Below are 1,018,433 nucleotides of genomic sequence, written 5' to 3' on the forward strand. Positions count from 1 at the left end.
TACTACAGGCTCCAGGAGAAAGCATGGCTTGTCAAGACTCTGAGTTTAGACTTCTAGCCTCCCAAATTGTGAGTCAATAAATTCTTGCTGTTAAGTCAATCAGTGTGTGGTATTTGTCACAGGAGCCCTGGCAAGATAAGACGGGGCATCACCTCCTCCATACAACAGAGATCCTGTTACAATATCTACTCTGGGAGGGTTCAGGGTGATTGTCCCATTTCACAGCTGGGGAGCCTAAGGCATGATGAGATGAACCTAGGGGCCTTGCTTTTGTACAGCTGGTTCACACTTTAATGCCTTGTTGCTTTCTTGGCAGCAGAAAGGAAATATTTAAAATAATATCTCCTGCCTATAGAAGTGACATTGGTTTAATATGAAAATTTGGAAAATATAAAAAGTTGAGAGATGATTTTAAAAAATACTCTGTGAATTCTACCTTGTAGGGCCAATCCTGCCCATGTTCATGAGGTTGTATAAATGGGACAAGACCATTTGAACTCCCTGGACCTGTTGTTGCTGCTGTGTCTGCCTGATGTCACCCTCAACTGTAACATGGTTGGATTTTACTACAACACCCTCCCCTCAAATGCTTATAACTATACTGTTAACTGAAAAAGACAGATTGCAAAATTTATATATAGTGTGACCTCAGTTGGGTAGAAACATGCATAAAAATTGAGAGAAGCAATAGATAATTATGTTAAAAGTGGTATTAGCCCACAGAAGCGCCTGCGTGGGTGAGGACAGCTTTTTAGGGGGATGATAGATTTTCAGCACCACAGAAACCCTTCCTCACAGGCAATTTCCTCATCTGTCGAAGAAGAACATTCTCCTGTTTCTACTCCCAGAATAAGGAAAGGGGCAGTGATCCCTTCATAAGTTGGGGACATAAATCCCAAATCTCTGGAGGCAGTTTTCTTCCTTCATTGCCTTTCCCCTGTGCCTACCGGTGAAGCAGCAGTTGCTGCAGACTCCTATTTTGTATTCGAGGCTGGCAGTGAGTTTCCCAGCTATCCTCTTGGGAACGTGATTCTATTCTCTACATAGAAGCAAGGATACAATTAAAGCTACGCATCAGAGAACAATCAAGGGAATGAAGAACTCTGTGTCACTGTGAAGAGGATGCCATTGAAAGGGCAGTTTCTGCAGCAGTGTTTCCTTACTGTTACCACAAACACAGGAATGGCTCCTGGAGCCTCTTCCCAGGCAGGCGGAATCTGGCTCACCCATGAGAGATGGAGATGTACAGACCAATATATTTTTCTCTCTTGGTGGCCTGGTCCAGTGTCTAATGTAAACCCTGCCTGTGAAGGTATCAGCCCATGTCTGTTTTCCTTGATGAAGACAGAAGACATTGGCACATGGATCTCCACCTGAGAACCTTCTGAAGTTTGGTGCTTGGTTTCTTCTAAAGCATCCACATCAAGGCTTGGGTAGTAGAATGATACCAGTTTGCTGCCTAAGAAAGTACCGCAAACTGGGTGTCTTTACACAGGAGACGTTTATTCTCTCACAGCACTGGAGGCTAGAAGTCAGAAATCGAGGTGTCTGCAGGGTTGGTTCCTTCTGGAGGCTCTGAGGGACAATCTGTTCCATGCCTCTCTTCTAACTTCTGGTGCTTGCAGCAATCTTCAGTGTTCCTTGCCCCTTAGACATATCACTCCAATCTCCGCCAACTTCACATGGCCTTCTCCTCTCCATTTGTCTGTGTTTGCATGTCCTCTCCTCTTGTAAGAACACTCAGTGATTGGAATTAAGGTCCACCCTAATCCAGTATGACCTCATCTTAACTTACAAGTCTACATCTGAAAAGACCCTGTTTCCAAATGAGGTCACATTCTGAGGTTCTGGATGGACATGGATTTTGGGGGCACACTACTCAACCCAGTGCATCAGGTTAAGAAACTTTGAGTCTAATGGTACATTTAAATCATTTAATTTGACAAACATCTGTTTGAGCACCTACTATGTGCCAAGCAGGAAAGAAATAAGCAAAAGGAACACAAACCATACCAGTCGTCATTAACAGGTGCTACATCAGAGTGTGTTTAAGGGTCACAAGTCTTCTTTTTGTTTTTAAAGTGAGCTGTGAAGTCAGATAGACCTGGGTTGAATCTGTTTTCTGCTACTTACTGCTTATGTTACCCAGGGCAAGTCACTCACCTACCTGAGTATCAGTTTTCTTTTATATAAAATTGGGATAATAATATCCATTTCAGAAGTTGTAAGTGAATGAAATCATTTAAGCAAAGCACAGTTCCTAATAAGTGGAAGGTGCTCTATAAATTTTGCTCCTTCGCTCAGGTTTCATAATAATTGGACAATGGGGACATCAGAGATATTGGGTGTAGTATGCAATTGTTTTTTCTTCTAAAAAAGCACTTTTTATATGCATTGCTCACTTTATGGATTAGCTATAATTTCAATTGTTCTCCCACAAACTCAGCTCATGACCTATCATTTAATGTGCTAGCATTCATTCATTTACCCAAAAAGTATTCTTAAGTAGCTTTTATAGCACAGTCACTGTATGCTCAGGGAATAAAAATCATCTTTAATAAAAACTCAGTTCAGACATGACCAGGAAGGGAAATCTACTGGGAAGAAAATTCTACATGGAAGGAGTTTCCAGGACAGCTGAAGAAGAACTCAGAGAAGCTCAGCTGCCAGCAGAGACACTTTTCAAATGCTGGCCAGAAAACACCCGCAACAAACGCCTGACTACAGAAGAATCTTGGGAACCTGGTCTTGCCTCTCATTCTTGAATTGCATTTATTCTGGGAACCAAGCAGAGTGCTGTGTCAATCTGGTATGAGGGAGGCAGAATTATAAATAGGATATGTGCTGGAAATAGGAAATAAGATGAAAGATGGCATTTTGAGCTCTTATGGCTTTCTCTTCCTTAAGCAAAGGCAGAAAAGCTATCCTGTTTTGGTGGAGGCAAAAATTCAGGAACTTTAGTTCGAAGAGAATTGGAGGGGAGGGAGGAAGTGGAAAGGATGAAAGTGGGGAAAATTGGAGAGGTGGGAAGAATTGACTTAGATGTGAACAGAGGAGTAGGAAGGTAAGCTGGCTCCCCAGGCAGATGAGATGAAACCAAAGAGAAAAACCCAGTGTTAGGACAAAGAGAAGATTTTACCTAGCTGGAGAGGAACTTGAAATAGCAAGATGGTGATAGCGCATGGCTAGAAAGAAAGATTGGGTAGGCAAAGACTTATAAAGCTTAAGTAACACAAACAGAATTAGGTGGGGAGGTTGATGTGATTGTGAGATAAAAAGACCAGGCCTGATCAGTAGCATTCCCAGAGAGCTAGCTCCTTTTGTCCTTTTCTCCAAAGCAAACCTTGAGAAGGTATCTCCAAAGGTATTGCTGACTACATAATTGGATGTCCTTCCATCAGGTGTGGTTAAAGGTGTTCTAGCCATGGTGGAGGAAGGCTGCCATGGGAAAAAGTCTTGGAGTTGAAGGTGGGTTCTAGTCCCAGCTTTGCCAGCAACTAGACATATGACTGCAATAAGTCATCTGATCAACTGACCTCTTGGGCTGGATTTGAATATTGAATGCCACAAACTACTCTTTTGGTTCCTTTCTATTTGTTTCCCTTCTCTGGGCTTCATTTTCTTTATCCATACAATGACAGGTATTAGATGCCATGTCTAAAAATCTGCCTGTTCTAATATTCTATGTTTTAATGACTGGATGATTACTTAGGGTAAGAGAAAATAGTGATCCTCCAGTTAAACTTTCTACAATAGGAAACAACTCTCATAGAGGTCATCCAGTTTAGATGTTAAATGAATTGACAGCAATAAATCCTGGTCTAGCCAGAGTATGGCTCCTTTTTTTTTTTTTTCTTTATTGCAGAAAATCAGGCTTGCTTCCATTTCTCTCTATTGCAGGGCTGCAAAGTTTGGATCTCTGCTGCTTGGGTGGAGTGCTCTAGCAGTGTTAGGCCAGAACTCTGGTTGCCCATATAAGAAAGTTTTCAGCAGCTTCCCACCCAGGCTAAGAAGGGAAGGGGATCTATAGATGACATAGAATGAAGGCTCCTCAAGGAGACCCTGAGGGAAATGTTAGCCCTCTGCCAAAGAGAGGAGATGTACCTAGTTATCTTGGAAGTAGAAGGTGTTGAATTGCAGGTATGGTTCTGTTTCATTTCCCCACTGAGATCAGTCTTTCTGAGTCCAAAACAAGGAGTAAGAGAAGTCATAGGTAAGACTACACCCAAGTATTGCTGTTCAGGAGTGTTGACCAAACTCAAGAGCAGCCACATGCTGTTCAAACTTGTGTTCTTTTATATCACAAATTACATTATCAATTAATGCAATAATTGGCCCCTGAGATATACTAAGGATATTTCATTGGCCAGAGTTTCCTTGAGATACTTATACAGATTCTCTAAGTTACCTTCGACTCTGCCCTCATGCTCACCTCTTCCCCACAATCCAAATGGGTTGTATGCAATACCTCATTCCATTAGAGGGATAATGTTGAATTTCATCAGAACTTTATTATCTTGCCCACATGTGTGGGTGGGTGGGGAGTAATCCTCACATAACTCAGGTAATTTGTCCAGAGATATTACTGATTTTGCCAAACATTATACAATTCCAGTATTAGGTATGGATCCAGGGACTGGGTCGCTTCCACAGCTGTGGAAGTCCTGGCCGAGGAGACGGGAGAGTCACTGTTACATCAAGGATGTAAACAGCACACTCCACATCTGGGGATGAATGTGGGTCTTGGTTAGAAACTGGGGCCATCACCAGCAGGTAGAGTGTCTCCTTGGCTGTGGGCATTTGGTCACATGTGAGAAAGTGTGGTGTTTTGGCAAACTAATTGATTACCATCGCCCCGTATGAGGCAAATCCTATCATAAGGACTGTTTGTTGGTGGGGTCAGACTGCCTGTTGTTTAAGATTAGAGATTTATTTGAGTTAGGGCCTTGGTCCTCAAGGTGTGGTGCTGGACAGGAGCCTCAGCATCCCCTAGAAGCTTCTCAGAAAAGCTGAATCTCAGGCCCCACATCAGACCTACCAGATCAAAACTGCATTGGACAAGATTCTCAGGTGATTTGTAGGTACATTAAAGTTTAAGAAGCACTGGCTTAGGGTCCTCCTTTTAAAAAGACTGTAAATGTCTCTTCTAGAGGGTTACCAAAGGCAAGTCATTTACACTGTTAGGAGAACAGCTTAATCAGATAACTTCTCATTTAGTCTTAGCTAAAATAAACCAGTATGGGAATGTTGATTGAAAGGGAGAGAAAATTACCAAATCCCCAGTCCCTGACTTTTACTGTAACCTCAGCCCTTACCACAGAGATCTGGCACATAGTAGGTCTCAACACATTTTTGTTGTTATTTGGCTGAATAACTGAGTCACAACAATAAAGAATATAAGCATTTGTGGTTTTCCCTCTTTGCCTTATGCCTGTGGGTGGTAGGCAGAACAATGCACCCCACTCCCCTCCATGTCCATGAACTAATCCCTGGAACCTGTGAATATGTTATCTGACATGGCAAAGGGTAATTAAGGTTGCAGATAGAATTAAGTTTGTTAATCAGCTGACATTAAGATAAAGAGATTGTCCTGGGCTGAGTTGGCTCAGTGATCACAGGAGTCCCTAAAAGTAGAGGAGGGAAGCAAAGAGAAGGTCAGAGGCAGAGAAGGAGACTTGAGAAGGGCATGCTCTGCCCTTCCTGATTTTGAAGAGGGAGGAAGAGGGTCCTGAGCTAAGATATGGGGTGTGTGTGTGTGTGTGTGCGTGTGCACGCATCTAGAAGCTAAAAATGCAAGGAAGTTAATTCTCCCCTGGAACCTCCAGAAAGGAACACAGCCCTGCCAACACCTTGATTTTAGCTAAGTGAGACTCATGTTGGATTTCTGACCTACAGAACTGTAGGATAATAAATACGTGTTGTTTTAAGCCACTGAGTTTGTGGCAATTTGTTACAGAAGCAGTAAAATTCTAATACACCAAGGAAAAGTTAGTTCACTCTTTTTGTATGAAACACAGACAAAACAAAAAAACTCTAGTTGGTCTATCTAAATATTTTTTTCTTTTTTTGAAATATCCTTTAGACTTTAGATACACAAGCTTGAGTTACTCCTATGTCCCTGTTCATGGAATATCATCTATCCATGGAAAGACCCTCTTTCTTAAAAAAAAAAAAAAGTTTATTTTAGCCTTTATCTGACATTCCCAACCCCATTGCCCTTCTTCCTCAGTCATTCACTCTACCAGATTTAATATAGTAGTCCTTCCAATCCGTCTGATAGATATATATTTAAATATATGAACGCCTTTGCAAAATACACGAAGCTGTTTTATGTGAGTGTTTAATACATAAATGGAATTGTGCTATAAATCTCTTTCTCTTTCTTATTTTTTTCTCAACTCTGTTTTTGAGCTCAATCTGCATTGCTATAGAAATCTAGTTCCTTATTCTGTTGTATACACACACTGTGTTTTACTCACACATTCTCTACAGGCAGACACCTCGGTAACCCCCTTCAGTGCGGCAGTGAACCTCCTCAGGCATGTCTCCTTGTGTTCCTTAGGGAGAAGTTTCCCAAGTGTGTCCCCAGGAGTGGGCTCTTAAGGTACTGGATTGTCCCTCAGAATGGCTGCACCAGCCATGGGTGACAGTCCTGTTTCCCCATCTTCTTGCCAACACTTGGTAATAAATATATGACCCAAAAAACACACATAGCTATGGGAAGCAGCTAGCTATGAAAGGAATAATGATTTAGTGGAAACCATGCTGTGAATGTAAAGTGGGCAGGGAAAGTCAGAGAATAATTCTTGGAGGATGAGAGTCTTACAAGAAGTGACAGATGTGGCTTGGGAAGGTGGAAGTCTCCAGTGCAGGGCTCAATGTGGCTGATCACAGATAAGCAGGCATTATGTCCGGAGAGATCTTTCTTTTGACTATAGCTGTCTGGCACTCAGTCCAGTTTGTTTCACCTCTTCCCCTCCTCCCACCCAAGGAAAGAGGTCTTCTTGGAACTTCCCTGGGGGGTTGAGGGTCTTTCTTGACTCTCAGCTTAACTCCCTGTTTGCCACTTTGCAAATTTGTACAATCTGATGAGTTTTGACAGATACATAGCCCTAGGAAACCCCCACTGTACTCAACATATAGAACTTTTCCTTCATCCTCCAAAGTTTCCTCATGCACATTTGCAGTCCAACTTTTCCTCTGACTCTACTGCCAGGGAACCACCTATCTGCTTTCTGTCATCATAGAGAAGCCTGCATTTTTTAGAAGTTTATGTAAATAGAATTATATACTATATACTCTTTTTGGTCTGCTTTTTACCACTCAGTGTAATTATTTTGAGATTAATCCACGCTATTGGTGTATTAGTAACTTGTTCCTTTTTATTGTTGAGTAGTATTCCATTGTATGGATATATGGCATTTTGTTTTGTCACTTGTTGATGGCCATTTGGTTTGTTTTCTGTTTTGGGGTATTATGATTAAAGCTACTGTGAGTAGTCATGTACCAGCTTTTATGTGGACATGTGCTTTTTTTTTTTTTTTTGCCTTTTTAAACTTCTGCTTTACTTCCACTCATATTTCAACGGCTAAATCAAGTCACAAGACGTGTGCTTTTAATTCTCCAGGTGTGGAGTGGTCAGATCATATGACAGGTGTATGTTTAAAGAAACTGCCACAGTTTTTTCCATATCTTTTGCTCATTTTAAAATTGTGTCGTTTGTTCCGGGGACGAGTTTGAACCCTGTATCGTGGGATTGAGAACAACTTCTTGACCAAAAAGGGGATGCGAAATGAAACGAAATAAAGCTTCAGTGGCTGAGAGATTTCAAATGGAGTTGAGAGGTCACTCTGGTGGACATTCTTACGCACTATATAGATAACACTTTTTAGGTTTTAATGTATTGGAATAGCTAGAAGTAAATACCTGAAACTACCAAACTCCAACCCGGTAGCCTTGACTCCTGAAGATGATTGTATAGCAATGTGGCTTACAAGGGGTGACAGTGTGCTTGTGATGGATGAGTAGAAAAATGGGGACAAAAACTAAATGAAAAATAGGGTGGGATGGGGGGGATGATTTGGGTATTCTTTTTTACTTTCATTTCTTATTCTTACTCTGATTCTTTCTGGTGTAAGGAAAACGTTCAAAAATAAATTGGGGTGATGAAGGCACAACTATATGATGGTACTGTGAACAGTTGATTGTACACTATAGATGATTATATGGTATGTGAATATAGATCAATAAAACCAAACTTAATTTAAAAAATTGTGTTGTTTGTATTCTTATTATTGAGCTGTAAGAGTTCATTTTATTTGTTGTTTGTTATTATTTTATTTTATGTTCTTTTATTAGAGAAATTGTAGGTTAACCAAAAAGTCATGCATAAAACAGAGTTTCGGTATAATACCCTGTTATCAACACGTTGCACTAGTGTGGTCCATTTGCTACAATTCATGAAGGGACACTTTTATAATTGTACTATTAACTATAGTCCATTGTTTACAATAGGGTTCACTACTTGTATTGTAGAGTCCTATGTTTTGTTTTTTTTTTTAATTTTTATTCTGATAACATATACAGCCTAAAATTTCTGTATTTTGGATAAAATTCCTTTCCCAGATATTTGTGACAGAAATACTTTCTCCCATTCTGTGTCTTAACTTTTAAAATTTTAAACCATGTCTTTCAAAGAGAAAAATTAAAAATTTTATTAAGTCCAATATATCAACTTTTTCTTTTATCATTTGTGCTTTTTGTATACTACCTAAGAATTCTCTGCCTACCCCAAAGTTGCAATGATTTTCTCCTATGTTTTCTTCTAGAAGTTTTATAGTTTTAGATTTTATATTGCTTATGCATACTCTTAATCTCCCTCTTTGATCTCTGGAATCTTTGGGTACTGGTATCTCTTTTTTGACCTGAAGTAGGAACAAATCTTAAGACCTAGCCGGAGTCCCTTGAATACATCATCAATCTTTTGGGCTCACAGCCGCATAAACAAATGGAAGAAAATTTCAAAATTCCACTAAATGGTTCTCCCCAGTTAGATATTGTAATTTAGAATATGGCTAGTTGTGCCAACTGGAGCCTAAAAGGTATTCATACCCTTCAGAAGAAAATTGGTGGGGATGACAGAAGCTGATTTGGGAAGAGGAAGTGTGGGTAAGGGTGTTCTTACTCAAGAACATGGGGAGCAAAAGGGTATCTGGTGGAAGCAAGGTATCTATCCTGGTATAATGAGCCAAGTTCTAGGGACTCAAGCAGAAACTGAAAAATATGATTACATGCCTGATGTCAGGCAGAGGAGCACGAAGAGAGGTGTGACCTTGGCACCCAGGGAAAAGTCCCCTAGAGAAGGGTAAGAAGACCCTTTTCTCCACTTCATATAGACCTATGATGATTTTAACCAGTGATAATGCTGGAGAGCTTGGGCCACCATGGGAGTTTGCAGCTCTGAGAGTTCTAAGAGCCACCAGCCTCAGCACAGACATCAGCGTGGTCAAAGAAAAGAGGAGCTGGGACAGAGCTGAAAAAAAGACAGAGGTTCTTGAGTGTATGAGAGACTCCCCTTGGGAACTCTCAGGAATGCAGAAGCCAGAAGTTATGGCCTAAATCTCAGTTATTGCTAGTAATAGAAAATGAGACCCAAGCAAACTTTAGGTACAGTTACAGCGGAAATGACTAGATCAAGAGAGTTCTACTGATTACCTATGGCCATGAAGAAAGATGATGGACAGAAGACAGACAAGGCATAGTCTATGAATGTGGGGGCAACCAAAGTCAAGGTCTGCAAAGGTAGGGAGTTAAACCAACTCCCCTCCCTAGGAGGGTATTCCAGTTTGCTAATGCTGCCGAAATGCAAAATACCAGAAATGGATTGGCTTTCATAAAGGAGGTTTATTTGGTTACAAAGTTACAGGCCTAAGTGTCCAAGGTAAGGCATCAACAATAGAGTACCCTCACTGAAGGATGGCTAATGGCATCTGGAAAACCTCTGTTAGCTGGGAAGTCACATGACTGGCTTCTGCTTTCTCCCAGGTTGCGTTTCAAAATGGCGTTCTCCAAAATGTCTCTAGGCTTAGCTTCCCAAGGCAAACTCTGGGCTAGTATCTCCAAAGGATCAGCAAAAGTCTGCTTTCAACAGCTGTCTCCAAAACGTCTCTCTCGGCTGCAGCTCGTTCCTGGTTCCTTCTCCCAGGATATTTCTCTCTAAACACCTGGGGGTCCTAACTTAGCATATCCCTGGGCAAACTGTGGGCTCCACCTCTTACCTGAATGTCCTTTTGTCTGCTCTCCAAGCACTTCTAAGCATCAGAGTCACCAAGTATCTGGGCCTATTTGGTGCTTTTTAAAGTACTCCAGTAAACTAACCAAGACCCAGGCTGAATGGGCAGGGCCACACCTCCAGGGGAATAATCTAATCAAAGGTATTACCCGCAGTTGAGTGGGTCACATCTTCATGGAAACAAACTAATCCAAAGATTCCAACCTAATCAACATCAATACATCTGCCCCCACAAGACTTCATTAAAGAACATGGCGGTTTGGGGGACGTTATACATCCAAACCGGCACAGAGGGTCATGCATTTAGATCTGTCTCATTGATTATTATCCTTAGTGCTTCTCTGTAGATGTTGGCTTCTCTGAAAGGGTAACAAGGTTTTGGTGATATTAAAGATGCATTTGGGTGTCAAATTATCATCTCACAGATTATTTAGAAATTGCAAGGGAAAAATGTACTTTATAATCTAGACATCTGGCATTTACAGGTGATCAAGTTAGCATCATGAATAGCTGGAAATATGATATTATATGCCCCCTGCTGCAAACATTATGAAGTACACAGCATTCCTATGAAGTATTCTTTCCCAAAGTGTTAAACCTGGTCTAATCAAGATTCTAGGCCAATAGAAATATAATGTGAGTCAGATATGTCATTTAAAATTTTCTAGTAGCCATTTTAAAAAATAAAAAGAAAAGGTAAAATTAGATTTAGTAATATATTTTATATAACCTAAAATATAAAAAATGTACATTTCAACATGTAATTAATATAAAAATTATTAATGGGATTTTTACATTCTTTTGTTTATACTAAGTTTTGAAAATCCTGTCTGTGTTTTACACTTAAAGCACATCTCAGTTCAGACTAATCATATTTCTAGTGCTCAGTCACATGTGGCTGGTGGCTGTCATACTGGACAGTGAAATTCTAGACAACTTTGAAATGCAGGAGATAGATGAACAATTAAAGGCCCCAAGAGGAAGCAATTAGATAGATCCAAATCAGGAAATTCTGGACTCTTAACAAAGTAATGCCCTTAAAAATGATGGGATTATGGTTTTTTGTTCCCTTACAAAAGAAGTCACAATTTGCATTCTTGGAACACTGGGGAAATTTGATATTTTGGAATTTTTGTTAATTTCCTTAGGTGTGATAATGTTATTGTGGTTAAATAGGACAATGCCCTTATTCTTAGGAGATAAGTACTTGGGGATGTTGTGCCATGATGTCTATAACTTATTTTCAAATGGTCAGAACAATAAAAAACAAAACACAAAACATACATACACAACATAGTATTCATTGTTTTATTCTTGCAATTTTTCTGTGTGTTTGAGAAATGGGGGTGAGAGGAAGAAGATGGCCAGGACACCTCAGAAAATGCCTAAATTCTACCCCCAAAAAGGGAACATGGAATTCCCTCTCATCCTCACACAGTTCCTGAGGAGAATATAGGCAAAGGGAGCACTGACAAAGGAAAGTAACTCTTTATTGTTTGCTGAGCTCCTGTTTGAAAGCTAAGTGCCTCTCTCTGGCCTTGGCCAGATGCTTACTTCTCCTAAGCATAAATTCAAATTTGGGGACCCTTTTCATATGACAAGACCCTAAAGAGATGAACGTACTGCAGCAAGCACGAGAGAAGAAAACTGAGAGTCAGGTGCCCTGTTCAGCACTGTGGTGGGAAGAGGAAGAAAGGAGAGTGGCAGAGAGAGTGACCCCACTCAGCGTCCTAAGATCTCTCTATTGGATTGGTGAGACCTCCTCCTGAGGTGCAGAAGTGAGGGAGCAGGGGGATGGGAAGAAGACGTGCGTTCCTTCAGAGGCAAAGGGTGGATGGATTGAGGCCCTCAGAAAGTTGATATTCTCAAGGCCACCCCCCACCCCTGTAGGTATCTCCAGCACCATGAGTTGGAGTTGCTAAAAGAAGTTTCAATTTGGAGAGGTGGGTAGTGGGAAAAGCAGCATTGCAGCTGTCTTCGCTGAAGCTGTATCCAGCAAAAATGACTACAATCGAAAGAGGAAGTTATGGTAGATTGAGTTATGTACCACAGAGAAAAAACTTCTTAATCTTAATCTCATCCCTGTGGTGTGAACTCATTGTAAATAGGACCTTTTGAAGATGGGTTATTTTTAGTTTAGGTGTGACCAAATTAATCAGCCAGGGTGGGTGCTAATCCTATTATTAGAAGCCTTATAAAGAGAATGCCACAGGGAGAAGCCAGAAGCTAGAAGTCACAGGAACTGGGCACCCAGAAGAGAAAGGAAAGGACTTTGCCAGTTACAGGAAAGTCAAGGATTTCCAGACCACCAGAGTGCTAACAATCTTGGGAGAAAGCAAGCCTTCCAGCCTCTGAAATCGTGAACCAATAAATTCCCATTGTTTAAGTCAACCCATTGAGTGGTATTTTTCATAGCAGCCTGGGAAACTAAGACAGAGGTGTTATGAGTTAAAATGTTTAGGAGCTTGGAGGGAAAATTACAAGCACCAGTGATGACTTTTATTAAGGGCCAAAGAATCCTAGGATATAAAGCTAGTAAAAGAAGCACAATTTATCTGAAGGAACTGTCTACTCTTGGCCCTTCCTAAAATGCCTTCTTTCCTTCTCTTTAACTTGTTTTTCATTACCTGACAAAAATAGTGGTTCAGGCCATTGGTGTAATTCAGGCTTTCTAATTGTCTCTAATGGAGACATTAACTGAGTTCTCTTTGGCATAATTTATTTGCATTATTGCCCAACTTAGCCACTTCTGTAAACATTTTTTAATAGGGATGAATTCAGGGAAAGGACAAGTGCAGTAGGTGAGATTTGGGGGGAAGGAAACAGGAATAAGTAATCTCTGGAAACCAAACATGGAACACCTAATTTACAACTTATCTGGGTGCTGGATGACAGTCTCATGTTGAGTCATCTTCAACTTTGCTTGCAGCTCCCCCCAAACTCTGATCTTTTGCCAATTTCCTGAAGTAATCAAAGCATCCTTTGCTCACACTGAAAACTACTTCTTTTGATGCCTCGCTGTGTCTTTTCTTAAGTGTTTAGAAAAAAGGCTATGTCTTTAGTTGAAATAGTAGCTTGTTTCAGAGGCCTATTGACTTACTTTGTCTGATCAGATACCTTTGCAGTTTTTACCCTCTCTGCAATTAGTCCAGCCTATGTTCCAATCACCACCCTTCACAAAGAGCTAGCATCCTGGGACTTGGCATGGTGAGGGAGTGAGGCAGTTGTAAACAGAAGTTTTCAGAACAGACTCTGTTCCTCCTGGATTCTCATGCACTGCCCTAGGGGAATGTGGCTTCCCTCACCTTCAGCTATTGAGAATCCCTGTTTTTATTGAGAAATATTACTGATGTGGAGGCAGAAAAAGTCTGACATCCACTGCTCTGTTCTCATCTTGACCTGGGACTACGGGCTCAGGCTCACCTTCGGCACTGCCCTGAACCTCACTGATAACTGGAACAGGGACTCAACTTCTCTTCCACCTTGGATTTTCCCATTTGGAAATATGGACCAGGTACAGGGGCAGTGAAGCCGACCTACATACACATTTCAGTGTGTCCCGGACATCTCCCGACTGCCCGTATCTGCATCTTGGTGCCTGAGGATCTTATCTGGAACCCTGGAAGGTCACTAGGCCCAGACATACATGGTAATTCAGAAGTGCTAGCAAATTAACAGCCCACCCTCCAGGAGTACCCTTCCACCAACAAATGATTGGAGATGATGTATAAATACCCCAGCAACCTATCCCTTGGGTGGGATAATTCTAAGGTGTGTATTTTATACTGCTTCCCAGAGTTTCCCTGAGGGATAAAGCTACAGTTGTCCACTGTGTAGCTGGCTTAATAATTCACTTTTTATTGGCTGTCTTCCCCTCCCTGACTCACTTCCTCACTCTCTTACTGGTATTTCCTTGGATTATATCCCAAATAAACTACTGGCTGTCAAATCCTTGTTTCAAGGTCAGCTTCTAGAGGACCCCAAACTGAGATGGTTCTCCAATATAAGTTATTAGCATCATTAAACACAGATTGCTGGAGAGCTGCTAAACAGACAGACACATTCACCTCTTATCCCTCCCTCTTCTTCCAAGCCCACCTCCCATCCGAGGCAGTGGAGCCTGTGCCTCGAGATTGGCAGGATGTATAAACTCTGCTCTGTGTAGAGCCTGGCATTGTAAAAACACTTTTGCAGGCATTAGGGAGTCTCCTTACTGTGATGGGAGTTGTTGAATGAAGGAATACTGATTGCTATGGACATAGAGAGGATCAGATGCTGTACTGATAGTGGGTGAGAGGAGCGCTTCTTACTTAAGAGTGACTCTAAAGCTGTTTTCCATAGTGTTCTGGGGGATGTTAATGGATAGGAACCCCACAATAAAGTTTCTCTGGTCAGATATTTGGGAATTGCTGGGTTAAGCAGAAACCATTTTATGGCAGGACTTCTCAGGACTTTTATTAAGACAGTGTGCACTGTGGTTCCCTGAGAGAGAGATCACACATACAGTGTTTCCCAAACCTTTCTGACTACAGAAACTTTTGAAAGAACAGCTTCTAATGCCCCATAGAAAACAGTTTGGGAAGTGAGGGCAGAAAGACTTATATGTTCCTTCTCACAAATGTATGTCTTTCAGTCATGAATGTTTTGAAATATGTTCTGACCTCCATCCTGGTTGTTGAAATGTTTTCCTTCTCTCTTCGCTGCAAAGCTAGACTTTAGTAGGGCCGTTACTCCTTTTTATACATAAGGCACTGCCAAAATCATAAGACCCAGCAATTGCCTGGCACTTGGCAGCCTCCAAACTCCTTTCCTACACATTAATCCTCCAACAACCCTGAAGGTAGGTTTTATAGATCCTTATTTAATAAATGAGGGGTTTGCCCAGGATCAGTTGGTAGTTCCACAGGAATTTGGAATTTAAAGTCAGCAACACAAACTAGGGACTTTTTTTTCCCTCTATATGACCCTAACTTTGAGTAAAGATTTAGTTAACCTAGTAGACTTTTCTCAGACTTTGGGGTTTGGAAAGGTCATTGGGTCAGGCCATGAAAGAGGAAGAAAACACATCGATTCTCAGAGTGTGGCATACGTGGGCTTCTTCCAGATGGTTCAGGGCTGGGTCCGTGGCACCACAGAGGGTAGACGGCATCCTGGCTAAGAGTAGAACTTCCAAAGCAAACTCTGGATTGGGATCCTTGCCTCACCATTTGGTAGCTGTGTGACTTTGGGTGAGTTACTTAATAATCTGAATCTCTATTTCCTCATCTGCCAAACAGAGACAAGAATATCTTTCTCATGGGGTTGCTATGAGGATAAAATCAGCTAATGTACCTAAAATACTTTACAAAGAAGTTGCCTGGCATATAATAGGAATGAAAAAAAATAAAGGATACCCATTATTAGTAGAATAGTATCCATGACTTTCATTTTGGGTGTGAATTAATAATTTAACAAAAACTAGACATCATTTTGTTGGTATCTTACAAGGAGTGTTATTTTCTAATGACTTCTGGTAATAATTTTGTTGTTAAATCAGATAAGTCTTTGCAATTTTTTTTTTCCAACTAAATAGTCCAACACTCTCTTGTACCCCATCCCCCACCCCCTGGAAAAAAGGGAAAATAACAAATTGAGAACTTATGAAACCACAACCCAGTAACCTTAGCATTTCTCATTTCAGCTTTTCTTGGAATAATTTGATAAACAGCTTGTGCTGTAGTTTTAGATGGCATTGGGATATCCCTCTTCTGTCCTGACTCCTAAGCCCCTGAACATGATTTGTATTTCCCTATTTTAAGCCAGTGCAGATTTATGAGATTTTAAATACCAGAGTTGAAGTTATTGGAGGTTTAAAGGGATTAAGCAGGTCTGGCAACACCTGGAAATGCATAGGCTGTTAAAAGATTTATCAGTATTTCCATGTTAAAACCCACTTTTCAAGGATTGTCATGGCCTGGGTCTGAATCTGTTTATTTTGAGCAGAGGAGAAATTTTAAGATTTCTCTTTGTTGGAAAAAAATATCCATCCTATTGCATCTTGCTTTGTTTATCAGGGTGTGCCTCTGCCCATTCACCTCCCCTTCTTTTATGTCTACCGAGATCCATCTTCTCTGGGGTTTCTCTTCTCTCTGTTCCCTTCCTCTCTCCAGTGGTTGACCCTTTTACGTTCCTCCATGTTCACATATTCACAAACTCAGCCTCTGACCCAGAAACTTAACAGCTGCTGGAGGGAGTCTGACACTTCCCTGCCTTTGGCTCCTTGCTTAGGGGAGCCAAAGGACTCCCCTGTCGGGGGAGGCTGTAGTGGGTGATAGCGTGGGTGGGATCACCTCATGCCGCTGGGTGGCGGATCCCTGTGTTTACACCAGAGGGAGCAAGGACTCTGTAGCTGAGAGGGGCTTGCAGGAGTCCGGAGTTTCCAAATAAAGTGCCTGCCCATGCAAGGCAAAGCGTTCACAATTCCTAGGCTATTAGGTTGAGGAGAAGCTGCATGGAGCGACCTTGAAAATAGATTCGGGGTACAGAGTGGGCAAACACGCTTTGTCATATTCTGATAATGCTGGGAAGAGCCAGCAGTCTTCTCATTGCCAATAATTATTCTCATCAGCTTCCCCGACTTGCCTCTCAGGTTTCTTCCAAGTCCCAGCTCTTCCCACCCTGCCAAATCAGTGTGGGTGTAGGGAACACGAACTCATTTTAATATCAACCCTCAGCAGACATCACTGGGAAGGAAATCAGAGAAGCCATTCCAAAGTCAAGTAAAAATAACTTTTTTGAGTACCTACCCTATGATTCCATTTATATGAAACCCCAGAAAAGACAAATCTAATCTATGGTGACAGAAAGCAAGTTGAAGGTTCCCTGGAGCCAAGGCAGGGCCAAATTGACCAAGACGGGGTGTAGCAGAAAATTTGGGGATGCTGGGAGTGTTCTGTATCTTGATTTTGGTGATGGTTGCACAGGCACATAAATTTGTAAAAATGCTTTAAAATGTGCAATTAAAATGTGTTTAAACTATATCTTGATTAAAAAAATGTATCTGCTGTGCATATATACTGCTTTTTCTCTACATTAGTACCTAGATGATGGAGAGCTGAATATAAATCTTAGAACTCCCCAATCCTTGGATCCATGGCATGTATAGTACAAAGCAGTAGATAAACACCTAATCAGTTATAATTGACTTCCAAATCCTTTCTGTGCATTTACAGTCCCTGAGTACGATCTGATCTGACTGACGGGGGCAGGAGGGACAAGCAGCCAAGAAATGTAGTAGGGGAGCCAGATTAAACAAGTACCACAGAGAGACAACAAAAGGGTGATTGACCACACAGATTATCAATAAAGAAGTGTTAATTTTGTAACGTGACCTGTGTGCTGTATAAAAGTGCAAAAGGGATTGGTGAGGCAGAACAGATGCTCATTAGAAATCAAACCAACCACACTGAATGGTTCTGGCATCTGGATATCAAGAGGTCTTCACCAACTCTATCTTTTCCATATCTCTAATTAAATTTTTGATATTACTTAATTCAGGCACAGTGCCCTATTCATTCTGACATCCAAATATCCATTTTAAATTGGCCAGGCTCACCCAGAGCATGATGTAAATGGATCAAGAGACAGAGTTAGGATTTAGGGCCTTGAGTTTTAAACCCTGCTGTGTGATCTTCTGGAAAATCACTTTGTTTGTTTGTTTATTTATTTGTTCATTTATTCAATGAATTTATCGAGCACCTAATATAAACTAGGCAGTTTGCAAGGCACTGGGGATAAACCGTCTAGGCTTCACGTTCTTCATTTGTAAAATGCTTGTTCTGGGATCCCCGCGCCATCCTGACCCACTGTCCCAACAGTGGTATGGGTAGTGACGTGTTCAGGCTCTGAGACCCTCAATGTTGTGGCTCAACGATAAGGCTTCTTAGGAGGCGTAACAGAGAAAAGATGCCTCAGCTTCTTTGGTCTGTGTCTTTCCAAAGGGTGGCTCCAGGCCATTAAAGAATTTTTGCCATAAAATTTTCCATAGAAATGAAACAAGCATTTTAATTTTGTTTGTAGGAAAACTGTACTTTAAAACCTTCTAAGGCAGTTTTAAAATTAATTCTTTATTGCTTCAAGGCACAAACTCATATATAGTTATAATTTGTTAGCTTTTGGTCTAGCATAGTGTGGGAGGTCAAAGCTTTTGTCAAGCCTTTCTCCCTGATTTGCTGTGTTCCCTGTTGAAGGCTTCCACCCCCTCCCTGAGCAAAATGTAGAAGTTAGATACAAAATTGCTTCTCTTTTGGAAGTCTTCCTCATACTTTAAGTACACAAGATCTATGGGCTCTTTTCCCTTACGGACCATCAGACCAACTTTCAGAAAAGAGTCTGTTCTAGCTTGCTAATGCTGCCGGAATGCAAACACCAGAGATGGATTGGCTTTTATAAAAGGGGGTTTATTTGGTTACACAGTTATAGTCTTAAGGCCATAAAGTGTCCAAGGTAACACATTAGCAATCAGGTACCTTCACTAGAGGATGGCCAATGGTGTCCAGAAAACCTCTGTTAGCTGGGAAGGTATATGGCTGGTGTCTGCTCCAAAGTTCTGGTTTCAGAATGGCTTTCTCCCAGGACGTTCCTCTCTAGGCTGCAGTTCCTCAAAAATGTCACTCTTAGTTGCACTTGGGATATTTGTCATCTCTCAGCTTCTCCGGAGCAAGAGTCTGCTTTCAATGGCTGTCCTCAAACTGTCTCTCATCTGCAGCTCCTGTGCTTTCTTCAAAGTGTCCCTCTTGGCTGTAGCTCCTCTTCAAAATGTCACTCACAGCCGCACTGAGTTCCCTCTGCCTGTCAGCTCATTTATATGGCTCCACTGATCAAGGCCCACCCTGAATGGGTGGGGCCACACCTCCATGGAAATATCAGAGTTATCACCTACAGTTGGGTGGGGCGCATTTCCATGCAAATGTAATCAGCACCAAAATAACTGCCCCACAAGATTGCATCAAAGAATGTGGCTTTTTCTGGGGGACATAATACATTCAAACCGACACAGAGTCCAATTCAAAGAAAAGAGTGGGATTCAAATTCTACTTTGTCCATTTATAACGTGAGACCCAGGGAAAGTTCCCTAATCTCTCTGTGCCTCAGCTTCTTCATCTGGAAATGTGGATAACAATGTCTATTTTGAGATGTTGTGAGGTTTCAATAAGATAATGCCTATAAAATACCATGGTGCCTAGCATGGTGGCTAACCAGTGGTAGAAGATAAATGGTGTTTGTTACAAAGCCTAGCAGAGATGAGGGATTGGAACTGAAAAGAAAAAAAAATCCACCATACAGCGAGAAGTAGTCTGTTGATTCCTAGAACGGAGGAACCAGGACTTTCAGCCTTTGTCCAGTAGTCACTACTATGGAGGGATAAGGCCTTCAGATTATTAAACTCAAGCACATACTATCTATCTGGGAGAAGCTTAGAAATTCTAAGAGGGGATATAAATCGTCTATATGCCCTTGACTCAAGAATGGGAGGTCTGTTCTCTTTAATCCAGCATTCAGCTATAGGAGGAATGTATATGGAACACTGATGGGGAAAAAAGTCATGCCACAGCCAGCTGTGATGGCCACATCAGCAGACGCCACAGTCAGATTACCTCCACATCCCTCCAGGGAAGATTGGCATCTCTTGGCCTGTTCTAAAAAAGCCTCTGTTCCACCCAATAAGTCCAAATCAATGTGTGACAAAGAAAGTTGAAAACCTGACGATAGAGCATGTCTGCTGTTCCAAGAATAACAGACAACAGGATCAGCCTGTGATTAAAGTTGGCTGGAATTCATAGTTGGCCAGAACAGTGACCACATTCATGAACCAAATTTCTGCTTACTCTCTTGTCCCACAGTCCTTTATCTTCCCTCCACATAGACGGCCAACTGTGCTATGAGATTTGTGGTGTTAGCACCTGAAACTGTTGGATAGACTTGATTACTGCATAATAAAATCTAAGACAAATGACTTGAAAATATATTTAAAGGATGCAAACCTATCTGTAATTACTAAAAGCCCAAAGTAAAAATCTACTAGTTGTAGAGCTCCACGTAGGCAGACCATCTCTGTTTTTTTCACTGCTTTATATCCAGTGTCAAACACAGAGCTTCTTGGGTGACCAACCATCTGGTTTACCCAAACTCTCCTGGTTTTAGCACTGAAGACTCCTGCATCTCAGGAAATCTCTGGCTGTCAGAGAAACCAGGATGGTCGGTCAGCCTAGGCTTGGCACGCAATGGGTGCTCAGTAATTTTTTTTTTTTTTTTTTGTCAAACAAAAGAGGTAAATTAAATGAACAGAAGTGTAAGTGGAATTGTAATGCAATAAATTGGATTGGAATAACTGCTGTGGATAGGAGTTAACCTCTAACAGATACTGATTTGAGGTTCAATTGAATGAAACCAACATACTAGTTTGATGAAAAACCCAGTGTGGGGCTTTTTATACCTCCTCATTTCTGTCTCTTCTTTGAACCTCAGTTTATACACCTGGGCCATTAGACAACAACAGGCTGCAGTTTCATTACTGCATTGTGAATGGGCAGCATTTCTAAAGTCTATTTTCTGATTTGGTAACTTTCCCATGCCATCTACATAGAAACCGGGTTTTTAAATATTATCCAAAATACACTCCTGGGAAGAGAGGAGCCATTTTCCAATCAAAGTAATTCAACAATCCTTTATTGAGAGACTGCTCTGGGCACTGTGCTGGGTGCTGCAGGGCATTCAAAATGAGTGAAATAGGATCCTTGCCCTTAGCAACTTTGGAGGGGGGGGGTATGTGTGAATAAACATACATGCATATTTATTACATGAAGCAGATCTGATACATTCCATTTTAATGATTTTAATTGTGCCTAATGTGACTATGTGAGAGAGGGAGATTCATTTTGAGATAATTATGGAAGGCATTCTTAAGGGAGGTGGGATTTAAGGTAGGATTGAGGGGTGTAGAGCATTTCAAAGGCTGTCTATGAGGTGGGGAGAGAGTGAGCTTCCAGGTAGGTGGAAGAGTATGGCTGTGGCAAGTGGTTTCATTAGACAACTCATTACACAAACCTGACTACAGAGCCTTAACTAATGGAGGCATATTATTCTCACATAACAAGAACTCTAAGCTGATGCAGCAGCTCCAAGTTGTCATAAATGTCCTAGTCTCCTTTTATCTCTCGGCTCCACCATCCTTAGCTTATGAGTTTGTTACCATAAGTTTCCAAGATGGCTATTCTACCTTGAGCCTCACGTTTGTAGACCAGGCAGGAAAAAGAAGAAAGAAAGAAGGGCAGGAAAGAAAGGATAGAAGTTAAAAAAAAGGAAGGGAGAAGAGGAAAAGGCAGGGGCTTCATGGGGAGGGCAAAAACTTTCCCCCAATCCTCAGCAGACTGTTGTTTGAGTCATGTCTCATGACATGAAAGGGGTTGCATGCCCACCCCTTGCTGCAAAGGAGTCCGGGAAGGTGAGCATTTTAACTGGACACATTGACCGCCTGAATAATATTGCAGTTCTGTTAGTAATGAAGAGGAGGTGAATGTATTTTGGGTAAGTAACCAGCAGAGTCTGGCTTTTGAGCAGAAGCCTAGAAAGGGGTAGAGGGCAGGGATTGCTGTATGATATGTATGTATGATAGTAGAATCCCATGTCTGGAACATAATATGTATATGTATGTGTGTATGGGAGGGGGGCAGGGTAAAATGGGGTCGGGCAAGAAATAATCTGAAGAAGATAAGATTGGAAAAATAGACATGAGCCAAATGCAGGAGACATGTGGCCCTTACCTGGATCTTCAATTTCTCACAGGCATTCCAGAACAGCTTAAATGTTTCACATTTCATGGGATGGCAGTCATCCTTTAATCCCAGCCTGATTTTCCTCCTTAGATACATATTATCGGCACCTTGCATAGAAGTACAAGAGACATCACTTTCAAAACTTACCTTGATATCAATATCAAAAGGTGATGGAAACACTTAAACCATTTTCTTGCCCTAAAGTCACCCATTGTCCACATTTAAATTTTATATTATTTTTATTATTATTATTATTTTTAATCACCTCCTTTAATTCCTTTGGGCACATTAACATATCAACCTCTTCATCACAAAATACTTGTGATTTTAGTATTGCTAAATACTGATCAGAAATACATATGCATATACAGAAATATATAATACTAATCAGAAAGATACATATATATTTCTTATATACATACATATTTCTGATCAGTATTAAACAATATTAAAATACAATAAATGCTAAAACACACACACAATACATACATACACATATATCCCATCTGTGGCTGAGTCTTTTTGAGAGTCAGATTTGATTTCTTTTATATCTTGGGGCAATTTTGCTTTGGTCACTCTCAGTGGTAAGTGGGGTGCATCGGAATGTTCCTTAGTCTGCACGTGAGTGCTCCATCTCTTCAGGATAGGTGAAGGCTGACAGGGAACAAGGACTTGGAGTCATTGAGGGCAACCTCCTTAGGATCTGTAGAAAATCCATGTCACCTTACCCGCTGCAGATTTCTTCATCCAGGCAGGTTTTGTGGTCACCACATTCTTCCCCCAAAGACAGGATGAGAGGGAATGGACTTTAACTGCAGCAGGAATGATTAAGAGTAGAAGTCAGGAAGAACTTTGGGACTGTCATAACTGTATATCAAGCAAGGCCAAGACCAGGGGATGTTTTGGCATTCCCTTGGAATTGTTAAAAGAACAGGACAGATTACTTCCCATGCTCACTTTAAACAGAAAATAGTGTGACAAAGGAAACAGCTTTCTGTTAGAAATTTCCTGTACAGTATGGCTGAGGGCTGGGAATCAAGATTGGAAGCCCAAGTATCTTCCACCAGCTTCCTCTACATAGACCAACCCTCAGGATGCTAGCTGCTCTCTGCATCAGGGAAGGCCACTTACACTTCCAGTTTCTGAGGGAAGCTGATAGTCTTCCAGCTTCGGAATTTTCTATCCCTTTCAGCTGTGTCTTTTCCCTCAGCCTTCAACTATGCAGAGCTTTCTCTATTTTGCAAAACAAAACAAAAACCCCCAAACATTTGAAGACTTGACCATTTGGTCTAGCTACTGTCATTTTTTTTTTCCTTACTACCAAAACTTCATGAGCAAATGATTCGGCTCCGCTACTTCCATTCCCTCAGCAGACATTCACTCCAGTCCTGCCTCCTAAAGTAAGTTCTACCCTCCTCTTTGCTCCCTCACCCCCTACTCTCTCCTGTAATCAGGCTCCACCCTCCTATTCTCACTCCTGAAGGTCTGTCCTTACCTACCACTTACCCAAATCCTGTCTCCACATCTCAGTGCTCACTCCTCCTCACTTCCCTGTGGCATCGGAAGCTTTTGAGCTCTTGCTTCCAAACATCCTCTCCTCGCTGAGCTCCACAGCCTACCTCCTGTGACTCATCTGTCTCTCTGGCCCATCTTCTTTTTCAATAATTGGCTTCACTTTCCCACCTTGCCTGGGCAGGCCAGTTGGCACACTGTTGTAGAAATTCAAGATGCAGTGCTATCTTGGCTAGGATGGCTTTAGAAGGAAAGGGGGCAAGTGAACATTTCAAAGGAAAACACTGACTGTGCCTAATGACAGAGTGGATTAGGAAGGAGAGGAGAGAGAAGGAGCCAAACAAGTCTCCTAGGGATCTAGTTTGTGAAACGAGTGATGAAGACAGGAAAGTCGGGAAGAGGTGCTCATTTGAAGGCAAATTTCATTTGAGGAGAAAGCAGAACATAGACGTGGACAACAGGCCCAAAGAGCAAAGTTAATGGAAATAGATAGAAAACCTTTTATCTCATTTTCTCTCACAGCTTCAGCCAGCTCCTAGCTCCTTAATCGATATGTCCAGCTCCGGAGCCCTCTCCCAGCCTTATGCTTACGGTTCTAATTGCCGATTGGGTGTTACTACCTAGACGCCCATCACCACTTAGGACACTTCAGGTAAGAGAAGAAATGCGTCACAGGGAAACAGAATGGAAAACTGGCAGAGGTAGTCATGAGTTCTGGGATCTGCTATGTGACTTGAGTAAGTCACTTTATTCTCTAGTTTCCAGTTTTTGTTTTTTCTTTATTGATGAAATTAGGGGTTAGTTGAAGTAATTATCTTACATAATCACATTCCCATCTTTCCCCAGACTGGCTCCTTCTTTGGCTATTTGTTTTTCTTTGTTAATCGTGCCAACATTCTTTCAGTTACCTAGTGCCCAGAAGGCATCTTGGACTCTTGCTCACCACGCCTCTCTTTCCTGCCTGCAGCTGCTCCACTCCATGCATATGCTATAAACACGTTATTGCCTCCAGCAGCTTTCCATTTCAGTTTCACAGCCCCAATCCTCATAGCTTAGCACCTCACTCCTAGACTATTCCTATGGACTCCAACTCCTTCGAGCCTTCTGTCCCGTCCCTCCTTAAATCTCCAGAGGCTCTCCATCGTCTAAAGTGGTGGTCTTCAAAGAAGGGTGGAGAGAAGGGGGTGTCTGTCAAGATTATTTAAGAGCTTTTTTTGAATCCTTGAAAGATACTTGAACATCTCTCTTCCATCAGCCACTCAGACATTCTTAGGCATCATGTGAAAATGTCTCCCCAGGTGATGATTTTCCACCATCTCTCTCTCTCAACTGTAAAGAAGTACATCCACGTTATGAAAATTTAAATATCATATATATATATTTTATAGGCCATAAAAGTCCCATATAATCTTTTCAAGATAACCTCTATTAACAATTTTGGGTTAGGTCCCCAAGATTTTTTTCTGTGCATATGTTAACATTGTAATAATAATAATGTTTATTATTTATACATACAAAATCATGTTAATGTTATATATATTTTTTTTGTCTGAGCAACATTCCTTGGACTTTATAGCTTTACCTTGTTATTGTTTTTAAAAAATTGTTTTTTAAACAGCATTATTGAGGAATAAATAACATTTGATAAAATGCTTATATTTAAAGTGTACAATTTGAAATTTTGACATAGCATATAGCCATGAAACCATCACTGCGATCAAGAACATATCCACCACCTCCAAAAGTTTTGGTGTTCCTCTTTGTAATCCCTCCTTTTCTGTCCCATCCTAGTCCCCCATTCCAGTCATCTCCAGACAACTACTGATCTACTTTCTGTCAGTATAGATTAGTTTGCATTTCCCAGAATTTTATATAAATAGAGTAATTTAGTATGTACTCTTTTTTTTCTCCTTTCACTCAGCATGATTATCTTGAAATCCATTCATTTTGTTGGTATATCAATAATTCATTACTTTTTATTACTGAGTAGTATTCCATTGTGTGGATATATCAAAATTTATTTAATCACTCACTTACTAATGTATTTTTAGTTCTTTCCTGTTTTAGGCTGTTACAAACAAAGCTGCTATGAACACTTGTGTACAGTCTTTGTGCTGACATATGCTTTTACTTCTCTTGGATAAACACCTAGGAGTGGAATGCCTGGGTTATATGGTAGGTGCACATAAAGTACTTGTGTAGAGCATATATAAAAAACTTTCAAACTGTTTTCTGTAGTAGTTGTACCATTTTATATTTCCACCAGAAGTTTAGGAGAGTTCCAATTGTTCCACATCTTCACCAGCACTTGATATGGTCAGTCTTTTCAATTTTAGACATTCTAATAGGTCATGCTGTGTCATTGTGGTTTTAGTTTGCATTCCCTTAAGGACTAATGATGTTGAGCATCTTTTCAATTGTTTATTTGCCATCCATATATGAGTATCTATTCAAATCTTTTGCCCAATTTTTAAAAGTTGAATTGGGATTGTATTATAGCTAAAGATCAATTTTGGGGAAATAGATGTCTTAAGAATTTTGAGTCTTCTAATCCATGAATACAGCATATCTCTCCATTTACTTATGAAGATTTGAAAGTTCTTTATATATTCTGTACACAAGTTTTTTTTATCAGTTATGTGATTGAAAATATTTTCTCCCATTCTGTGTCTTGACTTTCCATTCTCTTAATAATGCCTTTTGAAGAGCAGAACTTTAAAATTTTGATGAAGTCCAATTTATCATTTTTTTCTTTTAGGGATTATGCTTCTGGTGTCATATCTTAGAAATCTTTGCCTACTCTAAGGTCACAAAGATTTTTTTCAGCGTCTTTCAGAATTTTTATAGTTTTAGGTTTTACCTTTAGGTCTATGATCCATGTTGAGTTAATTTTTGGATTTGAAGGGAGATACGGCTCAAAGTTCATTTGTTTTTTTGTTTTTTTTGCCTATGGATATCATGGTGGGCAGAATAATGGCCCCCCAAAGATGTTCATGTCCTTGTCCCCAGAACCTGTGAATATGTTAGGATACATAGCAAAAGGGAATGAAGGTTGAAGATGGAATTAAGTTTACTAATCCAGCTGATTTAAAATAAGGAGATTATCCTGCTTTATCTGGGTGGGCCAATGTAATCACAAGAGTTCTTAAAAGTGGTGGATGGAAACCGAAGAGAGAACCAGAGAGATGGCAGCATGGGAAGGACTTGGTCCAATGTTGCTGGCTTTGAAGATGGAGGAAAGGGGACACAAGCCAATGAATGGTAAGGAAATGGTTTCTACACTGGAACCTCCAGAAGGAATGCAGTCCTGATAATAGCTTGATTTTAAGCTCGGGTAGACCCATTTCAGACTTCTGACCTCCAGAATTGTGAGATAATAAATTTGGGTTGTTTTCAGGCACTAAGTTTGTAGTTATTTGTTATAGTGGCCATAGAAAACTAATACATATATCCAGTTATTCAAGCACCATTTGTAAAAATTATCCTTTCTGCACTTAATTGTTTTTGGTCTTTATTGAAAATCAGTAGAACATTACATGTGTGGATCTGTCTCTGGACTCTATTCCAGTCCATCAATCTATTTGTCTATCTTTATGCCAATACTATACTGCCTTGGCTTTATAAACAATCTTGAAATTGGGTATTGTTAGCCTTCCAACTTACTTCTTCTCCTCCTCCTCCTCCTCCTCCTTCTTTTTAGTTGTTTTGGCTTTGTAAGTTACTTTGCATTAAATCAGCTTGTCAATTTCTACCAAAAAGCCTGCTGGAATTTTGATTGGGATTGTATTATAGCTATAGACCAATTTTTGGGAAATAGATGTCTTAAGAATTTTGAGTCTTCTGATCCATGAATGCAGCATCTCTCTCCATTTACTTAGATTTTCTTTAATTTCTTTCAGTGTGTATTGTGTTTTGTAGATATGGATAGGTCTTGCTTATCTTTTTTCAGATTTATGCTTCATTTTTCATATTTTCCATGCTAATATAAATAGTGATGTTTTAAAATTTCAATTTCCAATTGTTCATCACTAGTGTATAGAAGTACACGTTATTTTTGTATATTGATCTTATATCCTGAAATCTTGCTAAACTCATTTATTAATTCTACAATCTTTTTGGAAGATTTCATAGAATTTTCTAAGTAGACAATTATATCACCTGTGAATTAAGACAGCTTTAATTCTTCCTCTCCAATTTGGATACATTTAACTTCTTTTCTTTGCCTTATTGAACTGGCCAGAAACCGGTACAATGTTGCATAGAAGTCTTGGGAATGGGCATCCTTGACTTGTTCCTAGTTTTAGCAGGGGAGCATTCAATCTTTCACCACTAAGTATGTTAAGCTGTATGTAGTTTTTGGAAGATGTCCTTTATCAAGTTGAGGAAGTTCTTTCTATTCCTAGTTTGCTATGAGTTTTGATCATAAATGAATATTGGATTTCATCAAATGCTTTTTCTGCATCTATTGAGATGTTCATATGGTTTTTCCTTTTTAATATGGTATATTGATAGATTTTCTAGTGTTAACTCAACTTTGCATCCTTGGGATAAATCCTAATTGGTCATGATGCATTATTTTTATATATATATAAAATTGGATTCGATTTGCTAAAGTTTCATTAAGAATTTTGCACCTATGTTCATAAGGGATATTGGTCTGTGTTTTTTTTTCTTCTTATATTGTCTTTATTTAGTTTTGGCATCAGAGTAATGGTGACCTCATAGAAAGGGTTGGGAAGTATTCCTTTCTCTTCATATTTTTGGAAGAGTTTTATGGAAATGGTATTTTTCTTCCTTAAATGTTTCATAGACTTCACCAGTGAAGGCATATGCACCTTAGAGTGTCTTTGTGGGAATGTTTTGATATATAAATTTAATTTTCAAATAGATATAGAGCTATTTAAGTTGTTAATTTTTGTGTGAGCTTTAGTAGTTTGTGTCTTTTAAGGACTTCGTCCTTTTCATCTTTGTCAAATTTATTGACATAAAGTTGCTCGAATTCCCTTACTTTTCTTTTGATACCTATAGAATCTGTATTGATGTCACTACTCATTCTTGCTGATAGTAATCTGTGTCTTCTGTCTCATCTCCTGATCTTTTCAATAACCCACTTTTGGTTTCCTTGATTTTCTTGTTGGTTTATCTGTTATTTATTTCATTGCTTTCTGCTTTGATCTTTCTCTCTCTCATTTCCTTTCTTCTGCTTAGTTTGGGTTTTGCAAGCTCTTCTTTTTCTATTTCCCTAAGGAATAACTGAAGGTCATTGGTTTGAGACATTCTTTTAAAAAATAAGCATTTAATACCATAAATAGGCATTTTAATACTATAAATTTCCCTCTAAGTACTGCTTTAGTTGCATCCCACACAATTGTATATGATGTCCTTTCATTTTTATTCACTTCAAAATTCCTTCTAATATCCCTTTAGATTTCTTACTTGACCATGGATTAGAAGTGTGTTAGTCTCCAAATACTTGGATATTTCCAGTTTTTTTTGTTATTGATTTCTAATTTAATTCTATTTTGTTCAGAGAGCATACTTTGTATGGTTTTTTTAAAAAAACAATGAGGTATAATTTCCATACCACTTTGTATGATTTTAATCCTTTTAAGTTTACTGAGACTTGTTTTATGGCCTAGAAAATGTTTTATTTTGATAAATGTTCCATGTGTACTTGAAAGGCCTTTGATTTCTGCTGTTTTTGAGTGGAGTAGTCTATAAATGTTACTTTGGTCAAGTTGGTTTGATAGCTTTGTTCAAGTCTTCTATATCCTTACTAATGATCTCTTTTACTATCAAATTTTGAGACAAATATTAAAATCTCTGATTATAAATATGAATTTGTCCATTTATCCAAAAAATTCATGTATTTTGAAGCTCTCTTATTAGATACATAAATGTTTAGGATTTTTTATGTCCACTTTATCACTATGGAATGTTTGTCTTTATCCCTGGTAATATTCTTTGCTTCAAAATTTTCTGTTTGCTATTAATGCAGCCATGAACATTAAAATTTTAATAGGAATTGCCAAATTTCTTCTCAAAAAGGTCCGTGTCATTACATAAGGTTTTACCACCATTCTGGTCCATATCCATTGAGATTTTGATCTGAACCATTCTCTAAATATGCAAATGTTTCTTCTGAATCTGAGATGAGATAATGCTCCTGCCAGTTCTATGATTCTCCAAATGCACAATGGTGGCAGTTAATAGCAGGTCTACCATCCTGTGTCTATGCATGTTTGTGTATGACAGGGGTTGGGCATAGGGTGAAGAGATAGGCAAGATTTAGAAGAGACAAATTAGAAATACTTTCATTGGTAGATAAGAGGGCATCTTGCTGCTTTAAGCCAGTTGAAGATATCAGGACCAGATGAATTACATCTTATAGCAGTGAATTTGTGATCTCAGAAGCACCATTAATAATCTTTAAGAAATAGAGTCTAAGAAAATGTGCCCAAGATTGGAGACAGGCAACTGTACTTATTTTTGTTTCTAATGGGTGAAAAAAGAAACCAACTGTGACATTCAGTAAGGAAAGTGATGATTACAGGGACCCAGAAAGGGTTCACTAAAAACTAATTTAACTAATTTTATTTGTTGTTGGGTTACCCAGTTGATAGAGCTGGAAAGATCCCAGGTGCTTTGGCCTCATGAGATAACTGGTACCAAGTAGGTTGCCAGAGACAAACAGACCCAGGAGATTCTGGCTGGTGGGTAGCAGGCCATCAACTTTAGACCAGCTCCTGGTTTTCCCGTTCGTGTGTTTTAACACATTAGGTCAAGCCACAGACTCTCCATCTGTCTGGGTGAGCCAGCAGCAAACACTCCCCAACACACCACATTAAGTATTCAGGTCTAAAGACCCTCTATTTTGTAGGCTCTGCAGTCACTAGGACTATAAACAGAATACTGGCTAATTATTGTTTAATTATTGCTTAAAAACCAATTGGCACAATACAATCACTGCATTAATTACCCCATACAGCATCTGCTTTCTTTTTTCCTGTCATTCCCATTTCTCCCCAGCCCCTCTCCCATTTTAATTGAAATTCAGCTCGCTGTAACACCTCCTTTCTCCTGGCCAACTGGATCTCCCCATTCACACGAGGGAGAACAAAACAGAGAAGGCCCCGGGGATTAGGAAGTTTTGATAGCTGTCCAAGAGGAGCTCTGAGATCCGCGCCAAGTACCGAGGCAGGACAGAGGCAAATAAGAGACGTAAGAGTGGCAGGAGGGAGGGAGAGAGAGGCAGGGAGACATTGTAAGAGGGAATGAACTGGACAAAGAGTCGTAGAGAGGAAAAGAGATGTTTAAAGGGGCGCTGAAAAAAGGAAAAAGAGGAGAAAAGCTAGAAAAAAAGAGCGTGAGGGGGGAAAGGGCAAACGAGGAAAAGGCGAGAGCCTCAGGAGGGGAGGGAGACAGGAGAGAGCTTGTCAGGAAGGAGGCGATGGAAGTCCAGCTTCTAGGGATAGGTCAGTCCAGCTGGGGGACCGGTCTGAAGAGGAGGCGGGCGGGCGGGCAGTTTGGGGATTCCTCCCGAACACCTGGGAGAGAAGCGGAGGGGAGGAGGTGACCGCCCCACTGCGAGCGCAGATAGCGTGAGCCGAAAGGCAGCGAGCTCGGTGCTGAGCGGCCGCAGAGGCCCTTCCGCGAGTCCCGCGTGCGCCCGGCTGCCCCGGACTCGCTCGGCGGCCCCGCCCCTCCTCGGACGCCTCCCGGCCGGGGCTTTTCCTGCGGGGCTCAGGAAGCCGGCCTAGCACAGCCACGAACAATAGCTCGGGGCTTGGCTCTCGGCTCCCGGCTGCCGGAGAGGCCGGTGCGGGGTCGCAGGGAAGGGAGGCGTCCGCGCCGCGTGGGGGCCCGGAGAGAGACCCCGGCCGGGACCGGAGCTTCAGTTCAATTCGGTGCTGCCTGGGTCATTGTTGGTCCGCTCTGAGGAAGCCGGAGCCGGGGGGAGGAGCTGGGGAGGCGGCGGCGGCGGCGGAGGGAGCCAGAGGGGGAGCCAGAGAGCGAGGGAGGGAGGTAGAAAGCGAGCGAGCGAGGGAGGAGGTAGAGAGACAGGGAGGGTGGGAGGGAGGAGGAAAAATAAAGAGGAGAGAGCCGAGCAGGGCTGAACAATAGAGACAGGCAGAGGAGCGAGGAGAGCCAGCTGCCGCTGTTAGGGGAAAGCGGGCGCCGAGGCAGCCCAAACCCCGGTTCCCGGCCCCGGCCACACAGCAGGCGGCCAGCGCCCCCAGGGAAGGGGTACCATGGGGGAGCCGGCGGCAGGCGCCCCCAGCCCGCCGCGCGCCTCCGCCTGAGGGAAGCTAGGCGTCTTCTGTCCTAACCCCGCCGCCTCAGCAGCCCGCCCTCGAAGCCCGGAGTCCGCCAGGTTTGCGGCCGTGGCCGCTGCGCTCCGCGCCCTCCATCCGGAGCAGCCCTCGGCCTCAGGCTTCCCCAGCCCCGGGCTGCCCGCGTACGCCCTCTCCCAGTCATGAACCCCCCAGAGGGGGCAGCGGAGGAAGGAGGAGCAGCCGACTCGGACGTGGACGCCTTTTTCCGGACAGGTAAGCTGGCCAGGAGGCGAGGGGCCAGGGGTGAGGGCTACTGTCTTGGACGCGGCATCTCGGACAAGTTTGGGTAAGGAGGGCTGTTGCTGGGCTGTGCGTGTTGGGGGTGCAGTCCCCTCTCGTCGTCTGGGTTGGAGTTGCGGAGGTTCTTGTTGTTATGGCAATGCTGGTTGCATTTTCGGGATGGGGTGGGGGCTGGGAGCTCGGCGCCCCTCGGCGTTCACCCCAGTGGCAGGAGTCTGTGTTGGGGAGGCGGGAGGCGGTTCCCTCGGGCCGCCTTCTCCCGGAGCGCGGGGATGGGGCGATGTTGGATCACTTTGCAGCTCGCCGCTCAAGCTACCGGCGTCCCCGGCCCTTCTCTCGTCTCCTCCCTCCCCCCAGCGCCTGTCAGCGGGGCTCCGGGTCGCCCAGGACTGGCACTCCTCTTCGGGGCAAGGGATTGGGGCCCTGATTTGCGAAGAGGGGCAGTACGGACCGGGAGAGGGGCAGGCTGCAGACTGATAGGACCCCGGCGGAGGAGAACGGTCGTGCCGGGTGAATGTGGGGGGGACAGCGTTTCAGACTTGAGAGCTCCGGAGGGCTGTGGGCGCCTCGGACCTCTAGTTGCCACCCCATTCTCCAATTCTGGGAACGGATGAGCTTTTCATAAGAATCACTCATTCCTGGAAGTGTGAGTTAGCGTCCCCCTCACACACACCCACTTAATTCTTCGCTTGCCTGTGGTGTGTAGAGCCCTGAAATCTGTTTTTACAGCTCCTTGCAGCCCCTGCCACCTCCCATTCCCCAGGTCTGTAGCTCCTTCTGTTCCCTGGCTACACAGCTCCTCCCCCAGAACAGATACAGACTACCCTCATCTCCCACCACCTGTGGACCTGCTTCTCTGATAGCCAGGGATTCTCCATTTCTCCTTACCTGTGGCTTCCACCACTTCCCTGTGTGTAGCTCCCCATTTCCCATATGTTTGGAACCATTTTGTCTGGACTCTTTGTCCCAAGGAGTCCAACAAGTTATGAGGGCCCCATACATCTGCCCTGTCTTTTAGAAAGTTGGATTAGAGGACATGAACTGGTGGGGTCAGGGGTCAGGTTAGCTCCGAGGCTTGCTGCATCCATCTGTTTCCTAAACCCATTTGCCTTGCCCTGGAGGTCATCTCTAGGGAAGGGGATGGGGATGCTTTGTTGGGGAGACTTGTTGGCTTTGGAAATCAAGACCTGATTGACCCATACGTTCATTCTCTAGTAGTTCTAGGGAGGAGAGAGCAGGAGGACAGAAACGGATGCCAGGGCCTGGAGAAAGCACGAGAACCCCTGTCATCCTGTCCTACCTCCCAGGGCTCAGCCATTCCTCGGTTCCTCTTCCCTTTAACCCAGACTTGGATTCTATATACATACCCACATCCACTTGCTCGCTCTCTCACACACATGCACTTAGACAAGCTTACCAGGACCCAAAGCACGGGTTCTAAAGAGGTGCCTAACTTCATAACCTGAAGTTTGTACTAGAGGAGAGGTTCTGGGGTTAAGCGATACACCAAGTGGGTCCCTGCCCAGCCCACGTCTCACCTCCCATCTGGAATAAGAGGATGCTTTTTCTTAGCTCTGGGGGACAACTCTTGAAGTGTGAGCTTTTCCATCTTCCCTTTCAGACCCCATTTTCATCTTTTGGTGCCTACCCTTCCTTCTCTTTTCCTACGTAGAAACACTAGTTCCTGTCCATTCTCTGTCCCAGGCCCTGGGAGCAGAGCTCTGTTTCTGGAGGTTTGCTAATTTCTGACAAATGAATTCACACAGCATTAATAGTGTTAATGGCCTATAATGGTCCAATGTGTTACTTTTCCCAGAGCCTTTCAAAACACAGTGTGGCTTACTTTATCTATCCCTGGCTCAGATAACAGAGTGAACAGCAGACTGAGGTCAGTCTTCAGTGATACTCCTTTTGAGGGTATTCTTCTTCTTTGCGCAGCCCTGTTGAGGGGAGGCTACATCTGAAGTGCACTAAAAATAAGAGAAAAGTTAATTCCTTAATGCATATGGCTGCCTGTGGCTGGCTTTAGGATCACCACTCACCCTGTGTAACCCTCTCTGCTCTGCTTCTTGATCCTCACTCCCTTCACTGACCAGTCTCTATCCTAGGCCCTTGCTGGGGATTCTTAAGCCAGGAGAAGGCGGCATTTCTGAACCTTCTCCATCCTGATTCCTCATCTCTATGGAACACCTTGTAGGGTGCATAGACTATAGATTTATTCAATTGAATAACTGAGAAACCTTCAAACAAATTTTCAAAGTCCCTAGCACTAGGGTTACCCCCTTCTTTCCAGTGGGAAATCTTGCATGCATAAAGACCAGGCTGGCAATTGCTTTTTCAGAACCCTGACGTACAGTGTCTCTAATCAGGCATGTTTCAAATAATTCTGTCAGTTTGGTTTCTTACTTGTCCTCTTCTTGGTGTTTCAGTTCTTTTGACAGAACTGATTAAGCCAGAGTCCCTAAATCTCACTTGCCTGCATTCACGTGGACCCAGACATATCCATCTCAGTCTACTGTTCTTATGGATTGTTAAATTCCGGATTGTGTACCTGGAAATTCCCTCTTCCTATCTGGGAAGATGTGTGACACTGATTTTTATTGATCACTGGTTATGAGGCAGATGAGGGAAGATGTGGGAACTCAGAACTGGAAGTAGAAACAAATTGGCCAGTTAATCAACAGGCTGTGATGAATGCTCCTACTAGGAGCTTTCTGTGGTCCAGGGTGTTGTGGAATACAGAAGAAATATTCAAAGTGGTCCTGGCTCACAAAGAACTTTTAAAAGAAGATTGACACAGCTTAATTAGAGATTAATTAGTTGTTAAATGTTATGGTGCTATACTGTAAAAAAAGTCCATACAACTACAGAGGAGATAGAGCATAGGGAGGTCCTTGAAGGGTGGATGGAAAGTGGGAAGAACATGGGAGGCTGGGTCATTGAAGAGCTTGGCTAACAGAGTGGAAGGTGTAGATTAGTGAGGGATGGGAAAGAGTGTTGGGTAAGTAGGGCAGGGCCAGATAGGGAGAGTCTTGAAAGCCCAAGAGAGGGGTTTGGATTTGACTCAGGGATGTAAGGAGTCATTATAGGTTCTTGAGCAGTAGTACATCATGAAAAAATTGGTGTTTGGAAAGGTTAATCTGGGGGTAATATGACTGATGAAGTGGAGAAGAGAAAAGAGTCTTGGAAGTCAGGGAGATGCAAAAATGGTCCAGAGCTAAGGGAGTCTGGTCTGGGTTGGTGGCAGAGAGAATGAGGAGTCAGAGATGACTCTGAGAGACGTTTTTAAGATAGAAATGTGGGGATTTGTTGACAAACTAGTTATATAGGGAAAAGAAAATGAAGCCCATGAGGAAACTGAAGTAACTAGGTTGAGAGCTAGGAGACTGACTGTGTCCCGACTGACCTGGTTTGGTTGAGGACAGGAGCTGATTTTACAGAGCAGTTAATGACAATTAGCTTCAGACATGGAGAAATGGAGGCAATTGTGGGACACCCAGGTGGAGTTCTGTTGTCAGTAGTTGGAAGTGTGGGATTCAAGACAGGAGCATGGGCAGCAGCTTAGGGCTGGTGATGTTGATTTGGAAGCCTTCTATGTCACGGCCAAATGCAGCTGAAGCTTTGCGAGTGTTTCAGCTCTCTAAGGAGGAAGAAAGGGTAGGGTTAAAGTCAGAATTTGGGGGATAAACTCTTATCTAGGAAGTGGCAACAAAGGAGACTTGATCCTGGAGCACCCAGGGAGTCAGCGTGGGTTCTGATGTGCCGAAGGCTGTAGGCAGGTTGAGCAGGAGTGCTGCGCAAGAGTCACTGGGTATGATAAAAAAGAAGGCCACTGCAAGCTCTTGGGAGCAGTCTTAGAAGACGGATTCAATGATAGAGATTTGGGGTGGTAAGAATCAGTTACTTGCAGAGTTTATCAGTGAAAGATAAGAGGGAGTTGAGTGCTAGCCAGAAGGGATGCTAGCAATGAGAAAAGTTTAGTTTTTTTTCAGGGAGACAAAACTGGTTTAAAAATAAAAGAGAGAACTTGTGAAGAGGAAAATTGAAGTTGCTTGATTGTTGAGTCAGGTACCTGAAGAGGTGAGACAAGAGTAGGTTCCCTAACAAAAGTAAGGTCTTAGTTTTAGTGAGCAAAGGAGAAACCACTTTCTTTGACTGAAAGGAAGAAAAGTAAGAGGATAAATGAGAGGTTGATATATAAATATCTTCTATTGCTGTCATCCTGTTAGCTTTAATCCTGTGAGTCCAGACATTTTCAGCTGGAGTGTTTGCTGTTACCTAGACTTCAGCCAGCCTCAAACTCAACTCTGAATTTCTTTCCTACTACCCAAGCAGGCTCTTCCTCTTGATTTCCGTAATTATGTAAGTGGCATCTACACTCTCCCAGTCATGACGTTTAAAGCCTTAGCATTATCTGTAAGGAATCTCTCTTCTCTAACAACCCTTGCTGAATAACCTTTCATATTTAGTCCTTCCTGTTCATTCTCAAGACCCTTCTTCTGGGCCAGATCCCATTATGCTTCCCGTGGGCTCCTTTAGTGGCTTTCATTCTCATCCCTTGGAATCCACTCCATCACCCTCACTCCAGATTGGCACCTGCAAGCAGATTGTACTTTCTAAAGCATTACTTTGATCACATCACTCTGTGGTTAATGAACCAACAGTGACTCTCTAGTGCCTTCAGGGTCAAGCCCACACTTCTCAGCTCAGCTACAATCAAGCCAGCTTCTCACTGCCCAAGGGCATCTTGACTCACACTGTGCTTGAATCATCCATCCCTGCACCCTCACTCTCCAAATCCAACTCATGCTTCAGGACTTGGGCTTCACACATATATATATATGTTTTTCACAGCTCACAATGACCAACTTTCACCACTGACTTCCTAAATACTCAGTGTCAATACTCATTTTCTCACTTTATCAAGGGAATTGTATTGTTATTTGATCTTTTCACTCAGGTAGAGTTTGTCTCCCCATTGAAGTTTTTTGTTCCTTGGAGGAAGGAAAAAGATCTTTTAAAAAGCTTGTAATTCATCAAAACAAAACAAAACAAAAGACCTGATCCCCGGTATAAATAAGCCAAATGTGGCAAAATATAAACCTTTGTTCATTCTAGGTGTTGGTATATTGGTGTCCACTTTATGACTCTTTAAACTTTTCTCTCAGATAATATCCCCATCCTACCCCTTAGACAGGGAAACTGAAATTGTCTTCACTTCCAGATCATAGGGAACGGGGATTGTGGACCAACATCCTATGTTTGTGTGCAATTCTTTGAGTAAATATCACCACCCAGTCTGTGCATTGCCAGTTACCTAAAAAGGGAGAGGTCCCTTGCCTCCTCAGTTCTGTTTTGTGGCAAAGGAAAAACAATTCTTTTTGACATTATACTTTGTGCTCCAGAATGTAAACATGATGTTGAATGCAATGCTTCTTGTCCCTTCTTGATTCTTCTTCACTTCTACCTGGAAATGAATTCCAACTGGACAAAACTAGGATCTGGGCTTTTGATCACACCATTTTCCAGGAACTTCTGGGGGTATTAAGAGAATTTGTGATTTTTGGAGAGGGAGTGTTGTTAATGTTTCTAATATTGTAGTTATACAGGTTATCTCTACATTGATACATATTAGAACATATCAGTGACATCCAGACCCACATCAGTAAGATACGGAAGCTTTGATTCATCCTTGTGCCATGATGCCAATTGTCAATAGCTGTTATTGCAACATTCTGTCCAATTTTATTTGATAATCCTTTGGGAGATGAAGTGTTGGAATAAACTGAAGCTATAGAGAGAAATTAGGTGAAAGTTAAGAAAAATCTTCCTGACTGTAACTATTAATAAAACACTGGAACAGGTAAAGTAGGAACCCTTCTTGGATGTTGGAAAATGAACACTTACTTTTCCAAGTTATTTCTGTTTCTGGAACTTGGAAGTTTATTTTTGGGGGTAGGCAGCATGGTATAGCCCAGTGGTTCTCAACTGGGGACAATTTTGCACCTTGGGACATTTGGCAAAGTCTGGGGACATTTTTTGGTTGTCACAAGTTGGAGGTGGTGGTGCTACTGGCATCATATGGGTAGAGACCAGAGATGCTGATATCCTACAATGCACAAGACAAAAAAGAATTATCTGGCCTGAAATGTCAATAATGCGGAGCTCCAGAAACCCTGGTATAGTCAAAAGATCATGAGCTTTGGAGCACATAGGTTCAGCACTAACTAGGGGTAGATTGTTGGGTAAATTACTTAATCTCTTTGATCTTTAGGCTGCAAATGGGACTAATAATGCTTTTTTTCACAGGTTGAGAGGATTAAATAGGAAAATAATGTGTACAGAGCATCGAGCAGTTTTTCACACAGTAGGAGCACAAGAGATCCTAGTAATGCCTGTTGTTCCTGCTGTTTTAATTATTAAATGAATGTGATGGCACAGAGATGGGGGAATTTCTGAAAGGGGGGCTGTAGAAAGGCTTTTGGCACAGGGTAGGAAATGGTGCCAGGGAGACTGCATGATAAAGTGCAAGGTGGAATCAGGATTGTTTGGATCTCAGCTCTTTTATTCATTCATTTAGTTGTTTGTTTGACAAATATTTATCAAGTGCCTACTAAAGCCACATACTGTATTATAGAAGTGGATAAAAGCATTAAAATAAAGAATATAGAGGAGGAAGGAAAATGGATATAAATACACCCCCGTGGGGAGCACTTGGATTTAAAGAATGGGAAGAGTAGAGAAAGTCTGTGAACGAGGCTGAGATGGTCAGACCAGAGAGCAGAGAACACACCCCTTTGCCCTCTACTCATCTGAATTACTTGGGCAAGTGACTTTAATGTCTTTGTAAAATGAAGATCATAGGTCCCCCTCTTAGGGCTGTTGAGAGACTCACATAAGATACTGTATGTGAAAGGTCTTTATAAATTGTACATTGCCATCCAAATACATGTAGATAGTTCCTTCCAAATTGAGCATTCTGTTACTTTAAGTACTTCTTCTGACAAGTATTATCTTATTTAATCTGACCTGCATGGGGCCTTTTCAGTCAAGAAAAAGACGCAGTCTTTCTCATTTTGGTTTCCTAAGGGGACAGGATGGGACACCTTCCTTAGAACAGATCCGGGCACTCCTGTTCTGTCCACATTTTCTGCAAAAATATTAAAAAGCCACCCTCCTGCTCTAGGCCTTGGGCCACATGGCCTGATGCCATTGGAGGAGCCTAGTGAGAATGGAGTTTTGCACTGCCGAGCCTCAGATGGGTGCAGTGAGTTATTCCCTTCCTGTCTGCGTGCAGTTCAGACTTCTCCTGCCACTCCTTTGTGCTTGAATGATTGGCAGTGCAATAACTAGGAAATGATTGACAGTCACAGAGCTGTTGGATCAATACAGCTGCTTGAAATTGTGTCTGCTGATGAGTAAGGGAACAGAAAGGAGGACAGAGGAATTAATTTCAGGATTTAAAGAAGAAACTCTTGGAGAATTAGCTTTGTTACCTTCCCTTTTGCCACAATGGCATTATTAGAAGGGAGCTGGACCCTAGCTAGGAAATATGGATATAAGGAATGCACAACTAGGAAAGTGAAAAATGGTAGATGAGCTGTGCACTCAAGGAAGTCATTCTTCTTGAGCTGGGACTTGAAGGGTGGGTAGGATTTGGATGGGAAATCCTGTTGCGATCCCAGGTTGTGGAAATGGTGTTAGAAAGATGAGGAGTGACATCTGTGGCATATTTGGGAGGACGGTAAGTCTTCCAGTTTATGTGAAGCAGAGGGAGCAGGTTCAAGATCAATGGGAGATAAGACTCGAAAGGGGGTAGGGGCCAGGTTGATTGCTTCAGTCATCATTTACTGGACTCCTAGGTCATAAAGGGCTTTGAATAGCAGGCCAAGGAGTTTGGTCTATCTGTAGTTGGCTTTGGAGAACCACTAAAAATTTCTGAATGGAGCAGTGACATGATCAGGAAAATAAGCCTGGCAGCCCTCTGGAGAGTCTGTTGGAGTTGGGGAAGGGTCTGGAAGCAAGGGATGGATTAGGAGACCACTGTGAGAGGTTAGGAGAGTCTGAACTTGAACTTGAGTGGAAATGGAGAGGAGGGGATGGATATGAGGGACCTGGTGGAGGACTTGGAGACTTGGGTGAAGAGGTGTTAAGGAACAGGTAGGAATCAAAGATTACTCCAAAATTTAGAGCCTGGAAGATGGGAGAAGGAAGTGTCCTTAGTGAAAATCAAGAGTTATAGAAGAGGAGGAGCAGCTGTGGGGAGGCAGCAGGAGCAGGAGGATATGGAGAATTTGGGTTGAGACATGTTGCATTTCAGGTGTCAGTGATATAGCTAAGGGAGGTGTTGAGTCAGAAGGCATATAAGGAAGGGAGACTGGCACTTTGAAGGAAGGCCAGAGCTGGAAATATAGATTTGGGAGGTATCTGTAAGACTGTAAGGCCGGAGCTGTCAGAATAAATGAGATATTAAACGAAAAGTATAGAGAGACTTAACGGCAGGGGGCCAAGGACAGAGCTGTAGATTGAAGTGAATGGTTGGAGGAGAACCAGGAGAGGGCAGTGCTTGAAGATAAATAGTTGAACATTAGGGTCTAATGCTGCAAAGAGGTTGAGGGAGATGAGGACTGAACAAACACCATTGGTTCTGGAAGCTAGGAGATCTTTGGGAACCTTTCAGTCATGTATGGGAGGTGGAATTCAAATTGCAAGGGGAATGGGGAGTGAGTGGATGGTAAGGAAGTGGTGGGAGTGCATATAGATGATTCTTTGGAAAGGTTTGGCTGTGAAAGGAAGGTTAAAAATAGTAAGGTAGTTGGATATGGGTAGCAAAGTTGAGGGGAGGCTTTTTTTAGGGTAGGGAAGATAATGTGAATATCTAGGAGTGGGGAAGAGGGATAAGGCAGGCTTGAGGAAGAGAATGAATATTTAAAAAGGAGAGCGGGCAATTGATGGAAGAAGATCCTGAATGAGCTTGGAGGGGTGGATCTCAAGGTCAACTGAGGGAGGGGAGGCGTCAGCAGAGAAGCAGAGGAGGATGCTTCTTTCTTGGAGATTGGGGGTAAGGCAGAACTCAGTAAGCTTAGCTGGTTGGCAGGGGTATCTGCTGAGGGCACAGAAAGCCTTATCGACAGCCCTGGTAGAGAGAGCATCATCTGGCTTGAAGACTCAGAGGCTAGAGGTGTCATGCCTGGGGAGCTGTGAAATGGGTGGATAGGTTGGTGTGGTCCTAGGAGGCCCTTGGGCTGAGAATCCTGGAAGCAAGGCTGGAGATCCCAGTTAGAGATCCCAGTTAGCAATCCTTTTAGAAGTGCTGGTGGCTTCCTTTTGCAGGCTAAGGTGGATTTGCTTCTGGTTATATAGGATCTGCAGAATCAACCCCTGTATACCTAGTGTGAGGCAGAAAGTGTGCAGGAAGCAAGGAGGGTGAGGGGACTCAGACAAGAAGGTGGCAGGCAGCCTCCTGGGGAGGGAGCTGTGCCTGACCATCAGATACCATGTCTACCAGGGAATTTCCAGAGTTTCTTTAATGCCTTTAGAAGCCCTAGGAAGAAAGTAGGAGCAGAGTAGGGATCAGGGAAGAACCTCTTCTCCATTCTTTGCCATGAAGAGGAACCCCTCACACAGGAGGGAAGATACCAGTGAGCACATCCTTTCCTTTGGTGTCAAAACACACTCTCTACCCCTAGTTTTAGAGGCAAACCCAAGAACTGTCATGCAATGAAAAACCCACCTTCATTGGAGGTTCCCCAGGAATTTCACGTGGCGGTGGGGAGGTGGGGTCTGGGGGCTGTTATTACCAAAAGGTGGGCTGTGGAGGGCTGGGCTTATCTTCCCTAGAGCAGAAGAAGATGGGGAGTTTCTTTAGGTGTGACACAGTTCCAGAATCACAGAATTTTAAAGCAGAATGGGAACTCACTAGCTGTATGAGCTTGTGCAGGTGGAACCTCTTTACACTTCAGTTTTCTCATCTGTGAAAGGGGTAAAAAATATCTTTACCTCTCAGTATTGCTTAAAATAATGTTTGTGTGTATGTATATGTATGTGAGTGTATAATGTAGCTATAGTACATTGTAATAGTTATATTTATATTGTAAATTGTAATAGTAATAGAAATGGGGCTATATGACTATATTGCTATAATATTAACTATATTTATATATTAACTATACTATATTAACTATATTACTATAATATATATTTTGTTTTAGTTTCTCAGCTGCAAAATAAAGACCATATAGTGGATTGGCTTAAACAATGGGGATTTATTTTTTGAGGCCAAGAGAAGTACAAAATAGAAGTGTCAGCAAAGGAATGCTTTCTCCCAGAAGATTGTGGCATTCTGGAGCTGGCTGCTGATGATCCTTGGTTCCTGGCTTTTAGGTCACATTGCAGGGCACATGGCAGCCACTCCTGGCTTCTCTCTCTGGGTCCCATTGACTTCCAGCTTCTGGTGACTCCCCGTGGCTGCTCTCTGTCTGACTTTCACTCTGATTATGTAGGACTCCAGTAGTCTGGATTAAAACCCAACCTGATTTAGTTGGGCCACACCTTAATAAGAGTATCATATTAAATAAATCTTATTTACAATGGGTCCACACCCACCAGGATGAGGACAGAGATCGAGAACATGTCCAAATCGGGGTACCCAGTTTAGTCTACCACATATTTATAGTATGTTTATATTACAAGTATGATTGTTACATATTTTATTACATATATATTATGATTATATTACCTTTATTTTCCAAATCATGAAAATTATGAGGCTTCATCTGTCTTTCTTTCTCTCTCTCCCCCCATCTTTTTCTCTTTCTCCCCCTCCTTCCATCCCTCCCTCCCTTTCCTTATCTTCCTTTCTCTTCTCCCTCCCTCCCTCTCTCTCCTCTCTTTCTCTCTTCTTCTCTCCCTCTCTGTCTTTGTCTGTCTATCTCTTTCTTTTTTGTTAACAGTGCAGAGATAGGAGGGACGTGATTTTTAAGTTTGCAATTACAATTATTTGAGGGACTGGGGATGTGGCTGAAATCCTGGCTTTTTACACTCTTACCCTGCAGTCCAGGGACAATGGGTGTCTTTGAAGGGGAGAGCACAGTACTGAGTTGGCAGCTGGACAGTGGGCCTTGAAGGAGACCCCGGAGACTGGCAGATGGTTAATTGGATGTGACAAAAGGGGGCTAGGAGGAGGGGCCTGGGGCTCCTGGGGGATTCGTGTCTCTGATTACTTAGTGTCAGAAAGGAGGTTGAGGGGATCAGGACTCCAGGAGTAGTTGGGAAAAAAGACTGGCAGGTCTCCACATCGGCTGTGTGGTGATAGAATAAAGAGAGCCAGTAGGAGTAATGCCATAGCTTTGATGGAGGGAAGTGCAAGATTTTAAGTCTCTTCTCGGTGCCCCAGTGCTTTGGCACATACATGTTCAGATACTTGGACACAAAGAGAATGCTTAACCAAATATTACACTAGTATAATTTTCTAGTCATTCTTCATGTTCCCAATCACAGAGTTTTAACAGTTAAATATCATTACTTTTCACGATAACTGTACAAAGAACTGATCAATTTCAGCAGGGTGCTAGATTTCAGTGAGTGGATCTCTTAATCCATTCCTGCATTATTCATTTATTAAAGTGTCAAACACCAGTTGTGCACCCACTAAATGCCAGGCACTGGGCAGTCAAAGAAATTAGAAATAATCCTTTCCCAGAAGGAGGTAACAAGCCAGTGGGGTTGCCTGACATGTACACATGATTGCAGTGTATTTTAAGTGCCATAAAGAGGTTTGCACGATGTGCAATAGACTATAGAGAAAGGATGGATAACCTCATCTGGATGGGTTGGGGGAGGATTTATCAAAGAGGGGATATGTGGGCTGAAATGGATAAGGAGTGGTGAAAATTAAGACAATGAGTGCAGGTCATTGTTCAAGAGTTTGATAATAAAAGTAAGGAGCAATATAAAATGGTAATTGAAAGGATATTCTGAAGGTACTGATAAGTGTTCTGTTTCTTGGTCATAGGTGTATTCTATCTGTGAAATTTCAGTGAGCTGTACATTTATGGGTGCAATTTTATAACTTTATGCATGTGTATATTTTTGAAAGGTTTTTGTGTTTTTGTTTTTTTAGAGAGTGAAAAATCCTTGCATGTTTGAAAAAGTCCTAGGAGGAAAAGTGGCTAGACACTGAAGGTGTTAGAAGGTAATACATGTGTTGGGTGGAGTACCTGATAGGCACCAGCTTCCTCAAAAGTCAGAAAGGGATGAGATCCCTGGAGGGGGTACCTTTTCCTCTGTGGCTTGGGGAAAAGACCAGGGAGCTTTTAGGTTTGATGCTGTAGCTGTTAATAAGCTGACCTCAGGCTTCTTAACGAATAGGGCCAAGGTATTCTGCCAGGGCTGAGGAATACTAGGCGCCTGAGGAGAGAGGAGATAGAATGGATCCATTCTCTGGAGAATGAATGAGAATGGTGTGAAAGAATCATCTGTAAGGTTGAGTTCAGAGTGGGCCGGATACGCAGGGTTCTGCCTCTTGCCCAGCCATAGAGGCTCTGGAGTGGGGTGAAAACGGTAGACTCCTGAGTTCTTGGGTGGTGACTTGGATGAGAAGTGTGGGGTGGGCATGAGATGAGCACCAGACTTGTGTGTGGACACTGGTGTCTCCCCAGAATTTTACTGATATCGATGGCTGTCAGGCCTTTTGGGGATCCCACCTTAGAAAATATGTATGTCTGGGTTCTCCAAGTAGGTGTACACACCTTTAGCTTCGGACTTTCTGTATTCTCTACACGCAGTTTGGTGCCTTTCAGGTGATACTTGTTTGATTAGTATCAGTTGGCTGGATTTTTTCTATTTTAGAGAGCTACTTAGTAGTGTGTAGGCCATTTGTGAGTTTTTTAAATAATGAAACCCTGTAATAAGGAAGTGAATCATTTTTGTGGACAGGCAATTTTACCTTTAAAAAAAGATCCATGAAATCAGTACTGACTGTGAAATATTGCTGTATGTTCAGTCTGGACTAATTAGAGGGAACCCCTTTTGCCACTTGCATACAAATATTCATATATTTCATAGGCACTGGAAAAGTAAAGATGTGACCTCCCTTTATATATAAGGTTAAGACATACAAATTGATTAATCAATATTGTGTGTCTGCCATGTTCCCAGTATTATACCGGTCACAAAGGGGGATACTAAAGATGGGTAACACATGTTCTTTGTCCTTGAAGAGTTCATGGTCTTGTTGGGTTGGGGGACTGTTATAGGTAAAAAATGGCTAATTAGAGATCAATCAGAGAGAGAGTTTCACTCATTCATTGATTCATTTAACATGTATTTATCGAGTGTCTGTAAGTTACAGGTTAATTTAATGGTAAAACAAGGTTTCATTTAAAGAGATTCAATTTTAGATGTACCTTCACAGGATATTTGTTTTTATATTGAAGTTATTTCCTTGTTATAAAAGTAATGCTGGCCCACTGTATAGCATTTGGAAACTATGATGAAATATAAAGAATAGAAAAGCCACTGTAATACCATCACATGGAGAGAACCTGTTAATTAATTATGAGATATTTCCTTCTTTTTTTTTTTTTCCTGATGTGTACTTTATCCCTTGATCTATGGTTTGTGTTTTGATCATTGAATTAAGGTGTAAAACAAATTTTGGGGGTTGAGATTTTCTTAAATGAAGCCATTTTTCCCAATTAACTTAAATGCTCTGTTAATGATACACAGTGTGCACATAACTTATGAGCAGAGTAAGACAGTCATAAGTCAATTAATCTTCATACGGGGATGATGTCGGGAGACAGAGGACTTGCTGGCTGTTTGGAGGGGTAAAGGCATTAACATTTTAACTGTTGTAAAACCACTTAAACAAAACTGAAGTATAAAATATATGGTCAAAAGTGTGAAAATACCTTTTCTCCCTCCTCTTCCCCATGGGATAAATTCAACAAATATATGTACCTGTTGCATATATAAACACATGTTTATAAAAATGTATGGATTTCTTTCTTATTTTATTTAACAAAAATAGAATCATGCTATACCTGTTATTCTGCAATTTGCTTTTATCACTTTGTAATCATGGACATTTTCCCATGTCAGCACATACAGATCTATCTCATTTGTTTTAAGAGTAGTGTTACATTCTGTTGTGCGGATGGACAATATTTTACTTAACCTTCTCTTAATGATGGGCATTTATAACTCAGCTTTACTGTGGACTACTGTTAGTTCTGGGACATTATGTGGTCCAAAGAGTAACAAGAAGGGTCACTGATGATTTGATCCTTTTGAAAGGTTGTAGGACAACTGTAGGTTTTTATCCTCAGGAGAGAGAGAGCATAGCCAGTTCCTGTTCTCTGAAGGGTAAGTTTCTGTGTAATGTTTAAGAACACTTTTGTTAGTGACATTTAAATAAATGGTAATGGCCACTCTTGGTCTCTTGCTGTGTGCTTTTAAGTGACTTAGGAGCCAGATTTGCAGTCACCATTAACCAAAAAAGCCGCGTGATTTCTGTGGGCTTGAGTGTAATGTAAATCCAATACCACATTTAGGTATGGAAGTGTTTTAGGGTGTGTGCACAAAAGCCACAGTCTGTGTTTGGCCAGAAGAATCCAAGGATGTGATTCAGGAAATCTTGGTTTCCAATTCTACCCACCACTAATTAGCTCTGTGACTTGGCCAAGCCAGTTAACATGTCTGTTTTTACAGATGGGACCTCTTTCCTCATTTGTAAAAGGGGTAAACATACATACCTCATAGGAGTAGTCTGACATAAAATGAGACAATAGAAAGAAAATGCTTTGGAAAAGCAAAATTGCTGTCTAAATGAAAAAGGTTTTTGTCAGTTGCCTTTCTCTGGGGTATCCCTTATTTTTGAGTGTGGTTGAAAGCTGAGATAGGGGACTTGGAGGGGAGTGACAGCCATACTGTGCTTGAGGACTGTACATTTTTCCACGTCTGGTAGGAAGTTGGCAGCACTAGGGATGGAGTGAAATGTTTCATGATATATTCCATTTGATTTTGTAAAAGAGATGTGTGTCTGCGAGTGGAAGAAAGACTCATCTAATTGCCCAGAATGGTTGAGGTTTTCGTTCTGATGGGCAAGCAAGAGTATAGTTCAGTTTCTTATTATTACTCAGATGTGCAAAGAAAACATAGCTTTTAAATTTTCCTAAAATGGAGCTAATCTTTCTTGTGAGCCCCTGCTCCACTTTTGCTAGCATACAGTATATAAATGTTTTCTTGGATTTGTCCCTTTTGGGTGACTGTTTCTTTCAGGAAAATTGCTCAGTCACTCAGTCTTTCTTCTGCCCCCCACTCCTCTTCACAAGGTGCTTGTGTGAACTTGTGATGGAGTGGTGGGGGAGGGGAGGTGTGTGGTGCTTTGCTGCTTGGGGACTGGTCTGCTTTGTTCTGGTCCCTATACTGGTATGTGCCAAGGTATGGCTAGACCTGTCTTGCTTTTGGGGGTATTGTGCTGATACCCAGAACTAAAATTCACATCCTAACTATTGGCCTACGGGGTTGAAGTCTTGCCTCCTGCAACCTCTTAGTCCTGACCAAGGCCATTGCTTGGTTGCTGACTCTGAGCATCGCTGAGTACCGTCACCAGAGAATGAAGACATTTGTGGATCCTGAACTCACATAGTGCCAATTGTGAGAAGATAGAAGCTCTGCACCAGGCTCATCTAACTAGACACTCAACTTGGCCAGTGCTGTGTTTTCCTTGCCTCACCACCATCTTCTCACTTCTACACCATGTTGACTGTGGTGCATGACTGAGTGGTGGGCACTGGCCTAGAGGCTTGCAGCATCCTCAGGAGTGGCCGTAGGGTACTCAATGCCTTCACACTTGTTGGGATACTTCTAAAGTTGCCCTTCCCAAAGCTTGGTTCGGCCTCGAAGTGGGACTCTAGTAGGGTCTGAGATCTGGTATCTGATCTGCTAGATTGAATTTTCCCGATGTTCCCCTGAAGCTTGAGAGAGAGGACTTTCCCTCCTTCCCTGTGGCAGGAACTCCCTTATGTCATTTCCTGAGTACTTTTTACCTCTGGTTTAAAGTAGCCACAATGGTCAACCCACCCAGACTGGATCTTGATATGTTAATGGGAACTTGAGAATTCAAGCTGCATGCTAAAAAAATCCAATCCTGGATGTCAATAGCTGAACGTTGACATGTTCCCTTTATCTGCTGCTCTAACTATCTCAGAATTCTCTGAGGCAAATTAAGTCTTCTGGCAGAATAAGTGGGTGTGTAAATACATTTAAGGACACGCAAAAGACAAAAGGACATTATATTTTTAAAAGTATTACCCTAGTTAAAACAATAATTTTGAGGGAAAAAAATCTGTCTAGAAGTGGAGCTTCAAAGACTTGCTTTCATTGGTATTACAGCTGTATATGTGTGTGTGTTTATGTGGATGTAAACGTGCAAGGGTATGACTTTGTTTAGTGATCCCTTGTTGCATATCCTGTGCTGTGGTTCAGAGGCGAGTTTGTCTTCAAGGAGCTCCCAGTCTTATGAGGGCGATGGAGCAGAAATAGATTACATAAATATTCATACAGAGCTGCACTGTTGAATCATACTTTCTGAGAGGTTGCATTTCAGTTTGCTAACTATGACTAATGTGTGAGGTAGGGGCCTTTAGTGGGTTTGTTTTCCCTCTTAACTTGGCTAGGGCCTGTTTTCCAAGTTTCTTCAGCTTTCTAAATTCACTAGTTCCAGTCAGTTTTGCTTTTTCTAAGTACAGCTTAATTCCTTTAGCATCAGTCTAAGTATTTGTGAACATATATTCTGTAGAAAACACCAGTAAATAAGATTAATTTAAATCAAGAATTAAGAAGCAGAAACCAAGTCCAATTTAGGGCTGCTTCTTTGCTTCTTCTGTGGTGGAGTTGTTTGTTCGCTGTTGTTTTTAACCTACTCTTTTAACCTCTTTTAACACAGGGCAACTTTTGTGTTTTATAGGACTGTTCTCATTCCAAGATTCTAGGGCTCAAACAGCCCTAGTTAACTATGAGCAGTGTTTCTAGGATGACTGGGGAAAATGGGAACTCTATTCCCTGTAATCGTGGCAGAAACTGGGAAACGGGCAAACCAGGCAGGCCAGGCTAGGCCAGTACAGAGCAATAATCAAGAAGCCGGCGAGCAGTGGTGCAGATGGATGGGTTCAAGTGGAAAGAGCAGTGGGCTGGGTGTCAGGAGAGCAGCGTTGTTATTGCTGAGCTTGGGCAAGTACTTTTCTCTCTGTGGCAAATGAGAGTTGAACTAGGCAGCTGCAAATGTGTCTTCCATCTATAACATTCTGAGCTAAATGGGCAACAATTGGGTAACAGGAATGAGGGAGGGGGTTGGGGGATAGAAACCAAGTGGTTAAGTGATCACAGGACCTTTTATGCCCTGGGTCTCTGAAGACTTTCCATCCTTCTGGGGTTTTTTGTCTCTCCAGCTCGGGACTACTTGGCCAGAACTCATAGGTGACCCAGGGGCTTTGCTTGGTGAAGAGGGACTTTAAACCCCTTGGGGGAGAATCATCCTAACTTTTAGTACGTGGCCTCAAGCTATTTTGAACCTTAGAATCTTTTGAAAGGAGGGCTGTTTCTGGGATTGTTGGGCCTGTGTTGAAAGGCCTACACTTCTTCAGCTTGTTCCTTTGACTCCTAAGTCAGTACTTAGGGACTTGCCTAAACTTCCTAAATGAATGATAAAGTATCAGGGACTGCCACTCTGCCGATTCTCCCAAGGCATGGGGATGACTAACTTTTTTGATCTGTCAACCCCTGTCCTTGAACTTTTCTTCTTTTGAGTCAGAGAAGATGTTGAAAATCAATCCAAAGGCTTCTTTTCCTAGGACATTTGCAAACCCAGTCCAGCCCATCATCTCAAAAGGAGAAATGGGCAAACTGCTGTCTTGACTTTCTCCTACATTTCCTTCTGCCTAGAACTCCAACTCCTTTCTCCTACATTTTACAGCCCTCCAGAGAACTCATCTGATAGAAGGAAACATATTAGTTGTTTAAAAAGGACCTGAAAGCATTCCAGGCATATGACATGACTATGCTAGCGGATAGCTGGGACACAAACAGGGGGGTGATGAAGCCTAGCTTGGCAGATGTAGTGGTCATAGAATAGCAGATGCTTGAAGGTGTCTGGAAGAAGGTGTTTGGAAGATGAGCTCATTATTCAGAGTTGCATGGTGGAGAAGGGCATTCCTGGCAGAGGAGCACATGGGCAAAGGCAGGTGGGCAAACATGGAGAATTACAGGATTGTAGGGTGAGAGAGAAGATTGGAAAAGCATGTGAAATCTTGGTTTTAAGGTTGTTTGATGTGGGGGTAAAGATGAGGTTGAAGTCCCAGGTAACCTCTGAATTTCTGGCTTGAGTTGTGGGTAAAGTGTGATGGTGCGTTCATCAGGCCTGGCACCATGGGGATCATATAGTGAAGATTTCACAAGCTACTGTAGCTTTCTGCTAAATGGGTTTAACACTGCTCTATTCTTCAAACTCTTTAAATAGTTTAAATATAAAACATAAGAAAACAGAGTGATTGGTGATCAGACAATTATATAGCTGAACACTTCCCCGTGAGGTGGCATGCATGCATGCCTGAGTGTGCAAGTATGTGCTTGTGTGTGTGCATTTAATGGTGCTCATGCTTTGGATGCAAGTGTGTGTGCCAAGTTCTTGACACAGTATCATTTTTCAGCATTAAAATTCCCGTCACCTCCCAGAAGTGCTCCCTTTAGGATCCATTTCTGCTTGGCTCAGGATAAGCAAACATTCCAGTGGGATTGATTGCTTGTGTCAAATTAATTTTTTTCCCTTCCCAGGGAGTGTCAGCTATGTTCAAAATGGGAAATCCCCAAATGCAAAGCTTAGATAGAGGGGTAAAGTCAGACTGGGTTCAAGAATTGGCCTAGGTAACCTACAGAGCCTGCACCTGGGTACTCAAGCTAATCTTGTCAGCATGCTTTGTGACTATTTCTGGGCAACAGAAAAGCCCAAGGCTGGGGAGAGGTGGCTGCATGTGAGAAGCTTGGGTCTTGTCAGCATCACTGTAGTGTTGCTCTGTGCCCCATGCACTTGCAACTGCTTTATTTAAAAGGTTGCAGAAGTCTCTGGAAGCAAATGGAGACCATGCTGAATACCCTCCTTCTCCACCTGGCTGCTGTGCAAGCTTCAGAGAGCTCTGGGGTAGTTTTCCCTTCAGCTCCAGTCCTGGTCATCTGCCTGGCTTTGGTGGACTCTCAGAATGTGCCTTTCAGGCCTTTCCCTAGTAGGTAGCTCCTAGCTTCTTGGTACTCACTCAGCCAGTCTTACCATATTGTATCTGACTCTAGACAACAGACCAGAGACCTTCAGACTGTCTTTCCCACAGTTGGAACCATTGGCCAACTGACCTATGCACCCCAGGGTAGTCTAGATTTTTCTTTCAATGGATGAACTAATTTGTATTTTGGCGGTAGAAGTTTTGTGAGATGTGTGATAAAATTTCCGTATGAATGGTTATATATTCTTTTCCCATATTTTGGATTTCTGGAAGTTTGATTAGCATTTATTAACTTTAAGTTCAACCTTGTGGTTATGATTATCAGTAATTCCAACCTAAGGTTCTCTGAGTTTATGGTCTATAGTCTAGCTGGATATCAATCTTTCATTAGTGGGGGTTATAGCAGATATCTTAGCCCAGTCAGTAAACTGTTAACCTTCACGACCTTCAGAACTTTAAGAAGAAGGCTGGTGAATTACTCATCATAGAGGGTAAAATGCTGAACTTCCTTAACGGCTGGTGTACCAATTCCTCCTCCTCTTCTTCTTCTTCTTCTTCTTCTTTTTTTTTTTTTTGGTTTGGATTCCATTTGCCAAAAACTTTTACATAAATTGACAACAAAAATGGTTTTTAGCATTTCCCAACAGATTCTGTAATGCATCACTTTTAGCAGAGGGCACACATCAGAGTTGGTTATATAATTTAATTCTCTGTAATTCTCATAGAATCTGATTATTATGTCTGGTTTTGAGCAAGGACAACTGGACCACTGGAAGGGTGCAGGGTTCACAGAAGTCTGCTGTTAGCCAGAATGTTTCCCTCTCCCTGCTCCTGATGCCATCCAACATGTCTTTTGAATCTAAAAAGAGGTCATCTAATTTCTTCTCTCTACCCTGGCCCAATTTCTAAGCTCTTAGAGCCATTCAATCTGTTCTAGCTAGTTTGTTTTGAAGTATATTTTTGATTCATTATGCATAGAGGTAATTCTCTGACTGAGACGTTGTTTCTGACCACCCGAATTACTCCATCTAGCATTTCCTAGGTGTTGAATAAATGTGTTTGTGCTTTTCCCCTTGGGTTTTGGTTTTCCCCATGAGAAAAATGAAGGCAACTTCCCATATGTGGTCCTCTCCTACAGACCCATGGCTGAATGTATGATCATGTGCTGCCTTAGGTTTCCAGAGGCCCTGGAGCCACAGAACTCAGACCTGACTACAGAGGTGACATCATCAGATACAACCCTAAATCTCTTTAACATAGAGCAGAAGAACAATCCTTTAGGATTCTGTTGAGCACTCTGGTGGGTGCCATTTTTTCCATGCCTTTGGTTCTGTACCCAAGTACATGCCTTATTCATTCCTTCTAGGACCCTGGAGCTTTGTTCTCTGGGGCTTTCCCATTTCTGGGATGTTAGACTCAATTTGATCTTCTGTATATCACCTTGAATATAAGAACCTTGTGACTTCCTGGAGAGCCTCTGTATAGGTTAAGAATAAAGGAGGTAAATTTATCTCTTCAGTTGTCAGGACTCTTAACCCTATGTTTTTTTTATCCTCCCTTTCAGGGTTGCTTAACTTTTTACCTGCCCCTTGCCTTGCAGGTCATATGTCTGCTCTTGTTGGGACTGTCCTTTCCAGACATTGCTAATTCTTATAGGAAATTCAGATGTGTTTGTCTTTTTCTTTTTTTTCTAACTGAAAAAAATATGTTCAGTGGAAGTGGAAGTCTACCCTTCTTTGGCAGTCAGTAGGGCCTTTGCACAGTTTCTGGGTGGCTTGTGGTGCAGTTCCTGGCTGCGGAGCCAGTGTTTCTGAGGGGCGAGTCCTCATCCTGGCGTTGGGAGCCCTGCTGCGAAGGGAATGTCCTCATCCTGGCGTTGGGAGCCCTGCTGCGAGGGGAATGTCCTCATCCTGGCCTTGGGAGCCCTGCTGCGAGGGGAATGTCCTCATCCTGGCCTTGGGAGCCCTGCTGCTGCCCTCAGGTCTGCGCCATCGTCCTCTGTGATCTCGGGCAGCCATTGCAACTCTCTGGGTCTGAGTTTCTTCACTGTAAAGTGAAAGCGTTGAAATGAATGATGGTTAAGATTCCTTCAATCTCTAAGTCAGTTTTGAAAGTCTGTGTGGTTTCCTTGAGACTGTGCTTAGGAGAAGGTACTCCTTCGCCTATCTAAAACTTTGAGAAAATGCCGCTCCAATAACAATTGTCTTATGTCAGATATGACACATAAAATTTGGAGTAAACTGCTGCCATCATCTGTCCCTAGCCATTAGAAATCCAGCAACAACAAACCCTCTTTCTTACAAGTTTCAGGGTGAGCTATGTAGGGTAAATTCTGAGCTGGTTACAGTATCCTTAGTTCCTACTTTTATATGACCCACCACATATTTATGGGCTTCCCAAGAAAGTACAGTCAACAATTTTGGGGTAGCCATAATCTATATATAACAACTATTCTTCAACATGACTTGTTTCCTCTCCTGGTCTGTAAAAGGGATTTTTGAAAGGAGGAAAGTTTTGTTTGAATTTTCTCAGAACCTTTAAGTTCTTTAAATTGAATAGTTGGCAAGTCTTTTTCTCCAGAGATATCCATCTTGGCTGGTCCTGCCAGATCTTTTTCCTCCCTATTAGAGGGAGTTTTAACTTCCATTGATTTATAACTACCACATTTGGCGTGATGAAGAGCTGGTGGGGAGGACTGTCCTCAGATACTGCTATTTTTTTCTGCAGACTAAGCCTCCAGGTCCAGAGCCTGTTCTTTTTCTTAGAGCCTATTCCCTATCCCACCCCGTTTTCTGTCACTCTGCCTTCAGGTAGATTAAGTTATTTCAGACGTTGGGCAGAGAGTGAGAAACTGGGATTGAGGAAAATGAAGCAAGTTTGTAAGGTCAAGAAATTCTAAGAATTTATAGACTGACCAAGTCAGACCCGGAGAGCGTTGCCCAGGCCCAAAGCCGGAATGGACAGCAGAAGACCAGGGACCAGGAAGGTAGCTAAAGACCAAGAAGATGAAATCATCGGTCTGTCTGTCAAGGAAGGCAGTAAAAGATCCATTCAGCATCTAGGGCTTCTGCAGAAGCTGAAGGGGCAGAATGAGGGAGGGGAAACAGATGTGAGTTCTTATTGGCTGGGGAATCTCTTTGCTCCCCCCACCCCCACCCTGCATATGCTTGTGGCAGCTCCCAAGTGGAAGGAGCCTGGGACCAGTTGGTAGATCCCGTTGAGATCTCCTGGCTGTGGCATAGTTCTTGATGTTATACCTCTCTGTTGGATCAGGTCATCACATGAGACTCTTGTTTCCACTTCACATGGACCCTTGTCCATTCCTTAGGGAATAAAGTGTCCAAGTTTATTCCCTAAGTCTGTGATGTCAATATAAAAGTTCAAATGATCTGGCTATATTAAGAAAGTGAGACAGACATTGGGCATCTAGACTCCCACAGAACATTATCCTTTAGACCTAGAGGGCCTTTATATGTGCAATTTCTCCCCTTCTGTTTATGACAACAGAGTGACAAGTGTGCCTTTGTCTCTCTCTCTCTTCTGGTTTGTGTCACTTCTTTGTGTTCCTGAGTTCTTGGGCTGGGTGACCTTGTTTTGATGGGTGGGCCAGATGCTCTTTCTGAGCATAAGTAAAACAGGTCTTAAACTGAAGAGGCCCCTTTATCTTAGTGCTTTTATTCTGTAACGGTGAGAGGCCCTTATTGTTTTTTGACCCAAACTCTCCTCCCAGTTACCTTTTACTTCCTCCTCACCCTTGAAAGTTTTGAAACCTCACATCTCCCTGTGGTACCCCAGAGCATCAGCCTTCCTTGTCTGTTGCCTGGCTCACTACTGCAGGCTTCATAGCCTTGATCTGAAATTGGATTTTGCTGGAAATTCTTTCTAGAATTGATCCACCCCAATTAAATTAGTGCGCTTCCCTCTAATATCTGTCTTTGCACCCTTCATTCATGGATTTAACATTTCCTTCGACCTTTTCCAAATTGGGCCATTTACTCTCCAGGCTGAAGATGAAAGGGTCTAGATTTATTATTATTATTTTTTTAACATCCAGGTTAAAGTTGGAATTTTGGAAATTGCTTTTTTAAATGTAATGTGAGAAACATTACTCTGCATCAATTGTTGATGTATACCTGGTTGAGTTCAGCTCTGATTCCACCAGGTAGGTGTTCCACGTAATCTTCTTCCTTGTGTCTGCCTTTTAGAGATTTTCATTATTTTAAAAAAAGGGGATGTGTAGTGCAGAGGTATTTAATGTAGTTCATGGCATCTTAATGCCTCAGTAATTTTTCTATGACACCCTTAGGCCAAAAGAAATAGTAGGTCTGTTTATTCAGTAGTTAGATCCAAACAACCTAATAAGTACTTATGTCCTAATAATGTAGTAGCTGTTTGAAAAGAATAATACATATACATTGAAAGAAAAAATATTTTTATTTCATTCTTAAACAAGTACAATTACTGGCAAATGAGACATATGTTATCTGTTGGGCACTGGAGAGCTCCTCAGGCCTTGGAATCAGAAGGGCTACTGCCACCCTTATACCCTGCTCCCTATTAATTTTTGTGCTATTCTTGCTTGCTAATCACAGCAACTGCCCCAAACCCAGCTTTGCAAAGATATGATGACACAGAAAGAAATGAAGTAAGATCCAGTGTTGAAATGGAAGAATCTTATGTTAGTATTTTTTTCTTAAATTTTTAATCTTGAAATAATTTTACACATAGGACAGTTGCAAAAATACTACAAAGCTTATGCAGAGAACTCCAACATACCCCCCTCCACCAGATACCCAGATCCACCAATTTATAGATAGATATATCCGCCAATTTATAGATAGATATTTTGCTATATTTGCTGTATCTATCCATCTGTCTACCAATCTACCTATCTATTTGTCTATCAGTTTTCTAAACATTTCAGAGTAGGTTTTATGCATCATGTTCCTTGAACACATAATACTGCCATGTACATTTCCTAAGAACAAGGTTATTCACTATGTAACCACCTGAAGTACAGTTACCAAGTTAAGGAACTTTTTAACATTGATATAAAGCTTTTAGTCTATATCCCAGTTTTTTTTTCCTATGTCTCAATAATGTCCTTTTGGGCCTTTTATCCTCCATTATTAGATCTAGTAGAGGTTCATGTACTGTATTTAACTGTCATTGTCTCTTTAGTTGGCTCCACCTTTTAGAAAATTCTGGACTTATATATACAGCCTAAACCTTCCTATCTCACCCACTCCCAAGCAGTCCATTCAGTGGTATAAATCACATTCGCAATGTTTTGCTATCCTCACCATCATCCATTACCAGAACTTCCCCATCACTCCAAACAGAAGCCCTATGCCGTTAAGCATTAACTCCCCATTCTCCTTCCTCCACCCTGTAACCTGTACTCTACTTTCTGTCTCTATATGTTTGCATATCCTAGCTATTTCATTTAAGTGTAATCATGCAATATCTGTCCCTTTGTGTCTGATTTATTTTGCTCAAGATGATATCTTTAAGGTTCATCCATGTAGTGACTGTATCAGAACTTCATTCCTTTTTAGGGCTGAGTAATATTCCATTGCATACCACATTTTGTTTATCCATTCATCTGCTGATGGATGTTTGGGTTTCTTCTGCCTTTTGGCTATTGTGAATAATACCAGTATGAGCACTGGGGTACAAATATCTGTTTGAGTCCCTGCTTTCAGTTCTTTTGGGTATATACCTAGAAGTGGGATTGCTGGGTCATATAGTAATTCTGTGTTTTCCACAGTGGCTCTACCATTTTATATTCCCATCAGCAATATATGAGGGTTACTATTTCTCTGAATCCTCAGCACTTATTTTCTGTTTTTTTAAATAATAGCCATTCTAGTGGGTGTGAGGTGGTATCTCATTGTGGTTTTGGTTTGCATTCCCCGAATTGCTAAAAGTGAACATCTTTCGTGTGCTTATTGGCCATTTGTATACAGGCATACCTCAGAGATATTGGTGGGTTCAGTTCCAGACCACTACAATAAAGTGAGTATTGTAACAAAGTAAGTTACATGAATTTTTGGTTTCCTCGCGCATATAAAAGTTATGTTTACACTATAGTGTAGTCTATTAAGTGCATATTTAGTGTGGAATAATAATGAAAAAGTTTGAAATATTGTGAGAGTTATTGAAATGTGACACAGAGACACCAAGTGAGCACATACTGTTGGAAAAATGGTGCTGATAGACTTTCTCGATGCAGAATTGCCACAGACCTTCAATTTGTAAAAAAAAAAAAAATGCAATATCTGTGAAGCACAATAAAGTGAAGTGAAATAAAATGAAGTATGACTGTATCTTCTTGGGAGAAATGTCTATTCAAGTCCTTTGCCCATTTTAAAATAGATTTGTTTGACCTTTTGTTGTTGAGTTGTAAGGTTTCTTTGTATATTCTAGATATTAAAATCTTTTCAGACATATGGTTTCCGAATATTTTGAGTAAGGCATCTTCCTTTCCCATGGGCCCACTGACTTAACCCACAGCCAATGGGCAACCCCCAAGGGCATTGCAAGAGCTGGGACAACCCAGATACCTGGATTGGGGATGGGTAAGAGTCTTGCCCCTGCTGTCAACTGTTTAAGATGCCAGCTTGGGATAGGGATGGCTGCCGTCATGCCCTGCCTCAAGACATTGTAGGGTGTTCCTGACCTGACTTTCCCCATGCCTGTGTCCCTCCTTCCCCCAAGCGGTAGGAACAGAGAGGCTGGGCAAGGCTCAGGGCCCATGGTGTGGGGGATTGGGTGGCCGAGACCCATCCTGGGGTGGTGGCAGGAGGCAGACTGTGCATGATCCTGGACCCCCAGTCCCCAGCACATGCTCCATTGTTCCATCGGACTTCATTTATGAAACCCAAATTTGAAGTTTAAATTATTAAGAATTTCAAGATGGTGGCCACAGAACATTAACCCCAAGCGTGGGGGGCCCTCTGAGTGTGGGATGCTGTGTGACCATGCTGGTTGCACACCCCTTAAGCTGGTCTTGCTGATAGTGAGGGTCGCTAAGGGTGGGGAACCAAGTAAGCAGACATGACCAACTGAACACACATGCCCACGCTGCCTGCACTTGAGATGCCCCAAGATGATTGGAAAAGACTCTGCTGGTGGATTTTGTGTATGTGTCTTTTCTCTAGAGAAGGCCTGTGACCCTTGGGGAGGCAGGTGCAATAGAGAATTCTACCTTGCTACTGATCAAACTGCACTCCCGGTGGTTAGGGAACACACTAAATGGTTTACTAGCTGCATTTACCTCTTTGGTGATATTTGTAGTCAATTTGTATTGAATGCACACCATGTATCAGGCATCATATTACTATGCTTTTTTTTAAAAATGCAATTTTTTTGAGATACATTCCCTTAACGTACAGTCCTTCAAAGTGTATAATCAGTTGTTCACAGTATCATCATATAGTTGTGCATTTACCACCAAAATCAATCTTTGAACATTTTCGTTACTCCAAAAGATAAAACAAAAATTAAAATAAAAAAGAACATCCAAAACATTCCATTCCCCTCCTCCTCTCATTGTTTTTTTTAATAATTCGATTTTATTGAGATATATTCACATGCCATGCAGTCATACAAAGCGTACAATCAATTGTTCACAGTACCACCATATAGTTGTGCATCCATCACCAAAATTAATTTTTGAACATTTTCATTGCCACGCACTCAAAAGTAATAAGAATAAAAATTAAAGTGAAAAAGAACAATTAAAGTAAAAAAGAATACGGGTGGCTTTCTTTTTCTCCCTCATTTTTCTACTCATTCATCCATACACTGGACAAAGGAGAGTGTGGTCCACATGGCTTTCCCAATCACATTGTCACCCCTCATAAGCTACATTGTTATACAATCGTCTTCAAGATTCAAGGGTTCTGGGTTATAGTTTGATAGTTTCAGGTATTTACTGCTAGCTATTCCAATTCATTAGAACCTAAAAAGAGTTGTTTATACTGTGTGTAAGAGTGCCCACCAGAGTGACCTCTCAGCTCCTTTTGGAATCTCTCAGCCACTGAAATTTATTTCATTTCATTTCACATCCCGCTTTTGGTCAAGAAGATGTTCTTCATCCCATGATGACAGGTCCAGATTCCTCCCTGGGAGTCCACATTGCCAGGGGTATTTACACCCCTGGGTGTCAGGTCCCATGTAGTGGGGAGGGCAGTGATTTCATCTGCCAAGTTGGCTTAGCTAAAGAGAGAGGGCCACATCTGAGCAACAAAGAGGCATTCAGGAGGAGACACGTAGGCACAATTATAAGCAGGCCCAGCCTCTCCTTTGGGCAAGTCCTGTGACTGAGGGCTCAGCCCATCAAACCACCAGTCCCCAATGTCTGTGAGCACATTAGCAACCATCGAGGTGGGGAAGCCCAACACCCCATGCATTTACCCCCAGCAATGTTCACATTAGTGGTAGCATATAATATTTCTCTTTTTGTGCCTGGCTTATTTCGCTCAGCATTGTGTCTTCAAGGTTCATCCAAGTTGTCATATGTTTCACAACATCATTCCTTCTTAGTGCTGCATAGTATTCCATTGTGTATATATACCACATTTTATTTATCCACTCATCTGTTGAAGGACATTTGGGTTGTTTCCATCTCTTGGCAATTGTGAATAATGCTGCTATGAACATTGGTGTGCAGATATCAGTTCGCATCACTGCTTTCAGATCTTCTGGGTACATATTACTATGCTGTAGTAACTCATTTTTCTTAGACTAACCCTGTTTTGCAGAGGAGGAAACAGGTTAAATGATTGGCTTCAAATCACATGGCATATAGGTTAGCCAAGTTTGACCCCAGGTGGTGAGGTGCAGGGATCCCCTCTGAACCACGGTGACATTCTCCTTCTGAGTATCGTCCAGATTTTGTTCATTATAATGGTGCTTAAGTATGTCTTTATTTCCTAATTCAAAATAAAACTGTTTGCTTGGTTCTGTATGCATTTCCACACAGGGACATTTATTTTTAATTTGAAAATTTCCTTCAAGATGAAATCATCTCTCAATTTTCTAAATATGTTTTCAAGAGATACGTGTGGCTACATCTTTTTAAATCCTCAAGTTTCTTCATCTCATCACACTTTTCAACATGGATGTTTCAGTAATAGTCAGGAGCCAATAGTGAAGGTCTGTTAATCCCCCTGTGTTCTGGGTCCCACCTCTGCTCACTGTCAACAGGTGATCAGGTGGCAGAAATATGCCAAGTCCCCTCATGTCACGCAGTGTGGCCGAGGAAAATGGGTAGGCAGCTTTCTGGGGTGCAGGTGCTCATTGTAAAGAAGTAGACTGTTTAGAACAACAGAAGAGCAGTTATGTTACTTTCTAAGATCTTGCTACTTGTAGGGTGGATGGTGAACCAGCAGCATAGACATCACTTGGGAGCTTGTTGGAAATTCAGAATCTCAGTTCCGCCAGATTGCTGAATAAGATTCCGCCATGTTAAAAAGAGCCGCAGGTAATTCATTAGCACATTACAGTATTGAAAAGTACTATTTTAAGCTTCTATGTGTATGCTTATTTTGTTTATTTAATATTAATATGGAGAAAGGACATCCTTTTTCACTCAGGTTAAACATTCTCCCTTGGACTTACGTAGCTTTGGGTACATAGATAAACCCCTTGGGCCTTGGTTTTTCTTCTGTCAAATGAAGAAGTTAAACCAGAAAATCTCTGAGGTCTATCCTGGTTCTGTGGTTTTAGTAAAAACCCAGAAACAATAGAGCTTTGTAATAATTTATTGTTTCTACTTAAAGGCACCTTTGGGCATTTTCACATTTTTAGCACTGTCTGCTCTATCTTGTACCCAAATGCTAAAACTCAGTCTTCCCCAGAATGCTTGCGTCGGAGCCACTTGGGGGGCATTGTTAAAATGCAGGTTCCTGGTCCCCAGCTCAGACTTCCTCCTGAGTCTCTAGGGGTGAGTCCCAAATATCTACATCTTTAATATCTGTGTTAGAGTGTAAGTATTAACACTTTGCTGCTACTTTTCTAAAAGGTCTCTGTGGTTCTCTAATTACTTTGTCTTGTTTTTTAATGTCACACATTTCCTTGCATTGGAAAAATTCAGGCACAATGGAAGAAAGGAAGACATTGGGAAAGGGAGCTGCTTTTGGAGAGGCGAGACATTGAGTTTGTGGTGAGAGCAGGCGATTAAAGGCAGTTGTCCAGAAGACATTGGGGACTGAAGTGTACAGTAGAGAACAGAGTTGAGCCATGGATTTGGGAATACCTCATGTAGGATTGGGAACCTGTCATCTCAGAGCATGGAGGGATGTAAAGGAAAAAGAAAGAGGTTCTTTAAATATAAGAAGGCGTTTCTAAATAAGCCAGCAGTTATCTCAGTGAGTGATAAGCTGCAGTGCATGAAGGATGTGTGGAGATAACTGCATGAAAGATGTAAGGGTGTGACTTTGAGGAGTATGGACAGGACTTCAAGGACTGCTCAGAGTTAAGAGTATGGGAGAGAAAGAAGGAGCTGATGAGACCTCCAAGGAGGACTTAGAGAGCAGGAGGAGAGAGAAGAGCATGGAGGTAGGTGGTCAATAGGGTCAAATACCAGAGGATGAGGGGTAGAAGACCAGAGGAAGGCCAACCAGTCTGTCTCCAGAAGTCCCCATGTGTTTGGAGTGAGGGTTCAGTATCTGTAACGGTGTTATGTCAGCTGGATTAGATGTAATTTAAGAGGGCACTGGGAAGAGAAGCAGAGGCAGGGCCTGTGATTGGGATGCTGTTGGCACTTTTGCAGAGTTGGAGAGCCCCTGAGTCACTTTGATGGTGGGCTTGTCTGGGGTGCAGAGGTGGTGAGCCTGGCCTCCTCCTGGGGAGGGCATTTACCCTGGTACCCATACAGTGCTTATGTGGTAGAGCCTATGCAGTTGCCAGCTTGGGAAGGAAGTGATGTGGGCATGATAGGGGAAGATGGTTGGTAAAGACACAAACATTCTTGGCCAGTTGGCAAACATTAGAAGCAGCAAGCTGGAGGCAAACAGATGTCAGTATTGAAAACAAGATGTTTGGACATTTTGGAAGCAAGAAAGCCCTTCTTTCAGACTACTTCCAGAAGGGATTGGTAATTTTCTTCCTCACTTGAACTTTGTCGCTTACTTAACATAATTCAAACACACTGTAGCTATATTTGGCAGATGGTCAGCTCCTTCAGGGAGCTCACATCATGGACACCATCAGGCCAATTTAACAAGCATTTCTTGAGGGCATGCCATATGTAAAGCACTGACTTTGGTGTGGCGAAGATAGAAAAAGACTGGGCCGACCCTTCGGGTGTCGTAATATAATGGGATTTACATACACAACGCTAATAAAGGCATATTTATATTCTCTGTAACAGAGACACAGAGTTTTCTGGATTATGGTGTTTTCCGGTTACTTCAGTTATCAAGTGAGCTAGTGAGAAGTAATTGGGGATTTTTTTTTTTTTAACGGCCAAAATAATAGACACTCCAGTGCTGTCAGCAAGACACAGAAGGTGGTTTTGGAACAAGTGGTAGAAGTCAGTTCATTTGACCCAAGTTTGTTAAATGACTGGTGTATGACAGGTCGTGTGTGAAGGATTGAGGGTACAGAGATAAATTAAATGCAGTTTTTGCCCCGGGGAGCTCAGAGTCTAGCAGGGGGAGACAGTCAAGGAAGCAGATAATTACAGCTCATCCTGACATAGTCTGCATCCTGGCATGCTAAGGAAGCCTAGATGAGGAATCAGACTCAGGAGGTGATTTTGATGAAGCCTTAGAGAACAAGTGGGAGTTTAAATTGCTGAGAGATGGTGAGAGACATCTTATTTTTTACAGAAGTAAACGAGATGATGTGGTTCCACTCTGGCAGCTCTTTAGAGCCAGAACAGGTGTTTTTGGTATTTAGAGATATGCGAGGGGCTCCTGGCTCTTGATGCCGTCTCCTCTGTACTCTTCTTCCACAACTTCTCACTTCATCCTGTTTCTCTTTTTTCAAAGAGGATGAAGCAGAAAGGTCTGAGGCAGGAAGAAAATTAATCATAATGATGACCCATTTGTGTTGTGAAGCCCCCTTTGCACACACTGCCCACCCAAGGGTGGGGGAAGATCTAAAGGTTTTTGAGAGAGTATTCAAAAGCATCTTCGTGACCTGTGCGTGAGCTGTGATTAGCTGGGCACTGAGGAAAAGAATGTGGTTTTGTATATTAGGACTGCCTTTTGATTTGGAGTCTGGAATCTTAAAGGTGGCTGTCTGTATCTGGTAATGACCAGCCTTGCTGAATTGTGGATGGTGGAAAGGCAGGCACATAAACATGTCCTGTGATTTGTTCTTAGTCTTTTCCTTTTCACCTTATGGATAAGAAAACATCCTTATTTTTCAAAGATGCATATTGTAATATTTATGGGTGAAATATCATGATGTCTGTAATTCACTTTAATTCAGCAAAAATGATGACATATATGACAAGTTGAAGTAATTGTTAAATCTAGGTTATGGGTATATGGGGACTAATTATATCATTCTTTTTGATTTTCTGTATGATTAAAACATTTCATAATAAAATGTTAAAAAATCAATGAAAAGAGTACAGCCTCTGGAGCCAGACTTCCTGGACCCAAATTCTGGCTTAACCTCTTTGTGCCGATTTCTCTTTGTTAAAATGGGGATGATGAAGTTGCCTATAGTATATGATTGTGTGAAGAATGAATTGTATAACAAATAAAATGCTTAGATCAATGTCTGGTTCATAAATACTAACTTTTATTGTTGTTGTTATTATTAAAGAGGAACGCATCAAGAAGTTGAAGTGGTAAGCTTAGACTGGGCCAGACTGAGCGGACATAACTTGTCTAGTTGCCAGATAAAGGCATCCAAGAGGTCACCCTCCAGCTTGTGGTGAGTGTGAGGGAAACTGGTTGGAGCTATGTTTGCTGGGGTTGTAGGATCCCTGATAACACTCTTTTCCCTGGGAAGGTGGCCTGGGTGTCGTCAGGGAGCGGCTTGTGAGCAGGAAGGCAATGCAGGTGGAAGGATCAAGTGAGTGGAAGAACAAAGAAGAAAATGCTGAGTCCTCAGGTTGGTTGGTGAAGCATGTTAGACAATGACATGAACATTGTGTTTTTCATCTGCTCTCAGAGGTTTTTAATTGTTGTGATGATTTTGTCTTTTCAAGTGGATCAAGAAATTTTGCAGGTAGGCATGAAGAGGGCTACAGATAAAAAAAGACAAATCAGCTTCTATCTGGGAATTCAGCTGCACCAGAGAAAGTCCTGAATATGTTGAGTTGCATAGGTGTAGAGATTTTAAAGGTGAGACAAGTAGTTCAAAAACAAGGTTAGGTAGAAAATGGGTTCGTCAGGTGTACCAGTGAGGGTCTTGGCGGGAACAGAAGGCACAGTCATGCTGGGTAATTGTAGGAAGTTTTAATGAAAGGTCTTTTTACAAGGGTGTGGGCAGGAGCTAGTAATGGACAGGTTAGTTTCCCTAGAGTTGAAGTAGTGAGGGAAGGGAGTGGTACCAGAACTTGGAGGCAGGTTGTCTGCATGCAGAGGGCACCTTTATAAGGAGCTGTGACCTTAGGCCAAGGGATAGCCAGTGCCCATCCTGGGGGAGGGAGCAGGGGAAAATATCCCAGTCTCACTTTCCTGTTCTCCCTTATCTCCTGCTGAAGCCTCCAGTGGCTGAACTCGGCAGGATGCCGGAGGTCCAGGGAGCCGTGATGCAATCCATGCAGTACACAGAGCAGGCTGGAGAAGGATGGAGGGTGTACCCAGGGTGGAGACAGATGGAGGGCGGATCTAGAGGGACAACTAGAAGACATCCAGTCCACCAGGAGAATATGAGTCTTTTAGGAAACACAAGAAAGTTTTTTTCAACCTCACTCTGAGTTTTGGTATCTATAACTTCCCCATTGCTAATATAGGAGCAAGGTGGTCTCTGTGCTCTACATAAGCACCAATAGCTTTACACAAACACCATTGCAGTTCCTAAAGATGCAGTGTTAATTGCAGTGTATAGGCTGGAAACAGAATTTACACCTTCTAAATAGGAGATCCAGAAGAACCTTAGAGTAAATTTGGTCTAATTGCTACACATGATAAAATTGAGTTCCCAAGAGGCTAAGTGATTAGTCCACAACTTCTTAGTGGCAGGGCCAGAAAGAGGATACTCATGTCCTGACTTTTGGTAAAATAATCCTTCCTTGAGGCCCTAATCCTACTTTCTGGCCTCAGACATGAAATTGGTGCCATTCCTCTCTACCTCCCCTGACCTTGACTCTGCCTGCTACCCCTCTCCACCCCCACCCCTTTGTGAGGGGAAATGACTGCTACAATAGTGGCCTCCAAGTATGCTTTGCGCATAGTCTGCTCCCTAAGCAGAGTTCATGTAACAGAAGAGCTCACAGCCAAATCCAGGGGCTCAGATCAATGGTTTATTGAATTAATTTAAAATGATATAGCAAAAATCTAGAGGAAAGAGATGGGATAGATTAGTACACTAAGATAGGATACAAGTGAGTGGAAAGACCACATACCTGGCTTCTGTGTTACTCATGGTCACATGTCCTGTCTCTCTCTCTCTCTGGCATGTCAGCCTTTGCTGCTGATAATGTGGTCATGAGAATCAGAATTGAGGGTGAGCAAGAGGGTATAGCAGGCAGAAGGTGCCTGTGGCCAACACGTATTTGTCTTTTTGGAGAGACACTGGGGTAGCTCACCAGTTAGCCTGATGAACAACTATGGAATTTATGTGTATAATTCGGGCAGAGAACTCGTGGGACCTAAATGGGTGACACCAGTGAATAAGTAGACATGATTATTAAGTGTCTGCTTGGTCCTTTTCTCTCTTTTTAGCTTCTTTTCAGAGCATGCATACTCTGCTTATTTTATTTATGTCTATCATATCTCATGAGTTACTTGTTTACTTATTGTCTGTGCTTAAGTTTCCTCTGAATTTTGTTTGTTTCTCTTGTTTTCTGTGTAACAGAATTGAATATTCTTAAATAACAGAGCAGACACATATTACTCCCTCTGTGTATTTAGTCTGAATGTTTATTTATATTTTTCTATCTCAGTTTCTAAGCTTTGGAGATAAATAAGCATCTGAGGACACTCTTTTTCCTTTCAAGGAAAAAGGAGCCAGGAAACACTTAAGTAACTTTTTCCCTGCTGGAATTACCCCCATTTGCCCATCTTCATGGACCTCCAAAATTGGATCATGCATTATCTCCAATTGCCTATGAGATGTGAAGACACAATTTAAGAAGCTCTTTACATAGTCCCCTAACTACCCACCTGCCTCTTGATATACTGCATATGACTTCTCAGGACCTGCGCAGTAAGCTCAGCTGGTTGGCAGTGGCTTCCAAGAGGCCAAACCATGGGGCTGATATCTGTAGAGCCCAGCTAGTGTTGCATAGGGGAAAACATGACCTCCCTTTTACAGGTGGTGCCTCCTTTACACTGTGGGCACCTATTGTGAAAATCCCTTCACAAGAGGGTAGGATGAGAAAGACTGGATAACTTAAGCAGATTCTAGTTTGACTTGAAGTGGTGGCTAGGGGCATGATCTTCCTTCATGAAGGAAACCACCCGTCTCTTATCTGTGGAACTAAAGGGCACTCGCCCTTGTCAGCCTCCACCCATTGTAACCTGCCTTTCTATAGGTAGCCTCAGTGACATAGCAGCAGGTTGTAGTACTGAAGTGTCAACACCACTTGTGAAATTAGGATTAAAACTAAAATGTTTGGTCTGCACAGTGACAGCAGTGACATCTCCAACTATACTTACCTTCTGAGTCCCTGGAAGGCTGTTTTGTTGAGTGTGCCATAGAGTGAGAATTAACCTTTAGAGTTTATCTATAGTCTATCCCTCTCTCTATCCAACACACTCAATATTTATGTTTAGCCCAGAGACTCAAATATGAGGCAGCTAGAGCAAAAACCCCTTCCCTGCCTGCCTCCGTCCCAAACTAACAGTTCATTTTCATCTGAACATCAAGATGTTTATGTTTGCAGATGGTAGACAAGCCTGGTAGATTTTAAGTACTGTCTATTGATTTAGACCCTTTGCCACAGAGTTGAATAATGCTTATTGACAGAAGCATTTGGGAAATATTTTTACAGAAGGAAAAAAAATCATGAAGCTTGAAGGAGTTGGGGAGGGATGAAGAGGAGCCTCGTTGACTGGTGGTCTGAGGAGGGAACACTGTGGCATTTTCCATTGGATGTTGAGGAAGCAGTGTGATTTGTGATGTGGAAAGGGCCCCCAGACCCTGAGCAGCGCCTGTGTTTAGACTGGAGACCTGAGCTGGGAAGTGGGAACCTGACCTTTTGTTTTGTCTTTTAGCACATGGAAGTATGAATAATAACAAGGACAATAATCATACCTAGGATTTATTGAGCACCTTCCATGTGCTTGGCATGAAATTGGGCATTTTCACAAATGTCTCATTTAATCTTTAACATAAGCTCACTGGTCTCTGTTTTTAAGGTAAAGAAGCAGAGATTCAGAGAGGCTAGGAACTTGCCTAAAATCATACAGCAATTAAGTGGCAGAACTAGTATTTGAACCAAGATTGTCTATATGTCTACTTCCATAATATGTGTTCTTTCCATTTTATCACCCTGGGAGAAGATAAACTCAAGGAGACCTAGTAGAAGGAGAAGGAAGAGAAAGGAAGAAATATTAAGGGAATACAATTAAAATGTCAAAGAGACTGGGAATTTCTCAGAGCTGAGTCTACACATGTGTTCCTCTATTTAGTTCAGCCTAGGGTCAGTGCTGGAGAGAAGCTCACAAAATCTGCTGCTCCTCTTCTACTTGTAGCAAAGAAAAGGGCATGCTTGAGGGAAAGCAGGCAGCAGTTTGGGCTAGCAGTTGTGTAGGACAAAAATAGAAGATGGAGCTAAAGAGGTAAATTGGTGATAAGGTGAGAGATTCCTTGATTGTGGCACAGGGAGCCATTGAGTATTTTTGGCAAGGGAATGGCACGGTAGGGCTTCTTTGCTTTAGGAAAGTTAATTTTTTAGCAGTGTTTAGGATGGCTTGTAGTGTGGGGTAGTTAAGTGTAGAAACTGCATGCTGTTGAAGTTCAGAGGGGAGGTTAGCTTTATCTCAAGGAAGTTACGGAATGGTTTGTAGGAAAGGTAATATTTGACTTAGGCCTGGAAGGGGGAGTTTTGAAAGTCAGTGATGGCGGATTAGGGCGTCCCAAGAGGAAAGGCTGGAGAGCCTCTCTTGTCAGGCTGCTGTGCAGATGGTCTTGGCTGGCAGGCATGTATTTAAATATCACCTTGCTTCAGAAAAGTATTAAAGCAGTTTATAAGACATTTGCAATACAACAAAAAAGGAGGTGAAGAGATAGGGAAGAAGGGAAATTATGGTAGGAAAAATGATGAAGGTAGGATTGAGGTTAGTACAAAATTTGTAGTCCTCAAGGTCTGTCCTGAGCACCAAGTTTATCATCCATGTAAGGGGTCCAAGAAGCAGACAGGTATGTAGTTACCAGGTCTTTGAAGAACCTGCTGGAGCTCTTTCTTTACTGACATAAGAACATGCCATGCTTAGTAGAAACTCCAAGACTTTGCTCCTATTGGAACCTTTGCTTGAATATCCTTTCCCAACCTAGCCATGGTCTTTTCATAATCTACCCACTTTGAAAGGCTCCAGCATTGTGGGGACAAAGGACACACTTCTGCCTGATGTCTGTGACATCAGTCTGTTCCTATCTCTGATCTTCTTGAATATGTTTCAATGACTTGCCATCACAAACCTTTCATTTTTGCCATTTCACATGCTAGGTGTTTTCTCCTCAGCTAGACAGATAATAAGCTCCTTGAGGACAGCTGGGAATTTTTTGTATGTCTTAGTGCCTAACCTAGTGTTGTTTATACAGTAGAAGCTAAGTAAATATAAGCTTGACATTTCCTTCCTCTGGTATCTTGCCTCGTGTCTGTTTCAGCGGGTCTTTGGAGTACAGGATAGTGAATGAAGCTCTCGACACGATCAAGAGGTGTTGGTTTTAGGATAGATCTGTCATTGACTTGGATCTGTCTCTTCCCTCTGCTAGGTCTCAGTTTTTCCACCTGTAAAATGAGAGGATTGCACTGAATGATTGCCATGGTCCCTTCTAGATGTATAATTGTGTGATTGAAGTTGCATTAATTAGGGTTATTTTCTGACTTGTTTTACCCTCTCCACAGTACTTCTTTTTTGTGTCTGTGCTGATATCTGCCATCAGAGTGTTTCTTTTTATTTAAAAACTCTGGATTCAGGAAGGCCGTGAATGGTATCCAAGAAGGGGAGGAAGGCAGCCTTGCGCCTGGTTGGATGTTGAGGGGGTTGGTGTTCTTGCCTGCTTAGGTGTGCTGCGATTCTTGGTGCTCTGAGCCCATTCGGGTGCTGCCTGGTGGTCACTTCTTTAATAATGTTGTCTCTTGCAGGGTGCCAAGTTAGCTAGAAAGTCCCTCATAATGAGAGCAACCACTGATTGAGCACTTTTAAAATGTCATCTCTAGTCCTCCCAACAACTCTGAAAGGTAGTAATTACTCCCATTTATAGCTGAGAAAACAGGCTCAGAGCAACTAAGTAATTTTCCAGAACTTGATAAAACTAGGATCTCACCTACATCTGTCTGGCCTTAACGCTTGGGCTCTTCCCATCAACATTGCCTTGCAACTCTGTTAAACCCAGAGGAAGAGAAGGGAGGACATCCATGCCACAACCAGGTAAAATGTGTCTTCCACACACCAAATCTTGAAGCAGAGGGGTTCCTAAAAGACCATGTGAAGGTCTCTTCTAGCCAAAAGATTCTGAGATTGGAGGAAAAAGGCATATTTCTATGCCAGGCTCCAAGTTACTTTCTTCCAAGGACTAAAGCTGCAAGTTCTTCCATGGGCTGTTAAGATACCAGGGAAGGAGAAAAGGGTATTGGCAGGGATCAGTTTGGTGGAAGAGGAGCTGTTCCTTTTTAAGTAGTGGATGCCAGTTTTCTAAATACAGCCCAGCAACATGTTACACCTCCTTCTGCAAGTCCTTGTAAAGAGAGCATCTCAATACACCCTTCTTCCTGGACTTTCATCAGAGATTGTTCTGTTCAAATCTGCTTCCTGAATCTGTTCTGTCTGTCTGTCTCTTTGTCTCTACCTCTGTCTCTGTGTCTCCCACCCCACCAACTCTCCCCAGTCAATGCTTGAAAAGTGGTCTCTTCTTGTTAGTGAAAATAAATGCCTACATCTATGCTTACCTGGTCAATCAATACCATTGATGAGGTACCTACTGCTTATGAATTCCTGTTCTATTTGTTAAAGAATCATGAAATAAAATTGAAGATGGGGTTCGTGACCTGGGGGAATTTTGTCCATAGTGGGAACATAGAGGTGACAGTTAAGGCCCCCAAACAAGAAACTGGAAATAACAGAAATGAGGCTGCCTCTGAGGGTTAAGGTAGTATGTCCATCAATATGTCCTGTATGGATGTAGATGTTCTGCAGATGTGTGAGAGATAAGACAAGACTCCATCAGCATGACTAAAATGAATAATCTTTGGGATGCTGGGCTGGAATGTGACGGTAGCTTAGTAATCTGAAACCTAATAATTGTGCCTGGGCAGTTCTGAAAGGCAAGTTAGAGGCAGAAGCTGGTCATGCCCATTCAAGCCCTGGCCACACACCAGGGCTCTGTGGTTACCTCGTAAGTCTAACCCTAATCTTGAGGTAGATACATCAGTCCATCATGGTCTGTTGCCATTTAGCCATGAATTTTTCTGCATACTCCCCTAGCTTCGATTATTTGCTTATGAAGCAACTTTCTGATGATGGCCTTGGTATAGCAACCTATAATGATCATGCTGACCTGAGCAATCCAGGTACTGTGACAATTGTATTTTGTTGTTTGTTAATCAATAAATGGAGCTTCTGGCATATAGATCAGCCTTGTGAGCTTGGTTAATGAGTCTTCATCCAACAATGGATCTGCTCTCAAAAGTACTGATAAAATCTAGTTTCAGAATGCACACCCTTTACCTTGGTGTATCCATTAATGACAGTGTCATCTTGTGGAGTCTCTTGGAAGCAGTTAATGGATCATTCCTGGTAAGACTCCAGGCTTACTGCCTGTTTTCACACAAACTTTACCCAAGAATAGTCAGCAACAACATTGGCACATGGAAATAACTGCACAATTTATAAAACAACATACAAAGGATCTAAGCAAATACTGCATGAGAATATAAAATAGAGACAACTGAGAGCCAAGAGGTTGTAGAACAGAGGGAGCTAGTATTAGTCATCAAAAGACCATTAAAAGCTATATTTAGATTGAAGAGAAAATCAAGGAAGTAATAGATCTACTGTTTAGAAAGATGTTAGTACCAGCTAACATTTATTGAGTACTTATTAGGCATCAGCTCCTGGACTAAGCTCTTTATACACATAACCTCAGTTGATTCTAGAACTGCCCTTTGAAGTAGGCAATCATTATAGTCATTTTACAAATGAAAAATTGAAATCTGAGTTCCCTCCACTAGTAATTAATAGAGCCAGCAACTGAACCTGTACACATAGCCACATATTAGAACAAGCCATGACTAGTGCCTCAACACAACAAAAACAGAACTCTTTTGTTTCTTCTGCCTTCTCCAGCAAGACAATGACCTCAAGCTTAAAATGATGGAGTAAAATATAAGATCCTGTGTTGTTGTGGGATGACAATGGAGAGTTGTTTTGCCCTTAGTTTTGAAGGAATCAATGCTCTTCGATAAGTAGAGTTTGCCCTGCTGTAGATGCTGTGTTGCATGGCCTTTTAATGTGACTATATACAGCTATTCATGATGGAGGCAGCAGGAGAAGCAGAACAGGTGGTTGGGATGGGTTACAGAGGACACAGTGGAGCCAGGTAGACTATGCTAGACTTGTTCAGGTTTGCATTTCTAAAGTCAGATCTCTGCTATCTGCCAAAGATAGAGAGGCAATAACAAAAGTTAATTCAAGGAATTAAATCTAATCATGTACTCTTTGGTTGTTTTCTTGGTTCATGGCATCAGATTCACTTTCCTATGAATGTCTACCCCAGGTTTATAAACCTGAAGTTGCATTTAATGAATGGGCACTGCAGGTGAGGGAAGAGGGGCTGGCCTGTGGTGGGCCTGGCTGGTTAGATTTTAACCAAATTAAATGGACAGTCTTCCTGATAGTCTAGCCAGAAGAGTTTTATGTGAGTTGAATCTGGATTTGTTCCTATTTTCCAGGTCTATATAGGTTCTGGAGCCCCCAGTCACTAGGTCCAGGGAACAGAGCCCAGAATTCATCTTATCTGGGAAGAGGAGACTAAGAAGCTGTCATGTGGTGGATAGATCTCATCACACTGAAACCAAGTCACCTCTTCTACATCAACACATTGAACCTGAAAAGACCTTCCTATCATTTCTCTGGATCAGCATTTCTTTCTCCTGCCTGGAACAGTGTAGACCTGTAGAGGAGCTCACTCTTAACTCTCTCCTACAGATTATTTATAAGAATGTTATACAGTTCTAGTGTTGATCCCTTAGGAACCCCACTTTTTATTTTATAATTTGGAGAAGTATCAGTTTATCCTCTCATTTTGTTTCTGGTCTCCAAGGCAGTTCTTGAAGAAGTGTTCTCCCTATCTTACTGTTACTCAGTTTAAAGAAGTTTTTAATGTAGTACCTTGTAAATAGTTTTGTGGCAATTTATGTAAATTACATCTACAGATTCTCTTTAATTCATTTTCATATATATTCCTTCCAGACTTCCAAATTACGTGCTTTGCTCTTACAGGAGCCATTCTTTCTTTCTCTGACGGGTCATGCCAGCTCACATGCTTAGTAGTCCTGTTTTTAATGTATATTCTGCCAGTTTTTCTAGTATGAAAATGAGAATTCTCCCTGGACCCTTTCTTATGAATGGAGGCTCTGTGGGCAGTCTGCCAGTTCTAGGGCACAAGTGACTTTGTAATAAGAGGTTACACATTTTGGCCAGCAGGTCCACAATTTCACCCTTGAATTCCTTTAGGACTCCCAGGTGGATGCCATATGGTCCTGGTGATTTATTTACACCTCATTTGTCAGTCAGGTTGCTGGGCACTTTCTGCAGTTTCAACCCTGACCTCTCTCATGTCCATTTCAGAGGGCACGTTGGGAAGGACCTCTCCCCAACCCCTTCTTCTCCAAAGACTGGGACACCTTCCCCTAAAAAGAGTCTATGCAAGGAAGTTATTCTGAGTCTCTGCTGTGCTCTTTCATTTCTGAGGGCACCTCTTGTACCAGGAGCATCACCAACTGGTCCCACTGTCCTCCATTTCATGCTCTTCCTTTGGTGGATCAAAATGATATTTGCGATTGGCCTTGGCATCTGTCAGTTTTATTTTTGGCCTGATTAATTTCCTGGGTTGTTGTTCCATTTTTACATGCTATTTCTTCCTCCACGACCTCTTTGAAATTTCTACCTAGTCACAAAGGGATGCTTTCCTCTTTGAGGGTCTGCTATTTTGGGCCCTGGCCTCACCGTATCTATCCTGGGATTCTAATACTGTACAGTATTTTAAAGTAGCCTCCAGATTTATGTGGACTTGGGCCTTCATAATCTCTTCTTTTCAATATTCTCTCAACAATGTTTCTCTCTCTGAAATTTGGCATTTGGGGTTTAGGGTACAGCTTGAGAAAGGACTTGGAGGCAGGAGTGGGACAGCTGGAGAGGGAAGTATGGTGGGTTCTTCCTGAGAGGCCCCTTGGAGATGCAGACGGGAAGCTGAGCACGCTGTCTAGGATCCCGGAAGCCCAGTTCCTGAGGTTTGTGCTCTGAGGCAGGGTCTACCCCCAGCATTTCCCATGGCTGCCAGCTTTGTGAATGTGCTTGTTCTCCCTGCAGAGTGGCCTCTGTCTGGGGCATTCTTCCATCCCCCAACTCCCAAAGGGCCACGAAATTGATTGACATGAGCATACTGGCCTGACTCACTTCCTGAGGTTGAAGCCAGAATCTCTGCAGCACAGAGTGAGAGAATGGGCTGAAGTTGCAGCAGGAGCAACTGATTTCAGACACAAGGGAGAATTTTCAGGGAGCCCAAATGGGAGGCTTAAGGGGAAGGTGGAACCTCTTTGGAGATATTTTAGAATATCTGTCTATGTGAGTGGTTGATGCAGATACAGTTGGAGCGGGAGCCGTGAGAGACAGGACTTCCTGAAGCTTCTAGGCTGAAGCTGCCGGTGATCAGAATCACTCCTCTGCTCCAGCAGCAAGTGCCTGACCAGGGTTGTTAAGCTAATTGTTAAATTAGAGTGGCTGGGGAAGCAAATTGCTTCATGATGGGGTTTCTCTGACTGTGTCCAAGGCTGATGTCATCCAACCTTGCGCCTCCTTGGTGGGGGTGGGGAAGACAGTGGGCAGGCCTGGCACAGCCTCAATGAACCTTCATCAGCTGCAGCAGGCCCCTGCTCCTTTGAGAAGCCCACCACCTCCGTGGGGGTAATTCACTGCCAGGTTCGTGGTGCTTTTGATTACTGTTCCCAATTCCTGAGCCTTACAAAGGTAATATTTTGGATCATCTTTTCTAGAGTCTATGAACTCAGATACCTACAGGGGCATAAAAGCAGGTGATGAGTGGCAGCCTAGGGAGCATTAGGGTTGTGGTGGCAAACTGGAGAGTGTGTGCCCCATCTTAGGGGCAGCCAGTACTCAGCTCCAGCTGATTGACGCCATGTGGGAATGTGGGCCCCCCCGTTGCCACATCTGCCAGTGCTTCCAAAGGCTGAAAAATATGCATTTTCTTTTTCAAATAGCTTGATTTTTAAATGTTGACAACTAATCCAAGTTAAAAGACATTGTCTTGCTTAAACAATGCATCTGTGGGATGAATTTGGCCTGCAGGCCTCCAGTTTGCAACTTCTGATTCTGGCCTGAACACCATGTTTTACAGATGAGGAAACTGAGATCAAGAAAAGTTAAGCCTCTGGCCCAAGATTACAGGGATTTAGTAATGGAGTCACAGTTACTACCTCAGGACTCTTCCTCCTGGCTGGTACTCTCTCACTTCTTGGTGTTGGTTTGGAACCAGGCATTCTCTGTGCTGGGGAAGGCTGGGCAGAGGAGAAGACTGGGGTGGACATGATTGTGTGATGCCTCATGACATTTGATTGCTTCTCTGCTTTTGTGAGTTGCTGGTGCTTAGGAGCCCTGAGTTGGTGGGGTAGCTGGGGGAATTCAGGAGGCTTTTGCAGATAGGAGCAATACTTAAGGGGCAGGGGTTGGGGCTTTAGGCTGCCCTTTATTTTGGAACTCCTGAGAAGTTAAAGCCTGCCACACTCCCACCCATGCCTGCACTCATTCACTCTTTCCCACAGGGACCAACTTCACTTGCCCATGGATGCTGCATACATATGCTGACATGCAGAGGCACAGGTGAACCATGCGCACCCAACTCCCAAAGCCCTGTCCTCCCTGTCACTCAGGTGAACCCCTTGGGATTATTCGCGACTGTCCCCACTCTTCCTCTGGAATGCCTCGGCTCTATTCCCACCCTGTCAATCTTGCTGCCATTTTCCCAGCTCGGAACTTTTGTGATACCACATTGGGGCTATTGCAATAGGCTTTACGCTTGCCTGCTTCCAATTCATTCTCCCCATACCTGTTTGATAAATCTTCCAAACCCAAAAGCTTTGACCTTGGCATGCTCCTGCTCAAGGCATGCTCCTGCTTAACTATTCAGTTAAAGGTATTATTATTCAAGAATCATCAGGCTCATAACTTTAGTTCCAGTTATACCTTGAACTGCCTGGTGACTGTGCCTCTGCCCCTGTTTCTCCATTCTTTAATAGCCCTTCTTTTATGATTGCTGTATCTACTTTGTACCGTAGGTTTTTGTTTTCTTGTGTTGGCTGCCTTCCTCAATTACCTGCTCTTTGAAGGCAGTACCTGGGCTTGACTCATCCTGCGCCATACCTGGCCCAAGAGACACTCACATGGAATCAATGAATATTAACCTCAGTGGAACAGCTGCCTGGACTTGGGCTCCACATTAATTAGTTAATTGATAATGTGCATATTTGAATATTTATTGGGACTTAGATTGTTGTGGGGATTCAGTGGTGAAAGCACTTGTAGGCCCTCATGGAACCTGCAATTTAACAAGAGAGAGGCTGGTTAAGAGCCATTGAAGTATGTGTGGTAAGGACTGTGATAGAGCAGGTACAGGGAGCTATTGGGGCACAAAGCTGGGACAACCAACAGTCTGGTTATCCAGGAGGGCTTCCTGGAAGAAGATGTCTCACTTGAGATGAGAAAGATGTATAGGACCTGACTCAAGTAGATGGTTTATTGTAATGAAACTGTTTTAAATCTCAGTTTAAAAATCTCTTTTCATATGCATTCACTCATAAGCTCTTATAGAAACACTGTCTGAGAACCAGGTTTTCTGAAGTGATCTGTAACCAAGGCAATTGTTAACCGTTGTAGATTGCTAGGGACTGGGACAAGGGTTGTTGATTGTATTCAAATTTTAAGCAACACCCAAGCCAACATCTGTGGATGAAGGAGGGAAAGAAAAGCTTTCTCTTTTTTCTTTAAGAGCTGGGTTGGAAATTATTCTCTTCTAATTGGGAAAAGATAATCATATACTTTCGTGCTGTCAGGGTGGAGATTCAGCTACTCGCCCATTCTGTTTTTATTTGTTGCTTGTTTGTTTTTTTGGCTTCAGCTGTGTGGATACAGGGACAGGAAAGCTAGAAGCAGGAAATAGCTAGGATGTTTCTTTGATCTTCCTGATGGTTTTTCTCCTTGAGTCAGGAACAAGATTGTAGTAGCAGACATGGTCTGCAGCTGTGTGGGAAGCAAAAGGGTTTTTACTTCCAGAGGAGTCAGAGGTATCAGGAACTGTGTGCAAGTCAGGAGAATTGACACGAGAGAGAGGAGGCCATGAAGAAGACCCTGTACAAGAGAAGGAGCAAATGGGTCAAAAATCATTATTGTGATGGAATAATGAGAACGGTTATGAATTAAACCTAGGTGTTTCTTTGAAAGGGCTACTTTTGGGCTTAATGCTTGTGGTCTGCTCTTTTATTTATTATGTTTTATCTTTAAAAGTATTGGAAAATTGCTAATTTCTTTTTGAAGACACCTAACATTTAGAACCCAGAGTCCAAAGTGTTTGCTGCCACCTGGCGGTATAGTATATCACCTGTGGGATTAAGAGTTGATTGGGGAATACATTGATTGAAAATTGATTCTGCAGCTTAAAGATGAAATTATAGCATATTAGAGTTGTTATGGCTATTAAAGGTTACACAGCTTTTCTTCTAATGAAATCTGGCGTCTTTTTCTATAAAATCTTTTACTTGAACACTTCCTTTGCCAGGAAGCTGATGTACCTCCTGTCAGTCCTGACAATGGAACTATTCCTGTTGGCATTCATTCTTAGACATTAGGATGTTTCTTCTTTTTATTTATTTTTTAACGGGAAAAAAATCACTTCTACTTTCTTGTCCTAGCTCTTATGTCTGGAAAAACCCCAACAACTGGTCTGCTTCCCTATAACTTCTTGTTATGAGGTTAAACAGTCTCAGTATCCTCAGTGGTTAATCATGCATCATGATTTTCAGAATCTCCAGAGCTGTTTCTTTCCTCTGGTTGTGTTCTACTTTGTCAGAATTGAATCCAACCCAGGGCTGCAGACTTGATCAGTTTAGTGACCCTGGCACTTGCAGGTTCTCTGGGCACCAAACTGGTCATGCATCCTGTAAAGTGAGATTTGGCTTTTTGCAGTCTTTTTACAAGGATGACTTCTCTCAGATTTGTGGTAACAAAAAGCCCAAGAATTTGTGCACCACTTATTTTTGAACTTCTTTTTCTTCTTCTTTTTTGAAGCTAAAAGAAAGATTTTACTTGAAAAGAGTTTAATTACACAAGTTCAACATAAGTACATTCTGAATCACAGATGTTACAGGTAGGGCTAAAGTACTCTTTGACTTCATCCCAACTTAGTCTCTCTCAGGAGGTAGATCCTGTTATCAGGAATTAGAGCCCCTTCCAGAGCTTTCTATGCATTTACAGAGATAGGTATATATCAATAGAAATTTGTAAATTTGGATGTATGTCTGAGGCTAGCATGTCATACTTTACATATCATTTTGCTATTTTTTTCATGCAACAATATGTCTTGGAAATCTTCTATGTAGTATTTCTCGGTATGGATATACCATCATTTTCTTAGAAATTCCTCTGTTGTTGTTTCTGTGTTTTTTGTTGTTTCCACTGTTATAAAGAGTGCTGCAGTGAGCTTTTGTGTACAAGCACACCTTCTTATACACATGACCAAGTGTTTTTCTAGGGGGTACAAAGGACTAGAATTGCTTGGTGGGTGATATGTACATTTTCATTTTAATGTCAAACTCTCAGACTTAAAAGTTGTTCTTGTTAATTTTGACCTAGCTTTCAAATCTGATGAGATACTTTTACATATTGATTTTGGTCATCTATTATATTTTTAACCCCACTGTGCCAGTTTTGTGCCATCTGCCCTTATTATAAGCATATCTTTGATCTCTTCATATAAGGAAATAATTTTCTTTTAAAGTCAAGCATGGTGCTCAAGGGAAGAGCACTGTGGCACCACCTGAGACCTGGATCCCAGCTAAACCTCGCAGTTTTCTCCTAATAAACACTCTTTGGACCCTACAGTTTATCTGTAGCAAGCCTACCCGACCATACTCTCATCCCATTCATTTTCTCCCATCTTATCAAAGAGTGTACTGTGGTGTACCATTGTCAAAAGCCTAGGAGAAATCTACACAAAGCTCCTATGACATTCTCTTGACCACCCGCTCTAGTTGGCCTGTCGTGGAGGGAAATGAGGCTTAGCTAAGAGGACAGACACATCATCCCAGGGCGAATGTCATTTAAAATAGATGCCAGTAGCATTTTAATGAGTAGCATTTCTTTAATTAAATTCACTTTTATTGAAATATATTCACATACCGTACAGTCATCCATGATGTACAATCAGCTGTTCACAGTACCATCATATAGTTATGCATTCATCACCACAATCAATTTCCAAACATTTTCCTTACACCAGAAAGAATCAGAATCAGAATAATAAATAAAAGTAAAAAAAAAAAAAAACAACACCCAAATCATCCCCCCCATCCCACCCTATTTTTCATTTAGTTTTTGTCCCCATTTTTCTACTCTTCCATCCATACGCTAGATAAAGGGAGTGTGATCCACAAGGCTTTCACAATCGCACTGTCACCCCTTGTAAGCTACATTGTTATACAATCATCTTCAGGCGTCCAGACTACTGAGTTGGAGTTTGATAGTTTTGGGTATTTACTTCTAGCTATTCCAATACATTAAAACCTAAGAGGTGTTATCCCTATATTGCATAAGAATGTCCACCAGAGTGACCTGTCGACTCCATGTGAAATCTCTTAGCCACTGGAACTTTATTTCGTTTCATTTTGCATCCTCCTTTTGGTCAAGAAGATGGTCCCAATCCCACAATGCCAGGTCCAGATTCATCCCCGGGAGTCATATCCTGCGCTGCCAGGGAGATTTGCACCCCTACAGGTCCCACGTAGGGGGGAGGGCAGTGAGATCACCTGCCAAGGTGGCTTAGCTAGAGAGAGAGGGCCACATCTGAGCCACAGAGGCACTCAGGAGAAGACTCTTGGCACAGTTATATGCAAGTTTAGCCTCTCCTTTGCAGTAACGAGCTTCATAAGGGCAAGTTCCATGATAGAGGGCTCGGAACATCAAACCACCAGTCCTCAATGTTTATGACAACATCAGCATCAGTCCAGGTGAGGAAGTCCAACACTTCTGCATTTTCCCCCAGCTCCTCGGGGGGCCCTGTAAATATATTTTTATTCAATGAGCAGCATTTTTATGTACCTTCATGTCAGAGTGCATTCAGTTTCATAGATATCAGGAAAAAACAAGTTGTCAGTTCCCAAATTACCCTTCTTACCTACATTTTCCCAACCTGGTTAGTCTCCCAGGGAGACTGTGTCTGATGGCTGAGACACAGCTGTCGTAACTGCAAGCACAGTGCTTAGGGTTATATTTTCCAATGTTATCCAGGCTAATTTTTACTGCCTGACACACCCCTTTGTATTCATACCTACATGTGCGTATATGTGCTGACACATAGCCATCCACACATGTTTTCTCTGTCTACTATTCATTGTACAAGGACATTCTCTTTATTGGTTCCAAGTCACAGGCCTTACTGGTTTACTCTTCATTATCCATGAGAAGGATGGGAACGATGGGGGCAGATAATTTCTAACTCACTTTATCTGCTTTTGAAATTCATGACATGACATGCCACAGATGACACTCAGAATGGTCAGGATGGTGGTAACAGAGGCCTTGCATGATGGAGGCAGTGTGTCTCTCTCTGAATACTCCGGGACAGGTGTCCAAGTGCAGTGCTGCATCTGCACAGGGTGCAGTGCCCGGAGTTCCCCTGCTATCCACTCTGGGTTTGGGGAGTACCACTGCCGCCTGTAGCTGGCCAGGCTTGGACTTTCAGGCTTGGACTTTTCTTTGAGGGAAAGATCCTGTGTGCCTTCATTTCTAGAGCAACCAGAATGGAAAACATAACCTCAAGTATCTATGATGTAATCTCCAAGGGAAAAGTTGCTTCAGCTTTTTCTTACTATAAGTAGAAATTCTGTTTCCTTTTTTTTCCTTCAGTGAGCCTGAGCTATCAAAAGCTTCTGGCAAAGCTACAGCCAAGTAGATCTTCTCCAAAATCACACAGCCGGCTTTATTTGGGGGACAGGATGGTGGTGCTGGTTCTGCTTCAGGAAAGGAAAGTAGAAGAAACAACAAACACTCTTTTAACTCCTGAAGTTTCTTTGTTTCTTTTTCCTTTGGGAATAAACAAATCAAAGCTAAAAACCATGGTGATAAATGTAGAAGGGAATAAGTGAAATAAAATGAGTGACTTGTTCCCTGTTTAGATTCTTCAGTTGTCCCTTTATTCTGGCCACAGCACCACGCTAGGCACTTGGCAGGCAGGAGCGGGAAGGGGTATAAAGATGAACAAATGGTGATCTCTGTCCACATGAGTTTGCGCATCTAGTGAAGACAGTCTGCAGACAGCAGGGATACCTTGACCTGACCAGGGTTTTTCTTGAAAGAGTTAGAGTAATCCTTGGGTAAATAAAGCACTTTTAGGAAGAAGAGTCCTTCTTTTGTTTTCTGTAAGTCATGCAGAGTTTATTTATTCTTCACATGCAGGTTGATAAACAGAATCTTGGGGTCAAGGTTTCTGTCTGTTGCTTGGTTCAAGTTAAACAGACCCACCCTAGGCAAACCTGCATTCCCCTCCAAGAGTCATCCCTTCCTTCCTGTGCTTGGTGACCTCCTTTCTTGGACATGGCCACCTCCACCCCCTCATTTTCCTTGAGTTCTAGCAGGCAGAAACTCTATTCCTGTGAGCTTCAGTGTTCTGTTCCTTTGTGTATTTTTCAGGCATAATCCAGTGTGTGATATCTAGTAAATGCTTGTTGGATGAGTGAAAACTTCCTTTCATCTATTCCTCATTCACTTATTCATTTGTTCACTCATGCAACACATATTTATGGAGTGCCTTCTCTATGCCAAGCACTGGGAATACAGCAATGAACAGGAACCTGGTGGGAGAGACAGCCATATAGCCAACTGGAATATACGATGGCACTGAGGAAGTACAGGGTGTGATGGGGGCATATGCAGAGATACCTAGTCAACTTAGGGAGTCAGGGAGGGCTGCCTGAAGGAAGAAATATCTACACCAGGAGCTGGAGAGTTAGCACAGATAGCTAGATGATGGCAGGGCAGGGTGGGAAACAATGTTCCAAAGCTTGGGAAAAGCGTATGTCATGGTCCAGAGGAAATAGATAGCTTAGCATGGAGAGTGAATGCTCAACACATAATAATGATAATGATAATCATAAATACATATGTAGTACTTACTGTGTGACAGGTACTATTCTAAGCCCTTTATATTTATTAATTTATTTAAATGCTATTGTTAGCATCCTCATTTTCCAGATAAGGAAACAGAGGCACAAAGAGGTTAAGTAATTTGATCAGTCTCACACATCTGGTAGGTGGTAGAATTGGGATATGAAGGCAGTTAGTTCCAGAGTCTTGATGGTGATAAAATATTTAAATATATTTGGGTTGAGGGGATGGGGGAGGACATTGATTTCCAGTGGGAATCTTGGCAGGGTGATGGATGTGGGTAGGCCCTGGTGGCATCAGTTGGTTTGGAAAATGTCTGGTTAAGACCAACAGAGCTGCCGGGAGAACCTAACTGGTGAGTCTACCTTAGTCTGACATATGAAGAGACCATTCCTTGCCTTAGTAGATGCCTTTGGTGTATCTTGTTATCCGTGAATGGATGACAAGGGAGGATATCCCCAAACACCCCAATGAGAATGGACTCCATCCCCAGCTGGGGAGGAGAAGAGAAAAGATTTAAAGACTGAAAAACCTCTCATGCTGATGGGCCACTGTGTGTGATTGTTTGGGCTACAGGTGATGAGGGATGGGTGAGGAAGAAGGAGGTTTGGGCTGATTGCCGACTCGACCCCTAGAAATAGGGCCTGTAAAAGGGGTCAAGATATCAGTTCTGCTTCTCTCATCCCAATTTGGAAATGGGTTGTCCAAACCCAAGTTTTCAAGTGCCCACGCAGGTGATGTGCAGCCTCTCCCCGTGGTATGTCTTGGTGGCTGGGCCTTGGCTTCTGCCTTTTGAATTCCTATCCCCCCTCCTAAGGCTCCACCATGACCACTTTCTCTCAACCCCTGAGGTTGCCATAGTTGGACTTGGCATGGGGGCGGGGGGCGGTATCCTTGGCAGCCTCCTCACTGCACACAAGTTGTACATCAGTGTTTGGAAAAGTTAATGTGTTCAAGATGAGCTCCATACAATCTTAGCATGTCTGTCTCTCTCTCACCAGCTGAAAGAAAAGAAGCATTCTTAGACAATTACTCCCCAAGGGAGCCTGAGGACTGGCTTTGTTTATTGAGTGTTTTTAGTTACAACATGTGAAGTTCTGGGATTTTTTTCTGTTTTTGGTTGGGGAATAGGGAAGACAAGTGAATTCTCAATTAACAGGGCATTTGGATGTTTCAAAATTGTGAAAGCTGTGTTCTTATGTGGGGACACTTGCTGAATCCTCAGGATGTGGAATTCAGTAAGATGTGACAGATGGAACCCAGGCTCAGAGCTTGCCGTAGTCCTGCATTGCACCCAGATGTTCAGTATTCCATCTGCAGCTGTTTGGAATCACATCTTCTGTTAGGGGCCTCTTCGCTTTCCTCAGTATCTCTACACTGTCTTCTGATAGACAAACCACTTAATGACGCAAAGTGAGCTTTTACCTTTTTTCACCCTCACTCCTCTCTTGCCATCTTCAGCTCCTCCAAACTGAAGTATAACACTCACTCTAAGGAGAGATGGGAGATTTTAAAGCGTAAGTGTCAGCCCATTTTACAAGGGCAGGATGGCAGACTTGAAAGCATGTGTGGCAAGGCTCATCCCCCTGTGCCTTTGGCAGAGATCACTAATTAATCATGCTACTCTTTCCCCATCCATCCTGCTTGTGTCCTCAGGAACTTCAACACCAAGCTCTGGACAGTCACTGCCCTGCAGAATTGGAATTTGAGTGGAAACGTAGTTGTTTCAGTTGCCGTTGCTGGCCAAAGTCCAGCAAGGTGTCTAAGTGAGGGATAAATGAATGGCGTGGGAAGTGTTGAGATTCTAACTGAATTCTCATGAAATTCATGAGCGACTATTCAGACTTTTGTGATAAGTAAGGGTTGTGGAGCAAAGTGAGGGATTAATAGTATTTTCTTAGACCTATAGATGGAACTTCATTTGCAGTCACTTAAGTGTGTAAGTCTGGACAGTTGATAATTTATGACCCGTGGGTTCTCTGGGGACCACCTCATATTCCGGATTCTGAGTGGGGAGGTGGAGAAGAAATTTCTTTCCTGCCCTAAGGGAGCACCCCATTTCCCAGAAAAGGATCTGAGCTTCTACTTCAGTCAGACTGAATACTTAAATGCTTTCAAAATTACCTGAGTAATAAATGCTTATGGATAAAAATTTTAATGACATAAACATTTATAAAATACAGTTCTATAACCACCTTCCCCATTCCTCAGGGATAAGTACTGTTAACAGTTTGAACTCTTTTTCTGTGCACATTCAAATACACACTCATAGTTTGTGTGCATCTATCTATAGATCTGTATCTATTTGCACAAAAAATGGGATCATACAAAGTATTTCAAATTATTTTGCAGGTCTACTGCCCAATAATATATCATGCACATCATGTCACTGTATATAAAACTGCTTGTCCTTTTTAATGGCTTCAAAGTATAACCGTCTGTATCATTATTTATCTTACCAGTCCCTTATTGTTGGACATTTAAATAACCTCCAGTTTTTTTTTTGCTATTGCAGAAAACACTATAATATATGTGTGAGTGCAGGTATTGCTGTGAGAGTCTTAGAAGTAGACTGTGGTTAATGATAAGCACTTTGGAAATGTTGATGGGCACTATCAAATCTATTTCTAAAAGTGTTATATCAGTTTACTCACCTATACATATATTTGCCATTCTGATAGGTAAAAAGTGGTATGGTGTTATTGCTTTAATTTGCATTTCCCTGATCTCTAGTAAAGGTCAGCATCTTTTTATTTTTATCAATCATTTGTATTTCTTCTTCTGTGAATTGCCTGTTCATATTCTTGACCCATTTTTTAAATTAAGTTCAACTTTTTCTTATTGATTTTTAGAAGCTCTTTGTGAATTAGGGATAGTAACCCTTTGTATGATGTATTGTTACAAACATGGCAAATATTTGTCTCCTGTTTTTATCTCTTAACATGGTTTATGTTTTTGTAATTTTGTTAATTCTTTTATTTTCTTGCCATGAGGACTTTTAAAGAAACCCCACAAATATAATGCATTCACTTTGTTCAAAAATCCATACGATGTAAAAAGGTTTTTATCTGAGCCCTATGCCTGCCTACCTGGCCCCTTCTTCCCATAGATAACCATCAGTTTTACTTTTTTGTGAATCCTTCCATTGTTTCTTTTTGTAAATATAAGCAAATCTGAAACCTTACTTATCAAAAGCAAGTATACTAAATATACTGTAATATACCTAGTATTTTTACCAAACAATATATTCTGAAGACTTTTTCACAGAATGCCTCATCTTTCTTTTTTTTTTTTTTTACATTAGAACAAGTCTTTTACTCATTTATTTATTTATTCATTCACTTTTTCAACACATTTTAATATTTGAGCACCTGCTAAGTGCCAGGCATTCGGTTTACAAAGGGAATAAGAAACAGCTCTACCTGCCCTCTTGGAACTTAAAGACAGAGTAAAAAATAGTAACTAATTAAGTAATTAATAAAAAAGTGTACAAAGGCAGGGGTCCCGACCTAGTGTTTGTCTATCCTGAGAGAATAATGTTTAAGCTGAGAATGAAAGAGTCAGCCAGGCCTGGAAGGAAGGGAAGGTCCTGTTCAAAGCTGAGCTGAATCAAGGGACAGAGAAAGGCCAGTGTGGCTGCAGCTGAGAGGCAAGAGGAGGAGAATGGCAGGAGATAAAGCTGTTGGAGGAGGATTTGGGACTTTTAGGGCAATGGACAATGGTTGAAGCGTTTTAAGTATAGGACTAACATGATCATAGTTGGATTTACTAGATACACACACATGCTTGCACACCCCCCACAATGGTGGCAGGGCAGGGAATGGGTTGGGGTGGGACCATAGTAGACAGAGGAAATAATGTCCATAGCAGGGTTATTCATAAGAGCAAAAAGCTGGAGACAACCACCATGTCTACTAGGAGCAGAATCATTAGATTTTCATATATTCACACAATGAAATCTTACAGCAGTGAAAATGCTGCATAATATTCCAATGCATGGGTATACTGTATGTAGTTCAGTGGGTCTCAGATTTTTTTTTTTTGCTTATGGATGTCCTAAAAGAATATTAAACAGCTCTATAGCTTCTCACACATTTAGACATTTAACATTTTTTTTTTGCCATAAGTTTAAATTGCTGCAAAATGTATTTTCTATCATGTTGATATTGTATACAGGCTTTAAATATATTTTCTTCAAAATCTTGGAGCTGCAGATTTATATGAATTGGCAAAGGCAGCTCTCATTGTCAAAGCCAGCAGCCAAATCAGATATATTTCCTTCCTGCCAGAGAAAATCTGACTGCTTTTTAAAATTTGGCTCAAGCACGTTAATTAAGTATCCTGTATGACAACCCCGGGTCTTTAGAATTCTAATTCTAAGCTAGGTAGATATCTAAGATAAATAGAAGTGGACTGAGACTGGCCACGTATTTGTCTTCTAGATGAAGTAAGGCAGAATTCCTTTTAGTATTTCCTTGGTGATCTCATCCGGTCCTGTGGTTTTAACTGCCTTCCATACACTAATACCTGTTTTTGTTATCTGTTACTCTGTACCAAACCACCCCAAACTTAGGGGTTTAGAACAACGATGTATCATTTTTCGCTATAATTAAGGGTTGAACAGGCAGTTCTTCTGCTTTGTATGGTGTCAGCTGGGATGGCTGGAGGCTCCAAAGTGGCCTCACCTCCCAGGGGCAGTTGGTGCTGCTTGGGACTGGGACTAGCTGAGGGTCTGTGCCATCCTTGGTTCTCCTGCATGTGGCCTTTCCAGGTAGCTTGGTCTTCTCACAGGACAACAGCTGGGTTATAAGAACAGTTTGATTTATTCTTGACTCCATCATTTTTAAAAAAATTCAGTTTTATTGCAATATATTCACATACCATACAATCATCCATGGTGTACAATCAGCTGTTCACAGTGCCATCATATAGTTGTGCATTCATCACCCCAATCTATTTTTGAACATTTTCCTTATACCAGAAAGAATCAGAATCAGAATAAAAAATAAAAATAAAAAAGAACACCCAAATCATCCCCCCCTCCCACCCTAGTTTTCATTTAGTTTTTGTCCCCATTTATCTATTCTTCCATCCATAAACTGGTTAAAGGGAGTGCAATCCACAAGGTTTTCACAATCACACTGTCACCCCTTGTAATCTACATTGTTATACAATTGTCTTCAGGAGCCAAGGCTACTGGGTTGGAGTTTGGTAGTTTCAGGTATTTACTTCTAGCTGTTCCAATACATTAAAACCTAAAAAAGTGTTATCTATATAGTGCGTAAGAATGTCCACCAGAGTGACCTCTCAACTCCGTTTGAAATCTGTCAGCCACTGAAGCTTTATTTCATTTCATTTTGCATCCTCCTTTTGGTCAAGAAGATGGTCTCAATCGCATGATGCTGGGTCCAGATTCATCCCCGGGAGGCATATCCTGCATTGCCAGGGAGATTTACACCCCTGGGTTGATGCCATCATTTTAAAGTAATGTTTAAAAAGTTAGGTGACAGAACCTAATGGTCAAAATTCAAAAGATGTAAAAGGATATACAGTGAAAAGTGTCCCTTTCAACTGCTGTCGTCCAGCCACCTATTTCCTAAGGTGATTTATGTATCCTTCCAGAGATTTAAAAAATTCATATACAAGCCAATATATTGAGTCTAATGTCTTGCTTAGTAAAACCTTCCTACCCTAAGACTGTAAATTTTTTTTCTTGAAGTTTTATTGTTTTTGTTTTTGTTTTTTTCCTTCAGAGATCTTTATTTTCTGTCTAATATGGAGCCAGAATTGATGTACTTTTAGGGAAGCCAAATCATTGGAGTTCACTATATGGAAACTCCTCTAAGGGATTCCATAGTATCCCATGCCCTCAGTGCTGAGGGTTTTCCCCATGGTTCACATGGGTATCGCCAAAGGATTTTTCATTATTGAATCTTTCTTGCAACTTTCCAGCCACTATTTGAAGGAGGAAATCAGATGAATTGAGGCAGTTGGGTTTCTTTTTTTCCTTTTGAGGGAGGGAGGTCACCAGAAAAATAAGATCTAGGAATCTGCCCTCTCCTGAAAGGGTAGCTAGAGAAGCTTGGGGTCCTTGGAGTGATGACTTGTCCCTAACTTGGAACTTCATAAGGGCCTCTCTGCTTAAACTGTCCTCAATGGCAAAGTTGACATTTTTTTTTAAACTGGTTTATTTGTCCATTTAAGTCCCATGAATGAAGAATTTCAACCTGACCTGAACTTTGTTTCCTTTTGTAGGAGAGTGCTCTAACCTTTTTTAGGCCCCTGCAATGCATCATTACATTGCTTGGCATTTTATAAATATTATTTCATTTATTCCTTATTTAGATTGTTCAAGTTTTATGATATCAATCTTATCTTCATATAAAAGATAAACTGAGATTCAGGGAAGTTAAATCATTTGTGCAAAATTATTCAGCTAGAAGTTTTGAAATTTGAATCCATTTGGTCTGTTTCCAGAGCTCTGGCCTTTTCCTAGCACCTGGAAGGCTTACAAATTAACATAACAGCATAAACAAGATTATGAAGAGCTATTTACAGAATTTATGGGCATCAACTATTTTTAAGACCATAGGTAGAATTCATTTGTCAAAAAGTAAGGTGATTAAGGTGGATTGAATTATACACTCCAGTTTGGACATGTTCTTGGTATGCTTTCTGGTGGGTGTAGACCCATTGTAAGTAAGATCTCTTCAAGATGTTACTTCAGTTAAGGTGTGGCCCCACTGAATCAGGTTGGGCTTTGATCTGGATTATTGGAGTCCTGTATGAGCAGAGTGAAAGTCAGACAGAGCGAGAAGCCACAGGAAGCAGCCAGAAGCTGTAAGTCAATGGAACAAGAAGAGAAAGGAGAAGATGCCACCACATGCATTCCCATGTGACAGAAAAGCCAAGTGTGCTGGTTTGTATGTATTATGTCCCCCAAATTGCCATGTTCTTTGATGCAGTCTTGTGGGGGCAGATGTATTAGTGTTGATTAGGTTGGAACCTATTGATTGAGTGTTTCCATGGAGATGTGACTCAATCAACTGGGCAAGACCTTTGATTGGATAATTTCCATGGAGGTGTTATCCCACCCATTCAGAGTGGGTCTTAGTTAAATCACTGGAGCCATATAAAAGAGCTGACACACAGAAGGAACTCAGTAGAACTGCAGCTTAGAGAAACATTTTGAAGGTGGCCATTGAAAGCTGATGCTGACATTTTGGAGAACACCATTTTGAAACGCAACGTGGGAGCAAGCAGATGCCAGCCATGTGCCTTCCCAGCTAACAGAGGTTTTCCATATGCCAATGGCCTTTCTCCAGTGAAGGTACCCTGTTGTTGATGCCTTACCTTGGACATTTTATGGCCTTAAAACTGTAACTTTGTAACCAAATAACCCCCTTTTATAAAAGCCAATCCATTTCTGGTATTTTGCATTCTGGCAGCATTAGCAAACTATAAGACCAAGGAACCCCAAAGATTGCTGGCCAGCCAGAAGATACTGACCCTGGGAGGAAGCAAACGTATAGCCTCTGATACCATGAGCCAGTAATTCCTGTTGTTAAGCCAACTCATTGTATGGTATTTGTTCTAGCAGCTTGGAAACTAAAGCAGTGATCCTGTAACCCATTCTTTTCTGTTTGCAAATAACAGCAAAGGAAGAGAGAATTCAAATGGACTAGTGTACAGCAAATCCCATTATCCAGCCTGGTGGTGGAGGAGTCAGGGCAATCAGGTTAGTCAAATATTCTGATTTAATAGTGGGTTACCCTTTAGGACATACACAAATTATAAGTTTCTCCCCCCCCCCCCCCAAAAAAAAACAAAAAACCAGAATGTAGGGAAAAAACTTTAGTTCTAGGTATGTGGTAACCATAGTTTAGTAATTATTTGATGATACAGTGGGCTCTTTTTGATTTTGCTGAACTTCGTTCATATTTATTATTATCAACCTGAGTCATCATGGTGCAGTGCCTGTTTTTACTGGGAGTTGTGTTTAGGGGGACTACTTGTAAAAGTTTTCAGATGATATGAAGAAGAGAGAGAAGGGTGTGGATAAAAAGAGAAGAGAGAGAATGCACCATAGGCTGGTTGAGGTATGAAGTTTCAGATGTAGCAGTTGACAACTTAAGTTTTCCTAGATTTCTGAAGGTAAGTTCTGGGGATTGAGAGATGTGAGGAATATTTAAAAGAAACATATGCAAACCTTGGAGGTAGAGTGGGGCGGAGAACAGTAGGCTTGAAGTAGCCTTAGGTCACGGAGTCACACTGTCTCTTTTGAGGGGTCAGGAAAATGAGTTTGCCCTGAATAGAAGTGGACGGGGCAACCATGTAACCAGCTGAAAGGGAAACACAGGGGCAGAAATGAACTCTCTGGATTACCTAGGCCTTTTTGGTCAGGTTCTGAGGTTGTCTTTCCAACTGTTTATTAGCTTTTTAAAATTTGTTTTCCTTCAAGAAGAGCTACTTTATAACTTAGGTGCTTTGGGAAGGCAACCAGTCTGGTGTTGTGTTCTGAGTAGAAATGGAAGGACAGGGGAGCAATTAGGGAGGGTGGACATATCCCCTGCCTCTGCAAATTGCCTTCCTCAGGCTGACCTGACAGACCAATGCCTATAAAGGCTTTGGGAAGAGAGAGTAATGGACATTCCTCCTTACCTCCAAATATTCCTCCCCATAACTGCTTACCTAATGCCTGAATTTCCATGAGCCTTCCTTTGACCTAAGGGGTTATCTTTTGCCAAAAATGTAAATATTCCCCAAGGGCTTAAATATTAAGCTTTCATCATGAATACTTTAGAGGGGATGAAGTTATTATAATACTTTTCAAGAGGGAATGAGGCACAGGACGGGTGAGCTTTGGTAAGGCAGAGAAAAGGGGAAGAATCTGGCTCTTGGACATGGGCTGGAGGTGAGGGTGTACAGTGCTGTGGTTTGAATTCAGGGCAACAGGGGGGTTCTATTGACTTGTGGGGGAATTATAAATTCCCAGAGGGCTGGGGTAAGGGAGGTACTGAATGAAGAGCAGTTGCTCCCAGTTGAGCCAAGTCTCCTGCAGGCTGGGGCCTCCCTTGGCCCCGGGAGAGTTAAAGATCTCAGTGGAGGTTGGAGGTGGGCAAGGATGAAAGCGACACGAAAGCCAGAGCAAGGCAGGCTAATTAGCTTCCGCCTTTCGTTTCCGCTGCCTGGCCTGATATTTGAGGTGACATGTAAAGCCATTGTACAGGTGTGTGGTGGAACTGCGGCAGAATGAACACTTTATGGAACCTGTGGAGAGATGAGGCTGCTTTCTCAGCTTCTTGGCTATCAGCTTCTCCACCCCTTCCCATAGGGGCCTGCATGTGGGGTGTGTCACTGAGCCTTGAGAGGAGGAGGAGACCTCCCTTTACCTTCCAGGACCCCCTGGTCTAATGAGGGACTCAGAATCCCCCTCCCTTCTGGATTCCTAGGAGTGTGGGAAGATGGGGTGCACTCTAGAATTCAACCAAAATAGTTCAGTGAAGTTGGTGCTGAGTGTAAGAGAGGAGAGCAGGCAGATAGATTACCATTTCAGAATCACCTGGGGAGCTTGTTAAAAATGCAGGCCTCTGGGAGTGAGGCCTAGCTATCTGCATGGATAACCAACTCTCTAAGGTGATTCTGCTGCCCATTAAAGTTTGAGAACCTTTGCAATAGAGAATGAGTGTGGTTAGCTGGAGAAGCCCTCCCAGGAGAGGCAGACTTGAATTTCAGTTTTTAGTGATGCTTGTCTTCAATGCTGTCCTTAGGTGTGACACGAAGGAACCTCTTCACCTGGGAACACCAGTTCTCATGAGAGAGAGACTATGGGAGTCCATCCCACCCCATGGATGGTATCACTGAGAATGTGTTGCCACAGGCTTTGCTTCACCATTTGGGTGCTAATCGCCAAGGGGACAGAAGTGATGTAGGAGGTGGCTGAGGATGGTGTCTGCTGGAGTGTTTGATGCATGTTGCAACTGAAGAACAGCTTGCAGGGCAAAATGGCAGCCTGGGGGAGCCCACTTCCTGGGGTGGGGTGGGGGAGAATGCCATGGGTTCACCCTGCTTCACAGACACCAGCCACTGTGCTGTCTTCCTTCTTCAGAGAGCTCCATGTGTCCAAGGAGCAGGCCAGTGCTGCCGAGGGAGCCGTGGTCACTTGGTACCAGAGAGATGAGTAAGGAAGATTTGGGACATGGTTGGTTCTCTCCTCCCTCAGTGCTGCTTGCCTTCTGCTCCATACACTTGTGCTGGCTTTATCTGATTGGGAACACAGTGTTTTCATGTTAGGGTGGGTGGAGGGAGGGAGAAAGAACAGTGCCAAGGAAAGAAGAAGGAATGGCAAAGAGATGTATGCTATGATGCTGGTGATCACCCAGACAGGCATTGGCCCTATGGAGGGGATGGGATATTTCTGTCCAGGAGATGCTGCTTGTCCCTGGAGAACACATCTCTGCAACCGACTGTGTGGACTGGAGGGAGCAGGCCAGTGGGAATGGCTGTGCTTGCTTCGACCATGATGAAAGAATGAGCCACCATGGGAGTGTTATTTAAGAAACAGCAACAAAAACCTTTTAACAAGGCCTTGTCCTGGCCAAATCCCCGACCTTTCTAATTGCATTGCCGCTAAATGGCCACTCTGACAGTCTCCTGGGACATTGCATTCAACTTCTAGAGAGGCTACATTTAAAATGAGGCTTATGTGGCTCTGTGGGAGTTGGAGAAAGGAGCATTGGTAGGCTGAAGAGCTTCAAGGATCCTAACTTGATGGGTGGAAGCTGATCCTGAATAAAATCCCAGGCTGAATGGGTTCCCCCTGGGCCTGACCCAGTGGGCATTGCTTATGTTCTCAGATTAGGGTTGCTCATAGTGGGAGATCTGCTTGCATCAGATCTTTAACAGTCTTTATTCCCTTTCTCTCCTTGAAAATGAGGCTGTGTGGAATGCTTTGCCCTTGATTACTAGCGGGAGGGGAACAGGGCTAGCTCTTTGTACAGGCTTGAGAGTGGGGCATGGGATATTAGTCTTAGAGCCCTTTATTTTACGTTGTGTCCTCATGGTCACCCAGGCTTTCTGCTTCATAGTCAGATGCTCTTCCCTAAGTCCCTTGCCATGCTGGGGGCTGTGTATGCAACCCTCTCATTTCAGATTTTTCCCAAGTTGTGTTAGAAAAAGTCACCCCTCAGCATTCTTATTGGAGATGTTCTCCCTTGGCAGCCACAAGTCAGGAACCAAAGAAAAAGACTAAAGGCTGTTTGCTAGCCAATACATAGCCACACTCAGGCCATCTACTCAGCTGTGCACGTCAGCACTGCCCTGGAGGGGCCTCCCTGAGGATGCCTGCTTGGGACCTGCCACATTTCCCAGGTCCTGCCCCACTGGGAGGGCTTCCATGTCTCACGGAAAGATGTAGCATTTCCCTAGGGAATAATCCAGAGCCCTAGAAATTCTTTTTGGAAGGAGACAGATGGCATGCATTTGTTTCTCAGCTCTGCCACCTACCAGTCATTTGACCCTAAGTGAGTTATTTAACCTTTTGGAACATGGGTTTTCTCCTCTGTAGATTGAGGAAATTGATACTCATCCTACAGACCTCATATAGTTGTTAAGAGGCTCAAAGGAGATGATGGATGTGAAAGTGCTTGGTGATCTAAAAGCAGTGGACACGTGAGCAATGGATTCTTGTTATTCATGAAGGGGATACTGCGGGTCAGCACACTTCTCTCTGGAGAGAGGAGGAAGGGTTTGCATTCTTGCATTAACTACATGCTGGAGTCTTGTCCATTTAAGGTAATAACAAAATAATACTAACAAAGCCTGAGAGGTAACTTTCTGGGTAGTGGTGCCTCTGCTCAGTCCCATGATTGTTTAAGGAGGAAATGTGATGGTGGTGGTGGTGCTGGTGGAGGGGCAAGCGGGTGGAGGTGGTAGCTCCGCTCCCGTTCTCCCTCCTCCTCCCTGACCTCTGGACATGCCTCTTGCCCATTCTGAGTTCTGCTAGAAATCTGCAGCCTGCCTTATCTTGGAGGCCTGGGCCCCAAGGAAGAGCTGAAGCGGAAGCCCTGCTTCTGCCAGCTGCCCAATGGGTTGCCAATATTTCTATTAGGACAGTCATAGGGGATTGCTGGAGTGGGCTGGGTGTGTGATGAATGTGCATGAGGCTGCTGGTTAGTTTTTAGGCTTAGATAACAAGATTTTTCCGGACCTGGGTATCCTTGGGCTTCGCATTTGTGAGCAGGACTCCAGACACCAGGAGCACAGCCTTACTGCATGGGTAATCAGTTCCCTGTTAGATGGTTTCTCAGCAGGGCAAGGACAGCCTGCCCTGTCCTCCTTGCACAGGCCTTACACCATGCCCAGGGGCTGAGGCCATGGTCCACTCCTCTCCCTGCCATAAAATCAGAATTGGATGGGGTACACAGACTTGCTTGTTCATTTAGTAAATCCTTGAGCGCTTGCAGAGTTCAAGGCACTGCTTGAAAGGTAATTTGGGGGGACACAAAGATGATTAGAAAGCAGATTCTGCCCTCATGGAGTTTATGTTCAAGTCATGGAGAAGAGTCATATACACAGGGGAAAGTGAAAGAAAAAAATGAAATATATAGGAGGGAAGATCAGGGAAGGCTGGCCAGATTCTGTGGCTTTTGAGTTAGACCTTGGAAAAATTAGGAGGGTTTGACTCTGCTGAGATGGGGGAGTAAGGAGGGCATGCTCTTAGCAGGAAGAGCAGGAGTAAAGGGCACGGAGGCGGGAAACCATGGGATGCTGGATGTGTGGGGAACTGAGAATCTAGCAAGAGGGAGAGGGGCTGGAAGGAAGGGGGAACGAATGCTTGAGCACTGCTGTCTACCATATGTACCAAAAATGTTATATTCTTCCCTTTCCTTTGAGCCTTATTGTACCTTTGCGAGGCAGATGCTATTCTCTCCTGTTTACAGAGGAAGCTGAGGCTTAGGGAGTTGAAGTAACTTGATCAAGCCCAGGCAACTAGTAAGTGTTAGAGTCACAATGTGAACCCATGTCTGACCCAGAGACCATGCACTTTCCACTGTAACAGAGGATCCATGAAGGGAAGTGGGAAAAAAGGGTCTGTGGTCTTTCTCTGGTCACGTGGCATAGCAGTCTTGGGTGGAAGGGTGGTGGCTGTGGTTCCTGCAGGGTCAGGCAGCAGAGCTCCAGGTTTTCTGGGCTGGCCCCAGAGTCCAGGATGGCAGGGCCTCTGGCTTTCTACTCCCATCCTAGGGGAAGAGCCACTGGCCTCTGGCTTGGGAGGCAGGGGAAGGCAGGATGGTGGGAGATTCTGGGATGTGATTTTCAAGACATGGCTTTGACTATAGATTTTCTTTCCAAAGACCACGTCAAACCTTGCCTTTTTGCAAAAGCCTACCCTGACTCCCCCTTCCCTGCTTCTCTGACCTCCCCATGGGTCCATGCAGGCTCAGTCTGCACACGGCTTGTTCTGCACTTGTTCCTTTGTTGCTGTGAAACAGGCTTCTGGCACAGTCAGCCTCTGTGTGGGAGGACTGGTGGCTGTCTTCGCAGGCAGGCATTTGCTTAGAGCAGACTGCGTATGAGCCCAGCGTCAAGTGATTCCGGCCTCCTCGAGTTGGCGGTGGTGGGACAAGGCGCTGCTGAGGGGACTGGCTGTGAAGGATGAGTTCAGGGTGGGATGACGGACCGCTTCTGGGACCAGTGGTATCTCTGGTATCTCCGCTTGCTCCGGCTGCTGGATCGAGGTATTCTGGCATGTGCATGTGCTTGAGTGTTGAGTATGTGAGTGTGTGTGTATGTGAGAGCAAGAGAGACAGGGAGATATACACATATAGACACAGACAAGTGCACAGAGAGACAGGAAGCACGGACACCCAGACAGACACAGCAGAGAGAGAAGGGAGCAGAGAAGGGAGTGGGAAGCAAGTAGAGAGAGAAGAAAGAATGAAAAAGAGGAGAGTAGAAAGCCCATGGGAAGTAACAAAAGACTGTTTCCCGAGGACGTTTGTGACCCAGCTGGGAATTGGGCTCACAGGTCCATTTGGGGAATATCTGTATTATAGGATCCTGTCAAGCTCAGTAAATGTCATCAAAGACAAGTTAAGCTCTGTCTTGCAGGGCTCTTGATAGAACACCCTGAGAAGCATGTCAGGAAGAGCAAACCTTGCAGCAAGAGGCTGGGGGCAAACAGATGTAGGCTCGATTCTCAGCTCTACCCCTTTCCAGAGTGGTGACCTTAGGCTGATTATGTGAGCCTTCTGGGCTTGTTTCCCCAGCATTAAAATGGGCATGGCCAGGCCTATCTGCTGGGGGTCTTGTGGCATTATGATTTAATTCATCCATGTAAAACACATGGCATCATGTCAGGTGCATAGTAGGTGCTTAGTGCACATTAATTTCCTCCCTATACTTCAGGGTCATGGAGCTATAGTACCTGTGCTGAGGACAGCTCCCTTTGTGGATTATCTGTAGATAGAGCTGGCACAGAATTTATGTACTGGGAGTATTTGTGGACAGGGAGGTGAAAGTCAGTTTTATTCCTCAGGTTAATTTGACTTGAATATATTACATCATCAGGTATTAATGTGATTAAAATCTTCTGATCAAGTGAAACAAATCCAGACGCTCCATTGTAAGACGAAACCTCTATGGAGTTTGTTTAGTGATTGATTTTTAAAAATGTTATTTTTAAAAGCTTTGGTTCCTTTAAGAAGTTCTGGCAAGAATTAAATGAAATCCCTAGTGGAAAAAGATGGTCCCAGGGAAGCCTTGCCACACACCCCAAGCAAAGTGTGTTCATCTCTATGGGGAACAGTCTCAAGTGTCCCAGGAGGTCAGTACAAGGTGGAAGCAGAGACCTGCAAAGAGCAGGTATACCAGAGCCCTTATCGGGGAGAAATCAAAGATGGAGGAAACCAGGCCAGCACACAAGGAAAGCAGGCTCTTTCTAGCTCTAGACACAGGCCAGTGGGAGCCCAGACTTGAGATGAGATGAGGGTGTTAAGAACGGAGCCAGAACTTCATACCTGTCCAGATCATAGCTGGGGAGGGGTAGGGGGAGTAGACTACCAGGTGTGAAACCACCTTACGTGTATGAACTCTGACAAATTATTTAACCTCTCTGTGCCTCCTTTCCTTTTTTTGGAAAAAGAGTTGATGATGATGATAGTAGCTCCAACTCAGAGGGTTGCTGTAGGGGTTAAGTGAGAAGCTACAAGTGAAATTCTTGTTCCAGTGCCTGGCATGAAGAAAGTGACCCTTACATTTTAGTTTTCATTACGAAGACAGCTGATTCTCACTCTCCTACAAACAGCCTGGGGAAAAGAGGAACAGGTGGTATGCAATAACTAGAAGCTGGGAAGAGTCTAATTAAGAATTGTTAGAGGCTTAGAGACAATTTATACTTTTGTGAATTAAAACAAGATTCAAACTAATATAATCCATATGATGCCAATTATATGAAGAAACTAAATGTTAATGTATAAGCTATACTAAATTTTTAATTTTTTAAAGAAAATGCATGAATTGCAAACCTAGGTTCAAATTCTGGCTCCATCACTTTCTGAGTGACCTTTGAATAAATAATTTAACCTCAAACTGACTCTCAATTGATTAAGCTGAAGAATGAGGATAATAATAATAGTAATACCTACAAGCATAGAATTTTGGGGAAATTCAGTGTGTTAGTGCATGCAAACATGTCAGACATTCTTGGAAATGTCAGGCTAACAAATTTATGGATTGATGGATTAAGCTGTCCTCCTGTATAGTAAAAAAAAAAAAAAAGTTGTTTTTCAGAATGGTGTATTCTTTCACACATATTTTATCACTACATGTGGCTATAATTTAAAGTTTATGGTCTTTCATAAGTAGTGTCTCCAGGGTTTTTCTTAATCAGAGCTTTAGATTAGCAGTTCCTGACTTTGTAGGGCCTCTGATTTTCAGGCTCTTGGGTTTTGGGTGTGAATTATGTTGCCAAGTTCTGGTTAATTGGGTTATTCCAATATTACATACGTACATACCCACATCCATGTTTAAGCAAAATTTTTGGATATAGCAACTTCCCTCTAGTAACTAATGTCAGTTAACATTACGTAGTAAATTATATGCTTTAAAGTGGCATGCTAGACGGAGAAAGTTGATGGAAGGTACTTGACTGATATTTAATGAATGAGTGATAAACTTGCTATTTTGAGCAGTGAATAAAATTCTTTTAGATCTTTCTTAGTATAACAGTATTTAGCCCCCATTGTCTGTTTTAGGATTTTTGTCTTTTTCACCATCATCATTGCTATGCCTCCTATCATACTGAAAGTAGCAAGCCTCAAAAAAGTGAGGAGGAAATAAGAAATAAGAAGTGGAGTATGATGAGTTAAGGCCAGGAAATTGAAATATTCAACAAGCTGTGTCCCAGCCTGATTCATTTGCTTGGGTATAACTGGGGAATAAATGGATCTGTGATTTGACACACTAGGAAAAGAGAGGAAAACATTAGAATGTATCATGGAGAGGAAATAAACTTTACAAAGAAATAGCAGTCTATGCTTGTTAATTGCAGATTATTCTTTTGTCACCCCCATCACATCATTGTTCAGTTAAGGGTAATGATTTAAAAAATAAAATGTACTGATTTTTTAGTACTGTTCTTAACAATGTATAAGGATTTATAGGATAATGAATTGCCGGCTTGCTCAGATATTATTTTGATGATTTATTCTCAATAATAACAGATGCTGTTTTTACATCTGTTTGTTACCAGGCATTTGTCAACTCTGCTGATTGTGTTCTGTGCTTACAGGCAGTGACTAAGGAAATATTCCTTGTAATGGGGGCTTGCCTTCATAGAGAGCTTGTATAAAGAAGTATGAGTTGTATATAAAGAAGAGAAGCAATGTTGCTTTTTGCTGTTGTTGGGTTGTGGTGTATCCATAGGAACCTAACAATTTTTTTTTTGGTTGTGAAACAGGCAGAATGAAAAACTCTTAGACCATCTTAGAACATCCACTCCTGGTAGTGCATAAGATGATTTTAGGTGACTTACAGATGACACTTCAGTTTCTCTTTCCAGTCGTCTGTGTTGCCAAGTCTGTTGAGACACTCTGTTCAGCCCGATGCCTGCTTCTGCTGGGCGGTCTACAGACAACCCCACTGCATCCAGATACATCCTCTCCTTTGCCCTTCCCATCCCTCAGCTCTTTCCTCTCATTCACACCTCCCACCTTCCTTTAACCCTGCCAGCAGCTCTGCCCTGCCTTGATCTGCCCTGCCTTAATCTCTGGCCCCAGATCTCTGCCTCTTTTAGTCTCCCAATTCCCTCATTCATGCCTTCCTCTGACTCCCCCTCTCAGTCCCTCATACCCCTTTAAAGGCACAGCCTCCTGTTCCTTGTAACTCCATTCCCCGGCATTCCTCTGTTCCTCTCCAACCCCGTCCTCAGGCTTGCATCCCTTTGCTTCTAAGCCCGAGACTACTTTTCCCTCTTAGCCCCATCTTGTGCTAAGCCCGGTGGATCTTGGGTCTCCGGCCCTGGGTCTACCCCTCCCTGACACCTCTGCCCTCTATCTCTGGGCCCTTTTCCTTTTAGGAGCAACAGTCTTCTTCTGCTCCTGCCTTTTTTATTCACCTTGCCACTAATCCCAATCCACCAGTTTTTAAAATATAATTTAAGTAAAGATGGGAATTGATTTGAAGCAATATCAAGGAAATAACAGTATAGAAGGAGAAAGGTGGCTATGGTAGAAATGGTGCTGGAAGTACCAAAATGACTGACGTCTAGAAAACTTAAGTGATATGTTGAATTTATGATGTAGGTCTTTTAGAAGCTGCTGATCTTTTCTTGGGAGCTCTGTCTGTATCCCTGTAGCTACCAGAAATATTTTAGATTGTGGATCAGAAGCCAACTGGGTCTCAACCCAGGATGTACACTAGAATCACTAAGGAGCTCTTAGAAAACACCACCCAGTCCCTCCCCCAACACCAGGTCCATTATATCAGAATCTCTGGAAAGGGACTGGGGCATTCATTGATAATTTTTTGGAGCTCTGCTGGTGATTCTAATGGCAGCCAGGGTTGAGAATTGCTAGTTGCCATTCTTTAATGTGGAGACCAGCAACAAAGACAAAATGACTTTTGAGCAAAACAACAAAGTAAATGAGAAAGTCAGTTACTATTTGAGAAAAATAACTACAGAAGTAAACACAGGAATGTATTAAAGAACAAAATTTTAAAGGACATGGTCCTGCAGTAATAAATCATGCAACTTTTTCAGAAACTTTAGCCACAACCTTTTTCTATCACTACCTAACTAAACTTTGAGTTTTCTTCATATTCTGAGGAAAAAATTTTACGTGTGAGCCCCAAGATTGGCCCCAGATTTCTTTGGTTTGTTGTTATCCATTCTGACTGCCTTGGCCTTTGGAGATAAGGATCCAGGTTTGTCACTGTCAATGTCAAAAACCTCCAGGGAGGTAGCTGGCACCCAGGAAAGCTGGCAGTGAATCGTAGAATTGCAACCATTGGTCTGAGATTTAGGATCATTTCACCAGTTTCTGAACAGGAATATGAGTGAGGCAGGGGTGACACAGGAGCAAGAGGCAGGAGCCAGACTGAGGCAGGAGCGTAGTCCTGGGTGGGCTGCAGTTCTATCCAGGTCTCCTAAACTGCAATCGAGACCAGGCATTCAAGCAGGTACCCTCTGGTGTAAAATGTGTCAAGTTCAGGGCAAAATGAAAACAACAACAAACAAACCAACCTGTCTTTACTTGCTTAGTATAACTACTATTGTATAACTACAGTAGTTGGCACTGCCATATCCTGCTAGAATTCAGGAAAGAGATCCCTTTCTCCCTTTAGGACAGAGGGAGGTATGGGAATAAGGTCCTGAAGCTTTTATGGTGCTGGGCTCTATTTTAGCCAGGGATCTACTTGTGTTTTCCACTAAAGTTCATCTCTCTCTGACCAGTTGTTCTCTGTTGCCTCGACCTTCAAAACTCCCGAAGATTCTAGTTCAAGGATTGATTCTGCCCAGGGACAGTGAAAGGACAAGAAGAAGCTGGACCTCAAGGCAGCCTGATCTTTGTTCTTTCTCCTCTTTGGTCTCACCTTTACCAGGCTTGCAGCCAGCCCTCTTCCTGGCCCCTGGTTTCCATCATGGCTAGATGCCCTGTCTTTGGCTTGCTGGCCACTTCTCAGTTCTGACCCCTGACTGGGCCAGGCTTGTCTCTGTTTAGGACCATCTGCTTATGCCTAGTCCCTGGCCTGGCATCACTCTGGATTACCCACCTTGGCATGGCACACCCTGCTCTTGTTAACTATTGCATATGTATGTCGAGTTAGGGCTAATGGTCCCAGCATGACACATGGCTGCTTTGTGCCAACCTTTCCTCTTGTGGTCATTGGGAAAAGAAGAGAAAAGCACATAGCACGTGTATGAAAAGTGCACTGTATGAGCCTCCCGTGTTGGGGTTTTTCTAATCAGGAGTTTATGTGGCAATCACCTTCCAGTGTGAGATGAATATTCATACATTTATATATATATAAAGTACTTGAATTTAGCTTTTTAAGCCCCAAATATATATATATCCATTATGGTTATTCAGTTGGCCTTTGGCACAAGATTACTTTCCTAAAGGGACCAGGCCTCTGTCCAATATACAGTTTGAATACAGCACCACTTAAAACACCATCACAGAACAATTCCCCATTGCTTCATTCCGGAGCCTTCCAAGCAAATTTTGTAATTTCCTGGGCTTCCTCCTGAAATGCCTGAAGCCTCCCCTTCTTACAGTGAATCCTTCCCTCTCCAAACTTTTTTTTAAAATTCATTTTTATTGAGATATATTCACATACCATACGATCATCCACAGTGTACAATCAGTTGTTCACAGTACCATTATATAGTTGTGCATCCATCACTACAATCAATTTTTGAACATTTTCATTACTCCAAAAAAAAAAATAAGAATGAAAATTGAAGTAGAAAAGAACAGCCAAAACACCCCATCCCCCCTATTATTCATTTAATTTTTGTCCCCATTTTTCTACTCATCTGTCCATACACTGGATAAAGGGAGTGTAAGCCACAAGCTTTTCACAATCACAAGGTTACACCGTGTAAGCTACATAGTTATACAGTTTCTTTAAGATTCAAGGCTACTGGGTTGCAGTTCGTTTCAGGTATTTCCTTCTAGCTATTGTAATAAACTAAAAACTACAAAAGAATATCTATATAATGCATTAGAATAGCCTCCAGAATGACCTCTTGATTCCATTTGAGATCTCTCAGCCCTTAAAACTTTGTTTCATTTTTCTTCCCTCCTTTGGTTAAGAAGACTTTCTAAATCCCACGGTGCTGGGTCCAGGCTCATCCCTAGGAGTCATGTCCAATGTTGCCAGGGAGGTTTACACTCCTGGGAGTCATGTCCCACATAGTGGGGAGGGCAGTGACTTTACCTGCTGAGCTGGCTTAGAGAGAGAGGCCGCATCTGAGCAATGAAAACTTCTCCAAACTTTTTAACCTCTATTTTTATCATACCTGGTTTTATCATAATCCTGGTTTTGTCATACCTGGTTCTGTTCAGAGACATGTGGGCACTTAGATGCAGGGTCAGTGAGCTGTGGTTGACCCTGTGCTCCAATGGGTAGTAACAGGATGTACCTCATGGGGTGGTTGGGACATTAAAGGGGTTAATATGTGTGAAGAGCTTAGAGCAGTGTCTGATGGGAGTAAGTGCCTACTAAGTGTGTGCTTTTGCTCCCAGATTTCTGCAGCTTTTAGGGACTTTGCTGCTTCTGGGGGTCCTTTCAGTCCTTTGAGAATGGAGCTTCCTGGAGGGCAGACCCTTTGTCTTCCCTATCCCTTTGTATTCTCACCTAGACAGCTAGTTCAGGGCTGTATCCTAATAGGGAACCTAATAGATAATTTTGGCTACCAGCAGCCTGTCTAAACTCTCCAGGGAACACAGGAAAGGTACTGATTATCATAGCATTGTTAAGGAGGAGAAAAGAGAACTGCAACATTTGACATTTCCAAATATCTTAACCCCTTTGACCCTCATTATGTCTCTCTGAGATAGGTTGCATAGTTTACCTATGCACAGGTAGGAAATGACTCAGAGAGGTTAACTACTTTGCTAAAGTCATGGGGCTGCTAAGGGAGAAGTTAATTTCCAGGACCCCCTGCTTCTATCTGGAATGAGTTTTGTCCTGTACCATCTGCCATACAGGTGGGGAGACCCCCTTCTTTCTCTCTCTCCAGCGTGCGTGTTGAACTGGGTTGTCTGCCCACCTGCCCTGTCAGCAGATATTGGAGTATATCACTGGGGTGTCTTGTGTGTGGTATGAGATCACTATACAAGATGTATCTAGGCCAGGTCCTAGGGGAAGGACACTGATAGCTTCTCTGTAAGGTCCCAGTATGGTGTTTCAATCCAGTAGGGTGGAGGTTACTGTGATGTGAGAACAATGAAGCAGCACTTCCCTGGGCATTGCATGGCCTCCTGGGGCCTGTTTTCCTGTTGTGATATATTCAGTGACAGCTGAGAGCCAAGGGGCAGTGGGGCAGCTGTGTCCTGGATGGTCAGAAAGTCAACTGGATTGCTCTTTACCTTCTGGAAGGAGGTGGTTTGTTATAAAAAAAATTGTCAAAGCAATGAATGTTGTAATTTTTAGTAGTAGTGGTGGTAATAATAGTATGTACTAATGGTCAAGGCACAACAGGGAGCAGTTAGGGGTAGGAGGTAAGGCCCCTGTCCCCAGGAAGCATACAATTCAAGCTCCTGAAAGGCTCCAGAAAGACCAAGAACCGTCAGTAACCTCTGAGTCTCTGTTGATTTCTCTGTCAAAGATGATGGCTTTTAAGGAGGATCCCTTCTAGCTCTAACGTTCCATGGTTCTGTGTGGACAATGCCTACAATAACTACAAAATACATACCTACAATCTATCTTTGTGATGCCACAAGGTATTATTTGATGTTGAATTGCTAAATGAATGCTCTGCCTTCACAAAAGGAGAAATAATTGGGTCTGAATGGAGGAAGAAATGATCATTCATTCAACAGATATATTTTGAGGACCTGTTATGTGCTATGCCCGTTTCCTGGTTCTGGGATTGCAGAAGATGTTCTTGACTTCATGAAGCTTTATAGTCTAGTGGAGGAAATGGACAATAACAACTATGCAATAAATAACATAATGTCAGGTAGAATAAAAAAAGAATCAAATAAAGCTTCAGTAGTACTTAATTATGAGGAGAAGGAAAGAATGGATTTCAGATAGGGGGACAGACAGTGGGAATAAAAGCATGGGAGTTGGAGAGTACCAAACATGCTTGGGGAACAATGACTGAAACAGCCTGTCTGGAGTATCTGTGTGATAAGAGTTAAGGATGGAAAGATAGATTGGGCTACCTGGTGAAGACCTTGATAGGTCTTGCCTATCAAGTTAAGGGCTTGACCTTGTATGCAAATAATAGCAGGGCAGCAGTATCCTATAAAAAAAATATATGTACTGAGCAATACCCACGAACCTGACAGTAGCCCTGGGAAATACAAAAAGCAAAACAAAACAAAAAAAAATGTAACATGGTCTAAGGAGAGACTTAGATGCATAAAAAGTGCTTTACAAAAAAAAAAAAAATTGGGTGATCTAATTACCTAGGTTCCACATAGGATAACAGAGAGCAGAATTACTAACTATCTGGGGGTGTTGGAGAAATAAGTCTTCTCAGAGGATCTGATAGTTCAGCTGGGTGGTGTAGGATTAGTAGGAATTTGCTAGGTGAAGAAGGTGGGGGCAGGCAGTCTCGTCATTAAAGCAGGGACAGAGGCACAAAGAGGGTCGAAGGGGCTGGGCTAAAGAAGAGTGAGAAGTTCACTGAGTCAGGAAGGTAAGTACACGAAAGGAGAGGGAGAAGAGATGGATCTGGAAATGTAGGCTGTGTAGGCAGTGAGGAGCCACCAGGGACTTCTGAACACAAGAGTCTGGGGCTCTTTTTTAAAGATGAATCTGGATGAACAACAAGGACCAGAAGGAAAAAAAAAAAAACTTGAAGTGAGGGGATAGCAGGTAAATGGAAAGGAAGAAAGGGACGGATGTATAGGATAATGTCAGGGAGAGTAATAAGAATTCTTAATCTTTATATCCAAGGATGATTGAAGCTTCCATGCTTAGTTTTGATTGGCGGGATAATAATGGTTATACCAAAAGTCTGAAAAGCAGAGTTTGGTTGGGGGTCTGAATAAAGGGATTAGAAACTTTAAGCTTTAGATGATCGCAAAATGCCCAATTCTTTCATGCAATTGAATTATGTCTCCATTTCTATAGAGAAGTTAGGGTTGGAGATTTTGAGTCATCTGCTTAGAATTGATGGTGAAACTAATCTTAGTTCAGAGTGGACAGTATAATAGGAAGAGAGGAGGAGACTTGTGTAGACTGACTTTAGAAAATGAGGACATGGAGAAACAGGATCAAAGAGATGGGAGGGTGTGCCCAGGGATGGTAGGAGAAACAGGACACAATAAATTCATGGGATCAGAGGAGAAGGGATGATGAGGGTTCCACATCTGCAGGGAGATGGGGCAATATTGAGGGATTTGGTGACAGAAGACATCGGTGACTGCTTCAGCGGCACTGATGAGGAGAAACCAGATTGCAGTGGGAGGAGGTGGTGAAGATGAGGCAGCAGCAAGCACATATTGTTTGTTTGAGGAATATGTCTACAAATGAAGGATAAAAATAGAATGGTGGTTGGTAGGATGTTAGAGTCATGTGATGATTTTCTTAAAGAAAGGAGACCTGAATGAGTTTGAGGCTGGGGAGTGGGATGGGCAGTGACAGAAAGAAGTTTGAAAATTTATACACAATGGATTTATTAATCCATTCAATGAAAATTCATTTAGCACCAACAGGATTCCAAGTACTGTGCTATTTGCTGGGGATACAGCACGAATAAGGCATGAAGTCGTGAAGTTTACATTCTAGTGAGTGAGGCAGACAATACAAAGTCAAGCAACAGTTGGATTTATAATAACACCTTGTGATAAGTGCTGTGAAGCATGGCAATGACCTGGAGTAGGTAGGAACAGGTTGAATAAAGAATGCAGATGGAAGTGGTAGACCAGAGGAGCGGGGAACTCTTCCTCTGTTGGCAGGAAGGGAGAAGGGGGTGGTTAGAAAGCTATTCTTAAAGAGGAAAAAGGAAAAGTGAAGGAGTGCAGTTCAGCTGGCTGTGAACAGGCAATGTCATGGGCTGAGTGGGATAGTTTAAGACACTGGAAAGTCATTACTTGCTTCACTCAAATCTCCCAACAACCCTGCGATGTAAGGGTGTTATTCTCATAGCATACATAAGATAACTGGGGACTCAGAGAGGACCCATAACTAGAAAATACAGGATGAAAGGGGAGGTCTGTTACTTGAATCCTCCACCACTGAACACGTTTCCAAAGACTCAGCCCAGAGGGGTCTGTCAGTAAGGAGTGGAGGAACCACAGGCTTGTCAGTGTAATCGAGAGATCAGTCCCTCCTCTCTCCTCTTACACAAATCTTTATGTTGGGCCCTGTGGGAAACCTTTGGAGAGGAGATTACATGGGTGCATGGAATTCATTAAAGACTGAAATGAAGCAAACAATACATGTTTATTTGGAAGCACATTGACCTTGTGGGTGTTTGATTCTTTTATGATTTGTCTATAGAGTGAGGGAAAGGGCATTCAGGGTGAGAGAAAAGGTAATGCAAACACTCTAGAGATTCAAGGGAAAGGTGTAATCAGAGAGGGCTGGAACTTGATCAGATAAAAAGTCATAAGATGATATTGGGTCAATATCAGTGGTAAGTGAAGAAGAGGTTTTATTTCTTAGTCTCTTTGTCTCTGTAATTGTTTCCCCAGCAAAAAATAAAGGAAAGTCAGAGTTGGAAAGAGACCTTTCATTTTAGAGATGAGAAAACTGAGGCCAAAAGAAGTGATTTGACTTTACAAAGTCATACAACTAGTTATTGGTTGAGCCTAGATGTGAAGCCAGGACAGAAAACTCCAATTGAAGTATCTTTTCATTATACTCCCCTGTTGTTTATCTTTCAACCCAGTTCTGCCCTTTTTAGCATGCCCAGCAGCTCTGATGCTGTCATTGTAGGAGTAAGAATGGGCAGATTGGAGAATTCATGGGTTTGAGGGGTCAGTGTCTAGTTGGGGTTTGGCTCATTAAGGCTCCAGGCAAAATTTCTAAGAAGCCCAAAAAGCAAGATTATGTTTCTGTCTCCATCCTACCTTATTGCTATCGTGAAAAATAAGCCGAGTGGAGTTGGAAGTGGCACCTCCTGGCTCTCACAGTCTATTGCAGAATTGTGCTCTAAGGAACCCAGCCCAGGGCGAAGGCAGAGGAGTGTCTTCTGTATAAACCCAGGCTAGAAGGAAGAATTGGCATGGGGCTTTTAATCTACATTCATGCTAAATGAAATCTGTTAGATGGGATAATGAGCTCCATATTTTATAGACTATTTTAAGCCTGTCTCAAAATAAAGTACAGGGCTTGGGGTGGAGGAAGGACTTAAGTTTTGGAGACAAAATGCCATGGCTTACTCATCAGTGTTGTTATTTTAATGATCCCAACCCCAGTACAAGTCCTTCAGTGACACTGTAATGAAAAGCACATTTTTTCTGCTGGGAGTTTTAGGATGAACACAGCCAAATTCTTCGAAACATAATTAAGGTTACAAACTTGCATCCACAGACCTTTCACCCAGGGGGCTCAGTTAGGGACAATGTGGTTGGAAAGCAGTTGAAATTATAGAGTCATTTCTTCTGCCAATCTCTGCCCCACCACAGCTTCTTTTCTAGGCCTTCCCTCCCTGTCTCTCCCCTCTCCCCTTTAACCACTGCCTCATCCCTGGGAAGAAATAAACCAACACATAAATAAATAAGAACGGTGGTGTTTACTCCTTCCTTGCCACAGTGAGTGAATCTCCGACAGATGCTGCTCTTTTGCAAGAGGCTGGACTGGGTTGGCAGAGCTAGGACACATGTAGCAGGATGGGCAGCCAAGGGCCAACAGATTAGGAATCTAAATGTGGGGTTCTGGGGGTGGGTGGGTGAACAGTGTTACCAGTAGGTGTGGGAGGAGGTGGGGAATGCTCTTCCCATTATAGGTTGGAAAATCTAGCTCATAGGAGGGTCTGGGGGCACTAAGAAAGGAAGGTGACCCCTTCTGCTGTGTTTGGATATGATGGGTTGAGGGCTCTCAGTTTGGGTCTCCTTTGCCTTGACAAGCTTTCTGAACCTTGAAGACCAATGTTAAGAAAGTTGGCATGGCCAGTCTTATTCTCTGGCCTCATTTTCCCCCTTTTGATCACATTTTGAATACCTGGAATATCTAAGATGGTGGGAGCTCCTAGTGCATATACTCCACATTCTCTCTCTCTGTTTGGCCAGTTGCAGTCCAATCTTAGCTTTGTAGTAAGGCTATTGTTAGAAGGAACAAAGGAGAGGGACTAGGATGTTTGCCCTCTGGCTGCCTTGGCCCCATACTTTTCCTCTGGGCATGATTCTGGGATAGACCAGGATGGGACCCAGCTGGGCATTCTGGGTGGCTTCTTAGGGATTATATTACTGCAACCATCACTCTTCTCACTGCCTTCATCACTAAAGGGGAAATTGTCATGTTAATAATATCTCCTTCAGGAAGATTATTAATTAGTACATTCTTGGTTCATTCAACTAACAAGTGTTTAAACACCTCTCTGAGCCTCAGCTTGCTCATTTGGAGAATTAGAATAATAATCTATCTGTGGTAGTCATTATTGCCATTTAATAAATACTTCCAAGCTCTATACCTTCTGGCACATTGTACTTCCCAATACCTTTGAAGTTAAATATGGCTATGTGACTTGCTTTAGCCAATGAGATGTGGGCAGAAGTCAGGTGTTATATTTCCAAATGGAAGCTTTAAAAGCCAATATGCAATTTATATCATTCTCTTGCCACTGTTTCATTGATGGTAGAAACTGTGTTTGGAGACAGCCTCCACAAGCCTGGAACCCCAAGTGGCTATCATGAGCATAGCCCTTAGCTGAACCATGTTGGACTTCTAGTGTTAGTAAGAAATAATCATCTTTTCTGTTAAGCTACTGAGATTTTGGGGTTTCTTGTATCCATGGTCTACAAAGCCTGTCTTTACTGTTACATACTACCTCATAAGGCTTTGTGGGAAATTAACAAAACTGAAATATCTATGTATAGTGTGTAGTAGGCACTCAATAAACCACTCTGAAGATCATTTAGGATGCTTTTGAATGCAGGTATATGAATTCAAACTCAAAAAGGCTTAAACGATAAATACACTTCTCCTCCTCTCCCTCCTCCTCCTCCTCCTAGGTCCTCCTACTTCTCCTTCTGCTTCTCTTAACAAGAAGTCAAGAGGTTGGGCAGTTTAATCAGAGGTTCAGCATTACCACCAGATTCTTTCTTGTTTTGTCTGCTTGGTTCATTAGACTTCTCGTATCTGTGGATAACTGCATTTCCTCAGGTTTGGAAAATTCTCAGCCATTTTCTCTGTTCTTATTCTTCTCTCCTTTTGGCATACAAATTGATTGTAGGTTGAAATTTCTCACTGTATCTTATATATCTCTTATTGTTGTCTCTATATTCTTCATAATTCTTTTTCTCCATGTTGCATTCTAGGTAGTTTCCTCTTATCTTCCTGTTTATTAATTCCTGTTCACATGTGTCGAATCTGTTCATCAATGTCTTAATTTCAATTATTGTATTTTTCAGTGCTAGAAACCCTTTTTGATTAATTTTCAAATCACTTTTTTAAAAATTTTTCAGTTTCATACCAAAACTTTCAAGCTTGTCTTTTATTTGTTTGAATATAGTAAGCTAATTTTATAGTTTCTGTTGGATAATTCCAATATCTTATGTCTTTGTGGGTCTTTTTTCTCTAGTCTATTATTTCTAATGGTTCTTGCTCATGATCTCTTTTATTCTGGAGTGTCTGATTATCTTTGATTGTGTCCTGGTCATATTTTTGGAAACAGTTTTTTGGGAATAATTCGAATCCTAGAATGATAACTTTCTCCTGTAATTATTTTCATTTGTCTTGCCAGGTCCCTGGGGGTACTACAAGTCTAGTTCTCCCTTAACCCAAGTTGAATGCTTCAAGTTCCTTGGACCCAGGTTACAGGCAGCTTTGAGTATGCATGAGAGCTGGTTTATTTCTGGGTTACTTTTACCTTGAGTGTGAAGCCTTCCCAAAAGGGTAGCACCCAGCCTAGAGGGGTTTATTGCTTATCAGAATACCCTCCTTGGACAGGCCCTGAACTTGGACTTCCGTTCCCCTCACCACTCCTGACTGCCAAAAGCACGGCTTAGTTTTTCTGCTGTTTCTTAGAGATTGATGGTAAAATCTTCTTTGTGTTCTTGGCTTACCTCTTTGGATTGTGTTAACTCCTAGGTTTTTGCTTAGCAATTTTGCTGCCTTGTTAGCTCTTGAATGCTTTAAAGAAGATTAAAAACAAAAACAAAAACAGTTGTCCTCAGCAGGAAGGTTGGTGCTAATCACCTAACCTGCCATTAGAAGAAATGGAGATCTCAGATCCTCAATTGTCTGCTTCCTTCCATTCTACCATCCTTGTGGACCCAAGACTGTGGACACAACTCAATATGTCACAGGCGGAACTGACAACAACTGAAAAAGCCCATTTCTTCTTGCTTGCATTCCCATAAGTCTCTGTAAGAGCAAGAAAACCTTTCCCATATGTCCTTCAGGAGATTTTTCCTCTTGTCTCAAAGGACATAATTCCACTACAATTCATAAACAAGTCACTGGAAAGGGATTGTAATTTCCATGTTTGAGATAATGTAATCAGTATTTAACATATCAGATTGGAAAGGTCCCCACTTGATTCCTAAACAAAAACCCAGGTTCTGTAAGCAAGAAAGAAGGGGGAAATGCCCACTGAGTAGTCAACCAACTTTGTCTGTTAAGCTGTGTTCTCAGCCTCAGGTTAAGGATTGAGAAGTGTAGTCATGGTACTTGCCCTGTTTGGGGACATACCTGTTCTGAATGATTCAGGAAAATATATAGCCAAACTTTAACAGAAAGGATTCAAAAATTTATAGGAGTCACGTTCCTTGAAAACACATTATAACTTAAAAGTTAAAAAATTTTGCATATTCTGGGACCCAAATTTAATAAATTTATTTAATAAAAAATAAAAAAATTTCTGCAGTAGAAAGAATGCCCTTATTGAAAATTTATTCAGAAAACTTGATCACATTACAAAATTATTTCCTTTATAAATGCCTATTATATAAATACTAATGCGTGTGATGGATTCATATGGCTGCATTGGTTGAGGTGGGTCTTTTCAAGTGTTCCTGGCAGAGGTTGGCTACAGCTTCCAGCAAAAGGTTCATTTTAAGGTTTATGAATCCTCCCATATCCCAAGAACTTGAGTGTCACTTCCCCAGCAGGGCTGGAGGGTTCTCTTTGGTCTGGGATATTTCCCCCTTGGCACATGGGAGCAGGGGGACATTGAAGGGGAGGTATGAGTGTACCAAATACAGTCTTTCCTGAGGGCTGGCTTATTCTCTGCCATTCAGAAGCCTTCCCTTTAGGACAAGGGGCTCTAGAGGGAGGAAAATTTCTACCCCTATCCCTGACTGTCCCCTTCACAGTATCTACTTAGGGAAAAAAAGTCCAGTCCCTTCCAGGTTCAGGATTCATCTTTCCTCCCTCTCTTTGCCATATCTCATGTCTATGGCTTGACTTTGTCTTAGAAGTTCCCCTTATCAGTCCATCAGTTTCCATAGGTTGCTAGCTTTGAAAGCCTCTCAAAGAAGATACCCAAAGAAGGTGTACCAAGCAGATTGGAAGTGTACATGAGGTGATATTTTTGGTCATGGCAGTTTAGTATAGCTGGGTTTGGGGGAGGGTAAGGACAAGTGGCTTGAAAGTGAGTTGCAAGTACACTTAGGTGTCTCTGCCCCCTTTTATCCCCTATATGCCATTTCATCCTTAAACACCACCAGTAAAAGCTATTGATTTGCGTGACCACACTCTTTTAAAAACCAAAGAACAATCCAAAACTTAATAAAGCTTAGAACTGTCAAGTCCAAGGGCCAGGATTATTTTGCGCTGGTTGATTTTCTTTTCATTATGGTGAATGGTTAAGTGTGAAGAGGCTTTGGAATCGAATGGCCTGGTTTGGCTCACAACTTTACTACTTACTACTATTTGTTTATTGGGCATGTCACCCAGTCTCTGTAGGCCTTGGTTTCCTCACCTATAAGATAACTGACAGTGTCAGTATTAGGGTTATTGTACAGATTAAGTGATGTTACGCATGTTAAATTCTCAAAATTTGTTAGCTGTTAGTGCTTAGTAATCCATATTGCTTGAAGTCTAATTTTTGGATGAAAAGAGGATGGTGGAATGATCAGGAAGGGGCATGGGCCCTAGAAGCAGTGGAAGGCAGTTTTTGATGAGACAAAATGTACATGTGAGATGTCTGGGCTTTGACAGAGTTCATTCAGAAGATGGTAGGGGAGGGGAGGGAGCCAAAAGACCAACTTCCTCATATTTTAAAGTTTGGCCTAAGGCCCTGGAGGAAAACTTCAGCCTTAGGTTGCTCTGTGTACTTGATTGTGACTGGGAAGTGTTTTCTGCCGGAGTGGAACCACCAGCAGCTCCTTCTAAGACCCTACCCCCTCACCTTGAGGTTTCTTGCCTGGTGGCTGAACTGGGCTGCCTCTGAGAGGGGTTGGCAGAGCCCTGGGTAGTTCCCTATGTCTCCTGCTGACTTAGCCAGCCAGGCTCTAGGTGCTTCCTGCCTCACTAGAGTTTCTTCTCCATTATGCAGATGAAGGGCTTAAATGACCCAGCCTAGAATAATGGATGCATTAATTGACAGGCATTAGATGACTACAGCATTGATAAATCTTCAGGCCCTGGGCAGCAAATGCTAAAATCCATTCTTATCGACCTTTTTAGGAGAGAAGGATCCAAGAGCAGTGGTGAATGTCTGTGTGCTCTAAAACTGAGAGGAGTGAGGGCCTGAAGCAGTGAGGTCCTCTGAGTGTCTGGAAGGGAAGAAAGTAGGCTCTGGGCTGAAACATTTAAAGGAGGAGGATTATAGAAACAGGGCTTCTTTCTTTAAATAGGAAAGGTGGCTGTTCTTTCTCACAACCTCAGAGGGACAAGGGATGAGTCCTGAAGCAGCAGATTGGAAAAGAGGTTATGTTAGAGTAGCTTTAGTTTATTCTGTGGCCACTGTGGGCATTTTGACATATCTTGGCATTTTATCCAAGAGACAAGCATTGGTGCCCGTTTGTTTGATGGATTTGAATGGGAGGAAGGGGAAAATGGGTTTTGGAGGGACCACGTGCTCTCTTTCCCAGATGTTCATCTCCAGCCAACCACATGGATTCGTGACTGGTCCCTGCACAGAGGAGCGCTGTGCAGAAGTTAAAGGAGCTCATAACTGCCCTTATGAAGAGGGACATTCTCTTGATCCTGGTGTAGTGAGGACTCCAGGGAACTCATGCTGTTTGACACTTGGAGTGTTGGGTTTTGAGAACCCTGGAGCCAGCATCCTGGGTCAGATGCTGGTATTTTCACACAGGGCACCTCAGGCATCCTCCAGCAATGGTGGCAGCCTTCAGGAGAGGAAGAACAAGGCAGATGTGGCTGATAGAATGCTTTGTGGACACAGGTGAGCACAGACAAGATGTGAGTGAGGCTCTTGGACATAATGGAATGAGACTTTTCAGGGGCTCAGATGCTACCTGAGAAAGAAAGTCAGGCCAAAGGCTATGAACTTTGAATTGCCTCTGTTAATGGGGACTTCTTGTCTGGTGAGGTCTAGGAAACTCAAGGAAAAAACATCTTGACACTGAGTATTTGTTAATTTCACAGATATTTAATGAATACCCACTCTGTGCAGGCACTATTATGAGAATGAATAAGACAGGCAGAATTTTTGCCCTCATGGAACGTACAATGGAAAAGATTACTTAGTTGGAAAATGCCAGCGGGCAGAGAAGAGGAAGAGAAGAATTACAGCTGTGCACTGGCCTTGAAAAACCTTGAAGTATGGGTAGGAGCTGGATTTGTGGAGATGGTGGCGGGCAAAAGAGGGAAGGCGCAGACTGGGAAGGTTTGGGGGATTTAGGAAATAGGGTCGTGTGAAGGGGATTTGGGATAATGAGAGAGAAAGCTGGAATGGTTGGTTGGGTAAAACTTTATGTTCCATGCCAGAGACTTGGGATTTTATTTAGTAGTCTATGGAAGCCAATGGGAGATTCTAAGCAAAGAAAAGTAACTTGATCAATTCTTTCCTGTCCCCGGCTGAAGTCGCTTAGCAGCATTGGTGTTAGGCAGGGCTTCAGGCTGTGATTGTTTCAATATGTTCTCTTCCTGGCCTTCTCATGGGAGCAGTCATAATTTTATTTTTACCCACGTTTCTGTTTTGGGTGTGTGTCAGATTAGCAGCTTTGTGCCTCCAGTTGGAAGGGAGCTTCTGTTCAAAGTGCTGTACGGGTGGGGTCCTTCCGCCAGTGTCCAAGCCCTGCTGCCCCTCCTGGGTGTCGACCTTGGCGGTAGAGGGTGTGCCACTTGATTTAATGCCGTTTGCTTCCCCTTCTTTGTCAGCACCAGCATGGTGCTTCTGAATGACCAGGATTCCTGAAGGGAGGTTGAGATCAAGGGGGCAGTTTGTGGTTTGGGTGTTAGATAGGGGCAGCAACTAATAAATGAGTGGTCAGTTATCTTGGGAATGTAGGTCTTTGTTTTAACCAGATTTACTTCCATTTGGTCATAAATACCAGCAGCTTCATAAATTTAAATCGGTTCCCAGAAACATACCCTGGTTCCAGGAACATTTTTCATTGTGGAAGCAGGATTGTCAACAAGGATGGGGATGCATTTTTAAAGATAAGATCTATTTACCGGGATACTGGCTACAAAGAAACTGCTTCGGTGTCTTAAAACTTCTCTTCTGTATTCAAGTGAAGGGTGTAGTGCAGATTTTTCTTACAATGACAGTGATGCTTTAGAATATTGTTATGGTGCTATTAGCTTACTTGGCCCGGACACTATATTTGGGAGGCCAAAGGCTGTGGCCCAGCTCTCTTCCCTCTGTTAGATAGATAACTTCTCTGGCCATGGTTAGATACCACATCTTCTGCTCCAGCTGGTAGTCTCTCAGTGGCTTTTTATTAGTCATTTAAGGACCAGCAAAAGTAGTGCATACAGATAATAAAAATCTAGCTGCTTCTACTGGAAAAAGAACCCAGAGAAGATGGCCTTTTGATAATGGTTGTATTGTAATTTAGTTTTACTTTTTCCTTGACACTGATTAAGTACTTCCTACATGCCAGGAACTGTCTCAGGTGCTTATCCCAACCCTTACAACAGTGTAGTTCCTGTTTTACAGATAAGGAAACTGAGGTCCAAAGGAGTTAAGAGCTTTGTTAAAATCATTCAGTTTGTATAATGGTAAGCCAGGATTGTAACCTAGGGTTTTTTTGTGTTTTTTTTTTTTTTTTGTTGTTGTTGTTTTAATCCTAAATCTCATGCTCTTTGCATTCCTCCATCTGGAGACTATGATGAGAATACCCGTTCCCTGGACATTGAGAAGCAGAGTCAGATGTTAGACTGTTCAGTAACATCTTGGGGTCATCTCTCGCCACCAGAGTATGTTTGACTGTGACCTCAGGCCTCTTCTTGCTTTGTGGCAGTTTCCTCTATCCCATTTGGTGTCCAAGTTAACATTTCTGCATCACCAAGGGGACCCTTGGAGGCCTCTCTTGCTCTACCTCTCAACCTCCAACCCCCTGCCGAATTGGGGAAGCGACAGATGGAAGATCAAGTGGCAGATGGAAGATCAGATTTCAGACATTAGAAGCTTCCTTCTGATCTGCAACAACTCAGAGGGAGAGCAGCAGGGACTGGCTGGTGTGTGGACAAGTATTTTCTGTTGACGTGCTGCCCTGAGCTGGGGACCATACTGGGAATTTCTTTTATGGAAAAGAAAAAACAGTGGTGGTTTTTCTTGAGCATGTGGGGAGAGATGAATCAGCAAATTATTTAATAATTAAATAACTAAAATATTTACTAACAGTCATCTCTGGGAAGCCAAAATTGGTGTGGTTTGAAAGGTGCTAAGAAAGTGCTGCCTGCTCAGTTCCTCGCTGACCCTGGAAGTGCCTTCTTGCCTAGAACAGTTCATTCATGCCTTTGCGGTAATGTCTTTTGGTAGGTCTTTTTATGAGTGATAGAAGAATGCAGCCAGCACCCTTGTGTTTTTTCCTTCTTTCTGCAAGGAGTACAGGAACATCAAGTCTGTATGTGTGTGTGTGTGTGTGTGTGTGTGTGTGTAATGGGGTGGGTGGCATCTAGAGTGAATGGAATGACTCAGATTTGGTAGGATTTATTCTGAGATGGCTTCTTGGAGGAGAGAAGCACTTAACTTGGTATGGTGGCAGAGAGGGCTGTTGGCACCATTCTTTCAGGAACTGTGGATTGGGGCACTCACCAAGTTATTGAGCATCAGTTTTTTGTTTCTCAGATAATGCAATTAGCTCTAGTAGTACATGGTGCAAAGCCATCATTAACTTATAAACGTTTTAAATTACTTTTCAGAAGCCCTTTTTGCTTTGGTATAGTATATCTTACTCACTGTGCCAGGGATTTAAGAATTTTAGAAATGACATTTAATTAATGTAAAAGGTAGAATCCCTTTGGTTTTCAAGCTGCCCTGGGAATCCACTCATTCTCCCCTTCCAGACCCATCCTGCTGCCTCTCAAGCATTATCCGGGGCTGGCATGGTGTGGCAGGAGGGCAGGGGAAGTTGCCTTCCATGAGGGTGAGTGTGAACTTCCTAGGCCCATGAAACATTCCATGGGGAAGCAGAGCATGCTTGCATCTGTACGAGGAGCCCCATTTCAGAGAGGCTGAGTGGTGGGCTCTCTCCTGCTGGGCCAGGACAGAGGGACCACAGATGGCAGACAGCTCTGGCTGCCACTTGATGGGGGCTGCAGCTGCAGCGGAGAGGAAAGGGGTGACCTAGACTATGCTCCCTGTGAAGAAAACAGGGAACGCTTTTCTTAGACTCTAGGGGAACTAACAACTGAGTGAGATTCTGCCATCCTGAATAGACCCTCTGTCTGTGGGAGAGGGTTTTTCGAGGAGACTGTAAAGATGTATGTAAATGTGAATAGTTTAAAATTGCAACACACACATACATATACAGAAACCCTCTGCCGCTGATATAGGTCCTGGGTATTACATCTATGTATGAGAGTAATTGGAAACATTCACTTAAGCAACATGTAACTTAGGAGTGAAACCTAAATAAATAGTTATTAAGCCCTAATAAGAGTAAGCAAATTTCTCGTATTTCTATAAGAAATACTTCTTATTTGAATATTTATTATTTACTGGGTTAGACCTAGGCACTGGAAATATATCTTCTCATTAATTGTCACAACATTCCTGGGAGATAGTTATAATCTTTACAGTTTATAAAGCACATCCATCATCTCATTTTATTCTTCTAGCAATGTATATTTCCCCACTTTTCAAGTGGAAAAAGGCTAGATAAGTGACTGTCTTGAGGTCGTATATCCATGCAATAGTGACACTGGAACTTGAACTCAGTTCTTTTAATTCCACCTCCTGTGTTCTTGTCGCCATTCTACAATGCCCTGGTCTCTTTTTCCCCTTCTCTGTTGTTCTACAGATTATTCCTCTGGGATTCTGTGTCTGGGGAGGTATCTGAGCAGGGTGAGTTTTAAGAGTGTATATATGCTTGAGAGATGTGAGGTGAGAGGGAGCAGGAGTGGAGACTGAATGGCAGGGCCCCAGGGGACATGTCAGCAGCAGTGCAACTGTGGCACAGATGAGCTCGAGCTAGCTCCGAATCCTCATTAGGAGGGAGTTGAAAAGGAAAAACTCCCACACTGGAGAAGAATGAGGATGTTCCCAGCGTATTCACATCCGTGAGAGGACTGATGATGTGAAGACTCGATGATAAATGGACAGAAGTTTTCAGACCCAAAAAGATATTAAAATAAATATTTAATTGGAACAAATTATGTTGTGAATCATTAAGACAAACAAATCTCATGAATAAGGTTTCGGTTATTTCTCTGAATCTCAATGAAATATTTATTGAAGAAAATGAAGTCAGCTTACTGCTTTGCATGACTAAATGCCATTACAGGCTTCCAACACAAGTGTCTTCAGGACCCATTCTGGATCATGAGAATGGGAAAGAGTCGGGAATACCTCCAAGCTGAACACAGCATGAGCAGAGATCAGGCCTCTTAATTAGATCTGCTAAAGCAGTCTAAGAAGATTGGGGATAAAAAGGGGATTTAATTTTTTGGTCATTTAATGCTGATTTGGAAGGTTCTGGGGGTAGATTTTGATTTGGGGAATGGGGAATATGGGTTTCAGGGTAACTCCCTGGAATTGTCAGATTGTAAACCCTGAGGTATCTATGATGATGTCTAGAACTTAGAACTCTCTGTAGGTTACACAGAGGCATCCTGACACCATTCCCGGGGTGCTGTCAGTGTGCTTTGTCAGTGCCGACAATGGGTTCATTGGTGGCATAAGTGGAACGACTCACCGATGCCTGTGGGGTTTGGGAGAACATTATTGATTCCCCTGGTGTCATCTAGGGCAGTAAAGGATGTTTGTCCATTTCCCCAGAGGGCAGCTTCATCTCACTGACTTCCTTAGCTGTGGCATCCCCTAAGAGTTGTCAGAGTAAAGCTGGCTATTTCAGAAGATGAATTTTAAGAGGCTGAACCAAAATACAGCAAGTGTGGATACCCAGGGCAATGAGGGTGCCCAGGATTTCTATCTTCATCAGTTGGTTTTGGTACAGCTGTACCCCTGATGGGTCCATGCCTCTGACTCTTGGGCTCATGGTCTTTGGCAGCAGATCCTGTGTGAGCCACATGATGGCTGTTTCCACGAGTGGTCTTGTTGTCCAAAGTCAGTCTTGCTGCTGCAGTTTCATTTTGGTTTTCTTTTGCTGTGCTCAGGTGGCTTATGTCAGTCTTTATGGATGAAATATGACTATTCCTCCCTTCTATGGTCAGGGAGAAAGCTTAGCCAGTATGTTGGGGGAGGTTGTAGCTGACTTAGGATTGATGTTTTGTTCTCCTTGGCCTTAAGCTTCCTATTTTCTAAATCAAGGGTTTGATGAACAGGACTGACATGGAAGAGGAACTCCCACTGCTGACATAATTCTTGAAGTCAGTTGTTAAGTATGTGCTGAGCATAAGCCATGTACCCCACAATGTGTTGGATGCTGTAGAAGATAAAGAAATGCCAACAGAGAGAGACTTTTTTGAATAAACTTACAACATGGAGAGAAAAAAATTAAACATTATGTATCATCTCTATAAAGTTACATATATTGTATATGTCAAATAATTCAATATATCTTCAGCATATATTTACTCAGCACCTTCTCTTAGCAGACCATAAAGTACATCAGAAATGCTTTTAGCCTGAAACTGCTTAAAAAGACATGTTCATAATTATATTGTAAAGCGGAGCATAATGTGAGTTCCAGGAAAATGCTATCTGTAAGAGACTGTATTTGATATAGGATATAAACAGTACTTGCATTAATAGATCAGATGATAGAGCCACTAGGCAGAGATTTTTACTGTTTATGTTATATCCCTGGAAGTTAGCACAGTGCTTAGTACAAGGTAGGTCCTCAATAAATAAATGTTGAATAAATGATTGAATTTGAATGAATGAATGAATGAATGAATCTTGCTAGGCTGGAGTGATCAGAGAAAGGCTCATGGAAGAAGTTCAGCTTGTGTTAGATATTTAAAACAGGATAGAATTTGGGTAGCAGTAGGGAGATCATTTCAGATTTTTCAGTGAGATCACTGCTGCCTCCACAGCACTCTGGTATTTATTTTTCTTTCATGTTTGTAAAATATTGCACAAGTCACTCATGAGCACTCAGCTATTACTGACCTCCTTTATCAGACCATTAGCGAAAGGTTGACTCTGGGGCCCATGGCACCCGGTTGTATGATAAAGTGAAAAAAAATGGTGATTTATTTCTCTTTGGAGCATCTTTATACTTTGTGGATGCCTTTGGAGCCCTGTAGAAAGAGGCTGTGGATTGGAATTGTCCATAAGGCCATTAATTATTGAATTAGCTTTGTTGTAAAACAGAGGAGCTGCTTATAGCTGTCACCTCTTGAAGATGCAGAGTGCATTAGTATTAGTTCAAGTGCTAGTAATCACAGACAGACCTGTTAGCAGATTCTCAGGGAAGAATACAGGACACTGTCAGCACACACTGCCGCAGGGAAGATGGGCAGTTAGTGGCTTCAGACGTCATATAGCATCGTTCTCCTTTTGGTCTCCTGAGTGCTTTCTGTTGGGCAATCAGAGATTTTAGTCATGATTCTAAAAACAAGTCCTAGCCAGAGAATTCTGAGCCTTTAGCTTGCCAGATGATGAAAGTGAGGGATGCCGGAGAGTTTGGCTGCGCTGGTTGTGATGGAAGTTTTGCAGGTGGTTGTGCTAAACAGAAAGACAAAAAAATTCCTTGGTGCCCTGGGGTGGGGTGTGGATGTATCAGTGCAACCTGTGGTGCTGCTATAGGCTCTGGGCTGCTCTGCTGCTGCTTTTTCATCCTTCAGCAGGCTCTGTGGGCTGGATGTGCAGTCCTGTCCCTTGTCTAGGGTCCACAAGGCCAGGCTCAGGAGCCTTCTCGGTGGGCCTCTTTATAATGATGTGCTTGGAAGCGTGACTTGTGAGTGTAGGTGGTTAAAGCTTGGAGAGGGTCTGTGTTTAGCATTGTAGGGACAAAGAGGCCATTCCGTGACTTTTAAACCCTAACTGTGTTGCAGACTTCAAAGGGTGTGTAACTGTATGTCAGAGTCTGGAATATAGAAAAAGAGACAAAGTCTCTGTACCAAAAACAACAGAAACAAGATGCTTTACAATTTCCAAAATACATTCACCTCAGTTATCTCATTTGAAATTCACAAAAGCCTCTGAGATAGGTAGGGCAAAGATTATCATCACACTTTTACAGATGAGGAAACTGAAACTTAACCAGGGAAAGAGATGTACCCAAGGTTGCCCAGCTAGCAAAGAGAAGCCAAACTGTGAATCTGGGATCTCTGATGGCGAGTCTCCAGCTTTGTTCTGTTATTTCATGTTGTCAGTTCCTAATCATGAGAAAAGACAGATACATATGATGTAACTCAAAGATGCTAATATTGTGATGATGGTGTCTGAAGGGGAAGAGGGGCACATGGTTGGAGATGGTGTGATGAGAGTTCCAGGGCAGATGACCTTGAACTGTCATGTTAAGGAGAGGGAGCCGTGATGGTGGGCAGAGGGCTGCGTGTGGTGTACCTGGCAATGCTGGCAGGCATCGCAATTCAGGCCCACTCGTAATTATTCCTGGGCACGCAGGAGAGGCTGGGGATTAGTCAAGAGCCCTGAGGGCCTGAATAATTGAAGTCCATAGGAAACGCAAACACCTCATTTTAAACTATAACATAAACCCCCTTTCCTAGAAATGCTTTCAACATAACTGCTTACAGAAAGCAAAATGACTTTCTCCTCCTCCTTGCCCCCGATTGCCCTGTGAGCAGGAAAATACTTAGCAGCAGAGAGGAGGAGATTCAAGAGCTTGGATAACCCACAATTAGAGCTGTTAGCTCCTCTGGTTAATTAGGACCAGGCTGAACTGACCAGATGCTTCCTCAGACACATCAAGCAGAGGTGGCCCCACATTTTAAAGGTCCCACTTGGTTGGGGTGATGACTCCAAGTAAGACAGATGTGGGGGAAAAAGAGATGACTACCAGCTCATACCAAAAATCTCAACACCTCACCAACACTGCCTTCCAACTCCAGGTTGTCCTTTAGTAGCATCTCTTCTACCTTCTTGTCTTAAGTCAATGTTCAGAATAGAAATGTTTTAAAAGAAGATCATGGTTTTGGGAATCTCTGGCTGAAATTTTAGGAGAGACTTCCTTCCCTTTGCCAGGCCTCAAATTAATGATTTTATTCTTTTCTTGTAAGTCATGAGTGAAAAATTCCAAACTTGAAAAGGCAGACATCATTCAGAAGGACTTTTCAGCAAGGTTCCTTTATGTTTTATTCAAAATTATGTTAAGGAGTAATTTGACGTTACTCAAACTGCTTTCTCAGTCACTATTGGTGAGGTTTATCTCCTTCAACCATTTCACTGTTCAAAAGTCTGAGCAATTATTTGAGGACCTCTACCTCTCCCTACCACTGTTCCATCTTAAGAGAGGTAGGAAATACAGGTGGACAACTGAGGAGGTCTGTCACCTGTCGACTCCTTCTCTCCTTTGAGGTGATTTGCATCCCCCAAGATGATAGACAGTGGTGACATCCAATCATAACTTCCCATTTCTAATTTTGGGCCCAAATCCAGGTTTTCCTAAGAGAGTTAACACAAAGTTGGATGCTTGCAAGAATGTCTGTTGATATAACACAAGACGTAAAGACTATCCCCTTGTTATAACATTATCCTGTGGAAATGGAATAATGGCTCAAGTCCTGCTGTGCCATAATCTCCAAGTGATAGTTTCAAGTCCAAATGTTCACAGATGAAGGAAATGTTGTCACATGGCAAAAGGCCAAGAAAGCCCCTGTCCCACATCTGCAGAATTGTTCACGAGTCCTTGACACATTCCACTCCTCAATAATTTCCATTGATTGTGAACATATGGGCACAGTACTCTTTAAGTCATAGTATAGTGACTTGGATTTGGACTTTATCCAAGCAAAATGAAAGAAGAGGCTGTTGTTCATGTGGCTTAGCTACAATACCCCTGGTTCAACAATGACAAGAGTCCAAGGCTGCCAGGATGGGTGCTTTTATGGCAGCAGTTTAGAGACCACAATTCACAAGTTTCAAATTGGTTACAGATTTGTGGGCTAGACTTGCCTTGTCTTTAATTTTCAACTCTATGGCCTCTCCATATTGCATCAACTTGTTAAGTATCTGATAAGATCTTCCCATTTCGATTTGATCCAGGTTAGGATAATCTATCCATTTAGGAAGATTATCTAATTTACTTTAAATAGGTGGTTCTGAGAGTGACGCCCCTGGACTTTAAAAGGTCCCTGACACATTATACAGAGTGATTTTTCTAATCCTTCTCCACTTTTGTGAGGTTTCTTTTGGCCTCACATTCCGATATATACTCATGTTTCTAAACTAGGCCATTTTGCTATTCCATATTACAACTTTCCAATCTGACTCCAAACTCTGCTCTTCTAAGAAGTTTGCCTTATTTGACTCTATCCTTTTTTGATTTCGGGGTTCTAGGTTAGTAGGATCTTATTTATGGATGAGTTCTTAGAATCCATTTAGTCTGAGTTTCTGCTTGAGGCAGAAATTGCCTCTAGATAATCTCTAAGTGATGGTTATCCATATTTTCAGAGACCTATGGTGTTTGTGACTCCTCAAGACAACTAATTTTATTGTTGGCAGACCTAATTGTTAGTAAATTATTTTATGTAATTGACATCCGGCTTTCTTTAACTTATACATGTTAATCTTAGTTCAGCTCTCTGGAGTAATACAGACCTATATATAATTTCATTTCTACTTGACGCTCTTCAGATAATTGAGGACAACAGTTATTATTACCACACAGTCTATTTGACAGTGCTTTATACTTTTCAATGCACCTTCATTTGATATTGGTTGAATGAATCCTTGTGTCTCAGTTGTTTTCTTTTACACTTCATTTACTTTATTACTCTTATTACACAGTTTTCTAGGCTAAACATCTCCATTATTTTATGTCCCATAAGAACTTACGCCTTTGATGTGTACAATATGTTTCAAATTACTCAATTATTTCCTTCCTGCATCCATGTTTTCTCTTGATTAATATTTATTAAGTACTTTTGTGGGTGACAGGTCTATGGTAGGTGCTAGGAAAACAACAATGAATAAGACCAAGTCCCTGCCCTCAAGAAGCACTTACTGTCACGTTCAAACTTTTTAAAAGTTGTTTCATTATGTCTATAGTCAAATTTATGAATGGAATAAGATCAGTTGATGAAAAGAAAATCATACTGGACTGTTGAAACATAGATGCTTTCAACTAATGTAATGTTGGTTTAACTGGTGGCTACTTTTCACTCCCTTTCTACTTGTATATTAAAAGATGTTTGTCCCTGAAAAAGTTTCTTCAGGTGTTCAAACAAAAACTTTGTACATGAATGTTCATAACAGCAGTACTCACATAGCCAAAAGGTGGAAACAACACTGCTGGTTTGGACCTGTTATGTACCCCAGAAAAACCTATGTTCTTTTAATCCAGTCCTGAGGGGGCAGACCTCTTGTTGGGCAGGACCTTTTGATTACATTGTTTCCATGGAGATGTGACCCCAGCCATTCAAGGTGGTCGTAATCCGCTTGCTGAAGTCCTTTAAGGGAGAGACATTTTGGAGAGAGCTCAGATCCAAAAGAAGCTTAAGAGAGAAATGCCCAGAGATGTTTGGGGAGAGAGAACCATTTTGAAACCCTAGCCCAGCAGAGAAGAACCAGCGGACGTCGGCATGTGCCTTCCCATGTGACAGAGGAACGCTGGATGCCCAGCAGCCTTTCCTCAGAGAAGGTATCCTCTGTTGTTGTTGGTGCCTTAATTTGAACATTTTTCATGGTCTTAGAATTGTAACTTGTAACCTAATAAATCTCCATTGTTAAAAGTCAGTCCATTTCTGGCATATTGCATTTTAGCAGCTTTGGCAAACTGAAACACACACCCATGCCCATCAACTGATGAATGAATAAACAAATGTGACATATCCATGCAATTCATCCTTAAAAAGGAATGGAGTACTGATACATGCTACAACATGGATGAACCTTGAAAACATATGCTAAGTGAAAGAAGCCAGGCATGAAAGACCATATATCGTATAGTTACTTTTATGAGAAATATCCAGAGTCAGCAAATCCCTAGAGACAGATAACAGATTAGTGGTTGCCAGTGGCTGGTGGGAGGGAGGTATGGAGAGTGACTGCTTCCTTTTGGAGTGATGAAAAACTTCTGGAACTAGATGGTGGTAATGGTTGCGTAATGTGAATATAAATGTCAATAATGGTACATTTTATGTTATGTTATTTTACCGCAGTAAAAAAAGAAAAGGTGCATTTCTTACAAAGTTTATTTAGATAACCACCCCTGATGAGGACAGAAGTCTGAAGTGAAATAAACTTTGGGGCTGAGACTTCCATTCTCAGCCCAATCCCATTCTACTGATTGGCCGCTCAAAGGTGGTAGTTATTACTGTTGCCTCATCCAGACAGAGGTGGTCCCTCTGAGTTGACAATACAGGGAAGCAGGAAAACCAAATGAAAATTTAAACCAAATGACTAGAAGAATAGATGGTCTCTTGGGATAGAATAAGACTACAGATAGAATCCAGAAAAACCTTGGTTTAGGCCAAAAAAAAAAAAAAAAAAAAAAATCTGGAGAAGGCAGTGAGCTTGGTGAAGAGGAGCATTGTGATCCAAGACTGTTTCATGTGAGCAGCACTGGTAAGGGACTGAGGTGTCCACATGCTTCCTACTGCATGCACCGTCTTCAACTTGTCCTGAAGGGTCCTGGGGTCTAGAGTCACCTCATGGGTCTGACTCTCACGTGCTTGTTCCCTATCCAGTCTTCTACTCCTCATGTGCTAACTGCCCAGTCCACTTGGTTAGACCCCTGCACAGGGACAGAAGCAGCTTTCCAATCCAGAAAAGTCATCAAATTATCCTCAGTCATTTGCATTTGACATAGAGAATCAAGCCAGGAAACTGAGAGATAGAGAACTGTGGATAGTAACTTGGGTGATGGTGCTGATGAGCAGAACTTATCCAGCCTTATCCAGAGTGCTGTCATGAGGGAGTTCCTAAGAAAGTCCCTAAAATTCAATCACTGTGCTCAGGCAGCTTTTGTTCTAGTGAGGGAATCAAGCCATAATCAGGAGCAGTAGCTGAACAGTGTCCCAGTGTCGTAGCGGTGTGGAAGGCCACTTAGATAGGCTTTCCTTGACTCTTTTTTTTTTTTTTTTTTTTTTAAATCTTCATTTTATTGAGATATATTCACATACCACGCAGTCATACAAAACAAATCGTACTTTCGATTGTTCACAGTACCATTACATAGTGGTACATTCATCACCCAAATCAATACCTGACACCTTCATTAGCACACACACAAAAATAACAAGAATAACAATTAGAGTGAAAAAGAGCAATTGAAGTAAAAAAGAACACTGGGTACCCTTGTCTGTTTGTTTCCTTCCCCTATTTTTCTGCTCATCCATCCATAAACTAGACAAAGTGGAGTGTGGTCCTTATGGCTTTCCCAATCCCATTGTTACCCCTCATAAGCTACATTTTTATACAACTGTCTTCGAGATTCATGGGTTCTGGGTTGTAGTTTGATAGTTTCAGGTATCCACCACCAGCTACCCCAATTCTTTAGAACCTAAAAAGGGTTGTCTAAAGTGTGCATAAGAGTGCCCACCAGAGTGACCTCTCGGCTCCTTTTGGAATCTCTCTGCCACTGAAGCTTATTTCATTTCCTTTCACATCCCCCTTTTGGTCAAGAAGATGTTCTCCGTCCCACGATGCCAGGTCTACATTCCTCCCCGGGAGTCATATTCCACGTTGCCAGGGAGATTCACTCCCCTGGGTGTCTGATCCCACGTAGGGGGGAGGGCAGTGATTTCACCTTTCAAGTTGGCTTAGCCAGAGAGAGAGGGCCACATCTGAGCAACAAAGAGGCATTCAGGAGGAGGCTCTTAGGCACCACCATAGGGAGGCCTAGCCTCTCCTTTGCAGCAACTGTCTTCCCAAGGGTAAAACCTGTGGTAGAGGGCTCAACCCATCAAACCACCAGTCCCCTATGTCTGTGGTCATGTTAGCAACCATGGAGGTGGGGTAGGCGAATACCCCTGCATTCTCCACAGGCTCCTCAAGGGGGCACTACATCTTTTTTTTTCCTTGTTTTTTCTTTCTTTTTTTTTTTTTTTAACTTTCCCTTCTTTTTTAAATCAACTGTATGAAAAAACAGTTAAAAAGAAAACAAACATACAATAAAAGAACATTTCAAAGAGACCATAACAAGGGAGTAAGAAAAAGACAACTAACCTAAAATAACTGCTTAACTTCCAACATGTTCCTACTTTACCCCAAGAAAGTTACCTAATATAGCAACATTTCTGTGAACTTGCTCCTACTACAACCATCAGAAATTAACAGACCATAGTCATTTCTGGGCATCCCCAGAACGTTAAATAGCTTATCTGTTCTTCCTGGATTATTGTTCCCCCTTCCTTAATTGCTCTCTATTGCTAGTTCCCCTACATTCTACATTATAAGCCATTTGTTTTACATTTTTTAAAGTTCACATTAGTGGTAGCATATAATATTTCTCTTTTTGTGCCTGGCTTATTTCGCTCAGCATTATGTCTTCAAGGTTCATCCATGTTGTCATATGTTTCACTAGATCGTTCCTTCTTACTGCCGTGTAGTATTCCATCGTGTGTATATACCACATTTTATTTATCCACTCATCTGTTGAAGGACATTTGGGTTGTTTCCATCTCTTGGCAATTGTGAATAATGCTGCTATGAACATTGGCATGCAGATATCTGTTCGTGTCACTGCTTTCCGACCTTCTGGGTATATACCGAGAAGTGCAATTGCTGGATCGAATGGTAACTCTATATCTAGTTTTCTAAGGAATTGCCAGACTGACTTCCAGAGTGGCTGAACCATTATACAGTCCCACCAACAGTGAATAAGAGTTCCAATTTCTCCACATCCCCTCCAGCATTTGTAGTTTCCTGTTTGTTTAATGGCAGCCATTCTAACCGGTGTTAGATGGTATCTCATTGTGGTCTTAATTTGCATCTCTCTAATAGCTAGTGAAGCTGAACATTTTTTCATGTGTTTCTTGGCCATTTGTATTTCCTCTTCAGAGAACTGTCTTTTCATATCTTTTGCCCATTTTATAATTGGGCCGACTGTACTATTGTCATTGAGTTGTAGGATTTCTTTATATATGCAAGATATCAGTCTTTTGTCAGATACATGGTTTCCAAAAATTTTTTCCCATTGAGTTGGCTGCCTCTTTACCTTTTTGAGAAATTCCTTTGAGGTGCAGAAACTTCTAAGCTTGAGGAGTTCCCATTTATCTATTTTCTCTTTTGTTGCTTGTGCTTTGGGTGTAAAGTCTAGGAAGTGGCCGCCTAATACAAGGTCTTGAAGATGTTTTCCTACATTATCTTCTAGGAGTTTTATGGTACTTTCTTTTATATTGAGATCTTTGGTCCATTTTGAGTTAATTTTTGTGTAGGGGGTGAGGTAGGGGTCCTCTTTCATTCTTTTGGATATGGATATCCAACTCTCCCAGCCCCATTTGTTGAAAAGACCATTATGACTCAGTTCAGTGACTTTGGGGGCCTTATCAAAGATCAGTCAGCCATAGATCTGAGGGTCTATCTCCAAATTCTCAATTCGATTCCATTGATCTATATGTCTATCTTTGTGCCAGTACCATGCTGTTTTGGCAACTGTGGCTTTATAATAAGCTTCAAAGTCAGGGAGTGTAAGTCCTCCCACTTTGTTTTTCTTTTTTAGAGTGTCTTTAGCAATTCGAGGCATCTTTCCTTTCCAAATAAATTTGATAACTAGCTTTTCCAAGTCTGCAAAGTAGGTTGTTGCAATTTTGATTGGGATTGCATTGAATCTGTAGATGAGTTTGTGTAGAATTGACATCTTAATGACATTTAGTCTTCCTATCCATGAACATGGAATATTTTTCCATCTTTTAAGGTCCCCTTCTATTTCTTTTAGTAGAGTTATGTAGTTTTCTTTGTATAGGTCTTTTACATCTTTGGTTAAGTTTATTCCTAGGTACTTGATTTTTTTAGTTGCTATTGAAAATGGTATCTTTTTCTTGAGTGTCTCTTCAGTTTGTTCATTTCTAGCATATAGAAACATTACTGACTTATGTGCATTAACCTTGTATCCCGCTACTTTGCTAAATTTGTTTATTAGCTCTAGTAGCTGTATCGTCGATTTCTCAGGGTTTTCTAGATATAAGATCATATCATCTGCAAACAATGACAGTTTTACTTCTTCTTTTCCAATTTGGATGCCTTTTATTTCTTTGTCTTGCCGGATTGCCCTGGCTAGCACTTCCAGCACAATGTTGAATAACAGTGGTGACAGCGGGCATCCTTGTCTTGTTCCTGATCTTAGGGGGAAGGCTTTCAGTCTCTCACCATTGAGTACTATGCTGGCTGTGGGTTTTTCATATATGCTCTTTATCATGTTGAGGAAGTTTCCTTCAATTCCTACCTTTTGAAGTGTTTTTATCAAAAGGGGATGTTGGATTTTGTCAAATGCTTTTTCAACATCTATTGAGATGATCAATTGATTTTTCCCTTTTGACTTGTTAATGTGTTGTAATACATTGATTGATTTTCTTATGTTGAACCATCCTTGCATGCCTGGAATAAACCCCACTTGGTCATGGTGTATGATTTTTTTAATGTGTCTTTGGATTCAATTTGCAAGTATTTTGTTGAGGATTTTTGCATCTATATTCATTAGGGAGATTGGCCGGTAGTTTTCCTTTTTTGTAGCATCTTTGCCTGGTTTTGGTATTAGATTGATGTTAGCTTCATAAAATGAGTTAGGTAGTGTTCCATTTTCTTCAATGTTTTGAAAGAGTTTGAGTAAGATTGGTGTCAGTTCTTTCTGGAAAGTTTGGTAGAATTCCCCTGTGAAGCCATCTGGCCCTGGGCATTTATTTGTGGGAAGATTTTTGATGACTGATTGGATCTCTTTGCTTGTGATGGGTTTGTTGAGGTCTTCTATTTCTTCTCTGGTCAGTCTAGGTTGTTCATATGTTTTCAGGAAATTGTCCATTTCCTCTACATTATCCAGTTTGTTGCCATACAGTTGTTCATAATATCCTCTTATAATTTTTTTTAATTTCTTCAGGATCTGCAGTTATGTCACCTTTTTCATTCATTATTTTGTTTATATGGGTCTTCTCTCTTTTTGATTTTGTCAGTCTAGCTAGGGGCTTGTTAATCTTGTTGGTCTTCTCAAAGAACCAACTTTTGGTGATATTTATCCTCTCTATTGTTTTTTTGTTCTCTATGTCATTTATTTCTGCTTTAATCCTTGTTATTTCTTTTCTTCTACTTGGTTTAGGATTGGTTTGCTGTTCATTTTCTAGCTTCTTCAGTTGATCCATTAGTTCTTTGATTTTGGCTCTTTCTTCCTTTTTAATATATGCGTTTAGTGCTATAAATTTCCCCCTTAGCACTGCTTTTGCTGCATCCCATAGGTTTTGGTATGTTGTGTTCTCATTTTCATTCATCTCTATATATTTAGCAATTTCTCTTGCTATTTCTTCGTTAACCCACTGATTGTTTAGGAGTGTGTTGTTTAACCTCCAGGTATTTGTGAATTTTCTAAGTCTCTGATGGTTATTGACTTCTAATTGTATTCCATTGTGGTCAGAGAATGTGCTTTGAATAATTTCAATCTTTTTAAATTTATTGAGGCTTGTTTTATGTCCTAGCATATGATCTATTCTGGAGAAAGTTCCGTGAGCACTAGAAAAGTATGTGTATCCTGGTGATTTGGGATGTAATGTCCTGTATATGTCTGTTAAATCTAATTCATTTATCAGATTGTTTAGGTTTTCAATTTCCTTATTGGTCTTCTGTCTGGTTGATCTATCTATAGGAGAGAGTGATATGTTGAAGTCTCCCACAATTATTGTGGAAACATCAATTGCTTCCTTTAGTTTTGCCAGTGTTTCTGTCATGTATTTTGTGGCACCTTGATTGGGTGCATAGATATTTACGATTGTTATTTCTTCTTGCTGAATTGCCCCTTTTATTAGTACATAGTGGCCTTCTTTGTCTCTCAAAACATCCCTGCATTTGAAGTCTATTTTATCTGAGATTAATATTGCTACACCTGCTTTCTTTTGGCTGTAGCTTGCATGAAATATTTTTTTCCATCCTTTCACTTTCAGTTTCTTTGTGTCCCTGTGTCTAAGATGAGTCTCTTGTATGCAACATATTGATGGTTCATTTTTTTTGATCCATTCTGCAAATCTATATCTTTTAATTGGGGAGTTTAATCCATTTACATTCAACGTTATAACCGTGAAGGCATTTATTGAATCAGCCATCTTATCCTTTGGTTTATGTTTGTCATATTTTTCCCTTCTGTCTATTAATATCCTTTATTGTACCCATACCGAATCTCTTTAGTACTGAACCTTTCTCCAAGTCTCTCTGTCCTGTCTCTGTTTCTCTGTCTGTAGGGCTCCCTTTAGTATCTCCAGTAGGGCAGGTCTCTTGTTAGCAAATTCTCTCAGCATTTGTTTGTCTGTGACAAATTTAAGCTCTCCCTCAAATTTGAAGGAGAGCTTTGCTGGATAAAGTATTCTTGGCTGGAAATTTTTCTCACTCAGAATTTTAAATATATCGTGCCACTGCCTTCTCGCCTCCGTGGTGGCTGCTGAGTAGTCACTACTTAGTCTTATGCTGTTTCCTTTGTATGTGGTGAATTGCTTTTCTCTTGCTGCTTTCAGAACTTGCTCCTTCTCTTCTGTGTTTGACAGTGTGATCAGTATATGTCTCGGAGTGGGTTTATTTGGATTTATTCTATTTGGAGTTCGCTGAGCATTTATGATTTGTGTATTTATGTTGTTTAGAAGATTTGGGAAGTTTTCCCCAACAATTTCTTTCAATACTCTTCCTAGACCTTTACCCCTTTCTTCCCCTTCTGGGACACCAATGAGTCTTACATTCGGACATTTCATATTATCTATCATATCCCTGAGGTCCATTTCGATTTTTTCCATTTTTTTCCCCATTCTTTCTTTTATGCTTTCATTTTCCATTCTGTCATCTTCCAGGTCACTGATTCGTTGTTCAACTTCCTCTAGTCTTGTACTATGAGTGTCCAGAATCTTTTTAATTTGGTCAACAGTTTCTTTAATTTCCATAAGATCATCCATTTTTTTATTTAGTCTTGCAATGTCTTCTTTATGCTCTTCTAGGGTCTTCTTGATTTCCTTTGTCTCCCGTACTATGGTCTCATTGTTCATCTTTAGTTCTTTGAGTAGCTGCTCTAGGTGCTGTGTCTCTTCGGATCTTTTGATTTGGGTGCTTGGGCTTGGGTTATCCATATCGTCTGGTTTTTTCATATGCTTTATAATTTTCTGTTGTTTTTGGCCTCGTGACATTTGCTGAACTTGATAGGGTTCTTTTAGGATTTGTAGACCAATTGAAGTCCTTATCTCTAATTTATCAGATCTACAGCTTCGTGGAGTACACTTTCTCTAACTAACCAGCAGGTGGCGTCCATGAGCCACCTGTTCTCCACAAGCCAGTTCTCCCCTGCTTAGCCTTTTTGGTGAGTGGGGGAGTGAGTCTTGTGGGGTCCAATTGGTGTACCAAGCTTGCGTGTGTAGTTGGTGTTGCCTGCCCTGTATATGGGGCGTGTTTCTGGGCAGTCAGAGGGGGGGGGTGGCCCTAACAATCAAATCTCCCTGGTGATCCTAGAGTTTTAAAGCTGCTGCAATAGTCTAATCCTTCAGTTCAGTCCTGCCACAGTTTGTCTCTGCCACTGACCCACAAGTCCTTGCTATTGGCGTATGGCTCCTGAGACTTGCAAGTGGGCCCCTCTTCCAGGCCGTGCACCCCGGGTCCTCTGTTGAGGGATGACTGTGCTATGTCACAGGTGAGTGACGTCCCCCCAGGGCAGTTCTGGGCTGCTGGTCTGTGTAGGGAGGCTCCCAGTCTGCTGAAATGATGGCTGAATGGGGCTTTGTTAATTCACACTGCTCCACCTTCCCAACTCTGGGACAATCAGCTGAGGTTGCAGGGAAGGCTAACGTCCACGCCCAGTTTTGTGGTATGTGCCTGTTATTTGAAGCACTTCCGTCACACTGGGTTGTCTGGGGCAGCTCTGGGCTATGGGGCTGGCGATGGGCAGGAGTGTTTCCTGTCCACCAGGATGATGGCTGTGAGCGGACACCCCCCTTTTCTTGGGAAGTTGTGGTGTTTAGTGAATTTTCTCAGCCACTGGATTATTGCCTTTTGTCTCAGAGCTCTCTTAGTTCTGCACTTGAGTTGACCTGCCCAAATCGCAAGTCTTTGAAGCTTTGTGTATTGGGCTTCTTAGAGTAATTGTTTTAGAAAAAGAAAAAAGGATTAAAAAAAAAAAAAAAAAAAAAAAAAACGGGCCCTCCTCAGAGATCTAATGGGTTATTGAAATGCTAAGAGACAAAGCAACCAGGGCCATTAAGGAAAGGTCCACAGGGCAGAGAGATCAGCTTTTCTTCGGGATTTGCATTTGTACCTCAGGGCCCTTCCCCTTTCTATGTTCACCAGAACTCCAAAAATCCTCCGCTTTTATTTTGGAGTTTTTCGTGTTGTTTTTTTTCTATGCCTGCCTCCTCTCTGCTGGGCTGGCTGCTCTCAGATTCTCTGGTGTCTGGTCTCCGTCTATCTATGGTTGGAGTTTGGATCAGCAGAATGAGTTTCCGATAAGGGCTGCCACTGCAGTTCTCCCTTCTTCTTCCCGGAGCTGACAGCCCCTCCTCCCACGGGACTGAGCCTGGCAGGGAGGGGCGCGGGTCCCCTGGCCGCAAAAACTTACAGATTTTGCTGATCTCAGGAGTTCCACGTTTTCATGAGTGTTGTATGAAGTATGCCCAAAGTCAGATTGCTCTGTGGTGTCCAGTCCATGCAGTTCCTGGCTTTCTACCTACTTTCCTGGAGGAGTAACTAAAACATACAGCTCACCAGTCTGCCATCTTGCCCCGCCTCTCTCCTTGACTCTTCACATACCCAAAGGGCCCCATGCTTCTTCCTAACTCTGTCCTTCGCTCCGCTAGAGAGCAGAACACTTTTCATCACTGCTGCGCTGCCCTGCCATAAGTCCTATGTGTTGTGAGACTCAGCTCAGGGTCCATCCACACCAGTCCATAGTGACTTCTCCTCTAAACTCTACCCTGAATTCACACACTTGGGCAGTGGCACCGAGAGGGAGCAGCTGGTAGGGAGAAGGAAGGTGGTGGTGAGTGGAGGTGGGGGGATGAAAGAGAGAAGGTAGAGTTTGGCCTTCTTTTCTAAGAAAAGACCAGAGGCTGTAGTGATCACTTCACCTTCAGCCATCCATTCAGTCTTGCCACCCTGACCCTATGAGTGGAACTGTTCTCTCTTCCATTTTCACTCTCTTGAAGCCTTTCTTAGGACTTGCTTTCCTTTCCAAGGGAGAGGCCATTTGATGTTTGTTTTAACCTCATTTTATCTGAAAGAGATTGGGTGGGTGTGATGGTTAGGTTCATGTGTCAACTTGGCCAGGTGATAGTACCCAGCCATCTGGTCAAGCAAACACTGGCCTAACAATTGCTGCGAGGATGTTTGTGGCTGGTTAATAAACCAACAGGCTGGTTTATTAAATCATCAGTCAATTGACTGCAGCTGTGACTGATGACTCACTGAAGGGCAAGTCTTCCACAATGAGAGAATGCAATTGGCTGGATTTAATCCAATTAATCAGCTGAAGACTTACAAGCGAGACAGATGGAGGACCTTTACTTCTTCTTCGGTTGCCCAGCGAAGTGTTTCCTGAGGAGTTTGTCGAAGTTGCTGGTTCGTTTCCTGAGGAGTCCATAGGACATCTTCCCTGGAGTTGACAGTTTGCTGACTGCTCTACAGAATTTGGACTTGTGCATACCCACAGTTGTGTGAGTCACTTTTATAAATTTTATAGTCATAGGCACCTCTCATTGATTCTGTTTCCCTAGAGAACCCCAACTTATAGTGGGTAAAGTGAGAAAGCAGATGTCAGCCAGCATTCCATGTGATTCACCCAAGGATCCTGTCCCCTTGAAGGAAGCCGGTTGATTATCTTTGTGACTTCTAGAATGTCTAGCTCAGTAACTGGATTAGAATATGTGCTTTATACATGTGTGCTGATTGTTGATAATTGAGTAACATTTGCCAAGCCATATAAAAACAAATGAAACAAGTAATAACTCACCTATCTATTTACAGATGAAGTTTTGCCATTCAGGATGTAGGAATAACCTTTCAGAAGCAAAGAAAATAGCTTTCACCAAGCCCATCCATAATGAGACCAGAACTTATTGACTTATAATTGTTGGTAAATTAAAGTTTCTGATTGAGCTATCTTGAGTATATCTTTTTTTCCCCTTTGGTATTCCCTAGAACGGAGGTTAGAGGGAGGGGCTCTGTTCTGCTGATGCTCTAGTGATGTTTACTAATGAAGGAGAAGGTAGTGAAATCCCTGGATATTTAGTATAGGGGAAGACAGCTCTCTGGTGTCAGTGTGATCTGTAAGGGTTATGTGGTTTACTCTGTTCAAGAAGTAAAATTGTTAGAATTAAAAAAAAAAAAAGAGCTGCTTAAAGACTGAAGTTAGGTATCTGGAGACATACCTGGAACACCTTGTTCCCCAGTGATACTTTAAGGAGGAGTCTTTACCAATAATACCAAGTGATGGTGAGGATGTGGAGCACCTGGAACTCTCTTTGCTGATGGGAGTATTTATTGATACAATCGCTTTGAAAAAATATTTGGTGGTATCTATCATGTATATCCCATGACCCCACAATTCTACACCTGTATATGCCCAGCAGTGAGGAGTGTTTATGTTCAAGAAAACATATACAAGATTGATCACTGCAGCTTTACTTGTAGCAGTCTCAAACTGAAAACAACCAAAATTCCACCAACAGTACAATGAATAAATACATTGTTGTATATTGATGCAATGGGATGCTATACAGCAATGAGAAAGAACAAACTATGGGTACACTAACAACATAGAGGAATATCTCAAGCAGAATATTGGGCAAAAGAAGTCAGATGACAGAGAATGAAGATGTAGTTACAAAGCCCCCTTGAGAGTCTGGGGGAAAATGTGGAAATACTAAATTTCCTCACCTGGGGAATTAATGATATTCTCACAAGCATTGGGAGCTACTAAATTAGAAGGCCAAGCCCTCAATCTTGCCCTTATGAAGTTTGTTACTACAAGGGAGAGGCTAAGCCTATTTAAAATTGTGCCTGAGAGTTACCCCCCAGAGAACATCTTTTTTTTGCTCAAGATGTGGCCTGTCTAAGCCAGCTCTGCAGATAAACTCACTGCTCTCCCCACTATGTGGGATTTGACTCCCAGGGGTGTGGATCTCCCTGGCAATGTGGGACATGACTTGCGGGGATGAGCTTGGCCCTGGCATTGTAGAATTGAGAGAGCCTTTTTGGACCAAAGGGGGAAGTGAAATGAAGCAAAATAAAGTTTCAGTGGCTGAGAGATCTCAAATAGAGTTGAAAGGTCATTCTGGAGGTTATTTTTATGCATTGTATAAATATCCCTTTTTAGCTTTTAGTGTATTGGAATAGCGAGAAGGAAATATCTCAAACTGTAGACCTGTAGCCCAGTAGCCTTGATTCTTGAAGACGAGTGTATAATTATATAGCTTATACTGTGTGCGTGATTATGAAAAGTTTGTGGCTCCCACCTCCTTTATACAGTGTATGGACAGATGAATGGAAAAATGAGGACAAAAAGAAAATGAAAAATAGGGAGGGTGGGATGTTTTCACATTCTCTTTCACTTTAACTTTTATTCTTATTCTTTTTTGTGTATGGTAATGAAAATGCTCAAAAATTGAATGCGGTGATGAATGCAAAACTATATAATGATGCCGTGAACAACTGATTGCACACCCGGGATGATTGTATGGTATATGAATATATCTCAATAAAATTGAATTAAAAAAAAGAAGCCAGATGAGAAGGAATGCCTCTTATATTATTCCATTTATATGAAGTTCAGGAATAAGCAAAACTAACCTATGGTCATAGAGAACAGAATAATAGTTATTTTTGAGTGGAAGGGGACATGAGGCAGCCTTCTGGGTAGTAATAAATGTTCTCTCTTGATCTGGGTGATGGTTACATTAGTGTACACAGATGCAGAGATTCATTGAGCTTTTCCCTTTAGATTTGCAAACTATACTGTATGCAAGATATACCTTAATTAAAAAGGAAAGAAAAAGGAAAAAGAATTCTTAAGTGTGAAACTGAGTAATCTGCCCCAGACCCTGGTATCTTCTGTTTGTCTATAGTTTAACAGACAATGTGTTTGTGACTCTTGCTGCTGAAGCTTCTTGTGAATTTTAGCTTCTTATACTTGCTCTCAGCCTGCTCTGGAAAGAGCTTGAGTCTGGAAGTTAGCAGGCCTCTGCTACGGTCTCCCAGTCCCTACTTGCCAGCTGTTTACTTATGGGTAAGTTCACCAGGGAGTGCCTGAAATAGGCATCTTAATCCATTCTCCACCTTCAACTCACAGGGTTTGGTGAACACAACGTTAGGTGCAAGATGTCAAAGAGTTTTGGAAAAAATCAAAAGGTCCACCCAATTACCAGAAATTATTACTGTGCTTGAAGTTGGTGAAATCAATAGCAGTTACTGATTTGAATATAAGGTGCTGCTATCAAAGACCGTGCTGCGATTTCAAACAATTGGGCAGTGATTTATGAATCATTTTGGAACTAAGCTTAGGGCCAGCGATGGCAGCTGTGACATCAGGGTATGGTAGCACATGAGGATCACTCGCGTGCAGGGAAACGATGATTACAGAAGCAGGCACCATTGGGCAGCCTTTAGGGTCTAGGCAACACACTGCTTAGCATCAGCTGTTCAGGGTGATGGTTCTTTTTGAGGTGAAACCCTTGGACCAATGTGGCCAAGTGGACGATGCTCTGCTTAGACAGTCCAGGTCTAGTTTTGGTTCTTCTGCCAACTGGCTGTGTGATATGAGGCAATTGTTTCAGCTTCCCTGGGCCTTAGTTTTTCCATCTGTAGAATGGGAGACTGGATAATGTCTTTCAGCTTTAATTTCCTGTGTGTCTTCCCTGCACAGCTAATTCTTGATTATTTCTGGGCATGCATTATATGGTAAATTAAAAGTCCCCGACTAGCTTCTTCTTTCCATCCAGATGTTCTCTACTACTCTTAGTCATAAATGCAAATTTTATTCTTGAACAAATAGATCCTTATGAAGGCAACTCTGCTGCCAAAAATTGTATCCCAACAATCTGGAACCTGTCCATTATTCTGGATTATTGATTATCCATTATTTTGATTGCCCAGTATCTCTTTCACCCGCAGATGACTGAGTGTCGCATAATTACACAACCATCTCCCTGTCCCTGCAGCCCTCCCTCTACCCGGTTGGAGCCCCAGCCTGACATTCCTTGATGAGTAAAGCTGTGCATTGTTAATGCTCGGTTTTTGGCCACGTTTTCTGATGGGCTGTGAGGGCAGCTTGTTCCAGCACTTCTAGAGTCCAGGGTCTGGCATCTGAGCTTGTGAGAAATCTGGTGCAAGGAGGAGAAAACAGGGACGAGCCAGCCGCCAACACTGGGGGAGGTGAGCTACAAGGCACCGCATGACTGGGCTCCCTGCCTGGCCTGAGCTTTTAAAGGCTGAATGAAAATGCAGGGCCAGCTTGGGCAGAGGTCTTATTTTGCATGTGGCAGGACTTTGGGAAGGAAGGGGAGGGGTAGTGGGGCTGGGCAAGTGTGGCTTTGTGGTATCTGGGAAGGAATTGGGCTCTAGTAGCTCAGAGAAGGGGGAAAAGATATGTACTTTTATTTTTTCTGTTGCTCTGCAACTGGTTCTGCGGGGTTCTCTTTCTCTGCTTCTAGCCTATGTTCTGAATTCTTCCGTGGGAGTTCTGTGGGGCAGGGGCAGAGGGCGAGGCCAGCCTTGGCCTCTGAAGATATCATTTCTCCCCCAGCAGACCCCACGTCTTTGGAGAACTGATTCCTGCTTCCTGCTTCCAGAGTGTCCAAAGTCTTTCTGAAGCATATCCATTCTCCGATCTGTGCCCCCTCCCCACTGCCTCTTACTTAGAGTGGGAGGCTGGTTTCTGAAGCACCTGGTAGATGACATGACTGACTGATATCAAATGAGGGGGTAATCCCTTCAAAGGGGGCTCCCCGAGGGAACTGATTCCACGGATGCCACTTACTCTCTGCATTCTGGGAATTGTTTTCCAATCTGATTATATAGGATTTTTTTTTGTTTTTTGTTTTAAACTAAATGGTGACAAAACTTCATTCTTTGAATACTAATTTAATTTTTGTAAACAGCCCAGCTTCATTTGGAACCAAATCTGGGGAAGAGAAAACCAAATCTGGGCAAGCTGAGTGATAGTTTTTAATTTTTTAAAAAAGCAAGGTTTGCCTATAGAGTAAATGACACAATTTGCTTGTTGTTTTTTTGTTTTTGTTTTTGTTTTTTTTTTTTTTTTTGGTTGTTATTATTTTTGTTTGAGGAGACCGATAATGTCTTTTAGCATCTCCTGGGGTAAACACTGAGCCCCAGGGGGCTGCCACGAAGAACAGACCTCATTCTGTGTTCAGTTGAGGTGGGCCCATGGATCTGTGGGAGGCCCAGGGCATTTCCTGTGCCTCTGTTTGCATGTTGACTCCTGTGCCTTATCCGGGGTGGATGAATTTGGGGCTTTTACCATGTCCTCTATAGACCTAAGTTCAGATGTTGCTGGAGGAGGGGGAATTGAAATGAGAGTTCTGCATCAGGGAGGGCTGCCTGACATAGAGAGAGCTTACCCTTAGTCAGTGGAGGGGATAGGATAATGTTTTCCTAGTGTAACTCAATGGCCTTTTATCCAGTTGTCTTAAAGAGCTATTCTTCAGTAGAGTTGACAGGTGTCAGAAGGCTGGGGTCTGTGCTGTGAGCTCCCCTCTGGGGACATTCTGGTTCCCAGGGACCCAGGTTGTTTCTCGGGACTCTGGGGATGGGGATACCCAGTGAACGATGAACAGCCACAGTATTTCCTTGGTGGGGAGGGGTCCTAGATGAGGGACTAGTGTCAGGAGGCCTTCCAAACACACCAGCCCAGCTGCTCAGCTCAGCGTCAACATGGGGACGAGCAGAGAGTGTCAGGCTGGGAAACGGAGGAAATAACATGGACAGAGCATTTCCTATATATCTTCTCATGTAATTGTCACAACAGTCCTGTGGGATGGACACGACAATTCCCATTTTTACAAACAACAAAACAGAGGCACAGAATAGTGCAGCCTCTTGCCCTGATCTTCCCCTTTTCAGGGGCCTCACACCTTGTTCAGTCTTTGCATTCAGCACTTGATTATTTGCCCACTCCTAGACCTTTCCCAAATTGGTCTGGGATAGTGCCCAGGCTTTGGTATTTTTTTTTTTTTTATGTTTTCTATTTTTAATTTATTTTATAAATGAAAAGATATGATATAACATAAGCTTTTTTTTTAAATCTTCATTTTATTGAGATATATTCACATACCATGCAGTCATACAAAACAAATTGTACATTTGATTGTTCACAGTACCATCACATAGTTGTACATTCATCACCTAAATCAATCCCTGACACCTTCATTAGCACACACACAAAAGTACCAAGAATAATAATTAAAGTGAAAAAGAGCAATTAAAGTAAAAAAGAACACTGGGTACCTTTGTCTGTCTGTTTGTTTGTTTATTTCCTTCCCCTATTTTTCTACTCATCCATCCATAAACTAGACAAAGGGGAGTGTGGTCCTTATGGCTTTCCCAATCCCATTGTCACCCCTCATAAGCTACATTTTTATACAATTGTCTTCGAGATTCGTGGGTTCTGTGTTGTAGTTTGATATTTTCAGGTATCTACCACCAGCTACCCCAATTCTTTAGAACCTAAAAAGGGTTGTCTAAATTGTGCGTAAGGGTGCCCACCAGAGTGACCTCTCGGCTCCTTTTGGAATCTCTCTGCCACTGAAGCTTATTTCATTTCCTTTCACATCCCCCTTTTGGTCAAGAAGATGTTCTGCATCCCACGATGCCTGGTCTACATTCCTCCCCGGGAGTCATATTCCACGTTGCCAGGGAGATTCACTCCCTTGGGTGTCTGATCCCATGTAGGGGGGAGGGTGGTATTATTTAAAAGCTCCCCCCCACCCTCCCCACCCCCCCACAGATGATTCTCATGTGCAGCAAGGGCTGAGAACTGCTGGCCTAGATTGTGGGCTTGTCTTTTCCTTTTTGTTTTTGTTTTTGTTTTTGTTTTTGTTTTTGTTTTTGTATTTCCAGGGTCTGTAGCAGCGGTTCTCAAACTTGAATGTGCATCAGAGTCACCTATAGGGCTTGTTAAAATACAGATTGCTGGGATCCAACCCCAGAGGTTTTGAGTCAGCAGGTCTGGGATAGACCCAAGAACTTACATTTCTAACAAGTTCCCGGGGGTGGCTGATGCTGTTGGTCCTAATCCCACACTGTAAGGATTCCTGACTCCGTAGTACAATAGTAGGCACTCAGTTAATGCAGAACACCCAGTGAGAGTGGAATGAGGATTTGAACTCTGGCCTGCCAGGTAGCAAAACCTCCCCTCTTACTGTGATACTAGGCTGACACTTGGGGAGCCTAGGAAGAAAAGTGGGGTTAGTGGAAGTCTACTTAATCTCTGGGAGGAGGGTAGAGTTTGTTGGTCTTTAGAGTATCCCCACAGGGAGAGACAATACCAATTTCCTAACAGGAAACTCGCTGGCTGTTAGAGGCCCAGAGATTCTGGGTCAAGGTTCAAAGCAGCCATGAGATCCTGGAGTCCTAATGGAGGGCACAGATTCCTAGTGCAGGGTGTGACCTGGGAAAAGATGGTCACGGATATGCACTTCCTGGAGTGTTTGTTAAAAAGCTGTGATGCTGCTTTAAAATTAAACCTTGTTTGTGCTGCACAGGAAATGCAGGAGACATTCATGGTGAAAATGTGGCTTAGTGATGTCAGAGGTGGGAGAGCGAGGTCCTGAGCCATCTCGGATGAGTTGGGGGAAGAGTTGGTGGGGTGGAGCAGCTGTGAGAGTTTGGGCAACTGGAAGGAGAGTAGGCAGAGAGAGGGCCAGGCTGGCACACACACACACAAGGACATGGGGCATTTGGATTCTCATTCTGGAGGGACGTGCTTGAATACCTGGAGACTTGAGTCACCTGGTTTTGCACAATGGTGAATAAAAAAATTGAACAAACCAAAAAACTTCTAAAATAAGTACCCTTTGTGTGCACAACACTGTTCTTAATCTTCAAGAGTAGGGAGAGAGCCCCACTGGATGTGGTGGTTGGGGAAGGATGAGCCCAGCTGGTCTGGCAGAGTGAGCACACGTGAGATGTTCAGTGGTAACGGCGGGAGCAGAGGCATGGGGTGGGATTCTTGATGAGCATGGCGCTCAGTCTGGGAGCTGTGGAGAACTTGTATGGAGGAACAGTTCGGATGTGAATGCAAAGGAGAAATGACTGTAGGATACCTTGTCCTGGATTGCTGTTCCATCTTTCAGAGTGTGAGAGCCGGGATTGTGGGGGACAACTGGGGACTGCCATCAGCACACAGGCCTCCTGGCCTCGGAGATGCTGGCATCAACCTCTTCTTAAAAGAGTTTTTCCGAGGAATCCTCACAGGCACATTTCCATTTTATTTTTACCCTTTCCATGGATTTTAGAGGTCAGAAGAAGGGGAGGAGAGCCCTCCCTTCTTAGAGATGGGAAGTGTGAGGTCTAGAGAAGGGAAAGGGCTAACAATGACCCTCTGGGTTTGTGTTAGAGGTAGAGTGATGACAGTCGGCCTCAGCAGCAGTTGTGAATGCAATTGTTTGGTAGATTGAGTCGTGTCCTCCACAAAGACACATTTAAGTCCTAACCCCTAGTCTTGTGGGTGTGAACACATTTGTAAATAGGACCTTGGAAGATTCTATTTGGATGAGGCCAAATTGAATCAGGCTAAACTGAATTAATCCGATATGGCTGAGATCCTTATAAGCAGAGGAAATTCGGATGCAGTCACCATATCATTATGGAGGCAGAGGTGCATTTAGAAGCCAGGGAACCCCAAGAATTGTGGCAAGCTTGAACACTACAGGGTCCAGGAAGAAGCATGGCCTGGTGAAACCTTGATGTAGGACTTCTACCCTCCACATCTGTGAGACGAAAAAAGGGTGACTGAGTCAGGTTATAAGAAAGCTGCTGAGGTCACAAAGGATTCACTTAAGTTCTTCTTTCCCACCATCTTTTCTTTTTTATGTACATCTCCCCCCTTTTATGAAGTTCCTGGGGCCTATTGGTTCTCCTTGTATATGAATCAGTCTCCAACATGAACTGGGGTTCTTGTATGGGCAGAGCTTTCCACTGAGTGCTGAAGGGGAGTGGTGGGGACAGAGAGAAGAGTCAGGGTCCTGATGTGTGACTCTTAGTCATGGCTTAGATACTTAGAGAGCTGTTGGCTTTTTGGGAGAGAGCATGGTCCTCACCTCCATGGCTCTTCTGCTGGGGGTTGGGGGAAGCGGGCAGTGTGGGATGAAAGACATTAATGTCAGAGAGCCCAAAAGTTGGGAGCATTGTGTTCTCTGATATTGTTCATGTATGTATCATGGTACATACAGTACAGATACAAGAGGATAGAGTCAGTCATAAAGACTTGACAAGGTACAGCTAGGGCAAGGGAAGGGTCAGGGAAGATGCTGGAGGGCCTGCAGTGGGAGGGATTGGGGAAGATGACTGGAGGAGAAAAGGCCCTTCCTGGCTGAGAAGATGAACCCTCCTCTTGAGTTCTGTCTACGGGGCCCAAAACCTTTCCCTTTGACATCCTAAGGTGATGTAGTCCATGTGTGAGAGCATCTCCTCAGATACAAAGGACCAGAGGAATGAGGAGGCAAAGGGACTCTGAGGTTGATGACACTTTAGTTTCTCTGGAGAAAACATTTTGAATGGGTGTTTGTTGTTAATCTTAGATCGTATGTGTTGAGTAAGTGAAGCTGCCTTTGTCTGTTGTGGCTTTCATGGCTTGATCCTTTGGAGTGACACTCTGGTCAACATTTTAATGCATTAACTTCCTTTATTTCTTCTGCAATTTATTATGCTTCTGCTATGTGCTGGGCCCTGTAGTTTAGAGGCTCTTCTGAAGCACTTCTTCCTGCTTTTCTGTGGACTGCTAGACAGTGGTCCCCCTGCCTTGTTAGAGACAAGGTTGCTGAGTGCAGAGAGGAGACGGGGAAGAGGCCTAGACACAGTGAGGTGGGATGTGAGAGTGGTCAGAGATGCTGTAGGAAAATCAGGACAGGTGGGGTTCCCTCACTCAAGGGTTTCACGAAAGGTGTGGGCATTGACATGAAATCTGTTGAACACTGAGCAGAACCCTGGGGTTTGGACGTTAAGAGATCATAGGTCATCTTAGAGGGAACCATTTCAGGAGAAGGGTGGGGGTAGAGGAAAAGTATGGCTGGACAACAAGGGAGAATTTCTGCATCATCTGGAAGTTCTTCCTAGTTTCTGATTTCAGTTTCTCTCAGTGCACCCTGAGTCCTCTTATTTTGCCTCCCTGGAGGGGGAGATGGCTTTCTTGTCATACTTGATGCCTTCTGGAAATGCCCTATCCCCCTGACCACTTCACCCCAAACTCCCATATGGGTAATTCCAGACGGCAGGGTATGATTGAGCTCTTCTGCGACCCCTCTCATCTGGTGATGGGGGCTGATGCCTGGTGAAGATGTAAAACTTGCCCTTCTAGTTCCCTTTACCCCTCTGGTCTCAGACTCTTTTCAACAGCTCACCCAAATAGCGTCAGTGATTCCAGTTCCAGTGCCTGCCATCCACACTCATGTTCCCTCAGGTAGCACACTCTTGATACTTTTGATTGGTAACAACTCTTTTCTTCATAGGAGAAGTTGTGTTTTAAAAGATGCATGTTAAACTAAAGAAATGAATCTATAATAGTAGAATTTCAACTGCCACTGACAGGCAGATGGAGGTGATATATTGGAGGCTCTGGGATGCATTCCCAGATGAACAGTTTTCAGAAATGAGCAGTTATAATCTACATCTGATTTATACCTGTCAGACCTTACCTTCAAGATAGAATTCAGTTTGAGGTGCCCCAAACCCAACCTTAGGGGAAACATGCTCAACATTTGGCAGTGGAAGGGTTTAATGATTTATTTATTTTTTGTGCTATCTCAGAGTATATAACTAACTAGGCCTACTGGGCAGATGTTAATGGACAAATTTTGTATCAATGAGAATTGAACAGTAATGGAAAGGACTGCTTGAGGTGGGAGGGGAAGGGAACTGACATTTAACTGACACCATCTGTATGCCCTACACTATGCCAATCACTTGACACATTGTCTTATTTACTCTTCAGAGAGGTTGCCCATTTTCACTAAGATCTTTCTGACTCCAAAGTCTTATCTCTTGTGTTACACTAAGATACTTGGTGAAGTTCCCTGTGATTCCCTGACAAATGCTGGATGACTCCTCACTAGAACTCAGCTGGGATTCCTGTTTTGAGAGGGAAGTGGCCTTAATTCTTTTAGGTTTGAGCCTGTTGGAAGACCCCACTTGCTCTGTTGTTGGGAATAATTAAGATTTGGCCCTTGATTAGTTCTAGTTCCATTCTCCTTGTGACTTTTCTTATCAGGACATATAGTTCTCAACCCACAAAGCAGCTGTCCTGCCTTCCCTAGGGGCCTAAGGAGCAGGAAAGGGGCTCATCTCACTGTGGGTGATGGGTGCTCCCCATCAGATTTCCTTTTCCTGAGTTTGTGATGCTTGATTATTTCATTTCAATATCCTAGAGGAACCTTAGGGTCTAAAATGGAACTGATCAGCCTCATTACCCCCCTCTCCCAAAATTTTATTTTTTGCTGGGTTTCTCCAGTTCTGAACATGGTACCATCATTCTCTTTGTTTGATTCTTGGAGTTAACTTTGATTCCCTCCTTGTGATGGTTAAGTTCATATGTCATCTTAGCCAGGTTAGAGTGTCCAGTTTGGTCAAGCAAGCAGTGGCCTGATTGTTACTATGAGGATATTTTGTGATTTTAAATCATTAGTCAGTTGATTGCATCTGTGGGTGATTATGTCTACAGTCAACAAAGGAGATTGATTTCAGCAATGAGAGAAGTCTCATTCAATCATCTGAAGTCCTTAAAAAGAGAACTGATGATTTCAGCACTCAGAAAGAAGAATCTCTATCTCTACTTCAGCCAGCCAGCTTCTCCTGGGAAATTTATTGAAACCTTCAGCAGAGTTCCCAGTTTACAGTGTGCCCCTATGGAATTCAGACTTGCCAATACCCACAGTCGTCTGAGCCAATTCCTATAATTTTTACATACACACACACACACACACACACACACACACACACACACCCTGTTGGTTCTGTTTCTCTGTTGCTCCTGACTAAATCTACCCCTTCTCCAGCTCCCTAGTCACCAGGACTTATCTGTCCATGCTTTGAAACACCCACGAAACTAGCCCTTCCTTTCCAAACGTTTTGCTGCCGCCTAGTTCAGACTCTTCATCCCACACTCATCAGTCCCTTCCCTGGCTCTCTGTGTGCTGCTGGTTTCCTTTGATTAAACTTCTGTTTTAAATTCGTCTTTCCCCTGCTCCAAAACTGTTGATGGTTTTTCATAGATGTCTGGCTAGGGTTTGGACTCCTCAATCCACCCTCCAAGGCTTCCCACCAGTACACTCTTATAAGGAAAGTGACCTTCCATGGAGCATATGATCTGCATTTTCTCCTGTGGCTGATATTTTTCCTGTTCCAAATGCTCTTACCTCTCTTCTCTCCGTTCTCCCATCCTCTCCCTGAATGCTTTAAGGCCCAGATCCAATCCCCTTCCTCCACGGAATCTCCTCTGTCCACCGAGTCCACAGTAGCAGTTCTCCCATTTAATCTGTTCTGTGGTATGTTTTTATACTCCTTCTTTGGTGCTTTTTGTAGCATTTCACTAATTATTAATTTTCACATTTTATCTCCCTAGTTGCAAATTAATTCAGAGCAAGGACTGTTTTATACACTGTTTTTTTTTTTTTGTTTGTTTGTTTTTTTTTTTTTGTAGCACTTAACACAATGCAGGATGTTGGTGGGTGGTGAATCATTAGTGACTGCCTGGTTCTTTCTTTCTTTCTGCTGGCCACACCTTCCTTTCAGTCACAGCCCAGCCCTTACCCCCCCAGAAGCTTCCCTTGTGAATCTTGGCAATTTTTCAGCACGTCGGTATCTTTGGCCACGCTGCTTCCCCAGTCCTCAGTGGTACCCGTTTTCCATCCAAATCTTGGCCATCTTAGAGGGGCAGTGTGGTCCAGTGGAAGGTGTACAGGCTTTAGGGCCAGATAGATCTGGGTTGAATCTCAGTTCTGCTACTTACTAGCTATTGGCTTTAAGCAAGTTACTCAGCCTCCCTAAAACTTGGTTTTTTACAACTCTAAAAATGGGGGAAATACTCTTTAAATTTCATAATAGTAAAATTTGAAGGTACATAATAGTCCCTCAATACACATTAGTCCTCCTCCCCTACTTCATCCCTCAAAATCTACCTCTTCCATGTGGCCCTTCCTGAGTATTCTACTTGATACTCAATTCTGCTCTCATTGAAATCCTGAAACGTTTATAATGTCAGACTCAGGACATGCCAGAACTGGAAGGATTGGTTAGTTCAAGTCTCTTGTTTTAGAGATCAAGAAACTGAGGCCAGAGATGTCGAGTGACCTGCTGTAGGCATCCCAGAGCTGGTGAGTGGCAGAGCTGGGTCTGGTGCTTAGATCTCCTGTCCCAGGCAGTTGTCAGCACTGTGCTGTCCTCGCTGTCCCCAAGCCAGCACATGCACTCCTTCAGCTCGGGGACTGTCTCCACCCCCACAGCATCCTGCACAGTGCTGAATGAATGCAGAGGAGGTGCTTATAAATACTTGTTGATCCACTGTTTCTCTGTGTGTGTTTTATTCCCCTGGTAGACTGTTGTATTCCTCCAGGCAGGAAACATACCAGACTTCATGCTACTCTTTGTCCCTTTTTGGTATTCAGTACAGACCTGGTTATAATCACTGAAGGTTAATTTCAGGCCCAAGAACAAGGGATTTTGCAGCTGGACAGGAGGTCCTCTAACTGGTTTCCTGGGCTGTCCCCGATATTTGGACTACCTGGTGAGCATAATCTTTGGCGTATCCATTTGCAAGTGGCTCCGTGGGGCAGAGTGCTGTGTGTGTAGTCCTGGTGCTCTCTGCCCGCCACTTTGCCTCCCACTCTGTCCTCCTCCAGCCTCCCCCTGTTTCCATCTCCGCCCCTCCACCTACCCCTAGTGCAAAGCTGCTCTCCCTGCTCTGGCTAAGAATAAATCATCATGGTTGCATAGCAACAAGTTTGGTTTCCTTTACTCCGCCTTCTCCTCCCACAGAAGTGCCTCATATCTAAATTTAAGGTAGCATGTCAGGAGATGCCATTCCCTGTCAAATGCCCCTGAACCCCAGTGTTGTCCCCCCTATAGCTGTTAGCTTTATGAGAACAGGAGCAGTGACCATTTGGTTCACTTTTCTATACCCAGCACCTAGTACGTAGGTGCTCAATAAATATTTATCAGATAATGAATGAATGAATATTATTCTCAGAATCCCTACAATTGAGAGGTGCTTCTGGGAATTAGAAATGTTATTTATTATGGACTCTGGGATGACACATAACTTACCTTTCTGTCTCCCTCCTCCCTTTCCCCAGCCACCTAAGCAGCTGATGCAGTGTTAGAAGGTACATATTTCTCCATGTCTCATAGGCATGTGGATGGTGACTATGTTTTCCTCTCTCTCTCTTCTGGGAACGGGTGATTCCATCTGTCCACACAGTTATTGAGCACGGTGAGAGGAACCAGTTGGATGGGGCATCAGGATCCCTTCCGTGGAGAGCTTGTAGCCTGATGGATGGATTACTCGTTTTGGTGACAGGGGTGTGAGATTTTGCTTTCAGGGGGAGAGGAACCTCTGGGCTTTGAGTCACAGAGTTCTAGGCTGTGAGCATGTGACCCAGAGTGGATCTCTTTTTTAGCCCATGGGATGTTAAGAACTGTATGAAAAAAATCACAGAGAACCTCTGAGTGCCAGAAACAGGGGTGCCCAGAGAGTCCGATTTTCCATTTCCCCTTTAGTGGAGAGACAGAAGCAGACCAGGAAATGCACACAAATTCTAGTGATGGGATGCTGTTGCCATTGATGGGCAGTGGGCAGGGAAGGAAGACAGGGAGAGTGTCTGGGTTTTGGGGTAAGAGGGAATGCTCTCCCTGGGCTTATTGTATTTCCTTCTCCCCTCTTTTTCTAGCTTAAAAACCGTGTTGGATTTCATAACTGACTTCCCGACTTCCCTGTGTTTGTCTCCTTCCAAACATCCCCATATAGCATCCCAAATTGACTCAGTGTCAGTCCCAAGGAGGAATGGAAGGTTCAGGGGCCAGAGGGAGAATGGCAAGTTCAGCCTCTCCTCTGAGGTTGGAAGAGGAGGTCTGGGCGAGGCCCCACTGTTCAGCCAGAAATAGCAGCAGCAGCAGCAGCAGCAGCTAGGGGGGCCACCAGAGGTTGAAGCTGGGGCAGCCCAGGCACATTTTCCCTGTAGGGAACTCAGAGCTTTCCTAAACTGCTTCCCGTCCCCTCCACGTGGACACTAGACACTGCCTGATCCTGTGGGTCACTGTGCCTGCCCTTCAAGGCCTGCACACTGCTCCCTCCTTCTGTTCCTCCCCCCAGCCCCACTTCCCTCTTGCTCTTCTTCATTATTTCAACAGCAGCATCTATTTGCTAGGCTCGCTCTCTCTTTTTTAATCATTTTACTTTTTTTTTTTTTTAATGCAGTTTTACTGAGATATAGTCACACACCATACAACCCATCATATGGTGAGTAATCACCTGCTCACTGTAACATCACATAGTTGTGCATACATCCTCATGATCAATTTTAGAATATTTTCATTACTCCAGAGAAGAAATAAAAATAAAAACAAAAACCCGAATCCCCCCCATACCCGGTATCCCCTGCTATTAATGACCCATAGTATTGGTGTGGTACATTTGTTACTGTTGATGAAAGAGTATTAAAATAGTACTGTTAACTATAGTCCATAGTTTACAATAGGTGCATTTCCCCCATATAGCCCTTCATTATTAACTACTTGTCACAGTGTCGTATATTTGCTCTAGTTCATGAAGGAACTTTTTTATATTCAAGTCCTGCACATGGCTTCCTCCTTCTGTTCCTCCTCACCCCCACCCCCCTTCAGTTCCCTCTCGCTGTTCTTCATTATTACAACAGCAGCATCTATTCACTAGACTTTTTACATGCCAGTCACTCTGTACTGTGTTCTCGAGCCTCAGTCCTCTGAAAGTCGGAGATAGCATCCTGGATTCATGGACTGCCAGAAAAACAATTGAAGAGCAAACATTAAATAAACACAGAATACATGAGATAATGTGTTCCCTTCCTGTATGAGTTGAGGCCAGTGGTATTTGTGGGACCTTCTGGGTGTGTGTTCGAGAAAGCCCAAGAGTTTTCTGCTTGAAAAAGGTGAGAATGGGGGAGCCAGTGTTCCAGGGCATAAGCAAGCCCTCCTCTCATCTGCTAGAGCTTGTGGCTAGACCTTGGGAGAAGATGCAGAACATCTTGGCCTGTCTCCTCAGGACTCTCTACGTTTTCCCAGACTCATTCTCAACTGTTGATTAATCCATTGATTGATCAATTGATTGATAGATTCATTCAACAGATATTTAGAGAACATCTAAGTACCAATTTAGATGGGAGGATATACTAAGTCAGTGGTTTTTCATTCTAGCTGCACACTGGACTCATTTGGGGAACTTTAAAAGCACTGAGGCTCAGACCTCACCCTAGACCAATTACATCAGAAAAATCTCTGGGTATGGGATGTAGGCATCAGTATTTTTTAAAGTTTCCCAGGTGTCCACTGTGCAGCCAGGGTGGAAAGTCACTGGTCTAAATGTCACCCCAACCCCCATTTCCTTCTTAGCACACTGTCACTCATTGCCCTTCTTTTGGTCATAGCTGCTGTTACCATCTGTGTGACATGCCTGAAGATGTCACTTGCAATCACTGAGACATAGCCAGCATGCTGCTCAGTTCACACAAATGCTTATTGAACAGCTATCAAGTGCCCAATATTAGAAAGACACAGTGATGGGACTGAGAGTATATTAGTATAAACACTCCATGTCCTTGAATGTTTATCTGGTTGGCCAGAAGCCAGCTTTTCTGACAAATGGGATTTTCTGCCGTTTGTCCTGTTTCCTCCCTTGGAGTAAGAGGATCACTGTCTATATCTGGTGAGTTTCAGTTAAATGGAGATTAAGCAGGCTGTGAGAAAGACACAGAGATGGATGGAAGGCAGGCAAATTGGGAAAGATGCTATAAGGACAAAATAGTTTAGTCAGGTAGGTATTCAAGAATACACTATCAAGTTGTCTAAATAGTGAGAAGGTAAAGGTAAATAATATGCCTGTTAATAATATGCAAGGATTTGAACCCTTATGAAGCACTTTGTTCTCTGCTGGGCACAGCGGACATGACTCTGGTACTCAAAGAACATGCTGTGGAGCTGGGGAAGTAAAATCAATGTGCAAAAAAATAGAGTTGTTAAGTGCTCAGTTGCGTTTACCTGACCATAAGGCTACTGGGAGCTTGGAGGGAGGTACTGCTAGAGCAGTGCTCCCTAAAGTATGGTCAGTGGACCCGCTCTGCTCCCCGAGCTGTTCACTGTCAATCTGTAATGAGAAGTACAGAAATTGAAGGAAATAACTTAGAAACTTTTATAGCAGTTTATCAGAGTAATTTTGTGTCCACTGACTCTAAAAAAATGGGGCTTATATTTTACTTTTAAAATTGTATTTCTCAATTAAGACTTGTTATTGTATTTTATGAAAGTACTCATCTGTAACAGGTTAGAATAAAAAGGAAAACAAAACAAAGTAAACCCAAACTGATTCTCCACCACAGATGACTGGAGTGGCTGTAAATCTGAGGTCTCATGACCAGCTGGAGAAGTTCCAGAAAGTTGGAAGAGGCAAATGTTCTATCCGATATTGAAAAGGGAATAAGAGTGTGTCCTGGAAGCCTCAGACCTTACTCATGCATGAGTCTCTAAACCATGAGTTGTTGGTGGATGCTGGAAGTATACTATATACTTTATATGAATTATTTCAATGACTTGTCCCACATTCCTATATGATAATAGGGCTTGTCACCGTCTCTATTTTACAGAGACTCTAAGAGGGCAAATAATGTGCACAGGGTCCCACAGCTGGTGAGTGGTGGGCCTGCATTTTGACCGTAGAGCCTGACAGTTCCCGACCCTCATTTCTAACCCATGCAGCTCCCCAGGTGTTTGGGAGCATGGATGCAGGCTCTGCCCTTCCAGGTGTTCCAGAGTAGAAAGGAAGAGAAGGGCAGATCCTGCAGATTCAGATGATGGAGCTTGGAGTTGTCCTTATAGGAAGGTGTCCTACCTCCTGGGGAAAGGCAGGGTGTGGACTTTTATCTGGCAGTTCCTGCTCTCTGTTCTCCTCTATGATCACTTCCAGAGGTATTTGGGTAAGTGAACTCACCCTAGGTTGGGCCTTTATTAGACTTTGAATTATTCTGTCAGCAGCTTTTGCCAATGACATCTCAACCATCCATTTAAAAACATATTTTTATTTTGAAATAGTTATAGATCCAAGGAAGTTGTAAAAAAGTGCACAGGGAGTTCCCATGCACCCATCACCCACCCTTAGCCACTGGTGACATCTTTCATAAATATAGTGCAGTGTTAATATAGGTACAACCCACAGACTCACCCATCCATTTTTGTTCCCAGATTCTGGGTTTGTTTCTGGGTGCTACATTTTAAGAGAAACATCAAAAAGCTGTAAAATATGTGGAGGAGGGAGAGGGTAACTGGTCTGGAAGCCAGGTCATACCCAAAATGTTCTGAGGGCATAGTGGAGTCTTGCATGTAGATGCTATTTAGCTCTCCAGACTTAGTACTTAAAGCAGTTTGAGGCACATAGTTGGCCCTCAGCAAATGCTTTTTTTTTTTTTTTTTTTTTTTTTGTGTTAGGCAACAGTTGCTTAGTCTTTTTTTTTATCTTCATTTTATTGAGATATATTCACATACCACGCAGTCATACAAAACAAATCGTACTTTCGATTGTTTACAGTACCATTACATAGTTGTACATTCATCACCTAAATCAATCCCTGACACCTTCATTAGCACACACACAAAAATAACAAGAATAATAATTAGAGTGAAAAAGAGCAATTGAAGTAAAAAAGAACACTGGGTACCTTTGTCTGTTTGTTTCCTTCCCCTATTTTTCTACTCATCCATCCATAAACTAGACAAAGTGGAGTGTGGTCCTTGTGGCTTTCCCAATCCCATTGTCACCCCTCATAAGCTACAAGCAAATGCTTTTTGAATTGAATGTTTGATTCAGAGCAGAAAATGTGTGTACAAGCATCATAGCTGTCTTCCATATTGCTATACTTCCATTCTATCCCCCCATTGCTCTTAAGAGCAGAGCTAGGATTATTGAGTGGGGGAAAGACATAGGGGAAACATTCTGGCTGAATTTGTGGGAGAACTTAATCAAGACTGGGAATAATGAAACAGACAAGTCGTTGACTCCCCAATACTGGAAGTGTTTAATACTGGAAGTAGTAGACTATCAGGAATGCAGTGGAAATGATCCCTGCTATTTTAAAATACTCAGACAAATGGTTTTAGTGGACATCTTTTCCAGTTTCTTGTTTCTGAAGCCTTAAGAATATGCCATCATGGACAGAAATAGGACAGTTGGAAAGAGGGTCTTTTTTATGGGTAGGGGCTATTCATGCAGTTTGAGGTAATAGCAAAACAGCTTCATGGAAGAACGCCTGAAGATTCTGAAAAGACTTTATTTGCCTTTAAATGGAAAGTCAGCCAAATATAAAACCTCTTTTCTGAGCTTCTCTGTGTAACCTATGGAATTGGCCCAGGGGAGTATCTGGAGTTAATCTGCAAATCATACATTCATCTTGCAGCATTTGGCAACATCAGTTCCAGAGAAAACTCTGGAAGCTGGATTCTACCTCCAGGTGACATGTTTTTGTCATGTTAATCACTTGTTCAAATTAAGGAGAGGATTATTGAAATTTCTATTCCAGGAAATGAAGTAGGCACTGAGCTAATCAGATTTCTTCCAGGTGAAAAAGGAAAAAAAATAGGTCAAGGTTCTTAAATCAGGTCACCTGAGCAGGTTTTTATGTATTAATATATGATTATCCTGTAAGGTATGAATTTAAATGATTTATGTTTTTATTGCTTTCCAGCTGGAAAGGAAGACTTAAACTCTTCGTTGTCATATATTTTAAAAAGCTCACCCAAAGAAAAGCCATCTTTTTTTAAGGTGGGATGTAGGGAAAGGGAGTTAGGAAAAAACTAACACCTATTTGTTGCCTTCTGTTTGCCAGGAACTTTACGTATACTATTTCACTCATTTACACCATGTTCCTTATGAAAATGGCTATTTTATGGCCAAGGCATCTGAAGCTCAGAACAGATAAGTAACTTGCTCTGGGAAACAGCTAGTGAGAAATAGAGCTGGGATTCAAAGACAGGTCTGTTGGACTCCAAAGCCAGTGCTCTCTATGCTGCTTAGTGTTGGCAACATGCCCTCTCTAGCAGAATCCAAACCTATTGTGTCCACGAACGGATTTTAGAACTAGTATCTTATATGTCTCAAACCCACGAGTGTCATTCTGTGTCTGCAGGAAAGCTTGCCCAGGTGGCAGATGTTTCCACCATTGCTGTTGACCTTTGTATAACAGAGTCAGAATGAGGCATTCAAACCCTGCTACACATAACCACAAATTGTTCCCAGTCCTGGCTCCTGCCCAATGCCCCCTAACTCCTCCCAGTGCCTCTGTGATGCAGGATCCTAAAGGGGCCCAATGTCTAATAATCCTAGCCTAATTTTTTCAAGTCTTGGGACTGTGTTCTCAGTCTCTTAAGCAGGCTTTGAGAGAAGTCAGGAGACTGCATAATACAGGGGACAGAGCACTGTGCCTGCATATGCTGTCCTTGCTGGTCACTTACCAGCCGTGTGGCTTTCAAGAGCTCCTTAGCCGTTCGAGCCTCAGTTCTTCAACCAACAAAAAAGGGACAGTAATAACCTTCTCTGTTTTGTTTTCTAGGGTTAGCATGAGCCTCAGATGATATTAGTATCTAGAAGACGTTGTAAAGCATGGAGTGTTATGTAAACGTAGGTCTGGGGGATGAAGGAGAATGATCCCTTTCCCTGGAAAGCTTTCTTTCTTAGGGGGTGAAAGTTAGTGTACACTTCAGAGTAGGAAAGCATCTGCTGTTTCTGGCCAGCTAGGCTCCATTTCACTAGAGGTAGACTTGGTCTGTGTGGCTCCTCCTTTTTTCTGAAGAGCATGGCTGTGTTTTTTGGCTTGGGTTATTGAGATAATTCTTCCCTATCTTCCCTTTCCAATGAGAGTGAGGTGCTTAGAACAGAACTACAAGCTGCTGGCGGAAGCCTTCCAAAGTTTATGGTTTGATTGTGTTCTCCTCTGCTTAATTTGCATGCTTGTTATGTAAATATTAGGGTTTATAATTTTCATTAGAGGGTGTTAGCCAAGAAGAATTGTATTTCTAAAACCACTTGTATTACCCTGAGAAAGAAAAGTAAAAGTACCAAACAAAATTTAACAATTTTGATGTCCTAAAAGCTTCCAATGAAGACTGTTAAGCCTCTAATCTGTATTTGTTCAATAAATAAGCCAGTGGGTTCAAATTCTTTCTGAAAGTGGGATATATGTCCTAAACAAATTTAAAAAATACATTTTCTTTTAGAACCAGTGAATTGTCAGTCAGTGAACACACATGAGTAACCAGCGTCCAGCTCAAGAAACAGAATCTTACCACTACCCGGAACACCTGTGTCCCAGGGCCCCCTTCTGTTCACAAGCCCCTCTTCTCTAGGGCAAACTGTATTGTAACTTTCAGCACCATACATTGATTTGCCTGCTTTGAAACTTTATTTAAATGGAATCTTACAGTATGTATTATTTTGTGTCTGTCCACTTTCGTTCAACAGTATGTTTATGCGATCGGTCCATGTTGTGTGTAGCAATTGTACGTCATTCTCATTGCTATGTTGTATTCTATTACATAAATATACCACAACTTATTTATCCATTTTACAATTAGGTATTTGGGCTGTTTCCACTTTGGGTCTATTACAAATAAAGCTGTTATGAACACTCTCGTGTATGTCTATTGATAAATATATGTGCCCAGTTCTGTGGAGTGTATATCTAAGAGAGGAATATGAGCCTGTAGGCATGAGTATGTTCAGCTTAAGTCGATACTGTGCCTGAATACTGCTACACAATTTCCCAAAGTTCCCCCACTTTCTCCACCAGCAAGTAGCAGACTTCCAGTCGCTCCACATCTTTGCCAATAATTGGAATTGTCCTTTCCATTTTAGCCATTCTGATAGGTGTGTGGTAGTGCCACATTGTGGTTTTAATTTGCATTTCCCTGATGACTAATGAAGTTAAGAACCTATTTGTATGTTTACTATTGGCCATTTGGATAATTTTTTGGAAAAGTGGTTCTTCAAGTATTTTTCCCAGTCTGTGTTATTGAATTATCTGTCTTTCTCTTAATGAGTTGTAGGCATTCTTGTATTTATTCTGGAAATGAGTCCTTTGTTGAATATATGTATTGTGAATATCTTCTTCCAGTCTGTGGCTTTTATGGGGTATATTTTGATGAACCTATGTTGTTCATTTTAATGTAGTCTTATTTATACTTTTTTCTCTTTTATAGTTAGTGCTCTCTGTATCCTGTTTAAGAAATCTTTGTCTATCCTAAGGTATTTACTAAAAGCTTCATTGTTTTACTTTTTACAGTTAGATTGGCCCACTTGAAAGTGCTTTTTGTGTACAGTGGGGAGAGACTTTTTCCCTGTTTTGCCATCTAATTGACCTAGAGTCATTTGTTGAAAACTCCATCCTTTATCGCACTATACATTAATTGAGGGACATATATGTGTGTGGGTCTGTTTCCATGCATTAAAATTTGGAGGGGCCACCAACTGACTACTACTACCTAAGTTTGATTGTACTGAATAAGTGGCTTGACTCTTGGCACTTTTATGAATGACTAAGAGATCCTGGGCAGGATCAGAGGTCCAGAAAATGTCTGAATATAAAATCCACTGACTCACAGACTGTATATATATTTTTTTTATTAAATTCAGTTTTATTGAAATACATTCACACACCGTACAATCATCCATGATATACAATCCACTGTCCACAGTATGATAACATAGTTATGCGTTCATCACCACAATCTATCTCTGAACATTTTTGTTACATCAGAAAGAACCAGAACAAGAATAAAAAATAAAAGTGAAAAAAGAACACCCAAATCATCCCCCCATCCCACCCCATTTGTCCTTTAGTTTTTATCCCCATTCCTCCACTCATCCATGCACTAGATAAAGGGGGTGTGATCCACAAGGTCTTCACAATCACACTGTCACCCCTTGTAATCTACATTATTATATAATTGTCTTCAGGAGTCCAGACTGCTGGGTTGGAGTTTGGTAGTTTCAGGTATTTACTTTTAGCTATTCCAATACATTAAAGCCTAAGAGGTGTTATCTATATAGTGCATAAGAATGTCCACCAGAGTGACCTCTCGACTCCATTTGGAATCTCTCAGCCACTGAAACCATTTCGTCTCATTTTGCATCCCCCTTTTGGTCAAGAAGATACTCTCAGTCCCACGATGCCGGGTCCACATTCATCCCCGGGAGTCATACTCTGCGTTGCCAGGGAGATTTACACCCCTGGGAGGCGGGTCCCACGTAGGGGGGAAGGCAGCGAGTTCACCTGTTGAGATGGCTCAGTTAGAGAGAGAGAGGGCCACATCTGAGCAACAAAGAGGTACTCAGGGGGAGACTCTTAGGCACCATTACATACAAGTTTAGACTCTCCTTTGTGGTAATGAGCTTCATAAGGGCAAGTCCCATGCTCGAGGGCTCAGCACATCAAACCGCCAGTCCCAATGTTTGTGACAACATCAACACCAGTCTAGGTGAGGATGTCCAACACATCCGCACCTTCCCCCAGATCCTCGGGGCTGGGGAGGGAGAGGCTGTAAATATATTTTTTATTATCTGCCCAAATTACTCTAGGATGTGTCACTATTTCACTCCAGCCTATACTAACCTACCGTATCTCACTTCCTATTCAAAGTTCCATGCAATTGTGGTGTTTGAACAAATCGACTGTGGAGTTGTACCGTTTAGAAAATTTAGATCCTGTACCAAATAGATATCTATTCCCTTGTCACATACTGTATTTTGATATGCTTCTCTAAATAAATAATTTAATAGAATCACAGTATATACTGGTTATTCTCTCTTTTAGAAAATGGATCTATCATAAGAGATGGAATTTAAAGAACACAATACCTCGTTTCAATTTAAATACGTTTTTTCTCAAGCTTCAACTGAAATTGGTTATTGCTTTGTCTATGCTAATTCTTTTTACAATAAGAGAAAGCTTTCTCTGAAAACAGGCTTGGCTGGTGCCCACTTGTTGGGGTTCTTAACACTGGCCTGATCTGAGTGCTCAAGAATTAGACACTCAGAGTCTTAAATTGCTTGCTTTTTTATAAAAAAGAGCAGTTGTAGGTTTTCAGAAAAGTCAGGCAGCAAGTACAGAGTTCCCATATACCCCCCTCTCACACATACCATTTTCCCTATTATTAACATTTTGAATTGCTTGCTTATTTTAATTATTCTGTGGAGGGCCTTTTGTTTGTGTCCAACTACAACCAGAAATCTTTCAGGTTTTCTAAGATCATAAGGCAGCTGGGCTTGAGATGCTGCTAAGATGGAGTTTCCTTAGATGGATAAGGATCCCTTTTCCAAGAGCCCCACCCAACTTTAACTATGGAGGACATTGACTCTCTCACCAAACCCTAATCCATCCAGATAATACAGCTCCTTTCCATCAATGATGCCCAGAGTGGTGGATGAAGTAGAGTCCTCCTTCCTAGGAGACATGGATCTGGTCAAGGCACCTTTAAGGTCAGATCAATGGAAAATGAACAATGGAAACATTGTCCAGCAAACAAACCTCATTGGAGCAATGCCTTCTTTGTAAGTTTCCATTTATTCAACAAGTACAATTGAGCACCTTCTCTGTACCAGCACTTAAGGTCTGTTCTTGGCCCTTATAAACCATAGTTTACTTCTGAGTGTTAAATGAGAATCTCTCCTTAAACTTGCCAATGCTTGATTGCCTGGCCTCAGCTCTTGCCCATCCCTGTTCTCTTCTATGGCCAGACTTAGCTAAGTATTTTATGACGAATCTCACCTTCCTGTTCTAGACTTGTGCCCCTCGTTGCACCTCTGTTGTGACTTGAATTAATCCACATCCTATTGACCAGGATGATTTCAACTTGGATGTCAGGTTTTGCATCATAATAACATGCTTAAACTGGGCATAGGCTGAAGCCCTGGTTGCCCTACCCAAGTTTTTAAGTATCTTGAGATGCTGCCCTAGTGTTCCAGGGTAAGCTCAGGACAGAGAAGTGTCCTTGACAAAAATTAATCTTTTTCCCTTACATTCACATGTAGGGGTTGGTAACAAACAATATAATGGTGACACGAAGTTTGGACTGTGGTATAATGTCTGCATTATTGTCATGTCTGATTTCAGTCAGGAAGGAGTTCTGGTAACCATAAGTCTTTGCTCCTTTAGAGGATGCATAGCTTTGATTTTCTTCCTTCCACCCATTTGTTCTGTTTGAATGGCTAGAGATTTTATTTTAGGCATTTTAACTTCTGTTCTTTAAAAATAAGCATTTTAAAAAGGTTTCTCTGTTTTGTTTATAAAATATTTTTATTAATCTCTGCACTTTAAAAGTCATTGTATATAATAGAATCACAGACTTTCAGAGCTCAGAGATTATTAACTATCATTAGTTCAATCTTGCGGCTAAATAATATTGTGAGTTTTCTCTCCCTGGAAATATTTTTAAATGTCTTTTACAATCACAAGAAATCAGAGCTGGAAGAGAACTGCGAACTGTGATAAGCCAGTAATCTCATTCTACAGATGAGAAAACTGAGTCCTGAAAGGCAAGTGGCGCGATCACATGGGATTGTGGTTTGGCAAGGATAAAATCCCGGGTCTCATGACCCCAAGTCTAGCAATCTTTGCTTGTGTAGACAAAGCTGCTTCTCACTTCCAACTTTGCTTCCCAATTAGTACTCAAAGCCAGCCAGGAGTTTCTCATAGAACCCGTGAATGTGCTTGTCATAAAATATTAATCAGTCCCAGGATTTAGGGTAGCTCCTGCCCATGGCTACCTTGGGCAGGAGCCACAAATCCCCCTGAGTGTGGGCTGGGATACACAGTTTTGTTAATAAAACCTTTCCACACCAAGCATGAGTCAGATTCAATATATGAATACCATCAAGGAGTTACACACAGAGGGAGTTTAATTTTAGTTCAAACAGATCAACCATTTGCGTCCCCTTCAGAAATAAAGGAGGTGGAAGTTATGTCTTTCAAATTACATTGATTGCCAAAAAGGGAAAATAATCTGGAGGAGGGTCGTTTTCCTTGTGGACTGCTGTCCTATGTAACAGCTATGTCTGGTAAATTCTCCCCTTTGCCGTAGTTGCATTCAAGAAGTTCCATGTCCACCCCTTTCCCCTCAGCGCAGGGTGCTCCTGCGCTGGTCTTCTCTCTGAAGACTGTTGCTCAGAGCTGGTCTACCCCAGGCAGCGATGGCTGTGGTGAGGAGCCTGTGGGAGCTTCCTGGGACTGTGTTCAGAGCATTGCTTAAGGAGAAGGGAAACCAAATGAGTCAGCCGCCCCCTGTTCCTTGGAGCTCCCCTTCTTCTGTTCATATTTCTCTGAGGAAGGCCTAAGGCAAGAAATGGAGATGTGCCTTGTTGGCTTCAAAATGATTCCACCTCCACACTCTGGGCTTGCTCTGCCCCTCCTTGTCACCCGCATCCCTCCCGCTGCTCTTTGAGGTCCCAGGCAGGGTTTCTTGTGGCCAAATGAGGAGGATTGGGAAGGTGGGGGCTGGGGGGTGTTACAGCTCTTTCTTGGGTTTTGTGGCTGGTGACTGAAAGGAGCCTGATGGAAGAGACAGACCACCCCTCCTGGGAAACTTGTGGTCTAACAGGGGAAACTATAATCACCAGGTCTTGTAGCTTCTGGTGTAAAGCTGTGCCTGAGCTGAGGTTTGTTTTCTTACCTCGTGGTTGCCAGGTCCAGTCTTAGGGAAGAGTTGCATTGGGAAGAAGCTAGCTCTGAACTGAGGTGGTGATTCTGTCCTCTCTGGACAGACCATTGTCCATAAAAGGTGTTCATGTCTTGATTTGCAAAGCCCTCCTGAGCTCCCATTAGCCTGTTTAGGGATTTTTGTCTGAAGGGGAACTCCATTCCTGGAATTCACTGAAAGCTCCTCCTGACATGCCCTCTGCGACTTGTCATGTTGATGGGAAGGGAGGATTGGAGGCCAGCCAGGGTGCCCCTCCCCAAGCCATGCTGGGATGGCTGTATTGATTGCAGTCTGACTGAAGGTTACAGCGATAGATGGGGATTCACTTGGCTTTCACAAGGCTGCTGATAGTGGAGGAATAAAACTTGCCCTGGAGCTTGTCTTCTTAACTGGGCCCCCAGCCAGGGCTTCCTTGCCAACCCTGCCCTCCCACCCCCCCACACTCACTCCCCCAGTTCTTCATGCACACCCAACCAGATCTGGCTTCCCTAAAGACTATTGAGCCAGACTTCCCCAATTGCTTAGAAATCCCTGTTGGGTCCTTTTTGTCTGGACTTGAGCCCTACAGGATCAGGTGTACATCCATAAATGGTTGCCTTCACGACCTTATCACTGACCAAGCCTGCCTTCTGCAGCAAGGCTCATTTTCTTGTCAGATGGGCTCTCTTCAGTCCCCTGGAAATTCCACACCTTTACCCAGACGATCGCCACGCTGATCAGCATGTCTTCTGATCTCACCTCCACCTGCTCAAATCCAGTCCTTCTTTCAGTACACGGCTCATGCCTTACCTCCTTGACCATTAGTATACACAGGTCTTATTCTTTTTGAATTCTGAACCACTTTTAAAGTCATGTGTTAACATTTTGCCTTCTCTGCAAATCTAGCTGTGCACGAGCCCATTTCTCTAATGTGTGCCAAGCCCCACTGAGGGCAGGAACTGCTGTAACCTTCAGGCAGTGCTGCAGGGGAAACGAGCACATGCTGCTTCTTGGGTGAATGGGGAGAGGTGATCACTGGATAATGAACTCTTTCCTGATAATTTAATATTATTTCCTTCTGCACTGGATGTTGAAGCACCCATTTTATTTTATTTTATTTTATTTTTTTTATCATCATTTTATTGAGATATATTCACATACCACGCAGTCATACAAAACAAATCGTACTTTCGATTGTTTACAGTACCATTACATAGTTGTACATTCATCACCTAAATCAATCCCTGACACCTTCATTAGCACACACACAAAAATAACAAGAATAATAATTAGAGTGAAAAAGAGCAATTGAAGTAAAAAAGAACACTGGGTACCTTTGTCTGTTTGTTTCCTTCCCCTATTTTTCTGCTCATCCATCCATAAACTAGACAAAGTGGAGTGTGGTCCTTATGGCTTTCCCAATCCCATTGTCACCCCTCATAAGCTACATTTTTATACAACTGTCTTCGAGATTCATGGGTTCTGGGTTGTAGTTTGATAGTTTCAGGTATCCACCACCAGCTACCCCAATTCTTTAGAACCTAAAAAGGGTTGTCTAAAGTGTGTGTAAGAGTGCCCACCAGAGTGACCTCTTGGCTCGTTTTGGAATCTCTCTGCCACTGAAGCTTATTTCATTTCCTTTCACATCCCCCTTTTGGTCAAGAAGATGTTCTCCGTCCCACGATGCCGGGTCTACATTCCTCCCCGGGAGTCATATTCCACGTTGCCAGGGAGATTCACTCCCCTGGAAGCACCCATTTTAAAGTGAGGTGTGCAGATGTTTTGGGGAGGTGGAGGCATGGGCCTCAGAAAAATTTTCAACAGACAGATTTCAAGAGCCAGATTGAGATGGAGCAGGTGCTAGAGGCAGAAACAAAACCAAACCAAAGTGAACAAGAAATTTGACACACCTTGAACACCTTGTACTTCGAAGTGCATTTAAGGTATATATATATGTGAGAAATTCTGGGGAAACAAATGTTTGGACAATTGTGTGTTTATGTGTCTCTGTGTGTTCAGTACTAGGATTAACAGTCAGGTTCTAATCATGATAAGAAACCTGTACTTGTCACCCATGATGCAATTTTGACAAGTACTGTGCGGAGGCAAGTTCACCGTTGGAAGCCCCTGGTCACCTTGATGGAGGTAGCCCATTAAACCCTTGGAGCATCTTGAGCGTCATGGGAAGTCAGAAGGCTGCCTTTGGGCAGAGCCATCCCTCCGAGGGGCAGGGTGGGGAAATCACAACAGGCAGGATCTCTGGGATCTCACATTTTTATGAAGAAGATATCTGCTTAAAATGATCATAAGGAGTAGAAGAGGCATGTGTTGGGAAGAAGGCATGGAGAAGGGTGGCGGGGAGTGTGCTTTGTTGATTTTGTGGAAACATGGATGGGATGTGGGCTTGCTTTAGTGTGAGTGGAGGGAGAGGAAGAGAGAAAATGCTAAAAGACCCAAGTTGGTTTTTGCAGTGAGTGCTGTGTAAGAGAACTGCCTTCTTTTTCTGGGCCAACAGCAGCTCTGGCTATCTGTCCCCAAAGGGCATCCCATTAAGTGGAGGGTAGGACAAGAGACAGTTCTGCCCTTGAGGAATTTCTGTAGGCACCGTTGCCGACCTTTTCTTCCTTCTCCTTGTCAGCATCAGAGGTAGTGAGGTAATGGGATGCACCCTAGGAACCTGTCCCAGTCACTGAGCTGCTTCTCCTTTTCATAGGTTTACAAGGTTGATATGGACACCAAGGAAAAACACTTGGTACACTTTAAAATGGTGTATGATATTGTATTTTGCAGTCTTCCCCAGAGCTGAACAGGAAGATAGGTGTAATCTTAATTCTTAGAAGGCCTCGGAGGCTCACTGACTGTGTGAGAAGTAATGTAGATACTGACAAAGTTGACATTCAAATAAATCGACACTCCAGGTGTTAAAGGGCGATGATTATACTTTGTGGTGAATGCTAGTATTTGCAGTCATTGTGAGGAATCAGTCCTGTTTACCAAGACTCAATTAACACAGTATATTATTGTTATTACTTTTGGATAGCTCCAGAAATTCTTTTGGGTGGGGGCGAATGATATCACAGTAATTGGAATTGAAACAACCTGTAAACTGTACTTAATAACATATGATCTGAGATCACCTGGCCAGCTCTACTCTGTCCCAGCTCTGCCCTCATTCCTCCTTCCTCTCTCTGGCCCCTTCCCCTCCTTAGCACTTCCCTTTCTTCTTTTCTTCCTTCCTTTGGTTTCCAACTTTACACTTTAACCTAGTGGTTTAGAGTAGGTCCTCATGGGTCATTTGCATCTATAGCACAGAAACATGTGAATCTCACATAGCCTCATGTACTTCACTGAAAATGTCCTATATTATCACAGACTTTGCTTTTTGAAGCAAGAGCCATTTGCATACCCCAAAGAATGAAATGCATTTCATTCCCAGGCCTGTGGGTACCCATATAAATGGCTTACAGGACCACCTATCATCTCCTTCCTTTAGCTTCAAGCTGCTTCTAAAGACCAGAACCACAGATATAAATCCTGCCTGACTTCCTCCCCATTTCTGGGGAGTCCCCATGGGCTGACAGTCAGAAAATAGCTGAAAGATAAGAAATTGGATTGAGAGATTGTTTTATTTTAGAATCAAATGAAGAGTTTAAGGTTTGGTGTTCAACTTTTGGAACTGTAATCTGCTCCCTCTAATCATCTCTAAAAGTTGATGCAGAAGAACACTGTCTAATGTAAAACTGCCCGTAGTGCTAGATAATTTTGCACACTGCCAGGCACACCTCTCAAATGTGACAGCTGCATGTGTTTCTGCCTTTAGGAAGGACAGGCAATTTCCAAAGAGGGGGCTGGGAGAAGGAAAAATTCAATGCCTTCTTTGTAGGCTTCTTCTTGTTGAATTTTGCTCCACAGGTTGGAGGACAAATTCCTGTCCTCCTATCTAGGCCTTAAAAGTCTTGGTGGAGTGGACATTTGCTGGAGCCTGTGGAGAGTAGTAAACAGAGAGCTCACTGCCTTACCTGGTTAAGAGAGGCAGGAGATAGAGCCAGTGTGAAGGTGTGGGAGTTGGAAGGATGTTGGAACTCAGCTCCTCATGGCCCTTCACCTTGAGATTCACAAAGGAAGAAAGAGATGTGTCCTTACTGAAAGGTAAGAGTTTATATTTATCTGAACTCAGAATATTATAGTCTGTTTTTATGCCAATATCATATTTCCATAATGTATGTAAATTATATTTGAAATCTCATGAATCTATGCTCTGAAGCAAAGCCAAATACCCAGTCTGACTCCTGAGCTGATACCTTCAGAACTGGAATAATACTTAGTGCCCTGTGAAGGGGCCATTATCAGACTTATATGTGATGGAGAAGATTGTCTAGAAACTATAGAGGCACTGACTACAATTTTGTCCTTTTTCTCCTTAGCAAACAGAATCTTTTTCCTGCACATGGAAGCCCTTCTTCACTGCAGGTCATTACAAGGGAAGCGAAAAAGCCTGACTTCCAAATGTCATGAAATAAAACGTGTGACTAAATGATAATGAGGATGACTGAATGCATCTTTTTGTGTGGGAAGTGTCCGCGCATATTAAACAATCCTTCCTGAGTGAGAGGGGGTCCACGATGGAGGTAATACCAGTACCTCCTTCTCGTGCTCCAAATCTCCAATTCCTGCTGCTTCTGCTTCTGAAACGGCAGCATCCCCAGTAGGACTACACAGGAAACAAATGCAAACAATCTGAAGTCCATCCAGCTGTATTCAAAACGCTGACTTCATAGATGTTTGAAGATTAGAAACGAATAAAAAGAGCAGTATGTTCTCCTGGTGTGCTACCACGAGGGCCTGAAAGTGTAAATTGTCCAGAGGATTTTATGTGAGCTTCAGTCATTGGTCCGGAAGACACTCTTGGCAAACCTCTTGAGAGCAAGGATGTGAACAGGGCACTTGAAATGATCCACGAAGAGCGAGCAGCTACTGCAGGGCTTGCCAATGGATGGTTGGTCACTCACACAAGGACGGTATTGTGGGTAATGTGATAATTTTGTTGAGCCATCTTGTGTTTTCAGAAGCATTCAAAATAGAAGAACAGCCATGCTTGGAGAATGTGAAGTCTTACAGAGAAGGAATAGTAAAGAATTTGCTTTGATAAAACACCTTGCAAGTAATGTGAAAACACTTTGGAGAAAAATGTCCTCATCTATTGCATCCCATAGTCATGTCTCTTGTAGCTTAAATCTGTTAGTGACATTAAATATATTTTTGTTGGTGTTCTTCATAGATATTTATAAGCTGGATGTACTCCAGAAAATACAGAGGAGAGAAAAATAGGTTCTAAAGTACATAATAGGTTCTAGAATTAGAGCTGCATAAAGAAATAAGGAGAAATGATATAAAGATATAAGAAGAAATGTATAAGTATTACCACAGGACACTGAACTATTTTAAGACCTTTACTTGGAGATTGGGAAAAACTGGGTATGTCAATAAAAAAGACATAGAGAGATTGTAGAAAAACTAGATAGCATAGACTAGCAATGTTCTTTGGGGAGTTTGAAACAAAATAAGTTTACTCAAGAAAAATTAATATCTTTTAAAGGATTCTAAAGTGTAGTTTCATACTTTAGAAAGATAACCCAGTTCTGGGAGCCCTGTGTTCCAATCCAGACAGTGGTAGAGTTCTGGACCTATTCTAAGAAGGTATCAAGATACTTTCAGAGGATTTCTGACTGAAGAAATCATACCAATGATTGTCCTGACAAGCCTGGTCCCTTTAAAGCTAGAAATAACCACTCCTGGGCTGGGTACCTCCTGGCCACGCACCTCCTATTTCTCACCTACAGCCTTGCTCTGGGCCAACTTCCAAGCTCTGTTCTCCTCTTCCTGAGCTTCCCTGTATGTAGCCTTTCTCGTGGCCCACCTGACCTATTTTTAAATGCCTAAGGATTTGCTTCCACCTCTACCTGACCAAACCTTGGCCAAGCTCTGTTTTCTTAGTTGCAACAGTTGCCTGCTGCATGGGCCCATCACAGCTTTCTTCATAGCCCCTGCTGAATCACACACAGTCCAGCTGGAACCCAGCCTCTTCAGTGGTCATTGTGACCAGCAACAAACACTGTCTTTTTGCGGTCACTGCAGAGTTCGCACGTAAATTTACAAAGTCAGTCCCTGTAGTGCTCGGATTGGACAGTGACCTTGGTTGGCTGAGACATCCCTTTACCTCTGTTTCAGATGAACTTGGCTGGCATTTAAAATCTCAGTCCACTTCTTCCAACTTGTACAGAGGAAAGTAAAGTGGAAGAGTTTATCAAGAAATGGAGAAGAAACACATTGTTGGCCATTACTGCTGCATGAATCTTTGATTCAGGGCTCAAAGATGGCAGTATAGTATAGTGCAGATGGCACTGCTGCTACATTTGCTGGCGAGCAGCATATTTTAAGCCTTCACTGTTGGAAAAATATTTTTAAATGCAGACTCAAAAAATATTCAGGTATTTGCTTCTAGGATAGCACCAGAAATTCTGTCCTACAGATGTGTCCTTTAGCCTGAGTAGAGGACACAGCACAGTCTTCTGTGTCTCTTGTTCCAAAAACTCTTCCATCTTCTGGAAGCTACGACTTGAAATACTTGGAAATTACTAACCTGTAGAAAACTTTTCTTAATTTGAACAAGCTCTCAGTTTGCAGAAGGCTGTGGAAATATCAGAATAAAGCATCAAAAGCAGCAGTAACTCCAAAGGTTGTTAACTAAGGGGAAAACCTGAAAAATAAAGTTTCATGTGCCAAAAACTGTATTTGACTTGTTTGGGTTTTTATTTTCCATCCTTGTTTTCTATTATATTTCTCTTATAAAATTAAGTGGTCTTTTCTATCTGCTTCCTTGGAGGAAGGCCAAGTAGAGAAATTAGGATGTCTTTCTTTATTTGAGTAATATACAAAAAGTAGTGTGGTGTGGTGGAAAAGAGCTCAGTTCCAGTTCTTTTGTTTTCTGCTAACCCTGGGTAACCTTTGCCTTGTCATTGGCACTGTTTTGGGCCTTTTTCAATTAGTAAAATAAAGGTACTCCCTAGGTTACCCTTCTGATTCTAAAATCTGTTAACTCTGTATTGTCACAAACTGAGGAGCACGAGTTCAGAGCAAATGGAAACTTATAACTCCATATGTAACAATGTTCGAAACTTTAAATGCAAGAATATGCAATTACTTTGTCATCTTTGCCTTAATATATTATACTTTAAAATTCTAAACTCTAAAATCTTCAGAATTTTTAGAAATCTTTAGAAAAATAAATTTGTTATGGAAAATAAATGTCACTGCTTGTCTAAAACCCTTTAGGGCCCCTCATTGCCTATAGTGATGGTTCTCTACCCTGGCCACTCGTTTCCATCACCCAAAGAGAACTTTGAAATATACCAAAGCCTGTTTTTTCTCCACCCTCACCTTCTGGTCCTCCAGAATTCTGAGTCTGATGTGAGGCCTGAGGACCCGTATTTTAAGAGCCAAGGTTGAAAGCCACTGGCCTGCAAAATAAAATTCATTTCTCAAGGTGGGTGTATAAGTCCTCCCACCCTTGGCTCTGACCTGCTCACCCTTCGTGCCTGTGGTCCCTCAAAGCTGCCATCCTGTTTCACACTTCCACACCTTTGCACACCTGCTATTAGGGTCTAGATTGCCATTGCCCCACGAGGCCAGTGTTTCTTGAACCTATTCCTGCAGTGTATGTTTTTTTATTAGCATAGCTCCTGTGGTGCTTCATAATGGTCTGCTTTGCAGTCATCTTGCTGTATTGTGACTATTTTATCTATAATTGTGTTGTACATATTTCTAATCATAAATTTAATCATCTCTCTCTCATGCTTAAAACCTCCAGTGTCTTCCCATTGCGTTAAGAATAACATCCAGACCTCTTACCTCGGTCTAGGAGGCCCTACGTAATCTGAACCTACCTCTTTCTCAAACCTCTTCTCCTACCACTTCCCACTTGTTCACTTCACTCCAGCCTTACCCGCCTTAACCAGATCAAGCACTTTCTCATCCCAGGGCCTTTACACATGCTGTTCCTTCTGCCCGGAATGTCTCCCCTCATCCTCTCCTTTGCCTTAGCTCAAATGTCATCTCCTCAGAGTGGTCTTTTCTGACCACTCTAGCTGAAATAGCACACCCCCCCCCCCACACACACACATCATGCTCTATCTACTGCTTTTATGTTCTTTATAAGACTTGCACTTTCTGAGGCTGTATTATTATTATGTACATATGATTATTGCAAGCCTCCCATCCCTAGAGGGTAGACTTTGTCTGTCTGATAGGGAGTCAGTAAATACTGAGTGGGTGAATGTTACTTGTCTCCCCTATAAGATAATTATAGGCCTAGTACAGTGACTGGAGATAAAGTCCAGTAAGTGTTTGATGAATGAATGGTTGAATATCATAGATGTTTCTTCTTAGTAAGATGACCAAAGATCTCTGAACAATACTAACAAAAATTAGTCTGACATACATTTCCATTTTTCTTAATTTCTGGCTTTAAAAAATTAGAGGAAACAAATATATTTTTCTTTTTACAAGAATGTAAACGGAGTTTTTTGCCTAGAATCCCCAAAATTAAACTGATATCATTGATCTGAACTAATATGAGGGGAAAATAGATGTTTCTTGAAAGTCTAAATTCAGGGACTTTCTAATTAGGCCACTGGACAAGTGATGAGAGAGTGAAGTCTGAGACCTTGAGGGGTCCTATGTTTCTCTTTCCTCTAGCTCTTTCCCTGCGGTTGACCCTCACCCCCCACCCCCTTCTGTAAGCCTTTGTGAAATCACTGAGAGGGGACTCTGCTTGCTGTTGGTATTGGTGATGGTTGTAATTTCTTCTACCCAGTGTATCTCTTGCCCTGTCATATGCATGGGTAGAAAATAATTGGAAAGGTTGTTAGGAACCTTTTGGGAGCAAACATGGAGCAACATTGCACTCTCTAGAGAACACAGGGGATGTGTCAGGTATAATCTGAGGAGAAAGGTGTAGCAAGCCTGTTTTTCTATCTGTAAAATGAAGTGGTTGAGCTAGACAGTCTCCAGGGACTCCTCTGATTCCAACCTGCTCAGTCTCTAACAATTTGTAAGCATTTTGTTATTGAAATGATCAACATCCATGTTATATGCAAAAGCTAATCAATTAGCCTTCTTTTCATAAAGTTCTTTCGTAAATTCATATGCCAAGTGCATATGCATATGTCTCTCTTTGGTTTGTGGGTCACCACAGAGTGAATTGAGGTAGTAAATTACCATTGCAGAGAAGTCTGGTTGGTACACTATAGAGTTTCATTGTTCTATATAGTAGCCACTAGCCACATGCGTCTATTTAAATTTAAATTAGTTAAAATTCAATTAAATTGAAATTTAGATTCTCAGTTGTACTAGCCACATTTTAGGAGATCAATGGCCACTTGTGGCCACTGGGTACTGTATTGGGTAGTACACTTATGCTCATTTCCATCTTCACAGAAAGTTCTATTGGGTAGCACTGCTGTGGAGGGCACCCCTGCCAAGGATGGGAGATGTGTAGTTTCCAAAGGTGCTATGGCTGGTAGAGAGGACAGAACAACTGCAGGGAGTTCCTGTCTGCCTGAGGACATTGCCATTCACCTCAAGAAATGGAGTGGGAACAAGAGGTGATGAGATGATAGCGAAAAGCCCTTAGAAAAGTTGAAGTGTTACACGAATATAAGGCATGATGATTGAGTGAATGCATTAGATACCAAGGCAACTTGGCCCTGGCCCCTCCTTGACTTCCATCCCTCCAGGCCAATCAAAGTGAAGTTGGATTTGAAACACTGGGATTTGGTTGCCATTGGCAACTGAGTCTCTGCCTTGTCTAAGCCTTGGGAACCTGGGTTTATGGAGAATGTGAGAAGGGAGGGGCAAAGAGAGCAAGGAGAGTCGGGCTTGCTTTTAGGGAGCTTCCAGGGTGTTAGTGAAAGGGATGAGGGGTGGGGATGGGGGTTGGAGGGTAGCTTGAATCAGGACTCAGCCAGATTTGAAAAATAGGGAAAGCTCCCTGGGGAGAAGCTTAAAAGCCATCTTCTTTCTTAGGTGAAGATGGAGCTCATAGAAAAGGTGACTCCTTGACTACCTCTGTTTCCTGGTCTGGCATTCTCTCTGCTTTCTCAAATGTCTTTTCATTATGGTCTTAATTTCTGTCATGACAACATGTGGGCTTCAGTTGGATAGGGGTTGATACATACGGACAGTCTACAACTATCACTGCAGTGGAATCCCAGGGGATTGATGGAGGGACGATGTGTCTATTTTTTTTGGGGGGGTGGGTAGTGCCCTATATCTTCCTGGTGCCTTGTGTTCAGTGAAATGCTGCTGGAATCAATGGTATTGATGGGGATTTAGTTCTGTACTTCAGTTTCCCATTTCACTATAGAAAGTGAGGGCATATGTATGAGAGAAATGGAGGGGTTTTGAACAACACTAGGCTAACTTTCCAGGCAGTAGGGGATCAGGGAAGGCAAGAGATGGGGGACATTTCTCTCTGGGACTCTGGGTTGGCATGCATGTAGGAGCAGAGCCATGCTGGTGTGGGCCTAAGGAAATGAGGATTGGAGAGCTTTTCTTCCATTTAAGAAACTGGAGAAGGAAGCGAGAATACTTTGAAGAGGAAATAAATTCCATTGTGAGGCAGAGAGGAGGAATGACTTGATTAAAACTATCCAAAAGCATTTCAGTAATTCCTTTCTCAGAAAATACCTTGAGAAAGTCTTAGTTAACTGACTTTCTCAGATGTACTTGGGGTGGACAATAAAAACAAAAGTGAAAACAATCAAACAAAAAACTGACATGGGGCCCTAGTCTTTCACTCTGGTCCCTTACTGACCACATCAAGCTTCAAGATGTGCCTTTATCCCAAGGAAACTTTAGGTCTTTCTTGGTATATCACAAATTTTTCTCTGATGGGATCTTTTTTTCCTGAATGTGAATGGAGGGTGGTGAACCATTGGGAAGGAATTTTACATTTAGTCAACAAGCACCTTGGGCCAAATGCCATACTGGGCACTTTGTATCTGTTATGTCACTTTAGTTTTCATAGCAACCACATAATCTATGCATGCAAAATCCCAGTTTTACAGATTAAGAAACTGAGGCACAGAGATGTGAAATGTCTTGCCCAGGGTCACACAGCTGGTGAGAAAGTGGTGGTGCTGGGACTAGAACCTCAGATCTGACTTTAGTGCCAGATCTAAAGTCAGATCTGAATGTCTTGAATGTCTGACTAAGGAGTTTGGAATTATGTTAGAAGACAACAGGGAGTTGTTGACTGGGACCTCTAGCTTGATATTTGAGAGAAGACATTTTCTTCTTGAGTTACACAGAAAAGTCGTAGATCAATAAAGGCAAGCTCTAAACCTCTCCCATTTTTATGGCCCTCGTGAAGCCCTTGGGCTTGGCTCTTCTTTATTCATTTGAAGCTGTACGTGCTGTCTGGCTCCAGTCTTAGGGTTTTTTGTAGCTTGCAGAGACCCAGGGCTTGAGCACCACGAGCTACCTTGCCTGTGATGTACTTTACAATCTTCTGCAGTTCCTATATTCTCGATACCACCCCTATTCTCAGATGTTGTGGTTTTGTGTTTTGGAGTAATCCTCTGTAAGGTGATTTGGGAAATTGGATCCCAAACCACTTTTCTCCATGCTGCCCGTTTATTCACACTTCTGCCCACCCAGCCACATGCTGTGGTGCCCAGCTCGACTGCATACCTCATGTTCTGCCTTGTGTTACCACTGTTTTGGAGTTTGCCTTATTGACATCTGCATTCTGTGAATTCATTGAGTGTAGAGTCCTCAGCTTACATATCTATGAATATTCCATACCTGACAGAACAGTACTGGCCTGTAGGAAACACTGCATAAATATATACAGAATGAAAGTAATTATCAGGAAGAACCTCCTGAGAGGAGTCCTTCCTAGGGGTGGCTTAGAACCACCCCTAGGACAGGAGGGTGGGCATTGCTGAGGGGAGTAGGTGAAGCAGAGGGAAGGTGTATCAGTTATCCATTGCTGTGTAACAAAGTACTTCAAAGCTTAGTGGCTTAAAGTGACCACTGTTTATTTGCCCCCAATTCTATGGGTCACCAGTTTGGCTTGGGATCAGGTAGGCAGTTCTGCTGCTGCTTTCACCTGGGGTCACTCATCTAGCTACTGTCATTTGGCAGCTTGAGAGGGGCTGGATGGGTTAAGATGGTTTCACTCATAGGTCTGGTGGTTCATGCTGGTTATCAGCTAGTTGCCTCCAGTCTTTCAGAAGACTGGACTGAACTTCTTTACATGATAGCAGAAGTGTTCCAAGAGGACAAGAGCAGTAGCTGCAAGATATCTTGAAATTGAGCCTTACAAGTTGCACAGCAACTCTTCTATTGTATTCTATTGGTCAAAAGAAGTTGCAAGCCAGCAAAGATATAAGAGGGGGGGAAATAGACTCCACCTCTTGATGGAAGGAGAGGCAGAGTCACGGTGCAAAGGAGTGTGCACACATGGACGGGATGATTTGATGTGGCCTTCTTTGACAATCTACCACAGAATGACTTCTGATTTTCTGATCCTCCCCTCAGTTTGAACTACATGTTCCCTGCCTATAGAGATCAATTAGTTTGGATTCTCAGACAGATGGTTTAATAACTGTAAGCAGCTGCCATCAGAGTCCCTGTATAAAATTGTCTTCCTGGGGGTTCTAGGAAAGTTCTTCATGGGTGTCCCCCAAACCTCACACTACTCCCACAGGTATTTGGACACTGGTGAGGAGGGCAGCCTGGTAGAGTGGAAAAAGCGTGGGTTTGGGAGTTGGAACACCTGGGTTCAGCTAGTTCAGCTTTAGTAATGACTGGTGATTTGGCTTTGGGTAGTTTACTTGAATTTTATTTTCCTCATCCATAAAGTGGGTATATCTGTTTTGTGTGACTGATATGAGAAGTCATTCATTCAACAGTGGGAGATGATGTTCCAGGAATAATTAGAATCCACTCCAAGGGCAGCATGAGCTCAGGCCCCTCATTCAGATCTTCTATTCATTGAGTGCATCCTGCACCCTGCCTGCCTCTTCCCACCCCCATCCCCCAGTTTCCTTTCACTTTACCTTGGCATGCTGGCCAAATATGTCTTGGGTTTCCATAGGTCTTCCTGTCTTACTCTGTCATGATTGCTGTGAGCGGGGAAGGTCAGGGTGGGTCCACCTTGTTAACCCTGCAGAGAAGTTTAAGAAAACCAGGTAGAAAGTCTGCTCTAAAAGACAAGAAATTCTGCTGGAGTGCTGAATGGAATGGCCAGAAATGATGCCCAGAGAATCTGGTCACTTCTGCAGGACAAGGGTATAGAGTTTGGATCCAGAAGACCTGGGTCCTGGACCCAGTGCCTCTACATGCTAGCTCTTTTAATCTCTCTGAGCCTAACTTTCCTTATTTGTAGATTGGGGATCAGAATTTTGTTTTGTAAGTTTGTTGAGAATAGGAGAGAAAAATTGCAAAGAGCCTAGCAGAGTTCCTGGAACATAATAGAAACACAATAAATGTTAGCTTTGTGATTATTCTCAACACTGTGCATCTCTGCTGCCTGCGTTCTGGGGCTGTGCTGCCCACTCAGCTGCTGAAGCAGGAAGTGATGGAGTGAGACCATCCCATGGACTGCTGATGGGTACAGGGTTTCTGTTTAAGGTGAAAAAAAATGTTTTGGAACTTGTTAGAGGTGATGGTTGTACAATATTGTGATTAAACTAAATGTCTCTGCATAGTACACTTTACGTGATTAATTTGCTGTCATATTAATTTTACCTAAATAAAAAATACATACATGAAAACCTCTGAATGAATAAATGGTAAGAATTGGAAGGAAAAAAAACACAACAAAACCATTCCACTCTTCAAATGACCACCTCCTGGGAAATGACAGCTGTGTTTCTGAAAAGTTGTGTGTCACGTGAATTTTTATAAATTGAATTCTACTTCCTCATTGACTGATCTGATCATCGATCTTAGTCTAAGAGTTTCTTGGAAAGCATACGCAATGGGAATGAGCAAAGCTGCCACAATCAGCTTCCACCCCCATTGTCACGCTAGCCAGGAAACTGGGCTTAGAGAGATGAAGTAAATAAGTTGCCCAGGGTCACACAATTAGTAAGTGACAGGGCTGGGGAACCCACGCTGTCTGATCCCGATGAAAACAGCAAGAAGACTAGACAGAAATACACAAAAATATTACAGTTAATGTATGGGGGTAGGGTGGAGTTGAAACATTAGGTCATTTTATTTCCTATTTCTACTTTTCTTCATTTTCCAATTTTCTATAATGAACATGTATGGCTTTTTATAATTGTTAAAATTAATTTCATAAAGAAAAAGTAAATTTAAGAAGAGAAAGGTTGGGAGAGCAGAGCCTAAGTGGTGGCCTGTGTCTTATCAGGTGTGTCAGAATGGAAGTGAATGTAGTAGACAAAGGGCAGACAGGATTGGTAGTAGAAGCTGACCATCTCTTAGGCTTTGAGGATAGAACTACCTTGAGGAAGGGATATTAGGCTGATCTGAAGTTTTTAGGCTGGTGGGGGTTATGGGGGCCCACAAACCTTTGCAGTGAAGTTTCCTCCACTACTGTTGCTTTTTTCCTTGGACTCCTGGCCTAGTGATAATTGAGGGGGTGGGGTGGGGTGGGGATGTGGTATGCAGGAGGGAATGGACCAAGATTTCCTCTTCTTTTGAATGGCCACATCTCAGGGCCAACTGGAGAGACCAGGGCAAGACCTCAGAAATCCCGAGGAGGGCAGGGATGAAGGTTCACTCTAGCAGTGCTTTGGAAGAAAGTATGCAAACCTTGTTATTGATACTGTGAAATGCAAAATACCATACCATTCATCACTGGCATGGAGTTCTTGATATTTGGGCAGACTTTCTGCTGCAGTGAGTTGGAAACTTTTAAAAGTATAGCATTTGTCTACTTTATGCACAAGGCTTATTTGCTTATCAGTTGCTGCCAAACTCCCCTCAGGTTTGGTTATTTCTCCTGGGCCCCTCCACCAGAAACTCCCAAGGCAGGCTCCCTTCTTGGAGCCAGCTGTACCGCTCCTCCGCTCCCAGGTTGTCAGGCCATTGGGCAAAGTGCCCAGAAGTGTGGAATAGCAACTGTCTCCCCAGAGAAGGGTACAATTGCAGGATTCCCCCTCGAGCCCCTGTGCATGTGGCCTGGTGCTGAACCTGTGCCAGCTCCCCTCCCCCTGCAGAGCGGGCCTGACCTGGCCAGACCTCCGGTCAACAGAGCACATCCAGAGAAGGGAAGCTTTTCCACCCGATGAAGGAGGGCTACCGGCAGCCTGCAGGCATGTGGAAGGTTCCCAGCTGGCGGGCTCCGGGGACACAGGCATGTGTATGAACAGCGAATGTTGCTGAGGTCTGTTCCACAGCTCAGGCTCTTTGCTTTGGCTGCCTGATCACATGAGGAAGAGGTGGGGTGAGTCACACCCCTCCCTGCCCCCCATTTCACCTGATGATCAAGAGGTTCATGGTATCTCATGGGGAATGGAGGTATGGACACTTGTTAAACATTCTCACCCCTAATCATCTTTGTGGATCCCCATCTGAGACAAATGGAAAAGACATAGACCTTGCCTTTAATATGTGTCCGACAGTAACCCTATGGACATTGAATGCACCTATTTATTTGAGGAATACATCAGTGACTACCTGCCAACTTGTCTGCCTAATCCTCACCATGTGCCTTGAAAGAGAGGTGCAGGCTCTGCTCTTCCCATTGCAGGGTATGGAAAGGCAGATAGTGGGACTTTGAGCCAGGGTCCAGGGAGGGACACGAAGCATGTGTAGTTGGAAACCAGAGGTCGGCCTTGGCCTCTGAGGGTAGATGGGTTTGTGGTCAAAGACTCACCCACAAGACTCTGGAGCCTGGAGGATTCTCAGCTTCCCCTGTATGTCAAACCTCTTCTTCCTACCTTGGTTTCAACTTTGTAATCCTTGGCAGGGAAGATGTTTGGAGGATGGCTTTGTTGTTTGAGCTAGTCACCATCTTCAGAATTGAGAAAGTAGTCATAGCATTTAAATCACAAAGGGGCTTCCTTTTCTGCCTGATCGGGCCTATGTAGAGAACTTGTGTTGTCCTCCCAAGGGAAGGGGACAGTTGGCAGGACCACTACCCTATGGCCCTAAGCCAGTTTAGCTTTTGTTGTCATGGAAACAAATGTTGAGGGTGAGGCAATCTGTGGGGCCTTGCAGCTGGGAGACGCAGCCTGGCTTGTGTGTGCAGCCAGGGGAGGCTTCAGTTCTGTGCTTGCTGGGTTCCCTGTACTGTCTACAATGAGGTCCGTGGAATAACAACATGCCAAGTTCTCTGCCCTCAAGATGCTTACAGAATGTTAGGGACATAAGACGCATGTGGAGGATCTGAGTGCCCAGCATAGAGTGTGCACACTGAGGGTCCAGACCTGCTCTCCAGGGCCCCCACAGATGTGGCAGACCTGCTCACATCTTTTAGATTTCAGCCTCTATTCTCTAGCTCCCTGCTTTCTGCCCCTATGTGAATATCGTGTTCAACATGTCTAAAATCGAACTCAGCCTCTCCCCCCAAGATACATTGCCCTTCTTTCTCAAGACTTAAAACCTTGAGTTTCTTCCTAATTCTCTCCCATGGCTGCCTCATCATAGTCTTCTGATCCAGTAGCCCATTTATAACCTCTTGCCTGCATCCCTTCCTTTGCACCGATTCTCCTTTTTACCTTTTGCCTAGGTGCCTTCCAAAACCTCCTGGTTAACCGCTCCTTCCTAGCTCCACCAGCTCAAACTTCTTTGAACAGCAAAATGTCTTTGGTTGCTTTCTACCTTCTAGAGCGGTGATTTAATCCAGGATTATGTCAGGATCATCTGGGAGAAGTTGGAATGGGGTGATAGGAGTTTACCAGGGAACCCATCCTGAGAAACCCTCCCTCCTCTACCATATTATTGGGTCAAGGGACCATTTTTATTACTCAGTAATCTCCATGTATATTGCCCACATTTTGATGCATTTATGGTGGCTTGTAAAATCCTGAGCTGGCTTCTCTCTGCTACCCAACTGTGGCCCCAGCCCTTGTGCCCACCATCTGGCTGTTGTGTGCCCAGGGATTCTGACTCAATGAGATATTATCTGGAACCAAATATCCCTAAGAAGATAAAGCAGCTGCTGGTGACAAAAGTCAGGGCATACATTGTCAAGTCAAAGGTAGTTGACCAGAATGGTGGAAGGGGTGAGCACAAGAAGCCAGGAGACCTGGTTCCAACCCAAGCTTGACCACCAACTCTATCACCTTGAGTACGAGTCACTTTCCCAGTCTAGTCTCAGTTTCTTCAGATGCAAAGTAAGGACCTCTCCAGTTCTGTGAGCTGCTCTTCTGGATTATTCATGCTGCTGCTCCCCTCTATTTTCAAGACAATTTGGGAGATTATTATATTTTGTAGCCTTATATCAGTTCTCTCTTCATCTCATGCCAAAGAGGGATCTTGGGTCCTTGGTTAAAAGGAATTATAAAATATTGGCATAAGGAGGCCCTTGGAAATCATCTGATTCAACCACCTACCTGATGGGCATCCCTTATATTCATAAAGCAAAGGAGACAGCAGATTGATTTCCTGTCAGACTCCCAGGGTAGAGAGTCCTGTTGGGTCCCAAGGGCTCAGAGCACTTAGTAAAGATCATGTGACCTTCCCTGAGATGAGGCTGAGGCTGAATCTCTCTTATTAGAGGTGGACAGATATCCCTGAGTGGGCACCACTGTGTGTTAATGGGCTTCCTTAGTTCTTTCTCCCTTCCTTTCCATGGGAGCTAGGAGTGTGAGGGCTCTCTGCTCTGTGCAGGATGGAGACGACTTCTTCTCGGAGAAGTCCGGCTACCTCCCATACACGTAAGACAAGGCCATTGCTTGGTGAGTGTAGACTCACGAAAAACCTTCTGTTGCCTCCCTGCAGCATTTTTTAAAAATTAAATTCAGTTTTATTGAAATATATTCACATACCATACAATCATCCATGGTGTACTATCAGCTGTTCACAGTACCATCCTATAGTTATGCATTCATCACCCCGATCTATTTTTGAACATTTTCCTTGCATCAGAAAGAATCAAAATAAGAATAAAAAGTAAAAGTAAAAAAGAACACCCAAATCACTCCCCCCATCCCACCCCGTTTTTCATTTAGCTTTTATCCACATTTTTCTACTCATCCATCCATACACTGGATAAAGGGAGTGTGATCCACAAGGTTTTCACAATCACACTGTCACCCCTTGTAAGCTATATTGTTATACAATCATCTTCAAGAGTCCAGGCTACTGGGTTGGAGTTTGATAGTTTCAGGTATTTACTTCTAGCTATTCCAATACGTTAAAAACCTAAAAAGTGTTATCTATATAGTGCGTAAGAATGTCCACCAGAGTGATCTCTCGACTCCATTTGAAATCGGTCAGCCACTGAAGCTTTATTTCATTTCATCTCGCTTCCCCCTTTTGGTCAAGAAGATGTTCTCAATTCCATGATGCTGGGTCCAGGTTCATCCCCGGGAGTCATTGTCAGGGAGATTTACACCCCTGGGAGTCAGGTCCCATGTAGGGGGGAGGGCAGCCAAGGTGGATTAGTTAGAGAGGGCCACATCCAAACAACAAAGAAGCACTTAAGGGGAGACTCTTAGGCACAATTATATGCAGGTTTAGACTCCTTGCAGCATTTTAAACCCTGTGATATCCAGGGTAACCTTGACCCAACCTGTAGTCTAGTAAAAACATGAGGAATAACAGGTAATTGGGAGCAATATTAGGGAGTTAAGTGTCCCCAAAGAGTATAAGCTTGGGAGGGGCTCAAAAGAAGTAGTGAGAAGATGATGCTGAAGGGCCAACAAGCGGTGGGTTTGAAGTGTGATGAAGATAATTGTATTTCAGTGGCCAGTAGCCCAGAAGTTTCTTCTTATCTTCCCCAGTTTTCCTAGAGTTTCCTAAGCTCCATATATCAGAGACAGTCCAAAGCTAATCAGTAAATCACTATGTAATAGGTGAACTTAACCCCAGCTGCTTGGTCCAAGCCAGCGTTTCTTAAAGGGTAGTGTGGACCGCTTGCATCTGAATCACCTGGCGGCTTTTTAACAAGGTTATCCCTGGGCTCCACCCAGACTTACAGGTCTAAGCAGTGGCATCTAACCCATTGGCATGTTGAGATAAAAGACAAACACACGTGTCATAGTCCTCTTATTGGGTCTGCAATATACCTCTTTATTAAAAGGGTGATGTTTAAACAACACTAAGCAAGCAGTAAAGAGATGATAATTCTTCCAGTGCAAATATTTGAAAGAGACAAATGCCCAAGACACATAGCTGTATCTTCTTTATTAATCCATTGCTTCTCCTTTATCAGTTTTCCCCTAATTGTAATCATATACACAAACCTTGATCAGGATGATGCTGAGGTTGAGTCTGAGCTGGCTGGGATGGGTTTGGGGCACCAGCCTTTCTTGGATTCATAGCTGTGGTTCTTCTCAGCTGCTGACCTTGCCTTTGGCCCCTTTGCCGGGGCTGTTCAGTTTCTCCTCTGCCTAGGGAGGCTGCAGTGGCTTTAGGAAAGAGTAAGCATAGCCCTGGCTTTCTCTCCTAGTGCTCCTGAGTAGATCCAGAACCGCATCTCCAGTCCTTGAAGGCCACAGAGTTTTCCGTGACCTGGGAAGTGTAACCTCTCTGGTTCCCCAGAGTTTCTCTATCAGTTTACTCTTGTGCTTCAGCATTTTCTTCCCACAACTTTCATCAAGAAAAGTGGAATAATCCCCTTGCCTTTTCCTAACCTAGAAAAAGAAGGGGGTGGATACTCAGGGAGGTGGCAAGAGAGTCCTTGCTGGATTTTCAAAGAGTTGCAACTTGGACTTTTGGCTCCACCTCTTACAAGCTATGTGATCTTCGGGAGGTCATACGAACTCTCCACAAATCAGTCTCCTCCTCTATAAAATGGCAAGAGAAGATGACCTGTCATGTGGGCTGATGCGACATTCAATACAATAACATGAGAAAGCTCTAGCTCAGTGCCCCTCACATTTTACTTACTCAGTATCGCTGTCCTTCCACTCCCCTCCCTGGTTCACTGCTCCCACCAGCCTTCTTTCGTCAAGTGCACTTCATTCTCTCCTTTCCTCCTTCTCAGTTCTGCTTGGTCCCCTTACCCATGTTTGCATATTCACCTGTCTCTCACCTTACTTGTTATAATGAACAACATTATCCTCCTTTTTTTAAATAGATGATTTTATTGCATCTTTAAGAATCACAAATAGGTCTGGCATCTTGTTTCCATTGCTGCACGGTTCTTAAATCTTATTCAGTAGCCTGCTGAACTGTTCCTTTTTCAGTGACATAGGTACCACCCAAAATTTCTCTTATATCCTTACTTTTAATTATTGTGCCTTGTTGAATCAAAGCAGCTGAATATGATACAAGTTCAATGTCATTTCTTTCAAGAATTAACTCATCTTTCTGGACTTGAGATACTGAACAAGCAACACCTGGCCTCATCCAAACCCTGCAGAAGTATTTTTCAGCCAAGAAATTTCAGATTTCAACCAGAGACCCACTCTCCTGAATAACAATGTTGATGGGGAAGCGAGCACACACAGACCTCATCTTTAACGGAAGTCCAGTGTATCACCCTTGATCATGTTCTATACATGACTGCAGACAGTGCGAACTGTAGCCAGCTCCTTTCCAGTTCCCCACCATATGTCAACCCGAAGCCTCTTCTTTTTCTTCCCAAGTGGACTGGGTTCTACATTGATATGATTGAAGTCCCTCCACAACATTCCTCGGGGGCCCGTCACAAAAACTGTGTGTCCCTTCAGCATGATGTCGACGTTTTCTAGAATGTTGACAGTCTGGTTGTAGAGAATGGTCTTCATACATAGACCATCCTCACTCTTTATCTATGTCCGAACCTTATAAATAGTTTATGTCTAAAAATTCATTAATAAATCAGACGTCAGAAGTAGACTTGCACTTTTCTAAAAAGCCGTATTTATGCATAACGGTTAAACATTCCCAGGCTAGACCCAAAATAACTCAACCCACCTGCATATCATACATTTGCAGTGAAAAAAAAAAGTAGAGAACAATGTTGTTTTAATAGTAAGCATAGCAGAAACCACGGCAAAGAGGAGTCATATTTTACTTTTTCTGGAAAGTTGCTCATGATCAAAAGCAGGTTAAATTAGAAGATGAGGAAGTGGGAGGTAGACGCTTTTGTAGAGGCTCTGACGTTGATTTGAGCTGCTTTAAAGGGCTTTAGAGTTGCTGGCTCTAGTTTTTTATTAGCTCAAATTTTTACTTCAAAATGCATGACTTTTCCTTCTTCCTAATGCAGGTGTAAATCCCTGGCACTTATCTTACACTTATCAGCCATGATGAGGATTATTTTTGGCTCAAAAATGGAACAAAGCAGGAAGGTGAAAGAAGAGAGGAAGGGGAAGGAAAGCTTTTCCTGAGGTGCTTTGGAAAGAATTGGAATAGAGAAGAGAGGCAGATGGGCCTAGGATGGATATGAATGTGCTGTGAAAACACTGTTTAAAGTGGAGAGAGGTTCCTATGAGACATATAGCATCTTTCCTCTGACAGGAAGAAAGGAAGAAGTAGAAAAGTGAAACTGAGTCAGCGATAGGTGGGATAATGTTCTAAATACAGGGTATATGACCTTGTGGCATATCGGGGAAGAGTATCTTGTTATCATCCTAAGTTTGGATGTTTCCGCATGAGGTCTTTGTATCTCAGGAGTGCCTTTATAGTGACTATATCTTTTTGCAGTAGGCAAAATCAATCTGATGAAAATTATACACAAGATAAAATTATCCTAAGGGAATGAAATTCAGATGTGGATTCTGGAAGGTGTTAATTGGCCAGAAGTCAAAACAATAAGGTGGCAAATATTTGGGGGCTAGAGAGAGAACTTTAGGGTAGTGTATTAGTTATCTATTGCTGTGTAATGAATTTCTTTAAAACGTAATGGCTTAAAACAGCATATTGGTATTGTCTCACAATTTCTGTGTGTTAGAAATCTGGACACCACCTGGCAGGGTCTTCTGCTTCATAAGATGTTGTCCAGGACTGGGGTCTCATTTGAAGACTCCACAGAGAAAGGATTTACTCTCAAGCCTACTTAAATGGGTGTTGGCAGTTCCTCAATTTCTTATTGGCTGTTGGTTGGAGACCACTCTTGGTTCTTTGCCATGTGATGCTCTCCAACATGGAAGCTGGTTTCATCCAAGCCAAGAGGGTCTGCTAGCAAGATGGAAATCAGTCTTATGTATCCTAATCACAAAAGTGACATCTCTTCACCTTTGCCTTATTCTGTTGGTTAGAAATAAGTTAGTAGGCCAGTCTACACTGGAGGATAGGGGATTATATGAGGGTGTAAAAATTAGAAGGCAGGGATCACTGGGGGCTGTCTTAGAGGCTGCTTGACATTGAAAGGACCTAGGGGCTTGAGAAGTCTGGTTGAACAGTTCCATCTGGTTCCATCTAGTAGCTATTAGTCCACATCACAATCAGCTTCCACTCCAAAAAGATGTGCTTTCTGCCTAGGTTCCTTGTGCTGCTCATCCATTCTGACCAAAAAAATCACCTTTACATTAAAGATTTTCAAACTGAATATAAAACACATAAGAAGAAAACTAAAGTGATGAGAAAAAAAAGCAGAAAGTTCAAAGTGTTGAGTATTTATATATTTATACAGAGCATCTTTGTTTTTCAGTGTTCATTATTTTAATACATGAATAATAAACAAATTCTTTGTTCCAGGAACTCTATTGGGCAGGGTCAAAGATGAACAAAACCTGACCTGATCCAGGATCTTACTACCCTGTGGGTCAAGAGGGACATGAACAGATTAGAATATAGTGATGAATGCTATAATCAATACATGCATGAGTTTTGGGAATGGAGGAAGGGGTAATTAGCTATGCTTGGGGAAATTATGGAATGTGACACTTAGCTGCTTCTTAAAGATGAAATGGCATTCTCAGGTAGAAAGGGAGTAAGGGTATTCCAGTCTAAGGAAACAGATTTAGAGGCATGGAGGCTGGGAAGAGCCTAGTGTAAGCACTTGGGCTCTTGAGTCAGGTGGAATTCTGGGTTTGAATCCCAAACTCCACCACGTAGTAGCTCTGTGACCTTGGGATAATCACTTAACCTCCCTGTGTCTTTGTGTCTTCATTTATAAAATAAGAAGACTAATACTGCCATAAGTTGTGAGGATGGGATGAGTTAATATGGGTGAAGAGTTTAGAAGGCTATAAGTAGTATATAATTCTCAGGTATCATAATTATTTCTAAAATGCAAATCTTTTGTCATTGCTTTGAGTTAAGTTCCTCAAAGATTCTGCAGTAAGTCTGTGGAGTAAATTCACAGCTCCTCAGCATGAGCTGTTATAAGGCCCCTGGCGATCTAGGCCCTGCCTAGCTCCCCAACCTCTCTTTTGGTATTCCAGCCTCCAGAAGGACAGCAGTGCTCGTCTCCTTCTTAAATCATTCCCACTTCCTCTCCACTATGGAAAAACTTGTGCACATTTTTGAAGACACACATCAGTTTTCAACTCTTCTTCAAAACCTTCCCTGACCCTCCCGGCCTCACTTCTACAGCCCTATCATATAGATCTCAGTTGCAGCACTTATGTTTATATTCCATTTTTTTATTTGTCTGCCATAATAGACCAGAGACACCTTGAAGTATTCTCTACATATTCCACCACCCCCCCCAATTTTGTACCCTTAGCCCTCAGTACATACTAGGCATCCAGTAAATGGTTGTTGAATGAATAAATGAACAAATAGTGAAGTCTTGTACATCTGAAACATAGAATTTGTGGCAGATGGGTGGGGGATGAGCCTGAAAGGGATGATTCTGAAGAGCAGATCTTCATGAATGCATTTAAATCATGATGATTAGCTACTTGGGTAAGCTACCAATCTTATTCATTTTCCCATTTATGGAGTTTTATGAAATACTTCAACAAGCTACCAAAACTTGTCCCATGCTTAAGACCAAAGTTTGTCCTAAGGATCCCTGTTATTCTATGCTCTTCGAATTTTTCTCCATTCCTAGTTGGGCTTCATTTCTTCCCTGCCAGCTCTAATCAAAGCTCCTAATTATGGGGTTTCTGTGCTGGGTCATTGTGATCTCCCTAGAGTGAGGGTCTACACTCGGTGGAAGGTCTGTCTGATGTTGACTCTTGCGTGACTAGTAGCTGCTCCTGTGTTTGTTCCTTACTGTTCCTCTGGCCAGAGTGCCCACCATGGGACTTCCTGGGCTCAGGCAAACCAGGCTCACAGACAGCACCAGCTGCCCTCTGCATTGTTCTCGGATCCTACAAGGCAGGTCAGAGGAGGGGAGAAGAGGAAAAGGAACATCCAAGAAAGACCAAAGGCAGACCCCGACTCCCCATCCTCCACCTCCCGGCACTCAGGAGTAGTAATGTCCCTCTCCCGCTATCAGCTTCCCTGTTGTCTTTTCATTTTCAAGTCTGTTTGTGTACTCATTTTGACCTGGTTTGTAAGCATGTTCAGGCCACAGGCAGCTGTTGGGTGGTGCTGGTAGCAGGGAGATGGAGGCAGGTTTTTGGGATTTGCCCCAGGTCAAGGGAACTGCTTTCGGAGCCAGGTTAGGAGAGGCAGAGACAAAGTTTCATGTCCTCGTTAGAGTTACACTTAGGTGGTGACTTAGACTGGAGTTACCTAGCTCATAGTCCTAGCTTATCTACCATGGCTGCCTCATTAGAGGAAAAAGGTAGGTTCAGTGGAGGATATCCACAAGACCCCAAGGGGCAGCTCCTAAAGAGAAGGCACAGCACTCCCTTGAGCTGTAGCAATGCTGTTGGAATAACGCTGCCTCCCAAGGGTGGCCCTTGAGTGCAGCACTCGTTTGGATAATTTGCGACGCTGGTCTGTTGAGGACCTTCACCACAGTGGTCGGTGTGTGGATTCTGGAGCCAGACTTGCTCGGTGCAGATGCTGGTTCTGTTACTTCCCTTCTCTGTTTCTCAGTGTTTCCAGTTATAAAATGGGGTAATAACTGCCATAAACTCCATAGAGTTTTCGGGAGGTTTAAATGAGTTATTATTTGTAAGGTGATTAGAAGCGTACCTAGCAAATGAGTAATAAATATTATTTTAAAAGTCACTATGTGATTGTTTTTTGTGGTGGGTTCTGGAGGGACAGAGCTTGACTTATACATCACGGAGTCCACGTAGTGCTCAGCCAAAGCCTTCACAAGTAGGTGCCAGTTATTTACTGAATGAAATGCTGGAGTTTTGAGACCTCTGATAACTCCCTGCAGTTTATGTGTTCCTTAGGCAGGGACTGAGGCTAATAAACTTGTTCTTTTTTCCCTAGGAATATAAACCTTCTTACAGTTCCCTGGAGACTCATTCCCACTGTCCAAATTTTGACCATTAAGTAACTAATTCCTTTGATGTAAGATGTTGCCCTTGCGAGGCCACCTCCAAGCCTGAGTGTATTTTGACAGAGGTGACAATGGAGAAAGCATGGGGACAGTTATTCTTCTGAGGCTAGTGGGGCGTGTGTGTGTGTGTGTGTGTGTGTAGGGCAGAAGAGGGGAATGATGCCGAAAGAGATGGCTGATCATTTATTTTAAAGATGGTCCTTGCCAATTTGGCAGCATTTCCCAGATCTCACCTTGGTCCTGGCGGTGGAAGGGGATTCTTTCTGAACGACACAGCAATTAGGAAATGGAGTTGCATGGATTGTGCTGTCTTTAAAGACAAATTCCTGCTTCCAGAATGGGGAACAGTGACACTTTATCACTGTCCTCTCTCTACCCTATAAAGAAGTAAATGTCTTATATTTTGAGATACTCAAGTAACCCTCCTGTTAAGCTCTACCCTCAAGAACAGAGTGAGAGGGAGGCAGGTCTCCCAAGTCAGACCTGCTGAATTTGATATCTAAATAAAGACCTTTGTGGTGCTCTGGTCACCCTTCCAGAAGCCAGGAGATGTGTGGGGAAGGAAAGGCTGGGGTCTTCAGCAGCTTCATTGGCAAAAGTTCCCAAGCCTGGGGTGTGAAAGGGTATCTTCACACAGGTTTCTGATCCCCTGGAGATTCGGGTGCTGGAGGTTGGGGGCAGAAAGGAGAGAGCCTTGAAGAATTGACCATGAATGACAGAGTAATAAGCTAGGAGAAACCCAGTTGTTTCTGAAGATATCTTTAGCAAGTTGCATAGGGATTGATGAATAGTGAAGTATAAATGGATTAATTGGAGTGCTAAGTTGGAGAAAAAGAAAAGAAATGGGCCAATTAAGTCTACATCATGGGGGTAGATTTCTATTGTAAGTGATTATTAGAGAATTACAAGGTGGGAAGAGTTCTTAAGAATTATATTTGAAGGGAGGAGAACTAAATGAGTTTCATGAAGGTTGAAGGGTATTTAGGATGTTGAAGCAGAAGAATATTGGGGAAGAGTCCCCAATATAGACATTTTCATCTGGTTCCTATTCTCCAAATGGTAGATGGATTAGTGTTTCGCAGCGCTTACTGTAAACAAAATCACCCAGTGAAGTAAAGAAAAACCCATGCCTGGGCCTCACTCCAGAACAGTTCATGAGAATCTTTGAGCAAGCGTCTGGGCATCATATTTTCATTGCAGCCAGGGTTGAGCCCACAATGTTTAGAACTTCTAGTGTACTTGGGAATCACCTGGAGCACTTGTTTAAAATGCAGCTTCCAGGACCCTACATCCAGGGACTCCAATTCAGTTGGTCTGGGTTGGGATCAAAAACATGCATGTTTTACAGGTTTCCTAGATGATTGTGATTCTGTGGTAGAGATACTAGATTGGAGGATGGGGACATTCAAGAAGGCAAGGAAACAGCCATGAGGGGCCAGTGGCGGTAGAGGAGAAAAACTCTGTAGAGCAAAAGACATTTCTGAAAAGATTTCCCTTCCAAGCAAAAGCTGCTGTAGTTAGTATCATTATCCTCTTAGCATGGCTAGTTCTGACAGAAATTGGTGTCTAGCATTTGAATTAGTCACTTAATTACATTTACCTTCAGCTTTCTTGGCTTGTGTTGGCATAGGTTGTGGGCCCTGTAATCAAGGATGAGACAGAAGGAAGGACTGTGGACAGGGAAAATGAGAGAAGCTGGAGCACGTGTTTTGGTGGAGAGAATGTATACTCAATTACCCAGTGTCAAGAACTGTGAAGGGTCTGAGATCTTACCTTACTTACAAGCTAAGTTAGCTTACCATAGTTTCATGGATACTGTCAGAAGATAGGAGATTTCTAGGTCAGAGATAAAGGTCTTAACTTCTCACAGCAGATCAGGCAACATGAGTGAGCTTCAGCATTTTGTGTAGGTACCTTTTACCCCCAACTCCCACAGGTGCAATTCAGAGGGGTCCAAGTGGATGCCAAGCTTGCAGAGGGTTTGCATAACAGCTCAGGACCCCCGAGCTTAGGAAACACTAGTTTTTCAAAGGTGCTGCAAGAAAATCTGCCCAAACTTTGTCCCAGAGGGAGACATAATCTTTATTAAACTGGTCAGCAAACAAATCTTCCCTCTGCCGCAGAGGGAGATAATATCTCTATCTTCCAAAGCTATTTGCTTTGCAATATCAACAGTTGATATTGTCTTATGGTGTTAGCTCATGTCCTCAGAGTGTGCAAGGGATTCCAGAAGTTTAAAAAGTGGAACATGAAGGCAAGAGGTATAATGCTCCATCCTATGACTACCCTGTTCTTGACTCTGGAAAAGTCATACATGCAAGATTGTATAGAATACAACATGCAAGCCCAAACAAACATTTAAATAGCACTTCACAGTTCACAAAGTACTTTCCCAGATGACTTCATTTTAGTTTATAATTATTTCCCCCATTTTCTCTGCATAGGCATTGAGGTAATGCACGAAATAAGACTAATCAGAGCCAGGTCCCACTTACTCCAGGAAGCAACTTTTGAATAGGATTGGAAGGTAGTGAAGGGCTGGGATATAGAAGAGAAGGGAAGGGAGAAGCAGAGGGCATTTGGGTGGGCAAGGCATTTGTGTGAAAGCCCAGAAGCTGAAACAAAAATATTTTGGTTGTGGATGGTCCTCCCAACGTCTCCTCTGAACCCTTCCAGGGCCTCTGACTTTCTCCTTAGTGGAGTTGTATGTCTGAGCATTGTTATTTCTCCTCAAGACCCCATCTGGCCCTCTTGCCACCATCACCAACCTTGACTTTCTTCTGTTGGGCAGGTTACTTGGAGCATAGTCCTCCATAGGGAACTGGAGAAAGACCAGATGACCTCCAAAGACTGTAAGGACATTGACAAGGTGTTTTATTTATCTGTTACTGACCCCCAAAATAGTGGCATAAAACAACAAACCTTTTATTATGCTCACGATTTTGTGGGTCAAGAATTTAGGCAGAGCACTGTAAGGATGGCTTATCTCTGCTCCAGAATGCCTGGGGCCTCAGCTGGGGTGGCTCCAGCAGTTGGAGATAACTGGGACAGCTGCACAGGGGCCAGCTGGGGCCATATGTCTGGAGTTTCAGTTCTGCCTATAGCTAGAGTCCTCACTTTTTTTTTTTCTACATTGTATCTGCTAGGGCTGGAATGTCTAAGATGGTTTATTTACACTGTGTCTGATGCCTGTGCTGGAACAGTGGGGGCTGGCCAGGCATTTTTCCCTCTTCCTGGGGTCTCTCCACATGGCTAGGTTGAGCTTTCTCACAGCATGGTGGTCTCAGACTAATCAGACTTCCTTCATGGTGGTTGGCTTTCCCCAGGGTGAGGAGGCTGCAAATCTTTTAATCTAGCTTCAGAAGTCCCAGAATGTTCCTTCCATTGCATCTATTGGTCAAACAAGACACTAAAACCAGCCCAGATTCAAGAGAAGGGGAATTAGCCTCTTATTGGAAGGACTAGCAAACAATTTGTGGCCATCTTTAATCTACCACACTAGTTCTGGGCAGAGCAAATCCGTATCTCCAATAAAGGAGCCTGAGAAGCTGTGTGTTATTGTCATCAGGAAACTTTGGGAAATACTGGTAATGAGAGGTGGCTGTTAAACTAGAAATTCTGTTTGTGTTTAATTAATTGTATGTGTACAGAACTTCATGTTCTTCAGGAAATTGCCAACATGTGTTCTTTTATTCTTTATTGACCTGACCTAGAATCTATTTGATATTTGATCTAATTTTACCTCCTCCATGCTGGTTCTGGCTCTGTCTGCCTCAGATCATCCTCCCAGCTTCTGCCCTGCCCTGTTTTGCAGGTGCCTGCCCCTGCAGGCTGCATTCTCCAAGTTCCATGGCAACTGGCTCTTGGCCGAGTCTGGCAAATGGCTGGCAGGAGCAGGAGATTGAAGGTTGGGGAAATTGGGAAGCTGGGATTTCTTTCCCCTCCTTCTATGACTCCCACATTTTATGAATGAGGGAAAGGAGACTCAGCTTCCTTGGTTTCAGCTTCCGTTGGGTGACTCTGGCTCCTGGTGGTGCCTCTCTGCTACTGCTAATCTCTGGGTTTCCTCTCCATCCTATTTGGCTTCTTAGCTCTTTTATTACCTTGGTAACCAATTTCCTGCATTGAATTCTGTTTTTAATTCTTAGAGTGACTTGTTTTTCCGGTTGGACCCTGAGTGATAAATTCTTTTAATATTTTTTCCTAATTTAGCTAACCGTTTACACCTCTCTACTCCGAAGCTCACTCCCACCAACTCCTGTCTACAAATAGAATCCAATTTAACATTCATTCTGGAATTTCTTTAAAGTGCAATTTCTGGCATTTCCAAAAGGAAGACAGAAAACTAAATGAGAAAATAGCAGTCTTTCATCATCCTACCTGCCAGAGATAAACCCTCTTTAACCTTTTGGCATGTTTCCTTCCAGGTATTATTTTTCTTTTTTATTTAATATATTTCCCCAATATTTTTATACATTTTTTACAGAGTTGAGCTTACACGGTATTTCTGTGTTTACAGCCTATCTCTCTTAGCTTGACATTTTATCATAAGCATTTTCCCATTTCTTTAGAATTCTTCATAAACATCACTTTTTATTTGAGAAAGGAACCAAACAGAATTAGGGAAGATTCTGACTTATGAAATTCTGTGCTCCAAAAAGAAGGTGCTGTGTTTTGCCTCTAGATTTCTCAGACTAGTTGTTCTTCAGGCATTTACTGAGTACTTACAACATCTGTGGCATAGAGGGATAAATGAGAGAAGAAATGAAGTGAGGGCAGACCTGGTTAGGGAGCCGAGAGGACACATTGGAGGCAAGTAGAGAGCAATAGAACATAAAAAATGATCAATTGCTATGTGGAGTACTCCAGCCTATCAGTGTAATAAAAGAGCAGAAGTGATTGATATGAGCTGGACCCGTCCCCCCAAATCTCTTCCTGTGACATGATCTGAACAGTGAGTGGACTTTACTGGTTCTGTAATCACAGGCAAGTTACTAGCCTCTTTAGGCCCCAGTTTCTTGGTGGTAATGATTAGCACTACCTACTCTATGGAATGAAATGCAGTATTCAAAAGAATTACCATCTTATTTCTTCCCACCAGGATTAAAAATTTCCTCCATGTGAGCATGAAAGTAAATAATCTTCACGTAAGCATTAGCTATGAATTGTCACCAGTAGTTAAAACTATTTTCTTGTTACTCAAAGTGTAAATGGCCTGCCCTACAAGGATAGGAGAAGTTAGTGTTTGAGTTGATTTTGGAGCAGTTATCTCACAATGCAGCTGAACCTAAAGGGCACTGAACCCTCCCTAGTGCCACTTGCATATCAGGTACTGCCAGAGCTCACAAAAGTGGGTCGTTGTAGCTTCTCAGATTGGCCCTGTTCCTTTTCTAGGTGGGCCCTTATTGCAGCTCCATGGGAAGGGGTTGCATGTTGGAGAGAGATGTCATATGTTGGCTGAGGACTCTGAGCTGGTGAACCTTTGAATGTTAGGGAGAGAAGGTGGTGATGGTAGAGATGGGGACTTGGGGGAATGACACATATGAGAACAAGTGTATGTGACTGTTGCAAATATTGCAGATTAGTGCACATGTCTGTAGGCCTAAATATCTCTGGAATCTACTTGCAACGTTGACATTATTACTACAAAAGGGCCTTGGGGAGAATAATTAGTGAGGAGGTTAAGACTTAGAGAGAAACCACATACACACACTGGGAAGGGGTGAAGGCACTTTTACAATTAATTAACTTCTCTCTTAGAGCATAGCCAACCGGTGAGGGTTTACCAGACTTCACAGTGCCTCTTTCTTCCTCAAGACTACCTCAGCTGTCTGTGCCTTGGGATGCTACCTGCTATAAACTGACAGGGCTGCTCAGTTCCCCTGTTGTAAGGATCAAAGAGTTGGAACATGAAGGAGTGCTTTGCCAGTTTGTGTGTGGAGGAGCTTTCCAGGGGAGGGAGCCTGGACTTTCTGAGAGACATTTACAGCACATCCTCCTGAGGCTCCCCTGTGGGTACAGGGAGGGAGGATGGAAGAAATCTTTTCCTCTTCCTCCCCAAGGACCATATAGAGCCACCTGTCTTGTCCATTCTACCATGAAAGGGAAAGGTCTTAAAATACTGAGCCTCAATGAATCACTGCCGCCGGATGCGTTCTTACCTAACTCTGAATTGGCTCTACGTGAGCCCCTATCTTTGTCTCCACTCTCATCTACCTCTTGGCTCCATTGTTTGGGTAACAATAAGGAGCTGAGTTTAGCAGCTGAGCGTGGGGTGCTTTGTCCATGCTTCTGTACAGAAGGACAGCACCGAAGCCTGCAAAGGCCTGCCTACCTGCCAGAAATCTAATTTCAGACACTCGCATCAAACTCACCTGCATTTCAGTGCACTTCTATAATCGTTCTGGTTCTTATTAAAAGCGCTCTTTTGCCTTGGGAGGAGGCAGAGCTCCACAGAGCCAAGAGTGGGGGAACCAGGAGTCTTCCTTTCAGGGTCAGCTTTTTCCTCAGAGCCTGGAACTCTGCCCCCCAACCCCCACTTCCCTCCACTGCCCACTCTGAATTGTGAGAATAAATGGGAAATGGTTGGAGTTTCCCAGGACTCTGCTTGTCTTAACGGAGAAGCCATAGAATTGCCCCTCAGTGATGTCTGCACAAAGCACGTGGTGCCACTCATTTAATTCCCGGCCCATATGAGGTTGTCAGTCGCAGACTGAGAGAAGCTGCAGGGGGGGATCCTTCCCAGGTCATGGCTCAGGTAGAGCTTGTCTTAAAGACCAGCTGGGTATGCGAAGGGCTCTGAAAATGTGAGGTGCTCTTCCGGCCAGGGGTATTGCTTTTGTTATTAGTGATAATACTGATAATAATGAAACTGCTGCTGCCATTTCCTAGATTGGAGTTCACAGACAGAAGACCAGAGGGAGGGCTGGGTGGGGGTAGGGCAGCAGTGACAGCAGGATTTTTCTATAAGCTCACATCAAAGAAATTCCTCAGGAGCATATTCCCTTAGAACTTTTTTTGTGGCTGCATTGAAGTTGATCTTTCTTTTCATTTCTGAGGGCAAAAATATTCCTTTCTCCTTAACTATTTTTTTCCTGAATCATCTCATTTTCTTAATCATCTAAATATATACATATATATCTAAAAACATAAATATATGCCAACAAAAATAAAGCATACATACTTTATAATCCTGCTTTTTTTTTTTATTAAATTCAGTTTTATTGAAATACATTCACACACCATACAATCATCCATGATATACAATCCACTGTCCACAGTATGATAACATAGCTATGCGTTCATCACCACAATCTATCTCTGAACATTTTCCTTACATCAGAAAGAACCAGAACAAGAATAAAAAATAAAAGTGAAAAAAGAACACCCAAATCATCCCCCCATCCCACCCCATTTGTCCTTTAGTTTTTATCCCCATTCCTCCACTCATCCACACACTAGATAAAGGGGGTGTGATCCACGAGGTCTTCACAATCACACTGTCACCTCCTGTAATCTACATTATTATATAATTGTCTTCAGGAGTCCAGACTGCTGGGTTGGAGTTTGGTAGTTTCAGGTATTTACTTCTAGCTATTCCAGTACATTAAAGCCTAAGAGGTGTTATCTATATAGTGCATAAGAATGTCCACCAGAGTGACCTCTCGACTCCATTTGGAATCTCTCAGCCACTGAAACTATTTCGTCTCATTTTGCATCCCCCTTTTGGTCAAGAAGATACTCTCAGTCCCACGATGCCGGGTCCACATTCATCCCCGGGAGTCATACTCTGCGTTGCCAGGGAGATTTACACCCCTGGGAGTCGGGTCCCACGTAGAGGGGAGGGCAGCAAGTTCACCTGTCGAGATGGCTCAGTTAGAGAGAGAGGGCCACATCTGAGCAACAAAGAGGTACTCAGGGGGAGACTCTTAGGCACCATTACATACAAGTTTAGACTCTCCTTTGTGGTAATGAGCTTCATAAGGGCAAGTCCCATGCTTGAGGGCTCAGCACATCAAACCGCCAGTCCCAATGTTTGTGACAACATCAACACCAGTCCAGGTGAGGATGTCCAACACATCTGCACCTTCCCCCAGATCCTCGGGGCTGGGGAGGGGGAGGCTGTAAATATATTTTTTATTATCTGCCCAAATATAATCTGCTTTTTAAAACCTAAAACACATTGCTTGTAAACATCTTTTAATACCATTACATTTCTACAAATTATTTTTAATTGTTAAATAGTATTTGTCTTATGGAAGCATCTTGATACTAGCTAACATGTATTGAATGATTTCTGTATATAAAGCACTGTGCTAATTAACAATAGTAGGAGCAAGGTGCTATCATTATGCCTGTTTTACAGGTGAGGAAATGGAGACTTGAAGTATTTAAGTAATCTTAAAAAGTCACAGAGTTCTTGAGTGACAGAGCCAAGATTTCACCCAAGCAGTCTGATTTCAGACCCCATACACCTAACAACTGCACTATACTATGCTACCGAAATTTATTTAACTACTGGATATTTTGGATTTGTAAATTTAAAATAAAAACTACAAACCCTTGTGATTTAATCTTTGCCTACATCTGTGATGATTTCCTTGCATTATATCATTCTGCTTTCTTTGAGAAACATGATATTCTGCAGGCTCATAACATGTGAAACTTTTAAATTTGTATTCTGTCATAATTTTCTGTTTGGTTTCCTGAATATCTATTTGGTTTCCTGAACATCCATGACAATGGTAGAAGATGCCCTTTGTCTTCAGATGCTTTCTGTAATCAAGACTAGCCCTCTTGCTCATCAAGCTCTTGCCTCCTCTGGCCTCTGGAAATGAGCCCCACGTGCTGTTTGTAAACAAACACCCAGAATGCACTCTCCACCTCCCCTCTTGTTTGATCCCATCCTGCTTGTCTCCTTGATTCTAGATTCTGCCAAATTATACCCTGACATTGTCTCCACCTCTGGCCCTCCAGCTGTGGTTGACATCTCTCCTGAATGTTCTCTGCCCAGCTCACCTCCAGCCCCAGCATTTCTTGTGGACATAGTGAAGATAGTCCATTTTAAATCACATTTCCAAAAAACCCTAACTTTGCCCCAGCCCTGTGGCAAGTACTGGACAGGGCCAGGGCTTGTCCTTTGCCCTGACCCTGGCTTCTGCACTGTGTGCATAGGATGGAATTTATCAGGAGTCTTTCTATCTTTTCTCTTGCTCTTCAGCTATCTAGGAATGCTCCTTCCATCTGCCAGCTAATTTTCCTCTTTGCATCTTCAAAGATGCTCCCTGCCTGTTTTTCCCCCACCTCTACCTTCAGCTACTCGGGACTATTCCCTGTCAGAGTGCTACCTATGGCTCTTCTGGTTTATATTCACTGACTCAGGTGACAGTTCCATGGATTCATTCTGTGCTCCCAAATTCAGCCCTACAGGCACCCTACATTTTCTAAAAAACAATGCCAGATTTATACAGACACGGAGAAATGGGCCTATAATAATGAGGTATTACATTTTTTAGCCATATTTCTGATTGTGGAATTAAAGGCTTTGTGCCTGCATGGAGGGAGGGGATAGACCTTGGAGGGGCAAGGAGAACTTTCTCTTGCTTACCCCTAAGGGTAAATGTAACATTGGGAAGACGGAACGTAGTGCTAAGAAGAGCACGCATGGACCTTGGACAAGACTGGGGTTGATTCCACATTCCTTACCTCAATATAAAATTTATGTGACCACATTCAAGTTCCTTAATTCTTTTAAGCCTGATTTCCTCATCTGAAACGGGCATAATACTCACTTCATAAGTTTGCTGTGAAGATTAGGTTTCTAGAAAATGTATGTTAAGCCCATTGGCTTTTCCAACTTGCCACACAGCAAGTGTTTTTAATGTTTTTCTTTTCTTCTTCCCTTATTAAAGGCTTTTGAGGTGGGAGGGATCAAAGAAAGAATTTGTATTCTCACTGTTCCAAAAGCTTCCCTAGGGGGATGACAAGCTAGGAGTTGCCTGGCTGTGCTATTGGATACATCTCCGAAGGGTAGGGGGAGAACAGCCCAAAGACAGAAGTTGTGTATGCTGTCCTCTGGACTAAGAGTTCTTTTTCTGGGCACATGAGTGGGCCTTTCTTGGGGGTGGGGGAGGTGAAGGGAGAGGTAGTGGTAGTGGTGTCTATTAAGCTCCTATAATTGCATGGAAATTTTGTGGATTTATGTATATGTGAACTTTTCTCAACAAAGGTCCATGTCTTTCGTCTTAATCAAAGGAGTTGTTAACCCCAGAATGGGTTAGGAACCACTGCTCTAGAGGCTCCTTTGGCTCCTGCATCTTATTCTTTTACCAGCAGTAGCTGTGGCCCACAGTAGACAGGAAAGAGGGGGCCATGGCAGGATCTGGGAATGGATTGTTGGGGCCTCAGCTAGACTCAGGAAGCACATGGAAGCCAGAGGTCAGGGACAAGGCAGGGGATAGACTTGAGGGAGTGGTCTAGAGCATAGGGAAAGGCTTGAAAGACCAAAGGCAGAGAGACTTTGAAGCAGAGGCCAGACTCCTGCACTGATTCCTGAAATAGGGTCCCAAGGTGGACTGTTGACAGCACAGTGCATGCCTAGCATTCACTCTTGCTGCTCCTGCTTCCATTCTGGGCTCTCTTCCCATTTCCCTTCTCCTTTGCTTTCCTGCACTCAAAGTCCTGCCTATCAGAGGTTGAGAGCCCATTCTCCTCTTTTCATACAACCCAACCCATCCCACCCCAATGCCTCAGATATGACTCCTTGGACTCTTACATTCTAAGGGGTTTCTGGATTTGTGCTGAATGGCCCCAGTGCTACCCTCCCTAGGATCTGTGGAATCCTATTTGGGTACCCAGAAGGGTGACTGAATGTTTTCTTTTATCTACTCTGGAGAGGGCAAAAAGAAATGAAAAGATAGATGTTTTGCATTCATTCAAACAACTTTTATTAAGAACTGAGAACTATGCTATATGCTGGGGAAATAAAATTGGACTAGACACAGTCCTTTTTTCTTAAGGAGCTAAGGGTCTTGTGTGGAAGTTAGAACAGTGGTCTGGCAATGGCAATGCAGTGATATAACTGCTCTGTTTTAGGAGTACTTGGCAAACTGAGTAGTGATGAATCTATGCAGCAACATGCAGCAGGGATGTAATCAGAGAAGTGTTAGAGAACTTCAAGGTTGGTCTAGGCTGTTTAGGGGGATGGGGTGAGCCCTTTCTGTTTGAGAGTGCAGAAGATCAATAACTGCCTTGTACCATCCCTCTTGGGAAGGCATGAAAATTCTTTTGATTTGTGAATGTTTGTGTGGCACAACGAAATACTTATATCCCCAGCTTTCATTTCCTCTGTGATACATATGACACAATTCTGACCATTGACAGGTAAGCACAAGTCAATGGGAAGATTTTCTCTTCCTTAATAAATGATGAAGCCATCTGTAGTGGCTTGGAGATGTGGACCCCAGAAGAAAATGTTCTTAAAACCCATTGTAAATAGGACAGTGATAAGTTTACTTCAGTTAAGTTGTGGCCCAACTGAATCAGGATGGGTCTTTATCCTATTACTGGAGTCCTTTCTATGCAGAATGAGATTCAGACACAGAGAGAAAGCCATGGAAATAAGCCAAAAGTCAACAGGACCCAGAGAGCATCTGGTAACCAGATGCTTCCAAGTGACAGAAAAGCCAAGGACCAAGGATCACCAGAAAGTCACAGTCTTTTGGGAAAAAGCATTGTCTTGATGATGCCTTAATTTTGGACTTCTAATGCCAAAACTGTGAGCCAGTAAATTCCTGTTGTTTAAGACAACCCATTGCATGGTGTTTGTTCTATCAGCCAGGAAACTAAAACACCATCCAAAGACAAAGCTGTTTGCCCTTTACTTTTCTTCCTTCCTGGAATGAAGATATGATTCCTAGAGATACTGTAGCCATCCTGGGACCAAAAGACAAAATCCACATGCAAAGATGGTGAACAAGAAGTTAGTCACCACTGAGGCAGCCCTGCACTGCCAGCTCCAAATTTTGTGTTGCCTGAATCAAATAAGCAGTTTACATCTTTGAGCCATTGTAGTAGAGTTTTCTGTTTCTCTCAGACAAACATAATCCTAACTAATGCAGGATCTTGAGGTCTGAAAAGTCCCAGATGAATTGGGCTCAGAGGGTGGTGGAGACACTGCGTGGCCTCATCCATCCCATCGTAGTTGGGACAACAATGGTTTTCCTTGACTCTGGCTGGCTGAGTTCCTGGTCGCTCCAGTGTCTTGGCACTTCCCCTTCAGGACTGGAGCTTTGTGTGTATTTTCTTTTTTAACAGACATTTCTAGTTTCTCAGCACCTTTCCTTTGCTGAAGAAGAATCCTTTGGAAAAGCAGGGATTTAAAATGCCATCCTCATAAAAGCATTTGCCAGAGTCCTTGTATATGGAGGCTCTGGTTTAGTCAGGCTCAGCCCTTGGAGCTGTGTGACTAGGAGCTGCTTGGAAATGAGGCCCAGTTAGCAGGGTGGGGCCAGGTGATGGGGCAGAGTGGGAAGCCTTTCTTGTTATATTGTATCACTTCCACCCCCCTCCCCATTTCCCACTTCCCTTCACTTGCAAGGGAAATCCTAGCAGCTTCAGAGCTAGTACAAGTTGGAAGTGGCACCCAGTGTGTTTGGTGTGTTTCATCTATATGGAACTGATTTGGAAAATTTAAATTAGAAAAAAATGCAGCATGAAGATCTGGAATGTTGCCCTGCCCTGTGGGGAGAGGTGGCAGCCACTCTACCCTATTTTCTTAATGAGAAATTGGGTAGCCTAATTTTCTTGGAACCTCTAGAAGCTGTTTTTCCTCCTACTCTTCCTGGTCCACCCCCCCCCCCCCTTTTTCCCTTTTCTTTTGGGCTTCATTTTTGCAGGTCTGTCAACCTGTCCACTCTTCCCAAGCTTCCTCTTCCACTGAGGGCATTTGTTTGCCTCATCTGTGATTATTTCTTACAACACCAGATACAACTGCAGTCCTTCCCTCATACTTTTGCTTCACGATCTTTTACCTAAGACACACTTCTTTGCCTCTTTGGTAGGGGACAAAGTGCTATTCCCTTAATTCCTGAGGATTTTCTGGACTCTCTGGAGCTCCTCAATGCTGCTGTGGCCATGCTGGTTGTCTGGCTGGCTGCTTCTCATTTCCAGTGTGTTGTGCCAGCTGGCAGTCTGGGCCAACAGCACTCTCCACTCTTAGCTTTGCTTGTTTTCTTTACTCCCTGACTTGTTCTGGTGGTGTCTTGAGTTCTATTAATGTTTTATATGCTGCCCCCAGGAACCTTGGTTTCATTACTCTGGGGAAATTTCCCACCCTCCCTTCTCCTCACTGCAGAGCTCTGGGGCTGGAGAGATCATTTTGTTTCCCAGAAACCTGGTGTCATCTGTCATCAAGCATCCAATTAGCTGAGGCTTTGTGCAGCAGTTTGTGTGTGTGTGTGTGTTGGGGGGTGGGGGTGGGGGTACCAACATCCTCCCTGACCAGGGAAAGAATGCTCTGGGGGACAATGACAGGGTGGCTCGTTATCCCTGAGCTCAGTGTCAGCCTTCTCATTAACCCATTCTCCTGGGCTTTTCATTAGAGCCTCTGGCCAGGAAAGGTTCTGTGTGATTGTGCCCATTTGGCAGGGCTGGAAATGGAGACCAATGGGAGTAGGAGGCTTGTTCAGGGTTAAGGGTAGAGCCAAACTAAAGCTGATAACCTTGTTTTCTGACCACTGGTGCAGTGACTAGCCTCTTCTGTCTTCCTCAGAGGGCTGCTGTGAGCCCACTGTGAGCAGCTGCTGGAGGAGGGAGGTTCCACATTACCCAGGTCGCTACTTCTGTTGCTTTATACGCATTGACTTAGTTCTAGCTGGGATAATGTTCCCAAAGCGGGATGAAAAAAAAAGAAAAAACTGACAATAGTAACAATAACTAACAATGACCTTCTCGGTCCCAGCCACTTGGAGAGATGCTTTCCATCCTTCCAACAGCCTAGCAAATAAGTGGAGAGTGTCCCCACATTACAGATGAGGATTCTGAGGCTCAGAGAAGTTACATGGCTTGCCTTCCAAACACAGCTAATAAATGGCAATGGCTCTTCCTCTGTTATACTCAGAGTCCTGCTCTATCTAATTGCAACCTCTTCAGAAACCCCTATGGACACTCTGTCCTAAGTGTTTTTCTGATCCCTGGTTGCACTACAGTCTATTGGTCAACCTTAGGATCCTTTAATAATGAAAGTTATTGTTTGCTCTTATACTTTTATGAGTCTTTCAGTTCAGTTCTGGCAAACACCATTTCTTAGACATGCTGAATATAAATCTAAATTTAGACACCGAAGTCTGTATTTTTAAAAATCTTAACCAAATCTGTTAACCAGCCAGGTTTGAGAACAGTGGCTCTGGGCCACAAATAAAAACACTAATTTCTTTATTTTTCACATGGGGATTATTCTTCGCGCATGGAATGAGTACTTAAAAAGGAAAAAGCGAATGCAGACTGACTGTGCCTAACCACTCCCTAAACTTCTGTACTCTTTATTCCAAATATCAGATGGCTTTTTCTAATCTAATTAAGATGCACTTTGATTCAGGAAGGTAAATCTTTTGCAGTTGATCAAAGAAAAAGTTCCGGTCAATTACCTTTGGCTTTGGAATCCATCATGTGATTTTATCTTCTGTTTGGAATGTCTGGGCTATGGCATTAGTGTGCTAACTCTGCATTTATTTATTGATTTCTAATAATCTCTTTCAGAATTTACCCCACGGGGCCTGTGATGCCTCCCCCATCCCTTAGGTGGAAGACCTTTCTCTCTATGGCAGTTCTCCATACTGCCCCAGAATTTAACTCCTTCCCCACCTAAAACCAGGGTTGTCCTACCTAATTATTCCTTACTAGTTTATTAGGAGAATTCCTTGTGGGGTTGACAGAAGCTTGATCCATGTTTAGGGAGATCTGTTTTTCCTTACTCCTTTGTGTCTTTGTAACCTTTACCTTTGCTTTTGTAAATTTTGGTTTGTGAAGCCTGCAATCAGGGGGCTGTTTCCTTCTAATAATAAGTGTATTATTTCAACAAAACACTATCAGGACACAGTGTTGCCTTGCCATATTGGTCCAAATAGGAAGATGTAGTCAGTGGTGTGTTGGTAAATGTTTCAAAGGAAGAAATAATGTCCTGATTGTAGCATTTGCTTACATCCATTGTGTAAATACTCCTATCATGGCAGAATTCAAGCTACCAGCCTGTTTAACAACCAGCTGGCAAAAATATTGAAAATTGCAGTGGACTCTAGGGAGCCAGAACAAGCAAGCTCCGGCCTACTACCCGGTGTAGTTAACTGTTTAAGGGATCATTCCAATCAGTTATGTTGTTTCACACAAATGAAAATCATTATTGCAGTTCCTACCTGGCTGTTGTGTGACCTTGGACAGCTTATTTCACTTCTGTGAGCCTCAGTTTCCACATCTGTGAAATGCAGATAATGATATCTCATGAGAAAGTATGTGAGGATTAAATGAGGTAATTACCATAACAGGCCTGGCTTATGTTAGGCATGAAGCAAACAATTCCTACATATGGAGATGTAAAATTGAGAACAGTGGAGGAGTTTTGAACTTTGGAAGCCATCTAAAGGGAAACACCTGTTGGTGGTTGGTGATGTGGTAGAAGTGTGGCTGGGTGAGAGATAAGGCCAAGGATTTAGATTTGGGAATCAGAGAAATAGTAATAGCATCTTATGTTCATATCTCTAAAATTTATCCAGTACTGTAACATGTTCGTCAAGGAAATAGGTGAACTCTTTTAGGAGGAAGAGTGGGCAGCCTGGCTAACCACAGGTAGCTGGTATCCAAGTCCTTCTAGGTTTTCCCACCTTTGTGTTTATTGTTCTCTTTCTCTTTAAAGTTTTCCTGCAGTTTTTTGTACCAAAATTGCTGGCATATCCTTAGTGCTTTTAAAAGAGAACATATCTATCCTTCACTGAATACAATAAAATTGAACCTAAGATTTGGAATGGAGATAGAAAGCAATTTATTCACTGTCTTTACAGTTTGTCTCCCTGATATTTCACCAAAAATTATGTTAACTGTGGCAGTGTTCTGTGCTTGTGGGACAGCATAGGTTGACTTCTGTAATAACCTGCAAATGTCAGGGATAATATAATAGAAGCTTATTTGTTGCTCATGACACAGTCCACAATCCAGGATCCAGGCTCCTTCCATCTGTCTTTGTCATCTTTAGGGCCTTGGAGTCCTCTCGGAATCTCTGTATCCAGCTGGCAGAGGAGGGGCAGAGTGTGGAGGATGCATATGTGGGATAATTTCTTGGACCAGGCCTGGAAGTGACATATAACACTTCTACCCACATTCCATGGCAGAGTTATGTGCTCCAGAAGAGGGAATGGGCTCATTGACCACCTGGCCAATATTAGCCACACCCTGACATGGGTTGACGGAAATAGTTGCTACCGTGGATAGAGGTCAGTCTGTGTCACCACAGAAGGCTTCTTGTGTTTAGCCCCTAGCGTTTTCTGTGTAGTAAGGCACATCAGGAAGTACACTTTCCCTCCCACAGGTTGAAAGGGATTTCATCTAAGTTGGATGTACAGTGTTACATGAGTTCCCAGAACTTTTCAGGTCTGGAGTGTTTTGCTGAGTGCACCAGCTGGTTTCAAGTCAACACTTGAAATTGGTAATAATATTTGATGTTGTGTTTATAATTGCCATGTTGTTAACAGTCAATGGGGTGGAGAATTTCATGGGACTTTTCTTTTCAATTTTGCTACTTGATGTTGTCTGAAATGCTTCAGATGGTCTTTTATAGGTTGGTTTAGTTGCTTGTTTGCTTGAAGAAAACTGATTTCCCACCTCAAACCTTATGATGATGTTGATACAACAAGATTGGGAGTGGCACTTTGAAGTGGTTGGCAGAATGTCTGGCTGAGAGCTGAGGGACTGTTGGGCCAGCCTGGAAGAGGTGAACAGTCAGCAGTAAAATGCATGGGATCCAACAGAGCATTACAAAACTGAGTCTCCTTCAGGCCAGCATCATCATCCAGTGTGGGGTGGGGTGCAGGGAGGTATCACCAGAGTCCGCAAGTGGTGGGAGACACTCAGGGTCAGACAAGTCTGGGAGACACTGCTGGACCATCAGTACATTCTTGGCATGCCTCCGGGCAGTGTGACTGGGGTACAGGGACTAAGAAATCCATAACTCTAGCCCCTGCCAAGAGTGGGGCATGGCAAACATGGACAAGTCCCTAAGTAGTCCAGTGGGGTTTTGGAGGCTAATGCTAGTTGCCAGGTGCTAACTTCAAGGCTCTGTAGGAAACTGAGGCAGAAGCTCAGTGGTATGGCTATACTGTGATTCCATAGGAATTCCGGGATTGGAGGCCCATTGTAGGCACATTGAATACTAGGTCCAAGGCTGCACCAAATAAAGGTAAATTCCAGCCCTGGAGGAATTGAAGTTCCTGATGTGCCTTGACCAGATGACTCAGGATCTAGATGACACAGATCCGTATGGCCTGAGGTTTTTTGCACAGGTTTTGGAATAGGATAGAAATGGATTCAAATTCATCCTTTATCTTTTGCTAGCTCTGTGATTTTGGGTAAATCTTTTAATTCCTCTAATCCTCAGTTTTCATCCATAAAATGTGGGAAATAACATCTACCCTATGTACAGGGTAGTTGTGAGAATTAACCCAAATTCATAGGGAACCTGCATCTGGATAGTAACCTTTAATAAATGGTAGCAAATGTCAACTACAAAATCCCACAAAACACATCAGAAACCAGACTACATCCAAGCAGGGCTTGGACAGACAGGAGCTGGAACTTGGGCTCTGTAATGCAACGCACCTCTTCATGTACTTGATTTACGGAGACTATGTTTTGTGAGGTAAGCTATTGCCAAGTGGGCAGTGGGGCCTTGGTTATGCCTGCTGGTTCCACCAGCTGGGCTTTCCATAGACATGGTTAATTGTGAGGGTGGACATATGCCTTCCCCCAGTTATGTGTCTTTAAAATGGAAAAACTAGGGCTATTAAGTCAGCCCACATTCTTGCTACACAGTTTCTTTGGCATTTTCTTCTCAGCTTGAGGGTCTGCCCTTTCTTCTGCCAGCCTGGAACATAATTATCACACCTTGTCTTCTAACACGTATGTAACCAGAATCACTAAGATCCCTCCTGCCAGCCTGGAACATAATTATCACACATTGTCTTCTAACACATATGTAACCAGAATCACAAAGATCCCTAAAAGGGTATGAGGGGTTTTTTCCTGCTCTGGCACTCAACCTCTAATGTCTGGAAGGTTGAACATAAATTTGGCCTTGAGCTTCAAAGGGTTGTGAAGTCCCCAGTGCTGCCTATGCCTTGGGAAGCAGTTGCCCTTCACTTTAAGACAAGTGGGATGAATTCTGAATGGAAAGGGACTTCTTCAGGAAGTTACTTTTAAAGGCCTTATACAGAAAAGTTAAAGGAAAGGCAGGTAACTGGACTAAAGCCAGCAGGAGGTGAGTTTGTGAACAATGATGATAGAGGAGGGTTTTGGTTCTCTGCTTAGGGCAGACAGTTTATCAATAAGGGAGATGGAGTAGGCAAGGATGCAGACCTGTTACTCTTCTTCCACTGTCTCCAGCCAGGAGAATGTTTTTCAAACTAGAAAATGCAAAATAGATTACTCATAGTAAGAACTGATGACTGAGAAAGTTGAGGGGATAGTAAAAGCTCCAAGCTACATCACCAACCATAGCCGTAATGACTGCCATGGACTTTTCTACCTACTATGCTCCTGGCTTTCTGCTAGGGGCTTTACATACATTCTCTGTCTCTGAAGTTTTTGCTATTTAGCTCCATTTTATGTATAAGGCCACAAGGCACAGAGTTTAAACACCTTGCCTGGGTTCCTAGAGCAAGGAGGAATAGAACCCAGATCCGGTTGTCCTGTCTACCTCCCCACATAGCCTCGAGAATCCCCTGTGTCTCAGGCCTGGGGGAGCTGCATCCTGGAATGCTGAAGGAACTTGCTTGTGTGATCACAGAGCCATGGTCAGAAATCACTAGAAGATCAGAGAGTGAGTGGAGACTGAAAAGTGTCTATACTTAAACAGATAGGAATGGGTGGATTCTGGAAACTAGATTTATAAGTTTGATCTTACAAATTGGCACAATTCTAGAATCCTAGTTTTTGCTCTAATTGGCTGTTTGAATTTGAGCAAATCATATAACCCTTTTGTATTCAGTTACTTTATCTATAAAGTGTGTGCTTGTGTTACATCATCTCTAAGTTTCCTCCTGGTTCAAAGCAGTTCATCCTAATAAGTTCCTTTAATGTATTCTGGTAGTTTTAGTGTTTCAGCCCCTATCTTCATTGGATTAACTCATTTTCTTTCTCTCTCAAGCACCTCAGCTTGTTAGGTTCACCTCTTTCACCCACTAGTCAGATAACTATGCAAATTACGGAAACCTTCTGTGCCTGTTTTCTCCTCTGTAAAATGCAGATCTTTCACACACATATACTTATTTCACAGGGTAGTTTTAGGGTTAAATGAAATAATACATATAAAACATTTATCCCTGTGCCTAGAATACAGAAGTACCCAGTAAACGTTAGTCTCCATATTTCTGTTTCATCAATTCTAAAATGCTCCATTTTTTTTCTTCACATTTTAACATCACTAATCAGGTTGCCTCTTATAGTTTATGGTGTGTAATAGTTTAATTGGCAGCATTTTTTCTTTCTTAACGGTGCATAAACTAATGACACATTTTTATGGTTAATTAAATATGGTATTTCCCCAGCATGAGTCTCACCCTTGAGGTTCTTCCTTCCCCTCTGGGGTGGCACCTTCTCTAACTTCTTATCTTGCAGGCCTTTAGCTCGTCTACAACAAAGCTGAATTAGCAGCTGGGGAGGGAACAACCTCAGCAGACATCTTGCCTGGCTTGTTCGTTTTTATTGGTATTGAAAATGAAGGCCAGAGCAGGGAAGAGACTTCAAAATAGTCACAGGGGTAACTCGGGTCTTCAGATTCCTAATCCAGTGCTCTTTCCCATGTCGGAAACATCGTTAACATGGAACAACATCACAATTATGACTCAGTTGCTCTTTAGTTGCCTAGGCTCTGGTCAGACAGTGACCACTTCCAAATCTACATATGGATTCTGATGGGATTATTTTAATCTTAGAGCCTCAAAGCAAAAATGACTAAACTGTTAACTTCTTTTCCCATTTGTACAAACGGAATCAAAATGTTTTAGAGTGGAGGACAAATTTTCTGTAGGAACTATAATGTTTTCACCTTTGCAATAGTCTCAATTTGCAAGGTATGTTATCTGGAGATAGCTTATTTCTTCCCAGTTATTATAATTTTAGGAGCTGACAGCACATGGATGATTGTGTCTTAAATTGTGATCTCTGTTTCTGCATGTTGGCGGCACCCAGATATGTACAGCTGAGTGCAGGAGAAATCAATCATGTAGTCCAGACACTATTAATTCACTCGTTTACCCCATCATCTAGCACTTACTGACACCTGCTACCTACCAGTTACCAGGTACATATATAATCTCCATTAATTCTCACTATAGCCTTATGAGGTTGGTGTTACTTATATTTTGCAGATGGGAAAACTGAAAAGCAGTGATGCTAAATAACATTTTTTTTTTAGTTTGACATTGATGAATTCTCCTGATGAAAACAGAGTTAGGGAATTCCAAAGCAAGCAAGAACTTTACTGCTATAAGAAAAATGTCTTAAAAATGAAATAGCAATGTGAATTATCTTACACTAGAAGATGTAAGCAAAGTAGAAATGCACCTATAGTCTATAAAAAATAAATCAAATATTCATTGAGTATCTATTTGGCTCTAAATATTAATTGTATCTGTCATTGCTTACTTGAGCCAGTAGGACTCTGACTCAGTAGTTGTTTTTCTTGTCTTATAAGGACCAGGTACCTGGTCCTTTTCTCCCCTCTGTAAGCAGCTTTTTTTTTTTTTTTTGGTCTCATTTTAATGAATGAATGTTACATTAGAAATATATTTTTATTGGAGCCTTTACATCAAGAAATTTCTACAATTCACTTTTTTATTGGCAGAAATTTTCTTAAGCAGATTCTTATTCCAGAATTTCAAAAAGAGTAGAACAATTGCAAATCTATTTGCTAGGGGATTTTTCCTTGACAGAAATGCTCACACAATCTTTTGGGTGATGTCGCACTGTGCCAAATGTTGGGCTGTGGGCTTCAAATGCCATTGGGCAGGTTGGCTTCTTGCTATAGCATGACAACCTCATTTCAGGTACCAGATCTCAGCTTTCTTTGGTTTGATTGGTCATTATGAAGTAAGCATACATTCAAGTTTTCAAATTGTTTCTTGAAAATGTTGCATCTCCCAGCTTTGTGAAGCTGCTATCCCATTGGGGAAACTTTGGAGGTCCCTTTTCATTTAGGCTTCCAGACCTTCTGGCACAGATACTTCCCAAAGTAGCTAAGGCTCAAAGGTGTCTACGTGAGACTTGGGAGTTAATGATAGGCAGCATCTTTGGTTCCCATTGGAAAATTTGATCAAGTTTTGAAAAATAATAATAATCATACTTTTTAAACAAAAGTACAAGGAAGGAACAGAAGCCATCTGACCCTTCCCTAGGCCTGTGGACTTAGACCAAGGAAGGCCATTTCGGTGCCTTTTCAGGATGGCAGATCTATGTTTCATGACCTTTGAGTCCTTGCTGGCTGAGTCACTTGCTGACTCGTGGCTTTCCTTCACTCATTCAGGGATTGGTTATGGATTATGGAGAGCATTCCCAGTATGATCTAAAGGAGCACACAGATCCTGCCCCCAGGGAACTTAACCATTTTTAGGAAATCTATCTATCAGAATCAGTGCCACTAACAGGAGTTTCTGTGATGATGGAAATGTTTTGTATCTGTGCTCTCCATATGATCACCACTAGTCATAAGTGGCTAATGAGCACATGAAGTGTGACTGAGGAATTGAAACTCTTGGCTTTTGTATGGGACACTACAGCTCTAAGCCCTCATCTGTCCATCCTTGCTTGCATCATAGCACATGTGCATCTAGAGAAGGAGATGTAAGGAAAAGATGCTGTGCTCTGGGAGGCTGGTGATGATGTGGAGTTTGGAGGCTCTGGCCCTATTCCTGTAATGGCAATTCATTTTTCTATGTATTATAGAGGTTGCAAAGATGCACTCAGTTGTCAGAAGAGAAGGAGGTTAGCAGAGGTGACAGGATTCTAGTGGGACCAGCATTTCATGAAGAACTAAGAATTTCTTCCAGGTTTAATTCATCTGAGTGCCCTAGTGGGTGTGCAGAGACAATTACTTATATATAAATTCAGAGAACTGCCTTGTGTTATCCTGACACAGACTTCACCCCACTTTGGGAACCATGTCACCTGTGTTTCCTGAATGGTTATGGGAGCACAGCCACACAGTTACCTGGCATCTAACCCCCATCTGTCTCATAGACTAATGCCTACCAATAATGTGCCTGAGATACCAGAGAAGTACAGGGAGGGGTGGGGTGGGGCATTAGATGACCCTGGATTTCTCTGGCCAAGATATGGAGGCTGCCTCTCCCCTGAGTTTGGTGTGATGGTGGTGGAGGTGGGGGTAGGGTTTAGCTAGAGCCTAAAAGCACAGGCTTGCCTCAAGATGACATGGGGCTGGGGACATTCAGCCTTTTGTTCTACCCCTATGAATTCTTTCCTTCAAATAAATCTACAATTTTTGCTTTTGGTATCCAGAATGTTTACTGATTGCCTTCACCCTCTTAACTTTGGGCAAAGATACATTCTAGGTCATGGACAATTATAATGTTTGTCTACTTTATTGTAACAGATTAAACAATATTTCTCCATCATATAGTCTCCTTTAGCTATTCTTTTAAATAAAATTTTGGATTCATTTTCCTCTTACTTTTTATCCTTGTAAGTGGTAACTAAAAATTCCAGCATAAGTGGATAATACTGTGCCCAGACAGCAAGCTCTTCTCTTCTAGCCAGTTCTGTGGCCACCCTATCACAGATCTCCCATGCCATTCATTCCTAGATGTTCTTCTTGATCCTCTGTAAAAGGTGATAGTTCTGAAAGTCATGATCAGGATTGTTGGCTACAGTGGTCACTCAGGGAAGCAATCAGCCCAGTCCCCAGAGTGGCACAGGACAGTATTCCAGGGCCATTGTCCCTGAGGGGTTGAAGCTCATCCTCATCCCACCAAAGCTTTCCACAAGTTCTTCTCTTCATAGGACTCTGTCTAGATAGAGCAAGTCACATGAATTGTGGCCCTACCCTGTGTGGGTGTCTTTTAGTAAGAGAGATGGCAAATGCGAAAATTAGAGGAAGCATTCAAAAAGCCTAGAAATCGTACTGACTTATCCATGGCTTTGCATGAAATTCTAGAGGATTGAATTCATGTGCTGAATAGTGGGGTACTCATGGCCCAAGTCAGGAAAAGCTTTTCTGGGCTTTGCAATGATGGGGGATATTTCTGAAATGTCGGGTCACATAGTGAAGGATTTGGATATAAAGTGTCGTAGTTCTAGGGGACAAGTTGGAAAAACTCAGGAGGAAGAAAGTGAAGATGAGAAAAGAGCTTTTCCATTAAAAAAAAAAGGGGTGGGGGGAGAAGCCACCAGCTATGTCAGCAACTTTGGTGGTCTTTGGGAGGATTCTCTAAAGAATACTAGGATAAAATAGAAGGAGGTGATCTGGAGTTTGTACTTTCAGGCTGCCCAAACCAGGCTTTCTTCTAACTTTGCTCTCTGCAGAGATCTGGCATCATCAGAAAGTAGGTGGAAATGGCCGGAAGAAAGGAGGCCTCTAGGGCAGCCCACCTGGCTGTGAAAGGTTGTGTGCCTTTGGGCCCACGCTGGCCGAGAGGTTGATGCTAAAGAAATGGACGGATAAAGGCAGTAGGGATGGGACCCAGGATGCCAATGGACTCAAACCTGGGACCACAATTGGATGGTCTTCAAGAACAGGAGGAGGTCTTAGGGACAAGTATTTTAGAGTGCCTTCTCAGAAAGGCATAAAACCCATGCTTGCTTTCAGGTAAAGGTTATAATACAAGGCATTATAGTTAATAGCTTGCTTTTGTATAGGGCTTTGCTATTTGCAAAATGCTTTCCCTTGATTTATTTAATCCTGATATGGGATAGTATTGAAATATCCACTTGAGGAAATTGAGGACACAGAGGATAAGGGGCTTTCCCAAAGTTCTAAGTTGACATGAGTTGAACCCAGATCATCTGACTCCAAGTCTGGCATTCTTTCTGCCACTCTGTGGGACCCAGGAACCCCATGAGTGGCACAGACAAGAAGCATTGGGAGAATACATGCCACCAAGAGGTAAGAGTCCTCATCACATAGTAGTTAAGGACTCCAAACATTCAGCTGGAATACAGGTACAATAAGATGTTAGACTGGAGGTAACTGGGATTAATTCTCACTAGCCTGCTGTTGGAGGGGAGCTTCCAGCTGCCCTCTCCCAAATCCATGAGCTGTGTCTTTTACCTGTGAGCCTACCATGGGACAGGGGCAGGAACCTCAGTCCCGGCTTTACAGGACCTGATGAGGAGGCTGCCTAAACCCTTCCACCTCCACTGAACTGAAAAGCTTAGGACCACCTCTGGCAGTAGAAAGCTCATGACCCTTGTGTCTGTTCTGGGAAGGCTTCCTGGAGGAAGAAGGATTGGCAGCTCAGGTCATACCCCTTCTAGAGCCCTACTGCCCCTCAAGCACACCGAGCAAATTACAGCACATGCAAAGAATTTGAAAGAGAGAAAGATGACGATAGGCGTGAAGTTTAAGACAATAAAGGGCAGAGGATTATAAAATCCAGAGAAGAGAAAGCAGAGAGGTGATTTAACATAGATTTGAGTTTTGGATATTTCTTCATATGGTTTTCACACAGTTTTACAACTTTATAAATTTGTTAATACATGTTCATGGTGGAAAGTTTGAAAACTATAGAAAAGTATAAAGAAGAAACTGAAATATACCCCTTAATTCCACAATCCAAAAATACATTATATACCTATTTGGGATCATACCAAATTGCTCTTTCTTTAAGTCAAAAAAAAACAGTTGAGTGTCAGCAATTTCATTTGGTTCAACTTAACATGTAGTACATCTGTTACTAGAAACCTAATTTTTACTTTACATATTGTGAGTTTTCTTCCATGTTACTAAAATTTACTGAAAAATAAGATTTTTTTAATGGCTACATGATATTCCATTTATAGCTATCTCTAATTTATGTCACCATTTCCATTGTGTTGGGAAATTTTGGCTGCTTGCAGTTTGGAACCATAATAAAAAGTGCTGCTTGAAACCTCTTGTCCTCAGATATTTCTCATTTTCCCTTAGCTCCTTAGGATAGATATCCAGAAAGGGAATTGCTAAGTCATTGATTATGCATGATATATTATTCGTGATTCATATTGCCAAATTGCTTTCCCAAAAGGTGGTAGCAATTTTACTTGTACCAGCAGAGATTTGGGTGAGGAGGGAGGGGGTGGGACGACATTGAACTCTTCACAGCCTGAGGATTATTACCTTTTCAAACTCTTTGCCAGTTTAACAGATTTTAAAAAATGTTCTCTCATTGTTTCAACTAATTTGCATTTCCTTGATTACTAATTTTGTGACTGCCTTTTCTTATGTTTATTAGCCATTTTCTTTTTTGAAATGCATATTTATATTCTTTGCCTGTTTTCAAATAGGGAATACTGTTAATCCATTCTCTGTCATATTTGTTGTAAATGTTTCCCAGCTTGTCATTTGTCTTTTTAATTTTGTTTATAAGCTGGTGTATAATTGGAAGTGTACATAGATGAAACTTTTCTGATTTCTTTCAGTGCTTTTTTGCCTAGCAAGCTCTTTCTCTTCAGGGATCAGTTAAATACTCACTCATATTTTCTCTTAAGGTTTTTTATATGTCATTTTTAAAAAAAGATTTGAGTTTCTAACCTGTCTGAAATTTATTTTGGTGTATGATTAAAAGTTGGGAGAATTAACTTGAATTTTCCTTTCCAAATAGTCAATTTTCCCCATGCCTTTTATTGAATAATTCACCTTTCCCCCATTGGTTTAGATTCTTCCCTTATTTATCAGGTTCTTAAATGGGTTAGGGCTGTGCATCAGGCTCCACTCATTTGTATGTTAATTCTGTGTCATTTTCCATATTTGAATAATTGTAGTTTTAAAGTATATCTATTTTAATATCTGGTAGGGCAAGCTTAACCTATTATCTTTTTCAAAAAATCATACTTACTTTCATCAGTTTATTCTTCTAGATGAAAGATTAGTTGAAAATTCTTTTGGCACATGGTAGGCACTTAGAGATTCAATCAACAGGTATCTGTTATGATATGTGGCTTTTAAATCCAGAAACATGTTGGTTTTATTTGAGTTTTATTTTTACATGTGTCTTCTTTAATGTCTTGCATTGTTGAGATAAACCTAATTTGGTCACATGGCAAATCTTTAAATGACATTTAATGACAAATGGAACTTTCTTTTCACAGCTCATTTGGACTTCAGTTCTTTTAGCCTCAGACAAATTTATCTGTGATAAATAGTAGCTGCTTTTTATTTGCCACAGAATCACACCACAGAGTGAACAGCTGCATAACACAGTTGCTCTAAACTTTAAGTAAGTTTGCTTTTCAAAGACGTTTGCAGATGGTATAATGACAATCTAATTATTAAACTTTTTAGGAGCATGAATATTTTACAAAGATACTGTATGTAAAGGGTTAACATACAAAAGAAGGGGTTTTTCTCTTCTTCGATTATTCCAAGAATAAATAAGAAAAATTGGAAAATATTTAAAAATCAGCCATAATCCCATTGTGTACAAGTATGCATATGGTTTTATGCACACACACACACATTCCAATATACATACCATTAGGGTCAGGTTGTATATATTGTTTTATAATCTACTTTTCCTACCTAATAATATACCATGAACTTTCTCATAGCATTAGTTATCTTTTTACAGTGTCATATTTAATGACTGCTTTGAGTGGATACATATACCATGGTTTATTTAACCAATTCCCTGTGGTTAAACATTTAGGTTGTTTCTGATTTTTCAGAAGTGTAAGGCTCTGATAAACATCTTTACTCCCTGACTAAACGTTTATTCTAGTTTTAGCATGTAAGCTGTTGTTCCGGTTTGCTAATACTGCTATTATGCAAAATACTAGAAATAGCTTTTATAAAGGGGGTTTATTGGGTTACAAATTTACAGTTCTATGGCCGTAAAAGTGTCCAAACTAAGACATCAAAAACAGGGTACCTTCACTGAAGAATGCAGATGGCGTCTGAAAAATCTCTGTCAGCTGGGAAGGTATGTGGCTGGCGTCTGCTTCAGGGTTCTGGTTTCAAAATGGCTTTCTCCACAATGTCTCTGTTCTTGTCTCTCTTAGCTTCTCCAGAGCAAACTCTGGGCTAGAATCTCCAAAGCATCAGTTCCCAAGCATCTCTCTAAATGTCTCTGTCAGTTCTCTTGAGGCATTTTGTCCTCTCTTAGCTTCTCTGGAGCAAACCATGGGGCCAGCGTCTCAGAGTGTCAGCAAGCATCTGGGCCTTGGCTTGGCGCATCCCAGGGTGTTTTCATCTCTCTGCTCTCTGTGTGAGCTCCCTTTAAGGGACTCCAGTAAACTAATCAAGACCTACCCTGAATGGGTGGGGTAAAATCTCCTATCTAACAAGTTTAGTAATTAGATTGTTGTTGTACCATCTGCAAACATTCAATCAAGAGGTCACACCCTAATCAAAAAGATTAATAACTCTGCCCCCACAAGATTGCATTAAAGAATATGGCTTTTTTGGGGGACATAACATATCCAAACCAGCATAGCTGTGTTTTGAGCACATATGTACATTCATCCACGGACAAGGCACCCTCAAGGCTCCCTGTTAATGGCAGTGACTCCCCTTTTCCTTGGGAAAAAGCGGAGATTAGATATCCCAGACTCCTGGAAGTTTTATGATCAGATTACTGGAGGAAATTCTAAGTGTTGAAGAATGAATGAGAAAATAGTTTTAGAACATTTGGACCAGAGAATCTTAGCAACTTGGGGCCATTTATTCCACACATAGCAGGTGGATTTTAGGGTGAGACTCACTTGGATTGTATTTACTACTTCCCCGTGCCTCAGCAACCTACCTCCGTGACCTTTGACAACCTAACCTCTCTAGTCAACTCCCCTGCTCACTACAGCCTCCTCACTAAGGGCCAACCAAGGAAAATACCTACAGGGCTTGCAATCTCCTCAGTCCTCCTGTCCTTTCTTCCAGCAGGGGGCTTTGGCTCCCCATGAGACTCAAGATTACCTACAGCATCAGATATTGGTGCTACCTCATCCCAGATGGTGGCCTTGCTTTCAGACTACATTTTCAGTTGGGACGCTTCTCAGAAAGCCGTCTGAACCTGTATACCTTTTCTGGAACCCAGTCTCATATGGGCAGTGAGATGAGGAACTGGGGAGAAGGAAAGAGCCTGCCAGCTACAGGCACCAGCACATACACACTTGAAGGGATGAGGGGTGGGCTGCCCATGACCACAGCCCTCTAGACACTGGAGGGGGCAAGCTCTCCATCAGCCGAGCAGCCAGTATCCACTTGAGAACAAGAGGCTTTCCTTTATATCTGGAGAACCTGGCTAAGGGAGGAGAAGTGGTAGGAGTGCTCCCAAGTAGCCCATATTGGGTAGGGAAGGGAAACAGTAGAAATTCAGAGGAACCCCGCAGATGGGTACGCGCAGTGCAAGCTTACAGGTGTGTAGTGGGAAGGTGAGCAGACAGTTTTTAGCTGCAGTTTCCTGAATTTGCTCCATTCACTTACTCGTTCACTCTCTCACTTGTTCATTGACATAATCATCACTTATTATGGAGCACTACTATGTACCAGGCACCGTGCTGAGGAGACCAAGATGAACAGAGAAGCGGGAAGGAGTATTATGTTTACTCAGCATCAGCTCTGTGCCCAATGCCTTCAAATAGGTTTTCTTCCTTGATCATCACAGCAGCCTGTGAGGTAGGTTTTCTCATCTAAGGTGAGGAAACAGAGACCCAAAGAGGATAAGTAATTTGCCTAAGGGCACACAGCCTTTAAGTGCTGTCTGACTTAGTTCTGTCTGGACCCAAAGCCTGTGCTTTTCTCAGGGATGTGAGCTGCCTCTCACGATGTGCCTGGCCTGGAAGCGCTCACTAGCTAATGCAAAAGAGGGCTTTTAAAGCAAATACAGGTGAAGCATGCCCTATTGTGGCTTCCTGACTAGGAACACTTGAGAACTCCCTTATCTCACCATGTTCCAGGCTCTAGGATACCTTGTTAAATAAATTTGCATATGCCTCACTGACTCTAATTTGCAGATGCCTCACTGACCAGAGAGAGTTGTGGATCCAGGAGCAGTTGTGGATCAAGTTGTCATCCAACTGCTGGCAGGAGTGAGGGCAGGGGCATCTTTACTTTGGAGGGCTTCTAGGAAAGGCACTGCCTAGACATTTATAAAACTCATTTTAACCTTAGTTTTGGCAGCCCTCAGCAGCTCACTAACCAGAGAACCACCTCTGATAAAGAAATTCTTAGAGCACAGGATCTTGGACACAGCCTTCACTTCCTGCCATCAGCCTCAGCTTCCTTTTATCTAAGCTAAGGGATCTAAATCATTTCATTGTTCTTTCTCTGCCAGCCCAACACAGTATTGGGTCCCAGCTAAACCATGAGTGTTAGAAAGTGGGCCATGAGTGAGGCAGATGCTGGGGTGACAGGAACTAGTGGTTAGAACCCAAATCGTGGGGTCTCATTTGACCAGTGATTCCTAACCATTTAGAGAGCCACAGACCTCTTCAAAAATCTCACGAAAACTGTGGTCTTTTGTAGATGCTCTTCTCAGAAAAATGGACACATGAGGACATATATGCAACCATTTGAATATGTCTTCCAGGGGCTCATGGTTCTCCCCACTGTACACATTTTGGGGACAGGGTTAGGAGGCCTGGTTTAGTTTACCATGTGCTCTTGGAATGGGTGGCTTGATCTGTCCCCTGGTGAGCAGAGTTGAGGGTTGCCTAGGCAACCATCTGCAGACACCTCCCAGAAGAATTGTAGATTCATCAGATATTCACATCACCCCTGATTTCCTACCTACCGCCTGACTTTGTTATACTTCTTTGTAAAGAAATAGCAGAAATTATGAGACTTTCTCCTGATCCTGGTCATTTCCAAGCTTGCTTTGCTGGGTTCACAGGGGAAGCTTTGTTTTTCCTCTGTGACTCTGAAGAGGGTCTGTGTCATGGGCAGTAACCCACTATGCCTTGCTATTCTCCTCGCTCCCCTCAACCCCTAGAAAGACTTCTGTGCTCACTGCTGTCCTGTCCAATCTAGGATCTTGCTGATGATCTTATAGCCCTTTGTCTCTTCCCTGCTTACTGCCCTTTCACCTTTTAGACACTTTCCATAGACCTTTGGTATTTTCTGAGTATTCCATCTCCCCCATGTGCACCTCTACCATTGCATTTCTTACATGATACTGAAATTACGTGTTGATGTGTTTTTGATTCTCCTTCTAAACTAAAAGTCCCTTAAGATCAGGGATCTATCTTGTTTATCTTTGTATCTGCAGTGATTGGAACTTTCCCTGACACGTAGTAGGTGCCCAATAAATATTTATTAATTTTTATTGAGTATGGTAGTGTTTAGATACCTGAGGCAATAACTTAAGGAGAAAGCCAAAAATTGCTTCAAAGTCAAGGGATCTTTCCATGGCCAACCCATCCACCTTAAATGTGGTTAGCCAGTGAATCCAAAAACCTAAACATAGTATTGAGAAATGTGGAGAGCAAATGCCTTCACATTTCCTTGAAGATGTATGCATTTGTATGTATGGCTATGTGCACAGGCATTTCTTTCTTGGTTATTGCAATTATTTGCAAACAATACCAAAACAAGTCTTTTTATTCTTTCCAGTGATCTTTGCCCCTTTGGCACATTTGTTTATCTCTTCTGCACCGCTTCTGCACATTTTAAGAATCTCCCTGATATATCTTAACAACTCTTTCATCTCTACCTCTTTCTCATTTGATTTACCAATCCTGGGACAGGCTGGACAGTAGACAGTCTGAGTAGCAGCTACACAGTAGCTCAGGACCAAGGACAGCAGCACACATGTTCTTGGAAGGGGAAGAGAGCCTTTAATATCTGTAAGTAGATTCAGAGATGTGATCAGTGATATGACCTTTCATTGTGGCCCTTCTCACCTTTCAGGCCTTACCTGCATTTCTGTAAACCTGGCCCCAGTCATTCCATGTGGACCTGGGTCAGGTCTGTGCCCAGTATGTCCCTCTGGTATTGCTTCCGCTATTGGGCGTCTCGGGTAGGAATGGCACAGCTGTGGGATCAGAAAGAATGGAGGTGGGAGCAGGGAGAAGTCCTGGACTGTGGGTGAGAGGCACTGCTCCGGGAGCTGCCCATGAGGGTCTCCTGCTCTGAGCTCTGCAGTCAGCCACTGCTGCTTTACTGTCACCCACATTTGAATTTCAAGCCATGGAGTGGAGGGATAGGGGAGAGGCATTGGGGGTGGGGTGGGTGGGTGGGTGCTGGTGCATTTCATATTTGGATGCCCTCCAGAGTGCGTTCCATAATGACAGAGCCAAAAGCTGGCTTTTGAAATCACCAATTTCATCTTTAACTAAAGTCATTATACTCTGATTAAATTGAGCACTATTGATATGCACAGTGGGGAAGAGGGAGGGGGATTGAGAGTGAGGATCCTAAGAATTGAGTCTTTTATGTGTCTGAACCTGCATAGCACACACCTTCTGCCTCTGAGCATCTCTGTAACTCTGTGTATATTGTGATAGCAAATATACTGCTGGTGTTCAACAGTTGATTCATGTTCATCACTGATGGGCTCATGTTCTGTGTTATTTTGAGGACCTATCCAGGAGCAGTGCTCATTGTAAACTAAAAGACAATATATCCACTACCATCACGACCACCTGTGACTAAAAGCAGTTTAAATAGCATGTCAGTAAGGAAAGAATCATTTTAAAAAGGGGGTGAGTGGGTGGGAGGGGGATATGATCACTTCATAAATGGCTTTTTGTGTGTGTGCATCTGGATTACACTGAGCAGTGTCAACTTTTCTGGGGAGGGAGAGTGAGTGAGTCTCTGTATTGCAGCTGAGGTCTCAGCCCAAGCTAATATTAAATCTTGTGAAGAATAAACAGAAACGGTTTGCTCATTAGCTGATCTTAGAGAAGTGTTACTCACATGTTTAAAGTGCTAATTATTAGTGATCTTTAATGAAGCTAATTTAGTGTTGGCAAGTGTTACAGATTTCTGCTCTTCAAAAGTAGCCCATGAGCTAGGCGATTATATCTTCTGTTGAATTTAGAAAGTTAGTATTGAAATTAGGCTCAATTAGAGTTCTTGGGAAAGAGTGGGAAAGGGGGAAAGATGGAGATGGAGAAATAGACACAGAGAGGAACCCAGGGGGAAGAGCACAGCATTACTAAGCACCTTTTGTGGGGAAGGCAACATGGTACTGTGGATGTGTAAGACTTGTCACTAGGTCATTCATTAAGCACCAGCTGTGTTGCCAGGCCCTGGAAATACTGAGATAAGCACCCAGTCCCTACCATCAAGGAGCTTAGAGTCCAATGAGGGAGCTTGAGGTGGTGGTGGACAAGGACATGGCAATGAGGCTTGTGCCATGGGATGCATAGAGGAGAAACCAGCATAGGTGGGTGGTGGTGGAGGAGATAGGGAAGGCACCCAGGGGAGGTACATAGCCAACCACATAAAGTGCAGGGCAGAAAATGATCATTACAAAGAGCGAAGTCCAAATGCAGAGCTGTTAGCACTGAGAAAAGGTAGAAAGTGCTTCTCTCTAGTGTCAAGATGGCCCAACCTGGTTTTAATCTCAAATCCCTGGCCGCTGCCTCACCTTTCCTGAGGCCTGGTCAGTTTGCTTAGAAAAGCTTGGTTTTCAGTAATTCTCAAAAGAGGAGCCCTTGTTTCCCCACCCTGCCCCCGCTCCTTGAATTCAGGTTAGCTGAGGCTTGGTGTCCTTCACGTAGAAGTCCCATGGCCTAGTGCCAGGCAGGAGAAGTCTGCCCTACTGTCTGCCCTCTGTGGCTGCTGCCCCAAGAGGGAGAATGCTGCTCGGCCACGTTGGCATGTGTCGGTGTCCGTGGTGAGTGACAGCCATGGGGAAGCAGCCTCACTGTGGGCGAGGGGCTCTGGGGTTGGGAAGGGCATGTGTGGGTCTCCATACTGAATTGTGTGTTCTTGTGCTGACATAAAACTGCCCAGTCTTTTCCTCTACCAGATTTATTCCTTCCTATTGGCACACTTCCTGCCTCACTGGTGGTTGTTTTAACGAGAGCTCCGAAGAACATATTTATAGACGCTGGAGGAGTTTTCCAACAGGCAGTTTCCTCAATAGCTCATTAGCATCTGTAGAGAGGAGAGGAGAACATTCACCTCCATCTCTGCATGCCTGTGTGTGTCTCTGTGTGTGTTTCTTTCCAGCTCTTTATCTCTTGCTCTCACCATTTTTCCTTATCGTTTTCTCCTGTTCTTGTCACTCTCTCTCCTTCTCTTGTGTTAATGTAGAAAAGAGAGGAGGAGGGAAGAGAGGGCGAGGTAAATGGAGGCAAGGTCATTGCCACTACCCACTAATCGGTTCCCTACATCTCCAGTTGCACTGACAGTGTCTTCTCCCAAGGGCTTTGCCTATCCATTCCCTGCACAGAAGGGACCATGTCCTTAAGCCTCTTCCCTTTATGATTCAGTTCCATATGGGATCATTCAGATCTTCAGTGGGATCTTACACAGACAAACTACCTATCTGCTACTGGCCTGGCAGGCTCCCAGGAGGTGACGCACAAACAGACATTCTTCCTGCCTCTCTTAGAACTTAGGGAGAAGAACAAATGGGAAAAATTCCAGTGCTGCTACCCCTACATTCACCCTCTGGCCTCAGCAGGGGGACCATGGGTCCCACCCTCCCCCAGTTCACACCAGAGCATAATGTGAACCATGGGGAGGTGTGGAGTTCAGAGCCTGCTGGGTCCAGCTCTGTTCTGGAGCTGCAGCCTCCCTCTGGGACCAGCCAGTCTCCACACAGCTCCCCTCTGTGGTAGCAGAGCCCTGGCAGCCGCTCAGGCACAGTGAGCCTCTGAAGGCATTCCTGTGGGGTCTTTGCTGATGCCTTCCCAGGCGTTCACCCACTGAGGTATCGGGTTCAGTCCGCTCACTGAGCCACCCACGTCTCCATGGTCCCTGCCCCCTTCCCGTTACTCCCTAACTTTGCTTTTCCCTTCAGCCATAAACTCCCTCATCTCTGACCCCATCTTCTCTGCTTTGGCAAATGCTGCTTGCCACCAGAGAGAAAGCCTTTTGCATTCCACTGCACTATTCCTTGACCCTTATTCAAAGCCTGGTTCGAAGATCATCTCCTCTGGGGAGCCTGCCCTACTCCTACTCTCTGACTTTTTAACACCTGTGTGTGCCCAGTTTCCAATCAGTATTTTTTGAGCCCCATTTTTGTGCTGGGTGATGGGGTAGAGTGACAAATAAGACGTGGTCCTTATCCTCAATAAGTCAGGTTCAGTTAACGAGGAATAAAATGAAAATACATAAATGCCATTCAGGTGTGATAGAGTAGAAGGTACAGCCTGGTGGATAGCTCAACTTGATGGGGAAGTTGGGAAAACTGCACAGAAGAAATGCTAAGTCAGAGAAAGATTTATGAGGTAGAATCTATAGAAATGAATGGCTGAATTGATGTTGGGGATGAAGGAGGGAGAGAAGTTTAGGATGCCTCCTGGGTTTCTTTTTGGGTAATACAGTGGATGGTGGTACCAATAGTCAGGATATGGAATGGCCAAGTTGGGGACAGGGTGGGGCGTTCTTTGTCAGAATCTTAAGTTATTTTTTTATACAGAGCCTGGGAACTTCTTGGTATCAGGGAAAATGGGCATTGAGTATTTTATTAGGCTAGAAACTCTCAGAGGACTGAAATTGGGTCTCTCCTCCAAGGGAGAGAATTGCCTGATGTGAGCTCTGTGTTCTCATTAGATGTAGTGCTCCCCAAAGGGGGCTATCTCTCCTTCTCCTGTTGCTCCTCTAATGTTGTCCAGTTCACTGGCACAGGGCTTTGTACCTGTGGGTGGAGGTGCAGGTGGGATTAAGGAGACTGGCTCCTTCTGTCCTCCAGGGGCCATCTCAGAGATGGCATCTTGGTCTATAAATATGATCAGTGACAGTATTTATGGTACTGAGAAGCAGTTACAGAAGGCAGGGATCTGAGAGTTGGGTGGCTAGGAAGATTTGTTGCAAAATTAAAATGTTTGATGTGTGAGAGAGTGGTTTAAACTACTGAAATTCTGAGCCACTTGGACATGTATTCACAAACATGCCTGACGCTGATTCTGTCAGATCAAAAAAAAAAAACAAGATGTGGTCCAATCTGACTTCCTTGGAGGGGGAAGTTATCTGTCTTCTGGAGAGCCTTTTTATTCCAGGGCTGAATTTGAGTAATGGCAGGATCTCTGGAATCCCTGGGCAGCAGTGAGGGGTTTTCCTGTGTCTCATGCATGTGTGTATCAAGCTGGGGGTGTATATGATGAGTAGCTCTAAATCTGATTTTAGAGGTCCTGTTTAGGCTAGTGTTCAAGGATGCTTTTATGTAGCTCTTCCTCTGAGGCAACTTTGGAATAGAAAGGCATCCTTTAGTATACTGCTTCCCAAAATTTAATGTGCATATGAATCCCCTGGATTTCTTGTTAAAGCAGAATTTGTTCTGTAGGTCTGGGGCGGGTCCTGAGATTCTGCATTTCTAGCAAGTTCCAAAGCTCACCTTAAGAAGCCTTTCCTTTGAGCCCTTTGCATTCTGTGCAAGTGAGGTCCTATCTCTGATAATAGCTCAGTGTCCTTATTTGCATATGTGTCTTTTTCTGCCTAGAAGCCCCCTGGAGATCAGGGTCTATTTTGTATTTTTCCTAGTATTACCAAGAGTTGGCATAAAGCCTAGCACATAGGAGCTGCTCACAAAAGAATTGATGAAATAACCCTGGGAATAGGAAACTGTCCAAATTACACCCAAACCAGTGTTTGGCCACATTTTGCCCTGAGTTTTTAGAACTCGAAAATGTAAGCCAAATCTCATTTGTGCATCATCAGGGTCAGCAACTCGTGTCACCTTTGTGAGGCTGCCATGCTGGACACCACAGGGATAAAGAGGAAGGAGGAGGCAGAGACCCGAGTGCTGGGAAATTTACCATCCAGTTGGTGAAACAGAGTTCAGGCCAACTTGAAGCAACTTGAGAACACTTACACAGTAACTTCTAAATAAGTGAAAATTAAGGGTTTGTGACTGAGCACAAAGGGACATACAGAGCAATCCATGGTACCTGGCAGTTTGTACCTCCAAATGCTCGATAAATGCTCACTCAGTTGTTTCCTTCTTCACTTGTTGAAACCGGGATTGCTCTCTGAAGGAGGTGAGCATAGAGCTACTTTGGCACAGGCACCCAGCTGCCCTGGGGCATTTACTACCATCCCAAAGACACAAAACCATGGATAGGACCCATGACACAAGGACCAGTCTTTCTCTTGCCACCTGGGGCCATGCAGAGGCTGAAAGCAGGTGTGAGGATGGTTGGCATTTTCCACCGTGGGAAATGGTGGCTAGGAAAATGTGAAGAGGAACAGGCAGCAGCAACATAAGCATAACACATTTGGAGCAAGGAGTTGGCAAATGTGGGACTTGGAGAAGACCCATGCTGGAGAATCCTGGGGAGATGGTGGTGGTAATTTTTACTTCCCTAATAGATGCAGAGCATTTTAACTTTGCTAATTAATGGAACAGCAGGCTTGTAATTCTGACAGCAGCAGGACACAAACGGGGTGGGATTAGCACCAAATGCCAGTGAAGTGTGCCTTTGTCCTTAACACAAAGCAAAACACCCACATTGGGTCAGGTTTGTGAGGGTGCCCTCTGGTGTTTTTTTTTGTTTGTTTGTTTGTTTGTTTTTTCCAAAGTATTTCCTGCAATAACTCGAAAGGGTTACAGGTTTGCTTCTTCTCAGGCAATAGCAAGGGTTCCACTCTTTCAACAGACTTTTCTTTTAAAGGGGGAATCTGGTCTAAGATTGGTTTGGAGTTTGTAGTCTAATAGTGCTATCAAATACACCATGTACCAAAGCTGTCATTTGATTCTCCAAGGCGTGTATGTCCCTCCTTCCCCCAAAATTCTTCTATTATTCTTCTTCCAATCTCTAAGGTGATTCCAGGAAAAGAATGGGGTGGGAGGCCAGGGAAGAGTTGTGTCATCATCCCAAGGTGCAGTGAATATTGCTAGGGAATTTGTTCCCAAATACTTCCTCTAAAGCATATTGATGGGATAATCTGAGCGTTTTAAAGGTCAATAAATATGAAGAAAAGATTCAGCAAGTCTCAGAGCATTAGAATTGGATGGTATCTTGGAGACCACACAATCCTGTGCTACTTAGTGTGACAGATGATGTCATTGACCCTAAGCAAATCACTTAATGCCGGGTTAACATTTCATTCATTTATTTATACTTTCATCAAGTGTGTATTGAGGTTTACTATGCATCTACTGAGATGTGTACCTGTTAGTAAAACCATGTTGCTATTTCATGGGTCCTGTTTGAGTTAGCGTTAAATGGACTTACCCTTTATTATATATTCCAACAGCTGGCTTCACAAGGACCGTTGGGGAATTGATACATAGGATCTTCAGCCAGTGCAAATAGGTTTTCTATGCAAGGTCGACAACTTCTGAGCTGCTCGGCTAATTAGTTTAGCTGCACTTGGCTTTACATAATACATACATTGTTGAAAAATTACTTGTAATTCAGTTTTTGGCAAATGAAAAACTAACTCAAACCCACTAAAGGGAACTTTAATTTAGAGAGACACTGGAGCGCAGCCTTTTATAATGTGAACGATCTTGTTGTTGGAAGTGATTATCCCCTCATTAACGGTTTCGTAAATCTGGACTTGGGGTTTTCTTATGTTGGGCACACAACCTGGCAGAGAACACAGCAGTGGTCTGGACTGGATGGGGTAGGACTCTGGCCTGGGAAGAGGAAACCCAAGGCAGCAGCCCAACCCAAGATACCAATGTTTACTCGAGCACTTGTTGCCAGCTGCGTGGACAAGCTGCATGCCACCTCTAAGGACCTGGACTGCAGAGGGGAGCAGTGTTTCACTTTGCTAATGCTGCCGTTATGCAAAATACCAGAAATGGATTGACTTTTATAAAGGGGGTTTATTGGTTAGAAATTTATAGTCTGAAGGCCATGAAAATGTCCAAATTAAGGCATCAACACAAGTATACCTTCACGAAGGAAGGCCAATGGCATCCAGAAAACCTGTTAGCTGGGAAGGCACATGGCTGGTGTCTGCTGATCCTGGGTTGTGTTCCAGCTCCTCTTTCAGTTCCTGTGAATTCTTCAAAATGTTGCTCTTGGGCTTTTTGTCCTATCTTAGCTTCTCCGGTGCAAACTCTGGGCTAGCATCTCCAAAACATTAGCAGGTCTGCTTTCAGCAGCCGTCTCCAAATTGTTTCTCTCAGCTGCTCTTCAAAATGTCACTCTCAGCTACTCTGGGTCCTTCTGTTTGTGAGCTCATTTATAGGACTCCAGTGATTAAATCAAGACCCACCCTAAATGGGTGGGTCTTTATCTCCATGGAAATAATTCAATCAAAGTTTTACTCCACAATTGATTGAGTCATATCTCCATGGAAACAATCAAAGGATTCCAACCTAATCAACACTAATATGTCTGCCCCCACAAGACTGCATCAAAGAACATGGCATTTTGGGGGACATAATACATCCAAACCCGCACAAGAAGGATGAGTGGGGTGTATCCGTGATGGGGAGAAGGAGGGAGAAGAGGAGAATCTTTTGCTTCCATAATAGCAAATTTGAAATTCTTCCTTAAGGTCAAGGGGACTGGATGGAATTAGTACTCACCTGTATGCTTTAAAACAGTAAGGGAGGAGGGGAAGGAAAGTGGGAAAAATAGGACAGGAGTTTAGGAGAGAAGAGGGTTATGTGGACTCATGTTAAGATAGTAAAATCTCTTTAGTTTGGGCTTTGTTATTTTTGGACTTGTAAATAATCTGGAAGAAGACAAGGCTGAAGTTGAATTTTTCACAATTAAAGATTTTTTTTTTCTGTAGAAATTGATAGTATGCATAGTGATGTGGAGGGGAATGTTTTAAAACTGATGTATAAAAAGAATTATCTCAATTACTTTTGGTATGGGAGCATCATTTACACAAACAATTCATTTATTAGATAAAGATAGTACTTATCTAGTCAGAAGCCCAATAGGTCTCTTCCTTGCCAAGAAAGCTGAAAGGTCTCTTTATTGCATGAGGGTGAAGAAAAAAACTATGAATCTATTTATAAATTCTTTAATAATTTACATTGAGCCTGATTAGTTTCTACTGGTGAGATTTAATTGTTTTTCTATTTTGGAAGATAAGGTCAGAACATAAAGATCTGAAGAAACAAAGGATAGAAAGTACAAAACAATGCTTATGGTCTTTGAAATCAGAGCTTTCTTTTCTTATGGTGTTATTTTATTTTTCTTCTACTGCTCGCAGTCTTCTCGAAGTGAGCCTTGGAGCTCAGGTACTATGGGTCAATTTAAAAAGAGGAGTAGCTGATGAATAAAAAGGCTTGCCATCTTCATTTAGTGAAATGTGGAAAAAGAAGAAATAGGTGAAATAATCAGAAATGCCTTAGTAATTTGTTTTGGGTTAGGATGTGACCTCTGACTGTAGAAATTCACATGCCAGCGACACATCTCTCTTCCTCCTTGGCTGGGTATGCAGAGGGCTCATTTGCCTTCCCCCAGGACTGGGTTGGTGCCCAAATTCCCAGGAGGGCCTTTTAAAAGAGCTAATATTCCAGGATGGAGGCAGCTCAGTGGGACTGTCCTTCCCAGCCTCTTACTGTTTTTTGTAGATTGTCAGATTTGGACCCCAAGAGAAGAGATGGAGAGTAAGCCATGGGAGGGAGCACAAATTAGAGAGTGGTGTCCATAGTCTCTGGTTGTGTCCCACTGAGCCAACATAGAACCACTTGTGTTCCAGGGGTAATACACAGCAGAGACCCCATTACAGCCAGGAAGGCCTGTGAGTGTGGGCTGGTTATCCCTGAGAGTCCATGTGGGATGCTCTGGTTAAATGACAGGGGTGTAGAGGGCTGGCTGGGGTTTTGTGTGTGTGGAAGCGGGTCCTCACTTCCCACACATCTCACACTGGGCTGGGTTGTCCTTTGCCTCCAGAGGCTACTGTTTCCTCCAGGAACATCTTTATTTCCCATTTTATGTGCTCTCCAGGCCTCTGTCACCAGCCCCCCTAACAGGAATTCATCTAGACACCAGAAAGGAGTTTCCAACTGAGAAGCAAGATTAGGCATAGAACGAAGGGGGTATGCATTTCCTTCCTGAATTGGTGTCTCTTTATACCTCCTGTCCACTATGAACTGATGATAATGACATTGGGAGGAGGAAGGAAGGTGAAGGAGGGCATTTCTCTCATCAAATTTGCTTCTGACTTTGGAATTTTTGTGGATTACTTTTCCTATTTGTAAAATGAAGGCTAACGGTCACTATGTCACTTACAGGAAAGGAAAAATAATTATTTAGGTTATTGTAGTTCATCTTGACATTAGCTCATTCGACAGATACCTTCTATTTACCATGTATGAGACACTGTGCTAGGCACTAGGGGTACAAAAATAATTTTTTTAAAAAGCCCCATCTTTAAGTTGCTCACAGCGACAGGGCATGGTTGTTCCCTCAGGGCGTGGAGCTTTGTGTATGTGGGAGTAACTTGAACTGTCCTTTCCTTGGAGGGGACCAGGAGGCCCCAAATGTTGGTCACTCCAGTGGTCTGGCACCATGCCGGCGTGTCCTTTCCGCTGTGGACCGTCCCCTGTTCCATTGGGTTCAGCTGTAGGGCCTGAACAAAGCATAACTTTCTGACCGATGGTGGGTTGGAAGACGGAGAGATGGACCCAAGGATTCGCCATCTGATCTGTTTCACCCTGATTCCTTCTGTTTCATTGTCCCACAGGGTCTTTTCGGAATGATGGTTTGAAAGCTTCTGATGTCCTTCCCATCCTAAAGGAAAAAGTGGCCTTCGTGTCTGGTGAGTCTCTGTGGAACTTTCCTTTGTAATAGACCTAGAGGAATTGTTTATGTGTGTGTGTATGTGTGTGTGTACATTCGTGTGCAAATATGTTTGCATGCATGCACTTACTTCTTTGTGTGTTTGTATGAAAGAAGTAGGGGGTGGAAGTGATGCTCGGAGCAGCTACTCCGTCTCCTGAGGCAGACAGAAAGAGACAGGAGCGCTTTGGTCCCAGCCGGCTGTTCTGGAGGGCTTTTAAACCACAAGTGGATTCTCAGTCACTCCCACACACCTCACCCCACGTCCTGCTATGCCATGTCCCACCCTCCCAGGCCCATCAGGCCCAGCAGGAGCCACTGAGACCCCTGTGAGAGATTCTCTAGCTGGAAGAGTGTCCACTTCGCACATTTGTTTGGGTTCATCTCTGAGTGGGTCGTGGACGAAAGATGAAAACATTTTCATCTGGCTCTTCCTCCTTCCTGGCAAAGGGAACTCAACTGAGGGTTTGTGTTTCCTTTTTGGTTTTGGGGTTTTTTTCTGGATAGTAATTTCCAAATATTTATTCCCGACTTCTCTCTCCCACCCATGTCGTGCACCTGGACCTCTTAGCATCTAATTCAGGGATAAGCAAACAATACCTGCTGGCCAATCACCTGTTTTTGTAAATAAAGTTTTATTGGAATACAGCCATGCCCATTTGTGAAGGTAATGTATTCATTTCCTGTTGCCATTGTAACAAACTACCATGGACTTCAAACAACAGATATTTACTCTCTCATGATTCTGGAAGCCAGAAGTCCGAAATCACCGGGCTGACAGCAAGGTGTTGCCAGAGCTGTGCTCCTTCGGGGGGCTGTAGGGGAGTATCCGTTCTTGCCTCTTCCAGCTTCTGGTGGCTGCTGGCCTTCCTTGGCCTGTGGCCACATTGCTCCAAGCTCTACCTCTGTGGTCACATTGCCTTCTTCTGTTTTTCAAATCACTCTCTGCCTCCCTCTTATAAGGACCCTTGTGATTGCATTTTGGGCCCACTTGGTAGTCCAGGATAATCTCCCCATCTCCAGATTCTTAACTGAATCACATTTGCAAAGTCTTTGCCATATAAGGTAACATTTACAGATTCCAGGGTTAGCACCTGATATCTTTGGGAGCTAATTTTCAGCCTACCATACGCGTTGTCAGAGGTTGTTTACTAGCTACAACGGCAGGGTTGAGTAGTTGAGGCAGAGACCAGAGGGCCTACAAGCCTAAAATATTTACTTTCTGGCCCTTTAAGAAAGAGTTTGGTGGACTCCTGATGCATCTGAAGCCAAAGACCAGCCAGAGCCCTTAAGGCAGTTGTTCTCAAACTATAAGCTACAGAGAGTCACTCTGGGTGCCAGTTCTAGGGCTCAACTGCAGGCCTCCTGGATAGGAATCTCTGGTGGGCCCTGGGGTGGGCATAGGGTAATGTTCTTGTGAGTGAGAAAGGATCACATTGTTCAGTGCTGTCTGTGGTGGTTTGGAGCTGTATGTTCCCCAGAAAAAACATGTTCTTAAACTTAATCCATTCCTGAGGGTGTGAACCCATTGTAAGGAGGACTTTGTGATAAGGTGACTTCAGTTAAGGTGTGGCCCACATGGAAGGTCTTACTCCTATTACTGGGGTCCTTTATAAGCAGAATGAAATTCAGACAGCGAGAGAGAGAAAGCCACAGGAAGCAAAAGCTGAAATTCAGTGGAAACCAGAAGAGAACAGGCCAGGAGAGGCCTCCATGTCCATTGTTCATTGCCATGTAACAGAGGAGCCAAGGACCAAGAATCACCAGTAGCCTGCCCCAGAAAGCTACAGTCTTCTAGGAGACATCATCATCTTGATGATGCCTTGATTTGGACTTTTTCCTAGCCTCGAAACTGTGAGCCATTAAATTTCCGTTGTTTAAGCCATACTTTTGCAAGGTGTTTGCTTGAGCAGCCCAGGAAATTAAAACAGATTTTGGTACTGGGAGTGGGGTGCTGCTACTGCAAATACCAAATTTTGGAAATGGCTTTGAAATTGGGTAATGGGTAGAGGCAGGAAGAATTGTAAGCCAAGATTTCTTTGAAGAGACTGTTGGTAGAATTATGGACATTAAAGATAGTTCCCGTTATGTCTTAAAAGGAAATGATAAATGTGTTACTAGATACTGGAGGAAAGGTGATCCTTGTTTTAGAGTGGAAGAGAACTTGGTGAAATTGAGTTCCAATGTCCGATGGAAGGTAGAACTTGAAAGCAATGAACCTGATGTTTAGCTGAGATTTCCAAGCTGTGTGGGAAGTGCAGCCTGATTTCTCCTTGCAGCTTATAGTAAAATGTGAGAAAAAAGAGATAATCTGAAAACAACTCTTGAGCAAAAAGAAACCAGAAATAGATGCTTTTGAAAATTCTGAGCCTATCCAGACAGTGTGCTCTGAGACTGGGGCCAGAAATGGCTCAATTGTGGACCTCCCTGAGCTTCCAGAAATCAAGTCCCTGGAGAATAGGGCTCCCTGTGAGGGTTTAACTGAACATGGAACCAGTCAGCAATTTCAATGGAAGTTAGGGTTAGAAATGCGGTTGTGCAGGAAGGCTCTGTGGAAAGTCCTGTTGTCTGATGGTGTGAACTACATGCAAAGCTGAAAAGTTTTTAGTGAAATTTGTACGAAAGGAACCACTGCCAGTCTGGACTGAAAAGGACAGAGAAGGGCAAATTGAAGGAAGAATCACTTCAAAAGCAGAACTATAGAAGCTGAGGCCTGGACTGAAGAGGTCTCCTCCGGCCAAGAGAGCAGGCCCACCCATGTGTGTGGAAAGGGCAGGTCTGCCTCTGTGCTTACAGGGAGCAGGCCTTCTGCTGCATTGTCCAGGAACAGTGCTGCCACCCCACTGCTAGGAGATGGTGGGGCCTGTGCCCCCACCTTCATGGAGAGCCTGGCTGCCACCCCGCTACTCGGAGGCCCGTGACCCCGAGTTTGCAGAGTGGCTGACCACCCTCCATATGCTTGGGGAGTGTGGAGCCTTCACCTCTGTTTTCAGGGAGAGCATGGTCACTGTGCAAGCACTTGGAAGGGGCGGGGCTGCCACTCCATAAGGCCCAGAGGACCAAACATTGATTCATAGATGATTCTCAGACTTTGAGATCTAATGGAGTTTGCCCTGCTGGGTTTCACAATTGTTTGGGATCCATGACCCCTATTTCCCTTCCAATTTCTCCCTATTGGAATGGGAGTACTTATCCCATGTCTGTCCCTCTTTTGTATGTGGGAAGCAGATAACTTGTTTTCTGGGTTTCACAGGTCCACAGACAGGGGAATTGAGCTGCAGAACAGACCCCACCTTTAACCAATTTTGATGAGACTTTGTACTTAGCATTATTACTGAAATGCCTGCAGGATTTTGAGATGTTGTGATGGGATGTTTTTTGCATGTGGAAAGAACATATCTTTGGGGGACCCAGAGGGTGGCGTGTGGTGGTTTGGTATGTACCCCAGAAAAACAGGGTCTTAAACTTAATCCATTCCTGTAGGTGTGAACTCATTGTAAGGAGGATTTTGTGATAAGGTGACTTCAGTTAAGGTGTGACCCACCTCAGTCAGGAAGGGTCTTGATCCTATTACTGGAATCCTTTATAAGCAGAATGAAATTCAGGACAAATATAGAGACAGAGGGAGCACTTAGAAGCTAAGGGGCTACCTTGTGCATTGCCATGTGACAAGGGAGCCCAGGACCAAGGATCACTGGTAGCCCGCCCCAGAATACCGCCGTGTTCTGGGAGAAAGCATCACCATGATGATGCCTTGATTTTGACTTTTTCTTGACCTCAAAACTATGCACTATTAAGTTCCCATTATTTAAGCCATCCCTTTGCATGGTGTTTGCTTGAGCAGCCCAGGAAACTAAAACAGTGTCCAAGTGTGTACATCTCATGGACTGAACCTTTGTTTCTGGATAATTTTAACTATCTATAAGGAGTAGTGGTGAAGTCACAAGAAAAAAAAAACCAAGTATAGTTCCACAGTGCAGGAGTTCACTCCACTGACACTGCTGACCTGGGCTGATGGGCGACGGCCAAAATGGAGAGAAGGGAAAGAGGGGAAGTAAGGGGAATGGGAAAGTGAGCAGGAATGGTTTCCCACTTGATCATAGGGAAGGCTGAGAAACTGATGATTCAGAGGGTAGGGGTAGGAGGTGAGGGCAGAGCATCCTATGGGAGTGTGTACAAGTCTTTTATAATATAAAGTGCACTACTACTAATTATTACTGTGACTACTAGTAGTGAAAGCATTTTATTATTGAAGTTGCTGTTAAGCAGGAGTGAGTGGGAAGCTACCTTTCTGCACTGGTGTTAGGTACTTGCATATCTTGCTGGGTGGTGCCACTGTCACTGAAGATACTGCAGCATATCTTATTGAACAACCCCTTGGCAGGATCATGTAGCAGGAATTTCAGTTTGAGTAGAGGCTTAGATAAGGAAACCTGCAAGGTCCTTGTAAACTTGAAATCTCCGTGCTTGCTGAGTATGTGGGAAGACCTTGTGTAGAAGTCCAAAGGCCACTGGTTATTGCCAGTCCTCTGACTTCCGCTGCTCCTCCATAGCCTGGGCTCCCAGAATATGACCCACAGCCCTCTGGGGAACCTGATCTCCTTCCTGTACTTGTGTCCTCCAGGAAGTCTTCCTGGATTTAATGTATATCCTCTGAGCACAGTCCTGTTCATATCAGTTCAGGGCATATGGCACACAGTACACTCTGACATGGGGACCCTCGCTTTATGATTGTTTATGGTTTTATTGTTGTTGTTGTGTGTGCATGTGTTTTTATGTGAATTCAGAGCCCTGAGGCAGGGCCCAGTCAGACCTAGAAAAGACCTTCCTAAGGGGTGGCTGGTTGTCCTAGAATGGAGCACATAGAAGCAACATGCAGGGAGGCCAGTAGTCAGAGATGAGGCAGATAGAAGCTTCCTGGAGGAAGACAAAAGAGGTTTGGGGAGGGGGCGGGGTGTGCAGCTCACTTCCAGGTGCCCAGCAGCTTGGGCAAGCCTCATTTATCTGCATGTGGAGCCAAGAGCTTCCAGGCTTAGGAAACATTGCCCTCCCCTGCCTGGGAAGGAGGCTGAGATCTCCAGGGAGATGATGGAGGGCTGCATCTTAAAAAAACAAAAGCAGACAACAATAAAAAGAAAACCCTTGGATCCTGAGGGTCTTTTTTGTTGTTGTTGTTTTAAAAGTGAAAACATAAAAAGCAAATAACATAAAGGAACCCAGAATTAAATAATGCAATGGAATGGTTTCATTTCTTTCTGAGAAGAAAGCACTGCAAAGAAGGTGGAGCAGAGAAACAAACTGTTAGTAGTGCTGCCCTCCCCGGCTTGCACCCCCAGCTTTGGCAAGGTGAGAGGAAATCCACGTTGCCGTGGGAATGTTCATTTGGATGAATCCAGTGCAGCCCAGTGACTTCTGCATGTGTGTGTATATGTGTGTGTGTGTGTGTGTGTGATGGGAGCTGTGGCTGTCCCTCAGTGAACCTCAGTTGTCCAGGCCTGCCCTATCCTGTTCCACTATTCACCACTTGCAGCTCCCCTGTACCCTCTCTCCTCTTTCCTTTGTGCTGCTTTTATGCGGCCTTCTTGTGCAGGTTCCATTTCATCCCTGTTATCTTCGTGTACAGCCTGCTTTCGGCCACCTCCTGATGATCCTTCTCTCCCTCCTCTTATCCCACCAACCTCATTTTCCTTTGTGCCCCAGGAAAGCTCCATGCCACTGGGACACAATCTTTTGTACCCGGGACCTATGTCTCTCAAAGTATATTCCATAGGACAGCAGTCCTGAAGATGATCCTCAAAAAGGAAACAGAGGTTCTACTCTCATATGCATTGGGAAATGCTGTGTATTATGGCCATGCACCTGGAAATTTGCAATGCCTATTAAAGCACATTAACATTTTAAGGCTCTGAGAAGTCCTGCAGTAAAGAATCCTGTTTATCTTTGATTAATCTGGAATTTCACAAGCTAAAAAATAACTTCAATCCCGTAAAAAATTATGTGTCCATTGATTGTATACTTTAGATGGATTGTATGTGTGAATATATCTCAATAAAATGTATTGAACAATCACGTGTATGTATCCATTAACGCCTTATAGAACTATTGTTACATGGACCAAACACAAAGTTTGGTCCATGTAACACAAAGACTTATTTCTCTTGTCTCCCCTTTCCCTCAACTCCCTTAATCTGCTACCCCAATTGAAGCCTGACTCCCCTTGAAAAAGGTGAGCACCATTTCTTTCCATCTCTCTGAGGGAAGCCTTAACTTCTCCCACTTTTGACCTTTCCTTCTCTCCCCAGCTTTGCATTGCCCTGTATTGACAGAAGGGGAACCGTTGCCATTTCTAGACCATCAAACTGCTCCCTTCCTTCTCTTTATTTTCCACTTTCCTATCACCAAAGCCTTGCCCAAGTAGGCATACAGCAAGTGTTCATTAAACAAGTGAATGGCTGTATCACCTTTTCAAAACATAGCTACATTTGCCTCTCACCCTCTTAAGATTCACTTCCATAATGCACATTGACTTGAGCAGGGTGTTCACTTCCTTATCTCTGCCCATCATCTGTAATTTCAGCATTCGTATAATTATCGATCAAACTCTATAGCATCCATTTAATTGTCAGCCAAATCCCACAACCTAATGGCTCCTCATCTCCCTGGCACCCAAGTTCTCAAAACCCCTACCATGGTTGTGTATATCTTGACCCTTGATATGCCTCTTTATGGCCTTAGCTTTTGACCCTTTCTGACGTTCTCCTGTCAGTTAGGGGAGGATGGGTAACAGGAACAAAACACATGCCTTTCCCTCTTCTTGGGGCTCATAGCCCAACAGGGCATTTCTCACCTTCACTGGGAACCTCCTGTTACACCATGCCTTTGTCTCATTCTGGCTTTGCTCAAGTTAGAGCCATGCATAGATACCATAGCCAGACCTTCAGTGGAGCTTGGATTATGCCCCAACACCGGCCACCTACCCCTAAACCCACCTTACACACATTCCTTCTGTCCATTTTCTAGGAAAGCTCTCCAATGACAGATCCACTTCTCTCTCTTCAGCACCCAAGCCTATCCTGATCTTTGACAGGTGATCTCATCTTCTTCTAGTTCATGTAAGGAGCAGTGTCCCTCAGGCAGGCTGAACAACAACTTCTCTGTAACTTAACCTCTCTTTCCACCTCCCTTTTCGCATTCTGCCAGCCTGCAGAAGAGAAGGATTCAGCCCTGCTTACCAGTGTCCATCCCGAGGCCCACTCTATCCATTGTCCCCACTCTCTTTCTCTATACTTGTTCCTCCTCTTCTTCCTACAGACTTCCAAGGTGCCCTCCTTTTTGAAAAGTATGTGGCTTGATCCTGCTTCCCCCTCTTCACTCCTTGTCCACACTTCCTGAAGGGAGGGGATTGAACTTGCTCCCAGGTTTTCTCTCCTCATTACTCTCTCCCCTACCATCTGGAACCTTCTCCAGCCATCTGGAAACTTCTCAGCCATGATTCTGATACTGTTCTCTCCAAGGTCAGTACTGGCTCTGCCTGGGAAGGGACAGTGCCAGTCAGCCTTTGCTAGTCAGAGCAGCCTTGGCTACCGACGTTCGCAAGGTTCCACTCTTAAGGTGTCCATGGAAGGTCAGGAAGAAAACCAACAGCTGTGGTTAAAAAACATCCAAAAATGAGTATCTGTAGGATGGAGAAGATTGAGAGTGAGAGAGGACGTCTCAGCTTTTGGGAAGCCTTCCACTTAATCCCTGTGCTTCACGCAAGGAAGGGAATGTTGAGGGCAGTTGGGAGATGGGGACCATTTCAAGGCAGACCAGATGGGTCGTCAGTACAAAGAGCCAGGACCAGAAGTGTGGAAGGTCAGGGGCCAGGGGCCCAACTCTATGGTACATCTATACAAATCTGCCCTTGTAGGGGCAGGGACAGTCACACGTTTCTTCACCAGGGCCAGATCTTCCATCAGTGGCCCTGATTGTGTTTGATCCTTTCCTCCTTCCTGCATTCTTACTTCCTCCTCAAGGGTATCCTGGAATTGATTGGGTTTTGTTTGTCAATCCTTCCTTCTGTCTATGTCTTCCCCACAATCAAAGGAGAACATTACTCATTAATTCAAATTTGGGTGGGGGCCCTGCGTGGGAGATTCTGCCCTCCCTTGTTCTGAGGACTGATCTCTAAGCTTTTTCCAGGATCAGTGATGGCCATGCAGATCCCTCTTCCCTCAAGCATTAGATTCCCTGTGATCCCTGCTCTGTGGGATATGGGACAACTGCCTGAGATGAGGGCTGGGGAGCCTGTCATCATGAGATAGAGACAGCCTGTAAGGACATGATTACTACACCTTAGCTTGGTCTCCATCAAACCCTCCTGAGATACTCTGCCCTGCTTACCCTTTAATGAATACATTTTTAAATCATATAACAGATAGTGAATAGAATAGTTTGGAAGATAGAGAAAAGAAAAACCAATCATCTCAAATCCCAGCTTTCTAACGACAGCAATTGTCATTTTAATATATTCCTTCCAGCTTTTTACGTGATAGTTAGAAAACATTTGTAATCATAGTATGTGCAAATGCATTTGTAGTGATTAAGATCTTGAACATCCTTATTCAGATAAAGATTCATGTGCTCCTCCAGCAGGAGTGGCAGGTGGCACCGCAGGCAGGCAGGCAGGGCTAGATTTTTGACCGTGTAGAAAATGCTTAATGTCTTTTTCTATGAGCCTAAAAACCTCCCAGCAGTGCTGTTCCCAAATGGATGCTTTAAGGGCTTCTCCCCATGGTAGTCAGTTAATCACCAGCACTCCCACCTCACAGAGACCTGCAAAGAGAAGTGAATCAGAGGTTAAATTTCCAAAAAAACAGTACTTTCAACCGGCTTCTTTTTTCAATAAGAACAGTTATCACCATCTGCATTAACATCTGACGTTTGTAGAAAGCTTTACTTTTCAAAGTGCTTCCCCAGGTACCATCTCATCAGTCCCTCTACCAACCCTGTAATGTGGTCACTGTAAGTTTTATCCCCATTTTACAGAAGAGAATTCAGAAGTCCACTGACCTGCTCAAGGTCACACGATATCTGCACCAAAATCTCATGTCCTTTTCCTTTCTCTGGACACCATATTCTGCCTGTTTCATCCAGTGCTCAAGCAGAATTCTTTTTCCTCTGGGGCAGACTTTCTGGCTAATTTATGCTAGTTTTATAATAAAGTTGGTTTTAATCTGGCTTTTAAGAGATTACAATATGTAACTATTTTAATATTTGATCTATACTACTGATATCAGAAGGAATTGTAACCATTTCTAAAAATATGTTTTAAACTAATTTGTCATCTTCAAATACTCTAATAATGATTATGATTTCTCCTTTTCATTCCCCTCTTTTAGATAAAAGAATTTTATCTACCCTCAAAATTCTTTTTCTTAAACTCCCTCTTCCTTCCCTGCAGGGGGCCGTGATAAGCGAGGTGGACCCATCCTGACCTTCCCTGCTCGCAGCAATCATGACAGAATAAGACAGGAAGACCTGCGGAAACTCGTGACGTATTTGGCCAGTGTGCCAAGGTAAAGTGGAGGGAAATGTCCCGCACCAGGGGAGGGAGCTGGGCTGATGCAAGTGAGTGGGAATGAGCTTTGATCCCTGCCAGGGGCTGGGCGCTTTCTGCCCTTGGAGTGGATTCTAATTATTCCTGGAACATCATCACCCATTGTTCGCCTCATTCCCATCATTCTCATTGTTTCTGCTGGGATTCATACGTATGGTGTGGGAGCCAAAAGTGGGAACTGTGGGCAGAGGTGAAGGTCCCAGGCTTAGAGGAGCAGTTCTGGGCCTGGACCAGGAGATAGTGTGGCCTGGGGAGGACAGAGGAGAACTATTTTATCTTGGGGAAATAGGAACTCCTGGCTCGTATAGTGGATTGTTTTCAAAATCTCCAGCTTGTGAGGATGTTCATGGCTTTTGGAGTCTGGGGCAAATAACTCCACTTGTATTCGGCTAGAGATAGCCCTTGACCCAGTCTGGCTCATGTGTTCTCAACAGGGATGATATTGCCCCCGCATGGATAGAAATTATTTCTTGGGGAATGAAAATCTTACTCTTTTATGTATAAAACCCAAGTATCATACAATATATAAACAGATATACAGTGTATCCATGATATTAAAATTTCATTGGGGAGGTGATTAAAGGGAATCCTGCCTAAAAAAGACTCCTTTGGAAGGGTGGGGAGTGGCAATGATATAAGAAGTTTGAGAAACTCTGGTCTAGGTGGTGCTGGCTGCAGAGGTAGGTGATAGGAAGGAAACATGCCCAGGACATGTTTTATGTCTTTTGAGAAAGGAGAGACCAGGCCTTTTAATAGTCAGAATCATAGGACATGACAGTCAAAAGAGCCCTTAGAGGTATTCCAGGCAAATATGTTTAACATTCTGCTTGGAAAACAGGGCTGATGTGGGACGTGAGTTGCTCACAAGGGGGTCCCTCGTAGAGCTGGCCTAGAACTCAGCCTTCCGGCTCCTGCTCCAGTGCTCTCTGCATCCTCCTTCTTGACCTGAGAGGACTGTGCTCCTTGACGTTGGTGGGACTGGAGCTTGAGACGTGTTTGTTGTGGCAAATAGAAGTGGTATCTTAGGCTTTCAGAATCTACATCTTGTCTCTGTGCATTTTATACTAGAATTAGTAAATTAGAGAGAGGAGCTGTAAATTCAGCTGTGCCTTTGCTGGGAGACCTTGGATAATTTCCGAATGTGCTGATTACTTAAAGCAGGTGTTGAGTGAGGCAAGCAGTACATTTCAAAGAGCTATGGGGAGACAAATGTAAAGAGATTGGGGGATGGTGATGGGCAAGTGGTTAAGGGGATTTTAAGAGCAGTCACCAAATGCTTGGAAAGGATGCTGAATGGAATTGGGAATCCCAAAGAGCTCCAAGCAGAAGACTGAACAAATAGAAGTCAGATAGCATCTATTTTTTTTTTTTTTTTTCTTTATGATATCCACTGGGGACCAGAAAAAAGACAGAAGTTCTAAAGCTCCAGTGTAAAGGATTCAGGTTATATCCAAAGAACTTCTAAATTCTAAGTGTGTGAGGCATTAGACTGAAGAATAGAATACAAGATTTTTATTCTAGAGGTCTTTATGCAGAAGAAATATCCCCATCTTTCTCAGAGGCAAGGAGAGGTGTCAAATGACCTATGATTGATCTAGGTAATTTAGCAATTTAACCATCTAGAGGCTAAACAGTTTTTGTAAGTGCCCTTCTCAAGTACCCTCCTGTGGTGGTTTGGAGCTGTAGGTACCTCAGAAAAACATGTTCTTAAACTTAATCCATTTCTGAGGGTGTGAACTCATTTTAAGTAGGATCTTTTGATAAGGTTACTTCAGTTAAGGTGTGGCCTACCTCAGTCAGGTTGTGTCTTAATCCTATTACTGGGGTCCTTTATAAACAGAATGAAATTCAGACAGATGGATAGAAAGCCACAGGAAGCAAGAAGCTGACATTCAATGGAACTTGGAAGAGAAGGAAAAGGCCGCCATGTGCATTGCCATGTGACAGAGGATCCCAGGACAAAGGGTCACTGGCAGCCAGCCCCAGAACACCAGTCTTCTAGGAGAAAGCGTCACTTTGATGATGCCTTGATTTGCACTTTTTCCCAGCCTCAACACTGTGAGCTAATAAATTCCCGTTGTTTAAGCCAGCCCATTGCATAGGCCCATTGCATGGTATTTGCTTGAGCAGTCAAAGGAAATTAAAACAACTACTAACAGGTGTAAAGTAGGTATTTTCTAAAGCAATTTACAAGAGAAATCTTCACTAGGACCCATAATTGAATCTCTGTTCTTTTAGTGCCAGAAGACATTGGGATTCCAGGAGATAGAGAGGATATGTTTTTCTTTCTGGAATGTTCACCACACGCCTGCAGCTAATGCATGTTCATCTTCTCTTTAGAATAGAAGGGGAAAGAGTTGGAAGAAAACCTTTCTTCATTCTGACTTGTTAAGCAAAGATTGGGACAAAATAGATTGGAAGCAATTAGAAAAATAAAAGATTTCTAATGGAATGAAGGGAAATGAAGCCCAAAAGGGAAAGTCATGAAAAAGAAAGAGAAAGAGTTCGTTGTTCTTGAAGGGGTGTACTAGATGCTGGCCCTCTGCTGTGCAGAGGGTGGTCACAAGCATTGCCTCCTGTGCTCCCAAGAACAGAGAAGGTTATTCACTGGTGCAGGCAGGTGGGGAGGGAAGAATATGGTTGCCACCTCAGTGAGAAGAATTGTTCCCTGATGCTGGCTGCTTCCTCCCTCCTGCAGAGCCTGCGTTCCAGGAGTGGGAGTAGCTGGCGGACTGCAGAGCCTGCCAACTGCTCATGCCCACTGGTCTCTTCCTAATTTCACTGGCTACAGGTTCATAACTATTAACTGTTGGAAACAAATCTGGAACAATTCTGTTCTAAAGATGAAGAAGTTTGGGCAGAGAGTGTTTTCCAGTCTTATGCTTAGCAATGACTTTGGAATAGAAGGGAAATTAGGAAAATGAACAGCTGCTTTAGGTGGATGATACTGATGAAAAGAAATGATTTATTCTGGATCATGTCCCAGGATACTAAAAGGACAGATTCCTGTTGGAGATGTACTGTGCTCCACAGACTGGTGTGATCGAGTTTGTAGATGATGCTCGGCATTCACCTGTTCACCCATTTGTTCATTCTTTAGCCATTGTTTAGATCTTCTATATGCCAGATAGATTGAGGGTTCATGGTGAGTAGGAACAGAAATTTTGAGAAAATGTGGGTATATCTGCCAAACGAGTTACAGTAAAGGACAGCCTGGGCTGTGAGCTTGCTGGTAGATGGGAGATGACCCAGGCAGCAGAACAAGAAGGTGATTAAAGAGGATCCTGGAATCTAGCATACCAGTGAGTTTGATAGCCATTCTAGAATAGCTGATTAAACAGATGGTTGTGATAATTTAGGAATGAATGGAAAGAATAGTCTCACTCTCCCTTCTGCAAGCCAGCCCACGTTTGGGCCACCACATTCAACTCTGCAACATTCACTTCTGCCAGCCACATTTTAAGAACTGTGTTTACCAGTTAGAATACTGCCACGGGAGGGTGATCAGCACACAGGGGGATCTATAAACCATATCTCTGCAGTGGAAAGAACGAAGGATGTTTGCTGGCAGGAGTAAAGACTGAGGAGAAATGTGGTTTCTGATTTCAGGTGTCAGGAGAGCTTCCTCCAAGAGGGAACAGGCTTGGTGTTTGTTGTATTGATGAGTAGAAGTTAGAGAGCTCCGGACAGGAAGTGAAGCATCTTCCTGTGTGGGAGCTGTCCAGCAGCAGTGCTGCTGCCTCTGGAGAAAGTGAGCTTCCTGCCGCTGGAGACTGGATGACCCCTCCTCTGTTAGGGATGCTGTAGAAAGAATTCCTCCATTGGATTGGAGACTGTATTAACTAATTTCAAGAACATTTCCTGCCCTATGTTTTTGTGATACTGGGAAAAAATACATATCATAAAATCCAAGACCCCCAAATAGAGTATTAACCACCCCCACCGATCTCCCCAAATAAGTAAGACTTTGAATTTTACTTTAGATATTGTTTAATTGACTACATCTTGAATCCTAAGAGAACTTCTTCCCTGTACCCTTGGACTATGGGTAGGATTTTCGGGCATCAACTGAGGCCACATATCCTGGCCATGATGTTTTGGAACAATGCCTAGGTCCTACTCTTTGGGGTCCATCGCTGTCTTCCTACTGCTTTGCTCCTGGTGAATTTGGGCATCCATCCTTTGGCTTCTCTCCAGGCTTTCTGTAATCTTGTTCTGAGGAATCATAACTCTCGAGGTAGGAAGAGACATTAAAAGTCATCTAATTCAACTTCCTAACAGTTCCATTCACTCAATTTAACAAATACTTATTGAGCTGCTATTATGAGATAGCATTCTCATGCTATCTTTCCTATCGACAATCCTACATTTATCTAGCTTTTTTGTCTTTCTGATCTGCTATCTGCTTGCAGTTACTTGTACAGGAAAAGAGTGGAAGGGAAATATTCAGAAATGATCTGTTGATGAATGTCCCTAGAAATTGAGTGACAGGACAGAAAATCCAGCCTGGGAGTAAACAAAGCCCACAATGTGGATAATCTACCCAGTGATTATTGAGAATTGACCATATGGTTGAAATGGGAATTTCTAAGTACTATATCTAGTAAAGAAATTCCAGGTCAGTTTTATTGCACTGAATTCTCCTTCTTTGTCATCATTGTTATCTTGCTTTGTCATGATCTTCTTTCTGCTGCACCATTTGGAAGCCTCTTTGATGTGTCTGCCACTTAAGTCTGCTCTTACCAGCGTGCAGAGATGCTGAGTGTTCCGTGAAGGAACACAGTTGTCACATTGGTGGGGAAAGATGACAAGAAATTAGGATGGGTTATTCTGTAATGTCAATCAAACCAAGGTGCCAATATTCTTGGCTTATTATTTGATAACAATTTCTCTCATTCTCCTGATTTCAGCAAAAGATTAATTGGGCTGTAGCCAACACTGTCTTTGTGTAACATCACCAAAAATTAGGAATAAGCAAAGAGAACCAGAAAGACCGTTAAAAGAAGAGGAGGTAAAACCGCAAGGGTTTCCTCCCACTACTTCAGCATGAGAGAGCCTGAACTATCCAGACTGTCATCATCCGAGGTGTTTGGTTGTATTGTGGAAGCTCTGTCCTGTGTTCTGGGATCATCAATTAAAGGAGGATGCGGGGAGTGGGGGAGGAAGCAACATGATGGGAGGCCCCCGAAACAGGACCAATGAGAGCATTGTTATAGTTTATATTTTCCAAAATTTATATCCTTTAAGATCCATTTTTAATTCCTTTCATTGCTTATATATGGAAGGTTTATCATTTCTGTTGCAGTTTTCCACATGCTACACAAATTTCTCAGCAATAGCAGGTAAGTGTCCCCATTATTGGCTGTATGTGACAAAGCCCCAAAGAGCAAGTAGTGTTCTGCCCCTCTGCTAGGGAACAAAAAGTCACAATAGTAACTATCGTTGTATGTGAGCACCTTCCTTAGAGCTGTGCAGACCTTTACAGCACAGGGTGGGAAGACAGTCGGTAGAACATGACCTCTGCCCTTGACCCTAGCTGTGGCTCCTCCCCAACCCTTTGCTTCTTGCCTCCCTCCAAAATAACCACCATCCTGACTTCTGCATTTATTTTTCTCTTGCTATTTTTGTATAGTTTACTACATATGTTTCCATAAACAGTATATTGTTATTTTTGCTTGTTTTTGACCTTTGTAAAAATGGTATCTTGTGTACATATGTTGCTTTCTGTGTCTAGCTTTTTTTTGCATCCAACATGGATGAATCTTCAAACATAATTTTGAGTGAAAAAGAAGCATAATTTTTGACTCTGAGGACTCATAACCAAATTATTAAAGTGCCTTTTGAGAAATTTCTCTTAGTTGAAATGAGGAAAATTGATTATCGTTACTTTTCTCAGTGCTTTAGAACAGACATTTTTGTTAATATCAACACTAAAGAATGAGTGAGATTCCTTTCAGTTTATTAATGATCAGTATTAAAGAAGATAAAGGATGTAAAGTCTTTAAGCAGTGGCAGGCACACAGCAGATTCAAGCCATGTTAGTTCGTGTCTCCTTCCAAGATCCGTGTGGTCTTGAGTCGGGCATATGCAGAGATTCGGACAGCACCCTGGATGAGTGCTCTGGGCGATCACCATGCTGAGCATCCAGCTTCCTTACTGACGGGCAAGGAGGAGGATTCAAAAGGGAGATGTTCTCTAGGGATTAAGAGGATTTGATAAAGTACAAGGGGAAGGGGTCATCCAGGCAGAGGGAAGACTGAGAGAAGGTGGGGAAGACCAGCGAGTGTTCAGGTTAAGTTCCAGAAACTCTGAGTGGTAGGAACATGGGAGAGTGGAAGGGGGTGGGGTAGAAAGGCATGCCAAGCGTCCCATAGGCCCAGTTAAAAGTTTTACTGATAGGCAATAAAAAGCTGTTAAAGAGATTTTTCTGCAGGAGAATGACAATTAAAATTGCATTTTACAAGATCCACTCTCCAGCTGAGTGGAGGAGGGAATGGAGGAGAAGCCTAGAAAATGAGGAAGTAGTTGCAATAATGAAGGTTAAAGATAGTAATAATAGTTAGCATTTATTGATCACTTACTAAGTTCCAGTTCCAGTTCATTTACTAATGCATGTAAGTATTTTACATGCATTAAGATAATCCTTATAGCAGCTTGAGATAGGTACTATTATTATTCCCATTTCACAGATGAGGAAATTCAAAAAGGTTAGGTAAATGGCCTTTGGTCACCCAACCAGTATGATTTGGATCCAGATTGTCTAGCTCCAGAGCCTGAGCTTTTATCCACCAAAGAGATGAGGCCTGAGTAAAGGAAATGGCACATGGTGATGAAGCACAGAGGACAGATTTGGAAGATTAAAGATAGACTCTGAAGAGTGCACTAAGGATTGGTATGGAACACGGGGACAGTGGAAGAAGGTGGTAAGGAGATGAAGGCACAGGCGGGCGTGATCACGATGGGCAGGGATGACTTGTGCATGAAACCTGTTCTCTTTGGAACCTGAGTGTGAAGGTGGCTGCAGATGAGAAATTCAGGTGGCAGCTGACTCAAAACTGGGCTTCTGCTGGCCGAGGCTATGGACATGCTTCCACCCCCAGGTGTTTGTTCTAAGTTTTAGACAAGTAAACTCTGCTCATTTATGCTCATCTGTAGATGGTAGTCAACTGTGATTTAGTTAACAAATTAAGATGGAGTGAAAAAAACAAAACACTTGCTACCACAGAAACTACTTAAAGAGACAAGTGAAAGACTGTCAGCAGGGGCCCCAAATGCAGAGCCTGTGTTGGTGGGAGTGGTCTCTACTGTATTCCAGCGATGGTCCCATTCAGTTTCCTTGGGGTCCAAGATGTTTCCCTCACTCAGCTGCCTTCCTAGTTCTGTCTTTTGCATTGCTCCAGTGTCAGAAGCACAATTCTAGAATTAGTTAGTGGTCAGCTCATACACGTTTACAGGTTGGGTCACTTGCATGACCACTGTGCTCCTTTGCAGGGCCTCCGACTCTTCCTGCCTAGTCCTGGTGGGGCTGAGGGGCTGGAGGAGCTCATGGAAACACTGTGCAAAGGAACAGATTGTGGGGAGGGGGCGAGGAGCACAGCCACAATGCTCCAAATGCGTAGAGATGAGCACTTGTGACTCCCTGAAGAACAATAAACGGGGCAGTCTGAGGCGGAAACCATTCGGTTATGAAGTCACTATGAGAAGCAGCCCTGGTTGTTTCAGGAACCAGTAAATGCCTTTAGGTGATAAATCAAGCATTCGGCTTTGGACAGAGGGATTCCTGATGGAGAGGGGGTGTTCCTCCTCCTTCATATGTGTCTTCAGTTTGTATCCTTGGAAGGGACTATGGGCATTGCTATCGACTTTAGTGGGAGAACAATTGCAGAATAGTAGAGAAGGAAAGACTAGGTCCAAGGACGTTATGTGGGGACTCCAGCCCAGGAAGGATGAACTCAACAACCTGCCCCTCTGGGAAAGCCTGACATGTGCATGCTTCCTGACAAATTTCCTCACCTTTAAAACAGGCATAAAGATAATAGCAAACAGAATGGTAGTGAGGATTACATGACACAACACAGAAGGGGCTGATGACAAATGGCAGGTTTTTTCCCTCGCTTTGCTTGAAAGTAGGGACCTTGTTTTGTCATTTGTTCTTCATTGTCCCTAGCACTGGCTAGCGTGACATTTAAGATTAGGATTAGAGCTGGTAGTAATAATAATAGCAGTAGGGTCCATAATTCTTAGTAGGCTCATAATAAATATTGAATGAAGATGTATGCAAAGTCTTGGCCCAGTTTTTGGTTAAGTATAAAAAGTGTTTATTGTAGAAAATAAGTGCAGAAAAATATAAAGAATGTGAAAAAAAAATACTTGTAACTACCATCTGGAGATATAGCAATTAATATATTGTCATATTTCCTTCTAGTTTTTTTTCTTAAAAAAGCAGATTTTGAAAAAGCATAATTGAATCATATTGTTTATTTACTTTTGCTTCTTGCATTTTTTCTCTTAGCATTATACCATAAGAATGTTTTTATAACATTAAAAACTTTTAATGCATAATAGTGTGTCTTGAGATATACCATATTTTAATGAATCCTATCATTAGACATCTTAGTCATTTCCAAAGCTTCACTGTGATAAGTAACCCTCATTAAGCATTTTTGGGTATAAACCTCTGTCTACCTTTTAGATGGTTTCTGTGGGATAGATTTGTGGCGATCCTGAATAATTTTTTTTTTTTAAAAGCTGGTAAACTATTGCCAAATTGCTTTCCAAATTTCTCGATTTATACTCCTATCTGTGTCATGGCTTAGACTTCCAATTCTTTACATGTCCTCCAAATTTATTTGTCAATCATTGCCCAGGTCCCATGCAGACGTTGTTATCACCACCTTCAAGAAATCCTAACTCGGGGTCATATATTAATTATGCACCTAAATGTGATCCTGGCTTTGAAAAGAGTAAAGGAATTGGTCACTGGACTTGCCCTTTGAGGTCTTCCAGGCTAGGATTCTTTTTATTTTCCTTAACTGATAGGCCCCTTAATGGAGACTACACATTGATGTTCTGATCTGATATGAAACCCAGGAAGAGCTTACTTGCTTTTGCCCTTGGTGAACCTTTAGCTTTGTCTCTGGAAGTGTTTCAGCTCCTTTGCTAGTGGTATCTGACGTAGCTTAAAGTGGTTGTTGACCTTCTCTGTGCTCGTCTGAACTGGGGTACTTAACCCATCTTCCACCTAGAAATTTACCCCTCCTTTGGAGTTTGTCTCTGGTCAACAATGTTGAGTGAGCCTCTGAAGCTTAGAAGTGGTCATTTAATTTCTTTTTTAGGCTCCTAGAGTCTGTGGGTCACCAACAGATGATTAGGAAGCTGAAGTTTCTGGTGCCACCTTGCTTAGCTAAACTTCAACATGTCAGGCAAAATACGTTCCAGCACATTCCCATTTTTCTGAAATTTATGTTAGGGAATCAGGATGATTTAAATTTAGCTGAGATTCGTTTGGCTGGAATGTTGGAAATGAGGGTGTTCTCTGAATATAGATGCTGGAGAGACAGCCTAGCATTGGGGAAGAAAGATATGTTTTTCAATTCGGTGGGTTCCAGATTTGGGGCTTTTTCTCCCTCCTCCATTAAATGATCATCTTTAGCATGTTTTATGTTTATCTCATTGGTTACCTCTCATGGGTCAGGTCTTATCATGTGCCCCTCACTGGTGTTGGGGGGTGTGTGTGTTTTTAGGCATATGCTGGATACTAACTTCATGTATGACACTTAGGTTTGTAGAGAGACTGTCTCTTACATATATACTTCCAGCAATTTTGGTATGCTGCCACCAAGTGGGGGATTCCCTCAGCTCAGCTGCCCAAAAAGACATAGGTGGGTTTTGTCAGAGGTTGTAAAGATAATGTTCTACTCTGTCCTCATTAAGCCTTGCATTTTCCAGGCTTTACTTTTTAAAATTTTTATAAAAACATTGACATTTAAGCAACCACTAAGCAACAATAATTTTTCCTCAGCTACAAGATGGGTTTAATATAAACTTTCTCAGAAGACTGTAGTAAATATTAAATGAAATAATGTTGGTAAAAATATTTAACTTATGTATGCAACAGTTGTTAGTTAAAACTGGGACTTTTATAAAGCTGTTATTTTGGAGAAAAAAAATTAAACAAATGCCTAAATAATATGTTATGTCTACACCAATTCTTAACTTTCTTTCATAAAATCAAATCTTTCTTTAGCATTAAACAAAATCCTTCCTATTGGTTTGTCTTCAGTCTTAGGTAGCTTTCAGGTGACAGGGCTCCTAGCACACTTGTCTCGAAAATTCCATGGTCTCCCCACCATTTTCATCTGCCACAAACATTGAAAATTAAATCCTTAATTTGTCTTTTTAAACCTTCTCTTTCAGGCACCATTTTCTCTCTCATAAGGAAAATGAGAACAAGAAAAACATCACTACCTAGGGCTTTTTGTTGCTGAGAGTATAAGCCTGGGGGATACATTCACCCATTGCAAAAAAATTTCTGCACCAGTTTGCCACTATAGCATTTACTAAAATAACAATAAGTCTCCCCTTTGCCTGCTCCATTCTATCACCTCTTCTTGGATTGCTTCAGATGAAAAAATAAATTTAGAATTTCTTTCTTAAAATTCCATCATCACCTAAGCAGAACAGATAATTTGAGCAAAATTTGAAAAAGTTTTCTGAATCTAGAAAACTCATCTTCTAGTGATGATCACCCCTGTCTCTTCTATGGTTTCAGATTTCCCATAAGGCTTTCTCCCTGATAGATTATAAACCTCTTCAGGGCCAGATGTCAGGTCTTGTTTCTTGTTCCAGAGTTTGCAGAGCAGTACCTTGCAAATTGGCTGGATTCAAATAGACCAGGAGCTCCCCAAGGAAAAGGGCAGTGCCTTAGCCCCCAGACTCCCTAAGGCCCATGCCTGCATCTCTCGCTTTTAGACCTGAACACACCGAGGCCAGACCCAGGTCTCCTTCTTCAGGATGTTCTCTTTCCTCTGTAAGCATCTGTACCTACATGGTGCCCAGGCTGGGGGAGGGTGGACTGGCTCTGAGGCAAAGAAGCAGAGCCCTTTGCCGGAGGAGCATGTGAGGTAACCTGTCGTGGGCTCTCCCACCAAGTAGGTGTATTCCTGTTTCTAAATTGAGCAAGCCCCATTTCTCCCAGAACCCAGACAGGAGCCATGGTGACTCAGCTGGAGCGAATGTTTTTCTGGATTACGGATGGAATCCAAATGCATGTCCTTATGTCCCTGGTCCCTCTTTTCCTTTTCTCTCAGAGCCTCCCTCCTCAAAAACTCTGAAATGGAGGCATTTTTCTCCCTCTCATCTTTCAGACCATTCCGTCCAGAGCTGGAATTTTATCTGTTCCTATCGCTAGTAATTCATGTGCCAGGTTTTGCACAGAGACTATTCTTGGCCTAGTGCCCGAAGCGAAGTCTGAACTTAGTCTGTGGCATGCTCCACCCTCTCTCCCTGCCCAGGAAGAGAATGTCCTCTGATCTTCAGACCCATCCTGTGTTAGCCCACAGGCTATTTTCCTCTGCCAGGAAATTCAGGTTTCAGAACTCATATTATGAAAAGAAACTCCCTATTTTGGACTTGGAGGAAGGCTGTAACCACTCCTCACTCTTACCCAGCCCTGACAGGAATGGAGTATCCCATTAGGGCTAATGCAGATTGGTCCAGATTTAGTTTAGGTGCCTGTGGAGGCAGGGAACAATTGTTGAGTTCTGATATACATGCATAACTTTGAGAAATGCTCAAATAACCCATTGGCTTTTTCAAGCTACCACTAAACTTGCAGACTAACAAGAGGGCACCCAGTTCTTTCCATCAGGAAGGCTCGCAGTCTTGTTGAGGTTCCAGAGTACAAAAACTGAGTGTTTCCAAGGCAGCATTCAAACAGGTGCACCAGTTAAATGGTATTAATCAGAGACAGTTTATTGGAGATAAAATTTGACCTAGATTTTAAAGGAAGTATCTGGATAGATTCTGGAGCATAAAACAGGAAGGGATTGTAGAGGTTAGCCAGGCCAGCCCCTTCACTGTAAGCAGGCAGGATGCAGTTGTCATGATGAGCCCAGGGCCACCCGGCTGGCTGGTGGTGTGACCAGGGTCAGGGCACCAGTCCTGGGGTTCTGCAACCCTGCCCTGCCCCCTGACACGGACAGAGCCTGTGGGAGACACTCCCAACAGAAGGTGGCCCCAAAGCAGCAGGCACGGGGCAGTGCCTTGGCCCCCAGACCTCCCTGGCCTCACAGGAGCTTCCTGAGCCATTGAGTTGCTGTGGGTGGGGCGGGCTATTTTATGTCGTTCTGATTTTGAGCAAAGACCCAGAGCCCCTTGGTACTGACCCTTCCTGTTTAGTTTCACGTTCCAAACACGTCCAGCCCCTCCCTCAGGTTTCCTCTGTCTGACTCGCCCAGACCGCCGTTGCTGTTCCCAGGCTCCCACTAGTGCGCAAGCCGTGACAGGGTTTTTCCTCTCTGTGAACTCTGAGGACCTCGGTCCCCTTTGCCAGAGGGAACTCACCCCCCCACAGCTGCCGGGTGTCAGGGGAAGGCAGGCGGGCTGCAGGGCCAGGGCAGCAAAGCTCCTCTGCTCCTAAAGCCCAGTGTGGGCACGGCCTGTGGATGGCTTCGTTTGGGGGTGTGAAGGGTGATTGAGGGTGTCTGTATTGGTGGGTGTTATTTGTGCACGTGTCTGTGTGAGGCAGGCAAATGGCACTGGGCTTTCAAGAAAGTGAATGTTACTGGAGGAAGAGGGGGAGGAGGAAGGACGGGAGTTATGCGCGGGTTTTGACCGAAAGCTGTTTCCTGAGGAAACGTGTGGTTTATTAATGACGATTCCACCTGCCCTGCCAGGAAACCAGGGCTCAGCTGGAGAGGGGGATCCTGTCAGGGAGGTGGAAAAGATAGAGTGGTGTTGGTGACAGGGATTGGGGCGAACCAATGAGGGCTCTGCCCTGCCTCCTGGCAAGCTTCGGCTCACGCAGCTGCACTGTCACCAACTCCCTTGGGTCTCATCAGCGCTTTTCTTTCTCCCCATTTTTGAAAAGCTCCGTGTGTCTTACAATTGGGGTGACTCAGGCGCTGTGGTTAGATAGGTATTTGGAATTTGGACTCAATCTTTGGTCTACTTCTCATAGATAATATGAGCAGTAATTATAGCGACACTTTTTTTTTTTAAGTTGAAAGATGAATTATTTTTCACACAGCTGACTGGGGAGGGGGTGGAGTAGATGAAGGCCAGAGGAGATTGGCTCCAGGGGCTGTTAAGGAGGGTTAGATAGGGTGTGGGGGCTGTTTGGAAGGTTGTAGGTCTCTTTCCCTCTGCTGCTTTAGTTTCCATTTGGTTTTTGCCTCACACTCTGAAGACTCCAGAGGGAAGGGATGAACAATTCTGTGAGGGAGGGTGGGAAATAGGACAGGAGGATGGCTATCCTGAAATGAGTATGTCTATTTCTATTCACCGTCTCCTGAACCTCCTCCCGCCTTCCCTCTCTGGCCAATCAGCCCCAGATTCCCAGGAACAATTACTCTAGTCCTTTCTCCAGGTGTTTCAGAGCTCTTCTCTTGGCTGAGAGTAGCACCTTCCAAGTGGCCTGCCCCTACTCCAGTCTGATCTAGAAAGCAGGTCTCTTCCTTTTGTGAATGGAAGTTGTGTTTCAGAGCCTGTGGGATTGTAAGAGGACCTGGCTTATTAGCAGACACATCCGAGTTTAGGCAGCTAAAACAGGCTAGCCCCGCCAAGGTCTGCACTTTCCACCCCCAACCTCCCATTGTGGTCCTGCTGGCTCCCACACTATTTGCAGAACTCTCTTGGATGTTCCCTTTAGTCTGTGGCTCAGAATGGCAAGTCTTTGTTTTTTTCTGAGTGGACTTGATTTTTAGACAGTGTTTTGTTATAAAGGCAACATCAAAGAGCAATTAGATAGAGGACACCAGGAATGTGCAAATGTCCTGCTGTGTCATTTTAGGCCACTGGACTTGTTGCTTTATGGCCATGCCTGGGAATACTTGATTGTAGTCTTGGGGCTTGAGTCTGTGATACTTAATACTTCACCATACCCTGTCCAGGGGAAAAAGGAGAATCAGCTACATCCCTGCCACATCATTTGCAATCAGAGTTTTTCGTAAGCTGTTGCATTTTGGTAGAATTAGATAGCATACTTTAAAGAAGTGGAAAATGCCAACCTTCCTCATTTTCCCTGCAGTGGGAGGTTTCTCTGGGACTCTGGGGGCAGGAGTGGGGTTTGCATCTGGTAAACTGAAGGTGGGGTACTGACAAGGGGGAGTTTCTAGACCTGGAAATGGGCAAGCATATTTCTACACCCTTCACTTTAGGCAAATGGTTCTAAACTGTGGATGCACACCAGGGGAATTTTTTTTTTTTGAATCTGCAGATTTTATTGAGATATATTCTCATACCATATATTCTATCCAAAGTGTACAATCAGTGTCTCTCAGTATCATCACTTAGTTGTGCAATCATCATCACATTCAATTTTAGACAATTTTCTTTGCTCCAAAGAGAAAAATAACAGACACAATAAAAGGAAAACCCAAAATATCCCGTATCCCTTATTCTCTCCTGTTATGGATCCCTAGTATTAATGTGGTACACCTTTTACTGTTGATGAAAGAATGTTAAGGTATTACTGTTAAATATAGTCCATAGCTTGCAATAGGTAATTTTTCCTCATATACCACTCTATTAATGTTTGTACAAGTGTCATACATTTGTAGTGTTAATCGGTGACATAAATAACTTTAAACAACCCCTTTCAACCAAATTCACCTACGCAATATGGCATTATTACCTATAATCCCAATAACGAGCTACCATCACCTCTATCTATTCCCAAACATTTAAATTCAACCTCATTAACAATTCTGTACCTATTAAGCAGCTGCTTCCCCTTATTCTAGCTTCTGTCTGTTTCAATGTACCCTATATTCTACATTTTAAGACTCCGAGTTTACATATTCTAGTTAGTTCATATTAGAGAAATCATACAATTTCTTTCCTTTTGTGTCTGTCTTAGTTCACTCAGCCTTATGTCCTCAAGATTCGTCCTTGTTGTCGCATGTTCAGGACCTTGTTCCTTCTTACTGCGGCATAATATTCCATTGTATGTATATGTCACGTTTTTTAATCCACTCATCTGTTGATGGACACTTGAATTGTTACCGTCTTTTGGCAATTGTGAATAATGCCACTATGAACATTGGTGTGCGGTTGTCTGTTCATGTCCCTGCCTTCAGATCTTCCGGGTACATACTGAGTAGCAGAATTGCTGGGTCATAGGACAACTCAATATTTAGTTTTCTTAGGAATCACCAAACTGTATTCCACATTGGCTGTACCATTTTACATTCCCACCAGCAGTGAATAAGTGTTCCTATTTCTTCATGAACATTTGTAGTTTCCTGTTTGTTTCAGAGCGACCATTCTTATGGGTGGAAGAAGATATCTCATTTGGTTTTGATCTGCATTTCCCTGATAGCTAATGAAGATGAACATCTTTTCATGTGCCTTTTAGCCATTTGTATTTCCTCTTTGGAAAAACGTCTATTCATATCTTTTGCCCATTTCATAATTGGGTTGTTTGTCTTTTTATTGTTGAGTTGAAAGATTTCTTTATATATACTGGATATCAAACCCTTATCAGATATATGGTTACCAATATTCTTTCCCATTGAGTTGGCTACCTCTTCACCTTTTTGACAAAGTCCATTGAAGCACAAAAGTGTTCAGTCTTGAGGAGTTCCCATTTATCTATTTATTCTTTTGTTACTTGTACTTTGGGTGTACAAAGGTCTAAGAAGCTACCTCCTATCACTAGGTCTTGAAGATGTTTCCCTATATTTTCTAATAGGAGTTTTATAGTACTGGCTCTTATATTTAGGTTTGTATCCACTTTGAGTTAATTTTTGTATAGGGTGTGAGGTAGGGGTCCTCCTTCATTCCTTGGATATGGATATCCAGTTCTCCCAGCCCCATTTATTGAAGAGACTGTTATGTCCCAGTTCATTGGATTTGGGGGCCTTGTCAAAAATCAATTGGCCATAGATCTGAGGGTCTATTTCTCAACTCTCAATTCTATTCCATTGGTCAATATGTCTATCTTTGTGCCAGTACCATGCTGTTTTGACCACTGTGGCTTTATAATAAGATTTAAAGTCAGGAAGTGTAAGTCCTCCTACTTTGTTATTCTTTTTTAGGATGTTTTTGGCAATTCAAGTCCCCTTTCCCTCCCAAGAAAATTTGATAACTAACTTTTCCAAGTCTGCAAATTAGGTTGTTGGAATTTTGATTGGTATTGCATTGAATCTGTAGATCAATTTAGGTAGAAATGACATTTAACAGCATTTAGCCTTACTATCCATGAACATGGAATGTCTTTCCACCTATTTAGATCTTCTTTGATTTCTTTAAGCAATGTTTTGTAATTTTCTGTGTACAGGTCCTTTACATCTTTTGTTAAGTTTATTCCTAGATAGCTGATTCTTTTAGTTGCTATTGTGAATGGAATTTTTTTCGTAATTTGCCTTCTCAGTTAGGTCATCACTAGTGTATAGGAACACTACTGATTCTTGTGTGTTAATCTTGTATCCCGCCACTTTGCTAAATTTTTTTATTAGCTCAAGTAGCTTTGTCATAGATTTCTCAGGATATTCCAAATATAGGATCATGTCATCTGCAAATAAAATGTGAGTTTTACTTCTTCCTTTCTGATTTGAATACCTTTTATTTCTTTTTCTTACCCAACTGCTCTAGCTAGAACTTCTAGCACAATGTTGAATAACAGTGGTGACAGTGGACATCCTTGTCTCATTCCTGATCTTCAGGGGGAGGCTTTCATTCTCTTACCATTGAGTATGATGCTGGCTGTGAGTTTTTCATATATGCCCTTTATCATACTGAGGAAGTTTCCTTCGATTCTTACCTTTTGAAGTGTTTTTATCAAGAAAGGATTCTGAATTTTGTCGAATGCCTTTTTAGAATCAATCAAGATGATCATGTGATTTTTCCCTTTCAATTTGTTAATTTATTGTATTATACTGATTGATTATTTTGTGTTGAACCACCCTTGCATGCCTGGAATAAGCCCCACTTGGTTGTGGTGTATAATTCTTTTAATATGCTATTGGATTTGATTTGCAAGTATTTTGTTGAGAATTTTTGCATCTGTATTCATTATAGAGATTAGTCTGTAGTTTTCCTTTCTTTGTAGTATCTTTATCAGGTTTTGGTATTAGAGTGATGTTAGCTTCTTAGAATGAGTTAGGTAGTATTCCCTTTTCTTCAGTATTTTGGAAGAGTTTGAGGAGGAATGGTATTAGTTCTTCTTGGAATGTTTGGTAAAATTCCCCATTGAAGCCATCTGCCCTGGGCTTTTCTTTGTAGGAGGTTTTTGATGACTGATTGAATCTCTTTGTTTGTGATTGGTTTGATGAGGTCTTCTCTTTCTTTTTGAGTCAGTGTAGGTTGTTCGTGTGTTTCTAGGAAATTGTCCACTTCATCTAAGTTATTGAGTTTATTGGTGTACAGTTGTTTGTAGTATCCTCTTATGATGTTTTTTATTTCTTTGGGGTCCATGGTAATGACCCCCACCAAGGGAATTTTTGAAAACAGTTGAATCCAACCCAAGACTAGTTAATTCAGAATTCCTGTACTTTACAGAGGAGAATTGAGGCTTAAATTTAGAATAAAATATCACCTTTGCCTCTTGTCCCTATCATTGTGGGTCAGAGGAGAGAAAGCAAAAGATGTGTTGTTAAAAGGGTAGAATGGACACAAACTCTTTGGAATAAACAAAACCTGGAAAAAAGGACAGTGTGTCTTTCAGTAAAGAAGTGACTTCTGGATGAATCAACATGGATCTGAGGAGGCCTTGATGGCAGCTGAATCCAACTTGACAGAAGGCCAACCAATGGTGAATAGTCACCAGTGACCCTGAGAGAGAGGTACATGGTGGGCCAAGGGAGCTCACCCACCTCTCCGTGCTCTTATCTCCTGCCTTTTGGACAGTCTCCAGGAGACCTCCGCTATTACAAAGGATGTTTGAGAAGTGTCATGGACCATACATCTATTCACAATGCAAAATTCCCTAGCAAACGGCTTGCTTTCTGTATAAGGCATTGCCTCTCCCAGGGTTCTTTTTACTACATCTGATTATACCAATTAGAAAGCGTAAAGCAGGTGCTAATGTGTCTTTAACACTTTTGCTTAACACCTGCTGATTTCTGGTTGTTTAAGAAACAGGGTGTGGTCTGGTCTGGGGCATCAGTTGAGAGCTACTGACTCTATGAGAATATCAATAAGGAGCTGAAAGCAGGTTAATACAGATGGGGTCGTGGGCAAATGTTTGAAACGAAATCCTGGTCCTACAACCAGAGGCTTTCTGTTGCGCCTGAAAATGGCATGGGAATTCAGACACATGGGTCAGAGGAATTGTTTTCTTCTCACAACTCCAACGACTTGTCTTCTCAAATTCTGAGCTGAGAGTTCAGCTCACATAGAGAAATGAGGGAAACACAGTTACAGCACAGTTCTGGAAACAAGCATGAAGTGGGTGTCTTATTTGGGGCTTCTTTTCTTTCTTCCCTTTTCTAGTTTCTGTCTCCTCATGGTGAAGTGTTTCCAGGCTTTACAGGCTGCCCAGTCACTGTGGGTAAGACTTCTCCAGACCATTCCACGTCACCTTGCATTGTGAACCCTGCTGCCATCTGTAAGACCAGAGCTGTGTGTGGCAGGGATGGGCTGCCCTCTTTAAACAAGGAGTCTTTAATTTGCCTTGCTCCTTCTGTCACCCACTCCTCAGGGACAAGTCTAGCCCTCTACCCCGATGTTCAGTTGGTCACCTTCCCTGGACAACTCGGTGAACAGGTCTGATGTGAAGGTTAATTTTGCTCCATCACTGCCTAAACACTGGACCTTCATGGGCCCCCACATTTAGATCCTGACACCCACCACAATGCTGCTGGGATATTAGCGTCCCCCATTCCGGACCCCACAACTAGTGCCAAGTGACCCAGCCCGCAGCAGCACTTGTTAAGGAGATAGCAGATACCCTGTTGCTTCCTTAATGGGTCTGCTGGAGTGGTGCTCATTGTGGCTCTTTGCTCCCCAACCTGGGATCAGAATGGATTGATGTTATATTTATTCCAGCAGCTGTTTCAAGTGCTGATCTGCCAGGCATTTGTATAAATGGGGTAAGTCTCAGGAGTCAGGGAAAACAGGGTCAGGCCATCTCTCCACTTGGAGCAAGTGGAAGCCACAAACAGGATGGACCTCACTCCTGGGGTAGGGCTTAAGCACTCAACACAGGATACCCTAGGCCTCTAGGCTGGATTGTGTGATGTCTGCTTCTACAAGGGAGGATTTTCTTTCTTTCAGTTCCAGAGTGCTCTTGTCTTAATGAAAGACCTGGAACAGGGAAGTTGACACCTGGATGTCCAGCTCAGATGGCCAAGACATCCACCAAACTGTGTGACTCTGAGCAAGTCACTTTCTTCCTCTGGAACAAGCTGCCCTCAACTCAAAAATGAGGGGTTTAGCATGAATAATAATTAAGGTTTCTTCAAGCTCAAGCATTTTGTGCATCTGTGAGGCAAGATGGCCTAGTGGTTTCATGCACAAATGCTGGAATCAGATATAGATCCGAATCCTGATTTTACCCTTTTCTGGTGACTTTGAGCAAGTTACTCAACCTCTCTGAGCCTCAGTTTCCTTAACTATAGGATGGGATAATAATAGAAGCTACTTATAAGTTTGATGTGAGGAATAAATAATGCATATAAATTGCTTAGCACAGAGCTTCATGAGCTCAGTAAAAGTTAGCTTTTATCATTAAATGTGTATGTCACATTTTTTTTTTGCCAAAAAGAGCTACTCCAGTTTCCGTAGTTTTACTCTCATTTTATATTTCTCACCGACTTGAGGTCTTGAGGTCCTCAAGATTTAGAGATCCAGTCCAGATCTGGCTGCTTTTTGCTTCCTTACTGAACCTCCCTTCCTCTGTTTCCTCCTTGTAGTGAAGGAGCAGTCAGCCTATAGGCTCTTTTCTGCTTCGGGACCTTTGCATAATCTGTTTCCTTTGCTTGGATGATTCTTTCCACAATGTTCCCTTAACTAGCTCCTGCTCATAGTTTAGGTCTCTCCTGAAATGTCAGCTCCTCATAGTGGTGCATTCTGACCATCCAATCTGTTCTTTAGACATCACAATTTGCATTTATTCTATTTACCTAGCTATTTTTTTGTGTCCACCTCTCACTGTAGAATATAACCTTCAGGTTTCTGTTTTGTGCACATTTTTATCTCTAGTGCCCAGCACTGGGCCAGCCAAAAAGTAGGTTCTCTTAAATATTTGCTGGATGAATAAATTAACTAATGAATGGATGGTGTTGAACATTTATATGACACCATATTATATATGAAGCACCTTCATAACTAGGCTCTCATTTTGAAGCCATGTATATCTCTGTGAAGGAAACAGAGATTGATCAGATTATCTTAGGCCTTAGGAAGTGTATAGTCAATAGAGGAGATAATATATGCCTGTCAATCCATGTATTTGTTCATTCATTCACCATCCACTTTCTCCCAGAAAGTGGGCTAAGTGCCAGGGATTCAAAAGTAGACGGCATAGTTTCTGCTCTCAAGGCATAGTTTCTAGTCTATTGAGGGAGACAGGTAAACATAAGACAAGTGCCATGTAAGGTCAGCACAGGGTTATGGCAACACATAGGAAAAGGCCTCTTATCCCAGCAGGGATGGGATAGGGTAGGATGGGGACTTCTTGGAAGAAATGGCATGTGCATTGAGCTTTGAAATGGAAGTAGATGTTAGGCTGGTAAACAAAGGGTTGGGGTGGGCAAACACAAAGGCATAGAGATATGAGATGGCAAAGCTTAATGCAAAATCTAAAGTAATAAGTGGATTAAGAAAAACATGGATATTATGTTGTCTGTTTTAGTGGAAGGGAAATTATTGTGACAAAGGAGATCAGGAAAAACGTCAGGGAGAAGGTGGCATTTGAGTTCAACCCTGTGGTCAGGTGACAATGGGAGGCACTGGGGTGGTTCACTGATATGTGCAGGATAGAATCCAGAGGGAAGGTCTGAGCCTTGCTTGGACAGGGACCTGGGGAATTGCAGTGAAATACAGGGAGGAATTGAGGGAGCAGCACTTGGGAGGCTGGTTGGAGAGGAACCTAGGGGGAAGTCATGGCCTGGGGTTGTCACTGACGTGCGCTTTGCCCTGGGGACATTGGTACCCTTATCCTTACCCCTCAAGCTAAGGTCAGTGAGTCTTCCGATGTGTGAAAAAGCAGCTAAGACAGAGGAGGAAAATCCAAAGGCCAACAGACGGATAGGTCATACAAATGTGGATGAGCCAGGAGTGATGTGAAGAATGGATAGTTTAAGCCTCTGTGATCTCTGCAAGGCATGGGAGGCCACCATGGGTGAAACAGGTCTGCGTAACATGCCTATTCATTTATTTCTTACCCACCTACCTAGCCACCAAGGCCCTCACATGTGCCAGCTCTCCAGGATCCATCTGATGTGGAGCCAGCTCTCGTATAGTTCACAGCACGGGGGACCGAGAGACTAACTTTGGGGGCATCAGATGTGGGCCAGACCTAAGTGGCTCCTAGAACAACACTCAGGACCTGTCCAGAAGCTTTTAGATGAGATTACCAGGTGTGCTCCACAGTGATTTCATAGCAGTTTAGAAGTAGAGAGGGAAGTCCAGGAAAGCAGATCTCCAGCAGGCGTCTGACTGAGCACACACAGCTCCATTGGGAGGGCAGCTGCCAAGCCCTCCAGGGACTCCTTGGACTAAGAGAGGTGGAGCTCAATCTTGGCACAAAGAAGCAAAGAAATTCACTCCAAAGACAGAAATTCTCCCAAGCCTGTCTTCCTATGTTTGCAATAAATTACTCCATTTGAGAGAGCATGAAGCTTTGGAGAGAGAAACTGGTAACGTTTTTGACAGGCTCCCATACAGCATAGCTGTTGGTAGCTGTTGGCTCATCTTGCAAACATTGTTGTTCTTTCTGATATAGTTGTGTGTTACCTGCTATTTATTTATGCATATCCTAAGCTGATTTATCCAAAGTGAATCTTTATCTTAAAACTCTCATAAACCACACTCATACAAGTCTAAGTGCTCTTCTTGCATCACCTGGGCATATTCCTAGGTCTCATCCCAGACAACTTTCATTAGGATATCTGGAAGGGGTCCTGGAAATCAGCATTTTAAAACAAGCATCCTAGGTGATAACAAAAGTTTGAGAAGCATTGCCATGGAGAGGTGAAAATGATTTTTCATGATAGTGCAGGCTTGCTGAGTGAAAACAGCCCCAGTGACATTTAATGAACAAAAGAGTAAATGATCTAGAACTGAGTACAAGAAACAGCTGATCAATCATCCGGTCATTCAGTATTCATTAATGACTTCTGGGCCCCAGAGCCCTGGAGAGTCCATGAAACAGTTCACAGCTCAGTTTGAAGGGACCATAATTTATCATAAAGGGTGAGAAGCTGCTCGAGGGGGCTCAGGTCTCAAACCCCTGACTGTAAGCTGATAGGGAAGGGTGGGGGTAGGGAGAATGGAGCAGTGTCTGTTTTCTCTCTCTGAAGTAGGGGATGTTGGCAATTGGGAGGGGACACTTAGTCTCCTTTCCCTTCTCTAGCAAACTTAAAGGCCTGCTGCTCAAACTTCACCTTTTTATGCTCCCATTTTCACCATACACAATGCAAAATTCTGCCCTTTAAAATTTGATACAGGTTAATAAATATCTTTTAAAATATAAATAACCTAAAGGGGGAAGGGGGCCTACCTGTTTGTTATATTCTAGTGTGAATTGGTTTACTCAAACTGCTCTGACTACACTGAGTGAGAAAAGTGGTCTGAGAGTAGGAGCCTTGGGAGACAAGAGTAGGCTGGGGAGCCACTGTGGAGCTTGGTGTGCAGACCCCGTCTGTTTCAGAGTGGCGAAGGGACCCGAGGATGGGAGTGCACCAAAAGCAAGCTCTGAAGCCTTTGACTTTTGCTTCTAATCACCCCAGAGATCAACTGAGTAGTCTGTTTCCCTGCTCCAACCAGTTCCTGCCCTATCACTTCACTGAAACTGCCCTGACAGATGGGGGCATGGCCTCTTAGTTGATAAATCCGATAGTTCTGATGTCAATTAATGACCTACCTCTCTGTAGCATTTGAACTGTGGTTCCTCCTTGAGATCCTCTTTTCCCTTATTTCTTTGATTTCCCTCCTCTCCTGGTTTTCTCTAATCTCTTTGTATTTTCCCCTCAGGCTCATCTGCTTTCTTCTCTCATCTCTTAAAACATTGATATTCTCATCAGTTCTATCCTTGATTCAGAAAATGGTTCTTCTCATTGTACTCATTTCCACTGGGTGATCTTCCCAATGGAGCTGTGTATGCTCAGTCAGACACCTGCTGGAGATCTGCTTTCCTGGGCTTCCCTCTCTACTTCTAAACTGCTATGAAATCACTGTGGAGCACACCTGGTAGTCTCATCTAAAAGCTTCTGTGCACATCACCCGCCAACCATATATGGATATATTCATTCTGCAAATGTTTATTAAATACCTATCATGTGCCAGGCACTGCATGATTCCCAAATAAAAATTTCCAGCCAGATTTCTTATAATCTCCAGACTATTTATCGAATTGCCATCAGAATTTCATATAGGGATGAAACATACAATTTATATTTACATTATTATTCACAATATTATAATAAAAATAAGAACTCTCTGAGGCTGGGTTTCCTGAGACTGGGATTCAGGAAATGATTGATTTATTAAGATGCTTTGTTAAGAGCATGCTCTTCAACAAAAAAACATGTAAGGAAGTAAGAGAAGCAGCATAGGGAAGGCAGAAGGACTGGACAAAGATATGGTCTGATAAAGTCTATCTGTAGGATAGACTGGGGGAACAGGGAGGCTCTGTAGCATAATTTCACTCCAGAGTTGTCCTGCTTTGAGGCAAAGGCCCAAGCTTTGCTATTCCTGAATAAGAGAGTCATTGGCCACCCCTAGGGTTTCTCTTAGAGAAGTGGCTCCCATTAGCCAAAGCCAAGTCTGCAAAGAAGCTTGCACATGTAAGCTGTTAGCTGCAACACTCTGGAGAGTTGGAGGGTGGGAGGGCTCACTGGTCAATGAAGGGGACCTGGAAGGGACACCAACAGCATTTCCTACAGCAGCTAGGACTTAATTAGTATCTACTATGGGTTGTATTTTGGCTGTCGTGAAAGTGTACAAATACCTGTTTAAGTCCCTGTTTTCATTTATCTTGGGTATATACATACTATGCATATTAACTAACTTAACCTTTAAAACAACTCTATGATGTAGTTACTATTACTATTCTTATTTTATAGTGAGGGGACTGAGGCACAGAAAGGTTGGAAGTAACTTGCCCATATCCAAAAAATGGGAAATAAGTTTTGGTGAGGATGTGGAGAAATTGGAACCTCATGCATTGCTGGTGGGAATGTAAAATGGTGCAGCCTCTGGTTTGGTGGTCCTCAAAAAGTTAAACAGAATTACTATATAATCTGGCAATTCTACATGTATGTATATACCCAAGATTAATGAAAACAGGGACTTGAACAGGTATTTGTACACTTTTCACAATAGCCAAAAGGTGGAAACAAGTGTCCATCAACAAATGAATGGATAAACAAAATATGGTATATCCATAAAATGGTATATTACTCAGCTATAAAAAGGAACAAAGTTCTGATACATGCACAACATGGATGAGCCTTGAAAACATGCTAAATGAAATATACCACACAGACCCAAAAGAGCAAATAATGTGTGATTCCACTTATTTTAAATGTTTAGACTAGCCAAATTCATAGAAACAGAAAATAGATTAGAGTTTATTGGGGGCTGGGGGAATGGGAGAATGTGGAATTAATTCTTAAGGGATACAAATTTCTGTTTGTGATGACGGAAAAGTTGTAGAAACAGAACCTGGCGATGATTGCACAACATTGTGAATGGTGCGCCACTGAATTGTACACTTAAAAATGTTGAAAAGGGCATATTTTTATGTTATATGTCTTTTTACCACAATAAGTTAGAAAAAAAAAAAAGGACAAAGGAAGAAGAAAAAAGGAAAAAAATGTAAGTTGCCCGAGATTCCACAATAAGGAAATGATGGAGCGAGGTTTCAGAGCTAGGAAATTTAGTTCTAGTTTCCATATCCTTAACTGTTACCATTTTATATATATATATATATAAAACATATATATATATATATATATATATATATATAAAACATATATATATATATATAAAACATATATATATATAAAACATATATATATATATAAAACATATATATATATATAAAACATATATATATATATAAAACATATATATATATATATATATATAGCCACTACTTCCTCAACATAGTGTGTCTTAATACATTCCATGCAATGTATTAGGCAATGTATAATGTGAAATAAATACAAAAATCCCTGCCATCATTGAGGTTACTTTCAATGAAGGAAGATGGACAATAAATAAGTCAGTAGAATATATGATCCAGCTGGTAAGAGTCAAGGGGAAAAGTAAAATCAAGGAAGGGGGACCCAAGGGTCTACCTCAATTTAATCGTGTTTTAAATGGGGATAATAAAACCTAGCTTATATGGTTATTGTGAGGATAAAATGAAATAATCTGTTTCTATGCCACAGTCCCTGGCATAGAATAAGTTTACATGGTAAAAAGTTATTTTCCCTCCTCCAGCTATGTCCCTTACTTAAAACCAAATATAAAACCTAACTTGGGAGAATAGGCTATTTTCACAGAAAAATACCAATTAGATTAGCCTTTGGCATTTAGTCCCTCTTTCCACATCTCCTGAGTTGGTGAGAACATCATAGAGAATATTAGTACCTGATCTCTACTTTTAGTTGTCGGAAATTATTACTACTATAAGCAGATTGATAGTGTGTAATCTGCTACTGACCACTGCATTTAGATGCAGCAATAGTTAAACTCCAGTTCCTGGTGGTAATACTGAATATTTGTTGTTAGGGATGCAGATTTCTCATGTAAGCATAATTATATTATCTGTATTGGAGCTTGAGGAGCAGGTAAGCAAGGAAGATGATCATTTCTAAGGAAAGCTTAAGACTCACATTAAAAGGTACTTTGTACTTCATACCCACTGGAATGGCTATTATGAAAAGGAAAAACAGAAAATAACAAGTGTTGGCAAAAATGCAGAGAAAAAGGAACCTTTGTTCATTGTTGGTGGGAATGTAAAATGTTGCAGTTGCTGTGGAAAACAGTTTGGCGGTACCTCAGAAAGTTAAGTACAGAATTGCTGTTTGACTCTGCAATCCCAATTCTGGATATATACTCAAAAGAACTGAAAGCAGTGACTTGAACAGATTTTGTACTCCCATGTTCATAGCAGTATTATTCACAGTAGCCAAAAATTGGAAGCAACCCAAGTGTCCATCAGCATATGAATGGATAAATAAAAGATGGTATATACATATGATGGGATATTTATTATTCAGCTGTGAAAAAAGAATGAAATTTGAATACATGTGATGACATGGATGAACCTTACAGACATCATGTTGGGTAAAACAGGGCAGATGCAAAAGGACAGAAAATGTATGATCTTACTTATGTGAAATAACTGAAATTGCAGATTTATAGAGACAGAAAGAATAATGCAGCTTGGGAAGTTAATGCTTAATGGGTATAGAGTTTCTTTTGGGGGGGGTGAAGGTAGCACAACATTGTGAATATAATTAATACCATTGATTGTATCCTTGAAAGTGGTTAAGATGGGAGATTTTATATTATATATATGATACAATAATTTTTTTTAAAAAGCACTTAAAAAAGAGTTGTCTGACCTAAGTGGGCACACAACAAATGTTCTCTTTATAAGAAAAGCCTTTAAACTCCAAGAGAAAAATGGAGAAAAGAACTAATCAGGTAATTCACAGAAGAAATATTTAGGCCGATAAGCTATGGTTAGTGTTCCAGTTTGTTAAAGTTGCTGGGATGCAAAATGTCAGAAATGGATTGGCTTTTATAAAGGGGATTTATTAGGTTGCAAATTTACAGTTCTAAGGCCATAAAAGTGTCCAAACTAAGGCATAAACAGAGGATACCTTCACTGAAGGAAGGTCGATGGTGTCCAGGACACCACTGTCAGCTGGAAAGGTATGTGGTTGGTGTCTTCTGGTTCTTTGCTCCCAGGTTCTGGTTTCAAAATGGCTTTCTCCAAAATGTCTCTGGGTTTCTGTCTCTCTTAGCTTCTCTCTTTCAGCTCCTGTGAATCCGTGCTTGTTCTCCCAGGGCATTTCTCTCCAAGCCTCTGGGTCTGTGTCAGCTCTTAGCTTCTCCTGGGGGCAAACTCTGGATTACATATCTTAGCTTCTCTCCAAAATGTCTCTTTCAGCTTCTCTGGGCTCCTTCTCTCTGTGAGCTCTCTTAGAGGACTCAGTGATCTAATTAAGACCCACCCTGACTGGGTGGGGTCACATCTCCATGGAAATAATAAAAATGTCCTACCCAAAAGGATTGGATTAAAAGATCATGGCTCTTCTGAGATCCATAACAGCTTCGAACCGGCAAAATTAGTAATCAAAGAAATGCAAATTTAAATATAAAACAATATTTTCCCCAGAAAATCAGCAAAATTTTCAAAATTTAAAAATTTGATGACCGTGCTGGTGAGGATACAGTCAGAAGGTACTCTTTCATATATTGCTGGTGGACATGTGAACTGATACTTTTCTATAAAGCAATGATGGGAATGATTAAATAAGTTATGGTATATGGTTCAGATGGACTGTTATGTACCATTAAATATTACAGTTTCAAAGAGATTTTAAATGTGACAAAAACTTTAAATATGTTACAGTAAAAAGTAGAACACTATGCAGTATGAAACTATACGCACAAAAAAGACTTGAAGGAAATAGGCCAGATTATTATTTAAAAAAAAAAAAAACCCAGATCTTACCATTAGCATCTCTTATATAAATCTTTGAATATTTCAACTTTTCTGTAATTGGTGGGCATTACTCATAATGGGAAAGAAATCCCGTAATTTAAGAAAAAGTCACATATCTTGAAGACAGTAGGGCAGAGAAAATTACTTTATGGGAGACCCTAGCCCCTTGTTGATTTGATAAATGTCAGAGAAGGAGAAGAGGCAACTCCTGCCCTCTGGGTTGCAGGATTTGAGGCAGAAGCAAAAGTCTCAGCCTTCCCCCTATGCTGAGGCTGATCCTTTGTATTGAACACTGGAAAACAAGTAAACGACCTTATGCTTGAGGGACTTAGTCGCAGGAGCTGTGGTCTCTTCTCCTGGTCTCAACATTCTCACCACTGGTTGAGATTTTAGAAGGAAGCCTGAAAAGGGGTTTCAGTTTCCTTCTGTGGCCTAAATCCTTACCTCCAGTAGCTGTGAGCGATGGATATGTTGTGGTGCACATCTGTGGGTCATGTAATGTGCACAGTAGTTCAAACATGCACAATCTAGGAAATTGGAAATTAAGCTAAAGACCTCAAGGAAATACTATACAAGTGTTTATATAAAAAGAGGTAAAGCATGAATTGACCTAAGTCTATTTTGTGTTATAATATAAACTAAAACAAGAAGAAGAAAGACCCTTATCTACCAAAACACTGACTTTCTTCCAAACTGAGATGTTATAACTATTTTGACCTTCCTTTTTTTTCCTCATTCTGTTCTCAGGAGTTATAGTCAAAGTCCAAGTGTTTAAACAAACATTAATAAACTTTGCTACCTGCTAAGTTATACAGCAACATCTTGATTCACTTAGCTTTATTCTTTCTTGGTTTTCAAAAAGGTCACTGTCACTTAAATTGACCTTGATTTTAAGAGCAGCTCCCCTGCTTTAAAATACTGAAACGTGGCTTTATACACCCTGAGTTTTTAAATGGAAGTTCATGAGACAACTAGATCCCACCCTTGGCTATCTCTGAGGAATCTCCATGACTCAGTGCCCTGATTTTTTTTTTAAGTTGACATACGTTTTGAACTATAAGAATTATAACTTAAATACTGCATTGGCAAATATGTTATTAATACTTTTATACCATCTCTAATTAATTGGTAGGATCAGTGTTCAGCCTTTTATTGGAAAAGATTCTTTGGCTCAGCCTGGGTCAGTGGTAGAGCGTGCCAGTGTCTGCCACTGATGTGGGCACAGGGAAGGACAGTTCTTGTGCCAAGGACTTTTCGTCTCAGATTTAAGCGCCACCAGGGCTCCCATCTTCAGAGAGCTTGTATTCAAACGAGGATAACATGAGTCTTCCTAGGAACAAGAAAGGGAGACAAAAATGAAAAGAAAAATCAAATATAATTATGAATATTCAAACAGTAAGCATCCCAGTAAGTGCAAATGACCATAGGGAAAGCCAAGTTGTTTGCTAAGTGCTGGGAGAAGGCAGAATGCAGGATCATTGGTCAGATGGGAGTAATCTAGAAAGGTTTTCCGAGGCAGTGTATTTTGTGTTGGAAAGTGGGTGGAGACCTGGCATGAAGTTGGAAGGGCAGCCCAGGTCAAGGGGAATGCAGGTTTCTGGATGCTTTTTAACTGCATGCTCCAAAGTCTCAGCTGCCTGGAGTGACTGTGCCTGGCCTCTGACCTCCCCACAGTGAGGACGTGTGCAAACGTGGCTTCACCGTCATCATCGACATGCGGGGCTCCAAGTGGGACCTCATCAAGCCCCTTCTCAAGACGCTGCAGGAAGCCTTTCCAGCCGAGATCCATGTGGCCCTCATCATCAAACCCGATAACTTCTGGCAGAAGCAGAAGACCAACTTTGGCAGCTCCAAATTTATCTTTGAGGTGAGTCAGTCTTCTGTCTTGGCACCTCCTTTCCCTTCCCCTTCTGCCACCCACATCCCTCTCACTTCCCCTTCTCTGTCTAAACCTGCACTACACAGCATGTCCAGGGCTATTTCAGGAGTCCTTGGCCACCAAGGCTTTATCAAGCAGAGTTTGGAGAGGAATAAGTAGGTCAAGAAATTGTCCGAAATGCACAGTGTCTTTGGGCACTCCTCTTTACTGTTGGCAGTGTGTAAATTAGAACAACTGTTTCTAGGGGGTAACTTTGCAATTTGTATCAAAAGCCTTAAAAAGAAGTTTATATCCATTGATCTAGTCATTCTTCTAAGAAAATATTCTTCAAGCAAAAACTATACAAAACAGAAAGGTAGAAATCTAATTATAATTATACTCAAAAAATTCTACAAGAATGTTTATTTCATTGTTCCTTTACAATAGCAAATATATATATATTGGTTGTATCCTAATATACCCATTAATTTGGGATTGGTGACATCAATACACAAATACTATGAGGCATTAAAAATCATCTTTAGAAAAACAGTGTCATGGGAAAATGCTCATGACATATTGTTAAGTTTAAAAAGGTAAGATATAAAACAGTATGGGAAACATAATATCAAATTTGTTTTCTTTATTGCATATATGGGGAAGAAGACTGGAGACACATGACGATATTAGCAGTGGTTTATTTAAGATGGCTGAATTATGGGTGATTTTTTTCTTCATATTTTTCTGTTTTCTTTTAAGAGTTATGTATTACTTTTATGACACATGACGATATTAGCAGTGGTTTATTTAAGATGGCTGAATTATGGGTGATTTTTTTCTTCATATTTTTCTGTTTTCTTTTAAGAGTTATGTATTACTTTTATAATTGGAGTAAACATGCTATTTTTAAAGTAAATTTTCCAGAAGGCATATGTATCCCCTGAGACTTTAATAGCAACACATCAGATTAAATTTAAGACTTAAATTTCTTTGTTCCAGCCAAAATTTTAAGCTGTTCCCCTTCCTCAGAATTCTGGTCCTCATCTGTGAGGGGCGACAACTTTGCCTGTGGCATGTGTGTGTGTGTGTGTGTGTGTGTGCGTGCGTGTGTGCGCGCGCGCGCTTGTTGTAGAAGCAGTGTTGCTTTTAACCTTTTGGCAACTTCCTATTTCAGACTCTTGTCCCCCAGGGTCCAGAAGTGCCTTCACATGCGAGGTTGGCCCCATTTGGCAGCAATTTGAGCACGATGACCTGAACAAGGCCATTCTCATTCTGTAAATAACATAAGAAATTTGGCTTGGTAAAAAACAATTAACTAGCATACTCTCCCAAATGCTAGGAGTCCTACAGGGAAATAGGTTTTATATTTTTAGTTTGTTTATACAGAGGCAATGACAACAGGCCTATGAATTTATAAGCTGAAGAGACTGAAAACAATTTTTCCAGTAAGTCTTGAAACTTTGCTTCAGCATAGCTGCCATACAGTTCCCACCTCCCTGCACCCCTCTTCTTTTCACCCAGAGTTGAGCAAGCTTGTCTCTGCCTCTTAAACAAAAAGTGCAGGAGAGAGAGCTGGGGATCTCCCACTCAGAAGAATATTTATAAAGCAGTATCTTGAAAACAGCAACCTAAATACTGGTACAGACAGGTTCCTCACTGGTACAGTGATAAGTGTTACAGGCATGAGAGTACAGGCTTGTTCAATAGCAGCTATGTAATGAATAATTGGTGAGTATAATCATAGAAGACTTCCTGGAAGTGGCAAACTTTCAGCCAAATTTGAGGAAGTGGCAAACTTTCAGCCAAATTTGAAGGGGAAGGTGCTCTAGAACAGTGCTTCTCCAACTTTAACATGAACTAGAATCCCCTGGGGATGTTGTTAAAATGCAGATTCTGATTCAGTAGGTCTGGGGTGGGGCCATTTCTAACAAGCCTTCTGCTGGGGTTGACACTGCTTGTCCAAGGGCCATACTTTGAGAAGCAAGGATCTAGAGTAGCAGAGGTTTGTAACTCTGACTGCACATTACAATTATCTGAGGATGTTTTTAAAAATACCTGTGGCTGAATGCTACTCTATTCAGTCAATGTCTAGGGATGGGGGTTTGAGTATCAACGTCTTTGTAAGCTCCCCAGGGATTCTAATGAGCAGTTAAGTGTTTGGGATCCACTGTTCCATACCACCCTCCTTTCTGTGACAGCTTCTTCCAGTGTCTTAGGAAGGGATGGAGGGAAAACACAAGGCAGAGAGAGTTCAAATGATACGTGGCCTTCAGATCCTATCACGGTGACTGCTAACTGGGAATGAGTGCATACTTTGTGACAGGCACCCTAAATGCTTGATGCACATTGACTCATCAAATCCCAGCCTATGAGAAAGGTATTATCATCCCCTTATACAGATGAGGAGACTGAAGCTCTGAGAGCTTCAACAGCTTTCTCTGGTCACATGATTAGTAAATATAGGGCTAACACATGAACCCAAGTATTTCTTTTCTTAGACTTGTTCAGGGGAGAGAAGAGAAGCCTGAAGCTCTATAGGAAGGAACGAACATTTATTGATAAGCTTGGGTGGCTGCCTGGAAATGCTCTGCTTTCTGAGACCAACATCCCACACTCTGCTCTCCAAAAGCCTGTTGGGGCTCACAGAGAAAACTGAGGGCCCAGACCCCCCAGCCCTACTCTGTTCACTGCACCCCGGAGGGACTTCAGCTCATACAGAGAGCTTCGGGGCTGGGTTGGGGCCAGTCTCAAAGACCCACAACCACTGACCCACATTGCTTAATCCAATCTTGATATCCTGGGTACATGGGCCTGTTTTTTCCCCCTCATATTCTCTTTATTAAAATTTTTTTGAATTAGCAAAGTTGTAGGTTTGCAGAAAAATCATGCAAAAATAGAGTTTCATATACTCCTCCCTACTCACACACAGTTTTCCCTACTATTAACACTTGATTTTATGGGATACCTTGTTATAGTTGATGAAATGATGTTATTGTGATTATACTATTAACTAGTTTATATTAGGATCCATTGTGTTGTCTAGTTCTATGGTTTTTCAAAATTTTTATTCTAGTAACATATATACAACCTAAAATTTCCCATTTTAACCACTTTCAAATATACAATTCAGTGATTTTAATTACATTCACAATGTTGCCCTACCATTACCACCGTCCATTACAAAAACTTTTCCATCACCCCAAACGGAAACGCTGTACCAATTAATCATTAGGTTTTAAAGCAATAGAAAACTGAATCCCAGGCACTGGGTCTCCCAGATTTTTGTCCCAGCTTCTCCTGCTTCTTACATCCGAAGCCCTCTTGCAGTGAACTTGAGGGTAGGGAGGAGGGAAGATGTGGAGAGCAGGGATTCAAGACAACCTTTGCTTGAATGGTATATGGTGGGCTGATGGGGAGATGCTTTTCAAACCAGCCAGTCTGTTGAAACTGCTGACCCTGATGACTTGTGGCTTGTGACCACTGGGCCCCAGTGCTCTCCCACTCGCCTTTTCCTAGGCAAGCCTCCACTTGACTTATCCTCCTTCCTGCTTATGTCTGCTCTATTCCTCTCCCTACTTTCCCTGGCCTTGCTGAGTCTCCCTCTCTGTGCCTGTCCCTCCCAGACGAGCATGGTGTCCGTGGAGGGCCTGGCGAAGCTGGTGGACCCCTCCCAGCTGACGGAGGAGTTTGATGGCTCGCTGGACTACAACCATGAGGAGTGGATCGAGCTGCGGCTCTCCCTGGAGGAGTTCTTCAACAGCGCTGTGCACCTGCTCTCACGCCTTGAGGACCTGCAGGAGATGCTGGCCCGGAAGGAGTTCCCCGTGGATGTGGAGGGCTCGAGGCGGCTCATCGATGAGCACACGCAGCTCAAGAAGAAGGTGCTGAAGGCCCCCGTGGAGGAGCTAGACCGGGAGGGGCAGCGGCTGCTGCAGTGCATCCGCTGCAGCGACGGCTTCTCAGGGCGCAACTGCATCCCGGGCAGTGCTGACTTCCAGAGCCTGGTGCCCAAGATCACCAGCCTCCTGGACAAGTTGCACTCCACACGGCAGCACCTGCACCAGATGTGGCATGTACGCAAGCTCAAGCTAGACCAGTGTTTCCAGCTGCGGCTCTTCGAGCAGGATGCCGAGAAGGTAGGGAGGGTGCTATTAGATCTTGGGTCTGGAATGACAGAACTGACATCCAGTTAATCCAGCCCTTTTCTGTTTCTAAGTCCAGGGCTCTTCTTGCCTTACCAATTCTTTCTGAATGTATTTCTTTAGCTGCTGAGCACTTTCTTGAGTAAGGCACCATTTTTCCAGCAGTGAAATTTTGTGGCTTTCTCCTTATCAGAGAAGATATGAGGAAGCGAAAAGAAAAATGTCATATAGTGCCTCTTTGTAGAGGGCATAAAATTATCTTCTCTAGATTCTTTCCAAGCTAAAGAGAGTTTACTATTATATAAGCTTTAAGAAGAGTGAAGGAGGCACTCCTCCTATCAGTTTTCTGGATATAGCTTATATTTAAATGCATAATACTATTCTTAGGAATACCATGACATCTCTCAGTAACCTGTGAGTTTTACAAATAGCATCTGATATGGTAGCCTTGTGGTTTTTAAAAGCCCATATTGAAAATGTCTCTGGCATTTTAAGTGATGAAATCAGGGTATAAAACTCTCTCTATAATTATGAGCCCAATTTGTATGAGAGTGCCAGAGAATCTATAACTGGAAGAAAATTCAGCATACTGTTAATAGTTTTCATTTCTGGGGGCCAAGTTCACAGTTGATTTTAATTTTTCTGTATAAACTTTTCTGTGGTTTCCAATCTTTCACAATTTACAATCAGAAGAAAATTAATATATGTGATTTTTAAAGAATGCGTATCCTTTTTCTGCAACGTTTGAACTCATTACTTAAGCCAAGTTTTAGAAGAGACATGTAAGGTGGTTTTGGAGGTGACCTTTGGAGCTGTGAGGGTTCCCCTGACCTGCCTTAGGGCTCTTTGCCCAGTGACCCTGCGGCCTGGAGATGACCCTGTCTTGGTCTGCTCCAGGAGGGGCAGCTTGGGCTGCAGGATCCCAGCTGCTCACTGAGTGATGAGACACCAGGTCAGGGGCCAGCTGCTCTGTGAAGCCAGAGGCAGTGCTTTCACTCCTGTGGCCAGTGTTGGAAAGGGCTACAACCTTAAACAGAGTGCTATGTTTAATTTTAAAAGAAAGCCTATGTAAGCCCCAGAGGGCCTCAGATGGGGAAGGCTGTCCTTCCCCGAGCCAGCCAAGTTCCAATCAATCTGGCAGTAATTGCTGCCATACCTAAGAGTCTCTCAGTTCATGCTCACACAAATCATAGGAGACATTATTATTCCTATTTTGCAGTTGAGGAGAAACTCAGAGAGGTAAAGGGGCTTGTGTAAGATCACACTGCTGGTTAGACAAAGCCAATATTTTAGTGTGTTTCCAAAGCTCACCCAAGCTCTTATCCAATAATCCTACTCCTCCTCTGTTCCCAAGAGCTTCCTCCTGCTACCACTGGAACACTACCCATTAACCCCCAGGTCCCTTGGCCCATGCTCCAATGACCCTAGAGAAAACCTAAAATCCCACCTGTCTTAGTTTCCCATCTGCTAGAACACATACTGTATAATGGGTTGGCTTAAACAACAGCAATTTATTGGTTCACTGTTTTGAGGTTGGGAGAAGTCCAAAATTGAGGTCTCAGCAAGGCAATGCTTTTCTCCCCAAAGGCAGTGATGTTCTGGGGCTGACTGCCAGCAGTCCTAGGGTCCTTGGCTTTTCTGTCACATAGCAATGCACATGGCAGTGTCTTCTTTCTCCTCTGGGTTTCATTGACTTCCAGCTTCTGGCTGCGCCCTGCAGCTTCTTGCTCTCTCTCTGACTTTCAGTTTATAAAGGAATCCAGTAACCTTGGTTAAAGCCCAACCTGATTCAGTTGGCCACATTTTAACTAAAATTTACGTATTTCCAAAGGTCCTAATAATAGTGGGTTCACAACCACAGGAATGGATTAAGACTAAGAATACGTTTTTCTGGGGTACATAATCCAACCTACCATATCACCTTCTAATGCTCACTCCGCAGTAGGAGCTCATAGCTTGTCTGTGCTATGGACCCATTTGGTCTGGTGAAGCCTATGGACCCCATCTCAGAATAATATTTATAAATGCGTAAGATAATATACTATGTGCTTTATGAACATGTTAAATAACAAGATCTCCTTGAGGTCCAATAATCACCATAATTTTGAAGTAGTAATGAGCACGAGCAGTGTTTCGAGGCAACAACCCTGATGTGATATGAACATGTGTGTGTTTCTTTTGGCCTCTAACACTAATGTAGCTTGTTGCCTACATTAATAATGGAAGGGATTGCTATGCTCAGTAGGAGGTTGTTTTCCCCATCCAAGTACATGATCCCTTAATTCTGTCCATGGACCCTAAGTTTAGAACCTCTGTTCTCTGGTGTGCTTATACATTAAAAAGAAGTGTGTGTACAAGTGTGTTTATAGAGGGGTGTGGGAGAGAAGAGAATATTAACAAAAAAAAGAGGATGTTGGGAAAAGAGCAGCCCAGGCATATTTTGATATTGAGTCAGTGGTGAAGAAATGCTGCTCGGGCTTGACCCTGCCACCACAGAAACTGTGCTGGTTGTAGGGCAGGGGAGAAAAGCATCCCTTTTAAGTTGCTTCAAGATTAATTTGAAATATCTGTGCAGAGCTAAAGGCCTGCATGCTTGACTTATTTGGTATTTTTGAAAGGGGGCGAGGAGGGAAATGGTGTGGGGTAAGGGCTGTGTGTGTGCAGATCCACATCTAAACAAGGGCCTAAGGAAATAGTTACTGTTTGAGCCACGGCTTAGCCTCCTTGCTGGTGGAAGTCTTGTCAGAGGCCTCTAATTCCAGATCTGGGAAGCTCTTGGCAATCTGAGGAGTCTGGTGATCGCCTAGCTTCTATTTTTGTAAAAGAGGTAGGCACAGAGTCTCCCCTCTGGCCCTGTGGAGTGACAGCTTGTTTCCCGGGGCTTGAATAATGGGCTGGCCCTTCCCATTTACCAACTAGCTTATGGATGAAGCCACCTCTCACCATCTACCCCTGACCCCTATGCTGACCCCCTGCATTCCCCATCTGGGGATGGTGGTGAGGGAACTGTTCTCTCTCCCAAGTAAACATTTAGGGAGGAGGGACTCTGTTCTGAGGATATTTCATAAAGGAGGCCACCCATTCACTTAATAAACTTCTGTTGAACAGCCGTCATGACCCCAAAGCAAGTCACTTGGACAAAGAAGGGAGGGCTAGACTTTGTGTCCTGGAGCAGCTCACGGTCTGATGGAGGAGGTGTAAGACACGCAAACTCCTGTTTAGTGTCTGCTGTGTGTGTTGCACTAGCCTTGGCACAGCCTCTGTACTTGGAGACTTTTCAGGGAAGAGGGAATATTGCATCTCTGGGATGGAGGGAAAGTCTTGATGAGCGATTTGTGGGAAGGCCGGATAATTCAAAGATGATTCGAGTAATGCACAATGCATCCTGTTGGAAGATGAGCTGTGCTGCCTCGGCCCAGTGCCCTCTGTTACAAAACTAATGGGCCGATCCTCTACTGTGTTCACAGGCTGCAGGCTGGGGCGCTTCTTATTAGCTTGGCACAGATCACCACTCGCTGTACAGCCCTGATCCCAGCCAGCCACCCCTCCAGTTGCTGCAGACCCTGTGTGAGGAAGGTGTTTGCCCTGCAGTGGCCTCCCATCACCAAAGAGAGGGGATGAACTTCTTCCCTATTAGGAGCCCTTGTGTGATTTTAGAGGTGATTGAGTTTGCTAAGCTGCTCAAAGCATATACCATGAAATGTGTTGGCTTTAACTATGGGAATTTATTAGCTTACAAGCTTACAGATTTGAGGCTGTGAAAATGTCCAAATCAAGACATCATCAGGGCAATGCTTTCTTCCCAAAGACTGGCTGCTGGTGATCCTGGACCCTCTGTCACATGGCAAGGCACATGGTGGCATCTGCTGGTCTCTCCCTTCTCTTAAATGGGTTTTGTTGCTTTCAGCTTCTTGCTTCTGTGGTTTTCTCTGTCTCTCTGTATTCATCCCATTCATAAAGGACCCCAGTAAAAGGATTAAGACCCACCCTGGGCCACACCTTAACTGAAGTAACCTAATCAAAAGGTCCTACTTACAATAGATTTACACCCACAGGAATGGATTAACTTTAAGAACATGTCTTTTCTGGGGTATAAATCGTCAGACCACCACAGGTGCCTTCTATTCTGCCCACCTCCTCCATGATGAATGCATCTCATCCAGGTGAGACTCTCTCATTTGTTTCAAGTGCTCAGAGGACCCTGTGGTCTCAGTGGCTGCCGCTGCCTGCTCTAAGCATGTCCCCTGTGGGAAAGTTCTCCCTGGAGAACCTAAATTTTAAATGCCTTCCTGCGTATTCATTCTTACACAATAAAATTCTATTGACAGCCATGGGTGCCATGTCCATCCTGAAAGGGAGCTGGGGTTAGTGAGGGTTGGGTTTGTCCTGGTGTGGCACTTACCAGTCACAAGACCTTGGACACATCTTTAACCTATGACCCCTGATTATGTTTCCAACAAAACAAAGATAAGGAAGTTGGGCTAGGTCAGTGTCTTTCAACTTTTTTTCTTTCCAAACTGTTCTCATGTGCAGTACTCTCCCTTCATGGAAGCCTCTTTCAGCAGAAAAGTGAGAAGTGAGGTGGTCAGGGAGGTGTGTGGAGATGGCAGTGGTGATAGAGAACAAATTTTAAGGAAATCTATGAGGATCTACAGAGTAGTTTGAAACCTCCCTCCCCTATAATCCACATGAGCCTACTATTACCCCTCCTTTGAGTCTCATTAAACTGCATAATACCATACCACTTTATAGCTAAAAGTTCTATAATGTTTTTTGCCGTTTGCTATTCATTCTCCTCCTCTCTTCTCTTCTCTTTTTGGGGTTGTTACCTTAGATGATTATGGAAAATAAGAAATTCCTCTCAGCAAATAAAATAATCTCTTGAGTTATTTTCCTGCTTAAAAAACAAAACAAACAAAACAAACAAACACAGAACCCATCTGCTGCCCCGGGTTGTTGCAAGAATTAAATGGGATAATGAATGTGCAAGTGCTGGCCCAGCATAGCTGCTCTTTAGATGCCTGTGTCCCTTCTTCCTCCCCTGCACAATTTCAGCCATACGGGGCCTGCTGAGGCCATGTGAAGTGTCACTGATGCTATCTTCCAAATGAACTTGTTCCAAATATTCAATTATCCCTAATGGAACAAAATTAAGAATTTGATTTTTGAGAGACATGTGAAAGCATAATATAGATTCATGGGGGCCCAAAGGTCATCAGGCTCTGTGATGCCCCTGGGCAAGGCACATGGGTGAGTGCTCAGTCAAGTTGGGGTCATACCTGATGGTGCTGGGTGAGGGGAGCTTCCATGGGGAAAGGTGTCTGGGAAAACAATCTCTTTCCTTGAAGCAGACACAGAGGAAAATGATGCTACCCCAGTGTTCTAGGGGAGGTGAGCACCTCTCCCAGGCTATTTCTATGTTTGAGATACTTGTCACCTTCTGCTTTGCATTATAGCTAACAGGGTATTTATTTTGTTCCTTTGCAAATTTAGGGCTTTTGGAGAAGTCAAGGACACACTCACTGGCCGTCTCTAGACCCTTGCATATCCCCCTCCTTTTCACCACTTTTGTTTGTGTGCAGGTGTTTGTTATGTTTCTACTGTTGTTTGTTTGCATGCAGGTGTTATGTTTCTATTTTATTTTGCAAAAAGATTGGTGGTGGGGGTGCATTAAATCTTAATCAGCCCCAGCAGCTTGCTAGGCCATGAAGGCTACTCATCGGCAGAGCTCCAACTTAACCACCCCACCACCACCCCGCCCTGGAGTATATAAAAGCTTGGCACTCAGTCTGTGCAGGTGTCCCTCATCTCCAACAGGAAGAGAGGCATGCAGAGCTGCCAAGCAGTTGGCCTCCCTGGGGGACCAGCCACACTAGCCCCTCATCTGTGACGCAAAGAGAGGCATGTGAAGCTGCCATCCACTGACCTCGACCCGAGGAACTGGCTAAGGTGTGATCTTTTCCCTTGTTCTTTTGGACCTTTGCACTGTACAAGCAATACAGTGGTCATTTGCTGGGAATCTCTGTTGTGCCTGAGCCTGTATTCCCACAACGCATCGTATAGCAACTCACTCCACAGGGGCCAGAAACACTTTCTGCAGTCCATACAAGGCATATGTCTATGCATTTTGATATTCTTGGAGATCCGTGCAAATGAAATAGTTTGCTTTCAAATTTCTCATCATGAGAAAATATTTATGTGGCATCACTCACTGAAGGAATTTGTGGTACAGTGCTGAAAGTTATGTGCTTACTGTGTTTTTGAGGTTTGGAAGTCCTGCTAACCACATTAGCAATTCAGGACATCCTTAGGCTGCCCCATCACTGGATAAAATATCCACTGCTCTTTCCTGCCCCCTCCCTGCAACGTAGAAATAGTTCTGATCACTCCCCAAGGCCCAAAGCAGGACCTAAAGTCTCTTCCTTCCAGGGGTGATCAGAACCAGTGGGGCCAATTTTGGAGAAATTCTGCTGCCTCTCCTTCCATGCTGGACACTGGCCCACTCTTCTCTTTACTTTCCCACAACTGCCAACCCCCACAACCACATGAGCCAGCAGTAAGCAAGCATGACTCCACAGTAATTTGTCAAACTGAAGTGCTATTGTAATAATTATAATATGTAATAATTTTTTGGATGTCAGTTTTCAAAGTTTTCTCACACCCATGACCTTAGAGGTTTTCTGGTCCAGCCCTTCCTTTAATCCAGAGCAGAGACCCACCCAGAGTCATCCAGTTAGCATTTCATTCTTTGGCTCTCCCATTTACCTTGTGTGATAGGTCAGTCGAGCATGTATATGATCATTATTTTACCAGTGGGAAAGCTATGCCTTGGTGAGGTTGAGAGGTTTGCCTGGGACAGAGCCAGTCAGCAGCAAAGCTAGGACCAGAAGGTAGGCCCCTGCTCTGAGGCTGGTGCTCCTCCTTTTCCCCCCAACACAAACATTTACATGCACACACACAGATGCACAACACACATACACAGAGACACACACATGCACAGACACAAACACACATGCATGCACACACACACAAAGCCTCTCTTGATGAGGCTCCTTGCCCCATGGGAGAGACCTCAGGGCACATGCCAGTGACCTAGAAGGTGGCTAAAGAGGTTGTGGAGAAATGGAAGTCAAGGGTCACCTGATGTGTGTCCTCACCATGTACAGTGGTAAAAGGACAAGTGCTACCAGACCTCCACGGGGGTGTGCCGGCAAGTATCTGTGTGACTTGGTTGCCTGAGCCCTTGGTGTTGGGGTGTGAATCCTCAAAGAGCTGCCACCTCCCGGGCAGCCAGAAAGGCAAGGGGTTACTGGTTGGTTTGTAATTTCCTGCTTTTTTTTTTTTTTTTTTTTTTCTTGGGAGAAAGCCTCCTGGTGCTGTCTGCTTCCTCCCTCCCCCTCCTAGTGAGATCTAACCCACCATACCCCTCCACCTCCTGTTGACTGGGCTCCGGCAAGGAAGTGTGTCTGTATCCCGCCCCCTGACACAGAACACGGTGTCCTGTATTATTTCCAGTCTGCTGGTTCTGGGAATCTGTACTTACTTTTTCTCATTTCCTCCTTGAACATTAGAAACATTGGATTCCGAAAATAATCCAAGTCACAATGTTCTGTAGGCTGCATGTGTAAGTACGTTTTCTCCCAAAGTGTCTTTCTCCTTCTTACATCCTTACTCCCTCTCCTTTCTTCCTTCTCCTGCATTTTCAGTCCCAGTTGTGTCCTACACTTAACAGGCCTGCCAGAGTAGAGTGGATGTGGAGAACAAGTTGGGGGGAAGTAGTTTGGCAGGAATGCTCAGGCATGGGAGGCTTGGCTCCCTTCCAGGTTCCTCTCTAAAAGGGCGGGAAGGTGCTAGGCACGTGAGCGGGAAGGACTTGTATGTGGGTTGTCTCTGTGTGTGGCTTCTACTTAGGAATGGACCCCATAGAACTATGGAACCTGTAGTGACTCCGGAGTTAGAATGTAGAACTTGGATACTTGTTAATAGTACTTTCCAGAATCCAAGTTGTCACTCTGATTCTGTCTGCAGCAGTTTAGGTGAACTAGAGAAAGAAAGAGTCCTGATCACAGATAAGATGTGGGTGAGGCACAGAACAGTAATTGAGAAACATTAATTGACTCATTCGTTCATTCATCAGCAGACACTGAATGTGTACCATGTGCCAGCTTCTCTGTCTTACCCCAGGCATTGGATGGGGGAGTAGTTTAAGGAAGTGTGGCGAGACCAGGCTCAGCACTGATGTGATTCTTAATACTTTGTAAGAAAAAGATGGCTTAGAAATAGTAACCGTGTAGTGTATAGAACCCGAATGAGTTAAGATATCAAGTTCTTTATAGATTATTGGGCTGGGGTAGGATTCAGGTCAAATGCGTACTGGAGAAAGAGGAGAGAGGTGATCCAGAAACAAAGAAAACACATCAACTCTGCCCCAGTAGGGTAAGTAGAGGAAGATGTCCTAAGTACACTTTTTGAAGAAAAACAGACATTCAGGTACAATTTATAAAGTGAAAACAAATTGAGTCTCTGTTTTGGGAGAAGGAGGACTTTTTCAAGGTTGCTTTTTGGGCATTTTGCTATCTTTGAAGAGCCTATTTTCCCTCTCTTTTCTTTACCTTCTACCCTATTCCCCTTTACCTCCTACTGGATTTCTCATTTGTGACCTTGCTTTTCCATGCCCTTGCTTTTCCTTCTCTAGCCTGTACTTATCTCACCCTTTTTGGTGTGTATCCATTATTTCTGAACCTGCTGCTCTGCCTCCTTTTTGCATTCCTGCTTCTTTCCTTGGCAGGAGCTAAGGAAGAGCTCCATGTGTGCTGCAGGCCTTCCATGGAGTACAGAGAGAGCACAGGCCAGAGGACCCAGCAAAGGCTTCCAGAGAGAGCACAGGCTTTGTCCTTAGGGAGATCTGGGTTTGAATCCCAGCTAAGCCACTTGTTTGCTGGGTGATGATGCTTACCCTCTTTGTGCATAAGGGTCTTTATCTGTAAAATGTAGATTTTAATCTGCCTTGGGATTGATGTTTGGATTGAAGAAAATGTATATAAAGCATCTAGTGTCATACCTGGCACCTAGTAGATACTCCACAAATGGTAGGTTTGTTGAAACATACTTGAGCTGGGCCATTTAGATAAGAAAGATGTGTGGGGAGCCTTTCTTGTGGGGCATAGAAAGCGAAGGCCTTACCTGTAAGAAGGATGCCTGAGTAGACAGTGGACAACATGTGGCCCCAGAGTGTGGAGGTGAAGTAGGGTCACGGAGCCTGGAAAATTCAGGACAGGATCTTGAGAAGGAACCAGTCCATGGGTATTTGAACAAGGCCTGCTGCTGTCAGAGGAAAAGGGACACATGACCAGGCCTGCAGGATCTTAAAACACAGTTACTTAAGAGCAAGCCAACTAAACAAGTACCAGGCATTGTGCTAGGGACGGATAATTGAAAGATGGATTGGATTCAGGCCTTACAATGTTGGAGCCAAGGACAGTGGAAAACAGACTTTGCCTAGGGTATAGGAGCCAGTCACTGTTATGGGAACACAGATGAGGAAACCCTTAGTCAGGGTTGGGGGTAGGGACAGGGAAGAGTGTGGGCAAAGGCACTGCAGCCTCAAAGTGCAGCGCGGGCTCTGAGAACATCCACTGTCCAGTGTGGCTGGAGCTCAGGCTCCATGGGCAGGAGTGCAGAAGGGTGGCATCCATGCCATGTTGGTCATCAGTCACCAGGCAGGAGTCAGAGCACACAAGAGGGTCAGAAATCTAGTCACCCCACTCCGTGAATAACCAGGGGACCATGAGGAAAATTGGATTCCACAGTCTGATTCAGGTTCTGCCAGGACCATCTTAGAATCTTGGAGTCTTTAATCAGAGGTTCTAATCCCTTAACTGGGGCAGATTTCTCTTCTTCAGCCTCCCTGGCTGACATGCATTCTTCCTGACTTTTCTACTTTGCTAAGCTGCTCAAAGCAGATATCATGAAATGCATTGCTTTGACCATGGCAATTTACTTGCTTACAAGCTTACAGTTTTGAAGCTGTGAAAATGTCCAAATCTAGGCATCATCAAGAAAGTGCTTTCTTCCTGAAGACTGGCTACTGGTGATACTGGACTCCTCTGTCACACGACAAGGCATATGGTGGTATCTGCTGGTGTCTCCCTTCTCTTCTAGGTTTCATTGCTTTCAACTTCTTGCTTACATGGCTTTCTCTCTCTTTGTCTGAATTTCATTCTCTTGTAAAGGACACTGGTAAGAGGATTAAGACCCACCCTGAAGGAATTTGTTGTACCTCAACTTAAGAAGCCTCACCAAAAGGTCCTAGTTATAATGGGTCCACACCCACAGGAATGGATTAACTTTAAGAACATACTTCTCTGGGGTACATGCAGCTTCAAACTACCACACCAGGGATGAGAAAGCCACAGCTTTGTGAGGCAGCCTATTTCATTGTTACGAAGTCCAGTTGTTGGGAAGCCCTCCTACTTGGCCAGAATCTGCCTTCCTAGAGCTTTCACTGTGTTGTCCCAGCTCTAACCTCTGGGGTCCCCAAGAGCTAGTCTATTCCTTCTCTCACAGGACAACCCTCCAATCACATGGAGATAGTCCTCATGGACCTGGACCGCCCTCGTCTTTTCTGCTCCAGATGAACTCCTATCAGTTCTGTCAGCCTATTTATTTGCATTTAATGTGGGCTCTCGACCCGTCACTGTGGCAGGCCTGGCACCAGTCTTTCAAATATGAGAGAGAGTGGGAAAGGGTCTGCAGCTCTTGTTCCCACCTCTACAAGTGAGGAAAAAAAGAGAGATTTTGTGTATGTAGATGCACATGCTTTTTGCAGTTCAAGTTTGTCAGTCTGAAACTGCAAGGTGTGCGAACTCAGAGAATTATGTTCTGTCCTTCAAAAAGAGAGAGGCACCATCTCATTTGTAAATGCAGGAAGTTGTCTTCTTGCATTTAAGCACAAAGAGACTTTTCCAGTATGAAAGTGTTGAGTTACTAGGTTTCAAGTGCCCAGAGTTAGGTGTGCCCAGATCAGTAGTATTCACTGTTCTTCAGGGAAATGCCCAACTCAGGGACATCTGCTGTTTCAGCCTCATCCATGTCCCATGACTCTTCCTGATTTCCAAGCAGAGCCAAATCCTAGTAGTTTTATCTTGAAGAGAGTCAGAACCCCCATGTGTTCTGGTTTGCTAATGCTGCCAGAATGCAAAATACCTGGAATGGATTGGTTTTTATAAAGGGGGTTTATTTGGTTACAAATTTACAGTCTGAAGACCATTAAATTTTCCAAATTAAGGCATCAACAAGTATACCTTCACCAAAGGAAGGCCAATGGGATCCAGAAAAGCTCTGTTAGCTGGGAAAGCATGTGGCTGGCGTCTCCTGATCCGGGATTGTGTTCCAGCTCCTCTTCCAGCTTCTGTGTGTTCTTCAAAATGTTGCTCTTGGGGCATTTGTCTTCTCTTAGCTTCTCTGGAGCAAAGTGTCAGCAAAAGTCTGCTTTCAAAGGCCATCTCCAAAATGTCTCTCTAAGCTGCAGCACCAAGCTCCTTCTGACTCTAAGCTCTTTATAGGACTCCAGTGATTAAATCAAGACCCATGCTAAATGGATAGGGCCACACCTCCATGGAAATACTTGGAGAGAGTCAAAAACCCCATGATAAAAATACAAAGAATGTTAATTCATTTGGAGAAAATCTGCCTTTATCTGGAATTCCAGAAGCATTCTTTTGCTTTTTTGCAGGGGTGATCTAGCCCCTCCTCAGGAAGTCTTTTCTAGAATAAAAAAGTTCCTGCTGTACAGACAATTGCTGGTATGGTGAGAGAAGTTTTCTTTGACTTTTTTTTCCTTGGTATAGAGCAAAGAGGGCTGTTTGGTTTTCTCCATGCAGATCAAGATGGACTAGCTGGTCCCACCTCAAAGTGGCACTTGTTCTGCCTTAGGTCATTTCTCTGGGGAGCTGACCCTTGTCATGAGGTGTCAAGAGGAGATACAAACCAGAAGAGCCTTGAATGGGGAGTAAGACCTGGACTTGGGCATTCAGCTGTCATCACTCAGGATGTCCTCTTCTGTGCTTTGCAAAGCCCCATCTTCTCACACCTTTGTTTATACCAATGTCCCTCTCACTTGGAATGGCTGTTCCACCGTCTCTGCCTAATGAAATCCTACCCTTGTTGAAGGTCCAGTGCAAATGCTATTCTCCCCGGTCTTCCCTATTGGAGGTGGTTTTTTCTTTCCTCGGAGTATCTTCCTATAACCCTTATCCATCCTACCTTGTATTTAGCTAAATGCTCAAAGGCCTTATTTTCCAATTATATTTCACATTTCAGGAGGTCAAGGCCAATGTCTTAGATAACTCTGTGTTCCCCAGAGACGCACAGTCAGTGCCCAGCGAATAGTGGATCTAGGTACAGTCTGTACTCATGAGGCTGCCTGATGGAATACTTTTGTGAGCACCATGAGCTGGCACAAGAGCACCACCTACTGCTTAGTGGTTTCAAGGGACACTATTCTAATACTGTTTCTGTTAAATAACTGGGGTTTTAGCAAGTTTCATCTCTCAATGGAGAGAGATTTGGAGACAGGGAAACCAGTTCTGGGATTTTGATACTAAACCAAGTGTGAGCAGATGAGAGCCTGGTCCAGTGAGGTAATAATGGGTATGAAAAAGGGAGAACCAAACTCTGTAGACACTAAAGAAAGGAGCATGGACCAGGTGACTGACAGGATGTCCGGGAAGGAGAGGAGTTAAGATAACTTTAGGACCTTCCTGTTAGGATGACAGCAATAGGACAAGAGTGGAAAGAAATCCCAAAAACATTTTGAAAGAAGGGTAAATGACTGAATGGCATTAAAGATTTAATTTTTTTTTTAAGGAATGATTTTTTCTTTAAGTGAGAAAAATGGTGAAGGTTACTAAATATGTTAACATTAGTTATCTGGTTATTGTATTTCTGCCCTACTCTTAGGAACAACAGGCACTGTCTAAATACAGGAAGCCACATTAATCCTCTGAAAAGACTGTTTTATTAAGGTATCGCTTACATAGAGTAAATTGCACAATCTTAAGGGTATGGCATGATGAACTTTTATATATGTATATATCTGTGTATCAACAGCCTTTGAGGAATGATTGGGCTTTTCCTTCAGTAACTTACTTCCTGAGCTCCTGCGGGGTATGCTGTGCCAGGTGGGGTCTGGAAGCTGGAAATCTGACCAAGCATCTTCTCCTGGATATGCCCCTCAGCACAGCTCCCCTAGTGGCCGCTCACCTACCCAGGCCACGTCGCTCAGGCCGCTGTTGGAAGAAGGGAGAAGAGGCAAAAAGGGATGCCTGGCCCCCTTCCTCAGCTAGCACAGACCCTTCCAGCACACCACACCCTGCTTCTCTCAGAGAGGGGCTCCAGAAGGGAGGGTCCCTTCATATTTAGCTCACATGGGGTTTTTGTCCCAGATGTTCAAGTGACTGATACAGTCAATTTTAGGATGTGTAGGAGGACTGGCTGAGAACATCCAACACACACTTCATTTTTGCAGTAACAATAATAGTTACCATTTATTGAGTGTATCCTGTATGTCAGGAACAAGCATTAGCTCGTCTAAATTAACTTGCCAAGGTCCAGACTTCAGTTTATGCCTAAATTTAGCTCTGGGATAAAACTGGGCACTATTTTCTCAACTTGGATTAAATATAGGGGTTTGACCTCTTCAATTCTACATTTTGGGCAGTGAATAGAGCACATTTCCCCACTCTGTTCCTGAAAATATTTTATCAGCATCTGTGGTTCAGATGGAAGGAATTCGGTCATTCAGAGTCAATATCCCGGGGCTGCCTGGGCTGACTTCTGGCTGGGTTGGTCCTGTTTCTCGTCTGTTCTCGTCTGTTTGACTTGCTGGCTCTTGGATGGCCATTCCTTCCCCATAGAGGGGTAATGTGTGTGTTGCCAGTGCTGCAGGGAATTGGGTTCATCTAGGCAAACAGGCTGGAAATAAAATGCAAAAAAATCCCTTTTTACATACTGAAAATATTTATATTAATAATGGACTTGGTGAGATGTTTAACTACATCACTTAGCATGAGGAGAGCAAGAGCAAAAAGAGTGGCCTTTTATGGCTAGCATAAGTATTTGCTTCTCTAGGCAGAGCTGAGCTGCCACTCATCTGTCAAGGATAGTATATCACTTAGCATGCAGTTTTGCAGCCTGATTTTCTCTAATCAAAAAGCAACTACTTTTTGTTACTGCCAGCCTCTCTCGGAACCCAGAGGAAGTGGAAAGGAATTAACACGTATTCAGCATCTACTGTGTCATGCCTGTGCTCAGCACCTTTTATACACTATCTTCTTTATCCTCTCTGACCCAGACAATGAAGGGTCTGTAAGAGAAAGGTGGGGAGGGAAAGAGAAGGAGGGGGAATGGAGGAAGATAATCACCAGTTAGAGAGCAGTCTGTAAAGTGCTAGTTGATTTTGTTTTGTGGGATCAGGGCCGGCATGAACTCCTCTCTGTAGTGAGATAAATGCCGATGTATCTGGGGGCCTCAATGTAGATACCCAGTCAGTGGTTTAAAGCAAATTTGACCTTCATTGGTTCCTGTTCTAGTTTGCTAATGTTGCCGGAATGCAAAACACCAGAGATGGATTGGCTTTTATAAAAGGGGATTTATTTGGTTATGCAGTTACAGTCTTAAGGCCATGAAGTGTCCAAGGTAACACATCAGCAATTGGGTACCTTCACCGGAGGATGCCAGTGGTGTCCAGAAAACCTCTGTTAGCTGGGAAGGAACGTGGCTGGCATCTGCTCCAAAGTTCTGGTTTCAAAATGTCTTTCTCCCAGGACGTTCCTCTCTAGGTTGCAGTTCCTCAAAAATGTCACTCTTAGTTGCACTTGGGATATTTGTCCTCTGTCAGCTTCTCCAGAGCAAGAGTCTGCTTTCAACAGCCATCTTCAGACTGTCTCTCATCTGCAGCTCCTGTGCTTTCTTCAAAGTGTCCCTCTTGGCTGTAGCTCCTCTTCAAAATGTCACTCACAGCTGCACTGAGTTCCCTCTACCCATCAGCTCATTTATATGGCTCCACTGATCAAGGCCCACCCTGAATGGGTGGGGCCACGCCTCCGTGGAAATATCTCATCAGAGTTATCACCTACAGTTGGGTGGGGCACATTTCTATGCAGACAACCTAATCCAAACCTTCCGACTTAATCCCCACTAATATGTCTGCCCCACAAGACTGCATCAAAGAATATGGCTTTTCCTGGGGGACACAGTACATTCAAACCAGCACATTTCCCTACTGCCACTGGTTCCTTTGTTTTGCATCCTTTGCCCCTTTGTGACCTGGCCCCTCCCTATCTCCTATTATCCCTTCTCCCTACATCTCACTTCATGCTCTAGTAATGATCAGCGATTTGTACCTCTCTCTAGTCCGTGTTGTTTTAAGCTTCCAGGCCTTTGCTCAAATTGTTTCCTCCAGTGAGAATGTGCTTCCCATTCACACTGTCTTCACCTGACTAAATTCCAGTGTCCTTCAGGGCTCCCCTCAGTGGGGCCGCCTTCGGAAGCCACCCATGCCTTTCCCTGCCTCTGCCTCTGTGAAATTGGACTGAGTGTTCCTCTCTGTCAGCCTACGTGTACACTTTCATGGTCCCTTACACGTGTTATTAGCAGAATATTGAAACTTTATCTGCTTGTCTCCCTCACCACACTGTGACTCCAGTTCTTTATCATTAGTCTCTAATCCCATGTCTGGAATATAGTGGGTTCCCAGTAATGGAATTAAATATTTTACTAAACATAAGCATGTATCTATCAGGTTGCGTTTAGCTAAAAGATACAGAAAACTGGACTCAAACTGGCTTAAATATCAAGAAAGTGTATTTTACACTTTTAAAGTAGATATTCAGAGACAATGTGAGCCTCAAGATTACTTAATCAGTGCAGTGTCTTGTGATCTCATTGCTCTTCCAGGAGCTTCATCCCAAGGCTGTTTCCCCTCGTGTTATAAGATAGCTGCCAGCAGTAACCGGAGCAGCATGCTTCATTTCTTCACCAGTGGGAGAGAGACTGGGTTCTCTTTCCCAGAAGCCCCAAGAAATTCTCTTCTCAATCTCATTGATTCAAATTGGCTTAGACCTACCCATGCCTGAACCAGTGACTAACAAGGAGAATGAAATTATGACTGGCTTCAACAAATGATCTGATTTGGAATGGCTATTGTGGTGTCAGTGTCCAATATGCCACCTAGAGGAAACTCTTAGTATCTATTGTATCCCATTTCTCTCTCCTTTCCTCTGAGACTCTAATTATGCTTGCTAGATCTGCACTGTCCAATAGAGTAGTCTCTAGCCACATGGGTCTAATTCAGCTTAAATTTAAATTAACAATAAATAAAATTAAAATTTCAGTTTCTCATTGAACACTACAAGTGTTCAATGGCCTCCTATAGCCAGTGACTGTTATGTTGGACAGCACAGATATTCAGAGAAAGTTTTATTGGACAGCACTTTTAGCTAGGTTCTACATTTCTTCTGCTCTGTTTTGTTTTTTATATTTGTTTTTCTCTCTGTGCTTCAGCATGATTTTTTTCTATTGACTTGTTCTCAAGTTCATTCATCCTGTATTCTTTATCCAGTGTACTGTTAAAGCCAGACAATGAGTTCTTAAGTTTAGATATTATATTTTGAAGTTCTAGAATGTCTATGTGAGTCTTTTTATAGATTCTAGTTCTATGTTGCATTGCTCCATCTTTTCATCCATTTTTTCCCTTCCCCCCTATTTTCTATAAGTTGTTAATCATAGTTATTTTGAAGGTCTTGTCTGATAACTCATGGCTGGATCATTTCTGGGTCTTCTTCTATTGACTATTTTCTGTTTCAATCATCAGCCACTTTCCCCTGCTTCTTCATATATCTAGTATTTTTTATTGTATGCTGGATATTATAGATGATACATTGTAGAGGCTCTTGATTATGTTATCTTCCTGTAAACATTAAGTCTTACTCTGGCATGCAGTTAAATTATCAGCATATCACCTTGATCCTGTTTGGCCTTGATTCAGCTTTACAACAGGTTTATTTCTGTTTTTTTTCCATTAATCCTAGGGTATAGCCCTTACTCATAGGATATGGTTCTTACTCCTACAACCTGATCTTTCTGGGGTCTATATGAATGCCCAGGGTGTTCATCAGAGTATTTTCACTCTGTTTGAATTAGAACTCCAGCATTCCTCCAGTATTGTGTGACCTCTAAAATCTCTACTTAGCTCCCAGCACCATCTACCTCCTACAGATATTATCTACTAGATTTTCTGGCATCTTGCCCTGGAAATGCACAGCTTAGTATTTGGCTAAGGAGTTGAAGGAAGTTTTAATGTAGAGCTTTTGGGGCTTCTTCTCTGCAACTCCTTTCTCTCTAATACCTCATCGCCCAAATCCCAGCCACCTCACCAGTCCTGAACTACAGTCTCTGTTTTTTCTACCCAGCGAGATGAAGCTCTCTGCTCAGCTCCCATTTTCCTGCTCCCACATTTCAGAGAAAGTTGGAGTAAACATAGGATTTATGTTATGTGTCTCCCTTTCTTAAAGGATAATTTGTCTGTATTGGTTGCTTACTAATGCCTTCAAACAGCTTATAGATGGTAGGGTTAAATCTGATACCACATACCCCATTATGGCAGATCCATAAGTCTCCACATGAACATACTAAATTAAAATGCAAGTACCTCAGGAGATCTCAGATGGTGGCATACAAAGTAGTGGAAGCTAGTTAGTCCCCCTGGAACAACTAATAAACAACCAGGAACAACTAGTAAATAATTTGGAATAACTGTGGGGGGACAAACGTGACCATCCACTCATCATACACCAACCTGAATTGGGAGGAATGCCCGAGATCGCAGTATAACATCTGTAAGTAAAAACTGCAGATTCAAGCCAGGAGCCCCCTCCCCCCATGGCCCGAGCTGCATGGGTGACGACTGACCTTGGAGATCCAGCGGGTGGCTATGGACTGGCCCTGAAGGGGCTTTCCTGTCCCTGTTTTGGCTCAGTGGAGAAAGCCTCAGCCATTTTCAGTTCCCAGCGCTCTGACCCAGACAAGGGTAGAGATAGCACAGGCAGAGAGAGACCATTTAAATGCTAATGACCTCTCCCTAGGGGGTCTGTCTTCTCTAAGAGGAAAGACGTGGGGCCCAGCTCTACTACCCGCCTTCCATTCAGAACCAGACCCCAGAGCCTGGGGGAAAACAGCCACGGGCCAAACCTCCTTACACCAATCTGGAGTTACAGGCTGACAGGCGCCACCTGCTGGGCAGAAAAGCACAGTGACCTGAGGCCTCAAAGGATACACCAATTTTCTAAGACACACCCTCAGGGAAACCAGATACTGAATAGTTCTTCCTTCTGGGACCAGAGCCCGTTTTGGTCTGGGAAAAACCTGACTGGGGTAATTAAGGAAGCCATGCCTAGACAACAGAAAACTACAACCTATACTAGGAGAAACCAAGTTGTGGCCCAGTCAGAGGAATAAACTTACACTTCAACTGAGATACAGGAATTTAAACAACTAATACTAAGTCAATTCAAAAAGTTTAGGGAAGATATGGCAAAAGAGATATACTGTATAATGAAAACACTGGGTGTACATAAAGTAGAAATTGAAGTTCAAAAAACCAACTGGCAGAATCTATGGAAATGAAAGGCACAACACAAGAGATGAAAGACACAATGGAAACATACAACAGCAGATCTCAAGAGGCAGAAGAAAACACTCAGGAACTGGAGAACAAGGCACTGAAAGCCTACACACAAAAGAATAGATAGAGAAAAGAATGGAAAAATATGAGCAATGTCTCCAGGAACTTAAGGACAAAATGAGAAGCAAGAATGTACATGTCATTGGTGTCCCAGAAGGAGAAGAGAAGGGAAAAGGGGCAGAAGCAATAATAGGAAATAATCAATGAAAATTTCCCATCTCTTATGAAAGACATAAATTTACGAATCCAAGAAGTGCAGCATACCCCGAACAGAATAGATCTGAATAGGCCTGTGCCAAGACACTTAATAATCAGATTATCAAACGTCAAAGATGAGAGAATCCTGAAAGCAGCAAGAGAAAAGCGATCCATCACATGCAAAGGAAGCTTGATAAGACTATGTGTGGATTTCTCAGTAGAAACCATGGAGGCAACAAAAAAGTGGGGTGATGTATTTAAGACGCTGAAAGAGAAAAGCCACCAACCCAAAAATCCTGTATCTGTCAAAACTATCCTTCAGATATGAGGGAGAGCTTAAAATATTCTCTGACAAACAGACAATAACAGAGTTTGTGAACAAGATACCTGTTCTACAGGAAACACTAAAGGAAGCACTGCAGACAGAAAGGAAAAGACAGGAGTGAGAGATCTGGACAGCAATTTGGGGAGATAGTAGCACAGCAGTGTAAGTACACTGAACAAAGATCTGTGAGTATGGTTGAATGAGGAAGGTTGGGACCATGTGGGACACCAGAACAAAAGACAAAGGATAAAGGCTAGGACTGTGTAACTCAGGGAAACCTAGGGTGCTCAACGATTGTAATAAAAGGTACAAACATGTTTTTACATGAGGTAGAACAAATAAATGTCAACCTTGCAAGGTGTTAAAAATAGGGTGGGATTGGGGGGAAAATACAATCAATGCGAACTAGAGACTATAATTAATGGAAACATTGTATTATGCTTCCTTTAATATAACAAAGGCAATATACCAAAGCTAAATGCATATGGTGGTGGGGGGCATAGGGGAAGGGTATGGGACTCCTGGCATTGGTGATGTTGTCTGACTCTTTATTCTACTTTAGGTTAATGCTACCTTTCCTTTTGTTGCTTTCTAGTTGTCATGTTTTGTTTTGTGTGTGTGTGTGTGTGTGTTTTTTTCTCTCTCTCTTTCTCTTTTTCTTTTGTCTCTCTGCCTTCTTTGACTTCTCCTCCTTCTTTGTGGAAGAAATGGAGATGTCCTTATATAGATAGTGCTGAATACATAAATAGTGACTATACAGGGAACCAATGATTGTTTAGGACAGAATGTATGGTGTGTGAACAAAACTGTCTTAAAAGAAATGGGTAGATGAAGAAACCTTGAGGGTACTATATTGAGTGAAATAAGACAGACACATAAAGGCAAATATTGCAGAGTCTCACTGATATGAACTAATTATAATATGTAAACTCATGGACATGAAATATAAGTTACCAGGATATAGAATGAGGCTAAAGAATGGGGAGTGGTTGCTTATTATGAGCAGAATGTTCAACTAGGGTGAACTTTAATGTTTGGAAATGGACAGGGATGACGGTAGCATGTTGTGAGAATAACTAACAGTGCTGAAAGGTGTGTGAATGTGGTGGAAAGGGTAAGCTCAGAGTCACGTATGTCACCAGAAGGAAAGTTGGAGGTTAAAAGATGGGAATGTATAAAACAGTGAATCTTGTGGTGGACAATGTCCGTGATTAACTATACAAATATTAGAAATCTCTCTCACGAAGTAGAACAAATGTATGACACTATAAGTAGAAGCTAACAATAGAGAGGCATTTAGGAAAAATATATATACCTACTGCAAACTATATACTACAGTTAGTAGTATTTTAACACTCTTTCATCAACAGTAACAAATGTACTATACCAAAACTATGAATCAATAATGGAGGGGGGAGGTAGTTAGGGGTATGGGAGGATCTGAGTTTCCTTTTTTTGTCTTTATTTCTTTTCTGGAGTGATGAAAATGTTGTAAAAATGGAAAAAAAAATTAATTGTGATGGATGCACAGCTGTATGATGGTACTGTGGGCAATTGATTATACACTTTGGATCTTTGGATAGTTGTGTGGTATATGAACAATCTCAATTAATATATATATATATTATATATATATATATAATAATTGATAATAATACATATATATATATGCAAGTACCTCATAATTATCTAGAGACTTCTGACTAAATCAGAATCTCAAGGGAAGGGCCCAGGAAACTTTATATTTTACAGCATTTCAAGTAGTTCTGATTTCAGACTAGATGTGGGAACTACTTTGGAGACCTTAAGAGGCGTGAATTTAGAGTAGTGGGAAGTCATTGGGGGTTCAGGTGGTCAAAGAAGGCATCATGGGAGAGGTGAGACTTCAAATGTATTTTGAAACATGGAGAAAAATTGCATATTTGAGTATGGAGCATTTCATGGGGAAAAGATGTGAGCACAAATATGGGGATGAAAATGAGTATGGTATGATACATTTACAGGGCAGTGAATAAAACATTATGGCTGGAAAAGATGTTTTGTATAGGACAGTCGTGTGAAATAATATGGAAAAGCAGGTTTGGGCTAATCTAGGGAGGCCTTGGATTTCAGGCTAAGGAGATTGGATTTTGTGTTGTAAGTAAAAGATAATAGCATTGGGTGTTTTTTTGACTGAGGGAATGACATGGTAAAGGCAATATAGTGGAGCTGTGAATCTGGTGGAGCAGATGTCGTGGTGTAAGAGAGAGAATGGAGTCAGGGAGACCAGTAAAGAAGTAATTAGTACTCTAGGCAGGAGGGGCTGAGGATTGAGTAGCAGCTGCAATGAAAAGTGAAGGGAATACTCCACAGTTATTTGAGGAAAGAAATAACAAGATGGGCTCTGGGTACAGGGTTAAGAAGTGGGATATCAGGAGAAAATAATAGTTTTGAGGGAAACGGCACAGTGGTTTGAGATGTTTTGAAGACATCAAGGCACCATGTGTTTATAGTAAGTCAGTGGGCACTGTGTGACTGGGAATGGTCTGAAATTTAGGTGTACATTTGAGAGACAAATTAATAGTTGCTTAAAAGCGGGGACTTTGGAGTGACACAGATCTATATTTGAGTCCTCGATATGATACCCTGGCTGTGTGTCCTTGACCAAGTTACTTTATCTCTCTGAATCTGTTTCTTTAAATAGAAAAGGGGGTTGATTGTGGTATTTTTTACCTTATATGGCTGTTAAGAAGATTGAGATAATGTGTGTAAAGCTCATTGTACAGAGACTGGCATGTATTTATTCTTGTCAGTGCATCTGAGAAGTTACGGTTAGAGGGTATCCTGGAACAGAAGAAATTGCATGGAATTTAGGATTAGATGGACACTAGATACTAAATTTATCTCCATCACTTAAAAGCTGTGTGATCTTAACGAAATTTGCTTCACCTCTTCTTACTAAGATTTTACCATATTTAAAGTAGAATTAGCAATACCTGCTTTGTAGAATTATTCTAAGGACTACATGGGATCAGCCATGGAGGTACTTGGCTCAGGGCTTGGCACATGAAATGGAAATACTGTTAGTGTTGGTGAAGTTAAGAGTGTGGTTGAATTTTCAGATGGGCAGAGCAGAGGGCTGAGGTCCAGGTCTTTGGACTGTCCCAGTGAAGACATAAAAGGAAACCACAAAGGGGCCATTAGAGAAGGCAAGTTTGGATAAATAAGTGTAGGATTGGCAATCTTTCAAAATTTGAGTGTTCCTATTGTTCTTGTCATGCTTAAACTAGAAAAAAAGAATGTGTCAAAAAAATGTGTCAAGGAAGAGAGTGTGAGTTGTGTGAAAGCACTGTTCTCCTGAGAAGTTCTGGCGTTGGGCAGAGACTTGTGAGAGGGGACGGAGAAGCACGTCCTGTCTGCAGCCAGGTGGCGTGCCGCTGAAAGTGACCTGGTGTAGAGGGTCAGAGACGGTAGTTTTCACAAAGGAGGACATCATATCCTATGGTGAGATCAAAGAGAAGGAGAACTGATGGAATATGGAACTTAGAAACTAAGAAATGACTGGATTTCATTGTGGGTACAGACTCAAGAAGTAATAAAGGCAGACCATATTATAAGGGGTTAAGGAGGAAGTGGGTGGAGGGGAAATACAGGCAGCAGGGGTTGAACACACTTCTGTGGATTGACTCATTGAAGCTCTGAGCATGTTGTAAGGTGCACATTAGGGTTAAGAGCATCAACACTGGAACTAGACTGCCTGGCTTTGAATCTCGGCTCTGCCATTTACTAGCTGCGTGGTTTGGGGCTAGTTAATTAATCCTTCTGTGCCTTAGTTACCTAATCTGTAAAATGGAAATAATAATATTGGGGAGATAATTATGGGGTTAAGTGCTTAGAACAGTGGCTGGCATACAATGACCATTTGACAAATGTTAGCTGTTATTGTCCTTGTCATTATTATTATTGTTATTGGGAGAGATTGAAAATGAGAAAGGAGGATGGAGAGAAGAAAGACAAGGAGAGGCACAGTACTGTTGAGCATATAGTTTGGCTCTGAAATATGCATACAACACCTACGAGGGAGTCTTCTTAGGCTCTACTAAATATTCAGACTTAAGAGACTACCAGGGGCCACATTGGGCACTCACCTACTCTGAAGGGTATAAGATGGGAACCAGAGCTGCCAGCAGGAGAGTGGGAGGCTTTCCTCTCTTGCAGAAGTCCCGGCAGCAGTCCAGCTCGGCAGTCCAGCTTGGGTGCAAGGAGGCAGATCCACTTTAGGAAGCTGCTGGGGCTGCCGTTGCTTAAAAATTTCAGACCTCTTGTAACAACTCCATTGGAAAAGCTTCCAGAGTCCCTACCGTGGACATGCCAGTTACAAAAGTTCCCACAATGAGGTAAACTCAAGGTATGGTATCCCCATCATGTGTTTTAGGTCATTTATAGTTCCTCCTAAACCAGATGCAATTTACCAGTCAGTGGGCATTTGTGCCATAAGCTACCTGATATAGTAACATGTTGACACATACCACCTTTATCTGTTTCCAAGGAAACAGAACTGGGACATTAACTGAAGATCAGATTATCATGCAGAGGGGGAAAGGATTTTGTTAACCCTTCGCTCAGAGTGGGACATTTGGCTGCTTTACATGGAAACCTGCACTGTTCTAAAATATGAGCAACACGTTACAATGTTGGATTTGGTATTTAAGGAATTCGGGGTTGGAAGGTGTAATAAATATGCTTGGGATTGAGAAGATGTCTGTGGGTCAGAGACAGCCTGGGTCAGTGAAATTGCTTGGCATCCTGGCTGATTACTGAAGATATAGTGGGGATATCTCCCAGGTAACCAGGCTGAGCTCTCCTCCCTAGAGCAGGCTGAATTTATGGTGAAATAAAAAAATGGCTTCATTTTTACACAAAATAAAGAAGTATGCTAGCTGTCATGCCCAAAGCCTAAAGGAAAACAAGCAGAGCCCAGAGCACCTTCTCCCCTTCGGTAGGTATTAATTGACACCCACAGCCTAACAGGCACATGTCCCAAATGCCTCCCTTGTCTGTAGACATCAGCGTGACGATGAGCTCTTCAGAATCAACTGGCAGGTCTTGCAGGACACAGAAGAGGTGAAAAGTCAAACTCCCTTCAGTGAGGAATTCTAGGAACCTGGAAACAGATTGACGTTTCGGGGTCCTTTCTTTTTCCTCTCTCCTCACTTTGCTTTGGAAAAGCAGGAAAGCTTAGTCCTAGAAGAATGGATCATGGAAAACCAGGGTTAAAGTGTCTTATGGATCCTGGGCCAGAACACACACATGGGGCCCGTGTGCTGCCATGTTTGCACAAGAATATGTGCCCCAGGGTCAGTCTGAGTCAGGTGAAAGCAGAATTGGAAAGTGGGGGACATTTGCCTTTGGTTCCCACCCACCTCCCTTTTTAGGGCCTCTCTCCTTCCTCCTAGGGCTCCTCCTCCACCTCATCGTAGGATCTCATCCTGGGTCATACTCACAAAGGGCCTTACTTTCTAACTGAGCTGTTTCTGTATCCAAGATAAACTAATTCCAGGAGGGACTGCAGGGCTAATTGTATTTTAGTAGGAGTATCTCCTGAGTGAAAAATTAGCCAAAGGGACCAAGTCTCTAACAGTGAAAGGGTTGGGGTGGTGGCAGAGAGCCTGGGGAAGGGGGAAGGGAGGCAGAAGTGAGATCCCTGGTCAGGCTGCAGGAGATCGCAGGAAGCAGCAGTTCCCTCAGGGAGAATCTTGAGAGGGGACTCGGTCTCTGGGTTCTGTGTGGGGGGCGAGACACCCACAGGCCCAGGGTGTGAGTGAGGGTAGAGGCAGGGGGAGGGTGGAGGGGTTCCTCTGGGCTGAGTCTGTGCAGCTCTGTGAGGGTGCTCTGGGGGGTACACCTCCAGATGGGGCAGGCTGTGGTTGTGTTTGTGTATGAGCTACAGGTATGCTTCCCATTAACCCACAGTGATTTTCCATTAGGATGACTCTACTGCAGTTTAAATCTACAACCTTTGGTTTTGCACTCTCAGTTAAGACATTTGGGAAATATATGTGGTAGAATATGTTCATTACATGGACTTTTAAGAATCCGTCATGTATGGAGCACCTAACAAAGTATTTTCATATTCATCATCTTATTTGACTCTCCTTGTTGCCTTCAGGTTTAAATAGTGTAAATTATGATTCCCATTTTACTGATGAAGAAATAGATTCAGACTAATGATGTAACTTGCCCAGGTTTATATAGCAGAGTCTGTGCTGGAACCCAAGGCCTCTGATTTGAATTCTCTGTTCTTTCCACTCTGACACACATAAAATTTTATTTTGGAATTGACTGCACACCAAGTTTCCCAGACATAACAAAGTTCCCCTGCAAGGAGATTGTTATTGCTGCTGGGACATAAGCTTTTATGGTTGGGTCACTGCAGTGTACAAGGAGGTGTAAGAGGCAAACTTAATATTGGAATGTGCATATTTAGGCAAAGAATATCCAGTGGTCATCTTCTGTCTTCTTAATCAGCTCATCAGAGCTGAATATAAACAACTTTAATACCAATATCTATAATTAGAGACTGTATAAAATACTAACAATAAATGGTAAAGTGGTTTGAAAGTTAGAACTCTAAATCAGATGCCACTGCTAAAATTGGCAAATGAAGGAAAATAAATACAAGATCCTTATTTAATATCTTTGCACTATGAAATAATTTATGCTTCATTAAAAACAGAAAAGAGAACAAATAGACAAATGGGATCTCCTCAAAATTAAACACTTTTGTACATCAAAGGACTTTGTCAGAAAAGTAAAAAGGCAACCTACACAATGGGAGATGATATTTGGAAACCACATATCAGATAAGGCTTTAATATCCCGAATATATAAAGGAATCCTGCATCTCAATAACAGAAAGACAAACAATCCAATTAAAAAATGGGCAAAAGACATGAACAGACATTTTTCTGCAGAGAAAATACAAATGGCTCAAAAGCATATGAAAAAATGCTCAACTTCACTGGCTATTAAGGAAATGCAAATCAAAACCACAATGAGATATCATCTCACACCTACCAGAATGGCCATCATCCAAAAAACAGAAAATGACAAGTGCTGGAGAGGATGTGGAGAAAGAGGCACACTTCTTCATTGTTGGTGGGAATGTAGAATGGTGCAACCACTCTGGAAGACAGTATGGAGGTTCCTCAGGAAGCTAAATATAGATTTGCCATATGACCCAGCTATTCCATTGCTGGGTATATACTCAGAGGAACTGAAACTTAAGACACAAACAGACATTTGTAAACCAATGTTTATTGCAGCATTATTCACAATTGCCAAGAGATGGAAACAGCCCAAATGTCCATCAAAGGACGAGTGGATAAACAAACTGTGGTATATACACATGATGGAATATTATGCAGCTGTAAGACAGAACAAAGACATGGATCATGTAATAATGTGGATGAACCTTGAGGACATTATGTTGAGTGAAGTTAGCCAGAAACAAAAGGACAGATTCTGTATGGACTCACTAATATGAACAGACATTAATGAACAAACTTTGGGAGTTAAAAGCTGACAACACAGGTGACCAGGAGATAGAAAGAGAGCAGAGATCAGCCATTTGATGCTGAAGGACTACAGAATGTTTAGGATTGATTTCATAGATCCAGAAATAGATAGCATAATATTGTGTGATGGTAGCACAGTATTGTAAGTACACTGAACATAGATGTCTGTGAGTAAAGCTCAAAGAGGTGGAATAGGAGAACGTATGACACCAGAGGTAAAGATAGATGATAAAGACTGGGACTGTATAACGTGGCAGAAACTGGAGTGGCCAAAGACTGTTACTAAATCTACAAATATAAAAATGTTTTTGCATGTGGGAAAGCAAATGAATGTCAACCATGTAGAAATTTGAAAAACGGATGGTATTCAGGAAAAAACATAATCAAAGCAAACTGGAGTCTATGGTCAACAGTAACATTGTAATATACCTCCATTAAATGTAACAAAGGCAATATGCCAATGCTAAATGTATATGAGAAGGGGATATAGGGGAGTAATATGGGATTCTTGGTAGTGGTGTTATTTGCTGTCCTTAGTAGTGTATTGTATTGTATGACATGTTATTTTTCTTTTTATCATTTTTTCTTATTGCTAAAAAAAAAACAAAACAATTTTTCTTGTAGTAATCAGTATGTTCAAATGCTGATTGTGGTGATAAATGTACAACTTTATGATGATACCATGTGGATAAATGTATGGTATGTGAATATAACTCTATAAAATTGTAGGAAAATATATATATAGGAGTAAAAGTGTTGGAGAAAACTTGGTGAGAGGGATGATGCCTCACCAATATGGACTAACTACAATGTGTAAACTCAGAATTGAATCTTAGAACATAGCCTAACGGGGACACAATAATTGTAATAGTCCCCAGATTGTAAGCTCTTACAGCAGTTAACTCTATCCCTGAATTGTAAGGCCTATCTCTAAACTTTTAGATGCTGATCCCCTAGCGTATGTTGTCACAAACATTGGGACTGGCAGTTTGATGTGCTGAGCCCTCGAGCATGGGACTTGCCCTTATGAAGCTCATTACCACAAAGGAAAGTCTAAAGTTGTATGTAATGGTGCCTAAGAGTCTCCCCCTGAGTACCTCTTTGTTGCTCAGATGTGGCCCTCTCTCTCTCTAACTGAGCCATCTCGACAGGTGAACTCGCTGCCCTCCCCCCTACGTGGGACCCAACTCCCAGGGTTGTAAATCTCCCTGGCAACGCAGAGTATGACTCCCGGGGATGAATGTGGACCCGGCATCGTGGGACTGAGAGTATCTTCTTGACCAAAAGGAGGATGCAAAATGAGACAAAATGGTTTCAGTGGCTGAGAGATTCCAAATGGAGTCAAGAGGTCACTCTGGTGGACATTCTTATGCACTATATAGATAACACCTCTTAGGCTTTAATGTATTGGAATAGCTAGAAGTAAATACCTGAAACTACCAAACTCCAACCCAGCAGTCTGAAGACAATTATATAATAATGTGGATTACAAGGGGTGACAGTGTGATTGTGAAGACCTTGTGGATCACACCCCCTTTATCTAGTGTATGGATGAGTGGAGGAATGGGGATAAAAACTAAAGGACAAATGGGGTGGGATGGGGGGATGATTTGGGTGTTCTTTTTCACTTTTATTTTTTATTCTTGTTCTGGTTCTTTCTGATGTAAGGAAAATGTTCAGAGATAGACTGTGGTGATGAATGCATAACTATGTTATCATACTGTGGACAGTGGATTGTATATCATGGATGATTGTATGGTGTATGAATGTATTTCAATAAAACTGAATTTAATAAAAAAAAACAGAAAAGAACAATAATAACCTTTTAGCTAGCCAATCTTTAAAAGAAAAAGGGAAAAAAAATTGGTTTATTTTCCTAATTTGCATTTAAATAGAATTCCTTTACCTTTAAAATTTATTAAGAACCAGATTTGTATAATTTCCTGAATTTTGGGCAGCATAAAAAAATTATTTCTCTTAGTTAAAAACAAAACATGAAAAAAAACAAAAACAAAAACAAGTAGCTTACATGCAACATCTATCTCCTTAATGAGACACTTCCAAACAAAGAGATATGATTTCATTGTTTAGACATGAACTTTCCACTTGGAAGAATTTTGTTATGTTATATTTTCTTGAAGTCACCATTTGTAGCTTCTCATGACAGAAGGGGAGAGAAAGACACGGTGGAAATATTTTCTTTAGTATTTTTTTTTTCTTTAGATCTTTGGGTCAGTCTAGTTGAAGTATCTTTCAGAGAGCCAAATATAAATAGATGGAATTATAATATGTTCTAGTTGGAAGGGAGCTTAGAAGGGGTCGACTTGTCTAGAGATTAGCAACCCCAGAGCCTGTGGTCAACTTGCTCATTCATTCATGCATTCATTCAATAAGTATTTACTGAGAGAAGTGGAGCTGTTTGAATCAGCCATTTCCAGGCACCTGCACTTCAGCTCCTAGGGCAGGCAGTGGAGCAGAGAGGTGGAGGCTGGGTATTGGAGAGTGAATGGCCCCATGTGAGGGACATCATCTTACCTCAGCTGGAGCACCACAACACTTTGGCAGCTGCTCTTTGGTGAGTAAGTGCCCTGTTGAGCTCAGACAGAAGAGATCCTACAGCTATGTGAGCAGGGGGCAGGGCAGTGTCCCAGGAGCCTGATGCAATAGGCATTCAGTCATTGTGGCACTGGGTAGAATAAATGAATGCTAGACCTTGGACTTCACTTCTCTGAACCTGTTCCCCATCTGTAAAGTGGTTTAAAGATAACTTGTGGCACTGTTCTGAGGATGATGTGTGTGAATGAACATTATGAACTCTAGAGCATCAGGCAAACGTCAGGGCTGAGGACTAAGAAGCTGCCTTTCATTGCCTATAAAACCATGGCAGTTTTCTTACTGACATTGTTATATTCAAAAAGTTGGAAATTAAATTGTAGCAATGAAGATACTTTCTGATCAGGAGACTCAATAAAAATATTTTTAAAATTTTAAATGAAAGAAAAATGCATTCCATAAGTTTCTAAATTGTGTCTAATGTAAACCAGGATGCTTACCTCCATTCTGGAAGCCACTATCCTTTACAGATGAGAAGCTCAGAAATGAAGTGCCTTGCCTCTGTTCTCATAGGGAGTTAGTGACAAAGCCAGACTTGGAATCAGCCTAGTCCTCATCCGTTGCTGTGTGTGTGCTCGCTCTCTCTGTAGTCAGTTCCACTGCAACAGTGGATGCCTGTGATCCTTGCAGATAGCCAGGCTCAGAAGGCTGGGGATTATTTACAAGTAGGCAGCAGGTTCAGGCCCAGAAAAGAATTTTAATTGTCCCTTAGGAAAGAGCCATCTGGGAGAGACCCTACTTCTTAATATCAGGTTCCAGAGCAGGTTGTCTTCTCTCTGCCCAAGACATGTGCTGTCTCTTTTGAGTGCTACCTCCAGCACAAGCTAAACTTTCCCAGAATGCCTGTGGCCACCAGAGTAGCAGCTTCTATGTTGTAAATGTGGAACATGGAATCAGGCGGAATGGCATGGGTACAGACCTCATTCTGTGAGAAAGCTGCTGTAATGAGGTACACTATTCCTCCAGCACTCTTGACTCGGGCCTTTTAACTCACTTTTGTTATTGCTTTCAGCCCTGATTGACCTGCATTCAGCTCTTTGATCTGTAGTCTAGCAGAGACCTGGTGCCGAGCATTCTAATCGTACTGGTGCTAGCTCATAACTCAGCTGTTTATTTGCATATCTAAATAATCGGTTAATATAAAATACAGGGAAGGCCACTTCTCAGCCACTGGGATATCCAAGAAAGTATATGGAGTAAAAACTTTTCATCACAAGTTCCAAGGACTTCAGGCATTTCAGATTTTCATTAACTTTATTGATTCTTTTGTCAATAAGTGAAAGAGATGAGAAATTATTTTTAAATGGGGTTTGGAGGCGGAATTTTAAAGATCAGAAGTTACAGAATGAGATTCATCTAAACTCCTGGGATGCCTGTCTTCTTCCTCCCTTGTCCTTAATAATAATTTTTTAAAGAAGTAGCAGTAGCTTTGCTGAGTACCTGCAAAGTGGACTCGCTATGGCTGGTGGGTGTGGGTTAGTGCACACAACACAAACATTGCCTGGCTTCCATGGGGCCCCCAGTCTGAAAAAATCCTCCAATATTCGAAAGTGAAGAATGACACTTTCATTGTTTCTTTATTAACTGTGCAGATAGAGGGAAGGAACAGTAACTTGGGTAATTCAAAAGAGAATAATCTAAATCATACATGTTTGCCTTTGGAAGGTGATGTTTTTATACTTTAGTTTGCATAATGACAGCCCTGATGGCTCTCTCCGGACCTCCAGACACATAAACCTATTTGCCCACAGGACACCTCTCCTTGAAACTCTCGTACACCTTGCAAACTCAGCACACCTGAAATGGAACTCTCTGCCTCCCCACCTGGCACCCAGGCTTATTACCTTCCTCTTCAGGTATCACCTGTGACAGTACCTTTTTGTTACAAGGCTCCAGGGTGCCGTGCCAGATAACTGGCTGTTCACTTTAGCTCTTCCTCGCCTTCCCTTCCCCAAACACTCACTACATCTCCAATTCTGCTCCTAGTAGCTCTCAAATCTGCCCACTTCTCAGTCTCCATGCTGCTCCCCTATTCCAGGTCTTCAGGTTCTCACCGTTGCTTGCCAGGTTACTGTAACAGCCTCAACCAGTCTGTCTGCACTGTCTCACCCTATGCACAGATGCATAGTCCACATCTGGACTATGAGAGCTCACACCACTTCACTGCTCAATTTAAAACCCTCTACTGACAACTCCTCACTCCAACAGTATAGTGTCAAAGTTTCCTGAAGTCTAGTGTACGGACGGGGCTCTCCATGATGGGCCCATCCCATTGACCTCCCCAGCTACATCTCCTCAACCTTGGGCTCCAGAATTACTGCTGAGGGGCTTTCCGTGCTCTGGACACCCTGGGCTGTCCAACAGTTCTGCCCCTTTGCCCCCGCCCCTTTTGTCTGGAGCACACATCCCACTCTTCTGCACTTGGCTAATTCCTACCTGAGTCAAGGCTCAGCTCAGGTGTCGCCTTCTCTGGGAAGCCTACCCTGCTCTTGCCCCTCCCCACCGCATCAAGGGCAGGTGAAGTGTGAAGTACCCTCTTCTGTGCCCCCTCAGAATCCCCTATTGGCCTTCTATCCTAGCCTGTAATCAAGTTGTATGCTGAGTGGTATTAAACTTGTGTCTGAGTCCATGTCTGCTGTCCATACTGGCCTTTAAGCCACTTTAACTTCAAGAACCACATTTTAGTTATTTTGCTTCTCTGTTGCCTCAGATGATTCCTGACACACAGTAGAGGTCCCATAGATGTTGGTTGAATGAAACTGAAAAAAAAGTCAATTCACTCTTCTGTTTAGAGGGAAATAAAGGAATAAGGCTGCAGTTCTGCCACCAGGAAAGCTGGTAGGATGGTTACAGCTCCTCAGCCTGCTCCTGTGCTCAGCTCCTTCCTGCTGCGCTCTCCATCTGGGCCCTAGCCTTTAGCCCTTCCCAAACTATAGAGTGTCAACCCAAATAGAGCAGTCCTCTTTCCAAATATGCTGTGTCACATATTTCCTGGATGCATCATTTGACTGCTCTGGGCAGAAAATTGCAGAAAATCCAATTTAAATGGCTCAAATAATAAAGAGGATTTCTTGGCTCTGGTACTGAGGAAGTCCAGAGGTAGGCTGGAGATCAGGAAAGGCTCAATCAGGGCTCTGCCTGTTTTCTGCAGTTGCCTTGGCTCCATGCTTCTCTGCCCATTGGCTTTGCCCTCAGGCTGCCAGCATAATGGCTGCAGCAATTTGAGGCTCCGGGCCGCATGTGACAATTTTTCAACATAAGAGAAGCAGTATCTAAAGAATTGGGATTCTTTTTTCCTAGATGCTTCTAGCAAAGTTTCTTCATGTTTTAGTGTACTGAATTGGATCATATTCCCACTTCTGAGCCAGTACCATTGGCTTAGGCCTGGGGTCCTGAGGAGTAACCCTTAGTGTAATCAGGCCTTTCCTGGAGCTGGGGTTCCCGTCAGCTCCCTTTTGGAGCATGCAGGCCCCCAGGAACCTAAATGAAAACCAGGGCTAGGGGAGGAAGATTTCTTCATGTCCTCTGTGCTATCACCAGCACTATTCACTCTACCCTTACATTCTCCTCTTCTGGTTCTCAATGGGTTAGAGCAGAATCCCTGGAATTCTGTGAGGTTGTAGTGTTACAAGAAAAGTTGATTCAATTCAAGTCAGCTCAACAAATGTGTGTGTGTTGGGCAGTATCTACGCAGGACAGGGGCATGTAAGGATGAATGCCACAGCCTTGTTCCAGGCTGGGCCCAACTGCTTCCTGTTTATTGCCACAACCTGGCCTGTTGCCTCCAGTAAGGGTTTCTCTCCTTTACTGATGCAGTGGGGAATGGATGAAACCTCACAACTTGTCAGCACCTGTCCCTAAAGCAAACATGGGGCCTTATTGGGGTTCTATAAAAGTTTAGAGTAATAAGCAGCTTCCTTTTGCATCTCCCTGAACCCTCTTGCATCTTCCTGAACTCCTTGCCCATTTTCTCTTTTTCCTCCAGGCTCTTTAGAGAAACAGAGGCTGATGGTGGGTCCTTATACTAAAAGTGAGGGCTTTTCTGAGAAGCCAGGCTGTGGCTTCATTGACTCTAGGAAGCATGCCTGGCTCTCACTGGACAGGGGAGGAGGGCTTTCTGTTCCCCCAGCAGCTCTGAAACTTTTGCCCGGTTGTATCTGTGCCTGTTCTGATTACTCTGCACTTTCTCGTCCCCCTAGATGTTTGACTGGATAAGCCACAACAAGGAGTTATTCCTCCAGAGCCACACGGAGATCGGAGTCAGCTACCAGCATGCCCTGGACCTCCAGACGCAGCACAATCACTTTGCCATGAACTCCATGGTGAGCTGGGGGCTGTTCTCAGCCTCTGGTGCTGGAGAGTGAGGCGGGGAGGGAGCTGAGAGAATGGCACGGAGGGGGCTGAAACTGACTTCCAGCCTGAGTAAGAACAAGGAACTTGGAACGTAGGGACTCTTTCACGTTCGTTTGCTGGGATAGGCAAGTGTGCGGGACGGGTGGCCCTTGGCTGTTCCTGCAGCAGTGTATGATCCTCTGTCTGCCATTGGACCCTGTTTGACACTGTGAAAGGGAATGTGCTGGAGTCGTAGGAGACATTAGCTCAGTGCGTGACTAGAAGAAGGGAGAGTCACCAGTTCCAGTCCACTGGCATAACCAACATTTTTGGTCCCCAGCTATCTGAGTCACCTGGCTGGGATGGAGAGAGGCCTCAACTGTGGAAGTTGGAAATGGTTGAGTGAATTGGGGATGTTTAGACTGAAGAAGAGAAGCCTTAAGGGACCCATGATTACTGCCTTCTAATACTTGCCAGGCTGTCTTAGACAGAGGAGAGTAGAATTGCTTTATGTTATTCCGGGAGGTGGAACTCTCCAGGGGAGGCAGTTTGAAGGAGAGGCAGGACATGGCCCAGTGAGGTGGAATGCGGTGGGAGTGAGTGAGCTCCCATGATGGGGAGTGTTCAAGCCTATGCTGAATGGCCCCTTTTAGGAGTCAGAGAGAGATATTTGCTGACTGTCTGTCCACAGAAAATTTATTTTACCTCTTTGTGCTTTAGCGAATTTATCTATAAAATGGAAATAATGATAATATCTACCTTATAAGGTTGTTCTGGGAATTAAATGAGTTAATATTTGTAAAGCAATTGGTACAGTGACTGGCACGTAGTTCCCAGTCAATAGTGGTATTACGACAATGACAATGATGATGATGATGATGTAGGAGTCTAGTCCTGATGGCCCCTGTGATCCCTTGTAAACTAAGTTTGCAATATTATTTTTTCTTTGTGGTTGCCCCAAGACTTTATTTCAAAATCCTGTCTACTCCTTGAACCCACTGGATTCCAGGCACCTGCAGCCTGAGAATGTCTCACCATATCTCTGGCTTTCCCCTCTGCCAGCTCTTCTGGTCTGGAAAAATAGCTCTACCATTTCCCTTCTGCCCATATATCTATAAACCAAACCCACCTTGTCATTTCAGCTTGTCTTTTATTCTAAGGTGCTGTTGGGCTCCAGAGAAGTCTTTGATCTCCCAGGTTGAGGATATATTGATTTTTCTTCACGGTGAACTGGAGTTCACATGAATGTTGGGGTTTTATTTTGGTGGGAGAGACATTGATTGATTCTGTGCACACACTTGGAATCATTTTTCAATTTCCAGTTATTGAATACATACTATGTACCACGTGCTTTACAAAGGTTATTTCTAATCCTGCCAACAACCTGCAAAGCTAGGTATTGTTAAGCCTTTTGTTTTAAAATTTTTTATTGAGGCATAATTTACCTATGTTAAAATACAGTTGCACCTCAGGTGCAAAATTTGATGAGTTTTGATAAATGCATGCACTTATGTAACCACCAATCTAATCAAGATACAGAAAATGTTCTATCACCCAAGAAAATTCCCTCTTGCCCACTTCCAGTCAATTGCCAACACCTACTACTAACCTCTGTTCTGATTTCTATCATAGATGACTTTTGCCTATTCTTGAATTTCTTATAAATGTACTATTTAGTATGTACTCTTTCATGTCTGATTCTTTCACATTATCAAGATTCATCCATGTTGTATGTATCTGCAGTTTGTTCTTTCTTTTATTACTGAGTAGTATTCTATTTTCTGAGTATACCACAATTTGTCCATTTTCCTGTTGATAAATTATTGGGTTTTTACAATTTGGGACAATTACGAATTGTTGCTATGAATATTCCTGAACAATTTTCTGTGGAAATGTTTTATTTCTCTTGGGTAAATATCTGGGATTGAAATTGATAGGTCTTAGGATAGGTGTGTGTTTAATTTATAAGAACCTGCCAACCAGTCTTCCAAGGTGGTTGTACTACTTAATACTCCTGCTAGCTGTGCGTGTGCATTCCAGTTACTCCACATCCTCCCCAACATTTGGTACTGTTAGGCTTTTTTTTTTTTTCACCCCAGGCAATTTTTTTTGTTGTTGAGATTGTTCACATACCATACAATTATCCAAGGATCCCAAGTGCACAATCAGTTGCCCACGGTACCATCATACAGCTCTGCATCTATCACCACAATTAATTGTTTTGAATTTTTAGAACATTTTCATTACTCCAGAAAGAAATAAAGACAGAAAAAAAGGAAACTCAGATCCTCCCATACCCCTAACCACCACCCCCCCTCCATTATTGATTCATAGTATTGGTATAGTACATTTGTTACTGTTGATGAAAGAATGTTAAAATACTTTTAAGTGTAGTATATAGTTTGCAATAGGTATTTTTTCATATGCCCCTCTTATTAACTTCTAGTTATAGTGTCATATATTTGTTCTAGTTCATGAAAGAGATTTCTAATATTTGTATAGTTAGTTATGGACATTGCCCACTGCAGGATTCACTGTTTTATACATTCCCATTTTTTAACTTCCAACTTTCCTTCTGGTGACATACGTGACTCTGAGCTTACCCTTTCCACCACATTCACACACCTTTCAGCACTGTTAGTTATTCTCACAACATGCTACCATCATCCCTGTTCATTTCCAAACATTAAAGTTCACCCTAGTTGAACATTCTGTTCATAATAAGCAACCACTCCCCATTCTTCAGCCTCGTTCTATATCCTGGTAACTTATATTTCATGTCTATGAGTTTACATACTATAATTAGTTCATATCAATAAAACTCTGCAATATTTGCCTTTATGTGTCTGTCTTATTTCAGTCAATATAGTGCCCTCAAGGTTTCTTCATAAACCCATTTTTTTTAAAGATGATTTTGTTCACACACCATACATTTCATCCTAAGTAAACAATCGATGGTTCCCTGCATAGTCACATATTTATGTATTTACCACCATCACCACTATCTATATAAGGACATCTCCATTTCTTCCACAAAGAAGGAGGAAGAGTCAAAGAAGGTAGAGAGACGAAGGAAAAAGAAAAAAGAAAGAGAAGAAAAATAAAAAAAAAAAATCTTGACAGCTAGGAAGCAACAAAAGGAAAGATAGCATTAAACTAAAGTAGAATAAAGAGTCAGACAACATCACTAATGCCAAGAATTCCGTACCCCTCCCTTATGTCCCCTTCTTGTATGCATTTAGCTTTGGTATATTTCCTTTGTTACAGTAAAGGAAGCATAATACAATGTTTCTGTTAAATATAGTCTCTAGTTTGCATTGATTGTATTTTTCCCCCAATACCACCCTATTTTTAACACCTTGCAAGGTTGACATTTGTTTGTTCTCCCGCATGTAAAAACATATTTGTACATTTTATCACAATTGTTAAGCATTCTAAGTTTCGCTGAGTCATACAGTCCCAGTAATTATCTTTCCTTTTTCCTTCTGGTGTCCCACATGCTCCTGACCTTCCTCTTTCAATCATACTCACAGTCATCTTTGTTCAGTGTACTTACATTGCTGTGCTACCATCACCCAAAATTGTGTTCCTAACCTCTCACTCCTGTCTTTTCCTATCTGTCTGTAGTGCTCCCTTTAGTATTTCCTGTAGAGCAGGTATCTCGTTCACAAACTGTCATTGTCTGTTTGTCAGAGAATATTTTAAACTCTCCCTCATATTTGAAGGACAGTTTTGCCAGATATGGGATTCTTGGTTGGAGAATTTTTCTCTTTCAGTATCGTAAATATATCACACCACTTCCTTCTTGCCTCTTTGGTTTCTACTGAGAAATCTGCACATAGTCTTATCAAGCTTCCTTTGTATGTTATGGATCGCTTTTCTCTTGCTGCTTTCAGGATTCTCCCTTTATCTTTGACATTTGATAATCTGATTATTAAGTGTCTTGGCATCAGCCTATTCAGATCTATTCTGTTTGGGGTGCTCTGCGCTTCTTGGATCTGTAATTTTATGTCTTTCATAAGAGATGGGAAATTTTCGTTGATTATTTCCTCTTTTATTGCTTCTACCCCTTTTCCCTTCTCTTCTCTTTCTGGGACACCCATGACATGTACATGCATGTGTTTCGTGTTGTCATTGAATTCCCTGAGACGTTGCTCATATTTTTCCATTCTTTTCCCTATCTGTTCTTTTGTGTGTAGGATTTCAGATGTCTTGTTCTCCAGTTCCTGAGTGCTTTGTTCTGCCTCTTGAGATCTGCTGTTGTATGTCCCCATTGTGTCCTTCATCTCTTGTGTTGTGCCTTTCATTTCCATAGATTCTGCCAGGTGGTTTTACAAACTTCTGTTTTCTACCTTATGTTCGCCTAGTGTTTTCATTATATTTTTCATCTCTTTTGCCATATCTTCCCTAAACTTTTTGAATTTATTTAGCATTAGTTGTTTAAATTCCTGTATCTCAGTTGAAGTGTAAGTTTGTTCCTTTGACTGGGCCATAACTTCCTTTTTCTTAGTGTAGGTTGTGGTTTTCTGTTGTCTAGGCATCCGGTTTCCTTGGTTACCCCAATCAGGTTTTCCTAGACTAGAATGGGCTCAGATCTCAGAAGTGAGCAAGATTCAGTATCAGGTTTCCCTGAGGGTGTATCTTAGAAGATTGACACACACTGTGAGGCCTCTAGCTGTTGTGCTTTCCCTAACCTGCCCAGCAGGTGGCATCTGTCAGCCTGTTGCTCCTGAGTGGTGTAAGGAGGTATGGCCCGATTTGTTTCTGTTTTGGCTGTTTTCCCCCAGCGTCTCTGGTTCTGAATGGGAGGCCAGTAGTAGGGCTGGGCACCACCTCCTTCCTCTTAGGGAAGATACACCCCCTAGGGAGTGGTCATCAGCATTTAAATAGGTTCTTCTTTTTCTCTCTGATTCTGCTGTCTTCACCTTTGTCTGGGTCAGAGCACTGTCAACTAAAAATGGCTGCAGCTTTCTTCACTGAGCCGCTCAGGTTGAGAGAGAAAAGAACAGAAAGCCCCCCTTCAGGGCCAGTCCACGGCACCTCCAGTTTCACCCGCTGGCCAGGGATGGCACCTGGTCCTCTGAGCTCCCCCTCCCAGGACAGAGAAGTCCTCTGGCTCCTTAAGGTCAGTCATCACTAAAAGCCTCTGTCTGCTTGTTGGGGATTTGTAGCTTATATTGAGCAGTCCACATTTGTTAATTAAAACCCCAGTTGGAGCTGGACTGAGGTATATTAACTTGTTCAGAGAGAGCTGCTCTCTATCACAGTTTTGCAGTTTGGGCTGCCGAGGGGGGAGGGGACTCCTGGCTTGGGTCCGCAGTTTTTACTTACAGATTTTATGCTGCAATCTCAGGCATTCCTCCCAATCCAGGTTGGTGTATGATGTGTGGACAGTCATGGTTGTCTCCCAGCAGTTATTCCAGATTATTTACTAGTTGTTCCTAGTTGTTTATTAGTTGTTCCAGGGGGTCTAACTAACTTCCCCTCCTCTCTATGCTGCCATCTTCTTCCTCTAGGCTGGTGCTGTTAGGCTTTTAAATTGCAGGCATTCTCATGAGCATATGGTGGCATCTCATTCTGGTTTTAATTTGTATTTCCCTGAACACTAATGAAGTTGAGATATTACATGCTTTTTGGCTATTCATGTATCTTCTTTTGTGATGTATCTGTTCAAATCTTTTCCCCTTTTTTATTGAACTGGTTTTCTTATTATTGATTTTTAATTCTTTATATATTCCGCATGTAAATCCTTGCCTGTCCTTGTACTAGTAACACACTGTATTGATTGTTGTAACTTTACAGCAAATTTTGAAATCAGATAGTGTTAGTCTTTTACCTTTGTTCTTTTTTAAAGACTGTTTTGTCTGTGTTAGAACCTTTTCAATTACTATATAAAAAGTCTTTTGGCATTTAATTGGACCACACTGAATTTGTGGATTAATTTGGGGAGAATTATATCATAACTATTTTGAGGCTTAAAATTCATGATCATAGTGTATATTTTCCATTCAGTCTTCTTTGATTTATCTCAATAATGTTTTATAGTTTTCAGTGAACACATCTTACATGTCTTTGGTTCAGTTTATTCTTAAATATTTTGTTTTTCTGAGGCTGTTGTACATGATATTTTAAAATTTAATTTTCTACTGCTGCTAATATATAGAAATTCAATATACTTTTGCACAATAGACTTATATCCTGCAAACTTGCTAAATTCACTTTTTAGTTTCAGTACTATTTTTTTAGTAGATTCCTTAGGATTTCTATATAAAAAATCACCTTGTGTATATAGACAATTTTACTTTTCATTCCGTATTTGTGCCTTTTTTTTTTTTTTTGCCTTTTTGCCCTACTAGAATCTCTAATATGGTATTGAACGGATGTGAGAAAAGTGGACATCCTTATGTTGTTTCTGATATTAGAGGAAAATCATTCATTTATTCACTACTATTAAGTGTGATGTTAACTGTAGATTTTTTATAGAGGTCCTGTATCAAATTGAGGAAATGTCTTTCTATTCCTAGTTTGCTGAAAGGTTTTAGTAATGATTGGATAGTGAATTTTTCAGATGTTTTTCTGCATCAATTGAGGTGATTGTATGTTTTTATTCTTTCCTTTTGAACCTGGCTAATTATACTGATTGCTTTTCAGATACTAAACCAACCTTGCATTCCTGGGATACACACACACACACAGACACTCACACACACCCAGTCATGATATGTATTTCTGGAGTCAGTTTGCCAATTTTCTATTAAGAATTTTTGCATCTATGTTCATGATGTATATTGGTCTTTAATTTTCTTGTAATGAATATCGTCAGGTTTTAGTGTCAGGGTATAGTGGCCTCACAAAATGACTTAGAAAGTTTTCCCTCCTTTTCTGTTCTCTGAAAGAGTTGTGTAGGATTGATACTATTTCTTCTTTCAAAGTCTGATAGAACTCACCAGTGAAACCATCTGGGCCTGTAGTTTTCTTTGTGGGAAGGTTTATTTTTAAAACAACAAATTGAATCTAGTAAATAGCAAGTTATTCAGGTTTTCTAATTATTTTTAAGTTAGTTCTGATAAGTTTTGTTTTCCAAGGTGTCAAATTTTTTTGGCCTAAAGTTGTTCATCATGTTCATCATGTTCCCTCATTATTCTCTTCATATATATAGGAACTTTAGAAGTTACACTTTTTCATTCCTGATATTGTTGACTTGTATTTTCTCTTTTATTTTTGATCAGCCTGGTCAAGGGATTATCTTTTACTTCTTCTAAGAACTGAGAAAGAATAAGTGCATTGGCAAAAGTCAAATAATTGATTTGTGAGTAGTCCAGATTCTCAACTCTCAGCCAAATGACCTACAGTTTAATTAAATTTTAAAAATGACCCACAAAATGTGGTCAGTTGATTTTTGACCAAGGTCCAGAGGCAATTCAAGGGAGAAAGGATAGTCTTTTCAACATATGATGTTGGCACAGTTGGATCGTCAAATGCGAAAACTAACCTTGAACTATACCTTACATAGTTTCTACAAATGCGAAAACTAACCTTGAACTATACCTTACATAGTTTATACAAAATTTAACTCAAAATAGATCATAGATCTAAACATAAAACATGAAAGTTATAAAGCTTTTAGAAGAAAACATAGAAAATCTTTTTGACCTTGGTTTAGGCAAAAAGTTCTTAGATATACCAAAAGTATGCTCTATAAAAGAAAAACTTGATAAATTCATATTCATCAAAATTTTAAAATTTGGTCTGCAGAATTCATGATAAAGTCAACAGAAAGACAAACTAAACTGAGAGAATGTATTTGCAAATCACATATCTGACAAAGGACATATCCAGAATATTGAAGGAACTTTCAAAACTCAACAATAAAAAACAACCTAATTTTTAAAAATGGGAAAAAGATTTGCTCAGATATCCACCAAAGAAGAAATATGGGTAGCAAATATACACATGAAAAAATTCTCAATATCTTTAGATAGCAGGGATATGCAAATTCAAACCACAATGAGATACCACTACATGCCTATTAGAATGGTTGAAATTAAAACAAACAATAACCTAGCTATGCCAAATGCCAGTGAGTATGCAGAGCAACTAGTACCCCCATATTTCTGGTGGGAATGCAAAATGGTACAATAACTCTGGAAAATTGTTTGGCAAGGTTCTTATAAAGTTAAGCATTGATTTATCGTAGGACTCAGCAATCCCATTCTTAGATATTGACCCTAGAGTCATGAAAACTTATGTTCACACAAAAAAACTATACACAGATGTTTACAGCAGCTCTATTGCTAATCTCTCCAAACTGGAAACAACTCAGATATGCTTCAGTGGGTGAATGGATACATAAACTGCAATACATCCATATAATGGAATGCTACTCAGCAATAAAAAGGAACAAAGTATTGATATATTCAACAATTTGGATGAATCTCAGAGGTATTATGCTGATTGAAAGAAGGCAGTTCCAGAAGGTTACATTTTTTTGAATTCCATTTATATGATATTCTGGGAAAGGAAAAACTTTAGGGACAGAAAATAGATCAATGGTTGCCAGGGGTTTGTAGTGGGAGGAAAGTTTGACTACTACGCAGACGCACTAGGGAATTTTTTTGTGGTATTGGAGCTATTCTGAATCCTGAATGTGATGAAGTTTACACAAATCTATACATGTGTTAGAACTCATAAAATTTATACCAAAACATGTTAATTTATGTAAATTTTAAAATAGTTTGCATTCATGAATACATTAAAATGGTCCAAGTTTATGATTCAAAAATTTTTTTAAAGAAATTGAGTAATATCTATATGCCAGCAGTCATCAAATTTTCCTGTAAAAATTCAGAAGTAAATATTTTAGGCTTTTTAGACTACATGATCTCTGTCACAACTTGGCTGTTGTAGGGTGGCAACAGTCATAAGCAATATGTAAATGAATGGGTATAGCTGTGTCCCCAGAAACTTTTTTTTACAAAAACAGGGGCAGGAAGGATTTTGTCAGAGGGTCATATTTTGCTGACCCTTGCTATCTGTATAACATTGTGCTAAATACTGTCATTGTTCTAAAACATCTCATGGTCTATTACAGTGGTTCTCAAAGTGTGGTCCTCAGGCCAGCAGCATCAGCTTGACTTGTTAGGGTTTGTTAGAAATGGAGATTCTTAGACCTTACCCCAGTCTAATTGAATCAGAAACTCTGGGATTCAGGCCCAGAAATGTGTAATTTAACAGGCCCTCCAGGTCATTCTGATGTACACTAACATTTGAAAACCACTGGTCTACTAGAAAGACAACTTACATATACAAAACATACATAGCAATTCTCTTCTGTATCAATCATCACGATCATCCTTACCCTTGTTAACCTTTACTGAGCACTTGGTATATGCCAGGCCCTGTTTTAAGTGCCCTAAGTAGTAACATAATGCTTTATATGCATTATTTCATTAACTCTTCCAACAACCTTATGAAGTAGGTTTATTATTATTTTCCACATTTTAAGATGTGGGAACTGAGGCTCAGAGAGATGAAGAAACATGCAAGAAGTGCTGTGTGCTTTCAGAGAAGGGAGTCATGTGGGGAGACTTCATCAGAAGATGAGCCCTGAAGGGGTGTAGGGTTTGGCCAGTCGGGGTGGACTTGCCAGACAGAAGAAAGGCTCTGAGATAGAAATGAACATGGTGTGCTTGGGAGCCAGTGAAAAGATTGTCTAGGGAGAATAGTCGGCTTGGCTGTGGCAGCCAAAGATTTTGATCGACAGAAACCAGAGAGTCCTGAGGCAACCACCCTAACTCTGTCCTGGAGAAAACCAATCCTAATAAAAGAGCAAATCTCAGGGAAGGGTTGCCCTACTTTCTAACTCTACTCCTAAGGCTCTTCTCTGAGGAGAACCTTGCCTGTGTACCAGAGGGCAATTGGCTTGGCCCTTTCAGGAGAGCAAATAGGGATCAAGACAGAGCAGGGGAGGAAAGGATGTTTACCTAGGGTCTCCTATCTGAGGAGGCAAGTGACAGTCTCCATTAGGGCAGTCAGCAGGAAGGTGGAAGATCACAGGCTACACATCTTCCTTGGCTACCTTGCTTGCTCCGACTGCTTCCTTATCCTTCCTCAAGTCTCCTTGTCCTCCAGAACCATGAGATCCTCTTGCCCATTTGACTGTGCCTCTAGTGTCATTCCTAACCAAATTGTTGACTACTCAACCTCTTGCTGTCTGATGGTACTTCTTGCCTCACTCCTGCAAAACCATTCTTCCCCTGCAACACCGTCTCTCTCTCACCTTGTATGAATTTCTTCCATCCCTGCCCACTCTTGCTCATTGAAGACAGTAAAGTTAGAGGATTCAGAACCAGCAGTCTTGGGATGGGACCTGTGAGGGTAAGGGAGCTTCCATAGGAATACTCATAAACTGGGGCAGAAGGAAGAATAGGAGCTTGTTGAGATTAAAAAAAAATAAAAAAGTGGGGCAAGTGTTGGAAAAACAGATATGAAAGATCACAGAGACCAAGGAGAAAGAGAACTTCACTTTCTAGCATGCCATTTTACATATGTACACACCTACTTCATTTTTTTTCGAATTTTTTTATTGTGAACTTTAACATATATGCATTGCAACAATGATAACTTTCAATGTATGATTTCACAAGTAGTTAGCAAATATCAAAGAATGTCGTGGGTCACAGTCCACAACTTCAGCCATTTCCATTATTGTAAAATATAACATAAATACAGAAAGGTGTCATCTCTCGATGCACACAGCTCAACAAGCAGTCATATAGTTAACTTCAAAAATTGTTATGGGTTCAAGTTCCACAATTTCAAGTCTTTCCTTATTATGCAGTACAAGGTATATACAAAAAGGTAAAGACCTTCAAGGCACAATTTAACGAGCAGTTATAGAGCAAATCCTGAGGGATGTTATAGTCTGTTCCACCATGTCATTTACCTCCTTCCAGCCATCCCAACACCCCAGCATCATATATATATATATATATATATATATATATATATATATATATATATATATAAAATTATATAAAGTTTCAGTGTTCGTAGACCTTTGTTAAATCTTATCTTGTTTGTTGCTACCCCTTCCTCTCACTTAATCTCTTTATCCATCTTCAGGGGTGTCTAGGCACTGAGCACTCTAACTTGTTCATCTTGAAAGGGGGTGTCAATAGCAGGGGGAAGGGGGCCACATCTGTTAGTTGATCTTAAAGAGGCTATTGCTTCTGGGTTTTAGGACTTGTTTCACACTTGCTTTAAATCACCTGCTCATTCTGAAATCTTGATCTCATTCCATAATTGCATTTACTGTTCAAGTGACTTTTCTTCCCAGAGGCTTTGAGCAGCATCAAGAAACAGCCTTGGGTGTTGTTAAAAGGCCAGAGGTGTAAGCAGGGGAGAAGGCAAGAAGAAGAACCATGCAGTTGGATGAGTAGAAAAAGAATAGGTAAGGGAAAAGAAGAGGTACAGAGGAGAAAAGGAGTAGAAAACAATCCATGAAGTAGTTCACGGAGGCAGGAGACATGTCAGGGTTCATGCAAGGTCTTTGGGCCAGCAGGAGTTACTGAACTGCCAAATGGATGATCTATTTAAAAGAACACAATATGGGCCATTTATGTATCACCTATTCATGTAAAAAACAATCATTGAACCTGTGTCTTGCACTGGAGTTAATATGATGAAGAAAAAGTAGTTTTGACCTCAAGTTAGTGTCTAGTTGGGGAATAAGAATCCAGACAATCACGGTATATGTTAGTATGTGCAGTGATAGAGCTATGCTCAGTTAGTTAGGAACTTCAAAATCTCAGTGGTTTAAAACAACAGAGGTTTCTTTCTTGCTCCTGTCACATGCCCGTTACTGGTTGGTGGGACCTCTGCCCAGCACTGTTTCTCAGGGACCTTGGCTGATGGCACAGCTGCTGTCTCAGATGTTGCCAGTTGCATCACCAGACAGAGCATGTAGCCAAGCACATATAGACTCTGAAATCCTCCACCTGGAAGTGACATGTATTTTATTGGCCAGCGCCTGTCACACAGCCACATCTAACTTCAAGTGGGTGAGGAAGTACAGTACTACCTGTGTTGGGGAGGAGAGAGCAGGGTATCTGTGGACAGCCCTAATGACTAGCCATTGGGGGATGTAAGGTAGAGATGAACATCATGAAATTTACATTGAAAGGTAACTCTGGCAGCGGAATAGAAGGTCACAGACCAGGCAGGGAAATCATCAACGTTGATTGTGTTATCAGTTTTGGCTACAAGACAGTCTTCATCTAAGTATAAAGACTCATTCCCTTCCAAATAGTCTCCTACAATTATGTCTCATCCCTGGCTCACTTTAGTCCCCTAGGAGCAAAGCAATTGATCATAGGTGATTAAGAACATGAACTCATAACTAGTCAACTTTGATTATCTGTGTGCCTTGTGGATTTCCACTGGTGAATTTTGAAAATTCTGTGCCTGAATCTTGTCACCCAACTGCCTAAGGCAGACAAACTCATTTTAATAAGAAGCAAAGACACACATAATTAGGAAGGCAAGTCTGCCACCAAGCTCCTGGAAACAATGAACTACAAAGCTAAATAGAAAAGGCCTTTGGCTTTGAATTATCTGCACCAAGGCTCTTCTCTGTTAATATGGATAACTGAGAATTAATGGCACATCAAAAGCCTCTCTTCTGATGAATTTGCTTCTGAAGTCTCCATTTTTAGGGCATCAATGAGGGAGGAAATTTACTGAAGGGAAGCATCTTCTGGACCTGGGAGAGAAGGAAGAAAAGATTTAATATACGACAGCCAGTCCTAATCCCCTGCTGCTGTGGATGTGTGCAGTGCCCAGAGGCCTGTTTAGCCTGATGAGGCTGGATCCCCTCTCTGGCTACAGGGCCAGGAAAGGGAAATCCCAGGGTTGTTTTATCAAATTGCCTGAGCTTTATAAACACAGCTCAGTGTCTTGGTTAAGCAGGAAATTTACAGTTTTGTTATTAAAATGAACTTCCTGCAAAGAGGGATGTTAGCATCCCAAACAGGTGAAAGGAGGGATTACAGACCTCTTTTCCCTGGCCTCAGTGTGATAAATGTTGCTGCCAAGAAACAAAGGAATGCAGTGGCCACTGCCCCAGCCCAGTGAGTAGAGGAATGATCATTTACTCAGGGAAGTGGGAATGTGGATTGTTCTATAAATTCCCCCAAGGCAATGCTATTCCTGTTTCTGGAAATAAATACACACATATACATCCATACATACATCTGTACATGTAAATTTACATGTAGCATGCTTGGTTTCTTGTGTATGGAATCCTGTTTTACCATTGAACTTATCTTTCATGGAGTTCATGGAACTTCTTGAAAATCTAATGAAGATTGTGGGTCCTCTCCCCAGAAAAATATGTGCATGAACACAATTTTTAATACAATTTCAGGGGATTTAAGGGAATCCTAAAGCCTATTGATCAGCTCCCCAGTTTAAGGTCTCAGGAATCTCATGACTTCTTTACTCACTTATTTAACAAAAAATTCAAGGATCAGACTTTGTACTGGACGTTGGGCATATGGTGTTGACAAAACAGAGATGGTCATGTCCCATCAAGGTTCCAGGGGACAGATAGATGCTAAATATATAATCTTGCAAATAAATATATAATTGCAAACTTATCAGCCTTATGTTGGAAGAGTAAGAAGTGCTACGACAGAGCATAACAAAAGGGACCAGATTTAGATAGGTTGGGGTGGGTCAAATACATTTTCAGTCAACAGTCAGCATTGACTAAACTCCCATTGTTCCTTCTTTGATAGTAATTAAAGATCTGTGAATTCTACAATGTACAAAAGAATTTATAATTTAAAGAAGCCCTAGGTACATTGTTTTATAAATGAAAATTGTCAACTTATAACGTACCCATTTTGTAAGTTTGTTTCCATGTGTCTAGTTTTTATACAATGCTTAGAAACCAGCTGAGGTGACCAGTAGCAAGAAATAATTGCATATTTTTAAATCATGGAAGAAAAATAAGTATCCTAAATTTTATCTATGAGTTGGTACCAACAATGACCATCAATTATTAGCACACCAACAGTGTGGGAATGATTCCCTACAGAGAATGGTAAATGAGCAACCCTAAAAAAAGGTTAAAATTGGTTGATCTTTGTTTTTTGTCATCATGTTTTTTTGCAAATCATACTGGGGAACTCCTGTTGTTTTGATCTTCAAAAAATTATTATAATTATAATAACATAACTACTAAACCCAGTAGGAAAACAGTCTCTGGATTCTTACATTGTTTCAGAAAGCCAGGTTTCCTGAGCTCTCTGGGGCCCTACTCTTTCTTAATTCTGCTTTCTGTTATGAAAGCCTTTCTTAAATTCCCCTTCACCTGAGTGGGGCCTTCTCCTTTGATGGGTGTGTGGGCAGATGGAAGTGGGGTCAGATTGTGCTATATAACAGAAGAGTCATGCAGCCTTTGATATCATTCTTCATGAAAAAGGCAGTCACAGGAGTACATGCACACATAGCAAAATGTTATTTACAATTTTAATTAGCAGTTACTTTGGTAAAAACATAAACTGCTAATGGTATCAGTTTAGCATTTTAAAATATGAAATGATATTCATTTTCTATTATTACAACTGTGAAGAGCCACATTAGTGGTAACAACGTGCAGCTGGGCAGTAGGATTCCTTTCTGCTGCGGCATGTTTGATAACTGTTTTAATCCTATTAATTCTCTCACCAGAAGCATATATTGCCACTTGATTTTGGGCAAATCAGATCAATTTCAGCAAAGCCTGGGATGCTGTCTCTTTGTTGTAAGAGAAGGTTTCAAATGGTAGCAACAAAGAAAAGTCATATCTGCTGCAAGAGAAATAAAGATTTTGAAGCAGGTGGTCTCTCAACTACAGTCTGAGACACCTTGCTCTGGGGTCTTCAGTCACCTTTAATTCTTGGTAGCATCAGAACCATGATCTTGCAGCACTCCTCCACCCCAAACAGGCAGCACTTCCTAGAATGATAGCATTGTTAGATTTTGATGTAAAAACACACACACTTGCAATTGTGATGTTTAAGTAGCCAATGTTTGACCTTGCCATAGCTACAAAGCTCATTATGTATGCATAGAACCTGTTAAAAAAAGAAGAGAGCAATCTTATCTGAGATGCATTAGTCTTTTTAATACACTTTTTTTTTTCCCCTCAAAGAATCATGTAGGAAGCTTGTTAAAAATGCAGATTTCTTTGTGGCTTCCACCCTAGTCCTGAGAAATCATAATCTCTGTGATGGGACTCTAGGTATCTGCATTTAAACAAGTTCCCCAGGTGATTTCATATGTACATTAAAACTAAAGAACTGCTGTTCTGTGGAGATACATATGTATAAAAGAGTCACACCCTCAAATAACAGCACAAGTTAAGAAACATAGTCCACTTCCAGCATGGCAGTGTGAGGATCTCTGTGGACCTGCTCCACAGTGAAACTTGTGAAAATTATTTTTGATATAGCCATGTAATGTCTTTGGAAATGGACCAGTGGGCATACAGCAAATGAAGAAACCTTTATTCAAGAAAATCTGTTAAAACTTCCTAAGAACAGTGAGTCTGTGGTATTTGAAGCAAGACCCACTCCTTCACTACTCCACTAAGGCTCAATTGTTGGAAACTCCACTCCAGACTGGTGTAGACAAGAACACAGGGTTCCCTCTCCCCTTGTTATGGTGCCCGCGAGTTAAAGTACGAGACAGCCAAACAGAATTTAAAGAGCCTTTATTAGCCGGCCGGCAACTGCTTACTGTCACTCCGTGCAGGGAGTTCAGTAAGCAGCCCCGACCTGTGTGTGCTGGTGCCTTATATAGACAGAAACCACATCCTGGAAATGCAAGCAAGCTATTTTAACAGAAGCAGAGTTGGCAGTTAGCTATTGGCTACAAAAGACAATTTAGCAAGGTTGGCATTTAGAAATCTTACAAGAAGTTTCACTTGGTTGCAAAAAGTTTCACTTGGAAATGGTGCAATTGTTGATTGTTATAACGGTTATGCTTGGCTGATGCGTGCAACCGCAAGTTTCACTCCCTAAAATGGTACAGTTTCACTTCCTTCCTCTCAGGGCTTAATGCTTACACAACATTTTTTACTTTGCAGTCATTGCCGGTTGAGGGGGAGGGGACCCTCCTGTTACAGATTAAGGGGAGGGAGCTCACTTCACCCTTAGCTTCTAATTGGAGGGCTATTTTCCCAGAAGTGACAAGACATCAGCATTTATCATCCTGTCCCCAGTTACTTGCTGTTGAAGCTAAGTTCTGGGTTAGTGTGGCAAACAGGTGGTGGCTCCCTTCTTATACCCAGCCTCCACTTGTGGGACAGAGGCTCTGCCTTGTGTGCAGCACTGCTAAAAACACTGCACCCATGATGGCCCATGCCCTGGTTCATAAAGTGAAGATTCCATGTGGGGAGAGTCAAGCCAAGAAGACCTGAAGCTACTGTCCCCCCACTCCTCTGAATCTTCACTCCTAAAGCAGGGGTGTCATTCAGAGAAGTGTGGTATTGTCTCCATCCCCTGCTCCAGAATGTGGAGTCAGAGATTTTTCCCAGGAGTAGAAACAGACCATAAAACAGAGAGCTCCAGATCTCTTTCCAAAGGATCTGGCTTCATTTGCAACAGAGAGTGGAGAAGTTTAAGCCTAAGAGTGCTCTCAAAAATGCCTTTAGGGAGAGTGTGGTGAAGGGCAATTGGAAGGAGATTGGAAGATTCACTAGAGATATAGTCTAAACCATAGGCTAGCTAGCTTGCTGGAGAGAACCAGGGAAAGAGACAGCTGGGAGGAGCTCTCCTGGGACCAAAACAAATCTCAAACACTGACCTCAGCAACTATCCCTTGAAAGGAGCCCACTTTGATTGGATCAGTCTGTGGAGCAATTTATGCTCCAGGGTGTTGTTGAAAACAATAGAGCAATCAACCAGCAATCACTAGAATTTAGCAGTTGGGAGTAGTCAAGGAAAGAGAAAGTCAAAGAGAATCCTACCATCCAAGGGTTACTGTGGGAATTCCCAAGGCTGTGCACCCTGAGTAGCAACATTAGAGGCTTCACAATGCAGGCAAGCGGGGTGGTGGAGCATGGGGAAAGTGGGAGGGATGAAATAGACTTCACTAAAATAATCCAGCTTGTCACTAAACAGATGATCAAATAACAGTAAAAGCCCTGGAGGGGGGTGGGAGGACCGGTACACAGAATTGCTACATTATCTAAAATTTCCAGTTTCCGACAAAAGTTATGAGACACACAAAGAATCTTACCACTTTTATTCTACATTGTACTGGAGGTTCTAGCCAGGGCAATCATGCAAGAAAAGAAATAAAAGGCATCTAGACTGGAAAGGAAGAAGTAAAATTTACCTTATTTGCAGGTAACATAATCTTGTATATGGAAAATCCTAAGGCATTCACTAAAATCTGTTAGAACTAATAAATGAGCTCAACAAGGTTGCCTGATACAAAATCAATATATAAAAATCAATTGTATTTCTATGCATTTTCAATGAACTATCTGAAAATGAAATTAAAATAATTCCATTTACAATAGCATCCCAAAGAATAAAATACCTAGGAATAAACCAACGATGTGAAAGATTTGAACCCTGAAAACTATAAAACATTGCTAAAAAAACTAAAGAGCTAAATAAATGGCAAGACCTCCTACGTTCACAGATTGGAAGACTTAATATTATTAAGATGACAATATTACCCAAAGCTGTCTACAGAGTCAGTGCAATCCCTATCAAAATCCCAATGGCCATGAAACCAAGGTGCCACACTAATGCAAAATGTTAATAATGGGGACAGGTTTATGGGAATTCTTTATCTTCGGAATGATTTTTCTGTAAACCTACAACTTCTTTAAAAATAAAAAAATCCCAATGGCCTTTTTCAAAGAAATGGGAAATCCAGTCCTCAAATTCATATGAAATTACAAGGGGCTCTGAATAACCAAAACCATCTTTGAAAAGACCAAAGTTGCAAGACTTATATTTCCTGATTTCAAAACTTAATCAAGGCAATAGTAATCAAAATAGTGTGATACTGGCATAAGGACAGACATATAAATCACTGAAATAGAATTCAGAGTCCAGAAATAAACTGATGTGTGTATATGGGAAAAGAACAGTGTTTTTGACAAATGGTAGTGGAACAATTGATAGCCACATGCAGAAGAATGAAGTTGGACCTGTACAGCACACATTATACAAAAATTACTCAAAATATATCAAAGACCTAAGTGTATGTGCTGAAAATATAACACTCTTAGAAAAACACAGAGGTAAATCTTCATAACATTGTATTGCAATAGACTCTTAGATATGACATCAAAAGCACAAGCAACAACACCAAAAATAGATAAATTTTGGGCTTCGTCAAAATTAGAAACCTTTGTGCTATACAGGACACTTTCAATAAAGTGAAAAGACAATCGACAGAATGGGGGGAAATACTTGAAAATCACGTATCTGATAAAGAACTTGTATCTAGAATATATAAAGAACTCTTACAATTTAATAATAAAAAGATCAATAACCAGTGAAAAAATGGGCAAAGGAACTTAATAGACATTTTTCCTAAGAAGACATACACAAAAGGACAATAAATACATGAAAAGATGCTCAACATCATTGGTCATCACGGAAATGTAAATCAAATCCATAATGAGATACCCCTTTATACCCACTAGGATGGCTGTACTCAACAAGTCACATCATAACAAATGTTGGTGAGGATGTGGAGAAGTTGGAACCCTCATACACTGCAGGTGGGAGTATAAAAGGGTCCAGCCACTTTGGAAAACAGTCTGGCTGTTGCTGAAACAGTTAAGGGTAAAGTTTCCATATGACCCAGAAATTCCATTCCCAGGTGTGTTTCTGTGTGTGTGTGTGTGTGTGTGTGTGTGTGTGTTCAAGAGAAATGAAAGCATAAGTGAGCACAGAAACTTACGCAAACAGCATTATATTATTATGTATTATAATATATATTCTTAAAACAGAATTATTCATAATAACCAAAAGGTGAAAATAATCCAAATGACCATTAACTAATGAACAGATAAAATGTGGAATATGCTTACAATAAAATATTATTTGGCCATAAAGGGAATGAAATATTGATACCTGTCACAACGTGGATGAACCTTCAAAACATTATGCTAAGTGAAAGAAGTCATTCACTAAAGACCATACATTATACAATTTAATTTGTATGAAAAGTCCAAAATAGGCAAAGCTGTAGAGATAGAAAGTAGACTAGTTGTTGTTTAGTTCTGGGAGGATGGGGAATAAGGGAGTGAGAGCTAAGGGGTACAGGATTTCTTTCTGAAGTTAAAAAAAATGTTTTCAAATGGACTGTGGTGATGGTTGCACAAATCTATATACTGCATACTAATACAATAAAAACCATTGAATTGTACACTGCAAATGGGTAAATTTTATGGTTTGTGAATTATATCTCAATAAATCTGTTAAAGGACAGAGAGAAGAGTAGGTTTTTGTAAGTGCCCCCCCCCACTAATTTTAAGCTGTAACTTTTAGTGGTTAAAAAGAGTGACCATGACAGAGTGTGGCACCACCCCTGATGGCGTTAGCAAAGCTGAGATAGACGGATCCTTATGCACCACTGGCATTCACTCATTTGTGTGCTAAGGAAACATTTGGTGGTTGTATTCTCTGTGCCCTTTGCTAGCACTGAGAACATCAAGATTCACAAGACACAAAGCAGTCTTCAGGGAGCTTGCAATTTAACCATCCTCAAATATATGTACCTAATGCAAAGAGAACTTCGGCACACTAGAATATAAGTTTCTGAGGGCAAGGCTTTGTCTATTTCATTTGCAGCTGTATCCCCAGGACCTTTAACAATGTGTGCCACCTAGTAGGTATCTAATAAATGCTTGTTGAATGAATAAGGATATTAACTTTGCCACAGCATCTGCCTCTAGCCTTGAGCAGAGTTTGGGCAGCAAGGACTCAGAATTGGTAAGGCAGGACTTTTACTTTTGAGGAAGCCTGATAGGGTATGACTTCAGAAGAGGCTGAACAACCACTGATCAGAAGGTAAATGAGAGCAATAGTTTCTCTCAGGGGAGGTCTCTGGGAACCAGGATGCTTACAAGTTCCCCAGGTGATACACACTAAAGTCCAGGAGCCACTGGACTGGATGGTCTTTCAAGTTCCATCTGACCCTAAGGGTCTTTGCTTCTGAGATTCTAGTCCTAAAGATGGAAGTAAGTCCACTAAAGTGTCCCTCCCTTTCAAGAATAAATGTGTTCCAGTGTTTGATATTAACATGGGGGTCCCTAAGGCAAATCTTTAGGGAAACCTGTGCTGGATGTATTACCAGCCAGACATATTCTTTCTAATCAAGTTTAATGGATGCAGTGTTTGTATCTTTACAGTCAGCCTTGTGGGTGGAATCTCCTCAGTCTCCTCTTTCTTCCAAGTCAGTAGGAGAACTGGATTTTATTTTCTGATCAGCTCAGTATCCTTTTATGACCTTTGCTCTTGACATGTCTTGGTTTGCCAGAGCTGCTAACACAAATACCACAAACTAGTTTTGGCTTAACAACAGGAATTTATTGGCTCATGGTTTTGAGGCTAGAAGTCATCCCAAATCAAGATTTCAGCAAGATTTGCTTTCTCCCAGAGTCTGTAGCATTCTGGTACTGGCTGCCGGCAATCCTTGGGGTTCCTTGGCTTGTATCTCTGCCTCCCGTCACATGGCAATGTCCTCTCCTTTCTAGCATTGTGACTTCTGGGTTTTCTTTATAAGGCCTTCTCTAATCTAGATTAAGGCTATTCCTGCTTCAGTTGGGCACATCTTAACTAAAAATAACATCCTCAGAAGATCCTATATATAAATGTGTTCACACACACAGGAAAGCAGATTAAGAACACATTTTTGCTGGCGTACATAACTCAATTTACCACAGCACCATTGTCAATGTTAGCTTTGTCCCAAGAGGGAGAGAGGAGTGTGTTTTGAACTCAGCCCTCTTGAAGCTGGTACATGAGTATAAGGCAGCAGTCCTCCACCCTGCCCATCTTTTATAATCACCTGAGGAGCTTTTAAAAATACCACATCTGTGCCTCCTTCCCTAAATTCTGATGTAACTGTACCAGAATGGGGCTCAGGAAATCTGTACAATTTTAAGCTCCCAGGTTGAGAATCACTGGTCCAGGGTGAAGAAAATAAGCCAACTGACATTAGCCCTAGAGTCAAACTCGAAAGCTACCAAATAATTAGCTTTGGAATTGGAGGGTGAGGACTTCTCCAATGTTAGGACTATCCAGGGACAAAGAGTGTCTTTCTTTTGCTCCCTACCCCTTGATCTCCACCCCCAACCTTGCTAGATGCTCCATTTACCTTTGCCCACTGGTCTCTAATCAGCTATGTTTGGAAATTGGCTCCTATTCAAACAAGAAACATAGGGAAGCTCCTTGCTTAGGCAAAGGCTTTCTCAGTATCACTTTAGTGTACAGTGCTGGTTCCCCTTATCCATTGCCCAGTCACCTGGCCTGGCTCCCTTCTGAAAGGCTTCTCTGAGCTGACTCTCAGGGCTTGGCTGACTACCCACATTTCTGACTCATGGCTGGCTCTGACTGTTCAGACTTCTCTCCTGAGCATTCACCCATATCAGGGCCCCAGATTTGCCTCCTCTTCCCCCTCACTCCTGGTTCTCTGCCAACAGCCCTAGAACTTCTTTTTTCACTTCAGTCCATGCTATCTGGGACCTTATGTCTTCATGTTCCTTGCCCTTAGATTATTTGCTGTGCCCTCTCAGCGTTTACCCCTAAACCTGGTATCTCAGTTTACCTACACACTTGTGCATGTGCAAACACACACACACACACACAACCATTACCTACCATCTGCCAGGTCTGTGGCTGCCAAGGAGTTAATTTGTCTGAAATTCAGCCAAGGCTGACTCATTCTTCTTCTTTGAGGTCTCCTGAAGCCTAATGAAAGGCATGAAATGGTCTGTAAAACCTAGTGCATCCAATGACATAATGTACACGAAAGGGTTTTAACAGTAAAGCACAACACAAGTATGAAGTATTGATACTAACAGGCAGCAGCAATACTGCATATGCCATTCTGGGGCATGGGTGGTAGCCAGCCAGCAGTGCCAGATGAAGGACCAGAATGACCAAGAACAAACAGGCAAGACTTTTGGAATCAGGGAATTCAAGACCTAAGAGATCATGACCAAGTGGGCAGGACCAAGGTGGGGAGGAGATACAAAAAGCAGAGGTCAGAGCTCAGGACAAAGCCAGAGACCAGGAAAGAAAGGAAGCCCTTTCACTCTACCTTAAAAATATGCCTAAAATTTGGCCACTTCTCCTCAACACCATGGCCACCACCCTGGTCCAGGATGCCATCACCTCCTGCTCAGGCTGTTGCAATAGCTCCTACCTGGTCCTTCTGCTTCCACCCGTGCTCTCCCACAGTCCAGTCTCAACACAACGGCCTGAGTGATCCTGCTGAAATGCGAGGTACATTACACCATGTGTCTCCCCTGCTCAAAATGCTTTAACGGCTTCCTATCCAGAGCTCTTAGGATAAAATCTCAAGTCCCGTAGCAGGGTTTACTAGTCTCCACATAGTCTGGCCCCCAGTTGCACCTCAGATCTTAGCCCTTACCACTTACTCATTTGCTGTATTCACCCTGGGCTTCTTGACATTTCTTAAACCCATGAAGGTCATTCCGGACTCATGACCTTTGCCCCAGCTCTTGCCTCTCCTGGAGCCTCTTCCTCCAGATAGCCAAGTGGTTCACTCTCAGTGCCTTCCAGAATAAACTTAGGTGTCTGCCCTCAGGGAAGCCAGCCCTGACTTCTCTGTATAAAGTAGCTTTCCCCAATCCCATCATGCTCAATCCTTGTCCCTGCTGTGTGGGTTATACAGCACTTATTTCTCTAGTAGATATTAATTTATTGCCATGCTTCTATTAAAATGTATATTCCATGGGTTTAGAAATGTCTGTCTTGCTCCCTGCTTGAACAGGGCCTAACATTGTTGAATGAATGAATGGTTGAATAGATGCATGGGATAATAGATTTAAGACTCCAACCTGGGCTGTTCTGGGAATTCCATGGGCAATGAAGGGCTCCAGTGGGGAAACTTCAGAGAGAGAGAAATTTTTACTGAATTCTCTCCCCAGCAGCCCTATTTTTCTGGGATATGATTTTTAGAATCTTTGGGAGAAATTCCTCTTCATCATCTCCCCTCTCCCTTGAGGGGCACCCTTGGCCATCCCACTCTCTTGCACATTTGTGGCTGGGTGGGAAAGAACATGGGTGCTAGGTGCTAACTGTGGCTCTATATTTCGTTCCTAGCTGTAGGATCTTAGGCAAGTGATTTAAATTTCTCCGAGCCTTACCACCTTATCTGTAAATGGGGGATGATATTGCCTTTGCCAGAGCTGTGGTTAAGGAGGAAATATGATCATGCATTTAGGCACAACATGTGGCATGAGGTCAGGCTTGGCATAAGAATGCCAGCTACTATTGTTATTCATGTCAGGTGTGCTAGAAGAAATGGTTCTTGTTCCTGGCAGCTCTTCAGAGTTCCCTACTACAGAGCTTCTCAAACTTTAATTTGCAAATAAATGAATCACCTGGAGGAATCTTGTTACAATACGGGTTCTGATTTAGAAGGTCAGGGAGGGACTGGAGATTCTGCATTTCTTATCACCTCTTAGGTGATGCTGATGCCACAACCCAAGCTTTGAGTAGCAAGACCCAAAAGAGAGAGCTGGGGGATAAAATACTGGCGAATAGATTTTCCTGAAGCTTCATAGCCTCTGATTTCAACCTTAAAGTCAGCTTAACATTACTCCATTCTAACCCAAAGCTGGTACACTGAGTTGATTCCAGCTCTATCCCTCCCCCCCCGCAACACACACACACTTCAATTCTGCAACAACTCCTCACACAAAGACACTCACCAACCCAAGGAAGTTTCCCTTGTTGCTGAGCAAGAAAAGGGAGAGGGGCTTTTCTGTTTTCTTAAACTTACTTCTGGGTTTTCTGTGGCCCTCGGACATATGGACAGGCACTTGAATTCACGGCTGCTTAATGGTTGTAAAGCATTTGCTTGAGGAAACATTGCCACAGCAAGCCTGGCAGGAGGGACAGAGGGATTCACAGTTCATGGCCATTGTTATCTTTGCTGAGCGTCAGGTCTGCTCCATTCTCCTTTCCTCTCTGTCCGACAGTGACAGATGGTTTCCACATGGTTTGACCTACTGTTCGGCCAGACCTGATCAGATAGTCATCCATCAGCTGCCCTGTTTGGTCCCCCAGAGGGCACCCTGTGGTTTGTGGGAGGCAGAAGTAGGGGGTTTCATTTAGAGATTATCACATCTCATAGCTATTGTAGTATAGTTTCAAGCATGGACAGTTCTTATTCCAGATGTTACTGTCCCAGTGGCCATATGTTTTGAGGTAGAATCAGCAGGTTTACATGGTAATTTTAAACTAATTAATCATAAGCTGATAGTTTAACAACTTCAGGACCCAAAGTGGATTTTGTACTAGTAAAAATGTAAAGAATACGTATGGTGTCATTAAGCTGGGAAAAGGAGGTGAGGCTCAGCTTTTTCATTACTTTGGCACGATCTCTTTATTTTCCCACTGACGCTGAATGTTACTGACAAAGCCTCTGAAACCTGTGTGGGAAAATCTCCAAATACTTCTCATGACTCTCTTTGACTAACAAAATAAAAACAAATTAATATAAGCTGCAGGACATGAAAAGAGTTAGTAATAAGCAGAGGGAATCAGAACTGGATTCTAGTTCCAATTCTGCCTCTCTCTTTGTGACTTTGAATAAGCCTCTTGATTGATTTAACGGATGTTTTAAGCACCTGCTAGGTGGGTTCAAGAAATGTCTGGGTTAATTTTTTTTTCTAACTGTAAAATGAGATTTTTACATGAACTTGGCTTCTAAAAATCTTGAAATAAAGCACATTTTACATTCCTTTCCTTATAAAAGCTGTAGTTGTTCATTAAAACTTGTCCATTTCACTTTATATAAACTGTACTTCAATTTTTCTTTTTTTAAAAAGCTTTTCCAGAGTGAAAAGATGGGGCAATTTGAGTAATTATAGCTTTCATGGAGTGTGATCTGGTCAAATGTCCTAAAATTTAAAATACATGTACCCTTTAACTGAGCAACCCCTAGCATTACTTGTAGTGGTGAAACAAAACCTAAACCTAGGAATAATCTCTGTGCCTCAATAAAAATAATTAGTTCAATAAAAATATAAAGTTAAACATAAATTTCCCTTAAGTTTCATCACCCATAAATTTCTGATATCTTGATGTACTATATTAACTTCAGTGGGAGATGAGTCCTATGTATAGTTTTAGAAACAATTTTTTCCTGATTGTGAAAAAGAAAAAACTCACGATTATTTTTTTAAAAACTCTTCTCTATACACAAGAAAATTGAGTTGAGATTAAAGACTTAACTTTCCTACCACCATGCATATCTAGTATGTAATAGGCATTCAATAACATTTAGATGTGTTTCCCTGGCATGCAGAATGTTTTTCTTGTTTGACGCTATATATATATCTTTTATTTAGCTTTTGATTTAACATTATTTGATTTTCATTTGACCCAAATGCCTTGACTGAGTACCTTGGCCCTTAACTGATCGTTTGCCTGGACTGTCTGGTGGCCCTCTCTTGACTTGTAGATTTGGAGGGTTAAGGTTTAGAGGGCTTGTTGAGGACTGAGCATCTTTAGGGAAAGTGGCCCCTAAGAGGTGGTTGTGCCTCATCGCATGTGATGATCAGACATGCATGTCAACTTTTGTTCTAATAATCAAAAAGCTGTAGCCCAATAAACTGGAATGGAATTGAGACTATGGGTGTGGCTAACACATCCCAAGCTATTGGAGCTGTCTTGAGAAGGCTGGCCCAGGAAATGGAAACGCTTATGTTTCCATGTTATGGTATGGAAGGATACTATGTTGCAAGAACATGGCTCAAAAAGCAAGTGACTGGCTGGTTCTGAATTTTCTGAGCTCTGTAGATCAAGGAAAGGCCTGTAGATAATTCAGGACTCCAGACCCTTAACTGCTAGGGGAAAGGACGTCCATCAGCAGGGGATGTGTGGGATGTAGAGCAGTGGCCTGACAAGCAGGTGGGGCAGCTGCTATGGCCAATGGTCTGGGGCACATGTGGCAGGCTCCTGTGGAAAGGGACTCTTCCCCAGGAATGGTAAGTGATGTTGCAGCTGCTCTCTGTGAAACATCTTGAGACTTTGGAGCACTCATTTAGCCTTGTTGGAATATATTTCTTTTCTTTTTCTTATACTTTTTACTAAAACTTTGACTTGGCTTCTTCATTTGGAGGGTTAATACCAGTCTGCTGTGGCTAGATGAAGGAAAAGATACGACATTTATTGAGTTATCAGTTATATCAGAGGCAATTGGCTAGATGCCTTATGTTATCTCTTGTAATCCACAGGAGTGTCTGATTCAGGGTGGAGTGAAGTGAATGGGATTCAAATAATGCACACAACTGGCAATGATGTGCTCTTACAACCAGCTCCTGACACAGAGTTTAGGATTACCAAAATGATAGCTTGCATCAAATGATTATTTCTAGAAGAACCAATACCTCTTTCAGAATATTCAATATAAGAAACCCCATGTAAAGAGAAAATTTAGCTGGGTTTTAAAATAGTAAGTTATTATCCTGCAAGCATTGTTGCATGTTTTTGTACCCAGAAGGGTCAGCTAAGAACCAGGTTCAAAAAGAGAGGCCTTGGCAGAGCTGAAAACTTTCATCAAGATTCCACTGGAGTTCTTTCTGGAGAATGAATCTGCCCGGTCAATTTCAGTTAATCTCCACTGGAGACCAGAAGCCTCAGGAGAGGAGGCCATTTATCCTGTGATCATCAGTTAATGTGAAAACATAATTTTGTAGGTAATAAAAGTGGGGGAAGGGTGCAAATATAGAGGAATTTTAGGTTAGCCAGATTTAGCTGGAATTTAATTAATTTTCCCCATTTGTCACCAAAACTATGGGAGGCGAGGCGTTTTGGGGAGGTGAGGTGGGGCAGATAAGGCAACAGACCATTGTGCAGGTAGCTTGAATTCAGCAGAGTAGATCATGTTGACATCGTGGGCTATGAGAGAATAATAATAATAAAAGCACTGCATGTATGGGTGGGGATTTAAAGGTAGTAAAGTAGTTTTGAGGTAAGAATTTAAGAAGGTACACATCAAGCCAGAATTGCTAATCATGTCATTACCTTCTGGCTAGGGAAGCTGGTGGGCAGCTCAGCTCAGGATAAAGGATGGAGGAGGAGGGGGAGGAGGGCAGCTGGCCATGGCCTTCACCACACTGTGGAGCAGAGAGCAGGGCTGGGCTCAGGGGCTGAGGTCCAGGGATAGCCGGGGCTGGGCTGTGTGTTCATGCAGGGCAGGTAGCCCTGCTCTCCCCAGAATGCTCCCTGCCCCCTGGTCTCCTGCCACACACGCTTCCCCTTGCCAAACCTTTAGCACATAGCCGCCTGAGCAGTCTTTTAAAAGCATAAATCAGATCATGTCACTGTTTTGTTTAAAACCTTCACAAGGCACGTGGGCACTTGAAATCTTAGAGTTACCTTTATTTCTTCAGTTTATGCCCCACCTCATCCATGGGAGAAGGCAGTGGGGGGCGGATAGATTAAGTCAGTTTTTTCCCCTGGCACTGAATATAAGACATAAGAAAACTATGGTTTCCTGATTTCTCTCTACACTCATTCTGGGTACTCTCTACATCTAGAAGCCTGGGTTATAGAACTGACATGACTTACTCAGAAATAGAATATCTGAGGTCATTTAGTTCAATGCCCTCATTTTACAGATGAGGAAATGAAGGCACAGAACAGTCTGGTGACATCCAAAGTTTATGCCAAAGCTGGAACCAGAACCCATGTCTCCTGGCCCGGTGGCTTTGGTGCCCTTGACTGATGATAAGCTCTGCAGATGGCAGGGCATTTAAGGCTGACAGGGAAGGATGGCAGAGGCAGGCAGCCGGTGGGGTTGGAAGAGATGGAGGGGACAGCTGGTAGGAAATGGAAATGTCACAGAGTCAAAACACCCCTCCTGCTGAACACATCCCTGGGAAAACATAACTCCCAAATGCTCCTTAACAGAGTTATACACAGTGACAGAGAACCACGGATGCATTGACTGAAGGCCATGATATTTCATTTATGCCTAATGACTAAGCACCCCTGTTTATTCAAACTCTTAATCTAGTTCTTTAACCTCACTATTTCAAGTCATTTGCAACTTTCTCTGCCATTCCTTTCTTCTCACTTGGTTTGCAACTGTCCTCAGGGGCAATTGCAGTTTATAAACTATCTGCCCATTTGTCTCAAGTTCTAGGGTGAAGGAAAATGAAGACGAACTTGGGCAATGTGACTTGCCTGTGGCATTTTGAAATACTGAAAAGAGGTAGCTGAAAAGAACAATGAGCAAATTCAACTGTCCTTCTTGTACTCAGGGGCAATTGCAGTTTGTAAACTGTCTGCCCATTTGTCTCAGGTTCTAGGGTGAAGGAAAATGAAGATGAACTTGGGCAATGTGACTTGCCTGCGGTATTCTGAAATACTGAAAAGGGGTAGCTGAGAAGAACAATGAGCAAATTCATGGGTCAACATTGTATTTATCCCTTTTTTGTGAAGGATACTGTCTCTGCTTCTTCTATGAAGCATAATTGTTTGTTAGTTTTAGTAAGGCATTTCTTTTCCCACTGATACAGAAACATAAAAGTGCATTTACAGTGCCTGCCTCCAGAATGTGAAATGTAAACTCTGGTCTCTTTTTTGTTAGTTTTTCTTTTTTTTTTTTTAATTTTAATTTATGATCATAGACTTAACAGTCGAAGGAGACCTTGGAAGACCTCCAGCCTCGCCACCCACCCCCTTCCATGCAGGAAGCCCCTTTCAAACAGCCCTGCCGGTTGTTTGGACCCCTTCCTTCTGAATCCCACAGTGAGTTGCTTCTCCCTCTGTGGAGGCACTTGCTTCATTTTGCTTTAAATTATAGTTATTTGGGGACTTGTCTTAAGTCTCAGCTCTAAGCCCCTGAGGGCAGGGGATGGGGGGGCAGGAATCCTGTCTCATTCTTCTTCGATCTCCCACAGCCCCCGGCACAGAGCCTGGCCCCCTCTCCATAAATATTTGAATGAGTGACAGGGTGTAAACAGTCTCCAGAGGCAACCACAGTTGATAGCTAGAAAGTTCTTCCTGAAAGTGTACGGAAATATGCCTCCCTGTGTCCCCTGGGTGGGCAGAGAATAGAAGCATGTGGTGACGACAAGGAGCTGGGCATCCGTGGGATGGGCCAGGGGGCTTTTGAGGCAGGTAGCGCCCTGTTCTTACTGCTGTTCTTGCTTCCCATGGGCTTCCCAGATTCCTCACCTCTCCGTAGGACAACTCGGGGGTATGTTCTATGGTCTCTCAGAGGGTGCCCAGAGGGGTTGAACCGCATTTGCTCATAGCAACAGCCCACTAATTAGCATACCCTTTATTCATTTTCCTCCCATTCCTGTTTCACTCCCCCCAGTCTCTTGCTGTGCTTCCTTGGATCGTGCCCCAAATAAACTGCTTGCCCCCAAATCCTTGTCTCGGGGTCTCTTTTGTAGGACCCCAAACCAAGACAATGACAGAAGCAGGGAATTTGGAGAGTGTGTTGGGTGTGTGTGTGTGTGTGTGTGTGTGTTTGTGTGTCTAAATATTATTTCCTTGGAAGAGAGAACTATTAAAAACAGAACATGCCCTTTTTCCCTCTTCCTCCCCCTCTGTTTTTGTGTGTAGAGTTGGTTATCTGTCAGTTCTAGAAATAGAGTTTAATTTTAAGTAGAATTTGTGTCCTAACTCAGAGAGTAGACTTGATAATGGTTTCTGAATCTTTGAAGGATAGTTATTTTCAAAATAACCAGAGTCAGTAATATTGTAGCTCCATTAAGGAAATGCACTACTCCAGAAGGAACTCAGGCCAGGGTAAACACAGGGATTACACATAGGGTCATTAGACATCGGGATGGATTTGTGTTCAAGTATTTCACTTAACCTTTTAAACTTCCATAGGGACCTTTTAAATTGAGAAGCCTTATCTGCCTGGCCTGGGTTTGGGATGGAGGGCTTGGAGATTGGTGACAGCTAAGAGGAATGAACAAGAGGAAAAATAAAGAGCCTTCCTTAAATTCCACCTGGTATTAATGAACTACCCCTGAGCTAACAGAATCATAAGAGAATGCCGTGGCTGAAGAATATTTATTATCATTGGAGAAGATTTGTAACAAAGAACAAAGGTGTATAAGCAACCTGCCTCCTTAGTCTTTCTTAAGGCAGACATTTGTGTAATTCAGAAAAGCTCCCTGTGGGTGCCACATTACTTGATTATTTTGACATCTCAGACAATTAATAGGAGGTAGCAGTTAAAAATAACCATGATCACTCCTGTCTTATGTCTGTGGGGTTTTTCTTTTGTCTTGGAGGGCTTTTTCCTGGAGGGCTTCCTGCTGGCCTAGTAGGAAACAACACACATGTTCATGAATTTTTAATTGGCAAGCGAAGATGGGAATGGATGTACACAAAATACCAGCTGAAGGGAGTCAGCGGGAGCCAGGAGACTTTGGAAGGTCTTATTTGAGGCAACCACAAATAAATGCCTTTTGGGTTAGATGGGGAAGTGTTCTTAAGTTAAGTAGGGGTGAAAAAGGGCTCCATGGATTTTATTTTTACCATGGAAAAATGTGGTAGCTTTGAATGTTCCCTTTTTATTAAATTCTGTTGACCAGTGCCCCAGCTCTTTCTGGGTAGGAGTGTGGTACAACAGGTGCTGCTTGGAGGTGGGAAGATGTGGAGTTATCGTGGGTCCTTTGCCCACTCTGGTCTATTACTGCTCTGTGGTAGGTGGTAGTAATGCCCGGTGTCCAGCTCTTTCCTAAGTAAGAGAGGTGCATTTGCCTCCTCCAGCTTTTGCCCTAGTCTGAGCCATGGCTTCTAGATAGCAACTCTTGAAGTACTGTTCTGTCTCCTGGAATGACCTCATAGGATGGTTATGAGAATCAAATAAAATAATCCATGCAAGGTGACTGGTGCTCTAATAGCTGGCACTAAGACAATGCTGGTTCCACAGAATGAAAAGGCTCCATTACTGTGCTTGCTATCTGCATAGATTTTACATCACAGAGACAGATCTCGCTCAGGCCAAGAACATACACACTAGTCTGGCCTACACCAGCCTTTCCCAGTCTTTTGGCTTTGTGTAGCCCTTTTTCCCAAACACTCACCCTCCCCTCAAATGCTTAGCAGATATCTTTCCAGCCTCTGCCCCACTAAGCACTGACTCTCCTTTGCGCCACAGAATGCCTACGTCAACATCAACCGCATCATGTCGGTGGCTTCCCGTCTCTCTGAGGCTGGCCACTATGCCTCACAGCAAATCAAGCAGATTTCCACGCAGCTGGACCAGGAGTGGAAGAGCTTTGCCGCTGCCCTGGACGAACGCAGCACCATCCTCGCCATGTCCGCGGTGTTCCACCAGAAGGCCGAGCAGGTGAGGCCCAGATCTGTTGTGGCTGCCAGTGGTGGGAAGGGTAGAAAGGTAGGGGGAGGGCAGAGCTGGAGTCTGCACACTGCTCTGCAGAAAGCCCCCTCTCTTTCTCCTGAAACACTGAAGACCCTGCTGAGTAGTTGCAACAATAATCCCCTTTCCACCACTTCATGGCCCCTATGTACACAAGGAACACTGGTACTCTTGGTGGCTTTTCTTATCATCCACCCAAGAGGGGTCCCAAAGCCTGTTTACATTCTGCTTGGTAGCTTATTGTGGTGTGTGTTGTTTGCTTAGTTTGCATTCCCAGAGCACAGACCAAAGGGGTGAAAGTAAAGTGATCATGGAGTGCTGAAAGCATGGAAAACCTAATTTTAGATTAAGCATTTGCTATGGGTAATAATAATGTAATAATCATATAATGGATAGAAATAATAATCAATTGTTGTCATTTACTGAATGGCCAGGCATTGGCTAGTGACATTACTAATCCATTTTACAGAGAGGAGCACTGAAGCTCAGAGAGATTAATGACCTAGTAGTATCTTGGAACTCGCTTGTAGAGGCTCCTGGAGAGCTGATAGTTATATTTTCAGGGAATTTTTTAGTTCGTTATTAAACACAGCCATGATATAAAACCAAATTATGTAAATTTTAAATTAAATGTTGTATTAAAAACAAAGGCAATAAATACTCACATCTCATCATTTCCTGATTATTTTACTAGATTTTACTATTATCTGTTTTCTTGAGGTTGTTTATATCTGTTTGTCTGTATGGTGAGAATACCATACAAGTGTCCACATTCAGTGATCGTGCATTGTTAGTTTCAAATCGACCTTGTGGGGGTTTTATACCATGGAAATCAGCAGATGCTCCAAATCAGGGCTTGCTTTGTTGCTTTATTGGTTTTCTAGAGTCTTAAGAAAGTAATGGAGAAAATGTTTAAAAAATGCAGACTAAAGTTAAAAATGTTTTGTGTCTGTAGCTTATACATTGTGAATAACACACAAATTTGAGGAAATATTCTTCCAGTATTCAAAAACTCTTATTTGAATTAGCAAAGAAATCACTCACATCATTGATGAATGAGTGATGTTCTGACATAACTCTTGTGCTGTTTTTCACTTTTGTCTTGTTCCTTAATGTAAATGAAAATATCCGCCAGCATTCATGTCAAAACTCTTTGCATTTGTCTTTTGCAACCATTGATTAGCTGTGGACACAAGAGTTCGACAAAAATCAACAAAAGCATCCTGTGAGAAGCAGTTGGCTGTATGGAACTTGCAATAAAGAGAAATGTGTATTATGTTATTATCTGTAAATTGTATGCTACACATCCTTGATATCAGTAAAAATTTTAATACACATATACATAGATGCCTATACATATACACATGTGCCAGTTGTCAAACATTTACTAATGTGCCACTGCTGAGATGACACAATTAGTTGTGGGCAGCTGGGATTTTAGCCCAGGTGTTTCTCACCGTAAAGCCTGTGGTCTAATCTCTAACCTTCTTTCTCTGTATAGCAGTTTAGGTAACTGGGATAATGGAGAGTCAGGCACAAGATCATAGCTCCAATCTCTCTCCCTGTTACCAACTCTACTATGGAAGGCAACATGGGTAATCAAGAGTAGACTTTGAGGCCAGGCAGGTGTGGTTTCTAAGTCCAGACTCACCATTCATTACTCTTGGGGAAGTCACCTCACCTTTCTGAGCTCGTTTCCTCATCTCTAATGTTGGGATATCATAAATCTCACAGGCTGTTGTTAGGATCAGAGATGGAGCATGTAAGGCACATGGTGTGCTTACTATATGTGGGTGTTTGTTCAACATACTTTCCTGGTATCTTTGTTTTTACTCCATCTGTGTTTATTTCTACTTGGAACCTTTTCAAAGGCTGAAATGTTTGTGTTACAGGTCAAAAGTCAAGCACAGCCTCACACATTGAGAGGAATCTAGCCATGTCTTTTGTTTGTTTGTTTTGGAGAATGATGGTGGTATTGATTGATGGTGATTGGCTTATTCATAGGAAAATGAGAATTTGATGTCTAACCTTCTGTTCTCTCTTCAATCCTGTCACTTGCATTATTTGTTCAGATTTATCAAGATTGGCAAGGAAGACTCAAAGCCTCCCTCTCTGGATCCCGTTCTGTCTTTCTCTCTTTGGACTGACCATTTTGTGGGGTCTGCTACAGGACTCCTTCAGAGAGTATTGCATAAAAATACCAAAGGCCTCAAAGACGCACCCCCCCCACCCCCCGATTGGCAAATGAATGTCACGTTGCTTTTAGCCTCCTCTCTAACATGGGTATTGTTGGGGTATAGAAGCTTCTGAGATGTCAGCAAGTAATGCAATCTGATACTGGATGCACCCAGCACTTTCCCAGATTTGTTAAGAGATGGCCTAATGTGATAGAAACATATGAATGAAAAATCAATCACAACAGCCAACAGACCGGGGACTGAAAGCTGATAGTGACACCAAGATTAGAACTCAAGCAGTTGCAGAAGAGAAAGCTGTGCCAGGACTGAGATTAACTGGAGAGGTCAACTTTTATTTGGTGTTTCCCAACTTGTATTGGTTTGGATCAAAGGCAGTTTTGTTTGTATCCATTTTTTTTAATGTGGTTTCTTCATGTATTACTAGTCCTTCAGGGAAACTCATAAGCTATGCTTCTTTTTAGCTGGGGGAAAAAAAACCCTCATTCAAGGCTACTTTTTTAATGCATTTATTTAGGCAGTTCTTTATTGTCCTCCTATGGGCTGTTATAGGCAATGGTATAAAAAGGTATTTAGGCAATTAATTTAAATGGAGCTGTGCACTCAGGCGAGAGGAATCACAGACAGAACCATTCCAGACTGTTGGGTGAAGAATTATTTGCAATTTAAGGGTGTATTTTTCCACCCAATAAACCTGAGTGATTTCAGTTAGCTCACCCTTTGAGCACGGAGACCCACAGTCTTCCACAGTTGTTAATTTTAATTTTTAAATAATTTGATGTCTGTCAAGATCCGTATCTATATGTCACATCCTGGGAGCCACTGCCACTGCAGACACAGCTCAGTCTGATCCTCCAGGCTATTGCTTCCTGCTCCTACCCTGAAGGAGGGTGACCCAACAGTGGGAGTCCTGTGGAGCATTCATCTCCATCCCCTGTGAGAATGGGTCTCTACAAGGTCCCTGGGATTTCTGGTGGTCCTCTTGAGGTGTTCTCTGTTCCTCTTCACAGCTCATTGTACACATGCATATCCATTAGAGCTTCTTGCCCTGTACATGCCCACAGGCATATGCAAGTGACTGCATGTGATGAAATTAGATGTTTCCACACCTGTACTTTATAGTCAATGTGTGGGTATAACCTGCTGAACAACCAGATGACTCTCATCTCCTGTAGTACCACAACAGTAGTTTTTGTTTGTGGAAACTACCTTTTAAAACAGGTGCTTGGGTATGACTTCTTACTTGGGGTTAGGGTTTGTAGAATTAAAGAAAAGATTTCTATCCTCTGCAGTGGTCTCAGTTGGCTTCCAGTGGCCCTGATGTTTCTTCCCAAAGTTTCTGCCCCTCTTCACTCTACATAGCCCACACATTACCCATCCTGGTACCTCCACACTGATCTACCTGGCATTTCCTTCCAGTTCCTGTCAGGAGTGGACGCCTGGTGCAAGATGTGCAGCGAAGGTGGCCTGCCATCTGAGATGCAGGACCTGGAGCTGGCGATCCACCACCACCAGTCCTTGTATGAGCAGGTGACCCAAGCCTACACGGAGGTGAGAACCACACAGGGCAACCAGGTGTCATGGGTGTGTATGCATATGGGTAGGTGACGAGAGCACTGGCCTGTACATTGCAAAATATCTTGGGTTGGACCAAGAAGAAGAACAGCTATTATTCTCCCTTTAGAGATGTCTTTAGGATCCTTGACCTATGAATGATGGTCTTTCCAGCCAGAAACAGGCAAAATAGGGCCATCAGCAGGCACCACTTGGGCACGTGTGTGTATGTGTGTGCATGTGTGCTTGCACACACATACACACACAGCCCCGTGTAGAAGATTGGATTTTCTCCTTTGGGGGAGGAATCAAAGAAAGCAAAGCAATGCACCTCTGGAGTTTTCTTTCTGGTTGGTGACTGGGTGTGTACATACTAGCTCTAGCTCCCATCTTATGAAGCAGCTTATCAAAAAATACTCTGCTAATTTCCTCACTAGAAGGTCCAGAGGAAAACACATAGGGTAGAAGTAAGTGCATGAGTGAGAAGCTGCCATGGATGTTAAGGACAAACTAAAAGGGTCTTCTGCTAAGCAATTGAAGGCTGGGAGAATGGTGCAAAATTAAGAAGGGGGAAAGATTCTTGATGTTTCTTTCAAAGTAAGAGAAAGGGGCATATAGGTGTGTCTGTGTGGGCATACCCAAGTAAAGAGGTTTGCTAACTGGGCATGCTTTCTAAGGAAGGGTGGCTGAGGGATGAACAACTGAAGGTGAGATGGGCTGATTAAGGGGGAAGCTTGAGTTGCACAAGGAGGGGAAAGTGGATTAGCATCTGGGCCGCAAGTTTCCTCTACCTGGGGTATTTGTTAAAGATGCACATTCCTGGGTTTCACCCCAAATGGAATAAAAATTTCGAGAAGTAAGGCTAAAAGCCTGCATTTTTATAAATACTACTCCAGGTGAGTTTGTACATTGAAGACTAAGAACCATGGCTTCTGGGTAAAAGCAAAGGCTTTGGCCATAGTGAAAACTGGGTTTGAATCCTGGCTTCCCTACCCACCAGCTGTGTGATCTCATGCAACTTACTCAACCACTCTGAGTCTCAGTTTGCTCTTCTGTGAAATGATAGTGATAACACCTACATCTTAAGGTATTTTTTAAGATTATAAAGATGATGCATGGAATGCATTTGGCCCAGTACCTAATAGTAATAAGTGCTGACAAATGGTAATAGGTTTTGTCATAATAACAGGCGTAGAAGAGAGCTTGTGAGATCTCATTAGCTCTGATCCAAACTGCCCAAGGCTTTCTGTCTTGTACTGAAATTGTCCCTCTGCCCATGAGTCAGGAATCTCTAAATTTACTTCTTGTAAGATAGAAAAATTGAAGTAAAAATGAGGTTAATATTATACTTAACGTGTTTCACATTCTGGGGTGTGGGTATAATTACATACACATTATTTCTCCCAATTTATTTTCAGGCCCTAGCATTGTGGGATTTATAGATTCCTTCCTAGCCCACTTCAGAGGTCAGTGGGTTGTCCTTAGCTCATGCAGGAATGGAGACGGAGGCAGAGGACTGGAACTCATGTTCTCTTGGCTTTCTAGGGATTGGCCCTCCGCCTCTAACCACCCTGCCCTGGACAGAGCATTTGCTCAGAATTCCCTGGGTCTGGCCATAGGCTATTTGTTGTAGTCACATCTCTGGAGGGCATTACCTCTGTGTTATTTGTGGCACTACTCTTATGGCTCCTTGACAATAAATCATGGGGGCAGGGTGGTGTCCACAGTCTAAGGATCCCTCTCTTACTTTGCATATTCTGGAAAGATGGGAATATTATGCTTTTCAGTAGGGATAAAAAGGGGGGTTATAGAGAGGAAGAGCAAAAGGAGGATAAAAAGAAAAGAGAAAATTGTAGGGAAATAAAGATGAGAGAAATAATAATGATGATGAAGATAAAAATTGCTAACCAGTATTACATGCCAGGCCTGATTCTAACTGCTCTGCATTTTATTAACTCATTTAATCCTCACCATAGCTCTAGGAGGTAAATACTGTTATTATCTATGTTTTATGGACAAGAAAACTGAAGCCCAAGAGGTTTTATAATTTGCCTCTGGTCACGCATCTAAAGTTGGGAATCATGTAGAGGAAGGTGAAGGGCGGAGACATTTATGGTGGCGACTTATTTTCAGTTTCATTTCTGAAATTGTTTCTTCCTGATCTAGTCAGTGAGTCTGTTAAAATATTTATCAAGTGCTTACTGTGTGCTAGGCACTGCTCTAGGCATTGGGGAGAGAGTGATGAACAAGACAGAGTCACTGACCTCAAGAGACTAAAATTCAGGAGGGGAGGAAGGGCGGGGCAAGATGGCAGACTGGTGAGCTGTATGTTTTAGTTACTCCTCCAGGAAAGTAGGTAAAAAGCCAGGAACTGCGTGGACTGGACACCACAGAGCAATCTGTCTTTGGGCATACTTCATACAACACTCATGAAAACGTGGAACTGCTGAGATCAGCGAAATCTGTAAGTTTTTGCGGCCAGGGGACCCGCGCCCCTCCCTGCCAGGCTCAGTCCCGGGGGAGGAGGGGCTGTCAGCTCCGGGAAGGAGAAGGCAGAATTGCAGTGGCTGCTCTTATGGGAAACTCATTCTACTGATTCAAACTCCAACCATAGATAGACTGAGACCAGACACCAGAGACTCTGAGAGCAGCCAGCCCAGCAGAGAGGAGACAGACATAGAAAAAAAACAACACGAAAAACTCCAAAATAAAAGCAGAGGATTTTTCGAGTTCTGGTGAACACAGAAAGGGGAAGGGCGGAGATCAGGCCTTGAGGCGCATATGCAAATCCCGAAGCAAGGCTGATCTCTCTGCCCTGTCCACCTTTCCTTAATGGCCCTGGTTGCTTTGTCTATTAGCATTTCAATAACCCATTAGATCTCTGAGGAGGGCCGTTTTTTTTTCTTTTTTTTTTTTTTTTAAATCCTTTTTGCTTTTTCTAAAACAATTACTCTAAGAAGCTCAATACAGAAAGCTTCAAAGAATTGAAATTTGGGAAGGTCAAGTCAAGAGCAGAACTAAGAGAGCTCTGAGACAAAAGGCAATATTCCAGTGGCTGAGAAAATTCACTAAACAACACAACTTCCCAAGAAAAGGGGGGTGTCCGCTCACAGCCACCATCCTGGTGGACAGGAAACACTCCTGCCCATCGCCAGCCCCATAGCCCAGAGCTGCCCCAGACAACCCAGTGTGACGGAAGTGCTTCAAATAACAGGCACACACCACAAAACTGGGCGTGGACATTAGCCTTCCCTGCAACCTCAGCTGAATGTCCCAGAGCTGGGAAGGGGGAGCAGTGTGAATTAACAGAGCCCCATTCAGCCATCATTTGAGCAGACTGGGAGCCTCCCAACACAGCCCAGCAGCCCAGAACTGCCCTGGGGGGACGGCACTCACCTGTGACATAGCACAGTCATCCCTCAACAGAGGACCCGGGGTGCACAGCCTGGAAGAGGGGCCCACTTGCAAGTCTCAGGAGCCATACGCCAATACCAAAGACTTGTGGGTCAGTGGCAGAGACAAACTGTGGCAGGACTGAACTGAAGGATTAGACTATTGCAGCAGCTTTAAAACTCTAGGATCATCAGGGAGATTTGATTGTTAGGGCCACCCCCCCTCCCCGACTGCCCAGAAACACGCCCCACATACAGGGCAGGCAACACCAACTACACACGCAAGCTTGGTACACCAATTGGGCCCCACAAGACTCACTCCCCCACTCACCAAAAAGGCTAAGCAGGGGAGATCTGGCTTGTGGAGAACAGGTGGCTCGTGGACGCCACCTGCTGGTTAGTTAGAGAAAGTGTACTCCACGAAGCTGTAGATCTGATAAATTAGAGATAAGGACTTCAACTGGTCTACAAACCCTAAAAGAACCCTATCAAGTTCAGCAAATGCCACGAGGCCAAAAACAACAGAAAATTATAAAGCATATGAAAAAACCAGACGATATGGATAACCCAAGCCCAAGCACCCAAATCAAAAGACCAGAAGAGACACACCACCTAGAGCAGCTACTCAAAGAACTAAAGATGAACAATGAGACCCTAGTACGGGATATGAAGGAAATCAAGAAGACCCTAGAAGAGCATAAAGAAGACATTGCAAGACTAAATAAAAAAATGGATGATCTTATGGAAATTAAAGAAACTGTTGACCAAATTAAAAAGATTCTGGACACTCATAGTACAAGACTAGAGGAAGTTGAACAACGAATCAGTGACCTGGAAGATGACAGAATGGAAAATGAAAGCATAAAAGAAAGAATGGGGAAAAAAATTGAAAAACTCGAAATGGACCTCAGGGATATGATAGATAATATGAAACGTCCGAATATAAGACTCATTGGTGTCCCAGAAGGGGAAGAAAAGGGTAAAGGTCTAGGAAGAGTATTCAAAGAAATTGTTGGGGAAAACTTCCCAAATCTTCTAAACAACATAAATACACAAATCATAAATGCTCAGCGAACTCCAAATAGAATAAATCCAAAAAAACCCACTCCGAGACATATACTGATCACACTGTCAAACATAGAAGAGAAGGAGCAAGTTCTGAAAGCAGCAAGAGAAAAGCAATTCACCACATACAAAGGAAACAGCATAAGACTAAGTAGTGATTACTCAGCAGCCACCATGGAGGCAAGAAGGCAGTGGCATGATATATTTAAAATTCTGAGTGAGAGGAATTTCCAGCCAAGAATACTTTATCCAGCAAAGCTCTCCTTCAAATTTGAGGGAGAGCTTAAATTTTTCACAGACAAAGAAATGCTGAGAGAATTTGCTAACAAGAGACCTGCCCTACTAGAGATACTAAAGGGAGCCCTACAGACAGAGAAACAAAGACAGGACAGAGAGACCTGGAGAAAGGTTCAGTACTAAAGAGATTCGGTATGGGTACAATAAAGGATATTAATAGAGAGAGGGAAAAATATGGCAAACATAATCCAAAGGATAAGATGGCCGATTCAAGAAATGCCTTCACGGTTATAACGTTGAATGTAAATGGATTAAACTCCCCAATTAAAAGATATAGATTCGCAGAATGGATCAAAAAAAATGAACCATCAATATGTTGCATACAAGAGGCTCATCTTAGACACAGGGACACAAAGAAACTGAAAGTGAAAGGATGGAAAAAAATATTTCATGCAAGCTACAGCCAAAAGAAAGCAGGTGTAGCAATATTAATCTCAGATAAAATAGACTTCAAATGCAGGGATGTTTTGAGAGACAAAGAAGGCCACTACATACTAATAAAAGGGGCAATTCAGCAAGAAGAAATAACAATCGTAAATGTCTATGCACCCAATCAAGGTGCCACAAAATACATGAGAGAAACACTGACAAAACTAAAGGAAGCAATTGATGTTTCCACAATAATTGTGGGAGACTTCAACACATCACTCTCTCCTACAGATAGATCAACCAGACAGAAGACCAATAAGGAAATTGAAAACCTAAACAATCTGATAAATGAATTAGATTTAACAGACATCTACAGGACATTACATCCCAAATCACCAGGATACACATACTTTTCTAGTGCTCACGGAACTTTCTCCAGAATAGATCATATGCTGGGACATAAAACAAGCCTCAATAAATTTAAAAAGATTGAAATTATTCAAAGCACATTCTCTGACCACAATGGAATACAATTAGAAGTCAATAACCATCAGAGACTTAGAAAATTCACAAATACCTGGAGGTTAAACAACACACTCCTAAACAATCAGTGGGTTAAAGAAGAAATAGCAAGAGAAATTGCTAAATATATAGAGACGAATGAAAATGAGAACACAACATACCAAAACCTATGGGATGCAGCAAAAGCAGTGCTAAGGGGGAAATTTATAGCACTAAACGCATATATTAAAAAGGAAGAAAGAGCCAAAATCAAAGAACTAATGGATCAACTGAAGAAGCTAGAAAATGAACAGCAAACCAATCCTAAACCAAGTACAAGAAAAGAAATAACAAGGATTAAAGCAGAAATAAATGACATAGAGAACAAAAAAACAATAGAAAGGATAAATATCACCAAAAGTTGGTTCTTTGAGAAGATCAACAAGATTGACAAGCCCCTAGCTAGACTGACAAAATCAAAAAGAGAGAAGACCCATATAAACAAAATAATGAATGAAAAAGATAACATAACTGCAGATCCTGAAGAAATTAAAAAAATTATAAGAGGATATTATGAACAACTGTATGGCAACAAACTGGATAATGTAGAAGAAATGGACAATTTCCTGGAAACATATGAACAACCTAGACTGACCAGAGAAGAAATAGAAGACCTCAACCAACCCATCACAAGCAAAGAGATCCAATCAGTCATCAAAAATCTTCCCACAAATAAATGCCCAGGGCCAGATGGCTTCACAGGGGAATTCTACCAAACTTTCCAGAAAGAACTGACACCAATCTTACTCAAACTCTTTCAAAACATTGAAAAAAATGGAACACTACCTAACTCATTTTATGAAGCTAACATCAATCTAATACCAAAACCAGGCAAAGATGCTACAAAAAAGGAAAACTACCGGCCAATCTCCCTAATGAATATAGATGCAAAAATCCTCAACAAAATACTTGCAAATCGAATCCAAAGACACATTAAAAAAATCATACACCATGACCAAGTGGGGTTCATTCCAGGCATGCAAGGATGGTTCAACATAAGAAAAACAATCAATGTATTACAACACATTAAAAACTCGAAAGGGAAAAATCAATTGATCATCTCAATAGATGCTGAAAAAGCATTTGACAAAATCCAACATCCCTTTTTGATAAAAACACTTCAAAAGGTAGGAATTGAAGGAAACTTCCTCAACATGATAAAGAGCATATATGAAAAACCCACAGCCAGCATAGTACTCAATGGTGAGAGACTGAAAGCCTTCCCTCTAAGATCAGGAACAAGACAAGGATGCCCGCTGTCACCACTGTTATTCAACATTGTCCTGGAAGTGCTAGCCAGGGCAATCCGGCAAGACAAAGAAATAAAAGGCATCCAAATTGGAAAAGAAGAAGTAAAACTGTCATTGTTTGCAGATGATATGATCTTATATCTAGAAAACCCTGAGAAATCGACAATACACCTACTAGAGCTAATAAACAAATTTAGCAAAGTAGCAGGATACAAGATTAATGCACATAAGTCAGTAATGTTTCTATATGCTAGAAATGAACAAACTGAAGAGACACTCAAGAAAAAGATACCATTTCAATAGCAACTAAAAAAATCAAGTACCTAGGAATAAACTTAACCAAAGATGTAAAAGACCTATACAAAGAAAACTACATAACTCTACTAAAAGAAATAGAAGGGGACCTTAAAAGATGGAAAAATATTCCATGTTCATGGATAGGAAGGCTAAATGTCATTAAGATGTCAATTCTACCCAAACTCATCTACAGATTCAATGCAATCCCAATCAAAATTCCAACAACCTACTTTGCAGACTTGGAAAAGCTAGTTATCAAATTTATTTGGAAAGGGAAGATGCCTCGAATTGCTAAAGACACTCTAAAAAAGAAAAACGAAGTGGGAGGACTTACACTCCCTGACTTTGAAGCTTATTATAAAGCCACAGTTGCCAAAACAGCATGGTACTGGCACAAAGATAGACATATAGATCAATGGAATCGAATTGAGAATTCAGAGATAGACCCTCAGATTTATGGCCGACTGATCTTTGATAAGGCCCCCAAAGTCACCGAACTGAGCCATAATGGTCTTTTCAACAAATGGGGCTGGGAGAGTTGGATATCCATATCCAAAAGAATGAAAGAGGACCCCTACCTCACCCCCTACACAAAAATTAACTCAAAATGGACCAAAGATCTCAATATAAAAGAAAGTACCATAAAACTCCTAGAAGATAATGTAGGAAAACATCTTCAAGACCTTGTATTAGGAGGCCACTTCCTAGACTTTACACCCAAAGCACAAGCAACAAAAGAGAAAATAGATAAATGGGAACTCCTCAAGCTTAGAAGTTTCTGCACCTCAAAGGAATTTCTCAAAAAGGTAAAGAGGCAGCCAACTCAATGGGAAAAAATTTTTGGAAACCATGTATCTGACAAAAGACTGATATCTTGCATATACAAAGAAATCCTACAACTCAATGACAATAGTACAGACAGCCCAATTATAAAATGGGCAAAAGATATGAAAAGACAGTTCTCTGAAGAGGAAATACAAATGGCCAAGAAACACATGAAAAAATGTTCAGCTTCACTAGCTATTAGAGAGATGCAAATTAAGACCACAATGAGATACCATCTAACACCGGTTAGAATGGCTGCCATTAAACAAACAGGAAACTACAAATGCTGGAGGGGATGTGGAGAAATTGGAACTCTTATTCATTGTTGGTGGGACTGTATAATGGTTCAGCCACTCTGGAAGTCAGTCTGGCAGTTCCTTAGAAAACTAGATATAGAGCTACCATTCGATCCAGCGATTGCACTTCTCGGTATATACCCGGAATATCGGAAAGCAGTGACACGAACAGATATCTGCACGCCAATGTTCATAGCAGCATTATTCACAATTGCCAAGAGATGGAAACAACCCAAATGTCCTTCAACGGATGAGTGGATAAATAAAATGTGGTATATACACACGATGGAATACTACGCGGCAGTAAGAAGTAACGATCTGGTGAAACATATGACAACATGGATGAACCTTGAAGACATAATGCTGAGCGAAATAAGCCAGGCACAAAAAGAGAAATATTATATGCTACCACTAATGTGAACTTTGAAAAATGTAAAACAAATGGTTTAGAATGTAGAATGTAGGGGAACTAGCAGTAGAGAGCAATTAAGGAAGGGGGAACAATAATCCAAGAAGAACAGATAGGCTATTTAGCGTTCTGGGGATGCCCAGAAATGACTGTGGTCTGTTGGTTTCTGATGGATGTAGTAGGAACAAGTTCACTGAAATGTTGCTATATTAGGTAACTTTCTTGGGGTAAAGTAGGAACATGTTGGAAGTTAAGCAGTTATCTTAGGTTAGTTGTCTTTTTCTTACTCCCTTGTTATGGTCTCTTTGAAATGTTCTTTTATTGTATGTTTGTTTTCTTTTTAACTTTTTTTTTCATACAGTTGATTCAAAAAAGAAGGGAAAGTTAAAAAAAAAAAAAAAGAAAAGAAAAAAAGAAAAAAGACAAACAAGGAAAAAAAAAAAAAAAAAGATGTAGTGCCCCCTTGAGGAGCCTGTGGAGAATGCAGGGGTATTTGCCTACCCCACCTTCATGGTTGCTAACATGACCACAGACATAGGGGACTGGTGGTTTGATGGGTTGAGCCCTCTACCATAAGTTTTACCCTTGGGAAGACGGTTGCTGCAAAGGAGAGGCTAGGCCTCCCTGTATTTGTGCCTAAGAGTCTCCTCCTGAATGCCTCTTTGTTGCTCAGATGTGGCCCTCTCTCTCTGGCTAAGCCAACTTGAAAGGTGAAATCACTGCCCTCCCCCCTACGTGGGATCAGACACCCAGGGAAGTGAATCTCCCTGGCAACGTGGAATATGACTCCCGGGGAGGAATGTAGACCCGGCATCGTGGGATGGAGAACATCTTCTTGACCAAAAGGGGGATGTGAAAGGAAATGAAATAAGCTTCAGTGGCAGAGAGATTCCAAAACGAGCCGAGAGATCACTCTGGTGGGCACTCTTACGCACACTTTAGACAACCTTTTTTAGGTTCTAAAGAATTGGGGTAGCTGGTGGTGGATACCTGAAACTATTAAACTACAACCCAGAACCCATGAATCTCGAAGACAGTTGTATAAAAATGTAGCTTATGAGGGGTGACAGTGGGATTGGGAATGCCATAAGAACCAAACTCCACTTTGTCTAGTTTATGGATGGATGTGTAGAAAAGTAGGGGAAGCAAACAAACAGACAAAGGTACCCAGTGTTCTTTTTTACTTCAATTGCTCTTTTTCACTATAATTATTATTCTTGTTATTTTTGTGTGTGTGCTAATGAAGGTGTCAGGGATTGATTTAGGTGATGAATGTACAACTATGTAATGGTACTGTAAACAATCGAAAGTACGATTTGTTTTGTATGACTGCGTGGTATGTGAATATATCTCAATAAAATGATGATTAAAAAAAAAAAAAAAAAAAAAAAAAAAATTCAGGAGGGGAGAAAACACCGATTCAAGAGTCTCATGCATAACTGGCTGGTCCTCCAGCAACTCCTCTTCCCCAGGAATCCAGGATGTTCTGCCCTCTCCTTGGCTGTGGGCTGGGCACCATAGCAGCTCTGCCTGGCTTGCATGTTCCTTAGTTGACAGGGGTCTGGGGAGGACTGTCAGGGGTTGGGGAGGACTGTCATTCTCAGCCTAATCAGGGACCCCCAGACATGCTTTTCTCTAAACCCTCCCTGGGAAGCTGCTTGCCACTCCTTTGAAATGGGGCCTCTCAGGGCTTTCCCTGGCTCAGGCCTGGAGCAGAGCTTCTTTCCTTCCTGCAGGTCAGCCAGGATGGCAAAGCGCTGCTGGATGTGCTGCAGCGCCCCCTGAGTCCTGGAAACTCTGAGTCCCTCACAGCCACAGCCAATTACTCCAAGGCGGTGCACCAGGTGCTGGACGTGGTGCACGAGGTGCTGCACCACCAGCGGCGGCTCGAAAGCATCTGGCAGCACCGCAAGGTGCGGCTCCACCAGCGGCTGCAGCTCTGCGTCTTCCAGCAGGATGTACAGCAGGTAACAGGCTCTGCTTCCCCCGCCCGTCCTCCATCCCAGCCAGGGAGAATGAGCTAGAGTCCCTCACCTAGATGATCAGGGCTGATCTGCACCCCACCCCAAATAAACTGGACTTGTTAATAGCATGCTTCTTGCCTAAGCAGGGTTGTAGACTGGGCCTTCTTACCAGTGGTATTGGAAATGGAGACTCAGTCTCAGGAAGAGCAATTCTTTGCAGTCAAATGGCATGTTTTTCTTTGGGGGAGAGCTTGACCCTCAGTCAGACAGTGAGATTGCTAGATGATTTAGGGGTTGAGGGGTTCTCTGAGCACCTTCAGGATTGTGTGCCACCATAAAGTGAGCTCACTTGTCAATCAGGGGTGCAGGTGACCTGCCAGAATGGGGCTGGGGGAATGGAGGTGGGGGAAAAGCCTTTTAGAGCATTCCTAGACAAGGTTGGACTTGGGAAACCATATTTAAAACATGGGCTGTTGTTCACTGTATATTCCTTGATTAGTGGTTATTTCTGGCTTTTTCTGCCTTTTTGCATCATTATACCAGTTATGGCTTTTTCTTTTACCATAAATAATAAAGAAATGGTTATGTTTCTGACCATAAAAGTACAGTCTTGCCATGAATGCCCTTTCAGATTAAATAAGCTCATTCTTTTTCCCCCACACTTTCTCTGTCTCCTGGGGGACCCCTGGGAGCTTTGCTCCAAGGACCGATATGCCAGGAGGGAGTTGCTGGTGGATACTAGGAACTGAGGTCAAGACTTCAACTTGTCTCCCTCTTGGGTCATCCCTGGAGGCAGGAGTGAGGGGCACTCCTGCTCAAATACCTTCCACACCACAGACTTCCAGGACTATACATGTAAAACAACATTTCATACTCCTTCCATTCTTCTGTGGTATTCACCAGGTACAATTCAAGTGTATCAGAATATATGTGGAATATTGAGAGCCACTGTTCGTGTCTTGGGGAGTGTCTGCTGCCTTCTCGGCTGTTGTTGGGAGAAGCCCCTGGTGCTGGCTCCGGTGTGCCGTGAGGTAGACAGGCAGGGTGGAGGGGGAGAGGGACACCTGATCTCCGGGTGGGGGGCTCAGTGTTGTCAATGCCAGCAGTGGGTGGGCTTCAGGCACTTTCCTCCTCCCTGGGCTGCCTAGGACTCCCTGGTAGTGCCCCCTCCTGACTGGAGCGGCGATTGAGTCATCAGAAGTGACACTTCAGCCTCAGGAGAGACGGGAACTGTTTATGTGCTGGTCCTGGCTCTGAAACTCTTGTGGGAGCCTGCTGGGAATGGAGAAGCAAATGAATCAGTTGCTTTCTCTTGCCATCTGGAGCCGTCCAGATAAATATATCATCCCTGAGCACAGGAAAGCACAGGAGAGCCCAGGAGTCTGGCTGCGATTGAGACAGAGTGAGGTGCCAGCCTCTGAAGGCACAAAAGAGGGGCATTACTATTTCAGCAAACTCTCAGTGACTTGAGGAAATGATCCGGGTGGTGGGTTACTCAGCCTCCTTTGCATGCTGTTAGCCCTACTGCTGTTTTTATGGCCATTGCTGTAGTTCATTAATACTGTACTAGGATGAGCACTGGAGAGGTGTGGAGGGGCTGCAAGGGGGGCAGGTGAAAGGCTTTCTCAAGAGGAGGTTGACATTCCAGACTGAACCATCTGGGAACTGCTGTTATCAGGCATTTCTTTGGGCACCATGACATCTAAACTAAAGTTAAGAAAAAAGTATAAAGAAATGATTGTCTTTGGCTATTCTACATCATGTTCTTAAAAAATAAGAGCATTTCTGGGGTTAAGACTTATCAGTTCATCTCAACTGTACGGATCATGTTGGCATGGAGCAAAAACAAGCAGGAGATTAGATATGTGATGGGGTTTGGATTTTCCTTGAAAACTGAATTTCCCAGTCTGATTAATTCCATTGTTCTTTTTAGGATATGTAGAATATGACTTCTTCAGGGAACACTGTTCACTTACCATGCACTTGACACTGGGATAGGTTCAAAGAATAATGTGGAAACATGAGGGCTGCTGAACTTGGTGATAGGCCTCAATTTTTCAGTGGACACCCAAACAACCATTAGTGCCAGACAGATGTCACAGCTGGTCAGTGCTGGCCCAACACACTTGAGGGTTAGAGGGAGAACTTAGTCTTGGTCTCCAGCAACTCCCATCCATGAACCTGTCCCAGGCTCATGTTTGTATGTATATAATTCCTTTCATCTTTGTGTTGCATTATAGTATTTTATATTCCATTCCTCATCTCATCTATTCCTCCTTTCAGTATCCCCCACAGCTTGGTTGTCTGGCATGAAGCTGGGTTCCCTTTATATTGCTGAGTTGAACTGAAGTTATCTCTGTAGGACCCCCAGTTTCTGCTTCTATAAAGTGAACACCACTTAACTCTCCCTCCCAGCCTATCCATTAGTTGCTGGTGAATAGTTGGAGTCTGCCTGCAGGAATTGTGATGAGAAAGTCTGGAGGTTCCCAGATGTTTACAGTTCAGGCAGAGACGACACAATGACATAGCCTCAGTGTTCACAAAGTATCGTGGCTTGTCCTCTACAAGGGGCCCAGCACAGCACTAGGTTATGGCAAGATGCCTGGTTAGTTAGAATGGCACAAGACATACACATTTGAAAATGTGAAGACTAATTCTGAAGCACACCAACTAGTGTGCAGGGCAATAGAGCATTGATGGAACAGATACAGGCAGAGGCATGAGCAGAAGTCAGAGTTGGTGTCTTGATTCCACCCTGGAATCTGGATCCAGAGCTGTTTACTCAGTAGCCTAAGTGGGAGTGAGCCTCAGTGGCTGGGGCAATACCAATTGAAGTCAGATAGCCTGAGTTTACATCCTGCTCTGATACATCCTGGCTGTGTGACTTTGGGCAAGTCTCTTCACCTTGTGGTGCTTCAGTTTCTTCACCTCTAAAACATGAATGATGATTGTAGCACCTATCTCATAGGACTGAATGAGAACACAAATAGGGTGCTTGGTAAATCCTCAGTGTTTAGCAAATAACTAACAAGGCAGCTTAGCTGCATCCTTTTTGAGTTGTACTCGGGCGCCCCCTGGTGCTTGTGCTGTTGAGGGACTCCAGCATGATCTTGTACCAACAGCAACTGTTTTGTGGGCCTGTGACTTCCATTTCATTCCATTATAAAATCTCAGAGCTATCAAGGATCTGAAAGGGCATCTAGTTAACCTACAATACAGGTAAGGAAAATTGAGGTCCGGGGATGTAAAGTGACTTGGCCATAACCACACAGCTAGTGTATGGTAGTGCCAGGACCAGAAGCTAGGTCTTCTGACTCCCAGTCCAGAAAGGCCACACAAGAGTGGAACCAGGGAAATAGAGAAAGAGAATGAGGAGACAGGCAAGGCGGCACATGACAGACAGACAGACACATACACACACTTCAAAATAAGAGGGAGGGAGGGAGAGGGAGAGGAACAGGCAGTGCAAGGAGAGAAAAGGACAGAAAGAGAACAGAGAAACAGACATGAGTGGGATGGGAGGAGAAAGAGGAAGCTGGGGAAACAGAAGAGAAACAGCCCTTGGCTCCTGGTAGGGAAGGGAGAAAGGGAGAGGGAGTAGGGGAGAGCGGGAGGGAAAGCTAGCACCTCTGCTTGTCTGATTCCTTGCCCCATTGCCAGCCTTCACCCCAGTAGGAATAATTTGTCCTTTAAGCATCCAGAACCAGAGTAAAGCAGAAAGATAGAAACCAAAGATAGACAACAGTGGAAAAGAGATTCCATTTAAACATCTGCAGCCAGATTTGGCCTGATACTTCATCCCTCTGTATTCTCTTTTCACTGCTGGGCTGAAGGACAATGGAAATTAATATCTAAGGGTAAAACTGGAATTTCAATTCATTGAGCAGAAGAAAGGGCAAGGCTACCATAATACTGCTTTGGAATAATTATTAGGACTATTATTTTTACAGCTAAAGGCAAGACAGGTCTGAGCAGTAGCCAAAAAAATACTCCACTGTCTTATTCTCCCCTAACTCCTGGCTTCCTATGTACGTAAAGGGACTACTTCCAAGCCCAGATAGGCCTAGCTTTGTGGTGAGAAGAACAAAGAGTAATTAAATTCTTGATCTTTCTGGGAGATGCAAATTCCATTGCATTTTTAGTTAGAGTAACTGTTTCAGAGTGTCCTGCTCAGGCCATCTCTACCTCCCTTTCTTCCTTTCCCCTCATTTGGGTCTTTTTTGCCAGAATTAGTCTATAAAGTGTTTTGGAACACCTACTGGGTGAAAGGCCCTGTGCTAGGAGTTTGAGGTCTCTGCCCTCCAGAGAAGACGTATACACCTAAGGATATATTAACGACACACAGCTGTCCATGCTCAGGGCCAAAGAAGCAAAACCACAATGAGCTGGTGGAGTCAGAGCAGGGACAGTTCCCTGTGACTGGAGTGAGATTTGTCCTGGGTTAGAGCATTAACATAGGAGATGGAAGGGTGGTGTTCCTGGGAAAGGCCACAAAGCAGAGAAGTAAGTTTTAGCCAGAGCCCAGAGAAGAGGGAGTCACTCTCTGTCCTGGCAGCAGTAGTGACAGAGAAGACTGGTAGGGGGTTGGGAGTGGTCTTGGTCGGGGCAGTGGTTGCAGTGACATGTTTGAGGGTCCTCTGCCTTCCTTTAAAAACAATGTCTTGACCACAGTAGTCGGGTAAGGTGAGCTAGTGAGAGGCAGTGATGGCAGAATTTATCTGGCTCAGGGGCTTTCCATTCTGAATGAATGTATTAATATTAAAGCCCATATTTCCTGTACTGCAAATGAATCTAACCTACTTCTCTCAGTTTCTCTGGCGCCTTCTATGGGACATTATAGCTTTTACTATGTTAGCTCTTACCTGCCAAAGAATGTCTGAAAGGGATTTAAGAGTAATTTTTTTTAACTCCAGATATTCAATCTTTTACTGGCTATAGTGACTATAGCTCCTTAATCATACTAAACTATTTTTGGCATTGTATAATCCAACTGACAGCTTTGTATAATAAAAGTGAGCACTTTGGATTACATACAGAATGATTAGTTATTAAAAAAAAAGAAAAAGTGACCAGAATGATGATGGGTCTAGGAACTAAGTCCTCCTAAAAGAAGGGAGGATTAAAGGGTCTAAGAAGGAAGATGCTTGGGCATATTGTACACCCCTTTAGATCAGGGAATGCATGCAAGGGGACCATCTTCAAAATTAGACTGGTTACTTGGTGGGTGTATTGTGGAGAGGATTTAAGCATCAGAGGGATGGTTGGAGTCCAACTCTGAGATTTCATTACTGTGGTTAAATGTGCCTATCAAAGCTCTGGTGTTCTAATCCCTTCACATGCATTTTCTTATTTAATTTTCCCAACACTGTGAGGCAGGTGATACTTGGGTCTCCATTTTACCGATGAGGAAATTGAGGTGTAGAGAGGTTAATCAACTTGCCCAAGATCTCAGTTAAGGTTTTGTGATGATGATAATCCAGTCATTCAGATTGTATTCAATCAGATGTTTGTGCATGGTGAATGGCCAGGAAGAGATCGGGGTTGAGGCTGAGCTGAATTGTAGGAGAGAGGGAAGCAGTCCTGCTTGTTAGGGTTGCTTTCTGGTTGAAGTGAAGATAGGGAAACATTCCAAGGGCCTCTTTGGTGTCACGGGTCTTAGAAGTAGCATTCCATCCCTCTCACGGTAGTAGGAGGCTGGTACTGAAGGGTCTGGAGTTCCAGTCCTGTCCATTTATTCCCTAGCCTCTGCAGTCGGTGAAGGAGTTTAGTACCTCTGGGATGCTCAGCTCCTTCCTGCCTGGGAATTTCATGGATTTCTCATACCCCTCTGCTTCCGGCATGAAGACCAGTCCCAGTCTTCCCCTCAGCCTCAGCTCTGTTGGGAAGGACAGGTGTGGGGCTGACGGGGGGGGGGGGCGGTGGGAGGGGGAGTGGGGAGTGGGATGGAGGAAGGGAGAAAACGGAGCTAAGGAGGACTTAGGGTCTCTTAGCCAGCGTCCACCAGCGTGGGATCTGTCAGGGGAAAGGAGCTCACCTGCTAATGAGTTTCAGCTGAGCCCTCTCAGAAATCGGGTGGCTTCTCCGGGCGTAGTAAGACATTCATTTTGATCATGCTTGTTCCAAAGAGCAGACAGAAAATGAGTTGCTGGTAATTGGGCATTTCCAGTGGTGCCTGCCTGTGCTTCCTTTGCAGCCTGATGGGGAGCTGAGTGGTACTGGCATATTATGAGCTGTTACCCTTCGGAACTAATGTTCAGTGTGCTTTACGAAGAGACAAAATAATAATTTGATTGACTGTGGTGTGTTGTGTCTTTTACAGACCAAAACATGTTGCAGACACCTGATGGCATGTAAGCAAACTCTCCTTCGTTCACCTCAAAATAATGGCTTTCTAACTCGTGGAGGGCAGAGGAGTTGAGGGGTGTGTGTGTGTGTGATTCTTCGGTTTACTTAAAACATCACCTCTTGCTTCTTTTACTGTGGATAAAATTATGACACAAAATTAATAACCTATTACATAAATATGATTTATCAGAGAGAGCCTCACAAAGGAATCTGAGGGTTAGGATTCTGATTCTACTTGTGTTTTCAAAGCTTCTCCATTTCCTTTAATGGTGTTTACCCTTAATCATACAAAGAAGTTCTCAAATCAGATTCGTTGAGTTCATTACTCAGCAAATGCTCTTTGAGAATACAGCAATGAGCAAAACAAAGCACCTGCCCTATGGAGCTTATATTCAGGGGATAGAGGTAAAACATCATCAAAAACAAATAAATTATTTTCACTTCAGCAGCACATGTACTAAAATTGGAACAATACAGAGAAGATTAACACGATGACATGCAAATTTGCAAAGCATTCCATATTTAAAACAAACAAACGAATACATAATACAATAATAGTGATAGCTGGCAGCATCTGAGCAGGGAGCTGCATGAATAAGCCGTGGGAATATGTTTAGGGAGAGGTCCCTGGCACCTGGAATGGAACCTGCAAAGTCCCTGAGAACAGAACCAACGAGGTACAGTCACAGAAATAGGAGAGAGGGCCAGTGTGGGTGAATAGAGAGTGAAGGAGATGGGCTAAGAAGTGGGCTTGAAGAAATGGGCTGGGTCCACAGCATGGAAGACCTTTTGGCCAAGGAGGGAATTTGGACTTTCTAAGTGAGATGGTAAACAATCGTAAGGTCTTAATAAGGGGAACGTTGTGATCCTATTTACATTAAAAAGTAGGTGTGGCCACTGTGTGGCGATAGAGGGGATGGCAAGAGTAGAAGGAGGGAGACTGTTTAGTGTCTACTCTGGTAAATGAAAAAAGATGGTGCTTGGACTCAGGTGGTGGTGTGGTGGAAATCAAGTGTGAGAAAGAGTAAATAAGACTCTTGGTAGGGCTAAGATGTTAGGTGAACTGTAGTATTTTTTGCTGAGGATGGGAAAAACCAGGAGAGGAGGCAGGGTGAAGGTGCTGAAGGAAATCAAGATTTCTGCTTTTAACATGTGAAGTTTGAGATGCCCAATTAGATATCGACTTGGAGAGGAACAGTAGGCAGTTGTATAGGTAAGTTTAGATCTCAGGAGAGAAATTGGGGCTGGAACTGTGAATATAGAAATTATCAGCATATTGGTGGTATTTAGAGCCATGGAGTTGGATAAGATCAGCTAGTAAGTAAGAGAAAATAGAAAGAAGGGGCTCTGGTATATTCCAAAATTTAGAGATTTGGCAGGTAAGGAGGATTCAGAAAAGAAGACTGGAAGGGAGATCAGTGAGCCAGGAGGAAGTCCCCATAAGCATAGTGTCCAAGGAGCTGATGAGGAAATGTTTCTTAAGTGGGGCCGAGCAAGGTAGTCATCTACACAGGGCAGGAGAGCTGCAGTGGCCCAGGGATGCCAGAGCTCTGACGGGCTGAGGATGGCTTTCCGTGGGCAGGTCCTCCTGGAAAGATGGTCCAGTGCAGGGTGAGGAGAGAGTCCTTGTCAATGGGCAACCTGCTGGAGCTGCCCAAGCAGGGTGAGCAGAGCTTCTATATAAGAGGGTGGCTGGGCATAGGGTATAGAGACTGAATGGGTTAGGGAGGTCCCCATGTGAGACCCGGGCTGCAGTATGCAGAGGGTAGAGTGAGAAGGGCATCCATGGAAGGAGTGGGAGGTCACTTTAGAGGGCCAGAGCCCCAACAGGGTAAGGAGGGTGACTGCACAGGGGGAGAGTCAAAGGAGATTTATTATGAAGTGCTTCTGGGTCAATCCCTGTGGAGGGAAGGGAAAGAATCAGGATTGGACAGAAAGCAAAGTCCAGCTGCAATGTCATCTCAAGGGTATCTTCAGCCAACCCTGACCATTCAGAGCTGTCCTAAGTTGGGGAGAGAGGACTGGTCCTTTCTATACTGGCGTCTGTCAGTCATTGTATGCAGGCCCCCTAGAATGGGGAAAAGCAGCTCTCTCTACCCAAGGGTAATTCCCAAAGGAGACTGGCAGCTGAGGGCTGTCTGCCAGGGGCACTCCCAGCATTTGTGGTAAAAGTTCTTTTATTCCTGAAAGGGGGGCTGGATGGCACATCATGGCATCCACAACATACATGGCCTCAAGTATCTTCCCCAAATGCTTATAAATTGCAAAGAGAACAACAGTAACTTTTACAGTGAAGGTTGGTAGATACCACCTTAATCAGGAGGTGATTGATCAAAATTAACATCACCAGTATGGGACAAACTGAGCTTGTATCCCACTTGATAGGAAGCAATAGGGAGACCCCACTTGTGTGATATTCCTGCCAAAGTTACATAATCTGATTCTAATGTTGAGGAAACATAAGACAAACCCCAATTGAGGGACATTATACAAAGTAATAGGCCTGTGATCATTAAAAGTATCACATGTGGAAGTCAAGGCAGCATCTTATAAGTCAAGAGGATGGGTTTTCATCCCAGCTCTGCCCCTAACCATCCATGGGTGTGTACCTTCCCCTTCCCCTCACTGCCTCAAATGAGGATGCTGTATTAGACCATCTATTTCATCTAGCTAGAACTATTCCAGATTGAAGGGAACTAAAGAGACATGACAATTAAGTGCAGCATGTGCATCTGAACTGCATTCTTTTGTTCTAAAGGTCATTGTTGGGACAGTTGGCAAAACTTGAATGGGGTCTGGGAGTTACATGGTAGTCTTGCAGCCAGAACAATGTGGATTTGAATCCTGGCTCATTACCTGCCAGCTGTGTGAGCTCAAGCATGTTAAACTCTCTGAGCATCATTTTCTTCATCCAAACATGGGGATAATAACTCTCACCTCCCAGGACTGTGGTGAGGATTCATTCAAATAACATAGATGAGCTGATGTGCTCTGTGCCCTGGTCTAGTGCTTGACAAAGAGTAGACCCTCTACAGATTCTAATTTCCTTCTTTGTCACCAGAATCTCATGTGCCAAGGAGGGAAGCTGCTGTATTCTCCAAATAATGCAATCATGAAATAGTTAGGGAGATTGTCTAACCCAGCATCCCCATTTGAGGCAGTGAGTTCCAGAGATGGGGAGGCACACATCCGGGATCACAGCTGATTGGGGGCAGAACTGAGATGAAAGTTGTTCCAGTTTGCTAATGCTGCCATTATGCAAAATACCAGAAATGGATTGGCTTTTATAAAGGGGGTTTATTTGGTTACAAATTATAGCCCTAAGGCCATGAAAGTGTCCCAGATAAAGGTATCAACAATAGGGTACCTTCACTGAAGAACACTGATGGAGTCTGGAAAACCTCTGTCATCTGGGAAGGCACAGGCACATGGCTAGTGTCTGCTCCGACGTTCTGGTTTCAAAACAGCTCTCCCAGGACGTTTCGCTCTAGGTGTCTGGGGGTGCTTCCTTAGTTTCTCCCAGGCAAACTCTCGGCTAGCAAAAGTCTATTTTCTATGGCCATCTCCAAAATGTCTCTCTTGGCTGCAGCACCGAGCTCCTTCTGTCTGAGCTCTTATAGGGCTCCAGTAAACTAATCAAGACCTGCGCTGAGTGGGTGGGGCCACCCCTCCATGGAAATATCTAATCAGAGTTATCATCTATAGTTGGGTGGGTCACATCTCCATGGAAACAACCTAATCCAAATATCCCACAAGATTGGATTAAAACATGTCTTTTGGAGGGGCACAAGAAATCCAAACCAGCACAAAAGTCCAAGTTTCTCTTGACCACTAGGATGGTGTCTGTGACTTATGATGATGATGATGATAAAATGTGATGGTGCCACATTTTAATGATACTTCACAAATCTCAAACATTTTAGAGCTTAGACTTATAACTTTGTCCTAAAGATGGCTGTCTCCAGTGGAGGGGTCTCCTGCACTTGGCAGGATGATCCTGAAGGTTTCTTCTAGCACTAAGATTCTGTCATAGTGTTGCGGAACAGAAAGCAACTAGGCCCTTAATTTTCTCCCATTAACTCTATTGCATTCATGGCCACTGTTTGTAGGATATCAGTAGCTGTCTTCATAAGGACTTTTTCCCATCTCCTTAGCAGCTAGAAAGGACTGTCTCCTATGAAAGAGCTCTGTCTTGATTGTATGCTGATTGGAATAAACACAATTAGATGAGGAAGAAAGGGGGTGATTAGGGAATTATGCATAATCGGCTCACAAATCAGGTTCAGGATGTATCTCTCTTGGAAAAGGCTGTTGTGGGAAAGAACTAATTTCTGGTTGAAAGTTGGGCCATGAGAAAGGAGAAAAAGCTTTACAAACTGTTTACAAGACGGCCTGCCTGCTGTAGAGGCAAGGAGTCCCAACGACAGGGCGAAGATCAGACCTCTCCCTGAACTGGCTGGTTCAACTTCTCCCAAGCCGAGTAGGGCAGGAGCTGCAGCCATGTTTGCATCTGGCAGCTCACGGCTATGAACATTGACTGAGTGTCTCCTATGTGTGAGGTGCCAGCAGAGATGCTGTGTGGTCAGGGAGAGAGGTAAGGGCAGGAGACAGTGGTGAAAACTCTCATTCCTTTCATTCCCGTAGGAACTACATACCAGGTTGCACAGTGGAGAGGGAGGGACAGAGAGAGAACTTTGAATGCAGACTGTGAGTGATGCTAAGACAGTTAAGTTACAAGGGGAGGATGGAGCTGGAGACATTCACTTCAAAGGAGCCTGTTGTAGGGATCCATTCAAGTTGAGTTCAGTTCAATTAAACAAACATTTATTTAGAAACTACTCTGTGATAAGTACCTGGGATTACAGATTACTGTACCTGCTCTCAAGGAGGTTGGAGTCTAGTGGGGGAAAAAGGTTTGTGAGCAATAATCATGGTATGAATAAGATCAGAGAAGAGTGATACACACCCCAGCCAGGGTGGGTCGGTAAAGAGTGAAGCCTTTCCAAACTCAATGATTTTGAGGGGAAGCTTAAAGAATGAGTAAGTGATAGCTTGGGAAGTGTGTACAGGAAGGAACGGGATATGGGTACTTCAAGTGAAGGTAACAATGGTGAGAGCAAAATCCAGGTGGCAGAAGGAGCTTGTTGGGTGCTGCGGGGTGAGGCAGCAACTTATGGAGGAAGTGTTGGAGAAGGGGGCAGGGCCTGGCCACAAAGGACTTTGTGTGTTCAGTTAAGGAGCCCTCCAAGAACTTTACCACATTGAAAATCCCCTTTGAAAATGCATGGGTTAATTTCATTTAAGTCTAAGGTTGCATTTTTGAATGGACTTGGTGTCCCTAAGTTTTTATTATTATTATTAGGATCCAGCTAGTTTGAAAATTTAGAATTTATTTTTAAACCTTAGGGTATAAAATACTTCTTTGAAACTAAAGGCACATGTGCCAGTTTGAATGTATTGTGTCCCCCAAACGCCATTATCTTTGATGTAATCTTGTGTGGACAGACGTTATCAGTGTTGATTAGATTTCTTTTGAGTGTTTCTTTGGAGATGTGCCCCACCCAGCTGTGGGTGATGACTCTAATTGGATAATTTCCATGGAGTGTTGGCCCGCCCATTGGGTGGGCCTTGATTAGTGGAGCCATATAAATGAGCTGATGGGCAGAGGGACTCAGTGCAGCTGTGAGTGATGTTTTGAAGAGGAGCTATAGCCAAGAGGGACATTTTGAAGAAAGCACAGGAGCTGCAGATGAAACATTTTGAAGATGGCTGTTGAAAGCAGACTCTTGCTCCAGAGAAGCTAAGAGAGGACAAATACCCCAAGAGCAACTAATAGCGACATTTTTGAGAAACTGCAGCCTAGAGAGGAACGTCCTGGGAGAAAGCCATTTTGAAACCAGAACTTTGGAGCGGACGCCAGCCACGTGCCTTCCCAGCTAACAGAGGTTTTCCGGACACCATTGGCCATCCTCCAGTGAAGGTACCCGATTGCTGATGTGTTACCTTGGGCACTTTATGACCTTAAGACCGTAACTGTGTGACCAAATAAACCCCCTTTTATAAAAACCAATCCATCTCTAGTGTTTTGCATTCTGGCAGCATTAGCAAACTAGAACAGCACATCTTGCCGAAATCAGATTGACAAGTACCACTGGGTCCTACTTCCCACTCAATTTTAGGGACACAACTGTCACTTTCCAAAGGCACAGTGTGTGAGGATGGAAATAAAATACTTAAGAAAAATCTGTCATCTCTGTGCAACCCGTCTTGTAACTCACTTGCTTCTGTATTGGTAACTAGTTCCACCTTCCACCCAGTTATTCAAGCCACTCCCCTGGGGATCAGACATGACGCTTGTCTCTCCGTCACCCCTCACCCCCATGTCTAATCACCAAATCCCGTCAATTCTCTCCCTAAATATTATTTCCATATGTCTCTCCATGGACACTGCTATTGTCTGAGTCCCATCACCTCTTACAGGGATTTCTTTCTGCAGTGGCCTCCTGTTTTCCCATTTCTACTTTTGCCTTCCTCCTCCAATTGACTCTTCATAAAGAATCAGAGCAATTGTTTTTAAATGCAATCTTTCTCCTCCTTAAAACCCTTCAGTGGCTGTTAGGATGGACGCTGGAATCTTTAACATGGCACATCAGGGCTCAGCACCGTCTGGTTCTTGCCTTTTCTGGACCTGTTTCCTGGCATCCTTCTACTTACTCTCCACTGAAGCTATGCTGGTCTCTTCAAGTACTAACATCGTTAAGTCCTCCTGTCCCTGAGGTGTTAGCTAACCCTCGCCTTTTCAGAGAGGCCTTCCCTGAGTCCCCAGTTAGGGCGCACCTGACTGTTGGCACTTTTCACCATCATAATTCATCATGACTGGTGTGACTTTGTGTTTAGTGACTGTTATCTCCATAGACTGAGTTCCTGGGGTCAGGGCCACATTACTGCTGCACCCCCAGAGCTGCTCTAGTACCTGGCACTAGGGAACAATAAAGTCTATAAATACGTGGTTGATTGTGTGAATATTCAGACCACACACGTTTCCCTGCTGCCCAAGGACTCCTCAGACAAAACGAAAAGGATAAAATCTCCAGTGTTGGGAACACTTAAATACCAATTCAAAGCCATCAATAGGTATAAGTAACTATCATCCTGTACTATCCTGACTATAATTGGTAGTTGAGTATGTTAAATATAATCTCACAAATGAAAGAAACAAAAGGGGAGGAAGTGAATAGGTGGTGCTTCAGTAGATGCTTGCAGTTAGATAGGGTCCAGGGTTTGGCTAGAAACTCAGTTTATTCTTCAGCCGGTGGTGTTCAGATTCTGAGGGCTCATATTAACTGGACTCAACAGAAATTGGTGGATATGCAGATTCCAATGCTGCATATTAATATACGGTGTGTAATGTCATTGTCAGATAAATCAGAAGTACCCTTCTCTGCTGTGCGAAGTTTACACAGGAAGCTGGATTGCATTCCCAGAGTTGGGGGGTTATGGAGTCAGGGTCAAGGGATCATGTGGTCGAAATCTGTGCATCAAGCAATGATAGCTCTAAATGACTGACTGAAACAAAAGAATCAGAAATTGACATTTTTATTGATACATCATATATTAAGTTTATCTATTCTTGGGTACTTTTTCAATTTTTATGTGTTATTAAATAATTTTGTTCACTTCCTTAATTATTTGTTTTTCTGTTTGTTAAATTGACTCCCACAGTCCCTGAATCCTTTTTGAGACTGCAAATGTTTTCCTCCACGGATTCAATTCTAATGACAGAAGATGGGCTAAATGGTGGAAATATAATTATCACAGAGCAATATAAGTGAGGTTTAAACTACTTTAAAGCTTCTCAAATATGAAATAAATATGTTTTAGGAGGTAAAGGCGTAGCTAATTAAGTACATTGTGTCACTACCTGAAAATGAATTGGCATTTTTAAAAAAGCAAAGTAATTTAAAAAGAAAACAAATTGCTTTTTAAAAAATAAGTTTAGGGGTTGTGAAATCACCCCCAGGGAGTGCAAAAGCTAAATATTTGTGAACTAGTGGGTGAAAAGCATTCCTCTTAACCAGTTTGCTTTGGAATAACCAGTATTCTTAAAGCTAGAGATAAAAACCAATAAATAAAATTCATGAAAACATTGCCAGACAAGTAGGTCACACATCACTGCCCAGAACTAAATAAAAAAAAAAAAAAAAATTGTAGGCAAGTCTGTCACAGATTCCAAAGCATTCATGAAAGATTGCACGATGGTGCTTCTGTGTTGATTGGCGGGCAGAGGAGGGGAGGGGCCTGAGGCTCACCTCGAGCGTGTGTTTGGGGACTGACTCCTCTGGGCTTTACTTCCGAGATTAAGAAGGGGCACAGTGAGACAGGAGCCCGGTGACAGGTGACTACTGCTGGGAGTGCTCTGTGATGGACTGAAGGATGAGTGGTGAAAGCCAACGAGCTGCCCCGGCTGATGCTACCAAATGTCCTTCCAGTGTGGTTGGGGTAGAGGTAGTGAGGGGGTTAAACTCTGCCTGGTGGTCTGGGCAGCTTGCTGAAAATAATGGACTAATTAAGGCTAAGAAAACAGAAAAGGTAATGGAGGATATTCTGGAGACCAAGGAGAATGAGCTGAATTTAGGTAAGGGTGAGACCATTATATTGCCAATGACAGTAATGAGGTCTCTTATATGCATGTAAAGGGACACAGCAGACTAAACATTTCCTCTGGGACTGCTGCTGTCTGATTCCAGCAGTTGCACATGTTGTTACAGAGGCTCCAAAGTGTTTCCTTCTTCTGGGAAGTCATTGTTTCTGCCTTCTTCTCTGACCAGGTGTTGGACTGGATTGAAAACCATGGGGAGGCCTTTCTCAGCAAACACACTGGGGTTGGAAAGTCCCTGCATCGAGCCCGGGCCCTACAGAAGAGGCATGATGACTTTGAAGAGGTGGCTCAGGTGAGAAGCTGTCAGTGGTGGTGGTATGTTTATGTGTGTGGGTATGTGTGTATGGCAGGGTCGGGGAGACAGGGCTGTGGCTCTGGTATTTTGTGGAGCATGACATGTTGATAGCCCATGGTTTCTTGGCTGCCTTCCTGCCTGATACAAGGGGACCTTTCTTTGTCTGCTCTTGGATCACTGAGTGAGTTGCAAGTAGATTCCCAGTTTATGGTCTTCAAAGGAAATCTTCCTATTGGCATGATGTGAAAATGCGTTGTCCACAGGTGGTGCTGTTGTAAGGCACTGACATTCTTAGAACCATCATCAACTCCAGGGCTACCTTTTACCGAGGTCACTGCAGGCTACTGGGAGTTGAAAATCAGCCCCAGCTCTGCTTGCAAAGCCCTGTATCTTCCAGGATCCAGAAGGAAGAGAAGGCACCTGTTCATCAAGCCATGTACCCATAGGGTTTAGTGTGCCCAGAGAATGTTGCTTTTTGTGATTTGAAAACGATTTAGTCCGTGATTTGCACAATATTCAGTCTGTAGCTGAGCTACATGCCTGACCCATAGAGGGCAGCATTTTCTAATTTGTACAAAGATACTGCAAGAGCGGCTGAGTGATAGAAGATGGTTTCTGTTCAGAGTTTCCACCTCAAAAATTGTATCCTAATTCCCTTATTTTCCTCTTTTGGAGAGTTTTCCAAATGGATCTTGAGAGTCTTCATCTTCAAGATGAACTACTGCTGTTCAGTTGTTTTGTCAGCTAACTTCCACATGTGGCCAGTTGTAGTGGAAAATAAAACTCTTAGGAATGAGGCAGGGGAGGGGCAGCTGAGGAGGGCATCAGTATGGGACAGAGATGACAAACTCAGGTTTGCCATGTCACAGCTTTAGGCAGGGCTGGCTCTGGTCCCACCTGTGGGCAGCCTTCAGTGTGGGTGACATGCTGGGCATTGCACAGAGCCCGGGCCTTCACCCAGGTTGATGTCCAGCCCCAGACCTATGTGTGCTGTGGGTGCAAAAGGAGAGGGCTTGTCCAGAACCAAATAAACCTGTGGGAGGACAGGAAAGAAGTGGGGGCATTCCCACGTCTCTAAGGCAGCTGCAGCTATATACTGAAAAGTTGAGAGGCCCTACAGGAGTCAGCAAGGCCATGTCAGCAGTGCCCTGAACCCAGGGAATGTGGGTGGATTAGACCAAGCCAGGGGAATGAAGAAAGTCTCATAGCCACATGAGGACCTTCTGCAGAATGCGCTGGAATTTGCCAACATAATATAGACACTGATTCTAATATGCCTTCTCATGGACAAGGTCTAACACAACCCAAAACATCTGGTGGCCAGGCATCCTAGGTGCTTCTCCAGCCTTCTAGGGGGCAAAGGATGGGAAATGGTCACAGGAGCTCCCTGACTGCTGAGTGTGGGGGTTGTGGCACCTGGGACAGCTGCTTTGCCTGCAGGAGTAGAGCCATCCCATCATGTTGGTGCTCCTGCCTCTGGGATGCCCTGTGGCATCAGTCCCTTCCTTAATTACAACCCCACCCATATCCCCTATCCAGCCCATCCCTCCTTGCTCTGTTCCTGCTGTAGTTTCATGGGCAGTGCCTGCCTTGCTGATAGGCCCATGAGGGGGCTGTCATTTTTGTGTGTTGTAACAACCATGCAAGCCTCATGGCCATCCCAACTTCAACCCCATTTCCCCTGATTGCTCCTCTACCTTCTCACTGATGCTGATACTCCTTTCATATGGTACAATGGCTTTCATTCATAAGTAGAAGCACGTTAACTTACATTCCTACTAAGGAAGAGATAGGCGCATTTTTTGAGAGTTTAAAGTTCCATCACTTATTTTACCTCATACCAATCCTGAATAATAGAGATAGTATTAGCCTTGTTTTATAAAAGAACACACTGAGGCTCAGAAAGTTCTTCAGGTTCCCAGGTCATCTAGCTTGTCAATGGCTGTGCTGGTGATCAAATCCAAGTCTGTCTGACTGCGAGTCATGTTCTTATTCTAAATCCATGCTGTCCCTCCTTATTGAGGCACAGTAAGTGGCATAAAATTCATTTCTGGGTGCCAGTTTGTCCATGGAAAGTGCAAGACAAAGAGCAAGAATGGGGGCAGGGCAATGGGAGATTCCGCTGTGGCTGTCCTGTTTGACACACTGTTTTTTCCCTGGCCCTGCTAACGAGAAATCTACTGATGTAACCCACATCTCCCCGCCTCTGCTTTCTGATAGACTGTATCTTTTTGAGGGAGAGGAAAGAGTTCTGACTTCCAAAAGGCTCATCCTTTCAGGAGGAGTATTTCCCCTGGCAAGGAGAATAGCAGATGTGGACCACAAAGGGAACATCTAAGCTAGAGGTCAGCAGTGCATCACTTCACTCTCTAAATGGGTCTCTCGATATGGGTCTTATAGTCTGGAAATGAATCCTGTCTTGTTCCCTCATCCCCACTCTGGGGAAAAGAGTGAATAGTGGAGCCGGTGAGCATCCTGGAGTTGTTAGTCCACATAGGAAAACCAACTCTGATCACAGCTAAGGCAGATTGACTCTCAGTAGCAGTCAGCCTTAGACCTGCTTTGTTCTGTGAAACCTGAGCATCACACTCCGATGGTGAGAACAGGGCAATCCAGGCAGGAAAGGGCTCCCTTTTTCTCTCTTGCCTCTGTTCTCAATTAGGTGAGGGCCGTTGAGAGGAGAGGAGTAGCTCTAATCAGGGATTGGAAAATTCTTGAGGTACTCAAAAGAGCTATGACAGAAAACTAAAGTTTGGAAACTCTTGTTCTTTGTTGTTTGGGGGTTCCTGTTTACTAGATGTTGTCAGGAAGTTTGTTGTGGAGGAGGAGGCTGGGAATCCCTGATCAGCAGTACAACAGAGGACAATGATTCAGTGAAGGAGCCTCTTTCAGCTTCAGGATTTTATGATTCTTTCATCGGAGGCTGGTATGAGAAGGGAATTCTGAGCACCCATTCTCTCTATGCAGCTTTGAACAATTGTCTTGAATCCAAGCAGAAAGAGAGTATGTGTCTGCTCTTGGATACTTGCCCTTCTGCAGGGAAGAGTAAGCCCTCAGGTGGAGAAAATGGCTATCCATTGGGAGATGTTGGGGTGCAGTGTAAACCCCTGGACAGCTATGTCTCCAGTCTTGGGGTAGGGGTGGCACCTGGGATTCTCACTATTGGTCACTCTTTGGTGTTAAGACATCTAAGTCACCTATTCAAATATACATAAATGATATTTGTGAAGAATTAATGTAGTAATCCACTATCTTTCACTAATCTTTAACTTAAATTTTATGGTTATGAACTCTTGAAAAAGTTTTAAACAAACTCTTCAAATATTTGAAGGAAATGAAAGAAGTTTTTGTGAGTCCTCAGTTCATCTGCAGATGGCACTCTTTGAACAGCCTGCATAGAAGCAGAGCTGGGTGGGAAAAGGAGACAGTTGTGATGTCCCACTGAGGAGGCACTGGACATGCAGGTTGGTGAGCACCTGGGGGGCAGGGGTGCACCAGGGAGCTGTCTACAGGTTTTTCTAGTCCAAGCGATTGTGCTTGTCCATGACTAAATAGAAGACCTGAGCACTGGCAAGAACTCCTCCTGGTCCTGATAAATATTTGGCCCCAATTGCCAAAAGACCAAGTCACCAAATGACTCTGGCCAAAGAGCAAAACAGTTTTAAGAGATACATACATTTTTTATTGTGTATTTGGTGTCATTGGAAGTACAAACAAGGATGAGATGGAGTTGCTGCTTATAATAGTGTTAGCTGTCAGGGGATAGACGTGTCCATATCTGCTCAGGAGGTGGAATGGGATATCATATTGTTATTTCCTCCTTCAACCTCCTGAGAAATTTGCTGTTACTTGGTAGGTGAGTGCTCAAGTGCCTGTGGTGTGGATGGCAGCTGTGCCTGCTCTGTTAGTGTCTGCTTTATGACCTCATTATCTGACATGCCAGAGATTCAATAAGCTAACTTATTTTAAAAAATAGCACGCTTTTATATCTGAATATATATTATCTAAAATCTCAAAGCACCAAATCATATTTATATAGCTAAGCATATTAAGTAGCATTAGTGTAACATTTTTGAAAGAACAGATAATTTAAAGATTTACATAGAGAAACATAGACACAATTAAGTACTTCATTCAGTAATCTCTTGTCCGTTGTTTCCCCATCTGACCCTTGTTTTTTTCTTTCAAAAAATGAACAGAAAGAACATACTTTAAAAAAAATCATTCTGAGTCTCAGGATCAAAATAGGCAAAAATGGAAGGAGAGCATTTTAGTGGACCCCATCACTGACCTTACCCACCAAAGATATTCAGGGTTCTTGGGCAGGATGGAAAAAACAGTGAGGAAAAAGCTAGGAAAGTGCAGATATAATAATGTCATGATGTGGGCAAGTGAAAGAATGTGAAATAGCGGAGAAATGAAGGTCAATCTTACTTTGGGTCTGGCATGACAACATTCCTGTTAGGGTGGATTTGGGGTATTTTTTCCATGGAATACTGGCACGAGGTGATGTGAGGGGTCTTGTCATTACCCTCCCGAAGAAGAGAGATGTTGTATGTGCTAAGTAACTCCCAAACGAGGATTTTGAAATTCACTGTGTGTAGACCTGATTTGGAAAATTAGGAAGGGTAGGAACCAGTATCCAAGATACCAGAGAAAATGTGCCAAGAATCTCTTATCAAGCCCATGAAATGTCCCCCATTATTGCTCCTTCATGCAGAGAACAAATGGCACATTCAGAAGAAATTGGTATTGCGTTCCTAATGATTTTAAAATTCTGGGTAGCAAACTGAAAGACTTGAAAGCACAGGTGGTGTTTTTATCTCTTGTTCCATGTGGTGGTAATGACAGTAGAAAAGAAGAGAGGGTTTGAGAAACAAATGGCTGCTGTATAGACAGTGTTTAAAAAGTTTTCTGGATTATGTCCTACAGAGCCAGGATGGTGAGCTTCTGGCAAGGGGTAGAATGCATCTTAAGATTGGGAAGGATGTGTGCTGGCAGAAAACCTTGTTGATCTGATCTAGAAGGATTTAAGTGAATTTTGAATTAGAAGGAGAACATTATCCCAGTAAAACCAAAACCAGATACATGAGGGACCACAGACGTGACGTAGAAAGCAGCACCTAAGGGAAGGAAATGCCTTTATGTAACCTTAAGTAAAAAATATCAAGAATATAGAATGCAAACAAGATTTATGGCCTCCCTTACCTATAAACTAACAAAAGGCATGTGTAACAAGCAGTGCACTTAAACATTTAATGCAAGAAAATAAATATAATAAAGTAAATGTCCCTGAGACTTTAGGGTACTGAGCTTATAACTAGAAAAATGGCAGTGGAAGAGGATTCCTTGTTTAAAGGATTTGTTTTAATGGCGGGTGAGGGTGTAAAACGTATATCAGAAAGTTTCAAACTATATGAAATATACAAACCTGAGGGTAGAAACAAAATGGGGATAAAATGAGAGCCAAAAATAAGCCATCATGTTCCTCCATCAGATAGAGGATATGGTAGTTGCTGTTCTGATATTATTTCAGTTCTGGCTCCAGTCAAACCATGGCAGGAGTGTGAGTTCTCAAATTTCCTGACATCTCCTGGAAATTTTGTAACCCTCTAAATAAAACCTCAATAAGTTGGTGAGAGCAAAGGGTTTATGTGGTGGAAAGTGAATCATCATAGAAAAGCTGGAAAAAGTAGATCTTTGACCTTTGATAAGGGGGTATAGACTTTACTCTTAGAGCAGAGAGGAATATTGAAGCCTTTAAAGTAGTTATGTAAATTAAAATATAATATCTATAACAAGAATTTTTCTGTCCTCCATTTAGATAACATATAGAATATTGTGCTTAATTCTGGAAAATATCTCTTCAAAGAGATATTGACAGACTCTCTGTGATTGTTGGAAGGCTGTCAGGATTGTGAAGTTGAAATATTTGGATATATTCAGTTTGAGGTAAACAATGTTTTATAGAAGGCAGGAGGCTGGGTTGTAGTAGACATGATAATTATCTTTGGATAATTGAAGGTTTTCTGTAGAAGAGATAAGGATGGAAGGTATAGTGAGCTAATTTTAGCTCAATTCCAGTGTAACTTCCAACCCACAGGTTGCTCATTTTATGTGCTGTCTAAAACAGAATGAAAAACCTCATTGGTGATTTTCCAGTAGAGGCAAACCTTTTTTCCTTAGGATATAAACATTCTCTAGTCTTTTCAATAGATGGATGGATGGATGGATGGATGGATGGAGGGATGGTGGGTGAGTGGGTGGGTAGGTAGGTAGGTAGGTAGATAAAACCAAGTATACCTTCTTTGGCCCCTCCTTTCCCTTCCTAGCCCATGTTCTTAAGGAAAGAACTTATTCTTGCCATCTCTATTTTCTCACCTCGTAGGTAGACTGTGCAAAAGCTCTTTGACCCTTGCAATAGGGTACTTTGTTCACTCTGATCCACTGAGCTTAATCTTGCCAAAGTCTCTAAAGGACATTTTTTTGCTAAATCCAAAGGACACTTTTCAGATCTTATTTGGTTTTTCTGAAGTATTCGAACCTGTTAACCACTTTCTCCTTTTTAAATTCTGTTTTCACAACCCTTCCATGACACCATGCTTTCCTGGTTTCCTTCTACTTTTCTGACTGGTTCTTCCTGGACTCCACTCCCTTTTTCCAGAGATTTGAAGGTCTGCTCACTTTATAGTCTCTCCCTGCATGATTTGATACTCCCTCCCTGTGTGATTTTTTTTGTTTTGTTTTGCTTTTTGTTTTTTTTTTTAATTAAATTCAGTTTTATTGAAATATATTCACATACCATACAATCATCCATGGTATACAATCAACTGTTTGCAGTACTATTGTGTAGTTATGCATTCATCACCACAATCTATTTCTGAACATTTTCCTTACATCAGAAAGAATCAGAATAAGAATAAAAAATAAAAGTGAAAAAGAACACCCAAACCATCCCCCCATCCCACCCTATTTTTCATTTAGTTTTTGCCCCCATTTTTCTACTAATCCACCCATACACTAGATAAAGGGGATGTGATCCACACAGTCTTCACAATCACACTGTCACCCCTTGTAATCTACATTATTATATAATTGTCTTCAGGAGTCCAGACTGCTGGGTTGGAGTTTGGTAGTTTCAGGTATTTACTTCTAGCTATTCCAATACATTAAAACCTAAGAGGTATTATCTATATAGTGCATAAGAATGTCCACCAGAGTGACCTCTCGACTCCATCTGAAATCTCTCAACCACTGAAACTATTTCATCTCATTTTGCATCCCCCTTTTGGTCAAGAAGATATTCTCAGTCCCATGATGCTGGGTCCAGATTCATCCCCAGAGTCAAATCCTGCGTTGACAGGAAGATTTTCACCCCTACAGGTCCCACGTAGCGGGGAGGGCAGCGAGTTCACCTGCCAAGGTGACTTAGAGAGAGAGGGCCACATCTGAGCAACAAAGAGGTACTCAGGGGGAGACTTTTAGACACAATTATATGCAGGTTTAGCTTCTCCTTTGCAGTAATGAGCTTCATAAGGGCAAGTCCCACAATAGAGGGCTCAGCACATCAAACCGCCAGTCCCAATGTTTGTGACAACATCAACAGCAGTCCAGGTGAGGAAGTCCAACACTTCCACACCTTATCCCAGCTCCTCGGGGTGGGGTGGGGGGGGCTGTAAATATATTTTTTATTCTTTGCCCAAATTACTTTGGGATGTGTCACTGTTTCACTTTAACCTATACTAACCTACCGTATCTCACTTCCTATTCAAAGTTCCATATAATTGTGGTGTTTGAACAAACCGATGTAGAGTTATACTGTTTAGAAAATATAGATCCTGCACCAAATAGATATCTCTTCCCTTGGTCTCACGTGGAAGTTGAGGTTTTAAAACACAGTCAGTTTTGACCTTTACCCTTTGGCCTGGTTTGCCCTAGTCTTAACCAGATCTGCTTCATTCATATTACTAATTGAAGTTTGGGCTCTTTTTCAGCTTTTTTTTTTTTTTTTTTTTAACAGTTGCTGTATGCGCTAATACTGACATTCATATCTGCCAAGCTCTAGCTCTGAGTTTCAGGTGTCTCAGAGATACCCATTGTTCCAGAGACCAATCAGGTTATACACTAAGGGATCAGCATCTCAAAGTTTAGAGATAGCCATTACAATTCAGGAATCGAGTTGACTGCTATAAGAGCTTACAATCTAGGGATCATTACAATAATCATTTTCACGTTAGGCTGTGTTCTAAGATTCAATTCTGAGTTTACACATTGTAGTTAGTCCATATTGGTGAGGCATTATAGTGCTTGCCTTTATTTCTGGCGTACTTCACTCAAATACTGTGTACAGGATCCATTCACCTCATTGTGTGTCTCACAGCTTCACTCCTTCTTGTAGTTGCTCAATATTCCATTGTATGCCTATGCCACAGTTCACCATTCTGTTCCTCAGTCAGTGTACCCTTAGGCCACCTCCACGCATTGCAAATCACGAATACTCCCTCCATGAACACCAGTGTGCAGATGTCCATTCATGTCTCTGCTCTCAGATCTTCCAATGACATACCCCATAATGAGGTTGCAGGACCTTATGGTCCCTAGATAATTAGCTTTATGTGGAACCACCACACTGACCTTCAGAAAGCCTACACCATTCTACCTGCTCATCAACATTAGATAGGTACATCCCTCTCACCATGTTTTCTCCAACACTTTTACTCCTATATACATTTTTCCTACAATTTTATAGAGTTATATTCACGTATCTTACATTTATCCACAGTGTACAGTTAGTTGTTCATGGTATCATCATAAAGTTGTGCATTTATCACCATAATCAACACTTGAATATATTGATTACTACAAGAAAAAAATTAAGTTTTTTTAGCAATAATAAAAAAGATGATAAAAAGAAAAAGAACATGTCATACAATATAATATAATAGTAAGGACAGAAAATAATAAGGCACTACCAAGAATCCCATATCCCTCCCCTATATCCCCCTCTCATACACACTTAGCATTAGTATATTGCCTTTGTTACATTTAATGGAGGCATATTAAAATGTTACTGTTGACCATAGACTCCAGTTTGCCTTATGTTTTTTCCCAGATACCATCCCTTTTTAAATACTCCACATGGTTGACATTCATTTGCTCTCCCACGTGCAAAAACATTTTTATAATTGTATATTTAGTAATAGTTATTGGCCACTCCAGTTTTTGCCAAGTTATACAGTCCCAGTCTTTCTCATCTATCTTTACCTCTGGTGTCATACATTCTCCTATCCCACATCTTTCAGCTTTACTCACAGACATCTTTGGTATACTTACAATACTGTGCTACCATGACACAGTATTATGCTATCTATTTCTGGATTTATACAATCAATCCTGCTAAACATTCTGTAGTCCTTCAGCATCAAATGCCTGATCTCTACCCTCTTTCTATCTCCTGGTCACCTGTGTTGTCACTTTTAACTCCCAAAGTTTGTTCATTAATGTTTGTTCATATTAGTGAGACCATACAGAATCTGTCCTTTTGTTTCTGGCTAACTTCACTCAACATAATGTCCTCAAGGTTCATCCACATTATTATATGATCCATGTCTTTGTTCTGTCTTACAGCTGCATAATATTCCATCATGTGGATATACCACAGTTTGTTTATCCACTCATCCATTGATGGACATTTGGGCTGTTTCTATCTCTTGGCAATTGTGAATAACGCTGCAATAAACATCGGTTTACAAATTTCTGTTTGTGTATTAAGTTTCAATTCCTCTGAGTATATACCTAGCAGTGGAATAGCTGGGTCATATGGCAAATCTATATTTAGCTTCCTGAGGAACCTCCACACTGTCTTCCAGAGTGGTTGCACCATTCTACATCCTACCAACAATGAATAAGTGTGCCTCTTTCTCCACATCCTCTCCAGCACTTGTAATTTTCTGTTTTTTGGATAGTGGCCATTCTGGTCGGTGTGAGATGATAGCTTATTGTGGTTTTGGTTTGCATTTCCCTAATAGCCAGTGAAGTTGAGTATTTTTTCTTATGTTTTTGAGCCATTTGTATTTCCTCTTCAGAAAAACGTCCATGTCTTTTGCCTATTTTTTAATTGGATTGTTTGTCTTTCTGTTATTGAGTTGTAAGATTCCTTTATGTATTCGGGATATTAAACCCTTATCTGATATGTGGTTTCCAAATATCATCTCCCATTGTGTAGGTTGCCTTTTTACTTTTCTAACAAAGTCCTTTGATGTACAAAAGTGTTTAATTTTGACGAGATCCCATTTGTCTATTTGTTCTTTGGTTGCTTGCACCTTGGGTGTGAGGTCTAAGAAACCACCTCCTATCACAAGATCTTTGAGATATTGCCCTACATTTTCTTCTAAGAGTCTTATGGTCTTGGTGCTAATGTTTAGGTCTTTGATCCATTTTGAGTTAATTTTTGTATAAGGTGTGAGATAGGCTTCTTCTTTCATTCTTTTGAAAATGGATATCCAGTTCTCCAAACACCATTTATTGAAGAGGCTGCTCTGTCCCGGTTGCTTTGGCTTTGCTGCCTTATTAAAGATCAGTTGTCTGTAGATGCGAGCGTCTACTTCTGAACACTCAATTCGATTCCATTGATCAGTATATCTGTCCTTATGCCAGTACCACGCTGTTTTGAGCACTGTAGCTTTGTAATATGCTTCAAAGTCAGATAGTGTGAGACCCCCCCACTTCGTTCCTCTTTCTCAAGATATTTTTGGCTATTCGGAGCAACTAGCCTTTCCAAATAAATTTGGTTATTGGTTTTTCTATTTCTGTGAAGCAAGTTGTTGGGATTTTAATTGGTATTGCATTGAATCTATAAATCAGTTTAGGTAAAATTGCCATCTTAACTATATTTAGTCTTCCAATCCATGAACATGGTATGTTCTTCCATTTTTTTAGGTCCTGTTCAATTTCTTTTAGCAGTTTCTTACACTTTTCTGTGTAAACGTCTTTTGTGTCCTTGGTTAAATTTATTCCTAAATACTTCATTCTTTTGGTTGCTATTGTAAATGGGATTTTTTTCTTGATTTCCTCCTCTTGTTGCACATTGCTTGTGTATAGGAACACTACAGATTTTTACATGTTGATCTTGTAGCCTGCCACTTTGCTGTATTCATTGACTAGTTCTAGTAGCTTTGCTGTAGATTTTTCTGGATTTTCTACATATAGAATCATGTCATCTGCAAAAAGTGAAAATTTTACTTCTTCCTCTCCAATTTGGATGCCTTTCATTTCTTTTTCTTGCCTAATTGCTCTAGCTAGAACTTCCAGCACAATGTTGAATAACAATGGTGATAGTGGGCATCCCTGTCTTGTTCCTGATCTTAGAGGGAAAGCTTTCAGTCTCTCCCCATTAAGTATGATGTTAGCTGTGGGTTTTTCATATATCACCTTTACCATATTGAAAAAGTTCCTTTCTATTCCTATCCTTTGAAGTGTTTTCATGAGGAAAGGATGTTGAATTTTGTCAAATGCCTTTTCTGCATTGATCACGATGATCATGTGGTTCTTCTGCTTTGATTTACTGATGTGGTGTATTACATTAATTGATTTTCTTGTGTTGAACCAGCCTTGCATACCTGGAATAAGTCCCACCTTGTCATGGCTTCTGATTCTTTTAATGTGTTGCTGGATTTGATTTGCGAGTATTTTGTTGAGGATTTTTGCATCTACATTCATTAAAGAGATTGGTGTATAATTTTCTTTTTTTGTAGTATCTTTGTCTGATTTTGGTATTAGGGTGATGTTGATGTCATAGAATGAGTTAGGTAGCTTTCCCTCTTTTTCAATTTTTTTGAAGAGTTTGAGCAGGATTGGTACTAATTCTTTCTTGAATGCTTGGTAGGATCCACATGTGAAGCCATCTGGTCTTGGGCTTTTCCTTTTTGGCAGCTTTTTGATGACTGACTTGATCTCTTTACTTGTGATTGGTTTGTTGAGATCATTTATTTCTTCTTGAGTCAATGTTCGTTGTTTATACTTTTCTAGGAAATTGTCCATTTTGTCTAAGTTGTCTAGTTTATTAGCATATAGTTGCTCATAGTATCTTCTCATTATCTCCTTAATTTCCACAGGGTCAGTAGTTATGTTTCCTTTCCCATTTTTGATTGCATTTATTTGCATCCGCTCTCTCTCTCTTTTTTTTTTAATCATTTTATTGAGATATATTCACATACCACGCAGTCATACAAAACAAATTGCACTTTCGATTGTTCACAGTACCATTACATAGTTGTACATTCATCACCTAAATCAATCCCTGACACCTTCATTAGCATGCACACAAAAATAACAAGAATAATAATTAGAGTGAAAAAGAGCAATTGAAGTAAAAAAGAACACTGGGTACCTTTGTCTGTTTGTTTCCTTCCCCTATTTTTCTACTCATCCATCCATAAACTAGACAAAGTGGAGTGTGGTCCTTATGGCTTTCCCAATCCCATTGTCACCCCTCATAAGCTACATTTTTATACAATTATCTTCGAGATTCATGGGTTCTGGGTTGTAGTTTGATAGTTTCAGGTATCCACCACCAGCTACCCTAATTCTTTAGAAGCTAAAAAGGGTTGTCTAAATTGTGCGTAAGAGTGCCCACCAGAGTGACCTCTCGGCTCCTTTTGGAATCTCTCTGCCACTGAAGCTTATTTCATTTCCTTTCACATCCCCCTTTTGGTCAAGAAGATGTTCTCTATCCCGCAATGCCAGGTCTACATTCCTCCCCGGGAGTCATATTCCACGTCGCCAGGGAGATTCACTCCCCTGGGTGTCTGATCCCACGTAGTGGGGAGGGCAGTGATTTCACCTTTCAAGTTAGCTTAGCCAGAGAGAGAGGGCCACATCTGAGCAACAAAGAGGCATTCAGGAGGAGCCTCTTAGGCACAACCATAGGGAGGCCTAGCCTCTCCTTTGCAGCAACCGCCTTCCCAAGGGTAAAACCTATGGTAGAGGGCTCAACCCATCAAACCACCAGTTCCCTATGTCTGTGGTCATGTTAGCAACCATGAAGGTGGGGTAGGCGAATACCCCTGCATTCTCCACAGGCTCCTCAAGGGGGCACTACATCTTTTTTTCCTTGTTTTTCTTTTTTTTTTTTTTAACTTTCCCTTCTTTTTTTTTTTATCTTCACTTTATTGAGATATATTCACATACCACGCAGTCATACACAACAAATCGTACTTTCGATTGTTTACAGTACCATTACATAGTTGTACATTCATCACCTAAATCAATCCCTGACACCTTCATTAGCACACACACAAAAATAACAAGAATAATAATTATAGTGAAAAAGAGCAATTGAAGTAAAAAAGAACACTGGGTACCTTTGTCTGTTAGTTTCCTTCCCCTATTTTTCTACTCATCCATCCATAAACTAGACAAAGTGGAGTGTGGTCCTTATGGCTTTCCCAATCCCATTGTCACCCCTCATAAGCTACATTTTTATACAATTGTCTTCGAGATTCATGGGTTCTGGGTTGTAGTTTGATAGTTTCAGGTATCCACTACCAGCTACCCCAATTCTTTAGAACCTAAAAAGGGTTGTCTAAAGTGTGCGTAAGAGTGCCCACCAGAGTGACCTCTCGGCTCCTTTTGGAATCTCTCTGCTACTGAAGCTTACTTCATTTCCTTTCACATCCCCCTTTTGGTCAAGAAGATGTTCTCCGTCCCACGATGCCAGGTCTACATTCCTCCCCGGGAGTCATATTCCACGTCGCCAGGGAGATTCACTCCCCTGGGTGTCTGATCCCACGTAGGGGGGAGGGCAGTGATTTCACCTTTCAAGTTGGCTTAGCCAGAGAGAGAGGGCCACATCTAAGCAACAAAGAGGCATTCGGGAGGAGGCTCTAAGGCACAACCATAGGGAGGCCTAGCCCCTCCTTTGCAGCAACCGTCTTCCCAAGGGTAAAACCTATGGTAGAGGGCTCAACCCATCAAACCAGCAGTTCCCTATCTCTGTGGTCATGTTAGCAACCATGAAGGTGGGGTAGGCGAATACCCCTGCATTCTCCACAGGCTCCTCAACTCAAGGGGGCACTACATCTTTTTTTTTTTTTCCCTTGTTTTTCTTTTTTTTTTTTTTTTAACTTTCCCTTCTTTTTTAAGTCAACTGTATGAAAAAAAAGTTAAAAAGAAAACAAACATACAATAAAAGAACATTTCAAAGAGACCATAACAAGGGAGTAAGAAAAAGACAACTAACCTAAGATAACTGCTTAACTTCCAACATGTTCCTACTTTACCCCAAGAAAGTTACCTAATATAGCAACATTTCTGTGAACTTGTTCCTACTATATCCATCAGAAATTAACAGACCATAGTCATTTCTGGGCATCCCCAGAATGTTAAATAGCTGATCTGTTCTTCTTGGATTATTGTTCCCCTTCCTTAATTGCTCTCTATTGCTAGTTCCCCTACATTCTACATTATAAACCATTTGTTTTACATTTTTCAAAGTTCACATTAGTGGTAGCATATAATATTTCTCTTTTTGTGCCTGGCTTATTTCGCTCAGCATTATGTCTTCAAGGTTCATCCATGTTGTCATATGTTTCACAAGATCGTTCCTTCTTACTGCCGCGTAGTATTCCATTGTGTGTATATACCACATTTTATTTATCCACTCATCTGTTGAAGGACATTTGGGTTGTTTCCATCTCTTGGCAATTGTGAATAATGCTGCTATGAACATTGGCGTGCAGATATCTGTTCGTGTCACTGCTTTCCGACCTTCCGGGTATATACCGAGAAGCGCAATCGCTGGATCGAATAGTAACTTTATTTCTAGTTTTCTAAGGAACTGCCAGACTGACTTCCAGAGTGGCTGAACCATTATACAGTCCCACCAACAATGAATAAGAGTTCCAATTTCTCCACATCCCCTCCAGCATTTGTAGTTTCCTGTTTGTTTAATGGCAGCCATTCTAACCGGTGTTAGATGGTATCTCATTGTGGTCTTAATTTGCATCTCTCTAATAGCTAGTGAAGCTGAACATTTTTTCATGTGTTTCTTGGCCATTTGTATTTCCTCTTCAGAGAACTGTCTTTTCATATCTTTTGCCCATTTTATAATTGGGCTGTCTGTACTGTTGTCATTGAGTTGTAGAATTTCTTTATATATGCAAGATATCAGTCTTTTGTCAGATACATGGTTTCCAAAAATTTTTTCCCATTGAGTTGGCTGCCTCTTTACCTTTTTGAGAAATTCCTTTGAAGTGCAGAAACTTCTAAGCTTGAGGAGTTCCCATTTATCTATTTTCTCTTTTGTTGCTTGTGCTTTGGGTGTAAAGTCTAGGAAGTGGCCGCCTAATACAAGGTCTTGAAGATGTTTTCCTACATTATCTTCTAGGAGTTTTATGGTACTTTCTTTTATATTGAGATCTTTGGTCCATTTTGAGTTAATTTTTGTGTAGGGGGTGAGGTAGGGGTCCTCTTTCATTCTTTTGGATATGGATATCCAACTCTCCCAGCCCCATTTGTTGAAAAGACCATTATGACTCAGTTCAGTGACTTTGAGGGCCTTATCAAAGATCAGTCGGCCATAGATCTGAGGGTCTATCTCTGAATTCTCAATTCGATTCCATTGATCTATATGTCTATCTTTTTGCCAGTACCATGCTGTTTTGACAACTGTGGCTTTATAATAAGCCTCAAAGTCAGGGAGTGTAAGTCCTCCCACTTCGTTTTTCTTTTTTAGAGTGTCTTTAGCGATTCGAGGCATCTTCCCTTTCCAAATAAATTTGATAACTAGCTTTTCCAAGTCTGCAAAGTAGGTTGTTGGAATTTTGATTGGGATTGCATTGAATCTGTAGATGAGTTTGGGTAGAATTGACATCTTAATGACATTTAGTCTTCCTATCCATGAACATGGAATATTTTTCCATCTTTTAAGGTCCCCTTCTATTTCTTTTAGTAGAGTTATGTAGTTTTCTTTGTATAGGTCTTTTACATCTTTGGTTAAGTTTATTCCTAGGTACTTGATTTTTTTAGTTGCTATTGAAAATGGTATCTTTTTCTTGAGTGTCTCTTCAGTTTGTTCATTTCTAGCATATAGAAACATTACTGACTTATGCACATTAATCTTGTATCCTACTACTTTGCTAAATTTGTTTATTAGCTCTAGTAGCTGTATCGTCGATTTCTCAGGGTTTTCCAGATATAAGATCATATCATCTGCAAACAATGACAGTTTTACTTCTTCTTTTCCAATTTGGATGCCTTTTATTTCTTTGTCTTGCCGGATTGCCCTGGCTAGCACTTCCAGCACAATGTTGAATAACAGTAGTGACAGCGGGCATCCTTGTCTTGTTCCTGATCTTAGAGGGAAGGCTTTCAGTCTCTCACCATTGAGTACTATGCTGGCTGTGGGTTTTTCATATATGCTCTTTATCATGTTGAGGAAGTTTCCTTCAATTCCTACCTTTTGAAGTGTTTTTATCAAAAATGGATGTTGGATTTTGTCAAATGCTTTTTCAGCATCTATTGAGATGATCAGTTGATTTTTCCCTTTTGACTTGTTAATGTGTTGTAATACATTGATTGATTTTCTTATGTTGAACCATCCTTGCATGCATAGAATAAACCCCACTTGGTCATGGTGTATGATTTTTTTAATGTGTCTTTGGATTCGATTTGCAAGTATTTTGTTGAGGATTTTTGCATCTATATTCATTAAGGAGATTGGCCGGTAGTTTTCCTTTTTTGTAGCATCTTTGCCTGGTTTTGGTATTAGATTGATGTTAGCTTCATAAAATGAGTTAGGTAGTGTTCCATTTTCTTCAATGTTTTGAAAGAGTTTGAGTAAGATTGGTGTCAGTTCTTTCTGGAAAGTTTGGTAGAATTCCCCTGTGAAGCCATCTGGCCCTGGGCATTTATTTGTGGGAAGATTTTTGATGACTGATTGGATCTCTTTGCTTGTGATGGGTTGATTGAGGTCTTCTATTTCTTCTCTGGTCAGTCTAGGTTGTTCATATGTTTCCAGGAAATTGTCCATTTCCTCTACATTATCCAGTTTGTTGGCATACAGTTGTTCATAATATCCTCTTATAATTTTTTTAATTTCTTCAGGATCTGCAGTTATGTCACCTTTTTCATTCATTATTTTGTTTATATGGGTCTTCTCTCTTTTTGATTTTGTCAGTCTAGCTAGGGGCTTGTCAATCTTGTTGATCTTCTCAAAGAACCAACTTTTGGTGATATTTATCCTCTCTATTGTTTTTTTTGTTCTCTATGTCATTTATTTCTGCTTTAATCCTTGTTATTTCTTTTCTTGTACTTGGTTTAGGATTGGTTTGCTGTTCATTTTCTAGCTTCTTCAGTTGATCCATTAGTTCTTTGATTTTGGCTCTTTCTTCCTTTTTAATATATGCGTTTAGTGCTATAAATTTCCCCCTTAGCACTGCTTTTGCTGCATCCCATAGGTTTTGGTATGTTGTGTTCTCATTTTCGTTCGTCTCTATATATTTAGCAATTTCTCTTGCTATTTCTTCGTTAACCCACTGATTGTTTAGGAGTGTGTTGTTTAACCTCGAGGTATTTGTGAATTTTCTAAGTCTCTGATGGTTATTGACTTCTAATTGTATTCCATTGTGGTCAGAGAATGTGCTTTGAATAATTTCAATCTTTTTAAATTTATTGAGGCTTGTTTTATGTCCCAGCATATGATCTATTCTGGAGAAAGTTCCGTGAGCACTAGAAAAGTATGTGTATCCTGGTGATTTGGGGTGTAATGTCCTGTAGATGTCTGTTAAATCTAATTCATTTATCAGATTGTTTAGGTTTTCAATTTCCTTATTGGTCTTCTGTCTGGTTGATCTATCTATAGGAGAGAGTGATGTGTTGAAGTCTCCCACAATTATTGTGGAAACATCAATTGCTTCCTTTAGTTTTGCCAGTGTTTCTCTCATGTATTTTGTGGCACCTTGATTGGGTGCATAGACATTTACGATTGTTATTTCTTCTTGTTGAATTGCCCCTTTTATTAGTATGTAGTGGCCTTCTTTGTCTCTCAAAACATTCCTGCATTTGAAGTCTATTTTATCTGAGATTAATATTGCTACACCTGCTTTCTTTTGGCTGTAGCTTGCATGAAATATTTTTTTCCATCCTTTCACTTTTAGTTTCTTTGTGTCCCTATGTCTAAGATGAGTCTCTTGTATGCAACATATTGATGGTTCATTTTTTTTGATCCATTCTGCGAATCTATATCTTTTAATTGGGGAGTTTAATACATTTACATTCAACATTATAACCGTGAAGGCATTTCTTGAATCAGCCATCTTATCCTTTGGTTTATGTTTGCCATATTTTTCCCCTCTCTCTATTAATATCCTTTATTGTACCCATACCGAATCTCTTTAGTACTGAACCTTTCTCCAAGTCTCTCTGTCCTGTCTTTGTTTCTCTGTCTGTAGGGCTCCCTTTAGTATCTCCAGTAGGGCAGGTCTCTTGTTAGCAAATTCTCTCAGCATTTGTTTGTCTGTGAAAAATTTAAGCTCTCCCTCAAATTTGAAGGAGAGCTTTGCTGGGTAAAGTATTCTTGGCTGGAAATTTTTCTCACTCAGAATTTTAAATATATCGTGCCACTGCCTTCTTGCCTCCATGGTGGCTGCTGAGTAGTCACTACTTAGTCTTATGCTGTTTCCTTTGTATGTGGTGAATTGCTTTTCTCTTGCTGCTTTCAGAACTTGCTCCTTCTCTTCTGTGTTTGACAGTGTGATCAGTATATGTCTTGGAGTGGGTTTATTTGGATTTATTCTATTTGGAGTTCGCTGAGCATTTATGATTTGTGTATTTATGTTGTTTAGAAGATTTGGGAAGTTTTCCCCAACAATTTCTTTGAATACTCTTCCTAGACCTTTACCCTTTTCTTCCCCTTCTGGGACACCAATGAGTCTTATATTTGGACGTTTCATATTATCTATCATATCCCTGAGGTCCGTTTTGATTTTTTCAATTTTTTTCCCCATTCTTTCTTTTATGCTTTCATTTTCCATTCTGTCATCTTCGAGGTCACTGATTCGTTGTTCAACTTCCTCTAGTCTTGTACTATGAGTGTCCAGAATCTTTTTAATTTGGTCAACAGTTTCTTTAATTTCCATAAGATCATCCATTTTTTTATTTAGTCTTGCAGTGTCTTCTTTATGCTCTTCTAGGGTCTTCTTGATCTCCTTTGTGTCCCATACTATGGTCTCATTGTTCATCTTTAGTTCTTTGAGTAGCTGCTCTAGGTGCTGTGTCTCTTCTGATCTTTTGATTTGGGTGCTTGGGCTTGGGTTATCCATATCGTTTGGTTTTTTCATGTGCTTTATAATTTTCTGTTGTTTTTGGCCTCGTGGCATTTGCTGAACTTGATAGGGTTCTTTTAGGATTTGTAGACCAATTGAAGTCCTTATCTCTAATTTATCAGATCTACAGCTTCGTGGAGTACACTTTCTCTAAATAACCAGCAGGTGGCGTCCACGAGCCACCTGTTCTGTAGAAGCCAGTTCTCCCCTGCTTAGCCTTTTTGGTGAGTGGGGGAGTGAGTCTTGTGGGGTCCAATTGGTGTACCAAGCTTGCGTGTGTAGTTGGTGTTGCCCGCCCTGTATATGATGTGTGTTTCTGGGCAGTCAGGGAGGGGGGGTGGCTCTAACAATCAAATCGCCCTGGTGATCCTAGAGTTTTAAAGCTGCTGCAATAGTCTAATCCTTCAGTTCAGTCCTGCCACAGTTTGTCTCTGCCAGTGACCCACAAGTCCTTGGTATTGGTGTATGGCTCCTGAGACTTGCAAGTGGGCCCCTCTTCCAGGCTGTGCACCCCAGGTCCTCTGTTGAGTGATGACTGTGCTATGTCACAGGTGAGTGCCGTCCCCCCAGGGCAGTTCTGGGCTGCTGGGCTGTGTAGGGAGGCTCCCAGTCTGCTCAAATGATGGCTGAATGGGGCTTTGTTAATTCACACTGCTCCACCTTCCCAACTCTGGGACAATCAGCTGAGGTTGCAGGGAAGGCTAATGTGCACACCCAGTTTGGTGGTGTGTGCCTGTTATTTGAAGCGCTTCCGTCCCAGTGGGTTGTCTGGGGCAGCTCTGGGCTATGGGGCTGGCAACGGGCAGGAGTGTTTCTTGTCCACCAGGATGATGGCTGTGAGCAGACACCCCCCTTTTCTTGGGAAGTTCTGGTGTTTAGTGAATTTTCTCAGCCACTGGATTATTGCCTTTTGTCTCAGAGCTCTCTTAGTTCTGCTCTTGTCTTGACTTGCCCAAATTGCAAGTCTTTGAAGCTTTCTGTATTGGGCTTCTTAGAGTAGCTGTTTTAGAAAAAGAAAAAAGGATTAAAAAAAAGGGCCCTCCTCAGAGATCTAATTGTTATTGAAATGCTAAGAGACAAAGCAATTAGGGCCATTAAGGAAAGGTCCACAGGGCAGAGAGATCAGCTTTTCTTTGAGATTTGCATATGAGCCTCAGGGCCTGAGCTCTGCCCTTCCCCTTTCTATGTTCACCAGGAGTCCAAAAATTCTCCGCTTTTATTTTGGAGTTTTTCATGTTGTTTTTTTCTATGCCTGTCTCCTCTCTGCTGGGCTGGCTGCTCTGATTCTCTGGTGTCTGGTCACAGTCTATCTGTGGTTGGAATTTGGATCAGTAGAATGAGTTTCCGATAAGGGCTGCCACTGCAGTTCTCCCTTGTCCTTCCCGGAGCTGACAGCCCCTCCTCCCACGGGACTGAGCCTGGCAGGGAGGGGTGCGGGTCCCCAGGCCACAAGAACTTACAGATTTCGCTGATCTCAGCACTTCCACACTTTCATGAGTGTTGTATGAAGTATGCCCAAAGTCAGATTGCTCTGTGGTGTCCAGTCCACCCAGTTCCTGGCTTTCTTCCTACTTTCCTGGAGGAGTAACTAAAACATACAGCTCACCAGTCCGCCATCTTGCCCCACCTCCTCTCTCTCTCTCTCTCTCTCTTTTTGTTTTTTCTTTTTTTTGGTTAGCCTAGCCAGTGGTCCATCAATTTTATTGATTTTCTCAGAGAACCAACTTCTGGTTTTGTTGATTCTCTCTCTTGTTTTCCTGTTCTCAATTGCATTTATTTCTGCTCTAATCTTTGTTATTTCTTCCCTTCTGTTTGCTTTGGGGTTAGTTTGCTGTTCTTTCTCTAATTCCTCCAGCTGATCAGTTAATTCTTCAATTTTTGCTCTCTCTTCTCTTTTAATATAGGCATTTAAGGCAATAAATTTCCCTCTCAGCACCGCTTTTGCTGCATCCCATAAGTTTTGATAAGTTGTGTTTTCATCGTCATTTGCCTCAAGGTATTTACTAATTTCTCTTGTAATTTCTTCCTTTACCCACTGGTTTTCTAAGAGGGTTGTTTAGCTTCCATATATTTGTGAATTTTATGACCTTCTATCTTTTATTTATTTCCATCTTCATTCCATTATGGTCTGAGAAAGTGTTTTGTATAATATCAATATTTTTAAATTTGTTGAGACTTGCTTTGTAACCTAACATGTGGTCTATCCTACAGAATATTCCATGAGCACTTGAGAAAAAAGTGTATCCTTCTGTTGTTGGATGTAGTGTTGTCTAAATGTCTGTTAAGTCTAGGTCATTTATCGTACAATTCAACATCTCCATTTTTTTCGTGATCCTCTGTCTAGATGTTCTATCCATTGTTGAGAGTGGTGTATTGAAGTCTCTAACTATTATTGTAGAGGTGTCTACTTCTTTCAGTGATCTCAGCGTTTGCCTCATGAATTTTGGGGCATTTTGGCTTGGTGCATAAATGTTTATGATTGTTATGTTGTCTTGATGAATTGACCCTTTTATTAATATATAATTTCCTTCTTTGTCTCTTTTAATTGTTTTACTTTTGAAGTCTAACTTGTCTGATATTAATATAGCTACTCCCACTTTTTTCTGGTTGTTGTTTGCATGAAATACCTTTTTACATCCTTTCACTTTCAGTCTATTTTTGTCCTTGTGTCTAAAGTGAGTTTCTTGTAGACAGCATATAGATGGGTCCTGTTTTTTAATCCATTCTGCCAGTCTGTGTCTTTTTATTGGGGGAATGTAATCCATTTACATTTAGTGTTATTACTGTAAGAGCAGTACTTTCTATTACCATTTTGTCTTTTGGAATTTTTATGTCATATCTTTTCCTCTCTCTCCTTTTACTTTTCCTGATAATTTTCATTTCTGCACTCTTCTCCAACTCTCTCTCTCCTGTCTTTTCCTGTCAGCCTGTAGCACTCCCTTTAGTATTTCTTGTAGTGCTGGTCTCTTATTTGCAAGCTCTCTCAGTGTCTGTTTTTCTGAAAATGTTTTAATCTCTCCCTCATTTTTGAAGGACAGTTTTGCTGGATATAGAATTCTTGGTTGGCAGTTTTTCTTTTTCAGTATCTTAAATATATCATGCCACTGTCTTCTTGCCTCCATGGTTTCTGTGGAGAAATCTGTACATAGTCTTATTGACCTTCCCTTGTTTGTGATGGATTGCTTTTCTCTTGCTGCTTTCAGAGTTGTTCTTTGTCTTTGACATTGGACAATCTGACCAGTAAGTGTCTGGGAGTAGGTCTATTGGGATCTATTCTGTTTGGGGTATGCTGTACTTCTTGAATCTCTAATTTTCTGTCTTTTATAAGAGTTGGGAAATTTTCAGTGAATATTTCTTCTATTATTCTTTCTGCCCCTTTTCCCCCTCTTCTTCTTCTGGGATACCCATAATACTTATATTTGTGTGTTTCATGTTGTCACTCAGCTTCCTAAGACCCTGCTCGTGTTTTTCCATTTTTTTCACCATCTGTTCTTTTATGTGTATGAATTCAAATGTCTTGTCTTCCAGTTCACTGATCCTCTCTTCTCCCTGTTCAAATCTACTGTTGTGTCCATCCATTGTGTTTTTCATCTCCTCCATTGTGTCCTTCATTCCCATGAGTTCTGCCATTTGTTTTTTCAAGTTTACAAATTCTTCTTTATGGTCATCCAGTGTCTTCTTTATATCCTTCATCTCTTTTGCTATATCTTCCTTCAGTTCATTGAATTTATTTAGCATTAGTTGCCTCAACTCCTGTGTCTCAGTTGAACTATTAGTTTGTTCCTTTGGCTGGTCCATATTTTCATGTTTCCTGGTATGGCTTGTTATCTTAAGTTGTCTAGGCATCTGATTTTCTTGATTAGTTTATTCTGGAGCTTGTTTTCTGTCTTTTACCTAGGGGTTTCTTGTTGGTTGGCTTTGTTCTCTGACATCTGTTATTCAGTTCAACTTATTCTAGACCTCTAACTTAGGTTCTATTTAGTTGATCAGAATTTTTCACCTCTTGTTTTTTCTGTTTCTTGCCCTGCCTCTATGTAGCCTTTTTGTGAGAGGGTCTCCTCAGATATGGTCGACCCCAGTCAGATTTTTCCAGTCTAGAGAGGCCCAGGTCTCATAGGGAGGGTATGGAGTTTTCCTGAGAATGAGACCCTCCTAGGAGGCCTCTAGAATCAGTGCTTTTCCTCTCCTGTCCAGCAGGTGGCGCTTGCCAGCCCACAGCTCCCCTACCAGTGTAAGGAGGTATGTAGACTTTAGTTCTCCTGGTGACTCTGATCCTGTCGGGGGCATGGCTGACTGAAGCCGGAATCTGAATTCCAGCCCCTGGGGTCTGAGTTCCCAGAAGGAGGACTGCCAGTTGAGCTGGACCTTCCTTCACTCTCCCAATCCTCAGAACTCCAGTTGTCTCTCAGGGGCACTTTTCCCTTCTCCCCTCTCCTGTTTGGGGCATCTCCAGCTAAATTCCTTGGTCAGCCTGAGTTGCCAATTAAAGACGGGGGTGGAGACCTTCTTCAGAAGTGAATCCAGAACTCAAAGACGCTGTGGGTACTTGGTCTCCCCCCAAGCCCAGCCTAGTCCCTCAGCCTGGGCTTTCCGATAGAAAATAACCACATATGTTACTTTTAGATTAAAAAAAATAGAAAAGAAAAACAAGAGAAAGAAAAAAGGGAAAAAAAAAGGAGTCCCTTTTAAAAGTCTTTCCCCTGCCTGGAAGTTTTGTTTGTGTCAGAATAGAGCGTTTAAAGATGTACTTTGGGCTATTGTCTGATAATTACTCTCCAACAGCTTCAATTTCACCCCTGCCCGAGGCTACTGAAATGCAAAAATATAAGAAGTCAGTGAGAAGCAAGAAGGGACAAAATGTAGGGGGAAAAAAATGGCTCTTTTGGAGCCTGGGAATGGGTGCCTGCTTTTATGTGTCCTCCCTTCTTGGAGCCCAGCCTTTCCTTAGCAACCCCAGCTCCAAAGATTAGTTAATTAATTTGTTAATTCATTCTGCAGTTGAGGCTGGGTTGAGCCCCACTTCTTGCCCTCAGCAGATTATTGTTTTTTGTTTTTTTCCCTTTCAGGGAGCCGGCAGCAAGACAGTCTGTGAGGTCTGGGTGGGGAGGGGCGCCAGACCCCTGGTCCCAGGAACTTAAAATGTTCACTGCGATCTCAGCTTTTCCTCCCATTCCAAACTTGTGTCCGATGTGTGACTTGTTACTGGAGACCCCAGAAACACTGTTTCATATAGTTCTTGGGTAATTGCCAGCTATTCTAGGGGAGAGACAAAATTCTGCACCTCACCACTCCGCCGTCTTGCCATGTGCCCCCCCCCCCGCCGTGTGATTTTATACTCCCAGCCTCAACTGCCCTTTCTACTCTGATGGCTTCCAAATCCATGTCATCTCCTAGCTCCATATTTCATAAACCCAGAGCTTCCTGACACCTCCACTTTAATTTCTGAGAGGATTCTCAAACTTGACATGTCCAGAATTTAGTTTATCATCACCTCCACTTTGTCCAGGTATGCTCTTCCACCTGTTTCTTTCCCCCAGGTCAGTGAAGGACACCATCACCACCCAGTTGCTTGAGCCAGAAACTTTGGGGGTCATTTTCAACTCCTCCCTTGCTCTCACCCCACATTCAGTCCACTGCAAAGCCCTGTGGATTCTCCCCCTTTAATATATCCTCTTCTTTCCATTCCAATTGTCACTACCTTAGATCAGAGCTACATTATCTCTTGCTTAGATTACTGCAATAGCTTACCGTTTTCCCCTACTCCAGTCACGGTCTCCTTAAATCTATCCCCACACTGCCACAGGAGTGGTTTTGTTAAAATGCATATCTCATCATGTGATTCCATTGCTTATGAGATCCATAGATGGCTTCCCATTAGGACAAAGTTCAAAGTCTTGATATTAAAAACCTTTTATGACCTGGCCGTTGCCTTCTCTGGCTTTACCTTTTATCCTTCCTCTGCTTTTCTTCTCCACCTGCTGTCCTGTAGTTTCCCTGTACATCCCATGCTCTCCGGTTTCAGTGCTTTCTCCTTTTGTAATCCTCCACACCCCTTTAACTGACCGACTCACTAATCTTTGAACACAGACTCCAGAGCCATATAACCTGGGACCTAATTGAGTGCAATCGTGGTAGGATTCGTGAGATGGCACTGAGCCAGGGTCAGCCTGGACAGCCCCAGCCCAGAGTCTGGCATGGGAAAAGCATCTTTTGAATCAAGTTTTCTGTATTTCTTGATTTAAAAAAAAACTAAAAAGTTGTTTCATATGAGGTCACTTTTGACAAGAGGAAACCAATTTTTTTCACTTTGGGGTGGAGGATAATATCAGTGTGCAAACTTAGAGGCAGACTCTGTACCCAGTATGTTTTCATCTCAATGCATTTAACAAATTATGCCTCAAAGTTCCTTTGGATAGTCTACTGGCAGCAATTCTGTAACTACAGGTTGTTTTCTCTGCTGCAAAACAGACCTGGGTACAAATAAGAAAACCAATTTTTAAAAAATTCTTCCCTGAGAGGAAAATACTTTGCACAAAGAAAACAGCAATCCTTATTATAACTATTCTGCCCCCAACCCCCCACGGTTTTTCTGGCTGGAGTAGTTATTATCACCAAAATGCCTGGCTAATAGGCAAGACTTTAATCCTCTCACTCTGTTTGTGAGGATTTTCCCCTTTTAAAATTCATCTTTGTTACAGGTTAATCAGATTGGCCTTTTGCAAAGGCATACTAAGGGGGAACAACATAACAATAAGTAAATTAGACAAAGGAAATATACTGTATACTGATTTTTTATTCAGTGCACTGATTTTGTATGCAGTATTCTGATTTTGAGTCCAAGACTACTCATCTAGTCACAGATTTCTTTTTCTTCTGTATTCTAATAATTATAACAATGATGATGATAATAACACTTGTTAAGTACTTTTCTCTGTGCTGGACACTTCTAATTATTTTACTTATGTTAATTCACTTAATCCTCACTTAAGTTACATAGTTAGCTTAAGTTGACAGGGCTAGTAAGTGGTGGAAATGGGATTCAAACCCGAGCACTTTCTCTCCCGAGTCCAGGCTCTCAACCACCTTGCGTTAGGACTTTCTTGAGTCACAAGCACTTTGGGTGTCGCTGAGATCAGGCCTGATGGGGTCATCAGTCCCATCCCAGACCCAGTTTCTAGTCCTCTTGCTAAACGTAGATTCAGGGAATCCTTCCAACTGCTGCATGTTAGCAAAGGGGGCACCGACCACTTTTCTACTTCTCCCTAAGATTTCCCTTAGACTACTGGGCCATCTTCCTGGTCTTCCATGACATACTTTTAATCCATAAGGTCTGTATGACTTGAGCCTCTGGGAACTCTGTTATTACCTTTGCCTTTCTCTGCCTGTTCTCTGATGCTGATCTGAAACACATGGATGGTGGCAGCTGGCTCTTGGTGGCACTCGGAGCTTGGCTTATTTAAAGATGGATAAAGTCTTGAATCTTCATTTCCATTTTCTATGCCAAATGGTGGACTACACTTGGCCCAGCCCAGGGGCTTATTTGATTCCTTTCCTTTTCCTTTTTTGTTAAGGTCAGCTTATCACTAACTAAACCTCCTAGTTCCAAAAATCCATCCCCCTTGATAGCTCCCTAAGCCCATTTGAATCACCCCCTGCCCCTCAGTTATGATTTCCCATCTATTGGGACATTATGATGTAGTGAAAAAAAGCATAGCATTTGTAGTTTTTTTTTTTTCCATTTATTGACCTTTGGATCTTTTGATAATCACTTAATTTCTCTGAGCCTGTGTCCTTTCTAAAATGGAGATAATGATGTTTACCCTGAAGAGTGTTATGAGGGTTAGAAATAGCATGTGGAATGTTCCTAAGAGAGAACTTGGTTCCTAGGAGGTTCTTGATAAATGGTGGTCTCTGTGGCCATGAAGGTGGCCATGATGGTGCTGGCGGCAGTGGTGATGGAATTCATTGAAACCTGTCTCACTTCCAGGCTAATTTATTGAGAACCATGCCACCGTCTCTCAAGACTCAGCCTGGTGTGGTGTGCTTAACTATGCTGGGGAGACCAGGCCTGTCCTTTGAGAAGGGTGCCAGGGGGTAAATCAGTCACAGATTTACCAATAAGCATGGTCCAAAGGCTGAGCCTTATGGAAGAAGGGGTCATCCAATCTGACTAGTCACAACCAAGGAGCACGAACAGAGTGATGGTATATACTGCCAGAGAAGGGGAGGGAGCCAAACAGCTGAGCATCCAGGAGCCAGTGATGTTCAGAGATCTGAGGAGGGAGGATGGAGAGTTTGCATTGGGAAAGAGAGCAGAGCAGGGCTCCAGCCACTAGGCTGCAATTTAGAGTCAGGATTCCTGGTAAGATAAGCAAAGGCTGGCACATAGGAACAGGAAAAAAAGTCTAGTTAACAAAACTGGGCATCAGGGCAAGCTTGGATTGACAGCCAGTGGGATTGGATCCAGAGAACCAACCTGTTGGTGAGAGCTGTAATTCCATTCGATTTCTGTAGCCGAGCTGGAGCTGAACCTACCATGTGGCCCCAGAGGAAGGAGAAAGAAGGAGAGAGAGTCTGGGAACCAAGTCAGAGAAGGCTGTCCCTTCTAAAGGATTCTCTGACTCAGTGGCCCTCCTTAGAGGGATTTCAAGCATGTAACCACTAGAGTTTCACAATTTGACAACATACTTACCTTGTACGGCCGGAATAATATACAGATGGGAAGAATAAAGTGACTGTCTCTCGGAGAGCACTGACATGGCTTAGAAGGGGAAAAGGGAAAGCTGCTCCAGAGGAAAGCTTTCTCGTCTGTCCAGTATTGATTCTGAAAGCAAACCATTTATTACCATGCCTTCCAATAACTGATTTCAACACAGGTCAGCCTTCCCAATTAAGAGAAACTGAATCAACTTCCTTTCTCTTCCCTCCTTCTTTCATTTCTGTGACATATTGCAAGTGGGACAGGCACAGGGCTCAGGGGTGTGCTAGCCGCTGTAGAAGCCAGTATTTGCTAAGCTGAAACTAAGAGGGAGCACATGATGAATTTGTATGCAGGGAGAATGTATGCAAATTCCACAATGAAAATATTGAAAGATTTTGAAAAGTATTTTCAAGGTTTTAAACCTGCTCTCTAAGGACAAACTTATAGGAATAAGTAACAATAACTGTCCTTTATGGAATACTTTACAAGGGTAAATCATTTAATCTTTGGAACACTCTGCGAGGGTAGGTGTTAATATTATCCCTGTTTTACAGATGAAGAATCTGGCCTAGAGAGGATCGTGCATGTGGAGGAAGTCTGGAGTCTGGCTGACCCCAGAGCCCATTCTTCTAGCACATATTCATTCAGAGTAACTGAAAAAACAGCTTATTCTATACTCCTTTTTGTTTTTTCCAAATGAAGTTTCTATTTTATTTTTATTTATCTTTAAAATTTTTAATTATGAAACTACACATTTTCAGTATAGAAAATGCAGACAAGCAAAAAGGAACAGAAATAATCCACCCATTCAAGTTGCCTGTCTAAATATTGCTAGTATTTGGTATTTATTTCTCTAGATATTTTTCTATATATATATATATATATATATATATATATGGGTGTGTTTGGTAACCAGCTATTCTCATTTAATGATATATCCATGGCTATATATATATATACACACACACAGTGTTATTTTTCTTTGCTGCTGAAGTCTCTAATACTCTTTCTCAGATTCCAGTAACTTATAATTATAGGCTATTAAAACCAGGTACACTCCCTGTTACGTGGAATCTGACACCCAGGGGAGTGAATCTCCCTGGTAACATGGAATATGACTCCTGGGGAGGAATGAAGACCCGGCATCATGGGATGGAGAACATCTTCTTGACCAAAAGGGGGAAATGAAGTAAGCTTCAGTGGCCCAGAGATTCCAAAAGGAGCCGAGAGGTCACTCTGGTGGGCACTCTTACGCACAATATAGACAACCCTTTTTAGGTTCTAATGAATTGGGGTAGCTGGCGGTAGATACCTGAAACTATCAAACTACAACCCAGAACCAATGAATCTTGAAGATGATTGTATAAAAATGTAGCTTATGAGGGGTGACAATGTGATTGGGAAAGCCATATGGACTACAGTCCCTTTTGTCTTGTTCATGGATGGATGAGTAGAAAAATGGGGGAAGAAAAAAACAAACAAAGGCACCCAGTGTTCTTTTTTACTTTAATTTCTCTTTTTCACTTTAATTATTATTCTTGTTATTTTTGTGTGTGGTAATGAAGGTGTCAGGGATTGATTTTGGTGATGAATGCACAACTATGTAATGGTACTGTGAACAACTGAATGTACAATTTGTTTTGTATGACTGCGTGGTATGTGAATATATCTCAATAAAATGAATTAAAAAAAAAACCCAGGTACAGTTATAAGTACGTAAGGAGAAGTGATAAATGCATTGAAAACAGAGGGCTGGGTTTACGTAACGCATTCAGAATCTTTTCCCAAGAGAAAGCTTCATAGAATGGCAATTTACAAGTGCTCTCCCAAGCCCTTCCAGTACCGCATTGTAGGGGACCCTGTCTATATGAGGGGACCATGCAGATGTTCTGAGTCTGTAAAACCAGCTGGAGTGGGGAGTGGGGTGATGGTGCTGGTGGTGGTGAGTTGTGCCTCAAAACAATGGACTCATAGCCTCTGTCTTTCTTCTTGTTGTTTTCTTTGTTCCTTCATGTTGCTCCCATCTCCTACTGGGACACCTTTTCCTGAAAGTAGCGGTTCTAGTCAGGGTCCAGGATGCAGCCTGAGCAAGTGTGGTTTCAGGGTGGGCAGTGTTTTTTAGGACCCCTGATAGCACCGTGAGGTGAGTGCTTGCTGGCTGGGAACTTGGGGTTGATGGGGCAGATCAGGAATGTCGGAGCTGAAGAGTAAGGCCTAGCGCTTTTGAGAGCTTGTGGGTGGATTTGCAGCTGGTAGAGCACTGACCACAAGGGACCAGCACCAAAGAACCCTGAGCATAAGGGCTTCAGGCTTTTATTATGCAAACCAAAAAATAAACACACATCACCAACAAGAACAACCCAGCAGGGCAGATCTGTGTCTTTTTTTCTCTGCCAATGAGCAACTGGAGGCATTTTCATGAACCAATTTTGTTTGAAATACATTTTTTTAACAGGATAAAAGCCCACTGCCAAGTTCTGACTAGAACAAAGCATTACATCTGAGTTATTCCACCTGGAAAGGAAAGCGGGTTTGATGCAGAAGGAGCCAAACTCTTGAGGCCTCCTGCAGGTACCAGGGGACATCCAAGCTGCATTAGGAATTGGTGCATTTATTCACCTTGGAATGTGCAGGGCAAATGCCCAGCCAACCCAAGGTACTGTGCTTTGGGTTTAAGTAGAGACTAATTCAGATGTCCTATTCCAATCTAGGAGCCAAAACACTAAATGTTGGCAACCGCAGCTGTGATTACATATCTCCATGGTTTTTCATGTTCTGGGCTATTTTGTAAAATATATCTGAGCCTCAACAATGCCAAGCATGGATTGAAATAGCTCCTGTGGACCTTGGTACAGCACATGCCTAGAATTTGAAAATATCATTGAGGAAGGCTAAAAAGGGAACTCCAAATTCATATGATGGATGTTTTTCATTTTTTTCTTCATAAAATTAGGGACTCCTTTATGTCTTGGGGATTCACAAGGTCCATTTCATTTGCTTAAAAAAGTACATCTAAAGAAAGAGGGTTATTTGGATGCAAACCTTGGGTCTGATCCACCTGCTGTAGCTATCACTCTGGTGAAAGTTTTACAAGTATATAAAGCTAGAAAGGTTCGATGTTTGGTGTTTACTCTAAGAAATTACCATCCATTGTGGCTTCAGGTTGCCAGATAATGTGGTACCCAACAACCTGGACACAGGGTCATTTCCTAGATTCCCCCTTTCCTCACTCTGCATCTCACATGCAACCACTGAGACTTTTAGTGCCCATAATCTCCATGTCAAAAAAACGGAAGTTACAGATTCGTGTTCCCTTCTTCCTTGTGGGAGGCAACATATGGGTTGGAGGCCCAGACTGCCCCAGCTCTATGGACAAGTCACCTGACCTTGCCAAGCCCCAGTTTCCATATCTGTAAAATGGAGCGCAAGTAGACATTAAAAGAACTTTAAGTCAAGAACCCAGAGCAAATGTAAGTTATCGTCATTATGATTCAGGGGATTTGGTGACAGTGGATGAGATAATGTCTGGAACATGCTCAGAAAAGAACTAAAGATAGAGAGGAGATTGATGATATTGCCCCATACTGGGTGTTTCCCAAGCGAGGGAATGTGCTGACCAGTCTCGAGTTCAACTGAACTCTTCACAGCCTTGGGCTTCTTTTACGGTTTGAGAGCCAGATTCCCATGGATAGCTGGATTAGCTGGGGAACTTTCCACATTCTAAAGCTAAAGCTAATGATTTAATGAGGGATGTTCTGACGTTTATATAAGCTTAGGTCAGCTGGATTCTGGGGGCAAAAGAGATTGTAAAGGGAACCAGCAGAATGCTTTGTATTTACATCACTTGTTCTGCTAATTATGCAAGCCCTTCTAATTAGAGAGAACAGGGCTGGCCTGCTCGGAGTGACCTGTTCACCAGCAAGCAGTGTTGCCCCAGCTCATGCCCAGCCCTTCAGGAGAGCCTGGGGTCTACAGTGGCTGTTGAGCTTACCTCTTTGGGGTTCTGTGTAATTATTCATACTCTGCCAGACCCTGCCGTCTAACCAGCCTTTCATTATTTATTGTGCCAACATTATGCCATTGCTTAATTTTCTTTTTCTCGTATTGAGGATGGGTTTATGCTGAATTACTCACAGTTCTTGCCCAGGCTTTCATGTCTGTGAGGGATTTGGGTACAGTCTGTGGTTATAGAAGATAGTTCTTGACTCGTCCCCAGATAATGAGGTGAGTGATGGGATGTGAGCCTGATCCGCATGACCCTTCTGTCTTGTGGTCCAGTCTCCAGCTATTTGGATTCTGCCCTTTCCCTGAAGGGCCTTATGTGGAGAGACTTTGGTTTCCTGCAGCTTCTCCTCTGCCCTGAGAAAATGTTCCAATAGTTGCCTCTTCACTTAATCTCCTAGGGGAAGGAGCAGGGGAGAACATTTCATTTACTCTTTGAAAGTGGGGTGCCTGAGCCCTCAGCACGCTGAGCCTTGGCTGACCATCTGTAGTGGACAGTCCCTCTCCTAGGGCAAATCTCTTTATCCAGCCTTGGGTGAGAAGGCTGTGGGGGGTGCCCCATTCTTAGTGCAGGTCTCCTTCCTTTGTCTGTCCTGCTTCCCTTATAATCCTCCTTCCACTCATTCACACCAGACAGCCTTGTCTTACAGTGAGCCCCAGAGCTGGGCACTCTGGCTCCCTGACTATGCTTCTCGGAGGACAGATGAGCCCTTTTTCCTGGAGAAATGTTTGCCACTTCTGCTTTGCTCCCCTGACGAGCTTTTTGTCTACCAACCCAGCTTGAAGGAGAACTCCCCAGGACTGTATCTCTCTTTCTCCCCCACTGAGCTGTTCTGTTCCTTACCAAGGCCTCACATATCTTCCTGACTTCTGAATCTGGACCTTTGCCTGTGCCATTCCTATGCCTGGCAGATTTCTCCCCATTGGCTTCACATTTTAGATTCTTGAAAGTTGGCTCAAAAATTTACCTCCTTCTGAAAACTTCTCCAGGCTTATCCATCTTACCCTGATGTCTCCTTTACCTTTCATGCCCACCGCATTAATATCTCCAATTTGTAATATTGTCACACCTCATTTCTTTCGTGTCCTTGGATGCTTGAAATTGTTCTACATAATTTAATTTTATAGAGAGCCAAAACTTAACCCTAAGCATTTCATGCTGAAAGTTTTCAAATGTAATTTTTAGTGATGATAAGCTTTCTGAAATACAGTTCAGACTCTCCATGCCTTATATTCAGAGCATTCTGAACATCTTACCGCTTTTTGTGATGCCTCAGGGCCCATGGCAATGTTCACTCATGCTAGCAGGGACACCCCTGGACCATGGCAGAGGCTAGGGTTTTCTTTGTCCCTTCACTGAGGCGCCTTCCAATGCTGCCGAGTCATTTCAGGGTTGGCCTGCATTGGGGGCCCTGGTAGGGGATATGGCCCCTAGAGCAGTTCCTGTCCCTGACCTGCCCTCAGGATAGCTCTGTGGCCTATGGCCACGTTCCTACTGGATTGTGTTGATAGTGATAATTTTCATACACCTGGGGAAGGTGAGCTGTAAATGACCCAGGATCTAAAGCCACACTGAGACCCCCATCCCCTAGTGGAGCAGCAAGATTGGAAGGTCTGGACCTCTTCTGTTATCCCTTTCACTTTTGTATCACTCCATCTTTCTTTTGCGAATAGAGCAGAACATACGCAGCCTATTTTTATTTAAAGAGCCGTAAGTATTTCAACCCACATCAGCTTGTCAGTTTCATACAAGGAGGCACCCAAGGGCTGGGGTCCTGCCTGTCACTCTGTGCTGCTTTCAGCCTTATGCCATGGGCATTAAGGCTCTTGATATTTATATCAGGGTGATAAGGAAGGCTTTCAACCAAAAATTACAGCCCCATTTCAGACATAGGGTCTTTTCATACTTGACATGTCTCTTACTCCTTACTGCTGTGGAAAACAAGTCAGGGTGATGGGATCCTGGCATAGTGCCCAGGGAGAATAATTTCTAGGATTTCACAGGTGATTATTTTTAACTGCATCTTGCGTGTGTGTGTGTGTGTGTGTGTGTGTGCGTGTGTGTAATCTCACACCAAAATCACATTTCTTCTAAGCTCTGATGAAGCAGTGTCATAAAATCCAAACTGAGAAAGGGAAAATGTCTGGAGCTACAGAGAGATTTTACACTTTCTGTGATTGTATATTTCATAGTAGTAGTTAAGCATTAGTGTCTTCAGGATCCCTGGAAGTAGAAAATATGCTCATCTCTAAGATATTTGTAATGAAATTTATTTATATTTTATTTGTATTTTTAAATACACTCACATTTCCACCTGTCAATTGACAAAAATGTATTGTATCCTTATATATTCCTTTAAATACTTTTATCTGGTATTTTTCAAAGTTTGAAAGAAATTCTTGTCTGTCATAATAAGATACATAAACAAAGAACCTAGTTATTATCCCTCCGCTCCCACTTCCCAGTCCCACCATCCCAAGGTAAACATAGTTATCTTGTACATCTTTCTTTTTTACACATCTAAAAAGAAGCATATATAAATATATGATTCTGTTTACTTTTTGGAATAATTTCTAAAGAATGCATTGCATATAATTTTTTTATTTTGTGATTCTTATATAAAATTAATAGTGTTCACCATGTAACATTTGGAAAACACAGGGAATAGTGGAGAAGAAAAATCATCTCTAATATCACTCAGAGATAACTAATGTTAATATTTATTGGCAAATTTTCATTCAGCATAGCAGAGTGCTAAGAGTATTTTGCTTGGGATCACACAAATGTGCATTCCAGTTTGACATCTGCCATTCACCAGCTATATGAGCTTGCTCAAGCTCTTTAAACTTTCCAAGCCTCCGTTTTCTTATCTGTGATATGATATGTGATATGATATAATAGCATAATCTACCACATGTACTAATACTTGTAACTGCCTTGGTACCATCTTTGTTCTATCATAGGTGGTCAAAAACGGGCAGCCATCATTATCAGGAGTAGTATTTCAGATAGGTACGTAGGTAGGTAGGTAGGTAGGTAGGTAGATAGAGTAGATAAAATTAGAACATACCTTTGATTTATTTGGACTTCTTCATTTAATATTACATCAGGGACATTTTCTCAGGTCGCTAAATATTCTTCAAAAAACTAATTGTAATGACTGCACGATACTCTATCAGATGGACGCACCACAATTTAGTGAAGCAACCCTTTATTTTTTTAACATTTTGGTCATTTCTATTTTTTACTCTTATAACCACAATTACTGTGCTTAAAGTAGTAGGCAAAGTGTTAGATTCATTACAGACATTAATGTGCCTGAGTTTTCTGGTCTTCAGGATCATTATCATTCATTCAAAGGCTGTAGCAATTTTAAGACAAAAGACTAAATTTCCCTCATGTCAGAATTTTAGCCAGATTTTAAGCCCTGCCCTTAGGTGAGTGGTTTCAACCACAGCTACAATTAGAATCACCAGGGGAGCTTTTAAAACATGTGGCTGTCAGACAGCACTCCTCTCATGACCACAGGCTCAGCCCATTCTGATCTAAGTAATCTGGAGTAGGGCCTAGGCCCAGATTTAAACCACCCCCCCTCAACCTTCTCCCACCCCACCTTACCCTCACCACCTTCATCCCGCCCCCTCCAAACCACAGATTTAGGTGGTTCCTTAGGATACCTGCTACCTTTATCAGAAAAACACTATAAGTGGAGGAAGTTGTGTGGGACTTTCTCTATGGTCTAAAACAGCAGTTCTCAACTGGGAGGTGATTTTGGTCTCATGGGGGCATTTGCTATATATGGAGACATTTTTGGTTGTCACACCTGGGGAAGGCACTGCTACTGGCATCCAGTGGGTAGAGCCCAGGGATGCTGCTAAACACCCTACAGTGCACAGGACAGCCCCACACAAAGAATTATCTTTGTCAATAGTGCTGCGTTTGAGAAATCCTGTTCCACAAAATCTGTGGCTCAGCCTGGGGGTGTCAGCTAACAGAAGAAGGTAGGAAGGGAGCAGAGTTTGCAAAGAGTCCCCATCATCAGTAAAGAGAGTTGGTAACTTATGCCCTTAGGTCAGGGACTGTGGGCTTCTTGCAGATCTGTATAGATATGGCCAGCCTGGACCCACAAGGATATTTGTGACCAAAACAAGGAGAAAGAACTTGAGGGAGCACTGTGCTTACTGGTGTGGGAGTTGAAGTTTGGGCCAAACCCTCTGCTTTGGTCACTTCATCTTCTGACCCAGATTTCCCTGGGTCAAGCACAGCCTTTCTCTCTCTGCCCCTTTAGGAGTGAAACAGAAGAGAAAATTAAATCCATAAGAAAATTAAATATCATTTTCAGTGATATTTTCAAGCCAACTGTCTTGTCTTCCCAAGCCCTGCCTTCTCCCGCTCACGCCCACTGCCTCCCACTGACAGCCAAACATAGAATATGGAAAACAGGAAAAACAGCAACACGGCAAAGTTACATCTTTTGAGAGAGAATATTGCTTTGGGTACAAACCCCCCCTTTCCCCCCATAGTTCTTGAATTTCCAAACCCTGCAGCGGGTGGCCTTATTTGTCTTTGTTCTTTGGAGGAGCGATATCACCACCAGTTTGTTTCTTTGGCCTTAAGAATTCCACACGAGAATGAACTTCTACAGGGCCAGGGTGACTGGGCATCTCATGTATCTGTGTCTGAACACTTATGTCTGTTTTCTTCACTTTTAAAGTATTTTTTTATGGTCCACATTCTTCTGTTGTGGTTACATGGTCCCCTTCATTATTTTGTAAATTTGAGTCGAGTGAAGGAGAGGAGGGAGGGGAAAGGGTGATCAGAGGAGTGGAGATTGTGTTATCAAATTCCTGGAGTGACTAGTTGATTCCCAGCTGCGGTATGGACGCCAGCTGGCTACATCTGGGGGCCTGCTCAGAGGGAAGAGGACAAAATGCTTCCTTCATCAGTGTTGAGAGCTTTGTGCCTCTGTGTGGTGCTGGTTTTGGTCTCCTAATTGCTCAGCTCTGTCAGACCCTTTGCTATGCCCTGACTGCAGTTCCGGGCCAACTTCTGGCCCCCAGGTCCCTCCCTGTCTACACCATCTCCTTTGTGTTCTGATCGAAGTACTCACCCGGGTCTGGCTTACCCCCTTCCACTGTGCTCCATGCCTAGAGGCGTAGGTGAGGAGGAGTCAATGGAAAAGTCCTTCCCTGCTTCCTATCTCAGTCTCCTAGGGGTGGCCAAGTTTTCTAGAATCGGGACCAGTTCTTCCTACAGGCTGGACCTGGTGTTTTCTGTCAAATCATTCCTTGTATCCTGTGTTGGCAGCCCTCTAGGACTGATCCTGCTTTTTGGTCCAGAAACAAGGTGTGTTCCCATTCTGTGTTGTTGCTGCTGTTTTAAATAGGCAATTTGCTAACAATTAATTCTCATTATTTCTTTTGCTTTCTTGCTTAAGAGTGACTGTATATTCAACTTCCAGTCTGAAGCTGAGAGGAAATAAGTTGAAGACCCTTTAATGGGTAATATATCAATAGAGTTATTGAGGGTTAGAAGGGAAAGAAATGGAACCAGTAAAGGAGAGAACACCCCTGCAAAGAGCAACTACTGTTGTTTTCTGAGGATTTCTAGTCCTACGTATGTTCTTAAACACATAAAGTTAGGCTGTAGGAAAATAAAACTTTACTTAAAATTTACTCAGAGTTCTGAAAATATACCATTTATTGTTAACTGAGAAAAGTGCTAAAGTACTTTATACATGAAGAGGAAAATGCTGTCCAGCAACTGGAGACGTTTATGAGAATGCTGTGGGATGATGATTACGTACGTAAATGTGATAAAGCTGGTGTTTAGGTTCCCAAAGATAATCTCAGCACCAGAACTATTTGTGCTGGGATGCATCAGCATCTGCAGTGGTTATTTTTGGTATGAGTACTGCTTAGTAGACTGAAGATTTGTAAGAGACAGTCTTCAACTTAAGGAGTATCTGATTAGGACTACTTATTAGACACTCCTTGTTTGAGCATACAGATTGTCCTGATGGAGGTAACTATTGTTTATTCTCTTATTCGAGACACCTAGGAAGGTGCTGTCCCTCCAGCAAATGTAATGTGGTGGGTTAATCCTTCACTGGTGCTGAGAAGTCATTTCCTCCTTTCCTTCCTATTGCTTCCCCCCGAAGACTGCAAAGCCCATTGCCAGAACCCATTGCCTTCCCCCCTGCAAGAATCAGACAATAGAGAAGAACTGTGTTCCCAGATCTCCAAGATGAAAGTGAAAAGCATTTTCATATATCACCCTAGTTATAAATTTTGGTTGATTGTGAATAATGGGTTATATCAGTGCTACATTTTTGACATATCATATGCCCAACTGGATTTCCTTACTTTAGACTGGGAACCTAACCCCCATTTACCTTCTCAGTTCTAAATGAGTGTCTTACAAAGGAATTGTTGTATCACTACTTATTCTTAAGCTGAAGATCACCTACATCGGATGATAAGGGAAACATCTATTTGAAAGTCTTAATGCTGACAAGATGCTAGGCTGCAGAGATTTGGATTGAGCTGCCTATTGAAAGGAGAGCACTATGGTCAATAAGTACATTGATGAGAGATTGAGATAGAAAAGATGTGGAAGATATTACCCTTTCCCTCAAGGAGAATGCAGTTCTTTCTTAAGATAACATACATACACGTTGGAAGTGTGTCACAAAAACTGGCAGATGTGCAAATGAATAATTGCAGTATCATAATTTAAAAATCAAAGACATAATAGTGAGTGTAATGGGAAGTAATAGAGAATCAGATAAGACAGAGTTTGGAGACTGAGTTTTGGAGAGGTATGTGGCTCAGTGAAAAATATCTGGAGTTTACAGTCAAAGAGATTTGGGTTAGAATCTTGGTTTGCCATTTTCTAGCTATGTAACTTCTTCAGACAAGTTACTTTATCTTCCTAAGTCCACAGTTTTCTCCTTTGTAAATGGAAATTAATAATACCTATCTTATAACTGATACCAAAGCTTAGAGATAATGTATATAAAAGACCCAATACAGTGCCCTAGCACATTGCTGACACCTGTTTAACTGATAGCTGCCTTCTTCAACCCAACTATTTGAGGATTTTCAATAGATATCTCTATTATTGATTTCTAATTTAATTACATTGGAGTCAGAGGAAATACTTTGTATGACTCACATACTTTTAAATTCATGGAAACTTGTTTTATGGTCCAGAATGTGGTTTATCTTAATAAATGTTCCATGAGCACTTAAAAAGAATGTGCATTCTGCGGTTGTTGGGTGGAGTGTTCTTTAAATGTGGATAAGGTCAAGTTGGTTGATAGTGTTCAAATATTCTATATCTTTACTGACTTCTGTGTATTTGTCCTATTAAGTATTGAGAGGGGCTATTGAAATCTGTCTATAACTGTGCATTTGTCTATTTATTCTTGCAGTTCTATCAGTTTTTGCTTCACATATCTTGAAGCTCTCTTATCAGGTAATAAACATTTAGGATTGTTATAGCCACTATATTTTTTTCTTTATACACATATAACAAAAAATTTCCCATTTTAACGTGTACAATTCTATGGTATTAATTATATTCACAGTGCTGTGCTACCTTCACCACCATCTGTTGCCCAAACCTTTTCATCTGTACCCAATAAGCAATAACTCCCATTGCCTCATCCCCCTGGGCCCAGTAAACTGTAATCTGCTTTCTGTCTCTATGAATTTGTTTATTCTAGATATTTCATGTAAGTGGAATCATATAACATTAGTCCTTTTGTGACTGACTTATTTCACTCAGTGTAATGTTTTTAAAGTTCATCCATATTGTAGCATGTATCAGAACTTCATTCCTTTTTTTTGTTAGGTTAACATATATACATCACAAAATTTCTCATTTTAACCATTTTCAAGCCTACAACTCAGTGGCATTAATTACATTCATAATGTTGTGCTACCACCACCACCACCCATTACTAACACTTTTCCATCACCCCAAATAGAAACTCTGCATCCATAAATCATTAACAACACATTCTCCCTCCCTGTACCTCTGGTAACCTGTAATCTTCTGTCTCTATAAATTTGCATCTTCTTAGTTATTTAATATAAGTGAAATCATACAAGTTCTCTACTTACATGTTTGGCTTATTTCATTCAACGTGATAACTTCAAGATTCATCCATATTGTAGCATGTATCTGAACTTCATTCTTTTTTACAACTGAATAATATCCCATTGTATGTATATATCACATTTCATTTATCGTTTCCTCTGTTGATGGACATTTGGGTTTCTTCTACCTTTTGGCTAGTGTAAATAATGCTCCTACGAGCATTGGTGCACAAGTATCTGGTCAAATCTTTGTTTTCAGTTCTTTGGGTTATATACCTAGAAGTGGAATCGCTGGGCCAATGGTAATTCTCTGTTTATGTTTCTGAGAAACTACCAAACCATTTGCCATAGCAGCTGTACCATTTTACATTCCCACCAGCAATGTACAACGGTCCCTATTTTTGCATAACCTTATCAATACTTGTTATTTTCCACTTTTTAAATAACCATTCTAGTGGGTATGAAGTGGTATTTCATTGTGGTTTTGATTTGCATTTCCCTAATGGCTAATGATGTTGAACATCTTTTGAACATTTTTCATGTGCTTATTGGCCATTTGTATATCTTCTTTGGAGAAATGTTAATTCAAGTCTTTTTTCCATTTTAAAATTGGGTTGTTTGTCTTTTTGTTAAGTCATAGAAGTTCTTTATGTGTTCTGGATATCAAACCCTTATCAGATATTTGATTTCCAAATATTTTCTCCCATGCTGTAGGCTTTTACTTTCTTGATAATGTCCTTTGCAGAAAAGTTTTAAATTTTGATTAAGTTCAATGTATCTATTTTTTCTTTTGTTGCTCATGCTTTTGGTGTTAGGTCTAAGAATCCATTGCCTAATTCAAGGTTTTGAAGATATTTCCCTATGTTTTCCTTATTCCAGGATTTTTATACTTTTGCCTCTTTTATTTAAGTCCTTGATGCATGTTCCAGTTTGCTAATGCTGCTATTATGCAAAATACCAGAAATGAATTGGGTTTTATAAAGGGGATTTATTTAGTTACAGATTTAAAGTTCTAAGGCCATAAAAATGTCAAAACAAAGGCATCAACAATCTGGAACACCTCTGTCAGCTGGGAAGGCATGTGGCTATTGTCTGCTGGTCCTTTGCTCCCGGCTTGTGTTTCAAAATGGCTTCCTCCAAAACATGTCTCTCAGCTTCTCTCTCTCAGCCTCTGTGCATTCATGCTTGGGCTTCTGTCTTTCTTAGCATCTCTTTCTTATCTCCTGTGCATCTTTGCTTATTCTCCCAGGGCATTTCTCTCTAAGCATCTGGGTCCTCTCTTAGCTTTTCCAGGGCAAACTCTGGGCTTCATCTTTTAGCTTAGCATCTCCAAAGTTCTTTCCGTCTGCATCTCCAAGTGTCTCCAAGCATCAGTATCTGTGTCAGCCCTTAAGCTCTCTAAGTACTTGTGTGAACTAATCAAGACCCACCTGGAATGGGTGGAGTCACATCCCCATGGAAATAATTTAATCAAATTTCTCACCCACAGTTGGGTGAGTCACATCTCCATAACAGCTTCAAACCAGCACAATACATTTTGAGTTAATTTTTGTATATGATGTGAGATGTAGGGGTTCACGTTCATTCTTCTGTATGTACATATCAAGTTTTCCCAGCACCATTTGTTGAAAAGACTATTCTTTCCCCATTGAGTGGACTTGGCACCCTTATCAAAAATCAGTTGTGAGTTATTGATGAATTGCTTCCTTTATCATTATGAAATGATCTTCTTTTTCCCTGGTAATATTTTTTTTTGCTCTGAAATCTATTCTGTCTGATATTAACATAGCCATTCCAACTCTGCTTTGATTAGTGCAATCATGCTGTATATTTTTCTGTCCTTTTACTTCTAACTTGTGTGTGACTTTGAATTTAAAGTGCATTCCTTGTAGGCAGCATATAGTTGGGACCTGATTTTTTTATCCAATCTGATAATCTCTGCTTTTTGTTTATGGTATTTATATCATTTATATTTAATGTGATTATTGATGAGGTTAAGTTTAAATATCTCATCTTGCTATTTGTTTTCTATTTTATAGCATCTATTCTTTGTTACCCCTTTCCTCTTTTTCTGTCTTCCTTTGAATTAATTGAGAATGTTTTATGATCCATTCTATTTCCTTTGTTGCCTTATTAGCTCTAATTCTTTATTTATTTATTTATTTATTTTTTATTTTAATGGTTGCTTTAGGGGTTATAGTACTCATCTTTAAGTTATCATAGTTTACCTTCAAACGATACTATAACCACTTCACATATAATGTAAGAATCTCACAATAGCATACTTTCATTTTTTCTTTCCCAGCCTTTGGGTTATTGTTGTCATGCATTTTACTTATAGACGTGTCATAAACCCCATGCTACATTGGTATTATTTTTGTTTAAACAGTTGATGATCTTTTAAGGATATTTAAATAATAAGAATGAATCTTATATTTGACCCATGTAGTTTGCAATATCCAGTGCTCTTCATTCCTGTGTGTGGACCCATATTTATACTTGGCATCATTTTTCTTCTTCCTGGTGGATTTCCTTGAACAATTCTTGTTTTGTAGGTATGCTGCTGAAGAATTCTTTTTTCAACTTTTGTATACCCTAAAAAAATCTTTATTTCACCTTTGTTTATGATTGATGTTTTTACTGGATATAGAATGCTAGGTTGACAATTACTTTATTTTGGTACTTTAAACATGTTTCTCCACTCTCTTCTTGCCTGCACTGATTTTCTTATGATGAGAAATCTGTTGTCCTTCTTATCTTTGTTCCTCCCTATGTAAAATGTCTTTTTTTTCCTCTGGCTACTTTTAAGATTTCTTTTCAACTTGATTTAATTTGACTGTTATGTGCCTTCCTGTAGTTTTACTCATGTTTCTTGTGTTGACAGTTTGTTAAGCTTCTTGTGTCTGTGGAGTTATAGTTTTTGTTAAGACTGGAATTTTTTTGGTCATTATTTCTTCAAATATATTTTCCTCTCGCCCTCTTGTAGGGCTGTTAATTACACATATGCTGGGCTGCTTGAAGTAGTCCCAGAGCCCGCCAATTCCCACTCCATTCTTTTAAATTCTTTTTTCTCTTGGTATTTTATTCTGGATAATTTCTATTGCTATGTTTTCAAATTCATTACCCTCTTCTTATATTATATCTAATCTGCTGTTAATTCCATCCAGTATATTTTCTTTTTGTGTCTTCTATTTCTCTACATAACTTTTTAAACATTTGAAATGCAATTATAATAACTTTTAAAGTCTTTGCTAATTTTAACATCTGTATCTGTTCTAGGTCAGTTTTCATAGTTAATTTTTCGTCTCATTGTGGGTTCTATTTTCCTCTTTAGTTCTATGCCTGGTAATTTTTTATTGGATACCAAACATTGTGAATTTTACCTTTTTGGGTGCTGGATATTTTTGTATTCCTAAAATTAATGTTAACCATTGTTCTGAGACATAGTTACTTGGAAAAAGTTTGGTTTTTTTAGGTCTTTCTGTTAAGATTCGTTAGGCAGCACTGGAGGAGTGCTCAGTCTAGGGCTAATTATTTACCACTACTGAGGCAGACAGTATCCCATGAATCATGAAGTTTTCTAGTCTGAGTGGTGGAAACATACTGTTCCTAGTCCTGTGTGAGTACTGGGTCCTGTTACTTCTAATCATTTCAGGTGGTCTTTCTACAGCCTTAGGTAGTTTCACACAAATAGATCCTCTGCAGATTTCTAAAGTTTTCTCTCTGCATCCCTCTCTTCTCTGAAACTCTGCCTTTGTCTCTCTGCACTCTTCGCTCTGTTTCCTCAGTTCATGGAATCTGTCAGTCTTCACCTAGATTCTTCTCACAGTGTTGTGACCAGGCAGTAATCTGGGGCTCTCTTTGTTGGGGGGCTCTCTTTCTTTCCTGTATCTCAGGGATCACAGTCCTTTGTTGGTTGATATCTGATATCTTAAAAAATGATCATTTCTTGTATTTTGCTGTGGTTTTTTTGTTGTTGTTCATGTGGGAAGGTTAATCCAAACCTTTTTATTCTATCTTGACTGGAAGAGGTAATCTTGATAGCTGTTTTTATTTTTATGTCTGGGGTGAGCAGGAGGGATAAAATCTAATGAAGGAAATAGTCTATGCCAAAATCATACAATTCATAGATTCTTAATATTTGAAAACACCTTAAATATCCTTTAGGTCTTAGAAGACAGGCATCTGCAGAAGAGAAAACATGCATTGATATTCCTGGAGCAGAGGGACTGTTTTACGAAATGTTAGGAAATGGATTTGTAGCACAAGGGGGTCAGGGTGATGGATGTCCTCAAGTGCCAGTTTGGACTGAATATTATAGACAATAGGGAATCTGTATAGTTTCTTGAACTTGGAGGGGAGAATATGAAGTTCTTCTGGAGGAATTTACTTGGGCAGCTGAAGACATACTATACGGAGCAGAAGCAGGGTGCCCAGTGAGAATGTTGCTGAGAATTTCCTTTTTGAGAGTCAAGCACATTCTGAACAAAGCCTGTACCCAGGAGGAACAATCTCTTGACAGATCCAGGGCATCTCTGCCGGAAGAGGAGAAAGGCTATTTCCATGGAAAAGGCAAACATGAAGCCCCAGTAAAGAAGTGATATGTGGAGAATCTCTTCTTGCCCTTGACTAAGGGAAAGCACTGCAGATGGCACCAAGGTCAGCAGCACTTCCTGTCCCGAGCTGTAGGAGTATGGGGGTGGGCACACTGGGCACTGAGCTCAAGGAAACTTTGCTCTCAGAGACTCACCGCCATCCTTAAATACGAATGCAAGATATACAAAGCCCTAATCTGAAAAAGATCAATTTCATTTCCTTTCTGAGCAACTGACTTGAGAGTCAAAATAATCAGATTTGAGTTCTGACAGGTAATACTTTCTAGAAGTGTGGTGTTGGCAAGTCACTTAATTTATCTGTACTTTGGCTTCCTCGTCTGTTACATGAAGATATTGCTAAGGATATGACAAGGAAGGAAGGTGAAAGATGTGTTTGTCAACTGTAAAGGACTTTTCAAATGTAAGGTTTTGGGTGTTACCTTGATTTGGCTGCCATTCATTAATGTCAAGATCCTGGACAAGGCTGTGCCCTCCACAGCACCTGCACATCCATGTATCCATTTTTCTTTAATGCTCACGTATTTTTACTACTTTTCTCTCACTACCCATTGGTTGCAGCCGTGAATGCCTGGAATAATAATCATTAGGAGGGATTTCTCTTCTCTTCTCTTCCAGATCACTGCTAGTTCCAGTCTCTGGTAGTCCCGTTTCCAGTCCACACCACCCCTTTTTGAATAATAAGGGCTACTTCCAGGCCTCATCCTTCCTCCTTCCCAGGCCATAGAACCAAGGGTGCTAACTCCATATTACCAATTGACACTGAAGTGTTTTTATTCACTGACTCTCCCACACCTTGCTTTCAAAAAGCCTGCCCCCTTCCCTCTGCTTCAGCACAGGGAATCTGAAATCATGTCCATGTTGCTGGGATGCCTGTGTTTTAGAGACAACTTATCCTAGAAGGTTGTTTCTTCCCTAAGCAGAGAGCCAAGGCTGCAGCAGGAGGGATTGAAACTAGACTTGAGGACTGAATTATCCAGGTCATTTTACCTGGTTGACTCTGACATGGGAGCAGGGGCCAGGGCAGTGGCAATAACAGGAGCTGCAGCCATCTCTTTGGCCCAGAGCTCTTGACTCTGGGGCTCTGGCTACCATCCCAGCACTCATAACCCATTTGTGGCACTAGGAAGTGATATTGGGGTTGTTTCAGTTTACTAAAGCTGTGGAATGCAATATACCAGAAATGGGTTGACTTTTAACAATGGGGACTTTTTAAGTTATAAGTTACAATTCTCAGGCTGTGAAACTGTCCAAATTAAGGCATCAACAAGAGGATACCTCCTCTGAAGAAAGGCTGCTGGCATCCGGGGTTCCTCTGTCACATGGGAAGGCACATGCCAACGTCTGCTGGTCCTTCTGTCCTGGGTTCTGGTTTCAGTCACACTCTCTCTCTCTCAGCTCTTGTGGTCCTTCTTGCTTCTCTGGGCGTTTCTCATCTCTCTGCCCTCTCTGTGGGTGTTTATGTCTTTCATCCTCTCATAAAGGGCTCCAGTAAAGGATTAAGACCCACCTTGAATTGGGTGGGTCACATCCCAATTGAAACAAGCTAACCGAAGGTCCTACCCACGAAAGGTCTGCACCCACAAGAATGAACTAAAAGAACATGGTATTTTCTGGAATACCTAACAGGTCCAAACCAGCACAGGGGTGAAGTCCAAGGCAGGCTCTAGGAGGCCAGAAAATCCAAGAATGCCCATAAACAGCATTCAGAGTGAGCACTCAGAGTGGGGCAGAAGCTGTTGTTGATTTGTTGAGAAGGTGAGCAGAATCCTGTTTTGACCCTTGCCCCTAAATGGGGCAGTTTGCAGAGATACTATGGTAGTAAGTAAGTTGATATTCTCTAAGCACCTTCCTGTTTCAAAGATGTGCCAGGAGGTAGGATAAACCAAATGGGGTTGAACATTGAGCATGAATTTTAACATGTGAGGACTTGTGCCAGGTAGTTGATGAGGGCCAAGGGTTGAATATTAATACTAATGGGGATTGATTTATTCTTTAAGTTACTGATTCATCCACCAGGTATTTATGGAACACTTACTTTGTGCCAGGCACTAGGAGAACAAGGTAAAACATATTATCTGTCACTAAGTGGGTGAGAATGGCAAGTATCATGGAGGTCAGTACAGAGCCCAGCAGAGGGAACCTATGCCAGCCTTGGGAGATAAGAGAATGTTAGGATGGACTTCTCAGAGGAAGTGATCCCTGGGCTGGCTCTTGGAAGATGAGCAAGAGTTGGTCAAGTAGGAGACTGGGGGAAGGGCATCCCATGCAGAAGGAAGAGTGTACACAAAGGCACAGAGGCAAGATTAGTACCGTGAGTTCTTGGAAATACAAACAATTTTTTATTTCACAGGCTGTCTTTAAAGGACTGATGAGAGCTGAAGCTCTCATGAGATGAAGAAGAGCCTTGCATATCATGTTAAGGTGTTCTACACTAAAGGCAGTGCGAAGCCACAGAATAGGTTTAAGTAGAGATGATGAATGATCAGATCTGAATTTCAGAATGCTCTTTCTGGTAGTAAGGGGGAGGAGAGTTGGGCAGTCTAGATTTTAGCACTGACCTATTGCCCTTTGTTCTAGTTTGCTAATGCTGTGGAATGCAAAACACCGGAGATGGACTGGCTTTTATAAAAAGGGGTTTATTTGGCTACACAGTTACAGTCTTAAGGCCATAAAGTGTCAGCAATTGGGTACCTTCACTGGAGGATGGCCAATGGCGTCTGGAAAACCTCTGTTAGCTGGGAAGGCACGTGGCTGGCGTCTGCTCCAAAGTTCTGGTTTCAAAATGGCTTTCTCCCAGGATGTTCCTCTCTAGCAAGCTTGCTCCTCTTCAAAACATCACTCACAGCTGCACTGAGTTCCCTCTGCCAGTCAGCTCATTTATATGGCTCCACTGATCAAGGCCTACCCTAAATGGGTGGGGCCATGCCTCCATGGAAATATCCAGAGTCATCACCCACAGCAGGGTGGGGTGCAGCTCCAAAGAAACACTCAGAAATCTAATCAAAACTGATAACATCTGCCCACACAAGATTATATCAAAGATAATGGCATTTGGGGGACACAATACATTCAAACTGGCACACCCTTCCACCAGTCTTCATTGTCCCTTTTCATCTATAAAATCTGTCTTCTGGCTCTTCCTTGCCTTATCCAACCTGATTTCCTGCTATTCTCCAATTCTAGTCAGGTTGACTCAACTTATCCAGAGGAGCCATGCTCCTTCCCATTCCTGTGTCTTATTCATTCTACAAGCATTTACTAAGTGACTGTTGTATACCAACCACAGTGCCTGGCTTGGGGGCACCAAGGATGAATGAGACATGAAACCCCCTCTAAGGATCTTACAGACCAGGAGGGAGAAACACATGGAAACACATTGTTACTTTGGAGTTTGAGAATGGCTGTGGTACTGAATAAACAAAGTGCTGTGTGCACAAAGAGAAGAGAATCCTATCAATGAGAAGTCCTCCTCAGCTAAATCCGACTCGTCCTCCAGGCCTCTGCTTTCACTCTGTACAGAAGCAGGCTAGCATAATGCTGCAGACTACGAAGTTTTAATTCTTGTTCTATCACTTATCAGACATATGACCTTGGCTAGACTTCTTTGTACCTCAGTTTCTTCATCTGTAATATAGCACTGATGATGACAATATCTACTTCATAAAAAATGAGCTAATATGCATATAAAATCTTTAGAATGGTGCTCGAAGTGTGAACAATATTTAATAATTGTTGGCTTTTTTTATTCCCAGTTTTTACTCATTTTCTTCTCAGCACCCATACTGTGTCAAGAAACTTTAACCCTTAATTATGTATTACTGTCTTGCTTGCCCCATTTTATGTGTTATCATTTAATTTCTCTAAAATGTGATTTTATTTTTCTTTGAGGCAGAGTACATTTTATATGTATCTGTACTCCAGAGATCCCTGCAGCATAAGTGTGTGTTAGGGTGATCAACCATTCCAATTTGCCCAGGACTGAGAGCATTTCTGGGAAGCAGGACTTTGAGTGCTAAAACTGGGAAAGTCCCAGGTAAACTGGGACAAACTTTCACCTTACCTGCCATAGACACTTGAATGTTCCTTTTCACATCTCTTAGTGGTCCCAAACTTAACGTGCAAGCAAGCTCACTCTTGCCTTGCCCAAATTTTTATTTATTGGCTAGAAAATATAAAGCCACAACCTCTGGAGTGCTTCGGGGTTTCCTGAGATCCTAAGTGTTAAGGTGGAAGATTTGAGAGATACCTGGAAAAACTCTTTTCTGTCAGCTATGGGCACAGTTACTAAAAATTGTGGACAACCGCATGAGAGCCTTCTTTCCCTGGCCTGCAGACCCAGGGGTCTCCCCCTGCCCTCACTCCCCATCTCTCTCTGCATCTCCAGCTCTGCTCTGAGCAACCACCTTCACTTGCTTTCCAGAATCAGCAAGCTCCTTTTTATCTTGGCATCAGATCTCCTTTCCACACACAAGGCTCATCTATTTTTCCATGAACTCCCCAGGTGGGGCCATGGTGTCACCTCCTTTTCACCACCACCATCGCCACCCAGCTCCCCAGCACTGGGAAAGCGCAGCGCTTGCCTTGGGCAATTGCTTTTCAGACAGCATTCCCTAAGGAGCAAACGGGACATCTGTCGGTGTTCCTAAAAGCTGCTGCAAGTGTTTGCTGAAGACCTGTCCCATCTTCTCCAGGTTCTGGGCCAGTACAATGAAGAGGCAGGGCCACCAGCCTGTGAAAAGTTTAGCCCCAGGTCTTCAAGTGACTCTAGAGAACTCCACGGAGACTTGAGGCCACTTTTTCTTGGGCCAAGTGAAGCGCCATAAAGTCATTGCTCATAAATCCATTTCAATCCTCTATTCTCTTTGAGTCTGTTACCAGACTCAATGCTGTCAACAGTAACCACTTATTTACTGCTCTATAGGGCATTGTGCACACTCCAGAGATATTAAGAGATATAATGTACATCTGAGTCACCACTAAGTCAGGATGTGTCAGGAGAGGTTTTAAGGGAAGCATTTTGAGGAAAAGTTGTATACATGGCATATGAGGTAATAACTATTATAAAGGCAATGACTTCCATCCTGATGAATAATAATTATAAGTTGGTTGTCTTTTTAAATGCTCTGGAGAATACCATGGTGCATACTGGCGGGGTTGGAGGAATGTGTGCATGTGTGTGTGTGTGTGTGTGTGTGCAGTAGCTTATGAAAAACAAAATCAGGAAATTTCTCCCCAACCTTTCTGCAAACATTAAGCCTTTCCTGGGTGCACAGGAAAGAGCCTGCATCTCCTAACTCTGGCTGTGGCTGCTTCCTTCTGTCAGCTTCCTGGAGTTGCTTACCCGTACTCCTCCAAAGAGATAGCTCTGTTCCAAAAGATAAACACCAGTAGTTACAGGGAGCTGGGGAGGGGCTCAGTAAGTCTCCCAGTTACTGTTTTCCTGGTGTTCTCCCATAGAGAAACAGACAATCTTTGTGGATGAGGCATTTCTGACACTGACAGCTACAGACTGAGATGTGATGGCAAAGATGAATCTTCTTGGGTGGTGGGGGTGAGGTATCACAGTTCTCGCATGTCTCCTTACATTCTTTCCTGGGATGTTCCACTTCTGAGGAATCCCAGGGATGAGGCACCTAGCTACTGCCCACTTGTGCCGAGCAGCTGGGAAGGCTGCTAGTTTGTTGGGAGGTGGTGTGTGAGCTCCACGCACAGCTCCTCTGTGCCAGATCACGGAGCTGTCGGTTCAGTGCTTGCTCCCTTCCACTCAAGCTCAGGAGAGCCCCAGGGTGGGCTGGGGAAAGGCACGGCGCTCGTTTGGTGGCTGCAAATTGACTTTGCCTCACTGTTGTTGCTGGCAGAATACCTACACCAATGCGGACAAGCTCCTAGAAGCAGCGGAGCAGTTGGCTCAGACCGGGGAATGTGACCCCGAGGAGATCTACAAGGCAGCTCGGCACCTGGAGGTGCGCATCCAAGACTTCGTGCGCAGGGTGGAGCAGCGGAAGCTTCTCTTGGATATGTCTGTCTCCTTCCACACACACACCAAAGAGGTAAGGGGAGCTGACAGCTAAAGGGGATTTGGCTGGGTTGATTTGTTTTGCCAAGTGTCAGATGGGTTTCCTAGTAAAATGGCCCCCAAGGTATGACCAGGGGTCCTCGGTGATCTTGGGGCTACGAGACTCCAACATGGATGACATTAGCATTTGCTTCTGATAACCTGGACTTCAGTCTCAACCAAAATGGGGCAATTTTTTTTTCCCCATCGTCTCTACTATGGAAAGGGTAGTGGAAGCAGATGGTTTGGGGTGGGGGGAGGGTATGTGTCTTTTTTTTTTTATTAGAGAAGTTATCAGTTTCCAGAAAATTCAAGCAGAAAGTACTGAGTTCCCATACACCCCCACCACGGTTTCACCTGTTATTAATACTTTGTGTTAGTGTGCTATTTTGTTACAATTGATGAAACAATATTATTATAATTATACTGTTAATTATAGTCCATAGTTTACATTAGGCTTCACTGTTTATGTTGTACAGCTCTGTAGTTTTTTAAAAAATTTTATTCTGGTAACATATAAACATTTCCTAAAATTCCCAATTTACCCACTTTCAAATACACTTCAGTGGTGTAATTACATTCGCAGGGTTGTGCTACCATCATCACCATGCATTACCAAAACTTTTCCATCAGGTTTTGGGGTTCTTTTAGTCTGTCAGAGCATTCAGTCTGTAGCGGGAGAATTTGGGTAGCTCCCGGTCTAGAAGTAGTCACTGCAAGAGGACAAGGAAGTTGAGCAGACACACTCCTCCCCACTACACCCCCAATTTCTTTGGGTTGCTGTCTCCTGTCAGAAAACAGACAGATTTCAGATCAGAAATCCCCTGTGATCATCTTGCCACCGGCAAGGAGCACATAGATTTTACAAACGTGTTCTATGTTCTTTTCTTTTTTTTTTTTTTTTTAAGCAGAGGATTTAATTTTCTTAATGCGGTTGCCTTAGGGTGATATTAGGGCGAATTGGTTCTCACCTTGCAAGAATGTGGATTGACTGACAGTGAGGGATTGGGAACCACGGTTCTCTCCACACAACAGGGAGCCAGCTGGGGTTAAATCCAGGTCTGAATCACCCACAACGTAAAGAAAGGGGAGGGCAGGGCAGGGCAGAGGGGCCCCATAGAGAGGAGGAGGGTTGCAAACCTCTGATTGCTTTTCATTTCTGATTAATGTGGGACACTGAAATTGAGTAAGTGGCCAGTAAGGAGGCACATTTAGCATCTTCTATAATAACACCCCTGGCAGATGAACTCATTAGGTATATGCATGCTTGTGTTCCCCCAGGAATTCATTTTAATAGGGTATTAATTAAACTTTGATTGCTACTCAGGAAAAAAATAACCCTACTTAATTAAGTTGATTTTTGATATTTGACATGCATTAAGAAGCCTGGTTGTTAACACTGCACAAGCTTTTCTGACACTTTGTGGGAATGAATGCCAATGGTTGCAGCTCCTATCAGAGAAAAGCATGAAAATATAATGTTTTCTAAACTGAGATTCCCCAGGAAGATGAAGGGCTGGCCCACTGAGGCCAGCTCCCTGAAGCTGGCTTTGCTTCCGCTCAGTGGGACCCACAGCGGGTCTCTGATGAGTATCTGTAAAGCGAGGGGATTAGCTTTAATCCAAGTTTTCCTGCCAGCTTGTCTGTTAGCTCACCTGATTCCTAATGATGGTTTCAGAAACCAGCAGCATGTGTCTTCTCTTTTAATGACGAGCAGTGGGTGACGCATGGAAGCTGAATGAACAGGAGTGCGCTCCTGTTGCTGGTGGGAGTGCTGGCTGCACAGGGAGGTGGTGGATGAGGTCAGTTTCCATAGCAGTGGATTTGGGTTCTGGCGTCAGCTTTCTGGAGTCATCTGAGTTGTGAGGGGTGGGCTGGGAGGCAGGGGGCGTGCCTTTGTTTTTCTCTTGGGAGACTTTGCCTGCCTCTGCCCTCCCAAAAGGGGAGGCAGAGCTTCCAGAAACCCTGTCTTGCTGTACCTCCCATCTTCAGCCTATGGAGCTGGAAGGCTGGAATTCTAGTCCAGACTCTGCTGTTAAAGAACTGTGTGAGCTCATGAGGATCACTGTCTCCTTGATCCTGGGTTCATTCATTTGTAAAATCGTGCAGCTGGACTTGGTGACTCCAAGGCTCCTTAACCGTTTTAATATGAATCCACAATTCTATCTTTTTACTTCTTCTCCTTCCCCTGTTGATGATAATAATTAATAATACCAGTAATTAAGCTTGAGGTAGTACAGGTGATTTGCCTAGCCTAATGTTTGGGTCCTTGTGAATGCTTAATGTATATCAGGTGATACTGTTGTAACTGGGTACCTACTACATGCCAGACATTTATGCATATCATCTCATGTAATCCTCATGAGAATCCTATGATACAGGGTTTATTAAATATATTTTCAAATAGGGAAACTAAGGCTCAGAAAACAGTTTGTCTACGGTTATGGAGTTTCTCAGTAGTACAGCTGAGATTGTACCTGTCTTCCTAAATCCGACACTTGCACTCCTTAACTGCTATCTCACACTGCGACCACTTTTCCCCCCTCTTGTATCTCTTCTCTCCTCCGTTCTTCCTTTTCCTTACTCTTCTTCTTCTTCTTCATATTTTCAGACCCCTGATGGAGAGGGTAGATTTTGGCTGAGAAATGTAAATGGTAAGCATTGCCAGGTTTGGGAGTGTGAGAGAAAGAAATGGTCAGGGCTGAAGTTATTGAGCATTGTTTTCCCAGATAGCTACCAAACCTCACTAAGCTTGGTCCTATTTGAACCTGAGACTTGTTTCTCCACTGGCACTCACCTTATAATACCACATTCATATGAACTAGTACTAGAGGGAGCAGTGCAATACTGGGGGCAAGCAAAGAAAGAGCAAAGGGAACTAACATTTGTTTAGGACCTGTATATACACATGCACTCTACATATATATGTGGGGGCTAGATAGATTTATATTATTTTATTTGTTTATATATTTTTAGTAGCTATGAGAATTGTCATTATTATTCCCAGTTACTGATGGAAAAATGAATGTTCAGAGAAATTAATAATTTGCCCAGGGTTTTGTAGCTAGGGAACTCCAAAATCCATGCTTTTTATCCTTTGCCACATGAAATTTCATATAAAGGCTATTAAAAAGACCTGGAGGATTCTTCCTCCTTTAAAGAGGATTTTTCCTGTTCAAGAACACAAAGCAATTAGGAAGTGGCATAGGCTCGCTCTCTCTTTTTTTTTTAAATTCAGTTTTACTGAGAAATATTCACATACCACACAACCATCTGTGATGTACAATCAGCTGTTCTCAGCACCATCATATAGTTGTGCATTCATCACCCCAATCCATCTTCTGAACACTTCTCTTATACCAGAAAAAATAAAAACAAGAATTAAAAATGAAAGTAAAGAAGAACACCCAAATCACCCCCTCCCTTCCCACCCCATTCCTCACCTAGTTTTTGTCCCTATTTTTCTACCCATCCATCCACACACTGGACAAAGGGAGTGTGATCCGCAAGGCCTCCACAATCATACTGTCACCCCCTGCAAGCTACATTGCTATACAATTGTCCTCAAGAGTCAAGGCTACTGGGTTGCAGTTCAACAGTTCCAGGCATTTACCTCCAGCCATTCCAATACATTAAGACCTAAAAAGGTTTTTATCTATGTAGTGCGCAAGAGGGTTCACCAGAGTGATCTCTTGACTCCACCCGGAATCCCTCAGCCACTGAAACTTTACCCTGACCCATTTTGCATCTCCCCCTTGGTCAAGAAGATGCCCTCAATCCCAAGATGCTGGGTCTCGACTCACCCCTGGGAATCATATCCTGCATTGCCAGGGAGATTTACACCCCTGGGAGACAGGTCCCACATAGGAGGGAGGACAGCGAGCCCACCTGCTGAACTGAGTTAGCTAGAGAGGGCCACGTCTGAGCAACAAAGAGGTATTCGGGGGAGACTCGCAGGCACAACCACAAGCAGATTCAGCCTCTCCTTTGCAGCATCAACCTCCACAAGAGCAGGCGCCAAGACAGAGGGCTCGGCATACCAAACCGCCAGTCCTCAATATTTGCGAGGAACATCAGCAACAATCTTGGTGAGGAAGTCTAACACCTCTGCACCTTCCCCCCGGCTCCCCAAGGGGGCCTGCCTATATACCTTTATTCTCTGCCCAGATTACTCCAGGATGCATCTCTATTTCACACCAACCCATACAAACCCACCAGGTCCCACCTCCCATTCAAAGTTCCTAGTGGCATAGTCTCTTGCCTTGGAATCTGTTTTAGTTTGCTAACCCTGATGAAATGCAATATACCAGAAATGGGTTGGCTTTTACAATAGGGGTTTATTCACTTACAAGTTTACAGTTCTCATGCTGTGAAAATGTCCAAATCAAGGCATCAACAGGCGATGCTTTTTCCCTGAAGACCAGCTACCGGCGATTTTCAGCTACTCTGTCACATGGCCAGGCACATGGCGACGCCTGTTAGTCTCTCCCTTCTATCCCGGGTTTCACTGCTTCCAGCTTCTGGCTTCAGTGGCTTCCTCTCTGTTTCTGTGGTTTCTCTCTGTTTTCTGTGTGTTCTCTCTCAGCTTCTCTGGCTTTTCTCTCTGAGCTTCTATGTCTTTCTCTGTCTCTCTCTCTCCATATTCATCCTGTTTATATAGTACTCCAGTAAGAGGATTAAGACCTACCTTGGATGCCAGAGAGGTCTGATTTCCAGATCTAGTTCTTCAATGGGCATGCTGTGTGTCCCTAGGAAAATTACTTAATCTCTCCGTTATTTTGTAATAGTTATGTTGATGGTTATTATAAAATTGAATAGTATAATACTGACACCTATTTTTTTTCCCTAATAGGAAACTGTCTCAAATTTATTCTTAGTGCATCTCTCAAGGCTTAATAAGGAACTTGAAGACTCAATTCAGGCATCATTTTTGCTTGAAATTCTTTCTTGGGACTTTCAACTTCCCACCCCAGACTGGACTAGAACATTGAGTACATACCTCTATCCATGGTGCCCAGATTACAGTGAGCTGTGATGATTTCTTCCCTACTCAGTTGGGAGCGCTTATACAGAGAGTGGATGTGGATGAATGGATATATATGATACCACTGTGTCTGATACACAGATGTGCTGAACACATATTGAATTAGTGAGTTTATTTGACATCGGAAAGCTAGTCTCTCTCAAAAAAAGAAAAGAAAAAAAAGAAAGGGAGAAGCCCATTCAGCCACATCTTTCATCTGCTCTGGCGCTTTGCACTGCAGACAGTGTAAATAAAAGGGGAATCTGAGTTTTCCCCTAGGTCTTATATAGCAGGCAGAAGTGGATTATTAGGTGAGCAGAAACAAGCCCTCTTGAATGGTCTAACGAAGGGAACGCCTGTGGCTCTCTTTAAAACTTCTCAAGATCTCTACCTCTCAAACCTTGCTAAGTGTGGGTCCTATTTGATTCTGGGTTCATTAGCTCTTGATTCCCTCCTCTTGACTCTGTATGCAAACTCCTGGCTTTTTACTCAAAGCAGGAGTAGTAATCACATCCACTAATCTACAAGTCTATTAGGGCATTTAGAGTTGCCGTGGTTGTTTCCTTCTTAAGGTGAGTAGAGTGAATGATAGGAGGATCTTCTGCTCGGCTTTGCCAAAGTTGCCTTGGGTGGTGTTAGGGTTGTTGGGTGGTGTAAATATTGTGGATCCTTCCTGTCTAGTGAAGACTAACTCCTTCCTTCCTTCTTTACTTTCTCTTTTCCTGTCTTCTTTCCTACCTACCTACAATTATTTGCTTAGTTTTTGCATTAGTTCCGATGTGTAATAGAATGTCATTGTAGCCTGTGATTTTCATGGAATGAAAGTCCCTTTATAGGAGGTTTCTGAGAAGGAACTGAATATCCGTCTTCATGGATGATTTAACCTAGATTTTCTATGGCTCCCCAGGCTAGCGTTCATAATTTTACTTTGGCTTACTTCCTATATCGGAAGATTTACTCTAATTGGGGTCAGAGAGGAAACAGAAGGAAGATATGAAAAAGATAACCTCCAGGCTCATTTCTTCTACAGATTGAAGAGTCTGCTTAATTTTATTGGCCCTGTTTTGTGGGGAAATTTTGGGGGGCCCTAGGAGCCGGAAGGATTAAAACTTTCTAACTTTTTCATTGTAGTGTTATTCATGATCTTGAAAAATTAGAGACCATCTAAATGTTCCACATTGGGTAATTTGTTAAACAAGTCATAATGCCGCTATCTAATGAAATATTATACAGGCACTATAAATCACATTGTCAAAAGATCATGAATGGGAAGGGCTCATGGTGTAATAAGTAAAAAATTGTATATTTACCATGCCCACAATTTTGATCACACACACATAGAAAAAAGACCAGAAGGAAAAAGTAAAAAATTTATGAGTAATTAAATTTTATTTTGTATATTTTTCTGCTATACAGGTTTTCTTCAATGATCATATTTTCACTTGATAATAAGAAACAATCCCAATAAATGTTATTTTACAAAACAAAACAGCTTTTTATCCTTACTTAGAGAGAAGAGCTACTCGATAAGTGACAAATAGTTCTTGGGACCTTATGCATTCAGAGCCTCAGCTATTACACAGATTTACTGAACTTTCAAATGTCTTGTTTTTGTCTGGGCCAAGAGGGCAGCTGGCTCTGTTTTCTGCTCTGGAGAGCTAGGGAAGGTACAGGGAAAAGTATTGACCTGAGTCCTCATTTTCTTTTTTGAGAGACTTGTAGGCAGTACTATGCTCTGTGGAGACTGTCCAGACAGAATTCTCTTTCCTTGTTGTGTTTCCATGGAAATGTTGCAATCTCTGGGCTTTATTTTTTATATTTATAGTAAGAATATGAGATCAAATTAACTAAGGAAAGTGGCCAAAATAATCAACCTTAACTTTATAAGACAGCTTAATTAGATGCTTACTTCCACTTGTTTCTAACCTTCTGAAATCATTCTTCCTTGCTACTCCCTGCTCAAATAAGTGTACACACACACACACACACACACACACCCCACACAAACTGCCACATTCACATGCTCCTCCATGCACCTACCCTAGAACCAAAACCGAATCAGTCTTCAAAAGGGATGATGGCCTCAAAGACAAACCAGCTTCATCCTCTATTTCAGTTGTCAAACCATCATGATATTTATTTAAGAAATAAATGCTAGAGTGGTTGACGCCAAAGAAAATGAGGGAGAGTGTGGTTCACTCCATGGAAATTGTACCTTCCTCAACATCCGTAGGGTCCCATCAATTGTATCAGTACAATGGCTGTCAAAACTGTGCAAATGGAGCAACCAGGTAGCAGGAGAAAGTGAGGAAGTAAAAGGACTCCTTAACCACTTATCTATAAGTCTCATTATTTTGATAACACCTCTTAGTTTCTCCCTTCTTTGCCCCCTACCTTCCTGCCTTTTTCAGTTGCCCTTTCTCAGGCTTCCACACAATGCAAGCAGGATAGGGTCTAGGGGCTGGCCCCTCCCGACTACACGGTTTCACTATTAGGGCTAAGCTTATGTACAGCATTAAAAGGCTCCCTTAACTACCCCTGCCAGTGTTTCAGAAATTCTCAAATTAGACCCACTCTTTTGGATTAGGTGTCTTTGGCCACAAACACATGTATTTGCTAAGAGAAAGAACACACAAAGCCATCCAAGTGTAGCTATCAGTGTGGACTAAGTAGTAATTGCCAAGCAAATAGGACTCTAAGAACAGGCCACAGCACAGGTGCATCTAGAACTGTCTGAAACATAGGATTCCTTAGGGGACAGGGGGATTGACGGAGAATGTGCAGTGCTAAAGTGTTAGACTCTAGAGAAGCAGAGGGTAAAGAGGATTACCCAAGGGGAGAAAAAGTAAAATGGGGGACTGTAAGGAAAAAAAACCCATGTGGTTTCTGCCAAGATACCTCACTCACTCCATGGTTTTGCCTAATTAGCTCTGGCAATCATTGACTTGTGGTAATTTAAAGTCAAAGGAGACTATTCTAGCTGGGACCCCCTTGTTTCTCTGATCTGGACTCTTCAAAGCAATCAAAATGTGCTCTTCAGGGCTAAATCAGATGGACACACACACAGGAGAAGCCCTGCAGGGCAGTCAGATAGCAGGAAGAATACAGCCTAAGGAATGGCCCTTACTCATGGTTTAGCAGTACCAATGTTTATTACCACTTCAGGGTACCTCAGAGGTGTGTATTCAGAAGGATGAGCCTGCAATTAAAGCTTGCTGCCACCAGGTGGTGCCTGTGTGCATCTGGTCTCAGAAGTGGCTGTCTACTCAAGCATTCCAGACTTGAAATAGTATCTTAACCAGGTATCAAAATTATCCTTGAACTGGTGCTAAGCTCTCTGGGCTTTGGATGTCTTAAAAAGCCAGGCCTACAGTTTTTCAGCTCAGTGAAGCCTTTCTGTTAGGACTTTCGTCCCTGCATCGCCTTCTGAAGAGAAACCACACCATATTAGAGCTGAAAGGGAACTTAGAGACATGCTAGAAAAATCGTCACATATACTTATTCAATATGAAATAAGTGAAGCCAGGAGCAGTAAGGTAATTTGCTCAAGGTCACAGAGCTAGCCAAAAAAGGGCAAATTCAAGAATTTCAGTTGGCACTAAATTTCAATTCCATTCAAGAATTTCTATCCTGCTAGGTTTTTTTTTTCTTTTTTCTTTTTTTTTTCTACAGAGGAAAAAAAATAGAGAGAGCTGTCACTAACCCTTTGTTTCTGGTGCTATGATCCCTTTCGCTAGCTCTGAGTCACATTCACTGGCAGTTCTTATTTGACCTGGTGTCCTCTTGAAGGTGGAACAGCCAGCCCGGTTCCTTCCTTCTCAGGCTGTTAACCAGTGGGCTGAGCTGCACCTGCTGTTGTACTTCGCTTATCTTAGCTGATTTTCCTTAGCAGTACGTTTTAACTCCACTTTAGACAAGAGTTTCTTCATAATTTAGTAGAGTAAAAGATCAGAAATCTGAGCGGGAAATCAGTTTCAATCAGTAATCAAAGAATATTTTGGTGAGAATGCAATTTCCTTATAATATTGACTTCAGAGGTTAGGGTGTATCCTCAGATGTCGCTACTCTTTTTCAAGAAACCTCTGTGTTTGCAATGCCAACACCTCATTTTTGTTTGGCAGTTTCTGTCTGGTAATTTTTATCTTTGTCCCTATGATTTAGCTGGATGACCACCAGGCAGAGGGAGGGTCTCATGGTGAATTTCCTCAGAAAGGAATGATGCTGAATTTCTTCTCGAGACTTACACAGGAGGTATCCAAGTTTTTATTAAGGAAAAAAATAGACCTCTGAGCCATTAAAATAGCTTAAGGATAGTACTTAAAAACAAAATTATTTAAAATAAGATAAAATCCTTAAGCTACACATAAGCTTCTTTCCTATCTCTCTTAGTGAGAACGGTGAATGCCAGCTGAAAGTCAGTCTTCAGTCTCAGTACCTTCCTAGCAACCTATCCTCTATTTAGAGTTTGAGTTTGTTTTTCTTTTCTTAAATGACCTGCTCTGTGTCCACAGTTTTTATCCATCTCTCTTCTCATGTCTTTTTCTTTTGTAAAAAGTAGAAATCTCCCAGACTTTCTAGTGTCTAGGCTTTCCTTGGATGTCCCAGGACAAAGCTGCAAAAACAGAAAAGAGAGGCCCAGTTCAAGTTAGCATCTTGAAGGGTCAGATTCAGCGTTTATCTTCTACCAGCTCCAAAATGAAGAAGTACTTCAAACTTTTCCTCCTCCTTATAACTGGTACTGGAAATGGGTGGTATGAAAAATATTTAAAATATAGTAATAGCTAACATTTACTTAGCACCTATTATATGCCAGGCACTGTTCCTATAATACACACACACACACACACACACACACACACACACACACTTATCTGTAATCCTTACAACTCTGTGGGATAAGCATTATTATTATTCCCATTTTACTTATAAGGAAAACTGAGATGCCCAGAGGTTAAGTAACCTACCAAGGTTATATGACTATACATGCTAGAACTGGGATTTGAAACTTAATCACTAAGCTATATTGCCTCACTATATAAAAATTTTTTAGACAATCTATTATTTCTTACTCAAGCACACTTAGCAACTAGTTTCCTTCTCTAGGCAAAACTACAGCCAGAAAGTTTGAAGAGACATTAAACTTAGTTACTGACATCCTACACTTCCTGGTTTCATACTGATTTGACATATTGTTTTACCCCATAAATACATTCGTACTTGTGGGAACATGTATCTCTGCTTATGTGGTTTTTAAAATTAGTTTCTTGTTTTTACAGTAAAATGATTATTTTGAAAGAAAATAAACTGAATTCATTACAACCAGATTGCAAACTGCTAAGTGACAGGGACACTGAACAATAACAATTTGCATTCTCTGAAGTGATCAACACAATGTTACAGGCTAATTAATAATGTATTATTAATAAATAAATCATTCGATCCTCATAATCTTTGAAGTGAACATGGAAATCATATTCTTCTCATTTTGCATTTGAGGAAACTGGGAATCAGAAAGGTTACTTACCTGTCCATGGAAGGACATTCTTTACAACCCTTTTTTTGCCACCTCCAGAGCTCATTAATCCTCTTGTTAACCCGACCTCTTCTGCCACATCTAGAGCATCTCCTGGCTAAAGAATGAAGAATAACATCCTAAATCTTGAAGAACATTTTTTCTCTTTTTACATTTTCTTTTCTTTATCCCTTATTGCAAAGGCTATAACGTTATTAACCATACAGAGACCAGCTAGATGAAATAATATTCTCAAAGTAGATATTTATCCATGTTTTTAACTTGGAAAACTTGTACAACGTTAGGACCGGAAAGTAACTAACCATTTTATATTATGTTTTCCCCAACCTGTTTTACACATGAAGTCTCGGAGGTCAAGGGGTAGATTGATTTTCCCAAAGGCATCATTAGTTATGGGAAGAACAGAGCCCAAAATCCACTCTTCTGACTTCTAGTCTATCAGTTTTCTCCCTCTACTGACCTTTTTCCTGGTTAAGCCCTGTGCTTCTTTTTCTTGCTAGCCAAGTGAAGCATCCTGGTTTCAGGACAAACACCAGTTTCATCTTTCCCTCCATCTCTTACGAAAATGCTCAATACCAGTTGTCAACAGTAGAGACCTGTGGCATTGCCACTGGGGACATATTTTCAGTGTGAGGAGGAGTTATCAGTAAATTAATTTTTCAATTCATCAATAATGAGCAATTCAATTCCACTCCTCAACATTTTTGGTGATTATTATGTTTATAACATTATACTTAGCTCTTTCAAAGTTATCTGACCAGTAATATCGTCCTGCCTACATTTCATCATCTGGGGGGAAATAGCTCATACTTTTGTTGAAATTAAGATAAGGTACATCTGTAGCATTTAACTTTTTAACAACTCAGCAATCCTGAAAAGAACAAAATATTTTAACATAGCACATATTATGCTTAATAAGTCATTTGGTTCTTACTGAGCACCACATTCTAGGAGGCAACCTCTAGCTTCCTGGGGGACAGCATGCAGAGCCCTCCCTTTCCTCCTTTTGATTAAATAATATTTGTCGACCACCAGTCTTCTGTATTTTCCTTGTTCTTCCCAGTCTCTTAAAGATGAATGATCTCCCTGCGCTAAGCCACATCTGCAGGTATCACTGAAACACAGGGAAATAAAATCAAAGATGGCTTCTTTCTTTGGGGAATCTACTCTGATGGAGTAGACTTATAAAGATGGGTAATAAATATAAATATATAAACACAAACTGACTCATATGTGGGCTGATGAGCAGGACGGGTCTGACTTGCACTGACTGATTGAAGGTAGGTTGGCTGACCCCAGGCAGGCGTTCTTGCCCTCGCCCCAGCTGTGGCCTCTTATCTGCTCTGAGTGGAGTCTCTGCTCTCTTCCCCACAGCTGTGGACATGGATGGAAGACCTGCAGAAGGAGATGCTGGAGGATGTCTGTGCAGACTCTGTGGATGCAGTCCAGGAACTGATCAAGCAGTTCCAGCAGCAGCAGACAGCCACTCTGGATGCCACGCTCAATGTCATCAAGGAAGGCGAAGACCTTATCCAGCAGCTCAGGTCAGCGCCTCCCTCCCTGGGGGAGCCCGGCGAGGCCAGGTCAGCATGGGCAGTGCTTTCCAGTGGGAAATGCCTTGGGCCAGAAGAGAGATAAGTCATGTCCCAGTCTTGACTCTGCTACCACCAGCTTCATGGTCTTGTGTGAGCGTCAGTTTCTCCATCTGTAAGACATAAAAATGTCTGCCACCCTACCTAACTTGAGTTTAAAATGAAGTGATAAATGGGAACATTCGAATGTTTCAGAGCATTATTTATCATTCAAGATATTGCTCAGCAATAAATAAATAAATAACATCTTCATTAAGAATTAGGGCATATTTGGCCATGTGGAGAAATGGCCTTTATGGAATATAATATTTGGCATCTAACTTAGACTGAACTCTGAACTCCAATGCTCCAATTGTGGAACATGACCCTTTGCTGATGTAGCAAGTGTATGTGCATTGTCACATGCAGATCTCCAGTGTGCACTTGTGACCTTTCCACCCTTCTTCTGTGCTGCATCAACCTAAACAAACATAACTAAGAAGGAAAATCTGGTCTAAAACCTTACATTCACTTAGTATTACCCATACCATGGCTCCCTGTCTGTTAGCATCAATATCTGATTTCCCATCCCTGTCAAAGGCACTGACTCCTCAGATAAAAGTGTTATGAGCCTTGAGCAAGCCCTCAGCAACCAGCCCTGTGCCCAGGTACTGTATAAATAGGATTTGATGGTGCTAATGATGCCTGCCTGCAGGGACGTTTCCCTGTCCCCAAACCGCTAAGTGCTGGGACTTCTGCCAGCCCTGGACAGAAACAATCTCATCAACAGGTCCCAAGCTAACCCTGGGGCCTGAGGGAGTTACTTCAGTTGGAGAGGGCTTCCCCCACTCCCCATACTGGTTGCCCAATTAAATAAGCAATGAAAAATTACCTTTAGAAGGCCCTCGCATATTTTTCTGTTGGAAATTAATAATTTCCATTCCAAACACACACAGGAAATGTTCTGGATCCTCCCGTTGCATACTAACAAGACAGACTCTTTCCCTCTTCCTCCCATTCATCTTCATAAATATATAACACATGACAGTTCTGTCTGCTTACCTAGGAAACCCCACTGTCACTTGCTTCTGAAGAAAATTCCAAATAGTAAGCAGTCACTTCAACTCTCTGGGCTTCAGCTGCTTTATCTGTGTAATTCGGGAGTTCACTATAGGTGCTCTGTCAGCTGGAGAATTTTGTGATGGTCTTGTGTTCTCTCTCTGGATACTTTTAACAAGCTTGGCTGGCTTCACTCTGTGGGGCTGGACCTATGTAGATGCCACTTGCTTTTAGCATCTGCTGACATTGCGCAGGGCCGAGGGGCTTAAGGCTCCTCAGTGATGGTGAAGGCAGTGGCGTGGGTGGTGCCTGTTCTACAAGTTTAAGTTCCATGGATCTCGAGAGGACCACGGGTGTGTAACCAAGAATACCAGGGCCCATTCATCCCTCCATTAGCCTGACTCCAGCCTGGGCTCGTCTCCCTGAATTCAAAGCCAATTTATAGAAAAAGGACAAGTGAAAGGTAGACATTGGCAGGATGCTTCACACACACAAGAAACACGTCTTCTCTAGGTCTCCATGATTCTTCCAGCATTCATCATGGAAGTGCTTACAGTGGTTTCTGCATCATCTCCATGATTCCTAGTGAGTGTCACACTGACATAGGTACTTTACAAAATGGTCAGAAATCATTCTCTCCCTTCTGGAAGGTGTGCTGGAGAGAGATGAGATGAGCAGAGAGAATGACCGTATTCCTCAACAAACACATAGTATTGAGTACATCTCTTATGCTCTTTTCACCATTCGGGGTGTCCGTGCAGTGGGTAGCCAGCTGGGACCAGACCTGCTTCATGCCCAAACAGGACAGGATGAGGAGGCAGGAGTTGGGAGCTCTCTGAGTGTTAGGGGAAGGGCTCAACAAACTGGCCTTATGTGCTCCTCAGAAACAGATTGTATAAGCTCAGACACCATTGCTTTGGAGACAAACACAGGCTAAAAGGACCTAGTATGGACTGGGGTGTAATGGAAAGGCTTTCAGAAATCTTGCTGATGAGAGGATTCAAACTCCATGATTTTCCTCTTGCTCTCCAGCTTCTCAAATTGTATGGAAAGCCGAGATGTCACAAGATAATGAACGTGCCCATTTATTTCAAGTGTTAGGGTTTTAGCTTATGAAAAAGGCCTCATAGTATCTAAACTTCTTAACCTCACAAGTGTTCAGGTTGTAACTATTTCTTTGTAGGCCTTAGTACCACCTCACTTATCGGAGCAGGTTTATCTTGGTCCCCCTCTACAACGTGTCACCTGCCACTACTCCCTTTTTAAAAAAATTTGAATTCTGGTAACATATAACAACCTAAAATTTTCTGTTTTAACCACCTTCAAATATACAATTCAGTGGTATTAATTACATTCACAATATTGTGCTATCATCACCACTATCCATTACCAAAATATAAATTCTGTACCAGTTAAACCTTAACTTCCCATTCCCTATCCTCACCCCAGCCCCTGATAACCTGTATTCTAGTTTCTGTCTCAAAACCACTACTGCTTTTCCAGACTCTCCACTCAGTAAGTGTGGCCCCCTCCCATCTACTTCACTAAGTTCATCCTTTTCTTCAACCCTCCACATCAAAACTCATCCTCTTCAAATCCTGTGTTGGTTGTCTGTCCCAGCCTGTTGCCGTCTAGCATTTGCTCTCTGTTGCCACTTGACAGAGCACTCAACACTTCCACTTGTAACCTTTCAGAATTAATAATCATTCATAAAGCAGGTTACTGGACACTGAGCACTTTCGCATGTACTGTCTTATTTTATAGTAGATAGTGAAGTGAGAAGGACAGGGATTATTAAGCCTACTTTACATGTGAGGACCAGAGAGGTGATTTCCTAAGGCCACCAGCCCATGTATATCAGTGCTGGGACTTAATCCAGCTTTGCAGACTCTAGATCCAGTGCTTTCCTAACTATAGCTTAAAACTTAATAGCACCTTCCATATCTTTTGCATAGCATTGTAAAGTATATGATAAATTTTACCCACTGGGATCTCATCTCACTTTAACAACAATCCTGTAAGGTAAATTAGGAAGGTTTTTTATGTGCCTTTAATTTGTCTGCGCCTATGTATTGTGATATAACGTGTGTGTGTGTGTGTGTGTGTGTGTGTGTGTGTGTGTGTGTGTAGTAAAATTATACATATTAGACTGCATATGTGGGAAATTATTCCATTTCTCTAATATTTCATGCTTTTTAGAGCCCTTTCTTGTACATTATTTCACTTGATTCCTTTCACAGTTTTGTCTAAGGAATAGGAAAGCAGCTAGTGTTGGAAATTCAGTCCTGTGAAAAAGAGAATACATGCAAATTTGGTTCACCTCCTAAGCAGATAGTGCCAGGATCACCACTGTGAATGTGATACATGTCTAAGGATTGAATGTCCCATCCACCTTGCTCAGATGATGAAGGTCTCCTTCCTCCTCTGTCACTTTTAACATGGCAAGCCCCTCCTTCTTTTCTCCCCACTCTGCCACAGGGACTCAGCTATGTCCAACAACAAGACGCCCCATAGTAGCTCCATCAGCCACATCGAGTCAGTCCTGCAGCAGCTCGACGACGCCCAGGTGCAGATGGAGGAGCTGTTCCATGAGCGCAAGATCAAGCTGGACATCTTCCTGCAGCTGCGCATCTTTGAGCAGTATACCATTGAGGTAGAGGCAGGGGCAGAGGGGTCGGGTGGGGGAAGCCAAGGGGAGGCCTGCGGAGTGACCTGCTTCCAGGGACGGGGCAGTAGTTTCAGGAATTGGAGAGCAGTATGCATTAAGGATGCGTTTTTAGAAATCAACAAGTTCTTGTTCCTCCATGTTATATATCTGCCATGCCTCTCTCTGCCACTTTCAGGCAGTGCCCACTCTTTTGCCTTCTCTCTGGGGATTACTTCATTGAGAAATTTTTTGTTGTTGTTCATCAGACTCTTACTTGGTACCTTGGTTCCTGAAAGACCCTAGAGTTGGCTATTTGATGACTGAGATAGAGTCATTGATCTATACTTTGTGGGTAGGTAGGTGTTAAAATTAGATCAGGGCTTAGATGAAATCCCACAGTAGCCAGGAAGTCAGGAGCTGAAGGAAGGGAGTCCTGTTTCCTAAATTTTCTTTCTTTCTATTAAGAACATAAGCCTGTGCTAGTGCCATTTGTTGTTCCATCTCATAGATTCCTCTGTTCATTTTTCAATGGTCAGAATTGGATGTGCTGTTCTATTTATGTCCCTGTTGTGATATCTACTAATAATGTCTGCCCCCACATTTTATTGTTTTCTACTTTGAACCAGTATCTAACACTAGGCCGTAGGGCTTGTGGGGTATGAAGAGTACCCAATGCCTAAAACACCGTCTTTTTCAGGGATGCCAGAGGGTGACCTTAAAGGCAGTGACTTCTCTGCCTCTGGCTGGTGGTGGGAGGGAAGGGCAGTGTTCCACCCACCGTTTCTTGTTAACCTTGTCTTGCTTTCTGGCCATCTCCCCAGAGTTGGGGCTTCTGGGTTTCTGAGGACAGATCTTCCTAGCAATATCTATAGAAACCTCCATACAACTGGAAGTAAAATTATTTCTAAAAATTTTTGAAAGCTCCAGTATCCCAATCCTTTGGGAAGACTCAGGAGCAGAAAACTGTCCTGGCAACAGCTACCTTTTTTTTTTTTTTCCCCAATTCCAGGACCAAAAGTGATCACACTGAGAATCCGAAATGTAAAAGAAGAGCAATCCTAGATAGGTTCCCATCTTCCTATACCTTATTCTCTTATGATCTTTCTCTTCTTATAAACACACCTCTCCTGCATCCCTGGGAGCCACTGTAAACTCTTGCTTAAAGATTTCAGGTTCTAAAGGGTGCTTTCTGGGCAGTTTCTGGAACAAAGGGAAAGACAAGTCTTCAAATTTAGATCTCAATTATTCTTCCAATGAATTCCCATAACTTTAGGTGAATTCATCTATACTTTTTATTTATAATTTATTTCGAATCCACACTCAAAAGGATTTCAGGTACCAAGTAGTATTAAAACATATCTTGAAAGAACAATTAGAATGCCAGTGGAAAAATAGAGATATTGGCATGTAACAAAGAGTGAATATGGTGAACTTTATAAAAGTAGGGTGACAAAGGTAATGTGGGGCAACAAAGATAATAAAGAGAGGAAAAAGAAAGGGTGTGAGTTATTATTCCTTAGTGATCAAGAGTGAGACTTGCAAAAATAAATAGAGCTTACATTTGATTACAATGATCCAAACCTCAGGCACCCCCACAGTCATTTCGTAGCTCCAGTCCTCACTGGGACTGAACATATCCATGGAGAAAATTATGTTAGCAGGTTTGGTTTGCTGCTGTATTCTTTATTTACTCTTCTATCATTCCAGATCACATCAAAAGTGATTAAAGGGAGAGAAATAATCTGATGGCTTGGTTGTTTGATGAAGTAGCTGTGGTTTTGAGGTCAGGATTACTGGTTTAGCTTCACTTTGCCATGGATTGCACCTGTGACATCAGCTGGGAGCATCCCTAAGGCGAACACACCTTCAGGGATGCTGGGCAAATCCATTTTCATTCCTGAAAAATAATCCAAAGCATATGCAGAAAATATCCTTTAAAAAAAGCTTAGTATGTCAAATGTTTTAAAATTGCATCTTATTTAAATATAGCAATGGAGGAAATTGATATTGAAATTGTAATAGTTGCATTTTTCAGCCGCTGTATGTGTAAAAATTCCCCTCCCCAAGCCATGTAATGAAAAGCAACTCAGTCAACTTTTTATGCAGTCAAGTAAAAGTGGTGAAATAGTGTGGGGGGCTAATAAACTGAAGGAGATAAAAATACTGATTTGGTTCTGCATCCTCTGGTTTAGGCAAAGACATCCAGGTTTCAGAAGGGTTCTTGTTTTCCATTTTTGGGGGTGGCCTCAAGCTTGGGAAAAATGTTGTATTTAGTCTTTTATAGAAATTGAAATCCTGCCAACTCCATGAAAAAACTCTGTTTCAAGTCAGATTGTCAGAAGTTACTTTTGAAGTTGAGATTATTTCAAATACCAGCCAGTGTTTAACTCTGTGGATGAAGAGCAAACTTCTAGAAAAGATTTTGAGCGTTAAAACCAAGGGTGATTTCTGAAATGAGAAACGTGTTGGAGCTGACACAAGCCAGGGCAGGGGCTATAACTGCAGGACCTATGGCTGTGGTTTCCTTTCCTAAAGGAAAGCATTTGATGGACATTCTGCAAATTCCGGGGGATTTCTAAAAGACAGAGCAGGCCTGCTACCCTGAGATCTGGGGAATCTAAGCAAGACTCCTCAACCATATCACTGACGGCTGAGATGAGCTAATTAACTTAAAAATTAAGATAGTACAAGACGTATTAGTTGCTGCATCAATTTGTTTTTACTCAATTTTATTGGTAAGACCCTAAATGAGGCCATATTACACCCCCCAAAGAGTGAAAATTATCCCAAATTTGTTAGGCAGGCAGGATGTGCAAAACCAGGGTTGCAGCTGCACTGCTGAAATACGGGGACCAGGCATAGTGGCCCAAAGTGGGACATGATGTTTTTCCTCTAGGTTCAGCCTCCCTGTATGAACAACATCTTACATGAACTGGTTATGAGAGAAAAAAAAAACCCACTAAATGCTAATAATGTTTATTTGAGAGTGGTAAGACTATGGATGATTTTTCTTTTTGTTTTTTTAATGCTTTCTTGCATTCCTATGTTCTCCATGATTAATCAGAGTAATCAGAAAGAAATTTTAAAAGTATTTTTAGAAGAAAGAATAGACCAGTGGTCTCCAAATTTTTTTGATTGTGCACCCTGTCAGTAAAATATTTTTGAACATGTAACCCCTATATATGCATATTTATTTGTTTATACATTATCTGTAAGCTCTACTATCACTGTCTAATCTAAACTCAGTATGCCCTGAGGGTGAGGTTTAGCTTTTTCGCTAGAGGTTGTGGTTCCATATTTCAAATAGTCTTCTTGATCATTTCCAATTATTTTTTGACTGATTTTCTTGGCAGATCTGATTAGATTGTCATTAACACCATAATGTGACTGACAAAGAGCTCAGAGCGGAAGTGTCCATTTGTGCTTTCTTCATTAGTATTGCCTTCAAACTGCAGTTTCTTGGCAGGAATCTTGTTAAGCCAGGTACCTTTCTGTGAAGGTTAGTTTAGTTAAAACTAGATAATAGATTAATCCATTTAACTGGGCACATGAAAAGAGCAATCATTTTAAATATTCTGAAAGCAGTTGAGTAAATGAGCCACAGTCACCCCTCTGAACTGCGGGGCTCCCCCCTTCCCTGAGTCCTCTCCTATGCAGCATGAAGCCATCGGCCACAGAGTCAGAGTGAGACACAGGCAATCATCTACTAGTGTAAGTCTAGTGGAACATACTACCTTTCCTATTGGTTTGATAAAATACATGTGCATAGAACACACACGTGCATATTTATATAGAGAGAGTTTCTCTATTATCAATGAATCGCTTTGGGCACCCTCTGAGATGGGCATACCCTTTTTGGAGAGTACTAGAAGTGACACCAAGAAAGATACCCTGAACAAGGGACTTTCTAGAAAATATGGGCTTTGAAATCTTTCTTTTAAATCTCGAGCTCTGTAATCACAATCAGTTTGCTCTGTGTACCTGAAAACTAGCCTGAGTAAATGTCTGAATAATTAACCTGAGTAAGGAATGGAATGTCCAACTATGAAGCTATGGGGTTTGCCTTAGGATATGTTGAGGTCAGGCTGAGACTGGAAAGAAATAGCCTTCAAGGAAGAAAACTCAGCCTAGAGAAGAGAAAGGTAATTATAACTTACCAGTGTTCTCAATTCTGCAGTTGGTTATATGCAGAAGCTCTTAGCCCTTCTATTTGAAGAGGTCATTCAGGTCAGCCTTTCATCCTGTATAGAAATTGAACTCAATAAACACTTAATGAGCACCTACTATGTACCAGAAACTTATGTTAGGATTTGAGTGTACAAACAGTCCCTGCCCTTAGGGGATTGGTTAGCTGGGGAGAAACATAGAATTATCATACAATGATAATTATTTGACAGAGATGCTTATGGTGCAATGAGTTGAATGAGTTCAGTGAGCTGAACACTGAGCTCAGTCAAGTGCCCATGGAAGGTTTCCCTATGAGTTTGCATCTGGAAGATAGGTGCAAGTTGATCAGTATTCGATTTCCCTGGAGGATGCCTTCCAGCCTCAACTGGAGTATCTTCAGAGACCAGACCTGGGGGTGGGTAAGGAGATGAGAGGAGGGAGCGCAGGATTTCATTGCTGTGTTGAACCCAAATCTCCACCCTTCTACACTTGGTTTCTAGTTCTGCTCTCTGGAACAACAGAACAGATCCACTCCCTCTTTTATTGGAAGCAGCTTTAAAAATATTTGAAAATGGTTATCAAAGTATACTTTTTCCTTACCTGGAAAGTGGTAAGATTGTATAAATTATTTCTGCAGTCTCCTCTAACTCTAAAAATTCCATGGTGATTTTTTTCTTGTCATCAGTCTTCTCTGTGGTACGTATTCCCAATTTATTCACCTCTTTCTGGATCAGACATGGTTTTCAGATACCTAACTCTCCTGGTCCCCCTCTTCTGAGGGGACTTGAATTAGCCATGGCCCACTTAAATGTACCATCCTAGATGTGGCATGAGTAGCACAACATTCAGGAGGGATTGTTATTTCCTATGATCAGGACCCTAGTGCAGCCCAAGAAATATTCGCCTTTTTTTTTTATTTTGTTAAAATACACATCACATAAAATTTACCATTTAAGCAGTTTTAAAGTGTACAATCCAATGGCGTTAAATACATTCATACCGTTATGCAAATATCACCGCTGTCTAGTTCCAGAACCTTTTCATCACCCAAATGGGAAACTTGTACCCATTGAACAGTCATGCTTCCTCCCCCTACCCCAGACAACCACAATTCTACTTTCTGTCTCTATGGATTTGTCTATTCTGGACATTCCATATAAATAGAATTGTACAATATGTGGTATTAACCTTTTCAGTGGCTTCAAAAGCTGTCTTATTTTGGCTTGTGGTATCTTAAAAGCCCCTGATTGTTTTTTTTTTTTTTTTTTTTTTTGAGGTAAGTGCTTCTAACACACTGACTTTTTTTTTTTAAACTTAAATGTTAAACTTAAAAAGTTAACTGAAAAATTCAACCTAAACTTTTATATTTTTCCTTCTCAACTGTCACTCTTTTTTTGGTCTAGTTCTTCAGCCAATCTAAATAAATTTCGATTTATTTTGTTTTTGCTGTCAAGGCTGGGACGTAGAGGTTGGCCAGGTGAGACCAAGTCCTCCACTGGAGGTTCTTCTAGGGGCCACACAGAATCATTAGCCTGTGCAGTCACTCTGTCGGCTGTGCAACATCTCAGGCCACCACCATCCAGTCCAGTTTCTTCCATAGACACAATTGAGATTCTGAAAAACCCTTCCTGTTCTTCAAATTTGTAACATGCTTCAAATCTAACAACATAGTAGCTACACCAAGAGAGGAAATAAGAGCTGTTTTAGATGAATCTTTGTGGGTTCCCAGTGATCACTGTAGCATTTTCTAAATGTACCTCTGATCCTTTAGGAAGGACATACAGAATAAATACAATAAAGTAAACCAAAGACCTCACAAAATATTTATTTAATATCTTCTAGACTTTTGCCAAATAAATTTCAGATCATTAGGATGTTTCCCTTGCCATTTGCCTTCTTTTTGTTTTGAATTAGGATACTCACACAGCTTTAGTATTCAGATAAGTCACCTGTTTTCAGTAAATTCTCAAAGATCCCTGATGGGAACTTTCAGATCACTTTGCAGTGGATGGGTTGGGGGCTGGGGACCTAAACTCAGGGAACATTATCAAGTTTCCACTGCTGTGCACTCGTGGTTTTTGGTAAGGATGGAGTGGAAGGAAGCAATGGCAGCTACAGCATGAGGTATTTAGTTTACACAGGAGGAAAAGATTCCAGACACTCAAGCATTTTTAAGTACTAGAATAAGTGAGCAATATATGTTGTAGGAACTTTCAACAAAGGGGAGATCTTTTGAAAACAATAGATTCCCACGAGTCTCAGACTGATTAAGAGGCAAAGGTGTGGACAAAATAACCATTCAAAATCTCCTCCAATCCTATTAATCAGTGAAGTCATGATTATTTCAAACACTTCAGTTTTAATCCTGATGCTAGTAAAGAAAAGAACATGACATTGGCCATAAAAATTATCAAATTATCCAATTGGAATAGAAATTAGGTAACTAAACATTAGAATTCATCAATTACAGCATTTTGCAATATGTTTGTACATTATTTTGCCAAAACCTCAAAACAACTGTGTGGATTTCTTTACTGCCAATTCCCTTTGATTTCTGGAAATTCTGGTGTTATCCCCCATAAGTCTTTACATATCTACTAAAATAAATATTTTAACAATTCAGATATATCTATTTCTAAAACAAAGGGAAGTGCTATTATGCCATCAAAATAATTTGTTTTACAATTCACTTATCTCATCATTTTCTAAATTCCTTAATAGAAAGGAACTTAGCTGTAGACTGGACAAGAAGAGTAAATAACTATGATAATTTATATTATTTTTACAGTGATAACCTATGTGAATAGACAGATCCATTATAGACAGAAGAGCTCTCCCAACACAAGATTGTCCCTTCAGATCTAACCTGTGTTTCCTATCATTTAGTACTTTTACATCAGTGGAGAGTATTTTGCTTTAATTTCTCTTATTTTAATAAAAATGTTGACATCATTAAACAGAAAGATGCCTATTTTGCAATTGGCAGCCCATGCATTATAGTAGCATCCTGTCACAGTGAAGTGCCTTGGACCCTTCCTTCCCATTGTTAGTTGGAATGAGATTGGACCTTGATATATATAACATATGTATTATTGGCTAATATTTATAAACACTGTTTGCCAAGAGGTAATACAGTGCAGTAATTGAGTCTGTAGTATTTTGAATTAGACTGCCTGTGTTTGAAACCTCTTTCACCAGATTTACTGATTGTGTGAACTGAGGCAAGTTACAGAGCCTCCTGAAGGCACAGTTTCCTCATCTGAGAAATAGGGATGAGAATAATAGTTCCTAGCGCATAGGGTTATTTTGAGGATTTAGTGAGTTAATGTATATAATGTTCTTAACCAGAGTTCCTGCACTTAATATGCACTCAATGCATTGTTGTTGGTATAGTTACTATTATTATTTACAATATATATAATTTCTTACATGTATTTGCTTCCAGATTTTAAGCAGTAAACATCCTATCTTCTCACCTGTTGTTTTTCTCCTAAGTTGTCACTGAGATCCCTGAGTGTTCATTCAGGGCAATTGTTGTGGGATTTTTTCTTCTGGCCATATAGTAGGAGAACCCACAGGGTGCAAGTACACCTCTCTGCTGCAGCTTCAGTCCCTCTGTTCATACCCCATACTGGGTTGCAGATGTGTTCCTGTTCAAGGGAAAGGCCCCTGGGGAACCAAAGAATTCTAGATATATTCATATTATGTCCATACTAAGCAATCTGGCAGAGTCAATTGAAAAAAAAAAAGAAAGAAAAAAGAGAGAATTAGCAAACTCTTAAGCAAAAATACCCTACTTTGGGAAGGCAGTGTATTTTCTTGCATAGGTAAATTATGTCTGACATTTATATAAGGCTATAAACACATAATTAACTTTCTGGACTATTTGAAGAACACCTGATTAATTTAAAAGGTTCGTGTGAAGTGAAGAAAACCAAGAAACCAAGTTATGGTTTTTTGAAGAAGATGAAGACAACGGGAGAAGGATAAAATGGGAACTTCTCTGAAATGAGAGTAACAAAGAGAAGACTAGCCCCAGAAAGCAGTTCTTAGACCAGCCTTATTGACATAACATGATCGTTAGGAGCATTGGACTTCAGAGTTGAGTGCTCAGCTCTGCCATTCACTAGCTCTGAGACCACGAGGAAAGCTATTTGACTTCTCTGTGCCTTTGTTCCCTTCTAAGGTTGCCATGAGTATTAAATAAAAGAGTCATTCAGATGTTTAACACACAGCCCATTCTACAATAAATGCACAGTTTAAGGTAAAATATCATCTTCTTCAACTGTATTGTCACCTTTATCATGGTCGTCATCACCATAATTGTCATCAGCATCTAAAAATGATCTTTGTAACAGGGACCCTCAACACTTTCCACTCCATGAATTCCTGGCCTTGAGACCCCTCTGTGTTCTTCTTACAGAAAACAGACCCTCAAGACTTCTTAAACTCAGTTTCATGGAAACAAAAAAATAAAATAGAAAAGGCAGGTTCTTTCTTTGATGCTTATTGTCTTCATTTTATTCTAATTTCTCCTAGGTTGTGGGGAAGGAAATAGACTAGAAATTATGGTTTTGGCCATTGGCAATTTATCTGATAAAAGACTTTGTATCCCCAATATATCAAGAACTCCTACAAATCTATAATAAAGACAACCCAATTTTTTTTAATGCGCAAAAGACTTGAAAAAAACACTTCCCAAAAGTAGATATACAAATGGCCAGTAAACACAGGAAAATGTGCTCATAATAAATCATCAAGGAAAAATGACTTAAAACCCTAATGAGATATCACTTCACACCCACTAGCACAGCTAAAATTAGATAGACTGACAATACAAAAAAGATGATGAGGATGTAGATCAACTAGAACTTTCATACAGTGCTTTTGGGAATGTAACATGTTACAATTGCTTTGAAGAATTCTCTCTGACAGTTTATTATAAACTATGACCCTGCAATTCTACTCCTAGATAACTACTCAAGAGAAATGAAAACCCATGTCCACAGAAAGACCTGCATGGTTACTTTCACAGCAGCCTTATTCAAAATAGCCAAATGTTGGAAACAACCCCAAAGTTATCATCAATAGAATGGATAAACAAATTATAGTATATCTATACAGTGGGATACTGTTCAGCAGTAACATGGAATCAGTTACTGATACAGGCAACAGCATGGATGAATCTTACATGCAGCATATAGAACAAAAGAAGCAAGACATAAAAGTATGCCTATATGATTTCATCTGTATGAAATCCAAGAATTGGCACAACTAAATCTATAGAGATAGAAAACAGAAAGTGGTTGCCTGAGAGGCTAGGGAGCACAAATTGACTGGAAAGAGGCATAAGTGGACTTCCTGGAGTGATGGAAAGGGTCTATATTTTGTTTCGGATGGTGATTACAGGAGTGTATAAAATTATCACAATTTGGAACTGAATGCTTAAAATCTGTGAATTTTTCCTATGTAAATTATATCTCAATTAAAACAATACAGAAAGGATTATTGCTAAATGGAATAAACCTGGTACAAAATGACAAATATTATATGATTCCTCTTACATGAAATAGCTAGAGTAATCAAATTCATAGAGACAGAAAGTAGATTAGTGGTTATCAGGGGCTGGGGGGAGAGAAATGGAGAGTGATTGCTTAATGGGTAGAGTTTCTATTTTGGGTGATGAAAAAGTTTTAGTAATGGAAGGTAGTGATGACAGAACAATATTGTAAAAGTAATTAATGCCACTGAATTGTACACTTAAAAATGGTTAAAATAACAAGTAAAAAAAGAGAAAAACAAATACAGGAAGGAAAAAATATGTTTATAGGCTTCATCTTATAAAGATAAATTATTATTACTTCTCTTAGTGCCTAAAGCTAATTCCACTCTCTAGTTAGAGAATTAAGTGCTTTTCAAAGACAGGGCTACAACAAGAACCTGTTTTGCCTGCCGACCTGCCAGTTCCCAGAATGCCCAGTGACTCCTCACAATAAGCAGATGCTGAGTTTTCTTTCTGAACTCAGCAGATTCCTGAGTTGACCTAGAGGCTATGGGAGCATGAGGTGGGAACCCAGGGCAACGAAGGTGATACTACATTTTCCCATTTCTGCTTCAGAGAGCGCAAGTACTCTTTCATTTGTTTATATTTTGCTTAAAGAAAAGTCTCATTCTTAGCAACAAAAAAGGAATCCTGTGTCCCTCTTGAGGGGTTGCTTGCCTCTCCCATCCCAGTCTACGTGGATATAAGAGCACCATCTTCCAGTTGCCTTAAGCTGCTCTCCCACTCCACTTTGCCCCTGATGTTCCCAGAGCAGCACTGTTTGGTAACTGGGAAGGTTATGCCACATGCCAGCTAGGATGAGACCTGGCATAATGAAATCCCTAAAGTAGGCTCTGGGATACGCACGTGGGCTGCCCCTGTGCCACTGCAGCTGTGCGACCTGGGGTGAGGCTTTGGTTTCCCTCCTCTGTGAAAAGAGAATAGCAGTGCCCATGCTGCATTGTCTTCACAGTGTTGTGGGAGTAGCATGAGATAACAGATCAGAAAACGACTTTAGAAAAGTTTTGATTTTGATTCATATAGGTGGAATTACGATCCAGTTCAGTACTTCTGGGTTTGTGCTCTATGATAATTATTGCAGAGATTGTAGAGGAAGTGTATGACTCAGTCTCTGTTTGCAGAGAACTAAGAGTAGACTAGGGGAGTCATATGAGTTAAGGTGTAGAACAGTGAACAATCAGAAAATTCATTTTAGGGCAGCGTTTCCATTCGTTACATGCTTCAGTGTTCTTTGGGATCATTGCCTTTCAGTAGGTTATAATCTGCTTGGGTTTCTAGAGGTAAAATATACATGTACCCTTTGTTTAGTCACTGTTTCCAGGTATCAGCTTTGTAATAGAGAGCATCCTGCAAAACAGGACACTGGAACCAGAATCAGGTCCCTGGGTTTGATGATGTCCATTGGCTCTTCAAACTGATTGTGTTAACCATTTACCAGACTTCTCTAACCCTCAGTTTCTAGAACTAGAAATGTAATACTCGTACTAGAAATGAGTAGATAACTTCATTTCTAAGGACTTATCTAATTATGACAGTTTTTGAAAGCAAAAGTTGTGGAATGACTGATGGAGGTTTTGCAGACAGTAGAAGAATTGAGCTATGTCTGCAGTTCTGCCCCTCACTAGCAGGGTGAACTTTGGGCAAATCACTACATCTGTCTGAGTGAGAGTCAGCTTCCTTTTCTATAAAGTGGACCTGCCTGTCTCACTGGGTTGTGATGGGCTGGGGTGTGCAAAACTTTACAAGCTGTAATTCATAAGCTGCAATTCATCATATACACATTTACTGATGTTTCTTTGCTGATGTGATAGACATCGAGATACACTGGGGAACACTTGGAAAGACATGTATAAGTGGGTGTACAATAATATTGCTTAAATGTAATAGGGTCAAAGAGAAGCAAAGTGGAGACTGGTCTGAGAGTGGGTTGGTTGATAAACGCCTGGAATTGTGAGGTTCACCCTCGCTGTCTCTTGTGGATCCAGGGATCCTGTACTGATGGTTGTGTCCTCACAGGTGACAGCAGAGCTGGATGCCTGGAATGAGGACTTGCTCCGGCAGATGAATGACTTCAACACGGAGGACCTGACCCTGGCGGAGCAGCGGCTGCAACGCCACACGGAGCGGAAGCTGGCCATGAACAACATGACCTTTGAGGTCATCCAGCAGGGCCAGGATCTGCACCAGTACATCATGGAGGTCCAGGCTTCAGGTAGGTAACGTTCGTCATTCTCCTGGTGGGGGAGATGATGCAAACAAGAATCTCAGCTGGCCTCCAAGGAGGACTTCCACTCCTGTCAATTCATTTTATTCCTACGGTCGGAAAGAAATGTTTACCCCAATTTTAACGGAAAAGAAACTGAAGCCATGAAAGCTGAAATAACATGTCCAAGTTTGCACAGTTAGGCTGAGGAAAAGATGGGAATAGGACCTGGGTCTCCTGGTACTCTAGAGAAAATGGGGAAATCAGTGATGGAAATGAGCTCAGGATTAAACGGGTGGCCTGGAAACACAAATAAACAAACCAGCCTGGCTCTAAAAGCTGTCAGGCATCCATGTAATTGTATTTGAATGTATGGAGAGCCTGCGGTCCATCACCAACATACACTGTCTTCTGCCTTGTCCTCTACACCCAAGACTGGTTCCTTGTTTCCAGTTGGCTCTCAGAGTCCTCAATTTTTAATCACTGATCTGTGGGTGAGTGTCTATAAGAAGTATTGATAAAAATTTATGATGAGGTCATATAATTTATAACTTTCCCCTAAAACATCATTGACTTGCCCAGATTTGACTTGTTGTGTGTGTGTGTATGTGTAGGATTCATTCAATATTTGTCCAATAAATGCTTGAGCCCTTACTGTTATACCTGCTACTCCTCATAATGGCCTTTGGTGTTGGAACTGGAGACAGCCATAGAGCAACCCTAGTCCCACTGAAGCCAGAAGAAAAGGAGTCACTTCCAGCTTTATAGCCAGTGAGAGTTAGAACCCAGGTCTCCTGCTGCCCACATCAAATCCCACTGCCCTCACTCCCTGGTCTTACTATAGACTCAGGTTCACTCCCTGCAGGGCAAGGCAGACAGTTCTTAGAAATCACCTGTTTAAAATACGTTTGGTCCATGTCCCTGTTGGTCATGAAGGATATTTAGGATCCTGAGATTGTTCAGGTACCTTAGCAATCATACTGAACTTTAGTATACTGTTTCTTTTGATGACCTGAAAGTAAAGACCAACATCCAAAGGCCCTTCACTTCTAACCAGAGGAGAGACAATCTAGTAAATTCTGTTCACTTTCCTTGGATTTTCATTTGTGTTCTGCACAGGCTGCAGTTGCCTGGGAGACACAGGATTGTGCACCGACAGCCTCAGGAAGGGCCTTGCACATTGCAGTCTACCTGGGGATTTAAAAAAATAACAATACCCAGGGTTCTAATCCCAAATATTCTGATGTAACTGGTCTTAACAGACCTTACGCATCAGAAAAAGCCCTTGGAGTGATTTTATTGCCAGGCTGAGAACCATTGTTTTTCATCATGATAATTAAATCACAACAGCTGACATCTATTAAATGCTCTGGGACAGTGACTCTCAGAGTGTGGTTCCCAGATCAGTAGCATCAGAATCACCTGAGAACTTGTTCGAACTCTAGGTACTTGGGCCCCAGACCTACCACATCAAAATCTCCTTGTGTTTTAACAAGCCCTGCAGGTGAGCCTGATGCACCACTGATCTAGGACTTTGCTACTCAAATTGTGGTCTCTGTACTGGCAGCAACAGCATTGTTGGAAGCTGGTTATAATGCAGAATCCCAGACTTAGGAATCTGGATTTTATCAAAATCTCTAGGTTATTCATGTGTATATTAAAGTTTGAAAAGCAGTGATCTAGGACACAGCCTGTACTTTTTCAAGGCCTTATTAGGGAAGTGGAAAAACTGATCTTTTCTCTGTGATTGAGAACCTTATCTGGACTCAGGGTTTAGCCCTACAGCTTGTCCTCATCATGCTCACTATGGCTGGCCACCCAGCTAAGACTGGGAACCGTGAGACAATGCAGGCTTGGTACCTGGGAGAAAGGCTGGGACAGAGAAACTAGGCAGGGATACTCACCCTCTCATCCCTCAGAACTGATGGGTCTGACAGGAGAGGGAATCTTGTCTGTCTGGAAACTTGCAGCAATTAGTACCACGTGCTTGTCACTTGTCATGACCTCAGGCAAGCCAACCTCTATCCCAAGAGCCAAGTATCTATGGTAACAGGAATTGTGCTGAGAGCTGGTGGTCCCTGAGGACTGCATGTGACTGGGGGTTGGCTGTGCTTGGCAGCCTCCTTAACCATGAGGGCTGAGTGGATGTAAACACCCCCAGGCAGATGGGCTGCCCACCCCCAACATTATCCAGTTCTAGAGATGAGCTTTGCCAAAAGAGGTTTGACTGGCCTCTCCAGCCTTTCTGTTCAGAATGGCTATTCCCAGCTCTTTCCACAGCTACCTGTTCAGTCTTGCAGAGCCTGTGAGGCTTCAGAGGAACTGGACCAGGGGTTTCACAGAAGTGCATTGCCTAGGTGTGAACGCCTGGTTCTGCAGAGGAGTATTCATTGGTGGGCTTGGAGGGCAGAGTCACACCAGGGGTGGGGGTGTGGTGGGCATAGAGTGGTCCTTGTCCTTCGGGTAGTGAGGAATGCAGAACTTCAGAGATGCTGAATTGAGGCAATAAAGGGCTTGGGCATTTACGATGTATGTCTAATAAACTATATTTGTCTAATAAACTACTGTCTTAGAAAAAGGACAATTAGCAAAATTAAGAGATTGGTTTGTTTTTAAACCTACATGTTAAAGTATTTAAGGGCTTATACTTTGATTTTATACTAGTAAATGGAAGTCAGGAATTTCCATATAATTATGAAGTTTATGATGTTGAGCCACATTCAACTAAATCCCTGTGTGCTAACAACTCTAGCCAAGTGAAAGCTTTTGCTTAAATCAATGTCAGCCTTAGGAATAGTCTGCAAAATAGGAATCATTTCTAATTTTTTCATTGTTCTTTCCTCTCTAGAGCCTCAACTTGGGAGGTGATAGGTTTGTTGGAAAGAGCCAAGTGGGGGAAAACAGGCTGGCTGAATTTAAAGTCCAGTTCCACCAGCAATGAAGCAGTGACTTTGGAAGTCCCTTTTATTTCTCTTTAGACCTTAGTTTCTTCCTCTGTCTGGTGTGACAGGTGGGCCTTGATTTCCTAAGGGCCCCTCTGGTTCTCACTTTCCATGATGCAGCCTCACCGTCCTCATTGGTTATGCCCCAGGGCTTCACTCCAATAAAATATGACCATGAAACTGTTATGCTTGATCTTAGGAATAAGACAAGAGCTGAATATTCAATTTATATGTTGCTTTTGTGGTTTAACCAAAGTTTCAAGTTCCGTTGTGCATGTTTTTTAAGTGAAAACTCTCTGGAGTCTGTGACATTTATATTTCAAATTCACTGTGTCTGGTAAGAATCAAGCCTCGGCATTGGAAATGAATAAATTCTAAGAATAAATTAAATTTAAATTTAAGAGTACAGACACCAGAGGTCGATTGCCTGGGTTGGAACCTGGATGTCCTTGAACATGTTACCCAACCTCCCTAAGCCTCATCTTCCTCTGAAAAATAGCTCTCATTAGAACCACATAGGTTCATTGTGAAGATGCAGTGGGATAATACACACAAAAGGGCATGCTAAGTGCTCAGTAAAGCTTGACCCCTATTATTTTTTAGCCTGGGGTTCTAGCACATATCACATCCTGTTGGGGTTATTTGTGTTCCTGTCTCGTCTTATGAAGGCAAGGGCTCTTTCTTCCTCCTTTTCACATCTAACAGAGTAGTTATGTCTTGCACATGGCAAGTTCTCAATAATGTGGGTGGAACAGACATAGGTAAAAATAACAGACCACAAATAATTTCACTTGTGCTGTAAAAAGAAAAAATCTGTGTCTTTCCTAAATGGAAGCCACTCTGGAGATAATAGGGATTTGGATGTGGTTGGGGCTGACAGGGGAGGAGAAGAACCTTGATGTAAAGCAGTGGTCTCAACCTAGCTAGCTGCATATTTAGACTCACCTGGGGAAGTCTTAAAAATACCAATGTCTGGGTCCCATCCCTCAGGGATTCTTGCTTAATTGGTCTAGTGTTGGCCCAGAAGTTTTTTTAACCTCCCAGGTGATTCTAATGTACAACCAGTGTTGGGAACACTGATCTAAAAACCTGATTAAAGGACTTTGTAATTTCTGAACTCTGTTGCCTAGAAGAGTTGACACAGAAGGAGGAGTGGAGAGGGGAGAGAAAAAAAGATGTTTTTTATCTGAGACAGACACGGGTATTTAAAGAGCAAACAAACAGATAAAAAACATAATATAAATATGGGCAGCATAGCCAGGAATACCTTAATTTTACCTTAGACCGCAACCACCCCTCTCCTTGAGGAAGGTAGGTGTTGCTGGACAACACACGGGAGAGCTGCCTGATGAGCTCAGTGACCAGTCCTGAGACCCTGGGATTTCTAAGAGAGAAAGAGCCTTTTGCAGTTGTGCAAGGCAGGTTAATACCTCAGATCTGCCCCCCTGAATTGGAGAAAGTTTGGATTTTTATGAAATTCAAACAAAGGGAGGTGGAAATAGTGACACTGGGATGTTGGGAGATACTGATTGATTTGTTCAATTGGAAGTGGGTGAGCGGGTCCCAGAGGCTGCTCTCCAGGATTGACAGAAGCCTGTTGGGGTTACATGCTACAAACAGGTTTAGTAAATTGCTTAATTAACATAAGATGACAATTAAAGAAGCTAAATAATACAGGCCATTAGGAACTCACAATGTCTGGCTGGTGTAATACATATGGTTATAGGTTACAGTAGAGTTGTAAATAGTTCAGTCCACATAAGATAATAAGTAAGGAGGCTGAGCTAAACGGTTGTAAATCGCTTAGTTAACATAAGATAACAAGTAAAGAGACTAAGCTAAACAAAACAGGTCATTAAAGGCTATTAAAAACTGACAAAAATCTGTCTGGGGCATGTATGATAAAACAAGGGGATACAAAGGAGGGGCAGTCGACTCGTGACTGTCCAATTACAAGGTAAAGATTATGCGGTTACAAAACAGCATCAGCATCAAAGAAAAAAGTTGTGAGTTATAACAGTTACAGATATTTGCCTCTAGCTACTTCTGAAGGCTAACATACATCAAGGCTGTCAGTTATTTGTTAATTCTCAATAGGCGAATTCATTAAGTACTCCGGGACTGGTAGCAAAGGAAAGCAAAGTAACTATTATTAGCTGTGCCCCTGAGTCCTAAATAAACTCCAGTGAAGAACATTAGGGTAACTGAGTAGCATAAGGAATAGCTCTGTTTCCCAGATACCTGGCTATTGTACCATCTTATTCAGTGGTTCACAATTTTGGCTGCACACTGGAACAATCCTGGACTTTTAAGAATTATTAATGCCTCCTGTGTCCCACCCATAGAAGTAATTGGTCTGGGATGTGGCCAGGACATGGTGATTTTTTAAAGCTCTCCAGATGAATCTAATGTGAGCCAAGGTTGCGAATACTGGTCTAATAGCATCCAAACCACCATGGTGTCTAATGATATGCATTGAGCAAGCACATAAACACCTGTCCATAAGATTTACTATTTACATTGTACATAAGTCATCCCATAAATCCACTGGTGATCAGCAATGAATATGCTATAATATCCCTAATGGAAAGGAAAAAGTGGGAAAATGTCAGGTATTTTATTTACCTGTCTCACTTCATCCTCATAATGTTCCTGAGAAGTAGTTGTTATGATTCCCATGGATGTGGAAATCCAGGTTCAGAGAGGGTGTTTTTGTTTCCTAGGCTGCTCTGGCAAATACCATTAAATGGGTTGGCTTAAACAATGGGAATTTATTAGCTTACAGTTTTGAGGCTGAGAAAACGTCCAAGTCAAGACGTCATCAAGGCATAGCTTTCTTCCTGAACAATGGCTGCAAGTGATCCATGGCTCCTCTGCCACATGGCAAGGCATGTGGAGACAGCTCCCTTCTCTTCTGGATTTCATTGATTTTAGCTTCTTGCTTCTATGGGTGTTTCTCTCTGTGTGTATTCATCTGTTTATAAAGGACTCCAGTAATAGGATGAAGACTCATCCTGAATGAGGTGGGTCACACCTTAACTGAAGTAGTCGCATCAAAAGGACCTACTTACACATCCACAGGAATGCATTAAATTTAAGAATGTGTTTTTTGGGGTGACATACAGCTTCAAACCACCACAGAGGATAAGTAGCTCAGCGTCTCTCAGTTAATAGATTGCAGAGCCTAGATTCAAACTAAGTCTGTCCACCCCCAAAGCTCACATGTACTTTCTGCCACAGCACATGATCTCAGCTCTTCCCTAAAAAGATCCATTTGTTCAGTTAATAGATACTTATTAGGTGTTATGAGTCAGGCACTTTGTTTGTTCCTGAAGATGCAGATATAAATAAGACAAATGTGGCCCTGGATGGTGGATGGGGGCATTTGCAGGACATTTTGGGAGCACAGAAAGGAACCTTGATACAACATTTTTTAAGAGACTGACAAACTATTCCATTAGGAATGTGTATCACTACCTGATCAGAAGAACAAACATCTCTTTGCATTTGTAAGAACCCATAGGGAATTTGGTTAAACCTATGATTAAGTTGAAATTAGTGATGTCAACACAAGCAATGGATTATGGATACTTACCAGTTGATGGCTTTAACTGGGGCCCTCATCAGTGTGGTTGGGGCAATGGGAGAGAGAGAGGAGTTTCTGTTCTTCTGGGTGGGGCTGGAGTAAGTTTTCATGTTCTTCCATTCACTCCATCCACAACATGATGTGTGGTTGAGGAGTGCTGCAGGGCAGTAGACATCATCCTCACCCATTTTGTTTCCTGTCTTCATCTCACATAAAACGATATCAAGTGAGACAGATGAGAATGAAGCACCCAAGTCTTGTTACAAGCCAGAGCCTCTCCTGGATGATGTCCTAAGTAGGTGACTGGCCTCACTGATGAATTACCAGGCTTAGAAAGCCTATTTACATGCAGTGTGGCAGGGGTGAGCCATGTGCTAATCCCAGAAAGGCACTGACCAGCTCCAGAATACTAAACACCAGAGACACATGCAGAATGAAGACAAGCTGGAATAAATCTGCATTGTTACTGAAAGTGGGGAAGAGCTGCTACTTCTGCAGGTATGAATCTTAGATTACATTTCAAGAAAATCAACATGGGGGTTATGGGACATCCCACTATGACAAGCACTGCAGAGGTAGAAATTTTTGAATGTCTTCTTTTTATTTTTGTCAAGGAGATGCTCTACCTCATCCCTTTGGTAATTAAAATAGTAACTAGAGGGAATTGGCTGCCAAAAGAACAAGCCGTTCTTTTCTCTGTCTCCCACAGATATTTCAGGAGCCAGGACTTGGAATTATGAAACTTACAGAAAAAAATAACCATGAAAGGATACTGAAATTATTACCATGCAACACCAAAAAAAAAAAAAATTTGTTCCCACTCTCCCATATTGTCCTTATATAAAATACTATTTTTGCCTCCAGAAATGAATTTTCTTTAACGTTTACAGACTTTCCTCATACTCCCTGCAGGTGTGTTGGTGGCAAAGATGAATTTCTGATGATGTGAGTCATAGTGATGGGGAAGTCTCCCAAAGAGGGTTTGTTTTTAAGGCAGTCATACATTGAGATTGGTGAGCTTCTTCGGGTTTGATGTGTGGAAGTATGCTACCGTTTGGTGACTTATCTGCTGGGCCTTTGAGTCTGAACCCCATTGTTGGCTGTGGCTGTATTCGTCAGCATCTCAGACAAGGTGTCAGCATCAGGACCACAACTGTATTGGTCACTGATTACAAGATGAAGAGGCAGGGAAAGGATTTGAACAGAACTAAGAAGGTGCAGAGCCAGGCAGAGTCAGGGATCAGAAGCAGGCAAGCAATCCAGAATTAGGATTTTCCTGAAGTTAATGATCTGAGCACGACTGAATCGGAAATAGATAGGCAATCAGAGCCAAAGAAACACACATCACAAATCACATCAAGTTGGAGGCAGGTGGGATCCAAGAGGGCATGAATGTAAGAAGGCAGAAGGTTGAAAGTTCAAAGTAAGAGGAACCTGGAAAGCCCGGGGACTGAGAAGCAGAGAGCCATGCTTACTGTGTTAAGTAACAGATGCTTTACATACATTATCTCACAATGACCCTATACAGTAGTTATTATTATCCCTATTTGAAGCTTCTGAGAGGCATCTTGCTCAAGGTTAGGATTCTAAGTCAGACTGGCTCCAAAGCTGGTACATTTTCCATGTTGTCTTTAAGAGCTAAGTAAGGAATCAAATTCAAGTCACTATCAGACAGAACTTTGATAATTAAGGTAGTCCCTTTCCTCTGTCTCAAGGCTTATTGGTGATCTTTCTGAAACAGAAACCAATTTAAGCAAGACTACCTTGAGCTTCCTGGTAATAATGTGTAAATAGGAGAGGAATGATGAAGAGAGGAAGTGAGTGTGAGTGGATGCTTGTGTGTTGGCAGACTCTCCTTGTGTGGGCAAAACTTTAACATGATGATTTTCCTAAATGGATAAGCACTCACTGTCCCTGTGGTATTTCTGGGGTATGTTTATCAGGTATATTTGCCTGTGACTGGTAAATAATATATGAGAGCTAGCATGTATTTGTAAAAGTTGCTTTGGGAAGGGAACTAAATAGTAGGCTAATAAAAATCCACTGTCCAGCTACTTTCATCAGAGTGGATTTACCATTAATTTACTGACCAGCTAAGAGAGAGGATGTCTTTGGCAGAAGTTCCTGATACAAGGTCTTCTAGGATTTGGTTATGTGTTTTCCAATATGGATCCAGAGGCTTGCTTATGAATATTCTGGGTCTTTGGGAAATCACCCACCAGGAACTGCATGATGCTGCTGTCTTATTTAGGGATGGACTTCCATAAAAGAGGCATTCTTTCTAATTCCAATTTCTAATAAGTTGCTGATCACCTGTTGAAAAGTTATTCCCAGGCAAAGGATCAGTTAATACAAAAAAAGATGGCAGGGGTTTGAGCATCCCAAACAAAGGCCCACTTTAGGTTCTGACCAATTTCACAGAGGGATAGTGTAGAAATTCGCAGGGTGTTAACAATGGCTGTTTTCCAAATTCCTGGTTTTCATATGCATATTGAAGGAAATGTATTCTTCACAGTACCATCTGGTTTCTGATTGCTTACATTTTCTTTTAATTAGGAATTGAATTAATCTGTGAGAAGGACATTGATCTGGCAGCCCAGGTGCAAGAGCTACTGGAGTTTCTCCATGAGAAGCAGCATGAGTTGGAGCTCAATGCGGAGCAGACCCATAAGCGGCTAGAACAGTGTCTCCAACTTCGGCACCTCCAGGCTGAGGTCAAACAGGTGAGCCTGACCAGAGCCCTTCACCTTCAGTCTGACATGGGCCTACTCCTGGTATGGGGTAAGGCATATAGAGCCACAAGTACATCCCTTTAAATCACCAAAACTTAGAAAACAGGTAAGTTAAGGACTGATTTTATTAGTTTCTGAAAGCTAGGCTTCTGTAACAAATAGACCCAATAATAGTACAGAGGCTCAAATTACAAAGCCATTATTTCTGTCTCACATAAATATCGAAGGAGAATATTCAAGGTTTTTCACAAATTGTCCTCAGTTACTGAATCTTCCTTTCTATTCTTAATCCTGGTGCGTAGTCTGTGTAAAATACAAATCTTTCTTCAATAGATATAGTCAGTCTTTAGCTTCAGGTAGATTAATTTGGGGCTCCTATGTACCTTGCACAGGGCCTGACACATAATGGATATTCAGTGGGTAGTAGTGATTAGCATCATTGTTTCAACGTGTGTGGTTCTTGCAAGAAAACTTTCCTGCCATATTAAAGTCAGTTTTAAAAAGAAAAGAAAATTATTTTCTGCATGCCACGATACACTAGACATTTTACCAGATATACATAGATCTCTGAGCTCTTAATCTCTGGTAGCAAAAACACAGTAACAAAAGACAGACTTTTAAAATATTATGTATTTATATTATGAGTAGGCCAAGAGGTAATTATTATTGGCGTTACAAATGGATATTTCCTATTTAGGCAAAGTGGGGTTGAAGAAGTAAAAATATAATAATAGTTTCATTTATTGAGTGCTGTGTGCTCTTCACACACAGCTTGAACAATCCTCACAAACACTCCCATTTTACAGATGAGGTCACTGAGGCTTAGAGTGGTCACCAGGCAATGGTCACACCAAGGAAAGAACACAACAACACTGTCATAGGTCCAGGAGAACTTCCTGACAGGGGAAGCTCCATGTCACGTTCTGCTTCACACCCTCCCAAGTAATCCCATCCCTCTGCTTCATCTAGGCAGAACCCCACTTAAAATATCCTAAGCAGAGAACAATCTTCTTTTAAACCTTTTCCCTTATGTACAGTGGCTGCTACAGTCTTTAGATTTGATTTAAGTCTAATAATTTAGCCCAGGGATCCAAAAATGTCATTTTTTAAATTTAATTATTGCTTGGTCCCTTCTATTCAGGGTATTCCTTTCTAATATCCATGTCTTATTTATTATATTGTTATTTCTTGTAATGGGCAAAATTATCCTCTCCTCTCCTCTTCCAATCAGTGCTCAGCCAGAGCCCACGTGCATTGTGCTAAAGATCTGTATCCAGCTCAGAAGAAATTACTGAGCCCCAAGCAAACCCAGATATAGGTTGTTTGCTGTTTAATTGCATTGGGGTTACACCTGAATCTCTGGAAGGACATTTTAGTCACTGGGACATGATAAAAATCCTAGCAGGCCCAGAGCCATAATGAGTATACAAAATTCTGAAAACTTTTAGCAGTTATAGTAATAGTATTTTCTTTTCATTTGAGAAATGCTTTCTCTTGTGTGATCTCATTTTAAGTGTAAAACAGGCCCATAGGGAAAAGTGGTGTTAAGTTTATTTTACAAATGGGGAAACTGAGGCAGCATACGCGTTATTGCTTCCTGTGGCCTCTTGACTAAATAGCTGAATCTTGAACCCAGACCTCATAAATTCCAGGTCTTATAATTTGCCTCTACTGGGCTCCACTCCCACACTAGGGTTCCAGGAGAAATAGAAAGAAGTCCCCTGCAAATACAGCCCAAGGTTTTCCTGACCTTGGCAGCATCATGTATGAGAAGACGGGCAGGCATGGCCTGGGCTTGACAGAGTTGGGGACACTGCTTGATGGAGCAGCGGAGCTCCATCAGGGCTCCAGCGGGTCAAGCTGTTCATCCTTGGTTATTCCCATAGGCGGAACAAGCAGGGATAATAGTCTGAACAAAATTGATAACAGGACAATCACTCCTATTTTACTTTGAAATAAAGTATATAGTATGACTTATGTTCCTGGCTTTTAAATTTTAGTTATGTATCTATTTTCCTCCAGCATCAACAAAGTCACCTACTTAATTATGTTTTTCTTTGCTGATAAGAAAATCAAAATGAATTTTCATTCTCCAGGTACACATTCTTTTAAGTTGGTCGCTGGGATCATAGGTAGTTTGTCAGACATAATAATCCAGGGTTGACTATAATTATGTACATATTCCCATTCAGTCTTTTTTGAGTTGGAGGGCAAATAAAAAGTCTTTTGCGCGGGTAGAAAAAATGTCTTCTCCCCACCATGGTGAGAATGACATAGAGTGGGGTTATAGTTCATAACTGTACAGGATTGTTTGAGACAGACTACCTAAGAAACCCATGAAGGCCTTTGCAAGGGACAGCAGCCCTTTGAGGGGCCAGGGGAATGCCGCTTGGTTTAGCCACCATGCCTCATTAGACAGACTTGTTTTTCTTGTCAGTGTAGGGCCTGTTCTTTAGAGAGTATCATCTGGTCCAGTTTCAGAGAAGGCATTTGTGTTTGATGGAAATTGGTGGAGCAGGAAATATTGATTTGGAGGCTGTTGACACTTGGAAAGAGGGAGTTAATTTAGCTGTCAGTACTGATCAATAAGGCTAAATTTACTCACAAGCTTGAGAGTTTCTTTTTTGAATATATTCTCAAAAAAAGAAACAAGAAAGAAAGAAAAAGGAACCCTTAATTGAAATGCCATTAATGGGGACAGAAGGGGAGAGGACAATAATGAGATTATTATATAGCTCTGTTACAAGAGCTCATAGATTAAAGGTTTAGATTTGACTGGGTGACCACAATAGCCTTAAGTGTAGTTACACCACAATTTGTATTAAACTGAAGCTTTGAAGAGTGAGAAAACCACAGAAATTAGACTGAAAATTATTTTCAAGAATTCAAAGCAAATGAAATTGATTAATGCAGCTGATTTCCTTTCTGAGGGAATTCATAGGACTTTGTATCTATGATAAATGGCCCAATACCTCTAAAGAAATGGTAGACCTTGAAGGGAAACCACTCCTGTGCTTGCAGTCAGTGGTCCAAGACCCCAGGACCATAGACAACACAGATGTTCCCTTTCTTCTAGAAAAATAGTTCATATTACTCTCTAGATCCCACAGAAAGCTCATTGCTTTCCAGGAAAATTATTGCTCTGGTGAAGATGACCTCATGGTCAGACCGGCTGCTGAGACTAACGCTTCACTGGGGCAGTCTCTGCATATCATGGGGAGATAGAGGCTATTGCCTTTGATTAGCCTTGGTCCTCACAGCTCCAAAAGGAAACAGGATCTTGATAAGCTCTATGAGCTGAAATCCAAAGCTCGACAGATTATGAACCAGTTTGGCCCCTCAGCCCTAATCAACCTCTCCAATTTCTCATCCATAAAACCGGAACCAGCCAGCCCTCCTCCACAAGGCTCCATGGCCAATAGCACTTACAGTAGTAAAGATACCAGGCACTCCTGGGAGAGGAGGTCGTCTCAGCCCTGAAAGCAATTAGGTATTGACCAAGAAGAAATTGCAGGACTTGGTAAAGGAAGTGGATCCTAATGAGCAGTTGGATGAAGATGTGGAGGAGATGCTGCTCTAGATCGCTGATGATTTTATTGAAAGTGTGGTGACAGCAGCCTGCCAGCTTGCTTGGCATCACAAGTCCAGCACCCTGGAGTGAAAGATGTCCAACTGCATCTAGAACGTCAGTGGAATATGTGGATCCCAGGATTTGGCTCTGAAGAAATCTGACCCTACAGAAAAGCTTGCACCACAGAAGCTCACAAACAGAGAATGGCATTGATCCAGAAAACAACCAAGAAATATCACATGGAAAGGTTAGGGAATGGGCAGCAATGTATTTGGAGATACTTGAGCTGAGGCCTCAGCCATCTCATCCATGGATTTTTTTTTTAATGCCTTACAGAGAAGCATATATTTTTTATTAACAGTGCAGCAATAGCTATAATGGCTGAAAGGATCTGCCAAAAGAATAAAAGCCTCCCATCCCCCCCCCAAAAAAAGATGACCTCATATCTATTAGATAATTCAGGAAGATTTGAGCAACTTGTTTAATGTGCATAAAACTAAATGAATTTCCTTATGTATTTCTGAAGAGCTTTGCATTTAGCAGAAAATAGGCTGAAATGAATTTATAAAATGGTGGGGCTCTAAGCTATAGGGAAATAAATCATACCTATTTGTCTTCTAAAGACATTGGCTTAATTTGCACCTTTGGACCAATTGCTGGCCAAAAATTGCATATGATTAAGAAGAACTTTCAAAACAAAGGAGAAAATATTGTTCTATCCTCATACCCCTGTCGAGAATTCTGTGTTCCATTCTGTTCACTGTACATAAAAGTTATAAAAGAGTTGGAGTAGATCCAAAAGCAGGGCAACCAAAGGGACAAGTACCATCCTTTTGTTTCAAAATGGAAATAATTAAGAGGCCATCTGGTCACAGTCTATAAAACCATGAAGGATGAACCTTACAATCTCATGAATCACGGCATTCTAAAACTAAGAAAGATGGAAATATGACAGGCTCCCTGCTACCGTCTGAGAAGCTGATGATTTTCCCTGTGGCTAGAGTTTCAGAAATGACTCTTTCTTATGATAAGCCATTTACAATAGTGAGATTTGGAGTAAATTGGCTTGAATGCAACCTAATAGCTTTACTGTAGTTATGACCTCAAGAACACATCCATATACAGACAATTTCCTCAGCTTACATGGTTACAGAGTCTGGCTTGCCCAGTTTAGATGACATTGTCATTTGTGGATATCCATGTCCACTTACCCAGAGCCTTTCTTCTCCCAACTCCTTTGCCTGAGGAAACAGTTGATTTCAATTTTCAGTCCCTCCTCTCAGCTCAGCAGTCCCCAAGTGGCAATACTCCACCAGTCCCTCATTTCTACAGAGCTTTTTCTGGAATCCTACTGTTGTAGGGACACTCTTCAAAATTTGAAAGAAGTGTGGAATGTTGGTGCTGGAAGTGACCTTAAAGGGCATCCAACCTATCAGGTAAACAATTGACCAAGATGATGTATCATCAAAAAATATTTATTGTATGAATAACTTTTTATGATTTGCAAAATATTTTCAATTATTTTACTTGATTTTAATCATGTGACTTAGGTGAGGAAAGTGTTGTCAATTTATAGATGAGAAAACCAAACTTCAGAAAGATTAAATGAAGTTTCCAAGGTCACACACCTAATGACTAGTAAAACCAACATTTCTTCATTTTTATTACAATATTTTTTTCTACTACCTCACATAGTATAAAGTACTATCTATGCTCATGGAAGAATAAATCACCAGTTTATGAACCAGGAGTATATAGCACCCCAGTAATAGTAAATTTTACCAAGAGTTGTCACTGGTCAGAGTAAAAGAATGATGATGACAAAACAGCTAAGATATTATATGATATCAGAATATACCAATAAAATGATAACTACTGGAATAAAATTTAATTTTCCAAAATTCCTTCTCTTCTCATTGGGAGATTCTCATAGATGAAGAATCACAGCATTACCCAGCTTTGTGCCAACAGTAAAAATCACCTCCACTACCACCACCACCACCAACATCATCATATCATCAGTCATCAGGCTTTAATTATGTTTTGTTGCATCAATCCTGAAATGCACAAAGAGAAGGTACTATTATCCTTTTTTCAACAGATGAGAAAATTGAGACCTAGAAGAGTTAAATGATTTTGCTAGGAAAGTAAAGCTGGGTATTCTGATTTCAAATTTTGCATTCTTTTTACATGATCCAAGTTCTGCTTCCAGGACTGACTCATCCATAGGGATCCATCCCAGCCCTGGACCTAAGCCAGGGATCTAAACTGCGATGTGTTTTTATCTTCCAAAAATCACATTGTCCCACTTTAAAGTCCTGGAATGCCTTTATAAACAACATTTGGGAAATAAAAATGAACAAGGATATTACGTGACTTAAGGAAACAAATATAGACTGAAACCCATGATATTTCCAAATGGAAAAGCTGAAAAATGGGGATTCCCACCACCAGAGCTATAACTGGTGTTCCCAGTTGGCCAAAACTAGAGAGAAAACTATTCCAGGAAGACTCAGGAGGTACAGAGGCAGTCAAATTGCCCTGCTCACGTTGCTTTGTAATGTATACAGAAAAAATTTTTCTTTGACACCTGTAAATGAACCTCCAAACCAAGAAAAATGCAACTAGTCATGGCAAAAGGCCTTAAATAGTTCAAAAATATACACTGGAGCCTCCATTTTCTAAAAAGATGATGCATTTAGGCATATAATTTGTGTATGCATGTACCCAAATGTATAGGCAGCTTTTCAAATTCATTAGCACCTCTAGCTAGCCATCCCCAGTACACCAGTGGCATCAGGGATTTCACACATACACTCTAAGCAGTTATCTCCTGCAACTAATTGCTTTACAGATTGGCATCTCATCCACAATCTGCTAGAATGGCCATGAATTAACATCTCAATCCAAATAACCCAGCTTCAGCAAGATTTATGCCCCCATGTTATCCAAGCACAATATGGCATCCATCATTTTCTGCCCAGAGAGGAAATTTGACAGATGCCTATGAGGGTTATGGAGTAGGAGACAGGGCTTAGTTTTTTCTCATTGTGCAACAAGAGGAATTTGAGGGGGGAAAACTCCGAAGGCAATCTGAAACAAACTGTGATATCTTCTCCTTTGCCTTGAGGTAACAGGTGGATAGTATTTATTGATCTTAAAATTTCAGAAGAATTTTTATTTCTCCTCCAAGCAAACTCCCAGGTTCACTAATACAAACAAACAAACAAACAACAAAAAAAAAAACCCCGCAAATTTCAGGTGACGAGATGCAAGGTAGATTTTCATAGCCTGACTCTCCCAGTTTAATTATTTGCAGTGACTATTAGCTAGATGAGTGCTACAACTCCATTTCACCTAGGACTGTCTACATGGTGTTAGTATGTCATCTTGTATTCTAATATTCTGTTGCTGAGTTTCCTGTCCTTCAGCACTAATTAAGGTCACCTGAAAATTGTTTTCAGCCTAATTATAACCTGTAAATAATTTAAGTCAATTATAATTCATTCACCCTTTTTCTGATGATCCAGTATGTGGATTATTCACGCTACTTTGCTTGTTTTCCTTCTCTTTCCTCCTTCCTTTGGGTTGTTTAATTCCCAAAGATCAAACCTGTCTACTCTTGGCTATTTTGCAAGGTGTAGAAGGTTGGACCCACTGTTCAGGTATGACTTGGGTGTCTCAATAGGTAATTGTTCACTCTTTGAAAAACATTACTGCACCCCCATCCTATGTGATGGGGTACCGTATAAGATTAAAATATGACTAATATATTGCTCCAGTCTTCAGGGAGTTTACATGGTAAGGAGGGAGATGAAACATGGTAAAAATAACTGAACAAGGCAGTCTGTGGTGAGTACCACAAAGGTGGTATATACAAAATGATATGAATGTTCTAGATGAGGAACAGATTGTTTCTAACTGGAGTGATTAGTTATGGAAGACTTCAAGAAGTTATTAATATTATATTTGAACTGGATTTCAACAGATGGAATCTATTTATTTATACCATTCTGTGTTCCAGAAAGAACTTCACAACTTACATACAACATAGCCAGATAAAGTAACATTTAAGTAGGTGAGGAAATTGGGACAGGAGGGATGAGGGATGGAAAGAAAAGATGAAGCTGGGAATGAGATCGGTACACAAAATAAGTACCTTATGGCACAAGGTACCAGGTAAGATTGGGGCAATGGTGATTTTAATGATCTAGATCCTTCCCGTCCTTTCTCCAACCGTGGATAAAGGATGGTTAGTTCTCTGACTGAAGTACCCACCAGAGAAGACAATAGCCCTGGGGAAGCTGTGGGAGGCCTCTCACCTGAGTGCTTGTCCCCCAACTCTAGGTCCTGGGATGGATCCGCAACGGGGAGTCGATGCTCAACGCCAGCCTGGTCAATGCCAGCTCCTTGTCTGAAGCAGAGCAACTTCAGCGGGAGCACGAGCAGTTCCAACTGGCCATCGAGGTAACACCCAACTCTGGCTGGACTGTCTTTCCTTCCCCATGCTGCCCCACACCCAGGCGGGATGATTCGCTGAGGCGTGGTGTTCCTCAGTAGAGAAGCCTTTACTCTTTTTAGTGATATAATCCAGGCAGCCTCCCTGTCACCCAGGAATTGATGGGAAAGCAAAGGCAGGGGGCCTCCACCCCCCAAGGAAGCCTAGTGTTAGAAGACAAAGACACACACTGCAAACATGAATATTTTCCTCTGTTACACATCGATATCTGTAACCTGTAAGGCCCCTGGTACTTGAGGTTTTTACAGATCATGGGCTGTGCCAGATGTGAGAAGTGTAAAGCTAAAGGGGTAGAAGCCACTTCTAGTGGAAGATCCCTCAAAATTGAGGATAAACAAGTAAAAAAGTCATTTGTAAAGTAGGATTTTGTTGCTAAACATTTGGTCTATATGTAACATTTAGATACTATTGCCAGATTTTAATTTTTAGCAAGGACAGCTGTCATTAGAGCAGATTGCACCAGAGTTTGCCTCACTGAAAATAGTTGTTCAGTAATGGTGATGGAAGTCATATTTAAAGAATAAACTGCTTACAGAAGAAGTTCATCAACTGGGATTTTTTAAAAAGCCTATTTTAAAATAAAACTCCACTTGTGATAATCTAATATAAATTTTTTCCTACTTTAAATAATGCCTTTAAATATCCTTCCCACAATAGCATTCTCCTTCCTAAAGAGACAAGCGCTTTGGAGTGTTGTGGAGAAAAGACTAAGTGGGTTGTGGGAACTATATTAAAAATCAGATAAGTTCCATACCAAAAGGGAAAAGAGATAAAGAGTAAAAACTTCGAATATACTCATCTTTGTGGTTCAGGGTAAAACTCAACCCACTTCTGAGTGTGTAAGAAATGTGAAGGAGTTATCTTCTACTAAAAAATGGTGAATGAGAATTTTTGCAACAATTGTGGAAAAATAATAAAATTTCAACTATCTGTGCCCATAAGTATATCTTTTGATACAGTAATACAACTGATTGCTAGCCATTTTTAAGCTAGTATTAAATGAATTCATCATTTAATTTTCCAGAAACCATCTTGTACATATAAACATAACATTAAAGTAAGTGGCATGTTTTTACAAGATGCTTGGTATCTTCTTAAGACCCATTACTAGTAAAAGAAGTACTATCTGGGATCTGAGATTAAAAAATAATAATAATAATAAACATGACTATTAGGAAGATTTCTTATATAGAAAAAATTGTGGGAAGATTAAAGCCACTCCTTCAGAAAAAAGGCATAATGGGTTTATTATGCCGTTTATGTTGGTCTCACCTATTGAGGAGAGACCAAATAGTTATCATGATTACTAGTGTTCATTTAGTGAACCCTTCCTCTGAATGAGATACTGTAGATACTGGTCTAATTGCTAAAAATAAAAAGATATGGTATAATATAGTGGAAAGAGCACAGGTTTGGGAACAGGTCAGATTTGAGTCTTATTCCTGGTTTCAACACGTCCTTGCTTGTACATTTTTGGGCAGGTCACTTAACCAGCCTGATCCACAGTTTGTTAAACCGTGGAATGGGAATAATAATATCCACCTCATAGTGATATTGTAAGAACCAGAAAAAAACATACATAAGCACAGTGCCCTGTACAGATTAGACTATTGGGTAAATAACAGCTATTAAAATAATTTTTAAAACAGTCCTTACCTTGAGAGTTTCACCATCTAAGTAAGCAGAATTGGCCAAGTGTTAAATGAGTGATATAGGAGATCAGAAGAGGTTAGTTTTCAGTGAATCTCAGGCTTTGGGAAAGGCCTCACTGAAAGAGGATGGACTTGAGCTGTGAGTCTCAAAGGAAGACTGGAACATATGTGGGGAGAGACTAAGGGACACTCATTAAAAGCAGGGAGAATGAAAGGCAGCCAAAGGAAGAAAGTGCAAGGTTTGTTTTTGCAGGGTTTTTGTAAGGAGGTGGTAGGTGATAAGTTGGAAAAGTAGTTTGGGACCACACTGTGAGGGGCTTCTAATGGCAGCCTCTAAAATTTGAACTTATTTCTCAGCAGTGAGGGAATGACTGAAGGCTTTTGGATTGAGAGAAGGGATGATATGCATGGCATAAAATTTGAGCTTTAGAGCTGAAAGGGATGTTAGAAATCACTTAATTCAAGAACTTCTTGTTATAGTCTCGGTCTGAAGTACTGAGAGTTGTTGGATTAGGATTTGGGAAGTCAAGAATGATGTCGAGGTGGCTAGGAGAGGGAGGACACCATCAGTAGAAATGGCAGACTACAGTGGAGAAACCATTCTAGAGAAGGGATGAGTTTAGTTTCAGATGCAGAACTTGAGGTGGTGTCTAGGAGGAAGGAAGAGGCTCTAGTAGGGCAATAAAGATTCATATTCCCTGGAGAAGGTTCATCCTCTCTCTGGGAAGATCATCTTTTACTGGAAATGCGTATTTGGAAGGTGCTAACATGGGCAGCTAGATTGATTGAATCAGTGTTGCCAACCTAGGAGAGCTATGTGGCAAGTAGATTACCTTCACATCTGAAGACAATTAAATATGAGGCTAAGAGGTCGGGCTAGAGATACAGAATGGGGAGTCATCTGCAAAGAGGAGATAATAGAAGCCAAGAGAATAGATGAGATTCTGAAGATGTGAACAAAAACCAAGGACCAACCTTGAGGTACCTCTACATTTAGGAGACAGGAAAAGAGAACAGTGCCAATAAATAAAACAGAGAAGGAAAACCAGGGGTTTCTAATGGATCATTTCTTCCCATTAGGACATAATTGTGTTCAGTAGTTAGGGCCCTGAATGCTGAGATGGTTATCAGGACTGAGGACTAACTCAATGGAAAGGCAAGAGAACAGACACAAGTTGGGGTTGCTAGAGGAGGTTGTGCTAACAGTTAATACCCAAGTACAGATTCAGGAGAGAGGGAAGGGAAGCCAGAAGGTGGTCAGCAGACTGGGAAAAGTACATAGGAGTGTGTTTATAGACTACAGTCTGAGGTGAGAGAAAATGGTGAACAAGGGGGCAATAAGGGGGAGGTAAAGGTGACAGGAGGGAGGCTGAATGGATTAGCTTTTGCAGTTAATGTAAATTCAGAGAACACAAACCACACCTAGCCTGAATCAGAAGGCATTAAGAAAATAAACTTCTAACAACTATATATATATATTATATATATATTATATATATATATATAATCCTAAAGACAAATGTAGATGATGTAGGGATTATGTGTTAAACTGAATTATCAAAAAGGTACTGTTCTGCTCCCTTGTTGGGATAATGAAGAGATTATGTGAGATGCTGCTCTTCAACTTCATTAATCTACCAATTTCACACCTTCTACTGGAATCTTTTTCAACTAATTATTAAGGTTTAAAATGGTTACATTTGTTGGCTGAACTTTGTGTTATGTGGAGATCTTTCCCTTGATGTGCTGTGTTTATTTGATCTTTAAAATGGGACTGCAGTAATGATCTCTTTTAAAAACTCAATATGATGAACAATTTTATGATTAGATTTGAAAAGGAGACAACTAATTTATGAACCAATTAGGGAGCAGATTTATACATAGCTACCATGTCTCAGAAACTGAAGTCTCCTTGAAACCCAGTGTGATGCAAGTAGAAGAGAAAGAAGTATGGATAGGAGTTAGGGTTCTGAGAGATTAGTTAATGAAAATGTCTGATATTCTTTTTAAAATATGCTTTAAAACAATAATGTATTGATCATCATGACAAAATGTTGAATCCATCATTTAAAGCGCTTTAACTTTTCTGCATCTCTCCACTCACGTCTCACTCCACCCCCTCCCATACCACGCCTGGGTCATTCCCACGGACCTCTCTCTCCTCCCTTCGTGCCCAGTCCCTCTTTCATGCCACTTCCTTGCAGAAGACGCACCAGAGCGCCCTGCAGGTACAGCAGAAAGCTGAGGCGTTGCTCCAGGCTGGCCACTATGATGCTGACGCCATTCGAGAATGTGCTGAGAAGGTGGCTCTCCACTGGCAGCAGCTCATGCTGAAGATGGAAGACAGGCTAAAACTGGTCAATGCCTCTGTGGCCTTTTACAAAACTTCTGAGCAGGTGAGGGAAAGGGCTGTGACAGGGGTGAGGCTGAGGCTAATGGTAGGCCACTGCCTATCTTGCATTGTAAATTTGAGTACCTACCTCAGCAGGAAGCCAGTCTTCTCCATACTAACCTTTGAGAATAGAAGAATGGTTAGTGGAACCACTATATTGATTTCTTTAAAATCATTTCCATTAGAGCAGGGACTATATTAGTTTCCCAGCTGCTAAAACAAATACCGCACAGTGGGTTGGCTTAAACAATGGGAATTTATTGGCTCACAGTTTTGAGCCTAGGAGAAGTCCAAAATCAAGGCATCAGCAAGGCGATGCTTTCTTCCCAAACACTGTGGTGTTTGGGGCTGGCTGTGGGCAATTCTTGGTTCTTGGCTTTTCTGTTATGACAGTACACATGGTGATGTTGTTTCCTTTCTGTTCTGGTTCTGTTGACTTCCTGCTTCCGGCTTTTTCCTTCTTTGCTTTCTCTCTGTGGACCTTTTCTATAAGGCCTCCAGTAATAGGATTAAGACCCATCATGGTTTAGTTAGGCCACACCTTAAATGAAGTAACCTTATCAAAAGGTCTTATTGACAATGTGTTCACATGCACAGGAATGGATTAAGAGCATGTTTTGGGGGGTACAGAACTCCAAGCCATTACAGGGACTGTGTAGTTTACTTCTTATAAACCTCAGATTCATCAGATCCAATATTGAGATGTTGAAGTAGAATTTGGGTGAATGCTAAATGGTAGATTTGAGCAGTCTATCAGTCAGCTATTGCCGCAATGTTATATAACACACTTCCCCAAAACTCAGTGGTGAAAAACCATAAGTATTTATTTTTTGCTTAATGGGTTCAGATGATCTCGGCTGAGATTGGCAGAGCTAGGTGCCAAGCTACAGATTAGGTCCAGATCTGCTCCCATGTCTCTCATTCTCCTTTACCAGTAGTTTTTCTTATCATGTAAAGCAGGAGTATAAGAGCCCCAAACCTACTGTGAACGCACATTTTAAGTCTCTGTTTGTATCACATTCCCAAACATCCCATTGGCCTAAGCAAGTCACGTGGCCAAGCCAGCATCGATGAGGCAGGGATATATAAGCCTCCAGTAAAGTTGGGAGAGGGGAATGCATATTTTACTCAAAAATAATCTACCACAATCAGGCATTATTCACTGCTTAAAAAACATAAAACTCTTTCACTCATGGGGCTCCTAGTCTAATGGAAGAGACATAGCTCTCTGTCCTTGAGGAGCTGTAAGCCTAACTAGAAAGATGGTGCAGATGTGGGAGAAAAGGCAAGAGATGCACAGAGTAGGGCCATAAAGATACAGACCCATTACCATTACATTTGTACAGCAGTATGTACAAGGGCTAAGAAGATTTTATTCAGTGTAAAATAGTTTCCTCATTTGAATTGTCCCCTGGTAGAAATAGATGAGAGAAACATTCTCCTCTGGGTGAGTTATAAGGACCATGGGAAAGTCTAGCCTCTGAGCAAATATAAAATGCCTATCAAATAGCCCCAGGCCGTGTTACAGGAACCTTCTCCCAGCTATCCTTTCTGTTATTTCAGGGATATGATGACTTTGATGGCCACCTAAGTGGGAGCAGCAGGCTAAGATACTAAAGGGCTCCCCAAATTGATCTGCAGATTCAACACAATCCCAATCAAATCCCAGCAAACATTTTTTGATAGAAAGAGATAAGCTGAATCTAAAATTTATATGAAAATTCAAAGAACCTTAGAATGACCAAGACAATCTTGAAAAAGAACAAAGTTAGAGGAGATTCACTACCTGATTTTAAGACCCATTCTAACACTACTGTGATCAAGACAGAGTGGTATTGATTTAAGAATAGACGTGTATCAATGGAACAGAATAGAGAGTCAGAAGTAGACCCCCCCCCATACATAATCAATTCATTTTTGACAAAGCAATTCAACGAGGAAAGAAAAGTCTTCAACAAATGCTGCTAGACAACTGAATATCCACCTGGGAAAAATGAAGTTTAATCCCTGTCTAACATACACAGATTTAAATTTAAGATGGATCAAGGTGCTGAAGAGGCCAGAGGACTGGATTAAGAGTCAGGAGATTGGGCTCTCAACTGACATGCTCAAGGTCACTTTACCTTTCTGGATTTCTTCTCGCCTATTAAATGAAGAGATTTATACTTAATAATCTTTTGATTCCTTCTAGCTCCCAAATGATTGGTCCTAAGTACAATACTTTGATGAGAAAAGCATCAAATAATTTTTTTCTTAAAATTTTATATATCTGTTATCTGCTTTATCACAAGACATGAGCCTGCCTGAATATTTCCTGCCTTGGATAAAGAGAGGTGCCTGGTGCTAGAGCTGGGACCAGAGAAGTCAACTGGAGTTCAGGGACAGACCTCCTTATGGCATGGGAAGCATGTCTGGGCTTTGAGGGTGCTCTGCCTGGGACATCTTTCAGCTCACTGAGGGTTGGTTCATCACTCAGGGACTGTCCTTCCCAAAGCCATGCCCTTCATCAAAGGGAATGACCTTCCCAGACAGGGAAGGCCAGGATTGAATTGTAACTACTATCCCCTGCTGCCACATCCAAGCAAGTAATCAAAATCCATTTGAGGGAAAGTATGGGAATATGGGTTTCTGTTTTACATATCCTCCCTCAGGCATCAGTGCCCTGATACTAGGCTGCCCTGTGTCTCCCACTGTGGTACCCAAACTAACTTTCCCTCCAAGCCCCCTTCAAAACGCTTCTGCTGTTTGGTGAGGTCATTTAGCATAGGTGCTTCAGCATTTTTAGAACTGGAAGCTAACCATTTTTTAGGTCAACCCAGATTTGTCCTCTCTCTGAAGGAAATTTGCATTTAGCAATGGAAAGCCTGGAAATGTCGTTGCTTTATAGTTGGACTTTGGGGCCCTTTTACTATATTATTTTTCCCCAGGGGAAAGAAAAGATGACGTTTATTTATGGCCTCATGTATCGTACCCCACAGGCAACTTTCTCCTTTACTTCTGCTTGAGGCTGTTTATTGTAGGGTTGGTTTAGATTATTGGGCAAGTCAAGTACATTTTCCTGTTCCACCTAATTTACAGGGTTATTATCAGGTTATAAAAAAAAATAGTGTGCATACATACTCACACATATGTATACTTTGAAAGCCCCAAAATACTAGTGTCTGTTCTTTTTTACTCTAGGTGAGGTCATTGACCCCTATAACTTCAGCCTTTAGCTATTGGCATAAGACATTAACTCCAAAATCCATATCTTCAGTCATAATCTGTCTTCTGAGCTCCAGACACACAATCCCCAGGACCTCCTGAACTTCTCTCAAATGTCCCAGAGGCACTGCATACTCTAAATTACAAACTGAACTTCCAGTGAAAAAGGTCACCCGTATAGGGCTGTTGGCTGAAGGTTCTCAGAAAATACTTCCTGACAGATGAATTTACTGAGTCTTTTCCTCCACAATTCATTAGGTTTGCAGTGTCCTAGAGAGTTTAGAACAAGAATACCGGAGAGATGAAGACTGGTGTGGTGGACGAGATAAACTGGGGCCAGCCGCAGAGATCGACCATGTCATTCCACTCATCAGCAAACATCTGGAACAAAAAGAGGCCTTTCTGAAGGTCAGAGTGCTTGGTCATCCAAGGTCTCTGAATCCAGCCCCTGCTCTTTCATCTTCCCCTCCCCCTCCTTCTCCCACACACACGCACACACACATGCACGCACACTCACAGCGTCCTGTGAGTTTTTCCTAGTCCCTGTTTTTCTATAGGGAATATTTATAGAGCAAATATTGGCTGGTGAATTGGAAAGGTTATACTTCAAACATTTATTTCTGTTTTAGTACTTTTTGTATGGTTGGGTAATTAGGATATCCATTTACTCCTGGTGCCAGATTAGAATATTGTAGCCCACTGGTGTCATCAATTGAGAAAAATACTTCTTTGATTCAGTTATGTTTGGTTTATAAAAATATATTTTTATTGAAAGATAAAAGCCTAGGTAGCAAATACCATAAAAATAAACAAAATTTAGTGCAAGAATTAAGGAAATACATTTAGACACCTTATTTGTTTATTAATTTAATAAGTATCAATTGCCAATAAATGTTACCCTGTTTATCTCCTTGTATTAAAATAGAAATACCTTATTTTGGATATTTTAAAAGTGGAGTTCAAGCATCCCAGGGAAGAAGCCCAGTCCTAGCCCTAAACTGGCTTTTAGCTGTGTTGAAAGCTCTTGTAAGCCGCTTTTCTCCAGCCTTTGACCTCTCTGACAGTCTTCTGTGTTAGAATTTATCTGTAGTCTCCATTTACTTTCAGATTCTTTGCTTTCATGTTCTGCTTCCCCTCAGGCTTCTGAAAGTACAAAAGAGAATTTTTATGCCCTTACATGTTGCCACTGATTTTATACAATTCTGTAATTAACTGCCTTTTCGTCTATTAGGGATTTTCCCTACTTGCCCACCTCTTTGTGTTTTATTGTTATTCTCTTTTAAAGATAGCTTACGCCTGTCCTTCTCCCATCTATCTGGTATCTGCACCTACATTAATCAAAACCATTGTTAATCAGTTTTAAAAATAAGATTAAATACAAGGGCTTAAGATTATTTTAAAAGTCTTCTCTATTCCAAAACAAATTTTAAAATCAATTTAAGTTGAGCATATCAATGACTTTAAATATAATGATATTTCTTCATATAAGAAAAGAAAAAAAAGAAAGCCTCCTGTTGATGTTTTCCTTGTGTTCTTAAAACCATAGGTGATAAACTCTTTATCGTGGTGAGAATTATATGCCCAGTGGATGGAACCTAGAGTTCAAAATTTTAAATAAGTTGTTTGTATGATCAGATGCTAAGTATCAGAAGGTTTTAAAAATTAACAGTTTTATCTAGAGGTAATTTAAGTCTGAACACTGTAGATTAAAAATTAGTGGATTGGCATGTACTAATTTTACAATCAGAAAAAAAAGAAAAGATTTTAGGGAAATTCAGAAAATACATGGCCTTGAGAGAAACTAGCAATACTCTGTCAGTAGACCTAGATTCTAGATCTGACTCTCTTCATTCCTCCTGCCCTTTCTGGGCTTCAATATCCTCCATCTATACAATGAGCAGAATTTTATTTGTCCACTCTGCCACCCACAGCTAACAGGAGGTATTGTAATGGCTCTTTTTCCTTATGAAGATCAGCATTTCCCAACAGTAGGATTCTTGTTAATGTTACTGAGGTGTGGGAGTGGATTTGATGGACAAATAGGTTTGAAAACAGTTGGTAATTGCCACTTAGATTCGAATGTATGGTTAATAGGTTTGTTTACCAAATTTACTTTGTCACGCCTAAATTAAACTAATTTTAAGGTGGGTTTATGTTCCCTGGACTTACACCAGTGGTTATTTAAAAGGCATTCTGATGGCAGAGGAAAACCAGCCTGGGAGCAAATGTTAGTATACCTACTTAGCATATAGGTAAATGAGAGTGAATGTTAGTATACCTACTTAGCATATAGGTAAAGGGATGACTGGTTCCTTATTTTGATCTGAAATGGAAAGGGGAGAGGCTTTGGGAGTCATTATTTACTCGATGAAGGGAAAACTCAGAACTCTGAAATTGGAATTGGAGTGTCCGTGAAGCAGAAGTGAGTCCTAGATTTCCTCTCACCCAGAATTCCAGAATCCTTATCACATTCAAGTCCTGAAGCCTCCTCCAAGGGTGGGATGAGGAAGGGTACCTTTTCTCCTGTGTCTTGGGCTCCCTCTGTGCTGGGAGCCTCACAGCCTTGTCCCCCTCAGGCCTGCACCCTGGCCCGGCGGAACGCCGAGGTGTTCCTCAAGTACATCCACAGGAACAACGTCAGCATGCCCAGTGTCGCCAGCCACACGCGGGGCCCGGAGCAGCAAGTGAAAGGTCAGTGCGACCCGCTGGGTCATGTCGGCAGCATGGGCCAGGGGCCCGGCCCTGCCTAAAACACCCTGCGTACCTGGTCTTCATGCACTCTCGTGTTTCCTGACTCTTCTCCTTAGACAAGGTTTGATGTGGAGTGGGGTGGGCAGTGGTGAGTCATGGTCAATTTTTAAATATTCATCAAGATTTGGAATGAAAAAAAGAGGATAAAACTTCCCCAGAGCTTTTTCGTTTATCTTAGAGTCTAGGGCAGTGCTGACTAATAAAATTTTCTGAGATAATGGAAATATTCTGTCTCTACGCTGTGCAATACAGTAACCACTAGTCATACGTGGCTGTTGAGTATTTAAAATGTGGCTGGTGCAACTGAGAAACTAAATTTTTAATTTTATTTAATATTAAGTGATTTAAATGTAAATAGTCATATACGGCTAATGGCTAATACCGTTGAATAGCACAAGACTAGGATATTTTATAGCTTGGGAATGAAACATGGACTGGCAATAGAAAACTAAGTTTTAATGCTGGCTTTGTCACTTAATCTTTTAAAACTCCAGTTTTCTTTTTTAAAATTAAGGGGCTTTACTTGTTATCTTATGTTAATTAAACTATTTACACCAGTACTATAAACTATTAACTAGTGCTTACGCTCTTCAAAGAACTTCTTAGACCCAGACTTCCAATGTCACTATCTCCACCTCCCTTTGTCTAATCCCATAAAAATCCCAGACACTTATGACTGGGCGAGACAGATATGGGGCCTTTTTGCCTCCTGTTTTCCTATACAGTGTGGGCTGTAATAAAACTTTTTCTGTATTTGAAAAAAATAAATAAGGAGAGTTGTCTAGATTCAAACTGTGGTCCCAAACCAGGAGCATTGACATTCACTTGGGAGCTTGTAAGGAACACAGAATCTCAGGCCCCACCCAAACCTACTGGGTCTGAAACTTACATTTTGGCAAGACTCTTCCCCACAACCAGGAAATTTGTGTGCACATAAAATTTAGATAAGTACTGGTCTGTGTGATCTTAAATTTCTCTTGGAATTCTATGAAGTCTACGAAGGTATGAAAAAACAAGAAACTTTACAAGAATTGCTTATTATCTGACTGCATTAAGTTTAAATTGCAATCCCTTGAATCATTTAATCTGACCATGCAGAAATTAGCCTTTGGGTGAGTGGAGTTTAACAAATGTCATTTTGACAAAGCAGTGAAGCACAAGCCTGGAGACCAAGGTAAGAGAGGGAACTAAACTGTTTCTTGAGGAAGGAGCAGGGCAGGCTTGGAGACACAGTGGTGGCTGTGGAGTGCCCGTTGACAGAGCCGGGGTGGGCAGAAGAAGTTCCACTGGTCTGCTTCTTGGGAAAGGCTTTCCTCCCTGCTCATAGAACTCAAGCATTGGGAAAATCAGAGACCACCTAAAAGAATTAAACTTAAGAAACAAAGTTCCTTACAGAGAAGAGGAAACCTGAGTTCCTTTTCCAGATGTGCTTTTCTGCTGGCAGTTGAAGGATCTGTGAGTGGCTAGCATTATGCCACCCTCTCCTCCCAGCCCTTTTCAAAGCTTATGTTCTGACTTCCATATGTTGGTGACAGCTTGGGTGAGGCCAGCTGCCTGCTGAGAAACCACACACCACCACCTACACCTCTGTGTGCTGAAGAGTGGCAGGTACTCAGAGAGAGCAGGATGTGCTTATGTCTTCTTGGGGACAAGGGTAGATTGTTGACCATATGAAACTTTCAAGAAAGGGGATAACAAAACCTAAGCTCTTTAGGAATTTTGCCTGATCTGGATTGATTAGCCACCACAGAGGGAGCTGCCTTGAGAATAGCTCTTACTAGGGGATGTGAAGGCTAAAGGAAACAAGTTCTCACTCTATCGTTGCCTATTTGAAGCTTCCACCTGAGCAAGGACCTATAATCCCTTTTCACATGATGCCTGGACCCAAAGCCAGTGCCATCTATTTTAGGTTTTTGTTATGGGAGCCAGTATTGCTACGTAACAAACAACCAAAAAATGCATCTTCATACAACCTTAAGCATTTATTTTTCAAGAGTCTGTGGTTAGCTGGGGGAACACACCTGTCTTGGCTGGATGCAGTTATGCAGTTCTGCTTCAGGTCATGGGTCTCACTGGGCCTGGCTCCTTCACTTCGGGTTGGACTCCACGTGCATTTATCCTGGGACCTGGGTTGACGGGGCAGCAGTTACCCAGAGAAGTTCTCATAGTGGTGATGGCGAAGGTACAAGGGGCAAGGCCAAGAGCAGAAGCACATTTCAGTCCCCTGCTTGCTTTATGTCTGTCAATACCCATAATGCCAAAGTAAGTCACATGGTCAAACCCAAAGTCATGGAATAGAGAAATATACTTTGCCTCTTTGGGGAGGAAATGAAAAGTTAGATGATAAAGACATGGATATAGCAGGGTGAATAATTGGGGCAGACAAAAGCTGTCAGCCTAATGGAGAGAAATATAATCTATCCTTAGAGAGCCAGACCTACAGAGAGGGATATGAAAAGTATATAAAATTGACAAAAAATTCTAAGTACAAGCATTACAATTTGGATTGGCCATCTTTGTGAAGCAAAGAATTTCAATCCTAGTAACCTGGGAGATGAAGGTGGCTAAGAACTTAGGCTCTGAAGTCAGACAGATCTAGCTTCAATCCTGGCTCTACCACTTCCTACCTGAATGCCCCTAAGCAAGTTACCCATCCTGTCTAAGCTTCAATTTTCTCATCTACTGAAAAAATAATAATGGTATATACATCATGATATACTGTGAAAATATGCATCTCCCACATAGTGAGTGCTTAATAAATATTATCTGTGTCACCATTAATACCTAATATAGTTAGCATGAAGCATGAGGCACATTAATACAAAATATATTTTATTGCTTCAGGCATAGAATAAACTGTTAAAACACTTAAGAAATCTATCCATGTACCCAGCTGCTTGGAGAACAACAGAAGGAGAAGTAGTGGGGGAAATAACCTGGACAGAATTTCCACTATGCCCCACTTGTGATGCTGTGTGCCTTGTAGATATCCTCTCATTTAATATCATTAGAGGGAATGTGAGAACAGCTTTCAGCATTTTTTTGTGATTGGATCCAAGACAACATAGAAGTTTGGACCTAGAGGTGACCTGGAGACATGATTCGAGCCCAACTTCCCTATGCCCACAATTTAGAAATGCTTTAATTGAGGCTATTCTGTTAAAGGGCTGTGTGCCCAACACAAGTTATCCATATAATTACACCAGTCCCCACTCCACTCCTACCCTCTCTCATAGCAACTCCTCCAGAATTACTGAAATTCCTTTGAAAGTCCATTCATTCTCATTAGAATCTAGGGGCCAATTTAGTTAGTTGCCATTTTAGGGACTGATGCTTACCAAGGTCTCTTATCATCAAGGAGTAGCTTCAGTGTGAAGAGAATCAGGGTCACTTAAGTCACTCGTGGTGTATTCTTTCCCCCTTAATTGATGGAATCCTCATCAACATGTTCTCACCCCTGTCTCCCTGATTTTGCTTCCTTCTGGGAAATTCTCTCTATATCAAGCCTTTGCTCACTTGACTTCTAATGCCTAGACTAGTCCCCTGGAGAAGCTTTGAAGGTCACAGTTATCTGGCACCTGGGACATGGAGCTAAAATAGTTGGTTGTTCAGAGCTTGCCTGTGACCGACCATCATCTTCCCTGCCCCACAGCCATCTTGAGTGAGCTCTTGCAGAGGGAGAATCGTGTCCTGCACTTCTGGACCTTGAAGAAGCGGAGGTTAGACCAGTGCCAGCAGTACGTGGTGTTTGAGCGCAGCGCTAAGCAGGTATGTCCAGAGCATTCCTTAGCCTTGCCTCAGCTCTGTGTAGTATGCAGAGGCCCAGATGACCAAAGCCCAGGACATGCAGAAGAGGGCCATAGCAGCAAGCAAATGGAGATGGGAGGTGGGGATGAAGACAGGAAAGAGAACAGATTGTCACTTGCCAGTCATTCAGCATTTTCCAGGCACTCTATTCAAGACTTAGTACCAGGAGTTGTAAGGAAATGCTGGGTGCAGACTGCCCCTAGCTCGTGGATGGCTCTGAGCAGAGTCCCTGGTCTAATGGAGGAGACACTCTTTACTGGTGGGATGTTCCAATCCAAGTCTAACAGAGGAGAACTCATTCATAAAGTCAACTCAGAGCTACATACCAATCCAATCACATCAGCATTTCCTGGGTCCCTCACAGAAACCTTCACTGTTGCATGAGATATTCTCCTATTGACAGCTGACTTTTGGGGGACTGGGTGTGTTGTTTCCTTCCATAGGCACTGGATTGGATCCAAGAAACAGGTGAATATTACCTCTCAACACATACCTCCACTGGAGAAACTACAGAAGAGACTCAGGAACTGCTGAAAGAGTATGGGGAATTCAGGGTGCCCGCCAAGGTAGGAAGTATCCCAAACCCCTCCCCAGGCCCACCCACCACTCCGCATCCTGGCCAATCTCACATGACGGAAGGGAGAGTCACCTCTCTGTAAGCAGAAATGCTTGTCCACAGTGGCAAGGGGGAAAACACATATAGAATCTTCTCTTTAAAACCTGAATTACCCAAAGAATCACAGCTGCTGTGTACAGCACCTGCATGCAGGAAGCCAACTCCTATACACTGCATTTCCAAATACTCATCTTCAGGCTCCAGATTCTGGAACCTCCTATATTCTTGCAGACCAAATAAGGCAAAGTGTATTCATGCAGAAGTGTGCATGCATTTGTGAGCATCTGCACATACCCATGTATTCCTGAAATTTGAATGGCTTGAGAAGTCCGCCTTATAAGGAGGGCTCTTGTCCATGGGTAGGTGCACAGAGCAAGTGAGTTTTTTAAATTTCCATCTGGCCTCAGACCTGCTAATGAGTCAGGATGGGGTCTCTGGGGAGCAAAACATGCACAAGTACATATGCACACACACCTTCAAACTCCATTCATGCTGAGAGGATGTCTGATTTCATCTATTTTCACAGCCAGGATTTGATCTGAAGACCCTTGCGGTTTGAAAAAAAATCTGATCAATCTCAGCTCCCTCTTTCCCCATACTGGGCCCCCTGCTATGCAGGAGCCTTTCTTGTCATTACATCCATGGAGGACAGATGTTCTTCCCATGGTGAGAGCTGCTTTTTGGGGGACCAAGGGGGAAACCCCCTAATGCTCCATCCTACCCAGAGATCCCTCCAATACTAGAGTGAATGTTTCTCTAGTTTGGTGTAGGAAAATGGACTTCATTCCTGAGTTAATATTTCCAGTGTTTATCTACTTTATGAGTCCTGTACTATGAACTCTTGATATTGGAGAGTGTTTCCCTGCATCCTTTCCACTGAATGCCAGCAGCTGTGAGTTCAGATAAAAGACATTTCAGTACCAGCTAGAGCAGTCACCACTAGGAAAGTGGCAGATGTACAGAATCCTTTTCAAAATGAAATAAAAATGGCTTTTGAATTAACCAGTTTTGGTTTATCTGCCCCTCTCCAACTCATGTCAATAAAGAAGCATTAGCAGGTTGAATAGGATCAGGTCCATTGGTATTCTCACCCACACAGAATGGACCACAGCAAACACTCCGGACTTCTTAGGGTCAGAACCTGTTCACAACCAAAGCAGAAATACAGAGAATTCTTCACTGAATTTAATTCATCTTTCGATTCGTTCTCCTCTTATTCACTCACATTACCACCATTAGCTGTAGTAATTTCCTAATTGGGTTCCGTGTTCTTGGCCTCTTCTTCCTTCCAATCCATCATTCTCTTCCTTGCTGTTAGTCTTAAAACACTGCTTTGATCATATTACCTGCCAGCTCAAGAACTTTAAGATTTGCCAATACCTTTGGGCTGATATTTAACTTCTACAACTGTATCTCCCTACCTCCCCAGCTTTCTCTTCAGTTGTTTTTTATGCAAATGTTATGTTCTAGCTGAGGGGATGTATATTCTTACCCTCTGAGAGATACTTCATATACTCTATTGCCTCTCTGTACCTTAGCTGTATCATTCTCTGCCTAGCATATCCTTCTCTCCCCTCCAGTTTATACCTGTTAAAAGTAGCCCATCTTTTCACATCAGTGCTTCCTCCTGTATGATTCTCCATACATGCCAGAAAATGATCTGGCCCATCCCTGCTATATATCTCCCTTGTTGTCTGTGTAACCCTAAAGGCACCTGGCACAGATCGTCTTGTTCTCCAGTAATCTGTGTGGTATGTTATCCCCTATATGAGCCAGCAAAATCCAGAAGGATAAGAAACACACTTTATTCGTCCTGCATTCCCCAGATTGCCTGACTGCAACATACATTTGTGAACATAAGGAAAAAGGAAGCTTTGGCAGATTTCGGCACCTTCCCCACAGTCTATATTTAATATGATTCTTCTACTTTGGTTCTCTATCCTCTCTCTCCCTATCAACTCTTTCTCTTAATGGGATATCATTCTTCCATCATCTGAGGTTCCAAATCTCAGAGCTCTGTGTTTTCAAAATCGCTACAGGACAATCATCCCCGCTGCAGAGGTTATGATGAAAAGCAATAGCCTCTTCCCAACCCAGGCCCACTTCCAGAGGCAAACCTCTTTTAGCCAATCATCTTTGGTTTTAATCTCTATAAACAAAAAAAATGAATTTGAAATAAAAACCAAGTTGACCTTGAGCCATAAGAGAGTAAATAGATATGTTGGTCCCCATGATTTAATAGAGCAATAGAGTATATTGACTACTCCACCTCAAAGGAACAGATCAAATAGAAGAAACACTGAATATAAAAACTACTTTCTATATATAAATCCACAAATGTAAGAATAAAAATCATATAGAGAGAATTTGGGTGAGGATAAGAGGAAAAACAAAATTTTCTTATTGCAGTGTATAAACAATTCAATTAGAAGTATACAAATGATATTTTCCTACTGTGGGTTTCAGAATTTATAAGGGGTCAAGGTACATGGAGACAGGAAACCTTAATCACCTTGCCATCTGGAGCAACTTCATTTCTTCTAAAAGAAAATCATTTTTTTAAGCATCTTTTTTTTTTTTTTTTTTTTTGCAGTTGAGTGGTTTTTAGTATATTCACAAGGTTGTATAACCATCTCCACTATCTAGTTCCAAAATATTCTTATCACCCCCAAAAGAAACCCTGTACTCATTACTAGTCACTTCCCATTTCCTCTTCCTCTAACCCCTGGCAACCACTAATCTTTCTGTCTTTGTGGATTTGCCTGTTGTGGACATTCCATATAAAAATATAAAATGGAATGTCATACAATATGTAACCTTTTGTCTTGGCTTCTTTCACTTAGCATGTTTTAAAGGTTTACCTGCCTTGTAGCATTTATCAGTACTTTATTCCTTTTTATGGTTGAATAATATTCCATGGTATAGATACATCACATTTTGTTTATTCATTTATCAGTTGGTAAACATTTAGAATGTTTTCAGTTTGGGGTTATTATGAGTAATGTTTCTATGAACATTTGCTGACAGGTTTTGGCGTGAATATATGTTCTCAGTTCTCTGAGGTATATACCTAGGAGTGGAAGGGCTGGGTCATATGGTATCTCTACATTTAACTTTTTGAGGAACCTCCAAAGTATCTTCCACAGTGGCTGAACCATTTTACATTCCCACCAGCCATATATGAGGGCTCCAATTTCTCCACATCCTTCCCAACATTTCTAATTGTCTGTCTTTTTAATTATAGCCATCCTAGTGGGTGTGGTATGGTTTGATTTGCATTTCCTTAATGACTAATGATGTTGAGAAAACATTTTTTAAAAACTGGTAAATTTATTTCTCAAAGTCAAAGAAGTCATGGAAGAAATGACTTAATTCTTCTGAATCATAGAGAATTAAGTGGTTATAAAAATGACTAGAGCCTTAGCTGAAATAAGTAATGTCTTCTTGGAATTCAGATAGCTAGGAAAGGGAACACTGGGGTTGTCAGATGCATACTCTAACTGAGAAAAGTAGAATGTTAAAAAGTTCAGATAAAAGATGGGCATGATTCTGTTTTTGAGACTCTTAAGAGGAATACTGCTCCCATGTGATAGAAATTTTTTAAAAATTTAGTTCTTCATATATAATGACAAACTATCTCCCTTTGGAATTAATATGAAGTGGTATCTCAATAAACCTGTGCTAATGACATCAAAATGGCTTTTCAAAAGCTTTATTGTGAGTAAGGCTCACAATAGGTGATTAGGGGAAGATGGTATAATATTAACTGATGTTGAAAGAGAGAGAGAAAAAAAATTATGGAAAAATAAAACTACTGAAACCCTTCCTTTACCTCTTTTTTTTTTCCAGCAGAAAAAGTAGAAATCAAAATGGAAAGTGTACAACATACATTAGGGAAGATGTGACACCCAAGACAAATGAGGTTTCACTTCCAAATTTCCATGCCCAGATGAATTAGATCCCCCAAAGAACCCCCTTTGTACACATATATCCTTATTTCTGAACCTAACATTAAAGATCCTGTATAGTCTGAGCCCCCACTCTATCAGTCTATATAAGCGCTCTCTATTGGTGGCAAGATTTGATTTTTAAACCAGTTTCCATTTGGATGTGAAGAGGATATGGTATGGCTATATATGGAAATAAAACAGGAGTTCCAACTACGTGGCCAACCTCCCGCATACCCAGAAAAGGCAAAATGACTCAGTGTTATGGGGAGAGCAGAAATGTGGCACAGTCTCACCTCTGGAAGTGAGATCTAGCATGTCACCCAAGACTAGCAGAAGCTCAAACAGCCACATTATCTGGCTCTCCTCAGAGCAGGGGATCAAGAATCTCTGTAGTATTTCACCATTGCTATGGTTCAGCTTTTTTTTCTTCTCTCTGCATTCTGTCCAATTATCCAATTCCTTGCCACTGCACTTCAAATCCCAAGAGAAACAACCTCAGCTGACCCAGCTTATTGCCACTTTCCCTACTGGACAGAGCTTTTAGGCCAAGACACCTCAGAAGTCACTGCTGCATGTTGATGAGCTGCCCTTCTATCCTAGGTCAGGTTTTTACCTCACATCTCATCAGCTGTGGCCATACATGTGGCAGGTCGCACAGCACCACCATAGCCACCTATATGTAAGAAGCCATTTCGGAATGCTCTCAGCAGAGACCATGGACATGGTTGGTGCCACAGTGGGCCTGTCCAGGTCCTAGGCCAAAGTGATCATCCATCTACTCCCTCGCAATATAAGTCTTCAATTCTTATTGGTCTAGCTTCACTCACCTTCAAACAAAAGATATACTTATTCATTCATTCATTCAATGTTTATGGTATGCCTACTATTTGCTAGATGCTGATACAAATGAATAAAATATGACACGTTTAGGAATTCATGGTCTAATGAAGGAGTTACATAACTCAGTGTAAGATGTAATAAAATAGAGGCATATATGTGGTATGGTAGAAACACTGGGAAAGTCATCACTCACTCATTTTATGGGAAAAAACAGAGATGAAAAAGTGGCACTGGATTGAAAGTTGGTGGATGAGTAGGAGCTGCCCATCACAGCAGGAGGGGCATGTGAAGTTCAGCATGCTGGATATAAGGGCACGGAGAGCAGTGGAGACGAGCTGCTGCTGCAAAGGCTGGTGGGGCACGTGAGGAAGGGCTTGTCTGCACTGCTCATTTCACTGTCTATTTGCTCCCCCAGCGTCCATACATACCTGGAACACTCTTGGTCACAACTCATTCTCCTTGTTGACTCTGAATCACAGTTTTGATACTTAAGAATACAGTTTCCTTTGTAGGGCTGCCTCAGTGGGGTTATGGTCACCAGGTGACAGTAAAAACCCCCATCTCACAGGTAAAAACCTCCATCTCACAGGTTGAAGTCACCTAAGAGCAATAAATGGATATTTCCAAGCCTTTTATATAAAAAATGAATTTATTGATTATAGCTCAGAAATTATTTCAAGTAAATAGCAAACCTATGAAAAACTGTTATCAAGAAAAAAAATTCTAAATGCAATAAAATAGAAGTCCTTAGGATACCTCTACAGTTACCTTTCCTTAACTGATTCCTGTTGGTATTATTTTTAGCCTTTTCCCTTAATTAAGCTAATTCATGGCTGAGGAGCTGTGTCTCCTGTCATCAGACCCACCTTCTTTCCTACACACCAAAGCTCCTCTGGCCCCTTGTCTCCCAGCCTTGTCGTCAGCTCTCTGTTCTAGATACAGGTGGCTCGGGTGTGTTGAGTGAATTGCTCAAGAGCTGGAGCCTCTGAGTCCCAAGCCCCTCCTCCTTTTCTGTAAGATATCTCATGAGAAGGGCAATAAATGAGCCTACAAAGGCAAGAGGAGTGGGGAGACAGAGAAAGAGAGGGTCCTCTGTTTTCTCTACTATTGCTCTAGTGATTTCCTGCCTCAGTTTCCCTAGTTATCTAGGTAGAAGACATGGTTCAGTTCTTGGACCTACCTTTCTCCAGGCCAAAAGATAATTTTTCTTCTCAGAATATTATGTAAATATTCTTTCCTGTCCATTAAAATCTATTTATCATGTTTGCCTGATAAAATTTTAGAGTTTTAAAATCCAAAGATGAGCAAGCGTTGACTTGTTTCAACAACCCTTCTGTTCCCATATCTTACCCAACTTAAGTTCCACCTCCTCTGTGAAACTTCCTGTCCATGCCAGCCCACCTTCCTTTCTTTTCCATTTTAAAATTCCTGCAGTGTTAACTATACATACTTCTTATTTTGACACTCAGTTATGTAATGCCTTGAGTTATTTAACTATTCTGTGTGAAAATGTTGTCCCCCTCCAGAGATTATAGACTGTTTTGGGGGAAATGCGCTATTTTTTCTTCTGTATACTCCCTAAGCCTGTCCCTACAGCCTCTGCACAGTGCAGAGCAAACTGCTGAGCAAACTGTTGCTGGAAATGAAATTAACCCAATACCCACCAGAGCTCCACCTTAGCTAATAGATAATAGTTTCATTATGCCCTCGCCCCCTCTCATGCTCTTTCTCTCTCTCTCTCTCTCTCCCTCTCTCTCTCTCTCTCTCTCCCTCTCTCTCTCTCTCTCTCTCTCTCTCTCTCTCTGTCACGGAAACTAAAGACAAGATCCTTGTGGTGAAAGGAACAGAGTTTACTCTTAAATCTGAATTTCTTTAGATTTTGGCATATGCCAGCTTACATGATGTTTAGAAAACCTACCCTCAGGCCGGTACAATGAAGGGAGAGAATTAGGAATTAAGGCTTAGAGGCAAACCAGCTTTGCATTTCCCAGAGGTATGAACGAGGACGTAACCTAAGCCTCTCTAAGACTCAGTTTTCTCATCTGTGATGGAAAAAGACCCTTACCACCTTGTTCCACCTATCTCATAGGGATGTTTGAAGACTCAAATGAGCCTCAGCTATAGCATCAACATACTCTTAATTGTTAAAGTACGATATGAATGGTAGAGATTCTTATTTGCATCTTATCAGTAACACTAGTAGTAATAATAATAATAGTGGCTAATATTTGTTGAGAGCTTACTGTGTCCCATCCACTGTTGTAAGCATTCTACCTTCTCAACTCATTTAATGCTTGCAACTCTGCCCTGTCGGTCTGTTATAATCCCAGCTTTGCAGATGCAAGAACTGAGGCATAGAGAGTTAAAGTCATTTGCAGAAGATCTCCCAGTTAGTAAGTGACAGAGGTAGGGTACGAACCCAGGCAGCCTGGCTATGAGGTATCTGTAGCTGCTGTGAAAGGGAAAGGGGGCTTGGGATGAAAGGACATGAGAGTAAATGTAATCCAGTAACTTAAGTTCATCTTTTGGGGCAGCAAACAAAGGAGAAGGTCAAGCTTCTGATTCAACTGGCTGATAGCTTTGTGGAAAAAGGCCATATTCATGCCACAGAGATCAGAAAATGGGTGACCACGGTGGACAAGCACTACAGAGACTTCTCACTGAGGATGGGGAAGTACCGGTACTCCCTGGAGAAGGCCCTGGGGGTCAACACAGAGGTACGTGTGGCGTCTGGCCCAGCTGGACGTGTGCTCTTCTCATCTTCCTCAGCGCCACTGCCCTCAAGTGCCCTAGAAAGCACTCTCTGTGCCTGGGTCCTGCCCAGCGTTTCAGAGCAGTCCTTCTGAGCTGTTTACCCCTAAAGCACTCGCCTTGTGTGGTTTTTCTAGTGGAAGTGATGAGTCTTGCTGAGCCTCTCACCTCCTGCACCCCGTGACTGGTGCTATCCATGTTGTAAACATGGCTGACGGGGGTGGGGGGAGGTGTGGGGGTGAGGGGCCCTGGGGCTACAGAACGGAGTTTTCCTCTGTGCAAAGCTAACTGTTGCCTTTGAGGACTAAACCCTTTATCTTGGCCTCATCAGTACCATGTTCCACCCAGTTATGTTAATCAGCAAATGATTAGGCCCGAGTATGTATAATAGTGCTCTTTCTAGAATAAGGGATGCAATTTGTGCAAAGGCTTTGACGCTTCAGCCTGAAAAGAGGTACTATTGGCCAAGAAGTAAGGCAAGACTGACTTTTAATCTCTTCTTTATAATAGGGGTCAGTAACCTATGAATTAGGAGTCAAATACAACCTGGCAATTTAATGCTAGGATTTCTAATTCTTAAATCTTTAACTAGGCTCATGCTCTGAAGAGAGCAGCCTAGAAAGGAGGTGGTCAGACCACTAAAAGTTAAGGCAGTTACCCCCACCCACCCACACAGCACACACACACACACACACACACACACACACACACACACACACACACACACTGGCTTTAATCTGTGAGTTTTTGTAGAGGTTTCTGCCATATATAAAGACCAAAGGATGATTGAAATGAGCAGGGACAGTCGTTCTATCATTTAGCTTTCTCTTTCCAAGGGAAATTTCTTGTTTAAATAGAAATATTTGCCTTGATTATTTTCCCTTGACAAATGAGATTTTCTAGGCCTTTATGTGTTTCTGTTTCACTTCTATTTTAATGGTTAACATTCAGTCTTGGACACATTTGTGTGTGTGTTTAGATTTAATCAGCATAGGTGACCTTGGGGAAATAGACACATAATTATCGAATATGCTCATTGTTGTTTCTTGCTGTGGATATTAGCCTTGAACATTTGACCCTAGTATTTTACATTTCTTTCTTATTTGAAAAGAAAATTTGTCCCATGTGAAAGAAACTTGTGGGTAGCAGTTTGTGGAATTGCCCTCATCTTCTCATCCTCCTCCATTATATCATTGCTCTGTTTTACCCCATATGACTTTCCCCAGCTCTGCTGAGTTACTCTCCCAAAGCATCCGTGAGGTGACTTTTGTGATCCCTCTGTCTGTAGGATAACAAGGACCTGGAGCTGGACATCATCCCAGCAAGCCTCTCAGATCGTGAGGTCAAGCTACGGGACGCCAACCATGAAGTCAACGAAGAGAAGCGCAAGTCAGCCCGAAAGAAAGAGTACGTGTGGGGAAGCTTCCATCCCGACTGGCAGACTGTGCATGACTGTGCTGGGCTTTCACTGCCACCTGTCCCTTTAGGCACTTAATGTATGACACAGCCACCTACGGAGGTCAGAATGGACAGACTTGGTGCTCCTGTTGAGAGATGGGTCCATTCTGAAGGCTTTTATGTCTCTCCAGTTGTGTCCTTCACCTGAGTTCTCTTCATGCGTCCATAACTTCCCAGAGATCATCAACTTCACATCACAATCTCAGAACTCAACCTGGATCAAACCAAATGTTTTTTCTCCCCTTCCAAATTTAGTTCTTCCTTCTAATTTCCTAATTCCCATCAGTAATGTCACCATCCTTCTGGTTTCCCAGCCTTAGAGTTGTGGAGTACAGTTTAACTTTCCCATGCACCCCTATGTCACGTCAGTCACTGATTCTTGTGCATTCTTTCTTTAAGGTTTCTCTCATCTCTGCCATTTTTTTCCCCATTCCCATTATCTCCTGTTTCTGGCCATTACCAAATAGCTGGATTCTTTCAAAAACTTCGCCTGGCCTTCCTGCTCCAGTCCCTGCCCAGTTCACCTGAACAATGACACCAGATTTACCTTTCTAAAGTACCATTTTATTATTGTCAATATCAATGCTATTCTTACCAACACCTCCCAAATGCTTTTTTTATGTGCTAAGCATTACATAAAATGCCTCACACATATTTTTTCATTTTATCTTACCATCACTTCTCTAGGGTACCTATATTATTCTCATTTTACAGATGAGAAGTAAGACTGGGAAAAGCTAAACAAGTTGCCCCAAACCACACAGATAATAAGTAATGGAGCCAGAATTCAAACACAGATCTGTCTGACTCTTTCCCACTATATATACCATGGTTCGTTTCCATTATATCTTTTACCTGCTCCAAATTTTAAATGACTTCATACCTCCCCCAGGATAAAGGTCAGGCTCCTCAAGACACTATCATTTGGTCTCACACAAACCAATCTTATTTCAAAGTAATTTCCAGTTCAAATGACACACTTCGATGAGATCACTTTCATTAACTCCTTCCAGGTCTCGGAATAAGTGGTATGCCATTGCTCGGGCAATACACTTGACTTGGAACCATCTCCCTTTTGGTTGTTCTTTGTTCTTCCCTTCCCTTCCCTTTCTTTCCCTTTCCATTTCCTCCTTTCCCTTCTATTTCTTTCCATTCCCTTTCCTTTCTTTTTCCCCTTCTCTTACCTTCCCTTCATTTCTCTTCTCTTCCCTTTATTCTTTCTTTCCATTTGGTTTTATTTGTCCCGTTATGTCCTTCATATCATTCTTCAAAATCTTTCTTTTTCCCCTTTTCTTACCTTCCCTTCTTTTCTCTTCCCTTTATTCTTTCTTTCCATTTGGTTTTATTTGCCCCTTTATATCCTTCATATTATTCTTCAAAATCCAGCTCATAGCATATGCCCTTATGAAGCCCTTATCTACAGCCTCTACTCTCATGGGTTCTCCCTTCTGAACTCCTATGCTCCTTTTCTATACTGATCCACCTTCTACTTATTCAAACGATTTCTGAGCATGTCTCAACAAAATCATAAACTCCTTGAGAACCAGAAGTATTTTTCATACTCCTTTGTATGAACCAAGGGGCGAGGAGAGTGCTGAAGATATAATTAATCAAGAAAAGCTTGTAGAATATAATTGAATATGGAAATTGAGGCCTGGAGAAGGGGAGGAAGTTATCTGAAATCATAACAACAGATGAGGAGTGGCTCTGGGACTGTATGCCAGTTTCCTTCCTTGAAGTTGACCAGTACGCCACTGGGAAAGAGGACAGTCAGGCAGACCCCTCCCTTGCTTGGTCTAGGCATTCAGATTTCAGAGCGTCTCTGCTTGGTGAATAGTAGGATCTCAAGAGGAAAGGAAGATGAGTGCTGATGACCAGGTTTGACTGGAGGAGAATCAGAGGAATCAATTGTCTATACTTAGAAACTGAGCCTTTAAGAATTGTGGAGAGGACAGGATGTAAAGCAGCCATGTAAACTTACTCTCAGGTTAACAGTGCGGTCCATGAGGAGGTAAAGGAGAGGGGAATTGGGAAGAAGAGATTAGAGAATGCTGGTACTGGAATATCTTGGCAGAATCTGGAGTTACCTGATGTTTTCATAAATTTCACTGTAATGTTTCCTCAGAACAGTGAGCTGGGGCTAATTTATCATTAGGGTCCTGCTCTGTTCCCACTGTTTTCTGAGTATCTCAGCTCCAGGCTCAAAAAGCCCCTGATTCCAGATAGGCAAAACACATTTTGCTTCTCTGTTTGGTTGCTCGGTGTGTTGGTAGGTAGTTTTTTACCCACATTTCACACTAATCGAGAACTATCAGGCACTGGATGGTGGGAACAATGGACTATGTCAGCATTACAAACCATTAACTTACCACTCTGCTTGTTTTATGATGGGATTACATAGTTACGCAGATCCAGGCATCTCTCAAGGGCTTTATGAAGACTATTTTGACAGATTCATTTTGGATAATGCTGGGAAAAAATAGTGTGTCCTAAGACAAAGCGGCTCAGAACAGTTTATTTTATCAACATGAAGTAAGTAATTACAGAGGAGCCATGCACCGTAAATTTCACAACTGCCTGAGGACATTATAGTATTTAGAGGCCCAAGGAACAAGGGAAACTTCTCCTCACAGATGCATAGCACATTCTCTTTGTAGGAGATTGAAGAGCAGCCAGTTAACACTGTTAACTCATACTATAATTGCGATCTCACCTTCAGCTTTGTGCATATCAGTTTGTGATGTAAACAAGTCCCATTATAACAGTGTCTAAGTGTACAGCTCAGAGGGCAAATCTGACTCACCACCTGTTTTTGTAGAGTGTGCAAGCTAAATATCTTTTTATGTTTCTAAATGATTGAAAAAAATAAAAAAATGAATATTTCATGACACATGAAAATTATATAAAATTCAAAATTCATTGTCTATAAATAGTTTCATTGGAACACAACCATGCTCATTTTGTTTACATATTGTCTATGGCTGCTTTTAAAGCAACACCACAATGGCAAAGTGAGTAGTTGTGACAGAGACCAAATAGGCCACAAATGTATGCTATTTGGCTCTTTTACAGAAAAAGTTTGCTGAACTCTGATCTTGGGGTTCTCTTGGGCATCTATTCCTGGCTTTTGAACCTGGTTTAACTTAGGATACTGAGAACTGTTTTGTCATAAGTCAAACAGACAACTCTATTGAACAGAAATCATCATTCTGAGAGCTGTGAGGAAAATGTGGGGAGCTGAGATTCAAGTGGGTGAGAGAGAATTTGGTACTACACACTTGTGCACACACGCCAACTGACATGCAACTAAAAACACATGCAGATCAGCACAGAATCACAGACTGTTAGAACTAGAACAGAAAAGAGAGAGAAAATATGGAACTAGCTGAACACAAATATGCTAAAGGGATACAAAGCAAATGATCAAGGCAAGAGAGAATCATAGGATGATACCAAGAGGGAAGGAGTTTTGAAGAAAAGAAAAGATATATGTTGGTAAAACAGTAAAATAGGACATTCAAGAATGTCAGAAATACTATGGTAGGAGAAGTAAAGTTTGAAGGTAGGGAGGTGTTATGTCTACAACCAACTAAAAGCCCATTTGTTTCCTGCTAGATTCATTATGGCTGAACTGCTCCAGACAGAGAAGGCTTATGTAAGGGACTTGCATGAGTGCTTGGAGGTAAGTCTTGCAATAATCAGTTCCCAGCTGTATCAGAAAAAAATGACTTTTCTGGCCAGAGTCAAGTCCTTGAGAAGATCTCAATGCTCTCTGTCTCTTCCCAGAAAGTAATAAATAAAAAAGTCATCCAGAGAAAATCTTTCTCCCCAAAGTAATTTCATGAGAGCTTAAAGTGCTTTTGAAAAAAAGTTTTAATTTTTCTCAGACAAGATCTATACCCAGCCAAAAAATATGTATAGAAGACATTTCAATTCAAAATAAAAACCATTACACAATCTTTGATCTTAAATTAGGTCTGAAGATCTATATACTGCTACCTCCTACACACAAACACATACACATTTAATAAATAACAAGAAGCAGTGTGGAGTTCAAGATGTGAGTTTCCTGAGCAACAGGTCAAGATAATGAAACGTTCAGGTTTTATTTCTTTTTGATCTGCTGTTTAACATCTCACTTTTTAAATTCTACACTCACTCCCAGTTTGAGTCTGGCCCCACAAGTTTTAAGGCCTGTTTATTTTGTCTGTATTTCATGTAGCAGAACTTGCCAGTGATGAATCTGTTACTCTCTTACAGACCTACCTGTGGGAAATGACCAGTGGGGTGGAGGAGATCCCCCCTGGGATCCTTAATAAAGAGCATATCATCTTTGGCAACATCCAGGAGATCTACGATTTTCATAACAAGTAGGTTGGTGTAGGGTTTCAGCGGAACACACGTAAGGCCATAAATACCAGGCCATAGAGATTCCCAACAACTGTATCAAAGCTAATTGGTAAATCTTACTTGGCAAAGTCAGTTAACCAGTAATTGCCCAAGCCAGTTGCTGTCAGACTTCTTTTTCCCTCACCCCCGTTTCACGTGGTTGTCTAAAATTCCCAGTAGAGAGGGAAGCCAAGAATTCAGCAGTGTTCTATCCCCCATTCTCCTCATCCTCCAGTCATCTGACAACATCCTCATCTCCCCAATCAGAATGATTACGAGGCTTTGAGGAAATAAAAGTAGATTTTCCTCATTAAAATGTGGAAGAAATTCTGATAATAGAATTCATCTGAGGCTAACCATCCTACCTTGTGGGCTTTGGGTTTCAAATTCCATTGAGGTTCTTTTTCAACCTAAGTATTGAAAACCCAGCCAAAACATACATACATAATCAAAACACCCAGTAGAACCCATTTCTTGACAGCTTATAAGAGGGAGAATATCAATCGACCTTCTGTGTTTTATTGAAATAGAATCATAGAACCATAAAACCTTATAACCCATTTTTTTCCAGCTCCCAACTTGATTTAAGAATCTCTTTTACAGCATACAAGGCATTTTCCATTGTCAAGCAATTAATAGAGGATCAGCAAGAACATTGGGATAATTAGTTACAGAACCAACTAATGGAAATAACCCAGTTTCCAAAACACAATAGAGGTTCTCTCAAGGCACAAGCAATAATATTGGCTATGGTCCTAGAGTTCTTTCAGGACCCTGCTGCAGAGAAGTGGCTGGGAAATAGAAGTTCAGTGTTACAGGATGCAATTGAGGGTCAAGCTTGTCAAGGCTTTCACTGAGTTAAGTAGGCCTGCTTGAGATTAAACAACCGACTCCAAGAGTTCCTGAGGAGGCCATGTATACAGGTGTAGCAGCTACCCTGAGGCAAGACTCTAGAACAGCAAATTTCAGTAAAATTTTCTGCATTGATGAAAAAGCTCTATATGTTTTGACTAACATGGTAGCCACTAGACCGTGTGTGACTATTGATCACTTGCAATGTAATTAGTGCTATTAAAGAATTAATTTTTTTAGTTTAATTGTAATAAATTTACATAACCACAAATGGCTAGTGGCTACCATATTGGATAGTCCAGCTCTGGAAACTTTCTTTCAGCATCGCCCTTGCTGAAAATGACTAAGAGACAAGGAAGAACTGAGTTTATGAGGATCCCGGGTTCCAAACAGTCTAAATAAAGGGTGGAGAGTTATTCCTCTCTAGTCAACCCCTGATAATTAATCCCTTGTTATGTCATCAAATGGCAGCAGCTTAAAGAAAACACGTAAAATATGTAGCTGCCATGACATGTTAACCCTGTCAGATCATTAAAGGGGTAAGCTCTGAGTGGGGGGAGAAATAACCTTCTAAATTTCTGGAATATTTAATAACAGTTCCCAGTCTTTTATTTTTCTTAATTACAAATTTTGGTGACACTTTCCACTGTTTTGTCTGAAAAATCTCTAGAAATAGAAATATTTTCTCTTAATACCTGTCATCAATTAAGGTCCCAATAAAACCACTCTTGACCATTAACCCTGAATCTCATCATCTGAGCCTAGCTCAGTGTCATCTCATATCCACCAGGATATCCTAGAAGACAGAGGACTAATAAATGGTAAGCCCCATTACTTTACTATTCTGACTTACGGTCTCTGGGATGTAGTCAAGTCTCTTCTCTTTTCCTGTGTTACTACAAAACCTGGCTAAGAATGGGAAATCTAGAGATCTCAGTATGTAGTTTCCGTGGGCCTTGCTTTTACCAATTTAAATGTCTAAGTGGGAAAGAATATTAATTCCCAAATCAACCAGTTGTAACAAAATATCTAGCATTACAATGCCTCTTATTCTGGTTTCATGATACAACTCTAGTTGCCATAGTAAACATTGTTTTGTAGCTTTTTTAAATAGCTGAAAATCTGTCTACCAGTTGCAAAATATAGTTCTAAAAAAACCCTTAAAAGGACAAATAAAATTAAACCATATAAAATGCTGCCTTCTATAAATAGAGGACTAAATTAAACTATCAGAACATAGTTACTTAGTAAATCTTACCTATTTAGAGCATTGTAAAGAAACAATCAAGATATAAAAACTAACCTCTGAGCAACCAAAAGAGATGTCAAAGGTCAGGTTCTCATCTTTCCGTAAAAGCACCTTTCTGCCCTCCCTAAAGCTGCCTTACATTTTGGTTCTATGATTTCCAAGCTCACAGCAATTCAGAAGCAATAAATAGGAATCAAGAACTTAAGCAAGTAGTTTGATACCAGCAGTATAAAGTAAGACCTCACAGGAAAGAACACAGATGAACTCAAAAAAAAGACAAGAGAACCAAAAAAATTCATAGTGGTCATGGTCTGCTCGTTATTGGCACAAATAACTATAAATTCCACTATAGGGCCCAATGTATTAACTGTGTTATAATAACTGATATTAATGATAATTCTGAATTGTTAGTATGTTCTGCATTAAAAAGCAAGGAATTCTATAATGCATTTAGAAAGCTACTCACCAAAATTTAATGTTTTAAATTATCAACAGCTTAAGGGAACATTCCCCCCTCCCCAAATCAAGCTGTATATTAATTCCCTAAAGGTTTTGAGAAGCAGAGCCTTTACTGTACATATAATATATGCTCTCCATTTATGCCTTACAAATTTTTATTATTGGAGAAACAGAACACCTCTAAAATCTTTAATAAATAAGAGATTAGCATTTAGGCCAACTTGGAAAATGCATGAACTGTGAACTCCATGAGAGACCATATCTTTCAGTGCATAGCCCATGTGCTTGGCACATAGTAAACCTCCAGTAAATATTTGTTGAATGAATGAATGAATGAATGAATAATTCAGTCTTTTGTTTAGTGAAAGTCTCAAGGTGGGGAAAACCATGAGGTACTGTTTTTTCCAATCACCATCAGAACTGCCTAGACCAGAAAAATAATTGAATTTCTGGATGAAGGCATTTCTTGGGAGCTTCTTAATGGGAGGGTCATAAAACAGTTCGAATACCTGTTTGCTCTTCAGAAATATTTCTCTGAAATGGTCACTTTTTTAACCTAAAAAAATACCAAACAGTCCTTTTTAACTTCAATTGTTTTCATGTTTCCAAAGGTGCCAGTAAGTAACATCTGATGAAGAATTCATATGTAGAATTTAATACCTCTAAGCAGTGGTTTTCACACCAATTGGGGTTTAAATGGGATGATACTTTTATTTTGTCCTCCAGTCTCCCATTTTTGCACTACCTCTCTTTTCTACAGAACTAAATATAAAAATCATGAAATGTACTTATCTGGAGAAGAAATAGAGCCATTTCTGTTACATTTTGCAAAGCTTTCCAAGACCACTCAGATAAGAGAGTATGTTGAAAAAATAGATTCCCAAACAGTAATGATTTTGTTAATGCAATCTCCCCACTTTGTCTAACCTACAACTTATAATTCAGGAAAATGATTTGCTGTCAGTTTGCCTCAATTATTAGATTTGCAGCTTTGTTAAGGACAGATACTTGTTTAAAATGCTCCTTCAGTTAAATCTGAACTTCATTTCTTCCTTTTCATTTATTTGAAGGTATGATCATACCTCCAACATTGTTGTACAGCCACTATTGTCAGAGCTCAGAGGGGTCTTGTAGACCATCAGGTCCACCCTCTCCATTTACACATAAGGAAACTGAGCCCCCAAGAATGGGTAGTCCCATCACCACCACCTTAAAGATTAGAGGTGAGAGTCCAGGTGTTTGGTCTCCCATTTCCCTGCTCTCCCCACCCCACCCCCTTCCTCTTTCCATTTACCCCCAGCTGTGACTGGCAAGTCTAATTGGCTTGATTCGTATCTAAACAGCTTATATGCTGATCCCCAAATTTGAGGAACATTTCAACCTATTTCTTCTAAAGGTTTGTCATTCAGGTCCCACATCCTTACAATAAATACCTGAAATGAATCAGTTTTCAGCAAGGGTTGGAAAGGCAAGTTGGGGACCAACAACCAGGACTAGGTATCCCTCCTGCACAGCCTCCTGCCCTCCAGGCCTGGCCAGAGCGATTAGATTTGGCCTTGGCCACTAGTCACTGCACTCCCGAGTCTGGTGTTTCCAGGTCAAAGGCTGAGGAAGCAGGGCCAAACCTGGGTGGGACAGAGCTGGGAGTGCTGGCCAGGACAGGGTCAGCCAGGAGCAGTGGGTGATGTGCACCAAGGAGTCAAGACCAAGTGGGGAATGGGGGGGAATTCCAGCGGGCAACTGAACCAGGGCCACGTTTCCATCATCTTCCTGGAGATCCTTCTTGGTGCCACACCTGCACTACTTTGGAGATGAAGCTGGTATCCAGGGATGAATCAGATCCAGGCTCTGCCCTCTGAGTTCCATCAGGTACCTGTGATAAGGGCAGAGGTGAGACACAGATGCAGTTCAAAGGAGCAAAGAAAATAGCCTGATTTGGAGAAATAGGAGAAGCTTCACGGAGGAAGGGGCGTTTGAGATGGAATTTAAATAATGGGTAGGATTTTTTGGGTAGGAGTTTCGCAGGTGGAGGCTCCCCTGATAATGGGGAAAAGCTTGAACAAAGGCCCTCCCAGGGAAGAGAATGGTGACGTATAACAGGAGGCTGCGAGGCTGCGAGGCTACCAGAAGGACTCTGAGTGAGGCTCAACCCTGGGTCAGGGGACCAGGGAGACGTCCTGCTCCCCTGCTTGGGCTGGGCTGTGTCTTGTCATTTCTGTGCCTTGAGATTGGAGGGGAAGAGGAGAGGTGGGGAGCAAGTAGGAGTCAGAAATGGGGGAGGGGAATGAACTAATGATCTTAAGTACACAAAGGAAGGGAAGAGAGAGAGTGAGGTAGGGAAATGGTTAATACAGTTAAATAGAGGATAAGTGAGAGAGAACATTGAAGAGAGTAAATAATAAGGGAAAAAGAAGGATAGGGACGGAGGGAAGGATGCAATGTGGTGGAGGACGGAGGGGAGAAAGAGAAATGGATGAAGACCTCAGGACCCAATCCAAGGAAGATGCAGTGAATGAACTGAGGGACCTGGCCCACACCATGAGTCTGCAGTCCTACTGCGGGCAGGAGAACAAGCAGGGAGGTGTTTTACAAACATTTTTGATCATGAACCAAAGTAAGAAAAATATTATGTTATGACTTGATATACACATGCTTATATGTTACATATAATAGAGAAATTAAGTTTTATGAAATAATAGCCACATTATGTGTGATGGACTCTGATCATTTGTGTTAAGCTCCATTTCTTTTTCTTTTTTTCGTCTTTTTATGATGCATTGACACACAATGGGTTGATCAGCAGCTGTAGGGCAAAGAGCTGGCTCCACCAGGTGGAGAAAAAATAATGTGCAGCTCACGGTCTGTCCCGCAAGGCCATACAGCCTGGGCTGCTGCTGCCTTGCCTTTCCTGGGTGCTGTTTCTTCCCCTTCCGAGTGCACACAGCCCTTGGTTTATATACACAGCAAGGACTGTGTCTCTCTCTATATATATACATATTTTTTCTTTATCCCTTTCCCTGTATAAATGCCTTTGATATGAGTTTTGTCCCATTTACAGATAATCATTGAATTATTAAATGCAAAAGCCTGGAAGAAGCTTTAAAGATAATCTAGTTCTACTCCCTTGTTTTATGGAGCTTCTTTTATGGAGGATACAGAGGTTTGTGACCTGCCCAAACCAATTAGTGGCAAACCCAGACTAAGAATCCAGTTCTTCTTAACTCTGTATTTCATCACACTGTCATTTTCTGAATATTCAAATATTAAGGAAAGAGGGGGTAGGAGGAGACTTTTTGTGATTTTTCTTGGGCCCTAACTACAAGCTGCAAGAGATAACTACAGGCCATACACAGCCCATCAGAGGGGCTCTATAAAATTTATCTGTGGGTTTTCTTGTTGTTACTGTTGTTTGGTTTTGGTAAGCTGTCAACATTGGTGCTGTTTCTAGACTATTGGAGAATACCCAAAGCAAAAGAAAATCTAAAAATTTGATTTGGATGTGTCAAAATAATGTTAATTATAGATGTGTACATAACTGCTTAGCGACTATGCCTCATTGGCAAGCAAAACGTTCAATGGATATGAATAACTTTAAATGTGAGATTCATTTGACATATGCAAATATTTTTAAAAGTTTTATTCTAGTAACATATATACAACCTAAAATTTCCCCTTTAACCGCATTCAAATATATGAATTCAGTGCTGTTAATTATGTTCACAATGTTGTGGTACTATCACCACCATCCATTACCAAAACTTCCACATCAACCAAAATAAAAACTCTGTACGATTTAAGCATTAATGCCCCATTTTCTGCCACTGCCCTGGCCTCTGGTAAACTATAATCTAGTTTCTGACTCTATGAGTTTGCTTATTATAATTGTTTCAAATGAGTGAGAGCATACAATATTTTTCATTTTGAGTCTTACTTCACTCAGCATGATGTCTTCAAGGTTCATCCTTGTAGCATGTATCAGAACTTCATTCCTTTTTACAGCTGAATAATATTCCATTGCACGGATATACCACATTTTCTTTATCCATTCATCTCTTAATGGACACTTGTGTTGTTTTCACATTTTGGCAATTGTGAATAATGCCTCTATGAACATTGGTGTGCAAATGTCTGTTCAAGTCCCTGATTTCAATTCTTTCAGGTTTATACCTGGTAATGGGGTTGCCAGGTCATACTTAATTTTCTGAGGAATCACCAAACTGTCTTCCGCAACAGCTGCACCATTTTACATTCTCACAAACAATGAATGAGTGTTCCTGTTTTTCCACATCCTTTCCAAAACTTGTTATTTTTCATTTTTTAATAGTAGCCATTCTAGTGGGTGCAAATTGCTTTCTCATTGTGGTTTTGATTTGCATTTCCCCAGTGACTAATGATGTTGAGTATCTTTTCATGTAATTTTTGGTCATTTGTATATCCTCTTTGAAGAAATGTCTACTCAAGCCTTTTGCCCATTTTTAATTGGGTTGCTTGTCTTTTTATTGTTGAGTTGTAGGATTTCTTTATATAGTCCATATATTAAGCCCTTACTGATATGTGGTTTTCAAATATTCTCCCCCATTGTGTAAGTTGTCTTTTTACTTTTATGAACAAGCCCTTTGATGCACAAATGTTTTTCGTTTTGATGAGGTCCCATTTATCTATTTTTTCTTTTGTTGCTCGTGCTTTGGATATAAAGTCTAAGAAACCATTGTTAAAGAGACTATTCTTTTTCCCATTGAGTAAACTCAGAACCCTTGTCAGAAATCAGTTGGCCATAAATGTGAAGGTTGTTTTCTCAATTTGATTTCATTGGTCTATATGTCTGTTCTTGTGCCAGTTCCATGCTGTTTTGATTACTGTGGCTTTGTAATAAATTTTTAAATCAGCAAGTGTGAGTACCCTAAGTTGGTTCTTCTTTTTCAACATGGTTTTGGCTATTTGAGGTCCCTTACCTTTCCATATAAGTTTGATGATTGGCTATCCCATTTCTGCAAAGAAGGCTGTTGAAAATTTGATTGGGATTACATTGAATCTGTAAATCACTTTGGGTAGAATTGACATCTTAACAATATTTAGTCTTCCAATCCATGAACATGGAATGTCCTTCCATTTATATAGCTCTTCTTTGATTGTTTTTAGCAGTGTTTTCTATATACAAGTCCTTTACGTCCTTGGTTGGATTTATTCTTGGATATTTGATTCTTTTAGTTGTTTTGTAAATGGATTTTTAAAAATTTCTTATTATTATTGTTCATTACTAGTGTATAGAAACACTACTGATGTTTGCTTGTTGATCTTGTACCTTGCCACTTTGCTGAATTCATTTATTAATTCTAGTAGCTTTGTTTTGGATTTTTCAGAATTTTCTATATATAGGATCATGTCATCTGCAAATAGGGAAAGTTTCACTTCTTCCATTCCAATATGAATGCCTTTTATTTCTTTTGCTTTATTTTATTTTATTTTATTTTATTTTTGCCTAATTGCTTTAGCTAGAACTTACAGTACAATGTTGAATAACAGCAGTGACAGTGGGCATCCTTGTGCTGTTCCTGATCTGAGAAGGAAAACTTTCAGTCTTTTACCATTGAGTACTGTGTTAGCTGTGGATTTTCATATATGCCCTTTATCATGTTGAGAAAATTTTCTTCTATTCTTAGTGTTCTATATGTTTTTATCAAGAAGGCATGCTGGATTTTGTCAAATGCCTTTTCTTCATCAACTAAATGAGCATGCATTTTTTTCCTTCATTCTTTTTGTGTCATGTATTACATTAATTATGTTGAACCACCCTTGTATAACTGGATAAATCCCACTTGGTCATGGTGTATAATTCTTTTAATGTGCTGTTGGATTTTGTTTGCTAGTATTTTATTGAGGATTTTTGCATCTATATTCATAAGGGATATTGGTCTGTAATTTTCTTAATTTATCTGGCTTTTGGATGAGGATGATGTTGGCCTCATAAAATGAATTAGGGAGTGTTCCCTCCTCTTCAGTTTTTTGGAAGAGTTTGAGCAGCATTGGTGTTAATTCTTCTTGTAATGTTTGGTAAAATACCCTTTGGGCTTTCTTTGTTGGAAGGTTTTTGGTTACTGATTCAATAGTTTTACTAGTTGTTGGTTTGTTGAGATCTTCTGTTTCTTCTTGAGTTAGTGTGTAGGTCTAGGAATTTTTACATTTCATCTAGGTTACCTAATTATAGTATCCTCTTTTAGTCCTTTTTATTTCTGTTAGAGCAGAATATTGTCCCCCTTTCCATTTCTGAATTTAGTTGTTTGTGTCTTCTCTCTTTTTGTCTTTGTCAGTCTAGCTAAAGGTTTGTCAATTTTATTGATCTTTTCAAAGAACCTACTTTTGGTTTTGCTGATTCTATTGTGTTTTTAATTCTACATTTCGTTTCTCTCCACTCCAGTCTTTGTGATTTACTTCCTTCTGCTCACTTTGGGTTTGATTTGTTCTACTTTTTCTATATCCTCCAGTTATGAGGTTACATCTCTGATCTGAGATCTTTCTTTTTTTTAATGTATGCATTTAGAGCTATAAATTTCCTTCTCAGCACTGCCTTTGCTGCATCCCATAAGCTTTGCTATGTTGTGTTTTCATTTTCACTTACCTCATGATATTTCCTAATTTTCCTTCTGATTTCTTCTTTGACCCTTTGGTTTTTTAAGAGTATGTTGTGTAATTTCTTTGTATTTGTGAATTTTCCATTTCTCCCTCTGGTATTTATTTCTAGCTGCATTCCTTTGTGGTGGGAGAAGATACATTGCATGATTTAAATATTTTAAATTTTGTTAATACTTGTTTTGTGATCTAACATATGGTCTGTCCTAAAGAATGATCCATGTGCACTAGAGGATGATGTGTATTCCATCACTGTTGGATGAACTGTTCTATATATGTCTGTTAGGTCTAGTTGGTTTAGAGTATCATTCAAGTCTTCTATTTCCTTACTGATCTTCTGTCTAGACATTCTATCCTTTATTGAAAGTGGTGTATTGAAGTGTCCTACTATTAATGTAGAACCATCTATTTCTCCTTTCCAGTCTGTCGATACCAGCTCCATATACTTTGGGGCTCTGCTGTTAAGTGCATATATATTTATCATTGTTATGCCTTCTTGTTGAATTGACACCTCTATCAGTATATAATGACCTTCTTTGCCCCTCATAACAGTTTTTGACTTAAAGTCTATTTTATCTGGTATTAGTATAGCTACCCCAACTCTCTTTTGGTTCCTACTTGCATGGGATGTATTTTTCCATCCTTTCACTTTCAACCTACTTATGTCTTTGAATTTAAGGTGAGTCTCTTGTAAACAGAATATAGTTGGGTCCTGCTTTTTTATCCATTCTGCCAATCTCTGCCTTTTGACTGGAGAGTTTAAATTCATTTACATTTAAAGTAACTACTAATAATGCAAGACTTTCTTCTGCCATTTTGCTATTTTGTCTTTGTAAGTCTTATATCATTTTTGACCCTCAAATAATTGTTAATGCCTACTGTTATGTTTATTTGATTTTCCTTTCTCATTTCTTTCTGAATATATTTTTTCATGTATTTTCTTTGGGGTTACCATGGGGTTAAAATTTAACATCCTAAATCAATAAGAATCATATTTGTTTGAGACCAACTTAACTTCATTAGCACACACATATACTGTTCCTACTCTTTCCATCTCCTTTTTTGTTTGTACTTGTTAAAAATTATAACTTTGTACATTTTATGTCCCAAACCATAAATTTATCATTACTTTTTATGCATTTGTCTTTCAGTACTTGTAAGAAGTAAGAAGTGGAGTTACACCCTAAAAAATACAATACAGTAGTACTGGCATTTATAATTAGCCATATGGTTACCTTTACCAGAGGTCTTTATTTCTCTATGCTACTTTGATCCACTGTCTATTGTCTTTTTCTTTAGTATGAACAACTCCGTTTAGCATTGCTTATAGAGCAAGTCTAGTGGTAATGAACTCCCTCAGCTTTTGTTTATCTGGGATTGTCTTACTCTCTCCCTCATTTTTTAAAGAAAGTCTTATGCAAATAATTTTTTGTTCATCTGATCACATAAATTAAACAAAGTTAGGAAATATTGATAAAACATATCCAACAGGTAGTAGTGCAGCAAGGTGAACTTTCATGCTTGAAGTGGAAGGTTGAGGGTGGAGAATAGGCTGTGAGTTGGAGTCCAGCCTCTGCCCACCTTTCTGCTTCATCCCTAACCCATGTGTCCCAGTTTGCTAATGCTGCCTTTTCACAAAACACCAGAAATGGACTGGCTTTTATAAAGGTGGTTTATTTGGTTACAAAGTTACAGTCTTAAGGTCATAAAGTGTCTAAGGAAAGGCATCTACAAAGGGTACCTTCACTGAAGGATGGCCATTGGCGTCCAGAAACTCTCTGTTAGCTGGGAAGGCACATGGCTGGCATCTGCTCCAGAGTTCTGGTTTCAAAATGACTTTCTCCCAGGATGTTCCTCTTGGGGCGTTTGTCATCTCTTAGGTTTCTCCAGAGCAAAAGTCTGCTTTCAAAGGCCATCTCCAAAATGTCTCTGTAAACTGCAGCTCCTCTCTCAGCTCCTGTGTGTTCTTCAAAGTGTCCCTTTTGGCTGTAGCAAGCTTGCTCCTTCTGTCTGAGCTTATATAGTGCTCTAGTAAACTAATCAAGGCCCATGCTGAATGGGCAGGGCCACACCTCCATGAAAATTATCCAATCAGAGTTATCGACTACAATTGGGTGGGTCGCATCTCCATGGAAACACTCAAAGAATTACACTCTAATCAACACTAATACTTCTGCCCACACTAGACTACATCAAAGATAATGGCATTTTGGGAGACATAGTGCATTCAAACTGGCACATTCTACCCCCTGGACCCCAAAACAACATGATCTTTCCATATACAAATACATTCATCGCATCGCAATATCACAAAAGCGTAAATCATTTCAGTAATAACAGGTAAGTACAAGATCCGATCAGAATCAGTTATAGGCATGGTCTGTCCTAAGGCATAATTCCCCTCTAGCTGTGTACCTGTGAAATTTAGAACAAGTTATTTATTGACAATATACAAAGGAGGGACAGTCATAGGATAAACATTCCCATTGCCATAAGGAGAAACTGAAAGGAAAACAGGGTTAACAGGACCAAAACAATTTCTAAAACCCACGGAGCAAACTCCATTAGATTTCAAAGTCTGAGAGTCATTTACAGAATGACATTTTATCCTTGGGGCTTGAGAGAACGGGAGTCTAACCCTTCCTAAGGGCCTTTGCGGCAGCCCTTTTCTTCCAAACACTGGGGTGAGTGTTCCAACATATCCACGTATTGGGGAGATTGCCTTCTCGGCCCCACCCTCCTCAGACATCGGGGCAGCACCCAGATTCTCTTCCATCTCTGGGGCACATGCTCAACCCCTTCAGAACAGTGGGGTGGCAGCCAGGCTCTCTCCAGTCCCCGGGGAATGTGCTCCACCCCCTCTGAGGCCTGGAGTGACAGCACTCTTCCTGAGCATCGAGGTGGAAGGCCCACCCTTTACCTCCGGGGAAAACTCACCCTTTCCTTGCGTGTGGGCCACTCTGCTCTCCCAGCCCGAGACCTCTTGACTCCAGACCTCAACCTCCGTGGCTCTGTCTTTGAAGAAAATTTTCTTTCAGTTTGTTCCTTGTCCGTCTCCTCCAGTCCAGACCAGCAGCAGCTCCATCTGTAAAGATCTCGCAGAAATTCTGTTGGCTTCACATGAAGCACACCAGTCAAAGCCATCAGACAATAGGACTTTCCACAAATCCTGTCTGGATAACTCCATCTCCAATCTTGGCTTGCACTGAAATGGCAGTTGGTTTCCATGTTTGGTTAAATCCTCATGTGGGGCTGTAACTTCTGGGGTTCTACCCCCCGGAATCCTGGAATTTTCCAAACCATAAGTTTCTGGTTTCTTTGAACCCAAGAGTTCAGTTTTAAGTTTACTTCTCTCCACTCGCATTTTACTGTAAGCTGCAAGGACAAACGATCTATTTCCACAACTTTTAGTTTTGAAATCTCATCAGCCAAGTATCCCAGCTCATCGCTCTGAAATTCTTCCTTCCATCCGACACCAGGACTCAATTTTGCCAAATACTCTGCCACTTGAAAACAAGGATCACCTTTCTTCCAGTTCGCAACAACACAGTCCTCATTTCTGCTCAAGGCCTCATCAAAAGTATCTTTAGAGTCCATATTTTCACAGTCTCTTCAAAGCAGACTAGGCCTTTTCTATCAAGCTACTCACAATTCTTCCAGAATCTCCCCCTTATCCATTTAAAAAGCCGTTCCAACACATTTGGTATTTGCAATCTCAGCAGCACCCCACTCTCGGCACCAAAATCTGTTCCAGTTTGCTAATGCTGCCTTTTTGCAAAACATCAGAAATGGATTGGCCTTTATACAGGGGGCTTATTTGGTTACAAAGTTACAGTCTTAAGGCCATAAAGTGTCCAAGGAAAGGCATCAACAATCAGGTACTAACACTGAAGGATGGCCCTTGACATCCAGAAACCCTCTGTTAGCTGGGAAGGCACATGGCTGGCATCTGCTCCAGAGTTCTGGTTTCAAAACGGCTTTCTCCCAGGATGTTCCTCTTGGGGCGTTTGTCATCTCTTAGGTTTCTCCATAGCAAAAGTCTGCTTTCAAAGGCCATCTCCAAAATGTCTCTGTAAGCTGCAGCTTCTTTCTCAGCTCTTGTGTGTTCTTCAGATTGTCCTCTTGGCTGTAGCAAGTTTGCTCCTTCTGTCTGATCGTATATAGTACTCTAGTGAACTAATCAAGGCCCATGCTGAATGGGCAGGGCCACACCTCCATGAAAATTATCTAATCAAAGTTATCACATACAGTTGGGTGGGTCACATCTCCATGGAAAAGCTAAAAAAATTACAATCTAATCAACACTAATATGTCTGCCCACACAAGATTACATCAAAGGTAATGGCATTTTGGGGGACATAATACATTAAAACTGGCTCACCATGTTAGAGCTTCTGGTGTGGAATGGAGAGACAGAGCCAGGTGATTCTAATAGCTTACCCTGGGATATCAAACTGTGCCAAGCTTTGCTGAAACTGTCCCATGAATAATCTGGCACCTTCCTTTGAGTGCACATGTCAGTTTATTATCTGCTCCAATATGTTAATCAGCTGTCTTAGCTCCCACAGTCTATGGCTGCTTACACACCAGGATCTGAATGGGTCTCGTCATTAATGGATTCTTTAAACATCATCTCTAGTTTCACCTGTCTGAAAGCAGTAGCCAAGTTCTGCTTTGATAAGGAGGCAATGTCCTGGAATTCCTGCAAATAAGTGAGCCCGATAACTTTCTCTCCATCCTTCCTTAGACTTAAATTTTTCTCCCCATCCTTCATCCAAATTAAAGTTCTCATTGTTCTTCTTTTCCCCCTTGTTTTACCCCTCTCTTGACACATACACACACCATCATCAAAGTACCCCCCTTTAAATGCAGGTTACACTCTTGATATAAAGTTCTGCCTCTGGACAAGGTTGTGAATCCCTTCAGGTAAGGACACACTTCCCCAGAAACAGTGAAGCTTTAGACCAAATTTACCTTCAGAGAGAATAACAAAATGACTCAGTGCGTTTTGAATGGTGCTGTTTCCCTAATACTCTTATGACAAGCCTCAGAAAGCTAGTCTAGCAACAGGTGCTGGAGGTTTCATTTCCCAGGATTCTGCACAAAGCTAAAGGGAAGCATTTTCCTTACACAGTACCTGCATAATGTGTTCCATCATAGTAATTTAATAGCGATGACATTGCTTAGATCTTGACACGTCTTTTAAGAGTTTTATTCATTTCTGAAAGAACCCCAGATATTTACACATTTCACTCAAACTACTTGCTTTGCTCATTCTTCCACAATTTATTGCATATAATTATTGAGATGGTGAGAGCCAAGATACTGCTGTAGAACATTTGAGTTGGAACATTTGTGGAGAGTGTCATGAGCTATTGTGCTCACAAGGATATTGATCAGATTTATATAATCTCATCTTTATAAGCTTAAAATTAAAAAAGCAAAGTAGTTTAATGTTGCTGCTTACCTTCAACAATTACATTGATATGGTAGTGGACAATTTACTCAAAGTTATAAACTGATATACATTGATATGGTAGTGGACAACTTACTCAAAGTTATAAATTGATATTCCGGTACAAACTAAATCCTTTTATTAAAAAGTCTTAGCTTTTTTTCTCCCAAAACTAAATCAGGTGGTGTTACAACCCAGCTTAGCCCCCAGATGGAAGAACATGCCAGGCACAGAGTTAGACATGAGTTTAATAGGACTGATTTACAGGAGATTATTTGTTCCACAGCGGTGGTGGGTGGGGAAAGATGGAACTTAGTGCTCCACAAAAGCAGAGTGTGCAGGGGTGGTTTATAAGGGTTAAGACAAGGAGGGTGTGAGAACAGTTTGGGCAGGGTCTTGTGACACAACAGTGTGGAGATTTGTTATCAACAGGGATCAGGGGAGGAGAGTTCCAATGCTCTGTTCACAACACATTTTTTCCTCCCCTGGGGAGGTCTGTTGACTTTTAATGTCTGTCCTGGTCAAGTCAGGCACTACATGAAATCACTATGGAGGGGAGGGGACCTGGGCCCTGGGTCCCACAGATAAAGTCTAGGTAGGATTTGCCTACTGGAAGCATGCCAGAATCTCAGGCAGTTGCCCTCAAATGCTAATCTGTGGGTTGTCTACATTAGAATCACCTTAAGAGCTTTCCTAAAAATGTGATGCTTAGGTCCTAAACCCTGAGGGTGATGCCTAGCCAAGCGGGGGTCCTCTAGCTAGTGTTTGCCAAGAGTGTTTCTTGGAACAAAGTCTGATACTCCCCATAAAAAGTGTTCCTTTACATTGTAGGATTTCAGAAGATGTGCAGTAAAGAAACCAATTAAATGATATGACCTCAGAAACCAATTTTGCACCATACCTAATTAAGATTGTCTCAGGATATGGTTTAGGAAAAGTAATCTAATACAGATTTTCAACAGGAGGTGAGTGGGGAGCAGTCCCCTATGTATAAGTCTCTAGGAATCGGGAAAAATATAAGATACTTATGTTTACTGAAGAGTATGAATTTATGAAGCTTGAGAAACATTGACCACACTAGTGTTTATTAAGTACCTACTATGTCCCAGGCACTGGGCTGGGTTCTTCACATACATGGATTTATTAAATCCTCACAACAACTCCGTTGTTTAAAGATAAGGAAAGTGAGGCTTTGGAGGAGCCCCTCTTGTGGCTGAGCATGAGTTCTGGTTCTTTAACTTGTACATGGTTTTGGAAGGAAAGGAAAGCGACACTTGGGATCCAGAGAAGGGTGGGATAGTAGAGGTTGCTATTAAAAATCTTCATTTTATAGAAAAGTCTTTGTAGTTGTGGAAATAATAATCTATGCATTTAATTCATTAGTTCATAGAGCTTTGGTTTTTTGATAATTTTCAAACTGAACATCTTCCCATAGGTTTTTGGTAGTCACTATCACAAAAAGTCAGGAAATTACTCTATTTAAATTGACAGGACTTTTAAGATGAAATTGCAATGCTGTCTTAAGCATCTGGATCAATTATCAATATTTTTGGATATAATTACCACTGTTTGCTTAAATTAATCTTAAGTGAATGGGTCAGTTGACCTTGGATCATGCAACAGGAAAAGAGAGAAACTTCCCCTGATCGTCATGGGCACCCTTGGAACTTCTAAAAGCAAAAATACTATTTTATAGCCTGCATGAAATGTTATGCTCCAGGCTATTTAATCAATTCTTTGACCACCCTTAATGGCGAAAGGCCTGTCTATCATGGGAGTCAGAGTTTAGGGGACTAAGTCAGAATAATAATGTTCATATAAATAAAGAGACCCTGAGAGTGGGAAAGCAGAGATTTCCTACCAGTTGAGAACATTTTTTACAGTTACCAGGGGCTTCCAGATTCTCCCCTTTCTCTCTTTTTCCAAATTCTCTCTTCCTCTCAGGTCCTCACAGCTCTGCTCCTTTTAAATACTTTATTTTCTCTCACCAGTTCTTTCCCTAGAATAGCTCATGAGATTCTCTTCCCCAACTTGCTAAGCTACTCCATCCTCCTCCCTTGGGGCCCTGTTTAGTTCATCATAGCTCAGGGCTGAACTTTCATTCAGTGTTTTTGTTGAGATTTGAAGGCTGATATCACAAGTGACTACATCAAGTACATCTCAATAGCTTCTAAAAAGCCACTTCTACAGGTATTATACAATATATTATTTCCTGTGTTCCTTGTGAAAAAGAGCCACATAATAAATATCTTTTAGCATTCTGTTCCAGAAAGAAAAAAAATTATATATATAAATATGGATATGTATGTATATATACAGTAATGAGCAGGTTGCTTCTCTTTGCAGTGAAAAATTATGTTTCCCTTTTGGCTTTGAACAAATCTTGATCCTCAATTTTAGCATTATATAATATTTTTCCTATTTCTGTTTTAGAAGTCATGTTAAATATATGTCTCCTGCAATCCTTTTGAAAGTAGCAGTAAATTATTATAATTTATTGCTTTTGAGCACTATGTATTTGCATTTGTAAAGCCCAGATTGCATTATAATTACTCAGGATACTCTAAAATTCACACTTTTTAGGGGAAAGATGATTGTAACCAAATGGGTACTGCTCAAAGTCTTAAAAATTTGTTTAAATGACTTTTCTTCTTATCACTAAAGTAACACCCATTTGTTGTAGAAAATGTTAAATTGCAGATAGACAAAAAGAAGAAAAATCATCTATGATCCCATTATAATGGTTAGCATTTTGGCTTTCCAAATATTACTTTTAACATATTTTTTCATTGCACATACAAACTTTTTAAAATAAAAAACATCTTTCTGTATCACTGAAAAGGAAAACAAGTAATACATACATAAAATCCATAAGCAGTTCAAAGTATAAGATACAACAAACTTGGATGATAGGAACCAGGGGGAGAAGTAAAAAAAAAAAAAAATGTTCTTTTCCAGTGGTCGAGGTAAGTAATGGAATGATTCAGAACTGCTTTATATCTTTCAGTTTAATTTTTGAAGGTAATGAACTTGAACGATTTTAAAATCAAAATGACAAAGAAAATATACATTGAGAAGTCTCACTCCAGTACTATTTTCATCCATTCTGTTCCTTTACCTAGTTCCCTGTAGTAATGACTTTTATTGGTTTCTTGGGTTGGAAATAAGAATATATATTCCCTACTTAAAGAAAGGGTAGCATATTATATACATTCTTCTGCACGTTGCTCTTTTCACTTAATATCCTGTCCTAGAGATCTACCATATCAAAAAGTAGAAAACTTTGTCCTTTTTTTTTTTTTTTTACAGTTCTGTGACTGTACCATAGTCTATACTCTGTCCTCTACAGACCAACTTTTGCTATTATAAACAGTACTACAATGAATACTCTTATATATGTGTGGATATAATTATAGGAAATTTTCCAGAGTTAAAACTGAATAGATTACAGAGTCAAAAGTGAATAGATATGGGAGTTTGATAGATATTGTCAAATTGCCCTTTGTAGAGATTACATGATTTGGTATTTCCATTGGTGTATTTCTCCACAGCCTCGCCATTATTTTTTTATTTGAAAAATGTCATGCTGTTTTTGAAAAGCAAATTCCATTGTAATGATGTTGGCTTATTCGAGTCCAAATCAAGCTCTCTATTCAGCATACGAGCTTGAAGTCAGTGTAGTTGATTCTTTATTAGTTATTGACACAGAGAAGAACAAGGGCACAGATGTCCACACTGCCAAATAATTCAATAGTAATTCAGTTCAGCTTTGGGGAATATATTGTGAATTTTTCCCCATAAAATTTCCTTAATGATGTTTGCATTAAAAAACATTAAGTTCAACTTAAATTTTTGAGTACAAACTTACAACTGATGGATGAAGGAGGCCTGGAATTAGAAGGTGAACAGTATAGGATTCAGATTTTTTTCCACTTTATCTCTGGGATCATGGATTATAATTTATTTTGTTCTTTTTGATATTGATATTTAATTTTTTTAAATGTGCTCAGATTACTTGAGTAATAAAAATAGATTAATAGTTGCTGATAAAATGAAAACCCCAATACAAGCATAATATTTCATTCTTTATTTTCAACCAGAGAACTGTGAACCCCTGAGGGAAACAATATTATTTTAGTAACGTGGATTAATCAATTAACATAAATTTTAATGAAATTCATGTCAACATATTAAAAATTGTACCTCACTACATAGAAAGTGAAGAAACAACCACATGTAAATAACTGAGAGTTTACTGTTGTGTTGGTCTCAGCATAATCCTCTGAGGGTTCATCCCTACAGAGATGTCTGATTCAGCCTTTCTCTCCTTTGTAGCATCTTCCTCAAAGAGCTGGAGAAATACGAGCAGCTGCCTGAGGATGTGGGACACTGCTTTGTTACCTGGGTAAACGACCTGAAATACTTCTTCTGCTGTTCCATGCTTTCCAGGAGTGCGGATGGCACCAGAAATGCCATCTGTTTGGTGCCTGGCCTGAGGATTGGTCTCACTGCCATCTAACATTAGGGCCAGGATCTATAGAGAGGGGCTGTGAGTGGGCCCAAGAGAAGCAGTGCATCCCCGAGAAGTAGAGTTCTTCTTAACTCAGACATCTGAGATGTCATCATGTCCAAGCACTAGCTTAAGCTGAGAACTTTCTAAGACTGTGAGATCAGGAAAGCAGGAGAAAACCTCCCACCCTTGGTAGAAGAACTGCACCAGCTCCATCTACTAGTTCTTTTAACAGGATGTGGGTTAGAGAATAAGAAATTTAAGAAGCCACCTAACCATTTGTTACATTTTCTTTCCCTAATAGAGAACAGACTCTTTGAGTATCCATCCCAATTCTGACCTACAAGATGAATGTCTAGGCATCCTCTTTATTGGCCATATAATTGGGCTGAATCAACTAAAACAGTCTCCATTAACATCTCCACTCCACACGATTCTGAGCTTGGGCTCATGTGTATGAGTGCAAAGATCTCCAGGGAAGTCCATATAGAACACTAAGTGCAACTAAACATGGAAATCCTTCCCCAGGGTTGGGAGTTATAATATCTAATTATAACTTCCATTCGAAATGGGCTAATTATTTTTCGAAGTATCTTCGTGATTCGGAGAATTTATGCCCTCACCAGCCCTATGGAGTAGGCAGGGATATGATTATGTTTTAGATTTTAAAGATGGAAATATTTCAGTTGGGGTAGGAGGTTGACAAGTCCACTGACACATAATAAATAATATCACAGCCAGACCCACAAGTCAAGATCTGACTCCCAGAAAAGTGTTCTTTTAATGAGTTACTGATATTTGCTTCCTGGCATACTCTCATTTCTTTAGGAAGTCACAGACTTCCATCTTATTTTGTTCTAATACATTTTCTACCTTTAAATACATGGGCCCATGCACAGTTCCCATTAACGCTAATAATTTATGATCCCTTGCACAGCCACCATAGAGAAAAACAAGATTGACCATTAAGTAAAGGGCCTCTTTTTTGGCATCGTGTTTCATACAATTTGTGGATTTGTTTTACAATCAACCATAAGTATAATTTATCATCTCTTAGAGATGATGAATGCCTCCTAGGTAGTATATAGCTCCTAAAATTGGTTTCAGAAAGCCTTTAGTGATTGTATGAAATATGCACCTTTTGCCAAGAATTATCCCAAGGTGACTTTCTTAAGTCTCATATCTTAATATATGTATGTAGTGGAAAAGTGAAGGGTAGAAAGAGTTGTTTATAATGTATCATGAAACAGTGGTTAAAACCATGGAGTCTGAAGTCAGATGGTCTGATCTCTACCATTTTCTGACTCTGGGGGTTGAAGGTCAATCAATCTGTGCTATAGTTTTCTCATCTGTAAAATGGAATAATGATAGAACTCATTGCAAAAGGGTCTCATGAGGATTAAATGAATTAAGATATATAAAGCACTTAAAACATTGCTGGCATAAATGAAACCTGATGTAATGAGCACATTTTTAGACTGCTCCCTGGAGGACATCTCTAATGTTCTGTGGGCACCAATATGGGCAGCAGTTTGCCAAGGGGAAAACTTCTTGATGGCCAAATGAGACACACCTTTCCCAATGGAAAGGGTGTGTAGCACTAACCAAGACAGTCCTGAGAGAAATAAATAAATTTTCACCCAGCCATAAGGTTCTTGACTTGAAGCAAAATTCTGGTTAGGAATCATTGCTCAGGCCCTGCCCCAAGGGAAGGTGGGGATGATGGCATGGTCCCCTGGCACGCCCTCCTAACTGCTCCAAGTGGAGACTGTTGCAGTACAAGATCTCCATCAGAGTTCATACTTCATTTTCATTCTTGAAGTTTTCTTTTTAGAGCAGACTATCATTTTTCAAGATGGGGATCACAATGATAGGTAATCCAAAAGAGGGAGTAACATCTAACTAAATTCCATTCAGCTTCATAATTTATGATTATGTGAGTTGGTTTTTCTAATTCTTTCTAGCACAGGCTTGTATCAAAATGAGCTCACCCTACAAGCTTTGTCCACCGGCAAATAGGGGAAAAGCATCTCAAAGTATGTTAGGGGAGAGTGGGTGGGATTAGCATGGAACATTTGCCACAGATAATCCAGGTACTGATATTTAAGGATTTAATTCTACAGCCTTTGCTTGGCCCTTTAGGCACAGCTGACAGAAGGGAACAACTAATGGATGCTTATCTATTATTGTCTTTGTTCTTTTTAGGCAGACAAATTTCAGATGTATGTCACCTACTGTAAAAACAAGCCTGATTCCAACCAGTTGATATTGGAGCATGCAGGCACCTTCTTTGACGTAAGCTGTTTTTTTCCATTCTTGAGCAATTGATGAACCGGTAGAAATGCTTCTCTACTTTGGGATGATTGATGGGTGTTTAGCTATCTTCTGTTCCTCACTTTTCTTTACTGGTCACTCCAAACCTGTATCTCATGGATAAAGCATGGAGAAAAACAAAAGCAGTATTTGTTTATCTTCTGAGTTACCCCTGCCTGTCTAAGTGCTGTGATTTTGAACAAGCAGATTTGTCTCCATGACTGAAAACCAATCCTAGCTAGCCATAAGTCTCATGTTCGGAGGCGGACTGATATGATGCAGCTGCTGATTAACAGGTTTAACTTCAACCTCATTCACAGCTCTCTCAAGTGCAGTGGTTCTCAAAGTGTGGTCCCTAGACCAGGGTTTCAACATCATCTAAGAACTAGTTAGAAATGCAAATTCTGGGACCTGTCTTCAGATATCATAATTGCTGGGGGTGAGGATTATCGAGTTTTAACAAGTCCTTACTGTGATTTTGGTGCACATCCAAGTTTGAGAATCACTACTCTAATGGAGTTCTCTTCAGCATTGGTTATACATTAGAATCACCTGGGAATCTTTGCAAGTACTGATTCCTGGTCCCTATGTATTTGGGCTGGATGCAGCCTACGCATTGGAATTTTTTAAAGTTCTCCCAGTGTGAACTGCAGCTAGCGTTGAGCTCTTCTGCTGTAATGGAAGCCAAGAGAAGAGTGAGTGCTGATATGCTCTGTCAGATACCTTGGTTCTGAATGAGGACACAATCCTGTTGGTGAAAGGTGGTATAAATCTTTTTAATACTGATTCCCAAAGAGTGGCCTATTGATTATAAAGTGAATAGAATCAAATGGGTCACCGTGGGCCACAAAGGATGAACAAAAGGGAGAAAAGCAATGAGGATATAAAGAAGGTCCATTGAGAGACACACTGTAATGGTGACAGCTGTTATGGTCAGCATATCAGAAGTAATAGAACTTAAAGTTCAGAATTTTTTAAAATGTAGTTCATTAATCATTCTCTTCACTTACCTGCCTTCATTCCTTCTATAAATATTTGAATGTCTATATATACAAGACAGCATTCTAGGAACCACAAGGAAGACAAAAATAATTAAACAAGGTCCTTGTATTCTATATTCAAGTTAACAAAAAAGTTTTCTGAGCATCTTCCGAGCTTCACATTGCTATAACTGAAGTGATTCTACAGGCATCTTATGGGTCAGTGAAGGAATGACACGTAAATGAAAGACATGTTTTTTTTTTTTAAGAAGTGGGCTATTAATATGGAAATGGCCCTACCTGGAATTTGGGCTTATATAAATTCTCTTTATAAGATCTGATAAAACAGAAGAACCCAAGAAAAGCCCTTCTTTAAATTGGTACCAGAATTTATTGGGCATCATATTGGCTGCTTTATCTTTTATCTTTATCCATTGTAATGCTTTATCCATTATCTTTGATTGATAGTGTATTTTCCTTAAGATATTTCTGGTTGATTATTCATCAACAGTGTCCAGAAGGGTCATCTCGAAGTTTTGAATGCACTGTTCCCTTTCTCCCACTTTGTCCTTTGAACTTAATGCCCTGTACTCGGAGCATGCCCTAGACTTGTCTGGCTTCCTTATCTTTGCTCATGCTGTTTTTCCTGCCTAGGATGTGTTACACTCCCTACACACACACACACACACACACACACACACACACACACACAGAGCCACTCTTCAAAATTCTGCGTATGGTTAAAGGTCAAATGCTGCTTCCTGCATGAATCCTTTCCTCTCTCTCTGCATTCATTTGTACTTTGTATCTCTGTTGAAGCATGTGTAACAATTTATTTGCCTTCTGGCAGGTTAACAATGTCCTTTTCTATTGCACATACCTCCTTCCATCTGTGAGTCCCTTGAGTGGTAATGATATGCCTGATACATAGTTATATACATCACAGTGCCTGGTGCGAAATTGTATTTCCCTTTAGTCCTAAACTTCTCCCATCCCTGTTTCTAACAAATTTCTAGACTTTGACTGATAAGTTAGATATAGCTCCAAATTTCCCTGTGAGGCCTATTGAGCCCCTCTACATTATATGGGAAAGCCAATGGAACCCAGGAAATTAGTCAAGTGGGAGTTAATTGAGGCTCCCTGGAAGTGGGGGAGGGAGAACTTCCCTGATTGTTCCCAAAGCTTTCCAGAAAGCACAATCTTTGTAGTTTGTTTCCATTCCATCAGAAAGGTTTTCCCAAGTTCTATACTTAGGAACCATCTTCTCTATGCCCTCTTTTTATAAAAGAGATAAATCCTTAATAAATTCAATCTATTATGATCTGTTATTATAAGGAGCACACAGAAAACTGAGGTCCCAGAAAGGCCCACACATTCACACAACCCAGAATTTTTTACCCTAGATGTGAGTACAATATGGCTCCAAGGTATGTTGCCCTGTTGATTACTAAGCTTGATTTGGCTGTTTTAGCTACTGGGAGCTCCGTACAAAGTCTTCCCATAGGCGTGCATCCTCTGTATCAATCAGGCATGGTCCTCATTATCATCCAAACATACAATGATTATTTTAGCCAGTGTAGTTTGTTTTTGATATTCTCCCCTTTTGGTGGGCCATTCCTCCAATTTTCATTTCCCCTATTTCCTACACCCTAGCTGAAGACATTAGCTCGACCAACCTTCCCTGGCCACAGCTTCTGTTCCCAGTATCTCTGTCTGTTCTCATTTGCTATAACACCCTCTGTTGTCTTTTGTTGCTCTCTGAGTATTTTATGTGTGTGAGTCTTCTCAGCTAGCTAGACTATAAACTTCTTGAGGGCATGGAATAAAATGTATCCTTCTCTGACCTTCATGCCACCTAGACCTTAAGGAATGGAAGATAATTTTGGAGGTGATATAGAGAGTGGATTGAAAGGAGAACCTGGAGGTACAAAGACCAGTTGGAGGCCATGGTCTTGGCCATGCATGAAGGACACAGGTAGTATCCGTGGAAAGGGAAAGGAAAGATGTGTCACCGGGGATAACAGAAGAGAAACATTAAAAATGACTTGACAGTTTCCAGCTCAAGAGAACCTGGAGAATGAGGGAAATGCCATTGATTGCAGTGAAAAAATTGGAGAAATAAAGTAATGACTCTAAGTTGAGATGTGATGAATTTGGAGAGAAGACAGATGGTAAAAGACACACATCCATGTGCTGTTTTAAGATGTAAACTGTAGGGCAGTTATAGGCTAAGGAGTCATCGGAGTAGAAACTGGAGCCTTATATTCCACCTTCCCTTTTACTCTCATCTTCCTTTTTGTCTCTCTTTTATTTTTCTCATCTTTATGTTTACTTCCTTGTGCCTCTATTTCTTTCTCTCTCCTTTACCCTTCACTGTTATTTACCTCATCACTCTCTTTTTCTACTTTTATCTTTTTCTATTTCTGCTTCATTTCCATTTCTGTTTCACAAACCTGATTTTTCCCATAAAGTTTCTCCCCTTTAACTGTCACTCCCGTTTTTCTCTAGGCATCTTGGTCTCTCTTATTTCTCCTTCTACTCTACCTCCCCATCACAGAACATTTTCTTGTAATTTCTACCCTTTCTTTTTCTCCTCTCTCTCTTCTTCCCCTGCCTCCCACCCCGCACCCTCTGCCTAAACACACAGGCACACAGACAGACAGACAGACAGACAGACACACACACACACACACACACACACACACACACACACACACACACACACACACACACACACACACACACACACACACCATGTCTGATGGTGCTTGTTTTCATCCCTGTAGGAGATACAGCAGCGGCATGGTCTGGCCAACTCCATCTCTTCCTACCTGATTAAGCCTGTCCAGAGGATCACCAAGTACCAACTGCTCCTGAAGGTACCTTCCCTCCTCCTCGTATCATCCCCCTCCGTCCTACTCCCCAGGACAAGGGAGTCTTAGCTTTTCCTCTAGGGATGGGAAAGCTTCCACCAGAACTTCTCTCGACCTGGAGCAAACCTTTCAAAGACGAGCCTATACCATGCTGCTGGTTCTAGACTATGTGTCCTAACTCATGAAATTCCAGATGCTTACTTTTGGTGGGGGGGAAGAGTTAAAAATGAGAGCAGGAATCTTTTCTGCTATTTTCACACCCACCCACCATGCACAGCTTGTAGAGATTGCCATCCTAGGCAGCAGGCTAGCATTTACAGGCCTCTCCTGTCCCTCCCTCCTCAGGCAAATTCCTCCTGGCAGCCTTGGCTTCTGACGGAATCAGGGGTCAGGGTCTTAAGGGCCATGCAAATTGCATGAGCAGTGAAGTTGACACGGCTATTCACTTAATCTCTGTGTTTGTCAAGACTACAAGGTTATTGAGGGAAAATAGAGAGTGCATATTAAAGCACATTGTCACTCTTGTATCTGTAGGATCTCATATGTTAGGGGTTCTTCTAGAGCCAACCAAGAGATAAGAATTTTCTGTTTTTCTCTCAAAATCTTTTTTTTAAGTCAAATAATCAAATTATGTAAAACAATAAGTTGTTTGGGTTGATTCTTCCCAAATAAGCCTATACTGATAGTCTTAAAATATGACCTTTCCTTAGAAAGCCTGGGAAATTTACATTATAGGCAGTTTTATAATTCCTATCTATAGTAACTCCATACATGTAAGTGTAGGTTTTTCCCTAAGTATGAATGTTTTGCTGGTTGCTTCTCAAAATGCAAACGGTAAAGGAACGTGCTATAAGTAGTGTAGTTCCAGAGAATAGCTGATGAAAATCAGCTCATCTTTAGAGATTCCTGCAGAATTTTGCAAAGGCTAGCTTCTCTACACCTGAAAAGCAGTCTAGTTTCAAATCCAGGGCTGTACTCAAGATGGAGTGTGCCCACCGATTCATGGCCCAGGAGGTCTCCCCTGGCTCAGCACTTGTGACTCTGATTAGGGGAGTGGGGCGGCCATAAAGCAGAGGATGTGCAGAGCCTGTACCTCCCTTCCCTCCTCTGGGTCAGGGTGAGGCCGTGCACTTCTTTCCCTCTTCCCTGTGGGGCTTCCCTTTCCTGACTTCTAAGAGAAGAGATGGCATATTTCTGTTCTCAGGCACTCAAGACATCCAACCCTGCAGAAATGACTTAGAGAATTACAGCTCAGCACTACACCCTTGGCGTTGATTGGAGGATTAATGTGAGAAATAACAAGGCACAGAACATCTCAGCCATTTTGGCAGAACTGCATTTGAAGATATCATCCTCTTTATCATTGAATTTTCTTATATAAAGGCTCCCAGAAACTCTTACAAGAGCTCAAAATGGGAGCTGGGGAGGTCTCCCTTGAAAGACTGGAGTGCTTTCTACCTTTAAACCATGAGAGCTTTAGGTTCCTCTTTGCCTTTGACTACCAAAAATTTGGTATTGAGTTTTGTGGTTACTTATGTAGTTTCTCCTTAGTTCAGATGTCAATATATAATTATCTTTTCTTTCGCTATTCCACCTAATGGTTGAGCCCTCTAAATTACTTTTCTTGTGCTGATAGATCTTTTTAAAATTTATTTTCCTGTGGTTTTTAATTTAAGTATCCTAAAGCCTTCCAGGAATTTTTGGGGGTTGTAAATTAAAAAAAAAAAACAAAAAACAAATTGACTTGCCCAGCCACACTGCCAGTGTCTTAAATCAATTAGGATGCAGTTATAAGAGAAATATAGCTTTCACTTCTTCCTTTTAATCCCATAAGGCTGAGGTTTTCTAGAATTAATTATGTGACATGGACAAGGGAGGTGAGTGGGGTGTGGAATAGGCTACCCTGTGTTTTGCTTTAGAAAGATGGAGGCTTAGGCTCTGACCTTTACCCTGGGATTGGGTAATAGGAAGGGGGTGACTGCAGGCAACTGAGATGTGAAATAAAAAGCAGTGGGAATTTGACTGTAGGGAGGTTGTAAAATTATTGAAAAAAAAAAGACAAGATAATTTCGGCCCATTTTAAATGTGCTGGTAGAGTGCCTGCTGAGTAAAAGATAAATAGTTTGCTGAGCTTTTACTGTAAATAAATAATATGTAATTTATTTTCTCTTTAAAGTCAATTTTATTCCAAATGAATTTATATTTAATTATCAGTATCCTCTAGGGTTCATCACTTTAGGTATAGCATGAAAGTAGTAACTATATGTCAGTTACAGTGTTCAATAATCTCGGTGTAAATTTGCTACAGCTGTCCTTTTGGAGTCTAAATTAAATGTGGGACTTGCTCCTTACCATAAACTATAGCAAGGATCTGAGGAGAATTTATTAGCTTTGCTGGTAGATTGGTGGACTTGCTAAATTGCTTTGGGGAATTATACTAATTGGTGTTTTCTGTTGCAAAGGGAAGCATATTTCTTGTTTCTATCTTATGTCTTTGCCTTGAAAGTTCCTTTGATCATGTATGAAAATAAGGTAGTGAGGGTTAAAATTAGGAACAGTATAGGGAGAATCAAAGAACTACTCCTTGGCAGAAGTAAATACAATTTTTCTTGCATGATACTGACTGGAACCAAGGACAGAACTGAGAACTGATCACTTTTACCTCCCCAAACGTGTTCTGGGCAGTTTACCTCTTTTCTGGAACTCACAGCTCCCTTCTTCATAAAGAATGTGTCTGAGATAACACAAAGGATTAGATTTTCAAATCAAAAATCAAAAAAAGGCTCCTACAAATCAGGTATCTTACCAAGTATCACACTTTACCAGTAATTTCAAGTGTACATATAATTTCACCCAAGGAATAAGTGAAACGAGGAGAAGTCCAGGACCACCAGGACAGCGCCAAGCCCTTTCTTGCAGCATCAGATGTGCTCTGGCCCAGATTAATACAGAGGTCTCTGAGGGATGTTGGTAGTCATATCACTTACCCTGAAGAGAGCCATTTTGGTCTTGAAATGTACATTTTACTGAGATAGTTGAATAACTTATGCAAAACATTCCAGAGAGCCATGCCCCTAAAGCCACAGATTCCAGGTATATTTACCATAAGAAGTCCTACACAGGCCAGATAGATCCTGCTGATGGCATTCCGTAGATGAGGCCTCTCTGGCTGGCAAGTACCCTTAGTTTATTTGCAGGAGGTCTGTCATTAACATGTTTACAAGATTTAATCTGGTCAACTTCTTTCTTTCCTGAAAGCATTTCCTCTGCTCCCATCCCTCCTACTTCCCCCCTCCCCCCACCTCCCCAAGGAGAAAAGAAAAGAGTATAGATTGTTTAGCTCTTTCATTCCCAGTGTCAGAGTGACTAGGATACACATGAGGTGGGGAGTAGTCCTGGTAGAAAAAGTGAGAACTCACCATTCTTTTGGTTTGGGCAAAAATGATTCCCAAAGTCTTTATGATTGTCAAGATAGTTGGAATTGGTGTTTTCTCCATTAGCCAGATACTATGTATCTTTTATGGGATTGGTGATGACCTAGTCTCCCATAAGGAGGTAAAGGAGAGAGGACTTCCCCCAGCCTCTGGGAAGTCTCATTGTAGAGGCTATGGGGGAGAGAGGGGTGGTGTGGTGGACAGAGTGCTGGACGGAGACTCGGAGGCTTGGACTTAAGCCTCTGCATGCCCTCTATTATGACCTGGGGAAGATCACGTCACCTCTCTTGATCACCGTTTCCTCATCTGTCAATGAAAAGACTAGTCTAGAATTCCATCCACTGGCCCCAGATTAAAACTCCTGATCTATATGATCCCAAAATCTTTTGTTAATTTTGAAATGTCATAAATCTATGGTGTTGCTAACCTCAAGTTACCCCCAGTGTGATGGAAGTCAGCATATAGACAGTAGAGGCATATGAATAAAAAGTGGTATTGGCAATAGCTGTGCAGTGATATATGAATGCTGTGTGTACTTTAGCACACCCTTTCTCTCTCCTTTATTATTCCACAACTCTGCACCTCTGTTTGTGAGCTTTGTCAGGGTATTCCCCCCTCCGAGAGGGCAATCCAGGGACAAAGATTGTCCTAGGCATTGACTTATTGTGCCAGTCAATGAAAATTGGATTGGACTGAGTTGGTTTGGACTAGACTGAATTGGGGAAGTGCAGTCTGGGAGAAAAATGGTTGAACTCTTTGTGTGGAAAATATTCCCCCATACACCCCAACTTCCTTATAGCTTAAAGAGCTCCATTACAGAAGATGAAGCTGGTATTCATTATCTTGATGGGTTGGGTGGTGGGAGCATGGGAAAGCTGGGGGAAATGGCCTTAATTTTGTCTGGACTTCTTTTCCCAGGAACTTTTAACTTGCTGTGAAGAAGGGAAAGGGGAGCTCAAGGATGGCCTGGAAGTGATGCTCAGTGTCCCAAAGAAAGCCAATGATGCCATGCATGTCAGCATGTTGGAAGGTAGCTGCACTCCTAGCCCTCTTGGGGGTCCTCTCCTATTCCTAATACCAGGAAGTTTGCATCATGGGAGGAGAGTGGCATGAAATCAGGCAAGGCAATAAGGCTGGGAGAGAGGAGAAATCACTAATTGTTATGTAATCCTTGGATGTGAGAGGGAACTCCGCAGGAACCAACTGGGCAAATACTCTGCTTCCAGGTGGACCCCGCCTAAGCCATTTAAAGTTTGTGGACACTTGCTGCTCATAAGATAGTCCAAGGCAGGCCACCATCCTTACTATAAATGTGCTAGAGCCCCTGACCTCTGGCAGTCCTGTTAATCTGCATAGTATCAGAACGAGTTAAAATCCTACTTGCTTACACACATTCACACACAGTAACTTCAGTCTTATGCCCTTCCTAGCAGGTTAGGTAAGTCCAGCCAGAGAAGCCTAATAGGACCTCATGGAAGTACAGTCAGCTGGATCTATGTTCTTGGGACTCAGAACATAGAGTAGGGCTCCAATGCATTGGTCATAACTCTACAAAACAGATGGGCAGAGCAGCCATACTGGGATGGAATTTGTAGTATGTGTTAAGACTCAGCATTCCACTCCTAATTGGGAGAAAGGTGCTAAACAAAATAGGTCTACTCTGTTGCCAATATGTAAACCTGCAGATTGTTTTTACCCTTCAGGGCTCCACATTTCTCCTATCCCATTCAAGACACTTTTTCTGGTCTCAGTACTTTCTAGACCGCCCTTAGTATAGGAGACCCCAATTCTTAGAACAGAGGAGCCCTGGCTGTCTTCTCCAGCCTGAGCACTAACCGTCTGAATGTATGTGTTTGCACCTGCCCCCACCCTCTGGGTGTCCTAGTCTGCAAGTACCCTGCTCCTCCAGCCTGTCCTGAATTTTGAATGCAGCTACTCCAAGTGTGGTTGATGGACTAGCAGTAGCAGCAGTACCTGGGAGCATGTCAGAAATGCAAATTCATGGACTCCTCACTATACCCACTGAACCGGAATCTCTTTGGGCAGAGGCAGGCAGGAATCTGTTTTCTGGAGTTCTCCAGGTGATTCTTATGCACTCCAAAGTTTTAGAACCTCTGTTAAAGACTTGAAGTGCTACAGATATAAACTGCTGAAGGCTATGCACCACACCACACAGAAGCAATCAAGGGGGAAGAGAGTTCTAGGAATGAAATGTAAGAAATAAAGCAATGACAAATACAGTGTAGCCAACTATGGCCAGTCAGGCAGCGTTTGTCCTCAGCACCACTCAGAGCTCTGAATTAGGAATGGTGGGAGCGGTAGAGGAAGAAAGACATGGGATTTGCCTTGCAGGAGTTCCCAGGATAGCAACAGAGAGGGGAGGTTGTATATGGCCTTCAGGAGACACTACTAATATTGTTTGCATATAGAAGACATGGTGCAGAAGGTTTGGGGAGGGGGACAGCAGATCTAGTTACTATTCCATAAAACTGTCTATTTAAGTGCCGTGGAGTCTCACGAGTCAGGTGGGAGAGAAAAGCGCTATGGAAGCCGAGTGGTAACATTTAGGGACACCTCTCTCCAAGGAAGGAGTGGAGCACAGTGCCCCTGAATGAAGCAGTAAGGAAACCCCACAGGGTGGAAATGGATGTTTTTCAGGGTTCGACGAGAACCTGGATGTGCAGGGGGAGTTGATTCTCCAGGATGCCTTTCAAGTGTGGGACCCGAAGTCGCTGATCCGGAAGGGGCGGGAACGGCATTTGTTCCTCTTTGAGATCTCCTTGGTTTTTAGCAAAGAGATTAAAGACTCTTCAGGACACACAAAATATGTTTACAAGAACAAGCTACTGGTAGGTGGGGCAGGTGGGGTAAGACAAGACTCCATGTTTTCATAGAGCCCATGGGCAGGAAGGGATCTTGAAACAGTCAGCTCATCTCTTCCCTCCTCCACACCAAAACCATCCTGGACAAATGAAAACGTCTCCTATTTGGAAAGCTCCCACCCTTACCTCCCACTTCTGCATTTGCAGTTCTTTCTGTTTGCTTTTAGCACCTCCCTCTTCACCTTCCCTCCCTGGTACCTGCTAATCAGGCAGGTGTCTGTAAGTCCTTTCATCCTGAGTAGATGAACAAAATCTTTAGTCTGTTTAAGTTTGATTGACAGAGCCCCTCCCTCGGTCCTCTCCTCTTTGTTGCCTTTCCCTTCCCACCCAGCCCTAAGTTTCCCCACTGCCCTCCCCTTCCCCGCCTCTCACAGGCATTTCCTGTCTACAGACCTCAGAGCTGGGTGTGACCGAGCACGTAGAGGGCGATCCCTGCAAATTTGCCTTGTGGTCTGGGCGCACCCCGTCCTCAGACAATAAAACAGTGCTGAAAGTAAGTATTGCTCTCTGCTGGTACAAGACTAGGGTTGGGGGTAGTAGACGGGGGCGGAAGGATGTGTGGGCCTGGAGACCCCACTGAGCCCCTGGGAAAGGGGCACCACATGGGTATTGAGATGCAAATTCTGTCATGAAGGTAGACCTGAAATCTCAAAGCCACTTGGTGTCCTCGAGTCCATGCACTTATACACCAAGGAGGGAGGAGGGAGGAGGGCAGGGAGTGGCCTATTGGGCTGCTTCAGCATGTTCTGTCCACTCATCCACTTCAAGTGGCAAGAAAAACAATTGCCCCTTTGACAAAAGGCACCTTGATTTGTTCCACATTCGTTTAACATTTTTTCCTGAGCACCTTGTATAGATAAGGTATTCTGCTCAGTGCTGTGGGAGATAAATATGTATAAGATATGGGCTTTGTCCTCTGGGCGCTCACATTCTAGAAGCTCTCTGAGGACTGCTGATCAAGAGGTGTGTGGAGAAGGGTCCTGTTGCCAAATGCCAGCCTTATGGAGTCATTTCAGCTCCCCAGAGTGCAGCTTGTGAATTGAGTCCGTGCTCATGGTTCCATTGGTTTGACTGAGCAGAGTCCTGCAGATGGGGTGCCCACCAGTCATTTGCTTATCAGGGAAGTGCCCACCACCAAGGGAAAACAGTCCAACCCTGACAGAAGCTTCACACTTGTTGACACTGAATTGCCAACACAGCTGTTTCTTATCATGAGGCAGCATTCCCTGAAAAAAAAGAAAAAAGAAATTCACAAAACCAATGGCATGTTCATGGAATGGTAGCTGTGCCTTCAACTAACAGGTTTACAAGGCTGAAGTCCCAGGACTGACTTTCAGTCAATACATCCTGACGTATTTCCATACCCATTGGTAAATAGCCACAGCCTTCAAATGTCCCCTGTTGCCCCTCCCAGTGCCCCCCACATCTCCCCATAATCTAGCAACTAAAGTGTTAAGCCCTGGCACTGCAGGGCATTCAGATGCTGTTCTTGCCCAGGGGCAGATGTCCAGAATGGTCAATACCTTCTTAATACTTTGAAAATCACCCCTGTACAAGTCCAAATTGAGTCTTGAGATCATAGCCCTATTCCAGGAGTTGGAGAAACATAGACCTGGAGTTGAAGAGTCACAAGTGTAAACTGAATAAGTTCCCCAAACATTTGGTAGTTAGTATCCTTGAAAATAATGGATTAAGCCTGCAAGAGGAGGTCTGAGAACTGTTTCTGCAGGTGCAGGGAGGTAGGGTCCTCACTCTTTCTTCCTGTGGCACTCCAGGCCTCCAACATTGAAACCAAGCAGGAGTGGATCAAGAACATACGAGAGGTGATTCAAGAGAGGATCATTCACCTGAAAGGAGCTTTAAAGGAGCCAATTCAGCTCCCCAAAACACCAGCCAAACAGAGGAACAATAGTAAGAGGTAACAAGCGTCTGTCCCTCCAGCGCTGCCTCCCAGGCTTCCGGGAGCGAGAGAGGGCTCGGGGAAACTTTGAATCTACAAGTGGCCCCCCATCCGAGGTTGCCTGCCAAGTCCTTTCTAAAATGGGTTACGTCGTCTTTAAGTGTCTCACTGGCTGCTGTCAATTAAATTCGGCAGGGCTTCACTGAGCACCTCTCATTTGATAAACACTCTGCTAGGTGTTATAAGAAGATAAGAGGTGTAAGATGCAGTCCATTCCCTCAAGAACCTTTTAACAGTCATGTTCTTATATCTGGAAAAGTTAGAGAAGAACCAGTATAACCTGTAGAGACAGTAAATGCTATAAGAATTCAAAGTAAGGAGACTTTAGGTGAGCTTTGGAGCGGAGTGTCTGAGGAGGCTGTGGGAAGGAGATGAGCTGGGTGTGGGGCAGCTCCCTGGACTTGTTAGACTGTAAAAGGGCTTTGCACGTGGTCATGTGTGGTGCAGTGTGGAGGCAGAGTCATGTTCTCATTGTGCCAGTGACTAGCAGCTCTCATCGCAAACTCCCCCAACCCTTACCCCAGAGTCCTCACCTTCATTCACCTGAGGTTATCAATGTCACTGGCCAGAAGAAGCCTTATTTCTTGTATTTTCTCTTTGGGCCCTTCTGAATCCCAGTTTCTGATAGACTGATGACTTCTTAAGTATTTTCGTCTCAAGTCTCCATGTGACATTTACCTATGATAACTCTTTTGGATGGCATGGCATGTTAAAAGAAAGCATATACAAACTTCAGGTAAAGTTTAGGAGAAAAATACCACAAAACAGGGTTCTAGGGGTGATGGTAATTAGTGTTAACAGGTTCTCCTCTCCTATTCATAAATGGATTAAGTCCAGAGAATTTAGTTGACCCTTTGGCATCAAACAGGATAAGCAAGTGGGAGAGCCACTGTGCGGATTGCAGGGTAGGAGCACTGGTCCAGAGTGAGCTGGTAGCCAAAAGAAGGGGGTGACCATGGCAGAGAACCCTCCCTGGGGCAGATGCTCCAAGACCTGCATGGCCAGGATAAGGTCCCTGCGGTGTTGGGAGGACAAGTTATGACTGTATTCCTACCTTTAGCCTCCAGGTAAGGGGTGGACATGGTTTAACACTGGAGCCTGTACTTTAATTAAAAAGATAGAAGGGAAGCAGTTATAAAGAACAAATTGTCCAGGACTGTGGTGGCAGGAGGATGCTCTGGTGAGGTTGGCTGGGGTTGCTCTGTAAAACAGTCCCCTTTCCCTAGAGTAGGAGAGTTTGAATGTTTCTAGAACATGGGAGGGAGATATCTTGGAAATGCCCCCTCCTTCCTTCTCTGTCATTGTCCTGTGATGAGAGGGTGAGAAACCGTGGCAGACTCGGCAGAAAATAGCCAGGCAGTCTGTAATACCATTAGCTTGACTCCAGGATTTGGGGACAGAGTTTGTGGAGGAGTGGATTGGCTTGGGGAACACCACCCACACTCCTGGATGGACTCCTCACATCCCCCAGAACTGGCTTCATCGAGAGTGAGCCAGAAGGGCCTGAAAGGGCCAGAATAGCAGGAAGCAGAAAGTACAGCCAACTCTCAACTATCTACAAATGGTGAGGAGAAGTGGCCCAGATAATCCAAAACAACAGATGATCTAAAGGCCTTTATTTTTGGTTTTGAAATGTGTCACATAATTTTTTGCAGCAATTTTTCCTTCCTACAAATGTGTGGCTTTTATTATTAAAATAAGTTGGCATTTCCTAAGCTCACAAGTGGTGATGAGAGAGCAGTTGACTTAGAATGTTCTGGGTGGGAGAAAACATTTTGTATGACTAGTAGACACCATGCACAAACACCCTACATGCGTGCATGTCTGCATGTACTCTCACACATACACCAGATTGTAATTATTTAGACTCTGTGAGGTGGCTTCTTTATTTGGAGCATTTTGCACATAGGCTTCTATGTGGTAAGATTCTAAGCAGCAAGAAGTACCCATGTCCCCTAGTGCCATTACTTCTCCACAAGCAACATCAAGAGTATGACTTTCATAAAAGCCTCCATGGGAAGAGCTGTTATTTTCTGTTCTAATTCATGCAATCCCCACCCCATATCTTGTCCAGTTTTTCCTGACACAAACCATTCAGCCTTCATCAGTTCCCCAGCATCCAGTCCCTCTTGGCCCTGACTGTGGGTTCAGAGCACCTTGGGGCACAGTTCTAAAGTGGGAGAGTTGAATGGACATGTTGGGGGAACAGCTGTAAGTTCCAGGGACCCAGGATGGGACCCAAATGCCAGGACTGCATGGGAGACTGTCTTATCAGGAAGCTGAGGAGCACAGCTGGCTCAAAAGCTGCTGTGGAATCTGTTACTGTTCTCCTATCATGGAGAAAATGCCTTGGTCTTCTGTGTTGATAAGGAATCATCAGAAATAAGCATAAAATCAACAATACCCACCAAAATGAAGGCATTAAATTTCTCCTTCATAGCCAGCAGTTGAGAGTTTAACGTCAGGAACTTCCCAAGGATAATCTCTCTTGGGGAAAATATCCAGCCCCATTTTTTGGGCAGAAGAAACACAAGTAAAAAAAAATGTTTTATCAGTTCTGTTTTACTTATGGGCAAGCTGTAAGCCAGCCCCCATCCTACTTACAGCATGCAGAAAACCATTTGAACACTGGGATTGTTGGAGATGACCCAGTCAACTGGCTAGAAGCCTCAGTTCTAAGTATGCTGTACATCTTCCTACTGCCTATTATAAACCCTTTCCCAGTAAATAACTTGTCCCCTGTATAGCATGGGCTAGAGGAGTGATGGGGAAGGGACCACTTTGCTTTCAGTTACCAACATAGTGATTATGTGTTTACTAAGTGCAAGAGGTGACATTATTGAAAATCACAAAGAGTACTGCACCCTTTAGTGGGATAATTTTAGACAAATCCCTGCTAGAAAGTACCAGGGCTCTGCTCTGCCAGCCCAGCTGGAAATCCTTGTGTGCTCTAAACCCACAGTGGTTCCCCCTGCCCCCACCCCTATTTTTTTTCCCTTTTCTTCCTGCAGGGATGGAGTGGAGGATGCTGACAGCCAGGGGGATGGGAGCAGCCAGCCAGACACCATCTCCATTGCCTCTAGGACCTCTCAGAACACAGTGGACAGTGACAAGGTAGGACAGTGTCCCAGCCTTCCTTCCCCTGAGACTTCTTGTTGGCTTACCCACCCCTGTAGAGTTACCCCCAGATGAATTTCTCCTGCTATGGAGCCTAACTCAGTAGCCAGTTGTCTTTTTGTGCCAGTCAAAGGGGGAAAGGAAAGGACTGGAGGAGATATGTCACTGCATGGAGATCTTGTCCAAGAGGATAGAAGATTGGTGTGGTGCAATCAGACCTCTCCTGTTGTGAGAGTTTAAAAGAAGTGCAAATGGGTTGATAGTGGGAGTCTAGGTCTCCTCTGCTTTCTGAGATGACCCACCTAGTCTGCTTGGGCTGCTCTGCCTTCTGGGAAGATGGACCTCAGGAGGCTGAGGTTGGGATAGTTTCCTGAGACCTTAGTGGCTGTTATTGACTCATATTTACCATGATTGAATGGGGTTCATCTCAAAGGTAGACCAAGACCAATGATTTGGGAAATGGCCAAAGTGATGCTGGTTGGTGGGGCATCTTATCCAAAGTGGCTCTAATGGAAATGATGCCTTCCTCTGGCTGGATTATTGGAGCTCAGTTCCTTACGGGTGGGAAGACCAGGAAGTGGTATATGGAGCAACATGTAGAGGATATAATAATCTTGTAAGAAAGCCTGGTTAACTGTTCTCTTATGCCTAAGAGTAAGTAAGCAAGGGTTAGGAGCTCTGATGGGAAGTGAAAGAAAGGAGTCTGTAATAAAGACTCTCTATTTGCCCAAGCTAGGAGAGGAATTCAGCTGTTTGAATTTGCAGTGGGGGCAGGGCAAGGGTTCATGTCTTACCCTACTCTAAGCTTATCCCAGGTCCAGAGGGTATGAGATAATCTGCTGCTGCATATTAGAGATTTTAGTAATGAAGGTGTGGGTTTTTAAAGACTATATGGCCCTAGTTTTTCTGACCTAGTATTTTGGCCTGCTCCTTCAGCCTCAGGCAACAGGGTATGTCCTTGCTTCATTTTAGTTTTCTAAGTTATGGGTTTTGTTTTGCTTTTTTTTTTTTAATAAAAAAAAAAAAGAAGAAGATGCTCTGCATTCATTAGTATTTGCCCTAATTTTTTCTTACTGGGAAAAAAAGAAGACTGTGCCCCAAACCTGCTAAGATTATGCACTAGATCACCCTTATCATGTTGTAGACTAGTGTTCAAGAACATTCAAGGTAATCCCATCTGGCATTCTGCCTTCATGTTTTTAAGCTGTTTTTGACTATCAGAGTGGATGGAAAATGAGTTTTTTCCATTTGTAAAAACATATCAAACAATTATTTCTGAGTTTTCTGTTCTCCCCTGATTGTTGTCTAGAAATATAACCTAGACTACCCTATGCATAAAAGAGTTTATTTTCACAGTATCTGTGGGTAGTAAGTAAAGTGCAGTGTTTCCCCTGTTTTGACATAGCCTATTAGTTTCCAGGTCCAGGGGACCCATCCCTTCCAGCTACTAATCTATCTTCCCACAACCCTGATTTAGCCACAGGCCCCTAGGCTGGAGCCATTTGTCTTAGGAAGCCTTGGCTCCAGCCGTTCCTTGTCTCTCTGGCAAAGTAAATGAGACTAGATTAGAACACTCTGACAGCAGACATTTTGTTGTCAAAGAGTGATCCTTGTACTTATGCTTTATTCTACAAGTAAAGAAGCTGAGGCCCAAAGAGGCTGTGACTTACCCAAGAAATTCTAGAAGCTACTGGAAGAGCAGAAACAAGAACCCACATCTCCTGATTCACTGTCACATTTTTCTTCACTCTAAAAGTCAAAGTGTTGAACTCCCAATGCTAAGATTAACTCAGCCGGTCCGTCTCCACATTCCATGAACGCATTAGTCACCTATTCGTGAAAAAGCACCCACTGTGTGCCGAGCTCTGTTCTGGGTACTGTGGAAAGATGTGAACGATTTGTTGAATGTGGATCCCTATTTGTGTGATTTTTTTTTGTTGTTGTTTAATGTCTGTCTCTATAGCCAGGCTATAAAGCCCTGATGAGGGCAGGGACCCTGTCTGTCTGTTTCACCGCTGTAGCCCTGGCAAGCAGCACAGGCGCAGATGCTCAGGAAATACCTTGTTGAATGAACAAACAGGGGGGACATAGTCTCTGTCCTCAGGGAACTCTGGTATTAAGAGGGAGTTAAAACCAGTGGTCTGAAAGCGGCCAAACATCAGCACTGTATTTTTAAATACGCTAAGGGAGCTTAGACATTTCCTTACCTCCAAGCAGAAAGCTTTAGGAAGCTGGAGAGCCTGGCCTGATGGGCACATTAACCCCTAACTACCTGCTCTGGCCTTAAAAGACATGGGGGGTTGGGAGGTGATGAGAGAGTCTACATTTCCTACATGACACCCGGGAAATCACTCAGAAATAGTCACACCTACCAAATAAAATAGAGGGTATCTCTGTGAGTATGTGCTGTCATTTGGAAGGTTCTTACTCTTCTAACACGGAACAGTGGTTAACAGGGCAGTGATGTGTCCTCCATAACCTGCACGTCTCTTCATCGGTGAATTAATCAGTATCTTTGAAATCGTAGATGTCAACAGTGCTAAAATCCTCCCTAACTGTACTAGAAGGCCAGGAACTTGGGTGGTCAGGAGAACAGACTCTGAGGAGGAGAAAGAAAACAAATTCCATAAACTGAACCATCTAGCAAAGGAGCAAACAAAGGTGTCTGAGGGAGAGGGCAAGGCAGACGCCTCACAGGGATCAGGGTCATTTTAACAGTGGATTTCTAGAAAAGTGCTGCAGTCTTCCTTCCCTAATCCAGAGGAGTGACAGTAATGTAGCACTGCTGGGCTGGGTGGATGTGGAAAACAACCATTAAACGGCCTTGACAGAGTGGCTTGAGGAGCTATGGGGTCCTGAGGCACCGCTCCCATCACCTCAAGTGTGTTTTGTATGCTGTGGTGTGGTGGGCAGAGTCTAGACCTTAGAGACAGAGGTACCTGGGTTCAAATCCCAGCTCTGGAACTTAGTCTCTGTCACATTACCTGAGTTACTGAGCCTTAATTTCCCTATCTGTAAAACAAAGATAATCCCATCTCACTGAGTCAGTGGGAAGATTTAAGTCAAATATGCTTAATTACTTGGCACCTGTTAGAAAATCAGTAAAGGTTAATTTCCCACCTTTACTGGAGGGAAAGCAGGAGTTTAGATAACATAAACAAGACTGTATAATTATTTAGCAGATTATAAGGATTTTTGGATATTCTTGAGTAGAGTTCTGCCCTTTGATTTCATTAATAACTGTAATTAATCATTAGCATGCTCTTCTCTGTATTACACCTAAAGTGATTTTGTGAGCTTTCAGTTGGCTTTAACTCACCCACTTAGAGCAACTTTGCTCCCCTTTACATTTGCTAGTCCTTAGAATCTAACACTTAGAATATTTGTTGTTAGCATTGACTCATGGGTTATTTTATTATTTAATGGGTTATAATCCTTTACTATAACATTCATGCTAATGCTCGAATTGTGCCATGTTTGGTCAGTGGAAGCCCCTAACAGCCTAGATATTTAAAGGTGCTTTTCGTGTCTTTTCTCCATATGTTCTCTGTTTAGGTTAGAAGTCCTCAGTTTCTTCAGTTGTTCTTATATCAGTGCTTTCCAGACCCTCCCATATCTTGAATGCCTTCCTCTGAATTTACTCCAGTGTATAATATTCTATACAAAATTATATAATATTCCAGATGCAGTCTAATTAATGTCAAACATAGCTCCTTGTTCTAGGATACTAGGTATGGTATCCTCCCTAAGGTGGTATGCATTTTTAGTAGGTTTGTCCAATGTTGGCTCATAATATCTCCATGGACTGCTCTTAATTCGGCAGGTGATTTAGTAACCTGAACGTAGGACTACTTGATATCTATTAGATTTTCTCTTATTTAGCTCTAACCCGGTTTTACAGCATGTTTTGAATATAAATTATTTATTCAGTATATTAGCTATATCTCCCAACATTATTGGATAAACATACCTCCTGTGGCTTCACCCAAGTTCTTGCCAAAAAGACAAGATTGAGGACAGAAGTCAGATGAGCCTCTCCCATTACTCACGCAGGTCTTGACACTTGGAAACCTTCTTGTTTGACTCTTCTTGAAGATCTCCAGGGAAGGGAACTCCAGCACCTTCTTTATAGCAGAAGAGCTGGAGTTGTTTGCTTTAAACTGTGAATCCTCCTTTAATGATGAAACAGTCTAATAGTCTTGATTCTTTGTTAAACCACTGACAAAGCCAATTTGTATGCCTCAGTAAATGGCATTAACAGCCTTCCCCACAATGCTCAGATGCTCAGATAGGTCCACATAAATAAGTCCTACTACCACTGTCCAGTGCAAAAGTGTTAGTTCCCTGCAGGCAAGTTGGGTGTGTTCACTTTGTTCCCTAGTGGTCAGAGCCCCTGCCTATTCTGTCTAGGAATATATTCATGCTCTCTCAGAAGGACATTCCATTGTAGTCTCCTGCCTACGTGTGTGTTGTTAAATGATGAAGCTTTGCAATCACAATTTCAAAGAAATCCATAATTATAGAATTCTAGTCAAGCAAGATGGAGGAATGAGGTGGCAGCAAAAAATAGCTTGTTGTTTGACATGATGGATGCCTGCCAAATACTTTCCAGCTAATGGTATAAAAGTAGCCGTTTGCAGTGTGATGGTCCCTATGCATGCATTTACCATTTAGACTGGGCATGTTGGGTGCATTAAATAAATGCATGTTGATTTGAACATTATAAACACATCCTAGAAGGAATACTCTCCATCCAAAAAATCACTCTGAATTTCTAGACATGTCCAAGCTGGTGGAGACAGGAAAATTGAGGTGTAATTGGGTTGCGATTGCTGTTCTCTACAAGAATCATAAGGGAAAGAACACTGCTGGAACATCCCAAGACTGAAATGTGATTTGAATGAGGAATTTCAGTAACAAGCTAATGTGACCTAAAATGCAATGTGGGCTGATAAAGGTAATGTGCTGAAGGGGGATGGGGAAGTAGAGTTGTGGAGAAATCCAGAGATTTCTCAATGAGGATCTAACTCAATGATTTTTAAATTCTGAATTGTCAAATCAACATAGTGGATCATGACTAAAATTTTATTTTCCTGATTGGGAAGGAAGGTTTGGCTCACAGACGGTGAGGGCCCAACCAAAGGGAAAGTTGGAAGATTACTATGTCCCTGCTGCTTCGATAGCTGGCTATAGCAGGTTGCCTAAGACAAAGGCTGGTGGCATCTGGCTACAGGAGCCCTCTGGAAACAGACCTCCCTTAGAGCCTCACCTGGTTCATCAGAACCCTGGAATGCTATGAACACACAGCTCAGACCACGAGGTGCAGGGCAGTGGTGGGGGAAGGGTTGGTGAGGGCCCAGTCCCTGTGCTGGTGAGTTCTTGCCCTCTTCCTCCCAGCCTTGTGGGGAGCCCCTGCACCAAGGGGTGCTGCTACCTGTGTTGGGAGTACAGCAAGGAATGAGACAAAGGCCCTGCCACCCTGCAGCTTACATCCTTGTAGGGAAGAAAGACAACCAGAGAGAAAGAGAAAGGATGGTGTCCCAGTCTTCTACTAATAGCATCGTAGATAAAAGGCTTCCTGGTTTATCCATTGGCATCCGTTTTAGTTCTATGAAAAAGTGAGCTAATGCTGCAACTGGAAAAACTAGAATTAGATGTAAGAAAATATTTTCCCTGTAGGGATTAGTGTTGAGAAGGGGACACATGACCAAAGGAAAATGCAATCTCTTCATTTAAATGGGTTCATAAATGGAATCACAGCCCCAGAAAATAGGGTTGGAGATGGTGCTATTTGGGGGAAGGAAGGAAGGAGAGCATCCCAGGGCCACTTTCCTAGAAGCAGAGTCTGAGACTGAGATTCCTGTGCATGTCATTTACTGAGGGTGTCCTCTGGGGAAAAAGAGGGAAAGGAAGCAGGGTCCAGTGGAGAAAGAATTGAGGAAAATATGCATCTGGTCTCAGCTGAAGTCTGGCTCAGTCTGGCCCTTCCCAGAGCTGTGGAGCAGGAATTGCCAGGCAGAGTTCATCCCACCTTGAGGCAGGGCGGGGCTGGCCTTTTGTATACCTGTCTCAGCTGTGGGCTCTTAGTACTGATACACAAAGGAGCTGGGGCCTGGGTGCACTAGTGGGAAAGGGGATCTGGGCAGAGTGCCAAAAGCATCTAAAACAGGAGGAAGGGGATGTGGTAGAAGGGGAATGGATTTGGGCATCAGATATGGATCCAAACCCTAATTGCATTACCTTGAACGGTGGTTTAATCATTTTGTGCCTCGGCCTCCTTCTCTGTACAATGAAGGCAATGATTTCTACTTCCTGGGATTTCTAAGGGCTAGTTGAGATCCTGTAAGAAAGAGTGTTCAGAGCACAGGAGACATGCAGTAGCTTGCTGTCTGGGTGGCTACAGTGCACTCCTATGCCAGGAAACAGTTATTGTGCTCCCTGGAGTTATAAGGCTCCATAGATCATTGTGTTTTGCCACTGAAGAGAAAACCCAACATCTGGAAAACTGGAGATTCAGCAGTGTCAGGACTAATAAAAATCTTATCAGTTTACACTAGATAATATCTTTCACTTGACAGGTTCTTAAAAACCATTGAGATGAGCCACCCCTAGTTGAGACTCCAGAATTTTGTTGTGACAGCATGTCACATTTGGCTTTGGTGCCTGAGCAGCAGTGAACCGCCACTGGAGATTAGCCCATTAAATGCACTATATTAAAAGCAGAAGAAAATTTGATGGGTCTCCAAAAAAGATTCCTTAGCACTTCTGTTACTCTTCCCTTTGTCTCAGCAAGGATGAAGGGCCCATAAAAATATTTCTTTATAGGGAGAGATTGTGCTGCCTCCCAGTTAGCAACTGTCTAACCCTTGAAAAGAGTATGTAATTGCACTTCTTGAAATCTAAGCTTGGACTTTATAAACTGTGGACTCCTGAGTCTCAATCACACCCAATCCCTGACCCCACAGGGGGTTAGAATCGCTGTATGAATCCTAGATAGAGTCCTTCTGATTTTTCTCAAGGACACGGTGGTCATTCCAAAGTAGAAAAATGCCACCTCCACATGAAGGTTTTAAGTTCAAACTGTGATTTTTCTTTTCTTTTCTTTTCTTTTTTTTTTAGTTCTTTTAATAACCCAAGTCCAGGACAAGGCTTGAAAATAACTTTGTCCCCTAGTAGAATTTTTTTGTTACTCTTATCTGTGGTGGACAGGTGGCTTCTATCTGCTGCAGCTGGCAGTATAGGCAACAAAAAGCAGAGGATTTCAAGGTCATTGGGTCACCCTCTAGCTCCTGCTGTGTGTGAGGCTCCCTCGCTCTGGCCACTTCGTCACCTCCCAGAAGCACCGTTCCATTCTCTCCTCAGTGACACTGCAACATAATACAAATGTGCTATATTTTCAGAACAAACTGATACAGTGTGAGAAGTTGAGGTCACTGTTTTTACTCTAAACGAAATGTTCCTCGAATAACCAGGAAAAGGGGAAATATCCTTTTGCTGAACTATCTAACCTAGGTTCCCAGGATAAAATTTCTCATAACAGCATTATTTTAATTCATACTTTTATTTATATTTCATAGTTTGAAAACATCCCTTGAGAAACCCATCTTTAAAAGTTGCCAGTCATCTGAAACACAAATAAGTTGCATAGAATACAGCAGCTAGTGAGTAGCTTGCTGAACACACGTAGATTGCAGGGAAGCTCTTACGTGCTGGGTCCCTAGAAGTGTCCTCAGAATGCTCATTTCCCTCCTTTCTAGTGGCAGCATTGTGCAAGTATCTGTTTATTACCTTTTATGTAGAAATAAGAAAACAAAGAGGTGATTTGCCAGTAGATTAGATCTATCTGTGACAGCTATAGGGGTGACCAGAGGCCAGATTTGATTCAGAGTTTGGAACTTGGAATCATGGAATCTTAGAGAAGAAAGCCTAGACCATCTAGTCCTCTCTCTCCATCCTCATTAAAAGAAACAGAAAGCTTCAGTGGATTACTAAAAAGCACAAAGCCAGTAGGCTGCAGACCTCAGACTCAAAACCCCATCAGTCTCCTGCTTGTTAAAATGAATTAAAAACAGTGCTTTTATAGGAAAACTGGTAGTTCAGCTCTTTGATCCTTATAGCAAATAAATAAACAAACAGTATTATTACCTTCTTGTCTAACAGCATCTGCACTATCTCCACCCTGTCCTGGCAAATCCATAGTGATCCAAATTAAATTACAAAGTGGTTCTGTAGCCCAGTCCAGTGTCTCTGGGGCTGGCATATGACAAAAGGGAAAGGTCAACTTCTCAAGTCTGAAAGCCTATCACAGACTCCTTGGTACCAAGCACTTGTGACTCACAGAGTGGCCTTGGTGGGGGTGTGATTCTGCCCCAGAGTCCTCAAGCCTTCTCAAGGCAAATTCCCAGCTGGGCTCTGAAAGCTTGGCAGTGAACACTGGGATGTGACAAGGCTGATACGTGCATCTGAGCTGCCTGGGAGGAGTGAGTTCCCGGAACCAGCTCGGCCCTGCTGCAGCCGAACATAAATTTAAATTCTGTTATATTTTTAAATTCTGGTGGAAGGAGAAAGCAAACCTGAGAGTAAGCCAAGATGTTAAAGTGGATTAGCTGGCAGCTGTCCAAGACAAACAAGGCCCGAGTGAGTACGCCTCCACCCCTCTGTGTTCTGCTGGGGAGAAGGGGGTACAAGAGGGGAGAAGGCATGGATAGTTGGAGAGGAGGTGGGAGCAAGACTTGGCTATAGGCAAAAAAGAGAACTGGCAGCTTGCAGATCAAGGATTTCACTGAAAGTTTAGCACAGATCTCTTGGCTTGTCACTTGCCCTTTTATCCCTTGGCATCAGTTGAAGAGAAAAAGTTATTTTAGTGTAGAACAAAATCACTAAATCAGCCTAGTCAACACTGGTGATAGGGAGAAATGGGCTGTGGGGAATTATATTCTTAAATAATTGAGCACCCGGGTGCCTGGAAGTGACATTAGGAGTATGCTACGTGGAGGTATGCTCTCCTGGAGGGTATAAAAATTAGAAACTTCAAGCAGAGCTATTGCTACAAATGAAGATCTGGAGCAAAAGCAATGAGACTAAAGTAGATGGGATAGGCTGAAGGTGGCTTTGAAGTTGTGGTTCTGCTTTAGCTGGAATTACCTTTACCTTTATGTACTGTGCTGTAAAACATGATGTGTGTTATCAGTGACCATAACATAGAATTCGTGGAAGTAGCTGGGCAGATAAGTGGGTGATTATTACCCTGTTTCTTGATCTTGGGCTTAGATAGAGAATTCTTGCTTGGGTTTTACCTGCCTGGCAGTTTCGTGTCTCTTCGGTATTGCTGACGGCTACTGCCAACCTGTCTGCCACTCCCAATGTGGAAGATGGATAATAGGGATAGATTTAAGGATGGGTGGCATTGGGGTGAGATGGTGTGATCCCTATTGCTAGAAAGCAATACTTTGTCAAGAGAAACAAGTATGAATATTATCCATGGTGGCCTCCAGCAAGGAGCAAAGTAAGGATATAACTTCAGGTCAGGACCTCTTCCAGGGACACTAAGTAGCAGATGTCAACTGGGCGGAGCAGCCTGTCTCTGACCTGATAGCTCTTCTTGACTAGAAAAAAACTGCTAGAAGAAGATGCAGAACTGTGTAGACTGACCCATTACCGATATGCACTCCCTAGTTTCAGCCAGACCCTTGCCACTGCTAATTAGTCATTTAATCTTCTGCCACCATGTTCCATGTGGAGGTCCTGGTGTGTAGTGGACCAGCTGCTTCCTTGTATGAGAGCTAATGTTAGTCAGTTTTCAGTCTCTCTATATTTGGGGCTTAAAGTTGAGTCTTCCAAGGTCAGAATCTTCATGTTCTTTTTTTAATGCCCTAATTGGTTCTGCTCGAAATTGCTAATTGCAAAGGGATGAATATACTAATTAGAAGTTCAGGAAAGATGTCCCTCCAGTCTGCATGCCCCTTGCTGATGCTGCCTATGGAATGCTTTGTGAATGCTCCTATATACATTGCACTCTGCCCTGCAAGGGCTCATACACCTCTTTGAACTGTATGATTATTGGGAAAAAAAAAAAAAAAGCCAGGCTCTGTCTTTTACTTTGTCTGTATCTTGTTCCCTGCTACCTGGAATCCCTTCAGCTGCAGGATGGGGTTTAAAAAAAGTTTGGCTTACTTGTTTGCTGTTGCTCAGTTATGACATTTCATTTCCTTGGGATTTTCGTGAATGCTGTCTTTTTATCTCATTAATTCATCAACCATTTATTGAACTCCTACTATTTGCCAGGTACTGTTCTAGAAATGAACGATATGGCAGTGAATGAAACAGGCCCATACCTTGGTTGTTTGCTTAGATGTTTCTCTGTTATGCTGATGTTAGCCTAAATATGCTCAATTCTGAGACATTTGGAATGTGTTGAAACTCACTTCTTCTACCTATACTTCCATATATATCTCTGTGACTGATGCCATTGCAGCTTTTATTTAAAAAGGACTCAGCAACTCTTTCAAAAAAATTATTTGGGAGTTCTTGGAGCTATTCCCCAACTTTTTAATTCCATGATTCATAACAATTTCAGACCAGAATGCTAGATCTACCCCCCCCCCCCACTGTCATATTTTGACTACAGTTGCAGTCAGTAGATTCTTAATTTGAAGAGACTGCATTCATGGCAGGTAGACATGCTTGGTGAATAGAAAAGAAAGTATTCACATAACCCCCAAATATCTTTATATTTCTTTTATCTCATAAAAAGTTTGGAATATCAGAGGAAAATTGTGCTTTAAAAAGGGAAAAAAAAAAAAAAAGGAATGTCAGGGGAAGAGGAGTGGGGAGTAGTCTGTTAAAGGGAGGCACTCCAAATTGTGGAAGTCTGAAATCTGTAAGGCAAAACCTAACCCATCACGCCTCCCCACCCCATTTCACCTGTCATCCCCCACCAAATAAAGAAGACTCACAATTTTATGCTTATTTCCACACAAGGGAAACCAACTACCCTTTATTGTGTTCATTAACAATTTCTTTTAAAATCAGAAAAGGGAAAGATTTTTAAGATATGTTCTCTTAACATTTAAATTTAAGATAATGCTGCTAACAGGGGAACATGACCTCCAAACCACTAAATTGGCTGTGTTATTTAGAGGGCAGACTACTAGGAATTGCCACTGACTTATGGCCAAGCAAGGTGGAATAATCTGCTAATGGAGAAAACTGAAATTACAGGAAGAACACAAAATTATTTCAAGTATATTGGTACACTGAATCCATTCTTTTACTCAACCAAATTTTATTGGGTGTCTGTGGATGACGAGATACCATGGAGATTCAGAATATTTAAGAACAATTCCTGTCCTTGCACACAGTCTTCCGAATTCACACCCAAGTGTCTTGTCTGCAGTACCACACAGGGTGGCTATATGCATTATATGCAAGTCACATGTATTTTTCCAAGGAAACAGTGGTGCTTAGCACTTCCTTTGTGCCAGATGCTTTGCTAGAACAGTTACAAAGATGAATGTGTTAGATGACATACATGCTTATGATGTAACATACACATGCTACATTTTATAACAGAAATGTGCCCACTTAGAGCAACAGATTTAGCCTGGGAACCAGGGAAAGCATTTACACCAGAAGTGAAATTTTAGCATAGCCTTGGCGTTCAGCTTCCTTTCTATTTCTCTTCTTTGTATCAGTTTTGATCCCCAAATAATTATTCTACTCATGGACAGTGTGTAAAAGAGCAGTATTAATGATAAATCTGTATCAAAAGAATTATTTTGTTATGAAATAGAATTAGACATTTTTTAAATTGCTTATTAGCTCTGTACATGGGAACTATTTAGAAGTTCCTTTAGAATCTTACCAAAACCTTCTTATATTTCCATATGATCATCTAATTAAACCTGTTTCCTTAAACATATGCATGCAAGGTTTTTTAAATGAACTTTCATAATTCTTATTTATTGTTACTCTTTTGTGTTTTGTTCAACTTACTAATATTTCAACCATGTTATTTTCTATTATTTTTATTGAAATGTACAGTATTTAATCTATATTTATATCTAAAGAAGAGTTACGGGCTTATCTGATCAATTACTATTTATAATCTTATTTATATGAATAAAATGCATTCCTAGTTACACACATCTGACTTACATTAAGCTTTTATTTTTAAAAATGTAAAATCTATATGCTGAAAAAGCATAAACAGAACTGAACAATTTAATAAATAACTATAAAGCTAACATACATATAACAACAATTCTGGTCAAGAAGTAGGACATTATTAGCTCTCCAGAAGCCCTACGTGCCCCTCCCTGCTCACAACCCTGTCCTTCTCCCCTAGAAGTAACCACTCTTGTAACTTTCATATTAAGAATGTCATTAATTTTCTTTATAAATTTACCTCCTATGTGTCTCTAAACAATACAGTTTCAATGTGCCTGTTTTTAAATTTTTTATTAATAGAATCATACTGTATGTATTCTTTTGTGTCTTGCTTCTGTCACTCAAAACTATGTTTATAGGATTTATCCATACTGATGTGTATAGTAGAATGAACTATATTATGTGTATAGTTCATTCATTTTCACTGTTGTATATGGTATTCCATTGTATGAATATACCACTATTTATTTATCCACTCTGTTTGTGAGATATTTGGTGCTATTATAAATGATGATGCTATGTATGTTCTTGTACCTGTATTCTTTTTGTTTGTTTTTTGTTTTTTATTAAATTCAGTTTTATTGAAATACATTCACACACCATACAATCATCCATGTTGTACCTGTATTCTTGTGCACATGTGCATGAGTTTCTCTAAGGTGTAAACTAGGAGCAAAATTGCTAGGTGAGACAATATGTATTTATCTCTTCAACTTTACTGGAAGATGTTAACTATTGTTCAAAATACAGGTACCAAATTTACACTCCCACCAGCGTATATGAGATTTTCTTTTGCTCTATATCTTTGCCAATAATTGATATTATCAGAGTTTTACATTTTTACAGATCTGATAGGTATATAGCTATCTGCTTAGGATTTTAACTTGCATTTCTGTGGTTACTAATGAAGTTGAACACCTTTTCATATCTTTATTGGGCATTTGGATTTTCTCTTTTTTTTTGTCCCTATTCAAGTCCTTTACCCATCTATCTAGTTGGTTGTCTTTCTCATTCATTTTTAGGAATTCTTTGTGTATTCTGGATGTTAGTCCTTTGTGAGTTATAATGATTATAAATATCTATTCTCACTCTGTGCCTAGTCTTTTCACTCTCTTTATTGTGTCTTGATAAATATATAATATGACGTTTAAAACCCAATACATTTGTAAATTGGAGGCGTCCATGGTGTGACATATGTTTAGTATGTTAAAATACAGTTCACCGTTTATTTCTCCAGAGAATAGAGTACCAACATGTAAACTTAGTATATAATCCCTAAGTATACCTCTGTTTTAATGAAAGAATAAGCAGTTGTTGACTAAAAATAGTGTATCTGTCTGTTACATTTGCTTTATACATTGACAAGTAATAGTGTTAAAGCAATGAAATGTGTTAGGAAAAAGGATGATAAATACATTTGGGTTTGGAACTCAGCTGCCTGACAAACAGATCCAAAACCTAGGAAGGAAGTCTTCACATAGCAAAAGTAAACACCTACACTCAAAGGAAAGCCTCTCCAACCTAATTTTATACAAAATTCTTACCATCTTGCATATCAAATTACTTAGCCCACATGAAAATTAGAAGAGAAGAAAGTTATTTCTGTACAGGTATGCTAATAACCACAAGAGCTAAGTTGCTGACAGTGAGGGAGGAAGCGGAAAGGCTATGAAAAGCAAATGCTGACAGAGGAATTAAAATTCCAACAGTTTGGTACCCTTTAGTGATGCTACCAGGAGTTCTACATGAGTCGGCGTGTTCTGAGGGCCCTTGTGTTTTGCACTACTCCATCATCATTATTATTCATGTTGGTATTTGTGATTATCAACAAAGGGGGAAAATGTGTTCAGTGTACTTTGCTTAAGAAGTTGGGGATGTAAAGATATTTATAAAAATAGTTAAAATGAGGTGCAAACATGCTGGTGTTTACCTTTAGTTATCAGAATCCTTGATTATCCAGATAGGCACATTCCCTGAGGGTTCTGGGGAACTGAAGTTATGTTGACTATGGTTTATGCTAGTGGAATGATTTGTAAAGGTTAAACTCAACTTTCCTCAGTCCAAGTGATTGTCTACAGAATACTGGTAACTCACTGCTTTGACATCTTTTGAGCCTCTGTTTAATCCACCCTAGTCAAAGCCACTGTCTTATCATGGCCTATGAAAGAAGCCTCCTAAATGATCTCCATACATTCAGTCTTACCTCCTCCAATCCTTTCTCCACTCTGTAGCCAGTGTGGTTTTCTTAAAATGCAAGCCCTCCACATCATGCTCTGTTTTCAAGCCCTTCAAAAGCGACCCTTTGCTCTAAGTTTAAATAACCAAAATTGTCAACATGTCCTACAAGGTCTGTGTGATCTGGACCTTGCCCACATTTCCAGCCTCCTGGGAGCCACTCTTCCTCTTGTTTACTGCCTTGTAATCTCCCTGGCCTTCCTATAAATGTGTCAGGTGCCTTCCCATCCCTTGTCATTTGTCCATCCCGTTTCCTTTACCTGGAAAATGATTTCTTCCCCCATTTCATAGTCCACACTTTTGCCTTCTCTCCTTTCAGATATCAGCCTATCCTAACCCCCGACAAGGTCTCCTCCTCTAATCTTATCTCTCACAGCAACCCATTTTTTCTTTGTACCTGTCACCATTGATAATTATATACATATTCCTGTGGTTATGTGATTGCCTCCTCTGCCAGATTTTAAGCTCCATGAAGGCAGAGACATGTCTGCTTTGTGCCCCCATTGCATCCCAGCATCTAATAAAGTGATGACTCATGGAAGGTACTCAGTGAATATTTGTTAAATGAATAAAGGAAGAGCAAATAAACACAAGGTAATGGTTTGACCTTGTGAGCAAGAGAGAAATCTAGAAATTAGGACCAAATGTAATGAAGAAAAAAAAGCGTCCTGTTTGGGAAGATCAGAGGTTCTGCATTAGATTTTACTAAATGGTTAGAACTTAGCCAGGAAGCATTGGTGTTGGGAGGAAGGAGGAAGATCATTCCAAATGGATCAAACTATATGAACAGGGTAAGGGAGAAAGGAAAATACTGGAGAAGTTTGGGGCATGGAGAGTAAGTATGCTTGGTTGAGGTTCAAGGTTTGTGAGATGGGTTGTGGGAAATAAGACCGGAATGACTGGTTGGGCACCATTCAGAAGAACTCACACTTTATCTGGATGCACTGAGGGTTTTGGGCATGATGGATACAGAATTACTTTCCTCTTCACTTTGATGTGTCACTGCTCTTTTGTTCTCTCCTTCTTTCCCTGGTCTCAGAGAGTCTAATGTTAACCCATCCACAGTACTCTGAACCTCATCCTTTATATCATCCAGTATATCAATTCAGCACATGTTTCTCTTTCCCTATATATCCCAATGTCTTCCTTCCCCTCAATATTTCCCAATATCTCCTTTTCCCTCCACTATCTCACAGATTACTTCATGCCCCCAATGAGATCAGCACTTGAACTTCTGTTCCTGATTCTTCTTTCTTTAGATCTCCTTTCACCTTGAACAGTAGTTTTTGTTGCTTCAATTCTCACACCCATGACAAAAATGTCAAGACTTCACCCTGAATGAACTTTACTCCTAATGACATCTTCTTATTCATTTAACCATTCATTCAACAAAACTTTTGGGGGTTCCTGCTGCATTCCCCGCACTGTTCCAGATGATGGGGATGCAGCAATAGAATAAAACAGGCTAGTTCTCAGCCTCAAAAGGCTACAGAGGGACCAGAAAACAAACAAATATAAGGCCTATGGTGTCATAATGAGCATTACTACTGCTAGATGTTTCCAAATTGATGCCCTGCTCTTTTTCTCTGTAACCAGTAACCTTCTATCACTTTCCTATTTGGGGCAGGAGCAACATCATTTTCCTAGGTATCTGTGGATCATCTTTAGTATATTCTCTGATAACCATTCTGTTGCCAACTTCTGAGAACTCTTCCCTCGACATATCTTACACAATGGCCAGGCCTCGGTTATCCTTGGCTTGGATTCTTTCAGTCACCTTCTAAAGGTCCTCCCTGCTCTCTGGGCTCTTGCCCCCTGCATTTTCTCTTTTCTACCAACAGCAGATGCATCCCCTAAAACATTTCTTTTAACATCTTACTTGCCTGTTAAAAACCTTCAGTGGCTCATTTTTTGGGGATAAAGTACAGGTCCATCTCCGAAAACATTCACATGGTTTTTCTTCCTACACATGATCCTTTAAAGACCCTTATCTGTCTTCCTTAATATACACTTTAAATTTGCCTACATTCAATGGAAATGAATGCCATTTTTGTAGATCCAAAATAGTTAAATATTGGCAATTTTATATGCTTCAACCTAACTGCTGTTATCAAATAATTTAATTGGTTGTCTGTATGCCTTTCTCCCATGTTATATTATGAGTTCCTTAATGATCATGTATAGGTCTTAATGATGCCCAAATCTTTACTGTCAAGCATCTGACACATAGTAATAATGATAACTGAGTGCACCTCCCCATGTCATGCTTTGCTCCTGCTGCTCCCACCTCCTACATTGCCCACTGACTTTGCCTAATCACATCCAGACCAGCCTTTACTGCCAGCCCAACTCATGCCTCCTTCATGGAGATGCTCACTTCTCTAGCTTGATCTCCACCTTGCCACCCCCACCTCTGAGCGACCTATGCCAATATTGGCAACAACAACAATGAAAATCAAATACTACTCTTTAACATTCAGGGAATCTGTATGTTTTTCTTTATATTTGTGCACATTGGTTAGAATAAAGTGGCACACTTAACAATGAGCTGAAAGATCCACTTCTCCAACCCTGGTCCTCCACCCTGGAATCAACCATATTTACAACTGTCTGTGGCATAACTGCACGTTAATCACTCCTACACTCAACAAAACTGGGACTGAGATCATCGGATACCACCGCCCTGTCCACTCCTTTTCTAATGCCCCATCAACAGTTTACCTCTAAGCCTTCTGTGCCCTCCCTCATCTCTATCCTCTTCCTCAAATAACTTTCCACTGGATCACTGCACTGGTTGCATGTTGCTCAATTTGACTTTTTTTTTTTTAATTAAATTCAGTTTTATTGATCTATATATTCACATACCATACAGTCATCTATGGTGTACAATCAACTTTTCACAGTACCATCATATAGTTATGCACCCATCACCCCAATCTATTTTTGAACATTTTCCTTACACCCAAAAGAATCAGAATCAGAATAAAAAATAAAAGTAAAAAAGAACACCCAAATCTTCCCCCCATCCCACCCCATTTTTCATTTAGTTTCTGTCCTCATTTTTCTACTCATCTATCCATACACTGGATAAAAGGAGTGCAATCCACAAGGTTTTCACAATCACACTGTCACCCCTTGTAAGCTACATTGTTATTCAATCATCTTCAAGAGTCAAGGCTACTAGGTTGGAGTTTGATAGTTTCAGGTATTTACTTCTAGCTATTCCAATACATTAAAACCTAAAAAGTGTTATGTGTATAGCGTGTAAGAATGGCCACCAGAGTGACCTCTCGACTCCATTTGAAATCTCTCAGCCACTGAAACACTCTTTCATTTCATTTCACATCCCCCGTTTGGTCAGGAAGATGTTCTCAATCCCATGATGCCGGGTCCAGATTCGTCCCCAGGAGTCATGTCCTGCGTTGCCAGGGAGATTTACACCCCTGGGAGTCAGGTCGCACGTAGTGGGGAGAGCAGTGAGTTCACCTGCCGAGTTGGCTTAGCTAGAGAGAGAGGGCCACATCTGAGCAACAAAGAAGCATTCGGGGGTAGACTCTTAGGCACAATTATAAGCAGGTGTAGTCTCTCCTTTGCAGTAACAAGCTTCATAAGGGCAAGTCCCAAGATAGAAAGCTCGGCATACCAAGCCATCAGTCCTCAGTGTTTGTGAGAACATCAGCAACAACCGATCAACCTGACTTTTTAATATAATATATGAAGTGTGTCTCTGAGAATTTCAAGAGGAGAAGCACCCCCCCCCCCCCGAACCTCAGTAACATTTTCTGGCACCTAGAGAGCCTCCTGATCAGCAGGCCCCTTTCTTCTGGTCCTTCCCTTCCCCTGCATCCCTAAAGTATATTTTCTGGTGTATGGACCATTCTCTTCACTGGAATAAATAACCTTCCAAATCATAAGCTCCCTTGTGTACCAATCTATACTGTATCACTGTGTTTCCAAAATAATTTGTCTCCTGATAAGCAAGGTTCTGATCTCATAAACAGTGTTGTTGGAATACTTGTTATTAGAATCATTACCAGAGTCCATCTCTCAGCACTTTGTTAGACAGTATCTCCTTCCAGTTTGCTGATAGTTTCCCACAGGTTAGTTTTTGTCTCTGCAACTGAATCATGAGATCCATGAAGACAAAGCTCATGTTTGACTCCCTGTAGCACCTGCAGTGCCCTGAGATAGTTAGACATTCTCAGAAAGTGCTCAAAAAATTGTTGCTTGCATTACATGTTTTGTGTATATATCTTCTGTTTGTGTATATTTATGAATTTGTGTTTCTGAATTTTGTCCATATACTCTCTAAGAAGTTTTCGTCTATGTGGTTTGGGAGGCAAGCCCATGACTTTATAAACTGATGAGTAATGTGCTCTGAAAGCTCCTGGCTATGCTGGCACTGATGACTGGCCTACCTGAGCTGCAGCCTTCGGGTTACTTTTCCTTATCATCTACTTGGTTATCTTCCTTTTACCTAAATATGAAGGGCGCAATTTTCTGTTAAACATTAAAAGGAGATATGTATGTGTGTGTATATATGTGCGCATGGGTATGTATTTGTGCTTATGCATGCATATATGCGTATACATGTATACATATATGTATTATGCATGTATGTTTATATGAAAGAAATACACCAAAATATAAATAGTGCTTATTTCTGGGTGGTGGCTTTTTCCAAATTCTCTAAAATTAGAGATATTACTCTTATTAACAACAAAAAAAATCCTAATAGATGTTATTTTTTAAAGGTCGTAAAAGGACAAGCTTATGAGATGGCTACTGAGGTCTACCCTTGGTGTGAACCAAGGTAGAGGGGACGAGCAGGTCCCTGGTAGGGAACAGGGTGTTCCACTTCTGTGGTCTCAAGATTAGACAGAATAACCAGAGAGGGAATCTGGGCTGACCTGCAGGATGGGGCAAGGGTGGGAGCTGAGGAATCGACAACTTAGTTTTGTTGTAAAGGTCGTGGCCTTTGAACTGTGAAAGGAAAGAAAAGATGTGTGTGCAGGGGCTGGGAGAATGAGTTCAACAGGATTTTTTCCAAAAATTCACTTGTTTAGAGAGTTGTAAATAAGGCTATGAGAATCTTAAAATATACTTTCAAGTTGACAGAAGTTTCACGAAGGTGTAGGCAGTGGGAAAGAAAAAGCAGATGTTTCAAGTTTGTCTCAACCCCCTGTGATTCCAGACAGAGGTTTCCAGAGTTGCTCAGCATGGGGACGCCGGATCCCGGGCTAGGAGGGCGCAGAGAGCATCCTTTAAGGAAACCACTGCCGATGCATGGGCAGCAAAGTTTCCAATACTAGGTTGGCCCATCATTAGGTGAAGACACAGCTCTCCCTGCCCTTCCCCCCCCCCCATGCAGTCTAGGGGCAGTGGGAAAGTTTACTGATAAGATTTCTTGGTGAAGAGGCAGTTCTAACCTTTCTGAACTTGAAAGAAAGAAAGTTACATGAAACAAATATTTTCAAGGATGTTTCTCCCACACTGCCTAGTTTCTCAGTACTCTCAGAGGGTTTGCTGAGGAGAGAAGTTGAAAGAAGAAAAGCAGGGAGATTGGGTGTTGCTCTCTGTGGCTGATTTCTTTTTGCTGGGTGGTGTTCTAGAGGTGAGGAGCTGTCATCATGACATAGCATACCCCCACACCACCTCTGAGGCCTTCCTGCTCATCAGTAAGCTGCTCAACCAACCAGTCCGTGTCAGTAACTTCCTCCCCAAATTAGAGATGAGGAGGTGTGGGGTCAGCGTGACTGGCAAATGCAGACATCTAGATGCCAAAAGAAGACCCTTCAGGCAGAGTAGAGCATGAAAGAACAAATAAGAAAGTCACAAAATCACTCCCTGAAAAGAGCTAACCTGAAATGATATTTCATGGTGTTTATGTCTTTTCATCACTTTTTAATCTTAGTTTTTGATTCTGATGACTATAGCAAGGAAAATTTCCAGTTTGACTCTGGTTGGAAACTTGAGGTAGAGAAAGGCTCCTTTAAACCAGTGAATATGGTATTTGTAGAGTTCCCTGTGTGTAGTGGAAGAACAAATCAGAGCACATCAAGTCCCCACCAAGGATTAAAAAAAAAAAGTCTTCCCCATCTCATAGGAGAGATGCAGTCCTTTCCCTTAGAAGTTCCCAGTGTAATTGGGAAGGCAGAAGGGACACCTGAGAAAAGCACAAAGGATTCCTGCAAGAAATCTATTCAGAGCACAAACAACTGACATTAACAACTGCCTTTCTTACTGAACTCCTAATAAGAGCCTGGCATTTTATCTATACTCTCTCATTTAATCCTCACAACAACCCTTCAAGGTAAGTATCATTACCTCATTTAGCAGATGAGGAAAATATCATTCAGAGAGGTTAAATAATTTGCCCAAGGCCATACAACTAGAGAGTGTCAACACTGAGATTCAAACTCAGGTTTTTCTGAAGTCCACTCTGCACACTGCCTTCCCCTGGCCAAATCCAGTAAAGAAAGTGATTAGATGATTCAGGCAACAACACACAAAGTGACATTTTGGCCCACATTGTGTAAATGCTCTCTCTCCCTCCTGAGCAACTAAATTAAAACACACTTGAATTTAAAAACCATGCATGTTCCATGTTCCATGTATTGCATGTGTCAATCTCTTATGTCCTCTGTGCCTAGGGGAGTGTGGCATGAGCCAGGAATTTATAGGAGGCTGTTTATCATGTCTTAGCCATGGGAGTCATCATTCAGATTCATCCCTACCTCAGTGTTCCCTAATTTATCAGACAGAAACATTGAAAATATAAATATGCATTAAAAAGTGTAAAATAGCTGCCTCAAATACTTAGTGGAACACAAAAAGGGTATAAGTCTATAATAGAGTAAATATTTTCCCCATTTGTTACTATTTTTATACTGTAGGATACCCAATGATGTCTCTTGTGTACCCAATGACTGCAGAACATCTTTCTATAGCTCAAAAAGCTCATAAAATGAGTGTCCAGAATTAAAACAGAGCTGACAGTGTATTAAATAAATAAGTAAAGGGAAGGGGTCTGTATCCAGATGGAGGGGAAGATGAGGGAAATCTCAACATAACCAAAAAAAGAAAAGAAAAAGGAAGCTGAAATGGCTGGTTAATGAAAATCACTACAAAGTGATTTTTGCCCCTCATCAAAAATGCCAACGACCCAGTGCTTCTGGACAGTGTAGCTGCTAGATGTGAAAATGCAGCTGAATGCAGCAGAACTCAGGTTTTCTGGCCATGAAGTGGTTGAGACATAGAAAACACCTCTAAGTGAAGGATTCCAAGCCAGGTGACCTTAGAAGTACCAGGCAAATATTTTTAAAAACTGCTTCCCAGGCCCTTCACTGGACACTGAGTTAGAAAGCCAGAGGGATAAGGTGATTGGATAAGGAATGTATATGTGAATTTCAAGTTGAAAACTATTTTTTAAATAGTAGAGATCATTAGCATTTCAAAAACAATTTAGTGGCATGCATTTTTCACACTTCAGCTTAAACTTTTCTGGCTAGTCCATAGGCCAGATTTTTTAAAAAAATCGTCTCAGCGAGGTCATGAATGGCTGTCATTTTCAAGCTGACCGCTATGCATGCTGTTAAACTATACGTTTAAGGTACCAACAGAGCTATATAAAATAATTGCTTCCTGTATAAACATGGTACACATTTTCCCAGGGTTTTAGGAAACAAGTGTTCAGTTTTCCCAGGCAGGAGTATTCCTTAGGTTCCTCACAAATCAAATCTTCATCAGACAGATTTGCAAATGCATAGGGATAGTCACAAATGAGGTTTGAAAAGGAATAAGAAATTTTTTGTAAAACCCAATGAATTAAAAAAAAAAAAATCAGTAATGATCCCGATCACTTCGTTAGGTGCTTGGCGATAAGGTAGATCCTTGAAGTACGGGAGGGATGCTTTCCAAGACCTTTGGGATCCACAAGCTGAGAAATATGCAAACATCCCTTAGCAGATGGATTCTTCTTTACAAGAGGCAGTATAGCACAGAGGGTAAGGAAGCTTTGGTGTCTGACAAACCTTGGTTCAGACCCCACCCACTCTACTTGCTGGTTATGTGATCCTGAACAGGACCTCCCAGGGCTTCAGTCTGCAAGATGAGGGTAATGGTATTACCTACCCCATAAAATTGGGGTGCAGATTGTGGAAACGAGGCACATCAAACACTCATCACTCTGCCTGACACATGGTAAACAATTGATGTTTAGCTAACTATAATCATAATTACCATATAAATAGTTTTAATGTATTACCCCTTCAAAATTTCAATGATCATATAAAGAGCAGAATGTCATATTCAGCATTTATAAAACTATTAAGTTCTGCCACTAAAATAAGGCCTATAAACCTTACAGCACATTATAAACCAAACTGGTAATGACAGTGAATTATGATGCATGGAACTAGCTAAGCTAATCAAAACAGCTGATGCCACTCACCTGTTAATGTGACATTATGCAAAGAAAAATATGATTCAAACTTCTAGAGCAACGTTTGCCCTGTAAAAGTGAGTTCAGTGCCCACACCAGTGCCTTCACCATGCGCTAGTTCACAAATGCGTGTGTGCAGCCCCTGGCTTTCTCCAGCATCTTATCTTCCTTCTGAGTCCTGAGTTTCCCGTACCTTCCTCGCAGCTTGAGGTAACTGCCATCTCAATTTAATGCATAATCGTTTTCTCTGGCTTAGTGAGCAGTTTTGCCAGACTGGAGTTCTCTTTCATTAAGAACTTCAGGTTGTTTTTCTCATTTCTACACAGCAAGTATGATGGAGCCTTTTACATCATAGAGCTGAGCCAAAGCCAAATGTGTGATCATGCTCTAATTTATCCTGAACTTTTCTCTTGGCTAAGAGCCATTGCTTTTTAGAATATTTCACTTCCTAGAGGCACTAGAGGTTGACTTTTTGAGGGGCCATTTTTCTTAAAGAAAAAGTGGTTTCATTACATCAGATGCCCCGGGAGAGAGAGTATAAGCCACCCCGGAATATGGAAGTTGCATCTCCAGCATGGCTCACCCATTCACTCACTCTCTCAGGCAGTAATCCACTCCCTCAGCCAGCCTTGCAGCCTGCATGAATCAAGCTCATGCCTTAGAAAAATTACAGATTACCTCATCATGGACCCCAACGCTAACAATCACTAATTTTAAACCCATTATTACTGTCATCGATCTACATAAGTGGGTAAACTTTTCTTGGTTTTCTTCAACCAATTGAATGGTATAGCAAGACTTGGTGGTGGGTGTAGGACCTGAGAAGTTTTAAACAAGAAAACAAACAAAATGTGGGGTATGAAGTAAACACCAATGTTCACTGCCACTAGGACCTCAGATTTAATGCATCTGTTTATATTATCCCTGGCTCTTCTCCTGCTTATATGCCTGGGATATTGGGAAGCTTCTTCAGGACTGGGCTAGAGGGAATTAATGAGAGGAAAACCGTTACGGATTTGAGCTCTAACAAATTAGCAAAGTTGGTCCATCAGTGATCCTCATCTGGTTCCCTGGACTTGGTTGGCTGCTTCTGAACAGGCAGAGGGATACCCTATACCATGCTCTCTGCTTTCTCCTAGCCTCTTCTTAAAAAAAAAAAACAAAAACGTTGTTTATTTGCCAGGTTGCTCTCTGTGCCTTGGGTTACTAGAAATACAATAGGTTGCGCTGATGATTTAACTCTGTTTTCTATAAAGGGCTATAGGATCTCATGCAGTTTTGCAAAGTCATATGCAAATCACAGAGCCCCGGCCCTTTTCTTAACAGGATGGCAACCTTGCTCCTCGGTGGCACCTGGGACCTGGAGATCCTTTCTCCACTTACGTTTAGCGCGCAGCCTGGGACTTGTCCCTGCAGCTCACCGGGTTAGCCGTGCCGCCGTTGGGACCTCCCACCTGGACTCCCATCACCCACCTCTCTTGAGACTGCTCTGGCAGGGCTGGTGTGGGGTGCAGCCTTTGCTCAGAGGGTAACCTGTTCCAAGCAAACTCTGCTCACCTGAGCCATGGGCTCACCCCTCGGGGCTCCCTGTTTCTCTTCTGGTGTAAATCGAGGTTGCTGAGATTCTCTCCACAGTCTAAAATGGTGGGGCAGTAGGGACCTGTGAGAGGCCCCATGGCCCAATGCACTTTCCCCAGCTCCCAATTTGAACACCAGGTTCCCAAGCCATCACTGACCTAGAGGTCTGCACCGTGAGTAGACAGGTTAATTAGAGGGATGCACCTTTCTCTGGAGTTTTTCTTCACATTGAATGAACATTTCTATTGTCAGTGGCCCCAATTCTGGAAAAATACATCAATCTAATCTAGCCTGCTTCCCCCACATCATGAGGAAGAGGGAGGAAAAAGGAAGGGTGCTTTATGGTAGAGCAGATGAGGGTTCTCCAAACATTGCCAGCAACTGCTTCCCCCAACAAATTTTCTACTTGCTTCAATCCACCCAGGTTTTGTCGTGTTTTTCTAGCTTCTCCTTATCCTCACTCCCTCCTGAGGTCTCTGGGTTCAAAGATCACCCCTCTCCCCAGCTTCCATTTGCTTCCAAATCATCATATGTGGGATGGATGGGAGGGAAGAGGGGGAAAATATAGATAAAGCAGGACTGGACATGTTGATAATTATTGAAACTAGGTGATGGGTACACAGGCATTCATTATATCATTCCCTCAACTTTTATATATGTTTGAAATTTTTCATAATAAAAGTTAAAAATAAAAAAAGCCCTCCAGCTTCCAAGACACTCAAGAGAGAGGCCCAGCCCCCAACACAGAGCTTCACGGAAACCCCACACCAAGGAAAAGAGGCAGAGATGACTCCTTTTCATATATGAATTCATTTTCTAACTTTTTTTTAAGACCCACTGCTTTATTTTTAATAAACCAAGGCTAATTTCTAAGAGGTCCCAAGGTTGGGCTTACTTCCCTGTCTGGGTTATGGGGGAGGGGGCAAGGGGTTCCTTCAAATTCTGAAAGTTTACACTTCCATGTATCTCACAATCTTATTGTGAGGGTGGGACTTGTTCAGTGTTCTGAACTTTGCAGAGGAAACTGGCTCTCAATGCAAAGTATCATTCTCTGGAATTGCACCTGGCTCAGGAAAGGACTATCTTTGTACTTGAATATAAATACAATGGAAAACCTTAATACGGGCATTTGCATGACTAAGAATTGCTGCTGTCTTTTTTCCATATGTCACTTTCTTGAATGTGTTCTAATAAAATGATTCTAAAGCAGGCTGTTGATATACAGTGATTTATAAATATTTCCTGTTGAGTACTGAGGCCCTGAGACTCTGCCCCATACCCACTTTCAGGAAAGATCTGGCTGGCTGGGGGCAGATGTGAGGAGCGTGCGTCCAGCGTGATGGCGGCACCACTGCGAGTGCAGTCACTAATGAGTCATGTCCACCGTGGCGATCGTGTCTTCCGGTTGCCTAGCTGCAGAATTTGTTTTCCAGAATGAAGATGACCAAGTGGAGTGGATGAGTGTGGTGAGGGAAGGCAGAGGAGAGTGGGAGGGACAGGAGAGTCATTCATTCCACCACGGTGGGAATGAGGGGGCCAGGTCGAGAAAGACGCAAAGGCAGCGAAAAGAGGTGGGCAAAGTTCAGACTGTTCAAGGATAGGTCTCAGCATGTTCAAGTCATCATCAACTATTAAATTTCATTTACAAAATTGTACCTTTGGATATCAAACCATAGCAAGTTGCAAATTCAAAGTCTCATTAGGGAAACTGTAAACAAAAGGGGAAAAATATCTCTCAAAAGGTAGATATTTTGAAAAACACTTTTTACCCAATCTATCTATCCCCCTTCCACTGAGACTGGCTGGAAAAATCCCATGAGCTAGTAACGAACCAGTTCTTTGGGAAAAGGAGAGGCATTTGCTAAAAACCTCATGGCTTAAAGACTTCCTAAGGGAAAGGGAAGGCAGAACCAGGAAAGGAGGGTACATTTACTGAGCAGCTTTCTTACACAGATACTGGAAGACACTTGGTAGTGAATCTTCGCAGCCATCTTGACAGGCAGGCAGTACGGGCTTCATTTTCCAGATGAAGAGGCTGAAGCTAAGATGAGTTAAATAATTGTACAAAGACACGCAGCTAGAAAATAGTAGAGCTGTGGTTCAAATTCAAGTCTCTCTGATCCCCAAACCTGTGCTGTTCTTAAACCACTGGGCTGGTGCCTCGCGTGCCCAGCCTGCCCCCACCCCATGGTCGTTCACTTGAGTGAACAGTGCGGCTTATGTATGTTCTGTGGGTGAGACCAGTGTCCTGCTCTTCCCGTGTGCGAATGGAGCCCCTACCAGGTGCTTTGCCACCCACACATCCATGTAACTGTGACTTGGTTGGGTAGACTCATAGGGATCCGTTTACTCCGCAAATATTTGTCAGGCGCCTCCAATGTGCTGGGCGTTGTGAACGACGTGCCAGGGATACAATGGTGAACAAATATGGACTCAGTCCCTGTTTTCATGGAGTTCACTACCCAATAGAGGAAACAAACATTAATCAAATAAAACAAATAGATATATAATTAAAACTGGAAGGACCTTAGAGATCATTGTGATCAACAGATGAAGCAAACCCAGAAATACTAAGCCGTTTGCCTGAGACCGCATAGCAAGTTAGGGGCAGAGTGAAGGCTAGAACCCAGAACTCCTGGTTTTTATTCTTAGGCTACTTTTTCCCCTACTGTGTCAACTATGCTATTGCATATTCATAGATGGCCCTGCTAACTTCACCCAGCCATCAAAGCATCATCAATCAGTGCACTATTTCCATTCCTACGAAAAACCAGTGCTTACACTTTGCAATTATAGTCAAATGGTATACTGAACTAAATCCCTGAGGACAGCATTTGTCAAAGTCTTGTTTGCAGATTTATTTCAGAGCCAAAAGCAGGATCAGAAGGAAGCAAAACTCCCATGCAAAAGTCACTGCCTAATAAGGATTCTTACAAGTGTTTCAGTGTTTTGATCTAACCCCAATGTTTTTTTCATCACCGAGGTTCAGCAGTTGCTCATTCATTAATTCAATCAATGTTTATAAAGTGCCTATGAAGTGCCAGGCACAGTTCTCAAAGCTGGGGATACAGCAGTGAACACAACAGACTTCCCTCATGGGGCATACATTCTAGTGCAAAGAGGCAGACAATAGACAAATCATAAATAACAAAACAGATCAGAAGGTTATGAAAAATATAGAAAGGGACAGCAGGAGTGCCAGAGGTGGGGATGCATCTTTTAAGTAGGGAGGTCTGGAAAATGACCTTGCTGAGAAGATGACATGCTAATCATAAACATATTTCCCCTTTTAAAGTGTGACAGTTTTTAACATGATGCATTGGGCCCAGCTATAAATAGCCAGCTCTGTAGTGTGATTTGGAAAATCCTTTAAGTCTTCCCCTACCTTCTTCAGAAAAATAAAGGTTTCTCAGTGGCAAGCTTTCACTTTTCTCCTTTGGGCTTAAGCAGTGGTTCTCAAAGTTGAGTGTGCACCAGAATCACTTGGAGACCTTGTTAAAATGCAGAAGACTGGAACCCACCCCTGAGTTTGCTATTCAATAGGTTTAGGGTAGACCTGAGAATTTGATTTCTAACAAGTTCCCTGGTAATGCTGATGCTGCTGGTCCAGGGACCACACTTTGAGAACCACTAAGTTAAACTCTTACAATTGGAAGTTCCCTGTTAAAATGAAACTATTACATGAGAAAGGATATATCCTTTCATTAGGACCAATGGACCTTACCAAAATAGCCATCCTTGAAGAGCAGTCTTAAGAAATGGGATTTTTTTTTTCTTTTTTAAACTGAGGTAGGTTTCAGAAGCCACAGCACAAGGCCCCATGTGTTAAGGGGTTAGAGTGAGGAACCGATCCTGAAGAGGAGTTGCCAACAATATTTCATGGTTTGTCTATCAGTGCTTTGCATTTTCATAGGATTTTACTCTTTTTCAAGCCCTTTACCCAGTACTCTTTTTTGACACAGTAAACCTGTTAAAATAGACAGAAGGGGGCCATTATTACATTTCAGAGATAAAATTGAAACACAGAGATTATGTGGCCTCTCTTGGTTCATCAAGGAGTGGAACCCAAGTTGCCTTATTCCTAGCCCAGCATTCTTTCTCCATTAATGCCTTTCTCCTGGGCATCTACTCCTAAGTCATTAAAATTCAGAACATTTGGTTGCTCTTTGCTATTTGTTATACTCAAAAGCCCATTTGCTGCAAATGGATTATCCATGTGGGTGGTTAAGTGTGGCAGATATTAGATCCTGCATAAGTTTCCTCTGCCATAAATACATTTCTCTTCTACTACAGTGAAAACACAAACTCATTTTAATATCGCCTAAGCTAGAACTAATCATTATGAAAGCAAACCGGCTAGGGGAAAAGCATGCATTATGCTTTCCAAAGACAAACAGAAATGATAATTTGATTAGATGTTACCATTGCTTCCATTCCATTAGTAGAGATAATCGAAAGTTTTCTGTATCACTAAAGCACACAGCAAAACGAGAGTGGATTTTGTTAAATTTGATGGCTACTGAATCACATCCTCATGTATTCAGATATAACTCCCAAAATCCTGGAAATGAAAAACAAAATCCTCTTTTCTGGTACCTGCACCTCTGCTCATTTTCTCCACTCCCACACTGATTCCTCATGGTTAGAATGTGATGTCTTCCATCGATTCTCATGGATGGGGAACCTGTAGGTCACATGGCGCTGTCTCCCTTCAGCTTCCACACTGTGTTTGACCATCTGGGAGCTTATGGGCTTTAATCTTCTCTCATTTGTCACCCAATCCGTTGGTATTCTGACATCTCCATCCTCCTCTACTGCCATTAGGAGCACTCACTTATTTAATAAACATTTATTAAGCACTCCCTATGTATCAGACACTGAAATAGGCACTGAACAATGAGTTAGAAACATGGCATGTAATAGAATCACTACCTAAATTACATGGAATAATCAGCATTCAAGTATATTCCAGATGTGGATTATAATCCCATGTGGGCTTCTCCCCATCTTCCTTCTCTACACTCAGTGTATGCTCAAAGAAAGCTGACTGATGAATTATTTTAGTTTCAACACAAAATGGGCACCACTAGGAAGAAAATATCTCTGGGGAGAAGGAGGGTAGGGTGGGGAAGAGCACTAGTCTGTGGTTCTGAGCACACACTGAGATATGTATCAGCAGCCCAAAAAGCCCAAAAGCATGGTACCATGTAGCAGGATAGGATCTAATATATGCTATAGGTAGTCTACATGTGGACCATGGCAAGTTAAATATATATGGGTTATAAGGTTTGGATAATTAGATTTTCTGTGTTGATGAAAGGCCAGGTATGAATGTGATTTTTTGCTGAGCTTTAGAATCCAAAGTGTGCTGTGAAAATGACTGTTCCTTAAAAAAAAAAGAAAAGAAAAGAAAATTCATGCCCATTACAAAACAGGGACTGAGAAAATAAGAAAACAGATTGGGGATAGGGGAATGAGGGAGATACAGAGAGCTCAATTAGCTGCATTAGTATTAAAGAATCCATGAGAAGAAGAGATTCAGACTATAATTCAATGATGAGTGTGTGTGTGTGTGTGTGTGTGTATGCATGTGTATGCATATGTATGCATTAGTATATATGCACAGGAAATGTGTTGAAGGCTAGTAATAGGGATTTCAGGAGGATACTCCAAGCACCCTTCAAATAAATTACAAATTCGTCATCCAGAAAGGGAGACACATTTAGAAAACCAAGCATGCATTCAGGAATTAATGATAAATTCTGTGACCAAATGGCTCTAAGAAGACAGCTGCTCACCTTCCTCATATTTAGATTGAGGTACCCAAATGTGTATCAGCTTTCACTCCCTTGTCAACATAAAGGAGCTATTCAGGCTCTGACACCGCTCTTCTTTAGCTTGGGTTTGTGAGTCGTGGAACCCCAAGTCAGGGCTTGGGACTGATTCTCAGATCTGTCCATTGAACCCTATCTCTGCCAGCTCTGCAAGCCTGTCCTGACCCTGGATGGAGTTTTCCCAGCATGGGTGCTATATCCAGGCTTACCAATGACCATCAAGGGTGCTGATGACATATTGATACAATCAGGCCTACCAAAGGTGGATGTGGTCATGGATAGTGGTAGCTGCCTTTGAATTTCTACACATCTGCCTTTGAATTTCTGAGATGGTGGAGTAAGAACTGTAATTCTTTTGCAAGAATGTCCAGGGTTTTAATGGGCCTTGTACCTAAGCATAATTTGGAGTTTTTAGATTTGACTGCTGAGTTCTGCTGGGTGGCTGTTGTGGCACACAGCAGGGTGGAGAGAAGTAACTGGGTGAGGTTGTGGACTTATACATATTCATTGGTGTGGCAGAACTCTGAGAGTGACCCCTAAATATAACACTATAGGTGTTGCTCTGGCATCTCATAGGGTCATGAGAACTTCCCTGGGCATCGTGGCTCTGAAAGGAGTAAGTTGGCAATAAATTTAAGTTCCTCCAAAATGGGCTATAAGTTATCAATGGAAATAGGAGGCTTTGGATTTCCCAGACTTATCCTCCATTCTTATTTGGTATTGAAGATGCTGACGTATTGCTTTATTTTTTTTTGTATTTCTGGGACTATCTAACCAACAAACTTGTTGGAGAGCCATATGTATAGGCCACAAAGCCAGGGCATCACAAATGGTCTAAAGAGTCTGTCCACCCTGCAGGCCACTTAAGCAGAGTCAGGGATGGAATAGGCCATTAAAGAAGGAGGCCCTTGCAGGGTCTGATTAATTGGTTGGTGTTGTGGAATAAAAGTGGTAACTTTTCATCTTAATGGCATAGAAGGTTGTTTTAGGGCCAGGCAGGTGCACAGCCTTCTAGAAAAGTCCATCAACCTAGCATTCTGACTCCCAAGGAATTAAATGATCCAGAGAGTAAAGTGAGAAGGTGATTAACTTACTGAGTCTAATGGTGTTGTGAAGGTGATTGCTTAGACCATCATCACTTGCCAGTTTCCCAACATGACCCAGACTTCAAATTTGATTATAATAGTCAGAAATCTGGCTAACTGATTTCTCCTGGATTGAATGTCTCATAAAAGAATGCATAAGTGGAGGGGGTGAGATAAGATAGTACCAACAGTCACATTAGACACACTGGTCTCTTTGGTAATATTTGAGATGGAGGAGGGGGTGTCAAGGATTAAAATAATGTCATGATTTGGGTTCTGGAGGGGCCGCTCAACTGTCAGAGACTGTGGGACTGGCTAACATATCCTCGAGTTCGATGAGAAGATCGTTTGTCAACAAAAACAAGAGATTGAGTGTTGCTAATAATTAGTGAATCTCATTGTTCATTCATTCATACATTCACTAACTCACTCAACAAATATATATTGAGTATCTACTGTGTGCCAGGCACTATTTTAGACAGTGAAAAAAAAACAGAAAAGTATTTATGCTCTCATGGAACTTACATTCTGGTAGGAATACAGACAAATAAATAAGTAAAATATATAAAATGTCATGTTGATACATGATATGTAGAAAAATATAGCAGCAAGAGGATGCAGGGAATGCAGGGATTAAGGGAGGGGATGAGGAGAGTTCCTGAGTTCTGGTAACTGATGTAATCAGGGATAAAGGTATAATGAAATTAGTCCAGATGGTCCCAGGGCAGGTAGAGGTAATGAGGCTGTGAGTGTTGGAAGAGAAGGAGTGGTGAGAATTTTTCTAAGAGTACACACAAGGTTTTTGGAATCTCTCTTCATTTCTCCCAAAAGAAGCAAGGAGACTGGAAGAGGGGTGGTCTTATATAGGAACAGGTAGGAGCTCCCAGATAAGATGCTCTAAATCCTGAAGATTGTCTGCCATAGCTGTACAGAAAAATTAGTATTAAATGGTGTTGTTTACCCAGAAGAGAGCTGCATGGGAAAAGTTAATTCCGTCTCACATCTTGACCCAGGAGCCAAATGGTGTACTTGCAAACAAAATCACATTCTCCATGTAGCTGTGAGAAGCCAAATGTGGTATTTGGTTATTTTCTACTTTCTTGGATCAACACCCATGTTCAGCAGGGGATTCTAACTATACCTGCTAAGAGTTTAACCATCTTTTGGCCTGTCCTGATAAACATTTAATTTTGCGCATGACACAGACATCATTTATAGGATGCAAAGACTTTTGAACCTACATGGACATCATTGGCTGGATGAAAACCCAGTAGAGTTCAGAGGATCTATATCAAATCACACTAATAACTGGATCTGGCCATTGCTGCAGAAAGTAAGCTCCATGAGGTGAGGGTAAGAATTCTTGTCTGCTTTTTTCGCTGCCATATACCCAACATCTACACTCATACCTGACACATAATAGGTACTCCAAGCACAATTTCATAGTAGTAGAAGTTCAATATATGTGCATACATTGCATATACACAAACATACATTTATATACATGCATTATGTGTGTGTTTGTGTGTATATATATGTGTATGTGTGTATATATATGTGTGTATGTGTATATATGTATATACACTGTATAAACAGTATGTAGAGCAAATGCAGAAATGCAGAGAGATATATTCTCCACTCTTAGTGCAACCAGTTTGGTAGGTGAGTTCCTCCATTGCATCTCTGGGTAGTAGAAAGGAGTTCAGCAGAATAGTGTACTTGGCAAAACAAGGAGCATGCTGCTTGAGTTCCAGATAAAGCAAGAGTAAAAGACATGTTTGGTGCATGACATTACAAGCAAAGTTAAAAGTCTGGATTGAGGGCCAGGATTGGTAAGCAAGGAGAGCAATTTAAAACCTAGAAAAGGAGCTCCAAGGCTGTAGGCAGAGTAGCAAATGGACAGCGGATGCCAGGGTGCACAGCGGGTGTGGGAAACTGCACTGTGGTTTGGTTACTGATAATTCAAAGAATTCTAATAAATGCCTACTTTTCTCTCAGTACAATTTTGTATTGTATTTTCCACCCATGAGTTTTTAAATGTACCACTTTGGCTTCTGGGGTACTGTAGATCATTTTTAATTGAGAATGGCAATTAGGAAGATTGCAAAAGGCAAAGCACCAAGGGCTAGGAGCAATAAACTAGAGAATAAGCCTAACAGAGCACGTGTCAAAAAAATTAAACAATACTTTTGAGAAGTCAAATTTGAAAAATGTCTCACATTTTGTTTTCTTCACTAAGAAGGACTAAACTTCCAAAGACAGTGTTGATTGAAAATGCACTTCTCCTCTCAGCCCTGCTCTGCCCCCATGCTCATAATTCTCATTAAGCATTCCTGAAGATCCAAGAAATGAAAATGTGAGAAGTGATCCATCTGTTTGAGTTAGCCCCAGAGAGGGTCAACAGTGTATGCTAATGCCAATTCCCAGATAGCAAGTGAAGCTGGCCTTTGGCCTCATTTTATTGAGCCTAAGGATTGTTCCAGAAGTACATAAAAGGAATATAAAATATAGTTCTTGGCTAAAAGAATTGTATAGTTCGTTTAGGAGAGAGAAAATATAAATATGCACAAAACAAAATTTATACTCTATATGACAGGAATAGCTGTTTCATTTACCTGAGAGTTTCCAAAGCTAGAATGCTTCTGCCTCCTCTGTCTCTATCCAACACCAAGGATCAGTCATAATATGTAATGGTGGTTGCCTTCAGGTTGTTTTTAAAAACTAATAGCAATAATTATAGTAGTAGAGCTATAATAATAAAAAAAAAACAAGCAGGTGTGCCAAAATTGCATTCAATCCATCTTTATTTGTCTTTGAATAACATCATTGTATCTCTTACCCTTTCTTCAATTCATCTTTCCTGACACCCTCTCAGTGTTCCTAGATCTCTACCGATACTCATCCCTAAGAAAATTCCAGAGAAGAGAAGGAAAGCAGTTGTATCTGCCAGGATAAGCTAGATTGTGATGTGGTAACAAACAACTCTAAAATATTGGTGGTTTGGAATAATAAGGATTTGTTTCTTGCTAGCACTATATGTTCATAAAGAGTTTATGGGAGCTCTGCTCATCATAGGGAATTGGGAACTCTGGCTGATGGGTCAGCTATAAAGTTGCCAGTTACCATCCCAGGCAGGAGAACTCGGAAGCATCTTACACCAGCAATTAAATACTCCAGCGTGGCAATGATTCAGCATCGTTTGCCAGAACTAGTCTCATGCCCTACTCAACCACAAGAAACCAGGGAAAACAATTCAGTTATGTGCCCAGAAGGCAGAGAGCTAGAAATACCTGGCCAACATCAGAATGACCACCTTAGCAATTAACGTTGTCATACTGTTTTATTTTCAAATAATTTTCATTGTGATTCTAATTCTATATTTACATGTTAGCTCTAACTCAAACAGATTTTCAAATTTGGCCTCTAGCCAACAGATTTGTGTGTGTGTGTGTGTGTGTGCACGTGTGTGTGTGTAAATTTCAAACTTATACAGTGAAGTAGCATTATTCATGTTTAACTCACTTTTTGCTTTCTATTACTCCTACTGCCTAATTCCACTAGCCCTTGCCCATGAAAATTAGGCCTTATTTGTAGTGGAATTGTTAGTTATGTCAATGACTAGTCAGAGTATCAAGATCAGAAAGCTTGTTCTTCTTGAAACCTTTTCTAGATTTAAGGAACCAGATTTTGAGCATGCAATGTCCTGATGAGTTTAGTGGGACATGAACCGGTCTGTATCTTAGGGCTTAACTTATTAAATGTATTCATATTCTAACCTGTAGAGTTTCTTATTAGCAGCTAGCATCAGGCCCTACACAGTAGGTGTTGCATAAGGGATGTGAAGTTAGTGAATTCCTTATGGCAGAATCACCGACCATGTTTGAAAGGATGTTTTACCGAAGTAGAAGACCATGACCCAGGTGCCATGTTGCCCCTATTATAAGTAATGCTATAAAATTACATGACCTTGTCCTAGATACCACATGGTTACCCCATCATTAAGTAGTTGATGATGTCACTGGGAAACCAGGGCAAATACTACTTAAACCACATGCAGATTGTCTGCAAACACAAGGTATTAGACACAAGCAGACCTGGGCAAGAAAACATAGCACTGTAGTGAGGTGGAAAGAATCTGGGGTTGGAGTAGAAAGAACACAGAGGTGGAGTCAGGAGATTTAATTTTGGTCCTAATTCCACTGTTGTCCAACTGTATGAGCTTTGAAAAAAATTTTTGATCAAATCATTTACCTTCCCAAGTTTTCTCATCTTTAAAACTGGAAATTCATAGAAACATCTCTAAATTTCCTTTTTGCTTAAGCATATTGTTTTACTATTACTGGGTTGGATATAACCCTTAAGTCCATGTCTTTTACTGGGGAATCATCAACAAGCACACATCCTAAGAATGTAGAACTGAAAAAGTCCTTTTTGTATATATAAAGGGTAACCTATTTTATGTATGATAATTATGTCTGATGAAAGAGGCATAGATACTGTAAAACAGCAGATTTAAAAAATTATTTACCTTTGAAATATAAGCCAAAAGATTGTCAGAAATTAACATGCTCCATTTTCTCATTCATTGATTCATCCATTCATTTAAAAACGTGTTGCACATCTACCATGTAATCAGCTGGGTTAAATGAGCCGAGAGGGTCAAGGGAATGGAGGGCATTGGCAAGAAGAACATTACTGAAACAGTGGATCATGGAATCTAAGTGCATAGAGAGGAAAGTGATTAAGGGAGAGTGTTGATGGAGTGGGAGAAAGTAGAGGGCTCCATGAATTGGCGGTCCCAGTGGGGTCAAATAAAGGGCATAGGATGAATAATTGAACAAGCAAGTCAGAAGGAGAGGAAGTTTTGGTCATGAAGGAGGCTGTGAAACTTCTGCTTCTGACCAAGATCAAGAAACAAGGACCAGATTTCCTACCCCCATCCCACCCTCCACCTGGAGTAACCAGAAACTTAGACAAAATATAAGAAACAACAAATTTCAAGACACTGGGAATCAAACAACAGGGGACAGTTTGATCCCTGAGAGGCAGGACACAAACAAGGTGATCCTTATGAATGCCCCAGGTTACTGCCTTGAGTTTCCAGGTGACCAGGTGGGGAAGGGGAACCCAGATGGAGCCCAGTGGTCTCTCTGAGTTGAGAAGATGGAGCTGAGAGTCCAGGGAGAACAAGGCAACTAGACTTCATAGGAAGGAACACTGAAGAGAAGAAAGTGCACAGAAAAAGAACTCTGGAGATCTTCAGAGGGCCCCCCTCACATAGTCATCAGAGTATTGATCAGCACATGCATATGAGGAAACTACCCAAGGATGGGGAAGAACTACCCAAAATAATCGGCAGGAACAGCTCTCAGAACTCATAAAGGGCCTGGAATAGTGCCTGTTCCCACCAGCCACACTAGAAACCACAGATTCACAGGGCATCAGATAGAGTACTCAGAAGGGTCTTACCTTAGTAGTGTGGAACAAACAGCCCTAGATTAAGCATAGCTGTGGTTCCACTAAACAAGCCCTAAAAGGATGAGGCTGTTTCCAAGTAGTTTAACTACATCCCAATACAAAGCTGAAGGATATATATAGAAATACAAAAATACTCAGCACCCAACAGGGTAAAATCTGACATCCAATAAAAACTTAACCAGGCATGCAAAGAAGCAGGAAAATACAACCCATAATAAGGAAAAATAATCAATTGAAACTGACCCAGAACTGACAGAGACGTTAGAATCAGCAGATACAGACATAAAAACAGCTATTATAGCTGCATTCCAAACATTCAAATAGTTAAATGCGTATATAGAAGGTATACAGAAAGACCCATATTGAGTTTCTACAGATGAAAACTACAATGTCTTAGGTGAAAAATTTCTGGATGGAATTAATGGCAAAGTAGATGTTGCAGGAGAAAAGATAAGTGTTCTTGAAGGCATAGTAATAGGAACTGTCCAAAATGAAACAGAGAAATAAAAGGGCTTTTTGTTTTGTTTTGTTTTGTTGTTGTTGTTGTTTTTCACATATACTGGTAATTTATTAGCATCATTACTGTTTTATATATCAGATTCCAGTAACGGTTGAGTTACGTGGAGGTGACATAACAAGATATGGTTCAGATAAATTGACAGCATGATTTCATTTTTTCTGCTCGTTCTTGTCGTAGTCCCACTTGGCAGAAAACCCCTGGATTGGGATGACCTTCACGTCGAGCATCCTCTTGGTTTGCTTGGCCACCCAGTCTTCTTCAAAGGCGTGCAGGATGGTGCCATAGGCATAGTGCTTCTCCCAGATCAGGATGAGAGCAGTGAAGCCGATGAACCGGGCAGTGCCCACAACCGTCTTCCACTCGTTGGTGCTTCTGTTCATTTCAGCATAGCTCTCTTTCATGTGATACAGTTCAACTTATTTATCCATGGAGAGGCTGCTCCAGGAGGCCTTCTCCTTCTCTTTCAGGGCCTTCTGGCTGGCAGAAAGGCTCTTGACATGGGCCACATCCGGCAAGGGATAGTCATACTGATCGACATAAGCAGGGAGAGAATAGTCTTCACTCTTCATGACACTTCCATGTGCTCTCAAACACATGGAGGTGGAAATTGCTCGCTTGCCAATTAGGCTAAATACCCTGGTGGTCAACATTCTGCCGCCAGCCTCTGCCCGCTGCGACCACCCTCTACACCCCAGCTGCCCATGACCGCTGTTGTTGTTTTTTAAAGAACAGAGCATCAGTGGACTGTGGGACAACTCCAAGCAATTTAATATGTGTGTAATTGGAGTCCTGGTGGGGCAGGGGGAGGCAGAAAAAATACATGAATAAATAATGCCTGAAAATTAAGGATATATACCATCAGACCTAAGCACTAAATAATAGAACAGAGTTATTGCTAATTAGCCAGCAAAGGAGATGATTTGGAACCATTAAATATTCTCAGGTAATCCAAAAGAGGGCAGAAAAGGAGGAAAAAGGGAGCAAAGAATATATGAGGCAAATGGAAAGCAAATCACAAGAGTAATAGACTCAAACCTATTCATATCAGTAATCACAGGAAATTTAAGTGGATTAACAATTCCAATTAAAAAGCAGAGATTGTTATATTGGATTTAAGAAACAGGACTCAACTATATGCTGCCTACAAGAAAGGCGCTTTAAATATTTACACAAATAGGTACAAAGTAAAAGGATGGAAAAAGAAATACCATGCTAGCACTATTCATAAAAAGTTTGAGTGGCTAGACAAAGTAGATTTCAGAGCAAAGAATATTACCAGAGATAAAGATGGTGTTTCAGAATGATAAAGGGATCAGTTCATTAGGAGGATGTGACCTGATAAGTGACAAAATCTCAGTACCCCTTGGAGGCATATGGCGTTGGGAGGTGAGGGTGGAGAGGTAAGGTAGTCCCAGTAGAGATTTAACTCACAGATATAGAATCATAGAATCTTAGACCTGGAAGAATCCTTAGTGATCATCATTTTTTAGATAAGGAATCTAAAGCCCATAAAAGTGAAGTAACTAGCTCTGAATTCATATTTTCATATAATTATCCACTAATAGAACCAGGACTAGGTCCCAGATTGTCTGACTTACAATCCACTCAGACATAAAGGAAACATATAGTCTCTTAAACTATGGAATAATACTAATTGAATAAAGCCTTAGAAAGACATGAGTGTGCCAGGTACACTGATGATGTAGTAAAGGGGGTTAAAATTGCTTCTTGGAAATAGCTTTCAGTTAACCAGGAAAAACTTCATACAATACAGGGGTGGGGAATGGGGAAGAAAGCAGTATATCCTCTGCATGTCATGAAACTTTAGAGAAAGGATGCACAGATAATTTTGTTTGGTCTAAGACTGTCTTAGATATAAAAAGGCATGTTTTAAAAAGTATATTCACTCTTATACTTTTGTCTTAAAATGACAAAAATTTTAAGGAAATGATTAGCACATTGAAACCTGGATGTATGTTTGGAAACCTGGTTTATTTTATTCAGGAAAACATGCTAGGGAAGATGAACCTGTGAATTTAGCATGTTTGGCAGAGAAGTCAGGGAATAGAATGTATTTCTTGCATCTAGAATGATCTGAGCTAAGTATGGTGCAGAAGCAAAAGCAGTAGAGTCTAAAGAAATAAATGGTGGAAAGGCTCCCATGGTTGGAACTCATAGGACTGGATGGTGAGACAGGTCAGACAAAATCAGGCTAGGAAAAGGGTTGAGAATTATACTCACCTTGCAGTAAAAGGGGAGTCTCTGAGGATTGAGATGACAACCACGTGATTGGGCAGGGGCTCATAGGCTGCAGAAGTAAAGTTCACCAAGGAAAAACTCAGAACAACCAGGTTTTGGACCAAGGGTTTTCTGCTGAGGACAGCATAAGTACATGTAAGTGGGTTTGCATCAAGACATGGCTGACTGCTGACTGTGAATAGCCAAAGGACAGATATCTCCCAGAAGTTTTAGGATTGGGAAACAAGGAAATAAGTAGTTGGTCCAGGATGAAAAAGAGCTGATAAGGGGGGGAAGGCTGGTAGAAGTCAGGTGTTGTCTTTTGGGGGTTAAAGTTGAGTTGATTGATATGTATCACTGCTTAATAGGCTTAGAGATTCAAGACCAGTCCTATAGAAGCTAATTATCCCCTCATTGGCACTTTTCCTGCAATTTTTGGAGCTCCTGCCAGGGGAGATTTTAATGAGTGAAAAAGCATCACAGAAAGAGTCTTCCCAAGAATGTAAATTTAAAACGAAAAATCAGCTATAATACATGATTGTGTGGTCAAGTAAGAGGGTGGGAGGATATTTCATATAAAGATTTTTTTAACACTAAACTTGTTCACATCCTCAATATTTGCTGGGTAAATATTAAAATATATCAAATGAAGCAAACTTGAAAAGAATGTATGTTAGATACAGATATTCTCACAAAATCTCCATCATCATCAATCAGGTTTTTTCCTGTTTTTACTTCATACACTGATTTACAGCTTGTCTTTAATCATTTATTTTAGGCAGAGACCTTCTGGGCTCTGCTTGTACCAGCAGTACTTGAGCTTTTTAACATGTATTTCTAACATGCTGCTGCATGAGCTGATGCCCCTTCGGTCTGGGGAGATTTTAATGAGAGGTCACTGTGTCCCAGAGCAGCTGTGCCACAGGAATTGCTGTCTGCTGAGCTCTCACAACTGCTCTGTGATATTCCCCTCATCCTGTCTTTTTTTGTCAGAGACATAGTTCTTTGATCTAAGTTGCTTTTAAATTTCCTTTTCTCTCCTGATCAGAATAGAAAAACATGGAGATTAAAAAGTGTTTCTAACCTTTCCTTTCTGCCTTCATAAATAAACGCTATCATCTATATTAGTTAGGCTTAGGCTCTGCTATATATAAGAGTAAAGACACAAAAGACATTGACTTAAATAAGATGTGAGTTTTTCTTTCACATAGCAGAAATCTGAAAGTAAGCAGTCTAGAACTAGCAGAGAGGATCCAGAGAGTCATCAGGTACCCCGATCCTTTTAGGTTATTCCTCCACCACTCCTGGAGTTTAGTCGCAAACTATCCAAGATGGTGTTTCAGAGAACACAAACTATCCAAGATGGTGTTTCAGAGAACGCAAACTATCCAAGATGGTGTTTCAGAGAACAGGTTGGGGAAAAGGGGAGACAGAATCATCATCCCTCTCACATTAAAGAGACTTGCCAGTACTTGCAGCCAACCCTCAGCCTTGCATCCCATGGGCCATTTTGGCTACTCTAGCTGCAAGGGAACCTGGGGAATGTAGTCTCTTACTGAGTCCTTCTTACTGTGGAAAAAGGGCAGAACCGACTTTGGGAGGCACCCAGCGGTCTTTGCCACATCATCTCTTATTATCAGAGGGGATAATATTTTGGTGTTACTTATTTTGTACAGAAGGATATTCACAACCGGTAAATGCATCCTTGAGCCTCATGTCTCGAACTCCTTCCATATATCATAAAGCGATATTGTGTTTTCCCCTCTTACACTTGTATACCTATAACAAGTGTTGGTGTCACTTGGAACACCAACTGTCAGTATTGGTAGCAAATGAGTTAATAAACTGTCTTGGTAGCAAATGAGTTGGAAAGGTTAGCCTTAAATTATAAACTTGGGGATTTGGACCTGGTTCTTTAGGCAGTGGAGGAAGAGAAGAAAAAAGTTGAGTGTGTTCACATCTTACGATCTCTATGTTTTCAGAAAGTAGTGAGCAAGATTGTCTGCTGTTGATACGTTTGTTAGCATGAAAAGAATGTAAAGGGATTAGAAGAGCAGTTGTGAATAATATGATGAGGAATCACAAAGAGAATGAACAAAAGAGTTGTGAACAACTTCAGAGTCCTCACTGACGTGTTGGAAGTGAATGTGTCTTCAAATTTTCTGACAGCAGGAGCAAAGAGTCACACATGTTAGGTTAAATGACATTTTGGGTTTTGACAAGTATAAGTTCACCATGGGTTGTTTGTTTGTTTTTTCTTAAACTGCATGGATTGACATTTCAAGATGTGCCTTCTCCCCACACTGTTTCTTTCAGCAGAGGGAGCTGACAGTGAGTGACCTTGATAGAAGAACCAAGGCAGATGGCAGGAAACGGTGTGCATGTGAGAGAGGGGGAGGGGAGAGAGGAACCTATATGTTACTCTTGGTTATATAGTTAAGGAGAAATGGTAACTGGATAGTAGTTGGTGGTCAGGGGAATAGGATATGTGTGTGTTGCGTCTGAGCTGTCTGACATTTGGAATAAGTCCCTAAGGCAATGCTGAATATTCCGGGGTATGGTAAAACTAAAAGTGGAAAAAGAGGAGACATTTAAACGGGAACTAAGAGATGTTATTGGTAGAGCAGGAGGGAGACAGATCTTCCCTCTTTTCTTTCAGAAGGGCATTATAATGTCGAACATAAACACGGAGAGTTAAGAAGAATTCCCTTAAAACTGAAAACCCCATAGCTGAATAGACAGGGGGCCCCCAAAGTGCAGAGGACGCAGCATCTGGAGCATCTCACCCACCACACTGCTCTCAGTTCTCAGCATCTCCCCTGTGTGATTCTGTGAAGGGCATGCCATGGATAGGAATACAAAGTAAGAGCAGAAGGATGCTTTTATTTATTTTTTCCACTGTGCAATTCTCACACTTTAGAGAGGAGGAAATAAGCCCAGAGAGATCCAGTAGCTTGCCCAAGATCACTGTCCACTTAGGGGCAGAAACCAGCCAGCTGCCCAGCTCTGGACTCCGCCCAGTGCTCCCCCCACCATCGCTACCTCACAGTCACGTGGTGATCTGAGGGCGGGTGGAGGCCGCCAGGTCTGTCGGTGCTGTCCCTGATGGCTGGGCGGAGGCACTCTCAGAGAAAGGCAGAAGCTGGGGGGAGTGGATCTGTAGCCTGGTGGCTAGAGAGGAGCCAAGAGAGCAGTCAGATGGTGATTTCAGGAAATATTCTAAAACGGTTTCAGAGGGGTTTGGAAAAAAAACAAATCTACTCACCACCCTGTTTCAGGGATATTAACATGCAGTGCTAACCTTCCTTCTGCATTAGGCTTTCTGTGTCTTCTGGGGACTGTTAGAGCCTCTTTCTAAATGCATTGCTCCTCTGAGGGAAATAGACAACAAAGTTCCAAATCCTCTCCCATCTGAGAGGTGAAAGCTGGACACTTGTAAAAATTCAATGTCTGTCCATTAGACATGTTTAGCATGATAATATATGAGTAACTTTTCCACCAGCTGATCATCTCATTGAGACCCACCAGGACCAGATACAGGCTGCATGTTTCAGAGCTTAAGACATACCAAAGTTAGAGGGGAGCATGAGGACTTTGCCCAGAGGTTTGTTGAGGTGCTGAATAAAAGAAGGAGTGTGATCACTGGTGTTTTTATCGGAAAGTTTGAAAGAAGGAAGCTAGGAAAGCCTTGGGGTTTCTCAGATTCACTTAAAAAGAAGTAAGGGATTAAAAAAGGAAAGAGGTCAGAATTGTGTAAATGCTTATGCATTTGACCTTAAGTTATATTAAATGTAAATGAGATAAGAAATGAACCAGGCAAACAGGTCCCTTTAATTTTTAGTCACCCATTCAGGCCCTTTTAGAGAAAGAGTATCAGTCTTAGTAGCCATATGCCCAGGCCTATTCATAAAATATTTTTTGAGATAATTCTGATTTTAAAGAATTTTCCTGGGGCCAGACCAGTGTCCTTGTTTTTTGTTTGTTCATTTGTTTTAGACATCATATAGTGATATGGTTACCATATAGGTAAAGCAAATACTTAGCTGACACCAGTATCTGAGAATCTTTGAATCACAGTTACACAATTTTAGAGCTGGAATGGACCTTTTTGATCCTTTAGTGCATGCCTTTGTTTTATAGACAGAGCCATTGTGGCTTAGAAAGTTCAAGTTCCTTGTCTAAGTCATGTAGCTACTAAGTGACAGAGGTGGCAATCATATCAAGAACCCTGAGCTCTTTACATTGTATCTGTCTGTCCTGGTACTATGGCGGTCAATTTTGGAGGCAGGTCCAGGGAACTCATTGAGCACTATTTAAGAAAATGCAGCCTTTCGTGAGGCACTGGTTTAAGCTGATCACAATTAGGGGTTCACAAGCCTAATTGTTGCTAGCTCAAATCTCACAGGAGCTCAGGATCATGTATGCCTTTATTGGTCTTTGTATTACTCCTGGCTGATTATCACCTCTTTAGCACATTTAGTAGTGGTTTCTTAAAAACTGCAAAACAGTTGGTTAGTTCGTAGTCACAGCTTGTTCTACGAGGGAGTAGAGCTCATTTCTTTTGTCTCAGTCCCATGAGATACAAGCAGTCTTTGTGTCAGAAGTGTTTTAGTTGTTTAGTGGTCAAAAATCAGTGGAGGTCTTCGGTTGTGTTTTATTTTAGAAAGCCTTTATGGTTCCTTGACTTGCATAATCACACTGTTTTATAAATTTCACAATAACCATGCTGGTTTTAGTTAAATTTATTTAGAGGCAAAGAAAAAATGCTCTCTCAAGATAGCTCAAGACCCCCAACTTCTCTAATAATAATAATAATAAAATTTAACTTGAAAAAAGATATCTGAAGGAAAGGAGCGAGTCTTACCAGGAGATGATGAGGGAGATGGAATTTCATTGGAATCAAATAATGGCGATGACATGTGGAGCCTGGATCTGTAGGATTGTCCTACATCTAGATAGTTATAGGGACCTCACTTATGGTTCCAAATTAAGCTCCGTTCCCCAAGCCTACTTTATCCAGCTTCACACATTCTCTATATACCTTTTCTTCACCATATTGCTTCTGCTTACTGTGAGGTTCTGTTCCCTCATAACCTTGGCTTGCCTGTGGCCCAGTGTGGCCTCTCAGAGCTTTCTCCTCCTTGTGAAAACCTTTATTCCCCTTAGCTGTGTGTCATTCTCTTGCTGTTTTCTAGCTCACGTTCTTGAAAGATGGACTCTATTTGGCCCACCTCATCTTTTTGCCCCAGGCCAGGTCTTTTGTCACTGGCCAGCATTTGGGGTCCCTTCCCTTGGGCCAGGTGCCTAGCTCTGATCCAATCAACTGTGGATGCAAGACAGAACAGAGTCATGGGGTAGAAGGTGTTGCTGCTGAAGGCCTGCCCTGTCAGCAGGAGCTGTAGCAGAGTAGCATCTTCTAGAAGGGGTGGCTGTGGCAGTGTCCTTGATATGTTTAATAAAACATGTTGTCAAAGTAAAATAAAAAAAAACTTGCCAGGGAGGCAGCTGCAAGTAATGGAAAATAGAATTCACCAACAAAGAATTTGGGGTTCAGTTCCCAGCTCTGTAACTCAGTAGCTTTGATAATGTGCCCAAGGTTCTTCAGCTTCCTACCTGTAAAAATGGAGATTTATGAGGTCTAGATGACATAAAGTATGTGAAAACACTTAGTCAGCCATGAAGCACTGCACCCATATAAATGGTATTTACTTCTCTAAGCCCCTCCTAGCATAAAATCTTCTGTTTGTGGGATTTTTATGTATCTCCTTCCTAAGTTGAATATCACCTCCCAGAAAGCAGTTTGCCCCTCTGGGTTTAGAAGATGATCGCCCTTGCTTTGTGAAACCACAGAAATAGCTCAAAGAAATAGAAATATCAAGGTTATTATTTTTTTACACATAGCTGACCCAAACCTACATTATTCCTAAAAAGCTGGCAGTCTTTAGAGTCTTGTGATCCAAACCTTTTATTTACAGATGAGGATATGAAACTTGGAGAGGTTAATTGACTTCCTCAATGTCAGTGATAGAACTAGAACAGGACTCACTCAGGGATCTATTGCTGCATAACAAATTACCTCCGAACTTTGCAACTTAAAAAAATTAGTTTCTGTGGGCCGGGAATCCGAGAGTAGTTAGCTGGGTGATTCTGACTGAGGGTCTCTTATGAAGTTTCAATCAAGGTGTCAGCTAGAGCTGCAGGCTTTTGAAGGTTTGGCCAGGGCTGGATTTCACAGATTTCCAACTTGGCTGTTGGCTGGAGGCCTCAGTTCCTCAGCTCGTGGGCCTCTCCATAGGGCTGCTTGAATGTCCTCATGACATGGCAGCTGGCTGTCGTCAAAGAGAGGGATCCAAGAGAGAGCCAGGAGTAAGCTGCAGAAGTCACCCAACAACACTTCTGCCATATCTGCTCATTGAAAGCAAGTCACTAAGTCCAATTAAGCTCTACCACTATTAAAGAATTTGTGGGCATATTTTTAAAACATCACCAAAAGTTCCTTTAATATTGCCTTTTCTCTACAAATGGGTTTCCATAAGAGCATCAGCATGGTTTTTGTTGTTGTCGTTGTTTTTCAGTTACTTGATGAAACATTGTTCTCATTCAGAAATAACTACTGGAAAAAAAAATTAATTTATGAAGATATCTTCTCAGGAGAGTACGAAAAAAAAAACTGTTGCAAACAGGAGAGTTAAGCAAGGAGAGAACAGAACAGAAAAAAGAAAACCAAATGAGGGAAAAAAGAAGCAGGGATTCATTAGATTCTGATTTTTGTGAGCAGAGTTTTCTTTGAATTCAGGAAGCACTGAGTGAATAAATGTTATGCAAGCATATAGAGGAGCTCAGGTTTGAAGATATAAAGCCACTTAGGACCCCAACGCTAATTGCAGAGCATGACCCATGTATAAATACTCCATATATAAATAAAGGAAGCTTAGAGGCATCAGCACACACACACACACACACACACACACACACACACACTCAGAGGCACTACCTATACCCTTTCCTTGCTTTATTTTTCTCTTCAGCACTTATCACACTACCTACCGTTCTGCTTATTTTACCTATTTAAATTGTTTAGTATCTGCCTGCCCCACAATAATCTAAACTCCACGAGGGCAGAAGTGTTTAATGTTTTTGCTCCTGTATCCCCAGCACCTAAAAGAAACCTGGCACATGGTAGGCACTCAATAAATATTTGTTGAATGAATAAATTAGATCATCAATTAATAAGGAAATTGAGTTCAACCATGTGTGGGACTGGAGGGAAGGCTGTGCCAGGCAGATGGGGCAGCTGGACAAAGGCAGTGGGTCTGCAGCACATTCAGGGACCGGCTGTCTGTGTGGCTGCGCCTGTGGATTGTAGGTTGTTGTGGCAGCAGGTAAGTTTGGAGAGACAAGAAACAGAGGATGCTTGTGAAAGAGTTTTATTCTGCACAAATGCGATCTACTTCAGTTTGTTTTGCTTTGTTTTCCACTTTTTTTAAAATTCATTTTTATTGAGATATATTCACATACCATGCAGTCATACAAAGCGTACATTCAATTGTTTCCACTTAAGTTTTAAGGCCAGGAGTGACGTCTGAGCTTTTTCTCTAGGGTCTTGCTGTATTTAAGAATACACAACACTGAAAGTCTCTTACAATTCCTATATTTCACCTAACATCTGATTTGCTGCACTTTGACCAATAATCCTGTCTCTTTTACTGTAGCAACTAGCCTTTCATTCTTTGTTTCCTCTTTCTAATATAGGAAGAGTAGAATTCTCTAAATATTGAGGTCTGTTATGTTCTCCCTCCTTTGCCGGTGAACCTGAGGTTAACATTAATTAGACCCTGGGAAATTTGATGGCATTTTGGTGAGTGTATCACTGTGGCTTTATGCTTGGGGAATGAATTGTGAATTTCTTGCCATACTTCTCAGCTTCCCTGATTCATTGGGTGCCTTTCTTTTCTCAAATATCCTGTGCTGTAATGACACATCCACGTCACCGCTGCTCACAGCAGCTGTGCCGCAGTGTGGGAACCTCACCCAGAGACTCGGCTGTGCCGGGACTCCTGGCGGGGGGGGGGGGGGGGTGAGGGCGTCTGCTTCCTGCCCTTTGCCAGAAGAGAAGCAGCTCCAGGGCTGGGTTCCCACTGCCCTCTGCCCAGAAGTCAGGGCACAAGGCTGGACCCCACCTGTGCGGAGACTGTCCCACCTTCACCATAGATGTGTCCTTTAACCCATGCTCAGCTGTCACTATTAAGGCAGGTATGCATTCTGGGTTGAGGGGGCCATGCCCCCATCCTGATGGAGCTTTTTGGTTTTTTGGTTTTTGCTTTTGTTTTCGTTTGACGTCCTAGGGAGTTCAGATTTCTCTAAGGAAACATTATTTTGGATAAGGATGGCAACTTTGTTTAAACTCCGTGAAATCCCCTCAGCCCAAGCTCAAAACACAGTCATGCCCACACCTGACTTTGAGGAAAGAGATACATTATACTTGAGAAGGCAGAGATGGAGCACAGGAGAGTTTTGTTCCAAATTTTTTCTCCTTTGTTCCATTTTCCTTCATGTGAGCAGGAGAAACAACCAGAAAGGCTGGTGAGTACAGTTTATAATGGGACAGGGGAGGCAGCATAGCAGAGTACTGTCACTGATTCATTTTTTTTTTTAAATTGTCATGCGATTTTTAAGATTTAAAGCCATTTCAGAATAAGGAAACCATCACCATTATTGCCCTTTTTATTGACACTCAGTGTTGCTTCATAAAAATGCTTAGTGATTGAAAAGTAGTGGTGATTTTAAGCAAGGTCTTCACCTGGACTCCAAGAGAAAAAGGGGGTTGGGGTTAGGGAGGTGTTGAAGGGGAGAGCCACTGGGGAAATGCAACACGAGAATGCCTCCTTCACCATGGAAACCTTGCACACTCCCCATATCAGGTTTTGGTCCTAGAGCCAAATGGCTGCAGCCTGAATCTATCTTAGATACAGCTGCAAGAAGGTACAGAATGTCTCAGGAGGTTCTCTTGTACGTCTCAGAACCTAACAAAGCCTTTCTCGGGGAGATGGGAAGTAGGTGGAGGAGAGAGGTGGAAGGTCTTAGCAGTGTGATGGAGCCGTGAGAATGTGGTGTACATCCCTGCTCAAATATGCTGGGATACATATCCATGGACTTGGGGCCAGCATCTGGTGTTTTCTTCCATGGGGACTGCATTCTGTGCTAGCTGTGTGAATCCAGAGGCAGGGGTACTCAGTACATAGTAGTTGAAGGGATGAATGGATGGATGAGGATGAATGAATGAATGAATGAATAAATGAGGGATTTGGGGGCAGCCTTAAAAGAGAAGAACTACATAAGCAATCTCTTCTCTCCAGAAGCCAAGCTGGTTTGAAGCTGACCAAGGACCTCCAGAAGGGATGGTCAGAACACTGGGATAGGGGCACCTCTTGGTACCTGGGGTGAGAGGTGACTGTGCCTTGACTGGGATCCAATGCATTGCCAGTAGCTGAAGTCCCAGGAAGGGTTGGGGAGGGGGAGGGCACCTGGATGGTTATGGGGTAGCTTACCAGTGGCCATGCTGATTGTGGTTCAGACCTGGCTCCTTCTTCTGCCATTTCTGTGACCCTGGACCAGTCTTTGTGCCTCTTAGGTCTGCCAAGTCACCCACCTGAACCATGAGGATCATTCTAGCATCGACCTCCTACTTTGGCAAATGTATATGCAGTAATATCTATAAAAATTATGGACTGTTGTCACCAGTACCTACCTAACCCATGAACTTAGAGATAGAAGAATTACAAGAAGGAACAGGAAACAGCATGGAGTTCAACTCAAAACAGGGCTGGTTTTGAGTTACTCTTCCACCTCTAAAACAAACTTTTCAGCTCAATCAGGGGACTCCATTTTTTTGTCTGATAAATACAAAACATCTTCCAAGGTTGATACTACTAAATATCTCTATAATTCAGAACTCATTCTTCTCTCTGCATGTTAAAATTTGGGGCCCGGGAGCCCTCTCACAGGGGTGATTCCCAGGATTTCTATAACTTGCCCAAGTGCCACCCCAATTTCTGTCTTTTCCTAAGGATAAAAAGAAATCTGCGCTTCATCTATGTGCTGCCAACAGGAACTCTAGCAGGGATGTCGTGTGCTTCTGGGGGGCATCAGCTTCCCTCACAAGTCCTTTCTTCCCTTCCTTTGTTATTCTGTCCAGGATGTATTTCAAGTCAAGCTGACCCTTTTTAGATACTAAACTCCTAACCACAGGGAAACAGGAACAGGAAAAGAAAGAAGTATGAACATTTAAAAGGTATCTAAACAGGTTTTTTCCTCTGGTGTCTATGAAACTGTATGGTTGCTCTCTACCCATATTTGGTTTTGCTGATTTACATTTAAAGAAGAATAAATCTCCCCATTTTCCTCAGTTCTCAGAGGGTCTTCAGTCTGCATAAATGACACATTCTTGACCTTGCATACTGCCACAGCTGTTAAATCTTATACTAGTTCAGATGTTTTAAGTGGATCTACATTTTAATTTTGTTAATTACTATTACTGTCATTGTTGTTATTATTGTTTGCTGCACTGGATTGAGTCTCTGAAGGTATATGGAATACTCCCTTCTAGACCTTTTTGTCCCACTGTCTCACTGTCCTGCTGAATGACACAGTAGCTCTGAGCAGTGAGGTTCAGAAGAATTGGACAATTATGCCTTCCTTCTGATAACTGCAGGAGGTAGGACCAGACATTATGGGGGGAAATCTTTATTATTTCTTTCCTTCTGCTTGCTTTGCGATTAGTTTTCTGTTCTTTTTTCTAGTTCCTCCAGGTGTGTGGTTAGTCCTTTGATTTTAGCTCTTTCTTCTTATTTAATGTAGGTATTTAGGGCTATAAATTTCCCTCTCAGCACTGCCTTCACTGCATCCCATAAGTTTTCATATGTTGTGTTTTCATTTTTCTATGTGTCCAGAGATAGTTATGGATTTCTCTTGCAATTTCTTCTTTGACCCACTGATTGTTTAAGAGTGTTTTGTTTACCCTCTGTATATTTTTGAATATTCCAGTTCTCCACCTGTTACTGATTTCCAGCTTCATTCAATTATGATTAGATAAAGAGCATTGTATAATTTCAATCTTTTTAAATTTATCAAGACCAGTTTGTGACCCGATATGTGATCTATCCTGGAGAATGATCCATGAGCACTTGAGAAGAATATATATCTGCTGTTTTGTGGTACAATGTTCTATATATGTCTGTTAGGTCTAGTTCATTTATAATATTACTCAAGTTTTCTTTTTCCTTATTGACCTTCTGTGTGGATGTTCTATCTGTTGATGAGAATGATGTATTGAAGTCTCCAACTATTATTGTAAAGATATCTGTTTCTCCCTTAGGTTTTGCCAGTGTTTGCCTCATGTATTTTGGGGCACCCTGGTTAAGTACATAAATATTTATGATTCTTGGTGGATTGCCCCTTTTATTAATATTTAGTGTCCTTCTTTGTCTTTTACAACAGTTTTGCATTTAAAGTGTATTTCGTCTGACAGTATAGCTTACCCAAGCTCTTTTTTGGTTACTGTTTGCATGGAATGTCTTTTACCATCCTTTCACTTTCAACCTATTTGTGTCCTTGTGGGTTTAAGATGAATCTCTTGTAGACAGCGTATAGATGGGTCATACTTTTTTATCCATTCTGCCAGTCTGTCTTTTGAGTGGGGAGTTTAATCCATTAACATTCAATGATATTACTGTATAGGCAGTATTTACTTCAGCCATTTTATCCTTTGTTTTTTACATGCCATATCTTTTTTATCTCCCTTTTTATTCTTTTGGTTACCCCTACTGATAATCTTCATTTTTATACTCTCTGCCAACCTCTCTTTCCTGTCTTTTCCTTTCAGCCTGCAGAACTCCCTTTAGTATTTCTTGTAGGCAGGTCTCTTGTTGACAAACTCTCTCAGTTTCTGTTTCTCTCTGAATATTTTAAACTCTCCCTCATTTTTAAAGGACAGTTTTGCCAGATAAGGAATTCTTGGCTGGCAGTTTTTCTCTTTCAGTACCTTCAATATATCATATCACTGCCTTTTTGCCTTCAAGGTTTCTGATGAGAAATACGTACTTAACCTTACTGTGTTCTCCTCGTGTATGATGAATTGCTTTCCTCTTGCTGCTTTCAGGATTCTCTTCTCATGTTTGGCATTTGACATTCTGATTAGTATGTGTCTTGGAATAGGTCTATTAGGGTTATTCTGTTTGGAGTATGTTGCACTTCTTGAAAATGTATATTTATGTCTGTTCTGGTTTGCTAAAGCTGCGAGAAATGCAATATATCAGAAACGGATTGGCTTTTATAACAGGGGTTTGTTAGTTCACAAATTTACAGTTCTAAGCCCATGAAAATGTCTAAATTAAGGCATTAAGAGGTAGTTACCTTCTCTGGGAAAAGATCAATGGTGTCTGGAATGCCTCTGTCAGCTGGGAAGGCACATGACTGGCATCTGCTGGTCCTTTGTTCCCAGGTTGCGTTGCTTTCAGCTTCTGATTCCAGTGGCTTTCTCCTTAAGCATCTGTGGCTTCTCGATTAGCTTCTCCAGGGCAAACTCTGGGCTTCATCTCGTAGCTTAGCATCTCCAAATGTCTGGGTCTGTGTCAATTCTGAGCTTTCTTCAAAATGTCTCTGCATTTTATCCTCTCATAGAGGATACCAGTAAACTAATTAAGACCCACCTTGAGTGGGTGGGGTCACATCTCTGTGGAAATAATCTAATCAAAAGGTCCCACCCACAATTGGGTGGGTCACATCTCCATGAAACAACCTAATCAGAAGATCCCACCCACAATAGGTCTGCACCCACAAGACTGAATTATAAGAATACAGCTTTTCTGGGGTACATAATAGATTCAAACCAGCATAGTGTCCTTTATAAGAGTTGAGAAATTTGGGGCCATTATTTCCTCAAATGTTCTTTCTGTTGCTTTTCCCTTCTTTTCTCCTTCTGGAGCACCTATGATGCATATGTTTGTGTGCATTGTGCTGTCATTCAAATCCCTGAGATCCTGCTCAATTTTTCCCATTCTTTTCTCTCTGTTCTGTCTGTAAGATTTCAACTGTCCTGTTTTCTAGCTCACTGATTCTTTCTTCTGCCTGTTCAGATTTGCTGTGGTATATCTCTAGTATATTTTAAAATCTCTTCTATTATGTCTTTCATTCCTATAATTTCTGTTTTGTTTCTTTTTTGTTTTAAAATTCTTTTTTGTGCTCACACAATATTGTCTTAATATCCTTTATCTCTTTAGCCCTATTTTCCTTTATCTCCTTGAATTGCTTTAGGATATTGGTTTGAACATCTTTGATTAGTTCCAAATTCTGTGTCTTCTCTGAAGTTTTAATTTGTTCCTTTGACTGGGTCATATCTTCTTGTTTCTTAGTATGGCTTGTAATTTTTTGCTGGTGTCGAGGCATCTGATTATCTTGATGAGTTTGCTCTGAAGCTCAGTTTCTCTCTCTTGCCTAGGGTTTTATTGTTAATTGGCTTTTTGCTAAGGCACTTCTTTGACACTTGGTTCATCTTATTATAGACCTTTAGAATAGCCATGTTTAACTGGTCAGATTTTTTCAGCTCTTATTCTTCCAATTCTTGCCTTGGATATATGATACAGTTTTTGAGATTACACTATTTATAATTGTTTAAACCCCCAGGAGAAAGCTTTCTTTCCCCTGTTCCTTCTCCAAGAATGTTGATCAGTTCTATTTGTATATACCTATATAGTTTTTTAATACTCCTTTCATTATCTCTAGCTGCTTTTGCCTGGAGGGCAAATTCTGGGAGAAAGGTCACCCCAGAGAGGCCTTTCTAAGTTAGTATTTCCCAGTCAAAACAGGACCAGGGACACAAGAAGGGTATAGATCATTTCAAAGTGCCCTGGGGAGGAGATCTGGAAGGACACCAAACTTCTCTTTGACAGATCCCCTAATTTGTGCTTTCCTGGCCTGCTCAGCACATGGCACACTTCAGCCAGCTGTTCTGCACAGTCCTAAGGTGGTAGTGCCTAAGTCTCAACTGATTCCACCCCTTTTGGGGGTGTTGTTTTAAATGGAAGCCACCAGCTGCTTTTCTCCAGGGCAGTTGAAACCCTAATACAGAGCCAAGACCCAGCAATCTAAATTTGCTAATCAAAAGCCGTAAACATTGCTGGGCCATGACACTCCCCTCCTTTTTTGGGGGAAGCACGCCCCTTCAGCAAACTATTCCCCACAGCCCTAAGAAGCACTGTGACTTAAAATTCCCCCCACTTCAACCCATCGGGAGTGGGGTTGAAACAGTGGCTGTCAGCTGCTTTTTGTCCTGGACTGGTTGAAACTGTAACTGCCCTTAGAGCTGGGACCCAGCATTTTGAATTCACTAATCGAAAGCCGGGACGGGTGCTCAGCTGTGCCCTGCCCCCTGTTCTTGGGGAAGAGGACTTTTATTTCCCGTCAGCGACTGGGTCCCAGGGTAGCCTGCTGTGAGAGTGGGGGGTGGGCACCAGCCTCCACAGTGTGGAGAGTTTTACTCACAGATCTCTGCTGGTTATCAGTCCCTTCCTTCCATTCTTCCCTGGATGGTATACAGTGTTTTTCTGGTTTCTGAAGCTCCTGAACAGTTGTTTCAGACAGTTCCTGGCTGTTTACTAGCTGCCCTAGAGGAAGAACTGAGTCTTGAAGCTCCCTCCTCCACCATCTTACTTGGAAACTACCCCAGGCCAGTATTTTTAATGAGGAACTGCAGCTTGGAAAGACCCTGCACCTTTAGCATTTTCAAAGTAGCATAGCTAGTCAGTGGTGGAACTTGGATTCAAACTCAGAACTGCTGAGTTCAAAACAGACTATACTCTGGCGCACTGGCCTCCAATGAGCAACTACCCTTACCAGTTCCCTCACCACCCCCGTCTCATCACCACCACCAACTGAAACACAGGTTCTGGTATAGAAATGTTGACATATTTTTGGTAGGGAAAAACACAACAAGAAACCAAAAATTATGAAGAGATACTAAAGAGCCCCTTAACATCTCTTAGTAAATGCTGTAACATGGCACATCTACACAGTCCTTTTGCCTGGTACCAAACACTGAGCTCTGGGATGCCCTGTTGTTGAAACGATGCCATAGAATAGGAGAACATTGATAAAATGAAAAAGGCACTCAGAAACTAGGCCAAATAGTCAAGGAATATAACAAATTCTGTAAATGCACATAAGCATTTAGCTTCCATCTAAAGTGAGGGGTTTGCTCTTCTGACTGCTTGAGTTTGACAACATATGGGACAGAAAGATTTAGTCCTGGGAAGATGAAAGCCCATTGTAGGGACTGCAGTGAGCTTTCATGGCTTTCATCTTCCCAGAAAGGTGACAGATGGGGGTATGTGGGGAATTGAGTTATGTTTGACCTTCGGAGGTGGGGAAGTTGGGGTCTGGAGATGAAAAGAGAAACTGTTTCAGCAGGAGAGTCACCCATCAAGGGAAGACCTGAGGCAGAAATTACAGGGGCATATTCAGGACACCATCAAGAGGTCAAGCAAGAATATATGGGCAAGTAGTGGAAGTTGAAGTTGAACAAGTGAGTGGAGTAGTGTTATGGATGCCTGGATGAGGCTGATAGAATTTCAAGAGGCACACGCAGCATAGTCAGTACAAATTCTGAACTAAGACAGTATGATGAGGAGGGTGGAGATCAGAGGAGAGTAGATGAGGAGACACCTACGGAAATGCAGAGGGCCTGGGTTCATGCTAGCTCTTTAGATGAATGATGCAGAACGTGCCCAGCAAGGAGTAGAAATTGCGGCAGTGGGGGCTGTCTAAAAGACAAGGGGAAATTGTTAATAACCTAGCAGGGCTATGTGACAGTTCAAATATATGGCATTCAGAAACAGTCACAAATGACCATAGCTTATCCAAAAAATATTTTGGAATTTGGCTGGGCAGATAGTTTATCTGGGCTGAACCATAGTGGAGAGAGCAGGGAAGGAGGAGAAAGAAGAGGTCAGATGTACAGTGTGATGGAAGGGCAAGACCGGGCCCTGATACCAACTCGTTCTATGATCAGATCACCTCACCTGCCCTGGTCTCTGTTTCCTCATCTCTTAAATTAGGAATTTCATCCAGGGAACATTTACTGAGTGTTCCAGTTTGCTAATACTGCCGGGATGCAAAACACCAGAAATGGACTGGCTTTTATAAAAAGGGGGTTATTTGGTTACACAGTTACAGTCTTAAGGCCATAAAGTGTCCAAGGTAACACATCAACAATCAGGTACCTTCACTGGCATCCAGAAAACCTCTGTTAGCTGGGAAGGCACATGGCTGGCGTCTGCTCCAAGAGTCTGGTTTCAAAATGGCTTTCTCCCAGGACGTTCCTCTCTAGGCTGCAGCTTCTCTTCAAAATGTCACTCTCTGTTGCTCTTGGGGTGTTTGTCCTCTCTTAGCTTCTCCAGAGCAAAAGTCTGCTTTCAAAAGCCATCTCCAAAGTGTCTCTGTAAGTTGTAGCTCCTCTCTCAGCTCCTGTGCACTTTTCAAAGTGTCCCTCTTGGCTGTAGCAAGCTCACGCCTTCTGTGTAAGCTTATATAGTGCTCTAGTGAACTAATCAAGGCCCACACCGAATGGGCAGGGCCACACCTCCATGGAAATTATCTCATCAGAGTTATCACCTACAATTGGGTGGGGCGCGTCTCCATGGAAACACTCAAAGAATTACAATCTAATCAACACTAATACATCTGCCCACACAAGATTACATCAAAGATAATGGCGTTTTGGGGATGCAGTACATTCAAACTGGCACACTGAGCACCCACTATGTACCAGGAACTATGCAACTGTCTTTTGTTTCACAGGTGAGCTGGCAGTGTGTCCCCAGCAAGGACAGAGTAAATTTCTATGGGACCAGCCTTCTACACAAGCAACCAAGTCCGTCTGTTTCCTGGAGTAAATTCTAGTTTTTGCCTCACTCTAGTGGCTACTTAGCACCATTAGAACCGTGCCTTTTGACCTTTTTGTACCTGGAAAGTTAGTCTGGATTGAACGTTAGTAAGTTAAAATGGAGCTGAATCATAAACTATGCTTAATCTCAAGGGACTGGGTAGTAAATGGTGTCCAAGGCTGTGTCCTCATAGTTGATAACCAAGAAGGTCAGTGGAAATGGTGGTCAGAAGACACAATCTCATGACTAGACATGAGACGTGTGGTGGCAGTCAGCCCCAGAGCACAACCAATCAACGGCAGCAGATAGAAGCAATTTAGTGAGTTAACCTGGGCAAATAAAGAGTTTTGAGGTCACAAATACAGGCCCTTATTCACACTGAAGTAAGGAGAATAGACTTAAGGATGAGGGAAAATCCTCACAGTAATTTATGGAGGGCAAAAACTTGACAACTTTTAGGGAAGGCAAATAAGACTCTGGAAACCCTTTGAGTGGCTGCTGCTGCTTCTGCTCCTTGCCGGACACACATTCAGGATCATTCATGCATTCATGTGAAGAGCTGGCGTCCCCTCTGGCTCCCACCGCTAGGGTGGTGCCAGCATTGCAGGAGATGGCTTCGTGAAGATGGAGCCAGGCAGACTGGCAGGCAGAGGAAAGAGCAGATGCTCCGGAATCCCACTGACGTGTTGTAGCTAAGCAGCGGTGAAGATGTTATCGACTGTTGCAGCCAAGGGAGGGCTCAGAAGCTAATAATATAAACAGCTCAGAGACAAAACATCGCAGCATCAAGTGAAGCTGTTGGGTGAGGCACAGAATAGGAAGAATAAATCACTTTCTAAGGGACCTCATTCTTCACCCCTGGGCCAGGTCAGACCCCCTGCCGTGCCCCTTCTTAGCATCCGGGTCTTCTCAGTTGTCACACTCAGGATGCTGGTGTGCTGAATGTTCCCCAGCAGACTCAAAGCTTACTGAGGACATGCCTGCTTCACTGCTTTATGCCAAGTGCCCAGCAGAGCGCTGGCTGTTGAGGGAATAAGTAGATGGAGGGAACTGGATTCTGAAAACTTAGAGTCTTGCCTTTGCAAATGGCTGTTGTGTGATCCGTAACAAGTCACTTAACCTCTCTGAGCTCCAATTTCCTCATCTATAAAATCAGAATGATAATGGCAAACTTACAGGATCCGTGAGGAGTCTACAGTGTCTGTTAAAGAGCTTTGTAGACTGTAAATGGACATTCTAACGTTAATTGTTATCTTATTGTGCCTGAAAAAAAGAACCCTCATTTGGCTGGAGAGGAGACTGTGACTGTGGGTGTTTGCTTTCTGAATCAAAGCATTTAGAAAGTGCTTCTCCTGAGCGTGAATTTGTAATTCACCCCCAGCCTGTCAGCTGCTGGCTGGCCCCCTTGCTGAGGCAGGTCCTCCTTTCAGGTGCTCAGCAGCACAGCCCCAAACAATGCCCATGCCCCCTGCCCAACTCCTGTCCTGGCAGAAATGCTGCCTCTGCTTGGTTTACCCAGCAATAATTAGGTCAACCACAGAGGGGATTTGGGAAGGGAGTCGGGCTTCTTTCCAGGGACTGTTTTCCAAAGTATGAATGGATACCTTGACCTCCACCCTGTTGCCACAGTATGAACATGTTATTTTCTCCGACTTTGCAGACAGTTCCAAGAAATCTCTTCCAAGCCTGATGCCATTCTTTTGTTTCTCTAGAAGGTCTGGCATTGGAAGAAGAGGGAGGGCCACATCTATGACCTAACAAAAGGAAACTGGTCTAACTCATACCCCAAAACTTTCAACCACGGGCTTGGGAATAATATGGTTGCTTTTAATTTTTTTCAATCCATTAATTTGCCTCAATATGTGTCATTAAGAATGCCTTGGAAATGGATTTATATTCCCTAGGTAAAAGGTATCAGTGCAGGAAAACATATCTTGGGTACATGACAAGTTAAAATTACTTGGATAATAATTGGTGATATTTATTTAGCATGTCAACGCCTGTCAGGGTTTACTGTATTAACCCATTTAATCTTTGCAGCAACTATATATGATAGGAATTAACATTATCTCTATTTTATAGATAAGGAAAATGAGCCAAAGAGAGGTTAATTAACTTGCTTAAGATTATACAGATAGTAATGATGAAGATAGATTCAAATCTTGGCAATCTGGTTCCAGACCCAGTAACCCAATTGGGAAATGGTGACCCACAACTGAATAAATGAGGCTTGATGGCATTTTGCACTTTTGTGAATACCCTTTCTTGTCTTGGGCCTGGTTTCCTCTGAAACTCAACTTCCCAGTGTTGTACAACCTGCACGTGACAGTTAGCAGGAGTGACCGGGGGGCCGTCCATGATTTCTCCATCTCTCACTAATTGGGGGCTGATCTTTTTTTTTTTTTTTTTTTTTTTGATCTCAGATTTCTCCCAGTCACTTTTTCCTCTTTTATAGGTGATCTTGAGGTTTTCAGAGCCATTCCCATGGGTTCTTTCCTCTTTCCCAAACCATGGTGTGTGTTGGAGAAGAGTCAGAACGGCACAGAGAAGCCCAGACATGCCTCCGCCTTGACAGTGCAGTTATCTTCAGACTAAGGGCCAGTGTTGCAGAGGCCCAAATTCATTGCCATGCTGTTAATCCTGTTCTCCAAGGGCAGTGAAATGAAGACAGTAGGGAGGGGAAGTAACTGTTGCTCGACTTGTTTATTCTTTTCCTCGAAGGGAGGAAGGCTCTGCCCTTTTTACCTGTACTAAAAGTCAGTGCCTAGCCTGGGTAGGGTGTGCAGAGGTAAGGAACCCAGCTTTGTTATCAGTTTGCATTTTCCTTCTCCGTTATTGCTGGAGAGCTCTCGCTGGCACTTGATACATTCTCGTTAAATGAGCAAATGAATAAACATTGAGTTAAATCTGAAACCCTGTAACTTCCACTTTGGTGTTAATTATGCCCATAAGCAACCCAGGGCAAGTCTAGTTCCTCCTCCAGGTGGATTTGTATGCCTATGAGGAACCTACAGCGTAGTGTCTCTGCACTTTTTCCCTGTTCCTACCTTGTATTCTATTTTTATCTCTCACTTGGATGAACACAATGAAGGCAAAAATTTCAGGTTTGCAGATGACACAAAACTGGAAGGAATCCTTACTCCGACAGATGAGATAATCAGGAATCCTATGGCTTAGATGGAAAATTAAATTTAACAAAGGTAAATATAAAAAGTTAAAAGCCTCTGTAGCTCGAGAACAGAAAGGGGAGGAGCTGCCTGGAGAAGCTCTTGTGACTTAGATCTGGGGCTTTTAGTAAGCTACGTGCTCAAAACAAGCCAACAGCATGACTTGACTAAGGATCTCAGACTACACTGATAGAAGTGTAGAGTCTAGACATGGAAGTGGGAGCCTGACTTAGTCTGTGCTGGGCAGACTACATCTAAAAGACTAGGTTCAGTTTTGGGTGCTCCCTGTTAAGAGGGACAGTGATGTACTGAAGTTTATCTAGAAAATGATAATGAAAGGCTGGAAACCACACATTTGAGAACCATTTGAAGGAACATTTTGGAAAAGAGAAGATGTAAGGAGAACTTGGTCTAGTCTTCAAATATGTATGGAAGAAAGAAAGATTTCTTCTGTTATCACCCTAGAGGACAGATTAGGAATAGTGGGATGGAAATTACAAAAACCAACAAAATGTTCTTAAAACAACAGCTCTCCGTCAGGAGGGAACAGCTTCATAAAGTAGGGAGCCAGATATTTTTAAAAGTGTTCCTGCCTTGCATAGGAGGTTAGGTTAGAAGCTTACCAAAGTCCAGGACAGTTCCTGGCTTTCTATGCACTGTGGCCTCTGTGGCCACTCCCAGCTGTGTCCTCTGCAGCTTTGTCAAGCACGAATTTGAATTCCACTCTGGCAACAACCCATCAGTACATTGGGTGAAAGCCATGGACCTAGAAGCTTGAGACATTCTGCATTGATACAGTCTAATCTCACAAGGTTTTATGAAAAGTGCTCTGAGCCAGGAATTTGAAACTGAGGCTGGTCCTGGCTCTGTTATCTACTAGCTTGGGGTCCTCAGTTTCTCTGCTTGCATTTTAAGATGGTTGGATGATCTCTGACTTATCACATTTACTTACTCACTAACTCACTCACTCATACATTCAACAAGTATCTATTGAATAGCTACTCTTCTCCGGACCCTGTCTTCCTTAGATATTTCCCTTCCTCTTTCTGGGATTTGTTTTCCTCACCCATAAATGAGGGAGGATTAGGTGACCCCTGAAGTCCAACTAAAGGACCATCGTCTCAGCCTACGTTCATTGTTTTGGCTTAAAGGTTGTCACGTAAGACTTGGGTGAGTGCTTGCTAAAATCAGAATCCATTTTGTGGTTGAGGCATTTCTTAAATCCCTCTATCTAGTAACTCAAAATAAAGAAGGGAAGGAAGGGATCCATTTTAAATTTGTGTATATCAAGATTTCTGTAATACAAATGTTTCTCTTATATCACAGCAAGAGAAACAAAGTGAAAAAAAGAGAGTACAAGGGGGGAAATTGAGGTGACAGCGAATACTAATAATGGTTAATTGCTAAGTGCTTAGTGAGGAAAACTTTTGAGACTGAAAGTCTGAAAATGTCTTTAGTATATCCTCATACTTGACAGATAGTTTGTCTGGGTATAGAATTCTAGGTTGAAATAATTCTCAACATTTTAAAAGAATTGCTCTATTTTCTTCTACCTTCTGGTGTTGCTGTTGAAATCTGTCATTATGATTCTTGATTTGCTGAATTTTACCTGATTTTTTTCTTCCTCTCTCTCTGAAAGCTTTAAGATGCCCTCTTCATTACCAACATTTCATGATGCTGTTGGCTGGATCTTTTTAAAATTAATTACACCAGGCATGTGGAACATCCTACTAATTTGGCAATTTATGCCTTCCAATTCTGGGAATTTCTTTTTTAAATTCTTTCCTTTCCATTCTGTCCATCTAGAACTGTTAGATTGATCTCTAATTTTTTAATATTCCTTCTGTTATTTTCCTCTCTCAGTGTCCTTGTTCTACTTTCTGGAGAATTTCTTTGACAATGTCTTCCAAACCATCTATGCAGTGTCTCCTTTTAGCCATAATAGTTTAAATTTCTAAGCCATCTTTCTCATTCTATAATTTTCTCCCTTTTTGTAGTAACCTGTTATTTTTTCATGGAGAAGACACAATGTCCTCTCTAACTCTCTGAGGATATTATAGCATTTTAAAAGTGCTATTCTCCTCTCTGCATTGTCTGTTTTCTCTGAGTTCCTGTTCCTTTCTGTTTAACTTGGTCTCTGTCACAGAGGCTTTTCTGAAAGTCTGGTGATAATTTGTGTAATATTCATATTTAAGAATGAGCCACGAAGAAAGTTGATTGGATGTTCTGCATAATGCAAGGAGCTTATTGACTGGATGGTTTCACTGGGAAGTGAAATGGCAGGGCCCTGGGGTTTTAGTTGGGGGAAATCCCCAAATTTCAATATTTGATTGTGTCTACATCTTGTTGGTTGCTCCAATGAATGAATCTCAGATCTGCCAAAAATGTTTATATTTGGCTGCCAGTATTCTGGGAGTCAAGAGGGTCAAAGATGGTGGCTCTCTCTGCATTCTGTACATAGATCTTCATTGAATTTCAATTTTCAGTAACATTCCTCACCCCTACCCTCTGCTGTGCCTGATGTTCCAGAGACCAGACATTCCAGCTTCATTTTTTTTTCAGGGAACAAATCTTTCTTCTCCTACTAAGGTTGGGAAGGTGTGGTCACACAGCAACATAGGATGGAGGAAGAACCTGGGTGTCTGCTTCCTTTACAACCAGACTTTCCTTTTGAGACTCTCCAATAACCCACCTTCAGTGCTGCCTGGTGCTTCCACTTCCTGAGCCTTTCTGAGGTTGTGCAGAGCTCATCTGCAGGAACTTGCATCTCATCTTCCCAGCCCTGCCAAGTCATATGTCTCTTTTGCATCTGCTATCATTCAAAAAAATATATTAACTTATCTGCTGTGATCGCCCATTCTCTTTGTCTTATGGGTTTATGCCTTTCAGCCCTTGCCGCCCTTTTTGTCAGGTTTAGGAATTGTGGAACATATAATGGAGATGAGAAAAAGGCATAATAGCTTTTCTGAAAAGGGGGCTCAGAACAAATAAACTGTGGTGTCCTGGAGACATTGCTGGTAAGAGTGGGCAGCCAGTGAAGGAGACCTCTTCACTGGCTGCCCAGTAGACATCTCAGCTACATACCAGTTACAAGCTCAAGAATTTATTCATTCATGCATTCCACAGGTATTTATTCAGCATTGGTATGTGCCAGGCACTCCTCTAGACATGGAGGATCTGACAGTGAGCATGACAGAGAATGTCTCTGCTCCCCTGGGTCTTACATTCCAGGGTTAGATATTAATGACAAAGAAGATAACAAATAAATAAGACAAATTGAATGATAAATGCTCAAGAAAATTAAATAGTGCTGTGTGTCAGAGAGTGAATATAGAAACTATTGGACTTGTAGAATGTGAAAACTGGATAGGGCCCTGAAGTCCCCTTCCTCATTTTAGAAATGAGATAATTCAGCTCCAGAGAGGGGGAGGGATTTGCCCAGTGTCACATATGGGTAAAACCTGGACTTGCAGCCAGGCCTCCAGATTCCCACTCCTGAATTGTTTCCACAATTAATTACTATGCAATTCAGGAGACCTAAAATGACTGCAGACCATACTCTTGTGCCTCTTTGTGGTTCTGCCCTTCATTTAAGCACCATGGGAAACAGCAAAACCAAATAGCTCCTTCAATTGCAGTCAGCCGCAGCCCTAGTGCCAGTGAAGATAAAGCAAATTGTCAGCATTAGAGGTTTAATTGGACCCGGCAGCTCAAGGGATACCGACATGCAAATTGAAGAAGTCCCAGAACTCCACAACAATCTTCCTGAATACCAGACAATGCTTTACACGTTTTGCTTTAAAAATTATAATCAATTGAAGATAAAATTGAGCACTAAATGCATGTAAAGGGACCTCATTTCTGGAGAGCTTGTGAATTTCACAATAGTGCAGGGACAAAGGTTTAGTAGGTAACCAATTTTGGAGCAACTACACTTAGGCATCATCATTAACTGGGCTTTCCTGAAGCTCCCATAGTGGGGCAAAATTGGGAACTATCCTTCCACTACTTTTTTCCCCTAGAATACTCTGCCATCTTGGAATATTTGGATTTGTCTCATTACATTTGTTGATTTGTTTTAGAGGTTGTTATTGTTGATGTTATTGTTACTTACATTATAAAATAGCACTTAATTGAGAAACATTGGGCAATATTGGAAATTAGAAAGTAGAGGGAAGTTGCCCATAGTTTACATTTTAATGAATTTCCTTCCTACTTGTTCCCTAGGAATAGAGTTGTTATGTTGTTGATGATGATGTTTTGCACAGTTATATATGCAACTTTGCATCCTATCTTCTTTTTTTGTCTATTTTTAAGGCTACTACAACCTTTATAAATATCTAATGGCTTCATACTTAATTATTCACTTAATGGATGAACCCTAACTACTTAACCATTTCCTTCCTCTTGGAAATTTATCTTTTAGGGTTGATTTATTGATGTTACATTTTTCCCATTTTAAAATATGCTGTTAACACATTTATACTTAAAACTGCATCTCACCATATGCTGCATCTCATCTTTTTGCAATGGGAAGGGAATAACATAATACTCTGCCTTTAGGCATTTCCTGGTAAGGGACATTACCCAATTGAAAGAAATTAATCTCTGATGATAGAATTCCAGGCATCAGCAGCAGGGCAGGGATTGCTGGGGAGAGGAGAGGAGGACAGTGTTTGCACAGGAGTTGGCAGGACTTCTCAGGGCCCTTTAAATCATGCCGAGTAGACACCCTCCAACTTCACATTTTATTTTATGGCCAGCTCTGGCCTCCCATGTTGTTGTTCATATGTAGACCTTAAGTCATGGGAACTCTGTGCCTCCCACTGGCTAAGAGCTGTGGGAGGAATTATATGGAGGGCATTGGAGAGAGGCAGCCAGAGGAGGAAGAGGTCTGACCTATCCAATGGGCTCTCCTGAGCATCATTCCCTGTCTGTCTGAGTATCACATCCAAATGCTTGGTGCAGTCGTGTCAGAAACGGATGTTCCCAGTTATGAGAAGTCTCAGAGGGCCAGTATCGTAGGCCGTTACCAGACTCATGGAAAAGGGAGCCTTCTTCAGATGAAAGGCTCATAGAGTGCAATGCAGAATGAAGAGGCAGGAAGGAGTCTTCATTTTCTATAAAGGGATCCTGGTTGCTACCATCCCCTATGTGCTGGCTCAGGAGACTTCTATAGGTGTCCAAGCCACCTTCCGTAGACAGCTGCTAGTTGGCTTGTTCTTCTAGTTGGCTTGCGTTGGGGCAAGACTCCACTAAGATTTTAAAAAGGAGAAGAGTTGATTCATTTACATAATAATTTGCCTGCATATATACAGCTGGTACAGGCTATGACCAAACAACGTACCATAAGAACTGATTTCATGTTTCCATTTCTTCTCTACCCCTGTCTTTCCCTACCTCCAGAATTTATTTTTTTCAACAGCATTTAAAGCACTATCTCACTGTTCTAGGGGCTTTAAAATTATTATCTCACTTAATGATCATAACCTATGAAATAGGTACTATTCTTATCTCCATTCTGCAGATGTGTAAACGAGACAAAAGATAAAGTAACTTGCCCCTGGCCACACCGCTAAGGAGGGGCTCCCGAGTCCATGCCCTTAACTCCTGGACTCTGCTGCTTCAGGAGAATTGGGTGGAAACTCAAGAAGTATGGAGAAGCTGGGGCCCTACAAAGACAAACACAGAAGGCCAGATGGGGGTACTGTCCCACCTCTCTGAATATCACTGGAAAACCAGCAGAGACTAATTTTGTTCTTTTTCCATAACATGGGGAGGCTCATAGGGGTAATCTAGCTCATTACTATTTATACAAGTAGGATGTTCAGTTAATCTCCAAACACTAACCAATGAAAAATGGACCTAAATTAAAGCAGGAGTAATTTTTGGCAAACATGGGTAAGAACTTCAAGGCAGGGTTAGCAAGGATGGTTGTGAAGTCTCTTCTGTGTGCCTAATGGTATATGCTGGAAAGAAGGCAACACGGCTGTCCCTGAGGAGCAGGAGAAAAGTGCGGATGTGGGGAGCTCCTTCTGCCCCTCTAAGGGCAGAGCAGGCAAAGTCCAACCAGGGGTTGGTGAACAAGGGAACTGGCCCATAAGGAATGGCCAGGACCCAGAAAGGAGAGAGACTGGGGAAGCAAGAGCAAAGAATTAGATGGTGTCTCAGCAGCAGGCAATTGTAGGAAATCCAAGGAAACAGCATCAAAAAGGTTTAGCAGAAGGCTGGCTGTAGGCACATCCAAGGGAACAAAGACAAAGAAAATGTCTGAGAAGGAGCCTGACCCCCACGAAGGGAACCAAGTCAGACACTGAGGATTGGAGTGGAGGATACAATAAGGTGAAGAGAATAAGATAACAGATTACAGAAACCAAAGTACATGATCGGAGAAGCAGCAGAAGCACCTGACTTCATGCCCAGAGTCTGTACTACCAACTCAAGGCTTCCAACACTTCCGTGGGTCGGAATACATTTAGTCTTAGATCGGGAGTAGGATTGAACTGAGAGTTATTTGTAAGTTAAGCATCCATAGCAGATCATAAAAAATATATATACAGTGAAAATATGATACAGTGTCAGGGTTTTCAACAGTTTCACTAACATGGTTTCACTAACCTATGAGGTGGTGAAGGATGGAGGCCCCTCCCTACTTACCACCTGTTTTTAGCTGGTGGACACTTTCAAATAGGAACATTGTTCATTGAGAGAATAGCCTATGGACTGCTAGATGAGACCCAAAGATGCATCAGGCAGGTACAAATGAAAAACAGAAAACGAAAAACCAAAACAAAACAAAATGGTGATCTTGAAGAAATCAGGCAACATGCTAAAAATCAGAGGAGTAGAGTTTTTACATTTAGGTCAACCAAAAGGGTCCACTTAGCAGGGCCTCTTTTTCTCACAAGAAATATTTAAAGGAAGAGAGGACCTGATTACCTATTTGTCATTTTTGAAGATTAGTGTAACTCAGCTCAGTAGTGAGTAGAATGATGGGAAAGTAAGGAAGTTGCCTGCATGTAAAATCTACATGGGATGACTTAAAAGTGAAATCTGTGGTTTCAAAAGGGGGAGGCTAAGCCCAATACAGTATTTATGGGCATCCCACTGGCAGCAAGAGCAGGTATTTAAGGTATGTAAAGAGCTAGCCAGCGATGAGTGAATTGTAAAAGTAACCAAGTTGAAAGGCATGAAAATGGGAGAATGCAGCAGGGGTGAGGGGAGAAGGTGCCTCAGAGAAGTAAGAGTGGAGTTGGTTCCAGAGAAGCCTCAGTGCACACATCAAAAGGTGGATGTCCATGGAATTGACAATTAAAAATAAAGCCATCTTTCAAATACATCAGTATGTGGGAGATGCAGACGTCCTGGTGAGAGAGTGCTGGGCTGCCTCAGCTGTGAATGGCTCTGCCCAGAGAATGATCAAGTGGTCCTAAGACAAACCCAGTGGGCAGCCAAGGGGGACAAATGGGCAGTGATTTTATAGTTTCATGTCTGTTTCAATGGTTAATAAATCAAGAGGAGAAAACGGCTGAGAGATAGGCTTTATATTGCATCAGCCCAGTCAAACTGGTGAGAGGGAATGCTCTGCCAGAAAAAAAGAGAAATTAGAAAACATAAAATAATAGAAATATAAGATAAAAATCCAAAGATTTGCATAGGAGGATGTTAAAACAGTTCCTAAGAGGTTGTGGGGAAGAAAAGAATCAGGACAAAACAGAGGTGTCATTTGCCCTATTTTCTATAACAGGCTGTTGGTTAAAACTGGTTTAAATACCTGAGACCAGAGATTTAGCTCAGGGAGAGGCAGACCAGCTAGGAGAGAAAGGGGAGTTCTGGATGTGCCACTGAAGAGGATGAGGACGAGGTGGCAAAGTGGAAAAAAGGAAAGTGCACACACTGCTCCTCTCCAAAGGATGGGTTCGCTGGTCTGTTTGAAATGGAAAGAGGAAAAAAAGAGAAAGTAGTGATCTTGGGGCTTTGTGAGACAGGAGACCTGCTGAAACACCCAGGGAAGACTTGAACTAGTCAGAAAGAAAAAATGAAATTGTGCATTTATAAGAAAGTGATAATTTAGCATTTGTGAGGGAAATTGGTTTTTATTGCTTAATGAGGGGCATACTGTAAATTAGCTTCATTAAGGCGGTGCAACTCACCACAGTTGAAAAGACAGCTTAAAACACAATGCGTAAATGAATCTTATTTAAGGATTGCAAGTAAAAGTCTTTTCAGTTTGCCAAGATCCCCTAAAGGTCTTTTGGCCCCTCTGTCCTTGACCTGTAACCCTGTTGTCAGGGACTCTTAGAACTTTCTGGTACATACTCCAGTCTGGGTGTCCGGAAGCTGTGGTTCTCCAGTGTGAGCTCTGGAATCTCAGCACCCTAAAGTGTCCCTGTTTCCTGGAGAAAACACCCCTTCCAGATCACTGAGGAGAGCACTCATCCATTTCCCCAATCTCCTTGGCTGCCAGGCTTTTGAATTCCCTGTTTGTCATGGGATGGGGACCTGGTGTATTGAGTCTCTTTGTCTGAGCCATTGTGGTGAGGTGAACCAGAACCAGGATGCTCATCCTGTATTTCAGCCATAGTTATATTTGGCTGGCACTAAAGCTCGAATGGGGTTATCTATTAGGCATGAGCAAGAATTGCCCATTGTTTGTCTTGCTTCCACTTCCTCTTTTGTCTGTCCTGACTGGGCAGCCTCCAGGAGGCAAACACTGACATCTAGTGGTGTGTCCAGGCTTCTCTCCAGGAGCCGGCGTCTTTGGAATCCGGACACCGCAGCACCACCCATCCTCAGCACCACCCCCACCTTGCCCTTGAGTCTGGATGAAACCTCCCTGGGGGACAGTGGCCTCGGGCCCCCTCTGCTCTGCCTCAGCAGTCTGCAGAAGCCAGGGCCACATGCATGCTTGACCCTGAGAAAAAAACAATGAGTACCTGCTCTTGATGCAGAGGAACAACTCCACCGAGATGTAGAAACTTAGTGATAGAAATTCTGAGGGTTAGAAGGAACTTTAGTGGTCATCTGGGCTGGGGTTCTTCAGACAATCTTAGAGGATGGTGGAATCAATTTAGTGGGATTTACCAGCAATTGAGAAAAAAGAGAAATAGAATAAACGGGAAAATATCAGAATGAGGCTTGTTTCAGTGATAAATGTATATTCATATGCAGTATACAGTGGTCAAAATATAAAATGTACTTCTTATAGAGGATTGCAATCCAAAAAGTGTAAAAGACTTGATCAAGGCCAAGCAAAATGCTGAGATGACCAGTAGCTCAGGCCACTGTTTTCTTCTCTCCACTTGCCTCCCACCCCCTCGAACCCCAAACATACCTGAAATCTGTACATCATTTGCCCTGTATCGTATGGTTTAAAGAGCATGGGATTTGTAGTCACAGCTTGTGAGCAAACTGTCTGACTAGTGTTTCTCAGACACTGGCAGCCCAGGGACACCCTTTTCAGAATCGTCCTGGGGGCTGGGGCTGGGGGTGGAGTTCTTGTTAAAAATACACATTCCTGGGCCCTAACCCAGGCCAACTGAACCATTATCTGTGATGGGAGAGCAGGGGAGGGACTGGCCCGAGAATCTGCATTTCTAATAAGCTCCCTAGCTCATTTTCATGTGCACTGAGTATTCCAACAACTGATCTTGACATTTCTGAGCTCTGGTTTCTGGATGTGTAAGGTGGAGGTGATAATATCACCTGGTTATTGGGAGATCAAGTAGATTAATGTGAAGGTATTTTGTAAACTGTGACAGTTCTCTACAGATGTGAGGTATTATCAACAACATCCTTCTGTGGATGACATTTTAGGGAAGTAGCTTCAGGAGAGTGGGGGAGTGGGGCCTGTGCATTGAATGGGACCAGGAAAGTTAAATGGAGACAAGAGCCAGCAAGCGTGTTTTTTCTTCCTCTGTCTCTTCCCACTTTATACCGTCTGTTCTACAGATTTCTCTTCTTGATCTAATCCCAACTGTAGTATCATGCCCATCCATAGAAATGTGTTTAGCCCAAACCTCTAAGTTCTATGATTGGTGGTGATGCCTATTGCAAGCATCAGGCTGATGCATCAGTTTAACCCTTTCATGCCCATTATGACAATTCAAGTTCCTCCACTAGAAAAACCTCACAGTCCTGAATGCTGAGCTTTGGCTCTGGTGAGTCCCTAGTGACTGTGATATTTGCTCTTTGCCATTCAACAGAAGCCTCCCAGAATGTGAATGAAATAACTGCACAACATGTTTGTGCTAGTGTATTAGCATGGCTGCTGGTGCAGAAAATTCAGGCCCTGAAGGTTTAAATCAGACACACAGACTGAATTGAGGTCTGTGGAGGTGTTATGGGGGCTTTCCCTCTGAACCACTGTTTGGAGGGGAACCTTAGAGAATAACAGGCAGGTGAGCTAGGCCGTCCAGATTCCTCATTCCTCCCTTTCTCTACTTCTCACTCTGCCCCTCAGTGCAGCTGCTGTCGCAAGAAGAATGCTCTGTACTTAGCTTTGTGAGACAAATTAATAACTAGTGTGTTCTCATGAAGTTGTGGGGCCAGAGGAGCGGGGGGAGAGTGGACCCAATCCCCTAAGATGACAAAGGAAAAAAGATGAATGTTCAGTTACCAGAGGTGGGGTTGTCCCTGTCCCCAGAGACTCTTTTCCCAGTTTTATGGATTCTGCCCCAGAATCAGTGTGGTAGGGAAATCCCAGATTTGGAGAAAAGGCAGAAGGGTATACTAGGAATGGGCGTTTGTCCCTAAATAACATGTGGCCCTCTTTTTCTCTTATTATGTCCCCCACCCTCTGGTTCCCAATAACTGAACTAATATAAAATAACCCTATTCCCCTTCCAGATAAATGAAGTTCTGCTTCTGCCTTTGAGTTGAAATACCATTATTTTGTGTGCCACTCACAGCCTCTATTTTAGGCAGATGTTTCCAGTGAGGGGTGGGGTGGGGGGTGTTGCAGGGATTAGAAGGAAGGGGTCTTCTCTTTCATTATTTCCAAACACCACCTAGAATCAAGTGAGAATGAGTGAGTTGGAAATAGCAGCCAGCACAGTAAGAGTCTGAGCAATGATGAGGGGGAGGGACAGGGCACCGGGTAGCGTCCTTGGAAGGAGTAAAGGCCATACCAGGGAAGGGTTTAAAGGCACAATTAGCTGGAAGCTTGGCAAAGGAATAATGGCAAGAACTCCTACCAAGCAAGAAGGAATCGGAATTAAAGCCCTGGTTCTGGGCAGACTCCAGACTGTTGCTACTGTTAGAACATCTCAAAGATCGAATGGCCCTGTGTTAATTACTTTTCTTTTTTGCTGTTTTCTTTCCTGTTCCAACTCCCTTTTCTGTCTTCTGCCTGCCTTGTACCTCAAATTCCATCTTTCCCCCTTGTCTATGCTTGCCCTTTATCTTCCCTCTCTTCCTTCTCTCCCCTGCTCTCACGTGTCCTTTGTCCCCTTCACATCTCACCCACCCATCTCCCATATGTCCCCCCTCCTTCTCCAACGTTCTACTCTACCCGTCCCCCAAAGCTCTCCGGTGGCTGTGAGTTGACCGTGGTTCTCCAGGACTTCAGCGCGGGCCACAGCAGCGAGCTGACCATCCAGGTGGGGCAGACAGTGGAGCTGCTGGAGCGGCCCAGCGAGCGGCCAGGCTGGTGTCTCGTCCGCACCACGGAACGGAGTCCCCCCCAGGAGGGCCTGGTGCCCAGCAGCGCCCTGTGCATCTCCCATTCCCGAAGCAGCGTGGAGATGGACTGCTTCTTCCCCTTGGTGAAAGGTACAGAGAACGGAGGGGAGGGAGACACGGACCGAGAAGGCTGTCAGGGACAGTGGCCTGACTCTCACTGAAGAACGTGATGGAGCATGAGCCCATTTTGATCATGTGGCGTTTCTCCAGGACCTGGTTGTGATGAGAGCAGGTTGGGAACTTGAACGAGTTACCATCTAGCTATGGGACTTTGGGAAAGTCATTTAATCTTTCCGAATTTGTTTCTTCATCTTAAAAATGAAAGTTGAAGTAGGTGACTTCTATGATCTCTTCCAGCTCTCACATCAAACCCCTCCCCCATTCAGAAAAGTCCTCTTCTACCTATGACCAAAAGCCTATCTCCTCCTTCCTGCATCGACCCTGCCTCCCACTGCACAGCAACCAGCTGGCTTTCTGCTCTCTGCTTCTCCCTCCACCCCACCACCAAATACTCATGATGACACAGAGGCACGGAGCAAACCCAGGAATACGCAGCCAAGTCAGGGGGTGACCTCCCCTCAGCCTGCCAATGTTTTGAGGCACATGTCTCATTTATATGCCTCCCATGGATGAATTATTTGAGCCTTGGGCTTCTGTTTTATATAGCTCCGTGTTCCCTCCACATGTTCCATTTTTTCTCATACTAGGGAGAGCAAAATACTTAGAACAGTGGTTTCTCCAAGCATGGTCTTCAGAGAAGACCTGGGAACTTACTTGAAATACAGATTCACCCGAAATGCAATATACCTGAAATGAGTTGGCTTTTTAGAAAGGACGTTTATTTAGCCTACAATTTTACAATTTTAAGTCCATGAAAATGTCCAAATTAAGACATCAACAAGAGGATACCTTCTCATGGGAAGGCACATGGCCAGCATCTGCTGGTCCTTCTCTCCCAGGTTTCATTGCTTTCAGGTACTGGCTTCAGTGGCTCTTTCAGCTTCTATGGGTGTTTCTCTCTCTTTCTGAGCTCTTTGGCTTTTTCCTGTCCTTTTTCCTCTCATAAAGGACTCCTGTAAAGGATTAAGACCCACCTTTAATTGGGGGGGTCACATCTCAATTGAAACAACCTAATCGAAAGGTCCCACCCACAATAGGTCTGCAACCACAGGAATGGATTAAAAGAACATGGCATTGTCTGGGGTACATAAGAGCTTCCAACCAGCACACCATCCCAGACCTTCTGAATCAGAAACTCTAGGGGTGGGCTCAGGTCCAGCAGCCTGTGGTTTAACAAACTCTCCAGGTGACTCCAACAGCTCAACTTGAGAACTACTAACTTAGAACATGAAAGCTGGTAGGGACCTTGAAGTCCCTCATTTTACATTGAGGTGAGTGAGGCCCAGAGAGCAACCCAGGACCAAGTCTTAGTTCTGAGTTTATTTTTGTAACCGGTCAGATAATTAGCATCAGGGATGCCTTCTGTGCAGATCTGGGCTAAGTTTTTATGGGGAAAGGAAGAGGGAATGGACCTAGTTCTGTCAGGAGGCAGGGGGTGAGGGTTGCCATGGAGACCTACCGCAGGCTTCCTGGACCACGGTTGACTCCATCTTTCACAGAATGTCTCCCCCGACCCGCAGCCCCAAGCGGAATGAGATGGTGAGGTTCCTGGGTGCCACGCGGGCATTTCACGTAGCTTCCTATGTGTCCAGCCTGCTTTATTCGATCCTCTCAACAGGACAGCGTGGTCCTCACAAATGTGACTTAGAGGTCACATAGTGTTAAATTAGAATCCGAGTCCTCTGACTGAAAAGTTCACTCAGGAGGTCTGAATTCGGATAGATGACACAAACCTGGTGGATGTGATGGGCTTATTAAACATTTGAAACACTTCTCTTTGTGGAATTCCATCCCAGCCATCTCCAAAGCCTGACTCCCTCCTTCCTCCAGTAGATGGTGATGGCGGGTGGCAGTATTAGTGCCTTCTCACCTGACCATCCCACCTCCACCCGTTTTTATCCAAGAGAGTAGAGAGCTAAAGCCTCTGTCCTCCACCACCTCAGACATACCCTCACCCCAGCTTAGCCATCACCCCATTGTACGTTATTTTTCTCTGAGTATGAAAAAGTTGTGTGGGAATTTGTATTTGAGGGTGCAGCTTTTCAGCCCTTTGAAGTAGCTGACAAGAGAAATTCTAGTTTCTAGTGCCAGAGAAACTCAGGAAGATGGTTCTGTTTAAAATTCAGCCAAGAAGGAAATGGAGGCACCTGCACCAGCTTGTAAACCTCCTCCCTTTCTGTCCAATACCTTATCGGAGTACAGGCCTTTTAGCAGAGACCCAATCCTATCAGTCCTGCATTTGACCATTCCAGCTGGCTGCCTGGCTGGCGACTCGGCCTTTTTTTCTCTCAGTAGTGACCCTAAAGTTATACCTGACTGGATTGAGAAGGACACGGTCTTCTGCTCAGAGGCTATAGACTAGGACAGAGTGGCCTCATCCAGTGCTGCAGGTTGAAATCAACTTCTTTTTCAATTCTTAGACTGGAACTGGTCCTCTTAACCTTTACAGAGAGCATCAGGTGGCAGCTCCCATGAGGCTGTGAGAGGCTGGGCGGTATCTGAATGATGTGGCAAGTAGCATGTGAGTGTTCAGGCCACGGCCAGAAATGGGGGCAGAACTGCAGAATGTTAGCATGGGGGAAGCTTGGAGAACAACCAGACCAGAGATTCTCAACCCTGGCTGCACATTCAAATAACCTGGGGAGCTCTGAAAACTGCCAGTGTCCAGGCCCACCCCAGAACCATTGGAACCAGAAACTCTGGGGGTGGGACCTGAGGGTCAGTGTATTTTCCACATTCTTTGGGTGGACCTAAGGTACAGCCAGGGTTGAGAACCACTGCACTAGCCGATTTTCCTCATTTCCAGGGAGACCTCCAGGTACAAGAAAGCAAGGCGACTTTCCCATTTGGCTTCTGGCAGTGCTAGGGCTCCTCTGTAGGTTTTTCCTTCCTGTTCTTTTCAGGAAGATAGTGGTGGTTTATTGCCTCCAGAAATGTTGACAACGTGACTGATGATGGGGTTCCTGAAAAGAACGGGTTATGTGACAGAGTAAGGGGGCCCTATCTTTCGTATTACTTTACTGCCACTCTGACATCTGGGGTCTTTTCAATGAGGTTGGGACCTCTGAGATCTAGTCTTTACCCTTTATAATCCCCTCTCGTTTTCTCAGCTCAGGAGGGCTAAGCTCCTCTCAAGGGGCAAGGACTTTGTAGCAGTGGTTTTCAACTCTGGATGCATCTTTGAACCACCTGAAGGAGATTTTTTGAAACACTGATGCCTCATCCCACCCCAGACCAATGAATTCTGAGCCTCCAAGGGCCTGGGCATCACTATTTTTTTAAAGGTCCTCAGTGATTTTGATACTCTGTGAGGGTTGAAAACCACTGCTAAATGGATTTGCACCCCCAGGTTGTCAGCCTTAGGAGATCAGTTATACTTAAAGGTATGCTGGTCCTGGGTCCTTCTGCCCCAAGCTCCAAAAGCCAGTCGAGGTTCCTCTCCACCTGGCTGTATAGGATATCTGTGTTCCTTTTCTATTCCTGTGGATCTTCTTCTTCCCCGGTCTGGCTGAGTGTCTGGAGAAGCTGTAAGGAAATGCCACTTAGCTTAGTGAAACCAAGCCCAGGGCTTCCAGAGTGGGCTGGGGATGCAGAGGCCCTGGGGGCCAGGGGCAGTGACCCACGGAAGCCTGCTTGTTCACGGGGAGTCTTCTCCCATAGGGTCTGTTGATGATTTCTGCTGTCATCGCCTCACTGGCCTCAGGAACGCTGTTCCTCTCTTTACAGGGGCTCAATTTCAAACCCCTTTGCCCGACTTGCCCAAGCTGTGGAAGGTGGTATAGAACAGTGGAGAAAACTCGGGTTTTGGAGGCAAATACCACCAACAGCCCTTAGATGTTGAGCAAGGCTATTACCCACTCATACTCAGCCTCCTCATCCTTCACAGGGGTAACACCACCCTGCAGGACTGTGGTGAGGATTAAGGAAATGGCAAATGTGAAGTGCCTGGCACATATAGGCACCTAACAGTGGCTTTTGTTACTTTTATTTTTTAATATTAAAGTGCAGTGTTAAAGATATTTTACTAGAAATTAGGGAATACCAAAAAGAAAAAAAACAGAGTTCTGTAATTCTAGGCAGTCTTGCTTGAAAGGTATTACTTATTTTCTGAGGCTCCAACCCCTAAAAGGGAAAAGAATTCCATTCTTTTCAATCTAGAACTACTTTCCCTTCTACTTGTATCCTGGCCCCCTCCCCTGACCTCTGGAGGGTTCTCCAGGATATGAACCAACCAGCTCGAGCCTTAGGGCACGGATGACTGGCCCTTGTGCCCACTCTTCCTTCATCCCACTCTATCCCCCCACTGAACGGGGGTAGGAAGGGCACCAGAATGAGTGTCTGTCTGTGCTCCCAGCAGCATCTCCCCTGGAGAACAGGCAGTCCTTCCAGGAATTTTCTTCTTTGCCTTTCCAGCCTATCTCCTTTTCCCTTATACAGCCATGATCTCTCCTCATCCTCACAAAGGCTTTTTACATAATAGGGGTAACTATGATTTCTCGTTTTCTGAACAGAGGGAGGCAGGAGCCTCAGGAAGCTTGAGTGACTTCTCAGAACAAGCCAGAGGTTGAGAACTAGGTCTGTCTTTCGTGGTCTGATTTGCATGAAAGGAGGATATAGCAAGATGCCCTCCCCCAGAGGAGGGCACTCCCTGTCTGCTTCTCTATTTCCAGTTGCCTCCCAGGGAGAATAATAATCTCCTTCCGTTTATCCAGCACTCTATAGTTTGTAAGCTTCCTTCTCATCCATGACCCCATTTGTTTCTCACACTTGAGATTCTAGATTATCAGAACAACTATGACTATCCATCTGTTATAGATGAAAATATCTTGTGGAGATTGGGAATTAATAAAGTCAAAAAGCTAGACAGGGGAAAGATGGAAGTCCCACCCAGATCTTCTGACTCCGAAAGCAATGCTTTTCCACCATACTACTTTGCAAGTATGAAACTACAAGAATAAAGTTCTGGGGAGAACAGGTGGGGGTGGGGGGTAGGTGGATGGATGTACTGCCAGATGAGTGAATGAACTATATTCTGTGAGGGGCAGCTCCCCTTGCCTCCTTTAACCCTGTCTCCCTCCACTCAAGTCAGACCATTTCTCGCCCCCACATTTGCTAGCAACCAGCCCTACCTTTCTCAGCACTGCTTTGTCATATCATTCCAGCTCAAAAATCTTTGAGGAATGGCTCTGCATTGCCCATGAGAAAATCTCCATATTCTTTGGACCAACACTTAACACCCTACTGAGTTTCCCCCCCTCTTCCCTTGCTAACATTACCCTCCACCGCTCCTCATCTTGGCCCTCTGATCAAGCCAGGCAGAATTCTTCACTAAATCTTTCTCATTTCTTGCCAAGTCTCATTCTTGGACTTGAGGAGCCAATGGAACACCCACCCAGCTCCCTTCCACTGACCAAATTCTATCATTCCCACATGGCCCGGTTCCTCCAGGAAGCACACCATGCGTATTCAAATTTTAAATAATCTCTCCCTTCTCCAAAAGCTATGACCACTACTGTCTGTACAATTTACCTAGAACCTCTTCACTTTCTTCCATTTTAGAAATGGATTATCTCAAATGACCTCATTAGCTTACATGTAGGAGAACTGAGGCTTAGGGCAGTGCAGTGGTTCCCTAGTGAACTCAATGCTCCAAGCTTCCTAATTTTTTAGTCCAGTTCTTTTCCCACTATGCATCTTTATTCTTTCATAGTATCTTGGAATTGGAAGGATCTTAAAGGCCTTTTACTCTGAATTCCCTCCCCACGTTGGAATTTGTCTTATTCCTTCTCTGAGAGAAGACCAGTGTGCTCTGCTTGAACACTTCAAGTGATAGAGCACTCACCACTCACCACTCAAAGGGCCGCCTACTCCATTCTTAGGCAGCTTCAATTGATGGAAAATTCTTCCTTATACTGAGAAAGGAATATTCTTCTCTAAAACTATCACTCATTACTCTTCTCTCAAGTCGTATCGCTCCTCCACATGATTCGTAGGGAGCACTCATATCTCCCCTTAATTTTCTCTTCTCTAGCTTTCAGTTCTTCCATCCATTCCTCACTAAAATCAGTTTGGTGCTCCTTTCCATCCTGATCACCCTCCTGAAGTGAACTCCAGTTTATCAGTATTCCCATTAAAATGTGGTGACTGGGATAGAACACAATGCTCTGGATATATTCAGAGCCAGCACCTTCCTCAAACTGGAATTATAAACTTAAAAATACACAACCTGGAATTGTTTGCTCTTTTTAGTACTTGTCCCATACTGTTGGCTTGTATTAAGCTTGTAGTAAACTCATAAAAAACACTAACTCTTTACTGACTGTTACTATGGGCCAGGTTCTGGATTAATATTTTCATCCTAATAATAACAATATTTTTCTCAATTTATAGACAAGGAAACTGAGTCTTAGAGAGATTAGTAATTTGCCCAAAGTCACATGGCTGACAAGTGGTAGACCCAGATTTGCTCCCAGGTCCATCCATTTCCCAAGGTCTCACTGTTTACCACTATACTCTACAACCTCCCAAGTCAGAAGGCATTCAGACTGGTACTTTGGTTTATCTTTTTAGCCTAACTAGCTACCCTTTAACTGGTCTAGCTGGATGAGGATTTAAAGAACATAAACCCATTACCAACGGCCGTCTATAACACTTCTCATTCTCCCTCTCACCTCTGGCCTCACAGGCTCCTCTCCTTAGGATGACTTGAAGACACATCAGAAAAGACTTTGTCCGGTGGATGCTTTGCTCACTAGTAAGATCCTGGTGTCCCCGGCTAGAGCAGAACAAATCCTGAGCAGCATTCTGGACAGGAGGCTGAGTTTGGTCCAGCTCCGATAGGGGCCAGCCAAATCCTGGAGCTTGTCCAGCCTGTCTAACAGATTTTCTGCAGGATGGGAGCTCCCTCCACTTTTTGCTGCCAGGAGTCAAAAAACCAAGAAGTTCAGGCACCCTGCCTTTCCTGTCCCCTCTGTTATCACATCCAGACTTAATGGCTCCTCCTGCCTATCGATTCAAGACTGTCCTCCAAAAATGCCTTTCTCTCTCTTACTTTTCAGTATAGTTCTGCATTAGGAGCAACTAAGGTCAGGTTTTTAGTTCACTCCATAATGCCTTACACAAGCCTTCACCATGGGAAGCTGACTAAATGATTGATTGGAGAATGAACATCCCAAACCATTTCACTTCAGATATGAAGTGACATGTTACAAACTACAGCTTGCAGATCTGCAATTCTACTTCATTTGTACGGGATCACATATGTAATTGACCAAATGTGGGATAGCCACTTTGGAATTCAGAACTCACTTCCTCTAAGAAACAAAATTATACATGGGAGTAGGAATTACAAATAAGAGTGGGAATTACAAATAGGTTTCCACACTAGCCCACAAAATTTAACAATAATGTATCTTAATTATAGCATGTTTGCAATGAAAAATAGTAGACAGGTTGTTTTTAAAAATTATAGTACTGTTGGCTAAGAATAATTGAAACCAAAAAATAATGCATTCACATAAGAAATGCTGTAATTAACGTGAATGATGGTACTTCTTGAAGGGAAGTGTGTTTAAAGGAAGACAGAGATAGAAGGAGATATATTGGTGGAGATTCTAAAAGGAGCTTCTACTCATTTTTCAGAATTATAAAATGTTAAAATTGAAACTTTCTCTTTTTATGACTGAATAAATGTAGTTCTTAATTAGATTTTATTTCACTTCCAAACTTTGGTTTTCATGGGCTCTCGGAATTGAAAGCACCTGAAAGGTTTTCTGGTTCCCACTCTCCTCTAATATAGGGAACCCATTCTACAGTGTCCCTAACAGGTGGTCAACCAAGCGTTACTTGAGTACTTCCAGGGACAAGGAGCTCATTACTTCTAGAGAAGCCCCTTGCATTTTATTGCAACTCTAATGGTTAGAAAATCCTTCTTACTTGGAGCTAAAATCCAGCACTTTCTGCCCATCCCTTCGCCTACCCCCTCTCCCCAACATCCCAATTTAAATCTCCCAGTCCAAATTCTCATTCTGATCTTTATCTAGAACAAAGTAACTTGATTTTCATATAAAAAGTTAGATATTTCTATCTAAAATACAATGTAATGACAGCCTAGCACTTTCTCCATACATTGTTTTAAGGATAGTATCCCTTAGAGCAGAGTAAAACCATTTTGAATTAAATTCAACAATCTTAAACTTTGTTGGAAGTGACTATGATGTGTGCAGTTTTATATACCTTTTAAACATCCTTGGGTTTAGGTACTCTCAGCAGTCCAACCTCAGCCCTGGATTTGGGGCATTCCCTGGTCTCTTTCTTCACAGGACCCCTAATCTAGGCTCTTTCTCTCTGGACACAGTTCAGATGCAAGAACCTTCCCCTCTGAGACTTACTGTGGTTTAGGTTTCTTCCATATTTATTCCCTAAAGTCATTCATATTGCTGTTTGTTCTAAAGTTCCTATAGCTTTTGATCTCCCTGTTCTTCTAAACTAGCATTTTTGTATCTTTCATTCTTGTCTTCCTGAATTACCCCTAGAATCCCTCCTAGCTGTAAAAATGTCTTCTTTTTCTCCACATCAGGTAAGCACCTTGTAACCTGTAGGCATCCAACGACAGACTAAATACCTTCATTTCTGAGGTCGTTTATTAGGTCGAACCACAAGAAAATGCCATTTGGGGATTTCAAAATGGTTGAATATCAGCAATTGCAATTGGTTCAGCCCGATATGTTAAAGTCAAACTGTCCTTTCCTAGAGAGGACTCACAGATCTTTGTGAAAACAGGGGTAGGTTTGGTTCTCAGGGAGTCAGATGGGCTGGGGAGAGGACAGGATGTGGAATGAGAACTTATCTCAACTAGAAAGTCACTTAATCTACTTGGGCCTTAATTTCCACATCTATGTGAGGGGAAGCTGATAAAAATGCCTGTCTCATGGGGTTGCTGGGAGGCTTGAGGGTGACAATGTTAAATAAAGGTGCTTTTTATTTAACTATGAAGTCAGTCTTACTGTTATATGCTCAGGCTAATTGTTTAGATTAAAACAAAAGTGACCTGGCTACAACGTATGAGGCTTTACAGCAATGTATGGAGTGGGTCTGGACGAGATGAGGGGAGATGTGGAGTAACTGGGGTGGACCTGCGTCTGAGTCCTGGCTTGGCTGCTTACTAGCTGGTGACCTTGGGCAAGGCACTTTAAATCTATGAAATGGGGTAATAGCATTTACCTTCCTTGAGGTTTGACTTCCCAGCCCAGGCATGCCACACCAGAGGCAGTCAGTCAGTGTTAAATTTCTTTGCCTTCCCTTTGTCCCTGATCTGAGACTTCCATAGACTGAGTCTTGGGTGTCTCCAGGCTATACAAAGGGCTGTACAATGAGTCAAGCTTCAGTTCTAGTTTCATCCATAGGTTTTGCAGAGGCCCCAACATTAACTTCAGTCTATATCCTCCCCTGTCCCTCAGTTTCTATTCCTGGCCTACCCTGGGCCCTTTCCCCCACCCACCAATGGCAGGTACACCCAGCTTTATGGTGTCCAAGAAATAATAGTTTATTCTTCTTTTCTAACTTTCTTTTACCTTCTACCTAGAAGGTTGAGATCATCTCTGTTATATTTGAGCTGAAAACTCAAGTTATTTCCTGTCTTCTTCAAGTTATTCCTTTTCTTCTCTTTCAGTGATTGTCTGCTCATGGAAGGTAACATTGGAACTACACCACAGAGGTGGGCTATGGGTTGGAGGGCTGTGCTGAGACTTTGAGTGTTGGGGTGGGCATGGGGGTGTCATCCTTCAATTTAAGGAGAGAAGGACAAAGGGGAGTTTTGTGAAAACTGTCTTTTTTATTTCATTTTTCACTGAATTTCTTCCATTCACCTTTCTATGTTAGGGTGGGCCAGAAATGGCTCAATAAGTATTGTTCTTTCTCAGGGGGAACAGGTTGGCGAGCCTTCTCAGGATGCATTTTAGAAAGAGGGAGACTTAGGTGCCATCCACACTCTTCTTCATTTTTTTTATTAAAAATAAGGGAGCAGCAATGGCTGTCAGAAAGTGTGCCCCTGCCTAGTTTATTCTGTGAGACATCCTGCCAGCAGCTACCATCCATCAGATTTTCTTTAGGACAGCAGAGGGCTTGGAATGGAACCTTTAAGTGGGAAAATATCAGGCCAGGCCAAACCTTCTGTAAACACATCTTGGTGTGATGCTGTTTCACAGTGAGTAGAGCTGAAGCTGGAGGGAGACGCTGTAAAGTGAAAGAACTGATCTCTCAGGGCCCTCTGCAGACACCCTGCCTCTTTCCTTTTGTAACCAGCTTGCTATGACTAAGCTCATGCCGTGCCTATTTCCATGCCTCCCAGTGCCCACTGTAAGTCTGTGAAATCAGCATAAGATGTCCCTTATCATCCAGAGGAGAGAAGGGTGAGCTTCATGAACCAGCTGGTGGAGCCCAGAGCTAAAATGATACCCTCAGGATTCAAGTCCCAGAGAAGGAAAACTGCTAATTGTGATTTTGAGAAGTTTGAGATGATGGAGTGGAGATCACCCCAGCAAACAGAATGGTCCCCAGATAGAAGACTGGGTGATTTTCCCTTACTTAGAGCTAGTTGAGCTGGAATGCACAGACGCAAACACACATACCTGCTACCAAAAAAAGAAAAGGGGCCCAGGAATGACACGCGTTGAATGTGTCTTGGGGAGAAGGGAAGGAGGGACGGTGGTCTAGACTGCTAGAGGTGTACCCCATCACCACCTGGTCTGCTCAGGGCAAGTCAGATGTAGAAGGACGTTAAAGGCCTTGAGAAGAGGCCACAGCTTGAGGAACTTTCGGGAGCAAGATTCTGATGCTGCTTGGTAGGACAGAGTAGTCATGACCTTCCTTTCACCACCTCACTGTCCTCCCCTCCGTCACTTGAACCTTGAGAACAACCATCTCCATCCAGGTCCATGCAGGATTGAAACTGCAACCTTCAACCAAACTGTGCAAATATGTATGACAAATCTATCTGTTCCTAACTATTGCCATTTTTAATGCTGGTTTTCTGTCCTCTAGAGCAAAGAGGCAGTCTGGTCAGTGAAGAGCTTGCCCTTTTCTTTGTCCTTGCCATTGTGGTAGGTGTGGGTTGTCTAGCTTCTCCACCATAGTCCACCAGCCCCAGCCAAGAACTCTGATTCTGACATTGTCCCCACTTGCCTTACTTTCCACATGGCCCTTTCTATTTTTTTATTTGTTTGGTTTTTTGTTTGTTTGTTTGTTTGTTTGTTGTTCACAGTACCACCATATAGTTGTATATCCATCACCAAAATTAATTTTTGAACATTTTCATTACCACTCACACAAAAGTAATAAGAATAAAAATTAAAGTGAAAAATAACAATGAAAGTAAAAAAGAACATTGGGTGCTTTTTTTTTTTAATTTTTTTATTTTTTGCCCTTGTTTTTCTAATCGTCCATCCATACACTGGACGAAGGGGGTGCGATCCACATGGCTTTCCCAATGGCCCCTTTTAATTTTTGTGCACAGGTGGGCAAGTAGACAATGGCCATTCCTGGCTCCTAGCTGCAGGGAGGAGCTGCCAAAAACCCCTTCAGCTCACAATGTTCCAGTGACTCTCCTCTCACTTTGAGTAAAAATGAAATCCTTTCTGTGGCCTGCAGGGAGGCCCTATGAGACCTGAATCAGAGCTTCTTCTCTGGCTTCATCTCTTATATATTACTTTCCTATGCTGCTATAAATTACCAGAAACTTAGTGACTTAAAACTGCACACAATTATTATGGTAGAGTTCTGCAGTTAGAAGTCCAATACGAGTCTCATTCAGCTAAAATCAAGGTATTTGCAAGGCCGCCTTCCTTCCTGGAGGCTCCAGGGGAGAATCTGTTTCCTCACTTTTTCCAGCTTCTAGAGGTCGCCACGTTCCTTGGCTCACAGCCCCTTCCTGCATCTTCAAAGCCAGCAATGCTGCACCTCTCCAACCATTCTTTCATAGTTACGTCTTCTGCCAACCACAGCCAGGAAAGGTTCTCAGCTTTTAAGGACTCATGATTAGATTATGCCTGCTCACATAATCCAGCATAATCTCCCCATCTCAAAGTCCACAGAGTAATCACATCTGCAGAGACCTGTATTCACAAGTTCTGGAGATGAGGATGTGCACATCTTTGGGAGCTGTTATTCTGCCTACCCACCCTACCACTCTCCCCACCTACCCGCTTGACCAAGCTATTCATCGATCAAGCCATGTCCACTCCCGACCTGCACCCTTCGTTCCCTCTCTGTGGAACACCCCAGATCCCCCAGATCTCTGTATAACTTGCTGCTGTGATTCCCTCACCCTCTGCACAAACGTCACCTGGTTAGGGATCTTCCCTGACTCCTTCCCACTCCCATCACACCCTATATCCCCTTCCCTATTTTATTTTTCTTCATTGCATTTATCACTACCTGACATATTTATTAATGTTTATTGTCTGCTTCGCCCACTCCCACCCTCCAAATCCCACCCCCCACAAGTGCAGGGATTTTGTATATTTTGTTCACTGGTCTATCTGCAGCATCTAGAATAGTGTCTAGTACATTATATAGTCCCAGTAAATAATTTTTAGGGAGAGAATAAAGGAGGATGAAAGGGAGGGAGGGAGGGAGAGAGGGAAGATGGACCAACTGTGCATCAAGGACGCCTGCAGAGACCCCTGTGAAGGACAAGGCTTAGTTGTGTTCTCCATCCCCTGAGAACTGATCAAGGAAACCAGCTTAAACTTTAGCAGGAGGAACTGAGGTTGGGAATAAGGAACAGTTTTCTGATGCTTGATCGATGAATAGCTTGGTCAAGCAGGCTGACTGAAGAAGTTTTTGAAATCCTGTTTCCTGGGAAGTCTTCTCTGGGGGCTCATAGGCTAACCTCTCATTTACTTGCAATGATTGAAAACTCAAAAATATGACGATGGGCAGTGCATTGCAAATCCCTCCTGTTATTGGAAATCTTCAGTAGACTGATCTGAGTTATACCAGGGCAAAAATCCACTTTCTATTTAATGCATCACAAACCTTTTCATTGCCTGAGGTGATTCTGTGAACTGCTGCAGCTGCTACTTCTGACAGTGGGAGGGAAGGTGACATTGGTTGTCAGAATTAAAATGCCATCCCTTGTAGTGGACATTTAGCAATAGTAAGCCTTCCTAAATTGGAGCTCAGTCAAAGTGATAGACTGGCACTTCTTAGTGCCCTGCTTTGGGAACACTTTGACCTACTTAGAGGTAAACATTTTTGGAAATGGATAAGACCTGGAGTGGTTTGTTTTTAGCAACTTCAGCTGCAGTCATCCTTCATTTTGATAAATAACTGGTCTCCTCCTGAGCTAAGGACAGCTCAGTCAGCTACTCAGCACACATCACCAGGAACCTGGCCTTGCTGCCAGCAGCTCTACCTCTCTGTACCCCCTGGAGAACATGCATGTTCGCTGCTCTGGGGAGACGCCAGGGTCCTCTGGGAAATCCTGCAGTCTTCATCAATATTGCCTGGACCAGCCCCCTACCTTGAACCTGATTCAGACCACATGGTGATCAGTGATCCTTCCTGAAGAAAATGTGGGTGATTAACAGGGTAAGCTGGGGCTTACCTTTCTTGAGGATAAGTGAGACAGCCACACAGAGGCAGACAGGTGTGAGGTGGGCAGGTGCAAAGGAGTGCATTTAAGGGGCAGTACAGGATGAGCTCAGGGTGGTTTAGTCATTAGGGTCCAGGAGCTGTCACCAGGTGGTGCCCAGGGTCAGGAATAGTCAGATCACAGTAAACAGAGATAATTAGGAGAAGAGATTACTACACACAATGCTGGCAATCATGCTTTCTCTATACACTATTAAAATAACACATATCACCTAAGAATAGTTAACCACATGGATCTTATACAGTTTTTTTTTAATGTATTTGGAGTTCAAATTAAATATAGAAGCAATGTAACATTGCACTTTCTTTCTCTAATCTCAGATGTTTCTGGTCACTGGTGACTATACCTTGGTTCCTCTTTTTCATATAAAGAAACCTCTACCTTTTGTCCAGTCCTGATTCGGCTCCAGTTTCCTTTTGCTGCCACAGAAAATTGAATCAACTGCCTCTCCTAGAACTCACCCTGTTCTTTTCTTTTTCTGTGTCTTCACTTAGGGAACACATCTTATTCAATTTTTATTTCCCTTATAAACTTCCCATATAAATTCCCATTTGTAGCTTAGCTTAGTGATTAGCAGATAGAAGGTGTTCAAAAACCAGCTAGTCTTATGTTGTATATATGTTACCACAATAAGAGTTTTTTTTATAAAACACAACTGTTGAATAAATAACTAGTACTTAGCAAGAATCTTGGGGTTTTAAGCTACAGTCACAAATGGGGGCCAGAACTTGGTAATTTGGGGAAAGTTATGAGGCACACCGTTATCAGTAATCAGGAAGCTCAAAGGTCAGAAATCCACATAGAAAAGATGAAGATTAAGGAACATGCAGTCAGTAACCAGAGATCACGGCAGGCAGTGGAAGAATGAGTCAAGGGACCAGTTGACGGAGTTTGAGAAAGTGAAAACATTTGAGTCCAGGTGCTTTCCTAAACTCTGTCTGCCAAACAGGAACTAATTCCAGAGTGTGAGTGGCCTTGAGCCTCAAGGTCGGTGGTTCTCAGCCCTGACTTCACATGGAGATCACCTACAGAACTTTTTAAACACTATGGATATCTTGACCTCATCCCAGACCCACTGAACCAGAATCTAGGGGTAGGGCCTGTCATTGCTAGAAGTGTGAATCACTGCTGGTGGGAGAGACAGGTAAGTGCCTGGCTGGAGTGGGGATGAGGAATACGTCCTCCATGTTCACTGTGAACCATGTTCACAGTCTCACTGAAGCTATTTGGGTATGTTCTGTAAAAGGTGGATACTGTATTAGTCACAGTAAGAAGAGTCTCACATGAGTCTCTAGGCTTGAATTGGGGCAGAGTTGCTATCCCTTATGTCTCTGGGCTGGGCTCTAATGAAGAAATTTAGGGAAACGCTGTGATTTAGAAACACTTGGTTCTTGTAAATCTGAAATAATAGTCTTTGAGAATAAACCTAAAGGAAAATTTGGGGCATGCATTGGTTCTTAGCACATGCCTGATGTCATGGTCCAGTGTCACTGAAGGCTGTGGCTAAACTGATGTCATACCTGCCGTCATGGTACACCTGGCACCATCCATCTGCAGGCTGAAACTGGCAAGAATTCTTTGGTGTTTGCTGTTGACCATGGGAAATGGGGATGAGACATAAATTGGGCACATAGGTAGGTAGAAAGCCTAACTGTAAGATGGACTTCAACTGGCGTCATCACTTTTGACATACTCTGCCAAAAATAAGAATGAGACTCAGCCGTCACTTTGGAAATTGAGGACTCTAAAGTATTGCTATAGGTCAGAGCCCTGTTCTTAGCTTCAACTTTGGGAAAGTATAGAAATTATAGACATTCACCTGGCTTATACAAAAAGGAATTTATTGAGGGGCTCAAGTAAAGTCCAGGAGTAGATAAATATGGCTTTGGGAAAACATGTGTTAAGTTGTTCGGATGATATCAGAAAACTTCCTGTCTTTCTCAGATCTCTATCCTTCATGTTAGCTCCATTCCCAGACAGCTTTTTTAACCTGTGGTAATAGCAAGATGGCCACCAACTGCTTTAGGCTAACATTCCACCAACTTAGTAATCTTGTGGGAAAAGATTGCTGCTTTTCCAGTAGTTCTTACTAAGGTCTCAAGGTTTATGCTCATTGGCTGAAATTGGGTCATGTGCTAAATCTGAACCAATCCCTGTGACTGGCCACACCCAGGTTATGGGGCCATCCTTGGTATGAGGTGGTGGGACTGGGGCAGGATATCAGTCACACACAAATACATGGCCTGGAACTAGAAGAGAACTGGTTCCCCAAAGGAATATCAAGGTGCTATTACAAAAAAGAAGGGGACATAGATGTGCAAATAGGTGAGGGGGTGGTGGTGGAAATTCTACGACACTATTGGTTTTCAAAGTGTGGTTCCTGGACCAATAACAACATCACCTGGGAACTTGTGGACGTGCTAATTCTCAAGACCCCACCCAGACCTATTGCATTGGAAACTCTGGAGGTGGGGCCCAGCACTTTGTGTTTTAACAAGCCTCCAAGGTGATTCTTATGCATGCTCAAGTTTGAGAACCAATGGCCTACACCAATGGTTCTCAAACTTTGCTGCATGTTATAAACACCTGGGGGGCTTTAAAAACCACTAACACTAAGACTGCACCCAAGGACAGTTAAATCTGAATGGGGTTGGGGTGGAGGCGACCTAAGCATCATTGGTTCTCAAACTTGGTTCCATCCTTGAATCACCTAGAAAGCCTAAAAAAAATACTGATGCCTAAAATATTTAAAAGCCTCCCTGGTGATTCTAATAAGCTACCACCCTATACCATTTCCTGTAAAGTGTCCTTAAGGTATTATTTTAAAACTTCTAGTTGCAGGCTCAAAAAGGGATAATGCTCATCAAAAGGAAAAAACATGTTAGGCTACGGGGCAATAGGACAGTCAGAGATTCGATTATGGAAGTGGATCCAGACTCCTATTTTCTTAAATCCCTCAAATCATAAAATTGGTCAGATACCTGATATTGATTCCTTTTTCTTTCATGTTCATGGTAGGTCTGTTAATGGCTAGCTCCACAAGGACTGGGATTGTTTTTGTTCACTAATGTGGACCCACTGCCTAGAATAGAGCCTGGCACATAATAGGCACTCAATAAGTATTTTCTGAATTAAGGACTAGGCCCACAATCAATAAGTGTCCCAGTGGTGTTCAAGACTTCCTTGCAAAACCATAGACATTGCCTGTTCTCACTTTAGAAGGAAGGCAGATTTCAGGCATTGGGACTCTTGGGTTATTGGTGCTCAATGCCAGAATGAATCTCCACGATGGCCAAAAAATGTGTTGACCATATCAACCTAAGGTGGAGAGATGTTCTTAGTGGTTCTGTGCCTTTATGATGAGAGTAGGATAGATTCCTGGATTATCAGGACCAGTGGAAATGCACCTTATGGGCCCTTTTGTGGAGAACAGGACTTTTTTAGGGTTTACTGGTACTCCGGTTTCCAAAATAAGGGTTGGATCTTCCACAAACATCTAATTTGGGCAAGTTTCTGCAAAATGAGGCTATCAACCTCTTGCAAAGGACTTGTGATAGAAAAGTGGTCCAATGTTTCTTGAACACAAAGGCCCAGAAGGAAGATTTAAGTGAAAAAAGAACTGGCTATTCACCTAACAATTTTGAAGCAACTTTGGGTTCCTATCAGAATGTCCCAGAAGTGTCAAGAAGTAGAATGGGTGGTGTGCCAGTTTGGTTGTATTATGTCCCCCAAAACTCCATGTTCTTTGATGCAGTCTTGTCAGGGCATATGTATTAGTGTTGATTAGGATGCAATTTATTGGTTCAGTGTTTCCAGGGAGATGTGACTCAATCAGCTCTGGGCAAGACCTTTCATTGGATTATTTCTGTGGAGTTGTTGCCCCAACCATTCAGGGTAGTTCATTATTGGGTCACCGAAGTACTTTAAAAAGAGCCACACAGGCCCAGATGCAGAGCAATTGAGAGTGACATCTTGAAAAGGAGCTGCAGCTAAGAGAGGACAGAATGCTCCAAGAGTAACATTTTGGAGAACACCATTTTGAAACGTAACCTGGGAGCAAGCAGACGCCAGCCACGTACCTTCTGAGCTAACAGAGGTTTTTTCTGGACGCCAATGGCCATCCTTAAGTGAAGGTACCCTGTTGTTGAGGCCTTACCTTGACAACTTTACAGCTTTAAGACTGTAACTTTGTAACCAAATAAACCCCCTGTATAAAAGCCAGTCCATTTCTGGTATTTTGCAAAAAGGCAGCATTAGCAAACTGGAACAGGTGGGTAGACCAAATGTAGACTCTTGTACAATAGAACCCATGCAGTGGATTACCAGCAAATAAAGTTACCTTTTAGAAGGGCTCAGGATCAAGGACACTTTCCAGTCTGGGCTTGCAAGAAGAGCAAAACGGGTGGGTGTTGTCTTTGAAGATATGAGAGAACTAGACCTGTTGCCATAGTTCAGAACTGGAACCCCAGATAACCATGTGAGGATTAAGTAATGCAGTGATTTAACGTGGAAAGATGAGACTGATGAATAGTCAGGATGGTCATTAAATTAGGAATCTGGGGTACAGGCTACGTAAGCAGTTAGAACTTTCATTTCTCTGGTTTTCTGTGTGTTAGAGAGCATACCAGGAAAAGCCTACAGCAAGATGGCAGTGGTAGCACTAGAAGCTAGAGTTTGACATCAGATTTTAACTTTAGGTTCTGCTCTTCTTAGAGGGTTGAAGCTTCTTTAAGTTTCTTTTTAGAGTTAAACAAACCATAAAACATCATCATAGTTCATTCATTCATTTTCCTCAATTGTAAAAGTATTTTTGTGAGGATAAATGAGATAATGTATGCAGAGCACTTCTTGGCTCTCCATACATTAACTCAGTGTATGAAAATGAGTCAAATATGGAAATTTCTTGGCCCATAGGAAATGCTTAATAAATGTAATCTATCATTACTCATTAAGTCATGCTACTATCATCTGAGCATCTACTGTGTGCCAAGCATGTGGCAGGTGCTGAGACATATAGATAAATAAGGCACAAATCTATACATGGTTTGAACTGGAAAAGGAAGCCCCAAATCCTAATAACTCCTAAAAGCCTTGTCCCTAGGCCGTCTTTCTTCTGTAATTTAAGCTACAGTCTTAAATTGATTACCTGGGTAATGGAGCTTCTGTTTTTCATTTTCTCACAAACTTCCTTTTTTTCCTGATGAATGGACTCTCTCTACTTTATAAATGTTGCATGTTTCCAGCAGACCCTTTCTCCTAAATCTGGACACAAGGGGACGTGAGAGGTGTCCTATGAGTGACATAAACTGCGGTTCCTGGGAAGGTCAGTTGATGTGGTTCAGGAAGGCTTCAGGGAGGGTGCAGAGTGTAAGCTCGGCACTGAAACATGAAAAAAGACTTAGATAAAGAGAGAGGGAAGCAAAAGGATAATAGAGACATAAGTAAAGACTGAAGAATCAACCAGGCATGCTTGGGGGGGAGGTGGAAGAAAGTCCTTTTTATCACAAAGTATTTGGAGTTTGTCTGTAGGCATTAATTCAAATACAATTATTAAACATCTCTTCTATCATAGATACTTCATAGATATCTTTTAAAAATTTTAATAGCAATCTTGTAACATAGTAACTCTTTTTCCTTTTTTTTTTAAATGATGAAACTGAGGGTCAAAAAGGAGAGGCAACTGGCTTATGGTCAAATAGTAAACAGCAAAACCGAGCCTTGAACTTTGGTTTCATGGCTCCAATCCAGAGTACTTTTGCACATCATTTCAGCCAGAAAGCCAATAAAGAAGTGAGGCACTGTTGTCATTATTAATACAGGCATACCTCACTTTATTGTGCTTCGCAGATGAACAGAAGGTTTGTGGCAACCCTGCATCAAGCAAGTCTTTTGGCACCATTGTTCCAACAGCATGTGCTCACTTTGTGTCTCTGTGTCACATTTTGATAATTCTCACAGTATTTCAGACTTTTCCATTATTATTATATCTGTTATGGTGATCTGTGATCTTTGAGGATACTGTTGTAATTGTTTTGAGGTGCCACAAATCACACCCATATTAAGACAGTGAACTTAATTGATAAATGTGTGTTCTGACTATTCCACCAACCAGCCATTCTCCTGTTTCTCTCCCTCTTCTCGGGTCTCCCTATTCCCTGAGACATAATAATATTGAAATTACGCCAATTAACAGTCCTACAATGGCCTCTGAGTATTCGAGTGAAAGGAAGAGTCGCATGTCTCTCACTTCAAATCAAAAGCTAGAAATGATTAGGTTTAATGAGGAAGGCTGGAAGCTAGGCCTCTTGCACCACATTATGAATGCAAAGGAAAAGTTCTTGAAGGAAATTAAAAGTGCTATTCCAGTGAACACACAAATGATAAGAAAATAAAACAGCCTTATTGCTGATATGGAGAAAGTTTTTGTGGTCTGGATAGAAAATCAAACAAGCCACAACATTCACCTAAGCCAAAGTCTAATCCAGAGCAAGGCCCTTACTCTCTTTAATTCTGTGAAGACTGAGAGAGGTGAGGAAGCTGCAGAAGGAAAGTCTGAAGCTAGCAGAGCATAGTTCATGAGGTTTAAAGAAAGAAGCCATCTCCATAACATAAAAGTGCAAGGTGAAGCTGCAAGTGCTGATGGAGAAGCTGCAGCAATTTGTCCAGCGAATGATCTAGCTAAGATCATTGATGAAGGCAGCTACACTGAACAACAGATTTTCAGTGTAGACAAAACTGCCTTCTATTGGAAGAAAATGCCTTCTAGGACTTTCATAGCTAGAGAGGAGAAGTCAATGCCTGGTTTCAAAATTTCAAAGCACAAGCTGACTCTTTTATTAGGGGTTAATGCAGCTGGTGACTAAGTTGAAGCCAATGCTCACTTACCATTCTGAAAATCTTGGGGACTTTAAGAATTGTGCTAACTCTACTCTGCCTGCGCTCTATAAATGGAACAATGAGACCTGGATGACAGCACATCTGTTTACAACATGGTTTACTGAATATTTGAAGCCCATTGTTGAGACCTACTGCTCAGAAAAGAAGATACCTTTCAAAATATGACTGCTCATTGACAATGCACCTGGTCACCCAAGAACGCTGATGGAGATGTACAATGAAATTCATGTTGTTTTCCTGTCTGCTAACACAACATCCATTTTGTAGCCCATGGATCAAGGAGTCATTTAAACTTTCAAGTCTTATTATTTAAGGAATACATTTTGTAAGGCTATAGCTGCCATAGATAGTGATTCCTCTGATGGGTTCATCACCACTGAAACAGATATTTGTATATAAATATAGAGGTGTTGGCTTAAATCTTGTTAAAGAAAGCATCAGTAAAATTTTCTCTGCCCTTCATTTCCAATGTTAAGTGAGATGGTTGTTACATGCCTTTCTTGTCGGGTACCTTTCTGAACCATATAAAGGCATCATTGTACACCACACAGGTGTTTTGAGTCCCACCAGGTTATATTCTGAGTTAGATGCATTGGTGGTTAACTGTGTATATTCTGATATGAGGTCCATTTTGTTTGTTTGTTTGTTTGTTTGTTTGTTTGTTTGCTTTGGCTTAAATTCACAAGTGATGCTGGTTTTGGCAGCAGTGACAATTTTCCTACCATGGTCAGTGGCCTCAGAAGAGAATGTACATGAGCATGTAACCTGACCTCCATGTCTAGGCTCTCATGTAGGAGGGAGGCTTAGATCTAAGAGATTCCAAGCAGTTGATGGGCCTGCTGGACTATATGATTGTACTTGCATGTCAGTGTCATCTGTCTACAAATAATTGATCCCCTTGCATTTAAAACAATGGATCTGGGATAAGTAAATTGAAAACCCTCTGCAAAGTATTCACCATTCTAAATGCCATTTAAGAACATTGGTGATTCATCAGAGGAAGTAAAAAATATCAGCATTAACAGGAGTTTGGGAGAAGTCGATTCCAACCCTCATGGATGACTTTGAAGGGTTCAGTGGAGGAAGTAACCGCAGATGTGGTGGAAATAGCAAGAGAACTAGAATTAGAAGTGGAACTTGAAGATGTGCCTGAATTGCTGCAACCTCATGATAAAATTTGAATGGATGAGGAGTTGCTTCATATGGATGAGCAAAGAAAGTGGTTTCTCGAGATGGAATCTACTCTAGGTGAAGATGCTGTGAATATTGTTGAAATGACATCAAACAATTTAGAATATTACATAAACAGTTGCTAAAGCAGTGGCAGGGTTTGAGAGGACTGACTCCAATTTTGAAAGAATTTCTACTTTGGGTAAATTGCTATTAAACAGCATGGCATGCTACAGAGAACTCTTTCATGAAATGAAGAGTCAGTAAGGCAAACTTCCTTGTTGTCTTACTTGAAGAAATTGCCACAGCCACCCCAACCTGCAGTAACCACCACCCTGATCAGTCAGCAGCCGTCAACATGAAGGCAAGACCTTCCACCAGCAAAAGACTCCACCAGCAAAAGACAACTGGCTAAAGGCTCAGATGATGGTTAGCATTTCTTGTAGCAATAAAGTATTTTTAAAGTAAGGTATGTATATTGTTTTTAAGAAATAATGTGATTGCACACTTATTAGACTACAGAATAGTGTAAACATAACTTTTATATGCACTGAGAAACCAGAAAATCCACGTTTCACTTTGTTGTGATATTGTTCTGGAAACGAACTTGGGATATTTCCGAGGTATGTGGATATTAAGCATTAAAATGAAGGGAAGAAAAGAGTTAGGTGAAGATGTTTTCACTACAGAAGAGGCTGTCAAGTCTGGAGACATCGGGGAAAGAGAGGGGCAACCTGTGAGTGAGAGAAACAGTTTTTGAGTCTTGAACCTTCTAAATTGCTTGCTTTTCTCCTACTTCTTGAGCCTCACCCGGTTGTATATTTTAAGCCAAAACTGATTATGATGGCCTTTGATTGGGAGGAAGTTGCACATAAGGAGTACCTGTTTTGTGGTTTGTGGATGACTATCCTCCGAAGGCTTGCCTTGTGCCCGCAGCCACAGGCGGCGTTGCATAAGTCTGGGTGCCACGCTGCTGGCCAGGACTCCAGCAAACAGCTGGAGCTCGGAACTCCGCCCCCTTAGGCCGTCCCTCCCCGCCCGGGCCCCTCCCCTCCTCCCCTAGGTGGCTCTGGCTCCCTGCAAGTCGGAGCTGCTGCCGAGGTGCGGAGGGAGGACTGGAGGGAGGGAGGGAGTTGGCTCCCGGCCGCGGCGCTGAAGTTTCTTCTCGGCTGCGCTCTCACCCCCTGGCTGGCGCCCGTGCCATGCGCGAGCGCTGGGGCCGCGGGGCAGCATGAAGGGCGGCGACCGGGCTTACACCCGATGCCCCTCTTTGGGGTGGCTCGTGACTAAGTGCTGCTGTTGCTTCTCGTGCAAAGGTGAGTGGCTGTTGGCGTGTGTGCCTTCGTTTAGCCAAAGTCTGTCAGGGCTGAGTGCGGAGGAGGCAGGGGAGACCACTTGGGTAAGGAAAAGGGGGGGGGGGGGCGGTGCGAGTTTGCTCTGAACCCGCGCGCATTTCACAGTTGCCCGGACAAAAGCTCTCCGACTTGGATGCTGAGCTGCAGTTTGTGAACTCAGTTACTTATCACCGACTTTGGATGTCTGCGCGCCCGTCTGCTGGGGGCCGGGAGGGGGGTGGGTGTTACCGCTGCCGAGGGTGGGGAGGGGGGCTCTAGAGCTAGCTGTGTGTGTCCAGTAGTAGCCAGCTCCTAGCACCTCACTGGTTTCATTTACATATGGGTCTCAGCTGCGGGATTAACGTATGACTCCTGACTATAGGAATGTGTTTGACACTTGTCTCAATTATCAGGAACTATTTTTGCCAAGTGACAATTTTCTTATGGGACTGGAGCACTTTTCCCTGCCTGGGCTTTCACAGGGGCAGCTTTGGGCCAGAGCTTGGCTCATTAGTTAACCAAGAATTCTCTTTGTACCCAATTAGGACTGTATTTAATTATTCCACTGATTTTAATGGTGTTTCGCAGACTTGCAGGAAGCAACCAACTTTTCCAAAGTCAGCCTGCAAAGCTGGAGAGTGAGAAGGCTACAGAGGAAAGGTTATGGATTGTGTAGCCTGCCCTGAAAAAAGAAATCCGGGACCTCACTAAACACACAGCAGATGATCCTAGCAGTTTCCATTGTTCCTAATTAACGCTTCATCTGGGAGGGTAGGGGCAGAAAGATTCTGTTTTTGTGTGATTAGAAGTGAGGATGTAGCCTTTTATTTGACATTTGCTCTTCTTTGAAAGTTTCACCTGTTGGGCCTCTGATCTCCAGCCCTATTTACAAAGCCCCAATCTCCATCCTAGTCCCCATCCTAGTCCATGTAAAGTCCTGATCAAAGTTTCTCTCAGAGTTGACTGGGGTATAAATTTCACCATACTTCATGCCACACATGACAAATTCCCAATCCTTGGCAGATTTAGGGTTAGAAAACAAATTTAATATGTTACTTGTGGTTACTTAGGATACTGCCATCTAAAATTATGTTTACAGAAAATTTATTACATAAGTGATTTAAGAAATGTGTTGGGGATCAGGCAGAAAAAGTGTAGACAAGACAGTTTGTTTTGTAATGTAATAGCACCAAATAAAATACACTTAAAACAAACAAAAACTAATTAAATTTGAAGCACTTTTCCCCAAGTCATTAAGGTTCATAATCCCAGCATTAGGTTCTCTTAGTCTCTGCAATTAATTAAAACAGCCTGGAACTGTGAGATATCTGGCTATAAAAGCCAGAATTCAGATGGAGACGCAATCTGAGGGGGTCAGTGTCTCTCACGAATAGCCAAGCCTGGTTCAGAAACATTCAAAACCAAGGCAGGGAATTGAGGGTATTAAAAGGGGGAAGAAGCAGGGAATAAATAGCCAGAGGGGAATCCAAGGTGGGTTCATTTGCTCTAAAGCCTGTGCTTTCTTTCATCGTGAAGGGTTTCCATGCAGGATTTCTTGGGAGTCAGTTTCCTGTCAAAAGTAGAATGTGCAAGAAGAACAAAAAAAAGCAGACTGTGGGGACTTGGGCGGTGCTTATCTAAAGCCGCTGCAGCTGCCTCCTCAGAGTCCAGATGTGTGGTGGCCCAGGCTTCCGTACAGGGTGATTCTCCCAGGGTCTCTCTGGCCCCGGCTTTGTTTGTGATTTGCCCTGGCCTTGCCTCCTTAAGCGCAGACGAGGGGGTGGGGAGCCAGCTCGGGGCGCCTGCTGGGCCTCCTCCTGCCTGCAGGACTGGGACAGCCACTGCAGGCTCTGTGGCTTAGAGAGGAGGCATGCGAAAGTGATGTTGCAGGAGCTGGAGATGAAGGGTGCAAAAGGTGCAAGCAATGAAAGCAGCTTAAAAGGAAAAAGGAGCTGGCTGCCTTGTCTTCTCCAGCTTTACTCTCCATACTCTTTCCTAGATCTGAAACATGGGAGGATGGGGCTCAAATCTGAGGAAGATGGTGGGGGAAGGTGAGTTAGCCACCCTTCAGGGGAAGCTCCTGGCAGCAGCTGAGCAGGGTGATAGTATGCAAGGTGTTGGGTTTAGCTCCCAGGGCTCTCTTGGTCTGGCTCCAACAGAAAAGAGAGATCTGAGTCTCCACCCAGCCTGGAGAATTCGGAAGCAGGTTGAAGAGATAAGATCCTGTACTGCACTTGAGTACATTGCCCAGAGTACCAAAATTCTATGGGAAGAGGCTGCTTTCCCGTCAGAGAGTCTGAGCCTCTACCAGCAAAGTGGGAAGTTGGCAGCCAGGGATGATGATCTGCCTTCCTTTTCAGTTAAAACCAATTTCTCTTATTGGTTCTCTTATAATAACTTATCATGTATTAAAACTGAAAGGCAATCAACCCTCCCTGCCACCCCCCACCTTTTTTGAAGACAGCTGTTTATTTGGTGTCTATCCCTTCACTTGTGAGAACTTTGTTCTCTACTGCTTCTGTATCTCAACTCTGAAGCTAATGGGTCAAACACACACTGCTGTGGTTCCCAAGTCAAGGTGCCTTGACTAACTGGTTTCCGGTCATGCAGGATGTAAAGGATACCTCCTGCTAAAGCCAGAGGAAAAAGACGAAAGTAAAAGGAACCAAGAGGAAGCTAATGTGGAATGTTCTGGTTATTTTTGACTCAAAGCTGAATGAGCCATAGTTTTATTGCGATACATTCACAATACCATCCATGGTGTACAATCAGCTGTTCACAGTACCATGTTATAGTTGTGCATTCATCACCCCGATCTATTTTTGAACATTTTCCTTACAACAGAAAGAATCAGAATAAGAATAAAAAATAAAAATAAAAAAAGAACATCCAAATCACACACACCCCCATCCCACCCTATTTTTCATTTAGTTTTTGTCCCCATTTTTCTACTCATCCATCCACACACTGGATAAAGGGAGTGCGATCCACAAGGTTTTCATAGTCATACTGTCACCCCTTGTAAGCTACATTTAAACAGTTTTGATTATTATCACTAGGGTAAGAGTCTAGGATTTAAGGACAGTTCTCATGTAGTCTTTAAATATCACTTTTGAGAAAAATATGGACAAGTTTAACTGAACTTGTCTCTCGGTTGGGAAAAGTGAGGAAGGTGAGTGACTCTCATGTTTTTCTCCTCACTATTTGGTTCTATTGAGTACAGGTATAGTGAAGGGATTTGACGAAAGATAATCTTTCTTCCCAAATTGGTGTTGAAGGACAGGAAAACTGAAAACTAAAGATAGGATGAAAAGAGATTAGGTGAGAAGGAAGAAAGAAGAGAAATGCTTTTATAACTGCCTTTGTGAAAGTGAAAAATAAGCAAAAGTGAGATAATGGCACGTGTGTGTATAAAGAGTGATTAATCATTGATGCCACACTGTGGGGAGTTTCAGGATGACTTTGGCTTGTTAGACTTTCTTTTAAGTCTGAAGAAGTGGGTCAGTTCTGGATTCTTCTTCAGTTGTCTTAAAATAAATATAAGAAAAACAGCTGTTTCAGAGTGACGAAAAGGATTTCATTCAGCTAAGTTACATATCGCAGACTGGAATTTGTGACTTCTTAGATCATGGAGCCTTAGAGGTTTTTCTGACCTTTCTGACTAACTCCAAGCCATTCTTGGAGCCTTTAACTTTCTGGTCAACTTGTAATTAACTTGGGATATGTGAATAAAAGTCCCTCCTTTCCTGATTAGTATCCTCCTCTGCTTCTCCATCAGATTTGTTTATACTTGTTTGTTGATATATCAATTGCCTTGCATCTCAAGCCTGCATGCTCTCCTGTCTTCCCATTTAGACTGTGAGATAGGGCCCAGTAAGGAGTCTGAGTATCTCAGAGGTAAGGAGAGGAGGGGGTGCCAGATCTCTTCACCAGGGAGATACTGGGACCGCTTTCCGGTCTCTTTCGCAACATGGACAGCCGAGCTCCTGCTTGACTCTGACATCATGAGATGTGAGCAGGGAATCCCAGGTCAAACTCATCTGAGTCTTCTCTTTTTTCCCTAGAATCACAGATCCAGAACTTTAGAAGTTGATGTGTATGTCTCTTCCCTGGCCCATAAATTAATAGATCCAATTTAATGTGTGAAGCCATGACACCAAGTTCCTTTAGAAAAGGTGTCAGTAACTTCAAAGGAGAAGGCTTGTGACATTCACTGTTGTTTACATTAATTCACCACCTAACATCTTTGGGACCTTGGTACATCCCTTTGGTTTCTCTGTCTTTACCACCATAGTGAAAGTTGAATAAACCATTTAGCATGTTTATGTCTTCTCCAATCTGTCTCTTGGTTTTCTATGCCTCCCAGGGGTTTACCTTAATCTAGGGAGAATTACCCACCCCACATCCTATGCTGCTCTTCTCCCACCAGATTCTCTGACCTGGTAAGTAGTAACCAGTAGTATTACCAGATATTCGCTAGATAACCAGAATGACTGCCAATTCTAGTGTAGCTGCCTAGGAGGGGTAGGCTATGGATTTGATGGAGCGAGGTGAGGATCAGAAGCTAAAGCTGAACACTCCTCCCCTGGGACAATTGCAGTGTCCCACAGTCTCCAATAATCCGGAGGCATGTCACCCCCGTGGTTCCACATTCTATGGGTAGATAAGTCCTACCTTGGGATAAACAGATAAAAATTCAGCTCTGTTTCTGCTTTTTGTGCAAAATAAGTTAAAAGTAAAAACCCGGTGAACATTGGGAGTCCACTTCTGAATCTGGACAATGCTTGGGCTTCCCTCTCCGGGGAGCAGAGCTGTTGGTGCTCTATTTCACGGTGTTCCTCTTGAGAATCTTCGTGGGTTCTGGTCCACCCTAAAAACATCCCCATCTCGTTGAAGTGCTGTTCCTTTTTCAGCGTGGGACAGAGGGGCAACACGGCCTGCTCTCTCCTTCAAACTAAACCCCAAGCTTTTCCTGAAGAAGGCCCTAGAAAAGGGGTGGGTCACAAGCCTGAGGGAGGCTTCTCAAGCAGAAGGGTATAAATCAGGGAATGTTAGAATTGGAAGATCTTAGCTATCACGTAATCAGATCTTCCTCTCTTACGGAGGATGAAACTGAGATCCATCCAGTTAGTAGCAGAGTCAGAACTAGAACCCTTTTCCAGTGCTTTGTCTTCAGCTCTATTATTGTTTTCCTGGGGATGTGATTTCTCTTACTGTGAACAGAGACAAGGCTTTGACCCAACTGAGAAGGGTGGAGACAGTCCCCACGCTGGAACTTGGGAATTGATTATGCAGTGATCTGTAATTCTTGGTGTGGCTGCAGTGCCTGGAGCCATTTGGAATTGGACCTGCCTGGTCTGCTTTGAGAGACTCTTTCGTCCCAAGACTGCAGAAGGCAGAACCTGTCATAGCTCTGTATCTCCCAGAGCAGTTTGTGCACATTTGTAAATATCTGTTCATGTTTTTCCCTGTGGTTCAATTTAATGCAAAGGTCCATTTTCCCCATTTCTTTCTTGTCCCTTTTCTTGAAGTAAACACTTTCAGGTGGAAATGAATCAATGAAATGCATTCCTATCATTCCCTCTTTGGACCTCAATGGTTTTTATGTAACACAGTGTTTTAGTTCATTTGACAAATGTTTGTGCTGCCTGCTGCCAGCCCTGCACTTGGTATCATGGGAGAGGGGGTGGGACTTATGATGGGGCTTGCCCCTCTGGGCTGATGTGAGGATTAGTTAAAATGTATCTAAAGGGCTTAGCATAGCACCAGGCAACCAAACATACTTTAAAAAGCTAGCTATTAATGATAACAGTAATCATAATACTAGACATAGAGCCTGTCCTTCGGGAGCTCCCATCTAAGTACCTGTAATATTTATCTAGGTAAACACTATAAATCTAACTTCCTAAGCAATTTAGTGGTCTTGTCTCAAACCATTGTCTAATGTGCCTCAGTACTGTGGAGTTGTCACTATAGGGGAAGAAAGCTTGTGATCTAGAAGTGTGTTGGGGATTTCCTCATATATATATATATATATATATATATATATATAACCAATAAAAAAATCTCACTTCTTTATTAGAATCACTGTGGGTTACATAAAAGAACATACAACAGATACTGGCAGGAAACCTAAGCATCCCCAAGTTGTCCTAATCTACACAACACAAAGGTATGAGAATGGGAGAAAATGTCTACATTGTTTTGAAGTTCAGATCCTCAGAACCCATGTTATAAGTTCAGTCACTTTTTCTTACGTTTCCTTTGAGTTTCCCTTTGAGTTTCTTGTTTCCCTTGAGTTTGGCTTGTGATCTAATTAGAAACGTGTTTCTGTTCATTCCAGCCAACATTTATTGCACATCCTTTATGTGCAAGGCTTTGCTGGTTCTTCAGGTTTTTTTTCCTAGGCAAAAATCACAGCCTGCTTCCCACAGGCCATTATTCCAGCCCCCAAGGTTCTGGACATTTCTCTGATGTTTGGCCAGAATCTTCTGTATCCCTCGTAACTGAGAGTGGTTAGTGTGGCTGCCTGCTTGGTCTATTCAGTGATAAATGGAGCACATCGTTGGAGACAGGCAGAACCTTCTGCATTTGCTTCCTGGAAGGAGGGGAGTGCTGGTTACACCTCTGGGCAGCTAGGAAGCTGCCAGGGCAGCACAGAGCAAAGATCAGAGTCACAGAACAGGTAGTTCCACATTCTTCTTGTCTTCCTGGTGGCCACAGTGCGGAAACTGTCAATTTGAAAGGAAAGGAAACCCCCTTCTGCTGGGTCAAAAACAGCACCTCATAAAACATTTCTGTTTCTAGGTATCTGCTCTTCCCTGGGGCAAGAGTAGTTTGGTACATGTGTTTCCTTGTAGGACCTGGACAGTCTCAATTTCTCCCGTCCCTCAGTGAGAATCTTCCTGTTGCTTCATGGATGAAGGGATGTTCTCTTTTCCCATCCACAGGAGAACTGAGCCTTAAAACTAAAAGAATTTCAGACACTGTACTTCTGCCACAGATTTTGTGTCTCAGTCTCAACACCTGTGTGGGGCCTCTTTCTCTTGTCTCTGAACCCACTGATAGGATACCTTAGAGCCGAGGTTCTCAAAGTGCAGCCCAGCACCACCGGGAATAAGTTAGAAATGCAGATTCTCAGGCCGCACTAACTCAGACACTGTAGGGTGGGTGGGACCCAGCAGGCTGTGCTTTAACAAGCCCTCCAGGCAATTCTGATGCACCCTGAAGTTTGAGAACCATATGTTAGATTGTACTTCTTTGAAGTGAAAAGGTAGTTTTCCTTTCAAGGCTTAAAAATCTTTTTTTCTTATATTGGTTTGTTCCTTTCCCTTTCCTCTCCCTACCCTACCCCCATCCTTCCACGCTCCCTTCCCCACACTCCGACAGAAGCATTCTATTACTGAACTTTCACTACACCCCTGGGGAATACTTGTTTTGAGAAGACATAGAGGCCCCTGCGCCATTCACTCTCATTTGTGGGGCAGGAATGGGAAGTGAAATTAGGACCTACATCTTTCCTGAGCTCATCAGCCTGAGGGTTGAGTAAGGGAAGTTGTTTTATTTTCCCAGTTAAGATGTTTTTGCTTTTATGTGAAATTTTTCTTGTTTTCCTTATTACTCTAGAGTCAACTATGCTCAATACAGGAACAAAACAAAACAAAGTTAGGCAAACAGAAAGAACATACAAGCCTAACTTTTAAAGCATAATCTCAACCATCCAGAGACAACCTCTACTTAACTCCTTGTATTCTTTTCTATACGTTCTCCCCTTTTTGATGAACAGGTTCATATTTTATAGAGTGTTTTATAACTTGCTTTCACTTAATCTTCTGATCATCTTTCCATGTAGATTCATTTCCAGGATATTTTTAATGGCTACAAAGTGTTTCATCACCAACAAGACTTGAACTTGACAACCAAACAACTAAAAGTTTGGTGGAAAGGGATGGGGAAGAGTCCTGGGTTGGGAAATAAACCTTTCCAGGAGCAGACTGTATAGACAGACTGGGGTTTACATATCTCCACTTCCCACATCCTGACTTTCCTTTCTGCAGGATACAAAGATTTAACCTGCCCTTACCTCTCTTCCTCAAAACATCAACATGCATTATGGCTACAGCTGCAGCTTTATCCCTCCCATCCTTTTCTTGGTTTTGTGGTATTAGGAGTCTTTTCAATCCAGAGGTTTCTAGTAGTTCAGTTGCTTTCAGAGATTCAGGGATTTTTTGGGGGGTGGGGTGGGGTGGGGGTGGGTACGGGGCAGAGGATGGGCACAAGAGGAGGAGATACACCATGGGAGGTAGGTCATTTTTTATGTATTTTATTGTAAATGGGAAATATTGGAAAGAGAGCCTTCTCTTTCTCTTCTTCTTTATTATTATTATTATTAGAGAAGTTGTAGGTTTACAGAAAAGTCATGCTTAAAATACAGGGTTTCCATATAACACCTTATTACTAACACCTTGCATTGGTGTTGTAGATTTGTTACTGTTGATGAAAGCACATTTTTGTAACTGTACTATTAACTATAGTTAATAGGTTTAATTTAGGGTTCACTGTGTAGTGCAGTTATATGGATTTTTTTTAAATTATTCTAGTAACATAGAGAAACCTAAAATTTCCCCTTTTAACCTCATTAAAATATATAATTCAGTGCCTTTAATTACATTCACAATATTGTTCTACCATTACCACCATCCATTATCAAAACTTTCCTCATTGTCCCAAATAGAAACTCTATACATTTTAAGCTTTAACTCTCTATTCCCTACCCCACCCCACCCCATCTATAGTCTAGATTCTGACTCTGTGAGTTTGCTTATTCTAATTATTTCATATCAGTGAGATCATAAAATATTTGTCCTTTTGTGGCAGCCTATTTCACACAACATGATGCCTTCAAGGTTCATCCATGTTGTTGCATGTATCGGAACTTCATTCCTTTTTACAGCTGAATAATATTCCATTGTGTATATATACCACATTTTGCTTATCTGTTCATCAGTTGATGGAAACTTGGGTTGCTTCCATCTTTTGGCAATTGTGAATAATGCCTCTATGAACATCAGTGTGCAAATATCTGTTTAAGTCCTTGCATTCAAATCTTTTGGATATGTACCTAAAAGTGGGATTGCTGGGTCTTATGATAGTTCTATAGTTAATTTCTGAGGAATTGCCAAACTGTCTTCTACAGTGGCTACACCATTTTATATTCCCACCAGCAATAAATGATTGTTCCTATTTCCCCACATGCTCTCCAACACTTGTAATTTCCATTTAAAAATAAATAGTAGGAGGCGGGGCAAGATGGCAGACTGGTGAGCTGTATGTTTTAGTTACTCCTCCAGGAAAGTAGGTAAAAAGCCAGAAACTGCGTGGACTGGACACCACAGAGCAATCTGTCTTTGGGCATACTTCATACAACACTCATGAAAACGTGGAACTGCTGAGATCAGCGAAATCTGTAAGTTTTTGCGGCCAGGGGACCCGCGCCCCTCCCTGCCAGGCTCAGTCCCGGGGGAGGAGGGGCTGTCAGCTCCAGGAAGGAGAAGGGAGAATTGCAGTGGCTGCTCTTATCGGAAACTCATTCTACTGATTCAAACTCCAACCATAGATAGACTGAGACCAGACACCAGAGACTCTGAGAGCAGCCAGCCCAGCAGAGAGGAGACAGGCATACAAAAAAAAACAACACGAAAAACTCCAAAATAAAAGCAGAGGATTTTTGGAGTTCTGGTGAACACAGAAAGGGGAAGGGCGGAGATCAGGCCTTGAGGCGCATATGCAAATCCCGAAGCAAGGCTGATCTCTCTGCCCTGTGGACCTTTCCTTAATGGCCCTGGTTGCTTTGTCTATTAGCATTTCAATAACCCATTAGATCTCTGAGGAGGGCCGTTTTTTTTTTTTTTTTTTTTTTTAAATCCTTTTTGCTTTTTCTAAAACAATTACTCTAAGAAGCTCAATACAGAAAGCTTCAAAGAATTGAAATTTGGGCACGTCAAGTCAAGAGCAGAACTAAGAGAGCTCTGAGACAAAAGGCAATAATCCAGTGGCTGAGAAAATTCACTAAACAACACAACTTCCCAAGAAAAGGAGGGTGTCCGCTCACAGCCACCATCCTGGTGGACAGGAAACACTCCTGCCCATCGCCAGCCCCATAGCCCAGAGCTGCCCCAGACAACCCAGTGTGACGGAAGTGCTTCAAATAACAGGCACACACCACAAAACTGGGCGTGGACATTAGCCTTCCCTACAACCTCAGCTGAATGTCCCAGAGCTGGGAAGGGGGAGCAGTGTGAATTAACAGAGCCCCATTCAGCCATCATTTGAGCAGACTGGGAGCCTCCCAACACAGCCCAGCAGCCCAGAACTGCCCTGGGGGGACGGCACTCACCTGTGACATAGCACAGTCATCCCTCAACAGAGGACCCGGGGTGCACAGCCTGGAAGAGGGGCCCACTTGCAAGTCTCAGGAGCCATACGCCAATACCAAAGACTTGTGGGTCAGTGGCAGAGACAAACTGTGGCAGGACTGAACTGAAGGATTAGACTATTGCAGTAGCTTTAAAACTCTAGGATCATCAGGGAGATTTGATTGTTAGGGCCACCTCCCCTCCCCGACTGCCCAGAAACACGCCCCACATACAGGGCAGGCAACACCAACTACACACGCAAGCTTGGTACACCAATTGGGCCCCACAAGACACACTCCCCCACTCACCAAAAAGGCTAAGCAGGGGAGATCTGGCTTGTGGAGAACAGGTGGCTCGTGGACGCCACCTGCTGGTTAGTTAGAGAAAGTGTACTCCACGAAGCTGTAGATCTGATAAATTAGAGATAAGGACTTCAACTGGTCTACAAACCCTAAAAGAACCCTATCAAGTTCAGCAAATGCCACGAGGCCAAAAACAACAGAAAATTATAAAGCATATGAAAAAACCAGACGATATGGATAACCCAAGCCCAAGCACCCAAATCAAAAGACCAGAAGAGACACACCTAGAGCAGCTACTCAAAGAACTAAAGATGAACAATGAGACCCTAGTACGGGATATGAAGGAAATCAAGAAGACCCTAGAAGAGCATAAAGAAGACATTGCAAGACTAAATAAAAAAATGGATGATCTTATGGAAATTAAAGAAACTGTTGACCAAATTAAAAAGATTCTGGACACTCATAGTACAAGACTAGAGGAAGTTGAACAACGAATCAGTGACCTGGAAGATGACAGAATGGAAAATGAAAGCATAAAAGAAAGAATGGGGAAAAAAATTGAAAAACTCGACATGGACCTCAGGGATATGATAGATAATATGAAACGTCCGAATATAAGACTCATTGGTGTCCCAGAAGGGGAAGAAAAGGGTAAAGGTCTAGGAAGAGTATTCAAAGAAATTGTTGGGGAAAACTTCCCAAATCTTCTAAACAACATAAATACACAAATCATAAATGCTCAGCGAACTCCAAATAGAATAAATCCAAAAAAACCCGCTCCGAGACATATACTGATCACACTGTCAAACATAGAAGAGAAGGAGCAAGTTCTGAAAGCAGCAAGAGAAAAGCAATTCACCACATACAAAGGAAACAGCATAAGACTAAGTAGTGACTACTCAGCAGCCACCATGGAGGCGAGAAGGCAGTGGCACGATATATTTAAAATTCTGAGTGAGAGGAATTTCCAGCCAAGAATACTTTATCCAGCAAAGCTCTCCTTCAAATTTGAGGGAGAGCTTAAATTTTTCACAGACAAAGAAATGCTGAGAGAATTTGCTAACAAGAGACCTGCCCTACTGGAGATACTAAAGGGAGCCCTACAGACAGAGAAACAAAGACAGGACAGAGAGACTTGGAGAAAGGTTCAGTACTAAAGAGATTCGGTATGGGTACAATAAAGGATATTAATAGAGAGAGGGAAAAATATGGCAAACATAATCCAAAGGATAAGATGGCCGATTCAAGAAATGCGTTCACGGTTTTAACGTTGAATGTAAATGGATTAAACTCCCCAATTAAAAGATATAGATTCGCAGAATGGATCAAAAAAAATGAACCATCAATATGTTGCATACAAGAGACTCATCTTAGACACAGGGACACAAAGAAACTGAAAGTGAAAGGATGGAAAAAAATATTTCATGCAAGCTACAGCCAAAAGAAAGCAGGTGTAGCAATATTAATCTCAGATAAAATAGACTTCAAATGCAGGGATGTTTTGAGAGACAAAGAAGGCCACTACATACTAATAAAAGGGGCAATTCAGCAAGAAGAAATAACAATCGTAAATGTCTATGCACCCAATCAAGGTGCCACAAAATACATGAGAGAAACATTGGCAAAACTAAAGGAAGCAATTGATGTTTCCACAATAATTGTGGGAGACTTCAACACATCACTCTCTCCTATAGATAGATCAACCAGACAGAAGACCAATAAGGAAATTGAAAACCTAAACAATCTGATAAATGAATTAGATTTAACAGACATCTACAGGACATTACATCCCAAATCACCAGGATACACATACTTTTCTAGTGCTCACGGAACTTTCTCCAGAATAGATCATATGCTGGGACATAAAACAAGCCTCAATAAATTTAAAAAGATTGAAATTATTCAAAGCACATTCTCTGACCACAATGGAATACAATTAGAAGTCAATAACCATCAGAGACTTAGAAAATTCACAAATACCTGGAGGTTAAACAACACACTCCTAAACAATCAGTGGGTTAAAGAAGAAATAGCAAGAGAAATTGCTAAATATATAGAGACGAACGAAAATGAGAACACAACATACCAAAACCTATGGGATGCAGCAAAAGCAGTGCTAAGGGGGAAATTTATAGCACTAAACGCATATATTAAAAAGGAAGAAAGAGCCAAAATCAAAGAACTAATGGATCAACTCAAGAAGCTAGAAAATGAACAGCAAACCAATCCTAAACCAAGTACAAGAAAAGAAATAACAAGGATTAAAGCAGAAATAAATGACATAGAGAACAAAAAAACAATAGAAAGGATAAATATCACCAAAAGTTGGTTCTTTGAGAAGATCAACAAGATTGACAAGCCCCTAGCTAGACTGACAAAATCAAAAAGAGAGAAGACCCATATAAACAAAATAATGAATGAAAAAGGTGGCATAACTGCAGATCCTGAAGAAATTAAAAAAATTATAAGAAGATATTATGAACAACTGTATGGCAACAAACTGGATAATGTAGAAGAAATGGACAATTTCCTGGAAACATATGAACAACCTAGACTGACCAGAGAAGAAATAGAAGACCTCAACCAACCCATCACAAGCAAAGAGATCCAATCAGTCATCAAAAATCTTCCCACAAATAAATGCCCAGGGCCAGATGGCTTCACAGGGGAATTCAACCAAACTTTCCAGAAAGAACTGACACCAATCTTACTCAAACTCTTTCAAAACATTGAAAAAAATGGAACACTACCTAACTCATTTTATGAAGCTAACATCAATCTAATACCAAAACCAGGCAAAGATGCTACAAAAAAGGAAAACTACCGGCCAATCTCCCTAATGAATATAGATGCAAAAATCCTCAACAAAATACTTGCAAATCGAATCCAAAGACACATTAAAAAAATCATACACCATGACCAAGTGGGGTTCATTCCAGGCATGCAAGGATGGTTCAACATAAGAAAAACAATCAATGTATTACAACACATTAAAAACTCGAAAGGGAAAAATCAATTGATCATCTCAATAGATGCTGAAAAAGCATTTGACAAAATCCAACATCCCTTTTTGATAAAAACACTTCAAAAGGTAGGAATTGAAGGAAACTTCCTCAACATGATAAAGAGCATATATGAAAAACCCACAGCCAGCATAGTACTCAATGGTGAGAGACTGAAAGCCTTCCCTCTAAGATCAGGAACAAGACAAGGATGCCCGCTGTCACCACTGTTATTCAACATTGTGCTGGAAGTGCTAGCCAGGGCAATCCGGCAAGACAAAGAAATAAAAGGCATCCAAATTGGAAAAGAAGAAGTAAAACTGTCATTGTTTGCAGATGATATGATCTTATATCTAGAAAACCCTGAGAAATCAACGATACACCTACTAGAGCTAATAAATTTAGCAAAGTAGCGGGATACAAGATTAATGCACATAAGTCAGTAATGTTTCTATATGCTAGAAATGAACAAACTGAAGACACACTCAAGAAAAAGATACCATTTTCAATAGCAACTAAAAAAATCAAGTACCTAGGAATCAACTTAACCAAAGATGTAAAAGACCTATACAAAGAAAACTACATAACTCTACTAAAAGAAATAGAAGGGGACCTTAAAAGATGGAAAAATATTCCATGTTCATGGATAGGAAGGCTAAATGTCATTAAGATGTCAATTCTACCCAAACTCATCTACAGATTCAATGCAATCCCAATCAAAATTCCAACAACCTACTTTGCAGACTTGGAAAAGCTAGTTATCAAATTTATTTGGAAAGGGAAGATGCCTCGAATTGCTAAAGTCACTCTAAAAAAGAAAAACGAAGTGGGAGGACTTACACTCCCTGACTTTGAAGCTTATTATAAAGCCACAGTTGCCAAAACAGCATGGTACTGGCACAAAGATAGACATATAGATCAATGGAATCGAATTGAGAATTCAGAGATAGACCCTCAGATCTATGGCCGACTGATCTTTGATAAGGCCCCCAAAGTCACCGAACTGAGACATAATGGTCTTTTCAACAAATGGGGCTGGGAGAGTTGGATATCCATATCCGAAAGAATGAAAGAGGACCCCTACCTCACCCCCTACACAAAAATTAACTCAAAATGGACCAAAGATCTCAATATAAAAGAAAGTACCATAAAACTCCTAGAAGATAATGTAGGAAAACATCTTCAAGACCTTGTATTAGGAGGCCACTTCCTAGACTTTACACCCAAAGCACAAGCAACAAAAGAGAAAATAGATAAATGGGAACTCCTCAAGCTTAGAAGTTTCTGCACCTCAAAGGAATTTCTCAAAAAGGTAAAGAGGCAGCCAACTCAATGGGAAAAAATTTTTGGAAACCATGTATCTGACAAAAGACTGATATCTTGCATATACAAAGAAATCCTACAACTCAATGACAATAGTACAGACAGCCCAATTATAAAATGGGCAAAAGATATGAAAAGACAGTTCTCTGAAGAGGAAATACAAATGGCCAAGAAACACATGAAAAAATGTTCAGCTTCACTAGCTATTAGAGAGATGCAAATTAAGACCACAATGAGATACCATCTAACACCGGTTAGAATGGCTGCCATTAAACAAACAGGAAACTACAAATGCTGGAGGGGATGTGGAGAAATTGGAACTCTTATTCATTGTTGGTGGGACTGTATAATGGTTCAGCCACTCTGGAAGTCAGTCTGGCAGTTCCTTAGAAAACTAGATATAGAGCTACCATTCGATCCAGCGATTGCACTTCTCGGTATATACCCGGAAGATCGGAAAGCAGTGACACGAACAGATATCTGCACGCCAATGTTCATAGCAGCATTATTCACAATTGCCAAGAGATGGAAACAACCCAAATGTCCTTCAACAGATGAGTGGATAAATAAAATGTGGTATATACACACGATGGAATACTACGCGGCAGTAAGAAGGAACGATCTGGTGAAACATATGACAACATGGATGAACCTTGAAGACATAATGCTGAGCGAAATAAGCCAGGCACAAAAAGAGAAATATTATATGCTACCACTAATGTGAACTTTGAAAAATGTAAAACAAATGGTTTATAATGTAGAATGTAGGGGAACTAGCAGTAGAGAGCAATTAAGGAAGGGGGAACAATAATCCAAGAAGAACAGATAAGCTATTTAACGTTCTGGGGATGCCCAGAAATGACTATGGTCTGTTAATTTCTGATGGATGTAGTAGGAACAAGTTCACTGAAATGTTGCTATATTATGTAACTTTCTTGGGGTAAAGTAGGAACATGTTGGAAGTTAAGCAGTTATCTTAGGTTAGTTGTCTTTTTCTTACTCCCTTGCTATGGTCTCTTTGAAATGTTCTTTTATTGTATGTTTGTTTTCTTTTTAACTTTTTTTTTCATACAGTTGATTTGAAAAAAGAAGGGAAAGTTAAAAAAAAGAAAAAAGACAAACAAGGAAAAAAAAAAAAAAAAGATGTAGTGCCCCCTTGAGGAGCCTGTGGAGAATGCAGGGGTATTCGCCTACCCCACCTCCATGGTTGCTAACATGACCACAGACATAGGGGACTGGTGGTTTGATGGGTTGAGCCCTCTACCATAAGTTTTTACCCTTGGGAAGACGGTTGCTGCAAAGGAGAGGCTAGGCCTCCCTCTATTTGTGCCTAAGAGTCTCCTCCTGAATGCCTCTTTGTTGCTCAGATGTGGCCCTCTCTCTCTGGCTAAGCCAACTTGAAAGGTGAAATCACTGCCCTCCCCCCTACGTGGGATCAGACACCCAGGGAAGTGACTCTCCCTGGCAACGTGGAATATGACTCCCGGGGAGGAATGTAGACCCGGCATCGTGGGATGGAGAACATCTTCTTGACCAAAAGGGGGATGTGAAAGGAAATGAAATAAGCTTCAGTGGCAGAGAGATTGCAAAACGAGCCGAGAGATCACTCTGGTGGGCACTCTTACGCACACTTTAGACAACCTTTTTTAGGTTCTAAAGAATTGGGGTAGCTGGTGGTGGATACCTGAAACTATTAAACTACAACCCAGAACCCATGAATCTCGAAGACAGTTGTATAAAAATGTAGCTTATGAGGGGTGATAGTGGGATTGGGAATGCCATAAGGACCAAACTCCACTTTGTCTAGTTTATGGATGGATGTGTAGAAAAGTAGGGGAAGCAAACAAACAGACAAAGGTACCTAGTGTTCTTTTTTACTTCAATTGCTCTTTTTCACTCTAATTATTATTCTTGTTATTTTTGTGTGTGTGCTAATGAAGGTGTCAGGGATTGATTTAGGTGATGAATGTACAACTATGTAATGGTACTGTAAACAATCGAAAGTACAATTTGTTTTGTATGACTGCGTGGTATGTGAATATATCTCAATAAAATGATGATTAAAAAAAAATAAATAAATAGTAGTCGTTCTAGTCTATGAAACGGTATCGCATTGTGGTTTTGATTTGCATTTCCTTGATGGCTAATGATACTGAACACCTTTTCATGTGTTTTTTGGCCATTTGTATAGCTTCTTTGGAGAAATGTCTATTCTAGTCTTTTGCCCATTTTTTTTAATTGGGTTGTCTTTTGTTGTTGAATTGAAGGATTTCTTTGCATATTCTGGGTATTAAACCCTCCGATATGTGGTTTGCAAATATTTTCTCCCATTATGTCCATTGTCATTTTGCTTTCATGATAAAGTACTTTGATGCACAAAAGTTTTTTTCTTTTTTTTTTTTTCTTACTTTTTTTTTTTTTTTTTGGATGAGGTCCCATTTGTCTATTTCTATTGTAGCTTGTGTTTTGAATGTAAAGTCTGAGAAACTGTTATCTAACACAATGTCCTGAAGATGCTTTCCTACATTTTCTTCTAGGAGTTTTATAGTTTTGGTTCTTATATTTAGGCCTTTGATCCATTTTGGGTTAGTTTTTGTACATGGTGTGAAGTAGAGGTCTACCTTCATTTTTTTTTGCAAATGACAATCCAGTTTTCCCATCACCATTTATTGAAGAGACTTCTTTCCCGATTGAGTGGTTGTTGCCTCCTTGTTAAAAATCAGTTGGCCATAAATGTGAGGATTAATTTCTGAACTCTCAATTCAATTCCATAAGTCATATGTCTGTGCTTTTGCCAGTACCATGCTGTTTTGATCACTGTGGCTTCATAATAAGTTTAAGATTGGGAATGTTGGTCCCCCAACTTAGTTGTTCTTTTTCCACATGGCTTTGGCTATTCGGAGCTCCATATCCTTCCATATGAATTTGATGATTTCCTTTTCCATTTCTGCAGAGAAGGTTTTTGGATTTTTGATTGGTGTTGCATTGAATCTGGAAATTGCTTTGGGTAGAATTGACGTCTTAAAAATATTTAGTCTTCCAATCATGAATGCAGAATGTTGTTCCATTTATTTAGTTGTTTTTTTATTTTTTTTACTTCTTTTAGCAATGTTTTGTAGTTTTCTATGTATAGTTTTTTTTTTCAATTCATTTTATTGAGATATATTCACATACCATGCAGTCATACAAAACAAAGCATACATTTGATTGTTCACAGTACCATTACATCGTTGTGCATTCATCACCAAAATCCATCCCTGACACCATTACCACACACACAAAAATAACAAGAATAATAATTAAAGTGAAAAAGAGCGATTAAAGTAAAAAAGAATACTGGGTGCCTTTGTTTGTTTGTTTGTTTCGTTTTTTCCTTCCCCCATTTTTCTATTCATCCATCTATAAACTAGACAAAGGGGAGTGTGGTCCATATGGCTTTCCCAATCCCATTGTCACTCCTCATAAGCTACATTTTTATATAGTCATCTTCAAGATTCATGGGTTCTTGGTTGCAGTTTGATAGTTTCAGGTATTTAATGCTAGCTACTCAAATTCACTAGAACCTAAAAAGGGTTGTCTATATTGTGCGTAAGAGTGCCCACCCGAGTGACCTCTCGGCTCCTTTTGGAATCTCTCTGCCACTGTAGCTTATTTCATTTCCTTTCACATCCCCCTTTTGGTCAAGAAGATGTTCTCCATCCCACAATGCTGGGTCTACGTTCCTCCCTGGGAGTCATATTCCACGTTGCCAGGGAGATTCACTCCCCTGGGTGTCAGATCCCACGTAGTGGGGAGGGCAGTGATTTCACCCACCAAGTTGGCTTAGCTAGAGAGAGAGGGCCACATCTGAGCCACATCTGAGCAACAAAGAGGTATTCGGGAGGAGGCTCTTAGGAACAATTATAGGGAGGCCTAGCCTCTCCTTTGCAGCAACAGTCTTCCCAAGGGCAAGTCCTGTGGTAGAGGGCTCAACCCATCAAACCACCAGTCCCTTATGTCTGTGAGCACATTAGCAGCCATCGAGGTGGGGAAGCCCAATTCCCCTGCATTCTCCACCAGCTCCTCAAGGGGGTTCTGCATATTTTTTTCATTGTTTGTTTTTTAATTGACTCTGTTTTATTAATCAACTATATAAAAAATAAAAAATTTTTTAAAATTAAACAGAAACATACAATTCCAACATGTTCTTACTGTACCCCAAGAAAAGAACCTAATATGGCAACTCTCTGTGAACTTGTTCCTACTATACCCATCAGAAATTAACAGACCATAGTCATTCCTGGGCATTCCCAGAACGTTAAATTTACCCAGGATAGCTTATCTGTTCTTATTGGATTATCGTTCCCCCTTCCTTAATTGCTCTCTATCACTAGTTCCCCTACATTCTACATTATAAACCATTTGTTTTACATTTTTCAATGTTCACATTAGTGGTAGCATATAATATTTCTCTTTTTGTGCCTGGCTTAATTTGCTCATCATTATGTCTTCAAGGTTCATCCATGTTGTCATATGTTTCACGACATCGTTCTTTCTTACTGCCGCTTAATATTCCATTGTGTGTATATACCACATTTTATTTATCCACTCATCTGTTGAAGGACATTTGGGTTGTTTCCATCTCTTGGCAATTGTGAATAATGCTGCTATGAACATTGGTGTGCAGATATCTGTTCGTGTCACTGCTTTCAGATCTTCCAGGTATATACCGAGAAGTGCAATCGCTGGATCGAAGGGTAACTCTATAACTAGTTTTCTAAGGAACTGGCAGACTGACTTCCGGAGTGGCTGAACCATTATACAGTTCCACCAACAATGAATAAGAGTTGCAATTTCTCCACATCCTCTCCAGCATTTGTAGTTTCCTGTTTGTTTAATGGCAGCCATTCTAATCTGTGTGACATGGTATCTCATTGTGGTCTTAATTTGCATCTCTCTGATAGCTAGTGAAGCTGAACATTTTTCCATGTGTTTCTTGGCCATTTGTATTTCCTCTTCAGAGAACTGTCTTTTCATTTCTTTTGCCCATTTTATAATTGGGCTGTCTGTACTGTTGTCATTGAGTTGTAGGATTTCTTTATATATGCAAGATATCAGTCTTTTGTCAGATACATAGTTTCCAAAAATTTTTTCCCATTGAGTTGGCTGCCTCTTTACCTTTTTGACAAATTCCTTTGAGGTACAGAAACTTCTAAGCTTGAGGAGTTCCCATTTATCTATTTTTCTTTTGTTGATTGTGCTTTGGTTGTAAGGTCTAGGAAATGGCTGCCTAATACAAGGTCTTGAAGATGTTGTCTTCAACTCCAGTTCTGTTTGGTACTTTTAAAAATTTTTATTTCTTTATTGAGGTTCTTATCCTGTTCATTCATTGTTTTCTGATATCCCTTAGTTCTTTCTCTGTTTTCTCTATTTTCCTTCACCTCCTTGAGATATTGAAGAACACGTTTTAGAAGTCTTTGTCTGTTATGTCATGAGTCTGGGCTTCTTCATTTATGTTTTCTGGATTTTAATCCTCTTCCTTTGAATCAGCCATCATTTCCTGTTTCTTTGTCTTGTATTCTTTTCTTGCTCAGTGTACATTTTAATATTTTATTTGTTATCTCTGGGATATATTCCCTGAGATGTCTGTTTTCTTGAGTTTGTAAATATCTGATGATATGACAGAGATTTTCTTGAGTGATCAGAGCTACAAAGCCAAGCAAATCTAAGCAAAAAATGCCTTTTACGGTGTTTGCCAATTGGCTTTGTATTGGCTGGTGCTCTCAGTCAGGGTTCAGCCATCCTGTCGGGCATGTTAGCCCAAGGCCAATGCAAAGAGCAGCGTCCTCTCGTCTTCTCTTGGCCGGTGTCTTGTCCTGGGCTTGTGCTTGCTGGTGGCCTTAGGAATTCCCTGTGTACAGGAGTCTGAATGCCACATCTGCGTCCCAGGAAGCGTATCTCCCTTCCTGGGTCTTCCACTACAGGACTTAAAGCAGGTAAGCCTTTGCCCATACTGTCTGCCCCAATTGCTTCTTAAACTACTTTCATTGTCTCAAGCTGCTATTGCCTGGAGGCAAATTCTGTGAGAGACTGCATGCTGGAGAAGTTTCCCTAGTCAGTCTTTCCCAGCTGGAACAAGGCCAGGGACCCACAAAGGAAGCCCTGGCACGCTCTAAACTACCCTGAGGAGGGGATGAAGGAAGGGTCAGTGAGGGCACCAGAGCTTCTTACACAGCTCCCCATAGTTGTGCTTTCTTGACTTGGCCCCTGCTTAGCCAGTGTATCCCTTCAACTATCCTCCACAGTTCCGAGGAAGCATATCATCTTTAAGTCTCCTCTACTGCTTTTTTGGGGGGAGGAGTGGAACAATGACCACCCAGCGATCCAAGGTAGCTAATCAGAAGCCATGATCAGCGATTGACCCTCACCCCGTCCCCCCTTCTGAATCTTTGTGAAGTGGATTTTTATGTCCTTCTCTGGCCCTGGCAAGCTACACCAGTAGCTGTACCCACCGCTGCCTCCCTCAGTGGGGATAGACACCAGTGACCACTCTGTGAAGAGAGCAGTTTACTAATGTTTACTGTAATTTAGCAGCCTCTTCTTCCTGCTCTTCCCTCGTTGCTGTACCATGTTCTCCTGGACTCTGTGGTTTTCAGATAGGTGATTCAGATATGTTCCTACCTGCTTAATGGTTGTTCTAGTGGTGGAGCTGATTCCTGGAGCTTCCTACCTTACCATCTTCTCACAATTTCCTGTCCAAGGGCCTTCATTATTATTTTTTTTCTGTCTAGCAAAATCATAAACAAGCATTGGAAAAAATTTGAAAATACAGATAAATGAAGATAAAATTCCATCACCTAGAGATAACCAGTATTAGCACTTTGAATATATCCTTTTAGGTTTTTTTTCCCCCAGGTTGTGGTATAAACTTTTTTTTGTGTAATATATCAAACTACCTTTTTGTGTATGCATTCCTAGTGCCCTGGAACCAGTTTAGCTCAGAGAGTGATTGTTAAATATTCAGTGTTTTGAGAGTGGATTGTTAAAACATTAGTAGGTTAAAATCAGCCATGGTGAGAGATTTATACCACAGAGTCACCAGTAACTACAAATCAGAGCTTTTGTTGTATTGAAAGAGCCAGTTTATCAGCACACCACTGGATGTATTGTTTAATCATGTGTAAATATGATTTGTTGTAATTTCATCAATCTATTTTAGGTTGTTTCTAATTTTTGTTTTCTAAACAATATTGTAACAGCCATTCTTGTCAAGTCTTTGCAAACACACATATTTACTTCCTTAGGATAAATTCCTAGAACTGGACTTCCTGAATCAAAGGTCCTATAGAATTTCAAGGCCTTTTATTTATTGCCACATTGCCCCCCAGCTTCACACCCCTTGAAAGGCAGGGTTTTCTATTTTTTGTTTTAAGAGGATCTATGAGAATCATCCTCTGGGACCAGGAATTTCATGTCTCTCCCATTGTTTACTTCTGTTTACATTTTCTGAATTAACTTAATTCTTTTTATATAATAGCCTGGCCAAAAGTATAAAATAAGCTAATGCTTTTGATTCTTGGGCTATGAACTGATAGTCAGTGTATAAAAAATATATTTTGTGGTTGTTCTGAATTGAAAGACAATATAGCATAATGAATAATAGCTTGGATCCTGGAGCCAGACTTGGTTTGAATTCCAGCTTTGTTACTTATTTGTGTGACCCTTTGCAAATTACGTAAACTCTCTGTGCCTGTGTGTAAACTGAGATGATAATGGAATCTGTTTGTAAGGCTTAGATGAGTTGACATATGTAAGTCATTTAGAACAGTACCTGGCACCTGGTAAGTGCTAGGTAAATGTTGGATTATTATTATCATTAATGTGTACCTGTACCAACTGTCACTTTCAGTTATTTAGTTCCTTACTAATGTGGGAAATTGAGCTGATCATTTTTGGTATCAGTCAGTAGTTATTGGACTAGTGACCTTAGAGGATATTAATATGTTTTCATGCTCTCTGAATCATTTGTGGGCCGACTTGGGAGCTACTCCGTAAGAATGAAACAGTAGGTAATGATTAAAAAAAAGGAGGAGGAGAGGGGGAAATATTTGCTAAAGAAAATAAGAGGAGCAATGTTCCAAGGTCCTACCTGATTATTGGCTAACTGGATTATGCAGAAGCTGGTGAGAGCACAGTGGCTTGGGGTGATCTGAGAAGATTTCCCAGGGGCATTGGGATTCTCTCAGAGCCCTAAAGGGAAGGAAGGGTTTTTTTTTAAGGACGAAAGATACCATGTGAGAAAAGCAGCAGGGATGTATAGAGGATGCTAGGAAACCACAGGCAGAAGCATCTCCCTCCCAGAGCTGAGCTGTCCAATGTGGTGGTGCCAGCCATGTGTAGATACAGAGGACCTGTGAGGCTAGTCTGAACAGAGATGTGCTGTGTCAGTGACATGCCAGATTTCAAGGACTTGGTACCAAAATAAAAGACATAAAATTTCTCAGTTTTATATGATTACATGTTGAAATGGTAATCGTTTGGATATACTGAAGTAAACAAAATATATTAAAATTAATTTCACCTTTTTCTTTTTACTTCTCAATGTGACTCTTGGAAAATTTAAAATTATATGTGGCTCCCATTCATGCCTTGCATTATATTTCTATTGGACCGAGCTGGTCTACACCTTATAAACCACAAAACAGCAAAACACCAGAGTTCAAATCCTGTGTCCCTCCCATGCCCAAGGCCAATCCTAGGCCACCCGCCCCAGCCCTCTCCATACTTCCAAGAAAAGCAGTTAAACATTTTCCCTTCTGAGTGGCGTAGCTTGCCAGGGAACCAACAGGGCTTAAATGGCAAACTCTCCTCACGGAGCTCAGATTGACCAGCTTTTAGAGACATAATGGGGCAAAGCCCTCAGAAGAATAGTCACCAGCAAGAGAGTGACAATGTGCTACGGTTTCCCAGCCCTCTCACCCCTTGACTCACTTCACTACAATTCTGCTTCTTTATGTAACGCAAGAAGCTTCTCTGGTCTGCGTGTCCCTGGGGGCTAAGGGAAGAAAGGAAGCTGCCTGGCAGTGGGGCAGGGGCGGGGGTGAGAATTGCTTCTGTGGCCCTGACTGGGCACTGCCATCTGCAGGAGACGTGACTCAGTGGGTGCAGGCGACTCCTGGTTGAACTCAGGCAAGTTTTGTTTTGTCACTTGGCTGATTAACATTTGAGTGCTCGTTTGCATCATTCCAGTTTTCATTATTCATCCTCAGTCTTGTCCTCGTGAGGCATTCACTGAGTGTCTGGCTGAGCACAGTGGCACGCAGTCCATCTCACTATTTGTCTAGGGGAAGCTGCGTGTATCCCGTGTCTTGATTATGCAGTATAATAGACCATTAGGATTTTACAGCATCTCAGACCATAAAGAACAGCTCATAATTTTATACATAGAGGAGCACTTCAGAAAAGTGAAATGACTTGTTTGAGATCTCAGCTGATTATTAAGTAAAATGATAACCATTCTTTCTGTAGCAAATTGCTTGTATCTTTGTAGAGAAGACAATAAAATGTGGAATGGTCCTGCCCTTTTGTGTGGAGGTGGGGTTGGTGAGAAAGGTGGAAGCACTGGATCAAATCTGAGAGGATACCCAGCTTTTTGGAAGGAATCTAAGGATCCAGGACCCCAGTGACTAGGCAATCATTCCCAGTTTCCTGGAACTATATCCTAGCCATCTGCTCCAAAGTTGATCCCATGGAAACCTGTCCCACTGTGGCCACTTGCATCTGGTGTTTCCAAATGTCTGGAGGGATTCTCAGGGACCTTCCCTCTTCTGGAGGCCCAAGGTCAATGTGAAATCTCAGATGGATTCCCAAAACTTGGATCTGGATTCCCAGAACCTTGCTTTGGATTTCCAGAACCTGGTCTTAATGAAATCAGCATCTGCCCCCAGTGGCTTGGAATCTTCAAGCAAGGCCAACAAGCCCAGGGGACCTTCTTGAGATATCCCAAGGGATTTTCCTGCAATCTTCCAGGACGGATGGAAGGTGAAGGTTGATCTGAAGCCAATACAGTGGGCTCCAATTTAATCAGGGTCCCATGAAGCCCTCCTAGAGGTCTCAGGGAGGTTGGTGGATGTCAGAGGATTCCAGGGCCTTACCTGAGGCCTCCTAAAACCGGTCATCTCTGATTCCTCCAAGAACTGGGGGATAATCAGAAATCATACCCAATTAACAAAATGAACATTGTGCTGTCCTTGTAAATTTACCAGTTTTGGAGGGGGTGGTAGTATCACATACATACACATACATAGTTTTGTAAGTATTACCAAAAAAAAGGAACAGGAGGCTATGAGAATATCTGCTGGAGGGAGTGGGGAGGAGGTGGAGTTTGGATTAGGACGATAGGGACCTGTCTGAGGAACTGATATTTGTGCTGAGAGTTTTGTTATTCTCACTCCCCTGTCCCCCAAAGTGGGTATTGTTTGCATTCTGGACCAAGTTTAAGAGTCTTCCCAAAATATTTTGCTAAATATTATGGGAGAACAAAAAGAAATTAGAGTAAAAGAAGCATAAAACCAGACAGCTTTACGGATTGTACATTTTTTGCAGCGTAGCTGGCTTGCTTCAAGAGCTTGCATGCCATTACTTGGTCCACAAGCATCTGGGGAACCTGCACTCAGGTCACAAAGTTTCATTACTGGCGCCTTCACTTCCTAATTCACAGTTTGAGGACATCCTACAGCCTGAGCCCTTCCTAGACAGTTTAACCCTGGGATCCAGATTCCCATTCACTGTTGCCTACCTTGAGCTTTCCTTTTAGCAGTTTCTGCTGAGGCTTCCTACGACGCTGTGACACGTGTTTCTGCCGAGTCTGAGTGACCCTCGCTTGACAGTGCTGTAGACCTGATTCTGTATTGGGTGAGACGTTGTACTCGTGGCATCTGACACTTTTCTGATTCTTATTCCAGGAAGGGATTTTAGAACCAGAGATAGGTCTGTTCACTTACTTGGGTTCTGCTTAAAAGCAATACAAGACCTCAATAACCTTTTAAGGTTTTTTTTTTCAGACTTTCTACTTTTTAAGTCCCAGTTTCTTTGTACTTTGGTTTGGAAATTCCACCCTGTTCCCAAGTTAACTTACAACCTAACCACCAAATAGTGCTTCCATTTTAGTGTCAGCAGCCAACTTTACCAGAGCGTCTATGAAATTCCTCAAACAGCCAGTTTCCCAGCTCATTCCCAGTGAGGTGGTCAGGTCTAAATTTAACTTTGACCCTTCTGCCAGCATATACAAGCCAGGGCTGCAAGAGCAAAATCAGAGCTAGACTGCTCTCAGGGTATGTGGGGTGGGGGGTGGGAGGAATGGGGGTGGATTAAATGGAAAGGTGGACAAGGCTCCCGAAAAGGCCAAATCAGCCTTAAAGGAGGAAGAGTTCAGGGTGGTGTGAAGTATAGTCCTTCTCATGGGCTGTTGGAGTTTATCTTAGTCTGGCTGGTTACCTTGGAGAAAAGCAGCCAAACTCGCCACCCTCTCAGCTTCCTCCCGCTGTAAAGTATCAGCCACATAACCTCACCTGGATTTGTAATTACCATGGCTTCTTGCCAAGCATTATACCACAATTATGTGCTCAACCTTGCCTCTTATTCCAAAGTCACTGATCCCACATTTATGAGATACAATCTACACAGTGTTGTAGTGATTTCAGCCTTTGTTTTGTTGTCTGATCTTCCTCTGCATCTTCTTCTGTATCAGTGGACACATATTTCAGAGACTGGATGGGGGAAGTGTCTATAATTCTGTTTCGAAAGTGGCTTTGTCAAGTCAGGTACTTACAATGTGTAATTGCAAAGCATTGAAACTAATTTAGTTTGTATTACTTTGGCTCATTATGATCTAGCACCTCCAATTTGTATTTATGTTCATGATTAGCATCCCACAGCATGAGGTTTGTGAAGAATGTGGAGTGACATCAGATTATGACTCAAATAGGGCAATCTTTATTTTTCTGTTTGCTCTCTTACAAAGATTTTGGAAGTAGTCTAGAGGCAGGTTTAGAGAGGCTGCCTTGCATTTATGTGTCTTTCCAAAATACCCTTCTCACATTTGAGAGGAGAACCAGGTCACAAAGCTTGTAGAGCTGGAGTTCTAGCACTCTCTGAAGGGACCCAAGTTAATATCACAAACAGGGACTTATATAAGAATGGAATGTGGCCCAACTGACTTTCTACGCTCACCTGTCATTTCCTGTAAGTCTGTTAGAGTTTTATTTAGGCAGTTCTCTGTGGAGCTTTTAGCTCAGGCCTCTGAGTGCAAATCATAGACTAGGTTGGTCAGACTGTGTTCACATACTGGCACTGGCATTTACTTAATGTGTTCCTCTAGTCTAGTTACTTAACTTATATGCTGATTTCTTCCTCTGTTATGCTTGGGAAAGTAAGACATCTATCCCATAGGGTAGTTGTGAGGATTCAAATAAAAAAGTTGTGTGTGTGTGTGTATATATGTCACTTAGTACATGCCTGGCTCCCTGACACGTAAAATGCTCTCAATAAATGCTAGCTTGTGAACAATAATCTTCTTTCCCAATATCCAATATTGTTGTCACTTGTAAGGCAGTAGTTTTAGATGAAGCTAAGTGGGATGAGGGGTTTAGTGAATATTTTTCAAAGCTCTCAAGAAAAATGGACTTCCAACTTAGACCTCAAACTAATGAGCCTTTTGCCCAATTCGAGAGTCCTGGGAGTGTCCCTGTTCAAAACAGGTTGCTGGTGTAGGGCTGATTCAGTGATGATACTTATTAAGAAAGAGATAGATGGTTTCCTCCCTAATCCTAGAGGCCATGTGTTGGATTCTTAAGGACAAGTCTTCATCAAGTTCCCACTAAGGACCTTTACATTTACGTATTAGCTTACTTTGTGCCTTTATCCTAGATTGATGTTCAAAGTTGATCATCCTGGATATGTTCAATTACTAAAACTATCTGCTTTGTTCTGCTGGGTATCTGATCTGCCATTTATGGCTCAGAAATTTCTATTCTGTCATCAGCAGCTTATCAGAACTTCTTGTATTCAGTTAACCACATTTATCACTTCTAGACAAAATTTTGTAAAAAAAATTTTATTGCGGTAACATATGTACAGCATAAAATGTCCTGTTCTGAAACACTTTAAAGTGCACAACAAGTGGTGTTAATTACATTTACAATGTTGGGCTACCATCACCACCATCCATTATCAAAATTTTTCCATTACCCCAAACAGAAACTCTTTACCCATTGAGTGTTAAAGAAATCTGACATTTTAATTGCATGTATTATTGGTTAAATTTATAATTTATTTTAGACTTTTTGCAGTATTGAAACTTGCTTATACACTGTCATGGTCAGTAGGAAGAAGGAAGTCAAAAGTGTCCAAAATTGACTCTCCTTGGCCTGTCAACCCTGAGTTGGGTCATTGCCCATCCTTGAATTAATCCCCATGCCCTAAAGGATGAAATATTCTGAGTATTTTAGCTCGCCCCTGGGAATGGAAGTGGGATTGGAGCTCACAAAGCTCAGAGATCGGGGTGCTCTTAGGGAGGCAGCCAGCACATGGCATCTATGTTGAGTGTTGGCCCCTGGGACCCTTAGTTTAATGAGAAACTGCAATGAGTTTAAGCACAACTGAATCCTTCTGCCTCCCCTGTTGTATGTGCTCAGAGGAGAGGACGACCGCAATTCTGGAGGAGTGAGGAGGATGTATTCAGGGGAGACCTTGTTGAAGAGGTGACATGAGGCTGGGACTTGAAGGGTCAGGAGGGATAGTCTTCATATAAGAAATCAGGCAGAGGAAATAGCACAAGGACAGACATAGAGGCCTGAAAGGGTATCGAGTGTCTATAGAAATGATTAACAGATTACAGTTTATGGTGCATCACTATAATATCTCCTGTGGTCTTTGGTTTTGGGGTGTCAGCCTACACATTATGAAAAGACAGTGGCACAGAGAGCATGTGATTAATAACTTGAGTCCTGGTTTCCTCTCAATTTTTTATTCATTCTCCCACTTACTCAACTCAATTCAGATTCTTGTGTCAAGTTCTATTTTTTTATTACTGCAATGGAATCTGGTATGGTTCCACCTTGTGTCCCTGAAACATGAGTGGGGTTAGCTGTTCCAGAAACAGCTTTTTGGGGGAATATTACTTTCATTTGCATATATAAACCCTGTGCCGCCAAAGCTCTTAATATAAGCAGTGCCTGGCATACACACACTCACACTTTTATTCCCTAAATAGCAGAGACCTAGAAATGTTTGTCTACTTTTGCCAACATCTGACTGTGATTATCTTTAACCACAGTCACACTTGTTTGTCTCCTAAAATAGCATTGACTCTCCCAAGGAGTCTGAGTTTCTAGTCGCCATAATCTTTCCAGAGCCCTGTCTGTTCCACCTGCCTTCTTCTGGTGTAGCCTTGACGGCCGTGATATATTCATTCATTTTCCTGCTCCCCTTATCAGTGCTCCTGAATTCTTCCTTGGAATTTGCAGAACTCTTCTGGTAAGAATATTGGATTTCACCCTCTGAGCCCTCCAGTTGATTCTAGTGGCTTAAGGGGTCGCTTTCCCAGGGATGTCCATCAGTCCTTCCTTCCCATCCCTGGCTCTGCCCATAAGCCATGCTAGCACATGACTTCCCAAAGAACAGCCTAAAGGCTAAGCCGATCTGACTTCTGGGGATGGATGCAGCCATCTTTCAAAATGAGATATCCCACCACCCCAAGCATGGATATTAAGAATTTATGTCCTTGCTTTAAGGTTCTCCCTCAGGTAAAGTCAGAATTCCTATATCTAGTCTATTGAGTTCCTTTGGTTCAAAGAAAAAGTTGAACTTGATGAGGGTAAGAGGACGGGAATGAAGAAGCTGTTTTTACCTTACAGTTTCTATCCATACACCCCCTCCCCCGCCATTGTTAGGCATCCCTGTTTCTGGAATAAAATGTCATATTGAGCTAGGAAAAACTGCTACTAGATGGAGCCTGGTCGTCTTATGTAAGGAAGTCTTCTTCAGAGCCCTCAGGAGGATAAAGGAAATGAACAGCATCAACTCACACATATGATTCTGGGCTTGGATTCTATCACCAAGAGATCCCTTTTCTAAAACAACTGGGGTGCCACATAAGAGGCAGACCAAAAAAAAAAAAAAAAACACAGAGTAAGAACTCTGAGCAAACAGAGTGTCAGAATTGCCTCCCCCTATGCCCAAGTTTGCTCTCTGATTTGAACAGTGGACTCTCTAGAGAAGGGGCAAAGGCCACCCCTCCACCCATCGAGACCTGCCATGAGCCATTCTTGGTGCTAGTGTTGGACTGTATTGCTCTTTCAGAACCACAAAGGTTATGTTTCTGCATAACCTTCTGATGGTAAGATCGAAAGTAGAGGTGCTTAATGGTGGAAAATAGATTTGAGAGATGAAGGCTGCAGATGAGCTCATGAAAGCCCTATAAATATTTTTATGGCCCTTAAAGTAAATTATCCTACTAAATAAAGAGAATAACAATAAGTGCTGTGCAATTTCCATTCTATTAGAAATATTTCAGCTTTTCCTAACTCAAAAATTTTTTTAGCTTTATTTAACATTTAAGAAAACAAACAAACAACAAAATAACACAACATTTCAAACAAAGCAAAGCAAAGGATTAAGAAAAACAAATGACCTAAAATAACTACTTTGCTTCCACCTAATTCAAAATTTGAAGTACATATTTTTAAATTTGTTTTTCTTTATGCTGATAGTAGGTGCATTAAGACACTTTTACTCCCCATGGTCCTTCATCCAAATAGGACTCAAAACTGTGTAGGACTGTGGACTTTGGAGCCCAACAGACCTGGCTTGAATGCTGGTTCTTTCATTTACCATCTCCATGACTCACCTGACTTAACCTCTCTATGCCTCATTCTCCTCATTAGTAAAATGGGAATGATAAAAGCACCTATGCACACGGAGTATTGCAAATGTTATGCAGGAATGCCTGTGAAATGCTTAGCATATCTGCATGTTGTAAATTCTCTGTACAGGGTAGTATATAAGAAGTAAGTGTGTATGTGTATGAAAGAGACCAATTTATTAATTTATGAAAGGAAAGGAAGTTATCTCAAACACGCCCTACAGAAAGATGCTAGGTGATTTTTTATTTTCTTCTTTAAACTTTTTTGATTATCCAAATTCCGAAAATAAACATTATTTATCTTTACAACTGGAAAAAATTAAGTTACAACAAAAGCCTAAATGGGCAAAAGCACAACTAAGTGAAACAATGACAGGCCACCCTCAATTTCAAGCAAGCCCCAGAACTGTTTGTCTGTCTTCACCTTCCCTAGTATTTCTTGGGGTGGGTGGGGACAGGGTCACAAGTGCACCTGACCCTGTCCTGGCCCTGCACTGACCCCCACCCTGGTCAGCTGTCTCCTGTATCCATAGCCAATCACCCAGGAATTGTGTGGGCCCATGTGGGTGGCTCCTTGTGGCCCACCCCTCTGACCAGTGGTGACTACAGCTGCCATGTCAGTTTTCGTCTCCTGATTATAGAGGTGCAGTACCTTAGGTTTATTTGGTGTCATGTAAAGATACATGTGCACCCAGGGGTGTTTTTAAGCCCCCTTGTTTTGCTCATGACAGTGTGATTTGTCAGAATACCCAAGAGCAGAGCTGTTGGCTCTGCCTCCACTGTCCCCCACCTTCCATTCCCCATAACTGAGGCCCTCCCTGCCCCAAACACACATACACCAGATGTTATTTGTGCCAGAGATCCTAGGACTGCTCCCAAGGCTTTATTGGAAACTCTACTTCTGGTTAACCATCAACTTTACCCCCCTTTGTTGTCTCAATCCCCAACTCACAGTTTCTAATTATGACCATCATGAATGATTTAAAGATTTAACTTCAGCTATTCATTCATTCATTCAGCAAATATTTGTTGGAAACTTGTATTCTCAAACATAAAATCACAGTTGTGAGAAACACACAGAGAAATAAATTCACATTTATTGGAGATTTTGTATGAGGGGGGTGACACTTTGGAATAATTACATTAATTACTCATTTAAGGCATCCCTAGGTCCTTAGGGTTAAGGATACTTGGACTGGAGTGTGTTCCCTCCTAGATGGGGGTCCTCGTGGGTGATGTGGGGGTTGGAGCATGATTCTGACCCAGAGGTGCGTGGGAACTGCCCTGAGAGCCGGAGCCCGATAGCCACTTCTCATGTGTCTGGCGAGCTTGGTGCTCCAGCACCATCCATTTGCAGAGCTCTGAAAATGCCCAGGCTGTGAGATGTGTGGCAAGGCTTCTTCTTAATCCTCTTTAATAATCCAGCCTCCTTAAAAATTCTGTAAATTTGATTTATAAAATATGGAAGGTTTAAAAGACAAAAATAAAGCAGGGATTCTTTGCAGTTTCTCTTTAAAATTTTTTTCCTAATACTAAAGCAAGGTAAATTATATCCATATCTCAACATTATTCATGAAAATAAATTCCAGATGGATTTCAGGCAAATGTAGTAGCCACTATAAAGGAAGTTAAGAAAAATGACAGACTGGGAGAAGATACTTACAACCTTATCCAGGATGTATAAAGAGTTCTTAGAAATCAGTAAGAAAAAGCAAACACCCAGTAGAAAAATGGGCAAAAGTTATGAAAAAACAGGGACCAAAAAAAAACAAAAACAAAAACAAACAAAAAAGGCAGTAGTTTTGAGAAGATACTTAATATTACTAATAATCTGAGAAATGCAAATAAAAATAATAAGATTATTTTTACCCTTTAGATTGGAAAAATTATTGGTAAGGGAGTGGGGAAATAGACACTCATACACTGGTGGGAATATAAATTTTCATAGTCTTTATGCAAGGCCATTTGGCAGAATCTATAAAAATTGAAAAGGTGTATGTGTTTAGACATACCAATCCCACTTCTAAGAATGTATCCTAAGGAAATTTTCCATTCGTCCCAGTATGTTCAAGTGCAGTTTTTGTGAGAGCAAACAAGATAGACAGTAGCATTGTCTCTAGGGTGAGAATGGTTAGTGTACAGTTTTACTGTGGAGTAATATGTAACCACCTAAAACAAAAATAAACACAAAAGCAAACAAAAAATACAGAGATGAGACGATCTCCCACTTGTTAAATGAAAACAAAATGAAACAAAAGCCTGTATAGAACCATTTACCATATAGTGTGAACCACCTTGTGCAAGAACAAACTGTGTGTGTCTCTCTGGGTGGGTGGATGGGTGGGTGGGCAAAGGCATAGAAAATGGTCTAAGAGGTTCATGCTGAACAGCCAGGGTTACCTCTAGGTAGGAGTATGGAATTGGGGAAGAGGAGATAGCTAGGAAGGAGCTAGAGAGAGATGGAGGACTTTTTAACATAGAATCCTCTAGGGTATTGTTTGAAATTTCATGAGTATGTGTTTATGTATTATATAATTTTTCAAGTAGTATATGTTTGCGGTAGAATAACTTGGAAAATATAGGAAAAATTGAGGAAAAGGTATCACTTATAATCCTAGAGAGCTTGACTTTACTACTCTACCAGTCTTTTTTCTATACGTCCATAAAATATATTTATATATTTTTATCACAGCTGCTTCTGTTTTGTACTTGTATCCTGCTTTTTTCACTTAATGTAATGTGTGCATTTCCCCACAGTTTTACAAATTCAGTCTGTCATGCAACCTTTTAATGTTTATTATAAATTCACATGCTTTAAAGCTCTAGAATAGATGGAAGACTTTTCAAAGACCATGAGGAGCAGTTGTCTGGAGCCCTTGCCCCGTCTCCCCAGGAGCAGTGGTGATTAGTGGAGGGCAGCTGAGCCGGGGTCCAAAGACTAGTCACTGGATATCAGGTGGAAACTGAGGCTGCCCCCCTCCCTCCTTGCCTTTTCTCCTGGTGATCACCAGACCCTAAGTGTTTGCTTCTCCCCAGCTCAGGTTCTAATTCCAGTTTTGGGGAGCTGCCTGCTCCGTTGTGGGCTTGAGAGTTGGGGCTCAAAGTCAGGATTTGAAATGTTGGCCCTCCTCTGTAGTAATGGCATCTAAAAGCCACCTATTTGAATCTTCTGTATCTCTGTGTTTTAAAGGTGAAAGGGCCATTAGAAGATGGTCTAGAGTTGTTCTTCTATTTGACAGGTGGAAAATTGAAACCCAGAAAGATTGAGATTTGCCTGAGATCATCCAGAGAATTAGCAGTAAAGCTAGAAACCGTTCTTGATACAGCCAGTATATTTTTTTCTTTCTTTTCTTTTCTTTTCTTTTCTTTTCTTTTCTTTTCTTTTTTTTTTTTTACTGTGCTACACTTTCTTCCTCTCAGGTAGTTGGGAGCCTGGGGCCTGTCCTGGAACTGAAGGTATCATAGGAGCCCAAGCAGCTTTCAGACTGTTTGCAGGCCTGAGACTTAGCCAAAGGGGCCATGGACTAAAGAAGGGTCAGCTGGGCTTAAGTTTTAGTTCATTTATTGAACAATTAACCTGCTCTATACACACGGCGTGCACACACACAACTGGGGAATAAATGTTCTAAAATGTTAAAGGTGTAGTTATCACAAGGTGGCAGGATTTCAGAAACATCATTCTCTTCTATGTTTTTCTTATAATGGCTCTGCATTATGCCATCAAAGTATTTTTATTTCTTGAGGTCATGAGGTACTTTCTAACTGGGGAAAAAGAAACTGTTGGGAAATGTTATGACCTGGATAAATCCTCTCTTCCATATGAGTCTGGTAGTTCTGGGATCTCTGACCTCAATTCATGGAAGCCTTAAATGTGTCACACCTGTTGTGCATTCACGTGTGGCATGCATGTCTGTGAGTGTGTATACTTGCAGTAGCTAGGATCTGCTACCACATCTGTGCGATTGTGAGGAGCAGCAGGTTATAGAAGGGAGCAGGGGGTAGCTCAGAAGAAGCTGTCTTGTGCTGCTGTCTTATGAAAGATAGTGAGAAAGAGCCCATTCCAGCAGATGACTCCAAGCACAGCAGTCTGATCCCTCGGGTAAGGGCTAGCTGTCTCCAAGGCCCAAGGCCCCATTGGCATTACTGGATTACAACACAATACTGTTTATTGTTGTTCAGCAGTCATCATTGTCATTGCTGTTTATTCTCATATAGTAAACCTTTCACTATTGCTTTACTTTGTTCTGTTAGAGGTGTTTGGTGGTTATCCCTGCTTTATAGATGGTTTGGAGATGATGAAACTGAGATTCATAAAGGTTAAGTCGTAGAGCTGAAATTCAAATCCCAAGGTCATCTTGCTGTACCACTTGGCTTCTGGATTTGTCTGTGCATACTCAGACAGGCACTTTGGCTTTCTGTTTATTCATTTAATATTTAGTACATATTTACTGAGAACTTTCTCTGAAATATTTTTTTTCCTCAACAAATTTTTGAGTGTTGCAGTGCTATGTGCCAAGCACTTACCTAGATGCCAGAGGAACAAAACAGTGAACAAAAACAGACAAAAAGATCCTTTCCTATGGGTTCTTAGACTTTTCACCCAAAGCACAAGCAACAAAAGAAAAAAATAGATAAATGGTACCTCATCAAAATTGAAAACTTTTGTGACTCAGAGGACTTGCTTATGAAAGTAAAACAACAACCTACAAAATGGGAGAAAATATTTAGAAACCACATATTTGATAAGGGTTCAATATCCAGAATATGTAAAGAAATCCTTCAACTCAACAAAAAAGACAAACAGCCCAATTTAAAGATGAGCAAAAAACTTGAATAGACATCTCTCCAAAGAAGATATAAAAATGGCCAAAAAGCATATGAAAAAATGTTCAACATCATTAGCCATTAGGGAAATGCAAATCAAAACCACAGTGAGATACCATTTCACACCCACTAGAATGGCTACTATTACAAAAACAGAAAATTACAAGTGTTGGAGAGGATATGGAGAAATAGGAATACTCATCATTGCTGGTAGGAATGTAAAATGGTAGCCATTATGGAAGACAATTTGTTGGCTCATCAGAAAGTTAAGTACAGAATTACCATATGATCCGGCCTTCCCACTTCTAGGTTATATACTCTGAAGAATCAAAAGCAGGGACTTGAATAAATATTTTCCCACTGATGTTCATAGCAGCATTATTCACAATTGCCAGCATTATTCACAAAGATGAAAGCAACCCAAGTGTCCATCAACTGATGAATGGATATGCAAAATGTGGTATATACACACAATGAAATATTATTCAGACATAAAAAGAATGAAGTTCTGATACTTGTGACAACATGGATGAACCTTGAAGACATCACGTTGAGTGAAATAAGCCAGACACAAAAGGACAAATATTATATGAGCTCATTGATATGAAATAATTAGAATAAGCAAGGTTGTAGTGTCAGAATCTAGAATATAGGTTACCAGGGGATGGGTTGAGGCTAGGGAACAGGAAGTTAAGGCTTAAAATTTACAGAGTTCCTATCTGGAATGATGGAAATGTTTTGAGAATGGATGGTGGTGATGGTAGCACAATATTTTGAATGTATTTAACACCACTGAAATATATATCTAAATGTGGTTAAATAGGGAAATGTCAGGCTGTATATGTGACAATAGAATAAAATTTTTTTTTTTAAATCCATGGAACTGTACTACACAGTTAACCCTAAGTTGAACCGTGGACAATAGTTAATAGCACAATTATTAAAATATGCTTTCATCAATTGTGACAGATGTACCACACTAATGCAACATGTTTATAATGGGGTGGTATATGGGAATCCTGAATTTTCTGCATGATTGTTCTGTAAACCCACAGCTTCTCTAATAAAAAAATAAGAATAATAATATAAAAAAGACACTGTCATCTTGTAGCTCACATTCTAGCATAGGGGTGTAGCAGTAAAAAATAATAAGTGAATTCTGTAGTAGGCTAGATGAGGATATGGGCTTTGGAGATAAATACCAGGGAAAGGCAGTGTGGGGGAGGGGAGTATTACGATTTTAATTAGGGGAGTCAGGGAGGGCCATACTACTGAGAATGCAGCATTTCAAGAAAGACCTGAAGGCAAAGGACTGAGCCACGTGGCTCATGTGAAGAACTTTCTAAGAGAGAACCACAAGATTAGAGGTGGGAGCAAATCTCATTGATAAGTCACACAAAGCCGTATCAATATGCCTTAGACCATAGCAGGAAGAATTTAGTTGGGACATTAGGTGGTACATTGGTGTCAGGAAGAAATTGATAGTAGAAAGGACTGAGATGGTCTTATAGATTGCTTTGTCCTGAGACTGGATTGGAATATCCTAGTATTTCCCATTCATCCATATTTGGTAAGATGTTTCTCCCTAAATCCTCTGCATTGGAAGGTACTTAGCTCCTCGTGGGGAGGTGATTCTAATTCAGGAGGAATTTATCTAGTTATTTAACACGAAACAGAGAACTAAAGATTGCCAATTAAGATAACTCATGTCTCACCACCCAGCCTTCCCCCCAGTCCCTTTTTAAACCATCCCATGGCTTCCAATTGCATTTAGGATTAAGTTTCAACTCCCTGTTATGGCCTGCCAGGCTCTGGGTCTGGTCCCTGCCTATCTTCCCAATTCATTTCATGTTTCTCCACCCACCAACCCCACTCCAGCCACACTGGCTTCCTTCAGGTGGCTTGAACATCCCAAACTTAGGAACTTGCACAGGCTGTGTACCCTTGACAGGCCTTATCCCCATCTTCATGAGGCTGTTCCTTTGTATCATTCAGATCTCAGCTTAAATGTAACTTCTCAGAGAGACTGTCATCAACTACTCATTCTAAAAAAGTCATCGAGAGGCGGGGCAAGATGGAAGACTGGTGAGCTGTATGTTTTGGTTACTCCTCCAGGAAAGTAGGTAGAAAGCCAGGAACTGCGTGGACTGGACACCACAGAGCAATCTGTCTTTGGGCATACTTCATACAACACTCATGAAAATGTCGAACTGCTGAGATCAGCGAAATCTGTAAGTTTTTGCAGCCAGGGGACCCGCGCCCCTCCCTGCCAGGCTCAGTCCCGTGGGAGGAGGGGCTGTCAGCTCCGGGAAGGAGAAGGGAGAACTGCAGTGGCAGCTGTTATCAGAAACTCATTCTACTGATCCAAATTCCAACCATAGATAGACTGAGACCAGACACCAGAGAATCTGAGAGCAGCCAGCCCAGCAGAGAGGAGACAGGCATAGAAAAAAAAAAACAACACGAAAAACTCCAAAATAAAAGCAGAGGATTTTTGGAGTTCTGGTGAACACAGAAAGGGGAAGGGCGGAGCTCAGGCCTTGAGGCGCATATGCAAATCCCGAAGAAAAGCTGATCTCTCTGCCCTGTGGACCTTTCCTTAATGGCCCTGGTTGCTTTGTCTATTAGCATTTCAATAACCCATTAGATCTCTGAGGAGGGCCGTTTTTTTTTTTTTTGTTTTTTTTTTTTTTTTAAATCCTTTCTGCTTTTTCTAAAACAATTACTCTAAGAAGCTCAATACAGAAAGCTTCAAAGAATTGAAATTTGGGCACGTCAAGTCAAGAGCAGAACTAAGAGAGCTCTGAGACAAAAGGCAATAATCCAGTGGCTGAGAAAATTCACTAAACAACACAACTTCCCAAGAAAAGGGGGGTGTCCGCTCACAGCCACCATCCTGGTGGACAGGAAACACTCCTGCCCATCGCCAGCCCCATAGCCCAGAGCTGCCCCAGACAACCCAGTGTGACGGAAGTGCTTCAAATAACAGGCACACACCACAAAACCGGGCGTGGACATTAGCCTTCCCTGCAACCTCAGCTGAATGTCCCAGAGCTGGGAAGGGGGAGCAGTGTGAATTAACAGAGCCCCATTCAGCCATCATTTGAGCAGACTGGGAGCCTCCCAACACAGCCCAGCAGCCCAGAACTGCCCTGGGGGGACGGCACTCACCTGTGACATAGCACAGTCATCCCTCAACAGAGGACCCGGGGTGCACAGCCTGGAAGAGGGGCCCACTTGCAAGTGTCAGGAGCCATACGCCAATACCAAAGACTTGTGGGTCAGTGGCAGAGACAAACTGTGGCAGGACTGAACTGAAGGATTAGACTATTGCAGTAGCTTTAAAACTCTAGGATCATCAGGGAGATTTGATTGTTAGGGCCACCCCCCCTCCCCGACTGCCCAGAAACACGCCCCACATACAGGGCAGGCAACACCAACTACACACGCAAGCTTGGGACACCAATTGGGCCCCACAAGACTCACTCCCCCACTCACCAAAAAGGCTAAGCAGGGGAGATCTGGCTTGTGGAGAACAGGTGGCTCGTGGACGCCACCTGCTGGTTAGTTAGAGAAAGTGTACTCCACGAAGCTGTAGATCTGATAAATTAGAGATAAGGACTTCAACTGGTCTACAAACCCTAAAAGAACCCTATCAAGTTCAGCAAATGCCACGAGGCCAAAAACAACAGAAAATTATAAAGCATATGAAAAAACCAGACGATATGGATAACCCAAGCCCAAGCACCCAAATCAAAAGACCAGAAGAGACACACCTAGAGCAGCTACTCAAAGAACTAAAGATGAACAATGAGACCCTAGTACGGGATATGAAGGAAATCAAGAAGACCCTAGAAGAGCATAAAGAAGACATTGCAAGACTAAATAAAAAAATGGATGATCTTATGGAAATTAAAGAAACTGTTGACCAAATTAAAAAGATTCTGGACACTCATAGTACAAGACTAGAGGAAGTTGAACAACGAATCAGTGACCTGGAAGATGACAGAATGGAAAATGAAAGCATAAAAGAAAGAATGGGGAAAAAAATTGAAAAACTCGAAATGGACCTCAGGGATATGATAGATAATATGAAGCGTCCGAATATAAGACTCATTGGTGTCCCAGAAGGGGAAGAAAAGGGTAAAGGTCTAGGAAGAGTATTCAAAGAAATTGTTGGGGAAAACTTCCCAAATCTTCTAAACAACATAAATACACAAATCATAAATGCTCAGCGAACTCCAAATAGAATAAATCCAAAAAAACCCACTCCGAGACATATACTGATCACACTGTCAAACATAGAAGAGAAGGAGCAAGTTCTGAAAGCAGCAAGAGAAAAGCAATTCACCACATACAAAGGAAACAGCATAAGACTAAGTAGTGACTACTCAGCAGCCACCATGGAGGCGAGAAGGCAATGGCACGATATATTTAAAATTCTGAGAGAGAGGAATTTCCAGCCAAGAATACTTTATCCAGCAAAGCTCTCCTTCAAATTTGAGGGAGAGCTTAAATTTTTCACAGACAAAGAAATGCTGAGAGAATTTGCTAACAAGAGACCTGCCCTACTGGAGATACTAAAGGGAGCCCTACAGACAGAGAAACAAAGACAGGACAGAGAGACTTGGAGAAAGGTTCAGTACTAAAGAGATTCGGTATGGGTACAATAAAGGATATTAATAGAGAGAGGACAAAATATGGCAAACATAATCCAAAGGATAAGATGGCCGATTCAAGAAATGCCTTCACGGTTTTAACGTTGAATGTAAATGGATTAAACTCCCCAATTAAAAGATATAGATTCGCAGAATGGATCAAAAAAAATGAACCATCAATATGTTGCATACAAGAGACTCATCTTAGACACAGGGACACAAAGAAACTGAAAGTGAAAGGATGGAAAAAAATATTTCATGCAAGCTACAGCCAAAAGAAAGCAGGTGTAGCAATATTAATCTCAGATAAAATAGACTTCAAATGCAGGGATGTTTTGAGAGACAAAGAAGGCCACTACATACTAATAAAAGGGGCAATTCAGCAAGAAGAAATAACAATCGTAAATGTCTATGCACCCAATCAAGGTGCCACAAAATACATGAGAGAAACATTGGCAAAACTAAAGGAAGCAATTGATGTTTCCACAATAATTGTGGGAGACTTCAACACATCACTCTCTCCTATAGATAGATCAACCAGACAGAAGACCAATAAGGAAATTGAAAACCTAAACAATCTGATAAATGAATTAGATTTAACAGACATCTACAGGACATTACATCCCAAATCACCAGGATACACATACTTTTCTAGTGCTCACGGAACTTTCTCCAGAATAGATCATATGCTGGGACATAAAACAAGCCTCAATAAATTTAAAAAGATTGAAATTATTCAAAGCACATTCTCTGACCACAATGGAATACAATTAGAAGTCAATAACCATCAGAGACTTAGAAAATTCACAAATACCTGGAGGTTAAACAACACACTCCTAAACAATCAGTGGGTTAAAGAAGAAATAGCAAGAGAAATTGCTAAATATATAGAGGCGAATGAAAATGAGAACACAACATACCAAAACCTATGGGATGCAGCAAAAGCAGTGCTAAGGGGGAAATTTATAGCACTAAACGCATATATTAAAAAGGAAGAAAGAGCCAAAATCAAAGAACTAATGGATCAACTGAAGAAGCTAGAAAATGAACAGCAAACCAATCCTAAACCAAGTAGAAGAAAAGAAATAACAAGGATTAAAGCAGAAATAAATGACATAGAGAACAAAAAAACAATAGAGAGGATAAATATCACCAAAAGTTGGTTCTTTGAGAAGATCAACAAGATTGACAAGCCCCTAGCTAGACTGACAAAATCAAAACGAGAGAAGACCCATATAAACAAAATAATGAATGAAAAAGGTGACATAACTGCAGATCCTGAAGAAATTAAAAAAATTATAAGAGGATATTATGAACAACTGTATGGCAACAAACTGGATAATGTAGAAGAAATGGACAATTTCCTGGAAACATATGAACAACCTAGACTGACCAGAGAAGAAATAGAAGACCTCAACCAACCCATTACAAGCAAAGAGATCCAATCAGTCATCAAAAATCTTCCCACAAATAAATGCCCAGGGCCAGATGGCTTCACAGGGGAATTCAACCAAACTTTCCAGAAAGAACTGACACCAATCTTACTCAAACTCTTTCAAAACATTGAAAAAAATGGAACACTACCTAACTCATTTTATGAAGCTAACATCAATCTAATACCAAAACCAGGCAAAGATGCTACAAAAAAGGAAAACTACCGGCCAATCTCCCTAATGAATATAGATGCAAAAATCCTCAACAAAATACTTGCAAATCGAATCCAAAGACACATTAAAAAAATCATACACCATGACCAAGTGGGGTTCATTCCAGGCATGCAAGGATGGTTCAACATCAGAAAAACAATCAATGTATTACAACACATTAAAAACTCGAAAGGGAAAAATCAATTGATCATCTCAATAGATGCTGAAAAAGCATTTGACAAAATCCAACATCCCTTTTTGATAAAAACACTTCAAAAGGTAGGAATTGAAGGAAACTTCCTCAACATGATAAAGAGCATATATGAAAAACCCACAGCCAGCATAGTACTCAATGGTGAGAGACTGAAAGCCTTCCCTCTAAGATCAGGAGCAAGACAAGGATGCCCGCTGTCACCACTGTTATTCAACATTGTGCTGGAAGTGCTAGCCAGGGCAATCCGGCAAGACAAAGAAATAAAAGGCATCCAAATTGGAAAAGAAGAAGTAAAACTGTCATTGTTTGCAGATGATATGATCTTATATCTAGAAAACCCTGAGAAATCAACGATACACCTACTAGAGCTAATAAACAAATTTAGCAAAGTAGCGGGATACAAGATTAATGCACATAAGTCAGTAATGTTTCTATATGCTAGAAATGAACAAACTGAAGAGACACTCAAGAAAAAGATACCATTTTCAATAGCAACTAAAAAAATCAAGTACCTAGGAATCAACTTAACCAAAGATGTAAAAGACCTATACAAAGAAAACTACATAACTCTACTAAAAGAAATAGAAGGGGACCTTAAAAGATGGAAAAATATTCCATGTTCATGGATAGGAAGGCTAAATGTCATTAAGATGTCAATTCTACCCAAACTCATCTACAGATTCAATGCAATCCCAATCAAAATTCCAACAACCTACTTTGCAGACTTGGAAAAGCTAGTTATCAAATTTATTTGGAAAGGGAAGATGCCTCGAATTGCTAAAGACACTCTAAAAAAGAAAAACGAAGTGGGAGGACTTACACTCCCTGACTTTGAAGCTTATTATAAAGCCACAGTTGCCAAGACAGCATGGTACTGGCACAAAGATAGACATATAGATCAATGGAATCGAATTGAGAATTCAGAGATAGACCCTCAGATCTATGGCCGACTGATCTTTGATAAGGCCCCCAAAGTCACCGAACTGAGCCATAATGGTCTTTTCAACAAATGGGGCTGGGAGAGTTGGATATCCATATCCAAAAGAATGAAAGAGGACCCCTACCTCACCCCCTACACAAAAATTAACTCAAAATGGACCAAAGATCTCAATATAAAAGAAAGTACCATAAAACTCCTAGAAGATAATGTAGGAAAACATCTTCAAGACCTTGTATTAGGAGGCCACTTCCTAGACTTTACACCCAAAGCACAAGCAACAAAAGAGAAAATAGATAAATGGGAACTCCTCAAGCTTAGAAGTTTCTGCACCTCAAAGGAATTTCTCAAAAAGGTAAAGAGGCAGCCAACTCAATGGGAAAAAATTTTTGGAAACCATGTATCTGACAAAAGACTGATATCTTGCATATACAAAGAAATCCTACAACTCAATGACAATAGTACAGACAGCCCAATTATAAAATGGGCAAAAGATATGAAAAGACAGTTCTCTGAAGAGGAAATACAAATGGCCTAGAAACACATGAAAAAATGTTCAGCTTCACTAGCTATTAGAGAGATGCAAATTAAGACCACAATGAGATACCATCTAACACCGGTTAGAATGGCTGCCATTAAACAAACAGGAAACTACAAATGCTGGAGGGGATGTGGAGAAATTGGAACTCTTATTCATTGTTGGTGGGACTGTATAATGGTTCAGCCACTCTGGAAGTCAGTCTGGCAGTTCCTTAGAAAACTAGATATAGAGCTACCATTCGATCCAGCGATTGCACTCCTCGGTATATACCCGGAAGATCGGAAAGCAGTGACACGAACAGATATCTGCATGCCAATGTTCATAGCAGCATTATTCACAATTGCCAAGAGATGGAAACAACCCAAATGTCCTTCAACAGATGAGTGGATAAATAAAATGTGGTATATACACACGATGGAATACTACGCGGCAGTAAGAAGGAACGATCTGGTGAAACATATGACAACATGGATGAACCTTGAAGACATAATGCTGAGCGAAATAAGCCAGGCACAAAAAGAGAAATATTATATGCTACCACTAATGTGAACTTTGAAAAATGTAAAACAAATGGTTTATAATGTAGAATGTAGGGGAACTAGCAGTAGAGAGCAATTAAGGAAGGGGGAACAATAATCCAGGAAGAACAGATAAGCTATTTAACGTTCTGGGGATGCCCAGAAATGACTATGGTCTGTTAATTTCTGATGGTTGTAGTAGGAACAAGTTCACTGAAATGTTGCTATATTATGTAACTTTCTTGGGGTAAAGTAGGAACATGTTGGAAGTTAAGCAGTTATCTTAGGTTAGTTGTCTTTTTCTTACTCCCTTGCTATGGTCTCTTTGAAATGCTCTTTTATTGTATGTTTGTTTTCTTTTTAACTTTTTTTTTCATACAGGTGATTTGAAAAAAGAAGGGAAAGTTAAAAAAAAAAAAAAAAAAAAAAAAAAAAGAAAGACAAGGGGAAAAAAAAAAAAAAAAAAAAAGATGTAGTGCCCCCTTGAGGAGCCTGTGGAGAATGCAGGGGTATTCGCCTACCCCACCTCCATGGTTGCTAACATGACCACAGACATAGGGGACTGGTGGTTTGATGGGTTGAGCCCTCTACCATAAATTTTACCCTTGGGAAGACGGTTGCTGCAAAGGAGAGGCTAGGCCTCCCTGTATTTGTGCCTAAGCGTCTCCTCCTGAATGCCTCTTTGTTGCTCAGATGTGGCCCTCTCTCTCTGGCTAAGCCAACTTGAAAGGTGAAATCACTGCCCTCCCCCCTACGTGGGATCAGACACCCAGGGAAGTGAATCTCCCTGGCAACGTGGAATATGACTCCCAGGGAGGAATGTAGACCTGGCACCGTGGGACGGAGAACATCTTCTTGACCAAAAGGGGGATGTGAAAGGAAATGAAATAAGCTTCAGTGGCAGAGAGATTCCAAAAGGAGCCGAGAGGTCACTCTGGTGGGCACTCTTATGCACACTTTAGACAACCCTTTTTAGGTTCTAAAGAATTGGGGTAGCTGGTGGTGGATACCTGAAACTATCAAACTGCAACCCAGAACCCATGAATCTCGAAGACAGTTGTATAAAAATGTAGCTTATGAGGGGTGACAATGGGATTGGGAAAGCCATAAGGACCAAACACCACTTTGTCTAGTTTATGGATGGATGTGTAGAAAAGTAGGGGAGGGAAACAGACAGACAAAGGTACCCAGTGTTCTTTTTTACTTCAATTGCTCTTTTTCACTCTAATTATTATTCTTGTTATTTTTGTGTGTGTGCTAATGAAGGTGTCAGGGATTGATTTAGGTGATGAATGTACAACTATGTAATGGTACTGTAAACAATCGAAAGTACAATTTGTTTTGTATGACTGCGTGGTATGTGAATATATCTCAATAAAATGATGATTAAAAAAAAAAAAAAAAAAAAAGTAAGTATATTAAACTTGTCAGTCAGAAGGCAGAGAAAGGCAGAATGGATAAAAAAGCATGACCCAATTATATGCTATCTCCAAGAAAATCAACATAAATTCAAAGACATAAGTAGATTAAAAGTTAAAGGATGAAAAAAAATAATACCATGCAAGTAATAACTAAAAGAAGGCTAGGGTAGCTATACTAATATCAGATTAAATAGGCTTTAAGTAAAAAACCTTTACATGGGACGAAGATAGTCATTGTGTACTGATAAATGGGTCAATTAAACAAGAAGACATAGCAATTATAATTATTTATGCAGCTAACAGCAGAGCCCCAAGATACATGAAGCAAATACTGACAGATTGGAAGGGAGGAGACTTTAGTACACCCCTTACAATAATGGACAGAACATCTAGACAGAAGATCGATAGGAAATACAAGACTTGAACAATACTCTACACCAATTAGACCTAACAGACATATATGGAACACTTCACCCAAAAACAGCAGAATGCACATTCTTCTTGAGTGCCCTTGGATCCTTCTCCAGGATAGACCATATCTTAGGTCACAAAACAAGTCTCAATAAATTAAAAAATATTGAAATCATGCAGTGTATCTTCTCTGACCACAATGGAATGAAGCCAGAAATTGGTAACAGAGAATTGGAAAATTCACAAATACGTGGACGTTAAACAACAACTCTTAAACACCAGTGGGTTAAAGAGGAAATCACAATGGAAGTTAGGAAATGTCTTGAAGTAAATGAAAATGAAAATGCAGCATATCAAAACATATAGTATTCAGTAAAGGCGGTGTTGAGGGGCAAACTTATAGCTCTAAATGTTCACATTACAAAAGGAAAATGGTCTGAAATCATAGACCTAACCGCAAAACTGGAAGAACCAAAAAAAAAAAAAAGACGATCAAACTAAACCCAAAGCAACCAGAAGGAAGAAAATAACAAAGATTAGAGAAAAGATAGATAAATAGATAATATGCCAACATATTAGAAAACAAAAATGGACAAATTCCTAGAAACAGATGAACTACCTACAACTGACTCAAGAAGAAACAGAAGATCTTAACAAACCAATTACTAGTAAAGAGATTGAATCAGTAATCAAAAATCTCCCAGGAAAGAAAAGTCCAGGACCAGATAGCTATGCAGTTGAATTTTACCAAACATTCCAAGAAGGATTAACACCAATCCTGGTCAAACTCTTCTAAAAAATTTAAGAGGAGGGAACACTACCTAATTCATTCTATGACGCCATCACCACCTTCATATCAAAGTCAGAAAAGAAAATTACAGACTAATATCTTTTATGAATATAGATGCAAAAATCCTCAAGAAACTATTAGCAAACCAAATCCAACAGCTCATTGAAAGAATTATATACCATGATCAAGTGGGATATATCCCAAGTATTCAAGGTTCATTCAACATATGAAAAGAATATTAATGTAATATACCACATTAAAAGAATGAAAGGAAGAAAACACATGATTATCTCAACTGATGCAGAAAAAGCATTTAACAAAATCTAGCACTGCTTCTTAATAAAAACACTTAGAAAAAGAGGAATAGAAGGAAACTTCCTCTACATGATAAAGGGCATATATGAAAAATCCACACCTAACATCATACTCATTGGCAAAAGACTGAAAGCTTTCCTTCTCAGATCAGGAACAAGACAAGGATGCCCACTGTCACCACTGTATTCAACATTGTACTGGAAATTCCAGCCAGAGCAATTAGGCAAGAAAAAGAAATAGAAGTTGTCCAAATTGGAAAGGAAGGAGTAAAACTTTCCCTATTTGCAGATGTTCCTCTAAACAGAAAATCCTAACCCCCCCCCCCACACACACACACACAAAAAGCCCCTAGAGCTAATAAATGAATTCAGCAAATTGGCAGGATACAAGATCAACACCCAAAACTCTGTAGTGTTTCTGTACAACCAGTAATGGACAATTAGAAGAAGAAATCAAGAAAAAAAATCTGTTTACAATAGCACCTAAAAGAATTAAATCTCTAGGCATAAATCTAACCAAGGATATAAAGGATTTATACATAGGAAACTATGAAATAAATGAAAGGACATTCTATGTTCATGGGTTGGAAGCCTAAATATTGTTAAGATGTTAATTCTACCCAAAGCAATTTACAGATTCAACACAATCCCAATCAAAATTCCAACAACCTCCTTTGCAGAAATAAAAAAGCCAATCAACAAATTTATATTAAAGGGTAAGGGACCCTGAATAGCCAAAGCTGTCTTGAAAAAGAACAAAGTTGGAGAACTCACATACTTCCCAATCTTAAAACTTATTACAAAGACACAATAATCAAAACAGCATATTACTGGCACAATGACAGTCAAGACCAATGAAATTGAATTGAGTGTTCAGAAATCAACCATCACATTTATGACAAACTAAATTTTGACAAGAAGGCAAGGACCACTCAATTGGGAAAGTATAGTCTCTTCAACAAATGATGGTATAAAACTGGATCTCCATTTGCAAAAGAATGAAGGTGCACCACAACTTCACATCATATACAAAAAGTAACTCAGACTTAGGTCCAGAGAGATAAAGTGACAATCCAGGTGAGACAGTGTCAGGAGACTGGAATCCAGACCTGATTTCCTTACTGATGAAGCCTCCTACTGATGAAGCTTCTGTGATATGGAGCAGCTGACTGGGAGTAATCACTGTCCACCCCTGGAGCTTCACACATGACTCTTCTCCCCCTCGAGTGACTCCAAGTTGGTTAAGGGGTTTTACAAGTTTGGGAAGAAATGAGCTAAGGTGGCCCTGTCAATGTGGGACATGACTCCTGGGGATGAGTCTGGCCCTAGCATCATGGAATTGGATGACCAAAAGGGGGAAAAAGAAGTAAATAGATTTTCAGTGGCTAAGAAATTTCAAATCGAGTCGAGAGGTCATCTGGAGGTTATCAACGCAAATTTCAGCCGATATTACAAACTGCCACAATATGGCAAGCCCCAACCAACAGTGTTCCTGAAAACCCTAAACCTGGGCTCTATGAAAGTTTTACTTATGAAGTTTGTTTTTCAGAGACTTAAAGTCTCCAGATTGTTCCTATGCCAGATAAGCTCTGAAACCCAGAAGTACTGTTTTCTGCAAGAACATCAACCAGTTTCGTCCCTCTGCCTTATAAATGTCGATGCCCCTTTTCTCAGCACGAAGAAGTTAGAAGCGTCATCACCCAGATATCCCTCAAGATTAAGGGAAAATTATCAAATGAGAGGGAGGAGCTGTAACCGAAAAGTTAGGATTCAAGGACTGATTATGATTACTGAATCATTATATAGATATTCCTTTTTACTTTCTGGTATATTACAGTAGACAGAGGGAAATACCTGACATCTCTGAATTGTAATCCAGCTGCCTTGATCTCTGATAATGATTATATAACCTTTATCTTGTGCCCTTGTGATTGTAAAAACCCTGTGACTAACCTTCACATGTACCCATTTATCCAGTTTTTCTACTTTAAAGTCTTATGATCATGAAAAAAGAAAAAAGAAACGAGCTAAGGTGAAATACTATTACATTTAAACCCAAATAAGTATTAATCATCAAGTCATAGTTGCTTAGAAGATATATAAAGAGTAAAATCTGAAAAGTTTTGTTGAGGGGAAAAAATATGCACAGTTAGTGTGCAAAGCCATTAATACATTTTGCTTTAAAAATACATCTTACTGTATGTTGATAAGGGACTAGTTGAGTAAATTATGGTATATAGCCATATTATACAACTGTTTAAAAGAATGAGATAGATAAATAATAGATGGATAGACAGACAGACAGACAGGAAGTAATATAGAACAATCTCCAAGAGAAAGAAAAGCAAGGTGCACAATAGTGTTTGTGGTATGCTAATACTAGTATGTGTGTAATAGAAGGTGGGAACTATGAATACTTGTATATGCCTAGAATATCTCATGAAGGTTGTTTTTTTTTTTAATATCCTTTTGTGTTGTTAGAAAAAAATATTTTTTACCCATATGTACATTGCCTTTTATGTTTTTAAAAGTAAAAAATAATAATAATAACTCAAAATGGATCAAAGACCTAAATATAAGGATCACAATTATCAAACTCCTTGAAGATAACATAGGGAAGCATCTTCAGGATCTTGTGTTAGGCAATGGTTTCTTAGCCTTTACACTCAAGGCACAAGCAGCAAAAGAAAAAATTGATAAATGGGACCTCATTAAAATTAAAAACTCAAAGAACTTTATCATGAAAGTAAAACAACTTACATATACAATGAGAAGAATATTTGGAAACCACAGATCTGATAAGCGTTTAATATTCAGAATATATAAAGAAATCCTTCAAATCAACAACAAAGTCTGTCAACCCAACTGAAAAATGGACAAAAGGCTTGAATGAACATTTCTCCGTAGAAGATATACAAATGGCCAAAAAGTGTATGAGAGGATGCTCAAAACATTAGCCATTAGGGAAATGCAAATCAAAACCACCATGAGACACCATTTCACACTCACTAGAATGGATACTATTAAAAAAACAAAAAAAAAATGGAAAATTAGAAGTGTTGGAGAGGAAGTGGAGAAATAGGAACACTCCTTCATTGCTGGTGAGAATGTAAAATGCTGCAGCCACTGTGGAAGACAGTTTGTCAGTTCCTCAGAAAGTTAAGTATTAAATTGCCATATGACCTGGCAATCCCACTTTTAGGTATAAACCCAAAAGATTGAAAGCAGGGATTTGAACAGATATTTGCACACTGATGTCATAAAAGATGAAATCAATCCAAGTGTCCGTCAACTGATGAGTGGATAAAACAAAATGTGGTATGTAAAATAAACATACAATTGAATATTTTTCAGCCCTAAAAAGAATAAAGTTCTGATACATGTGACAACATCGATCAACTTTGAAGACACCATGTAGAGTGAAATAAGCCAGACATAAGAGTGCAAATATTGTATGATCTTATTGATATGAAAAAAATTAGAATAAGCAAACTCATGTAGTCAGAATCTAGAAAATAGGTTACCAGGAAATAGAGTTGGGGTAGGGAATTGAGAGTTAAGGCTTAAAATGTACAGAGTTTCTATTTGGGTCTATGGTAAAGTTTTGGTAATAGTTGGTGGTGATGGTAGCACAGTATTGTGAATATAATTAACAGCACTGAATTGTATATTTGAATGCTGTTCAAAGGGGAAATTTTAGGTTGCACATGTGTTACTAGAATAAAAATAATAATAAAAAAAAATTCCCTGAAACTTCACAACACAGTGTATCCTAAGTTAAACTATGGACTCATAGTACAGTTATTAAATTGAGCTTTCATCAATTGTAACAAATGTACTACACCAATGCAAGGTGTTAGTAATAGGGTGGTGTATGGGAATTCTATATTTTTGCATGATTGTTCTGTAAACCCACAACTATTCTAATAAAAAAAATTTTTTTTTTAAGCTTCCTCACCTGACATGCAGGATCCTAAAATCTAATGTTTTGAACCATCAAAGCTCAGGTTTGGAAGAAAAGTGAAAATTCCTGTAGCTTACACTTTTTTCTTTTTTAATAAACATAGAAGTTTGTTTAAAAATAAATTACCAGGAGAAATCATATGTGCTTGGAGTTTCAGAATCATTCAGACAAGCAGCCAAATCTTTGTCATCAAATCCGTGTTACAAAGTACAACTCACTGACTTTTCTGTGCTTTACATTCCTCACTTTTCATATAAAAAAGATGAGATTCTACATATATTTACCTGCATAACTAATGAGGCTATATTGATTGTGTTGAACCAGTGTTTGAGGAGAGGATGTTCGATTCAGAAAAAAAAAAACAGCTGGTTTATAAATTTTTCTTCAGAATTTTCTTGATATTTGTTTGTCTTCTAATTTTATCAGGTTTGAACTTGTATATGTAAATGAAGCTTGAGTTTATTTATAGAGTGGCTTCATTTTTCTTGCAATAAGTTATGTTGACCTAACTTGTGTATCTGATGTTTAAGTGGAATCTTGAAATTTTGTTAAAGCCACATATGATAACTGAGAAACTTTTCGAGGAGTAATTGGGTGAATAAAGCACTGAACATGCTTTCCTTTGGCTTTACTTTTAAATTGTTATACAATTTCTGAGAAATTATCTAGGTTTATTCAACTTAAATTTAACACAAAAATCTGCTTGGACAATATATGATTTTTCCTGGGAATTATTTCTGTCATTTATTTAGGAAGGTTGCAGACACATCCACTCAATTGCTTGCCATCTTAATTGGAAATCTTGCCTATCTGATGTTTTGTGTTCTCTGCGCTTAGAATATTTTAAGGGAGTTCAGCAAGCTTGCAAATGTCTGCAAAGCAACAAGGGATTAAGAATTTTAGAGACCACATTACACATAATGATCAAAGAAACTAGGTATATTTAGTGTTGAAAAATTTCTTCTGAGGGTGTGTCTTCAAATGTCTAGTGGCTGTATAAAGCAAAGGCCAGTTTTACTATTTACCACTCTAATAGGGTGAAGGGAACCAATAATCAAGAGAATGCATAGGGAAACAACTTTAGGCTTTTTAAAAAAATGGAATTTTAAAATTAGAATGATCCAAAAATGTAATTAAAAAAACTTTGTGAGATTGTGACTTCAAACAAATTAACTTAAAATGGATCATTAACTAGATATAAAGACCAAAACAATAAGAGTCCTAGACGAAAACATAGGGGAACATCTTCAGGACCTTATATTAGACAATGAATTCTTAGACTTTACACCCAAAGAATAAGCAACAAAAACAAAAATAGATAAACTGGGCTGCATCAAAATTGACAACTGTTGTGCATCAAAGGGTATTATCAAGAAAGAGAAAAGACAACCAACTAAATAGGATAAAATATTTGGAAACCATATATCTGAGAAGGATTTACTATCTAGAATATGTGAAGAACTCCTACAATGCAACAACAAAAAGACAACCCAATTTTATGAATGGGCAAAGGCCTAGAATAGCTATTTCTCAAAAAAAAAAAATATATATATATAACAAATAAGCACATGAAAAGATGCTCAAGGGCATTAGCCATTAGGGAAATGCAAATCAAAACTACAATGAGAGACCACTGCACACCCACTGGAATGGCTATTATTTTAAAAATGGAAAATAAGAGTTGGCAAGGATGTGGAGAAATAAGGACCCTCAAGCATTGTTGGTGGGAATGTAAAATGGTGCAGCTGTTGTGCAAAACAGTTTGGCAGTTCCTGAGAAAGTAAAATACAGAGTTATCATATGTCCTGGCCGTCGTTCTTCTAGGTATACACCCCGACAATTGAAGGCAGGGCCTCGAACATCTATTTATATACCAGTGTTCATAGTGGCAATATTCATAATTACCAACAGGTGGAAGCAACTCAAGTGTCCATCAACTGATGAATGCATAAATAAAATGTGGTACCTCTGTAAAATGCAGTATTATTCAGCTATAAAAAGAAATACAGTTCTGACACATGCTACTACATGGATGAACCTTGAAGATACCATGTTGTGTGAAAGAAGTCAAACACAAAGGTTCAAATATTATATGATCTTATACTTTTATGAAATAATTAGAATATAGGTTACCAGGGATAGGAGCAGGAAATGGGGAGTTAATGCTTAACTGGTACAGTTTCTGTTTGGGGGAATGGCAAAGTTGGTAACAGGTGGTGTTGATGGTAGCACAACATTATGAAGGTAATCAACACCACTGAATTGGATACTTGAAAGTGGCTAAAACGGAAAATTTTATGTTGGATATATATAGTCAGAATGAAAATATAAACCCGTAGAGCTGTACAACACAAAGAGTGAAACTTAATGTAAACTGTGGACTATATACTAAGTAGTATAATTATAATATTAGTTCGTCAATTGTAACAAAGCAACAGTACCAATACAAAATGTTAATAATAGGGAAAACTGGGGTGGTGGGAAGCAGGGGGTGGATTCTGTACTTCCTGCATGGTTTCTCTGTAAATCTACAACTGCCCTAATTTTTAAAAAATGATATGAGTGCCTTACCAACACTGACTTTCTTTTAGAGGTCTCTGGGCTTAAAAACACTCAGACTTCAATGTTTTGTCTTTCTTTCTCCTTAGATCTTCATCACCAGCCATTTAATGAGCTCCTCTATGGCCAAAGAGTTGTGCTGGTGATAATGAAGATAGAGGACATCCGTGTCCTCAAGGACCTTCCTTATAGTTAGGGAGGTAAAATATATAAGCAAGCATTTATCAGTGCCAGATGAGTGATACAAAAATTACTCTTGGAGGAAAGGGATAATATGCTGGCCTTAGTAGTCTAAGAAGTCCGAGGTAGGCTTTAGACAAGCAGAGAGGCTGAAGGACACTATGAGCAACGAAGAATGCAACATGGTTGGTGCTGTGAACTGAACAATTTAAGTGGAGGGTTCATATCGTATAGTGATTTTCAAACTTCACTGTGCATCTAGAGTACTTGGAGGGCTTGTTAAAACAGTGCTGGGTCACCCCTAGGGTTGCTGATCCAAGATTTCTAGAATGAGGTCCAAGAATTTGTATCTCTAATAAGTTCCCAGGTAATTCTCTTGTTGCGGGTCTGGGGCCCCTGTATGAGAACCTCTAATTATCAAAGAATGGAGGCTCATAGAGCTGGAAAGGGGAGCTCAGGCCCGACCATGGAGTAACTTAAATGGTGGGCTAAGTTAGATTTTATTTATATTAAGGCGTGGAAGCATCGAAAGTTTTTAAACAGTGACTTGAATAAAGTGGTTAATTCACTTTGGTAGCAGAGATATGTAGGAAGGATAATAGAAAAGACTGGATGTAGAGAGGGCCCAGTTTGGAGGCTGATACATGGTGGGTTCAAAAGATCTGATTTAGGACAGAGACACCAAGAATAGAAATACCGGTGCAGGAATCTTTGTGAGTGAAGAATCCACTGGCAAGGGTGAAAAACTAAAAGTTAGCTTTGGTCATTCTCTGGGATAGTCTTTAGTCATATGTGATAATTTGTATAATACTGTTCTGAGGTTTTGTGATTATTACTAGGATTGAATTTGTTTATGTTCACGATCTCTGAGAAGAAAAGGTGCCGATGTTACTAAGTTAGGTAGATTAAACAGAATTTTAGGAAGTTCTTTTAATCCCCTTGAGAGAGCTAGTGTGAAGACCTAGGAGGAGACTCAGGTGGGGGTACACCCCAGACTCAGACATGGCCCTTTTTCACCAGAGCAGTTTGGCTTACCTGCCCAGCAGGCAACTCGGGAGGGCTGCATGTGGAAGACGCCCACCCCAGCCTCGGAGTTTGGCGGGTCCCGTGTGTCATGATTAGGTGGCCCTCCTTGTGTTCATGACGTCTTTATAGACTGAAGCAGATCTCACCTGATCTCACTTAACTGCTTAGCCACTTACTCTTAGCGGCTTAGCATCTAGTTATTCTTACTCTATCACTTGACAGTAGACACTGTTTCTTAAAATAAAAATTCTGTTATTTGAGTTTTATGCTAAGGTGGAATATCCTTTTTTTAGTCTCAATTTGTGAGGTTTCACTGTACTTTTTTTTGTTTGGTTGGTTTTGAACAATTCAGAAACCTTTTAGGAAGGTTTGCTACTCCATGGTTTGGAAGAAGTAGCTAAGTCTAGGAGAATGAAATGGGTAAGTAGATGAGAGCAATATCTAGAATATGTACTCTCAGAGTAGAAGCAGAGCAGCTTTCGCTGATTTTTTGCCTGTCTGAGATATCCAGCTTCAGGATCCATCACCAGAAATATACCGAGAAAATGTTCTAGCCCTTAACTCTAGGCAACTAGAGCCACATTCTCACAGCAGCAGCTGTGTGCTTATGGCCGTGCTCATCTGGGGGCCTCAGTGCCCTTTGAGCGCTCTCCGCCCTCTGTCTCTGGCCTGGAGGGAAGATAACAGGGAAAACTGAGCTCAAAGGAGCCATCGGGACAAGACGTTGGAAGATTTGTCATTTTACCCTCTGCTTATCAATGGCATCCTGACCGGGGGAGGGAGGGCAGCTGAGCACCCAAAGATCCAGCAGTAGTTGAAGGAAACCCAGACTGAATTAGAACAATATTTAGGATAGTTAATCCCTATTAAAGCCTGAGGTGCTGACTTTTCAACCCCGTGGAGATTGTTTGTTGGAGAAGATCTGCTATTAAGAGCTGAGGTTCCTATGGGTTCTAATAAAAGTGATTCCTGCCCTATGTGGAAGGCAGTGGGTTTGGGATTATCGTGGTGGCTTCTATCTCTGGGCATGTTCTTCCAGGGCAGGAATAGCATGATAGGGAGATAAGGGGGTCCATAGGTAGCAACCAAGAGATAGCCCAATACAGGTGCTTTTAAGGTTCAGAGTGGTCCTTGCTCTTCTGCTCTTAGTTTAATGGGAAAAATCAGACGTAAACTTTCCAGATTCCTAGGGTTTTATCTGTACAACCTTTATAAAAACACATAAAGTTAAGTTGGAGTAAAGTGGTAAAGAATGGTGGGTTGGCTAGGACTCATTGGAGAAGAGGCTTCTAAGCTAAGTGTAAAAGCTTTGACATAATAAGCAGGGGTCCAGGCCCGGCACTATGCATCTGAGACTTGAGGATGGGTAAGAGATGGGAGAAGGATTATGCTGAGCCAAGATGTGTTTGCCAAATTTAGTCTAAAGCAGTGGTAGGAAGAAGGGCAAGGGCAACAAGTTTCCTAGTGGTCAGAAGCAGTGTTTCTGCACCTGGCTGATCCTACCCTACCCCCATTTCCCAACCCTAACAGCTTTCTGCATCCTCAAACCCCAAGTGGCCCAGGCATCAAGATGGCCAACCAGATGGTTTGTTGGGAAGCCAGCCATGCCAGGAACTGGTGGTACACAGCCTCAAGACCTCAGCTCAATATGCAACCAAGAGATTGGCTTTCATAAGCATTCCTCCAAAAGACCTGCCAGAACCATTATCATACACCATGCACTTGCTGTGGGTCTTGTGCTGTTCATACTTATAAACAATTGTATTTATCTTTTTATTACCAGAGAATTTTCATCCTCGGCTTTCCCTTCATATGCCCTTCTCCAAATGTGCACTTTCCAGTGTGAATACACACACACACGATACTTCTATCATTTTTGTATTGAGTGAATTATTTATAGAAAGCTAAGGAAAACAGGAATGTTTGAATGTATAACCTCTGCAGATAGATAGATTGAAATGCATTTGCCTTATACAGCTAAAGCCATGGAAAGCAACAAGGATGAGTTTACAAATATTCCTGTATTCTTGGAGCTAAAGCAAGACAGAAGGGCAGGTGGTTAAAGGTCTCTTCTGTAAATATCTAGTAGGTCCTAGGAATCTTTGTGGTTTCTTGATTTTGGCCATTAGTGTCAAATTTCCAGTACAGTATTACAGTGAATACCAGGGGGACATTTACAGGCTCATTGACCATCGAGATGAAACAGGTAATATAGAACAAGTAGACCCCATATCTTTTAGCAGTTACTTGAAGAAAGACCATGATACAGTATGTGGAAGGCATGGGGTGTGATTAAAAGCCATCATTAACTCCAGAAGAATGGATTGAATATGTGCTTTACATTTTTGAGTTATGCCTCTCAAGCCAGCATAGAAAATGGCGAGCCATCTTAGTCAACTATACATCTCAGGTATTCACAATCTACTGAAGCCTCAGATTCCATCTGTACATACACATACACTCCAGGATCCCAGCTTAGCCCTTTCAGGTTACCAACAGGCGATACTTTCTCCCTGAAGACTTGCTACTGTTGAGCTTGGGCTCCTCTGCCAGATTGCAAGGCACATGGTGATGTCTGCTTGTCCTTCTCTCCTGGGTTTCATTGCTTTCAGCTTCTGGCTTCAGTGGCTTCCTCTCTCAGCTTCTCTGAGGCCTTTTTTCTGTGTTTTATCCTCTTATAAAGGATTCTGGTAAGAGGACTAAGACCCACCTTGAATGAGGTGGGACACATCTCAATCTAATCAAAAGCTCCTACCTACAATAGGTCTGCACCCATAGGGATGGATTTAAAAAACGTGATCTTTTCTGGGGTACATACAGCTTCAAACCTTCACACCAATTTTCATCTTCAGGTCAAACAGCAGTCATCTCCTTTGCCTACTACTGTGATTAAAATCCCTAAAATTATGGATCCCTTGCATCAAAGCTTAGGCTAATAACATTGACATGTTAATTCTAATCCCTTGATGGTATCTGAGACCCTTATCTCAATGGTTTTTCAATTGCCTGGCCAAAATGTCCATCAGATTCCTATCCTGAGGGATACCCCTATAGATAAGGAGGCAAATGTCATTTCCAGGGAATAACATTTGCTATTTATACTTCCAAATGGCAGGGAAGATGCATAACAATAGCCTGTTGTCCCAAGGATGTGGCTACCATATTCTGGGAGGAGATTTCAGATATTGGTCATCAGAGTGGTTAAAGTTATGTATCATTGTTTACTTGAAATGGAGGGAGAATGATACAGAGAGCCGCTGGTAGCATTAAATTTTTCTTTGTTTTTATAGAGGCATAGAACTTCAAAGCTAAAAATGCCCTTAAATGATCTAATCTAGCCTTTAGAGGAACATACAGATGGAATGAAGGCATAGAGGAAAAAAAACAGTCATAGAATTGGGGGAGATTTTCATGGTTTTACTGATCTTTTACTATACAAATACTTAGGTGGTGTTTCCTATGAGTCTAGACACTGTTCTAAGCACTTTTACAAATATTAACTTCCTAAACCTAATAACCCTATGATGCAGGCACTAGTTGTTGTTTTTTTTTTTTTCACTTACTGGTGAGGAAGCTGAGCTATAGAGAGATTCGATAACCAGTCCAGAGTCACCCAGCCGGTCAGTGATGAGGCCAGGCTTTGAACTCATCCCATCCAATCAGTCTATTTTGTAGCTGAGGAAACAGAGGACTGAGTGTCTATGCAGTGCTCCCTAGTTAGTTAGTGGTAGAGCAGGTCCAGAACCCAGTTCTTCTCTTTATTGCAATATGCCAATGGTTCTTGGATCACAAAATCAAGGCAGGAAAATTCTCCTACCAACAGTTTCCCTCTTGATCACCTCCAACAAAATTTTAAGAGATGAGTCATTTGTTAGGCTTTGCAATGTGTTCTGTGACCACAGAGCACATCTTCTTTCTTCAGTTATAAAGGAAGAAATTGGGTGGTACCAGAACCTCAGAGCATCTATGCTACCTGCAGTGTCCTGGGACACATTTGTCCTCCCAGTTACTTAAAACCAGTTATCAGTGAAGCATCTGCTATGTCTTATGGGCAGTTTCTAAGCCTCAAGGCTGAAGAGAACGCATTGGTTCAGTGCTGGAGTGAGTGTTGAGATGCCAGGATTCTGGTCTGAGCTTTGACACTGATTTGTGACCATGGATTTCCCAAATTTAAACCTTCATTGTCTGGTCTGTAAAATTAGTGGGGTGACTTCTGAGACTGTTTTTAGCATTGCAATTTTATAATTGAATTGGTAAATAGACTAGCAATTTGATGCTTCTTTTTAAAATAATTATAGAGGGCTAAAAATATACATGAAGTGAACATAGATGCAGAAATAAGATTAAACTTATGTGCAGTGGAGTCAGAGCTGGGTTTAAACCCTGCCTCTGCTACCTACTAACTGTAAGCCTCAGTTTCTTGAAGCACTCTCATTTTCTGTTTCCTAAGATGAGAATCCTAATAAGTAGTGCATACCTCAGCTTAGGAAGCTTTGATGAGACAACAGTATTATTGTTGTCATTACAAATCTTCACTTCACTATTACATCACTGTTATGCCTGGAAAGATACTAGAGTAAATTCTCAAACAGCTAAAAGCTCCCATCTTCCAAAGATGGGACTAATAGAACATGCCGATCCTTCTCTGAAGAAGCAATAAACTAAGTAGATATTTCTAGACTAAATGACGCCACATTCTTTTATAAACATGCATTTGAAGTGATTTAGACATGGTCCTGTCTCAAAACAGGACTCTAACTACACGGTGTATTATAGATTGCTTCCAACTCTTGGATTCCCTGTTGAAACAGCAAAAATGACAATACTCTGGATTTTTAATTTGTACTTCGTAATTTGCACCCTTGCAATTAATTCGTACACAATGCACCAAAGCAGAAACACATGATAATAGGGAAAAGGAATGGCCGTTCAGAATTGTGCATTTTTTAATCTCAAAGCCAGGCTGTGATTTGTCATAGAACAGAAGCCTTGTACAGCATATCATTCTGTCTTGCCTAGTAATACAGGGCAAAGTTAAGGTGTCTGGGCCTGTAGTTCTGCTGACACAGTATGTGCTGATAAATCTGAATTTTGAAGGCTTGTATTTAATAGAGCTCTATATGATACCACAGCGGCCTGGTGCATGAAGTGCCTGCAGCTTATCAGCAAAAAGCTAGCAGAGAGGCCCTGGACCTACAACCAGTGTTCCCGGAGATATTTATCATCCAGTCTTCTGAGAATAACCAAACACTTCAGAAATAATGTCAACATACTCAAGACCATCTCTTGTCTCTTTCTGAGATAAGAGTACAACTTTGTTCTTAAAGAAACACCAGCCAAGTCAGTCGATTCCCAAATCTCTCCCTGTAGGTTATCCTTCAAACCAGGGAGCTCAGTTTTTGTGCTTCTAGATGCAAATATCTGTGTTGTTTTCCAAAGTATGCACAAAACTCTAGTAATATCTAAAATAGTCCCCACATGGCCATAGGCCTAACCTTGGTGCCCAGGATATCAGCCAGTTACAAAGGCTGGTGACAGCTTTGTATCAACAGGGATGGCCGCCTTATTTAAGGACTTTGTTTCTTCTTTATTGGCTACCTCTAACCAAGGGCCTCCAAGACCAAGTTGGACCTCCAAGTCATTGTAGGAAAAGGTGGCTCAGTCTTTGAGACCAGTAGGTGTGGAAAAAAGGCCTCTGTAATAATGTTTTTAAATACCTAGTTATGAGTTGGGTTCAAATATCAGTATGCAAACTAAGCCTGGTGCCATCAAGGGGAGATATAAAGCTGATCATGTATTCTCCCAAGACCATTTTCGTGAGAAGCTTACCTAAAGACAACTCACCTTTCGATTTGTCACCCAGACACTAAAGTGTATTGCTTCTTGCTTTGAAATGTACTCCCTAGTGTGGCCTTTGGATTTTAATCCCTCCTTCCCCAGGCCATGCTGTATATTAATCTTTTTCAACTGTTTTTTATCATGTCATTTCTCAGTAGAGTCTCCCAGTAAAATTCATACTCCTCAATTATTAAATGTCCTCACTAATCTATCTATCCAATTTCTCCTCCATGTATCTTTATTTCCCCCAAAAGTATCTGCTTAAGAGCCGTATTAACTCGACTTATTTTTCAGTTTCCCTACCTCTGTGCTTTTGTTACTAGCTGTTTCCCCTTTTTGGAAATCCTTTCCCCCTTCTCTTCTATTCAGACACATCTCTTCCGTTAAAGCTTTCAGGCCAGTTCCGCCTACACTAACCCTCCTCTAACTCTGTTTACTTATCGTCTAGAGTCCATACCAGCCCTCTGGCATTTACTCACATACTGCCTTGTGAATGCATCTTTATTTTCTGTGTGCTCCCTTGCTCTTTTACTCTCTCTCTCTCTCTCCCCCTTCTTCTCTATGTATATATGTGTATGTAAATAAAATCTACGTCTTACGTATCTTTAGAATACGCTACCTCATAGGTACTCTGTGACATTCGTATTGGTTGGTGATTCTTCTAAGATCTCAGTTTGCCTGCCGATGCCCTGTGTTGCTGTGAGCCCGGCTTCCTCAGCACTGACAACCAAAAACAGCATCTCTGAGCAACAGGGCCTAGAAAGAGAAGTAGGTTAAAGGGCTTTCTTTTGAATAACTCAAAGCTATTCTGTAAAACCAGGGTACTCATGCCAATCTCCTCAGATATAAAGGATTTGGGGACAATTCCATGAAATTTGCCAGATTGGGGTTTTCCTGCATGCCCACATCCGCTGTGTGCCTCTTCCAGCCCCTCTTCTCCACCCAGCATGGCATCCCTGGACTTTGCCCTTCCTCGCGCCTCATCCCATGCCCCACATTCAGACTGGACCCAGAAAACTGGGCTTGGCACTGACATTGACAACCCAGTACCTGGGAGCTGGTCACTACCCATGGGAAGTAGTGTTCAGTGCTAAGGCCTGCCTGCCCCTATGAGCAGTATGTCCTTAGGCAAGGTAACTAATTTCTCCAAGTCTGATTTCCTCTTCTGTTAAATGAAAACAGTAGAACCTACCTCGGAGGGTTGTTGTGAAAATGAAATAAGATAGTTCGTCAGCAAATCCTATTGATCCTACCTTAAACATTTCGGGAGTCTGCTTGTTACAACCGCTGCTACCAGCCCAGTCCAAGCCAGTGACATCTCTCACCTTGATTATTGCAATAGCCTTCTAAACAGTCTCCCTATTTCCTCCTGGCCCTCAATGCAGAAGACAGAATAGCCTTGTTAAAATGTAAGCCAGATTGTGTCACTCTGGCTCAGAGTCCTGCAGTGGGTCTTTATTCCAGGTAAAAGACAAATTCTTAACGCTGGCCTGCCAGGCCTTTGCAACCCAGCCCCTGCTGCTTCTCACACCTCCTCTCATACTGCTCTACCCTCTCCCCTCCACTGGAGCCTCTGCAGGCACAGTCTTGGGGCCTTTGAATTTGCCCTTCTTTGCCTGGAATGCCCTTCGCCAGGTGACCACATGATGTGCTCCACTGCCACCATTAGGTCTTTGCTCGAATGTCAACTCATGAAGCCTTCCCAGACCAACCTATTAAATTTACCACCTCTCCTCCCACCCCAGAATTCCCTACACCCTTTTCCTACTTTTTTTTTCAATATAGGACATCTGTCTCACTTTATATTTTATTATTGTGTTGTCCTTATGGTCCATTATATGTGTTTCCCACCAGAATGTAAATTCCGTGAAGTCAGGAGTCGTTGTCCTCTGTCCACTCCTGTATCCGCAGCCCTTGGAACGGTGCCTAGCACGTAAAAATAGAGTGAATGGTGACTGTGCTGCTGTTCTAGGGAGGGCTTCCTTGGCAGGGGTCCACAGCTGGCCTTGACATTCTGCTTTGCGTCCTAGTTTCCTGAGGAGGAATCACTCCTGGGTGGGCAGCCTGCCTTACCTGCCCCTGACATGGCTATGTCTGTCTGTTTTTCCTCAGATGCATACTCTCATTCCTCAAGCGAGAACGGAGGCAAGTCTGAGTCAGTGGCCAATCTGCAGTCTCAGCCCTCCCTGAACTCCATCCACAGTTCCCCTGGTCCCAAGCGTTCCACGAACACCCTTAAGAAGTGGCTGACCAGTCCCGTGCGCCGGCTCAACAGTGGGAAGGCAGAAGGAAACATCAAAAAGCAGAAGAAAGTACGCGATGGTCGGAAGAGCTTTGACCTGGGATCACCCAAGCCCGGGGACGAGACAACCCCTCAAGGAGACAGTGCTGATGAGGTACTTATGCTGGGGCCCCGAGCCATCCATCAGGAAAGACTTCTGATAGACATCTTTCCTATAGTCTTGTGACTTTCATGGGTTTTGAAAACTATCCAGTCTCTAGTCCCCACTAGTTTGTCTTCTTGAGCCTAAGTAATTTGAGTTCTTTTTCATCTCAAGACTTTGGCCAGTTTGCTTTGTGATTAATTCAGAGACTGACTAGCACCTACAATATCCAGTAGACAGAAAGCATTTTGTTGGATTTGGAGATAGGGTCCTCAGACAAGGGGAATCACTTGGTCACTTTGTTCCCTGTCTCTACTAAGGACAATATTAAAACCTGCTGGACCAATTTAGAATGGGAATAAAAGAACAGACCCTTTCACTTGGAAAATTAAAGACTCTGATGGGACATGGTAGCTGTTTTCAAATATCTTGAGCTGTGCCATGTGTAAAGGGAGTAGTGATTGCACATTGCTCTAGAAGGCAGAATTCTGATGAACAGATGAAAGTTACAGTAGGCAAGGTTTCTGCTCAGAGGGGAACTTCAGCGGTGGGGTTACCCAGTGACGAAGCAGGCCTTCCTGAGGTTCAGGAGACCACATGGCCTCACGTAACAGAGAGATCTCTCTGTTGCTGGAAGGTTATAATGGATGATCTCCAAAGTCCCTTCCACGCTGAGAGTCTTTGATCAAAATAAGTGGGCTTGTTTTGGTTGGGGGAAAGGGACAGCTGTTTTATCTGGCATACTAACCTACCACCATCACTGATGTGGTGAAGAAATTCTTCCTGAATTTAACCAGACTCCTTCTTGTTATAATTTTATGCTGCTATTTCTCCCTCTGGAGATGGCAGTGGAGCCTGTTGATATTCATATTGTGGTATTAATAGCCCTCAAAAACTTAGACTCCCTGTGACCACTCTTAAATTTCTCTGTTCCTGTCTAAACAATAAGATGGATATTTATGTGTGTATGTATGTATTTCCCCTCATTTAGTCCTCTTTATTCTTTGAGATCAGGTATATCCATTGTAGAAATAGAGAAACTGAAGCTGAAAAGGTAGGGTGTGTTGAGAGAGAAGGGTATGTGTATTGTTTTTTAAAATTCTGAGTCCCAAACCATGGTCACCTTTAGCTATATGAAACGGTAGCTAATGCTGCTCTTTTGTTCTAGAAGAGCAAGAAGGGTTGGGGTGAAGATGAGCCAGATGAAGAGTCACACACACCCCTCCCTCCACCCATGAAGATCTTTGACAATGACCCCACGCAGGATGAGATGGTAGGACTTTTTTACTTTCTCACTTGCAAGAGCAATGTGTAATGTATATGATTTCATTTGTGTGTGTGTGATGGATGTAGTAATACTCTCCTTCTTGTCATCCCTTACCCCACGTGGATCCATGGTGATATAGATTCTGTCAGAATCTAGTAGTGGATGTGGTGTCCGTCCCCCAATCCTGGTGATCTGACCTCATTCTGGGCAGCTCAGGAAAGTGTGTAGAATTCTCAGAGTGGCAATCTACCTGGGATCTTGTCCTACTGATAGAGGGTAATGGCTCTGCTTTGAATAGAGGAGATTCCAAAAGAAGCTAGCTCTCTCAAAAAGGAATCAGAGGTGGTTCCAGATTGTGGTCATTTTGTTGGACCTAACTGGACAACCTACATTTCAGTTGATTGTTTTCCTTATATTCAACTCTAAAATCCAAAACAATGGATCTTCCATTTAAGCACAGTGCTGTATAATTCTCCACTCACAGCATGAAGCAGAAGTCCTTTGGGGACAAAGAGGGATGGAGATGATGTGCTAAGGGGAGGTTGCTGTCAAGGATGGGCAAACCTAATATCCTAAGTTGCCCAAGTTCTTTGTTTTGCAAGATGTCCTGTCTCACTGGCAAGTGGAGGCTCCCTGGTGTCTGAAATGTTGACGTCCACCGTGCCTCTAAGCACAAGGTGATCATTCCAATTGTTTTAGCCCCAGGGGCTCAGGTCGTTTCCAGATACTGAGATGTGGCTCGGGGCTGACTTAATTTAGGTTTTCTATCACTTGCTTTCCTTACAAGCCGTGCTTTCATTTCATCATGTGTTTTTTGCCTTGTCTTAGTGTTGCTGGTCCCATTGGACTCTGCAGAGTGAAGTGGTAGTTGCAGTGTTTCACTGGGCTTTCCATTTGCTTTTTGGAGTCTCACTTTGTTGTGGTGTTGTTGGCAGTTGCTTGCTTAGTTGTTCCTCTGGGGTCTCCTTGTAGTCTGTAGTGCTCTGCCTGGCAGTGGCAGCATCCTCTGAATTAGGGGTCCCAGCATGTGTAGGTGGAAACAAACCTTTATAGCATTGCCTAGGATGCAATTCAAAAAGTACTGTTTGCAGATGCTTCAGAGTTTCTTGTGACATTCCAGTTTTTGTTTGAATTCTCTCTGCTTTACTGTTGGGTCGTTAATCCAGAGACGTTAATGAACATCTTCCTCTGTGCTAGGTTAGAAGAACAGATTCTCAAGGCAGAGCAGTGGCTGAGATGTGGCCCTGTCCGCCCATGTGACCCACATCTGAGAGGCTGACAGGCGAGGCCTCTCCCTGCTCTCCAGGGCCAGCTCTCTGACTCCAGCCTGTGGGGGAGAAGGGGAGAGGAAGTTGTGGTATTCCGCCCATCCTGGGCTCCCAGGGGCAGAAATGCCCGTGCTTCACCTTGAGGTGGGAATGAGAACCAGCCTGCTTGTGTTCCCAGAGGCCTATCCTTGTAAAAATGTTCCACAAACAGCGATAGCGTCTGCGGGGCGTAGGGCCCGCATGTCACGCTATCTGCCATCTCCCACAGCCTCCACGCGAGGTGCCACCTTGCATAAGGAAAGTAAAGGTCACCAACCCTCCCCCTCTAATTCCCTCAACACAGCTTGTTTGGGGAAAAGGGATGTTCTGTTGTTCCTGGATAATTTTTAACTGACATTCAGGGCTTACCCCCAAACATTTGCGTCACCCTTTTCTTAGCCAGGGATAGGGCAGATGGTCACAATCCCTTCTTAGATCCATTAACCCCACTCAGTCCATGCATGGTTGATTGCTGTGCATTTATTTATTTTCCTGGAGGTAGAAAATTGAGAGGAATATTTGGGAACAGGGTAAATGTCAGAATTTCAAGCAAAAAGAATTAGATTCATTAAGAACAATTTTTACGACAGTGTGAAGGAATTTTTTAAAGTGCACCCATTGTAATCTTGTGTTATGATTTGAATTTTCCATGTTTTTTTCTAATCTCGGTTCATGTGTGTATGTTTTACTTTTATGATTATAGGCATATGATGTGTTTGATGTTTTATTTAAAATCATTTCCCCAAATCTAATAATTTCACCTTCATAACTATAATTTTAATAGCTGGGGAGTATTTCACTTATTTGATGTATCATAATTTGCTTGACTAGCCCGTTTTTGGACATTCTAGCTTGTTTCACCATTTTTGCCTACTCTAGATAATGCTGATACAGACCACTTTGTAAATGTAGCATTTGTTCTTTTGACTTCTGTCCTTGGAATAAGTTCCCAGGAGAGGAATTACTAGATAAAAAAGATGCTAACTTGGATTCTCCAACAGACTTAAGCTCTTTTCCTGCATGAGAGGGAAAAGAATATTGTTGTATCTTTCTTAATTATATTTATTTGATATTTATTTCTTTATTTTATTGTTTTGTATTTTTTTTTTTTTTTTTTTACGTCTCAGAAGATCTAAGTAACTCCTGGATTAGACAAGAAGAAGCTTCCTTTTAAAAACTTTTCCCCCTAATTTACAGGACAGACTTGAAGCCAGAGCAAGGCCAGAACTTTCAACTGTCTACTCCTGCAGGCTTTATCATAAAAGTCTGAAGGAGCATGTGTTCTGGCCCCCTGGAAAACCTCAGCCCTCTGCTCTGATTTGCCAGGGATAAAGTGCACTCTGTGTTAACCATTTCTTCCCCAATTTCTTCTCAGGGAGAAGGCAGAAAAAGTAGTAACACAGTCTTCAGTGGACAGCCACATTGACAAGTCCTTCTCACTGGTGCCAGAAGGGGCACTGGCAGGCCCTTTGCTTGCACTTCCCTTTACTGTGAGCAGGACAGTCCCAGGTCACTCCACAGGAGACACACAACTCCTGCTACAGCCCTCGGGGACTTCCTGAGACCCAGTCTGGGGGCCTTAGCAGAAACAGCTGTGTTTTGAGGCGGGGTGTGTGTGTGCGTGTGCATGTGTGTATGTTTGAAGGGGCAGCGGGTACGTCTGGCTTGCTGACCTGTAAGTACCCTGCACCAAGAACTTTTTGCTTAGCACACAGTGGAGAGCTATAGCTAAGGCTATGGTAAACAAGGACTATGTCTCTCCTCTGGACACACTTGAGGCTAGGTTTATTGACGCCTTCCAGTCCCTGAAATAGCAATGGGCAGCCCCAAAGTGGCCATAGTTCTGTCTGCCCCCAGCAGTCACCCCTGGTTGATGTCAGTGGGGGTAGCCCTTACCTGTTGGCCACCCAGGACCTCAGCAACCCCTCCCTTCGGTACCTTCGGAAGCCTGTTAGGGAGATCCTAGTCCCCTCCATGCTTTGCGGCTGTCAGAATTCCTGACAAGGGGTCTGTCAGGCCTGTCCCACACCTACACAACCACCCATCTCCCTCTGTCATCTCTTTTCGCTCAACACAGAGCTTTGCTCCCCTTGCCTGCCTTGAGCTTTGGGCTTTCTGTTTTGCTTCCTAACTGCTGTTCCTCATTCCTTGCTAATCTGCTTTTCCTTTGCTGCCCAATGTCTTGCAGTCCTCCTCTTTGCTAGCAGCCCGGCAGGCCTCCACTGAAGTACCTACTGCTGCCGACCTTGTCAGTGCAATAGAAAAGTTGGTCAAAAGCAAGCTGGTAAGTGGGGCTCCTGGAGGCAGTTCTGTGTGTCTCACCTCCATGAGGCCCCCAGGGCCTTGCATCTCTCTGTCATGATCTCTTCTGCTTTATCCTTGTTCCTTCTGTTTCTAGCTAATGATGGTTTCTAAAACACTGTGCCCCAAAGTTCTCTTTGGCTTTGTTTGGGAGTGAGCAGGGGGGAATTAACAAACCATTTTTTGGGTTGTGAGGTTGATTAAGAGTGGAAGTATTGACAAAAAGCACTCCCTGTGAGCCTAGTCCTCTGGCCTACAGGGAAGTACCTTTTGGACAGTGACTTAGATGTATCTGATTGACCCTGAAGCCAGTGCTCCAAGTTAAGCCATAGAGCACAGATTGGATCCTTGAAAGCACTGTGTAGTTTTATTCAGGGACCTCAGATGGCTTTCTAGCTTGCAAAGTCTTGCAAAAGTAGACTGTGGATTATAGAGTGGAAAAGGACAAAAGTATGTGAATTCCTCACCACGAGAAATTAAGGGAGCCAGTGCATATCCTCATCATGGGAGACAGACTGAACACAAGCTGCTGAAAACTGGTCTAGCCTTGTGATTATCTGACAAACCAACAAGGCCATTGGAGGGAAGGGCTATTAGTCTGAGTTGGTTCAAGATTTCTGGGAAATACTGGGGAAAGAGCTCCTTTTTAGATAGCTCATTTGGACAGAGCTGTTGCCCTACTCCTGTGTTTTTACATTTAAGTGTATCACTGTGTGTTAACGTCCTAGCTGCTAACAAATACCATGCAGTGGGTTGGCTTAAACAGTGGGAATTTATTGGCTCACAGTTTTAAGGCTAAGAGAAGTCCAAAATCGAGGCATCAGCAAGGCCATGCTGTTCCCCAGACTGTGGCATTCGGGGGCTGGCTGCCCCAGCCCTTGGTCCTTGGTTTTTTCATCACCTGGCACTACACATGGAAGTGTCTTCTCCTTTCTCTTCCAGGTTCTGTTGACTTCCAGCTTCTGGCTCCTCCCTGTGGCTTCTCTCTGGGTCCAGTTTCCTTGCTTAGACAGACTTTGGTCATATTGGATTAAGGCCCACCCTCACTCATTTTGGGCACATTTTAATAATAATGACTTCTTCAAAGGTCCTGTTTACAAATGGGTTCACACCCACAGGACCAGAGATTGGGACCTAAGCATGCCTGTTTTTTTTTAGTTTATCTTTGAAGTATATTTATCTATCCTAGCTCTATCCAACTGGAAAAGTCTGGAAACAATAGCTAACCCAATAAGCATGCCTCTTTGGGGAGACATGATTCAGTCCTCAACACTATGGGATGACAATTTGATGCATTTTGCTTTCTTTCTCTCATCCATGCACTTATTTGGTTTTTCCTAAAATTCTCATTAGGATAAATGTCTGTGCTTCTGTCAGACTTCTGATCTGCAACCCTGTTAATTAGTGCCATTTAAGCCCTTCTCCACTTGGCCCAGGAATTAGAGGAAAATAATAGACACTGTATGGAAAGCTTCCCTGATGATAATTTTGATTACAGTAACTCTTTTTTTCTAATATCCAACTTATAGTGTACAAATAAGATTTAACACATGATTTTCCTCTCTTCCTTCTAGTTTTCCTTCCTAATGAAAAAAATTAGCTGGTGTTTTTTGTAACTAGTGTCCATCATTTTCCTGCCACCTCTCTCTGTCTTACTGTGGCAATTGAGTGCTCTTGGAGCACTACATTAACTTTTCAAAGTTACTGACCTCTCCTCACTTGTTCACCCTTCCTGTACACTCTGACCCATACACCTTCTTTCTCCAAATACCATCTTTAATTTTTTTTTCTTAAAATCATCCTTCATGCATGTTTCCTTTTACCACCTGAGTCTGGGACCTGACCTCTTGCCTGGACTATTGAAGTAACTTGCTTGCTTTTTTTCCCCCACCTCCATCTGCCTCCTGCACCTCACTCTTGTGATTAGACTTACACAAACACTGCTTTATTGCTTCACTCTTTGGTAGAGAAGGCTCATTGCCTCTGTGAGCAGTGGCCTCCAATGTGTGGGTTGCCTTCAGGTACACAAGACAGTTTTTGGGCTACTGGAAGAAAATATTAGAATCTCTTTATCTCATCATTTAAGAAGGTTTTATTTATATTTTATTGCTGAAATAATGCCAACACAATAGTACAAGTATATAATTTATAAACAAGTTACATGCTTTAGAGGGGGTACATGACCAAAATTGTGTGTACTGATAGAGGTATATAATCAGAGTTTAGAAATCACTAGCCTATAAAGTCCATGTTTAACCAGAATTCTAATATTTTGTAGCCCATTCTCCAACCTACTTTTCCAACATCCACTGATTATTCTGGTTGATGAACTCTGCTCCAACCAAATAGTTGGATAGTTTTCCATACTATCCTCAGACACCTCTGTGACTTTCCTCCGTCCACATTTTTGGTCACACCACTCCATTTGTGTGGAATGTTCTCCCTCTGGTTTTTGCCTATCTAAAGCATAACTGTCCTTCAAAGCCCATCTCAAATCTCATATCTCCACAAAGGCTTCCCTGACCAGCCCAGTTCAAATTCCCTCTGAAATCCCACAGCACTTACCATATAAGCCACATGCTGCCCAGGACTGCTCTCAGATTGCCCTGTCATGTTATTTTTTAAAATATCTTAATGCTTAACTTTTCATTTGCAGCTTATCTCCCCAACTAGATGATATGTCATTTAGGACATTATTTTCTCTTTCCTCCATTAGTTTACAGTAGTCTTTGATACTTAACAGGTTCTTAGTAAACACTTACTTCCAAAATTCTATATTTGTTTATATTTTGAATTAATTTCTTCTTACTGTAACCGCTGACCTTTGCACTGTTGGGAGTCTCTGCAGGCCTCTAGTTTGGCTGATCAATGGACCTGAATATTAAACATTTGAGTGCAGATCTCGAGAAGTCCCATAAGAGCAACATTCCCAGAGAAGCGGGAGTGTGGGGATGGCTTTGGAGTTGATTGGCTTAGCACAGTGCCTCCTATAACAGGCTCTCACTGAATCCTATTGAAGGATGTCCTTTCTGTGGTGAGTTTACCATAATAAGGGCTTTAACTGCTTCTTCCACCAATAACTTCTTCTTGAGGACCTACAAAGACCCCAGAACTATAATGATTTCTTTGGCTTAACATAGAGAACCCAACCCATATCATGGAAAGGAGTGAGGGAAGCAGTGGTTTGGTTTCTCAGAATCTTCCCGTTAAAATTTGATCCTTTTCTTTTCCTGTCCATCTCTTCTTATCCCAATACATACCCACTGCGAAGTAGTGATGTAACAGCAGTAAGTTGTTGCTTCCTAAGCAATATTTGAGAATACTAAGTTACATTTTCACCTCAGAGACCTGTATTCCTCTTCCTCATTATCTCTTTATCTTAGAAAAGGTTAAGATCTAGAGCCCATAAAAGTTAAGGAGTTTTTATTTGACTATAAATACAACAGTGTGACAGCAGCCAAAGTATCTAGTGTGATCATGGACTGGGCTAATGAAAGCACAGTCTACAGATCAAGGGGAGTTCCAATGTATTCAAAGCTATTTGGACATTTTTTCACAAGTGGTGTGTGAATAATATATTGATCAGGGTCTGAACACAACATTCTAAAATATTCTTGAACCAACTGGAAGAGGTCAGAAGGAGACAACTACCTTGTGGTCCGTGATATTTGAAGGGCAGTTGAAGAAACTGAGATTAAGTATAGAGAGAAGTTAGGAGAGAAAAGACACACATGAGAACTATCTTCCAAAAAATTGAAGCACTGCTGTGGGAAAGAGTTGGTCTGATTCTTTGTTGCTCCAGAAGACAGAATCTAGACCTGTGGGTAGAAGTTATCTTTGTTCAATATAAAGAAGAACTAATAAAGTCCTTTCTAATTTAGAGTCTGGTTCCATTTTATAGGAACATCTGGCATACATGGACTCTTGTCTAGGCTTAAATTCTTTCTGCTTTCGTTATTGGTTGTTCAAGAGATGACACCAAATTCTGCACTTAGAACTCTTTTGGCCTCCTGCACCCCCCAAAAGCCATGGGGTCCCCTGTGTCCCCATGTCCAAAGCTGCCCTTGTGTTTTATGTTTACATAGTGATCCTTGCACCCAGGCTTCCACTTCTGCTGCTCGAGAGCTGCTGTTAGAGAGCGAAAGGCCTGTGTTCTTAGACTCACCTGCAATGCAGATATGCCCCTGAAGACCCCTCAGAACCTCCTTTGGCAAGTCCCTCAGGACATTAATGAACCCTTCTGAGTTCTCACCTGCCAGCCTTGGTTTTTAATCAATGCTTTTGTTTCCCAAGAGCCCATCTTCCCCCACTCTTCCCAATCCCACCTCCTCCCAAAATAGAGCCAGCATTCTTTTTCTTGTTTTTGCATTAAGGTATTGTCTTTAACTCCAAGTCAGAGATAAGGATTCCTTCAGCTTTCCCTGTGTGATTTTTAATAAAGCATTTTCTAGACCTGTACACTGGTCTAGTGGTAGTGAATGTGTAAGGAATAACATGACCTAAGTTTTAGCCTTGCCTCTGTTTCTTCAACAAGTAACTTCATCCACTTGGGCCTCTCTTTTTCTAAATTATCAACAGAATCTAATCTCAAGAGAGTTATGATAATTGAGTAGGTGTGAACATGCTTTGTAAACTGATAAGTTAGTATCCTACAAATGTTAGCTCTAGCCATCTCATCTCTGTTGTAAAGGGCAGGGATCCTGTAAAGGTGCTGGGCATGTGGACACAGTATTTGTCAGTTGATAGATGGGTAGTTGGGAGAACATTGCAGGGTATAGGGTAATAGCTTAACGATCTGTATGTTTTGGTTTTATTCCTCGAGTTTGAAGAACAAGAGTTTCCTGGCCATGTGAGAATCTAATGTGTAGTCCTGGAGTCCCAGGATTCCACCACCTTCTTGTCTTGAAAGCTTGAGCGTCTAGAAAGAGAGTCCCTTCTCTACGCTCTTGTCCTCAGGTGGCACCAAAGTAAGTCATCGGGTTCAGGATGTTTCCAACAGACCCTTAGCTAATAATCCTCTGCCTTTAGGGAAAGGGGCTGGCCAGAACTGAGCTCTTGTTTGGTCTACCTGGTGGCCTGGCATCCTGAAAGTCTGCCTTACCTGCTCCAGCAAGACCCAGCCCTCTGTTTCTTCTGCTTGATAGCATTCACTTCCCTAGGCCAGCCTTGCGGACTATAGAACATGGCTAGGACTAGGTTGTATTTGTGTGTGTGCTTTGCTCTCCTTTAGATGAATCGGCTTGTTTAATCAATGGCAAGGAGAGGTTGGTAGAAGTTGAATGTCTAGTTGGGGGAAAATAATGTCTCATCATAATCAGTGTGGAGGTATGTGTTTTCAGGAACTGGGTTTGTTGGCATCCCTCTGTGGAAACAATTCCTGAGCACTCTTGTCAGAATAGAAATCTTTAGATTTCTACCAAAAAAAAAGTTATTAAATGAAAGTGACAAACCTGAAATGTCATTTGCCTGGAAAATCCAGGTGTCATTTTTTGCACTACATGGTTGTCTTCCCCATGCCCACACTCGATTTATCTGGGAATGACTTAGATATCTAATGCTTTTTACAGAGAATATTATATAAATTTTTTTAAAAGCTGGGGTGGCAGTAATAGGTGCCTGGTTGGTGTAGTGGGTGGCTCTGGATCAGCACATTTTCCCATTGTCTCATCAGATGATGTTTGACTTCTCCCCAAGAGGTTGATAGTATATTCAATAAGTTCTTGGAATCCTACTGTGTGCCAGGCTCTAAGATCAAGCACCGAATCTTCCTTAATGGCACTTGCATTGCAGGGTTAGTCCTCTCCTACCCGGACTTGGGAACCATTTCCTCTTGGATTTCGGTCTGACATCTCTCTATGTGACTGCCAGAGGGAGCTTGCTTTCTTCTTTTTTTTCTTAACCTTTTAATAGTTCTTTTCTGATTAATAAAAGCAATATATGCACATTCAAGAAAAATTAGAAAAATGACAAAAATAAAAACACAAATCATGTCATTCATATCATCTAGACATATTCATTGCTGAAATTTTGGTGTATTTTTTTTCTAGACCCCTTTTTAAATAATGCAGTTAATCATGCAGTATTAAAATTTAAGTCCTGTTTTTCTTTTAATATCATATCTGAGACATTTTCCCAAGTCATGGAAAGCTCTCTTAGAACATCAGGACTCATCTTTCTAAAACTCATATCCTATCATGTTACTTCCCTACTTAAAAGCCTCCCATAGGTCATCATAAAAGGTAAAATCTCTACTCCTTAATGCCGTGCATAAAGCTCCTTATAGGTAACTCCTCCAAAGTTATCTGTTTTCGCTCCTCACCTCTACCATCCCTAGCACCCACTCATACCAACTCGCATAACACAGTGAGTTACTTGCCACCCCAACCTCTCCCCTATATTCTCCCTACACCAGGCTACTTGCAGGTCCCAGGCTGCCTCATGTATCCCTTGATCACGTATCCCTTGATCCTCCCTGGAATGCCCTCCCATTGGTGTATCCAATGAGTCTACTATGAATTCTTTTTCATCTCTCAATTCTCAGTTCAAGTGTTGCCTCTTCCATCCCCTTTCCTCACCACCCCACCATAGAACTACCTGCTCCTTTTGTTCATCCTCCATGGTACACCTGTCTAGAAGAACACCCAGTGTACTTTAGGTTATGTAGGACAGAAACCATGTCTTACTCATCTTTGTTTCTCCAACACTTTGCATGTATTCAGCATGTAGTAGATGCTTGACAAATATTTGCTTGAGTGCAATAAATAGTCAAATTACAGTACTGTGTAATGAATACTGTGCAAGGGGTGTGTAAAGGGTGCTTACAGGAACCCAGAGGAAGGGCATTTTAGGAGGTGTGTGATGCAAGATCCAGTGGACAGGAAATGTATTCATTTTTAACTTGGGGAAGGCCTACCTTCAAGCTTAATCGCCTATTTGAATCTTACTTGCACTTCTATTGCCTGACCTTGGGCCAACTATAGAAACTTTTGTTACTCTGTCCTTGCCCTTCTTTTCTTTTGTCTACTGAGACTGGTGTGGGCTTTAGCTCCTGTGGCTGCAGAGCCTTTCAGTTAACCAACTACCAATGCCTGTTTTCCCACTGGAGCAGCACAGACAATTGCAGGTCACCCCTAGTTGCCCCTGGCTGTGGCCCAGTGTTCTGGTTTGCTAATGCTGCTGGGATGCAAAATACCAGAAATGGATTGGCTTTTATAAAAGGGGGTTTATTTGGTTACAAAGTTAAAGTCTTAAGGCCATAAAGTATTCAAGGTAAGTTGTCAACAATTGGGTACCTTCACTGGAGGATGGCCAGTGGGGTCCAGAAACCCTGTTAGCTGGGAAGGCACATGGCTGGCAACTGCTCCAAAGTTCTGTTTTCAAAATGGCTTTCTCCCAGGACATTCTTCTCTAGGCTGTAGCTCCTCAGAAATGTCACCCTTAGCTGCTCTTGGGATGTTTGTCCTCTCTTAGCTTCTCCAGCGCAAAGGTCTGCTTTCAAAGACCGTCTCCAAAATGTTGCTCTGTAAGCTGCAGCTCCTCTCTCAGCTCCTGTGTGTTCTTCATAGTGTCCCTCTTGGCTGTAGCAAGCTTGCTCCTTCTGTCTGAGCTTTCATACCGCTCCAGTGAACTAAAAAAGGCCCATGCTGAATGGGCGGGGCCATGCCTCCCTAGAAATTATCTAATCAGAGTTATCACCTATAGTTTGGTGGTTCACATCTCCAGGGAAACACTCAATCAAAGAATTACGATCTAATAAACAGTAATATGTCTGCCCACACAAGGTTACATCAAAGATAATGGCATTTTGGGGGACATAATACATTCAAACTGGCATACCCAGTTTCTCAATTCTAGCACAGGTAGGTAGGTCCTCAAAGGGAATCAGTTGAATTATTATGAGCATTTATAGCCAGTCCCATTATTTGAGAGAGATTACCCATATAGTTTACCCAAGCCCTTTATCTCCCTCACTTTCCTATTTCTCACTGTCTGTGCCCTTCTCAACTCCATCCCTAGAGAGCACCCCCCACCCCCGCTTGGACTTCTTTGCTCATATAACAGGCCAGGCAGATGGAGGTGGAATTTATTTCCTATGTGACCCTTTGGTCTCCTCAGATGCCCTTCATTCTGTAGAATGGTTGAGAGTGGACCACACTGAGCTGGATATTCCACGGGACAGCTGTATAGGCAGAGATGCAGGTCTGTTTCCCTGGCCTCCAGTCACCACTGAGCCAGCCAACAAGCTGCAGAACAAAAGCCATAACAGGACAATGGGAAAGGGGGACAGGGAAGTGAAAAGCATGTAATCAGATCAATGGCCAGCTGGGTCCATCTGCCTGGGCAGCCTGTCTCTGGTGATGGCACCCGGGGACATGTGGGAAAGCCAGCCTGTCCACTGGGTTGTCAAGCTTCAGCACCAGACACCCTCATTTCCTTAATAACAGGTTATAGATCCTGGATCTATAAATTTAGCTGAACCCTTCTTGACCTTTTTATATTTTTAGCCTATTCTGCTCCTCTGAATAACAACTTCCGCAGGATGATTACATGTTCTATAAAACCTTTATGTCAAGTTAAAAGAAATTCTCTCTCAAGCTCGAAGACCCTGTCCCCTTAATTCTAGTCTCTAGCATTGGCAACAAATTCATGTTGATCTGTTGGCACATTTTGTGGATTTGGGAGCAGGTGGTGGGAGTGATGGGAACAAGGTTGATATCTCTTCTCAGCTTTGAGTTTTTCAGATTCAAGTTGTAATATTCTCTATGTGTTCTCATACAGTAGTCCATCGGGCACCTCGTTCCCTTTTTGTTTCATCACCCTGAACCTTTCCTACCTCCATTTGGCCTATGTTGAAATAAAGTAGCTAAGAGAGTTTGTGACAGTCATTCCAAGTATAGATGGTTTAGGACCAGGCAGAAGCTTTTTGTTCTTGTACCCTTTTGGATGGCACTTCCTGATTTTTGTGACTTTAATCTTAGGGCTGATAGCATCAAAGACTACTGACAGGAAGCCTTTTCTTTGAATTGCAGTATAGGCAGGCATCTTGTAAGGAAAGTTTGGATTAGTCTCTCATATTTGTCTTAAAGGTGCTCACCTTGACCTAATCACCAATCTTACTGTGTATTCACATTGTTTCTGCCAATTTGGATAATGAAACACTAAGTGTCACTACATGGTCCTCCTTCCAGGACACTTGAAAAAATGTTAAGATTGACCCCATTTGAGTGTCCTTATTGTTACCAGTTCCATCCTTGGAGAAAAAAAGACCTTAACTTCACCATGGTAGAACACTTTTAACTTTTCAAAGGGGTTTTATTACTATTGTTTCTGTCTCTTTAAATCTGTAGAGGGGCAAAATCTGATCTGAAAATTGAGAAAAACTGAAAGAAGAATTTTAGCTGTCTTAAGAATATCCAGTGACTAGCAGATCTGGGATGAAAATTTAAGTTCCCTTCTCCTTAGCTCTTTCTAGAGCATCCTTATTAATCCCTTTAATTCGTTTCCTCAATCCTACAGCACCTCAGTTAATAGGAAAGGACTGATAAATGAAAGCAAGCCCTTGGTAAATAACCTTAGCAAAGGTGTTCTTAAAAAAGTCTAAATCTCTTGGCCTCTTGTTTACATTTCATTGGCCTCTTCCAAGGAATTACAGCTGATTTAACAAACCGTGATATTCCCAAACTAGCTCTCTTTTCATTAGTCTCCCCTCATCAATTTGCATTTCATGGTCCTGCAATCGATTTTCTATTCTGACAGCTTATTTGGTGTGGATTTGAAATGATATGCTTTGCTTCCAGAGCTTTTAACAGAGATAAGTCACCTTGACAATTTTCATTACGTCCTGGAAGTTGGCAGCACATGGACACCACGTCAATCCTCTAGGTTCTGGAATCCCTGCACCGGGAAGACGGGAGTCCCTGGTCTTCTAGCGCAGCCTTGGCTACTGATCTGCCAGGTTGGCGGTGGCCAGGCTGGAGGAGACAAGAGGACTTCCAAATAACTTTTTGCTGTATGCTCCTCTAAGACGTTTATTCTTCTCTTTTCAGAGTCTAGAAGGAGGCTCATACCGGGGGAGCTTGAAAGACCCTGCAGGCTGTCTGAATGAGGGGATGACCCCACCCACACCTCCTAGAAACCTGGAAGAGGAACAGAGAGCCAAAGCACTGAGAGGCAGGATGTAAGTGGCTTCTCCAGATTCCACCCTGGTACACATGTGTGTGGTGGGCTGTGGGCACGGGCTGGGAGAAGACTGAAGGAGAACTGGAGAGATACCCCCACGCTTTATTCTCCCAGATGTGTACAGTAGAGTACTGATAAACAACAAGCTCTGCTTTTGTCACTGACTTTAAGAATTTTAGGCTGAAGTATACTCTGTGAGATAGCAGGCTGAAGTATGTTCTGTGAGATAGACAAAGTTCTGTTAGAAATTTAAAACATGCCGATAAAAGGAAACAGCAAAGTTCAGGGAACTATGGACTATTATTAGGGGTCTGTGGAGTCAGAATTCCTGACCATGGCAAAAAGTCTGATAGAGGACACTAAGGGAGAAGTCCAAATATGGATAAGTGATGTATAGAAAGAGAGAGCTGGGCCACGTGTACTACCTGTGTAAAACCTTCATCAAAGGTTTTAATTTTGTATCCATTTGTGACTTTAGTTCCAAGAGAGCCTCCTCTCCATTTTTTGAATGTTTAGTGGTAAAATACAATTCACACTACAGTCCCTTTCACAAAAACCCTTATTTTATGCAAAGTTTGAGTTTATCTAGCCTGATGTGAAGTGACTCTTCTGTTATTTGGAACAGTCAAGATGATATTGGACACCACTAATGCAAAACCACACCTCTTCTCAAGTTGTTTTATTGTTTAGGGTTTGACTTTGTTTTGAAAGCAGAGCTACTGTTGAGTCTTGGATATGTGGGAAATTGTATGCAACAGGTGGGTAAATGGAGAGGTGTCTAGTTTGCCAGATCTGCTACAACAAATACCACACAATGGATTGGCTTAAACAACAAGAATATATTGGCTCACAGTTTGGAGGCTAGAAGTCCAAAATCATGATGTCAGCAGGCCAGGCTTTCCCCTGGGGTCCATAGCACTCCAGCTTGCTGCCATCTTTGAGGTTCCTTGGCTTGCATTTCTGCCTGTATTACATGGCAGTCTGTCTCCTTGGTCTCCTTTTGTGGCTTTCTCTGACTTCTGGCTTCTTCTGGCTGACTGCATCCGAATTTCCTCTCTTTAAAGAACACTAGTCATACAGATTAAGGCCCACCCTGATCCAATTTGGCCCTTAGAATCTTCAAAGATCCTATTTATGAATGAGACCCACACCTTAATTAATAAGAAGACCTTCAGAGATCCTATTGCCAAATGGGTTCACATCCACAGGTATGTGGATTAAGACTTGAACACGTCTTTATAGGGAATCTGATTCAATCCCCAACAGTAGGCGCAGCATGAAGGATCCCTCCCTGTTGCCAAATAGTCTGCCCTTCTCCTTCAAACCCCTACTCTTTGAGCCTGATAAGAGACATGAAGATGAGCAAAAATAAATGAAGCAAGGTCCTTCTGTTACCTGGAAATAGACTAGGTGAACACTTATGACTTTGTTTCTTAGGAAACAAAAGTAGAAACACCACAGCCAGGTCCTGGCCTCAGAGTAGGGCTCTCACCTCATAGTGGCCAGTGAGCACATGGCACATCAGCTCTGTAGTTCCCTATGTACCCGCTCAACTTTAGGGGCATGAGGGGGAACCCAAGAAGGTGACAAATGGAATAGAGGTAGAAAAGTACCATCCCCAAGGGGGAATTTCCTGGTACTTGCACAGAGATGGCTCTCCGTTGCTTCTCTTGTTGTTATACAGGTGAGGCAGGGTTGGAGCTGATGTTCTAGTCCCTGAGAAGCCAAAGCAAAGCTTATATCATGGAGGTGAAAGGCATCGACCTGTTATGTAGCAGATGGTCCTTGGCAAAGCCCATCACTTAGGATAACATTCCTATGAACAGCCATTTAAGCAACCGTCCTGCTTCCAGATATGATATTGTCTGATTTTGCTACAACAGGCAAAATCTTGCTGCCTCTTTTACCTATTTTACCCAGTGCTTCTTCCTCCTTTCACGCTTTCACCCAGCCTTACACCTCTCTGCATCCCAGGCTATCCTGAAATCCAGCTGTTAGAATGTCTCATTGCTCTTACTGCATATCATCCTGATTCCACCCTGCTGTAATTTATGTCCATGATGAAAGAGAGGATGTGTAGATATTTCTGTGAAAACCATACATGTGGCTAGTGTCCGGGGGTATGGAGAACTGAGACTCAATCCAGAAGATGGCAGTTGGGTTAAACGTTCACTCCATGGAGAAGTAATGAAAAGTTATTTGTCTAGCAGAAGAAAAAACTGAGAATGGACTGAATTGTCTTCAAGATTTAGTCATTCATTCATTCAACACCTATCATATGCCAGGTGCTTGGGATACATCAATGAATAAGACAAACAGTAACAAACAAACAAAAAAGGTCCTTGCCCTCATGGAGTTGACATTCTAGTGAGAGAAATCAGACAGAATAAAATGAGATCTGTAGTATGTTAGAAGCTAGAAAAAGAAAACATAGAGCAGAGTAAAGGGCATCAGAAAGATGGATGAGGCCATGTCACAGTTTTAAATGGGTGTGGCATTTGCACAAAGACCAGAAGAAGGGGAGAAATTAGCCATTAGTCAGGGGGGACTAGGGCTCTAGGCAGAGAGAACAGCCAGTGCAAAGGCTCTAAGGGATTTTCTATGGAAAACCAGCCATTCCCTACCACTCTGAAAGATAGAGGTTAGAAGTAGGTCTAACCTATAGCTGGAAGAATTTAAGTTGGACCAAACAATAGCATTTACTTTGTAAATAACCTATACTCATAAGAACTTGGTCATTAATAACCTGCTTTATTATTAATTCGATTTATTTGGAAAATAATTATGCACTGCCTTGTATTAATGTATGTAATGTACATCATTTCATGTAAATTGTCAGAATCTCTTTTAAAGTGTCATTATCCCTCTAAGTGTTTCATCAGTTCTTAAAGGGAACACATGTGAGATCCACTAGCGGCACCCACTACAATCCCTCCTCTAGAGGCTAAAGAGGCCAAGGCAGCCCCAATCTGTCAGCAAATAGCTTAGGGTAAAAATATCCCCTCATCTTCAGAGGGCCCTGCCCTTCCAGCCCCACATTCCCATTCCCAGCTTTCCTGTGGATTTCCTTTACTACTTTCTCTCATACAGTAACTTGCACCATGCTGGAGATATATTTAAATGATTTTATTTGGCCTTGCCAGTTCCTTCCTGTAGCCCCAAACGCATGATTGTCTATATTAGAAAGAGGGAGCTGGTTGGAAGTGCTGGACTTGCTGATAAAGAAGCATGTATGTTCCTTTGCTTCCTCCCCATTGCCCTGAGGCCCCAGACCAGGGGATCTAGTGGCTTCTCTGTGCTGTATAAAACAAAATTTCAAATGAATTGCTTCCTGGGTTCAGAGTAATTACAAGCCTGTGCTGGGACCCCTTTTTGAGATCTCAGAACTTTATCCCTCTGCCGCTTGGGCCAAAAACGTAGTTTTGAGGCTCCAGGCAACCTCTTTCAAACGTAGATGATAAAGGTCAGGATCCATTAAGTGCACAGCACCTACCCTGTCGCCGTGCACAACTGTGAGCATTTTATGTATCATTCTTTTCCTGTCTGAACAGAAATAAAGAGGAATGTTTGGGTTTGAGCCCTGAGGACTCCAGAAAGCCAGTCTGAGTAGTTTACCAGGCAGTGAGCAACAGTGAAAAAGCAGTCTCTCAAGTTAAAGCAACTGGGTTCAAATCCCCAGCTCTGCAATTTAGTTTGTAATTTTGGGCAAGTTACCTAACCTTTCTGTCTCGGTCTTTTCATCTATATAAAATAGGGCTTGGAATACATACCTTTTATAAGCACGGGAAACCCAGATGATGTTACTGGTGTATAGTCAATGTTCTAAGAGATAGAAATCACCCAACAGAGAAGAAACCAAGAAATCCAGTGTCCTTATAGTTGTTAACTTTTAAATCCCGCATCCTGGGTGGGACTGGCAGGGGGCAGGAGGAGCACCTCTTGCTACATTCAACATTGTGATTGTAGAATGTCTGCAGTAAATCTTTCTGGCCCTGACTGGCGAGTTTCCAAGCCAGTTACCCTGGATACCTATCTGAATAATTATAGCTTCTATATTTAAAAGCTTTCCTTGATATCAGTATCTCTGAGGCCTTAATGGTTGGTTGTTAAATGGTGTCTTTCTCATCTTGTCAATCAAAGAATGGAGTTGAAATGAAGGAATGAAAGTCTCATGTTGATGGCCTCAAAGCTTTCATAATTCAATTTTGCCAAAGTAGTGTCATTCTTTCTACCCTATGTATGTCTATGCAATTTTTCAATTATCCGTGAGTGGAAAAGAAGCATAAGGAATAGAAAAGAGAATGCTGGGTTATGTGCTTCATTCTGCAATCTGACATTGTGTGTCATCTGGGGAAAGCCCTCAACTGGCCTTGGCATCCTCAGCTCTTCAGTGGGGGCTTCTGGTAGAGACAGCATCAGTAAGCACCTTCCTGAGGGGTCTTTTTGGTGGTCTTTTTATAAAAGTGCCAAAGTAACTGTTCTGTGAACTTAAATGTGAAGATTTCTTGCTTAACAATGAAAGAAACAATCCTCATTTTTTCTTCATCTCCTGCTCAGGTTTGTCCTGAATGAGCTGGTACAGACAGAAAAAGACTATGTCAAGGATCTGGGGATTGTGGTGGAGGTGAGTAGAAGCTCAGGGTGAGTCAGGAAGATATCACACCTGCCTGAACTGACTGCTTTACCTTGAGGGTTGCATGGGTCTTATACTGCCCAGGTAGCTGCAGAAATGAAAATAAAAATTATAATGAACTCAAATATAACATGTAGATAATTTTTTACTTTTCCTCTTGAAATATTATAAGATATCTAAACAGGAGTTGGGGTCCCAACCATTGCAGTATTTGGGGGAGTCTCTTTGTTAGAGCTGAGTCTAGTTCACCTTGTATTAGGTGAACATTTATTGTCTTAGGAACTTCTCTTTGCTGTTTGACATGTGGACATGTATTTCTTCCAAGCTGTAAGCCACCGTGGGCACTAAGCATGTCACTCTGAGTGAAATCTTAGGGCTCATATGTTTCCTTAGATTTCAAGGAGATCATTGTATATGCCAAGAAGACACCCAAAGAAAACCCCACCAATGAGGCAAGATTGACAGGTACATGGTTAAGTGTCAACTTGGCCATAAATAAAGCAGAGCTCTGTCTCCACAGGGGTTCACAATAAGGGACTTAAGTACTTGGATGAGAAAACCTAAGAAAGTAGATACATAATTTAGACAGCCTAGGGCCCTGTTCTTAATCATTTTAAATGAGAGAATATGAAGTCTGAAAATTGAATGCCTTACATTTAGGCAGTAGAATTCTATGCAACCATCAAAAATGGTGTTGTCAAGCAAAAAGTTGTTCCTGATTTTTTAAAAATTTGAATGTCTGATATCTAAATTGCCTGCTGGTTCCTTACAATGGGCCTATAAATCCCCATCCTGGGATATCTGCTGACTTAGGGTTTTGTGTTTGTTTATCCTGAGCCTTGGAAAAACAGAGTAACCTGGCATATAGAGGACCTGAATTCTAATTTGTGGAGAGGTAGTCCCTTCTTCAAGGGGACAAGAAGGGGCACATCGGCCGAGCCTAGGAACAGAGGGCTTGGGGAGCTGGAGATAGGGGCCTGGGATCCAGGGAAGTCAGACCTTAGTTGTGTGACTTTCAGACAAGTCATATAATGCCCAGTGCCTAGACTTTCTCATCTGTCAGATGGGATAATGCTACCTGTGCAACCTCAAAACTTGACTTCAAAGCTGAAATGAGATTATATGTGATAGCATTTTGCAGAGTCTAAAGTATTAAGACTTTCTACTAGGCTAGATGTTTCTAGTTCTGAATCTTTGAAGATCTAAATTAGGAGAAGGGATAGGGGCAAATGACCATTGGAGCAAAAAAGGGGACCCAGAATTTCATAAAAATGTTGTCTGTCATTCTGGATATGGATGCCGTCCTAGCTGAATAGTGAGAAGCTGCAGAAGCATTTGCCCACAAACTCACCCAGGTGTATGAGCTGAATGGGTGCTGTGGATTGGGGCTCAGCCCAGAAAGCACTCTGGTGAAAATACTGTATTGACCAATGGTCTCTGCTGCTGCAGGGCTTCATGAAGAGAATAGAAGAAAAGGGTGTCCCTGAGGACATGCGAGGAAAGGATAAAATCGTGTTTGGAAATATTCACCAGATTTATGACTGGCATAAAGAGTAAGTGTTGCAGCCGCCCTGAGGGAATCCAGACCTCTCAGGTCCAATTCCTGCATTTGACCTAAGGGACAGGACTTGGGGAGGGTCTTCTCTCATTTTTCTCATCATCTGAATAATGTGGCTCCTTTCTCTTATCTCCACTCTCCTCTTAGTTTTTTTCTGGCTGAACTGGAAAAATGTATCCAGGAGCAAGACAGATTGGCACAGCTCTTTATTAAACATGTGAGTTTAATAATAAAACCTCCTCAACCCCTCTCACCAGGCTCATTTATATTCATTTCTTAATCTTCTCTTCTACTCTTCCTTGACTTTTCTTCTTTCTTACTCTTCTTTAAGGTTTTGTGTTTTTTTGTTTTTTTGTTTTTTAATGTTCAGGGCAATTTGGAAAGTGACCTCTTGCCCACTACATTTATTTAAAAACAAAAGAAACAGCTGTATTGAGATATAGTTCATATGCCATACAATTCACCCATTTAAAGTACAATTCAGTGCATTTTAGTGTATTCACAGAGAGGTGCAACCATCACCACCATCAGTCTTAGTACATTTTCACCACTCCCCACAAAAAACCCTTTATACTTTATTACCTCCCTAAACCCTCATACCCCAGCCACCCTAGGCAACCACTAATCTCCCATCTATAGATTTGCAGATTCTGGACTTTCATCTGAAATGGAATCGTGTAATATGTGGTCTTTTGTGTCTGGCTTCTTTCACTTCACATAACGTGTTCAAGTTCATCCACGTTGTAGCACGTATTAGTACTTCATTCCTTTCTTATGGCCAAGTAATGTTCCCTTGTATGGCTGTGCCACTGTGTGATGAGCATTTGGGTTGTTTCCAACTTTTGGCTATTGTGACTCAACTACATTTACTTTTATATTTTTCAATTTTTTTTTTTTAAGAGGTTCCTTGGAGGTGACTCCTAGGCATAGTTATAGGTGGGCTTAGCTTCTCCTTTACAACCGTAAAATATCTTTTCGAATATTAACTGGCTTTGTGTGCCCCTGGAGTGGATGGTACCTGTGTCCTTCTGTCCGTGTGTCAGCTGCAGGGCACTGTGCCTGACCGTGGGCATCTCTCCCTCTGCCTTCCAGGAGCGGAAGCTGCATATCTACGTGTGGTACTGCCAGAACAAGCCGCGCTCCGAGTACATCGTTGCTGAGTACGACGCCTACTTTGAAGTAAGCTGCTCAGGCCTTGCTCACATTAGGGTGGGGGAAGAAACTCAGGCCTAGACAGCTCCCTGCAGAGAGACCACAAGGGACCCCCACAGAGCACGGTTACCCCTCTGCTACTGGAGTATCAGTTAGCTTCTTAGCTAGATTCTCACGACCACCTTTGCTGGACAGGAGCTGAGGTGGCCTAGTCTGTGGACTGTTTTTTTGGATGCCTCCATTTGCAGAATGATTCTGTAACGCAGAGACCACGTTAGAAGCTAGATCCTTCTTACGGAACCCCAGAGCAAATTGAGCCCACCCTCTTCCTCACCAGCCCTCTTGAGACTGCTTGCTGAGGACCCTCCTCTTTGTTGAGATATTTGCAGCCACTTCAGTGGTCTCTGCTTCTGTTTTCAGAGATTCTGTCAAGCACCTCAGAGTGTTTGTTTTGCCACAGTCTGGAAATATTTATTTAGCTAGTGGAGAAGCAACACCATCTCTTGGAAAGAGCCCTCAGCCGAGTGTTTGGAATCACAATTGCAGGCTTGTTGTGTCCTAGGGAAAGCTCTTCCTTCCTCAATGTTTCCCTGAAGCAATAGGGAACACATAATACCCCATTCCATCGTGTCTCTCACGAGTGTGAACATGCTTGATGTTGGAAGGCAAGAAGGTGACAGTGGTGTGTGTTACATGTAGCCAATAACAAACTAGTGGTTATGTGAGCCAATTCTCCTTTTCAATGATTTGAAGTTGATTGGAAATATGAAGACCATCTTCCTTGCCTTTGAACCCCAGAGCACCCCAATTCTTTGGTTCCTTTTTTTCTAATGTAGCATCCTTGTGTTTCAGGAGGTAAAGCAGGAGATAAATCAAAGGCTGACTCTTAGTGACTTCCTCATCAAGCCCATTCAGAGAATAACAAAATACCAGTTGCTCCTCAAGGTAAGAGAGCTGAGAGCCTTGGGTGAGGGCTGGAGAAGGCTCCTCCTCGGGCTCTGAATCAGGCAGCTTAGGTTGGGGTTCTGTCCCCACCACACTTTTCCTCGAAGGAGTGTGAGCTAGTGTGTATGTGTGGGCTTTTATCTTGTCTTTTGGTTCCTTGCATCAGTTTTGACCCTAAATAAATTGCATTACTGTTGTTCCTGCCTTTAAGATTAGTCGTTATTGATTTTCTCTTTTCATTTCACTTTTTTACTTTGTCTTAATTACTGACTTGGTACCCCTAAAAGTTAAAAAATAACGAAAACATAAAATCAGAGTGGAAAACAAGGGAGAAAGAAAGGGAAAGGCAAGACCCTTAGGCGAGTAATACTTGATGAATACTCACCTAAAATTTGATTAAAATTTTAGGTATTAAAAATGTTTGACTTGATTTATCTTCTAGAAATAGGAGGTAAATGGAAGAGAAAGATTTAACTTGCCTTTCTCCCATCCTGTGCTGTCTTGATCCTCCTTTCCTCACTACCCACATATGCACTCTCTCTCCTCTCCTTGCCCTCTCTCTCTTTCTCCCTCTCCCCAGATGTCTCTTCCTTTCTCTTCAGTCTCCCATAGTTTTGAATATTCCTGGAGTTTTGTCTACATTATGGTGTCTTATGTGACATACAATTTCATTGCTCAGCTGCTGCAAACCATTGCCACCTCTGCTGGGAAGGAAGTTCTTCTGGGTATTCTTGCTTTTTTTGTGACGCTGAGTTTTTTATAGCTCTCTGACTATTTTACTAACTGATTGCGCCCCTCCCCACGCCCTTCTCTGCTTCCTCTACTTGCTAGGACTTCCTGAGATACAGTGAGAAGGCTGGTTTGGAGTGTTCAGATATCGAGGTGAGTTTTCTGCTTGTAATGCTAACTGTCTCTAAAGGGAAAAGATTGTCCCAGGAAGCTTGAGGGGCCAGGCTGACACCTCTCAGACTTGGGCAGTGAGAACCCCTTGCCGACAGCTACTCAGCAGGAAGAGGAATGGCAAGTGTTAATGAGCACGTTGAGTGTTTTTGCAGAATTCTATCATGGGCCAGACCAAAAAAGCCTAGCTGGTGTTCTCCATGAGGCTCCCAGAGACATGTGGTGGGAGAGGATGGTGTTTGACCCTGTAAGACCCTTCAGAAAGTAGGCACTTTAATGCACAATTTTATTCACGGATCCAAGTACTCTTTGAATCTGACATATAAAGCATCCATTTTCACCCCTCTCCCGCACCCCCTAAGAATTGCCCGCTAAGTGAAGTCCTTTGAGACATTGACACCATGAGGATTATTTTAGGCCAGAGAGGTTATGAACCATTCCTAGTAGGTTGTTTTAGGGTATAAACCTCTAGCATTTCGTAAGCCAAGCTAAGCTGTTGCTTGGGCAGCCAGGAAAGAAGAGAAAAGAAAGAAAATGCAAGAAGGAGAGGGAATTGATCAACAAAAGGGGGTCATAAGATGTCTTAAGATGTCTTAAGAAGAAGACAGGCTAGGCAGCCATCCCCCCACAAGCAGTCACCAATGCATGTGGATCCCTGGGTTGATGACCAGTATCCCCATCTAGAACAGAAAACCCTGCACTCCTCTTAGCTTGCACAGCACGGACCGGGGTCCTTTCCTAGAATAAAGGAGCCACTAGGAATCTTCCAGAATTGCATGCACTTCCTGCCTGGGTGCTGTTCGCCTCCTGAGCTTTTTTTTTTTTTTTTTTATTCTTTCTCAGAAAGCAGTGGAGTTAATGTGCCTTGTTCCAAAACGCTGCAATGACATGATGAATCTGGGACGCCTGCAGGGCTTTGAGGTGAGCCCTAAGGATGCTTCTCGGTCCCGTCTCTCCTGGGCAGCAGGAGTCCAGGTCTTCGAGGCCTCTTCCCTTGAAGGCTCTGTGCGCTGCCCCCTTCACTCGCCATCTCCACCTTTGTGCCCAAGGCCCTCTGGTTCACAGGCCTGGAGGATGCATCTACTTAGGAAGCCTGCTGATAGGGGACTCCTAGGAGGTTATAGAGCAGTCGCCAAACTGGGGTCAGAAAGTCCCCAAATGCTTTATAGCTGCTGGACCTGGCAATGGCCTCTTTCTTTTTCTTTCTTGCTTAAGAAATGCTGGAAAGGTGATGCAGCCAGGACTGTGTGATTGCAATGGAACCCAAGAGGGAAAGCTGAACACTTTTCTTTGAGAGGTTCTTTCTAATAAACAGGTCTATGTGGTGGCTGGCCTTGTAGTTTAATGAGTATTAATAGCTCTAAAACATCACAGTGTATTTTTCTGTTCTTTGAAGAGGGGAATCAAGTCTTAAAAAAAAGAGCCAAATGTCCCCAGGATTTGGTTTCAGTGACCTTTAAAGAGCAACTTTACTTTTCTAATTTAAACTTAAATATGTGATATTATTAGTTTATATCCAAACCTTGTTAATTAGCTAAACATCATGTTTTTTAAGTATTAATATAATAAAACTAGAACTGACACAGTTATTGACTGGTACTTAGTAGTTCTTGAACCCCTTAGAGGAAGATGTGGACCTTCTAATCCCGTTTCTTGGTAATCCTGCAGCCTGAGATCTAATTATTCTTTTTTGGAGAAAAGGGATTCCTGGAAATTAAGGTAATCAAGAAAGTAATAGGTCCCTCCCCGCCCCACCCCCCACCCCCAGCCAAACTAGAATAGAATAGAAAAGATGTAAGACAAACTGGTGGTAGAGTTAAATTTAGGAGCTGCTATATTCAGGTTGGGGTTAGTGAGTTGAATTCATGATGCTCTTGAGCCAAGCTTTCTTGTCCTCCTTGTCCTTCCAGCCCATCCTGGGTATCCCTCTCCAGTTTTCATTGCTTTGTTATGACCAGAAACTGCATGGAGGTTTTTCTTTGCTGTTAATTTCCATAGGCTCCCAGTTCTCCAAGGTAGAGATCTCAAGCATCCATGTAAAGCAGGCCTACTCAGCAAAAATATACTCTGTGTTCTCACACAGTTTTTCTTTGGTCATATTGGATGAAGTTTTACACTTTACTCTTGGAGTTATGCCACATCTGAGACCATTGTGAACAAACCAAGTAACCCCTTTTGCTCTTAAACTTTGAAAACCCTACGTTTTCTGAATGAGAGTCTGGCTTGGCTTTCTCTGGGTCTCTGGAGGAGCTGAGCACTGGGAGGAGGAGCAGATTTTGTTTTCTGACTCAAGTTAGACTTCACAGCAACTATCATGTGCATGCGTGTCCACTAAAGTCCAAAGCTAGGAGCAGGGCATTTTTTTTCTCTTTTAAATCAAGTTCTGTCCTCTCTTTGATCATCAAGATCCAGAAAATATGCTTTGCATTCCTTCACCAGTCTGCAAGGATTGAATGTACCTCCTTTCCTTCTGCATTCCATGCCCTTGGGCCTGGGAGAAATTAGCCCCTTCACTTAGATTCAAATCCCTGGTTTTCCCTTCAGTGTCTGCAGGACTATAACCCATGGGTCAGGCTCTGATGTAACATTAGTAGGGCTTTTAGGGATTTCCTGGCTAGCTGGTCACTGACCTGATATTAACTTTGGAGCAGGGTAGAGATAAGCCTGTTTGGCTGCTGACCTTGGCAGTAAGGAGCTGTGATCCAAGCAGAGGGCAGGCATTTCTCAGGAACACAAAAGAAAAATGACCCATGTGCTGGGTAATGTTTGGAATGAGACATCATGTGTAGGAATGGCCCACATTCACTAAACGGCAAAAGCCTTCTCCCAAGTGAGGTTGTGGTTCAGAAGAGGCCCTCTGGTTCCTGGCCCGTATGCTAGGATCTTCTCACTGCAGAGCACTAGAAAAGGCAGGGCTCTCTGAAAGCATCTGTGACAACCTCCAGCATCGAGGCATATGCCCTTTGAAGATGTGAAGGTGTCTCTGAAACCTGGTTAAAAATTGGCAAACTAAATACGCTCCATTTCCTCTACTAGTTGTCAGGAGGCTTTGTAACTGGAGTCATTTTATAAAGGATCACAAGAACCAGAAAACTATCTACCAGCATATAAAATACAGAAGTCTACATGTGGGCTTCCCAACTATACCTGTTGATGTGTAGGGAGGCTAAGACTTGAGAATTTCCCCATCCTAAACTAGTAGAAAGAAAAGAGAAGGCCCCAACTCATCTGATTATTTGGGGTCCTGGCTACAGAACTTTGCTTGGCCACAGGTTGGTTCTCAGTTCACGTCCAGGAGTGTAACCCAGGCTCTTGGTCCATACGGCAAGGGGCAGAGAGACAGACAGACAGTTCTCTGAGCTCTGGGATCAGAAAGGCTACTTCTGGATCCAGATGTCACTTACTTTCTTTGCTCCTTTTAACAGAAAACAAGAAGGGCCAGGATAATTCCTGAACCCGTTTTTAGCTAATAATTGCCACCTTCCTTCTGGGATTTTTCTGAAACTGATTCTTAGTAGTTCCATAGTTTTCCTTCTTTCCGTCTCTTCAGGGCCATTGTGTGAACAGGAAAGTGGCCACAATCTGCCCCTAGATGAGAGAGTGGGTCATAATTTGATCTCTTACTAGGGCTGAAGCTTTTGGTAACAGGTCTGTTGTCCATGTCCCAAAGCAGGAGGTTCTGTGGATCAAGAGGGTTGGGGCAGTTTCCCTGTTTTTTACTTGCTTCATGCTGGCCCCTCTTTCTGTCAGGGCACCCTGACCGCTCAGGGGAAGCTGCTGCAGCAGGACACGTTCTACGTGATCGAGCTGGATGCAGGCATGCAGTCCCGGACCAAGGAGAGGCGCGTGTTCCTCTTTGAGCAAATTGTCATCTTCAGTGAATTGCTCAGGAAGGGCTCCCTCACCCCAGGCTACATGTTCAAAAGGAGCATCAAGGTGAGGATCCCGTGGGGGTGAGAACAAGCAAGGAAGAGCTGCTACCTAAGATGAAGGCATTGGCATGAGTCAGTTTCCAGTACCTTGAAGATCTTTTAGTCTGATAACTGTGGGTCTTAGAGGTTGAAAAAATATATAAACAGTGATTATCTGTGAGAAAAAGTGGCAGGATGAGTGCCAATCCCTGGCACGATTCTGGAGGTTCCCAGAATCATGTTATTCAGCAGAAACCATTGTATTAAACTGTGGGATCCAGGGCAAAATGTTGATAATGTCTCCTGAAATGAAAATTTTGAGGAGCCGTAGTATGTCACTGATTTTTTTTTTTTAATTCACGTAAGTAAAAAAAGGATCCACTTGGTTTCTTCCAGATGAATTACTTGGTCCTGGAGGGTAACGTAGACAATGACCCCTGCAAGTTTGCTCTCATGAACAGGGAGACTTCAGAGAGGGTGATTCTGCAAGCCGCCAATGCTGACATCCAGCAGGCCTGGGTGCAGGACATCAATCAAGTCTTAGAGACACAGCGAGACTTCTTAAATGGTGGGTACTGGGCCTGCTTTCTAGCTGGGCTATTTCCAAGGAACCCTAGGCTTCCTTGGGTCTGGGCTCATGGTAAGTTATGAGCCCAGACCACATTTTGTGTGGACTTCAACTTGGTCTTTTCAGAAACACTATGTTTAGAATTTTTCTGAACCTGACTACGCAAGTGAAATAGATGGAGCTGGACTGTGGGAAAAGGCAAAAGGAAGACATGCTAGTTGAGGACCTTGGGCAAGTCAGTGCACTTCTCTGGGCCTCAGGTTGGCCATTTTGTATAAAGGTGCCTGAGCTAGACCTGTGCTTCTCATGGTGGCACGTGCTGTGCTGTCCCAGCAGTGCTGGAAACACAAACGCGTGGCCCAAGTCCCTAGAGTATCAACTTCACTCTGTGGTAAGTGATTTAACACATCGGTTTTATTTAAAAACAAATAAAAAGATAGATTATGTAGCAGAAGGCCATGACTCTCTAAGATAGAACGTGGGATTTCAAAGCAGTTTCACACTTAACGGAGAGTATTTGGGGGCTATGGTTCCTGGCCTCCCACTGTAGAAAAATTTGGTGAAAAAAACTGGGCTAAGTGATCTCTAGGGTTCTTTCCCATGCTAAAAAGTCTAAAATTAAACACTGGCCCCTGAAGAATGGTAATGAAAGTTGCATATAGTTTACAGTTTCCAAATATGTAACTTTGAATTAACACTTATGTTGATAAAATAATCTTATGTAAAAATATGTGCTTATATACAATTCATTAATTAAATTATGATTCTATTAATTGGGAATTTCTAATAGATTCTAAGCTGGAATGAGGTTTTATGTAAATGGATTCAGGACAAAAGAAAAGTAAGATAAGACAATAAGTCAAAACTAGGAATAATTGAAATAGCAATAATGGCTCCCATTTATTGAGACCTCACTCTGTGCCAGGCACTATGCTAAGTATTTCACGTATATTTTCACATTTAATCCTCACATCAGCATGGAGACGTAAGTACTAGCATCCCATTTATTTCAGCTAAGAAAAAGGAGACTCATAGACATTGAGGAATTTGTCCAAGGGAACAAAAATAGTAGGTGATAGAACAAGGAATTGAACTCAGCTGTATGACTTCAAATTATGCTCTTAACCACAAAAAAACTGCCATGTAGCTGCTAGTGGTGAGGCACACATTTGTCTATAAGCTCTCCAGCAAACAGAGCAGAGAAGGAAACGGGAGCAGACACAAGACACCATACACTTTAACCACACATCTGTCAGAAGATGTTCAGCTTTCCTGATCCTAAATTTTATGCAAATTGAAGCTGGTAGGAAAATGTAGGCTCTCATGAAGCTTATTTAAGAAGGCATAGTATTTTCAAACACTTTAGTGCAATTATTTGCATATAAACATAACGTTCCAATTACTTATGACATATTGATTCAAAGTAGGTTTGGAAATGTCTGCGTCACAATTCTTTGCTATATATTTAAAACTTGGAAATGCATTTCTTTGGGCATGATCAATGATTCAGACCTTTACATGGTTCCAAGAGACCTTTTTCCTAATTATAGTGAATTTATGAGAATATACTGAACTAGGTTATCATTACTTAAATGTTTAATGCCCACAGAACACTCTCCAGGGAGAGAGGCTGACCTCTGGCAGGTGCCTCTTATGTACTTTGATGCTTTCAAGAGATAAGGATGTGACTATGGACCAGTGCCAGGCTTTCATTTATAAAAATATTTGCCGGTGTCTCAGAACTAATCTTTCCCTCCTGAGACCTCAAATAGAAAGCAAGTGTTACTTATGTTGAGTCCTATTAAAGTGCATACCTATCACTGTAGAAGTATCCTTATAATTGAAAGTTTTCTGGGCCCCAGCTGTTAACCCACTTAAATAGTGGTTATAGTGAATACTGATAAAAACGACATAATCAGGCCAGCCCTTAAAGTCATTATTACACAATTTGACCTGTTTGGCTTTTGCCTGGCTCTTCCTCCTTAGTACTCAGATCTTGGGACTTTGTCATCTTAAACTCAGTGAAACAGTTCACATCTTTCCCTTTGAATTGGCTTTATCTCTTGTCTCCTGAATTCCGTTGACTGCCATTCTCCCACTCTCAAAATCTAAGTGATCTTTGATTCTTACTTTGCTTTTGCCATCCACCCCATGTCAGAGTTCTATGAAATCTATCTTCAAAACACTTGTCACGCCCATATCCTTACCGCATTCTTACTGGCTCTGCTTCATTCAGACCTCCTGCCTTTTACTTATCACTGCCTCTTGGCTTCTGACTTTGCCTCTTGTCTTTTGTCTTTTCCTCTCCAGTCCTTCCTTCTAACTGCTGCTCAAGTGTAGCTCTGATGATAGAATCTAAATTTGAAAGAGTTTTACAGTTCATTTAATCCAATCACCTTTCATCGTCTACAGAATTAAGTCCAAATGGGTTAGCCCTCTTTCTAGCTCTTTCACACCAAGGTACTTCCAACCTCCCTTACCTGCCTTATCCCCTCTTCCTCCACAAAGACCACAGCCCTGTGCTCCAGGTGAACTGGTCACATCCCCAAACACACTGCACAGTTGCTTCCTTCCTGCAGAGTCTGAATGTTGAAGTCCAGCAACTGGCCTTCTTGTGAAGCTCTTCTTTATTACTCCCACCCCACCGCCCCACACATATATACACTCAAAACATTCTCATACTACAGAGTCCGCTTAACCTCTTTTTGTACCACTCTTTGTGCCTCACTTATTGGCACTGTTTTATTTTTAGTTTTGTGTTTTCATTATTTATGTAGGTATCTTAGTTCTCACTGTACATTCTAAGTTCCTTAAAAACAGGGGGAGAGTCTTCTTCACATACACCTAGCATAAAACCTTGTACCAAATAGGCCCCCAAACCCTGTGGGATTCCCAAAATATGGAGTAACCATCTGCTCTTATCTTGCAGCACTACAGTCGCCCATTGAGTATCAGCGGAAAGAAAGGAGCACAGCTGTGATGAGGTCCCAGCCCACTAGGGCTCCCCAAGCCAGCCCCAGGCCTTACTCCTCTGTCCCCGTGGGCTCTGAAAAGCCCCCAAAGGGCTCCAGCTACAACCCACCTCTGCCACCCCTGAAGATACCTACCTCCAATGGCAGTCCAGGGTTCGACTACCACCAGCCTGGGGACAAGTATGAGGCTAGCAAGGTAAGTGACATCCCGTTGCTCCCTCCCTCACCACTCTGAGGGCACAGCCTCAGGGGCCACTCTAGGAGATGACATCTTTATATGCAGATCATTTTAGCAGGAAGATCCCACAAATACAGTCTAGTCTCAGTTATTTTTTCTTTCCTCCCCTAAAGGGAATGAGTTAGACCAATTTTCTCTGGCTTTAGAGCTGTCATCATCTGCAGAACCTAAGATAAATATAAGGTGTTATTGTAGTGAGAATTATAAAAACAAGTGATTTATACCAAATACAGTAGTTGTGATGTGGATCATCTGAAAGTCACAACTCTAGACTTTGACATCTTAGGAAGAGATTGACCTTTCTAATCATGTGACCTAGGCACCTACTGAAGTGAGTTCACAGTTCTTCACCATCTACTAACTGTTGTGCAAGGGCAGGGGCTCGTCAGGGTGAGGATGGGGAAAGCCAGCCTTAGATTAAACCTTTATCATAGATAATCCACAGTTCAAACATCACTGTGAAGGTAGTCATAGACTTGACCTTGGACCCAGTCGGCACGGCTATTTTGACCCTATAAGGTATTGTAAGAAGAGAATGGTGAACCAAGTCCTGGATTAGGGAATCAGGCTATCTGGTACTATTTCTAATTCTGCAACTCACGATATAACCTTAGTAAGTTAGTTACTTGGATTAGGCTTCAGTTTCCTCTACAACTCAATGGGCCTATGACTAGGAACATCTACTTTTGACCTACACTTTCTGATTTTATAGCTTTATTATTTTTTATCAAATATTAGTTGGGATTGATTTTGTTAAAATTGATTATGAGTGTCTAAGTTCAATTCTATATTAGAGTAACTGTACCAACTATTTCATTACATCACCTGGGAATTATTTTCCACCTTAAAAACCCCCTGCCATTGTATATGTTGAAATTACATTGGTATTTTCGTCAAACGTATTGAAGGATTTCTTGCTCTTAGTGTGCTCTAAGGGGCAGCCAGGCCACCCTGGGAGTTACGGGTCTGTCAGGAAGCGGCTGCCCTGGTGTAGACTTGCATGGAAAGGACATGGAGGCGGCACCTCTCATAGTAATGAGCACAGGGGAGGACTACAGGATTCTACTCCCACGGGGAATTGGGTCAGGGTAGGTCACGGCCTTGCCTTTGGAACAAGCAAGGGTCTCATTGTTACTCCTGTCTCAAAGACCATCAGAATGTAGAGTAAGGCCAGTGCTTCTTCAAAAGAAAAGGGAAATGTTATATCAAAGGGTCTGTGTTCTTTCCACTGGGGGATTGTGACCCCTGGCCTGATCTCTGCCCTGATCTTCCTCTGCCAAGCTGCTTACATATCCCTGTGCCAGTGCCCACTCTTCTTCCCATTGGTTAGTCCATATGCTGCAGGAAGGTTGCCTGCCAGGCTGGGGCTTCCAGGTGAAAACTACATTGTACACCTTCACCTGGGCTGGGGCTGGACTAGGCGCTACCTACTTAGCCTTGCTGATAATACTCTATGAAACATTGCTATGAAAAGCACTTTTATGAATTTAATTTCATTACTCAAGATAATATTCTGCCTGCTATTTGCCCTGCTACTGAGAGTTTGGCTTTTTAACCAGGCAGCAGAATGTCGAGCAAGCCTGTGTGAACAAGCCCTCTTGTGTTTGTGTCCCTCTCACCCTTGTCTCCTGGCAGAACGATCTGGGAGGCTGCAATGGGACCTCATCCATGGCCGTGATCAAAGATTACTATGCACTAAAGGAGAACGAAATCTGTGTGAGCCAAGGTGAGGTGGTCCAGGTCCTCGCCGTCAACCAGCAGAACATGTGCCTGGTGCACCAGCCGGCCAGCGACCATTCCCCCGCAGCCGAGGGCTGGGTCCCAGGCAGCATCCTGGCACCCCTCACCAAAGCCACGGCCGCAGCAGAAAATAGTGACGGGAGCATCAAGTAAGTGCCTCGTTGGCTTCCCCGGGAGAGCAGTGTGTGGATTAAAAATATTCAAAAACAAACCAAAAAAAGAACACAAAATGCAAACAAACGATAGGGAATTCCTGCTGCTTATTCTCGACAGTGCCACTGGAACAAATGTTTGAGTGCTGGAACCACACGCAGCATGGGGCATCCAGGCCGGATTGTTCCAGGGTTTTTTGGTGGTGGTGGTGGTGGTGGTGGTTTTCCTTTCCCTTCCGTTTATGATTTTCTGTCCATTTTTCCCCCTTTTCCTCCCCTACCCACCGTTAAGAAAAAAACCCTACTGAAACCCCAGGTGACAAAAGGCATGCCTTCTGTTGCTACATTTGACCCACCACAGGACTCACTGGACTGGACTTCTATTTATATTGTATTAAGTTACTGATATATATATTTTTGATTGACACCAAAAAAATTACCTTAGCACCGATGCCAGACCTGTACAGGTCAAAGGTACACTGCTTCTCCCAGGAGAGAGGGAAATTTTTGGTTGTCTGCCAATTCCTCTGTACAGATTGTAACTTTTTTTTTTTATTAATTTCCCCCCTCCCCTGTCACTTTAATATATGTTCATGGTATTTGTAAGATATTTCTTTTTCCTTATTTTGATTGCGAAGACCCTTCTGAACACATTCCTGTATAAAGCATTTTGCACTATTTAAAGAAACCCATATGGATGAAGTCAGGTTGTGCAATATAATGGAGAGTCACAATGTTCATCATTGTTACCTGTAATGTAACTAATAATTTTAAATGTACTATTTTAAATATGTAAAATAAATTTTCACCATGAGCATGTTTTCATGAGGTTAAAGGCTAGTTGACCCTTTTTCACCCATTTCACTCTTCTCGGACTTTCAAATGTGCAAATGATTTTTTTTTTCTTTTCTGTATTTTAGAAGTTTGTTGAATGCATTGGCAGTTCCTTCCTACCCAAAAAGTGCCTTTGTCGCTAAACTTCTAGCCTTGCCTACCCAGCAGCTTCCATTAGTTTTTCTCTAACTTCTGAGATGTTGCAGGTTGGATACTGTCCAACTGGTTCCCAGTAACTGGGTGACCTTGAGGTGCTGATATAACTAATGAGTAACCAAAAGGCAGCGTTTGGCTTGCATCCCCCACACTGGTTTCCTGGCTATGTGGTCAAACACGGAAGGGCTGTAAAGAGCTCTATGAGATATCCAAGCAGCCGCACCAAAAAAACTTTCTCTAGGTCCAGGGGATAGAGGCTACCTGACATCACCCTGGCCTCTCTAGGTAACCAGAGGCCAAACTGGACATAAGTAGTGGCCTCTAAGACACAATAAGCCCCATTCATTTCATCCTAAAGATACTTGTTTTTAGTGCTTTTTAAGAATCCCCAAGCCATGAAAACCAAGACCCTCTAAGTGCTAAAGTTCTTATTAGTCAATGGCTTTAAAGAGCCAACTGTTAATGATTCAAGAGCTAATTATCCAGACACTCAGCACTTCTTCCTCTTCACCTTTGGGTCTTTTGTCACTTATTCAGTCTTTCCATGGGAGGAAAAGAAGGAGGGATGTCAGGCTGGGTGAAAGAGAAGAATGCCAAATGCAGACTGGTCATTTTGGTTCTTGGTCAGCTGCTCTTGCACAAGGGTGAGTGGGGGTGGAAGGGAGCAAATGACTAAAATTGGATTTTAGTGTCCTTATCAGTCAAGGACACTGACCACACCCACCCCAGGGCCTGTTATGACGGCAGGAGTCAGAGTTGGTTGTGATGCCTACAGGATAAATGCCATTGAAACCCTTTTTCCACTCAGTCCCAGGGCTTGTGGCCAGGTGATGGAAGCACCCCAGACCATGATGACAAATTCTTCTGGGAAGAAGACTATGAAATTGAGCCTGATGTGCCACTTGTACTACTCGGTGTCTTCCTTTTGCACATTATTTTAACATTTCTAGCTTCTCACCAAGCATACTGAATCATCAAAAGGGTTGAAATAAATGTAGCGTGCACACTCACACACACACATGCACTCACATAAGCACACACACGTGTGCTGTGCCATCTGCCCTTGGAGTCTTTTCAGCAGGGACCTTCCCAACTCAAGATGTCCTCAGAAGGAGCCAGGGACTTGGATTTTGGGGTAAAGAAATGAGATGAGTCTGAAGTCAATAGGGTTACTTTCCATGACTGGTTCTCACTCAGATATGGCAAATGGATCAAGGTGCCAGTATGCAGGGAATCCTAGAGAACCTGCCTGAATATTCAGGAGGTTCAAGAAAAGGTCTTACCAAGAGGTGCTTGCCTTTGAAGAAACCCACTTTCCGAGAAAATTCAAAAGCATGATTGCAATTTCTTTTTCTTACTCAGAAGGTTAATTGTTGTGCATGTGTGCTAATGATAAGAATTTTTGGAACACCTTCCTCAGGGCACCTAAAAATCCTGACAGATGCAGTTTCTTAGAGTGTCCCCCTTCCTCCTAAATCTCATATGCCCCTCACCCTCCTGTCTGCCTAAATTTGACAAGGGGACACTGAAGGGAAGCCAAGACTCACTTATTCCAGACAACGATTAGAACTTCATCCTAACTCTATGACCACACCTGAAATCAATGACACCTGTCCAGAGTCACTGACTGTTTGTGACTTGGCTTTTGGTTTCTTTGTCTTTGGGTCCCAACGATTGTGGGACTCAAGAATGCTGCTCTGAGCTTCCCTTTACAGAACTGTGAAGAAGTAGCTCCCACCCCCTTGTGGGAAGAAAAAAGTTAGGCTGGTATAAAGGGATGTTGCCAGTCTCACCTCCCTGGGAGCACATAGCATCTTCTCCCAGCAGGAAAACTTCAAGACTCTCAGTGACTGGCAGAGCCCTATACGCACTCACAAACACTGAGTGACATGGAGAACATAGATCAAGAAACCAACCCTTCAGCCTAAAATGTCCAGGTAAATGAGTGGGGCTCAACTGTTGATTAAGTCAAATGCCCCCCAAGATCCTGCAATGAGATGGGAACACCAAAATCACCCTTTTGGGGCTTTATGCCTGGTCCTGGGAAGATGTGCTGACAGTAGTTTACACATTGTAGAATATAGCTCCCTCCTCCTGTTCCACCTTCCCGACCCCCCATCCCATACCCCTCCTCCATGGCCTTTAGGCAGGGAAGTCCTCAGTCCTGTAAGGCCTCCTCAGTATGATACAAAACCACTTAATCTCCTAGGAGAGTTTAACAATCCAGAGGACTCATATTTTCTTCAAATGCTGCCAGTCAACCCTGCACCTCTAGCAGGAGAGATCAGAGTTCATCCTCACTCGTTTCCGGTTGGGGGTGAGGTCAGCTGCCAGCCAGCACAGGAGCTGGTGTGCAGACTCGGGGCCTCCGAAGCCTGGGCTTAACCGGAGCCTCTCACCGAATGACTCACCCAAGGGTGGTGCGTCCTCCCACCACCTCACCCTGCCCTGACCTGCTGTTTTGATTGGTGCATTTTTTGGTACAACAGGAAGTCATGTTCATGGCATACCCTACGCATGAGAAAGCGGGCGGAAGTGGAGAGCACGGGTAAAAATGAAGCCACAGGGCCTCGTAAACCCAAGGATATTCTGGGCAACAAAGTCTCTGTTAAAGTGAGTAAGGTATTCCGGAGCTGTGTCCCCACCTCTCATCTACTCCCACCCTGCAGCATTCTCACAAGGCGATTTGGGTGGTGGGGATTTATTTTTTCCCCCGTGCAGGGACCAGAGGGGAAGTAGTTTAGCAGAATTTTGCATGCAACAGCAATTTTTTTTTTTATTTTTTATTTCTCCTGGCAACTTCAATTCAAGTAAGTACCTCTTTTTTTTTCTTTTATACCTTTCTCTTTATACTGTACAGATGTTTTATAGCAAAATTATCTGCAGCATTGTTCTCTTAGAAATGCAGGATGCTTGATTCATACTCAGTTCTCAAAGCTGCCCATTCAATTTCCTGAATTTGAGAATACGTGCAGTTTAAAGGGTTTAGGGATGCCCTCCAAACCCCCAACCCTGTGAAGGCTGAGGTTTGGAATTTAAGGGCTTCTGTATCCTTGGTAAAGTTTCATTTCTTTTCCCCAGAGTTCAGATGACATCACCTTTGGGTCATTTTCCTTGCCTCTCCCTATGCATGGGAAGGGAAGTGTTGCCAATTGCTTAAGCCCAAATTATTTCTTTGTAAAAGTCTATCTATTGCTTTGATCTCACTGCTTCTAAGCTTTGGCAGACTCCTGTTTTCCCCATCTTGAAATGATATGGTCTGCTTTCTTTCTCTGAAAAGATCTGTCTCTGGACAATGGAAATTAGATTGCCGATTAATTTTGTTACAGTGTTTGCACATGAACACTTTTTCCCCCTTCCTGAGCAAAATAAGGACAACTGAAACCCTTCTAACGACCTCCTTGGGGAAAAGAAATTGTATTTTCTCCTTCACCCTCATCTGGAAGTCCAGCCTCACAGAAGACAAGTTTAAATTCGACCGCACTCATGCTTCATTTGGTTGCTTCCATTGCTATTTCCCATGAGATCAGCAATTGCACATAATCCCAGCCTCCTCTCCTTGAAAAGAGCATGTTGCTGCCCTCAGTGATTCACACCCTCACCTTAAAAGCACTGGGTTTTTTCTCTGCCCAGTTTCCCATTGCCCTTGCTTTTCTGAAGTTCTCTCTCTCTAGCAAAGGCTGCTTGTGTTCTAACTGTGTTCTTTCTCCCCCCTTCCTCATGCTGCCCGTCAAGGAGACGAACAGTTCCGAGGAGTCCGAGTGTGATGAGCTTGACCCTAATACTAGCATGGAGGTAGAAGCAGCTATTGTTGTCCTGTTTCCTACAATGATTGTCTTTCTTTAATGTGTCTGTAACAGTGATCTTGCTAAAGGGACCAGCCAGTCAAGGATAAATTGTGATTTTAGGATATCCCTGGGTGTCCCATCCCAACTAAAATGAAACAAAACAAACAAACAAACAAAAAAACAGCAACAAAAGACTCTTAATTAAGCTTGATTTGGATAGAAAACTACCTAGCACTCCTTTTTTAAAATTAATTTTTATTGAGATATATTCACATACTATGAAGTCATACAAAGCGTACATTCAGTTGTTCACAGTACCATTATATAGTTGTGCGTTCATCACCAAAATTAATTTTTGAACATTTTCATTACCACACACACAAAAATAAGAAGAATAAAAATTCAAGTGAAAAAGAACAAAGTAAAAAAGAACACTGGCTGCCTTTTTTTTTGTTTTGTTTTGCCCCCATTTTTCTACTCATCCATCCATACACTGGACAAAGGGGAGTGTGAGCCACACGGCTTTCCCAATCACATTGTCACCCCTCATAAGCTACATTTCTATACAATTGTCTTCAAGATTCATGGGTTCTCGGTTGTAGTTTGATGGTTTCAGGTATTTACTGCTAGCTATTCCAATTCATTACACCCTAAAAAGAGTTGTCTATATTGTGTGTAAGAGTGCCCACCAGAGTGACCTCTCGGCTCCTTTTGGAATCTCTCTGCCACTGAAGCTTATTTCATTTCCTTTCACATCCCCCTTTTGGTCAAGAAAATGTTCTCCGTCCCACGATGCCAGGTCTACATTCCTCCCCGGGAGTCATATTCCACGTTGCCAGGGAGATTCACTCCCCTGGGTGTCTGATCCCACGTAGGGGGGAGGGCAGTGATTTCACCTTTCAAGTTGGCTTAGCCAGAGAGAGAGGGCCACATCTGAGCAACAAAGAGGCATTCGGGAGGAGGCTCTTAGGCACAATTATAGGGAGGCCTAACCTCTCCTTCCAAGCACGCTTTTTGTAAAAACAAAAATTTCTGGTTCTTTTGACTGCTTGCTTAATACTTTCTTCTCTGGTGGATTTGGTTTTATGTAGAAAATGCCCAGTTTCATTATTGGAAACTTAAAACACATTTTTTCCATAGAAACAACAGTGGTTGTTTCCCAAGTAAAAGACAAGAGCCAATTTAGTTTTTATTTCTCCTTTTGTTTTCTACTTCTCCCCTTTTTCCTCTTCTTTTTCCCCCTTTGTTCCCTTCATCTTGTTCTTCTCCTGGACCTGTTCCTTCCTTAATGCTCCAGCAAAATCATGGGCTCAGGATGGTTTTGTGGATGACCTGGCACCTCTTTGCTGTGTATAGCTGGTTGTTGGCAACGCAAGGTGCGATTAGAGCAGCTGCAGAACACACTTCGCCCAGTGCCCAGTGCTCGTGGGCAGGAAGGGGTGTGCCCATCTTGTGAAGGAAACCAGAAGCCCTGGGTGCAGCCTCCCTGCTGTGCTCTTGCATAGGCATTTATAGAGATGGTGAGACTGAAACACCACGTAGGGGACAGCTATCACTCTGGGCTATGGATACGTAGGAGTCTTTCCACCAAAAACACCCTCTCATCCATTTCCAACTTTTTCTAGTCCAAAACCTCTTTGGCATTATAGAAACATGACTCTGATATGTCTGGCCCCTGAGTTACAACCATCATAAATTTTAAAACCCTAGAGATTTTCAGCAAATGTGGAACTGGCTTTCCCTACCAATTTGTCTTTCAAGATAAATTATAATTTTATTTTTTTTTCCAAATCTGTTTCCCTAACCCAAGTAATGGATAAAAGTTTAGATATTTCCTCTAAGTACAGAATAGAGAATATTTTTTAAAAACCTTTTACCGCTTGTAGCCCTTAATTTTGTCACATAACTAGTTAGGCTTTTATTCCTATTCTGATTTAACCTAATCCTAAAGAAACCTGTCACAGTGTTATGACAAGCACCACAAAACCAAAGAGACACTGTGGGGCCTCAGAAGGGGTAAATCGGCTGTGGAAGAAGCTAATTGAGTTGAATCAGGCAAGAGGCAAGTGGTTGAAAGTATGGCTTTGGCCAGGATAAAATCATCCCCTGTGGTATTGCCACAGAGCTAAATTTGGCAGGTTTGGAGCCAATACAATGCTACACTGTGGGAGGAAGTGGATATGGCATTCATACCCTTATGTATCTTAAAGAACGAGGAAGCCAGAGGAATTTTCTGGGTCTGCTTTCCTTGCACTTCCTAGGATAGGCACCCACTCCCGTGGAGCCCACAGCCTGTCCACTCCCAGAAGGCAGAGACCTGTATCTCCAGGTCTAAGAGTTGCTGGCATGTGCTGGAGATGCCAGCTGCAAGAAGAGGGCAGCCAGGCAGAGGGAGGGCAACACCAGCTCTCCGTGTTCCAAAAGGCAGTTTGGAACCTTTTCTAGCTCTGGTGGACCGGGGTGGTTCGCACAGTGACTTTCCCACTCTGCCTTTTACAAGAAGTGGGCCTAGAGGTAAGGGGGACCAGGGGAGCCACACACACCGGGAAAGTTAGCTGATATAATCAGATCCTCCAGTTTATGTTTACATAAGGAAAGAGACACACACACACAGATCTTAGCCCTGCTTTGTGAATCGATCACCAGTTTCTCCGGTTATCCTCATGGGGGTTTGTTGCACAGGCCGAGTGATTGAGATGGCCACAGGGAGGTGCTTTGGGGTACCTGAGTAAAGGCATCAGGTTGCTAACACTGAACAAAGCCAAAAGTTGTGTTGAAGCAGGACCAAAAGTTTTCAAATACAATAGTTGAGACACAAAGTTTCTGTTAGACAAATCTCAGTTAACTAGAACTCCCAAGGGGTCCATGTGTTGGAAGCCGCTGGGCCTCTGGTGAACCCAAGCTTTCCATAGTCATTGCACACCTCATCTATTTCATACGGACCCTTCTAGGCATCAGTGGGCTCCTCTGGACGTGTTGCCATCTTGAAATCAGCTCTGAGCCCATGAGCAGGCATTGGGGGGAAGCAGGCATTTGGGCACCAGCTAGGTTAGTATTTTCAGACGCAAATAACAAATCAGGTATTGAAAGCCAACCTTTTCAACATGAGTTGAGAATTTTCTCAAGGGATAGGTAAGTAGAACCTTACTGCATTGTACATTGCTGAAAAAGAAAATGACCAAACCGAAAAGAGATAGACGTTAAAGACCCGACTTGAAATATAGTGTGTGGGCTGTCTCTTGAAGAGCTGTAGCTACTAAATTGATAGTCTGGGGCATCATTATCAGGCCTAGATTGGCCCCCACCTTCACCCTTGTCTTCTCAACTGGATTGCTGCAATAGGTGTTATTTCCTTGGGTGCAGTTTGCTAACTCACTCCTGCCTTCCAGACCATGTCCTGTGCCCTTAGTAAGCTGAACTGCAACTTTCCTGACCTGTGCTAAGAGCCTGTGTGTCTAGAATTCCAGCTGACATCTTCGCCCCTGTACCCTGTACGTTTGCCCTCTGCTGTGCCTCCAAATGCTAAATCCTGCCCTGCTAACTGATCGTCCTCAACCTGGTGTCAGAATGGTGATTCCAGTCCTAGGCTCCTATCTCCTGCCTCCTGCCTCCATGCCAATGTCATTACCAAAGCATTCTTTTATTTTTCTCAGCGGGTGGACTAAGGATTTCTTTAAGGAGCAATTTCTTGGGGTCTTGCTCAGCTGCTTTCTACTGTCAGCACTGGTATATGTCCCACTGATGTGTCTTGGGGAGAGGTAATAGGCACATTCTTGAAAGCTAACTAAGAGGAAAATAAAGCACGTTGACTCCTAGGAATCCAACTCAGGAAGCTTTCCAAGAACACCCGCTTATGTAAAGGAAGGTAATTCTGCTCTAAAGTTTGCATCCTTTTCTTCCCCTTTAGAGACACTCTAGTAAATACTCTCAGGAACAAACCCACACCCCACACCATAGGCTCTGCTGCAAGATTGGCTCTGGATCTGTGCCATCCACATGTGACCTAACAGCCCTCTTCCCTCCTGCCGATCTTTGACCACACTTCATAGAGAACTATTGTTTTAAAAATGACGTGTCTGTCCAGAGTTCACCCTATTTCTTTGACTTGCAATAATTATTTAAACTTTGTGTTTGGAGGATGAGGATTATATGTGAGAGAAATTTTCCTAGAAGGATTTCAGCCAAATTGGGCTTAAAATCAAACACTAGGGTGCCTTGGGAACACCTGGGGAACAAATTAATATTAATTCCATTTCTTTTCAGTACAGCTCAGACTGCTGCTTGCCTTTTATGGAAGAGGAGCACAGAAGTGATAGTGGGCTGGGAGCCATAAGCCCACCTGCCAGCTTCCTCAGTCCTACCCAGCCCCAGTGTCTGTGCTGACACCCCAGGCTGGACCCAGGGCTTGAGAGTTGAGAGTCAGCTTCTGCTGTCTTTTAGCCAATGCCCATCTCTAACAAGTCCAGAGCCTTCTCTAGTCAACCCAAACTAGACAGGTTCCCACCTCCATACCACCTCTGAAAAGTTGTCTGATAATTGCATTGAGGCAGACAATGCTTGGGTTTTTGCACCTGCATTTCTCCTCACCCCCAAGTATTGACACTTTCCTTCATCACACGCCAGGGTTGAAAGTCCTTAACCAAGCCTCCAGACTTAGGCCCTTGCCTTCAAGGATAGGGATTCTTAGCAGCTGTTGGGTCGAGACCAATTAATTAAATGCATTTTAATTTAAAAAAAAAAAAAAACAAAACATTTTAAAAGTGCCACACCACTTTTAACAGAGACGGTCAGTCCATCAGAGTAAAAGGTTGTCAGGATTCCAAAAAGACTCCATCTCTGTCCCTGCCATTTAACTTGCAGCCGGCCACATTCATGACACTGACTAAGGGCAGGCATTACCTTGGTCATAACAGCTTTCTGCAGTTAAGAGCAGGCTTTAGATCTTGTAGGAATACTTGTAAGATGAGGCAGAGAAAGCACTTGGGAAGGAAGAGCTAAATTTGGGAGAAATTTCCAATCAGAACAAGAAGACAGACTTCTAGAGTTCCCAAACCTTGGGAACTTTCAGTCCACCCCCAGCCCTTTGGTTTTCAAAGCTGCATTAAGGCAGTTTCTGGTTTCCACTGGGCATCATTCCCCCACCTACATCATCCTCCTCCTAACTTGGATCACTGCTACCCCAGGTTGATTTTAATCTAAAATACAGATCCTGGCAGACAAGAAGACCTGCCATCCAGTGCCGTTTTTTTTTTTTCCAGTGTGAATTTTTTATTCAGTTTTCCAGCTCAACAAAGAGGAATATCATTCCTGCCCATCCCTGCCTTCCAGGGCTTAAGTATGATTTAAATAAAAGTCATAAGAAGGCAATATCACATGGAAAGCTCCTGGAACAGGTCTTAGAAATCTGGACTCCAGACTGGGTGCTCTCAGCTGCTTGACTTTGGGAAAGTCACTTGGCCTGGCTGAGCCTCTCTGGGAGGTTGCACAGCTCCAAGTGTACCGCTGTTTATGTACATGATTGTAACCCTTTGGGCACCGTACAGTCTAAGGTGTGAGATCAAAGGACTTTGCTCCCTGGCACTTCTGACTCTGAGAACAGTAAGACCCCAAGAGAACAGGAAGTGGAAGATTCTGTGCCTTATCCCTGAAACTTGCTTTTCAGGGGGTGCGTTGGGAAGGGCTTTGGTGGATATCCTCATGGGACGTGACTGGAGTGTCCACTCCCAGCCCAAGAAAGGTTTTGAGTGTTCAGAGCTAACTCTTCTTCTCTTCCCCAAACCCACAAATCCCTAACCCAATCTCACACGTCTGCAAAAAGCTGGCCTGCTGCTCCCACCTCAGCTGCATTTGTCCCAGATTTAAGGCTTCAAAATAACCTGGCCCGACTGATTGAAGGAGATTTTTACAGCCCTGATCAGGTGACAGAACCTCCTGGCATTGCCAGTGTCTTTCCACAGATGCCTGTTTCTCCTTTTTTATGAAAAGAACTCTTTGGAGGAAAAGAAAATGAAGCAGCACATTTCTCTCATTTTATTTTTTACAAAATATTTTCTTTGTAATATATCTGATGGGTTTGGCTTGGAGACTCTTCTGCCTCGCTTTGTTCTCACTCTCCATGCAGACTGATTTATATTCACCCAAGAGAAGGGAGCTTAGCTGGCTGGAGCTGGCATTTCTCTGTACTGGGAGGTTATAATAAGATCTTTCACTGCACATTCACATCTATTGTGCCTTTTGTTCCCTTCAATTGCCCTGTGAAATAAGTAGGGTGGGGTTTCTCACCCCCCTAGAAGAAATAGGTTCAGGGAGGCCCAGGTCCTACAACCAAAAGCAAGAGCAGGTCTTGATTCTGGTGCTTTGAGAGGCTGAGCTTAGCTGGAGAAGTTGAGGAAGAATGATCGCTAAGGCTCCGGTACTTTCTTAAGAAAGGCCAACCTCAGCCCCTCCCTTGTTACACATCTGCTTGTAGAAGGAGAATTTCCTCCTCAACAACATTTTTTAATCCCTTGACTGTCAGGGTAATTATTTGCCCTCACCCACACCCTTTCCCATTGACTCAGGAGTACAGTCATAGCAGCCAAGAAAGGAAACCCAATTATGTGAATTTGAAATGTCTAAATTGATTTCTCAAACCAATAGAGTCCCTCACCACATCCTCAGTCCCACACGAACTATGGCCCTTCACCCTAGTCTGGTGGCGTAACCCATTTCATTTATGTTGCACACTGAGAAGATTCCAAGGTGCCCTTGACCCAGGAGAAGTTGCTGTAAGGGCCTGCTGTTGGAGGAGCAAATGCCAAGATGCTCACCGCTTCCACCCAACCCCAGAGCTGTTAAGGTTCACCTACAGGCTCACTCAATGTGATTTTCTAGTCAATTTAACAAAATTTGATTAACATGAGGCATTGTGGTGAGTGCTATGAAGGACCAATGAATTAAATAAGATTTGGTCTCACACTTGTGAAGCTTCCAATCATGTGGAAGAAGGCAGCCTTTATTATATAGCAGACTTTAAAATGTGCTTTAATAGAGGCATGGAGAAGGGACTGACTACTTCTGACTGGAGACAGTCATTCATTCAGTAGATATTTTAGTACCCACTTGGGCACTGGGCTAACAATAGTAGCTACTATTAACCTGTCTTTCCTATTTGCTGGGTACAGTATTGAGTCTTTTCTTCCCAATAGTACAATGACATAGGTACTATTATCATTCCCATTTTTCATATGAAAAAAAGCTGGAGCACAGAAAAGTAAAGGCACTTCCCCAAGGTTGTGTATTCCTAAGCGGCCAATCTATCTCCCAGGAAGCCTGTGAGCATAGTCACTGGCTTCATGAGATGCCAGTGTATGAGTTGGGTGAATTAATAGAATGTTAACGTTCTGGAAGAAAGGTAAAGAATGAGGAAAGAGCATGAACAAAGGTCCTGAGGTATGAAAGGGCCTGACGTTTCAAGAGGAGTACATGGTCTGGGTATCTGAGGTTTAGGGTATTAGGAAGACTCCTAGGAGATAAAGCCTGTCAGACAGGCTGGGTCCAGGCTTGCTAGGAAGTCTGGACTTGATCCAGTGGATGGCAAGGAGCAATTGAAGAGTTTTAAGCAGAGAGTCAATATGATATTGTGTGTTTTAGGAAAATAACTGACATCTATGTAAAGAATGTCAGGGACAGGTGGTTTGGAAGACTATTGGAATAGAGCTAGTGAGAGTTGAAAAATACCTGACTCAGACAGGGAATGGGGGACAAGGTGGGGAAGGGGAGAGGATGAGAACTAGTAAAAGGTTGAGAAGACGCAGGAATGAAAGCAACTGAGTACAGTACAGGATGTCAGGCTGTGGGCCTTCCCACTTGGGGACTCCAAGGTAGTCCCCAAATTAATCCTCCACTCTTTCCCAATCTCCAGGGCAAATTTTAACCTGTTGTGAGCCCATAGACTCTGGGGGGTTCTGTCACTCAGTAAAAGAAGTTTTGAATGTGGGGGTATGATCAGGGTCAACTCATTAAGGGATGAGACCCCAAAATACTCATCCATAAACACTTTATATAATGCCAAGATCTTGGCTTCCAGGTTGGAAATGTGATTCATAAAAAATAAGTCATAACATCACCTGCAGTCCCTGACTTCTAGGCTGCTAAGATTCACCCATGTGTACCTGGGCTTCCTAACCTCAGTGTCACCTTCCTCTGAATGGGACACTTCCGCCTCCCAAGCATCCACTTGGGTTCTGAAGGAAGGCCAGCCACAGGGCAAAGCCAGCCACCCCAGGTCCCAGGCTACCTGTACCCAGAAAGCTGCCCTTAGGAAACTTTTCTAGGAAAAATTAGCCCCGGTGACCTCCAACGTTACAAGGTAAGAGAACTTGGGCCAGATACTGCCTTGTCTTCACCTCTAGCCATTTTTAATTTTGTTTTGTTTACTTTCTTCCTCTTCCCCCTCTCACTGCCTTCTTCCTCTTCCAGCACTGGTTAATTTTCCTCCTCTATGCATTTTCCAACAACCTACAATGTGCTAAGCACAACCCCTGAGAAAAGAGTGCGGTGGGTCCTTTTCTTCTATGGTAGAATCTGATTGCCCTGTAGAGCCCTCCTGTTTCCCCGCAGTGAGCCATGAGTCCTCTTGGGCAGATTCCAAGTCATCTCATCTGCCTGTTAGTCTCTAAAGGTTTATGAATGAATGAATGAGCTCGCACACTAGTTACAAGTACTCGCTTACACATGAAGCAGAAGGGAAATATTATGGGGATCCCAAGAGAAAAAGATTAATCAAGTTTGGTGATGTTTCAGAAGAGTCTTAAATGAACAATGGAACTTCAGGAGATGGGAGAAGGAATAGCAAATGTATCCCATTGGGAAAGTGAGGAGAAGAGCAGAAGTAATAGCTAGTTCTCTTATGGTCTGAAGTACTTTTGGGGAGGAGTGGTTAAGTAATATTGAAAAAGTATTGCAGGGCATACTGTGCACAGGCTAAGAGATTTAGACTTAATTGGAAATAAGAGGCCATTGAAGGTTTTTGAGTGGGGATATGAGATGATCAGACCTTGGCTTTATGAAAATTAATCTGCTATACAAAAGAGGTGGGAGCAGGGAGAAATAAACAGAGGGACCCCTTGGGAGATTTTTGTTATGGGTCAAGCAAGGGAAAATGAAACCTCAGATTAAAGTAGTGGAACTAAGAATCAAGTAGAGAGATGCTGAGGATATAGACTTTCCAGGACATGGTAACCAGTATCAGGGAAGTCTGGGAAAGAGAACGAGGAGGGAGCATTCCAATGTTGGAACTGTGGTGGTAAGCCAGTGCCTGAGAAGAGTCAGGCTTGACCAATAAAGGTGTCGGGAGGAAGACCAGGTCTGGGAGAAAGGTGGTAAGTTTTATGTGGAATATACTGAGTTTGAAATTTCTTGGGGTCATTGACATAGAGCTGGAGATTTGGTACTGGAGTTGCAAAGTCAGGACCAGAGACTAGTATTTTGGAATCATCCACAGAAAAGTGGTGGGTGAAGCCATCGACTTGGATAAGAACACCCATGAATGCAGAATGAGAGAAAGGCGCCAACTTAGAAGCTGCTCTCTCTCTTCTCTAATCCATCTCCACCGACTACAGTCTCCTGTTCTCTTGTATTCTTTTTCACCTCTCATCTTTTCTCCCTTTTCTTCCATTCATCTCCTCATTTACTTTTACCTTTTTTCCTTTCCTCCAATCCACCTCATTCCCTTCCTCTTCCTTCTTGTACCTTTTTCTTTTTTTTCTTCAACCAAATAAATGCTGGTCAATCCATTACCTGTCTAAAGTTATATGTGAAATACTTGAGGAGAATTTTTTTAATATAGAGTCAATCATATCAACTACTTAGGATTAGTGATGAGCAGTTTATACAGACCAGGAGGCTCCTTTCAAATTGTTCTAGGCATCCCATCTGGGTGTGTGAAACAGTGAGAAGGCAACACTTGGCTTTGCCTTGTGAAAATCTACCAACTCAGACATAAACTAGTTAGTAGACACTGCCTGGAGCACATGCCCAGCCAATACTGGCTGCTTTTAAAGGCTCTCACTTGACTTTTCACCCTCACACCCAGCACCCTAACTACCAGAGGTGTACTCCTGAGAGGCAAGTCAGGGGAGAAGCGCTGGGGCAGAGTAGAGTGGGTGGTAAAGAGCAGATTAGATTGCTGGCCCCTCCCAATGAGGAAGAACTCTGTTTTCCCCACAAAAGGTGTCACATGGTAGGTGTTTCATGATCCATTAGTGTTTGCTCACTGCTTCGTCTCCACCATTGGCTGTAATTACTTCTCTCTTAGGGCTTGCCACCATGTTGCAGTTATTTGTTTACATGTATGTCTCCCAGTTGTCTGGTCTGTGTTCTCTGTCTGCATCTCCAGTGTGAGCCTCAGGGGACAGATGAGCAAGATGAGCAGCCCTGGTTCAGAAACCTGTTGGTCTCACCTGGGAGGGCACAGGAGGAAGAGGGAGTAGCTAGGGTGTATGGAGGAGCCCAGAAGGCAGGCACAGAGAGGACTGGAGGACAGGGAGGAGCTCGATGTGACAGGAACGCTCCCCAGTTGCCCCACTCTCCTCCTGAAGTCTTGTTGTGGTCTGTTGCTTGTAGAATTGTATGGGGACATAACCTGTTTAATAATAAGCTTCAAACTTCTTGCAAGTTTTAAAAATGATGGTACTATGGATTAAGGGAATAGATCAAAGAGACATTTACTTCTACTGCCGTTTGAGATTATGTTGCATATACATATTTATCATTGCTGCTTGTTCTATGGCCTTTTAGAAATGAGCAGAGATAGGAATATTTTCTAAAAACTTAGAGAACCGTTCTGGTTTGGCCAGACTGAAAACATGAAGGGTTAAACCTCCAAACCAAAAATCACGTCTAAATTTTTGGATATTACTTTTCTTATATCGGTTCATTTTATTGCCAAATCTCATCACTTAAAATCATCTAAAACCCCTCCCTTCCTGCTCTGAACATAGATTCACATGAAACCAGGGTATATAGAAAGAAGAGGCAAAGTTATAGACGTTTTGGTTCATTTAGTTATCTCTGAGTTGGGTTTAGGACATTTGGTTTGAGTTTCTTTTGACCCACTTTTATTTTTTCAGCTATGTAGTTTTGAACTGGATTTTGTGACTGATGATGAAGTATTTGGGAAAAATGGAGTGGGGGATTTTTCTTCTGGAGTCGGTTGACAACTGGTTTTCTACACAGGTGGAATATTGCCCCCACTAACAGAACTCAGTGTCAGAGTCTCCGACTGAGTCTGGTTAGAAAAAGATTCAAGATTTTCTCAATGCTCAGTTTATTTTATTCCACGCTGGTTGATTTTATCTGTAATTCTTCCCTCTTACTTCACTGCCTTCCCATTTTGTAGAAAAATCAAGAAAACTGTTGGATTTCTCTCCAGAAGGAAGAAACTAAGTTGCTGATGGACCGCTGTGGTTCTTTTTCCCATCTAAGAGGAAGCACTACCACCTGCGCCCTCTGCTGTTCAAATAAAACCAGATTCCTGAGTTTATTTCCCATCCTGCCTAAACCAGCCTCGTCCTCTTGGATTTTGCTATGCATTCGCTTGTTCTCTCCCAGAAAGAGAAAATATGCATTTGATACAAAGCATATCATCTTTCCCCACTACCACTTCCATTTCAGATTCCAGTCTCTCCTCCTTCCCAACTACCACTTTACATTGATTCCCAGTGTGTATCCAAGGAAGGAAGGCATCAGGTTTCAAGAAACATATGCAGCTTACGATTAAACCCCCAGGTCCCAGGCTGACAGTTCAGGTCGCTGCACACCAACCACGATCATTAGATAAGGTGGTCAGCAGATCTACATTCTAGGCTACTAGTTGAGTCACCTCAGTTAATTTGATTCATCAAATATTCAGTCTTCTGCTACGTGCAAGATGCTATGTTTAGCACCATGAAAGATGGTGACTAAAACATACGAAAGATTAGTACTGTCAAAGGCTTTACTGTCTGGTAGGCAGATTAACAGGCAGGTAAGCTGTTATGATACACAGCAGCAGATGGTCAGAGTCGCAGAGGTATGAGTACAGAGGGGGGAAGACACTGACTGGCCAATGAGATTCTTGCTCCAGTCATATTCCCAAGTAATGGAAGTAGGAAACATTTTCTCAGCACTTCACTCCCAAATTAGGATCCTACCATTTAAAAATTCCATTGATTTAAGAAGCATGGAGGGGGCACTCATGGTGCCAGGTATTGTGCTAGGCCCTGGGGCAGTAGCAGATGATGATGCAGTTTGGGCCTTGCACTTGACAAATGTGGAGATAATTACAGCGTGAGAAAGGCATCCTGACTCTCCTCCAGTCCACACTCTGACGTGCTTCAAAGCTAAAAGAGGAAAAACAGGGAAGGTATCTTCTATGGGCATAATCTAGAGTCAAAGTTAGAAAAAAACGGAGTGTGGATCCTGCCCCAGCTCTCGGTCCTTGCTGGAGCGATTTGGAGAGGGGGACTGTGTAGTGATGGGATGGAGGGGAAGTGGGGAGCAAAGGTAAGCAGGTAGGTCCTTGGCTCCGATGGCAAAGTTTCACACCACTTTTCCCAAAACCCTCCCCTGCACCAAATGCTATAGTGGAAAAAGCATGGCTAAAATTCAAGAGCTTTCAGATCTAGTCCTGTGTCCCTCTCTAGGACCTTACACTTCTCCATCTCATCTAGGAAATGGGAATAAATAACAGCTGCTCTGTACTTCCTTCCAAGTTTTGGAAGAACAAAGGAGTCTGGGAGGAATAGTTTATGCCTAGTACATAATGCTACCCATTTATTACCATTATCAGTGACACGTTGTTCCTGAGTTGGGTTCTCCCCACCTGCACCAGCCAAGGGGCAGAGAAACGCAGTCTGATGACTTCCACAGGTCCCTTCGTGAGAGAGAATCTGCAATTAAGCTCTATTGACAACTTTCTCTCCAACTTCCCCACCAAAAGTCTATATCCAAACTAGGAATATTTCCTTTTTAAATAGTGCATGTGTTTAATAGTATACTTTACACAGTTGGGGTTATGTGAGGAGACAGGAATAAGGTAAGAAGTTCTCTAAGCAGCAGTTGGGGTGTTGTTTTAGAAATGTACTGCCACAGTGCAGGTTTATGAAACCTCCAATTAAAATTTTCTAGCATATGAACCTGCTATTTGCCCCTTCCATAGTGGGCCCTCTCTCTGTGACTTCTGGTGTAGACTCCCTGTCTTGCTGTCTGTGGATTCCCAGCATGATGGGAAATACAGGCCATTGAACAAAGTTGGCAGCATTCTCCAATTGTGTTTTTACCTCAGGGTCACTCTGTGTGCAGGTGGGATGGTGGAGAATGTTGTGCTCCACATTTGTTGAAGGCCAGTAACTAACACCAGCCAGGAACTCCCCTGGACACTTTGCAACTATCATTTAATTCCATCTTCCCCACTGGACTCTTGGCCCACTGAGGGTAGTAAGCTTGTCTGCCTCACTCCCTGCCTGGTTGCTGCCAAACAGACAAGTGCTCAACCCCATAGATCTTCATCAGATAAAATTGCTGAGTCCTTTGATCAAATGACTGTTCCAGGGAGGAATTATTATCCCTTTTCTACAGATAAAACTGAGTTCTGAATTGCTTAAGAAAGTTGTCCAGATCAAGATAGCGTGTCTGGCCTCAGGACTGGATACTAAGTGTTCTGTCTGCTCCCAGAGTTTGCAGCCTCTCCTGGACACCATGCCACTAAGACCCTCCTCTCTCAGAGGCTATGGATTACATTGTCTTTAAATCATTTTTCAAAAAGTTTGCATTCCATCTTTGTTTGAAATTCCATCTTTGTTTTCAAACAAAGATGCTCGAGTAAAATTTTACTAGTGACAAACCAGAAATAATTATTTTATAGATTTTTTGGTCCTATATCAGTTCCTATTTATTTACCAGTCCTAAATTCTTAGGAGAACTGAAATGAGAGCAAAGGTTTTTGTTCGTCCAGCAGCTATGTATTGAATGCCCATTTTGTTGCAGTCCCTGGGCTACAGGCCTGAGGCACAAAGATGAATAACAAATGGCTCCTAGCCTTAATAGGTCTGACTACAAAAATTACAAAAGCGAACCATGCTGATTGTGGAATATTTGGAAAGCCCAGGTAAGAAAAGAAATAAAAAAAAATTTAGAGATCCTGAGGGCAGAGCCTGTGTCTTAATCATCTTTATCCATAAAGCTTTACACAGGCCTTGGAGCAGAAGACAAGCTCAATAAGTGTTTTGGTTTGTTTTTGTTTTTGTTTTTGTTTTCCTTCTTTTTCTTTTTTTCCTTTAGCTGTCAAATGACTGACTCTGATGTCATTCTTGCTGCCTTACGCAAGCCAGGAAGATAAATTTATCGCTTCTATAGCACCCCCTACTGGTGATATGGTGCTGCTTTCCATACTTCTGTAGTTTAATTGCTCACCATGAGCAATTTGCATCCCTTCCCTATGGTGACCCAGCACCCCCTCACATAAAGGAGGTCTCTAAGGTGTGGGCAAAGCCATAGCTTTTCTCAAATACATTTCCAAAATGCATCCCCCACCCCAGTCCAGAAAAGCCTCTGGGGCAGGAAGTTGGTTTATCCAAGGTCAGGTCCGTTGAGTAGAGAGGAACTTTCAGCGGAGTTTCTCAAAGCAGGCTGCTTGTTCACCTGATAGATCGTTTAAAAATGCTGGGCCCCACTTCACACCCCTGAAAATAGAATCTAGGCATGGGGCCCAGGCATTGGTCTTTTATAAAAAGCTGCCCAAGTCAGGGATTGAAAACCAGTTTTTTAAAGGAAGGCTGGGGTGTTATCAGTGGCCTTTTGAGACTAGCAGAGGGCACTGCAGTGGTCAGTCTTTGGACACTCAGCCTCAGAACTTGACCCTGCAAGGGTTTTCCCCAGGCCACTTCATGGAAAGCCTGCATGGTGTAAGTGGGCAATTGGTTTACAAAGGAAACAGCATCTTTGTTTCTAAAGGGCACAAATAGGCCCCTGAAGAAGGTAAGAACACACACAAACCAGACATGATCACATGCAGATAAACACAGGGAGATTTGTGTAAACACCACCACTGGGTTACTTTGTAAGGCCCATGAGTTTTCTGGTTTCATTATGAAGGAAAATAGAACTTTGGGAGGTAAACTACTAGAGATAAGTCACTTTAACAATAGGCCATTGAGCAGAAGGGAGACGGATTAGAATTAGATCATCTTTCTTCCTCTTTTGAATTATTTAAATAGTTATTGAGTACTTGTTATTGATCAAGCACTGTGCTAAACATTTAATATACGTTATTTCATTTAATCCTTATGTTAGCCCTTTGCAGTAGGTATTCCTCCCATTTTATAGTGGAGGAAATTAATGCTAAGAAATTTTAAGTACCATAAAATCACAGTAAACAAAAGAAGTAACCCAGCCTCTCTGATTCCAAAGCCTTTGGTTTTTTCATCACGGCAGGCTTTATGCCCCAGGCTTGCATGATTAGTAGAGAAGATGGAGGGAAAATCAATATGGCCATCCTCTTAAGCAGAATGGCTAGTCAGCTAGAATGTTCTCCCTTCCATGAAGATCCAGGATGTCGTAAGAGAGGCAGCATAGTATGTGTGAAGAGCTCCAGTATTCCCTCCTCGAAGCAGCCATGTGACCAGGACATGGTAAAGACAAGTTACTTAGTCTTCCTAAATCTCAGTGTTCTCACCTATGCAACAAAAAGGGTTAGACCCATTCAGTCAGTGCTTTTCAAATTGCCCTGTGGATACCTGGGCGACAGGAGCTGGTGCTGGTGCAGGACAAGCAGACAGGACTCCCTTCCTTCCCATTTAACCAGAGAAGCTCTGCATTCAGCTGTTTGAAAGAATTTCTCCTGCTTGGGGGGAGGAAACATTTGGAAGAAAGCCATTGGGTTAGTTAATTTCAAATGACCCTTCCAGCTTGATGGGTCTCAGATCCTCTGTTCTGGAAAACTGGTGATGCTGGAAAGAATCCGTGTCATCAAGTTGCTTGAGTTAAAGTCTGTGTATTGAATAGTAAGAGAGAAGGGGGTTTTGTGTGTGTTAAAAGGGAAGAAAAGCAACTGGGGAGCTGGGGGACAGACGGTCCAGCTGCTGCTAGCAGAGCTTAGGAGTCACAACAAACCTGCCTGCGGCCCCGAGCCCCGCTTTTCCCCAGCCCGTGGGAATGTGAACAATCACACTAGACAGGGAAGTAAACCAAGGGCCTTTGTTGTTGAAGAAGGGTTTTGTGAATGTGATAGTGATAACCATTACAAACAAAGTGGGAGGTTGAAGTCCATGCATCATCTCCCTAAATCGGACTTTTTTCTTTTTACCCAATAGGGTAAAAGTCTCTTGTTCACTTTTAGCAGTTTAGGAAATAAGCAATTTTCTGTTTCTTTGTATTTTTCAGATCTTGAATCCAAATTTCATCCAAGAAGGTGAGTTACATTTTAAGAGGTCGAATTGAGAATGTGGAGATTGGCTAAACAGACTATGGCAAACCAGTGTTGATACGGAGCCTTTAAACAATATTGACATCACTATGTATTTATGGACAAGGGAAGATGTTTATGAAACACTATTAGGTTAAAAATATTGCAACTCATTATATAGATAATGGGATCCAGTTTTTGTAAGGAAAGTTTCTTTATATGAAGTCTAAAAGGACACATACCAGAATCTGGACTGTGACATTATGGAGCTTTGTTTTTCCTTTTTGCTTATCTGTATTTCCTAATTTTTCTATCAAAAAAAAAAAAAAAAAAAAACCTATTTTTTACTTTTAAAATAAGAATGACAGTTTAAAAAGAAGATTAGAGTGATAATTGGGACTGACCACAGGAGAAGGGGCGTAGATGACTGCTAAGCTGAAGAAATTGGAATCATTACTACACAAATGGGTGGGGAATGAGAGTGTTGTTTTATAGAATGTCTGTTTAACTAAGTTTCTTCTGGACAATGTGACTGAATGTCAATTTGATCACAGTGGCCCCAGAGTTCCTTGTGCCCCTAGTGGATGTGACCTGCTTACTTGGGGACACCGTGGCACTGCAGTGCAAAGTCTGTGGGCGGCCAAAGCCCACCATCACCTGGAAAGGTCCAGACCAGAACATCCTCGACACTGACAACAGCTCAGCCACATACACTGTCTCCTCCTGGTAAGCTGATTGCCCCCACATCGGCACCAGTGGCATCTTAGGGTGGCATGGAGGGGCTAAATCTGGGACATAGCTCCTGTTCTGGCCCCTTAGCCTCTCCCAGAGAAGAGATGCCCTGAAGCCTATTCTAGCCCAAGCACTTGCCTGTGGTTAGGAGCAAGACTGAGTTTAAAACCATGGGCTGCTCAGTCCCCCACAGTAGTTTACTCAGGGCTGTGAGCTTTAGGCATGGCCTCTGCAGCTCACACTCTACAACCTGCCCTTCCACCTGGAGAACACGCTGGTCTCACCAGCACACACTTCACATGCTGTCAGCATCTTGTAGACATGCCTGGGGCAAGCAAGAATGGTTTAGAAAGAGTGTGTACTGGACCCACATTAAACAAGTAAAGAAAAACATAAACTTTTACAGATCAGGTCAAATATGAACCATAGTTTCAAAGAGCGTTTATAGTCACTGCCTTACATTGATTCTTTCCCTAAGGATTCCTTAGCTGGGAGAAGTGGCGAAGCCTCCAGACCTGTGGTAAGAAGTGGTCCTTAACTCCAGACATCATGGTGCCTGTTGGACCCTTCAGAATCCTGTGAAAACAGTGATCTATTAAATCCCTTTATTATCCTAAGAGCCATTTTCTTAGAAAAAAACAAGGCTTGCTCCAAAGTGTGCAAGCCAGAAGCATGCTTCTACACAAGAAGGCCATTGATCAAAACTGGATTGACAGTCTCCCAGCCATGCTGTTAGTATCTATTGCTACTGATTATGAACTTTATTATATACGCCTGCTTACAGTGGACAAGCAGTATCAGGCCCAGTATGCTTGAGAAACATTTATGGAAGAAAAACATAGAAAAAGAAACTTTCATCCATTAACTCAATTTTTGTGCATGTGAATTGGGAAAAGAACCTTCATTATTTGGTACTCACAGCAGGAACTCCCTGACTAGTTCATAAAATATCCCTGGACCCAAGGGGCTTGGTGTGAGGGCGGGTGCTTGTAGAAGGGTCATGAAGATTACCAGCTGTGTCACAGCCCGTGGGGAGGGAGCAGGCAGATGGGGACTTAAGGTTCAGCTTGTATTTAACCCTTTCAGAGCAGTGTTTCCCTTATGAGGCTCCTGAACCCTATACTGGCACAAATGGGAAAGTTGTTGTTTCAATAGGGGAATTTACCTTTTACGTAATTTGATTAATTATTTCGAGGGTCCCAGATATAGAATTTGAAGAATTTGAACATTTTCATGCTTTAACTTTTCCATTTTTCTTATACCTCTCATTATTGATTTGTGAGGCTGAAAAATATTTTAGGGAAGCCTCCAGACCTGTGGTAAGAAGTGGAAAAGTTGCTTGTGGTAAAAATAATAATACTGCAGGCCTTTATTTGTATGGGACTTCAGATATGTCAAACCATGTACTAATTCTCATCTCATTTTATTTCTTATCCTAGTCCTCATATATATATATATATATATATATATATATATATATATATATATATATATAAGAACACCTTGAGAGATGGGTATGGCAAGAATTACTTTCCCCATAAAAGGAAATGAGATGTAGAGAGGCAAGGTGATGACCCAAGGTGGGTAGCAGGTAACAGAACTGGGACCCCCAGCTAGCACACCGAGGCCCAACCCTATGGGATTTTACCCATCAGTCAATCATCTTTAACCTCCAACACTACATTTAAAATCCCATCTCGGTCCCAATGAGGAAGGCAAACAATGGGCAATTTTCACAGGACCTTCTTACAGAAGCTGGCAGGACTCACTTCTGTACTCTGCTCTCAGTGATACAGCCAAGGAGTCCAGCACAGGCAGGACAGGAGCAGGTGTACGGGAGGCTACAGGAAATTCAGTACCAGAGTTTGAAGGGTGTCCTTTTGGTGTTCCTAGTGATTCTGGTGAAATCACCCTGAAGATCTGCAATCTGATGCCCCAGGACAGCGGGATTTATACCTGTATAGCAACAAATGACCATGGGACCGCATCAACGTCTGCTACAATTAAAGTGCAAGGTATAGTCTCTTCGTTAGTCGAAACTTTTAAGTGGATATTACACAGGCTCCCCTAAGATCTGGGGGAAGAAAGGTCCATTGTGAAAAATCCAAAATATAGTTCTAGTAAATGGGAAGAGAAGCGAAGCTTTGCCAAGAGCGGTCTGTAGCCAACCATAAGCCTTGTGGTGAAGGCTTGGTCAGATGAATCCCTGACCAAGCTTCTTCTCAGCGTGCAGTTATTTAGCCCGAGGAAGAACTTCAGACAGCAAGGTGTACCAGCCATTTACTCCAGGTCTCCTCTGGCCCAGACAGTGGTAGGTCAGGTCAGGTGTGCAGGTCATCGTTAAAAACTGAGACACAGTTTAGATCATGTTCCTTGGGTGACTCTCAGACCTGGTGTAAGATGCCAAATTCTGCAGAACTAGCACCTGACTCTAATTTCTCTTCCTGTAGGTGTCCCAGCTGCCCCTAACCGGCCCATCGCCCAAGAGAGAAGCTGCACCTCGGTGATTCTCCGCTGGCTGCCTCCCTCCAGCACGGGAAACTGCACAATTTCCGGTTACACCGTAGAGTACAAAGAAGAAGGTGCAGTATCTCCACCTCCTCTTCTTTTCCTGTCTTCTCTTCCTCTTACAAAGGTCCTTCAGAACCACAAAACTGTTCCCCTCCACGTCTTTCCTAAGCTGTTCTTTCTTAGACCTTCCAACTCTGTACAAAGGCCTCGGTGTCAGCAGCCTTCTGATCTCAAACAGAGAGTGGCTTTTGTTTGCCAGGATGAGGTAAACCATCCCTTACACTCTTATGACCCGTGGCAAGTTTCAGAGTGCGTTTACCTCACATGCATTTCTGTGTTCAACTGGATGATCAGGCCCATTTTACAGATGAAGAGGTGAAGGCCTAAAGAAGTCAAGAAAAGTGCCTGAGGTTGCAGTTAGAAGGTGGCGAGATAGGACTAGATCTGAGGCATCTAGTTGCTAATTTGTGATCTTTCTCCCAGAGTAATGACTAGGGTAGTGTAATTAGAGCTTTATCTCCCTCTCTCCAAATAAAACTTAGAGAGCAAAAATAGACACATAATAACTCTTTATATTGTGTAATTGTGAAATGTGCTATATTTACAAGCTAAAAGTGCATACACTTCCTCAGCAGCTAGAAACAACTGATCTTGACCCCTAGTTACTGAAAAGATTTAGTTAAAATAAGAAGCTTCCAGGCAGCTCTAACTGTTAAGCACACATCTCTGAACCACATTATGAATTACATAGTTGAATTGAAAGCTACTGTTTGGCCCATGGAAACAAAATCATTCATTTTCCTCTACTTCCCATTGCTCTTGATTTAGCTCTTTCTTCTTCTCTTTCTATTAAATAGTCCTGCATAGTTATAAAGCTGTTTACTTCTGCATCTTCGCTAAGCTGTTCACTCTCATGTCTCCCAACTCAGGGCAAAGGTCTTCAAGCTGAGCTGAGAGACCATTTCACACAGTTCAAATTTACCTCAGCATTATTCATTCCCTAGTTCATATGTGCTCTTGGGCAAATTGTTTAATCATTCTGAGCTTCAGTCTCTTAATCTGTGAAGTAAAATTAATGCTTTCTATTTCAAAGGGTTTCTGTGGATTTAAAAGAGAAAATTAAATGAGAGAATTGTGAAGACACCTTCCACAGTATTTTACAGGCACATAGTACATAGTACATGTACAACATGCTCAAAACATGTTAATTTCCATTTTGTTTCAATTTTCAAACACCTAACTTTTTTATTAATTTACAATGTATTCTTTTTATCTTATTAAAAATTTACCATATGTTCCTCTGAAAATTCTGTACCACCTATGCCTTTTACCCTTACCCTTATCCACTGGGAAGTGAACAAAATCTATAGGCAGATCCTCAGAAAGCCAGCCTCTCCCGCACCCCTCAGGATTCACATAGCTATTTAGGAAATTGAACCCAAACCTGCCATGGTTGGCCCACAGGCTTTCAGAGGTCTCCCTGACAAGGGGACCACAGCCATCCCTTGAATTGAATGTGTCAAATTTTCCTCTCTTTGTTTGCTGAAGGTCTTTGAAACAATGTCCCTTTGACTTTTTCTCTTTTGCTCTCCTTGGAAACTGTGCACTAGGGTCCCAGGTTTGGCAGCAGTCGGTAGCTTCCACCTTGGACACGTACCTCGTCATTGAAGACCTCAGTCCTGGGTGTCCGTATCAGTTCAGAGTCAGTGCCAGCAATCCCTGGGGGATCAGCCTTCCCAGCGAGCCCTCGGAGTTCGTGCGACTTCCAGAATACGGTGAGTCCCAGCCAGGCCCAGGTCCCCCAGGCAGTGGATGGCAGGGCGCCTGGCCGCTGTTGTAGACATGCTGGCCCTGGCTGCTAACTGGCACTTCAGGCCACCGTGCAAGTGGTGACCTGGATCTGCTCAGTGGCTTCAGTCAAGTAACATTTTTGAAGTCTGATGAAGACTGCTTCCATAAAATGTGGCTCAAAGTGTCTTGGGACAAACATTAGGTCTGTCACCTGTGCCTAACCCTGGGCCTGCCAAGTCTCCCGGGATCCCTTAGGTGTCTCCAGGAACAGAGAGTAGGGCAGGCAGGAGTCTCAAGTCACTTCCATCCAATCTGCCCCTCTCCTGAGACAAGGACGACAGAGCCTTCTCTCACCTGGGCATGCCATTTCTCAGAGCACCAGGGACCCACTCACCAACTAAAAATGAGAGAGGAAAGCAACTAGTTTGAAGGATTTCACTGTAAGATGAATTTTGGACAGTTTCTCCAGATTTGCAACATGATACATTTTTATGTAGATTTGTTACAAATTATCTAAGATAAACATATAGCTAACTATACACAAGTATTTTACAAACATGGGTCTTATTTTGCTCATTTATTCACTATCTCACTGAGCCATCTTGGTCCCAGGGATATTTTCAAAGAGGAAAATTGTTAGCCTAAAGAAGTATCCAAATAATGAAATTTCAGGCAGTGCAAGGGAGATGGTGTGTGTGTGTGTATGTGTGTGTGTGTGTGTGTGTGTGTGTGTGTGTGCTGAGGCAGGGAGGGGAGGCAGGGTAGGAGGTATCTGGTGATCAGTCACAGTATTTAAGGGGCAATGGGCTTGTGTCTCTTTGGGTTAAGGGAATCCAGAGTCTCCAGAGGAGCTTTGGAAATTCTCTAGGGCCTTGGGAATCCAGAAATGGCCTCCAGCTCCACGCCCACCCAGCTCAGCTCCCATCCGGTGACTGTTCCCATGGGCCTGTGACTCACTGGGAAACCTTGGCCCTGGGTTTCTGTTTCCTCAGAATTCGATATGGATACGTCACCTTCAGCCGTAGCCATGTTGTGCTCTGGGCCGGAGATGACGGGCTCTGGGAACTGGGACCCTGTGGGCTGAAGAGCTGAGTTGCTGGCTTGGCTCCTCTCCGCCCAAGCCACTCTCTAAATCCCGCCCGGGGATGACCACTGTTCCTGTTTTGCTACTATGTGAGCAGACAACATAAATAGATACGTGTGTGTGTGTGCACGTGTACGTGTGTGTATGTGTGTGAATCATTGCCAGCACCAGTAAATTACCACAGCATACAAGTAACACTGCCAAAGATTCTACTCAGACATATATTTTGAGTTAAGCTCAATCACTCAATGTACTGGATAAGCTCATTAATGCCTGAGAACAGTGGGTTTAAGAAGATACATTTTTAGAACATTTTGTGCATACTCCTTTTCGTTCCATCCTTTCTTGGCTTGGTAACTCTCTCCCTATTCTTTCCGATGTGTCCTCCCTGCAGCCCTGATTCTCACTGGCTTTTCTATGCCTTCAAAGTACTTTTCTCTCTCCCTTTTTATTTTTTCTATCAAATTTCTATTTTAAGACACCCAGAATTTACATTTCTAATTCTCTTGAGTTTTCCCTTTGTTTAAGTAAATGCCACAGAAGTCTGCTTCTGTCGTGTAAGTTTCTCCTTGGATGATATTTTTAAAAATAACATTTTTGAGAATCATGGCATTTTCCCACTGAGTTAGACTCCATATTTAGTAATGGGGATTGCTTTGGGGCAATGCCGGAGCTTTTCTGTTAACCTTTTCTTTATTCTGATACGTGACATCTCAGTATCATAAATGGATTCTCTCTCTTCCAAAGATGCTGCTGCTGATGGTGCCACCATTTCTTGGAAGGAAAATTTTGATTCAGCTTATACAGAGCTGAATGAAATTGGAAGGTAATGGAGCAGTTTTCTATTGCTTGGTTCGTGAACACTTAACGACATCACATCAAAATAATGACTTGATTGTTATGCTTTCTGTTAGTAAATACATTCTCTCTATAATAAGAAAAAACTAGAATATTTATGTGTATTCTTATTGTTCTTTTTCTAACTTCTAAACTGGGTACTTCACTCATCAATGTTCAGCTTTTTTTTTTTAGCCACCAAAGTTTGGATCTGTGGTATTTTTGTTATCATTCAGTTCTAAGTAATTTTGAGTTTTCAACTATGATTTTTATTTGACTCACGTGAAATAGAAAGATGTTTTAAATTTTCCAAAGGTCTGAGATTTCTTAAAATTATCTGATACTGATTTCTGACAATTGCATTGTCCTCAGAGGCCTTGGTCTATATGATAATGAGTCTTCGATTTTTGTTGAGACTTACTTTATGACTAGTACATGGTCAATTTTTTAAATAAAAAGTTCTATGTGTTCTTGAGAAGAATGTATAGTCACTAATTTTGGGATACAGGTCTCTAAATATGCCCACCTGCCAAGCACATTCATTGTTTTATGGGTATTTCTAGTCTAATATCCCTCCCTTTTCTCCTCTCTCACCACCTTCCTGTCTGTCTGCTGTCTGTCTGTCTCTCTCTCTTTCTCTGTGCATTTTGGTTAAAGAACATTTAGTGTGTTCTCAAAAATAAAAAGAATGAAACTGTGACTTTTAATAGAATAATGAAAAAAATCTATCACCTGTATCATAAAATACTTGAAAGAAAAGGAACATGCATTGACCTCCAGGTAGTGTGGGTGAGAGAATGTGGGTGGATCTGGCAAGTCACTCACCCATCCTGGATGAATAAATAAATGGTCCATCGCACCTAGGAATGATGGGCCATTAGTACCATCTCCATCTCTGACATCTCTCAGTGAAGCTTACAATTTCCTAAGAGGTTGTAGAGAGAGCCAACACATTTGTTATTCCAGTTTCTTAGACAGGAGTCGCAATGTCTTCGCTACCTTTCATTAGAGTGTATTTCATCAAAAACAAACTCTACTTAGTTATTTTTTGTGTCTTGTCAAACAGAGATTTAAAAAAAGGCCACAGTAAGTTTATGCAATGATGCTGATAATGGCTACTGAGTCTCTATAGTGTTCCAGATACTATACGAACATTATTTAGTAGAACTCTTACAGCACTGTGAAGTAGTGTTTGAGTAGGCTTCTTGTAGAGGAAACTCAGGCTCAGGGGGGTTAAATACCTGTCTCAAGAGCCCATAAATGCTAAGCGTAGAGCCAGGATTCAAACTCTAGGCTAATTGACTATAAGCCTGTGCTGTGTTTACCACAGTATGTTGTTTCTTGTCATAGCAGTTATGGTAAAACAAACAAACAAACAAAACAAGCTCTAGACAGTATATCTAATTTTTCTCCATTATATCTAAATTTGTGAAGCTATGATCCCAAGGATGAGCAAATTAAATCTCCAGCTGGTTCTAAATGACACTGTTTCCATCACCTGGAAGCACCATTTAATTCCTCCTCCCAGACATGCATTTGCTGTTGATAGCTATAGGCTAAGGCAAATTTTATCTAGAAGAAATGGATATTCTGATATTTTTCGAAGGGGAGACCAATTGTTGGATCTGATCAAAGCTATCAACGTTTTTTTAAAAAAAGTCCAACTTCCAACAACCTGCAACTCTCACTCTCCCAAGTATAGACTTTATGTTTTCAAAAGATTTTTTCAGAAGATCTTTAAAAATTGCTATACATTAACAGAGTGGAAATAAAACATGTAGAGACGGACATGAGACACACAAAAGTTGCCATGCCAGGGCCATAGAAGTTAGTCAACTTTCTCCATCATATACCTCCTAAACCTAGAATTCTGGGCCTATAGGACTATCTTGTTAAAAATAGCTCTCCAGTAATTAAGGATTATAAAAACCATAATGCAAGGAGAAACATCTTCACTCCTACAGCTCATACTTAGAAGAAAAGAGCACTTGAGCATGACATATTTAACTGGAAATAAAATATATAGACACTGTTGCAGTTTTAAGAAGCCAAAGAGTTATTCCCTGGAAGGGCAGACTGGTTACCAGATGGGATCCAAAAAGGTAGCAGTACCAGATCTCTAAGCAAGGATGGCAGGTTGAACATGGGCATCTACTCTTATTCCCTCCTGATACTTCACTAAAACTACAGGAAAGGCATTTTTTTAAAAATCAGGCATAAACCTTAATGGTGGAAGATTAGAAGATGAGACAACAACAATAAAATGTTAGAAGCAGAAAATCAGATGAGTGACAAATGACCTAGGAGACCTGGGAAAATCTAATGCAAGTCAACCATGTGGTTATTTGAGAGTCAATAGAACTTTTTCAGCAAAATTTCCCAAAGGCTCAGGCACTGACAGGATCAAGTATATCTGAAGGCAAAAGTAAAGAGGATTCTAAAGTTGGAAGGATTGGCTGAAAGTCTGTTGCAGAAGAAGTTGTGGCTCTGATCTTTTCTAGCTTCAGACAACTGTTTGAGTGTCTTTCCCCACCCAGGAAAATACTGAAGATTTATTCTATGGAAAGTGTAAAACAGAACATCTCTGTTTTGGAGGACACCAGACACAGTTGAGAGCAGCCAAACCATACTGAAAATGGGTATTAGGTGAATAAATGCATGCTAGATACTGAGAACCCCAGCTTCTTACCCATCTGGCCTCTAGATGCCACCCTCTAGGCAGAAAGTTGGAGGGTCTTTCTCTAAGGAATCTAACCAGCCCAAGAGGGAAAACTTGAAGATATGGACTTAGGAGCCTTCCCAACTAAACAGTCCCAATAGATCACCCTCCAGTAAAGATCAAGTTGACAAGCTCCACCCTCATGCTCAGAGCTTCCAAACAGCTTTATAACCCCAGCTTTTAAAATTAGCAAATTTCCAGTACCAGCCAAGATGGTGTCAGTCCAGTGAAGCCTTTCTCTCCCACTGATTACAACTAGAATCCCTGGACAGAAATCCCTGAGGGTTCTGAAAAATAAATAACAGGGGGAGTGGGGAGGGATTGAAGATTGGAGAATGACCAATACAGTACAATGAGTTTTCTGGTTGTTCTTGTTGGTTTTCTTCCTTTATGTCTTGGCTTTGACCTAAGGGTGGGCCAATTAGGGAAGTGTGTGGCAGACACAGAGAGAAAAAACTCCAAAAGAAACTCATCTTTCTTGCCAAAAGACTGGGAAATAGGATCTCTGTTAGCTGGAGAGAACAGAGGAATCCCCATTAATTTTTTCTCTCTCATTTCTTTCACTCTTCACCCCAAGGACATTCAGAAATACATGATGATGTAGGAGGCTAAAACTCAGGGAATCCCATAATTCTGGCTAGAGGAATCAGGAAAAGAGACCCATGGGAGCCAAAGAATGTGAGGGAAATTTCAGTGAGGAAGTAGCTAAGGAAGAGGAGCCCCAAATTCTGTGTATGAAAACACACAAATCCTGGGCTGTTTCCAAGTTGTGCCTGCACAGGACACACCCAAAGAAGCATAAAGGCTTTGAGAACTGAACTATGACATAAACCATTGATCAAGTCCTAAAGTGATCTTTGAATGCCACTCACAAAGGGCAGACATAATAGCATAAAAAAGACAGTTTGCAAACTGAACTGAAAGAGAATGAGACAGAGTTTGCCGTCCAACCTTACTGCATACTGAAATATATAAACAAACAAAAAGTTAACAGTGTTCAGAGGATTTTAACAAGATGAGAGTCTCACACCATAATATTCAAAATGTACAGAATACAATCCAAAATTACTCAACATATCAAAAATCAGGAATCTGACAAATTCTTAAGGGAAAAGAGACTCAATAGATGACAGCTCTGAAATGACCCAGATGGTGAAATTATCAGACATAGACTTTAATGCAGCTAGTACATGAGGTAAAGGTGAACACCCTTGAGATGAATGGAAAGATACAAGTTCTCAGAGAGAAACAGAAGTTATTTTTTAATGCATCTTCCATTGTGAAATTCAACATATACACAGAACAGTAACAACCCTCCATGTACAATTAGAACTTATTTTTTAAATTGAAATTTTATAACTAAAGAATACAATATCTGAAATTTAAAAATTCACTGAATGGGCTCAATAGCAGATGGACATGAAAGAGGAATCAGTGAACTTGAATAGAGGGAAAAATATTTTTTTAAAATTGAACACAGTCTCAGGGACATCATCTAAAGGGCTAACATTCATGTCACTAGAATTCCTGAGGGAGAGGGAAAGGGAAATAAGGGCTGTAAATGTCCCAAATTTGGTGAAAGACATACATTTATAGAGAAGCTCAGTGATCCCTGAACAGGATAAGCTCCAGACACATTATAATGAAATTTCTGAAAACAAAGATTAAAAAACCTTGAAAGCAGCAGGAGAAAAAACAACACAATACATTTAGGGGGAACAATGATTTGAATTACCGCAGATTTTTCATCAGAAACCATGGAAGCTAGAAGTCAGTAAAAAACCTCTTTAAAGTATGAAAGTAAACTTCTGTCAACTCAGAATTCTAAATCCAGCAAAAATGTCCTTGAGGAGCGAGGGTGAAATAACGAGTCAACAACAAAGAATTTCTGAACACTTGAGGAAAGCCTCTTTAAGATGAAATAGAGACTTCTGGGACGATGGTGGAGGTGAGGCAGAACAGGCTTCTCCTCCACGAAAGTAACTAGAAAGGGGCCAGAGGACACCAGGTACCACGGTTTCAGGGTGTGACTGGCCATAGAGGGTCCGTCACAGTATGTGGAGGGGACACCGACAAAACTGGAATAAAGTCAGCAGCAGATCAGGGGACATGGTGAGTGTGTTCCCATCAGTCAGCCTCCCAGCCAGCAGCAGCAAAACCTCTGCCAGGCAAGAGACTGAGCAGCAGCTCTCCATTCCCCTGCACCTACCTTGACAGTTTGCTGGGGGGTGATCTTCCACAGCCAGACAGCAGGGAGCTCCTGAGAGGGAACCCGGAAGGCAGCATTTCCCCCACAGAAGTCCTGGGTGGGGGTGTGTGTGCAACAGTGAGAAGTGGGGAAGGGAGAGGTGCCATACCAGTGATCAGGAGCCCTTCCCACACCCCAGAGACTCACAGCACACGGCAGGCAAGCATTGGGCAGGCAGGGACCATGTTCCATCAGTGGGGTGCCCTTGATCTGACTCCCTGCCTGCCTGCTCAGGGCCCTCATCTCAGCCCCAGGAAAGGAATTCCCCAGTGCACACAGAGATCCAGTGAACTGATTGGTTCCCCAACAGGTGTGGGCTCTGCCCACCACACAGGAGAAGTTCAGGGAAGACATACTTGAAAGTGCCATCTGCTGGTAGGTTAGGAAAACTGCACTCCAGCAAGCTGTGTGTCAAGAGTGCCACCTGATGGTAGGATTGGGAAACTGCACTGCAGCAAACCAAATTATATATAAATGCTTATATAATTCTGCACTTTGCAAAATAACCCTATCAAGATAAGAAAATGCCCCAAAGCCAACAGAAAAATTACAAAGCACTTGAAGGATCTAGAAGATATGGACAAGCTAAATGAACAAATTAAAAAGCTGCAAGAGACACAAAATTTCAAGCAATTAAAGAAGTACAAACAACCCTCCAAAACAACTTCAGTGATATGGTTAAAGACATAAAGGAAATCAAGAAGACTCTACAAGAACATAAAGAAGAATTTGAAAGAGTAAATAAAAATATAGCAGACCTTAAGGAAATAAAAGACACAATGGCTCAAATCAAAAATATACTAGAGACACACAATAGCAGATTTGAAGAGGCAGAAGAAAGGATAAGTGAACTTGAGGACAACATAACTGAATGTGCACACACTAAAGAACATATGGGGAAGAAAATGAAAAAATTTGAAATGGATCTCAGAGAAATGATGGCCAACATGAGGCTAACAAATACAAGAATCATTGGTGTCCCAAAAGGAGAAAAGAAGGGTGAAGTGCTAGGAAAAGCGTTTCAAGACATAGTTGAGGAAAACTTCCCAAACCTTCTAAATGACATGAATATGCAAATCAAATATGCCCCATGAACTCCAAATAGAATAAATCCAAATAAACCTATTCCGAGACATATACTGATTAGATTGTCAAATGCTGAAGAGGAGAAACTTCTGAAAGCAGCAAGAGAGAAGCAATTCACCACATACAAGGGAAATAACACAAGACTAAGTACTGACTGCTCAGCAGGCACCATGGAGGTGAGAAGGCAGTGGTATGACATATTTCAGATTCTGAAAGGGAGAAATTGCCAACCAAGAATTCTTTATCCAGCAAAGCTCTCCAAAATTGAGAGAGAGTTTAAAATTTTCACAAACAAATGCTGAGAGAATTTATTAACAAGAGACCTGCCCCACCAGAAATACTAAAGGGGACTCTACCAGCTGAGAAAAAAAGAAAGGAGAGAGAGGTCTGGAGAGGAGCATAGAACTGAAGAATTATTAGTATCCGTAACTTAAAGAAAGAGGGAGGGAAAAAAAAGATCTAACAACTAAAAACCAAAGGATAAGATGACTGGTTCAAGAACTCCCTTCACAGTAATAATTTTGAATGTGAATGGATTAAACTCTCCAGTTAAAAGATACAGATTGGTAGAAAGGATTAAAAAATATCACCCATCACTATGCTCTTTAAGAGACTCATCTTAGATCCTGTGACACAAAGAGACTGAAAGTGAAAGTATGGAAAAAATATTATACACAAACTGCAATAAAAAAACCTGGTGTAGTTATATTAATATTGGACAAAATAGACTTTAAATGCAAAGATGTCATAAGAGACAAAGAAGGACACTATAAGTTAATAAAAGGGATAATTCACCAAGAGGAAATAACAATTATAAATGTTTATGCTCCCAATCAAGGAGCTCCAAAATACACGAGGCGAACATTGGCTAAACTGAAGGGAGCAATAGACGTGTCTACAATAATAGTGGGAGACTTCAATACACCACTATCTTCTATAGATAGAACAACTAAACAGAGGACCAATAAGGGAATTTGAGAACCTAAAAAAATATGATATATGAATTAGACTTAACAGACATATGTAAACTTTTACATCCCAAAATACCAGGATATGCATTCTTCTCTAGTTCCCATGGAACATTTTCCAGGATAGATCATATGTTGGGGCACAAAACCAGTCTTAATAAATTTAAAAAGATTGAAATTATTCAAAGCACATTCTCTGACCACTGTGGAATGCAACTAGAAATCAATAACCACCAAAGAACCATATCTTTCACAAATATATGGAGGTTAAACAACACACTCCTAAACAACCAGTGGGTCAAAGAAGAAATTGCAAAAGAAATTGGTAAATATCTGAATATGAATGAAAATAAGAACATATCAAAACCTATGGGATGCAGCAAAGGCAGTACTGAGAGGGGAATTTATAGCTCTAAATGCATATATCAAAAAGCAAGGAAGAGCTAAAACTAAAGACCTAACTGAACAATTGAAGAGGCTAGAGAACAATTAGCTCTGAAGAGGCTAGAGAACAATTAACAAAGTAACTCTAAAGCAAGTACATGAAAAGAAATAACAAAGATTAAAGCAGAAATAAATGAGCTGGAGAACAAAAACAAACAAATAAACAAAAAACAGTAGAGACAAAAAGTTTGTACTTTGAGGAAATCAACAAGATTGGCAAACTTAGCTAGACAGACAAAGAAAAAAAGAGAGAGGACCCAAATAAACAGAATCAGAAATGAGAAGGGGATAATTACTACAGATCCCAAAGAAATAAAAAAAAATCATGAGGATACTGTGAACAACTGTATGCCAACAAGCTAACGTGGAAACACGTTAACAACCTAGACTGACCCAAGAAAAGCAGAAGACCCCAACAAACCAGTCACAAGCAAAGAGATCTGTCAGTTATCAAAAAATTTATCTACAAATAAAAGCCCAGGGCCAGGTGGCTTCACAGGGGAATTTAACCAAACTTTTCAAAAAGAATTGACACCATCCTGCTCAAACTCTTTCAAAAAATTGAAGAAAAAGGAACACTACGTAACTCATTTTATGAAGTTAATATCACTCTGTTACCAAAGCCAGATAGACACTACCAAAAAGGAAAACTATAGGCCAGTCTCCCTAATGAATATAGATGCAAACATCCTAAACAAAATACTTGCAAATCGAATACAAAGACACGTTGAAAGAATTATACACCACAACCAAGTGGGGTTCGTTCCTGGAATGCAAGGGTGGTTCAACATAAGAAAATCAATTAAAGTAATTGAACATATTAACAAATCAAAAGGGAAAAATCAAATGATCATCTCAATAGACACTAAAAAAGCATTTGACAAAATTCAACATCCCTTTTTGATAACAACAAGTTAAAAGATAGGAATTGAAGGAACCTTCCTCAGTATAATAAAGGGCATATATGAAAAACCCACAGCCTGCATGATGCTCAATGGTGAGAGGCCGAAAGCCTTCTCTGGAAGATTGGGAATGAGACAAGGATGCTCTCTATTATTCAACATTGTGCGAGAAGTTCTAGCCATAGCAATTTGCCAAGACAAAGATATAAAAGGTATCCAATGTGGCCCTCTCTCTCTGGCTAAGCCAACTTGAAAGGTGAAATCACTGCCCTCCCCCCTACGTGGGACCAGACACCCAGGGGAGTGAATCTCCCTGGCAACGTGGAATATGACTCCCGGAGAGGAATGTAGACCCGGCATCGTGGGATGGAGAACATCTTCTTGACCAAAAGGGGGATGTGAAAGGAAATGAAATAAGCTTCAGTGGCAGAGAGATTCCAAAACGAGCCGAGAGATCACTCTGGTGGGCACTCTTACGCACACTTTAGACAACCTTTTTTAGGTTCTAAAGAATTGGGGTAGCTGGTGGTGGATACCTGAAACTATTAAACTACAACCCAGAACCCATGAATCTCGAAGACAGTTGTATAAAAATGTAGCTTATGAGGGGTGAAAATGGGATTGGGAATGCCATAAGGACCAAACTCCACTTTGTCTAGTTTATGGATGGATGTGTAGAAAAGTAGGGGAAGGAAACAAACAGACAAAGGTACCCAGTGTTCTTTTTTACTCCAATTGCTCTTTTTCACTCTAATTATTATTCTTGTTATTTCTGTGTGTGTGCTAATGAAGGTGTCAGGGATTGATTTAGGTGATGAATGTACAACTATGTAATGGTACTGTAAACAATCGAAAGTACAATTTGTTTTGTATGACTGCGTGGTATGTGAATATATCTCAATAAAATGATGATTAAAAAAAAAAAAAAAAAAAAGGTATCCAAATTGGAAAGGAAGAAGTAAAACTGTCATTATTTGCAGATGATATGATCTTATATTTAAATAATCCTGAGAATTCGACCACAAAGCTACTTGAACCAATAAACAAATGCAGCAGAGTGGCAGGATAGAAGATTAATGCACGTAAGTCGGTAATGTTCCTATACACTAGTAATGACCTAACTGAAGAGGCAATCCAAAAAAACATTCCATTCACGTGAGCAACTAAAAAAAATCAAGTACCTAGGAATAAAATTAACCAAGGACATAAAAGACTTCTACACAGAAAATTACAAAATTTTACTAAAAGAAATAAAAAAGAACCTACATAGGTGCAAAAATATTCCATGCTCATGGATAGGGAGACTAAATATTGTTAAAATGTCAATTCTACCCAAATGATCTACAGATTCAATGCAATCACAATGAAATTCCAACAACCTATTTGCAGACTTGGAAAAGCTAGTTATCAAATTTATTTGGAAGGGAAAGGGGACTTGAATTGCCAAAAACATCCTAAAAAAGAACCAAGTTGGAGGACTTACACATCCAGACTTTGGAGCCTACTAGAAATTTACATGGTATTGGAAATTTAAAACATCATGGTATTGGCATAAAGATAGACATATTGATCATTGTAATCAAATTGAGAGTTTGGAAGTAGACCCCCTGATATTTGGTCAACTGATTTTTGATAAGGCCCCCAGGTTCACTGAACTGGGACAGAACAGTCTCTTCAATAATTGGGGCTGGGAGAATTGGCTAGCCATAACAAAAGAATGAAAGAGGACCCCTATTTCACACCCTATACAAAAACTAACTCAAAGTGGATCAAAGACCTCAATATAAGAGACAGTATCATAAAACTCCTAGAAGATAATGTAGGGAAATATCTTCAAGACTGAGTATTAGGAGGTCGCTTCTTAGACCTTACACCTAAAGCACAATCAACAACAACAAAAAAAACAGATAAATGGGAACTCCTCAAAATCAAAAGTCTCTGTACATCAAAGGAATTTGTCAAAAAGGTAAAGATGCAGCCAACAGAATGGGAGAAAATATTCGGAAACCATGTATCTGATAAGAGACTGATATCTTGCATATATAAAGAAATCCTACAACTCAATGACAATAGTACAAACAGCCTAATTATAAAATGGGCAAATGATATGAAAGGACATTTCTCCTAAGAGGAAATACAAATGGTTAAAAAACACACAAAAAAATGTTCATCTTCACTAGCCATTAGGGAGATGCAAATCAAGACCACAATGAGATATCATCTCACACCAATAAGAATGGCTGCCATCAAACAAACAGGAAACTACAAATGCTGGAGAGGATGTGGAGAAATTGGAACTCTTATTCACTGCTGGTGGGACTGTATAATCATACAGCCACTCTGGAAGACAGTTTGGCAGTTTCTCAGAAAACTAGATATTGAATTATTCTATGATCTAGCTATTCCACTTCTTGATCTATACCCAGAATATCTGAAAGCAGTGACATGAACAGACATTTGTACACTGATGTTCGCAGCGACATTGTTCACAATTGCCAAGAGATGGAAACAATACAAGTGTCCTTCAACAGATGAGTAGATAAACAAAATGTGGTATATACATACCATGGAATACTATGCAGTAGTAAGAAGCAACACAGTCCCAAAACATATGGCTACATGGATGAACCTTGAAGATATAATTCTGAATGAAATGAATCAGACACAGAAAGAGTTATTGTATGTTAGGACTTCTGTGAACTAACTGAACAATGTAAAATCAATGTCTTATAATGTAGAATATTGGAGACCTAGAAATAGATGCTAGCTAGTGAGTGGGAATGATAATCTAATATGTTCAGATATGTTAATGAGGGTGACTTCAAAGGTATGGGAATGGATAGGGGTGATGATTGTTTGTTAATGGGATTATAAGTATGAGAGCTGTATTGAAGGTGAAAGGATTGAAAAGGGTAGTTTAAAGGCATGTTTCCCACAGATCAGCACCACAAATATAGATAGGTGCTTGCATGATATGCTTCTAAGGTATGACACTAGCACAGTGACTTGACAACAGAAGGGTATATGGGAAAAATCTACCCATTGCATACTAGGGGCTATAGTTAATAGGAAAACCTTACTAGTACCACACAAATGCTAGGGACAAATAATTAAGGGCTGACAAGAGCTACAAGATGTTTTGGGTCATGAGAATTGTTTAAAATGGAGAGTGATGAAGATTGTACAACTAAGTGATGACAACGTGAGATATGGATGGATTATCATAGACATAACATATGCTGTGTGAACTTAGGAACCCACTACTTTAGAAGTTAAGCCCTCAATCTTGAGGCTTGCTTGGGTGAATCTTATGGTTGTGAGGGGAGGCTAATCCTACCTATAATTATAAATGAGAATCCCCTCCAGAGAACCTCTTTTGTTGCTCAAATGTGGACTTTGTCTGTATAAGCCTAACTCTGCAAATAAATTCATCACCCTCCCCCCGATGTGGGACAGGGCCCCCCAGATGAATGAGCCTTCCTGGCAATGTGGGACATGGATTCTGGAAATGAGCCTGACTCAATCGAAGGATTGAGAATGCCTTTTTTGACCAAAAGGGGGAAAAGAAAGGCAACAAAGTAAGGTTTTAGTGATTAAAAGAATTCAAATAGAGTCAAGAAGCTGTACTGGAGGTTACTCCTATGCAAGCTTCACCTAGATATGCCAGATGACCACGATATGATAAGCTCAAGTCAACATGAGTCCCCAAAACCTTAAAGAATACCCAGATCCCTATCTGAGACTCTATAAAAGTTTCACTCACTAAGTTTATTCTTCAGAAGCTTAAATCCTTCAGAGAACTCCTATGCCAGCTAAGTCCCAAAACCCAGAGGCAAGATGTCCTCTTCAAGAACATCAATTAGATGTGTCCCCTTTCTTCATAAAGTTGACACCCCTTCTCACCATGAACAGGTTAGGGTGGTCATTGCTTAGACATCCTTGAAGATCAGGAAAGTGATTAAAGTAGAGGAAGGGTTAGCAACAGATGAGATGAAATTTAACAAAGGACTATGAATACTGAATCTTTATATAATTTTCTTTTTCTTAGTTGCTAGAGTATAAAAATAGCTAGAGGGAAAGAATTGAAATGGTGGAACCGTAACACATAGCATCCTTTGAAATTTGTTCTATAGCCACTTGTTAAATTGTAATTTGAAAGCTATACCTTTGTGTATATATGTTATATTTCACAGTAAGTAAATAATTGAAACTATGGTACTATAACCCATAACAAGTTATATGTTATGAGTTATAGTTAATTGGAAATTTCCTATGGATCTACTTGTTAAATCATACTTTGAAAGATATCACCTTTTTGTATATATGTTATATTTCACAATAAGGAAATAACTGAAACTTTGGAAATGTAACCTATAATATTCTTTGAAATTTGCTCTCTAACTACTTGTTGAATTGCACTTGGAAATTTATCACTTCTATGTATATATGTTATATTCTACAATAAAAAATATGATTAAGAAAAACAATGGATTCAGCCACACACACAAAAAAATGAGATAGAAAACAAATTTTAAAAATATAAAAGAGGAAACAGACTATGCAGCTGAAGGACACTTCAAAAAATAACTCTGATTAATAGCCTCAGAAAAATAAGAGATGATATTGTGGTTATGAAACAAGAACATGATACACAAAATAATTCAGAGAACAACAATGAGCACTTGGAAATGGAAACCTTCATAGAAGAGTGGGAAAATAGAGTTGAAGAAATTTCCCAGAAAGAAAAGGAAAAAGGAAAAGAGATGTAAAATACAACATGAAAAGAAAATTAGTGGACTAGACTAGAAAGTCTAATATCTGAAAAACAAAAATTCTGAAAAGAGAATGGAACAAAAAACAGAGAAGAGGGAATTTTTATAAAGTAAAATTTTCCCAGAATGAATAGACATGAATTTACCGGTTGAATAAGCACCATGAGTACCCAACCAAATGGATAACCTCACCAAGGTGCATAATTGTGAAATTTCACAATCCTGAGGAAAACAAAAAAAATCCTAAAGACTTTCAGGGAAGAAAAAATCACATACAAATGATTAGGAATCATAATGCTTTGGAAAACAATAACAATGTAAGTTAGAAGGCAATGGAATAATTTCTTCAAAATTCTGTACAAAAAAATTTTCCAACCTAGAATTATACCCAGCTAAACTTGATCAACTACAAAGAGAGAAAAAGCACATTTCAGTTAGTCTCAAATAACTTATTTCCCATGCACCCTTTGTCAGAAAGATTGAAGAATGCATTCTCCCATAAAAAAGAAAAGTAAGTATAGTTATTTGATGGGTCAACTGTTAATAGTACTTACATAGTTGTAATAATGTAACCACTGAATATTGATTACAGTATTATTCTGTAGGAAGGATGGGAGATGAGAAAGTTTGGTATGGGTTAGATCAGGGGAAGGAAAGAGAATAAAATTACATCTTCCATAGTGATATGTGAACACATAATAAGTAAAATTGAAAAATCGAGAAGTAGCCACACAAACCAGGCTATTTAAAGTCATGAAAGTAAATAGCAAAATAATTTGCTAAAATATACTAAACTGCTTTTAGAGGAGGAAAAATAAAGTGAAGTAGGAGGATGGGGTATTATTGTTTTCAATAACAAATCTTTTAAAACCAACTGACTTTTTAATGCAAATTTTATTGAGTTATATCCACACACCATATAACCTATCCAAAGTATACAATCACTGGCTCACGGTATCATCACATAGTTGTGCAATCATCACCACAATTGATTTTAGAAGGTTTTCATTACTCCAAAAATAAAAATAACAAATAGACATAAAAAAGAAAACTCAAAGCACCCTATACCCCTTATTCCCCACCCATAGTGTTGACTCCTAGTATTGGTGTGGTACATTTGTTACTGTTGATGAAAGAATATTAATGTATTGTTAACTATAGTCCATAGTTTGCAATAGGTACATTTTTCCCACATACCACTCTATTTTTAACTCTTTGTAAAAGTGTTGTACATTTCTTCTGGTTCATGAAAGAACATATTTATACTCATATTTATAGTAAATCACAGACATTATCCACAAAGTTCACTGTTATACATTCCCAAATTTTAACCTCTAGCTTTCCTTCTGGTGACATACATCACTCTAAACAACCCTTTCGATAGCATTCACAGACAGTTCAGCCCTATTACTTAAAATCCCAATAATGTGGTACTGTCATCTCCATGCATTTCCAGTAGTTTAAGTACAACCTAGTTAAAAATTCTGTACTTATTAGGCAACCACTCCCCTTTCTCTAGTCATATTCAATCTCTTGGTGACCTGTATTCTAAATTTTATGACTATGAGTTTACATATTATAATTAGTTCATATTAGTGAAATCATACAATATTTGTCCTTTTGCTCTTATTTCACTTAACATAATGTCCTTAAGGTTCATCCAGGTCATCATGTGCTTCAGAACTTCATTCCTTCTTACTGCTGAGTAATATGCCAACATATATATATACAAACACACATACATACATATATAAATATAAATACACACACACCCCACATTTGGTTTATCCATTCATCAGTAGATAGACACTTGGATTTGTTTCCATCTTTTGGGACATCGCTATGAACATCGGTGTGCAAATGTCTGTTTGTGTCCCTGCTTTCAGATCTTCTGGGTATATACTAAATAGCAGGATTGCCAGGTCGTAGGGTAACCCTGTATTTAGTTTTCTGAGGACCCACCAAACCATCTTTCACAGTGGCCCTACCATTTTACATTCCCACCAGCAGTGAATAAGTGTTCCTATTTCTCCACATCCTCTCCAACACTTGTAGTTGCTTGTTTGTTTAATAGCAGCTATTCTAATGGATGTGAGATGATCTCTCATTGTGGTTTTTTAATGCATTTTTTATTGTGAACTTTAACATATATACGTAACAGTGATAACTTTCAAAGTACGATCCAACAAGCAGCCAGAGAGCAAATCTGAAAGAATGCCATGGGTTACAACTCCACAATTTCAGTTATTTCCATTATTGTAAAATATAATACAGAAAGGTGTTAGCTTTCAAAGTACAGCTCTACAAGCAGTTAAGCAGGGAATTTCAAAAAATGTTACTCATTGTGATTTTGGTTTGCATTTTCCTAATAGCAAGTGAAGATGAGCATCTTTTCATGTGCTTTTTAATCATTTGTATATCCTCTTTGGAAAAACGTCTATCCATGTCTTTTGCCCATTTTATAATTGGGTTGTCTGTCTTTTTTACTGTTGAGTTGTAGGATTTCTTTGTGTGTACTGGATATCAAACTCTTATCAGATATGTTGTCTCCAGATATTTTCTCCCACTGAGATGGCTGTCTTTTCAACCTTTTGACAATGTCCTTTGAAGCACAGAAGTATTGAATTTTCAGAAGGTCCCATTTATCTATTTTTTTCCTTTGTTGCTTGTGCTTTGGGTGTAAAGTCTAAGAAGCTACCTCCTATCACTAGGTCTTGAAGATGTTTCCCTATATTTTCTTCCAGAAGTTTTAGGGTACTGGCTCTTATATTTAGTTCTTTGATACATTTTGAGTTGATTTTTGTATAGGGTCTGAGGCATGGGTCCTCTTTCATTTTTTTGGATATGGATATCCAGTTCTCCCAGCCCCATCTGTTGAAGAGACTGTTCTGTCCCAGTTGTGTGTATTTGGGAGCCTTGTCAAAAACAATTGACCATAGATCTGAGGGTCTATTTCTGAACTCTCAATTTGATTCCATTGATCAATATGTCTATCTTTATGCCAGTACCATGCTGTTTTGACCACTGTGGCTTTATAATATGCTTTAAAGACAGGAAGTATGAGTCCTCCCATATCATTCTTCTTTTTCAAAATTTTTTAGCTGTTTGAGGCCCCTTTCCCTTCCAAATAAATTTGATAAATAGCTTTTCTGATTCTGCAAATTAGGTTGTTGGAATTTTGATTGATATTGCATTGAATCTGTAGATCAATTTGGGCATAATTAACATCTTAATGACGTTTAAGCTCCCTGTACATGAACATGGAATATCTTTACACTTATTTAGGTCTTCTTTGATTTCTTTTAGCTATGTTTTGTAGTTTTCTGTGTAACAGGTCCTTTACATTCCTTGATATTTGATTCTTTTAGTTGTTGTGATGAATGGAATTTTTTTCTTAATTACCTCCTCGGATAGCTCATTACTAGTATATAGATTGTATCAGTGAGACCATAAAATATTTTTCCTTTTGTTTCTGGTTTATTTCACTCAGCATAATGTCCTCAAGGTTCATTCACCTCATTGCATGCCACAAGACTTCATGCCTTCCTGCAGCCATTCAATATTCTGTCACATGTATACACCAGAGTTTTCCCTTCCATTCTTCAGTTGATGTACCCTTAGGCCACCTCCATCCATTATAAATCATGAATACTGCTGCTATAAACACCAGTGTGCAAATGTCTATTTGTGTCCCTGCTTTCAGTTCTTCCAAGTACATACCTAATAATGGGGTTGCAGAATCATATGGCAACCCTATACTTAGCCTCCTGTGGAACCACCACACTGTTTCTGGCTTATTTAGCTCAACATAATGTCCTCAAGTTCCATCCATGTTGCTGCATGCATCTTTACTTTATTCCATCTTACAGTGTGTAATATTCCATCATATGTATATACAGCAGTTTGTTTATCCACTCATCCATTGATAGACATTTGGGCTGTTTCCATTTCTTGGCAATCATGAATAATGCCGCTATAAACATAGGTGTGCAAATGTCCTTTTGTGTCCCTGCTTTCCGTTCTTCCAAATACATACCTAGTAATGGGATTGCCGGATCACATGGCAATTCTATACTTAGCTTCCTGAGGAATGCCAAACTGCCTTCCAGAGCAACTGGACCATTCTACATTCCCACCAACAGTGAATATGTGTACCTCTTTCTCCACATCTTCCCCAGCACTTGTAGTTTTCTGATTTTCTGATAATGACCATTCTAGTAGGAGTGAGATGATGTCTCATTGTGGGTTTTGATTTGCATTTCCCTAATAGCTAGTGAAGTTTAGCATCGTTTCATATGTTTTTGAGCCATTTGTATTTCCTCTTTGGAAAAGTGTTTATCCATGTTTTTTGCCCATTTTTAAATTTGGCTTTTGTCTTTTTGTTGTTGTATTGTAGGATCTCTTTATATATTCTGGATATTAAACCTTTATCAGGTATGTGGTTTCCAAATATTCTCTTACATGGTGTAGGCTGTCTTTTCACTTTCTCAGCATAGTCCTTTGATGCTCAAAAGAGTTCAGTTTTGAGGTGATCCTATTTATCTATTTCTTCTTTCATTGCTTGTGCTTTGAGTGTAAGGTCTGGGAAACCACCTTCTACCACAAGATCTTTAAGATAATTCCCTACCTTTTCTTCTAAGAGTTTCATGGTCTTAGCTGTAATGTTTAGGTCTTTGATCCATTTTGAGTTAAGTTTTGTACAAGGTGTGGAATAGGGGTCTTCTTTCATTCTTTTGGTTATGGATATCCAGTTCTCCAAGCACCATTTGTTGAAGATGATGCTCTGTCCCAGTTGAGTCAACTTGACTGCCTTATCAAAAATCAATTGTCCATGGGTGAGAGGGTCCACTTCTGAACACTCGACTTGATTCCACTGGTCAGTACATCTGTGTTTAAGCTAGTACTGTGCTATTTTGACTACTGTAGCTTTGTAATATGCTTTAAGTCAGGTAGTGTGAGAACTCCCACTTCATTTTTCCTTCTCAAGAAAAATTATTTTCCTTCTCAAAAAATAGCTATTCAGGGCACACTGATATAAATTTGATAATTGGTTTTTCTATTTCTGCAAAGTATGTTGTTGGGATTTTAATTGATGTTGCATTGAATCTATAAATTAATTTGGATAGAATTGACACCTATATTTAGTCTTTCAATCCATGAAGATGATATGTCCTTCCATTTATTTATGTCTTCCTTGATTTCTTTTAGCAATGTTTTATAGTTTTCTGTGTATATCTTTTATGTCCTTGGTTAAATTTATTCCTAAATATTTGATTCTTTTGGTTGTTAATGGAATTTTTTTCTTGATTTTCTCCTCTGATTTCTCATTACTAGTATATAGAAATACTGTTGATTTTTGTGTGTTCATCTGGTGTCCTGCCACTTTGCTGAACTCATTTATTGGCTCAAGTAGCTTTGTTATAATTTTTTTCAGGATTTTCTAAATATAGGATCATGTCCTCTGCAAATAGTGAGAGTATTACCTCTTCCTTTCCAATTTGGATGCCTTTTATCTCTTTTTCTTGCCTAACTGCTCTAGCTAGAACTTCTAGCACAATATTGAGTAACAGTGGTGACAGTGGGCATCCTTGTCTTGTTCCTGATCTTAGAGGGAAAGCTTGCAAACTCTCACCGTTGAGTAGCATGTTAGCTGTGGATTTTTCATATATTCCCTATATCATACTGAGGAAGATTCCTTCAATTCCTATCTTTTAAAGTGTTTTTATCAAGAAAGGAAGCTGAATTTTGTCAAATGCCTTTTCTGTGTCAATTGAGATGATCATGTGGTTTTTCCCTTTAGATTTGTTAATGTGGTATATTACATTGATTAATTTTCTTGTGTTGAATCACCCTTGCATACCTGGAATAAAACCCATTTGGTCGTGGTGTATAATTCTTTTAATGTGCTGTTGAATACAATTTGCAAATACCTTGTTGAGTATTTTTGCATCTGCATTCATTAGAGAAATTGGTTTGTAGTTTTCTTTTCTTCTAGTAACTTTGTCAGCTTTGGTATTAGGGTGATGTTGGCTTCATAGAATGAGTTAGATAGTGTGCCCTCTTTTGCAAGTTTTTGGAAGAGTTTGAGCAGAAACGGTTTTAGTTATTCTTGGAATGTTTGATAAAATTCCCCATGAAGCCATCTGGTCCTGGGCTTTTCTTTGTATGGAGGTTTTTGATGATTGATTTAATCTCTTTATTAAAGAAATTGGTTGGTTTTCTTGAGGTCTTTTCTTTCTTCCTGAGTCATGGTAGGTTGTCTGTGTTTTTCTAAGAAATTGTCCATTTCATCTAAGTTGTCAAATTTGTTGACATACAATTGTTCATAGTATCCTCTTATCATCTTTTTATTTCTTCGGGGTCCATGGTAATGACCGCCCTCTCATGTCTGATTTTATTTATTTGCATCTTCTCTCTTTTTGGCTTTGTCAGTCTAGCTAAGGGTTTGTTGATTTTATTGATTTTCTCAAAGAACCAGCTTTTGGTTTTATTGATTCTTTCTATTGTTTTTTTTTTTCCATTTTATTTGTTTCTGCTCTAATCTTTGTTATTTCTTTCCTTCTGCTTGCTTTAGGGTTAGTTTGCTGTTCTTTCTGTAGTTTCTCCAGTTGTTCAGTTAGGTCTTTGATTTTAGCTATTCCTCCTTTTTAATGTAGGTGTTCAGGACTATAAATTTCCCTCTCAGCACTGCTTTTGCTGCATCCCATACATTTTGATATGTTGTGTTCTTGTTTTCCTTCATATCTAAATATTTACTGATTTCTCTAGCAATTTATTCTTTTACTCATTGATTGTTTAAGAACACATTGTTTAACCTCCATATATTTGTGAAATTTATAGTTCTCTGGTTATTTTTGATTTCCAGTTTCATTCCATTATGATCAGAGAAAGTGCTTTGTACAATTTCAATCTTTTTAAATTTATTAAGACCTGTTTGGTGCTCTAGCATTAAAAACACTCACCCCTATCTCAGTCGTAGTTTCTCTGCTTTTTTCATCCAGCTCTTCCTTATATGTTGCAGTGACCCTTCCCTGGTCTCCTGAGCCCCTGAACTGCTGCTTTGGACAGTTTTTACCTGTTTTTAGGTGTTTTCCGTGGGGGAGTGAGTTCTGCCTGTCCTTATTCCACCACCTTCCAAGAAGTCTCCCCACAACTGACTTTTTAAATAATGAAGATGGATAACCTTGATAAAAAAAATGTTTATTAAAAAGTAAGGTGGTAGTGTCTTGACATGACCACTAAGTTATAGAGATCTATCCTGAGCATTCAGTTATTTTCATGCCTCCAAAGAGCTCTGGAAGCAGTGATATCTATTAATCAAATTCACAAGAGACTGCTGGTAAAAACCAGAGTGGTAACTGATTGATTTTTGACGGAGAATAAAACTGCCAGTCTGACCAATTACTTGTTCACTGTGTCAAGAATTATGTCTGAGACACAAAAGGAGAGATATTGTATGTTACCACTTCTATAAATTCCCTGGAACATTGTAAAATCAATGTCTTATAATGTAGAATATTGGGGACCTGGTGATTGACAGAAGTTAGTGGAGGGGGAATTATAATCTAATATGTTCAGATATGTTAATGAGGGTGACTTCAAAGGTATGGGAATGGATTGGGGTGATGATTGTTTGTTAATGGGATTATAAGTATCAGAGCTGTACTGAAGTTGAATAGAATTGAAAGAGGTTGTTTAAAGGCATGTATTTCACAGATCAGCACTACAAACATAGATAGGTGTTTGCATGACATACTTCTAAGGTATGACACTAGCACAGAGAGTTGACAAGAGGATGCTATATGGGAAAAATCAACATATTGCACACTAGGGACTATAATTAATAGGAAAACCTTACTAGTACCACACAAATACTAGGGACAAATAATTAAGGGCTGAAAAGAGCTGCAAGGTGTTTTGGATCATGCAAATTGTTTAACATGGAAAGTGCTGATGATTGTACAACTAAGTGATGATAATGTGAGATATGGATGGATTATTGTGGACATAACATATGCTATGTGAAACTTAGGAGCCGACTACTTTTATAAGTCAAGCCCTCAATCTTGAGGCTTGCTCGGGTGAATCTTATGGTTATTAAGGAGAGGCTAAGCCCACCTATAATTTTGCATAGGCGTCACCTCCAGAGAACCTCTTTTGTTGCTCAAATGTGGACTTTGTCTGTCTAAGCCTAACTCTGCAAATAAATTCATCACCCTCCCCCCGACGTGGGACAGGAACCCCAAGATGAATGAGTCTTCCTGGCGATGTGGGACATGGATTCCGGGAATGAGTCTGACCCTGATATCGAGGGATTGAGAATGAATTTTTGACCAAAAAGGGGAAAAGAAAGGCAACAAATAAGGTTTCAGTGGCTAAGAGAATTCAAATGGAGTTAAGAAGCTGTCCTAGAGGTTACTCCTATGCAAGCTTCATCTAGATACGCGAAATGACTACAGTATGATAAGCCCAAGTCAACAGTAGTCCTGAAAACCTTAGAGAATACCTGGATCCCTATTGAAGAGTTTATAAAAATTTCACTCACTAAGTTTATTCCTCAGAAAATTAAATCCTCTAGAGAACTCCTATGCCAGCTAAGTCCCAAAACCCAGAGGCAATAGCCTCTTCAAAAACACCGACCAGATGTGCTCCTTTTCCCCATAATGTCGAAACCCCTTTTCAACATGAACAGATTAGGGTGGTCACTGCCTAGATAGCCCTGAAGATCGGGAAAGTGATTAAACTAGAAGAAGGGGTAGCAACAGACAAGATGGAATTTAACAGTGGATTATGAATACTTAATCTTTATTTAATTTTCTTCTTCTTCTTAGTTGCTAGAATAGCTAGAAGGAAAGAACTGAAATGGTGGAACTATAACCCATAATATCCTTTGAAATTTGTTCTATAGCTCCTTGATAAATTGTAATTTTTGAAAGTTATCACCTTTTTGTATATATGTTATATTTCACAATAAGGAAATAACTGAAACTATGGTACTATAACTCACAACACTTTCGGAAATTTCCTATATAACTACTTGTTAAATCACTCTTTGAAAGATATAACCTTTTTGCACACATGTTATATTTCACAGTAAGGAAAGAACTGTAATTGTGGAACTGTAACCTATAATATTCTTTGAAATTTGCTCTCTAACTGCTAGTTAAATTGCACTTGGAAACTTGTCACTTCTATGTATATATGTTATATTCAGCAATAAAAAATGATTAAAAAAAGAATGATGTCTGGTATATAATAGGCATTCAATTAATATTTGTTGAATATTTGATTTACTGATTATCACATTTCTTGCAGGCAAATCTATAATGGCAATAAATTATTTTCTGAAAGTTGTTCGGTGACCATGGGGCCAGGTCAAGGAGTCAGTGGGATGATCTTGTGGTGGTCCTGGTGCCTGATGCATGCACTTCTGTTAGAGGAAAGAACTGCTGTTCGTGCTTTTTACGCCTGTCCATGGTTTAGGGCTCCTGTGGACTCTGCTTTCCCTTTCTCTCACTCTCCCTTTCTCTGCTTCCATTGCTGACCAGTGCCTTCTAATTAGCTCTCATACTACCTTCCATACGGCTACAGCTGAATCTGGGAGCCATTCTGTCTATTGAAGGTGTGGTTAATTTTGCTAGGTGTGTTGGTTATATAGCATGGGGTTATATATTTAATGTCCCTGTCAATTACAGGTGTATACTGAAGTATTTATGTGTAAAATGACCTGATATCTGGATTTTTTTTTAAATACTCTAGAGAAAAAAGCAGGGGGTAGGAAAAGAATAGATGGGATTTTCAAAATGTTGATATTATTGAAGCTGGTTTCTGGGTGCATAGGAGATCCATTATACTATTCTCCTTACTTTTGTGTATATTTTTAAATTTCCATAATCAATGATAATTTATGTAAAATTAAATTTAAAAACACCTCTTTAAAAATGTTTTTAAACCTATCACATTGTGGAATTTCTCCTTTATTGTTATTACTGTTGTTACTGTGTTTTATAGAAATATATTCTGCTTACAAAAGAAAACTCAATCTGTGGTTGATGTTCAAAATGACAGAAATATATTGGCTTAAAAACGATATAAGCCAGCTCTTTGCATCTCAAAGAACTCTGAAATGCTAAAGAAGCAAAAATGGGCTTTCTGAATAATATTATAATTTAAAATATAGAATTAAAATTCCTAATAAAATCTTATTGACTGTTTCAGATGTAACTTTATACTTCGCTGGATAAAATGATACCCAGTTGACTCATGAATCTTGGCAAAATGGCTTCTCTCTTTTAATTTCCAGAGGCCGTTTCTCCATAGTAAAGAAGTGCATTCACAAAGCTACCCGCAAAGATGTTGCTGTGAAATTCATCAGCAAAAAAATGAAGAAGAAAGAGCAAGCTGCCCATGAGGCCGCCCTCCTTCAGCACCTGCAGCACCCCCAGTACATCACTCTCCACGACACCTATGAGTCCCCCACTTCCTACATCCTGATTTTAGAACTGTAAGTTCAGATGCCATTTCTCTAAAGTGGTCCCAGTTATTTATTTATTGCCCCGTTAATGAAAAAGATAGTGACATTTTATACAATGTTGTGTAGTTTACAAAGTACTGCATGTAACACACACTCTCCTCCTCTTACATGTATGTTATTCCCATTTTATAGATTAGAAAATCAGGTTTAAGAAAGGTGAAGTAAATAGGTCCTTAAAACCAGGAAATGGAGGAGCCATGGCTTGAATCCACATCTCTCTCACTCTAATTTTCATTTTCTTTCTATTGTGGACTCTTGGGCTGGGCAGGGAGTTAGGAAAAGCTTACTGGCAGTAGGTTTATTGATGGGGCAGAGTTGAAATGAAAGAGAGGGGTTTGTGCGTGGACCCACTGCCATAGTCTACCATCCAGGAAATTCCTGTGAGGATAGAACCTTACCTTCAGAACATTCCAGCCATTCTAGATTTTCTAGGAACTCAGGCAACCATATGCTTTGTCCCCAGGATAGAACAATAGAGGAATGAGGTCACATTCTCCTACCTACGACCCTAAGCAAAAACAGGGAGCATGCTCTATGGTTTAAGGAAATCTTACAGAGACTAAAGAGAACAGAGTCTTTTCAGAAGTACTGAGCCCTAGTGGAAATGTTATCATATGGGTGCTATTGAAGAGACAGACATTTTCACCAACGAGCAATGCTGAATATGGCTCCACATGAGTCCTTGGACAGAAGAGAAGCATCCTAAGCCATTCAACTGCCATTTTAGACTTGCTGATGTGTACTTGTTAGTCTAGGGCTGTATGTGTAACAGTATGTATTTGAAGAAGTAACTTATCATAAATACATTTATGATGAATAAAAGGAAGTGAATTTTAAGTCTCTCTGCATATATTTTTAAGTAGGTTGGAAAGAAACATGAGGAGACAAAACCAACATTGTTAGCACTTACAATCCTTTTGTGAAGCTTAACTTTACATTGCTGTGTATGGCTGGCAGATTATCATTTTGGACTTAACAAATAGACGTGCAAAAGCCTTTCAGGGCCTAACTGATTTATTGGGAGCTTCCTAACTCAAAAGGCATATTCTACTGACAGTGAATTATCCCATTTACAAATTATAGCATGTTATGCTGGAGTTCCAATAAAACATTTTATCACTTGCTATCAAGATGGTACAGCGGACCCAGAACCTTTGCCCCTTTAGACATGCTGATGCCTATACCATGGGAAGGTGTTGATTACCAGACACAACAGTACAATTGAAAAAAGCTGTTCTTGGAATGAAAGTCTGGGCTCAAATCCCAGCCTTGTGATTCAGGCAGTATATTTAGCTTCCTGACCTCAGCGTCCTCACCTATGAAGTCTTAAGTATTATCCCCACATCCCAGAGATGTTGTGGGGATTAAAGTAGTTGAATACAGGATTGAACTAGTTTAGCAAACACTTACTGAGCACTCACTATGTGCCAACCACCACACAGACCTGGGGCCAGGTGGGGGAACAAGGATGAGCAGATATAATTTCTGCTTGAGGAGGTAGAAACTAATGAGGAAGAACAATAGATAAACAGACAATTTTAATATACCATGGTAAGTGGTGAAAAAAAAAGTACATGTGTTGCTGTGAGAACATAGAAAGGTGCTTGGTTGGACTCGAGCTTCAGGGAAAATTTGTGGAGAAGGCAGTGCCTGAGTTACCTAAACCCGGGTTAGCCTCTGACTGGGGATCTCCCTTTGGTGGCCATCAGAACTGCTGGTAGAGGTTTTCCAGGAGACTGAGATTCTGATTCACTAGTCTAGGGTGGGGCCTTGGCATCTGCATGATCCCAAAACTCTAGAAATGAACTTGGTGATTGAGACTTTCCAGTCCAGACACAGTGCTGCTGTTACTTTCTTCTTTAGGCATTCCAAGAGATTCAGGAAAATGACTCTAATGAGCCCAATCCTACTCCACTCTACTCTACTCTTACTGCTCCCACCCCACTCCCAGCCAGGATCAGAGGGAGGAAAAAGAAGGGTTTTATAGGTCCTAGCCTTTGCAAAGCACAATAATAGACCAGTGGGAATGAATGAGCCAGAGACAAGAATGTAAACTTGACCAGGGGAGTTTCAGCTCTGGTTGAAAGTAGTCTCTGACCCTGGCCTAAACTCCTCTACCTGAACATTTCATGGGATGTACCTTTAATAGACCAATGCATAGTAAAGAACAGCCACCTGACATTCAGTCACTCCATGACATAAGAGGGCAGAGGGTACTGGAAAATAGCTCTCATTTATTGAACACTCATGTATGCTACAAATTATGCTTAAAAGCCTCATTGTCTCACTTGATTCTTGCCCAAACCTCATAATGAAGTCGGTGGTGGTGGCAGTAGTAGTAGTAGTAGTAGTAGTAGTGGTATTCCCATTTTAAAATGAAGAATCTGAAATGCAATGTTTCAATGACCTGCCCCAAGCTCCACAGCAGAGCCAGGATTCAAATCTGGGTCTGGTTGGCACCACTTACCATGTTCTTGATCACAGGCTTTAAGATTGGAAAGACACCCAAAAGGCAAAGTGTTTTAAAAAGGGGCCAAAGATACCAAGGACACTGCCTGCCTTCTATTTTTCCCTACCTAAAAATGGACAAATAGCCATTTAAAAAAACGTATCTGGGACCACTTACAACAACAGGTTCAAGTTAATCAAAACATTTTGCTGTCCCTCTCTTGGCAAAGACTTTCTCTATTTTGTAATCTAACCTCTTAAAGGGGTGCCAGAACTTTTTCCTTGTGAGCAGTTTTAAAAGTTAATAAAAGAGAATGTATTTTAAACAAGGTTCTACAACTTTCTTCCCTGAAGCACACCAAATTTGTAAATTTATTGTGTGTTCTGTTTAGTTCTGCCATTCTAAGTATGGACTCCAATAAAATGTGCATGCATTGCACATTGATCTAAGATATTAGAGGCCTTATAGATTTGTGCTATTTTTGTTTCTTCATGAATATAATTCCTTTCCTTTTTTCTCCCTACTTTTAGGATGGATGATGGCCGGCTCTTAGATTACCTTATGAATCATGATGAGCTGATGGAGGAAAAAGTAGCTTTCTACATCCGAGACATCATGGAAGCTCTGCAGTACCTTCACAACTGCAGGGTCGCGCATTTGGACATAAAGGTAATAGGAGATAGGAGCCCTTGCAGAGAAACTGCTAAGTCCAGTTTCTCAGTCATTACCCTTGAGGAAGTTAAATTCATATTCATTTCATTTACTTACATTAGAATTCTTATGAATATTAAATAACCACTAGGTTGCCATGCAATTCAAGTGAGTTATTCATGAGTTAACAATAAAGGGCCACGATTAAAATCTAGGGTAAGAGGAGGTAAGAAAGCTTTAACTACCTAGTCTACTTATGTAGAAGGAACCCAATAAATGCTACCTTCTCTTTCATGGTGCTCAAAAAGAAGTCCCTGTTCTTCCAAATGAAAAATTTATTCTTTTCTTGATTCAGTCCCAAAACAAGAGGTAGTTAAGAAAACATGGTTTTCAATGTCAGACTTCTCTAAAGTAGCACCCAAAATTAGTGTTTAGTGTAAAGCCTCTTATGTATTTTGCATAGGGAATTTCCCATCCACCACAGGCTTTACCAAAGAATAGTAGAACCATGTCTGAAGTAACAGTGTTCTACTGGTAGTCAAAGCAGAGACCTGAACTTGCCTTCTTTCTCCCTGCCTCCTTGGGTCTCTGCAGCCTGAAAACCTGCTCATAGACCTACGGATTCCAGTGCCTCGAGTGAAGCTCATCGACTTGGAGGATGCTGTCCAGATCTCAGGTCACTTCCATATCCACCACCTGCTGGGGAACCCTGAGTTTGCTGCCCCAGAAGTGATCCAAGGCATCCCTGTCTCCCTGGGCACTGACATCTGGAGCATTGGGGTTCTGACATATGTCATGCTGAGTGGGGTCTCCCCCTTCTTGGATGAGAGCAAAGAGGAGACATGTATCAACGTGTGCAGAGTGGACTTCAGCTTCCCCCATGAGTACTTCTGTGGCGTCAGCAATGCTGCCCGAGATTTCATCAATGTGATCTTACAGGAAGACTTTCGGAGGCGGCCCACGGCAGCCACCTGCCTACAGCATCCGTGGCTGCAGCCCCACAACGGCAGCTATTCCAAAATCCCTCTGGACACCTCCCGCCTGGCGTGCTTCATAGAGCGTCGCAAGCATCAGAATGACGTGCGTCCTATTCCAAACGTCAAGAGCTACATTGTCAACAGGATGAACCAAGGGACGTAGCCACCTTCCAGCACTTGAGGTTCCACGTAGAGGTGCAGTGTGAACCAAAGCAAGACTGAATGTGTCTGTAAATAATTCTCTGTTAATTTTTTCCCTCCATTTGGTTCTCTGGATTGAGAGATGTACCTCTTAAACCTTTACAGTGGTTATTCAGGGTCTACGCATCAATAAAAGTCACCCTAAATCCAGGGACTTTCCAGAAGGTCATCCAGAAGGAAGAAAGAGATAGTGAGTGACAGGAAGTATCAAAAAGAAGAGCAAGGATAACAAGAATATTAGATGAACTGTCGTAAAAAATTTTAATCATGCCTTCCAAAATGAGTGGTTAACTGGGCAAACCTTAAGCTCTCTCTAGCGAGTACAAAAGGTTTCTGCCTTTGCTGAAATTTCAAGCAAAAAGTTCTATGTGACAGAGACATCATGTATGTCAACTACTCCAGGTTAGAGGACTTAGAAATAGTTTCTTAATAGGATTCATATACACATACAGTATAGTATACCCATTCAGGTTTCAAAGTTTTATAATATAGAGATATATATGAAATCAATCATAAGAAAGTTTGTGTGCTCCAGTTGAGACAATAATTTACTAACCGAAGCATTATATTGTTTTGACTAAGCACAAATAGATGACAAGTTTTTTAGAGCATTTTATAAATCTTGTACAGAAATCTTTTACCAAACCTGTGCATTAAGAGAAATCAATGTTACCCTTTTTCAATCTGTAAACAAAGAGATTTTTCTCTTGGTCACAGGTGATTTGATTAACATAGGGTCTGTAGATGGAAAGCTACCCCCAAATTCTCTGGCAGCTCAGAGTTTATCTGGCAGGAAAGCCTGCCAGGAAATAAGTCCAAATACAGTTTGAACTGGGGGAGCTATTTTGGGGTCTACACCTGGTTTGAAATAGGTAAATCAGAAAAACAAGTTCATACAAAAGGGCAAACAGAAACCTTTCCTACCGTTCCTATGAACAAAGTAACGACACTTTCTGATTTCTGCTATAGCTGTAGAATACAGCCCTCAGAAAGTTGGCTTGCTTTATTTCTAACTCATTGAAGCTAAGGGGTGCTTACCAAAAGGAGGCAGCCATAGAAGCCTTTTAAAGGCCTGGCCCTAGTCCTTTTTGAAGCCATGGAACAAAACCCAACACATCACCCTAACAGAACACTGAGTTCTAACTGAGATCGCAATACCTATCATCACTCAGCTGCCAATATTTCTCTCGACTAAAAGGACTAATTGTACTTGGAGGCCAACACTGCTCTCTGCTGTGTATTCTCCATACAGGATTACTATTAACTGCCCTTATTTCTTCTGGTGAAAAAAAAAAATTAAACCTGGACATTTCATGTTTTCTTTTATTTTGTTTTTTAATTTGGGGGGAGTTTTTGTGTTTGTGCTTGTACATGGCCTCATCCTTTGTTTTCTATTTTTGAAAATTGGTATTATGCAAATAATATTTTAAAATGTAACTCAGTGTTGGTCCCAATCAGGTTTCATGGCAACACTTCTCTCCTGATAGGATGGAGAAATTAAACTCATGCAGCACAGAAGTGCAAACAGAGGGTTTATGGAGGAAAAACTGAAACTGTAAGCCTATCTAAATGAAAAAAGAAAAAAAAAAAGATGGAAACTAAACCTGAACTTTAATATATAAAAACACTTCATCCTACAATGGAAATGTAGAATTGAAATACTCATCATTCTTTTCTCTTGGTTTCAAAATCAACTTCCTCATCCATCCTCCACCCATCCTGTCCAAGATAATATATTAATAAATTAGTAGAAAGTACAAGCAATAAGACTAGATAGCACTTAGTATTTTCGGGATTAACCAAATATGTGGAAACCGACTCTGTCTGTATTTGTTTCCTAGTATTTGAATGGCCCTGGGTTGTCAAATCTAACTCTCTCAGAGCTTACATGACTAACCCTCTATTTTCTTCATTTGAACCTATATGTATATACAAATACTATATGATACAATATTTTAAAATTTAATACATATTTACTAAAACCCTTTTAGTAAACATGTCTTCATGATGGCATAGAACATGAAAGAAGAAAGCCTGGTCCATAGGGTTTGTTATGGGATAGTTTTATAGGCTCTGGATTCCAATATCCATAAAGTATGACTTTGCAAGTTCTGTTCCATCCACTGTCAGTGACTTGACTAAAGAACACCCCTACCGAGGCATTTGAGTTTTTATGACCTTGTAGAGACAAGCTGAGTTTCTGCTTGAGAGTGATGAGCCTGGGGCAATTGGGTACAGACTGTGGCAGGAATGCATTATTGAAATAGTGTTGTGGGAGTGCAGCTGACAGAATGTATATAAGCCAATGCTTTTCCATCAGCTTTTCCATCAGAGTTGGGATGCTCCAGATGTGAGGTTGCATAGAATCCCCCTAAGTACACATGTTGGGGAAATGAGGAGACAGGAGATGAGGGACATAGAAATGCAAAGTAGTATGGTTTTGTTAACTGACGCCAAAGTACAATCAAATCAAAATAGAATCATTCTATTCTATTAGAATAGAATGAATTTAATAGAAGTCCCAAGAGAAGGGGGGTATATTTTATATAGTTTGATAAGTAATACGGAGGCTCCCTGTCTGTAAAGCTCCTGGTCCCTCCCAACAGGTATGTGATAGTGGTTTTGGTTCAAGAATTCTCCACAACAAGTTGGAAATAATAATGAATCCCAGTAAATGGAGTGGGGAAACATACATTTAAATTGCTCTGTGGGCAACTGTGGTGAGGGAAGAAGGATCAGGGACAACACTTTAACCTGCCCTAGGCACAGATATTCATTACTTGGTAGTAGAGAGGAGGGGAGAAAGAACAACTGTAATTATGGTAGTTCTTGAAATCAAAACTGAATTAGGAATAGTGGACATAAACTTCCAGTTAAAATGGGAAAAAATAAATGTTGGTTAAACTCACAAGCTTCTTGCTTGGCATATATTCATTGCATGGAGATTTATTTGATTTTTGTTTTTGGTAAGGGTGGGATGCATAAAGAAGGAAAAGATCAGGGACAGACAATAATAATAATTTTTAAAGTATAATAAGTTATTGCATTTTTTACATGTTTCAAATTAAATAGATTTACTTACAGCTGAATGGGAGGAAATTTTTAAGAAAAAAAATGTAATGTTGGAGGTGTCCTTCAGGTCTCCCACAGCCATGAACAATCTAAGGGGGAGTAAAGGAAGCAGAGGAGGAAGCTGGCTTCACTGCTTTGTGGTTCACAAAGCCTTTATAAATAGTAGTGCCTTTCAGATGGGGAGAACGGGAGATAAAGAAGTTCATTGTACTCAGATTTACTGATATTCAGCAATTTTTTTCCCTTTATTTTAAAATGTTTTTTAAATGAAAACATCTGAATATAGGATGAGACCAGGAATTCTTGAGTTTCAACCTCAGCTATTTCTGACCCATCCTTCTTACAGAAAGGCAGCCTTTATTTTTCCTGCCCCCATTTTTCCCATTGGCAAAATGGGAGCTGGGGGAAAGGGAGGAAAACATTAATCTCATCAGAAATGTAGGAAAATATCATAAGTTGGGATGTCTATAAAATACTTTGATTTTTTAAAGTGCTAAATAAACACTGCCAGTGCTAAGAATTTTATTAATAACTTTGAACATTCCAGGTTTTCAATATTCACGTCTTTAGATACTATTTGCAAATTCATGAGATTAAACTCTATAAATTGCATTTTAATAGGAAATACTAGGTGCTCTTTATTTGGTTAGCCTGTATTTTGATCATTTAAAGCTTGTTTAGAGAAAATGGTTTGAGAGAGCTGAAGTCTTATTTGAATATAACTTTTTTCTCTAGTATTTCTTATGGCAGACATGAAGAGTAAGATGCTTTCCAAAGCAACAACTACTCTCTCTTCTCCTGCTTTATGCTTTGGAAAAATTGACAGGAAAGATCCCAAACAGCCCTTTCCTCACCTATGAGGCCAGAAGTAAGAGTGAAACATCCTCTGATATCACAGCTTGTTTCTTCAGAATCTTTCTCACAGTCATCTATTGTAAGAGTCTAGTTAAATACACAGGTGTAGAAAGTGAATTGAACCATTGATTATTCGAGGGGAGACATTAGATCTTTTTTCTGAGACAGGCCTTTCAGGAGTAGCTTTCCTGTAGCCTCAATGATTTAGTGCCCATGAGTTTATCAGTACTTTTTTCTTGCCTATTTATAAGAGCATGGAAATTTAGATTCGTGAAAATATGAAGGAGCAAATAAGTTATAAATGAAAACAGTGGTTTTTTTCTGTGTGTGCATTAACTAAAACATGGTCCCATGCATTTGATAGAGGAGGGAATATTTTGAACATAAGTGGTCTCTATAATAGGGTTAATGTGCAAATTCACCACTTTCTTAGTCAGGGTGGCCAATGAAATATACTGGACTAGCATCAAGGAATGTGGACGTCATTCCTTTCTCTCTTGGGTAGCATCTCTGTGGAGTCTGGGTTAGGCAAACACACCATGTGAGCTTTCAATGGATTTATTTGTAAAACTGCATTATGATTTTTCTTAGTTATTTAAAATCCAGGGATCATTTGGAAGTGATGATTAAACCCTGGGCAGGAAGATAAGGGTCACACAGGTTCCACCAAGAAAAGGGAAGCTAATATATTAATATTCATTTTCTAACAGCTATGGACTCACAGGCTGAAATCTGTGCATAAAACTAACATTTTAATAGAAAATATTATTCATGTGGTAGAAGACAGAAATCTCATACAGCCATATTTTCTGTGAAGGCATTTCTTCCTAATTTTCAATATATGTAGAAGTTGAGAGGAAAAGCAGTCATTTCTAAGCCAACTTTTCATCTTTAAGGGACATATTACAGAAAACTGAAATCAATCAATACTTGTGGGCTGTTGTGTTTTCCTGTTGGCCTGTTTGCTGGGAGATTCTAAAATGTGATCAGATTTAGTGTTTATTCTGATGATCAAGTTTATCCTTTTGGTTTAGTCAGATAACTGATATTGGGATAGTGAGGACAGCTGAGAAAAGGGAGTGTGTTGAAAAAAGAGTGCAAATAACTCTTGGAATCCCAACTCCTGAGGCTTAATCTAACTAAGCTAATTTGCTAGACCAGGAGTAGCCAGCATAGGAATTCCATCAATGCCTGACTTCTATTCAAGAAATAGATCCACATTCTGGAATATTATGGGGACTGTTACGTGACTTCAAAGACTGTGGTTATAAACTGAAGTTAACACAAACAGATATCTTCTCTTACTAACTTAAGCCATATCTGTTATCTGTGTTTGATTTTTTGATCCTGGTGCTTTCACTTCTGTTTCTGCCAAACTTCAGCCTACTCTATGGGGAAGGTGAGTAAAACTAGTAGTAAGGACAAATGTGAAGACTGTGAAAAAACTAAACCTATTGTTCAGAATGAGATCCTATTCAGAGTATAGTAGTGATCAGAGGGCAAACTGTTGGAAAATATGGATATGTGTACATCTGTACATGTATATAGTGTATAATATATATGTATATGTTATTGCTCATATGCAGAAATCTATCCATTTGCAGACAGTCCAGAAGGTCAGTTTTTCTATTGGAAAACCACTTAGGTTCATTCAAAACCATTAGGGCTGATATGAGTAGGACAAATTTCACTCATTTGGGAACTAATCTGCTGTCTTTTGAAGTCTACAAGGTCAAACTAACAAAGCCTGAAACCTTGTAATGGGGCCATCATTCAGTTTATTCTATTTGCCTAGATTCAGAAGTATCTTTATATTTGAATTATTACTAGTTGGTTTGCAAACTGCATTGGTACCTGTTGGTTTTGAGTGACACCCAAAGTTTGGGGTGGGCTTCTCTGACCATTTAGTAAAGGGCCTTATCCATAAGTGGACAGGTTTCCCCATAGGGACAACTAAACATATACATATAAGTACATGCATCTATCAGGCTTGTAACAATCGATTTAAAACCACTCCACAGTATTGATAAATAGATCTATATTTTCAAGGTGCAGAAGAATTCCACAGCCTTAATTATTTCAGTGTCTTGCTGGTCTGCCTTAAGTGTATCTTCTGGGTTTTTTGGTTGTTTTATTATTTTTAAATTTTTCTGCAGTTTTCATTTTGTATGCACACGTTGTTTTGTAAAGGTAGGTTGTAAATATTTTATTTGTAAGTCAAAATCACTCGTGTAATGTTGTAAAGTGATGACCTACTGTCTTGTTATTATTACTAAATGTTATAAGTTATGGATGAAGCTTCAAAATATACATCTCACATGTTATGCATTCCTATAAATATACTATACTAAATATTATTCTCTGGTCAATGTTTTTTTTAAAACCTTTGTTCAAAGAAAAGATTAATTTTTTCTTTCCTCCCCCAAATATGAGAACCAAAAAAAATCACATTATTACACTTTTTACCTAGCATTTTAGAAAGCAACTAAAATTTTCGTCCTCTGAAGACTTATCTAAGGCATGTCTCTAACCAAAAATGGTGAGGCAACCTCAGGTGTGCTGTTGGCCTCACTCAGGTGTTTCATGCGGTAATATCAGGAAGCTGACGGGCCTCGTGGGCTGGATCTTCACAAAATTATGCCCCATGGTGTGGACTCTAAGGTAGTCTGGGTTAGCCTGTGCAGACATAATTAGCCTTTGAAAGCATCAGCTAGTGACACCTGAGTGCAAAAGAGACTAATTTATAGTACACTGTCCGTTAGCCAAAGGGTTAGAGATTGAAGTGTTTTGATTAGCTTACTTTGTCAGTAAGAACAAAAATGTTTTAATGTTTGGCTTCTATTTCATGAAGATTTTATTGCATTTCTTTGTAATGAGAAACAACTGTCAAAAGCATTGACTGGGTTCAGCACAATCTCTTCAAAGAAAAGGAAACCAATAGAGAAATAAATCAGAATCAGTTTTGGTGAATTAGAATCATGAGCCCTGTGACTTTAAGGATTGTTTTCCTTAGACTAGGGTAGATAAAAGTATTACTTCTGCACATAATGGAGAATTTTTCCACTTTAAGGAATTTATTTGAGAAGACCAAATACAGGTATGCTTGGATATTTAGATTGGCTGGCAAGATTATCCTCCTGGATAACTCTGATCCAGATAAATTCATCCTCCTTGACTTTCTTTCCTTCCAAATCTGTTGTGCGCTTGAGATACTGTATCGGAAATAAACACATAGGGTTTTTAGGGATTCCAGCCGCATTTTGCCAACAGGAGGGGTAATGAACAATTACCTACTGGGTCCTATGTGCAAACTGCTATGAAACTGTCATGTCCCAGATGCCATAAAGTTAATAAAACAGAGTAAAGGTCCCTGTTTTCGGGAACTTACACTCGTTTTGAAGAAACGTCGGGGAAAAGTAGTGGCTACCAGGCCAAAAACAACATGCCAGACCAATACAGAAAAGAGAATGTGTTAAGCTATAAAAAATAAGGATTTATACAAAACTCTCTGGAGGGGCTTGACTTCATGATCCTAGAATCAATCTATTAGGGGCTTTAAATTCCAGCGGTCCCCCGCAGAAAAAACTAGCAATACGCAAACACCAGAGCACTTTCGGCTACCTGCTCCCCGCCCCCACGACGAAGATCTGAAAGACCCGCTGCGAGCCCACGGGGCAGCCGGAAAACCGGGCGGAAGAGGCGGGGCTTATACGGTGACGCCATCCGGGCAGCTGCGTCCCAGCGCGCCGGGGAGTTTGGGGCGAGCTGGGAGCACAACGATAATGGCGGTCGCTAGTACGGCGTTGGGTTCGTTGGTAACTGGGCTGTACGACGTGGAGGCTTTCAAGTTTGGGAACTTCGTGCTTAAGAGCGGGCTCTCTTCCCCCGTCTACATTGATTTGAGGGGCATCGTGTCTCGACCGCGTCTTCTGAGTCAGGTGCCGACCCGGGAAAGGGGATCAGGAGATGGCGGGGGTTACAGGAATTGAGCCTTGGGTGAGAGCAAAAGAGGCAGGCAGACCCTACTCACTCCACGGGGGGGTAGGTTTGAGAATCCCAGAGGCCAAAGGGTGTTAGGCTCTTGTGGACCTAGATAGTAGCCTGTTTTTTTTGACTCTTCCGGTGTTGACATGTGCTTTGCAAGAGAGTCGGGAAACCGAGTTTGAGGACTTGCCTGGCGCAGAAATTGTTGGAGTACTATGTGTTTAACTTGGGAAATTAGACATAGGGGAAAAGGTAGAGTGAGTAGGAGTAGAATTTAGTGGCTGCTCGAATACTTGGAAGGACCGTTGCTCTGTGGCCAGTATCAAGAACTAAGGCTAGAGAGTGGACTTTTCAGGGATATTGGTTTTTGGTCAATATAAGAAAGAGCTTTGTACAAATTAAGGGTTTATAGCACCATGTTTCTCAAACTTTAAGTATATATGAATCATCTGGGAATTTTGTTAAACTGTAGATTCTGATTCAGTAGATTTGACAAGCTCTCAGCTGATGCTGGTTCACAGACTTAGTAGCCGGAGTCTAAACGTGCTGCCCAGTAGGGTAGTTACTAGCCACGTGTGACTCTTGAACATTGTGAATTTTTTAAATTTTAAATTTAAATAGCCACATGTGTCTAATGGCTACCATACCACATAGTTAGAAAATTTCCATCATCACAGAAAGTTCTGTTAAATAATGCTGGTCTAGAAGACATGAGTTATCTCCAATTACCTAAGGACTTACGTTCATTGGGAACCTACATTGTGAAGTTACTGTGAAAAGAATTGAAGCACTGATTGAGAAAGGTTGGAGTATTAACTTTTCACCATGCAGAATCTTGCAATGGTGCATTGCCCGGAGATAGAAAAACTCCTGAGGCTTTAAAGGGACAATTGGTAATATTGGTGACATTGTTGAGAAAGTGAATGACTAAGAATTTTCTAATGAGAAATTGGTTTATATTAATAAGTTGTCAGTTCATAGATAATTAAAAATTATTTTTATGCTAGATCATGAGTTTGGGATAGTGTGAAAGACAAATCGGAGTCAAGTTTGCAGACTACAGCATTTTATTTGGAACACCAAAGTTTTGCTGCAGCAAAGGAAGCCAGAATGGAAGTAGCTTTGGGGTTCTAGGGATGGCAATGATATTTATAGACATAAAAAGGAAGTTAGCTTGGCTCCTATTGATTGGACCAGAGTTTGCCCATCTTATGGGCAGATTTAGGGCAGCTGGGATTTCTTTTGTATGGGTCAAAGGAAGTTAACTGGGGGCTTGATTGGCTATCTGAGTCAGCTGCCTTGGGTGGGATTTCACATTTTAAATGAGGAAACTTGAGGGCATGGGGGTTTTTTTGGCGGGAGTCGGGGTGGTAGGGTGCGTGTGGGAGACAGGACTTTTCTCTATACAATTTTATCAATAGTTAATTGGTGAGGAATTCAAAACATTGGCAAATATGGCTATAACAAAACTTTAAACATCAATTTATGTGAAGAGTTTCTCAATATTTACACTTTGCCCCTCTCCAAAAGCAACAGAATGTACGCTTAAACTTTTAACCTCTTTCTAGCAGTAAGCAATATTCGACACTATTGGATACATCAGCTAATTAATTGTGTGCTCATAATGATTGTAATAACTCAGTACAAAAGAATTTTAACACTTTTGGTCACAGGAATCTTAAAATTTTCAATTTAAAATTCAATTTAGTGGGACACGGATTCTGGAAATGAGCCTGATCCTGGCATTGAGGAGTTGAGGATGCATTTTTGACCAAAGAGGGGAAAAGAAAGGCGGCAAAATGTTTCAATGGCTAAGAGATTTCAAATAGAGTTGAGAGGCTGTCCTGGAGGTTACTCCTAAGCAAACTTCAGCTAGATTTGCTGAATGGCCACAGTGTGAAAAGCCCAAGTCAACAGTAGTCCTGAAAACCTTAAAGAGTACCTGGATCCCTATCTTAGACTCTTACAAGTTTCACTCACTAAGTTTTTTCTTCAGAAACTTAAATCCTCCAGAGAGCTCCTATGCCAGCTAAGTCCCAAAATCCAGAGGCAACCGCCTCTTCAAGAATATCAATGAGATGTATCCCCTGTTCCCATAATGAACAAGTTAGGGTGGTCACTGCATAGACACCCTGAAGATCAGGAGGATTTAAACTAGAGGAAGGGGTAGCAACAGACAAGATAGAATTTAACAAAGGGTTATGAATACTGAATCTCTATATAATTTTCTTTTTCTTAGGTGCTAGGATATTAGAGTAGCTAGAAGCAAAGAACTGAAATGGTGGAACTGTAACCCATAACATTGTTTGAAATTTGCTCTATAGCTACTTGTTAAATTGTTATTTGAAAGTTATCACCTTTTTGTATATGTATTATATTTCACAGTAAGGAAATAACTGAAACTGGTACTGTCACTCATAACATTCTTTTGAAATTTGCTAACTACTTGCTAAATTGCACTTGAAAAGTTATCACTTCTATATATATATGTTATATTCCGTAATTTAAAAATGATTAAAAATAAAATAAAATTTAAAAATTTCAATTTATATTAGTTTTTGTTTCAGAGAAGTATTATAGAGTGATCAGTACAAGTTTTTCAGGCATAAATATATTGCATTAGAATAAAATGCCTTGGGGCATTGGAATGAATATGAGTTTAAAAATAAAAATTTCCAACCATAGTCTAGCATTTTCATGGATTTTTTTTTTTTATGGAGATGTTGGGTATCAAATCACTAAAGCATTTGGATTCCATTGTATTCATTTGAAAGAGTAAGATAACAATTCTAGGATAATAATTTAATTACTCTAAAAATGACATCCTTGGTAGCTTAAAAGTTTTGATAGCTTTTCAAATCTTTAGAAGTATAGTAGCAAAAATTTTTGAAGACCTGTGGTCTAGTTCACTAAGCAACTCTGAATGATTACTTGCCTTTCTTGTAAAATAAAGTGGTGTTGGGAGTAGGAAATGCATTCGAGCATCAAAATATGTTCACTCTTGTGGAAAAGGAGATTATAAAATAGTACTTCATACAATAGCCTCTGTACTTAGGAAGTTTCTTAATTGAAGACGTCTTTCAGGCAGAAAATAAAGCTAGCAGGTTGTAGAGAGGTTTAGATACTGAAAGCAAAATGAATTACCAAGGGAAACTTGCAAGCCTGGGAAATGTCCTTAGTTTTTGGTCAAGAATCTTGACCTTTCCTGTCACATTTCATGTGGCCCTTAGAGCAGAACTTGATTTTAACTGAGAGGATTCATTCTCATGTTTATATCTATAAATTGAACTTTATGGAGAAGGTAATTTAATATAGATGATATTTGTATTTTCCTTGTCGGGTTTGAGACTATCCCTTACTGGTTTATTACTATCTTTAATATTTTCTTGTTTCTCCTAATAATTTATATGCCATTTAAAATAGTCATAATAATAGTTTGTGTTCTTTCTTATAGGTTGCAGATATTTTATTCCAAACTGCCCAAAATGCGGGGATCAATTTTGACACTGTGTGTGGAGTACCTTATACAGCTTTACCCTTGGCTACAGTTATCTGTTCAACCAATCAAATTCCAATGCTTATTAGAAGGAAAGAAACAAAGGATTATGGTAAAATAAATGTAGCGTATGTGTTCAGTTGAAGTGTAGAATTTGTTAACCATTGCTGCAAATCACCTTCCTTTCTTTTAAGGAAAGGGATGAAATGCTTTGTATTGATAAAGCAGTGAAAAAGTATTTTTAGAGGTCTTAGAAAGTATGTGTGTGTTTTGCACCATATCTCTGAAACCTAATGAATTTTACCAGCCCTTCTCTCATTAGCAGACTTTGTCCTAGGAGCACATACTTCCCCAGTGTATTTTTACTTATATGGCATGAAAGTAATGCATGAATACTACTGCTCTCATAAAGTAATATAAACACCGCATTGAATTCTAATTGAGATTTTTTTTATGGGTTCCTGGGTAATAGGTTGTAAGGGGAGTGTTTCAAGAATGTGGGCTTGCTTTAAAAGCCAACCAACCTAAAATTATTGGGACTGACTGCATACTCAATGTTAAGGAAGGATCCATATCTTTTACAGATGCTTTCTAAAAATCTTTAAGATGAAATCATATGAGGTCTGGGATTTGCTTCTGAAAATTATAGTTGGGGTGAATGGGGGGGTATAGATGAAACAAGGTTGGCATGAGTTGTTAAGAGGCAAGGCACTGTATTTTTAAGTGTTCATTGTCCTATTTTGTCCACTTTTGCTTGTTTAAAATTTAAATTGATAAAAAGAAAACATTTAATTGAGTAATTGTTGCTTGAAGGCACTGTGTTAGATTTCATTACATAAATAACTGCCCGTAAGGAAACTATTATTTATGTTTCCTTTATTGTATATCTTGAAAAACGTTTCTAGAGTAGAATCTTTTTTTTTTTTTTAATATCTCTGTAAGTACTTTTAAGTTTTGTAGTCCAGGCTGATTTGGTTAACCTTGCTAGTTCTTCAAGGGGAGGAAAGGAGTTAAGAGAAAAGGAATGGGAAAGGTCACAGATGGTACTGTGGTAAAGCTCAAAAAAGGCAAAATATCCATCAATTCTATTTCTGTTTCAAAATAAGGCAAATTTGGTGGTGGAGTTATAGACTTTTTTTATAGACTCATTTTGTTTCTATATTTTATTCTACTGAATTTGTAGGTTATCTAAAAGACTTTTGGTCTATCATGGAGGTTGGGGTGGGGAAGTATATTTAGTTACATTACATTATATAATTCTTAAAATTAGCATTTGGTCTACATAGTGGTAGATATTTTTCCTCCTGCATTTGTATCCTCTAAAAGCCAATTGTTTGGATGATCATGAATGGTAAGCTTTTAATAGCTTGTTGATGGAAAAAAGGAATGATTTCATTAATTGCATTGTGTTATTCCAGTGTTTCATAACTTTCCTTGCTGTGGGCAATCTTGCTTTAAGAAAACCTGTATTTGAAAATTTCATCATAAAACACGTTAAGGAGTGTTTATTTGCCTTGAAAAATGATATGCTAGTTTTACTGCAGATATTCTCTATATGTAACTATGACAGTTTTAGAATACAGAAAACACTGAACAAAACAGTTGGCAGTCACGTCACATTGCCATACTACCAGAAATAAAGTAGCTTATTAGAAAATAAGTTTTAGATGTGCATGCCAAATTCATACTGCAAGATACATCTGGAGTTGGCTGAAATAGATGAGTGTGTGTTTATTTTTTTAACTGGAATAAACAGAAATTTTCTTTTCTAGGTACTAAACGTCTTGTAGAAGGAGCTATTAATCCAGGAGAAACCTGTTTGGTCATTGAAGATGTTGTTACCAGTGGATCTAGTATTTTGGAAACTGTTGAAGTTCTGCAGAAAGAGGGGTTGAAGGTCACTGATGCCATAGTGCTACTGGACAGAGAGCAGGGAGGCAAGAACGAGCTGCAGGCGCATGGAATTCGACTCCACTCAGTGTGTACGTTGTCCAAAATGTTGGAGATTCTTGAGCAGCAGAAAAAAATTGATGCTGAGATGGTTGGAAGAGTGCAGAGATTTATTCAGGAGAATGTTTTTGTAGCTGCCGATCAAAATGGTTCTCTCTCTTCTGTAAAGAAAGCACCCAAAGAACTCAGCTTTGGTGCACGTGCAGAGCTGCCCGGGATCCACACTGTTGCATCAAAGCTCCTGAGGCTTATGGAAAAGAAGGAGACCAATCTATGTCTGTCTGCTGATGTTTCAGAGTCCAGGGAGCTCTTGCAGCTAGCAGATGCATTAGGACCCAGCATCTGCATTTTCAAGACTCATGTAGATACGTTGAATGATTTTACTCTGGATGTGATGAAGGAGTTGACAACTCTGGCAAAACGCCACGATTTCTTAATATTTGAAGATCGGAAATTTGCAGATATAGGAAACACAGTAAAAAGGCAATATGAAGGTAAGTGTATTATTCAGGAATCTCCAAGAATCAGAAATGCAGCTTAAACTGTTTTGAAGCAAGAAAGGAAAAACGTATTGGCTCACATAACTGAAAGCCCAGTCATAGAACACACTTCTAAGCATGTTTGGATCTAGATGCTCAAGTGATGTCTTCTGGACTTGCTTTCTCTCCATCTCTCAGCTCTGCTTTCTTCTCTGTTGACTGACTTTTTCAGGTAGGCACACCCCATGTACCCATTCCAAATCATTCACTTTGGCCTGGGGTATAGAATACATTCTTTGGCTGGCCTGGGTTTTATACCCCTTCCCTGGAAATGTGACATAGTTAACTCTAAACTTCTTGAACTGAGAATCAGGCAGGGGTAGGTACCCTAAAGAAAATGGTTGTGTTGATACCAGAAAAAGGGGAGGGACATGGGTCCTGGGCAGGCAAAAATGACAGATGTTGGCCCTGGCTGACACCATGAATTCTGACTATTCGAAGGTTGGAAGTTGCAGATGTAAGAAATAATGAGAAAATAGTATAAAATATTAGTCTATTTTCAGCTAGAAAAGGTTTTTTGCTATATATCTTTTTGCCTTTGTCCCAAAAGAGAATTATTTTTCCAAGTCAAATGGGAACTCAAAGTAAAGCATGTGTAAGTTGAAAAAAATGCTTATTTCTACCCATTTTTCCACACAAATTTCTGTCTGGTTTTACACGGATGTGATCATATTGTGTATGCATTTTCACCAATGTTTTTTCACTTAATCTTGGAACATTCTGTTACGTAATTTAACACTTATAAGCATCTTCTGGAATAGCTTTCCATTTTTCTTAAATGCATTCATGTTCTTAGCTATTTCTTTAGGATACGTTTGTCTGTAAATGACTTTTTTCATGTGGTGAAAATGTCCCAGCATCATCACATTGCTTTGCTTATTGGCTGACATCGAAGTTATACAAACTTTTCTTCAGGTTTGAATATACTTTTTTCAAAAATTGGTTAGGGTTATCACTATCAGCTTTTAAAACAAAGCCTATTGAAATTTGAAGAGCTAACTTCAAAGAGTTGAAAGAACAAATAGAAGTAAAGTTGCTGTTCCAGAAATCCCTGCAGAACAAAAACTTGTCATTTTCCAATGAATTTCAGCATGTTGATCTCTTTGACCTAAAAAAAGAAAATGCTCATCTTCACTGGAGTCCATTTCTACTTGCATGCGCTTTATTGGTAGTCAGAAGCTTCAGCCTGCAAGGAAAAAGTCTTACCAGTATTATTGATAAACTGCTAATAAGGGCAGAACTTGCTAAATGTTTTCTGGATTGTGATCTCTCAACCAATTATCAGGTGGACATAATTTTTCACACACAGAAGCATAGGTCCACTGATGATCACTAAAATTCTTGAAGTATTTGACTATTTCATTAATATGTTACTAGGAGATTATTTCATATTATAGTTGGTTGCATAAAAAGTCAAAGGTTTTTGTTTGCAAATTGACATATATCTTTTCTTTCCCATTCTCTTAGGTGGTGTCTTTAAAATAGCTTCTTGGGCTGATCTGGTAAATGCTCATGTGGTGCCAGGCTCAGGAGTTGTGAAGGGCCTGAGGGAAGTGGGCCTGCCTTTGCATCGGGGGTGCCTGCTCGTTGCAGAAATGAGCTCCAAGGGCTCCTTAGCCACCGGGAGCTACACTGAAGCAGCGGTAAGTGACGGAGAAAGTAAGGTGAGAGCAGGCCAGGAGCTTAATTCTGCTACATGTTTTAGGAGAAGAAACATCTTAATCTAGGATCAGTGAGATTTCTGTGGGGTGGGGGTAGGGGATCAACTGTTGTTAGTGTGACACTGTATTAATACTACTTGGCTAGAGTTCCCTGATGGTTAATAGTATTTTATATCTTGTAGTGAACACTTAAGGGATTTGAATTGTAATCCAAGAGAGAAATTCTGAGACACAGATATTTAGTCAAATAAACATCTACCTGCTAGATAGAGTTGTCTTTTTCATCTCACCATGAGTTGGAATTGAAGATGAGGAGAGTGTCCCTGGCATGCAGTTTCTCAATCTGTCAAGTCCTACAGAGAGGCATGTTCTCATGACAGCAGCCTGCATGAAGTGGGTTTATCTTTTTCTGTCTTTGATATTGATTAATACTGTCTGGGAGAAGCTGTTAACTAGGGTCCAGATGCCTCATTTCCTTCAGTAACTCCTCCATTATTAAAAGTTCTTATAACACTATACATGTTAAAGTCCACTCCCCACCCCAGCCCTACTTACACCAAAATAAAATGAGATGCATAGTTACCTGATTAAAGAGTTGTTCTTCACGTTTTCCTCTTTGGCTAGGTTTTAGTTGGATAGTCACCTATAAAGATGGATGGATCTTTCTTACAGATACTGTAAAGAATATAGTATTCCTTCTAAAAATCACCATGGCAACTCTTTGGTTTTGTTTTGTTTTGTTTTGTTTTGTTTTTAATATTTTTTCAAAGACTATATGGAGTTCTGAAGAACTCACATAGCCCTAGGGCCAGGTTTTAGTCCCATCCCTGAATTGACAGTAAATGTTTGTGATTTTCCAACTCTCACAAGCAGAGGTTCCATGAGTCAGTGCTAACATTTGGCATTCTGGAAGTCTAGGTCTTGTTTGTAGGTGGTAGCTAGTAGTACTTGGTGGCAATAATGGAATAGTACGAGTCCTGGGGAGGAGCTAAATCAGACTCTCAGAGCCAGGCAGACCTTTCAGAGAAACGTTTTCTACATATGAGATAATGGTATAGAAAGTGAGACCAGTGAATAGCAAATGTTAAAGAAGAGGTGAGAGAGATTTCTTTAGCTCTTGAAAATACAGCTGTGTTTTTTATGGGACTGACCTTGGGTATAGACAGGCAGTGATACTGAATATGGTTTCATAGCATTGTAATCACTTCAGATCCTTTTTGGAAAAACCTGGACCACCAAACATTATTACAAATAAGTAGTTGTGCAGCATCTAGATTTTAGATGCACATAGAGGATTTTAATGTTTGTAGGAATGATTAATCAGAGGCAGCTGAGAGAAAGGATTGTCTCAGGATCTTAATGAAGCAAGGATGTTGATTCGTATCTAAAATGACTTGTTTCAGATATGAATTCATACATAATGTGAAATGAGAAAAGACATAAAATAGCAAAGTTTCTAGCTAATGAGATTTTTGTACTTAAACAGAACTATTGTGTGATTAACTGCTTTCTTGTAATCTGTCCTGTTGCTTTCCATTTAGGTTAGAATGGCTGAGGAGCATTCTGAATTTGTAGTTGGTTTTATTTCTGGCTCACGAGTAAGCATGAAACCAAAATTTCTTCACTTGACTCCAGGAGTTCAATTAGAAGCAGGAGGTAAATCCATTCATTTTTCATGGTTCTTCCAAAATGCTTCTTACCCCCAAGTCAGAAAGGGCGAAATAATACAATTTTGCGTGTTACATGAAGTTGCTTAATAGAAGGTGTCTCAGTCTAGAACAGTGAGGAATGAGTCCTTTGGCCTTTTGACCTAGATTTGCAAAACAACTTGCACTCTAATTTTTAGGATGAAAGTTTAGAAAGCTATGTTAGATTGAAATATGCCTGGAAAATTGATATTTTGATGTAATTTAGTGTTTCCCAGCTGGTATTCTGAATATGCTGCCATAAAAGTTGTTTTATGCTCAAGGAAGTTTGGAAAACCCTAGGCTAAACAAAATCAAACATTTATTTCTTTGTTATAGGACTTTGCAGAGCTTTTGAGGTGCTAAAGCCTATGGTGACTCTCCATTGTGGAGATAAATGGTTCTATCATATTTCCCAATCAGTTGGCATGTAACACTTTCAGCAGTCTGAGAAATGCAGTTGTAATAGCTTAAAAGCAGTGCCAGTCCCCTCCCCCCCCCATGGTCTTCTGTTCAATAAAGAAGTAATCTAGATTATAAAAATACATATTTTAATGTCCTTTGGGACTCAGGGAAGCTGACCAGGTTTTGAAAGGGGAAGAAATTGTGATCTTAAAGCATTTAAATGTTTCCTGAATAGGTTGTTGTATAAGAAATATTACTCATCAGTTACAGGAGTTCATTCTGTCCCACCCTCCCTCTCTTTCCTTTTTATGGGTTAGGCTTAAGAAATTGGAAGTTGGGATCGTGACTATTAAGATTCTTGGTTTGCAAAACTATTTAGGATGAAAACTGGATTTATTACCCCTCGTTGGAATTTGTCAGGTTGACAGCTCTTCTGTTAAGAGAGAAGTGGATTTTTTCCTAGTAGTTAATGTAGCTCATACCCATCTCTCCACGTAATTCTTTCCCCCATTTCCAGCTTCTTTCTCCAAAGTTGATCACATAACTGGTGTGACGTGTCTCCTCCAAGACCTTTAGTTTTGCATGTACATAGGCACATAGAGAGTTTGGGGGAATGTTTTGTATGTGTGCATCGATAGGTTTCTCCTATTTACATTTCCACATCTGGGAAATTACATTACCTCATCCCTTTTGAGAACTACATAGTGTTTCTTATGATTGGGCTGTAATATGTTTAGCCATTCCCCTATTGATGCATTTTATGCTGTTTACACACAGTGAACATCCTTTTACACATATAGAGTATTTCTGGAATATCCTTCTACTAGACCATAAACTCCTTGAGGGTGAGAGCTCTTTCTTAAGAACCACATAGTCCCCAGCACAGTACCCCTGTGCTTCATAAATGTTCTATAAATACATACTATGCAAATGCTGAAGAAATGGACAATATGCTCTATAGGTACAGTTGAAATAGTATTTCTGAGACTGGAAAGATAAGCATTGAAAACTTAATGATTGAGGTTTATAACATCACAAAAAGTATGAGATTGGTAAAGCTTAGTTTTCTTTTTAAACTCCTAAATAGTACAACTAGTGGATATCCATCAACCTTGAATGAGCTAATTATTTTATATAGATAATATAACCACACTTAAAAAAGGGAACTACCTTTTTTGTTTTTAATAAGTACTTTAACCAGCTAACATTATAAAGGTTAATCAGGAAGTAACCTAATAGGCTGACGAGAATTCACATAAATTAATGGATGGTAGATGTACTTCCAGGGTTAAAAATATTGGAGGTCTTCTATGCCACTTCCCAAATTTCATATTTCAGATTTTATGCTCTATAGAGTAGGCCGCAACAGAATGACTTGCCTATCTAAGGCTTTGTAATAGTTGCTTTAGTGTTCACCTCTTATGCATTTTTTAAAACTGTACATTTCTGCTAAACTTTTTATTCATGATGCTTTATTTATAGGAGAATGGTTGAGTTGTACATTATGGGTACAGTTTGTTATCACCCCTTCCTCCCCCCATGCTTACTGCAGGTTTCTGCTTATTCACAGGAATCAAATAATGTGGTTATGAGTCCTTTAGCCAAATAGGTTTGGGTTCCTGGCCCTTTTATTTGGTAACCATGCATCTTTGGACATGCTGTCTCATCCATGATTTGCTTTTTCCTTTTTCTTGATCTGTAAAATGCGGATAATAGTATTGATCTCCTAGGTTGTTGAGAGGCTTAAATGAAATAATGTACATAAAGCACTTAACACAGTATCTGGTCACAGGGTAAGCATGTTAACTGCTAATGTTATCTTAAGCCCCCACAGTTCTTTGACCAGATAGTACAGTTAGGACCTAGGCTTTTAGGTCTGCATGTGATATTTAAAGCATCTTGGATTTAAAAGCTAATAGACCATTTAACAATGCTTGTGAAAGAACACAATTTAAAAAGAATGAAAAAGCAAAAAGTAAATAAACGTTAGGGTTTGTTCATAGTCTGTGAACCACTTGACAGAGTTGTAGCAGAGGGGTTCATGTGTATGGTAGTGGTCAAATTAGATGAACTGACAACTTATCTAAGACATGATTCTGAGATGTATACTGAGAGTTTCTTCATTGTGAGATCAATTTTTATTCTGTATGTTTTCATATTGAACCCTTCCTTGGCAACATGAAAGATTTACCTCTTTGGTTTTTGGTTTTTGGTACTGCTAAACTATAAATGCTCTAAAATTAGACTTTAAAGAAGAGTTGTTTCACATCTCTTTCTTTTGTGGGGGTCTTCTGAGTCTCTGCCTCCAGTTTTTACTCACTTGCTATGTGGAAGGGGAATTCAAAGCAGGATCATCTTACTTAAAGCCAGTTAGATACTTTTTCAGGTAAGTCATGTGACAGATTTTTTAATTTTATTATGTTAAACAATAGCTTTTGTGTTTTTTTCAGGGGATAATCTTGGCCAGCAGTACAGCAGCCCACAAGAAGTTATTGGCAAACGAGGTTCTGATATCATCATTGTAGGCCGGGGCATAACAACAGCGGCTAATAAGCTGGAAGCAGCTGAAATGTACAGAAAAGCTGCTTGGGAAGCTTATTTGAGTAGACTTGGTATTTGAGTGCCTTGTGAGGGCCTTGAGGGTACATGGTCTCCTGAAATTCACTGGCTTGAAATAATAAGCAGCCTTTAATATTGGTTGGATTCTTCCACAAGGCCTGGTTGGAATGACTTCTGGCATCATGGTTAACTGTAAGTTCATTTTTAAGCGTTCTGTTAATTTGTTAGGCAACTTCAGTCCCATCTGTTAGGAGGGATCATCAAATATGGAAAACCCTATTTCTAGATCAGATTTTTTATTCTTTTCATTGCGAGACAAATTTTAGGACATCAAGAGGCTAAAACCATTTCTCATCTCCTTTATTCTGTCCAATGTGATGTCCAAATAATATTTATTAGCTGTTTTCCTCGTATGCTTAAAAATGATAGTCCAGGTGCTCCAGTGGCCCTGGTTCCTAGAACTGCTGTTGCTAACCCACCAGGAGGGGCAAGGTGGGGAAGGGGAAGGTGACTGTAGCTGAGACCCTGAAGCAAATATCTGACTGTCGTTTCGACAGATGGAGAGGGGTTCTGACTCGTTTATTTCCCTGGGCAGCAATGTGGACCTGTAGTGAAACTCATTCACAGCTTCCTTTTGCCTTGAATTACAAATGGATAGGCTGCTCCTTAATATACTTAAAAGGACAGCAGTGTCGCTTAAGGATCCCACATAATTGTCCCAACTGTCACTAACAGGGTAGTCAGCCTTCACTGAGTTATGAACAGGGAACATCTACCTCCTTTCTTCCAGGTAGGCCACCCTTCCCTCACTCTGGTCCCAGATTCTCTATTTCTCACAGAAATTCCAAGTTTCTGGAGTATTGATGGCCCTTTTCCCTGTTTTCTAGTACTAATACAGATTTTCCCCATTTTTATATTTCTTTAGGCAGGAAGCATTTTAGAGGGAAGGGATCTAAGATGACCCCTTTGAAATGGCCACCCTGCACATTCATGGCCCTGTGGGAGCAGGGCCAGAGTGCCAGTTACATTTCAGTGCTCACTCTCTGCCCTTCCTTGTCTGGATCTCCCCCACTGGCAGCTGCAGAAAGGTCAGGAGAAGAGACTTGCTGTGTGTTTCCATCCCTAACTACTCTACTCTTCTCTGTACTGGCTCAGACCAAAACCTGGGATTTCACTCATATTTAGTGGGTTCCCTCTGGGAGTGAAGTGCTGAAGTTCAGTTTGGATTTCAGATCCCTAGCACTGTACTTCCAGAGAAATTGCCCCTGTGGGAAAGAGAAATTATCAAAGAATAAGGCCAGAGGAAAGGAAAGGGTGTGACTCCTGGGGCTACTTGAGAGGAGCTAAAGTTGCAACTGAATAGTTATTTCCTGGGGTGTCTGCAGAGTCTCAGTGATCTGAGGCTGAGAGACATCTTTGCGATGATAGGCTTGAAATCCAGTGCTTGCTTAATTGACATTTATTAGATGAGCAGTTCTGACCTACCTTTTGTGCATCAGAATCACCTGGAGGGCTTGTTAAAAATGTTACTGGGCCCATCCCTCTGAATCTGGGTAAGTCTGGAGTGGGGCTGAGAATTTGTATTTCTAGCAAGTTCCCAGGTGATGCTGCTGGTGCAAGGACCACACTGGGAGTCACCTATTCCTGTCCTTCCTTCACAGGGTGCTGGCATTGTCTGGTTACTGTTAAGCTCATCCAGGGCCCCTGCTAGGAAAGTCTCAGAATCACCTGGTCCCTGCCACTTATTTAAAATGCAGATTCCTGGACCCTACCATCAGAGATTCTGCTTCAGCAGATTCGAGGTGAGGCCTGAAAGTCTGCATTTCTAACAGGTACCCCAAGTGATTTTTGATGTTTCCCAAGAATAAGCCTGGCACTGCTCTTATTGCCGCCAGTGCTGTAGGTCTCTCATCTGAGCAAAGTCCCAGACAGCCTAAGAAAATGGCCACATTTTCTGAAGTCACAAAACATGAGCACAAATTGACTCAGCAAAGAGGAAAATACTTGGGCTGTCTCAAGGACTGTGGGATACTATTCTTCAGCATTATAAGTGGCATTAGGTAGTTTAGCCCTCAATCAATTAATATTACTGAGCACGAGATGTGGGTTTTATAGGCCCTGGTCATAATGAGAAAAACAGGAACAGTCTGCTGTGGAACAAGGGTGGGTAACTCCGTTCCCTCAGCCTTTTCTTCCAATACTCTAGGCATTTTGTAGAACATAAGCAGATAGAATTTTACTGCTAGAGGAACCCAAGAAACCGTCACCCAGCTCCCTGTATTTTAGAGCTACAGAAGTATGGACCCAGAGTGGTGAAAGGCCCTGCTTACCTGCTTAGTCACACAGCCAGCCTGTGGCAGAAATCGGCCGGGAGTCTCAGTGCCAAGGTTCTGCCTCACTTGCCAATATGAGGCATTTGTAGGAAAAGCTCCCTAAGGAAGCCCCTGGGGCCCATCTAAAGCCAAAGGTACTGGACGGCAAAGATGGCACTTGAGCACATCTTTAACATTCTTAACTTCCAACTCCTCTTCACCCACCTCTCCTGAACAAAATGGCTGCTGAGAACAGCACACAGGTAAGGCCTGCAAGTGTCCACAAGGCCATAGGCTCTGCCCAGATTGCCAAAGAGGAGAGGTGCAGAAGATTGTCTCCTTTAAGCTAGATGGAAATGGGGAACAACAATAGTGGGGAGGCTAGGGAGGAGTGCCAGGTGTGTGTGTGCCTGTCTTTCGGAACTGAGAGTTCTAATGGGACCCAAAGTAGAAGCTTGGCAGCAAACTGATTAGTACAATGCTGTCCCATAGCTGCAGTCTGCAGGCTGCCTACTGTTCATGGGTTTGCTCCTATGTGAGGGTCCTCCACCTCTCAAGGTGTATAGAGCCAAGGGCAGGCAAGGAAAACAAAGCACCCAAGGAAATCCAGCAACAAGGAGAGGAAAGCAAAAAACAATACCTCTAGTAAGTGTCAGCTCCACAGAAGCTAGGATTTCACTCTGTTGTGTTCATTTCCATGTTCTCAGCACCTGGAACAGGGCCCAGCAAATGTTTTTGAATGAATGGACAAGTGGCTCCTGGTGAAAGTGAATTGTTGGAGGAAACAAACAATTTCAATAACAAAGATCAAAATAACAAAAACACTTAAAGACACAATTACAGTTTTTTGTTTGGGGAACAAAAAAATTTTTAATTTAAAAAGTGAGCTGGCAGATCAGAGTAGGATAAATATGTCAAAACTCAAAGATACAAAGAAATGTAAATCATGAGAGTAGAAAAGAGGCTTAGAGACAGATGTGTGAATTTTAGGAGGAAGAGGCAAAAGTAGGAGGGAATAGTTACATAAATAAGGAAAATTTCCACAGATGGGAAAAAAATTTGAGTCTGCAGATTAAAAAGGCCCATTGAGATCTAGGCAGGAGTTATGGACAAAGACACATACCCAGGCTATCCTGTAAAAACTGTTTACTTTGTTTAACAAATTTGACAAGTATCTAGAGGAATAAGGTACTTGCAAAGTAGAAGAACTCAGACAAGTTACAGATATGGTGTTACTGATAACAGTCTGGTGTAAGCTTGATAGGTAGTAACACCCAGAGACCCTGGGAAGAAAGGACTATCAAAGAACCAAGAATCCTCACCCAACCCTGTGGTCCCCTCTCAGGTAGCAGCAGCCTAATGGGAGTCTTCTAGGCTCTCCTTGCACTTCACGGTGTCTGCTGTCCACACTGGTGAGTGAGATACACTGAGCATGTGCCTTTTAAAGGGCTCAGCAAGTGGAGGCTGGAACTGCATAGGTGAAGGAGGTGTATCTGACTGATAGAAATAGGCCTATCTGTCGGCAGCTGAAATCTTGACAATCCCAGAATATTAGGAAACTGAAATTGGAAGCCCTTTGGAGATAATCTGATCCAACCACCCCATTTCACAGATCAAGAGATGATTTGCACATGAATTGCAGAAGAGCTCATTCCAGGCAAAGCAGGAACTGAAGTCCCTGTCTCTTGATTCCAATTTGACATTTTTACTGTTAAACTTTTTTCGCTCTCTTTCTTTATAGTTATATTCAGTTTTCTACTCCTTTATATGTCTGTATGTGGGTACATAGCTATACATTTACTATTGTTTTACAAATCAAGAAGTGTTATTCTGTTGAACTGCATCCCAGTAGCCTTGATTCTTGAAGATGATTGTTTATATAGCTTATATAAACTATATGTGAAAACTTGTGGCTCACACTCCTTTTATCCAGTGTATGGACAGACGAGTAGAAAAATTGAAATAAAAAAGTAAATGGAAAATGGGGGGATGGGTTGTATGGGGTGTTTTATTTCTGTTCTTAATTCTTTTTACTACTTTTTTGGAGTTTTTTGGAGTAATGAAAGTGTTCAAAAATTGATTGTGATGAATGCACAACTAACTATATGATACTGTGAACAATTGATTGTACACTTTGGGTGATTGCATGGTGTGCCAGTTTGAATGTATTATGTCCCCCCAAACGCCATTATCTTTGATGTAATCTTGTGTGGGCAGACCTATCAGTGTTAATTAGATTCTAATTCTTTGAGTGTTTCCATGGAGATGTGCCCCACCCAACTGTGGGTGATAACTCTGGATAATTTCCATGGAAGTGTTGCCCCACCCATTCAGGGTGGGTCTAAATTAAATCACTGGAGCCATATAAATAAGCTAACAAACCGAAGGAAGTCAGTGCAGCTGTGAGTGAGATTTTGAAGAGGAGCTACAGCCAAGAGGGACAGTTTGGAGAATGCACAGAAGCTGAGAGAGACTAGCTGCAGATGAGAGACAGTTTGAAGATGGCCATTGAAAGCAGACTCTTGCTCCAGAGAAGCTGAGAGAGGACAAGCACCTCAAGAGCAACTGAGAATGACATTTTGAAGAGAAGCTGAAGCCCTAGGGAGGAACATCCTGGGAGAAAGCCATTTTGAAACCAGAACTTGGAGCAGACACCAGCCATGAGCCTTCCCAGCTAATAGGTTTTCCGGATGCCATTGGCCATCCTCCAGTGAAGGTACCCAATTGTTGATGCATCACCTTGGACACTTCATGGCCTTAAGACTGTAACTGTGTAACCAAATAAACCCCCTTTTATAAAGGCAATCCATTTCTGGTGTTTTGCATTCCGGCAGCATTAGCAAACTAGAAAACACATGGTGTGTGATTATATCAATAAAATTACAAGGAAAATGGTTTTTGAACACAGGAAGTAAATCAGTCATGCATTGTACCTGTCACTGTGGAATTTAGTTTCTAAACCAAACTTTAAAAATTTTCAAAAGGGCTTCCCTACTATCATAAAAAAATATCTGCCAGTCTTTCCACCCTGTCAGTTGCAATTCAAGAGGCAGGTGTGTTCTGTTTGCCACCAACACTCAATAGAAAGTGCCAAAACTGAAGTAGCATTGTTCCCAGTTCTTCCCCCCTTCCTGAATCCAGACATTTTGCCATATGACTCACCAGTTCCTCCCATTAGAGGTGGAGAATATTTCCTTACCCCACTGATGTTGGGCTTGGCCACGTGGATTGCTTTGGCCAATGAAGTGTGGGTGGAAGTGACAGGGTACTGGTTCAGAGCCTGGGCTCCTATGGTTCCTGCTCACCTCTCTTTCATTTCTGCCACTATCATGAAAAGAACATGCCCTGGTTAGTCCACTGAGAAAAGTAGAGCAGAACCTACCTAGCATTCCAGAGCCTAAAGCACAGGTACCTACCTGATCTGTAAACCCAAATGCATTCTAATAAATACTTAACTTATCATTGGATTCTGGGTGGTTTGTTATGCAAATAGCTAACTAATACATTTAACTATGCTGCAGCTCCCAGCTCCAGACCTGGTTACCAAGAAGACAAAAACGATTTAGCAAGAATCACCCTCCTTTCCTTTAGCCTTCCCAGCCTTCACCTCTCGTTGCCTCTAGTGATCGCTAAAAGGAAACAGCTATATACTGTCTTCTAACAACAAACCGAATACCAATCAATGAAAATGACTATGGATAACTCGGGATTGGAAATGTTTCCTCTGCCCCTTAACAAATCTGGATGATAAGGTGATAACTGTGTCATGAGTGCTAGAACACAAATGAAGCCAAGATAAAAATAAAAAAAAAAACATAGGAAAAATTGGGACTTGTTTATTTTATAGTTACTTCTATTAAGTGCTGTTTTTATTATAAGATATAGGATACCATATTTTTTAGATTTTAGGGCTTTCTTAGGGTTTCTAATCTGGCCTTGGATGAATTATCAAATGATGTTCCCCCAACCCCCCAATCCCTTTGTTCCAAGTTCGTACTTGGTCTTCAAGCCTCTGGAAGGAGGCCTCAATAGAAATACAAAGATAAACAACCTAAAGTTCAAGGTTTGGGCAAAGGTACTTGTTTGGAAGAACATTTGCCTAGCCCTCTCTTCTTCCCACCAAGGGAAAGACTGGAAAGAACAAGAGTCAGAGAGACTGGAAGAATTAGATCCTGGTGTGGGTTGCAATAAGGGCTTCCACACTGTGTGGCTGAATCCCAGGGAAGGAGGGAAACTAGACACCCAAAATAAGTTTGGGGAACTGAAAGCTGAGGAGGTCTGTGCCTCATATTTTCTAAGAGGAGCCCAGAAAAGCAGTAAAGGTCCAGAGACAGCACGGTGCAAGCAGCAGTAGACTCAGAAGCCGCAAGTATCTGGGGCAGAGCCTGAGGCAGCCTGAGCTTCCTGTGGCTCCGGAGTGACATGCCAGAAGACATGACAGAAAATTCAGAGAAGTTGCATAGGAATTAGCTGAAAAACAGACCTGGTACATCCGAAGGGGTCTCAACCACCATATGATATTTTCGGTGGGAAGTAGAATGGACCATTCTGATGAGGACAGTGATATCTCAGCAGATGTCAACGTGCACAGATACAGCATGGCAGGGTCTCCCTGCACTTAACACCCAGGGTGGAGTGTGGGAGGAGCCTTAAATGACTGTTTAACAAGACATGCTGTCTCTGTGGAACCTACTAACAGGTTTCTATTATCACTTAAAGTAAAGATGGCATGAAGTTAAAAAAAAATCATAAAATTACATTTTTTGCATACCTGAATAGATGGCTAAAAATTCATAACCCAGTCACAGAATTTGCTCAGGAAAAAAATGCAATCTTTGATCACCTTCTCTCCCTCATCCCTTTCTCCCCAAACTTGAGCCCAGCTTGCTGCCCTCTGAATTCCCCAAACCCCCATTATGGTCTTTTCTTGGACCATAGCATCATCTCTTCCTCAATTCTACTGCCTATTCCCCTTTTAAACTGTTACAAACAGTAAGGGGAACTGTCTCCCACAGTTCTGGCTCCAGCTAAGACTCCCTGAATAAAGGTGCTGGGGGGGGGGGGCGGGGATAGAGGGAAACACAGGCATCCCTGGCTTCCCCTGACTTTTATGGGGTCTTTGCCCGGCCCTTCTACTCATGGGGGATGTTCACACAAGGTGTGAACCACACAATTCTGTGTGTTTTGTTCAGTGCAGTGGTTTCTTAAAATTATTTTATGGTGGTTGGTCAGGACATGAATGCCAGCCTGAACATGTGTCGGTTCATACAATAATTCCCTTACTACAGGGCTAATGGAATTGGCAAGAAAGGCAAGCCCATGAGCCAGTGCCTAGGCCAACTTTTTTCCTACATGAAAAGGAATCTTGAAAGTCTTGATTTTCTAAAAATCCATTAAGTCATGGAATTTGTGAGTTAGTTTTCATCTTCTCTCATTTTTTTTAAGTGGAAAAGTCCCTTGACTGGTACTTGAATTTCTGGTGAATGTACATGTACCCGAGACTGCGCATATGATGGTGATGAGAAAGATACAAGGAAGATGGAGAGAGGGGCTGCACGTAGAGGGACTTCATTTTTTTCCAGTAATGAGACATGCTTCAGGGCAGAAACTTATTTGAATGACTGCCTAATTATACCAGAGTTCTGGGATGAGAAAAGAGCATCACTAAAGAAAGTTCCCTGGGGTTGGGTCCCACTTGCCAACCCTGTCTCCAGGTGTGTCTGGCCTCAATTTCCTCTGTACAATGGGGACGTATCTTCCCTGAATACCATGTGGGGCTATTGTGAGAATAAATGAGTGAAGGTTGCATTTTGTTTCAGAGATCTGATAGTCTGTGGGGTTAGGGCCAATTAAACTCTAATTGGTGAGCTTCAGGGTTCTTTTTTTTTTAGAATCAAACCAAGATAGTAAATAGTTGCCCTGACAAATTGGCTCTGGACTACTTAGAATGTTGTCTATGGCATGAAGGGGAGAACGTCATTCAACATCAACATTGAAAGGTCCTATAGAAATTAATCTCTTCAAACTCCTGATTTACAGTTGTGAGATTGAGGCCAAAAGAGACAGGTCCAGAGCTATGGCTGGAACCTAGGGACCCTCTTCCTCTAGGATTTCTATTTACATAAATAGAAATGCCTCCAGGATTTCTATTTATGTTTATAAATTTCAGGACAGCTCCTGTCCAAAGCACAGAGGCTGTGCCCCTGGGCATGGAGATAGAGCAGTCAATACTGAACAGAGTAGCTAAGGCAAAGGGCATGCTAGGATTTAGTCTGAGGGAGGGAGTGCAGGGACTCTGGACAGGAAGAGGTGTCCGGGGCTTTCCATCTCCCCATTGGCCTCCTATCTCATGACACTTAGCCACATGAGGTCCCCGGGGCACCTGTGACTCCCCCTAATGATACTGTAGGCCCCAAACCCTGTGCAATGCCACAGTCACTCTTGGTCCACAACTGAGCCATCTATGTGGTCAGCCCCTGGGCAATTGTGCTGGGGCCTCTTATAAGCAACAAGGCTGTGAGGAACTCCTGCCCATCCAGGTGTACAGGCACCAAGGTCCTCTCCTCCCCACTTTGGGGACATGTGGAGGCCCCAGGTTCATGGAATCAATATGCCTTGCACAGCACTGAAGCTGAGCCTGGAGTTTAGGGACCTTTGTCCTGCCTCATATTGCCCAAGCTCGCAGAAGAAGCCTCCCTGAGAGCACTAGTCATCCCTGGGGTTGTTCTGGCAGGGCCAGGTTGGCTCCTGCCCTGATGTGATCCACCCTCCCACCTAGCTGTCCAGCATGTTGTTCCCACTGCCAGACCAGGACCAAGTGCTTAGAAGGCAGAGAACTGGGTCATATTTTCAACCTTCTAAGATGAAGCAACCAGAACCCAGTAGGACATCAGAAAGTTCATTGCTCCTTCTGCATCTGCAAAGTAAGGAGCTGGAGAGAGGACCTTTCTGATGGGCCAGAATGAAGACACTGATGTGACCCTGATGTCTACTCTTCATGCACATCACATGTACTCAGACCTGCTCTGTACCAGATGTCAGGCTAGGCGCATTCACAAACCACTCAGACAAGCAGGAGAAGTAGAGCTTATTATAACACCTGGAAACGGAGGCAGCTAGATGCTTTGGAGAGAGGGCCTGAGGCCCAGCTGGGGAGCCAGGCAGATCCCAAATGACCTGCCACACACAGCCACCCAAGTCCAGCCCACCAGCCTGAGGAGAATGGGACTCTGTAGCCTGAGTCCCAGTCACCAGTGATGGATTCATCCTATCTTCCAAATAAAGTTGAATTCTGTTTTAAAAAAAAATACATGTATTATTAATTAAGATGAGACCAAACTGGATTAGGGTTGGTCCTAATCCAATATGACTGGTGTCCTTATAAGGAGAAGAAATTTGGACACAAGAGACAGAAGACAGCACATGAAGGCAGAGATTGAGTTATGCCATCAATTGTCAACAAGCCAATGATGGAACCCTACAGACGTCACAGGAAGCATGGTCCTGCCAACACCTTGATTTTGGACTTCTCATCTCCAGAACTGTGAGACAACAAATTTCAGTTGTTTGAAGCTACCCAGTTTATGGTACTTTGCTATGGAAGCCCTAGCAAACTAAGATGAGTGTAAAAGGTACTGGTGGTTTATCAAAAAGAACTCTTTTTAATGGCATGTGAATGAACAAACAAAAGGAATAGATTAGGTAGCCAGATATGCATGTTTATAATAAAGTTTAGAAACCAAAGGACATTATGCCCTTCAGGTCACCTGCCCAAATGCTACGTCTTTCTTTCTTGCTCAGTACAGGTATTGAGCCACAGTGAGTTTTGATTAGTTCTGACTAAAACTTCCAGCTGTGCAACTCCATGTTATCAGTTACATCCAGCTCTGCATTGTTTGTCATCCAGCATGGGAGTGGGATGTCAGCCACTTTTAAGAACTGTTGTCTTATCACCATTTACATGTAGGTGCATATGGCCTTACTGCCATGAATTTGTACAAAGACATTTTCAATTATATGATAGAAGAGAAGCATGTTTACAAAAAGGGAGGCAGCATATCCTAGAAAAAGTGGTTGTTAAGTTGATCTTGCAACAGAATCTACTACAATCCCTGTTAAAACAGATTGCTAGCTCCGCTCCCAGAGACTTTGGTCCAGCACTGGATTGGGGCCTGAGAATTTACATTTCTAACAAGTTCCCAGGTGATACAATGCTGCTGGTCCAGGAGTACATTTTGGGATCCACTGGCAAGGGACAAAACCCCAATGAGGAGTTCTAGTCCTGGGCTGCCAGTAACTAGGGTAGAAGGCAGGCAAAGAGGCAAAAATTATTGAACCAATGGAATGAAATGTGTGAAATGAAATTTACAGAAGAAATACAAATGGTCAATAGATATAAAAATCTTTGCTGAATTTCATCAATAATTTTTAAATATTAAAAATATAAATATTAAATCAATTTATATTTAATATAATTGTTCAGATGAGGAAAATTAAAACAAAATTAAAACAAATAATACCCAGTGCTGGCAAGGAAGTATATGCTTTGACTTCATGATTCTGATTCAAGGAATGTCTATAAAACCCTTTACACCATGTCAGGGACCCAGTAAACACTCAGTTAATGGTAGCTTTTATAAGCACCAAGTTGTTGACCTATTTTGTCTGAGTGTGAGTTACTTCAAGAGAAAAGATTATTTTTCTAGACCTTGGCCAAGAGATTAAAGATGAGAGGAGTAACATGGGGGACCCCTGGGAGGCAGTTCTGGATGCAGGGAGGAGAGGTGGAAGCAGAAAATACAAACTCATATCCAGGCTTTTAGAGTATGAAAAAATTCAAGGCGATATATGACCCTGGAGAAGAAAATTATATACTACTATTTTCACAAACTTCTGGCTGAAATGTAGCATTTCCTCCAGTTGTGAATGTGGACAGCAAACCCTAGTATTAGCAGTACCTGTGACTTTATCAGCCTAAAATCACAGACTATACGTGTCACTTTACAGATGTTACAGGAACCTTGAATATTTTTAAATTATTATAGTTATTAGACCCAGGCACAGGGACCGAAGTACACAGAGACCCATGGCAGATCGTAAGCGGCTGACTAGCACATACATACAAAAAGACCACCAGGAAGTAAAAGATACTGTGGCAGAACCATTGGCAAGGGGTGCACACACTCAGCCCAGACTCTGCTGGATCACCTAAACAAAAAAATGAACCTTTTTGGATTGACCCAATCTGGCAACCTGAGGAGCAATCCCCTAACAGGGAAGTAGCCAGAGGCAGAAAAGCCTCATGAATAAAAGGGGAGGGGGGGCTGAACTGCTTTAAGGCAGGATGGGTCCCAGAACTAGAAAGTGTAATAAAAAATAGGGCACTGAATGAGGGAGAGAAGTTAAATCATAGAAGCTAGGGGAGAAAATCTGCACAAAAACAGAACAGATCAGGTTTTCTGGAGAAAGAAGAAAGGAAGCTTTCTCTTGGAGGTGAAATAATTGCATATAAAAGGGCAATCTTAAAAGTTGTACTGCACATCCAGGGGAAGGATCAGGTGCAGAAGACCTGAGAAAATCTGTACAAACATGGGCTACTCTAAAGGTCCAATATAAGTTGGACCAAGTGTCAAAGAGGAGCCTTAACAAAAGCAAATCTACAACAAAACCCTCAGCAAGAGGGAGAAACTGACCTTCAGGGTTAGCACATCAAAATAATCAGATGCCTTAGACATCACCAAAATTTACAAGCCATACAAAGAAACAGGAAGATAAATCTCAGTCAAGGGATCAAATTAAAAATTCAGAGGAAAGACAGAATTTGGAACAACTAACCAAAAAGTTTAAACAGATCTCCTAAATCAACTCAAGGAGATGAAGGAAAACATGAGTAGAAATAAACTAATGGTGGATAAAGAGCTAAAGGATATTAAGAAGACTTCAAACTTAAAGGAGAATGAAAGTTTAAAAAGAAACTTAATAGAAATTATAGGGGTGAAGGCACAATAATGGAGATTAAAAATACACTAGAGGCATAAAACAGCAAATTTGAACAGGCAGAAAGAATCAGTGAACTAGAAGGACAATTGAAATCACATAGAAGAACACATAGAGAAAAGAATAGAAAAAAATGGAGCAGTGTCTCGGGGATGTGAGTGACAGCATGTAACATACAAGCATACATGTCATGAGTGTCCCAGAAGGAAAAAAGAAGGGAAAAGGTGCAGAAATGATATTTGAGGAAATAAGGGCAGAAAATTTCCCAAATCTTATGAAAGACAAATATACATATCCAAGAAGCACAACATACTCCAAACAGAATAAACCTTAATAGACCTACTCTGAGACACATACTAATCAGAATGTCAAATGCCAAAGACAGAGAGAATTCTGAAAGCAGCAAGGGAAAAGTAATTCATTAAATACAAGATCCTCAATAAGACAATGTCCTGATTTCATATCAGAAACCATGGAGACACAAAGGCAGTGGTATGATATATTTAAGTACAGAAAGAGAAAAACTGCTAAACAAAAATACTTCATCTGGCAAAACTGTCCTTCAGAAATGAGGGAGAGTTTAAAACGTTCTCAGATAAACAGAAACTGAGAGACTTTGTCACCAAAAGACCTTCCCTATAAGAATTGCTAAAGGGAGTCCTTCAGGTTGAAAGGAAAAGATGGGACTGTGGATTGGAATAATGTGGACTGGTGAAAATCTTCAGTAAAGGTAACAAAATGGGTAAATGCAAAACCCAATACTACTGTATCCCCAATATATAACTCTAATCTTTAATTCCTGTAAGTTATAATACAATTGGATAATAGTCATATTTCCTAATAATGGATATATAAAATATAAAGATGTAACATGGAACAAAAACAATATGAAGAGGGGAGACAGAGGGATATGGGAGCAGAGAAGGTGCATGCTAATGAATCTAAGTTGGTATCTTTTCAGATTAGTAGGTTATGGATGTAGGTTTTATACTACAAATCCCAGGAGAACCACAAAAGAAAAGTATTTTAAAAATATACAGAAACAGAAACAAGAAAAGGGATCAGATAGAAAAAAAAAAACAAACAAAAAAACCCAACTGTACAGAAGAGTATGCAATAAAGGAAAAGAAAGGCAAAAAAGGTATCAGACATAAAAAACAAAGGATGGGGGAGACATCATCAACATGGTAACATAAGACAGCTACTGAAATCCTCTCCCCAGAGATTCAGAGAGAAGGACAAATCTCACTTGTTCAGAATGCTGGAGGAAGGTAAATACTGGAGAAGGATCCCACAATATGAAATTGAAGAAAGAGAAAAATAACAGATAGGAAACTTCAATCCCAGACTGGCCAGTCCTCTTCCCTCCCCTTCACTTGGTCTCACACAGCTCAGAAAGTTCCCAGAGGCTGTGGCTGAGACCCCTACCACCTCCTACCAGAGATAAAGACCATAAAATCTCTCACAGCAGTGAGGTGGATCCCCATGTATATCCAGACGCATAGAACCAACTCCTCAGAGGACAAAGCCACTGAGGAGTGCAAAATACAAAAAAGCTCCAAGGAGGAACTTCTAAAATGGAGGATCGGGGAGGGAATGGCAGAACCTACTTCTTTTCCAAAAGCAGGAAGTAGTCAGGCAAAAGCTGTCTGAATCAACTGTGGGACCTGGGGGACTGGGGAGAATATTCTGATGCCCAGGTCATTGTGGGACAGAGTTTGAGAAAATGTAGGCAGAGACTAAAACTCTGGCCTTGGCTCCTGTTGCCCATCCCCCACTCTCAAGGGAAGCAGCGAGTGGCCAATCCTTACCTGGGGGATGGCTGCACTGGGGTGGTTGTAGAAGCCCTCCACCCCAAGTGAAGAGGGGGACATGGTCCCACACTGAGCCAGATATTGGCCAGTGAAGAGAAAAAATGGGATCCCCACAGTTCAGCTCCCCCTACCCCTAGTGAAACACTACTGGGCTCCAAAGAGTGTCATCTGCTGTGCAGGCTGAAAAGTGCAGGGGAAAAAAGGGCTTTTTGAAGCCTCTCCAGACCCTATCCCAGGGCCCCTTGGAGCTGGTTACACTCCCTGCTTGGGCACCTGGTCCTGTTTTGGCCAAGAAATACTGATAATCCAACAGTCCACACGGTACCCTAATACAAACAAAGCAACAACTAAATCCTAGACAAGAGAAAGAAACCCACTGTACCAGTTTGTATATATTATGTCCCCCAGAAAAAGCCATGTTCTTTGATGCAGTCTTGTGGGGGCAGACATATTAGTGGGGATTAAGTTGGAACATTTGGTTTAGGTTGTTTCCATGGAAATGCACCCCACTCTGATTGGATAATTTCCATGGAAGTGTGACCTCGCCCAGTCAGCATGGGCCTTGATTAGTTTACTGGAGCACTACATAAGCTCAGACAGAAGGAGCAAGCTTGCTATAGCCAAGAGGGACACTCTGAAGAATGCCCAGGAGCTGAGAGAGGAGCTGCAGATGAGAGACAGTTTGAAAGCAGACTCTTGCTCCGGAGAAGCTAAGAGAGGACAAACACCCCAAGAGCAACCAAGAGTGACATTTTGAAGAGGAGCTGCAGCCTAGGTGTTTTGCATTTTGGCAGCATTAAGCAAACTAGAACAGATTTTGGTACCAGAGAAGTAGAGTGCCGGTGCTGCTGAGTTTGCAAACACCAAACATGTTGGAATGGCTTTTTAAATGGATAAGGGGAAGATTCTGGAAGAATTGTGAGGCGCTTGATAGAAAAGGTCTAAACTGCTTTGAAGAGACTGTTTGTGGAAATACAGACTCTGAAAATACTTCTCATGAAGTTTTGAGCAGAAATGATGAATGTGTTGTTGCAAACTGGAAGGAAGGCGATCATTGTTTTAAAGTGGCAGAGAATTTGGCAAAATTGAGTCCTGGTGTTGGATGGAAGGCAGAATTTGAAAGCAACAACTGGGAATATTTAGCTGATGAGATCTCCAAGCAAAATATAGAAGAAATAGCCTGGCTTTTACTTGCAGCTTATAGTAAAATGTGAGAGGACAGAGATAAGCCGAGTAATGAACTCTTGGTTTCAAAGAAACCAGAAATTGATGGCCTGAAAAACTCTGGGCTTCTGGGGGGCGAAACCCCAGAACCTACAGCCCAACGTGAGGATGTCACCAAACATGGAACCCAGCCACCATTTCAGTACAAGTCAGATTGGAGAAGGAGTTAAGCAGAAAGGATTTGTGGGAAGTCCTATTGTCTGACGGCTTTGACCCCTGTGTACTTCATGCGAAGCCGACAGAATTTTTGTGAGCTCTTTACAGATAGAGCCGCTGCCAGTCGGGACTGGAGAAGACAGACAAGGAATAAATTGAAGGAAAAGTTTCTTCAAAGACAGAGACATGGAGGTTGAGGTCTGGAGTCAAGTCCACACACATGGAAAGGGTGAGTTTGCCCCTGAGGTGGAGGGTGGACCTTTCACCTCAATGTTCAAGAATGATATTGCCACCTCAGGCCTCAAAGAGGGTGGAGCACATTTCCATGGGACTGGGGAGAGCCTGGCCACCACCCCACTGTTCTGAAGGGGTTGATCATGTGCCCCGGAGATGGAAGAGAATCTGGGTGCTGCCCCAATGTTTGAGGGTGGTGGGGCCAAGAAGGTGGTCTCCCCAGTGTGTGGATATGTTGGGGCACTCATTTGGAGAGGAAAGGGCTACCACAAAGGCATTTAGGAATCTCAAGCCCCAAGGATGCAACATCATTCTGTAAATGACTCTCAGACATTAAAAAATAGCAGACCTTACAGAAATAAAAGATACTGTAGATGAAATTAAAAATAGACACAACAGCAGATTTGAAGAGATGGAAGAAAGGATCAGCAAGCTAGAAGACAGGCAAACTGAATTCGAATAGACAACAGAAGAAATGGAGAAAAAAATGGAAAAATTTAAGCAGGGTCTCAGAAAAATAATTGACAACACGAAGTACACAAACTTATGCATCATAGGTGTCCCAGAAGGAGAAGAGGAGGGAAAGGGCCAGGAAGAATATTTGAGGAAATAGTGGCTGAAAATTTCCCAACTCTTATAAAATATATAAATATGCAAATCCAAGAAGCCCAATGTACTCCAAACAGAATAAATCTGAATAGACCCACTCCAAGGCACATACTAATAAGACTGTCAAATGCCAAAGAGAAGGAGAAAATTCTGAAAGCAGCAAGAGAAAGGCAATTCACCACATACATGGGAATCCAACTATGATTAAGTGCTGATTTCTCATCAGACACCATGAAGATGAAAAGCCAGTGGTACAATATATTTAATATACTGAAAGAGAAAAATTTCCAGCCCAAAATTCTCTTCTAGAAAACTATCCTTCAAAAATGAGGGAGAGCTCCCTCTCTTTCTCAGCCCATGTGGCAGGTGAACTCACTGCCTTCCCACCTACGTGGGACATGACTTCCAGGGGTAGAAATCTCCCTGGCTACATGGGACATGACTCCTGGGGATGAGCCTGGAGCTGGCATCATGAGATTAAGAAAATCTTGACCAAAAGGGGGAAGTGAAATGAAACAAAATAAAGTTTCAGTGGCTGAGAGATTTCAAATGGAGTCAAGAGGTCACTCTGGAGGGCATTCTTATGTGCTATATAGATATCCCTTTTCAGTTTTTAGAGTATTAGAATAACTAGAAGGAAATGCCTGAAATTGTCAAACTGCAACCCAGTAGCCTTGATTCTTGAAGATGACTGCATAACTACATAGCTTACATGGTGTGACTGTGTGATTATGAAAACCTCATGGTTCACACTCCCTTTGTCCAGTGTATGGACAAATAAGTAGAAAAATGGGGACAAAAAGTAAATGAAATATAGGGTGGGATGGGGGTAGATGGAATGTTTTTGGTATTTTTCTTTGCTTTTATTTTTATTTCTTTTGGAATAAGGAAAAGTTTCAAAAATTGATTCTGGTGATAAATGCACAACTACAGGATGATACTGAAAACTTGTACACTGTGGCTGATTGTAGGGTATGTGAATATACCTCAATAAAACCATATTAAAAAAAATGAGGGAGAGTTTAAAATATCCACGGACAAACACAAACTGAGAGAGTTCATTAACAAGAGACCTGCCCTACAAGAACTACTAAAGGTGTTTCTGCCAGCTAAAAAGAAAAGGCAGGAGAGAGAGGCTTGAAGGAGTGTACAGAAATGAAGAGTATTAGTAAGGGTAAATAAAAGGATAAAAAGAGGAAAAAATAGATCTGACAAATAAAATCCAAGGAATAAAATAGTTAAAATATATACTGCATTTACAGTAATCACTCTGAATGTTAGTGGACTAAACTCCCCAATCTAAAGACACAGATTTGCAGAATGGATAAAAATATGATCCATCTATATGCTGTTTACCAAAGACTCATTTTAGACAAAGAGATACCAATAATTTGAAAGTGAAAGGATGGAGAAAGATATTCCAAACAAGCAGTAAAAAAAAAAAAAAAAAAAAAAAAAAGCTGGGGTAGCTACGCTAATATCAGACAAAATAGGCTTTAAATGTAAAACTGTTATGAGACAAGGACACTATATATTAATAAAAGGGGCAATTAAACAAGAAGACATAATGATCATAAATATTTTTGCACCTAATCAAGGTGCCCCAAAGTACTCAAGGCAACACTGGCAAAACTGAAGGGAGTAAATGACATCTCTACAATAATAGTGGGAAACTTCAACACACTACTCTCTTTGATAGATAGAACATCTAAACAGAGAATCAAGGAAACAGAAAACCTGAATAATATGATAAATGAACTAGACCTAACAGACATATATAGAACATTGCACCCCAAAATAGTGGGATATACATTCTTCTCAAGTGCTCATGGAACATTCTCCAGGATAGACTACATGTTGGCCACAGAACAGGTCTTAATAAATTTTAAAAGACTGAAATTATACAAAGAACTTTTTCTGATCATAATGGAGTGAAGCTGGAAATCAATAACCAAGGAACTAGAAATTACACAAATATATGGAGGTTAAACAATGTGCTCTTAAACAATCAGTGGGTCAAAAAAGAAATTGCAAGAGAAATCAGTAAATATCTTGAGACAAATGAAAACAAGAACATATCAAAACTTATGGAATTCAGCGAAGGCAGTGCTGAGAGGGAAACACATCCATTAAAAAGGAAGAAAGAGCTAAAATGAAAGACCTAACCAAACAACTGGAGAAACTAGAGAAAGAACAACAAACCAATCCCAAAGCAAACAACAAGAAAGAAATAACAAAGATTAGAGCAGAAATAAATGAAGTGGAGAACAAAACAAACAAACAAAAGCAATAGAGAGAATCAATAAAACCAAAAGTTGGTTCTTTGAGAAAATCAATTAAAATTGGCAAGCCCTAGCTAGACTGACAAAGTCAAAAAGAGAGAAGATGCAAGTGAAATCAGTAATGAGAGGGGTGTCATAACCATAGACCCTGAAGAAAAAAAAAAAAAAGATCATAAGAGGGGAGTATGAACAACTGTATGCCAATAAACTAGACAAATTCGATGAAATGGGCAACTTTCTAGAAACACAAAAAATGTACACTGACTCAAGAAGAAACACAAGACCTCAACAAACCAATCACAAATAAAGAGATTGAATCAGCCATCAAAAAACTCCCAATAAAGAAAAGCCTAGGACTAGATGGCTTCAAGGCAAATTTTACCAAGTTTTCCAAAAAGAATTAATACCAATCCTACTCAAACTCTTCTAAAAAACTTTGAAGAAAACTTACCTAACCCATTCTGTGGAGCAAACATCATCCTAAAAACAAAGCTGGATAAAGATACTACAAGAAAACTACAGACCAATCTCTGTAATGAATATAGTTGCAAAAATTCTTAGCAAAATACTTGCAAATCAAATAAAACATTAAAAGAATTATACACCATGACCAAGTGGGTTTTATTCCAGGTATACAAGGGTGGTTCAACACAAGAAAATCAATGTAATTTACCACATTAGCAAATTGAAAGGGAAAAACTACATGATCATCTTGATTGATGCAGAAAAGGCATTTGACAAAATCCAGCATCCCTTCTTTGTAAAAACACTGAAAGGTAGGAATTGAAGGAAACTTCTTCAACATGATAAAGGGCATATTTGAAAAACCCATGGTTAACATTGTACTCAATGGTACTGAAAGTTTTCCCTTTAAATTGGGAACAAGACAAGAATGCCCACTGTCACCACCGTTATTCAACATTGTGCTAGAAGTCCTAGCTAGAGTAGTTAGGCAAGAAAAAGAAATAAAAGGCACCCAAGTCAGAAAGGAGAAGTAAAACCTTCACTATTTGCAAACAACATGATCTTATATCTACAACATCCTGAAAAAACTAAGGTAAAGCTACTAAACGAGTTCAGCAAAGTGGCAGGATACAAGATCAACATGCAAATATCAGTGGTGTTTCTATATACCAGTAATGAGCTCTCCGAGGAGGAAATCAAGAAAAAAAATTCCATTTACAATAGCAACTAAAAATCAAACATCTAGGAATAAACTTAACCAAAACATAAGGGACCTATACACAGAAAACTACAAAACATTGCTAAAAGAAATCAAAGATCTAAATAAATGGACATTCTGTGTTCATGAATTGTAAGGCTAAATGTCATTAAGATGTCAATTCTACCCAAATTGATCTACAGATTCATTGCAATACCAATCAAAATTCCAACAGCCTACTTTGCATATATGGAAAAGCTAGTTATTAAATTTATTTGGAAGGGTAAGGGGCCTCAAATAGTGAAAAACATCTTGTAAAAGAAGAATGAAGTGGGAGGACTCACAAATCCTGTCTTTAAAGCATATTATAAAGCCACAGTGCTCAAAACAGCATGGTAATGGCATAAAAATAGACATATGGATCAATGGAATTGAATTGAGAGTTCAGAATTAGATTCTCAGATCTAAGGCCAATTGATTTTTGACAAGGCTTCCAAGTCCACTCAACTGGGACAACTCTCTCCCAGTGCTGTTAGGAGAACTGGATAACCATGTCCAAAAGAATGAAAGAGGACCCCTATCTCACACCTAATAAAAAAATCAATTCAAAATGATTAAAGACCTAAATATAAGAGCCAATATCATAAAATTCCTAGAAGAAAATATAGGGAACATTTTCAAGTTCTAGTGATAAGTGGTAATTTCTTAGGCCTTACACCCAAAGCACAAACAACAAAAGAAAAATAGATAAATAAGACCTCCTCAAAATTGAATACTTCTGTGCTTCAAAGGACTTTTTCAAAAGGGTGAAAAGGCAGGTGCCTCCATGAGAGAAAATATTTGGAAACCACATATCTGATAAGGGTTTGATATCCAGACTATAAGGAAACCCTACAACTCAACAATAAAAAGACAAACAACCCAATTAAAAAATGGGCAAAAGCCATGAATAGATATTTTTCCAAAGAGGAAATAAAAATGGCTAAAAAGCACATCAAAAGATGCTCATCTTCACTAGCTATTAGGGAAATGCAAATCAAAATCCCAATGAGGTATCATTTCATACCTACTAGAATGGCCACTATTAAACAAGCAGGAAACTACAATTGTTGGAGAGAATGAGGAGAAAGAGGAACACTTATTCACTGTTGGTGGGAATGTAAAATGGTACAGCTGCTGTGGAGGATGGTTTGGCAGTACCTCAGAAAGCTAAGTATTGAGTTGTCTTATGACCTGGCAATCCTGCTACTCGGTATATACCCAGAAGATCTGAAAGTAGGGACGTGAACAGACACATGCACACCAATGTTCATAGCAGCATTATCCACAACTGCCAAACGATGGAAGCAACCCAAGTGCCCATCAGGAGATGAATGGATTAATATCATATATACATACAATGGAATATTATTCAGCAGTAAGAATGAAGTCCTGAAGCACGTGACAACATGGATGAACCTTGAGGATATTATGTTGAGTGAAGTAAGTCAGACCCAAAAGGACAAATATCGCATAATCTTACTAATATAACTAATTATATGTAAACTCATAGACATAAAATCTAGAATATAAGTTACCAGGAGATAGAATGAGGCTAGAGAATGGGGAGCAGTTGTTTAATATGTGCAGAATTTTTAACTAAGAAAAACTTAATCATTTAGAAATGGATAAAGGTGACAGAAGCACATTATGGTGAGTGTAATTAACAGTGCTGAACTGTGAGTGAATGTGGGGGAAAAGGGAAGTTTAGGGTCATGTATGTCACACTGATGTTGGTAGCAGAATTATTCACAATTGCCAAAAGATGGAAGCAAACCAAGTGTCCATCAACTGATGAATGGATAAATAAAATGTGGTATATTATTCAGCCATAAAAAGGAATGAAATTCTGATACATGCAACAACATGGATGAATCTTGAAGACATCATGTTGAGTGAAATAAGCCAGACATAAAAGGCCAAATATGGAAGGATCTCACTGATATGCAACAATTAAAAAAAAAAAAAAAAAAAACTCATAGAGTCAGAATCTGGAGTATAGGTTACCAGGGACTTGGTTGGGGGTAGGGAATGGGAATTAATGCTTGAGTTGTACAGAGTTTCTGTTTGGGTTGATTGTAATGTTTTGGTAATGAATTGTGATAGTAGCACAACATTGTAAATGTAATTAACAACACAATTAATTCACATTAATTATATATGCAAATGTGGTTAAAAGGAGAAATTTTAGCTTGTATATATGTTACCAGAATAAAAATTTTATTCTGGTAACATATAAATTTTAAAATAGGCCTGTACAACACAGTGAACCCTATCATAATGATGGACTATAGTTAATAATTAGGTACACTTAGGAGTTAATAGTGCAATTATAAAAATATTCTTTTATGAGTTGTAACAAATATACTAAATACAAGGTGTTAATAATAGGGATGTATATGGGAACCCTGTATTTTATGCCTGACTTTTCTATAAATCTACAAATTCTCTAATTTAAAAAAAAAAAAAGGCAAAATTTAAAAAAGAGAGAGGGATACTAAAGAGACTATGACAATTAAATGCAATCCTGGACTGCATCTAATAGTGGAAGAGAAAATACCCAAGAGGCATTATTGGGACAATTGGAGAAAATTGGAATATCGACTGTATACTTTATTTTAATGTTAAATTTTACTTAATGTAGTTACATAAGTGAATATCTTTTTTCTTAGGAAATAAATATGGAAACATTTGAGTGGTAAAGTAGCATTGATGCATGCAATCTACTCTAAAATGTTCAAAAAATAGAATGAGATATAACAAAGGTGACACAAAGGTGGCAAAGTGTTAAAAGTTGGTAAATCTGGGTATTTGAGTAGGGGTATATTGGAGTTCTCTGTATTATTTTTGTATTACTTTTAACAACTTTCCTGTAAGTTTGAAATTATTTCAAAATAAATAGTTAAAAAACACAACAAAGATTTAAGAGAGCCATAACAACTAAATCAAATGGTAGATCTTGTTTGATTCTGATTCAAACAAACCACTGTAAAAAGGAAAAAATAAAAAGAAAGAAAGCCTGTGTGCGGTGGGGAGGCAGGTAGGGGGCAGGGTTCAGTAGAAAGGGTGAGGATCTGGAGGGGAGGACAGGGATCTCAGTAACAATCTGAGATAGGATGGTTACTATCTTGAGCAATGCATTTAGTTCCCCGCTTTCTGACAATCAAGATACTGCAACAGGCCAGATTATACAGGCCCCACTCTATAAGAAAATGTGGCATCCATCATGGGGAAAGATGAACTTCCTGGCATTAAACTCCAGGACCTTCTCACTGTGACACTTCATCCAACTGATGTCTTGAGGCAAACCTGTCAGATCTGGCTGACTGGGCAGTGACCTATCCTTCACTGCTCTCCTGTGCCCCTCTCAAAGCTGCAAGCTCAGCAAGGAACCTTTGGGGGCCGACAAGACTTCTTCAGGCACAGCTCTTCTTTTCCCAGCACCACCACCGGCTCAACTGTGTTCCTCTTACCATCTCTCCAACTTTATGTCTTCACCCCGGGAGGGTCTGAAGGTCTGAGTTTGAGTGGTGCCTTTACCTAGAAGTCTGGAGCCCAAGATGGGGAACCTAACTGAGGCTTCTCGGCCAGCTGACCCACCGGAGGAGGACTGGAATGCCTCATTCCAGGCCATGATGAAAGCCACCAACAATTGCATGCTTAAGACCAGAAGCGGAGGCGGGGCAAGATGGCGGACTGGTGAGCTGTATGTTTTAGTTACTCCTCCAGGAAAGTAGGTAGAAAGCCAGGAACTGCGTGGACTGGACACCACAGAGCAATCTGACTTTGGGCATACTTCATACAACACTCATGAAAACGTGGAACTGCTGAGATCAGCGAAATCTATAAGTTTTTGCGGCCAGGGGACCCGCGCCCCTCCCTGCCAGGCTCAGTCCCGTGGGAGGAGGGGCTGTCAGCTCCGGGAAGGAGAAGGGAGAACTGCAGTGGCAGCCCTTATCGGAAACTCGTTCTACTGATCCAAACTCCAACCATAGATAGACTGAGACCAGACACCAGAGAATCTGAGAGCAGCCAGCCCAGCAGAGAGGAGACAGGCATAGAAAAAAAACAACACGAAAAACCCCAAAATAAAAGCGGAGGACTTTTGGAGTTCTGGTGAACATAGAAAGGGGAAGGGCAGAGTTCAGGCCCTGAGGCGCATATGCAAATCCCGAAGAAAAACTGATCTCTCTGCCCTGTGGACCTTTCCTTAATGGCCCTAATTGCTTTGTCTCTTAGCATTTCAATAACCCATTAGATCTGTGAGGAGGGCCCTTTTTTTTTTTTTTTTTAAATCCTTTTTTTCTTTTTCTAAAACAATTACTCTAAGAAGCCCAATACAGAAAGCTTCAAAGACTTGCAATTTGGGCAGGTCAAGACAAGAGCAGAACTAAGAGAGCTCTGAGACAAAAGGCAATAATCCAGTGGCTGAGAAATTTTACTAAACACCACAACTTCCCAAGAAAAAGGGGGTGTCCGCTCACAGCCATCATCCTGGTGGACAGGAAACACTCCTGCCCATCGCCAGCCCCATAGCCCAGAGCTGCCCCAGACAACCCAGTGTGATGGAAGTGCTTCAAATAACAGGCACACTCCACAAAACTGGGCGTGGACATTAGCCTTCCCTGCAACCTCAGCTGATTGTCCCAGAGTTGGGAAGGTGGAGCAGTGTGAATTAACAAAGCCCCATTCAGCCATCATTTCAGCAGACTGGGAGCCTCCCTACACAGCCCAGCAGCCCAGAACCGCCCTGGGGGGACGGCACTCACCTGTGACATAGCACAGTCATCCCTCAACAGAGGACCAGGGGGTGCACGGCCTGGAAGAGGGACCCACTTGCAAGTCTCAGGAGCCATACACCAATACCAAGGACTTGTGGGTCAGTGGCAGAGACAAACTGTGGCAGGACTGAACTGAAGGATTAGACTATTGCAGCAGCTTTAAAACTCCAGGATCACCAGGGAGATTTGATTGTTAGAGCCACCCTCACTCCCTGACTGCCCAGAAACACCCCCCATATACAGGGCGGGCAACACCAACTACACACGCAAGCTTGGTACACCAATTGGACCCCACAAGACTCACTCCCCCACTCACCACAAAGGCAAAGCAGGGGAGAACTGGCTTGTGGAGAACAGGTGGCTCATGGACGCCACCTGCTGGTTAGTTAGAGAAAGTGTACTCCACGAAGCTGTAGATCTGATAAATTAGAGATAAGGACTTCAATTGGTCTACACATCCTAAAAGAACCCTATCAAGTTCAGCAAATGCCAAGAGGCCAAAAACAACAGAAAATTATAAAGCATATGAAAAAACCAGACGATATGGATAACCCAAGCCCAAGCACCCAAATCAAAAGATCAGAGGAGACACAGCACCTAGAGCAGCTACTCAAAGAACTAAAGATGAACAATGAGACCATAGTACAGAATACAAAGGATATCAAGAAGACCCTAGAAGAGCATAAAGAAGACATTTCAAGACTAAATAAAAAAACAGATGATCTTATGGAAATTAAAGAAACTGTTGACCAAATTAAAAAGATTCTGGACACTCATAGTACAAGACTAGAGGAAGTTGAACAACAAATCAGTGACCTGGAAGAAGACAGAATGGAAAATGAAAGCATAAAAGAAAGAATGGGGAAAAAAATTGAAAAAATCGAAATGGACCCCAGGGATATGATAGATAATATAAAACATCATAATATAAGACTCATTGGTGTTCCAGAAGGGGAAGAAAAGGGTAAAGGTCTAGGAAGAGTATTTAAAGAAATTGTTGGGGAAAACTTCCCAAATCTTCTAAACAACATAAATACACAAATCATAAATGCTCAGCGAACTCCAAATAGAATAAATCCAAATAAACCCACTCCGAGACATATTCTGATCACACTGTCAAACACGGAAGAGAAGGAGCAAGTTCTGAAAGCAGCAAGAGAAAAGCAATTCACCACATAGAAAGGAAACAGCATAAGACTAAGTAGTGACTACTCAGCAGCCACCATGGAGGCAAGAAGGCAGTGGCACGATATATTTAAAATTCTGAGTGAGAAAAATTTCCAACCAAGAATACTTTATCTAGCAAAGCTCTCCTTCAAATTTGAGGGAGAGCTTAAATTTTTCACAGACAAACAAATGCTGAGAGAATTTGCTAACAAGAGACCTGCCCTACTGGAGATACTAAAGGGAGCCCTACAGACAGAGAAACAAAGAAAGGACAGAGAGACTTGGAGAAAGGTTCAGTACTAAAGAGATTCGGTATGGGTACAATAAAGGATATTAATAGAGAGAGGGGAAAAATATATATGACAAACATAAACCAAAGGATAAGATGACTGATTCAAGAAATGCCTTCACGGTTATAACGTTGAATGTAAATGGATTAAACTCCCCAATTAAAAGATATAGAATTGCAGAATGGATCAAAAACAATGAACCATCCATATGTTGCATACAAGAGACTCATCTTAGACATAGGGACACAAAGAAACTGAAAGTGAAAGGATGGAAAAAAATATTTCATGCAAGCTACAGCTAAAAGAAAGCAGGTGTAGCAATATTAATCTCAGATAAAATAGACTTTAAATGCAGGGATGTTTTCAGAGACAAAGAAGGCCACTACATACTAATAAAAGGGGCAATTCAACAAGAAGAAATAACAATCATAAATGTCTATGCACCCAATCAAGGTGCCACAAAATACATGAGAGAAACACTGGCAAAACTAAAGGAAGCAATTGATGTTTCCACAATAATTGTGGGAGACTTCAACACATCACTCTCTCCTATAGATAGATCAACCAGACAGAGGACCAATAAGGAAACTGAAAACCTAAACAATCTGATAAATGAATTAGATTTAACAGACAGATACAGAACATTACATCCCAAATCACCAGGATACACATACTTTTCTAGTGCTCACGGAACTTTCTCCAGAATAGATCATATGCTGGGACATAAAACAAGCCTCAGTAAATTTAAAAAGATTGAAATTATTCAAAGTACATGCTCTGACCACAATGGAATACAATTAGAAGTCAATAACCATCAGAGACTTAGAAAATTCACAAATACCTGGAGGTTAAACAACACACTCCTAAACAATCGGTGGGTTAACGAAGAAATAGCAAGAGAAATTGATAAATATATAGAGACGAATGAAAATGAGAACACAACATACCAAAACCTATGGGATGCAGCAAAAGCAGTGCTAAGGGGGAAATTTATAGCACTAAACGCATATATTAAAAAGGAAGAAAGAGCCAAAATCAAAGAACTAATGGATCAACTCAAGAAGCTAGAAAATGAACAGCAAACCAATCCTAAACCAAGTAGAAGAAAAGAAATAACAAGGATTAAAGCAGAAATAAATGACATAGAGAACAAAAAAACAACAGAGAGGATAAATATCACCAAAAGTTGGTTCTTTGAGAAGATCAACAAGATTGACAAGCCCCTAGCTAGACTGACAAAATCAAAAAGAGAGAAGACCCATATAAACAAAATAATGAATGAAAAAGGTGACATAACTGCAGATCCTGAAGAAATTAAAAAAATTATAAGAGGATACTATGAACAACTGTACGGCAACAAACTGGATAATGTAGAGGAAATGGACAATTTCCTGGAAACATATGAACAACCTAGACTGACCAGAGAAGAAATAGAAGACCTCAATCAACCCATCACAAGCAAAGAGATCCAATCAGTCATCACAAATCTTCCCACAAATAAATGCCCAGGGCCAGATGGCTTCACAGGGGAATTCTACCAAACTTTCCAGGAAGAACGGACACCAATCTTACTCAAACTCTTTCAAAACATTGAAGAAAATGGAATACTACCTAACTCATTTTATGAAGCTAACATCAATCTAATACCAAAACCAGGCAAAGATGCTACAAAAAAGGAAAATTACCAGCCAGTCTCCCTAATGAATATAGATGCAAAAATCCTCAACAAAATACTTGCAAATCGAATCCAAAGACACATTAAAAAAATCATACACCATGACCAAGTGGGGTTCATTCCAGGCATGCAAGGATGGTTCAACATAAGAAAATCAATCAATGTATTACAACACATTAAAAATTCAAAAGGGAAAAATGAAATGATCATCTCAATAGATGCTGAAAAAGCATTTGACAAAATCCAACATCCCTTTTTGATAAAAACACTTCAAAAGGTAGGAATTGAAGAAACTTCCTCAATATGATAAAGAGCATATATGAAAAACCCACAGCCAGCATAGTACTCAATGGTGAGAGACTGAAAGCCTTCCCTCTAAGATCAGGAACAAGACAAGGATGTCCGCTGTCACCACTGTTATTCAACATTGTGCTGGAAGTGCTAGCCAGGGCAATCCGGCAAGACAAAAAAATAAAACGCATCCAAACTGGAAAAGAAGAAGTAAAACTGTCATTGTTTGCAGACGATATGATCTTATATCTGGAAAACCCTGAGAAATCGACGATACAGCTACTAGAGCTAATAAACAAATTTAGCAAAGTAGCAGGATACAAGATTAATGTGCATAAGTCAGTAATGTTTCTATATGCTAGAAATGAACAAACTGAAGAGACACTCAAGAAAAAGATACCATTTTCAATAGCAACTAAAAAAATCAAGTACCTAGGAATAAACTTAACCAAAGATGTAAAAGACCTATACAAAGAAAACTACATAACTCTACTAAAAGAAATAGAAGTGGACCTTAAAAGATGGAAAAATATTCCATGTTCATGGATAGGAAGGCTAAATGTCATTAAGATGTCAATTCTACCCAAACTCATCTACAGATTCAATGCAATCCCAATCAAAATTCCAACAACCTACTTTGCAGACTTGGAAAAGCTAGTTATCAAATTTATTTGGAAAGGGAAGATGCCTCGAATTGCTAAAGACACTCTAAAAAAGAAAAACGAAGTGGGAGGACTTACACTCCCTGACTTTGAAGCTTATTATAAAGCCACAGTTGTCAAAACAGCGTGGTACTGGCACAAAGACAGACATATAGATCAATGGAATCGAATTGAAAATTCAGATAGACCCTCAGATCTATGGCCGACTGATCTTTGATAAGACCCCCAAAGTCACTGAACTGAGTCATAATGGTCTATTCAACAAATGGGGCTGGGAGAGTTGGCTATCCATATCCAAAAGAATGAAAGAGGACCCCTACCTCACACCCTACACAAAAATTAACTCAAAATGGACGAAAGATCTCAATATAAAAGAAAGTACTATAAAACTCCTAGAAGATAATGTAGGAAAACATCTTCAAGACCTTGTGTTAGGCGGCCACTTCCTAGACTTTACACCCAAAGCACAAGCAACAAAAGAAAAAATAGATAAATGGGAACTCCTCAAGCTTAGAAGTTTCTGCACCTCAAAGGAATTTCTCAAAAAGGTAAAGAGGCAGCCAACTCAATGGGAAAAAATTTTTGGAAACCATGTATCTGACAAAAGACTGATATCTTGCATATATAAAGAAATCCTACGACTCAATGACAATAGTAGACAGCCCAATTATAAAATGGGCAAAAGATATGAAAAGACAGTTCTCTGAAGAGGAAATACAAATGGCCAAGAAACACATGAAAAAATGTTCAGCTCCACTAGATATTAGAGAGATGCAAATTAAGACCACAATGAGATACCATCTCACACCGATTAGAATGGCTGCCATTAAACAAACAGGAAACTACAAATGCTGGAGGGGATGTGGAGAAATTGGGACTCTTATTCATTGTTGGTGGGACTGTATAATGGTTCAGCCACTCTGGAAGTCAGTCTGGCAGTTCCTTAGAAAACTAGAAATAAAGTTACCATTCGATCCAGCGATTGCACTTCTCAGTATATACCCGGAAGATCGGAAAGCAGTGACACGAACAGATATCTGCACGCCAATGTTCATAGCAGCATTATTCACAATTGCCAAGAGATGGAAACAACCCAAATGTCCTTCAACAGATGAGTGGATAAATAAAATGTGGTATATACACACGATGGAATACTACACAGCAGTAAGAAGGAACGACCTCGTGAAACATATGACAACATGGATGAACCTTGAAGACATAATGCTGAGTGAAATAAGCCAGGCACCGAAAGGGAAATATTATATGCTACCACTAATGTGAACTTTGAAAAATGTAAAACGAATGGTTTATAATGTAGAATGTAGGGGAACTAGCAATAGAGAGCAATTAAGGAAGGGGGAACAGTAATCCAAGAAGAACAGATATGCTATTTAACGTTCTGGGGATGCCCAGGAATGATTATGGTCTGTTAATTTCTGATGGATATAGTAGGAACAAGTTCACAGAAATGTTACTATATTATGTAACTTTCTTGGGGTAAAGTAGGAACAGGTTGGAAGTAAAGCAGTTATCTTAGGTTAGTTGTCTTTTTCTCACTCCCTTGTTATGGTCTCTTTGAAATGTTCTTTTATTGTATTTCTTTTTTGTTTTTTTGCATTTTTTTTTTAAATTTTTTTTTCCATACAGTTGATTTAAAAAGGAAGAAAAGGTTAAAAAAAAAAAAGAAGACCAGAGGCAAGCTTCTAAGCAGGCAGTGAACCAGCTCAGCCACATTAGTGTCCCGTCTCATTCCCACTGCTGGCTGGACATAAACCCACCGACTTCCACAGGTACCAAAAATATGACAACACTTACCTCCTCCTGAATTTCATCCAAGCTGCTATCACCGTCATCTTTTGCATCTTCCTCCTCTTTTCCCCTGCCCCTCACCTAGCCCCAAAGCCCTGTTAGTAGGTGAGCCAGGAGCCGCACATGCCTGAAGCCCTCCAGAGAGGATGAGCTGTGCAATTAAAAAGTGACATCTGAACAGAGAATAACACCTTAAATCCTACCTACAACTTAACATTTAACTTCTAGCTGAAATGTATCGCCTCTCTGGTCTCCCCATCTGTTTGACATTACCTGAAATTCATCCCAGGTGTTTAATTATAATCAGCCTATAGCATTCATCCTAATTAGAAAACACTTTCTTTCCCTAGAAGAGGTGACTGTTAAGTAAAAAGAGTGACCAAATAATCTCTTATAATTCCAATTTGCTTAACATTACATGTATGTGTATAGAAAAAAGACCAAAAACCCATACACAGAAAGGTCAGGAGTGGTGTGATAATAGATTTTTACTTTATGATTTTTTTCCATGCCTTACTTTTACAGTTAGTAAGAAGTAAATTGTTAAAGACCAATCAGTAAAAATAATAAGTACCATTTGGAAACTAAAAATCTGCATAGATTGATTATCAAGGTAAACAGCCCTCCTCTCTCCAGCATACACACAGCCCCAATCATCTTTCCAGACATGTGCTTTCCCGGTTTGCCAGTGGCTTGCAGGTGCTCCTTGGAAACCCTGAGAGGACCAGGTGCTCCTTGGAGGGCAGGTCCTTTCCATTTGAAGGCTGGTCCCAGTATGTGCGCTTCCATAGCAGAGAAATGGATAGCAAACGCAGCGTCAGCGCTCGGCTTGAGAGCGAGTTCTGCAGCCATCTAGGTCCTGCTCAGTTATCTGTGTTATCATGAGGGGTGGAGGGGGTATGGTCAAATTGCCACTAAAGAAAGTTTCCCAAAGTCCATTTCACTAGGAATATTTAAAAATTTCTAAGTGATAGATCTGGGGCTGGGTTGTAAAATGAAGAGTTTGGAATTGAAAGTCTTTCTGATCACCTTAAACTCACTGGATTATCATTTAAAAAAAAATAAGGGAATCTCATATTGGGTTAGAATTTCAGGAGTCAGGGCTCCAAACAGCTTGTCCCAAGAACTTCCAGCAGAGGGCAGTAAGGAACCGTAAGCACTGGCAACCGTCTTTGTTATAGTTGAAAGTCCCCTAACTTCCATATCAGGTGGGAAACCAGAAGCATATAACCCTTTATTATCTGACTCAAGGATGCTGTTACCTTACAGAGCTGCCTGATAGAAAATGAGACTTTGAACAGGTTAATGATTTGTCTCCAGGAAACCCACAATTAAACAGGAAAGAAACCCAAATTTTCTCCCCAAATCATTTCTTTTTCTCAACTGTAGTGCACTGGGTTGTTCTCCCACCACCCCCAAAAAGGGGATATGTTCATGTCCTAATCCCCAGTACCTGTGAATGTGACCTTCTGTGAAAATAGGAAATCTCATATTTTGGGTTAGAATTTCAGGAGTCAAGGTGAAGTCCCATTTAAAAAGAGACGGGAAAGGGAGATTTGAAAACAAAGACAGACACAGAGGGAAGAAGGCCATGTGAAGACAGAAGTTATGCAGCCACAAGCCAAGGGACACCTGGAGCACTGGAAGCTGGAAGAGGCGAGAAAAGACTCCTAGAGCTTTCCAAAGGAGCATGCCCTGCTGACACCTTGATTTCAGGCCTCTAGCGTCCAGAACCAAGAGAAAATAAATTTCTCTTGTTTTCAGCCACCCAGTTTGTTATGACAGCCCTAGGAAACTACCATAGCCACTCTTTTAGTTATCTAGTTACATACTTATTTACATTTGGCTGTATTCCCAGAAGGATTTAAGACAGCTCCATCAAGTCACCAGGTCTCTGTATCATTCTATTTATATAGGACAAAGGAAATAGAATCCATGCATATTTGCCGCAGGTATAGGCCCGATTTACTGATAGACATTTGTCTTTAGTGTTTGCCAAAAATGAAGAACGGGGGAGTTGGTCCAAGCCTGAGTAGAGATGAATTTGGAATGAAAGCTCAATAACCTCGAAATTACGCCAACAGAAGAAAAGGGTTCATAAATGAAAGTTTAGTAAGAACGAGCAGGGATTGAGAGGACAGTGCTCTGCTAGTTGTGAGACCTGGGTCTTAGCACCAGTTTGTCACGAGTGAGCCTCCTGGGGCGAGCCAATTGCCCTCTTGGGGACTCAACTCCTCTTCTATAAATAAGGGGATTGGATCAGGCCACCTCTGGGATCCCTTCCTTCTTGGACATGGGAATCCGAGGACTTCAGGGCCCTGCAGGAAAAAAAGCTGAAATGGATGTTGTACTTTAGGCCTGGGTGGATGGAAGAGTTTGGATGGGGGGCAGGCACTGGAAGGGAAATTTATTATAATGATGTGTAAAAAGTGATATTGTATGGAAACCACAGTTCAGCTCCTCTTCATCTACACAATCTATTTCCAGTCTTATCATCTCTGGAGGGAGGCCAGAGGGGTCAATTTCAACAGTTATCAGCCTAGAATTCTTTCTTCAAGCAAAAGCCAGGAGGGTCCATAGGCACTTGCTCAGACCTCCCTTGTGCCACCTCGACTGCCCCTGAGCAACTTCATGGAACCCTGTTTGGAGACCACTGGGTCGGTGTATTGGAGGGGCCACTGAGCACCATTCAAACCCACTTCAGAAAGGAACACACGCCATCTTAAGTGTCAGGCAAAAGCAAGACTTTTTGGTTTTAAACGTTACATACATTCAATCCCAAACCATCTCTTCCTCATTACAAAAGTATTAAACAAATACGGACAAGAGAGGGAAAACTGATGTTTGCAAAGTACATGCATGCAACAGTCATCTCAATAACACAATCACCAAAACCCATGTGCTAGGCATAGTCATCAGGCAGACACTTGCCAGTAATCAAAACTACACCAGAAATACACGATCTTTTTATTTCATATAACAATGACCATCCTGAAAAAAGCCAGACTGTGTGTTGGTTTTACATTCTGACCGTTCCCAACAGCCTTCTCTTCTGGCCAGACTGAAGGCCCAGCCCTCCTGGAAGGGAGAGGCAGCTAGCATCTCAGCAGTTCATTGAGACAAGAAGCTGGGTGTAGTGGGCAAGCCGGGAACACCAGGGTCCTCTTGTTTTTCTCACACTCGGAGGGAAGTTCAGCCTAGTGTGGCTCAGGCTGCATGGCCAGGTCCCTCTTCCCGTGCAGGCAGTGGACTCCTCGCCCAGAATCATGTGAAGGTCTTCTCTGGGCTTTCCTATTTAGGGAGCCATGACGGACTCTAGTGTCCAGGTATGGCAGTCTTTGACTTTTTAGTTAGTACCTGTCTACCCCTTGGAGGAGAAGATGTCAGTCCACGGTGCCATTGTAGGATTTGTTGAACTTGTTGAAGGTGAAATCCACGGTGTGCGTGGAGATGGGCTTTCTATACAGAGGGTTTGAAGCCTACAGAACATGGACGGTAAGAAGACATGTTAGCTCATTCATTTAAACAGAGACTCCGAGTCTAAAGGTCCTGTGTAGGTCAACCACCCAAGACATGCTGGGAGTTGACAGCCTTGTCCTCATGAGTGGTTCTGTCTCTAGCTCGCTCTGCATCTCTGGGAGAGACCCATTCCTTCTCTGAGCTTTACCTCTTCATCTCTGAACTGAGAGACTGAGGCAGATGGTCTCTGAATCCCATTCCACCATTTACAGAAACTAACTCTGGGTATTTGGTGGGTGCTGACTATGTGCTTAGTCCTTCAGGACCTAGCAGTTTACTAGGGGAGACAAGACTTACTCTTCCTGTCTGAGGCTGCACCTACTGCCTCTGCCCCCATGAGTGTCCCAACCTGGGCCTGATGCAGGGCTCTGCATGGGTGCCCTCTGCCCCTGGGGCTGTGCAATTCTTGCTGCACAGAACTGAGCCCAGCCTTTGGGGTTCTGTTTCTTTGTTTTTAATGTCAAGGATGTTTAGTGGTCGTTTATGGCTTGCTTCAATGAAACAGGACCTCTAGGCTAGAAGTTTCTTCTACTCCTAACTTCCCACTGGCCTGTTGCACAGCTACATTGCTTACCATTTCATAGCGGGCCCTGGATCGTTCACTCTGAAACTTTGCAAATTCTCTTCGGTCGTGGATGGTGACGAGAAGCTTCCAGATGGCTAGGAGGGCAATCCCAATTAGGAGGATACTGCCAACCACAGCCAGGAGGATGGTCATGGCATTGGGGGCAGAGCCACACTCTGCAGGGGACCAGGAGGCACAGTGAGCAAAGCCACCAGAATCACCACCACCTCCCACCCTGACACCTCAGGCATATTCAAAATGAAAAATACGCTTCGCTTCCAAAGGTGTTCCCCCTACTCTCTCTTTAGATCCTTAACATTGCTTCTAGGAGTCCTGGCTGGACAGAAAAGTTTCCCCAAAGTACAGAAGGTGAATAATTCAAAGAGGGATGGTGACTGTTCCAGGATCACACAGCAAATCCATAGCAAAGTCTAGATGAGAATGTCTGTAGCAACTCTACTTTCTCCCACCCGCTGTGCATACTGTTGAATTTCCTCTAACATGTCTGGTCCATACCCTGTGCGGAATGCTGGACAATGCCTCAGCTTTCATGTAAATAGCAGACTATGTAGGCAGGAGGTTTCATGAAGCCACTTCTACTCTGCTCTGGGCCGGGGGCCAACCAACATTTGTAAGCCCTTAGTGCAGAGCCCGCTGGAGCAAATGTGCTTATTTTCAAAGAACCGCAAAGACAGCCCTTGTAAACAAAGCCTCATTCATACAGACACGCATCCTGGGCTGGTACCACAAAACTTCCCTTCTGTCTCTTGTCCAGTGAAGGCACATAATGTGGTCCAGCCAGATTTGGAAAACCAGTCTGCAATGTTGTGAGTTGAAGAGGGCAGTTTTTTTCTGCTCTGCCCCTTCCCCTCCAGAGAAGAGTAAAAAGGGCAATACCAGAAATCCCAATTACTCCAAGGCAAAAGCCTTTGGTCCCTGGGCCCAAAGCATGAAGCAGAATGGTCTGCATCTGGATTAACGCCTGACCTCCTCAGTGGCCCCAGGAGCTGAGATTGGCAGCCTGCAGGAATGTTTAGCTCAGTGCTCCATCCGTCCTTGGAATCCACCCTGGGAAGCAGTGGCAGCCCAGCCAGGGCTCTTTGTGTACTTGAGCGATGCCCCACCCAGCCCCAGTTGCCCAGATGGCCTGCACCCTCCCTGCAGAACATGGCTAGCTCCTCACTGCTGAGCATGCAGGCTCCTGTGTGTGCTGAGGGTGCTCTGTGGTTATCTCACTCCTGTGCTCTGTCTCCTCCAAAAGGTGAGATACTCCCAAGGGGCAGGGTCCTATCCTCCTACAACTCTCATTTCCACAAACCACCAGCCCCTCCCTGCCCTGACCTCAGGGCTCTATCCTGGCAAGTGATCCCCAGCTACACAAACATTTTTCTTAACTCTGGGAGTGAGGTAGGGGCAGCCTTAGATCCTGATCTTTAAATGGACTTGTAGCCCTCCTCATTCCATAGTTTGGGAGGGACAGTGAGGTGAGAATGGGTGATATCCCTTGAGCAGGGAATGGCATCAGAAGTTAGAAACCCGGAAAAGTCATCTGGAAAAGTCATGGGGAGCAGCCAGAAGCTGGAATCTGGAAGTCAATGGAATCCAGAAAAGAAATAAGACACCGCCCTGTCCATCACCATGTCAAAGAAAAGCCAAGGACTAAGGTCTGCTGGCAGCCGGCCGTGGAATGCCACAGGGGAGAAAGCATGAGGGAAAAACACGGCCTTGCTGATGCTTCAATTTTGGACTTCTCCCAGCCTCAAAACTGTGAGCCAATAAATTCCCATTGTTTAAGGTGGAGAAAAAAAAAAAAGGAAATCAGAACCTCAAACTTCAGTGTGGCCTAACCACTTGGGAGCTGTCAGAGCTGGGCTCTCACCCACCTGGCTCCCTGAGGACCGTCATGTTGGACTTTCCGCTGGGGAGCTCGGCATAGGTGAACATCATGACACAATCCTTGGCAGTTTTGTAGAAACAAAGCACAGCCTCCTGGTCATCACTCACTGGAAGAAAACCAAGCAGAAATTTCCTGAGCGTCTCTCTGAGCAAACCAGAGCCATTGAGGGTGTGGGGGGAGCCAGTGCCTCGGAGGAGGGATGGTAATGGTGGGGGAGCAAGAGTCGGGAAGGAGAAGCTGAGCCTTTAAAACTGATTTAGGTTTTGCACATCAAGAACGCAGGTCCAGGCCCTGAGCTTTAGATTGCTCTGGGGACGTGTAGAGTGCATTAGGGAATCTTCAAAACCCTGCTATGTTTTCTGGGGGTGATGTGAAATAAAGCAGAGATGGGGCAAATGGAATCAGCCATGGAAATTAAAGGGACAAAGAAAAGAAAGAGCCACCCTGGCCCCTCGAGGCCCGAGGGAGTGTTCACATTTGGAAAACAGCTGCAGCTCTGTGCATCCACTCGGGGCTAAGCGCTGGCTGCTGAGGCCGAGTCAGCCACTGTTTCCTGGGATGTGAAACCAAAAGGAACCACAGGGTGAGTGGATATTTGGATAAGAGACTGGTGAACCAGTAAATGCCCGCGGCATGAGGTGAGGGGAGCCAGCCTGTGGGGTCGGGCAGCTCCCTGCTGTGGCTGAGCGAGGGCGCCGACTGGCCTCAGTCCTTCATAGTGGAAGCCCCTACGCGGCTGCCGCAGCTCCTCCCCAGGCCCCAGGGTGCAGTTACCCCAAGGGAGGTAATCACAATAGCCCATCTCAGCATGGTTTGCATTCCAAGGCTTCACTAGGTAAAGGGATAGAAGATTTATTTTTAGGAGGGAAAGGAAGGAGGGGCAAGTGTGAAGGAAGAGTGATGTGAATGCTTAGGAAATTAGGCAGGAATGGCGAATCGATCCTGAATAACAACTTAAGGTTAGTATTACGGCATGCAATGCCTTTCAGCTCTTGCCTGTTAAATGTTGTTGCTTTATGCAGTTTTAATCTGGAACGACATGAATTAGTGTGGTTATCAAGCATGTCAGTCTGGACTTACTCAGCTTTATGAAAAAAGGTAACTTTTAAATATTTTTCTCAGTCCCCTTGTCATAAGCTTGGTCTGGGTGAAAAAAATATGGAAAAAAAAAAGAAAAAAAAAATGCCTAAGAGAAGGAAGGAAAAGAATAGATGGCGAATTAGAACATAAATTTTCTCCGCGAAGCAATCGATTCATCTCGGAGGGCTGGATTTAGAAGCAGCTGTGCATGAACAGCTATAATTGCTACAGACCAAGTGATCACTTAAGGGGCCACAAGAAAGCATTTTTTTTTTGCCTTTCTGACCATGTGTGCCTGGTTAGGAAGCAACTTCCCCAGGTCTGCACACACAACGTGCTATAGGCCAGGCCCTAAGTAGCAAGACAGAAGCAGGGACAGGAAAATAGGCGTGTGAGAAATTGGACTGTGTGTCCTCCCCATGTCTCCCCAGGGGCTAGCACACTTGGCACATAGTAGGTGCTCAATAAAAACATGTTGTATGGATAAATGACTCATTATACTTAGAAGCCATGATTTGGCCAGAGCAGTGGGTCTAAACTCAGGAAGCAGGCAGACAGGAACAAGGAAGTCTAAAAAAAGAGTCAAGCCAGTATCAAGACAGACAGGCAGCTAGAGGCTAGGAGTTTGCAGAAGCTATAGGTCAAAGTAGAGGAGCAAGCTTGCCAGCAAGAGGAGCTTGAATGCAGATTCCTTCAAAGGTCATTCTGATTTGATGTAACTACAATGTTCCAGATCGGTTCTGAACCCAAACACATCCACATAGGGCTAATATGTATAATCTGCTTCCCTTAACCTCAGACACTCTTTGGCTTTGACAGCAGTGGCTGGACTGGAAAAGAAACGGCTACAGCCCAGAGATGGTAAAAAGAAAACATCCCCTGCACCTCTGCATAAGCCTCCTTGGCTGGCCCAGGAGGCAGCCCATCTCCTCCAGTGGGTTCATGGTCAGAAATAAACTTGTGGTAGCCATTTGTTGAGAGTTAAAGGTGAGGGTTGGATGGATGGTGTCAAACTGGAGTGATAAGAATGAGAATGTAAGGTCTGGGCAAGAAAATAGAACAGGAGTGGGCAAGAGCTGCAGAAAAGGATAACATGTGGCTGGGGGAGGAACCAGAGTGGCACTGAATCCCAGCTGCAATATGGACCCCAATGAGAGTCCTACCTCCTCTGATGTCTGCAGCACTGAGAGCTGGGTTGGGCCGGGACCAAATGTGGCAGAAACTGGCTAGTTGTTTTCTCTTCCTCCTGGGCACACAGCTTGACTACACTTCTCAGCTACCCTTGCAGTTTAATGGGGCCAGATGACTGAATCTGGCCAATGAAATGTGGTGGAAGTTTTGTGCACAACTTCTAGGCCTGACCCATATAAACCTCCCACTTGATTCTTTACCATCTTTCCTGTCTCCTGCTGAATGGAGAGGATTCTGAGGATTTTCAGGAGGGTGGGACCACAACATAGAAGGTGTCATGGTTCCTGAAAGACCACATGGAAGGCCCATACCAATTAGGAACATCTTAACTAGACTTTTTTTTTCCACTAGACTTTTTGAGTGACAAATCAACTTATATTTTATTACGTCAATGAGATTAAGGGTTTGTTTGTTACAGCAGCTAACATAACTTATTCTATTATACCAACTTTTCAGAGAGCCTGGAAAAAGATGTAGCTAGTAAGGAATTGAGCTCCAGTGATGGGTGAGAAACTTATGGAACAAGGAAGTCTCATACCCTGGAATGCCTGGAATTTATGCTCCAGCACAGGTACCTCAAGCCCTCTCGGGGAACCAGCAGCCACACTAAGGAATCCTAGGCTGTGCCTCATAATGCAAGGCTAAAACCACTCCCTCCCCTCTACCATGCAGCTCTGAAGTCAGTCCCATGGGGAAGAAAATTTCTAGGTATCTGCCAAGATTCCAAAGAGGGCAGCTGTGCAGGGTCCCGTTGGCACACTCACCAAGGGTGTCTACCCAGGTGACCACCTCGTCCTTGCAATAGTTTTGGCATGTCTGGTTGACAGCTGATTTCCCTGGGTGAAGCAGCAAGCACTCGACACAATCTCTTTGGAAGAAAGGAAATAAATGCGGGTATTAGATGCTGTGTAATAGTTTTACACATATAACCAGAGCTCCCAACTATGTAAGATTCCAGCCCTTGGTGTGGGCCTGAGCCTCAGCAGGCCCCTGAAGGCTTTAACTTCTCCCTGTCTTCTGATGTTTGGCCTCAGGGACTGTTTCTGTTCTGCCTTCTTCTTGCTGTTATGCAGGAAAGCCAGAGGGTTCTCAGACGAACTGGTGAATTCAGAGGCATATCTGGTCTTCAGTGTCAACTTTCTTGTTGTAGACCTTTCAGATTCTGAAACCAGGAGCCAAATCCATCTGAACTCCAGTGTGTCAAATGCCTGACTGAGGAGTCTGCTCCAAGCAAGAAGTTTCTGGGTGATAGAACTGTATTCCAGGTCCCCAAGTAGTTCTCACACTCCCACAGCCAGTGTCTGATACCCCTATCTGGCCCTAATTCCCAGGATTCCTGCCTTAGGCTTCACCCAGGGCAGGATTCTCAACACTCCTGCACATTAGAATCCCCGAGGGCCTTTAAAGAGAAAATATCAATGTCTGGGCTCAACCACCCCCATGGAATCCACATCTCTGGGCTGGGCCTAAGCTCCTGGATGATCCCGATGCACAGCGAGGGCTGAGAGCCACCGCCCAGGAGAGTGTCAGACTCTAGCCCTCTGCTCCCTCCTAGACAGAGCCCAGCTGACAGCTCCCGAAAGGACCCTGCTGTCCGCTTACCTATTAATGGGTTTACACTAGATTTTGGTGGAGGCTACTTCCCAAGGAACCCATTTTAACAGGGCCTTCTGGAGAAAATGGATTAGGAGCCAAAAAAGAAACACTTTGAGACTCCTCCCCCCCTCTTCAGGCCAACAGGTGACTCAGAGAGTGTGTGAACATGCTCAGTTACAACGATCGTTTAATATTTATTATTTATACTTTTACATAGTCAAAACCCAGTTCCAGACATTCTCTATCCACCTTCAGTTACATCAGGGAGAGTAAGATTCCAAAGGACACTGGGCTGGAGGAGCTAGCCTCTGACTAAGGGGTTGTAAAGCTTATTGTGCAAAGGATTGGAGGGTCCCTGACTCCTCTGGTGGACTGTGGGACAGGGCCAAGTCTCAATAGGGTGGTGAGAGCTAAACTCCAGGGAGGAATGGGCAGGGGTATGACAACCCAGGTTACATTTAACTTTTGGGGACTTGGTGATGCAGTGGTGCTCAGGGGTCTACGAGGAGGGCAAGAGCCCCTGAAACAGGGGCTTCCCCAGGAAACTGGGTTAGAACTCAAGAGCCTAGTGTGCTGGGGAAGGGCTCGGCCTCCCTGTGGCTGTACCCTGGCACCAGAGTGCAGGGGTGGGGGGCCTCACATAGCCTCAGCTACAGGAGGGAACAGCTGCCCTGCTTACCCCAAAGGAACTGTGTGCTGGAAAGCTCTCTGGCAAAAACAGAGGCAATGCACTGCCTTTACTATTATCATCCATTTTTTAATTCCTTGGATTAAGAGGACAGTTGCTAAAATGTTTCCAGCGTGGAAACCGAAGAAGGGAACATCAGAGCTGGAAGGGAGCTCAGACGGTATTTTGTTAAGTTCCCCTTATTTTGCAGATGAGAAAAATGTAGCCCAACAGAAGTCAATGACAGAGTAGGGCTCAGCACCCAGGTTCCCTGCCTCTTACACAAGCCCCTCCCCAAGTCCCTATACCACTTTCTGAACATTAAGAAGGAAAGGGCAAGTCACAAGGGAAAGTAAGACTTTCTTAAGAGGGTTCTAATGTGCTCAAGAATTCAACCTCCCAGAATTGGCCACAAAGTCCCAATCTCCTGGGACTGACTTCATGGAAACAAGTGGTAACACTTGCATTTCCCCTGACTAGCCAGTGCCCGAGAACAGACCACTAAGACCTGGCTGGTGGCCAGGAAAGGATGGCTGCAGGTCTGGGCTAGTGCCCCCAGCTATTCATGCTGACCCGACACCCCTCCTCCAGCCTCCTGGATCAACACATTGCAAAGAGGGGTGGCTGTTTCCGGTCCCAGCTAGGACTTGCCATGCTGCATCCCCTGTGGTCATTAAACCACAGCTCCTGGCCACTTCCAGGAAGCGTTCCCTAATTATCCATATGGGCACAACAGTATAATTTGTATGCTCAATGTCAAAACTTGTAATATATTGTAGTCATGTATTAAAATAAGTCTGGCCTTTAAAAAAGTTACTGGGGGAGAGTTTTCTCAAAGAGCCTATTAACTGAAATCAGCTGAGGCTGAGTGTGAACTCACCCAAGGTTCTAGAAAGTGGACATTGGCTGCTCTGAAACACCAGGGGAAAAAGGACAAAGGGCATTCAAGACCTGGTGGCGTACAGCCAAGCAGCAAGTAGAAAAACAGCCCTATATAAGTCGTCATCAAAGGGATTTTGTTTAAAAAAAAATAAATGTTGCAGCTAGGCTGTGAAAGAGACAAGAGGGTCAATGTGGCCAAGAGTCACGGAACTTGGGACAGTATGGTCCCCTTGTGGCTCCTTTTTGCTCTCCTTGCTCCTTTGGTGTTGCTTAATGGATGATAAAGTAAATTAAAATTAACAAGTCTATATCTTCTAGAAAGTACATGCTTTAAACATTTAAAGCTAGGGCTGTCGCCCCTGGGGCCAATCCTGTGCTGCCTTGCTTCTCCATGGCAAGAGAGAACAGGGCTTTATCTACTCTTATTGATTCCATGTGTGTTTGTCCCAACTTCTCTCTCCCTCCCCTAGGATGTCCCAAGGATGGGGAATATATACTGAAAAGTGCTCCGTGGGTGAGAGTTGGAGGGGGAAGGCACCCCCTTGGGCTGAAACTATAAACACTGGCTGTGATTCCAGGGCTCAGGTTGAGCAGTGATAGCGCTCCAGCCCCGGGATCCTAACCTCCTCCCTTCGAAGACATTTCTGTTTGAGTTCTTGTTTGCTGTTTCTCCACTCTTAGCAGGTCTAAGTGGATCTGCCCACCCCCCCCCAAACAAAATAAAACCTGGCCCTGTCTATCTTGTCTCTCGATCTGCAGCCAGCTTTCAATTACCTATGCCTGGATTATTTGTGGCAGGAGTTCAACCGGGGATTGGGCTTTTCACTGCCACCCAGAACATTTTTGTGCACTGCCTGACCAGCAGCCGCTGCAAGCTCAGGGAGCACGAACTCATTTCATTATCAGCCTGAGCCAGACATTTGGAAAGGAAATCTGCCAAAAGAAAATTGCACAGTTGCATTCCCCCCGCCAAAGAGAAACGACTGCTGTATTATTATTTGTCTCTGATTATCTGTGCCCCTGCTTCCCTCCCTCCTGGCCCCTTAGCAAGGATAATGGTGCCATAGCTTTTCTCCAGCCAGTTTCAAACGAGAAAGTCACCCTTGCTTCCAGAAGGCCATCGCTCCTTGATTTCTTTATTTCCCTCGCTCTCCCCCACTCGTATGGAGTGTGAGGGGCTGAGAGGTTGGGAGGAGGGTGACACGGGCCTCGCGGCCCACCGCCCGCTCCAGACAATTCCTGCAGCGGCAGCAGCATAGATCCATGCTCCATTATCTGTATAAATGGAGCAGAAAATTCAAGAGCCACTGCAGTTTGTTTCTGGCATGCCTTATCTAGGTCGGGTATTATTTCCTATCCAATTTACCTTCCGATTATGTTTTGTTTAAAGCAGCATTTCCTAAATGGGTGTTCCGTGAAGCATTGGGAGACCTGAATGGGGTGATCAAATTCATTTGGAAAAAAAGATGCTTACTCTATCCCCTTTTGGAAATTCACAATAGCACACTAAAGGCTCTGAGAAAATGGTATTTTGGTACCAAAATCAGTTTAATTTCATTTACTTCAATATCTAGGTAATTTCTAAACTTGGCTAGGTATAGAAGAGTGGTGGTGTTTTTGGTTTTGTTTTTATTTTCTTACAAAATCCCTGTGGACCCAGCGTTTCATAGATACTATTCGGGGAAATGCCAACTTAGTTAACATTAATGAGGCTTTAGCCCCCCTCAAGGCCTGTAAGACAGGCAGGGATGGGGAGGTGAGTGGCCGGCCTGGCCTGAGGACTGGGCCTGGTCTGGGTGGGAAGCTGGAGTGAGTGGGGCTGTGGCTGGGGGGGGTGGGCCCTGGTGGGTGGGTGAGGTGGGGTGGCCCTTACCTCTTGGCACTGCAAGAATCAGGGCAGGTTGGGCACTTCTCGCATGTCTCCCCGAAGGCTCCTGGCTCTGTGCACTGGCACTGCCCGCAGACGCAGTGCCCGCGGTCACTGCAGACTTGGCCATTCTTGGCCAGGCACGTACTGATGTCCGTTGAGCAGTTACAGTTGTCCCCGATGTAACCTGCGTGACATTTGCACTCTCCGCAGTGACACTCGCCATGGCCTGAAAGGATACAACATGGCACATTAGTGCCTGCCCAGCATCATGGCATGAACACAGAACTGCTAAATGCCACCATGTGCCAGGCACAGCAGACCACAGAGAAGGAGATGCTGACTCTGCGCCTGGGATCTTTTTGGGGAGACAGAGGGCCTAGTGCTGGTATGGAGTGAGAGTGGGTCCTGGCAGCTCGGGGGCCTGGCTGGGTCTGGGGTGGCACTCCGAGTGGGTTCGGAACTTGGCCACATCACGTCATGGAACCAGGACCAAGGAAAGTGCCTCCCTGCCTCAAGTTGTTGTGTGAATAATGGCTCCCAGCCATGTCCCCCGCCCTAATGGCTAGAACCTGTGAATCTTGCCATATAAGGCAAAAGGGACTTTGAGGATGTAATTAAGGATTTTGTGATGAGATTATCCTGAATTATCTGAGTGGGCCTAAATGCTACCACAGTGGTCCTTATAAGAGTGTAATAGAGGGAGATTTGACTACGGAAGAAAGTAATAGAAGCAAGATGCCACACTGCTGGCTCTGAAGATGGAAGAAGGGGCCATGAGCCAAGGAATGCAAGGAATACAGCTCTAGAAGCTGGAAAAGGCAAAGGAATGGATTCTTCCTCTGGAGAGAACACAGTCCTGCCAACACCGTGACTTTGGGCCAATGAAACTAATTTCGGATTTCTGATGTCCAGAGCTGTAAGGCCACTAAATTGGTGGGAATCTGCTACAGCAACAAGAGGAAACTAACACAGTTGTTCTCCCGCAGTCCTCCTGAGAAGCTGAATCCCTGCTCTGGCTTTGGGACCTGCAGCCCGGGAAGGAACAATTTAGGAGCACACGCTGAGAACAGCAGCAGCTGCTAACACTCATATAACGCTGACTATATACGTGCCAGACACTGTTGTAAGTGCTTAATATACATAAGCTAAAGCAATTCTTACAACCCTATGAGGTAGGTATTATTATTATCTTCATTTTACAAGAGCTGCAGCTGAGTCCCAGAACTGTAGAGTGGCTTGTTGAAGGGCAGACAGCTGCTGGCAGTAGAGCCGGGTCTCAAGCCCAGGAAGTCTGGCTCCAGAGTCCATGGTCTTAACTCCAGGGTCCACTGTCTCTTATGAGGAAGGAGGACGAGCACGGCCTGCTCCAGATGAGAACCTGCCGGGCCAGCCTGGCTTCCCCTTGCAGGAGGAGCCTTAGCCCCAGGCTGCACAGATGTGGGGCTGAACATCCCTCTTGAGGTTCTGCAAGCCCTGAGGGCAGGACCATCACTGTCATCAGAGGAGAGGGTGTACGCGTGGTTATCTGCATGTGTGTGCATGTTGCAAAAGCATGAAAATGCACCATCTTCCAATGAGGCCAATAGCCTGCCAGTGAATTCTTGATTTTCTATACTAACAGAGGCAGAGGGTAGCATTACAAATGACACCATTTTAAAACAATCTTTTACTTTTTTTGCAGCATGTTTTCTTTCTAGATGCCATTTTGCTAAGGCTGATGTTATTACAACCACGAGTTTGGCGCCACTAAGTACTACCCATTTACTGGTGAGAGACTGGGGGTGGAGAGAGTCGTCCAGGTAGGAGGGGCCTCCTTGCATTTCACTTCCACACCTGAGTCAGTTATCCTTGTGGGTGGATCCCAGCACCTCCTCTGTGGCCACGACATAGGTTAGAATCGAACTCCACTTACTTCCTGGCTCCGCTCCCCACAGCCTGTCCTGCTCCGTGCTGCCTAGAACCTGCAGGTAGCAGAGAGGCCATCTGGAGGGCCGGGCCTCCTGACCCTCCAGGGCTGGTCCCCACAGCCTCCCTGCTCATGCAGGGGCTCGGAGCCACAGCAAACATTGTGCTAGGCAGAGCGTGCACTCGCTTGAACAGGCCGGGCTGAGGCATATGGCAAGCCCTCTGGGAGAGGAGAGGAAAGCCAGAGCCAGGCCACGAGGAGGCTGTGGAATGCAGTTTTAACTGCTTAGAAGCTGGTGCGGGGTGGGAGCCACAGGAGACAGAAGAACCCACTGCTACTCAGGGTCACACATTCCGGAAAAAGCAAAACGCCGTGGCAAGGACAGCCCTCCCCCGTCCTGCCTAACCCAAGTCCACAGACAGCACCTGTTTCATGCCCTGGCAGGAAGCTCTCCCCCCACAGGAAGTCTTCCCAAATGAAATGGATCAATCCCCACAACTCCCTCACCCTTGGGCCTCAGGGACCACATCATTCAAGAGCCTGTTTTAAATTAAAGTAGTTCCCTGTCGGGGTAATCCTGCCCCAGCCTTTTATTATGAAACTTTCCAAGCCTGCAGCAAAGTTGAAAGAAGTTTAACAGTGAAAATCCATATACCCACCACCCAGATTCTACTGTTAATATGTTACATGTGGCTTTATCACATATCAGTCCATCTGTCTATCGGCCAGCCATATATATATATATATTTTTAATACATTTCAGAGTGAGTTGCAGACATCAATCAGTGCACTTCAGGGGGTAAGGTTTTAACATGGTTCTGGCACTCTCTGATGACTTGTGCATTACACCATCCCATAAAGCAAAAGTACAAAAAGTAAAAAGCATGTTCAGTGCCGTATTTACAAGCAACAAACACAGTATGCAGGTCAGGCCAGAGGGACCATTTTCCTTCTTACTCTAATTGTTTTCACCAACAATATAAAATTCTCCAAATACAAGCTGAGACATGTTCCAAAGTATCAACAGTTTGGAAAAGAGGTTGTATATTATTTTGTACAGCTTTTGGGTTTTGGGTGAAGTACGTGTGTGTGTCGAAGGGAAACTTGCTTCCCATGGTGACTGGACAATAGCCAGCCAGGAAGAGGTGCCTGTTTCTCTGTGATTTCACCACAACAGCTGATCAGCAAGAAAACCCAGCTGCTATGGGTAAGTCTGATACCTTGCAGGACTAAGAGCTCCAAAACCTAGCCCAAGGGCAATGCAGTATGTGTCAGATCTGGGGTCAAGAAGTCAGGAGTTAGGGGCAATGGGCAGGAAGGACTGGGAGCTGGAGATTCACCAAAGATCACTGCAGTTTCTTGGGAGAGACAGGACCCACCACGAGATAGCCAAGCTATTCCTGAAACTCTCCCACAAAGCTTGAGCACAGCAAGGACACAATGAGAAAGAAATGGTGTGCAGAGAGCCTGTGATGCAGAGCACAGGGCAGGAAACTTAACTAGGAAAGCCCCAAGTTCCACCCGTAGGGGAATTGCTTAAGCCACCTGAATTCTTGTCCTGGATGACTTAAGGATAGTCCCAGTTGAGTTTATGACACGTAGTTCATTGCCTTTCAAGGTCAGCTTAAAGCAGCTATGGTAAAGACTGTGGCACATGCCACCATGTCCTTCACACCCTGGCAGACATGGCTATCTAATTATGGAATTCTTAGCCTCAGAATTCTCCTCAACACAGTAGTCCAAGCCTAGTCCTACCAACTGGTAGGAGTTCGCACTCAAGATACAACTTATTTAACTTCTGGGTTTAACACTCCCAAGTCCCCTTTGGCTAAAGCTTGGCCCACACAGATGGGTATGACCACACTGTATCCTAATCCTAATCCAAATGACTCAGACCCTGCTGTTGGCGTTCAGCCAGCCCTTTCCTCTACCTTCCTTAAAGCCCTAATAGGAATACATATCATTAAAAAGACAAGAGTCATTTGCCCTCGGTCTCAAGGACCAGTAACCTATCAATCACCAGTGGAACTGAATGGGGTAACTGGGAACCTCGTCCTGGCTAACTCTACCCAGAGGGTCTAAGCAAGGATTCATATCAAGCCCAATCTAATTTATAATGTTACCCCCAACACCTCGGCAGAGCAAGTTGAATTTAATGAAGACCGTTTAATATTGCGCAGGCATAAAAATATTTTTATTGCACATAGATAGGGATATTTCAGGGCATGTGAAAGCACTTTGTAAGCTGTGAATTGCTACACACGTGCAAGTTATTATAAGTACGCCTTTGTTGGAATGATTGATAGCTAAATGGACGGGAAGTTGTAAATGTGTCTATTTATACAGAATCTCAGCTCGACAGAATGCAACAGCTTTCCATCAGCAAAGCAGTGCTTGTGTGGGCTATGGGCCAAGACGTGGCCCCTCGCCTCTTTCATGAAATAGAATGCTGGATATTCAGAGGAGGGGGCCTCCATGAAGCAGGCACAGAAGGAGCTGCCGGAAAGGAAGGAGGGAAACCAGCAGCCTGGAAGCCAAAGGTGATGGAGACAGGAAGCCACAGCATCAGTGACCTCCACAGAGAGGTGAACAAGGGCAAACCCTATAGGGACTACTGGATTTTGCCACAGGCTGGCAGAGGAGTATTTGAGGAGCGAGGAGGGTACAATCCAGACGGTATGGGGGTGAACAAGTGGTGATGGCGAATGCAGACAACACCAAGTGATCTGGTTGTGCAGGGGAAAAGAAGAGATGGGGGGGCTGGATAAAGGAATTTTGAAGGTGGAATATATTTGAGCATTGTTTTGGGGAAAATGTAAAGCTCAAGGGGACGGCAAACTTGGCAAACTTTAAGGAGATCCCAGGGGAGATGTCATGGGAGAAAGGGAGAGGGTGAGCTCAGGGGTGAGGGTTGTGGTTAGAGTGAGGTGCTGAGGTGGTGAGTTCTAGCAGTGGAGGATTTAGGGTAATGTGTGACAAGCTGAGAGGGATGGGGCTTGGACAGAGTTCAAGCCCTTATTCCACCATTCACTATGCAACCTTGGGCAAGTCCTCAGACCTCTCTTGTGATCTGTTTCCTTATATGTAAATGAGGACAATGCCTTCCTTGTGGGAATGTCAGAAGCATCAGCGCTATTGCATGTAAAGCCCCTTATGTGGTATCAGGCACTTGGGGCACCAGGCAATGGCAGCTAGAATTGCTGTGACTGCTACGGGAGCTGAGCAGCCAAGGAAGGAACTTGGAGACCAATGCGCTGGACAGCAAGTCCATGGGGAAAATCGAGGCACCCAGCACAGTGGCACTCGGGGTGGAGGGGAAGGAGTGTGAGGCAGGTACCAAGGTCTTCAGAGAAGGAAGGGATGACCAAGAGGTCAGCAAAGGAAAGCCACACAGAAAAGTCAAGAATCACATGATGGGATGGCATGATGGCAAGGATGGAGGGAGTTCAAGGGGGCTGTAGTGAGTATTGTGTCCCTGCAAAAGATGTTTGTTCAAGCCCTAGCCCCCATTACTTGAGAATGTGACCTTATTTGGAAATAGAGTCTTTGCAGATGTAGTTGAGTTAAAAAGAGGGAGTTGGCACTACCCTCCCCCCCTCCATGGGACATGACACCCTGGAGTGTGAACCCCCTGGCAACACAGGAAATGACTCCTGTGAGCCTGGACCCAGAACCATGGGATTGAGAGGATCTTCTTGACCAAAAGGAAGAAGAGAGATGAAACAAAATAAGGTTCCAGTGGCTGAGAGATTTCAAATGGAGTAGAGAGGTCACCCTGGAGGGTATTCTTATGTGCCATATAGATTTAACTTTTTAGTTTCTGGTGTGTTGGAATGGTTAGAGGGAAATACCTGAAGCTGTCAAACTGCAACTCAGTGACCTTGATTCTTGAAGATGACTGCATAACCACGTAGCTTGCACGGTGTGACTGTGTGATTGTGAAACCCTTGTGGCTTGCATTCCCTTTATCCGGTGTATGGACAGACGAGTGGGAAAATGGGGACAAAAATTAGATGAAGAATAAGGTGGGATGCAGGGGATGGAAAGATTTAGGTGTTGTGTTTTGCTTTTATTTTTATTTTGGAGTAAGGAAAAGGCTCAAAAGTTGATTCTGGTGATAAACGCACGACTGTACGATGGTGCTGTGAATAACTGATTATACACTGTGGAAGACTGCAGGGTGTGTGACAATATCTCAATTAAACTGCATTAAAAAAAAGTAAATGAACAATGAGGAGAGGAAAGGAACAGGATGTTTTGGATGTTCTTTTTTATTTTAATTTTAATTTTAGATTTTGGAGAATGAAAATGTTCAAAGTTTAATTATGGTGATGAAAACAACTATATGATGATATTGTGAACAACTGATTGTATTCAGGTGGTTGTATGTTATGTGATTACATCTCAATTAAAACAGGTGGGGAGGGAGTTGGGGTTTCTGTTTAAGGCTGTGGATGAAATGGAGCCTGTTTGCCATGGAACATGAGTTGAAGGGAACAGAGATGGAATACAGGGTCATGCTGGATTAAGGTGGGCCCTAAATTCAATGACTGGAGTCCTTATAAGAGAAAGGAGAGGGAGATTTGGACATGTGACAATGGAGGTAGAGATTGGAGCGTTGCAGCTATAAGAAGAGGAACTCCAAGGATTGCCAGCAACACCCAGAGGTAGAAGGAGGCAAAGATGTATTTTTTCCTTAGAGTCACTGGAAAGAAACTGGCCCTGCTGACACTTTGATTTGGGACTCCTAGTCTCCAGAACTGTGAGACAATAAAGTTTGGCTGCTTTAATCCACCCAGTGTATGGTAATTTGTCGTGGCAGTCCTGGGAAAGTAATACAGGGGTGAAAAAGCAAAGGCTGGAAGCATCACTGAGGAGGTGGGAGAGCACTGAATGGGGGCAGGGTGGACGGCAGTCCCCCCACCTCCCAGGTGCTCTCAGGGACCACCAGTTTCAGGAAAAAGGGGGAGTTGGGATTTCTGTATAAGGCTGTGGGTGAAGAGGAGCCTGTTTGCCATGGAACATAAGCTGGAAGGAACAGAGATGGAATACCAGGAAACACTTGGTAAATGGGCAGTAGCGGCTAGGGGATAACACATGATTCCAGAACCAGTTGCCGGGGTTGGCCTCCTGGATCTGCTACTTTCCAGCAGTAACTGATGTCTAACCTCTCTGTACTTTGGTTTCTCCATTTTCAAATGGGCTAATAAAAGTGCCCCTCTCATAGGGATGTTGTGTGGGTTAAACTGCTTAAGGTGTATAAAGCACTTCTAACAGTGCCTGCATATAGTAAGCGCTTGGTAAATGCCAGCTGTGATTGTTATTGTTGTAGTTGATTTTATTATTATGGCAGCGAGAGGGGGAGCTTGGAGGGTGAGAGGGAGGAGCGCTTTCTGTCAGGGTGGATCAAAGGCTTGCAGGGTTAAAAGCCCCCATGAGGTTACCCAGTGCACACCCCGTCTGAGGAGAGAGCGCCAAGGACAAAGTACCCTTGGCTGTCTGCAGAACCTGGGGCCTGATGGAGCTGCTCCGCCAGCCCTGGAGCCTCGGTGACGAGGCTGGCACCAAAGGTCCCCTGTACCCCGGCTTGGGAGCGCCTGAGATGTGCTGGGGGCCAGGAGAGAATACAACTTTCAATCAGTAAAGAAGAGAAGTGAACCTGGCTCTGAGCAGGAAAGAGGCAGGCACACGGCTGAGGCAGGGCCTAAGGGGCCCTCAGCTCCCGGACCCGGGGAGAAGTCATGGCCCTACCCTCCCCTTGGCTGAGGCGGCCATGGTGTCACCACAGAGGACTTGCCTGAGGGTTACGGGGCTGCAGAAAGGAAGGAGCCAGTCTGGGAGGGGGCAGAAATGAGAAGTGGTTCTCTCCCCCATCCCTGCCCAGCCTGGGTATAAGGGACCACAACTGGGCAGACATCAGATCAACAGCTGGTCAAAAACAGTTTCTCTCTAGTTCTGGAACATACTGTGGCTTCCCTCACTTCCCTCAATGGCAACTTCCACCTACTCTGGGAATCAAATCTGGCTCAAAGAAGGCCGAGGAGCCCAGGACTCGGAGCTCAGTTCCCGAGAGGAAGCACGCATCCCTCTTCCCTGATGCCCAGTCAGCCAGTCTGCCTCCCTCTCCCACTTCCACACATATACATACACTTCCTGTCTGGCTCTCGTGTTTCCTTTCAGTTTCTGCCTCTCTCGCAGTATCCCCCATCAGTGTCTTTCTCGCTGTATAGCCCCTTCACAGCCCCGGGGGCCCCCTGCCTCTCACATGGCCTCCCTCTCCCCTTTCTCTCTTTCTTCCCTCTTCTCAGAACGCACAGCCAGGCAAATAGGAAGCAGGTAAAAGAAAAAGAAGGGGGCAAGAGCTGAAGGCCTTTTCTCATTTGAGGCGATTTCCCTGTCACCAAAATCCAGGTCTTGTCTGAGTCCTGGACATCTCTGGGCGCGACCTGGGCCCAGCTCCTGGAACTCCGGAACGGGTGACATAAAAGAGCAGATGACTCAGGGACTCTGTGGCGCTGCTGCGCCGAGCCAGGGGCAACCAAGATTAAATCACACAGCCCTGCCCTCTGCAGTACCTCAGGCACATGTGTGGGGCCCTTTCTTGGAGCCTGTGGCCTGTGTGGTGGAGGAGCAGGGGCCTTGGCACCACACGCATCCTTGGAGCTCACACGCTAGGCTGACACACAATCCTCTCTGGAGAACCAAAGCCAGATGTGGGCCGACCCTTCTGTGGCCAAAGAGGTACACAAGCATCCAAAGGACACGGCCCTTGTCTGGGGCTTTTGAACAGGAAGCGGAAATCCTCCTAAGAAGTGCTATTCTCAGTTCATTGTTGACAAGCAGGTTACTGTTACGCAATGGGCCCTCCCTGTGCCCTCACACATTCCCTGCCTGTCTGTGCTGCCCGGTGTTCTCAGGGTGTCACCGAGTCGGTCCCTATCCCATTCCTTTCCCTTTCCCTCCCATGCACTGGCTTTGGTTCCGCAGGAACAAGAGAAGGGCGACTTCTGAGAGGCACCGGATGTGTTCACAGCCCCTCACAAAGGAGCTCAGCCTGGGCCCAGGCACCTCAGCACAACAAGCCTCCAAGGCTAGGAGAGAAGTTGGCTGCTGAAAAGTTTTGTTCTTCTCTCCTGGGTTTCCCGAGCCTGTAAACACAGCATTATTTCTCCAAGGATGAGTTACCAATGGAAAAATTTGCCAAACAAGAGTTACTCCTCTCACAAAGAAAAACAGCACTTACTTGTTAAAATGAACACTGAACTCACCTCTAGCAGAACATCTTCCCTTACCAACTCAGCCCTATGCTTGCCACTCTATTCTGAAACTCCTTGGAACTGATTTGGCTGGGGAAGGATTTGCTGAACAAGTGCTACTGTGAAATCTCAGCTACCCACTCTGGCTCTGAGTGATGATCTCGTTTCCTCATTTATCTCATTCAAAGATTGGGGAAATTCTTTGTAAATATAAATAGTATAGTTTACTGTTATTGTTTAGTGCCTTAAAGAAACTTGTAATTTCATTGAGACATCAAATCATTAAAATCTTTTAATAGTGAAAATTTATTGAATGTTTAAAATAGGTTAGGTACTTATTCTAAGCACTTTACACAGATTATCTCATTAGTCCTCCCAATAACCCTATGCAGTAGGTCCAATTATTACTCTAATTCTTGCAGACATGGGAACTGAGGCACAGAGAGGCCAGATAACTTATCCAAAGTTGCACCGAATGTAGGTGGCAGGGCTGAGATGTGAACCACAGTTGTCTGACTCTAGAGCCCATATTCCTAACCAGTATATAGCACTGCCTCTTCAGGACAATCCCGTGATGATTACGTGATAAAAAAATAAAACCACACATGGGATAAATGTTCAAGGCAATGCAGGATGTGATATAGTGAAAAATGTGAAACAGCCACAAGGCTGGCTCTTTTAATCACTGCCCATTTAATCACTCCTGGCCTCCATTTTCTTCTCCATAGATAACCTCTATAGTTCCTACACTTCGGACATACTACTGTTCAAGGTCAGGGCATGGAGGGAGAGATGTGGATGAGCCTGGGGGCTGGGGAATGGCTGTTATGACAGGCCCAGATTAAGCTATAGGTTTGGGGTTGGTAGAGGAGAGAGGACTGGATGCAAACAATTGTTTGTGTTCAGAGGTGGATTTGCAAGGATGAACAGAGAGAGTGGGTAGCCTAAAGAAGTATGTGAAAGGGAAGTGAGAAATATACTAGAATGGGTTAGATGGAACCAGATTCTGGGCTTGTTTTATCTATGTGTATATGGAAGGATGGATAGATGGATGGATGGGTGGGTGGGTGGGTGGATAGAAGGAAGGGAGGGAAGGAAGACAGATTGTGGGGGGAGAGGGACCTGAGTGCTAGGCTTAGCTTTTAGGCTCCAAATGACCTTATAATAAACTCCTATCACTTGAGGGAAACTGAGAGCCTCACCTAGACCACTGCCATCTTCTCCTGGTTGATTTCCCATTTTATGGCCTACCCCTTTCTCCAAATCATTTTTCTAAAATATAAACCATGAAATGCCATTCTTTTGCTCAAAATTCTTCAATGGTTCCTCATCACCTAAAGTACAGCTTTCACATTTCTACTTTGTATACAGCATACAAGTTCATTCATGGCCCAACATCCCAGCCTACCTCTTGAGTCCCTTCACCTGTCCTCCCTTGCCTGGGGACCCCGGGGTTTGACCATTCTAAAACACTCACAGTCTCTACAAGGTGTCAGACATGGGCAGATTTTTGTTTTGAAACAATCACTTTGGCCGCAATGTGAAAAGCAAATTGTTAAACAGAATAGGATGGTGGCAATGCAGATGGAGAGAAGATGAATTTCAAAGAAATATAAGAGGTAATGGATAATCCTTGGTAGTAGATGGGATGTAGGAGCTGAGAAAAGGGGGACAAAGAATGATTCCTGGTTTCTGGTTTGCATAACTGGATGAAAAGTGAGATGGGTACAACCAGAAGAGAACCACAGCTGGGAGGAACATCATGACTTCAGTCTGCAACATTTTGAGTATGAGGTGTCATTATGACGTGCAAGTGAAGATGCTAAGAAGGCAAGTGGATAAAGGAGACTCTAAGGCAAGTCTGAGCAACATAAAGGTAACTGAAAGCCTGGACATGGATGAGATATCCTAGAGAGAGAGAGCATGGGGTGAGAAGATGGTTAAGACCAAGCCTTGAACAACTCCAACAATGAATGGGTGTCAGAGAAGTGGAATCTCACAAAGGAAACTACAAAGGAGTGACTGAAAGAAGGAAGAGAGCATTTCAAGGAGCTCATGGCCAACAGTGTATTTTAGAGTCTCTTGCTGAGAAGTCAAATAAGATGAGGGCTGAAAAACTCTATTACGTGTGTTAAGACAAGGTCATTGGGGAACCTAGAAGACCTATTTTGATGGAGTCATAGGGATGAATCTAAAGTGTACTACTGAATTGAGGGCTGAGTGGGAAGTGACAATGAAGGTGATGAGTATAGGTAACTATTTTGAGAAATAGGGCTGAGCATAAGGAGGAAGGAGGAGCTAGAGCTGACAGTGAGTGGGGCTTGGGGTTGATGGGAGAGTTTCCTCTTCCTCTACCTTTCCTTCCCTTTCATTTCTTTTCCTCCCCTCCTAAGATTGAAGAGACTTGAGTATGTTTAAAAGCTGACCAGCAGACTTACTTAAGAAGCTGAATATAGATCAAGAATCACTTAGACACTGATACACTTGTTTGTTGACTTGTTTGCCTCATCTCATCAGCATAGTGTGTCATCTAAAAAAGTAATGTTGATGTTTGGAGAGCCTTGGGTTAAAGCAACATCACCTTATTTGCTTTGCAGTGGTCATATTTTATTGCTCAGAAACAAAACACAATAGTGTGGTGTCAGGCACATGCTCAGGATATGCTGTTGGTTGTGAACCTCATCAGAGCAAGCCTCAAGATCTGGGGTGGAGAATGGGAGCATCCAATGCTAGAAATTAGAAAAGAAGCAGAAGTATTATTGATAGTTGTGGAACTTAAAGGTGATTCTTGAGACATCTCAAATTCTTAACAAGTGTCTGAGAGATGTGAAGACTTCAGGATAGAATGAGGGGAAAAAGATTTAAAATTCTGTTTCCTTTGGCAGGACATGGTCACAGTTGAGCAGAAATCACCCCTACTGTTCTTGACAGGTTTCTCCAACAAAAGGCTCTTCAGAGAAGCAAACAATGATGCATCCTTAGTCTCAAGGCCAGCTGTTCCTCTGTCCTTGGATTGAGGTCAATAACCAGCCTGAATAGGGTCAAGCGATGGTGGCCCCTCATCTGCTGGACTGCATATTGTGCTCTGTATCTGAGCAACAAAATGTGACTACTGCAAAACAAATAAGGTGAAGCTTTAAGCCAAGCCTCTCTAAACCTCAACATTACTCTTTGAGATGACAGCACTGGCTAGAAAGCTGTCAAAGGCAATTATGACAGTCAATTTTATGTGCTAACTTGGCTAGGCTATGGTGCCCAGCTGTGTGGTCAAACACCACACTTGATGTGGCTGTGAAGGTATTCTGTAGATGTGATTAACTTATACAATCACTTAGCTTTAAGTAAAGAAGAGATTATTCTCAATAATGTGGGAGGGCCTCATCCAATCAATGGAAGACCTTAGGAATGAAAAATGAGGTTTCCTGAACAAGAAAAAAATTCAGTCTTAAAGCTACAACACAGACTCCTGTCTGAGTCTCCAGCCTGTCAGCCTGCCCTACAGATTTCAGACGTGCCAGCCTCTACAACTGCATGAGCAAATTCTTAAAAATACATCTCTTAATCCACCCCCCACCCCCCTCACACACACACATCCTCTTGGTTCTATTTCTCTGGAGAACCCTGACTGATACAGCAATAAAGCTCTCTCAAAGGATATCTTTTCCTTTCTGGTCTTAGCATCTGAAGGCAGCAGGGAAAGGGCATGGTAACTGGACCTTATCTACCAGCCATGAATTAGAGATTAAAGCAATGAGGGGAAGATTGGAAAATCCCATGTTCTTTCATGAACTCACTTTTCCAGTTTCACAGAAGTCTGAAAACACCTGAGTGAGACAAACCCTGAGAGTGCTGACTCAGAAAACTAGAAGGCTTGTGGCCAAAGAAGTAGCTCCCTCAGGTCAATGCCTTGAGTCTGGCTCAATCCACCCCACCCACCTGACAGGCACTTCTGGGGGAAATGCCAACCACATCTGGACAGAAGCAAATCCACACCCTCTTTGGTCACTGCAACAGGATGAGAGGGTTACTATTTTCAACCTCGAAAGCTGTTGTGTTGCTGTGGTTGGTTAACAGTCGCCTATTCCAAATCACATTGGCTGCTGTTCAAAGACAGGTGAGGCAGTCTCGGAGATCGGAGTTGGTTTGGAATGTCACGTGTGGGCCACAATGAATCTGGCAGCCAAGCCACAAGGTGGCAGGGAAGCAGCCACCACAGAAGAGTGGTCCTCAAGGATTAGGGGCGGAGGCTTTACTCGGGCTTTACTCTGGGCCAGCCACAAGTGGGGAGCATGACCCCCACGTCACTCTCAGCCTCAGCCTCTCTCACAAGGGTAGGATCAGTGACGGCAGCATCAATCTCCTGGTATAGTAATAACAACAACTAAAGGAGATCACGCTAACAAAGGTTCATTTAAGGAGAGTGGATTCAGCAAAATCACTAATAACAGTCACACACCCACTGAATACTGAGAGGAACAATTTGTGTCTCTCTTCAAATAATGGTCATGAAATCACTGACCTCCAACTCGTCACCTGGTCCACATGCATCCTTCAGGCCTGATCTGCTGTATCGAACTAGAGCAACTTGCTTGGGAAAACAGAGACTAAATGTTTCCTAAAATTTTGACCAAGATAAAGAGCACTAACTTAGGTTAAGACCTGAAAAATGTGGGCCAAGTGCTTGGTTGGTAGCAGAGAGGGCTGAACTGGTATCTCAAGAGATTTGGGAGGGGTCTCAACCTGATCAAAATAAGTAAAATTAGGGAGAAATAAAATCACCATTTACTTGCAAAAGGCACTACCAAGTCCTCCAGGTTTGAATCCATGATAAAGGATTACAAGGAGTCTGACTCCAGGTTCTAGGCCTCAGTTTTCCTAAAAGGTCAAAGCAAGTTACACACAGCTGATCCACTGTATGTGACTTGTACTGTTAGGAAAGGCATGAGATACAAATAACCATCTACTTAGACTGTGAGCATGAAATAGTAACAAATTAGCCTGTTTGTTTCCAAGGAAGTCATCTCAATATAGAAAAAGGGGCATTAAAAATAGGATTTTTCTTGCATTATTACATTTGCCAAATGTCAGAGGACCACTTTGTGATGTCAAATAATATTCCAGCCTGGAAGTCTATTCCTTTAGCTTAAGGACAGTTGGGCTCACTTGAAAAAGACTTTGGGGTACAGCTGTGGGCTGGGGTGGCAGGAGGCTCTCTGCTCTGGGTCAGGAGCAGTGGTCAGGGCTCAGGAAGATGCTCTGGAAAAAGGAAGCACAACTTCCAGCAGGTCACACTCACTCACAGCATCCTCCAGACACAAGGGAACATTTGGATCTGGGTGGAGTTCTTAGGTCAGTGCTCTGAGAGTCACGGACACTCACCACAAAGGAAAACAGGGCTCCATCCAATACTGCCCCACCTTGCCAGAGACAATGAGCCACCAACTACATCTCAGTGTCCAAAATCAAGACCAAACACAGACTGCCAGCTCAACACCCCAGAAATGGAACCAAAAGAACCTTGAGAATAATGATTTCAGCCACCAGAGGTCTCTCATAGTTTTCAATTTATCTAAGAATGGAAAATTTTCCAACATGTTATTACACACTATCAAAAAGCTAATACTCCCAAACCTACATGACGAAGATCTACCTTTGGCATTCTCATAGTTTTCTTAAAATTTTCCTTTGCTTTTTAAAGTTCATCATTTCCTTCACAAACCAAGTTCATGACCTTAAGAATCAGACCTGGAGTTCAAAAGCAGGCACCGAATCCTCACCACAGGGTTCCTTTCTCTTTCTACAGAAAGAACGAAATGGATCCAATACTTAAATTATTCCTTTCTTCAGAATCAGTATGAATTGTTGCTTAAAAATGTTCCTGGAAATAGGGTCTAGCAATAAGCAAGACCAGTGCAAAAAATTCATTCCCAGAGCTAAGCTTGAAGCATGGAATGGAGCAGGTTCTCAAAATGGCTTCTCATATTCTGTTTCTTGTCTTTCAAGATGCCAAATAAGTCTCATTAGTGAAGGAAGAGGTTCAAGATGACTCATGTCCTCATTTCTCAATCCCAAAATGTTTCAGAGAAGAAATGGAAAATTCCAGGGGCAACAAAAATTTGGAAATTAACTCAAGGCTGTGAGCAACTCCAACTCTATGTTCCTGGTGCCCAGTGCAAACACTTGGCATATGATAAGTGCTCAACAAACTCTTGTTGAATGAATGAAAGTAGCAACCTATCTAAAATAAATGACCCTCAGTGAGAGATTGTTGTTTCCATTTCTCAAGCTGTGTTGTCTAAGATCAGAGACATAAACCCTGGTTTTTTCCAAAGAACTTTCTCCAACCACAAACAGTAAGAGCCTGGCTGCAACCAGCCCAGTTCACTTGGTTCATGGGATTAATCTGAAGAACACATTGTTCATTGGTATGATCAAGCCTTAAGCTTTGGTACCTTTTTGCCTTTCAAGTGAACTTGGGCAATGGCTGGATACAGAGGGAATTCTTAGAGCATTTCTGACCTTGGGATCCCTGTTGAGAACTTCCTGAAATCAATCTGTTTTGATGAATTATCTCCATGAAGGAAAATGTTCCTCCAGGAAGGGGAGGCCAGATAGTAACATTTATTCAACACCCCTGGTGGTGAGGCACTATGCTAGGAGCTTTACAGACATTGTCATTTTGATCCTCACAGAAACCCTCTGCAGTAGGTCTGGCTCTCCCTATCCAAGAGATAAGAGAAGTGGGGTTCAGAGAGGTTAGGTGATGAGCCCAAAGTCACAGAGATAGAAAGGGCAGTGCCAAGTTTAGAATCTAGGTTTGTCTCACATCAAAGACATTTTCCTCCCATTATACGAGAACACTTCAAAAGGCTGTTGCAATGTCTCTGGACAAGGAGGATAATCTCGTGTTGGACAACCAATTATGGGCACATCATTCCTTATAATTATAGTTATTGAAGAATCTTGTAAGAAAATCTGTTTTCAGAGCCCCCATACATGGAGTACTCCAAACTGTAACAGGACTCTCCTGGCCCTCTACTGCCATGTAAATAATTAGGATTTATATACAATCAGATGAGGGAAACCACTACACAGGTCCCTGAGCCTCGCCTGGGGGAGCAGAGCCCTTATTCCAGAAGATGTATATATTTTGCATCTCTGTATTTTCAAATAATATCTGGGTAACCATCAATAAACCAAGCAGAAATTAATATATATGAAAAAATCTGAAGATTTTTCTAGGCTTTTCCCATGTGGGGCACACAGTGAAGTCATTCTCACTAAGAAGTCCCTTTCCTGGGAAATTAAATATGTTAAATCTTGAGTCATTCAAAAGGTACTTTGGAGACCCTGGTCATGGAAGCCACATTCAAAATGGTCCTGCAACAAGTGACGTAAGAAATCTGCAACTTGTAATGCAGTGACAGAAGAAGGTACAGCTGTGATCACAGCCCCAAGAATGACTACCAGCTACTGATTCTGGGTGTGAAAATTACATTTCTGAAAGCAAAACAATATAAATGCAGTAAGAAGTACTTTCTAAAATATACCTGGATAACCAGTTTGATAGTTCACTATCATGGGAAGTGATTCATTTGGCAAGAATCAAGACGCTAGAACTAGGCCTTAATATCAGGGGCACCTTCACCAGGAGAGATTTAGCAGCACTTGGATAAGCCTCCAGGGAACTGTCAGCCCAGACCAAGAACCTGTGCAAAGACTCTCGCTCTGGCCCCCTAGGCCATTAGTGTCACTCTCCATTATTTTTATATTTGGGGGAGAACTGCAGATGCCCCTTGACCTCTATTGGTTAGCCCCATAATGAAGGCTTAAAAATATTAAATACATATATATATATATTTATGTCTGTCTGGAGAAAGTTGCCAAACAGCCTAATTTTAGATCTATTTTTGGGTTCTCACAGTCATGAGATCAAGAGTACTTTTCAAAGTTCTATAATTATTTGATTTAAATTTTCTCAATATATGAAACCCAAGAAGTAGATTGACCATTAGCCCATAATTCAATGTACCCCAGTACAGTCATTTTTAAGTACATTGACTGATGAAAGCATCAGGGCTGAAACTGATTTCAACAGTTTACTACAGTGAAGTAACTCAAATCCCAGGAAATGCACTGTTTGGGAACTAACGTTTGAGCAAGAATCTTTCATTACACTACAAACAACCAAGCAGACCATGTCCTACTTCCCATATTCTATTAGTAGAACTCAGAAGGGTCAAAATCTTATGAGACTCAAAAGAATGGAAACCCTCATACTGGCTCCATGAGGCCCCCTCTGCACACACAGAACAGGCTGTGGACAGAACAGTTTCCTGAGTTGTGTTGCTTCTAGCAACCAGGGGGAGAGACAATGGCCCTGACAGCACACAAATTCCCATGACAATGTGTCACAAAAGAAATGTCACAAAGTTGTTCAACTGCTTTCAGACCTTGGTCTGATTTGCTTCATTATTAATTTTTATGAAATATAATATATTACAAACCTGTGAAACAGCTCCAACTCCTGCATTTCCCCCTCAGCCCTGTCTTTTGGGCAAGAGGCAAGGGCTATAAGTCCTTATAAAAGACGGCAAGACCAGGGAGAAGAAGAAAGAGTTTCTCCAGTGTCCCCATTGATTTTGGCCCTGTTTCTGCCTTGGCCCCTTATTCAAACCCACCCTTCTGCCCTCTTCTTGCTCTGAAAACAGACCAAAACCACAAGGTCCCTTTCTCTGGGTAGAGGCTACAGGGGAAAGGAGTGAGAGAAACTGAGAAAATGCTGAAGTCAGCTACTTGTAAGTCACTGAGTCAACAACTTCGAGATCAGAGTCGTTGTTGGGAAATAGGCTTCTCTCCCTCAGAAACCCCAAATGGAACAGCAACCCAGGAGCTCAAAACTCACCACACAATTCCAGAGCAGGAGCCCCAAGCTGACCATGGGCGGCAAGGAACTTGGGGCTGAACCTCCTCGCCCATCTGTTCCACAGCTGCCTCCGGAACAGGCTGCCAGGTCTGAGACAACGAAGGGCTGGCTGTGACAACAGTGTTCAAGGAACCACTGTTCCAGTGAATTATTTATTCAAGTAATTCAACCTCAAGTGCTTCTGAGGATTTGAGAATATATCGCATGAAAAGAGCAAAATAAAAAATTTACAAACATACTCTCACAAACTTCAAAAAGACTTGGAAGGAAATACACTAACCTGTTAAAATTTGAGTTATGGGATTATGGATGATTTACTTTATTTTTTCCTACCTTTCAAAATATTCTAGACCTAGGAATAATCCTCCAGCTACCTGAGAAGGTCATTCTCTTCACTGAGCACACAGCTCAGTGTGAGCAAACAGAAGAGGGAAAGGGTTCCCAGCCCGGCTTGCCAGATGGTCCAAATTAATCATAGCCACCAAGAAGGAGACAGCCAACCAGTGAAACTGAACACACATCCATCGGCTTCCTTGTGCTTTTCAAATTTTCTTTAATGAACATGTATTGCTTTTCCAGTGGGGAGAAAACAAGACATCCCATCTCAGCAATCCCAGGGAAGTTAGTGACTTGAAGCATCACTCATCTGGGAGCTTCAGGGACTTGGCAAACCTCGGTTTTCCTGTATCCCGTGACACACAAGAGTCTCCCAATGCCACAGGATTGCAAGGAGATGGAGGAGTAAGCAAAATAAAAAGCACCCGCGGGCTTTTGGACACAGTTTCTGGCAGAATTCTGAAATGCAAGATTAACTCAGAAGAACTGTGGGTTCTGATGGTTCAACAAAAAAATGACCATGTTCGCTCAGCTACAGAATATTCATGTTTCCAAAATGACAAACAAGTTTTCCCTACAGAGGGCCACTCACACCTCATCTGCCACTCTGCCCTGTGCCTCCCGGGCTCTATGCCATATTCAGGGAAACATCTTGGAGAGGAAGAGGGGACCACAGAGGGAAGGGCCTTACCACGCCTTGGGCCCTGTTCTGTGGCAAGCAGGTCCTTTACCTATGTCATCTCCCTCAATCCTCAGAATAACGCAGGAAAAAAGGTTCTTGGTCCATTGTTAGAGAAAGGAAAACGAAAGTCCAAGGCAACTGAGATCGTAGGCTGACAAATAGTGGAGATGGGATTTTCACATGTTGGTCTGGCTTGGAAGACCTTGCTCCCAAAGCAACATGGACACAAGCAGCCTTCTCAGGGGAGGGGAATGTATCAGAGGATTATTTCTGGCTACTGAGGGGAAAGGAGGGCCCGTTCTTTGATAACATGTTCTAGTATCTCTTACCAAAAAAAACAATTACTGCTAAAGTCTATTACAGACACTGTCAATTTTCTTGGAGCTCTTATTGTAGCTACTAAAAGGAATGGAAACGCCAGTCCATGAGCTGAATTCCTTAGGTGAAGCCCGCCAATTTACAGGGGTCAGGCTGGCCCCTTGTGCACACTGGGACCCAGCGGCCACTCCCCAGTAATCTGTGGTGCTCAGACAGGAGTCAGTGCTGAGTGAGTTCTCCTTGTGTGCCAGGAAATGTGCTAAGTCTTTACTTGCATTCTCTAATTCCCTCACAGCATCTACATACCTACAGTCATACAACCAGCATGTGCTGTAATGGATTGAGACCCAGGTCTGCCTGCCTCTAACCCACAGAGAATGATCCAGTTAATATCACCCTATCAACCCTTCCACTGAGAAGTTCATGTTGGTTGCATGTTTAACACATCAAGTCCCAACTCTTCCACCTAGTTTACTCTTCTGTGACATCCACATGCCCTGCACTTACGGAGCAATTCCAACTTGGAACATTTTGATCCCACTGCACCCCTGGGTGTGTTCATACTTGTCCCACGTGTGGTCTGCCCCAGGAAGCCTCATTTGCTAAACCACCTCTGTGCAAACCTCAGCACTCTGATTTCCATGTAGGGAATGTTACTCTTCATACAGGAGCATATTATTTCTTTGTACCCAATCTGCTTCACATGCATGCGCTTTATCTTCCCAGCTGAACTCTAAGTTCCCTTCAAATTACCACTTCCCAGTTTGATGACCATTCTCAAAGAGGGAACTCTAGAGACACAGAATACACAATTTGTAGAAGAAACCACATTACTGCCTAAAATAGTTCTGCCTCCTGTATTTGCAGATGGTATGGCATTGGACCGAATGGCCCTTTTGAGACATGATTTTAAAGTATCTCATCAGAATGCAACTCCAGAATGGGAACTGCCAGCTTGTAATTCAGCTGCAATCAATGAGAAGTCCTGTACTTAGATTCAAAAAATCAAGTCCTCAAACACAACACAGTAAAAACTTGGCCTAGATCTTCCAGAAGGAATGCAGCCCTGCTGATGTCTTGATTTTAGCCAAATTGGACAAATTTTGCACTTCTGACCTCCAGAACTATAATAGAACGCATTTGTATTGTTTTAACCCACAAAGTTTGTGATAATTTGTTATGGTCACAGTAGAAAACAAATGCAATACCTAATAAGGAGATAGCCAGTTCCAGGCCTGGGGAGCTCCCTATCCTAGCAGGTGATCAAGGAGATGCTGAACATCTACCTGCCTGGAGTGCAGCACAGGAAATCCCTGCACTGATTGGGCAGTAAGCCTAGATGACCTAAGAGCAGACCCTCCAACTCTGAACATCCATGCTATATAGCAGTGCCTTCTCCTGCCTGTGTATTTGACATGCTGGTCCCCACCCCCATGCTTGGTGGTAGGCAAGGCTTCTCTCCAGCTGGGGCTGGGACACGTTCCACCATCACCCTGAGTTCGTGACACTCCCAGGGTGAGAGAGAAGGTAGCGGGAGGACGGGCAAAATGCAAGCCTTTGCGGGGGAATGTCCTCATGGGATCTGGGCCTGTGACTGGCTCAGAGCAAACGTGCTTTCTGGGGGCACCTACCTGAGCAGAGGACCCCCTTGTTCCTGGCACACGAGAAGTTGTCGCACTCGCAGAAAGGCCCGTAGATCTTCCCGAACTCACTCTCGAAGCAGGAGCACTGGTTGCAGTTGCATTCGCCCCGCCCACTGCATAGGGGCTTGCCCTCCGCCTCCAGGCACAGGTTCTGGTACCCACTCTGGTTCTCCCCTTCCTGGCACTCGCACCTGGTGCCCAGGGAGCCGGGGTTGCATTCACACAGGCCACAGACGTAAGTCCCATTCCCGCTGCATCTGGCACTGTCCTGTTCGACCGCGGCGCTGCAGCCACAAGAGCACTGGTAGGAGACGCCCACCTCCAGGCTGTCCCGGAAGCCCACCGGCCGCAGGGCGAACACGTGCTCCCTGTCTCTACCGGGGCAGCTCCGGGCCTCCGCCGACACCTCGAAGGACACCTGGGAAGAAGGAAGAGAGGGGATATCATGGTACAGTAAGGCCTCTTGGGTATCGCATTGCACCCCTCCCCCCAAATCACTCGAGGGTCTCAATGGGTGATACCCGGATGAACAGCTGCTGCTAAATCCAGCTGGAGCCACTTCAGGGGCTCAAGCAGGACGAGACTTCAGAATCAGCAAGCTCCCTCAGGTTTGAGGGAAGAGAATGTTCAGGTGTGTTGACATTTGATTCGCATGGTGCTTGGTTCCTTAACGTTCATTATCTCTCTTAATCCTCACAGCACTGAGGAAATGGGTCGCCGAGGAGAGAGAAAGGATTCAGTCAAATGTACACAGTTCTTCCCCACCTTTCTTCTCACTTCTATCCTATTCTCTTCCTCTGTCGTATACCACCCTCTCCCTATTTTAAATGCCACTCATTCCACAAGTATTTCCTGGGCGCTTCTGTGCAGCACTGTGCTGGTGGCACGGGTACAGCGGCCCTCCCGACCTCCCGAGCACTGGGGTGGTGGGCGCGCACCGTGGAAGGGTTCCACAGACCCTGGCCAACCGCCCGCCCCTCTGCACAGAGGCTCCCTTTCCCGTGGAGGAGGGAGGAGATGACTCCTGAGGTCCCTTCCAGCCGGCCTCGCTCTTCACAGGCACACCGAGCCTCCCTGGGCCCCCATTTCTCCTCTGTGAGCGTTCCCAGCTGCGTCCTCCACAGTCAGCACACGACCCTGGGGTGTCAAAGAGGAGTCATCCTCCGATGAAACACACCACGCATGGGGACAGACGCTTCCTTTTTAAACAAACCAGATATGAAAGGAAGTGTTTCTAACTCCGGAGCGTCTCGCGGTTGCTGTGGAAACAGGAAGCGCGGTGACGTCGCCGGGGCGGCAGAGGGCGGGGCAGGCGAGCCGCCGGTGAGCTGCCCGCGCGGATGCCGCCCGAGGGTGTGCGCGGTTTTGTTTTCCTCGGAAGCAAGGCCTGAGGCCCCTGCCCTCTCCTCTTCACCACCCCGAGAAAAAGAACCACGTGAGGTTCGAATTAGCCAGCCCTGCCCTGAGAGCAGGGCGCTGTGAATTTTGTGGAACTCCACAGCCGGGTGGCTCGGCCACCATGAAGCACTTCTCCCCCAGCGGTGGCGCGCCCCGAACAGGCGGAGGCTGGGCCCCCTCCAGAAACTGACTCACGGCGTCTGGGCCCAGATGTTTTTGTTTTTCAAAAAGCTCTTCAGGTCATTCTGAAGCGCAGTCTGGGTTAAGAACCACTTTTTAGCTATTATTGTCTTTTTTCTGTCTCTTTTTGTTAATGAATCAAGTAATAAATACAAAGATGCAAACAGTTTTGGTCATTTTTTTCCATTCATTTTGATCAACTTACAGGAAACGGAGAACCGAAATCTACATACATTTTATAGTCTCACTATAAAAATTGTAAGGGTCCTTGTTAGGTATAATAGGTTGCTCTTTATTCAGTATTTTCAACTTGTGCACTTTTTAACTGGCTTCAAAGCACTAACAGTCAGGCCAATGCTTAAGCAAAAGAGAGTTATATTAAGCAGAATCTACATTGTATGCCAAACTGGGTTGGGCTAAGTAAAGGAGAAGCCTGCTGTCAGTATTTACTAAAAACAGAATTCTTTGAGTTGTATTAGCTTATGAAAAGGAACAAAGAATAGTTTAGGTAACATAAATGCATTCAAGAGGGAAGATTAAAGTGAGATACTGGTATCTTGGGAGGCAAACTACAGTTTGATATAAGGGAGGTAACTTTTCCATGTATTTTATTTTTTTATCAATGCTTAAGGGGGAAAAAAAAACAAACCCAGGGTACTTCCTAATTACGTAAAACACAAATCTTTATCAACTGCAAAATCTTTTCTCAGTCTTAAAGTCTAGGTTCAGAACCTAGTGAACCATGGGAGAGAAACAAAAAGAAAGAAACCCAAACTGTTAACATTTTGAAAACAAGAGTTGCATCTGAACGGGGGAGAGAACAGTAACTTCTTATCTTGAAATAAGATGGAAAGCCTTCAAAGCTAACAAGGCAGCTAGGATCTGGTTTTCAGTTCTGTTTCCGCCAAGCACCCCTGAACCGGTTTTAGTCTGTCTCCCCTGCACCCTTGCACCCTGTGTGGGTCAGTCTGATCTCTTTCCCCAACTCTTCCATGACAGTCAGCAGCTCAACTTTGGAGTACCTGGCTGTTCCCAATTCCCTGGGTGCAGCTAAGGGATGGTGGCCCATATTCACTCAGCAGCTGGTGGTACCGTGAGGAAGCTCCCATGTGGGTAAGAGAGCAGACACTTCCAGCAGCGCTGAGGAAGGGGATGGGCATGTGCATGTTCAAGTTCGGTTTAAAAGACAAGTGCTGGCCAGCGGGGCAGTGGCCAGGTGCCCAGGGCCTGTGCTCCTCCATGCCCCTGCCCAGCTGCCGCCCACTTTTTGTTGTTGACACCTTGGGCCCGACCAGCAAATACCTCTATTAATGTTCTTACTCCTATTTTGGGGGTTGGAATAAAGCTGATGAATTTTTAGTTATCAATAAATAACTGGCTTTATTGGGCACTCTTAAGGTAATAATATATATATATTTCAAGAACACTAAAAATATATTTTTGAAACACACAGATCGCTACCACTTTGGGATCTTTGATAATTCTAAAAGCTCTCTCCTCAGATTCTGTCACATCGAGGGACACTTCCAGGGGTGGGGGTAGGGTGTGTGAGACTGAGCAGGAGGGTAGACCCATCTCTCTAAATCCTGGAGAAAGCCCTGCTTGGCAGCAAGCCACAGTTCCAGAGCACCTAACAACAGATGCCCAGGAGCTGGCATTAGTGGTGAGGGGGCTTAGCAGGGGTTGCTTTTGGACAGGTGAGCTGAGGACAGTGACCCAGAAGCCCAGGTCAGAGGACTTGGTGAGAACCAAGGCAGCTGGCAGACAGTTTCCACTAGCTCCACTAAATGAAGGGGACTACCCCCCACCCCACCTTATTTTTTGTGTGGGGGTGAGAGGAGGCAGAGGGGAGAGATTGGTAAAAAGCAAGTTCAGGACTAAGTTCCAAAGGTCCTGAGATGCAGGGAGGGCTCTTGAGGTAAGGGAACAAGATGGGATCCACCCAGGGGCACCGACACATGCTTAATAGCAACACTAATCGTTAGCAATTGCTGAGTGTCTACCCAGGCACCGTCCTGGGCATTTCTGTGAGGGATCGGGCTATACCCGTGCTCTCCTCTGGACATCATATCCCAGAAGTGTGGACTAAGTATTCACATCTGAGTCCAGGGGAATGTGCTGCATTGCAGGGTCCCCCAAAGTGGTGGCCAAGGGCTTCTCAAATTCTTCCTGCCTTGGGCTTGGACTGATCTGAGCCTTCAGATGGGAAAGGGGCGGAACTGAGCCTGACCAAAGCCATCCATGGGACTGTCATAGAATGCAGGGGGGATGAAGCCTTGGTGGGCAAATGTTACCCCTTCTTCTGAGGCTCACAGAGGAGCAGTGGCTTGCTTGGAGGCACTCCTTCCTAAGGCTATAACTTTGCTGCACTTGTTAAACAAAAAGCCTTTGCCCCAGAAAGGCATCTGTGGAGCAGAAAAAGAATAAACTACAAAGGAATAATCAAAACCAACAACCAAAGGCATTTAATTCTTCAAAGACTGTGGGGAGTGTCCATGTGTGAACATAACCTTCTCCCAGGGAAATCTGCCTGAGTGAGGGAATAAAGTAACAAAAGAGAGAATTAATATCTCCCAAGTCTTGCTGAAGTTTTCCCCCAAGGAAGTGGATCAGTGCTGACATCCTGCTCACCCAGAATTTAGATACATTCATGCACTGGCTGGCTGGCTGGGAAAGCAAGGAGGAACTGGCTTTAAAGCAGGCCCCAGTGTCCTTCCTCAGCCAAAGGCTTTGGGTCTAATTAAGATCCTATCTGTGTGACCCCGTGCAGCCTGGCATGCAGTCTGCCTCCTGATATCCGGAGAAAGGCTTCTGTCTATTTCAGTCCCTGGATCTCAGGTCCTGCTGGACACAGGAGGGCTATAAAAAGCACTTGTGGAACTGGAAGTAAATCTGTCCTACTCTCCTTTCAGAGTCCACTCTCCCTATCAGTCTCTATCAGATCAGAAAAGAATCCCGAGAGGCTCGGGTGAGGCTGGAACGAGGCCTCCTCGCTTCTCTCCGCTGATTACTGGGGACTCCAATTGATGTTGAAGACACCCCAGTTTCTGGAGATGTTCCATTCTCCCACTCCAAGACTCCAGAGGAAGGTCCCCAAGATAATCATTCTCCCAGTCTCCACTCTTAAGTGGTCTTGTTCCTTACACCTCATTGTGATGCTTCTGGTTTCCCAACAGAGCTGCTGGCCTGATCCACCCTTTCAAAAGGGTGTCCCAGCCCCCACCCCAAACCCACCAAACCCAGAGTTATGCAAATGCCAAGTCCACTTGGATCTCAATGAAGCAAAGCCCCGGGGATGCGTACAGGGTACAAAGCCCCAAAAGAGCAGAGAGGATTGGGGAGATGCATGGGAAGCCCTTTGTCCTGGGGATTAGAGCTGGCTGCACAGCCCGCCACTTGCATACTGATTTGTCAAAACCAGTTAATGAGAAAACTGACTCCCAGCCGCCAGGCCCATTCAGTCAGCACTTGTTGGTGTCAGGACTAGAGGAGGAAAAACTAGGAAAAAGACTCAAATCACTGGAGAAGCAAATATTATGGAATTTGAGGACTTCAAGGTTTTATTTAAAGAATTTTTCTCTTTGAAGACATTCTTGTCCCTTATCCCTTGTCACCTTTCCTGTCTTCTTGCCTAGCAGATCTGTTAACCCAGAAAACACACGATCAAGTCTGAGAAGTGCAGCCTCTGAAGTTGAAAGTGATAGCAGAGTCTCCTGCACCTCCATCATTCTGCAGGAAGCTTTAATTCTGGTGAGGAGAGAGCTGCCCAATGGTGACTTTAACCCATCTCTCCCAAGGCTGTTCCCACACACGTCCTCTTCCATATGCCAGACCCTGAGATACCTGATGACACTTATACACTTACATCTTATCTTTCCTAATCCCTATTATCCAAGTAAGTCCCCAGGCCCTTCAGCTCTGCTCTATAAGACTTGTCCACAATCCTCCCAACTGGTGGCACCAAAGAATGGAGCCCACCTGCCAAATAATAGCCAGCCCCTTCACTTGGCACACATTTCTACCAGCGTGGCCCGAGTCTGCCTGAGCTCCAGCCCCTCTCTCCATGGCCCCCAACCCACTCCTCTCTCCTATTTTGTCATCACCCTCAGCAGCTTTCTACTTGATAAAGGGTGAGACTCTTGACACCCTGGCAAACTTAACTTGCTGCTTTGCACATGCTGTTGCCACTGCTGAGACCACCCCACCTTCCAGTTCTATGTCTGGAAAGCTGCTATGCATCCTCTGCATCTCCGCTCAAACAGCAGCCCTTCTGCGCTTCCAGGCCCTTCTTCCTGGGGGCTCCCATAGCACCATGTCCACTTTTCTTTATGGTACTCATCATACTCTATGGAGTTGGCTTGTTTGTATGTTCATTTCCTCCATTAGGCTCTGAGTTCATGAGTTGCCTTCTTCATATCCTGAATAAGTGCAGTTTGAGGCATGTGAACATTTATTGAACATGACTGGATTTCAGCAGAGCTATGCAAACTTCCAAAATATCTGTCCTGGGGCCAAATGTCAAGAGGAAAATGCCCACATACTCAGTAGCAAGCCCAAGTCCATCTGTAAACTCTTTGGAGAAAAGATAGTTCAGCCTGAGAGGAGAGAAAAAGTTCGCCTTCCTGACCCACGGTTAAGAAAATCAGATTGGTCCCAGCTGAAAGTACACCCCTTCTGTCTCAGGGATCAGAGGAATTGACAGAACCCTCTCAGCAAAAAGGGGGTGATGGAAAGCCCCCCAGTACCCCCACACCAGGGCTGGCTTCAGAGGTGTGTGACTTCTGCTGTTGCCGTCTTGAATCCTTAATAATTTTTTAACAAGGGCCCTGCATTTTTGTTTTGCACTGGACAAATCAAATAGCTGGTCTGCCCCACATGGTCTCCAGGGCCCTGCAGGGAGTGCACCTCTCGTGGCCTGGCAGGGCCTGGCAAGCAGCATAATGTCCAGCTCTGGGACACAGAGTGGCAGCTGCTCTGTGCCAGCCTGTCTTTGTCCAGAGAGAAAAAGCCCCACAGCCTTGCAGTAGAGACGGGGCCCATGTGACCGTGGCCCCTGGGACAGGAGACCACAACCCTGGAACACTGAGAAGGAACAGAGAGTCCAGCTCAGGAGGCCTGGCTCGTCAGTCAGCCCTCGGCTTGTATCCTATAGAAGGTTCGTGAAAGGCGGTCAGTGTGGGGAGAAGCACCATTACTCTCTAATATTGCTTCAAATGCTTTAAAAATCATACTGATATATCAGACTTCTCACTTGTTGAAAAACTGCCATTTCAAATCCCTTTTCTGTTTTCTGAACAGTCTCCCCATTTTTCTAAGGCATCCTGGGGAAAAAAACAAAAAAACAAAATCTATGCACTAGAGTGTTCACACATAAGTGAATCTTGCACTTTTTTTGAAGCTTTAGCTCCAAAGTGCATGAGATATAAGGGGGAGAACACAGACTTTGGCACAGTCCCAGATTTGAGTCCTGGTGTTGCGGCCCACTAGAAGAGGGAATTTTGGCAAGTTGCTCAGCCCCTCTTTGAGTCTCGGTTTTTTTCACACGTGGGGAAATAAAGACTACCATACAAAGCTGCTGTAAGAAGCATGGAAGTATCAGCAAAGTCCCTACCACAGTACTGGGTGCATTTAAAGTTCCTAACAAATGGTAACTAGTGATATTCCCTCCGTAATAAGGAGATAATGAATAATGAGAAGACAACTGGGTTTTGAATGCAAAGATCTTGGTCTGAGCTGTGAGTCCCCCACTCATTAGCTGAACGACCTTTGGCAGGTCACTTACATCCTCAGACAAACTGCCCCTCCACAATGAGTGCAGTGCCACGTTCACCACCCAGCTGCAGGTTGTGTGAACCGAATGTGATCATGGGCATAAAGGTGCTAAGTAAACTCTGTTCCCTCTGTGAAGGCTCCTGTACTTCATTATTACACTCTATCCTGAAATGGGTATGGCAGAATAGAAGATGGGCACCAAGAGGCCAGATAAGGGTGGTGAAGGGTGCTGGCTTCAGAGCCGGAAAGACCTGGCTTTGAACTTTCACTTTGTTACTCCTGGCAATGTGACTTTGGGCAACTAATTAAACTCTTTGTGCCTCAGTTTTCTCGTGGGTCAACACGGATGACAATGTCTTCCTCATATCGACATAGTGGAGAATGCCGCACTACATTCATTTTCCAGTGTGTTTCTAGAACTAAGTGTGGAGCACAGCGCTGTATTCATTGTGTAGTTTGTTTCCAGTCCTTCCTGAAACTAACTGTATTTCCATCTTGGGTTCCATGAGGGACCCCAATATTCTTATAAAAAGTTTCCTTTTTTTGCTTAAGGCATCATCAATTGGCTTCTGTTACTTGAATCCAAAAAATGTTCCAGCTTTATAATGTTATTACCCACAAACACCAGTCCCTTTGACCTTCCCTGGTTTCTAGACAACTCATCATCACGGCTGCTTGTGACTCTTCCTGTTAAAAAAGAACTGAACACAGAACTCCAGACACAGTCTGACCCACACAAAAAAGGAATGGAGATTCAAATTAATGTAGCCTCGTTATTTTTTCTTTCAAGCAACCCTGTTTATTCACATTGAGCTTTTGAGCCATTAGAATCTGCCAGAACATTTTCTTAGAAACTACTATCAAAGCAAGTTTCTCTGACCTATTAATACAAGCCATTAATTCCGAAGATTTCAACTTAACTCAATTTTGAATTTTTTAATCTTGTTTTTTTCCTGTCATGTAAAATAAGCTATTTTTGCCAGCTTTGTGTCTTCTGTGAGTTCAACCCAAGCCAATTATAAACCTGAGCAAAGACATTTAGAACTTCACTCAAGTCTTCTCTCCAGTTGATGTTACCAGCACTCTCTTGGGAAGCCTGCCTACTCAGCTACAGATCTGCCTAACTGTGCTGCCATCAATCCACATTATTTGTCTTATTTCTAAAGATGTCACTAGAAATTGTCAAGAGCCATCCTGAAACCCAGGGAGCTTGTGTGTGTTATGCATCCTCATTAGATAGGTCATCCCCCTTTCTCTCCTCCACTCCATTAAATTCTTTCTCCAAGTAAAGGGCTCCTTGTTTGGGTGTTTTTGATGCATCATTCTTGAGCTTTCTTGACACACTGCACCAAACATTCCATTCATAGAACTACAGAATTCATTTCTGTGGTTTTGTTTTGTTTTGTGTTTTGGTTATGTTTGCTTCCTTCTATTTTTCATATCTGTCTTCTTAAAACCGGTGTCTACAAGGCATTGGTGTTTTTAAAAATATCTGGATCTAGTTATAGTTACAATTGATCAAACAACTTAAATACATTCCAATTTTTGACAACTGTTAAAAATAAAGATTAAAATTTTATTGGAAGTGCTACCCTTAATGATATGAGGTTCCTTCCCCTCCCCGCTAAATAATTCATGTATATGGAAAATAATTACTTACTGCTAAAGAAAATAGAAGTCAGCCTCTATTTCATTCCTTTTTAAAATTTTTTTAAATTTAAGCACTGCAAACAAACTTATTCACATAAATAGGAAGATGAGAATGGAAGGAGTTTTGTAACAGCAATGTTACCTTATTCTATGAATGTCTTCTGAGTTAAATATCATAAATAACAGTGAGTTGTCATCAAAAATAATATTTAATGATTTATTATCTGATAACTTGATTACGCCCTCTTTCAAGTTTGTTAAAAGCAAAAGAACTGCAAACAATCTATTCTTGGAAAAGGTTTTGTCACCCAGTTATTAGAGCTCTTTATTTTCTCAGTATGGATACCATGTTTTGAATTGTCTCTTTGCTTGGTGGGGCAAGGCACCATTGTAAGATTTGGAACAGGTGAGAGGCCTTTGTGTCATAAAGTGCACAAAGAGCAACTGTAAAAGGGGAGGTGGGAAAGGATCTATAATGAGATGTGAGGCAAACCCCAGAAGACCACTGTTGTGCCAGTTTGAATGTATTATGTCCCCCTAAACGCCATTATCTTTGATGCAATCTTGTTTGGGCAGACCTATTAGTGTTGATTAGATTGTAATTCTTTGATTGGAGATGCGACCCAGACCCACACAACTGTAGGTGATAAGTCTGATTAGATAATTTCCATGGAGGTGTCGCCCTGCCCATTCAGCGTGGGCCTTGATTAGTTTACCAGAGCACTATATAAGTTCAGACAGCAGGAGAGAGCTTGCTACAGCCACGAGGGACACTTGGAAGAACGCACAGGAGCTGAGAGAGGAGCTTCAGCTTACAGAGACATTCTGGAGATGGCCTTTGAAAGTAGACTTTTGCTCCTGAGGAGCTAAGAGAGGACAAACGCCCCAAGAGCCACTAAGAGTGACATTTTTGAGGCGCTGCAGCCTAGAGAGGAAATGTCCTGGGGGAAAGCCATTTTGAAACCAGAACTCTGGAGCAGATGCCAGCCACGTGCCTTCCCAGCTAACAGAAGTTTTCAGGACACCACTGGCCATCCTCCAGTGAAGGTACCCCCTTACCTTGGACACTTTATGGCCTTAAGACTGTAACTTTGTAACCAAATAAACCCCCTTTATAAAAGCTAATCCATTTCTGGTATTTTGCATTCTAGCAGCATTAGCAAACTGGAACAACTGTAACCAGCCATGCAAATATACTTGAGCCATTTCCCTAGAGCCCAGGGTATAAGTCAGCTTATGTCCATCTTGGCCATTGCTAGTGCTTATGAACACCCAGAGAATATGGTTATCTATCTTTAAGGGCTCTGTAATTTCTCTGTTTCTAATCAGATTCTTTTAAGGCTGAAAGAGAACTTTCCGTCATTGCTTTTTCTATTTTCTGAGCAATGAAATGATAGCAAGAAAAGTTAAAAATGGATCTAATGGTCTGCCTCTGGCAGCAGAGACCTCAGAAGATGTGTAGATTACTTTCCAGCCCCACCCTGCCTGCCTCTGGGCCAGTGTCAACATCTGTGTCTCTCCACTCTTACTTCCCTACTCCCACCCTCAAGTTCTTGGTTTGGTGCTTTCATATACATCTATATCTCTGCATACAGTGTTTCTCCACCATCACTTAATTATATCCACTTAATCCAGATAAGGCATCTATGCCCTCCATTCCTGTAGAGTCATTCATTCCATCCAGCAAATCAGAATGGATGCCTTTCTTCGTATTTTCCAGAAAGGGCAAGTAAAGTTCAGATTACCCAAGGTCATGGAACAAGTTGAGGAAGACTGGGAATGAGAGCCAGGTTGCTTAGATTCCACCCACACTTTTCCACCTAATAGCATCTCCGTCAAGCTAAGAAGGTAATGGCTTAAAACACCAAGGGCACAATGTCAACTTGTGGAAGTCTTAAGTGACAACACACTGAGGACTGTCACATAGGACCTTGAAGACACGATGCAGGCAGGCTTAGGAAATTCCTCCACGTTGTTGAGTAGGAAGACACAATACAAACTCCTAAAGGACTCTAATAAGTCACACAAAAAAGTGATATCCAATGCTAACAAGTGCTCCTATAAATTGGGGGGTGGGGGTGAGGCGGCGGCGAGAACTTACCGTGTCCCCGATTTTAAGGCCCTCACACTTCCTTTGACCAGGGTAGGATACACCATCTTGGCAGGTAGCCGTGAAGAAGAGGTTCAGATCCTCAGGCTGATCCCAGACTGAGAGCTCCACTTTAGACCGAATACTCTGAGCAGAGAGAGGAAATAAGCCCAAGTCACTTAGTAAAGGCGACAGCCAAGATTCTCTCCACACTGGTTTTCTGACACCCACATGGCTTCCTCCCCCTAACTCAGGAGCCTCAAGTCAAGGAAAGAGCCAGTGGGCTTGTTCCCTGCCCCTCCTTCATCCTCTTCCTTCTCTCCACATCCACAAGCCATGTAGTGACCTGGCCTGAGGACCCCCTTTGTGAGCCCCGAGAAGTTGATAATGGTCCACATCTAACTGCTGATTCACTTCTTATATGCTATTACCTGCTCCAAGGTTATCATCAGCCCCTGTGGTCACCCCACTCCCAGCTTCAGACATACAGTTCCTCAAATCTTGCCCTCCAGCTTTTGGGCCTTTACACCTGTCTTGGGTAATGTTCTTTTGCCCATATGGCTCTTCTCTCCTCTCCTCACCCTGGCTAGCTCCCGATCATCCTTCAAAACTCAGTTGAGCAGGCACTTGCTCCAGACATCCACCCAATCATTCTTCACACCATTTCCACATTCATACGTGTGAAACAACAGGGATGTGTATGTCACCAAAAGACATGAACAAGAATGTTTACAGCAACTCTGTTTGTAATAGCTAAAAACTGGAAAGTATCCAAACGCCAATCAACAGTTGAATGGATTAAAAAAAAAATGTGGTATGTTTACATAGTAGAATACCATACAGCAACAAGAATGAAGTACATCTACACACAACAACGCAGATGAGTCTCACAAATACGGCATTGCCCATATGAAGCCAGACACAAAGATGTACACACTCTACGTTTCTATTTATATAAAATTCAAAAGCAGGCAAAACTAATGGTTTCCTTTGGAGGGGGCATGATAGCAGCTTCTGGGGGTGCTGGTTATGTTCTGCTTTTTGATCTGGATGCTGGATACTCAGGTGTACTCTCTGTCAAAAGTCATTGCATAATTTGTGCAATTTTCTCTATGTCCGTTAGTTTAAAATAATTGTCATTGAAAACCTCTAACAAGGATGCCACACTGGAGACTGAGGCTAAATGAAGTAATCGGTTTGTATTTAGGGGCCATATTTTACATATTAGACACACTCAGTATAGCCAGATGCTTGTACTGTAAAAGACACATAAGCCCGAGATCAAACGATGGCCCTTCTGATGCTATCTCCCTTCATAGGTGCCCTCCAGGGAACTTGGATGTTGAGTGGAATGGCAGGCACAATTGCCTCTTGCTCTCGTGAGGTTTTTTTTTTTCCCTTCCTTTTTCTTTTTTTGGCTGAGCATGTAGTGCTAAACTTGAATAAATTAAATATACAGTTTTCCCAACAAATTAACAGCTTGTTAAAATTTTCGGCGAAAAATAGTTTCTCCCTTTGCAACAAATTTTCCCAGTGCTGTTACAACTCTAAAAATACTATCCCTCTTAAATTCACTTCCACTTAGAAGTGCCAGCTTTAACTGGCCAAGGGACACAGAAGCACGCCTCTACACACAGCACTCTTCTGCTGAATGTCATTAGTTTTACAAATCTGTTTTCCCAACTGAGTTGTGAATTCTGAGGGCCATCTCACATCTTTCTCTGGGACTTAGCACAAACTTTTTTTTTCTGTGTGTACGAGAAATATGGAAGGTTTTTTTTTAATGATTCCATTTTCCAAAATACAGTGTTAAATATTATAATGACTTGAATTTATCCATAAATACTATACAATTCCAACCATCTTAACATCAAGAATCATTTAGTTTCAATCACTTGGGGGGGGGGGCGGAGAATAGATATTTTCAGACATGAACAAACTAAAAACAATTACTTCCCTTTCTCATAAAGGATTTTCAATACTAAAATAAGATGTAAATCAAGAAGGAGAAATACAGGAACAAAGGACACTGGACCCACAATTCAACATACACTTCTAGCATAAACTTTTGCTGAATTGATGGATGGATGGATGGACGGGCAGACGGACAGACAGCAGCTATGCTAATGAGCTCAGGCCTAATAGATTGAACTTAATAAATTAATTTCTTAAAGATAAAGTTTTAAAAAATGTTTATAATTGTGAATAAGTATGAGGATGATAAAAGAGCATATCATAAAGGAACTAGGTAAATCAGAGCTATGGAAAAATTATTTGGGAAGAGCCACATGAAAAATGGGGGCCCTGTGGTTTACAAACAAGATGTTGGGAGGAAGCATCAGCACCCCCAATCAAGACCTGCTGAAGCTGCCACCTGGAAGGGTTAATGGAGAATGTGGTGGAGGAAGAAAGAACACTGAATTGGGACTCCTACTCTATGAGTATATAACTTAATGGGACAGAAATCGAATCATTTGTTCTCTTCAGGCCATAAGACCCAAAAGCTTTGAGATCTAATCTGCAGCTGTATTATTCCTCCTTACCCAAAGAAACTAGAAACTCATAAGATATTAGAAGTGACAGGAATCACAGAGACTACTCAGTTCAAACTCTTACTTTATGCACGTGAGAACTGAGGCCAAAAAAATGCCTCCTCCAGGAGGGGCAGGCCCAGAACCAGGCTTTCTTGGCCCCTCTCCAGCGCTCTTCTAACCACCACACCCAGTACACACTTCTTTCTTCGAAATGGGTTCCCTAACTTCAGAAAGTGCAAATTGGCACAGGTTGTAAAGGCCGGTCTCCCCCAAAAACTATGAACTCCTGGAGGGTAGGACTGTGCTTTGTTCACTGTTTTATTCCCACATTAGGCCTGTGTGTGAATAAATGAAAGAATGAAGTATAAGGCATAGTAAAGGATCAAAGCCATAAGCAATGCAGTTCTTAGGCACAAAGACTTTTATGTGCGATTCCCGAAATTCAATGAACCCCCACCAGATCAGCGCTTGAAAATGATTCCTTACTCCTCATTTTAGGAAAAGGAGACATCAAGAATGCCAGAAGCTTAAAGGTTATTAAGCACTCGGTTCAGACTAGGTCACGTCTGCAGCTGCTTTACGTCAGACCAGCTGTGGAGTGAGTGGGCACAGACTTTATGGCAACAACAAGAAGAGAAACACGTGCTCCACTAGGGGAAAAGTATACCATAGCCTCTGATGTCACCTTTGACATACAACCATAGTGGTTTCTAGCTCACTCTGTTTTTTCCCATTCCAAAAAAGAGGCCCTGAGATTTCTTGCTGAATCCCACCTCCCTTTTCTCAGTGCTACCCGAGGCTGGTGTCTTCTGGATGTGTGGACCCAGGGCCCTGTCGCTGAGCTCTGGAAGAGAACCATCATCCAGCACTTACTGTGGAGAAAGCACCATACTGCTGAACTCCCTGGGGAGGACTAGCTGATTTCTCACAATGAAGAATTTGGTACAGTAAGAAAAAGTTATAAATCAAAGCCCAGAGCTGAAGATTCTACAGTACAAATGCTATGTACAACAGACTTGAATCTACAAAACATTACTTTAAATATACCCTTTCCATTCCGCTCTCCTTGGCCTAGCCAAATACCACAGTCATTTTCTCTGTTACAGATATTCCCACCAAAATCTTTCAGAATGTCCCACAAATCATTTGCCAGTGCTCTACAGGAGGTAGACGTGAAAGCCCAATCTTTGTCATGTGTTACATGACTCATAAAATCCACCGAGAGCCACTCAGACTTGGTTAGGTGATACAGAGAAATACAAACCGTCCAGTTAGGGCTGTGATTCAACCCTGGCAGGAGAGAGGAGCAGGTGAAAGGTTAACCAGAGCTAACCAGAGCCTCGGCTGCTGGCCAAAGCTCATACCCCATCAGAGGGCTGTGCCAGGCTCTAACCCCAGGAAAAGGATAATGAGGCTTGAAGCCCAGCCCTAGGCCTTCCCATTTTCCAGAAAAACAGCAGCTGGTGCAATGAGTACTCATCAATGTGGAACACAAACATACCCACAAAACTGCTTCAGCCAACTAGACTTTGTTCCAAGTACTTTGCAGTTTCAAATTTGTATATATAATAAATTTCTTTTAAATTTCAAATGAAGGGAAGGGCAGAAATAAGGAATTACCAGGGGTTACAAGGAAACTTTTTGGGGTGATGGGCATGTTTATCTTGATGGTCATGATGGTTTCATGGGTGTGTGTATATATATATATAAATATATGTCAAAACTTATCAAATTGTACATTTTAAATTTGTGCGGTTTATTGTATGTCAATTATATCCCAATAAAGCTGTTTTAAAACTCTTCCACTGAACTTGAAGAGTCATTGCTGATAGTACTACAGTAATTGCCCATTTTTAGAGTTGAGTTTTAAATATTCATGCATAAAGTCATATTTCATTTCATAACACAGTTTTGTTTTCCTGTTTTTTATAAAGAGGAATTAGTTTAACTCATGTGGTCAAGCTATAATACTGGTTTTTCACAGTTCCTCAGGGGATACATCCCAGGTTCCAGCCAAGAAAAAATCCTGTTCTCTTCTCATCCCTGGGACTGACCACCTTAGCAGCAAGGACTCCCCACTCCCCTCCTTCCCTTTGCCTACCACACAGGGAAAGCTCCCCCTTCTTGCTCCCTGACCCCGTGGTCCCTGGATTTCCATTAAGAAAACAAATTTATGTATAATGAGGATTTCTCAGGGCACTGCAACATGTCTCAGAGAAAGAACAACATGAAGCATTTGTGAGATCCCATCCAGGGAGCCAATAACGATGCTTCATGTTCCCCTGGCTTTTCAAGCACGGATGTGCAGAAATACCCAGCCACAGAAAACTCTGATTGAGGAGAGTGCTCTCTCCATTTCTGGGAATGCCAGCCGGCCAGTTCTGTGGAACTGAGTGTCATTATGTCCTCCTTTACTTAAACCATGAGGAGCAGAGGGTCCATATCCCCCTAGCCACCCAGGGGAGTCTGAGTTCACATCTGGCCTGAGGATGGGAGCACCAGAGCAGCTCCTCCCCAGAAGGCCAAGAGAGCCCCACTGAGCCAAGATGTGGTTGTTCTTCACCTGTTTCGTTGGAGGCAAGCTCTGGTTAACACCACCCCACCCCCCTAACCCCCAGTGAGAGTGGGTCCAACAGCAAGCCCCCTCCTGACCCATGGAGCAGCCAAAGCCTGTAGTTGCAGAGGGAAGGGGAGAGCAGCAAAAGGCAGAGGCTCTGGCTCTTGCTTAGATTCCTATAGTGCAGTGTCCAGAGCCTGAGGCCCAAGAGGTTGACAGTGAGGAGTGGCCTTGGAAAGAGGGTGACATTCGGCAGACCCAGGTCCCCTTAACACACAGTCTCTTCACATACACTCTCTCCATATATTAAATTCCAACAGATCTGACATGCCCACATAGAGCATGCACGGTCTCCCTCTTTCTGCTAATGCAAATCAAATTATTCACCATGGAAATCCGAAAACCACCAAAGTATAATTTGGAAACTCTGTCCCTCTGGGCTCTGGGTTCTGGATTCTGAGCTGGCCATTGGGTTTGGGGAGGATTTAAAGGGCTAAGGTCAAAGATCAGCAAAGAGGATGTTAGCATGTGAGGAGGGATGGGGGATGCGGGGAGTGGAGTCTTGGAGGAGAAAGAATTCTTTAGTTTCCCTCAACAGGAAGTTCCAGGAGTGAGGAAGAATCAGAGAATGCATGAGAGGAAGGAGATACTTAACTGCAATAGAAGATGGTGGGGGGCAGGGAAGAGGGAAGAAGGAAGGGAAAGCTATCAAAAAATCCTCACTGCTGCCCAATCAGCTCCAGGAGACTAAGTGCAGGGCTGGTCACACCCCAAACTCTGGGGGTCCCGACTGGCAAGGACAACCAGATGGCTTCAATTCTAGCTAAGCAGTATTTGGTAACTCAGAACATGGCCAGATAAGCAGGTTGACAAAGTCAACATTAGAAAGGGAAGAGTTCCAAATACACATTTGAATATCAATCGTTAAGCAAGACGATTTTTCTCACAGACGTGGTGCCACAGTGGTTGGTAAGGTTCGCAGGTTAACCTAACATAAGTTTAGGACTAATGATGCTACTTAAATTATACTTATTCTCTGTATAACTTTAATAGGAAGATGTACTCTGAATTCCAATTTGGGAATTACCTGGCCCCTTGAGGGGATGGGTAGACACTGAAAACTGCAACTGTTTGGGGCTTAGCAGGGAGGATGTAGCTGAGGGTATGCTTTTTTATTTTTTAAATCTATTATAATTTAAAATATATTAAATTTTTAACATAGCAGAAGCAGGAATTTTTATCATACATGGCAGTCTACAAAAAAAAAGACACATAAACCAAAACAAAACTTCACAGAAATAAAAATTTACATTAACAAGAAATGTGCTGGCCATTTTCTAGAGAGAAGATATATCTGAGTTAAGCACTTCTTGGGTGTTACTAGTTGAGGGGAAGCAGGGTAGGAAGGAGAAAGGCTTAATGCCATTTGTATGTGGAAGTGACTGCTAAACGATGTGTCTGTAGTGCTTGCTTGCAATTTCTAAACTAGAGCCAAATTAGCATGGTAAGTTACAACGACACAGCTTTTTAACGGGCACTTGCGGGCCCTCTGAAAGGTCTCGATGGCAATCAGATCCCTAAGTGTGTAGAAAAAGACCTATTGTTAATTCTTCTCGGATTTTTCTATTCCATTTTAGTCTGCTCCTCTAAGCTGACTAAAGAGCCCTGAGGCATTTCAACTACCCTGCCTACTGTGAGGCCAGGTCAGTGTGCATGCTTCTCATTTCTCTCCTCTCTGCTATGGCCAACAGATGCCCTCCTTGTCTCACTCAGGGAACTCTGCAGCAGGATCGGCTCAGCCTCCAGCAGGTCTTCAGTTACCACAGCAGTTAGAACTAGTACCGCTGGCCTGAGTCTGACTGAGCCATTCCCTAGCTCACTGGGATCAGCTTACGACCATAGAGTCAAGATCCCAGAGGAGAGGGGGAAGGGCTGTATTAAACAGGAAGCTCTTCTCTAACCTGAACCTGAGTGAAGGAAGGTGCCAAACCCACGAGGAGGGAGAGGGGAGGCAGAGCCAAGGACACCAGCACAGTGCACATCTCTTCTGGATCCCACATCCACTCCCAAGGCCTCCTCGGGGGAGAGGGTGGGGGGAGGGGGAAGTGAGGAAGAAATCAGAGACTTACATTGTACGCATTGATGATCAGTTGGATGATATTTTTGGAGTCTCCATGTAAAATCTCCACCGTTGTTCCAGGTATCAGTGCTGTAAAATTCTTGAAGAAAAATTAAAAAAAGAAATAAGCTCATTTTGGCCTTCTGCACCATCAAAGGCTAAACACTGCTATACTGATCTACAGCAGGAAGGGGCCCCCAACACTATATTCTGCCACTCTGCTCACCGCGTAAATTGGAATGGTGCCGTGCCGAGGAAGGGTGATCTCTGAGTGAAGTCCTGTGGCAAAGCTGGCAGCCTTGAAGGACTTGCCCTTCTTCTCTCATTTGTACTAACTCCTAGGTATGTCACTTACAGTGATGACAGAAACATCCAGAGGCTCACGGCCTTCAGCCTCTGGACGGGCACCCTCCCTGAGCAAGGAACATGTGGTTCTGGGGAACGATGGCTTAAGCCAAGGTGAGTTTCTTCCTTTCGAGACATCAGAAGCAGACCCAATACAGTCTGTGCAATTGATTCCTCATTATTCATAAATAACTATTTTTAACCTGCTATCTTCTACTAAACAAACAAAAAACCCCCACAACAATCCTCTTGTGAAACTGATTTGGACTAAAAGATGATAAGAGGGAGGAGAACTCAAGAGTAAGTGGCATTTTATCAATGATAATTTCAGGTAGGAGCAATGAAAAGCACAATCAGACAAAGGTTCTTTTGTGGATATTTAAGAGCAGGAAGGAGAGGGAACCAAAGCTGGCTGTTCTGGGCCAGTGGGAAGGAGTATGGGGGATTCTTGATTAAGATCTCATAACCTTTCAATTTAAAGGACATCAGAGGTGAGCTGGGCTTTACATTTAGCTTAAATGAGAGCTCACTGCACAACAACATGAGATTTCTAGCCCCAAATGTGACTGGCCCATGACTGTGGGAAAGAGCACATTCACCAGGGGAGTTATAACGGATGGTCCATGGGATGACACAGGAAGTCTCCTTTAGGCAGAACAGATTCATACACAGACGCTGCAGTCATTCAAGACTTTTACTGTTTTCTTTGGGAATTCTTACCCCACACTAACCCACTGGCCTCTCAAAGTCACCCTGATCACCCCCATACTCGGAGAATAAGACCGGTAGAATTGGAATTACAGATGTGCCTGTACATTCTTTCTGTACATTTTCATTTTATATTTTCCTATATTTTCCTTCCCTACTAGTATATGCCACTGTATGTTTCCATGTCATTATCTGTAGAATGGGAATTCATACTGTTTTCAAGGTTTTTCTCAGGATCAAGTTAGATAAGGTATGTTTCAATTCCTTGTAAAGGTATACACTGCTATGTGAATGTTCAACAGCTTCCTTAATATTATTTTTCACTAGATCAAAGCAGGGCTACATTCCATCCCTCCTTTGACTCTCCCCTCACATCCAGCAGGGCTTATCGACACTCCCCCCCCCCACCCCCCACATTCTAATCTCCCATGCACTTTAGGGTCAGCATGTCCCCCACAGTCAGGCCACCTCCCTCCAGGCCTACCTTATAGAGCACATAATGGTTTTTTGTCACTGCAAAGATGAGGTTGATGTTGTTCTCTGCCAGTTTCTCTCCAAGCAAGGCAAGGGATGGATAGTCCTAGGGCCAAGGCAAAAGTCAAGGCTGAAACATTTTTATCAGTGATGATACCAGCACCCGACTCCAACATGCATTCAGCAGCCCATCACTTGCCATGAAAACATCTTCCCCTTAGGTGGTCCCTTAAAAACCAAGCTCCATGGGTAGCTCCTGAACTAAGGAAATGCATAGAGAAGACCCTCAAGAAAAGGACTCTCTGGCACCTATCAAACTAGATTTGCTCCTACCACCCCTCCCAACCCTGAGTTGAGAAGGGATGAGTGAGGTTTTCCATATCTGCTCTGTGTCTCCATCCTTTCAGGAGGGATGAGGGACAGTGGGAGGCCCCCAAATAACAGCCACCATGTCCTGCCATCTACCATCAGCACCTATTTATTTTCTTCTCTTCCCTAAGACTTTTCCTTCCTATCTCCTTGCCCTATATTGTTTTTCCCATGCCCAATGGTTAGGCCTGTCAATGTCCCCGTAGGCCCTGCTCAGTCCTGCTAATGGTTCAGAATGGGCAGTAGAGGTTGCAGACCTCTGGATTAAACGTTGGGCCTTGGGGTGCACTGGGAAGAGGAGACTGAAAGGCAGTTTAACAATTCCCAGAAGGATTTTACAGGCTAATGATGGGTACAGGGGTACCCAAATATAGGGGTCCTAAAGTTATGAGGCCTTTTCCAGACTCAATTATGCTTGGATAGTATGGAAGTCTTGGGCACTGGCCACCTTTTGAAATGGAGAAAATGGGCTTATCCCGAAAAGAGAATTGGAAAGAATTCTTCTCTAGCCAGACACTAGAAAGGATTTGAGAGGGAAGGGGGTAGATTCTTGAGAAATAAAAAAAAGAAAAAAAGCAAAGTAAGTATGGCAAGATCTTGATAATTGTTGGGTCTGGGCGATGGTACATGGGAGTTCATTTTACTGGTCTATTGTATATATTTGAACTTTGGCATAAATTCTTTTTAATTACATGGTCACAGTCATAGAATATTGGAAGTGGAAGGTCTTAGGGGCCTCCTATTCCACACAGGGTGTCTACTGCAGAATTCCTGACAGGTTTGGCCACCAGCTTCTCCATGAACCCATTCACCGACAGGGAACTCACTGCCTCAGGGAGTCCATTTTTAGAAGACAGAAAGTTGTATCTTAGCTTTTCTTGCCCTCTAACTTCTATCCCAGTTCTGACCTCTGCAGGGCCCAGTCCTTCCTTCCTGTCTGATCACCTCTTCCTTTGAGAACTATGGGTCTCCCCAGGGTCATCTCTTCCCTTGAGTAAACACAATGGCAGAAGGATGAACCAGTTAGGGAAATCCCTGAGAAATGTTCTATGTTAATAAGGAGTTCTGGAAACCCAAGTGGAGAACATGGAATAATAAAATCCAACCCCAAGAATGGATCAGGAAGTCAAGAGTACAGAGGGCCAGAGGAAGGTGTGGAAGGTCGAGTGAGTACTCGGACCACCGGTAGGGTCACAAGGAGAAGAACAGGGAACCCTGACCCCACTCCCACCATCTGATTGGATGCAAGAGCCCAAGTCCTGCTCTTGCCATCTGGTTGGACACAGGAGCCCAAGCCTCTGCCCCCACCATCTGGCTGGACACAGGAGCCCTGTCCTCACTACCAGGTTAGACAAAGGAGCCCACGCCCTGCCCCCATCATCTGGATTGGACACAGGATCCCAAGCCGCGCCCTCACCATCTGGTTGGATGCAGTGTACTCGTTGGCCTCATTCAGGTGGCACTGGCCATCGTGCGGCTGCACCAGGCCTCCCAGTTTTCCATCCAGTGCGATGTGGGGCACATCGTCCGTTGTGAACACCAGCAAGTGTAGCGCATCCTTTCGCCATCCGATCTTCTCCTGAGAAACAGAGGTCAATGGGGACAACTGCCTTCATGGCTGCTGCCCAAGCCTGTCCCGGGGCATCACACGAGGCCCTGGCCTATCTCCACGGGTCATGGAATGAATCAAAGGCATTCATCTTGCTGTGTGTAGCTGGGGCACACTCATAAAACCCCTGGAAGGGAATCCACAGAGGCTCAAAAAAGACCCTGGAGGAGAAGAGCCTAAATGCACAGACAGATCTCCAAGCCTTTGTCCACACAGGACCATGTGCCTGGAACCTCCTCCCTCCAGCCCATCATACAGAAACTCCCTTCCTTGCTCATTTAAATTATACCTGAAGTCTGCTCCTCTTGTACTCTTCCTGTTTTAGCCTCATCTGTTATGCCATCCCCAGAACTACCTTTAACTCACCCGACCTCCCTGTCAACACCCTCTGGCTGGTGTGCTTGTCTAACATGATGGCTAAGTGAGTATTTCAATCCTCGCTTGAGACAAGAAGCTCTCTGAATGGACACCAATAGGTATATCTGTTTTGGGAGGAATTGGTAAAGTCTGCCATCTATTCTGGTTGAAGGGTTAGGATCTAAACCACTCCAATCATTAACTGAACCACTTTGGAATGCAAGTTCAATCAGATTAGCTTTTTTTAAAATCCCATTACAGCTTCACTATATGGAATTTGTCCACTCCTTGGAATGAGGCACAGTCAAATACAGTCTCTAATGCCACCTACTGCAAGGGAAGGAATCTGAATTTCTCATGTTAGCCACTGTGGCTAAACAAAACCCTTCCAGTCATTATTATTAGGAACAGCTGGACTCTGATATAGAGCCACAAAATTGGGATACAGTGGCCCTCTTACTAATGAAAGGGTGTCCTGAAATGTGTTGGTGACACAGTGAATATATGAAGGATTTAAACATTGCCAAGAGCGTACTCCATGTTGCAAAGGGAGACAGCTCACGGACTTCACACATTAAGAGCTATTGCTCTTTTATGGCAGATGAGGGGCTGAGGGTATCGCTCTCTCCCACTTATCACCGTAACAATGACAGAGCAGACTTAAAGGGCTATGTTATTTTTTCACTTGCTCCAGGAGTAGTAAGGAAATAAAATAAGTCACAAAAAAATCCTAGCAGCATGAGGAAGAATGGGCTTTGAAAAGAAGCCAGAGAGGATCGAAAGCCAAGAGACTGACCATGACTAAAGCACTTCATATTTTGGAGAATCCATTTCCCAGACACTCAACATTCATCCAACAATCACTGATCTCCTCCTGTGTACTAGGCCCACAGAAAGCACTCGGTCTACAAAAAATCTTTTTCCAACCCAAAGGAGCTTACAGTCAAATGCAGAGACAGGCATGAAAACAGCAATTTCAACACCATTCTGAGTGCACCAATGAAGGTAAACACAGTGTCACTGGAGCCAGGAAAGTGGGAGGAGAGAAGGGCTTCCCAGAGATGAAGGATGAGGACTATGGATTTGACCTTGAGGGAGCTGGAAGGAGAGATAAGGAGGGAGAAGCCAGAAGGCGAGCTGGGGGGCATTCCAGTCATCATAAAGTAACAGCTATTGCAAAGGCACAGAGGGGAAAAGAGCACAAAGAAGAGATGGGGCACATTTTAGGTCCCTAGAAGCCAGGGCAAAAGTAATTTATGGTGTTAGATGTCAGGACAGTGGTTACGCTATGTGGCAGGGTGGGAGGAGAAATACATAGAAGATGTCACAGGAGGTGTCTGGGTACTGGTTATGTTCTGCTTTTTGACCTGGTATTTTCACCTAGTGAAAATTTACTGAGATGCACATTTATATACAGTTTTCTGTGTGTATATTATTCTTTGATACACAGCTTTTTAACCTTTTAAATAAATAAAGCAATACATTATAAACCATAGAGTCTAGAGGGTTGGGGGTTAAAGCACAATCAAGAGACAGTGTAACCTAATTACATGGAACCTAGGCTAGGGAATGAGATCTTGTTATTCTATACGGGCTAATGAAATACCCTGATACATTCCTGAGTATTTGGAGCAAACAAATAGAAAAGTATTTGCAAAGTCCCCTTGAGGGACTGGAGAAAAAATGTGTAGAACCATTAAACTTCCCCACCTGGGGAATTCCTGATATTGTCTCAAGCATTAGGGACTCCCAATTTAATAAGCCAAGCCCTTGATCTTGAGGCTTGCCCTTATGAAATTATTTCTGCAATGGTGAAGCTAAGCCTACTCATAATCATGCCTAAGAGTCACCCCCAGTGAACCTCTTTTGTTGCTCAGATGCGGCCTCTCTCTCTTTAAGCCAACTAGGCAAATAAACTCACTGCCCTCCCCACTATATGGGACATGACCCCCAGGGGTGTAGTCTCCCTGGCCATGTGGGACATGACTCCCAGGGATGAGCCTGGCCCTGGCATCACGGGATTGAGTATGCCTTCTTGACCTAAAGGGGGAAAAGAAATGAAACAAAAGTTTCAGTGACTAAGAGATTTCAAATAGATTTGAGAAGTTATTCTGGAGGTTTCTCTTATGAAAGCTTTAATCAGAAAATTGCCACAATATGCCAAGCCCCAACCAGCAGTATTCCTGAAAACTCTTAAGAATATCCTGGGCTCTATCTATGACTCTATAAATGTATTACTTAGTAAGTTTATTTTTTCAGAAATTTAAGGCTTTTAGATTGTTCCTATGCCAGATAAGCCCTGAAACCCAGAGGTACCAGTCCCTCCAAGAACATCAACCAGTTCTGTTCCTCTACCCAAAAATGTCAATAGCCCTTTTCAGCAAGAATAACCTAAAATAGTCATTTCTCAGATATCCCTGACGAGTGAGAGAATGATCAAATGAGAGGGAAGAGGTGTAACTGAGAAATTAGAATTTGACAAATGTTTATAACTACTAACTCATTATATAGATATTTCTTTTTAGTTTCTAGTGTATCAGAATAGCCAGAAGGAAATACCTGAAATTGTTTAACTGTAACCCAGTAGACTTGATCTTTGATAATGACTGTATGACTATATAGCTTTTATCATGTGACTGTGTGATTGTAAAAACCTTGTGACTAGCACTCCCTTTATCCAGTGTATGGGTAGATGAGTAATAAAGACATGCATGAAAAAAAAATAATAGGTCGGGAATATAGGGGAAAAATACCCCTACTTTACATATGGACAATAGTTACAGTACTACTTTAATAATCTTTCATCAATTGTAACAAATGCAACTACTGTTAAAAAATAGATTACAAAGAAAGTGTTATTATCAATTTTAACAAAATTTCTACACTATCCAAGCGTTGATGGTGGGGTGGTATATGGGAATCCTGTACATTCTGCATGATTGTTCTGAAAATCCACAACTTCTCTAATTTACAAAAAAAAGAGAGACAGTGTAAACCAGCAAGATTTTTGCAGGAAAAAGGTGGCTCTGTTATCTGACAAGGGCATAGCAATATGGTAAATACCCTAAGAAGTACGCAGAAGACCAAGCTTTATTTTGATAACGTGTATTAAGAAACCTTAAGGAAAATCACAGAACAAAATAGACAGATACCGTTTTCATGTTGTTGAGTTGTTGAGATATCATTTCTCCCTGAATTCATCTACAGGTTCAACAAATTTTCCAATTAAAATCCCAGAGGGACTTTTTCAGTAATTGACAAGCTGATTCTAAAATTTATATGGAAAAGCAAACAATGGAGAGTAGCCAAGTAATGTTGAAAAAGAAAAAAAAGTTGGATGACTCACATTATCTGAGGTCAATTATCTTGAAATGGGCCAAAGACCTAAATGTAAAACCTAAAACTATAAAACTCCTGAAGAAAAAACAGGAGAAAACCTGGCAAACATTGAGGACTGCCAATTTGGCGGGCCAAGCCCTCAATCTAGGGGCTCTACCATGTGAGGCTTGTTGCTGCAAAGGGGAGGCTAAGCCTGTTATAACTGTGCCCAAGATCTCCCCCAGAGAGCCTCTTTGTTGCTGAGATGTGGCCCTCTCTCTTTCTCTAAGCCCACTCGGCAGGTGAACTCACTGCCCTCCCCACTAGGTGGGACATGACTCCCAGGGATGTGAACCCCTCTGGCAACGCAGGAAATGACTCCTGGGGATGAGCCTGCACCCAGCACTGTGGGATTGAGGTGATCTTGACCAAAAAGGGAAAGAGAGATGAAAGAAAATAAGGTTCCAGTGGCCGAGAGACTTCAAATGGAGTCGAGAGGTCACTCTGGAGGGTATTCTTATGTGCCATATAGATTTAACTTTTTAGTTTCTGGTGTGTTGGAATGGCTAGAGGGAAATACCTGAAGCTGTCAAACTGCAACCCAGTGACCTTGCTTCTTGAAGACGATTGTATAACTATGTGGCTTGCACAGTGTGACTGTGTGATTGTGAAAGCCTTGTGGCTCACACTCCCTTTATCATGTATGGACAGATGAGTGGAAAAATGAGGACAAAATTAGATGAAGATAGGATGGGATGGAGGGGATGGAAAGTTTTGGGTATTTTTTTTTTCTTTTTTTGCTTTTATTTTTATTTTGGAGTAAGGAAAAGGTTCAAAACTGATTCTGGTGATGAACGCACAACTGTATGATGGTGCTGTGAATAACTGTACACTGTAGATGACTGTAGGTTGTGTGAATATATCTCAAACTGTACTTAAAAAAGTAAATGAACAATGGGGAGAGGAGGAGAATGGGATATTTTGGATGTTCTTTTTAATTTTAATTTTAATTTTTTTTTTTGGAGTAATGAAAATGTTCAAAGATTGTCGTGATGAATCCACAACTATATGACAATACTGTGAACAACTGATTGTACACTTTGGAAAATTGTATGTTATGTGATTATATCAATAAAACTGCATGAAAAATACGAGAAAATCTCTTGGGATAGGCAGAGATTTCTTTAACAGGATGAGCCATATAATATAAATTGACGAATTGGACTTCATCAAAATGAAAAACTTCTGCTCATTAAGAAAATGAAATGATGAGGGAAGACTGGCAAATATATTTTCAAAAAAATTAATTTAAAGGACTTATATTCAGAAAATATAACAGCTCTCACAACTCAATATTAAAAAAACAAATAATTGAATTTTTAAAACGGCAAAAATTTGAACACTTTACTGAAGCAGAGATATGGATGGAAATAAGCATATGAAAAGATCATCAGTCATTAGGGAAATGTAAATTAAAATCACAAGGAGATAGTTATCCTACAACTATCTAATAGCAAACCAAACAAACCCTGATAATATCAAGCACTGGTGAGGATACAGAGCAACTGAAACTCATAAATAGCTGATGGAAGTATAAAATGGTTCAGCAACTTTGGAAAATAGTTTGGCAGATTCTTATAAAAGTTAAATATACTCTTACCATTAATCCAGTGATCATGCTCTTAGGTATTTCCCCAAGAGAAATTGAACTTATGCTCACATAAAAACCTCTATGCAAATGTTTAAAGCAGCTTCATTCGTAATCACTCAAAACTAGAAATAACTCAACTATCCATCAAATAGTGAATAAGCACATTGTGGTAGATCCATGCTATGGAATATTACTCAGCAACAAAAAAGGAACAACTGATACAACATGGATGAACCTCAAAAGCATTATGTTAAGTGAAAAAACCCAAACTCAAAAGGCTACTTACTATCTAATTCTGTTCATATATTTAGAGAAAGACAAAACTATTAGGACCAAAAACTTATCAGTGATTGCCAGAGGCTGAGTTAACGAGAACATCTTGATAATAAAGGAAATGAGGAAACTTTCTGGTGACAGAAATATTCTCTATCTTAACTGTGAGGTGGCTAAGCTTTACACCTAAAATGGGTGAATTTTACTCTATGTAAATTATACCTCAATATACCTAACTTAAAAAAAAAAAAACTTTAAGAAACATATCTTTTGACTCAGTAATTCCACTTCAGGGGAACCTACCTGCAAAAAACAGTCTAAAACATGTGCAAAAGTATTTTTACTAATACTGAGAAAAAAGAAAGATCTGAATGTCTTACTATGGGAATGGTAAAGTAAACTGAAATGTCTACTCTACAGCAATTAGAAATGTTGTTCAAAACAAGTATGAAATTATGTATAAATACGTATAACATATTGTGAAAAACAAGTAATTGCAATAAGATCACAAACTATGTACAAAACAAATGCTACCCTCTATTAAAAAGAGAACAACAGAGTGAAACAAAATACACCACAATGTGGTTGGGGTTGAGGTTGAGATTATGAGTAAGCTTCTTCTTTCTTTTTTCCATCATTTTCTGAACTGTCTTTAATAAGCAAGGCCTACCGTTGTGAGACCAGGCTTTGGAGGCAGGCACTGTCATTTAACTTTTCCAGTCTCCACTTCTTCCCGGCCAGTCTCTCAAAGTTCTGGTGGAGACCCAACGGGGGGTGGCAGCCAAGGGACGGAACAACACAAGACTGGGGTGCCCGACCGCTGTGTCCTTTGGATTCTGTGGCTGCCCCTAATTACCTGTGCAGCTTTGACCAGATTACTTAACACCTCAGAACTCTTTCTTCTTATCAGTAAGACAGGAACAATAATACTGAGCACTTTCATTATTCCATCTAATCCTCATTACCACCCTTGTGAAGTAGGTGACATATTGCCTGCTCTCTTACAGATGAGGAAACCAGTGTTCAGAGAAAGTAATTACCTTGAGATCACTCAACTAGGAGGGGCCGAGGGAGCCAGATTCAGATGACCTCTTAACCACTCAGCTAACCTACACAATCATATAGGAAGGTAGGAGCATGTGTGTGTGTGTGATAAATAAGATAATTCATAAAAGTCCCTGGTAAGTTTTATGATAAAGGACTTACATTCAGAAAATATAAAAACATGGTAAGTTTTCAATTAATGACTGCCAGAACCAAAATAAATGATTGTTAAATTTGAAGGTTGCATCTGAAATGTAAATAGCTCCACAATGAGCAGTAGGGCAGCATAATAATATTTTTCTCTAAAGTGGACTCTTGTTATGGAAATGATGGTAAACTTGGCCCAGAGGCTGGGCAGCAGAGAATGAGTCAGGACACGCTCATTCACACAGGCTTTTGGGGCTTGGAGCTTTTACAAGTGGTGACTCCATGGACTATTTACATTAGAAACAATTTTCCTTCCTGTCTGGCTTGGCTGGCAAAGCTGTTGGTTCTGAAAACTTAAGCTCCGTATTCCATGTTTGGGGCAGGGAGCAATAGTGAGAAACAGGATTTTTTTTTTTTTTTTTTAAGAAAAGGCAAACCCTACAAAATGGAGTATAGCAAGGGGCAGCAGAGAAGGCTGAGTTCAAATCTCCACTTCACTCTGACCCTGGGAGGCTGAGTCAGTCACGTCACCTCTGTTCCTTCATTTATAAAATGGAGATAATACTACTTTGCAGGGTTGATGCCAGGTTTAGAGATAATGTATTTAAAAGTACTTAGCGAAAAAAGATAAAAAAAAAAAAAAATTTAAAAAGTACTTAGCACCTAAAAGGGAATCTATGACTATTACTCCAAGACAAGTAATAATTTTCACACTTTCTCTCTGTTCCTTTTATTAGTTGATGTTGGAGGATCCACAATTTTCAGAGAGAACTATGAAGTACTACTTACTGAGCAGCTTAAAATCTTTGCAATTAATTAAAACCATAAGTAGATTCTACTGCACATCTGTTAGTATGGCTAAAATTAAAATGGTACAAGCACTTTGAAAAACAGTTTGGCAGTTTCTTAGAAAAATTAAACAAGCACCTCCCATATGATTCAGCCATCCCACTCCTAGGTATTGACCCCTCTCAAAAAAATAAAAAGCATATGCCCATGAAAAACTTGAACACAAACATGTATAGCTTCTCTACTTGTACAAACAAAAACTAGAAACAACCTAAATATCCATCAACGGGCAAATGGATAAACCACTGTATATACACAGCGGAATATTAAGCAATAAAGGGAATGAACCGGTAACACTCAACAACATGGATGAATCTTAAAATAATTGTGCCGAGTGAAATAAGTCAGATAAAAAAGAGTATGTACTGTATATATATAAGAGTCTAGGAAATGCAAATTAACATATAATAACAGAAAACAGATTAGTGGCTGCCTGGGATAAGAGGGGTGGGAGGGGCAGGAAGGAAGAATTCCAAAGGGGTACAAAGAAACTTTGGGGGGTGAAGAATATGTTCATTATCTTGATTGTGGTGATGGTTTCACAGTGTGTGTGTGTGTGTGTGTGTGTGTGTGTGTGTGTGTCAAAGTAATCAAATTGTACAATTTCAGTATGCATAGTTTGTTGTATGTCAATTATACCTCCACAAAGCTGTTTTCTTCATTAAGCCTTTCTTTGCTTAGAAAATTCATTTAAATACAATAAAGTACATGAATATATTGAATGCCAGTAATGTGCTGGGAAAACTGCTTATAAATAGTGTTTTATTCAGAGGCAGTATCCACATGGTAGTTACATGCTTGGGCTCAGGAATCTGGCAAATCTGGGTTCGGTCCTACATCTGTTGCATCTTGTCTTTGTAACCTTGGGCAAGTTACTTAATCTTTCTATAAGATGAAATAATAATAGTACCTATAACACAGGGTTGTTGAGAGGCTTAAACAAAATGGTACATGTGGAGCACACAGCTCAGTATCGGTAGCAAACAGTCAATAATTGACAGTTATTGTTATTATTTCCCCAGAGTTGGAAAACTGCTACTGAAGTCTGTAATTCAGAAGCAATCTAATCTTTGGATTGTAGGGTTATGAGTGATATTTATCTCTTTTCTGTATTTTCTGAATCTTTCTATTGAATATCTTTTTTTTAAGAAAGCATATTTAAAAAAAAAAAGAAATAAAAGAAACAGACCTATTTATCTAGCTAAGCTTTTCTCCGTACCTCTCTTCTGAACTTACTGTCACAGGGAAAGAGTGTTCTTTCCTCTCCGAGGAACTGCAGCCCCGCAAATCCCACCCTCTTTGAAGAACTTGTTGCATCAGTCATTTTTCTCCTCTGGTTCCTTCCCATGTGTCTAAAAATAGGTTCATGGCCCACTTATAATATCCCTTCTCTTGATCCTGCTGCTGGGCCAAATTCTCATCGCTTTTCTCTCCCTCTCTACTTTTCTAAGAGTGACTCGCTGCCTCTGTTTCCCCTCTTCAATTCCCTGTAATCCGATCCCTCCCTCCACATGACCCCCTACTCTCTTTAAGGAAGTGCTTCTCTGCCTGGGCTGCACCCTGGGGTCATCGAGGGAACTTCAACAAATGCAGACGCCCAGAAGTTCTGATGTCTCCAGGCTGAGGAGCAGCCCCAGCATGGGTGTTTTTAAAGGTCCCTGGGTGAGTCTAACGTGCAGCCAAAATTGAAAACCTGTGGGCTCCAAGGTTCTTTCATTTATTTCACTCTCAGGCTGCACACTCATAGCCGCTCTGTAGCTGCCCAGAGCTTCCTTCGGGGCCTCCTGCCCTCGGCTTCTAAGGCATGGTCCGACTTCCCCTGCTGCCTCTCTGGCTGCTTGCTGACCCCGCCTCCTCTCCTGGCAGTTAAATGAAGTCAAGCATGACGCTCTGCCCCATTGAGCTCTGTCCAGGTTCATGGATCTACTTGAACAACTCACTCTACCAACCCCTGAGCTTTACTCCCAGATCTCTACCAAATGCCAAACATGTCCTGCCACCACCTAGAACCCAATGAGTCTAAAGCTGCCTGACAATCTTCCTCCCAAATCAACGGCTCCCCAGGCTTCCCCATTTCTGACAATGGGACCACCAAATACCATTTAGAAACCTTGGAATGATCTTTTTCATCTTTCTACTTTGGTCACCCAATGGCACCTGTTCAATCCCAACCTACCAATACTCCTGTATTTTCCATGCCCAGGACCTAAGTTAAGCCAGAGCCTCTGGACAATGCTACACATGCTTTGCAAAGTTTTGCCCTTTCCTTCCCAAACATACTCTAGGCAAGCAGCCAAAGCCTGAGACACACCTCTCTGCTGGTCACCAGCCGAATTCCTGCCAGCCCAGGATGATGCATTCTCTGAACAGTGTCACTCCAACTTTTTCAAGCAGTGAACAGGTTACACAGGTAGGTGACCAGGCTGTGTGAAAAGCAACCAACTGTGGAATCTGAACAGCCCAGCATCTCTGATTCATTCCTTCCACATCCCAGGAGGCAAACCCTCTAGTTTTGTGGGGGCCAACCAGTCCAACCAGGGCTGGGGCAGCAGATGACATTCTCAGGGCAGAAACTCAGTGGAAAATCGGTGCCCAAACCTCAAAATTTGTCCTCATAAAAAGCAGAGATCTTGAGCCAGGGAAACAGGAAGGGATGCAGGACCAACCTCCAGGCTAATAAGAGCCCAGTCTGGCATATACTGAGCACACAATAACTTGTAAGGGAGTGAATAAACAAAATTGGGGCTGGGTACCAAAAATGTTCCCTCACAACATCGAAAAGTCTTCAAACATATCACTCACAATTCCACTGACTACTTAATATGCTTTGGAATCTAACAAACATCTTCTTTTAAATCGATAAATATAGGAAGCAATAGAAGGATATCTGAAGTGATAATATGTTTAATCAAATTACTTTCCATCTGTCATTTGGCTGAGATCCAAAAGAACCAAGGGGATTTAACTAAAGGTGATGAGCAGAGCAGTGAGATTTCTAATATAAGCTGCGGGAGAAGGTGTGGGGTGGAGGAGGGAGCCAGGGCAGGCAGTGCAGGAGGGTTACTGGGGGATCTGAGTAATCAAGCTTTGAAGTCAGCATGGGAGATCTAGGACTCAGTGGAATGGAGAAGAGGGTGCAACAGTCCATGAAAAAGGGATGCAGGAACAGAGACGGAAGACCCTACTTCCTGCTCTTTGAGAACATAAAATTCGGCTCCTCTCAGGAGTGAAGATACACTTGCTGCCTTGTTCACTTCCAACATCTGACCCCAGAAAGCCTGGTAATTGAGGGGAGAGAGAAACAACGGGTTAGAAATTAGAGGACTTGGTTTCTCTGGTTTGAGGACATAAGTCTCCAGCCTATGAGGCAATTTTGTTCCCTGGGGTAGAAAGGAATCACTCTAAGTGGCTTCAAGTTCTCACGAAGTAGGAAGGTCACTTGGGGCCAAGAGGTCCCCATCCTCACCCCACCTCCTGCCACAGTCCATTCCAGGGTCCCCTTGAACAGCTCCCTCCCACCTGTCCTTAAACCACACAGTAAGACGGCTCCATGGGGATGCCAACAGGAGCCAGGGAAAGACACCAGCTCAGGGTAAGCTGTGCTTGGAAAACAATGAGTGTGTAGAGTAGAGTTCATGGTTATGGCAGCCAAATACAAATGCAGCTTAGAGGATGCACTACTGGCAACCACAGAAGACAGACCAGAGGGAGCTATTGAGGACAAAAGCACCAACGGGCTACTGGGTAGAAAAACAGACCTAGGAGAAATACCTGAAGTTTGGAAGGAACCCCAGAGGTTGTTTAGTCCAACCTCCAATCCAGCACAAGGATCTCTTTTCTGGCACCCCCAACAGCAGGCAAGGGGCCCAGGTACACACTCAATGCCACAGCCCAGCTCCATGGCTGAGCTACTCTTGTTAGAAAATTCCCTGTGGCTACCCTAGTTGAACCCCTGCCAACAGCAAGAAGGAGTCTGTTCCCTCTTCTAGTGATAGAAGATCAATTAGCATGCTCCTTCCAGTGGGTCTCTTCTCCAGGTTAACCTTTAGCCACTCCTCAGAGGATGTGGTTTCCAGGCTTGGCACCATCCACTCACACCCACCCCCCCTCACTATCAGCATCTGTCGTAAACATGATCCCCTGAAGCAGATACCATTCCCCGGATGTGGTCTGTCCCACGCAGCGGAAAACAAGGTTGGGACTGTGCTCTCCAGGACCCTGAATTAGCTCTGGAGCACACTTGTTGCTATTGGCAGTTGCATCTTCTGACTGACTCATATTAAGCCCATGGGTCCCCAGATCCATTTCATATTAACTTGTTTACACATATGGACTGCAGTGGAACATGACAAGTGAAAGAGGCAGACTCAAGGACACCCCTGCGAGAGGGTACAAAGGAGGGCTTGGAACACCAATTCCTGGGAATCTGAGAAAAGCTGATGTCACATTCAGCTGCCTTAGAAAGCATAGGTGGATGCCTGCCTGAGTGTGGGTGGCTCAGCTGACTTTGGCCTGCCTATGTAGAGACAAAGCTCACAATGCCATCTCTGGAAAACAGTCTTCAAACAAAAGAGGTTTCTAGAATAAGGATGACATCTCAGGAAGGCAATTTCAGGAGTACAGAAACACTAGCTTTCAATTACTAGTGATTGCACTGAACTTGGGACAGAACTACTTGTCTCCTTGGAAAATTCTGAGAGTGTCAGAGCCATATTATAACTGTTTCTGATAAACAGGAAACTTTTAGCTCCAGAGAAAAGTGTCACTTGCAATTGTCTTCTCCAAGGATTGTTTCAGTCCTGTTCTACACTGGGCAACTAAGTCATACAGGCAATTGTGATGGTTTCTTAGACTAGGACTTTGTTCTTTTTGGAAGCTCCCCACTCCTATGTGACCTCAAAATGTGGCAGGTGAAGTACCCTGGCTTTGGAACCAGGTGAGTGGGTACAGTTTCCATCTCTGGCTCATGTCATTTCTACTTGTCAGAACTTCACGAAGTTATGCAACCTTTCTAGGCTTCAGCTTCTTCATCAAAAGGGGACAGTCAAACCATCTTCAAAGGATTAAGTGAAATATCCCCATTATGTGCTTGGCCCAGAGCAGAGCTCTCAAAAAGCATTCAGTTGATCAAGAGCATTAATAGCATCAGAGCCTTGCAGAAAACACAGGGAGGTAAAGAGACAAAGGTGACCCCTTAAGGGGTAAAACACACCTAGGGTGCAATCTGTAATGCACCCACTGTGTCCTGAGGAGCTGGTCCTCCCATAGAGTCTGGCTGTGCTGGGCTTGTTGTATACCCATCTGTCTTCCAACTGGAAAGATGTTCACAGAGGCAGGAGCTGTGGCATGATCCCCTAACACTCCTCACAGCCCCTAATGGGGTGTCTCGCACACATGAAAAACTCAACAAAACTTTCAAAAGCTAAAATAAAGCACTTGCACATTAGCCTTTCAGGCAAGCACTAAAAGGGAGGACAGGTTTGGGGGAGGAAATGAAGGAGAGGGAGTGGGCCTGGCTCGCCAGTGGGCAGATCCCACAGTAGATCTGAGCTTGTTTTGGGGACTGAGGAGCCTTAATTCTAACACAGCACACAAGGGAAAACAAGGTTAGATTCTTTCTGTGATTGGCTTCCCAAATTATGCTGACATTCAAGCATATTTCCATCACATTATAACAAAAATATGTTCTCATTAGTAGTTTGTTTTTCCTGCTTCCATCCATCCTTTGCAATGAAACATCTTTTAAAAAATCTGTTCTGTGGTTAAACTTAATGAGGGCAAAACTGAAGCATTTCTTTCCATAAGGGAAAGAAATCTCGGCCTGTGACTCAAGATGCAGACATTCGCCTTGAGCCCAAACCCCAACAACGTAGGGTAGAACATCTGTTCTAATGTGGGCTCTGCGGTGGGTTCAAAGTGAATTGAAGAAGAGAAAATTTTGGAATGAAGAGGGCTGAACCTATATGAAGTTTCCATTTTTGTGGGAGAAAATATTCAAATATCAATAATTTTATAAGGTTCAATCGAATGTTTACAAACAGATTGTTTTATTTACCTTCTAGTGGATCTGCAAGCTTTAATCAGATCCCTGAGGACAGGCACAGTTTTCATCTTTCTTTAGTTTTCTCCACCAGACCTGGCACTGTTCAAACACATATTGGGCATTTAATAAATACTGGTATTGGCAATAAATGTACTTCTGGTTCTGCTTGATGGATGTGTAGGAAGCACTGTAAATGACACGGAGGCAGTCTGGTGTGATGGAAGGGTGGACAGATCTGGAGCCAGGCAGACCTGGGTATTTCTCAATCTCAAAAGCATAAAGGCATCTGTGAATTTAAAGCACTTATTTATTTACCAGATGTTTACAGAGGACCTATATGTGCCAGGCAGTGAGCTCAGAGCTGGAAAAATACAGTGAGAAAAGAGACATGGTCCCTGCCCTCAGGGAGCTTGTCATCTCAAAGGGAAGGCAGACATCACTCAGATAATGGCTCAAATAAAAAAATAAAATTATAACTGGAAGAGATGTTACCAAGATCCTGGTGCTTGGGATTCTGACCTCACTGGGAGAATCAGAGAAGGTTTTCCTGGCCAATAGACAATTCAGCTGAGATCTAAAAAGCAAGTAGGCACAGATTAGACATTAAAGAAAAACAGAATGCAGGGGAGAAGTTTCCTGTAAGCAGAGGAAATAGCATGTGCAGAGGGCTTCACATGGCTCAGGGTTATTGTGGCTGGCACACAGAGGCCAAAGGTCGAGACTGGGGGCAGAGCAGGGTCAGAAGAGTCCCAGAATAGACCCTTGTCTCCTTTCCTCTTTGCCAAATGGAAATTCCAAGCAATCAGGAGCCCCTAACTTGAAAGGAACACCTGGAGTCATCCCCAGGTATGGAAATAGAGCCACATCCACCAAAGGGACCCAAGCTTTCCCAGGCTGATTCTCCCCTACCATCCTCTGCAAGGGACGAAGGCAAAGCAGGAGGTACAAAAGCACCCGTGGAACTGGTTTAGCCCAGAGGACAAAAAGAGACACACGCTCTCATGCCGGCCTTGCTGACGATACCGAATTGTCATTTCAGCCAGTTCCCTCCCTCGCTTCAGAATGAGCCGCTGTGCCTGGCAGTAAAGCCCTCAGCGCCTTCCCCCGACAGAACCATGAATCCACGGGGTCACCGAGTTGAATGTCACCCAGAGACCACAAACACGGAGTGGTTCAAAAGTGCACAGGGAACCACAACCACCTGTAAAACAGAAAGTCAAGGAGAACCCTCACCACCTCCAACATAACCCCTCACGGTAGAGGGACTGAGGACCTACACCCACACAGCCCCCGAAGCTTTGGGGCCACAGGGAAATTCACCATTTTAATGGTGCTTGGCAAAGACGCTGAAGCAGAGGAAGAGCAAGGAAGTCAGGATGGAACCAAACCCCAGAAACCTGTGGTGCGATCTGCTCACAGAAGCAGCTCACATCTGCTGAGACACATAACCCAGATGGCAGGAAAACAGAACACGCGGAGCAGATCCTGCAGGGGATACAGAGGCACCCAAGGGGGCTGCCTTCCTTGGGGATAGAAAGGCAATTTCCTGCATTTCTCAATGTGTGCATGAAAAAAATGGCATAAGTCTGAGGTCTAAAAGAAATCAGCCAACAAGGCAAAAAAAACCAAATCAGCTCTGCTGAAGGCTGGGACAGGGAGGGCACAGAATGAAGCCTCTCATGATTGTGCCTGACTCCAGGGACCAGAGAGTTCTCCACCCTTTACAGGTATCCACAGCAGCTTCTGGGGGGCCTGAGGCCAAGCCTGAAACAGGAGATCCAAAAAAAAAAAAAAGAGAGGCAGGCTGTGACGAAGCCCTTTGTTAGATACAGTGTACAGCTGGGAGCATTTAGAGATTCCCTGCCCAATTCCACCTCCCCACATTTTCCAGATGTGCATGCTGAGGCCCTGAGGGGTCAAGTGGAATCCCCAGAGCCAGTTAGTAGCAGAGGAGACAGAGCTTGAATCAGGGCAACTTTAAATTCGGTGTTCCTTGCTCTATACTGCATTGCCACTAATTCCCAAAGCGTCTGATTATGGGCTAACGGAAAGGGGATGAGCTTTAGAGTCAATCAGACCTGGTTTACATCCTGGCTCTTACTAACAGGACACTGAACTAATCCCTGTGATACTCAGTGTCCTCACCTATACAATGGGAACAATAATCACTGTGATGGTTCGGAGCTGTATGTACCCCAGAAAAACATGTTCTTAAACTTAATCCATTTCTGTGAATATGAACCCATTTTAAGTAGGGTATTTTGATGACGTGACTTCAGTTAAGGTGTGGCCCACCTCGATCAGGATGGGTCTTCATCCCATTACTGGAGTCTTTTATAACTGGAGCGGAATTCACAAAGAGAGAGAGAAAGCCACAGGAAGCAAGAAACTGAAGGTCAACAGAACCCAGAAAAGAAAGGAGAGGCCAGGAGAGGCCACCATGTGCCCTGCCATACGACAGTGGAGCCCAGGACAGCCAGCCCCAGAACACCAGTCTTCGGGAAGAAAGAATTGCCTTGATGATGCCTTGATTTGGATTTTTTCCTAGCATCAAAATCATGAGCTAATAAATTCCCATTGCATGATATTTGCTTGAGCAGCCAAGGAAACTAAAACACCCACCAAGACATTGTAAAACTTTTATGATAATCAGAGATAACTTACACAAAATGTTTGGCACACAGTTGGTGCTCAAGCAAGGGTGGTAATTATTTTATTTCTAGAGATCACCGAATTTGAATTCCCGCATATAGTCTTGCCAGTATTAAGTTGCCCCACCAGCCCCTAAGCAGCTGCGGTCTCCATTATAGATCAAGACGCACTTGCCCAGAGGACTAGGGATCAATCCATCCTCAAATGTTTTACTCACCATGTAAATTTACTTTGTTTACCTGAAGCTTTATTCATTCACCTATTTCTAAGAGTACACACAATGCTTTAAACATTTAATACACAATGCAAAATTAGACAAGGAAGATTAAAACTGGTCAGAGTCTAAAGGATGTGAAGATAAATGCTAGGGCACTAGAAGCAAGGCAAAAATGAGAAATGCACTGGGTTGCACAGACCTTATTTTCTGGCTGACTGGACAAAGCAGTCAGAACCTTGAGGAGCCAGGATATACCAAGGTCAAATGTGCAAGCAACTTCTTTACCTTGAGAGCCTTGAAGAACAGCAAAGTGGTACCTGGAACACAGCGCTCCTTCCAGACCCCCATCCTCTCCAGGCCAAGGGCACTCCCTATGTCAGAAGACGAGGAAAGCAGCCACCACAATTCCCATCTGAACTACTCATCACAGTTCCACCTGTACAGTCTCAGAATAACAACTTAGAATCAATACCCAGAAAGTCTTAGGAGAGCAGTAAAAGTGGTCATGGGAGAAACTGCTATTCTAACCAAGGAAAAATATAAACAGGCTCAGTAGTAGGTTTCTGGGTAAACATAAATTAAAACTGGTGGCTTTCTCCCCTTCCAAATCCAGCCAGGTTCAGTACCCTGGAATTCCTGCACACCGCATTCCTTAGCAATGTGACATGCTAGAGAAAATACAGCAACTCAAAACTTCCACAACTCAAAATTCACAGAGGCAAGATGCTAAATAGGAATAGACAGTTTTCTTCTTTATACAAAGAGCAGCTTTCCAATAAACACAGGGCAGACCCTAGAGGTGGGATTCAAAGTCAGTCATGTGAATATTCCTTACCCCCAAATCCCACAAGTTGGTATCTAACTATCCATCCCTGGGAAACCAGAGTGAGCACAAAACCAGAACAAAGAGCTTGCTGTGGCGCGTGAGATAGGATCCATCTCCAAGGGCACTGGGGCAGAGGAAGCAGAGCGTGCAGCGCTGCAGGGGACTGCCAGGCCAGTGCCAGCCTTTATGAGGTTCACATCCAATTCCAGGAGATTCCAGGCCTTCTCACTCTGTTACATTCAGTCTGCAGGAGGAATCTTGAGTGGAAGGGCCTTGAATCTGGGCAAATCAGGGTGAAGCAGGAAACTCAGTAAACAAGGTCAGGAATGCTTAGGACTTAAAAAAAAAAAATAAATTTAAAAGTCTGCTATTGAAATAGTTACAAATGATAGCTGGGATGTGCATCAGATAATGGAGGACAAAGTGGTGGAGAATACAGATGAAACAAGATTGGCTATGAGTTGATATTCATTAAAAATGGGCAATGGAACTTGAAAGGTGAAATCACTGCCCTCCCCCCTACATGGGATCAGACACCCAGGGGAGTGAATCTCCCTGGCAACGTGGAATATGACTCCCGGGGAGGAATGTAGACCCGGCATCGTGGGACGGAGAACATATTCTTGACCAAAAGGGGGATGTGAAAGGAAATGAAATAAGCTTCAGTGGCAGAGAGATTCCAAAACGAGCCGAGAGATCACTCTGGTGGGCACTCTTACGCACACTTTAGACAACCTTTTTTAGGTTCTAAAGAATTGGGGTAGCTGGTGGTGGATACCTGAAACTATCAAACTACAACCCAGAACCCATGAATCTCGAAGACAGTTGTATAAAAATGTAGCTTATGAGGGGTGACAATGGGATTGGGAAAGCCATAAGGACCAAACACCACTTTGTCTAGTTTATGGATGGATGTGTAGAAAAGTAGGGGAAGGAAACAAACAGACAAAGGTACCCAGTGTTCTTTTTTACTTCAATTGCTCTTTTTCACTCTAATTATTATTCTTGTTATTTTTGTGTGTGTGCTAATGAAGGTGTCAGGGATTGATTTAGGTGATGAATGTACAACTATGTAATGGTACTGTAAACAATCGAAAGTACAATTTGTTTTGTATGACTGCGTGGTATGTGAATATATCTCAATAAAATGATGATTAAAAAAAAAATGGGCAATGGGTACGAGGGATTTAATTTCACTATTCTCTCTACTTCTGTAGGTTTGAAATTTTTCATAATAAAAAATCATACACATTCATTGTGGAAATTTAGGTAAATATAAAATAAAATCACAAGGGAAAAAGTAAAATCACACATAATCCTATAACCTGAGACACATAACTCTATTGCCTTTTATTATCATTTTGGTCTATTTATTTTCAATCTTTTCCGTATTTTTTTTCTGCAAAACTGCATCAGACTATCCATACTGTTTTACAATCTGCTTTCCATCCCCTTCTTAATTTATCTTAAGTATCATCAAGTCATTAAATATTATTTAATGGTAGGGTTGCTGCATAGTCTTTCATCAAAAGGTAGGCCAAAATCCATTTCCAATTTTTTGCTAGGATAAGTAAGGCTTATAAGAAGGATGACATTTGTTTTAAATAGGTTATTTAAAGTGAAAACAAATTACTTGATATGTACCCAAACATAAACTGACAGCACAAAGGAAAGGAAATGATGAAGAGAGAAGCCGGTGGCTCATAGACTTCATAATTCCAGGCAATTATTAATTTTCCCTGATGCAAAAACCATGATTAGGAGGAAGAGAAAACCTCAACAGATAGAAAGCTCAAAAAATGTCTCCCAGTCAACAGTAATTTCACACACCAGGTTCAGGCAATGAGTTAAGAAATCTGCTACCATCTCCTCTGAGATGCTTGACTCATAAAATACTGGGTTTTCAAAGGAGAGAATGTTTTTACCAGTCTGGATAGAACAGGATGGCTCTGAGGTGCTCGAGTGGGTACATGGCTTCTCAAAGATCACTATGGTTCATGCCTTCAGTCATGCCATTCTGATCAATCTAATCAAATAGAATTAATATAACTGGACATGGCTTAGGCCTTAATTGGGTTCTTTCTCCAGAGCTATAGAGATGATTTCCTCTCCTGAAAAAAGAAAATTCACAAAATTCTCAAGGGGGGAGATGACTAGGATCCTACGTCTTCCCAGCACAGTTTACTCCCTGCCAAGAAGTGGAATTTGGCTGAATGTCTGTGAAGACGACGCCATCAATATCTGAATGCCAGTTAAAAATATAATTTTTCTTCCTGGAGCAAACTTATAAACCATCTATCTTGTGAAGCATTGGAAAGATTCAGAGTGGAGCACATTCTGGCCACGTTCCATCTGGCTTTCTCGAGTTGCTAAAAAGCAGGGGCCTCAGAGTGAACAGTTTGGCTGGACAGGGAGCCACCGCACCCCACCCCATGTCTCTGCGGCGGGGGCCTAAGGAAGCAGTGACCCACGGTGGGACAAGAAGAGGACTGCAGGAGAAGGCACTGCTTTACTTCAGACCTTTCCTTCCCCTTATCCCTCTCTGTCTACCTTTCAAAAAAAAAATTTTTTTTTTTTCCCCCAAAAAAGACAACTGTGGCTCATTCAGCATCCTGCCCAGGATTAAGTGAAGAGGAAAAGTGAGCATGTGACACACTGAATACAACCTCCCAGATGTGGGCAATTAAGTGCTTATCACTTAGTAAAATGAGTAATAGCCGCAGATAGGCAGCCTCTCCAAACCGAGTTCTAACCTCCTTTAACAGGTCCTCCGCAAAGAGCAGAGTCCCCAGCACCCCCCTTATGCTGGATCAACCTTCATTTTCAAGAAAGCATCACTGATATACATGCTTGATGATAACCACTACAGAAAAAAAGCTAGATGTATGCATAAAGACTAGAAAGATAAACAAAAATTTGTAAGTATGTGTCGGGGTAGTGAATCCAAGAGTGATTTTTATTTCTATCTTTTGTTGTTGTTATTAGGTTGTTTTGACCACAGGAAATTATTTTAAGATTAAGTTATTAACATTTTAGTTACATAGTTTGCTGAGATTGAAACTTCTCAAAGCATGAGTTCATTTCTGACCGAAGTCAGTTTCCTCCCTCTGGATTCAAAATAACAGAGAGTCAGGAAGAAAAAAACCAAATAAATAGAAAGGCAACCAAAAATGAAACACAATTCTCTTTTCAGCTGGATTCCCCAATAGAGCCATGCGGGCGTTATCTTAAGGTTTACCAAAATCAGACCAGAAAGTTCTACAAGCATCTATGATATGTCTTGACCTTTACTTTTGCCCCTAAAAAAGAAGCAAAAAAGCCAGTGTATAATCCCAGGTCAGCTGACTTCCGGCAAACACAGTATCCCTGCACACAGCCACACCCTGAGACAGATATACACAAGCCTGAGTCCATTCCTGAGCACCAGCTGATTGGAATGCTGTAGATTTCCTCAAGGGTCCACTGAGTTCACCCTCTGACATAAGATGGACACGAGCCACAGGTGGGGGCGGCTCAAAATCTTCCATCTCCTGGGGGACCCGCCGGCGCCCACACCGAGGCCCTGTACCTTGACGGCCCCACGCAGGGACGGGACCCGAAGGGAGCTTACCTTGCAGACAGCTGCCTGGAGCACCGCATCAAAGCCCCCCTCAGGGGCGTCTCGGTTCCGGGACACCCTCTGTTTCCGAACTTCTTCGTTGAAGCTGTCAACTCTGTCTGTGAGAGACAGCAGGTGGCGGAACCCAAAGGATGGGACGCAGTTTGGAAATAACTTGTAACTAGAGAGAAAGAAGAGAAGAGTCCATTTTCCATCACTGTCTCTAAATCTTAACCAACAAAATGCTCTGTACACTCACTGAGGGGTCTTGAGAGGCACCAATCATCCAATAAATATTTACCCAGCACCTACCATGTGCCCTTTGGACAGGCACAGTGGGGAAAACAAATATAAATAACAGTCCCCACGCTCCATACACTCAGTGTTAAACTGCAGGCAAGACAGCACATACCAAGTGCTGAGTGAATGGTATGGACAAATGGTTCAAAGGTAGAAGAGGCAAAAGTAGGTTACTGTGGACAGAGGAAGACTTTGAGGCGGGCTCTCAAGAGCTGTGTGGGATCAGTGTGTGGTCTGGGCAGAGTGGAGGGGAAAGGCTTTTCCGGGCTGAGGGAGGGGGGCATGGAGGGCCATGTGAGCACAGCTAGGTATGAAACAGCATCTCATTTCAACTCTGCTGCTGCCCTGGGACAAATTATCACTGATGCCCCTTCATGTCAACCCACTCAGAGACCACACAGTGTGCTGGCACGTGCTCAGATGCTAAATGGGACAAGAATAAAAACATTCTTTCAGTCTCTTCATTCATTTATAAATATTGCCATTATAATCTTTCAGCTCACCTAGATGTAGAAATCCCTTAGAAACTAACCGTCTTCAAATGGAATGTTATATCTGGAAATCTGGAAAGAAGGAAGTATTTCATGCTAATAGTAGGTTCATGCCATGTCTTTTCTGAAATATTGGGTGAGCTCTTCTTCCATCTGCAGTGGGAAATCTCAGGTGGCCCCACTCTTAGGGGAACACAGGTCCCAATTACAGTTCTAGAAGTTTCAGCTTCATACCCAGTGCCATTATACAGCTGATGAAATAAGAAGAAGGGCCGTGCGTTTTTCCATGAATGGGTACACTAGATAAATGGGGAGAAAGAAAGTGGTCCAGCCAGAGAGATGAGTGTGTGCAAGAGCCCTGTGGCAAGAGGGAGCACGGAGAGCCCAAGGGGAGAGGAAGGCTTGTGGGATTGCAGTGCAGAGGGTAAGGGGTGAGGACGGGCTAAGACAAGGCTGGGGAGGCAGGCTGGACCAGACTGTGCAGGGCTGTGACTCTGTTAAGAAAGTATGTCTTTCAGAGCACAAGGTGAAAAACAAGCACTAACAGAGGCCTGGGGAAAGGCTTAGCCCAATTCCAGCCATTTGCAAGAGAAGAGAAACAGGCTTAGTGACTGCTTAGAGGCCCCCGGCCTGCCTGCCGCCAAGAAGCAGCAAGTCTGAGCAGCAACCCTCCTCCCTGAAAGAGGCAATCTTCGGCTTTCTAAGAAGCCTCTCCACTCCCCATCCACCAGTCACAGGCAACCAGTGCAGAGTTCCCCCTAAGAGGCCAGATCTGGGCAGAACCAGCCCTTCTTCCATAGCGCTCTCTGCACAGGGAGCAGTAGCTAGGGGCTGCCTGTAACGTGATTTTCCTTTGTTTTGCTCCCTCCTTCCCCCAAATCTTCACTGTGCCTGAACAGATTGACTCTTTTTTAGCCAGTGATGCAGGCAACCCCAATTTTTCATTACTGTCTTATTTTGTCAGAAAGAGAACAGTCATGGAAATTACACTGCCAGCTGGAAGAAGCAGCTGAGTGGAGGTCCCACCTGTAGCTCTTTGACAAATGAACAGAACCAGAAGGAAGTAAATATACACAAACTCCCCTCTCTCACTTGCCCCAAGCTCCCCCATGCTGATGTATTGTTCCCATCCATGACTTAGGATGTCACGTGTGTGTTTATTGTCATGGTTGGTTGGGATGGTTGAGGAAAGGGAGGAGAGGAACAGAATAATAGTTGCTGTTTAATGAGAAAACCAGAAAAGCTGTGAAAAGCTCAGCTAAAGCTCAGCATTTTTTTTACCTCTTCGCTTTTGCTCCTGTAAACACCAATAAGCAGATGCATTGTTATTGCAGAGAATTATGATTAATTAGGAATTAGAAAATGTGTATGCCAGAGAGAAGCCTTTGTTACAGAGAATTCATTATAACCCAATCAGTCATTTGTTACTAAGAAGAAAACAAATGTCTTAACAACCATTGGAATAGGATCTTGCCTGAGACTAGTTATTTAATTCAAGCCCCTGGAACTGCTGTCTGACTGTCCTGAAGATCTGCATGTTTCAGGTTCTCATGCCAGGATACCCTCCCGCCCCCACTCTAGGGGCTGTGTCTGTGTCTGCAGGGCCCTCAGTGTAGGGTCATGTACACAGTTACTAAATTAAGAATTATGAACAAGGAAAACAGAAATTAAATATACACACACACATACACATACACACTTAGAGAACCTGGGGGAGTGTGTGTATAAAAAAGTGAATCCAAGAAAAGACAATACATCTTGGCAAAACCAGAAAATAATCTATATGCTTTGGGACAATGCTATGCAACAGGCTGACATTTACCCTAAATATATAGAAATGCTGGAGAAAGTATAATTAAATTTTCTTTTTAATATGAAGCCACTGGGAAGCTGGGAAGGGAAATCCCAGGTGCCAGAGATGAAGAGGAATAATGGGTGAGGGATGAGCAGGAGCTCATGCCAAGAGCTCCTGGATATGTCAGGGCTTGACAGAGGCCCTAAGGGCAGAATGGATGATAAGCCTCAGACCTGTGCAAGGTCCAGCACTAGGATAGGGCTCTCTGCATAGAGCCGAGTGCTACAAAGAACTGCCCCATCACTAAAAACCCAAAACAGAAAACTCCAGCTTCTAACCTGGGAAGGAGGCAAGGAAGTTTACCATCCACTCCAGGCCATGAGTGAGATGAATCACTGAGGTGGTCTGCAGCTATGCATCCCAGAAAAATATGTTCTTAGACTTGGTCCACTCCTATGGGTATGAACTCTTATAAATGGGACTTTTTGATCCTTTTGATAAGGTTACTTTGGTTAAGATGTAGCCCAGCTAGGTCAGGATGGATCCTAAACCTTTTACTGAAGGCCTTGTAGGGAAGGCCACAGAGAGAGGGAAGGCCAGAGAGAGCAGCTAGAAGCGGTACATCAGCAGAACTTGGAAGAGAAGAGAGAAGCCAGGAAAGGCCACCATGTGCATTGCCACGAGGCAGAAAAGCCAAGGACCAACGATCCCTGGCTGCCAGCCCCAGAACACCACAGTCTTCTGGGAGAAAGCATCACCTCAGTGACACCTCAATTTTGGACTTCTCCTAGCCTCAAAACTGTGAGCCAATAAATTCCTATTGTTTAAACCAACCCATTGCATGGTATTTGCTTCAGCAATGAGGAAACTAAAACAATCATCCACAAATGTAACTCCAGGCCTGTACTGCAAACAACTCTAAATTCACTACTTTTATGGTGAAAGAACCCCAAAATGAGAAATTAACAAGAAAACTGGTCCTGAAGGATCCTGACAGTAGCAAACATAAAACTTCCCTGCAGGGATGGGAGTGGGGATGGAGGGAAATGGGATCCTCTGATGGAAACCACCTCTGATGAAGATGAGCTAATGAAAAAGTAATATAAGCCCCATGAGAAACAAACCACCATGAAAGAATGTCAGCAAATCCAACAAACTGAAGGATCTGCAATTCAAGAAATAGAGATAGAATGATTTGAAATACTTTACAATAAACATATTTAAAACATTCAAGGAGATGAAGGAATATTGAAACTAAAAGCCAGAACAGGATATTGGGGAAAAAAGACAAAATAAAAATAAAACAAACAAACAAACAAAACAGAAGTCCCTGAAAAAAATATTATGAAAAACAGAAGGGCCTGAAAAAGAATCAAATAAAAATTACAGAAATGAAAAATAAAGTCATTGAAATTCAAAAACAAAACAGCTGTAGAACGAAACAGTAAACTGGAAAAAAATTTCCTATTATGCAGCTAAGAAAGAGAAATAAAGAGATGGAAATTATGGGAGAAAAATTAAGAAACATGAAGTTTAGAATGAGAAGCTGCAACACTCATCTAAGTGTCAAAAAGAATGAAGAGAATAGAAGAGGAAATATTTGCAGAGATACTGTCTGAACATTTTCGAGAACAAAGAAAGATGTATTCTCAGATTAAACATGCAGGTCAAATTTTGAACACCATAAGTAAAAGTAAATTCAATCTAGGCACATTGAGGGCATGTCATTATGGAATATGAAAACAGAAAAAATATTAGAAGCCACCAGAGAGAAGGAAAATGACTGGGCTGATGGCAGACTTCTCATCTTATGAGATGCCTAAGACGATGAAACAATACCTTCAACGGGGTGAAAGAACACTACGACCAATTAGGGAAAATACACAAAAGGTAAGAAAAATAGAAATAAGAGAAGAAATTCGTTCTTTCATGTGCAAATGTTTTTACATGGTTTTTATATGTTTGCATATATTTCAACAAAAGCCCAAAACCTCTAACAAAAGCAAGTTTTCAGAACTGAAAATAACACAGCAGATTAAGCCTTCAGATCCTGTTATCAGTGCATGTCATTGACTCTTCCCACAGAAACATTCCTATAGCTCAGGATAGCAATCAAAAGAGCTCTTTAATCTGACGACCATGTGACCCTACGCCCTTTTCCTTCCTATGGCAGCCCTGATACTGCTTTTTCAGTTCTGGTATTTCTGGCGCATTCTAAGGTAGGAAGGTATGGGTCTGCCATTTAGACCTTTTGGCAGAAACATCCAGAGCTGAAGGAGGGTCAACTGCAGGAAAGCCCTGTGCATACCAACTCTCTTTTCTCTGAGATGTTCTGCAAAGGGGGTAAAATCAATCCTGCTGACTCCCCTAACTCCCCCAAACTTCCTGGGAGCTGCTGCTGCTCCCACCACCACAGGACAGAATAACGTTAACTGAAAGCGTCACTGGAGCTTGAGAAGAAGCCTGTGGTTTTCCTCTCCTTATTAAATGGAAGAAAAGATAGTTAAACAAAGATCACAAACAAAACTCTACTGGGCCCAGGCACAGAATGCATGCAATTGAAGAAGGGCAGCTGCAAAGCAAGGCAAGCTAGGGACTGCTGTCGCCAACAACAAGTGGTACAGGCCCAGTGTTACCAGTTCTTCCTATGTTTTCAAGAAAACCTAGAAATCCTGGTTATTTTTTGGTTCAATCTTTTCGGTTCAATCTTTTCTTTTAAATATGTTGGTAACAAATTCACAGTGTCATTAGAACAGAGAGGCAAAGCCCATCGAGTCACTGATCAGGCCCAGGATGAGTTAGTTATATCCCCCAGTTCACAGTGTGCTCTCCAAGGAGCCCCAGGACACCACACGTGTTCCACTGCCTAGAGTGGAGAGAGAAACCTCAGCCTGCTCACTGAGCTACAGCAACTCCCTGGTACACTGCCCAGCTTAGAAGAGAAAGATGTGCATCACTTAGACCTGATGTTTCCTTCAAAGCTCCTATACGTCACTGGATTCCCTGTCTCATGAGAAGCTCCTCAGTGGACTTTATACTGATGTCAAGGATTTTACTGTCTGCAATTGGTTCTCCCTTACTGGGCTTAGAGAAGGAGCTCTGTATAAGTAATGTGTAATAACCTTTAATATTCCAATGCTGAGTGCTCAGAGCCAGTACTTCATCCTCTGCCAGCTTCCAGTCTAGCTTTTCACAGTTACTGGACAGTCTTAGAAAGCATGAAAGTGGAGACACACCCTCTCGGTCAGGAGAAAGGGCCCAGTCAGAGGGCAGAGGTGAAAAGAATCACATAGAGCCAAAAAAAGTTTTGGTGAAGATGCTGATGCTATTGCTCCTGGTAAGAAGCAAAATTCCAACAATAGGACATTTGTCACTGGGGCTCAGCTGAAAAGGAGGCTGGGAGACAGGACAGGCATAATCAAAATGCCAGCAGTGACCTGTGACCACGGAGGACGCTAAACCCAGCAAATGAAGCATCTAGTGCCTCTCCATGGTTAAGGAACTCAGCATCTTATTTGTATTTTAAACCTTTCCTTTTCTTATTATTTTTCCATCATTATTTTCCATCATCAGTTCCCAACCCCTGGGGAAGATCTAAGTTAGCTTCTGGAAGAATGCAGAAGGATCAAGAAGGATATTCAGAAACCCAAAGACCACCAGCACAATCAGCCCTTCACCCCAGCCTGGAGCTGGGAGCTGTTGATGTTGCCAAAGATGAGTTGTGGGAAGAGATAGACTCAGGGGTTAAAAACATTCTGTGTGATCCTCCAGCTCTCCCTCCCCCTTGGTGGCAGTCAAGGAGACCAAGAGTGGAGAATGACATGGCAAGATGGAAGGAACCTTGATCCCTGAGTCACCACTTGAAGGTCAGCTGCCAAGGAGAGCAGCTCAATCCTCATCAGACTTTGCACAAGCAAGAAATAAACTCTTGTACTGTTATTTGGGGTTGTTTGTTACTGCACCATAGCCTAATATTGCCCTCAGACAAGTGCCTAGTGGGGGGGATAGGCATGGTGTTAGAACGGGATTACTACTCGGCCTCAGGTAAAGTATCTGTACTGTAGTGTAATTTGGGTGGGAAATATAGGCATGATATTAATGTGAATGTAGACTCTGAAAATAGCTTATCTGGATTCATATCCCAGGTCTACCTTCTACTCACTGTAAAATCTTGAAGTAAGTTATCTATTCCCTCTAAGCTTCACTTTTCTCATTTGTAAAATCTGGCTTACTTTAGGGACCTCAAAAGGTTGTTATGAGATTTAAATGAATTAATCTATATAAGCGTTTAGCACAGTGTCTGACACTTAGTAAGCACTTAAGTTTTAGTGGTTCCTTGTATAGTGACTATCTGGTGGGCCTTCTATCCAAAAACCTCACTAAAGTTGAATATGTAGATGAGGCATGAAAAACTTGGAAGTTACCACTCATTGTTTGATAATATAGCATAATCTTAGTATTTAAAGGATCACTTGAAAAACTAGAAAAGAAACACACCAACCTCGTAGAGGCTGTATTAGGGGAGTTGGAAGATACGGTCTCTTCCAACTCTTTCCCCCTCCCCAAATACCCTACGGCAGAGACCTGTTCACCAAACCCATTTCATGTCTTCCTGGGCATAAAGCTGAATTAGCTCCTTGCACATTCAGTTCTTTCTACCAGAATGTGGGGACAGAATTGGCAAAGGCTCTTAGTCCTGGCCCTTAAGGTACTCGAGTGTGATCCTCCCTGCATAACGGACTTAGAAGCCACCTGTGGAAGATAGTGGCGCACAAGATGGAAGGAGCCTGGGTCCCTGAATCACTGCTTGGAGGAAAAGTGTCCCCTGATCAGGAAACCCACTTCGACTCAAGTGAGCAAGAAATTACTTCTACCAAGTTGGAGCCATTATACGGTTTTAGATTTATTTTATTGCAATGGTCAGAAACTCCCATTCTCTAATAATTTGTCAAACATTTTCTGATGGAGTTACATGACTTATGTTGAAAAAAAGAATTCATACCTTTAAAAACCAGGATTTTAATTTAGTTTTGTCAGGGTCAGTTATAGCTATTTACACAAACAATAGAGATAGCCATTGAATTCGTTTATCCCCCAAGCACCTCAGTTACTCCAGGCAAGGGGAAAGCTGAAGTTGTTCTGCCTGCTCCCTCTCTGACCTCCTGGGCTCCATCACTTCCTGAGGACAGTCTCTAAAATCTATTAATGTGAGAAAACAGCGCTGCGTAAGGTGGACAGAAAAATAAATGGGCTGTGATGCTTATACATTTATGCAACCTTGTGACAGTTCATTTCTTCACATGTAGGGGAAGAACAGGACATAAGCGATTATTAACCAAATTAACACCTAACCCTAGTCACCCCTCCCAAATATGCTGCCCCAATGGTTTCTTTGGGTTAAGTTTCCCCATACTGCATTTCCGCACCCTCAAATACCCAACAGATGGACACCTGGCCACTTACCCAATACATGGATTATTCTGGTACCTCGGCGCCGTGTAGGAGAAAGGGGAGACGTTCTTGTCCACAAAAGACCCAAACCCCAATCGGAAATTGCTGGTGAGCTTCCTCATCTCCTCAGCAAGCTTGGTGCCCAGGTTTCGGATGTTGTCCAAGTCATCCTTCATGGACAGGGAGAGGTCCATCAGGTAGTACAAGTCCACGGGATAATCCTCCACCTGACGAACCTGCAGCTGGAAGGCTGTCCTGTCACCTGTGCCAGCAGAGAAATCATGCATATTAGAGGTCATGCAATTTGCCAGGGGTAGGGATTTTGCTTTCAAAGCTGGTCCACCTCTAACTTTGCTTTGGTGATTGTGTGCCTCCCAGAAGAAGTATTTTTCTTGGAAGTAGAGTGACTAAAGGCCGGGAATCGGGGTACGGAGGGTTAAGCGCTGTGGTTCTCTTTCTCAAACACCTGGCTCAGCATTTTTCAAGAAACTCTTTAACCACCAGGATCCTAAGTGGTGTTCTGTGTTCTCAGCAAAAAGGACCCTTGGGTAATTTGTGGACAGTGAGCCAGACAATTCCACGGATGTGAACTGGGTGGAAATTAGCCCACTAGCCACCCACCAATACCAGAGAAGGAACCAGCCAAGATGGGAATGTCACAGGGAGGAGACTGTTAAAGCATGTGTGAAATAGAAAATGGAGAGGAAACAAACAAAAGAAGGGTAGGGACAGAGTGAATAGGAACTGAGATAAGGAAGAGAGAGAAGGAGATGCACAAGGCAAGGGAGAGTGGGGGAGCACTTTTTCCAAAAGAAAAAAAAAGTAAAGAAAAAAGAATTCTAGATTTGTCTACTAGCTACAAGAAAGAAAATAATTTTCAGTTCTACAATGAGATAGCCAATGGGCAGAGGAAAGGGGAATTAATTCAGAGGAAGAGAACAAAGGGAAAAGACAGTGTCTGGGAGGTGTGGTCTCTGCTAGCTCACCCTACAGGGTTTACAGAGAGGCCCAAGTCAGGGCAACACCCGAAGGATCAAGCCAGAATAATGATCACTAGATTGTTTCATAATCTCTAAAAACAAGTCATTTAGAACCAGTTAAGACTGAAACAGTACCAGGTAATTCTATCTGCCCTTGGGTGTATTAACCTTTCCAGGTACCAAGAGATGCCCTAGTTATCTTAGAGCAGAAGGGTTGTCCACACACATCTGAAACCTGGACACACTCTCGGTGTGTTTAGAGGTACAATAAGTGAAGGTGCTCTCACCCTGCCCAACGGCTCCGCATCTGACTTGCCTTCAGCCTGGTCTCAAAGAGACTAATCTTTCATCCCAGGCTGACAGCAGGCAAGCTGAAGCCTTCTTGGACTTGCAGAATAGGAAACACAAACCTCTATGCTAGCTCTTCTCCTTCCCACCCCAAACAAAGTGTAGTTCATTCACTAAACTATAGAGAATCTGATGACCAAAAGCTTTTAGTCCAAGTGCTACACTGTCATTCTACTGGGTATGCAATCTGAGCCTCAGTTTCCTTAAATATAAAATGGAAATAACAACAACACTCACAGGATGGTTTAAGGCTATGATGGGACAGAAGAGTTGTATAAGCAAAGCAGTAAAGCAAATGAGAATGCTTATTATAATTATTATTTATAGCCTAAGCTCTGAGCCTGCTTCCCCTGACTTGTCTTTACATGAACTGTACTAACTGCCTCAAGACTGACGTAGTTTGAGTTGCCTGTTTGGTATGAGCCTATTTTTATAAACCATCATATCTGACTCAAACAGAGGAATGTTCAAGATTTCATCGGGAATGAATTCCGGACGGCTGCAACATCTGTCCCTGGCTCCCATCAGATAGACAAGAGTGGGTTCCTCCACAAGGGCTCTCCCAGCCTTGGATGCCACATCCCAGGAGTGGGTGGAGAGCAGGAAGAAGGGAGGAGTGGGGGAAGGGGAGACCCTCCTTGGCCCTTGGATGAGCAGACCACAGACCCCCAAAGGATAGAGGCTGCAATCATGTCCTCTCCGCCCAACTCCAGGCCTCTTTGCAGGGCCTTCTGCATTTTCTGCTGACAGTTTCCTTCTCCAAAATTCCTAGCCACTTCCACTTTTTTGTGGATCATGAGTAATTAACAGATGGACACTTTATGACCAGGAAATGGAGAACTGCCTTAGATTCAGGGAGGCTGGGAGGCAGCCATGGGGAGGGAAGTGGGCACTAGGATTGGAGACCAGAGAGCTGGGTTGGAATCCAGACCTCGCCCCAGGGACTCAGAAGGCACAGGCCCCTTTCAACTTGCTACTCAGTTTCTGCATCAGTAACTATCATGGAGAATAAAGGAGATTAATGGATATAAACACTATACAAATGCTCCAAAGGAAGGAAAATTTTGGACTCAGTTCTCCTCAAAAGTCAATTATTAAGGCAATTTCCTGGGAGATTAAAAGAGAGACAGAGAATTCTACCAGTCTTGAGTTGAATGGCAACAGTCTCGGGCATTAAAATTCACTCTAAAATATCCTGATTTAATCATGAAGGCAAAGAAGGAAACAAGATGTGATACACAGGTGTCTTTGTATGCTAAGAGGGTATCTATTTGAATGCTAAGGGTATTTTTTCTGAAGTGAGAAATCTCTTTGCATTAAATTCTAAGACAAATGATCACTAAGAAAGCACACACACACAAATATACACAAATATTAAAAAGAAGTATTTCCCCCAATTTTCTAGAAAGGGAGTGGTGTAAGGAAGAGGGTAATATTAATGTTCAGAATGAGAGTTAAATTGCTACCTCAAATAGGCTTGATTTTAAATCCCACAAACTCCTTAATAGGACTTGGCAATGATGGAATGTTTTCTCAGCAGATATTTTAGAAGGACCAGCATTCCTGAACTGACTCTTAGTGTGGGCGCTGAGCTGCCAGTGCCCCACATCCCAACAAAGGAGGCCTCTCAATGACAGTAGAAGGAGGGTGAAGCTGTTACTGCAGACGAGGTGCACGCTGCTGAGAGAAGGTCCAGGCGCATTTTTCTTCCTGGGGTTCACTTCCAGAACCACAAGCACTTAGACACACATGCTCCTCCACTGGATCCCTTTCCTAGCATGCTTCTCTCCTGCACCCCGAGACTTTAAACCAGTCGCCATCCTCCATATGTCCAGCAGAGTGCAAAGCCCTTCCTACCTTCACCTCAGTGCTTGGTCTGGGCCTGTCTCTGGTGACACCATCCCTGCCTAACTGCCCAGATTTGTTGTCCCCTCTACACAGGATCCAGGGGCAGGCCCCTCTCCTCTGTGGGCTGCACCCCTTCTTTCTTAGGCTGTTCCAGGTAATCCTTGCCTCGGGACCAGTGGGAGGATCAGAGAAATGGGATAAAGCAAATCGTACCTGGGAGGATTCAGCAACTCCTGCAAGCAGCCCCGATCGTATCCTTCTGGTTTTTCCTGTTTTGAAAGCACCCAGCTCCAACTCTATTTTGCACAGAAGTTCTGGCACTACTCGGTTCATAAATGTAGGCTTTCCCACTGTAATCATGTGTCAGTTAACTTTCTATCTGAAATGTGTTTTTAAAGCCTTCTTTTCTCTGTCCTCCCTTTAATAAAAAATGAAAAGCTGAGGACATAGGGCAGATGCCCAAACCTTTCTAGAGTTAAGGTGGAGGATTCCAGCAAGAACTTTAGTTTTCTTAAGAAAATTGATTTTTTTTATGAGAGAAGTTGTGAGTTTACAAAACAATGATGCATAAAATATAAGATTCCTGTGTACCACCCCACCAACAACTTGCATTCATATGGAACATATGTTACTACTGATGACAGCACTTTTTAAAATAATTGTACTATTTTTTGTAACAGTTACAATTGGTGAAAGATTATTAAAATAGTTCTATCATACATTATTTACATTTGATGTATTTTTCCCATATACCACCCTTTTAATATCACCTTGTATTAGCATTGTGTATTTGTTATAATTCATGAGAGAACATTCCTATACTTGTACTCTTAACTATAGTCCATTGCCTACAATAGGGTTCTCTGTGTTGTACGGTCCTATGTTTCATCTTTTAATTTTTATTCTAGTAATATATACATTCTAAAGTTTCCTCTTTTAATAACATTCACTTATATATTTCAGTGTTGTTGATTACACTCACAATAATGTGCTCCCATCACCACCATCCATTTCCAAGCCTTTACCATTGGCCTAAATAGAAAATCTGTACAAATTAAGCATTAACTCCCCATTCTCTAACCACAGTCTATCTCCTGGTGACCTATATTCTAGATTCTAACTGCAGGAGTTTGCGTAGCCTAATTAGTTCATAACAGTGAAATCATTAAATATTTGTCCTTTTGTGTCTGGCTTATTTCACTCAACATAATGACCTTTAGGTTCATCCAAGTTGTCGCATGCACCAGAACTTCACTCCTTTTTTTATCGGTGAATAATATTCCATCATATGTATATACCACATTTTGTTTATCCATGCATCAGTTGATGGATACTTGACTGATTTTTGTTTTCAAGAGTTAAGACAAAGTAGTACCTTAACAGATAAAGACTCTTTTTTTCCTATTTGAAATCATTTTATGAATTTTGATCATAGCAAATTGTTTTAACAGTAGTCATAAAATCAACATTGTCACATATACAAAGGGCAAGACATCAGTGTGGTATACAAAAACCCATGTATTAAAATTGGATTCATTGGAAAAACTCAGGACTTGCTAAGACACCACCTATAACAGAGAGAGCAAGTCAGAATGCTTTTCAAGACATTAAGATTTATGAACAGCAGCTTGATATTCCCTTTATGAAGTCAATATTTGGCAACATTTGGACAATATTTTCTACACAGCCCAGTAGAGTTCATTTATCTGTAGGGCTTTATGGCCCTTTAAAAGAAAAGCTCCTAAAATAAATAATCCACATCAAGGACTTGAGTTAACAGCCTCTGAGCAGCATTCATCCAGCCACCGGCCTCGCGTTTCAGTTATCAGGAGGACGGGGGAAACAGGTGGAGCTGTAAGAATGGAAGGACCCTGTGCAGCAGTTGCATGGCTTATCTTGGGAGTTATAACCACCAAGCTGAAACCAACTCCCACTCAGTCATCTAGTGGAGCAAAGGTGAACAAGTGGTAGAATAAAAAATATATAATAAGTGGGAAACAACCAGAATATAGATCAAAATATTTTTAAGTGAGCTTTCCCAACAGTATTAATATACTCAAGTCAAGACAGGTCCACAGGAATAGGAATTGCATTCCACCATTCAGAGGACACTGGAGTTGATACCGATTCATACTGGCATTGGCAGCTGACTCTAGAGCAGCCTCTGAAATTGTCTGCAGTGCTGACAACCTAAGCAAAGACAATAGGAGAGGATGAGAGGAAAAATGGGGCCTCTTTGGATGCCTTCCTCAGCTAAGCACATTCTCTATGTCTTTAACTTAAACATCCTCAACTTGTAAGGTGTCCATGAATTTGGGAGTCCATCCTGGAAGGGCAGATAGTGTGCCAGACTAAGTTATTTCTAGTTTTCCCATGCTTCCTTCCTGAGCTGGGTTTGCAGATAATGACTCTTGCCATCACAAAACAAAAGTCAGTGGTTTTTTACTCCCCAGAATTACCCTCAGTGTTATAAATTGAAAGAAATAAGAAGGAAAATGTAAAAATCAGCTATATTATAACAAGGCTACAGCTGAAGAGGTCATTAGGGCCCTAGTGCATGCTTATTAAAAAAAAAATCATCTAGCTCTTCTGTTCACTGCAGCAGAAGGGAATTAACATTCCAGAATTAAATCCAGACCTAGAACCAAAAACTAGCCTCACTGGGCTAGAATAAGGCCACGGGGCTGTACTGTGCCCCACACCCCTCCTCAGAATCCTGCCTCTGGACAGTGGTACCAAGGAACAAGCCACCAGAAGACACGGCTGGTCTCCACGGTGTCTGCCTCCAAGCACCAGGACTCTCCAGTCTGTTTCCCTTAAAATAACCCCATATCTACCCATCATCAAAAGTCTTTGTCTTTTTAAGCACATGCATTTCAGCCTGGATGGTGCCTCTATTGCAGAAGCTCTACCTGAACCAGGTAACTGGCATCTCCAAAGCAGAACCTAGACGGGGGTTGGGGGAGAGAAGCACTGGTAGCAGCTGGCAATGTAAACAGGAAATCATCAAAAGCAGCCAATCTCCTGTAGTTTAGTTAATGACACTGAACCAATAAAAATATCCTCGTTTTGACAATGTGGTATGGTTTTGTAAGATGTTATCATTGGGAGAAGCTGGGTGAAGGGTACACGGGAACTCTATTATTTTTGCAACTTCCTATGTGTCTAAAATTATTTCAAAAAGTTTAAAATGGAAAGAAAAAAAAAAAGTTAACAATCAAGGGTCATTTTTTTTAAGGCTAAGGGACTGAGGCAAATGACCTCAATAAATTTTTCTTTATTGCCCCAGTGTTTCAAAGTCATCTCTAGCTTCTTACCATCTCAATAAACTTTACTAACTAAAGTTCATGTCTTTTTTTAAGGATTTTATGTCCTTTGCTAAGAAATGTTTTAAGGATCTTCTCCTTACACATGGATTTCAGCATCAGAAATAAAATGGAAAACACAATCTTGTGTTTATACAAAATCCTGCTTACAGGAGAAGGATTTCGTATTGTGTTGAGGCTTGTCCTTGATTTGTCTGGTATAAGGCCGGGCAAAGTGTTAGATTTCACTCAACAAATATCTTTTACGAGCTATGGAGGAAGGGCAAAGCAGGAGACACAAAAACATTTCTAAAAATACATAATGGAAAAAAACCCAATCACTGTATATTTAAAAGCCTTCCTAAGAGTCAAAAGGGGGAATTGTCCCGAGGTAAATATGCATTTAGTTAATGGGAAATTGTGTTAACTACAACACATCCCTGCCCTCCCCCCACCCAATATATAAATATCTGGGGTTTGCCTGCACTTCTTTTTATAGATGTGAAAGTCATATTTCTCAAAATTTCAAGAAGCACCATTGGGTTTAAGTGTTTCTATATTTGGGAGACATATTCACAATAGTACCAGGTCTTTAGGAATTCACATTTTCATCAGATCCCCTCCTAATCTGCCTCTCCCGGTTTGGCTGTGTCCTCGCGGGGCAGCCGGCCCACCATCTCCTTGACCTCCTGCCAGTGGTCTCTCCATCACCACGCCTGCCAGGGATAACAGCTGCACACAGCACCGCACAGCGATTCTGTCTGAACATAGGATCGTGTTTACCTTTTCATTTCCAATACTGGAGACTGTAGGATAATGCTCAGCAGGAGACATGACTGTACCAAAAAGACTTGATTTCTTTTTTAACTTAGCTTTTAAATGGAGTCTTATGAATAAATGAGTACTGTGTATAAATTTAACACCAAGAAAACTTTATCCAAAGAGGCTGCCATCACTCAAAACACTTCTTTAACTCCTCTTCGGAGGCAGTTTTAAAAGCCATTTGATGTCACTCCAAAAAACAGTCTGTCTGCCTCATAGCCATTTAATCCTGGTTTTAAAAGCTGGAATTATTTAAACTGTGAGATATTCGGTTTTGTGTGACATCCAACTCTGTCCTAAATTAAATCTACCCCTCAAGAGTAAGAATTTGCCGAGAATATTAAAGAGAATATCACAGACTCTCAGAGCAACAGATGAAGAATTCCAAAAATATAAGTTAAAAATCTGCATAGAATGGGTCTTGATATTATGTAAAGTGAAATAAGTCAGACACATAAGGACAAATGCTGTATGATCTCACTGACAAGAAATAACTAGAATATGCACATTCACAGAGTCAGAAAGTAGACTACAAGTTACAAGGGGCAGGGGTGGGGTGAGGAATGGGGAGTTAATGCTTAATGGGTACAGAGTTTCTATTTGGGTTGATGAAAAAGTTTTGGTAACAGAAGGTGGTGATGGTAGCACAACATTGTGAATGTAATCAACACCCTGGAATTGTATATTTTAAAGTGTTAAAATGGAAATTTTAGGTTGTAAATATGTTACTAAAATAAAATAAAAAAAAAAAAAACCATAGGACTGTGCAACACAAATGATAAACTGTAATGTAAACTATGGACTACGGTTAATAGTATAATTGTAATAATATGGTTTCATCAGTTGTAACAAAAGTACCACACTAATGCAAAGTATCAATAATAGGGAAAACTGTGTATGTGAGGGTAGGTATATGGGAACTCTGTACTATCTGCATGACTTTTCTATAAACCTACAACTTCTCTAATAAAAAAATTAAAAGTTAAGTTAAAAAGTACAAAATTCTCTAGATGATGACTCTCAAGACTATCAACTTATTTGGAGATCTGAATTTTAGTCCTTGTTTTCAAAGATTAGTGGGTAAAAATCAGTACATAATTATAAAAACATTATGATTATAATTATACAAAAAAATGAATGCATGTGAAGAAAGACAGAGGATATAGTAAAAGTGAAAACTGACATTGTGGTAAGGTGGGTGGTTTTTCAAGAATTTCCTGTAAGTTACTGTTATACTGTTAATATGATAAAAGGAAAATATGTCATTCACATTACATAATTACCATGCTTATAGTACACAATGTTCCAATATCTTAGTAGTCTACAATGACACCTATATCCTTTAGGTCAAAACCTTTGGCCTTGAACCTGTCATCACAAAAGATGAGTTATTTTCCCCAGACGGCATCAGTAGACATCTGCCCACATAAAGGTTCAGCTGACTCTTTTCTACCCACTCGCACAGTTTTGTAAATGTGCCCTTCCTTTCTTCTCTCAATTTGGTAACTCACCAGACAAAAAGGCTTAGATGCTTTGTAAAAATAGCAACTTCAACTAATCCCAGCATAGATCCCTGGGTGAGCTGGTAGTTGTGCTTATCCATCCAGGAAGTTCTAGTTACCCCCTTCTTTTGCTTCTTATTTCTAAGAAACTCCAGTAGGCAAAATAAAACCTCTCTCAAATACATGACAACTCAGAGCTCTTTCTAACAAACTCATGGTGCAGAACCATAGAATAATAACAACAACAACAGCAACAACAAAGAGCATTATCAAGTGTTTACCAGGTGCAACATTGTGCTAAGTCCATCTGGAGGCGCTGAGAGTTTAAGTACCTTGTCCAAGGCCACAGCTGGCAGAAGGCAGAGCCCCTACTCAAACCTACACCTGGCTAACTACAGAATTTGCACCCTTGGCCATTACTCTTTGAAAATAATAATTTTAAGTTTTTAAAGTATACAGAAAGTCTCATTTAAACCTTCAAACATGTCTGAAGAAATGAAGGTGACAAACAAAGACCCCGAGATGGTGAGGGGGGAATAACTGGCTCAGGGCCTCCCAGCTAGTGACAGAGGCTGAGCCAGAACCCAGGATGTCAGATCCCTCTTTCCATTGCCCCAAGCAGCCCTCAGGTCTAAATAAACCATCTAGAAATAGTTCTTGCCAATGGTTTTCTAGACAATGGGATAGAAGAAGAGGCTATCAATGGACTTCAGGGGAAAAAGCTGCCCCCTTCCCAACAAGGTGATACTTGCCAATTTAGCTGCATGCACATCCACCTGTTGACTTCTCAAGGATTTTAATATCTAGAGTATTAGATAACAAAAGTGCTGAACTAGAAATCAGTATGGGCTTTGTAGTCACAAAGACCTGGGACTGAATCAGCTCTGCCCCTTACTAACTGGGTGATGGTGAGCAAATCATCTTCTCACATGTCAAATACTAGCTTCCTTAGTGTATCAAGTATTTGGTCCACAGTTGGCACGCAAAGACTGTTTCCTTCCGACCCTCCCTTATATTACAATCAACTCCAGGGCTCTGGGGACTCCAGGACCACAAAATAAAACATCTCTACTCCAATCGTTTGTTCCTCCAGAAAGCCACTGACTCAAATGGAATTTGCTAACAGGCAAAAATACTTTTTTCCTAGAAGTAGCACTTTCCCTGAGCAACCTGGGAGTAAACCTACTGGCACCCTCCCATACAAAGTGATAAGCAAAGATATTCCATCTGTCCTCAGGGGCTCCAACTGCCAGGCCTTTAGAACACAGAGACACTTGTGCTACCCTACTTCCACTCAACCTCATACTCTGCTTTCTGGGGTCTGGACCTTGCCTGTTATTTTCCTTTCCTGGCTCTGCCCTCAGCCTGCCCTGGCTCATTTTCCCATTATTATCATTTCCCACCTCCCGTTGGGTGCTTTCCTGAGCCCATGGCATCCTGTCCATTCTAAAGGCAACTCACCGGGCCGGAGGTTCACTGCAATCTCCTGCGGCGTCATCTGAATAACGTCTGAGCCCGCAGAGCTGGAGCCCTTGCTGCTGAGAGGCAGGCTCCGCAGGATACGGGTGCTGCTGGCCGGGCTCTCGAACTCGCCTGCACAGCCGTTCCTGACGAGGTTTGCACTGAAGTCACAGCGGGACGTGACGGACCCTGGGCTGCCAAAGTCCTAGGCGTGGAAACGGGGAGAGAGCAGGAGGTGGTCAGGTCTCTCCTGAACATCCCAGGGTGGAGACTCCTTAACACCTGGTTGACCTTAAACTCTCTACCCTCCATGTTTGTGAAAATGGAGAAAATGTTCATCTTATCCCAAAAGCCACACCGAGGATTACACAGATTAGTTGAGGTGCTGGGTATGAAGCACTTTGTAAACTGTAAATCCATAATAAAAATGTTCCATTCCATTGTTATTTTAATGGTCACAATGCTCCTAAGGAAGCAAATGCTCTCAACTGCCTACATGATTAGCAGGAGAAAGTAACTGAAATAGCCAAAAGTTACATAACTAAATTTTTTAAAGATGATGTATAAGTGGCTGAGTAGTGCTTACTCAGACGATCAAGAGTTAGCTTTTGAGCTGTTCACTCATCTACTTTTGCAGGCACTGAACACTGCACAACCATTCTGGAGAACAATCCAATATTCATCATACCCTTTGACCTAGTGATCTACCCCAGAAATCTATCATAACAAAATAACCAAAAGAAAGGGACAACTCTGGGAGAAGATATCTATGGCTGTGTTAAATAGTATGCAACCTAATAAATTTGTAAACCTAAATCCCTAAATGATAAGGGAACGGTTAAGAAAAATATGTTATATCACTTCAATAGTTGACACAGCCATTATAAATAATTATGAAGATTAAGCAGAATTTTCAAAACACACATATTAAGAAAAAAAACCCTGAAAATAAAACTCTATCTGCATTAGGATATGAAAAAAAATTTTTTAAGCAAAGGCAGATGATAAGTTAGAGTAGAGGAACTAAAACTCTTTAGGTACATTGGTAAGAAAACTCTTTCTTTCCTTAAGTTGGATTTGGGAGAAGGCTGGGCTTTAGGATGACCCAACCTAAGTTGGGGCACCAGGAATTTGGGTACTAACTTTTAAATTAAATAATATACTTAGCTACAAAACACAGTGTCTGTAAATGGTGATCATTTTCCAGTAAAGGGATTTTTAATAGCAAAGCAAGCCCAGAATTATCTCTGAACACCCTCCCTGATGGATGTGGAAAATAGTATCACCTGCTAGTTGGATGCCAGTGCAGTAGCATACAATTCTTGTAACAGTTGGAGGAGTTAGGGCACTGATCCCTTCCTCTCCCCTCTGTAACACTGCACCAGAAGCCTTGGATGAGTCGAGTGTCCCTTGACTGCTTTGTTAGGAGCTAGACTGTCGACAAAGGCACAAGCACTCAGAGGGCCTCACTCTCCATCACAGGCTAGGATGCCCCAGGACTAGTCAATGCCCTTTAGAATCCTTGAAAAATTAGGGACCACAAAGTCAGGAAAACCTTCAGTATTTTTAAATAAGTAAAATCAGATGAGTTTTTCTGGGCCTATATGAGTTTTTGTTTCTGTGTTGTGCTTTGTTTTAATGAAATGATTTTATTATTATTATTTTTTTTTTTTGCATTGAACCCCTGGGGGGCTTGTCTGTTGACAACCTCAGGGATTGCACTCTAAGTATATGTGGCTCCACAGCCACTTGGAATGGAGCAAGGTGATGATTCTGGGGCAATCGCGACATTTCAAAGCTAGGGTACCAAAACTGAGTCCCAGATGGTCACGCTTGGCTTCTGATGTCGAGTACTAATGAAGCAGTAAAAAAAAGTACAGTGATGGGGGTCAGCTACATCTGTGCCAGTTATAACCTTATTGACATAGCTAGCTTTCCCAGCTGTACTCTTTAGCAGATCTGGGGCTTTTTTATTCTCTAGTATGTTAAGAGTAAAGCCCTCTCCATTCCTTTCCTTGGTAGCCTCTTTTCCACATTTCTCCTTAATAACATCCTTCAGACTGTGTTACACTGTGGTAAACCTCAGCTTCAATGTTCATGACTTTGGGAGAGCCACCATGGACCACGGTGAAAGGTGCAACTTGCAGGGTGACTTTGGAAGTGCCAATCAAGTCAGCAACGTGACAGTACAGAGGTGACCCCTTTTCAGCAGCTCCAGCTTTACGACGGCAAGGACACCTTAATGTGGCATTTGTACTGAATTTAGATTTATTTGCAGTGTTATCTATCTCTAGTATCAGTTTGTCCATCTTCTCCTCCCTCACAAAGTTTGCTTTCTTGCTACTCAGGCAGGCCAATAGTTTCACTCATGTGCTCAACAGCCTGGGAGACACCTTTACCCATATAACGAGTTATTCTCCTGGAGCTCGAGGGCCTCTTACCAACTGAGATACCACTGGGCAAGGCAATTCTGAGGAAGCTTTTTGAGATTAAGGCATCTACCTCAACAGTGGGATTTCCACAAAAGTTGATGATTTTTCTGGCATGGAGCTTAAAAATATCCGTGATTAATTACTAGCCATACGTTTTTTGTGGTCCAGGAAAGGGGTAGAGGGTGCTGCAGACCACAGTGGGAGCTATGAACTTGGCAAGCTCACAAACCTCTCCTCTACTCCTCTGAGCTCCTTCCAGACATTCTGAACAAGGACAGATGCATATTTAAAGAGAGAAAACCCAAACCACGGAGACCAGGGGCATATCTTATACTGGTTATGACCTTCCAGGTACACAAGCATTAGAAAGAAAGAAAATGTCTCACTACCTAGATTTCAAAACTCCAAATTCAATGAATGCAGATGCCCCAAATTAAAAACCCCTGGAGAAAAGAAAGACTTGTGATTAAGAAAATTCCCCTCACATGATGACACCCTGGTATCTGATGTGCTAAGAGCTGTCAGATCCCAGGGGTTGAACCCTGGTCCCCTACCAGGTGTCAGAAGGTAGCAAGTTGAGAGAGGAAGGGCTCTTGGATGCTTTGGTGGTACCAGCCCCTCCCCGCTGCAGGTGAGGAGTGAGAGGCTCACACGGAGTTAGTGTCGTGCATGGAACAAGTTTGAGTTCATCCGGCACCGGGTTTCCTGGCTCCAAGTTCAGTGTTGTCTGCAGCACTCCACACCGCCTCCCACCTCAGCCAAGTTCACTGCTGAACTCTTCAGCAGGGCACTACCCCCGTACCCACAAATTCCTGCCAACTATCAAATTTCGGGGATAAATATCCTCTCGATGCAGAAAAACAGGTATGGAGGGGCCCAACCCCCATGCAGGGGGAGGGGAGATGTCGTCTCAACATGGAGAAAGGGAGATTAGCTTCAGGATGGGCTAGTGGGACAGCTCAAGTGCTTGCAAGTGCTTCTAGAGTTTTGTGCCGGAAGAGGTTTGAGTATATGAACAAAGCAACTGTCTGTGGCCTCCACAAATGCTGTCACCAAACTCTCTGAAGGATGCAAAAAGGGTAACTACATTACACGAAAGCATATCAGGAGAAGCAACAGAACAGGAACAGGAAAGTTAAGCATCCTTTGTGGCTTTTAGCCACTATGTGGTTATATTCAAACAAAAAGAAAGATGTTCCCAAGTCAGGTAGCTTTTTGAAACACTGGTATTAGTAGGTTTTACTCCACCCCTCTCCACTCCCTCCGTCACCTATTATATGGAAGATATAATGAGCTTTAATGTTTGTTGTAACATTGCAACACCTCTTTCTATCTCTGTATATTTTATTAATCAAAATCTGTTTCCCTTTCTCTTTGGGGCGACAAAAAGGTAATGGATTTTGGTGAAGGTAGCACAACACTGTAAATGTAATTAATGCCACTGAAATGAACACTCAAAAGTGGTTAAAATGGCAAATTTATCTTACATATATACACACAAAAATTTTTTTTCAATGTAATATCGTTTCCTGCAGTCAAGGCTAATGCTCGGCTGGCAGCACATTCAGATTCATCTGCCCGTGCAGCACTGGTCTTAAATCATTTAAATATCACCCTGCCTGCAGTTACAAACATTCAAACTTTAAAATAGTTTGTTTTTAGAGATTAAAACTCTAAAGGGCGGGTGGTTGCTTTGGGGGAAGGATGACTCTTCTGTTTGTCTATTTCTGACCTCTTCTCGGAGAAGAGGTCTGTACCAGGCAGGAAAGCAGGCAGACAGGCCCAAACCCTGGGGTGAACAGGGTAGAAACCAACTTGTAAACAGGCAGAGAAGCAGGCCCAGGTGCGAGCTGGCTGCTCTCTGGGGCTGATCTTCTCACTGGGATGCAGCAGGCCAGCCCCTTTGAACAGCCCAAACTGCAGTCCTGGCTTGGTAGAGCCCCCATAAAATTGGGGGTGTAGGGCAGGAGAAGGAAGGAATGGAGGGACCAGGTGACTGATGTCAAATCAAAATGTGTGTGTCCACAACACACTCCCACACACACTCCCTGCCTGGGAGGTGGGGAAATCCCTCTGCCCGCTTTCAATTGGCTCATTTCCTTCATTGAGCAAATATTTATGAAGCATCTGCAATAAGCCAAACACTATTCTTTTCATTTAGCCTGACCAGAAAGAGATGGTTCTCTGAAAAAAACTACATTTTATTTAGAGCTGAACTGAATGCTGGTTTTTTCAATTCCTTCATTCCTTCTTCTCCACATCCACCTCCAAGGGTAAAGACCTCTCATCCCAGTCCAGGCTTCACCAGTCTTCTTTCATCCCCAACCCTATTTCCAGCCATCCAAATATCACAACCCCCGGATCTCATTGTCCTTCTCCCCTCGGGATTTCAGCTTCCACCACAGTGGCAACTTGGTACTATCCACGGCCACATCTCAAGGTGTCTCATATTCACACCCTAACAACCTCCCCACTTCCCCCATCCCTCAGTGCAATCTCCTTGCCTGCCTTTGTCTGTCCTCACAGGGGACACCAATCCCTCAGGCCCGCCCCCTCCTCCCAAGCCACTGTCCTCCCTGTATATTGCACAGCCCACTCGTCTACCAAACCCATTCTGTTCTCCCTTTCTTTCTGGGCACACAGCAAGACTAAGGTTTCCAGTTCTCACTGCAGTTAGGTGTGATGATGTGTCTGGGTTTTAGACAATGAATGTGAGCGGAAATAAGGGGGGCTGCTCCTAAGCCTTGCCATAAAACCATCCACACATATTCTTCCCTGCCCTTTCCTTTTTATAGCCACCTGAGTGGTGAAACTTACAATCATATGTGAAAGACAAATTTTTCACTGGAAAAATCGATGGACAAGATAGACAAACGGCCAGAGTCTGTGGAGTATTTTATGCTGTGCGGCACAGACAGCATCACAAGTGTTCAAATTGGTTGAGAAGCAGGAGCCCATGCTGGCTAGACCTGCAACTGCCCAGGAGAAGAGCATGTCAAGAGGGATGAGGTGCAGGAGCTGAGGTTTGCAGTCTGACAGTGAGGGACAGGCAGTGGCCCACACATCCTAAGCTCAGAGTAGGGGAGAGTCTGGCCACTCTAGTGGTGAAGCCAGAGGTGAGTCTGAAGCCCCCAGGTAATTTGTAGCTAGAAAACAAAAGCAGGAAAGCCAGGGTTAATGGAGCTATGCAGCCATGCAGGCAGAGCTAGGTGGAGGAGGGCCAGAGAGATAACAGTGTAGACTGGGTGGGAGGTGGTGAGGACACCGGCTGACTCAAACAGGAGACCTGGGGAGCAGACTGGATAAATGAGGTGGAAGTGGTTTGCTGAGGTTCTTACATGCAAAGGTAAAAAGTTTCCCCTTCCCAAGTAAAATACAAAAGTCAGTATGAGATCTGGAGGAGAGTCCCAATGGGAAGAGTTTGGGGATTAATCTGCAGTAGTATGCAGCAATGACGTAGGCAGGTCAGAATCCAACTGGACACACTAGGTAGGGATTTGGCCTTCCCTGTCTGTCCGCTCAGTACCAGCCCTCAGTGTTCATACACCATAAGCTTGTGGCAGATACCTTATTTCTTTGATGACTTCCCAGGACGGATGGTTAAGATTTGGCCAAAGGGAGGAGGTTGATCAAAACCATTCCTGAACTACATCCACTTGAATGGCTACTATTTTAAAAATGGAAATAACAAGTGTTGGGGAGGATATGGGGAAATAGGAACACTCATTCATTGCTGGTGGCAATGTAAAATGGCACAGCCACTGGGGAAGACACTTGGGCGGTTCCTCAGAAAGCTAAGTACAGAACTCCCATATGACCCAGCAAGCCCACTGGTAGGGATATACCCCAAAGAATTGAAAGCAGGGACTCAAAGAGATATTTGCACACTGATGTTTACAGCGGCATTCTTCACAATTGCCAAAAGATGGAAGCAACTCAAGTGTCCATCAACCAATGAACAAATGAACAAAATGTGGCATATCCATACAGTGGAATATTATTCAGCCATAAAAACTAATGAAGTTGTGATGCATGCTACAACATGGAAGAACCTTGAAGACATTATGTTGAATGAAATAAGTCAGACACAAAAGGACAAATACTGACTGAAATAAGCAGAATATGCATATTCATAAAGTCAGAAACTAGAACACAGCTTACCAGAGGCTGAGTGGTGGGGGTGGGGAACGGGGAGTTAATGTTTAATTGGTATGGAAATTTTGTTTGAGGTGATGGAAAAGTTTTGGCAATGGATGTTGGGGATGGACACACAACTTTGTATATGTAATGAACACTACTGAATGGTATATTCGAAAAGGCAGACAAAGGGAAATGCTAGGTTGTATATAAGTTATTATACACACACATACACACAAACCCACAGAACTGTACAACACAAAGAGTAAACCCTAATGTAAACAACTCGCTAAAGATAATAGCAAAATTATGATACTGTTTCATGAATTGTAACCAAGGTACAATGCTAATGCAAAATGTTAATAATGGGGAAAACTGTGAGTGTGATGGAAACTTTGTACTTTCCATAAATCTACAACTGCTCTGATTAAAAAATAATAATGATGAAATTAAAATTAAAAAAAAAAACACCCATGAACTCTCAAACCTCAGCTCCTGAGACACACTTAGGCCCTGGGGAAAGTCTGCCCCCAAAGAGGATGGGAAGCTGCATTTCTGGGCAGGGATCACAGGAAATTCTTCTGCCAAGAATGAGGCCCCACATGAGCAGAGAGAGAGCCCAGCAGGCTGGAGAGAGAACCCGAGTGTCGGCTGGGAAAATAACAGGCTTCTCAAGATAACTTCTCTGACTATCAAAATCAGGAAGTCAGACTTGTGGAAGGACTAGGACAAGAAAGGAATAAACTTAAAGCAGACCCTGGCTTCCAGATCCCACTGCCCACGTTTCGCTAGAAAATACCCACTGATGACAGCAACCGTTTGCTGGGTAACTCTCATTCAACCATTCCGGAGGCTTAGTTAATTTAGCAGTTCCCATCCACAAGCCCTCTCATGCACTGAACTATTTTATACTCCCAGTTAAAATGCGGGGTGGGAATTATCTTCATTTTACACAGAAGGAAATTAAGAGTAAATCATGGCGAAGCTGAGATTTAAAAGTTGGTTTTCTGATTCCATGTCTTTCTAGCAGGCCCCTTTTATCAAACATGTTTGAGTTCGTGCCAGATTCTTTTTTTTTTTAATTCATTTTTAATGAGATATATTCATATACCATGCAGTCATACAAAGCGTACATTCAATTGTTTACAGTACCACTATATAGTTGTGCGTTCATCACCAAAATTAATTTTTGACATTTTCATTACACACACACAAAAATAATAATAATAAAATTTAAAGTGAAAATGAACAATTAAAGTAAAAAAGAACACTGAGTGCCTTCCCCCACCCCCCATTTTTCTACTCATCCATCCATACACTGGACAAAGGGGAGTGTGGTCCATATGGCTTTCCCAATCACATTGTCACCCCTCATTAGCTACATTTTTGTAGAATCGTCTTCAAGATTCATGGGTTCTGGGTTGTAGTTTAATAGTTTCAGGTATCTACTGCCAGCAACCCCAATTCATTAGAACCTAAAAAGGGTTGTCTATATTGTGTGTAAGAGTGCCCACCAGAGTGATCTCTTGGCTCGTTTTGGAATCTCTCTGCCACTGAAACTTATTTCATTTCCTTTCACATTCCCGTTTTGGTCAAGAAGATGTTCTCCATCCCACGATGCCGGCGTGCCAGATTCTTGGCTGGACACTAGGGATGCTATATGAGTCAAGATGTAATTTAGGTCATCAGGGAGATCACAATTTAGCAGGTGTGAAAACAAATTAATACAGTGGGAGGCCACAAGAAGGAGTACAGAGTATGGTGGAGACAAAGAGGTGGGCACAGCTGGCCTGCAGTAGACACTCAATAAACAGCCTTTCAATGAACTTATTCAACCAATATTCTCAAGCAACTCCAGAGTGCCAGGCACCATTCTGAGTGCTGAGGATACAGCAAAGAAGAACACAGAAAAAACCCCTCTCCTGACATTCTGGTGGGGGGAGCCTCATTCTCATATGGGGTAGATGGATGGATGGATGGATGGACGGAAGGACAGATAGGCAGATGTGTCTGAGGGGAAACAAGGAAAGTCTTCACGGAGTATGTGAGGCTTGAATCAATTCTTGAGAACTAGAAGACAAGACGTTGGTCAGAAGTCAAGGGGAAGGCCAGGAAGGGCCTCCAGGGAGAAGGAACAGCACAGGGAAAATTGTAACGATATTCATCAGTTGGAGTTCTCTGAGGATCTTCAGGTAGTTCCCTCTGGCTAGAGTGTTTGGGGTGGAGTTAGGGAACTTGAATTTGTCCTGCAGGTCATGGGGAACATGCAAAAAGTTTTAAAGGTTCATAACAAAGATACTGCAATTAAGCATAATTAGAATTAAGATTTTATACATTGGACAGATTCCGCTGTCATTTGTTTAGTAATCTTACTCCCTATGGAAAACATTCTAGGGAGTTCACGTGTTAAGAGGCAGTGTAGCCTAGAGGAAAGAGCTTGGGCTCAGAAGTCCAATAGCTGGACTCAAACTCCAGCATTGGCATGACTGTGTGCCCTTGAACAAGTCATTTTGCCCCTCTGAGTCTCAGATTTTCATCAATAAAATGGGAATATCACCACCCACTGTAACACCATATAGAGGTGTTGTGAGGACTAGAGATAATATGCACAAAGTGCACAGCATCTAGTGGGGGTCTCCACATGATCACTTTAGCCACAATAGGTTAAGAAATCACTAGACCGCTGAGGAAAATAACCCGGCCTCCCTGGAGCCAGCTCTTATCTGACTGACACACTGAGGTGCAGAGGCTGAGCTACTCCAAAATGGCAAAAATTGGGTCCTTTTAAAAATGACTTTCATGATGCACTGGTGCAAGGAGGGTTTGGGCTCCATGGTTTGACAAAAGTTTCAAAAAGTGACCCCCAAGTGCCCTTCATGACAAGAAATTAAGAAGTTGAGCATTTCCCAATTGACTTATCCTGAATTTTGCGGTGCGACACGATAGCAATGTACCCGACGCTGCCCCAAGCCCACATGCCTTCTACAGGACTTGAAGAAACAGCAGCCATTATTTTTAAATTAAATCATTTCATAAAGGCTAATTCATAATCTTTATCCTCAAATCAGCCACACAGGCATCCCCCAACATGCCACCCACCCAGGATGTTTTGTATCGTTACACACAAACTCACTTCACAAACTCCACATCTTTTGGAGTTTTTATACCAAAGAACAGATAACTACAGAAGAGTCATAATTGGTTTTCACACAGAAGGGAGGAAACGCCTTCTTTCCCTAAAGCAGGATTAAATCATTCAGCAGTGTTAAGAGACCCAACTTAATTGTTTCATAAAAAGACAGCTTTTCCTTTGTCAGGGACCCGCGTGGAAGTGGGCTTGCACAATCCACCCACTCTACCGCACTCCCTTCCTCTTTCCCCCACCTCCACCCCCACATACCTCTTTGGAACACCAGGCACATTTTGGGTGGATGAGCAGACACTCTTCACACGAGGTGGCACTTCCACTAGTGCATATATTGAGACCTACAAAGCAAGATAAAGATGCGCCATTTAGTTCCCGGCTATATAATTTATTGATGAAGCCTTTGAATGGGGTGGAGGGGAAGAGTCACTTCCTTTTTAAAAGGGGGCCTTGCCAAAGCTGCAGGGCACAGGCCCCAATGCTATTTGCAGGTTACGGCTCACTTGCAGAGGCCGAACATTTGGAATTTTCAAGGTTCACAGTATCCATTAAGCATGCACACTTGTTTTAGCAACCCCCATTACTTCTGCTGAGCCCTCTTGGATTTCTACCCCTCCCCCCAAGATACAGCAGATCCTTCCTCATTGATGGGGAACAAGGCCCCTTTACATCTTTGTCCATTCAAAATCTGACCAAAAAAAATTGCAAAAAAAAAGAGCAGATCACTCTCATTTAGGCATAAAAAAAGAAAATCCTAAATCAAATACTATCAAATCAAAATCCACAGTGAACTCAAGCCAGCAAACCCCTTAAAGAAGAAATTATCCCAGGAATACAATGCTGGGTTAAGATAAAGGAAGCCCATGGACTCAATATTTCTATTAGTAGGTCAAATAGGAATAATCATGTCATCAGCTCAGTAGGTAATGAAATAGCCTTTTCTAAAATTCAAAACCCATCCCTGACTTAAAAAAAAAAAAAAATTAGGAACTAAGATTAGATGGAAAGAGCTTTACTGTTGTAAAGGTTACTTATTTCAAACACAAGCCAGTCCATCCCCTCCCCTCCCACCCCAGTCTGGGAAGGGGTCTCCAGGGGCAGGCCCTGCTATGCCCCCACCCCCACCCCGCTCTAGCACTACAGGTATCCTTGGTGAAATTCCTCATTCCTTTCTTTTCCCTCCTCTCTGACATACCAGGACAGACTTATTTTGACCAAGAGTAGAAGTTGTTTTTTTTCTATGAATGAAATGACTCTAGTTGGTCCTCACAGTATAAAAGACCCAACGGTCTCTCCTGGTCATTGCCTTGAATGTAAAGAGAAGGGGAGAGAGTGGCACGTTGGATGGATGGGAAGAAGAGACAACTAGGGCATCAGTCATAGGCAAGAAGGTCTCAGATCTTAAGGGGGGAAAAGTTGAAATAAGAAAAAGAGGAAGAGAAAATATAGGGAAGTGGGAGATTGATCCCTAGAGTTCCACTAAACAACATAAAAACATTTCCTGTAAGACATCTTGAAATGCTAACATCCTCTTAATTTGCTAATTTTAACTTCCTGCTTTTCCTTTTTCCCTAGCAGCAAACCCCACAGAAATCTTAAGTGGCAAAGGAGCTGATTTGGGTGTGTATGGGGGGGGGGGGATAAAGGAAGCCACATGGAGTCCCCCTAAGAGAAGAAACGGTGACTGGGATAAGAGCATATAGCAGCTGTGACAGAAGTGGAGGGAGAAACAGGCAGGGCTGGAGGTGCTGGGGAGAAAGGAGGGGTGGCTTTGGGCACCCACAGGGATGGGAGCAAGGGGTTCCACCAGCAGGAGACCCTGTCCCTGAACTCTGGGCCCCCTCCTCCCCACCAGTCCTCACCCTCTTAGGACCCCTATCTCATACCCAAGTTGCTGGGGCACCCAGTGCAGGCATTTCTCAGATACTATCTTACTGCAAGGTCTGCAGCAGGGACTCCTGGGTGAAGCACTGGACATAGAACATATTTTTTAGGAGACTGTTGCCTACCTACCACACATAACCACAGCCCCAGTCCTAACGCTGAGTGAGAAGGTCTTAGAACACAGTCCCCTGGGAAGTTGGGCCTCGCCTGCCTCCGGTTCTCACTGCCAACCTCCCTTCTCATTTTAAAATGAATCCACTCACTTACAGTGATTTTTTAAATAGGCACTTAACCCTTTAAAAAAGGGAATGTGTACAGGAAAAACATTTCAAGGTGTCAGTTCCATTATTGGTCAAATCCCCTCAACTGTCAGAAGCCACTGTTCGAGGGATTAAAAAAAAAGGTAAAATGTAGAATGAAAGTTAATTTCCTCCTGTTCTCCTTACCCTTATCAAATATAAACGCAGGCCCATTTGGCATCTCATTTGCTTTGATGCATAAAATTGTGCATAAAATCATGGAATTGCAGAACCTTGGAACTACAATGTGTTTTGAGATGAGTTAGTCAAAGTGCCTTGTTTTATAGGTGAACAGGTGAGAAAATGAGAGTAAGGGATGTGAAACAAGGAACCCTGACTACAACAAGGAAGTCAGAGGGGTTCTGGCCAGCAACTGCCGCCTGGGATGCCCACCCAGAGGTCCGAGCACCATCCCAGACTTAGGGCCGGTGTAGCCTGCTGAGCTCCAGGGTCCTCTGGAGATCTCCAACAGCTCCTCAGCTGCTGAGTCAGAAAGGAATTTGAGGTCGAATGCCTCATTTAAGTCTCTGCTCTAATCCACATAACTTCACAATCAATGCTTCCTAATTAACAGGGGCCTTATCACTGAGCTCTGGGAACCTGGGACAGGGGTCTGGGGCTCAGGGCAATGAAAGCATCTCAGTTCTGACACGGACCCAACTGGCTTCTGGGCTTCTGGTCTACCAGGCTGAAAGACCTTGGATGGGATACTGAAGGGGCTCAAAGGATATGACATACATCTGGTATGAAAACATATTGAACGGTAAAAAAATTAAGTAATATTGAACTGTTAAATGTTTTGATTATTATTAAACATCCATATATAATAGTAAATAAAATAGTTTTACTTCACTCAAAAAAGATTGCCCTAAATTGGATTGCCATTGGGACAAATTCAAATTCAAGAAACCCTGTGCTGAGCATGTTCTAAAATGGCTGGACTAGAGGATGTTGGAGATACAGAGATGAATGAGCTGGGCCCAACTTCCTGGTAGCTGACCTCTGCCAGGTGACTGGGGATTCTACTAACCAATATCATAAGTTACATGCTGATAGGAGTCATCCTGCCAGAGTTGCTCCCTTTGGCATCTCTCCTCTCTCTACCTATTAATATTTCAGATAGTTTGGACTTGGCTGGATGAGTCACTTGGCACCAATAAACATTCTGAAAGGAAGGAAGCAATGAATAAAAACACTCGGAGTTCACAAATGTCATAGTGTTGTGTACAGGTCATGGAAATAGGCAATGGCCAAAGCTTTTCTTGGTTGATCGGTGCTCTGTTCGCACAGTAACTATTCCCAGCTCAACTGCAACTCCCTACAGCCCTTTCCTTTAATGTCTCCGAACTGCAAGCCATAATCTAAAAATACGCACTTTCCAAAACTCATCGACTGCCCCTTGGTTTCATGAATCATATCCAGGCAGCCGTCATGTCTGGCTGATCATTCCTTCAAGATGTATGAAATGTTTCCCCTAATCCAACCTTGGCTGCCCCAGCCAGATGTCTGCGCGTTGGTCTAGATGCCTGCAGTAGCGTCCTAGCTGGCTTCCCCGCACTTAGCCTTATCCTTCAGCCTTATCTCACTTCTGTCCACCCCACGTGCCCAAGGTCAGACGACTCTTACTGAAGCATACAAGCAGCAGCTGGAACTTCCTGATGCAAAACATTTAATGGGATAACAGAGATGGGTACAGAAGTGGGTACCAACCTGGAATGGCGCCCTGGCCTGGTGGCAAGGCACTGGGAGTGCTTTTCTCCATGCCCTGAACCGCATCCCACAACCTTGTCACATAACAGACAAAGTATTTCCAGTGCAGAATATAGCAGTTAAATATTCATTTGCCTAAAGATCTTACCAGATAATGCAAATATGCCCTAGAGGGTTCTATCTTAGACAGTTCCCATCCTACACGGCTTTTCTGAACATCAGACATCAGACATCTGCCGCACACCCAGCAATATCAGCTTTATGGAAAAACACTTCTATTTTTAAAACATCAATTCATATGATAGAATACTACGCAGCTCTAAAAAATAAAGAGCAAGTTTGCCCCAAATTGAGGGTCTGTAGTGTCCCTTGGGTGGTCTAGGAATAACACCAGGGCCTAGGAGGTTATCATAGACAGAAACATTTAAGACCAGAAAAAAAGGAGTATTAGCCCCAGAATATGAAAGTTAAACTGCAAAATCAAAATTAGCAAATGTTTGGTTAAATGTCCTTAAAATGTAGTATTATTTTAAATTTATGAACTGTGTTCACAAACATTTGAAATAAGTTAGATTTTCTTATTCTACAATAATTTAAATAAGTAATGATGACTAAAAAATCAGAGCCAGCCAAGTTCACTCAAGTGGGAAAGAACAGTCTCCTCAACAAATTGTGCTAGGAGAACAGAATATCCATATCCAAAAGAATGAAAGAAGACCCCTACCTCACATCTGTTATACAAAAATTAACTCAAATGGATCAAAGACCTAAAAACAAAGACCATAAAACTGTGAGCAGAAAATGTAGGGAAGCATCTTTAAGATCTTGTGGTAAATTAGATATCATCTCACACCAATTAGAATGGCTGCTGTTAAACAGGAAACTACAAATGCTGGAGGGGATGTGGAGAAATTGGAACTCTTATTCATTGTTGTGGGACTGTATAATGGTTCAGCCACTCTGGAAGACAGTCTGGCAGTTCCTTAGAAAACTAGATATAGAGTTACCCTTCGATTCAGCAATTGCACTTCTCGGTATATACCCAGAAGATCTGAAAGCAGTGACATGAACAGATTATCTGCACGCCAATGTTCATAGCAGCATTATTCACAACTGCCAAGAGATGAAAACAACCCAAATGTCCTGCAACAGGTGAGTGGATAAACAAAATGTGGTATATAACACACGATGGAAAACTATGCATCAGTAAGAAGGGACAAGGTCATGAAACATATGACAACATGGATGAACCTTGAAGACATAATGCTGAGTGAAATAAGCCAGCCACAAAAGGAGAGATGTTGTATGTTATCACTAATGTGAACACTGTGAAAGATGTAAAATAAATGGTTTATACTGTAGAATGTAGGGGACCTAGAGATAAACAGCAACTAGTGAAGGGGAAACAATGATCTAATAAGAACAGATAAGTTACAGAGGGTAATCTTAACGCTATGGGAATGCTCAGGAACGACTATGGTTTCTTAATTCTGGGGGATATAGTAGGAACATGTTGGAAGCAATGTAGTTATTTTGGGTTATTTGTTTTTCTTACTCCTTTGTTTTGGTTTTGTTTGAAATATTGTTTTTTTATTGTTTGCTTTTTTTTTAATAAAAAAAATCTTGTGGTAAGGGGAATGGGGGAATGGAATATGTTGGGTGTTCTTTTTCATTTTTATTTTTATTCTTTTTTTTTGAAGTAATGAAAATGTTCAAAAATTGATTACAATGCACAACTATATGATAGTATAATGAACAACTGACTGTACACTTTGGATGACTGGTATATGAATATATCTCAATAAAGTTGAATAAAAAAATTTTTATTTAAAAAAAAAAGATCTTGTGGTAGGCAATGGTTTCTTAGACTTTATACTCAAAGCACAAGCAACAAAAGAAAAAATAGATAAATGTGACCTCCCCAAAATTAAAAACTTCTGTGCTTCAAAGGACTTTGTCAAGAAAGTAAAAAGGCAGCCCACGCAATTGGAGAAAATATTTGGAAACCACAGATATGATAGGGTTTAATATGCAGAATATAGAAAGAAATCCTACAACTCAACAATAAAAAGACAAAGAACCCAATTAAAAAATGGGCAAAAGACTTGAATAGACATTTTTCCAAAGAGAAAATATTAATGGCCAAAAGGCACGTGAAAAGATACTCAACATCTCTAGCTATTAGGGAAATGCAAATCAAAACTACAACGAGATATCATTTCACATAGACAAGAATGGCCACTGTTAAACAAACAGAAGACTACAAGTATTGGAGAGGATGTGGAGAGAGAGAGAAACACTCATTCACTGCTGGTGGGATGTAAAATGGGACAGCCGCTGTAGAAGACAGTTTGGCAGTTTCAGAAGGCTAACTATAGAATTGCCATATGATCCAGATCCCGCTAGTAGGTATATACCCAAAAGAACTGAAAACAGGGACACAGACAGACATTTGCACACCAATGTTCATAGCGGCATTATTCACAACTGCCAAAAGATGGAAGCAACCCAACTGTCCATCAACCGATGAATGGATAAGCAAAATGTGGTATATACATACAATGGAATATTACTCAGCAGCAAGAGGGAAGGGGGTACTGATATCGGCAACAACATGAATGAACCTGGAAGATATTACGTTAAGTGAAATAAGCCAGACACAAAAGGACAAATATTGTATGATCTCACCAATATGAACTAAATACAGTAAGCAAACTCATAAAGTTAGAATCTAGGATACAGGTTACAAGGAGACAGAATGGGGCTAGAGAATGGGGACTTGATACTTGATTTGTGCAGAATTTCTATTTAGATTGATTATAAATGTTTGGAAATAGATAGAGGTGATGATAGCACATTACAGTGAATATAATTAACAGTGCTCAATTATGTGAGTGAAAGAGGAAGTTTTACATTGTATATGTTACCAGAAGGAATGCTAGAGGATAAAACATGGTACTGTATAATGTAGTGAACCTTGTTGTGAACAACGTTTGTGTGAATAGTGCCAATATAAGAATGTTCTTTCATGAATTCTAGCAAATGTACATCACTATTACAAGGTGTTAATAATAGGGTAGTATATGGGGAAAAATACACCTAATGCAAATACACCTAATGGACTATACCTAACAGTAATATTTTAGTATTCTTTACATATAAATAAATTTTTGAGACAGAATTAGATTAATGGTTATGTAGGGCTGGGGAAGGATAGAGGGATTGAGAGGTTGACTGCTAAGGAGTGATGAAAATGTTCTAAAATTGATTATGGTAATGAATGCACAACTCTATAATTATACTAAAAACCACTGATTGTACACCTTGGACAGACTGTATAGTATGTGAATATATCTCAATAAAACTGCTTTGAAAAGAAAGAAAAAAAATGGTGAGCACGCTTCCTATATCCTGATATGAAGTTTACCCTGATTCATTGGTTAGTTAAAGGTAAGAGCAAGATGCTGAACAGTGTGGTTGGAATGCAGCCTGTGAATGTAAATGGATAAGGGATATTTATAGCATCTGCACAGAAACCTTTTGGATACATAAGAAACCTAACAGGAAACAGGCTGGCAGTTCCTCAGAAAATTAAGCATAGAATTATGCAATGACCCGGCAATCTCACTTCTGCGTATATAGCCCAAAGAACTGAAAGCAGGGACTCCAACAGATATCTGTACACCAATGTTCATAGCTGCATTATTCACAATAGCCAAAAGGTGTACGCAACTCAAGTGTCCATCAATGAATGAATGGATAAACAAAATGCAGTAAATCTGTGCTATGGAATATTATTTAACCCTGAAAAGGAATGAGGTTCTAATACACACAACATGGATGAACCTTGAAGACATCTGTTGCGTAAAATAACCTAGACACAAAAGGGCAAATATTCTATGATCTCATATAAAATAATTATAATATTCAAATTTAGAGTCAGAAAGTAGATTACAAGGTACTAGGGGCAGGGGTGGGATGGGGAATGGGGAGTTAATAGTTAATGGGTACAGAGTTTCTGTTTGAGGTAATAGATAAAGTTTTGGTGATGAATGGGGTTGAAGACAACACAACTGTGAAAGTAATTAACAGCACTGAATTGTATACTTGAAAGTGGTTAAGATGGAAAATGTTACATTGTATATGTATTACCACAATAACATTTTAAAAAACACACACATACATAAAAATCTAACATGGATAATCTGTGAGGGGATGGGGGTCAGGCAAATATCCTAGAGTGATGAGCACTAACAATGGAAAAGAAACTTCTCACTGTATACTTGTTATGCTTTTAAAAAAAAATTTGTGAATATATTACCTAATCAGTAATTAAGTTTTAAAAAGACAACTGATTACCTCCATGTAATCAGTTTCGGGGTCTTCCTCCCCAAAACCGATACCCCTAGTCCAATCACAAGAAAAAGCATCAGACAGATCCTAATAGAGAGACCATTCTACAAAACACCTGACCAGTTCTCAAAACTCAGGTTATCAAAAACAAGTAAAGTCCGAGAAACTGTTACAGCCAAGAGGAGCCTAAGGAGACACGAAGACTAAACGTAATGTGGAACCCAGATGAGATTCTGGGACAGAAAAAGGACATTAGGGGGAAAACTAAGGAAATGTGAATAAAGTATTATTAACTTTGGTTAATAATAATGTATCACTGATTCATTAATTGTAACAAATGTAGCCATATTCACGTAAGACGTTAATAATAGGGGAAACTGGGTGGGTTAGGGCAGGGGGAGGGGTGGATATGTGAACTCTGTACTATCTTCTCAACTATTTTGTAAACTAAAACTGTTATAAAAATAAAGTCTATTAAAAGAAAATAAAAGGCAACTGAAACCATGAGAGAAAATGAACTGTCAAGCATCGTGCTCGTGTCAGGGATGTAAAGGTAAATGAGACCAGGCAGGCGAGACAGCCCCCGACAGCCCCCAGGTTCTCCGACAGGAACGGCTTTGAGAGCACGGGGAAGGAGAGGCCAAGTCTCCTCCACAGAGGAGGGGACGTGGGGGCTGGAACAGTAGGATGAGGAAATGGTTGAACTTTCTCCAAGAAGAAAAGGAAATCCTGGGCATGAAAGAGCCAACTACTTGCTCTGTCCCTTATTGGCTACCAACCTTGGTCAAGTTACTTAACCTTTTCAGGCCTCAGTTTCCTTGTGTGGACAATTTGGGGAGTAAACTACACAGTCTCTTATCACCTCTACCAGCTCAGAAAACCTTGACACATTCCAGTGAGTTCTCTGTCTCCCAGAATCTTTCTAATAAGCTGCATGTACACACCCTGACTTCAAAACTAGTTGTGAGGGAAGAGGAGGGGAGAATGGGAAGTCTGACCTCCACCCACTATTACCAAGACTCAGGTTCACCCACTCATTCAACAAATATGTGCCAGCCTTGTTCTACACACTGAGGATATGGTGGTGAGTAAAACCAGCAAAACTCCCTGCCCTCATGGGGTTTACCTCCTAGGTGGGGGAGACAGACAATAAACAAGATAGGTAGGTGCTTAGGAGAAAAAACAAAGAAGAAAGGGAAACAGGGAGCATGTGGGTAGGGGGTTGCCGCTTTCCTTGAGGGTGGCCAGGGAAGACTTCACACGCAGGAGACAACAGAAGGGGCTTGCAGGATGAGGAAGCACACGAGGCATGTACCTGGGCAGCCGGAAGGCCCTGCCACGGGAGCATGACCAGGAGCTCAAAGAACAGCGAGGAGGCCTGTGCTGCTGGGCGGAGACAGTGAAGGGAAAGCGAGGGAGATACAAAGTCAGAGAAGTGCAGGGAGGGCTCACGGAGAAGCTGATGCAACAGGGTCAGGACTTTTGGAAGCCACTGGCGGGTTTGGAGCAGAGAGACCTGATCTGACTTGAGTTTTAACGGGATCACCCCGAGTGCGAGTCGAGAGCAGAAGCAGGTCCCAGCTCTACAAGAGACAAGCCACCCATGGGACTTGCCCTTATGAAGCTCGTGACTACAAAGGAAAAGGCTAAACCTCCATATAATTGTACCTAAGAGTCTCCCCCTAAGTACCTCTTTGTTGCTCAGATGTGGCCCTCTCTCTCCAGCTAGGCCAACTTGGCAACTGAATTCACTGCCCTCCCCACTACGTGGGACCCGACTTCCAGGGCTGTAAATCTCCCTGGCAACGCAGGATATGACTCCCAGGGATGAATCTGGACCTGGCATCATGGGATTAGGAACATCTTCTTGACCAAAAGGGGGATGTGAAATGAAATGAAATAAAGTTTCAGTGGCTGAGAGATTTCAAATGGAGTCGAGAGGTCACTCTGGTGGACACTCTTACTCACTATATAGATAACACCTCTTAGGTTTTAATGTAATGGAACCACTAGAAGTAAATACCTGAAACTATCAAACTCTAACCCAGTAGCCTGGACTCTTGAAGACAATTGTATAACAATGTAGCTTGCAAGGGGTGACAGTGTGATTGTGAAAACCTTGGGGATCACACTCCCTTTATCCAGTGTATGAATGGATGAGAAAGAAAATGGGGACAAAAAACTAAACGAAAAATAGGGTGGGATGGGGGAGATGATTTGGGTGTGTTCCTTTTTACTTTTATTTTTTATTCTTATCCTGATTCTTTCTGGTGTAAGGAAAATGTTCAAAAACAGATTGGGGTGATGAATGCCCAACTATATGATGGTGCTGTGAACAGCTGATTGTGCACCATGGATGACTGTATGGTATGTGAATATATTTCAATAAAACTGAATTAAAAAAAAAAAAAGGAGACAAGCCACCGCCTCTGGAAAAGTCTGGTCAGGAAGGGGTAGGGAATTCTTGAAGGTGAGGGCAGGACACATTATGGCCACAATACAGCCCCCCTTAAAGCATTGGCCATAGGCAGAGTGTCAGGCCTGTCTTGGAGCAAACTTTTCACCATGTGGCCTATAAATAAAATGTGTTCCTTTACATTTATAAAGGCCATTAATCCCATTCCAACTGGAAAGATGGAAAACAAACCATGGCAGTTTGCTTCCCAAAGCCCTCCTCCTCAGCCAACTGAAAATACCTGTGAAAAGAGACACCCTCCCATCAACCTAGCTGCACATGGTCAAGTTAAAGGGACACTATTATTTAACTACTTGTGTAATGTCCCATATCACTGATATTGTTAAAACTTCTCAGAATATTTCTGTGATCAGGCCGAAGAAGAAAAAGTAGTCACCAGGGCAGGCGGGCACAAAGAGCCTGTTGCCAAACTACTGAGATATTTTTTAATTCTCTGTTGCCTCAGTAGCTAAATAAGCATGGAGAACAAACAGGAGAGGAATACTAATTAAAGCTAATTAGACTTTGCCCTCTTCTGCCTCAATCCCCTTTATAAAAAGCACCTCCTGATTCAAGGATGGTGGAGTTAAAATGTAAATCCATAAAGTAAATAGCAGTCTACAAACTGAACCCTCTATTTGTATTTCATCGTCCTGTCATTTCTAAATCCATGCCTTGTTACCTGAAAGGAGCCACAAACCCAAGGCCAAATTTTAAGCAATCCTATCAGAGACCATGGAAAATGTAGTGATGTTCTGTGTGTGTGTGTGTGTGTGTGTGTGTGTGTGTGTGTGTATGTTTGTGTATCTGGGGCTGGGGGGTGCTGTCAGCTTCAGTCTGCTAAAAAGAATACAGTTCTCTCAGGATTTTGGAGCACTCTAATTTTGAAGGCATTCACTAAAAGAGTATTTCAGTGTTTTTTGTTTTTTTTTTAACTAACTATGATCAATATGTTAACCATACCTGACTCCAGTCACGTAACAAGAACAGTACCGTGCTCCTCCATCTTAGAGATCAAGGGGCATCATGGAGAGACCTCACCCCTGGAGACCCCTCCCCGGTTTTGTCGAAAGACCATGTCCTAAGGCCTTGCCTGAGAGGCTGTTGGCCCTGGGGCAACAGGAGAGCAGGAGATGCCCCGGGGGTAGAGGGGTTTGTTGGCCTGCCCTGGACTTACTCAGAATGAGCTCCCTAGATTAAGTGCAGAAATGACAGTGTGGTGAATGCACTGGAAGGGACATTTCGGCCACAGGACTAGGAGAACCCAGGCAAACATGGCCTGCAAGTTGGCTCTTTTTTCCCCCGGGTAACTAAGGTTTTTCTTTTAAACCATGTTCCTAGTGGCAAAACAGTATCAAGCTCCAGAGAAAGCACCCCCAGTGCTTAAAGAAAGAAAAAGGGAGTGGGGGCTGGGTGGGAAGGAAAGGAAGAGAAAAGAAAAACAGAATGCAGAATGTTTGGAGTTGGTTCAGCAACACTGGGAAACCAGGAGAAATCACGCTGATGTGAGCCAGCCCCTTTGAACCAGAGGAGACCTTGAGAAGCTCCAGAGCAAAAGGGAGGTGGCAAGGTCTGGAAGCCAGGGACTGGCTTGCTCCACCACTCCTCTGCAGATCACTGGGGGCTGGCTGAACTCCGATAGGAAAAGGAAGAAGATAAACATGTCATCACAGAGAAGAGCAATGGGAAAAGGGAACTCTGAAGGAGTTGGAAATAAACCATAGTGGCTCACCGCTTTTCTACCCTACCTAAGCCATGTCCTGTAATACAAAGGGCTTGGGCGTAGTGGAAAGGGCACTAGACCAGCTGTGATCCCTGGCCCACCACTCCCAACCCAAGGACAGTGGGCACATCACTATACCCTCTTGGGTCCATCTGAAGAATGGAGATCATTGTGAGGATGTATATAAACTTGAAAAAGAAAAATCACAATGCAAATGGGAAATAATGTTTTAAATAATTCTTTGCAACTGGAAATATTTGAGTTTTTATTAGAATCATAGAACAAGAAGCTGGAAGGGAACTTAGAAGTCATCTACTTTTGTAGTTCCCAGACTTTTGGATTTCCCAGAACACTAAGCTTTTAAAATAAAACAAAACAAACAAACAGAAAAAGAAGGGAAGAGGGAATTAATATGGAATTGCCAGATTTTTACTGTGCCCCAAACTAAAAACTGTCCTCTATTATCACCGCAAATTAATAAAAGGAAATAAGTTTTCTACCAAAAAAAAAATAAGTAACAAGGACATAACCTCACACTAAGGCAGCCCTTGTGAAGCAGGGGCTGTTGGGAATGACACACTCCCGTGTGCTACAGGCTACATGTCCTTTGCATTTCCCTGGGGAACCAATGAAAGCATCAGTGATGGTCACTGGTTGCCAGATGGGGTTTGGAAACCATTGAGCTACTCCAAGCCCCAGAGTGATTATTTCCCCATAAAAGAAACCTTGCTACAATATTAAGTTTGAATTAAGGCCTGAAGGAAGTTTTTGTTTGCCCAGACCCCCTCCTCCTTTCTCAGACATAAACCTCATTTGCCTTCATGTAAATGAGACACGTTCGGGAGGACAGTCCTCCCCTCCCACATCCAGGCAACCACTTGGCTCCAAAGAGCAACGGAGTATCTGTCCCTTGAAAGCAAATGGTGCACCCCAACATCTAATTATTTCCTCAGGAAAAGGAGAAAGTTTAGGGTTTCCTGTCTTTTTTTGGAGGGGACCGTAGGGTTTATTTGCCTGACAGTACCAGCGCCAAACACACAGAATCCTTCCTTTGGGGCCCACTAACTGCCCGTCCAAGCCCCCACCTTCACCCCACCACCCCCATAGTCTCAGAACACTAAAGGCAGGTAACAAAGGGAGCGTCAGGGGTCGCCAGCCCAAGGCCAGCGTCAGGCAAATGCAAGCTCACACTCCCAGTTCTCCTCCAGACTCCTCCACGATTATGGGGGTGTGAGGCACCCCCATAATCGTAAGTCGCAGAATAAAGCTAGGTAGAAAGAATCCGATCAGGAAATCCCTGGTGGGGCCCTGGCTCGGGACTCAGGTCTCCCCTCTGGTTGGCAGTAGTTTTTGGGGGAGGGAGTTACATCTTTAAAGGAAGTCCTAGGAGCAGTTTTTAAAACTCGAGGATTCGCTATGGGGCTCTATACACTCGCAATCCCAAAAGAGCCCTCCGGAGTTGCCGTGGCCCCACGCTTTGGTCCCAGGGAAGATTCCCGGTCTCCTTCCTCGGGTGCCCTTCGCCTCCCCCGGCCCAGAGCACCCGCAGCAGCGCTCCGCGTCTCCCAGCAGCCCGCCCGCCCCCGGCCAGCCACAAGGGCTGCTTTGTGCCTGGGGAAGAGCCCCGGCCCAAACGCTGGGACTGGCAGCGGCGCCCTCCCTGCGCACGGGGCGCGGGCGCTCCGCTGGCTCGGTCAGCCGACGGGCAAGTCTGTTTACACAGGAAGGGAAGGCTCCTCCTAAGATCGGGAGGGGAGAGGAGCCGGCGACACTCCAGCCTGGGCGGCTGCTGGCTGCGCGCACAAATCTAAACTCCCAAACCGGGCTGTCCTGCCCGCGGCTGGCTCACCCGTGAGTGTCCAGAAGACGCCCTCCACCCTCAGACAACCTCTCTCACTCCAACCGCTCCGAGACGCCTGGAGGCGGATCTCTGCCCAACAAAGTTTCTTTCTCAACAGCTGGCGGTGGGGCGCCCGGGCGCGGCTTACCTGGGAGCCTGGGCAGGAGCGTGCAGAGCCCGAGGAGGCAGGCGTAGAGGGGCGCGGGAGCCCGCGGCATGGTGGGGGCGCCCGTGCGGCAGGGCCGAAGCGCAGGGGCCGAGGGCCGGGGAACGTAGCCGCATGCCGGGCGCGGAGCCCAGATTCAGAGCACCCGCGACCGGGCGGGAGGCTCTGGCTCGCGCGCCGCCGCCACCATCACTCCCGCGTTTCTCCAAGTTGCTGGCCCGGACGCCTGCGGTATTGCCGGCCGGGACGGCCCCGCCGGGCAGCTCTGTGCAGGGGAGGGGCTGGCTCCGCTCTCGGGCCGCGACTTCAGCCCCAGGACGCGCCCCAGCGCTGCGGCTCCCCCGCGCGCCGGCACACTCTACCCTTCGCCCCCGCCCCTTCCCTTCCTCCTTCCCGGCCTGCCAGGCTCCACTTTCCTCCTCTCCTTTCTCCTCCCCTTTTCCCCCCTTCTAGGCCCCCGCCCGACTGCCACAAGGTCAGTGTACCGCGAGGCGGGGCGGGGCGAACTCCCAGCCGGGCCAGCTCCGCCTCGCGCGGGGACCGGCCCGGGACGCCAGGCCCGGGGGCGCCCAGGTGGACGTGCCTTTCCGCGGACTGGGGCAATTTCGAAATAGCTGGGTAGAGGTCTTGCTCCGCTTTCTTAGCAGCCTGGCCCTGCAGAAAGAGGGCGGGCAAGCTCCATCAGGCGAGCCAAGATTACTTTGGGCCAAAGGCGGTTGCTAGACTTCACAGAAGAGCAGGTAGTGTGGCACCTGGCCAAGGCCGGACAGCCAGCCTGGTCCTCCAGCCGGAGATGGAACAGAGGCGCTCGCGCGTGTCACCACAAGACTATGCGTTTGTGCGGCGTGGAGGCACACGTAAATCCCACTTGTACTTCGTAAACGTTTTGCCCCTTTCTGGCATTGGAGAATGGCCAATATGCCCCCGTTATTCATTTTTCTTACCTCGACACACTGGCGGTTTCTGTGAAGCCAAACTGATAAATTCAAAAGCAGATGCTCAGGCACCTTATTTTCATCTGAACTGGACCTGAAATTGGCGGTGAAGGCGTGAGGGGGGTGGGGGGTGTCGGGTGAAGGACAGGGTGGGGGCTAGGCTGGGCCACAACAAATGGGTTAAGACTGGAAAGCTTTACAGGCAAGAAGGAAATAATAGCAACTGAGTAACTAACTTACTTTCCAGCCAGGTACTATTCTGAATGCCTTACCCATATTAACTCACCTAGTTAATTCTCACGACCACCCTGTTGTTTTCCAGCTGAGGAAACTTATACCCAGAGCCGTTAACTTGCCTGACCTGGATGCCTGGCTCAAAAGTTCTGGATGGCTTGACGAAAAACAGAAGCAGGAAGGAGTAGAGAGCAAAATGGTCTGCTCTTTGCAGGGGTTTCAGGAACCAGTGGGAAGATGGCTTGGAGGACCAGATGGAGACAGTTCTAACTGCCCAGCTTGAAGAGTTTGGATCTTAACCTGTGTTTGTGCCCTGCTCCCCAACTCTACTCCCCAAACTCTGCCAAGGTGGTGCCCCAATGCCAGGGAAAGTTAACTTTTTCCTGTAGTGTGGTGTGTTGAGGAAAAACTGAAGCAGCGCAGAGCAGGCTCCAAATTTCACTGAAGACAGTGCTTCATCCTTACACTGCATGCAAATCTCATTATACTCTGTAATATCCCCAGGTCTATTCTGAGGTAAAAGTCATGCCTGTTCCCAAACATTTTTCAATAAAACTGATGCTCCAGGTTTATCTTGGACTCCCTGCCCCTTGGAGCACTCTCCTTGGGGCTTATCCCAGCTTGAGAGGCAATGATTATAAATAATGGGAAGCTAGTGAAAGGATTTGAATTGGGAGGTCCCATGTGCCAGAGGTGACTTAGGGAAGATTTGTCTGGCAGGGATGTGCAGTATGGATTAGATGGAAGGGAAGTTGAGTCCCAGATACTGGGTAAATACTGCACTGACAAGTTTGAAGATGCTTGCATTTATCAAGCCTCCTCTATGTTCTGGGGCTTTGGTGCCTGACTTTCTGTGCATCACTGTCCCAACCCCACCCAGTGCTTGCTAACTGTTGACATATCCTACTTGCTCTCAGACCCAACACAGACCACCATTTACCTGGCCTGCTTCTCAAAAGTGCTGAGCACAAACCTGCCCCTATTCCCACTTACCAACACCCCTTGTCCTGTCCCACCTGGTGGCTCTTAAGGGGACCCTGCAGGTCTTGGGTCCTTGCCCGGCACAGCAAGAATGGCTTGTCACGTGGTTTGGTTGCAAAGGAAAGTGATGTATTAGCCGGCAGAGACAGGAGATCTCTCAGTCTCAGATCTGCCTCCCCGAAGGACTGCAAGAACCAGGTTTATATCCGTTGCTTGGATCAAAGAGAATTGGGGAGGAACAAAGCAAAAATTAGGGAGATGACATTGATGGATTCTTCAGGAAATGAGAAAAGTTAAGGAGTGCAATCAGAAGTTTAGGGAGTGCAGTCAAGTTTCTTATTTGGGTTAGCATAATTGCTTAGATGTGACTCAGATGTATAGGGGTAAACATTTGGTCAGAGGAACCTTTGGTCAGGGCTTGGAAGTCTGTTTACTGTTCAAGTTGACCAATCCTCCCTTTGGAGTGCAACTGGGAGAGGGCAAAGATAACAACATAGTTTTATTATATCTGCTGTGGGGACTAAGAAAGTTAATTACAGGGGGCTTTTTAGCTCCCCACCCTCTCCACCTGCCTGGGCCTGCCACCAGCCACTGAATCTTGAGTGATGACAACTTTCTTCTCTGCTCCATCATCATAAAACTGGTTTGGAAATGCCTTCACTAGGTCCTCCAAAGCTTTGCTTTCTGGCTTGTGCCTTTTTCCCTGTCCCAGAACCTCCCATTCTGTTTATTAAACTGGGCTGCCTTTCTTCCTAATCAGCAAAATCAGCATGCACTGATGGCCCCTCCCTCCTTCTAGGAGACAAGGAGGACTTCCCCAGCAGTGCTTCCCCCTTAGCCACTGGAACTGCTTCCTTTGGGGCTACTGTGGAACATCCCATTTCTGACCATTGCTGAACTTCCCAGAGGAAGTTTCTGGTTGGATCAGGTTTGATTCTCAGGGTTGGAGCATGGATAACCCAGAGAAGATTAAACACACGCAGGCATTTTAAACTTATTTATGGAGTAGGTAGCACACTTTCGATAAATAAGTCATGTGTTTTCAATCTCTCTGTCCATGTAATTACCAACTCTGAAAATACTCATTAATTGTTATATTTTTCTGAGAACAATTTTTCAAAGGTTAGTTTTGAAAGCATTTTTTAAGATTATACATTCCTGAGAGGACATATGTATTCAAGTTTCCATGAACTGAAATATTTTTAAACAATATCAATTAACAAAATGACAATAAGGGTGGTGATGCTTCTCGATTCATTCTGGCACATTTGTTTTCCTTTTAGAAAAATGTCCTTAAAAATTGCCTGTAGGTTTAGACCTAGAGGAAACTGCTGGAGTCTTTCTCTTACTGCTCCTTTTCCATTGTAGCAAAGTGATCACAATTTGTTTTTCATAACCTAGAAATTATTTAACAGCACCTAAAGGGCTTAGATACTTTTCGAGTTTTTTTCAGCAAAAAGCACAATGAGTGAATACAAGTACATACACACACACACAAACATATATTTAAATTAATCATGTTTAGAGACTTCTTAAGTACATGCCAGGAGTAAAGTTGCAGGCAAGGGATGGGAAAGAGACATGGGACAGGGGTGGTCCACCTAGGGAGAAATGTCACAGAAGTGGAGGGATAGGACAAAGAAGACACTGAATGCTACAGCCACAGTCAAAAACTGAGTCAAATATCTGAGGACTGGGAGGAGGAAGCCAGTAACTCAGGAATGCTCTTGGAAGCTGGGGCAGCCTTCTCCCTTCACCACCTCAGTGACGTTTTCTTTTTCATCCCCTTTTCACCTTCCTTGCCCCTTCCTTCCTGTCTCTCTCCTCTACATTGTCTTAGTTCTGCCAGTAGCTCATAAGACAGTGCTTATCTGGGGACTCAGTAGCCTTTTAAAAAGTGGGGCCAACCCTTGGGGTGGGGGGTGGGGCTGTCAATTCGGGGGAGAGGGGTGAAGGCTGAGCAGCTGCCTGGGGACGGGATCTGGAAGAAGCCAGGGACCAGCCATCAGCCACCACCTGAGACCCAACTTTGGCCTGCAAGCAGGGGCTTCTGCCCCTTTTGTAGAATATGGCTTCTCGTATTCAATTTCTAGAAATCTGGGGCCAGAATCAGAAGAATTGAGTCCCAGTCTTCAATGTCATGAACTAGCTAAGCAACCGTGCCCCTGCCTGCCCCTCTCTGGGGCTGCTCTCTGTCAGTGCTGGCTCTGTAATTACTACTGGTGAAGTCGAGCATGTTTGGCAGTTAGTTTACATAACCTGTTCTACCAACTAGAACTTGTCCTCCAAAAAAATGCTGCCCTTTAATAGAGAATGTAATGCCTGTTGGAACATGTCTAAGTGGAAGGACTATGAAGTCCTGTCTTGAGGATGGAGTCTGACAATGATCTCCTCCCCTCTATTAAATGATACCCCAAGGAACTTCCATCAGCTCTCTGGCTAACCCACTCTGATTATTTAATCATCTCTCAGCAAGTTATTCATTTAATGTAACCCAGGTTTCTTGAGAGTTTCCCTTGCTCTCCGCTTCCATGGAGTTGCTGACCCCTCCAACATTTCAGAGACCAGAAATAAAACATGTCTTCAGTGCCCACCAGAGGTTCATCCTAGGTCAATTAAACATTTAGACTCACAACCCTTCCAGAGATCAACTCACAATGCTGTAGAGAAGAACCACAGCTTTGCCCACACGTCAGAATCAAGGGTTCCTTTTGCAGGAGCTCCTGTCTCAATCTAGCACAGCTGTCAGGCTCAGGTGCAGGGAGATGAGATCCATGTTGGGCAGGTGCAGGAACTGCCCAGGCACCTCACAGAGGACAAGAACTGTTCCAAGAGTCACCGTCACTCAAGGGAAGCCCCATCAGTTATTTGTGCTGTAAGTCCTACCTTATTCTCCCGATTTGGACACTGGGACTCAGAAAAGTTTGATGACTTGCTCAGCTAATAAATGATAGAACCAAAATATGATCCCAGGTCTCCTGACTCCAAGTCCACTGTTTTCACTATATCACAGCTGCCTCATTTTGAACAGAATTTCTCATCTTCATGGTGACTGTGACATAGTCTTAAACTTAATTTGAGTGTATTCAAAAGATATACTGTAATATTATCTAAAGTGCAGGTGATGGTTAAGTTTATGTGTCAACTGGGTCCACAATGGCCATGGTCATCCACTAGCCTAAATGTTGCTTTGAAGGTATTTTGTGGTTGCGACTAACTAGGTAAAGGAAATTACCTTTGATAATGTGTGTGGATCTCATCTAATGCTTATGCATAAACACTACCCAGAAAAGAAGAAATTCTGCCTCAACACTGCAACATCAACTCCTGCCCCAGTTTCTAGCCTGCCCGTCTGCCCCACAGATTTCAAACTCAGCAGCCCCCACAATCCTTAAAATAAATCTCTTAATATGTATTGGTTCTGTTTCTCTGGAGAATCAGACTGATATGGGGCAATACCATTTCTCACCTAATAGTTGATTTTATTTGTGATTGTTTCAGAAAATATTTATGTGCCGGTTAAATACATCTAAAAATACCTGACAGAAATAGCATGCAATAAATATTAATTGAATTTGCTTTGTACTTCCTAAAATGAGGAGTTTGACCGAAATGATTTCTTAGGGCCACAGCTTTGACCTACTAGTGTTCTAAGTCATTATACGGGTGACCCCTCCAAGATTAGAGCAGGCCTTTTATTACATGTGGATCCATGCTTTATAGTTATCCTTATAGTATTCATTTCTAAACTACAATCAAATCTTCACTGACAGCAAACACAGAGACTTTTGCCCTCAGATCAATAGGCAAAAAATGTAGTTAGCTGTGGGGATTTGTGGCTCCCAAACCAGGCCACCCAAATCACTGTTTTCCAAGTGCAACTAAAGGATAGAGTCAAGCCACACCCAAGGCAGGATGCTCACCATAACTTGAGCCAGCTGAGCTCTGTTCTTCCAAAGAAACCATGTAAAGTCTGAGAGTTAATCTACACCAGAAAACAGGGCTTGAAAATGTCTCAGTAACTATCATTTTCAGCCTTATACTTAGAGAAAGCAGGCAGGGAACATACCTGGTATAACTGGAAGACAAGTAGACCAGGAATCAGATCACGACGAGACTTACAAGGCCCCTACAGCCCAATTGCAACACACCGCTTCAGCCTGTCCCATTCCCACCCTCACGACCATGTTCTCATGTACATATCTTTGCACAATGTGTTTCTTCTCCCTAGAAAGACCCTGTTCCTGATCTTTTCTGACCAGTAAACTCTTACTCATCTTTCATTACGCAGCCCCAATGCCGCCTCCTTTGTGAAGCCTTCCAGAACTTCTGGCGACAGTTTTCCACTGTGTTCTCAAAGTACTTTGACCTTGCTTCCATTAGAAGAGTTGAGGTTCAAGTTACCTGCTCACAGCACAACTGTCCACTGTTAATTCTCAACTCCTTGAGAGTGGACACTTAAGTATTTGTGTGTGTGGCACTTGTACAAAGAGTTAATAATTGCTATATGGGAAAGAAGTATCTATTGCAAGCTACAGACTATAGTTAACAGTAATATCTTAATATCGTTTCATCAACAGTAACAGGTGTACCACATCACTACTAGGGCTCAGTAGAAGGGGGGGCTAAGGGGTATGGGGTGTTTTGGGGTTTTCTTTTTTATGTCTACTTGTTATTTTTCTTTTGGGAGCAATGAAAATGGTTTGAAATTGAATGTGATTATGATTGCACAACTAGGTGATGACACTGTGAGACTGTATACTTTGGATAGATTATATGGCATGGGAATATATCGCAATAAAATTTGCAGGAAAAAAGTATTTGTGGAATGACTCATTTATTCAACAAATATTTATTGAGTGTCAGCTAGGTGCCAGATACTGTTCTGGAGCTAGGAACGGAACAGTGATGTTTATGCTGAGTTTTGAAGGATGAGAAAACTGGGTAAGGCAACGGGTGGGGGAGGAACAGGGCCTGGAGAGCTGTGCACAAATCACCCATTTCCTTTTCTTCCTGGACACATAGCTCAGCTGAATTTCTCTGCCTCCCCTGTGGTTGGGTGTGGTTATTTAACTGAGTTGTAAGTCAACTGGATGTGGGGACAAGTGAGGTGCACTAATACCAAACCTGACACATAAAGTCTCTCGTGTGATCCTCCACTCTTTTGCCTTCCACTGGGTTGATGCCGCTGAGTGCGGCCAACTTGAGAGCCTTGTTTAAAGAGGGCATTGCCACAGCCAGGAAGGAGCCTGAGTTGCCACTTGGAGGAGAGCTGAGGGCTCATCAGGAATGTTAGAAGCAGGAGTAGAATTCTCTGGATTATAGCATTCAGGTGGAATCCTTTGTTCAAATGTCTATTTATGTTGACAATTAGAGGTATTTTCTTTTTTATCTCAAGACTTACGATAGTAACAGAAAATAAAAAAGATTAGTTGAAAATGATAGATTGCTGTGTTATGGGATGAGAATTATGCACCAGTTAGAGGGTATTATATAAGTTCATTTTTCTCACTAAGAAAACGGTGAAGACCCTTAGTTGGGGGTGGCTAAGAGCATGCTTTCTGTTAAGGCCAAATCTGGACTTCTCTTCTTGCTTTGCCCTAATTCTACTGATTAGCTTCCATATTCCAAGATGTTCACGGCTTTAGGATGTTTGTTTTGGTTTGCTAATGCTGCCAGAATGCAAAACACCAGAAAAGGATTGGCTTTTATAAAGGGGGTTTATTTGTTAAACACAGTTACAGTCTTAAGGCCGTAAAGTGTCCAAGGTAAGGAATCAATAATAGGTACCTTCACTGAAGGATGGCCAATGGTGTCCGGTAAACCTGTTAGCTGGGAAGGCACGTGGCTGGCGTCTGCTCCACTGTTCTGGTTTCAAAATGGCTTTCTCCCAGGACGTTCCTCTCTAGGCTGCAGTTCCTCAAAAATGTCACTCTTAGTTGCTTTAGGGGCATTTGTCCTCTCTTAGCTTCTCCAGAGCAAAAGTCTGCTTTCAACGGCCATCTCCATACTGTCTCTGTAAGTTACATCTCCTCTCTCAGCTCCTGTGCATTCTTCAAAATGTCCCTCTTGGCTGTAGCAAGCTCACTCCTTCTATCTGAGCTGATATAGTGCTCTAGTAAACTAATCAAGGCCCATGCTGAATGGGTGGGGCCACGCCTCCATGGAAATTATCTAATCAGAGTTATCACCTACAGTTGGATGGGTCACGTCTCCAAGGAAACACTCAATCAAAAAATTACAATCTAATCAACACCAATACGCCTGTCCACACAAGACTGCATCAAAGATAATGGCGTTTTGGGGGACATAATACATCCAAACTGGCACAATGTTACTTCACTGAAATAGACCCTTCATTCTTTCATTCAATAAATTTTGTTGAGGGCCTGCTACCTGCTAGAGAAAGAAGGCAGAGGGTTGTCCCTCAGGAAGCTCAGGTGCAGAGAAGGGATTACCTGATCAATGTGCTACAGAGGAGGGGCTGAGGCATTCGATGTCCATCCAGTGGGGGATTCATTTTTGGCATGGAACCAGTTGGGAGGTTATCATTTCCAGCAAAAGGAAAGAAGTTTCAAAGATGCCTGCTATCACCACATAAGGGCAGGACACCACAACTGGTCAGAGAATGGAAAGCATTCAGATTGGAGAGAGAGAGAAGATGGAGAGCCCCCAAAACAAACAGGGAAGCTGTTCCCGAAGTAATAAGCATCAGGCATTTTCCAAATGATTTTAGATGAATTGCTTTAATGGAAAGGACACTTCATGAAATTTGAAGAATTGCTTAAGTAAGACAGAATCTTTCACTTTTAGCTCACCTATTAACTGGTGAACTCCAGAAAGATAAGCTCTTTCACCCACCACTCTGTGTGCACCTGGCACCAGGTCTCATCAATACAGGGAACCCTCAGTTTCAAATATATGTTTCTACTATCCTACCGATGTCAATATTTTGGCATTAAATGACAGAGATGTAGGGTCTGGAGTTGTGCTGCCTGAGTTCAAATCCAGGCTGTGCCACTGACTAGCTTTCTGACTTTGGATAGGTTACTTGCCTCTCTTTCCCCAACTATTGAACAGGGATAATAATAGTACTTCCCTTACAATTATCATGAGCATTAAAGAGGTTAATATATGCAAAGCACATAGTAAGTGCTCCATAATATGTTAACAATTATTATCGTCATTTTTCAAACTGGCTCTCTCTCCTGGAAGCAGCAGAGAACTTTATTGGACCACATATGACCGTGGGCTCGGAAAACATGTTAACAGGGCTGCAGGAATTACGAGGCCTTTGATGGTTTGCCCCAAGCTTCTATCTCTGGATAAAAGTACCCACATTTCACAGCACTAAGGTTGAGGAGACAACCCCCATACTGTGCCCCAGGCTCTCCCCAACTTCATTCCCTACCCTTGCTTTCTGCACTATGGTTATCAATTAAGGACAAACCACATTTCTGAGGAAATGCATGGGGAAAACCCAGCCAGACGTGGCTCACCTCATAAAAGCTGATGAAAGGCAGAAACCTCCCACTGCGGGCATTTTGTTTTATGTCTTAACAGAAGAATTTTTCAGTAAAATGGATAAATCCTCTTTTTTTTTTTTATTTTGGAAAATCACCATTAGATACAACATCGATGATCTGAACAATTGTACCAAATATTAAGGACCATTAATATTATATTAATAGCAGTTCAATACTGAAGGTTATCTATTACAAGACCCATAAAGGGGACAATACATGATCTCTAATGATGCAAATATGTCAACACAAGTGAGCTGCATAACATTCATCTTTTTTCTGGCATCAGAGGGAGGAATTGAGAGAAATTCCTCAATTATATCATACACATCAAGAGGGGAAATTATTTAGAAACAGGGCATTAAAAGTTAAAGATTTGAAACAACCTTTAAAAAAAGAGCGATCCCACCCAAAGTTGGGCTTTCTGCAAGCCATAGGAGACAGCACCACCTCCTGGCCGCAGAATTTGCCCAGTGGCCAGGACAGGGCAAAAGGATGGTTGTGAAGATTTAAATCTCAAGTCATTCTGGTGCTGATCCTACCTGGTCACCTTCTCCGTAAGGAAGCTGCTCGGAACCCACCAAGGCTTCTTGAGCATAATAGACTGTTGGTTTCTAAACTCCTGGCAGAAGGAATGGAAAATGATGTAACCTCTGACCTGACTGTGAGGAGCCGAGCCCCTGATCTAAGGAGGTGGTCGCGCACTCTACTGCATGTTAGCATCACCTGGGGAGCTTAAAGAATCCACCACCACCACCCCACCAACTTGTACCTTAGACCAACAAACCCAATGCTCTGGGCTGGGGGCTAGGCAGCAGGGCTTTCTATAGCTCCTCAGGTGATTCCAACGTGCAGCTGAGCCCAGCCAATCATAGGGATCAGTGAGAGGACTTGGACAAGAGCAGAGGGAAATCAGCTGCCAAGAACATTCAGTCAAATACTCAGATCTGGTGGAAAGGAAAGGCAGGTGTTCTTGCCCTGCCTTAGTCGAAGGCCATGCACAGACTCCACGCCCACTTAAAAAGAAATGCCCACTGAGGCATAATTGTCATGCAGTAAATTGTACATATATATAAAGCATATACTTTGATAAGTTTGACTTATGTACATAGCCATGAAGTCATTGCCACAATTGAGATAATGGACATACTCCTCAAGACTGAAACAGGAAGAGTCTCATGTAATGCTCCTGTCCCACACTTGTTTCCTCCTGGTTCTGTGCTAGCACTGTGCTGCATGTGAAGGAAACACCAACTCACCACACTACGCACAGCCTCCTCCCGGGGGCTGCGAGTTACCAGATCCAGGTGGGCTGTGACGAAAGCAATGCTTATTCCTACCTAGAGTGTGGGAGGATTAGGAAAAGCTGCTGAGAGGAGATGATGGTTTATCTGAGTCTGGGCAGATGTGGGTGATGATGAGGCAGTTGGAGGAAAAGGGCATTCCAAGTGGAGAGAGGAGCAGGAGCAAAGGAAGGGAGGGGTGAAGAGGTGTGTTCTGGAAACAGCAATAGGCCTGTGGCTCTGCAGGGAAGGGCATGAGGCAAAGCCGGAGCTGTCTGCAGCAGCCAGAGGCCTGGGAGTGATGGGCCACAAGGAGCCCGGCTTTATTCACTTAAGCAACGTAATGTTATGATCAGATTTGCGTTTTAGAAAGTTCCTCTGACAAGCCCCCTCAAGGAGCTGGTGGAGAATGCAGGGGTGTTGGGCTTCCCCACCTCGATGGTTGCTGATGTGCTCACAGACATAGAGGACTGGTGGTTTGATAAGTTGAGACCTGTGCCACAGGACTTGCCCTTGGGAAGACTGTTGCTGCAAAGGGCAGGCTAGGCCTCCCTATAATTGTGTCTAAGAGCCTCCTCCCAAATGCCTTTTTGTTGCTAGATGTGGCCCTCTCTCTCCAGCTAAGCCAACTTGGCAGGTGAAAGCACTGCCCTCCCCACTACGTGGGATCAGACACCCAGGGGAGTGAATCTCCCTGGCAATGTGGAATATGACTCCTGAGGAGGAATCTAGACCTGGCATCATGGGATGGAGAACATCTTCTTGACCAAAAGAGGATGTGAAAGGAAATGAAATAAGTTTCAGTGTCAGAGAGATTCCAAAAGGAGCCGAGAGGTCACTCTGGTGGACACTCTTACGTACAATATAGACAACCCTTTTTAGGTTCTAATGAATTGGAATAGCTAGCAGTAAATACCTGAAACTATCAAACTACAACCCAGGACCCATGAATCTTGAAGACAATTGTATAAAAATGTAGCTTATGAGGGGTGACAATGGGATTGGGAAAGCCATGTGGATCACACTCTCCTTTGTCCAGTGGATGGATGAATGAGTAGAAAAATGAGGGGGGATAAAAAAGCCACCCAGTGTTCTTTTTCTTTTAATTTTTATTCTTATTATTTTTGTGTGTGTGGTAATGAAAATGTTCAAAAATTAGTTTTGGTGATGAATGCACAACTATATAATGGTACTGTGAACAACTGAATGTATGCTTTGTATGACTGCATGGTATGTGAATATATCTAAAAAAAAATGAATTAAAAAAAAAAGTTCCTCTGACAACTTTCCAAGGTTGCAGAAAAATCAGTTAGGAGCCTCTGCAAAGTTTCCAGTGAAAGACAGCTCAATAATGAACAGAAACATCAATGAACCAAAGGTATGTAAAAATCAAAAGCAACTTTGAATGCCAAAGCCATTTTCATAAATATTGTGCATATACATGATTAGCATTTTAAAAATTCCAACATTGAAAGTATATGAAGAACAGGTGAAACTGGTCTATGAAGCCCACAGCTTGTATGGCTGAGGACCTTTGAGAAGTGATGGGAGCTGTCATGCTATGGTTCAGAAGGGCACGAGGGAGGAGAGGCCCTTTAGAAACAAGGTTCAAATAGCCTACTGCTAGCATTGAATCCAGAGTCATCTTCAAATGTAATGCAGGTAACATGCAGGTCAGAATTAAAATCTGACCAATTACAATGGTCAGTCAATTTTAAGTTATGCCTGAATTAACTCTGTTGTTGTTAACTGATTGGTTGATGGCTAATATCTTTACTTGGGCTTTAATACCTCATAAAGGTGTTTTTTTTTTTTTTTTTAAATTCCATTCATTGCCTAGCCATGAGAACACAAGCGTGAACACAAGTGGTATCAGTGAGGATGATATTAGGTGCAAATAACAGGAAAAAAAAAAAAAGCTACTAAAAATGGCTTAACAGTAATGTCCAGGGACTGCAGGTATGGTTTGATCAGGGATCCAGGTCAATTTCTCTACAGTCCTCTCAGCTCTGCCCTTCTCTATGTGTTAGCTTTGTCCTTGGCAAAATTAAAGCAGATTAAGGCCTCACATCCTCAAGTCACTTCCTGAAGAAGGAAGAGTTTCTCTTCCCTGATGACCCCTTTTTGGGCTTTAATCACGTGCACTTATGCCGGGTACTCACCCTTAAGCCAATCACTGTGGCAGGGAGAATGGGATTTCACTGATTGTCTTGGGCCCATCAAGGCCTGCCCCTGGAGCTGGGAGTAGCAACCAGTACCCACCCAAAATGTTTGCCTGCCTCATAATGGGGGTGGGGGTGGGCAGTGGAATGTACTACACATTAAAAAAGAATTACCTTGGGTGATCCAACAGCCCCTAATGAAGACAGAAGACATCAACCAACCCCATTTGCCTTGTGTCATTTTGCCATTTAAAGTGAGAACCACTGCTGTGTGCATCACCAAAAGCCCAAACATAAGGAAAGACGCACTCTTCCAAATATACTTTATTGTGTTACTTCCATAGTTAATACTCAAGAATGAATAATAAAAACAAATAAAAATAAACTTGCAATGGGACCAGACATTAAACATAAATAAGGACACTAGTAACATGAAATAAAGCCTGTGCTGAGTGCGGCTGCCCCCGTTCCTGGGCAGACGTGTATTGGTGGCTGCAGCGAAGCCTCTGTCACCAGGGGAGGCTGAGGCCCTGGGGAAGTGCCCCTGGAATCTGCATCATCAGGCTGGACATCTGGAGTCCTGAGCACAAGCCCCTGTCCCACCCTCAGCCAAACAGAATGTCTGCAATTTCAAACTGATCTGAAGCTCTTGCTCCTTGAGTTTTGGTTTTTACATGTTTTCCTAGGATCCTCGTCCTCTTGGGGAGGACATGAATTAGAGGAAGTGTCGTTGGCTCATCAGACAGGGGAGTCTGGGCAAGGATATGGACCCTGGGTTCCTTCTCCCTTGCTCATCCTCCCAGCCCCTGCTTCCCTTGCCTTTTTTCCACCCACTCCAGGTCATGTTTCCTCCTCACCCATCCCACCTACTACATTTCAAACACTCCAGAATGCCCCCCATGGTGGACAGCACTAGCCCAGGCCTTCTCATTAACATCAAAATGTTCCTAGGTTCCCAGTCACTCCACCCAAGAAAGCTAAGAGGCAAATATGTGTCTTTTCTCTCTTCTTGCTGTGAGGTCAGGGCACAAGCTCCCATGGTTTGAGACTAGCAGCAATCCCTACATCTGAGGGACAGAAGTAATATCCCTATTTTAATTGCCAGCATGAACCTGAGAACCTTAAAAGATGATACCTCTTCTGATGGCCCGAGACCGTCACAGCTGCTGTGGAGTAGAATTAGGTTACTTTCTGTAGAAAATCAATTCAAGAGCTACCTTCCCAGAAGAGTGAACAATCATGGGATCTTTCTTCTAGATAGGAAACGGCTGTTGATGTTGTTCCACTAGGTGGGGAAAAGCCATAACCATTGTCTTAGTAGTACTGAGTGGAGAAAATCACTGATCTTAGAAGTGCTAATAGCCTCTATGTGCATTTAATTCCAGGGAACATTCACTATGTCCATTCAGAGAGGCTGATATTGGGTGGAAGAGAAATGCCCAGGTGGTCATCAGTGCTCACTTCTGTCATTCTTCCAAATACTCAAAATAATGGCATGTACATTGGGTTGGGCCATGGATGGTTCCAAAACTTGACCATTCTAGACAAAAAATAGAGAGATATGATGACTTTAAGAAAACAGAAACATCGGAGAAGCTATTTAGATTTGTAAATCAACGTTCTTCTACTTATTCTTTGAAAACTATTATTCAAATTAGATCCAGCCATAGGGCTGGGTTCTTCATATATATTAGCTTATCTGATCTTTATCCTATGAGGTTGACTTCATTTTGTCCATTCCATAGGTGAGAAAACAAACCCAGAGATGTCAAATCACTTATCCAAAGATTACACAGCTAGTAACAGGAAGGGCAAAGATTTGAACTAAGGTCTGCCTGACTCTTAAAGCCTGGGCTTATTTTATTGCCCAAGGATTCTTTTTACAGGTTACACTTTTTAGTAGGTGAAGTAAGTATTCCAGTAATGAGGAGAGGAGGTGATGGATTGCCAAGGGTCACCTCCCATAGGACAGCCATGCTTGGCTATTGCTGGCTGGACTGTGTGTCTGATCCAACATTGTGTATTTTGTGCAAATCAACCCTTTGTACATACACTAAACATTTAGACTTCCATGGCTCAAGTAAACTATACGTCCAAAACAAGCCATGGGATTTCAAAATAAAAATAAACCAGGTTTTCCTGAATGTTCAAAGTCCTGAGTAGCCATCAAGATCCTCAAAGGGTGGTGCTGCCCACGTGGAGGGTCTGCAGAAGTAAAATGTGCACATGGGGTCGGGCTCCCTTTCCCCCCCTTCCCCAGCCCCCCGCTGCCCCCCGCAACTTCTCTTCTCTCATCCTCTGTTTTTTCTACTTTTCTGAGTCTGCCCTACCTCTCTCCCACTTCCTCTCTCTCTCTCTCTCTGTTTTCCTTGTTTTCTATTTCTCTCCTTAACTCTCTTTCCTCACCATATTTTCATCCTTGCATCTCAGTCCCTCTATCACTCCTTCTCCCTCACTTTCTCCACAGAGTCGCCTCTTGCAGGCCCTCTCCTTTCAACATTCCATTCAGATCATGCCAAGCAATGACAGCTATGATTATCCAGTAAAAATCTAATGAGTACAAGCTATTCCCATTGAAAGTCTTCCTAAGGGGAATAAAATATTGCCAGCCTAACTTATCTCCTGAGAAAACGAATCTGGTTGCCTCAGGTCTAGTCTCGGGAGAGGTAAGGAGAGATGTAACTTTAGACAACCCGGCTGGAGAGGACCCCACGGAACCATGTGTACATTTAACAGCCCCTTCTCTCATCCACCCCAGGACTTGTTTTTTTTCAAGGTATATACACATTTTATTTTAAAAAGTTTGCAGTTTTCATTACACACAACTATTAAGAGGTTATAGTCAGAGGAGGCACTTGTCCTGTTGACAGCTGTGCCCACGAGATCATCACAATGCAAGGAAAAAGGTGGAAGGGAGGAGATAGGGTGAGGAAAAAATAAGCAATAAAAAGCTTAGATTTCAATTAAGGGCTGGTAAGTCCCTTTTATCTCCAAGTATCACACAGTATGTACCAAATACAATCAGGAAATAACGGCCATTTCTTCCCAAGCCCACAGCCAAGATGAGTATTTGCCATATGAAGAGCCCTGGCCCTTCCCATCCAAGTAGGGGCTATTAACTCCCCTTTTTTGGGGCTCCCTCTCCAGCCAATCCCTAGCAGAATCACCAAAGTGTCTGCTGGCCAGAGAAAATATGAACATGTATTCAGAAGTCCAAAGACGTGCAGTTCTTTGTACCCAATCAGAAATGATTTCAGTCAACAAGGCTGTGAACCCAGTTATAAAGCTGACGAAATTAAATGAAATTCTTGCTAACTTTTGCGAACTGTGAAAGGTCCTTAAACAGTCTGGGAACTGACATCACAATCACTAGAGTCAGGTCCATAAAGGTTTATAATTTAAAGGGACCTTAAGGGCATCTGAATTAAGCTTCTCTTTTCACACATGAGGAAATCAAAGGCCCCAGATACTAAGTGCCTTTCACATAGATAGACTGTGTTCAGGACCAAGTGGAGGCTATTTACAATAGCAGGGCTTCCTCCTTGATCTTTCTCTTTTGAGAAGAACAAAAACAAAAGCAAAGCAACAAAATCGAAACAAAACAAAACCAAGAAACCCCACAGAGCAGCCAGGGCTTGGTGAAGATAGATAGCAGAGGTCACTGCCCTGTTCTGGGCATTCACTCTGAAAAGCCAAACAGAAAATCCACAGACTCACCTAATAGTGGAGGTTTCTCTGGTTGAAAGAAAATTCATTTGAATAGGGATTTTGTAACTGATTGTCTTTGGGGACCGTTGCCCTGACTTTAGGGAAGATGCTCCCATCTGCTCCCAGGTTGCTGAATCCTGTCTGCTGCAGTCTCAGATTTTGAAAATCATTCTCAATCAAGTTCCGTTCTTCAATATTCTTGCTTTTTTTCTTTGATCTGTAATTGATAACAGGAATTAGGATCTGACAATGGCAGAAAGTGCCTTGAAGTAAATGTTAAAACTCTTCAAAAAAATTTTTTTTTAAATTTTGAAATAACTTCAAATGGATTTTTTTTTGAATTTTAAAGAATTCTACATATTTTGTTTATCCCTGTATGTTCTTTTTTTTAAAATTTTTTTTATTAAATTCAGTTTTATTGAAATACATTCACACACCATACAGTCATCCATGGTATACAATCCACTGTCCACAGTATGATAACATTGTTATGCGCTCATCACCACAATCTATCTCTGAACATTTTCCTTACATCAGAAAGAACCAGAACAAGAATAAAAAATAAAAGTGAAAAAAGAACACCCAAATCATCCCCCCATCCCACCCCATTTGTCCTTTAGTTTTTATCCCTATTTTTCTACTCATCCATACACTAGATAAAGGGGGTGTGATCCACAAGGTCTTCACAATCATACTGTCACCCCTTGTAATCTACATTATTATATCATTGTCTTCAGGAGTCCAGACTGCTGGGTAGGAGTTTGGTAGTTTCAGGTATTCAAATGGATTTTTAAGTTACAAAAATATTGCCCAGAATTCCCATGCACTCATCTCCTAGATCTGCCAATTGTTAGCATTTCTGAACCATTTGAGAAAAAGCTGTAGACCTTATGTCCTATATCCCATAATACTTCAGTGTATATTTCCCAAGTTTAAGGAGTCTCCTCAGTGAACACAGTGGAACCCTCAGAACCAGGAGGTTTTGACCCAACATTACCATCTAATTCCACCAGCCCCATTCAAATTTTACTAATAGTGGTAATATTCTTACATGTGCTTTTGAATTATTTATGGAAATAATAATAGAAGTCAAAGAAAAAAGATGATTTGCAATACCAGTTTTCATTCAAGCAAAGTCAACATCTACAGAAGCACCTCCATGAGTAAAATGAGTTCAGATTACAAAGGTCTTGAATGAATGAGAGTTTCCCAGGTTCTGCTGGGGACACTCAAGGATCTCAAGCTCAACCATTCAAAGCCAATGGAGGTCTGTCATGCAGGTGAGGGAGACATCTGCCCCCAGATAACTCTGATGGTGACCCTCCCTTCCTTCCTGGCCCACAGGCTGTAGTCCTGCCCCTTCGTGCCCTAGAGCACAGAAGCAGTGAGGAGTGGGGCAGGCTGCTCCTATCATGCCCGTTGGGGCACGCCCAGGATAAGAGTCACCCGTGCCCCAGTCACATTGGGAATGGCATAGACCTACCCACCCTGTGACCCTATTGACCAGCCACAGCTCACAACAATCCCTGACCTTTGACAACACTCCTATCCAAGGTGGCTGAGGAGAGGCTTTCCTTCCCTTTGAAACGGGCAATAAAATGATTATTCTTGGTGTATTCCCAAGAATCATGAATGTGTACCTCGGCTAAGAGCACTGGCCCTGAAGCAGAAAGGAGGGTGTGATAGCATGGCTGTCACATGGCCACAAGTTTCTACAGCAGTCCCTGATGACCTTGAAGACCCAAAAAGGTTAGCCAATCCTACTAAGAAAGGAGAGAGCCTTGCTCCAGAATTGGGAATATTCTGGCTCTCTCCTGGAAAAAAGGAAATTCAGAGAAGAGATGTGTGCTCACATTTCCAGTTCCCAGCCTTGCTTCCTTATAATTAAGTTTTGGAGGAAGAGTTAATATCAAAATAGAACAAAAGAAAAAAAAAGAAGAAAAATATTTTAGGAACCTAAAACTTGTTTATACTCATCCTATGCCCTAGATGTTAGGGAAAAAGAGGCTTGTTTTTATCAAAGTGGATCCCCACAGAGCTCAGATATTGTTGGCACATTTAGAGTAGAAGAGGGAGGGAAATTTATATATCTAACTTTGTTTAATAAATGAATGGACATTTATTCCCCTTCCCTTGGAGAAGAGAACTTAAAGCACCAAGCTGAGAAACGGCCATGCAGAGTTGGCATTTCTACTTTTTAAAAACACAGTAGGCTTGGTTGGGGTTGATTTTAGACTATTTGCAGCAGAGTCCTGAGCAGGGGAATGACTGGAAGTAAATGATGTTTGACAATATAAATGGAGTCAGAGACTGTTAACATAGAGCTTGTAAAGACATAAGAAAATGGTCGCTATATCATACAGTGTTGAGCAAAAACAAACCTCAACAACACAACAATAAAACAACTAAAGTTACCAAACTATATATACAATATCATTTTTTAACAAGAGAAAAATTAAAGACCCTCCCTGGAAGGATATATACCAAAATCCTAGTAGGAGCTGCCTCAGGATGTTTGGGTTTTGTGGGTGATTTTAAAATTCTGCTCCCTCACACATTTCTCTATTCTCTAGAGTCTTTCCAATGGTTGAATAAGCTTCCATAATCAGAAGAAAATTAAGGGAAGAAAAAGTAAATGGCAATAGAGAGAACTTCCCTTATTTCCCTCTCTTGCCGGGGAAAGGGCAGGTGTGTTTGGGAAGCAGAGTGCGACGCTGGTGGTGCCATGTGCCAGGAAAATGCCATACCTTATTGAAACAATCAATGTGATCACCAAGCAGAGAATGAGGATGCCAGCAAGGGTGCCCACGATGGTGAGGATCAGCTCAGTTTCTGAAAGGGAGAAAAAGAGAATGGTAGGAACAGTCCCCAATTGCCCACAGCACAGGTATGTGTGTTCCCAGTGACTCCTAGTTGTCCTGGTTGTGAGGACAACTGGGTTCTGACCTCTGGAGCACAACAGGGCCAGGCTGGGTGGGTGGCTCTTCTCCTTTAAAATTCAAGGACTCAATCAGAAAAGGCAGCTTTGCCAGAAAAATACCATAAATTACAAAGGAGTCTGTGCCGGTTTGAAACTGTTATGGACCCCAGAAGAGCCATGATCTTTTAATCCAATCTTGGTAGGTGGAACCTTTCGATTGAGTTTTCCATGGAGATGTGGCTCACCCAACTGTGGGTGAGACCTTTGATTAGATCATTTCTGTGGGGGTGTAACCCCACCCATTCCGGGTGGGTCTTAATTAGATCACTGGAGTCCTTTAAGAGGCTCAGGAAGAGAGAAGGGAGCCAGAGCGGACAGAGATGCACAGTGATACTTGGAGATGCGGACAGAAGGACGTTTGGAGATGCTAAGCTAAGAGATGAAGCCGAGAGTTTGCCCTGGAGAAGCTAAGAGGGGACCCCCAGACACTTAGAAAGAAATGCCCTGGGAGAAAAAAGCAAGGACACAGAGGAGCTGAGAGAGAGAAGCTGAAACACAACCCAGGAGCAAAGACCAGCAGACGCCAGCCACATGCGTTCCCAGTTGACAGAGGTGTGCTGGACACCATCAGCCATTCTTCAGTGAAGGTATCCTCTTGTTGATGCCTTAGTTTGGGCACTCTTACGGCCTGAGAACTGTAAATTTGTAACCTCATAAATCTCCTTTATAAAAGCCAATCCATTTCTGGTATTGCATTAGCAAACTGGAACAGAGGCTGTTGGTGGTAGGGTCTTCCTGGGCTCTGTGGGGGATGAGGTATCATACAAGATCTATTTGTCCCTCCTACCTCTTCTGCCTTTGCTTGCCTACCATACCTAACCCTACTGGTAGGGCTCAACAAGTGAGCTAGTGGAGCTAGGTTGGAATTAAATTTGTTACTAGTGTAGGAGCCAGGTAATGGCTTGATGGAATCAGTGAGGGAGAATTCTAGAGGCTCATTACCACCCATTCTCCTCCATTACATCTGCTGTGTCTGGCACTATTGAGCACCTAACGTGTGGTTATGGGATGGGCTATAAGTGTAACATACACACTAGATTTCAAACATTGAATATAGGAAAAAATCACGGTAATTAATTTTTATACCAATTGTATGTTGAAATGATAATATGATGGATCTATTGGTTTAAATAAAATGTTGTAAAATCAGTTTCACGTATTTCTTTTTACTTTTAAGAATCCACTTACACTTTTTTTAAATTTAAAATTAAATACATAGCTCAGATTGTATTTCTATTGGGCAGTGCTACTCTAGACCCCTTTAGTGGTCTCTTTCTGCTGTGTGACTGCCACATGTGCCACCTCCATCCTGGATCACAGGGTGAAGACCACCAAGTCTGGAAAAGACCTCAACGGCCACCTGGTCCAAACCTCTCATTTTATAGGTGTGGAAACTGAAGGCCCAAAAGGAAGAAATGACTTAGCAAATCCATCTTTGTAAATGTACAAAGTACAGTAGAAATTGAGAGCATTTCTCATCTCTAATTTCGGGGTTGACTGGAAGGCCAGCGGTGATAATATTTCCTTCATCTTGGATCACTGATCTTTACTTCATTATATAAAATTTAAAATATAAAGTTAGCATTATCCCTATCTGGTGGGGGTGGGGGAGGGAGGCAACAAAGGAACTGAATATGCAATCACTCACCCCAAACAGATAAAGAGCTCTGGGACAAAGCAAAGACTTGATTATTTCAAGGTCTGTTTTCTAGCTCTGTTCTCCTAAAGTTTTTGGAACCTACTGGTCTTTTATTCTTTCTAGTAGCATAAAATGTATATTTAACTTAATGTAGGAAATGAATGTAAGGTTAGGAGGCATCACGGGACACCCTTCTCTGTCCTGGGGCAAGTACAGAGGTGCAAGCCTAACCCCTGGTTGTCACATCCTGCAGCAGAGGTACTGCTGCCCAGTGATCTGGGCTGGGGGGCCGGGCCAGGCAGGGGGTGGGGTTGGGGGTTGAATCATGACCAAGTCCTAACCCCCGTCCTGTGGTTGTAAACCCATTTGTAAATAGGACCTTCGAAGATATTATTCTTAGTTAAGGTGTGAACTCATTTGCGAATAGGATCTTCAAAGATCATATTTAATGGAGGCCAAACTGAATCAGCGTGGGCCTCAATCCACACAATTGGAGTCCTTATAAGCAGAAGAAATTCAGACACAGTCAGAAGAAGTCAAAGTCATAGAAAGCCACAGGAGGAGACTAAGGAGAGAGATGTCCCTGTGACGAAAGGCAGAGATGCAAGCCAAGGAACCCCAAGGAATGTGGCAGGCCAGCACCAGGACTCCAGACTTTGGGGAGAGACTTCGATTCTGGACTTCTAGCCTCCCAAACTGTGAGACAATAAATTCCAGTTGTTAAGCCAACCAGTGTGTGGTATTTGTCATAGCAGACCAGGCAACTAAGAGAGATGGCATGGCCCAGAAGACAAACGGCAAGCAGATGTCCTCTCTCTTTATGTAGGGAGCCACAGACTTTGGAGAAGTGAACAGAATTTTGAATATGGTTAGAGTTTGTTCCTCAGATGTTTAAATAACAAGAGTTTTATACTCACGGTCTTGACAGTCTACTCCTCTGTAGCCAAACGCACACCTAAAGTAAAGTAAGTAACAGGAAGTCAGGTTAAAGGACCTCTGTTGGGGAGCCCGTCAGAGTTTCCACCAACCCCAGTCTCCAATTGTTCCTTCCTTTTTCCTTCTTCCCTTCATTCTGTCTCCTTGCTCCTTCCCCACTTTCTCTTCCTTACATTCCATTTCTTCCAGCTGGGCACCATCCATGGGGATGTGGAAGGCTGAGAGGGGTATACAATCCCACATGGTGTCATGTGCTACTGAATGAAACCTCTATCCTCTGAGCTCCAGGAAGATGCTCTGCAATTCAGAGGAAGGTGACCCCAAGATGTGGAATGTAGTAGGGCCACTTCCACCGTGAGGCCACATGGCTCTGCCACTTACTTGCTGCTGAATGAGCCTGGGTATGTTATTTAAACTCTCTGAGCTTCAGTTTCGTCCCCTGAAAATGGGGAAATAATACATTCCTGCCACTGTTGTTGTGTGACAGGTATGACCTAGCGTGGGTCCTAGCACATAGAGAACGCTCAGAAACTATTATGATGATGTTAATGTTCTATACTTGCCAAATTATGCTAGCTTACCCTCCCCTGACTCTAAATATGTGTATGTATATATCAAGCTCATCCTTTTTACCAAGCTCCAGCTATAGCAAGATTTAAAAAAAAGGATTTCCCTTACTTTTGACAGGTCCCATCGTTATTTGCCTTGTAGCCTGAGAGGCACACACAGCGCGGAGCTCCACCATCTTCCTGTGTTAAGCATTGCTTGTTGTAGTCTGCAGTGCAATTATCAGGGCACTTTGGACTGGGAGCTTCAAAACAGAGAGATTGCTAGGTAATTTTCAGAAACAACCTTTTAACCCCCAAAGTGACATGTCACAAAAACATAGTTTTTTCACATTGCCTTTTCTGGGCAAAACAAGGGATCTGAAAGAGCTCTGTGGTTGCTCACATGACATGCCCCCGTGAAGCTGCACATGGGCTGCCTTATCCACTCCAAGCCAGGGTTCCAGTCCAGACACAAATGCCTAAAGTCAAAATTCTCATTGCCCAGACTCAGAAATGCACGTGGAAACTTGCACAGTAAAGCAAATGCAAAAGGAGAGAGAGCAGAGGTTAGGAAGGATGTTTAGAAGCAGGTGGGACACTTACCAAAACAGAAAGTGACCAGTGGGTGAGGTCTTTCCAGCCCCTCTTTGCATTTACACAGTTTAGCACTGCTGCAGTTATCTTGAGGATCCTTTACACAACCATAATAATCACATAATTCTTGCGCTAAATGGGAGGCACAAATATTCAGAAATATATTTAGCAAGACAATATGGGCAGATAAAAACTTGTGAAAGAACCCCAATCCCTATTGTTGTTATAATTTGCCTTTTAATAGGTTTTGGGATTTACCAAACAAAAACATGGGGTTCTGAAATCCAGTTCCTCTCTTCCATGGCTGTTTCTTATGTTATTTAACTCAAATTAATTCAATCCAGTGCAGTGCAATTATGTTCAAGTTCAAGATCTCTTTTGCACTGAGCTCTTTGCTAGGGTTTCATAAGGGACACAGTAGCCATCTAACTTTTGGGCCCCATGTTTGTAGAGTTACACATTTGAACCCATAAAGAAGCACAACCAAACAACTCATACTCTAGTGCTAGACTGTGTGGTCAACAGCTAGAGACATCATAGAGGGGTGGGAATAGAGCTAGGCCTTAAAAGATAGGGAAGACTTGAACAGTCAGAGGAGAGGCAAAGTGTAAGTGGGGCAAATAAGGCATGAAGAGATGCGAGGAATTCTTGTCAGGGAGTAGCAGGTTTGTGCTTGGGTAAGAGAGAGACTGTTGTGAAGTGGAAGGAAATTGGGAATTCTTGTCTCTGCCATTTATTGGTTGTCAGTTCTCTATTCCATCACATGATTTTTGATGGCTCCAAGTTCCCCCCATCTATACAACAAGGCTGATAAGTCTTGTTTCATGGTTGTATGAGAATGGAACGAGCTAATATAAATGATAGTACCTACTATAGGGGTCTCAACAGATAATCATTCTTTTGTTCATTCATGGGTAGAGCAGGGTTTAAATGTCATACTAACAATGTTGGATTTTATCTTCTAAACCCAAGACTCCATTGATGGATTTTGAGCACCAGCATGGCATGAGGAAGCAATCTTTTAAGAATGTTAGTCTAGAAATGGGTTGGAAGGAATTAGGGGTAAGAATATGAGTCTGGGAATGGATTGGGGGAGACAATAGGAGCAGGTTGAACAATTCTGTGGTTCTCTTTTCTAAACACTCCAAACCCATAACTAAATTTCCTGTCACTTGCAAATGCCTCCAATTAAAATTTGAAAGAAAGATCCTGCATCCTTTGACACAGGAGAGAGAACTTGTGTTTGCAGCAGAAATTGGAGAGCAGGAAAAGGTGTTTTCCTCGAAGAGTTAAGAGGCTTTCACTTCTATTTGCTCGGTGGTTCGTGTCCTTGAGGCTATCTCTAACTGGCATCATTTGGTAATTTGCCAATGTGTCCAAGAGCACAAGCCTCAGGGCTTAGGCCAGATGGTTTGCATACGCCAGGGCTTATCGTCAAGGCAATTACTAATGAGACCTAAAAGTAGATAATTGCACAGGGGACCCCAAATTTATCTTGAATGCACTGGTTGTTTCCAGCTGGCAACCACTCTGAATGGTCAGTGCCCAGGCTGAGAAGAAGCTCAACTTCCTCAGACTCACTCAAAGTCTCATCTAGCCCAAACTAGGGTGTATAAAAAGGTCTTGCCTTATTTTTTTCCTAACAATTTTATCTTCCAGAAGGTAGAGGCTATGACTGCATGAATTGCTACTCTGGACCCAATTTTGACCCCAAGGAACAGAATTGATTGGCAGTAGAAGTGATGGACCCTTTGGAAGACAAGGGCCAACTATAGCCAGAAAAAGGAACATGGCACAGACAGACGTGTGCTATAGACTTTGAGAGAGAGCAGATATTGAAACATTCAGAAAGAAAAAGGCTTAGGTCACTGGCATGAGACTCTGGAAGAGGAAAACAGTTCAAGAAGGTGAGAAGCTCCGAAAAGATAATTCTAACTGCAAATGATCCAGTGAACTATAAAAAAACAAGTAAGTGGGAGGGTCAGGTAATTTAAGAAACTTTTGTAGTTTGTACAGGAAGCTCTTATTCAAGAGGAATAAACCAAGTGTGGAAAGAAGTTCCTGTAGACAAAGATGGGACCAAAAAAAATGTGTCAGAGAAAGTCTAGAGCACCAAATGAGCTCAGGCTTGACAGATACCAAACTCTAAATGACCCAAAACTCCAATAATAAAGAGGAAAGGTGTTAAAATGTGTTTGCATGTTTGTGTGTCCATGTGTGTGTGTTTTCCAAACTATACAGGGCTTGTGGAAAGGACAGAGTTGCTTGGTATAATGCTGATGGATGACGTAAGAAAAACAGAACGCCTGTGCAACTGTATTTTTTCAGTCTCTTCTATCAGGAAGTAATATTTGGATGAAAAAGAGTTGGGTGGACATTGCTAAAAGGAGACCAAAGTCCAAGGAGAAAAGAGCAAAGGAGCCTCATCTGTTCTGACAGAATTTTAAGTGTTTTATCACAGACCATTTGCATCCCAGGTCCTGAGAGAACAATGAGAATCTGTGAAAGAGAAAAAGTGTTGGAAACTATAAATGGGCAAGTTTTGTTTATATTTTCCCATAGAGAAATGGTTTGTACCAACTAACCAAAGAGGTCATAATCATTGAAAAGTAAAAATTTAAGAGATTAAGGAAGGAACCAGAGAAGGAGCAAAAAAGGGGGGCAAGGGAGGGAGGAAGGGGATTAGAAAGGTGGTGAGTGGATGCCCAGGGAGAAGAGGGGATTTCAAGAAGGAAAGGGGACCTGTGACAAATGCTACAGGAAGTCAAATAAATTGCAGCTCAGCAGAGGCCTTTGGAGTTGGCAACCAGGACTGAGAACGGTTGCTCAGTCCCCACCAGGCCAGCCCTAACAGGTCCCTTCTGAGGAACTCCTTGTGGCTGCTGTGGTGGGTTGACTGCAGTAATGGCTCCAATTTTTTCACATCTCCCGGCATCCATGCCCTTTGGTAGGGCCTTTCTACACTGCTCTTGGTCATGTGGATTGTGTGGCCACGGGGACAGTGGTAATGACATAAGCATAGACTTGAGAAACACGCATGCATTGGGACTCGCCCTCTTGCTGCGAGTGAAACCTGGCAGGACTAGCCTCCTGGAGGACAGAGACCACGTGGAGCAGAGACAGTCCTTCCAGCTGAGCCGTCTTAACTCAGGCAGCCCCCATCCAACCCAGCAGCTAATAGGGGGTGCTTAAGTCACATGGGCAGAGATCAACCAAGCCCGACCAGATCAGCAGAACTGCCCAGTTGAGCCCCGTCCAAATTCTGACCCACAGAATTATGGGGTTGCTGTAAATAAATGGTTGTTGTCTGAAGCCACTAAGTTTCAAGGTTGGTGTGTAGCACAGCAAACACTGATTGTTATAGCTGCACTGTGGGTCTGTGAGTCAGCCTAAAGGGGAAATAGTATAGGTAAGACTTTCCATAATCATTTGGAAGGCTATAGTTGGCATAAAGCCTCTTGATTCTCCTTTCTTCATCTTTCTCCCTGTCCAGGGACTATTTATACTTTCCAAGAAGAACAACAAACTGGTGAGTTTGAGAACTTGGGGGATGGTTGGAAAGAAGGAGTAGAAGCCAAGTGAGAGGGGAAAGAGAAGAAAGCTGGAGTGGTTCAAAGGAAATTTGGAGCTATCTGTGGATTCAATTATACAGTTCTTCTAGCCCCCTTCTTACATATAATGGAAAGGTTTACAAAAAGGTTGGTATGTCCAGAGGTAAACCTTGAATGAAATCATGCAATGCTTACGAGTAAATCCTGTAAAGTCATTTGAGTTCTTTTTAATTTCTGCTTCAATTGCTGAAGATACAGTCTGCTCATCCATTGTTGTAGTTTCTGCAAAAATGTTTATTACTTCTGCATTCACAGACTTGGCATTACGCATTTCAGATCTTGCTGAAGGAGATATGCTAAAAATGAAATAAATCAGTGTCATTTGATGAGCTGAACCAAAGGATCAATAAATAGTCTCCTAACCTCCCAGACACCCAAATCTCCTAGTTCTAGTCCTGACCCACTCACTGCCTTATCGCCACAATTGGGACCCAAGCATGGAAGTCTGGGTTAGGGAGTTAGCAATTTACAGGCTCTGAGCTCTCTATTTGGTAAGCGTTCAGAGGAAACCTATGGCCAAAACAATGTCTTGTTGGCGGATCCTTAGGAAAATTGTGGACAATCATTTTTAGGATCTGGGAGCCTGGAACTAACCAGAAGTAGAACAAGTTACATCTGAAATAGTAAGTTGTCCCTTCCCATAGAACAGAAAGAGAGGTCTCTTAGTGAGCTGGTAATTCTCAGATATGTAGTCTAAGAGAGCCAGAGCAATGTGTATTCCTCTCTGTGCACGAGAGAACAGTAACCCCCTGTACAGAGCCTGGGTCATTCATAGAAAGGGAAGGAAGTCAGCAGGCAGCTCCAAAGAGGGTAAACAATTGGGCCTGGGCACACAAGACACAGAAGTGAACCAAAACAAAGAGGGACGGGTCCCTAGAAAACATGAGCACATAATATCAAATCATATCACTTGTTCGCCTACCACAAACAGACATTATAAACTCTTTCTCTCTCCCTCCCCTGGCTGTCTAATCATCATTGCAATTTAAAACACTAAGAATAGCTGTGCCAAGTTTTAATTCTTTCATTGTGCAAGGGGAATCAAGCCAAAAACCACTGAGAGAGGCGGGGGAAATGATTTAAAAACTTCCCTATATGTTTTGGGGGTGTTTTTTTAAAAACTCAATTTATTTTACCTGTCCAACTGTTTTTCTATATTCCATTTTGACCTTTGAACAAATACAGAAGCTTGAAAAAAACAGCAATTCCTATTAGAAAATGTTTGAAGCCATGTTGCTTCCTTAGAACAATCAAGAAATTCCAAAAAACACAACTTTCATTTCTAGGAACAATCACCTCGAAAGTGATCCCGAAAAATGAAATGGGTCTCAGAATTTTAATTTAAAATTTGCTACCATCGTTCATGTGTGATAAGATTTGGGGGTGGAGGTGGAATGTATAGGGTGGTGAGAAAGGCAGTGAGGCAAGTTATTCTACATGGGTTGAGAATAACCAGAAGTGTATGGCATAATTCTACAGTGGGGCTAGGAAAGAGAATGCCATCTGTAATTCCTTCATTCAAAGAACCTACTAGTCTACCATTCATCAGGAGACCAGACATTTCACCCATGAAACTGCTAAAGGAAACAATGGAGTCACTATGTACTTAAATGGCAAAAACAAACCATAGTGTGAAGGACTAGAGCACTAAACTTGGAGCTAAGAGGCCTGAGGCCTAAACCCAAGTTTGCCACTATCTTTTGTGATTTTGTCCTCTGTCCATAGAAAGGTTTGGAAAAGAGAAATTCTAAGGACTCTTCCAATTCCAACATTTGCACAGCAAAGAGCTTGGGGATTCCGAAGAGAGAGACAACATTATGAGCTGGGGCCTAAAAAGGACCTTCCTATGTGACACCAGGTCTGCTGGCTCTGCAGTGGTCCCTGAGGGTGGAAACAGTTGCCCTCCCTTATACTGAGCTCACAGGAAATGGTTTGCCTCCAAAAACCGTGGCTCTCTGTTAGTAATTCCTTAAGAAAAACAGGAGTGCCATAGTTTTGGGGAAACTCCCCAAACAACCTTGTGGGACCAGCTCTCCATCACTCCTGGGGGCCCACATCCTGGAAGGGAAATAGGCAGGAACTAAATGTGTTGAAATTGACCAGGTGGCAGGCACTGTGTGCAGGGAACCTTTCAAAAGTTACCTCATTTACTTCTCACTAGGTTCCAGGGAAGTGGATCAAATTATCCAAACAATACAGATGAAATAACAGAGGTGCAAAGAGGTTAAAAGACCTACCCAGTCATGTAGGGAGGAAGCGGCAAAGCTGGGATTCAAACCCAGGTTCGGCTGATTCACATCTCACTGCTCCTGTTCTTATCACACCCCATTGTCCACTAAATCAAGCCTAACTCACTGAAAAAATGCATAGCCCTCCTGCAACTGTCTCCCTTGTATCTATATGTCCAGCTTCAGAGCCTCTGGGTTGGGGTTCAGCCTCCCTGCTTGCCACCTGCCCCTCACTGTGGGGCACAGTTCTTTCCTTCAGAGGGCCTGTCTGCCTTCTCATGACAAGTCAGACGTGCACCTTATTTCAAGATCAAGTGCAAAAACTCACCACATTTAGGAGGACTTTTCTGAAATTTTAACCTATTTATATACCTATTTATTCCACCAAGGATTTGACCACATTTCTGAGGACAGATGCAATAGTAAAATGGCAAAATATAAATACTCCACTAAGGCTGTTTTTTCTGCATAATCCCATCCATCTTAGAGCATTCTTTCCTCAGCTGCAGCACTCGTGAATTAATGTGCTTCAGAGAAGGACAAGATGGAATCACTAACTTCTTGAGAATCTTCTGGCTCACTGTGCCCAATATAGCACCAACACTGGTCATTGCATATTGAGGTGCTCAACAAATGCTTGTTCTTAGTGAAGAAAGAGTTCACCACTGGCCCTTTTGCTAGCAAGGTGTGCGATTTGGTTGTTACTGTTATTCTTACCCTTGCGGGAAGGAAAAAAAGATGACCCTGAGCCATTCGTCCAAGTGTGGTTTGCAGCAAAAGGATCAAACCAAAGAAAGTGAGCCCTGGCCATGTGTTCAACTGCTGAGTAGCCAATCATGGGCGGAGCAGCTTGTCATTCCTTGGCCACATCCAGGCCATAGTCAGAGTGAAATCAAAGGCAGGGCCAGGGTACACAGTGCCCTCTGCAGTGCTCAGACTGATCTCCCTCTTCTTGACTTGTGACTTGGCACAAGAGGGCCTTAGGACCACAAAAGGAACTCAAGAGAAGTCTGGAAGTTAGGCAAACACACCTGCCTTCAAAATACCCAATTGGTCTATAGTGAACTTACCTTACTTTAATAATTACAGTCTGTCCAAAATCGGATTCCTTAAATGCATTTTGAAACTGTGGAGGAAGAGAGCAGATTTAATAGTAAGTACAAAGAGCAAAAAGCAATAATGTACCTAGATTTTAACGTAAATACATTTCTAAACTCATTTGTATAAATGTGGTTCATCACAACAAAATTATTTATTTATTCTGGTTGCCATGCACCTTTCAGTAATCTTTGCTGTAATAAATAGTAAGATTTGGATATAAGTCTGAGTTATGCAGGTAAATGACAGAAAACTAAATCATGCTGCCAAAAAAACTGTATCATGCTCTTAAAAATAAGATGATGAACTTATTAAGTTGTTCTGGCTACTCGGCAGCTTCGACACATGGTCCAAGGAAAAGTCATGGCAAAGTTTTGCATATTTGTTAGACTTTTCTACATGCATGTTACAAGCATTCATTGATCTACTCAAGGAATATTAATTTCCTACCTTGCCCAAAGCATTAAGCAAGGGACCCTAGAGATTACAAAGATGGACAGACTTAGCCCCTCATCAAGCAGGAGGACCACACCGTGAAGCTGAGAGAGTAAGTGGTATGGAGAGGTTTGATCTACTATAGAAGTTCAGAGCAACTTTCTTCCAGTTGCAGAAAACCCCATAGTCCTTCATAAAGGAGGTGAAGCATTTCAACAGGTAGAGCTGGCACAGGGGTGGGAGAAGGAAGAGCATGCACTAATCTTCTAAGACAGTGTAGCTCAGAGAGGAGAAAGCTGAATTGGGAAGAACATAGGGACTTATTGAAGCTAAGGTTAAATCTCACTTCTTCTCAGTTTTTGCATAGTTTAGCTTTTTGAATATATGATGCACAGCTTTGTGAGCTGTAAGGGGCTCCATCACAGGTGCATATTATTACGCTCGGGTAGTGTTCCAAGATCAAAGACAATTCCAGGTACATGTAGAAGACTGGCCAGAGATCAAGCCAGGGCCTTTCGGGGTGGGGAGTGGTGGAAAGAGGGGCCCCAATTACAATATAAGTTCTTTGACGCCAACAACAGTGTTTTCTCTTTCTTACGACACATCCAGCCCCCTACCCCACCATATAGCTCATAGGACATAGCACACGGCAATCCCCAGAAAATACTCAACATAGTCAGTGTACTGACAACTGAATGAATTAAATGTGAAAGATATAATCATGACTTTGGACAGGCAGGTGTCTTATCCTCTTTGGGCCTCATTCTCCATATTTATTAGATAAAATTGATGAACTGGGTCAGTGCAAACTGTTCATAATCCATGACCCCTTTTATTCTCTTTCTCCCCATGGGGAGCTCATATTTTAAAAGATCAATGCAACCAATGCATTTACAAAGATGTAGTTAAATCATTTCGCATTAAATTTCAATCAAATGCAAATAAATGTAATGCTCTCATTCATCTGGGCAGCCTTATATGCGGCATTTGTCCAAATTCCTTTATAATCTTTTAAATATCAGGAACAGTTGGTATTTCTGTAGACCATTAGGGTTCAGGGATTCCACTTAGGGGTAAGTTTGCTGGATGATCTCAAGAGTCCTTCCCAGCTCTCCTACTGACCATTTTCCATTTAATTTTCTTAATTCCAAAGAAAGGATTAAGAAGCTAGTGTCTGGAATAGGAGAAAGTGTTTCTTCTTCTTCTATTTTTTTTTTTTTTCTTTTTTCTTTCTCAGGCCACCCATGGAGGATGTCAGGATATGCATCTCTGAATCTGAAGGGCTGCACATTTGGACAAGAAGGCAGGCTCTATCCCAATGGGCCTGCCAGGCCTTCATTGCCCAACACAGTCAGCAGGTAAAAATACAAAGAATGAGCTCTGGGGTCAGGCACATCTGGGCTCAGATCCCAACCTCCCTACTCACCAGCTGGGTGATCTTTAGTCAGTTACTTAAATTTCCAGATCCTCAATTGCCTCATCACAAAAATTAGAATTATTAGACACACACACAAAAATGTCAGAAACAAGCACCCAGTAAATGGTAGCAACAGGGCAACTCCAAATCCCTATAGAGACAGACCATTTGGATCGAGCTGGGTACAAAATGGACCCTGGGAGGCTTCTCAGGGCCTGAGCTGAGACTGCCCTGACCACAATGTCTGCTAAGAGAAACTTGAAGAACATAACTTGTCTTTATTTTCCTATCCCTACTCCAGAGATTGGCTGGGGATACTGGTATACCCCTGTTGGATTAAAAACCTCCCAGAAATTGTAAGAAATTTTAAGAACTTGCGCCATCCACTCATTAGTCCTCCCTGGGACCATCAAGCGCTACTTGAGGTCAAATCTCTAAACTGGTCTTGAAGTCCTACAGCTGGAGTGGCTTTCCTTGCACTCACCCAAAGCAAGTTTGTGAAATACAGTGGCCACAGCAGCCAGCATACAGTAAACCCACACGAGACAACCCAGGGGTTGCCTGCAAGTAGGAACATTGGCTTCAGTGTCCTGAATATCTTCCAAGCTGGCATCTGAATGCAGGTCCAGGGTACGAGGACAAGCCATTGCCAGCTGGCCCATCAAGCAAGAGGTGGTACCACAAAGGGGAGGGGCAATGCTGACACAGCAGCCTCAGGTTTTGTCCTAGCAGAGCCAGATACAGCTATGTGGTCATGAACACTGGCTGTCTCTGTAAAATTTGTAAAGATTTTAATTTTTAAAATTTTAAAATTAATTGCTTAAGTTTTACCAGGTCAAATAACAAAACAAATGGTGATAAAATTTTGAATTAAAAGACATTGTCTTGGAATAAGACTTGGTTTTTTAACACATTTTCCCACCTAGGGTTGCAAGACATATTTACAGAATAATATTTTTTTTCCTTTAAAACTAAAGTTTGAGAAACATCTCTGAGAGCCCTTCAAGATCTAACATCTGTGGTTCCAGAATGGACAAATCCATCCCTTCCATGCCAACGCTCTCATTCATAACAATCTAAGTGAAATAAAACCATTATTCATTTTAACATTTTTGACAATGGAAAAGAACCACAGATGTTAATTCAGATGGAGTTCCTAATCCAGACGTTTAAAACAAATAAAAATTTGGAACAGGAACTTATGCAAATGTTAATATAAAATGGAAAGAACAACATCTTTACATTTTTTCTCTTCCATTAAGAAATGTCATTATAGTTACCCGTCCATTTAAAAATGTTTTTAATAGCTGGAACGAGCTTCTAAAGGCCATCTGCTGGGCCAGGTTTATGCCTCTAGGTGCAGGATCATGGGGAAGGCCATGGTCAGAGGGGAGAGTTCAGGACAAAGTGGGCAGCAATGGCCCCAGGGGTCTCAAGGCGGCTGCTATTTACCAACCAGCAAAGATGCATTTCACCACTTGAAGAACCAGCACAGCCATACCAACATGGACCCCATGAATGCCAGCCCCACACCCTGCAACTTAATGCTAGAATGAAGACTTATCCAGAAAGGAAAGTTGGAAAATACTTACAAAGTCTTTGATTTTATTATATAAGTCTTCATAGGCTTTAGAATTTGTATCTTCCAAGCCAGCTGTTTCCGATTGTTTCACTGTTATCGTTCCAGGGAATGTTTTTCCTAAAATTCAAGCAGAATCTTTTTATACTATTTAATGTAAAAAGTGTAATAACATAGATTATTTTAAAATTCTAAACATTGCATGATGACATGACCGGAACTGGAGCAATGTCAAAAAAAATGTTACCCATAATCCCACCCAACCTAACGCAAACATTTTCATTTTGGAATATTTTTCCCAGATGTTTTTCCCATGCATAGTTTTACATAGTTATAATCCCCAGTTGATGTCATACTTCTTTTTCACTTATTATTATACATTAAGCATTTTTCCAAGTCATCACTTAGGCTTTATAACCATCACTTTAAGGGCTGCTTAATATTCTATAAAGCATATGTCCCCTTCATTGATGTAGTCATTTTTTTGGTTGGACTTGAAGTTTTTAATTATTTTTTTTTAAAAAGGTTGCAATGAACATCTTCATGCAAAAACCTTTTTTTTTTTTTCCATATTGAGTCATTTCCTTAGGGTAGATCTCCAGAAACAAGATTAGTGCAAAAAGTATGAACACCCTTGTGGCTTTTGATATATACTTAACTCCTGTGACCAAGACAATGCATTCATTTCCTATATATACACAGTCTGCTCCAGCACTGGGTGGGGTGATATTTCCCATTCATCAAAGAGAATCAATTTTATTATTCAGGGAACACCCTTAGCCCTTCATGGCACTCAGTTGATCTAACCAAAACAGCATTACACTAAGGATGTATTGATTTGTTCTACAGCTGAGAGTCTTTCAAGTCTCTGACAGTGTGGTTTTGCTGTCACAGAACAAGCAAATCCTATGGCAAGAACTGAACTGAGGTCAGAAGACCAGGCCTGTCTGACTGTGTGGTCTTAGGCATATCACTTCACTTATTCTGCCTCAGTGTGACATGTAGAGGCACTACCTGGTATTGGCAGTCTTGGTACTTTTTCAGAGGCTTCAGCGTGTGTCACTCTCATTTCATCCCCATGGCAACCCCAAGGTTGGGCACCATTCCCTTGAAGAGGTACAGCGACAGCTCATGTCCACTGCTGGACCTTCAGGCCCGGGACACAATTCTCCTGACTTGGTCCATTTCCTCTCCCACTGACTTACCCACAATCCCACCCAACCTAACACAAGCATTTTCATTTTGGAATATTTGCTCCAGACAAAAGCAGGAGCAATTTCTCGCCTTCTTTGCTGGCTTTTGTTGCCTCCAAATTTTCCTCAAACTCTAGCATCTGGACTCTATTTTTGCCATCATTTTGAGTTTTCTATTTTACTCTAAGCAGGAAACACAAACCTCTGCCATGGTGTATCCCTTGTAACTCACCTTTCATACATCTGGAAGAGTTATAGTAATACCCATCTGAACACAGGCAAAAAAATGTATTATTCAGACTAACACATGAAGCATCACCTCCACAGGAATTCGATTGGCAAGGATCTTGGGTACCTTGGATGGAGTAGAAAGAGATTTAAAATTCACAGACATGACAACAAATGACACTGAGAAACACAATTTTAAATCTTAATGCTTCCCTCCCAGGCACATTTTATTCCTTGGTTATGTTACTCCAGGGCACACCCTTAGAAAAGCTAGAAACAAATCAATGTTTTCTCCTGTCATTGGGGAATTTGTTGCTGAAATTCTGGAGCCAAGTGCCTGTTGCCAGTAAAGGCCAGATGTGATGGGCAAGGGTCTCTTCAGAGAAGGAGAGAGCAGTCTTTTCTAATTCCAAGCAGTTCCACAGCCTTGGACCAAAGGAGCCTCTGGAAACTTGGTGCCTGGAAGACTAGGTATGGATCCCCAAACCCTCTAAGACAAGGTAGGGACCCCCCAAGCCCTCTAAGACTAGGTAGAGATCCCCCAAACCCTCTAAGACTAGGTAGGGATTCCCAAAACTGTTTTATGTAAGCTATCATATTTTTTAGAGAGAGACAGACAAGGAGTTCAAAAAAGAAACTAGATGTCACAATCGGGTTAGCATACACGATATGCTATGAAGAAAGGAAAGGGATAATAAAGGAGAGTGTAGATAAACCCAGTGAAAGAGCTAAGAGGACTTGATGAGGGAGCATTCTACCCTCCCCTCCGGCTTTCTGAGTAGATGATTTGAATAAATGGTGAGAATAATATTGTAATGGGTTTCCACACCCAGGCTGGGATTCCCAGATCACGCAGGGCACTGAGTCTTTCCTGTCGCAGGGGATCTGAGGAGGGAAGTTAGGGCTGAGGTCAAATGGTGCTCTTGGCTTGCCATTTTCTTCATCTCTGTCAAATGAAATGAATGATTCTGAGCTTTGATTTCAGAATAGCTCAGGCGTCTGACAACCTTCAGAGCTGTCCTGAGATCTTGACATGCAAACCTTTAAGTAGAAGTCATTGAATTTTTTAGAAAGTCATCTATAACATACAGAGCAATGCATATAGTATGATCTCTTTTGTGATAAAATGAGAGGGAAGACACACAAACGTAAGTTTGCATATGTGTGGATTATCTCTGGAGGGAGATATAAGAAACTGATCACAAGAGTTGTCTCTGGGAAAGGAAACTGGGGGTCTGTGTCCTAGAGGATTAAGATGGAAGGGAGATTTAATTTTACGGTATATACTCTGAACTGTTGGAGGTGCTTTTTTTTTTTTAATAACCATGGGTTTAATTTACTTTTATTAACAAATATAATAGACTACCTAGCAAAAGGAGGCCTGGTGTAGTAATCACCTACACACCAGTAAGATTCACCCCTCTGACAAGGTGTGAGCCAGTATTCTAAGTAAGGAAATGGCTGTTTAAAGGCCTCAGTCACATCTCAACGATGATTTGGAAAACCCTAGGGAAGAAATTGAGTGCAGCTCCACCCTGGAGACACCAGATCAATTACTCCTGGAGTGTTCTTTCTCTAGCGATGAAAGACAGACTTGTTAGCTTGATCCGTCTGCCAGGAATTGACTAGGTCACAAGATCCTGGTGGCTCTTTCCTCCAGTCATCCCTTATTATGGATGAGTTGAGGTCAAAAGAGGAGAAATGATTGCCACATGTCACACCACTAGTTATGGTAGGGCCAGAATAGCAGAAGACTGCCTGACTCTGAGAGACTGTCTGGGGAAGTAGAAATGGCCTAGAAAAGCAACCTTTCCTGATTCCAGTAGAGCTGATTTGTAGCCATGGCTCTCCTGAACTAGCCTTCAGAGTGGTCCCTCCAAGCACGTAAGAAGACTGGGGAACAAGGTCTTAGATACAGGTTCTGGGCTCGCTTTGCTTAATCATCCATTTCTTAGATTTCTTTATCAGAGAATGTCGGGGAAGTCACCAGAAGCAGATGTAGGAAGAAACTAACTTGCTCTTTGACCCCAGGCAAGTCTCTGTCCCTGCTGGGCCTCAGTTTCCTGATCTGAGAATGACAAGAGTTTCTGTAGATCCTTCAGGCTGTAAAATCTAAGAATTCTTCTGGATGGGGGTTGGCAAACTGTGGCTCATAGACCATATCTGGCCCACATTCCAGTCTCATAAATAAAAATTGATTGGAACACAGCCAGGTTCATTCGTTTGCATATTGCCTATGGCTATTTCATGCTACAAGGGCAAAATTGAGAAGTTGTAACAGACAGTATGTGACCCACCAAACCGAAAATATTTACTAGCTGGCCCTTTACAGATGGAGTTTGCTGGCTCTCCCTCTAGACCAAGCTTTGGGCCATGAAGTGAGTGCTTTCTGTTTCAATGACTTCTTCTTGAGGTAAATCGGCATCTCTTAGACACCATCCCCAAAACATCTGTCATGTGGACAATGGTCCTGGTCATGCCTAGAACTGTTTGAGCACTAGGTTTTCATCCCTCAGGCTCAAATTCCTTGACTTGGCTCAAAATTCTGAATTGTGATCTGCCACCATCCTAACTTCAGGGTAGAGCTGACTCCCGCCTTAGGTAGACCAGGGAGTTAGATGATTGAGGCTTGAGAGCCGGCGCTTATTTGGACCAGGCCTTCTCCAAGAAACTGAAACTATTTCCAAAAATCCCCTAGGGGGAGAGAAGCTAGAAAGGTAGCTTTCACAAGCTCCAAGTTCATAAAAATATTCTACACCTGGAAAATAGCTTAAGGTAGGATGGGTGGGAAGGAAAAAGAGAAGAGAGTGGAATTGAGGGTAATCTTCTAGGGTCCCTGCCATCACTTCCAGCCTTTGTGATTCAGATTTTACATCCACAGTTCATATCTCAGGAACCCTCAGGTCTCTATACCCATGTCCCTATTCCACCTTGACACATTTATCAATCATCCTCCACGATGCTATGAACTCTCATTGAGGAGTCTTCAAGGGTTCTGCTCTTACCTGAGGAACCAGCGATTGTGGTTCTTTCATCTGTTGATGCGGTGGTGGAGTTATCAACAGCTGTTGTTCCTGTAGCAGAGTTACTTGTAGTGATACCAATTGTACTATTTGTGGGGGGAGCAGGTGTGGTAGTTTGGGGGGCAGTAGGAGTATCTGTGCTGGGGGGAGCAGGTGTAGTGGTTTGTGGGGGAGTAGGTGTAGCTGTGCTGGGGGGATCAGGTGTGGTAGTTTGTGGGGGAATAGGTGTAGCTGTGCTGGGGGGAGCAGGTGTAGTGGTTTGTGGGGGAGTAGGTGTAGCTGTGCTGGGGGGATCAGGTGTGGTAGTTTGTGGGGGAATAGGTGTAGCTGTGCTGGGGGGAGCAGGTGTAGTGGTTTGTGGGGGAGTAGGTGTAGCTGTGCTGGGGGGATCAGGTGTGGTAGTTTGTGGGGGAGTAGGTGTAGCTGTGCTTGGGGGAGCAGGTGTAGCTGTGCTGGGGGAAGCAGGTGTGGTAGTTTGGGGGAGAGTAGGTGTAGCTGTGCTGGGGGAAGCAGGTGTAGCTGTGCTGGGGGAAGCAGGTGTGGTAGTTTGGGGGAGAGTAGGTGTAGCTGTGCTGGGGGAAGCAGGTGTAGCTGTGCTGGGGGAAGCAGGTGTGGCAGTTTGGGTGGCTGGAGGAAAAAAGATACCAGGTTTCAGAAGCTAGCATATTGAATAAATACTGGCATTTATATTACTATTACTTAATACTAATTAGTACCCAACTCATTCTTCTTTAGAAAAATGAATGTATATAATACATTGAAAATGAGGATCCATGACTACTTAAAAATAGTAAAAAAGACATGATAAATAAAATTAATTAAATCGACAAAACTGGGAAAATGTTATTGAAAACTATTACAAATAGAGAGTTAATATTTAGTAATATGAGTACCAGGAAGTAATATAATTCATGCCTGTGGTTGCAGAACTGTTATTCTGGGTTTACTATTCCTGATCCTCAGAGAGGACAGGGGAACTGCCACCAGGGGGCGCAGCTAATACCTGAGCATTGACTCCTTTTGTCTTTCTACACTTCAAGGCAATTACCCCAATTTTCCCTTGCGTGGTGTTTTCACTGTTGATAGGTATGAGGGAGGGAAAGGAGGAGTTTTAAAGAATGATGAAATAAATATACCTCATTAAGTGTTTATTAAGCTTCTTCCAAAAAATATTTTTTAATGATGTTTACCCATTAACAATTCTAGACAGATGTCTAAATGGTCTTTGCCTGGGGCTAAGGTGGTCGTCAAAGTTGCATTTTCATAATTCTAGGAACACTTGGATGCATGGGTTAGCAAACCCTTTGTGATCCAGTGATCAATTTTACAGAACCCTTCATTGTCCCTAAAATTCTGATGTTGACAATAGATTTTAAAAATAGAATTAAAAGAAAATGTGTTAGTGAGGAAACAATTCCTAAGCCCTCTGGTACGGAGAACTGCTGAAGATGCTACCTGGTTCTCCCGTGGCTCTGTGAGTAGGGTCTGGCTCTTCCCCTTGAACAGGGCCTGACATAAAATAGTCACTCCCAAGTGTTGAAGGGGTAAGCAGTTGTTCACGGGTGACGATGTTGACTGCTTCTACTCCTACTCCTGCTACTATTACTGTTTATAAAGTGCTTACTCTGTGCCACGCAGTACCTGTGAAATCGAGATGAGCATTGACATTTGATAGAAGAACCCAGAAGCAAAGCCAGGTCTGTGTAATGCCAATGTCTTAAGTAGGACTTTTGTCAGGGAGTTGTGTAGAAGGCCATCCATTTAATGAAAAAGCCAAGAAGTACAAGAGAGCAAACACAGAGAGACAATAGGGAAAACCAAGAGATAAGAATGAAAGCAGTGGAGGTAGAGGTCAGTTCTGCATCGTCCTCTGTCACTGCAGAAGCGGTGAGACTTCTAAGGAGAAGTGGACCCTGGCCACAGAGAGTAAGAAAACTCGGCAAAAGGAAAGGGCTTGGCAGACTGTGGGCACAAATAGACCAACACCCCCTGGACCTTGAATTTCATGCTTCAGAAATGTTCCTTCTCTGCTGATGCCAAATAACCAAGATGTTTCTGTAGATAGGTGTACAACTAATTGAGATTCTGGCAGGGAGTTCTGGCCACAGGGGTTTTTTCATTATGATTTCAAATTTCATTTGCTGGGAAGATCACATTCAAAAATGCACGGTTAGTTTTAATAAATGAGACACGTTCCAAGCCAATAGCTATTCATCGCTGTGAATAGCAACAATATGTGTTTAAAACAAAACAAAACAAAACACCAAAAATGTAGGCACATGTGTGTGTGTGTGGGTGTGTGTGTGCGTGTGGGTGCTTGCGTGTGGTTGTATAGATTTCAGGGAAGACAGATTGGAGCTGAAATGCCAGCTTACATTATCTAGTAATACCTAAGAGAAATTGCAAAATAACTTATTATCTGCAATCTATAGTTATGGAAATATATTATGGTGTCAGCAGAGTAAAAATGCTTTAATCTTTTTATTTACTGAGATTTTGGAGCTTCTAAACAATACAAGGATCGCACACTGTCCATGTGGTACAAATCATGGACTTAAATGGGAAAAAATATTCCCTGACCTGACTACTTTCTGGAGAATACTCCATAACTCCCATCCCTGCCTGGAGAACATCTGTGGCTGCTTTATTCAAAGCTAGCTGACGGTTTAATAAAAGCGGTTATAAGAAAGTGCCTTTCTTCCTGCTACAAGTTCTTGGATTTTATGAAATGTTGGTTTCCAAATGTACCCATCAGATTCTGTGGACAAAGCAGCCATAATCTCTCAAAGAGAGTTAAAACAACCTGGAAAGTTTTGCCTGTTAAAGGATCTTTGAACTTCATGCCTGCATATTTTTTCTTTTTTTTTTTTCAATAAATATTTATGAAGGCAAAGTACTGTAGTGGGGAGGGCATATAAGGTGTCCAAGAAACATTTTCTGCCCTTCGTTGCTAAGAATTTGAAATGGAACTTGTTTTTGAAATAGTAACTCCTAACATACATCTGTATAATCTTTAGCATTCCATAGAAAAAGAAATGATTTCTTCAAAAACCAAACTTAACACCCTCCAAACTCTCAACAGTAGAACATCTGAGAGTAAGTTGCTAGGATGGGGGAGGTAAGTGGGAAAGCAGGTCACACGCTCACTTTTTTGTTCATACATTTCTGTATTGTTTGTTACCAGAGGTTTGTAATATTTGTAGAATGTTTTAAACAAAGAAAAGCAAAACAAAACCAAAGTTTAAAAATTGGATACAAGTGCAGACATGACAAAAAGTGTGGAAGGTAACCCATAAATACGTAAATCTCAACTGCCTCTTCAGTGTTTACAATTTTTTCCACATGTAACCAAAAAGGCCCCCAATGCAAAGTCCAATGAGGTTCCCAGCGCTTTCACAAAATGGCCTCCTTACTTCCTGTTAGGGGAGGTGAAGAGAGGGTCTGTGGAGGGAGAACAAATGGTTTTGTTTTGCCCTTTGCGGTAGTAGTAACTTTTTTGTTCCTGCTCAGGCCAGCCACCATCCTCACCCCTCTCTCTCCTCTGACAAACTTCCCTGCCCACCGACTGCGGGGTCAGGTGGGGCCTTCTCCTGAGCCCCCACACTTCATGTGGGCCCTAGTATAGAGCAGGGTCCGGTTGAAAGACCGATTCCAGCATCAGGAGGCTTTTACCCGCTTACACGTGGGAAATGGGGTGACTCCACGCGGAGGGTGGAGGGCTTTGTCTCCCAAAGAAAAACCATTTGATTCCTTTTTATTTACCATCCACTGCCACACACAACCATTCGAAGGCAATGCCTTCTTCAGAATGATTAGTTGACTACAAAATAGATACTGGCAATTAAGATAGAGCAACAGTCTTCTCAGAACTCAGTTCAGTTCTGCTCAAAAAAACCTTAGCTTGCTTATGAGGGGTTAACAGCCATCTGTTTTGCCAGTTCCTGGCTCTTTCTCTTTATTTCTGCCCCTAACCCAGTTTCAACCCTCTCTCTTAGCAACCTGGTCACTAAGGAAATTTGGTCTCAAGTATCTATTCGGCCCCTACTACATACCAGGCATTGTCCCCTGCACGCCATACACTTTGTCTCATTTAATCCCATCAGTCACTCTTTGGTAAGGAATTCTCCATCTAGTATTACATAGAGAGAAACTGAGGCTCAGAGACACCCCACAGATAACAAGTAGGGGCATGATATTTGAATCCCTGCTCGCTTCACTCCAAAGCATGCTCTTTCCACACTATACGACACTGAGCTATGTGTCCTGCCCCTGGGTTCTCTGGGCCATGAAACACCCTCCCACCCCAGGGTATCTTGACACTCAGTGATTCCTGATTCCCCGATCTCTCACCATTTCTCCTTCCCCTCCAAGCATGAGACCCTTCCTGGTCCACCCCCACATTTCTTCCTCCATTTGATGCCAGTGAAGCCTTTTCTACGGGTGGCTCCTAAAAGTCAGACAGCTGTTACCAATCCTTACTTGGATCTGAACTCTTAACATCTGTCCCCAGAGCTGGCAGCAGGGATCAGGTGAGCCCTGCACCTCAGTGAGGAAAACCTTCCCAAACTTCCCCCCATTAGGACTTTCAAACCAGCTCTCAAAAAAGCAAATCCTGACATTGCCCACTCTGGTTTCTCTAAAATGGGTTCAATTTCTCTTCACATTTCTGCCTTCTCTTTACTCCTTTCTGCAAGCAGCTTCTAGATTCCCATTCATTAAACCTCGTCTCTCAGGCACACAGATGACCTTCTCACCCACATGCACCCCACATAACCCTTTCTAACTCAGAAGAAGAAACACATTTCTGAAGTCCAACCACATGACAACTGCTCTGCTTGGTCTAGCAGACTGTAATTCAAGTATCTTTCCCGAAGGAGGCTTCTCCTGTGGCAGGTTCTCTGTGATCATCATGGAAAGGGATCCAGAAAGCCACCATGAGGGTACTGGGCCCTCAGAACCCACCGATACATTCTTGTCTGTCCCCAGGAACTCACCCTCAGTGACAAATCCCTGGTTTACTGAACCCCAAGGTCTTAGTCTACAGACCTCTTCTACTGTTCTATCCTCTTTAATTACAGACTTACAGACTAACATGACTTGTTTGAGCTGAGTTCAAGAGGAAACTTCATGTATAAAATGATCCCCCTGTCGGTAGCTGTCAGTCTGCCAATTCTATTGCAAAGAGAACAAACACGATTAGAACTTATATAAAATGGTGTTCCTTACCAGAGTTTCCAAAAAGGAGAGCGAGAAGAGTGAGATGAACAAAGACTTTCATTTTTGATGCTTTCGCGTGGTAATCCAAGGAGGAAATGATTTTTCTCCCAACTCTCTTTAGTTTTAACTCTCTCTCGGGTACAAAGTCCAGTCATTAACTGACGTCAAACCAGCCAAGGGCAATTAGTGGTTAGGGTTTGGTCATATACCACAGGTCTATTCTGTCAACCTGAGATAGGAGAGGGGAACCTGGCCTCATGGGTTATTTTTCTGATTCAAAGTCCAAAATAACTCAGGAACTTTCCAAACATCCTTGTGAGCTTGGTGGTGGGTGAGTTTGGTTATTCTCTTTGTAACCCAAACGTCCCAAGCTACCATCTTTTAGGAAGTCACCATTCCTTCGAACACCCAACTACCATAGTCCATGACCCCCATTCCTTCCGAGTACAGGAAATCCTGTTTCCTCCCACCATAGTTCCAAGAATTCCTGAGAAGTACTTATTTGCTTCTTCAAACTGCTTGTCGCGTAGCTTTTGTACCTTTCACTGTGGACCACTCCCCAGGGCCTCTCTAATGGTCACTTCTAGCAACTTTGTAATCCCGTCTCCAAGCTGCCACAGCTCTCCACCTACCTGGATACAGCCCATTCTCCTCCATGAATGCTCCCAAACACACTTAACACCAAATTGTAGCAACTTAACCTGACTTTACAGAAGGCTCATGGGTTACAGGTCACAGAGGGGAAAACAGAGTGCCGAAATGGGAAAACTTAAAACAGACGACTTGATCTCCTCATTCCTGGTTGTACCTGGCTGTGTCCGCCACCCCCCAGTTCCCCATCTCATCATTTTGTTCCTCAACCCCGCACCTCTTACCAGGTTTCAGGAACCAGTTTTATCACTTAGATGAGATCCCTCTAAATCCAGTCCTTCCTCCTTAAAATCCAAGGCCCCAACTCTCCCAACCAAAGGAATAAAAACATAACGTTTTATTAATTTTGGCCAGATTTTTAACTCTGTGTTTAATGAAAACAAAACTTTTATATTAGTACATAGCAGGTTATCTCCTTGTTGTCCCCAAAGTCTCCATTCAGGAATAGGCTTTGTGGTTTGCTCTTACATAGCGAAGAGGCCCTTGTAAATATTTTTTCCTAAGGAAATACATCTCCCAGGTCCACCATGTGCTGCTATGTTATTCTCAGCTTGAATGACTCCTGGCACCAGGACTGAAACAAAAGTCTGTTTTATGCTTTTTCTTTTATTTTTTAGACTAACTTTAGTAAGGTATAATTTACATCAACGAGGTATAATTTATATCAATAAACTGTATCCATTTAAAGTGTAAAATTCAATGAGTTTTCATGGATGTATATACATGTGAAATCACCATTATAATCAAAATACAGAACATTTCCATCTGTGTATCTAGTCACCTGTTGACGGGCATTTGGATTGTTTCCAATTTTGGGCTATTACAAATAAGGGTATTATGAATATTTATATACAAGTCTTTGCATGGACATGTTTCCCTTTCTCTTGGGTAAAATACTTAGGAGTGGAATGACTGGGTCTTACGGTAGGTGTGTGTTTAATAAACTGCCAAACTATTTTCCAAAGTTGCTGTATCATTTTACATTACCACCAGCAATACAGGAGAATTCATTTGTCATTATTGGTCTTTATAATAGTAGCCATTCTAAAGGTTGTATGGCTTTAATTTGTGTCTTCCTGATGACTAATAGTTTCAATATTGGCAGCTTATATCTCTTCTTTTGTAAAGCATTTGTTCAAATATCTTGCCCATTTTTTAATTGATTTCTATTCTTATTTTTGAATTGTGAGAGTTCTTTATATATGTCCTGCAAATATTGTCTCCCTTTCTGGGTCAAAGCAGGCTATTTTTACATGACATTTTCAACCTAATATATTCACTTCAGAAAAGGCTAACCAGAGGAGCCTAGGGCAATTGAAAAAGCATGGGGCCCTCAAAACCTGTCTCCTAAGGCAAAAAGGGCCCTCTACTCTAGAATGCCTTGGGCTCACACAGTGCTCTATCGCCAATATCTACTGATGCCATCGAATTACTGCAGTGTCAGTACTTACTGTGTTAAATATTCCTTTGTCCAACATAGAAGGAAGAGCAAGACGAGGAAGGCACAGAGACTTGCCAAGCACTTGGCTTCTGGACTCTTCCCTGCCCGTATCTGGGAAAACAGAGAAAGCAAGAAAGCAGGGCTCAAGGTGAGGGCAGCCCTGAAAGTAGGCACCCACACTCATCCTTGTTATGCTCTCCCTGCCCCAACCGAATCCATACCAGGACTGTAGAGGCAAGACACCCAGAGCCTCTCGTTAGGGGGAAGGAATCAGCTCCTTCCTTGTTGTGATGTTTCCATCCATGTGGAGGGAGCTCAATTAGTGCTGTGCCCCTGGCCTTTCACCAAGCCTTTATTCATTCTCCCTAAGTGAGGTACAGAGACATATTTGAGAAGAATAAACTGGTTTGCTCACCTCTGATCTTTCGTTTTCCCTTTTGGAAGAGGAAAATAGGTTCAAGGCAGTTGTGCCCGGACAGCTAAGGATTCGGTGTTAGGGATCCCTAAGCCAAAAACCAGCGTCTTAATAAAAGTGACATTTATGTCTGTACCTGCCACACACTCTGTCTTATTTCTCACATCATTCAAACTCTGGGCACGAAAAAGGGGTGACATTTATTAGCACAACAGCTGTATTCCAAATATTTATCTGTAAGTCAAGAACATGACTCCATTTTCCCACAGAAGTAAGGTTATATGTAGGTAATTTTGTCACAGAGTCACCTAAAAAGCATTAAGTTTATTCATAATTACTTGCTCACCACAGAACCACCCTTAGGGGCAACTTTATCAATGATTTTGTTGACAATGAGAGGCCTGGGACACCCCCATTAATCTAAAGTTGTATCCAACTATTCAGAAACAAGATAAAAAGAAGAGAACAAAGACAAAGCCAAATAGGATTGGAATCTGATCTGTCAAGAGCCCCTCTTTAGCTACTTTGGTTCTGCAATATGGTGGTACCCTGATAAGGCTTCAGATGCTTATTCAAAGCCTAAAATTTCTATCAAGATTAAACAACTATGCCCACAGATTTTTTTTTGTCTATGGAATCAAATATTGCAGACATTTTAACAGCCTTATCTGCTTCTCACCAATTCTAGCCCTTTCACTGAAATCTAAGTAGTCCTCCCAGATTCATTAATACTATTTATCAATATAATATTTGGATAGTACATGAAGCAGAATAGTTATTTCCCCCTCTAATTCAGGAAACTATTCCCAGAGAAACAGCTTGTGACATGTACTACTCCCAGCTCAAATGTTTAATTGATGACACTGACAGAACCACTTCCAATCGTGACATTCACAGCTATCGACATTATTTTTTCAGCTAATGGATATTTGACATGAAGAAGGTTCAGGAGGCTGTTCCTTTGATGCCAGATGTTTGATGCATCTCTGCACATCTACTAGGCACTGAAGACGGAGCCGTGATCAAGACCGTCAGGTAGGTCTCTCTTCTCCAGGGGCTGATGTGGGACAGAGGGAGGTGGTGGAGGTAGACAAGTGATTAAACAAGCAAGACAATTCCAGAGCGTGATCAATGTTATACAGCAAATAAAAGCAACCATGGGACCGTGGCTTATGGGGTGGGAGATGCTACGCTAAATAGGGTGGTTAGCAGAATCTTCTCACAGGAGGTGGTGTATGACCTGAGAAGGAGCCCACCAGAGAAGAGCGTTTCAAGCAGAGGGCACAGGAAGTACACGGGCCCTGAGGCGAGAAGAGGAACACTGAGCTGCAAGGTGGAAATTGGGAGGAGAGGCAAACTGGGTCCAGATCCCGCAGGGCCCTATGGGCTGTGGATTTTGTTCTAAGTGCAGCAACAGGAAGCCATGGGAAGCCTGTTTTAAGCAGGAAACAAAAGGAACAGGCTTCCTTGGTGTTCTTATCTAAGGACCTGCTCCACTCACCCAACTCTATCCCATCCCCAGTTCATTTCTTCCAAAGCTGCCATCAGAACATGAAATTATTTTGTCTCTTTATTGAGTTAGTTGTCTGTTGCCCATTTTCCACAAGCATTTTCCTGCCTTGTTCACTCCAGTCCCCAACATGCATAACAGAGAGCACATAGTAGGTGCTCAGTAAATATTCATGGAATAAAGGAATGAATGAAAGAATGTCGTCCAGTTTGTCCTAGGTATAAGGAGCAGGGAATGTAAAGTAAAGAAGGTATAGTCCTGGATCTTCAGAACATGGTGTGTTTGAATAATTTATTTTCCAAGAGGCCATTGTCATGACAAAATTACTCACAAAAGAGAAAATACTCAACTTTTCACTCATTCAAAGATATGTTACCACTAAAACAAAAACGAGACATTTCAACATTTAAAAAAATATATTTACCTTGGTAATATGCAATACTGGCGAGGTTGCAGATAATTTAACATGCTTACAATTTCTCCATCCTCTTTGAAGAGACAATTTGGCCACAGGTACCAAGGGAAATAAAAATGTCCTCACTCTTAGACTGAGAAATAACACTTCTGGGACTTAATGCTAAAGAAATAATTTCAAGAAAAGGGAAAATTATATGTATATATAGGTTTGCTTGCAGTATTATCTCTAATATGAATAATGGTAGGAAACTTTAAGTGTTCAACAACAGAGGATTAGTTAAATATAGTCGATATCCTTGATGATAGATATGACTGCATCACACAAAATATAATGCTGAAGACTATGTCAGAATAAGGGAAAGTGCCTCTTCTACTATGACAGTATGTGGAAAAGGCAGATTCACATTATATCTCTAATTATGCAAAAATACGCCAGTATTAAGATAAATCCCAAAAGGAAACACAAACTAGTGAATATGGTTTGCTTTGTTGTGTAGCAGGGCTGTGGCTGCATTCTCCCACTTAGAGTTTCACTTCTCACAGACAAATGATTTAAAGGGCTCAGAGGAAGGTTCAAATACCAACATATGGATTTGTACTCACTGGAGATGTTCTGAAACACTGGCATTCAAAGGGGCAGACTTTGGCTTTTTGACTCTTGGCTTGTTAAACTCCATAATTGCTTTTCTACTCACCCCGTTGAGTTTTGTCTAAAATAAATAAATAAATAAATCGCATCATGGGAGATTTTGTGGACTTCTTAATATAGTTTTGTTATCTATCTGCTGGAATTAAACCCTTGGAGAAGTTTTATAAAGGGACTTTCTCCAGGAAGTAGTTTGACTTCTCACCTACTTCCTTCTCGCTCACCAAGTGGCATTACAGGCATGTTCATCTGTGTAATTCAAAATTCACTTCCTCATAGAGGAAGTGAGTAGTTCTAGAGATAAGATTACAACACTGCTCTCAGGGATGGAAGCACTGGACCTGGGCTTGTTGCTCTTTGAGAAGAAAACTGCAAAAAACAGATGGGAGTTGTTTCACACCTGTTTGCGGTTTGCAGTTGTTTCTGGTTTGTGCTTGTCAACCTTCCCTGGTGCAGTTATTCCTAAAGTGAGAAATGATACAACTAGGACTTGGTTCTCAACATGTACTCCCCAGACTAGCAGCACCAGCAGGACTTGAGAACTTTTTAGAAATGCATATTCTCAGTCTCCAGCTCAGACCTACTGAATCACCAATCTGTATTTTAACAAGTCTCCACATGATTCTGATGCACACCCAAATTTGAGGACCAAACTGTGCTAGTGGAACAGAAGACAATCCTTTTATTATGGTAACAATATACAATATAAAATTTCCCATTTTAACGATTTTCAAGTATACAAGTCACTGGTATTAATTACATTCACAATGTTCTGGTACCATCGCTACCATCCATTACCAAAACTTTCCCATCGCCTCAAACAGAAACTCTGTACCCATTATGCATTGATGCCCCATTCCTTCTCCAGTCCTCTGCTTCACCTGACCTCTGGTGACCTGTATGCTAATTTACTTCTGAATGAATTTGCATAGTTTAGTTATTTCATATCAGGAAAACATACAATACAATATTTGTACTTTGCTGCCTGGCTTATTTCACCCAATCTGATTTCCTCAAACATCATCCACGTTATGGCATGTATCAGAACTTCATTCCTTTTTATAGCTGAATAATATTCCACTGTATGTATATATCCACATTTTGTTTATCCATTTATCTGTTGACGGACACTTGGGCTGCTTCCACCTTTTGGCTATTGTGAATAACACTGCTATGAACACTGGTGTACAATATCTGTTCGAGTTCCTATTTTCAATTATTTTGAGTATATATCTAAAAGTAGGATTGCCAGCTTATATGGCAACCCTATACCTAACTTTCTGAGGAACTGCCAAACCATTTTCCACAGCAGCCGCACCACTTCAATTCCCACCAACAATGCACAAGTTTTCTTATTTCTCCACATCCTCACCAACACTTGTTCTTTTCTGTTTTTAAAATAATAGTCAGCTAGTGGTTGTGAGGTGGTTCCTCATTGTGGTTTTGATTTCCATTTCCCTAATGGCTAATGATGTGGAACATCTTTTCATGTGCTTATTGACCATTTGAATACCTTCTTTGGAGAAATGTCTAGTCAGGACCTTTGCCCATTGTTTAATTGGGTCATTTCTCTTTTTGTAGTTAATATCCTGGATATTAAACCCTTGTCAGATATGTGATTTCCAAATATTTTCTCCCATTCTATAGGTTGCCTTTTCACTATCTTGATACTGTTCTTTGATGCACAAAAGATTTTAATTTTGATGAAGTCCAATGTATCTAGTTTTTCTTTTGTCACTTGTGCTTTTGGTGTTAAGTCTAGGAATCCATTGCCTAATACAAAGTCCTAAAGATATTTCCCTAGGTTTTTCTTCCCAGAGTTTTATAATATTAACTCTTATATTTAGGTTATTGATCCATGTTGATTTAATTTTTATATATGGTGTGAGGTAGAGGACCATTTCATTCTTTGCATGTGGATATCCAACACCAGTTGTTGAAGAGATTATTCTTTCCCCATTGAGTGGACTTGATACCCTTGTAAAAATCAATTGGCCATAGATATGTGGGTTTATTTCTGAACTTTTAATTTGACTCCATTGGTCTATATGCCATCCTTATGTTAGTCCCATGCTAATTTGACTACTGCAGCTTTGTAATAGTCTTGATATCAGGAAGTGTGAGTCCTCCAAATTTGTTCTTCTTTTTCAGTTTGGTTTTGGCTATTCGAGACCCCTTGCTCTACTTTACGAATTTGATGATTGACTTTTCCAAACCTGCAAAAAAAGGTTGCTGGAGTTTTGATTGTGATTTCATTGACTCTGTAAATTGCTTTGGGTAGTATTGAAATCTTAATGATATTAAGTCTCTGTTTTAGTTTGCTGAAGTTGCTAAAAGGCAGATACCGTAAAATGGGTTGGATTTTCCAGGGAGGATTTACTAGTTTACAAGCTTACAGTTCTGAGGCCATGAAGATGTCCAAGTCAAGGCATCAACAGGCCATCAGCAGATCCTTGACACCTCCTTCACATGGCAGGACACATGGTGGCATCCACTGGTCTCTCCCTTCTCTCCCCGATTTTTGATTTTGTTGCTTTCAACTTCTGGCTGCTCCATCTGTGGCTATCTTTCTGTGCTTCCGTGTCTTTTTATCCGTCTTCTGTGTCCTCTTTGTTTCTTTCTCTGAATTTCATCCTCTTATAAAGAACCCCAGTAAGGGGATGAAGACCCACTGGGGGCATGCCTCAACTGAAATAATCTAATGAAAAAGTCCCATCTACAATAGGTCTACACCCAAAGGAATGGATTAGCTTTAAGAACACGATCTGCTGGGGTCCATAAAGCCTCCAAACCATCACAGTCTCCCAATCCATAAATATAGGATATCTTTCCGTTTATTTGGGCCTTTAATGTCTTTGTACAATGTTTTGTATTTTTCTATGTGCAAGTCCTTTACATCTTGGTTAAATTTGTTCCTAGATATTTGATTCTTTTAGTTTGTCTTGTAAATGGAATTGTTTTCTTGATTTCCCTTTAGGGTTATTCGTTGCTGGTGTACAGAAACACCACTGATCCTGTACCTGCCACTATGGTGAATTCATTTATATAGCTCTAGTAGCTTTGTTGTGGGTTTTTCAGGATTTTCTGTATATAAGATCATGTCATCTGCAAATAAGGATAGTTTTAATTCTGCCTTTCCAAACTGGATCCCTTTTATTTTTGTTTCTTTCCTAACTGCTCTGGCTAGAACTTCCAGTACCATGTTGAATAGCAGCGGGCATTGTTGTCTTTTTCCTGATCTTAGGGGAAAGCTTTCAATTTTTCAACATGGAGTATGATGCCTGCAGTAGTTTTTCACATATGCCCTTTATTATGTTGAGGAAGTTCCCTTCTATTTCTAGTTTTCTGAGTGCTTTTTTTTTTTTTTAATCAAGAAAGGGTTCTGATCTTCTTGACCAAAAGGGGGATGTGAAAGGAAATGAAATAAGCTTCAGTGGCAGAGAGATTCCAAAAGGAGCCGAGAGGTCACTCTGGTGGGCACTCTTATGCACACTTTAGACAACCCTTTTTAGGTTCTAAAGAATTGGGGTAGCTGGTGGTGGATACCTGAAACTATCAAACTACAACCCAGAACCCATGAATCTCGAAGACAGTTGTATAAAAATGTAGCTTATGAGGGGTGACAATGGGACTGGGAAAGCCATAAGGACCACACTCCACTTTGTCTAGTTTATGGATGGATGAGTAGAAAAATAGGGGAAGGAAGGAAACAGACAAAGGTACCCAGTATTCTTTTTTACTCCAATTGCTCTTTTTCACTCTAATTATTATTCTTGTTATTTTTGTGTGTGTGCTAATGAAGGTGCCAGGGATTGATTTGGGTGATGAATGTACCACTATGTAATGGTACTGTAAACAATCGAAAGTACGATTTGTTTTGTATGACTGCGTGGTATGTGAATATATCTCAATAAAATGAAGATTAAAAAAAAAAAAGAAAACAAATGGAACAGAAAAAATATGTCAAGATATAATAAAGAAAAGCTTGCCTGATTAAAGATAAAAAAAAAAAAAGAAAAAAAAAAGAAAGGGTTCTGAACAGATGATTTTATGTGGTACGTGGACACAGCATTAGAGAACAGTGATTTACTTAAAGGGAAACATTATTGCCTTTTAAAATTTAGTCCAATCTTTCTGATTACATAAAAGAAACTCTCATTTATTGCTGGTATTTCTTTAACTGATCTTTAATACTGGGTATCTCCCTTTTCAAGGAAGAGAAAGCAGACCTCAGGCACACACCTTTTGGCAAGCAAATATATTTATCTGGAATCTGATAAGATTTTATTTTATTACATTTATCTTACAGTTACTTTCTCTTTACAGTAAATGAAACTTATTTTTCATTTGAAGTGGCAGTGTAAATTTTATTTTTAAAGCAAATCAACTTAGGTCTTAAAAAATAAGTCAATTAAAAAAAACATGTAAGAAAGAGTAGAGATTATATGGTTTGTCAAGAACCTGAGGGTGGTACAAAATTGATCAAAGTTTGGAAAATTCTGTGCTAGGGCAAATCTTCAGATGAATGGGGAAGAAGAGGGCTTTCAAAAGTGTGGGGGGGCAGGGGAGTAAAGAACATAGGTAAATTCAATAAAGAAGACATAGGAAGTTATCAATAAACATGAAAAATGTCAAACCATACTAGTAAAAGAAAATTGTACCAGGCCTGAGCTAGAGCTGAACACTGAGCTATTTGCTGATTGACTTTAATGAGAAGAAAGCCTGCTTCTGGGATGTTCCCCACACAGCTGACTGTCAGTCTTATGAGAACACAGAACATCATAACCTTTAGTAATGACTACAGCTCTGCCTAGTTCAGAAGAACTATAGAAAATAGTTACTAATGTTAAAATAATAAGATACTTAAAAATGCCTACCATGTGCTGTCTTCTACACACTTTACACTGTTAATCAAAAATCATGAGGAGGAGTTTTTATTATAATATCTATTGTATAGCTAGGAACCTGAAGCACAGATAGGAATGTGATTTTATTTCAGGGGTTGGCAAACTTTTTCTTAAAGGGGCAAATAATAAATATTTTGTTGGCTTTGTGGGCCAACAGACAAAATCAAGAATATTATGTAGACACTTACATGATAAGAGAGAAAACAAACTTCCAAAAAATTATTATTGACGAATTTAAAATATAGCAATAATTTAGTAAACTTTTTTTTGTAATACAGGTTTACTAATGAGAAGAATAGAGTTGTTTTTGGTGGGGGGAAGAGATAATATTTCGCTTAAATGGGATCCAAAGTTAAGGTTCCGCCTCATCAAAATCAATTGCAAATGCTTGACTGTTAATGCTGATCTGCAATGAAATCTTTTGTACTTCACCTTTGAAAATATCTTTTTAAGCAGATAAGAACTGACAAGTACAGATATTAATCCTGAGCATATGATTTTTTAAATAACTTATTTATTTTTAATGCAATTTTATTGAGATATATTCACATACCATACAATCATCCAAAGTGTACAACAGTTGTTCACAGTATCATCATATAGTTGTGCCATCATCACCACAATTTTTGAACATCTTTAATACTCCAAAAAATAAAAATAAGAATAAAAATGAAAGTAAAAAAGAACACCCAAAACATTCCATACCCTTCCTCCCCCCATTATTCATCTACATTTTGTCCCCATTTTTCATTTGTTCATACACTGAGTGAAGGCAGTGTGAGCCATAAGGTTTTCACAATCATACAGTCACACCATATAAGCTATATAGTTTTATGATCGTCTTCAAGAATCAAGGATACTGGATTGCAGTTCAACAGTTTCAGATATTTCCTTCTTACTATTCTAATAAACTAAAAACTAAAAAGGAATATCTATATAATGCATAAGAATAACCTCCAGAATGACCTCTCTATAACATTTAAAATCTCTCAGCCACTGAAACTTTATTTTATTTCATTTCTGTTCCCCGTTTTGGTCCAGAAGGCTTTCTCAATCCCACAACACCAAGTCCAGGCTCCTCCCCAGGAGTCACATCCCACGTTGCCAGGGAGATTTATATCCCTGGGAGTCATGTCCCACGTAGGGGGCAGGAAAGTGTGTTTACCTGCTGAGTTGGCTTAGAGGTAGAGGCCACATCTGAGCAACAGAACAGGTTCTCTGGGGGTGACTCTTAGGCACAATTATAAGTAGGCTTAGCCTCTCCTTTGCAGTAACAAGCTTCATAAGGGCAAGCCCCAAGATTGAGGGATTAGCCTACTATGATAGTAGTCCCCAATGCTTGTGAGAATATCAGGAATTCCCCAGGTGGGGAAGTTTAATATTTCCAAATTTTCCCCAGGCCCTCAAGGGGGCTTTGCAAATACTTTTTATTGTCTGCCCTAATTACTCTGGGTTGTTTCGGAGCTTCACTGAGCATATGATTTTAATTGATCATACCTGGTCCTTGGAAGGCAGCTAGAGAATTCTATTAGATTCTTCTCTTGATATTTGCCTTTTAGCATACATTGCAAATTAATCACTTTCATTTGAAGGTTAGGTAGACGCTACTCAATTGCATAGTGAAATGGATTTTGAAATATGGAACTTTCCTTTGCCCTTGAATTGAGGTCCAAAAAAGCTGCTGAAAATGTAGTTTGAATTCAAAAATTATATCCACTGTCATTTTGTGTGGGAATGGAGGTCTCACTTCTTGTTTTAACTTTTGACTGCATGGGAAGTACATAAATCAGCTTAACATTTCCTGTGATTCACACAACATTAGTTGTTGAAATGACAACATATATTTTTTGCACATAAGTGGTGTTTTGCCTTGTAATTTTAGGTTGAGTTCATTGAGAAACATTATCAAGTCTACAGCAAAAGCTAATTTCCAACATCATTCAGTGTTTGAAAATAATGGTTGAGAGTGGTTCTTCTCACTCAGAAAAACTTTAACCTCAACCCTGTGCTCAAAACAAGCACAATAAACTTTACCACTGATAAGTCATCAAACTGTAGTAGGGTAAGCATGATATTCAGCTTCTATAGCTGACAAATATTTACAGAACTGATAATTGTTTAAGTACACCAGAGTGAATGACGTTCACCATTGACACTTGGTTCAATAACACGTGATACATTCAAATATTTTCTGTGGGTACTGCTTATGAATAATACAATCAATAACCATAAACTTTAAATGTCTTACATTTTCACAAGCTTTGTGAATTAGTCCAACTAAACCTTTTTCTGCTCCACGTATATTTTTACCACTATCAGTTGCAACACATCTTAGCAGATTCCACTTCAGCTTACACTTAAATAGTGTTTTCTTACTTCTTTGGAAATATTTTTTGTCAAAAAGCTTTATTGAGATTTAATCTGCATATCATACAATTTATCCACTTAGGATAATTCAGGTTTGAAAATATTCTTGCTTATAGTTGTTCTGCACAGACTATTTATAGAAACTAATTCTTCAGTCATTTCAAAGTTGGCATTGACTCCTCAAATAAATAACAACAACTGACTCATACTGGTAACATCTGTCAACTCATCAAGAGCCAAGGAAACCCACTTGAAATAATTTGCCTTATTTTTAAAATTGACTATTGGTATTGCTCCCAATGTTCTCAATTCTGAGCATTTGGTCTTTCTGAAAGCGTAAGAGCCTTAAACAAGTTTATTTCCTCTGGACACATTTCTTCAGCTGTTGCAACCAAACATGATTTAATTAACTCATCTGTAAATAGTTTTCCTTGCTTGGCTAACAAATGAACTGCTTGGAAACTTACTTTAGTTATAGCCTTATTTTCATTTTTTTAATTTCACAAAGAAACTATGCTGTGATGAGATAGTCCAATTAAAATTTCTATTTTATCTGATGACTGCTTTCCTATGAGTATTGTGATGTGTGCTTGGTCTGGTAATATTTACATAACCAATATTATTTTAGCTCATCTATAAAGTCATGGAATAATAAACACAACACTTTGCCATCTGATTTGATAACAAAATAATCCATATTTCACTATGACTTAAAATTGTGATATTTGAATTCTATTTGTTTCTTATGTTCTTGTTTCAACATGATAGGTATGCACTGGTAATAAAATATGTTAAATAAAATGTCATGGTATGGATTTTGGTTTGCTAAGGCTGCTGGAATGCAATATACCAGAAATGGGTTGGCTTTTACAATGGAGATTTGTTAACTCACAACTTACAGTTCTTAGGCTGTGAAAATGTCCAACTTCAGGCATCAGTAGGATGATACCTGGTCTCTGAAGACAGGCTGCCAGCATCTAGGACACCTCTGCCACATGGGAAGGCACATGGCCACTGTCTGCTGGTCCTTCCCTCCTGGGTTTCACTGCTTTCAGCTTTTGGCTTTAATGTGTTTTCTGTGGGTCCTCTCTTAGCTTCTCCAGGGCTTTTCTCTGAGCTCTCTTTTAATTTCATCTCTTATAAAGGACTCCAGTAAAAGGATTATGACTTACCTTGGGGCAACTCCTCAACTGAAATAACCTAATCAAAAGGTACCCCCTACAATATGTCTGCACCAACAGGAATGGATTAAAAGAACATAGCCTTTTCCGGGGTACCTAACAGCTTCAAACTACCACACTATGTATGGCCATACACATGACATTTGAAACACTGTCGGGTTATAACTGTGTCACTGCAATGTGTAGTACACTGAGAAGCATGTGAAGAGATGAGAGCTCCACATACAATCTCTTGCAACCACTAGACTCTGCTATTGTAGCGCAAAAGCAGTCATAGACAATACATTAACAAATACATGTGGCTGTGTGCCGATAAAATTTTGTTTATGGACACTGAAAGTTGAATTTCATATAATTTTCACACTTCATGGACTATGATTCTTCTTTGAGTTTTTAAAATGATTTAAAAATGTAAAAATGATTCTTAGCTTTCTGACCCTACCAAAACAGGCCACTGGCTGGATTTGTCCCAACTCCTTCCCTAGAGGACTATCAGTCCAATGGGCAGTTTCCCTCACTAAGGTAAGAACTCACCCCTGCCCAAAAGCATCCTAAAAAACTGACAGAGGATTGGGTGCTCATAACCTCCTAGAATGGCCACAAGACTTGACCTTCAGGAGGATGTTGCAAACCACCATCTCCTGGAGCTCTTTGCTGGTGCTGGGTTAAACATGACAGGGTATCTACTGACTCCTTTAACACAACTCTGAGTAGTCAGTTCTCTGGGCTAGTTTTTACAGGTAGCAAGTTGGATCTCAGAGAAGTTAAGTGGCAGACCTGAGACTGAAACTCCAGTTCCAAAGGCCATGTTCTACTCACCATATGATCTGGACTCTCACCTAAGTCTGCCCCACATTCCTGCCCATACTCCTCAACCTGGCCTCACAGAATCACTGGTGAATTCCTCCTCTTTGTGGAGTCTGCCTTGGCAGTTCACATAGCTGGATTTGCCAGCCTTGCCCTCTCCCATACATTCTGTAGCTGACGTCATTGTATGATGAATACTTTCCATGACAACATGGTGTCCTGGATGGCATAATAAACTGGTTGTCTAGGCCCTGCTCTTACTCTAATTCTTCCAGGAACCAGCCATGTAACCTTGGGGAATTTTCTCTCTCTCTTAGATCTTCTGTTTTCTTATCTGTAAAATAGGAGTGGGGGCTGATTAATGTCGTCATTTCCTGAACTCCTTTCCAGTTTTAACCTTCCATGAGTCAATCAGTTCTCCACCGTGTTTTATTGCCCACACATTGCCACATCTCTTTACTAACAAGAGTTATGGAAAGTTATTACTGCTGAGAGGCCCAGCAAGTCATGGATGCTGAACCTTGCGTTAAGGTATATGTCATAATAGTCTATTAATAAACCTAGTACGTGGTTTATGTGTCAACTGGTTGGCATATACCCAGGACATTTAGGAATAGATTAACTGAACAAAGAGGCCAACTTGACCTTCAGACACATGCTCAAACTAAAGAAGGTAGAGAAGGGGGCATTACAGAGTGGGGAGGGGCTGAAATGAAAGCCACTTTTTAAAATATTTATTGAGCATCTACTCTATGAGTGTTCACAGAAAGGGATTGGGGTGGATAACAAAAAAGATTAGATAAATAAGACAAAGGAGTCTATAGTCTGACAAGTGACGACGAAGGAACTAGTAATAGAAAATTGGGAATCAATAGCATTGAAGTCAATGGGCTTTTTGACCCTGTAGAGAGTATGCCAAAAAAAATTTGCTTTGTTGTGATGACTGTCAACTAGAGGACAGAGAGGATATTCCATTATTCCTGAAGGTTAGTGGGATTTAGTTCTTTGGACACAAGCATAGTGCTGGGAGTTACAGCAGAGCAAGAAGGAAGTATCCGTCACGGTATGGTGTGCTCCCCAACTTGTCCTCCTATAGTTTGAGAGACTGTCAGGAATGGATAATAAAAGAAGCAGTCTGTGAAACTGGCGACATAAATTGTGAAATCCAAGTAACAGCCCAATTGATTCCTCCACAGTGTGTAGTATGTAATGTTTATATATAACAAATATTTAGACAGCACTTAGTGCATGAAAAATACTGTTGTGTTTTATAGATATTGACTCTTTATTCTTATAGCAACCCTCATAGGTAAAAACCTATTATGTTACATATGAGGAAACTGAGGCACAAAGAATTTAAAAACAGTTTGCCTAGGTTCACAGAGCTAGCCAAGTGTGTGGGGGGGAGGGCGGGGGCAGCGATGTGGACACAGGAAGTCTGCACGATTGACCGTGTCATCTGCCCTCGCCCACCATCTTGTCAGCCTCTGCCCTGTGCACCATGCCTGCAAGGGTCGCTGGGGAGACGGTCACAGGGCTGAATAGGGTCTCTCCTTCTCCTCACACATTTTTCAAGTGCCCCTGGGAAGTTGGCCGTGGCCACTGAGGCCTCACACTGCGTCCTATAGTAGAAGAATCTGCGCCGTCTGTCATTAGTGCCTCTCAGCCTCTGGAGCCCACCCTACCCTCGTACGGGAGGTCAGCGGTTCCTCTCTCCTCTCTCCTGCTTAGCATCACTCAAATCTGCCCTTGTTCTAGCCCTAACCTAAATCGACTTCCTCCACCCTCCCTCCAATCATCCTGCCCCATCCGAGAGGACTGTCTTCCAAAAAGGGGAAATTGTTCGGAGGCAGATTTCAACTGAAGGGAGGGAGGAACTTTCTACCACTTGGAGTTTGACTCAGAGACACAGGGGCTTCCTCAGTGCAAATAAGTTCCCTGTCCCTGGGACATCTATTCAGATGAGAGGGGATTTAAACATCTTTTTAGGGTGGTTGGTATAGATGATGGCGAAGGTCTCTTTCAAACCTGAGAGTTTTGGGGGTCTATCTTTCATGTTTCCTGGTATTATTTTAATTAGTTTTTAATACCTTTTCAAGCAAAAGTTCTCCCATCTGATGCCCTGGGACCTATCTCTTCTCCACCTGCATTATTAGTTCTACCTCTAGTAATGACGTTTATCACAAAGAAGCATGCTGCTAGAACACATTCACTTCATTTGGAGAGGTTTTGCTGTATATTCCTTCTCCTAGACCCTCCCTCTTCATAAATCCAAATGCCTTACTTCCTCCTAGGCTAAGGGTCATTTTTGACACATTCCAGGTCCGTGCTAAATGATGTTGATTCTGCCTTCCAATCACCACATCACTGATCTCCCAGAAGCTGAATCACAGATTTTCATTGTTCAGGTACATCCTTCAGGTCTAGGGTTTCAGCCGAGGTGAGTCCTGCGAGGAAACTGAATGTGCACAAGCTTAGGGGTCAGACAGAGGTAGGCTTAATTCAGGGTTCCACTCCAGGTGGTTTACAAATTTATTCAGCCTCCTGAAACCTCAGTTCACTCCTCTGTGATACAGAGATAATGATCACCTTGCAGAGAACATTAATTGCAACTATGGTTATTTTTTACTGGAACCTTCATATTTTAATTTTAGAATGATTCTTTTTTTATTATAAAAATACATTTTAGTAATGTTTTATAAAGATAATTTGAAAATAAAAAGTAGGAAGGCAAAAAAAGAAAACAAAAACGATAATCCTTCCATCCTAATATAGTCATTTGTTGGCATTTTCAAGCTTTTACCCTACCCATTTTTCCCTTGTATTTTTAAGTTATCAAATAGTTGTTTAAAAATTCCAAGAATAATGAAATATAAAAAGTGTAAGCTCCCCTTTTCTTTACTCCTTAACCCTGATACCCAGGAGTAAACTTTCCTATTTTAAAAAGAAAAATACATGAAATAATATTTTCTCATTTTACTTCATAATATTAAAAACAAATTATTTTACAGTTGTATATTATTACTTTAAGGGGAAATTAAGTATTCACCAATTTAGTTAGACAATTCTAGAAATTTAGGTTGTTGTCAATTGTTCACTGATATAAATCTATGACAAAGATCTTTTTGCCCATAGCTCTTTTTGCTTGTTTGTTTTTTCTTAAATTCAATTTTATTGAGATATATTCATGTATCATTCAGTCATACAAAGTGTACTATCAGTTCTTCACAGTACCATTATATAGTTGTGCATTCATCACCAAAATTAATTTTTGAACATTTTCATTACCACACACACTAAAGTAATAAGAATAAAAATTAAAGTGAAAAAGAACAGTTAAAGTAAAAAAAAAACACTGGATGCCTTTTTTTTTTTTTGCCCCCATTTTTCTACTCATCCTTCCATACACTGGATGAAGGGGAGTGTGATCCACATGGCTTTCCCAATCACATTGTCACCCCTCATAAGCTACATTTTTATACAATCGTCTTCAAGATTCAAGGGTTCTGGGTTACACTTTGATAGTTTCAGGTATTTACTGCTAGCTATTCCAATTCATTAGAACCTAAAAAGGGTTGTCTGTATTGTGCGTAAGAGTGCCCACCAGAGTGACCTCTCAGCTCCTTTTGGAATCTCTCAGCCACTGAAGCTTATTTCATTTCCTTTCACATCCCCCTTTTGGTCAAGATGATGTCCTCCATCCCACGATGCCGGGTCTAGATTCCTCCCTGGGAGTCATGTTCTACGTTGCCAGGGAGATTCACTCCCCTGGGTGTCTGATCCCACGTAGGGGGGAGGGCAGTGATTTCACCTGCCAAGTTGGCTTAGTCAGAGAGAGAGGGCCACATCTGAGCAACAAAGAGGCATTCAGGAGGAGACCTTAGGCACAATTATAAGCAGGCCTAGCCCCTCCTTTGCAGTAACAGTCTTCCCAGGGGCAAGTCCGGTGATAGAGGGCTCAGCCCATCAAACCACCAGTCCCCAATACCTGTGAGCACATCAGCAACCATCAAGGTGGGGAGGCCCAACACCCCTGCATTCTCCCCCAGCTCCTCAGGGGGGTTCTGCATGCCCAGAGCTCTTTACTTTCATTGAATTATTCCTTTAGAGAAGGTCCTTCAGAGTGGAATGACTGGGTCAAAGAATATCAACATTTTCATGACTCAATAAATATCGACAGATATCAAAGGCTTTTTCTAATTTATGTACCCACCCATACTCTCTTATGAGATGAACTTTTCTAACACACTCTTATCAACATTGGGTTTTACTAATTTAATAGGTGAAAAGAGTTTGGTTTGACTCACTCTGATCAGTTGTTGGGTAGAAAGACCCCGGTCTTTAGAGCCCGACAGAGGTGGGTTTGGTTACAGCTCTGTGACATGACATTTGTCAACCAGCTACCCAACCCTTGTAAGCCTCAAGTGTCCTCATTTATAAAATGGGGATTGTGGTATCTTACATGAATATGGTTGTGCAGATGAAGTAAAAATGATTGTATGATGCTTGGCTCCTGACAGAGGTAGTCTCCCTTCCTCTCCAGCTAGAAATGAGAGCTAACATTTTCCATACCACGTGTCTACTTGTACTTTCTCTTTTATCCATCATCTGCGCATGGGCCCTTTGCCTATTTATCTATTGGGTTCTTAGTAGTTTTCTTTTCTTTTTAAAAATTAATTTGAATGAATTTTTGGAGCACCAAGATACATAAACCCCCACCTGTCGTATTTGCTGTAAATGCTATTTATTGTTTGCTTTTTAATATTTCTCTTCACACACAGGTTACATTTTTTTTAATAACACCAACTCTATCCCTCTTTCCTCTAGGAATTGAGAAATCTCTGATAGCACTATTTACATTGAATGAGAGGTCCTTTCTCTGAGATCTTTGAATTTTATGTAAATATATTTTAATGAATTAGCAGAACCTTTGATAACTGTTTTTGGGAGCCTCTTGGTCTTTGGGTCACGGAGCTTCCTCAGGGATACTCAGAAGGTGGGTGTAGTGGATGGTGGTTGGCCTGTGGGAGGCTGCTCAGCATCTCGGACCAACTGCCTGCATTGAGGGATCTCCCCCTTGACGAGTCCTGCCTCTACAATGTAGGAGCCAGGACCTTGCTTTTGCAGTTTCTCTTGTGTCTGGGGTGCAGACCTTTGACTTGTGCCATAAACCAGAGGTATCTGCACAGGACTCGTATTCAGAAGAGTGACCTGAAAGGAAGCAGGCACCAGACAGAATCCATGTTTCTGGTAGGGCTGGCTGCAGCAGCCACCAGCTTTCAGAGTTAGCAGAGCCTGAGGTACCAACACCCACCTGGGGCCAGGGGCAGTGGCTGCAGGATCTGGGCCTGGCCGTGGCAGGGTTTTCTTTCCTGCAGCACTCTCAGGGGTGTGGGTGGGGGGTGATGTGGCCATTGTTCTTGACTGTGGAGCTTTCAAACCCACCTCTAGCGTGTCCTGAAAATTCTGACAGCCACCTGATATCATTTAATAAATCCTTTTTCTGCTTAAACCAAACAGAGTGGATCCTTATATCTGCAACTAAGAACAACAAACACAGGAGGTTATTACAGGTAGGATTTAGATCTCCTCTTCCTTCCCCGAGAAAGCAATTATAACAGCCCCTAGCATCATCTACTGAGTGCCTACAATGTGTCAGGAACTGTGCTAGGCTTATATTATACATATATAATCTTCTGCAAGTTTTATATTATTGTCCTCATTTTATTTTTAAATAAATGATATTGTCTTTATTGAAATGATCCATGCTTGTTAAAATAAATTCAAGTAAGGCAGAAAAGCATATAGAGAAAGAAAAAACCACCCATAGCCCCCAAACCCAGAAATAACCAGCATTCGTATTTGGTGGGCACCACGTGAGACATCTCTCTCTATGCATCGAGACTGATAGGAAGAGAGAAATTGAGGGAGATAGGTAGATGGATAGGTATAATTTTATAAGCATGAGATCATGGTATAGATGCTTGCTTTCAATTAAAACATGGCATTTAGGTTTTTTACTTGAATTAACAGAAGAAAAAGCAACCGAAGTGAAACTGAAATGATTGCTAAACTTCAAAAAATGTTTCTGTACTATGAGAGATATCAGTTTCAAACACACTCATCCAAGATAAACAAAATTATTGTGATAACCATTAATAAGCCAGAGATATGCTTTCTAAAAACATATTTAATTTGAAACAATTTAGTTTGATCTACCACTGTAAAAAAAGGGGAAAGAACACCTCATTCTTCCTCCCACATTTCCTGTTTTGTTGATTGTATTATTTTTACTTTACCAGAATTTAGTAACATATTTTATTTCCAAACCTAATTCTTTCTTGGTTAATCTTAGTTCTATAGCTAAACAGATTCAATACTAATCCCTCATCCTTTTGTCATGCTGCTTCATTCCAAAGTTCTGTTTTGATTCCTCTCTTGGTTGGCAGTACTTTACCACAGAGTCATTTTCTTAGGTGCTGAGTTCTATGAAATCTTTTATGATGCACAATGTCTACCTATTGCCTTTATGATTAAACAAATAACTTTGTAGAAATTGCTTCATTGCCTTCTGGCTTTGAGTCTCTGTGATGAAATCTGAGGTTAACTTGATTCTGCCCTCTTAAAGGTGACTTCCTTTTTATGTCGAAACTAAACTAATTTTAAAAATAGAAATAAAAAAAAAAACAATTAAGATCTAAGGTATCACATGGATTTGTCAAGGCCATATCCTAGTTAAGTATTTCATTTGGGCCCAGAATTTGCATCCAGATCTGACTCTGAAGTCTGTACTCCTCCATCCCACTACCTGATAATATTTCTGTCCTGCTGGGAAAAATCCAGCCAGGAACATTAGGAAAGTTTGGGAAAAATAACTTCAGCCTCATTGAGTCTCAATTTCCTCTTTTGTAAAATAGTTCCATGCCAGTGGTTTCCAGATTTAAGGATTCCAAAAACTAATGATATGGTCCTACCTCCATCAAGATGTCAGAGTGAGATGCTTTAGGACGCCACCCCATCAAAGAAGCTTCGAAAAACTAGCAAGAACTGGCAGAAACGTCTTTCCAAAAGCTCCAGAAAACAGTTAAATGTAACAGGGCAAGTGCTGAATCAAGAAAAAGGCCACTTAAAAGTGGTAGGATCTTGTGGCACCCTGGTGACCCCATAGAACCCCTCATCAGTTCAGTGCAGAGCTGGCCCACTATCCTGGTGCAGGTCCCTGGTCCCAGCTCCAGAGGGAACAGAGTAACCCTTGTTCATGTACTGGGAGCATGTATGTCGGGTCCAAACTGCCTGGTGATGGACTGAGGGACTTGCCGTCCCAGACTTTGCCCTGCCTGTAGAAGGCAGCTCACCAAGCTCTGCTACAGAATGCTGTGGGAGAGCAGTAAAGACGCACTGCCTGAGGCAAGGGATCGGTGGCTGTAGGACATACAGTGCTGGGCCTGGGAACATGAGGAAAATATTTCTTAGGGAAAAGGAGACATTTAGAAGAGTGTAAATAGGGGAATTCTTAAGGCCACACACATATGCCCAAGACAAGATGCACAAGAAAAAGATTCAAGGAGGTGACCGCGCATTGGCCTGGAGCTATTCTCCAAGCTCATTGTATGGATAAGTCCTGAAGGAGAGCATTTGCACAGGTCAATAAGCAAAGACTGGGAAAGGTATTTTTTTCTCCTCCTCCTCTTCTTTCTCCATTCCTCCTTCTTTTGTTAGCTCCTAGAAATCAGGGAAAGCTCTAACATACTGTCATAACATGAGCCAGATATAAGCTTAAGGAACAGACACTTACGAGTCTAAATTTCCTTGATCACACACTGAAAAATCAAAAAGCCCAGGTTTCAACAAAAGATTACAAAACATACAAAGAATTGGAAAGTGATGGCCGAGGTAAAGGAGATAATTAAAGCATTAGAAACCATCAATGAGGATGACCAAATCTAGGATATTCCAGACAAAGACTATAAAAAAAGTGGTCCTAAATATGCTCAAAGAGCTAAAGGAAGACAGACAAAGGATTAAAGAAAATCAGGAAAATGATAGACGAACACAAAGAGAATACCAATAGAGAGATGAAAATTATGAAAAGGAACCAAATAGAGCTAGAGACGACGGTAACAGAAATTTAAAATTCCCTAGAGGGGTTCAATAGCAGATTGTAGCTGGCAGAAGAAAGTATCAGTGAACTGGAAGATAAGACCATTGAAATCATTCAGTCTGAGGAACAGAAAGAAGAAAGAATGAAGAAAAGTGAATAGAGCCTGAAGAACCTGTGGGACACCGTCAAGTGTACCAATATATGAACTGTGGGACTCTCAGAAGGAGAAGAGAGAAAGGAGCAGAGAGGATATTGAAAGAAATGATAGCTGAAAACTTCCCAAATTTAATGAAAGATGTGAATATGCATGTCCTAGTTTGCTAATGCTGCAGAATGCAAAACACCAGAGATGGATAGGCTTTTGTAAAACGGGAGTTTATTTCACTACACAGTTACAGTCTTAAGGCCACAAAGCGTCCAAGGCAACACATCAGCAACCGGGCACCTTCACCGGAGGATGGCCAATGGCGTCTGGAAAACCTCTGCTAGCTGGGAATGCAGCTGGCGTCTGCTCCAAAGCTCCGGCCTCAAAACGGCTTTCTCCCAGGACGTTCCTCTCTAGCAAGCTTGCTCCTCTTCAAAACATCACTCCCAGCTGCACTCCCTTTCCTCTCTTTGAGTCAGCTCATTTACATAGCTCCACAGATCAAGGCCCACCCTGAATGGGTGGGGCCACACCTCCATGGGAACACCTCATCAAAATCATCTCCCACAGCTGGGTGGGGCACATTCCAAGCAAATCCAACCAGCACCAAAAACGTCTGCCCCTACAAAGATCACAAAGATAATGGCATTTGGGGGACACAATACACTCAAACCGGCACAATGCATATCCAAGATACTCAAAGAACTGCAAATCAGATAAACCCTATAGACCCACACCATGCCATGTTATACTCAAACTGTTGATTGCCAAAGATAAAGAGAATTCTGAAAACTGCAATAGAGGAGTAATATGTCACACACAATGAAGCCTCAATAAGATTAAGTGCCAATTTCCCATGGATGCCAGAAGGCATATTTAAGGAGCTGAAGGCAAAAAATTGCCAGCCAAGAATTCTGTATCCATCAAACTTTTCTTTCAAAAACGAGGGGAGGGATTAAGACATAACCAGATAAACAAAAGTTGAGGGACTTCATCACAATAGACCAGCCCTACTAGAAATGCTAAAGGAAGTTCTGCAGGTTGAAAGGGAATAACAGTTGAAAATTGACTAAAATCACATGAAGAAATAAAGATCTCTGGTAAGATAATGACATGAGTAAATATTAATACCCCTACTGCTGCATTTTTTATTTGTAGCTCCACTTTTTACTTCCTACAGGATCTAAAGGCAAATGCATAAAATTTAATAATAAATCAATGGTTTGGGACTCATAATGTATAAATATGTAATTTGTGATAAGAACTACATAAAGATGGGTGGACAGAAGGGTATAGGAACAGAGTTTACTTATGCTACTGAAGTTGAGTGGTTATCAAGCAAACATGATTATTATACATTTAGGATGTTAAATTTAACCCCCATGGTAACCACAACAAAATTATCAGAGAATATGCAAATTTGTAAAGACAGAAAGTAGCATGCGGGTTACCAGAGGTGGGGCAGGAGCAGGGGAAATGTGGAGTTAATGGAAAATGAGTGTAAGGTTTCTGCTTGGAGTAATGGGAAAGTTATAGGAATGGGTGAGGGTCCTGCAACATGGTGAATGTGATCAATCTCACTGAATGGTATGTTGTGTGTATGTTTCCACACTAAAACAAAGAAGAAAGAGAAACTAAAGAGATAAAGACAATTAAATGCAATATATGATACTGGATGGGATCTAGGAATGGGGCAGAAAGGGCTCAAGGGGACATTATTTTGTTATTTGAGAAAAAATAGGAATATAGAATGCAAGTTTTTTTTTATTTTATTTTGAAATAAATTCAAAGTTACATGAATAGTTGCAAAACAATACTAGCCCCATACACAGAATTCCATCATACCCTGACCCCCCTCCCCCGATAGCTCAATCCAGCAACTTTAACATGCTGTCACATCACTATTTCTTTCCCTCCCTCCCTCTCTCCCTCCCTATCTATCATCCATCATATATTTCTCTGTCTTCTGAACGTATGAGAGTTAGCTGCACACATCCTTGAACATACACTTTAATTCACGTATGTACTTCCCATGAACAAGAACATTGTTTTATGTAATTCCATTAAGCACAGCTAAGAAGTATAAGAGATTCAACAATGATACAATGTTTACATTCTATATTTCCTTTTGCTTATGTCTCAACTGTGTCCCTTCGAGCCACCTGTCCTCCACCCTCCAATCCCATCCAAGTTCATCCTTAGCATTCAATTGTCATCTAGTTAGACTGTCTTTTTTTTTTTTCCTTTTTTCAATTGTGGAAACATATATACAGCCTAAATCTTCCCATTCCACCCCCTCCCTAGCCTTCCATTAGTGGGATTAATCACATTTAGAATGATGTAATGCCCTTTCCCACCATCCATTGCTAGAGATTTCCCTTCACCTCAAACAGCAACCCTACACTCCTTTCTTAACTTCCCATTGCCCCTTCCCCCATTTCTCTTAACCCAAACTCTAATTTCATCTCTATGGTTATATTCTCCGATAATTTCTTTGTGTTTACTGTGGGGCTTAAAATTAACCTCTTAAATCCCTATCAATCTTGTTTTTTCTTGATACCACCTTCACTTCGATAGGGCACATAAACTATGTTCCTATACTCCTTCATTCCCCCACCTTTATATAGTTGTCTAAAATTACATATTGTACATTGAGTTCAAAACCACTGATTTGTCCTTAGAGTTTGTGTATTTTATATCATGTAGGAAGTAACTAGTGGAGTTATAGTTCAAAAATTATTGACTTCTATTTGTATTCCATTGTGTTTGGAGAATGTTCTTTGAGTATATTTAATTTTTTTTTTTTTAATTTCTTGAGGCTTGTTTTATGTCCCAGCTTATGGTCCCTTCTGGAGAAAAATCTGTGATCACTGGAGAAAAATGAGTGTCCTGGTGATTTGGGATGTAAGGTACTATATATGTCTGTTAAAATTCTCTATATCTCTTTCTCCTTTCTTTGTCTCTCTGTTGGTAGGGCTTCCTTTAGAATCTGAAATAGGGCAGGTCTTTTATTGGCAAAGTCTCTCAGCATTTGTTTGTCTGTGAAAAATTTAAGCTCTCCCTCAAATTTGAAGGAGAGTTTTGCTGGATAAAGTATTCTTGGCTGGAAATTTTTCTCTCTCAGAATTTTAAATATGTCATCCCACTGCCTTCTTGCCTCCATAGTGGCCACTGAGTAGTCACTACTTAGTTTTATATTGTTTCCTTTGTATGTGGTGAATTGCTTTTCTCTTGCTGCTTTCAGAACTTGCTCCTTCTCTTCAGTATTTGAGAGTCTGATCAGAAGATGTCTAGGGGTGGGTTTATTTGGATTTATTCTATTTGGAGTTCGCTGGGCATTTATGCTTTGTGTGTTTATATTGTGTAGAAGGTTGGGGAAGTTTTCCCCCAACAATATCTTTGAATACTCTTTCTAGACCTTTACCCTTCTCTTCCCCTTCTGGGACACCAATGAGTCTTAAGTTTGGACGTTTTATTTTATCTATTGTATCCCTGAGATCCATTGCGATTTTTTCAATTTTTTTCTCAATTCTTTCTTTTGTTCTTTGATTTTCTGTTCTGTGGATTTCTAGGAAGCTGAACAACACTGAGATGTTGTTCAGCTTCCTCTAGTCTTGTATTGTGAATATCCAGAGTCTTTTTAATTTGGCCAACAGTTTCTTTTATTTCCATAAGATCTTCTATTTTTTTATTTACTCTTGCAATGTCTTCTTTATGCTCTTCTAGGGTCATTTTTATGGTGCTTATATCCTGGGCCATAGTCCTCTTGATGTCCTTTAAATCCTTTGCCATGTTTTCGTTCTTTGATTTTAGTTCTTTAATTAAATTCGTGAGGTACAACATTTCTTCTGAAATCTTGATTTGTGTGGTTGGAGCTGGAGTCTCCATATCATCTGGTTTTATCATATGCATTAAGATTTTCTGTTGTTTTCGGCCTCTTGGCATTTGTTTTGCTTGATAGGGTTCTTTCAAGTTGTATCAAAAAAAAGGGATAGCGTTCTAATTTTTCAGAGACACAGTTTGGTGACGTACACTTTCTCTAAGTAACCAGCAGATGGCGTCTGTGAGCCACCTATATCCCTCCAGTCAGTTCTCGTGTAGTGAGGGGAAATGATTCTTGTGTGTTCAGTTGGAGAGCTCAGCCTGGGCGTGCCGCTGGAATCGCCTGCCCTGAATGTGGGGCGCACGCACGGGTGGCCAGGGAGGAAAGGCAGCTCTCTCTCAGTTTCCCCTAAACCACCAGACTTGGCATAGTACCCCTGGGTTCTCCGAGCGGATCCCCCCCTCCCAGCTGCGGTCCTCCCTCAGCCGAGGGGGATGCCATGCTACGTCATCAGTGTGCGCTGTCCCTCTAGGGAAGCCCTGGGCCACCTGGCTGTGCCGCAGGGCTCTCAGCTCATTTCAGAATGCAGAATGTGTGAGGCTGTCTTTACTGCAACGCCTTGTGGGCTGAGAGCAGCTGAGGTTTTCTCCACAGAGAGCGAGAGAGAGACAGAATATTTCCCCCGATTCTCCCAAGGTCAGCCATCACCAAAAGCCTCTGTCTGCTTGTTGAGGATTCGCTGTCTGTATTGAGAAGTTAATATTAAAACCTCACTTGGGGCTGGGCTGAGAAAGTGCACGGCGTGGCTTCCATGAGGGAGGGGCTCATGGCTCTAGGTTCTCGGCTCTCAGAGCAGGTCCGCAATTTTACTTACAGATTTTATGCTGTGATCTCGGGCATTCCTCCCAATTCGTGTCGGTGGATGTTGAGTGTACAGTCACATTTGTCTCCCTGCTACCATTCCAGGTTATTTACTGGTTTTTTGTTCATTTATGAATTGTTCTGGGGGAGACTAAGTCTTCCACTTCTTTCTATGCCGCCATCTTCCCAGAATCCTCCAGAATGCAAGTTTTATATCAATGTTAAATTTTTTGAACTTGATAACTGCACTTAAGGTGATGGCATGAATGGGTATCCATGTTTGTAGGAAATATGCATGGAGAGATCATGTGTTCAAGGATATGATGTGTGCAGTCTTCTCTCGAGTGTTTGGAAGATAGAGAGATGGATAGATGGATGGATGGGTGGATGGATGGATGGATGGATGGATAGATGATGCATGTAGAAGTAGGCATGGTGCGACAGGGGTGGCAAAATGTTGAAGTTGGTGGATCTGTGTGTCTGGATGGGGGGAGGTATATTGGAGTTCTCCCATAGAGGAGTTTGTATTATTTTTGCAACTGTCCTATAAGTTTGAAATTCTTAAAAAGTTAAAAAAAGAAAAAATTAATTGTGGAGGTGACTGATATAGAGATGCTGACTTTAATCTTGCTAAGCATAGATATTAAATAAATGAAACTACCATCTGCTCTCACCATTATTTCATAAAATAAAGGATATCTTTATAACCAAAAAAGTACAAAGGACATTATCTCATAATAATGAGATAGCCCATAAATTGAGTACATTTAGCTTTTTGGGAAACTCACTATGTTGTACTTATTTTATGCATTTGGCCTCAGACCAGTGATACACTTCTTCCTGGACCAGCATCTCCCTATGTCCCTATGGACAGGATTTGAAAACCAATGACCTAGATGACCCCACTAAAATGCCTTCTAGCACTCACATTCTATGATTTTATAAGTACAGTTGAAAACTGTTCTTATTTTCCCAGGTTACGATGAATGTATCCTGGTCCCCTGGTCTGCTCTGCAAGGGATATGAACCAGTTAACAAGTAAGTGAAGGAGAAGATATTGCACAGTTGAGAGTAATAGGTATGGAGAAATGCGAAAAACAGACTTTGTTCCTCAATCAACCCAGTTATCATCAGGCTAAATATAGACCACATTCTACATGTGATTATCAAAGTATGGTCTATTGTCCATAGTGTCATAGTGATAATGACTTACAACAGGATTATCACCACTGTGAAGTAAGTGGGGAGGGCAGGGCAGAAGAATTAATATTCCAGTTTTACATATTACATATATGACAAAACAGCTGCTTCAAGCATGCCGACTGCAGAACCTAACACACATTTATTTAATGTCTGCTTCATGCCAGGGCTTTGGTACATCCTATCATTTAGATACATTCTAGATGGATCTTATCATTTAATTCCTCAACATAGCTCCGAATTAGGTATTATCATCATTTCCATTTTACAGAGGAGGAAACTGTTGAGCAGATTGGTTAAGAAATTCATCAAGGTCCCACAGCTAATAAGTGGTAGAGGCGAGATTCAAACCAAAGTCATTCTAATTCAAAATCCCATCCATATCACAAAGCATCATGCAGCAGACTTTGCAAATATTAGCCATTGATTAAGTGTTTCAGACTTGAATTATTGTAAAAACAAACAAAAACTTAATTGAGGAATTTGAACAATAATCATAAATGTTCCTTAGCATTGAACAACCAATTCACATCAATTGCAGTAATGTTACTTATAGTAAGTGCTACTACTTAGGATGGACTAAGGTAGCATTGCAGTAACAAAAAGCCCCTAATTCTCAATGCCTTAACCCAATAAAAGTTTATTTCTCACTCATGCCCAACCCCGGTTGGCAAGGGGCTATGTTCGTTTTAGTCACTCAGAGC

At 42.0% G+C, this 1,018,433-nt stretch overlaps 4 protein-coding genes and 3 pseudogenes across 28 annotated transcripts; 4 read left to right on the forward strand and 3 right to left on the reverse strand.

The window, feature by feature from the left end:
* Positions 1 to 31,732: 31,732 nt before the first annotated feature.
* KALRN (kalirin RhoGEF kinase) lies at positions 31,733 to 781,692 on the forward strand. 23 transcript variants are annotated; one of them, XM_037837128.1, is made up of 60 exons: positions 31,733 to 32,165; positions 228,418 to 228,492; positions 237,955 to 238,069; positions 267,857 to 268,049; positions 271,664 to 272,176; positions 305,816 to 305,938; positions 337,365 to 337,556; positions 341,201 to 341,332; positions 351,833 to 352,063; positions 367,234 to 367,356; positions 417,965 to 418,156; positions 430,092 to 430,300; positions 433,826 to 434,000; positions 445,741 to 445,936; positions 455,012 to 455,178; positions 463,106 to 463,225; positions 467,107 to 467,325; positions 470,784 to 470,933; positions 473,102 to 473,216; positions 476,929 to 477,044; positions 477,527 to 477,649; positions 485,024 to 485,206; positions 486,529 to 486,647; positions 490,314 to 490,380; positions 490,959 to 491,068; positions 510,065 to 510,134; positions 512,445 to 512,534; positions 516,319 to 516,411; positions 520,758 to 520,869; positions 522,498 to 522,688; positions 523,113 to 523,214; positions 524,497 to 524,639; positions 527,693 to 527,795; positions 599,007 to 599,253; positions 685,235 to 685,518; positions 686,675 to 686,779; positions 690,269 to 690,364; positions 700,428 to 700,558; positions 705,118 to 705,184; positions 706,643 to 706,746; positions 706,899 to 706,968; positions 707,844 to 707,930; positions 708,756 to 708,848; positions 709,680 to 709,730; positions 710,592 to 710,669; positions 713,499 to 713,684; positions 714,056 to 714,227; positions 717,157 to 717,395; positions 719,073 to 719,326; positions 722,809 to 722,932; positions 724,055 to 724,114; positions 740,509 to 740,536; positions 741,085 to 741,256; positions 743,156 to 743,277; positions 743,713 to 743,844; positions 745,384 to 745,548; positions 747,396 to 747,474; positions 770,928 to 771,128; positions 774,138 to 774,276; positions 774,853 to 781,692. In XM_037837128.1, the coding sequence occupies exons 1-60, from the start codon at positions 32,093 to 32,095 to the stop codon at positions 775,396 to 775,398; spliced, it is 8,967 nt and encodes a 2,988-aa protein (XP_037693056.1). In that variant the 5' UTR covers positions 31,733 to 32,092; the 3' UTR covers positions 775,399 to 781,692. The 23 variants fall into 23 exon arrangements, with proteins under 23 accessions (XP_037693056.1, XP_037693092.1, XP_037693102.1 ...); XM_037837164.1 differs by having other exon boundaries at positions 430,092 to 430,261; XM_037837174.1 differs by having other exon boundaries at positions 430,092 to 430,261; positions 467,134 to 467,325.
* On the forward strand, positions 358,841 to 358,931 carry LOC119510553 (annotated as a pseudogene).
* On the forward strand, positions 458,173 to 459,048 carry LOC119509782 (annotated as a pseudogene).
* On the reverse strand, positions 565,289 to 565,795 carry LOC119534684 (annotated as a pseudogene).
* A 1,426-nt stretch (positions 781,693 to 783,118) lies between the features above and the next one.
* On the forward strand, positions 783,119 to 801,764 carry UMPS (uridine monophosphate synthetase). Of its 3 annotated transcripts, XR_005217096.1 has the most exons (7): positions 783,119 to 783,301; positions 786,802 to 786,955; positions 788,616 to 789,287; positions 790,800 to 790,975; positions 792,535 to 792,649; positions 795,534 to 795,834; positions 801,476 to 801,764. XR_005217096.1 is itself a non-coding variant. In XM_037837328.1 (6 exons), exons 1-6 carry the CDS (start codon positions 783,146 to 783,148, stop codon positions 795,701 to 795,703), a joined length of 1,443 nt encoding a protein of 480 aa, XP_037693256.1. In that variant the 5' UTR covers positions 783,119 to 783,145; the 3' UTR covers positions 795,704 to 799,625. The 3 variants fall into 3 exon arrangements, 2 of the variants coding, with proteins under 2 accessions (XP_037693256.1, XP_037693260.1); XM_037837328.1 differs by lacking the exon at positions 801,476 to 801,764 and having other exon boundaries at positions 795,534 to 799,625; XM_037837332.1 differs by lacking the exons at positions 792,535 to 792,649; positions 801,476 to 801,764 and having other exon boundaries at positions 795,534 to 799,625.
* A 27,325-nt stretch (positions 801,765 to 829,089) lies between these two features.
* ITGB5 (integrin subunit beta 5) lies at positions 829,090 to 946,059 on the reverse strand. The gene is made up of 15 exons (XM_037837336.1): positions 945,688 to 946,059; positions 931,531 to 931,616; positions 921,562 to 921,766; positions 911,308 to 911,557; positions 903,271 to 903,439; positions 882,092 to 882,253; positions 880,316 to 880,411; positions 878,789 to 878,878; positions 871,581 to 871,715; positions 860,468 to 860,897; positions 839,416 to 839,638; positions 835,162 to 835,265; positions 832,113 to 832,232; positions 830,239 to 830,405; positions 829,090 to 829,624 (listed from the first exon to the last, which is right to left on the reverse strand). The coding sequence occupies exons 1-15, from the start codon at positions 945,755 to 945,757 to the stop codon at positions 829,529 to 829,531; spliced, it is 2,403 nt and encodes an 800-aa protein (XP_037693264.1). The 5' UTR covers positions 945,758 to 946,059; the 3' UTR covers positions 829,090 to 829,528.
* Positions 946,060 to 959,129: 13,070 nt separating this feature from the next.
* Positions 959,130 to 989,904, reverse strand: MUC13 (mucin 13, cell surface associated). The gene is made up of 13 exons (XM_037815353.1): positions 989,890 to 989,904; positions 984,470 to 984,636; positions 984,023 to 984,324; positions 981,022 to 981,144; positions 979,610 to 979,716; positions 976,138 to 976,193; positions 972,975 to 973,135; positions 969,238 to 969,360; positions 968,765 to 968,897; positions 968,068 to 968,105; positions 965,279 to 965,363; positions 962,541 to 962,748; positions 959,130 to 960,363 (listed from the first exon to the last, which is right to left on the reverse strand). Exons 1-12 carry the CDS (start codon positions 989,902 to 989,904, stop codon positions 962,541 to 962,543), a joined length of 1,518 nt encoding a protein of 505 aa, XP_037671281.1. The 3' UTR covers positions 959,130 to 960,363.
* Between the last annotated feature and the right edge of the window lie 28,529 nt (positions 989,905 to 1,018,433).

Source organism: Choloepus didactylus, chromosome 1, assembly GCF_015220235.1.
Source record: "Choloepus didactylus isolate mChoDid1 chromosome 1, mChoDid1.pri, whole genome shotgun sequence".
Classification (NCBI taxonomy): domain Eukaryota; kingdom Metazoa; phylum Chordata; class Mammalia; order Pilosa; family Megalonychidae; genus Choloepus; species Choloepus didactylus.

Excerpts from the sequence above, each read along its gene's own strand:
- KALRN (XM_037837128.1), top strand. The coding sequence starts at position 32,093 with ATGAACCCCCCAGAGGGGGCAGCGGAGGAAGGAGGAGCAGCCGACTCG. Across the intron at positions 228,493-237,954 it reads AAAAGTGGCCTTCGTGTCTG|GGGGCCGTGATAAGCGAGGT; the intron begins GTGAGTCTCTGT and ends CCTTCCCTGCAG. Across the intron at positions 717,396-719,072 it reads ACAAGTATGAGGCTAGCAAG|AACGATCTGGGAGGCTGCAA; the intron begins GTAAGTGACATC and ends GTCTCCTGGCAG.
- UMPS (XM_037837328.1), top strand. The coding sequence starts at position 783,146 with ATGGCGGTCGCTAGTACGGCGTTGGGTTCGTTGGTAACTGGGCTGTAC. Across the intron at positions 786,956-788,615 it reads GAAAGAAACAAAGGATTATG|GTACTAAACGTCTTGTAGAA; the intron begins GTAAAATAAATG and ends TTTCTTTTCTAG. Across the intron at positions 790,976-792,534 it reads GGAGCTACACTGAAGCAGCG|GTTAGAATGGCTGAGGAGCA; the intron begins GTAAGTGACGGA and ends CTTTCCATTTAG.
- ITGB5 (XM_037837336.1), bottom strand. The coding sequence starts at position 945,757 with ATGCCGCGGGCTCCCGCGCCCCTCTACGCCTGCCTCCTCGGGCTCTGC. Across the intron at positions 860,898-871,580 it reads GCCTTAAAATCGGGGACACG|GTGTCCTTCGAGGTGTCGGC; the intron begins GTAAGTTCTCGC and ends CCTTCTTCCCAG. Across the intron at positions 829,625-830,238 it reads CCAGGGCCCGCTATGAAATG|GCTTCAAACCCTCTGTATAG; the intron begins GTAAGCAATGTA and ends CATGTTCTGTAG.
- MUC13 (XM_037815353.1), bottom strand. Across the intron at positions 976,194-979,609 it reads ATAATAAAATCAAAGACTTT|TTTCAAAATGCATTTAAGGA; the intron begins GTAAGTATTTTC and ends CTTCCTCCACAG. Across the intron at positions 962,749-965,278 it reads ACATTGATTGTTTCAATAAG|ATCAAAGAAAAAAAGCAAGA; the intron begins GTATGGCATTTT and ends TATCAATTACAG.